Source organism: Pelobates fuscus, chromosome 5, assembly GCF_036172605.1.
Source record: "Pelobates fuscus isolate aPelFus1 chromosome 5, aPelFus1.pri, whole genome shotgun sequence".
Taxonomy (NCBI): Eukaryota; Metazoa; Chordata; class Amphibia; order Anura; family Pelobatidae; genus Pelobates; species Pelobates fuscus.
In genome coordinates, this window is record NC_086321.1 from 221,227,547 (window position 1) to 222,380,979 (window position 1,153,433).

Below are 1,153,433 nucleotides of genomic sequence, written 5' to 3' on the forward strand. Positions count from 1 at the left end.
AAGACATTGACGACTACATAGGAGGGCGTCCCTCCTGCATTCAATTAGAGCTGACATCCACGCTACTGACTTCGTTCTAGAGGACTGCCTGGTCGTGCGAGAATTACATGTTTAGACTAGATCCCTCTATTCTATCTCCTGTGATGGATCTACTGGATCTGGGCCGCGGTAAAACACGCGAGAAATACTCATAGGTATAACGGGGGGAGTCTCCCACTTATTTACACACACTCCTGGAGATGGTATGCTAACGGATGGTCCTCCGGTATTTTGAGAGTGCAGGTTTTTGGCATATTCTGCACCATATAATACAGAGTTTGCTTTCTGTTTTGGATATCCAGACCATTACGAGCAACCTGCGCAGACAGTTTCTTCCATGTCTAGGATGTCAGGATGTCAGGAGATACGGAGACCTCCATGGAGAAAACAGGCACTGCCTTGTTCGGGCGACAAGATTAAGGAAGGCCTATTACCCGGTCTGAAGGTTAAACCGTACGAATGGGTCACATGGTAAATCAGGAATCCCCGGTTGTCTTGTCTTCCCCGGTCTTTCAGATCTTGGGATAAGATGGCGTGACTGCCCCGTCTCCTCGGAGCGCATACCTGGTGAACATGGTCCGGAGATGGAGGACCCTTCGTCTATACTCTATTCATCCCTCACGGGAGCCGTCTTTTTTAACCTCTTTTTCAACTACCGTCGAGGAGATCTACGAGACTTTACGGAGGTACCTGGTGTGCTCCGACTCCTACAGACATCTTTCACTCTTTGACGAGGGCATTGCTGGATGGAAATCTGCGTTCCGGTTGGCATTTCCCTTTCCTTTGAAAGTTTCCAGCCTTCACTATTTCCAGAATAGTCGACCACCGTCCTTCCACACAAGTTCAGTTCGGAACCCCGAATGGACGTCCTTTGGAGTCTTTCTCTACTGCGTCCAAGGTTTACACAGTCCATTTGGAATCTTGGAATCGCTTAGAATACGGCTAGTTTGGCCACACTCTTGCCTGCATTATGTATTTATTCTCGGATGTGACATCTCACCGGGTAGGACTGGAGGGAACGTAAGATCCTCCTCGGTTTCTAGTGCGATTTTGGTAGTGGACTTGGGCACATTCCTTGAGATTAGAGATCTACCTGCAAGGCCACATCGCCGAATGTCCCTGGCACGATCGGAGGAACCGCCTTACGGATCATGAGTTGAGACATGGGGACAGTTTCTTCTCGCGTCCCCAAGTCCGAACTTGACCTTCGATGTTACAACTACAGGAATGTGGCTGATAGGTCAGTTTGCCAGCTCATGGACCAGCTGCTAGGAAACAGGTCGCAACAACATACAATGGATTTACCAGAGGATGGTACTTTTTTCCGTAATTGAGATGCTTCGTCGGCTGGCATTTTCTTTGATCCGTCTACTGTCAGTTATTGTACTTGGAATGTCCAATTAGGATTACTCTGATATTTCCTGGAATAGATACCAGCGACACAAACAGCGTTGGATTGGTGAATTGAGCGTTAAAACAGCAAATACGAAGCCTCCTGTCATGTTATAAAATTGTAGATTATGCTAGCTTTAGTGTACCTATAATCTTAATTTTATTAATGACAGGAGGCGAGTATTTCCCACCCATTCTTGTCCCTCCCTTGTTTAATGTAGTTTAGATTATCAGGTACGTATGCAACTCTGTTTGTTGTCTCTGATACCTGTCGCTTGTTCCTTATGTCTGTGTTTCTTTTCATAAGTAGGGTTGGGATATCTTCATATTAAGGTTAATTTTGGTTGCTACATTGGGTACCTACATGTTTATTCTGAGTACATTTCATTGGATAATCAACCTGTTCGTTTCTGTTTTTTCTCTCGTTTCAGTTTACAGTCCATCAACACTATCTAGTTTTGACGGTTACTCTCGGATGGTGGACATCGTTATATTCATCGTATCTAGGACTTTGTTTCTTCCCCATGATGTTCTCTGCCTTTTATTCTGTTTTGTCGCAGCTTGAAAGAGGAAATGATGCATGGGGAGGGGAGTTTTATAGTACCTAACTTTTTTCTGATTGGTTGTTTTTTCTGTGCTGCTGTGGAGTTCTAGTAAAGAGAGACTTAAGCAAATACTCGCCTCCTGTCATTAATAAAATTAAGATTATAGGTACACTAAAGCTAGCATAATCTACAATTTTCAGCAATGTTGCACAAAGAAAGCTTATGACTCTCATGTAATTAAACAACTTTTCTTCTAGAAGGTTGTATGTATTGAAGATTTTGAAATGATCTAGGAGTTGCTTCCTGTAGAAGGAAAGAAATTTTGGTGATGCCCAGTTTAATCCATATAGTTAAATCTATATTGTCGATGAGGGCCATCAAGTATTTTAATGGAAGAGATGGTAGTATTTTATTTGTTAAGTTAATTTGTCTCTTAAAAAGATGCCAAAATGAAGTAGATTATCTAAAATTAAGCTGTGTGTTTCTTTTCTTTCTACAATTTTTTTCTTTTCTTTTTGTATTTATGTCCTATAGGGCATTAATTCATTTATTAGAGAATTTTAAGTTTTCTTCTTCCAAATCATACCATATTTGAGAATTTTGATTTTCCAGGTGAATGTATATGATATGAGATATTATGGCAGCCCTCTGGTATAAATATGAGTGAGAAAAAATGAGTGAGAAATGTCAAAATGAACTCATTCAGGTACCTGAAAACAAGCATCCATGTCTAAAGAGCAAACATCCGATACACATTTACAAGAGAAGAGACAAAATAAAGAATCCAATTTGAAGAGGATCTAGAGATTTAAAGAAAATTTCGGGTCTCGGCAAGCTTGAGGATGTTTACCAGCTGGAGTACCAAGAAAAAGATCAGGACCCACTGAAATGGCTGACCTATAGATATTTATAGTTCAATAATCTTTTTCTAATTCAAACGTGGAAGTCAAATATTCCAATAATTCTGTTGCAGGTGAAAATATGAGGCCTAAATCCAGGTCCATTCAACAATGATACTATATTCCCCAAGCATTCTCATAAAATCCAAGTATTCCATGCCTCAGAGAGGAGGCATTAAGTCATTTCTGAAAAACACTTTTTGCTCCAAGTTACTGAGCATATCTCCTATTGTTTTATTAATTTTATTATGCGCACTGTATATATATATTTTTTATATATATATATCACTGTAAGTATTTCATTTACATACTTCCAAGAGTTGGAACCTGCACATGTATCCATAGGTGGGGATTATTCCACTACAAGCTTTGCACAAGGAGCCATCAGAAAGCTTTATTTAATGTGAGTGTGCACTTTACATAAATTTTACCCACTACTTTGAACACTTGACCAATTACGCTATATTAGTGTTTATGTTCCTTTTATGTATCTTGATCAAACCTTTTCTAATCATGACATCAAGTTTATATACTCTGGTGGGGATAGTACCGCCCAGGTGCAATAATTGGAGCTAGCTCATAGCTCTAAAACATTCATTTTCTGTTTGTTTTCTCTCTTGTTTCATACTGACTTGGATTCAAGGACTCCATCAAGGATTCAAGGACTCCATCACTTTTTTTCCTCTATACCACACATCTGTGACTAGATCAGAGTAACTCTGGTTTGGGGGTTTTCCCCATTGTACAACAAGCGCTGGAAACCTCCCGATCACTGTTATTGGTCTTGCTAAATGCCAATTGCTGCAGTCTGAGATATAACTCAAGTTTGAATTAACTGTTGTGTTCAGTCATGGAGTGTATCTTTCTTGGATTGTACTGTTCCTGTTCAGACAAAATGTCCACAATTCCTTTGCAAGATTCACCTGAGTTATTAATTTAGGGGGGCAATTCAGTGTTTACTGTGTCTCTGTATTGTATATAAGTGGGCCATTGAGCCTGGATTAAACAGATTTATTTTACCCTTCATCAAGTCTAGGGTGATGTTTGGGGAGATGGGAGCTATAATCACTGCATCACTTGGGATTTGGGAGACTTCTAACAGCTATACTCAGATGGAGTATAGGGGATATGTTACAACCATCTAAAGGAATAAGATCAGAAGAGAATAGGCCGTCATGTACATGTTTTATTTTCAGGCATTGTAAGGTTCTGTAAAAAAATTAGGTCTGGAAAATGGCCTGAATAGAAAATGATAGAAGGCCAATTATCATGCTAAGTGCCTGATGGTAAGTATTTGGTATATATATATATATATATATATATATATATATATATATATATATATATATATTACAATATGATATTTAGTAATTTTTGAAGATGGTAGACTGAAAGTGAATAGAATGTACTGATATGTCTAAGAACTCCATCTTTTGAGATTGAACCAAATTTAATTTGACCAATAGATCAAGAAACTCAAGTTGGTGAGACGTTCTATGGTCCAACAAATGTGGGAATAAAGAGAATCTATATCTTGCAACATAATCAAGATGCCATCTAGATAAATTATTAGGAGAGCACCTTATGGAAAATTGAAACAATAGGTTTCATTAGCTTGGTGAAACACCATGGAGCTGATGAGAGGCCAAAAGGAATGCAAGTGAAATGTCATTTTTGTCCATTGCCTAGGAATTGCAGGATGTCTTGAGAATCCTCATTAATGGAAACTGTAAAATAAGCTAGTTATAGGTGTATTGTTGCAAACCATTTCTTTGTAGACGGTCTCTGAGACAATGTATTGATGACTGGTTGCATCTATTCTCTTTTCTTCTAAACTAGGAAAATGTTGCTGATGTAACCTTGATGATGGTGAGGAACCAGTTGAATAGCATTCTTTTCTATTTGTTCCATAATTTATTTGCTGATTCACAGCATATCAGTGGCGCAAAAAATAAGTGGGAGAGGAATACATATTTGGACTGAAGGATTAACAAATTCTATGCTATATACTTGAACATTATTTAGAATCCATAAATCTGAACTTAAATCACACCAGGCTTAAAAACAGGTGATTCTGCCACCCACTATTTCTGGTAAAAAAAAAAAAGGAAGATTAAATAGAATACTTACTGAATTGACATCTAGTGTTGAACTGACCACACATTTATTGGGCCCACCATGGATGTCTTCATTTGGGAAAAGTATTCTTGGGTTCTTGAATTTGTTTATGTATTTATTTTTGTTAAAGAAGCCTCTATTTGTACAAAATGTACCAGATGTTCAGCTAGACAGACGGCCCCTTCTCCTGCTGGTCTTGGAGAAAACACTTACTTTATATTAGTTTGAGCCTTATCCAGGGCAATAAAAGCACTAATGAAAGGACAGAGGTCCTTAAATGAACCCATACCAGAATGAAAAGCCATTGGCATCATTCCCTGCTTCAGTAATTGCCAGATTTACCAATTATGGCTCAATTTTCTGCACAAAGGCTTTATGTCTCTCAATACTTAATGATGCAATGGTGTGTAATGAATGATAAATGGCATGTTGGATCCACCTTTTAAGAACAAAATGATCCAAAAACGTATCAGGGTTAATGGTATGTTAAACCAATTCAAATATTTTTGCTAGTGGTCTGAATAACACATCCTTACAGCAGATTCTAGACCCGTTTTCTGATTCCATCCCTGTTTGGAGGAGAATTGAAAAACTTACAGGCCTATCTCAGTAGTTTTGCATAATTTTTGCAGGCATTGTGGGAATTGAGCATTCAACCTTCAATTTACTCTTGGCCATCTAATCCAAAGAGCAATGAATACTTTGATGGAGATACTTGGTGATGTGATCAGACAGCAACCATCCCACTGATCTAGGAAGACAAGGATCATCTGGATTAAGCAAAAGGTCCATGTGGGTCTACCAAATGATCTGAGAATTGTATGTTAGTAACAGCAGGCATGGAAGCGAGCTGAGCTTCAGGGCTTGTGCGAGTGTGGTCAGACTCCTCCATTCAATCATCAGAGTCTGTACATCTTTCAATTTGTGACTTAGCACATTAACTCGTATGCACTGTCAGACAAACTTGGGCTCTTTTGCATTTCTAAGACATGTCATCTAGGATGATAATAAACTAATTCTATCTTCTAAAAGTTGTATTTCTGATGTGCTTTACTTTTTTATTTGCCTTGTTACCCATTATATTAGAAACATTATAGACCGTATCTGCCTAAGAAGCAGTAACCAATAATGAGCAATACTCAAAAAAAGTGGGATTTTTAAAAACCTTTTTTTTACCAGAATATTGCACCTGTATAATGGCTTGGGAGATAGATTTAGACAATGTAAAGGACATACCATCCATAGCAGAAAAAAATACCTTGTTGAACATATTTGTTCATAGCAAAGTCCATTATACCGTTAATAGAATCTCACTTTGCAGTCATTATATCATCATCTTTATTAGAATATGAATGACAAACATCCCTTGGTTTTAGAGAGGGAAAGAAGCAGAACGTGTATTGGTACCTAAAATATTAGGTTTTGGCATCTTCAATGAATTAAGATTAAAAAAAAAAGTTGGGCTTGAATAAGGTCTGTGAGAAAATCAAGGATTTAGACAGAAACTCTGAATTCCTCAAATAAAGGATAACATGTGCAAAATAAGGTATTAGCTGGCAAGAGAAAATGTTTGTCAGGTTCTAAAACCAAATCCCCACAGACCCTGCGTGATGTCATTATATGTTATATTTTCATCTGTTTGCATTTATTTTGTTTATTTTCTTTGCTGCTATTTTAAAGTAATGAAAGAGAAAAGTATTATAAAAGCCTCCGTATCTTGTGATGAAACACTGACCCTCAATCCTTCAGTGCGCACAAACTGTTATCAAACCCATTTTAGCTTTAATGGAGTTATGTGAGATATCGCTAAGTATAGCGTCATAGAAAAATATACAAATGTAATCTAAAACAATCCGGACATCACAAACAATACATTAGTTTGCAGAACATCATACTTGTAAACTCTATAGCTATAAAAAGTGCCACATTTACATAAGTAATATTTTGATATTCTAACACATTGTAAATATAAGATTTTTTCAATAGAAGTTGCCAATATCATTTACATTTTTGACAGCTAGTGGGCACACTGGAGACACATGGTTGCTCTGGCACTGGAGGGTCTATATTATGCACTCCATAACACTTTTGTGACTCTCTTGTCAACTGACTTCGCATGATACATGCTAAATAAACATACTTAGCACGGATCAAGCATGGGCATAATCATATTTTTTTTTATTTCAATACACCTTGTTTTCAATTAAGATTTTTTGTTTACTATGCAACAAACTACTCCAGCCTTTGCTTCTGGGAATACTCTGTAAATTAAGAATTTGTTTACCCCCATGCTCTTTGTTAATAAAGTGGGTAATTGTTTTACCGAAGCTTTAATTAAAGGTAAGTAATCCTGTTCACCCTAGCAGTTTATTAATGGCAAGCTAATTCTGAGGACATACTTAAACTTGTCCAATCCTATGACAAAATATATGTTCAAATCAGTTAGGTATAATTGTTTCATGCCTTGCTGTATGTATTCCCAAGTGGAAAGACTGTGAACAAAGGCTATTAAATATCTCAGTTGATGTGAGGTCCCAGAATATTAATTATGCAAGACTTCTGCAACAATGACCGACCTTATTACTTGTAATAAGTTAAAAGATACAAAGGCCTTAGTATTGAAAAGTGTTTGTCCTAAATCATGAATAAGTAAAGAGTTAGCATATTGTGAAACATTGGTCTCTAAATATAAATACATCTAAAAGTAGGTGAAATTACATAAATTACAAAAATGAACATTAATACCTAATTTGAAGCTTAAAATACTTCTTCTATAGAATTACTAAATAATTTTATTTAGGGCTACTTTGACCATGACCATTCTCTACATCAGGCCAGCACTTGAAATAAAGGACTGGTTTTCCCTCCTACGTAAGTTGAAAGTACCTGCAGCTTTGCATAAGTGCCTCTTTGATATAGAACTTATGGCAAACTGTCACATTCCTGGAGTGATTCCCTTGTGCCCCCATTTCTCTAAGTACATGATGGGCACTGTCCAGCAGAAACATATCAGTGGGTAATTTAGGTAAATCTGCTTTGATCATCAGTACCTGAGAAAAGTCTGCCTGTTGTGTTTCCTCAGAGATCTCCCACAGGTGAACATAATTCTTCCTGGATCTGTTAGTGAGAACTCAATGTTCTCCATATTGTCAAGAAGGGAGAGGGTGAGCTCATCAACTGTGTTAGGGTGCTGAATGATCTGTTTTACTTTGGTCTCCAGAGCAGAGGTTTTCTAGTTGAGAGCGTATATTTCAGATATCTGCTGGGCACTCTTGTCACTCTTCCCCACGAGGGATAACTCCATTTAGAGAGTTTTGTAAATAGATGATCCACATCTGCTTTTGTGAAAGCAAGGGTGCTGGGTCTTGATTGAGGGCTATCTCACTCTGCACGGAAGATTGGGGTGACAGAGGCACCTGAGTTTCTCGTGTTTTGAGGTGATACTCACCCTACAATCCCAGGTTATGGTTGGCGAGCTAAATAATACTAAAAGTGAGTGATTTGGGGCATTGTAAGCTGAAGAAATACTTGGTGATGCTGGAGCTCAGATAACATACAGCCATCTGCGTTGTTAGACAAACTCGGCCCCCAAAAGTTTTACTGTCATTAGCAAAAATATGATCCAACATCCTATGATCCAAGATCCTAGATCTTTGATCAATTCACATAGAAGTTAAAAGCAGAAATGATCTCAGGATATAGCCTTGCTGTACAACTTCTAGAGATTTGCCAGAAAAGAAGATACTTTATTCTGCTCCTATCTTTTTATTTTGTGTAAGAGACAAAACAGAAGCAAAAAGGCAAAGTAGGTTAGAAGGAACATATGACAAAACTGTGGTGATGGGGATTTTTGGCAGGATAAAGGTGTGAGGTGAAGGTAATAAAGATGTAGTTTGGTAATGTGAGAAGGTGATGCTAATTGAAATGAAAAATGTTTGCTTACAAGGAAAGAAAGATAGGCAAGCATAAATGTAGTCACAGTGTACATATAGAAAACTAACAGGTTAGTCTTGAGCATAGTGAGATCTGTGTGAAAAATTGGTTATTGTTGGCATTAGATTTGGAGATTTGTTTTAGATCTAACTGCAATTCAGCCGAGTTTCTGAACGGTGAACCGAAATGTACCCAAATCATGGACCTAAGTGATCTCACAGTGCCAAGTACCTCAAAATGGTAGTGATTCTAAATGTTACCCATGGTGACAGAAAAAGAGATGGTTGATGGGAAAAAAAGATAATGGATGGCTAGAGTATGGTCACTAAGAGGGTTATTCAATACAGTGAAAATTCAAAGTTCAAATTCAAATTCAAGGTAAAAATAGCTGAACCGGAAACCTTTTTTTTTCACTACAGTAAGAATTGTAGGGAATTCCGTGAATTTCAAATGTAAGGCAAAAGCAGCCAACTAAACAGCAAACTGACTCGGAGAATGTTTCTAACTGGCTATTTTGACCTAACTTTTTAAATTCACTTTTGATTATCACATGAATATCCTGTCCATATGCTCTCTAGTCATCAATCATCTTTTTGAGCTGTGGATAAAATTACAGTTGTGTGTGTGTGTGTCCATTAAAGCGAAAATGTGTGTTAGTTACAATCTGAGTGCAGATCAATGACTATTAAGAATGTTACAGTGAAATTGGGATATCATCCAGTGGAGGATGTAATAGAGGGAAAAGTGTGGAGTTTGAAAACATCAGGGCTGCTTCCCTGCTACTGTCTAGTGTCGGTAGAATAAAGTGACTACTCCTGGAGGTTACAGACACTTATCAAAATATATATGCAAGGCAGAGGTGTAGCTAGAAACCAAGGGGCCCGGTACAAAAACTGCCCTGGGGCCCCCCCATAGGTATACCCGCTACCTCCCCCCATACATCTACCGTCCCCCTCTCATAAGTTGCCTCCCCCACACGCAGACAAACAGATACACATGCAGACACACACACATATACAGAGACACACATACATACAAATACACATACATACATACAAACACATGCAGACAAACAGATACACATGCAGACACACACATATGTACAGACACACACATACACACACACACATACATACAAACATGCACACATACATACAAACACACACACACATACAAACACATACACACACACATACAAACACACATAGACACACATATACAGACATACACACACACATACATACAAAAACACATACATAAACACATATACATACATACAGATATACACACACACATACATACAGACACACATATATACAAACAGACATACATACAAACAAACACACATACATACAAATGCAGAGACTCATACATACAGACACACAGACAGACCCACACACACACACATTCATACAAACACACATACACATACATACATTTACTTTGTATCACACAGCCTGGTTACAATGCTGCTACCCATCCCATGTGTTCCCTATTAAGGGTTAATAAGTATAGGGGTGTATATAAAAAATACCCCTTTCTGTCTCATTAGAGATATCTTTGCCAGAAGCTCAAGGAAGCAGGCTGAAGGGTCAGTGTTAGGACCCGCTTAGGGAGGTCTGCCTTGACGGAGGCAGGCGGGCATTCCCTCCAATGGCCATTGGAGCAACTAAATTTGTCTAAATATACATAGGGATTAAGGAGAAAGAGCAGGTAACGTTTTTCTTTTCTTTGGTTTATACACACACACATACATACAAAAACACACACATACACATATACATACATACAGATATACACACACACACATACATACAGACACACATATATACAAACAGACATACATACAAACAAACACACATACATACAAATGCAGAGACTCATACATACAGACACACAGACAGACACACACACACACACACACACACATTCATACAAACACACATACACATACATACACACACACACACACACGCACGCACACACACACACACACAGAGACAGATATACATACACACACACAAACATACACACACACATACATACAGGCACACATACATACTGACACACATACAGAGAAACATGCATACAGACACATATACAGACACACATAAATACAAACAAACACACACACATATCCAAAATGTTTTAGTCACCCTCCTGTTTCCTACCTTTTAGGTGCAGGAGGGTGACTTTCCATGGGGTCCAGTGGTGGCTTAGGCTGGTGGGAGTCAGAGTTACTACTCTGACTCCCACGTAGCTCCCGGTGTAAGCTGGAAGGAGTGACCGAGGCAGTCACTTCCTCCCAGCTGTAATGTCATCTAAGGGGGCCGCAGTGCTGACTGGGCCCCCTGGAAATTAATTTCCATCGGGTAGCCTCAAGAGCATGGGCTACCCAATGGACCCTTTAACGGGTGGCCCTGGCGGTTATATTGCGGGCCGGGGCTGCAACACATGGCGGCAGGCACCATGATTGCAGGGGTCCGCAGGGCTGCCGGGTCCCCTGGAGTGACGAACCTGTTTTTAGCTATGACCCCTGCGACCGCAGTAGTTCTGCCACTGATGCAAGGCTTCCTAAGCCTTTGAGTTACATTCCCGAGATAAACCTCTTGTCTGGCACTGTGATACCATCGTTACATACATGGGCGTCCGCAGGGGGGGGGCAAGGGGGGGCACTTGACCCCCCCTGGATTTTTCAGCTTGTTCTGCTAATTTTCGTGTAAGATTTAAAATGAACTGCAATACCGGCACCGGCCAGTAGGTGGTGCTGTGTATGGAGAGAGACAGGGACAGGAAGCTGCATCTATCCCTGCTTCTCTCTGCTGAGTGTAACCGCAGGGGAGCAACACATGCAGCCAGAGACAGCCTACAGATCAGGTAAGTGGGGGATGGGGGGTTTAAAATAGCCTATAGATTAGGGGAGTGAGGGAAGGGGGGGGCAGCCTATATATTAGGGGAGTGAGGGATGGGGGGGGCAGCCTATATATTAGGGGAGTGAGGGATGGGGGGTTTAAAATAGCCTATAGATTAGGGGAGTGAGGGATGGGGGCAGGCTATAGATTAGGGGAGTGATGGATGGGGTGAGGGGGTTTAAAATAGCCTATAGATTAGGGGAGTGAGGGATGGGGTGAGGGGGTTTAAAATAGCCTATAGATTAGGGGAGTGAGGGATGGGGGTTTAAAATAGCCTATAGATTAGGGGAGTGAGGGATGGGGGGCAGCCTATATATTAGGGGAGTGAGGGATGGGGGGCAGCCTATATATTAGGGGAGTAAGGCATGGGGGGCAGCCTATATATTAGGGGAGTGAGGGATGGGGGGCAGCCTATATATTAGGGGAGTAAGGCATGGGGGGCAGCCTATATATTAGGGGAGTAAGGCATGGGGGGCAGTCTATATATTAGGGGAGTAAGGAATGCGGGGCAGCCTATATATTAGGGGAGTAAGGCATGGGGGGCAGCCTATATATTAGGGGAGTAAGGCATGGGGGGCAGCCTATATATTAGGGGAGTAAGGCATGGGGGGCAGCCTATATATTAGGGGAGTAAGGCATGGGGGCAGCCTATATATTAGGGGAGTAAGGCATGGGGGGGCAGCCTATATATTAGGGGAGTAAGGCATCAGGGGGGCAGCCTATATATTAGGGGAGTGAGGCATTGGGGGGCAGCCTATATATTAGGGGAGTAAGGCATTGGGGGGGGGGCAGATTATAGATTAGGCCAGTGAGGCATTGGGGGGGCAGCCTATAGATTAGGCCAGTGAGGCATGGTGGGGGGCTATAGATTAGGCCAGTGAGGCATGGGGGGTATAGATTAGGCAAATGAGGCATGGGGGGGGGGCAGCCTATAGATTAGGCAAGTGATGCATGGGGTTGGGGGGGGGCTAAATGAAGAGTTAGCAAGGAGCCGGAAGGGTCTTGAAGGAGCAGGGGCAGCAAGGAGCAGGAAGGGTCTGCAAGGAGCAGGGGCAGCAAGGAGCAGGAAGGGTATGCAAGGAGCAGGGGCAGAAAGGGACAGAAGGAGCACAAAGGTAAAGGAGCAGAAAGAATCAGAAGGAGCACAAAGGTAAAGTTGAAGAAGGAGCAGAAAGGGACAGCAAGGAGCGCAAAGCTAAAGTAGGAGAAGGAGCAGAAAGGGTCTGCAAGGAGCAGAAAGGGCCTGCAAGGAGCAGAAAGGAATCAGAATGAGAAAGGAGCAGAAGGGCGCAAAATAAGTAGAAAGGTAAAGGAGCAGAAGAAGCCAAATATAGAAGGGAACCCTCCACTTTATTCTGGACACCACATCATAAGGCTTTGGTACCTGGGCCTGGCAGGGAAACTCTGGACCTTCTCACTCTCCCCAGGTAAAAAAAAATATCAGTGTTAATGTGTTCACTTTTATTTACTGAGTGTCAGGAAGCACAGAGTGCCGCTGGGTAGGGATGTTGCTGATTGGCTAGAGCGGTCAGCTGGCACTCTAAGCCAATCAGTCGCTCCCCATTCATAAAAAAGTTAAAAAAAAATGAACCGGGAACTAGCGATTGGCTTAGAGCGCGTCAACTGTCAACTCTAGCCAATCAGCGGCACCCATGCCTGACGTAAGTCTGCACTTCCTGACACTCCGTTTCAGATGCCGAATACCACTGAGGGACCTAGAGCTGGAGGAAGCCTTTGGGGTTAAACCATTTGAGAGCGGTTTAACCCCTTAAAGAAAAGAGCACCCAGGGGCTTCCTGGCATCATAGCATTTTTATTTAGATGAAGTTGTTATGGTGACCAGAATGTTCCTTTAATTTGCTTAAAGGAACACTATAGTGTCAGGAATACAAACATGTATTCCTGACACCATAGTTGTGAAAACGCTATTCACTCTGGCTTTATGTGTTTATGACTATGCTCCTCCCCTTCATGACACTGTCAAAAAGGGGCCAAGCATAGATGTCATTACAATTATGCCCCCCACTGGAAAAATTTCTGCGGACGCCCATGGTTACATATGTTGCTTACAAATAATACTTCAAAAGACTTACCCTACTTGTTGCCTTAGATTTATAGAATGGAAATACAGTTCACAATTCCAAAGAATGAATAGTGTAAAGCACATATACAGTTTGAAACACATATTGTCTGTGTTGGCAAACAACGAAGTTCATGATTAATTAATTTTCACAGACAAAGCAATAAGCCAAACATATGAACATGTATCATCACATCAATGCAGGTGCTGTTTCTCCGTGACTCTGTAATCAATGAAAGTAAATCAGTCAAGGCAATGAATTAATTCATCAACTACCAATATGTTTAAAACATCTGTTAAAGATGCAAATCACATTACCAGCTCCTCTTGTATATTTGTTTCATAAGACCCTGCATAACAAGTAGAAAGCAATTTACTGTATATTCAGTAGGGGGCTTTTTTCTGAAATGTACCTTTTCTCCTTGCAAACAGCTCTATTGTAGGAGTGTAGGGTTAGGAAAACAAAGTTGTTTGGCATACAAAATTCATATGATCATTAAAAAAATGTGTGATCTTAGTTCGAAGGAATCTTTTGTTTGCGATTGATGTCCGTAGATTTATACTGTGTTGTTTCATAAAAATGTATGAGCCTGTAACTACCATTATTTCATATTAGAATTAACATACGGATCCTCCTATATATTTTGTGATTCAATTTCTGAAACTATCATTATGTTTAAACTACATTAATTTTGAAGGTGTGTAATACAGGTAATTGACAGAAACAATGTGGGCTTCAAACACTTTCACGTCATTGCCAATACAACTCAAAACATATCTTGTGTATTTTGGGAATAAAGTAATATGTTACTTTCTTTACATCAACAAAGGCTTTGCAATCTGCTCAGGTGCCTCAGTTGAACTGGAATATATGATAATTACCGTTAGCAACATCAAAAGCCGTATACAATTTACGCTGAAGTACAGGGTTAAAAAAACTGAAAAAAAAGAACGTAATTTTTCTTCAGCAGAAGTGCTCTTTGAGGTACATGAAGTCTATTGAACAAATAACTGATCGTCACGAATACTGAGTACAAAACTATCACTTTATTTGTTTTGTTATGACTGCATTTTTTTAATTGTGATCAGATTCATTTTGTATTATATATATTCACAATGAACTTACAGCTTATTTAAATACACTTTAGCTTAATTAGCACTAGCACTATTTAATTTGTCTTCCACGTTGGAATTAGTGTAGGACCCACCGATATTGGAATACTGTGAAGTAGTGGTGGGCTTAACACAATATGGCCATATGGTGGAACTGCAACCCAATATTTTTTTGCTGAAATAGGTGATTTTAAGTAGCCTTAAAACATTTGAAACTGTATGTTTATATGTGTGCTGTTCCTTAATCTTTTTTATGTGTGTATCTGTGTGTCAGTGTGTGGGTCAGTGTTTGCATATGTGTGTGTCTGAGTGTGAGTATGCATCAGTGTGTGTATATATGTGTGTGTGGGTGTGTATCTGTATGTGTGTCAATGTGTCAGTTTCTGTATCTGCGCTTGTGCCTCAATGTGTATATGTGCATAGATCCCAGCAATCAAACACCAACACTACATGCAAACACACATTTCTTCACCGGCATTAAGTAATGCATGTTTTTCAATTGCCACAGTGTATCACAATCTTTATTTGATACATTTATTTCTCCAATCTGAAGCATTTGTATCCCTTACTCTCTAAGTAAGTAGTTTATTACATACAGGAACATTGACCCATATGAATTAAAGGAACAATATAGTGACCTAAATTACTTTAGCTAAATAAAGCAGTTTTAGTGTATAGATCATTCCCCTGCAATTTCACTGCTCAATTCACTGTAATTTAGGAGTTAAATCACTTTGTTTCTGTTTATGCAGCCCTAGCCACACCTCCCCTGGCTATGATTGACAGAGCCTGCATGAAAAAAAACAAAAAACTGGTTTCACTTTCAAACAGATGTAATTTACCTTAAATAATTGTATCTCAATCTCTAAATTGAACTTTAATCACATACAGGAGGCTCTTGCAGGGTCTAACAAGCTATTAACATAGCAGGGGATAAGAAAATCTTAATTAAACAGAACTTGCAATAAGGACAGCCTCAATAGGGCTCTCTTTACAGGAAGTGTTTATGGAAGGCTGTGCAAGTCACATGCAGGGAGGTGTGACTAGGGTTCATAAACAAAGGGATGTAACTCCTAAATGGCAGAGGATTGAGCAGTGAGGCTGCAGAGGCATGTTCTATACACCAAAACTGCTTCATTAAGCTAAAGTTGTTCAGGTGACTATAGTGTCCCTTTAAGCCTTTTTTAATTTTATTATCTCTAATTACATTATTTATTTACATCTACATTTATTTATTTATAAAATATTTTACCAGGAAAGATACATTGAGATTTCTCTCTGTTTTCAAGTATGTCCTGGGTCCACAAAACATTGCATTGATACAATAGGATACAATAAAATACAAAAACAATATTAAAACACAATATATACAAAATTTAAAGGGACACTATAGTCACCAGAACAACTACAGCTTATTGAATTTGTTCTGGTGAGTAGAATCATTACCTTCAGGCCTTTTGCTGTAAACACTGTCTTTTCAGAGAAAATGCAGTGTTTACATTACAGCCTAGTGATAACTTCACTGGCCACTCCTTAGATGGCTGTTAGAGATCCTTCCTGGGTCATAGCTGCCTATACATCCAAACATTCAGTGTCTCCTCCCTCTGCATGCAGACACTGAACTTTCCTCATAGAGATTCATTGATTAAATTCATCTCTATGAGGAGATGTTGATTGGCCAGGGCTGTGTTTGAATAATGCTGGCTCTGCCCCTGATCTGCCTCTTTGGCTGAGACTGACAATCCTATGCAGAAGCACTGTGATTGGATCAGGCCACAACTTCTAATGATGTCAGCACACTGCTTGTTTTTCTGAGTCTAACAGCATGCACAGTTACAGCTTCAAGATTTTGCTATATTTATGGAGGCATGAGGGGACCAGGGTGGGTAGATGGTGGTGTTAACACGATAGGGTCAGGAATACATGTTTGTGTTCCTGACCCTATAGTGATCCTTTAACGTAGAACAGTTTAGGAAATATATAATCAACCATAACACATGCATTCTGTTTTGAGGTGTGTAGAGAGGGATCTCTTAAAGGACTTTAGGCTTGGGGAAGATTTTAAAGTGTGCGGGAGGTCGTTCCACAATAGCGGTGCTCTGTAGGAAAATGAGGATCGGGCTGCTTTCTTTTTGTATTGAGGTAGACTAAATAAAGTGCTGGTACTACAAAAAAAAAAGAAAAAAGAAAAAAGGAGAATAATATAATCTAACTCCTGAGTGGGGGTTAACCCCTAGTGCAATAAAATGCACTACAATACTAAAGCAAAGAGGGGAGGCAGGAGAAAGAACAGGATAAATGGTAAAGTGTCCTGTAGAGTGGTAATTACCTCGTGGTAATAGGGGTAGACTAGGATAGGAAGGGCTTGGGGAAATCACTCAAGGGTGAAAGTTAAACTTAGCTTTTAATAAAAATACTTGAAATAACAGTGTCTGGGCTCTTAGCGAAATAGCAGAGTCCCAGTTAGCTGCACTGGCTGCCCTGAAGCTGCTTATAACGTTGATAGCAATGTATTACTGGCTTCAGTATCTGTACTCAAAGCGAAACTGGAGAGTGCCAGTACACTGCAGGAACTATAAACTCAAGAAGAATATATAATACAGCGGTCCACTATACAGAACTGTGAGAAATCACATCTGGTAATATGAGCAGGCGGGAATACCAGCAGTGTGATAACTAGGAGGTGTAGACTGTTAAATACTGCCTGTTAACTCTGCAAAAGCTGGCTTCATTGCCAACAAGCTCAGTGTTGAGAGGGGTAGTGAAATAGCACTAGGAGATCACCTATGCTTATGGGTCCCTAAATCCTTGTGCCTTCGAGGGCACCCCCTTAGCAAAAAACCTGTAATAAAACTGAAAGTAGCTCACCGATCCTGCTTCGAAGAGAATAATAATATTGCTGATGCCTTCGCTGGCTAAGCTGCTTCAAATTCTGCAGTGTGGCGGCAAATGCCTGTGCTGACTAAGCTGCTTCAAATGCTGTAGCGTAATGGCAAATGTTATAGCGTGACGGCCGAGCCGATGCCAAAAGATAGCTACAATAAGTAAGTTGATAAAGATAACTTCAATACATATGGTTATGCAGGGGTCACTCTTGGTACAGTGACTAAAAGATAGCGTCAGTAATGTTCCCCTATTAGTGACATTACTGGCGCTATCTTTTAGTCACTGTACCTTGTCCTTGGTGGGGCATACTTGCCAGCCTCCTACCCTGTGACTATGGCCCATATGTTAAATCCCTAATTGAAAACACTATCTGTGCCTCTTGGACTGGTAACAGGAACCATTCGAAATTTTGAAGCGGCACTTCGAACTCCCGAACTCCCAAAGCCATTCGAAATGGCATTCGAACACATTGTGGTGGCCATCTTGTTGCATGGACCAAAACCCTTGAATAGGCTTTAGGGGATTTAGCCATGAATGCCCTGGAACTATTTTCGGCATGAAAACGTCACGGTTCCCGGTCGGTCCCCCAGCGGCACTTAGCCACAATTCTATGGAACTAATTTCGGCCTGAAGACTTTGCGGTTTCCGATCAGTCCTCCAAAGGCACTTAGCCACGATTCTATAGAACTATTTTCGACTATGTGACCGCCTGCCGTCGGTAAAAACCGACCGCCTGGAGATTTTTTTTTGCCTGGAGATAATTGAGTTAATGCAGTATCTGGCTCAATTATCTCCCAGGCAGAGAGGAGGGATTGTATGTTTGTTATGGGAGTGTCGTGTATTTAATCACAGTTCTTATTGGTCTGTGTCTTTGTGTTGGAGTCCCCAGCAAGGTCCATGTGGGCGTAACCCTTGCATGGGGATTGTCATAAAAGGCCAGTGTGGCAACATTAAAATGCATTACTGCATAACCCTCAACACATAGCTTGTCTCGTGATTGTGGGGAACCGCTATACAGCTATACCACTAGCTCTTATAAGAGCTTCACAGCTATACTCTCATGGAGGAGAGGCCTGCCAACTGAGTCCCTGGATCCAGGAGTCTGGTCCAGGGTGGAAAGGGATGTGAGACCCCAACCAAGCTGCGGCGGTTCGTGGGGTCTACGTGCTTATGGTGTCCGGTGCAGTGCTTATGGTGCTCAGCGTCAGCTAGGAAGCATCGACTGGCGGAGGTACACAGTCAGGGTGCCAGGCGGTCCATCACAATTACTACTAGAATTTATTTTTACAGTCCTATTTGCCAACGAGAATTTGGTGCTGTATTTTTGGATCTGTATCCAATAGGAAGAAGGCTGCAGTGTGCCAAGGCGCTATTTGAAAATAGACCGTGGGAGCAACTACATTTTTTTTAACCTGTTAATATTCTTTTGGAGGGGAGGTACAGACCAGATAAGTATACATAGTTCACGTACCAACCATTCTATTTTGGTCAGTGTTGGAAAACCCACTTAATTGGGGACAGGGATAACACCAGCTTGGTTGTTGGGTGAATCTGACCAGTGAGACCACACTTTAAAATGTTTATTAAGTGACCCGAGGACATTTCCTCATATAGTTTAATCATTGATAATGTATCAGTTTCTTTGGAAAGGGATGGCAATTCAGATTTCCAAGCGCTCACTATACAAGTCTTGTCCACAATCTGTATATGCATAACCAATTTCTTTGGTACTTCTTGTGGTGTATCTGGGAGCCTGTCCAGTAAATAGATATCCGGCAGAAGGGAAAGTAGTTCTTCCGAGAATTGAAGGGTAATATTGTGAATCTAGCCCCAAAAATGTTAAAGGATTACTCCAACACTTTATTTTGTTTTTTTTTTGGTGTGGGAGCGGACACTTTTTTTCTCTGTAAAATGCACTATTCTATTGTGCACTATTAGTTTTCGGTTCCTTTATTTTGCAGTAAAATTTCCAAATAAAGGATTTTCACTTACTTGGAATCCAGCACTGAGGCTGCCTTTCACCCCGCCTCAGGTGATCAGAGGCTTTTTTTTTATATTCTTTATTTTTGTGTGCGGCAAGGTTCACTCAGCTCGCAGAGCCACAATATACATGTCAAACATTAGATGAATAATACGTGGAATAACTTTCTGGCTCATTGTATGCATGCACAGTTTTGTTTTTAGTAAGTCTTAGGTTTCATGCTCAGGTTTCTCTCTATGTTAAGTTCCTTGGGTCTAGCGGGAATGCTTTAGAGATGGCTGTTAAAATGGTAAACTTGGATACCTCGGTGGCATGCCTGCCTTTTAGTTGGGGGTTATTTATGCTAGGGCCTCAAGAGTGTACCTCGGGTGGCAGGTATGTGCTGGGGCTAAGTTTGCACCTCCTGCTCTCTGTTAATGAAGGTCTTGAGGGTCGGTAGTGGCTGAGGTGGGTGGGGATTTTGTTGCCATGGAATGAGTTATGGTCTGATCGGGGTCTTTACGTGTCCGTGCCGTGGTACGGGCATGTGGGTCACAACTTAGGGGCACTTAAAAGAAAACTTACAGTACAACAGAGGAGGGCAATGGGATGAGGTGGGCTATGTCTAGCTAACTAGCAGTCCATTTTATATTGGCGAGAAGGTTCCTCCACATCAGTGTTCAACCTCTGGTTTTCTCTGTGGCGGTTGCCGTGGGCACTCTCTCTTTCGGGTAGAATGGTGTTATGGCATTCGGGTTCCAGCGGTGGGTTGGTAACTTTGTGGCGTGGGTGCTAGGTGGTTGTAGTGAGTCCCCTGGTATGCCTAGCTTGGTGAGGAGTGTGGGTGCTTCAGAGATGTCTGTGATTGAGTATGATGCTTCTCCTTGTTTCACTCATAGGGTACATGGGGATCTCCAGCTGTACTCTCTGTTATGGCTACGGAGCAGTACTGTGAGGGTTTGCAGCATTTTGCGCCAATGAAGTGTCTCTCCGGTGAGGTCCGCGAAGAACGAGAGGGTCATATTTTCAAAGTTGAGCGGGGTAGTCCCCTTTAAGGCTGCTTGCACCAACGCCTTATCCGATCCACTCCTAAACCGAACTATCAGGTCCCTGGACGCCTGCTCCGGTGCTCTGTTGGGTTTCAGGACTCGGAAGTGTCCGTCTAGGGTGATATTCCTAGCCTGTTTGGGCTCCAGTAGGTGAGCCATGAGCCTCCAGAGGAAGTGTGGGAGCTCTGCCGCGGGTATGCTCTCCGGGATTCCCCGGATTTTCACATTATTGCAGCGTCTTGAGTCCTCCAGCGTGGCAAATCGGAGGTCGGAGGCTGCCTGACGTTTGTTAAGTGCTTGAACTTCTAGTTAAAGTTGGGCTACCGTTTGGGTTAGATGCTCTGAGGTGGTCTCCACTGCGCCTATGCGGCCTACCAGGCCCGTGATGTCTGTGCGGAGCAAGGCCACATCCGCCTGTATTGTATTCTGCAGGGCACCCAACATGTTCTCCAGCATAGTTGCCGTCACCGGTCTGGAGTCGTTGGTCTTAGACTTCTGGAGGTGTTGTAGTGGCAGTGACTTCCCCTCTCCCTTTTCATCTGGGGAGGGCTCCTCAGAGTCGTCATAGAAATCTCCCATGTCGGCAGCAATCTTGGGTCCATGCGCCCCGTATGCTTGGCGGAACAAATCACAATATTTTTGCCCGGCTTTGGTTTTTCAGGCTTCAGCTTTTTAGATTTTCTGCTCATAATCGTAAGGGGTTATTTGGCTGCCGTGTTGTGGCTCAATTATCAGCTTTTTTTTACCGGATATCGGTTGTTTTACCCCACAGCTCGTTGCTCGTGCATCAGTTGCTTGGCTCCGCCCCCCCCCCTTTTTTTTTTATTCTTTTTTTTTTCTGTGCACGAGTTAACACAAAGGCTTACGATGCCACGATAGCATACGCAAGCAATGATATCAATGTCGTACATATTCATGGCACGAGAAAGTGGCACAGTTTTTAAGTATAATAATACACAGACTAGTCATGCTAGTCTATTTAGAAGTCTCAAGAGTAGAAATAGATGCAGGCATAAGACAAGGAACGTTAAAGACTTCGCTTAATAGGTGTTAGCATGGAAACAAGATTAGTAAGCAAAATTATTGAGATATATACAGAGCTTGGGTGCAAGATTTATGGAAACCACAGCATGTTTGTGCTTGATTTACTGCACAGCAAATAAGAGCAAAGGAGGGAAAGTCTGCGGCTGAGAGACTGCAACACACTAATAGGCAGATAGATAGTACTCTGCAGAATATGTTTAGTCCCAGGATCTGTTCTTGTCTTTTGCTTCACGCCATCTCTTGAGGCTGGATCTTTCAGTCCTGGGTTGAAGCCGCGCAGTAGGTCGCCGAGGTGTATGGCAACTGGATCTGTTTGCTGTTTTTTGCTGGGTGCATGAGTGATGCCTGTTGCAACACATGGTGTGTTCTCCATTCTGCTGTTGCTTTTAGGAGCCACTGACCTCTCCAGCTCCTGCCACTCTAATGCTGCGCCGAGCCAGTCCAGGCGTGCCAGTGTTGCTTGTAGGAGATGTGGTAGTGTCGGCAGCCGCCATCTTAGGTGAGCAGAGTTGTTCCGCTGCCTCCCAGCCTTGCGTATCCAGCAGGGCTTGTTTGTGCAGGAACAGGCTTGTAGGGGTGCCGTGGTAGACCGGGATGACCCCCGCCGGTCCAAAGGGGGGGAAGGATCTGTGGTGCCCCGCAGGACTTCAGAGCTTCATCTCCAAGTTGGACCAGCCTCGGTGAGTGTGCTCGGGGAGTTCAGGATGCCCTTGCCCCATTTCCACTGGGTGCTCCGTGGGGTGGGTAGGTGAGGAGCCCGTTTAGCTTGGTGGGGATCGCGTCAAAAAGGTTTAAAGTCGGCCACTTGATCAGAGCTCTGGGTGGATGCGACTTGTCTGCTTTTGTTTTCAGATTTCTTGCCAACGCCAACTAGACACTGGATTTCTGGATCTGTACTCAACAGGAAGAAGGGTGCAGTGCACAGATGCGCTATTTGAAACAATAGACAGTGGGAGTAGCTACTTTTTTCAGAAAGAACAGGTTAAAAAAAATGCATGACACATTATTTTATTCAAATTTTTTACATTTTCTTTTTTTTATACTTTTTTATTTTTGTCGTGCTCAGTGGTGACAAAGATAAGGCAGTACACATGTCAAAATGTACAGTGATGTAAACATGTCAGCACATAATCAGTGTATATGTTCAGCACATTTTAATGTAAAGAGAACAAGATTAAGCATTTTGCGTTTGTAGGGTCCAAAACAAAATCTAGCAAGTGCCGTCGGACGACACTAATGCCAGTGTAACTTGTGGCTTGTACAGTAGGAATGAGGATTTTTTTGTTAACAGTAGTTAGCTTTGGAACAGTTTTACTGAGCCTTTTATCTCCGGAGAGTATAATGTGTGCTAGTATATGGCCGAGCGGGGAAGAATAGCCAGTGTGCCCCTCTACTGGGCAATAGGATCATAACCATAAGACATCTACGATTGGTTTAGGGGCTATCACCCACTTTCCTGTAACTGTGAGGGTAACTTCCAATAAATAGAGTGGGTGAGAATGGGGGGGGGGAGGGGGGAGTAAGGGGAGACCCCTTAGCCAACGGGTGTTGTATAGATGAGTATATGAGTATATGTTGTATAAATGTGTATATTTCCAGCCTATAGGCATATTGAGTAAACATTAATAAACTTGCAAACATGCATTAAGAAACATAAGAACAATAGAAATGATTAAGCAGGTGCAGGATCGGTGTTCAAGAGATTGCCATCGTCGCAGAGGTACTCCGTTGGGCGGATGACACAAAAGGGCGAACGCTAGCGGGATCGCAGGCGGTGGGTTGAGGCTGATGCGTTGGGGACTGCAAAAACACTGTAGTAGGCACGGAGCTGTTGTAAGACACGTCCGGACAGTATGGCCGCTGGCTCCGGCCCTCCAAATTTTTACATTTTCAATACATTTGTTTCCATTTTGTGTATTATCAGATATGGATCAGTGGCTGAAAACCGGCACAATAAGAAAAATGCCACATAATGTGGAGATTGACCAATCAAGAATTTCTCAGGAAACGTGTAACAGTTCAGTGCAAGATAATGAGAAGGCACAGCATTCCCTTCATCAAACTGGTAAAAAAAGAAAATACTGTGCTGAATACATTAAGTATGGATTTTCATATATAGGAGACGAGGACTGTCCTAAGCCCCAGTGCATAGTGTGTGGGGAAGTATTATTCAATGGTAGTATGGAACCTTCTTTACTCTTGTGTCATTTACAAACAAAACATGCCAACTGTACAAACAAGGAATGCAGTTTTTTTCAATGTTAGTGAAAAATAAGAGTATGACATCATTAATTTTGTCAGCTAACAAAGAATTCAAAAAGCACTTGAAGCCTATTATCGTATTAGTTATCGTATTGCTAGATGTCATAATCATACAATAGGTGAGAATCTAATCTATTCAAGTGTAAAATATGCTGTTCAGTGTATGCTTGGAGAAGAATATGTTAAGAAAATGAACAGTATTCCTCTTTCAAACAACACAGTTTCGCAAAGCATTCAGGATATGTCTGATGATATTGAGGTCACCGTAATAAGTAGAATTAAAAATAGTACATTCGCTTTGCTATTCAAGTTGATGAAAGCACAGATGTTGCTTATTTCTCAGTTTTGCTTGTTAATGCGAGATATTTTAAAGGTAATGATGTTGAAGAAAGCATTTTGCTCTGTCATCCTCTGTCAGAGCACACAAAAGGTGAGGATATATTTCATGCTGTTAATTGTTATTTCAAAGAAAAAACAATTAATTGGCGTAATTGTTGCAGGCTATGTATTGATGGGGGCAAGTCTGTTGGGTTTTTTATTCTGGTCTGCGCAGTCGTGTAATGCAGGTAGCTCCTCAAATAACCTGGAGTCACTGCTGCTTCCACAGGCAAAGTTTGGCATCTAAGTACCTCCCTGGTGAACTATAAGTTGTTCTTGATGAAGCTGTTAAAGTAGTTATAAAGTCAAAGTCCACGAACTCGAGGATTTTTAAAACTCTGTGTGCAGAGATGATGAGTCTTCATTTTACCCTGCTTTTCATACAGAAGTAAGGTGGCTCTCTCGTGGTAAAGTCCTTACCCGGCTTTTTGAACTTAGACATGAGGTACAGGGTTGTTTTTTAAGACCATCCTTTTCAATATGCTTCCAAGTTACATGACTGTGATTGGCTTCAGTCTATTGCATACGTAGCATATATTTTTCAACAAATAAACCATCTAAATGTTTCACTTCAGAATAGTTCAATATCAATCTTTAAAGTTTCAGACAAAATTGAATCTATGCTTAAAAATTTTTTGGAGGTCATGTATTGAAAAAGGCCTTTGAAACTTTACACGATTTCCTATCTGAGAACAAGCTACATCTCTCCCAGGAAATGATCAAGAACACTTGAAACGACTAAAATCCTTTTTCCTTCAGGACACATGTAACCATTCAATGCAAGACAATTGCATGATTTTGCTATTACATGACTAAAAGTCATGATTTCATTAAAGACACAGAGGCAAGTATTGCATATGCATTTCTTTACTGTCCACCAATAGCAGCAAAGAATACAAACCGAATGAAAAATAATGAACATACAGTAACATAGGCCCCTCCCCACTCAGGTCCCAGTATAATAGGCAGCACTTCCCTTCCATTTCCCTCTTTCTGAAGATGCGACCGTAGAAAATAATGTCTGTGGCGAAACTGACCTCGCCACGTCTCCTTGGAGGGGGCTGCTTGCCCGCCTCTTGCCTTTGGACTATGGACCAGACTTTATGTGAATGTGTTAACCCAGATAGCTATGCCATGGAGCCTATTCGTGTAGTTAAAGACTTCGGCTCCCTGGCAATTGAACTGTGTGAATAGGATCTGCGCGCTATTCGGTAGTTTTGTGCGCTCAGATCCCGGCTATCTGGGGATATGTGAAATGTCTGTGTGTTATGTGTAAAAGGTGACTTTATGTATTTTAGAGTGTTTTACTGTCTTTGTGTCCCCATGTGCTCAATTGAGTCTGTCTCTGTCCTGGGAGGTAATTAGATTACTTCTACCTTGTCTCCAGGAGAGAGGGCTCTGTAAAACCGGTCTGAACCGGAAAAACAATCTGGCAGGGGTTTTAAAAGATACTTTACTAACTTTTGAACCCCTGGTCTGATTCATGCCATTTTTTAATATGTTGTTCCCCTGAATTGATTGATTGTGGATATGTATTTTTATGTGAATGTGATGTATGGTTTTAGAGTTATAAAAGTTGGGTAGAAAGTATGTTTTAACTGTATGTATAATTGAGTTTCCTCTCAGGATAAGGGGAGGGAATATGTGGGATGTAACTGTGATGTGATTGATTGTTTTATACCTCCCTGTGGGCGGACCTGTATTTGTAACAACTGCAATAAAAACCAGGCTGGGTGTGCCAGCACCTCAGATTCTGCTTGACCCTCAAACCGATGTGTCGTCTCGTTTTTGGGGGAATTGGATTGTATGCTGACTGCCAGGAGTGTAAGCGGATTGTATGCTTTTCCTGTTCGGCTGATTCCAGGGTTCGTGTGTTTCCAGTTCGGGAGTTTCCAGAATTCGTACAGTTTGCAGTTTGGGAGATTGGTGCTTGCAGTAGCTGCTGGTCTAGGAAAAAGGGGATTATTGCCTAAACGATTTTTATCCCCTTTTGAGCAAGACAGTTCGTTACAATGTCCAAACCAAGAACAGCGGTAATGTCCAATAAGTAGACAACTTAGAACTGAGGAGGATAACACTTCAACAACAGGGAAGTACGACCGAATGAACATAGGACTATAGTCTATCAGCGGGGGGAGTCCTCACAAGCTGAAGTATGGCATGCCATTTTGTTGGATCAGGCTGTGAAAACATAAAGGAACAGGAGCCCACAGGTTAAAGTCGACACTTGCAACTAATGTCAAAGCCAGACTAAGGAAAAATTCCACATATATGCAGTCCCACAATTCAGAGTGATTAACAAATCAAGGTACATAAACACCACCATCACGACACGGCCCCACTTACCATACCAAACCATTCGATGTAACTCGTTTCAACATTCAACAAACTGGGTGGGAAAAAATTACATACAATTAGTGGGACTAACATGGGTGGGACAATACTCGCCTCCTTGTCTTTAATAAAATCATGACTTTTCGTCATGTAATATCAAAATCATGCAATTTTATAACAAGACACGGAGGCTCATATTGCAAGTTTAAAGCTGGTCCACTACTGCAGCAAATGTATGTGGGGCCGGTCGAAAGTAAAATTCCCTGGAAAGTAGACTCCCTTGACCAATCGGCCGCCCTCATGAGATCCTCCAGACGCGCACCTGCAGTCATCATCGAAGAAGCCAAGGCCCCCCGGACCGAATGGGCGCCAAAGACCGTGGTATTAATGCCCGCCTGGGACAATAACCACTTCACCCAGCATTACAATGTGGTGCTAGAGACCGGGTGGAAAGGAGGACGAAAGGATAAAAACAGCTGTGAAGAAACAGCGGTACGGTGAAGTTTGGTGCGATCTTCATATTCGCGTAGGCAAGCCACTGGACACAATGCCGGAGAGGTAGGGAAACTCGGGTAGGATACTGATTTGATAGAGGTCTTTGTCCGTCGACTGATGTTGAACGTTACCCCGTCCGGGGTGTATGACCTGGCGTCAAAGTCCAGAGCTCTGACGTCCGAGACCCTCTTGCATGAGACAAGCCAGAGCAGGCAAACTAACTTTAAGGAGAGTGCTGAGTTAGCGGGCCAGTATGAGAGAAAGGATTACACAATGGAGACATCCCAGGTCGTGGAGTAGCGAGGCCTGGGTGGCCGGGAGAAACGAGAGCCCTTGAGGAGTCGGCACACTAAGGGGTGTTGCCCCGCGGGGCATCCGTCAAAGCCTTGATGAGTCGAAGAGATGGCAGACCGGTAGAGGTTGATAGTCCGGTAAACCTTCCCCACCTCGAAGAGGGAAGTCAGAAATTGCAGAACCATGGTTACAGGAGCCGAAACGGGATCCACGTCCCTAGCCAGGCACCAGCCACCCCAAGCTCACCAAGCTGACCCAGCCGTCTAGTCGTGTCCGAAACTCCCTGGATCTCCCAGGGTCCCTGGAGATCCGCCATGCCAGGAGCGGAAGGGAGCCTTCCAACAGGAAAGGGTGACACCGTCCCATCGGGTCCAGCAGCAATTCGTGGAACGACGGCAGTAGTCGGGGATAGTCCATTGTCATCTCGAGCATTTGAGGGAACAATGACTGCGTCTCCCAGAAGGGGGTCACCATGACCAACTCGGCCCGGTGTCTGCGGGTCTGCAGGAGTGAGCGCAGAATCATGGAGAACGGGGGGAAAGCATACAGGAGGCCTCCGCTCCAGTCTTGCAGGAAGGCGTCTACTGCCTCTGCCGTCGGGTCCGGCCTCCAGCTGAAGAAACGTGACAGTTGGGTGTTGAGCCGGGAAGCGAAGAGGTCGAAGGGACCCCAAAGAGACGATATATTGGATAACACATCTGTGTCCAATCTCCAGTGGCTGGTGTCTGAAAGATATCATGACCTCCAGTCCGCTTGAACGTTGTGCAGACCAGGTAAGTATTCCATCATGTTCTGTTCTAGGCAAAACTCCCAAAAGTCTTTCGCCAATCTGGCCAACACTGCCGACTGTGTACCGCCCAGGTGGTTGACATATCTCACTGCCGAGACGTTGTCCATGCGGAGGCGGATGCATGTCAGGGCCCGGTCCCTCACGAAGCTGCGGATGGCGAAGGAGCCTGCCAGGAGCTCCAGTGCGTTGATGTGTAGCCGGCATTCAGATTCCGACTAACGGCCTCCTGTCGAAACTCCCTCGCAATGGGCCCCCCAGCCGTGGAGGCTTGCATCGGAGTCGATAGTGAACTCTGGCAGCGAGCCGCAGATCGCTTTGCCGTTCCACGCGGACTGGTTGAGGATCCACCATCACAATTCCAGGGACACCAGGTCCACGTAGGATGCACCGGCTCTTAGGTGCGCTATTTTCAGGTGTTGCAGCGCTCGGTAGTGGAGCGGGCCCGGAAATACTGCCTGTATAGACGATGCCCGTAGGCCGATGAGCTGTGCAAGCTGTCGCAAGGTAAGCTGGGGCCGGATGAGGGCCCTGCGTAGCTCTTTGCGGATGGAACGAATCTTGGACATTGGCAGGCTCAGCGTCGCCTCCCCCAAGTCCACGAGGAATCCTAGGAACTCCATGCGAGTGGCGGGGATCAGGCATGACTTTTTCCAGTTGATAATGAAACCCAAGCGGGAAAGGAGGTTTATGGCCAACCGTAGGTGCATAAGTAGAGTGGAGCACTCCTGAGCCATGAGGAGGATGTCGTCTAGGTATATGATTAGACGAACTCCCCGACTGCAAAACCAGGCCATCACAGGTCGTAGCAATTTCGTGAAGCACCACGGTGCTGAGGAGAGGCCAAAGGGCAGGCAGGTAAATCGCCAAATCTGGTATGCGTCTTTGAGATCTAGTTTCGCTATCCAGTCTCCGTGTAGGAGAAGATCTCATAGCAGGTTAATACCCTCCATCTTGAAATGGCAGTACCGAACCATGGCATTCAGGGGGCGCAGATTTATGACGGGTCTCAGTTGACCGTCCTTCTTTTCCACCAGGAAAATGTTGCTTATGACACCAGCGGGGTTGAGAGGTGCCCGTTCTATAGCCCCTTTGACAAGGAGGGTGGAGAGTTCTTTGTCGATCAATCTGCGATCCCAGAGTGAAAAGCAGATAGGTCAAGGAGGGGGAATGTGTACAAGGTGCCCCACTAGTTCTATTTGGAAACTCCGAACAGTGGTCAGCACCCAAGGGTCTGAGGTAATTATTGACCAAGCTGGGGGAAAATGTTGGAGTCTGCCCCTACACAAACAAGAGAAGAAATACGAGGTATGAGGGAACTCACCGTAGGGTCGTCTGGAACTGGAGTTGCCCCGGAAACCTCTGGATCGCCACTAGCATCCGCGTGACGAGAAGAAGGTGGGACGGGAATTAGTCTCCTGGTAGTTAGTATGTTACTGGAAGGAGCCTCGTCCCGTGCCACGGGATTGAAAGTAGGTACGGCCGGCCAGACGGCTCCTGAATCTGCCGGCCCTGGTGGAGACCCGCCCATGGAAAACTCATCTCATGGAGGCTTGGGCCTTGTCAAGGGCTGTAAATGCCCCAACAAAACGCCCTAAATCTTTAATAAAGGAATCGCCGAAGAGTAAGCCTTGGGCGTCCTTACCAGCTTCTGTGAGGGCGAGATTGGCCAGTTTAGGTTCAATCTTAAATAAGATGGCTTTACGCCGTTCAATAGAGAGGGAGGTATTAACGCTCTCGGCAATACAAATTGCTCTCTGGACCCAAGCACGTAGGTCTTCAGGGTCAACCATGCGGTTCCCCGCTCTGGCGTCTTCCGCCTAGTCAAACAATTTGGCCAGGGGGCCGAATATATCCAGGTGTTTATCCTGACAGGATTTCAAGGCAGATTCTAGCCCCTTACGGGGGTTCCAGCAAAGTTTAGTGACGAACTGCGTCATTTTGGGGTCTACCTCAGGAGTGTCACATACATTATTGGGCACCACAGGCCTGGGACACTCGGCCTTCAATTTGTGACATGCCGCTTTGCTAAGAGGGCGCCGTACCCAATTCTCAAGGTACGTGGCAATATGGTCGGCCGGGAGCCACTCTGCTGATCTCGAAGGGTGTAGGTCATCCGGGTCGAAGAGTGGGACACGCATGTTTGGCCTTATGGGTAGCCTTTTTGGGTGCCTCTCCCTGTGGGTCCACAGCAGGACGCGATAGAAGCATCGTGGAGCCCCGGCAGTGCTCATCTGAAGGACGTGGCAATAGGGCCTGAGAAATAGTATGGGAGAGGGTAGATTACATGGACCCCATGGCTGCCATAATGGCGTCTGTCACTGAGCGCTGTAGCTGAGCGCTGTAGCGCTAAGAATTGTGCCCCATCAGGGTGGGTGGTTCCATCTGTCAGGGTGGGCGAAGTGCCCGAGGTGACAGGGGCCTCACCCAAAATAAGTGGGGCATCAGACTCCCCAGAGGGTGGGGATCCAGAAGGTAGTCTGGGCTTCGGCATAATGGATAATGAAGGACCTAATCCCTAATTAGATAATAGGATAGCATGGGTTAGTCACCCAAAACAGAAGCAAACAGGAATAAAGAGATCTCACCAGCGCCCAGACCAGTGGCACACGCACACACAAGGCAGGGAGGAAGACAGGAAGTCAGAAAAAGGCCGCTGGTAATCTCGCGAGATTCGCGGCAGAAAATTTGGAAAATTCACTAAGTTAAGAAAAACTGAACGTTCGGTAGAAAAGAAACAAATTCGTGGAAATAGAAAGACTAGGATAAGGAAGAAGGGAAAAACAGACGAACGAGCAGTTCGTGCAAAATTAGTCAAACACGGCAAACAGGCGAATGGCGCTATAGGCCGAAACAGGTGAGCAGCATGTGTACCTGACGAATCAGCCGAACGGGCTTAAATCGTACACGCAAACAGCCGAATACAGTGGAGAAAACGGGCGCAAAATGGCACAAGGGACAGGGAAGGAAAGGAAAAGATACAAGGAAAAAGGGGTAATAAACAGAATAATATGACAGGGGAGGTCTGGACCCTGGGCACACAGGGAAAAACATACAGAAGTGAAGCATCAAGCAAACAGGGAAAAGACAATTAATCAAATCTCTAAAAAAATAAAATAGAATTAATAACGGATAAAGCTATACAGTATAATACCAGGGTATCAATATATCAATAATAGGGGGGCGGAGTCTGACCGCCAAGCTGAACAGACGTGCAGGGAAAGAGCTCCTGTCAGGCGGCTAGAATAAGCGGCAATATCAAAGGCTACTCAGCCCAAAGACACACTGGGGTGCGCTACCCACATCGGGGGTGCACCACAGAATCGACAGATACCCTTTTGGAGCCTGTCGGAGCCCAGAACCCGAAAAGCTGCTTGCGGCCTATAGGAGTCGGTGTCGGGGAGAGGCGGACGCTCTCCTCGACTCCAGATCCCCCTAGAAGCGCTCCTGATATCCCAACCCCCCCCCCCCCTCTGGACCGGTGGGGGTTATCCCGGTACCCACTAACGAAGCGGACCGAAGCAGATAGCGAAGGACCACAGCCACACAGCCAGCAGAAGCACCAGCCTGCCAGGGCACACCCAAGATAGCCGCCCAGCAAGGGCCTAAGAGAGGGAACACTGGCGACTGTCTACACACTCACCATCTGGAAGCTCTGGACCTTCTCTGCCTGAGCTTCCACAAAACCTTATGTGCCAGGGGAGTGTCCTGTCTTCAGGCGGCTCGAATGGTGGCATCGTGGATCCGTCCAGAGACCCGTCGTCGCCATTACGGAATCCCACAACAAACCTTCAGAGCGGCCATCCGGCCAAACATACAGCGGCAACCACAAGGGCGGGAAACCTTGGGCGCCAGCACTCGCGCTCCCACACACAAGAACGAGACTTGCCATTATGCACAGCCTACCCCACATACAGCGGCCTCGACAACCTCGGACCAGCAGAGCGCAACCCATCACGGGAGTAACCCGGGTGCCTGCCGCACGAATGACCGGGATGCAGCAATGCGGGCTACCAGCAAACGTAACATGCAGAGAACCCCGACAAGGATCACCGGAGACAGAGCTTTGAAGGGGCACCGGCCCAACTCTCACCATTGGCGCACCTGGCAAACCGGCATATACCCCCACTACCGGGGATTCCGTTTTCCGGACGTGGGAATCGGCTGACTGGGATCGGGGCACTGCCCACCGCAGCTCCCGGCTAACCGGCAGATCACAAGCCTGGGAGATGACCACTCAGGACGGGAGCCGAGGCACAGGCAATCTGGTGAACTTGAACTCTGATACTGCCTAGTTACCCCATACACGCAGAGACTGTAGCTACTCACCTATCTTAAAACAGGGGTCTACTTATTACATGTCTCAATGTTGATACCTAAGTTCCCCCCTTCCTTAGGTCTCTCATAAGCTGATGTATTATTTATCAAGCTATCCGCATGCATTCACTATTATTTTTCTTTCCACAACTTTGACTTGCTATGGGATACCTTATAGTAGCCCACACAGGTTTACACCATACAGACTAAGCCCCCCTACTATCGTCAACATTGGAATGCTACTCTGGCTTAAATTAACCCCCAGTGGTCCCTACCCTACTACCTAGTTAGATACCACGCAGCAGTACACTCTTATGGCTAGATAGCACAGCGAGACTATTCAATGCGCCGAGCAACACTTAGCCAGGTGACCCTTTATTGTTTTTTTTTTCTTTTCTTTTCTCTTTACTTTAATCACTTTTGAAGAAACTCGCTTAGACCTAGCATGTATACACACTGCGCATCCCAGCATAGCATTTCGCTTAACTTCATTTCTACACTTAGCAGATATGCTCTCAGGAACCTGAATACAATAGCGACACACAGTTTACTGTTAACTAAGCTTGTTCCCTACCGTGTTTATGCTCAACTAACTTTCAACATAAAATTTGTGCTAGATATTGCAAGTACCTCTATGTTAAACTGTCTACGTTACGTCGGAGGAATGCCGTTGGGGTACCTCACGACCGACTGTAAAAAGCTTATGCACAACAAAAATAAAGAATTAAAAAAAATATATCAATAATAATATCAATAATAATATCAATAGTAGTAAATACACAAGTAAACAGAGAGAAATTGTGACATGTACTTATCTTTGTGTCGGAGCAGCAAAGAAAGAGGGAAATGGAAGTGCTGCCTATTATACTGGGACCTGAGTGGGGAGGGGCCTATGTTACTGTATGTTCATTATTTTTCATTCTGTTTGTATTCTTTGCTGCTATTGGTGGACAGTAAAGAAAGGGATATGCAGTATGAGCCTCCGTGTCTTGTTATAAAATTAGAAGGCACAATCTTCACTTCATCGAACTGGTAAAAAAAGAAAATACTGTGCTGAATACATTAAGTATGGATTTTCATATATAGGAGACGAGGACTGTCCTAAGCCCCAGTGCATAGTGTGTGGAGAAGTATTATTCAATGGTAGTATGAAACCTTCTTTATTTTTGCATTATTTACAAACAAAACACGCCAGCTATACAAAAAAGGAAAGCAATTTTTTTCCCAACAGTTAATGAAAAATAAGAGTATGACATTGTTCATCAGCTAACTGTTGTCAGCTAACAAAGAATACAAAAAATCACTTGAAGCCTCTTATCATATTAGCTATCATATTGCTAGATGTGGTAAGAACCATACAATAGGTGAGAATCTAATCTCTTCATGTGTAAAAGATGCTGCTTGGAGAAGAATGTGAAGAATATTTACATTGTTCCTCTTTCAAACACAGTATCTCAAATAGTTAATTTCTCATTTTTTATCTTTTCAAATTATTTATAAAAATTCTAATTACCGTATTTATCGGCGTATAACACGCACTTTTTTCCCCTGAAAATAGGGGGAAAATCGTGGGTGCGTGTTATACGCCGATATCCCATAATTACTTACCTGTCCTGAAGCGTGGGCCGGCTTCACAGCGCGCACCGCGGTACAGGAACTTTAATTTAAGGTTCCGGTTTCCGGCGGGACTGAAAGGAAGTGTGCACACTATTGTGCACACTTCCTTTCAGTCCCGCCGGAAACCGGAACCTTAAATTAAAGTTCCTGTACCGCGGTGCGCGCTGTGAAGCCGGCCCACGCTTCAGGGCAGGTAAGTAATTATGGGAGGGGAGGAAAGTACACTATGGGAGGGGAGGGGAGGGGGAGGAAAGTACACTATGGGAGGGGAGGGGGAGGAAAGTACACTATGGGAGGGGAGGGGGAGGAAAGTACACTATGGGAGGGGAGGGGGAGGAAAGTACACTATGGGAGGGGAGGGGGAGGAAAGTACACTATGGGAGGGGAGGGGGAGGAAAGTACACTATGGGAGGGTAATGGGGGAAGTACACTATGGGAGGGGGAGGAAAGTACACTATGGGAGGGGAGGGGGGGGAAAGTACACTATGGGAGGGGAGGGGGGGGAAGTACACTATGGGAGGGGAGGAGGGGGAAATACTATGGGAGGGGAGGGGGGGAGAATACTATGGGAGGGGAGGGGGGGAGAATACTATGGGAGGGGAGGGGGGAGAATACTATGGGAGGGGGGGAGAATACTATGGGAGGGGGGGAGAATACTATGGGAGGGGGGAGAATACTATGGGAGGAGGGGGGAGAATACTATGGGAGGAGGGGGGAGAATACTATGGGAGGAGGGGGGGAATACTATGGGAGGAGGGGGGGAATACTATGGGAGGAGGGGGGGAATACTATGGGAGGAGGGGGGAATACTATGGGAGGGGGGGGAGAATACTATGGAAAGGGGGGGGACACTATGGGATGAGGGGGGAATACTATGGCATGAGGGGGGGGAATACTATGGCATGAGGGGGGAAATTTCCTGGAATTTCTTTCTAAAAATGAGGTGCGTGTTATACGCCTGTGCGTGTTATACGCCGATAAATACGGTATATATAAATTTAAAACCTTTTAACCCTTGAAAATACATATAAAACTGTCTATATAAAATAAACTTTTAACCCTTTAAATTATATATACAAATTCTAATTATATATTAATTATTTAACAGTTAAGCCTTTACATATATATATATATATATATATTCTCATTTATATATAAAGTATTTAAAATTGTTATGCCTTCGTATTGATATATAAAATTATTATATGCAATTGTTACCCCTTTAATTCTTAATTTTTTTGACTAAGTGAAAACGTTATCCTTCTGTCATCCAAAAATGTTGAAGAACAATATGACATCTTACCATGTTTTTTGTTGTTTTTTTCGTATCCATTGTAATGGATGATATGAGAGAGCTGATTTCATTGAATAATGGGTATCTGATCCACATATCAAAATTTATTTATTGCAGATTTTTTGTGTTGCTGGTTTCTGCATTTTTACCAGATAATGAGTAACATTCATCGTGAAGTGCATGAGATCCAAAACATCTTTTTGGGTTTCTCAGCATCCTTCCTGTATTCATACCAATTACTAACAAGTTCAAAGGCATGTGTTATCATTTGCAATGTCCACTTGCAAGGCAACATATCTGTCCTGTCAAGATTGATATGTTGGAGCAGTAGGTCACCACTTACTGCTTCATTTTTCTTCACTACATCTGTGTGTTAAACCTTCATGTACACCTGTCCACCACCTCCATTTCTACTGCAAAAAAGTTAGTAGACTTCAGGATATATTCTCAAACCATTTAACTCTCCACTAGGGAAATTTTCCCATTGAAGCTCACAACTTTATTTTATTACTTTTTTTTTGTTTCATTATTTATTCAAAATCCAAATCACCCCAACAGTCTCAATGCTCTTATTTTTCAAGTCAAACCTTGGTATATCTACTTTAAAAATCATAAATTTCTGAGACATTAACAAACTTTCAAAACAAAACAGAAAACTAAACAAAAAAAACGAAGTAAAAACAAAGAAAAGCTTCAAAATACAGATCTTCATAATACATGCCATACATATAAACCATGTAAACCATATTTTATATTTTGACAGCAAGATCTTATAGTGGAGAAAGGTGGGGGGCATGTCCTAAATCATGAGAGAATACAGATATGGATTCATTCAGGGAATTCTCCAGATTTTATTTTTAGATTTATATATAAAGCCTGAAGGGTTATACTTTATACTTCTTGAATATAATTGTTCCATATATTCCATCCATATTTAGTTATAGGCAAAGACTCCCTCTCCATCTTTAATTGAAAGGAGATTTTGGTTTTTAATATTCTGCACGTTGGAGGTGCACTCTGCTTCCAGGTTTTACAATGCTTTTTTTGTTGCTGCTATCAAAATATGAATTGATATATATCTATCTTTCAGAGACAATTTGGGCCATTCAAAATGTAATAAAGCTGTTTGGGGAGAGAGATCCACATGCATACCCGTGAAATTCTCTAAAATGTTATATGTTAATTTCCAAAAGGCTTTTAATTTCTGACAGTTCCACCAGATATGAGTATAAGATCCTTCTGAATGGTTACAACACCAGCAGAGAATGGAATATGTAGGGAACATCTTATTGATTTTCTTTGGAACTAAATGCCATCTGGTTAGTATCTTATATTGTAACTCTATAAGATTGAGACAGTGTATGAATTTCTTAGCTTCTGGTATAATCTTATACCAATTTAAAATTATGATCTCTATTTCAAGATCATTTTCCCATTTATTTATTATATTTGTAACAGGATCTATTATAAATGGATCTTCATCATCAAAAAGACTACTTTTCATCAGGGTACTAACATTGTCTCCATGCTTTAATAGACATTCCAGTCCCTCAATTTCGTTGTCTTTCTTACATATATGTTTTTGCAAAGAGCTTTTAATTCTGAATTTTTCAATATCCTGCCAAGGATTTTGAACCATTTAAAAATATGCTTAAGAATAGCGTCATCATGATAATTTTTAATATTAGGGATTGCTAACCCTCCTTTATCTATACTTTTCTCTAATATCTTTCTCTTTATTCTTGACTTTTTACCTTTCGATATATAATCAGAAAAATGTCTCTGTATTTTAATTCAATTCGACCTACGTAAACACGTGGGGATAGCCCCAAAGAGATAAATCCAGATTGGAAGCACATAAGATTTTATAACGTTAATTCGCCCCAACCATGAAAGTTCCAGAGGCTTCCAATCATTAAGCAATCTAAGGGTCTGATTCAACAGTGCCTCCCAATTAGCCTTTATTAAATTTTTTGAATGAGAGGTGAGAATTATGCCTAGATACTCGATACTATCTGTGTCCCATTTAAAGGTATATTCTTCCTTTAGTCTATCTTTGGTTTCCATATCTAAATTTCAGCTCATAATAGTTGGTTTAGATGTTTTGAGCTTATAGTTTGACATGTTTCCGAATATTTCTAATTCTTTAAGGAGAGAATATATCGAGTTTTCAGGATCTGTTAATGTCATTATGACATCGTCGGCATATAGACTTAGTTTTGCCTCTTTGTGGCTGAATTGGACTCCCTTAATATTTTTATTAATTCTGAAATATTGTAAAAGAGGATCTAGAGTAAGAATATATAGCATAGGAGAGAGGGGGCAGCCCTGCCAAGTCCCATTTCAAACCTTAAACCAAGGAGAAGTAATACCCAAACCTATTATCCTAGCTGAGGGATTGGTATAGAGAGCAAAAATTGCCTATAAGATCCAACCTTTAAAACCCCTCTAGATTAATGTTTGGAACATAAAGTTCCAACTAACTCAGTCAAAAGCTTTATTCACATCAAGTGATAATAAAATAGTCTGTTCAGTCCTTCTATTAGATAGGTCAATCAGATCTGCTATTGTAAGGATATTGTCAGAAGGATATCTCCCAGTTACGAAGCCTGTTTGCTCAATATGGATTAGGAATGGGATTAAATGTTTTAATCTGTCAGCTGCAATAGCTGAATATATTTTTATATCACCATTGATCAGTGAGATAGGATGATAATTTTCAATCTCAGATGGATCTATGTTGTTTTTTAGTATGGGTATTATATTTGCCTGAAGTAATTCAGCTATTTTCCTTCTGTCTGAAAAGAAATTAAATAATTTTGCAAGTTGTTTACATAGATCAATTTTCCTAATTTTATAAAAATATTCCAGAAAATCCATCCATCTGGACCTTAAAATTGTATCTATCCCAAATCCCACTTCTTCTTCCCTTATTGGTTGTCTCAAGTCCCTGATTTGATCCTCTGTAAGTGTTGGTAAACCACATTTCTCTAGATACTCTTGGATCTCTAGATTTGTTTTAAGGGTTTTAAATTGTACATACTCTGATAAAAAGTTCCAAAAGCTTCACCGATTTCCGGGGGGTAATAGAGAGTTTTGCCTTTATTTGATATTTTATAAATTCTTTGAGTGGCAGTACGTTTTATTTTACCTTAGACGTCAGAAATTTATCTGCCTTATTTCCTTTAAAGTAGTGGATCTGATTGAGCTTTTTTAAACTGGCCTTTACGTTGTCTAATAGTCTTTGATTTATTTATTCTCTGAGGTTACCAGTAAGGAGAGCTGATATTTCAGAGCGGTTTTCCTTATTTATCTCATTCTCTTTTGAAAGGGCTACATAAAGATCTCCTATAGTTAAACATTTTACTGATTTAGCTCTAGTTCCCATTTGGATCAGATAACCCATTATAACACATTTATATGTACACCATATTTTTTCAGGCAAGATGTCCGGGGTTATATTTTCGTCAAAAAAGAACTTTGTTATATCTTTCAGATAATTGCAATTATCATCCGAATCTAAAAGAGTCTCATTAAGCCTCCACGTTGTATAGGTCCTCATCACCACCTGATCCATTATATCTCGAAAGATAGCATTGTGATCTGACCATGTTATTTCAGGTTATTTCAATAAAACCAATCCTATTTATCTTTTGTAATAGTATAGATTTGCACAGAACCAGATCTATCCGGGAATATGAATTACAGGTGATACTCAAAAAATTAGAATATCGTGCAAAAGTTCATTTATTTCAGTAATGCAACGTAAAAGGGGAAACTAATATATGAAATAGACTTATTACATGCAAAGCAAGACGGTTCAAGCTGTGATTTGTCATAAGTGCGATGATTATGGCTTACAGCTTATGAAAACCCCAAATACACAATCTCAGTAAATTAGAATATTGTGAAAAGGTGCAATTTTCTAGGCTCACAGTGTCCCACTCTAATCAGCTAAGTAAGCCATAACACCTTCAAAGGGTTTCTGAGCCTTTAAACGGTCTCTCAGTCTGGTTCAGTAGGAATCGCAATCATGGGGAAGACTGCTGACCTGACAGTTGTGCAGAAAACCATCAAAGCCTCAAAAGGTAATTGCGAAGGAAGTTGGATGTTCCCTAAGTGCTGTATCAAAGCACATTAATAGAAAGTTATGTGGAAGGGAAAAGTGTGGAAGAAAAAGGTGCACAAGTAGCAGGGATGACCGCCACCTGGAGTGGATTGTCAGGAAAAGGCCATTCAAAAGTGTTGGGGACTTTCACAAGGAGTGGACTGAGGCTGGAGTCAGTGCATCAAGAGCCACCACACTGTTGCGGTTACCGGCCCGCCGAGCCTCACGGCCGTGCCCGACCGGCACGGCCACGCCGACAACACGAGCTTACCTGCTCGTCGGCGAGCCGGGAACCGCTCCTTCCGTTCTTCCGGGCATCACGCCCGAATCAAACATGGCGCCGACCACGTGGTCGCGCCTAAGAGTAGCTCCGCCCCCGAAAATTATACTAACGTGTGCGTGACGTCACGACGTCAACGCACACGCACGTTTTGGGGTCAGAGGTCGCCCTCTGACCAATCATAGCCTAGAGAGGGGTATTTAAACCCCTAGCTTTCCCCATTACTTTGCCATGTCGTGGTTTCAGTTTCCTGGTTTCCTGATCCTCGGCGTTTCCCTGGTTATTCTGATCTCTGGTTTCCCTGACTTGGCTTGTTTAATCGGTATTGAGTATTTTCTGGCTTCCTTGACCTCGGCTTTCCCTTTGACCATTCTCTGTCTCTAGCGTATTAGTCCGGCCATTCTAAGGTCCGGTTTACGCTCTATCCTATTATTTTCCTTTTCTTACTTATGTATATGTTTACATAGTTTCTGCGTGCTGGACCACATTACTAGTCGTGACATTACGACATGGCCATGGATCCTGCAGAACTATGCAAGCATATGATCGCATGTGAGAGTAGGGTGGAGGATATGGACCACAGGTTAGACCAATTTGCCCAGGCATTTCAGACCTTGCTCCAGAGGACTGCCTATTTAGAGGTCCCTCCGGTACCACCTGTGGTTCCGCCACCTGTAGTGGTTCCCGTACCACATAAACCACCGTCCATAACCTTGTCACCGCCCCCTCGCTATGGAGGTGATTCTAAGGAATTCAGAGGTTTTTTAAACCAAATTGAATACCACTTTGAGGCCTCCCCAGGTTCATTCCCAACAGATAGATCAAAAATAGGCTATCTGATGAACCAATTAACTGGAAAAGCTTTGACCTGGGCTAACCCCTTATGGGAAAGTGGTGACGCAGTAGCCCGTGATTACAATACTTTTCTTACGGCCTTTAAGGCTACGTTTGAACCTAAAGGCAGGGAGAAGAACGCTGCCAAAGCCCTTATGAGAATCAAGCAAGGCAGTCGTTCTGTAGCCGATTATGCAATAGAGTTCAGGACATTGGCATCTGAGGTTGATTGGACCAATAGTGGTCTGGTGGCTGCTTTCTCTGAGGGTCTAGCTGAGAGTATACAAGATGAAACTGCAGCTAGAGACCTTCCGGTTAATCTTAATGAGTTTATTGCATACATGATAGACATTGATAACCGTCTCAGAGAGAGAGAGAAAAACAAACAACGTAACAGACGTTCTAATTTGTCCATAGCCCCTCGTTTCTCTAACCCAGTGGTGAGTAGCCAAACGCCTCTTCCAGAACCTGAACCCATGCAATTGGGTAGCGCTAAACTCACTGAGGCAGAGAGACAACACAGACGTAACGAGGGGTTATGTATGTATTGTGGCAAGAAGGGACATCTAAGATCGTCATGCCCGGTTCGGCGGGAAAACTTGCACACCTAAGGCACGTACGGGGACCGACCTTAGGTGTGATGTATATGTCCCCTAAATTGACTAAGAACCGTTTCCTTGTCAAAGTAACCTTATCTTTCAAGAACACTACTGTTCAGTGTGAGGCTATGATTGACTCTGGGGCAGCGGAGAATTTCCTAGACAAAGAATTCTCTGCAAAACATCTCCTGCCCTTAAGACATAAAGAGAAACCGATAGCAGTCGAGGCCATTGATGGAAGGCCTCTTACCCAGCCTTTCATCACACACGAAACTCTGCCAATCACTGTTTCAGTGGGTATTCTCCACTCTGAAGAAATTACCTTTCAAATCATATCTTCACCTACAGTTCCGATAATACTCGGTTTCCCTTGGCTCCTGAAACACAATCCACGTTTGGATTGGATTGAAGGAGAGATTGTGAGTTGGGGTGAGAGATGCAAAGGTGTTTGCTTTAAGCAAATCCCACAACCTATTGGTACCATTAATGTTCCTGTTGCACCTCCCTTGACCACACAAATTCCACCGCAGTATATGGATTTGAAAGAGGTATTTAACAAGGTCCAGTCAGAAGGGTTACCTCCTCATAGACCTTATGACTGCACCATAAACTTATTACCAGGGACTATGCCTCCCAAGGGAGGAGTCTATGCCTTGTCCCCCCAGGAAAATCTTTGTTTGGAGGAATATATTAAAGATGCTCTCAGAAAGGGTCATATCCGTAGGTCCTCCTCACCAGCCGGGGCTGGATTCTTCTTTGTCTCTAAAAAAGAAGGAGACCTACGCCCTTGTATTGATTATAGGGGTTTGAATAGGATTACCATAAAAAATGCCTACCCTATTCCCCTTATATCAGAGCTGTTTGACAGATTGAGGGGAGCTCGAGTCTTTACCAAGCTCGATCTCCGAAGCGCATACAATCTAGTCAGGATTAAGGACGGTCACGAATGGATGACCGCATTTAACACCAGAATGGGACATTACGAATACCTGGTTATGCCGTTTGGATTATGTAACGCTCCAGCGGTATTCCAGGATTTTATTAACGATGTCCTAAGAGAGTACCTTCACATGTTCGTTCTAGTGTACTTGGACGACATTCTCATCTATTCCCCAGACCTAGAGACACATCACGAACATGTGAGAATTGTACTGAAAACCCTGTTACAGAACGGCCTTTACTGTAAACTGGAAAAATGCCAGTTTGACCAAACGGAGATACAATTCCTTGGATACGTTATATCTCCGTCTGGTTTCCAGATGGATCCCCGTAAACTGGAGGCAGTCTTACAGTGGCCATTACCCAAGGGCCTTAAAGCCACTCAACGCTTTATAGGTTTTGCGAATTACTACCGCAAATTCATAAAGGGTTTTTCCTCCGTGATTTCCCCTATAACCAATTTAACCAAAAAAGGAGCAAATTGTACATCTTGGCCCAAAGAAGCAAGAGAGGCATTTGAATTGTTAAAATCTTTATTTTCCTCAGCACCTGTCCTGACCCATCCTGATCCAACCAAACCATTTATCCTAGAGGTGGATGCATCAGAGACAGGAGTTGGAGCCATTCTGTCTCAAAGAGAAAGTCCTGATACACCTTTACATCCTTGTGGATTTTACTCTCGCAAACTCACACCTGCAGAGAAGAATTATGACATAGGGAATAGGGAACTTTTGGCCATTGTACTTGCCCTTAAGGAATGGAGGCATCTCTTAGAAGGTTCCAAAGAGCCACTTTTGATCTTTACGGATCATAAGAATTTGGCTTATATCGGGGACGCTAAGAGACTGTCCTCTCGTCAGGCTAGATGGTCATTGTTCCTCTCCCGATTCAATTTCATAATTACGTACAGGCCTGGTACTAAAAACACCAAGGCAGATGCACTTTCTAGGCAGTTTGATACAGATGAAGCTCCGGAACAGGTGATATATCCTATTATACCTCCTGAATGCCTCATTGCCACTACAGTTACCGAAGTGTCTTCTCCACTCTTCTGTGCCATAATAGCGGATCAAACTCAGGCACCTGTGGGAAAACCTCCGGACAAACTGTATGTTTCACCTCAGTTTAGAAAGAAGGTACTAGATTTGTTCCATGACAACCTCACAGCAGGCCATCCTGGAGTTCACAAAACCCTCTCTGCCATCTCCCGGAGGTTTTGGTGGCCTGCTCTTAGAAATGATATAAAAGAATATGTTGGGGCATGTCAAATATGTGCCGTTTCTAAAGTTCCTCCTAGATCGCCTCCTGGACTCTTACAACCACTGCCCATACCCAATGCTCCTTGGACCCACTTAGCCATGGATTTCATTGTGGATCTACCCAGTTCAAACGGGTTTAATACAGTCCTTATGGTTATCGATAGGTTCACAAAGATGGCACATTTTGTCCCCCTTAAAAAATTACCATCTGCTCAAGATCTAGTTCAAATATTCTTGAGAGAGATCTTTCGGTTGCACGGTGTACCTAAAAGCATAGTATCTGACAGAGGTACCCAGTTTGTTTCTAGGTTTTGGCGTTCCTTTTGTAAGCAATTAGGCATTGAACTCTCCTTTTAGTCGGCATATCACCCTCAAACTAATGGAGCAGCAGAGAGGGCGAATCAGTCTCTAGAAGCCTATTTACGTTGCTTTATAAATGCCAATCAATCTAACTGGTATGAACTCTTACCCATGGCTGAGTTTGCCAGGAACAACGCCACTCATGAATCTTCTAATCACAGTCCATTCTTTGTAAATCAGGGTTATCACCCCGCTGTTTTTCCTTCTGAATTCTCAGACACGGAAATTCCTGCCTTGAACACCCGTTTGGAATCAATTCATGACACCTGGGATTCCGTCCATTCAGCTCTGCAGAAAGCTTCATTACGAGCAAAGGCCCAAGCTGACAAAAAACGGGGCACTAATCCTGTATATCTTCCAGGTGACAGGGTGTGGCTCTCCACAAAACATATCAAGCTTAAGGTCCCGTCCATGAAATTTGCCCCTCGGTACATAGGTCCCTTTCGAGTTACCCAACGTATTAATCCAGTGACCTATTCTTTGGCACTTCCGGCTCATATGAGAATTGCAAATACTTTCCATGTGTCTCTGCTCAAGCCCCTTACTTGCAATCGCTACACCAGGTTAGCCACTCCTCCTCCGCCCTTGGTGGTGGGTGATCAAGAAGAATACGAAGTCCATTCTATCATGGACTCCAAATTATCCAGAGGTGTCTTGTCCTATCTCGTTGACTGGAAGGGTTATGGTCCCGAGGAACGTTGTTGGGTTCCTGCTGACCGGGTCCATGCGCCCCGTCTTATCCGGTCGTTTCACAACCGCTTTCCTCTTAAGCCGGGTCCTTCCCGCCCGGTGCGCGGTCTTCGAGTGGGGGGTACTGTTGCGGTTACCGGCCCGCCGAGCCTCACGGCCGTGCCCGACCGGCACGGCCACGCCGACAACACGAGCTTACCTGCTCGTCGGCGAGCCGGGAACCGCTCCTTCCGTTCTTCCGGGCATCACGCCCGAATCAAACATGGCGCCGACCACGTGGTCGCACCTAAGAGTAGCTCTGCCCCCGAAAATTATACTAACGTGTGCGTGACGTCACGACGTCAACGCACACGCACGTTTTGGGGTCAGAGGTCGCCCTCTGACCAATCATAGCCTAGAGAGGGGTATTTAAACCCCTAGCTTTCCCCATTACTTTGCCATGTCGTGGTTTCAGTTTCCTGGTTTCCTGAAAGTGCTAATTCTGTGTTTCTGATTTCCTGGTATCCTGATCCTTGGCGTTTCCCTGGTTATTCTGATCTCTGGTTTCCCTGACTTGGCTTGTTTAATCGGTATTGAGTATTTTCTGGCTTCCTTGACCTCGGCTTTCCCTTTGACCATTCTCTGTCTCTAGCGTATTAGTCCGGCCATTCTAAGGTCCGGTTTACGCTCTATCCTATTATTTTCCTTTTCTTACTTATGTATATGTTTACATAGTTTCTGCGTGCTGGACCACATTACTAGTCGTGACACACACACAGACGGATCCTGGACATGGGCTTCAGATGTTGTATTCCTCTTGTCAAGCCACTCCTGAACAACAAACAACGTAAAAAGCGTCTTACCTGGGCTAAAGAAAAACAGACCTGGTCTGTTGCTCAGTGGTCCAAAGTCCTCTTTTCTGATGAGAGCAACTTTTGCATCTCATTTGGAAACCAAGGACCCAGAGTCTGGAGGAAGAATGGAGAGGAACACACTGCAAGATGCTTGAAGTCCTGTGTGAAGTTTTCACAGTCTGTGTTGATTTGGGGAGCCATGTCATCTGCTGGTGTTGGTCCACTGTGCTTCATTAAGTCCAGGGTCAACGCAGTCGTCTACCAGGAGATTTTGGAGCACTTCATGCTTCCATCCACAGACAAGCTTTATGGGGATGCTGACTTAATTTTCAAGCAGGACTTGGCATCTGCCCACACTGCGAAAAGCACCAAAGCCTGGTTCAATGACCGTAGGATTACTGTGCTTGATTTGACAGCAAATTTGCCTGACCTGAACCCCATAGAGAATCTATGGGGCATTGCTAAGAGAAAGATGAGAGACATGAGACCAAACAATGCAGAACAGCTGAAGGCCGCTATTGAAGCATCATGGTCTTCCATAACACCTCAGCAGTGCCAGAGGCTGATAGCTTCCATGTCACGCCACATTGAGGCAGTAATTGCTGCAAAAGGGGCCCAAACTAAGTACTGAGTACATATGCATGCTTATACTTTTCAGAGGTCCTATATTGTTCTATGTACACTCCTTGTTTTATTAATTGCATGTAATATTCTAATTTACTGAGATTGTGGATTTGGGGTTTTCATGAGCTGTAAGTAGAGTTGAGAGAACCTGAACTGTAAAGTTAAGGTTCGTACCGAACATTAAGATTTTTTGACCCCGAGCCCGGACATTTCAGTAACAGTTCGGGTTCAAGTTCGGTGTTCGGCGATTTAATGGCGCGTTTTGCAACGCGGCGGGTGGGGGCACTAAAGTAAAATAATGGGGGGGACCTATTGTCCTCACCCCAGCCCCCACCCCTGAACGGCGGGTGGGGGCCTTAAATACAAATAAGGGGGGACCTATCACCCTCCCCTCTTGCCCCCACCCCTCAGCAGTCGGTGGGGGCCCTAAATTATAATAAGGTGGGGGGACCTATTGTCCTCCCCCCTGGTCCCCACCCCTGAGCGGTGGGTAGTGGCCCTAAATAAAAATTGGGGGGAGACTTAATGTCCTCCCCCTTGGCCCCCACCCCTGAGAGGTGGGGGGTCCCTAAATTAGAATAAGGGGGGGACCTAATGTCCTCCCCCCTGGCCCCCACCCCTGAGCGGTAGGTGGGGGCCCTAAATACCAATAGGGGGGACCTATTGTCCTCCCCCCTGGCCCCCACCCTGAGCGGCAGGTGGGGGCCCTAAATAAAAATGTAACCCCCCCACCCACGTGACTAAGGGTCTCCAAACCCCTAGTCATCCCCCCTCCAAAAAAAATAATGAACCCCTACCTACCCCCCTCACCCTAACAATAATGAGGGGGGGGACCTTTAACTAAGTACCAGTAAAAATAAAATAAAACTTACTATTTGATGTTTTCTTTCTTCTAAAATCTTCTTTTTTCAGCCCCAAAAAAGGCCAAATAAAAATCCATTATAAACGACGCACTTAAAAAAATAAAAAAAAATCCATCTTCACCCATGGAGGGCTCCGCACAGACTGAGCTCTGCAGGGCGGGGGAAGGCTTATAAAGCCTTGCCCCGCCCTGCAATTAGGCTCAGAGCAGTCTGATTGGTGGGTTTAAGCTAACCAATCAGAGTGCTCTGACAGGTAAATGAAGAGACTGACAGGTAAGTCTCTCATTTACCTGTCACAGCACTCTGATTGTGTCTTTTTACACAGCGTGGGAAAGTTCTTTGGAATTTTGTCTAATTTGACTCATAACACTCTGATTGGTTACTTAATCCACCAATCAGAGTGTTATGAGTCAAATTACAAAGCGTGGGAAAATTCCAAAGAACTTTCCCACGCTGTGTAAAATGACACAATCAGTCTCTTCATTTACCTGTCAGAGCACTCTGATTGGATGCTTTAAACCCATCAATCAGGCTCTGAGCCTAATTGCAGGGGTGGGGCAAGGCTTTATAAGCCTTCACCCGCCCTGCAGAGCTCAGTCTGCGCGGAGCCCTCCATGGGTGAAGATGGATTTTTTTTTTGGCGCTCGTTTTTTTTTTTTTTTTTAGTGCGTCAGTTATTATGGATTTTTGTTTGCCCTTTTTTGGGGCTGAAAAAAATAAGATTTTAGAAGAAAGAAAATATAAAATAGTAAGTTTTATTTTATTTTTACAGGTGCTTAGTTAAAGGTCCCCCCCTCATTATTTTTAGGATGAGGGGGGTAGGTAGGGGTTATTTCTTTGGGGGAGGGGGTGACTAGGGGTTTGGGGACCCCTAGCCACCTGGGGGGGATCAAATTGTTATTTAGGGCCCCCACCCACCGCTCAGCGGTGGTGGCCAGGGGGGCGGACAATAGGTCCCCCCTCAGTTGGTATTTAGGGCCCCCACCCACCGCTCAAGGGTGGGGGCCAGGGGGGGAGGACATTAGACAATACATTTTACTTCCTTTTGCAGCCCTCTAGCCCTTTCCAGGACTTTTTTAGAGCCATTTTAGTGCCCAAAAGTGCGAGTCCCCATTGACTTCAATGGGGTTCAGGGTCAAGTTCGGGTCAAGTTCGAGTTCCAGACTCAAACTTTTTGCCGAAGTTCGGCCCGAACCCAGCGAACCCGAACTTCCAGGTGTCCACTCAACTCTAGCTGTAAGCCATAATCATCGCACTTATGACAAATCATGGCTTGAACTATCTTACTTTGCATGTAATGCGTCTATCTCATATATTAGTTTCCCGTTTCATGTTGCATTACAGAAATAAATTAATTTTTGCACGATATTCTAATTTTTCGAGTATCACCTTTATGTACCCTTAACCAATATGTAAAATCTTTTATCTGGATGGAAGATGCGCCATACACCATGGAGGTCGTTTCTCCTGACAAATCTATTGAGGCTTTATGCTTGCTTGACTACCTCTCGAGATATAACAGAACCATTTTATGTAGGCTAGGTTCTATTACCAAATTAAAATCCCCAGACCAGATAACCGGTCCTTTTCTAACTTTATCTACTATCCTTATAATTTTATTCAGGGTACTTATCTGTTCTCGAGCAGCAGCATATACATTTATCAAAGTCATTATTTTTGATTTATACTACATATAAGCAAATTATATTTAGCATCTATATCATTTTCTTGGTATAGAATGTCCACTGTTAGTGCATTGGTTGCTAAAATAGAAACGCCTCTTTTTTTTTTTTTTCATTTATCATTGAGGCATTTGTTAGGACAGTGCATCCCTAAAATTTAATTTCATCAAAATATTTTATTAACCAGTGTGTCTCTTGGATCATACATATATCTATTTTCTCTTTCTGTAAAAAGTTTGTAAGAAGTGATCGTTTATTAGGAGAATTCAATCCCTGAATGTTCATCGATAAAAATGTTACCACATTTCTCATGTTCCCCCCTATCTCTTTCCCTTCGCTTTGCATTACCATTTATGTTTGTCGGTATTAACAAAAATATATTACCATTGATAACAAACAACAAAAAACACATAGAATAAAATGCCAAATCTCCATATCCACCAGAGATCTTGGCAGATGCATTGTCCCTTGTACTTCTACAATGCATTACGAAAAATGGTCTAATGACCTATGACAGGGAGGACTTCTCTCTTGGGGCACCATTTGTGAAGGTTCTGATGGAGGGTAAAAAATATGCATATACTCAAAGATCATAATCATATATATAAACATTTTTCCAGGTCTACATGGAATGAACAAAAGATCATTCAGAAGAGAAAGAATGACAAGGTTTACAAAGTTCTATATTTTGGCTAGCTTCCCCCTGCCTCTTTCCGTCTGTCCTCTCTTTCCTGACTCCTTGTCTCTCTGCTCACCACACACCTCTCAAAGAGAGAAAACACTTATAGAGGCTGGTATCAACCAGAAACCGAGTTTATGTAGGGGAGAGGGATATTATTAGGTTTATAGCAATGTAAAAACAGAAAAATAGAAGTCACTGATAGAGGTGTAAAAGTGAACAAAAGAACTGTTACGGTGAACCGAGCAGCACCACTTAAACAGAGATAAAACAGATACTTATACACAGTATAAGAAAAGCTCAGCCTTAGAGAGATTGAATACCACTGGATAATACAATATCTAAAAAAGAAGGAAAAAACTGCACATAGCGTAATACAGTACAGAAAAATTAAAAAGGGAAAGGGGGAAGGGGAAGTGAGAGAACTCACACAACGTCTGGAAATTCAGACTTGTTGCCCCATAGAGGAAGTCCACAGAGGAAGTCCACAAACCAGACAAAATGCGTTGGATATTATTTGTTGGGACTTTTATTTTGTTTTTATTGTTCCCTCTGTAGTCTTGTCTCTTTTGCTGCTGGACTGCTGTTTAATGCTCCATCTACTTTTTGCAACAACTGTTCCAGGTTCACTTTAAGTGGAGACATGCCTGAATTCATTGCCCTTTTGTAAGTGCAATTTCTAAGCATTAAAGTGTCTTTTTTAACTCTATTACGCTATTGGCTCTACCTTACTATTTACAGTTACCAGCTGAAGATATTTACTTCATATATACCCCTCTCTATGGGGAGACAAGCCTGAATTTCCAGACGTCCTGTGAGTTCTCGCACTTCCCCTTCTCCCTTTTTTAAATTTTCTGTACTGTATTACGCTATGTGCAGTTTTTTCCTTCTTTTTTAGATATTGTATTATCCAGTTGTATTTACACCCTGTTACAAATTATTATGCAAATTATATTTTTCTAATTTACCTAAATAATTGATGTAAATAACAGTCAGCATTATTCTCTTCTTGTTATCAACTATTAAGAGTACAATTCAAATTTTATTGAACAAACCTCCTAATAATAACAGTATTTTTTTAAACATAAGAAACTTACAATGCACTGTTTCAAATTATTACGCACAGTAAGTTTCAAAACACTTTATAGGTTGTAAAGAACTAAAAAATGTTATTTGTTGTGTTTGCAGCACATTTACTGAAATCAAAAGCTATTTCAATCAAACTTATAACAACAATGGAAGCTCTCTTCCATTGATTCCGGCCCAAAACATGACTGCACCACCGCCTTGCTGACGTTGCAGCCTTGTTGGAACAGAGTGGCCGTCCACCAACCATCCACTACTCCATTTATCTGGACCATCCAGGGTTGCCCGGCACTCATCAGTGAACAGGGCTGTTTAAAAATTAGTCTTCATGTATTTTTCTGCCCAATGCAGCCGTTTCTGCTTGTGAGCATTGGTTAGTGGTGGCCGAATAGAAGGTTTATGCACAGTTGCAAGACTCTGGAGGACTCTACACCTTGATGTCCGTGGGACTCCAGAGGCACCAACAGCTTCAAATATCTGTTTGCTGCTATGTAATGGTATTTCAGCAGCTGCTCTCTTGATCCAATGCATGGATCTGGCAGAAATCATCCTCAATGTGCCTTTATCTGGACCATCCAGGGTTGCACGGCACTCATCAGTGAACAGGGCTGTTTAAAAATTAGTCTTCATGTATTTTTCTGCCCAATGCAGCCGTTTCTGCTTGTGAGCATTGGTTAGAGCATTGGTTAGTGGTGGCCGAATAGAAGGTTTATGCACAGTTGCAAGACTCTGGAGGACTCTACACCTTGATGTCCGTGGGACTCCAGAGGCACCAACAGCTTCAAATATCTGCTTGCTGCTATGTAATGGTATTTCAGCAGCTGCTCTCCTGATCCGATGCATGGATCTGGCAGAAATCATCCTCAATGTGCCTTTATCTGCACGAACTTGTCTGTGCTCTGAATCAGCCACAAATCTCTTAATAGTGCGATGATCATGCTCAAGTGTTCGTAAAATATCTAATGTTTTCATACCTCGTCCAAGGCATTGAACTATTTCACTCTTTTCGGCAGAGAGATCATTTTTTCTTCCCCATATTGCATGAAAATGGTGCTCTGCTTAATATTGTGGATCACCCTCCTTTAGTAGTTTTTTCCTTAAATTGGGCTCACCTGGCAATCTAATTATCACAGGTGTCCGAGATTGTTTTCAGTGATCAAAAGAGCCCTGAGACACAATGCCATCCATGAGTTAAACTGAAAAACAAAATATTTAATCTTTGTGACACTTAAATATGTATAAGTATCTGTTTTATTAGGTTTATATACATACATTTCAAAAGCAACTTGATAGATAAGCACCAGTACACACTGATGAGTAGCTACTAAAGTTTAACAATGAGACCCGATATGGGTACCATAACCACTATGTCACTGAAGAGATAGCCGCCACCTGCGGTTAGAAATGTAAAGATTTGGTGCCTATTGAATAAACAATAGTGGTTGCAGGACTCTGTGGAAATAGTATTAATGTCAGTAGCTTTGATGAGGATTCACAAAGTAGCAATATTAGGCAGAAAATATATCAGCTAATTGTATCTTTTCTTCCCATGTAAGGGCAAGAGAAATAAAAAAATAGCTGAGTGAAAATAATCTAGTAAAGGTTCTGTCATATACATAAACCAATACACTAAGAAATAAATAGAATAAATGGGAGAAATAGATTATCCCACTGCAGTAGAAATTCAAAGTATTATGTCATTTATATCGTGTAGCCGACAGATTGCTTAAAATATAAATGATTTAATTAGCAACAATACACTGTCTAAAAATTACACACGTAATATAAAAGACAATATAATTCCAAGGTATGAAGAGCAGTTGCTGCCAAGTCTCGAGTATGAGGGTCCAAAAGATGTAAATAACTCTCTCACCGGCCGGATGAAGTCGAGTATGAACCTACTCGTGCTGTGTGTAAACTTGCTGCCAGCCGCGTGCGTTCCACTGCCTCTCTGGATGCGTTCCAGCCTGCTCTCCTGGGAATCGATGTAGAATGCCGCTTTACGCGTTTCGTGATCATAGGATCACTTCATCAGAGGAGGGCATTCTCGGTTATCCCTTCTGTTATGTACTCTCTGGTCTAATTACACAGTTCAAATATTAACCCCTCATCTGCTAGAGCATTTTTATCAAAATCGAATTTCTACTACATAAATCTCACTCTGCATCTTCAGTAAAATACATACAAATAAAACCAAAGCATGATTATTATTTACAATGGATGAATAATAAATACTAACAGTTCATTTAGACATGTTATATTATAAAAAGAGAAGAAGATTATATTGCAATGGTATAAAGCTGAACTTAATATTGATTAAAAAATAATACACTGGAAGATTTATAAATCAATATAAAATCTATAAAAATGAATCATTTCACCTAAAAATGGATTATATAATAATTGACAATAAAATAAACGTAATCATCCTATTTATGAAATATTTCGTTCTCCTTGAGTGACTTTCTGAAAAACATAAAATTTCTCGTTACTGTTCTGTCAGATAGCAAAAATCATCATCATAATAATCCAAAATAATCATATAAAATTGGTAAAAAATTGTAAAAAATGAATTTGTATGTTCACGCTTAACAATACATTACTTATCAGTCGTCATATTCTTCTTATTTCATATATATTCTTAACTAGAAATTATTCATATTAAGCTTGGAAAAAAAAGAGGAAGATATACTAAATAAATGCATTTAACTCAAAGTCAATATTGAAGCCTAATGGTTTGAGACTATTGAGTTTAAAGATCCATATGGCTTCAGTTTTGTCCAGGGCTCTCTCTGGATCTCCTCCTGTCCAATGGACATTTACTTTTTCAATGGCTAGAAATTTGAGGCCTGTTGAATTATTTGAGTGATAGATGGAGAAATGTCTCGAAAGGTTGTGGGTGCTTAATCCCTTTTTAATATTTCAGATGTGTTCCCCTAGCCTTATTTTAAACTTTCTCTTGGTCCGTCCTACATAGTGTTTTCCACAGGGACATATCAGAAGGTAAATGACACCACTAGAGTTATAGCTTAAATTTGTTCTGACTTTGAAATCCTCATCTTGGGTTTCTACAACCCAAACATTTACCACATTTGTGGAAACCCACATTTTCCAAGTTGTCATTTTGTTGTCTTACTTCTTTTAGTGTTGGAGTTAACATAGTTTTAAGAATTGGTGCACGTGAATAGATGACTCTGGGTTTCTCATCCAAAATGGTGCCTAATATATTGTCCCCCTTCAAAACCTTCCAATGTTTGTTCAGAATGTTTTTTACTTTTCCTGCTTGATTACTAGATTTTATTATTTTATATTGATTTATCAATCTTCCAGTGTATTATTTTTTAATCAATATTAAGTTCAGCTTTATACCATTGCAATATATTTTTTTTCTCTTTTTATAGTATAACATGTCTAAATGAACTGTTAGTATTTATTATTCTTCCATTGTAAATAATAATCATGCTTTGGTTTTATTTGTATGTATTTTACTGAAGATGCAGAGTGAGATTTATGTAGTAGAAATTCGATTTTGATAAAAATGCTCCAGCAGATGAGGGGTTAATATTTGAACTGTGTAATTAGACCAGAGAGTATATAACAGAAGGGAGAACCGAGAATGCCATCCTCTGATGAAGTGATCCTATGATCACGAAAAGCGTAAGGCGGCATGCTACATCGATTCCCAGGAGAGCAGGCTGGAACGCATGCGGCTGGCAGCAAGTTTACACACAGCATGAGGAGGTTCATACTCGACTTCATCCGGCCGGTGAGAGAGTTATTTACATCTTTTGGACCCTCAGACTCTAGACTTGGCAGCAACTGCTATTCATACTTGGGAATTTTATTGTCTTTTATATTAAGTGTGTAAGTTTTAGACAGTGTATTGTTGCTAATAAAATCTTTTATATTTTAAGTAATCTGTCGGCTACACGATATAAATTACATAATACTTTGAATTTCTACTGCAGTGGGATAATCTATTTCTCCCATTTATTCTATTTATTTCTTAGTGTATTGGTTTATGTATATGACAGAACCTTTACTAGATTATTTTCACTCAGCTATTTTTTTATTTCTCTTATTTACATACATAACTTTATCTATTAGTATATCCTCCTTATAGTGTGTATATCTATTATCCATATCTATAATTGTGTACCACTTCTATATTAATCAACTAAATCTTATCTTTTATCCATAATGCAAATTTTATATATATTGTTTTATAAAATATCCAACCTATCTGCGCTATTATGAAGTTTCTTCAACAAAATTGTTGTGTAGAGTAGGTATTAGCACAAAAAATAGCGGAATATTATTCCAGTGTCTTCCTTATGGAATGAATTAATTTATGTGTTTATAATTATTCCCAATGTATTACTTTCTTACCGTGCATTAATTATTAAATTATTAAGTGAATATTTCCAATTTACGCTCAAAATATTATTAGAAGTATGTGCAATTAAATTCCTTAGTGTTGTGAGTTTAGGCCTTTAAAAAGGGAGGAGAAAAAATAAAATAAAAAATAAAGGTTTTATGTACCTTGATAGTTACCTTCCTAAATTTCCCCCCTAAAATTCATTTTTCATTTATTTATATATCGCCCCTTTTCCATTACGGTAATTAGCTCCAGTTTCTGTGTATCATTTTTGTTTCTCTAGCCATTTTTTTAACTTATTTTTTATTTTTAAATACTGATCTGACGCCATCCTTATAAACAATCAGACTATTAGGAATCTCCCAACTATATTTAATGCCTTTTGTTCGCATTTCCTCTGCTTCGTTTTTAAAATTTCTCCTAGCAGATCTTGTTGAGTAGGAAAGGTCCTGAAAGATTTTTAGGTCTTTAAATTTTTCAGGTTTTTGCTTTAATTCTATGAAATCCTTCATTAATAGTGATTTTGTTCTATATGATGAGAAGGCTATAATTACATCTCTGGGAAGAGATTCCGATACTGATGATGGTTTATGTAATCTATGGAATCTTTCCATCGTTAATTGAGAGGATTCAGCAGTAATTCCCAGTGTTTCAAAGAATTCAAGCAGAAATTCCTCTAATTTATCTGTGGTGATGTTTTCAGATAATTTTTTATTCTTACATTAGTCCTTCGGGTTCTATCTTCTAGGTTTACTATCTTGTTCTGCATTGAATCTACCTTTGATTCAAGTTGTTTTAATTGGCCTTTGGTTTCATATGAGGAAACTTGTATAGATCGATCATGCACAGATTCTTGCCCCTGCTAAAACAGGACGAACTTTTGAAGGACATTATTCCATCACAAGTATCCCTAGTAGCAAGGAGAGGAAAGAATCTTAAAGATTCCCTTGTACACAGTCATTTCCAGAGAGCTGCAGCACCGACCCATTGGCTATCTAATAGCCTTAAAGGTACTTACAAATGTGGCTGATGTAAAGCCTGTAATTTCATCAAAAAAGACTCAAAAACTTTTACCGACAGCACTTTGACACACGCTCCTTCTTCAATTGTAGTTCAAAGGGCTTGGTTTATTTGATCACTTGCCAATGCCCAATGTCCTATGTAGGAAAAACATTCCGTCCCTTTAGAAGAAGAATCCTTGAACATATCAATTCAGTAAAAACCACAAGACACATAGAGACTCCGATCTGTAGACATGTCAAAAATGCACATAGCAGAGACCCTACAGTCTTGAAGTTTCAAGGCATAGAACTTATCAGACAGGACCAAATTGGAACCAACACATCAAGAAAAGGGAGTGTTATTGGATTACCATCAAGATCTTCTGCAATATCACTAATAAAAATATTAAAGAGAATGGGTCCAAGTACAGATCCCTGAGGTACCCCACTGGTGACAAGCTCATGCTTCAAATATACTCCAGTAACTACAACCTTCTGTTGCCTGTCACTCAGCCACTGCCTTACTCATTCAACAATATTGGAATCCAAACTTAAAGATTGCAGTTTATTGATGAGCCTTCTATATGCAACAGTGTCCAAAGCCTTACTGAAATCTAGGTAAGCAATATCTACTGCACCACCATGATCTATTATTTTAGTTACCCAATCAAAAAAAATCAATAAGATTAGTTTGGCATGATCACCCTGAAGTAAACCCATGTTGTCTCTGATCTTGAAATCCATGTGTTTTTAGATGTTCAACAATCCTATTCTTCAACATGGTTTTCATTACTTTCCCCACTACTGAAGAAAGGCTTACTGGCCTATAGCTGCCCGACTCCTCTCTACTACTATTTGTTTAATTTTATTTCTTTGATCCTGAGCTTTTAATTTGTTTGTTAAGGCTCTACCTGCTCTGTTATTTGAGTAATACCATCTTTGTTTAAGATGTGTCAATATGTTATTAGTTTGTTATTTTAGTTTGTTCTTAATCTCTTGTTTGATGATTATTATTTCCCTAATTATTTCAGGAGAAGGATGTAACTTATTCGTTCTCTCCAGATCGGCGAGGCAAATATGGAGATCAGCCAGTGATTTACCTTGTTTCCGTTTCATATCGATTTCTTGTTTAATCAAATAAGGAAACTTTTCAGAGAGCACCATAGGGTGAAATCTGAGACAGCTTCATTATCATTCTCTTGAAGAAAAAGTTCAGCGGCCTTTAATAACTCTTTCTTATTAGACTCAGAAGTTAATATAAAACATTTTAATCTCCATATTGAATGGTTATAGTACGGATTATTTTTTAAAGACATAAACACAGGGGCGTGGTCTGACCAACTTCTATTCCCTATTTGTGAGTCGATGCAACGATCTAAAGATGTAGTTTTCATAAGGAACAAAATCAATTCAAGAGTATGAGTCATGAGGGTTTGAAAAGAAAGATACATCTCTTTCCTCAGGGTGTTGTATTCTCCAAATATCATATAGATTGTATCTCTGTATGAACTTTGTAAGAGACTTCGATTGAGTCAGATCTCTCTTGTTAATTTTGGTATTTTTAATTAATCTCTTTCTGTCTAGCTGAGAGCAAGCTATACAGTTTGTCTCCTGCCAAAACAAGAGTACCCTTAGAGATCTCTTCCACTCTTTGCATAGTGGAATCTAAAAAAATGGTTGGATGATCCGAAGATGCATAAAGATTCACTAGGGTAAATGTAATATCATTGATCTTACAGATTAAGATTAGAAATCTCCCCATATCATCAGAAACATAGTGAATGTGTTCAAACTTAACCCCTGAGGATATTATTATAGTCATCCCATGTTTTTTCCATCCTACAAAGCTAGATGTATAAATATTTGGATATTTACGGTAATGCCATAATCCATTCTCTAAATCTTTCCAGTGTGTCTCTTGAGTAAAAGCAATGTCTGTATGATGTCCAGTCAAGAGATCTAACATGCATGCTCTTTTAAAAGGTGAATTAAATCCCTGTGAATTTATAGTAACAAATGTTAATGACATTTATCCCCATTTATCCCCACCTTCGAGAGCCTCCTTCGCATATGAGACGCAAAACACATTTACCCTAATTTGACCATTATCCGTCCAAAAATATTAACATTCATTACATTATAGTGTCTACAACAATAGAAACTAACTACATATATTCTCATAGCACATGGAATCGGTAATTTTCCATCTTGTGCTATAAAAAGTCCCTATGAACCACCAGGGACATTACATGGCACTATGTCCGTGAGGGATATTAAATGAGTAATATTTAAATATTAAAGTCAATCCGACTGCTGCAGTATAATAGAACTATCATGGAGAAGGAGAAGGGAGCGGAAAAAAAAAAGAGAAGTTAATTTCAATGTTTATGGATCTCCATAGAAACTCCCTGCTGTTATATATATATATATATATATATATATATATATAAGCCTAAATTTGTCATGCTACAAGGATTCCAAACTCCATTGTAAACAAGCATCTCTATAGGACCCTAAATCTGTGTCTTAAGTAAAAGATGTGTTTTAATATTAGATCATCATATCAACTTCTGCGAAAGATAGGTGAGGAAATAAGTTTCCCCCTTGCATCATTCGTGTTATTTCTTCTTTCTTTATCTTATCTAGCCAGAAAATCCAATACATGCAGTGGAGAGAAAAAAATAAATTTAAAAAAATCTAAGTATTCAAAATCTTATTGGATCATTGGATTTACTTAGTATTATTTTCCATTTCTAACTTTGCTATTCCCTTATAATACTTAATGTGTCTGATGTGTATTTATAATGTGTTACATCTCTGTATTATATATGCTTTTATATTAAATTGTATTTAAGCCTAACATTTATTTACTTTAAAAAAAGAAACACCCCACATATACACACATACAAAAAATGGTATGTGGGTTTCATCTTGTAAATATCGACAGATATTGGCTCTTTTATACAGTTTTCTTCCTTCTCCTAAAATTTGCGCTACTTTAAGACCTTCAGAGAAGACCACCGTAATTAATAAGCAAGTAAAAAAAAAAGAAAGGGAGAAATGCCTGTCGTAGGGCATGTTCCTTTTGTATAATGCTGTATCTTATCCAATTTATCTGCTTCCATGTACTTGCTGATTTGTTTGTTAAAAATAAGAGAAAAATAAAAGTCATAGAGCTCACAAGGTGATATATATGAGAAACAGATTCAGACCTATCTGTAGGTATTCCATATGGTCTTCAGTATAGAAGCTTCTTCTCACTTCAAATTTTTGACACTGTTGCACATAGAAGGCTTATCAATAAACTGCAATCTTTGAGTTTGGATTCCAATATTGTTGAATGGGTAAGGCAGTGGCTGAGTGACAGGCAACAGAGGGTTGTAGTCAATGGAGTATATTCGAAGCTTGGGCTTGTCACCAGTGGGGTACCTCAGGGATCTGTACTTGGACCCATTCTCTTTAATATTTTTATTAGTGATATTGCAGAAGGTCTTGATGGTAAGGTGTGTCTTTTTGCGGATGATACTAAGATATGTAACAGGGTTGATGTTCCAGGAGGGATAAGCCAAATGGCAAATGATTTAGGTAAACTAGAAAAATGGTCAGAGTTGTGGCAACTGACATTTAATGTGGATAAGTGCAAGATAATGCATCTTGGACGTAAAAACCCAAGGGCAGAGTACAGAATATTTGATAGAGTCCTAACCTCAACATCTGAGGAAAGGGATTTAGGGGTGATTATTTCTGAGGACTTAAAGGTAGGCAGACAATGTAATAGAGCAGCAGGAAATGCTAGCAGAATGCTTGGTTGTATAGGGAGAGGTATTAGTAGTAGAAAGAGGGAAGTGCTCATGCCATTGTACAGAACACTGGTGAGACCTCACTTGGAGTACTGTACACAGTACTGGAGACCATATCTTCAGAAGGATATTGATACCTTAGAGAGAGTTCAAAGAAGGGCTACTAAACTGGTTCATGGATTGCAGGATAAAACTTACCAGGAAAGGTTAAAGGATCTTAACATGTATAGCTTGGTGGAAAGACGAGACAGGGGGGATATGATAGAAACATTTAAATACATAAAGGGAATCAACACAGTAAAGGAGGAGACTATATTTAAAAGAAGAAAAACTACCACAACCAGAGGACATAGTCTAAAATTAGTAGGACAAAGGTTTAAAAACAATATCAGGAAGTATTACTTTACTGAGAGGGTAGTGGATGCATGGAATAGCCTTCCAGCTGAAGTGGTAGAGGTTAACACAGTAAAGGAGTTTAAGCATGCGTGGGATAGGCATAAGGCTATCCTAACTATAAGATAAGGCCAGGGACTAATGAAAGTATTTAGAAAACTGGGCAGACTAGATGGGCCGAATGGTTCTTATCTGCCGTCACATTCTATGTTTCTATGTTTCTATGTTTCTAAATATCAAAAGGAGACAATTCTTTATCCTGTCCTCAGGCTGAGGCTGCATCAAAATCTTTTGTGTAGGGATATCTGACCGGTTTAGGAGCCTCCTCTGTTCGAAGACCCACTCCAGGACGTATCCCCTTTTCCACGTGCTGCATTCCCAGAGCCAGCCAATCTGTTATTTTTCCTGGGTGGTAACAGACGAAATTACAGAAGCTGCAGTAAAGCATAGACCGGGCTAGGAGATGAGGTAAGAGTAAAGCTTGCGGCGGAGGTTCCCTTATCGGCTTTGCATTGATCGGCTGCTTCCACAAAACGGTTACAAGAAACAGCTTGTTTCTGCCCTCGAACGCCAGAAACATGGAGCACTGTTCCTCAAGAGGCTTTCCTTCTTCGGAACACGCCGCTATGTGTACGCGTGCGTGTTCACGTCATCCCGTTCCTTTCATGTGAGGAGCCACTCTCTTCTTTTTTTGACATTTCTTTGTCATACCTCAGTGTTGGCTTTGCAAACTGACAGGCTCGTGCTGAACCAGGTGCAAAGATTTTCTTCTCAGCCAGTGCTACCAACAGATTGTAGGACAGGCAGTAAAGAAAATCTTAAATTACGACTTGTGGTTAATATTATCGATCTTCTGGCTGACAGGCCATGCAACAGCCACTCCAAGTTGCATGCTTTCCTAGCTTTCTTGTAAGAGCTCCATAGCATTTGTTTGGTGGAGCATGCAATCATAGGAAATAGTACTGCTGCACAGGATGGCACCATTATGTTCATCAATGCAGAGATTTTCGACAAATGCCAGTACCAAATATAGTCTATGAATCACATCATGAAGTGGAGTACTTTGAGAAAATGCCTCTGTTTTCTGCTAAATTTATACAACTTATTGACTAAGTGCAGATATGAGCATAACTAGAAGAACCGGTCACGGATGAGTGTATTTCTGAAAAGGCCAAGTGCTATGTCAAATCCCTGAAATTCTTTTAAATTTCCCAACTGCCGTTTCCAAGTGAACACAAATCAGAGTTCTGACATATTCTGAGCAGGCATTCTTGTAACCCACTGTACAAATTTACAGAGCATAGATGTGGTTTATTGCTGTACTCTAAAATTGAATTGTACCGAATATACTCGAGTATAAGCCGACCCGAATATAAGCCGAGGCCCCTAATTTTACCCCAAAAAACTGGAAAAACGTATTGACTCGAGTATAAGACTAGGGTGGGAAATGCAGCAGCTACTGGTAAATTTCTAAATAAAATTAGATCCTAAAAAAATTATATTAATTGAATATTTATTTATAGTGTGTGTATATAATGAATGCAGTGTGTGTGTGTATATGAATGCAGTGTGTGTGTGAATGCAGTGTGTGTGTATGAATGCAGTGTGTGTATAGGAGTGCAGTGTGTGTATGAGTGCAGTGTGTGTATGAGTGCAGTGTGTGTGTGTGTGTGAATGCAATATGTGTGTATGAGTGCAGTGAGTGTGAGTGCAGTGTGTATGAGTGCAGTGTGTGTGTGTATGAGTGCAGTGTGTGTTTGAATGCAGTGTGTATGAGTGCAGTGTGTGTGTATGAATGCAGTGTGTGTATAGGAGTGCAGTGTGTGTATGAGTGCAGTGTGTGTGTATGAGTGCAGTGTGTGTGTGTGAATGCAATATGTGTGTATGAGTGCAGTGTGTGTGAGTGCAGTGTGTATGAGTGCAGTGTGTGTGTGTATGAGTGCAGTGTGTGTTTGAATGCAGTGTGTATGAGTGCAGTGTGTGTGTATGAATGCAGTGTGTGTATGAGTGCAGTGTGTGTATGAGTGCAGTGTGTATGAGTGCAGTGTGTATGTATGAATGCAGTGTGTGTGTATGAGTGCAGTGTGTATGAGTGAGTGCAGTGTGTGCATGAGTGCAGTGTGTGTATGAGTGCAGTGTGTATGTATGACTGCAGTGTGTGTGTGTGAGTGCAGTGTGTGTATGAGTGCAATGTGTATGTATGAATGCAATGTGTGTGTATGAGTGCAGTGTGTATGTATGAGTGCAGTGTGTGTGTGTATGAATGCAGTGTGTGTGTATGAGTGCAGTGTGTGTGTGTATGAATGCAGTGTGTGTGTATGAGTGCAGTGTGTGTATGAGTGCAGTGTGTGTGAATGAATGCAGTGTGTATGAATGCAGTGTGTGTGTGTATGAGTGCAGTGTGTGTGTGTGAATGCAGTGTGTGTGTGTGTGTGATGCAGAGTGTGATGCAGAGCCTTGATGGGGGGTTGGGCATTTTTAATATTTTTTTTATTATTATTATTTTATTTATTGTTTTGTTATATTATTATTTATTTATTTGTATTATTATTTTATTATTATTATTAATTTTTTTTTGTCCCCCCCTCCCTGCTTGATACATGGCAGGGAGGGGGGCTCTCCTTCCCTGGTGGTCCAGTGGCATTGGCAGTTCAGTGGGGGGAGGGGGGCTGGCAGAGAGCACTTACCTCTCTTGCAGCTCCTGTCAGCTCCCTTCTCCTCCGCGCCGGTCCGTGCAGCTCTTCTGTCAGCTCACACTGTAAGTCTCGCGAGAGCCGCACTATGACCCCGCAGCTCTTGCGAGACTTACACTGGGAGCTGACAGAGGTGCTGAAAGGACCGCACCGGAGGAGGAGAGAGCCGACAGGAGCTGCAGGAGAGGTAAGTAACCGCACACAGCCCCCTGTCTGTATTATGGCAATGTAAATTGCCATAATACAGACAGTGACTCGAGTATAAGCCGAGTTGGGGGTTTTCAGCACAAAAAATGTGCTGAAAAACTCGGCTTATACTCGAGTATATACGGTAGTATGTTCATTAAAAATAAAAAATTTATTGTAAAAAAATATGTTATCAATATGATTGTAACCCACAATACCACTGTGCAGAGTAGATGTTTTTTTTAATTGCTGTACTCTGAAATTTAATTGTAATATGTTCATTACAAATAATTTAACAATAAAATGATTGTAATAAAATCATAAACCGAAAACTCCACTGTAATGCTTTTTTCATCCGTCATTTTATTTGAAAATATAATCCGTTGTTCTCTATACTGGAAACATCTATCAGGGTTATTACTTAAATTAAAACTCAAAGTGAATTTATAATTTAAGTCCAAAATAGCCAAATTAAAAGCATAGTTTACTTAGCGTTTTTATTTTTTCTAATTGCCCTTTTTTAACTTAAATTTGAAATTCTCTTTTAATTTTTACTTTAGTTAAGCACCCTGATGTTTCCAATACAGAGAACAGAGACACTGTCATCCCCTCACACACACTATCACCCTCCACTGGGGCAGAGAGAGGCTGGGGTCAGAGGAGTGGAAGAGCAGGGGGAGTTTGGGGCAGAGAAGGAGCAGGGGGATCCTGGAGTCAGAAGAAGGGAAGAGCAGGGGGGGGGGGTTGGGGAAGAACAGGGAGAGCCTGGGGAAGAGCAGGGAGAGTCTGGGACAGAGAAGGGGCAATGGGAGCATGGGGCAGAGAAGGAGCAGGGGAAATCTGGGGCAGTGAAAGGACAGGGTGAGCCTGGGGCAGAGGAAGAGCACTGAGAGCGGTAAGATGAGGGGAAGAGCATGGGGCAGGGAGAGCCTGAAATAAGAGGAAGGGAAGCGCATGTGGCAGAGAAGGGGCAGGGGAAGAGCAGGGAGAGCATGGGGCAGAGAGAGACTGGGGCAGAGAAAGGGCAGGGAGAGCCTGGGGCAGAGAAGGGTCAGGGGAAGAGCATGGAGCAGAGGAGGGCTAGGAAAAGAGTAGGAGGAGCCTGGGGCAGGGAAAAGAAATGCATTTGACATAACAGCAACTGTTTTAATAAAAAATATTTCGCTAATATGAGGGGTACAATTTATGGAATTTTGCTGCCAAGGGGCACTCAAGTGAAAAAAGGTTGGGAACCACTGGTCTAGTTGACAAATCCTCTTCCCTGAACATAGGCTTAAAGATAGATTAAAGAGATTATTTATAAATGGAGAATTTTAGGGATGTGCATGGGCAAAGAATTTGGATCGGTTCAGTTCAGAAATTCAGGTAAGTAAATAAATGTGTCTTCAATGGCAATTTGGACCAATGGCATTCGGTTCAGCAATTCGGTAATTCGCACCCTAATCCCAAACCTAACCCTAACCCCGAACCCTAACCCCTAACCCTAAAAACTTGTTTTGCCACTTTTCAGAAATCCGAAGCACTTTGGTACTCTGGCAGTTTGGTTTGGTTCGGCACTTCGGAAATTCGGCACTTAGGCAATTCCAAAAATCGGCAATTCGAACTTTGGACATTCGGAAGCATCCAAATGTCCGAATTTCACGAAATTTGTCCAAATGTACATTCGGAACGAAACTAATTGCACATGTCTTGAAAATTTTCAACTGAACAAGAGTGGTAAGTGGAGTGCCTGAGAGTTCTGCTTTTGGTCCACTTCTCCTTAATCAATATATACAACATTGAAGTGAGCATTGAACAATCACTGGTCAGTGTTTGCTGATGACACAAAACTAGATCAATATAACACAGATGTATTTGGATAAACTGGGGATCTGGGCAAGCAAGTGGCAGATTAGATTCAATAAATGTAAAGGCAAAGTCATGCATTTTGGAATGAGGAACACGCAAGCCACTTATACATTAAATGGGGTTTAATTAGGGATAGCATTAAATAGAAAGGACTTGGAAACAATTATAGATAAATTAGGCAAGTGTGATCTATCATGGCAAAGGCTAGTAAGGTGCTGTCATGTACAAAACAATTTTGCCTCTTTATAAATCAATGGTAAGATCTCCACATGAATATGTGGTGCAATTTTGGGAAGCTAGTTTTGAATAAGGATAATGAAGAGCTAGAAAAAGTGCAGAAGTGAGCTAGAAATTTAATAAGAAACATGGAAAACATTAGTTATGAATAAAGACTAGAAAAACTGCATGTGTTTTGTTTAGAAAAAAATATGTCTCATATGGGATATGATAATACTGTCCAAAATGTATATCTGGTCAGTGCAAACCGCTATGTGCTGGCCTGTTAATTTGCAGGAATATACAACAGACACAAGGTCACCCAGTGTTAGGTGTGGACACCAAGGACACCTACTGGTGAGGTGGTCTGACCAAGATTCAAACCTGGATTCCCAGTTATAAAACAGTGATGTAACCACTGCTCTATCTAGTATATATAAACAATGTAAATATATTATTTCCAGTACATCATTGGCAGAGAAAGCACAAAGCCAATAGCCATTTGAAACTAAACTTAAAGGTACAAGTACATTGATCAGCCACAACATTAAAACCACCTGCCTAATATTGTGTAGGTCCACCTTGTGCTGCCAAAACAGCACTGATACATCAAGGCATGGACTTCACAAGATTGTGACCTGTGATATCTGGCACCAAGACATTAACAGCAGATCCTGCATGTCCTGCAAGTTGTGATGTGTGGCCTCCATGGATCCTATATGTTGTTCCAGCACATCCCACAGATGCTTAATTGGATTGAGGTCTAGGGAATTTGGAAGCCAATGCAACACTTTGAATTTGCTTCTCAAACAATTCCTGAACATGTTTTGCAGTGTGGCTGGATGCATTATCTTGCTGAAAGAGGCCACTGCCACCAGGGAACACCATTGCCATGAAAGAGGGTACATAATCTGCAACAATCATGTCAAAGCAACATCCACATGAATGCCAGGACCTAAGGTGTCGATAGCATAACACTGCCTCTACTGGACTGTGTTCTTCCCGTAGTGCATCCTGCTATTATGTCTTTTATAGGTAAACAATGCACACACACAGGAGTATGACTTTAAATGGTATTATAAAAGGCTTCTAAAACAGAGCATTCAGTGAAATCCCTGAGTACGAAGTCACAAAGACCCTGTAAATGCATTACAGGTGTATATAACAATTATCTGATACAGGTATAAAAGGGCTTACTCATACTTTCTGTATTTTACAGCCTTTTCTTTGGTCAAGTAGTTTTTATCACAGGTACACACCACCTCTTGTTTTGTGTTTTATAAAATTGCAATCCACAATAACGACGGCAGTATTTTGACTCTTAATGGAAAAGGCCATTAACAGAATACAATGTCCATTTGCTTCAGTTTCACTTAACTAAGTCAAGGAGAGCTTGAGCTCAATTTAACTTCTCTTCCAATTTAACTTCTCTTCCAATTAACCTACCTGCTCTCTATGAGTTGGAGGTATTTAAATTCTAGCAGTACAATCTAAGTTTTCCTATAACGTTCTGTTATTTCATTCTACAGAGTAAATGCAAACTGATGAATAAGAAATAGAACAGAAGTGACACATAATGATATTGATTAAAACTGTTGGTAATATCATGAACGGCTACAGATCTGAGTCCATTATTATAGGTCTTTAGTGCTATTTAATACAAAATATTTTATAATTAGTATTTTTCATCTTAATAATTGATTATCTTTCAGAGCTGCCTGAAGAGCGTTACCATGGATGATTATACCAACTGCTGGGCATATTCACAGGAGGTTAATGTGGCGTTTACATTTGTATTCTAATGATGCTATTGAATTATATTAAAGTAATGACAGCGATGGTGGAAAATCCCTGTCTGATTTTTTACTTACATTTTTCTATTTTTATTTTTATTTTAAGCTTTCACATTTTTAGTCTTGGCTCATATTATGATTGTGATACCACAAGTGCTCACTTACTTACTTAAACTCTTATTTATGCACACCCCACTGATTCTGCTTTTTGGGGCTATGTTGTAAATATATTGCATAACTAACAGGGATCGTAGGAGTCTCTTTCAGCCACCTGCATTTGAACTCCAGGACAACCAAAAAGGGATGTGCAAAATGTAAAAGTAAAGAATTTAATATAAATACACAGTGACATAACTATAACAATTTGTATATACTACCTTTCATATTAATACAGATTAATACATAATACAACTGCCAAAAACATTAGATGTGACCTAGGTGTCCCAATGGAAATATTTATATTGTAGTATTTATATATACTAGACAGTAATGTGGAAAAAGTAATATAAAACAAATGGAAAGAGGGAATAAAAAAAAAAAGAAAGCAATAATACAGTCATACAAAGCAATAAACTGCTTACTACAAACATGGTAAGTTCTTAAAACAGCTGGGGAAGACTAAAATAAAAAGTGGGATAGCATCCTCCTGGTTTATCCGTGGCCACATGGTGGGGCCAATAAATAAATTATTGGGGGCAGGGTGAATGAAGAGGATATTTCACAAGCAGCCATCCCTTTTATTGAGTTAGCTGCATGGATTTCAGCAGGCATTTTATCCATTCAAAATTTGTTACAAATATCGGACAAAAACTGTGTGCTTCCCACTTAATTGGGGTGGCAGGGTCATGATGTTAAGGAGAAAAACTCAGTATAGCTTTTTTAGACTATAAGCATAAAGAGCAGGGAATAAATAAAAATCTTAACAGAGAATATTAAAACAGCTGCTATCATGCTTCTTGCTTGTACTAAGCATGATTAGACTGAAAAAATGCAATCCGTTGTTCACCTTGACACTATGAACATTGGTGCTTGTTATATGTATCTATGTCTTAAGAAAGACATACATTTCCTGGTTTATAATTATTAAAGGATCACTATAGCATCAGGAAAACATAGCGGCTTTCCTGACACTATAGTGCCCTGTGGGTTAAAACCCCTTCAGCCACTTACCTTAATCTAGCGCTGAGCTCCCTCAGCGCTGGTGACCTCTCCTTCCCATTCAACGTCAGCTCCCCCGTCCGGCGTCACTGGAGCCGAATACGCATGCGAGGCAAGTGCCGCGCGCGCATTCAAAGTGTCCATAGGAAAACATTTCTTAATGCTTTCCTATGGACGCTCTGCGCGATGGAGGCGAAATTCGACTCCAGCGTTGCAGATGCGCCTCTAGTGGCTGTCCGGAAGACAGGCACTAGAGGCTGGATTAACCCGAAATTTAAACATAGCAGTTTTTCTGAAACTGTTATGTTTACATCTGAAGGTTTAAAACCTGAGAGATTTGGCACCCATTGAGCTGAAGTGGTCTGGGTGACTATAGTGTCCCTTTAAGTAGGAAACTCTGCCAGCCATGTTCACTATAATATGGTGAAGTGTCCAAAGGAGCATAAGAATTTTGAAACCATTGGTAATGGAAGAACAATGGACCCGATGACATGTAAATATTTAAAGTGTACTTTAGATATATAGTAATATAAGTGGAAAAGCTCACTCAAATCCATCAATCAACAAGCTGGTACTATTAATGTCCATATTAAATATTATAACCTTATCCTGTTTTGATAAACATCATCCAGACCAAGCCATCTACTGCTGAATTTGATAAAAGCAAGTGTTCCACCAGATTGCTATATCTTTATTCTTTGTACTGTTAACTACTTTACCTTGTTGTAAATGAAATCTGTTTTAGTGTATTTGCCTTGTTATTTGTGCAGTTATGTTAAGGAAAAGATTAGAGAGCTGTTTAAATTGGTGGGGCACATCTTTAGGCAGAATTTTAACGATAAATCTGATATCTGTTTTCTAGTGTATAACAAATGAAAATGTTGCAGTCTTCCTTTTTAATCCGTCTCCTAAATAACATTTCTCACCTCCTACTGATTTTGTATATGAGTCAGACTTAAGGTTTTTCAATCTGTCATTAGTGCTACTCCTTCTTATCAATGCAATTTGCCTGGAGTTTTTTTTATTGCATTTTTATTTTTAGTTCTGAAGTTGGAACATACCACTGTCTGGAATGGTTGACAATAGAAGTGAAATCACTTTCATTAAAAGATGCTCGGTCACATTCAGTGATCTACAAAGTGAGCATAAGTGACCAATCAGACTGGGGGTGAAGCTGGAATTAGTTTAACTTACCTGAAACTCTCCTTTATGGGTTCTGCCTTTGTCTTTCTTTATCTCCTGGCACTTTACCTGCCGCCCCACTGCTGTACTCTTGCAAGTGCATGAGAGTGCAACATTGAAGTCTAAGGAGGATCCCGTGAGACTGACAAACCCTCCACTGACCAACTCTTGCGATGCATAATAAGAAGCCTTTTTGCACAGTTGTCACTAACAAGGCCTAGGAGAACTTACAAAAGTTGACAGCAGAACATCCTCCATTTTTTTTGTCAACTTTAGCTTTTCTCGTAATGGAGTCAATGTGAGATTTTATCTTTATGAAATACTCTATTAGTGAAATGAAGTGACAAAGTCACATTAAAAGATCTGTTCTGTGTAACATTCTTCCCTATTGACATATCTAGTTTGTCTGTTTTATTTTGTAATCTAATTAAGATGTCTTGTATTTTTTAATGCACTTGCACTTTTTAATTAATGATTGAATTGATATGTTTTTGTAAGCATTGTTTTTAGACTAGCAGCTCCTCAGCTGCTAACTATGCCACATCCATTCAAAATCCAGTAACTGAAGTTGGTTGACGGTCAGCCAGCTCAAAGTAATGATTCTAATAGACAATCATAACTACAGTGCTTTCCATTGTAGAGCAGGAAATGAGTGATAGGCTTGTCTTCATTCTTAATCATTTGATTAAATCTTTGTACTCTGCTTCCAAGCTTGTCCTCTGCCCCAACGTCTTCTGCTTTCAAGCTCAAACATTTTTTGGAGAAGCTCTGTCATAATTGTTTGCCACCATGCATTCAGCTCTCCTCAGCTCACGCTCAACATCAGCAGTATTAGCTATCATGTCTGTAAACTGCAGTAACATAGGTACAAGTAGTATTTTGAAAAAGAGAACAATTAGGGATTTGTGCTGGAAAATATATTGGTGAACTATGCAGACTCTTCATGAAGTAACTCCTTACATTCCCTGCATTTCTAACACTTTGGAACAGCATGAAATGACAGATGGGTGAGACCAGTGCTGGAAGATCCTGTACAGTGATCTGCAAATTGAAAATACAACCTAATAAGGCGCACCAGGGAACATGACCAGGGGACCAAAAGGACATGAGTACCATGAGAAAGAAAACTATAAACAAACTATTTTACTTATAGTGGAAAGTAGTATTATGATGTACATAAAAAACACCATTATGATTAATAATAAAAACATGAAGAACAAATAACATTACATGCTGCACATATCTTTTTCCTAGACTTTGTAAAGTTATTCTCATCTGTAACATTGTGTTAGCTATATGTTTGTTGCTATACAATAAATATAGAGCATCTAATGCTTTGACAAACGTTATAACTTGTAATGCAGAATTGTCAGATTTAAAGGTTAATATTGGCTATAGTACTTATGTCTACATATTTATCAGTAGAAATCAAATGTATATAAGAAGATCTGCAGATTCATTGGATGCTACAACATTTATACTAATAAGACAATGGTAGTTTCTAGTCATTAGTGTATAAAGTAAACCGATGCAAACAGTTGTGACAGTCTACCAGTTGGTTTGCTTGAAGAGGAACTCAGTTGCAGACACAACCTTCTCAGGTGCCTGAGAGCAATACCTAAAATATCTACAAGGGCAAGGGTGCCTCTTTTTTTTTTTACCTATTAAGCAAAGAAGCCAGAAAGGAGCAAAGAAGACTTGGTGTCAGGCGGTACGATGGTTAGGGCAGACAGCAATGGAGCGAGGTCAAGAGTCAAGCTGAAGGTAAGAAGCCAGGAGATCCACAAATAGGTAGCAGGATGCCAAAGGCCAAAGGTCAGAAAGAGGAACGGATATCAGGACCAAAGCCAAAGTATAAAGCCGAGAAGTTTTACCGGGAATCTAGAACCAGGAACCAGAAATCAGGGACGAAGAACCAAGAACAAGAATCAGGAACAAGATTCAGGAACCAAGATACCAGGAGACTGGGGCAAGCACCAAAACAACCAATCACTGACCAAGTGCCGTGCTTGGTTATATATAGGCAGGAGAGGTAATGTGACTGGTACCACCCCCTGCAGGCAGAGACCCAAAGACTATAAAGGAGGGAATGGCACTGGGTACCATCTCGGCTATTTCTCAGTCTCTCCCCTCTGTCTCTCTAATCCCTGCTTCCCCCCATGCCCTCCCCAAATCTCCCCAAAGGAGATTGTTGTCCTGCTCCTTAACAGGAAGAAGAAAAGGGCAAGAGGTCATCCAGTGAGAAATCAGAAAAAGAGATTTTACCTACAACCAAGTAATAGGTTCTTTATAGTAAAAAACATAAATATATTGAATTATCTGTCTAGAATATGGTCTGAGCTTGAAATCAAAGACAGTTACTCCTGACAGCCTTAGAGGGTAATTATTGGAATAATACATAATGTATCCCATGAATTTCAGTTTTGTATATATGTTTAATGTTAACTGAGTCTTTTTGGTTTTTATAAAAAAAACAAAAACAGAAATAGCAGATATGGCTAAACAAGCAATATACGCTAAATAGAAGATGAAATACAAAAATTAGAAAGTGAAATTATTATTCAAAAAGACACCAAAAATGTAGAAATTAATTATAAGACTTTAAAAGATAAGATAAAAATAATAGATGACAGAATTGCCACAACCAAGTCATCCACTCTCTATTTCTATTTTGGATTAATGTTATAATATAGTACACACCGTTTGCAATTTTTGTTTTTTATATAACAATCTTAATATCAATTTAGCAGATGCAGGTGATGTAAGGCTTTGCAAAAAATAATTTAAATCGAGTACTTTAAGAGTCTGTCTTTGGTCTCTTTCCTTATATATTATTTAGCACTCATCTGGAAGAGGGTGCTGAAAGAAAACAACACCAATTAATGTAGTGTAATTACATCAAGGCCAGATATAATTTTGCTGCAAATTGATTTAGTCAAAATAGGAAACTGGACATTTAGCAGATGTGTAGAATTTAGTAAAATTTTGCATTTGTGGAAACAATTCACGCATGTTAAGTATACACTAATTCAGACATAGGCAACATTTGACACTCCAGATATTGTGGACTACATATCCCATGATGATCTTATATCCTTAAAAGGACACTATAGTCTTCCGAACAACTACAGCTTAATGTAATTGTTCTGGTGAGTATAGTCAGTCCCTGCAGGCATTTTAATATAAACACTGCCTTTTCATGGAATGTGCAGCACTAAAGTTCAGAGTCTCTACGCTCTGCATCGAGATGCTGAGCATTTTCCATAGAGATGATTTAATTCACTGCATCTCCATGAGGAGATGCTAATTGGCATAGCTGGCTTTTTGCCGTGTATGCACGATAGCCTTTCACTGCTTTCGATTGGCTGAGATTGTCAACATTGATGATCTCAGTCAAGGATATGGGGTGGAGGCAGAGCCAGCCACGGCAGACAATATAAAGGTACATTTAAATAAAGGTAATTTTTTTACTTCTTTAACAGAAGCAAGGGGGGCCAGACACCTAAAATAGTTTCTTAACACTGTAGTGTAAGAAATACACATTTGTATTCCTGACACTATAGTTCACAACATTTGGAGTGCCAAGGGTTGCCTACCCCTGCACTAAATGGTTGTTTATTATGGATATATGTCAGAGAAAAATCTTGATGTATTTAATAAGGCAGACTTTCCAGCTGTGAACAGTCTCATGCAAGCAATGTGTAATCATGTAATTTAAATAGAAATACAGACACAGGGTCAGAATACAACATTTCTTTTTTATATGACTAACATAATCTCACTTTAATATTCCTTATAATGTTTCACAACAGGCAATAAGGTACACATTGCGGAACTAGAACATTAGGTAAGGAAAAAAAAATATAAGACATTGGTAGGAATCAATCAAAATTGGCTTTCTAAATGCTATTTCCTTAATATTGGATAAAGGACATTTAAAAATTAATGGTCAGACCTTTCTGGGAATCTTTTCATACAGATATCCTTACAGATGACACTGGTGCATTTATTAAGGGTAGAAGACATGCAATTTCATATTAAGCATATTTAAATAGCTTAGGGTAGGACAGTTAACAAGCATATTTCAATAGATTGTTCAAGGCAATTGACAGCAAATGACAGCAACCAAAAAACTGTGTACATAGGCTGAAAGACAGAGCCGGCATTTGCTCTTTGGACATGCTACAGGATACAAAACCTGTTTTTGTATCAAGATCTTTTTAGGATACACCAAAGAACCTTTATTATCTTTGTTACCTGCTGTCAGTTTTAAAGAAAACAATACAACAAACAGGGCCAAAAGAATCTACAAACTGAAGCACTATAGCAGAGGTTATGCATGATAAGCAATTCCGTTCACAATTTATTTTTTCCTCATCTTATATATATACCAGTATGACTTGTTGAAATTCATAATATAATATTTGATGTTGCTCAGGGGCTTTCCATAGCTTTGGAAAGATATGCTCAAAATATGAATACAAATACAGACAGCTTTGTTACAATGCTGCCGCCCATCCCATGTGTTCCCTATTAAGGGTTAATAAATATATAGGGGTGTATATAAAAAAAATACCCTCTGTCTCATTTGAGATATCTTTGCCAGAAGCTCAAGGAAGCAGGCTGAAGGGTCACTGTAGGATCCGCTTAGGGGGGTCTGCCTTGACATTGGCAGGCAGGCATTACCTCCAATGGCCATTGGAGTAACTAAATGACCCCCATTTGTTTAAATATACATAGGGATTAAGGAGAGAGCGCAGGTAATTTGTTTTTCTTTGGTTTTCAAAATATTAATAGTTGATGATTTGCTGAGTTACAACACATAGCAAAGTCTATCAAAACACAGATACATAAAATCTAACAAGAGATGAAAAACAAACAGAAAAACGTGACCCATCTAATTTGCTCTTCATAAAACATCAAACATATTTTAATGAATTGTTTTAACTGGCGTTATGCATATCTCATGCACAAAGTATCCATTAACATTTTTGTTCAGATTTCTACTATGCATTTTGCAAGGAACCCTACTCACCGGTCTTCCACCTTCAAACTTGAAATCTTTCTCTCTGACACATCTATTATTTACATTACAAAAAGACCAGTGGGACTGTACCTACCAGGTGGGGTGCAAGGAACCTGGTTCTGCCAAAACCAGGAACATCCAGGAAAACTGAAGTAATTTCAGCACATCCTATTAAATCAGTGTCAATTTATTTAAATACACGCATTGGAAAAAAAGCACAATTTAGACTGCTTACATGGTATCTGTAATACCATAGCTAATCCATAGCACTCATTGATCCCAATAAATACCCAAACACAGGAAGTAGGAGGGAGCTTAATAAGAGCCATATGATAACTTAAAGTCACACGACAGGTCATGTGATTGTTCCATGGAAGTTACTATGACAACTGTACACAAAGTGCCAATTCCTGCTACATAATATACTTAAATAGTATATATCTACAAATAAATAAAGTGCATAATAATCAATACATTTTAAATATTGCTAAAAAAAACAAAAAACAGTTTTGACCAAAAACAAAACAAAAAAAACAAAACCTCGAAATTGAGCTACAGGTATTTGTCAATAATAATTTACCTATTTCATATTAAGTGCACCCACACTTATTATATATAATTTTGTTCAGGAGTAACAGGTCTTTCATTTCACATGAAATATTGATATATGAAATATAATTTGATATGAAAACAATCTAAAAAAGTGTGAGAAATTAAGAAATGTTGTTATTTTCCACGTTCTGCATGGCATTGTAAATGTGAATGTCATAATACTGTTAGCTGTTTAGACTGAGAAAGTTATGGTAGTGGGTGGAATTAGACAAAGTAAAAAAGCAGTATTTATGGTAGTTTGGAGATTTATGGGTCAGTATTAGCTTAAGGTACACATATTGCACTATTGATTTATTTAGCTTGCATGTCTTCTCTTTTGCTCTCTTTTTAATGTGGGATGTGGGATGTGGGATGATATGGTTGGAGATGTGCATTAGGGTTCAAATTAATTAACACAGGCAAAATATGCATTTTTCCTGTAGGATATGTTGAGATTTAGCATTTGTTAATGTAACCTATCCGAGGCAGGCTTTAAATATGGTTATTGTTAACTAGCATTATTATCCACTGTTCACTATAATTCTCTGTAAGAGCTACTTAAACTATTGTCAAGTGGTTATTGCCCGTCACCGTTGGGAAGATTTTTCTAGTTTGAAAACAACCAGCACTCATTAGTTCTAGCCATTTGGCTGTTTGTTTGTAAAACCTAACAGCAACATGGGAAACAAGCCCTGAGAAGCCCTTAATCTGAGAATATTTGGACCTCAAAGGCATCCTGACAAAATATGTGTTATGTAAATAAAGATAAATATGTGATTATGTAAAGAGTCGTAAAGTAATAAGATGTGTTATATCACACATAAGTAAGGCTGTTTTTCCAAACTGTGAATTAGCACACCCTGTAAGTCAGTGGTACCCAATAGGTAGATTCCCAGATGTTTTAAAATGGCAACTTCCATGATGCATTGTCATTCTAAAAGCATTCTAAAGGCATGCAAAGAATCATGGGAGTTGTAATGCTACAACATCTGGGGATCTCCCTTTTGGGCACCCTAGTGTAAGTAATATTGCTTTTAATATAAAGCACGTCAGGTATTGTTTTCTTTTTACATGGTGTTATTACCAGTTTAAATTCCATAATAAATTGATCAACGTGATACATTTCTAAATAGAAAACAGTTCTACACGTATTATACGCAGACACGGTTTGGGAATATTCCATGTACTGAATGATGTTTGTTACAGAGTGAGTCATTCTGTTCTTGCTGCCCAGCAGGTTTAGATCACTGCAGTACCATAGAGAAGATTTACGGATTGGCAGCTCGCTGGGGCAGAAGCCAATGTTAAATATCACAGGCAGGGAACAGCTGATAGGATTGCTCAATTTGTACTTCAGTGGGAAAATGGAAACTATTCCAGTAACCTTATCTGGATTTTTCTGAATTGTTTTAAAACCTAAAATATTTTTATATACTTTTGCAAATTCTAAGCCAGAATAGCTAACTGGAAATATATCCAACTTGGAGAACATTTCCAGTTCTGCTATTTTGACTTAAAATTTGCAGTACATTTTAATTTCTTCAATTGCTAGCTTAATGTATACATTTTTTCTTTTAACATTCTACACCAGAATAAAAAAATTAGTTATTGCTCCTTGTATCATCTATTTTATATTCTTCTATTCATAGGCATTGCTAGGTGAGGGGGCTTTTGGGGGCTGAAGTTTCAGATCTATAGGGTTGTCACAGTAGGCAGGAAGATGTTAGTGTTTGTTCAATTTTTTATTTTACAGCAGGCATGTGCTTCTAAAAGTAGCCACCTATTATAAAAAGACAGATCAGTAGCATAGTGCTTTGCCAGGCTACTTAGCAGGAGTGCCACCCAGGGGAATGTCAACATAGAGTGTTGGGGTACAGATCTTCACTGCACACCTCTCCCATCTAGCATGATGATTGCACTGAATACCTGGCTGTGCAGCATATGAAAGAAAAATAGAATGTGACAGCAGATAAGAATCATTCGGCCCATCTAGTCTGCTCAAATTTCTAAATACTTTAATTAGTCCCTGGCCTTATCGTATAGCTATCATAGCCTTATGCCCCTGCCCATGCATGTTTAAACTCCTTCAGTGTGTTAACCTCTACCACTTCAGCTGGAAGGCTATTCCATGCATCCACTACCCTCTCAGTAAAGTAATACTTCCTGATATTATTTTTAAACCTTTGCCCCTCTAATTTAAGACTATGACTTCTTGTTGTGGTAGTTTTTCTTCTTTTAAATATAGTCTCCTCCGTTACTGTGTTGATTCCCTTTATGTATTTAAATGTTTCTATCATATCCCCCCTGTCTCGTCTTTCCTCCAAGCTATACATGTTAAGTTCCTTTAACCTTTCCTTGTAAGTTTTATCTTGTAATCCATGAACCAGTTTAGTAGTCCTTCTCTGAACACTCTCCAAATTATCAATATCCTTCTGGAGATACGGTCTCCAGTACTGCATACAATACTCCAAGTGAGGTCTCACCAGTGTTCTGTACAGTGGCATGAGCACTTCCCTCTTTCTACTGCTAATAACTCTCCATAAACAACCAAGCACTCTGCTAGCATTGCCTGCTGCTCTATTATATTGTCTGCCTACCTTTAAGTCATCTGAAAGAATTACCCCTAAATCCATTTGCTCAGATGTTAGGACTCTATCAAATATGCTGTACTCTGCCCTTGGGTTTTTACGTCCAAGATGCATTATCTTGCACTTATCCACATTAAATGTCAGTTGCCACAACTCTGACCATTTTTCTAGTTTACCTAAATCATTTGCCATTTGGCTTATCCCTCCTGGAACATCAACCCTGTTACATATCTTAGTATCATCCGCAAAAAGACACACCTTACCATCAAGACCTTCTGCAATATCACTAATAAAAATATTAAAGAGAATGGGTCCAAGTACAGATCCCTGAGGTACCCCACTGGTGATAAGACCATGCTTCGAATATACTCCATTGACTACAACCCTCTGTTGCCTGTCACTCAGCCACTGACTTTCCCATTCAACAATATTGGAATCCAAACTTACAGATTGCAGTTTATTGATGAGCCTTCTATGTGCAACAGTGTCAAAAGCCTTACTGAAATCTAGGTAAGCAATGTCTACTGCACCACCCATATTTATTATTTTAGTTACCCAATCAAAAAAATCTATAAGATTAGATTGGCATGATCTCTAGACATGTGCAATTTGTTTAGTTCCGAATGTGCATTCGTACAAATTTTATGACATTCGGACATTCGGATGCTTAAGAATGTTTGATGTGCCGAAGTCCCGAAGTGCCGAAGTGCCGAAGTGACAAACTGAACCGATTGCCATTGGTCCGAATTGCTGAAGCAGACTAATTTTTTTACTTACCCTAATTTTCCAAACCAAATTTTTTGCCCATGCACATCCCTAATGATATCCCATGTTGTCTCTGATCGTGATTTTAGATGTTCAAAAATCCTATCCTTTAACATAGTTTCCATTACTTTCCACACTACAGAAGCAAGTCTTACTGATCTATAGTTGCCCGCCTCCTCCCTACTACCTTTCTTGTGTATGGGCACAACATTCGCTAACTTCCAATCTTCTAAGACTACTCCTGTTAACAATGATTGGTTAAATAAATCTGTTAATGGTTTTGCTAGTACACCACCAATCTCCTTTAATAACTTTGGGTGTATTCCATCAGGCCCCATTGACTTATATGTCTTTACTTTTGACAATTGAAATATAATCTCTTCCTCTGTAAACTCACATGTAACAAATGACTCATTTGTCCTTTTTCCTAACTGAGGTCCCTTTCCTTCATTTTCATCTGTAAATACTGAACACAAATATTCATTGAGGCAGTCAGCTAGACCTTTATCCTCTTCTACATACCTTCTACATACCTTCTTTTGTTTTTATTCTAACTAATCCTTGTTTGTTTTCCTTTTCTCATTTATGTATCTAAAAAAATGTTTTGTCCACTTTTTTTTTTACTGCCTGGGCTATTATCTCTTCTGTGTGTGATTTGGAAGCTTATATAACTTGCAAAGCCTCTTTCTGCTTAATCTTATAGATCAGTCTATCTTCCTCACTCTGCTGTTTTTTTTAGAATTACTAAATGCTAATCTATTTTTTTTTTTTTACTATTTTGGGCACATCTGCGGAATACCACAGTGGTTTCTTTTTTTTTGTTTTTAGTGACAAGCCTAATGCAATTTTCTGTTGCCTTCAGCAGTGCAACTTTTAAACCCATAATGATAACTTCCTCCTTCATTGTCATTTTAGCTATTTCCTCAACTAATAGATTATCTAACTCTTCTATTTGTCCAGGGGGCCTATAAATCACACCTACACGAGTTAATGTGTGATTACCAAATTCTAACGTAACCCAAATGGACTTTGTTCGCCTAAACTTTTATTATACTAGATTTTATGCTATCCTTCACATACAGGGCCACCCTTCCCCCTTCCTTGACTTACCTGTCTTTTCTATATAAAGAGTATTGCTATGTCCCAGTCATTTTTCTCATTATACCATGTCTCAATAACAGCGATTGTTTCTGTCTGTGCTTTCATCGAGATTCTGGAGAGCATCGGCTGTTCATGGATAGAGAGGATGGGACATGACTTAAAAAGGCAGGGAAATGTCATATTATATCTAAAGCACGGGTACCCAAAAGGTAGATACCCAGATATTTTAAAACTATAGCTTCCATGATGCTTTGCCATTCTAAAGGCATTCCAAAGCATCATGGGAGTTATAGTTCTACAACATCTGTGGATCATCATTTTGGGCACCCCTGATCTACACCTCTCTATTACTGTAGTGGTCATTGAATTTTCCTTTGTCCCAGATGTTTCTGGAACCTAGAAATGCTCCTACATCTATTCTTGTTCTTAGTGCAATTGTTTTCACATTTTCTCAGAATTTTTTCATGTATAAATAATAAACTAGTAATAAAACCATGTAAGAAATAAATAATACCTGATGTGCTTTATATTAAAGTCAATATTACTTACAGGGTGTGCCAAAAAACAGCCTTACTTATGTGTGATATAACACATCTCATTACTTTACGACTCTTTACATAAGCCCATATGTATCTTTTTTTGATGCAAAACCACTGACTTACAGGGTGTGCTAATTCACAGTTTGGAAAAACAGCCTTACTTATGTGTGATAGAACACATCTTATTACTTTACAACTCTTTAAATAAGCACATATTTATCTTTACTTACATAATGCATATTTTTTCAGGATGCCTTTGAGGTCCAGAGATTCTCAGATTAAAGGCTTCTCAGGGCTTGTTTCCCATGTTGCTGTTAGGTTTATCCAACAAACAGCCAAATGGCTAACACTAATGAGTACTGGTTGTTTTCAAACTAGAAAATTTTTCCAAATGGTGACTGGCAATAACCACGTGACAATAGTTTAAATGGCTCTCACAGAGAATTATAGTGAACAGTGAATAATAATGCTGGGTTTTCTGGATTTGCCACGAGGTTCCCTTGAGGGATATTCTCCACAGCCTTCATCTTGCTTTAGGTTAATATATTATTCCACATTGGGCCATACAGTTGTACTTTAGCATTTGTATCCATGTTTTATATATATATATATAAGTTTCATTCTCTGTAGGAAAAACTGTTTGTTATAGATATTTGACACTTCTAATAGTTTTGTTTTCAATCTTAATATATTTTGCATCCTTTCTTTCTCATGCTCTTTTTAATCTTTCCATTCTGTTTGTCCATCTATATTTTATCCATTTCATTTATTTCTCTTCTTTATCATTCTTGATACTGGGAATATATCACTGTGTTACATTCCCATAGTAACCATAACTGTTGCTTAGATACACACCTTGGTGAATTATGAATATGAAGAAATGTCTATGCTTCATATTTCAGTTTGCCATATGACATCAAACCTAGGAATATTCCCTGGAAAGTCTTGAAAGAAGTGAGACTTAAATTCCACAGTGCTCTGATTGGTTGGCTTACAAACTTTCCTTATAGTTATATGGTGATTTTATTGACCCTTGTGGACTTTTTAATTAATTCTTGATTTTTACATTTATTAATGTGGTGGCTGGCTAGCAAATGCTGATGAGCCACCACAATGGTTAACCATTGAAGGTCCTAGGGTAAATTAACTATTTGCCCACTGGATGCTAGTGCTGAGCACTGGTTTTAATCTGGACATTGAATTTAATTTGCGTGGACCAACCACATTCTGACCGTACTTGGCTTTACTAAATGTGAATATTGCCATTGTGATTGGAATTCAATCATTTTACTGGATATAGCCCATCTGGACAACATCTGGTGTTTAGTGAATAACCTTGTCTGTTAATGCAGTCCTAGCCATGAGATCTTTGGCTCAGACCACATAGACTCCCTACACAGTTCATGAAAAACAAATGTTAATTTGACCCTATTGAACATTCAGTCTGCAAGCAGTGCGTGTTAACTTTAGAAGTTTATATCTCTCCTAATCTCTGTTAATTGCCTGCTAGTACGTACACACATCACTATCTCTTCAATTCTATTACAGTTTCCACACAAAGCTTCACAAGACGAAGCAAGTATCAGAGCACATTGTGTGACCCATTCCAGCACCAGTATTTTATTTTATTCATATAATTTGCATAATATCCAGTCTTAAATTATTAAATAATGTTATATATAATGATCTATTTTCATGGATGTCTTTTATAGTTTGCAGATGTGCTCACTGTGTCTACAATGGTTCTCTATGAAAAGTATTTTATTGGACTCTGGCCAGCATTAACAAGGATGTTACTGCTGAGAACAAAATAGGTGTATTTGCTTAGTTGTAGACGATGCACAAGTCGTATGAAGAAACTTAATTTTGAAATTAATTTTAAACAGCTAATAACTGCATATTTAACTGCATATTTTTATTTTAACTGTCACTTAAAGTGCATTACAAAAAAAATAACCTAAACCTTTCATTTAACATCCTTTTATATCAATAAAAGCACGTGCATTAATGACATTGGGGTGTAAAGAAACTTCCTAACGTTCTTGACAAGAAGGGGTGAGGCTCAACCAAATAGGGAGACGATAATTACAAAGTAAGGCCAGCTGGGAACAGAGAGAGATCTCAGTCTGGGTTCAGCACCACAGACAGCATGTGGCACTGTGAGGTACTGCACCAGACTGAGAGTAAACCAAATCATGACAAGGGCACTGCATTAGCCATAACCACCAGTTACACACTAGGATGTATGAAGCAGGCTATCTACCACTCAAAGTTTAGGTGAGTGCCAATGTGACATAGCAAAGCAAGAGGAACGTATTTTATGTTTTTTACTGAACACATTGCCTCAAAAAGGTTTTTCTTTCTATGAACACTTTTAGTAAACTGAATAGTGGTGACTACTCTTACTCAGGGCCGGACTGGGAACAAAAAGCTGCCCTTGAAAAAAAGCTATAGCAGCCCAATAATGAGTGTGTAGAATAGTGTGCAGATATAGAAAAGGAAAAGATCAAATTCAAATCTAGTACTCTTATGTGAAAGAAAGCACTCATAGGGCTTCAAACTAAACAAAAGAGCTAATATATTTTAAGAAGATGTGCACTTGCATATAATCAATGTTTCAGTCCAACTACCTTGACATAATAAAAAGAGTTTAGCAATGAGACTAAAATGGTAAATTTATGCTGTTGCACAGCTGTAAAAAAAAATATGTTATATTGTTTATTTTGAAGTCTTATGAGTTAGGCATGTGCATGGGGAAAATTTCCGGTTCGGTTCGGCATTCCGAAATTCAGGATTTTCTCAATTCGGGACTTCGGCAATTTGGCACTTCAACACTTCGGAACTTCGGCAACTTCAGAACTTTGGCACTTCGGCACTTCAGAAATTCCGAAGTACCCGAATGTCTACTATGAGTGTGCTTTTCACTTTGGCTGAAAACATCAAACCTATAACAATGGTTGACAGGAAGCCAAGGTGGAGGCAAGCAATTGCACAATAAAGAGGTTTAATTTTCTACAATTAACTTTATTGTTCACACTTCACAAATACATATTTGTTAAATATGGAGATATTTAAATAAAATATACATTACTATATGTTCAACGGTTGACCATATGTTCTTACTTTACCACATATCTCAGAGTTTAGTGAGCTAATTTCATATAACCTTTATGTTTACATTTTTCCCATGACATTCTCTATATAGTTTATATTAATTGTTATGTTGAAAGTAACCCTTGATACATCACAATATAAATCAGCAGCTACATGTATGGCAGCCATTCCATTCTAGAGTTCTGACACAGGCACAAGTCATTCTACTTAATGAGGTACTTATAATGTGATTACCTGAGCCAAATCTTATTTAACCCCTTAAGGACCAAACTTCTGGAATAAAAGGGAATCATGACATGTCACACATGTCATGTGTCCTTAACCCCTTAAGGACCAAACTTCTGGAATAAAAGGCAATCATGACGTGTCTCACACGTCATGTGTCCTTAAGGGGTTAAGGGGTTAATGAGAAAAAGTATAAAAGCCACTACAGTTGTCAGCACTATCGTCTTGCAATAGGACTAGCTAGACTAGCGAGGAAAAGAAAGAATTCATTCTGACTTTACTGACAGAGGGATAAAGTGTCAGGTTACTTTCATCCTTAAAATTTCAAAGAGGCAGTTTATAAGAACAAGGTAAAGCAGAAGCCATTGGGGATAACAAAGGATTGAAACAACTCTCCATTGACTGGCATGACCGTCGAATGTCACTTAACAACTATAGGATGACATTGCGTGACCTACAAAAAAAATTGCATTGGCAATGGAAGTGCATGGCAAGGATGGGTCAAAAAGGCTCATAGGGACATGGCTGAAGTTGTGCAAGCTAGAAAAAAATCCCTTAATCGATGAGAAGCAAAGAAAAGCCAGGCTAAGGTTTGCAAAAGACCATAAAGAATAAACCATAGAGGAATGGAGGAAGATCATCTGCTTTGGAGCGCTCAGTATTTTTGCCAGAAGCTCAAGGAAGCAAGGCGGGTGCTAACGCTAACCATTCACCTTGCTTCCTTGAGCTTCTGGCAAAAATATCTTTAATGAGACAGAAAGGGGTACACAGCTAGGTTGCAATGCTGCTGCCCATCCCATGTGTTCCCTATTAAGGGTAAATAAGCATGTAGGGATGTAGATAAAAAATACCCCTTTCTGTCTCATCAGAGATATTTTTGCCAGAAGCTCAAGGAAGCAAGGCGAATGGTTAGTGTTAGGACCCACCTAAGAGGTCTGCCTTGACGTGGCAGGTGGGCATACCCTCTCATGGCCATTGGAGGTAACTAAAAACATCCATAACTCAAAATAGGGCTGTGTAAAAAAAATTTGTTGCATTTGCATTCACTGTTGCACACTTTTTTTTACCCATTCTCTATATTATTATGTGCAAAACTGTTACTCTTTATACATTTTCCTAATATTTCTGTGGAGGACATTAATAACCGATTGGCCAACATAATATCCTGCATCATATATAAGCCTAACTCTAAGCCAAACTGCAACCCTATCCCTAAACCTACCTGTAACTCTAACGCCATCCCTAACTATCACCATATCCCTATCTTATCCTATGCCAAAAATTAAGGGACACAAATTAAAAGACAGTAAAGGGTAGGGAGAAACATTATAGTGATACATTTTAATATGTCGCAGCTTATTTTGACACATTATGTCCTTGGCATAATTGCAAGCAATTTGTAGCTGGCATTTTACCAGTCATGCATTTTTATACAGGGATATACAAGTATTACTTTTTCAACAGTTTTGTCCTGGTTGGAAGCATTTTTTGTTCTGCCAACACTATTTAGTTAAATGAGCTAAGAAATCTCATTTTTGAGCAACTGCAGGTTTTTCAATCTAGTTTGTTCAGTATTTAACAAAAGAAGTTACACTTATGTCTATCCTTTCACTGATGTGAGCATGGACTAAATAGTACTAGTTAATTTAAATGCATCAGTTAACAAATATGTTATCAAGTAAACCCTTTTAAACAAATGTGCAAACCAAAGCAAGAAAAACTTTGAAAAATATGTAATGTACATTTATAAACACACTTTAAACTTGGTCAGATTGCATGCTTGGGCACACCTCTCAGCTAGGAGAGATTATCCAGCCTTCCTTACCCCTCCCTCTCAATTAACAATCCCAGTTTCATGAGTCCTTTGTTGACAGAAATAGGGTATCATTGTGCAACAGAATAAGAGAGAAATCAGACACCAGAGTCTGCACTGCATGAATTACACTGATCAGGCTCACTCACTTCACCCCCTTTCAGGATGTTGCAAGGTGAAGAACTCTTCCAACTCCACGTGTTTAAATCTGTCAGGCAGGCCAATGCACTTTTCCAGCATCCCTATGTATATTACACTAATTGGCTAAATTGTTTCCCCCTTGGAGTGGGTGTGGGAACCATAAGACAGAAGAAGCAGGTATAAATGCCTAAATCATATTAACTGTTTTTTTTCAGCCTGCGCAGTGAGGCAACTGTCTCATTCAAAACTAAAGTTTTTAAATGATACAGTAGTTTCAAAGTGATGTATGTCACTTCAATACTCTAAATACTTGTTTTAGTTATAACATCCAAGTGCACAGTGAATGTATTTTGTGTGGCGAAAGTATTATTTATGCCTAAATTAACATCCCCTCCACAAACAAAGATAATTATGACAAGTGTACTGATGACTGAAAGGCGATATACCTGTTTAAATCTGCTGTAGTCAATACAGCTTTATTAAAGTAATTAAATGCAGATATACTCATTATTGCGCGTCTCATTAACTTGTTATAATGTGTCAGGTTTTTTAATGTCAGATAAAAATAGCTCCTCTTGCTCAAAGCAATTACAAATGTAGCCTGAATATTCAAATAATTCATTTAGCAGGTGAAATATATCAGAGATTTTGGTGTTATCATTTCTCATGAAATTATCCAATTACATTTTCTAATTAAGGTTAAACAAAGAATTTACTTTGGGATTAATTGCACATTGTTGAGTTATTTCTCCTGCACAGAAAGAGAAGAATTCTCCCGAAATATGAATGATTCAAGCAGATGGAACAAAGAAGCTTAAATTATAAGAATATCTTAGATCAGTGTCGGAACAACAGAGGTTGCTAATGTCGTGAGTGTTACCGGGTACTCTGTATTAAGTCTGTCACATAGGGCGCAATGTGTGAAAGCAGGATAGACACCTGCTTATCCAGACAGCAGGCCACTACTCTGCTGAAATATTCTGTGTCTGGACAGAAAATAAAGTTGGACTGCCAAGGAGCACTGATCTCCATGCTCTTCCAGGATTGCTCCCTTGCATGTCCAGCAGTGATGCCGGTAGCTAGGATAGATGTCACTCAGCTCCTGGCATAGGATCCACACTGGATCCCAAGGAGAGGATCTACTCTAGCTCTCCAAAAGGTAGAGAATGTGTATGTGTGAAAGCATGCATGCGTCTATTTGTTAGTGTGTGTCAGTATCAATGAGAGTGTGTAAGTACATGACTGTTAGTGAATGTGTTTGTCTGTCAGTGTGTTAGTATCAGTGAGAGTATGTCCCTATCATTTAGTGTGTGTCAGTATCAGTGAGAGTGTGTGTCTGTTAGTGAGTGTTTGAGTCTGTCAGTGTGTGTCAGTATTAGTAAAAGTGTGTGTCTGCCAGTGAGTGTGTGTCAATGTGTAAGAGCGGGTGTCATCAGCGAGTTTGTGTGTCTGGCACATGGGGGCTACTGACATAGATTGAGTTACAGGCTGTTCTCTTGATCCCTGGGTTATATTATTATTATTATTATTATTATTATTATTATTATTATATTATTTATAGAGCGCCGTCAAATTCCACAGCGCTTTACAATGGGTGGACGAACAGACATGTAGTTGTAACCAGACAAGTTGGACACACAGGAACAGAGGGGTTGAGGGCCCTGCTCAATGAGCTTACATGCTAGAGGGAGTGGGGTAAAATGACACAAAAGGTAAGGATAGTATTAAACTAGTGACAGTATACACCCAAGGATGCATTTCTCATGGTTGCTTGAGGAGTATGGCAAACACTAATGGCAATGTGCTGGCATTGAAGAAAGCATGTTAGCGTCAGCACAGAGAAATGCCCTGCTTGGCCAATCCCTCCACACTTACACACAGTCAAACCCCATATACATTCACACACAACCCCACAAAATCAGCCAGCCACTTACATACACAAAAACATACCCAGTCAAGCAGCACTACAGCACTCAACCAAGCTCCACACAAGGTCACACTTACCCACCCACCACAAAATCGCACTCATTCCCCACACACATCCCACTCAGGTAAATTAATTATGAGGTACAAGAACTATTTTGATTGCTGTAATGGGGTCCTTTGCTTCTTAGCTATACCCTTGCTAACAATTTATTGGTTATCACTTGGCTAGATGTGACTAAACATATTTAACATTTGAACTTGTGAACATATTGTCTGTTTATGTATTTGAAGTGGCTAACTTTTAATATGGCTTCCTAGCATACAAAATGGCTATATTAGGTTTGTAAATTGTCTAACAACTGGTCTGATTGTATTTTTCACAGCAAAGTATATCAGAGGTGGTCAAATTAATATTTCTAGAGTGGAGCTATAATATCCATGATGCTTTCCTAGTATTAAGGCTGTAACAAACACAAGAGATGCAAAGGAGACACTATAGGAGGTAAGATACACTAAATGGGGTACATCATTCAAAAAAAGGGATAAGAGACAAAAAGGTGATAAAGACACAACAATATTTTGAAGTACCCAGATAGAAGCATTTTCCTGAGATAAAGTAACCATTATAGAGAGGGGGGAGGGGGGGGAGGAGAAGCTATAAAACAAATCTATTTTTATATATTTATTAAATACATCAATACTATTTTTTAAAACTTTTTTCCATCTACTGGTCACTTCTCACTTGGTCTGTGTATAAAGCAAAATGTACAGACTGTCCCTGTAACGGCACCCCAGACATAAAAGGGGTTAAAAGCTGTTTAGGAGATATTCGCTTCCAGATATACAGGCAGCTACTGTAGACACCAATCCACCGAACCGGAGAAGCATATGAATGCTCTCAAACATACGAATGCTGTAAACAGCCGGATAGGAAAAAACATACGAAAGGTTTACACTCCTAGCAGTCGAACTGGAACAGCATACAATAAATCCCCCCCCTCCCCCCCAAGAACGAGACAAGGCTCCGTGTTGAGGGTCAAACAGGAACATACAGAGCTGTGTCTTTATTGGCCTTATTTACACATTTTACAGACAAAGTCACACCCACAGGGTTTTGCAGAACAACCAATCAATATGTACAATACACTCAGACACTCCCAGCAATTACACACAAAATCCTCCCCTCTGCCTGTGATATAATTACTGAACACAATGGGCTGACGTAATTATCACAAGCAGGAAAATACACAATTTTACACAATATTCATAACTTTAAAAGTATACATCACATTCGCATAAAACTTAAATTTTCAGAATCAAAATACTCCAAATACTCCATACTCCAAATACAAACATATGTCAAAATCATACAAATTGGTCCAGTGGTTCAAACGTTAGTTGGAAATCCCTTTTTGACCAACTGCAAGCATGACTTGGGCGTGGTAAGCCAATTATCTCTAGCATACAGAAAATATCTCCATTCACAACAACAGTAAAAACACATAAAAATACATAATTCCTATCATACTGAACAGAACCCCCACATTCAACCTATCCCCAGATGGCTTGGATCTGAGCGCTCAGTATATCCAAACAGCGCTCAGATCCCACAAACACAGTCAAATCACCATGGGGTTTAAGTCTAGCATGGGCTGATGAGAGGGGCCATAGTCATGAGGCAGGAGGCTGTCAATCAGGTTTCTCCATAACCCAGTGGTGAGGTTAGTTTCGCCACAGTCCCCTAGCCATCAGTCGTCTTTTTCAAATCAAAACAAACATGTCAGTTTCCCCCTGGGCAACTAGGGAAGGGGGGACATTACTGCTGCCCAGGATTGTGGGCTGGCCTAAAAGTGAAACAAATGTTACAAAGTGAAGGGTTTTGTGGAGAGGAAGAGGGAGGAGACTTACAAGTCGGCAGGATCAGTTGAGGGCTACTGACTGTTTTCCCACCCTCCCACCCTGTTTCTGGTGTTGCGTTCTTGGTGTCTTGTTTTTGGTTCTTGTGTTGTCACAGGTTGGCAGGTTTTCTTGCACAGCACAGTTAAAAAAGGAACTTTGGGTAGACGGCAGACTGCACAGAGCTGATGGCAGTAGCTGACTGTTGAGACTCGTGGAAGAAAAGTTGGGGGGAACTGTCTGTTGGACAACTGCCCACCAGCTGGCAGAGTTGGACATCGTTTAAAATTGGTTATTTAAAAATTGCCCTTATCCACTACAACAGAGGTTCTCAACCCAGTCCTCATGACCCCCTACCAGTCCAGGATTTGGGGATTACCTGGGTGTGTCTAAGGTGTTTAGAAAAAGGGAGAAAAAAAAACACCTTAGACTCTAAGGTGTTTTTTTTTTTTTTTCTAAACACCTTAGACACACCCAGGTAATCCCTAAACCCTGGACTGGTAGGGGGTCCTTAAGGACAAGGTTGAGAACCCCTGCACTACAAGAATGTGTCATGTATGTTATTGGGGGGGCAACGGTGGGGGGACTGGTATAGGTCAGCAGTGATGTCTATTGCGCATTTTTTTTTTTTTCGCAAATCGGCTACATTTTGACTTCAAAGAATTCGACCGATCACCCGGTTGGCCCAAATATGCATGAATTGCAGTTTGGACCGAAACAAATCTTCAAGTCTAGCAATTATCATTACAGCAGACAATTTCAATTGATGGAAGAACTTCCATAGCCTATGCATATGTTTTATATTTATAGCTCACAGCACATCTTCATTATTTTCAATATGTTAATATAAAACAATAATAAAATAAACATATATGGCATGCTCCAGGCAAACACATTGTTCCTTTCTAGTGTTGTCGCGAACCCGACATTTTCGGTTCGCGAACGGCGAACGCGAACTTCCGCAAATGTTCGCGAACCGGCGAACCGCGCGAACCGCGCGAACCGCCATTGACTTCAATGGGCAGGCGAATTTTAAAAACAACAGGGACTCTTTCTGGCCAAAATAGTGATGGAAAAGTTGTTTCAAGGGGACTAACACCTGGACTGTGGCATGCCAGAGGGGGATCCATGGCAAAACTCCCATGGAAAATTGCACAGTTGATGCAGAGTCTGCTTTTAATCCATAAAGGGCAGAAATCACCTAACATTGACACCTGTCCTCAAAGCCCAGCCCTGATACACACTGACACAGAGCAGAATAGAGACTGTTCCCCCTACATAGGGTCACTTGGCAGATATGGATTGACACCTGTCCTCAAAACCCCTGATACACACTGACACAGAGCAGAATAGGGACTGTTCCCCCTACATAGGGTCACTTGGCAGATATGGATTGACACCTGTCCTCAAAACCCCTGATACACACTGACACAGAGCAGAATAGAGACTGTTCCCTGTCCACAGAGACCATTATACACACTGACACAGAGCAGAATAGGGACTGTTACCCCTACATAGGGTCACTTGGCAGATATGGATTGACACCTGTCCTCAAAACCCCTGATACACACTGACACAGAGCAGAATAGGGACTGTTCCCCCTACATAGGGTCACTTGGCAGATATGGATTGACACCTGTCCTCAAAACCCCTGATACACACTGACACAGAGCAGAATAGAGACTGTTCCCTGTCCACAGAGACCATGATACACACTGACACAGAGCAGAATAGGGACTGTTACCCCTACATAGGGTCACTTGGCAGATATGGATTGACACCTGTCCTCAAAACCCCTGATACACACTGACACAGAGCAGAATAGGGACTGTTCCCCCTACATAGGGTCACTTGGCAGATATGGATTGACACCTGTCCTCAAAACCCCTGATACACACTGACACAGAGCAGAATAGAGACTGTTCTCTGTCCACAGAGACCATGATACACACTGACACAGAGCAGAATAGGGACTGTTACCCCTACATAGGGTCACTTGGCAGATATGGATTGACACCTGTCCTCAAAACCCCTGATACACACTGACACAGAGCAGAATAGGGACTGTTCCCCCTACATAGGGTCACTTGGCAGATATGGATTGACACCTGTCCTCAAAACCCCTGATACACACTGACACAGAGCAGAATAGAGACTGTTCCCTGTCCACAGAGACCATGATACACACTGACACAGAGCAGAATAGGGACTGTTACCCCTACATAGGGTCACTTGGCAGATATGGATTGACACCTGTCCTCAAAACCCCTGATACACACTGACACAGAGCAGAATAGGGACTGTTCCCTGTCCACAGAGTCCATGATACACACTGACACAGAGCAGAATAGAGACTGTTCCCCGTCCACAGAGACCATGATACACACTGACACAGAGCAGAATAGGGACTGTTCCCTGTCCACAGAGACCATGATACACACTGACACAGAGCAGAATAGAGACTGTTCCCCCTACATAGGGTCACTTGGCAGGTATGGATTGACACCTGTCCTCAAAGCCCATGATACACACTGGGGGGAGCTACTGTCCTCCCCAACCCCTGCGCGGTGGGTGGGGGCCATAAATCACAATGGGGTGACCTACTGTCCTCCCCCCCTCGGCCCCCACCCCTGGGCGGTGGGTGGGGGGCATAAATCACAATGGGGGGGCCTACTTTCCTCCCCCCCGGCCCCCATCCCTGTGCGGTGGGTGGGGGGCATAAATCACAATGGGACGGACCTACTGATAGGAGTGGAGTATTGTTCATATCAGTTTAATACCTTCCGCGTCTCCTATCAGTGGACGTGTAAATGGCAGAGATTTTTAATTGTTGAATCACCTCCCCTTTTTAGGCCAAGGTGGGAAGATGCTTAGACCACTGGTATATTGGTGCCATCTTGGAGGATTTTAATTTTTGGTTTGGTTTTTGAAGCCACAGTGCTGCACCAGTGGGCCTAAAAATTAGGCATGTACACATGCCTGAAAAATTTGGTATTGTTGCAGCCGCTGCTGTAGCAGCGGCCAGAAAAATTGATGTTTGTTTCACAGGCAGAAAGTGCCCTAAAACATGGTGGCTTGAACCCTAGTTGGTGGCGGATAAGTCACGCAAGTCAAACGTCATTCAGAGCTAAAATACAGCAGTGTGTGGACCATTTTTAGCCCAAAGCAGCTCATCTCATCAGGCCTTTTTTAAGCGAATGTATCGCCCAGTGTCAGTCCCTTCGGGATCCATCCCTCATTCATCTTAATAAAGGTGAGGTAATCTAGACTTTTTTGACCTAGGCGACTTCTCTTCTCAGTGACAATACCTCCTGCTGCACTGAAGGTCCTTTCTGACAGGACACTTGAAGCGGGGCAGGCCAGAAGTTCTATCGCAAATTGGGATAGCTCAGGCCACAGGTCAAGCCTGCACACCCAGTAGTCAAGGGGTTCATCGCTCCTCAGAGTGTCGATATCTGCAGCTAAGGCGAGGTAGTCTGCTACCTGTCGGTCGAGTCGCTCTCTGAGGGTGGATCCCGAAGGGCTGTGGCGATGCATAGGACTTAAAAAGGTCCGCATGTCCTCCATCAACAACACGTCTTTAAAGCGTCCTGTCCTTGCCGGCGTGGTCGTGGGAGGAGGAGGAGGAGGATGACTTCCACCTATCCCCCTGTTAGATTCCCGTTGTGCTGTGACATCACCCTTATACGCTGTGTAAAGCATACTTTTTAATTTATTTTGCAAATGCTGCATCCTTTCCGACTTGTTGTAATTCGGTAACATTTCCGCCACTTTCTGCTTATACCGGGGGTCTAGTAGCGTGGACGCCCAGTACAGGTCGTTCTCCTTCAGCCTTTTTATACGAGGGTCCCTCAACAGGCAGGACAGCATGAAAGACCCCATTTGCACAAGGTTGGATGCCGAGCTACTCATTTCCCGTTCCTCCTCCTCACTGATGTCATTGAAGGTATGTTCTTCCCCCCAGCCACGTACAACACCACGGGTACCAGATAGGTGACAACGAGCACCCTGGGATGCCTGTTGTGTTTGGTCTTGCTCCTCCTCCTCCTCAAAGCTACAATCCTCCTCTGACTCCTCTTCCTCACAATCCTCTTCCAGCGTTGCCGCAGGTCCAGCAAGCGATGCTGATAAGGCTGTTTCTGGTGGTGATGGTGACCACAACTCTTCCTCTTCCTCTTCACGCTCATCTACAGCCTGATCCAGCACTCTTCGCAGGGCACGCTCCATGAAGAAAACAAATGGTATGATGTCGCTGATGGTGCCTTCGTTGCGACTGACTAGGTTTGTCACCTCCTCAAAAGGACGCATGAGCCTACAGGCATTGCGCATGAGCGTCCAGTAACGTGGCAAAAAAATTCCCAGCTCCCCAGAGGCTGTCCTAGCACCCCGGTCATACAAATATTCATTAACAGCTTTTTCTTGTTGGAGCAGGCGGTCGAACATTAGGAGTGTTGAATTCCAACGTGTAGGGCTGTCGCAAATCAAGCGCCTCACTGGCATGTTGTTTCGCCGCTGGATATCGGCAAAGTGAGCCATGGCCGTGTAGGAACGCCTGAAATGGCCACACACCTTCCTGGCCTGCTTCAGGACGTCCTGTAAGCCTGTGTACTTATGCACAAAGCGTTGTACGATCAGATTACACACATGTGCCATGCACGGCACATGTGTCAACTTGCCCAACTTCAATGCCGCTATCAAATTTTTTCCGTTGTCACACACCACTTTGCCGATATCCAGTTGCTGCGGAGTCAGCCACTTTTCCACCTGTGCGTTCAGGGCGGACAGGAGTGCTTGTCCGGTGTGACTCTCTGCTTTCAAGCAAGTCAAACCCAAGACGGCGTGACACTGCCGTATCCGGGATGTGGAATAGTACCTGGGGAGCTGGGGGGGTGCCGTTGATGTGGAGCAAGAAGCAGCGGCACAAGAGGACTCAGTCGAGGAGGTTATGGAAGAGGATGGAGTAGGAGGAGTAGAGGAGGTGGCAGCAGGACTGCCTGCAATTCGTGGCGGTGTCACCAACTCCTCTGCAATGCCACGCATTCCTTGCTTGTCAGCTGTCAGCAGGTTTACCCAATGCGCAGTGTAGGTGATATACCTGCCCTGACCATGCTTTGCAGACCAGGTATCAGTGGTCAGATGGACCCTTGCCCCAACACTGTGTGCCAGAAATGCCATGACTTCCTTTTGCACAATCGAGTACAAGTTAAGGATTGCCTTTTGTGAAAAGAAATTCCGGCCGGGTACCTTCCACTGCGGTGTCCCAATAGCTACAAATTTTTTGAACGCCTCAGACTCAACCAGATTGTATGGTAAAAGCTGGCGGGCTAATAGTTCGGACAAGACAGCTGTCAGACGCTGGGCAAGGGGGTGACTTGGTGACATTGGCTTCTTACGCTCAAACATGTCCTTGACAGACACATGACTGTGGGCAGATGAGCGGGAACTGCTCAAGGCGGGAGACGGAGTGGCGGATGGTTGAGAGGGGGCAAGAAGGACAGCAGTGGTTGACGTGGCTGAAGATGCTGGACCAGGAGGAGGATGGCGGCTTAGAGTAGGCGTGCTGCTTGTACTCATGTGTTGATCCCATAGGCGTTTGTGATGTGAGATCATGTGCCTACGCAAAGCAGTTGTACCTAGGTGGGTGTTGGACCTCCCACGACTCAGTTTCCTTTGGCACAGGTTGCAAATGGCATCGCTGTTGTCAGAGGCAGACACACAAAAAAAATGCCACACTGCTGAGCTCTGCAATGACGGCATTCTGGTGGTGGACACAGCATGCGTTGATTGGCGTGCTGTCGGGCTGACCCCGGGTGCCGATGCATGCTGTCTGACTGTGCCACTAGCTCCTTGCAACGACCCCCCCTGCTTCCAACTCGTCTCCTCCTCCTCTCTGTCTCCCCATCTGAACTTTCGCCCTGTTCTTCTTCTTGCCGAGCGGGCACCCACGTGACATCCATGGACGCATCGTCATCATCAACCGCTTCGCTTGTATCTGACAACTCAGAAAAGGAAGCAGCAGCGGGTACAACATCATCATCATCACACCGTACCTCCATGTGTTTAATGCTGCCTGCCTGAGACATATCCCTGTTATCTACATGCTCTAGCAATAATGGTTGCGCATTACTCATTTCTTCAAACGGGTGTGTGAATAACTCCTCTGACATACCAAGTAAAGCGGCTGTGGTGCTAGTTTTGGTGGTGGCGGCAGGCGGGTGAGTGCTATCTTGAGAGGTGCCTGAAGCTAAGCTGGAGGAGGATGGTGCGTCAAGGTTCCGAGCGGAGGCTGTAGAAGATTGGGTGTCCTGTGTTAGCCAGTCAACTAAGTCCTCAGAACTTTTCAAGTTCAGGGTACGTGGCTTCTGAAAACTGGGCATTATTCTAGGGCAAAAGGGAATCACAGCACCACGACCACGACGGCCCCTGCGGGGTGGCCTGCCTCTGCCTGTCATTTTTTTTGGGATTAGTGGTACTATGCGTGCAAGCTACTGTGAGACCAGATATGATTGGCAATGTGAACTGTAACAGTTCTGCAGAGCACACACTGTAGGCCTGAGACACCCGCTTGAAGACAAGTAACTGCTATTCAATCTATAACAGTGAAAAATACATTTTGGTTTTAAAAGCACGCTATAGAGACACCAGATATGATTGGCAATGTGCACTGGAACAGTTCTGCAGAGCACACGCTGAAGGAAGGACTGACAGAGCCGCTTGAAGACAAGTAACTGCTATTCAATCTATAACAGTGAAAAACAAATTTTGGTTTTAAAAGCACGCTATAGAGACACCAGATATGATTGGCAATGTGCACTGGAACAGTTCTGCAGAGCACACACTGTAGGCCTGAGACACCCGCTTGAAGACAAGTAACTGCTATTCAATCTATAACAGTGAAAAAAAATTTTGGTTTTAAGGCACGCTATAGAGACACCAAATATGATTGGCAACTGTCAAAGCACGCTGGAACAGGTCTACAGAGCACACGTTGAAGTAGGCCTGACACCCAGACGCTTGCAGACAACTAACTGATCTTCTATTACAGTGAAAAAAAATGATTTCTTTAAAATCTAAAGCTTAAGCTATTGTTAAAACAGATATGAGTGGTGGCACTGACTGTGCAAATGGGCAAGGCATCCAACCTGACACAGAAGCTGGCAGGCAGGCAACTGCTCTTCTATTACAGTGAAAACAAATTATTTATTTTAAATGTAAAGCTTAACCAATTGTTAAAACAGATATGAGTGGTGGCACTGGGCAAGTAGGCACAGTATCCAATGTGAACCTCACACAGAAGCTGGCAGGCAGGCAACTGCTTTTCTATTACAGTGGAAACAAAATTTTGGTTGTAAAAGCACGCTATAGAGACACCAGATATGAGTGGCAACTGTCAAAGCACGCTGGCACAGGTCTGCAGAGCACACGCTGAAGTAGGCCTGACACCCAGACGCTTGCTGACAACTAACTGCTCTTCTATTACAGTGAAAAAAAAATATTTATTTTAAATGTAAAGCTTAACCAATTGTTAAAACAGATATGAGTGGTGGCACTGGGCAAGTAGGCACAGTATCAAATGTGAACCTCACACAGAAGCTGGCAGGCAGGCAACTGCTCTTCTATTACAGTGGAAACAAAATTTTGGTTGTAAAAGCACGCTATAGAGACACCAGATATGATTGGCAACTGTCAAAGCACGCTGGCACAGGTCTGCAGAGCACACGCTGAAGTAGGCCTGACACCCAGACGCTTGCTGACAACTAACTGCTCTTCTATTACAGTGAAAAAAAAATATTTATTTTAAATGTAAAGCTTAACCAATTGTTAAAACAGATATGAGTGGTGGCACTGGGCAAGTAGGCACAGTATCCAATGTGAACCTCACACAGAAGCTGGCAGGCAGGCAACTGCTCTTCTATTACAGTGGAAACAAAATTTTGGTTGTAAAAGCACGCTATAGAGACACTAGATATGAGTGGCAACTGTCAAAGTACGCTGGCAGGGTTGTGCAGGGCACACGCTGAAGGAAGGCCTGACAGAGACGCTTGAAGGACACTGACTGTCTGCTATTAGCTTACACTGGAAACCTTTTTTCTTTGTAAAAGCACGCTAAAGAGACACCAGATATGATTGGCAACTGTCAAAGCACGCTGGCACAGGTCTGCAGAGCACACGCTGAAGTAGGCCTGACACCCAGACGCTTGCAGACAACTAACTGATCTTCTATTACAGTGAAAAAAAATGATTTCTTTAAAATCTAAAGCTTAAGCTATTGTTAAAACAGATATGAGTGGTGGCACTGGGCAAGTGAGCACAGTATCCAATGTGAACCTCACACAGAAGCTGGCAGGCAGGCAACTGCTCTTCTATTACAGTGAAAAAAATATATTTATTTTAAATGTAAAGCTTAACCAATTGTTAAAACAGATATGAGTGGTGGCACTGGGCAAGTAGGCACAGTATCCAATGTGAACCTCACACAGAAGCTGGCAGGCAGGCAACTGCTCTTCTATTACAGTGGAAACAAAATTTTGGTTGTAAAAGCACGCTATAGAGACACCAGATATGAGTGGCAACTGTCAAAGTACGCTGGCAGGGTTGTGCAGGGCACACGCTGAAGGAAGGCCTGACAGAGCCGCTTGAAGGACACTGACTGGCTGCTATTAGCTTACACTGGAAACCTTTTCTCTTTGTAAAAGCACGCTAAAGAGACACCAGATATGATTGGCAACTGTCAAAGTACGCTGGCACAGGTCTGCAGAGCACACGCTGAAGTAGGCCTGACACCCAGACGCTTGCAGACAACTAACTGATCTTCTATTACAGTGAAAAAAAAAGATTTCTTTAAAATCTAAAGCTTAAGCTATTGTTAAAACAGATATGAGTGGTGGCACTGACTGTGCAAATGGGCAAGGCATCCAACCTGACACAGAAGCTGGCAGGCAGGCAACTGCTCTTCTATTACAGTGAAAAAAAATTATTTATTTTAAATCTAAAGCTTAACCAATTGTTAAAACAGATATGAGTGGTGGCACTGGGCAAGTGGGCACAGTATCCAATGTGAACCTCACACAGAAGCTGGCAGGCAGGCAACTGCTCTTCTATTACAGTGAAAAAAATTATTTATTTAAAATCTAAAGCTTAACCAATTGTTAAAACAGATATGAGTGGTGGCACTGACTGTGCAAATGGGCAAGGCATCCAACCTGACACAGAAGCTGGCAGGCAGGCAACTGCTCTTCTATTACAGTGAAAAAAAAATTTTTATTTTAAATCTAAAGCTTAACCAATTTCTAAAACAGATATGAGTGGTGGCACTGGGCAAGTGGGCACAGTATCCAATGTGAACCTCACACAGAAGCTGGCAGGCAGGCAACTGCTCTTCTATTACAGTGAAAAAAAATATTTATTTTAAATGTAAAGCTTAACCTATTGTTAAAACAGATATGAGTGGTGGCACTGGGCAAGTAGGCACAGTATCCAATGTGAACCTCACACAGAAGCTGGCAGGCAGGCACCTGCAATTACATTACACAGGAAAAAAAAACAAAAAAAAACAGCCTGATGTTATAGCCCTAAAAAGGGCTTTTTGGGGTGCTGTCCTTACAGCAGAGATCAGATGAGTCCTTCAGGATTGTAGTGGACACTGAATACCCTAGCCTAGCTATCAATTTCCCTATCTAATCAGCAGCAGCTAAACTTTCCCTCCTCTCACTAAGCATGCATCTTCCGAATGAATCGAAAATGGATGCTGGGAGGGAGGTTGGAGGGTGTGGAAGGGAGGGAGTGCTGCTGATTGGCTGGAATGTGTCTGCTGACCGAGAGGCACAGGGTCAAAGTTTGCCCAATGATGACGAATAGGGGGCAGATCGAAATGCGCATGTGTCCGCCCGCCGTGGCGAACGCGAACACGCTAATTTCGCCGGGAACTGTTCGCCGTCGGACAGTTCGGTACATCACTATTCCTTTCATTAGCACTGACCGCCTGATTAAAGCATGAATAGATTCACTGAAGTGGTATGTTGTCCATTTCCTATAATACATGCTGCAAAATAAAAAAAATACTATACTTTGCATTTCTGGGCATCCACATAAGCATGTATACGCCTCGCTGGGTATCTCTCTGATATGGTGAAAAGAATGCAGCAATTATGCTTTGGAAGTCAAACATAAATGCACTAATGGATTAAACTACCAATGTTAGATACTAAAATATTTTATTTTTGTCTGATCTGTCTGATAGTCCAACAGCCATTTGACATATACATGTGATATTTAGGAAGGATAATATGTGCATCATTGATTTATTTGTTTATTTTTAATAATTTGTTTCATTCTTTGCATATTTCCATACACACCAGTCTTTAACACTTTTGTTATTTAAAAGCATCAGTGTGGTTCATAGGCGTGCGCACGGGGGTGTGCCGGGTGTGCCTGGGCACACCCTAATCCCCGCGGCACGCCTATGGATTGAGTCCTGCAGGAACGGAGTTCCTGCACTTTTTTTGTGCAGGAACGCCGTTCCTGCAGGCACTCAGCGCCCCCCTTCCTCCCCCCATGTCCCCCCTGTCATGGATGGGAGGGGGGGGGCAAGAGGTTATGGACACCCCCCCCCCCGGGCGGCTCTCTCAATATCAGCCGCGGCGAGGGAGCTGTGAGCTCTCTGCTCCCTCTCGCCGCGCGCTGCTTGCTGATGCTGGGAGCCGGTATATGACGTCATATTCCGGCTCCCAGCTACAGCAGACAGCCCGCGCGGCGAGAGGGAGCAGAGAGCTCACAGCTCCCTCGCCGCGGCTGATATTGAGAGAGCCGCCCGACCCACTGGACCCCAGGGACAAGTCCACGCCAGCACTCCAGGTAGGGAGGCTGGGTGGACATTTTTTTAATTAAAAAAAAAAATCATTTGTGTGTGTGTGTGTGTCTGTGACTGTGTTTGTGTCTGTGACTGTGTTTGTGTGTGTGTATGTCTGTGTGTGTGTGTCTGTTTGTGTGTGTGTGTGTGTGTGTGTCTTTGACTGTGTATGTGTGTGTGTCTGTGTGTGTGTATGTGAATGTGTGTGTGTGTGCCTGTGAATGTGTGTGCCTGTGAATGTGTGTGTGAATGTGTGTGTGTGTGTATGTGAATGTGTGTGTGTGTGTCTGTGAATGTGTGTGTGTCTGTGAATGTGTGTGTGTATGTGTGTATGTGTATCTGTGAATGTGTGTCTGTGAATGTGTATGTGTGTCAGTGTATGTGAATATGTGTGTCTGTGAATGTGTGTGTCTATGAATGTATGAGTGTGTGTGTGTGTCTGTGAGTGTATGTGTGTGTGTTTGAGTATGCGTGTCAATGTGTGTGTATATATATATATATATATATATATATATATATATATATATATATATATATATATATATATATATACACACACACACACACATATACATACACACACTGGAGTGTATATTATTTTTTTTGGGGGGTGGGAATCTTGGTTCCCACACTTTATTCCCCAGGACTTTATTCTCCCCTGTCGGCTCACGCAGAACCGGCGCTGAGTGTCGGCTCTGCTCTAAGCCTCCATGGGCCGGCGGGGAGATCAAAGATCTACCTCACCGGCCCACAGCAGCATGAAGGGAGGCAGGAGAGGACCCGGGGAGCTCTAGACAGCAGCTCCGCAAGGTTCCTCTGGCGAGATCTGAGCGTTGCCGCGGCAACGCTCAGATCTCACGAGAGTTAACTCTAGCCCCGCAGGCTAGAGTTCACTCTCCACTGGACCACCAGGGATGGCACATGGCAGCAAGGATCCCCCCTCCCTACATAAGGTAAGAAGGGAGGGGGGATATTTACTAATCTGCCCCCACCTCCACAATCTGTCCAAGCATACAGCACACACACACACATACAGCACCCACACACAAAAAGCACCTACAGACATACAGCACTCTCACACAAACAGCACACACACAGCACCCTCACACACACAACACCCAAACAGCACCCACACACATACAGTACACATACAGCACCCTCACACACACAGTACCCTAACTGCACCCTCACAAACACACACAGCACCTTTACAAACACACAACACCCTCACACACAGCACACTAACAACACCCTCGCAAACACACACAAACAGCACCCTCAGAAATACATGACACACACACACATCACACAAACAGCACCATCACACACACATCACACAAACAGCACCCTCACACACACAGCACCCTCACACAGCACACTAACAGGACCCTAACACACACACACAAACACCCTCACACACAAACAGCACCCTCACACACACACACACACACACAAACACCCTCACCCACATAGCACACTACCAGCACCCTCACACATACACACACACAGCAGCACCCTTACACACACCACCCTCACACAGCACACTAACAGCACACACACACACACACACACACACACACACACACACACAGCAGTGTATGTATATATGTGTGTGTATATATTTATATATATATATATATTTATATATACATATACATGCGGCGTGTGTTTGTGCTTTAGGGTGCACACCCTAATGCAATAGGCTGCGCACGCCTATGGTGTGGTTATGATCCTGGGCAACAGTCCACCATTAAAGTCAAACCACTTTTAAAGAATGCTTTGGAACTTGTCTGGGTTCATTGGGCACCTGCAGTCCAGTCCTCTTCATAGGTATCTTTAAAGAGGAATTTCTTATTCACTCATTAAAGATATCAATTACATCCTTCTTTGGATGGAATTAATTGGCTGATGATTGCCAGCTGACATCTCAGTCAATGATGATTGTCCAAATACCAACAAAATTCATATCTAATGTGGAAGGGGAACTTCTGCTTAAAGGGATACTCCAGGCACCCAGACCACTTCTGCCCATTGGCCGTGTGCTAACTCCCACTACCCTTAACCCTGCAAGTGTAATTATTCCAGTTTTCATAAACTGCAATATTCACCTTGCAGGGTTAAGTCCTGCTCTAGTGGCTGTCTATCAGACAGCCACTAGAGGGACTTCCGTGTGAGGACTACAGGGACTAGAGGGACTTCCGTGTGAGGACCTTCAGCATCACCGAAATCCCCATAGGAAAACATTGAATTGCCACGCATAAGGTCTCCCCCGCCGGCTGACGTCGGCGGGGGAGTAGAGTAGGCAGAAAGTAGGCAGAGCCTGACCAGTGCTGAGGGAAATTGGCAATGGACTCTGGTAAGTCACTGAAGTGGTTTTAACCCCTTCAGCAACTTGGGATGGGGGTGGGGGTGGGAGGGAGAGGGGCACTACAGGGTCCTGCAGTGCCAGGAAAACTAATATGTTTTCCTGGCACTGGATACTCCCTTTAAGTGATAACTGTGAAAAAAGGCAGGATTGCGGGTGTCAAAACAAAAAAAATTCTCTTAGCACTATTCCTGGCACCAACAAATGGGAAATGGAAAGGAGATGAAGCTATTTTTCGGTGGGGCAAAAAAAAAATAACTGCTTAGTTCCCCAATCCCCATGCTGGATAACAGGACTGGAAAATTATGTGGGCTCGACCTTCTGTCCAATCAAGAGGAATAAAACAAAAAAAGATGATTGATGGTTAGTGGACCACTACTTGTTGATTTTATTCACAGATTAATTGAAGTGTCCAATAGAGGCAAAAAGAGGAGGAGGAAATAAACAACTATACTTTCAAATTCTAAACACTTCATCATCAGCTATTGAGGGAACAGACCAGAAGTGATGCTGTGTGTTTACCATTGTTGTGACCATGTAACAGAGGTTGATAGCCTGGGTCATTGATCCTAGTTTTACTTGATGCTATATCTAGCTGCTAGTTCTTCTAGGAGCACTGGGAAAATATAAGATATTGGCACTTGGCAGGCAATTTGTCATTCATCATATTATGAAACAATTTTACCAATATATAGTTGTTAAAAGATTTTTTTTTGTCAACTGTGTAGTCTGGAAAAAAATCCCTTTGCCTAACCTGGGTAACTGATTCTAGTGTGGGGCTTGCTTTAGCTTTCTGCTGCATTTAGCAGTAAGTACTGCCAGAAGGACTAGAGGAAGATTTGAGTTGGCCATAGGCACTTGGCAGGCGTACAGTTGTTAAAAGTTATTTTTTGTTAACTGTTTGGAGGAATGAAAAGGCTTCTCTTGGGAAGTGTGGTGTAAAGAAAAAAATAATTTTGCTTAGCCTGCTTAATTGATCCTATTGTGAGACTAGTTATTTGTTTTGTTAACTGCTTGGAGGAAAACAAATATACAAAAATATATTTAATTTTTTTTTCTGACTTTCTGAGCACTGCACAATGTTTCCTAAGGTCAAGCACAATAGCATTAGAGAAATAAATCCACCATGCACTAACCCATTTTTCAACACAAACACATATTTTTGCTAAATAAAGATGCTATGTTAAAAAATACATAATCGTTTATAAACCTTACCTAATTTATTGTAAAAAGAATCATCAAAGAAAAAAAGAATCATCAAAGTCCACACAAACTGAAGGAGGATAGGGGAAGGGATCCTGTTCCCCAATCCACCTTGTGCAGTAGTGCCTTGCCTATTGTTTAGCGAGGACTTCTAATGTCTGGTGTTGGTGGTGATGTGGATGAATTCAGTGATGGTAATTTTGTTTCCCCCACACTGCAGACAATAGAGTATGCAGGAATCGATGAACTGTAAACTTTCTTTGTCCTAGGGATAAGCATAACCACCTAGCAAAGCTAGTGGGTATGTGGCAGCCTCCCGGAGAATTATTTTTCTCAGGACAGCCGTGTAGCTCGAGGCAGCCCTGATCACCTCAGATTTTAAAATCGGGGTTCTGCAGATGGTTAACTCATCCAGAGACAAAGAACCCCCTAATGCAGGATAGAGATCAATGTACACAGTACTAAATATAATAAAGGAAAAGAGCACCACTGTCAATGTAAGGGAGGGTAACAATGATTTATTTACTCAACCAAACATGAACTTACTCCTATGAAAGGGTTATGTCAACAGAGTGGAAAGGCAATATAATAAAGTAACAATAAATATGAAACATTTATCAAATACTGACAGTTAATCGTGACATATGAAAATTTAACAAAACAATCTTTGATCATCAAGGTGAAAAACAAACAGTCTCTGTGAGAAATATTAGTATAACTATAGTATAAATATTAGTATAACTCATGGGTCGTCAACCTGGTCCCTACCGCCCACTAGTGGGCGTTTCAGGATTCCAGGTGGGCGGTAGGGATTTCCTCATTTGGAGAGATTGGGTAGGCGGGCGGGTGCGAACCGCCATCACCATTTGCGGCCCCAGCCCAGGCGGCAAACCGCCGGGGCCACCGTCCAAGGGGTACATCGGGTGGCCCATGCTGTCAGGGCCACCCGATGGATGTGGATTGTGAGGGGGCCCGGTCAGTACTGGGTGCTTTAACAGCACGACCGGGCCCCCTGTGATTACATCACAGAGCTGGGAGGAAGTGACTGCACATCACTCCTCCCAGCTAACACTGAGAGCTGTGTGGGAGAAAGACCAGGGAGTCAGAGTAGGAACTCTGACTCCCATCCACCTGAGCCACCACTGGACTCCAGGGAAAGTCACCCTCCTGCACCTTAAAGGTAGGAAACAGGAGGGTGACTTAAATATAATGTGTGTTTGTTTTTGTATTTGTGTCTTTGTATGTATGTCTTGTGTGTGTCTGTGTGTGTGTGTGTCTTTGTTTGTATGTCTTATGTGTGTCTGTGTGTGTGTGTGTATGTGTCTTTGTATGTATGTGTGTCTTATGTATGTGTCTTTGTATGTATGTCTTGTGTGTATGTGTGCCTTGTCTTTGTATGTATGTGTTGTGTGTGTCTTGTCTGTGTATGTATGTGTTGTGTGTGTATGTGTCTTTTTATGTATGTTTGTCTTATGTGTGTGTCTGTATGGATGTGTGTCTTGTGTCTGTGTGTATGTGTGTGTGTCTTTGTATGTATGCCTTATGTGTGTGTCTGTGTGTATGTTTGTGTGTATGTGTTGTGTGTGTATGTGTGCTTGTCTGTTTATATGTATGTGTTGTGTGTGTGTGCCTGTCTGTGTGTCTGTATGTATGTGTGTGCCTGTCTGTTTGTATGTATGTGTATTTGTATGTGTGTCTTGTATGTGTGTCTTGTATGTGTGCCTGTCTGTTATAGTGGGCTATAGTAAGTGGGCTACCTAGCTCAGCCTTCCTACTGGGCATTGCTATAAGTAAGGTTAAAAATTAGAAAAAAGGGGAAAAAAAGGTGGGGAGGGGAATTGAGGAGGAAGAGGAGGGGAGCTGACGCACAGATGAGAAATCATATTATGCGCAAACAGAGAAGTCGTCTGAATATCACCGAAAGAGGAGACCTTCATTTGTTCCTTACGAAAATCGAACCAGATATCAAATATTTAGTCTCGCAGCATCAACCTCAAGGATCTCATTAATCAATAGTAAAAGTAATTTCAATTTACTTTATTGTTTTTCTCATTAAACTTTATAAAGTTAAAAACATTATAAACATGCATTAAGTAGAAATAAAAAGATAAATGTACGTACATTTATTTTTTTTAAACGCCCTCCTTTCTAAAACATATTCCGCACTTACGCGAAATCTGGTGGATGGTAAGGAAATTTTTCCATCACGAAAGATGCATTAGTGGGTGGTAGGAAGAAAAAGTTGACTACCACTGGTATAACTCATAATCAAAGAACTTCTGGAAGAAGTTTCTTAACCTCCAGAACTATTTAGGAGGGTCCTTGGCTTGGTGATCCTGCCTGGGTAGCCGGTTGTAATCTGTAAAGATAAACAGAATAAATATACATATATAAGCTAAAAAGAAAACAAACACAAAACAGATTCCCAAACCAGAGAAAATCCCTGCCACCACCAGGCACTACAAATAAACCTGAGGAGGGAGGGATGGGCGCTTTGCTAGGTGGTTATGCTTATCCCTAGATCATCTGTTTGTATAGTACCCTGGTCCTGCACTGTAATGAAGAATTAACTACGTCTAAAACCCGGTCAGACAGAAGAGGAAGCGTTAAAAGTCTACCAGGGCTGCTATCCACATAAGTTGGGGGAGCTTGGTTAAGAGATCCCTGATCCCTAGGAAGCAATCCTCTGCCCTTCCTAATGGTACCTTTGGTCCCCTGATTAGAGTTTGGATCATGGGGGTACCATGGTCTGGAGGTCCAAATGGAGTACACTAAAACTAGATTGGGCACCCGGTCCCTGCGAAGTTTCTCTAACACCTTCATCAGAATAGATGGAGGGGGGAAAGCGTAAAGGCCCGGAATGTCTGTCCATTGGAAGGACATCAAATACATGTAAAGAAGCCTTTCTAGAACTGACCATACTCCTCTTATCGCACCTTGGAGCCCCCATCCCTTGGTAGAAGCATCTGTGTCAGAGGTTAACTCGAAAGGACCCTTCCAGAAGGGGGCGAGGAAGTTGACTTGCCCCTTCCAATATCTTGTTTAGCTCTTTTCTGACACTCGTGGGAAGTGTGGAGTATTGATCATTATTTAATGTGTAGTTTGCAATATATATGTGTATTATATGGTATGGTGCATATATATATATCTAATATGAATGTACATTTAGCTGTATAAAATAGGTGTATGAAATATTGCAGGCCTGTTTGCTTAGATATGAAAAAGTTAACATTTCAGTGACATCCCACAAGGTTAACAGCTAAAAGGTTAAAATTAAATTAGAACAAACACATGTGCTGTCAGTCAAATGTATACAAAACTCGTTGTAAGCTAATTACAGGCAAGAGCCTTCTAGAGAATATTCCAAACTTAGATATGCAATACATTACATCATGTAACAAGTTAGAAAACCTTTTTGGGAAAATCACACAGGTGGGGGCTGCTTTATGGAGGACAAAATGGCTATTTAACTGAAGGAGAAAGAGTGGGACGTTGTCATTCTTTAACATTCATTCACTCAGGCATTCATTCATTCAACCATTATTCCATTCTCACTTGCACACAGAGCATCATACACAAGGACATATGCTGTGGTCACTATTACTTTGGTAAGATTGATTATTTACTGACTATTTTTGCATTTGCTTCATTTATTACAATATTTTTACAGTGCCTTTTGGGTCTTCAGACACTGAATTATTTTAGTGATAAATCAAGTTATCATCTAGAATGGTTAAGGAAAACAGTATTTATAAGTAATTTGGGAACGGAAGGGTCTACTCCGTATACAGCTATAGATTGCATAACGACACGCTAAGCTTAGAATGACCCGGAGTGACCTTTTGTCGGTAAAGGTCCACATCATACCTGAAGCGAGCCATAACTATCAAAATTGAAGTATCACCGAAACCGACAGGAAGGACCACCCTTGACCCCCACTGGTCACTTTGTCTCAGTTGGTTTTCTAGAAACAGCTGACTTTGTCTGCACAGCAAGGGGGAAGCATCGTAACCCGGTGTTTAACCCCTTAAGGACCAAACGTCTGGAATAAAAGGGTATCATGACATGTCACACATGTCATGTGTCCTTAACCCTTTAAGGACACATGACATGTGTGACATGTCATGATTCCCTTTTATTCCAGAAGTTTGGTCCTTAAGGGGTTAAGGGGTTAAACTATCAGCCTCCCAATAGTCTTTGCTATTTCTCTGAGGTACCATTTGTGTTTTATTATTATTATTCTTATTATTGCCATTTATATAGCGCCAACAGATTCCGTAGCGCTTTATAATATTATGAGAGGGGATTTAACTATAAATAGGAATATTACAAATAAACTTAACAATAGGGAACAATAGGTTGAAGAGGACCCTGCTCAATCGAGCTTACATTCTATAGGAGGTAGGGTGTAAAACACATTAGGACAGGAATTTGCAATCAAATAAGGTGGGCTGCCCTTTAGGAGAGGGCAAGAGACAGGTATGTGAGGTAGGGGTTAGTGTTGGAGGCCATAAGCTTTCCTAAAGAGATGGGTTTTAAGGCACTTCTTAAAAGATGCAAGACTAGGGGAGAGTCTGATGGCGGTAGGCAGGCTATTCCATAGGAAGGGAGCCGCCCGCGAGAAGTCCTGCAAGCGCAAGTTGGCCGTACTCTGTTCCTGTACGTCCAGTGGTCTGATCTCAATTATGTGTCTGTTAGTCCACCCATTGTACAGCGCTACCGAATTTGTTGGCGCTATATAAATAATAAAATAGTTGACATCATGGCACCTCCTACAGTTAAACGCAGCAAGCGCCCCCAATTACAACCCTGGCACACCAAGCTGACCCCTTACCTCAAAAAATGTTCCAGAACTGCTGAACGCTGCTGGAGAAAGTCTCACTTTGCATCTGACTTTGCATCTGACTTTGTCCACTATAAATTTATGCTGCGCTCCTACAGCATGGCTCTTTCCTCTGCAAAAGTAAACTACTTCAACACTCTCATAAGCACACTGTCCCATCAACCTTTTAAAAGAGCTGAAGTTAACTGAGCTAGGATTTTTGCAGATTTACAATGAACCTCAGATCTTGTAATAAGGAAGTTAGGTAATCTCTGAATGAGAGCATCTACCTATGGATTCAACAACAGGATGTCGTCTAAGTAAAAAAGGCATAGAAATCCTCTTTGCTTAATGTGGGATATAATAGCTTTCATTATCCTGGAAAATGTGTAAGGTGCGTTGGATAGGCCAAACACCATTACAGTCCAGTGATATATCTGTTCCTTCCGGCGGAATCTGAGAAAGCGCCTGTGTTTCATAGCGATAGGAACTGAATGGAAAGCATCTTTGAGGTCTAATGTTATTCAGAAGACATTTTTCTGCACTAGGCCTGGGAGGTCTGTTAAACCTCCATCCTGAATCTTTTCCTCTTTAGGAAAGCATTCAAAGCTTTGAGATTTAGTACTGGTCTCCACGTGCCATCTGATTTTGGAATAGGGAACAAAGGGCTGATCCAACCTGAAATTGACAAATCTGTCAATTCTATTTTTCCCTGAGCTAATGCCTGGGAAAGAGAGGAATATAGAACTGGATTTACCTCTCTGCCCAGAGCTTGACTCTGGAAAGGAAACTGAATGAGAGAGAGTTGTAAACCCCTTTTGAAAATCTGAAGCACCCATTTGTCCAAGGTTATATCTGACCATTTTGAGGGATGTGAGGTAAACCACTTACTTGACTGCATGGGTCTTCGGTTTCCCGATGAGCCACGTCTGGCCTGGGCTCCTCTGCTATAGCCTGGTAGTCTTGACTTTCCCCCATGGTGACAAAAGTAGGCTTGCTGAGTAACTTCCTGTGACGAACCTGTAGCCCTGCAGTAACGACCCTCGGTCCGAAAGGGCTTCTTGTAGCTTGGAAAGCTCTTCTTTAAATCAGAGAAAGATCTCCTAGTCTTACATCGTCCTTTCACCTCTTGTATAAAAGAGGGGCCAAATAGAAAGGAGTTTTCTAAACTATGGAATTCATGTGATTTAGGTGCCAAATCAGACATCCCTGCTGCATGCAGCCAGTGGGTTCTGCAAATGTTGGAAATATAGTTGAAGGATTGACTGATAATAAGCACCGCTCTGCTGGAAGCTTTTAGAAGTGCCATCTTAAAAGCCAGTAAAGCTGGTAGGGAAGGGTTATGAGAGGACCCCTCCTTTTCTGCCTTATCTAACATAAGCAGAAGAGGACCAACAGCATCCGCAATTTTAAATTGTACATTGTCTGATCCATGGTATCCGCAGAAACACTGCTTCCTGTAATGGACAACTAGTGCCAGATCAATTTCAGGGGCCATTAGTGCCTGAATGTCAGGGAAACCAATATGATTTCTAAAGAGGAGATCATCCTCTTTAACTAGCGGTGATCTGAAAGCTAGTTTGGCAAAATCTCTGACTTCTGAATCTGGTTCGATGGCCCATCTTGAATGGAATAAATTTAAAAGGAGCACTTTACCTAAAAGGCTGAATGTTGCTCAATTTTCCTTATTCAGTGGAAGCTGCAGAGCGAGCCACCTCCTTAGACTTCCAATCAATCTCCGGTGATCCCTGTCTGGAGCAGGACCGGCTTAGCGAGGATGAATGATCAAACAATCTTGAGGTGGATGGTGAGGGACTGACAGCACTCAAATGAGTCTTGTCCCTTTTGTGTGAAAACTACTTTGAAACCTCAAACTAAGGAAACACACGTTTCACTTTTGGAGGTACCGTCCCTTTAAAACGTTGACTACTCAAACGAGAATGAGGGGAAGAGGGACCAAAATCAAGTTCACCCCCAGAACTTGAAGAGGAAAGGCAACCCTTATTTTTTTGTTTACTTACTGGGACTATATCCTCCTCAGAAGATGAAGAGGATAGGTCCCTGGCAAGGAAGGCTCTCTTAACGTTGATGGGACTGTCTCTAGAAAAGACATCCACATATCTTTGGCAGACACAGAAATGGAGTCCTCCATCAACGTTGCCATTTTTAAATCTGAGGTGATCAGGGCTTCCCGCGAGCTACACGGCTGTCCCGATCACCTGATTGGCTAAACGCTGTTGCTGTGCAGGAGCACAGCACAAAGTTTTTTTAGCGCGGCAAAATAATTCTCCGGGAGGCTACCACATACCCATTAGCTTTGCTAGGTAGTTATGCCTCCCGGAGGGACAAACAGCCCTTTTAACGCTGGCCCAGTAGCTACTTGTCTATGATTATGATGAGCCAGAGGAATTTGAAGAAGAGAGTGTGACTATAGTTTATTGTACTAGTGAAGCTGCCTATTCTTAGTGTGACAGGTCTTTTTTTAATAGTCTCATTTTGTGAACTCAGAACTGGCATTGCAAAAAATGCTGTTATTGCATAGTCATTAGGTCAGGCGGCATTGTAGCAGATTTTGCTTTTCAAGACAGTAACAAGCAGTCACAGGCAGCATTTTAACTGTTGTTATCACTGTACGAATTTTGCTGGCACGAAGCAAATCCATAAACTTTTCACCATGCGGAAGTCTAATATTCATAAAAAAATTCCAATTCTCAAAAAACAATAAAACAAACAAACAAACAAACAGAATTTAATCAAAACAGAAAAATACAATGACAATACAAAAAGCTGGTTACTACATAAATCCAATTATGTTCATCATATCACCATTATCATAAGCTAGAGAGCATGTATTCATGTATTTTTAACTGCTAGAAATTATCATTTCTAGGTAGTTTAAAAAAAAAAATACAACTATTATTGATAATTTGACCTTAGGCATAATAGCATAATGTTATATTTCTAAGGACTGATTACCCCCAAAGCTGACACTGTAACCTCAGGAAGCCTATCATTCTTTCAACTGTGGTTTGTCTTCATTTGCACAATCATAGCTCAACAGGGAGCAAGGTCTGTGAAGAAAAGATCAGCCAAAGCAAATCTCTGCTGTATGTGGAAGAAGCAACTTGCTCTTTTTTTTATTTCCTCTGAACCCACCACATTACACTTCATAGCTGGTGGAACATCATAACAGCACCTTTAGAGGATTGCAAAAGAAGGAAGGTAATCTGCTGGAAGCCAGTTAACTGTTCGACTGAAAGGTGGCAGAAATGAAGAACAAACAAGTGAGTCTGGTGAGTGCCCCAGTTTCTAAAGTTCATGTAATGGATATTACGTATGTCATGAATGCAGAAGGTCTTTTTCTCTCTCTGTATTTTTATGCAATCGCTATAGTATATTTGCGACTAATACGTTTTATTTTTAAAAGTACACATTCCATACATTTTCATTAGAAATATTTGATTAAGTATTATTATTATTCATTTTATTATTTTTAAAACAAAGTTTCAAGGCTAAACATTTGGCGATAGTTAAGTAATACAAAATATTCTACAGAATATACTCGGAAATATGTTTGAATAGCTTTATTTTGGACTGGTTGCGTAATAGCATTATTTTATATGATGGCCCAGATATTATTCTACATTAAACATTTATAATGCAATATATAACAATTTCTTAAACAAAACAGTAAAGTCTGTTAACATCGGCCAAAATAATCCACAATATTGTATAGAAAATAAAATAATATTTTTTTGTCATATTTTCACAGTAAAAACTTAACTAAAAACTTAAAATAAACTTTAGGTTGTTTAAATAAGAATTTTGTATTGATTAATGAGATGCACTTGTTCTTTATGTTGCGCCCTACAGAATCTAATTGCAGTTTGCTATTCTAATTAAGTTTGTTGCACCTCATGTGTGTATAAATGCATGTATTTGCAAACTTTGCAGAAGTGCTTGTTCTAGATGTCAATAGGCTAAAATGGACAGTTTTGATAGCTTTAAATGTTTGCACAAATTTTAGAAAGTTACGTTTTTAAAGTTTAGATTATAAAATAATGTCAGTATAAACATAATGTCATGCTTGCCAACGATAATCTTTTGGACAACTGATAAAGCATATCTTAGGGATTTATTTGTCGAAATGTGCATTATGATAAGTTAAGCAAAACCTGGCAAAATTTTGTCCAAAATAGACTTTTTAGATAAAAAAAAATCCACATGTATCTGAGATGGAGATTTTGTATTAATTTGGATAGTGCTATTTAAGCAGATTGTCATTGGCAATTCATGACACATCATTCACCTGTTCTAGTTTGACACTTTTGCTTGGTTTTTGCTGTGGTGTAGCAAATATCTGCATTAATCTACTATATATATAGATTTGATTGGCATTTTGCTGTGATTTGTAACGTCTGTGAATTGAAATTTTAAATTAGTTCTGAAATATGACCTGTTTTTTTATTTTGATCTTTACATTTTAAAGTTAATACATTAATGATTGTTGATTAAGTATTTCGGCTATTCTTGCCTATAACATAATTCCAAATGTCTTTTCACATGGAATGCTTTTCATTGGTTAATTTTATTTTTATATTTCTGATGGTGTTTGATCATAATGTAAAATAACTGGTTGACAAAATATGACATATTGAAACATCTTACGGCACGATTAATTAAAAAAAAAAAAATTAATTATCAATATACATATCAACTAAATAAGGGCTAAAAAGAGCAAATAATTACATGTTACCATTATACATGGCCACCTCATGTTGTGATATGTGAATTTAAGCATCTATTTCAATAGCAATTTTAAGGCATATTTTCTTTGCATGAAAAAATATCCTGTAAAGGAATTACCATTGTTTTGGATTAGATTTAATTCCAGTATCCTACAGAATTGGGTTAGTATTAATCAAAGGTAAAGCTTTGGTTGCCTACTATTTACAAGTAGAAATATTTTGTGGTCTTCATGAAACATTTGTTCTGTGAATTTGTGGAAATCTATTTTGACCAGTATTACTCCACATTTATCTTGATATACACAGCTTTCATCAAGGTGGGATCCACTTTGTATAGGTGACTTAATTTGCAGAATGGTTGAGTTCTGGACAACATATTTTTTTCCCCTGCAAATTGAACCCTTGGGGCTGGTGACATGTGCCACCACCATGAAGTATTAATATACAGGCTAAATTAAAATTAGAGTCAGATGCACTGAAGATCAGAAATGGCAGCACAATGACAAAGTGGGTAGGTCATCCAAAATCAGAGACCGTAGACATGTTTAAATGACAGGCAAGACAATATAAAAATACAAGGCAGTCAGTACACAGAAGATCAATCAAACAAGAATAACAAAGAACAGAGAAACCCCAATAGGCTTTTAAATGAAAAAAAAAAAAAAAGTGTGGGAACTCATGGTACCACATGTGCATCACTGTCATGCTGTTATCATACAGTGCAAGTTTGGCATCATTATATAGTGTAAATATAACACCACGTTTCTTTGCTAGATAAAAAAAAACAAAAAAAAAACAGCATCAACTAGAGGTAGGAAATTCTTGTGTGAGGTCAGCATCACCAACCACGGCCACGACTATAAATATACCAAATCCAAATTGTCAACAGCTGCAAACAGATAATTAAAAAAAGTATACCCACAACAATTTTAACTAAAGATTTTTATTAACACAGCTGCCAATGTTTTTAAAATGTTATCAACACACATATATATTAATGTAGCTTGTCTAATAATAAAATATGTACCAAAGTAATTTATTAAACATAAAATATTATTTTTGTATTTGCCAAACATGTACCACTCTGGCTTTTATTACATGATAAGAGTTTCTAGAGATGAAATAAGTACATTTATTACTAGTAAGATAATCAAGTCTATAAACTGAGACTTAATTCTGTGCAACACTATTTTATGGTATTTTCTCATACCTTCTGCTAAGACGGATTTCCAGCTGGTAGAGATTTGCTATATATAACAGGCTGCAAAGCAAGCTTATGTGAATATACAACTGTGTTCGTAGTATTTTCTGTATTATTTAGAAAAATCATATATACTTAATTTAAAGTAATATTATTCATTTTGCTCTAATAATTCGCTTTAATTATCTTTATCATATTGTTAATTGATGCCGTCAAAAATGAATTGGATAGGGAGTGACAATTAACTACATGGACAAAATATTAGCATTCTAATAGATGTTATAAATCATTCAACATACTTCATTGTGCACACAAAATAAACCTTTTACATATTTGAATCATTGTAAATTGTTGGTTTTCTGTGTGCATGTTGTAAGGCTTTACATGAGATAAAACCAAACGTAAATATACTCTTTCTTGAACTTTATTATTATTGTTTTCTAAAATCGTGAAATATCACTTAATAATTTCATTACAAACCAGTAAATCATTATTGCTTTCTGATGTAGATTGCAATTTATCATTACAATGCAAAGTAATTACTTTGCAGTGTTTATCTAGGTGAGGTAATTCCTTTTTTTTGTAATATCTACTCTTTATATTTATTAAAGCTTGCTTTTTTTTAGAGAAATCACTGAAATATTTTGAACAATAAATGTTTTAAAAATATTTAAATAATTGTTTAGAAGCATTTATCAAGCCATCAGAGCCTCCAGGGCAGTGGTAGGCCCTACCTACCTATCTATGGGGACTACATCTACCATAATGCTCTTACAGTTATAATGCTGGCAAAGCATCAGGGGACATGTAGTCTACAACATCAAGTGTGCTGAAGATTGCCTACTCCTGATTTGGGTAATAGCTTATTAATTTGTGAATATGGTAAGGCATTGTGACTCTCAATGCTTCCCAAACTTCTAAGTCAACCATACATTTTCAGCATCAAGTAGTGGTTGAAGCCCAAACAATTATGGGGTAAATGGGGTTTCATAGCAGAATACGTTGTCATTTGGAATATTCAACTAAAATCTATTACTGTGGGTTTTAATTCTTTAGAAATCTAATTTTTTTATATTGATAAATTTTTGTAAGTATTGATTACACAAAGTACTGAAATATAACTTATTTAGTGTGCTTTCTAATGAAGACTTTCTAAAAAAAAAAAGTTAGAAAAAAACACTTAACATGCAATTGTGACATGTGTGTGCAATTTACCTTCACACACAGAATGTAATGATCAACGCTCAAACTTTTGCTGTTAATGATATAACTAGTGCATTACTCTTGCTGTAATTCAGATATGGTTAGCGGAACACAAGCATAGGAAAAATACAGTAAATAAAGTTGTTTTTTTTCATTATCTTAATTTGTTTTTTAAATATATTTTTATCCTTCATTGTAGATACTAAATTTATTGGTTATTTTCAGAGAGCTAATTGGAAAACAATGTGTATGATTCCTTATTGTACAAACCAATAATAAAAAGGTTTTGCTAATGCTTGATTTAACCCACATATCCAAAATTTACATTTGGCAATAAAAAAATATTTTCATAATTATTATACGCCTTTAATGTTGAAAATTGAGATACAATTTTTTCTCATCTAAAATGCTATCTCTGTAACAAGCACATTTAGTAGAATTTACAGTGTTCAATATTGTAAAAAAATCGTATTTGAAGCTGGGGAATTGTTTATTTATCATATGAAAGATTTAATGCAGCTCCCGTAGAACGCTAAATAATGTAGAAGCGACTAGTGAGCCCCCAACTGTGGGACCAAATGACATTCCTTTTAGTTAGTCCAGTAAAAAGGTATAAAATGCCATATGAATGTTTTATAATGAGCCTTTTAAATCACTTCCTCCGTTCAATTAAACATTCTCAGATTTCCTTCCTAATTTTCCTCATAAATGGATCTATATTTTCTACTTTAGTTACTGAATGTACTGTTGCAGAATAAACTAAACTTTTTTTTTAATTACAGGTGGCGTAGGATAATTTTAAACTAATATGTGAAATGTAAAATTAAGCCTTGTTTGTAAAAAAAACAAAAAAAACTAAGTTGGAATTCTTTAGAACAGAATCTTTTATTCAGTTTAGTTTTCTGTTCAGTGGACCAAGATGTAAAGATACTACATTTTAACAGTTATGTATCTAAAAAGCTCAAGTGAATAGGCACTAAATAGTAAATTATTTGAAATTCTAAATTAATTAAAAGTGAATTTCAAATGTTAGGCTAAAATAGCTAATTTAATATAAAAATATATAGCTGACTTTGAGATTTTTTCTAAATCTGCTGGCATGCCCTAAAACCTTAAATTAATTTATACTTAATACTTAGAATTTTTGACAATTTACACTTTAGTTAGTAACCATTTAAACAGTTTTCCTCAGCCCTGAGGACACCCTTTACTCAGCTTATTTCAAAAGACTCCCTCCTCCAGTTTGCTCAAATATGCTTTAGTTAATTATTTAGTCATTAGGTCTAAAAGTTGACTTAAAGGGAACTATAGTCACCAAAACAACTTTAGCTTAATGAAGTGTGTATAGATATATATATTTAGGAATTAAATCAATTTTGTTTCTGTCCATTCAGCCCAAGTCACACCTCAACTGGCTCTGACTGACACAGCCTGCAAGAAACCAAAATGGTTTCATTTTCAATCAGATTTAACTTACTTTAAATGTTTTTATCTCCTGCTTTGTAAATTGTACTTTAATTACATACAGGGTCTAGCAAGCTATTAACACAGCAGGAGATAAAACAAATTCTAAATTAAACAGAATTTGCAATATAGGAAGTGTCAAGATTAGATAACTCTTTACAGGAAGTATTTAGGAAGGCTGTGTAAGTCACATGCAGGGATGTGTGACTATGGCTGCATAAGCAAAGTGATTTAACTACTAATGGCAGAGAAGTGAGCAGTGAGACTGCAGCGGCATGATCTATACACCAAAACTTAGTTTATTTTGTAGTTTATAGATACCCCTCACCTTCCCAAGAATCAGCATGCTGCAGATTAGTGTTTTTTCAGCTAGATTGTCCCGTAAATGTAAAGCCTATCTAAGGCTTTAGTTATGCAGGTGTCTGATGGCATGACTAGTTCACTTACAGACCTGAGTCTTTTATTTTTTGTGGTCTCTGTAACTACTGAAAATATAAATGGTCAATTACTTTTCTGTGGCAGTTAATAGGACATGAGCTATACTGATGTCATATGATGTCATATCATTGTTTTATTTGTAACCCTGTAGGATAATATAAAGAAAATGAGAAAGGAATAAAAGATGGCTTGAATATATTGACAGCCTAGGCCCTACAGGTGTAGATACAAAAGAATGGAGGGCACATGGATCATCCATTTTTAAAGGATACCTGTCATGACAACACAACTTAATCTTTAATAATAGAGGATCACATTTCTATACAGTGTGCTAGCAGATTTCTCTAAAATCAGAGGTTTAAAACAGCCCTCCCCTCTTCTCAGTCATTTTAGTCTATGTCAATCAGCACAAAGTTAAGAAGGCTGTGCTCTGCATCTCTGATATCTCCTGCTCAAACTTAGCCTAAGGGAAAACAATGTATGCAAGGGGAAAGAGGAGAGGCAGAGGCTCTGTGTCAGAGCAGCACCAGTAGCAAACGAGAGGAGAGAAACAGCCAGAATGATTTATTGCAGCAGCATTGGACAGGCAATCTGAGAATGGAAGCTTATGTCAGTCCTTAAATAATTTTTATTTTATAATCTCACGGGCGATGAAACTTACTAAGCAACTGACATACATCTAAATATTGATCTCAACCAAATAGACAGAGCTTCATGGAGGATACTAGTGTGGCTAGGGAAAAAGGTTAGTAATAAGCCTTTTTTAAACCCTGGCAGTGCTGGCCTGGTCACCTAAGCAGTAAATGGACCACTACAGAATTAGGTATACATATTTGTATTCCTAACACTATAATGTTCCTTAACCTGTTTCTGGGCCACATAAACTAATAAGTATCTCCTTCTATGCCATCTGCTGAGTATGGAATCTGAGTATGGTAGCCCAACAGCAACTAGGTAATAGAGGTGTGTAAAGTTGGTCTTATCCACGTACATCGTTTACCTCCCTCCCACTTGTATTTCTACATGAAGGGATTTTATTTGTTTTAATAATGGTCACTTTTTAAGAGCATTGCTGCATTACGCACCATCTAGTTATGAATATTACAGGCTAAATAAATCAGAGCGAAGGAAAGTAGAATTGTTTACTGTGGCATAAGAAATAGTTTTCTATTAAATCTTGTCCTTTCTTTCTGATACACGCATGTACCTCATTAGTGTAGTTTTCCAGTTTTCTTTATAGTCCTTGTTTTTAAACCAAATGATCTAATGATGCATTGATGTTTGGCTACAAGCTTGGGTCACCGTATAGCTGTCTTCAATAATATAAAGCTTTTTATTTACTACAATATTTAAATATTTATTTTTTATTTTATTATGGTTTGTTTTGTATTTATTTTCTATAAGAAACACAGATTTAACAAATCCTCCGTTTTCACAAGTTGGGTAAGGAAACAACATAATTACTTTCTTGTCCTTTTGGAGAGATTTACAAATTAATGAGAGAATGTTGTGTTCACTGACTAGTAAGTCATGTTGTACTTACCATAGATATAACACATTTTCAGTTGTTGTTGAAAGTTTTTTATATCTCAAATAACAAACTTTGTAAATGTCATGCCTTTTTCTGGAGTTGCTTACAGAACACATCTTACTTACATTGCATTTATATACCACAATTTGCTAAATATTTTTTTTACTGGATAAGAAAGCTAATTAATAACTGTTCCTTCTACAGTGAGACTCTGCAGATCTATGATTATAATCTTAAAACTAAAATTTTAGTCGAAACTAAAAAGACAGAATGGTACATTTTATTGAGTAAGATGGTCTGATTTTATCCATGTATTTTACCTCAGAGAAACACTTCAAGAACCATAATTACTACATCATCCTGTGAGTGCCAAAGGCCCTGCTTTGAGTTTTATTCTTTAGGAGAATCCAGTTCTACAAAGCTAAGCAGGGTCATGCAGGGCTTTGCCTATTGGCCAAGAGCTTCAGCCGAGTGCTCTAGGCTGGATAAGCCATGCTTCATTCTATAGAAAAAGACTAGATGTAGTGCATGGCCCTGGGACTGTGGTAATTTGATCCTCCACAAAAACAAGTTACATTTAAACCAGGGCTGCCCAACAGGTAGATCCCCAGATGTTGAAGAACTACAACTCCCTTGATACTTTGCATGCCTTTAGAATGCTTTTAGAATGACAAAGCATCATAGGAGTTGTAGTTCTACAACATATGGGGATTTACCTGTTGGGCAGGCCTGCTTTAAACTAAAATCAGCTTGAGATCGGAGCGGGGACCCACTTGAGGGAAAGTTACTTGGGCTGATCTTCATTCTCAATACTCTCTTGCACCTTGTTTTTTTGCTCTCTCCAACTTTAAAGGGTAATCCAGATGTAGACCCCTTGTTCATGGTGCCTGCAGGGGTACCAGCTATAACTCACTGACTATGCCTAACAAGGCTGAAATGATTGTCTGGGGTTGCTGTATCTCTCACGCAGAGAGAGACGGCCTGTATTTCAGATCAGGATGGCCCTTTTGGTGGGATCAGTTGAATATTCAAATGGCCTAGGTTCTCTTTGTAATGGCACTCGATGAGCTAGAACCAGCTTGAGATCTGAGCGGGACCAATCAAAGGTCAGGATTCTCGATCTGTTGTTCGTTATCAGTATCCTTTTGCATACTGTTTTTTTTGCTCTTCCCCAATTGGCTATTTTAGTTAAAATGTGAATAGTCAGATGACAGCTCACCGCAACTCACTGGTCAGTAAATGAGCTGCTTATCTTAAATATACAGATGAGTTGCACTAACTGCTAGTACTCAAGAGAACTAAAGCTAAGATCTTGCCTACTGAAACATGCTATGAAGTGTAATACAGTCTACATTATATGTAAATTTCTCTTTTGCCGCCTGCAAAGCATCATTGAGTACTTTAAAAATTGTCAGATATTTTGAATAGCTACGTTTCCTGTGCTTCTGTATAGAAAGTGGCCAACAACATTTATGCATTCAGTAACTATTTTTTCACTGCAAAGCAATATAAAGTTAAATATATCCAATAAAGCCTTACCTTGCCATTTACACCAGTTTGTCCCCTTGCAGAAAAAGTAATTATTCTTGAAAGCTTGTTTCTGTCCTTCTCTATCTCTATGGAATTACTGTAAATGGCAGCCTCCTCCTTCTTCTTACACGGTACAACAATAATTTTAGTTCAAATTTTTCTAGCTGGAATCTAATATTCAAGGAGAGAAAGGAATGCGTTGATGAGACTGAATACACTCTAGAGATTTTCCATACGGTGCAGTCACACTGCAATGCCCTGTACAAGTGCTTGGTGTAGCTAGACTAACTGTATAGAATCATTATTATTTAACTGTATGTTTTAATTGTATAACATTACATCATTTTCATTTGTTAGGTAAAAATGAGAAGCTTTACAAAACTTTATAGAGTCAGCCTATATTTTATTTTGTATTAGCTCCCAACATTTCAAATGGGTAAAGAGTGAAACTTTAATTTTATGGGTGTTAGTAAGGGTGTGACCAGGGGTGGTGGTGGTTCTGAGAAATTTTAGGTAACACAAAAGGGACATTAAGATAGAAAAGAGGGAAAGCGGGATTTGGACTCAAAATAAATACTGTCCCACATAAATAAAGACATTTGCGAGGTATGCATGTTTCAAATGAATGTCAAATATTTTATGTTATGCTATATTTTTTAATCAAAAGGAAATTTTTTGTGAAAAGGTAAAATAGGCATGCACGTCATTATTTTCTTTATAGAATTTGAAAATATATATATATAACCTTTCAATAACGAAGTAGGCGATATCTATATAAAAATAAATAAATTGCACATAGTGTATTACAGAATAAACATAGAGGACACGCAGGATGATAATGTGGAACTCACAAGATTGCAGTGATAATCAAGCCCATCATCCTCAGTCAGAAAAAATCTTCAGAATATATGAAACAGAATCTTCTATTTTTCCTTGTAAGGTAAAAGAGACCAAATAATAGTGCAGATGTAAATAAAACTTGACAGAATTTATTATTCAATGCACTTACAACAGGGTCCAAATAAAAACGCATGTAATCCACTCCGAAGGTGGTAGCGACAGCATACAAAGTAAGTCCCCCACATAGTATAATCCGACGCGTTTCGTCTAGATGACTTCCTCAGGGATTCTGTTTTTCTGTTCACAGGTCGCCGTTTAAATATGCCGCCAAGATACCGGAATGTGCTTCACCTGTATGGATTCTCCGTCGTGTGCGTTTCAGCTTGGAACGCACTACATCCGTCCGGCGTCACTTCCGGTTCCGGTTTGGCGATAAAACCCTTCCGTGCGTTCCACGTTGGAACGCATAGGCGAAAAAAACGGAACATAGAAAAAAACCTTTGAAAAGAACCTTTTACATAGTTACAGTAAGATGTCCCATAATGAGAAGATATAAGGCTATTAATAATATGTGGATTAAAATTTAATATCTGGCTAAAAATTGGATATATAACAATTTTTCATTTTTGAGCTATTCATTTTTTAGCCAGATATTCAATTTTAATCCACATATTATTAATAGCCTTATATCTTCTCATTATGGGACATCTTACTGTAACTATGTAAAAGGTTCTTTTCAAAGGTTTTTTTCTAGGTTCCGTTTTTTTCGCCTATGCGTTCCAACGTGGAACGCACGGAAGGGTTTTATCGCCAAACCGGAACCGGAAGTGACGCCGGACGGATGTAGTGCGTTCCAAGCTGAAACGCACACGACGGAGAATCCCTACAGGTGAAGCACATTCCGGTATCTTGGCGGCATATTTAAACGGCGACCTGTGAACAGAAAAACAGAATCCCTGAGGAAGTCATCTAGACGAAACGCGTCGGATTATACTATTTGGGGGACTTACTTTGTATGCTGTCGCTACCACCTTCGGAGTGGATTACATGCGTTTTTATTTGGACCCTGTTGTAAGTGCATTGAATAATAAATTCTGTCAAGTTTTATTTACATCTGCACTATTATTTGGTCTCTTTTACCTTACAAGGAAAAATAGAAGATTCTGTTTCATATATTCTGAAGATTTTTTCTGACTGAGGATGATGGGCTTGATTATCACTGCAATCTTGTGAGTTCCACATTATCATCCTGCGTGTCCTCTATGTTTATTCTGTAATACACTATGTGCGATTTATTTATTTTTATATAGATATCGCCTACTTCGTTATTGAAAGGTTGTATATATATATTTTTATATCTGCACCTTAGAAGTGTATCTCTGGTTTTGCATCCCTACTCATTTATTTGTTACATTATTGTTTTTGGTGTTGTAAGAGGGCACACTTTTTGGTAGGTTTGCTGTCTTTGTTCTTTAGTGGTTGGGGTATCTTTATTGCCTTTATAGAATTTATCTTGTTTTTGAATAGCCAATACTATAATTTGTTTTATGTTGACCATTTTTTTTTGTGTCTGCCATACCTACGATATTTCATATACTACAACCGTTAGCAGTTATATTACCAAGAAGAGCATATGTTTTTGCAATAAATATTAAATGTGCTGCAATATTTTTAAGTATTAAAATGATAAATAATATGGATTTGAAACTTGATTATTGTAAATGAATGAATTATTAAAACCATGTCAAAATAATTCTCAAAGGATTAACCATTATGTTGTTAATCGATAAAACTGTAAGATCTAGGAGTATAAACTGGCATAACTGGTAGCTAGCATATGCAAAATATTATGCTTACTGAAAATCCAGAGGATGAAAAACATGGGGATTATATATATATATATATATATATATATATATATATATATATATATATATACGTGGGTAGCCTAGCATATTTCTGCTTGCAAAGTCTGAGTTAATTAAGGAGAGATTTCAAATAAAAATAATGAGGCTCACAGATACTATAATTTACTCAGGGATGATACTGCTAACATGCACAAGGGTTGTCCTAAGGATTAAAGGATTTATTTTATATAAGGCGTAAACTAGATTTGTCTGTTTTCACTGGATAATTGTTTAGCTTTGTCAATGAATATATTAAGAGAAAACAACAATTTATGTTATATGATATAGAAAATATATTAAAGTGGAAATGTCATGTCTGTTTTTTTGTTTTTGTTTTGCAAAATAGGCCCAAAGATAACATGTCTAACATGGAATGGGAATGAGACTCTATTTAATAGAAAGGAGACTCTACCCTTCATCCTTGATACCATCATATCCATTTCCCTCTCTTCTGGCATGCCCAGGGTCTGTGCCTTTGTGCCCTCACACATTAACATGTGTACAAAATGAGAATGTTTCTCTCAAGACTCTTGACTCGCAATCTACAGCCCTGAATGTGGGTCTCTTTAGCCCTAAATTCTGGGGCTATTGCAGTCATGCTGCTCACTGTGTCGTCTCTTCTGGGAATCTCATCCAGGCACAAAAGCAGTACAGATTAGATAGAAACCTGAGTAATATAAGACTTGTTCATGTTTACGAGTCTTTATCACTCTGCATTTTTCACTCCTGGCTGAGACTCAATACAAACACTGGGCAGGGAGAGCTGCATGGGAGGAGCAGATCCTAAGAATCCGGTCTAAAAGTACAGGTCCAACGACTTGCTGCTTCCTCTCCCGCAATCTGCATATGCCATACAGGGATAGGCCTGTAGGTGCCAATCCTGCAGCAGTTAGCAGACCCCCACCTCCGCTATGTGCTGAAAACAGTGCTCCTGGTTTCCAGACTTCTATGAATTACTGTTAAAACATTAATATAAACAATACATGCAATGAAAAATAAAATAAACATATTTAGCTATATTCCACCTCTTTGTGTTTCTTATACCTTTTGCTGGTCATCACTAGGATGTTACACAATCTCATTATTGGATGCCTCGTGAGCTATTGCTATCCTGACAGGCTTCCACTTTTCTGCCTCTGACCTATGGCATGGGTCCTCATATTGGCTTGTGTGATGGACCACCTGGTACCCTGGCTAGGTATCTCTTCCTATCTTTAACCCGGACACCCGTAGTGTTTCAGCCCCCAGTCGTTGCAGCTTGACCCGAGTCTACCAGGTGTTTCCCACCCTGGAACAGGGACCTGTGTTACAGCTCCAAGTGATCAAGCTCTCCTGCAGAGTGTATAGTTGTATAGCTGTCTCACCCAAACACTAGTCGAGACTTAGTGAAGGGTGAAGTAGAACTGGTTTTATTGAGTAACCACAGGTTTATATAGGAGTAATCACAATAGGGGATCATCAAACAAAACAATACAAGTCACTCCTTGGAGTCTTGGTGTCTAGATCAGAATTGGGTCAAGAGTCCATAACTGAATTACTTGCCTGACACCAAGATCTATAGCAAAATAGCTATTGTATAATAAACTAATTATTTTCCATTTAGTTTTACCTTTTTGTACACACAGACACACTAACACAATTATCTCCCATAGTACAAGAAAACTCCTAATACACGTATAATTCTAACAGAAGACAAAAGGGGTCACTGGAACAATGGGAAAGTATGGGGGGAAGGAGAATAACTAACAAACAAATACATTACACACCCTGTACCTATACTGGGCACAGGATGACTAAAACATAGGAGTAATCTGTGAACCTCCATAAAGTGTGCATCTTCAGCCCCCAGTCATTGGGACTACTATCACAGCTTATAACTGGCCATTGTAGGGTGTCTGAGAACAAATTACAAAAAAAAAAAAATGAGGTACGTTTCATTACCTCCTCTAATTCTGTACAAGATATCACAAAGAAAAATGGTTTAAATATGTATTCCCCTTTCCCACGTTATTGCGTGTTATTCATTCTGAATAGTGAGCTTTGTGTGGATATCCATATCAAGCCTGCTTTGGATCCCTTTTGAGTTAAAGTGGTGAATATATTTTTAACCCCAGTCTTTTATTGCATGGTGCTTCACATGAATGAATGGAACAGGTTATTATGGGTGCATAAAGCACACATATATTCAAATAATATCAGCTCCACTGAACAATGGGGGGGGGGGGGGGTGGTATCCAAATGTTCTAATCTGTTGCTAAATTTGAAATTTGGGACAATCATCGTGAATCAGCAGACACATTCCATAGATTACTCCACTTTCAAATCTTTGCACCACTTTTCAGAAACACTTTCATAAATTAGGATCCACTGAAGGGCATTTGAGTTTTTTTTCCATTTCCAATAATCTATTGATCTTGAATTCTGTTGGTTTCTTTGTGCAATGTGTGAAATCTACATGCATTACAGTAAGGAGCTTGCTCACTAAACATGGGTTTCTGAGCTGCAGCAGGCAAGCACCAAGACAAACACATGCTAGACCAAATAAAATTACTAAGTCCCATCACTACTATTGAAATAAAAAGACAGATAGCAAAAAAAAAAACACAATGTAAAAAAACACTAAAAAATAGACAATATAAAAACAATCCATGTGAGCCCCATGAGGGCTTGGCACAGACTGTGATTTCATGGTGGGAAATCCTACACTAAGTCAGAGCACTGTGATTGGTTGGTTTGTAAGCCAACCAATAAAAAGGCTCTAACAGGCAAGTCTTACTTCTCTGTTTCGTGAGACGGAGAGGATAGTCGTTGAGAGGAATGAAACATTGGTATTTCAGTTAAAATTACGGTGTTGCAATAGAGTGCATTACTTCATTTTGGGTACAAAGTCCTGTGAGTGCTCTCTTTTTTGCAAACATGTGGGCCGAAGCAGCAGCAGCAGAACAAAATACTTTTTGTGTAGACTCAGAGTGCTGGGTCTATATTGATATTTAACCCTGAACACTCACCAATATTGTCCAGGTAGATACCAACTATATAAATATTCATGTGTATCTAGTCTTGCAACTTCATATACATAACTTTATACAAATAGAATAACAAACTCGAATAATTCAATGATTATCAAAATAGTTATCAAACAATTAATGCAAGCTAGTAGGCATATGAAAAATAAATTCACATTATGCATTAAGGTAGGAATTTCTGTTCATAACAAACACAGATGTTCCTCTTTAACCATTTGAGTGCTATGTGATATGTCACAATGGGGGTGTGCCACAATGGAACCTAAAGAGTTAAGTAAAAATACATTTTACCTTCATGCACAGAAGAATAAATTTATCATGTCTATTTCTATATTGAACTTTTTTTTTAACAACAATACAACATAATATTGTTATATTTAATTTTAAACAAGCCAATTCACAGCTCAGTAATGTGATTTCACACAGCACATAAAATATCAAGCCACCAGCTGTAAGTTCTGTAAGATCATTACTGATGTTTTGGTGCAGTGTGCCTACATGTTTTTAAATATAGTCCATACACATGCATTCTCAGCGGCAGAGAAAGTTTAACGTTTTATATAAATGGCCTTTCTGATGGGATTTTTGTTTTACATTTCTTTTTACTCGTTTATCAGTTTTGAAATGATAACTAGTTTGATGATTGCAAGGACTGTACAAATGTACGTTTTTTCTAGACTAAATTAAAAGTGCATTGAACATTGCACACTATGGATTGTGAAAATTCCCTACATGCAGATGTTGTCATTAGCTGTTCTTAAATTGTTTATGTCACAGTGAAATATTTTTTTTAATCATGCCTTTCTTTACTTTAGGAAGTCATCATGTATTTCTGTTACATAATTACAATACTAGAGGAATAATTCCAGTTCATGTCAGTTGTAGAAATCTTGAAGAATAAATAAATAAATACATACATAGGTAAATGCAAGTATATTACTTGGCTAGAGATTGCTGGAAATCCAGAAGTGGATTTAGACTTCATGGAGCCTAGATGGTTCATTTGCTTGACTGAAGTCCAGCTAGCACATTGCCCTACCTCATCCTTACTCTGAACTCTGAGAAAATAAAATGTTACTTGCGCTTTCTCCTTAATCCCTATGTATATTTAGACAAATGGAGGTTATTTAGTTGCTCCAATGGCCAATGGAGGGAATAAAAATAAATAAAAATGAGACAGCGCTAGGTAACTAAAAAGCAGCAACCTATTAAAAGGGGATCCCTCAAACCCTTTAGAGCTAGATAAGTAAAAAATAATAAAAAGGCTGCGCTTACGATAAAAACAGACACAGTGTAAAGTCCAAAGGGAGGAAAAGTCCAACTGGTGTGTCCTTACAGGAGGTCTTTGCTGGTGGTGTCTTCTACCAATGTAGTAGTTCCTCTCATATGAAAGACAAAAGGGAAGAGATGGACAACCAATAGTGTAGTTTGCACAATACTGATGTGGATAGAAATAATAATAATAGTTGAGAACTCACATTTACCAGAGCTACTGTCCTAGCTCTGGAATAAAGCGCATACAGCGGTATAATCCCCGCTTATGGGATTTAAATGGGTTCCTCTCTGTGTTCTTGGTGTCCAATTCTCAAAAAGATAAAAAGAAACATCCGATAGTGCTCACTGTTTGGCAAAGTGGATAAAATAATAAAAGGGTATACTCACAAACCAAGAGCAGACCGACTGCTCTGTGTAGACAGCTTTGGTGGATTGATCCCCACCTAGGATTTCTTTAAAATGCAGGAAACTTCCAGGGTTTTTATCAAGGTGTAATAAAACCAATAAAGATTAAAAAGCCAGGGTAAAATAATTAAGTTTCTATAAAAAAAGATATTTTGGCACAAACAAATGTCCAAAAAATACTTTAATATATTATAAAAACACAAATATAAATATCCATAACGCGTTTCGTCAGAGACTTTTTCAAATGGAGGGAATGCCCGCCTGCCAACGTCAAGGCAGACCCCCGTAAGCGGGTCCTAACACTGACCCTTCAGCCTGCTTCCTTGAGCTTCTGGCAAAGATATCTCTAATGAGACAGAAAGGGGTATTTCTTATATACACCCCTATACTTATTAACCCTTAATAGGGAACACATGGGATGGGCAGCAGCATTGTAACCAGGCTGTGTGATACAAAGTAAATACAAATACAAAAAGAGAAGTCCTGCGCTTAGTCCCATTACTGCTGGGCCAGCAGCAATGACTACAATACACATCAGCCCCAATATATAGTAAAAACCAAAGAAAAGAAAATGTTACTTGCGCTTTCTCCTTAATCCCTATGTATATTTAGACAAATGGAGGTCATTTAGTTGCTCCAATGGCCATTGGAGGGAATGCCCGCCCGCAACGTCAAGGCGGGCATTCCCTCCAATGGCCATTGGAGCAACTAAATGACCTCCATTTGTCTAAATATACATAGGGATTAAGGAGAAAGCGCAAGTAACATTTTCTTTTCTTTGGTTTTTACTATATATTGGGGCTGATGTGTATTGTAGTCATTGCTGCTGGCCCAGCAGTAATGGGACTAAGCGCAGGACTTCTCTTTTTGTATTTGTACTTACTCTGAACTCTGCCTTCTCAGTTATAATAACACGTTATCCTGTGTGTCTATCAGCTTCACTGCTACATTCCCCTACTCAAGCCTCACCAATATATTTCCCTTTGTCAATCTCATTGTCATATTCACTTACCTGATGCTCACTGGTATATTACCTTATGCAAGTCCCACAACAAATGTCCTTTCTCCAGCCCTATAGCAGCATTTATTCCTGTAACATGCTAAGTAAAAATACTGGGTGCAAGAGAACTGAGAAAGCACGAGTAGCCTGCCGTTTGGTGGGTTCCCGCTCAGATCTCAAGCTAGTTTTAGCTCATCTTGTGACCATTACATAAAGAACCAATTCCATTTACATACCTGGCTGATTCCACCCAAAAAGGCATCCAGATCCAAAATGCAGGCCATCTCTCTCTGCATGAGAGATACAGCAGCCCAAGGCATTCAGTTTGGCTTCTTTAGTGAGATATAGTGAATTCCCCTCTAAGCACAGTGAGCAAGGAATCCATGTTTGTATTGCCCTTTAAATTTACTGAGAAAAAAAAAAAACACAGTAATGCATAGCAAAAATTAGAGGCGCACCTAGGTTATCTGACACTTGCAACAGAATTGTATAGCGGCACCCACCAACTTGAACTGTGTAAAAAAATTTGTTGCTGTGCCATACCCTTGAAATGATAGGGAAATATCTTTGATAGGGAAATGGAAAACACACTCACACACATTCATATGCACACACTCTCACACATACAGTCATACACATACATTCATACAGACTCACAACAAGGCTGAGCTTGATGGACGCATGTCTCTTTTCATATATGTAATTATGTAACTATGTAATATACACACAAGCATTCATATGCACACACGCTCACGTTCATATTCATACTCAAACGTGTTACCATTCCATTAGGAATGGGCACAGAGTTTCATATTTTAGTGTATCTCACTGCAGTTAGGAATTTAGTAATCTGGATTCTCCCATATATAAAATAACACTAGGCACAGGCTTCCCAAACACTTCCTGTAATGAGGAAAATGCACACTCTGTTTATTTTAGAATTTCCCATCTCCTGCTCTGTTAATAGCCTGCTAGACCCCACAGCCTCCTGTGAGTGATCAAGCTTACATTTACAGGGCAGGAGATAAACACTTCTAAAGCAAGTTAACATTTGATTGAAAATTAGATTTGTTTTTTCATGCAGCATGAGTCACAGACATAGGAGGTATGGCTAGTGCAGCATAGACAGAAAGAAAACTGATTTAAAGCCAATAAAATTGCTTCACTAAGCTACAGTTGTTTTGGTGCCTAGAGTTTTAAGGAAAATGTAATTTAAATGCAACTGTAATAAACACTCTCTCACATTCTCAGTGTGTACATACCGCAGTCGCAGGGGTCATAGCTGCGACCAGGCCCGTAACTCCAGGGGGCCCAGCTTCCCTGTGGACCCCTGGGACCGCGTGCCCGCTGCCATGTGTTGCGGCCCCAGCCCGCGCCGTAAAACCGCCGGGGCTGCACTTAAAGGGGCCCTAAGAGCATGGGCCACCCGATGGCTATGGATTTCCAGGGGACCAAGTCAGCACTGCGGTGCTTTAACAGCGTGACCGGGCCCCCTTTGATGACATCACAGCTGGGAGGAAGTGACTGCCCGGAGTGGGAACTATGACTTCCATCAGGCTCAGCCACCATTGGACCCAGGGAAGTCACCCTCCTGCATCTAAAAGGTAGGAAACAGGAGGGTGACTAAAATATTTTGTATATGTGTGTGTTTGTTTGTATGAATGTTTCTCTGTATGTGTGTCTGTATGTCTGTCTGTGTGTGTATGTATGTCTGTGTTTGTGTTTGTATGTATGTGTCTGTGTGTGTGTTTGTATGTATGTGTCTGTATGTATTATATGTGTGTGTTTTTATGTATGGGTGTGTCTGTATATATGTGTGTGTGTGTGTGTTTGTATGTATGTGTCTGTATGTATGTATGTGTGTTTGTATGTATGTGTGTATGTGTGTGTGTACAGTGGCATACGTACAGGGGTCGCAGCTGCGACTGGGCCAGTCACTTCGGTGGTCTGGCCCCCTGCGTACCCCTGTGACCGGGTGCCCTTTAACATGTGTAACTAAGTAGTGTAACTGCCAGGGGGGAGGGCCCATGATCGGTTATCGCACCCCCATTGATCGTGTGTATACCACTGCACATTCATATGCATGCACACACAAGTTCACTTACACACTCAGGCTCATTATCCCTGGTGACTAATGGTTTGTATTTGAGATCAGTCTGTGCACTGTTTTCACAGATTCATGCAGCTCTGTACTGACACAAGGGCTGCCAACTTCCAGCATCAATGCAGGGCATCGAGGGAATCTGCAGGGCAGCCACATAACGCATGGCACTTGGCAACCACCACCAGAAGGTACATGCCTATTGTGGTGACTGGGGGTGCTTTGTACATCTCCTGCTCCCTGTCACCCAGGGTGCACCTCCCCCACCATCTATGGGATAGTACACTATTGACACTATTGACTAAAAAGTACATTTTTCTAAACTGAAGAATATTCTTAGAATGGAGAGTACAAGCGCTTATATGCGTGAATATAAAATCTAGGTTATACCAAAGAATTTTTCGTGAGCTGCCAAATCACCGTGCTTATCTTTCTATCAGAAGTAGTGGAAAAAGAAGGAATATCGGGTGTAGCGCTCTAATAGTCGTGGATATACTGGTATAATAAAGGAAAACCTTGCTATACCTTAATGGGTCATATACACTTATATGTAGTCCCAATATTTTCAGGTATACCTTAAATGAAAAACACAAATATACATAGCATAGTGTAACCTGTATACAATATTTAAATAGAAATAAAATGCGTAGATTACAAACTCACACTTTTCTGAGCTAACACACTAGCTCAGGTATATGCGCCTTTGGGTCCGTAGAGGCGACCCTCACCCTCCTTTAGGTCCGAATTTCTCCAGGTGCAATATCCTAGGTAATAGGTATAGGAGGGAAAATATAGCGTAGTACAGTCTGTATATTGGGTGTATATTATGAGATAATACTTATATACTCACAAACCCTGAGCCAATATATCGGCTCGCTTCATAAGATGTAAGTGGTTAAGGACCACATTCCTTCTTTATAAAAGCAGGTAGGAATAAAAGCCGTAAGTGTTAAAAATATATATATGTAATTTATTATAAAAAAGGATAATTAAACATAGAATATAAAAATAATATTATCATAAAATAACACTTATATGGCTATAGTCCAATAAGCAATTCTGTTTGCTCACTATTCATCCAGGACGCATTTCACCAAATTGGCTTCCTCAGCTGGAAAAAAATTCTGTGGGACAATTCCTTAGGATAAGAAGGAATTGTACAGATGTAGAAACTTTTGATATTCAGTCTAACAAAATTAAATCAGATTTTATGGAAAAGGGGTACGAAGGAACAAAATTAGAAAAATCAAGACAGGAAATTAAAGGAATAGAGAGAACTAGCATCTTACAATATAAAAAGAAAGAGGAACATGTAAATAATGAAATTCCGTTTATATGCACATATAGTTCGAATAATTATAAAGTGAGAAAGACTGTGTCTAAATATTGGCCTATTCTCCTTCAAGATCCTATTTTAAATACCTTTCTCCCAGAGAAACCTTGTTTTATATATAGAGGAGTAAATAATTTAAGGAAGTCTCTAACCTCCAGTTTTATAAAAGAAAAACTTAATACGAACATAACTTTTTTAAATACAGAAAAAGGCTTTTTTTGATGTGGCATGTGCTTAGCCTGTAAAAGAACTGAAAATAAAATAAGACATATAAAAAAAATTAAACGCAATGAAGGGCAGGAATATCCGATTAAATAATTTATTACATGTCATTCTAAAAACCTCATCTACCACATACAATGCCCTTGTGCGCTAAATTACATAGGTAAGACCACAAGAGCTTTACATTTAAGAATAGAAGAACATGGTCAAAATATTAATAAAGGCTTTGAAAAACATAGCGTGTCATTACATTATAAAACTCATCACAATTGTGAGATAAAAGGTACAATTTTTGGGGGGAATTACCGTATATACTCGAGTATAAGCCGAGTTTTTCAGCACATTTTTTGTGCTGAAAAACCCCAACTCGGCTTATACTCGAGTCAGTGTCTGTATTATGGCAATTTATATTGCCATAATACAGACAGGGGGCTGTGGGGGCTGCATAGCGTTTACTTACCTCTCCTGCAGCTCCTGTCAGCTCCCTCCTCCTCCGCGGCGGTCCGTTCAGCACCTCTGTCAGCTCCCAGTGTAAGTCTCGCGAGAGCCGCGGGGTCATAGTGCGGCTCTCGCGAGACTTACACTGTGAGCTGACAGAGGAGCCGCACGGACCGGCGCGGAGGAGGAAGGAGCTGACAGGAGCTGCAGGAGAGGTAAGCAAACTCTCAACCAGCCTCCCTCCTCCCCCCACTTAACTACCAATGCCACTGGACCCCCAGGGAGTGAGAGCCCCCCTCCCTGCCATGTATCAAGCAGGGAGGGGTATGGAAAAAATAAATACATAATAATAATAAAATATTAAAAATAATAATAATTAAAAAAAATAACAATATAACAAAAAATAATAATACTTAATAAAATAAATAATAATATAACAAAAAATGATTAAAATAATAATTAATAAAATAACAATAATCAAAATGCCCACCCCCCACCAACACATACACAAACACACACTGCATCACACACACTCACACTTCATTCATATACACACAATGCATTCATATACACACACTGCACTCATATACACACACCGCACTCATATTGTAACCGCTTGCGGTTCCCTTATTTACCTCTATAATGTCTTAAAGCATAGAACTTAGCAGGGCTAACCATACAGATATCTTAGCCATAATGTTATATAGTTAGTAAGAGATCCTCTATTTAACATATGTAAATAATTGAGAATACAATATAAAATAAGGATTGTCTTGGAAGCAATAGTTTTGTCTTTTAGATATTTATTATATAAAAATATAAATATAGACATATAAAATCCATTATAGCAGAGTTTATAAGATGAAATTAAATGCTTGCAAATATCATTAATAGGTTAACATACCCTTCTGAACATGTCATCATGTCAGCCTCTCAGTCATTTTAAGATGGAGAAGCGTCTGTCTCCAAGTCTCTCCTCTGTTTCTTAACATTTTAAAAGTACACCTATTTATACCTTAAGTGTCGTCATTTTAGAGTCACCATAGTTCAAATATGAAAAAGTCCATAACTAAAAGCAAGTGCACACGTCATGGGAAACTCCCGGACCTGGGGAACTTCCATCAAGTTCAAGAGACAAGATGGCTTCCCAAAGTCTGAATAGCTTATCTGTTGTTTATACTAAGACGTAAGTGCACAGTCGTGGGAGATTCCGGATTTGGGGAAGTTCCATTAACTTGGGGTTACCACAGTATATTGTGTACTGAAAGAGTCGTAGTATAGCCTTGAAACTTGTTTATGCGTTATTGTTATTGTAATTCGTCTGGGACAAAATGGCGCAAACATATTATGCACTGAGGTTATTGCTTAAAGAAACATCTATGAAAAACAATATGTTCCATTTCTAACACCTTGTCAGTTTGCAATATCTCTTAAAGACAAAGTACACAGTTTAAGAAATACAACATTTCATTCTAAAACTTGTAATATTTGCATTTGCCCATAACACCCTCTCCATTAAACTGTGGACATTGTAGACCATTTCTTCCTTAAATTAGTGAACCAAAGTTCTCCAACAGTCTAGGTTTTTTTTTGTGCTCCCAGCTTCTTTGATCATTGTTGTAACAGTAAAACATCCGTAGTGTGATCTTTGCCTGTAAAGGTGGTTGATTAAAATGAGCAAAGCTTTTGACTGGGAAAGAATTGAAAAGAACACCAAGTTCTAGAGTAAGATATTCTTGGATGGATCCAGATACGAATTGTAATCCAAAGTTAAAAGTAGTAATTGTATTTGTAATCCAAAGTCTCTAAAGGTCTGTAGAAGTTTACATTCCTTAGATACATTGCTGGAGGTTGTGTTTGTAGAATACCCGGGTATTTGTTGTAGAGTATAGGTTGTAGAGTCCAGCTTTCCAAATATTTGGCTAGAATTGGTTGCAGATATTGAATCGGCATCATCTGTTATCACCGTGGTGATGGTGTCGGTATTTGTCTCTGTCTTTGCTTTTTTTGTTTTGTTTTTTCGTGAAATACCTTTACACCGATTATGATGTGTATAGATTAGATACTCTCCGATATTCTTTTACGGAATAAATTAATTGACAGCATTTCCAAGACATTGTCTTAAGTGACATGGTTCCCATTATAGTAAATGTTATGTTGATACAGCAATCGAAGTGGTATCTCAAGAACGCCTCTTTTTGCTGTATTGGAATCTTTGTAACATCTCAGTGATAGACATCTCAATGACATCAGGTGCTGTTGTGCTAAAAATGTTAACAGGTAAAATCTGTGGAAAAATCTTTACATTTGTTATACTTTGTATAATAATGATAGATGAAATAGTAACATAGTTAATCTTTCTAGTGTTTTATATTAAAGACAAACACCCTTGTATATGATTTAGAGATATAAGGATAATTTGAAGCAGCAAAGTATTTACCGCCTTTGTTCACAATGGTATGTACAATTACATTCTCTTTAAATGATAAAAATACTCTTTTATTCAAATTCTCTCAATATATTTGGAATAGTTGCTAATTGGAAATATGACGTTAATTATCTTTCTTGGTCCTGTTAGGTAGAAGACAACCTATTCCCTAAGTTACAATTAGTAAATATAATAACTATAGTTATTAGTGGCTTAAAATACCAGAAACACCCAAATATTGAATTTTTTTTTATTTTTTTTACCAAGATCTGACAGCCATTGTGGAAAGTCACGTTCGTAAGATTGGATGCTTAACAATGAGAATCTTAATTGTTTAAGTATATTTTTCAGTGGCTGTTGGGTGTAACTTAAGATGATTTGGATTTTTTTATTATTTCTAAAAGTGAGTTAAGAAAGCACTCGGATACAATATTGAAGGTATTTATATTTTATCTCTACCTTTGTATAGGTGGCTTTATGTACCTTTAACCATCAAAACCAAATAACATTTCCCTGGTATTTGAAAAACCGATAAAATATTTGATTACGTGTATTTTAATATATATACATAGAGTGGTATGGATGTTGAATTTATATCTTTGACATCTTTTCACCTGTTTGCAATAGGTGACCTAAATAATCAATTTCCAAAATCATCATGTATATCACCTGGACGGGTTAATCCATAATACTCTTTTACTTTCCATTGACTGGTCTTGGCTCTGGAAGACTGAATATGTTGATCATTGTAAGTAAACTTTATGATAGGTGAAGTAAAGTTTCTGCCTGTCTTTCAGTTAAATTTTAACTGTTGAAGTACTTCACTTATATTAATTATACCACTCTGCAAACTTATACGGATATCGAGTAGTTTCTGATTTAATAAGAACAGTTCACATTTTCTTTTAAGGTTAAAACATTATTCATTATTGCAGTTGTTATTGTAATCGTATGATCTTTAACTATCATGATTCAATTATTCATCTGGGTAATTAGCTGTTATGCTCTTATACTTTATGTCTAATATATTTGTTTGTAGGCCATACTGCAGCTGCATATGGCATTTTATAAATAATCTTCAATTGCGTTTCAGATATTCACAAAGTCTATCCACCTTTGTAATTAACACATTATGTGTTTATTTTATACCATTAATTATAGTATCTGTATTATATTACACATTGTCACTGACACATTTCTGATACAGGGAAAAAAATAGCATGATTGCTTTAGTAATTATAATGTTTCTGTCCATGCACCACATTCCTGGAAGTCAAGAATATAGCAAGAATCCTTTGATTCTATGGAGCCATTTAACGTTTTGATCGGTATAGTTATACCAAAAGAGCAAGGAGTACATCGGTAGATCACATCTGCAACAGAACCATTACAGATTCCTTGTTGTATCAATGTCTCTGTGTTTATGTTTACAGGAGTTCTTTGCTTTGCAAGTATGTAAATAATATGTAGAGCTTAAGAAAAGCTGCAAATCGTGCTTTAGTACAAGTGTCCCATGATGTCAGGTTTCTGATAGATTTTGCTGGCCTTTTATATTCCATTCTTTTGGCAGGGCATCTGCTCTTAGTAGGCCTGTGTTGTTATTATTTATTAATTGCATCAAGGTTTCTTTCGTTAATTGATATGTTTCTTCCGACTTCAAATTTATATGCCACCAAATGTCATAATAAAGTTCATTGTTACAGAATATTGTTCCAGGATGGTTTTTTCACTCCAGTAGGAAATCTATATTCCTCTTCTTCTGCTCCTTCCTATTATCCACGTTTCCTGAGTTATAGGCAACAATCTGTGTCTTGTACTGTGAGGCGCTTTGATAGTCAATCAGGTTTTCTCAGTACCATGTTCCATCTTTAGAAACAGCTGGGTGTTGACAATTATCAGCCTTTATTTCTTTTTCCGGTCATCTTCTGTCTGGATAATAGCAATGTCCAGAATTAACATAGCACTTCTTTTCAGCATAAGAAGGCTGTTTGCGGTAGTCATTCAATGATAAACTATATTGCATAGTCTTTTCTTACATCACCTTCATAGGTGCATCCAAAGTCTTTCACAAGCATCCGTCCCGTCTTTTTCTGTTTTCCGCATGCTTTGCCATCATCGTTGAGTCCATTATTAGGATTTGTAATAGTCCAATCACATCTTTCTCATGTATAATCGGTTTTTGGAATAATCTCAATAGGTTCCTTGTGAAATACCAGTGTAGGTCACATTAGCAATCATTGCACTGTGAGCGGTGTCTCTCCTTTTGAGATAGTTCTTGGAGGCAGTCCTCACGATCAAAGAACTTGTATAGTGTGCAGTCCAATTCAGTTCAGGTGCTTCCTGCTTGTTAACATAATCCCAATGCAGTTTTAAAACGACAGCTAGGGTTAATGTTATGATGATGCTGCAGATTGAGAAGGAGACACCATAACCAATTTTCTAGCATCCTTTTGCTTATATCTTTGCATTTCTTTCTTACTGTATAAGATAATTCAGGTTCAGTCTGTTTTCTCCAGAGTCTTTCTTATAATGATGTTGATTTTTCATACATTCCATGTTAACTGTGAATGTATCATGCCTGTCTGTTCATCCTTTCTCCTTCACATTTGCAGGTTCAGATGTCAGATCATGATTCAGTCTGTTACGTGGCTATGATTCTGGTGGCTGTGTTCTAGTGGCATTTCTGTCGTCCTCTGTTTGTTTTATCTTGTCATCTTTAACAGCATCCATTGTGTCAGTCAGTGGTTCTGTGAACGTCCTGGAAGTATTTAGCAGGTTGTAAAATATCAAAACTCACTGTTCTCTGTTGGCTCTGATTGTTCTCTGTAGTAAAAGTTCTCGGAGTCACCCTCTCCAGGACAAGCTGGCCAACAGTAGGAAATTGGTGGTGGTGCATGGTGAGGTGGGCTGGGAAAAAAAATTCCCTAAATTTCTCTAATAGAACCAATGGTTCTAAGCTCTCCCTGGTGCAGAAATATGTTTGTCAGTGAAAAACATGTAACATTTCATATGGTGTCTCACCATTTGTATCATCAGGTATGTTGTGAATGCTCATCTGTACCATAGGAATAAATAGATACCACTGTGTGGGGCAAGCAACTGGTGACTTGGTTAATAATCATTTAACCTCAGCATTTTCCCAGACCACAACCCCACTACTTTGGGGGTGGTTGGGGCACTGAAATCCCAAAGTAACCCAAATGTGGTTGCCCAGTTTTAGGTTTCCTTTGCAGTAACTGCAGGACCACCATCCAAATGGATGGTCCTGGGATTATCAAATGCATACTAAGGAAGTGAGACTAGAAAACGTGGCATCAGAGGTTGCACTTCACACAGGATATATCCAAGTAAACCTGGTACATGCATCAACACATACAAAAGCATATTCATAACCATGAGATGTTGATAACTTCCAATGTATAGTAATTCAAAAAGTACGTTAGATATTAATATTTCAATAAACAGTACATCAGTAATGTGGCAATAAGCAAATGCTTATGATTACTAAACACATGAATTACAGTATTTCCCATATTGGACCACCAATATTCCTTTTCAGGAGTCAGAAGTACATTACCTCTCTCTATAAGAGCTTGTCCTAGCCATGAAAAAGCTTTTGGGCAAGTCTATCTTTCCTCTATAGGAAGAACAACCAACATATTACCTTCAATGGTTATTATGTAATTAACCCCTCTAAACGATAGGAGTATTTATGTGGATACCAGGTGGATAAGGTCTGGATATCCTTGCAAGCATAAACTCTGCATCATGACTGAGAGATAGGGTATGCTTTTGTGATCCAGTGACCACAGAAAAGCGTTGGTAGACACATTGCATCAAAGTGCCTGTTAACGGCCAACTATATGAGGAGAGGGCCCATGCTTTGTTATAAGCATGTCCATACACGTATTACAATGCCAGGCTTTCAATTTGTTACCACAAAGCAACATGCAGTTGTGGATATAAACACACGACGTAGCGTAAGAAAAACAATTTGAACACCAGACTGAGACTCGAGATCAGTGGACCAAAATAGATAAATTAAATCCTATCAATTAATATACTTTCAATATACTTTCTCTAAATTACTTTATCCTCTGTATTAACTATGAAATATTAAAGTTAAAACAATAACATTTAAAAGCCAACTTTTAGTGTGCATAGGAATTACAAGGCCGTCCATAGTGTGAGATAAAGAACAGCTTTTTTAAAAACCGAATAGTCTGTGAACACAAAATGACCTTGCGCTGAAATTTCACTTGCAGGGGAAAAAAAACAACCTTTTTCTCTTTAGTAAATTAATTAATTAATTAAACGTAGTTAGAAACTCCCTCAAAGTCCCGATGACTTTGCAAGAAACATGTCGTCCTTAAATACTGGGTAAGTCTATTAAACAGTGAAATAGTATTTTTACCCTGTATATTATGTTGTCACAGCTATAATGTGCAGTATTACAAACTATTTTATAAGTGTTGTGCTAACTGTTCGTTAAAAGCCAGTGATCTAGCGAGATATAGAACATTTATTTATTTATTCTTTAAAGCTCTGACCTCAATCGGTAAAGCAATATTGTAATGGTGTCCATTGCAATCTGCTATCTATACTTGTTGCTCTCAAAAATTCTGAATATGTTCAGAGATTTCTCGGGCAATAATAAATCCCCCACTTCTCATTTATGCTAAACCTGCCTGTTGTAAATGTATTCTGTATATTTCTTGACATAAGTACTTGTACTTAAATCTGTTTAACAAAGCTGTTTATATTGTGGTAAAAATATATATATTTATTATTATTTATTTATTTTTAACATTGCCTAATTTTTAAAGATACCTGCATATTTAATGAAATATCCTTTATATGTCTTTAAGGCATAAATATCTGCAAATTAAGTTTATATACAAAATGCATGTTCTGGATGTTCCCACAATACCTCTTCTATTATTATATTTTTTATTTTATTTTATTTTATTTTAAGTGTGAAATCTGATTCCTCTTAGGATGAGCACCCCTCCTCAGCCCCCCAGTTTCAGAGGCCCCTTTGGAGGTGACCACAGAAAAGTATAGATTCTATAAAATAGATTTGAGGGGGCTTTGGACAGTAAAGTCACTTTAATTATACTTTTCATATAGCATATATGATATGTGATATTCAATGGGATTTACTATATCAGAGCATTATCACTTTAATTGACACTGCATTTTTTTTATGCATTCTTCTTTATGCATTAAGAATTTTTTTTTTCTTACATTTTAATGTCTGTTTAGAATATTGCAGGCTTTGCAATATCAAACTAATTTTGCAGTATATATATTTACAATGCTCCTACAACTCATTATTATTAAAATTAGCCTCCTTCAGCATTAGCACTATCTACCACTGGAATTAGTGTAAGATACACCAATATGTGGTGGAACTGAATCCCCATATATGAGATTTGAAACTGTATTTTTATTTCTACACTGTGCCCTAATCTGTATTTATATACATTGCGGCAGCATATAGCTTTTAAAGAAGCAATTATTTCACCCATCATGTGTGGTTGACTGTGGACTTTTTTAAAACCTATTCTTTATTTTTATTTTTGTATAAATCTGTTTCTGGCTCTGAGAGAGCAGGCTGCTGAATGCATGTAAATGCTCTTACTACCTAGTCTATATACATTTATTTATAAACAACATTGGTGTATTTATTTTATGTTATTTTATGAAAACCTAGTTTATGAAATTCACTGAGATTAAATGTGTCTGGTCTGATTACAGTCAGTAGTACAATATCATTGTTCTAATTTCCTTACTGCTAGCAATACAGGTACAGTGGGATAGTACCACTTATTTAAGTAAGCTTTCCCTTTTAAAATTGGTGGATTTTAATCCTGCCATTGCAATAGACTAAAGACTGTACCTGAGTAAGCAAAGTCATTATGTGCAGGAATTGTGCACTTTAAATAGTAGAATACTTATGCTATTCTAGTGAATTGGGCTGGCTGCTAAACACATCATTTAGTATCTTTTGGTCACATTTAAAGCTGTAAATGTATTTAACATTTTATTTAAATAAGCCTTTAATAAGTTCAGTTTAAAAGTTATCAGAGATCCTGTATAGTTACAATTTTATTTTGCCCTCATTTATTTTACATATATATTATTTTTAATCATTTTATAACTATTTATTTTTGCAGAGCATTTAGGGAAGCAAAGGATGAATAACCACTGGTTGCATTTCTTCTAGGAGGGTAGTATAATTTCAACTCTGTTAAGGAAAAAATATGAGCTAGTTATCATATATTATATAAAATATATGCTGCAGTGTACTGCATTGTACTGCACTGAATGTATTTAAAAGCCATGTCTTTCTCTTTATGGCTGTATGTAATAATGTTGTTCATAATTTGGAATATAAACCAACGACTTCTCAATTCCTTGGAATGTTTACATGTCTCCTATCTCCGCAACCTTGGCTGGAAATTCCAGACTCCAAAAATAGTTATGCTGTTATAATTCCTGATTTTTAATGAACAGCTAGCGTAACTGACAATATGGAAATTATCGCTGTTTTATAAAACTTTTCTTTTATAGTGGAGATTGGAATCCAGAATGCAGTAATGCAATAATTAAAAATCCTGTCTGTCTGTTGCTTATGTGGCATGAATATTTTCATTAAGCCATAATGCAATTTTCTTTGCATTCTTGGAATTAGACTTCAAATTTCATCGTTCTGTCTTATCACTTTTCTTTTGACAACATCTTGCATCAATCTTTTTCTTGCGCATGCATACTAAGCAGCTACAAAGAGAACATATCCCCCTGCCTGCAATTCACTGTCCTGGAACTATTGGGCCATACTGTGCTGGTGTATTAGGCGTATCAGGGAGTTTACCAAATATGTATATTTGCTCTCTTATGATATTAAGATCCACAATTTCAGCATTGTATGCTAATTACAATGTACCTGGCAACTGAACTTAAAGTGCCTTGTACAAGTTCACATTAAAATCATCTCTAATGATGAAGATCTCTCTCTGAGTCTGGGCTGCAAATAGCTCAATAGATTCTTGTTATTTCAAGACTTGTGCCATGACAAAGTATTGTGTCTTCTCTTACGTATAAGAGGTTACCTAGGTATTTATTATTTTTTATTTAACGCTTCCAAGTACAAGTCCCTTCGTGGTCGCCAACTGTAACCGCTTGCGGTTCCCTTATTTACCTCTATAATGTCTTAAAGCATAGAACTTAGCAGGGCTAACCATACAGATATCTTAGCCATAATGTTATATAGTTAGTAAGAGATCCTCTATTTAACATATGTAAATAATTGAGAATACAATATAAAATAAGGATTGTCTTGGAAGCAATAGTTTTGTCTTTTAGATATTTATTATATAAAAATATAAATATAGACATATAAAATCCATTATAGCAGAGTTTATAAGATGAAATTAAATGCTTGCAAATATCATTAATAGGTTAACATACCCTTCTGAACATGTCATCATGTCAGCCTCTCAGTCATTTTAAGATGGAGAAGCGTCTGTCTCCAAGTCTCTCCTCTGTTTCTTAACATTTTAAAAGTACACCTATTTATACCTTAAGTGTCGTCATTTTAGAGTCACCATAGTTCAAATATGAAAAAGTCCATAACTAAAAGCAAGTGCACACGTCATGGGAAACTCCCGGACCTGGGGAACTTCCATCAAGTTCAAGAGACAAGATGGCTTCCCAAAGTCTGAATAGCTTATCTGTTGTTTATACTAAGACGTAAGTGCACAGTCGTGGGAGATTCCGGATTTGGGGAAGTTCCATTAACTTGGGGTTACCACAGTATATTGTGTACTGAAAGAGTCGTAGTATAGCCTTGAAACTTGTTTATGCGTTATTGTTATTGTAATTCGTCTGGGACAAAATGGCGCAAACATATTATGCACTGAGGTTATTGCTTAAAGAAACATCTATGAAAAACAATATGTTCCATTTCTAACACCTTGTCAGTTTGCAATATCTCTTAAAGACAAAGTACACAGTTTAAGAAATACAACATTTCATTCTAAAACTTGTAATATTTGCATTTGCCCATAACAATATACACACACTGCATTGATACACACACTGCATTCACACACACACTGCATTCACACACGCACTGCACTGATACATACACACACTGCACTCATACATACACACACTGCATTCATACACACACTGCACTCATACACACACTGCACTCATATACACACACTGCACTCATACACACACACTGCATTCACACACACACTGCACTCATACACAAACACTGCATTCATACACACACTGCACTCATACACACACACTGGACTCACACTGCACTCATACACACACTGTGTCATTTTTAACTGATTAGTATTCAACTATTATTTTTTCCCTTTTCCTCTTTTTTGTCTCCTTTTCCCTTTGCTTATAGAATGTTTTTAATTTCTATATTGTATGTATTTGACCTATATTTATAAGCTTCTCTGTTTTTTTTATATATATATTTCTGTATTAGCCCTCCATTAACCCTTTTTTGGCAATCTCTTTTTTATTTTAACTTTTGGGGTCCATTTCTTATGATTGGAGTTTTTATATATTTTTTATGCATTTATTATTATTAGATTTGTCATTCATCTTTTAAATATATGTATGTCCTCCTATTGGGACTTTAACTTTCTCCTTAGAAGAGATATTGATTTGAACTTATATATTTCCAGAAACCTTCTTTTTTTTTTAATATGGATAATGAATAAACTTACTAAGCTGCTAGATGAATGTTTAATATATGTTTAATATATGTAAATTTTTAAATTGTCAGTATTGTACAAATTAGTGTACTTAAACAAGGTGATTGATTGCATTTTTCCGATATATTTCAATAAATGTTCCGGGATATACATCTCCAAATCCGGCATAGGACATTTGAAATGCGGCTCCAAGGTGGAACGCACGGTGGAACGCATGACGCCGAAAGAGCCGAAACCGGAAGTGAACATACCCGGAAGTAGCCGGATGAAGAGGAGGCTTGAAACGCAGGGCATCTCCGTTGCCATGGAGATTGCCCGCGAAAAATACAGGCCTAAAGACAAACTAGCTACAATCAACATGGTATATAAAGCAGGAAGGAGTCCTTGATGCCCACAGACATTTTTTCCAGCTGAGGAAGCCAATTTGGTGAAACGCGTCCTGGATGAATAGTGAGCAAACAGAATTGCTTATTGGACTATATCCACATAAGTGTTATTTTATGATAATATTATTTTTATAGTCTATGTTTAATTATGCTTTTTTATAATAAATTACATATATATATTTTTAACACTTACGGCTTTTATTCCTACCTGCTTTTATAAAGAAGGAATGTGGTCCTTAACCACATACATCTTATGAAGCGAGCCGATATATTTGCTCAGGGTTTGTGAGTATATAAGTATTATCTCATAATATACACCGAATATACAGACTGTACTACGCTATATTTTCCCTCCTATACCTATTACCTAGATTATTGCACCTGGAGAAATCCGGACCTAAAGGAGGGTGAGGGTCGCCTCTACGGACCCAAAGGCGCATATACCTGAGCTAGTGTGTTAGCTCAGAAAAGTGTGAGTTTGTAATCTACGCATTTTATTTCTATTTAAATATTGTATACAGGTTACACTATGCTTTGTATATTTGTGTTTTTCATTTAAGGTATACCTGAAAATATTGGGACTACATATAAGTGTATATGACCCATTAAGGTATAGCAAGGTTTTCCTTTATTATACCAGTATATGCACGACTATTAGAGCGCTACACCCGATATTCCTTCTTTTCCCACTACTTCTGAAGAATATTCTTACCAGCTGTTATAAAAAAAGATTCAGAAATTATTTTGATGTACCCACTTTAGGACATACATCTAGAAATGTATTTGTTTCTTTGTTCTAATATGATGAATTATTATTTGCTAAATTATAAAATTCTGCACTTTCCTAACCTGAGCAGTCTATGTTCAATAAAATAAGTAAAACACCTATTATGATTATAAATGAAGAGTTTGAATAAAAACTTTCTGAACATTCTATAAAGAAAACAGTATGTGTGTGAATGAGACACTTGATTTTCAAATAATTACCAATGAACACATGGATTAATAAAAATAGCAGTTGGAATCCACACTTGTATCTGAATTTGCAGCCTGCATAGTGTCAACAGATGCCACTGCCCCCTAGTGACATTTCATTTGTACTCTATTCAAACGGTGAACTCATCTAGTCATAGTATGATAAGCAACTTTACTTTTTTTAAATAATATAATACAGGACAAATTGTGAAAGTACAATTTAAGCACATATGCTAAAGAAAATATTGATTTATTTACCTATGGCATTTGTCTATGTGACCCCACATTGATATATTGTAAAAAGTACTTCTAGGTATCATACAAATAGTTGCTTAATTGATATTTTACGTAAACATAGTTTTGCTAGCGTAATATTCTGTCCTTCCTTCAGTAGAAAAATACACGTCTCTACATTTTAAGACTTTGGCTGTAAATGAAAATGAAAGGAAATTAATCACATTATGGTTTTATTAAGTTTTTCACCTTGACTCTCAAATGGAATTTTAATGAATTAAAATGAAATGGTAAAACATTTACAAAATTCTACATAAGCACCTGTTTTGGGCCAATTCTATGAGATTCTGTGGGAATGTGTATTTCATAAAACAATATGAAAGTGGTCATAATTACATTTAAATATAGATATATTTTCACATTAAGCCATCTTCTGCCAAGCCATTGATACTCGATACAAGATCTCCCTGCCGTGGTACTTACCCGATCACCGCACTGCTCCAGACATAGTGAGTGCATTGGGTGCATCGGTCGGGAAGTACTGTCTCCTGGGAGGCAAATGCTATTTAGCATACTGATATAGAGAGGAAGGCTGCACGATCGTGGCGTCCCTGTATTAATAATAATATGATGCCCAACAACATTTTCTGTTATGACTTTTCCATATCATCACGGAAAAAGGATTCACACACTTTTTTGAGGTCGTAGGGGTGATGTGAACCAATTAGTGTCCACCAATTTTGGTCCCATTTGTCTTTGCACTGTTGTGGCCTCCTCTTGGTTTCTCGTGTAGTGTGTTATATTATTCCCTGATTTCCTGGTTAAGTTTGATTTAGTCTTGTTATACCGACTCGTCTGACTTCTGTAATCTTGACTTGGCTAGTTCAGTCGTATTTCTGTATTTGTGGTACCCTGATCTTAATTTGTTTTATGTTTACGCATTCTCTCATTTTTACATAAAACCTGGCCATTGCAAGGTCCGATAGTATGTCTTTTTTGTCTATTTATTCCTAACCTATACTTGTTAGTCACACACAAATGCAGATTAAGTGTGTTATTAAATTCACTTGTGCTAAACAAACACTGGGCATTTTCACCATGCAAAGTGTGGACTCTATGCATTGACTACCCTGGAGAGGCATCGAACTGACATGTCTACTTTTGGAGATGTGCATATGTATGTGTAGCTTGCCTGTGGTACTGTAGTTTTGGATACATTTGGAAACTGCTTGTGAGGTTCTGTGAGCAGGTGATAAAACCAACATTCGGAGTATGATTTGTTTTCAAAATAATGTGGAGAAATAGTGTGGAGGGACCTACATATAAAAGGATGCTAAGCAGTGAATGAAGGCTTTGAATGCCATGACAACTATTATTTTTATTTAATCCTTGAGGATTGTAAACCACGTAGAGTTGCTGTAGAAAGGGAATGGAACACAATGGGGTTTTCTAAAGTCTTCTCTATGAGTAAATTACCTGTCCTAACATTGAAAAGGACTAATCTTTTGCTTCTCTGGTTATTTGTGCTTTCTGATTGCTTAATTTCATTTTACCTTCCGCTGTACACGTTTATATATCCTGGAGAGAAGACCTGCATGCTAAATCGCTTGTTATTTTGACCACAGAACAGAACATTAAAGAAACAGTAATTGAAAGGTATAACAAAACAAAACAGAAGCAGGTAATTACTCTGTTCTTTATTTCACAATGAAAGCAGCATACTTGATTTTTTTCAATGAAAGTCAAGTTTTCAGGAAACAGTGACTTATCTCATTTTGATACATCTCGGTGTGTATGAGTTTTAGCAATGACCCAGGGATTTTAGATCACCTATTTCTCTTGCAATCCATCAATACAGAAAACATGGCACTTTATCTCTAGCATAAGGAGAACTGATACAAACAATTGATCAAGAGACTGTAATGTGTGTAGCGAAGCTGCAATGCTGAGACTGAGTTTCTCTTTTGTAATCCTCTGGAGCTGGAAGGAAAGCACTGTTTAGTAGGTATAGCCCATTCCCCCAGTAACTGGATGTCACACAGTTCTGGGAGTCAACTGAACTTTACTCGACATTGCACACATAGTTTAAACCCCCCAACAGCCTCATTTACATACAATGGTGCATAGGGTACTATAGTATAAGGAAGGGTGCGGTCAGACAATAGCAAGGGCTGATGGGAGATTGAGGAGGGACAAAGCAGCTTGTTTAAATTGGTCTGGCAGTGTCCCTGGGACAATGCCCTGCTGGGGAAAAAATAGGTCAGGAAAAAGGGGGAGGGGGAGAGGCACAGATAAGCAATACATTTAACATATCCTGCCACAATAATGGGCACAGGGTGACCAAAATACAAAAGGAATCTGGGGACCCTCACATAGTTGGTTCGGTAAACAAACGGGTGGTGTACAGACAGCCGAACAAAAGGGAATAAAAGTGTAGCTAGAGCATCCATTGCGCTACACTGCTCCCCCTTAACCATAAGCCAGTATACACAGTCTGATCCTTAACGGATCGACTTGGGGATGTCCGGGAAGTACTGCGGTCTGTACAATCAGTGCTGGCATTTCTCTAGGGCTTATACCACAGTCAGGCATTCTTGTTTGATGGTGGCGTTGCGCATCTTTCTGGGTCAGAGTTTCCTGCTCAGATGTGCCATCATCTCCGACCTGGCTTAATACTGCACCCCATTCAAGCATTCAAGTGTCTGGACCTCAGAATGTAAGTAGGTCTCTGTGATGTGGGCCTAGGATCTAGGATGGCAGGAACGCTGAGGTAAAATGGCCTAGTTTGTTCCCCAGTAAGGCGTCGATGGGGAGCTCCTGAATCAATCCCACATCAATCAGACCTGACCCGGCACCCCAAATCAAGTGGACCCTTGCAGTGGGTAGCTGGTGTACTGCTTCCCTTCTACCCGTACCACTACTGAACCTCTGGTTCAGGCGGCATCCGGGACCAGGTGTCGCTTAACCAAGGTGAAGGTGGCTTCCATGTCTTGGAGACCTTGCGCTGGCTTTCCATTTAACTGGATGAATTAGTGATGGGGCTGTCGGTTTGCACTGGGTGTGACAAACTGAATAGTCCGTTCGGTGGTTTTCGAACGACACTGTGTGGAAGATTGACCAGACTGCCACGAGGTTGAATACGAAAAAGAGTTCCAGAGAATTTGTAGCAAGAGCTGGCCTCCGTTCGTGTGGATTTTTCCAAAAACCGCAATAGATGAAATAAAGCTGTTTCATGTAGAATGCTCCTGTTGTTTGTCTGTTTCAAACTCCCGAACGCTGTTCGTCTACTGTACTGGGAAATAGGACATAGGAGACTTCCATATAGACCGGGCTTCGTGTGAGTGCCATGCCCAAAACAGTTCCAGGCACACGAAGACTAAGTCCCGCTGACCGCGTTCGGGAGACAAGATGGCCGTCGTCCATTGTTCTCACCATACGAACGCACGAAATGGCGGCCACCTAGGAGCATTCAATTAGTCTGTGGTTTTTGTATTGCTAAACAGTGTTTCACTTTCTAATTAGTTCTCAGGGTGGTCTCTGTTCAGTAAAACGAATGATTTACCGAACGGATGAAGAAATAAAATGAAATAACAAGGGAAGTAGATAGAAGGGAGTGGAAATAACCAAATGGTGCTGGGAATTCCTTCACACTGGGTCAGCTTCGTGAAGGGTACCCAATTGCTCCTTGGTGGGGTTGAACTTGGGCATGACTGGTGGAACCTCTACATGATAGTAGGTAACCGTTGTCCATGCTGGAGGGGGTCACCCTGGTCGAATCCATGCAGCTTGGTTCCTGCTCTGGGTACAGTCTTGTCTATAGTGCATACTGCTTACACCTGTGGCACTGTACCCCACTGAGGGACAGGTTTCTGGGTGCCTGCGAGTTGGAGGAGTTTCCCCCCCTGCGGTAGTTGTGGTCAAGGATGATAGATCTGGGGCCTGAGCATTGGTTGGAGGTTAGGTTGTTGCTGCCTGTGTGCCAGATAGTAGTGTCCTGTCTTGTGCTGGGGTAGGTGGCCCTGTTTAAATCCCTGAAGCTTTGCTCCTTCTCTGGGCGGAGTTCCTCCGGTAGTGTCTGACCTGTTTGCACCGATAGTACTGTATTCCGCTGCGTGCTGGGTGTCGGGGTGCTTGTGAGTTGGGGTTGTGCACTCCTGATTGCTGTACTAGCGGCCCCGGGTTGATGCTCAGGGGTCTGGGCATTGGCCGGATACTGGGTCGCTGGGGTCTCTGTGCATCAAAATACTCATCCACCCGCTGAGCTGCTTCGGTTAGGTCATCTGTCACTTATCCATTCTTGCATTTCTGGGGCCAGCCCATGGAAGAATTGCTCCATGAGTATAAGCTGGAGCAATTCCTCCATGGTCGTAGCTTAATGGGCCTGTATCCATCCAACTGCGGCTCTTTGTAGTCTGCATGCAAATCTTTTTCCAATTATCTCAGTTCCCGAAAACGCCTCTGGTTTGATGGCATACCGTGCTAGGATGACTTGCTTGATCCGGGTGTAGTTCTTACTATCCTCATCAGGTACTGCCCTGTATCCCTCTGCTGCACACCCAGACAGTTTTCCTGCCAGGGGTACCTAGTCCTCCCGGCTGATGTTGTGTAGGTGGCACAATCTTTCAAAATCATGGAGGAAGCCGTCAATTTCTTCCTCTGTGTCTGAGAAAGTTTTAAAAGCATTATAAGGGATTTTAGGTTTACCCTCTTGGATGGCGAACATCGCTGGTGATCCCTCTCTGGACTGCGGGTCTGCCTACAGTAGCTGGTTTGCCTGCTGCTCTCTGGCCATTATGTAGGCCTGTGCGTCTGCTATCACTCTGGTCACCGTTTCCTCTTAGGGAGTTCCTCTGTAGAATTCCAGCATTTTACTTCCCTCTCAAACTCTGTCTCATCCATTGCTGGTAGAGGTGCAGCGCTGCTGGCTCTGTCTCCCTCCATCAGTTCGGCAATAAGAGTAACTTTCACTTTGCTGGCTACCTTACCCCTTGCTTCCAATATTTCCTTTAATGTAATTCGTTTGAGAACAGAGTAGTTTGTCTCCATTCATTTCCCATTCATATGATGCCATCCCCAAAGCAGCTAGTTTAAGCTGGTCTGACAGTGTCCCTGGGACATCGCCCTGCTGGGGAAACAATAGGACAGAAAAAGGGCGGAGGTAGAGAAAATATTGTCAATTCCCCAAAATATACTATTTACCGTATATACTCGAGTATAAGCCGAGTTTTTCAGCCCATTTTTTGGGCTGAAAAACCCCAACTCGGCTTATACTCGAGTCAGAGTCTGTATTATGGCAATTTGCATTGCCATAATACAGACTGGGGGGAGAGGGGGGCTGGCAGAGCTGTACTTACCTTTCCTGCAGCTCCTGTCAGCTCTCTCCTCCTCCGCGCCGTCCGGTCAGCACCTCGGTCAGCTCCCAGTGTAAGTCTTGCGGGAGCCGCGGCTCTCGCGAGATTTACACTGGGAGCTGACAGAAGGAGCTGCACGGACGGCGCAGAGGAAGAGAGAGCTGACAGGAGCTGCAGGAAAGGTAAGTACAGCTCTGCCAGCCCCCCTCTCCCCCCCACTGAACTGCCACTGGACCACCAGGGAAGGAGAGCCCCCCTCCCTGCCATATATCAAGCAGGGAGGGGGGACGAAAAATAAATAAATAAATAAAATAAGAAATAAAATAATAAAAAAAAAATTAATAATAAAAAAAAAGGGGTATAAGGACCACTATGGGAGGGGGGGGGGGGGTATAAGGACCACTATGGGAGGGAGGGGTGGGTTAAGGACCACTATGGGAGGGAGGGGGGTATAAGGACCGCTATGGGAGGGAGGGGGGTATAAGGACCACTATGGGAGGGAGGGGGGGGGGTAAGGACCACTATGGGAGGGAGGGAGGGGGATAAGGACCACTATGGGAGGGAGGGGGGGTATAAGGACCACTATGGGAGGGAGGGGGGTATAAGGACCACTATGGGAGGGAGGGGGGTATAAGGACCACTATGGGAGGGAGGGGGGGATAAGGACCACTATGGGAGGGAGGGAGGGGGGATAAGGACCACTATTGGAGGGAGGGGGGTATAAGGACCACTATGGGAGGGAGGGGGGGTATAAGGACCACTATGGGAGGGAGGGGGGGTATAAGGACCACTATGGGAGGGGGTGGGATAAGGACCACTATGGGAGGGGGGGTATAAGGACCATTATGGGAGGGAGGGGGGGGTATATGGACCACTATGGGAGGGATGGGGGGGGATAAGGAACACTATGGGAGGGAGAAGGGGGATAAGGACCACTATGAGAGGGAGGGGGTGGGATAAGGACCACTATGGGAGGGGAGGGGGAAGTAAGGACCACTATGGGAGGGGAGGATAAGGACCACTAGGGGAGGGGTGAGTCAGGACCACTGGGGGGGGGGAGTGAAGGAACACGGGGGTGGGGAGGTAAGGACCACTGAGGGAGGAGGAGGGGAAGTCAGGACATATGGGGGGGGAGGGGGCGGCAAAAAATGTTTTGCCTACGGCGGCAAATATCCTTGCACCGGCCCTGCACACACTGCATTCACACACACTGCACACACACACTGCATTCATGCACACACACACTGCATTCATGCACACACACACTGCACTCATACACACACTGCACTCATACACACACGCTGCACTCATACACACACACATACGCACACACTGCATTCATTATACACACACTGTAAATAAATATTCAATTAATATATTTTTTTTAGGATCTAATTTTATTTAGAAATTTACCAGTAGCTGCTGCATTTCCCACCCTAGTCTTATACTCGAGTCAATAAGTTTTCCCAGTTTTTTGGGATAAAATTAGGGGCCTCGGCTTATATTCGGGTCGGCTTATACTCGAGTATATACGGTAGTTAATAACAATACCCAAGCCTATGTAAGAGTGCAAACGGACTCTCACCACAGATGTAATAGCACAGATCAAATTAATTACTTACTTTTTACACATGCATAAAATATATATTTTTCAGTCCATCCTTTAATACCAAGAATGAAACATTGCCAGGTTAAATGCACACTTTTTTTTTTAAATGAAAACTAAATGAATGTAAACTGTCATCTTAGACTTAACACATAGTTCCATGGATACCAATACAAGAAATCAGGCTGGCATAGAACGGTTAGCCTACTGAACCTTAACAGACTTTAAATCTGTTGATAATGAAGACAGATGGGGAACATGTATTCAGATGTTGAACCACACCATATATTGCTCTAAAAATAAATCACAATGATAACCTCCAGAAAATCAAAGCAATTTATGATTCTGTGGTCACCGAGTGCCAGCAATAAATTGTGGTGTGAGTCAGTGTGGCTCCTGACATTTCTAATTTGATTTCAGTAGCCTTCTCCAGAAGGTTGCAGTAAGTTCTGAAGCTACATTCATGCCATTGATATGCCCATTTTAATGATGTGTTGATGTTTATTGAACATTATTTGGGATAAATACAGTCTCTTTGAAATCTGTTTGGCAACATCAAATATCATTTTCTTTTCATTTCATCTGCATCAAATGTGTGAAATTGCTTATCAAATCTTTGCAGTTTTATTCAGATTTGTCAAAATGAGTTATTCCATTTTAGACCAGGCAGATTGTTTTGCTAGCAGAAAGAGTGACAGCTTCAGCTATGACAAAGGCTTGGGGCAGATTATTAGAGCACTTAATATTCATCCCCTGACTCTCCTGTTCATCTAGCCAAGACATGAATAATAGGACACCGAGCAATGTAAGAAACTCTTGAGTGATATGGATTTTTGGATCTATCTGTGATCAATTAAACATGGTCTGGAGCTTAAATCATGAACTTATGCTAAAAACTCTAAATACAAGCTTTAATATTAGTATGACATGTTCAGTATATCGGTTATTGTGTCACCAGAGACTGCAGCATAGAACATAGGGCCCCGGAGCCAACACTCTGCTCCATACACTTTTAAATATATTCCATTTATTTCTTGTGTTACATACAAAATCTGGCTTTTGATGGTGTGTTAACTAGAGATGTCCCGAACAGTTCGCCGGGAACTGTTCGCCGGCGAACATAGCCTGTTCGCGGTCGCCACGGCGGGCGAACATATGCAATGTTCGGTCCGCCTCCTATTCATCATGGAGGTGGGAGGGTCTGGGAGGGAGGGTCTGATGCTGATTGGCTGGAATGTGTCTGCTGACTGTGAGGTACAGGGTCAAAGTTTACTCAATGATGACGAATAGGGGGCGGACCGAACATCGCATATGTTCGCCCGCCGCGGCGACCGCGAACAAGCTATGTTCGCCAGCGAACAGTTCCTGGCGAACTGTTCGGGACATCTCTAGTGTTAACTTAAGGGATACTATAGTAAGAGGAATACGAATCTGTAGTCCTAGCACAATTCTTTCCTCTGTCCTCCAAACCCCCCCCCCCCTTTCCCAATCACCTCCCCCTGCACTGTAAGGGTTAATGAACCCTTACTGCACTCACGCGATCCTTGTGCCTGGTCGGCGTTCTGTCTTCTCCCAATTTTGGGCACTAATCTGCATGCGCTGTGAATGCCACAAGCACATTAGGCCCTCACTATAGGAAAGCATTCCTGCAATGCTTTCCAATGGGAATTTGACTGATGCTGGTTGCTGTTATGCACAGCGCGAGGACGTCCAGCTTCAGTTAGGTGTTCAAAAGTCACCAAAGAAGCAGGAAATGCCTCTAGTGGCTGTCTCACTGACCGCCACTCGAGGCAGTCTTAGTCCTCCTATGTAATGATTGCAATTTCTTTAAAACTGTAATGATTTACATTGCAGGACTAAGGTGGCAGAGACACTGCACCTAGGCCACATCAATGAGCTGAATGTCATGGTCTCAAGCAGGTCAGGTAAGAGACGATTGCCAGGGTTAACATTTAGTTCTTTGATGGAAACTTTGACATAGTTATAGTATAGCCAAAAAGAGGAAGAAGGAACTTATATAGAGGAAGGTAAGAGAAAAGGGGAGAACTGAAAAATATTTACATATTTCAACCATATTTAAATGTAGTAGATTTGAGAATTGGGAATGTGGTTGCAATTCAGTTTTTTTAACCAAAAATTCCTGATCTAGATCGAAGTCAGTTATTAATAAATAACCCTTTATGTGTATATTTTTTTGTATAGTATCCCGAGTTACAGGATGTGTGCTTATGTTTAACATGTCTTCATTCTCCTATTTAGCAATGTGCTGTCTATCAAAAATATATTACATTACATTTCAAATTTCCCTGATATCTCAATAAATATTTTTACCTCCCTGACGAAAAGTTATAATTTAAGACTTCATGGTTGGGACAAAAACAGTATGTAAATAAGAGTGGGTGAGCATTTGTAAACAGAGTTGGGGCTAAAGTTGTAAATACCCACTCATTTTCACATTGCTTTTAGAAAAAAATATGCAACTTATGTGATATGTAAATGTAAGTTTTACACCCATTGGAATTACTCACATAATGTATAGAATATTATTAAATAAATATGTCCAGAATTATGGTCATAGAGATGTAATGTATTTATATCAAAGATTAATTGATTTTTAAACCTACACATTTTAACCCCTTAAGGACACATGACATGTGTGACATGTCACGATTCCCTTTTATTCCAGAAGTTTGGTCCTTAAGGGGTTAAACAAAATAGATAAAAACTTCACTCATTTTATTCTGCACATTTTCAATTAAGCAGAGCTGCTGGCACAGGGAAAACATTGCCAATATGGACAATAATATGCTTGAGTGGCCCATTTCCATAGTCAAGTGCATAAACTAAAGTCATTTATTTAAAGATTGTTTCAGAACCAGACTGGGAATAAAAAGCAACCTTGGGAAATATTTTGTACCAGCCCATGCGATTTCTATGCCAATCAGACAGATGGGAAGCATTTCTTTCTAGTAGTCTAACTCCGTGGAGGCAGGCAAAGCACCTGCCTTTGAAAAACTGCTCACTGAGAAGCCTATGATATGCACGGCTAGTCCGCAATGTTTCTATGACAGGAAGCCTCTGGCAAGGCGTTTCCTGGTATGGATGAGAAAATCTGTGAAAAAAAATTGATAGTGTTTGCAATAACAGTATTGTATGCCAAGATTCTTTAGGGGTATACACATATAATATATAAATATATCAAAACAGTCTCAGAAATTTGAAAAAAGTAAAAAACAATTGTAAATAAAAGACACACAAACACTCACACACATATTCACACTGACACCGCTGTGAAAAAGGTAAATCTCATTGCAGCCAGGGACGTATTAGCCGCGAGGCAAACAAGGCGGTGCTGGCGAGGGAACACTTTCCCCTGAGCTGTCTGCTCAGCTCCCTCGAGCGCCGCGGAGTGATGCCGGGAGCCAGAATATGACGTCATATTCCGGCTCCCTTCATCACTCTGCAGCGCGCGAGGGAGCTGAGCAGACAGCTCAGGGGAAAGTGTTCCCTCGCCAGCACCGCCCGACCGACCGCCCAGCATCCCCACTAGTCCCCAGGGAGAGGGAGAACCCCCCCAGCATTCCCAAAGGTAAGGAGGCTGGGGGGGGGTTAAATTAAAAAAGTGAGTGTGTTAATGTGAGTGAGTGTATGTGTCTGTTAGTGTGTGTGTCTGTGTGTGTCTGTTAGTGAGTGAGTGTGTGTCTGCCTGTGTGTGTGTGCCTGTGTGTCTGTTAATGTGTGTGTGTGTGTGTCTGTTAGTGTGTGTGTTTATCTGTTAGTGTGTGTGTGTGTGTGTGCTTGTCTGTCTGTGTGTGTGTGTGTGTTTGTCTGTTAGTGAGTGTGTGTGTGTGTCTGTTAGTGTGAGTGAGTGTGTGTGTGTCTGTTAGTGTGAGTGTGTGTCTGTTAGTGTGAGTGTGTGTCTGTTAGTGAGTGAGTGTGTGCCTGTTAGTAAGTGCGTGTCTGTTAGTTAGTGAGTGTGTGTGTGTGTGTGTCGGTTAGTGTGTGTGTGTGTGTGTGTCTGTTAGTGAGTGAGTGAGTGTGTGTCTGTTAGTGTGAGTGTGTGTGTCTGTTAGTGAGTGAGTGTGTGTGTCTGTTAGTGAGTGAGTGTGTGTCTGTTAGTGTGTGTGTGTGTCTGTTAGTGTGTGTGTGTGTCTGTTAGTGTGTGTGTCTGTTAGTGTGTGTGTGTGTCTGTTAGTGTGTGTGTGTGTGAGTGTGTATGTCTGCTAGCTAGTGTATGCGTATCTGTCAGTGAATGTGTGTGTGTATTTAGAAGGCGGGGTAGGGGGGAAGGGCGGGGGGCCTGAGTTTTGTCCTGCCTAGGGCAGCACAAAACCAGGATACACCACTGATTGCAGCTCCTCCTTATAGTATTATTTGCTGAATAGACTGTTTATTAACTGGTCCAGTACAAGTTTGGATTGATAAAGGTAGCTAGCTTCCTTTCCCACTATTCTCCCTGCACCTTCATGTGGCTGTCCCAATTGGGTAGTGCATAAATTTATTAGTGACAAAATGTTACAGTCTGCCTTATGGATGAATGTCCACTAGACTATGTGGTCATGCTGTTCAAATTAGTGGCCCCAGAGGTGGAAGAGAAGGACTGGATCCTAAATCAGGCACATAGGCTACAAAAACTAAAGGGCCAATCACTGTCCATCCCAGGAGATGTAGTAGTGAGGATCCACATAAAAGAAGCCCTACTGAAATGTGCCTGCAAATTTGTGCCCTTTCTATCACTGTATAACAAGGTCACTTTGTACTCCAACCTGTTGGCTCATACTCTGGCCTGCAGAAGTCAATATATTATTATTAAGATTCTCTGCTCCAACGGGATAGCATATCATAGGGTACCCAATCCAACTCCTTTGGCAGAACAAACCCATAGCATGATATCATCATAGGAGGATGGTCTTCTGCTCTTTAGAGTCTGGAAACCTACACTCACCGATTCAACTAAAGCCGATTTACTGATTCACTGATTCAACCATCTGGGTGAACAATGTAATGGATGAGGTTAGAGTGACAGCAGACAAACCAGTCTGAATGCAATGGTATTGTGATTGGATGATCTACCATGGCCCGGACAGATGCTCCTTATCTCTCACTGTGATCCTCAGGTTACTGTATAGTCTCCTAAAAACTTGCTGAACCTACTCTTAAGTTAGATAGTGCTTATAATAAATATGTTTATGCCATTTTCTTTAATTTCATAATAGTAATTTTAGTTATCATTTACATTCAGTTTACCCAACCAAGAATATAAGGCTTTTTTATGCACTGCTCAAATATACCTGCTTTATGTGAACCTGTAGTGTAAAAAATGACTTACCTTAAATTGCTTCCATATACAGTGAATGTAAAATATAAAGATTTACTCACTTTTCCTCTGTTCTAACTCCACTTTGTGGGTGTTACTCTTCATGTAACACCCACCTTCTGGCTGTCCTCTGCTCCACCTGTTCTACACCTCTGTTCTTCTTTGATTTGCCCAGCTTGGGACACATTCCCAAGCTGGGCTTATCTTATTGATAACGTTGGCACACTGGCTTTGTTGCCAGCATGCCAGCGTCGGAATGGAGTCTTCCAATACTTTCTAGCCTTGTATGGGAGGAGAGCAGAGGGACCTTCTGTGGGATGTCTTTTTTGCTCTCTTTTGTCAGTCAATGTCTCAGCACACCAAGGCATTGACTAACAGCTAGGGGAAAAATCTATTTTACATTGTTTTTTTCCTCCCAAATCTACACATTTGCTAGCAAAACTGCTAGCTCAATGTATAGATTAAACTGTATGCTCAATCTAAAGAACATACGTTGTTTGGGGCAACTTATTTAAATTCCCCAAATTCAATAAATAAACAGAATAAACAGAATATAAATGGATATATATATATAAACAAGCATACCTATCTTCATAGTAAATGTCTGTCTCTGTTGACAAATTCAAGACCAAACATTAACCCCTTAAGACCGGAGGGCGTACAATTACGCCCTATTTTAAGCGGCTCTAAACGCCGCCGGGCGTAATTGTACGCCCTCCGTTTTTTTCTTACTTACCCAGTTGGGGGGACTCCCAGGGAGCCCCCCATGGCACATCCATCCTCTTCCGACCCCCCCGGCCATGTGAGAGTGAGGTCCTTGCGAGGACCTCACAATCACATGGCCGGGTTAGCTGGCTCAGGCATTGCCAGCAGGGGGACTAACTGTAATGACAGTTAGTCCCCCTGCCTGCTGAAAATCAAATAAAATTAATTAATCAGTGTAACAAAATAATAATTATATACTTAGATCATATATATATTATATATTATATATATATGATCTAAGTATATATATATACACATATACATACACACACATACACTGTCTAGGTGTATTTTACTATTAATATATATATAATTACATATATATATTAATATCAAATTACACGTAGACTGATACTGATTAAATATATATATAATTATTGTTATATATATATATTTATATATAATATAAAATAAATATGTAAATATGTAAAAAAATACAATTAAAAAAATTATTAAAAATAAATAATTAAAAAATATATAGATGTGTGTTATTTCGTTCTAACTGTATTGTGATATTATTATATATACATTTATATCAAAATACACGTAGAACGAAATAATATATATATATATCTATATACATAAATATATACGTATATATCACTATATATATACCTATATACAAATAAAAATATTTTTAAAAAATTATATATATATATATATATATATATATATATACATATACAATAAAAATGTACAATAAAACTCCCTCCACACCGATTATATATACTATTCCCAAGATGCATAAGGATCCATCGCACCCCCCTGGACGGCCTATAGTCTCGGCTGTGAAAGGTGTGTTGGAACCTATTGCTAAATGGTTAGATTCATTATTTAAACAACCGGTTCTGGAATTGGATACATGTATCAAAGATACACCTTAATTAATAAAATAATTATCATCTCTACAACTTATTGGGAAATCTACTGTGCTTATAAATATGGACGTTAAAAGCCTTTACATAGTCATCCCTCATGTACAAGGCATTGAGTCCATGAGGCAAGTATTGACACAATCCAGATCTTATAGAGGTCCACCTATTGAATACACTCTTCAATTACTGGATTTGGCGTTATCCAACAACTATTTCAGATTTGTGGAAGACTGGTTTATGCAAATAGCCGGCACTTCGATGGGGGCTGCCATGGCTCCGTCATATGCGAATATCTTCATGTATATATATGAAACAACATATATTCTCCCATGTTATGGAGACAAGATTCTTCGATTTTTCAGATTTATCGATGATGTACTTATCATTTGGACCGGCACTACACAAGAAGCCCAACAGATGGTCAACAATCTTAACAAATTGGATAGCCCTATTAAGTTTACATCTGAAATCAGTATGGATACAGTACATTTTCTTGATTTACAAATTTGGGTTGATAATGATAACATACAGTACTCATTGTACACTAAACCCACTGACCGCAACACCATTTTACATGCACAAAGTGAACATCCTGAACGTCTGAAGGCTTCATTACCCAAAGCACAGTTCTTAAGAACTATTCGGAACAATTCTAATGAGCAAATGAAAATGAAATTTTTAAATCGAGGCTACAACAACAAACATTTGGATGTGGCATTACAACAGGCCAGAGAATTCACTCCAAGAAATGTTATAAAGACACAGAATCGCTTAATTTGTCCAACAACATATAATGATACATCTGTGAAGTTATCTAACATCATCAGAAAAAACTGGAACATGCTGGCTTATGATCCTACACTTCCATCAACTTTCAAACAGAAACCTCTAATATGCTACAAACGAAACAGGAATCTTTGTGATTTATTGGTAAAAACGGATCCAACACAAAGTTATGTGCGGGAAGGGAAGACACAGCAACGAGGCAGTGTCAGGTGTTTAGGCTGTGTGACATGTAGCCATATGGTTCAGTCACGAACTTTCAATCACCCCCATACTAGTAAGAAGTTCCATATAAATCATACAATTACCTGTAAAACATCGTTTGTAATATACAAACTCACTTGCCCCTGTGGTTTATCCTACATAGGTAAAACTGAGACACGTCTCTGTGAGCGCATTCGAGGACATCAATCTAATATCTGTACAGCCTACAGAAATGGGAACAGCGACAAACCGGTCGCAAAATATTTTTTGGATAATCGGCATCCACTGACGTCCCTCAACTTTACAGCCATAGATCACATCCCTGAACCACGACGTGGAGGAAATCGTGGCAAGATGCTTCTTAATAGAGAAACATATTGGATATTTCTTCTAGATACAGTTGCACCAAAAGGCCTGAATGAAATGATATCATATCATTCTTTTCTCTAATATGAGTCCTCCTTGTATATATTTTGTTTTTAACTTAGAGTGGCAGATTACAGTTTGTTACATAAGTGCGCTATACAAGAGCAATTTTTTGTTTGCAAGTCAAATCATAGGTATCTTGGCAATAAGTAGTATTATTTGTTTAATGACATACACTATTAGTTATCTGCTAAAGAGGTTAATCCGGGACAATAGGTAGCTTCTATATATTTCAAAAAGTAGTACTTTAACATTCCAGAGTATTGAGAAGACATCATTTTTGTGTCTCTTGATTTCAACTTTGGATTTAACTATAGCAATCATAATAGTAACTAAGTATATATGTAATATAACTGTATCACTCTTTCTGTATGTAATATGCGAGTACAAGATATATATATATATATATATATATATATATATATATATATATATATATATATTGTATCGAATAATTTTTCAACAATTTTTTTGTATTTTTGGAAGGCTCTTTGTGCACAACACTGTTTATATTTATTTTATAAAAAAAAATTATATATATATTTTTTTTATATTTTTCAAAAAAAAATCACACTTTGTAGGTAATTGTTACTACCATTTGAATCCAAAAGATTCTTTGTAAACTTTATTAAAATATTATTCATGTATATCTCTTTAATAATAGAGATTCATTATACAAATAATACACTTCAGCACATAATTTTATGTTTCCAATCTAATATGGGATATTTCCCATTCTTACACTTATATAATTTTTATTACAATATTTATTATTCTATTAATAGCCTTCCTTAATATATCTCTTTATGTAGAGAATGGAGATGTTCTTTGAATTTCTTGTACAGCATGTTATATTTAATTATGTCATTTTAACAGTAATCCTTCTATTGTTTTTACTTTCTATCTATCCACATGGTGTCTATTCAATACTCGGTTCCGTTTTGTATTGATGTTACAGACGGTATCCATGGCGATGCGAACCGCGTTGCCGTGGTAACGACGTACCGTGACGTCATTGCGCATTGACTACGGGTCAACGCAAGGGCACGATATTTCCGCGCATGCGCGATGACGTGTGGAAAACGCCGAGGTTTAGTCTTTGCACCTGGGGTAAGTCACTTTTCTATAATTATTGCTGCTATATATTAGATTTATTTGTGGGGTATTTGTATGTCATTTGATCCTGAGGAAGGTCCCTGCGTGGACCGAAACGTTGATCTCTCTCATTTTATGGAATAAAGAAACTTTTTTCATTCTAAGACCGTGAGTGCAGCCCTGGATTTCCTTCTTTCTCTCTATATATATACATATATATACACATATGTATATATATATATATATATATATATATATATATATACATATATTAATTCTACACATATATTTATGTAATATTTTTACATAATTAGGTATCCTAATTAATTACAATTAGCGGGACCTGCCTGACAACCCATACCGAAAGTATAGGGAATTTAATTTGCTGGCACTATATTTAACCCTATAACTTTCCAAGACACCATAAAACCTGTACATGGGGGGTACTGTTTTACTCGGGAGACTTCGCTGAACACAAATATTAGTGTTTCAAAACGGTAAAATATATTACAACGATGATATCACCAGTAAAAGTGACGTTTTTTGAATTTTTCACGCACAAACAGCAATTACACGGACGATATTATTGCTGTGATACTTTTTACTGTTTTGAAACACAAATATTTGTGTTCAGCGAAGTCTCCCGAGTACAACAGTACCCCTCATGTACAGGTTTTATGGTGTTTCAAAAGTCACAGCGTCAAATATAAGGCTTGTGTTTCTTTTTTTTCACATTAAAATTCTCCAGATTGCTTACGTTGCCTTTGTGACCCTATGGTAGCCCAAGAATGAAAATTACCCCTATGAGGGCATACCATTTGCAATAGTAGACAACCCAAGGTATTGCAAATGGGGTATGTCCAGTCTTTTTTAGTAGCCACTTAGTCACAAACACTGGCCAAAATTGGCGTTTTTTGCATTTTTCACACACAAACAAATACTAACGCTAACTTTGGCCAGTGTTTGTGACCAAATGGCTACTAAAAAAGACTGGACATACCCCATTTGCAATACCTTTGGTTGTCTACTATTGCAAATGGTATGCCATTATGGGTGTAAATGTATTTCCTGGGCTACTATACAGTGTCAAAGGCAATGTAACCAATATGGCGAATTTCAATTTCAAATGTAACGTGCTATATTTGACCCTGTAACTTCCCAAAACACCATAAAACCTGTACATAGGAGGTACTGTTTTACACGTGAGACTTTGCTGAATACAAATATGTGTATTTTATTGCAGTTAAAGCAAACAGTATTCCGACATTGACAGTTAAAAAGTCATGTAGAACTAAAAAAAAAATCTTATTTTCTCATCCCATTTTCTTCATATTAAATAATGTTTCATAGCTAAATATTTGATATTAAATGAAAGCCCTGTTTCCCCTGAATAAAATGATATATAATAAGGGGGGGTGCATTTAATATGAAAGGGGTGAATTACGGTTGGACAGACATATAGCGCAAATGCCAGGTTTTGTTTACGTTTTGTTCTGTTCACAACTTGTACATTTGGCTCAGTCCTTAAGGGGTTAAGTGAGTTACATCAATTTGTATTGAAGATATAAGGAGCTAGACATATACAAAATAGAGCACCAAAGTACAAATTGTATCAACTTCTATATGTATTAGAGAACATTGATAATTTATTGATGGTTCTAAATAGATGTAGAAAATTAAAAGAAAAATCTAGACAAATTATGTTGACACCTCACTTACCTCTCATTACTAGATACAACCCTGTTGGGTATTATGAAACATATTATCAGAGTGTCACAAGCACGACTAGCAATTCATACACTTGCTACGTCCCCTATACACACACTATGCCCCTATACACACACACTACCTATACACACACACACACACACTCTCTTTCTCACTCTAGAAACCCTAGCCAAAGACACTACAGCACCTAGCCACACAATACACCACAAACACAACACAACTGACTTTTTTTACACTAAACACCACACCACAATCAGCTCACTCTACACACTCACAATCTCACATGCACTTTCCAAACACAATATGTTTTCCTGGCCCTTTTGTCCTGTAGTATGCCATTTATGGAGAATCAAAAGCAAACACAGTGCAAGTGCATCATTAAATTTGCTTGCACTGTGCAGAACAAATAATAGGCCATGCTCATTTGCTGAAAGCTGCAGTTGTTCATATTCTTAAATAGTTTGACTTCTGACTCTAGGAGGATGCCAGTGCAGTCCAGGCACCATAGCAACTACAGAAAGATGCAGTAGTGATGGTGCTTGGAGCATTCCTGTAACATTTATTTATTTATAAAATATTTTTCCAGGATGAATACATTGAGATTTTTCTAGTTTTCAAGTATGTCTTGGGTCCACAAAACATTGCACAAAACATAAAAGCAAACAAATAAAATATACCTGTATTTTTTCAAATATGTCAAAAACAACATCACATTTAGGTGAGTATTAAAATTCTTGCTTTGGTCAAAAAAACTCACTTGTTAATATATATAGCATAAAATACATTCCTACTTATTGTCATACTGTGCAGTGCATTGCCTGTCGTGCCTAAGCCATGATCATCTCACTGCACAGGGATTGCTGTATTTTGTATCTCTACAAATGATAAAAATGCATCCATATATTTTCTACCAAATTGCCTGGCACAAGTTTCGATACTTTGGAGGGCTAGACGAGACACATAAGAGGGCTGTAGGAAGTGATACAAAGTTGGATAAGGGAGCGCCTATGCAGGGGATATAAAAAAAAAAGTGATGCACTATTCTGATTATGCTCAGCCAACTTGACTGAATGAAAGTCATGTGAAGTGTTCACATACATGCAGTGCCTAATGCTTAACATTGTTTGTGATCTACAATTCTCATGGTGATAATAGGTCTGGTTGAGCATGGAGGAGATTTTAATCCACACAACTATGCAGTGCCCAGTCTTGAAAATTGGTTATGAACTGCAATTTCCATGATTAGCAGTCAGTCTAACACAGTGGGGTATTAATGGGGTGGGGAGTGGGGAAGAGCGGTCGAGCAATGGGGTGCACAGAGCCCCCACCCCACAGGAGGCCATTACCTGCCTGTTGCGTGTGGGGAGATGGGTGGCAGGTGACTGCTTTGTCATTAACTTGGAACTATCCTGTATGTGTAAGCCAATTTTCAGTTACTCTCGCATACCTAGTGTCAGGTCCCCTGCCTCTGCGCCGCTCGCGGTGACCTTGTTACCCCGTCACCTCGAGTAGTGTTGTCTGGTCCCTGTCTGCCCTGTCTGCGGTGTGCGGTTGTACCCACCACCACGCTCCAGACTAGCAATATGTCTGACGCTGCACGCTCCAGAGCAGCATTCTTATATGTGTGCCGGACCCGGTCATGTGACCCAGGCCCACAGTGATGACCTCAGAGACCACAAGGGAAGGAAGAAACTCCTCCCACGTGTTGTGGTTAACACTAATTGGAGGTTAGCAAATCAGACACACCCTGTGTGTATATAAGCTAACCTCCTCCTTGCCTCAGTGCCCTGTTGTGGTCTTTGGTTTACCATTGAGCACTACACTGTATTTGGATTTTCTGGTTACCGATCTCTGGCTTGTCTTACGATTATTCTGCTCTCTCTATCCCTGACTTCGGCTTGTCTCTACGTTACTCCGTCTCTCTGTATTCCCTTGACCTTGGCTTACTTTGACTATCCCTTTTGCATAGCTAGGCCATTCTAAGGACCAGTATTGCAATTCACTCTGTTGTGTCCTGTGTGTTTGGTTTCCTTAGTGAATGTTACATTGCAACATAACCAAATGGAACCAGAAGACATCTTGCAGCAGTTGGCTGCTCAGAATTCCAAGTTGGAGGAACAAGACCACAGCTTGGATCAGTTTGCTCAGGTGTTGCAGACTATTCTGCAGCCCACTGCTCATCTCCAACCGGGAGCACAACAAGCCGATACTGCTCCAGCGGCCCCTGTTCACATACCTGTACAGGCAGGTTCCTATCACTCCGCATGCATGACACCACCCCAACGGTATAGTGGTGATCCTGCCCTTTGTCGTGGGTTTCTGAACCAGATCGATATACACATGGTTATGAACCCAGCCTCCTTTCCTACTGACCGGTCAAAAATAGCCTCATAATTTCCATAATGTAAGAGGGATAAGGGTGCAGAAGACAGAGATACGGGATGTGCCAAAATACGTTACTGCACTGGGTGGCATGTAACCTAGGTACATCTCAGGCCGAAAAGCTAGTCTGAACATCACAGGAAGAGCATAGGGTCATCACTCCACACAGGATGCATTGATACGTAGGCTGGTCCTGCTTCAGAATACCGAAATATTTAGTTTTTGACAAAATACTAACTTTTAGTTAAGTTAGATATTGTTAAACTCTGAAAATGATTTGTATAATATAAAAGATATAAAAATTTCAGACATTTCATAGCAGTCTAAGCTGTCCAACTTTTCACTAGAAAGGAGAAGATGTGTAGGATTGAGGTCAAAAACACATCAGCTTGGATTTCTTCTTATCTTTTGCAAAATATAGGTTCCCTTAGCAGCCTGATAACAATAGTTTTTTCATTTAACAGCTTCTATCGGCTCATAGCTTTCTAGATCGAAACGCCTTTAGCTTAACCTTGTGCACCGTAGTCCAAAACTAGTTAAGTCACAAATCATCCATTACACTTGGCCGACAATGCAGTAATCACATGTGTGTGTCTGTATATAAATATATATACACCTAAGACTATGAAATATATATATATATATATATATATATATATATATTTGCTGAAAAGAAGGAAAAAAAGAAGGAAACAATTGAAGAATAATGTTCTTGGAGGCAAAGCAAGGGTTTTTGTAATAAACAAATGTTACCTTAAGTCCCTTTTCTCTGTTATACAGAACTCACAAAAATTATTTCTTAAGATCAAAACATCAGTTTAAATTTGTCATGATTAAAACATTATAATGGATGCAAATGAATATCTGTTTTTACTTCACCTTCTGGTACTGTTCATTGAATAAAGTCAATGGTTATAAAATAAAACAACCTATAAGTACTCATTATGTGTTTAATTCATAGTTACGATGTAAATTACACAATGTCGACAGCGTGGGTGTAGGAACCATGAGGGACTTGGACGAAGAACCCCCCCTCCAGAAAATCTGGTGTAGCTTTTAAGAGCATATGTTTCAATGTTTAAGAAACATAGGGAAAACAAAACTTATGTGAAAGAGTTGGTTATCCTTTTTTACTAATAGATCCACTAGTGAGACTGTATAATAATGGTTTAAAGAAAACGGCATGGTTTAATGTAAGATCCTTATTGACGCTGATATTATTATGAAAGACTGTCTTCCCCAATATTCTTTGGTACGTACATTGATGGTCTTATTGTACAGCATACAATAGTTTATACATTAAGCTCAATAAAAGAATTTCACAATTGTTATACTTACGTCACAAGTGACCTTGCCATATAGTTTTTCTGATCTTAGATATTTCTATGCAAGTTAATGAATTCAACTTTACTACATGATATAACAATTACTCAAATTTGCATTACTGTGATAAGGACTTGTGATATTCTATAAAGAGATTAATTTCGATTCTTATGAATTCTTTGTCATAGAAATTATATCTAGGAATCCAACATGGTGGTGAAGTATAGTAAAGAACTCCATGTATCCATGTATGTATCCATTGGAAAGCAAAATACAGCCTTTGGGCAAAACATTTTGCCTACAGTTTCCATGTTTAGAAATGATCCATAGCATTATTTCATATTACATAACTCACAAGTGTCTTACATTTTGTAAGTCTATCTGAAATTAGACAAGAGCCTTGGTGTCACTGGATTCCAGTTCTCCTAGCACTACAGAAAAAGTTATAATTGTAAAGGGATGACATGTGCTTTGAGCTGTGAAAATGCGTACATAAACTACACAGTGTGTTTGAAGCTGGCTAGATATATATTTCCCAACTCATATACACCAAGCAATCCACAGGCATACCATGCTGAACATATACAATATTAAGATTATGGTAATGTAGTGTACCTATATCGTATGGTGAGGGGACTTTTGCCTGTAATTGCTAGTCTTTGTCAGCGGCCAATTTGGTAAAGGGGATGATACCCTTGCAAAATATGGGGAGGCGTTGACAGTCTCCAGAGTGAGTTATCCCTAAGTCCCTAAGTCCCTAGAGTAGTGGGGAGGTATCAGAAATGGGGCTCACCACATGGAAGCACAGAATAGTAAGTGACCAGGGTATATACAGCAAGAGAGGGCACATGGGGGCACACCCCGATAGTATGGCATGAGGCTCATCCCTGTATGCAGCTGTATCAGACAGTCTGCACAAACAGGCACCATAAATGCATAGTTCAGGTATGATAACAGTATTTCACCCTCAGTATATGTCGCAGGCAATAGGTATATGCAAAGATAGTTGGACAATATAACGTGCAATTAAGCACCTTGAATACTGTAGCAGACACTCTGATGTGACTGGAAATTGAATGAATCTTGTGACAGGCTGGAAAATGTAGTGAGGTCCACAGGGAGTAAGTGTTGGCTCAGGTCCAGCTAAGGAGCAAGTAAAGGCAGTACATACACAGCCTGCAACAAAATCAAAATGACCACCGTGAATCTCACGAACTTTAAAAATTCAAGATGGCAGCTGCATGCGGGGACCAACCAGGAACAACACCCGTGGGCCAGAGCTGCAAGCAGAGTGAGTTGCAAGTGCAGTAAAAACAAAAGTAGTATTCAGCACCTGTAGATTATTGGTATAGTTCAAAGGCAGCTAAATCATCAAATCCGGTGTAGTTCCAGATATGTCTTTGGAAATATGTGGAATAATAAATGAAAAACTAATAGTGTAATATGAAGGATGGTGTAGCACCTAATGTGTCCTTGAGAATATGTAGATGTAAAAAAGGAAAATAAACTAATAGTGTGATATGTAAAATCTCTTATAAAAGCAAATAATACAAAATGTCCACTCACACTTTTCAGGAGCTTAGGTTCAGCTCCAACTATCGCGCTTGGGCTACGATTTTTCTCTACATTTACTACTACCTGCCTTTCCACCTATTTACCACCTTTTTGCCTAAAGAGCTCAGTTCCAACAACCACACCTCGTTCATAGCTTATACTAAGCTAGTGAACACCCCAATAAGCCCTACAATCGGCTCCCACAACCTGGAACTATTCGATTCATATAATATATTTCAGCAATGACGACCACGTGACACGGCCGGGCGCCACTACCTTCCCCACACTGCTATGAAAGCATTTATCTCTGTTTTTTCAATTTAAAAAAAAAAAAAAAAAATCGTAAAAATGCTAATCACTTCCGGTCCTATGATCTATTATGTCACATGACCTTTAGATTTAAAATTGACCTTGGTCACCTCTTTTCTGTAAACGCTTTTTGATAAAGCCAGACTATTGGTTGAACGCGTTAGTGTATTTTATTCTATTCTGATGTTAGTTTATTTTACCTTATTTTACCTACGCCCTTTGGATTGAACAAACTTGATTTGCTCCTATACATGTGAGCACGCCTTTTATTTGTTTTATACCTTCTCTCCAATTTTACAGTCATACACTATTGTGGTTTTCCTCTCTTCTATATCTGCACATGGAGAGATACCATCACAACCTATATCCAAGAGTTTGGGTCATACCACTCCATGCTTCATTTGGGAAGCCGACATTTTGGCTCCAGAATATGTGAGTGTTCACTTTTTACCTTGCTGTATTTTTATTGCTTTGATCTGACATACTACACCATATCTCCTAATTTTTCCCCCCTACATATCTATGAGGAAATTAACCTAGAGGAGGACTACTCGCAGACCTGTCCACCACATCATATCCCTATTTTCTTCCTCCAATTGTATTTTACATATTATTATTATTTTTATGATATTTATATAGCGCCATCAAATTCCGCAGCGCTTTACAATGGGTGGATGAACAGACATGTAGTTGTAACCAGAAAAGTTGGACACACAGGAACAGAGGGGTTGAGGGCCCTGCTCAATGAGCTTACATGCTAGAGGGAGTGGGGTAAAATGACACAAAAAGGTAAGGATAGTATTAGATTAGTATAAAAAATACAATCTACAAACAGAAATGAACATGGAAAAACATAGTGTGATATGTTAAAACACCAGAAAGTGCGCTAATTTAAATTGCACTCACAGAATAAAAGTGCAATGTAGGCATATAGCGATCTTGAAGACTTGACGGGTATCTGTAATCTTCTTTAAAACCTTATTAGAGAAGGAGAGACACACAGGACATAGTGCACCAGTATAATATAAAGCAATGTAATTTATTAAATTGCACTCACAAAAAATCAGTTGAAATCCAGCATATCAATCACTAAAGGGATTATGGTGTCGACATCCTTCCTCCCACAGTTGATAGAAAAAAAGCCGGGTAAAAAACACATAAAGCAAAATAAATCAAAACAGAAAATAAACAGAAAATAAAATGAAATAAAAATGTCAATAAAGTCCAATGAAGTGCTGTCGTGGTCCCTCCACCATACGCGTTTCGTCCGAAATCAGACTTCCTCAGGGGAAAAATGAGGGGAGGTGAGAGCAGCATTATGTAGAGATTTGAAAGCAAGAACCAGAATTTTAAATTGAGCTCTATATTTTATAGGAAGCCAATGTAGGGACTGACAGAAGGGTGAGGCTTGGGAGGTGCGGGCGGACAGGAAGATGAGCCTCGCCGCCGCATTTATTATGGACTGTAACGGCGCAAGTTGGGAGCACGTAAGACCACTGAGAAGCGCATTACAGTAGTCAAGGCGAGAAAGGACAGTGGAATGGACCAGCACCTTAGTCGCATCTGGCGTTAAGTAGGGGCGGATGCGCGCAATGTTTTTGAGATGGAAATGACAGGATTTGGCAATAGATTGAACACGAGGCTTGAAGGAGAGGTCGGAGTCAAAGAGAACACCTAGGCAGCAAGCCTGCGTGGTGGAGCTGATGGTAGCACCATTGACTTGAAGGGAGACAGACACAGGAGTAACAACATTTGATGGAAGAAAGACTAGTATTTCAGTTTTGGGCAAGTTTAGTTACACTATATTACACTACTAGTTCTTCTTTTATTATGACAGATATTTCCAAGGACATATCTGGTGCTACACCACCCCTCTGTTTCTTCTGAGTTGCAAGTGACCCTACTGCCCTGAGACCCCCCCCCTCGCCCCCCCAGGCCAGCCTGAATAAGGACATTTCATCCCAGAGTGTATCAAAGTATGCTGTGAGCTGGCCGCAAAGGGCAACACAGACAGGCTGCAGGGATGAAGGCCTAAGCTAAGGGCCCAAACTGGGAGACAAGGTACACAATCCAGACAGGGAGGGAGGCCAGGCTAAAAGGTGGTAAGTAGGTGGAAAGGCAGGTAGTAGTAGATGTAGAGGAAAGTCATAGAAGTAAACAATAAAGATATCTATATACACAGGTCAAACAGAAATACACAAGGAGCAAATAGTCTGACGTATCCTGCAGGAGTAGCAAAGAAAGGAGTTTGGGCTGACAAGGCTTTATATATGTAATGTTTCTTTGTTCTGGTTGGTTAAACCTTTATGACTGATCTTTGCTGCTGGAGTTTGAGTAAAGAAAGTTAATGTAAAATATTAAGCCTCCTGTCATGCGGTAAAATTATAAAACACTGTTTTTCAATTAGAAGTAAAAGTGTTTTGGATTTTGGTGTCTCAAAGTAGTAAAGTTGAATAATTTTAGTGACAGGTATTATTCAAAGGGTAGGATAAATAGATGGATCTTAATGAAATATCTGGCCACAATAACCTAGCGGAGGCTTACCTTTAGGGGTTAAACATTTCTAGGGGAGGCACTTCATTAAATTAGATTTCTTGTATGAGTCACTTTGAAGGTCAATAGTTCACATTTTGAGGTACCCTGGAGTCTCCATAACATTTACAGAGAATGAGTTAGATGATCTTCAGGTGCCACATCAAAGTGTCCGCTGTGCTACAAGTGGCTCCTGGTATTTGGGTTGAGTACCCCCTGATCTATGTGTTCAGCTAGGTCGATATCTGACATTGTTATATTACTGTATGTATTTGTTTGAAATGCTAAGGAAATTTTGTGTACATTCAACATAACAGTGGTAACCTAGACTTTGTTGATTTATAAAGCCATTCATCGGAACACACCATACAAACAACCCAAGAGATAAAATGGATCCCTAAACTACACCCCATGTTGGTAATGCTAGTGTACTTGAGAGTTTGGCAATGTAACATACTCTACAGGTGAGCCTCATTAAAAATCAAAAGCAAGAAACTTCTCCTTAAATCTTGTCAATTTAGAACTCATTTTTTTTTTATATGCTAAAACATTGGCAGTCTTCTTTCCTGACATCTGCAGACATTAACTTTGCTTGATCTAAGCCACTCAATTACCTGCTGTATGAATCACTGTAAGCTTGAGATCAGATGAATTAAAAGGGATGATTGAAACTCACGCAAGACTGACTAATGCTTATCTACTTAACTAGCATTTACATTTTAGTAAAACGCTATCTAATGTCACATGAAGGAAACCAATCAAGATACTTTTCCAAGGATTAAAGCATTCTCTCAAATGTAACCTTTTGATTGACAAATAAGAGATCATTGTAAACTCACTCACATGGACAATTTTAAACTAGGTATGTAATAATCATAAACATCAAAATATATTTAAAAAGGAATTTGTATTCCATACAAAGTAAGAATTACTCATTGGCGCACAAAGGATTCAAGAGAGTATCTGCAAATGTTTAATCTGCTCCTCTTTGCTAAATAGCATGTTAGAACACAATGTTCAAGAATGTATAGTGCAGAGTAAAAAGCCTTTTCAAAGTAACTCTTTGGTGCTAGGTTAGTAATAAAGCTAGCTTTAAAATGTATGCAAAGACAGGTTTTTGGCATTCATTTTTCAAATTAAATTTGCAATGAACTGATCAAATCTCTGCTATTTAGGAGTTAAATCATTTTATTTTCTGTTTATGCAGCCCTAGCCACACTTCTTCTAGCTGATACTCACTCAGCCTCAATGAAAAAAAGAAATAATTTTCAATCAGATGTGACAGTTTAGTTTAGAAGTTTTTAATCTCCTGCTCTGCTAATTGGACTTTAATCACACACAGGAGGCTCCTGTATATTCAAACAGGCTATTAACAGAGCAGAAGATATATTCTAAAATGAACACAATTTGCAATAAAGGAAGATTAAACAGTAGATGCCTCTTTACAGGAAATGTGTAGGGAGACTGTGTAGGTCACATGTAGGGAGGTGTAACTTGGCCTGTATAGACACAGTGATTTAACTCCTAAATGGTATTGAATTGAGCAGTTAAACTGCAGAGAATAAAAACACTACATTAAGATAAAGTTGTTTTGTTGCCTAGAGCATCTATCTTTATTTGACAGATAATGTAATAACTAAATTATATAAAAATGAAATAAAACAATTTAAATTTAATGAAGATACTCACCTTTATAGATTCTATAGCTGCACAGCTCTAAGATGTTGTTTGCAGCTACAGGCTGACTCCTCAATGACCAGAAAGAGGCTCCAATAATCTGTAGCTTCTAATTATGGTCTATGGGTTCTGAGCTTATCTCATAAAATACTATCCAGTATAGGTCCATGGGAAATGTATTTTTCCAGCCATATTTCATCACATAGGATAAATAGAGCTGCTAAATGAACTTTATACACAGCCCTGTAAGAGAAATCCTGTTTAGTATGTGTATGCAAAACAAACCATATCCTTTGCTTCTACAGTTCCCAAGGGCTGACTTTTTGCTGCAGGTATTTTTCACAGTCAACTGTAGGAGTGGAGACAAGGTGCTCTCTTTACCTTGTTATTTGAAAGGATGCAATGTAGTTATGGTGCTTAGACTGACTCTTTAATTAATGTTTTTGTGGAAGAAACACAATATAATTTATATAATCTAAATCAGTGCTCCCCAACCTTTTTATTGCCGCGGACCGGTAAACGTTTGATAATTTTTCCGTGGCCCGCTTGTTTTGATTTAATAAGACAAAAAAAAAACAGTCACATATATTAAAAAAACACAGACACATACATAGTGAGAAAATCACAAACACAGTCACATAAAGACATAGACTCAAAATTGTTGGTTCACGGTCCCACACATACGCAGACTGAATGTATATAGCATGCTCATGTGAGAGTTAATAAAAATGGGGTACATATGAGGGTATGTGACAGACAGGATAGGTAGGTAGTGTTACACCAGCAGACTAATGCTGATGTAACACCACCTATACTCCGCAGGTTCTTTCCCAGTCACAGACTGGGGGAGTTTCTGTGGCTGGGAACTCAAGGCTGTATTTCAGTCTCCTACTTACCTTGTCCCAAGCTGCCTCTGCTTCAATGCAGTGCCCCTTCTCTCTGGTGCCCGATCACAAGTCTCCTCTGCCCTCTGTTATGGCGCCAGTAGTGTATGCATGGGGGCAGTGTTTGTGGGGCAGTGTGTGTAGTGTGTGTATAGGGGCAGTGTTTGTGGGGCAGTGTGTGTAGTGTGTGTATGGGGGCAGTGTGTGTGGGGCAGTGTGTGTAGTGTGTGTATGGGGGCAGTGTTTGTGGGGCAGTGTGTGTAGTGTGTGTATGGGGGCAGTGTTTGTGGGGCAGGTGTGTATGAGGGGGCAGTGTTTGTGGGGCAGTGTGTGTATGTGGGCAGTGTTTGTAGGGCAGTGTGTGTAGTGTGTGCATGGGGGCAGTGTTTGTGGGGCAATGTGTGTAGTGTGTGCATGGGGCAGTGTGTGTATGGGGGGTAAGGAGGGTAGGGAGGCTTTTTAATATATTTTTTATTTAATGAAAATTAATATATTCATGTCCCCCCTCCCTTCTTACCTTTACTGGGAGGAGGGGGGACATTTCTTAGTCCCTGGTGGTCCGGTGGGGAATCCCTGGTGGTCCCAGTGGTGGTGAGATGAACTCTAGCCCAGTTACAGGGCTAGAGTTCACTCTCGCGAGATTTGGAGCGTTGCCGTGGTTACCGCGGCAACGCTCCAAATCTCGCGAGAGGAGGACCCGGAGGAGCTGCAGGTAAGAGCTACCGAGTCCTCTCTCATTCACTCCGCTGCCGGCTGTCAGCACAGTGCCTGCGGACCGGGGAGGGAGATCTCTGATCTCCCTCCCCGGTCCGCAGGCACATTGCAGGGCTGGGACTTTGACACTGCCAGCCCTGCATTAGCCGGCAGACTCGCACACCCCTGGGCGGCCCGGTACCATTTGATCCACGGACCGGTACCGGTCCGCGGCCCGGGGGTTGGGGAACACTGATCTAAATGATAGAACATTGAAATGCACAATGCGGCATTATAACAAATATTAATTGTTCGTAATGGATGTTTTAATGCATTTTATGTTTCATGTTCTTAATATTAATGTATAAAAATAAACCTAATTCCACATTATTTACAGAACCCTTACTTCTCGGCATGGATATGCATTAATATAACAATAGCTTGTGTATTTTAAGAATGATTGAATAGGAGAATGTATCTCAGATACTTTTATAGACTCTGAAGGGCAGAGTCTAGTCATGGTATGGTATGGTATGAGAAGCGGGAAGTAAGATTCCCAGCTCTCATAGCCAGAAAGCTTGGAGGCGTTGCTTGAAGCAATGCTTCCAAGTCCTCTAATTAGTGAACTAAAAGATTTTGGGTGGTAGGAGAGGGGGAGGCAGGACTGCAGGCACTTTAACAACGCCAATAAAATAAGGTTAAAGTGCCTACAGTGTCCCTTTAAAGATCTTGTTCTGTAGTAGGAACAATTCAGACCAATTAATCATTGTGCCAAAAACTATAAATATAACTCAGCAATCAATATATTGCATAATTATATCTGTATATGTTTTTTTCTTTGAGTGTTCACTCCTATGAGACACAAAAAGACTAGCCATAACATATTTGTCAGCTCGCACATATGGTATGTTTTACTATGACTCAACTTTATCCTACTTCTCCAAATGGCCAATTCAGAATGATAACAGTTTTCACAGATTGGGTACTAGCTTTTTGAGCAAAAAGTAAGATTTAGGTTTAGACCTGCAGCTGCTGACAAAAACCATCACCAACCTGTTGAACGAAATTAGAATGAGCTCCATGACAACAGTTATATATACACACTGACAAAGCGGATCTCTGTGCTTTACATACACTGTGTGCAAAATCAGAAATATTATTTATAGAATTAACCTTTTCAGGGGCGTACCTGGAGCATTTGGCACCCGGAGCGGATCCTTTATTTGGCACACACCACCCCCCACCCAGCTTAAAAAATATAAAAACACCCACACATTTTTTACATGTATTGAGCACTGAGTAGTGTTTGTATTTTTTAATATGTTTTAAGGCCGTAAGGCCTGTATTTGTGGGAGGAGTTAAGCGTTCCATATAAACGCTACTCCCCCCCTTCCTACCTGCCGTACGCACGCTGTTCACCTCGCTCCCGTGACAGCTGAACTTCCGGGTTCACTGGTCCTCCTCGATGACCCCGCACTTCCGGTTTCCGGCCGCACGTCCAACCGGTTCAGAGCTCCCCCCTCCGTTCGGGGAAACTTCGCCGAAACACTTCCAGCGCCGGCAACGCTGAACAAATGAAAGTCCAGGTACCGGCGGGTATAGCCACGTTCGCGCTGTTCCCGCCGTTCACATTTTCAAATTTCCAGCTAGTACTTCCCAACTGTCCTGGATTCAACAGGACAGTCCTGAGCTTTAGACTTCTTTCCTAAACCCTGACTTACGCTCTGTACTGTACTGTACCAAGGGAACTTATTATCAAACTGTTTAAAACTGGTTGTACTACTTACACTAACATGGCATCAGTGAGTTCCTGCCACCATAATCACTTCTACAGTGTGCGCTTATGGTGCTTGATGTGTTCCTTTACTGTTGTGTTTATTGCTTGTTAAATAGTTGTGTGCTCTTTTTCATTTACACTTCTACCTCGCTATGTACATTACTGGGTTGCCATTCATCCACTTGAACCTTATTTCCATACAATATGTGACGAGCATTCATTTTCCCCAATCCTATTTTTCTACATAGAAATACCATTTGGTTGCATGTGCTTGTAGCATTTTTTACCCATGTAGTGGCTGAGGTATTATTAACCCTCGGGAAGCCTATTCTCGAATAGTAGACCGTGTCCCATTGTATTTAATGAGATTGCATGTCTCTGTTTCCATTGTCTTGCACCAACCACAGCTGTTCTTTGACTCAAGGCTGACTATGTTTGCTGTTAGGATGTCACTTTCAATGTAGAACATTTATTTTGCAGAGCCAGACACGCAATTGGCACATTTGTGGCTCTTTGTGTAACAGGAATCTGTGGAAGTTCTCAGATATAACGCTTTCACTTGCACTCTTAGGACACTGGCAGCCCGGGTGCCCCTGGAATACTCCGACCCCAGGTCATTCACTAGTTAAATAGGTTCTTGATCTCTGTGATGTGGTGCTATTTGCCCCTGGTTAAAAGTGACTAGGGAATTAAATACCGAATCAGTAACGGTTGGGGGTATGAATCAATTGGCTTGCAATCCGTTTTATACAATATACGTCAAATTAAGGGCAGCATTTAATAACTCATCTCTGTAAATGTACACTAAGCAACTCTGTTTTTACGTTAGTCATGCAAGTCTTGACTTTACCTTTCACATTACTAATTTGGAGATTTGGGCATACTTTCATTATGTTTTCATGTATCAGTGCACAGTCTTAGGTTATTCGGCTGGTATCTCCACCTAGTGGTTTGATGGTATTTGCTGTTTTATTCTGTACAATATGTAGCTTCTCTACCGTCCTGTTTTCAGGTTGTTAATGATGTTTCTGCTATTGGTGCTGGTGATTCTTCTATTGGTGCATCCCACGTAATAACACTAAATGCCTGACGCTATGCATGTACTATTTTATTGGGTCAAGTCAATCTAACTAACTAAACACTGTGTATATGTTGGATTTGTTTTATCTCCCAGTTTACACTTACGCTTCTCCTGTTATACATGCATCGAATTACCTCAGGTTCAGGCGTAACCGCCATTTGACATTCCCCGCTGATTTCTATTGATGTTGCATACTGTCATTTGTTACCATTAGACAGTCACTAGGTCGCTATTATCGCCTATTTCTATCAGGTACAATTTTGTTTCATCCACACTTCAAACAACCGCCTCGACAAGGCCACGTTGTTACACGATGAGGTATCGAACCGACAATCACAGTTACTATTTGTTTCATTTTTTCATCTGCTAGCAGTAGACAATTACTGGTTCACTATTGTCGCCTGTTTCTATCTGGTATAAATATGTTTTCGTTCACATTTCCTACAATTGTTACACAATTGGCCTGTGTTAAACGATTATCACCTGTTTCTATCAGGTTTAGTTTCATTGTGTTTCCTAACAACTGCCTCTACCAGGCCACGTTGTTACATGTTTGGGGTACGGGGGCTTGATTCCTGCCTTGCCTCGTCAGGCCACGGCTCCACTCCACAACTCTTCATTCGTAATCACTCCCCGTAACAATCGTTTTGTTACTCACTACCTTGCTAATTTCACCCTCCTCTCTCCGTCAGCTGCTACGACGTTTTCTTGGCACAACGCCTTCATTTCATCTCCTTTCAGGTTTATATAGTAACCATCATGAGAATCTTCAGCACCCTCGGGGTCTATCGATGCTGCACTATCAGCTATATCTCCATAGTACTTCACTATACTGCACATTATTTTCCTTCCCTCGACTTCAGTTCCTTCTTCTTTCTTCCTCCTCTCTCTCCCTTCGTTTCCTCTGTCTCTATCTGGGAATATCCGGGTATCTATCATTTACTACAACTTGGGTTTCCAAGCACGTTACGTTGCCCCCTTATCAAGCCCCCGTCTAGGGTCAGAGAACTGGCTATCTAGGGTTAGGAGCTGGCCTTAGCTGTACACCGTAGCTGGTCCCGCGAGGCCAACTCCCCAATCTCAACACAGAGATTTCGCCCCTCGGCCCAAATCATAGTTAGTGCCTCGCATTCACCCACCTATCGGGTTTATAGTTAGGGCCTCACCTGACACGGCCACACGTTTTGGATCTTTACTGTCACCGAGAGGCCACCACCCCGCCACCACGCTAGTGGCTCGAGCCCCACGCCCAAATCATAGGTAGAGCCTCTCACCAGCCGCTTGGCTACTAGCAGGGCCTCACTTGTCACGGGGTAGTGAGCTTTTCGCTTCGGCACTAGTTAGCCAGCCAGTTCTATTTTACTTAACCATATTGTTGTTGTTTGGATTCATTGTTGTTGTCATGTTCTTTTTCAGGATGTCCTACATACGCAACGTCAGACGAGGGATTGCAGCATTTTCGTGTCTATTAGGGCCGACTATCCATGAGTCGCTCAGTCTCGTACCTCACCCAACTCGCATCTCTCACGCATAATCTGCATTTTGGCATCCCCTCCCGGTCACTCGGCTGTTGGGGCTCGACACAAGTTATCATCTAGAACATTTTTAGTTTGCTCTAGGATACATATAACAGAATCGTGACATTCTTCCAAGAAGCAGTGGAACAGGACTTCCACAGGCATACTGATCACCCTGTAGTCTTTTCTACATTTTTGCCACCTTTTATTCAAACCTTCATACGTACATGATCGCACTATTCCGAACTGACATACACGTTTCTGACAAGCCTTTCAAACCATACCCCATTTTTTACACAAGATATCAAAGATAATTGGTTATCGCTTCACAGTAACGTACGTACACAGATGGGAATACCGGGCAGTATCAGACTCCCTAATCAGCATTCGTGCCACACAACCAGGTCTTAAAATCTATGTGCCTGCAACCATACAAGGGTTCGGGAACCCTACAACTCCACGATCACAACTAATCAGACAGGTAAGTCATGTCTCCCCAAGGAAAATTTAAGAAGGTACAAACACTACACCGCGTCACGTCAACGTTCGAACCAGACAATCGAGACACTTAACCACTAATCACTCCCTATCTACTTCTAAATACGATTCTACGTTCACATTCCGTCATTAGAGTAAGTAGGACCACTAGCTGCTATTTTCACATCCATTCTATAAGAACGACATCCAGTAGCAGTACGCCGGAACAAACATTAGAGGCACTAGGAATCGGCTATATATTATACAGGAACATTCCCAACACAGGAGTAGCAAGACATGGATTTTATATAGTGCTATAAGTGTGTTTTCTGGCATTTCCTTTTGCCCTCTTTTTCAGGCCTACCCTCTACGTCGGTTCCGGCACACCACACCGACTTAATTCCAATCACAAGGTACTTCACTATACGATATTAACCGACCACAAGTTTTAAGGCCGTAAGGCCTGTATTTGTGGGAGGAGTTAAGCGTTCCATATAAACGCTACTCCCCCCCTTCCTACCTGCCGTACGCACGCTGTTCACCCCACCCACCTCTCCCTCTTATACAATTCATTCAGGGGGGCCCTCTTTTTCAGGCCTACCCTCTACGTCGGTTCCGGCACACCACACCGACTTAATTCCAATCACAAGGTACTTCACTATACGATATTAACCGACCACAAATATATATATTTAGCACTGAGCAGTGTTTGTGTGTTTGAATGTAAGCATGTTTTTCTATGGAGTATGTGTGAGTGAATGTAAGGGTGTGTTTGCACATATTGGCATTTGAATGCAGGTGTGCATTTTTCTGTAGTGTGTTTTTTTAATATGGTGGTGTGTTTTTATGTAGTGTTGATATTTGGATGCAGGGTTGTATTTGTGTGTAGTGTAGGCGAAATGCTGAGATGTATGCACATATACACACATATACTCACATATACACACACTGGCACACATAGGCAAACACATGCAGTTATATAGAAACACAGTCATACACACATACAGACAAACACTGACACACATACAGATAGACACACAGATACAAACACACACATAAATACAAACACACACACATACAGACACACAGTGAGAGACACACAGACACACATACAGATAGAGACACACACATACAGACCCACTGATACAAACAGAGACACACAAACAGATACACACATACAGATACACATACACAAACTGACACATATAGATACACAGACATACATATACACAGACACACATGTATAAGCGTGTGTCTGTGTGTGTTTGCATAGTGCATGTAGTGTGTTTGTATAGTGAATGCAGTGTGTGTTTTTATAGTGAATGTAGTGTGTTTGTGTAGTGGTTGCAGTGTGTGTGCTTGTAGAGTGGATAATGGTGTGAGGGAGGGGGTGATAGAGAGAGGGGGTGATGGTGTGAGGGAGGGTAGGGTGATGGTGATGTTGTGAGGGACGGGGTAATGGTGTGAGGAAGGGGGAGATGGTGAGAGGGAGGGGGAGATGGTGAGAGGGAGGGGGGTGATGGTGAGGGGGGTGATGATGAAAGGGGGGTGATGGTGTGAGGGAGGGGGTGATAGTGAGAGGGAGGGGGTGATACTGTGAGGGAGGGGGTGATAGTGTGAGGGAAGGGGGGTGATAGTTTGAGGGAGGGGGGAAGGCGAGAGGGGGGTCATGGTGTGAGGGAGGGGGGAGTAATACTGTGAGGGAGAGGGTGTTGCTGTGAGGGAGGGGCGTGAAGGTGAGAGGGACGGGGTGATGGTGAGAGGGAGAGGGTGTAATGATGTTAGGGAAGGGGGTGATGGAGGGAGGGGGAGGACTAAATACCTTATTCCCTAGTGGTCCAGTGGGGCTCCCTCATGGTCCGGTGGTGATATCTGGTCTGCAGCCCCGCAGTGTGCAGAGCTGCAGACCATGAATCTCGCAAGACCCAGTCAGAGCGTTGCTGTGGTAACTCGCAGCAACACTCTGATTGATCAGATCTCGCAAGACACATGGTCTGCAGCTCTGCAAACTGCGGAGCTGCAGACCGGTGTCTGCAATGGGTGCAGGAGGCACATTGCACCCGGCGGCATATTGAGCAAGTTGCTGGGCCCCCTCCTGGTGTCGGGTCCTCGGTCAGTGACCCAGAACTTGACACAGTCTGCCCTGGGCAATTAACCTTAACTATTAATGAATTTCCAGCCTCACATTGCATGCATGGGTGCTTTATTTGATGTAATTCATGCAATTAAGAGTTTTCTTTTTTTTATTGTTTTTATTTTCTTTTTCTGAGCTCAGATGGCATACTTATTGACTTGTGTCTGTAATATGTGACAAATGTTTCCTTAATATGGCACCAAGTAATAAAATAGCTACATATGAGATTGACAAATATATAAAACTTTTTTGATAATTTGACAAATTAAAATGGAAGTGACACATCTGTTATAGTTATTACTGCAAGCAACATAGTATGTATGTCAAACAAAATGCAGATGTTTTTTATATCTACTAATATCAGTAGATTTCAGTATACCTGTGAAGATGAACTGTGACCCAACACGCAAAACTCTATTTAACAATACAAAATGCAGAAAAACAGAATACCAATGCGTATTACCAGGCCTCAGGGCAATATTGCGAAGTACGAGACAGGTCGAGGTCATGTAGACAAAGTGTATCGCACATGGGTAGACAAGCCAAAGGTCAAGGACAATGGAAAGGAGAATGGTCAAGGTACAAGTAAGGGTCAGAAAAGATATATATATATATATATATATATATATATATATATATATATATAATTCTCAGGTAGTGATCGGCACTCACGGGCTTAACCCCTTAAGGACACATGACATGTGTTACATGTCATGATTCCCTTTTATTCCAGAAGTTTGGTCCTTAAGTGGTTAAAGTATTAAAATTCTGAAGTTTATTAAGTTAAACTACGATCAACGTTTCAGTCCCCCTTGGGACTTTCATCAGGATCAGACATCAACCAAGCTTAAATAGCCCAAGGAGTGGGCTATTTAAGGCAGTGATAGGCTAATTATGCCCATGTGATGCCAGAACGTGTATGTGCGATGTCCGCATGATGACTCACGCAAGTTTAGGTCAATAGCTGGAATGGAGAAGGCGGAGCCATATAATGGCTTCTATGTGCAGCGGAGAGTATTATTAAGGACATCAGGAGTAAGAGTGTCTGCAGAGGAGGCAGACAAAAGCGGCACTTTTGGTAAGGTGACGTACCAAGTAGGAATGAGACACATAGGGGCACCATGACAATACCTATAATGACAATTCATTCATTCCCAAACACACCCCTAATCTTACCACAGTCACCCCCTACTCACTCACAGTCACCCCTTGAAGATAGCCATCATTATACACAGTCACCTCCCAAACATGAAACACAGACTCACCATAAACACAACAAACAAATACCACAAGCAGCCCACCCTTACTCACAACACAATGCAAACAACTTCCCCATTCACATATGTTCTTAAAAGGTTTTCCACCTTTCTGTTGGCTTCTTGCATTGCACCCTTCTCTACATTATGCATGATGTGTCTTGAACAGTGAACATTGTTTGATCATATTAGCAGATTCATCGGTGAACCTAGCATGCTGTTGGACCCCTATCAACACCATGTCCAGGCTCCATGGCCCCATGGGCAACCATGAGTTTGCCATAAAGGAGAGGAAGGCATGTTTGCCACTAGGAGCACTCCATAAATCTGTGGTGAAGTGTCCTAGTCAGGTGCTCGTTCACTAGTAGAATGCAGAAAAGGTACAGTCATGAGACTTTTTTTTTGCTAAAAGTGAATCACAGGGAAAGTACAGGTGGAGAAATAAAAAAGTTAGAAATAAAAATCAGTGTCACACTAGAATGAATGAAGCAGGCAACAATTATCAAAACAAAATATTTAACAATTGTAAATTGGTGATTCCAAGTTGGTGTAATGTGGCAGTACCTAGCAGTGCAATACTGCAGTAGAGATTAAAAAAAAAAAAAAAAAACAGTGTCACATACTAGGATGAATGAAGCAGGCTATCTCTATCATTCAAACATTGTGTGATGAAAATGTGAAAGTAGCTTGGCAAAAGGACATTTTGTTATTATTTTTGCTTTTTACTTAGAATAATTGTGTATTAGTAGCCTAGACTCACACTATTATCAATGACACAATATCTCCCACTCAAAGTTGTTTCAAGTGTCTAAGCCAGTAACTATTTAGCTAGATACAGAAGCAAGCTACACCTATTCTCGCACTAGAATTAATGACCCAGGCTATCTCCCACTCTCACATAGGCAAACCAAGAGTAAAACACTCAGTATCACTGATGGGCTGTCTCCTTCAATTAAAGTGTCTGGATAAATGCTGGCTGAAATAATACATTGTTTCATTGCTCCTCCTTTGTCCCACTCTATTGATCAGTTAGCACTCGATCTGGGAATAAAATCATCATTTAGTGGCTATCCCCTAACAAACAATCATCTTTTTTTTCTACCTCTTCATTGGACAGGAGATACAGTCCACATGGTTAGGCAGACGGAAAAAGCCTATTTCCTACCCCCGAAAAAAAAGCCTATTTCCTATTCTACCCCTTTTTATTCTGGTGCCAGGAACAGTACCCCGAATCACAAATTCAACCATGTTCAGGCTTGTGCAAATTGATTTCCCCGCAATACTCTTAAACATGGCAGCTCAGAAATTGGAATTTCGATTGTTCCTCTGGCTTTAGGAACATTCAGTTATTAAGCCCTCTGTTTAATGTTGTTAGATAAGCTTTCCAAATTATTGAATATTTTTTGATAAAATTTGAAAATGATTTTAAACATATCAAAAATATTTCTTATATATAAAAATATCAATACATTCAAAATATCAAAATATGACGGCATTTAAATATTTATCACAATATTTATTTTGAAAGTTTATCCAAAAATATAAAATCATTTGGAAATGTTATCCAACAATATAAAATATTGGCCTATATTGGATAATTGACAATTCTGGAGAAAAATATTTAACTGTAGGCAGACTGTGCTGTGAGGTTTGTTTGCACTAGTTGACTTTGCAAAGCTCTAACTTCAGTAAACTAAGATTTGTTCTCCAAGATTGATACATGTCCTGGAACTCAAAGTGCAAAATTATATACACCCATACACACGAAGTGCTCTATAGTAAGAGTTTCAGGCATTTATTCCCCACTGCTTATGATCTATAAAGTACAAGTAGACTGTCTACATTACGTTTTATTTGCAAAAATCTGTTTCAACTAGCTGTGCAGTTAAAATTGTGTTTTCTATATTTAATTTTACCTGCTATCAAAATAACAATCAAACTAAATAAAGAACAAATGTAAAAAGAAAAAAAAACTAATAGCTAAAACCCATTTTCACTGAAAGCTTTGTAACTGTGAAATAATGTTTTGTTTATTTCATTTATTTTACTTATTGCTTGTTTTTTTTCACCATCGCAAAAAAAGTTTGAGGAAAACAGTAACACAATACACAAAGTGTATTTTAAAGAACAATAAATTAGAATAAAATATTAAAGGAAGAAATACAATCTCCCATATCCTCACCACTCCATTACTAGACAGTGACAGCATAGTTACATAGTTACATATAGTTACATAGCTGAAAAGAGACTTGCGTCCATCAAGTTCAGCCTTCCTCACATATGCTTTTGCTGTTGATCCAAAAGAAGGCAAAAAAACTAGTCTGAAGCGCTTCCAATTTTGCCACAAACTAGGAAAAAATTCCTTCTTGACCCCAAAATAGCAGTCAGATGTCTGCTTGGATCAAGCAGCTATTGCCCCACTAATTAGAAATGATATCCCTGCATGTTATGTTTTTGTAAGTATTTATCCAATTGCAGTTTAAACATCTGTAGTGACTCTGACAAAACCACCTCTTCAGGCAGAGAATTCCATATCCTTATTGCTCTTACTGTAAAAAAAAACTTTTCTTTGCCTTAGATGAAATCTCCTTTCTTCCAGCCTAAATGTGTGACCTTGTATCCTATGTTTAGCCCTGTTTATGAATAGATTTCCAGATAAAGGTTTGTACTGGTCCCGAATATATTTGTATAAAGTTTTCATATCCCCTCTCAGGTGCCGTTTTCCCAAACTAAACAGATTTAATTTTTTTAACCTTTCTTCATAACTAAAATGCTCCATTCCTTTTATCAATTTTGTAGTTCGTCTCTGGACTTTTTCTAGTGCCATGATATCTTTCTTTAGAACAGGCGCCCAAAATTGCACAGCATATTCAAGGTGTGGTCTTACCAGCGATTTATAAAGAGGCAAAATTATATTTTCATCCCGAGAATTTATGCACCTATTTATACATGACAAAACCTTACTGGCCTTAGCAACTGCAGATTGACATTGCATATTGCTGCCTGATTTGTTGTCTATAACAATTCCCAAATCCTTCTCGTGTGTGGTTATCCCTAATTCACTACCATTTAGTGTGTAAGTTGCTTGTCCATTCTTAACCCCTAAGTGCATAACTTTGCATTTCTCTACGTTAAATTTCATCTGCCATTTTAGTGCCCAGTCCCCCAATCTATCCAAATCCCTCTGCATCAAAGCAATATCCTACTCACATTTTATTACTTTACAAAGTTTTGTCATCTGCAAACACTGATACATGGCTTTCAATGCCCATTTCAAGATCATTTATAAATATGTTAAATAGAAGTGGTCCCAAAACAGAACCCTGAGGGACACCACTTACCACTTTTGTCCAGCCTGAAAATTTACCATTAATTACAACTCATTGTACTCTATCCTTAAGCCAGTGTTCTACCCAAGAACAAGAATATTCATCTAGACCAATTTCTTTTAGTTTGAAGACTAACCTATTGTGAGGAACCGTATCAAATGCCTTGGCAAAATCCAAGTAGATTACATCCACTGCAACACCCTGATCTATACTTCTACTTACTTCTTCGTAGAATGCAATTAGGTTTGTTTGACATGACCTATGTTTCATAAAACCATGCTGATTATTGCTAATAACAAAGTTCTTCGTAATGAATTCCTGAATATTATCCCTTAATAGCCCTTCAAATATTTTCCCAGTTACAGAAGTTAAGCTCACAGGTCTATAATTTCCAGGCAAGGATTTTGAACCCTTTTTTAAATATAGGAACCACATCTGCCTTCCTCCAATCCTCCAGTACAACACCTGAAACGAAAGAATCTTGAAAAATTTAATACAGAGGTTAACTTATTTCCCCACTTAGCTCCTTAAGTACTCGTGGGTGAATACCGTCAGGCCCCGGAGCTTTATTTACATTAATTTTCTTTAATAGCTGTAGCACCTTGTCTGGAGTTATCCAATCACAAGTAATTTGCAAGTTTTTGCAGCAATCATTTGCTTATCTCTTGCCATAGGCAATTAATATATACTGAAGAAAAATAGTTATTTCAAATTTCTGCTTTTTCCTGGTCTTCATTAGCTAATAAACCCAACTCTGTTTCCAGTGTACCTACACTTTCATTTTTTGTTTTTTTAGAATTGATGTACAAATGTTTGGAGTTGGTTTTGCATTCTTTAGCTATCAATTTCTCATTTCCTAGTTTAGCCACTTTAATTGCCTTTTTGCAAGCGTTATTGGCTTCCTTATATCTTAAATAGGATGCCTCTGATTTGTCTGATTTAAATGCTTTAAATGCCCTTTTCTTATTTTTAATCTCTTGTTTTACTTCTCTACTAAGCCACATTGGTTTTAATTTGTTTCTTTTATATTTATTACCCAATGGTACATACTGAGAAATGTACCTTTCTAATATTTGTTTGAATAGTTTCCATTTTTCCTCAGTGTTTTTATCACTAAGGAGTTTTTACGATATGTTGTAGAGCTGCCCTAATCTTATTGAAATTGGCTTTTTTTAAATTATATGTTTTAGTATACCCCACTTGCTTTTGCTTTTTTGAGTTTATTTCAAAATTTACCATATTGTGATCACTATTTCCCAAATGCTCACCTACTTGAATGTTGGTTAAAAGATCAACATTGTTTGTTATGACGAGATCCAGACAAGCATCCTTTCTAGTTGGTGCTTGTACCAGTTGTAACATAAAGGTGTCATTTAACACATTCAAAAACCTGATTCCCCTTGCTGAAGTACTAGTCCCTCTATCCCAATTTATGTCTGGGTAATTAAAATACCCAATAATTAACGTGTTACCTCGATTTGCAGCTTTCTCAATTTTCTCTAACAGCTTTTCTTCCTCAATAATATTTACATTAGGTGGTTTATAACATATCCCAACCAATAATTGATTTCCCTTTGTTTGTCCCAAGCAGATATCTACCCATAAAGCCTCCACATTTTCCTTGTCACACTCCACATGCCTAAGATTTGACTTTAACTCATGGTTGACATATAAACATACCCCACCACCCTTCTTGTTTTTCCTATCCTTCCTAAATAACGTGTACCCATTTAAATGAACTGCCCGGTCATGTGTCTCATCCCACCATGTTTCTGTTATACATATTATATCATATTGTTTAGTGTATTGCCTCTAGTTCCCCCATTTTGTTATATAGGCTCCTTGCATTAGTAAGCATACATTTAATATTATCATGAGTCTTTTGTACTTTTTGTGAATTATCGATATTACATACCTCCTCTGTTCCGAGCTTTCCGCTCCCCACATCTCCACCCCCTTTGTTCTGAGCTAAAGCCCATCATCTTTCCATCCTATCTCCATTTTCTAGATTGCTCTGACCCTCTCCCCCACCACTAGTTTAAAATCTCCTCCAAACTTCTAGCCATCCTATCCCCCAACACAGCAGACCCTCTTCCGTTTAGGTGCAATCCATCATGACTATACAGGTTGTACCCAAGCGCAAAATCATCCCAGTTCTCTTAAAACCCAAAACCCTCTTTCCTGCACCAAGAATTTAGCCACGCATTGACCTCTCTAATCTCCCGCTGCCTTTCTGCTGTAGCGCGCGGCACAGGTAATATTTCTGAAAAAATTACCTTGGTGGTCCTTTTCTTTAGCTTACTTCCTAGTTCGCTGAACTCATTCTTTAGGACCTTCCATTTTCCTCTAACTTTGTCATTGGTACCAATATGGACCATGACAGCTGGGTCATCTCCAGACCCTCCCAATAATCCCTCCACTCTGTCGGCAACATGCCGGACCCGAGCACCCGGGAGACAGCAAACTGTCCGGTTGAGTCGATTAGAGTGGCAGATTACCCTATCTACTCTCTTAATAATAGAGTCCCCTACCACCACAACCTGTCTAGACTTCCTTACCCTCTCTACCCCACCCGTACTAGAGGGGCTGTTCCCACGGCTGTTAGCAGGAACAGCTTCCTGCAGTACAGCTACTCCTGAGCTGATGCTCCCAACATCTTCACTCAAACGGGCAAATCTGTTAGGCTGCATGAGATCAGGACTAGCTAAACCTTTTCTCTTCCCTTCCCCCTGCTTCCTTGCCCCACTGTCACCCAGCTACGTGCCTGTTCCCCATCTGTCTTATCTCCTCCCTCTCCACTACCTGTCCCCACTAAACTCTGCTCAGTGAGCAGCAGACTCCTCTCAAGATTGTCAATCTCCCTTAGTGTTCCAATTTGCCTCTCCAGATCTCTAATCTGAGCATGTGCCTCTTCTGTGTTTACCAAATTACTTGCAAAGTAAACCCTGCAAATGGTTTTCAGTATTTTCTGGCATTAGTTTAATACAGTCTGATGTAAAACAAACATACCACAATAAGCACAAAGCTGCCGGTTTACACTTCAACCTTTCTCATCCTCCAAAATAGCTGTCAGTACTTCTATGATCTGGAGCTGAAAACATCCCACAACACCTTTTGAGAATTCATTTGGGCATGTGCCTAGGATTTGGAAGCATTCCTCCCATAGTGCCATATACATTCAGGCACGTCTGGGAGCCAACACATTGTGGGGATGATATTGCTTGCATCTAATGTCAAGGCTGTGCCAGGATGGCCTGGCATGTGATACAAATAATAAAAAAAAAATATTAAAAAGTTTGTTTTTCAAAAAGATAGTGCAGCCCATACTTTTTTTTAACTTAGCTCAATATTTTACGCACCAAAAGAATGCTTTCCGATAATTAAAGAACAATTCCGTACACAATCTTTTTCTACTGGCACAATAATGCTATTTAATTTATTTTAAAATCATGCCAGTGACGTACCTGCTCACTTAAATGTTGCGTTAAAGCACATATGCAAAGTATTATTGATACATTTTGCTCATGCATGATGCAATAGTACATTGAATTGAAAATGATGTCATTAAGATTGATGTTTAACATTTAATCAGTTATGCCAAATAATCAACAGGATTATCAATGGAATATTCATATTTGTTCAAAAATTCTAATGCAATATGCATATTCAGATCCTTGTTATATCATGTCTACAGCACAAATAAAAAAAACCTGAATCAGCCTAGTTTTCAACATGCGAAATTCATGCTACTGTTACAGTGTCTTTGAAAGTAATTATTGCAAATCTGGATTATTTAGATTGTATTCATATATCAGATGATAACAATCGCAAATAGTAAAGAGGCTGATCTACAGAGACACTAAAAATTTTGTGGAAGTAATTAAGTGCATGTTTAATCAGTTTTACAGCTTACTCACCCCATGTAGGTACCAAGGCTTTAAAGCTAAGTATGTATTAAAAACACTGCCTTAAAAAAGACATGTTAAATATACCTATATATAATGACACTCCATAATGTGAATTAAGGTCTCTATATTGTAGCAGAAAAGGACACCGTATTAAAATGGATGCTGCTGGGGTAAACTTTAGGTGGTGTGGTTTAAAGGTTTGGAGATCCTTTTAGTGTTGATGGGTTTTAGAGCTAAGGTAGCCTTGGAAGGCTTTTGGATTCAGGGGAGTTAGGATTAGGGTTCCAGCCCACATCAGCATTAATAAAGATACAGGCTAATCCCATATCCCCCTAAATCCTTCTCAGCCTCATTTTAATCCACTACAACACACACAATGCAAAACACTTATCCCCATCACCCTATGTCCACTTAAACTTACTGTTGATTTTACACTCTTGTACCTTGCACAAGTAAGCACAAGTAAGATGTTCTAATACTATATTGTGCCTTCATTGTGACATAAACTGTACTGTTCATTGTCTTAGTACTGTATTAATGACAGCATTTATTAATAATGACAACATTTATTAATCAGTTATCAGTTTGGTTAAACATATAACGTGTAAAGTGCATTGAGTCTTCTTTGAGCAGAAATTATCAACAAACAGAAGTGAATGGTACACATCATTTCAGAATGCTCACCTGGTGCAACACAGACCATAGTATCATCTCTTAAAGCATTAAAAGGAGTGTTTTAATTTATATTAGCAAGGGGCAATGGTTTGGCTTCGTCAAGCCACTTGCTGTTGTTGATTCAAACACTCCTCTTCTTTGACTGCCTGGTACCTTCTCTAAACTCCTTGGAGTGGAAAAATGGACAACATAAAAATGATACAACTGGGGGGAAAGAGTATTTCTTATCAGTGATATTATGTGTTCCAAATGTTCCTTTTTGTTTCTCTTCCATAATTTCTCACATACATAAAATGGATTATTATACTTCTTTTTGTTTTCTTGACACATTTTAATGTTGCTGTTCAAATTTCTCCTGATTGCATTTTGGTTATTGTCAAATGATTCCCGAATAATAAGAGATTGACAATAAAATGATTATGCTGCCAATTATTCCTATACATAATTTACAATAAATTGTTTACAATTTATCACATCACATGTCAAACAGTCTGACTTTGTTTTCAAACTTAATCTGCTCAATGGATCCTTAAGTCTACAAGGTCAATCTCATCCAACAATAAAGATGTATTCTCAGTTTGATAACTATTACATATTACACTATAACATGTTTTGTTTTGATTTTCAAAGAATGGGAATTTCTAATATTGAGCCAATTCATGTTTAAGTTTATTTTAACAGCATATCATAATTTCAAGCTCGTTGCCAAGAATCATAGTTATAGAGCTTGACTGAAAAAGAGTCAATGTAAAGAGCCAAGAACTGCTAAAATAATTACTGATGTTGGTGGAACTAAGGAGGAATGAATCAATGTAACTACTACAGTCAGTAATAATTTATCCAGCCAAAATAATTGCTTTTATCACTATGTAAGTTAGCTACTCAAATTTATTTTATGATTTAATGCCACAATTGAAATTAATTGTAAGAACTAACATAAAATATGCACTAAACTACTTCAATAAATAAGCGAAATGTACGCAGTAAACAAATGAAAAAAAAAATATATATATATTATTTTATGGGACCTACTCATTTCTATGTAGTAAAGGGACACTCTATCGCTCAAATATATATATATATATATATATATATATATATATATATATATAAATCACTCTTTAGTAGATATACCGGATTAAAATATGCATGCATTTAAATTATATATATATTTTCACTGGGGCATATCTAAAAAAAAAAAAAAAAAAAACAGCAACATCTGCAGATCTCTTGTTAAAACATTTTCAAGTTCTGCCTTCTTAATTTTGGTCAGACTTTCTGAGGCTGTCTAATCACAGACTTTACAATGCAGTACAATGAGAAGTCTTTCCAAGGCAGGTGCTCTGTGCATTTGTCTGCTTCTTGGGTTTAGCTCCAATGAGCTAAACAATCAGACTATAACAGGATCAAAAGTATGACTGATAGCCAGGGGGTTCAACAAGATTAATTTGAAAAAGTGCACATTTCTATTAATATCAATACTTTTTGTAAAATGAAAAAGAGCACACTCTATTGACACATAAAGCACTTCAGCAAGCTAAAGTGCTTTTGGGGTCAAGAGTGTCTTTAAAATGTAATTTAAATTGTTGTCATATCAGAAACAAAGTAGATAAGACAATTAGAAATTCCCATCTCCAGATAGCACTACTGTAATAAATCTGAATGGAAAATTTCAATGATTAGCATGATTTGTAAATTGTTGAGAATTCAAGACTACTTAAAATGTTAGGCCTTAAAAAATCAAGCTGAAAACATAGCTGCCAAATCTTTCTGATTTTCCAATTTGTCTATTTTGGCCTCAAATTTGAAATTCATGTTAGATCATGTATAATTATTCTGATATGTAAATCACAAAATTGGGTAAAAATGTCATAAAAGATAAAATTTTCCTACTAGCTCATTATCTTCAGTGCATGGGCATTAACAGACTTTTTCTGCAGTATGTAATATGCTTAAATGTATTGTACTTTAAAGCAATATACAAAAACAAAACAGAAAACCGAAAGAAAATATTACATCTAAATTTAGATGGTGGTTTTAACACTATAGGGTCCTGACCTTGTAATGTTCCTTTAATTACAATTGCTTGTTCTTGAGTTTTCCGGATACATGTATTCTAAATGATTTTCACAACATGTCTAAGGACAATTCACCAAAAGCTAGTCCTTGTTTAAAATAAAATATTGTGTGCTAGGCCCATTAGAAACTATGTCTCCGACCTGTTTTTTTCAAGGATTCTGGTAGCAAAAATTTTGGACATGCTTGCTGGCTACACTGGTCCCAGGTCCCAGGCACATATGGACAAGCTGGACAGGCAGGGGAGTCAATACCTGCTTTAAAGGAGATGGTGTCGGTAGATCGACCTGCAGACTGAGACCAGCTGGGAGAGATATATTATGACCCTGGTCGTAAGGATCTCTATCTGAGGTGGCAGACCCACATCCCTGGTGGAACGTTGTCATGGCATTTCTTTCAAACATTAGAAAAAAAGCAAAATTAATATTTATGAGCATACTTATTTCCAGTATTTGTTCCCATTATCCCATTTTACATATCCATGGGTCCGGTAGGCATGGGAGCAGCTATTTTCTATTTTTAGTTTACTGTAACTGATGGCAACCAAGATATGACGTAACTTGAGTCAGAGAATAGTAAGAAATGTTCTCCTGAGTGTCATTACTTTAGGGAGCAATAGATGGAAGACTTATTGTTCCACTAGAGACAATTTTTGTTTTCCTAGAGTGGTTGATGTTTTCGCCAGAAGCCTTCAAATTCTGGGACTATAAGCATGCCCAATCTTTGTCCTTCCAAAAAGAACAATGCTTGTGGCAATCTTGGCAATAAAAGTGCTCACACCTCTATTTCATGAAAACAAAAGTCTCCATCACCTCAAAAACATACATTACATTGAGATCCAAGCCCTCTGGCACTGATATCCAAACCACTAAAATATTCCAGAATTAAAAGCACTGAATCGCCAACATTGTAGTTCCTCATCAGGGATATAGCTTAGTGCTAAATATTCACTACTAACATTACTCTCTCTCCCTAAACAACACTGGTCATGCACATTTGTGTTGCTGAATCACTCTCTAAAAAGGAAAACCTTTCAATTAAAAAGACAAATAATCTTATCATCTGTCCTCAAAGTAGGTATTGATTGAATAAAAAGCTTTAAAAGAATAGATCAACACGTGTTTATAGTTGTGATCAAATACCCTGCCTCACTAAATGTTTAACATCATAGGTAAAGGTTAGATTTTATGGTTTTATGAATGAACATTGTTCCATTGTGCTTTTAGTGGAGTATTTGCACTTGCAATACATTGTACTGCTGTGGAATTGGACACTAATATGACCAGGAATTTAATGGAATGAATTCCCCTTGGCAGTGCACTTTAGGTGAAGAGGGAGATTGGATGGATGAGGATTAGAAAACGTGTCTCATTCATCAATGCTATGTTTATATCCCACAGAGGTAGGTAGAAGAGCAAGGGAAGAAAGTTGGACCTATATTGTGCTCACCTAGATTAAAAAGATCCCAAATGCTTGAGTATGTCTCTCCCAAATGCTGCATATTATGCGAGGGATTTATTTTAAAAGGACCACTAGTCACGCAGACCACTTCATCTGAATGATGCGGTTTGGGTACAGTGGCCCTGATGTTTTTACTCTTCAATGTAAAACATTGGCATTTTTAGAAACAGCAATAGATGGAAGCGTTAAATAATACACCTCTAGTGGCTGATTTCCTCATATCCACTCGGGGTTCTTTTGCCCATAGAATTGAGTCAAACTTGGTTCTTCAATCAAATGCTCCCCATCAAGAGCTGTTCATTGAAGGAACGCAGTGCTTTGCCAAGGTTTGGTATCTCATCCCCAATGTTTTTCTGTAAGAAGCATTGGGTTGGATATGCTCATGGAAGACTGCTAATGAAGATCGAGGTGGAGCACAAAAATAGAAAGGAACTTATAGTCCTGAAAAAATGGTTGTTATTTTTGGAACTATAGTCTTCCTTTAATTTAGCTTGTTTGGCTCCTCCACTACCATGAGATTTTTAAAATCAAAATGACCAGTAGAGTGTATTTTTTGTATGTTTTGGAAAGTAAAGTGAATATATTTGTCCGTATGCATTGATAAAAATGTATTAATTACAATATAAGTTTTTGGTTAATTCTTGCGTATTGATAAAACAAAACATGTTTCAGCTATGTAATAACAGTGATAGAGATTTTAGAGCATTATTTCTAACTACGTAACATTGTGCAATTTTTTTTTATATGCAGACCTCTCACTCTCTCAGTTATACAAAATATTTATTGCCCCACATTTCTTCATTCCATGATTTCCAGTAATTTGAGATATGCCAGACACACACAGCACTGCAACCAGGATCTCCACCTGCTCATGTAGTATTAGCTGCCTGGGCAATAGACACTACTTAGCTATACTGTTACTATACTTATGCTTGTAACATGATGGCCAGTATGCTACGGGTATTTTTTTTTAACTCATTGACTTAAAGAGACATACATAGCTTAGGACATTGATTTTTATGCATTATACAGATACTAAATTTAAATATAAGTAAAACGAGAAATAAAATAAATTTAAAAAAAGTTCCCTTATTTGCTGAAAAAAAAACAAGGTTTTTCATACACTGCAGCGAGATCCCTGAAAAGCATGGAGTATCTCAAACTGCCATGGTTCTCACTTTGTTTTAATGGGCAGAGCAAAGGTTTCTAGTAGTTGTAATTCAATATCAGGTTTCAAGTAGTTGTGATTCTCTTTCTGCTACTAAACTAAAACTCCAAAAACCTTAATGATGGCATCTCATACAGCAGCAGATATTTTTATTTTATTTTTTGCAGATTTGGTGGTGAATGAAGTATGAGAGCAAGGAGAAAAATTATTTACTGTTAAAAAAATAACAATAATAAAAGTGAATAACTAATTGTGCCTAGCATGTGGGTGTCTGGCTTGCTTGGACAAATTGGAATTTACTGAATTTTGGACTTTGTGTGCATTTAATAGCAGCTATTTTTCTAGTCCTTCCTGACATTAAACAGTAATCTGCAACAGATAACTTTGTAACCAATATGCCCCTAGTAAGCAAAATGATCTATGATGTTCCCTAGATGTTGTGTAAGATGGATGCAAAGTGATTGCAACTCCACATTTTCTTAATAGATCTTTTATTTGATGTAACCATGTTATCGGCTGACTGTGGATATCAGCAAACTGAGCTAATAGAGAATCCAGCTAACAGCTGGGAAGTGATTACATAACACCGAGAAGCACGCAGGGGAATGGACTCTAGTATTTGTTATGTTATGTCCATGCTGCAGTTGCAATGCAAATCTAGAGATAGCACAACAAGGAGCTGAGGGCTGCCACACTTTGCTCTCCTCTCATATTGCCCAGTCCTTATGATAATCCCCCCCACCCCTCCCCCCTCTCCTTTGCTTCTTTCTCCACCTCCCCTCCTTTTATTCAGACTGTTTATATTGTGGGTTTAGAAATGTGTCTACAAAAGGTAACGAGAAACTAAGGTGGTGCAGAGAAAGAGGTCACATACTGATCAAACCCTGAAGGAGTTAACAGCCACACAAATGAGATAGCGAGATGGGGAAAAAAACAAAACAGAGCTGTATAGTAAATGTGTGTCTCTCAGTCACCAAACAGCCCCATCCTGGCTGCCCTCCCCGAGAAGCCCTCTCTGTCACTTGCTGTGTCTAGGTTGCTCTTCTCTGCTGCTATAAGTTCAACTGTCATGTTTTAACCCCTTCATGGCAGAGGGTTAGAGCAAAATCCATCTGTTCCATGACCTCTTTGCAAGTCATCTGTCGAGAAAGGGTTAATGTAAGCTTTGACAATTGATTCTGCATACACGGCTCGTTGTTTGTTCTGTTTACACTCCCTCTGTCTCTGTGTGTGATTGTTATGAGTTCGCTTCGTTCCAATCCATTCTAAGCGGCACTTCTCCAAGGCTGCTCTTCCTTTCCATATGGATACATTGTTTGCCCACAGTCACCCTCTCACTTTGCAATTCTTCTTCTTCCCCAGCTGATCTTTTATGGGGAGATAACCGATGCCAACCCTGGTATCAGTCTCTGCCATTCATTTTTCTCTCCCTTCCTCTTGTAACATTGTATCTCCTGACTCAGAAGGGTTCTACCTGAGCATGATGTCCTGTCCAAGCATTCCTGGTCATGACATCTGGGAAGGTACAGACAGGGCGTGATTGAAGGGTCTCCATGGCTTCTGTTGGCGACACCCCTTAGCTCCCAGTTCCTCGGAGAGCAGCGCACAGCACACCTGAGGAAGAGGAGGAGTGAGCTGCTACAAGTTACTAGCAGGTACAGCAACACGCCAGCTGTACCCTGCACACTGCAGAGGGATTTAAAGGGATACAAGGACTTGTTGAAATGGTGAATAAGTGGAAAAGCCCGGATGAGTTGGACAGAAGGTGCTCCACCAGAGATGAAGCGGTAGAAGTAGGGAGGAAGAGGAGTGCCAGTCGGTTCAGTGAGTCCTGGAAGAGAATAAGTTCTAGACAAGGATCCACCAAGCGATCTGGACTGTCATCTCTGCAGCCCCCGGTAAGAGCAGAATCCCTGTACTAATAATGACTTGTGACATACCTCCTGCCAGCACTGGCACTGAACCAGGAACTGTCCATGGTGCTGAACTCAGTATCCATAAGGGACACCTGTAGGTCAGGGATGTGCAATAGTTAGATCCTCATTTTGGGCACTATTGCTGTAGGTACTCGGTGTTTCTGCTCATGCAAAATGCCTTGTGTTTGTATGTCTCTGTATTGTAACCTTTACTGAGAGAACCCTGCATTTCATAGTGATTGCAACCAGGGGTCCAGCTGCAGATAATGTTTAAGTTTAATCTAGTATTTAGTAATGTTTCATGGGGGATACGTTTAATGGAGGGTAGTGGGAAAGTAAAAATAAATCTGTATTTGATCTGGGAAGTTTTTTGTGCAATCTCATATGGCAATGAAAGGGTATCATCATTATTTACTGTCTTTGCTGAGTTTCATAGTTATTTTCTTTTCTTTTTTTTAAATCTATTTGCAATTGAGAACTTTTTAATGTATATGTTAAGTATAATATCTATTGAAATGTAACTTACAATCTGTATCGTGTCTTATTTTGGTCGCTGAACTCCTTGTTAATGCATCCAGCTTGTGTTTGCACCCATTGTACTACACATTATAGCTTCCCTGCTTTGAAGTTGTATACTGGGATCTCTGTGCTGCTAACAAGCTCATTATTATTGCTTCAGCAATGCCCAGGCAATGGAGTAGTTAACTAGTAACCCTCAACACAAACTTGCAGCAGCAGAAAAGGGCTTGTAACTGGCAGCATTAAAAGACAGCATTAATACTTAACAAACCATATCTAAAAGATTTACAGTGTGCCAGCTTCAGTGCTTGGGATAATTATATATTTTGGAAAGATTCCATTGTTATGTATCAAAACTAATGGATAAATAATCCTGTATACATCATTTTATTAAACATGCTGCTCAAACCATTAAATACTGGCAAACAAACACACACACACACACACACACACACACACACACACACACACACACACACACACACACATTCTGCTCTATAAAATACAGGCAACCACACACACACATTCTATTCTATGAAATACTGTACAGACAAACACACACACACACACACACACACATTCTGTTCTGCTTATTTTATTTAACATATATAACACAAGCACATGCATACATTGTATTTTTTAATTTTAATAAGCCATAATAAACACCCATATATACTATTCTATTAAACACATACACTAACAAATAAGCTCATACTCTGTTTTATTCACAATCTTAAAAGCACACACACACAATAACTAACTAGGCATACATGTCCCATTTTATTCATTCTCTTGAACACACATACACACGCTGTATATTTTCCCTAGAGATCTCAGTGATATTCTTAATTTAGCATCTTATGCTTTAGTTCAATGTAGTTTCATCTTACAGAACATGCTTTAAATGTTGCATGATATGGTGAATTTATATCTGCTGAAATCTAACCTTAATTACAATTTCTTCTGCAGTTATTTGCATTCAAATACCAGATTATGATATAAAAGTTACTATTGCAGTTTCCTTATTGTTCCAATATTTATATATTAGGTTTATATATTGATGGCTACAGTACAGCTAACTACCAGCTGACTGTGTAGTCTGTTTAATTCTTGGGCAGGAAAAAGCCAGACCTGTTGCATTTGTCATTCTTTCCATATCTTGCAAATTTTTATCTTTTCAACCAACCTTTGCATTCCAATTCCAGATTACTATATATATATATAGTAATGTGCAAATGCTTAAGGCTGTAAAGTAAGAATAAAAAAAAAAAGTTACATTCACTCTTCCCAAATCCCTATGTATATTTAAACAAATTGAGGTTATTTAGTTACTCCAATGGCCATGAGAGGGAATGCCCACCTGCCACGTCAAGGCAGACCTCTTAGGTGGGTCCTAACTCTAACCATTCACCTTGCTTCCTTGAGCTTCTGGCAAAGATATCCCTCAGCTAAGAGGTCTGCCTTGATGTGGCAGGTGGGCATTCCCTCTCATGGCCATTGGAGTAACTAAATAACCTCCATTTGTTTAAATATACATAGGGATTTGGGAAGAGCATAGGTTATTTTATTTTTTTCTTTGTTTTTTGCCGTATGTATTGGGACTGATATGTACTATGGTTGTTGCTGCCGCCCAGGAGTAGTGGGAGTTTGAGCACAGGACTTTTTTTTTTTTTTTTTTTGTATTTGTAAAGTAAGAATGCTTTCAAAAATAGAATGTTAATAGTTTATTTTTAGCAATTCACTTTAACAGTCAAGCAAAGCACACATTGCCATAATAACATATTCTATGGCAACAAGTTGTATCTCTTCCAGTTTGCAGTTTAGCAGCACATTATATTCTATAACCCTAGTTGTTCTATATTCTATAACCTTAGTTGTTCTATATTCTATAACACTAGTTGTATGCCTAACTTTCGGTAATCAACACATACTAATCTTATCTATCTCATCTATCAATCCAGTTACAGTTCCATCGGTGCAAGGCTCTGCAACATGTGATTCACCACTGGATTGCAATTCATGCTTATTTGGAATGGACTGTGACATTTCCTTCAAAATAATAAAGGACAGATGCATGTTGCTTGGTTAACATATGCACCCACAGATACCCACACATTCAGTATTGTGCAAAACCTTTAGGCAGGTGTTAAAAATACTAGAAAATCAGAATGATTAAAACATTTTTTGACAATTAACAAAAATGTAAAGTGAGTGAACAGAAGAAACATCTAAATCAAATTAATACTTGGTGTGATCACCCTTTGCCATCAACACAGCACGGCGCATTGATTCAATGCATCTCTATGAAGAGATGCTGATTGGCGCAGAACGACGATTTGGTGCACAAGCACACTAGCCTCCAAATGCTTTTCTAAAGGGAAGCATCAGATTGTCGTAGATCATCAATGCATCATCTACATATCTCAAGGTCTTACTTGAGATAGGCAGATGGTTCATAAAAGTTTGAATTTGTATAAACCAATGAAGAGGTTTTTTTGTGTGTTTGATTTCACCACAACCTATGTACTGACTTACACAAAGCACATATAATATAGCCATTCGATTTGTTTTATTTCATATACTATTTTTAAATGTACTACACAATGCCTTTGATTTATTTCAGCAATATTAAAATGAAACAGATATATTTTTATAAATTAAGAAAGAAAATAATATATATATATATATACTCTTCTAAACACAGAGCAGCACTCTTGGATTTTAAAAGTCCAAAATGTATTAGTTCAAGGTTAAAAGACGATCAACGTTTCAGTCCTACACAGAGTACTTTCATCAGGATCAAATACAAACATATAATTTAAAGCGTGAATGCAAGAGCATTTTTCTATTCTATTTTCTATATATATCTTTTAAAATGTGTAACTAGACATGTAAACTAAATGGCCCTGCATTGTCATCTCATGTGAACAACAACTAATTGCATTTAATAGTCAAACAGTCTTAAACAAGAATATAAAATAAAAAATAAAAAATAACATGACCTGTAAAGGAAAAATTATATATAACAAACAGCTCAGTACAATATTGACTTTTAAAAGGTCGGTCAACAAATCAAAACCCAGTGTTTGAGTTATGATTCAGACAAGCCTAAGGTCATATACTCCATAACATTCCTCTAATACACATACATTTTGTCCTAGTTTGGCTATGATTGCATAAATAGACAGCTGGTCCCTTGACATTGGGTAATAATAAAGCTAATTGCTTTATCTTGAAATGCTGGCCTGGATCTTAAGAACTGCTTACAAGGACTTTTGCTGAAGCACTGGAAATATGAACTAATATTTAAAGCTGATGAAACAAAAAGTAAATTAAAATGTAGTAAATAGATAGTTTAAAGAAAAAAGTAACCTCTCATTTTCTATATTAAAAAATATATATCTGCCTCCCTTAACCGCCTCACGCCCTACATACACACCAGCACGTGCACAGTATACCCAGGTAGCTACCAGGGCTTCTATACTGAGCCCCTGCTGAACTCAGGGTAGCTGACCAGACCACCCAGCCCATTGCCTTGGGCTCGCAAGGTGAGAACAAGAGGTATAACTGGTCCTGTTGCCCGACCGACATACAGCTGACAGACACAACAGACTCGACCCGTATATGGTCCGTTGCCAGCTTGGGACAGCAGACTCTTCTAGGCAGCTAAGTGTTGGGACTCATGCACATCCGGTTGTTTTAGCAATAGGTGCACAATCAGTGCACAATTGGGGGGAATGGTTGACGCCCACGACTACATTATTAGAGTCTGGGTAACAGTTACCCATTGACTGACGAGCCCTGAGGTAATTGCACTTATGAACGTGCGTCCGATATATAATTACGCACGGTCAGGATCTCACACTCCCAGACAGCAAAAGTATTGATAGTATGCTTAACCAGGCAGACACACATTGCTGAAGGGTATCACCTGCAAAACGGCAATCAGTAGCGCCAAGTGAGAGGTAGACAATTACCCACTCAGTGGATTAACACAAATTGACAGAGTTAAGCGTAAAACTGAGCTCTGCTACTAAGTATCATTAGTTATGTACTCTAAAATGTACAAACGGTGTTCACATAACCTCCATTAACAAATGAATAACCTGTCTTCTCCTTTTCTGTATTAATTATAATTTATGAAAAAAAAATGTCAACAAGGAGAGGGGCCAGGGGTGGGGGGGAGGGAAACAAGTAAAGGAATAAATGAAGCGCTTGGGCGTTCCGACATTCAATGGTTTTTCCAATGATTTTTGTCGGGGCCATTGGGTGATGGAGCGCATAGGGGGTTGGACATATCATAGTATAGTTAGTTATAAGTAAGTTGGTTTTCGCTCTATGTTACCCTGTGATGATTTCTAAGCTGATGTTATCGAACTATTGTTTAAACAAACTCATATTCCAGAAACTTGCACCAAGCTACATTGTACTGTTCTCCGAAATAATGCTCTCAACCTATTGTTTGAAAAACTCAAAATAAAGATTGTCAAAAAATACATTAAACATTATATATATATATGTACTTAAAGGTCTGCCTAAAACTAGATTAGTTTAACAGCATGCATCCACCATCAACATACACAGTTAAGTATGAGGTTTAATATAGCCTAGTGTTCTGTGCCATTTGATCAGGGGAATGGAACGGTATATAGAACTCTGATTTAATATTTCTTTTAAATATAGCACTCTTTTTAATGGGATAATAACAATGTCTGCCTTCTCTTCTACAGGACTCTAGTATCCACTCTCAGAACAAAAGTTATTTTTTTCCAAATTGTCTTTCATTAGCTCTTCAATATATGAACTCCCTTTCCCAGTAGCACTACTAATACTGTTCTTCCAGGTTATTCAATAAACACCAGATGAATGAATCTTAAAGGTACAATGTAGGCTAATATATCTGTGCTTTAATTATAGCTGTTTTGCACCAATTATACTATGATTTACTTACATTCATTATTTAATGAATAGCCCTCTAAATTCCCTTCTAATTCTCCTAATTCCCCTCCATGTTCACCTCCTCTGTTCCTCTATGCCAAAATCCAAACTCCCATTCTCAATCTTTCAAATCTCACTCAAAGCCTATAGCTTTAATGAGCAACAAACAAGCACATCTTAAAAGCTTACTTATTTAAGCTTGCTTACTTTAAAACATTTTAAAAGAGTGTTATAATCTAGTCAGATAGTTCTATGCTCTGTAGTATAACTTGCTTTAAATTCTCGCAAATAGGCACACAGACTTGCGTGCGATACCCCCAAATGGCGAACCACCCAATGAGCAAGCTATTAAGTTTTGCTTATCATTAAGGCCAGGGATGCCCAAAAGGTAGATGCCCATATGTTGTAGAACTACAACTCCCATGCATGCATTTAGAATGCTTTAGAATGACAAAGCATCATGGAAGCTTTAGTTTTTAAACATCTGGGGATCTACATTTTGGGAACCCCTGATTTAGGCTAACTAAACTCAGGACACGTATCAACATGGAGACTCGTCATCACTGTTTTCATCACTGATTTATTAAACTGATTAAAAAAGTGTCGGTTTTCTTTTTAGTAAATACTACCAGTTTTCATTTGCATTGAAGAAAACATTTCAGTGACAACAAAAATTCAAGCACTTTTCTGCTGCAAAAAGTGACAGAAAAATTATTGTTGTGTCAGAGAAAAAATGGCGTATATTCAGAAATGATGGTTAGGGCTTAAGGAAAAAACAGCAACAAATCTGACTAATTCAATAATTTGTGCCAAATATTTGCTAATGTAAAAGTCTCAGTAAAATTCGAGAAATCTCCCCTAATGTGCAAGTATATATTTGTTTACTATTAAATAGGATCAAGATTCCATATTTTTATATAGAAGGCAACTTTAAAAAAAATGACCTGAGTAACAGAAGCATCTTCTCACTTTCCTTTGGTTCATAACACATAATGATTCAGCATTAGTAAGTATTTTAAAAATCACAAGAGACAATATAATGAGAAATCAAATTTGTCACTAAGCAAATAGCATGCATCCTTTTCCAGTTATATTGTTTGAGTCAGTGCAATTACTGTGCAATAATAATTCTCAATTTCCGAAATTATCTATTATGTCAGGCCATTTACGTAGTGACCTGATGTCAGGGTGAAAGACCCCAAAACACTAACAAATATAAGAAGTTGATAAGTTTTGTAATATGACATGGAAATTTTCTTCACCACTCATTTGAGGCCACAGATTTTCAACTGACCTCGGGCTTGAACCTTCCCCCGACATTACAAATAATAGTTAGACGTAAACGTAAAAAAAAAATCAGTTCTTCTAAAACACTTGTGCTGACTTTAGTTAATGTTGCTGTTTAGCTCGGACAAATTTCAATAGCAAAAAAAAATTGGGACAGCCAGAACAACAGCAAGATAAACAGGATTATGATTGTGCTGACATGCAAAAACCGATTCAATATCGCTTGACTTAGGCAGGCACGATAGTCACCAAAAGAACTGTAGCCTTAATGAAGCAGTTTTGGTGTAAGACCATGCCCCTGCAGTCTCACTGCTCAATTCTCTGACATTAAGGAATTAAATCACTTTGTTTAGGCAGGCCTAGGAACACCTCGCTGTATGCGACTCACACAGCCTTCCTAAACACTTTCTTTAAAGTGAGATCTAATGTTTACACTTCCATTATTACACATTCTGTTTAATTTAATTTTACATGTGTAATTTATCTCCTGCTCTGTTAATATTTTGTTAGACCTTGCAGGAGCCTCATGTGTGTGACTAAAGTTTAAATTACAGAGCAGGAGATAAAAACTTCGAACACAAGTTAAGATCTGATTAAAAATGAAATCTTTTCTTTTCCATGCATGCTGTGTTAGTCACAACCAGGAAAGGTATTGGTAGGGCTGCATTGAAAGAAATAAAAGTGATTTAACTCTTTAATGCAAATAATTGAGCACTGAAACTGCAGGTGCACAAGCTATACAGTTAGTTAGTGACTATAGTATATAGTATAAAAGTAGCAAAGAAAATAAAAGGAAAGTGTCAATGGATAATTGACCACACTCAGCCTTCCCACACATCCAGTCTGTAGCACCAGTGAATGTCCTTTTTTCAAATGCCTTTCACCGTAGGGGTTTTGCCCTGTCTGGTTGTGTCTTGCAGTGCCCGCTATCTCTGAAGATTTTCTTTAATCCAAATAGTTAACAAAAAATAACTTTTACCAACTGTATATTGGTAAAACATCCTCACACAATGATCAATGACAAAATGTCTGCCAAGTGCCAATCTTCTATATCCCACTCACAATTTGCTATAGTGCTCCTGGCAGTACCAGCTGCTACCTACAGCATAAAGCCAAGCTTAGTCCATGTCTACATGCCTTGTTTACACTATATGGAACAAAGTTTTGTGACACACTTAATTATTGAATATACCGTATATACTCGAGTATAAGTCGAGTTTTTCAGCACATTTTTTTGTGCTGAAAAACCCCAACTCGACTTATACTTGAGTCAATGTCTGTATTTTGGCAATTTACATTGCCATAAAACAGACAAGGGGCTGTGTAGGAGGGGGGCTGGCAGAGAGTGTTTACTTACCTCTCCTGCAGCTCCTGTCAGCTCCCTTCTCCTCCGTGCCGGTCCGGTCAGCACCTCTGTCAGCTCCCAGTGTAAGTCTTGCGAGAGCCGCGGGGTCATAGCGGCGCGGAGGAGGATGGAGCTGACAGGAGCTGCAGGAGAGGTAAGTAAGAGCTTCCTGCCAGCCCCCCTCCACTGAACTGCCAATGCCACTGGACCACCAGGGAGTGAGAGCCCCCCTCCCTGCCATGTATCAAGCAGGGAGGGGGAACGAAAATAAATATAAATAATAATACATTTAAATATTAATATAACAAAAAATAATAATATAACAAAAAAATTATAATAATATAACAAAAAAAATTAAATAATAATTGCAAAAAAATAATAATAAAAATGTCCACCCCCCACCAAGGCTCTGCAACACATACACAAACACACACTGCATCTCACACACACTCACACTGCATTCATATACACACACTGCACTCCTACACACACTGCACTCATACACACACACTGCATTCATACACACACACTGCACTCATTCACACACTGCACTCATATACACACACTGCACTCATATACACACACTGCACTCATACACACACTGCACTCATGTACACACACTGCACTCATACACAGACACTGCATTCATACACAGACACTGCATTCATACACACACACTGCACTCATACACACACTGCACTCATATACACACACTGCATTCTCACACACACACACACTGCATTCATTATATACACACACTGTAAATAAATATTCAATTAATATAATTATTTTAGGATCTAATTTTATTTAGAAATTTACCAGTAGCTGCTGCTTTTCCCACCCTAGTCTTATACTCGAGTCAATACGTTTTCCCATTTTTTGGGGGTAAAATTAGGGGCCTCGGCTTATATTCGGGTCGGCTTATACTCGAGTATATACGGTAGATGTATCAGACCCATTGCCACACCCAAAATCAAGCACCTAGCCATGCAATATTTGTGGGAAAAAATGGGTCGTTCTGAAGAGCTCAGTGAATTCAAGCGTGGTACCGTGATATGATGCCACCTTTGTAATAAGTCAGTTTGTTAAAATTCCTCCCTGCTAGATATTCCACTGTCAACAGCAAGTGATATTATTGGAAAGTGGAAGCATTTAGGAACAGCAGCAACTCAGCCATGAAATGGCACTTGAGGTGCTTGGTGTGTAAAAGTCGCCAACACTCTGCTGATTCCATAATTAACATTAATATCAGCACAAAAATAGTGTGGTGGAAGCTTCATGGAATGGTTTTCCATGGCCAGGCAACTGAGAGAGTAATGGATGCATGGAATAGCCTTCCAGCAGAAGTGGTAGAGGTTAACAGAGTGAGGGAGTTTAAGCATGCGTAGGATAGACATAAGGCTATCCTCGATTTAATGAAAGTATTCCGAAAATTGGGCAGCGAGATGGGCTGAATGCGTCACATTACCAAGTACAATGCGAAGTGTCACATTGAGTGGTGTAAAGCACGCTGCCATTGGAGTCTGGAGCAGTGGAAAAGTGTTCTGTGGAGTGATGAATCATGCTTCTCTGGCAGTCTGATGGGCGGTTCTTGCTTTGACAAATGCTAAGAGAATGTTACCTACCTGACTGCATTGTGCCAACTGTAGTTCAGTGGAGGAGGGATAATTGTATGGGACCATATTAATGGCTTGGCGAGGCCCTTTACTTCAAGTGATGGAAAATCTTAATGCTTCAGCATACCAAGACATGTTGGACAGTGCTATGCTTCCAACTTTGTGGGAACAGTTTGGGAAAGGCCTTTTTCTATTCCATCATGACTGTATCCCAGAGCACAAAGCAAGGTCCATAAAAACAAAGTTGGATGAGTGCTCTACTGGACGAATAGGCAAACATTCCCCCCAAAATACTCCAAAATCTGGTGGAAAGCCTTTCCAGAAGACTGGAAGCTATTATAGCTGCAAAGAGGAAGGACAACTACATTTTAATGTCTATGCATTTAGAATACAATGTCATAAAAGTTCCTGTTGGTGTAATGATTAGCTGTCCCAGTACTTTTGTCCATATAGTGCATATTTAACTGCCACTAATGGACTAGTTACTTGGGGCAGCTCTATGAACTCTGCCTGGATTTATACATATAGGTTAAACATGAGCTCATGTGTGTCATTATGTACAGTATTCCCTTTTGTCCTTTTACCAATTATTGCTCGTCTAGATGACAAAGGCAAGAGAAACTGTCCTCATTCCCCGCAGTTCATGTGCTTAGACACACGATTGGCTTCTGATTCTATTAGCCCTTTTTATGTTTTTTTTCTCAGTTCATTACATATTTTTCCAGAACCTAAAAGCCAAGAATCATTTTGCTAGTTTATATGAATAAATAATAGAAAGATTTGCCTCTAAGCAGCGTTTTTGTCCACATATTAATTCTCAAGAGGGCACTTATTAAGAAGAAAGACATTTATCCCAAAATGTCAAGAGTATTTTTGTTGTCACTGATATCATTGTTTGCTAAGGATGCAACAAATAGTGGTCATAAATAACGTAAGATGTATGGCTCACTCTTTGTATCAGTCCCTCAGCAACCGGCACTGAATATATTTAGATATATATTACCTCCAACCAGGAATTATAAGAATAACTGGAAAGGAGGTATAAGTTATTTTTTGCAGTATTTAATTGTTGTGTTTTAACTCCTCTATGGTATTGTGGGTAAGTATTACAATGCTAATTTCCACCATTTGTAAAAAGTGTAAAATAATGGATACTTTTTTTATATCATTCAGGATTTTTAACTTCCTTTTCTTTTTTTTACTTTTATTTCTTATATTACTTTTACTACATCTTTCTTCACTATTTATTGGGTTGGCTTGCTGTGGTCATTCCCTCTTTTGTACTTTTGTGATAATGTATTGACATAGAACAAGGTGATCTGAAGCCTCGGGAGAACAATATTTCTTACATATTGCAGCCTTTAAGAAACAGTGAACCTTAAAGACCATAACATTTTTATTATTGCGATCATTCTTTAAAAAGTGCCATTAGTTTCTACAGCACTGGACACACTTAGTAAAGGGAATATCTAAGAAATCTTTGTTTGACAGACAGATATAAATAATAAAAGCAAGTTTTCAGAGCACACTTTATACCACAAACAGGACAGGCTGTAAATTACATTGTACTGTATATACTCGTGTATAAGTCGATCTCGTGTATAAGTCGAGTGCAGTTTTGTGACCAACAATTGTGAAATATGCTATGTCTCGTGGATAAGTCGAGGGTAAAACTTGGGGCTATGAAATTCTGTGATTTTTATAATTTTGTCAGATTTTACCTAGGTAAGATCCTGGAACAATCAAACATGTCAGCTAAAAACTGGATTAAAAAAAAATCAGCAGTCATGAACAAGAACATTTAATTTATTAACTGTAACGAATTCCTTAAACTTATTACATGGACTTTTTATTTATGCCCTCCAAAATAGCACAAACTTAGTTTGGCCTATACAAATCCTTCAAACTCTGACTCTTCATCGTCAGAATGTCCGAATAAATCACAACATTGTTCTTCGGTGATGCCATCAGCGTAAACGTCGTCTTCGCTGTCGTCTTCTGTTGAATTGGTATATGAAGCCGATTCATCTTCCTCTTCATAGATTGCGTCGTCCTCTGATCCATCCATTGCGTTACTAATTCCGCATTTCAGGAACGACTTCTTGACCATTTCTGGTGATATTGAATCCCAAGCATCCTTTACCCATTTCGTTATCAAATCAATGTCTGGTTTCATCAAGTTTCCTCCTTTCGTTAACTTTGCTTGACCAGAACACATCCATTGTTGCCACATATTGCGCAATCGGTCCTTGAAAGGCTTGTTGAGACAGACATCCAATGGCTGGAGCATTGATGTTAGGCCGCCTGGAATCACTGCTAATGTGGTTGCCATTTTCTTTGCTTCGTCCTTTACATCCTCTGTTATATGCGCACGGAACATATCCCACACCAATAATGACGGACATTTTCTTAGTGCTGCGCCTGGTCGCCTGTCCCACACATTGCGCAGCCACAACTTTGTACCCTCCTCATCCATCCAGCCTTTAGGGTGAACACGAACAGTTACTCCTGCCGGAATTTTTAAGTTCTTTGGCATTGTTTTCCTCTTGAATATTATTACCGGGCGCAGTTTAGTGCCATCTGCCAGGCAAGACAGTACAACAGTGAAATGTGACTTTTCATGACCGGTTGTTTTTATAAGTACAGTTTTTTCTCCAACGCTTGCTACAGTTCGATTGCCAGGCATATCAAATGTCATTGGAGTTTCGTCCATATTACCAATGTTATTCAGAGCGAAAGCATTCTTTTTTCTCTGTTTGATAATGAATTTGTGAAATGACATGACCTTTTCGTCCAGCTCTTTAGGCAGCTTTTGAGCGATTTTTGTTCGCTGACGAAGACACAATCCATATCGGTTCATGAATCGTGTGCACCAACCAGACGATGCTCTAAATTGTGCCATACCTTCAGTCGCCAAATATTTTTCTTTTGCAATCTGAAGTGCTCGGATTCGAATGCTCGAGCGAGTCACAACATATCCATTTTGTCTACATTCCATTATCCAGTCATTCAAATCCTTTTCCATTCCATCAAAAGGTGTAGCTTTGAAACGTAATGCTTTCTTCAACTTTGGCATGGCTTGCAATTTAGCCTAATTTTTTCTCCAATCTCTTACGAGTTTTTCGCTGATGCTAAACTCTCTTGCAGCTACGCTATTATTGGCTTCCTTTGCACGTTCAATAACTTTCAATTTAAGCGCAGCAGTGTAAGAAGCTCTCTTTTTCTTTGCAAAACTCATTTTTCTGAAGACAACAAACAAGAGTAAATAGTCAATCAAGTTCCCTTATATGGTGTACCAGTATGTATCTTTTTCCCCCTCACTGCTCCTATGTGTCAATTTCTCCCCAGTCTCTATCTTCCCCCTCTGTCTCTTTTTCCCTCCCCCTGTGTCTCTCTCTTGCCCCTGTTTCATTATCCCATATCCCCTGTGTGTCTCTCTTCCCCTCCCTTGTGTGTGTCTCTCTTCCCCCTCTGTCTCTTTCTCCCCCCCCGCCCCTTGTGTGTGTCTATTCCCTTTCTCCCGAGGCTGACCTTGCACGTGAGAGACTGGAAATATAACACAAATGTCTCTCTATCGTGCTCCCTCGCGGTACACCTTAACAGCGAGGGACCCTACACTATAAGGCCAGGAATACATTTGTGTTCCTGACCCTATACTGTTCCTTTAATATATACACACATGCACTCACTGGCATATACACAAATGCACTCATTGACTCTTGACACACACTCACTGACAGAAACACTCACTGACAGAAACACACACATTCACTGACAGAAACACACACATTCACTGACAGAAACACACACTCACTGACATAAACACACACACTCACTGACATAAACACACACACTCACTGACAGAAACACACACACTCGCTGACTGAAACACACACACTCGCTGACTGAAACACACACACTCGCTGACTGAAACACACACACTCGCTGACTGAAACACACACACTCGCTGACTGAAACACACACACTCGCTGACTGAAACACACACACTCGCTGACAGAAACACACACACTCGCTGACAGAAACACACACACTCGCTGACTGAAACACACACACTCGCTGACTGAAACACACACACTCGCTGACTGAAACACACACACTCGCTGACAGAAACACACACACTCGCTGACAGAAACACACACACTCGCTGACAAACACACACACTCGCTGACAAACACACACACTCGCTGACAGAAACACACACACTCACTGGCAAACACATACACACTGACAGAAACACAAAAATTCACTGACAGAAACACACACATTCACTGACAGACACATACACACACTGACAAACACACACATTCACTGACAGAAACACTCACTGACAGAAACACATACACACACACTCATTGACAGAAACACACACTGACAGAAACACATACACACACACTCATTGACAGAAACACACACAAACAAACATACACACTGACACAAACTCACTTATAAACACTTTTTTTTTTATACATTAAACAAATGTGTGTACCAGTGGCCAGCCTTCTCTATTTAGAACACTTAGAACACTTGGCTGCTGGGATATGATGTCATGTATCCCAGCAGCCCTTAACATAATGTGAGCTGATTGGCTGCAGCTCACGTCCCCTCATTTGGCCGGCACATCTGGAGGGGTAAGAGAGTGACCGGCGGGAGAGTGGTTTTATGTGCTCCCGCCGGTCCGACGAATATAAATGTCCCGCCCCCCTCCCTCCCGCTACCCTGAAAATCCCGCCGCCGCCGCCCTTCTCCTTCAGTTCGTGCTTTCTGACAGCTGCAGTCAGAAAGCACGAAAGTGATTATACCGCCGGACCGGCTAGGCGGCCGCCCGGTCCAGCGGCACCACTTTGATGCGGCCATCCCCCCTTACACCCGTGTATAAGTCGAGCCTGCAATATAACATTAAGTTTGCAGGCAAAATTTCTCGACCTATACACGGGTATATACGGTATAATGAGGGTATTTTGTGGCACATTTTAGTAGAAAGTTTATTTGTATGATTCATTAAAAATGACCCAAATGTTTTCTCTCATCTGCTAGTAAATGTAGCAAATGATTAAACATTTTCTAGTAATCTAGTTTAAAAGAAGAGATATTAGCTCCCTAGGCCTCCTATGTGGTATCCGTCATGAATCGTGTGCACCAACCAGACGATGCTCTAAATTGTGCCATACCTTCAGTCGCCAAATATTTTTCTTTTGCAATCTGAAGTGCTCGGATTCGAATGCTCGAGCGAGTCACAACATATCCATTTTGTCTACATTCCATTATCCAGTCATTCAAATCCTTTTCCATTCCATCAAAAGGTGTAGCTTTGAAACGTAATGCTTTCTTCAACTTTGGCATGGCTTGCAATTTAGCCTAATTTTTTCTCCAATCTCTTACGAGTTTTTCGCTGATGCTAAACTCTCTTGCAGCTACGCTATTATTGGCTTCCTTTGCACGTTCAATAACTTTCAATTTAAGCGCAGCAGTGTAAGAAGCTCTCTTTTTCTTTGCAAAACTCATTTTTCTGAAGACAACAAACAAGAGTAAATAGTCAATCAAGTTCCCTTATATGGTGTACCAGTATGTATCTTTTTCCCCCTCACTGCTCCTATGTGTCCATTTCTCCCCAGTCTCTATCTTCCCCCTCTGTCTCTTTTTCCCTCCCCCTGTGTCTCTCTCTTGCCCCTGTTTCATTATCCCATATCCCCTGTGTGTCTCTCTTCCCCTCCCTTGTGTGTGTCTCTCTTCCCCCTCTGTCTCTTTCTCCCCCCCCGCCCCTTGTGTGTGTCTATTCCCTTTCTCCCGAGGCTGACCTTGCACGTGAGAGACTGGAAATATAACACAAATGTCTCTCTATCGTGCTCCCTCGCGGTACACCTTAACAGCGAGGGACCCTACACTATAAGGCCAGGAATACATTTGTGTTCCTGACCCTATACTGTTCCTTTAATATATACACACATGCACTCACTGGCATATACACAAATGCACTCATTGACTCTTGACACACACTCACTGACAGAAACACTCACTGACAGAAACACACACATTCACTGACAGAAACACACACATTCACTGACAGAAACACACACTCACTGACATAAACACACACACTCACTGACATAAACACACACACTCACTGACAGAAACACACACACTCACTGACTGAAACACACACTCGCTGACTGAAACACACACACTCGCTGACTGAAACACACACACTCGCTGACTGAAACACACACACTCGCTGACTGAAACACACACACTCGCTGACAGAAACACACACACTCGCTGACAGAAACACACACACTCGCTGACAGAAACACACACACTCGCTGACAGAAACACACACACTCGCTGACAGAAACACACACACTCGCTGACTGAAACACACACACTCGCTGACTGAAACACACACACTCGCTGACTGAAACACACACACTCGCTGACTGAAACACACACACTCGCTGACAGAAACACACACACTCGCTGACAGAAACACACACACTCGCTGACAGAAACACACACACTCGCTGACAAACACACACACTCGCTGACAAACACACACACTCGCTGACAGAAACACACACACTCACTGGCAAACACATACACACTGACAGAAACACAAAAATTCACTGACAGAAACACACACATTCACTGACAGACACATACACACACTGACAAACACACACATTCACTGACAGAAACACTCACTGACAGAAACACATACACACACACTCATTGACAGAAACACACACTGACAGAAACACATACACACACACTCATTGACAGAAACACACACAAACAAACATACACACTGACACAAACTCACTTATAAACACTTTTTTTTTTATACATTAAACAAATGTGTGTACCAGTGGCCAGCCTTCTCTATTTAGAACACTTAGAACACTTGGCTGCTGGGATATGATGTCATGTATCCCAGCAGCCCTTAACATAATGTGAGCTGATTGGCTGCAGCTCACGTCCCCTCATTTGGCCGGCACATCTGGAGGGGTAAGAGAGTGACCGGCGGGAGAGTGGTTTTATGTGCTCCCGCCGGTCCGACGAATATAAATGTCCCGCCCTCCTCCCTCCCGCTACCCTGAAAATCCCGCCGCCGCCGCCCTTCTCCTTCAGTTCGTGCTTTCTGACAGCTGCAGTCAGAAAGCACGAAAGTGATTATACCGCCGGACCGGCTAGGCGGCCGCCCGGTCCAGCGGCACCACTTTGATGCGGCCATCCCCCCTTACACCCGTGTATAAGTCGAGCCTGCAATATAACATTAAGTTTGCAGGCAAAATTTCTCGACCTATACACGGGTATATACGGTATAATGAGGGTATTTTGTGGCATATTTTAGTAGAAAGTTTATTTGTATGATTCATTAAAAATGACCCAAATGTTTTCTCTCATCTGCTAGTAAATGTAGCAAATGATTAAACATTTTCTAGTAATCTAGTTTAAAAGAAGAGATATTAGCTCCCTAGGCCTCCTATGTGGTATCCAATAACTCTTCCATGGCAAGCATGATGAGTGTCTCTGGTGTCTCTGTACCCAAGAGTTTGAATAAATGGCCCACAAGATAGTAATACAAATAATAATAATGATAAGAAGAAAATACAAAGCTTCTCTCCTCTCCCACCCCCACAGCTATAACCTACACCACAAACACACATACACACACAAGCAAACACAATACATTCCTCACACACACACACACACATAAACTCATCCACTTTACCCCCAAGCACCCCTTAGACACACACAGAAACACTACATCCGTTATCCCTTACATATATACTTCAGATACTTTACACACTGTATTACTCACACATACACTTTCTACCTTACCCAGATACACACTGCATCCCCTATACACACACTGCATCCCCTACACAAACTTGATTCCTTATACACTACATATCTCAAATACAGACACATCAAATCATCTACAAACACATACTTACACCCAAATACTTCACCCCCTGTGAGCAGACTCAGGGGTGGATCCTGTTCATATACTCGGGAGTAGGCAGGGCCGGATTAACATAGGGGATGATAGAGCCGCCACTCCAGGCCAAGGCCCATGGAATAGGCCCATTTAAAAAAAAATGTAATTTTTTTTGTTTTTTACACACTACTTTGCCACCTGACTGGTATTTTACTGGCACAGCTGGTATTTGAGACTGCATGGCCGTGCCAGTATTGCAGTAATACCGGCAATACGAATGCAGATATTTTTCTCAGTATAAACAGAGATTACTCTGCAATACCAGAACCAGCCAGTACATGTCACTGTGCGTGGAGAGAGGCAGGGATAGGAAGTTACAGCATATCCCTCCCTGCCTCTCTCTACTCACTGATCCGCGGGGGAGCTTTTACACAGCACAGAGAGTCCACACAGCAGCTCACAGCCTGCAGAGACAGCCTACAGCTCAGGGAAGTGAGGGATGAGGGTAAAAGCAGCAGGGAGACATGGGGACACTGAGAGACATGGGGATGCTGAGACACATGGAGACATTGTCAGACATAGAGGGACATTGGGAGACAAATTGGGATACAGTGTCCCCATGTCTCCCCTTGTCTCCCAGCCAGTGTCCCTAGTGTCTCAGTGTCCCCATGGCTCCCAGTGTCTCCTAGTCTCCCATTGTCTTTCTCCATGTCTATCAGTGTCCCTAGTGTCCCCATGTCTCCCAGTGTCCCCAAATGTCTGTCCCCATGTCTCCCAGCCAGTGTCCCTAGTGTCTCAGTGTCCCCATGTCTCCCAGTGTCTATGTCCCCATTTCTCTCAGTGTCCTTATTGTCCCCATGTCTCCCAGGGTCCCCAAATGTATGTCCCCATGTCTCCCAGTGTCCCCATGTCTATATCCACAAGTGCCCCCATGTCTCCCAGTGTCCTCAAGTGTCTCAGTGTCCCCATGCCTCCCAGTGTCCCCTAGTCTCCCAGTGTCTGTGTTCCCATGTATCTCAGTGTCCCTAGTGTCTTAGTGTCCCCAAATGTCTCAGTGTCACCATGTCTCCCAGTGTCTGTATCCACAAGTGCTCCCATGATGCCAAGTGTCTCAGTGCCCCCATGTCGCCAAGTGTTGCCAAGTGTCTCAGTGCCCCCTTGTCTCCCAGTGTCCCCAAGTGTCTCAGTGTCCCCGGGTCTCTCAGTGTCCCCATGTCTCACTGTGTCCCCGTGTCTCACTGTGTCCCCTAGTATCCTAGCGACACAGGACACACTGAAGCATGGGAACACTGGGAGAAATGGGGACACTGAGACACTGGGAGACTAGGGGACTGGGCGACATGGGGACACTGACACTGTGATACATAGGGACACTGATGCCAGACTGTGCTTCCAATTCTTTGGACAGACATGCCCCCTTTTTGGGCATGTTCGCACCTTTTGGCAGTTCTGGTCACGTGATTCACGTCAGTGGCCCACCCTTTTACCCCGCCCATTGACTTCCTGCTTCACTGGACACTGCTGTTTGGGGGTATGGATTTACTTGAAAGATGAAAGCATAAATTAGAGAGAGATTAGCATAGAGTATGTGTTTTCTTATAGCTGCATACCTTGAGTTTCCCTCCAACACCATCTCCATCAAATACATGACGCTTGAGAGGCATGACTGTGTTAGTGTTTTTGGTCGATACGATTCTGTAATTAGGCCCCATCATAATGGTCAGCACCAGGCCCACTGGACTCTTAATCTGGCCCTGGGAGTAGGCATTGTGTGCATACTCAGGGACAGGCCCCAGGGGCCCAACATTTATTTAGTTTAAAGGCTGGTAATCATCATTAAAAGTGTTTGTACTCGATATAGGTAGAGGATTGGTTAATGTGATGTGGTTATATACATGATAATTATTAGTCTTTTTGTAAGTGCAAAAAAATGTTTTCTCCTCCCACTATGAAAACATGTTTATTTTTTCTAATTTTTTTTTTTTTTTTTTTTTTAAGGGAAGTATAAAAATAAATATACTTTTGTGTGGGATTTTTCTACATATACAGTGGTTGGTGTGTTAACGGCTTTTCTTTCACACTTTTAATCTGTAATTATTCATGAATGATGTGTAGATGAAATATGTGCAATATTAGACCGTGTTGCCTCTACCACTACAGAAAGAACTGTCATGAACAATGTGTAGTTGGGATCTATTAGTTTCGTGATGGCTGCTGCACCTTTCACAAATAAAGCAATTATACTTGTCTAATATCAGCTACATGCAGTGTGTAAGATTTCAAATAATAAAGATAAATATGGTTATTCTGAGTGCAGTGTATATTCTGAGCAAGTTCCTGTTAACATTAAATAGCAAGCTATTATATCTGTCTGTAAAGTACAATAATTCAGACATTCTAAAATAGTCTGTAATTGTATGTTATGAGTAATGTGTTGTGAACACTAAACTTGCTTATTTCACAAGCTTATCTCCTGTTTATTGAAATACGAGTCGCACACATTTACTGAAATCTTTAAAGCATAAGCAAGCACATTAAAAAAGTAGTGCTTGTTTCCTGTTTAACCCATTTTTTTATTTTTTTTTACGGGGGACAACATTTATTTTTATTTTTAACAGAGTGAGTCATATCTATTTGATGTGCATGTGTAGTCTGACAATACCGGAGTTATTTACTAAACTGAGAATTGTCCGGAATTCAATGTGAATTTCAAACATAAGGCCAAAATTACTTAATAGCTATACTTCCACTTACCTTTCTCAAATTTCAACTCTTTTTTTTTTTGTTGGTTTTTTTTTTTTTTTAATGCAGAGAAAGATTAGACTAGGCTTGCAAAAAAAACAAGACCAATACTACTCTTATTACCTTTGTTTGAGTTAACTAAACAGGTATTAGGCTAGATGCCTTGACTAAAAACACAAACTTTTTTGAATCTCTATAAGGGTAAAGAAATCACACACAGAAAGATAATAAATGTAGTTAAAGAGTCAAAAAAAATGTGCTTGAAAAACGAAAAAGTAAAGTAAATATACTTGTTTAAAATAGGACCAACTGTCAGAACTTCAATGGTAATTCCAAGATTACACACCCACTTGAAATCGAGATACACTAGCTAATAGACCCAATACAGTGTTGCAAAGAGTTGCAATAATCAAGTGCACTGCACTGTATCTAATTAGGAGGGTGAATTGGAATGGTAATCCATGAAGAGCAGTGTAATACGAGATATTATTGTTAATATAATATTGTAAAGCGCTACGGAATCTGTTGGCGCTATATAAATGGCAATAATAATAATAATATCAATTTAACCTGTGGTATAGTAAATAAATAAAATGTAGAAATGTATCTCTTAGTCTTGTTGCTCAAAAGGGCACTTGTAAGTAGAAGGGTGGATAGAGTCTCTACTAATGGCTATAACCGATATATGGGGTGAATTGAATGCAGCAATTCCCAAATTAGTTGCAATTGGGACACTAGCGATAAGGAAATAAAAAGCCCCTATTGATTTATCTCAGCCAATCCTGAACGAAAGAACGAGAACGAGAACCAACTCTGACAACATAATGACATCTGACTATGATTCTTCTGACACAGATAATGAAAATAGACTAACAGGTACCAAATCCAGACCACAGACTGTAAACCCAAACACTACTAACCAGAACAACTCGTGGGGGTTCTTGAAGAAAGGGGTCAATTTTTTAGAGTTGGACCCCCAGGAAGATCAGTCACCACAACAAACAATGTACCATACCCGCAACATGGAAAGGGGGGGGGGGAGGAGAGCCAGGAGAAGGAGATTTTTTAAAACTAACATAGATAACACTACTCAAATAGTGAATATATCAAGCCGTAACTTAAATCACCATGAAATGAATGTCTTGCAGAAGGTCTATCATTCGTACCAGTTCCAGCCTACAATAAATTCACATGGATTAAAGATCTACTTCTATTTGCTTGAAAACTTGCACTATACTTCAGACCGAGAGGAAAGTCAGAGCAACAAAGACTATGATTGCCTTATGACCCTTGTGTCGCTACTGGAGGATAACGATACTACTCTTATCAGGACAAATCTGAAACCCAAGAGCCGGTTTACACCTAATATAGGGAGCTTCGGAAGCACTGAATTGTTTTTAGAAGCTGTTAAATTCAAAATTGAAAGTATCAGAAGTGCCAACCTCAAATTCTACCCCAACATGAATTTAACAAAACAGGAGAATAAAGCTCTCCAGTCCCTTACGCAAGACAATAAGATCACTATTAAAGGGGCTCTTCAGTGCCAGGAAAACAATCCGTTTTCCTGGCACTGCAGGTCCCCTCTCCCTCCCACCTCCCAATCCCTGGTTGCTGAAGGGGTGAAAACCCCTTCAGTCACTTACCTGAGCCCCCCGCCGCCGTACCCTGCTGTTGCGTAGCCTTGGAATACAATTGATTGTCATACCTACTATACTATTATAATCACTCTCTGTGTCCTGGAGCTATACATAAATACTGGTAGTGCTATATCAGATCCAAGACTCCATACTAGCAGAGTCCGGTCAGGTTTCACTGCTCTTTACAGCATTTTATTCAGAATTGACTGCGATAAATCAATAGGGGCTTTTTATTTCCTTATCGCTAGTGTCCCAATTGCAACTAATTTGTGAATTGCTGCGTTCAATTCGCCCCATATATCGGTTATAGCCATTACTAGAGACTCTATCCACCCTTCTACTTACAAGTGCCCTTTTGAGCAACAAGACTAAGAGATAGATTTCTACATTTTATTTATTTACTATACCACAGATTAAATTGATATTTATTTTTACACTGCTCTTCATGGATAACCATTCCAATTCACCCTCCTAATTAGACACAGCTTGATTATTGCAACACTGTATTGGGTCTATTAGCTAGTGTATCTCGATTTTTAAGTGGGTGTGTAATCTTGGAATTATCATTGAAGTTCTGACGGTTGGTCCTATTTTAAACAAATATATTTACTTTACTTTTTCGTTTTTCAAGTACATTTATTTTGACACTTTCACTACATTTATTATCTTTCTGTGTGTGATTTTTTTTTTACCCATATAGGGATTCAATAAAGTTTGTGTTTTGAATCAAGGCACCTAGCCTAATACCTGTTTAGTTAATTCAAACAAGGGTAATATGATTAGTATTGGTCTTGTTTTTTGCAAGCCTAGTCAAATCTTTCTCTGCATCTTCATTTTGGGTTATGCCCTAATTACCTTACAACCAATACAAACTTGGTGTCAGATTTCCTCTCGCTTAGTATGTCTATCTATCTTTATTTTTTTTTTAATGTTCCTTTCTTTAACCTGAACTTCTTCCTTCAATTTATGGGAAGCTATTTTAGCTCTCCAAAAGCTTTAGATTTAGCACACATATGGAAATAGCGCTAGTAATTTGATGTATATAACTCAATAATGTTCTACTTTCTTGATCCCCCTTGTACTCTGTTACATAATGCATTTTCAAAAACTTAAATAACTTCTTATTATACAAAAAGATTTTCTTGATTAGAATGTGTTTATTTTTAGAAGTATATGTTACATATGATTTTCAGAAATCATAATGCTCTTTACATTAACGTCCTTGATTTGTGAAGTACAAGATTGCTGTGAAGTAGGATTATTACACAGTGGTCCACTTAGGGATGAAGATACAAAATGAGGGTGAGATGTGGATTTTTAGAATAGATCATTGAAAGAGGCAGTGCACCTCCTACAAACCTTGTTCCTGGTTATCTAGCATGAAGTAGAAAGGAAAGATCACTTGTTCTTGCTTGAAAGCCTGTGTTGTGGCAGTGATTGCAGACGCTGTGTATAATACAGTTAAAACTGGTGTCTCCAGTCATGCTTTGCAGATCTGAGTGAGCAGAAATCTCACTGCTACCTAGCTCTGGAGTTGGAAACCCGATTTCTATACTGTATAAAACTGGATCAGCCTTAAAGGTAGACTCACCGCTGTTGTAAAACATGATTCCCAGACTGGCAAAGCATCATGGTTGTTGTAGTTCTGCAACATTTTAACTTTTAGTCACTTCTGTTCTAGAGCAACATGAAGCATAGCAAAGAATGAAGTAGACAAGAAAAAACAAGTGGAGAGGTAAGGAGGGTTAAAAAATAATAACAATTATATATATATATAGTAGAAAGAAATGGCTGGTCACCGGACTTAAAAAACAAAAAAATGTATTGAATAATGTTAAAAATCGACCAACGTTTCAGTCCCCGTTCGGGACTTTATTAAATTTTTTTGTTTTTTAAGTCCGGTGAGCAGTCATTTCTTTCTACTATTTGTGTCTATTGAAGCTCTGGCGTATGTACCTGGCGTTGGAATCAATTAAGCGTGAGTGCAGGGTTTTTTTCATTTATATATATATATATATATATATATATATATATATACAAACAACAAATAGACGGAGCACTCCTTAGGGTTTTTTTTTTTTAAAAAAGTATATTAAACAATCAACATTTCAACCCTCCTGGGTCTTTATCAATATCAATAACCAGACATGCAATATCTTAATTTATATCAAATAATAAATGAGTGACTTAACGAAGGTGTGTGATAGTGCCTATCCGTGCTCCCGAACCCAGAAGTGGTTTACCATGTGCGCATGCGCATTCTCAAAGTAGCGTGATGAGTACGATGACATCATCAATAATGACTGCCTACATGCTGCAGTGTATTAACCTTTATGTGCCCAGTGTTTAGAAGACGTGAATCCTCCACCCCCTGTGGAGTGATGGATATTAAAATAAACATAATGTTCCGACCAAAGTGTATCTTGTTGGAGAATTTGGAATTTACATGCTGTGCAAACACATTTACTGATATATATATTGGAGGGAGCATACAGTGAGTGGCAGGGAGGGGGTGCAATATTCCTCTTGCAGAGAGGATGATCACGTGTCTATCGCCAGCTTGCTGTGCACGCTGACATCAGACTTTTCTATTCACAGAATTGACATTAGGCAGCTCAGAGTTCTATGGAGTTCTGGCCCGCCAATATCACGTGGCACCTAGCCCCCAGCACACAAGTAAAAATATCTGTATATGCAGTGTTTCGAGCAACAACACTGCACATACCAACTCTTACCACCAGGGCATCTTCAAATCACTGAAGCTGTCATGGTGTTTGGAGTAACCCTTTAATCATAATACAGCTTCATAATAGTGAAAATTATAAAGGAAGAAAAAATCCAAATGCACTTTTTAGGCAATTTTATATTTTATTTAAAACCAAGATAAATTATAAAGCAAACCATTTTGATAAGTTATGCTATACCCAGCAGCATGTTTCCTATCTTTTATACAAAGCTCACTATAAAATGGACTTATGGATAATTATAATGACAAAACTCTGAAGAAATAAAGACATGGTAACGAAAAAAAAAAAAAGAACGTCATACTTTAATTAAGTCCTTAACCTCTGGATCTATGACAAGATATGCACAAAAATAGTGCTATTTCTTAATGAACCACATCAAACTGCTTGCCCTGATAAAGGAAGAAATTTAACTAAACACTGACATTTCTAGAAGCGTACATTTCAAACTGCAGTGAAATGCATTAATTGGTTTAAATGGACAAGGTGCTGAAACATTTTCTATCCTCTGGTATTTTTATTTTACTGCACAAACTTATATATAATTAGGTGTTTGAGTATGTTCTTTCTACAGTATTGAGTGTGTTTACATAAAGTGTATACAGGGCCGGAATTCCCAATAGGCAGAGTAGGCACCTGTTTGGTAGGGGGTGCCTGTTTTCAGCACTTATATAGTGCATTTTTAGAGCTTAGGTGGGCTGGTGAGGGGAGATAAATACCAGGAGCCTTGGGCAGTGTCCTCTGTACTCCAGTCAGCCTCCTATGCTTGATAGCAGAGCTGCAGGAACAGTTATAAAATTTATAAAACTCAGTGCTGTCCCAGGTCTTCCAGTCTCAGTGTGACACCGGACAGGAAGTGGGAGGGATCATTTCCAATCTGTCCTCTAACAGCCTCCTATGCAGGAAAAGCCTTGCAGGAGGAGCAGAAACAGCATTGAGTGATGTACACTGTATAAAAGCTACTGCAATCATAGAGGTGTCACTGGACTACAGAAGACACAGGAGAGTGAAATAAATCCTCAACCGCCACATGCCCTAAGCACCCAATTTTCCTAACTCTAAATGTAACCCCTTCCAAAACTTAAACAAACCCTTTGATTAATCACAACTTTAAAGGAACACTCTAGGTGCCATAATAACTTTATCAACTTTATCTAGTAGACAGCAACTAGAGGGGGAGTTATCCCTGCAAAGTAATTATTGCAGTTTATAAAAAAACTGCAATAATTACACTTGCAAGGTTAAGAGTAGTGGGAGTTGGCACCCAGACCACTCCAATGGGCAGAAGTGGTCTGGGTGCCTGGAGTGTCCCTTTAAGTTGATACAGTGCATTGAGGTCCCTAGTGCTAGTTTACCCTCTAAGTCTTATGTCTGGCTTTGCTAAGCTCCCCCTTTTCGACATCCACTTGAAACAGGAAGCCTCAGACTGGGTGCAGCTCACAGGATGAATGCGTCAGTAATTACCCACTCACAAAATGGCTTGAGCTAGGTATGTATTTTTTCTCAAGCTATTTTGTGAATGGGGTGCTGCTGATAGGCTGAGAGCATCAGTGATATTCCCCACTGCAAGTCTACAAAAAAGTGAGACAGACTTACCTGTCAGAGGGCTCTAATTGATTGTCTTAAAACCCACTAATCAGAGCACTCTAACAAACATTCAAAGCGTGGGAAAGCATTTATAAAGGCTTTCACGTACATTGAAACCTCATTCTGCAGTCTTCATAGGGAGAAGATGGGTTTACTTTTTTCCGTTGATATTTTGAATTTTTTTCTGTTTTGTGTTTCTGCAAATCAGGGTTTTTTTATTTTCAAGAATTTCATCACATATTATGTTTAATTTAATTTGCCTTTTTTTGAGGTCGAAAATGAGAAGATTTAGCTGACATATCCTCAAAACATGTAATCACGCACAAACACTGTAACCCGACCCATAGAAGCAGCATCATGAGTGGAAGGTGTTCAGTAAGCTGGAGGCCTCAGTATAGAGTTTACCTCACATATTTATATACTTTACGCTTATCCCAGGTTCATAATTTGAGGCTGTTCGGTTTTATGTCTTTATGTGCTATATTGGAATAGTTTTTGACTTACCTGCACAATGCCCCTGTAGATTTGATGTCTGTACTTCCACAGTGCAAGTCTTTAGCATAGGTGTTACTCCCATCTTGATACAGTCTTTTTTCATGCATACAAGTCAAGTGAAATACATTTCAGGCACCCAGTTATGTCCAAATATAGATTCCAAATTCCAAGATAAGTTAAGAACAAGTATTTAAATCAAACTAATTTCCAGTCATTCGTGCCTCTCATTGTCAAAATAATATTCTGTATCCAAGTCTAGATAGGGTTCAATGACCAACTCTAGTCCTTTCTCTTAGTGCTATTCCAGTCCCTAAGCTGACTCCTGTGCCTTACCTTGTCAAGTCTTGACACACCTCTTGCCCCCCTGGTTAACTGACAAAACTGTTTGTTAGGCCTAAGATTCTAGGCCTATTATTCCTATATCTATATCAAGGATCTAGTCTCTAACAACAATAGCAATTACTAATAATTAATTCATTAGAACACGTCTTGTTTTAGCATTTAAAGCAGTCACCTCTAAACATAGAAACATAGAATGTGACGGCAGATAAGAACCTTCGGCCCATATAGTCTGCCCAATTTTCTAAATACTTTCATTAGTCCCTGGCCTTATCCTATAGTTAAGATAGCCGTATGCCTATCCCACGCATGCCTAAACTTCTTTACTGTGTTAACTTCTAACACTTCAGCAGGAAGGCTATTCCATGCATCCGCTGCCCTCTCAGTAAAGTAATACTTCCTGATATTATTTTTAAACCTTTGCCCCTCTAATTTAAGACTGTCGTGGTAGTTTTTCTTCTTTTAAATATAGTCTCCTCTTTACTGTGTTGATTCCCTTTATGTATTTAAATGTTTCTATCATATCCCCCCTGTCTCGTCTTTCCTCCAAGCTATACATGTTAAGTTACTTTAACCTTTCCTTGTAAGTGTTAGCCTGCAAACCATGAACCAGTTTAGTAGCCCTTCTCTGAACTCTCTCTGCAGCAGCAATATCCTTCTGGACATAGGGTCTCCAGTACTGCGTGCAATACTCTAAGTGAGGTCTCACCAGTGTTCTGTACAATGGCATTAGCACTTCACTCTTTCTACTGCTAATACCTCTCCTTATACAACCAAGCATTCTGCTAGCATTTCCTGCTGCTCTATTACATTGTCTGTCTATCTTTAAGTCATCAGAAATAATCACCCCTAAATCCCTTTCCTCAGATGTTGAGGTCAGGACTCTTTCAAATATTCTGTACTCTGCCATTGGGTTTTTACGTCCAAGATGCATGATCTTGCACTCCAAAACTCTGACAATTTTTCTAGTTTACCTAAATCATTTGCCATTTGGTCTATCCCTCCTGGAACATCAACCCTGTTACATATCTTGGTATCATCAACAAAAAGACATACCTTACCATCAAGACCTTCTGCAATATCACTAATAAAAATATTAAAGAGAATGGGTCCAAGTACAGATCCCTGAGGTACCCCACTGGTGACCATCCCATGCTTCGAATATACTCCATTGACTACAACCCTCAGTTGCCTGTCACTCATCCACTGCCTAATCCATTCAACAATATTGGAATCCAAACTTAAAGATTGCAGTTTATTGATAAGTCTTCTATGTGCAACAGTGTCAAAAGCCTTACTGAAATCTAGGTAAGCAATGTCTACTGCACCACCCTGATCTATTATTTTAGATACCCAATCACAAAAATCAATAAGATTTGTTTGGCATGATCTCCCTGAAGTAAACCCATATTGTCTCTGATCTTAAAATCCATGTGATTTTAGATGTTCAACAATCCTATCCTTTAACATGGTTTCCATTGCTTTCCCCACTACTGAAGTAAGGCTTACTGGCCTATAGTTGCCCGACTCCTCCCAACTACCTTTCTTGTGAATGGGCACAACATTCGCTAACTTCCAATCTTCTGGGACTACTCCTTTTAACAATGATTGGTTAACTGAATCTGTTAATGGTTTTGCTAGTATACCACTAAGCTCTTTTAATAACTTTGGGTGTATTCCATCAGGTCCCATTGACTTATATATCTTTACTTTGACAGTTGAAATAGAACCTCTTCCTCTGTAAACTCACATGTAACAAATGACTCATTTGTCCTTTTTCCTAACTGAGGCTCCTTTCCTTAATTTTCATCTGAAAATACTGAACAAAAATATGAATTGAGGCAGTCAGCTAGACCTTTATCCTCTTCTACATACCTTCCTTCTTCTGTTTTTAATCTAACTAATCCTTGTTTTACTTTCCTTTTCTCATTTATGTATCTAAAAATGTTTTGTCCCCTTTTTGCTATTTTCTCTTCTGTGTGTGATTTGGAAGCTCTTTTAACTTGCTTAGCCTCTTTCTGCCTAATCTTATAGATCATTCTGTCTTCCTCACTCTGTTTTTTTTTATAATTACTAATTGCTAACTTTTATTTTTTTTACTATTTTGGCCACATCTGCAGAGTACCACAGTGGTTTCTTGAATTTTTGCTTTTACTGACAATCCTAATGCAATTTTCTGTTGCCTTCAGCAGTGCAACTTTTAAATAATCCCATTTCTCTTGGACTCCATTTAAACTGCTCCAGTCTGATAATGACTCCTTTACACATATTTAAATTTTTAAAAAGTCTGTTTTTCTAAAGTCTAAAACTTTTGTTTTTGTGTGGTGTGACTCAGTCACTGTTCTTATATTAAACCACACTGATGATCACTGGATCCTAAACTTTCACTTACAGTAATATCTGATACCAAATCTCCATTTGTTAACACTAAATCTAGTATGGTCTCTTTACGAGTTGGCTCCTCAATGACTTGTTTTAGAGACAATCCCAGCAGAGAGTTTAGAATATATGTGCTCCTGGCACAAGCAGCTTTTCCAATTCACATCAGGAAGATTAAAGTCACCCATGATGATAACTTCCCCCTTTAATGTCATTTTAGCTATTTCCTCAACTAGTAGATTATCTAACTCTTCAATTTGTCCTGGGAGCCTATAAATCACACCTACACGAGTTACTGTGTGATTACCAAATGCTAACGTAACCCAAACGGACTCTATGTTCGCCTCACTAACTTTTATTAGGCTAGAATGTATGCTATCCTTCACATACAGGGCCACCTCTCCCCCTTACTTGTCTTCCCTGTCTTTTCTATATAAAGAGTACCCTGGTATTGCTATGTCCCAGTCATTTTTCTCATTATACCATGTCTCAGTAACAGCGACTAAATCTACATTAGAAGATGTATAATAATGTTGCCATTATTGCCACAAGTTCATGGATCTTATTCCCTAAACTGCTGGTATTTGTAGACATGACTCTAAGCTTATCAATTTTTAACACACTTGCTACAGGCACCTTCTGTCCTTGTTTTGGGGGGCAATATGTTTTATCACCCTTTTGCCCCTCCCACCTCCCTCTTAGATTAAATACATCCTAGCAAAACCTCTGAACTGCTCACTGAGAACATCTGTTCCCTTTTGAGAAAGATGCAAACCATCTTTTTTGTACAGTTTATTTCCATTCCAAACAGAGCTAACATGAGAAATGAAGCCAAATCCTTGCTCCCGACACCATTCACCAAGCCACAAGTTAAAGTCCCTAATATGCATCCGCCTGTTGTTCTGAGTGTTATGCAACCTGTCGTATATCATTGGCAAAAACACTAAAAACTTCCTTTACCTCTGAAACCTCATTGCAAGCCAAGTCATTTGTCCCTAGATGAACAAGTGACTTCCAATTCCGCTTCCGGCTTTGCTCACTGACAATATTACAAATACGCCTCCTGTCTCTGTGAGCAGTAGCTCTGGGAAGACATCTCACAAGACCACCATTGTCCAGCTCCACACCTCTTATGATAGAATATGCCAACAACAACTGCTTGGTGCCTGAGCCTGTCTCCACAACACCACTACTCTCAGTGCCTGAGCCTGTCTCCACAACACCACTACCCTCAGTGCCTGAGCCTGTCTCCACAACACCACTACCCTCAGTGCCTGAGCCTGTCCCCACAACATCACTACCCTCAGTGCCTGAGCCTTTCTCCAGAACACCACTGCACTTGGTGCCTGAGCCTGTATCCACAAAACCACTACCCTCAGTGCCTGAGCCTGTCTCCATAACACCACTATACTTGGTGCCTGAGCCTGTCTCCACAACACCACTACCCTCAGTGCCTGAGTGTCAGGGGTCCGCGGGCGGCTAGTAGGGGAGGCTGCTCGCAGCTCGCAGCACTCACCCTCAGTCCTTCGCCGCCCGCGGTCTCCCCTCCTCCTACCTGTCGGCGAGCGGCGTCTCCTCTCCGCCGCTCGTCGCTCGCATCTGTCACGCCTCCCAGCGGCAGCATGTATAACGCTGCACGCTGGAAGGTCGTTGATTTATGCAAATGCCGGGGTCACGTGAGTGACCCGGCGTTAAAGCAACAGTACCACAATCACAGTGGGAGGTTTAGCTATCTCCCACGTGTGATTGTTAATTCTGATTGGAAGTTATCCAATCAGAATTTAACCTAGGGTATTTATACTCACCTTTCCTGTTCCTCCCTGCCCTGTTGTGGTCTTTGCTGTATAGTATTGATTCTGAACTTGTGATGTCTGGTTACGTACTCTCTGGCTTGTTAATCTGACTCTGTGACTTTCTCCTACCCTTTGACCTCGGCTTGTTTATCGTTATCCTGTTTTCTGGTTTCCCTGACTCGGCTTGTCTCCTGACTATTCTGTGGGTGCTTAGCCCGGCCACTCTAAGGTCCGGTACGGCACCTTTTCTGTGTGTGTGTGTGTCTGTTAGCGTGTTGGGTTCCGGAATCGTGACATTACAACAGGGCCATTATGGAACCTGCTGACATTCCACAGCTCCTAGTTAATCAGGAGGCTAGAATGGATGGTTTAGACCATCGTATGGATCAGTTTGCCCAGGCTTTACAAACCATACTGGCTCGTACTGCCCACTTGCAACCTGCCGTTCAAGAAGTTGTTGCTGCTGGGCCAGAACCCAGCCCTGATCCGGTAACCGCTCCTGCTCACGTGGTTCACATGACGCCACCTCAGCGCTATAGCGGTGATCCAGCATCGTGCCGTGGTTTCCTCAACCAAATTGATATTCATTTGGTGATGAATCCGCGCTCATACCCCACTGACAGAGCCAAAATTGCTTTTCTGATCAACCATTTGTCAGGAAAAGCTCTAGCATGGGCCAACCCCATGTGGGAGAACACGTCCCCAATGTCCTTTGCAGACTTTCTAACAGCTTTCAAACGTACGTTTGATCAGCCCGGCCGAGTTGCTTCTGCTGGCAAAGCTCTGCTCAGGATCCGACAGGGCAGTAGATCAGTAGCGGATTATACCATTGAATTCCGCACCCTGGCAGCTGAAGTGGTTTGGAATAACGACTCTCTCGTAACAGCTTTTCAGGAGGGTTTGGCCGCTTACATATTAGACGAGATAGCATCCAGGGAATTGCCTATTCTTCTGGATGATCTAATAGATTATATCATTCTAATTGACAACCGTATAAGAGAGAGGCGTAGTCAAAGAAGAATGAATACACAGGGGTTACCTGCTTTACCCAGTACTGCACTACTAGCGTTACCTCCCCCTACTCAACCACCTCCCGAACCCATGCAATTAGGTGCTGTAGGCTTATCTGAAGCTGAAAGGACATACCGCAGAAGGGAGGGTTTGTGTCTTTATTGTGGTAAGAGGGGGCATCTCCGAAGTAACTGTCCTAGTTTGCAGGGAAACTACAGCACCTAAGGCCTAGAGAGGGGTCGGCCTCGGGTGTTATGGTTTTTTCCCCTCATGTGTCCATCTCCAGACCATTCATTACGGTTACTCTTTTGGTCAATCAAACCACGATTACAACTAAAGCCTTGATCGATTCAGGTGCTGCAGATAACTTTATCGATGAGAACTTTGCTAAAACTGCAGCCTTGAATCTGATCCAAAAGGCCACACCCTTGGCCGTTGAGGCCATAGATGGTAGACCACTTGAGAAACCCCTGGTGACCCATGAGACCCAAGAAATGGTAATGGCCGTGGGTGCCTTACACAAAGAAAGGATAACCTTCCAAATAATTGACTCCCCTACAGCTTCCATCATACTGGGCTTCCCCTGGTTAGTTAAGCATAACCCGGTACTTGATTGGGGTTGTTTGGATATACTCTCCTGGGGGGAATCCTGTCAACGAGACTGTATGGTCCGTTTACGTCCCGTTTGTTTACTCAATGTCCCTACAGCTAAACCCCTTTCTGTTTCTGTCCCCCCTGTCTATGCAGACCTCGCATTGGTCTTTGAAAAAAGGGAAGCTGATAGACTACCCCCACATCGGGATTATGATTGTTCCATAAACTTGTTACCCGGAAAGATGCCTCCTAGGGGCAAGGTATACCCGCTTTCTGAGAAAGAAAACCAGGTCATGGAGGAGTACATACAGGAATCCTTACGTAAAGGTTTTATCAGAAGGTCCTCCTCTCCGGCTGGTGCTGGTTTCTTTTTTGTTGCCAAGAAAGAGGGCGATTTAAGGCCATGTATAGACTATAGAGGCCTGAATAATATAACAGTTAAAAATGCTTATCCTATCCCTCTCATTACTGAGTTGTTTGACCGTGTCAAAGGTTCTAGAGTTTTTACCAAACTAGACCTCAGGGGGGCTTATAACTTGGTTCGTATAAAAGAAAACGATGAATGGAAGACAGCGTTCAATACACGCAGTGGGCATTACGAGTATCTAGTCATGCCTTTCGGACTGTGTAATGCTCCTGCTGTCTTTCAGGACCTCATCAATGATGTCCTTAGAGATTTACTACATGTCTGTGCCGTGGTCTATCTCGATGATATACTTGTGTTTTCTCCTGATCTGGAGTCTCATCATGCCCATGTGAGGAAGGTACTTAAGAGATTGCTACAAAATGGTCTTTATTGTAAATTGGAGAAATGTTTATTCGACCAAAAATCAGTACAATTCCTAGGGTACATCATTTCTGAACAGGGGTTCAGCATGGATCCTTCAAAATTAGAAGCCATGTTGTCTTGGCCTCTTCCTCAAGGCCTTAAAGCAATACAGCGGTTTATAGGCTTTGCCAATTATTACCGCAGATTTATTAAAAACTTTTCATCAGTCATTGCTCCTATCACGAAACTGACTAAAAAGGGTTTGCACCCCAGGGTTTGGACTCCTGAAGCCATTAAAGCCTTTGAGACTCTCAAAAAGGCATTTGCCACTGCCCCTGTGTTACACCATCCCGATCCTTCCCTTCCCTTTGTAATGGAAGTAGACGCTTCAGAATCAGGTGTGGGAGCTGTATTGTCACAAAGACTATCCTATAACGAACCCCTCCATCCATGTTGCTACTTTTCTAAAAAACTATCTGATTCGGAGAAAAATTACGACGTCGGGAACAGGGAACTATTAGCTATTGTGATGGCTTTTAAAGAGTGGAGATACTTATTAGAAGGAGCCAGACACAAAATCCTGGTTATCACTGATCATAAGAATCTCTCCTATATAGCTGATGCTAAAAGATTGTCCTCTCGTCAAGCCAGATGGTCCTTATTTCTTTCACGCTTTCAGTTCATTATCACATATAGGCCTGGGTACCGTAATGTCAAGGCTGATGCTATCTCCCGACAATACGAACCTTTGGAGTCTATTGCCCCCGCTCCTGAACCTATTGTACCCACGTCTAAGATAATAGCCGCTACCCGTTTGGTTATTTCGGCCCTTTTCCTGGATGGTATCAAGGCATACCAAACCCAAGCACCCTCTGAGACACCTGTTGATAGATTATACGTGAAAGAGAGAGATAGAAAGAAATTGTTGGTTTTATTTCACACCGCCAAAACGGCTGGTCACCCAGGGGTTACCAAAACATACAAGGGTCTCCTTCAACAATTCTGGTGGCCTTCACTTAAGAAAGACGTAGTGGATTATGTGCAGGCTTGTCGTGTTTGTGCACAGTGTAAGTCCCCTACTGTTAAACCCCAGGGTCTCCTGAGCCTTTCTCCAGAACACCACTGCACTTGGTGCCTGAGCCTGTATCCACATCACCACTACCCTCAGTGCCTGAGCCTGTTTACATAACACCACTACACTTGGTGCCTGAGCCTGTCTCCATAAAAAAAATCCATCAAATTAAAACTATTAATGTCAGTATTTTGTTGATTCAAACATGGGTCAATTAGCAGTATTCTAAGGTAAACATTGCAACGTGATTGTAACTAAATGCTAATTTTGGTAACCATAGTGACTACTCAAAATAACATGGCTAATGAGACATAGCATCCTTTGTCACACTAGCACTGTAACAGTTAATATTTAATACTATTTATATTTAACTGTCAACATTTGCTGTGATCAGGTTGGAAAAAAAGCAGATGTTGACAAGTAATTGTACATCGACAGTGTCCAATTTAAAGTTATAATAGCAGAGTAAAGAAATGTAAAATGCTTAAATTAGACCTAAGAAAGGTTATCATGACCACTTATAGATACACATTAGGGGCCTCCAATAAATAGTACTTCTTCCTGAATATTTGTTTTTACAACAAATGTCAGGGACCCAGTGTTGCCAGACATTAGAAATGGTGTTCTTGGCATCTGCAAAGATATTTGTTTGATTTATCATCAAGATCTTCACTCCATAAAATATTTCAATATGATCCAAATCTTGATTGATAGCTGAACATCCGACATCCCATTGGCTATATAATATTTAGTTATGGAGCCACCAAACAGAAGTTAAGAAGCCCAAAGACAGACTCAAGATTCATACAATGATTTAGCTATCAAATCATATTAAGAAATACTTTCAGAACTCATTATCACCTATTGGTAATGGTTCATCCTTGACAAAAACAAACAAACATTTAAGCTATAAGAAAAGTTTAAAATTTGGAGTTATTCGGAAGCCCACTTCCAAATAAGCATAGTAAAACCTTCAAATTAAAAAGCAACTCATCCAAGAAGATTACTGGCACACACCTGAAAACTATGGATGAACAAAATGCATCAGACAATGTAATTTGATATATGACAAAGATAGCATGCTGAGGTCTTTTTTCTCACCCATCATTTTCAAGTGTGTGTTAGTCATCCATTGTTTCCTGGGTATCCTGAAATTTAACCAGAAAGAAAATTGGTTGTTTGCAACTCTGATGCTCAAAAAATCCTGGAACACTGATAACTTGTCATAACATTATGCTACTCCCTGGCACTGGTCTAGTATGGACTTAAAATCACCCCTTGGTTTGAAACTTATGTAGGGATTAACCACTTTCAATTCTTTCATTGAGTAGATAAAGAGTTTACTTCATACAATCCAGAGAATTCAAAGGACCAGGGAATCCCCTGTATTTTTTTTTTTTAGTCCCTTTATAGCAAAATGCACAGCATGTGGGTTGCTACATTGTGCCATATTAGAACAATTGATTAAGGCTGCACACATTGCTTCAAAACATGTTGAATGATTATGCTGATATAACATGATTACATATCCTCTTTTCACTTTTTTTTAACAAGCTCAGTAAAAAAGATAAAGATACTGAAGTTAAAGGCAAATTGTAGCAAACAGTAGCAAATACATTCATGTTTCATGCACTAAAGTTAAACAAATTGAGGTTAAATGAATTGATATAATTTTGAAAACAAAAATGGAATTACCAAGCTAAAATGTTCATCAACAGTTCAGTAGATGTCTTTGTGCTATCTTTAATGTGGTCCTGCCTGAGCAGGTTTTGGAGTCGATGACGTATTTCATAATTTTTTTAAGACAGCTGAATAAAACAATGGACCTTAATAAGGGCATCAGCTCGCTAGCACATTACCAAAACCTAATCTAGCAAAGCAGCAGAGACTAGATATGCATCACATTTCTCCAGATCCTGTCATTATTCTCTATTCTGCGTTTGCTAACAGAGGATTAAATCTGGCAACCGACAGGGCATAGACGGCTTTTTACTGTGCTTTCTAATAACACTATGAAAGAGTGTGAGTGATGTGCTGTTATATACGTTCTTTTTGTTTGGTTGGTTTTGAAATATTTTGAATATATTATTTAACACTATACCATATACAATAATGCATGTTGTAAGAGAATATCAATTTCTCATAAATATATTACATGGTAGCTGTGCGATAGCTCGTGGGATAGGACTCTCACGTGTGAGAGTTAGGTTTGATTAATATTAATATTTATTCATTTTCATCATTTTGAGGTCAATAAAATGTTTATCATTTATTTGGGTAATTATAACATCTAGGCCACCAGAGTTCATTGTCTACAGAGGGCTGATAGAGCTATAGAGGGTTGAATGTACTGTACAGTATGGTCTGTGATACATTTCTAGTCACTGGTCCTTTTGGCTCACACTCCATACTTTATTTTAAAATATGTGTTTTAAAACAGTACTCCATTGCTAAAGCTGCCTGAAGAAATGCAGGACTAAGTGCGAAACATTATGCCTGTCTTCCATCATTTCCATGTCAAGTTGGGAATTCGAGGAGAAATGCTTAAAACAAGGCTTATAGGAATTACTTTCCTTCCTAGTTCTTACTTAAGATATGTAGATGATGTTCAACTGCATATGACATAAACAAGTGTTTTATTGTGTTTGGACGATCTACAACATACTTAGGTCTTGATTCAATATTTGTGAGTAAGCTTTTCAAATGATTCATATACAAAAATTCCCATAGGCTTTACTGGGATAATCAAAATGTTTTTCTAACAGATTGTAATCTTTTTAAAAGCTTATCCATAAGAATTAAACTGAGGCACAACCGTACTTTCTGAATATATATAGTTAATACTAAGTGTACTAATAACTAAACTAAATAAATAAATATTTTTCCAAAAAGCTTCGAACTCCAACACCAAAGATGTATTTAACATTAACAACCCAGTGCCGAGCAACACTTAAAAATATAAATGGTTAGCATACCAGCACTCTGGGATTTCAAATAAAATTCTTACTTTATTAAATAAAAAGAAATCCGTAGGTTGATGTTTCAGTTCTTGCACAGAACTTTCATCAGGACAAGATTTAATAAAGTAAGATTTTTTTTATGAAATGCCAGAGTGCTGGCATGATAACCATTGATGTATGAGGAAAAGAATGAGGGATGGACGGATGGACAAACAGAGACAGAATGGCTGGGAGGGACGAAGACACACACATTTATAATCAGTAGTCCTTAAAGTGCTCACCATCATTTATTCTCTAGGAATGATTACCAGCCTGCAGAGGAACAAATTGCTCTGACAGAAGCCACTAGTCACTGATATAACATTTGCAAATATGTGGAAAATAAAAGTGCACTCCCTGCTTCCAAACAGCAATGGAAGTTTTAATGGGCCTCTTCATTTCTAAGGTGGCGGGAGGAAGGTTGTGATGGACTGTAACATTTCACTGATCGTATTACATTGCTATCTATTTTTGTCACATACACTGTTTCACACAATGTCATTTTAAAGCGCAGATTCGAGCGCCCATTCTGGGAAAATAGCGCTCAGATCAATGTCCAAACGCCACTCAGTCAAAGTTTCACCCTACCGCTACAACAACCTTAGCCCAAAAGTGTTCCTGGCGACCCGTGTCATCCTTTGATAATTTGCCAGTAGGAATATCTCCTTGGAAAATGGGAGCTCGCTGGTGGCTCCAGGGAGTGATTGTTAAGTCCTTGGGATAGAAGTTCCCCTTCAAAAAAACACCCATCTAGGTTGCGGGGAAAATGGGGAAAGTGAGGATACAAAACTCTGAGACCGGTTTGATGTATATATAGGCCACAAATCACCTTTTCATTTATTTTTAACAAGCTCAATAAAAAAGATAAAGATACTGAAGGCAAATTGTAGCAAACTGTAGCAAATACATTCATGTATTTAAGATAACAAAAATATTCGGTCAGTTAGCCATTCAGTAATCAGTGTTTGATTCAGTTTTCAGTGTTTGGTTATTATGGAGTGATTTTGGGTTTATATAAATAAAATGCTGACTCCTGCATGGTACTTGGCATCAAATATATAAGTGTCATGCTAGCAGATTAAGGATCTTAAGGACTGGAAGGGTCATTACCTATTACCTTCATGTCCATTATTCAAATATTAGAATAGCTCTGACTATATGAAGGAAGTATGTTTTTTTTATAAGCCCTATGAGTGCACTACATGTCATTATTTTTTTTTTTTGCAGATGAAAATCTGAATATTAAATATATGATATGAACTCTCAAAAACACATACACTTGCATATACACAAAAACACTCAATGATGCACACACTCACACATACAGACACACAAACACACTCACACACACTTAGTGACGGCTAGTGTATTTGGCATCAGAATAGCCCCATATGATACTTTAGTTAAGCTAGTCCCATGCATAGATAACTAACCTTAGGTACAGTAAATATATATGTATCCCTTTAGCAGGGTAATCTTTAATACACTCAGTCTCCTTTAATGATTTGCATGCTCAAATATCCAGCAAGTGGATTGTTTATTAGTTCCTATATGTTAAAATGACAGGCAGTGTAAAACACTCATCACTAGTACATGGAGCAGTTTGATATAGTGAGGGCAATCCTGAGGGAAAGTGTATTGGAAAACTGACCGGTGGTGTTACACATTCATCAAGTATACACATTCAAGTATATTTGGTGATGTTAGATTTATAACAGTGAGTAGCAATCCTGAGGAAAATGCAACACTAAAGGTGCAGATCGAGTGATTCTCGATCTGTAAAGCAAGAGGGAAGGCGGCCGTCGTGGATATCACGAGACGCGAGATCCAAGATGGCCGCTGCTTGCACGCAAATGTCCGCAAACGGTGAAAAAACGCCTCGGCCTCCCTCCACCCATCCCCACACAGTCCCAACCAGTGCCGGAAAATGAAATACAAGGAGAACAGGTCCACGGAGTGGGTGCCGTGACGCCCTCGGACCGAGCAAGGGAAACAAAACTTCTACAGGTAATGCACCAGTATATCAGGGGACAGTGAGAAAACAGTCATGGATACAGTATAAGTCTAGAAGGGACAGGTATAGGAGAGCAAGGAGTATATTAGCAAGAAGTATGAAAGGAAAAACGAATACAAATAGTCTGTAAACATGAGGTTACACAGGAGAGGCAAAATACTCTGACCTGTTGTAGGATGGAGCAGCAAAGAAAGAGGAAGTGATGTCATAGACAGGGCCTTTTATGGGCATCATAACTTTTTTCTGATTGGTTGTTATGTTTCTATGCTGCTGGAGTTTTCAGTAAAGAAAGATATGCAAATATTCGCCTCCTGTCATTACTAAAATTAAGATTATTAGTACACTAAAGCTAATATAATCTTCAATTGTGAAAAAACATGTTTATAATCCAACTAACAAACATTTCTCGAAGTTAAAGCAGTCCTGATTGACAAATTATGAAAATTAGTAATAAACACCAATGTTGGAGCAATAAACACCAATGTTGAAGAAGCTCTAACTCTCATTTGTACATTTATGCATAAATATCAGAATAAATCCAAACAAAGTATTATGATGAGGACATTTGAGCTTTTAGAACTTTGATTTAGATTTTTTTTTTAATCTTTCTTTTTTCATTTATTTAACACAATATGTGTAGCATCACAAAAAGATTGTACTGGCACTTTGGACTGGCACATCAAAGAATTATGGTTGAAAAATTAATAGGAAACTAAATTAAAATCTACATAGTAATTGCATGCATATATTCATAAATGAACTATTACGCAATGCATGCATAATCATTAAATAGATTTTGGTCGAAGCTATAGCAACAAGTCTTTCATGGAGCAAGAACCGTTCTCGTGTTTCCTCTGCAGAGCAAGTGTGAATGACGGTTATACATAGCTTAATATTATAGTTGTGATGTTTTATATAACGCCTGAGGACTTTTTTCTCTCATAAGCAGATTTAGACATATTTCTCTGTGCTTTCATATGTGTTAGAAATCATTGGAAAAGAAAAATTGCAGAATGGTCTTAGCTGAGTTTGCCATGGTTATTTAGCTTGTGAACTACTGGATGTGTAAGAGTCATTTAACAATAATTTAGAAGATCTGCAATGGTGAACTATGTAGTATTTGATAATACTGGCAATAAGGGTTCTAGACACGAGACAAAGGTAGCAATTGTTTATAAATGTCCCCAGCACCCCAATATTGTATTATTTCAACCCAGTACATGCTTAATCACACATTTTAGATTGTGTCTGATTTATAAGACAGATTTATTTTGTTACTGTAAAAATAGGTTGAGATTAGGTTAGTGTTGGGGGCAGAGCTGCCATCAGAAATATAACCGCAAAATACAAACAACAAAAAAGTTTCATTTTAAAGAGGATTTATTTTCAGTTTTTTAGCATATTTTCCATTTTAAGGCTTTCCACGGTAGATGTAGAGAACAGTGCAGGAACAGAGCGGGGAGCATGGCAACTCAGGGGCACAACTATATCAATTACCAGCTTCTACTTAACACACAGCCAAATTAAAATTGCCCACAACCCTTGGCAGAGTGCCAGATTGGTGCCCTGGGCTCTTTTTATGTGAATATTGTATGTGTGTATGGAATTGGTGTGTGTTTGAGAATGTATGTAGTGTCTGACTGTTGTGTGTGTGTTCAAGAGGCTAAGAGTTGTGTGTGTGTGTGTGTGTGTGTGTGAGTTTGGATAAATTTGACTGAATGAGCCATGCTTCTGCTCACAGTTTGGCAGGAGGTTGGCATTAGCCCTGGTGGTCCAGTGGAAGTTGAGCTTAATCCCTGGTATGTACAGTGGGGGAGCATTGTGGTATATTTTGAAATATGTTGGCATTATATGTTTATTTAATACAGATTTATCCAGATAGAAGTTACAACTATGACTTATCTTTGATTGTCAGTGCAGCATTTTTTTGTGGGGTAGTGAATTTGGGAATAGTTTGCACATATAGTGTGTGGAGTGCATGCAGCTGATTAAAAACTAAAGTTTAATCACTGAGCTCAAGTTTTTTCTGTTTAGCACCTTGAACACATTTTTGGTGTTTTTTTTTTTAATTCTTTTTTTTTTGTTAGTGCATGGGATAACATAACAATCTGGCTTGCCACGCCAATATAGCTGTGGGAAACCGAGTAGCATTTGTTTACAATGTGACATTGAGAATACTATGCACATTTTTATGAATATGAATAACGTGAAAGCAAATAAGGTAATCAGACATTTAAACAATTGTATATTGTTGGAACCTAGGGTAGCTTGCAAGTTTCAAGTGTGATGGGTGAAGGTCCTCGCTTAGGGTTCGTGGTAGGCAAGGTAAGAGCTTACGTAGGGTAGGCAGTAGGCTGTCGGCATAGAATAACACCAGTAGTGTTACCATTTTCAAATATGTCAGTCGTAGTTGGGTACGTGTGTGCGTGTTTTAAGGCGCTGCATCAGGCTATGGGGTGCCATCTCTTTGCCTGTGTGATTGTTAGGATCGAGTGTTTGAGTCATCAAGAGGGGGGAAGTTAACACTAGAAGATTAAAAGGACGCATAATGGATGCGATCATTTTGCCTCGTTCCTACAAGTGGTGCGCATGAAGTCTAGAGGGGCGCGAGAATTGTATGTTGCTTATCTTATGTGTGGACCGTGTAAGGGCGGTATGTGCCTTCGTCCTGTTGTGTGTGTGTGTGTTGGAGTATCAGTGTAGTCGGTGGTTCTGTCGGTAAGAAGTGAGCGGAAGGTTGTGTCTGATGATATAGTTTTGAAAACTGGCAATGAAAATATTAATAAGTATAACAATTAAACTGTGGTCATAACCAGGGGTCTCAGCCGGTTATGGAGAGTCTTTGTCCCCCCTTCCCATCTGTCCATTGGGAGTGTCTTCTTTCAGGGTGTTTTCATCTCGTGCCTGGGTCACCCATATACATCGGGGGCTGGTGAAGTGGTGGACGATTACAGCACATGTGTCGTAAAGGTGTTGGGGTGACTCGAATGTCCCGGCTGGGTGCGTTGAACTGCATTGTCCCCGATTTAGGAGTTGGTGAGTAGAAGGCGGGTTTCGTTGCCTTTAGGCTGTGTCTCGGGAGTAGGGTTCCATAGTGTGCGCTCTGGGTTCAAACACTGGGTTCCATTGGTGTGGATATTTTGGTGCTTGTGGTAGGTTGGTTTGGGTTGAGGCTGTTGCAGCGAGACCCATGTTTTGTAGAATAGCCGCTGCCTCCTTAGTATCCTGGGCAGTGTAGGTTGCCTCTCCATGGTAGATGGTGAGGGATCGTGAGGGGTGCCAGTGGTAGTGAATCTTGTGCTGCCTCAGAGCCAACGTGAGCGGCCGGAATTCCCGTCACCAAGCTAGGGTACTGCCCTATAGGTCAGCGTAGAAATTGACCTCCATATCCTCAAAGTGGTATGGCAACTTGTCTCTGGATGCCTCCATCAGCGCCAGTTTGTCTTTCCCATTTCGGAATTGCACCACTAGATCCCTCGGGGCTGTGAGTGGTGCTTTCAATGGTTTGGGTACCCGGAATACCCCCTCTATTTCCACGGATTTGGCCTGGCGTGGTGTCAGCAAGGCCTAATCATGTGTGGTAGCTCCGTGTCCGGGACGGTTTTTGCGGTGTCCAGGAGCTCAGGATTCATGCGACCGCTCGCTTTGGCAGTTAAACTCCGCCCCTCTTTTTTGGTGTTTTTGATGGTAACTATGGCTAAATGACACACACACACACACAAAATCAGTTACGGGAAATAAAGAGATAGTCAACTCTATTGCAGGTTCAGTATATCCAGTAGAGCACTAAACACTGATAAATAATACTACACCTAATGATTTAATATAGGTATACAAAAATAATGCTTACAATGTTTATCTGTAATCTCTATAGAATTTAAAAACTGTCTGTGTTTCATCTAGTCATTGTGGAACACTACAGAATATATTGGCATTTGATTAAAAATGTAATTAACAGTGGGCTTCAGTGATTTGACACACGGATTACATAATAAAGGCCACCATAGACAATTTAGATAAACAAATCACCATTTCACGTAGATTGTACAACAACTCACAGTTTAGTAAATAGACTCCCTAACTACTGTATTTCTCTTTTCTTGGAGTAGAAAAGCTATGAGTATATTCAGCTTGTCACTTGAATACAGGCTTTATTGAAACGTAATGCTAAGTCGTGCAGTTGCCAGGTAGCAGAGAACATAATTAAGGACCTCCAGGTCACATTAGCATTCTTGATGAAAGAAAGGTGTGAAGACAATATCCCTATTTTCTATCTTTTATTGCTTTCTTGTTTTGTCACTATATGTTTTCGTTTGTCTACGTCCTCTGTCTTTTTGCCACCAGTTACTTAACAAAACTGATATTATCATATTCTTCTCATACCTGTTATATTTCCATTATCCGTGACAGTATTTTCAAAATGAATGCGTTTATACATCTTCCATATCTGTAGAGTGTGATAGCTAAATAGTGATTGACTTGTGATATGCTTTCTACTGATTCTTTAAAGATGAAATATCACTGCCTAGTCTTATTAACATTAGGTTTATTTAGCCCTACATTAACATTTATGTATCTGTGAAGCGTAAAAAAATGAAATAAATGAGAAATACTCATCTCTTTATCCTGCAACTGGGCGCATCCATCTTGGCTTGTTGTCAATAATTATTAGAAGCTCCGCCCTTTGCACCTGTAGTCGGCAAAGAGAAGAGGAGAATTGAAACAATGTTTGTATTCCTCCTCCTAATTTACAATGTTTGCCCTGGTTTGCCTTGTCTCAACTGGATTATGTTGTAATTTACTAATTTTTTTTTATATGAATTTAAAAGAAAACAGAGCATTGAATGAAAAAAAGTCACACTTTCAAAGTCAAGAGATATATTCAGAGAATATTCATATGGCACTGCAGCTTTCTCTGTAGATGCTTAAATGTGCATGAGTGTGGCCAAGACATCATGGGTCAGGAAAGTGCTAAAAATGCAGAAATCCAAAAGGTTTTGACTTATGTCTGCTACTTTATTCAGCCCAGTGAACACTATAATAACATTTGCTGAGATTAGGGAGTAAAGTACTATTATCTCTCAGGAAGTGTCAGTTTCTCTTTAGAGTAAACCTTCTCTCTACAAATGTATGGAAGACAATATCTCCTGCGAAGCTGCTGCTAGCACTGGTAACACTGTGTCGTTATATAATTTAAGGAAGAGGCATTATCTACAAGCGTCAACAAGGAAATATAATTGTCTATGTATTTGCTAGCAATGTAGATTGTGGCTATATTGAATTCAAATTTAATTATCCATAAGATGTCAGCATGCAATTTTTTTAATGTAAGGTGTTCCGTAATTTAATGAAATAATGGTAAACAATAAAAGACGAGAATGAAGCATTGTGAGTACTTAAAGGAAAACTGCAAAAAACACAGCAAGTTATTGAGCCCAAGGGTTGTCAAAAGTACTTAACTAGTGTTCCTTTAAATACTATGTGTACAAATTCAACTGTCATGTTTATTTAACAATAAATACAAATAATTCCTAATTGATCACACTGTCATATGCTAATCTGCACAGAATAAAAAATAATGAATTTGCTCATGGTGTGCAAAAAGAAATGCCATTTCTAACTTAAAAGAAACTTCAAAACTTCAAGAGAAGAGCATTACGTAGACACAGTTGCAAATCTTGAAACAATATAGATCTATATAATAATAATATTCCATAACAGTATAATGCTCGGTTATAAAATAAAAAATAGATGGAGGAAAATGAAAAAAAAATATGTTAAGTAATTCACAGTATAACCGGTTGATTTAAATGTAAATGCTTTGTAAAATGTAAAAAAGATTAGTCAGAGGTTCAGCATACAAAATGTCTGTAATATATGCTCATTACCCCAGTGCAGTTCAATTAAAGCGATGTAATCATTATAATGTGAAAGAGCATAGACGATTCCATTATACAGAAAATTCATTGAACTTGCAATGACAGCAACTTCCACCTCTACCTATTACAAACCTGTGTTACTGTGGTTCGTCTGGATTGAAGAATACAATGATGTCCTTTCTTTTTGATAGTGCTTCATTACCTGTTCAAAGACAAAATTCGAACTTTTCCTTACATTTAACCATAAACAAACAGCAAGCCTAAACAATTTTAACCCTTTAACAACAGCGTGATATTTTATATCACTATGTATTGTATGACTTTAATGCCTATTAGTGGCATGAAACATTATGATATTTTAGTATGAGCAAACTTATATCCTTGCAGGTAAATGGAGATCCAGGTATACCTTGAAACATGTAGTGGCTCCGTGCAGACATGTTAAATGTGTGTAGTGCTTATAGTGAGTTCTGCTTACAGTACATCTGTATAAAACAGCATAGGTGAACTTCCATGCTCAGCCATGACACCATGATGTCATTAGTGATGTCACTGCGTATTCCATCAACAGGATGGAGGGTTCAGTCTACTTCCAAGTGTAAATGCATCCTATTGAGCGTGATGATTCTGCATGGCACCCTGGATTGATCATGATGTATGATCTGGCAAGGAGAAGAAATAGAATCATATTGTAACAGATTGTCATGAAATGGTTTAGCAGAAAGGGAGAAGATGATGAACTCATTGAATTTGTAATAACACCAACTTCCACCTCTATCTTTTACACTGCAATTACACAGTGCGGTTCAGTCATAGAATGTCCTCTTCCGTGCACTTGGGAAATCCCTATTCTGATGTCAGCATTGACATCACTTGAGGTAACCCTCTATAATGATGGCAGATGGATAGGGTTAGCTTGTGGCTAATATTGGGGGGTGAGTGGCTTAGCTTCTAGTTAGATTTTAAGAGTCATTAGGGCTGGATAAAAATGATAGGCATTGCTCGCAATTAGGAGAAAATCTAAAAGGCGTATTTTAGATAATAGTTAAATGGATTAAAGTAGACCCAAGGTTATAGGTTACCTGCTTTTAAGATCCAAAGTGCAGTGAGTCCCTGAATATAAACTTAGCTAAGCCTGGCTAAGCCTTTTGATTGTTACATCCCACCGTATATAAAATGGATACCATCTGAGCACCGACCTTTGGACTCCTGCTGTAATGATCAGGGCGATTACATGTAAGTATACTTCTTTGCCCACTGTTACAGCAGCTCTAGGTACAGCCTCAATCCACAAGCCCAGCTCACAGCAATACTCTTTATTTTACCTCTCCCTGAAACTTTCAGATACTCCGCCTGATATATTTGACCTTTTTTACCATATTATTTGCTACTATCATAATGTTCCATTTATACCTGTAGCTTACCACTGTCATTTTCTGTCATTGTTATTTTCAGTGAATGTCTTCCACCCATACTTCATGTACATATATTCATATTTTGGTTGACAGAATTTGGTTGATAAACTTTTCAATTCTTTACAACAAATGCTTGCCTTACCCACTCCCAATCTCAATCCTTTGATCCTCCAAGCTGTAAACACCTTCATATAATGTGTCTTATCTCCATCTCTGTTTCAAGGGCTTGGATCCATAAAACCTGCCCACAGCAATACTCAGACTATTCATTTTCTCTAAGCAAAATCTCATAGTAACTCAATAGCCTTATTTTGTTGTTTTTTGGAAACTCCTGCAGATTCTGGAGACTCCTCTCCTGTATTGCAAATTATTGAATTTATAGCCTGCCAGTCACAATGCATTATTCAACAAGTCCTGGTCAATTAACAGTGATGTCTGTAATGTATCGATAAGTGACGTCCCCAGCTGAATCAATCAAATAAAGCAACTGATTGAGATGTACAAATGCTTCTTTTCTTTATCCAAAACTGATAGAGCCTGCTACCCAATGCTGCCTGTTAGAGACGGCTCTAGCTACCTTTATTAACCTATGTTTCCACTAACATTCAGTTGAAAATTCAAATCTTTATGAAGGAACTTCACTCACTTTTTTAATCAGTCCAAAGGAATGAATTCACACAACTACTTAGTAATTAATTACAAAAACACCTTTTTTAATTCTAGAAATTAATGTATGTATTTAACTTTGTTGCATTTATGTCACTCTTACATTTTTATATAATGGCTTTTCTTTTTCATATATTTTAGTCCTTCAGTACCACTAGGGATCCTCTCTGTTGGATGATGGAATGTTATTCAGCAACTATACTTCATATGCAGGGTCGCCACCAGCTCAGCTCAGGGTCTGGACCTCCAAGCCTGCCCACAGGGTCCGCCTCCAAATCCCTCCCACAGGAATACACACACAGACACAAACACTCACACTGATACAAAAGGACACAGATACACACACACACAGATACATACTAACAGATACACATACTGAAACAGACATACACGCATATAGGCTTACATACTGGCACACACATATACAGGCACACATGCATACATAGTGACAGACAGACACATACTAACATACATACAGACACATACAGACATACTGACATACAAACAGACACCGACATACATACACGCATATACATATACAGACATACTGACATACATTCATGCATACTGACATACATGCATACATACAGACATACACACACACAGACATACATTCATAATGACATACAGACATACACGCATACATATACACACACAGACATACATTCATAATGACATACAGACATATATTGATACTGGCATACATACATACATATATACATACATACATTCATGCATACTGACTTACACGCATACATACAAACATACACACACACAGACATACATTCATAATGACATACAGACATACATTGATACTGGCATACATACATACATACTGACATACATTCATGCATACATACATTCATAATGACATACAGACATACATTCATAATGGAATACATACATACATAGTGACAAACATACAGACATATATACATACTGACAGACATACATACATTCATACAGACAGACATGCATACTGACATACACGCATACATACAGACATACACACACACACAGACATACATTCATAATGACATACAGACATACATTGATACTGGCATACATACATACTGACATACATTCACACATGCTGACATACATGCATACAGACACTGACATCCATACATACTTTCATAATGACATGCAGACATACATACTGACAGACATACATGCATGCATGCATACAGACATACATACATACACTGACATCCATACACACATATATACATACTGACAGACATACATATATACATACATACTGAAAGACATACATGCATGCATACAGACATACACACACACAGAGCTCATTTTTCAGCCACCCTCCTGTTCTTACCTTTTCTTTGCAGGAGGGTGGCTGGGGCTGATAGGAGTTGGCACGGCTCTCCCTCTTCAAGGCCTCCACACTGGCTCTCCTCCCACGCGGAGTGATATGGGAGAAAGTGACCACCTCCTCCCAGCTCCACTTGCGCTACGGCTGCACTTTTTTTAAAGGGGTGCCTGAAGATATAGGGCCCATCGGGTGGCCCTAAGTGCCTGGGCCACCCAATGGACCCCATCAGCGTGCGGGCCCCGGTGCAACTGCACCGGCGGCAATTCTGCTGCTGCACGTCATGGTTGTCACCCCCTGATGGCGGCCCTGTTCATATGATCTGTTTTTAAACATCCGTATTGTTATTTCCATTGTTATAGATCTTATGCTGAATAGGGAATTATTGTATTCAAGGTTTCTCTCTATTATCAAATCCATTTTCACATTGAGAAGATAAGTCAGCACCCATCTGTGAATATTGTACATCCAATTTGCTTCACATAGTTTAGAAGTTGACCGCAGTGATCCTTACACATACTGCTTAACAGACAATGATTACAGGCATATATCTTTTGAGTCGAAAATCCCTGTGGCAAGCCCTTAAGCAAAATAATGCCCCCTCTGTCAAACAATTAGATTTTTCTATCTGATGTGAAACTCATGCTTTACTGAAGATTTAACACTACGTAGAGTTAAGGTGTTAGAAACTGCTTTATTTTCCTGAAAAAGTAACGCTATCTAAAAACCAGTTTCATTTATATTCATTATATTATGAAAATATTAATATTTGCTTTATTTAGCATATGTGTTCATAGTACCTCTCTCATATAGATCTCTATGACGCATTATCAATAGATATAATTTGTTAAAACATGTGTGAATTTTAAAGAATTAAATTTAAGATCAAAATAACCAAACTGTAATATTTCTCAGTCAGCTATGCTACCAATTCAGCTTACTGACATTTATCACTTTATTGATTTCTTATTGACTAAAGATGGCTGAACCATTACGGTAGGTAAATATATTTAAAATTATATTTATCTTCCATAATGGTTCAGCCATTATTAGTCAATAAGAGATCTCCCATGGAAACAGTTGAATGGCCTGCTCCGGAAACTGCATTCAAAAGGACAAATATAACTTAAGAAGCACTTAAAGAGAAACTAGGCACAAAAAACACTTAATTTTATTGAGGTGGTTATGATGTCTAGAATACCTTGGCTCTGGCTCACCGTTCAGTGCTAAAGTGGTTCTATGCCATCCCTATTATAATGGGCTTGAAAGCCGTTGCGGCGGCATAGGATTTAAGTCCCCAGGAAGTCTGCGGTACTTAACTCTGCCGTGATCCTCTTCGGGAGGCCTGTTTGTGACTATGTGGCTACTAAAAAAGACTGGGCATACTTGCCATACCTTGGGTTGTGCACTTTTGCAAATGGTATGCCATCATGGGGGTAATTCTCATTCCTGGGCTACCACACGGTCTCAAAGGTAACATTACTAATCTGGCAAATTTTAATGTGGAAAAAAATGAAAAATGGAATGTGCTATATTTGACCCTGTAACTTTCCAAAACACCTTAAAATCTGTTAATGGTGGGTACTGTTGTACCCGAGAGACTTTTCTGAATACAAATATGTATGTTTTATTGCAGTAAAAGCTTACAGTATTATGGCATTTACAGCTAAAATGCCAGACAAAACTACAATTCTTTTTTAAAAACTTAATTTCTCACAGTTTTTTTTTATTTTATTCATAATAAATATATATAAGTTTCATATATGAATAGTTCATGAGTAATTAAAGCCCTGTTTCTCCTGAACAAAATTACGTATAAGTGGGTGCACTTAATATGAAAGAGATGAATTACGGTTGAACAGACATATAGCGCAAATTCCAGTTTTTGTTTACGTTTTGTTTTGATCAGAACGTGTACAATGGACTCCGTCCTGAAGGGGTTAATGTTGCCGAGGTTTGTCTTTATCTTTGTTTTCTTCTTATGGAGTCTTTTATGGAATGGGAAAGTAACACTTTCATTATGCTCCTTCTACCTTAAGAGTTTCCTCTTCGCTTTGGTAAGTGTATGGAGATTTTCTCATAGAAGTCAGTGCGAAAACCAATGGGCAGTTGATAAGCTGAAGACTTGAAACAGAATTCAGATGTAAATTGATAATTACACAAATATAAAACACACAATTGGGTCAGCACTAATTATTAATCAAGAAAATAGGCAGCAACCTTAAAAAGGGGATCCCTCTCAACCCTTTTTTAAATCAAAAAGAATAACACAAAAGAAGGTGAAAGGCTGTGCCTCAATAGTAGCAAAAACAAACAGAAAGTCAGCAATAATTATAGATCAATGTATATTTATGGATGAAAAATCTCCCCTCCCTATTTTTCTTTTTTTATTTATTCGTTGTTTTGTCATTTTTTTTTTTTTACTTTTGTGTTTTAATTTTGTTTGAAGTTTATTATTTGTATAATATATAGAAAAAAAATCCTCAATAGAAACTATTGAAAAACATTGTCACAGTATTCCATAAAGCACATGAAGGGCAATTGCCATACCATGCTACAATGCAGTATTTGGATTATGGTCCTGTATATTAGCAATTATACTCTGACTTACTGAACTATAGAAAAGAGTCAACTAAAACTGAATTAATTCAATACAGACTGTAGTAACGTGTATCATGTTTGTGAGACTTTAATACACTATTAAGAATATTATACATGTTTTTTTATTTCAATTCCTCTATGACATTATCTTGCAAGTAATTATTAGTTTAGTGATATAGTATAGCACACTAGGCTGCTCTCACATTTAAGAAAATACATTAATGTATAATTAATGTAATTGTTGGTTGAAAAACTTGGTAATTCTAAGAAAATAACTCTAGTTTTCCAGTATCTTGGCATGTATTAACAAAGTTAAATCACTAAACAGTACAGTTGTTTTGGGAGTTTTAAGCAGGTTGATTTACTATAAGACAATCATAATAATTACAGGGCTATTCAATAAATTGAGAATTCAAGGGGAATTTCACATTTAAAGTCAAATACCGTAGCTGAACTGGAAAAATCATCTAAGTCAGCTATGTTTCAAATTTGACTACTCTGGCCTTAAATGTTAAAATCACTTTGAATTCTTTGAACTCTCAATTTTCTGAGTAACCCTATAAGTGTTTAAAGGGTTATTCAGTAAAATACAGTGGCCAAATGTGAAGCACAGCTGACTTCATACCTCTCAACATTTCAGATGACCAAAGAGGAACACATTTATTTTAGGTGTGTTAATGGTGTCATGGCCAGGTGTTGAAATGTTCTGGGAAATTATAGGTGACTTCATTACTTATTTATTGATTACAATTTATGTAACTAATATAGAAAAAATTATTGTTAGTTATTATTATTATTTATTATTATTTAGACAGACTGATTTCTTAACACATAAGACACATTCATTTAATGAGATTCTTCAGTGCAAGGTAACATATTTGTTTTCCTTGCACAGTAGAACCCTGGAGTGCTCCTCTCCCTCCCACCTCCCATCCCAAGTTGCTGAAGGGGTTAAAACCCCTTCAGTGACTTACCGGAGTCCAGCTCCGATGTCCCTCTGCCTACTCTCCTCCCCCGCCGACGTCAGCCGCATTATTCAATGCTTTCCTATGGGGATTTCGGCGACACTGGACGTCCTCACATAGTGTGAGGACGTGCAGCGTCGTATAACACACTTTTCGTGTTCTTAGAACACGAAAGTCCCTCTAGTGGCTGCCTGATAGACGGCCACTAGTGGAGGACTTAACCCTGCAAAGTAAATATTTCAGTTTATGAAAACTGCAATAATTACACTTGCAAGGTTAAGGGTAGTGGGAGTTGGCACCCAGACCACTCCAATGGGCAGAAGTGGTCTGGGTGCCTGGAGTATCCCTCTAAGTGTTATTGCTGTGGAGCACTGTTATCCACTAAAGATATGTCAATAGTACTATGTTTCCTACAACATGATAGAGAAAAGGGGCAGGGGGAGGTATGTGGTTCCAGAATGTTTCCACTTCTGCTATTTTGCCTTGAATTCACTTTTCATTTTAGTATATAACCCTGTTGGTATACAGCAGTCATTACTCACCATAGAAATGCAGATATAAACTACTTTCCAAGTTAGGTAAGCATCATAGGAAATGTATTTCACCGATATCTGCAAGGCCACAGTTAGTGATTATGATTAGAAAGCCATAACTGGTTGAAAATGTGAGTTAATTCTTAAAATATTATTTTAATACCACGACGATCATTCTAGATAGTTGTTTTTTAAAATTATGTTTTCATGCATTTAAATAAAGTGTTAAAATATGTGATTTCTGTTATTGATGACAGACAGCCCTAGATATGCCTGTCGAAGTAATAAATGGTTTTAACCTATAGATAAAAAAAATTGAATTTAAACTTTCAAAAAGTAAAGTTTAACTTAGCAAAAAACCTACAAGCACATGAGACATTTTCTACAGATAAGAAAACTAAAAATAAAAATAAAAGAAATAACTGTTACCACTTTTTTAGTTTCGGCAAGCTGTGCTAGTGTTGGACTTTCAGTGGAAAAAGTACTGTCAGGGTTTTAGAATCTGTAGAATGTTAAATAAGGCATTTCTTTCTATACTGAATCCAACAGCAGGTGCGTTATTCTTTGAAATGCAATGTTTATACTTTAAAAATTCCTACGTAAACTGAAACTGATCAATTTAATATTAATATTGCATCAAGCCATTCTTAGGTTTGTTTAAGTCTGGTAGAACATAATGATCATGGATAATTACCGGTATTGTGTTTTTTTACATTGGTATATCACTTGATAAAAAAAAAAATAAATTTTTTTCAGATTGTATTTATAGTTAATTTTCAGTTGGTAATGTAAAACCACATTTAGTTGTATTATTTTTTATAACACATAATGATATATCCTTTATGACAGAGTATTCAGTACAGATACATTTTGTAATAATGAATATACCTGCTTTCTACATTCAGTGGCTTGTGAGTTCTATAACAGAAGAAGGGATGGAAGAATCCTCTTTTATTATTTCTGCATTTAGCATGAGAAAGGCCTTAACAGCCCCAGAAGACTCTGGTCTGTGCATATTTTATTTTTACTACACTATATATTTTGGGGGTATTTGTAACATTTCTAACTTTATTTTTAAGATGAGGATTTCCTTTATATAGGTTGACATCACTTGATACTGATAGAAAATTTAATAATTTTGTTTTGTATATATTTTATTCATATGGGTTCGTTATGGAAGAATTGCTCCTTACACACATATGTAAAAATGTTTTGGTTTTATGGGCATATTTATTTTTAGCTTCACTGATCATTGCCTTTTAAATTGATACAGAAGGTAATTATGGTAGTTATTTTATTGACCGCCATTGTTTGAAACAGGGCACTGCACCTAGAGGATTTATTTTGGCAGATATAATGGGTGCTTGATCCATTCTTGAGAGAACAGGATCAGGCGGGCAGGCACCATATCCAATGCTATAATACTAATCCCTGACCACTTGTAACTAGAGTACAGAATAAGAAAGAAAATTAGAGTTTCTAGTTCACATTAACTGAAGAAATGGAAGAAGGAGAGGGGATGCTGTGAGCCACAGTCTAAGCCCGTAAACACATTTTTTTCAAGATATTTGAGCAGGACCTCCCTGACCATTAGATGTTTTTATTGACTTCTGTAAGTTTGCTGTCATATCACTGCATATGGTGTGTTGGAGGTAGCGTCCCAGCTCTTGACTCATACTTATATATTTATATAGGTTGAAGGGTAAAGGTCACTGTGTAATAGCTAATCATGCAATTAGTATCAAGAGAGCTATCCCAGTTAATTTAAGATAGCTCTATCTTTATGTTGATCATGTTTTCCCATGCTCAGTTGTATGTGAACATCTAAATACAGGATCATTTGAAGAAGATATATTGAACGGCCTCAATAATAATTTTAATGTTGCATTCCTTCAAAATTAAATTGAAACATTTCAATTTCTTCAAAATACCCAGATGTTCACTTAGGCATCTCCATGAGTATTGTTTTTATTAGAGGATAGTAAATACATTATATTTGAGATCTGCTTACACCAGTCAAGCCATAAGACTTGCTTTTCCCATAGAACTCTCACATTTTCAGTGCTATTATTACTGCAAAGGATTCTGGGTGGGCATATGCAAATGAGTTCAACAAAGAACCACCATTTTGCCTTATTTATTCTACTTTATGCATGGATTCCTTTGAGTATATGTCTCGTATATACAACCGCTTTGAAACACAAGGTGCAAACATCATAATAAAGAGTTCTCAGAGCATATTGCATGTCTGAAAGAGATAACATTCTCTAACATATTTAGTTATCTATGGCAGAAATGCAGGACAAAACCTAAGTGCAGAGGATCTGCATACAAAGCTTAATTGTTATGCCTCTGTCTCATAAATATGCAGTAGATTTGCAGATCCTACAGCCACCTGACCATTAGGGGACACCTATTTTTAGCACTTGGAATGTGCTTTTTTGAGCTTGAATAGGCTGGTGGGGAGAAATAAGTGCCGGGTGCTTTGTCCAGTGTCCTCCGTTTCTGTTATTTTGCTATTAAGGCTGACTTGACTACAATTATAGAGGGTATAAAACTGTCCCAGCTCGTTCAGTATCTAAATATGGACTAACGGCCTCTCACACAGGAAATGCCTTGCAAGAGGAGCAGGGGGAAGCTCTGAGTGATGCACACTGTATAACCACTCCTGCAGCCATAATATAATCAATCTGACAGGTCTGCAGAAGACATAGAACGGTGAGTACTTTGCAAACTCCAGCACTCAAATCCTAAACATAAACCCTTTACATTAATCGTATGGTTAACTCCTCTTAAAAACTAAACACGTCATACCACAATACTAAATTTTACCCAACTCTAACCCTAAACCTTAACCTGATAATTCTAAACAGCCTTTAAACTACAATTTAAATGCATCTTAATCACCTTAGAATGTTGTGCCTACAGGCACCAGACATGCAAATCCCAACATGTTCATTATGGTCAAGCAACACATACCCCCTGGAGAAACAAATGGTCCGTGGTTTATAGTTCTTTAACACTATTTTTTTCAGATTTTGTGGCAAAAACCACATCATTGCACTTGGTAAAGAAGGTTGGGAATCTTAATCCCAGACTAGGGAAAATAAAAGAATTCCAGAAGATAATTAGTTCCATAAAGGAATTACTAACTAATTTATTTTACATAAAAAATGGACTACACAGACAATTTAAAATCTTCCCTAAGCCTAAAGTCCTTTAAGAGATCCCTCTCTTCATACCTCAAAACTGAATACACCTGTCATGGTTGATTATATATTTCCTACCTGTTCTATGTTAAATTTTGTATGTATGTTGTGTATTAATATTGTTTTTGTATTTTATTGTACCCTAATGTAACAATGCAATGATTTGTGGACCCAGGACATACTTGAAAATGAGAGAAATCTCAATGTATCTTTCCTGGTAAAATATTTTATAAATAAATAAATAATTGACTCCACCATTTATATCAACTTAGGACACCCGGTGGCACAAATCTTCAAATTAGGTTGGTCATAGTACCTTACATAGAAACATAGAATGTGGAATCAGATGAGAACTGTTTGGGCCTACTAGTCTGGCCAATTTTCTAAATACTTTCATTAGCCAATTACAAATTGGGTATCATAGAATTAAACATTGTCTGGCAGTACCCATTGACAGCACATTGAGAGATACGTACAAAAGGACTAAGGACAAGAAACAAAGAGACACACAGAAGTGCTGGGGTGCAGAGACAAGGTGCTGGGAAAAACACAAAGGTGCTGCAGGAGAGACACAGAAATGGGCTGGAAGGAAGTAAGAGACACACAAAGGGGATTGTAATAGACACACAAGGGGTTGTAAAACTTTGCAAAGGAGAAAAATGGTGGATAAAATATGCTAAAGGGGGAAGTCAGACATAAAAGATGGATAAGATACACTAAAGGGTGTAAGACATTCAAAAGAGGGGATATGAAACACAAAAGGGTGATTAAGAGACACACAGGTGTAGGTGCATTTTTTGTTTGGGGGGGCTTGGCAGAAAAATGCATATTTGCCTGTGTGGCCACCATCCCTGCATGAAATCATGCAAATATTTTGGATGTAAAGCAAGAAGGTGAATTACCTATTTATGATGCATCCAACAGATAGAGTGGGTGTAAGGTACATAAGGAAAATGATTTGACAAAAACTGTGACCAAAAGTCTTTTAGCACAATAACCACCAGAATAAGCTGTTGTAATTATGGTGCTTGCAGAGTTATTTTGAGGAACATGTAGAGAGTAAATATTGCCAGTCAGTGACACGACAAATGTATGCTGAATGTTTAAGTAGACTCCATATGGCAGTTTATGTCATACATTATTCCCCACGGTAGCAACAGTGTGTTCAAGATTATGGGACCTGATTAAAGACAAACAAGTATATTAAAAAGATAAGCAATTGATTTTGCTGTTTCAGTTTATCTCTGACATCCAAGGCAATTACTTGTCTCAGCTGATTAATCAAAGATATACTTCACACTGTATAAACTAGTTATAACATGTTTTTGGAAAATCCATTTTACACTATTTCCCTTTATCTTCATTTTAGGTTGGAATATCTGAATAACTGTAGTTTTATTTAAGTATTTGATACATTTTTTGTTAGCTTCGGTATATGAGGCATATCTTTTAAAATAACAATATTTCTCTCAACCCAACATTTTGCAAATATATTTCAGGTGAACAGCAAATTAAAAAATAATTGTCACCTCTCTCAGTGGCAGCAGAGGTGAGAGAAAAAAGCTGCTCCGGACTCCACACTACCAGCAGCCTCAGTCAGCAGCAAGACCCTACACAATCCACCCTCCTCCACATAAAAGCTTTGTTAACAGGAGGGTGGCTGCAAATATAAAATTTATGACATTTATATGTTTGTGTGTATCTGTGTATCAGTGTGTGTATATGTCAGTCAGTTTGTGTATATGTCAGTCTGTATCTGTGTCAGTGCGTATGTGTATCTGTGTGGTAAGGTATGTGTCTGTTTGCATCTGAGTGTGATTGTATATTTCAGTATGTGCATCTGAGTGACAGTTTGTGCATGTCTCAGAGTGTGTGTATTTGTCAGTGTATGTATCTATGTGTGTAGGGAAAAACGATATACAAAGTATAACCTATGTCTTAGGTGCAAATCAGTAATAACACAAAGTGCAATCACACAACACCACCTAATAGTGAACTGGTGTTAATAGCAATAAATCTGTTACCTGGAGTAAAAGTGTAGATGGACACTTGCACAAATATAAATACTCCATAGTAGGGCAACAATAACATTAAAACAAATTAAAAAAGAAAAACTCATAGTGTAGTATTTATTTTTACAATATAAAAAACAACCAAAAAACACACTCACAATTTAAAATTGCACAAAAGAAAATATTTTTTATAAGAACGAGACGATGTATGTGGTCTATCCTACCCTCCTTTTATCTCGTATGATTGTCAACCTAAGCAATGGCACTGGCTTTGCTCATGGTAAAAAAAAAAACCTTGGTGGCATGAACAGTAATAAAGTTAATTTTGAGGCGTCTCGGAATCAGTTAAGGCAACATACGTGGTGAAAGTCAATATAGAGGCTACTAATATTTTAAGGAAATATGTTTTCACGTAGTTGGTGGGCATTGTACACACGTGTTTAGACTGTTTTTGTTCTTTCTTTACATTCTATATAGTGCTACTGTGGAAAATATCCATCTGTAAATCGGAAATGCAAACCAGTTTAATCCATCTGATATATTGGATGAGCTTGATGTCTGGTAATAGAAGGGTTAAAAGGCAAAGTCTGTGATCAGCAACATCATTTTTACTTGTTGTTTGTTGCCAAATATACTTGTTGCCACCCAAGGTCAACAGATGATGCTGCTTCCCCTATCTTAACCTTCCTGCAAGATAAGTGCTAACAAAATATTATGCCCAGACATTTCTAGTTGTGTCCCACAGGCACAAGACTGGAGACCCCACGTGCTCAAGTCTTGCTTGCTAGTTGATGAATTGTTGTAGCTTGAGCTGAGTGAGTACAATCATTTTAGTATCGATAAGCATTTTGGTAAATAGCTATGGAGTAGCAGCACTAACATTATTCAGCTTGTGTGTGACATTCAGATGGCAAGACAGACTTTTTTTAAGGAGAATATTTTAGTTGATGCAGAAACACATCTTTATATAAGCAAAATTACTACTTTTTCTATATCTGTTGCTTGTCTAAAATCTCAATTAGCATTTGATGAGATGGGCAAAAAAACTTTAGAAAATGATGTTTGTCAAACATTTAGAAATGGACACACCTTTAAAACATTCATACTGTTAATCAGACATATAATTAACACATTGCACTGTGTTTTATACATCACTATACTTCCAACAATCCATGTATGAAATCTTACACAGCAGGTGAGTAAAACACACTGATCACCACCATATGTAGCTTTTGTTGCTAAGCAACATCCGAGTCCTCTCAACATGCTTTTGCCAAACTCATATGTTTGCTCGACTGTTCCTATCATACTGTCAACATGCCTCCTGATTAACATGAAAATCAGTGTGTATTTCAGTTTACATTCTTTGGTACCTCTAGGGTTTTCTTTCTAAGTAAGGTAATTGTATGTGTTTTTAAATCATATGTATTGCAAATGCAAACTTGAAACATATCCTTATCTGAATACCCATAAAATATGTATATTAATACGATGGCCATTTATTTAATTCTAAAACATGTGAAGTGTTACTAATCGTTTTTCTTTAAGATACACTCTTGAGTAAATTACTGTCCATTTTAATGTAACATGCTCATATTATGTTAAATATTTTATAAAATACATTAAAAGAGCTTTATTTCTGAATGAACATCATTTGCAGGTTTATCTAGAGATTTGAAAGCAGTGCAGACAAGTGGCTTCCATCCATTGTATTACCAATTCTTTCTTTTCTAGTGACTGAGATAACTATCACGTCACAGTGACATTATATTACACCATGGTGTCTTTTGACATTTGTTCTCAGTAGAAACGTAGTTACTTCATTCTTGTAGAGAAATTGTAGCATTCTTGAGTCTGGAATTGTATATACACAATTGTATCTCCTGTCGAGAATCCACAGGTTTCACTCTGAAGGATACCACTATTATAATGAACAATTATCACGCTATTCCTGTAAGGCAATACCTCTGTTTATTTATGTAATTGATACAGAATGAGGCTCTAGGTTCCCTTTATCTATAACATCACTAAAAGACCCGGTGCCAACTATTACTGCTGATTGGTTGAAACGTGTACCAGGTTGCAAGTATAACATGCTATGTATTTATATTGGCACATTCTGGTGTTAATTTGTTTTCAATATATGCTACAAATACAATTTAATAATTGTTTACCTCTCTGCTGCCAAGTCAAATTATTTATAGGTTTGCTGTGGGTTGGGTCTTTTACAAAGCTGAAGAAAACAAATAATCCACTGACAACTACGTACTATTACATAATGGGGAGGGGAGAAGTGAGAAAACGTTAAGAGCAGTGGCACGGTTTCATCATATACAGGAATCATGGGAAAAAGAACTAATTTACTTGCATAATAAATTTGGCAGCACACATTACCCACTTCACTTGGCAAACATAAATGTATTTATATTTATTAAGTGTTCTTGCATAGCAAGACCACTTACTGTTATCTCACATATATATTATTATTCTTATTATAGCCAAATTTACCACCCTAACTCCTCCCACAGTTTTTACACTACATAGACAGTAATATACCGAAACGTGCGGATTGTTCCCGATCGGATTGCTATTACTTTGTGGAACGTTTCGCCAAATGGTTCTCGAAATATCGTCGTTCGTGAGGCGAAATTGGTCCCATAGGAATGAACTGCTAAATTTTCAAAACTAGAGTGGGAGCTGGCAAAAGCTGCAAAATCAGGACATGATTTCTAAACTGCCACCACTCCCTCATTTTCAAGCCCACCTACACAAATCTTATATCAAAACGTTCAGTTATCCCTCCTGCCACTAAAAATGTCCACGGCTAAGCCATAGTCCTTATAGTTTTCACAATATGACCATTTGTTTGCAACTCACGCCGTCCATTGACATTCATTGAAACTCCACTCTAGCCAGTTCAAACTTGAAGGGCAATTTCTAAACTGCGACTGTGCCTTCATTTTTAATACTTCAGAGACATACTATGCATCAAAATGTAGGTCTGGGTCTTGCGATTATCACAATATAAAGCTCTTCGCTGTAGGATAGTTTTTAAAATACGACCATTTGAAGATGGCAACCGCCAAAATACTCTGACCTGTGCCAGGCTGGGCCTTTTGTACATCTGGTAATGTTTTTATAAATGTATGTTTTAATGTAACTGTCAAGCACTTTGGGCAACAATGTTGCAATTAAATGTGCTATATAAATAAATGATAACAGTTACTCCGCCCACTCCAGTTGTAGACTACTGGTGGAGGCAAGAACACTTCACAAAATTTCCCAAAAAATTGTAGCTTTTCTAGTTCACTTCACTTGGCAAACATAAATGTATTTATATTTATTTAAGCTTGCTATTTCTTAAAACACGTGCATTGCTAGTGTTTACTGAAATGAATACAGTGTATTTATCAAAATTAAAGACAATGCTAGAGTGGCAGAGCAAGCTGCCAAAATGGACAGATGGGCATATTTTTGTTCAATGCGAAACAATTCCATTGCTCTCATATTGAGACACTTTTCACTAACACTGTGGCCTTTATCTACTCTAAATGTACCCTCGCCATGATAAGATGTTAAAAGCAGCGGTTCGGTAGAATCCCTGTCAGATTTGAACTTTCACTTGGGATTTATACTTACAAAGCAGCACAGGGATGTCCCAATTTATTTCTGTAGATGGTAATATCCTCTGTATGCTCTTAGAAGCAATCCATGGATGCTAGGTATGAGACCCCAAATGTGACTAGTGGATAACTTAAAACAATGCTAGTTGAATACTCTTCCAGGAAGAATTTACCTATGTCACTGGTCAGCTCAAAGCATTAAAATATAAGGTCTTCTGCAACAAGACAGAGATTTTCATAGAATACATTTTAATGACCTTCAAAAAGGCAATTAAAGCAAATATTGATGACATGACAGATAAACAGAAGTGGAAGAATGTGAGGATTCTAAACCTACTTTAGTAAATAATATTGATGTAATTGAAATGGTTCACCCAAATTGCAGACTCATCTTCAAACTAAAACCTTTCAAAAGAACTGATAAGTTTGTCTACCTGACCATGGCAATAGAAAAATGTTAAGGCAGACTAACGAAGACTTTAGTCTTCTTTTTACCTGCAATACTATTGATTGATCATTTTGCCCACTTAAACAACTACTTTTGTCAAGTGATCTACAATATTACTGGGCCAAACGTAATAGAACTGAAGATTGGTGCACAGACCTGTCAGACATGAACTTACTGTTGTCACAGTTGGAGTTTTGTTGCCTTTCCATCCCTTTGTCTCCTCTTGGGAATAAGTATGTTCACACTGGGATGTTCATTGGAATGTACTAAGGATTGTTCCCTTATTTAAAGGGACAGTATAGTCACCAGAACAACTACAGCTTATTGAATTTGTTCTGGTGAGTAGAATCATTACCTTCAGGCTTTTTGCTGTAAACACTGTCTTTTCAGAGAAAATGCAGTGTTTACATTACAGCCTAGTGATAACTTCACTGGCCACTCCTTAGATGGCTGTTAGAGATCATTCCTGGGTCATGGCTGCCTAAAATGCATCCAACCATTCAGTATCTCCTCCCTCTGCATGCAGACACTGAACTTTCCTCATAGAGATTCATTGATTCAATTCATCTCTATGAGGAGATGCTGATTGGCCAGGGCTGTGTTTGAATCATGCTGACTCTGTCCCTGATCTGCCTCCTTGACAGTCTCAGCCAATCCTATGGGGAAGCACTGTGATTGGATCAGGCTACCACATCTGATGATGTCAGCAGACTGCTTGTTTTTTTTTAGGCAAATACCATGCAGATCTACAGCTTCAGGCTTGACTACAGTAAGATGTTGCTATATTTATGGAGGCATGAGGGGCCCAGGGGGGCTAGGTGGTGGTTTTAACAGTACAGGGTCAGGAATACATGTTTGTGTTCCTGACCCTATAGTGATCCTTTAAGCATCTTATCTCACAGAAATCTAATAGACCCAGTTTACTTAACTCCTGGTGAGGTGATCCAGCCTCAGTATCAAGTTGCATACTTTTTATTGTAATTTAGTTACACATTTTGCCCTCTTCTTCATTGTAACCCTATTGGGTTTTTGGCGATCAGATTTACCTTCTTATTTTTACTCTCTTTTGAGGTGCTTACCGCTTCCTCCCACACCACTTGTACACTTAGACATAAAGACAGGCAATGCATTGTTTCTTTGGAGTGGTATTTGATGAATAACAATGGCATTTTCAATACACTCTCATCTGTGTTTTAATATATGCAAAGTATTCGGGTTGTGTTTTGATTGTGCGACTGATTACCATCTACCTTTAAAGGAAGAAAAATCATTCTGACACTTAACTTTTTTGGGGAGATTTGTGCACTGTAGCTTAGAAGTCCTACAATGTGCAGTTAATATTTTGGCTTTCTGGACTTGTTGAATTCTAAGAAAATACAAATAAAACAGTGACAGTTCTGCTTTTAACTGATCCAATCCAAAGGAGCATGCATATTGATATGTGGTAGGTAAAATATGTAGTAGTTGAAATGAATCATGCATTTAAATGATGTGATCAAAATGCAACTGGGGATCTGTTTTTTATGAACTACAGTTTTTATTTTTTATGAGTAACATTGCTAAACTAGAAATATATTTCATTTGCAATATGTGTCTCATGAGCAGCGAGGTGCAATTCCCCAAAATGACGTATTTAATGAATTCACTTATATGGTATAGTTCTGGTAATTGAATGAGTGTTTCAACTGATCTGTGCCTTGGGCTTTTTGCATGTGCTTTATCATTGATAAAATGGCCAGAACAAATAATGAATTTAATTGTTTCCTACATTTTCCAAAATGTAAAATGTATATTTCTCAAAATGATAAACTGTCTTGTCCATGTTTTTATTTATTTTATATATTTTATTGGGTACATTAATAAAAATTTACTTTTTATTTTGTACAATACAAAGGAAACTGATGTACCAAATGTGCCTATTTATATACTTTAATGGCTTGTTTACTTCCCAGTAAATTCAATATCACCTAATAAAATTGAGCAAAACACATTTTTTGTATTCTATTTTAACATAAACACAATGGACTTCAAAAATTGGATAAGCACCCAAGTGATAATTTATCTCCTGTCCCTTTGAGCACCACTGCATGATAAATGTTTGAGGCTTCAATTGCTTAGATGCACTAGAACTTTGTGACTCACTGTTTAATTCTCCAATGAGGAAAATAGTATTCCTAAGTGATAGCTAATTTTGTTACGTGCATTTCCTCTGTCTCGGTTATATTTAACGCAGCTGCTCACTAGTAGCAACCTCAGCTCAGTAAAACGTGTCTGGCTTATCAATAGCCAAATCTGATATCTAGATCACAAGCCTTTTGTCACTTTGATACAACACACATGCTACACCAAAACATTATGCAGTTTGATATCTGCTTCTCATTAAAAAAATAAAAATAAATTCGGAAGATAGGTAATTTCATTTTCCCCAAGCTGGAATAAAGAGAAAGAAATTGCACTGATCTCAAGATCATCACTGCTGTTCATGCAATTCTGATGTAACTTCCTGTACAATACCATCATAGGAATGTCAGTATATTCCAAAGGGCTTTGCTTACACACTACATGCTAATAACAGTAGAAAGAATACATCCTTTTCAACTTATATTTTCTACTTCATATCAAAAAGACCTCCATCAGGTAAGATGTAATGATTTTTTTTACATCATTTTCTATGTTACATTGAATTTGTAGTTAATTCTATGTAGGATTGTGTTATATTTGCTTCCATCCTCTCATCATGGAATATGTAAGACATATTAAATAGTAGCTTTTAAAAAAATCATATGCCACGATCATAACTTTTGAATGAAATATAGATGTTCAATTATTTATTAATTGCAAGTTTTACTGTTAATGAACTGTTAAGTTCACTTACAGATAGTTCCTATCCTGTCTTTGACAAATGGCATGCATATGTTTATGGGTTAATTCCTTATGTCCATACTTGTACCAATCATTGTATGTTGTTCTCAACTAATTAGCATTACTATAGCATCACTTTGAAGTGTTGATTGTATAATGAAGTAGCACAGCAAAACATGTTTTACTTATAGATAAAAAAAAATAAACTTTCAAAAGCCAACCTACAGAGCATTATATTGTACACAAAATAAACTTCATAGTCAATTAACATTAAACATTGTTATTTAAACTTGAATTAAGAGATAGCATTGTGCAAACTCTTTCCTTTCTACTAGGTTTCAATATACATGGATGTTGGAAATCTTTTGACTTTGATTACTATTAGGTTCTAGGTATAATATTTTGTAAAGTTTAATACTGGTACTGGTAATTATTAGTTACACTTGTGTCTTGGTTTTGAATTGCTTTGCTTAAAATTAATCTTACAACACGTAATAGTTGAAGTGCTGTATGTGACTTTAGACTTGAGTTATTCATGTTTTTTGAAAACAATGAACACAGATCTAAAGGAAAATTTATTTGCAACATAATATTTAACTTCAAATAGATATTGAATATCTTAATCAAATCACCTTCCAGCACTAAGTGCATAAATAAGCATATACACTCCATCATGAAATAGCAATCGCATGCCAAACTTTCTTTTAAATGGAAAAAAAAATGATTCTGTGTTACATTAAATGAGAAAAAAAATGAAAGCACAATGTTCAAAGGATGTTTTTTTTTTTTTTCAAAACCCTAAAATATAATTCACTCTTATTATATGTAATGATTGCTTTCAAAGACTGTGTTATGGAAATTATTTATGAATAACATTTTCTTGAAATACTCTTTCAGTTATTGTTTGTTTCCGGTTTCTTTTGGTTTCTTCAGCATATATTTGCTATTCCTCAACTGAGCAGTTACAGAATAAGTACTTCCGATGGATGACATTATATAATAGATTTGCTGCCTTGAAGATAGGCACTCTATATAATTCCAAATTGACAAATCTTGTAAAAGTCAGTAACACACATTTTTCTTGTTATCACCAATAATGATAGGGCATAAACAAAACAGAAAGTGTTTGTTACTAGATGTTTTGATGTGCTTTGGTCGGTTGGCTAAATTCTTGTTTTACAAACAATATTGCCTTTCGTTTTTCAATGACGGCCTCCTGTTCTACTCAACAGAACCACTCAGATATATATATAATATAAGATAGACATACTACCTATCATGCCTCTAATCAATTATAGGTAACATATTATTATATACAGTAGGTCCTTTAATAATTTGTATATAAAAAAAAAAGAATGTGCAATCCAATTTGACTACAATAACAATCACAGTAATTCTTCTTTGCAAAATGGGGAAGCCTCCTTACATAATATTCTGATATTTATCTTCAGCAGAAATGGCTTGCTATTTAACATATAATGTAAACCAATCAGAAGTCATAACATTATGTACCTGTATATATTAAAATATGTCAATGATAGTATAGACGTTAAGCTTACAATGCATCCTGGGGACATCTGAAACTTGATATAATTTACTTTTTTTGAAAGTCAATTTAATATAAGCCAGTACTAACTTTGTATGTCTTTATACCTGGATTAGTTCTGGGAATTAAATTAATCAATGTTTTGTGATGGTACGTAAAATAATAATAGGGATAACTATATAATGGCACACCTTTGGATGGGAACATTTCTTTACTAATTTTTCCTCTTAGATTATTCCATATGTACTGGTTTCTTGATTGGTTATTGTATTCAGATTTTGCAGGATTGCAAGAAATTTACTATATGTTTGTGAAATTGGAAGCAGCATCATGTATAACGACTGATTGTATATTTTACTAAGATATCTTTAATAATAAATCTTAATCTTAAAAAAGGGGGCAAAATTACTAATGGCAATTGTATGTACTTTTTGAATAGCCCATACATTGTTTTTTAACATTGCATTGTTGGACCACATTATGCTTTTCTAGCATTACATAGGCTAATTAAGGACTTGACTTAGTTCTGTCACTGAACTATCTTCAACAGATGTTTTTATTGAATTTCGGCTGGAATAAATAGTGCTGAAATTCATTCAGCTGTATACAATAAACGGGTTGGCTGCTCGAAAGAAAGAATCTGAAGCACATTTCTCTGCATTTTAACGACTAACCATTTTAGTCATAACAAAAAATAATAAATTGAAAAAAGCATATGGGGGTCGTTATGACCCCCTTATTAGCATAAGGGACGTTTAATACCTCACTTATGCCCCATACGCAGAACACATTTATCTATCAAATCCAATGGAGGGCTCTGTGCAGAATGCACTTGCAAGGTGAGAAATATGGATTTGAATTGCTTTGCAAGCTCTGTCTGAGCATTCTGATTGGTTTTCTTGTAAGCCAACCAATTAGAGGGCTCTGAAGTCTTACTTCTCTAGAGACTTGCCTGGGAATATAGTAAAAACAACATGTATCAACAATCTTTAGTTGTTGAACCTATGAGTCAATTTATCCAAATTAAATTATCTATTTTTTTCAATGTAAAATGTAGGTACTACTTTTGATATTCAAACAGATATTTAAAAGGCTTATTGGGAGCCGACAAACCTCCAATAAACATGATAATTAATTAAACATTAAATCAAGGCCTAAATTTGGTATACTTCTAAATATTAGGTCTTCAAAGTTTATTTTGTAGTTAATTTCCATTGATACGTTCCAACCCTTTCCCTCAACAGTAGAATTCTTCTTATTCCTGATAACTTACGTGCTTATTCAATATTATCATTGTTTTCACCTGGGAGTGTCTGTTTAAATTAGATATAGATTTTCTGCAATGCAACTTGCATATGACAGGTTTTATTTGCTTATTGCCTGGAAAAGGTAAAATCGAATTTGTTAACCTGTAACTGACAAAAGTCCCTGAAACAAAATCAGTTCACAACTGTAACTGGATTTGATAAATTGGAAGGTTATCTCACAAAAATATAAATTGCCATTTTAAAATGCAGTTTTGTGTTGCTGAACTGGATAAAATTATCGGTTTCTGTTAGTCATTAAATATGTCAGAAAGGGAGGAAGAAAAGTTATCCTTATTTTGTTTAATCCATTCACACATTTTAATAAAATATAATTAAAACATAATGTAAATCAGCCATTTAATGTAAAGATTGTTGTTCAGGGATACCTAAAATGTAGGTTACGGGAATGTATACAATATTTTTGTATGGTTTCAAAAATATTTTTTGTTACAAAAATCTTGTAGGAATAAAATGTTTTAGGGATTATATATCCTACCATATTTTGCAATATTTCAGAGGGAATAAAATATTAATATGCAAGTGAAACACAATTTTAAAACATACAGTATGAGTGAGAAAAAATAGATAAATAAAAATGGTTACATATACTGCCCACTGGCATTTTTCAAGAACTCTATTGCATTCCTATCTGAGCAGCTTCCAAAAATCCCACAAGAATGTAAAAGATATTGATTGGATGCCCTTAGCAGAATAAGGGCTCCCCTGCTTAATCAGTAGTAGAGTTCAATTGAGAATTTTCTGTGTACAAGTGTGCATTTTTGTTAGGTTCATTTATTAGCTATAGTAGCAGGAACACTATAGTCACCTAAATTACTTTAGCTAAATAAAGCAGTTTTAGTGTATAGATCATTCCCCTGCAATTTCACTGCTCAATTCACTGTCATTTAGAAGTTAAATCACTTTGTTTCTGTTTATGCAGCCCTAGCCACACCTCCCCTGGCTATGATTGACAGAGCCTGCATGAAAATAAAACTGGTTTCACTTTCAAACAGATGTAATTTACCTTAAATAATTGTATCTCAATCTCTAAATTGAACTTTAATCACATACAGGAGGCTCTTGCACGGTCTAGCAAGCTAATAACATAGCAGGGGATAAGAAATTAAATAATTAAACAGAACTTGCAATAAAAGCCTAAATAGGGCTCTCTTTACAGGAAGTGTTTATGGAAAGCTGTGCAAGTCACATGCAGAGAGGTGTGACTAGGGTTCATAAACAAAGGGATTTAACTCCTAAATGGCAGAGGATTGTGCAGTGAGGCTGCAGGGGCATGTTCTATACACCAAAACTGCTTCATTAAGCTAAAGTTGTTCAGGTGACTATAGTGTCCCTTTAATTCAGCCTGCAAAAATCCAAATGGTTTAATCAGTGTAATGGCAGACCTTATCCCTGGGTATTATAATAAACCCACACATTTTGATCAATCAAGGTTAGTGAAGTCTGTGGGAGGACAAAGGGGGCAACCATTTGACGAAAAGCAAGGATGTAGGGAAAGGTGAAGGAAGAGATGATTTGTTAGCCAAATTATTAGTCTGTGTATACATATTGTTGGGAGGTTTTTGATTATGTCACCATCCCCATGTACATTGCTAAGGAAATTGCTTCTTGAACCATCCACTATTTTTTGTATTTTGCACTTAACATGAACTGAAATCAGTTTTATATATTTCAAGTTATAGTTCATGGTAATGTAGCTAGAGCAATTAACATGCAGCTTGTTTTGTCCAAACGCTATTTTTTGTGCACATAATGAAGTTTTTTTGTTTTTGTTTTTTCATTTTCTTGAATTCAGGTTGTTTATTTTTTCATTTCATTGCCAAATAAATATGTTGGAATTTTCTGTCCAAATTTGAGTCAGTTCAAGACTTTATAAGTAAATCCCTGGACAAACTGAACTAAACAATATATGCATACCTTTAGTCTTTTCATTTATTTTTAAAAAAAATATATAGTGAAACATACATTGATTTGTTTTACATCATTACTCATTTATTTATTGTTCTTTAAAAAAAGAATTACAAAATTTTTCAAATATAAAACCTCCAAAATCAAAGTTTTGTAGTAAAACAGAAAGTCGAACATGTATCTCATACTCAATAGCAAAACTGCAATTTTGTGCTAGACTGTCATTAAGTGACACTTAATGACAATCTTAAAAGTTAATGCCACTTAAAAATTATTGTAAACTAATTTTGTTTTTTCATTTTTGCTACGTGTTGTAGAACTACAGTGGACAGACAGTGTAAGATATGTAAGACACTTGTACTTATTTTTTAAATTCACATTCTGAAACTACAAGCATGATGTGATAGCTTGGAAAAAGAAACAACAGTGTAGATCTTTTTTTTTTTTTAAATATTAATGTTGACCTTTAACATAAAGCTGCCATGGCCTCTGCATCATCTGGATGCAGCCGTACACATTTTAATGCCGTGCGTCAAATTCAGTCCACTGACAAAAGCAGTCCACTCTTCCATGCCTAAATGTCTGCATCATTTTTTTTACTCCACAGTTGACCATGTCAATCCAGCAACATTGATCGAATACATTTTGATGTCATAATTGGCGCAAGCCAATGTCACAGTTTCTTTGGATACATAAGCCACACATCTTACCCCTCATTGACCTTTCATAACCTTGGTTACCAGATAATGCACTTATATTGTGGTGTGTGTTTTCTAGTTTTGACTTGGCTCTGTTATTAGTCTACTTTGAACTCAAAAATCCTAGTCATTGGCTTTGTTTATTCACTTTCCGGTATTTCTATATTCTTTGACCTATGCCTCGCTCTGTTTTTGCTTTTGTCTGCTTGCAGACTGTGTACTAGGCTGCTGTACGTTAATCCCAGCCACTCTAATGGCTCTAACAGGGTTATTCATTAAAGTGAGAATTCTAGATTAATTCAAAGGGAATTACAAATTTAAGACCAAAGTATCTGGACTGGAAGCATAATTAAGTGGAGGCCCATACAGTGGTGTATGCACAAGGTTGCGATAAAATCTAAGATTTTTATAAGTATTTTTGTTTTCCATTTATTTCTTTATTCATTTTCTTTTTTTTTTTATACAGAAAAGAAACGTGACCATACATAGACATAAAATTCACATTAAACATACAATATTCTTCTCCCTCTCCATAAAACCTCACAATCATAATATGACATTATCCCATCTTATTAGAAGGGGTTACGAATATACCAACATAAATGTCCGTCGGGACAGCTCTTAGAAAGGATAAATGTTTTTTTGACTAATCACTGAGATTTTTGTTTATTTTGTTCACTCAGGGACTGATTTTATCCATAGATCCCAATTATGATTCCTCTTTTGGGTAACATTTTGATAATTATCTATTCCTTTTTCCATATTTAATTGAAAAAGAAGTTGGTTTTTAACCTCGGTCCACAATGGCGGTATAAAAGATTTCCATTTTCTGGCTATTGTGATCTTTACTGCCAGTAAGACATGAACTACAATGTCGTATTCTGCTTTGGACATTTTTTTTTTAATTTAAATGTAATATATATGATTCGGGTTTCAGTGGTAGTTTAAACTTACTAATTACTTGGATTTTTTTCCTTTACTTGTCCCCAAAACCTAAAAATTGGTTCACACTTCCACCAGATATATAATAAATCACCTTTATACGATTCACATTTCCAACACCTATCAGTATGGCCAGACCACATCCTGTCGAGATTGCTTGGAACCAAATATATACGATTATTGAGTTTGAATTGCATCTCTATTAAATTCAGACATCTGACTGATTTACATACTTTCTGGATTACTCCTATTAAATCATTTTGAAAAATGTTAGCTTGTATGTCTCTTTCCCACTTCTCAGCAGCCCTAGTCAAGCTCTTTTTTTATCCCACTCTTAACCAGGCTAGCGGTATTCCCGAGCGTGACTCGGGGTTAATTTTCGCTGCCAGAAGCGGTAACTTCTAGTCACGCTCGGGGTAGATAACAGAGCTGGCAGCGGAGTCTCCTTACCTTCTCCTTGCGATCCAGCGATGTCCCCGCACTGTGATTGCCGGTGAGAGCCCCGGCGGATGCCTCCATCTGACTTCCTGGTTCCGTCTCTGTGAGCCGCAGAGGCTCATGGGGGCGGAACTGGGCGGGTAATTCAAATGTTTCAAGCATAAAAGTGACACACACACATAAAGTTAGGTGATACAGTGAAATCCTGTCAGATTACATTGTATCACCTCAGATTTTAAATTTGATCATCCTACACTGCCCTGCCTGCCCTTTTTGCTGTCATTTCTGCCCATAAAATATTTTTTTTACCATGGCATCAAAGCGTCACTTTAGCATCTCCAAAGCGGGTTTGGATCAGATGAGTGACAGCGGCAGCGACACAGAGCCCCTCGCAGAATTGAGCGACTGCGATAGCGATTCGTGGCAAGATTCGTCATCCGACTCTGACAGTGACCAGAGAAGTGGCGACAGCGACGATTCTGCACCGAGCTCAGTGATGTGCGCACTTGGTGCCTTATTGATTGCGGTATGGATGAGGTACCGCCGCCAAGATTTCCGTTTACTGGATCACCTGGGATGAAGGTAGACGTTGAGCACAATGATCCTTTGGCATACCTAAAATTATTTCTCACAGATGACGTCATTGAAAAGATTGTCACGGAGACAAATCGCTACAACGAGCAGCAATCAGCTACTCTGCATAGCAAGTTTTCCAGGAACAGAAAATGGGAACCGGTATATTATTTATTAGATTATAATTCATGATTTTATGTTTCGAACTTTATCACATCTGAGAGTACTTTTGGTCAGGTTTAAGAAAGTAATTACTGGCCTACAATACATAACACCAAATTTCCATGCAAAAAAATGGTACCGCTTTTGGTACAAAATTCCTGACATAATCATACCGCCAGGGAGGTTAACCGTTCCTTACTTACAACTAGCATGCCATGAAATTTTGAGTGTTTTAATACGTTTGTTCTCTAATAAATCATTTATTGTCAATAAGCCACTTCTATACCAGACTTATATCTTTGATATAGCTTTGATATTGTTTGCTAGAATTTCCAGGGAAGTATTTATTAGGACTGTTATTTAGCTTCAATTTCTTCCTACATTTCTGCCAGTTAGTTAAAATATGGTCTAGGATTAAACAATTTTTAGCTATATGTATTTTTTGGTGCTTCTGTTGTCCAAAATTCAAACCCTAAATCCTTCTGTTTTGTCAGTTTTTTTTCAACTTTATACCAGTTTTCTTCTTTTGATGAATTATTTTGTGTCACAAATGCATGCATTAGCATGCTTGCATTATGATATTTCTGTATGTCCGGCATAGAAAGACCCCCTTGTGCAGGTTTCAATATAAGACAATCTAGTTTTAGCCTTGGTTTTTTACTGCGCCAGACAAATTTCTTATATAACGCTTGATTCATAGCCAGCCAGCTACTTGGAACTGAAAGTGATACCATACGGAAAAGGTATAACCACATGGGGAGCACATATGATATTAAAATATTTATTCTTCCCCAAAATGAAAATTCCATCATTCCCCAGTCTTTTAACTGTTTAGTTGTTTGTTTAAGTAAAGGGAGGAAGTTTGCTTCCATTATTTTATTTGGATCGGAGCATATCGTTATGACCAGATATTTCAAACTTGATGCCCGGTCAAATTTATATTTAGCTCTCAAGAGCTCTTTAGTTTGTGCTGTGACATTATTTATTAAAGTTAGGGTTTTGTTAAAGTTAAGCTTATAGCCAGACACCTCTGAGAATTGTTCTAAAACCTTACTCATTTCTCCTAATGAATATTTGGGATCCTCTAGGGTCACTATCACATCGTCAGCATACATGTTCAGTTTCAATTCACCGGAATTTCTACTGAAGCCTTTAATCAATGTTACAATTTTTATAATATCAGCAAAATCAGACAACCCTGCCTGGTTCCATATGCCAGATCGAAGCAGTCAAAGCCGAGTACTCTGGCTGTTGGTCGGGAGTACAGTACCATAATGGCCTACAACATCCACCCATAAAAACCCCACCCAACCCTGTCAAATGCCTTTTCGGCATCTAAAGACAGAGTCAAGTGGGGTGTTCCCTTTGTTTGTACTGCATATCTATCAGTCTTCTGACACTGTTTGTGGAGGATCTTCCAGGGACAAAGCCCACCTGGTCCGGATGGATTAGCATAGGTACAACTTGCATTAACCGCATTGCCAGAACCACAGAGTATACCTTAATATCTGTGCTCATGAGCGAAATTGGTCGATAATTACTGACCAGTTCGGGATCTTTCCCTTCTTTTGGTATTGTTATAATGTTTACTAGTAATAGTTCTTTGGGGACGTCCTTCCCTTCCGCTATCATGTTAAATGTTTTAGTGAGGGGTTCTTTTATGACATCTTTCAATATTTTACAAAACAAGTTGTTAAATCCATCCGGACCAGGTGACTTTCCCCTTCAACCTTTCTGTAACCATTTTCATCTCATAGTCTGAAATCTTCTTATTTAATATTTTCCATTAAAATTGTTCTTCCATTAAGTGAGGTAGTTTTATTTTATCTAAATAGTCTTTTATCTGTACCTGCGTAGGTTTAGTTTGAAGATTATATAATTGGTGATAAAATTCTTTGTAGGCGGCCCCTATCTTTTCCGGAGTCAATAGTATCTCATTCCTTGACCTAATCAAGGTAATATTTTTCTTACCTTTAATTTTTTTTTAGTTTATTAGACATTGTTTTATTAACCTTATTCCCTTGATAGTACCAATTCCTGTTGAGATGTTCTAGTCCCCTATTTACTCTATCGATGAGTAAATTGCTTATACATTTTTCTACTTCTACTATTTTTTGTGTTAGCTCCTTATCTGGGTTAAGTTTATTTTGTCTGGTTAACTCATCAAGTTTGATATAGTTATCTGCTAATCCGTGTGTTTTTTTTTTCTCTTCTCCCTGAGAAAAAACCCACACAGATTAGCAGATCACTATATTTTATAAATATTAGATATCTATCCAATATATATATATATATATATATATATATATACCGTATATACTCGAGTATAAGCCGACCCGAATATAAGCCGAGGCCCCTAATTTTATCCCAAAAAACTGGGAAAACTTATTGACTCGAGTATAAGACTAGGGTGGGAAATGCAGCAGCTACTGGTAAATTTCTAAATAAAATTAGATCCTAAAAAAATATATTAATTGAATATTTATTTACAGTGTGTGTATAATGAATGCAGTGTGTGCGTATGTGTGTGTGTATGAGTGCAGCGTGTGTGTATGAGTGCAGCGTGTGTGTATGAGTGCAGTGTGTGTATGAGTGCAGTGTGTGTGTGCATGAATGCAGTGTGTGCATGAATGCAGTGTGTGTGTGTATGAATGCAGTGTGTGAATGCAGTGTGTGCAGGGCCGGTGCAAGGATATTTGCCGCCGTAGGCAAAAAAAATTTTGCCGCCCCCTCCCCCCCCATATGTCCTGACTTCCCCTCCTCCTCCCTCAGTGGTCCTTACCTCCCCACCCCCGTGTTCCTTCACCCCCCCCCAGTGGTCCTGACTCACCCCTCCCCTAGTGGTCCTTACTTCCCCCTCCCCTCCCATAGTGGTCCTTATCCCACCCCCTCCCTCTCATAGTGGTCCTTATCCCACCCCCTCCCTCTCATAGTGGTCCTTATCCCACCCCCTCCCTCTCATAGTGGTCCTTATCCCCCTTCTCCCTCCCATAGTGTTCCTTATCCCCCCCCCATCCCTCCCATAGTGGTCCATATACCCCCCCCTCCCTCCCATAGTGGTCCTTATCCCACCCCCTCCCATAGTGGTCCTTATACCCCCCCTCCCTCCCATAGTGGTCCTTATCCCACCCCCTCCCATAGTGGTCCTTATACCCCCCCTCCCTCCCATAGTGGTCCTTATACCCCCCCTCCCTCCCATAGCGGTCCTTATCCCCCCTCCCTCCCATAGTGGTCCTTATACCCCCCCTCCCTCCCATAGTGGTCCTTATACCCCCCCTCCCTCCCATAGCGGTCCTTATACCCCCCCTCCCTCCCATAGCGGTCCTTATCCCCCCCTCCCTCCCATAGCGGTCCTTATACCCCCCTCCCTCCCATAGTGGTCCTTATACCCCCCCTCCCATAGTGGTCCTTATACCCCCCCTCCCTCCCATAGCGGTCCTTATACCCCCCCTCCCTCCCATAGCGGTCCTTATCCCCCCCTCCCTCCCATAGTGGTCCTTATACCCCCCCTCCCTCCCATAGTGGTCCTTATACCCCCCCTCCCTCCCATAGCGGTCCTTATCCCCCCCTCCCTCCCATAGTGGTCCTTATACCCCCCCTCCCTCCCATAGTGGTCCTTATACCCCCCCTCCCTCCCATAGCGGTCCTTATCCCCCCCTCCCTCCCATAGTGGTCCTTATACCCCCCCTCCCTCCCATAGTGGTCCTTATACCCCCCCTCCCTCCCATAGTGGTCCTTATACCCCCCCTCCCTCCCATAGTGGTCCTTATACCCCCTTATGCTCCCCTCCCCAGCTCTCACACATAAACAAACAGTTTCTGAATGTGTGTATGAGTGCAGCGTGTGTGTATGAGTGCAGCGTGTGTGTATGAGTGCAGTGTGTGTATGAGTGCAGTGTGTGTGTGCATGAATGCAGTGTGTGCATGAATGCAGTGTGTGTGTGTATGAATGCAGTGTGTGAATGCAGTGTGTGCAGGGCCGGTGCAAGGATATTTGCCGCCGTAGGCAAAAAAAATTTTGCCGCCCCCTCCCCCCCATATGTCCTGACTTCCCCTCCTCCTCCCTCAGTGGTCCTTACCTCCCCACCCCCGTGTTCCTTCACCCCCCCCCCCCAGTGGTCCTGACTCACCCCTCCCCTAGTGGTCCTTACTTCCCCCTCCCCTCCCATAGTGGTCCTTATCCCACCCCCTCCCTCTCATAGTGGTCCTTATCCCACCCCCTCCCTCTCATAGTGGTCCTTCTCCCCCTTCTCCCTCCCATAGTGTTCCTTATCCCCCCCCCATCCCTCCCATAGTGGTCCATATACCCCCCCCTCCCTCCCATAGTGGTCCTTATCCCACCCCCTCCCATAGTGGTCCTTATACCCCCCCTCCCTCCCATAGTGGTCCTTATCCCACCCCCTCCCATAGTGGTCCTTATACCCCCCCTCCCTCCCATAGTGGTCCTTATACCCCCCCTCCCTCCCATAGTGGTCCTTATACCCCCCTCCCTCCCATAGCGGTCCTTATACCCCCCCTCCCTCCCATAGCGGTCCTTATCCCCCCCTCCCTCCCATAGTGGTCCTTATACCCCCCCTCCCTCCCATAGTGGTCCTTATACCCCCCCTCCCTCCCATAGCGGTCCTTATACCCCCCCTCCCTCCCATAGCGGTCCTTATACCCCCCCTCCCTCCCATAGCGGTCCTTATCCCCCCCTCCCTCCCATAGTGGTCCTTATACCCCCCCTCCCTCCCATAGTGGTCCTTATACCCCCCCTCCCTCCCATAGTGGTCCTTATACCCCCCCTCCCTCCCATAGTGGTCCTTATACCCCCCTCCCTCCCATAGTGGTCCTTATACCCCTTTTTTTTTGTTATTAATTATTTTTTTATTCTTATTATTTTTTTTATTATTTCTTATTTTATTTATATATATATTTTTTTCGTCCCCCCTCCCTGCTTGATATATGGCAGGGAGGGGGGCTCTCCTTCCCTGGTGGTCCAGTGGCAGTTCAGTGGGGGGGAGAGGGGGGCTGGCAGAGCTGTAACTTACCTGTTCTGAAGCTCCTGTCAGCTCTCTCCTCCTCTGCGCCGTCCGTGCAGCTCCTTCTATCAGCTCACATTGTAAGTCTTGCGAGAGCCGCGGCTCTCGCGAGACTTACACTGGGAGCTGACCGAGGTGCTGAACGGACGGCGCGGAGGAGGAGAGAGCTGACAGGAGCTGCAGAACAGGTAAGTACAGCTCTGCCAGCCCCCCTCTCCCCCAGTCTGTATTATGGCAATGCAAATTGCCATAATACAGACCTTGACTCGAGTATAAGCCGAGTTGGGGTTTTTCAGCCCAAAAAATGGGCTGAAAAACTCGGCTTATACTCGAGTATATACGGTATATATATATATATATATATATATATATATATATATATATATATATATATATATATACACATATATACGAAATATGTATGGAATTATTTGACATTTGTTTTCTGAATTATTTGAATTATTTTGCATTTGTAAATGTGAAGACCAGTTTCTCATCTGCTAAAGTAAAATAAAAACATATGAACTCTCGTTGCATATTCACTAGCTAAGTTTTGCTGTGTCACTGTGTTTATTGAGTAAGTCTATGATGTCAGACTAGGTTGCCATAACAGTATAGCAGCATTTGTGTATACAGTATGTGTTGCCTTATGCAAGTATAGCAAGATTGACTATCTTCCATTGAAGCACAACTAAATCGATTTAGCAGGCATGAAATGGTTACAATATAACAGTTCTGTTATATTGAATATGGTATAACAGTAGTACAACAGTAATCCTCTACTTGTGGAATCCACACTGTAGGCACAATCTGGCCTTGCATATTGTGTTACATTACGATTAGTATTCCTAAAGAATATAATCAAAATGCAGACCATATGTGTTCTCTCATTTTTTCCAGGAAATCTATACACAACAGACACATAAAGGCAGAGTAAAGCTGTTTTTTGAAAACACCAATTCTGGGTCCCTAAAACTATTTTATAGTACACATTTTTCTGTTTTAATCTAGTATTTGCTGCTAAAGACACCGTATTTTACTATGCCTAGGGCATTAATTTGGATTTCTTTTTTTTTTGTGATTATGCATTTTTTTAAACTCAAATAGATAATTTTATGGAAGCATGTAAGGTATCATATGAGCTTATTGAGTGCTAAGTTTATCCGAATGAGGCAAAGTCTAGTTGGAAGAATGAACCTGTTAGCTGAGTAGGAAAAAGGGTGAGAATAGACAACAAATAGGTTAGGTGCACATGAAAAGTAGAGTGAAGGAGAAAAAAGAACAAGGCCGAGAGACTTTCTGTGGATAGATATGTATTGTTGCTTTGGGGATTAAGAGGGGACATTTGAGAAAGTGTAATTTTAATTTTACTACAACTATACAATGTAGAGCTATATAGTCAAACAAGGTAAAGCTACACATTTTTTTTTTTATCAATAGGATTTACTCCAGGCCCAGGTTGCTGCAATCACTTATTTTCAGGAGAAGTGAGAATCCATGTGTTGCAGATCACTAAAACTAAATCAGTGCCTTGCTGGAAACGACCTGGGTCTCATGGTGGAATGCAGTCTAGTGATGTCGCAAACATAAAATTTTCCGTTCGCGAATGGCGAACGCAAACTTCCGCAAATGTTTGCGAACGGGCGAACCGCCATAGACTGCAATGGGCAGGCAAATTTTAAAACCCACAGGGACTCTTTCTGGCCACAATAGTGATGGAAAAGTTGTTTCAAGGGGACTAACACCTGGACTGTGGCATGCCGGAGGGGGATCCATGGCAAAACTCCCATGGAAAATTACATAGTTGATGCAGAGTCTGGTTTTAATCCATAAAGGGCATAAATCACCTAACATTCCTAAATTGTTTGGAATAACGTGCTTTAAAACATCAGGTATGATGTTGCATCGATCAGGTAGTGTAAGGGTTACGCCTGCTTCACAGTGACAGACCAAACTCCCCGTTTAACGCACTGCAAACAAACGCAAACAGTCAATTTGCACAACCGCAAACTCCCCATTTGCACAAGGTTGGATACCAAGCTAGCCATGTCCCGTTCCTTGTCCTCACTGATGTCATTGAAGGTCTCTTCCTCCACCCAGCCACGTACAACACCAAGGGTCCCCGAAAGGTGACAAGCCCCCTATATATTTTTTTAAATGTACACTACTGTTACTCCAGATATGAGTTGCACTGGTGTGACACTGTGCCCTGGCAGGCCCTGAAACGCACACGGGTGAAGGAAACTGACTGCTATTATTTCACAGTTAAATTTCTAGTTTTGTTTTTTAATGTACACTACTGTTACACCAGATATGAGTTGCACTGGTGTGACACTGTGCCCTGGCAGGCCCTGAAACGCACATGTGTGAAGGAAACTGACTGCTATTATATTACAGTCAAATTTTTTTTATTTTTTTTTTAAATGCAAGCTATTGTGACACCAGATATGAGTGGTGGCACTGGGCAAGTGGGCACAGTATACGCTGTGAGCCTGACACACACGCTGGCAGACAGGCAACTGCAATTAGATTACACAGAAAAAAAAAAAGCAGACTGATGTTCTAGCCCTAAAAATGGCTTTTTGGGGTGCTGTCTTACAGCAGAGATCAGATGAGTCCTTCAGGACTGTAGTGGACACTGAATACACTAGCCTAGCTATCGATTTCCCTATTAAATCAGCAGCAGCTACACTGTCCCTCCTCTCACTAAGAATGCAGCTTCCGGGGTGCGGGGTCTAGCTGTCATGGAGGAAAGACTCACTTTGGTGAGCTCCCTCAACATCTCACTTTAAGCAGCTATCAACAAGCGAATTTCACCCCAGAAGGGAATGACCCAGCAATGTTGCTCCTACCTGACAGACCCGACATGCTTAATAGCGGTCAGCAACTCGACAGAGTCTTACTTACCTCCGCGTGGCAAGTGTGGCCTGGTGCTCACCGGGCGGGAGAGGTGGCCGATCCCCCGATCCTGGGATGCCCAGGAGCAGCTACTTCCCGGCAGGAGCTCTGTTACCCCCCCCCCCCCCCTCGGACCGGTGGGGGTTATCCCGGTCAACCACTGAGAGGCTGTCTGGAGCTAATGGATGCACAGAGCACAGCCGCCCAGGCTGACATACTCATCTGCGACTCTCCCAATATGGCGGCAGCCACGTGTCCTCCTGGTACCAGCAAAGCATGGCAGGATATTGAGTCTAAGCTGGACAGACTCTTTAATCAATTTTGGAAGCAAATAACAAGCAGGAAGCCCCAACAAGCTCCACCACAGCCCAACAAGCTCCACCACAGCTAAGCGAAGCAGTCCCCATTAAAATCCACCAACGCAAAAGGCGTTGAAGACGGGACCGGAGGCACAAACAGAAATGCAGAGCCTGCCCCACGTCAAACACTCGCCTCTACCTTAAGCCACCACAATCCCGCACTGGACGTGAAGCACCACCGGGACAGATCCGACCACCCGACAAAACAAGCGTCCACCACCTCAAGCCGCGAACCTGGCACTCAGCCAGAGACTTGCCTTTCTTGTTCCAGGTATCAGGGACTCCCAGGGTCTGCACCTGGCGCCCAGAAGGGATCGGATGAGCACAAGCAGTAAACAGCAGCCTTCCAAGCATGTCCCACTATAGCCGATCCTCCACACCATGCCTTTGATCACATGAACTGCTCTCTGCACATTAACTAATCGTAAATTAGCAAGCGTTTAAACATGTCATTATTTCACCTCCTAAAGAGTTTATTGTCGTAGTTCCTTACATGCCTTTACCTTAACCGTTCATGTATTATGTTATTCACTAGTCTCATCTCATGGGGCGACTCACACTTGATTTATAACTAGTGTTGGAGCTGCTGATATAAATACACAGTTGATAACGTGCAACAGAGGCAGCTCTAGACTTTATGAGGCCTTAGGCGAAACTCAAACATGAGGCTCCACTAACAAAAAAGTGTCACATATACACATTGATGCACAGTTTACCTGTGTATGTGCCTGAGAGAGTGTCTGACAGAGAGTATCCTTGTGTGTGAGAATGTATGTCTCTGTGAGCATGTTTGCGTTTTTGTCCGAGACTGAAGTGTGTTGTGTATGGCGGGTGATGGTTTGAGGGGGGTGATGGTGAGAGGGAAAGGGGGGTGATGGTGAGAGGGAGAGCGGGGTGATGGTGAGAGTGAGCGGGGGTGATGTGAGAAGGAGGGGGGTGATGTGAGAAGGAGGGGGGTTGATGTGAGAGTGAGGGGGGGTGATGTGAGAAGGAGGGGGGGTGATGTGAGAGTGAGGGGGGGTGATGTGAGAAGGAGGGGGGGTGATGTGAGAAGGAGGGGGGGTGATGTGAGAAGGAGGGGGGTTGATGTGAGAAGGAGGGGGGTTGATGTGAGAGTGAGGGGGGGTTGATGTGAGAGTGAGGGGGGTGATGTGAGAGTGAGGGGGTGATGTGAGAGTGAGGGGGTGATGTGAGAGTGAGGGGGGTGATGTGATGTGAGAAGGAGGGGGTTGATGTGAGAAGGAGGGGGGGTTGATGGTGACGGTGGTGAGGGGATGAGGCTGAGGGTGGTGAGGGGGTGAGGCTGAGGGGGGTGAGGGGGTGAGGGTGGTGAGGGGTGAGGCTGAGGGGGGTAGGGGTGATGCTGAGGATGGTGAGGGGGTGATGCTGCGGGTGGTTGGGGTGGGGGGGGTGATGTTGAGGGTGGTGAGGATGGTGAGGGGGTTATGCCGAGGGTGGTGAGGGTGGTGATGCTGAGGGTGGTGAGGGAGGGTGATGCTGAGGGTGGTGAGGGAGGGTGATGCTGAGGGTGGTGGTGTGGTGAGGCTGAGGGTGGTGGTGAGGCTGAGGGTGCTGAGGCTTAGAGTGGTGGGGGTGCTGAGGCTGAGGGTGGTGGGGGGTGCTGAGGCTGGTGGGGTGGTGAGGCTGAGGGTGGTGAGGGGGTGAGGCTGAGGGTGTTGGGGAGAGTGGTGAGGCTGAGGGTATTGGGGAGGGTGGGGAGGCTGAGGGTGGTGGGGGTGTTGAGGCTGAGGGTGGTGGGGGGTGCTGAGGCTGAGGGTTGTGAGGGTGGTGATGCTGAGGGTGGTGAGGGAGGGTGATTCTGACGGTGGTGGGGTGGTGAGGCTGATGGGGGTGGGGGGTGGTGAGGCTGAGGGTGGTGGTGAGGCTGAGGGTGCTGAGGCTTAGGGTGGTGGGGGTGCTGAGGCTGGGGTGGTGAGGCTGAGGGTGGTGAGGGGGTGAGGCTGAGGGTGGCGGGGAGAGTGGTGAGGCTGAGGGTATTGGGGAGCGTGGGGAGGCTGAGGGTGGTGGGGGTGGTGAGGCTGAGGGTGGTGGGGGGTGCTGAGGCTGAGGGTGGTGGGGGGTGCTGAGGCTGAGGGTTGTGGGGTGCTGAGGGTGGTGGGGGTGGTGGGGAGGGTGGTGAGGTTGAGGGTGGTGGGAAGGGTGGTGAGGCTGAAGGTGGTGGGGAGGGTGGTGAGGCTGAGGGTGGTGGGGAGGCTGAGGGTGGTGGGGAGGGTGGTGAGGCTGAGGGTGGTAGGGAGGGTGAGGAGGCTGAGGGTGGTAGGGAGGGTGAGGAGGCGGAGGGTGGTGGGGAGGGTGGTGAGGCTGAGGGTGGTGGGGAGGGTGGTGAGGCTGGCTGAGGGTGGTAGGGAGGGTGATGAGGCTGAGGGTGGTGGGGAGGGTGGTAGGGAGGCTGAGTGTGGTGGGGGGTGAGAGAGCCTACCTTTAGTCCTTGGTGGTCCAGTGGGCTTCCTGGTGGTCCAGTGGCCACTGCCCCCGGTCTGCAGCTCCGCAGAGCTGCAGACCATGTAATCTCGCAAGACCATCAGAGCGTTGCCGTGGTAACCCACGGCAACGCTCTGATTGCCCGGTTTTCGCGAGACACATGGTCTGCAGCTCTGCTCACTGCGGAGCTGCAGACCGGTGTCTGCGGTGGCTGGCCGGGCAGTCAGGAGGGGCCTCGCACCCGGCAGCATACCGGGCAAGCTGCCGGGCCCCCTCCTGGTGTCAGGACCTGACACAGTCTGCCCACAGGCGGTTTAGGCAGCCGCGAGGCCCCAGCCAGCGCAAGGCCTTAGGCGTCCGCCGAAACCGCCTAATTAGAGAGCCGCCTCTGACGTGCAAACTACACCCTAAACATGACAGCCATCTTTCACAACAATGTACTGCTATATACTCATACCCTCAGTTCAACTAACCATGATATATGCACGTTCAGCCTAGCATGCTCAAATGTAACACACTTCTGTTTAAAAAAAAAAAAAAGAATGTAACTTCAGAATTAATCTAAATTGTATGCTGTCTAGGAGGTGGGAGATCTGGGAGGGAGGGTCTGCTGCTGATTGGCTGCAATGTGTCTGCTGACTGTGAGGTACAGGGTCAAAGTTTACTCAATGATGACGAATAGGGGGCGGACCGAACATCGCATATGTTCGCTGTCCGTGGCGAACGTGAACACGCTATGTTCGCCAGGAACTATTCGCCAGTGAACCATTCGGGACATCACTAATGCAGAAATGCTGCTAGTCCAGTCAGACACATGCATGGATCCATATCCCTGAAGGAATATCCTATGAGACACATATGTCAGCATCCTTTTTTTGTTAATGGAAGGGATTGTTTGGATCTCTGTGGTCTCGCAGTGGCTAGTTAGAAGCAAGCATCTTTCTGTCAGACTGTGGTACATGATACCACAACAACAGAAGGTTAGTGACACACGTTAGGAATGTGAGGGACATGGGGGTAGTAGAGGCATGGGTGGTAAGAGAAGCATATGATGCAAGAGAGACAAGGGGATTGCATGAGACATAAGAGGCACTTAAGGAGAAATAAGATACACTAAATGGGAAGAAAGACATTGAACTGGCTGTTTTGTTTTTTTCTTCTATATTTCATGCTAAAACCTATGGGTGCAACTTGTCTCCTGATTCATCTTACCGTATATAATCGAGTATAAGACAAGTTTTTTGGCACATTTTCTGTGCTGAAAAAGCCCCACTCATCTTATACTCGAGTCAGTGTCTGTATTATGGAAACTTACATTGCCATAATACAGACCAGGACCGCCGGGCTCATTACAAGCCCGGTGGTCCTGCTGGGGGCTGGGAGCAAGCTGTTACTTACCTTTACAGGAGCTCCGTTCAGCTCCCTTCTCCTTCGTGCCGTTTAGCTCCAGTGTAAGTCTCGCGAGAGCCGTGGCCGTCAGAACGTTGCCACGGGTTACCCAAATGAAAAACTGTGGTATGTCCGAACCCATTAACAAAGATTCTAGATCTACCCAACGTCTTTCCTCAAGGGGAGAGTGCCACAACGTAATCTGGGTTAGTTGGACTATCAAGTAAAAAAATACAGATTGGGCAGACCCAATCCCCTCTGCGCCTTAGCCCAGTAAAGAACATTGCGGGACACTCTTTGTTTTTTATTTTGCCATATAAAGTTACCAATGGCCTGTTGAAGTATGGCGAGATTGGATTTGTTGATCTGGATCGGCAGAGCTTGGAATAGAAACAGTATTCTAGGAAGGATATTAATTTTCACAGAGGGGATCTTGACTATCCACGAGATCGGTTTAACGACCCACTTCTCCATATCGTCAATGAGGGTCTTAAACAAAGGGATGTAATTTTGTTGGTACAATTGGGTAGGATCTGCCGTCAGCCAAACACCTAAATACTTGAGATGATTGTTGAGATATGAATATGATATGCCTGACCAATGTGCGCCGTGTCTGCTGCCGAAAGGCCAATGGGTAGTGCATTGGACTTGTTCAAATTCACTTTGTATCTTGCTAATTCACTATATTTCTCAAACACTTCCGTCAGTGCCGCCATAGATTCTCTAGGGCATGTCAGGGTCAAGAGCACATCATCTGCAAAGCCGGATACTACAATTTCTGCCTACCCACTACAACCCCCTGTTTTCTTGGGTTAGTTCCAATTGCTTGCAGGAGAGGCTCTAATGATAGAGCCCCTCATGCCTCCATAAATATAGCAAAATCTTACTTGTATTCAAGCCTGAAGCTGCAGCTCTGCATGCTGTTTGCCTCAGAAAAACAAGCTGTCTGCTGACATTATCAGAAGTGGTGGCCTGATCCAATCACAATGCTTCTCCATAGGATTGGCTGAGACTGACAAGGAGGCAGATCAAGGGCAGAGCCAGCATGATTCAAACACAGCCCTGGCCAATCAGCATCTCCTCATAGAGATGAATTGAATCAATGCATCTCTATGAGGAAAGTTCAATGTCTGCATGCAGAGGGAGGAGACACTGAATGTTTGGATGCATTGTAGGTAGACATGACCCAGGAAGGATCTCTAACAGCTATCTAAGGATTGGCAAGTGAAGTTATCACTAGGCTTTAATGTAAACATTGCATTTTCTCTTATAAGACAGTGTTTACAGAAAAAAGCCTGAAGGTAATGATTCTACTCACCAGAACAAATTAAATAAGCTGTAGTTGTTCTGGTGACTATAGTGTCCCTTAAAATTTATTTTGATAAACAGGTGAAATAACAAAATTTGAGTCAGTGTCCAAATATTTCCAAACCTAACTGTATAAGTTGAGAAGCTAAGTAAATGGAGTGACCAGAATCCAGAAATCAGTGAGGGAACGAGTGGTAAAATGTAGATTGATTTAAAACACAGAAGAAAACATGTGAACCAGTAACTAAAAGTAAGTGATTCATCAAAATGTCACTAAAATTCGGTGTCTATCCACAATGTGAGAAGAATTCCCCTAAGTAAATACTTAATGGCACAGCAAGGTGCAGGGATATGTAGTAAGAGAGAGATCAGTCCAGAGATCTAATCCTAAAAATAGACATCCCATTAAGTAACATTATCCAATCACATTAGTACTGGCCATATTTGCATGGGCAAAAGTTAGTTTGTACTGGCTAAAATACATCAGCCAGTAACAAATATATTATATATATGCTTAGTCAGCTTAAAGAATTAATTCAGTATCTACAGATGAATAAAAAATAATTTACAAGCAGTATGGATTCCAGAGGATTCATATTTCAGTATAAAAAAAGGCATTCATGGATTGCATCCACATAATAATGGAGTCAAATATATCTAAAACAATCCTGTTAAAGAAGACACAGTACAATACAGTACAATGTGAGTATAGCAATAAAAAGAAAATCCACAAAGAACAAAAACATATTTTTGTACTGTACAAATATGCTAATAAGATTATCATATAAATCACTGAGCTAGTTAAGCAAAAAGCAATATACCTTTTGAACAAAAAAGCGTCACCATATAGTTAGAGAATATTGTTATGAGTAACAATATAAAAGGTCAGTTATACACATAATTCATCCAGGTAGATGTAAAAATACAAGCATTGGTATTATACAAGATTACATTGTGCATGTTTAATCCTTCAAAACCCCCCTATTCAATTTGCTGTTCTTTTTCAATAGAGTTTTTGTGTGATGGTTCCGCTTTAACACAATGGATCTTTATAGAACATTGTCAAGACAATTCCCTTCAGTAATTGAAACGAAACATGAGTCGCTGAGTACTGACCTTTAAGGAATGACGTATTTTGTATCTAAAATTACTAATAATACATGATTTTTATTGAGACTGGGATTTTCAGAATTATTTCCTTTCAATAGATGTACTCTTGAGATTTCCAAATCACGATCCCACCAAGGGATCTTTTCATTTATGTCTCAATAGGTCACAAACATTAACTGCGTTAAATAATTTGTTATTTTTCAAATGCAGCAGAGCAAGTACGTTCCAGACCCCTTTTAGTGAATCTTTTTTTTCTGTTATGCTTGACCCATCATGGCACGGCATGAGTCCATGGTAAGGGAGCTTAAAAAAAATCATTGACCTTTATTTTTAGGATTCTGGTAAAAAATAATTTTTAAAGATCTCTTAGTTTTAAAAAATATATATAGACAGGAGAGTTACATTAAATACTGTTTTAGGAGTGATAAACAATCTCCACAAGCACGTATAAAAAGCTAGCTACTATACTAATACTACTAGTCCTGACAATGACATTAATAAAATTGGGAGATCTTTCCATTTTCTTAAACAATTGTAATATTATTAGAGCAAAGACAATATGGCAACATATCATTAAAACAATATAACTGAATCAATGTAATGTAACCTAAACCATACATTTTTCTTGATGATGAAGTATCCTTATAGGGTGGTTCAATGGATAACAGATGCACAGTTGAAGCTAATAAGTGCAGAATATTTTCCCCAAATAAATAAATAAATAAATAAACTAAAATGTGATTATCAGAACCTCAATAATACCTGTTAATGTATTCCCTCTATAATGTATTCCCTCTATAAATGATGTATTCCCTCTATAAATCTGACAGCCCCCCAAAAAACATCATTGCAATTTAAAAAAAAAAAAAAATACACCCAAACATTATATCAGGGTCACAAAATTATGCTTGACAAGGTAAAACTGCAAAGTTATTGTAATTTAGAGATTCATTTAATTTGTATTTAATTTTTTAGGCTGTGGGCTTAAATACATTAAAGGGATGGAGAGCTGCAATGAGGATATGTTTTAGCATGCAGTATTCTTCCAGATATGCATGGGTAAATATTCTGTCAAAGAAAATATATCCGTTTTATATCTTTACATACACATTTTGTGTGTAACTATTAACATTAATATATTATTTTGGCTGCTTTCATCCATATTATTATTGTTAACATGTGTTTTACACAATCTATCTATTAGTCCACTCACCTATCTATCTCCCTCTCTCTATGTGTCTGTCTGTGTGTGTGTCTCTCTCTCTCTCTCTCTCTCTCTCTCTCTCTCTCTCTATCTCAATGTCATTGTGCAAATTCCTGTTCTTCTGCTTATGTTTAGTTTTCTTATTTGTTAGAGAGCAGTATTGGTACTAAATAATATATTTTCATACTATGACACATGACTAACACAATCTAACAAAAGCAAACAAAACATTGAGCCTCATAGTATTGATATAGCATTATCTTATAACAAACAACTAGCTATCGTCAATATGATATCTGTCTCAGAACACACTGAATCACTGGATAATCTGAGTATAAGGCTTTGGGGTTTCAGAATGGATACTATTTTACTGGTGGCTGCAGTTGCCATGTGAACTAAAGATACTGAGCCCTTAATTGTGTAATATTTAGTTTGACAAATATTTTAACTCTTTGAATGTGGTGGATTTTTGCTAACCTAGTAGACATACTTTAAAAAATATACCAGAATTGAATCGATCTATCTATCCATCTATCCATTTATACATCTATCCATCTATCCATTTATACATCTATCCATCTATCCATTTATACATCTATCCATCTATCCATCCACTCACCCATCTATCTCTCTCTCTATATATATATATGTCAAGCTGTCTTTCCGTCTGCCTACAAAAAAAATCAGCAAATAAATAAGAAGCCAGCCCTCTCCAAAAAAACAATAAACTACAAACATCTTATAAAGCTAAACATTCTAATATATGGCATTATAACAGTTACAGTTAGACAACAGAGGGCGCTATAGAGTCATCACTATTGTTGTTTTGCAGAAATGGCAATGTTTAATGTGAAGGGTTAAACACCCATCTAGTGGCTGTCATACTGAGAGCCACTACAGGTGCTTCTGCTGCATTGACCGAGTAAAACCTTGTCATGTGATGTTCAATGTTGTACTTCATCAATTGCAGCTCAAGGAAAACCAATACTTTCCTATAGAGAAGCTTGGATGTGCATGCAACAGGTTTGTATTTCTAATGCTATAGTGTTCCTTTAAATGTAATAAATTGCTGTTTACACCCTGCTGGATTTGGACAACATGAGAGTATCAAAATGTGATTGATAACGAAATAATATTCTATTACATATAGAGGACTGTTTCTATATATAATGTTCTGTACATGTCACCGACTTTACTCAGCCATGTAATACATTTTATAATATTGTTCACCTTGAGATTGTTATGTCTGCCCGGAGGCTGAGTCTAGAGAATTAGATATATTCTGTATTAATAATAACCATTATAAGCAGATAGACTACAGTGCTATTCATGCCTTTAGGGAAGTTGCTTGTGTCTCAACCTGCATCGAAAAATAATGCTACTGGGTCAGTGGGTGGTAAGGATTAGCAAAGCCAATTGAACAATGCTTATCCTTGTGCTAAATAATGCAAGTGTTCCCTTTTGATTCCCAAAGACTCCAAAGAAGGATGGTTGAATGACTCAAGAAGTACACGCTAACCATTGCAGAGAGACTTTATAATAAGCCTCTGTCCTAGCTTTACCTCTGTGTTAATGATCCTGGAAGAAGCACATTAAAATGCTCGATGTAGTTGCTCCACTGGGCAATATTTCATTTTTGGCTATTGGGTCTCACTCTCAGTTCGAATCTGTCATTGATTAAACAGATGTATGCAATGGAAACAAATGCAAGTGAACAAGAAATGTAACAATATCTAGATCAAATTAAAGCAGTTTGTTTTTAGGTTAATACAATGCTGGTTGTAACATTATTGTTAACAGAGTTAGAAGTTTGTTTTAGCTAATTAAAAGGAGGTTCGAAGGCTTGTTTTCTAAACTTCTGTATTTGCGAATTTACTTTTAAATATTTTACCAGGTAATATATATTACAAAGAAAAGGTCATTAAACAACACCTATAAATCGCATTAGCATTTTTTCAAGAGATGCTCTGTTTTCTTTTAAACATATATTAACAATTTAGCAAAATACATCAGAATCTAGTTAAAGGACGACTATAGGCACCCAGACCACTTCAGCTCAATGAAGTGGTCTGGGTGCCAGGTCCATCTAGGGTTTACCCTGCCTCCTGTATACATAGCAGTTTCAGAGAAACTGATATGTTTACAAATGGGTTAATCCAGCCTCTAGTGGCTGTCTCATTGACAGCCGCTAGAGGCGCTTCCGCGCTTCTCACTGTGATTTTCACAGTGAGAAGATGCCAGCGTCCATAGGAAAGCATTGAGAATGCTTTCCTATGGACTGACTGAAGGCGCGCACGTGCACATTCAGCCGATAATGTTGAAAGGAGGAGGAGAGGACCAAGCGTTGAGGGAGCGCGGCGCTGGAGAAAGGTGAGTGTTTAACCCCCTTCCTCCCCCTTCAGCTCGGCGGGAGTGGGACCCTGAGGGTGGGGGCACCCTCAGGGCACTATAGTGCCAGGAAAATGAGTTTGTTTGCCTGGCACTATAGTGGTCCTTAAAGACAAGGTAAAACCAGAGAAAACATTGCAAACATGGTTTCATTTCTCCAATTCTCTGTATGCTTTCTATTTACTGACTGCAAGGTGCAAAGGCTTATAACAATGATTGACAGGAAGCTAAGATGAAGGTACCCAGTTGCAGGATGAAGAGGTCTGGGTTTTTACATATGATTTTATTTTACACGTTACAACATTTATTTGTTAAATTTATGGATAAGTAAACATACAGTCTAAATAAATCTGATCCAAAATCAAGACATTGCTGATGAAATTCATCAATGTCCAGATTTTGCAATTCAGACCCCAAACAGGACTGAATTTGGTCCGGATTTCATCCATGCAGATCTCTCCTGGACTGCTATTATCTGGGCCAAATGTGGCAAATTTAGGATTTAAAAAGACCTACACGGTTTATCTGCTGAAAGCACTAGCAGCCAGTGGGCAAATAGTTAAAGACCCTTGGCTATGTATGTTAAAGAGATACTGTAGTGCCAGGAATACAAAGCTGTACTCCTGGCACTTCCGATCCCTCTTCCTCCCCCCTACCTCGTGCCTTCTCCTACCCAGTAAATAAAGGGTTAAAAACCCTTTATTTACAGGGTTAAAAACCCTTTATTTACTCACCTTATCCCAGCACTATATTGCAAGTTTTTAACCATCCAGCAGGTGGGGACATATTTACAAAACCTCTAGAAGAGGTGGGGTATAAAAACACAAAAAGAAGGGCATTGAGGGGGATAGCAACCAAACAATGTGGGGATGTAGCAGAACTGGAGGTGAGAGTGGAGTGCGGTCCTTTAGGAGAGCGCAAGAGATAGGTTTGTGAGATAGAAGTTACTCTGGGAGGCCATAAGCTTTCATGAAGAGTTTTGAGGGACTCCTAAATGACTACGGGAGAGTCTGATAAGGGAAGCACATTGTTCCAAAGGAAAGGAGTCACCTGCAAGAAGTCCTGCATGTGCATGTTACCAGTAAGGGGGCGAGCAGCAGACAGGAGAAGATCCCTGGCAGAGCGCAGATACTGGGATAAGGTGCGTATCTACAAATAAGTGAAGAAATATAACAGGTGCTAGATTTCTTTTAGAGCTTTATTGAATGAGCGCTCTTAGCGGTAAAGCCCTTTTAAATAAAAAATTCACGCTTTGCCATATGACCAAGAGTGCTCAAATTAGTTGGTTAGTAAAACAACCAATCAGAACACTCCGACTGCCAAGTCTCACTTCTCTTGAGTGGTAATCGCTAACTAGTCACTAGTTTTTTAACACTTAGTAGATATGCCCCCACCTGCTCGATGGCAGGTGGAAGAATTTGGAGGTACAAAACCACCATTACAACAATATAAGGGTTTTATTGACCCCATATGGGATTTTTATATTTTTTTCTTACTTCTGTAACGTGGTGACTGGCTGGCCAGCCCCCAAATTATAAACCCTTGCAATGCCTATGGTATTTAAACATAATGTTACCCACCTCATAATGCTGCAAAATATGTTATTTTAACTAAAATAATAATCATATTATTGATAGAGTTTGAATACATTTGCAATGTGTCCATGCATGTTATTCCCCCAAAACTATTGAGTTTCCTTGCTATTAAGGACCACATCTATATGCTGATGTGTAACAAGTACATGGTTAATTGCATGTTATTTTTTTATTGGTGGAGGGTTATACACTTTATTTAAGGGGAAAGGAGTACATATAACATTTTGAGCATTGTGTGTTTACATTTGGAAATTTCTGGTGACGTGGGTTACTCAGAATTTGCTCGCCAGTTTGTTAAAACGCTATCTCAATGTTGAAGAAGCAATTTATTAATTACAAATTATGTCTACCATTCAATTATCATTTTCTGATTGGGAGATAATTAATGTCCTGTTTGCCAAATTTGCTGTGATGAGACACAGATATGATTACAGAACCATGCTAAATTAAGCTCTTATGAAATCATGGCATATGTTTCTTTATACAATAAATCAATTCCCAGTATCCTTGGTACAAGCTGATACCAAATGTGGGGTACCACAATCCTCTCCATATCTTTATGTAGGTGTGCATGTGTTTGCATATGTCCATCCAATAATTTCATACACATACAGGTCTTTTTAACCCCTTAAGGACAGAGGCAATTGTACATGTTCTAATCAAAACAAGACCTGGAATTTGCATGTCTGTTAAACTATATTTAACCTCTTTCATGTTAAGTGTACCAACACTTATTATATTATCTGCGCTTTTATTTCACATTAAATATTTATTAACATAATTTATTATGAATAAAATCTAAAACGTGTGAGAAAATAAGACTTTTTTTTAGTTCTGCATGTCAGTTTAACTGCGAATGTCGTAATACTGTTAGCTTTTCCTGCAATAAAATATACATATTTGTGTTCAGCGATATCTCACAAGTACAACAGTACCCCCCATCTACAGGCTTACAGGGTCAAATATATGGCTTTTCCCTTTTCCGTTTTTGCACATTGAAATTTGCCAGATTGGTTATGTTTCCTTTGAGACCAAATGGCAGCCCGGGAATACAAATTAACCCCATCATGACATACCATTTTCAAAAGTAGACAACCCAGTGTATTCAAAATGGGGTATGTCCAGTCTTTTATTACTAATCACTAGTCACAAACACTGGCCAAAGTTACCATTCATATTTGTTGTTTGCTTTTTCTCAAAAAATGCTTTCACTGATGAGCTATATATATATATATATATATATATATATATATATATATTTGTGCTCGGAATTTAAATACGTAATGGATAGTAACTGTGAGCAAAGTTGGTTGTGGTGTGCCGAAACCAACGTACGAGTGGGCCTGTAAATAAAAGAGGGCCCACCAAGGAGAATGTAATTATAACAGGGTGTAGGTGGGTGGGAACAACCAGCTGAAAGGCAGAGGTGAGTAGGGGCTGGGAGTTTAAGTAGGGGACTTACTCCTCCCACAAATTCAGGCCTCCACAAGTTCAGGCCTTTTAACTTGTGCTCGGAATTTAAATACGTAATGGATAGTAACTGTGAGCAAAGTTGGTTGTGGTGTGCCGAAACCAACGTACGAGTGGGCCTGTAAATAAAAGAGGGCAAAAAGATAAATTCGAGAAATACACACTTTATTGCATTTTTTACAAAACCAAGTTGCTGAAAGCTTGGCGAAGCTCTTTCTCCGGCTGTGGAATATATGCAGTATATATGGAGGATTTCCACCGCCCCAGTCTCTTGATGATATGGACCGGTGTGTTAGTGCTAGAGGCTGCTCCTATACGGAAGGAGTGCCTAGAGAATGCAATCGGGTTGTGTCCGAGCTTAGATAACAGAATTCTGATATGAACCATCAATTTTGCTGTGGTTAACGGGTGCCCTTGTAGTGTTAAGAGCGGAGAGTCCAGTAGGGGACCGTGCAGAGTTGACCGTAGGTGGTCTAGTACTTTTACCGGACACCAGGCATTATCAGTAGGGAAGAAAGGAATTATAGTAGGGTGTAGTGACCGGTTGGTTTTAGTTGTAGGGATCGAAAGTTGGTAGTGATCCTCTATTTTAGTGAGGTGTGATATTTTAAGTCTTAGCTTCGTAGCTCCTTGACAAATTACGGTGAACTCTCTAGGTCTGAGAAAACCGTAGAAAGCGAGATATAAAGCAGATTTGATCACCGTATTTGTGCCGATGTCGAATGGGGCTGTGTCAAGGAGATTGCTAAGTGACCTGAAGATAGGCCCATCTATAGGTAATCTAATGGTAGAGAGTGGAGGTGAAACCTTTGATATTCCTTTCAAAACCTTTTTGACGGGGTATGAAGACAGGAAAGGTGTGTTGTTAGGAAAAAAAGGTGAGGCTGTGGTGCTGGACCCCCGTGAGATATAGTTTAATGGTGTTGTGAGATAGTTTAAGGTGTAGGTGGAAAAAAGAGGCAAAAGCCACCATGGTTTGAATAGAGAAGTCACCTTGTAAACCGAACTCTGCTGTGAATTTATTAAATATATTAAGAGCCCTATTGTAAGTGATAGCCGTGTTTGGTGATAATGCTTGGTGAGTGAGTGCTCTAGCGTGGTTCAAGAGTGTGCTTAATCCAGGATTAGATCGTGGAACCGTGGTGTCCTGGATGGTTGTAGGTGATGCCTGAAATTGAGAACGAGAAAGAGCGTCAGCGGCCGGGTTGTGAATACCCGGGATGTGAAAACAATCTAAGTGAAACTGACCGGATGCTGCCAACCAGGTCAGCTTGCGAATCAGCCGCATGATGGTCAGGGAAGAGGATCGCCCTTTGTTCATGATTTCGCAAGCTGCCGAGTTATCAGAGTAGCATTTGACTGCCTTGCCAGACCAGAGATGACCCCAGGTGTGTGCGGCCGCCACAATGGGATAAATTTCAAATAGTGCTGAGGTCTCTCTGAATCCTGGCAAGGCATCCGAATCAGTGGGCCAATGGCCCCTGAACCAGTGGTTCCCAAAAATGGCTGCAAAACCGGTATTGGCTGCTGCGTCTGTGTGGATGATGGGTGAAGAGGTGGAGAGAGGGGGAATAAACATGGAGATTCCATTCCAGTCCTTCAAAAACTTCCCCCACATAGCTAAGTCAGCCTTGGCGTGGGGGTCCAAAGAAACTGTGCCAGAGTCCGGAACTCCGTGCAGCAGGCAAAGGAGTCTGGATATGAAAGACCTTCCCTGCGGAATGATGCGCATCGCAAAGTTCAGGGATCCGAGAAGGGACTGAAGTTATTTTCTAGTGCAAACATCATTCCGCAAGAACAAGTCATCTCCCCTCTCAAACGTGACAGTTTGTCGTGGGGGAGGCTAGCTCTGAGGTTAACCGAGTCCAGTTCTATCCCCGGAAAGGTCAATTTAGTTGTGAGGCCTATAGTTTTGGCTGTGGACAAAGGGACTCCAAGTGTGGAAAATAGTGCAGTAGTGCTTCTGATTGCTGTGGGTGAAGGTGACCCTGGTTCTATTAGTAAAAAGTCGTGGAGGTAGTGGATAACGGAGTGACACCTGGTGACGTTCAGAAGCAGCCAGCATAGTGACTGCGAAAATGTCGAACAGTTTGGGGCTGCTTCGAGAACCGAAAGTGAGTCGTGTAGAGAAGTAATATTTCCCTCGCCATTTAACACCGTGTAAGTGCCAGAGCGAGGGGTGCATGGGTAGTAATTTAAACGCGTTTGTGATGTCTGTTTTGTTAAGCCAGGGTCGATTACCAGATGATATGATGGACTGTATGGCGTCGTCGATGGTTACGTACTGAAGTGAGAATTTGTCTGCTGGAATGAGTGCGTTTATGCTTGGAACAAAAGAGGAGTGCGGTGCCGATAAATCAATAATTAGACGTTTTTTTTTTGTTTTTTTTGTTTTTTGTTTTTTTGGAATATTTGTGAATAGCAATACCAATGGGGTTAGTGCGCCAGGAGGAGAATGGTGAAGAGGTGAAGGGGCCGATCATGAAACCGTTGGTGATTTCAGAGGCAATGAGAGTGTCTATGGAGACTGGGTCTAAACGTGCTGACTGGAGATTAGGGCATTCTAGTGTACCTGGGGGAATGGCTACAATACCCGTGAGAAACCCTTTAGTGAACCCTGTGGTGAGATAATCCACCAGACGATTAAGCCTGGGATCCCTTGTCTTGAGCACCACAGAGATATCACCGTAATTGAATGCCTTGTTCTCAAGTACATCCTGTGAGGCTATGAGCAAGGACACCAGACACACATCCTTCCCGTCTAGGATATCTTTCCTGATAGAGTCAGGGACGGAGTGTGCTGGTGACTCAAATGGTGTAATGGCTGTGCCCGGTGCTGGAGGGGGGAGTATAGGAGGGCATGTTGGTATAGTAGGTACAGCCTTGAAAGCGACTGGGACTACCGTGGTAGTACCTGGGGAGGAGATGGCGCTTTCCACCTTAGATAGCCTGCTATTGAGGGTCTGTAGATTGGCCAAGATCTCTGCCAGGGTATCCTGGGTGTCCGTGCTGTTGCTTGGTGGTTGTCCTTGAGAGCTAGTCCCTGGCCTGGGCTCGGGGGCTTGGTGAGTAAGTAGCCTATAAAGTTCAGCCTTCCTAGCTGTGGCCGGAAAGGGGATTCCCCTGAGCCTAAGCTCGGCCGTAATTTTGGGAATAGTCCATGCTCTCGAGGACGTGGGGGTTGAAAGAGTGAGTGATTCTCCTGGAGACCCGGGTCTGGTAGGCGTGAATGGAGTTTCTTCTGTCAATTCTTTGGTTGGAATAGGTTCTTGGGACATTCTAAAAGGAATGATTATGTGAAAGATATATTAGAAGGGGCGTAAGGTAAGTAGGCGGGGTATGTGGGGTGGTGTATATGGAAGAACTGGACTGTAATGCTAGATGCCAAAGCGAAAAACTTAACTGTTGAATGTTTGTATAGGTGAGGCCCTGCTAATGCCAAGTGGCGGTGAGAGGCTCTACCTATGATTTGGCTTATGACGTAGTTGCCACAGACGTGGTGGCGGGATGTTGGCCTCTCGGTGACAGTAGAGAGAAATCAAAACGTGTGGCCGTGACAGGTGAGGCCCTGACTAGCGCCCTGTAGTAGGGCATGCGAGGCTTGTAACTATGATTTGGGCGTGGGGCGGTACCTCCGTGTTGAGGTGGGGGGGGATGGAAGACCTCGCTGGGACGGGTTTTCTGATAGGGTGCGCTAAGGCATTAGCCTAGACCCTGTAGCCAGTTCGATTGTATATTTAAGGATAAGGTGAGAGGACTGGAATGTTGTGTAGATACTAACCTTGACTTCTTGCGAATGGTATCTGGAACCTTCTGGTGGTAATAAGTGTGGTAAGTCTCGTCTTATGCTGTCCTTGAGGAAGAGTCCTGAGGCTTTAAGACAGATGTTGGCGTATTTATGCGTATCGTGATGGCGTATGATTTGAATTGGGAGTAGGTTGTTTGTTAGGGGCGCAACGTGAGATCCTGCATTGAGGGATCTGGAAGGTTTAAGTGTGTGACTTGGCTGAAATAGATATTTGTGAGAAGGCTGGATGAGGCCTTGGGGTGACGATTGGACGTATTTGGGTATAGACGTAAGTACCTGAAGGTATGGCTGAGTACCGGGTCAGGTTTTGGTGTTTACCGGAGCCTGATGGCTGTATGATCGTATGTCTGAGTAGAAATAATAGTAAAGAATTAACGTACCGTGGGCGTAAGCCTGTGGAAAAGTAGTAATGAACTTGAGACCGTGATAGGTTTTATATGAGGTGTAGTAACAAACGAGTTGTGAACTATACCTTGGTTTGACATAAAGAAATTGCGTTATGCGAAACGGTTTAACTGTGTAGAACCGGGGGAAGCCTAGAATAATACTGGAGCTAAGGGTTAACCGAAGAAAAATTCCATAGTTAACGACAGGTGTGGAGGTAAGTAATAAAACCCAATATGTAAACATTTTAGGCCTATGGCTTTATAATGCAAAGTGATAAAATACAATACCTGTTCCTGTAATAAAAGACCTTGAAATAAACAACTTTAGCGCAGAAAAAGCGAGAAACCGATGCAGTCTGTAAAGCCAAAAATATGTGACAGCGTGATTATATGGAAAATGAATAGTACAGACGTTTATGTGCCGGATATTGTGTTTATAAACAGTATTTATTAGTATATGTGACACAATGAAGTGTTTAATAGGTAAATATGTGTTGTGGCAAGGTCAGAGAGGCTTTCTATGTTAGTAATAGATTGGAGTGCTCTCTATTCCCAGCATGATGGGGTTAATTGGCGGGAGTCACCCCTTGAATGTTATATACCAGGTGAATGTAATTAACCAGCACTAGGGTTTTAAAAGGTTAGCCTCTGAAGACATCAGAGAGTCTAACAGCTGGGAGAGAGGAGGCAGTTAAGCCTGAGACAAAGGTACTGTGTGAAACCTGCTTAAAGTGCTGTATTTCATTTTGTTTAAAACTGGGAACTAGATTAGCTGGCCAGTTGGATAGTTAGTAATACTGTTTAGTAAGTCTCCAAGTTGGAGTAGGATTTATTTTCTTTTTGTTTTATTTTGTGGGAGAGCACAACCTTGTATATATTGTGGAAAGTGACAATAAACTGCAGTACTATTTTATCCTGACTGTTGCATTTGAAGTTTGTGAAGAGCCTGGCCATCCTGCCACAGTGTATAGAAACCGTACGTTTATGATAGACGTGGATATTTTAAAAAGTAGTAAAACAAATTAACTGGTTAACATAGAAAGAAAATCACAAGGCAGATTTTTAAACAAGCTAATTATATCCCCAAACTGACAAAAAAAAGGTATCAGTAGCAATATGACCGAACAGGGAATATACGTAAAGAAAAGTAGAATTCGTGAAATAGAACTTAGTGCATACTGTAGCCTATTTGAATAAGAACTAGCCGAATATGGATTTAGAGCAAGGTGTTTGTGTTTTAATCGTACGAAATAGATTGGTCCTGGGTGACCAAACGGAAATAAGAGAATGCCCGTAATAATATTACTGTGTATATAAATAATAATAGATTAGGTAGTTTCCGTCCAAATATGTAAAAGCAGTGATAAAGTGCCGAGCGTTCGTCTGTTTTGGCGTGAACACTGAAATCGGTTAAAAAAGCGTGTATTTGTACGAATATGATAGAGGGAGCCTACCCCTACGTTTTTAGGACCGAACGGCGGGAAATAGCGGGGCGCTATTTCCTACGCCTAACTTACGTGAACGTGCCGGTCTCGTGACCGGAAACCGGTACCTTGACCGGGAACCGAGTGGAAGGCCTCAAACGGACAGAGGACTGGTCAGGACGTCTGACTGCTGGAAACAGGAAAAAATTCTGGAGGGAAGCTGGACAGGAAGTGCTGGTTGCTATGGGGACAAAACAATCAGCTGAAAGGCAGAGGTGAGTAGGGGCTGGGAGTTTAAGTAGGGGACTTACTCCTCCCACAAATTCAGGCCTCCACAAGTTCAGGCCTTTTAACATATATATATATATTAATTCTTAGCATTTTTTGATAGCAGTATATATATATATATATATATATATATATGAAATATGTACGCACACCATCATTATAAGGGGTATTTTAATAGTAATATATGTATATAATTATATATTTTATGCATACGCATCTGCAACCTTGCACTTCCTGCTTACCACTGAGTGCGCAAGAGATGAATAGAGCGTTCATCTCTCTGGAGGGAGGATTCTGCTACCGCCCACCTGGAATCCTAAAACGCCCACTGGTGGGCGGAAGGGACCAGGTTGACGACCCATGGTGTAAACTGTTTTATATTTTCACCCAACTTTGTTTTTGTTATGCTTTGTAACCTGTGTTGCACATGTATGTTTGCACATGAAGATGTGATAAAATTCAATAAAAACAAAATAAACTAAAAAATAAGCGAAAAAGATTTAGATATATCCAAACAGACATTGGAGACCAACCTATCATTTTCCTGTCCACTCTTAAATGTCTCACTACATTTATGACATTCAGAATTTATTTGCAGTATTTTAGTTAATCACAAATCCAGACTGTACCAATTCAAAACGCTCAAATATTGGGCGAAACGCATCCTGGAGGCCTAAAGGACACTACTCAAAAATATTTTCTATGTTTTTTATTTCGGGCTGTTATTTGACATATTGTGCTAAACTTGGAGTTAGCATATTATTGGCCCCAGAAAAAGGTTAGCAAACAATCATATCATTATGCCACCTATGTGATATTAGGATACTGCACTATTCTCTGCATTTTGTGTTTCCTATCTTATATATACCTTATGGAGGATTTTGAGTGATCCACAGAAGTTGTGTTGCCAGAAGTTATGTAGAAAAGGCTCCACAATTGTTAGCATTCTTTATTCCCTCACCAATTTTCCTTATAAATTCATGTTATCAATACTGCGCTATTGTAATTCTTTTTTTTTCTTTTTATATATGTGAAAAACCATTTACTCATGTCTAAAATATATGAGTAAGGCCTGTTCAATAAGTTCACTGAATCTTATCTAGCGCTGTACTTTTTACACTTTACAGTAAATGCCTGTCTGGGTTTGGTTATTACCAATAAGTCTGCCTCTTTCTCTAACGTTCACTTTCAGAGACACTTGGGAGATTTTGAGTTAGACCTCAAGTAAATTAAATCCAAATAAGGCACAAGAGAGAAACTTAATTTATCTCAATTACTAGCAGGTAGCAGGTGTTTTATTAATTAGCCCATGATATCCATATTTACTTTTTTAAATAAAATTGGTTGGACTAATTTTGGATATATGGTGGTTCAGCTCAGCTGAATCTCAGTAACGAAAAAAGATTTTGAAAAATTAATCAGACAAACCAACAGAATGTGAAAATCTGCCAATAAGCTTATTGCCAAATATACACATAATATACGTATGCTTATAGGTAATGTACACTGGCACATTTTCCGACCAATTGGCTCACAGATCAAGTGAGACGTAGTAACCAATAGAGAGGAAGTGCTGTAAAAAATAATAATTTATATCTGTATATAACTTCTATTGGTCCCTTCTCACTTGTGAATTAGACCAACATTTAGTAGCTGTCTCCTAGCCATAAATCACCTTTATGTCCAACAATCATCACTTTTTCTGGCATCAACGCCAGAATTCCAAATCATTAATCAAAATGAACATGTTAGCCCATTGCACATTTAAATAGATTTGTGATCGAGCAAAAGTTCGTATCACAGTTTGGGAATTTGTTTGATAAATCCGATTTGCCCAAATTTGGACAAATTGTAGTTTGTAACTAAACAAATCTCCGTCTGTCAAAATTTATAAAGAATATAAACTAACATACAATCTCTTTTGTAGAGGGATATTTAATTTGTCAACAAAATACTTTGTCATTTTACCTTTCACCAACTGAAGACCTACAGAATAAAACTTCACATGCAATCATCAGGTTCTAGATGTTTTAACTAAATGTTTCTTAAATCTTGCAAGTGCAAATAAGACTAACTCATATTACAAGATTTGTGTGAAAGCAAAGAACATATTTTCCTTATTGTTATCAAAGCTCAAGCAACATTTCTCATGACAGTCAATATCTTTCAATAGTAATTGTTCTTGTACAATATGACCTTTCCAAAATATCTTCTGTGAAATAAAAATGGATTTCTACCAACTAATAGGGATGCAGGCACATCTTAAAACACACTATATGATTGATGGTCGATGAACAGAAAGTCTAAACAACAATGCTGAGAATGTTGGTCAAAAACATGTTTTTTATTAGAAGATAAACAATAACCTTATGGTGTTTTACAGAAAAAAAAATATGTTTGTATTTGCATTCGATAACAACGTTGTTTACATATTGTTTTAACTGTCAGGACCTACTCTGTCCTGTTCAGAGGTCTGGCCTTGGCTTCTGGTATCCAGTACTCTTTTTACAATTCTTGTTTAGTTTTTCTTGGTTTTTCTGGTTTTCTATTCTGTGTCTGGTTTTCTTTATGCTGGGTTTTCTGGGTTCATTCCTGTATTCCGTTCCTGGAATTCCCAGTCTCTTGGATTCCTTTAAATGTTTGTTTTATGTTGCCACACCCGTTCCTTTTCCATTTATCCTTTTTGTTTCAGTTGATTCCTGCTGGCAGTAGCTCCAAGTCCTCTGCCCTTTCTTGCAGGTAAGTGCTGTGCGTGTTTTATTATTGTTTATTTAGTCATGCATATCTAAGTAGATAGGAACCCACCGTAATTGGTGGACTTTGATGCAGTGGTGGGCTGCATACATCTTGGCCATTTATGTATGTCTAAATCTCCAATGTTTTACATATATAGTACTTAGTTTTGTCTCCTCTTGTTTTGTACATTATCCCCTTAAGGACCGGACTGTTTTTGCGATGTTGTACATTTGCGACCAGGCATCTTTTTACACTTTTGTGGTGTTTGTGTTTAGCTGTAATTTTCCGCTCTCTCATTTACTGTTCCCATACAAATTATATATTGTTTTTCAGGACAAAAGGGTCTTTCTTTACATACCATTATCTATATAATCTCATGTAATTTAATTTAAAAAAAATGAAAAATATGATGAAAAATTGAAAAAAATACATGATTTTTGACTTTTATGTGAAAAATCTTTTACTCATCTACAAAAGCGAATGAAAAAAACTGCTAAATAGATTCAAAATGTTGTCCTGAGTAAAAACAGCCAGTGTTTACATGCTTTTTGCTATTTTTTTGCATGTTATAGGGCTATAAGTACAAGTAGGATATTGCGGTTTCAAAACATACATTTTTAAAATGTATCAATAGTGACATTGTAACACTATTATCTTTCATAAATCTCTGAATACCACCCCACATATACATATATTTTTTTAAAGTAGACAACCCAAGGTATTCAATATGGGGTATGTCCAGACTTTTTTAGTAGCCACTTAGTCGCAAACACTGGCCAAAGTTAGCGTTCATATTTGTTTGTGTGTGAAAAAAGTAAAAAACGAAATTGAACGCTAATTTTGGCCAGTGTTTGTGACTAAGTGGTTACTAAAAAAGACTGGACATACACCATTTTTAATACATTGGGTTGTCTTCTTTTGCAAATGGTATGCCATCATGGGGGTAATTCTCATTCCTCGGCTACCATACGCTCTCAAAGGCAACGTAACCAACCTGGCCATTTTCAATGTAAAAATATTTGACCCATATATTTGACCCTGTAACTTTCAAAAACGCTATAAAACCTGTACATGGGGGGTACTGTTATACTCAGGAGACTTTGCTGAACACAAATATTAGTGTTTCAAAACTGGAAAATGTATCACAACAATTATATCATCAGTAAAAGTGCTGTTTGTGTGTGAAAAATTAAAAGAAAAGTCACTGTCACTGACAATATCATCGCTGTGATATGTTTTACTGTTTTGAATCACTAATATTTGTGTTCAGCGAAGTCTCCCGAGTAAAACAGTACCCCCCATGTACAGGTTTTAGGGTGTCGTAGAACGTTACAGGGTAAAATACAGTGCTAACAAATTAAATTATCTGGACTTTCGACCTGGGTTGGCAGGCAGGTCCCTTAAATTGCAATCAATAAAATTACTTAATTATGTAAAAATATTACATAAATACACACGTAGAATTTAAATATATATGCATATTTATATATTTGAAGTCTACGTGTATATTTATATAATTATTTATGTAATTTTCTATATGGACATATGTATAGTTCGTATTCCTTTTATTTATTTATATATACATAGATATATATACAATTTCATTCTAAGTGTATTTTGATATAAATATATATATATTAATATCAAAATACAGTTAGAATAAAATTTCATATAGATATATAATTTTTTTTAATTTTTATTATTTTTGAATTGAATTTAAATTACTTATTATTTGTATTTTATAATAATATATATATATATACAAAATATATAGTTATATATATATATTATATATATATACACGTGTGTAATTTAATTATAAGTGTATTTTTATATGAATATATGTACATATTAATATAAAAATACACTTAGTATAATTATTATTGTATTTATTAACTTTAACCTTTATTTTTTTTTCTGATTTTACACTAGCAGGGAGACTGCCTGTCAGCACAGACAGTCCCCCTGCAGGCAGACACATGGACACCTATTGTGACCATGTGGTCGCTCTGTTGGGCGATCACATGGCCCCAGGGGTCCTAATCCGCCATGGGGAGACTGTCTGGGCTGCAGGCAGTCTCCCCACACCGGGAGCAACGCCGATCGCCGCCGGGGAACGACGGCGATCGGGTAAGTACATCTGACCGTTAGGACGGTTCAGGACCGTCAGCGGTCGGCAATGCAAAAATGCCGATGACGGTCCTGAACCGTCCTCGGTCCTTAAGGGGTTATATATTGTCTTGTTTTATATTGTATTCCCAGTCCATGTACAGTCCTGTCCTGTCCTGCCCATGTTCTGTTTATGTTTCCATTATGCATTGTGTACATGTTCTGTGTTTAGCTTTCTATCCTTCTCTGGTTCTGGGTTCTTCTAGTTTTGTCTTGTTTTCATGTTTGGTGCCTATCCTAGCCTTTCTTTGTTTCTAGTACTGGATACATCTCAGCATACTTCTGCTCTGACATCTGCTAAGCTGCAACAGGGTATGGGTTTGTGGCCTCACAAATGCTGGTGCTCAGCACCAGGGGGTGCGCGGTTACCCTGCACCAGGCCCTACTGATCCACTTCCACGCTGAAGACTCCTAAACAACTACATCAGGCACAGGGGTCCGCTATACAGACTGCCTCCCTTGACATTAACTTTTTTTGATATTGATATTTATCTAAAAAAGAAAAACTTTTCACTGACTTGAAAGATAAAGTAAATTTAATTGTTGGTTTCATGTAGTAATATTGTTCACAAACCTTACGATAATTTACTTTATAGTCTATGACCGCTTAGTTAATTCTGATATTATTTAGTTGATTTAAGAGTGCAAAGTTATAACTTACAAACTATAATGTAAATGACATTATGTAAAGTAATAAAACAGTGATTGTGGTTTAGACTTCACATTCTCCATGTTATATCTTTTACCTTTCTACTTAAAGGAATACTATAGAGTCACGAACACAAATGTGTATTCGTGACCCTATAGTGTAAAACACATGTAGGGTCCCTGCCCTCCTCCCCCTTGCCCGCTTTAAGTAATAAAAAAACAAACATTATTTCCAGCACTGCACAGGACTGCCAGCACTGGCCCCACCCACAATCCACCTTCTTGGGTGACATCATCAGAATTGATGATCTCACCCAGTCACAATGCTTTCCCATAGGAAAGGAGGAAGGGTGGGGGCAGGGCCAAACATCACTCTAGCCAATAAGCATCTCTGTGGGGAGTGTTCAGTGTCTCCATGCACAGTGTAGAGATGTTGAACGGCAGTGCTGCACACTGTCCAGCACTAATCTCAGGAAGCACCTCTAGTGGGCGTATGAGGAGTGGCTAATGGAAAAGTCAGTGTTTATAGCAAAATGCCTGCAGGGAGAGGCTATAGACTTCAGAACAACTACAATAAGCTGTAGTTGTTCTGGTGACTATAGTGTCTTTTTAATATACTTATAAGCTATAATTCTCCCAATTTTGCTTTAACTCCCCATTTTTTGAGTTTAAAAAGAAACATATAAATAAGTACTTTGCTTTTTCTGTGAAATTAATTGTTATATGATAAAATGAGAAGATAAGAATATCAGATTTCAATTTTCACAATATGACATATGATCGATCATCATCACAAAAGTGTCATATAAAAGGTCTATACTTGATTCTACTTCTGTCCGTCACTATGCCTCAGGCTAGTCATACCTGAAATCTTGCAGACAAGGGACTGTCATCCATTCAAAGAGCCACTCTTACACATCTTAAGAATTACAATATTGCAGGGTTTTACTGAAGCAGGTAATAGTGACAAAATTATAACTGAATTGCAAAACATCCAAGATGTGACTTTAGCTGTGTTAGAATTATTATTATTTTTTTTTTATTACACATTATCTATATAGGACAACATTTTAAAATTCAATTTTCAATTTACTACAATTCATTGTTCAATCATACCTTCTTGAATGTGTTTCTTGTATTTCCTTAAACATATTGTGATCTCATTCACAACTGCTTCTGGTTATTGTGCATATTTTCTATGTTGCATATTTTACAAACCTAGAATGTCACATATAATATATAAAAAGAAAAAAACAAGTGGTTCAGTTAAATTTACCCTAGAAAAAAATCCCATTAATAAAAAATAATTGAAAGTTGTTGGAGTCCTAAAAAAGAAATGGTAACTCCCGAAGGATTGCATGGCTGTCTACTATACAAAAAATATGTACGTCTGTACGGTAATTCTGGTTTCCATGATTGCTAATAAACTTAGATACCAAATTCTGTAAATGTGTCCTGGCACCTTCCCATGGTAAGATGTCAAACCTCTTTAGTATGTTTTAACACCTCTCTCTAATAATGTGGACTTATTAGAAACATAGAAGTATAGAATGTGACGGCAGATAAGAACCATTCGGCCCATCTAGTCTGCTCAATTTATAAATACTTTCATTAGTCCCTGGCCTTATCTTATAGTTAGGATAGCCTTATGCCTATCCCACGCATGCTTAAACTCCTTTACTGTGTTTTTAAACATTTGCCCCTATTAATTAAGACCATGTCCTCTTGTTGTGGTAGTTTTTCTTCTTTTAAATATAGTCTCCTCCTTTACTGTGTTGATTCCAATTATGTATTTAAATGTTTCTATCACATCCCCCCTGTCTCATCTTTCCTCCAAGCTATACATGTTAAGATCCTTTAACCTTTCCTGGTAAGTTTTATCCTGCAATCCATGAACCAGTTTAGTAGCCCTTCTTTGAACTCTCTCTAAGGTATCAATATCCTTCTGAAGATACGGTCTCCAGTACTGTGTACAGTACTCCAAGTGAGGTCTCACCAGTGTTCTGTACAATGGCATGAGCACTTCCCTCTTTCTACTGCTAATACCTCTCCCTATACAACCAAGCATTCTGCTAGCATTTCCTGCTGCTCTATTACATTGTCTGCCTACCTTTAAGTCATCAGAAATAATTACCCCTAAATCGCTTTCCTCGGATGTTGAGGTTAGGACTCTATCAAAGATTCTGTAAACAATGTCTACTGCACCACCCTGATCTACTATTTTAGTTACCCAATCAAAAAAATCAATAAGATTAGATTATTCCCTGCCTTCACTAGCAGTAGAAGCCAGATTACACTATTGGAAAAAAGAAAGAAAAAAGAAAAGAAAAAAAAGAAAGAAAACAAAAAGATTGCACTATAGAGCAAAACAGGACCGTGCACTTTCCCAGTAAAGGGTAATTTAACTGCTCTTATCACCATACTTTAGTATAAACTTGCTTAATCAGAAGTGGTGCAGAAGAAGCTAGAATGTTAAATAAAACAAATGTAAAACAGATAAAAGTACCCCTTTCCAGAAAGAAAAGTTAAATAAATGGTTAAAAGCAAAATGTATTTGAAACATTCTCTCCATTATATATCACAAACATTTTTTTAGATACATAATACTCATTAATAGTCATTAATAACTCTATCTATTTAATATACAGGGTTATTCTCTAAACAGAGAATTGTGGGAATTCAAAGTGAATTCATAATAGATTTCAAATTTAAGTTCAAATTAGCCGAACTGCAAAATATATGCAAGTCAGCTATGCTTCTGGTTTGGATACTTTGGCCTTAAACTTGAAATTCAGTTTGAATTCACTATGAATTCTCAGTTTAGTAAAAAAAAAAAAAAAACTGTAAGTTTCCGACAAGCATTAGTCTAACATGGATATGATATTCCTCAGCGACCCATGTACCTGTACATTATGCTTGTCAGTGTATTTCAATATTGAAAGCAAGAATTCAAAGGAAAAAGAAAAGCGTGCAGCTAGTGCAAAGATTCTTTTTAGCTGTTGAGTGGTTTTTTTCATCTTCTAAGGGCTAAACGATAAATAATGCAGACGTTAAAGGAATTTGAGGTCTTTCCATGTGAGTGAATTTTTCAATGACCTAAAAAAAGCTGTATTTTTTTTCTCCATAAACAGTGAAAGGGATATGCTGTGCTTTTGAGCATTAGACATTAGTGCATGTAGCACTTAGTGAGTTAAAATAAGTTCTCAAAGTTATTATTGTAAATGAGCCAAAGGCACACTTGACTTTATATAGATGAAGTTGTACATAACACAGAATCAGGCGCGGACGGACCACTCGGGTAGAATAGTCATGCAGGGCCGGATGCAGTCAGGGGCCCGGCTGACTAAATAGCCATGCTCTGGCTAAGGAGATCAGAGATCTCCCCAGCCAGAAAAACAGAATTTCTGACCTATTATAGCAATAGGTTGCAGGGCTCCTGCAACCTATCGCACTATACGTGACCACCTCCCCTTCCCTTGCCTTCTCAGTGAGACCCGCTGTTTTGTCGAGTGTTCCTACTGCCAGGTCTCCTACACCTTTGCGGCGCTGTACGTGTGAGGAGGAAGAGGTGGGGCCAGGGGTTGGGAAATGACATCATTTCCACTCTACTCCGGAAGATCACCTGGCAGATAAAGAGTAACCTTAGACTTGTATAGGTCAAACCAAATAAGGCTGCTTTTATTACTATGTCACCTTTTGAGGTTCCCTTTTTTATGTGCATTTATAGGCTATTACACTTTATAGGTGCAACTTCTCACTTTGATATATATAATATTTTTTATATTTTTTATAATTTGAACTATCCAAATTTTATTAATGTTTTTTGCACTTTTTTTGTTTTTAATTGTCAGTCTTTATATCCCCCACACACAGTAGAGCTTCTTTTATCTATACAACACACACACACACACTATAGCCCTAGTAATACCCAGATGCCTAATACAGCATATATCCCACACACCCTGCAACACAACCAGTCCATTCCACTCATGTACTGCACTGCAAACAGCCCACACATGCAAACCAAGAAGGAGCCCCACTGAATGCACACAATCTCACAAGCAGCAGCCATACACAGGCAAAACCACATGCAGCTTCCCTACGCCTATACATCACAAGCAGCATCAACACCATTGCAATACTGCATACAGCCACACCAAGATATTCTGCAACACTGTAGAATTGGTAATATAAAAAAAAAAAAATATTGCTAACACAACACTTTGACATACAGGAACACAACATCACTAGCAGCAGTCCATACTGTACATGCAACCCCACAAATAGCCTACAAATGTGTGTTTGGAGGCTACTTTTATGGTGGCACATGTGGGGGACACTGTTTGTGATGTCATCAGCAAACACAGTGGAAGATTGTAATACATTTTTTTTTATTTAGTTTAATTGGGGGGAGAAATGATTACTCCATCCAAAAACATAGTTTTATTAAAACACTGTTTATGGTTAGATTAACCTCTTAAAAGTTAATTTGTCCCTGTTTGTGATCAATGTAAGTGGGATTTATGCCGCGCTAGGCAAACAAAAAATTTCCACCCCCGCCATATGCTCTGCCCACTATATGACATCAAATGCCCCACCCATATGATCTGCCATATGAGCTAACGCCAGTGCTGCACACAGTATCTTTTCTATGAAAAGGCAGTGTGTTTACATTAAAAAGCCTGACAGGCTATTGACACCAGAACCACTAGGTTAAGCTGTAGTGGTTCTGGTGACTATAGTGTCCCTTTAATGTGAGGTAAATTAGAGATTAGTGCCACTAATAATATACTTACCACCAGATGAGGACAAGAGGTTGATGATGGGCTCAGGCTGCAGTTTGGCTCCACTCGTCTGGTGTAGAACAGGCTCTCTGGATATCTTGTAACAGTGCTCAGAAAAATCAGTAAACAGGAAGCAGCTCCATTTTTTGGGGCCCCTTACACAGCTCAAGGTCTAGATCCACAGGGCCTGACCGTGACTAAGCCTACAGGGCCTGCCCTGTAGTCCACCTACATTACCCACACATGAGTACGCTCTCAGGGAGTGGAGTGTATGTGTGTAGGGAATATGTTATGTGTTATTATAGAGGATGTAATGTGTGTGTGTCCTTATGGAATGTAGTGTATAGGAATAACAGTAAGTGTATGGGACGCGGTGTGTGTATAGGGGATGCAGTGTGTTTGTGTGTAAGGGATAGAAAGCAGTGTGTGTTTTATGTGTGCATTGTGTGAATCTGTGATTGTATGTGTCTTACACACACATTAAGTGTGTGTAAGATGCATTGTGTTTCTGTGTGTGTGTGTGTAAGGGATGCATTGTGTGTTTTTGTATGTAAGGGATGCATTGTGTGTGCAAGGGCTGCATTGTGAGTGTGTGTGTGTGTGTGTTTGTGAGGGAGGCATTGTGTGTGTGTAAGCATGAATGTGTAAGGGAAGCATGGTGTGTTTCTGTGTGTGTAGGATTCACTGTATGTTTCAGTATGTGTGTAGGGATGCATTGTGTGTTTCCGTTTATGTGTAAGGATGCATTGTGTATGTGTTTAGTGTGAAAGAGAGAATTTGTGGAGGTAGGATAGGGGCTGAGAGGAGAACAGCTCTTTATTATTATTAGATTTATTTCATTAATATATTTTTTTTGTATATTTTTTCTCTTCTCTTTCACCCCTTCCTCGGTCTCTCTTAGTGGTCAAATCTCCTCCCCTCCTCCCCTAGTGGTCTCTCCCTCCCCCCTCTCCCCTGGTGGTCTTTCTCCCCCTTTCTCCCCTGGTGGTCGCTCTCCCCCTCCCTCTCCTGGTGGTCTTTCCCCCCTTCCCTTGGTGGTCTCTGCCCCCCTCCCCTCTTCTCTCTCCCCACTCTCCCCTGGAGGTCTCTCCCTCTCCCTCTCCCCCCTCCTCTTGTGGTCTCTCTCCCCTCCCCTGGTGGTCTTTTCCCCCCTCCCCCTTCCCCTGGTTGTCTCTCTCCCCTCCATCTCCTGGTGGTCCCTCTCCCCCTCCCTCTCTTGGTGGTCTCTCTCCCCCTTACTTTCCTGGTGGTCTCTCTCTCCCCCCTCCCCAGGTGGTCTCTGTCTTATCCCTCCCCAGTTGGTCTCTGTCTGCCTTCCCCCCTCCCCTGTTGGTCTCTCCCCTGGAGGTCTCTATCACCCCCCCTCTCCCCTGGTTAATTCTCTCTCCCCCTCCCCTGGTGGTCTATCCCTCTCCCCCTTCCCATGGTGTACTCTCCCTCCCCCCTCCCCTGGTTGTCTCTCCCTTCCCTCTATTCCCTGGTGGTCTCTCCCTTCCCCCTATCCCCTGGTGGTCTTTCCCTCCCTCCCTTGGTGGTCTCTCTCCCCCTCCCTCTTTTGGTCGTCTCTCCTCCCTCCCCTGGTGGTCTCTCCCTCCCCCTCCCCCTCCCCTGGTGATCTCTCTCCTCCTCTCTCTCCTGGTGGTCTCTCTCTCCCCAAGTAGTCTCTGTTTTCCCCCTCCCCAGGTGGTCTCTGTCTCCCTCCCCACCTCCCCTGTTGGTTTTTCCCCTGGTGGTCTCTCTCTCACTCCCCACTCTCCTTGTGGTCTCTCCCTCTCCCTCCCTCCCCTTGTGGTCTTTCCCTTCCCTCCCTCCCCTTGTGGTTTTTCCCTCTCCCCCCTCCCCTTGTGGTTTTTCCCTCTCCCCCCGCCCCTTGTGGTTTTTCACTCTCCCCCCTTTCCTTGTGGTATTTTTCCTCCCCCCCTCCACTTGAGGTCTCTCCCTCCCCTGTGGTTTCTCCTACTTCCCTGTGCAGCGTGGCCGTGCAGATCGGACAAGAGCTTTTGTTTCCTGTACCCGGACGGAACGACAGGAAGTGCTTACTGAGTGAGCACTTCCTGTCAGTCAGGCTGGGTACAGGAAGCTCCTGTACCGTGGTCCGTGCCACCCTGCAACGCTACACTTAGTGACAGGTAGGAGGGAGCACTATGTGCTTTCCTCCTGCCGAGTCACTCATATCTTGCGCCTTCTCTGGGGGCGCAACCCTGGCTGTAGCATGAGGGGCACTGCACTGGCGGTGCAGGGTGCCCCCTTAAAAGCTGTGCCCTAGGTGACTGTCTAAGTCGCCTATAGGCAGCGCCGGCTCTGGAGTCATGACTGTGCGGCTCACATGCCCATTATCGTTGCTGGGCAGAACGCACATAATATCTGTGTGGGAGTCGCACAAAGAATGGAGAGAAGAGTACTAGTCGCCCCCCAAAAAAGTGTACCAGGAGGGGATTGATCACCAATTGCCTGAGGTCCCTGTGAGTTGTCAGTTCGCCCCTGTACAGAATGTTGAATAAATAATTTTCAAAACTTACTTGTGATTCCTTATCACATGTTTAGCTTAAGATACTGGCATTGCTAAGCAATGCAATTGACAGTATGATAAACAGGAAAGAGAAGTTTACTTATGAACAAAGCTCTGTAGAAATCAAATTAATCTCCTATTTTCCTAATTCCTAGTTCCCTGAACTGGTGAAAAAAAACAAGCAAGCAAGGTTTCCTAGAATACCATTGATCTATAAGTCTGCTACATCATCATTTGTCAGACTGATGCCCCTAGTTTGGAGGAAATAAGCTCGTGATGGTTTTAATTCATTGGGCCAAGCACCAGACCCCTCCTAGGCTTTCATAGACTAATGTTCCTTTAAAAAAAAAAAAAAAAAAATATTGACATCAACATGAGCATAACAGCCATGCCCCCTCTGTTTTAACCCTGTAGCTGAAAACAATGCTGTCCTGCCAGAATGGCAATGTTTTCAATGCTGTGTTAACTTGGCTCTAGTGGCTGCTATACTTACAGTCACTAGATGTTCTTCCACCAAAATAGTGGAGTAAACCTGTGTGACAAACTCCCCTTCCCACCTGTAAAAGACTGTAAAAGACTACAGAACTTGACCGACCCTTAGCACTGATTTGGGCATAGGACCATGTGCACGGTCGGTCAAAAATATGGCTTCCATGAAAATCCCGAACCCCTGAACCAATCTGGTGATTTTTGAATATGTTTGTCACCCAGATCGGAGCTATCAGGGGATGTAACTTTTAGGTTTTTTTTTTTTTTTTATGTATTTTAAAGGTATTTTTTGGATGTCTGTGAATTGTGGGTTTTTTGTGTCTGGGGATAATTGAGTTAGTTCAGTTCCTGACTCAATTATCTCTCAGGCACAGGGGAGGAGTTTGGGACTGGTAACTAGTCCCCTCTCAGGTCCAGGAGAGGGATTATCTTGTTTCTGCGGGAGTGTTAGGGGCGTGATTAACTGTGTTCAGAATTGTTCTGGGAGTACAAGCTGGACAGATTAAAGCATTCCAGCTTGTACTCCGAGAACTATGTGTCGTCTGGTTACTGGGAGGGGAAAGGGCTAATCACTGTTCCAGTGTGGAGGATTCAATGGGGAAAGTCCTTGTAAACACTAGAGCTCCCAGGACTGAGTCTCGTCCCATGCCTGGGGGTGGATAGAGCCAGTTCCCCATTCGGCTCCAGGAGGGAGTAGTTCCAGGACCCCAGTCAAGCCACGGCGACTGCGGGCAGAAGTGCTGCGGTTTGTCCCCTGTTCCAGCCAGGGGTACAGGGAGCTCCGTTACAACCTGCATTTCAATCAGATGGTCTCAGAAAGACAATTTGCTTGGCGCTGTGTGGTATTTTGCCATGCAAGGCGCACTTGCTGCCCAATGCTTACCTAAATTACTCAATCTCGGGGAAGGTTGAGCATAGCAGTAGAGGCCAGAGCTGCAAGGGAGAAAAGGTTAGTAACTACCTTTATAACTCTTGCAGTGCTAGCCTGGTCACCTAAATGATGACTAGGGCATTATAGCAGTATAAATATAAATTTTTATTTCTAACACTACAGTGTTCCTTTAAGCATTTACCCTAAAAGTAATAGCCAAAAACCTAGAAAATAACAGAATCAGTTTCAAACAGAAAGTCAGTGCACAGAACAACTAGAAAGTCAGATGTTCCTTACAAAATAATTCAAACATCTTTTTTGTTCAGTTTTTGTTGTTTCTGTACAATTGACAGTTCAGTTGACTATTGCATCTTTTGTAGAACAGCTTTGGAAATCCAATTATAACTGTATCATTGCTTTTTTAGATTGCAAATCATTAAACTTAGCTAAAGAAAATTTACTCTAATTGTATAACTATTGCAAAGTATAAAATATGTGTAATGAGTAGTGTTTAACTATTGTGATAAATTTACATTTAAGTAAGTTAATGATAAATGGTACACACAGTGGAAAGAAAAAGTATGCAGATCCTTTGAAAACAGTTGGTTTTCTGCATGACTTGGTCATAAAATGTCATCTCATCTTTAACAAAGCCATACGTGTCGACAAATAAAATATTCTTAAGCAAACAACACACAATTGTAATCAATCATGTATTTATTGGACACATCCCATTAAACACAGTGCTGTTGAAATAGTGAACACTTGAATTTAATAGCTAGTTGATTCTCCTTTGGCAGCAATAACCTCAACCTAGCATTTCCAGTTGCCGTGGATTTAACCTGAACAACATTCAGGAGGAATTGTGAACAACTCTTTCTTACATAACTGCTTTAGGTCAGCCATATTCTTATGATGTCTGGTGTGAACAGCTCTCTTGAGCTTATTCCACAGCATCTCTATGGGGTTAAGGTTGGGCTGTGACTGGGCCATGCCAAAAAGTGGAATGTTTTTGAAGCCATTCTATAGTGGATTTACATCAATGCTTAGGATCATTGTCCTACTGCATTACCCGACTACCTCAAAAAAAATTGTCGGGTGTGCCCTTTGAGTCATCTTGGCTGACAACTTCTAATTGGAGTAACCACAGTCCTAAATTGTCTCCATGTATAAACAATTTGCCTAACTGTGGACAGATGAATATCTAAACTCTTTCAGATAACTTTGTAACCTTTAGAGACATAACCGCAGGTCTTCTGAACGGTCCTTTTTGTGATGTAATGTTCACATCAACAGATGCTTTTCATGAATAAAAAACTCAAAATGTTTGAGTGCTCTATATACCCTGTAAATCAAAATAACTCTAACCTGAACCCCCAATATTATTTCATTAATTGGACACAAGGTAAACCAGTTTTCAACTCTAATTAGCTTTTGTTGCAGTCATACTTTTTCAAACCTTTACTTTGAACATTTGAATGATATATTCAATATGTACAAGAACAATATAATCATTTGTGCAACTTGGTCGAATATAAAACCAGATTTTAAAGGAACACTATAGTGTTAGGAGTACAAAGCTGTATTCCAAACACTATTGTGTCCCTATGCACCTCCCCCCTAGCACTCAAATGGTTAAATAACAATTTAAACACTCCTCTTACCCCTGCGCAGAGGTCCCTCATTGCTGGTTCGGTCCATGATTCCTCAGACATCATTGTGAGGAGGAAACAAATGCGCATGCATGACAAATGCTGTGTGTGCATTAGGCGTTCCCCTTAGGAAATCTTTAAATCAATGTTATATTATGGGGATTTTGAAGATGCTGGACATTCTCATGCACAAAAGGAGGATGTCCAGAGTTGTTTCACGGAGTTGGAACAGCATGAAGCTCCATTAGTGGCTGCCTGGTAGCTTCTCTAAAACTGCAAAATTGTCAGCTGCGGGGTTAAGTGGACACTTTTTTTTAGGCCATTGTATTTTTATATTTTTCATATGCTTAGAATAGTAGCATAGTTCTCATTATATTTTTGAAAATTAGAACCCAATATTGTTCCAAATACTTCAAACACCATTGATTATTACTAGGCTTGTGTATTTGATTTCGTCTGAATTGCCATTCATCTAAATTTAAGTTGATTGGCTGTTTGGCCTAATTCTGAATCTCAGAAGCATCATATGGAAGGATAACTGAGCAAACAGCCACCATTATGACTAAACATATCATTTGATTTGGAATTTGTGGCCATGGCACCAAAAAAATTGATTGATGGTGAAAAAGATGATTGATGGCTGGGGACAGCTACTACATTTTTATTTTATTTACATATTAAGTGATAAGTTTCAAATATAGTAAATATATATATATATAGCATTAATTAACATTAATTATATACACCAATTGGTCCATTTTCATGCATATTGGTTTGTCCAAATAATTTTTCTTCATAGTTTTCAAAGCCACTTGGACTAGCTGAACACCAAATTTTCGAGTGTTGGAGGTCCCAAACTAAATTTCATTTTTGGAAAAGTGGTTCGGCATCTTCAAAATCCCCATAATATAACATTGATTTAAAGATTTCCTAAGGGGAACGCCTAATGCACACACAGCATTTGTCATGCATGCGCATTTGTTTCCTCCTCACAATGATGTCTGAGGAATCATGGACCGAACCAGCAATGAGGGACCTCTGCGCAGGGGTAAGAGGAGTGTTTAAATTGTTATTTAACCATTTGAGTGCTAGGGGGGAGGTGCATAGGGACACAATAGTGTTTGGAATTTTATAACCATGCACAAATGTAATTATTAGTCTCCAAGCCCCACCTCACCCCAGTCTCTTTACTTAAGATTAGTTTACTAGTTACTTTATCATTATATTATGTTTTAGAAACACCAAAATATTCACGTTCTATGCAAATCCACGTTCGGATGGGGACAAAATCCAGCACAATCCTTGTGGCAGTAAGATAACTGGTTCTGTGAGTTTCTCTCTGTGCCCATTCCAAGCATGCTTCATCAGGAGATAAATACGATTTCATCTTCACACTCTGAAATCCATACAGCTGATATATTTACAGACCTCCTGCTTCACAAATGAACTCTGTGATAGCTAAAAGAAAATCTCAGCCAGTAAAAGAAGGTCCTTCACATTCTAGGTTGAAAAGGAGTTGATCAAGCGAGTTAATACCATCTTAGCTTGTCTTCATACTTTCCTGATTTTTGTGTATTTTTTAGATTTCTAAAATGATTTATTTTTCAGATGTAACTTGTTGGATAAAGAGAATATGCCAGAACTACTAATGAGTATCAATTGTGTTTCAGCTTTCCAAATTACCTCCAGGATAATTAAACAACATATGTCACTAGCACTTGTAGTTTCTCTCTGCAGATTAGCAAATCGTGTTTACTTGAATTCTAATAAAACCATTGAATATGGTTATTTTCCAAATATAACGCAATCTTTTTGCACTTGTTTTATAGTGTTTAAAATTATAATAGTTTCCAGTGACAGAGAATAAGCAAAATATTCTAATCTGATAGCAAAATCAAATATTTTTATTTTGGTAGCCCGAAAGCATTTAACTCCTTCAGGATAGAGGCAATTGTTCTGAACAATTTCTGAACCAAAACAAAACCTATATTTGAGCTATATGTCTGTCCAGTAATAATTTATCTATTTCATATTAAGTGCACTCACACTTAATATATATCATTTTATTCAGGAGAAATAGGGTTTTATTTATCATCAAATATAAAAAAATGAAGCATACTTTAACATGATTTTTTTTTTTAAAAAGGGTGAGAAAATGAGACATTTTGTTCATTTCCAATTTCTGCATGGCATTTTAAATGTTAAAGGGAAACTCCAGTGCCAGGAAAACGATCCGTTTTCCTGGCACTGGAGGGTCCCTCTCCCTCCCACCCCCCAATCCCCAGTTGCTGAAGGGGTGAAAACCCCTTCAGTGACTTACCAGAGGCAGCGACATGTCCCACGTCGCTGCTTCCTCCTCCCCCGCCGCCCCTCCTTCTGCTTACGTCGGCCGGTGGGCGAGACTGATCCCGCCCGCCGGCCGAGGAGTCCTAATACCCCATAGGAAAGCATTGAAAATGAATTTCAATACTTCTCTATGGGGAATAGAGCGCCGCGTGAGGACGTCCAGCGACGCTCTAGCACAGAAAACCTGTGCTAAAGAGCAGGAAGTTCCCTCTAGTGGCTGTCTAATAGACAGCCACTAGGGGAGGACTTAACCCTGCAAGGTAATTATTGCAGTTTAAAAAAAACTGCAATAATTACACTTGCAGGGTTAAGGGTAGTGGGAGTTGGCACCCAGACCACTCCAATGAGCAGAAGTGGTCTGGGTGCCTGGAGTGTCCCTTTAAGATTAACTGTCATAATACTGTTAGCTTTTACTACAATAAAATACACATATGTATGCTGTGTTTTCCCACAAGTACAACAATACTTTTTTTTGGAAACTAACAAGGTCAAATAAAGTGCTTGCCCTTTTCAGTTTTAACACATTAACATTTACAAGATTGGTTTGCAGGGCCCATGTTGTATTTGAGACCGTATGGCAGCCCACAAATGAAAATTGTATGGCATACAATTTGCAAAAGTAAACAACCCATGGTTTTCAAACTGGGGTATGTCTAGTCTTTTTTTTTTAGTAGCTACTTAGTCACTCAATGACCAACGTTAGTGTTCATATTAGTTTTTTTTGCATTTTTCACACAAATGCACTGATAATTACATGGTCGGTTTGGGGAAGTTACAGGGTCAAATATAGAGCTTGCAAAGTAAATTCTCTATAGTTTCTTACTGGGTTGTCAAGGTTTCAATTGCCGGGTGCCCGTCCCTTTAGGGATTAAGAGATGTACACAATTGAAGAGAAGTAGAGGCTGCACTCACGGTCTTTGGTTTCAAATATGAAGAAAATGGGTTTATTCCATGTGTCAAAATCAACGTTTCGATCCATACAGGGACCTTCCTCAGGATAGAGTGATTCACTCTATCCTGAGGAAGGTCCCTGTGTGGACCGAAACGTTGATTTTGACACATGGAATAAAACCCATTTTTCATATTTGAAACCAAAGACCGTGAGTGCAGCCTCTACTTCTCTTCAATTATGTGTGTATATATATATATATATACAGTATATATATATAATATGTGTGTGTGTGTGTATATATATATATATATATATATATATATATATATATATATATATATACACACACACACAATTGAAATAGTTGGCTGCACTCTCGGATTTCCTTAATTGTAACTTTTATTGAAATATTTAAGAGAAGATCAACGTTTCATCCCCTCTTGTGGACTTCCATCAGGATCATGATGAAAGTTCACAAGAGGGACTGAAAAGTTGATCTTCTCTTAAATATTTCAATAAAAGTTATGTTTTAAGGAAATATGAGAGTGCAGCCAACTGTTTCAATTGCCTGGATACTGGAGCCCTGGTAATGCACCCGGTCACACAACTTTGAAGCCTGAGTGCAAGGTACAACAGCTTATATATATATATATATATATATATATATATATATATATATATATATATATATAAATAAAGAGATGCACTCCAAGGAAGCATTAAAAAATAGCCGTTCGGGTCTTTCTCAAGGTCAATGTACTTAGCTACAAAGGTTATATATATATAGGAAATAAGAAAATGTACTCACCAATCGTGAAGAAACCCCTGAAGCCCTTCGTGCACACCCGGAAGTGAAACAGGAATTGAAAACACCACGGTCACGTGATGCGTGTGTGATGACATGGTGTTGCTAGGATACCGATAAACAAACACAATTATAAGATCGGTATAATGTTCTGGCGTGTATATATCGAGTGTGCCAGTGAAATGCATGAAATCTCTTCATGGACTATCTATCTGTTATCATAGAAATATAGAAATGTAAAATGCAAAGTGCAATAAGCAAAAAAATTTAAAAAGATGTGAACAAAAAATAGAAAAAGATCGTGTCATCATATATACTATGGAAGTGTCACTTAATACCCAATAAGAAGAGTGACCCAGAATAAGGTGTGTTAAAAGCATTTCACATACCATATCAAGATTATGGGCATTACTTAAAATATCTTATAATGATTATAAATCAATTTAAAGAGGAGAATCAAGGCTATTAAGGCAAAGACTCAGAACACAGAATAGAACAGCAGGCATGCAAATAGAAAAAAATGAGTCAAAAGACAAATACAGCACATCATATAGATGTCACAGGCAAAATATCTCTAATAGAGTACATTCTATATACAATTATAAACATCTGATTAAATCATAGATCTCAGAAGCTCACAATATTAAGACTAAAGCAATCAAAAAACATATCTAAATTGAAAAAAATATATGCAACTTATCAAATATTTGCAAAAGAAAATAACCAAAAAGATAGAAAAACAGGCAAAATTAATCAACAAATGTACTTAAGTAAACCAAATAAAAATAATAATAAAAATAAAAAATACAAAAAAATACAAATAATAATAATAATAATAATAATAATAATAATAATAATAAAATAGTAGATAAAGATGAAGAAAAAGACAAAAATAATATTAAAGAAACATGGAGAGCACAATATTTTCGTTAAGTCCTCTTGGTGTCACTGTGTCTAATCGATGAATCCATTGTGCCTCACATTGAAGTAGCTTCTTTGATCTACCACCTCCTCTAGGCATCGGGGGGACATGGTCACTGGCCATAAAACGTAGCATAGGGATGCTGTGTTGCATATGTAAAAAATGTTTGGCAACTGGCTTGTCGCTGTTTTCACTTCCTGTTTCACTTTTCACGATTGGTGAATACATTTTCTTATTTCCTACATATATATAACTTTTGTAGCTAGGTACATTGACCTTGAGAAAGACCCGAACGGGTCGAAACGTCGGCTATTTTTTAATGCTCTACCTATTGGAATAAACTTCCCCTTTTTTCATCTACCAAGTCCTTGGAGAGCATCTCTTTATTTCTGTTTATATATTTTCAACGTGGAATTGCACCCAGGCTAAATTGAACTATACACATGAAAGGGTGAGTGCCAAGAAACATTTCTTCTTCTAATTCAAAATATTAGTTCTTTCAGGGTAATTAAATTATACAGTAAAGCATACGCACATGCAGACACAGACAATCTTACTGATGCACACAAATAGGCTAATTGACAGACACTCTCAATGACACACACAGACAAGGTTACTGGCACACACAAATTTAGTACAGACAAACTCTGTTACACACACACAAGCTTACTACAGACAAGCTCACTGTCACACACACACACGCTCACTACAAACAAGCTCACTGGTGGAGAATTCACACCAGAAAAAAAAAACAAGAGTATTTTTGAGCCTTTGAAACTACAACACCGTTTAATGAATACAAATGTTCATGCAGTTTATAAGGTTTCTAACGAAGCCCTAGTTGAAACCTCTATTAATTGGCATTCAGGCAACATTAGTAAATAGCAATTTTTGTATATATTTGTAGCAATGTCAAAAAAGGTCAATGGGTTCTAATAAATCGAGGCCTTGTTGTGCCTTGAGGGCTAGGTCAGGTACCACCAAAGTAAAAAGGCTATATGACCACTCATTCAGTTGCAAAGATACATCTGCAAAATCCGTTTTTTAATACTGGCAATATACCAGTATTCTAGTATTATTTTAATACTAAACATGCTCCCCATTCAAATCAGCATTTTCTATTGTTACTGCAAAGTAATATCCAACATGAATGACCTAATATCTGTTAGGTTGTCTTGGAGTTGATTGTTTGTTAATCTTTAACGTTCCATCACAAGCAATTCTCTTCATCACTCTAACACTGCTGCCATCTCTCAGTCCTTTTACAAAAGCTCCTAAAATCAATTCTATCTTGTTGTCTTATCTAGTAATGCATAAAACTGACTTTAAAGCAGTTAAACCAATATAAATGACACATTTTCTCTGTCACCTTATCATTTTTATCAGCAGTATAAGTGTCTAGACTAAGGGGACATGCATCACTTTGAGACAACTGTCTAATTCAAAAGATTTAGTTTTGAATGAGGCAGTTTCCTTACTCTGCAGGCAGAACAAAACTTTTTATTTTCATATTTACCTTCTTTGTCTTTCCTATGCATTACACAACCATTCCAGGAGGGACACTGAGCTAACCAATCCGTGTTCTATCCCTAGGAATGCTACACAATGATGTCCTGAGTCTGTCATTAGTGAACTTGTATGGATTGGATTAGTAAGTAAGAGAGGGTAAGGCTAAAAAACTCTCCTAGATTATGGGTGTGCCCAATAATACAATTTCGACCAAAGCAAAGAATAAAAACTTTGAAATATATGTAATAAATGTTTATAATGTTACTATAGACTTGGACAAGTGTATAGTAACTGTATAAACATGTATTACATACAGTTCAAAGTTTTTATTCTTTGCTTTGGTTTCTATATTTGTTTGCTTCCTGGTTTAAAAAAAAATGTCAAGAGGGGCCAAGATGGCAGGATGCGCCTGATCACAGCTCCGACATTGCCGGCCATGAAAATCGCCTAAACGGCAATCTCTCTGCCGAAAAAAACCCTCTGAGACCTGGGGGCCGGTCTGCTTTCGAGTGGGCACACAGCGATACCCGAATCCTGTAGCTGCCCCCAACGGAACAGCGGATAGGCCTTGCGGCCTAACCTGAAGCGGGATGCACGCGGATAATGCGGGAGAGACGGCCGCTCTCCCTCGGCCACAGTGCACAGCAACCCTCGGCATGGGACCCCGTTCCCCCCCTATGGACCGGCCGGGGTCATCCCGGTCCCCCCACAGAAAACAAAGCAGGCCCCAGCTGTATTACCACGATGCACCTCACCTAACCAAGCACAGCCTGGAGGCCAGATTCAATCAGGTACTCACCTACAGACAGTAATAGGGAACATAGACGACAAGCGAGAGACACGAGGCCAGGCTAAAGTGGCGGTCGGCTCAGATACCCGCACAAAGCGACTTACCCCCAGCGAGTGGGAAAATGCCTTTCAAGCCAGATTTGAGGCCATATGCAGGAGATTCTGGGCAAGCCTGGAGGCCAGACACCAGCCCCAAAAGCCACCAACGGGCAGCACTACAGCTAACTCACGCACAGCACGACAGCCAGACGGTGCTTCTCACCCTAAAGGGCAACAGACCAGGGCGCAGCTGAAGGTGCCCCAACCGGGCAAGGTACGCAACAAACCTCAACAGCACCAAACAACCAGTCCACCTGGGACTAGAGCCACACGGGGCACGACCCCTACACGCCACCCACGCCGGCGAAGCAGAACAAAGCACCAGCTGAAACACTGGAGTGAGACCCTATGTAGCCACACACCAAACCACAAGCCTCAGCCACACAAGCGGAAAGCTACAGGGGGCAAATGGCGCACCCGGCTGTCAACTAACGGCGCTCACCGCGTCAATCCCTTCTGGAAGACCACAGGACCTCAAGTGCACAGCCACGGAGCACCGGCTCCCCAACAACCTCAAGGCGGGAGAAGCGCCTCACCTTCACTGCGCTATGCTGCACCTAAAAATGGACTCTATCCACGAGCATACAGTGACCACCGCAGGGGCATTGGCTGACTGAACGGAGTTTGCACCAAAGGGGCGAGTTGGATCCAGTGCAACCCACAGGCACCATCCTCACCCAGGACTCTTGATACACTAGGGGACGCTGGACCAGATGACATTCCCTCACATCCTACCTGAGGACACTCACATTAACTTAACATTAAACCGACATATACATTGCCTGTTTAGCAAGCACACCAGACCGGTTGCCATGCATTTTTTCTTTTTACCCCATTAAACATAACTTGCTCAAGCATTCACATCCTAAAGCCTCTTTTACCACTCTGGGCAGGACAATTTTGCTTCCTGTAGGCCCACCCAAGTTTATATATTATCACTTGATGTTACAGCATATAAATATTGTTTAGCGTATGAGTGACTTCCAGCATATAAGGAGTGTTTAGCATATAAACCATCTTAACAGGCTAAATGTCAGGAATGCGGGGATCTGCATTTTATAATGATCTATCTTCACCTTGAGCAGTACAATACCTAGCTAATTTGTCTGGGTTCGGGGCTACGCATTTGACTAAATGTTTAACTTCTGAACTAACCTACATAACCTTACGCAATCTCGCTGCATAGGCTTTGTTTTATTCTTACTGATTTGCTTCCTATTAGCTAGCCTAGTACAGTTCTTGATAACCCTCATACAAAAATGTGCATCTATTTTCAATGCCACAACTGTTATACTATATGTTGGGGCATGACATGAATGCTTGTTTAATTAATCTATGCACGAAAAAATAAAGAATTAAAAAAAAAAAAAAAAAGTCAAGCTAAGCAGGTTCCTTTAAATCTTGAAGGAATAGTCATGATACTTTGGCATCTATGATATATTAAAGCTCATGGTAAATAAGTATTTTGGCTCTAAACAAAATGCAAGGCCACGGCTATCAAGATTCATCTGGTGAAATAAAATGCAGCAAAGAGGAAGTGAGGGGTTCTAACTGGAATTCTAGGCAGCAGTAATCAAAGACAGGTCTCTCTCTCCCTTATGTCCAATGCAGGTGCTAAAGTAAAATTTTCATTTACTGAAAAAAACATGAATGGGAAATTATTTAAATGAATGAGAATTGCAGTTTCACTGCTTGTAATTGACTTATTTTAGACATTAGTAATTATTATGAAAGAGAAAGGTATAAGGGGGGTGCAAAGAGAATATACACAAATATTGTATACTTAGTACAATGAGTGGAACACCTCCTGATTTTCCTACAATAAAAACACATACATAGTGTAATACTGTTTTGAAAGGAACATTAATCAGTAAAGGGTAATGGGTCACTCACAGTATGCAGAGCCACATATAGCTGGCTCTGACTTCAGTAGCAGGTGAATAATAAGCTTATTCAGGCTTTCAGACTCCCCACCAGGATAGCATCTTTCCAGCCTCTCAATAATTTTCAGGATATCCAATTTGGTAAAGATAAATAAAAACTTTACTGGATAAGAAACTAAAATAAGCTATAATAACATAGGAAATAAAATGTCCACAGCACTAACGCGTTTCGACCTCCAGGTCTTTGTCAAAGTGTGTGGTTGATGCTGTTTCTCTGTCTTTTAAATAGTGTTCCTTTCTTTGAAATTGGTGCCGTTTTCCCGGCGTCTTCCTTTACTTCCGGGTCCGCCGAACATCCGCGTCATGTGACTTTCCGTCCGGTCACATGATTCTGACGTCATACGCTATGACGTCACTTCCGGTCCTTCGATCCTGACTTTATAGGTTGTTCACATATCGGCAGTGCTGGCATTTTCGCCATATTGGAAGTGGAAAAAGAACCACTACATGCAGAAAATGTATCTAATATACACATTAAGTATAGTTCTTTCTCAATATTTAAACAAACAACTATATATACATATAATACAAAAATATATGTTTTAACTAAAACTGATTTGCAATATTGCACATTTATATAACAAATAAATGTTCATGCAGTGTAAATTAGAAAGCATATTTTTACATAAAAATAGTTAGTACATCTGTAAAAAAACATTATGGAATGAGATATTTATATTAAAGAGATATACCGTCAACTCAGTGATACAAGTACTTATAAAAAAACATCCTCAAAATGATATAAAGAAAAAGTATGAATTATATCTTAATCAAGGATTAAATAAGGGCATTCTCACCCCAAAAGAACATGTTTTTCTAAATACCAGTATGCCACGTATACCGGTTATCTATACATTACCCAATCTACATAAAAATATACAAGATCCTCCGGGAAGACCGATAGTCTCCGGGGTAGGATCATTGTTGTCAAATCTGTCTAAATATGTAGATACCCATCTCCAGCCCATTGTTAAAACTAATACCTCATACTTAAAAGAATCAATGAGCCTATTACAATTACTAAATGGTTTTAAATGGGAGGATGATTTTATTCTGGTGACCTGTGACATCACCAATCTATATACTTGTATTGATCATGCATTAGGCTGTGAAGCTACCCGCCATTTTTTAGAGATGTCAGCACTTTATCCCTCGGACCAGGTTGATTTTATTATGGAGGGGATCATGTTTATTCTCCGAAATAACTTCTTCTGGTTCGAGGGTGATTATTATTTGCAATGTAGGGGTATTGCTATGGGGACCAGGTTCGCGCCCAATTATGCGAACTTATTCATGGCCTATTGGGAAAATAGGTTTGTTTATTCTTCACATGACTGGTGCACGAACCTGGTCCTCTATAAAAGATATATAGACAATATAATTTTTTATCTGGAAGGGAGAGGAGACACAGGTTTTAGCGTTTTTAAGTTTTTTAAATGGTAATCAATGGAATATCCTATTAACACAAGAGAATATCAAAAAGAAAATAAATGTTTTAGACTTAGAGATTTATATAGAGGATGACCATATTAAAATGAGAACGTTTTTTTAAAAAAGTGGATGTTAACAGTTACATCCACACAGAAAGCTGCCATCATCAACTGTGGTTGGAGAACATCCCAAGAGGACAGTTTCTAAGACTCAAACGAAACTGTACCGACTTGGAATCCTTCAACAAGCAGGCAGATACTCTGAAAAAACAATTTATACATCGAGGATATAAGTTAGAGAATTTAAATAAGGAAATAGATAAGGTTAGAGATTTAGATAGGAACTCCCTTCTTAAATACAAACAAAAAACAACAGTGATAGATAAAGAAGACCAAAAAATACCACATATTTTTAATTATAGTAAGGACCAGAGGCAATTAAAACGAATTTTAAACAAAAACTGGCATATTCTCCAACAGGTTCTAGAAATTCAACCATTCTTAGAAAATAAACCAAAAGTTGTATTTAGGGGAGCAAAAAGTCTAAAAAACATACTTACCTCAAGTTATATAGATATCCCCAACACTATTTTTTTTTAGAGTCATTGAAAGATGGATTTTTTTTACTGCGGTGAATGTATGGGCTGCAAAAATTGTAAGCATCAAAATAGGAAGGTTGAGAATTTTAAATCAAGGGCAGGTGACCCCATGTATAAGATAGACTCATTTATTTCTTGCCATTCTAAAAATGTTATCTATCTGCTCACGTGTCCTTGTGGGCTATAATATATTGGTAAAACAAGGATACGTGAGCATATTTATAATAGCAGGAGGGTTTTTTTAAAACACAATGTATCATTACTAGAGATGTCCCGAACAGTTCGCCGGGAACTATTTGCCGGCCAACATAGCTTGTTCGCGGTCACCGCGGCGGGCGAACATATGCGATGTTCGGTCCGCCCCCTATTCGTCATCATTGAGTAAACTTTGACCCTGTACCTCACAGTCAACAGACACATTCCAGCCAATCAGCAGCAGACCCTCCCTCCCAGACCCTCCCACCTCCATGACGAATAGGGGGCGGACCGAACATCGCATATGTTCGCCCGCCGCGGCAACCGCGAACAAGCTATGTTCGCCGGCGAACAGTTCGGGACATCTCTAATCATGACATTTTTTAAAATGTTATGAGGGAGACCCCTCTGGACTCCAGTTTTTTGGCATACAAAAGATAGAAGCCCATTGGAGAGGAGGAGGTCTGGAATCGACGTTGAGCCGCTGCGAGATGAAGTGGATATTTAATTTGGACACTTTTTCTCCTGGCGGACTCAATCTCGATTTCGAGATGTCAGCATCTAATTTTGTGTATTCCATTCTTATTTTAACTGTGGATTTCCACCTTTTTATTTCCATTTAAATTTAATATTTTAAAATCAATTAACAATTTTTGTCTCCTTGTTTTTTTACAGATGTACTAACTATTTTTCCCTTTTGTGAGATGTTTTCTTTTGTAGTTATGTACTACCAATTATTCCCCATTATAAGTGTGTTTCACTTTAAGGGGATTATCCTCCTCATATCATAGATATGTATTACTAGCATTTTTAGTTATTAACCTTTTATGTACTGTGTTACATGGATGTATGATTATATGAAACACTGTCTATGTAAAAATATGCTTTCTAATTTACACTGCATGCACCTTTATTTGTTATATAAATGTGCAATATTGCAAATCAGTTTTAGTTAAAACATATCTTTTTGTATTATATGTATATATAGTTGTTTGTTTAAATATTGAGAAAGAACTATACTTAATGTGTATATTAGACATGTGTATTTAAATTTTCTGCATGTAGTGGTTCTTTTTCCACTTCCAATATGGCAAAAACGCCAGCACTGCCGATATGTGAACAACCTATAAAGTCAGGATCGAAGAACTGGAAGTGACGTCATAGCGTATGACGTCAGAATCATGTGACCGGACGGAAAGTCACATGACGCGGATGTTCGGCGGACTCGGAAGTAAAGGAAGACGCCGGGAAAACTGCGCCAATTTCAAAGAAAGGAACACTATTTAAAAGACAGAGAGACAGCATCAACCACACACTTTGACAAAGACCAATTCAATAAATATATGTTGCTCATAAATATATATTACTCAATAGTTTAATTTTGTTGCTTGGGATTTTATGTTAAAGAAAATAAATCATTGCTTTGTATGAAATTCGTCATTGCCACAGCACATATAATATACAACATGCATTGACATTTCTTCAAATAGTCAGATCTATTTTTGAAAGAAACAAATATAAAAAAATATCAAATTTTCAAGCTGTCTGTTTAAGTTCACCTATCATAAAAAAATGACACAAATGCCCTTTAAAGAGCAAAGCTGGCAAAGTTTACAGTAACAGTGTAATTAAAAGTATATTGAGAGGCAATGATTTTTGTTCTCATCTCTGTGACATAGCTCCCCTTTCCTACAATACACTTCCACTGTCTTATAATATCGTGTAAGTATTTGTGAAGCAAACGTCTGGATATAAATCTATTTTGATCCATGCATTTCCTGACAAATTGAGTAATATACACTAATATATATATTTCTGTTCAATTCCAAGCATTATTCATTTGGAATGACAGGTCCAATTAAAATATTATGATTATTATGATTGTTATTAATTATTATTGATTTCTCTTTTCATAAAACATAGAACCGCATTTGGAATTTTAATGCATGAAATTATACATACCAGTGTTTAAGAGATTTTTGTGTTATCATAACTATTATTTCTAGTAGACTTGGAGATTTGTTTCAATCTGAACTGCAATTCATCCAAATTTGGGCCGATCGGATGATCATTCCAGAACTCTAAGCTGAAATATATCAGAGTACTGAACCAAATGAAATGCGCAATGGCTGAACATGTACATTTCAATTTGTGATTCTGAATTCCACCTGTGGCAACAAAATGAGATGATTGATGTGAAAAGAGAGAATTGTTAAAGGGACACTATAGTCACCAAAACAACTACAGCTTAATGTCGTTGTTATGGTGTGTGTAGTATGTCCCTGCAGACATTTTAATGCAAACACAGCCTTTTCAGAGTCAGGGGGCCTGAAAGGCAACAAAGTTATATTACAGCTATAGTGACAGGAATACATGGTTTTTTTTTTTATCAGGCAGTGCTTTATGCTTTAACGCTGGTTGGTTGAACAACTGACAGATAATACAGGGACCACATTATCAGATCATAGGATAATAAACAATTAAATGCAGCATACACAGTTTTTTTGATCAACTCTGGTTTCTAAACATAGAACCGCAATGTTTCATGACAAAGATTAAAATAAACACGAAGCATGAAGGTTATTTCGTACTGTAAAAATATGTCAATGAATGTTAATTATTGTTCCATATTTAAAACACAATTGCATATGCCACTATGGATAATAGCTGCTACGCGCACCACCTATGTATATAACTCTCTAGGGCTTGTGCATGCAGCACAGCTCACGTCATCCGTACAGAGATCCTAGACGTTTCTTTGCTCCCAGCTCTGTCTGTGTCTGGAGCACCCTCACACATTTACAGTTCAAGTAGGTCATTGGACGAGACAACCTTGAGATTGATTTGACCTGGCATCTTCTTTGATTCCTGGCCATCTTTTCCATGCAGCTGGAGACTCAGCTCTTCTTTTGGGTCATTTGGTGACGTAGCCAGAAGCACTTGGCCAAGAAATTGGTCACACATGATATGGCTCTCCCAGACCTGAACTTTGGTCGTTTTGCTGATGTTCTTCTGATAGAAGATTGCTCTCATATCAAAAACAGCGTTGTTTGTTTTTTTTGCAGACTGCGGACCTAACACTTTCTCTCTCACATTTGATGATAAGATACAGATCTCCTTCTCCAGAGTTCTCTGACCTCTGTACTCCTTCCACACTGCGAACAAAAACTTGAGTCACTGTCTGCGGATAACCCTGGAGGAAGGTCCAGCAAGTCACGGTGGGTTTATCATGCAGTAATTCCCTGCTCTGCCGTGTCTGTGTGGCAAGGGGTAATCGTCCATCAGAGCAGGTATTCTGCAGTCTTCACTGGATTTCCCCCGCTGCTGTTTTTGTTTGCTGAGCTTGCCGCTTGCGGTCTTCAGCACGCTGGTGTCCACCATGGTCTGGAGCCGGGTGTTTCCGCGGGAGTTTGCCACTTTACTGGTTGTCTTGCTGCTGGCTGGGAGGTATGTGAGTGCAGGGCCGTCTCCTTGTAGAGATGTCACGCATGGCGGTTGGCGTGATCGCCCCAGGCGGGAATGGTCGCTTCTCGGTATTCAGTCTCCTCAATGCAGTCGTTGTTTTCTGCTTACTCATGTCGCCTGAGTAGCTCAGCACAGGCTTGAATGGCTGTGAGATTAAGCACAATTTTTGCCGCTTCTTTGAGTGGTAGGATCGGGAGGTAAGAGCCGCCTTAGTTGCTGCGAGTTTGAGGAGGGAGCAGGTCTTCTCCTTTCCATTTGCGCAAATGGCGCCAACCATTTTGAAAGTGGCGGTCGGGGCTCTCTGGCCTCGTTTGCGGTGTCTCTGTCTCAGGGTGAGGACCGGGATCACCCCCCCCAGTCCAAAGGGGGGGGACGGAGCCGGATCTGCGCCGGATTGTACCCCTGGCTGGGGTCTGTTGTGCAGGATAGTGGGGCAACGGCCCGGTTGGGGCAACTTAGATTTCTCCCCCAGGGGACTGAAGCTCGACACGCCAGCCTCTCCCCAGGTCCAACAGTTCCTCAGCTCTTGGCTACTTTGCTGTCGGTCCAGTCTTGGGTGGTAAAACATGGCTTTAGAGAGTTTTCTCTAGTGAGTTGCAGGAGCTGCTTTAGCTTGCAGCCATCCAGCTCGGCGGTCCGGCCCCGCCCCTGGAATACATGTTTGTATTCCTCTCACTATAGTGTTACTTTAACTAGGAGACCGTCACTAAATGTTGATTTTATTCACAGATCAAGTGATAAAAAGTATCAAGTAAAAAGTCGGGTAAAGAGTGCCCACTTGTATCTGGGAGTCGCAGCAGGGTTTCCAACACTTGTTTAGTATTAGCGGCAAGTTAAAACAAAATGCATACAAGGGATTATTGTCTAAGCTGTGTGTGATAGCTTGTAGCTGAAGACAATAAATGCCTACTAATTAATAAAACAAGAATGAAGTCTCAGTTAAGTGAGCTAGAGTCAATGAGGGATCCATATCTAGAATCCTTATCTTATAAGGAATCTCTGCAAGAAGAGGGAGAGAGGAGGTTTCTATTGTGGATCAATAGGTGATGATATGGTAAAAATAATCACCCATAATGCTGTATGAAGCTGAAGAAATACCTTGGATCTCTGCAGGGGAAGGGGAAAACCCTAAGATAAGTTGCCCTAACAATCTGTGCTTTCGAGGGCATCCCTTAAAAGTAATGCCTAATATTCCCACTGCAATAGGATGAAACCTACCTCCAACATCCTGAGAAGTATAGCTAGAATAGAGACCCTGACTCACTAGTTAATTAAGCTGCTCATGATAAGGAGTTGTTAGTAGAAAGACTGCTGGTACAGTGCGAAGACTGCTGATACAGTGGCTGTGGATAGCGCTAGTCAGTGCCCCTGAAGCACATTTCGCCACTCTGGCTCATCACTCTGGCCCACTACAAATTTTTGTATCAAATTGTGACATATCCCAGGCCAGTGTTGGTTAACACCTGGCTGGGACTCCCATATACTAATGGGCACTCTGTAACTGACTTATTGTCTTAAAACTACAGCTACCAGGCACAGTTTAGACAATAGTCCCCTCACGTATGTGGGGTACTTATTGCAAGTCTCAGATCAAGTGTTGATTTTATTCTTTTTGATTTATTAATTTTTTTGTTTTACACACTGGTGTTTTTGGGTGTTGACTCTCACCAGTTTTTACACATTAGAAATGTATCATTAAAAGTTAAGTTTTAATATTCACGCATTAAGGTTGCACGTTAAGTTCTCTACTGTACCCTTACTGTTTCCTGCAACTAGTAGGGTATTCCACCCCATAGGATATTCTACCAATATCCTTTCTATCCTGTTCCTCTCACAATTTTGTTCATTATTAGTGAATTCATTTCACTATGGGTTAAGCTACTGCATAAATTATATCTTTATATTTACATCTTATCAGCTATGTTTACATTAATGATATTACAGACTAATGTAAAACATATTATTCCTATAAAAAATCTTGTTCTTAAAAGGACACTATAGTCACTAGAACAACTACAGCTTATTTCATAATCACTCCATTCAGGCTTTTTTCAGAGAAAATGCAGTGTTTACATTACAGCCTAGGGATACCTCCACTGCCCACTCCACAGATAGCTACTAATGGTGCTTCCTAGGCAGTGCTGCTGCCATTCAGTGTCTTCGCCGTCTGCACGGAAACACTGAACTTTGCTCATAGAGTTGCATTAATTCAATTCATCTTTGTGAGGAGTTGCCGATTGACCAGGGCTGTGTTTGCCTTGTACTGGCTCTGCCCCTGATCTGACTCCTCGACAATCTCACCCAATCAAATGCTTTCCTGTGGAAAAGCAGTGTGATTGGCTCAGATCATCACTTCTGATGATTTCAGGCAAGGAGGCAGATGAGGGAAGAGCCAGCAGCAGCACAATGTATGGTCAGGAATACATGTTTGTGTTCCTGACCCTATAATTTTCCTTTAAATGAACACTCCAAGCAGCATAACCACTATGATGTTCTGTAATGGATTTGGTGCCAGTTGTGCCCTTGCAGCCTATCCCTCTTGTAAAATGTGAAACCACGTTTAAAATTCTTTCAGTCTAAATAATTATATCTTACATAGTTACATAGTTAAATAGCTGAAAAGAGACTTGCGTCCATCAAGTTCAGCCATCCTCACCTTTGAATTTTGCTGTTGATCCAAAAGAAGGCAAAAAAAAAAAAAACAGTTTGAAGCACTTCCAATTTTGCAACAAGCTAGGAAAAACATTCCTTCTTGACCCCAGAATAGCAGTCAGATTTATCCCTGGATCAAGCAGTTATTACCCTACATTGAAAAATGATATCCTTGAATATTCTGTTTTTGCAAGTATGCATCTAGTAGTTGTTTGAACATCTGTATGGACTCTGATAAAACCACTTCTTCAGGCAGAGAATTCCATATCCTTATTGTTCTTACAGTAAAACAATCTTACATTTTCAGTTAACCTATTTTAGGTTTCAAATGGACATACCTTCATCAGTTTTTCACAGAGTTTAGTTTAGTATGAATTTATTAATAACCCTAAATAGTGATTTGTTGGGAATTCACCAGGGAAGCCACATATCAAAATATGGAGGTTTTTTTTTTGTTTGTTTTGGCCCAAAATGTTACAATTCCCTGATAAATATCCAATAATTTACAGTTTACCCCTGTTCATGTCTACCCATAGATTGTAAGCTCATTTGAGAAGGGCTTTCTTCACCACTAAATATCCCCTTCTCTAATTGTTAAGCGCTGTTGAATGTGTTGGCACTATGTAAATGCTAGTAAAAAGTAAAGATTCTACAAAGTTATGTTTGTATTTATCACATCAGTTTTCTAAACTAACATGGTGGCTTTACTAAACCCTTTCATAGAGGTGCAGGTTGAGATATCAGTGTGACATTAGTATATCTGATAATAATCCTGAAAAATGTATGTCTCAATATTGTAAAATTACGTTTCCTGGTAACCTGTAATGTAACTCAGGTGCTTGGTTTCCCATTTGGTGCTCTTATGTCCTCATAGACCTCTGGACTGAAAGCCTTCAGCGGTACCACCAGCCTGCTGGACAACCAGGGTATCCACCAGGGAGCCCACTGGCCAACCATGGAATGTATTATTCCATTTTCATACAAAAAGGTAAATATGAGGGGGACATGTAATTAAAAAATAAAAATAAAAGGCTATGTTTAACACAGTTACCCTACATACTATCACTGCCTCAATACACACTCAGCCCCCATACACTGTCACCCCTCACTCACCCTGCTACAATCACTCACCCTCCCAACCTTGTCACACTCACCACCCCTAGCCCTATTGGAATAACACTATCACATTCACCCCCAACATTGTCACACTCACCACCCCCAACCATGTCACAATTACTCCCCGCACACTATCAAAATCATCCCCCAACCTTGTCACGCTTACTACATATGCTGCCACACTAACCATGTAATGCTCACCCCTCAACCCTATCACACTTTCCACCCCTCACACTGCCACAAATCCTGTCACACTCACCCCTTCATCCTGTCACACCTACCATCCCATACCCTGCCACACTCACCCCCCTCATCCTGTCACACTCACCCTCGAACTCTGACACACTCAACCACCATCAACTCTCACACTCACCACCCTAATGCTGTCACTCACCCTTTCACACCTACCCCCAAAACGCTATCACACAGGCCATCCTCACCCTGCCACACTCACTGGTCACCCTACCACATTTACTCATCTCACCTTCTCACACTTACCCCTACAGTCACCCCCCTACACACCATATCAGAATTACCCACTGAAGATAGTCATTGTCAAACACAATGAAACCCAGCTTCACCATTAACACAACACGCAAACACCACAAGCAGGCACCCTTACACACAATGCAAGCAACTACGCCACACGCACATGCTTCTATACAGAAGACACCCAATCACACAGAAAGATGCATAGGCACATATACAAGTATACAGTGCTAGACACACAGACACTCAGCCCTCCATGCAGCTCTGCTCCACACACACCACTCACAGAAACAGAGCCCAGAACTCTAGGAGGGGGTCCCAATCTGACACTCTTCTTAGGGCCCTGGGCAACCTTAATCTGGTTCTGTGTGTGAGAAATGTAGCTTGCTGCAAAATGGAGACATTGCAGCTAATATGAAGTGAGAAACATTGCGATACATATTGACAGACAACTTCTTTGTTTAAAAACAAAAAAACAAAACAAAAAAAAAACCTTGTACTGTGAGCAGAATACATATCCATTGAATTGGGAAATCAATTACTTCTGCCAACATTTCAGTCTATTGATGACAGCCTGTCAGATAAAATGCTAGATTGGAAAGGGCAATCCTAAAATCCTTTCTTAACACATCAATATAGTACATTGCCACATTACTCAGTCCCAGATATTCTCCAGTTACATTTTTCTGAGAGATCCCCAGGTGCTACCTAAAACATTAACCCTATAGCTACCAAGCATATTTTCTTATGAACATATTGGCATTTTTTTTTTTTTTTTAAGCATAGGATGCACAGGTATATATAATAATAACAACCTCAGAAACCAAGGCTATATGTACTGCAAATGCAATCTTGTAAGGCATTACTTAATGAACAATCCATTGTATTCAGAAAATAAAATGTGTGAATGTAATCCCCATGGTTCAGTCCCCGTCAGAGCATATTTGGTACAAATGAAATATGTTAAAAAATTATTTTAGCAAAGAAACAAAAAATAAGAATATTTTTTTCAGTTGATGAAAAGAACAGTTACCCTTTTTGTCTCCCTTTGTCCCCCAAGAAACAGGAAAGCATAATATGATTCAAAAGTATTCCTTATTACTCTGTGACTAACTGTAGTGATTTCCCAAATGTAACTCTGCTCCATTGGGGCAAACTATTGCTTCTGGTTATTGTAATATGTTCACACTAATCTGCAAACTAATATAACACAGTAAACTCACAAAGGACAATACACCACTTCTCCATTAATAGAGTGTATAAACAATTGAAGAAGAAGAATATATGGTGATGATTGCAGTTTGATCATTTCAATTATTCTTATCTATTTTTTCTTCAAAACCTAATACAAAAAAAGTAAATTGAAGAATATTCATAATTTGCTTTATAATTATAATTTAAAAATAGGTCTTCTTGCTAAGCTGAAAATGTGACATGTTAAACATTTTTGTTTTTTGAAATTGTACTCATGCTGTACTAGCTCATAGTTAATGCATGCCCCTCCAATTACATAATTAAAGGGGCCAGTCGTCTCTGCCACCATGTTAGAGTCCACACAGGCATATGAGCAGGCTTACTGAAGAACAAGTCCTGCTGCGGATAATTTAAAGTGCTTTAGGAAAGCATTCAGACCCATTCATTTTATTCACATTTGTTTATGTTCAAAAACAAGGCATGTAATCAAGTGTCTGTAGATTAAAAACACCACCAATGTTTTGAAAATTGCAATCAACCTGTACCATCTCAGTTTTGGCACCATCACATCATGACACATTCACAATCTTTTCTGCAAAATCAGATTTTAAACAATCAGCATCAATTATAGAAAAGTGCTAAAAAAAAAAAGACTGGACATTTTGTATACCATGGGTTGTCTACTTTTGCAAATGATTTGCCATGATTGGGGTAATTTTTATTCCTGGGCTACCATACGATCTCAAAGGCAACATAGGCCCAGCAGACCAGTCTGGCAAGTTTCAAAGTGTAATAATTGAAATGGGCAAGCTCTTCATTTGACCCTGTAACTTTCAAAAACACCATGAAACCTATACATGGTGGGCATTATTGTACTTGTGAGATATCACAGTATACAAATTTGTGTGCTAACAGTATTATGACACAGTTAAAACGCCATGCAGAACTTGGAAAATAAAATTTCTTAATTTCTTACATTTTTATTTTTAGATTTTATTCATAATATGTTATGATTCTTATATAAATACTGATGATGTGAAATGAAAGCCCAGTTTCTCCTAAACAAAACAATATACAAAATGTGTAGGTGCACTTAATATGAAAGAGGTAAATTATAGTTGAACGAACATATAGCTCAAATTCTAGGATTTGTTTTGGGTCAGAACTTGTACAATTACCTTTTGAACTTATTAATGTCGAGACGATATTTGTAATCATTTAAGCAAAATAGGCAATGCAGTAGGTTACAGGTAATGTTTCAAATGTTTCATGTCTCAGATTTTAACTTACTTTTTATCGCTTCCTCTGTAAATTGAACTTGAACCACACACACAAGGCTTCTGCAAGGTCTAGCAAACTATTAACAGTGTAGGAGAAATTCTAAATTAAACAGACTGTGCAATAAAGGAAGTATTAACAGTAGATCTCACTTTACAGGAAGTGTTTAGGAAGACATTACACACAGAGAGGTGTGACTATTGCATAAACAATGTGATTTAACTCCTAAATGGCAGATAATTGAGCAATCAGACTGCAGGGACATGATCTATACACCAAAACCACCAAATTAAGCTAAATTTACTCAACCATGTGATCTCAGTAGATGTTTAAGGAACACTTTAAGCACCATAATAACTAGAGCTCCCGCTGATTGCTCTCAGCCAAGAGAGTAAAAGGGTCAGCTTTGGTGTATAGATCATGCCACTGTAGTTTCACTGCTCAATTCTCTGCCATTTAGGAGTTAAATCACGTTTGTTTCTGTTTATGCAGACTTAAAGGGACACCTCCCTTGGTTGTGACTCACACAGCCTGCATTAAGAAATGGTTTAAGTTTCAATCATATATTAACTTACTTTAGAAACTTGTATCTCCTGTTCTGTAAATTGAACTTTAATCACAAACAGTGGTGCTCCTGTGGGATCTACAATATTATTGACAGAGCAAGATATAAGACATTCTAAATTAAACAGAATGTGCAATAAAGTAAGTTTAGACATTAGATCTCACTTTACAGGAAGTGTTTAAGAAGACGGTGTAACTCACATGCAGGAATGTGTGACTAGGACTGTGTACACAAACTGATTTAACTCCTAAATGGCAGAGAATTGACAAGTGAGACTTCAGGGGCATGAGCTATACAACAAAACTGCTTTGTTAAACTTAAGTTATTTTGGTGCATATAGTGTCCTTTAAATAGAAATTCCTGATGGGCATCTTTAAGCTCTTGAAAGTTGTATTAGAGTTGGAGAGCAGCACCTGACAGATCCCAGCTAAGAAGTCAAACTGCTTTAAACGTTTTTTTTTTACTACTTACATTGAGGGATGCATGCTGTAGTGGTTATGGTGTTTGGAGTGTTCCTTTAAAATCCTATTTGATACATTTACCACCACAATCACATTGTTATTAATCTGTGGGCTCTGCTTATCTTGGCATTTTAGTCTCAGAGCTTTTTTGCCTCCTCTTGCCAGTTTGAGAGGGTAGGCTGGTGTACTTTAAAAAGGCCACAAATGTATCTAGTTGTCATTGGAATTATAACACAAAGACCTGTCTATTGCAGACAAATGACAGTTTCTCCTCCATGAAGTAAATGAAGTAGTTAATACTACTCAATTGTTGCTGATAGTAGAATCTGTGATTTCTCATCTGTGATTTCTCATCTGTGATTCTTCCCACAATCACATTTTTTTTTGATGTTCCCCCTTATGACATGTACAATTTCTGTTTCATAATCAGACTGTAATTGTGAGAATATATTTTTTAAAATTTTCACAGAAGAAAAAGAAGAATGTCATAGTTGTTTACCTCTCTCAGAAAGTCTGCCACATAATAATTTGTTGGAAAGGAAAGGTACAATTTTGCATCTATTCTTTTATAAATTGAAATAAATAAATGTATGTGTGTGAAGGGTGCAGTGTGTGTGTTAGAGGTGATGTGCGTGTGAGAGGTGCTGTGTGTGTGTGAAGGAGCAGTGTGTGTGATGGGGCAGTGTGTGTTTGTGTGGTGGTTCAGTGGTGGCATATTCACTTTAGCCTGCAGCTCTTCCGGCTGACGGGTGTTGTGTTTTTGAGTGATGCTGTGTTGTGAGGGGTGCTGTATGTGTGTGAAGGGTGCAGTGTGTGTGTGTGTGAGCAGTGGAGGGTGCTGTGTGTGTGTGAAAGGTGCTGTGGGTGGGTGAGGGGGAGGAAGTGTGTGCGTGTGTGAAGGGTGCTGTGTGTGAGGGGGTAGTGTGTGTGAGGGGGTGGTGTGTCTCAGGGGTGCAGTGTGTGTATGGACAGTGCTGTGTGTGAGGGGATCATGTTATGGGTGCAGTGTGTGTGTCTGAGGTGCAGTGTATGTGAGGGTGGCAGTGTGTGTGAGGGGGCAGTGTGTGTGAGGAGTGCACTGTGTGTGTTAGAGGTGATGTGCGTGTGAGAGGTGCTGTGTCTGTGTGAAGGAGCAGTGTGTGTGATGGGGCAGTGTGTGTTTGTGTGTGGTGGTTCAGTGGTGGCATATTCACTTTAGCCTGCAGCTCCTCCGGCTGACTCTCCTGTCCTCCTGCGAGCACAGCACTGTATCGGAGCGTTGCCATGGTAAACCAGAGCAATGCTCTGACCAGCCTGCTCACGGGAGGAACACAGAGAATCCCTCCCTCTGCTGGAACTAAGTGCCAGAGTTCCGGTGAGGGAGATCTTTGATCTTCTCATCAGCCCGAGAGGGCTTACAGCAAGGCTGGCTCATCATGGACTGGCAGATAAGCAGAAATAATCTCCCCTACCAGCCTTGGTCCACGGCCATCGAGGACCACCGGGAGTTTTCTGCAGAACCCACCACCACCCACCTGAAATCCTAAACCACAACTAGTGGGCGGTAGGGACCAGGTTAAATATCCATGGTCTAAAGTATTGGTATAATGATAATGCCTAATCAGGGTGTAATCACCTTGGTCTAGAAGGTAGTAATAACAAGGGAAATCACATACTGTATTTATTCTACATGTTCAACCATCACCACATAAATAATTAAATTTAAAAAAAAAAAAAACAGCTTTGAGACAAATGTGAATCAGAATGTTGCAATGCCAGTTTTCTTTGTGTAGAATTATTAAATGACAGCAGAATATAAATGCTATGACTATACAGTATGTTGGCATAAACGCTAATTAGAATCAATACTTTTTTTGAGTTGTCATTTAAATAGTTTTTGAGGATGCCTAGTTTGCTGGGTATACAGTAAGTATATGAACAAATCATTTGGCAGGGGGAAGGTAGAAATCAGAGCCAGACTAACAATATTCTGGGTCCTAAAGCAAAACGAGATAATTAGAGAAGTAGCACAAGGTTGATGTCCCCATAAATGCTTTAAATCCATTCTAGTCAGAATGTATCCAATAATACAAAGACTCACACATGGTTAAGAAAAATGTAGACTACAGATAGTTTTTTGTTTAGCTTTTAAGTTAAATGCTACTCTGTAATATTTTTGTTACATTTCCCTATTTTGGGTAATAGACTTGTGCACAGTGAAAAAACTTTTGTTTCAGGCAAAATGGGTTTGACTATGTGGCATTTCATCAGATTAGACAGATTTTTATTTATGAAACCATTTCTCATTAACCAAAACGCTGAAAAAATGATATAGTTCACTGCAAAATATATACATTATATAAATATTATGCATACATTTTGTAGTAGACTGGTAGGTGTATGCAGTGGTGTATCTTGGTTTTGTGCTGCCCTAGGCAGGACAAAACTCAGACCCCCCCCCCTGCGCGCGCGTCACCCCCACCTAACCCTTCCCCCCTGCCCCGCCTTCTAAATACACACACATTCACTGACAGATACGCATACACTAGCTAACAGACAAACACAGTCAGACACATAAACACTAACAAACACACACAGTCGGACACACACACTAACAAACACACACTAACAGACACACACAGTGAGACACACACACTAACAAACACACACAGTCAGACACACACACTAACAAACACACACAGTCAGACACACACACTAACAAACACACACAGTCGGGGACACACACACTAACAAACACACACAGTCGGACACACACACACACTAACAGACACACACAGTGAGACACACACACTAACAAACACACACAGTCGGACACACATTATCAAACACACACAGTCGGACACACACACACTAACAAACACACACAGTCGGACACACACAGTGAGACACACACACTAACAAACACACACAGTCGGACACACACACACTAACAGACACACACAGTGAGACACACACACTAACAGAGACACACTGTCGGACACACAGTCAGACACACACAGTCAGACACACACACTAACAGACACACACACTAACAGACACACACACTAACAGACACACACACTAACAGACACACACACTAACAGACACACACACTAACAGACACACACACTAACAGACACACACACTAACAGACACACACACACAGTCACAGACACACACACACACACTAACAGACACACACACACACACACACACACACTGACACACACACACTCACATTAACACATTTTTTTTTTTATTTACTACCCCCCCCCCAGCCTCCTTACCTTTGGGAATGCTGGGGGTGGGGGGTTTCTCCCATTCCCTGGTGGTCCAGTGGCTGCAGGGCGGCTCTGGCGGGCAGGCTGGGCGGCCGGCGAGGGAGCTCTTCCCCTGAGCTCTCTGCTCAGCTCCCTCACGCGCCGCCCGCAGAGTGGGACTGGGAGCCGGAATATGACGTCATATTCCGGCTCCGCCTCCCAGCCTCACTCTGCGGGCGGCGCGAGGGAGCTGAGCAGAGAGCTCAGGGGAAGAGCTCCCTCGACGGCCGCCCAGCAACCAGCAACCAGCCCAGCATGTCTGTTAGCCGCAAGGCTAACAAGACATTTGCCTTGGGCATTTGGGGGCGGCGTTTTTTGCCGCCCCCTGGAAAATGCCGCCCAAGGCAAATGCCTTGTTTGCCTCGCGGCTAATACGCCCCTGGGTGTATGTACACACCATTCGGTTCTGTCACAGGCGTGAACCCAAACTTACAGAGGTACTAAATAGGTGTATTACTAGACCTTAGAGTGGCTGGACTTAACATAAGAAAGATAAAGACAACGTCAGTAATAGCCAGGGTCAGGATAATTGAAATATGGATAAACTAATGAACACGCCGGGTCAGGATTCCAGAGATACACAAAGTCAAATACAAGACAAGGCCAATATCAAAATATCAAGCAAAACTTGCTATAAGCACTAAATGTGGGTCAAGGCAGAAACCACAATAGAGCGCTGAATAAGGGCCCAAATATGCATTACATAAGCTTACATGTTCTGATTGGTGCCCTCCAAAATGTATTATAATTGGGTCACTTAGATGAGTCGGTCACTTTAAGGGCAGGCATAACATCATGATATTCAAACTATATAAGGATGCAGCATTCAAGCGGGCAGCATCCAACTGAATGCAGGGAAGCAGCAGCTGTAATTTATAGTTGAAAAAAGTGTTGCACTCAGAATAAATCCATATCAGATATCTTTGCAAAACATCTGTAAAAAAAAAAAAAAAAATAACACCAAAGAAATCTAGTGCAGACAATTTGATTCAAACATAGATATATACATGTATATTGTGATTACACTCACATTTCCCAGAGCCTTAATCAACCCAGGCTCTTGGTGAGAGAAATTCCTTCTGCGAAAGGAATGGATATATAATACGTTTCTTTTATTGCCTTTAATACTAAAACAAATTCCATTTTTCCTTTAATTCCTAATCACATTGTACAAGACAGTTGCAACACTGTTACCACGCTACCTTTAGTAAAAAATACTTAGAGTGCATAATTCAAGAATTTCCTAGTCTTGACATCAGAAAATATAGATTTTATTAAAGATGCGAGTGACAATGATTCATTATCCCTTAAATTCCTTTTACTTAAACTTAGTGGTAAGACACCAAGGTGCAGAAGATAAACCAAAAGGTAAAGATTTAAATTGCCATGTCTTCCCTTCCCATATTAATTGAAGATAACTCTGACAAGAAGGGTGAATAGGTACTGAAAGGTGCCCATCCTTAAAATCTATTTTTATCAACTAATCGTTGATTATTAAAAGGTCTTTAAAGTAATAGATTCGCTCAATTTTGAAATGATGGTACCTGACAAAATTGTTTCAATATTTTAGATTTGATATGATATTTATTTTTTATCTCCATAGTCTGCCACGAAAGGTAAAGAAAGTAAAGGTTTGCTGGTTACCAAAAGAGGGTCTGTTTGACTAGAAATAATTTTTTTGGAACCTGTCTATTTTGATAGAAGCGGCTGAAAGAACACTTCTGTCTTCTTCCAGCTCCACTGAAAAACTTAGGGTTAAACACTCTTTTGAGTGACATCTGTGCATTATCAAGTGAAGAAAAAATATTGACATATTTTTTGTCTTTTATAAAATAATCTCCAAATAGGAGACCTTTTGCATCTGGCCCAGGTTAAATTAGTCAATTGAGGGTCAATCTTCATGAGAATTGACCTGCGGCATTTGCTTGTCAAAGCACCATTAGCATTTCCCAAAAAACATACAATGTGTTGGGTCCAGCCTCTAAGAATATTAATACTGAGAGAAATCCCACAGGCAGCAGATTGTTCCAACATCTAAAAAATGTTTGCCCCAGGACCAGAGATGTCAATCAATTTGTCATGGCAGGACTTTAAAGACCTGTCTAGTCCTTTGTTAGGGTACTTCAATGATTTTATTTAAAATTAGATTATACTAGGATCCAAATGCGGGGTATGTGTGACTTTTTTCAATAAAGTTGGTCTAGAGCATTCAGCCCTCAATTTGTTTCTGGTTGCCTGGTCAAAGAGTTTCTTCAATCAAAATTCCAAATATTTGGCTACATGAGCCATAGGAAGCCATTCAGCTGAATGAGGGTGTTTAATATGATCTGGATTGAATAAAAGCTTCCTATTAATATCCAAAATAATGTCCTCGTCATTGGACGCTCAGGTGCCCTAGGGCATAAGGAGTAACTTGAGGCCGAATCAAAATCAGTCTTCATTTTCTGAAGCAGAAAATTAATTGTCAGATGAGGTTTGAAAGGAGTCAGGTTTGCTCCAACCAATGGCCTTCTGTGCACGTTTGTCTTCCTCACAGGGCGAAGGTTTTTGTTTTTTTAAATTTATTTATTTATTTCGCGTGAGATACACATTTCATTATGATCTCAGTTCTTCCAATTTTTCTGACATTTTTATGATGTAGGGTAGTCTATACGACTGTCAAGGCAATGTTTACGTTTCTGGGTGACCTTCCCAGACCTCCTAAATCCCTGAGCAAATTGACGTTCAGACTCTACAGACGACCAGAATTGTTCTGTGGGGTTTTAACCACCTGAGTCTTCTGACTAGACTTATTAGAATGGTTTATAGCCATAGCTACGTATTTAACAACCAACAATGACATAGCAGTAAGTATTGCAGTTGAAACAGTTTCATGTACAGATAATTCCAAAGTATCCTCAGTGAAGATTTGACAATCATTATGTTCTTTAGAACTCATAATTAAAGTCAGTAACAATAAATGAATTAATAAACTATAAACTAAACACTAATATTGAAATAGGTAAAAAGTGAAGGGAAAAACCTTGACAGAAATCCAGTAAGGGCAAGGTGAAAAACCTCTTCTGAAGTAAAGTGGGCGATAAAAATAATCAACTCACTGTGAAATCTCGTGATAAAATGACGTTGCAAATTTGGAGGAAATATATAAGCCTGAATGGGCAACTAACTGAAGTGTGAGCGCTTCAAATTGCAAAAACCATCAAATTAATGTACATGAAAAATAGGAAAACCGGTCAAATTATGAAATGCGGTTGAAATTTACAAATGCACATTGAAATGTCCGATATAGACCCAATGCAATACTATTGAATAAAGATACAAATTAAATGTCGCCACCCAAGAACAGTGCCACTAGTGGTGCCGCGAGACTATAGCAATACCCACTACATGACATTAATAATATAGTGAACTAATATAGAGTAATACTGTAATATATACAGATTAATAGTAGAATAGTAATAAAGATTAAACCAAAACTAAACTGCCAGCACATATGCACAGACAACACAGCCACACACAACAATATAACCTACAGCATTAAAGGTTCATACTCCTGCACATCCAGCAATGTGGTATACATGATTCACTGCACTAAATGCCTCCTAGGATGCTACATTGGGGAAGCCACCCAGCCATTAAATGGCAGAATGAATATGTACAGACACTCCATTAACCCCTTAAGGACTGGACAGTTTTTGCGATGTTGTACATTTGCGACCAGGCCTCTTTTTACACTTTTGTGGTGTTTGTGTCTAGCTGTAATTTTCCGCTCTCTCATTTACTATTCCTATACAAATTATATATTGTTTTTTTCAGGACAAAAAATGCTTTCTTTACATACCATTATTTATATAATATCATGTAATTTAATTTTAAAAAACAAACAAATATGATGAAAAATTTAAAAAAATATTTTTTTTGACTTTTACTTGAAAAATCTTTTACTCATCTACAAAAGCGAATAAAAAAAAACTGCTAAATAGATTAAAAATATTGTCCTGAGTTTTAAAATACCCAGTGTTTACATGCTTTTTTGCTTTTTTTTGCAAGTTATAGGGTTATAGGTACAAGTAGGATATTGCGATTTCAAAACATATATTTTTTTTCAAATTTATCAATAGTGACATTGTAACACTATTATCTGTCAAAAGTCTCTGAATAACACCCCACATGTACATATTTTTTTTAAATTAGACAAACCAGCGTATGTCCAGTCTTTTTTAGTAGCCACCTAGTCGCAAACACTGGCCAAAGTTAGCGTTCATATTTGTTTTCTGTGTGAAAAAACTAAAAAAACTAAATTGAACGCTAATTTTGGCCAGTGTTTGTGACTAAGTGGCTACTAAAAAAGACTGGACATACCCCATTTGCAATACCTTGAGTTGTCTACTTTTGCAAATGGTATTCCATCATGGGGGTAATTCTCATTCCTGGGCTACCATACGCTCTCAAAGGCAGCATAACCAACCTGGCCATTTTCAATGTAAAAATATTTGACCCATATATTTGACCCTGTAACTTTCAAAAACACTATAAAATCTGTACATGGGGAGTACTGTTATACTCGGGAGACTTTCTTGAACACAAATATTAGTGTTTCAAAACAGGAAAACATATCACAACAATTATATCATCAGTAAAAGTGCTGTTTGTGTGTGAAAAATGCGAAACAAAGTCACTTTCACTGACAATATCATCGCTGTGATATGTTTTACTGTTTTGAATCACTAATATTTGTGTTCAGTGAAGTCTCCCGAGTAAAAGGGTACCCCCCATGTACAGGTTTTAGGGTGTCATAGAAAGTTACAGGGTAAAATACAGTGCTAGCAAATTCAATTCTCTGGAATTTCGGCCTGGGTTGGCAGGCAGGTCCCTCAAATTGCAATTAATAAAATTACTTAATTATGTAAAAATATTACATAAATATGCACGTAGAATTTAAATATATATGCATATTTATATATTTGAAGTCTACGTGTATATTTATATAATTATTTATCTAATTTTGTATATGGACATATGTATATTTCCTATTCTTTTTATTTATTTATACATAGATATATATACAATTTCATTCTAAGTGTATTTTGATATAAATATATATATTTTAATATCAAAATACAGTTAGAATAAAATTTCATATGGATATGTAATTTTTTTTACAAAAATATTATATTATTATTTTTAATTTTTGTAATTTAATTTAATTTACTAATTATTTGTATTTTATAATAATAATATATATAGTTATATATATTATATATACGTGTGTAATTTAATTATAAGTGTATTTTTATATTAATATATGTACATATTAATATAAAAATACACTTAGTATGATATTATATATATGATATATAGACATATATTATATAAATATAATATATGTCTATATATCATATATATACACACATATATATAATTTTTTTATTATAATTAACATTAACTTCATTTCATTTTTAGGATTTTACACTAGCAGGGAGACTGCCTGTCAGCACAGACAGTCCCCCTGCAGGCAGACACATGGACACCTATTGTGACCATGTGGTCGCCCTGTTGAGCGATCACATGGCCCCAGGGGTCCTAATCCGCCATGGGGAGACTGTCTGGGCTGCAGGCAGTCTCCCCACACCGGGAGCACCGCCGATCGCCGCCGATCGCCGCCGGGGGAACGACGGCGATCGGGTAAGTACATTGCACCGTTAGGATGGTTCAGGACCGTCATCGGTCGGCAATGCAAAAATGCCAATGACGGTCCTGAACCGTCCTCGGTCGCTAAGGGGTTAAACACCACAAAGAAGAATCCTATTGCACGTCTATGGGACAACACTTTACCCAGCCTAGCCACTCAATGAAGAACCTAAAAATCAAAGTACCGAAAGGGTTTTTTAAAAATATCCAAGAAAGAAAAAAAGTTTGAAGCCAGAATAATCAAATTGTTTAACAGCAAGAATAGAGGACTACATATTGATTTGGGTTTCCTGTCCCACTACCAACACTTTACATGAACACTCCCCCACTTTATCTTACTGTTCTGTCATACGTATCAACACTTTAAAATGCATTCCAAGGATATGTTCATTCTATCACTATACAAAGTACTATGTGTAGACCTATGCTTTCCCATACTCTTATGCATGTATGCTTATATATGTGACTGTGCATTTATATTTGTGTATAAGTTAATGTGCACGTATGTATATGTATTTGTGTGTATGTATATGTATATGTGTTCATGTGTTTCTGTGTATGTGTATAGATATGTGTACATATACATATATATGGGTCTATGTGTGTGTAGGCACATTTGTATATGTGTAGGTACATGTATTGGTGCTTGTGTGTAGATGTATGTGTAGGTGTGCATGTACATATATTTGGGCATTTGGTTATATTTATATGTATATTGTTGTATGTACTTGTGTATACTTGTACATATACACTACGTGTGTATATGTACATGTGTGTTAGTGTGTGCCTGTGTTTGCTCGATATAGGCCTCAATGCATATTCTGTAACTCTTGGATGGGAATTCATGCATTCTTAATATGAATAATTTTTTAGTTTTTACTCCCTCCTTCTAGCACCATCTTCTGCACTGTTTGCTTGGGTTTTTTTCTCTCTCTCCCCCCCTTCTGTGATCTTCACACAAGATATTTTTGACCCTCTGCGAGAATGATGTCTATTTTCTATCAAACCTGTGTCTTATCTGCACTCTGCAAAATTCTGTTAGTCTAATAAAAAAGGTATTACAAGATACACATTTTATCTGTTTTTTACATCTACATCACTGGACTAATACGGCTACAATCTCTACTTAAACATTACATATACATATATATATATATATATATATATATATATATATATTGTAAATGTCCTTGGCACTCACCCCTTTAGATATTTTCAGTCTTTATGCCTCGGTGCAACCAGCGTACCACTGTATATTCCACAAATTAAGAGGTGCACTCAAAGGTCTTATTCCAAGTGATTCTTTAACCCCTTAAGGACCAAACTTCTGGAAAAAAAAAGGGAATTCTGACATGTCACACATGTCATGTGTTATTAAGGGGTTAATAATGAATACATCATAAATATAATACATACCTCTATTGGAGCAGCAAAGAAAGAGAAAGGAGATTTGGGGATCATCCGTTATATAGTCCATGTTGGATGCTGATTGGCTGTTGAGGACTCCATTTCAGTTATTTGACTGTTTGTGTCTATTGTTCACTAAACCTTATTAAACATTTCTTTGCTGCTGGAGTTTTAGTAAAGAAAGTTAATGCATAATGTGAGCCTCCTGTATTATTATATAATTTGAAGTATCTTCTGCCAGCCAGTTCTTCAATGGTATGACAAACTAATTGATGAAGGTTACTAAGATATATAATTAACTATGAAATAGTTTTATTTATTGTCTACAGAATAAAAGGATATGTAGCATTACTTTGCATTTAGTAAATTAAATGCTACTAAAATCTATAAAGCTTATCTTATCATTACAGATCACAGTAATTAAAGGTTAGCGTGGTGAGCACCCCATGAAGAGATTAGAAATGCATGCAATCTTAATTATGATATGAGATCATTTAATTAAAAAGTAATAAATGATAGATATTTATAGCTATACACTGTATATTATATGATTAACCGCAAGTACAGTATAAGATATCTAAGGAAGAAATGACAGATCGCAGCAAGCATAATATATAAGGTCGGAAATAACATACTAATTTACCCATTCACTACTAAAAGGTTTGAAAAAAAAAAAACACACCCAGAAAGGTAAATAGGGCATTATTTAATGGAAACAAAAATACAATTTTAGTTTGACACAAAAAGCTTTAAAAAGATTTACCAAATAATGAAGTTAAAGATAAGAAAACAGTGTGCTTGTGTAACATAATATGTAAATATGTAAAATATGAATATGTATAACAGACATTTTTCTCCCTATATTTTTTTTTATTCTTTCTCATACATATTATTCTTTATGTTCTTAATTGTATGTGTAATGAAGCTCCCTGTACCCCTGTACAACTGTGCCCAAACTAAGGGCACCCAGGGAAAGCTACTAATGGCAGCTGGGCAGGGTAACTCCCAAACGGTGTCCCAGACCTGGACCATAGTCAGTGGGACATGGCAAACGTTCATAGGAAGGAGCGTTTGTCACATTTTATCTGTTTATCACAGTATGTATATGGGACCAGGGCTGCCATCAGGGGGTGACAACCATAACGGTTGTCACGAGCCTGGTGGCCCTGGGGGGCCCGGCCGCCCAGGCCCCACGTGTGGGGCACATTGGGTGGCCCACACACTTACGGCCACCCGATGGGCCCCCTCCTTCAGGGCTATGGGCGGTATAGCACTACCGGGCTATTTAAAAAAAAAAAAAAAAGCAGCCGCAAGTGCTGTCTGTCTCTATGTCTGTGTATGTATGTCTGTGTATGTATGTGTATGTCTGTATGTATGCATGTATGTCTGTCTGTCTGTCTGGATGCATGCATGTCTGTCTGTATATGTGTATGTGTATGTCTGTCTGTGTGTCTGTATGCATGTATGTGTATGTATGTCTGTCTGTAGGTCTATGTATGTCTGTCTGTATGCATGCATGTATGTCTATCTGTATGTCTGTATGCGTGTATGTATGTATGTCTATGTATGTCTGTCTGGATGCATGCATGTCGGTGTGTATGTCTGTATGTATGTATGTATGTATGTCTGTGTGTATGTCTGTATGTATGTCTGTCTGTCTGACTGCATGCATGTCTATGTATGTATGTCTGTCTATGTATGTCTGTGTGCATACATGTATGTCTGTATGCATGTATGTCTGTCTGTATGTATGTCTATGTATGTATATATGTATGTCTGTATGTCATTATATATATATATCAGTATGTCAGTTTGAATGTATGTCTGCATGTCATTATGAACGTAGGTCTGTGTGTATGGATGTCTGTATGCATGTATGTCTGTCAGTATGTTTGTATATATGCATGTATGTCAGTCTGTATGCATGTATGTCTGTATGCCATTATGAATGTATGTCTGTGTAGGTCTGTATGCCATTATGAATGTGTGTGTGTGTATGGATGTCAGTGTCTGTATGTCTGAATGTGTGTGTGTGTGTGTGTGTGTACAGGGAGTGCAGAATTATTAGGCAAGTTGTATTTTTGAGGATTAATTTTATTATTGAACAACAACCATGTTCTCAATGAACCCAAAAAACTCATTAATATCAAAGCTGAATATTTTTGGAAGTAGTTTTTAGTTTGTTTTTAGTTATAGCTATTTTAGGGGGATATCTGTGTGTGCAGGTGACTATTACTGTGCATAATTATTAGGCAACTTAACAAAAAAACTAATATATACCCATTTCAATTATTTATTTTTACCAGTGAAACCAATATAACATCTCAACATTCACAAATATACATTTCTGACATTCAAAAACAAAACAAAAACAAATCAGTGACCAATATAGCCACCTTTCTTTGCAAGGACACTCAAAAGCCTGCCATCCATGGATTCTGTCAGTGTTTTGATCTGTTCACCATCAACATTGCGTGCAGAAGCAACCACAGCCTCCCAGACACTGTTCAGAGAGGTGTACTGTTTTCCCTCCTTGTAAATCTCACATTTGATGATGGACCACAGGTTCTCAATGGGGTTCAGATCAGGTGAACAAGGAGGCCATGTCATTAGATTTTCTTCTTTTATACCCTTTCTTGCCAGCCACGCTGTGGAGTACTTGGACGCGTGTGATGGAGCATTGTCCTGCATGAAAATCAGGTTTTTATTGAAGGATGCAGACTTCTTCCTGTACCACTGCTTGAAGAAGGTGTCTTCCAGAAACTGGCAGTAGGACTGGGAGTTGAGCTTGACTCCATCCTCAACCCGAAAAGGCCCCACAAGCTCATCTTTGATGATACCAGCCCAAACCAGTACTCCACCTCCACCTTGCTGGCGTCTGAGTCGGACTGGAGCTCTCTGCCCTTTACCAATCCAGCCACGGGCCCATCCATCTGGCCCATCAAGACTCACTCTCATTTCATCAGTCCATAAAACCTTAGAAAAATCAGTCTTGAGATATTTCTTGGCCCAGTCTTGACGTTTCAGCTTGTGTGTCTTGTTCAGTGGTGGTCGTCTTTCAGCCTTTCTTACCTTGGCCATGTCTCTGAGTATTGCACACCTTGTGCTTTTGGGCACTCCAGTGATGTTGCAGCTCTGAAATATGGCCAAACTGGTGGCAAGTGGCATCTTGGCAGCTGCACGCTTGACTTTTCTCAGTTCATGGGCAGTTATTTTGCGCCTTGGTGTTTCCACACGCTTCTTGCGACCCTGTTGACTATTTTGAATGAAACGCTTGATTGTTCTATGATCACGCTTCAGAAGCTTTGCAATTTTAAGAGTGCTGCATCCCTCTGCAAGATATCTCACTATTTTTGACTTTTCTGAGCCTGTCAAGTCCTTCTTTTGACCCATTTTGCCAAAGGAAAGGAAGTTGCCTAATAATTATGCACACCTGATATAGGGTGTTGATGTCATTAGACCACACCCCTTCTCATTACAGAGATGCACATCACCTAATATGCTTAATTGGTAGTAGGCTTTCGAGCCTATACAGCTTGGAGTAAGACAACATGCATAAAGAGGATTATGTGGTCAAAATACTAATTTGCCTAATAATTCTGCACTCCCTGTATGTATGTATGTCGGTGTCTGTATGTATGTATGTGTCTTTATGTCCTCATGCATGTGTGTCTGTATGTATGTTAGTATGTGTCTGTCTGTCACTATGTATGCCTGTGTGTATGTCTCAGTATGTGTGTGTCAGTATGCGTGTATGTCTGTTTCAGTATGTGTGTCTGTTAGTATGTATATGTGTCCTTTTCTATCAGTGTGTGTGTTTGTGTCTGTGTGTGTATTCCTGTGGGCGGTATTTGGAGGCGGACCCAGTGGGAGGTATTTGGAGGCGGGCCCCAGGGAGCCCAGACCCTGAGCTGAGTTAGGGGCCCCAAAATTTCTGGTGGCGGCCCTGTATGGTACAGACACAAGTCATCACAGCTCCTGCATTTCGCTGTGAAAAACACTCAATATATCGCAGATAGATGTCATTCCTTGACTTATCTTGGCTGTTGAATGAGAGGGGTCATCACGGTGTCCACGACGATACCACACAAGCTGATTTTTGTGAGGGAATCACCTGTTCATTTTTGCGGCCCACAAGCATGGTTGGCGCGAGGGAGACGGCTGCTCTTTCGCCACCACAGATGGCTGAAACCTTGAGTCTGTGCCCTTGTCTTCCCTCCTCTGGGACGGTTAGGGTAATCCTAGCCTCAAGAGCACATCTCCATATGCTATGGCACCTGCACCAGCGTAGGCACTCTGCCCCTCAAATGGTGGAATGGGCCTACTATTGTGGTACCTTAACGTCCATACTTTACAAGCTGAATGCTATTTTCACAGATTTCCTATCCCACTTGGCTGAGAGGCAGAGCGTCTACTGATACCTCCAAACTCCTCCTTACCTACTACTGGATAGGCACCGGAAAGACAGAACTCTGTAACATGTCTCACTTAACCAGACACCAATGTCCCTGCCGTCCTGCACGATACTACTACTTCCAAGCCGAGGACTGTGGAGACCCGATACCAGGTACATGAATACAATTCCACCATACACTCACCACTCATATCTCACGATAGTGATGACACGTTGCTGAAGATAGGGGGATGTCATGGTGAGGCCCCAGTGCACATCTCACTGGACAATAGTCTGAACCCGGCAGTGGAGGACTTTTGTGTACATTACCAAAGGCTTTGCAAATCAGGCATCGGCTAACTCCAGACCTCATGGCGGGGGGTAGGGGGGTACTCATAATATATATTGGGGATGGCACCTGTAATTTCCATTTTAATAGTCTGTTGAGCCAAACATTAAATCTCTACACATTTCAAGCGGTTACATGTAATCTTAGTACCTATGATGTGCCTTGCACTGTATTATTTTTATCCTATTCAAAAAAATGTGCTGTTTTCTATGTACACACTGTAATGTGATATCTCTCGATTGTTGCCTTATATGTGTGTGATGACATCGTTGAATTAACTAAGCACATCAAAAATAAAGAATTACAAATAAAAATGTATATATACACATATAGTGCCCAACATATATTGTACATTTTGTGAAGCTGTGTTGTGTGTTTGAGGGATGTCTTGGTGTGTATGACTGTCTGTTTTATAAGGGTGATGGTCTGTGAGGGGATGCCAGTGTATGAGGGTGACTGTTTTTTATAAGGCAGACTGCAAACAGGAATGACCGTGGAGGAGGAGACTGTAACAGGGTGACTGAGTGGGTGGCATATCTGTTGCAGGATTAAAGTTGGGGTGTTGACTTGTGGGGGGACCCTGCATTTCTATAGTCTTGTCACACACTATTTCTTTTTTTTTTTTTTTAAATGATATATTGTTTGTTTGTTTTTTAAATTGCTGTTCCTATTTTCCTTACCTATTGTGACAAGTATGGGTGCACTAAACTTAGTTCCCTGGCTGTCTGTTTGCTCTCTGTATGTGCAAACCACATAACATCCACCCTTCTGGTTTGTGACCATGAGGGAGCTTTAGCAATGATCTGCACTCACTGAAAGTGCAGAATGGCAGTACGCTTGATCAGGGAATCGGATAAGGGAAATCTTTTGATCTCCCCAATGGCCCATGCAGCTGAAGGGTGTCCCAAGAGAGCCAGTGCTGTAATGCCTGAGACCTCTGTAGGGGACCCACTGCAAACAAAAAAAGTTTTTTTTTAAATGAAATATAATTTGCTGTATTAACAATCTTGTATAAATGATCCAGGGATTTGGATGCATATTCTGCAAATCATTTATACACACGTGACACGGTTAAGGAGAATGCTGTTTTACTTTCTGGACCCCCAGAAAAACCCTTTATCAGCACTGATTGACTAGATTATATTTTGTTTAGTTAACATACTATGCTATTATTTGTGGCAATTGCATTTGTATATACATACTGATCATTAAAGGGACACTGTAGGAACCCAGACCACTTCAGCTCATTGAAGTAGTCTGGGTTCAAACTCCCATTACCCTTAACCCTGCAGTAAAAATTATTGCAGTTTTTATAAACTGCAATAATTACCTCTGAGGGTTAACTCTTCCTCTAGTGGTTGTCTACCAGACAGACACTAGAGGGACTTCCAAAATGGAAATTTACTTTTGGTCCATTATCTGACGCTGGACGTCCTCACGCTCTGCATAAGGACCTACAGTGTCAGATCCTGATGTGAGTGCAGCCATTGCCGCACATGCGTGTTAGGTCTCCCCCGCCGACGTCCTGAGGAGAGTGAATGGAACTGAGCCATTGCCGAGGGACATCAGCGCTAGACCCAGGTAGGTCACTACCCCCTTCAGCATCGTGAGAGGGGGCCTTGACAGAGGGGGAAGCTATAGTAGCAGGAAAACAAGTTTGTTTTCCTGGCACTATAGTTTCCCTTTAAGCAAATCAAGAAGATCTTATTGGATTCCATGCATATTTAATGAGCTTGAAGCCTTTGAAGCTCAATGTACATGGCACAGGTCATCTTCTAAGGCTACAGAGCTAGATGTCTAACCTGTAACCCCACTAAGGTTATTAACCACGATAAAACAGTTAAATTCACAATTTAGATTTATTGCATAATTTAGATACCATCAGTAATCTTGACACTATCCTAGATTCATTGTTAAAAAAAGTAGTGGTGAGGAAATTAAATGTTTAAATTACATGTACAGGAGGCTTCAAACTAAACTAGAAAGTAAAAACATATGTGGACATCTACTCCTTGAACACTTACATTCATAATCATAAGAAAAAATCTGAAGCTGGGAACCATTTTGCTGGTCTTCCCATTGGATGTTGGAACATCATTGCAGGGCTGTGCTAAAATGAAGCTACAAGAACATTAGAGAATCAATGAATAATGTTAAAGTTTAGCCCAAAGGTGTTAGATGAGGTTTATGTCATAATCCCTGGCACAGCAAAGTCTATTTCCTACTTATTAATATCAAACAAGCAACCTGTCAGACCTACAGTTAAGTATTTTTCAAGCTTATGTCAGAGGTCTCAGCACATGAGTAAAGACCTTCCTTAATAATCTTGACAAAACAGTACTGTATGAATTTTGCATCTCATGTTAAAGCAGGACAAGACCACTCAAACTGTTGCCAAAAACCCGGATGTCTTGAATTGTCCACATGTCAATGCATGTCATTGTACACTACATTTCTAGGAGGAGCTTTTATTGTAAAATAGCCAAACTCATAAGAAGCAACTGCTGAGCTGACCATTATCCCTCCTCCTCCAAATGTTTTATTTCCAGCTATGCAGTCACGTAGGTTGTATTCTCTTGGTATCTACCAAAACCAGAGCCATCCAGCAGACAGCATAGTGATGACATGGGTATCATTACTGCTGAAAATCAGGTTTAGATCTTCTGCAGTCTAATGCCCACTAGCTTCTTGGCACTCCAACTGATGCTTTTGTGGCAATTCTAGGCTTGTGTGCAGGTAGTTGGCAATAAAACCCATTTTATTAAGCTCATCGTGAAGAAATGTTTGCAAATGACCAGTTTTTAGGAGGAAAGGTAAATCTTTCTATTTGTCATGTAGGACTGCATTTCAGTTGTAGCTAAAATAGGTGAATTTCCTTGATTAGTAGGGGTGTTGTGAACTTAAAGGCAGAATGTTTTATTGCTACTACTTTGGCTGGCATACATGGGTGTTGCTATTGCAGAATTTATAATCAAACTAGTAAATTTTTAGTTGTGTATTATTACAGGTAGAAAATTGGCCATCCATAAGTTTTCCTTTTATGCACTGGGTTTTCCAAAGTAAGGTCCATCTGTGTTTTTGTCTTTGTTTTTTATATGGTCAGAGGAGTAGGTAGCACATTACCCACATGAACTAGTATGAATTAACTGTTTTGGTTTCACTGACTCATATATTTTTGTGAAGGCTATCGGCTCCCTTTCTCAACCACTGGTATAACAACCATCACAAATTTGAAGTAGTAATTAACCTAAAATATATTTCAAGATCTGCAAGAACTGTATTGTGATAAGAAACCATGTTTTCTTATTCTATTTTTCCTCCATGTTCACAGATCCATTGAGATATAAGAATTGGTGAAACTCAGGTTGTGAATACTAGCCTTAGAGCCTACTGGCACTTGCCCTCGGAATGTTAACATTTGTGATATACTCACTAATTTTACCAATTTTAGTACCTTAACAACCAATGTATTCCAAAACAGCTGAGTGCAGTCCTTTGTTTAACTTATAAGTCTTGATCTAAATTTTTCAAGTTGGTTGTTACTTGTGTACAGTTCACTGTTTTGTGAATATACCCTAGAAGTTACATATCCTTAATTCTAAAATTAGCAGATGTTCATATCATATAAGTAAGTTTACAGGACATCTCACGGGCTTCCCCATTCCCATGGAAGAGCCTGCCACTCTCAATCAAACATTGCCTTCTTGTACAAACATTGCCTTCTGCTACTTTTGCACCCTGTCACTTGGGTCCTATCCCCCACACTAACCTACTAGTTGTGTTTTAATACCCAATCCACCCTAGATTTTAAGCTTGTTTAATCAGTGTCCTCATCAACCTACTGTTCCTGTCAAAATGTATCTAATTTGTTAAATGCCTCCCCCCCCACCCCCTGCCCCTCTTAAAGGGATTCTATGTCATTAGGAATACAAATCTCTATTCATAACACTATAGTGCTCCTGTCCCTCCACCCTCATGGCACCCCTTGCAGTACATAAAGGGTTAAAAAAAACTGTATTTTTTCAACCAATTGCAGCGCCTGGTCGTCACTTCACCTCCTCCTCCTCTGACTTCATCCCATGGATTGACCTAACATGCATTGACAGCTGGTAGATAGCCACTAGATGCTATCTTAGTACTACAATGTTTTACATTTGCCCAAACTGCAATGTTTTACATTTTAGGACTAAGGTAAACAGGGTCACTGCACCTATACCACCACAATGAGATTAAAAGGTCTGGGTGCATATAGCGTCTCTTTAATAAAGCATTATTATAAAGCACTGTGGAATAAGTTGGCACCATATAAATGCCAATAATAATAATAGCAACAACAGCAATAATAATAACAACATATTTAGGTAATTGTGTTAGTGATGCTGCTTAATAATTTCACTACTCGAACTCTAAGCTGGAAGAATTTATTTCTCTTGCTGTTACAGTTCTGTAATGTTTAGCTGTGTAACATTGATTATCAATGCAGCTAGTGGCCTCTAGTGGCTTGAGGTAAAATGAGAATTATCTAAAAAACATGTTTAACGTAAACACATTCTCTTTTTCCCTCACATGTATAAACTGTAACAGAACAAAAAAGGATCGCATATGGTCCAAATGTCATATCATTGGGATGAAACAATGATGTTTAAGCCCTTTATAGGGCTGTAACGTTGCTGTCTCATTACAAGAAAAAAAAACATTTGAACCCTATGTGAGCCCAATTTTGATTTCTTGGTATGTACTTAGGTCTCACCACTTGGAATCTTTATAAATGTCTTTATACATATTTGGGTCTGTACATAGGTTCCCTCTCTCTTTGGTGATTTACCTTGGGCATGCACAAACTGAAGAAAACTGTCAGAAGACTCTAAAGAAGGTATTTTAGAACTAAAAGTAATTCTACCAACCAGGAATAGAATCAAATTGATTGTGGCTTCTGGTTTTCTGATTTTATATTAGATGAGATCATAGAAGATTTCTTGAAACAAGTTCTGTCTGAAAACTGTTAGGTAGGCTAGACACGACCATCTCCTTACATGGTAAAGTAATAAATTGAGAATAAGCATTTCAATACAATGATTAAAGGAACACAAACATGTATTCCTGACCCTGTAGTGCAAAACCCACCATTTAGGTGGCTTGCCCCCCCTTAATCCCTCTAAAAGTTAATAAAACTCACTTTAGACAGCATAGTGGTACCCTTGGTAACATCAGAATTGCTGATTTTAAGCCAATCCAATGCTTTAGTCAAGGGGCGATGCCAAACACCATTTTGGCCAATCAGCACCTCCTCATGGAGACGCTGAATGGCACTGCTGCCTACTGTGCAGCCCTGAGCCAGGAAGCACCTCCAGTGGCCATCTGAGGAATGGCCACTTGGAGGTTTCACTAGGGGTAATGTAAACACTGCCTTTTCTCTGAAAAGGCAGTGTTTCCATGAAAATGCCTGCATACAATGGTTATACTCACCAGAAAAACATTAAGCTGTAGTTGTTCTGGTAACTATAGTGTCCCTTTAACCCCTTAAGGACCAAACTTCTGGAATAAAAGGGAATCATGACATGTCACACATGTCATGTGTCCTTAAGGGGTTAAATGGACAGGTGGGTAGATAAGCATTGATATTTAGTTCCACAATTCACTTCATCTATTCTGTAAAACTGCCCTGACTGTGACAGTAGACTATACTTTAAGTAAGACTATATCTTTCTAGACTATACCATATGTAGTTACCTACAACCGAATGAAATGAAACTTGTGTTTAGAGCAAATAGGCTTCGAAAATATTATTAGAGATTATGTCAAGAACACAAGAAAGTGAACCAAGAATCAGCATTTACAAGCGTCTTAGTGAAAAGTGGTAACATTTTTTTATTAGCTGTCATGTGTATAGTCTCCTAGACTTTAAGCTTGTTAAAGCATAGTCCTCTTACCTCATATCTGTCACCACACTCTATTATTTAATTAGGTACCCCACCACCTGGGCACATGGGAGCTGTGACAGGTCCCCCCCCCCCTCTATTGATTTAATGACTGGGCAGCATAGCTAGCAATCATCAACCACCTGGGATGTATACCACAAGCTCCCCTATGTCTCAGTGGCACAGTATATGTATGTTATATATTACATTTACATTGTTATTTGTGCATAAATTGTAAAATGCTCTGGACAAGAGCAATGATTAATAACTATTTAAAAAATAAATAGAAAAAAACGCGTTCCGACATTCAGATAACAGGGCACTGCCCATACACTAAGGTGTGATACCACACCTATATCGCAACCCACACAAACAAGGACAGCCAGACAATATCACTCTGAACAGGATACACTACTGTCCATAGGCACTATATGGCTGCCCTCCCTATGTAATACATACCCTCATGATTAAATATCAATGTTAGGTTGTCACTACTGCGATACATACTAATATTCTGACAAATGGTAACGCATGTATATAAACTTATGTGCAAACCCACCTCTTTATTTCTGTATCCAACCATGCACTAATATGAGAACAAAAACAATTTAAATAAAAAGAGATTGACAGAAGGGCGGGGGGGGGGGGGGGGCGGGAGACTCACCGAGATAGATGTGCGAGTTTCTAGCTCCTGGGAAAACAGACCCAACTCAGCAATTAGAAGAGCAATTACAGCGATAAAACTACCGACCCACATACTTCCAAGATACTGAACAGCTACGGTGTCCAAATCTACAAAAAAAATGAAGAACAAATGGCCAGCGCTCTAAGTTTCAGCCCTGACCTCGCCACGCGTGCAGAGTCAAGATGGTGCTGGATCACTCCGATCTCCTGCCTCATGCTCAGATCAGAGCGATAACACCTCAATATCGATGCCAACCTCTGCACCTACCACTGATTTGTCAGTGCACAAAATGCTCCAGGAACTAAGGGCATCACTATAAACAGAGATATCTAAAGTAGCCCGAGATATCAGAGTGGATATACAAACGCTAGGGGACAGAGCCTCTCATTTAAAAGATAAGACAGAGGAACTCATCTCAGCACACAATACATTGGCGGACACCTATGTAGAGCTGAGCTCCAAAGTAAAATGCCTCACAGACAAAACAGCCGATCATGAGGATAGAGACCGGCATAGTAACATACGCATCCATAGCATCCCAGAAGTGGTGCTGCCGCACGTCTTACAAGCATATGTGAAAGACCTCTTCCAGGCCTTGGTACCAAAGATTGCTGAGCAGTTTGTACTAATGGATCGAATCCACAGGCTGCCAAAGCTGAAACACTTACCACCCTCGACCTCCATGGATGTCATCACTAAATTGCACTATTAAACTACCAAAGAGAAGATCATGCAAGCAGCAAGGCTTCATCCCTCTCTACCAGACCGCTTTGCGGGAGTGAAATTGTTCACAGACCTCTCAGTGGCAACACTGCTGAAATGCAAAGGCTTTGCATCCATCACGAAGGCCTTGAGAGAGGCTAACATCTTATACTGCTGGGGATTTCCAACCTGTCTGATGATAAGTTGCAACAGAGTTGACAGCCACATTACCAGCCTAGAAGAACGTTGTTGCCTTCTTACAGAATGGAAGATTCCTGTAACCTTTCCAGAAGATCTTGAACACCAGAAGGGGCTACCGACTTCCACTACCAAGATTGCTAACAACTGGAACACGGTGGCTACAGCTAAGTGACTAATGCTCTACTCACACTATCATCCAACTCATGGCAAAAAATTTCACCCGTGGCGATCCCCAGCGCTGTGGATTTAGTTTTCTATTTTGTTCTATAATTTCTCGCAATTAATGTTACTTAATTCTATTATTTAAACACATGGGGAGCCTTGCCCCCTTGGCACTATGTGCATTTAGGCGCAGATGCTGCAGGGCCAACGTCCATTAATGCAACTTATCTATTGCACTTGATAGTTGCAAGCAGAAACCGGACCGAACGGACCGGGGCCGCACCGCAATTGGCCCCAATGATAGCTTGTACTAACCAACAGGTATAATACTACCCATGGAGGTTCCCATAGTTGTGGAATCATTTTACTTTTCCTTTTATACTGTTTAAATGTATATGTTTATTCTTTCTGTTCGTGATCTTCTTTCTGTTCGACATCTACGATAGAGTACGATAGAGTCATGAATTCCACAACAACCAATCCGGATTCGCAAAAAATAGACAAGGCTCCGATAACACCAGGAAAATTATGAATATATTATCTCACATAAATTGGGGCCAAAGCAAAGGTCTTCTCCTAGCACTAGATGCGGAGAAGGCCTTTAGCAGGTTAAGTTGGAAATACATGGAACAGGTGCTGTTGTCTTTTGACTTTCCCCCACCCTTCAACAATCCCATACATTTGACTGGAGAACTGAACACATCACATATCTGGGAATAAAATTGGCTATGTTTCCACGGGTTGGCATGGAAAATGAGAGATACATTGGAGGGTCAATAACAGACATTATGTGGCCCCCCCAAATCATTATGTCCTACAACACCACAGTATTTCCCAACCACAAAATTATCGCTATACCATTAGGAGCTCTTCCAAAGTACACATGGTGCCCACCTCAAATTCCACCCACTCACTATGTTCACGTCCCTTAAGGCGGTCAGTCCATGGCTAACCCTACATACCTGGAACAAATCTGGTATTTCCTCAATTAACACTCTGATACGCCAACACGGTCCTGTGTCCTTCTCAGACTTACAAAAAGAACACAACTTACCGAATTCTTTTCTGTTCCCATATCTACAAATTAACATTAGCATTATCCCAACACATGTATACATCAGGGCTGAAATGTCCACTCCATTTTTACTAATGTTAATATAATTTATGAAAGATGCCATAAAACGCCCACTTAACCCAAATCATTATCAACCTGCACAAGAACCATCATGCGAGGAATCCCACGTAAACCACCTACTTATATGACCCAATGGGCCAAAGAAACTAATGTTACCCTGACCGAAACAGAATGGATTTGGCGCAAAGGAAACTTATATATAGATGGTATCTGACACCTAGCAGACTCCATAGGATATTCTCAAATGTTCCATGTTCATGCTGGAAATGCTGCGAGGATGAGGGACATATGACACATATATGGTGGAATTGTAAAACCATTAAGCCACTGTGGGATGCAGTTAGCAAACTCTTACAATCCGTTAAAGCTATTATTATGCCCATAGACATACAAACAGGTTAGTTCCTGTCCTTAGATACCAGAAAGTTGGAGTGCGCTAGCAACTGCATTGGAGTCAGGGTCTTCTCTGAGTACTTTAATCCAAATGTTAATAGTTGTCTCCGGTTGTCTTTGTGAAGGCAGAACTGACACTGCATTAGCTGGTTCTGCCTGTCAGCATCTGTCTGTTCTTCTCTCACTGTCACACACGGGAGATCCCAGGGCTGAGTTCCTGTCCTGTCCTTACCTGGAGACTTACCTATCAAACTCAGACAACCAGTAGTACTTACTATATTAGCTGACAGGAATCTAATCGCCCTTCACTGGAAGCAACAAATATGCCCACCCAAATCTCAGCTCATAGACAAGCTTAACCAATATTATATATACGAGCAGATGGCCTTCACATCCAAAGAACAGTCCAAAACCTTTAATACCTCATGGCAACCATGGCTAGAATACTTCAATACTGAAAACTGTGACTAGACTTGAGACACTATATTGCTGCATGTGAATACTGTAAAAGTCGCAAAATGCATGATGAACATGTTTGGTATCAGTACCCCTTCCACCCCCTCCTTTTTTTCTTTCTGTACCCTCTCCTCTTTATTTCACAGCAAGAAAAAAAAAAAAAAACCTTCAAATTTAAAAAATAAACAAAAAAAAATTATCTTGCAGACTGTAATGTTGTCATTCTTTTCTTGTTTGCTAAATATAAGCATTTTAGACATTGCAAGACAGAATAGTTATAGAGCAATTGTAGATAAGTAATTTTACATTGGAAACATTGCATAGCGATATGACTTAAATTTCTCGTGATCTCAGTTATTTTAGTTCTCTTTCTTTCTAATACATTATGTAGTGTACGAGGTACATTTCTGGATTATTGTCATGTATTTATATAAATAAATACTCATGCAGCAGGATATTAACATATTCACTGTGATTGACAGTGATAAATAGTTCAAGAGGTCCTTTTCTGGAAAACAAAATCTTTTCTCTTATACTCCATATGGAATAAAATAAAAAAATAATTTCCAGACAATATTTTATTAAAGTGATCATACTTGAATGTTATATTTGTAGAAACTTCCTGCCGAACACAGCCAGTGTACACCTGGGACATGTTTTAATCAAAAAGTGGAAGAGCACAAACATGCATTTTTTAAAGGTTCTGAATCCAACTTGCTTCATTAGCTTTCCCTCTTGTTCATGCAGTCCTATCTGTCATGTCTGAAGATCAAGTTCACTGACCAAAGATTTCCCAAAAGCAACACTCACAACAAAATGGGAAATGCGTAGTTAAACTTGATTGTGCTAAATCCAACAGAAATGTTATAAACTCTTAAACTCATAAAATAAAAAGAGAGAATGTAAGTGCACTTCTGTGTGTTTGTTTATTTGGGCCAACAGATAGCACAACAACGTTTTGACACTTAAAATGTCTTCTTCTAAGGAAAAAGTGTTTTTTCATATATGGGGCTGATGAGGAAGAAATGGGGTTACATGATACTAGTTTGCTTTTTGTTTCATGTGTTAAACTTTATGATCATGGTTTATTATTAATGGTGTTATGAGCATTGAATAAAACTTTTTAAGGCAGGTCTGCCAAAATCCTGCCCCCATTTCTTTTTAGTGTGCAACTCTCATAATGTACTGCATTCATAGAATTTTGGGATTATAATTACAACGACATATGTGAGCTGGAGTCGGACAACCCAGCTTTAACCCCTTAAGACCGCAGCCAAATGTACAAGTTGTGATCAAAACAAAACGTAAACAAAACCTGGCATTTGCGCTATATGTCTGTCCAACCGTAATTCACCCTTTTTCATATTAAATGCACTCACACTTATTATATGTCATTTTATTCAGAGGAAACGGGGCTTTCGTTTAACATCAAATATTTAGGTATGGAACATAATTTAATATGAAAAAAATATTTAAAAATGGGAGAAAATAAGAAATTGTTATTTTTTTAGTTCCTACATGACATTTTAACTGTGAATGTCAAAATACTGTTTGCGTTTACTGCAGTAACATACACATATTTGTATTCAGCGATGTCTCACGTGTAAAACAGTACCCCCTATGTACAGGTTTTATGGTGTTTTGGGAAGTTACAGGGTCAAATATAGCGTGTTACATATTTCAGTTTTTTCACATTGAAATTTGCAAGATTGGTTACACTGCCTTTGAGACCATATGGTAGCCCAGGAATAAGAATTACCCCCATGATGGCATACCATTTGCAAAAGTAGACAACCCAAGGTATTGCAAATGGAGTATGTCCAGTCTTTTTTAGTAGCCACACAAACACTGGCCAAAGTTAGTGTTAATATTTGAAAATGCAAAAAACTAATTTGAACGCAAATTTTGGCCAGTGTTTGTGACTAAGTGGCTACTAAAAAAACCTGAACATACCCTATTTGCAATACCCTGGGTTGTCTACTATTGCAAATGGTATGCCATCATGGGGGTAATTTTCATTCCTGAGCTACCGTACGGTGTCAAAGGCAACCTGGTGAATTTTAATGTGAAAAAACTGAAATGCAAGCCTTATATTTGACTCTGTAACTTTTGAAAACACCATAAAACCTGTACATGAGGGGTACTGTTATACTCGGGAGAACACAAATATTAGTGTTTCAAAACAGTAAAACGTATCACAACAATTATATCGTCAGTGTAAGTGCCATTTGTGTTTGAAAAATGCAAAAAATGTCACTGTCACTGACGATATCGTCGTTGTAATACATTTTACTGTTTTAAAACACTAATATTTGTGTTCAGCGAAGTCTTCCGAGTAAAACAGTACCCCCAATGTACAGGTTTTATGGTGTCTTGGAAAGTTACAGGATTAAATATAGTCCTGGAAAATTAAATTCCCTAAACTTTCGGCCTGGGTTGTCAGGCAGGTCCTGCAAATTGTAATTAATAAAATGACCTAATTATGTAAAATTATTACATAAATATATACGTAGAATTATTATATATATGTGTGTATATATATATATATATATATATATGGAACATGGGGGGGGGGTTGCACTCACCTGAACATGCTTAAATGGGGTGCTGCTGGGGGCCATATTATACAATACACAAGATCCAGCGCACTCTCCTATCTACTAAACAGCAACTTCAATGTTGACCGATTTTATTAGTTTTTAAAAGGTTTTTTTTAAAAACACCTTATCTAGGCAAAAAATAATGGGGATTTAGTTACATTATATGATCATACATTGCATAAGCCTGCCACAAAGATGGGGTACATTGACGTTGTGGCAGGCTTATGCAATGTATGATCATATAATGTAACTAAATCCCCATTATTTTTTGCCTAGATAAGGTGTTTTTTAAAAAAAACCTTTTAAAAACTAATAAAATCTGTCAACATTGAAGTTGCTGTTTAGTAGATAGGAGAGTGCGCTTGATCTTGTGTATTGTTTGTTGTATAACATGGCCCCCAGCAGCACCCCATTTAAGCATGTTCAGGTGAGTGCAGCCACCCCCCCCATGTTCCATATATATATATTTGGGAGTCTAGCCAACTCCTTGGTTTTGCACCCCTCCCTGTCACAGGTGCCTCATCTCAGGTCCCTATTTAGTCTTGTACTGCAGAGAGCCTCAGATGGAATTTGTTCCTCAAGTAAGTGGTTTAATCTCATAAGAGCAGACATTAGACTGTGAGAGTAGGACCTGCCAAAGATGGGGTACATTGACGTTGTGGCAGGCTTATGCAATGTATGATCATATAATGTAACTAAATCCCCATTATTTTTTGCCTAGATAAGATTTTTTTTTAAAAAAACCTTTTAAAAACTAATAAAATCTGTCAACATTGAAGTTGCTGTTTAGTGGATAGGAGAGTGCGCTGGATCTTGTGTAATATATATATATATATGTATATAATTTTTTTATATATAGCTTTATATACGTATATACTTATGTATATAGATATATATATTATTTCGTTCTACATGCATTTTGTAATCAATATATATTTAATTTTAAAATACAGGTAGAATGAAATTACTCATATATATTTTTTATCTAATTTTTTTAATGTATTTATTTATTTTTTATTATATAGAAATATATATATAATGAAAATTATATATATTTAATCAATATCATTGTACGTGTATTTTGATATTAATATATTTATATAATTATGTATATATTAATATTAAAATACACGTAGACAGTGTATGTGTATTTATGTGTATATATATATATATATATATATATATATATATATACACACAGATCATATATATATAATAAGTATATATATGATCCAAGTATATATTTATTTTTACACTTATTTAACATGTTTTGTTTTATTTTCAGGCAGCAGGGGGAATACCTGTCATTACAGGCACTCCCCCTGCTGGCATTGACATGGACGGCTATGCTGTCCATGTGATCGCGAGGTCCTCGCAAGGACCTCACGATCACATGGCCCAGGGAGGACGGAGGGGGACTCCCTGGGCTCCGGGTAAGTACAAAAGATCGCAGGGCGTTCTATGCAGCCCTGCAGCATTTAGAGCCACCAAAATAGGGATGGCATAGAACGCCCTGCGGTCTTAAGGGGTTATGGACCAATAATGGAATAATTATTTCATAACAAAAGATTTGACTCCTTAGTGACAACCATGTACATTGGTAATGTTAAAGTTCATATAACCACAGACTCCAACTTGCTGGATGTCTTACAACTGAGTCATTAAAGTAATGGCCCCTTTGAGACTGCCAATGCCCTAAAATTAAAGTGAAATGGTCTTTTGCTATAACTGTAGCACTTTAAAAAAGCTTTAAAGTGAATCTATACACGGTTCTTACAAACATATAGATTTAGAGAAAAAAATATTTAAAATATCACATCTGACTCTCAATTCCTTTGAAAAAAAAACTCATTGCAAAGATATTGAGACAGGGGACACAGATGCTCCATCCACAGCAGATGCTCCATCCACAGCAACCAAAGCTCATGTACTTTGGTTGCTATTTCAACTCACTTACCAACGTTGCTATTGCTGGCTATTACAGAAGTGTAACATCTACCTCAGTAAGAAGATCGTGGTGGAAGAGCGAAGGGCACACTACATAGTTAAATAGTTGAAAAGGGACATGCGTCCATCAAGTTCAGCCTTTCTCACATCTGTTTTGCTGTTGATCCAAAAGAAGGCAAAAAACCCAGTCTGAAGAGCATCCAATTTTTCAACAAACTAAGAAAAGTTCTTCTTGACCCCAGCATGGCAGTCAGATATCTCAATCGATCAAGAAGCTATTACACCACTAATTAAAATTTATATCCGTGTATATTATGTTTATTTTCCAATTGCTTTTTAAACATGTGTATCGACCACCTGTTCAGGCAGATAATTCCACATCCTTATTGTTCTTACTGTTAAAATCCCTTTACTTTCCTTTCCTTAGTCTTAGACTAAATCTTCTTTCTTCCACTCTAAATGTGTGACCTTGTGTCCTAAGTATAGTCCTGTTTATGAACAGATTTCCAGACAATGATTTGTATTGACCAGAATAAATATTTATAATGCTATTATATCCCCTCTGAGGCACCGTTTTTCCAAACTAAAGAGACTTATATTTGTTAACCTTTCTTCATAACTAAAATGCTTAATTCTGTTTATCAATACTATTTTATAGCTCGTCTCTGAACTTTTTCTAGTGCCATCACATCCTTATTTAGAACAGGTGCCCAAAATTTGCACAGCATATTCAAGGTGTGGTCTTACCAATGATTTATAAAAAGGCAAAATTATATTCTCGTCCTGAGAATGAATGCCCCTATTTAAACATGACAATACCTTACTGGCTTTAGCAACTGCCGATTGACATTGCATATTGTTGCCTAGTTTGCTGTCTATAACAATTCCCAAATCCTTATCATGTGTTATCCCTAATTCACTACCATTTGGGGTGTAAGTTGCTTGTGCAGTCTTTACCCCGAAGTGCATAACTTTGCATTTTTTTTACATAAAATTTAATCTGAGGCATGACATTATCCATTTAACCCCTTAAAGGGAATCTCCAGTGCCAGGAAAACAATCCATTTTCCTGGCACTGGAGGGTCCCTCTCCCTCCCACCCCCAATCCCCAGTTGCTGAAGGGGTGAAAACCCCTTCAGTCACTTACCTCAGGCAGCGACATGTCCCACGTCGCTGGCTGCTCCTCCCCCGCCGCTCCACCTTCTTCCTCCGTCGGCCAGTGGGCGAGACTGATCCCGTCCACCGGCTGAGGAGTCCCAATGAGCGCATTGGCGCACCCCATAGGAAAGCATTGAAAATGAATTTCAATGCTTCCCTATGGGGAATAGAGCGAGCCACCAAATGCTAGAGCGAGCCACCAAATGCTATGAGCAAGCCACCAAATGCTATGCACAGAATAAGCGCGAACGGTAAAAAACCTGTGAACAGTCTGTTTGTGCCTAAATGCATGAATCAACAGAGTTCCCTGCCTGAACGCACTGAAGTCAAAAAGTCAATGTGAACGGCGCAGGAAACCAAGGAAAGTGGAGAATGTAGCCACCGGGGATTGGGGGGGGGGAGGAGGGGATAGGCTGCCTCAGGGAAGCGATGGCCTGGGGAGAGAGGGGACAGAATCCCAATCAGAGAAATAAACAGGCCCACTAGAGAGGTGGAGATAAAGGATAGCCCCCCTGTCATCCCCACAGGAAAGGAGAATAGTAATAACATACAATAAGTACAGTTTTAAAACAGAGGCATAGAACAAGTACTCTAACCTGACTTGTGATGTAGCAGTACTCTTGATATGCTTTCACGTATATACACTCTTCTTTATTTCACCTGTTTTTTTTCTTTGCTGCTACGGAGTTAGTTAAGAAAGTTAAGGCAAAATAATGAAGCCTTCTGTCTTGTGCTAAAATTAGAGTGAGGGTGGCTAGGTAGGGATATTTATATTTTATTGGGGATGGCTAGGATATTGTGGACCCTTACCCACACTGGAGGGCAATGAGGTGGGAGAGTGACCAAAAGCATGTTGTCAGGGTATTTATATCGGCAGACATTTTGTGCTATGATAGAAATACAAGGTGTATATTCTGAAGTCATTGCTAAACAGACCAGACTCCATTTTGTATCTCAAGTTAACAAAGAGACACAAGAATTTCTTTCCTTTCTCTAAAACTGACTGCTTTGCCCGAGCAAATAGATAAGACATTGAGAACGGGGGATGGACAGAATATAATAAATTCTATTCCCAGACTTAGGTGACAGAGGGGATTAAATAATTAAATTTTTACTTTCGATATTGTACAACGTCCCATTATAGTTTAAGGTGAAACTTAGTTCACAAACTATCAATTTTAGGAATTATAGCAGAATTTGCAGACGCATAGTCTGAAGAAATTCTCTTGATCTGACAGATAAAATAAGTTATAGCCATCATAAAGATAACGTAGATGACGTCAAAAATAGCCACCAGGAAAAGTTAACTCTCTCCTGGATAGGTATGTCTAGTGGAACAATACTGCCATCTAGAGTCTGAATATTAAATTGGTTACCTAGAAGGGAACCACACCCCACATTTGTGATTGGCTATCACCTAAGGAATTTTTCCCTTTAAAAAGTTAAGACAAGGGAAGAGAGGGAGGATTCAGAAGGATTCAAAGATTGAAGAGAAACACATTATGACACTCTGGGGATTCAGAGAGATCCAGGCAGAATCGGGTGACCAGAGTAACCAAGAAACTCTCACACTCCATGCAGAGAACCACTTAGCTACCTGGGAATATCTGATGAGAAAATATCTACATAACTGGTAAATATACAGGCATTTAATTAATTAATTTAAATTAATTAAAATTAATAGCATGATATATGACTGGATAAATCATCTTTGATTTCATATTTAGAAATCTTAATTATTAAAGAATATATATATGGTTATAGCATCCTATCTGCAGCTGGGATCAATATAATCATTAATGTATTTGTGTGATTAATATCACGTTAGCATATCATGACCATTTATCCAGCTGTATTGATTGGCTCTAAAATAAGATAAAATATCTATTTAGACAAATTAATTAAAATATCAGCTTATGTAACATGTAGATTTCTCATTGGATGGATCAAGGAGTGGTTACTGACTATTTAAATGTTATTTATTAAAATTACATAGGAGTAGATCTTAACTACTTAGGAGGTCTAACCAGCATTGAAAGGGTTATTTCTGCCAGAAAGTTTTACTGCAGCTCTAAGGAATGCTCTGTCTCCTTAAAACTTTGTTTCCTTAGCTGTAAAGAAAGGGTCGTAAATCAGTCTTGACAGCTAATGGAGTCTATGCTGTACTAACCAGGAAGTAAATCGCCTATTGTATTGCATATTGTTTTTATACTGCATATTAATTATTATTGCCATATTGTATTACATATTCATGTTATACTCGAATTCCATTGATTATTATCATGCATGTTACTCATCATTATTATTTAAATTGTTAAGAAATAAATATCTATTTTTATAACAATTTGTGATTTTTAATTACCGGTATATGGTTATACATTTCATTTAACACGATAACGATTAAGGATCTGAGAATTGAAAATCGTGGGCAATTCTCATCTGTTTACAATTATTATCCCATAAATATCCCCACAATGTCCACCCCCGTTGTTTGTTTAGAGCCTCCATTGAATATGAATAATAGGGTCTGCCAACAATTGATGGCAGGTGGGGACCCTATCATTCGGGAGGGATAATACGTTTTCTCCTTGCTGTATATAGGTTGGAGTGCCATAATGAGCTCTTTCCATTGCCGAAAGCACCTCCAATGGGAACATGAGTGTCCGAACTGGACCATGTAGCAATGGAAACAAATTGACTGGTTTGATTAATTACATTTTCTATTAAATCAGGTGGGTGGCTGGGTTCCTGTGCATCGTTTACTTGGGGGTGAGATGGCAATAGGATGCAGGTATGATCTTGACAATGTTCTGCTGCGATATCTTGGGTCCTGGCATTCATGTGGATGTAACTTTAACACGTACCACCTAAAGATTGTTGCAGACCATTCATGGCAATAGTGTTCTCTGTTGGCAATGGCCTTTTTTGGCAAAATAATGCACCCTACCACACTGCAAAAATTGCTCAGTTATGGTTTGAGCAACATGACAAAACATTCAAGGTGTTGTCTTGGCCTCCAAATTCCCCAGATCTCAATTTCATTAAGCATATGTGGGATGTGCTGAAACAACATATCCGATCCATGGAGGTCCATCTAGCTACTCGCAAGACTTAAAGGATCTGCTGCCAATGTCTTGTTGCCAGATACCACAAGACACACTCAGAGGTCTTCTGGAGTCCATGCCACAATACATCTGAGCTGTTTTGGAAGCACGAGGAACACCTACATGATATTAGGCAGGTGGTTTTAATGTGGCTGATCATTATATTTATAATGTATTAAAATAAAGCCCTATCTTTCCTTTAACAATTATATATAATATCTGTAGGTGCATTTAAACAGAAAGGGAGAAATTGTAGAATAAATGCATGATGTGTCGCTTCTCAAAAGAGCATTGGTTCCGAAGGGGTTAAGTAGCATTATGTGCTACAGAAGCCGCAATGCCTTGATAATGCTTTGGACAGATTTGCTCATATTTTATTCACCAGTAGATGTCTCTAGAAACAAAACAAATGGATGAAGGAGAAATAATGAAACATTAATCATATAGGGAATTACTAAGTGAAGTGATTTCTTTAAAATTATATTATGCATGTTTTTATGCTTTGTTTTTTTACCTATTGCTTTTTATTTAGATTTCATAAATATGCATAATTTGTTTGACTAAGGAACCCTGTGTGATAAATCAGGTGAATCGCATTGCGCATATTAATTGCCAGAATTTGTTAACCTAATTTTCTGCATTATTTATACATTTAAATAGTAGGATACCAATTTTCCTTTCAGTGGTTGTTTAAAAATAATAGTAAATTAGAAAAATTATTTTGTTTATTTGAAGAAATTATGGTACCGTTTTGATCCATGTAAGTGAATGTACACAATATATTATTATTGATATGATTTAAAAACCTCTAATATATTCCATGCTGTACAAAGTAATATTAAAGCATAACATTGTTTTACATGTATCCATGCTTACTCATTTTTTGGTTATTCAGGTATCTAGTGTGGCAGATGAGCCTTAGCTACTTTTCATGTGGACCTCCAGAACATATGGAAATTTAGATGGGCAATTACTTTTTTGGTTTGTGGTTATTGGAAAGGTTGATAAGAATGGGAGTTAGGCGATCTGATGAAGTCAAGATGATTTTTTTGAGTACATTACCTACAGAATAACAGAGAAAGTAGGGAACAAACCATATATAAAAAAAGGAAAATGTAAAGCTGACCCAAACTAGAGGTTTCTGCTTTTGAAAGGTTACATAGTCTCTTAAGTATGTATGTATTTTGCTTTACTTTATGCACCAAAAAGGGTTAGTGCACATTTTTAGTTTGCATTTAGTTTGATTGCATTTAACGAGGGGGCTTTAATAGTTGGAGGACGTTTAATTGCGTGGTTTTAGATCTCATGTACTTCCACAGTATGTAGCTATATTTCCATAGGGATCTATGCAGTATTATATTATCAGGGTCTTAGCTGAGGTGGGAGTCCAGTAGGCAGAGATTTGTGCTCACCCTTGCAGATAAACACAGTCCAAGGTGATAAGGTTAGAAACCACCACTGTGAATCTGTGCACGGGGGCTGGGCATGAAAGGCGCTCGACTTCGCAGTACAGACAAGGATACAAGCAGAAGGATTGTCGAGGGTAAGCCAAAGTCAGAGGATGCCAGAGGTCTGGATAAACAATGGGGAAAGCCAAGGTCAGGAGCAGGGGTCAATCTGGAGAACAAATATCAGGAGACAAAACAGGAACAACTCACGATCACCAGAATCAAAGAACTGACAAAGTTCTCAGGGCAACCCAGTTGATTAGCGATCTGCCTCAGGTGAAGCACAGGTATCGGCCACAGATGGTGTCCAGCGTCCTAGTGCTGCAAACAAAGCCAGGAATAACAAAGAGAGAGCATATTCAAAAGAACATAATCTGCTCAGGCCTAGAGGCAGTGTAGCAGGTCCAGGACACATAAGGATCCAGGTTCATATTCCCTGTTGGGCACTTCTGGGGTGACAATGTCTGGCTGTCATGGTGAGAACTGTGACATAAATGGAGCCTGAATGGTCTTCAGCTTGTGAATTTTTGAGGGGCAATTCATCCCAAGGACATGAGTAACTATTTATTCTGCTATACAAAGCAGATACTCCACCACAAAACCTCCTCGCTATTCACATATTATCACATCGTTATGCTCAGACCACTCCCCATTCATGGTGTAGGTTACTGCTTCTTTATTTAAACCAAGGGAATTGTGGTGGTTTAATGAATCCTTTATATCTGATCTGGAGGTCTCTACAGAGACAGATTCAGCCATCCAAACCTTCAACCGTGATAATGTGCACTAAGCCGTTCCTTGTTCAATAGTTTGGGAGGCCCACAAATGCGCTGTCTGTAGTTACTTCATCCATTTTTGAGCAAACAGAAAGCAGTTTTTGTCCTAGCAGGAGAAAGAGCTGATACAATACAAAAAAGGGAAATATCTGAGAGTATAAGAGACCCTAAAGATTGGCTTGACTTTGTAAACTGAGATTTTGGAAGCAGGTTGTCCATGTCTGCTGCAAACACACTGGTGGCTAATGAGGCCAGTTCAGGACAAGCAGATCCTACCACAGCACTCAATTTCATGGTCCTTCCTCTGTTTCTTTTTGTTTTCAATATCTGCCCTGTGTGCATTCTCGAGGAAGGAGACAGCCTGCTGAATGGTGTGTCTCCAAGTCTCACAGTCAGAGGTTCGAGCAGACTAGTGATGATGGTCAATGTGACAGGCACACATTTTGTGTGGTACTCCTCTGTTGTTGTTCTCAGTGGCAAGTTCACCATGCAGCACAACCATAGATAGGCAATGATCTTCCATCCTGGAGATATGCCCTCAATGCTGGTGGTCTCTGCCTGTTTGAGAACTTCGCTGTTAATGATGAAACCATTCCAATGGATGTTAACGATTGTGTGGAGGCAGAATTGGTGAAAGCACTCAAGGAGTCATACAGGAGTGACAACTCTGTACACACTGATCTTTGTGCCTCTCTTCAGATGTGTGTTGTTCTAGACTCTCTTACACAGTATGCTGAATGCTCTGTTTGCTTTGCCAGTCTGCTATCTATCTCAGAGGCGCTAATGACAAATAATGATATTGAAATTAATAAAAAAAAAAAAAAATCTGCTACCACTTTAACTGGGTGCTTCCCAAAACCCAATACTAATTACTTCAGTGGAAAAATAAATAAATACAGTCAGGTCCATAAATATTGGGACATCGACACAATTCTAATCTTTTTGGCTCTATACACCAACACAATGGGTTTGAAATGAAACAAACAAGATGTGCTTTAACTGCAGACTTTCAGCTTTAATTTGAGGGTATTCACATCCAAATCAGGTGAACGGTGAAGGAATTACAACAGTTTGTATATGTGCCTCCCACTTTTTAACCCCTTAAGGACACATGACATGTGTGACATGTCATGATTCCCTTAAGGGGTTAAAGGACCAAAAGTAATGGAACAGATTAACAGTCATAAATCAAACTTTCACTTGTTAATACTTGGTTGCAAATCCTTTGCAGTCAATTACAGCCTGAAGTCTGGAACGCATAGACATCACCAGACGCTGGGTTTCATCCCTGGTGATGCTCTGTCAGGCCTCTACTGCAACAGTCTTCAGTTCCTGCTTGTTCTTGGGGCATTTTCCCTTCAGTTTTGTCTTCATCAAGTGAAATGCATGCTCAATCGGATTCAGGTCAGGTGATTGACTTGACCATTGCATAACATTCCACTTCTTTCCCTTAAAAAACTCTTTGGTTGCTTTTGCAGTATGCTTTGGGTCATTGTCTACCTGCACTGTGAAGCGCCGTCCAATGAGTTCTTAAGCATTTGGCTGAATATAAGCAGATAATATTGCCCGGAACACTTCAGAATTCATCCTGCTGCTTTAGTCAGCAGTCACATCATCAATAAATACAAGAGAACCAGTTCCATTGGCAGCGATACATGCCCCACGCCATGACACTACCACCACCATGCTTCACTTTCCCTTTCTTAACTCCTTAAGGACCAAACTTCTGGAATAAAAGGGAATCATGACATGTCACGTGTCCTTAAAAGGTTAAACAATTTCCACTATCTGTTAAAATGGAATCTGTACTGCTTACCTGTATCCCCACCGTGAGAAACACATAGGAGAAAAATAACTATTTTTAAATAGGTTTTTCTCCAGATCTATACATTTGTTAGCACAATTGTCCAAAAAGTACAGAGGGAATTTTAAGCTCTTTTGAAAGAACTAAAGTTGATTATGTGATAACAGGCTCCCTTTAAAATGGACTAGCGCTTAACCAATAAGTAAATTATAGTTAGAATGTTCCTTAAAATTTGGAAAGATTATATTCTATGCAAAATACAATCCACTTTGGAATGCACTGCCAGGTATTCCTCAGAAGTGTTTGTGGACTGTACACTATGGGGTCACTACATGAGGGGGGAGGGGATTTCCCCTCCCCCAATTATTCTTAGCTCCCCCTGTTTGCTTATCCATGTAGAGTGCAGGTGCTCAGGAGGGGCACCCACCGCTAATTGAACAGATTTACAGTAGATGACAGACTAGGCACCTGTCTACCCACACGGCAGGTACATACTCTGCCCAAATACAATGGTGTCTGGTCGGGGGAAGCCAGGCAATACATACTTATTGTGCTCTCCCTGCACAACTCCCTCATGCGACCTAAAGTGTGCTGGGAATCCAGATATGATGCATCATCATCACTGCGGGGCGCACATGGAACCTGTGCAGGGACAGCACACTGATCCTACCAGTCTCACTGGCCACCAGGGAGAAAATCAACTCCAGCCTATCCAGAAAAAGATAGAGGGGCTGAGTATACCTTTAGATCAATTTTAAAAAAATGTTTGTATGTTTAACTGTGTCTATGATTGTGTGTGTGTCTGTGATTATTTGTGTGTTTGTGATTATGTGTATATCTGTGATTATGAGAGATTGTTAGAAAATGTGTATGTGTCTAGTAGTTAGCTCCCAAATTTCAGATCCTTAAATATCATACTTTCATATAAGGAGAGCAAATACAATAATTATCTTCTAAACAATTGAACGGTCAAAATTAAGAAAAATTTTTTTCTTAATTTAGACTATTCAGGTGTTTAGTAGATAATTCCCTAAATTGGTACTTTTATGTGGTATTTCCCTATTTAGGGATACTAAATTAGGGTGCTGTTTAGCAGGTAGCTCCTTATTTGGTGTCCTTAAATATGGCAATTTCAGATAGCAAATAGGGGAGTTATTTACTAAGCAGTTGAATCATCAAAAGAGGTGTCATTTCCTGAACAAGAATTCATGGTGGCTAATGTAAATACTGTGCAAATGTGTGTGACACAAGCATGAACAGCATGTTCCAACTGCAACATTTTATCTGCTCTACCCCCATTAGGAAGCTCTTCAGAGACCCCGGACATCTTTCTAGCAACTTTGACTCCCTAAATAAATGCCTTCATAGAGGCATCTCTATTGTTTACTTTGAACCTTCAGCACACAGTTTTGCTGTTAATTTTATTCACTTATATTATGTTTGGATTCTTTTAGGATATTGATAATAATTTATAAACAATTAGTTTAACTTACTTTGTTATTCATTGCATTTGCACGATATGACACAAGAGAATGGAGTTGTTTGTCCATACAATTAGAAACCATTGCAGAGAGAATGGGAGATAATCCCAAATGTTTGCACATTTTTTTATCAAATTTACAAAAAATTTAGTAAGAAATCTATCATTTAAGTGTTACTCCAACCCTATATTACATCTCCATTCAGTTTACATTGAATATGAGAACCCTGTGATGGGCCCGCATGGAGGGGGGAGTGGGTAAGAGGATTTCTCCTAGTTTTTTTTTTTTGTTTTTTTAACAGAGTGAGGCAGGAGGAAGAGCTCACATGGTCAGAGGGAAGGGAGTGCTATCTTCTCCATGAAGGCATTCTGCCTGCAAAGGAAATATTTTTATATCTGTTGCAAGCATTCTGTGCGCTCTGACAACAGATATAAAATATGCACAGAATTAACATTAGGCAGCAGAGTTCTGGATGTGCAAGTAGCCCACATCATTAAAAAAAAAAACTCAGTATGTGCAGTGCATCAAATAGAAAAGCAAATGAAAGCAAAGAGGCAAAAAAGAAAATGAAAATTTTAAAAGAGACAGAAAATAAAAATATAGTGTAAGTTTTATTAAATTCAATGTAGGACTGCACATTACATTAAGGCTGTAGTCTTAGAAGGTACTACTACGGTGTGTAATATCTATAAACTAGGTGGATTTAATCCCCATCTGATTATACATGCTAAATCCTTATAATTTGAATGTTGCTTCCCAAGTAAGCCACTCAAAAAGTGAAAAAAACTGAACCGAAAATGGTGTTGCACAAAAAATAATGCAAAGATTCTGCTTTAAAATCACATAATGCCAATTACAAGTAGATGTAAATCAAGCATATATTACATATACTATTTTCATTTAAACTTGCATCTTATGGAAATCCGCAAAAGTATGGATGGCAAAAGACACAGGTAAAGATGAATCTAGATCTTTTACAATTAAAAATAAATCAGCCTATTTGATAAAAAAAAAACAAAAAAAAAAAACACTAAGGAGCTAATGCATTACCAAGCCGAGAGGTTTAGTAGCATGTATATTGTCTATACGTATGTAGACAAGACAACAAAGAGAAGAGAAAAAATAAAGAAAATGGGAAAAAAAGCAGAGCTTCTAGAAAATGAATGTAAGAAGGTCTGGAGAAGCATGTAAGGGACAAGTTCTTGAAATGAGGAAAAGGGAGAAGTTTTGGAGAAAAGAAATGGGACATTTTTGGCAAAGCAGGAGAGGGATTTTTATTTTATTTTTGCAGAATTTTTATTACATACACAGATCCACTCTTAATACATACATGTAATTTATGGGACAGATTAGGATATTCATTTTGTTATACTTCTGGTGTGTTTGAAATCTGACAAGCTCAAACCTTCTCAATATAAAACTTTAAACAGAGATCGTAAAAAGTCATTCATATTCTTTGAAGGTTACTTGAATAGATTTTCTAGATTTAATTAATTATACCTACTTGTAAAAAAAAATGCAAATGTCATGGAAAATTATTTTTTAATAAAAAAAAAGCAGTTCTTTAAAAGAATGACATTGCTATCTTATCTCTGTATGTGATGGTTGTGTAGAATAAACCTATTGTGAAGCACACATTTGCATCATACGGAATACTGGATATAAATGTAAAACTGATACAATTGTTATGCCCTTTCTGAAAGAACAGAACATGCCATAGGCAAAGGAATCGTCAATGTTTTCAACTATGCTAGAAATATTCTGCTAATCATAAGATCCTTTTTGCATTAAAAACTGTAAAGGGCATTGCTAACTAAATGGGGATTGTCACAAAACAACTTACCTAAAAATTGGGCTAGAATTAGTGAATAGGGCAAAATCCTCTTTTTTTAAATAGATCCCTACATTTTCATTAATATTCTTTAGCTTTCTGTCTAACTATCAAATATTACATTATGAATTAGTGCATTAGCACATTATTTCTGTGTGTTTTATTTTAGAACAAACTAATTTATGATATTAATGTGTTTTTTGTGATGTTATACAGTAACTAATAAATTAACCATTTTGGTAATTTATTGTCAATTACATTTCTTTGTAGTTAGTGAGAGACTTAAAAAATACTTAACATTCTTTGGTGTAGTAGGGATACCAAAGAGTCTGACATTTCTGACAATACTTGCCAATGTTTGTTTGACAGAGATGATTTGTGATTGCCATTGAAAATTCTGTAGGGGCACATAAATTCTTATTTGCATATCTTGGTCAATGGCTGGAGATTTGGGATTGCTTTTTTACATTTTGGATTTATGTTTGCAGTCTTTTTTTCTTCAAATCATTTCAAGAGTATTTCTTTGCATATGCCATTATTTAAATGTTTAAATGGCTCTGGATAGTGTAACTGCTTAATCTCTTTCAAATAGTTATAGTGCTTGGACTCACATGGTGCCATCCTTCTTTCATTGTTTTTAAATGGTTTAACATTAAACAAGAGTCCACAGCAGCCTACCTCCTCTGTGCTTCATTGTTTAATGATGAACCAGCTGCACTGGTTGGAGCTCATTCTCTGAGATTGTCAACTGACCACTCTCAGCCTATTGCAGCTGCCCATTGCTGGAACCAGTTGGTTTGGCTAAGGCAGAATGCAATCTCTGCCATAGCTATGCCTCCAGACTAGCTGTAGGGACTTCAGTCACTATAACCAATTCAATGCTATGATTTATAGTGCATGGATTGTCACTTAAAATATGGTTGAACGTAGCCTTGTTCTATGTTGTATGCGGTTCAATCAAGTAAAGGGTCTACATTTCAGTCAACTATTTCATATTGCAATATCACACAAAAGTACAAATAGAAATATCTTCCATTTTGTAAATGTTCTATTTAAAAAAATGAATGTCATATTTGACAGTTCCAGAGGTAAGGACATCTTTTGCAGCACAATAAATGGTCCTGGTTCTTAAAGAGTTAAATCATTTGGAGCACTATATATTATGAATCATGCCGTTTATATCACGTGGAAGTCACACTAAAGGTAACACTGTTGCCTTGTGAGTTTTTGATGTGTAATACTCTTTAATGAACTTAATACCATCTAATGTCACACTAATTGCTTTTTGGATATGTGTAATTACACATCAAGGATCAAAAATGGGATACATCACCTGAATGTAAGTGGAAAGCTTTGATGCTGATATGGAAAATTTAATTCTAGTCCACTGATTTGTTGTCATTAAGATTTTTATAGATTTTGCCAGTTGCATATACAGAGAACGTCAATGTCATTTATAAATAAATACCAGCCATTTTTACCAAATTGTTAGAATATCCAAATTGAAAAGGAGTGGTTTAAGAGGAGGAAAGACAAAATATTGTAGAAGTGGAGAGGCCATAAAGAGAGGGCACTATCTCATTGCATTGCCTGTGAAATTCTGTTTTCAAGTGTATTTAACTAGAATGGTTATATACAGCATTTTATTAAAGCTTAACTATATCGTATCATGCATGGAAGAACAAAAACTAATTGTTGATCATTTGGCTCCAGGTGTCATTTCCATGGATAATGGACATAACGGGCAGGTCTATTATTCTACACATATAGGCAAATCCAACCTCACAGAATCCTCATGTAATTGGCTATACCAATTGTTACAGTAGGTTTTATGTATAAAAAGTGTCATGCTCTAAAAAAAATGGACTAGAGTACTGTAAGTGGGGCAATCACCGTCAAACCTACGGTTTCTCCGTCACATACTGGGCACAGAAGTATATGTGTGGAAAGACTAGCCATTGGATAAATTAACTAGCCATTGGTATATAATCAAGCCAGCTGCATTGGTCAGCTTTCTCCTGCTGCTGTTTTGGGAGCTATAATGCCCATTAGGCAGTGTGACTTCTCCCATAGGATTCAGTAGCATGTGTGTTCAGTAGGTTGTGTGTTGTATTTTAGAACAAACTAGTTTTTGATATTGATGTGTTTTTGTGTATTTGTGATAAGTTTCTGTATGTATCTCTTTGTAGAAAATCAAAGTTTTAAATTTATGAAAAACTATGTTTGTAATCACACACTATTGGGCTATAGATTGAAAGGTAACCAATGTTTCCCTATCAAATATCCCCAATAATATTGAACCCAAAATGAACCCACAAACAACTTGTATCTTACTGCATGCAGAAGGTTTAGAGTCTAGTGCATTATTTAAAAAGTCTTTATGTGAAAAGTAATGAATCAAGGAAGGGGTCCTTTCTATGTGGTAATATAGAAATAATATGTTTGGCAAACATCTTCCTGGAATTTTTTTTTTGTACATTGACATAACTGTATTTGAAGGGAATTTATAATATATATATACACACACATATACATATACACACACACAGAGTAAAATGTAAGCGGTAAAGAGATACCCCATCCACTTTACCTAGATCCCTCCCAAATATGCATTTTGCTTGGAGTCCTTCTTGGTCTATCTCGAACATTAAAATAAGAACTATAGCATCATAGAGCTCTACCTAAATATTGTAAAACGATATAATTGTATTTTCTGGTTATCATTTAGAACTTCATATAAGCATGTAATTGCATTTCCAGAAACTGTGAATACCATGTCTCCCATGAAATGAAGATGACGATTCAATGGCTTGAATAAACAGCATTTAAATGATTACTGTATAAAAGGTTAGAGAAGACCCTTCTTAATGTAACTGGTAGACAACTTGGACAGCCCTTGCAACCTCAAGGTTATCTGCATTAGATTTTGGCTTTAAGATCCTTGTAATGTCCACCCTGCTAGTGGAGGGGTTTCTGCCACCAGAGATGTCCTTTCCCCTAGGGTAGAGAGCACTGAAGTATTCTCAACCATCAATCCAAGCATTGAAGAGTAGGTATAGCTGTGAAGCTCTTATAAGAGCTAGTGGTTATAGCTTGTATAGCAGGTCCCTACAAACATGAGGCTCTATGTTGAGGGTAAAGCAGGTCTGGTTTAATGGTAGCCACACTGGCCTTTTATGCAGAAAAAATACATATTTTTATAAAACCCCAAAAGTACCCAAAAACACAAAAAAATCACCACAATTGTTACATCCCCTGATAGCCCTGAACATCCATGGAAGGTGAATATTTAGCGGTGATCGCACCGTCGAATGTCCTATTTGAGTTCCATGCACTCGACGACCAAACACCGCTCATGATGCTCGTGACTTAAGATGGCCGCTGCCACATGGTCGAAGGTCGAATGTCGAATGGTGACCACTTTGACTCACTTCGAACCGTTTCAACTGTTCGGGAGTTCGAAGTGTATTGATGAGTACATAATGTTAATAGGTGGCACACTTCTTGTACAGGTGGTTTGTTCGGAAAGGGAATGACTGGGAGAACAAAATGAAGGGGAATGCAAGATCCTGAGCACATAGTTGATTGCAGAAAAAGGGAATGATAATCCATGGTTATAGTGAGCCGTCACAATCCTGTAGTTGCATAACTACTGGTCCAATTTTGTAAAGGGTGATAAAATATATTAGTAAGAGATAAGGCATGTCATCTCAGACTAGTCAAATTTAAAGATGGAGCTCTGCAGCAGTAATATAACATTCCATACAAGAGTGATGCACAACCTTATTCTCTGAAAAGGTAGTGTTTGCATGAAAATGCCTGAAGATAATAAATATACGCACCAGAACAACTACATTAAGCTGTAGTTGTTCTCGTGACTGTAGTGTACCTTTAAGTTGCCAGAGACAGTAAACTCATAGCTTTACCAACTTACAGTCATACTTTAATTATTCACTCCATAACAAAGTAATCTATTTGGTACTATACTAGTATTTGAAACTGCATATTTACAAAGTTTGGTTTAATAAACTGGGAATCTGGAGAGCAAATTCTTTGCTCACAGTAGAGTCTGACCTTTTAATACATTGACTTATACAAAGTTACACAAAATGAAAAAGTAAATATTCAAAAGATGATAGCCGACATCAGGTTTGTTTAGTGGGGTAAAAATTACTCTAGGGAAAATCAATATATTGATGTATTATTTGTAGATTGTGTATCAAAGACGGTTGATGTCATTAATAAACATATTAGCATTAATAGACATGGCCAGCCACATCTGCCGATCTTCCCCTCTGAAATTAAACCTGGCCGTGTTGTTTTCTGGGAACCACGCATGGCGTTGTACAGGGTCTGTTTCAGAGTAATGTCACACTTCGCAGAACATATCAATGTGCTGATAGATTTAATGTCTCCCTGGAAATTCCCTTATATTTAATGGAAAGCAGAAACACGATAGAGGTCATATGCACCTAATAGCCTTCACACAAAGTGTCTCGCTGAAATACGAGGGCTAATGTCTATTGTGTAATGAAATGAAAATGTATTCATACATATTCCAAACATTTTTATTAAACATGTGACATCTTAGGTAATAAGCCATTTGATGCCTGTGTTTGTACTCTTATCTTAATTTAGATAAATTGTAAATTAATTTTATTGATTAGTATTGCCTGCAAAATTGCACTATATTACTGAAAGTTAGTGAACACCTGACCACCACACATAGGAGGCGGTTAAACATCCCATTCCCAAATCATAGGCATTAATATGGAGCTGCTGCAACCTCCTTATGTGCTATAACAGGGACTTTATGACATTGTAACACAAATTTAAAAATAAATAAATCTGTAAATAATGAATACACACCAAACTTGTACTTTCAGAGGTATGTTTCAAGTTTAAGCCCTTACAGAAATATACTAAATATATGAAAACAGACAACATGTTAATTAAAAATGTAAAATTAAATATATTTTTAAAATGAATGGAGTTTCTCTTTAAATCAGGGGTGAAGAAAACTTTCTAGTTCCCCTATTCCCTTAGACCATAGGATTAAAGGAATACAAAACTGTATTTTTAACACTGTAGTGTCCGTCTTCCCCCACCTCTTTCGCACCCCCAATCCCTGTGGCAAATGAAGAGTTAAAAACCTTTTTTACATTTACCTAATTCCAGTGCAGTGGTCCCATTGTTGAAGGGGAAGTTTTAATGATTTTATATTCATAATTTTTTGCACATAGCATTTGAACATATATTTGCACTTGCATAAGCAATAGGTTGTGATTGTCACCACAAATATTGATATACTTTTATAAATTAACCTGTTTACATCACCTTGGCTTTCAAGCAAACAACTGGTCCCGTTATTTCCTGGTTTCATTAGCTCAGTGGAGCTAAACTCAAGAGACAGCAATTGCCCAGAGCACCTGCCTTGCAAAGACTTCTCATTGAGCTGCATTAGGATGCCTGTGGTTGGAAAGCCACAGAAAGTCTGGGTGAGGTTAGAAGGGGAGGCTGCAGATAAGAGAACTGCAGGGCTTGGAAAGCTGTTTTAGCTATATCTTAATGAAAAAGGTATGATGAAATGCCTGCAAGCTTTTATTTGGGGTATATCTAATAAACAGTGATTTTTTTTTATTTATTTTGTTTTGGGGCATTGGACACCTTTAACCCTGCTGTGTAAACTTTGCAGTTTCTCTAAAACTGCAGTGTTTTACATCGCAAGACTAAGTGGGAAAGAAACACTGCACCCAGACCACTACAATGTGATGATGTGGACTGTGTGCCTATAGTGTCACTTTAACAATAGTACTGCTAACATATTCACCTATTGTTATCAATGTAGATTTTCAGTGTGTCTTTATTAAGAGTGACTAAACACAAGGTGATAGTAGCTGCATTGTTTGTTGTTTAGTGTTGTATTGCCCTAATAACACTTTATTCCTGGACTGTATATTATACAGTATTTATTATTAACAATGGTACTGCCAAGATATTTCTTCCAAGCCCTGTACTAGATAATCTACTCAATCAGGGATGATTTGTCCAATGCTTTGTCAGCAATGGGTTAAATCGAATCAATTATGTCATTCTTATTATTAGGAGGACATGTGCAATGCCTATCCTATCACCTTAACTTACTTTTATAACTATGCTTTGGATTATATATAGTAAAATGTCCCTGGAGTACTAGTTTTGTAGCAAGAGAAAGTTTTTTTTTTATTATTAACTGTGTGCTCCAAGACTTTGCAACCTGACCTACATGTTTAAATGGCTGTGTAGAAGATAAAAACATTTCTTTGCAAGTCTTGTTACAACAAGCTATTACCTTAGGAAATGAAGGTTTGACTGCTGATAAGTCACGACGCTGAAAGATAGAATGAGTTAGAGGAACACAGTTACTTAGATTCCTGCTGGCATTTTAAATTATTTATAAAACTTCAATATTTAATCTCTAGTTTGAGTAATTTCCTAGTTATGTGAAGTGTGTTCAAGCTGCAAAACCAACTCCACAGCACACAAAATGGATGACAAATTCTATGCAGTAAAAAACCAAGTCATCACAAAATTTGGAAGAATTAGTTTTGCTCAATAATTCTCAGCAATACAGTTTCCAGATCTCGGTTGCAGTGATCATATAGAAAATTCTACTTAAAGGACCACTCCAGGCACCCAGACCACTTCAGCTTAATGAAGTGGTATGGGTGCCAGGTCCAGCTAGGGTTAACTAATTTTTTTATAAACATAGCAGTTTCAGAGAAACTGCTATGTTTATCAATTAGTTAAGCCTTCCCCTTTTTCCTCTAGTGGCTGTCTCACTGACAGCCGCTAGAGGCGCTTGCGTGATTCTCACTGTGAAAATCACAGTGAGAGCACGCAAGCGTCCATAGGAAAGCATTATGAATGCTTTCCTATGCGACCGGCTGAATGCGCGCGCAGCTCTTGCCGCGCGTGCGCATTTAGCCGACGGGGAGGAACGGAGGCGGAGAGGAGGAGGAGAGCTCTCCGCCCAGCGCTGGAAAAAGGTAAGTTTTACCCCTTTTCCCCTTTCCAGAGCCGGGCGGGAGGGGGTCCCTGAGGGTGGGGGCACCCTCAGGGCACTCTAGTGCCAGGAAAACGAGTATGCTTTCCTGGCACTAGAGTGGTCCTTTAAACAGTAAAATGTTTCTATTTTTATTATATATAATATAATTGTGCATGTATGTAATTGTCTCTGATTTTGTGTGTGATTGTGTGTATGTCTGTGATAATTTGCCTGTATATGTCGTGGTTATGAATGTGTATCTCTATGATTATGTGAGATTGCATGAAAATGTGTATGTGTCAAGTAGTTAGCTCCCAATTTCCGGATCCTTAAATATCACACTTTCACATAAGGATAGCAAATAGAAGAATAAGGGGTTTTCTTAATTTAGATTTTCCAGGTGTTTAGCAGATAACTCCCTAAATTGGTACTCTTATGTGGTATTTCCGAATTTAAGGATACTAAATTAGAGTGATGTTTAGCAGGTTGCTCTCTTATTTGGTGTCCTTAAATATGTCAATCTCAGATAGCAAATAGGGGAGTTATTTACTAAACAATTAAAGTATTAAAAGAGGTGTCATTCGCCAGCCCTGAACAAGAATTCATGGTGGCTAATGTAAATACTGTGCAAATGGGTTGTTTGACAAACTTTGTTGTATGTGTATGTCTGTGTGTGTCAGTATGTCTGTGTGTGTGTGTGTGTAAGTGTGTGTGTGTGTGTGTGTGTGTGTGTGTGTGTGTGTGTGTGTGTATAAAACTATATATTCCTGAGTACTGGAGAGGACATCAAAGAACTATGAGTAACAAAAACTAAACCAAAACTCTAAAGAGAACCAAAACTCAAAAGTCTAACTGCAACACACATGCTAGCATCAGGTTCAGCAAAGGAAAGCCCAACATTCCATCAATTACAGCCTTGAGGCTCTCAGATGATTAGAGGCAGTGATACCACTCTGCATTCTTTGCTGCCCTCTTCCCTCACAATCATGCAAGTCAATTGCAAAAAAAAATCCAATCCATCATTATGGACCCAACAATATAGCATATAGCCAACAGTCCAGTGATCATTCCCCACTCCCCCCTCTGCTCCCCACCACACATTCACCTGCCAAACTACCACTGTCCTAATTAGCTATGCCCATTCCCTGACAGATATTCTCATCTATTGCTTCTATCAACTAAGGCTCATTTCCCTGTGTGTCAGTGTGTGTATATATGTGTGTGTGTTAGTGTGTATATATGTGTGTTAGTGCATATATATGTGTGAAATTGTGTGTATCTGTGTGTCAGGGTGTGTGTATGTGTCAGTGCATATCTGAATGTGTGTTTATATGTGTGCATCTGCGTGTGTTAATGTGTATGTATATCTGTTGTAAGTATGGCAGTGTATGTGAATACAGTCCAACAATGAAACACCAACATAGCATGCAAACATAACCCTGCAATCAAACACAAACATTACATACACATACACCCATGTATTCAAACTCCAAAATTATAAACAAGCACACCCCTTCATTCAAACACCAATGCTTCTCACAAATGTACACCTACATTTAGAAGCCAACACTACATACAAACACACCCTGGCAATAAAATGCAAACAATACATACAAACACATCCCTGTATTAAAACACTAAATGTATATACAAACGCCCATTTATTTAAACATCAACACTGCACTCAAAAGCACAACTGCATTTAAAAGCCAACACCACATACAAACACACCCCTACATTCAAACACTGCAAACAAGTACACCGCTGCATTCCAGTAGCATCAGTACATACAAATACACTCACTTATTCACACACACATACTCCTTACAAAAACATGCTGACATTCAATATGCACAAACACTGCTCACAAATACAACACTGCGAGGAGGGGGAAATGGTAGATACCTATCCGGCATAGCATTGTGTGAGTTGTGCGACAGATAAGGAACTACTTTTTGCACCAGGACCCTCACTACATTAGTTCCACCATTGTGTGACATGTACTTAATCCCTAAAGCAGTTCAGTAAGTTCCTCGAAGATGTAGTTCACAAATTAGTTTTCTGCTATGACAGCCAACAGCTGAACTACAATTACCAAATACCTTTGCTCTGCAGTCTAATAACATCATGTACAGTTATTATGCAGCAAATGATTGCTGCAAAAAACGTGCATATAAATTGTGATTGGATGACTTGAGACAAGGTGCTACAGCATTTAAAGAAAATGTATGTAAATAAAGCTTCGGGGCCTGGCGGTATTCACCCACGAGTACTTAAGGAGATAAGTGGGGAAATAAGTGAACCTCTGTATTTAATCTTTCAAGATTCTTTTGTTTCAGCTATTGTACCGGAGGATTGGAGGAAGGCAGATGTCGTTCCTATATTTAAAGGATCACAATAGGGTCAGGAACACAAACATGTATTCCTGACCCTATAGTGTTAAAACCACCATCTAGCCCGCCTGGACCCCTCATGCCTCCATAAATATAGCAAACTCTTACTGTATTCAAGCATGAATCTGTAGATCTGCATGCTGTTTGCCTCAGAAAAAACAAGAGGTCTGCTGACAACATCAGAAGTGGTAGCCTGATCCAATCACAATGCTTCACCATAGGATTGGTTGAGGCTGACAAGGAGGCAGATCAGGGGCAGAGCCAGCATGATTCAAACACAGCCCTGGCCAATCAGCATCTCCTCATAGAGATGAATTGAATAAATGAATCTCTATGAGGAAAGTTTCAGTGTCTGCATGCAGAGGGAGGAGACACTGAATGTTTGGATGCATTTAGGCAGCCATGACACAGGAAGGATCTCTAACAGCTATCTGAGGAGTAGCCAGTGAAGTTATCACTAGGCTGTAATGTAAACACTGCATTTTCTCTGAAAAGACAGTGTTTACAGCAAAAAGCGTGAAGGTAATGATTCTACTCACCAGAACAAATGCAATAAGCTGTAGTTGATCTGGTGACTATAGTGTCCCTTTAAAAAGGCTTCAGAATCCTTGCCTGGAAATTATAGACCTGTGAGCTTAACTTATGTGACTGGGAAAATATTTGAAGGGCTTTTAAGGAATAATATTCAGGAATTAACTGAGAAGAACTGTGTTATTAGCAATAATCAGCATGGTTTTATGAAACATAGGTCATGTCAAACTAACCTAATTGCTTTTTACGAAGAAGTGAGTATAGATCAAGGTGTTGCAGTGGATGTGATCTACTTGGATTTTGCCAGGGCATTTGATACGATTCCTCACAATAGGATAGTCTTCAAACTAAAAGAAATTGGTCTAGATGAATATTCTTGTTCTTGGGTAGAACATTGGCTTATAGAGTACACAGAGTTGTCATTAATGGTAAATTTTCAAGCTGAACAAAAGTGGTAAGTGGTGTCCCTCAGGGTTCTGTTTTGGGACCGCTTCTATTTAACATATTTATAAACGATCTTGAAATAGGCATTGAAAGCCATGTTTTGGTTTTAGCAGATGACACAAAACTTTGTAAAGTAATACAATGTGAGCAGGATATTGCTTTGCTGCAGGGGGATTTAGATAGTTTGGGGTACTGGGTGCTAAAATGGCAAATTAAATTTAATGTAGAGAAATGCAAAGTTATGCACTTCGGGATCATGAATGCACAAGCAACTTACACCCTAAATGGTAGTGAATTAGAGGTAACCACACACAAGAAGGATTTGGGAATTGTTATAGACAACAAATTAGGCAGCCATATGCAATGTCAATCAGCAGTTGCTAAGGCCAGTAAGATTTTGTCATGTATAAATAGGGGCATAAATTCTCGAGATGAAAATTTAATTTTGCCTGTTTATAAATCGCTGGTAAGACCACACCTTGAATATGCAATGATACAGTGGGCACCTGTTCTAAAGAAGGACAAAGAAGAGCTGCAAAATTTATAAAAGGAATGGAGCATTTTAGTTACGAAAAAAGGTTAAAACATTTAAATCTCTTTAGTTTGGAAAAACGGCACCTCAGTGGGGATATGATAACATTATACAAATATATTTGGGGTGGGTACAAACCATTATATTGAAATCTATTCAGAAACAGGGCTATACATAGGACACAAGGTCACGCATTTAGGCTATAAGAAAGGAGATTTATTTAAGGTAAAGAAAAGTTTTTTTTACTGTAAAAACTATAACAATATGGAATTCTCTGCCTGAAGAGGTAGTTTTATTAGAGTCCATACAGATGTTTAAACTGTTTTTAATTTTTAAATTAGTGGGGTAATAGCTGCTTAATCCAAGGAAATATCTGATTGCCATGTTGGGGTCAAGAAGGATTTTTTTTCCTTTGTTGCAAAATTGGAAGCACTTCAGACTGGGTTTTTTGCCTTCTTCTGGATCAGCAGCAAAAACATATGAGGAAGGCTGAACTTGATGGACACAAGTCTCTTTTCAGCTATGTAGCTATGTAACTATGTAACACACTGCAGGTTGGGAAAGATGGGTAGAAACTAGTAGTTTTACAGAGAAATAGTATTTACCATTAGAAAATAAAGAAGATTAAAAACCGATCATGTAGTCCAACCAACTGCAACTTTCAGGGTTATTCACTAAAGTGAGAAGTCAAAGTGAATTTAAAGTGAGAATAGCCAAACTGGAAAAAAAAGCATACTTACAGAATTTTTCAAATTGAACTACTACATTTTAAATTCACTTTGAATTCATTTTGAAATTCAGAATATTGCTTGTACACCTGGACTCCCCCCATAATTGAAAAAAGGTCAGCTATTCTTCCAGTTGAGCTACCCTGACCAAAACAATTATATTCACTTTAGTGCATAATCTAGTTAGTCTATCTATTAATAATCCTGATGTATGGAATGCATGTTTACATGGAGTACCCCCATAATTAAAACTATGTGTATATATGTGAATATCAAAAAAACACAAAAAGTAAAATGATGAAACAATCAGTTGCATTATTCTTCTCTTTAAGCAGATGTAAATTATACATAAAAATAAACGAAATACAGCTCTCTCAGCATTGCCCAGATTCTGTCACTACTCCAGCCAAATGGGAATTTGTGTGGTTTTGAGGAATTGAACTATATCTACCAGGATTTTTTATATGCACTTTTAAATATTATTCTTACTATTTATATAGTAATACCATATTTCACAATGGAGTACGTAGACGAGGTATATTAGCCTGACATGAAGAACAAGCAATTGCACAGTAAACTATATGTACAGTAAATTCTACAAGACGAAGATCTTAAAAGGTTTATATATGAAATTGATCTCACAAACAAACACTACTTTTATCTCCATTCATTCAACCAAGGCAGTGCTTTTGTACTGGTACTTTGATACTATGAAAGGTGATAGTATAATTTGACATCTTGTTTGATGCATTTTAACAGCATCTTTTATAATTTTATTCTGCACACCACATGTTACAATTGTGTCATAGCATATTAATGAATATCTAATTAACACATTTTAACACATGATTCTGTATTATCCAAACCCTGCACTGAAGACATGCAATATACCTGAAGATTCAATTTTCCAATTTTCAGATTTCCACAATCTAAACATGGAGTTCAAACAGTAAACAATAAAAAATAGAAGACTTTACATTTTTTTGCATGAAAATTGTTTAATTTCTTTTGATGTGTGGATATTCACTTAGAGGTTTACTCCAAACATTCGAACCACGACAGCCTGCTGTATTGGTTTTGATGTTAGGAGTAGTACGGCCCATTCCCTGGTAATGGGGCAAACCATTTTGTAACGGTTTGCCTTCTTACCTGGGCCATGCTGGCTTCCTGCTTTTTTTGAAGGCAGATTTTCTGCTGCTCTGCAGAAGCTGGATGCCGATCCTGCTGCTAATTGATTTGTTGGGAGCATCAGTTGAGCATCTGAATGAGCGTCTGTGCAAATCGGTGAAATTTGCACATAAATGACATTAACTAGCCCGGAACTCTTGTTCCCGGATTTGCTAATGACACACAATGATGCTGTAGGAGGTCGAGTTATACCTCTGGTAGCAACGTAATTAATCGCTGTATGTGTAATGTGTCAAAGCAAAACACTGTACATACAGACTCCAGGCACCATGACAATTTATGTATATTGTGCAAGTCAATACAAAATACCAGCATATGTTGATTTGTGATTATAGGCAGAACATGCACAGGTTTTACAATAGATCTCTCAATCAATTCTTTAAAAGGGTATCAATACTGAGTGAATTACATAGTGCAACATGCAAAACAAAAGAAGATTTAATTCTCTCACTAGCATGGTTACAAAATATATATTAGCTAAATATTTACTTAAAGCATCACATGCAGATTTAGCACCTCAGTGTAGGATACTTCAGCTGTTTTGTGCAAAGATTACTGTTTGGAGATATATAAGATAAAAACTGTGTATTCATATTTTATTTAAATAATTAGGGAATAAAACATTTCCTTGCTAAATTTAATGTAGAGTCTGAAATGTTAATATAGAATACAAATTATTACTTTGTATAGTAACAGTTACAAAAATAGTAAAACAAACAAAAAAATAATAATAAAGATGTAAAGGAGAAACTGTCAGTGATCTAGCACTGAGGCCTAAAGTTCTCCCTGCAGCCCGATCCATCAGGTGATGTCACTTCCTTTCAATGCAGGGGAAGGGATGTCTTCTACGACAGGCTGAGGGGAGGATATGTACTGCCATATTAAAGTGTAAAACAAAACACACAAAAAAACACCTATGTAGTCAAGATAACCCCGACATTACTATGAGGGAGGTTCTAAACACCCGTTATACCCCACCTGCCATGTGACGGGTGTGGACATATCTGCTAACGTTTAGTGTTTCCCAAAATGGTCCTCATGGACCACCAACAGTCCAGGATTTATGTATTTCCCTGTTTTATTCCAATGGTGATACTGACAAAACCTGGAATGTTCATGGTCCATGAGGACACTAAACAGTGAGCAGCCAGTTGCTGTTCAGTTTAACTATAAACTAACGACTAACTATAAACTTGTTACTGGGGAGCAATTGCTTGAAAGGCCCAATCACATGCAGCAGAGGGAATTATTTAATTGAAAGCCCCTAATAATGGCCACAGTAATTTTGCAGGCCCCATTTTATAGACTTGGCAGCAATGGGACTGGGTTAGGCTTTACTAAATATGAGAATTGCCATTCCGGCCATTTCACCAGATTTTGTCCATCTGGATAAAACCTGGAGTTTAGTTAATTTCCCTATCTGTCCATGTTTCTCTTGTTATCAAACATTACCTAAAATCTCCTATGAGACTGTAATTTCCATCTACTTGTCTAGTAAAATATATTATATTTTTAATATAGGCAAATCATTTTATTTATATGAATTTGTTCACAAGTAATTAAGCATGCACACAGAGAGGCATACTTTTTCGGTATTTCATTTGAATTCTATTTCTACTAGAATAATACAACAAATTCTTCAGTTTTACCTATTCCTTTTCTCTTGATTGATTAAGTTCTGCTACTTGCATATCTATGGATGTAATTTTTCCTGCATATCATAAAAAGTTTTTTGCCGAAAACAGCAAGACTAGTTCATTATTTATGCCTTTTAAGTATACACTATACATTGATTGTATGAGAATCATAAAACAGTCCATGTTTCACTTGATTTCACTAAGCATATTTTGCATTTTTAATCAAGATGGGAAATCTTGCCTGCGGTAAAAAGCTTGCATGTTCTTGTACAAATACAATGCAGTCCATCACTCCCGTAGCTGTCACTGAAATTATTTTAGCACTTTGCAATTTACAAATACATTTAAATTAGTAGCAAATAATCTAAAATAAGCCTGATGATTATGTTTTCTTTCTAAAGCCTACTATGACACAGGTACACTTTTTGTTTTATTTAGCTTTTTTTCTAAAAAAACAAAAATAAGACAGTGTTGTTTCCTCTTCTTAGACTTGTAATCTCTAGGGAACGAGAAAAAGGAGAACGTTCAGTGTGATGTTTTATCATATCACCTCTCTATTCTCCTCTACAAGGTATATGTAATAATGCTTTCAGTTTAATACATTGTATTTCCCTCTACATTCTCTCCTTTGAGCTATACGTATTTAAGTACATATTGAACAGATTCCAATATTGTTGAATGGGTAAGGCAGTGACTGAGTGACAGGCAACAGAGAGTTGTAGTCAATGGAGTATATTCAAAGCATGGGCTTGTCACCAGTGGGGTACCTCAGGGATCTGTACTTGGACCCATTCTCTTTAATATTTTTATTAGTGATATTGCAGAAGGTCTTGATGGTAAGGTATGTCTTTTTGCTGATGATACTAAGATATGTAACAGGGTTGATGTTCCAGGAGGGATAAGCCAAATGGCAAATGATTTAGGTAAACTATAAAAATGGTCAGAGTTGTGGCAACTGACATTTAATGTGGATAAGTTCAAGATAATGCAGCTTGGACGTAAAAAACCCAAGGGCAGAGTATGGAATATTTAATAGAGTCCTAACCTCAACATCTGAGGAAAGGGATTTAGGGGTAATTATTTGTGATGACTTGCTCTAATGTAAAAATTGCATTACATATTAATGTTTTACATTGCAGGTCTAAGTGCAATAGGGACACTGTACTCAGACCACTTCAATGAGCTGAAGTGGTCTCGGTGCCTATAGTGTCTTTTTAAGGGCAGCGGTTTGAAGGGGTCATGGCACTTGGACTCTCTATGTACAGCATTATTACATTATCAGGGCTAGATGTGCAAGAAAGCAGAGTAATTACACAGTTGCTAGTTTTTTAAACACAGCATTGATGAGATATCAATGGTGAGAAGCCTCTGGTTGTAGACATGCCCTCACCCATGCTATGAATTTTGAACAGGTGAAGGCTTATTCATGCTTACACAATATATAAAATGATGGGATATGCTATGGTAACACTAGGAATATAAGATATATTTGCAGGGTACAAGTGGTCCAAAGAGTGGGTGAGCGGACTGTTAGACTTTGTGTGATGACGAAAGTAAAAAGGAAGAATGCAAAATCCATTTGGCTACTCCTGACTGCCTCTGAATGCATCATATCCATTATATCTCATCCAAGTCCACCTACAGCAAATTAATAGTACTTAACAAAACACGAAAACACTGTAATAAGAATGCCATTCTAAATCTGTCAGCTTTTTGTTTAACATATTTCAAGATGCATGAGCCCGAACAACCCTCATTTTAAGCAAAAATTGATTCTTTTTTTGGCTAATAAATATTTTATATAAAAGCACAAGGAGGACAAATTGATTAAGCAAACCTACACATGGATTCTCATGTATTGATCTTACATTTGTGAGGACAATAAACTTGATTTGCATTCTGACTTTGATGCTATTACTGACTTTGTTGTATGCAACACTTCAGTTATATTCTACACAAATTAATCTCAAAGAGACATGTCTTTATGTATTATTTAGCTCTGATGCCCGGTTAACATTTGTTTTGTTATTGATCAGCTGCAGCAAATTGTTGCTTAAGAAAATAAAGAAATATTGTGCACAGAGAGAAGCGAAAAAAGACTGAAACTCTACAGTACTTTGTTAAAGGGACACTCCAGACCCCTAAGCTTGCAGAAGTGTGTTATTTTTCTCTATTTACAAAAAGTACAGATTTCAACAGAAATTGGTAGTTTTCTAAACTAATCTTGTTTACACCCCTTGGCTGTAAGTCATGCTACAGGTCCTGTTACTTCATGATTTGGTTAGCGCAGTGGATTTAAATTTAAGAGGCATCAAGACTTGTCATTGATCTGCATTAGGAAGTCTGTGATTGGATAGATTCATAAAGTCTGGTTGGGGAAGAAAGGGAGGACATGCATATGCTTCAGCCAAGAGATTTGCATTTTTTTTTTTGCTGTTTTTACATATACCCCCAATTAAAGAAAGCTTAATTAAATGCTTGCAGGCTTTCATTGAGTTATATCTCCTAAATAGGGACTGCTTCAGACCTGAGGAAGAGAAGGAACTCTCGAAAGCTTGTCTTTGAAATATTATGTTAGTCCAATAAAAAAGGAATCATTGCATACTGCAATACTCTGGTAAATTACTGTTTCTTAGCATTGTACTGATGATTCTCCCTATCCTGTCCAGTTGACCTGGGGTGATCAGTAGATCACAAGCTGTTAATGAAGTGCAGTTCCTGTGACTTTGTTTGACAAGAGCTGGAGAATTATATGTTGGTGACACCTAGGGCTAGATTCTCTTAGCAGAAGAAGGAATTACTCTGCTCAGAGCATCTAGCCACTAAGGTGTATTAATTTGTCATATAACAATTGGATACAGTCCTAGTTTATGAGTAGTTATTGGCACATGCTTTTCCTGCATCAAAGTTCATATAGTAGATTGTGACACTAAGGACTCATATTAGATATTCAGAATCAAAAAATATATATTTTGCAGTTGACCAGAGTTGTCATTTACCGGTATTTAAGCAGATTGAGCAATGGCACGTGTCCATCATCCTTGTCTTAATGAACAATCCTAAAAGCTTCTGTTTGGAATATCAGCATAACAGAGCTTGAATGTTTTGATGTACAGGAACTTCCCATTCTATAATGTAGAGATATACATGATGGGGCTTTTTAATTTGCTTTACTTCTCAAGCTAATTTCATGAGGTCCTTATGTGCACCATATTCTTTTAATTCAAGTTGGTTAATGCTATCCATGTTCTTATTACAATGTATTTGTACTGTGAGAGCACATAGCCTTACATTACCAGCTGTTTTTTTCTGCTCAGTGGCACTAATGACAATAATGTTGTCTAGAAACAAACTGCACAGGAAAGAAAATGTATTGTTCTAGAACAGGAATAGGCAATATTAAGCACCCCATATGTTGCGGACCACATGTCCCATAATACACATACAGTAATAACACTGGCAAATCATCGAGGGAGATGTAGTCCACACAGGGCCGGTGCAAGGATTTTTGCCGCCCTAGGCAAAATAAAGATTTGCCCCCCCCCCCCCCCAGTGACATCACAATGCCCTACCCATATGATCTGCCATATGAACTAACGCCAGTGCTGCACACAGTGTGTGTTTACATTAAAAAGCCTGCAGGGACAAACTATAGACACCAGAACCACTTCATTAAGCTGCAGTGGTTCTGGGGACTAAAGTGTCCCTTTAATGTGAGGTAAATTAGAGATTAGTGTCACTAATAATATACTAGATTGCCTACTTACAACCAGATGAGGATGGTAATGGGCTCTGGCTGCAGTCTGGCTCCGCTGGTCTGGTGTAGAACAGGATCTCTGGAGGCTGTTTGTAACTGTGGTCACAAAATGCAATGTTCTGGGAGAACGGCAAGCAGCTCCATTTTTTGGGGCCCCTTACACAGCTCAAGGTGCGTTGAGTGTGTGTAAGATGCATTGTGTTTCTGTGTGTGTGTAAGATAAGCAATGTGTGTTTGCATGTGTGTGTAAGGGATGCATTGTGTGTTTCTGTGTATGTGTGCAAAGGATGCATTGTCTTTATGTGTAAGGGTTGCATTGTGTGTGTGTGTGTGTGTGTGTGTGTAATGGATGCATTGTGTGTTTCTCTGTGTGTAAGGGAAGCATGTTGTGTTTCTGTGTGTGTAGGGATGCATTGTGTGTTTCTGAGTATGTATAGGGATGCATTGTGTGTGTGTGTAGTGTGAAAGAGCTCCCTGTCCTGCCCCCTGTCCTATAGAACTCTCCCTTCCGTCCCTTAGAGATCTCCCCTACCCCTTAGTGGTCTCTACTCTCCTCCCCCCCACCTCCCTTAGTGGTCTCTACTCTCCCCCCACCCTCCCCTAGTGGTCTATCCTCCACACACACCCTCCCTCCCTTAGTGTTCTCTGCTCTCTCCCCACCCTCCCTTAGCAGTCTCTCCTCACCGCCCTCCCCTAGTGGTCTCGCCACCACCCCCTCCCTCCTTTAGTGGTCTCTCCCTCCCCCACGTTCTTCTCAAACCCCCCTCGTGTTATCCTCCCCCTCTCTTCTTGTTCTCCTCTTCTTCCCCATGTTCTCCTCTTCTCCCCCCTTTAATCTCTTCTTCCCCCCGTAATCTTCTCTTCTCCCCCTCCCTCCAATCTCTTCTTCTCCCCCCGTAATCTTCTCTTCTCCCCCCTCCCTCCAATCTCTTCTTTCCCCCCTCCCTCCCTGTAATCTCTTCTCCCCCTCCCTCCCTGTAATCTCTTCACCCCCCCTCCATCTCTTTCCCCCCTCCCTGTAATCTCTTCTTCCCCCCTCCCTTCCTGTAATCTCTTTCCCCCTCACTCCCTGTAATCTCTTCTCCCCCTCCCTCCCTGTAATCTCTTCTCCCCCCTCCCTCCCTGTAATCTCTTCTCCCCCCCTCCCTCCCTGTAATCTCTTCTCCCCCCCTCCCTCCCTGTAATCTCTTCTCCTCCCTCCCTCCCTGTAATCTCTTCTCCTCCCTCCCTCCCTGTAATCTCTTCTCCCCCCTCCCTCCCTGTAATCTCTTCTCCCCCCTCCCTCCCTGTAATCTCTTCTTTCCCCCTCCCTCCCTGTAATCTCTTCTCCCCCTCTCTCCCTGTAATCTCTTCTTCCCCCCTCCCTCCCTGTAATCTCTTCTTCCCCCCTCCCTCCCTGTAATCTCCTCTTTCCCCTCTCCCTCCCTGTAATCTCTTCGTCCCCCCCTCCCTCCCTGTAATCTCTCCCCCCCTGTAATCTCTTCTTTCCCCCTCCCTCCTTCCCTGTAATCTCTAATTCTCCCCCCCCCCTTTTCTCCTCACCTTCCCTTCCTGTAGTGTGGCCAAGCTCCTTTCCGGTCCGCGGTACAGGAGTTTCTGTTTCCTGTACCCGGCCGGACTGACAGGAAATGCACACTGAATGTGCACTTCCTGTCAGTCCGGCTGGGACCGCAGACCGGAGCGGAGCTCGGCCAAGCTACAGGGGAGGGGATGTGAGGCAGTGCGGCAGCCGCCTGAGCGCTCTTTATAGAGCGCTCAGGTGGCTGCAGCATTTAAAGGGCCGGCGATGGGGGCGCAGGGCGCCCCTTCCTATATGGCGCCCTAGGCGGCTGCCTAGTTGGCCCTGAGTCCACAACATCTGGAGTGCTGAACATTGTCTACTCTTATTCTACAAGTATTAAGTCCTGTAGTTGACCATAGGTACTTCATACTGCATCTCTAACATATCTAGGCACTATGATGTTGTAGCGGTACTTACCCTTTCCAGGGGCCGGCCGGGGTCCTCTGTTCGAGCCGCGCGCGGTCCTGCTGCTTCACGAGCCGCACGTGGCTCATCTGACGGCTGTAACAGAAAGGCGGGCAATGACCGCGAGAAGCTGTCACGTGTCCCGCCTGACACTAAGAGCGCGCCGTGGGTCTCGGGCACGCTCTTAAAGGAACAGTGGGAGCTTAAATTGGAAAAGCTCTCCCATTGGCCCCTGTCATGCCACATTCCCCATACACTCACCTTTTGGGGGCGTGGATATGACAGGGGCCAATAAAATAAATTGCTAAGGTATATATACTCACCTTTTTCCCTTAGTACCTTGCCCTATCGTGGTTCTATCTGTTTAAGTTCCCTTTAGCACTTGTTGTGTTCAGTTGTGTTCCTTCGTACTTGACCTTGGCTTTGTTTCTGACTACGTTATCTCTTTATCCTTATCTGTTCTGTTTGCCGGCTTGCTGTTTACTGTGTACCAGACCCCGGCTAGTCCTAGTTTATGCTGTCTCTTTGTGCCCTTGACCTCGGATCGCTCCTGACTCTATACTCCTCTCATATACGTTGAGTCCGGCCATTCTAAGGTCCGGTAGACGTATCTCCCCTCTGTGTTGTCTTCTATTGAATTGAATCCTGCGTGTTGGGGTATATTTTCGTTACAGATGTGTTTTATAACAGGAAATAATTAAAAAATACACTACAAGGTAGATTCAGAGATTACTCGTATCTCATTAATTACTTTTTTCTTTTTATAATCACTTGCCCAATGTCAGCACCTTAGCTGGTAGACCATTTCCAAACCATGGGCTAAATCTTTTAAGGCTTTTGCACATATTGTATTGAAACACTAGTTTCGGTATTTTGTTTTCTGTGAGCTATCCTTATACATTATATGGTTTAGAAAACAGAAAGGTATAGGCGCTCACTATGTTACAATAAGTTAGTAGGGGCTGCGGTATATCCTTGTATTATATGGTTTGTTTTTCCATAGTTCATGCACTTTTAGAAAATACTGTCATTTAGGCCTGTATTTCCACAATAAATCCAATTATTAAAAACCAACCATAAAAAATGCAAATACAATGGAGCAAATTTGCATAGTGCACACGCTAGTCAATAATGCAGAATGTAGTGTTTTACTTAACTTCAGTTTTGCTCAAAGCAAAATTTAGGTTTCTATAGGTCTATATTTTTTTCAATAAAAATGGAAAATTTTAAAATGTATGTTTTTGTTTCTGTTTTTAACATTCTCTGGATTATTTATAATACAGCAGATGGACAAAATTAAATGAAATTACCAAAATTCTTACCAGAGTGGCTTTTTTTTACATTTACAAAAGCCAAATCTCATCAACATATGTAAACATAATGGTGCAGATTTGGCTGAGACAGAATATTGATAGTAAATGAGAAGTAGGGAGTTTGATGAAAGTCCCAATGGCCATGTTCTAACAGTGATCAAAAATCAAAGGGAAGTATAGGTGGAATTGAGGCTGTCTCAAAAAATAAAATGTTTCTTTTGTATGTAAAATAAGACAAACTTCTAGCACGAACCTTATACAAAACAGGTGTTTCTTTATTGAAGTGCCAAATCAAATGGGTGACATTTCGGCCCCTAGGGCCTTTAGACAAAGAGCATAGTGTGAGCATAGAGTCCTCTATCTGCAATGTGAGAATTTTTTTTACATCTGTCACCAGAGCGCTGTGTGCACTAATGACAGGCATAAAATATACACAGAATTGACTTTTGGCAGTCTGGATCAGAGTTCTGGGCTGCTTAAGTTACATGTGCCAGTGGTGTAACTAGCATCCGGCACACAAGTGCTAATGACTCTGAATGTGCAGTTTTTCAAATAGAAACACTGCACATACAGACATATCACCAACACCACCTCAAGTCACTGAAGTCATGGTGGTTGAAGTAACCCTTAAAGATTAAGGTATGATGATAGAAATGGAGATAAGAGAAGCATCCTATGTTCTATGCAAAATATATATAATTAAATATGAGCTTTGTTCACTTTTCTATAGGTTTTATATAAATGTATACAGGGACAGGTTAAAATATGACAACAATAAGTTTACAATGTAGTCCATACATGGAAGAAATGTGCCACGGAATACACCATATGAAACAAGACAAAATTTGAGACAAATAATAAAATTGGTATAAACTAAATAGGAAAGCAATCTAATAATATGTTTAGTTTAGTTTTACTTAAACCCCCAGAAATGCTTCAAAAAGACAATCTATTTCCATGTCCGTCAATCACTAAGCAAAATATTTATAATGATGTCTTTGAGCAAATCAGGACATGTTCAGAGCTAGGTCAAAATACAAAGTTTAAAATTGCAACTACATCCTGCCCATGTATCTTTTGCAATCTCCTGGCTGGTTGGCACCTTCTTTTGCATTCGTCTCAACAATTAATTCCATCAACTTATGGTCCTCATTGGTTCTATCTTGCAAAAATGTCTGTTTAATGTTCAAATTTAATTTGTTAGATTATTGGCATCCATATGTTACAATGAGAATGTTATGACAGCTATGAGCCCCTTGCAAAAGATGTATGGAATAATGGTTATTTTTCAACCCATGGTAATATAAAGCACTTAAAGCACGAGGGCCACAAGAGCTTATTGCAATGGCCATTTTCTTTTTTGTTTTCCTTCAGATTTATGGTACCCAAACTGCACACACCTGCCCATGGTCATAATAGGAAAGCATAGCTTCTGCATTAAGATGCCCCAGCTCATGTATGACACCAGCACAAGTCAGCTATCAGTCTGTGCAATTTATCCCTCTGAACTAGCCAAAGTTGGAATGTGAGTGCAGCTCCTACAACACAAACTACAATAAGCAGACATGCTAATGGTGTTGGTGTATCCCTTTTTGCAACAAGTCCTTTCAAAGTGATCACCTTTAAAAATAATAATAATAATAATAATGAATTACATTTGCATAATCTATTTTCTGGGTATGCTATGCATTTTGTATTTGAGGACTTCTTCTCCCCTCTTTTTGGAAGGATCCATCTTTATCCGTAACCTGATATATTGTTCTACATCTCAACTGTGCTGTTGCTTACTGTTATTGTTAATTGTTATTCTGCAACATAATTGGTAATTGCATATTTAGAACATATAAAATGATCGAATCCATGGATCAGTATAACTCATTTCAGAGTTAAGTAAACCCTCATAGAATACATTTTAGCAATCCATTCAGTTTATTTTAATCAGTTAGTTCATAGCCAAACTCAATTTACACATGTCAAGAACTGACTGATCCAAATTCTGCAAAAATCCTAAATACATCCCTGCATTAAGCATCATTGTAGGGCAAAGACGGCTAATCGTGGCTCTGAATATGTTTTGGAAGACTAATTCCTTAATACTCAGCCAGCCTCTCGACAGGTATCATTGACATCTGATCCAAAGCTTGCAGTCACTATTATATGGATTATTTGCTTCATTGAATAAACATCCCTTTGAACCCCCCCTGCACCTAACATACATAAACATGTCTAATATGAACAAAAGGGATAAAAAATGAAAAGGAGATGATAAAATATTCATTTTGTAAACAGAGAAAGTTTCGAATCAATATATCTTGAACGAAGAAGCATAAAAAGTAATTTCACAGTAGAAAATTTGACATGCTCCCAAAAACATGTCATATTAGAGAATGCTGATTGTATTTTCCAATTCAGGCATCATGTAGAACCTGGCAACAATTAATGAAAGATTCATCTCATAATAAGAAGACGTTCTTTGATATCATTTTGTTCAGGAACAGTAGTCTCGCAGTGCAGCCACACCAGCGCTGCTAATCTAATTCAGTGTATCCAGACTTGTATCAGAGAACATAATACTGTATCTTACACTGGTAGATATTGCAGAATAAAATGCTACTTAGTTTTGTTTGTGTGTAAGACTTACATCTAGCAACCAGTAAAGTCAGTGTAACTTTAATTTACCTGAGGGGTTTATTCATTGAATGCAATTTGACGGACATTATTAGGGCTGGGCTCAATTACAAATGTACATTTATGTCACTAAAATCTATTTTAAAAAAAAATGCTTTTCTATAAGCAGAGATATACCTACCTCTTATAATGGAATCTTTCCCTTAGAAATAAAACTCACATTTGGCTATTCACTAAATGCAATTCAGCTGATGGTTTGGCTGTTCAATTTTTTGAATTCCGATTTGCTTAAAAATTATCCAATTTGCTATAAAAAGTACTGAAATTGCATCATTTATCATTAGTGACATTTGTTGTCTGTACATGGTGCCAGCAGGCACATAATCTGAAATATTAATAATAACATATATATATATATATATATAAACAAAATAATGAATGATATATCCTCAGTCACAGAATTAGAAGTCACGCTGTAATCACCACTCTCCCATGTACCATCCAGAAAAGATATATCCAGCAGTAAAGTAGTCTATTTCGTTTTGTTTTCTCTTATTTTAATTAAAGTACCAACACTGATTTGTTCAGACAGTTGAAGTTACTTTTGGCCCCTTATAGACAGGAAGCGTAAATATATATCAATGTAAAAAAAAACAGAATCCAAAACAGAAGGACTGTCCTAATTCAGTGGTGCTGATAGGGGTAATGATAATTTGGCAAAGCCAAATCCAACCTTGCTAACATGTAACGCATGGAAGAGAAATGTATTATCACATGAGGGATAGAAAGGCTAGACTTTTGGTGCCAGGAATACACTCATAGGGACTGCAGTCAAAGTACCTTAGATCAAGAACTGGAAAAGAGACAGACAGATAGTTTCAGACCGACAGACAGTTTCAGACAGATAGACAGACAGTTGCAGACAGACAGACAGTTTCAAAAGCAATTAGTGAAGGGTGCAGCAAGAGTGTGGAATGTGAATGCAAATAATTTTAGCTGCAAATATGTGTCATTAATAACAAGCTCATGTTGGCATAATTGAAGTTTCCGCCATTATCACTGTATCCCTCAACCCATTGAAATATTTAAAAAATAATTATTGGGCAACTTTCTGCTCACAAGCTTACTCGCTTTTTGGAAAGCAAGGGTATTTATTACAATTACTTCATATGCTAAGTAATTTCCTGATTTTATAGCTTTGCTTTACACACAAAGTGTGATGGCTAGAATCTTATCTGATAATAATTAATGCATTCATTTATTTAAGCTGCTGGCTTTAAAGCTTAAATCACATGGGAAGATAGAAGCATGTTTTAATCCGAATGTGATGGGCAAATGAAATATGAATTTACAGGGATTTCATTATAGCCGTGCTGTGCAATCCCTTAAAATGTGGATTATAGATATTTCAGAATGAAAGAAGATCAATAAATAAGCATACAGATGCTGCAACTCTGATACATCATCCATAATTAGCAATCTTTAATGATTTAGAGGTTCTAAGTTGTTAAACAATGATGTATTCCATATGTACAAATTAAAAGATTATCTATAGTTTTGTCTTTTATTTAGATGTAACATATGCCTCTAAAAAATACCCGATTTATTTAATGAAATATATGTTCCTGAACTGTACCACTCTTTTGGAAAAAATGGCACTCCTCTATGCTGTATACTGTGAAATATAAAAGCAGCTGAAGGGTTATTTGACGGGTTCCACCAAAACCAGCACTCTAATAGGAAATTAAGGACGAGAACTGCTCTAGAACTCATGTGAGATGTGCTGTCCATTGATTTTCATATGTGCATATCACAATTATCTTACCAAATTTAATACCGTTAGTAAATATTTAAAATATTAGGGAAACAGGATACTAAAATAGCAACCAGAAAAGTCCTTAAAAGGTAAATTAAATAGTGGGCTATTGCAACAGTGTTTTTCCATGTTTTTGAAGTAGAAGAAGACTACCTCTTTCTAATACAGCATGTGTGATCAAAGTGGAGCAGCCTACTCAACACCTCACATTGGATGCACATATCAAGTGTAGAATTAAATGTCTCATCAATGCCTCAGCTTCAAAAACATAGGTAGAGAACAATATAATTACCCCTGCAACACTTCAATAAGTGGCAATGTTTTAGCCTTACTTGTCTCAGGCTGACTTCACTTGTTGAGGTTGATTGAAAGTTAATTAAGCATATACCTATATGGTGTTGCAAAGTTAGTTAATTGTTTTCTAGCATTCTTAAACAGTTCTAGTCCACAGGTATCACTCCAAAGAGCATATTCCTGACCTTAAAGGAACACTATAGGCACCCAGATAACTTTATATCAATGAAGTGGTGTGGGTGCCAAATGCCCCCCCCCCCCCCTCCCATTATAACCCTGCAGCTGAAAACATTGGCATTCTGCAGAAGAGGCAATGTTGACACTGCAGGGTTAGCATAGTGCTCGTGTTCAATAAAGCATTTTGGGAGAGCCCTCTGAATGTGAGTGCTGTTTCTGTAATTCAAGGGCTTGGTGACAGAGTCTGCAGACCCTTGTTCCGAGAGCTGAGTGACTTGAGACTCTGAGCTAAAAGCTTAATCTAATAATTGAGTCTGGAATACCAAGAATAACTACTTCTTGCTTTGAAAAAGGAGTGCTCAGATCAGTTTATGATTACAGATTATGTACAAATTGTATGTACGTTTTCGTATTTGAGAGATAATTGGATTAGCTTAATTGGAGCTCAATTATCTCTCAAACACAATGGCTTGTGGGAAGGAAACCCCTGTGATTTTGTATTAGAAACCCCAGGGGCACTACATAAAAAGCAGAGTGTGGCCAAATAAAAATCAGATTGCTGCTTTTACTTAATATGACTGGTTGCGTCCATTATATTGGGGAAACTCTACACAAAGGGAATACTTTGACTATATTCAGCACATCTGGAATTAGGACTAGTGAAGGATGTAAGAAATAACAGCAATAGACTTACGAACCCGTGACACTGTCTCCCTAACATTTAAAATTTTCTTTATTTGGTCATTCGTGAACACAAATATCTTTACAAATTGAAAAAGTATTACCCTTGTGGTATGAATTCTTGATATAATTTGCATGTGTCATTCCATGTTTCAGAATAAAGCAGTTTCATTTAAAATCAAATAGGAAGACACTGATGCGGATGCTGTGCCCAATTATCTGAAAACTGGAAAAGATGCTCCACAGTTGCAAGCTTTAATGCTTGACTTTCTAGGACCTTTAGCTTATCCTGTGCTGTACCTGTGCAGCATCGTAAATCTTTGTAGCACCTGCTTATACAATTCCGATCCTATGTTTGCAGTTTCATGCATGAGATTAGAATTGTCTCCGTTGCTGGAAGGTTACTCTGGAAAATTGCACCAATGGAATGCTGACATTGATTGAAAATAATGTTACAGCATGTTCACATTGAGAAATTACTTTCCCCCCAGAATCGACAGAACCTGATTGAGGCCACACATGCTTCTTATCCTACTTAACAAATAGAGGCAGAAAATCCAGGCAGTAGTACGTATAGAAATAAGGAAATAACTTCAGCAATAATCGTAATAAATCACTGGACAGCAAAGCAATACTGGTCTCATGATAAAAAAAAAGATAAGAATGACTCTGCCTTATAACATGAAGTATGACTCAATAAGGTACTAAATAAGGTAAACATTATTAAAAACTTTTTATCAATTGTTATTTCCAGGCTGCTCATTTAGACTGAGCTATCGTTCTATTCATAGTGTGACAATATATTCAACAACACTAAAAAATGCAATGTAGCAATAACTTTAATGTAACTATAAAATAATGTATTTGCATAAGAACTTCAGTTAAAGGGAATGTCTATAAGGAAAATAAAGGGCGTAATTTGAACGATTATCTAAATGAAAGCACGTCTGATTTCTAAGGGATATCGTCCTTTTAATATTTGTATTTTGTCAATTTGTATTTAGATTTAGTAGTTTTAGTTCCAGATTTTAAAATCTTTAACATACGTGAATCCTGTTTTCTAAAGCAGGAGCTAAAAACAGGTAACATATTCCTAAACAATGGCATGCAGTATGCTCGAAACTGTCCTCCAAAAGTAAGTCAATCATGGCAAGCAACATCCAACTCGGCCATATTTTGAGATGTTTATCAATTCGGCTATTATTGTCCAGAGTTTGCAAGTTGGTTATAAACTCACTCAGTACAATGTTAAGCAAACATACCCCCAGGCTGCAAGATCACATAACCTTCAGAAAAAATATTTCAGGATGTATGAGTTGTAATTAAATATATGGAGAGATATTCTCAAGTTAGACATGCGGTATGGAATGCTAAATAGGGTCCATTGAATTCCAGCAGCTTAGTGGACTTTACAGTTTTCCATCCCCAGACAAAATCCTCGCCAATTAAAAACTCCCTGGCAGCAAGTAAAGCATACAAATTAACAGTATCTAAAAAATAAAACCATTATCTGTCAGATCCATCTGATATTAACACATTGCTAGATAAACAAAGACGGATATCACTGGAACATCAATTGGCCTTCTTCTGCAGTGGGCTGTAGGTAAGTAATTAATGTTTAAAATGGTAATATCATGAGATTACATAGAGATTACAACTAATATATAATTAAGGCCAATCACCCACAGCTAAGTGAGTTACAGCATAATAATGCAAATTACCCAACCCAGATAGAGAAATGTTATTTTAAGAACTGCTGGCAGATGCAATCCAGCCAAAGATCAGCTCTAGCATCAAGAGGGTTTATGTTTTTTTATATTTTTGGTGTATTTTTACTAATACAAGGTTTCATGCTTATGTTTTTTTGCTGGTGCTTAGGTTAATGTCACTATTGGTATAATAATCACAAATGACAAATAAAGTCTTGTCTATTTATTGGCTCTTTAAACCTACCACAATAATGTGTGCTCCCTCTCTGTGTCCCTATCTCTTAAATCAATGCTATATGTTACCCATCTACTAAAATAACACTCCAAGCACATGTAGTGACGTCACACGCAAGCCGACATCTTTAACCACGTGGGCGGATGTGGGGGTATAATTTGCCGTGGATCCAGCGGCCGGCATCCATTAACAAGCCGCAAGTGTCAGTCATGCAGACGCACGGCCGCTGGTTGCAGAGACCGCAAGGTGAGAGAGATTATGTTACACACACACACTGATTTGACACAATCTGACAGACGCACAATCACTGACTCACTCACAGACACACACAATCACTGACATACACAGCTGAATTACAAGGCAAGTGGTGAGGGAACGTGGATTTGTGAGCTCTCTCTGCTCAGCTTCCTAGCGTGCCGCAGAGTGATGCCGGGAGCCAGCATCACAAATCAGCGCTCCCTCGCTGCTGGCCTTGGAACTCAGCTGGCCGCCTGCCACCAGGCTAATAAGGTATTTGCCTGGGCATTTGGGGCAGTGTTTTTTGCCGTCCCCTGGAAAGGGCCACCCAAGGCAAATGCCTTGTTTGCCTTGCGGCAAATACGGCACTGACAATAGGGTGTGATGTAGTGGTTATGGTGCGTTCAGTGTTCCTTTAAAGCAATTGTTCATTATATATTATTGGGGTTTCAGGCAAGTTAAGAGCTTTTCAAGGACCCTTATGGGCTGAATATTAGTCAATTCAGTTAGGCAAAACTGCACTGTTCTATCATTATAGTTATAGTTACATTCTCCTTAATGGTGTTTCTTTAGCAACATTGTAGTCTGGTCCCTATGTATCGTATGTCTGCATGGAATGTCCTTTAGCTCTGTAGTCATTAGTGGAGTGAGTTGTTTCATTTTGGAAAAGGATCCTTAAAGAAAAGATTGCTATGACAGCAAAGAGTGTCATTGGTCCTTAAGGTGTTAATGGAGATGACCATGTAGGAACTGTAAAAAGATAGATGTCTTCTTATACAGGCAAAAAAATGCTATTCCGACACTAGGGGATGCTGCTTTATCAACTGCAATCTTATGGCATTAAAGCTTGGAGGGAGGATTTCTTTGTAGTAACGCAGTGTAAGTCACATAAAGTATTGTTCTCTATTTTAATAATAATTTAAAACATGTTGAAAAATACAGCAGGGCTACGACATCTGGGGATCTACCTCAGGGGTCCTCAAACTCCGGCCCCCTAGATGTTGCTGAGCTACAACTTCCATGATTCTCTGGCTATCTATGTCATTCAAAGAATTATGGGCGTTGTAGTTTAGCAACACCTGGGGGGCCGGAGTTTGTGGACCCATGATCTACCTGTTGGGCAGCCCTAAAATACAGTATAGGCAGTGACTAGAGGATGAACAAAAAGACCCTGTACACCCAACAAAGTTTAATGTATGGCAGAGCTTGCTCAGGGCCACATACCTTTCAGGAGCTGAGACTGTGGGGATGGAATTTATAAAAACAGTTTAGAATAATATAACATGTAGATTAGACATGTCTGTACCAAAACCATTGAGGATCACAAGCTGGACAATGTAGCCCTGGGCCTCTTCATAATACATGGTTTTGTATAAAAACTTAATGAGAAAAATATATACATTTGCAGATTAATTAGGATTCTGACTGCAATACGCGCATCACACAAATATGTTGGTTTTGTGTAGATTTGAAAAGAAAGGACATTTTATGCAACACATTTGGTAGTATTAATTTTGCACACAGACCTTTAGCTGTAGAATTCAGCAAGTATCACTGGGTATTTGTGTAATAATACCTATGAGCTGTATCCAGTTATTAGTAATGAATCTAAACTACCTGCAGAATTGATTTACATTCCAGATAAGCCCATGTAATCTCTAAAATGAAGGTCAGAGATAAAGATTAATCCCTAAATCCAATAGTTACTGCTTTTATCTAAAGATCAGATATTGATACGGTTTTAGTTAACTATACAACATAGATAGTGCCTTAAGGTAGAGATTAATGCCTGCATGCTATTAATACCTTTAAAAAATGAAAAATAAATGATTTTCCTTTTATGTAATTTATTGATTAATTTATCTTTATCGTTTCAGCTATTCTACATATAAAACAAACATAATTATAAGAAAAACACATTCATGATTGTTGTTTTTTTTTTAATATGACATATAGATAACATGTCTGCATGAATGCCACACATTATATAACATAAACCTCTTAAAATACACTTATCTATATTGCTGGGGTGGTGATGAGTTCCATGTGTCTGATTCCCCCCAAATAGCTGCCAATAGCTGTAAAATAAATGGTTCAACAGAGTAAGGACTGGGACAATTGTGTCCCCTGTCCCACTTTTATTGGACTACTGTGGGGCTAAAGGCTTGTGGCACTTGGATGGTCCCTTGATTGTGAGCCTTATCATTTTTCTATAGTAAAAATAAATGGTTGAACAGAGTAAGGACTGAGTACAAAACTGGACAAAATCCAAGGCAGGTTTTTGAGGCATACTAGGTACCCTTTGCCTAAAATGCTTCAATAAACCTACCATAAACCTACCACCACAAATCTGCTCTAGGCTGGTGACACTTGGATGGTCCCTTGATTGTGAGCCTTATAATTTGTCTATAGTAAAGTAAATGGTTAATTTACCTGTAATCCAATGTTGAAATGGCCCCGTCTCTGCAGCTCCACTTCATCCACCTAGAGATCTTCAGCACTTGTGATCTCCCAACCAACAGAAGCACTCAGAGGCAGAGTGCAAGTGCATCTTGATTGCAATGCATCTCATAGAGCAGGGACACATAACAATCAGATAGCCAAGGGGTTGTAACTTTATTTTTCTTGAAATTGGCAATTTTATAATGTGTAAAAGAATGGAAATTTTCAGGAACATGATTGCATCAGTCACGTGGTAGAGCAATAGAGGTGTGATTCTACTTGCCTCTGCTGTGCACATCATCAATAGCTAAATGTTAAAGTGACACTGTAGACACTGTAACTGTATAATTTCATTGAAGTGGGTATTATGTCTGGAGTCCCCTAGTGATTCTTCCATTCAGTGTTAAACCGTTTTAATGCTAAATTAGAATTTCCAGCATCCCATCCCCTCTGTGCTGCTTTGACTAATGAGGAAGTATAAATGGGTGACTGATTGGCTGAGAGTGACAACTGACTGCTTTCTCACTATCGCAGTGCCGATTGTTGGTTTGAATTGGTTTGGCTGGAAAGAAGTATGTAATTTCTGCTTAGCCATATCTCCAGTGAGGTCAAGACTATGAGTGGCCAGGTACCCTGATTGGAGGTACTGTGCAAGTGGTTCTGGGCACTAGAATACACGAAGATCTGATCCCAATAAAAAATGGATCAGTATACAATACATACAGAATTTCTGAAGTGATTTGAAGTGATCATGTTTCTTGATATATGTGTCTGCAGCGTTTTGCTATTAAACGCAAATAGTGAGTTTAATTCATTTGCTGCTGCAGATGTAACTCCACCTCTGGCAGCGTCATAAAGCATCATTAGCAAGTGCAGAACAAGAGTTTCAGACTGGCTAATGTCAATTCTGTGCATATTTATATGCACAGAAGCTCATTTATTTGCTGAGAGCAGTCAATGAATGAGTGGTGGGATCGGCTACCAGCTTCGGCAGCTTTGCAGAAGCCGGATGCAGTTCTACCACCATTATGGTACCTTTAGATTCTAGCAGGCACTGGTAAGAAGGCAAACTGTTGTAAAAAGGTTTGCCCTATTACCGGAGAACAGTGCCAATGTACTTCTTCCATCATAATCACTATATTGGGCTGTTGTGGTTATGATGGCTGAAGTAGTCATTTAAGATGTAACATTATTAAAAACACAGAACCTCTGTGTAAAGGAAAGACAAACATACAATTAATGCAAGCTAGACTAAAATATAGGTATATAAATGTGAAAATAAGAATCACATTTTCAAATAATTTCTTGTTTCTAATAAATTAAACTTATTTCACAATTTGTCTAAATAAAGTGCTGAATAATCTGTGTTTAATCTCCTTAGCTAAAAGCACTCTAACCAGCTCTGGTTGAAAGAATATGTAATGTGGCCACCAACCTGCAATAGATTGTGTGACTATGACATCTAATTCATCATAGGCTTTGTATCATTTTGCTTTCATTTTCTTTATAGGTCATAAATAGAAAAACATTTAATGTCATAGAAACAGGGGAATATATAGTTTAGCCTAGATTAAAACCTATTTTTCTGTGCAGGTTACTTATTTCTAACCAATTAATCAAATCCTTTTGCAAAATGCAATCACACTTCTTAAAATCTTTAGGGAAATCTCACTGTGAACACAGTGTAGCTGTTTGACTCATCTCAGAAGATGGTTCCATTATAACTTGCTGCACACAGCATCACCTCTTACCTGTTACCAAATTCAAACACAAAAAAACTTCCTTCTAAAATATATACATGGAAATGTAAACCAGCAATCAATAAATTATCCTAAAGGATCCCTACAAGGGCACTATGGTGTAGAACAGCAAATTCTAGTATTGCAAATTTATTTTATTGATTATTTATCTATTGTTGGTATTTATATAGCGCCAACTTATTCTGCAGAGCTTTATAATATTATGAAAGGGGAAAATTGTAACAATAAATGAGACAAAACGAAATGTTACAGGAACAATAGGTAGATGAGGATCCTGCTCAAACGAGCTTACAGTCTTGAGGACTGGAGTATAAAGACACAATAGGAAGGGCATTAAAGGGGACAGCATACAAACAAGGTGGAAAAATAGCAGAACTTAAGGAGAGACTGGAGTGTGGCTCTGTAGGGGAGTACAAGAGACAGTTATTTGACATAGAAGTTACTCTGGGAGGCCATAAGAACAGATTTCGATGCACAGACAGCCCAGAGGCATAATAGGAAAATGCAGTTTTCAGAGGGCTACTCCACTTCCCAAATAAAAATAAGAAATAAAAAATTGCTATTTAGCAAATATATACCAATGAAAATGTGCATGCATTTAATCATGCATTTTATCATTTGGATATATCCAAAAATCGCTTGCAAAAGATTCAGACACAGAGAGCTATATAGAAGTAGATTAGGTGAAGTGTATTTTTGGTGACAGATTCGCTTTAAGTAAAATCAATACATTAGTTTGGCTAGAAGTATGCACATCTCTCTAACAAGGCTCCGTATAATACAGATTACAGTACAAAGAAACAAAAACTAGGTGTGCCATGTGAATTTGTCTCTTGAAGTGTGCCATGGCCCAAAAATGTTTGTGAACCACTGCAATAGACTTTGACCTTGTAGTAAAAACACTAATAATGTTCTATATAACTACATTGTAGTCTGTTATGTTGATCATTACCCTAAAGCCCGTTATCTGAAGCTGTTTATTAAGTTGTGCTGTATGAGGCCCTTATAGGTTTGTGTGTATAAGTGGGCTTTCCAGGCCAAAAACCTGGTCTGCATTCTATTAGCGTGGGATGAGCTTGGTAGCACAGGGCTCGTTGTATTTTGATTGCGATTTTGACATGTTTAATATAAATACAACATGATTAATATCTGGCTGTGTAAGAGTTCTACTTTTTGAGTTGCAGTTCATCTACAACATTGTTAAAGTGAATGACGCTGACAGAGGATAATGGGGTAGCAGTGCAAAGATTACTGATCCCTTTTGAAATATATGATATGATAGCCTGTATTATCTCTTGAACCTTTCCTTGGCAGATTAGTCATACAGACAGACCGCTGTCACTTCGGGAGATGATAGCTTGTTTCAGTGTTCCAAAACTGCGATACAGAGCTAGTGACAACGTATAATGAAGCTATATCTCACAAATCAGAATTGCTTCCCATTGTACTTCACACTTCTTTTCAAGTAACTATTTCTAATATGTAGTGACCTAGCTTCACTCATTAAAGTGAAACATGCTGACAAAAGGTACTTTAGAAGAGGTTAATATCTTGCTATTGACGGGGTTTAGTTTAAAGCATTTTACGTTGTCACGATTATGGAATTCAGTGTTCTCTGAATACTGTAAAAGTAGCATGGACTGTACTAAACAAAGTATCCAGGAACAGCAAATAATCTTACCTGGTTCTACTTTTTAAAGTCATTTTTGTGAACAAAGGTGAAACGTGGTTTTAAATTTAAAATCTAAAATGTACGTTGTCATGGATACAAACATGCGGAAAAAGTCAATGTCATAAATGTGTTTTAAGCTTAATAATTTATTGCTTTTTCCTCTTGGCAAAAGGTAAACTGTGTCATCATGCTTTCCACTGTGCATGCAATTACACTACCACTTATATGGGATCCAGGAGGGGGATGTACAAATGCTACAGGGGTTTTGGAGATGCTGTGAATACAATGTCAAGATTCTCGCTGCTAACATTTATAGAATTTTACCCTTGTTCAATCCAAGAGCAGGATTGGGGTATATTGATCATTTTATATTTCTCATGGTTATTCACTAAAATGAGAATTGTCAGGAATTTATAGTGAATTTGAAGTAAGTTTCACATTTAAGGCAAAAATAACTGAATTGGAAGCATAGCTGACTTGGAGATTTTTTAGACCTTAGTATACAGAGAAGACTTGTATAATTATTTTTGGTTCTTGCAACTACCGGTATATTATTGTTCAAGGAGTAAGTGTTGCTAGTCAAATAGTGAATATGTATAGTGAAAGTACATTATTGTTACTTTCCTATTTTAATTATGCAATTGTATTTAATAAATGTTGGCAGAGAAAAAGAGGAAGAAGCAATGAAACGAAAATACACCATGTCATAAAAGATGCTGTAATTGTAGATCTTGTTGATTATACACTTAAAGTACTGCACAGTGTATAGACGCATGCTGTGTTTATGCTGTTAAATTGACAGGAACAATTAAGACATGTTAACTTAGCATTTCCAGCTTTCAAGCAAATTCACCAATTACACCAACTAACCTTTCTTCCAAAATAATTGAATTTACAAAGTATGAAAATATGTTCAAGTGAGCGTACTTATAACATACATGGAGTCTCTTGGAGACAGACAGACATACAGTCTCAGTAGAGATTTTTTTTTTACCTGAAGCTGAAGCAAGCAAAGCGAATTGTTGGTGTAGGACACACCTGAGAGGTTTGAATTGACGTGACACGTGAGCTTACAATCAAGTGGTCACTGGAATGATACTAAAAACCTAGAGTTACTTAAATATACATAGGGATTTGGGGTAGTGCACAAGTAACTCGTTTTTGTTTTGTTTTTATTGTATGTATTGGGACTGATGTGTACTATAGATAGGTTTTTGAATATAGTTTTAGATATGTCTGCAACTTCCAGTAAAACGGAAAACACAAAGCATCATAATCTCCACAGTATGCTATAGTGACATTCCCATTGGAAGTAGTTAAACCATTTAAGAATGACTTCATTTGTTACCTGGGGTCTGATCCTGCATCTACTACTTGAGCCAGAGTGCAAGTAGCTGCAGGGCTCAGAAGAATTAACGGAAGTCTCCTAAGCAAACGCTTCCAGGTCTATGGCTGAGGTAGAGGAATGAAAGAGATCTGCATCTCTTTCATTCCTCTACCTCAGCCATAGAGCTGGAAGCGTTTGCTTAGGAGACTTCCGTTAATTCTTCTGAGCCCTGCAGCTACTTGCACTCTGGCTCAAGTAGTAGATGCATCTCTTTCATTCCTCTACCTCAGCCATAGAGCTGGAAGCGTTTGCTTAGGAGACTTCCGTTAATTCTTCTGAGCCCTGCAGCTACTTGCACTCTGGCTCAAGTAGTAGATGCATCTCTTTCATTCCTCTACCTCAGCCATAGAGCTGGAAGCGTTTGCTTAGGAGACTTCCGTTAATTCTTCTGAGCCCTGCAGCTACTTGCACTCTGGCTCAAGTAGTAGATGCATCTCTTTCATTCCTCTACCTCAGCCATAGAGCTGGAAGCGTTTGCTTAGGAGACTTCCGTTAATTCTTCTGAGCCCTGCAGCTACTTGCACTCTGGCTCAAGTAGTAGATGCAGGATCAGACCCCAGGTAACAAATGACCCACAGACCCAAGGTAAGTAGACAAACTGTTTTAACTACTGTTAAATTACTGCCAATGTGGAAAGCCAGGGCATTTCTGCCACCATAACCTCTATAGTGCTTTGTAGTGGCTTGGAGTGGAGTGTTAATATATTAATGTAATTAGGCCCATACATACTTTCAGCTCCAGGCACCTGAGGCACTTAATCTGGCCATGCAGAGGGAGTGTTGTGTTCTATATCAATTATTGGTGCAGACCTGGAATCTCCCCCACCGGACCACCAAGGGTCCTACTGACACTCCACTGGACAACCAGGAAAGGTAAAAAGGAGGGGGAACATACACACACAACAGCTCTCAACCAGCACACATAGAAACATCCACACTTTCACATACAACACTCAGCAACCACACAGACACATCACTCACAGAAACAAAGTTCAGGGCTTCAGGAGGGGACCCCAATTTGGCATCCTGCTAAGGGACCTGGGCAACCTTAATATGGCTCTGGTTAATGTTAGGGTGTTCACAACTGAAAACCATAATGAGTAAGGGAGTTAAACTCATCAGTACAGAAAATGCCCATAATCTCATATTCTAATATAGCAAATGTTATCTCAATGAATGCTCATGGGTGAAGTTTCCTAAAATGTAAATTTTTTAATTATTGGATTGCCTAGCACACGTGAGATTAATGGAAATCCTATCTTCTATGTGATTTATTCTGTACTGAACATAATAATGCTCACTAAATTCTAGTACATAAAATGCAAACATACTGTATACGTCCCTTCAGTAAATATGTGAATTCATCGCAACACTAAACGAAGAATTAAAGCAGGTGATTACACTTAATGTCCTGAATTTTTATCCTTATGTTTTTACAGTTTAGGTATTTTATATTTGTCTTGTCAATACATTTATATATCTTTGTTTTCATTATTTGTTATTCAACAGAACAACACAAACAAAATATACCAAAATAAGCTAACATATGCAAGTACAAAGTATTCTGTGGGCCCGATTTAACAAGCTGTTTAAATGGAAATTGTGATAAACATTTCATAAAAGGTAAAAGAGTAATTAGTTTAGTATGATGAATGCATGTTCATGTATCCAGCAGGGAATATTGAACCTCATATACGGCTGCAAACCTGTATATATGGCTAGATAGAATATAGATATGGGGTAATCCGTTTCGAATGGTTGAGAAATTGAAAGGCGGCTTTAGATATATGATTTAGTTAGTTGAAGATGTTTTTTATGGGATGTATTTTCCTCCTCACTACCAACCTCCTTTTGTTTATAAAAATTCAGAGCATTTATTTGAAGCCCGAGAAGCATAGTTGACACACAAACAAAGCTGTTTTGCTGTTTGAAATCCCTACAATGTACTCAGTGGGTTTTAAGCCCTATTCTCTTCTCTCTGGGTGATAGAATGCAGTTACAAGTTTGAACTACAAAGATAACTGTATTGTGCTTTAGGAAGAGGTGGATGCCCTTAATGCCATCCCAATGCAGAGATTAAGACAGACTGAATTGAACTCGAGGTTTTTGGTACTCTGCAGGGAGGAAAGGGGTTGAGGGTTTCAATAATTGTTGAAAAAGCTTGAGAGGAAATTGAAGAACATTCTATAAAATAGTACAGTACTAGAGAAGTAATAATGTGACAGATAGAAATATAAACACATGACAACTGAAATACTAATACAATGGTCATTAAACCTTTCTAAAATAAATACACACGTATATAAAACTCAGGAAAAAAGCAACAAAAAGAAGCCCATGGTGCAACATCCAGGCCCTCTTTTTTAATAAAACAAATACTAATGAAATTAAATAATAAATCCCATTTTAATACAGTTTTAAAATAATATTAATAATAAGAGCTATGGATGTAAACCATGCTGGACATTAATTTGATGAGAGTATCAGCTTACCTCTCACAGCCAATTAATGCAATTCTGTGCTTAAAAATATTCACAAAATTAACATTAGCAGGCCTGGAACTCCTGTGATGCTCCAATGATGCTGCCATAGATGGAGGTAAAAGAGTTAAACTCAGTATGTGCAGCTTTTAATAGTGAAACGTTGCACATACAGATTCCAGGCACCATGACCGTTTTATATCTCTGAAATGGTCATGGTGCTTTGAGTAACCCTTAAAGCATAACTCAAAATGTGCAGTATTACTTTTAAGGCATAATTCAAAATGTGCTATATTTTTCTGTAAGGACCAAATGGAAAAGCACAGATGAATTATTAGTCCATTCCATTCTTTGTCCAGTTAAGCAAAAGTATGCACACAACAATATGTTGAGAGAGTTGCAAATTCATAAATTTTCCACATTTGCTCGACAATAATTCTAAATGCATGTGTCATGTGTATTCCCTCTTTGTTCCCTCCCAAGTTGCTAGCTCCAGAAAAAGGTGAGCTAATGAAATATGAATATAATAAAATATAAATAGGTTATATGTTCTGTTGTCAAGGATTCATGAACGGGGAATTGCAATAAGGGACTACAATTCTAAGTTAAAAACTCAGCTTGCTATTTCAGTTAGGCTCAGATCTCAAAAATGTTTTTGCTCACTTGCTTTTGCATAACAGACTGATCCTACTCATGCATGCAATCCAAAACCGACATTCTGTCAAGTCCTCTAGAGATACAGTAATCCTAGATGACCATTTCAGCCTTCTTTGGGACTGCTCAGCGAGGTGTAGCCTCTAGGTATCCGCCCCTTTTTTACGCAAGATGCTACCAAGGGGCTTGTCCGTGCTCTAGTCATTTCCTGCATGGATTATTGTAACCCTCTCCTAATTGGTCTTCCCAAAGGCCGTATTGCCCCGCTACAGTCTGTAATGAATGTTGCCACCAGACTGATTTTCCTCTCTAGTCGGTCCTCTCACACCTCAAACCTCTGTCAGTCCTTACATTGGCTTCCTGTATCCTTTAGAAGTAATTTCAAAGTGCTAAACCAAACCTGTAAAGCACTGAACAATTCTAGCCACTCTTATATCTCTTCACAGATCCATAGGTATGCCCCTTCTCGGTCTCTCTGCTCTGCCCGTGACCTTCTCCTGTCCGCTGCTCGCACCCGTACGGCCAACTCACAGGTCTTCTTGCGGGCGGCTTCCTTCCTATGGAATAACCTGCCTACTGCCATCAGACTCTCCCCTAGTCTTCAATCGTTTAAGAAGTGCCTTAAAACCCATCTCTTTAGGAAAGCTTATGGCCTCCCAGAGTAACCTCTACCTCATATACCTGTCTCTTGCTCTCTCCTAAAGGGCAGCACTTTACTCTCTCCTCCAGCTCTGCTTCACTCTATTTGATTGCTATTTCCTGTCCTAATGTGTTTTATACCCCATCTTCTATAGACTGTTAGCTTGTTTGAGAAGGGTCCTCTTCAATCTATCATTCCTGTAAGTTTTCTTGTAATTGTTAATGTTGGAAAGCGCTAAGGAATCTGTTGGCACTATATAAATGGAAATAATTATAATAATAGGCACTGTGAGCATGGGGTCCATGTCTGGATTATAGAGATCATAGAGAAGCTGTGAGGACTAGATGTGAGTGCACAGCAAGTGTCATGCATTTGTCCAATAAAATGCTGCATTTGATGATGTTCAGCTTAACCGTACATTTAATGATGCCAGGATAGTGGGGAATATACTCTTATTCCTTTAACAAGCTAAAGATCCTTTGAAGCCTAAGTCTATACACCTGAGTGGTCAGACTACCATTGCATATTGACAGAACACAAAAAGTGTACCTTAGCAAAATATTGGTGTCACTTTCTGTGCCTGCCATGGTGACCATGTATACAGGAAAATCAATGTTTATGAAGTTGTCAGTTGTCACATTTATACATTGCAGGAAAATAAGGTGCGCTATAACTTTAAATAACTCAATTGTGTCAAATAAAAGATGTAATCCTCAATATTATGTTTAAAGTGCATGTGCAATGTGCAACAGGTGAAAAAACCAATTGGGGAAAAAATCCACACTTACAATTTTAGCACCACTGGCGTGGATCACCCCTCAGGGTCACATAAATATGTAAAACAAACACAAGAAACAAAGATCATAGGATAATATGACTTAAAAAATAATATAGGGGGGGCGGAGCCTAACATCCAGACCGAGCGGACGTGTCAGGCCCGAGCTCCGACACAAACCAAACGATTTTGGGGGTAAATACCCCACTACCTGGCGCAAATCTGCTCAGGAGAGGCATAACCGTAGGGGGGATGCCCAGGCACATCTTCCGATACCCAAATCAATAGCCTGACGACCCGGAGACCCACACTGCGGCTACTGAGGCCTGTGAGACAGAGGGAGAGGGAGAGACGGCCGCTCTCCTCTCTGCCAGCCTGCTGCAGAAGCACCTCGACCCTCAAACCTCCTAACCCCCCCCCCGGTCCTCGCCGTGAGCCCGGAGTGCCACACCTGAACAGACAGACAAGACACAGCAGAACTCCAGGGCCGGCGACACATGAGGCACGCACAAGATGGCGGCTGAGTACTCACCACGACAGCGGTTCCCGCCAGCAATCCCACAGCAGCGACCAGACAGCAGCACCGACCTCACAAGGCGCATTGATGAGCTGTTTGCCAAGTTCTGGGAGAAGCTGCAGCTCCGAGCACAGAGCGCACAGACAAGTCGGAAAACCCCCAAGAGAGCAGGTGAGAGGGGCCACGTGCAGCCGAACATGAGGGTGGCACCCCTGGGCACGGCACTGGATCACTCACCACAACGCACCCCCCACAGCCCAATACAGCCCTCCAAAGACTCGCTTCAAACTAAAGGAAATCCTGGGCCCAACAGAAAAGCAGCGAATCAGCGCAGACTCAAGGGGGGAAAAACATACCAAGGCAACCCACGCAGACGGCGGAGCGTAAAACCTAACCCAGCCGCGATCACATCACCACCACCTCGAACCGGCAGTAGCCAGTATCCACGCCGACCCACAAAAATTCCAACCGGGAACACACGCTACGCACCAGGCGAACCGGCGTCCAGCACTGAGCGATGGCCCACCCATGACCCTCGCACCGAGCTCCAGTACCAAGCCTCCAGAGTCGGAGTGGGATGACCAATATGGACTGCCGTAAGGACTAATCATGCTCCGCAGTGTACAGAAATGTACAGAAGCAGTTTCAGTCCAAAAGACACGCAGTTACTCTCCTTTAAGTTACTTAGAGTTAGCCACTCTTGTTTGTGTCCCAGCACTTCTTAGCTGTTAAACCCTGTCTCCCTCCCATAACAGAGTGCTACAATATTAGGATTGCTCATTAAGCCTTGTATACAAGCCTACCTTAAAGTAGCTACACTACAAAGTTAAGCAGGTTTTCATGTGTTAATTTCTATGCAACTAAATTCTAAGCCTAACAAGTCCTGCTAAGAGTTTCAACTGGTTGTATTTACTTACTTTAGCCATACGGGACTGACCTGAATATACGAAAACCCTAATAAATGGGAGCCTTTCCCCGTATAACAGCCACCCCTGTCTTGCCACCCCTCTCAGATACAACGAAAATGATGATGCTTGTTTATACATATACCATAAAAATGTGCATGTTCCTCATATGTTACTTAATGCTTTAAACATGTTTTATTGATGCTTGCTCATGCTGGTGTGACATATAGTAAGCCTGTCTGTATTTTTCCCTATATGCACAACCAAAATAAAGAATAAAAAAAAAATAAAAAAATAATAATATAGGATAACGTAAGGGGAATAATTCACACTTACAAAGGTAGAGCAGTAAAAGTCTGCTCTAACTGTAATGGCAGACGTCCTCTTATCTCAGGACTCAGAGACCTTTTATAATCAGGACAGCAGTTTGATCCTTCTGAAGCACTTTATTGATAAATGGTATAAAATAATTCACACAATGTAATAAAATTGTAAAATAGCTTCTTTGTCACCCGTCCAGAAGATTTTCCATATACAGCGGTCGCGATGAATAAAGCTGGAATCCGCCGGCTGGTAAATAATGCGTCCGCAAGTAGATACTTCCGGGTTTCGGAGCGATCACGTGGTGACGTCGTGCGTGATGACGCGTTTCGCCAAATCGGCTTCCTCAGATCACGTACTGAATCATGCTGTCCTGTTGGTTTTTATGCCGGTCTCTCTGGGCGTGAACTTTATGAAATGAAAGTCTATTGGTCCTGAAGCACCTAATAACTCCATAATTAAAAGTCCAGTCTTTGTGTTTAGGCATATCACCTAAATGGAGTATTCACATTGAGGCAAAACAGTAAAGCTAATAGTACTCTTTTATCACATTTGTCACATTTATAACTGGCTGTGTAATGGGAGGTGAACCGCTGTCAGAGTGCAACTATTTCTTGTGTTTTTCCTGTCATGAATCTTAGGTCAACAAAATATTATGTGGATGTTTACTGAAGAGCCACTATTAGCTATCTCGTTTGATTGATGGCATTGTTTTGCAAACTGAGACACATTTAGTAGATATACATGTATGTATTCATTGAAGGCATATCTTTAAAGAGTTTGCAAAGGCTGTAGTACGTTTGAACTGCTGCCTTTGCAAGCCCTCCCCTTTTTTCCCTGAAAGAGACTTTCAATCTGGAATTTACCAATTGAGAGGCACACGGACTGTATCACGTTCTGGAAGAATGCTGTTTTGATCTGGCTGAGTGACTTTTTCGTTATTTAATTATAAAAGTGCCAATTTTTCATAGAAATCGTCACTTTTATAAAGTGTCTCTATGATGGGATACTCCTCACCAATAAAGCAAGCTGAATTGCTTTGTGGGTGTGGAGTGGTCCTTTAACTCTTGAGGAGGTTATATTTGTCTGGTGTCAAACCCATTATATTCCTCATGGTCTTTTTTGTAGGTAGAGGGTAACTGTGCATGGGCATAAACCTTTACCATTGATACTCAACCATTTATTCCAGAAATGAAACACATCAGACTTGCTTTGGAGTAAATAGGCCACAGCTTTATTATAAATATATATAAATATGAAAACTTCAACTTTAACATAAACACTATATACCTAATTACTCAGGGGGCAGGACCTGGCTGCTGAATGGGATGGCAGCCATCTCTGCTAGCTCAGCTATCGGCCCCCCAAAGAAGACGGATTTTATGCCTCAAGAACCTGCCAAAACCTGTCCATCACAGGGTATCCTCGAGGGGAAACTCCATGGAACCGATTGATCCCAATTTGGGCCTGCTGGAAACGAGTGAGGACCACAAAAGATGCCTGGGGCCTACCTTCTGACCTCGCCATGTTGCCGCATGCAAGTCACACAGTCAGCAGTAATGCTCCAGCACCGCATCAAGTGGCTTTGAGAAGATGGGGAATCCACTGACAAATTCGGGCAACAGGTGCTCCCACTACATCCCCCGGGTACCGAACCAATGGACTTCCGCCACCGATGGCGACAGGCCCAGTTGTAGTCCCCCGGGACGAACTGCAGCCCGCTGTTGCGCCCAGTGAATATATGAATGGCCAATAACCCATACTCGCTTTCCGGCACCTATAACGACAAAGCGGGAAACCGAATAAGCCAAGTTGGACGAACGTATGATCGGAAATCTCCCAGATTCCTATCTCCCAATCCTCTGGATAACTTTCCCAGCCAACCCCAGGTGAGATGCCTCAGTGGTAGCCCCTATTCTAAAGGAAGAAGGCATGAAGGCAAACCAAAGGACAGACCATAGAGCCAGACCGTTTCCTGAAAACAGAACAGGGCTTAGCACTTCACAGGTGCCTTTTCCCCTATGACGCTGGCTAGGATCGAAAAGGCCCTGATCCAATTCCCAAATGTTTTGGGGATCTTCCGATACGTAAACCTTTCTTTGTCTTGTCGGAGTCCATAGCCTCCTTATCCGGAGGGGGCAAGTCCTCCAAGGGGAGCAGGTAGAAGATATCAACAATGTCCCCTTCCAATTTTTGTCCCGGACCTGCTGGTGCAAATGCAGCCCCAGGAGGCCTGACCCAACACATATAGACTGCACCATGTGCGGCCGGCGCAACTTCCCTGTCCGATGGAGCTACCGCGGGCGGGAAGATTCCGGGACCACTGGGGCAGAGGTTAATGGCATCCCACCCGGGACGTGCAACCCCAGCCCCCCAGATGAAGTAACCGAATGAGGGTCCCACCTCACACTAACCTGCGCGTCTAAGCACTATGCTCCCAGTTATCAAAGCCGCAGATACCCCATCAAGGAACCTCTTTCAATCATCATATATTGCATGTACCTTCACATCTGACATTGTTTTTTTGACATGTTTTTACTTGTGAGGATTCATGATAAAAATTATATAAACAGATTTTAAACATATCAAATCTGCATATTTTTGATGAGATTAACAACATAGAATATTTAAATCTCAAAGCATCATACTAAAGTAGCATTCATATATTAGAACCAATAAAAGGAATGCACACTGGTTGCATGTTTCATTTACTCTTCTGTTTATAACACGGGTGACTATCTACAAAGATCATGTACTTGTGTGAGAAAATACACATAGTTTATTTAATGTGTAATCTATTTTGCACTTTCAATACATAGGTACAATGAGTTAAATCCTCATTTGGGGAGAAGACCAGGATGCAAGTCATTATTTGAAACAAATCTGCAAGATCTCCACACAAATAAATCTTTGCATTCATATACACAGGCAAAAATTAACTCTAACTACTTGATTATGATACCATAAGCTCTGACATCAAGTCAATGATTTGTGTATTATTGTAACCAACTAACTGAATTTTCCATGTTGTCCCCTTCTGTCCCTCTCCTTTCTTTTACCTTTACTATAAAAGGTAAGAAATGATAAATAAAATGTTATTTCATGCAATGTATATTTATGTAAACTTCAATAAAAACACATTTGGTATACAATACGTTTTATTTTAACCTGCATTCAGTATTGTGTCTTGTTTTCCAAAATATACATCTCTCAGGCTCTCTGTGTGACCTACTTTTTCTGCTGCAAAATGTAGTAACCTCAGTTTAATAAAAACAAAATAAACGTGCCCTGCTGCATGGAGATGGCAGGAGGGCTTCATTTCTACTGAGAAACTAAACAATTTGGGTAACCTGTGATAACGAAGGGTGGCTGGAAAATATGTTTTATATTCAATGCTAGACCAATATGGTATTTTGTGTGTGTGTGTATATATATATATATATATATATATATTGACTTTAGCTTCATGAGCTGCTCCTTATATTTTATAATGGTTATTCCATTATTTATCTCCGTCTACTAATGTTTATGTCACTGTTAATTAATGCTTTTTTCTGTTCATTTTAGTACTGTTTATTTTATTTTTATTTTGATCTTAGAGGTACTTGTGTTCCACAGTCAATTTTTGATGTAGACTCTCTGTGCACTGTTTAATTCACCTAGTGCAGGTTATTATATGTGATTGCAGTGAATGTTTTGTGAGTTTTACTTTAGACACTGGTTTCTATGTAGCATTGTAAAGTCTCTAGAGGAATTTTTGTTTCATTCTCTGTCGCTTTACTTTAGGCCTTGCTGAGTTATACCCTAAATCTTTTCACTGTAGGCGACATTGGTTTGATAGTGTGAGTTCACTTCAGGCATAGCCTAGTCATATTCTATTTCAGGTCATCAGATGTATTGTCTTTATTCACGTTCTCAATTCACTATAGGCATTGTCTCATTGCAGTATTAAACTTTGTAATGTTATTGTCGGCATTGTCTCATTACACCATTCTAGTTGTGATAGACATTGGATTGTTATGACATAGAATATAACAAGCCAATGCCTATTTCAGTCCAATATATGCATTTTCTCATAATACACCATTTCAGTTCACTCTAGACATGACATAATGCAACATTTTCTATGCAGGAAAAAAAAAGGATAACTATTCCACTCACATGTGCTGGCTACTATTCTGAGGTTTTCAGTGGTATAATGCTCACTTTATGATTTCTGTAGACATGATATCCTCAGTGTGGATATGTGGAAACACAAAACATGCAGAATAGTGCAATTTACTCGGTGTTGTGCTGCTTGTCCAGATGATTACCCTTCTCCTGATATCCCAAAGCGGGATTATACTGCCTTCCTATTAGAACTAGAATTGCCTCAAAAGAATGTACATTCTTTCTCTCTCTTAACTATAGCTGCTATATATACTACATCAAGCATGTCAAACTCAAAGGCTAACACTGGCTAAATAAACAAGGTTTAAGTTCATGTGGGCCGCGAAAAAAAATACAACTTACGTTTTTCTAGAAACTTAGGTTTATTTCGATAAGTACAGTATAAAACAAGTTGCCTGACACTGGACGTACTCGCGCTCGTAGGGCTTCAAAGTAAACAAAAGAGTGAATTTATTTTAAGGAGACGAGCACTTGCATATAACCAGTGTTTCAGGCCAACTACCTTTACATATTAAGAAAAGTTTGGTAATGGGACTGAAATGGTGAATGTATGGTGGCCTATGCGGTCAATCAGCATCTCAATGGGGAGCGTTCAGCGCCTCCATGCCGAACTAATCAAATACACTGCCCCCTGCCCCCATTCTAATACGCTGTCCACAAATCCAATAAATTACCCCCAAATCCAATACACTTCCCCCCTCCATCCACTCCTATACACTGCCCCTTAATCTAATACACTGCCCCTCCTCCCTCCACTCTAATTGAATACACTGCCCCTCCTCCCACCACTCTAATTTATTACACTGCCCTCCCGCCCCCAGTTTAATATACTGCACCCTCCCAAATTGAATGCATTTCCCACCCCTCAATTTAACAGACTGCCCCACCTCCCACCACTCTAATACACTCCCCCACCACTCTAAAACACTATCCCCTCCCTCCCCCAATATTAATACACTGCCCTCAACCCAATTTAACACACTGCTCCCCATCCCACCACTCTAATACATTGCTTGACTCCCTCCCCAATTTAATACACTTCCCCCCTCCCCCAAATTAAGACACTGCCCCCTCCCCTTCCTCAAATTAATACACTGCCTCACCTTCCCAATTTAATACAAAGGCCCCCTCCCTCCCTAAAACTAATACACAGCCCACTCCCTCCCCTAATTTAATATGCTGCCCCTCCCTCAAATTAATACATTGACCCCAATTTAACACTAAACAGGAAGGTCCCCCAAGCCCCTATGCCCCTACGTTAAGCTGAGCTGCCTGTCTTCCAGTTCCAGCCCTGTTCTTCTCTAGCAGGCCAGACACTACTCTGGCACTGCAAGCAGAAGGGAAGGGAGAGTGGCTTTCCTGCGGGAAGGCAAGAATCAGACAGGAAATATCTTTACGATCTTGCTGCTGGTTGCAGCCAGACAACTTAATTGAGATGAAATTATCTTGATGACTCTAGTGGTCTTTTAATGACACAATAAATTAATACAAATATACATAGTTTTCAAATATCATATTTCTAAACAGCAATCTGAAGACAAAACTGCTTTTTTAATTTTCTCTTATGTGCTGGCTATGTATTCCAGGTTTCAATTAGTTATGTTAGCCAAGCAGTGAAGGGGTTAAGTGGTTTCAAGACGTTATAATGATCTTTCTTTTAAGGTCTTTTGAGGTAATCTGTACAAATCTGTACTAGCCCATGATGTTTGTTATCTCAATGCTAGTAAATTGCACAATAGCCATCACTGATCTTTTACTTACAGGAATTGCAGTGCACTGTTTAATTGCATCTTCTCAAGAAAAAAAAAAATACAAGACAATTATATGAGTTGATTAGTGGGTACCCTTCATAAAAACATCAAGAACATGATTTTGTATTTTCAACTTGTTATTGAAAGTTGCACTTACATGTCAATACCATTACAAGAAAGACTATTGTTTCCTATTATTCGTCTTCTCTTCCTCTTTCAGAATATGTTCATCTTTTCTTGTTGTCTGATCTATTTTTTTTTTTTTTTAAACAAAAGACAAAGTATGGACTTTTGTATTTTTCCTACACTTAACAAGGGATGGAGCTTAAGACATAAGACAAGCTCCAATTTATCTGTAAATACAGAGGCACTTGCCTAAAGGTCCCCCCTTTGTCAAGATTGCGTTATGTTTTAAAGAGAAATAGATTAGAAATGAATAAAAGAAGAACATATTTTAAAAGAGGAAGAGAGATTCCTGCAGCTTCTATTTTTACATATTGCAATGAGGGAGACATGAGCTGGTAGCTTCCTCCTTGTAATAAACTAATATGAACAAACGAAGACGAAATTGTAATTTGGTCTTCGTTCCTTGTAATTTCTATTCGTTCATTTGCCTTTCTGACAAATGGATTAATAGCCAAAAGTGATCAGCTGGTGTAAGTATAAACTAGTGACAGGGCAGTCATTGCTAGCCAATTGCTAGAAAGGCCTCATCTAATGGACAAAAGTATTGAGACACCAGCAGGGAATTTTATGACCTCACGTTCAATACATAGACATTAATATGGAGTTGGTCCAATCTTTTGGGAAGGCTTTCCACAAGATTTTGGATTTACCAAACTTTACCGTTAGCACAATGCAGTCAGGCAGGTAAAGTTCTCCTGGCATCAGCTAAACTCAGACTTGCGCATCAGACTGCCAAACAGAGAAGCGTTATTTGTCACTCCACAGAACATGTTTCCACTGCTCCAGTGTCCAGTGCTGGTGTTCTTTATGCCACTCGATCCTTCCCTTGGTATTGCACTTGGTAATGTGAGGCTTGCATGCAGCTGCTAAGCCATAGAAACCCATTCCAAGAAGCTCCTGCCGCACAGCACCGTTTGTGTGCTGATATTAATGCCTGTGGAAACATGGAACACTTCAGCAATGGAATCAGCAAACCATTTACTAACTCAGTGACCTTGCTCTGTGACTTAAGGTGGTCTTCTGTTTCGTGGCTGGGTTGCTGCTGTTCCTAAACACTTCCACTTTCCAATAATACCACTTACAATAATACCAATTTATTGGAAATTTCATCCCTGCTACATAGTTGATCATGGACTATCTAGCAGAGATGAAATTTCATTAACTGACTTATTGCAAATGTGGCATCCTTTCACAGTACCAGCGTTAAATAAACGTCCTTGCCAATGAAAGAGACCACGTGCCTATGCACCAACTTGCCCACAGGGTTCTCGCCTCACCCTCGTACAAACCAAATTCACTTTTCCTTTCAATGCTTACCACCAGCCGGCTTCTAGCTCGGTAGGCACGTCCAAGTCAGTAATTTAAAAGTTTACCCCACAGAGCAGGGGAGGTTGAGACCCGACCTTGTCCATATCCTGACACTCAATGTAATAGCCCCCAAAACCTACTGGTCGTGGACACACCCCCCACTAGCTGTGACATGAACGAACAACAAACATAAAAAAGGGAGGGTGGGAGGGAAGTTGTTTGCTGGCCTGTTTCCCCAGAGGCACTGAGGTAAGATGATCCATAAACCACTCCCAAACACATAACCACTCCAATAAAGATTTACAGCCAATCATAAGCATCCATCCCCACACTCATACATGTGCCCTTGTCCGCTTAGCTGTGCTATCTCCCCAGGGCCTGACTGCATGGCTAGGTGCTTGATTGTATACACGTGTGGTAATGGGCATAGACTCTCAACTCTCCCTTATTCTCTATACTCTTTTCCACACATCTTTTCTCTCTGGCTTGTTTTGCTTACCCTGGGAGCTAGGATCGGGTTCTGTCCATGATCCATGTGTTTCTTAGGCATCCTCAGTTCTGACAGTTTTTACTATTAGAAAGTGCCAATGACACTACAAGTGACAGTTCTTTAATATTAGCTGTCTAATAATAACCTACCACATGCATGCAGTAGTAAAGGAGGGGGTTGGTTTAACCTACTCTTTTAAAAACCTATGAATATTTAGACTCACAATCACCAATAAAATTCAGCTTTGACGCCTTTTTGAGCACTACACAGTAGAGCCACAGCTGCATGGTTTCCCCAGGAGTAGGTTGGTAGGAGGAGAGTCTGTGCCATGCCTTCAGCAAGGAAAGAGCATAAACTCCCAGGGAGTCTGAGCAGTAAACAACCTTCTGCATTAATAGTGTGAAATCTCCATCTCCTTATCTAAATGCTTCTTATCTCATTTTTACTATGCACATCTTTCTTGAATCACTAGGCCCCTCCCCACTTAAACAAGGTAAGCCAAATGCCACACATAAATTGGGCTGAAATGTGTTTTTTTATATACTTTAATCCAGCATATTAAATGTTAGAGCTATACCAAGGTGTGGTATGTTACACAGTATAAACTTCTGTGTACCAAACCTCTACAGTTTGATACAATAGTATAGAATGTGATAAAGGATTTAAAGTCTATCTTTGGTCTGATCCTAGATCTACTAGAAAAACATATCAATAAAATATAAACTCTTTTACCTCTTAGGCTGAGCATATCTCCTATAATGCATGAAATATGTATAAAAGCTGTCAGCGGCAGAGAAATATCTATTTAAATAACGTATGGAATTGATTAAAAATAACCACATCAATATTGAGTTTTTATGTAAAGCAGCCCAAACGTTATAATTGCATTTCGTAGCAAGAACAGAAACTGACATGAGCTGGAGATGTCACGTTCTTTTTATTTCCTTCCATGCAAGCTAAAGATATCTGCCCTGGAAAGGGTTAATGAGATGGAATCTATATCCCAGATGATGCTCCAAGTGTATTCCAGTCACTTCGCTCTGTGAAATTACTACACAAGTGAATACAAATAAAGAGAGAGACAGAGAGTATTCCTCCCAGAAACATGGCATGTGCAACTAGAAGCAGCGGAGGAGAGAAGGAGGGGGTTGAAGGAGAGAGATAGAGGTAGTTTTTTTTATGAAGGCTACCCCTCTCTCTTTTAAAGCAGTGCAACCCTCCCATGAGCAGCAGGCTCATTGCTTCCATCCAGGCACATTTGGTATGCATGAGCACTGCTGCAAGACAGGAGGTGTTTTTTTTTTTTTTTTTAAGGAGGATCAGGAGCTGAAGAAAATCCACTTTTCCATCCTTCTAAGTTCCAAGGAGCATCAGCCGCTCGGAATTGCCACAGAGCCGGCGTGGACTTGATGAATATGGGATGTCAGTGTTGCAAGGGTTCTTTTGTTCTTTAAAGGTCGTCAAGGGTTTGAGATTTATTCTCCCACTGGAATATTCTAAAGGGTCATGAGTCAAATTGATGCACCCCGGCCTCTTAACTGGACCATTCGTAAGCTGTGCCACGCTGCCTTTCTCCCTTCTGTCAGACTTCTCAAGGTATGGATGTCAAATGATGCTGTGAACATTTCGGACCAATTTGCAATGTTGCTGAGTATCTGTTACAACTCTTTTCCACTGTGTCAGGTGTTAACTGTATTACTTTGCATTGAATAACAGAATTAGAGCATGTAACAGATGACTAGATTTTTAGACTGTTTTGGGCATTTGTAAGAAGGGGTTAAAACTGGCGTAAAAGCCAAGAACAATGGTTTTGTTTTCTCCGTACTCATTCTTGCTCTCTTCCCCAGCTATAAAGACAACATATTGAAATCATTTCAATTAAAGTCATAAGCCGAAGGGGGAAGACTTGCAAGTCAGGAGTATTCCTTAAATCCCACAGGACATTTGTCATAAAGGGACAGTTAGACGACCCATTGAAAATGAACAAAAGACTGTCACAGTGGATCAAGCGCTTATTCCTTCACTATTTAACCCCTGGGGAGAGCAGATAACATTATATACGAATGTGTCCCCTTTCTCAGTGATTGAATGGTTAGACAGCTATTGCAGGAGTTTATCGCCACTTGTTATAAAAAGAGAGAATGAAAATCCTAATTTATTTTACACTAGCACAGAAGATCCTAAAAGTCAATACTGTACATCTATGGCATACCATCTTCATTGCTCTACAGGCAATCTCTGTACATATGAGAAATGAACCATTTAGTCTCGCGATTTATCTTGATGCCTGATTGCTCCAGTTTAATTGAATAATTGTCATTTTGTTACTGCAAACCATTAACCCGTTCATAGCAAGGAAATAGAGGATAGTAAATAATAGATGAGTGGGACTCTGTGTTTCAATGTGTGTATATATATATATATATATATATATACCCTAAAAATATAAAATATTTATATATATATACCCTAAAACCCAGTGACACTTCAGCATCCTAAAATTTTTAAATGTGCCTCAGTACTACATAATTTATATATATATATATATATATATATATATATATATATATATATATATATATATATATTTACATAATTGGAATAAAAAATTTTTTTTTTTGAAAAATGGTTGCGTGATTAATTTCGCTGTGTTGTGCCACATTTGATATGTGTATATATTAGCGGTGGGTCTTAGTGCAATGACTCTTTGTAACTGTAGTCACTTATTATGAAATGAAGTTGTCCATTTCTAAACCAGAAAATTGGTTTTGACAGCCCTGTTATATTTACAAGCTTGGCCCTGTGAGCATCAGAACTATCTTGAACATATTAAACCACTCAAACAAAATGCTCTGCAAGATACGGGAAAGCTCAAGGAATATATGTTACAGAGAGAGAAGGGCAGTCCCTTTATGAGATGTTTTTAGATAACCCACAGATCTACAGCACAGCATTTTGAAAAAAAAAAAAAAACTAGTGTATGCTGGGGCTCTGACAGATGTCGGCACAATAATGACATGAGGCTATTTCTGGGGACGCATGCTCATGCTGAGGAATTAGGAGTGGGAGAAACAATGACATGCAGAGCTGGGTGATTCTGTAATCACATGAAGGGTGTCCCTCGGAATGATGCTAGCCTTAGCAGCATCACACACACTCGCACACTAAAAGCATTGTAAATCTGAGTGGAAAAATAAGAAATTGTTAGAGGAAATGAGAATCACAGAAAGGCTTGGGGAATGAACACAATTCCAGATGGCTGTGTCTGGCTTAGAGATACTAATGATAATAACATAATTGTTATTGATAATAACATGTATTAAAACATGGACAGATGATGTGTTGAAAAACTATAAGAATCAGATGTGTTTAATATCCCACAAATCCTTATTTGCTTGATTGTACGTTTTAGCAAATACTGTTTTATATTCTACTTCTGTGGAAATCTCTTTGTGTATCGGAAAACAGTTTACAATGTAAGTCACATTCTGGTAATGGTATGCATTGAAACATTTGGCCACGTTAATGAGATTGAATGTTCAAATATGTAGGACTTAATGCACAAAGCTTGGAATGGGAAGACAACCCCAATAATCTAGCTTGGAGTGATGTCATTTGAGGAAAGGCATGGGTTTCCTCAAAGTTCCATGTTCTCTAATAAAAGTAATGAGTATATTAATCACAACTTGGGCTCATTCTCATTTTATCATCCGAAATTCTGGTCGGGAACATATTTCAACATATCTCGATATACTATGTCACTAATATATACCAAGACACATAAGCCCTCTTTCTTTTTCTTGAACAGTAAGGCACTCTTATAAGGCACACTTGTAGGCAACTCTTGTAAGGCACACTAAGACATTCTTGATCACCTGCCTACCCAGATCTCTCTGTGCTGTACTAAGGGCCACCAGCACACTTAGACACATTTGAATTTACCATTATACCATGGCCTACTCTCTGAAACCAGCTCACAAAAACAAAGAAAGGCTAAGTCTGTTGAACAAGAACATACCAACACACAAAGGACCATTTAGTGTCACTGATATACAGCAAAAACACACAGGCTTAGAAGAACTTACATGAAAACCCAAACCCCAAGCTGGACTTCTAAACACACACACAAACACACACACACACACATGCGCGCGCACACACACACCTTCTAGCATAAAATAATACATAATATAATATATATTCAGAAAGTGATCCTATTTATACACATGTGACAAACAATCATGCACACTAAATCAATTTACACAAGCATTAAGGTGAATATGTCACTAAAATGCAGTGTGTTTTTGTAAGTGTGACTTTGATTCATTATGTAAGCTGAAGTGTGTATGCTCCTATAAAATAATTGTGAGCGTACTCTATGTAAATGTTTGTAAAATGAAATTTTGCATGTGAATAAGTAGAGCCTGAGTAAGCTGAATGTTTGCACACATGTATATGTGAATACCCTGCTTGCGTATGCTATTTTTCATGCTATTGCAAACTGGATGTGTTAATTGGGTAAGTTGAATGCTTATAGGGTGGTTTAATCTTTAATCAGCATGTACATGGCTCCACTGAGAATTTTTTCCCCCTCCCAACCATGTCTAAATTCCACCATGACCTTTTGACCTAACTCCCTCCAGCCATATTTAAACTCTTTATCTTCCACCCTTAGCTCATCAACTCTGTCTGGTTCCTGCCCACATATTGTTAACCTTTCTGCCTCCTATTCCTGTTTAACGGAGCACTATAGGGTCAGGAACACAAACATGTATTCCTGACCCTATAGTGTTAAAACCACCATTTAGCCCCTCTGGGCCCCTCATGCCTCCATAAATATAGTAAATCTTACTTGTATTCAAGTCTGAAGCTGTAGATCTGCATGCTGTTTGAAAAACAAACAGTCTGCTGACATCATCAGAAGTGGTAGCCTAATCCAATCACAGTGCTTCTCCATAGGATTGTCTGAGACTGACAAGGAGGCAGATCAGGGGCAGAGCCAGCATGATTCAAACCCAGCCCTGGCCAATCAGCATCTCCTCATAGAGATGAATTGAATCAATGTATCTCTATGAGGAAAGTTCAGTGTCTGCATGTAGAGGGAGGAGATACTGAATGTTTGGATGCATTTTAGGCAGCCATGACCCAGGAAGGATCTATAACATTTATCTGAGGAGTGGCCAGGGAAGTTATCACTAGACTGTAATGTAAACACTGCATTTTCTCTGAAAAGACAGTGTTTACAGCAACAAGCCTGAAGGTAATGATTCTTCTCACCAGAACAAATTCAGTAAGCTGTAGTTGTTCTGGTGACTATAGTGTCCCTTTAAGACATCCCCACTTACCTTCATCCTTCATCCCTGGTGATCTAGTGGACCAGAAGCAGTGATAGGGTTTTGTAACATGTGCATCATATCAAGGCCCTACTGATGGAAACATCTAGCATTTCATACCATATTTTTGCTTCCACCCTATAGGCCCTGTATATTTTTAGTTCCATATTTGGTAGCAGAGAAAGAAGTTTTGTGGATGTTGAGGTACACAATCCTGTTGGGTTATATTACAGTTGAAAGAATTACATTTAAAAACATCATTCTAATAATCAGAGCTTAACATTTGTAAAGTTACTCGCCACTGCAAGCCATAGCATACCTTCTGGGGTGGATTTCTACTCACCAGGCCAACATTTTCACACGCCACTGGTTAGTGGTATACAGAAATGTTGAGACCTGCTAATAATTATAGAAAATGTAATTTGAAAAATAATTTTTGAAATGCATGTTCTAGAACTTTGGTTCCTGTACCTGTATTGAGTAAAATTTGTATGCATGCATCATTCACATATGATGGCTAATCATTTACATATATTAACATTTTAATTATGTGTTTTGCATATCTATATTCCTTATTAGTGCTGATTTGCATATTGATTTAAGGAAAGATGCCATGGTTTTGTAGTTGCCTAGAACAAATGTGAAATCCATATTGTACTTAGTACAAAAAAAGGAGCAAATGTACTGAAAACGTAATCAGTAATCACCTCCAGGAATGCCTGATGGTAACCAACTGTTGTTTGAATGTGTGGTTGCTGTATATATGAAGTTGTCTAAATGTTAATCTAAAATAGACTGTTATTAAAAGTAAAAGTACTTTAATGGATCTTACTATGAAAGAGCACATGATTTATACCAAGTGTCTTGTGTTTCTTTGCATCTCTTATTTATTTGCTTTATATGCCAATATCTTTCTTTCTGTCTATCTATCTCTTTACTTACCTACACACATTTACATATGACCTGTTGGTATACTCCAAGGGTAAATCTATATGTATATTTACTTACAACTCACAAAGGAGTTCACTTTAATAGTATAAGTTCCGAGAGTTTTAAAATGTAATGATATAAAGAAAGAATAAAACTCTTGATTTTGTGTAGAGGGACATTGTAGGCACTGTGACTGCTTCATCTAATTGAAATGCTTATTAGCCTGGAGTTCACTGGCGCCGCCCTCCCATTCAGCGTTAAACCGTTTCTAATGTGTATTGCTACTAAATTAGACTCTTCATCAGGCCAGCCACTTGCTGCTTCTTGGGGTAATGAGCGAGCATTAGCCTTAGCATCAATGGGAGGGTGTGATTGGCTGAGAGTATCATCTGAATGATTTCATCCTATCAGAGCTCCTGTTGCTGGCTTGGATTAGTATGGCTAGAAGGAAGTCTGTAATCTCTGCCCTTGCCATACCTCCAGGAGGAACGGGTCAGACTGTGAGTGGCAAGGGACCCGTTATTTAATGTTAAACTGCTAGAAACTGGAGAAGCAGCACCAGAGTACTATAGGTACTATAACCAATGCAATGAGATTAAATGGTTATAGTACCTACAAAGTGTCCCTTTAAAGGAATGTGTGTAAAATATAAGCAATAACTTGCATATAACTCTAATTAATTACCATTAGAATACTTGACCATTATGTGATGAAAACATTAATCAGGTTGGCTGTTTGTTATTAACTTTATCCTATCATATTAATCAGATCCTCTAACATGGTAAGATTTTCCACGTGAGCCTTTAAGGCTTGTCCATAAATTGTTGTCATGCTTGAAGGACCACTCCAGGCACCATGAAACCTTCATCACAACAAATTTATTATGGTGTCAGTAACTCCTGAGTGCCATCTTACTTTAACATTAATGAGCGGTTTAACATTAAAATCTGGATGACAGTGACAAATCGCTCTGCACAGTCGCTTCCTTTCTTGGTCCAAGGCTTCAATCAGGAAGCCTCGGACTGAGAACCACACCCTCATTCTATCACTAGCTCCTCATTCAGAAGACTTAGTGAAAAAGGTGCATCTCTTCTTCACAAATTAATGTGAGACACATTAAGATACATTCAAGGATTGAACCAACAATTCAATAAGTTTATTAATTAAAAAAAAACCACAATTTTATTGTATTTCTGTAGGAGCCTTACATCCTGCTTTCATTTATAATAATGATTACTGATTTAAACACACATATTTTTAACATCACCTTCAAAGCAACCTTCCCTACACTATAACAACCCATATGCACCTGGGCAGAGTGATTAGTCACTGTCTTTCAAACTTTGGGGTTAAACCGTTTTTAACATTAACGTTGAAGTAAGATGCTTGCATTGGTTATTCTGCAATGACTTTCACTCTCCTCTTTACATTTTACTGTTTATTGCTATAAATCTAATTTCCTCTTTACAACAATGCCCCACAGGGTATCTTCACACTTAAGTACCTGATGTTCTGTATAGGCTAAATGTGAGCACTAACACACATCTAGCTTAATTCATGAACAAATATGAGTGATTCCATACAGAAAGCTAAGGGACTACAATAGGCACCCAGATCACTTTATCTGTTTTGGAGATACGGCAATGTTTACATCGCATGACTAAACACATCTCTAGTAGCTTTCTTTCTGACAGACACTAGAGGGTGTTTTTGCTGCTTTCGCCTCAAACTCATGACAACGGTATAGAGGTGTGGCAATATATGTTTTATAACTTCTAAAAACAAATTTAAATCCTATGTTTTAACAATCAGAACTAAATTAGGAACCTATTTTGAGCAGTTTTTTTTTTTTTAGTTTCACGTGTGTAGAAATTGTTAAATGCATGAAACGGAGAAAAATATGTACGTTTGTGTTATCACAAGAACGCCCTATGTCTCCTTTAAAAATGTATATTGTATGTATGGATGCACTTGAATGGAACAGATGAAATTGTGGGACAATGAAGAGATGATTAAAGTGCCAAAAGGGCCTTGGTCACAAACGTGTCACATCTCAAAAAAGCCTTGGTCCTTAAGGGGTAAAAGGAATTCTCTGGGCCCCAATACAACGTTAATGCATAGATTTGGGCCTCAATATTTGCTTAAATGGTCAAAGTCTTTGTACAATGTTGAATGCTGAACCAGAAGCCTGCCTATTTTAGGAAAACCCCACTATGCCAGAATAAGACCTCCTTATCATTTTATCTACACAGCTCAGCCCCTAAGAGCACCAACTCATAACATCACTGAGTGAGCTGAACTTCATGCATTTGAAGGAGAAGAACTAGGCAGGCATACAGTCAGGATTGTACTTAAATGAACACTATATGGTCAGGAACTCAAATGTGTATTCCTGAAAATAGTGCTGAAAACCCCCCTTAAATAGTATTAAAAAGCTCACCTTTTTTGCTTTCCTCCTGATCCGCCTTCATAACTGAGATCATCAAGACTGACAATCTCAGCCAATGCAATGCTTTCCCATAGAAGATCTTTGGATTGGCTGAGATTGCCAATTCTGATGATTGCCTCCAAGGAGGTGGTGCAGGGGTGGAGCCAAACACATTGCTGGACAATTAGCATCTCCTTGTGCAGTGCAGACCTAGGAAGCCTAGAGTGCCATGCAAAGACACCTAGAGTGCCATGCATGGCACACATGCCATAGGTTGCTTACCCCTGATCTGAATGATCTCAGCCAAAGAGGCAAATCTTCACTGAGAAAGATAGAACTGTGAAGGATAAAAGGCAAATAATCTACCTTTTTTAACCCCTTAAGGACCAAACTTCTGGAATAAAATGGAATCATGACGTGTCAGACATGTCATGTGTCCTTAAGGGGTTAACTCTTGCTAAGATGGCCCTGTCACCTAAATGGTGACTAGGATACTAGTGTAAGGAATACATATTTCAAAATATATAGTGTTCCTTTAAAAAAGGCAGGCTTATGGTGCAAAATCTGCAAAACTATTAAGATTTGAGCAAAACAAATACAGCATATTAATGAAGAGAAGACCCATCAAATGCATTAAAGCAAGAGGTCCCTTTAATTGTTGTTTTGTTACAATTATTGCTGCCTTCTATATATTGTATCACTTCATAGATAAACATGCAGAGTATCTTAAATATAGTCTGACATGTTTTGATACCACTGAATAGATTCTAGATGTATATGCGAACCATATATGTTTTTTCTATGTGGAAGTGCACATTTAATGTGCAGGTTAACTACATATACTTGTCACTTGCTGGTCTACAGTACATCTCCCGGCTGGAGCACTGGGTAGGACAGTACTTGAGTGTGTATAAGTGATAAGTGCTTGTGTGCACCTAGGGGGAAATGTGTTAGTTCTTCTACATCTGCCTACGCAACATCTCTGTGTGCCTGATAAGTCCTGTGTGTGTCTTTTTGACCTCACTTATCCTGACATCACAATAGCCCCATTAGTTGTCTTGTGTTCCTTTTTTATATTGATCAGACTCACCATAACATTGAGTGTCTAGAAAACGGTCAGTGCCTTGTCTACTTTGATTGCATATTGAAAATAAATGAAAAAGAAAGAGCTTAGTGTAAATGAGTCATATCTTTTTCTCTAGATTTGTTTGCAAAGTGAAATATGTTAAATTCACTGACAAATAAATGAAGTTGAGTCGTGATGAATGTCTGTCTTTCTTTCTCACAAAAAAATAATGATTACAGCAAAGTATTTTTGTTAGTGAAAGTACATCCTGGCTTCTACATAAACTTAAAAATTTGTAGCCAGTGTAGTTTGCCAGTAGTGCTGCCTTAAAAAAATGATTGCACACTACGAACATTTTAATGAATTGTTATATATTTTCCAAAAGAAAATTCATGTTTTGGCCAATAAATTGAAAATGTAATGAATATTTAAAATTTCAAAGTGACTCAATTTATCAGGAAGTTTGTTTCAGTTATTTGATTCTGTTATGCGGACGGACTGACTGACGGACGGACGGACGGACGGAATAATATCTGTAGTATATGTAACATAATAAACACAATATATAACAGTCCAGTCAATGTAGACATCACTTCTGGAGTATGTGTATAATGATCATATTAGATTTTGTCTATTCCTGCCTGATCCAGTGGTAAAATGAAACATCTGTATACTATGTCAATCTTCAACATATCATACATATATTGAACTGTACTTTGCTATTATTTACTACAGTTGCCTTTTATTGCCTCTGGAAAAAACAAAACTATTGTTGGATCATTCTAGTTTTGGGTAACAGGGGTAACTAGGTGCTCCTCCAAAAGTCATCATTCAAGTTAACTTGAGTTAACATATTCGGTTAAAATAATACCTGCTGGTGCTTTGGGATTATGTTTACCTGGATAGGATGTGAGTCTAATTAAGTTTACCATATTTAGTCCAAATTCTAAAATGTAGAAAATATAACCTTACTGAAACATATGCTGGTCTGAATTCTGTTTCAGCCCGAACGTCATTGATTATGGATTTAAATAGTTATTGATCTAAAGTTTCAGTAGAGGAAATGGTGAAGAGTCACACGGAAATTTAGTAAGATATCCGTTAATATTTTAGGTACATGAACACAGAACATTGCCCCTCTCAAACAGCATGTACGTACATTCCAAAGATTAGACTATTCCACATAAAATGCTCTTACCTACTCGTTAAACAAAGAATATATGCCCAGTAAAATCAAGAAAAGATTCATAAAGTTAGCTGACTTCCTTCGCCCATCTCGTCCAAATAAATCACATCTCTCTCTCTCCAATCCACAGAGTTTTCACATAGTTATATGGAATGTGATCAACTGAAATGTCAGTAGGTTATAGGTTATAAAAAAAATAAGAATCAGTGCATGCAGAGTTATGCTAATCTAAAATAGGAAAATGTGTGCGAGTTAGTTTTTAATAAACTTTAAGAATGGAGATTATATACTTACTCAAATTCAGACTATAAAATCACAATATTTCTAACTTTTTATGAAAGTGGTAAAATGTATTTTTAATTTCCTCTATGAGGCTTGTTATTTGTTTTTTTATTTGTTAAAACTTTAAAGATAAAAACAGTGCTGTTCAGACAACTAGTAGCTCGGAGATTGAAATGAAGAAACATGTTTCAAAGCAATAGATCCTGCAGTTGTTGGATACAAGTCTCTGGGGTGCTTTCATCTGTGTTTGAAATGGATCAGGTCAGAAATACACGAGAACAATATTTCAAAGCCATGGGGGATAAATAGGTTTATGCTCATTGTTCTGTGGTATAATATGATCACAATCACGCTATTGAAAGGTAGATGTCTACGTTTGAAAAACTGTTGATGATCTGTTAGTCAGATTTGCACCCATTGAAATAAATAAATGAATAATTATTGATACACATTTAGAGATGGGAATGTTTTCCAGCCTTAAAGCAGTTATAGTGTCACTTTTCATCTCCAACTTCAAATCCACCATTTTGTTTTGGTACTTATCACATTCTGTTAAATGCAGACAATCGATTTAGTATAAAAAATTAATTCCCAAGCTGAATACTGGCTGAAATGTAACTCACTAAGGTTATGTATTGATTGATATTGGTATCAAAAATATCCACTCTCTGGATTCATTCACTTCCTGGACTTGTTATCACAAACCGAACGTACCCAGTGAAGATACAAAAATTCTCAAATTTAAATAAATTCAGCAGCAACAAGCTAGATCCCAGGTGTAAAACTAAATCTGACATGAGGCTTTTCAGCCTTTAAAATGGTAAAACATTCCACAAGTTGTATTTCTAAAACATGCAGGGACCTATCTTTTGGATACTCCTGACATATACTAATTTAACCTAATTCATACATACAGCTCCTCACAAAAAAGGTTTGTGGCATTAAACAGAATTGTCTTCTCTAGATAGAATAATCATCATCAAAAATCACCTATAACTGGTGTTAAGCAGTATGTCATGAAAAGCTCTTTAAAAAATAAATAAATAAATAAATAAAATATATATATATATATACTGCAAAATTACATGACAATCCAGTTCAGACAAGGAAAGTGCAGAGCAAACCTTGCTAATGAAGAGGAAACATTGTTTAATTTCTCTTTTCTATATACTATTGCTATGCTAACTGCAAGGTACAAAGATAGAGTTTATTTTTATTTATTTTTTTCAATTCTTTATTTTTGACTGACAGGTTAGTACAGAAATCACAGTGTACAAACAAGGTTCAACATATCAAAAACCAGTAACCTGAACAATAGTACATATTTCAAGAATCAACATCGTAGCAAACAAAGTGTTACGGTAATTAATGCGTTCTCCGAAAAACACAGAATGAACAGATCTCTTTTGTATACACTATATATAAAAGAGATACATCGTTTTGGTAATGTAGTCATATAAGTCTCCCAGCAGCGCCCTCCTTAGGCTGCACATCGGTATTAGGACAGATTTATCTAGGGCATACCAGTATCCCAAGATACATTCTCAAGGAATCGTTCAACCATCTGTAGCCCCTGTCTGTCAGGGTGGCAGTCCGGTGCCCGGGACCCAGACACTGTCCGGGCGGCGGTGCGAGGACCCAGTATGCCTGATGATAAGTAGGAGTCTTCAGTGTGGAGGTGGATTAGCAGGGTCTGGTGCAGGGTAACCGCACGCCCCCTGGTGTTGAGCACCAGCGTTTGTTCAGCCACATACCAGAACCCTGATGCAGTTTATGCGGATCCCAGGAACTAGGAGCTTGGAAATAAGCAAACCTCCCAGGAGCTGAATAGGGAGGCTCTGCAGCAAGAATGTATCCAGTACAGAAACAAGGAAAGACTAGGAAAGGTACCAAACATGAAAAACAAGACACCAGCCAAATGGAAAAACGCACAACCTCCCTCTATCAGGGAATGGATGTGTAAAGTAGAGGGAATAAAACATATGGAGGAACTCACATACGCAACATCCAGGAACTTTGAAATGTTCTGGACCACCTGGGGCCCTTGGAATGATTTCCTAGAAAAAAGAGACACGCATGAACCTTACCGAACCCATATTATTACTATTTAAACGTACACATGATTTTCCACACTCCAAACATCTAAGTTCGCATACACATTCACCTAACGTTACCCTAACGCCACCTCTCCCCTACACCAAATTGACTCACAATATGCTAATGGAATAGTGGAACTTTGGAATTAATGTCAACCTGTGAACATGTAATCTTATACATTGCGTCGTATGCAATATCTCTGTTGTTGTTCTTTCTCAATTAGCACATTGTTTAAACTAACGATCCCATTCTAATTTCTGTACAATGTATCTATCTGTTATTATTGTTGGATAATATCAAAAAATCTAAATAAAAAATGAATTAAAAAAAACAAAAAACAAGACAGAACAGAACTAATAGAACCCAGAACCAGAGAAGGATAGGAAGCTAAACCCAGAACATGTACACAATACATAAGGGAAACATTATCAGAACAGGGGCAGGACAGGACAAGACTGTACATGGACTGGGAATACAAACTAAAACAAAGACAAGATATGATAGGCAAAACAAGAGGAGAAATAACAAAGCACTATATATGAAAATCATGGGGATTTAGTTACATTATATGATCATACATTGCATAAGCCTGCCAACAACGCCAATGTACCCCATATCTGGCAGGTCCTACTCTGCCTAATGCAAGCTAAACCAACCAAAGAAAACACACATAATACTTACCTGCAAGAAAGGGCAGAAGACTTGAGCAGCTGCCTGCAGGAACACTGAAACAAAAAGGATAAATGGAAAAGGAACGGGTGTCGCAACATAAAAAAAAAACATTTAAAGGAAACCTGGAGACTGGGAATTCCAGGGACGATTACAGGAATGAACCCAGAAAAACCCAGCATAAAGAAAACCAGACATAGAATAGAAAACCAGAAAAAACAAGAAAAACTAAACAAGAATTGTAAAAAGAGTACTGGATACCAGAAGCCATAGCCAGAATGATCCGCAGCTAGGAACAGGATGTGACACTGTCCCTGCGTATACCATTGGGGAATATAATGCCTCCTGAGGGAGTCAACTTAGGGTAAATGAAATAAAGGATCAGAAAAAGGATTGCGAAAATAGGAGAAGAAGATAGAGAACATGGTTGCTACCAGAGTTAAAGCATCTAAGATGACTCGCCCCTAAAATCAGGGGAGAGCATAGGAGAGGGGGGGCCTGAAAGGGGCCCCTGCTGCACTGCTCTTAAAACTCTAACTAAGTAATAGTCCAGTCAGTCAGCATACTCACTCTCAGTCCTTTGATTCCCAGAATTCTTCAAGTTCCTCACCTGTGCCATCGTCTTATAAGGATAGAGTTTATAACAATGATTGGCGGGATCTAAGATGGAAATGCCCAGTTGCAGGATAAAGGCGTGAGGATTTCTACATTTTATTTTATTTTTCATACCCCAGGAATATATAGTTGTTAAGTTGTAAACATAATATTAACAATTCTGAAAAGTGACAATTGCCCTTAAAAAAGTGAAGGACACATGGCCGTTATATACATTACTACATACCCTGCTAAATTAGACTTTCTCATTGTTTACACAGCTTAGCAGTTAGGAAATTACATCTAATTTAGACTTTAGTATAGTCCAGATAGAGCTATCCTCACTACAAATATTTAATTATGTTGGGATCTTCGGCAGAACCAATTCATATGCAAATGTAGTGCCCTTGCCAATAGTTAGAGTATTTAATGGACTGAGCTTCAACTTTTACAATATAAATCATTCTAATTGACAGTTATCGATCAATGACCAGATGGAGATTGTTCACAAACCTTTCCAAAAAATAAGCAAATATAAAAGGATAGCTGTTTCTCTATACGTGATGGAATATTTCTAGGCAAATATACTGAACAAGAAAAGAGCAATGTGACAGCCCATTGACAAAATGGTAAGATTGGACTGTCTTCGCTGGGTTCTGAAAGCAATGATGTCTTAACTACTCAATGACTTCCACAAGTAAAATAGATTAATCTTACTTTTAAATAGACATAACAGTACAATGAGAAGGAGATAGTCTGATTCTGAAATCCAAATACAATTAGCTTATTCCTGGTGCTCTATAAAATTTGTGGTGCCTTGAGGATAGTGTTATATAATCCCTGCATAAGAACTGCATGAATATAACAATGCGTTAAATTGTGTCATTTGAGAGATTTTAATGCAGAGAATGAAACTATTAAAATAATGGTCAGGAAGAAAGCAATTCAACATCTTTTTATATTTACACTCTGGAATTGGCTGATAATTTAAAGAAGCTTATTTACATTCCAATGATGGATAGTATTAAGAAATCTCAGTGTTTGACGAATTTGAAAGCACTGTATTTTGCCTGACATATCAGACTTGACAACTGTTGTTAAAGCAACATTCGTAATATCTGATTTTGCATTTTCAAGCTATATTACACACAGGGCCGGCCTTAGGCATTTTGACGCCCTGTGCGAACAATCTTCACAGCGCCCCCCCCTCCCCCCCCGTCATCCATGTATGCTGTAATGTTTGTGTTGTCTGTGTATGTGATAGTAGGTGTGATGACTGTGTGTGATATGTATGCTATGTGTGATATTTGTAATGGGTGTATTAACAGTGTGTGATATGCGTGTATTGGTTGTATGTGACACACACACACACACAGAGTCAGACGGCCATACACACACACAGGAAGACATCCACACACACACACAGGCAGACAGTCATACACACACACACAGACACACAAAGGCAGACAGTCTCACACACACACACACAGACACACACAGGCAGACAGTCAGTCATACACACAGACACACACAGAGGCAGACAGTAATACACACAGACAAACACGCAGACAGTCATACACACAGACACACACAGGCAGACAGCCATACAGCCATACACACAGAGGCAGACAGCCATACACACAGAGGCAGACAGCCATACACACAGAGGCAGTCATACACACAATCACACACACAGAGGTAGACAGTCATACACACAGAGGCAGACAGTCATACACACACACAGAGGCAGACAGTAATACACACAGACACACAGTGGCAGACAGTCATATACACACACACACAGGCAGACAGTCAGTCATACACACAGACACAGACAGTAATACACACAGACACACACAGAGGCACACAGTAATACACACAGACACATACAGAGGCAGACAGTCATACACACAGACACACACAGAGGCAGACAGTCATACACACACACACAGACACACACAGGCAGACAGTCATACACAGACACACACACACAGGCAGACAGTCATACACAGACACACACACACAGGCAGACAGTCATACACAGACACACACACAGGCAGACAGTTATACACACAGACACACACAGGCAGACAGTCATACACACACAGACAGTAATAAACACAGGCAGAGAGTCACAGTTACCTGGCTCCTGGTGACTGTTTGGTGGGGAAGCAGGGACTCCTTCCTGCTTCCCCTGCAGCAGTTTTCCGGCGCTTTTAGCTCCGCCCCCGCCGCACGGTAAGCTCCGCCCCCGCTGCAAATTTAAAAAAAAAAAAATTTTTTTTTTTTTTAAATCCACGGCGCCCCCTGCTCCATGGCGCCCTGTGCGGCCGCACAGCTCGCACACCCCTAAGGCCGGCCCTGATTACACAACTTTGCCCCCTTCTTCCTGTCTTTTATTTATACAAATATGATACCAATTCAACCAGGACATTTATTTTTAGGATGAGTCAGGCACAGAAAATCAATCCATTGTGAATCATCCAGCTTTCATCACAAGCACACACAAATTAATTCAGATTAAAGGATAATCATCTTAATCTTTCCTGTTAAAATTGCAGTCATTAGCTAATAAATGGGATCACGCAGTTAGGTGTAATGACACATTGGCTTGTTTTTTTCATTTTATGGTAGGATTTTTTTAATTTTTTTTTTTAGTGGATGAGTTTTTAAGAATGTATTTTTGAATATAAGGATTGGAAGTGGTTGTGGTGTTTGAAATCTAAATGTGCAGCGTTTTACTGTGAAACTCTGCACATACTGAGTATAACCGTTGGCTTTCAGAGTTGGAGTTACACCTCCGGCAGCATTATGGGGTGTCATCAGCCAGTCAGGGACTAAAGTTCCAGGCTGGCTAATGCCAATTCTGTGCAATTTTCTTTCCTGGAGTGTATATGAATTGTGATTGGATTGCTTCTAGCTTCTGCAGCTCCAGGAGTCTCGGAGCCTTGCGGTACCCAGGTAAGAGAGCAAACTATTACTAAACGATTTGCCCCATTACCGGGGAACCAGACCAAGGTACTATTCACATCTACAGTAGCTATAGCAGTTGATCATGCTTGGAGTAATCCTTTATTAAGAAAGAACATTAAAAGCTTTCATTATAGGGTTTACTTAAATAATACCAGGAGAATTGGGCACACACTGGCACTGTACATTTTAGAGCTGAAGTTGATTTTAAAAAGAAAAAGAGAGGGTTAGCGCTTAATAACAGGATAAGGCAGCAACTTTAAAAGGGAATCCCTCAAAACCCTTAAAACACAATAAAAAAAGAAAAAAGTTAAAGCTGTGCCAGATAAAACCAATAAGTAAAAAGAATCAACAAGTAAAAGTAGTCCAGATAAAAGAGAAAGTCCAAATAAAATGAGTCTTAGCTGAATAGGTCTTCCTTAGATAGGGTAGTCTATACAGTGGTGAATCAGGAACAATGTCCTCGCTGTCCTTCCTCAGATGGATCCAATGATATGAAAAGATAAAACAGATGACCCAAAATAGTGTAATATGTTCACTAGGGTATAACAGATGGTATAAAAAGAATAATATTGCACTCACATTTAATAGAACTATAGCTAGCTCTAGTATGGAAAGCGTACAGCGGTATTGATCCCCGCTTGTAGGATATGATGCAGCTTTCTTTTCTTCAAGGGTAAATGCCACTCAAAGAGAATAAAAAGACACAACCAATACTGCTCTCTGTATAAAATAATGTAGAAATAAAAATAAATAAAATGGTACTCACAAGGATGGAGCAGGCTGACTGCTCCTTGACGATAGCGTAGGTGGAATAATCCCCACCAAGGATTGCTTGGAGTCCAGAGGTAGAAAATGGCAGGTAAAAGTAAAAAGTACATAAAGATAATTGGCACAACCGAAAAAGTGACCAAAGAATCTTTAATAAGTAAAATATACAATTTTAAATGTCCATAAACGCGTTTCGCCTATAATGGCTTTATCAATATGGAATAAAACATATAACCTCTATGTATATTTTACTTATTAAAGATTCTTTGGTCACTTTTTCACGTTGTGCCAATTATCTTTATATACTTTTTACTTTTACCTGGCATTTTCTACCTCTGGACTCCAAGCAATCCTTGGTGGGGATTATTCCACCTACGCTATCGTCAAGGAGCAGTCAGCCTGCTCCATCCTTGTGAGTACCATTTTATTTATTTTTATTTCTACATTATTTTATACAGAGAACACTATTGGTTGTGCCTTTTTATTCTCTTTGAGTGGCATTTACCCTTGAAGAAAAGAAAGCTGCATCATATCCTACAAGCGGGGATCAATACCGCTGTACGCTTTCCATACTAGAGCTAGCTATAGCTCTATTAAATGTGAGTGCAATATTATTCTTTTTATATCATCTGTTATACCCTAGTAAACATATTACACTATTTTGGGTCATCTGTTTTATCTTTTCATATCATTGGATAGACAGCGAGGACATTGTTCCTGATTCACCACTGTATAGACTACCCTATCTAAGGAAGACCTATTCAGCTAAGACTTATTTTATTTGGACTTTCTCTTTTATCTGGACTAATTTTACTTGTTGATTCTTTTTACTTATTGGTTTTATCTGGCACAGCTTTTACTTTTTTTCTTTTTTCATTGAAGTTGATTTTACACTATGCTTATGCTTAAGAATTAGACTTCTCCTGATTATGTAATTTTATTTGTAGGTATAGGTACTCCTTGATCATTGAATTCATGTGGCAAGATTAATTGTTTGTGAGAGTAAGACTGGGTATCCCCTTTTATTCTATAGATCAGGGAATTGTGTTTTCTCTGTCAAATGATTTAGGCCACCCATTCTACAGCCATGGATTTACAGCCATGGGGCCTGAGTATTTCTGCCCCATATTATTATTACCTCTACATTCCATCATATAAAGTGAGAGCACAGGGGGTAGCAAAGGCTGGCTGTCACCTACTTATATTAGAAAGTCTACAATACACGTATAAGAAATCACACCACGTGGGAGGTTAGCCACAGTCCCCTTGCACAATCAGTGACAATTCTACCCATTCTCGTGAGTTGAGTACAGGATAAAATTGTTGGAAGCTTGTATTTAGCAAATCTAAAGAACAACTTGTAATTTTTTTCACTGCTTTCATTTTTTTTATTTTTTTAGTATTATTTATTCTTAGCAAAAGTGAAAATTCTAATTATATGTCTCAAGACATTAAAGGCCTTTTGTGTTTTAAGAAACATTTTTAAACATTCATACGTATCACTGCGTGAGAGATACTGGTCCCTTATGGTTATTTTTACTTTTTTGTTGCTACTGATGAATTAACTTTGATTAATTTTGTGAATGAAGATATAATAAACTCAAAACAAAGAAGCAATTTCTAAGAGTAAAAATGATTAAAGCTGTTTTATTCGTTCTCCCAAACCTTTTGCACACATAGGGTTATCTTGCAGAACCTAGCACAATACATAACACAATTACACATAAAGCGTTCTAACAGTGATTACATAAGTATGTATTTTCATAGGCAAAATTTTATGTTGCAATATTTTAAAATACCCATACGGAGAGGACTGATTAGTTGAATCTGCAATAGACCATGGTATTAGAGGAACATTGCCATGAAGTTGAAATATTGGCATATGTATTAAAAAGGATACAGTGCATGCTTTTACAAAATCACTACCTTAACACTAGACAGGATTGCTGAATCCTGATGAGCTGCTAGACCAGAAAGGGAGGAAATAAGAAGAGAGCCTTACATAAGCAAACAATTCTGTGACACAATGGCAAGGATTTTCCATTAGAATGTTGCGGCAGGAATAAAATAATTAATTTTAAATCTCATTTCAATGTTTTGTATACAAAAGTATCAAAATTAACCTCAGTATTAAAGTATGCAATGAAACAATGTACAATGTATAAGGATACCTCAACAATGTATTAACATGAATAATCTAATAAGGAATAGGACAGCAAACCTATATCAATATCAAGCACCTAGGTGGGCATCCAATGCTACAGAAACATTCTGTCCTCCTAGTTATTTTACCATACAAGCTCTGAACTATTTGATTGGTGATATTTCCTATTTGTCAAAATGAAATGTACCTGGCTCTCTGAGGCAAGATTTGGTAATGTTGAGGTTTGGTCACTGGGGAGGCCATTGAAAGCATTTACCTTTAGTTCCAGGCTGCTCAATGTCAATTCGGTGCATACATTATGCACAGACATTAAAATCTTCCTGCAGGCTGTGTGTCTACAAGGGGAAGCTACCTCCCCCCTCCCACACTCTCTCCTTGTGGGCCCTCCCTCCCGCCTCGCTCCTTCGCTTAACTTTTTAAAAAGACCCTCCCTTGCTCCTAGCTCGTCACTCCTTCCCTCCTCTGTAATCAGCCTGTGATTGGACCATGCGCGGCCACCGTAACATCAGGAGGGTGTGCAGAACTGCAGCTCCTGGAGCTTCACTGGTTTTACAGCAATTTGAGAGCAGGACCTTCTCCACAATGCCCAATAGGGTATTTTAAACCAGGAAGGTCCCTCTTCTCAAAAGTGTTATTGTAACCCCTTAAGCTCAACCAATCTAAGATATGGTAATGCCTTGATCTTGTTTTCTGCATGAAGAGGTGTGCACCATTTGAGCGTATAACTGTCGCAATCATTGTTTAGTAGATGAAGCCCAAGATGCAGAGGAGCACTGAAAGCAATAGACCAAGTTTGCAGTACAAAAGGATTAAACAAAGAGAGTAGTCGGGGAAGCCAAAGGTCAGGACAGGTGCACAGGTTCAGAAGCGATGGTATAGGCAAGGGTCAAAATCAGAATACAGCAGGTCAGTCACTGAAGGTCTTTACACAATCAGGAGCATAGTACAACTGAGCAAAGAGTCATGGGTGTGTTGGGTTTAAATAGGGAGAGTGGGTTGTCTTTTCTACTGTAGCTCCTCCCTGGTCTCCACCTCCTGTACCGTTAAAAGGCTCTGTTTCGGCACGCGCGCCCTTATATTCTCCCAAAGCTCTGCCTCCTATGTGGCTGCATGTGGGAAGCAGCGGTGTTTGTACGAACAGAGTTCTGTCTCCCGTGTTGCCATGTTCGGTAAGTTGCATTCACATGAATAGAGGTGGCGTTCATATGAATGTGAGCAGTCGCCGTGGGGGGTTGAGCTGACCACGCTGTCTGGAGGGTCACTATCTGATGTGGTGTCCTCATGGAGTGAGAGGGAGATGCGGTGTAGGAACGCGAGGTAAGGGAGTGTGGGAGCGAGTTCATGATAATAAAATTTCAATCATGAAGGAACTGTTTTTTAACCCCAGAGTGTTTCTCTGTTGCTCATTAATGCAATACAACTAAATAGGTTCTCACAAGTGAACCCAGTGTTTTACCAGCACTTAAAGTGGCTTTCCCCTCAATGTCTATAATTGTAATGTTAATTGTGAACAGAAACACGATTGACAGCAGTGACGTTAATCATTTTTCCTATTTTTTTCCATTTTAATTCCCAAAGGCACAGTTTTAACCCTGTGTTTATTTTTTAGACTTTACTCTGTGGTCTTTACCCATATGTATGAGCTGTGACTTTCTCTCCCTTCTGGTAAATTTCAGCTTAAGGCAATTGTTCCTCCACAGTTTGTCCATTTGTGAAATTTAAAGATTACTGCAAGCACCATGACCACTTTAGTTATCTGAAGTGGTCATGGTGTCCAGAATCTATATGTGCTGAGTTCTGGGTTGGCTAATCTCAATTCTGTGTAAATTGTTTTTGCAAAGAGTGCCATTCAATGGCTGAGAGCAGTCAGCTCACGCTCTTATCCAATGATTAGATTGGTTTCTGACTTCTGCAGCTTTGCAGAAGAAGGAAGCACGTCACCACAGCAGCAGGTAACCTCAAATACTGTCATGGACCCAGGTAAGAGGGCAAACCATTGCTATATGGTTTTCCCCATTACCAGGGAACAAGACCAGGGCACTCCTGGCATCAAACAAGGGAAGCTGTAGTAGTTGTGATGCTTGGAATAACCCTTTAATTACTTTCTAAGGGGTTTCTGTTATTCATTATTCACTGTATCTATGTAGGTTTATAATAAATGTGGATGGATGGATTATAGATAGATAGATAGATAGATAGATAGATAGATTATTTGTGTGTTTTGCTGAATAGTACAATGTTTAAATATAAGGTTGATAAATGGTAGGTGTTTGATGAAATGAGTAACAGTTCTTTGACACACATTCTTCCAATCTGGGCATGCTGACCTAGTTTAAAAAAATCACTTATCATCAACACTGCTCTCCTGATAAGTCTGTATTCTTCACTTGATCCATTTTGTCATGGGTGTCTGATAACATCAAATGATCTATCAAAAATAGCTATCATGCAAAATAATTGTTTAAACCTCATTTCTTTTTACATTTATACAGTTTATTCATTGAATTTTATTTATTTTTTTAGTGCATTAAATTATTTTATGTTAAGCTTGATTTGCTGGGGATTTACTCTCTAAACAGTGACTTGTGCTAAATTGATCCTCATTGACAACCGAGCTACAAAATACAGGCCAGATATTGTAAATACCCAAGCTGAAGAATGTTTTTCAACAAAGACATTTTTGCTTAAACTGCTCAATTCTCCTTAATGAATACACCCCTTAACATTCTTTTTAAACTCACAAAGCCAGGAATGTGTTATTTTGAGCTGCAGTTTTCAATATACAATATACAGTACTGATGCAATACAAGGCCATGTTTCATCTTGATGACAAGGCAGGTGCAGTTACATTTCAATCTTCCTTTTATTGTGCATCACGTTCCAATTAAAGGCATTCAAATGCACTGAAGTTACAATCATTATCTCATTTTAAACTCTTTCAAAAACATAATCTTTTTCACAGATGCCTTTGTTATGAAGTTGTATAATTGTTGGATGGATATTCTCATCTGAAAAAGTGCTGACCTGTTTTCAGTAGTGCTGTAACTAATGTGCAGCCGTGCCAGATTCATAGAGATGTGTGTGCAGGGAACTATGAACAATGTTTGGGTAATCTCTGCTAATCTGATTTGACTCTTGCATTCCTCTAAGCACAGCACTGCCTAGGAGTGAACCATGAGTGGATGGTTTTACGCTTTTAAAACTGGGTTAAAGCATATTCACCAATGTTATCTCATTTTTAGCATATATTTCTCTCCCTCTCTCTCTCCCTCTCTCTATCTCTCATCTGTCTGTCTATCATCTATCTATCTATCGATTTCTCAATGCAGTCATTAAACATATTTATGTATATATATATATATATATATATATATATATATATATATATATATATATATATATAACACCCAATATCTTGATGGAGAGCACTCAAAGGACTCAAAATTTATTTCAAATAGTGCTTTTTATTTAAGCATCAAATCTTTGGATACAGAGTGTCAACGTTTCAGTCCCACTGGACTTTTATCAATCTATACATCATAGCCTGACTCCATATGATATTCTAGCTTTCTGATTTATTTATTTTTTTGCTGGAGAGGAGCAGATAATATCCACTGTTGGCAATATGGTGCATAATTATTAGCTTGGGTAATCCGAGCTTGGTCCAGCTGCTTGATCAAGCAAGATGTTACAAGGACAAGGGCTTGGCAGCTGTGATTGCATCAGGAAGCTTTGCTTTAGAATTGAGCCTTAGCTACACTGATAAACAGTGAATTCCATGTTACTTCCAAGAAAATTAGTTTTTTCTCCTTCCTACCAGAGTGAGGCAGTTTGATTTGCAGGCATTTGACTTCTTATTCGTAACAACCACAACAAGCAAAATGCTACAGTCCCCAAAGCAGTTTGCTTCCAGATTGATCTCTCTTGCATCATTAAATACTTAAACTTAATCAGCTACCTTGATGCTTTGTGTTATTAGGCTGCTATCAATAAAATCTGTATTTATTTGTATTTGCTTTAGATATATGAAGCAGATCTTACAGTTCCATAGCATAATGATAAGGAGCCATCCCACCCATCTCTGGGATCTAATAGAACATCTGTCATAATAAACATGACTTGCTGTTACTTTATAGGGGGTGTAATCTCATTTGCAGCTAAACCACTCGCACATACATAAATTAAACATTATTTTATTATTTTCTTTTTCAACCTTCTAGTCAAATAGCACTCTTGGAATGCTCCCAGACACTAAGAATTGTGGGTATGCAACGTTCATCAATGGGGGGCTCTCATATCCATTTCCAGTATCCATCTTGGAGTAGAAGGAAACAAATTCAGATAGGTATCTTTTAGTTTACATCAGGGGTAAGCAACCTTTGGCACTCCAGATGTTATCGACTACATCTCCCATAATGCCCTTGCATCCATTATGCTGGCAAAGCATCAGGGGAGACATAGTTCATAACATCCAGAGTGCTGAAGCTTAACCTTATGTAGATTAAATATATACATGTCTGAATGTAGACACAATTTGTGGCATGTACAATTGTATCTACAGTTTGTTACACGTACCCATTCCTGGAATCACTGCTATTAGCAGATGGATGGATTATCCTTAGTAATATTCACCATGGTCATAAAAGGATTGTTTATAGATGTGTCGCAAACAGATATTGAGGTGGAAGCCACGTGAACAACTGCTAATCAAACAGACTGTTCCACAGCCTAAGAAACAACATCATCATGTCAAAAAAAATTCAGTTGCTCTTCGTATGAAACCATTAATAACGTAGCTAATGGAAACAGAGGCCTCTACCAGAGTTCAGCTGCAGCTGTTAACAAATAATAATCCATTTAAAAAATCAATCTTGTAAGATACTCACAGCCCAGCCCAAATATATTTTCTAAGTGGAATGACCACTAGACAGTTCTTCAATGTCCCAGGGTGTTAAAGCAATTTCATATTAAGAAATCTTCATGTGCACAAGCTGGTATTAAATATAAAAAGAGTTTGGCTTCTTCTGCACCTAATAAGGCATTTAAAAAAGCAGATTTACTTGTGAAAATAACTCCTGTACTGTTACTCATTTCATTTCATGGATTCTGTGAGCAATTATTGTGAATTAGTAGGAGCAAGTGATCTACTACTCTACTTTTTTTTTTTTTTTTTTACTGAGTATAAGCATGATAGTTTTAGAGATCATTGGCACAAATGTAATTTGTTTTTTTATAGGTTAATGCCTGAAACATAATGATTATTTCCTTTGATTTTGCAAAGGCCTTTGACACAGTAGACCACGGCATTCTACTGCACAAACTAAAAAACTCAAGTATTGGTGAATCTCCGCTAACCTGGTTTCGATCATATGTATCAGATCGCTCACAATATGTGTCCACTTCTGACAGCTACTCCCTCTAACAGTCACGTGTGGTGTTCTCCAAGATTCCATTATCGGCTCCCTACTATTCACATTATTTCTAAATGATCTGCCTAATGTCTGCAAATACTCAAATGTATACATGTACGCAGGCAACACAGTAATCTATGCAAGCAAATCTGGTATTCTGCAGCTTGAGGCTGTGCTCCAAGACCAGCTCACGGAGGTAGAAAAGTGGAAACAAACTCTTCCTAAACACTGACAAAACTGTCACAATGATCTTTGGAACAGTACCTAAATAACACAAATTACACAATTCCCACCTATCCATCAAAACAAATTCAAATAGCACACTAACCGCAGTCCACTCTTTTAAATACTTGGGTATGTTGTTAGACCCCAAACTATCTTTTGGCCTCCACATTGAAAAACTTGCATCTAGACTTTATTCAAAACTAGGTGCCCTGTACAGAAACAAATCCTGCCTAAGCCCTATAGTAAAGGAAAAGATTGTACAGCAAATGCTGATGCCAATCATTGATTATGGGGATGTAGTATATGTATCTGCACTGCAATCCCACATGAATAAACTCAATACATTGTATAACTTGTTCTGCCTATTTGTGCTACAATGTAATTACAGGACCCACCATTGTGACATGCTAAAATAACTAAACTGGCTGTCACTGGAATCCAGATGCACCCTTCATCTTTCCAGCCTTGTGTTTAAGAGCTTTTCTGGGAAACTACCACCCTACCTGAACAAAATGCTCTCCTTGGCTGTTCCCACCTCCTATGACCTCCGATCCAGTACCAGCACTTTATTTAGTCTACCTCAATACAAAAAGAAAGTGGCCCGGTCCTCCTTTTCCTACAGAGCACCGCAATTATGGAACGACCTCCCGGACACTTTAAAATCTTCCCCAAGCCTAAAGTCCTTTAAGAGATCCCTCTCTACATACCTCAAAACAGAATGCACCTGTCATGGTTGATTATATATTTCCTACCTGTTCAATGTAAAATGTTGTATATATTGTGTATTAATATTGTTTTTGTATTTTATTGTACCTTATTGTAACAAGGCAATGTTTTATGGACCCAGGACATACTTGAAACCTAGAAAAATCTCAATGTATCTTTCCTGGTAAAATATTTTATAAATAAATAAATAAATTTCTACATCATGTGTAAGGTCAGCCAGGGAAGTTGTCATTCAGCCTGGCATGCGTTCATGCCAGGATGACATGCCCCCATTTCTGGCAAACAGCGCACTTTGTGGGCTGAAACGCCTCTTTGTCAAGTGAGATCACCACCTTGCCATAACCGCCTTCTTGGCCTGCCCACCTTATTATCAGGAGGCTTGGCTTTAAACAACTTCAGCTTAATTATTAGAAATCTTAAAGGTGAGCATCAGAGGTGGGAGTACGGACAGAAGATAGACGTAAGTCTTCAGCAGATCGTAAGGACCTAGACGGGACATACTTGTGTACAAGGGAGGATAGTTAGGTGGGAGCAGCATTATGTAGAGATTTGAAAGCAAGAACCAGAATTTTAAATTGAGCTCTATATTTTATAGGAAGCCAATGTAGGGACTGACAGAAGGGTGAGGCATGGGAGGTGCGGGTGGACAAGAAGATGAGCCTCGCTGACGCATTCATTATGGACTGCAATGGCGTAAGTTGGGAGAAGTGGATTACAGTTGTCAAGGCGAGAAAGGATAGTGGAATGGACCAACACCTTCGTCGCATCTGGCGTTAAGTAGGGGATGTTTATGAGATGGAAATGACAGGATTTGGCGATAGATTGAACATGAGGCTTGAAGGAGAGGTCGGAGTCAAAGAGAACACCTAGGCAGCGAGCCTGCATGGTGGAGCGGATGGAATGAATGAAGCAAGTTTAGTGTGTATATCACGTCCCTGTAGTCTTACCAATCAATTCTCTTGCATTTAAGACAAGCCCTAGCCATACTTCCCCGGGCTGTGACTCACACAGCATGCATGAAACAAATTATTTATTTTTCAATCAGATGTTAACTTGCTTTAACTGTTTTATCTCCTGCTCTGTAAATTGAACTTTGATCATACAAATGAGGTTAATGCAAGGTCTAGAAGGCTATTAGCAGAGCAGAAGCAATTCTAAATTTAACAGAATGTGAAATAAAGTTTACACATTCGATCTCTCATTGCAGGAAGTGTTTAGGAAGGCTGTATAAGTCACATGCAGGGAGATGTGGCCAGGGCTGCATAAACAAAGTAATTTAACTCCTAACTTGAAGTGAATTGAGCAATGAGACTGCAAGGGCATGATCTATACACTAAAACTGCTTAATTAAGCTAAAGTTGCTTTGATGCCTATAGAGTCTATTTAATGTAGAGCTCTTTTGCTAATATCATGTTTTACAGATCCTCATTGTTCTGCAGTGATGCAGCAAGCACAGTAATGGACATCATCAGTTGCGTACACACAAACCATGGGGCCCCGGTGCGAAAATGATCTGTGCCCCTCCCCTCCCTATTCCCCCCCCCGACAGACACACACATACATAGAGACACACACAAACTCACACATAGACACATACACACAGACACATACATACAAACAGACAGGTGCACATATATACATACAGACAGACACACACAGACACACAGACCGACACATATATACATACAGACCAACACACAGACAGGCATACAGACACATACATACAAACAAACAGGCACACATACAGGCGCACAGACACATGCATACAAACAGACAGACAGGCACACATACAGACACACACACATACGTACAAACAGACAGTCACACATACAGACACACACACATACAGACAGACATGCACACATACAGACACACACACATACAGACAGACATGCACACATACAGACACACACACACACATATACAGACAGACAGGCACACATACAGACACACACACATACAGACAGACAGACAGACAGACACACACAAGACACATACATACAAAGACACATACATAAAAAACTGACAAGCACACATACACACAGGCAGACACATACATACAGACAGACACACACAAGACGCACATACATACAAACAGACAAGCACACACACATACAGACAGACACACATACATACACACACACACATACAAATACATACATACAAACAGGCAGACACACACACAGAGAGACACACCTACATACAGACAGGCACATATATACATACAGACAGACACACATACACAAACAAAATGTTTAAGTCACCCTCCTTTTTCCTACTTTTAAGGTGCAGGAGGGTGACTTTCCCTGGGGTCCAGTGGTGGCTCAGGTGGATGGGAGTCAGAGTTCCCACTCTGACTCCCTCTGCATCCTCCCGCGCGGCTCTCAGTGTTAGCTGGGGGGAGTGACGTGCGATCACTTCCTCCCAGCAGTGATGTCATCACAGGGAGCCTGGTTGCGCTGTTAAAGCGCCCAGCGCTGACCGGGCACCCTGACACTCCATATCCATCGGGTGGCCCTGACGGCATGGGCCACCCGATGGACACCTTAAAATACGGCCCCAGCGGTTTGCCGCGTGGGCCGGGTCCGCAGAAGATGATGGTGGTGGAGTGGTGGAACCCTGCGACCAGGGTATGTACGCCGCTGGACAGAATTATGGCAAAAAGCATTATGCCTTGTTGTTACCATTAAGCTACCCAAAACACCCGGAAGGCTATTCAGTATGTGTGATTTGTCAGAAATTCATCTTGAATTTATATTAACTTTTAATTCTTTACAGATCACACATTAGTGAATAACCACAAATGTCTATATACTGCTAGAAATGTGAATATTTTCCACTCCTTAAAGTCTGTTTTATTTTTTTCTCAGTGCCATGGGATTCCTATTATTAATATAGCCAACATTTCACATGCAGAACTGCTGATACAATCAGTATGCAGAGGGCTGGTAGTTTAGTATTTAGGATGCTATCTCAGAGGTATAGTTGATATTTACATCATACACAGTCTTAATGAGTACTGTTCTTTCTCAAATTTATCATGGAAACAGCATCCACAAAAGCTCTCCAGATGATCATTTCACAAAGCAAATAAGCCATAAATCCACATTGATGCTTGTCCAGGGCTTGTCTTTCCATTGCTTCGTGCTTCATTTATTCCAGCACATTTTAAAGGAGAGATATTATTTTTGAAGTTAAAAGAGCATGGTGTTTTGGTACTGAGCACCACTTGCATGTTAAGAAATTAGCACGAGTATTACTTGCCAGTAAACATTTATAGTAAGATTGAATGTAAAATAACATCATCAAGGTAGAGGGAGAAGTATATTGAGAATGTATTGAAAAAAAGTAATTCATACAAACATGCACCCTTTATCATCCTGTAATTATCTCCAATATTTTCTGTAAAATATGCACGGATATGTATTTTAAATATTCAAACGTGCTTCCAGACCATCCAGGTTGGGAGGAAATGATACGGATAATGCAGATTCATATACCCCTTATCAGGGGCCATTGTGAAGGGAGACATGCCAGTGAGGTGAATTGCATCATTGGCACCTCCCAAACAAATGCTTACCTGCCTGGGGTGAGGGCATGTCTTATCAAGTATAGGCAATGATGGCAGACCATGCAGGGAACATTTCTGTGCTATCAGCATAGTCCTAGTGCCCAGATTGTAGTGCAAGCTCATATAGTGATATGCTTTTTGGAGACAGTTACTTGGTGTCCCCAAAAGTTGGATACCAAGGAACAAAGTCAGGACAATGGGACAGGACCGTAAAATAGAGTACCTCTTTAAGTACCTCTTTATGAAGAAGTATTTAAAAATAAATAATCATAATAATACACACACATATAAAAAAAGAGTATGCTTTTTGGACATACAACATCAGAGACAAGTGCTTTATCTCCACATTGGTATAAAACACATTCCAGTGTTTGCACTTTCCCCAGTATTTGTTTCTGTTCTTTGTCTTCTTTGTGTCTAATTTTTAAAGACTGTTAATGCTTTTTCTATTGATAGCTTGTTTATATTTATCACTTCTTTGACTTATTTTTGTAATAATATTGTTTTATATTTTGCTCTACAGTTGTCTTGATGTTCATGCTTTTGACTCAACATCGAAAAACACTTTTCTCTATGTGCAATGTACATATTGTAATTCTCATATTTCTGGCTTTGTTTATTTCCCTAAAATGAATTTCCTTTTAGCAACTCTTTCTTTCTGCACCGGGGCCCTGTAGTTTCTAGTTACGCTTCTGACTTAACACATATATATTTAAATATAATATTAAGGAGGTGTTGTGGAGAGAGGCACTGAGGCTAGAGGTGTTGTGGAGAGAGGCACTGAGGCTAGAGGTGTTGTGGAGAGAGGCACTGAGGCTAGTGCTGTTGTGGAGAGAGGCACTGAGGCTAGTGCTGTTGTGGAGAGAGGCATTGAGGCCAGTGGTGTTGTGCAGAGAGGCTTGAAGACTATGATGAGGCCTAATAGAAAGCAGTTGTTGTTGGGGGATTCCATCATAAGAGGTGTGGAGATGGACAATGGTGGTCTTGTGAGGTGTCTTCCCGGAGCTACTGCTCACAGAGACAGGAGACGTATCTGTAATATTGTTAAGCAAGCAAAGCAGGAAGGGGAATTGGATGTACTTGTCCATTTAGGGGACAAATGACTTGGCTTGCAATGAGGTTTCAGAGGTTAAGGAAGTTTTTAGTGTTTTTGCCAATGATATACGGCAGGTTGCTTTCACACTGTCATTCTCTGAAGTTCTGCCTGTGCATAACACTCAGAATGACAGGTGGATGCGTATTAGGGACTTTAACTTGTGGCTTGGCGAATGGTGTCGGGAGCAAGGATTTGGCTTTATTGCTCATGGTAGCTCTGTTTGGAACGGAAATAAACTGTACAAAAAAGATGGTTTGCATCTTTCTCAAAAGGGAACAAATGTTCTCAGTGAGCAGTTCAGAGGTTTTGCTAAGATGTATTTAAACTAGGAGGGGGGGGGGGAAGGGTGATAAAACATCAATCCCATTTTCCCCCAAAACAAGGACAGAAGGTGCCTGTAGCAAGTGTGTTAAAAAATGATAAGCTTAGAGTCATGTCTACAAATGCTCGCAGTTTAGGGAATAAGATCCATGAACTTGTGGCAATAATGGCAACTGATAGTGTAGATTTAGTCGCTGTTACTGAGACATGGTATAATGAAAAAAATGACTGGGACATAGCAATACCAGGGTACTCTTTATATAGAAAAGACAGGGAAGGCAAGAAAGGGGGAGGGGTGGCCCTGTATGTGAAGGATAGCATAAAATCTAGCCTAATAAAGGTTAGTGAGACGAACATAGAGTCCATTTGGGTTATGTTAGAATTTGGTAATCACACAGTAGTTCGTGTAGGTGTGATTTATAGGCCCCCAGGACAAATTGAAGAGTTAGATAATCTACTAGTTGAAGAAATAGCTAAAATGACAATGAAGGGGGAAGTTATCACCATGGGTGACTTTAATCTTCCTGATGTGAATTGGAAAACAAAAATAGCTACTTGTGCCAGAAGCACACAAATTCTAAACTCCCTACTGGGATTGTCTCTAAAACAAGTCGTTGAGGAGCCAACTCGTAAAGAGGCCATACTAGATTTAGTGTTAGCAAATGGAGATTTGGTATCAGATATTACTGTAGGTGAAAGTTTAGGATCCAGTGATCATCAGTCAGTGTGGTTTAATATAAGAACAGTGACTGAGTCACACCACACAAAAACAAAAGTTTTAGACTTTAGAAAAACAGACTTTTCTAAAATTAGAATATGTGTAAAGGAGTCATTATCAGACTGGAGCAACTTAAATGGAGTCCAAAATAAATGGGATTATTTAAAAGCTGCACTACTGAAGGCAACAGAAAATTGCATTAGGCTTGTGTCAGGGTACCTGTGGTCTCTACCTCCGAAAGAGGTAGAGACTTAGCTGTTCCTCCATCCAGACGGTCTGATGGCTCCCTTCCCCGCGGTCTATCCGGTCATGCTAGGCCGGCCGCGAGGGAGTGACTGCCTTTTACAGCATCTAGGCAGGAAGTAGTCATCAGGACACTCCCCCGGAACGACCTGTCAGTCAATTGCTGCAGGACCAATCAGGACGCCTCGGAGGCGTGGTTACTGCTCTGAACAGGGTATTTAACAGAGCTTCTTTCATTAGCTCATTGCCCTGTCGTGGTTCTAGTTTGTTCTAGTCACTCAGTGCTTGTGTATTCTATTATCCCTTTTGGTTTTGACCCGGCTTGTTTACCTTACTCTGCTTATCTCTGTTACCCTTGATTCAGCTTGTCTCTCGCTTACCTGTCTTCTGTTACCCTCGACCTCGGCTTGTCTTTGACCATTCTATACTGTACTACTTACGTTAGTCCGGCCATTCTAAGGTCCGGTATACGTATCTGGCTACTGTTTGTACTCTGCGTGTTGGATCCCTGTCCCGATCCTGACATTACGACAGGGCCAATGGATCCTGCAAGTACAAACAGTAAGCTGGCTGCTCCTGATCCTAGGTTTGAAGCCATGGATCACAGAATGGATCAGATGGCGCTTGCGCTACAGGCTCTATTAGCTTGTGCCAATAACCCACCAGAGGAGATACGTAATACCCCTGTTTCTCCTGTCGGTTCAGGTCTAGAGGTAGCCACAGTGGGTGCTTCTTCTCACATTACCCCCCCGGTACGCTATGGTGGGGCTCCTGAGAAGTGTCGTGGTTTTTTAAACCAAATTAGTATCCACTTTGAATTGCAACCTCGCTCTTATCCTACAGATAGGGCAAAAGTAGGATTTATTATCACCCTACTCATTGAGAAAGCTCTGAGATGGGCCAACCCACTATGGGAGAACGATAACCCATTAGTTTATAACTATAACGCATTTGTAGCTGCTTTTAGAAGAACATTTGACCCTCCAGGTAGAAAGGTTAATGCAGCCAGATTACTGTTGCACCTGAGACAGGAGAACCGAACACTGGTGGATTATGCACTAGAGTTCAGGTCTCTGGCGGCAGAAATCAAGTGGAATGAGCAGGCGTATATGGATGTATTTTTGAATGGCCTATCTGATGTAATCCTTGATGAGGTTGCTACCAGAGAACTCCCTGAGAATTTAGAGGATTTAATTTCGTTCATCTCTCGTATAGATGAACGTCTAAGAGAGAGACAGAACACTCGAGAGAGGAACCAGAGACCTTCTTTTAGGTTAGCTCCCGCTTTTCCAAGTCCTGACTCCACGATATCTTTGCTTACTGAACCTATGCAGATAGGGTATACCCGCCTCTCTGAGGAGGAAAGACAGCACAGGAGAAGAGAGGGTTTGTGTATGTATTGTGGAGCCAAGGGTCATATACTCTCGAACTGTTCTAACCGCCCGGGAAACGCTCGCACCTAAGTCTCTCTAGAGGACAGGCCTTGGGTGTTTCTATTTTGTCCTCTACTCCTAATTATAAAGATCACAGGCTTCTGCTACCAGTTTCCTTAACTTGGGGGAAGGAAGTAGTAAGGGCTATGGCATTGATAGATTCCGGTGCTGCTGAGAATTTTATCGACCAAGCCTTTGCTAGTAAGAACAATTTCCCATCCCAGCTAACGGAGATACCTTTGGCCGTTGAGGCCATAGATGGTAGACCACTACTAGACCCTGTTATCTTTCGTGAGACCATACCCATTGATTTAAATGTTGGTATCCTACACGTGGAGAAATTATCTCTTATGCTCATTTCGTCTCCTTCCGTTCCCATAGTTCTGGGGTACCCATGGTTGAAAAAACATAACCCTATTATCGATTGGGAGTTAGGAGAGATACTCTCGTGGGGCCAGGGCTGCCAGGATCGGTGTTTGTGCAAGGTTTCTCCATTAGCTAATATTAACATACCGGAGAATCCTACTCAGTCCACAGAAAGACAAATACCAGATCTTTACCTAGACTTAAGGGCAGTGTTTGACAAGAAGAATGCAGATTCTTTGCCTCCACACAGGTCATTTGACTGTAAGATTAAGCTTCTACCCGGCACTATGCCTCCGAGGGGCCATGTATATCCTTTGTCTGTTCAGGAAAACTCGGTTCTAGAGGAGTATATTCGGGAGAATTTAGAAAAGGGATTCATCAGGAGGTCTTCTTCTCCGGCCGGGGCTGGGTTCTTTTTCATTAAGAAGAAGGATGGCACGCTGAGACCTTGTATCGATTACCGAGGCTTGAATAAAATAACTGTCAGAAATGCCTATCCTATCCCACTAATTACCGAGTTATTTGATCGTCTTAAGGGCTCCAAAATCTTCACCAAGTTAGATCTCAGAGGGGCTTACAATTTGGTGAGAATCCAGCAAGGTCACGAGTGGATGACGGCATTCAATACCCGGTATGGCCATTACGAATACACTGTTATGCCATTTGGACTATGCAATGCTCCTGCAGTATTTCAAGATTTGATTAATGAGGTACTTAGGGAGTTTCAGCATGATTGTGTTATTGTTTACCTGGACGACATACTAATACACTCTAAGGAGATTGAGACTCACCATAGACAGGTCAGAAAGGTATTACACAAGCTGCTGCAACATGGTCTATATTGCAAATTGGAGAAGTGCAGTTTTGATCAGTCTCAGGTAGACTTTCTTGGATACGTGATTTCTGGGGAAGGTTTTAAAATGGATCCTGTAAAACTCCAATCTATTTTAGACTGGCCCTTGCCCAAAGGACTCAAGGCTATCCAAAGGTTTATTGGTTTTTCCAACTACTATAGGCGCTTCATTAAAGGATACTCCTCTATCATTGCGCCTATTACCAATATGACCAAACAAGGGGCTGATACTAAGTTCTGGTCTAAGGAAGCTCTTGGTGCTTTCAAGACTCTCAAGGAACTTTTTGCCTCGGCTCCCATTCTAGTCCATCCTGATACGACTCTGCCTTTCTTGCTTGAGGTCGATGCCTCTGAGACAGCAGTTGGGGCTGTTCTGTCTCAAAGGTTAGGGGTGGATAAACCGTTACACCCTTGTGGTTTCTTCTCTAAGAAATTTTCGGGGCCTGAGAGCAGATATGACATCGGGGAAAGGGAACTGTTAGCAGTCATTAAAGCCTTAAAGGAGTGGAGACATTTGTTGGAGGGGACCCTACACCCTATTACGATTTTGACGGACCACAAAAACTTGTCCTATATTGGGGAGGCTAAGCGCTTATCCTCTAGACAAGCTCGTTGGTCCTTATTCCTGACTCACTTCAATTATGTACTGACTTACAGACCTGGTTCTAAAAACTCTAAAGCCGATGCATTATCTCGCCAATATGAACCTTCTACTGTACCTGAACCAGTTCTTTCTTCTATAGTTCCGAAATGCAATATCATTGCTAATACGAATCTCAGGATTCATTCTCCATTACTGGCCGAGATCATTAAGTTGCAACATCTAGCACCTAAACAGACTCCTGCGGGCCGTCATTTCGTTCCTCCTGCTCTTCAACTGGAACTTTTACAGTGTTTACATAATAGCAAGATGGCGGGACATCCTGGTATTCGCAAAACTTACGCGTTGATCTCTAAGGACTTCTGGTGGCCTGCTTTACGGAGGGATATTGAGGAGTTCATCGCTGCATGTGAAGTTTGTACTAAAACCAAACAACCCCATACGCTTCCATGTGGATTCCTGCACCCCTTGGAGGTTCCAGAAAAACCATGGTCCTGTTTGGCCATGGACTTTATTGTCGATCTACCTATCTCTAAAAAACAGACTGTTATCCTCACCGTGGTAGACAGGTTTACTAAGATGGCACACTTCATTCCCCTGCCTAAACTCCCGTCTTCTCCCGAATTGGCAGAGATATTCGCTAAGGAGATTTTTTGCCTACATGGGATACCCTCTCAAATTGTATCGGACAGAGGCTCCCAATTTGTTTCCCGCTTTTGGAGGTCCTTCTGCTCTCAACTTGGTATTAAATTAAACTTTTCTTCTGCCTATCATCCTCAGTCTAACGGAGCTGCTGAACGTACCAACCAGAAAATTGAACAATATTTACGATGCTTTGTCTCTGAACACCAGGATGATTGGGTCGGTTTGATTCCTTGGGCGGAGTTTGCACACAACAATCTCGTTTGCGATTCTACTCATTCAAGCCCCTTCTTCATGAATTATGGTTTTCATCCGTCTATTCTTCCTTCGGATTCTCCTTCCCAGGGGGTGCCGTCGGTTGATGTTCATGTTGCCAATTTGAGGAAGTTGTGGGATCAAACTCGACAAATCCTTGTGCACAACTCTATGTTGGTCAAGAAACACGCTGATAAACGTAGAAGGGCGGCTCCGGTCTTTGTTCCAGGTGATAGGGTATGGCTGAGCACGAGGAACATCCGTTTAAAAGTGCCCTCCATGAAGTTCGCTCCTCGTTATATTGGACCCTACAGGGTGCTGACCCGTATCAATCCAGTTGCGTATCGTTTAGCTCTTCCTAATACCTTACGCATCCCGAACTCGTTTCACGTTTCATTGCTGAAACCACTCATATGTAACAGATTTTCCTCCACAATAGCCCCTCCTCGCTCCGTTCAGGTGGAGGGTCAGGAGGAGTATGAGGTTAACTCTATAATTGATTCTCGAATCTCCCGGGGGAGAGTACAATATCTGGTTGATTGGAAGGGATATGGTCCTGAGGAGAGGAGTTGGGTACCTCAGGAGGATGTTCATGCTCCCCGTCTCCGCAGGGCGTATCACTCTCGCTTCCCATCTCGTCCCGGTTCATTCCGCCCGGTGGGCGTATCTGAGAGGGGGGGTACTGTCAGGGTACCTGTGGTCTCTACCTCCGAAAGAGGTAGAGACTTAGCTGTTCCTCCATCCAGACGGTCTGATGGCTCCCTTCCCCGCGGTCTATCCGGTCATGCTAGGCCGGCCGCGAGGGAGTGACTGCCTTTTACAGCATCTAGGCAGGAAGTAGTCATCAGGACACTCCCCCGGAACGACCTGTCAGTCAATTGCTGCAGGACCAATCAGGACGCCTCGGAGGCGTGGTTACTGCTCTGAACAGGGTATTTAACAGAGCTTCTTTCATTAGCTCATTGCCCTGTCGTGGTTCTAGTTTGTTCTAGTCACTCAGTGCTTGTGTATTCTATTATCCCTTTTGGTTTTGACCCGGCTTGTTTACCTTACTCTGCTTATCTCTGTTACCCTTGATTCGGCTTGTCTCTCGCTTACCTGTCTTCTGTTACCCTCGACCTCGGCTTGTCTTTGACCATTCTATACTGTACTACTTACGTTAGTCTGGCCATTCTAAGGTCCGGTATACGTATCTGGCTACTGTTTGTACTCTGCGTGTTGGATCCCTGTCCCGATCCTGACAGCTTGTCAGTAAAAGCAAAAAATTCAAGAAACCACTGTGGTACTCCGCAGATGTGGCAAAAATAGTAAAAAACAAAAAGTTAGCATTTAGTAATTATAAAAAAACCCAGAGTGAGGAAGACAGAATGACCTATAAGATTAGGCAGAAAGAGGCTAAGCAAGTTATAAGAGCTTCCAAATCACACACAGAAGAGAAAATAGCTCAGTCAGTAAAAAAGGGGGACAATACTTTTTTTAGATACATAAATGAGAAAAGAAAAGTAAAACAAGGATTAGTTAGATTAAAAACAAAAGAAGGAAGGTATGTAGATGAGGATAAAGGTCTAGCTGACTGCCTCAATGAATATTTTTGTTCAGTATTTACAGCTGAAAATGAAGGAAAGGGACCTCTGTTAAAAAAAAGAATAAATGAGTCATTTATTACACGTGAGTTTACAGAGGAAGAGGTTCTATTTCAACTGTCAAAAGTAAAGACAAATAAGTCAATGGGACCTGATGGAATACACCCAAAGCTATTAAAAGAGCTTAGTGGTGTACTAGCAAAACCATTAACAGATTTATTTAACCAATCATTGTTAACAGGAGTAGTCCCAGAAGATTGGAAGTTAGCGAATGTTGTGCCCATTCACAAGAAAGGTAATAGGGAGGAGTCGGGCAACTATAGGCCAGTAAGCCTTACTTCAGTAGTGGGGAAAGTGATGGAAACCATGTTAAAGGATAGGATTGTTGAACATCTAAAAACACATGGATTTCAAGATCAGAGACAACATGGGTTTACTTCAGGGAGATCATGCCAAACTAATCTTATTGATTTTTTTGATTGGGTAACTAAAATTATAGATCAGGGTGGTGCAGTAGACATTGCTTACCTAGATTTCAGTAAGGCTTTTGACACTGTTGCACATAGAAGGCTTATCAATAAACTGCAATCTTTGAGTTTGGATTCCAATATTGTTGAATGGGTAAGGCAGTGGCTGAGTGACAGGCAACAGAGGGTTGTATATTCGAAGCTTGGGCTTGTCACCAGTGGGGTACCTCAGGGATCTGTACTTGGACCCATTCTCTTTAATATTTTTATTAGTGATATTGCAGAAGGTCTTGATGGTAAGGTGTGTCTTTTTGCGGATGATACTAAGATATGTAACAGGGTTGATGTTCCAGGAGGGATAAGCCAAATGGCAAATGATTTAGGTAAACTAGAAAAATGGTCAGAGTTGTGGCAACTGACATTTAATGTGGATAAGTGCAAGATAATGCATCTTGGACGTAAAAACCCAAGGGCAGAGTACAGAATATTTGATAGAGTCCTAACCTCAACATCTGAGGAAAGGGATTTAGGGGTGATTATTTCTGAGGACTTAAAGGTAGGCAGACAATGTAATAGAGCAGCAGGAAATGCTAGCAGAATGCTTGGTTGTATAGGGAGAGGTATTAGCAGTAGAAAGAGGGAAGTGCTCATGCCACTGTACAGAACACTGGTGAGACCTCACTTGGAGTACTGTACACAATACTGGAGACCATATCTTCAGAAGGATATTGATACCTTAGAGAGAGTTCAAAGAAGGGCTACTAAACTGGTTCATGGATTGCAGGATAAAACTTACCAGGAAAGGTTAAAGATCTTAACATGTATAGCTTGGTGGAAAGACGAGACGGGGGGATATGAGAGAAACATTTAAATACATAAAGGGAATCAACACAGTAAAAGAGGAGACTATTTTAAAAGAAGAAAAACTACCACAACCAGAGGACATAGTCTAAAATTAGAAGGACAAAGGTTTAAAAATAATATCAGGAAGTATTACTTTACTGAGAGGGTAGTGGATGCATGGAATAGCCTTCCAGCTGAAGTGGTAGAGGTTAACACAGTAAAGGAGTTTAAGCATGCGTGGGATAGGCATAAGGCTATCCTAACTATAAGATAATGCCAGGGACTAATGAAAGTATTTAGAAAACTGGGCAGACTAGATGGGGCGAATGGTTCTTATCTGCCGTCACATTCTATGTTTCTATGTTTCTATGAAGCTTTTACAAGTCCTCTCCTTTCTCCCCAGGATAAATATATTTTTTTTTTCTACGGATAAATAGCCAATCAGAGGCTTTGCATAGAAAAGTCTCTGTAGGTCTGTCTCTGGACACGCGCTCACATGCACTTACAGCATGCAGATTTAAGGTCTGTGGACAGGTCTGAAGTATGCAGGGGGAGGCAATCTCTTGAAAGTACAACACACCTGCCACTTTTTTTAGCTAAGGGGAGCTAAACCTCCCTGTCTGTTTTATTGACAGCCAGGGGGGTGTTTAATTAATAACAAACTATCATCATTATAGGACATTCATTAGCCATTATGGGTGTAGAGTTGTCCTTTTACTTCTTCAAGAAAGCATATCAATTAAACTGTTAGCAGGTTTTTATCCCCCACATCCCATGACTCCTCTCCTGCAACTGTCAAAAATTACCTACTAAGCCCTCAGTGAATACTTTTATAACAACCTACTTCGTACCCCTAATTTTACCCTTTGTGTCACTATACCCCACTCTCTCATTGAGCAGGGCCCTCCACCTCTCTGTTCCTGTATGCCCAGTTGTCTGGTTACAATTACATATCTGATAGTCATTATTATTATTATTGCAATTTATATAGCGCCAACAGATTCCGTAGCGCTTTACAATATTATGAGAGGGGATTTAACTATAAATAGGACAATTACAAATAAACTTACAGGAACAATAGGTTGAAGAGGACCCTGCTCGATCGAGCTTACATTCTATAGCAGGTGGGGTGTAAAACACATTAGGACAGGAATTTGCAATCAAATAAGGTGGACTGCCCTTTAGGAGAGGGCAAGAGACAGGTATGTGAGGTAGTGGTTAGTCTTGGAGGCCATAAGCTTTCCTAAAGAGATGGGTTTTAAGGCACTTCTTAAAAGATGCAAGACTAGGGAAGAGTCTGATGGCGGTAGGCAGGCTATTCCATAGGAAGGGAGCTGCCCGCGAGAAGTCCTGCAAGCGCGAGTTGGCCGTACGAGTGCGGACAATGGACAGGAGGTGGTCACGGGCAGAGCGGAGAGACCGAGAAGGGACATACCTATGGATCTGTGAGGAGATATAAGAGGGGCTAGAGTTGTTCAGTGCTTTATAGGTGTGAGTTAGTACCTTGAATTGACTCCTATAGCATACAGGAAGCCAATGTAAGGACTGGCAGAGGGGTGAGGTGTGAGAGAAACGACTAGAGAGGAAAATCAGTCTAGCAGCAGCATTCATTACGGACTGTAGGGGTGCAGTACGGCTTTTGGGAAGACCAATCAGGAGAGGGTTACAGTAATCCATGCGGGAAATTACTAGAGCATGGACAAGCTCCTTGGTGGTATCTGGTGCAAGAAAGGGGCGGATGCGGGCTATGTTTTTAAGGTGGAATCTACAGGATTTGGCAACATGCTGGATGTGAGGCTCAAAGTATGACGCCAAGACAGCGCGCTTGCAAGGATGGACTGATGTTGGTACCACAAACTTGAAGGGAGAGCGAAAGAGGAGGATCAGTATTAGGAGGAGGAAAGACAAGGAGCTCAGTTTTTGAGAGATTGAGTTTCAGAAAGCGGGAGGACATCCAGTCAGAGATGGAAGAAAGGCAAGCAGTGACACGTTGCAGGACAGCAGGGGAGAGGTCCGGGGAGGAGAGATATAGCTGGGTGTCATCAGCGTACAGGTGGTAGTGGAATCCAAAAGAGGTAATAAGTTTGCCAAGAGAGGCAGTATAAAGAGAAAATAGAAGTGGACCAAGGACGGAGCCTTGGGGGACTCCAACCGAGACAGGGCGAGGGGAGGAGGTATCATTAGAAAAGGAGACACTGAAAGAGCGTTGGGAGAGATAAGAGGAAAACCACGAGAGGACAGAGTCACAGAGACCAAGCGATTGAAGAGTTTGAAGAAGGAGAGCATGATCAACGGTGTCAAAGGCCGCTGAGAGGTCAAGAAGAATTAGTATGGAGTAGTGGCCTTTGGATTTAGCTGCGATTAGGTCGTTAGTGACTTTGATAAGGGCAGTCTCTGTAGAGTGGAGAGGGCGGAATCCAGATTGAAGGGGGTCAAGGAGAGAGTTGGAATTGAGGAAATGAGACACACGGGTAAAGACAAGTCTTTCCAGAAGCTTTGAGGAAAAAGGGAGCAGGGATATGGGACGGTAGTTAGAGAGGGTGGATGGGTCGAGGGATTTTTTTTTAGTATAGGTACTACAGTGGCATGTTTGAGGTCAGCAGGGACGATGCCAGAAGAGAGCGAGCAGTTGAAGATGTGTGTTAGAGAAGGCACGAGACAAGTGGAGAGAGATCTGATAAGGTGAGATGGGACAGGATCGAGCGGGCAAGTGGTGGGGCGAGAGGAGCAAAGTAGAGCAGCCACCTCTTGGTCAGTAGCTGGGGAGAATATCTGAAGGGTAGGAAAGGATGATCTATGTGTGATTGAGAAACAGAAAGGCAAGGAGGGGAGAATTCTTTCCTTAGCTGTTCAATCTTGTCAGTGAAGTAACATGCAAAGTTATCAGAAGTAAGGTTAGTTTTGGGGGTGGCCACAGCAGGGCGAAGAAGAGAATTAAAGGTTTCAAAGAGACGCCTGAGGTTGCGGGAACATGAACTAATGAGAGAGGAAAAATAGGACTGTTTGGCAAGGGCAAGGGCTGCACTGTATGAACACAATATGAATCTATAATGGAGAAAGTCTGATTGGGTACAAGACTTCCTCCAGGAGCGTTCAGCACAACGGGAGCATCTTTGCAGGTAGCGCGTTGATTTAGTATGCCATGGTTGGGGGCGGGTCCTCCTCGAGGTGCTTGTTTGGAGTGGCGCTGCAGTGTTCAAGGCAGATGTAAGAGTAGAGTTATATATGGAGATGGCCTGTGAAGGACAGGAGAGGGAAGGGATGGACAGCAGTTGTGAATCAATGTCAGCTGACAACTGTTGGAGATCAAGAGAATTAAGGTCCCTCCTGAGTTGAGGGGGGTGAGGCTGAGGTTGTTGGGTGAGGGGGTACGCAAGAGCAAATGATAAGAGGTGGTGATCAGAGAGTGGATATGGAGTGTTGCAGATATTAGTTACTGTACATGCATAAGTGAAGATTAGGTCAAGGGTATTGCCAGCTACATGGCAATCCACCCATTGTACAGCGCTACGGAATCTGATGGCGCTATATAAATAATAAAATAATAATAAAATAATAATAATATTTGATCCTTTATACTGAATACATTTTTGTAGTAAATTCTCTAAACAAATTGTGCATGGTCATGAGGAACGAAGTAGATGGCCAGAGGTGGTGAATCAATTTTAAAGACCATTTGTGGACCAGTACTTTTAACAGGATGGTCCTTTTTGTGTCCTGCTAAACGTCTTGAGGGGATTCTGTCACATGATGGCATTGGTGGTTTGCTAAAATCACTGTAATATATTATCTAGTTGTCATAGACACCAATGAAGATAGAAAATTAATTATATCTCAGAAATAACACGTGTGTACTTCACTAGGCCATCTCAGAGTTGGGAAAAAACAAGTAACTTTGCAAATGTCTTGCAAAAGCAAATATTTAAAGTAATTATTACATACTGGCATAGCAACTAAAATATGCTGCATAAAGTACTGGGAAAGCTGGAAAAGTTGTATGTCAGCGAGAATGTCAAACTTAAAGGTGCAGACCTTCTTTAATGCAGAAAATATAATTAATGATGCAGCAGATCAGAGATACTATATTAACCCCTTAGTGACCAGACCATTTTTCAATTTTTATAACCGTTAAGGAACAGGGCTGTTTTTACATTTCTGCTGTGTTTGTGTTTAGCTGTAATTTTCCTATTACTCATTTATTGTACCCTCACATATTATGTACAGTTTTTCTTGTCATTAAATGGTCTTTCTAAAGATACCATTATTTTCGTCATATCATATAATTTACTATAAAAAATTATAAAATATGATGAAACAATTTAAAAAAAAAAACTTTTTCTAACTTTGACCCCCAAAATCTGTTACGCATTTACAACCGCCAAAATACACCTGTCCTAAATAGTTTCTAAATTTTGAGAAATACCTAATGTTAACATGTTCTGCACAAGTAGGACATTGCTGTTTCAAAATATATATTTTTTAAAAATTATCAATAGGGACATTGTAACACTGTTATCTGTCATAAATCTCTGAATCACACCCCACATGAACATATTTTTTTAAAGTAGACAACCCAGGGTATTCAATGCGGGGTATGTCCAGTCTTTTTTAGTAGCCACTTAGTCACAAACACTGACCACGTCCGTGGTCCTTAAGGAGTTAAATAAAACAAATATTAATACACCTGTGTACTAGTTATTGTGGAATATGGCTATTGTCATCTCTGTTTATTTCTCTCTATCTCTCCCAAAATAAAGATACCTGCACACTATCTCCAATCTCTGTGCACATTTAAAGTCCATACTCATATAGCCATGACAGTATAACCTTACCTGCAGTGTCAAGGCAAATCTCTTAAGGGATTCCTAAACTAAAAATTCACCTGGCTGCTTACAAGTAAAAAAATCTTATGAGACAGAGAGGGGTATTCATATGCACCTCCCTACACAGTTATTAACCCTTATTAGCAGGGTTGTCTTTAATGCTTATTGTACCCTGGACAAGCATTTGTATGGGCCCTTTTGTCCCCTCCCACCTTCTAGCATGCAATCATGCCTTCCACCCAAAGACACACATAAAGAAAACACAAAAACACACACACACATAGATCGTAGACTTAGCCACACTTATTTTTCACCTAGAGAAAATACACACACTGACACACATACAGATGCAAACACTGACATAAATACAGATACACAGTTACAAAGGCTAAGGCATACAAATACACAGACATACAAAGACTGATATACAGACACACAGGTGCATGCACAGATAAACACTGGCACACATACAGACACACAGATACACTCGCTGACCAACATGCAGACACCCACTAACACACAGATAAGCAGACAAACCCACCCTGAAATACATGCAGATACACACAATAGCACACATGCAGATACATACACGGACACACATGCAGTTACATGGACACAAACTAACACATACAGACGCACATACACACACACTGACACACATACAGATACACAGGGACACACAGATACACACTGACACACATGCAGGTACACATACACTTAATGACAAACATTTAGATACACAGAATGACACTCATATAGATGCAAACATTGACACACACAGATACAGAGGGGCAGACACTGACACACATATTGATACACATACAGACAGATACACACACACACACACACACACACACAGATAAACATACAGATAGAGACACATACAGACACACATAGACAGACAAATATAAACACAGATACACAGACACACATGCATATACACATACAGACAGACAGATACATACATACAGACACACAAATACACATACACACATGCTTATACACATACAAACAGATACACGCACAGATATACATAAAGTCAGATACACACAGACAGATACACATACACAGACTGATGTACACACACAAAAGAACACACATGGAAAAAGTACCACCCTCCTGTTTCCTACCTTTTGGGTGCAGGAGGGTGACTTCCCTGGTGTCCAGTGGCTAGCTGAGGCTATTGGGATCAGGGCCGGCGCTACCTGTAAGGCGACCTAGGCAGCCGCCTAGGGCGCAACTTAGCAGGGGGCGCCGGATCCCTGTGCCCGGTGTGGCTCCTCATGCTGCGCCGCCTGAGCGCTTTTACAAGCCTCAGGCGGCGCAGCACTGCTGCATGGAGGGCGGCCGGGTTTGAGTGACCGGCAGGAGGGAAGCGCAGAGCACTCCCTCCTGCCGGTCTCTCCATGTAGCGTGGCCGGGCATCGCGGAACGCAGGACAGGAACCTCTGTTGCCTGGACCCGGCCGCCGGCGGAATGACAGGAAGTGCTCACTCAGTGAGCGCTGAGTGAGCACTTCCTGTCATTCCGCCGGCGGCCGGGTATAGGAAACAGAGGTTCCTGTCCCACGTTCCGCGCCGCCCGGGCACCCTACATGGGCAGGAGGGGAGGGTAAGGACCACTAGGGGAGGGAGGGAGGGAGGGGAGGGTAAGGACCACTAGGGGAGGGAGGGAGGGGGGGGATAAGGACCACTATGGGAGAGGGGGGATAAGGACCACTAGGGGAGAGGGGGATAAAGACCACTAGGGGAGGGAGGGAGGGGGGGATAAGAACCACTAGGGTAGGGAGGGAGGGAGGGGGGTATAAGAACCACTAGGGGAGGGAGGGATAAGGACCACTAGGGGAGGGAGGGAGAAGGGGGGATAAAGGCCACTAGGGGAGGGAGGGGGGATAAGGACCACTAGGAGGGAAAGGGGGGTATAAGGACCACTAGGGGGGATAAGGACCACTGGGGGTGGGTAAGGACCACTGGGGGTGGGTAAGGACCAGGGGGGTAAGGACCACTGGGGGGTAAGGACCACTAGGGGAGGGTAAGGACCACTAGGGGAGGGGGGAGGAAGGACCACTAGGGGAGGGGAGGGTAAGGACCACTAGGGGAGGGGAGGGGGGAGTAAGGACCACTAGGGGAGGGGAAGGTAAGGACCAGTAGGGGAGGGGAGGGTAAGGACCACTAGGGGAGGGGAGGGTAAGGACCACTAGGGGAGGGGAGGGTAAGGACCACTAGGGGAGGGGTGAGTCAAGACCACTGGGGGAGGGGGTGAAGGAACACAAGGGGAACGGGGGTGGGGAGGTAAGGACCACTGAGGGAGGAGGAGGGGAGGTCCACTAGGGGTTTGGGAGAGGGAGGACCACTAAGGGGGGAAGGACCACCAAAGGGGGGTGGACTACTAAGGAGAGGGGAGGAGGGTAAGGACCACTAATGGGGGGGAGATTACCACTAAGGGGGTGGGGGGAGTAGGGGAAGGTCTACTAAGGGGTTTGGGAGAGGGAGGACCACTAACGGGGTTTGGGAGAGGGAGGACCACTAAGGGGAGAAGGGGGGAGTGAGAAGACCACCAAGGGGACAGGGGGCCAAGGGAGAGCACTAAGTGACAGAGGGGGAGAACACAGAGGGACAGAAGGGGAGGGGAAATCAATAATTGACCTGAGGGGAGAGCACTATGAATTTAAAAAAATTAAAATAAAGAGCTGTTCCCCTCTCAGTCCCTATCCTACCCCACAAACCCTCTCTTTTACACTATGCACATACACAATGCATCCCCCCCACACACACACAGAAACATACAATGCATTCCTACTCACACACAGACACACCCGAAACACACGATACATCCCTTACGTTCTCTTACATAATTAATCAGGGCCGGCGCCACCTGTAAGGCAACCTAGGCAGCCGCCTAGGGCGCAACTTACTAGGGGGTGCCGGATCCCTGTCCCCGGTGCGCCTCCTCATGCTGCGCCGCCTGAGCGCTTTAGCAAGCCCCAGGCGGCGCAGCACTGCTGTGTGAGGGCGGCCGGGTTTGAGTGACCGGCAGGAGGGAAGCGCAGAGCGCTCCCTCCTGCTGGTCTCCATGTAGCGTGGCCGGGCAGCGCGGAACGGGGACAGGAACCTTTGTTTCCTGTACCTGGCCGCCGGCGGAATGACAGGAAGTGCTCACTCAGTGAGCATTTCCTGTCATTCCGCCGGCGGCCGGGTACAGGAAACAATGGTTCCTGTCCCGCGTTCCGCGCCGCCCGGCCACGCTACATGGGCAGGAGGGGAGGGTAAGGACCACTAAGGGGGGGGGGTGTTAAGGACTACTAAGGGGGGGGGGTGTTAAGGACCACTAAGGGAGGGAGGGAGGGTTTAAGGACCACTAAGGGAGGGGGGGAGGGTATAAGGACCACTAAGGGAGGGGGGAGGGTATAAGGACCACTAAGGGAGGGGGGGGTGTATAAGGACCACTAAGGGAGGGGGGGTTTAAGGACCACTAAGGGAGGGGGGGGTATAAGGACCACTAAGGGAGGGGGGGAGGGTATAAGGACCACTAAGGGGGGGGGTATAAGGACCACTAAGGGGGGGGGGTATAAGGACCACTAGGGGAGGGGGGTATAAGGACCACTAGGGGAGGGATGGAGGGGGTATAAGGACCACTAGGGGAGGGATGGTTGGGATAAGGACCACTATGGGGGGGGGGATAAGGAGCACTATGGGAGGAGGGGGATAAGGAGCACTATGGGAAGGGGGGGATAAGGAGCACTATGGGAGGGGGGATAAGGAGCACTATGGGAGGGGGGATAAGGAGCACTATAGGAGGGAGGGGGGATAAGGACCCTATCCTACCCCACAAACCCTCTCTTTTACACTACACACATACACAATGCATCCCCCCCACACACACAGAAACAAACAATGCATTCCTACTCACACACAGACACACCCGAAACACACAATTCATCCCTTACGTTCTCTTACATAATTAATGCACCCCTTACAGACACACACTGCATTCAATTACATACACAGAAACAAACCTTGCACCCCTTACACACACACACACCCAGAAACATACAATGCATTCCTTACAAGCAAAAACACACTACATCCCCTATAAACACACTACATCCCTTACACAAATTGCACACATAAAACATCCCCAACTCACGGATGGGCCATGTAGGTGGATTTATGGGTGTGCATTGTAGGCGTATGCCCCCTGGGGGCCCAGACCTTGAGCTGTGTAAGGGGCCCTAAAAAATGGAGCTGCTTCCTGTTCGTTAATTGTTGTGAGCACTGTTAAAAACAGTCTCCAGAGAGCCTCTTGTACACCAGACCTGTGGAGCCAGACTGAGCCCATCATCAGCCTCTTGTCCTCATCTGGTGGTAAGTAGGCAATCCAATATATTATTAGTTGCACTAATCTCTAATTTACCTCACATTAAATGGATACTATAGTCACCAGAAGCACTACAGCATAATGTAGTGGTTCTGGTGTCTATAGCCTGTGCCTGTAGGCTTTCTAATGTAAACACACTGTCTTTTCAGATAAGACACTTTGTGAAGACTGGCGTTGGCCCATATGGCAGAGCATATGGGCGGGGCATTGTGATGTCACATGGTGGGCTGGACATATGGGGGGCAGCAAAAATTTTTTGCCTAGGGCGGCAAAAATCCTTGCACCGGCCCTGTAATTAATGCACCCCTTACAGACACACACTGCATTCAATTACATACACAGAAACAAATCTTGCACCCCTTACACACACACACACACACACACAAACACAGAAACATACAATGCATTCCTTACACGCAAACACACACTACATCCCCTATAAACACACTACATCCCTTACACAAATTGCACACATAAAACATCCCCAACTCATGGATGGGCCATGTAGGTGGATTTATGGGTGGGCATTGTAGGCGTATGCCCCCTGGGGGCCCAGACCTTGAGCTGTGTAAGGGGCCCTAAAAAAATGGAGCTGCTTCCTGTTCGTTAATTGTTGTGAACACTGTTAAAAACAGTCTCCAGAGAGCCTCTTCTACACCAGACCTGTGGAGCCAGACTGAGCCCATCATCAGCCTCTTGTCCTCATCTGGTGGTAAGTAGGCAATCAAATATATTATTAGTGGCACTAATCTCTAATTTACCTCACATTAAATGGATACTATAGTCACCAGAAGACACTTTGTGCAGACTGGCGTTGGCCCATATGGCAGAGCGTATGGGCGGGGCATTGTGATGTCACATGGTGGGCAGGACATATGGGGGGGGGGGCGGCAAATTTTTTTTTGCCTAGGGCGGCAAAAATCCTTGCACCGGCCCTGATTGGGATTCAGGGCCATCTTTAAGATCAGACTGGGGAATTAAGTCCGGAGAAGAGTGAGGACATGGTGTGAGAGTAATTGTGGGAAATGAAAGCCGAGAAATAATCTGATTATACCAAAAGCACCAAAAGGAATGTGGGAAAAGAGTGTGACAGCCAAGCTTGGCAGGGGGGTAAGTGAGTGTGGGCACAAACAGGGCAGTGTAGGCTATAAGTAGAATGGAGAAAGTCAATGTTACTCAGGAGTGCAGGTGAGTTAGTGTAAATAGCAGATGAGTGTAAATAGCAGGTGAGTGAGTGTAAATAGCAGGTGAGTGTAGGTGGGACAAGACTAATGGGGGGGGGGAGTCGGGCTCTCTACTAGTCCATGATCCCCTTCAATTCCTCCCTCCCGTGTGGCTCTGTGTTAGCTCAGGAGGAAGTGACTGCACTTCCTCTTAGCACTGACCTCCTCACAGGGTGCCTGGCCGTGCTGTTAAAGCACCGCAGCACTAACCAGGCCCATGCCAACAGGTGGCCGTGAGAGCATGGGCTACCCAATGGGCCCACTCATTGTGCGGCCTGCAGTGGTAGTTCCACATGGGCCTCACTCACCACTGCAGCCAGCAGGCTCAAGGGGCTGCTGCTATGGTCTCCCTAGGAATAACTGGGCCCGGGACAGCTGTCCCTTTTGCCCCTCGTTAAAGACAGCCCTGCTTCTTAGTACACATACAGGGTGGGCGGTTGCAGTGTAGCATGGCTGTGCTCTACAAAAACAAATAAAATTAGTCAGAATTAGCCCTGCTCTCCAACTCCAAAATGTTGTCAGCCCAAGAAAATAACCTCATATTTCTCCTTATCTATTTCAGCAATTTTTTTCTCACACTCCTATATTTCTGCCTTTTTCTCTCAGCTAAATATTTCCATCAGCATAATTTCCCTCTCTCAATCTCTGTCTGTCAGCTAAATATGCCTCCCAGCCCAATTTCTCTCAAAACCCCTTAGGGATGGCTAGGAGGAAGATCTCTAGGTGTTGCAAAAACGAAAACTCTTATTACAGTATATCCAATAAGGGAATACTCGTTGTGAATCAGTTAGTAATACATATATCAGCCATATAGTTCAAGTCAACTACCCTTGGGCAAAAGCATTAACTATGGTTTTTCAACCCTACTGTATATACTTCTGGCACCATTACTATTACAGTATGCTTTAGTGGTTATGGTGCATAGGGTGGCCCTTTAGAATAGTTTATTTCTTAGGCACAGAGGAATACTTACACACATGAAATTATCTTAGCCTATTTCTAAATTAGATTGAATGACATGGAGTAGGCTAATATATAATTATCTGTATGGAAGTACTATATATTATTGTTCTACATACATAATGTTTTCAACAAAGGTATAATGTTTCATGTTTTCATTAAGATTTATAATTTTAAATAAAATGTATTTCTACTTACTGTGATTACTATGCATCCAGTTAGTCCCCTTTGCACAGTTCATAACCATAACTCATTTTGAACAGACAAATTAACTCCAGCTGCTACTTTAGATGCCTTAGTCTGGTTGTATCTACCTGTGAATAGATTTTTCTATCCTGAACAGCTAACTGTCCAATGACAAGTTCTTTATGACTTCACTCATTGATTGTGACATGGATGTGATGTCACCAGCTGACCTCTGAGCAGTGCTTGCAACATGCATTACCTACATAAATCATACGTATAGATGAATCCATAGTAATCCATTATACTTGAATTAGTAAATATGATCAGCTACATTTAAATCCCTGTATTCTTACAAAACAATCATTCAAGGAATTAAGCTTTTTAAAACCAAACCATATTTGATATACAAACACTAAACATGCAAATGGTATATCAATCAAACCAAAAGGAGTAGTATTGACTAAGTGACTTGTCTAGTCAGTGGAACAAGCCATAAGACAGAACTTATGCCTATCTGTATGGAATTATTCTAGATTTGCAGGAGAGTCCCACATGCATATTCCTGTCCTGCCATCTTAGGTTTGATGAAATATTCCCAATAAGCGTGGCATTAGCTCGTCGTTAAATGTGTTTGGCCAGATCAGCAGCTTGTCAACCTGGTGAGCATAGTTGCCAGGCTGATACAAATCCTTTTTCAGACAGTCTCACATACCTTTATGTCATTGCCATATTCCCTCTTGGCATCCCTTGATCCTGTCCCAATGTTGGAAAATATACTTGTGGTTGGGAGTTCTATCTCAACTATAGCCAGATATCTACCGTTTGACCATCCCTGGGGCAAGACATGTTTTTAAATATTACACCTCCCTAGTCAATTGACAGGGTTTGGAGGTAAGAGTCAATAGTTCATGTTCCAAAATACCCAGACCAAACAAATAAATACTAAAAAGTGATAGCACCACATTGCTTTGCTGTTCTTGTTAAACAGAACTGATGCTATAAATAATTCCATTGAAGATATTTATATATTTTGTTTGAAATGTGTGTTTTCATACTTGTCTGTTAATTTGCTTTCTCTTCTCCAATATAATTAACCATTCATTTTATAATCATCACTTTAGCAATTTAGTAGACATATATGCATAGTTTAGGTTATGTAATTGCTATGCTCCATGGTCACTGCTTTCTCCCTTATTTTATCTTGCGTAAAACTGATAGGAGATAGTTAGTGACACGATCACTCAATCATATGACAGCTTTACCCTATTCATTGCTTTGGTGTTTAATCAAACTTACAATTCTGCAAGCACAATATACACTTCTTTATCTTTTTTTTTTTTTTTTTACTTTTTCTTTATTCACTGTTTTTAAATATGTTATGCTTTAACAACAGTTATTTATTGCTTTAGTGCAGGAAGCACTTGAGGGGCTTGTAAAAAAATAGCTTAAAGTCATGCTTGAAAAATGATCATCACTAACACATGTCTTGAGTTCCTTCACTGTCCTGTAGCATGGGGAGAGGCAGAAAAGAATTTGCTCTGGATTCTATCTGTCCTCAAAAGGATAATCACATCATAATTATCTGCATAAACTGTTTGGCAACAATACAAATTGCCCCCCTCCCCCCGACCACACTTGGCTCAGTGCCACCATCCTATCAAGGAATATGCATTATTTGATACGTAATTAAGAAAAATAAATTTAAAAATATAATTTGTTTTAAATGAATATATTTTTCTCTACAACTCTGCACTGTTCTTGCTCATTCTTCTAGCAAGGTATACATAAAGAATTGTAAATATGCTGTGTAAATCAAAAGGTTTTTAAATATTTAAAATGAAATCTAAATAAGAAACATGGGTAGATACTAATACAACTTGTTGTATTATTGTTGTTTTAGTGCTCTTTCACATGTTATTTATTTATAAATTAGAGTTTATTTACATGCAAAAAATGGATTTACTGAACCAGCACCTTATAAATAAGGACCAGTTTTTCAAAGAGTACATAGAGAGGTAGACTTTTATGCATTTTAGGGAGATATGAATAGTGTAGGTAGTGTGCTAGCACAGCAATTGGCTCACTGCAAGAATCATCATCTCCTGATAAAGAATGATGGGGAGCTTTCTACTGAGTAGAAACATGTTGAATAATTTCCTGAATATAATCCTGCAAAGATTGCAGGAATGCATCAGGAAGCCCCTCTACCTGCTGTCTGAGTGACATCAGTATTAGTTTTAAGATTTTAGGTTATTATTATGGGATTTCACTAAGGGTCAGAATCTAATAAGAAAGCCAAAAATCAAAAAGTATGCAAAAAGATAAGCAATATAGATAACAATACCATGCCTCCAACAATATAAATAACAATACCATGCCTCCACCATCCAAATTTAGTGTAACACAGCACAAGTGCATTATTAGATGCGTTTGCTCTGTGCAGCCCTGCCCCACCTCAATTCAAGCTGGGGAAAAGTTGGGAGGTATGCAATACCATCAGTGTTCATGGTTACTGTCATGATGTGTCACATAGTTTACGGGCTGTTGGTCAGGATATAATTCCTCTACTGCACTTCATACTGTAATAAAGTAATCATTGATGATAATGCTTAGGTCCTTTAAACCCCTTATGATTGACTGTCAGTGGCAGTGACCTAACCTAAAGTATTGATGACTATGTGTAGGCCGCAATAGTATCTCTCAATGGCTTGTATTGTATAGGTGTTTGTGATTGCAAATGTACTTAAATTATGTTTACATTCTGGTGGAGGTTTTAGACATTTTTTCTATAGATTATTTTGTCACATCTATTGTGACAAATATTGGACCACTGCTTCTATTTTAATAATTTTAGACCCTTGCTAAAACATCGTAAAAGATGCATATACATGCAAAATAACATTTGTGTAAATTTACACAGTTAATTATTTATTTTAGATATAACTGAAAAGTATTCTGTTATACATTGCTGCTGTATTGTACATTTATGTGCTAGTTACCCCTTCCTTGTTTCGAGAAATACTATGCTTGGTAACGGAGAGGTTAAAAAGCAAGTACCTCACATGCAAGATGGTCCCTGCAAATTCCCACAGTAAGCTGTCAAGACAATTATGCACAGTTTGACAGTTACTGTCTCGGCCGGACACCTCTGTTCTATCTGGTCTACAGAGATATGCTAAAGTAGAATTTAAACTTCTTTACTAGTACACCAAATCTGAAGTGATTTTTCAGCTGACCCTTAAAAAAGTAGTATATATATTACAGTTTATTCTCAGAGTGGGATACATTTACTTGTTTCAAATTCCCCAGGGAATAGATCTAAATATCTGAACTTGGAAAAGTCAGATGCATTTTCAATTCAGCTGGTTTTTGGTCTTAAATTTGCAATTCCCAGTGAATGACTGACAAGTCACAGTTTACTGCATAAATCAATATGCATTTTGTACAATTAACCTCGCCACATACATTAAAGATTGAAACACTAAACAAGAGTAAACTAACTTTGTAGAAGCTAGTGCAAAACATTCAGTCCCATTATACCCTATGCAATAAATAATACATATCTAAGATCTCCAGTAGTCCTATATGCTTATTTATTTATGTGATTTATTTTTTTATTGAGGTTCTACAAAAATAGAGCATTAATACATTTATTTGTAAATTAGTTATCATCCGTGCACACGGTAAAGCAATGTAACATAAAATATATTGCTTCAAAATTATATTAAAACATAGATACAGTCATAACCCCCTCCCCCCCCCCCCCCCCCCCCAAAAAAAAAAAAAAAAAAACATACCTTATTGATTGGGTAGTAAGGCAACATTATTTATGCAAAGGGCCAACAACAGGTATGTCTCTACTCTATAGAAGAAGGAGCAGGCCTGGATTGGGCCGAGATGACCATGCGTTGAGGCCGACAAGGTAGATCAAAAGGATGCAAGGCAGCAAAGGCCTAAAGAGAGAGCTCGTCCCTTCAGTGGGGTGATTAGGTAACCTAGGTCAGTAGAAGGAAGTCAGCCTTTATCTGTCTCTCTGAAAAGCTCCAATATTGTAAACCACAGTAATGATCTGAATCACTGAGGTGCAGACGAAAAAACTAGCTGGGCCCCCAGGGAACAGCACCCATGCCGCAAGGTAATAAGAGAGAGGGGGACTAAATGTTTGCTTGTTTTATATGATTATTATATTATTACATTAATTAATTACTTAAGCCCCTGCCATACATCCTATACAAACATTACACCCAACAATGACACACACTCTGTACACACTACACATACTCTGTTCTCCCTATAAGCACACACACTACACCTCCTGCACACTCACACACTCAATAACCCCTTTAAATACACAATATATGTATATATAAACATTTAACCTTTTAGAAGGAGATCCGTAAACAGGGAGTTCACGTCATTGAGTTCAGGCAATATGTTAGCCTGTCACCGGGTCTGAATACTTTTTAAATAATTATTTAGATGTGGAGAGAAGTGTATTTGTCATTTTGTTTAAAAAATAGCAATATGAGTAGTAATACCATCCATGTTGTCTGGGAATGTGCTGAAAACCATTTATAGAATATAAAATGTGTAGCATTTAGCAACAAGGAATTATATATATTCCATATTTTCTGGCCTAAAATGTAAAATGTACTTTTAATTCCTGTTAATTCACACTTTAGTGAATAACCTTATTGCACCTACATTATGGGGAGTGCTACATACTTTTGGCCTGGGGACAAATAACTACAAATAAAAAAAAAGCCTGATATGAGACAAAACCAGCACCTTGTCCTACATCCACAACACCTATTTCCTTAGTTTCATATTAAATGGATTTTCCTAAGAACACAGTGATAACAAAAGAATGTTGTTTTATAAAATATCTTAGTATTGTGCTGTGATGCAGTATACTGCAATCCTTTCCGTACTAGTGGCCCAGAAGGGCTCTTACCTGATTGCTCTGAGGCCTACTCGCTCCTCTACATAAATTGAATCTGAAGTAAACTAAATGGCTTTCAGTCAAAACTACACACAGACTTAAAGAACAGTGCTAACTATTAAATAAAAAAAAAAACATTTAACCTGTCTTTAGAAGAAGATCCGTAAACAGGGAGTTCACTTCATTGGGGTGGGGCAATATATTAGCCTGCCACCGAGTTATCTACAGATTAACAAAATTCCTGTATACATTTTAAAGAATTATTTAGATGTGGAGAGAAATGTAAGTATTTGTCATTTTGTTGAAAAAATAGCAATATGAGTAGTAATACCTTCCAAGGTGACTGGGAATGGGCAGAAAGCCATTTACAGAATATAAAATATGTAGCATTTAGCAACTAGGAATTACATATATTACCCTGTAAAACAGAACATAAAGGAACAGGTACTAGATAAAGAATAGAAAGGCATCAGGTAATACACATGTGCAATGCGCATGGAAAGTACTTTTGATTAATGGGTATAGAACGTATACAATCAAATATAAGAGAATTTGACACTTTCAATATATTAAAAAAGTAAGAATTTCTGGATTTTCACATCAGAGAGCAGGCAATTTATTATTGGGCATATCTAAATTTGTACATAAATGATCCTGAGGGGAGATTACTTAGTTCCACATCACCTCTCGTCATATTATTTCAGATGGCAGCATATTTACACCCTATGTAGTGTTACCCCTCCAGGATCCTCGGTGCTTGTATGTATAGTTTATTTATAATAAGGAACATCCACAGCAGTACATATCTTTAAATGATAGATGATCACTTTTTATTTTTTAATAGATTCAGCTGCGAATTCTATAAGTGTGTGGTTGCATTCTGTTATAATAATAAGGTTATGTTCTGTAATGAGGGAGGGTTTCTGTTCCGTACACCGGTGATGATTAATTACTATTCAATGAACAGCCCACTCCACTTAATACATAAGGATACTATTATGCTATTAGGTTTTTACATTTTCTAAAAGAATTGCTATGGTTCCCTGGATGAGTATTAACATAATGGATCTTATTTATAACTTTCAATTATGGGGTGAAGTACCAAGAATAAAGCAATCAGCAGAAATATCCCATTGGTTTTCATGGTAATAGCATCAATGTTTTTCTTGTACCCTAAACGAGGAACACATGAAGATGACTTAACTCTAATCTAGAGCACTGATAATAGTTTAGTATTTGTAGATCAGTTGTTGTTGTTATGGTATTTTTTTTAACAATCTTTATTTTGAGTTTTTCGAGACAAAGAAAATACTGTAAGAGGAAGGTATATGTTTTTTTTTCATTTTTTATTTTAACCATTATCAAACAATTATGGCCAACAAGTTTTCAAATACGTTCAGATTTACAGCTCAGCATATTGGTTTAGAAGTGTGGTGCATTTACCATAGCTACCCGTCCTTCGACGAGGACGTCCTAATCGACCTGTGATAATCTTTTTTCTAGTCACGGTCCTAGTGTCCATTTTGAATATACTAGGTAATATTACAGTTATGTGTAAACAGAAGAGCACTTTTGGGTAGTGGGAAAATTTTGCGATGCATCATAGCTTAACTGCTGTATCTTTGCACCTCAAGTCCAGACTTCCCCTGTGGATAGAGCCACCGGTCTCACTTTGAGTGTAGGTGGTTGTGCGTCAGTCGTGCCACCGAGGTCGGGGTTCGTGTCTCCCTACTCCGTAGTACTCTGTCTGCTTCTGGCCCTTGTGTTTGGCGTTGTAACCCTTGGGTGTGTTGTTATGATGGGGGTTGTTGTAGTATTTTAATCAATTTTCTGATTATAGGATAAAAAGCAACACCCAGGACTAGATTTAAATGTATCAATAGAAAATGGTGCTGTATAATTGTTTGAATCCTTTTTATGCCCTAATGCCTTAAACATTGTTTCCGTTTGCCTATGACAAATCGCCTGGTATAATAACCCCATAAGGCTATCTCCCACGTACAGCTTCTGTTTTTTGCTGTGCTGTTCAATGGCCCATGTATTTGTGTGGTCATATATTAATAAAGACATGATTTACAATGGAAGGAATCTAAATGTTGATACAGGACTTGGAATAAAAGCAACAGTACACTGATATAGGCACAGTATCCCAAAGCATTGCAGTTTTCTCCAGGCGTGCATCCCATGTTTCCCTAGGCAGAAGCATCACACATACATTTCCACTCCAGATCTGTCTGAAAGTAATAGATTAAAAATAAAATATAAATAAGACAGTGTGACATATAATAGTGCTGTTATAGATACTATATATATACAAATTGTGATAAAAAAGAGGAATAACTAGAGTTAAGATATATGTATGAAGAAAAGTAACACGTAGAGAAAAAAAATTAATATGTATATATATTGAAAAAATAAATAAGTACAGACTACACTTTTTCCTTTTTTTATCGCAGATTGCAATAATGAAAACTGTCAGGGTGATTCACAAGTTAGAATTGCCGGGAATTCAAACTGAATTTCAAATTTAAAGGGACACTATAGTCACCAAAACAACTTTAGCTTAAAGGACCACTCTAGGCACCCAGACCACTTCAGCTTAATGAAGAGGTTTGGGTGCCAGGTCCCTCTAGGATTAACCCTTTTTTTTTTATAAACTTAGCAGTTTCAGAGAAACTGCTATGTTTATAATAGGGTTAATCCAGCCTCCAAATCCTCTAGTGGCTGTCTCACTGACAGCCGCTAGAGGCGCTTGCGTGATTCTCACTGTGAAAATCACAGTGAGAGCACGCAAGCGTCCATAGGAAAGCATTGTAAATGCTTTCCTATGAGACCGGCTGAATACACGCGCAGCTCGAAAGGGAGGATCGGAGGCGGAGAGGAGGAGGAGAGCTCCCTGCCCGGCGCTGGAATAAAGGTGCGTTTTAACCCTTTCCTCATCCCAGAGCCCGGCAGGGTGGGGGCACCCTCAGGGCACTATAGTGCCAGGAAAACGAGTATGTTTTCCTGGCACTATAGTGGTCCTTTAATGAATTCCCAACAATTTTCACTTTAGCGAATAGTTCTGTTTGGTTCTGTCAAAAATCTAATTTCAGATTTAGTTTTTTGGCTAAGGTTTCTACAGCTTGGGAAACATGCACGTTTTCCCCCAGGTTTAACTGCAACAGGTTTAGACTTTATTAACATGAAATGTAATCTTGTATTTGTTGCTGTGCTGATGGGGTCTTCTTCAGAGTTTACTGAGAAATGTGTTGCTTTTCCTTACAGCTCAAAGATTAATTACTATTTAGTGACAGATTCCACTGTGTAAGAAAAAGCTGCAGCATGTATATTAATAATTAGAGGGGATGTATGATAATGTATTATAATCCTCCCACCTATAGTACCTATCAGCCCAGCCTCCAGAAAAGGCAGAATATTAAGAAAGAGAACATTTACAGACATCTGCAGCCTACGCAACAGCTTATTAAAATAACACAATGAGATTTTCAAATGCAAAATCTTAAAAAAGAAATAAACATAGTACATTGTCTAGATTTTACTGCTAAACAGTACTATTAACCTACTGCGGGTTATTTGTATTTATCCTCTCAAAAGAAAAGGAATGTCCCATGATTAATAAGGCCTTTGCTTGAACAATACAGCCTGGGATGTCTGAAACTGTGCTGTGCTGAATACATTATAGCTCAATATAAGTCTCTTTTTACCAGTCTTTATTAGTTAAGTAGTTCCTCTGGGGATATAGATATTTTATTTATATCACATTATTTTATTTATTTCACATTTCATTAAGATAACCTGTTGAGGTATAAAAGTATCACTATATGGTGAGGTACCCATGTATGAAATTATTTTGAGGACACTCCAGTGTCAGCCCCATAGATACTTAATTATCCCCCTCACTCCCCCCGTGCATATACAAATACCCTCAATTACCACCACCTCCATTTACATAATTAATTAAGGAATGCAAACAAAATGAGTCAGATACATAATTAACCCTAGTGAAAATAGCCTAATGTCTGCCAATCCTCAAATGTACACACGTACGCAGATGACACCTTAATCTATGCGAGCAAATCCGATCTACCGCAGCTTGAGGCTGTGCTCCAAGACCAGTTTACAGAGAAAGAAAAGTGGATCGCAAAAAAGAAACTCTTCCTAAACACTGACAAAACTGTTCTTTGGAACAGTCCCTAAATTACACAAATTACACAATTCCCACCTATCAATCAAAACTAATTCAAAAAGCACACTGACCGCATTCCACTCTTTCAAATACTTGGGTATGTTGTTAGACCCTAATCTATCTTTTGGCCTCCACATAGAAAAACTTGCATCTAAACTTTATCCAAAACTAGGTGCCCTGTACAGAAACAAATCCTGCCTAAGCCCTACAGTAAAGGAAAAGATTGTACAGCAAATGCTGATGCCAATCATTGATTATGGGGATGTAGTATATGCACCTGCACCGCAATCCCACATTAATAAACTCAATACATTGTATAACTCGTTCTGCCAATTTGCGCTACAATGTAATTACAGGACCCACCATTGTGACATGCTAAAAGAACTAAACTGGGTGTCGCTGGAATCCAGACGCACCCTCCATCTTTCCAGCCTTGTGTTTAAGACCTTTTCTGGTAAGCTCCCGCCCTACCTGAGCAGAACACACTCCTGGCTATTCCCACCTCCTATAACCTTTGATCCAGTAGTAGCACTTTATTTAGTCTACCTCAATACAAAGCGAAAGCGGCCCAATCCTCCTTTTCCTACAGAGTGCCACAATTGTGGAACGACCTCCCGCACACTTTAAAATCTTCCCCAAGCCTAAAGTCCTTTAAGAGATCCCTCTCTACATACCTCAAAACAGAATGCACCTGTCATGGTTGATTATACATTTCCTACCTGTTCTATGTTACATTTTGTATATATTGTGTATTAATATTGTTTTTGTATTTTATTTTACCCTAATGTCTCAGTGCAATGTTTTGTGGACCCAGGACATACTTGAAAACGAGATAAATCTCAATGTATCTTTCCTGGTAAAATATTTTATAAATAAATACAAAAATAAATTATATAAACAAAAGGACAAAACCAGAGCATTCTCTGGGATTTGATCAATATGTTATGAAATAATAACATCACAGTTTCGACCCTCCTTGGACTTTATCAAGATACACACAGTGCCAAAAAACAAGTTTTTATAGGGATATATAAAATAGTAAACTTACCAAAACTGTGGGGACACAGTGACCCCTAGTCCGTGAGTGCGACCAGTGTAGAGTGACGCCATCCCATGAATGTGCGTCAAGACATCATAAGTAAACATGAATAATGATGTAAACGTGTGTTGTGAGATGACCAGTGTGGGCCTATTGTAACCAAATACCGACTCCAGCTTCCACCCCTCCCATACTAAACAGGGCATCATCTACAGCCAAGCCACTAGGTACCATCGCATATGCTCTGATCCTAATGACCGTAATTCCCGTCTAAATGTACTCTCCCAATCTATGAGACAGAAAGGCTACAAACCAAAGACTATTACCAAACAAATCAACTCTGCTGTAAAAATGCCACGCACGCGCCTGCTACAGTACAGAGAGAAAAAAATATCCACTTGTGGTCATCTACAACCCAGCTCTTGAGGAAATATGGAAAATCATCAGAGACCTACATCCAATATTAACAGAAGATGAGACGCTGAAAAACAATTTCCCTGAAACACCCATTTTGGCCTTCAGACAACCACCAAACCTCCAACAAAAATTAATCAACAGGAAGCTGCCCACTGGTGGAAAGAATGAAGAGAATGGGACCAGTCAATGCAAAAAACCTCGCTGCAAACTGTGTCAGCACATATGCACAGACAACATAGCCACACACAACAATAAAACCTACAGCATTAAAGGCTCATACTCCTGCACATGCAGCAATGTGGTATACGTGATTCAATGCACCAAATGCCACCTAGGATGCTACATTGGGGAAACCACCCAGCCATTAAATGGCAGAATGAATATGCACAGACACTCTATAAAACACCACAAAGAAGAATCCTATTGCACGTCTATGGGACACCACTTTACCCAGCCTGGCCACTCACTGAAGGACCTAAAAATCAAAGTACTGAAAGGGTTTAACAGCAAGAATAGAGGACTAAATACTGATTGTGGTTTCCTGTCCCACTACCAACACTTTACATGAACACTCCCCCACATTATCTTACTGTTCTGTCATATGTACCAACACTTTAAAATGCATTCCTATATGTTTATTCTATCTATATACAAAGTACTATGTGTAGACCTATGCTTTCCCATACTCATATGCATGTATGCTTATATATATATATTACTGTGCATTTATATTTGTGTATATGAGTTCATGTGCATGTATGTATATGTGTTTATGTATATGTACATGTGTTTATGCGTTCATATATACATATTTATGTGTGTGTGTGCATGTATAAAGTGTACCATCCTCTGCACTGTCTGCTTGTTTGTTTTTCTTTTCCCTCTCTCCCCCCTCACTCTGCTCTTCAGAAAGATATTTATGACCCTCTGCAAAGATGGTGTCTATTTTCTAACAAACCTGTGTCTTATCTACACTCATGTCGCTTTAACCCCCTGTATCACAACTTAACTTTGAATTCTATGTGTCGTCTTGCTCAGAAATGCTTCAGACTTGAGAAAGGGAGGTTATCCCGAAAGCTTGTCATTAAAAAATTCTGTTAGTCCAATTAAAAAGTTATTACAAGATACGAATTTTATCTGTTTTTTACATATATATGTATATATATATATATATATATATATATATATATATATATACACACACCATTTTGAAATACATGTTTTTATTCTGGTCTCTCTTATTTCTAATTTCTCTCTCTACTCTTCCTGGAGTCTCCTTCTCAATGGTGGGACCTCTCTTCATTCTGTTTCCACATTTATCTTTAGCTTATGACTAGTTAATTGTATTTTTTGGTTTGGTATTTGGCAATACCTTAGTGCTGCTCCATACTGTCTCTCAACATGTTAAACAAATGACTTATTAGACTAGTCAGTCCATAAGTCTTTAATACATCACAACGGTATTTTTTACTATCGGCATTTAAGCCGACCATAAAAGAAAAAATAATTATAGGGTGAATGCACCTAAAAAAATTATTTAGAACTGTTATATAATATATATTTTATGAAACAAAGATAAAGACATAACAAAAATAGGGCAACACTCAACCTGGATACAAATGTATACGTACACACTAAATAGATAATTGTAACTGAAATGTAACACTTTCAAAGAGTAGCAGCCACAGAGGACAGTGACAGAATAACCACACTAGAACCACAAGTTCTATATCATACAGAGAGCGGCCTGTTGTGCTGTTTTTGACAGTATTTGGCCCCCAAGGCAAATGTTGTCAGTTCTCCACTGCCAAAAGATTAATATAATAAAAATCTACATTTGTTTCCTGTTCAGTGGGGAGATATCATGTTAGACTCTGACATGTTTAACTATTGAACAAGGAAATCAGAATAAATAAGATAATCTATGTGGCAATCTCAGAGTATTGATCTTGACCTACCAGACACGCATGTGGACATGGGAACCCTCTCCAAAAGAAAACAAATCTGGGTCTCTGTTTATCATAACTGCTGAAAAAGCCAAGAACATGTGACCATATGGCAGCAAGGGCATTTCATAAAAGAGATATTTCCTCTATGGAAATAGGGATGTAACCACTATCCAGATAACTAGCTAAACTGCCGGTGGCAAATTCTTTAATATATTGATATTTAAGGTGGTAGGTGCTATTAATGCACTTCTTGTTATTGCACCTGTTGGAAAAATAATGCCATTTACGTATTTGGAAGAGTAGATATATCCCACTTTGAAATTAAATGTCTTAAATATTACACTCATGCCATAGCTATGGCAACTTCCTAATAGGACATCATGCTATTATAAAGAAGGGATGGCAAGTGTTCCATATGAAGAAAGGTTTATTCTTGAATGATCTCTGAAGGAAATACAATAAGACCCTCAGAAGTCAAGATGGTTGGGTACCTTTCACATGAGAATTTTGACAGGAGATTTATTTGGTGGGAAGGGTCATAATTTATGACTCTATATCCCATCTTTAGAAAATATCTTAAAATTGGCTTAAAGGACCACTATAGTGCCAGGAAAACATACTCGTTTTCCTGGCACTCTAGTGCCCTGAGGGTGCCCCCACCCTCAGGGATCCCCTCCCACCGGGCTGGATGGAGAGGAAGGGGTTAAACTTACCTCGTTCTCCAGCGCCGGGCGGGAAGCTCTCCTCCTCCTCTCCGCCTCCTCTCCTCCTCTTCGGTGGAATGCACACGCACGCGGCAAGAGCTGAGCGCGCATTCAGCCAGTCTCATAGGAAAGCATTTACAATGCTTTCCTATGGACGCTGGCGTCTTCTCACTGTGATTTTCAGGCTGGATTAACCCAAATAGGCTGTATTAACCCAAATATAAACATAGCAGTTTCACTGAAACTGCTATGTTTATAAAAAAAAGGGTTAACCATAGCTGGACCAGGCACCCAGACCACTTCATTAAGCTGAAGTGGTCTGGGTGCCTATAGTGGTCCTTTAAAAGAATGCTTAGCAAGTAATCTTAAAGCGGCACTGTCATCATCTAGGGAATTTGCATAATTTGCAAACACCCCCTATGGTGATATCACTGCTGGGGGTCAGGTGACCATCAGGGCAGGCAAAGATGAGTTATACTTACCTGAAGCTGTCTCTCACAGGCACCACCATCCTATTCTGGTGGGTTTTAATGTAATACTCACTTTGCAGGAGTGGGGTGGGGGTGACAGTACTTTAAGTAAGAGTAATGATCTGCTTTTAAATAATAATAATATATGGTGTTTTGGAAGGGTCGACATGATCTAGAATAGCTTTTAATCATTTAAAATAATAATAATTATGATGTTACTGTTTACCATATCTGCAGTGAAAATGTCAATACGAATTGATCTTTGATTTGTAGGTACTGATTGATTGCATTTTAGGTTGCGTTCAGGGTCAAATACATATTTTATCAAAATTCACAGTTTTCTTACAAAATAGGATATGAGATTATGAGGTACTAAAGCAACAATTTTGATGACAAAAAAAGCACACATACTTAACTGTTTCACAATCCCTATCTTTTGTAATCAGTCCTAAATCACCATGAATAAACCGTTTTTTTTATTTTCAGTTACTGATTCGAAGGGGAAGGGGGGAGTGTGTATACTGTATATATTTTTTATTTTGATATAAAGTCATGCATAATTATATAATATAATACCAAACAGGGAACAATAAAAACAAAAATCTCATGGGGAAGCTTAGAAATACAGCAACAATTTTATGTTGAATTCCCCTAAGCTCATAAGTGTAAACTTTTCTGCATTGAAGGGTTTAATTGCCTTTACAGAGAAGCATAGCACATATCTCTCCAGTCTCTTAATCAAGCATGTCATATTACCACTGAAATATACAATTTAAATGAATATTTACTGCTACTGCCATCAATACTATACACTGATCTACAATTGAATGTATTTAGGAAATGTTATGCAAAAAACTACCATATTTCCAGGAAATATTATAAGCCATGCTACACAGTAATGCAAGGTTATATACAGTAATCAGGACAAACCATGGACACCTAAATGAAGAGACATGAACGTTTTTCATTCACGTTCTATGCTATAATAAATTTGAAGAATCTATTTATATTACTAAACAATATGCATCTTGATAATACATGTAGCATATGTATATCTTAATTGTAAACCGGAAGCAATGTATAGCATCACATCATATAAGAAGCACATGAAAATGCAATCATGTTAGTGACTTAATGTTAAGGACCAAACTTCTGGAATAAAAGGGAATCCTGACATGTCACACATGTCATGTCTTGTCCTTAAGGGGTGACACTATAGTCACCAAAGCAACACTGCATGTGACTTGCACAGCCTTCCTAAACACTTCCTGTTAAGAGTCAGCTAATGTTTATACTTACTTCATTGCAAATTCTAAAAATGTATTATCCCCTGCACTTTTGATAGCTTGCTAGACCCGACAGAAGCATTCTGTGTATGATTAAAATTCACTTTAGAAAGCAGGAAATAAGAACTTTTAAAGTTAGTTATATCTAATTGAAAGTGAAATCATTTTTTTCATGCATGGTGTGACTAGGGGAGGTGTGACTAGGGCTGCAGGACAGCCAGGGGAGGTGTGACTAGGGCTGCATAGACAGAAACAAAAGCTATTTAACTCCTAAATTTCAGAGATTTGAGCAGTGAGACTGCAGGATCATGATCTATAATCATAATGGTGTCAGTCTCCTGACTTTGTTGCTGGGCGGCATGCTGTGCCTGCATTTGTTGATGCTCTCCGATTCCTCTGTTTTTTGGTAGGTGGTGAGGTCTCCTGCTGCGGCCTGTCTGACAGTCCAGCAAGTTGTAGAAAGAGTTCCGGGTCATTCTCCGATGTTATTGAGCGGCTCTCCCGCGATTTCTGTTACACCCCAGCGTTAACGTATATTAGCGTCTCTTAGTTTCCTGGCTATAGGTGCCAGTTTTCTTTTTCCCGTGAGGAAGAAGAATGGTGTATCTAGGTATATAGCTACCCCGTGGCCCTCATTTGGTATCGTCCCCATTTCTCTGGATTTTGTCATTATTGCAGATCTCACGGAGATGTCCTGGGTCATCACAATGACATCTCTGGATGCTGCGCTGGGTGCTGCCGCAGACCTCCTCCCTCTAAATGCAGAGGTGATCTGTGGCGTGTCGGGGCTGCCTCTAATGCCCATGGCTGTTATGAGGTTGTGAACATAAGGTAGGAGCTGTGCGTTGTTTACCTTTTCGGGGACACCTCTGATGCGCAGGTTTTTACACCTGTGTCTGACCTCCATTGTGGTCACTGTGTGTCTCAGTTGTTTTACCTGTGAGGTGAGCACTTGTAGGCTAGGTCTGTAGCCCGTAGTTTTTCATCTCTGGAGGTCTCTCTTGTTTCTAGGTCTTGGACCCACTGGCATACCTCCTCCACTTCTGTCTGGACTTTCTGGAGGTCTTCCCTCCAGACCTGCCGTAGCTCCACCAAGAGCCTCTTTATGTCACCTTTTGTGGCAGGAGCCTCGTCTTCCTCAGACTCCGGTGTGTAAGATTTGGCATCCGATCAAGGAGAGGGTAATGATTCCTCATCTTCCAGGGAGGCTTCATATGCCTTGGGTGTACAGCAGGCCTCAGGCACCATCTTATGTCTAGGTGGTATCACAGGCCTCTCAAAAGATAGTCTTATATCAGGCTGTTGGGGCCTAGCTGGACCGTGGTTCCTCTTATTTTTCTTTCCCATTGTCTCTGCTTGGGGGGTGTCTGTCTGTCTGCGTTTTTCATGGCTTTTATCGTGTTTTTCTCTGGGTCTAAGAGGAGCTCTGTGAGAAAACATCCGCTCTGTATCGCACCTGGCCAACCCCCCTACCCCCCCTTTTTTGTATTTTTAAGGGTTACTTACTTATTTTATCTGTATCATTTAAATCATCATAGTAATAGCAAGCAAACATTTTGTGTGCTTCTTAAAGTATTTCAAGGAACAATAAAAGTCTTGCTAAAATATAAAACAATCATATGATGCATCTACTAATAGCATTCTTCAGTTAGAAATCTTTTATTTTTTTAATTTGGTTCTCAAGAATGTCCAAATGGAGACATTTTCAGGATATTTTTACAGGGGCATAGGTGAACCTAGTATTATAACAGGTGGATATATTAAAATGATCGAATCAATGACCAATCTACTGAAACCCTGTGCTTTTATGTTAAGAGCTGTTTTTGATAAACATTAAACTAAAGTGTCTATTTAATAAGAAATGCTATTTAGAGTAAATAATTTCTTAGCATTGACTTGGTGCTAATCCAGAAATCAAAATATTAGGTAACATCTAGAAATTGAGGATTATGGGTAAAAAAAGTTAAGTAAAATAGTAGACATGTGCAATTCGGTTCCGATGAATTTCGGACATTTGGATGCTTCCGAATGTCTGAATGGCCCAAGTGCTGAATTGCCGAATGTCCGAAGTGTCGAAGTGCCAAATTTCGGAAGTCCGAACCAAATTGCTGAAGTGTCGAATTTCTGAAGTGCCGATCTGAACCGAATTTCCGAAGTGATGAATTTCAGAAGTGCGAACCGAACCGAATTGCCGAAGTGGCAAATTTAAGAAGTGCAGAAGTGCTTTGAACTTCTGAAAAGTGGCAAAACCGGTAGGGGTTGGGGTAAGGTTAGGAGTAGGGTTAGGAGTAGGGTTAGGGGTAGGGTTGGGTTAGGAGTATGGCTAGGGTAGGGTTAGGAGTGGGGTTAGGGTTGGGCTAGGAGTAGGGTAAGGGTATGGTTAGGAGTAGGGTTAGGGGTAGGGTTTGGATTAGGGTTGAGTAAGAGGTAAGGTAGGGTAAGGGTTAAGAGTAGGGTTAGGGTACCTCTACCCCTAACAATAACCTAACCCTAACCCTACTCCTAACCATAACCCTACCCTAACCCTACTCCTAATCCTAACCCAGCCCTAACCCCACTCCTAACTGAACTCCATCCCTAACCCTACTCCTAACCCAACCCTAACACTACCCCTAACCCAACCCTGACCCCACTTCTAACCCTACTCCTTACCCTAATCCTAACCCTACTCCTAACCCTAAACCAACCCTAACCGTAACCCTACTCCTGACCCAACCCTAACCCTACTCCTAACCTTAATCCTAATCCTAACCAAACCCTAATCCCTAACCCTTCTCCTAAACCTAACCCTACTCCTAGCCAAACGCTAATCCTAACCCTACTCCTACTGCTAACCCTAACCGGACCCCAACCATACTCCTAACCATAACCCTATTCCTAACCCAACCCTAACCCTACTCCTAACCCTACTCCTAACTCTAACCCTACACCTAACCCTAATCCTAACCTTAACTCTACTTCTAACCCTAAACCAATCCTAACCCTCCTCCTAACCCAACCCTACCCTAACCCAACCCTACTCCTAACCCAACCCTAACACTACTCCTAACCCCAATTCTAACCCAACCCTAACCGTAACCCTACTTCTAACCCTAACCCTACTCCTAACCCTACTCCTAATCCAACCCTAACCCTACTCCTAACCCTAACCCTAACCCAGCCCTACCCCTAACACTACACTTACCCTAAGTCCCGAAGTCCTGAAGTGCCGAAGTCCCGAAGGACTGAATTCCCGAAGTTTCGAATTTCGGAAGTGCCTAACCGAATTGCCGAAGTCCCAAATTGCGCAAGTGCCGAATTTCTGAATGCCGAATCAAACCGATTTTTTTGCCCATGCACATCCCTACAAAATAGTCTTACTCAAAACATTGCTCTATAAAATATAATTTTATAATTTAGAATCTAAGCAGGAATATTCGAATTACATATCTTCCTCATATGAGGGGCATTAATACAGTATGTAACAGCAATATTCATATTGTGTGAATGCAATGTATTTTTGTAGTGCATGCCATGATAAGTTTGTGATATATTCACATATAAAATATATGCACGCGTCTGGATGGGAATAATTGGTCCCAAACAGTCTTCCTACGCAATGTTAATAATTTTCATATGTACATTTCTGGAGATGGCTTTAAAATGAGCAGTAGAAGTCTTTTGTTTTGTTTCTTTCCTATTCGGGTGTGTCCTGTTTTTAAGTTATTTGTAAATCTTATGTCTGTTTTATTAAGGGTTAATAAAGTTAAAGAGGCACTATCATTTTTCAGAGATTAATAAATAATAATAAAATATGTATAACATTTCCTTTTAGATTTTGTTGTCATTTCTTGTCATTTCTTTAACCTACTTTCTGACTACTTTATCAAAATTTGGCAATGGATGGAGCCCACATCCTGCAATTAACATTTGTTTATGTTGGATTATTATGTAAGTGCAAGATTGTCTAGGGAAAATCCTACTGTCTAAAATAGGCTATTTTTTGTACTATCATCGATGTGTGACAGTACACAGTTCATGAGGATCCTGACAGGTAAATTCATCAGCAAATGAAGACATATGACAGAGAAAACATCACCAAGAAGATAAAACACCAGGTAAGTATATATCCCAACCTAATTCTCCCTGCCACCACCACACAAATGGCTGTCTCACCAAACATGCAAAAAAAACACAAGTGACAGAGGCATTTTGAAATTAGATTTCTAATTAGCTTTAATGTGTTTAATTCTTCTTTTTATCACTATGTGTAACTTTATCTGATCTTGGCTATCAATCTAATTATATAGTGGGGAAGCCAATTAATACTCAGACATTAAAAACATACAATGAAGCTCAAAATATAGAACATGCTCCATATTTTATAAAACATTAATGTAGCGGTACCCTAAGTAGTACAGGGTTTCACCGCCAGATACGTCCTTTTCCCAAGAGTGAGAGGTGCTGTAGCAATCCCAGAGTCATCCATGAGAGAAGCAGGAACAGCTCTTACAAGAGCTAGTGATTGTGTTATAGCGATTCCCTACAATAAGAGACAGAACTCAGTATTGAGGGTAAAGAAGTCTGAAGGGTTAATGGTACAGGTTGGCTTTATATACATTTCCTCAGGCCAGAGGCACACCCCCTGGACCTGATGGAGCACCGCATTACAAGCTGTACAGACCAATAAGAACAATATAACAATGTCCGACACTCCCACATACAGCACACAATCCCTCCCCTCTCCTGTGATATAATTAAGGTAGATAATGTACTAACTTAATTATCCCCAGGCAGAAAAAACACATTTTACACAAAGTATAGAAAACACCCCAAAACATAACATATCCCCATACGTTATATCCCCTGATAGCCCTGATCTGAGTGAACAACATATCCAAAAATCACCCAGATCAGAGCAAGGGTTCAGGAAATTCATGAAAGTCTGTTTTGACCGACCGCACGTATGGTTTCATGCCCAAAATAGTTCCAGAGAATTAGGCTGTGAGGCCGGTCTATTTAAAACATTTGAATTACCATTCAAATTACCGAACTGAATGGTGAATGGCTGTAGTTAAAGTGTGTCTCTTGTTCGTGGACTTCAATTCACTGAACGTCGTCAAATTTCTCTGGAAGGTAACTGTTCAGCGGTGTTCGTGCCGTTGCGTATCCGATTTGAGTTCCATGAACTCGATGACAAAACACTGAACACGTTCGACTAAATAAGATGGCCACTGCCACGTGTTCTACTACTTCAACACTTTGACTGTATCCGTATGCCATTTTGCAGAAAGCGAATGGAAGGGATTTTAGGTGAACAAACAGACGAACCAGCAAGGGAATGGAAGGGGTTTTAGGTGAACAAATAGATGAACCAGCAAGGGAATGGAAGTGTTTTTTGGGTGAACAAACAGACGAACCAGAGGATAGATTTATAACCCAGAGACAGAGGATCTGTCACAAATTTGAAGATATATAAAATACTGACTGTCCCTTAAGAGAGGCTCACGTGTTTGTGCCAAAACGTTGGGGGATATTTGTGGTGCACGTGTCCAGTCCTCTAAGACTTTATGTGTGTTACATGTATTTTTTTGGCTTTGTTCCTCGATATAGCCTCTATCATTTGTATGTTGTAGTAATTATTTTTTTATGTTATATTTGATTGTACAAAATGGATTGTATACTTTGCTACACTTTGGTGTGCTTCCTGTTATATTTAGAGTATTCATTTTTGATTTTTTTTTTGCATTATAAGGGATGCCTCTTGAGTATAGCACCCTTTTATAATTTACTCGTGCAACCTTTACCATTTTTTGATTTATGAAAGCCCAAAATATAAAACATGCTCTATATTTTATAAAACATTAACTTGAAGATATATATAAACAAATGTGACAGTCTCACTTTAAATTTATATTTTTATTCTTTCCTGGTTGGTGGATATAGTCTTCTATACCACTGTCTGGACTTAAGCATGTCAGATCACATAACTATATGTCAGATCACCTAATGCTCTCGATAAGTGTATAGCAGTACCAACTCATTTAGTTGTCTATTATTTAATGGTGTCTAAGTGGTGAAGTAGATTCAGAATAAAGTTGTATTGATGATTTCTGACATGAGAGCCGACCTTCATCTCTTTTATATCATTTGTTCTGCATTTCTCCTGAGGTCATATTTTATGCCTGTAACTATGCATTAGACACAAATATGTCTATATGCACTATGGCATCAACTAACCAATTGGGAAGTTATCAAAACAGATAGAAGATTGCTCCCAAATGACTTAGTGCCTCATAATCAATACTTTGCAAATGTTATGATAACTAGACTTCATCTGGTTTTCTAGCACAATACCTCCAATGAAAATGGGCAACTCTGGGCTTTTACTTTATTCATTTGTTGAATTTTATTATGCATATAAATTGTGGATCATTTTGGAAATTATATATTTTATCCAGACATAGCATTTCTATGTGTAGAGACAGCCCTTAGCAGGGGTTCTCAACCCAGTCCTCGAGGACCCCGGAACTGTCCAGGATTTAAGGATTACCCTGCTGTGTCTAATGTGTTTTAGGGAGAGGGGGGGGGGGGGGGGGACAAACACTTTAGACACAACAGGATAATCCCTAAATCCTGGACTGGTAGGGGGTTGAGAACCCCTGCATTAGGGTAAAGTAATTACTTTAATTTTTTTATCATGCTATCCATATCTTTGGCTTTTCAACAATGAACTTAATTATTTTATTTTCTGCTCTGAACTAGATTAAAACATCAGTTTATACTGAACCCAAACATGGCCTTTATTAAAGTGTTAGCAAAAATATTGCTAGCCAAGCACAGGATTATGTACCCACTAGACTGTGTAGAATGGTGAGTTAAAAGGACACTCTGAGCACCATAAATACTTCACCCCATTGAAGTGGTTATAGTATCTGGAGTCTTACTCACTGAATGAGCGCCAACAAGATGGAGCACGTTAGTAGAATAGTTGCATGAGAAGGAGAATTCTCCTGTGGCCCAATGCTTCTGTTTGGCCGGTCTACTACAGGAGAGCTGAAGGGGATATCCTGGATATCCACAGCTGAGCAGCAGCAAAGAAGAGGGCCCTACTCCCCTAACTGAGCCAAACACAGGCACCAAAGAAGGACCCCTGTTAATGTATAAAGTGTAAGAGGGCATAGGATGCAGAACAGTGTAGGAAAAAATGTGTTGAACTCATGGGAATAATTAATTGTGGGAAAATAAGATGGAAAGTGGTTTAGGGTACTGTGGTATTTTCACAGTGCTTTCCACCCCACTCTCCATCATCCTCGCAGTACCCCCATCTGTTCTACACCTTTGTAATTCACACTGTGTTCTACACTTTCCATCTATTATATTCCCCACAGAACCTTCCTTCCCAGCCAGCCTATCACACCATCATATTCCCCACAATACCTTCTTTATCAATCAGGCTACCATAAGATTCCCCACGGTGATTTCCCTACCTCCCACTCACCCTACCATCATATTCCCACAGATTCTCCACCATTATAGTCCCCAAGCACCTTCCCTCTGACCTAGCCCACCATCAGATTCCTCACATCTCCTAACAACATCAGATTTCCCTGGCAAGGTGGCGTGGTGAAGAAGATTGAATTGAATCTTGCATTGGGGCGTCGCAGTTTCTAGTTATGCCCCTGTGTCCTACTGTTTAATGTTAAACTGTTTTCAAATGGTTAAGAGTTCAGTGTCAAACTAATGGAAAATAATGGCAATTAAAGCACCATAACCACTTCAATGAAATGAGTGGTTATGGTGCCTGGAGTGTCCTTTTAACAACAGACAAAGTTATCGCATCAACCACAAGTAACTAATTCTCCAAGGAATTTCAAGTTTTAGGACAAAATAGTTGAATCAGAAAATGTTTTTCAGTTCAGTTATTTTCCATCTTGGTTATTTTGGCCTATAATGTGCAATTCCCTGGTCAGTTTCTATTATTTTAAAGTTTGCAGTAGAACCCTCCAACCTGCAAAATGTAAGCAGGAAAACATCTACAACTTTCCATAACTATAAATGAATACAGTCAGTTTGCTATCATGTAAATGAAAACATATTATTTTAGTGTATGTTCTAGTTATATTATAAGAACACTATATGATCATTAACACAAACATGTATTCATTACCCAAAAGTGTTAACATCACCTTCTTGCCTCCCTAAATATAGTAAAATCTTACTTGTATTCAAGTCTGCAGCCTGCTGCCTCTGATCTGCCTGCTGACATAATCAGAAGTGGTGTTCTGAGCCAATCACAATGTTTTCCAATAGGATTGGCTGAGACTGTCAAGGAGGCAAATCAGGGGCAGAGTCAGCACAAGTCAACACAGCATTGGCCAATCAGCATCTCCTCTTAGAAATGAATTGAATAAATTCATGAGGAAAGTTCAGTGTCCCCATGCAGAGGGTGGAGACACTAAATGGCAGCACTGCCCATTGAACACCTCTAGTAGCCATCTGAGGAGTGGCCAGGGAGTTATTCCTAGGCTGTAATGTAAACACTGCATTTTCTCTGAAAAGACAGTGTTTACTGCAAAAAGCCTGAAGAGAATGATTCTACTCACCAGAACAAATACAATAAGTTGTAGTTGTTCTGGTGACTATACTGTCCCTTTAAGAAGTGGAAACGTATATACATAAACTAATGGCCATGCCTTTTACATTTATTGTTGGGAGTCTGATAACCTACAAAGTGTCTGTATCTAATAACCTACAAAGAGCTTCCATTAGTTTATTCTCATCTGTGCATTTTCTTTTTGACTGACCTGGGTCTGAATCGTAGCTGGATTTTAGTTGGCTGACAATAACACAGAAGCCAATCACATCCCTGCTGTGACTGCAAAAGTATTATGACCCCGCACTTCCTTGCTTCTTTAAAAATGCTTCTTGAATACATAAAAGACAGGTCAGTAAGCGTTCACATATTCATCTGGTTTTGTCAGTGTGTGCTGCTTCATATTAAATATATTCATATCACTGACCTTTTATTCTATAAAATATTTGCATAAAACAAATCTAGTTCTTCTAATAAAACTCATATTAGCATATGTCATCAGACATACCTGAAATTAGCTACTAAATATCACATAATATTTTTACATAAAAGAACATTAAATTCATTCCTCAACAGAATCTAAATTATCTTATTTTAATCAACATATAAATTTGCCCATCTATAATGTTTTATACATCAATTTATCATGAAAGCCAGTGTTAGTATTTGTTTGATAAATGTCTGGAAGGAAGTAACAAGTTTCAATTGATTTAATAGTAGGCTTTACCAACTTAAGTGTCGCAGAAACTATTTATCCCTCTCATTGGTATTCAATGCCTCTCTTGCACCTAATATCTGCATAGAAACAGACTATGTAACGTTTGTCAAGTTGTATATGCCCTTGTCGGAGAGTAATGCGCAACAGAATCTCCATTACATTGTACAATAGAAAAGACCCAACTCTTACAATACATCAGCTATGAAATGATATATATGCTTTCAATGACAGCGTCATTACAATAATCTAGTGCATTGATTGAAAATTGATAAATGACTTTTCCATTGAATTGCAGGCAAACCAGACTGTTAGCCTTACCAAAACTTAACATGGATCAAGAAAATATCTGTGATGAGAATGCTGGTTGTATGGATGGATTTTATGATGGTTTTTATTGCCATGCTTATTTGTCATCTTTGCTGATAAATAAGTAATAAAGTGGCAACTCACTATTTGTTTGAATGGCTACTTTTGGGCTACGATAACAGATATTTAGATGGGTCATCATTTTGTTCAATATACATACCACTTGATCAAGATTGAAACTTAAACTGTGTCACCACCTTCTTAAACAATATCCCTACATTTTTATTCAATTAACAATGCATGTTCTACTAATTAGGTTTTGAAATGTTGCTACCATCCCTGGTTCATTGAATAAAATATGACTTTTAATATGCTGCTAGAGTGCTTTCTTTTTCACTCCAATTATCTTACGATGCCTTCATTTAAAAAAAAAAAAAATTCACAATATTCCCTTAATCTGCTAGAGAGGTGTGTGTGACAAATGTAGCCTTGTCACTGTTTTTTGGAGTAGCCTGTTGGCCAGCCCCCTACCCTGTGACTATGGCCCCTGCAATAGACCTGGCTACTTTAAAAGGCTCTGTTCATGTGATGTATGTACTTTTGTACTCCAGACAGAGAGACCAACTGTTAGTACACATTTTCTGGAACTGTTTTGGGCATGGGACCATGTGCACGGTCGATCAAAAATAAGACTTCCAGGAAATGCCTGAACCCCTGAACTGATCTGCGTGATTTTTGGATATGATTGTCACCCAGGTGAGGGCTATCAAGGGATGAAACATTTGTGGGGTTTTATGTATTATTAGGGTACTTTGGGGGTGTTTTAAAAAAGTATGCTTTTTCTGTGCTTGGAGATGATTGGATTATAATTAGTACAGTTACTGATCCAATTATCTCCCAAGCAGGGAGAAGGGATTGTATGTTTGTTATGGAAGTGTCGGGGATTTAATCACTGTTCTTATTGGTATGTGTCTCAGTGTTGGAGTCCCCTACAAGGTCCATATGGGCGTACCCCTTGCATGGGGATTCTCATAATAGGCCAAGTGTGGCTCCCATTAAATTGAGATTTGTTTACCCCTTCATGAAGTCTTGGCTCATGTTTTGGGCATTGGAGAACTACATACACTCTAGGGATGGCTATATCACAATACTCCACTGAGTATAATCACTAGCTCTTATAAGAGCTGTTCCTGCTATGCTCTCTGGACTACCCACTGGAAGCTGGATCCGGGTCCTGGGTCCAGGGGGGGTGGAGGAGAGAGCGACTCCAACCAAGCTGCGGCGGTTCGTGGGATTTACGGTGGTTATGATGTTCCAGTACAGTGCTTATGGTGCTCGCAAGTACTAGGAAGCAGCAATTGACGGAGGTACCCGGTCGGGGTGCCAGGCAGTCAGTCACAGTGTAATATATTGAGTAATAAACATAAGAGTAGACTGGAAATTTACTAACCTTCAATCCAGTCCATATGTGTGCCATCTTGCTTTGGAGATCAGTAAATGGGTACTAGATTTCTAACCAATTGTGGTTCTACATACAGTGTTAATGCCAATTCCCACAGCCTTTCCAGATATTTCTTAAATATAAATACCTCCTTGTACCTCGAATAAGCAATGGGAGACAGGATTTTCTAGAACTTTAAATGAGAAAGTAACATGTCAGGCAGGCATGTCAGGCAACAATTGTGGGAGCTCTAAAAGCTTATTATATATCATGGCAATCCATCAATTTTATTGAGACCCAGCTTTTCAAATCTCCCCTGTGGGAGCTCAGCAAATTCTTATATATAGCCTCACATTAAAATCAACATAAACTGATAAATAGAATGAGCAATGGCCTCAATCTCCAATGCACCCACAGGCACTGGTGGAGCAACATGGTCTTTCTGACAGCAAAGACACAAAGACAGTCTCTTACAGTGTAAGAGCCACCAGTAGTCACACAATCAGCTCTGCAAGGCCAATACAAAAGAGAGTATGCAATTGTACACAATTTTCTTAGGTGTCTTGCTCTTTTATGAGTCAAGCTCCTAACATAAAGCCTATCTGCCCCAGAGGATAATAATATGATAACAATACAACCAGTTAAGACCATATTCTGCTGTATATACTTTATATTTCTCTTTTTGTTTTATTGTATGTGTTTTGGGGTTTCTTTTTACTTTACTGACCTCCTATGTACAGAGTATATACAACTGAACATACATTGCCATATTGCTTTGCAGCCATCTTATTCAGATTGTCCACAGTGTTTTCATAACAGAAGAAGACAAACCTGTCCAGTATATATGACCTACACCATAAATATTTGAGAAGGAGCATTGCAAGCATATTTGTTTTACCTTTGTTTCTGACATTTTCTACTTCCACATTTTGTCTGCATTCTCCGATTTTTGGTCTGAATTTCCTTGAATGAATACTCCAAGCACTGTAACAGCTATAATGAGATGTAGTGGGTATGGTGCCATGACTACCCTGAAAGCGTCCAATTGTAAGTAGTCAAACTATGTTAGAGTGATTTGACTTTTTGTATTGGGTTTGGCACCACTCCCCGTCTCCACTACAAACATCAAAAATCCAGAAGCTTATGTTTAGGATCTTCCATTAGGGGAAAATGAACATAAATACTAGGCAAAATTAGGAAGAGAATTAAAATAGATGTATTGAACCTCTTTCTATGTAGTAGCCCATGAAGCTGGATGCAGATGTTAGGGGCTATGTCTTTATGCAATTATTGTATGTCATATTTGCCTGTTAGACTTATAACTATGTTATTGTGGCCTCGCTGGTACTTATATTAAATTTATTAGGTAACAATACGCTGGACGTACACCTAGAGGACCCCTTGTCCCTGTTTCTCTTTACCTTGACAATATATTGTTTTTTTTTTTTGTTGCAACAAAAACTTGGCGGTGCAACCCCATATGCTCTTGTAGACCAGCCTCCACTGATGTCTAGTGCAGACCTGCCAAACATGCTCTGATATGTGTATCCAGCCTGTGGGTCTTGGCTGCAAATATGACACCTGGGAACATCAAACATCCAACTATTGTGTCTATTGGCTGGAGGTCTGCACTATAGTTCCCTTCTTTCCCTCTGTTAAAGAGAGCGCAAGAACTGAGTATGTACATGATAATTTCTCCCTATCTTTGCTCCTTCATTCTATGTTGAAACTGTACGCCTTACTGATGAAAAGTGGTGTGAGTCATGAATGATGTCATATATCCGTGACATTTCACCATGCTGTCGCTTTTAGAAGCACCACAGCTCAATCGAGGGAAAACTGAGTGGTTTAAAGCTCATTGTTGTGCCTAATCAATAAATTCATGAAGCGCCAATATCAAAAAGCAATAATCAATTACCCTAAGATTTTTAAAGTTATTGGTGGGCACCAAAACCCTATTCGGGATGAGTGAATTGAGTTTTTGAGAAAGGGAAAAATCACTGACATCAAGTACGTGTAAATAATCAATGAATACTTTATTGACTAACATAGACTTAATAAGTAATATTCAGCTTAAAGGATCAGTTCAAAGAAACACCTTAATAAAAACAGCTTTATTAAAAATGCTGTATACATCACCATAAGAGAGGCTTGCTGCAATCGACTGAGAGGACTTCTGGCAGTCAGGCTTGAAGGGGACCCTCTCTTAATGGGAAATCAGGATGTCAGAGAGAGGCGAGTATCGGCGAAACGTAGCTGTATACTGGCGGTGTTTTCAAGCTGTTTTAACTTTAGTTTTTGTGGGTATTTTGCTGGCATGCCCACCAATTCATAAGAAAGCTTTTTTAATCTTTTATATCAATAAAAGGATTTAGATGCTATTCAATTTGCCTCTCTTATTATCTCCTACTCCTGTAGAATGTCAAGAGAATAACTAAAACAGTTTTTCAAGAGTAGAATCCAAATATTATATACACCTCGGATATCAGCTCTCAAAAACACATGAGGTTATCCACATGAATAGTTAACAACTCAGTATAAATGGTAAAATTACAAGTACTTAAATCTTTATTAGATAAATTGCGTTAGACAAATAACCCCACATAAAACTTGAAGCAAACAAATAGTTATAAGAAAAAACTGTATCTATATATGCTTTGATAGACCTAATTTAGTTATACATAGGACAGATCTGGCAGGATTCATAGATTTCTCACTTTTTAACACGTTTTCTCTTGGCACTTACACTTTTTTCTTATTACTATTTGTTTGCTTCATGTTTTATGTGGGGTTATTCGTCTAACGCGATTTATCTAATAAAGATTTAAGTACTTGTAATTTTACCATTTACACTGAGTTGTTAACTCTTCATGTGGATAACCTCATGCGTTTTTGAGAGTTGATATCCGAGGTGTATACAATATTTGGGTTCTGCTCTTGAAAAACTGTTTTAGTTATTCTCTTGACTGGTTTGTTTGGGTTACGCTCATATTACCCACTTAGTCCCTTTTGACTTCTAGTTCAGGCTTGTCCTGTACCTGTAGTCTTAATATTCTTGTTTATACTCCTGTAGAATACCTGTATATGCATTACCTGGAATTATCAACCTGAATACCACGTTGTGGGAAATATCCCTCTCCACAGGTGCACTCCAAACCCAGAGCCAGGAGTGATATGGCTCTGGTACATGTGAGTTTTCTACTATAATCTCTCATATAATATTGTACTATTCCAACAGATGGTCTGCACTATGTTTATTTCTGCTATTATTTTATAGTATATAAAAGGCAAGACATCATCCAGTTTAAGCACGCTATATTAGTATCGTATATTTTTCTATACACTTTGTGCCACTTTGAAAAAGCGCTGCTAAAACTGTGTATTCTTTGTTTCTGGTTCTCTAAGCGCTTACACACTTTTGGTTTTGTAAATATTACAGCAAGTATTTGATAGCAAAAAATATTTTGAAAGTTACAATAGGTGAAAAAGGCCTCCTAAAAGGAGATTACTGTGGAGGACTATGTTTTACAGTTATTAAGATGGGTAACGCAATCACCCACCGGTATTAGTGTGAGTCAGTATTGTTGTGATGCTCTGTGATACACTCTTACACACTGTATATTACTATCAATTTCATTCACTAAATAGCAACCAAAGATGGACTGAAAACCAAATAAAATTTCATCTTATATATAAAATTTTAAATATATATATATATTTATTCATTTATTTTTACATAAGTGAACTGGTCATTGTGGTATTATTGTAATATAGTAAACAAAGGTATTGTAAAAAATTTAAATGTTAGCTATACACTGCTTTAAGAAGGCGGTAACAATAAGGTTATTTAATTTTCTAGGTTATTTGATCCAGTGATAGCATCTGGTATGGAAATCTCGTCATTTGGTAAAACTTTAGCAGATCCAATGTGAGATAGGTCGGCTAGGAGGAACCGCGTCCAGGCTGTTTCTAGCCTGGTGTAGTTATATTAAGACTGCTGATAGCGTGTCATTTCATTCTTCAGCTTCAATTTGCAAAGCAGTGATAATTTGCCAATTGTGTGAAATAGGGAAATCATCACAACCATGGCGGGGATTAGTACAATCTTCCATTGTGCTTTCCGCTTATTGATGAATATTTTTGTCTCACTGTATTTTAAAAATAAGTATTTTTCTCTGCGCTATCCTTTTTGCCTTTAGGGGATCCTTTGAAGTATGGTTCTCATGATGATTGCATTTTTGGCTTCAGTAAAAAAATCTATAATTCTGTGATATTAGTCTCTGCGGTTTAGCTTCGTCTTTCTTCCTTTATTTCCCGAAGTCAGTTAAACGCAGGACATGATTTATAATGCAAACACATGTTCATGCATTTGTTATATAGAAGACATATTTTACTCTCCGTGTACAATCCAAAAGCAAGTTACAAAAAAAATTTAATGTGAACTGTGTCTGCTGCTCTTTGCTACATTGTGCATGCTCATGTGGTATAATAGATACAAGGTATAGGTGCTCGCTATCTACTTAAAAAAAGGGGTAGGGGCTGCAGATTATCACACAAGTTATCCCCAACCTTATGACAACACAAAATAGACAAAAACAGACAAAAAGACAACCCGCGCCTCTAACATATAAATCTTTAGTTGGAATCACACACATAAAGTATACACATACATATATAAAACAGGGTATTGTTGGTTAATGAATCTCTCAAAAAGACAAAAAGTAGAGAACAGACAATATAAGTGCAATATGTTTTTTTAAGAGATATGGGGTAGTGTTTTGCAACAGTTTTTGTACCATCCACACCTATAACAGCAGAGTTTTCAATAGCTCTCGAAAGTGTGAGTGTGCTTTTGTTACAAAACACTACCCCATATCTCTTAAAAAACATTTTGCACTTACCGTATATACTCGAGTATAAGCCGAGTTTTTCAGCCCATTTTTTGGGCTGAAAAACCCCAACTCGGCTTATACTCGAGTCAGAGTCTGTATTATGGCAATTTGCATTGCCATAATACAGACCGGGGGAGAGGGGGGCTGGCAGAGCTGTACTTACCTGTTCTGCAGCTCCTGTCAGCTCTCTCCTCCTCCGCGCCGTCCGTTCAGCACCTCGGTCAGCTCCCAGTGTAAGTCTCGCGAGAGCCGCGGCTCTCACGAGACTTACAGTGGGAGCTGATAGAAGGAGCTGCACGGACGGCGCAGAGGAGGAGAGAGCTGACAGGAGCTGCAGAACAGGTAAGTACAGCTCTGCCAGCCCCCCTCTCCCCCCACTGAACTGCCACTGGACCACCAGGGAAGGAGAGCCCCCCTCCCTGCCATGTATCAAGCAGGGAGGGGGGACGAAAAAAAAATAAAATAAGAAATAATAATAATAAAAAAAAAATAATAATAATAAAAAAAATAATAAAAAAAGGGGGTATAAGGACCACTGTGGGAGGGGGGGGGGTATAAGGACCACTATGGGAGGGAGGGGGTGGGATAAGGACCACTATGGGAGGGAGGGGGGGGGATAAGGACCACTATTGGAGGGAGGGGGTGGGATAAGGACCACTATGGGAGGGAGGGGGGTATAAGGACCGCTATGGGAGGGAAGGGGGGGATAAGGACCACTATGGGAGGGAGGGGGGGGATAAGGACCACTATGGGAGGGAGGGGGGGGGATAAGGACCACTATGGGAGGGAGGGGGGGGATAAGGACCACTATGGGAGGGAGGGGGGGATAAGGACCACTATGGGAGGGAGGGGGGGATAAGGACCACTATGGGAGGGAGGGGGGGGATAAGGACCACTATGGGAGGGAAGGGGGGGATAAGGACCACTATGGGAGGGAGGGGGGGAGTAAGGACCACTATACCACTATGGAAGGGAGGGGGGATAAGGACCACTATCGGAGGCAGGGGGGTGGGATAAGGACCACTATGGGAGGGAGGGGGGGAGAAAAGGAACACTATGGGAGGGAGGGGGGGATAAGGACCACTATGGGAGGAAGGGAGGGGGGGGATAAGGACCACTATGGGAGGGAGGGGGATAAGGACCACTATGGGAGGGAGGGGGGGATAAGGACCACTAGGGGAGGGAGGGGGGGATAAGGACCACTAGGGGAGGGGAGGGGGAAGTAAGGACCACTAGGGGAGGGGAGGGGGAAGTAAGGACCACTAGGGGAGGGGTGAGTCAGGACCACTGGGGGAGGGGGGTGAAGGAACACGGGGGTGGGGAGGTAAGGACCACTGAGGGAGGAGGAGGGGAGGTCAGGACATATGGGGGGGGCAAATATCCTTGCACCGGCCCTGCACACACTGCATTCATACACTGCATTCATACACACACTGCATTCATACACACACTGCACTCATACACACACACTGCACTCACACACACTGCATTCATACACACACACACTGCATTCATACACACACACACTGCATTCATACACACACACACTGCACTCATACACACGCTGCACTCATACATACACACGCTGCACTCATACACACACACGCTGCACTCATACAGACACTGCACTCATACACACATGCTGCACTCATACACACACACGCTGCACTCATACGCACACACTGCATTCATTATACACACACTGTAAATAAATATTCAATTAATTTTTTTTTTTTAGGATCTAATTTTATTTAGAAATTTACCAGTAGCTGCTGCATTTCCCACCCTAGTCTTATACTCGAGTCAATAAGTTTTCCCAGTTTTTTTGGGAAAAATTAGGGGCCTCGGCTTATATTCGGGTCGGCTTATACTCGAGTATATACGGTATATTATCTGTTTTCTCTTTTTTGTCTTTTTGAGAGCTTCATCAACCAACAAGACCCTGTTTTCTATATGTATGTATGTATATAAGTTTTTATGTGTGGGATTTCACCTAAAGATTTATAGGTTATAGACACGTTTTCTTTTTTTTTCTGTTTTTCTCTATCATGTGATATAATGTATACTTTCCTACAGTTCCAGGCTTGGTGGGCCAGTTTTAGTTTGGGGTTTGTTCTCTGTCATTCTGCTTCTGGGTACACCAGAGACAAGTCCCAAATCATACCAGCTTGATTGTACCATTAGATGGACACTGCACAAACTAAACTCAAGGCATCCAACTATACAAGAGCACTTTGACTGCATTCTGTGCATCGGCAGTACTAAGTGGGGCTAACCAGCAGGGTTGCCACACATTTTTCCAACAAACTTCTTCTCTTGCAAAAGAACGAGAAACTCCAATAAAGGGAATAACTGGAGGGAATCCATAAAAATTAAAATGTGTTTAGAAATAACTTTATTCAAATACTAATGTAGTCAAGTAGGAAAAAAAAACACCTCATAACCTACATATAAAGGATAGTTTTCACCCAATTTTCCCTAAAGGAATGCATTGAAACAATGATTTTCTATTGAGGCTTCTGCGTCATGTGTTTGAGCTTTACTCCGCCTGTGCAGTCGGAGCACCTCTAGGGGCTGTCAGTATGACAGCCGTTAGAGGTGGATTTTAAACTTGCAATGTAAACATTGCAGCATCTAAAAACCTCTTAAAGGTTTTTAAGACAACTTCATTGAGATTAAGCAGCCTGGGTGTCTTTAATGATCATTTAAGCATCTATTTTATGTGAAAATCCTTTCAATATACACCAATACTATGTGCACATATCAGGATTTTTAAATTATAGAAGGTAATTTTAGATAAATATTTACACACGCCACCACTGAAGTTATTGTTTTATGTTTGATTTATTTCAGTTTTATTTATAAGTTGTTAGATATGAAAGGATTCTCAGTAAACTGCTCGACTGAGGAGGCATTTGGCTAAAATATAGTCAAGCGTTATTTAGGATATAGTATCCTGGCTGCTAATGCCACGAAAAATGGACATTGGAAGGAGGATTCTGCATTAAGGTGAGTCAAGTTGGCCAGGTAGGATCGTGGGGCTAGACAGAGCCAGGATGCCATGAAGATACCTGGCCAAGCTTGGCACTATTTACTATCTTTATACTAAGAGTGAAAGGGGTACAGATTGGTAACCTCTGTGGTTATTGGATGGAGTGACTTATCTTAGTTAGCTTGTGAAGGGATATTCTTTCTTACTATCTCTGTAATATAATAGCGTATTATTTTACGTATTTTGTATTTTATAGGTTTGTGTACCATTTCTTGTTTTCTTTACCACCATCTAGGTTTCTTACTTTTCTACTGTTGAATTGAATTACAAATTGCAACTAATATTCCATTTTACTGCAAACAATACATTTTCAATTTGACTCTAAAATAAACATGTAAACAGATGATATATCAATTAAATTGCCATCTAATGTTCTATAGTCTATGTATTGATTTTCCTAAGATGCAAATTATAGCAACCACTGAGCCATTGCCAGACCATATTGTCAGAATATCCAGAAACTTAGAGAGAACCCAATCTATGTATCAGCTTTGTGATTAAAATGGTTAAATAATACTGTATTGATGTGTATAAATAGATTTTTTTGTTATTGTAACCTGCTGATATGGTTCTGGTTAATGTTCTATAATTGTCTTCTAACCCAGATATGTTTATCTATAATAGTGGCAATTGTATGTGCACTTTACAGTAAAAAAAAAAAGACAAAAGTGCAATTTTCCATCAGTATTTCCATATGAAAGATTAGGAGATATTTTACCCACCCTCTGTTGCAGCTTCTAGCAGCAAAATACTTGCCAAAATAGATAATTATATAGCCAGCGCAGGATGGGCAGACTAGCACACAGTATGACGTTGCAATTCACATCACCAGTGATGCTCGGAATTGTAAAAGGGTCATACTATCTTGACACTTAGGTGTCTCTGTGTGAGAGGAATCAGGACAGACAACTCAGCCTGCCCCATGCTAGGTACTGCAGAAGCATTCTCACACTGGCTAAAATGCTCTGGAACCTTGAAGACTGCAATTATGTCTAATAACATGCCCACTCTGCACTATATGGGACACATCTCTGGCATTCTCAGATTCCCACCAGATTTAGAACATTTGAAAAGCATACAGCAAAGCATATCTGCATACAAAAGCATACCAGGGCTTCAGAATCCATTCCAATAACACTCCAGTGTAACTCACTGGCTTTGATATTAGCCTTCCTGGACTGGCTTTTCCAACCACTTCATTTCTTAAAATACAGCTGTATGCAGACACAGTTGTCTATTTATTTTAATCTCTGAGCTTTTCATGTTCTCCAGTCTTGCTTTGTTTTAAGATTTATTTTCATAATAAACTTTGTACTTTTCGAATGGTGACTTCTCTGTGTGGTTTTCTTAAGTTCTCTTTGAGCTTCTTTCAGCCTTTTTTTCTTTGAGTGTTCTGTAATATTTTCTCACTTGCCAGTGTGGGCGGACTCGTTAATTCATATTTAAGCTGATTAAGCAGAACAAAAATCTCAAAATATCCTCTTTAAAATAGCCCACAGTCTTTAACACCATGCTTGAATATCTTCTAGATATGTGTGCAGGGAAAATTTATAATAAGTATTTATACTTGCATAAAACAATTACGTTGGCTACATACGTATTAATGCACATCAAAGGCTTAAATAACCATTTACAATTTATTAACTAAAGTTCTGTCAGGGTCATGGGTTCCATTTCAGCTAGGGTTAACTGTCTAGAATTGAACCACATCTATCACAGTGCAAAACTCAATTATTGCATTGAAATTTTGAATAAAATTCTGCACTTTAGACAACTGCATAAAATGTTCCAATAAATGATAAATATTTTAAATTATTTTAAGATTTTAGATACTTGATATGGAAAAGTCAATTGCATCAGATGTTAACTGGTTTTAAGTGTTGACATTTGTTATATATATATATATATATATATATAGTTTAAATTAACTACTTTATCTCATTGAAGTTGTTATAGTGCCTGGAGTACCCTGTTATCATAACTCTGTTCAGTGTTTATTTCTCCACAAGACATCTGAACATGTCCCGCAGTATCTGGCACCATACATGAGCAGCAGATCTTTAAGTCATGCAAGTTGCAAGATAGAGCTTCCATGGATCGGATCCATGTTCCAGCAAAGCTCACAGATGCTCAATCGGATTGAGATCTGGGGAATTTGGAGGCCAAGACAACACCTTGAACTCTTTGTCATGTTCCTCAAGCCATTCCTGAACAATTTTTGCAGTGTGACATGGTGCATTATCCTGCTGAAAGAAAGGGAACACATTGCCATTTAGGCAATGTGTATGTGGTGTTCAACAATCTCTAGGTAGGTGGTATGGGTCAAAGTAACATACACAAGGTTTCAAAGCAGAACATTACCCAGAGCATTATACCGCCTCTGCCTGCCTTCCTGCCTTTTTCCCAGAGTTCATCCTGCTGCCATCTCTTCCCCAGGTAAACAACACCATCCACCTGATCTAAAAAAAAACTAAAAAAACATGATTCATTAGACCAGGCAACCTTATTCAATTTCTCCATGGTCCAGTTCTGATGCCATCAGGGGTGGAGAGGGGTCATCATTGGGCACTCTGACTGATTTGCAGCTAATCAGCTGTTGTGGTGTTGATCGGTGGTGCCCAGGAAGCAGTAGTAAGTGAAATATGAGGTACCAAATGGGGATAAGACAATCTCGTAGCCAGGGAAAGCCAAGGTCAGGGTGGGGGGAGTGTCAGCACAGGTTCAGAAATGGTATAACAGGCAGGTAGGTCAAGGATCAGATTTCAACAGGATTCCCAGAATGTACACTCCGAGAAGCACAGTATAACTGAGCACTGAGGTAAGAGTAGGCTGTTATAATATATGGTGGAGAGGTATCGGTTAAACCAGGGGTGGGGAACCTTCGGCTCTCCAGATGTTTTGGACTACACCTCCCATAATGCTTTGCCAGCATTATGTGTGTAAGAGCATTATGGGGGATGTAGTCCACAACATCTGGAGAGCCGAAGGTTGCCTATCCCTGGGTTAAACTGATTAGTCCCTTTAAAATCAGGTGTTGTGCCTCTTTAAGAGGCCGTCTTTCGGGCGCGCTCGCCTAGGGTCTGCTGCATTTTGAAGTTTCCATCTCCACACGTGGGTCCAGCTGTGGAGAGGAGTTTTCTATGGCTGCAGTGTGAGGCAGAGTGCCGTGGTAAAGCGTGCTGCAGGGATGTTGGTTACTTGTCCCTGCGGTCGGAGACGCAATGAGGGACCAGGTAAATGCATTCGTAACAACAGCAAAGTACGATGCACTGTGTGTTCTGACACCTTTCTATTATGGCCATTATTAAGTTGTTCAGCAAATTGAGCTACAGTTGCTCTTCTGTATGATCAGACCAGATAGGATAGCCTTCGCTCCCCACATGCATCAATGAGCCTTGGGTGCCCCCTGGAGTGATGGACCCGGTCGCAGCTGCGACCCCTGTGACCACTATATTCATGCCAGTGCTCGCTCATATATACACGTCCCCTCTCTATCCTTCTCCGTCCATCTGTAGAGCATGAGAAATAAGGGTGTATGATTGAGCAGTTAAACACTCTATAAGAGAACAGCTAGGCTAGAGAGAAGAGTGGTTAGTTTTAATATTATTATAAATTTATTATATTTATTATTTTTAGCATTACAAAACAAATGATTCAAGTGGGGTATACAATACTTAGAGTGCCCCCTTGTATGATGCTGCTGCAAATTTCAGAAAAAACTAAAAAACTGTTCTGTTTATGCCCCTTGATTACTGTACATTATCTTTGTCATCCTTGATTATGTGCCTTGATATGTTGACTCTATCAGGCTTTAAATCATGTGTTTTGATTTTATTGTATAATTCGCCAAACTCATTGTTTCTCATGTATCGGCTCTGAACTGAAGTTATAACAGCCTTGACTAATTCTTCCTCTGTTCATTTCATTTAATGCCTTGCATCTCCATTGCCCGCCAGTAGAATAATTCCTTAATGTTCCTTACATTATTAAGTGTTTGATAGAGGCTACATCTTAAGAACTTATATTTAGGCACTAGATATGGGATTTTAGTACCGTATATACTCGAGTATAAGCCGAGTTTTTCAGCACATTTTTTGTGCTGAAAAACCCCAACTCGGCTTATACTCGAGTCACTGTCTGTATTATGGCAATTTGCATTGCCATAATACAGACCGGGGGAGAGGGGGGCTGGCAGAGCTGTACTTACCCGTCCTGCAGCTCCTGTCAGCTCTCTCCTCCTCCGCGCCGTCCGTTCAGCACCTCGGTCAGCTCCCAGTGTAAGTCTCGCGAGAGCCGCGGCTCTCGCGAGACTTACACTGTGAGCTGACAGAGGGAGCTGCACAGACCGCGCGGAGGAGGAGAGAGCTGACAGGAGCTGCAGGACAGGTAAGTACAGCTCTGCCAGCCCCCCTCTCCCCCCCACTGAACTGCCAATGACCCTGGACCACCAGGGAAGGAGCCCCCCTCCCTGCTATGTATCAAGCAGGGAGGGGGGACGAAAAAAAATATAATAAATATAATATAATAATAAAAATAATAATAATAATAATTCAATTAAATAATAAATAATAATAATAAAAATATATAATAATATTAAAAAATAAAAAATAACATAATTAATAAAATAATTAATAATATAAAAAAATGCCCACCCCCACCAACACATACACAAACACACACTGCATCACACACACTCACACTTCATTCATATACACACACTGCACTCACACACACACACTGCACTCACACACACACTGCACTCACACACACACACACACTGCACTCACACACACACACACACACACTGCACTCACACACACACTGCACTCACACACACACACTGCACTCACACACACACACTGCACTCACACACACACACACTGCACTCATACACACACACTGCACTCATACACACACACTGCATTCATTATATACACACACTGGAAATAAATATTCAATTAATATATACGCACACACACTGCACTCTAACGCACACACTGCACTCATACACACACACTGCATTTATACACTGCACTCATACGCACACACTGCATTCATACACACACACTGCATTCATACACACACACTGCATTCATACGCACACACTGCATTCATTATATACACACACTGTAAATAAATATTCAATTAATATAATTTTTTTAGGATCTAATTTTATTTAGAAATTTACCAGTAGCTGCTGCATTTCCCACCCTAGTCTTATACTCGAGTCAATAAGTTTTCCCAGTTTTTTGGGGTAAAATTAGGGGCCTCGGCTTATATTCGGGTCGGCTTATACTCGAGTATATACGGTATATAAAAAAGCACTAAAACACACACAAAAAAACTATTTATTTAGGATTTACACTCTTTACAGCCCCTGAGAATACAAAGTACTCTGTTAGAAATATTGTTTTATTAAATAAAAGCACTTGTTTTTATAAAAGATTGTTTACTTAAGGATAAATAATGATTTTTTTAAAGTTTTAATCTTGAGCAACATCTGATGAAAAACAGAATCTTTCTGTGGCCTTTTCTAATGCATCTTTTAAGAGTGACTCAGCTCAACAATGCTTAACCCCCTGCTGAAATTATTTTACACACATACGGTACATCATTTTATATAGAGAGAGAATGCATTGATGGGGGGCTACTGAAATGCATCATGATCTATAGTGGTGAACCATTCCCTTGCCTACTCTGCAAAGTCTATGAATGTAGCTGATAAAGTTTAAGTAGTAGGTTACTAGAATGAACTCCTAAGATAACTTAGTTGGTTAATACACTAACTGCAGAACATGTTTATGCCTCAAATGTTTAGAAAATTCCATTCTGTCACGTTTTCTAAACAAACAACAAAAAGGAGTTCTATTTAGCTAAGACATATTGACATTAATGTAGTTCTAGGACAACATCTATAAAATACAGATAGCTTTTTGTGCACTTATCTAATTTTACTTATTTGTTTGTGTATAATTGAGAGGGAGAATAATATCAGATCTCTTTATGGCCGAATTCCCACTCATGAGTCTGACATCTTAAAGCATTTGCCAGTACTACTGCATCATAATGAATTGGCAATTTTACATAAATAATGTTACATCCACAAGGGGATTCTTTAAAAAAAATCAGCGGTTATGACAAAATAAAAAACAACTTAACAACTTGAGATGTGTGTGCAAGCTACAGATACTCGGTAAGGCTTCCAGTGAGTTTATTACTTTTATACTGGTTTCTATGTAATTATAATTAAGAAATTTTCCAAAAGTCATCTCCATAAATATTCAGGTTTTATTGGCACCCGAGCGTGCTATAACGATACTTGACATTCTATGCACAACTGCACTTGGTTGTGACACTAATATGAGATATAACATTTGTGACATACTCCCCTTTCCAAGTTAGTTTGCCACGGGCTTCTGGAGAAGCCTGCTTGCCAGCCTCCTGCCCACAGACTATGGACCCTGTAAAATGTAATGTAGAAGTCTCCGTTCGTGTAATTGAACTATATGGTTCGGGAACCGAACAGCCGCACGAACCGGAGACCACCCTGGAGCTTGTTAAGCCTAATTGCTACTTTGTAGCAATCTCCACCACAGTGTTCTAAGTATTTGTCTGGGTGGCCTGAACACAGGCAGCAGTGTTTGGTCATCGAGTTCATGGAACTATTTTCGGACACTGAAACTCCCAAACATGGCTGGATTTCCATGATCGTCTATGTTCGGTTCTACAACACTTAGAAAGACACTTTTTGGTGGAAACGTTCCCACGAACAAGGGTAACAAGCTTCAGGGTAAGAATATTGACTATGTTCGGTAGTTTGTTCAGTTTTAAACTACTGAACTAGACCAACCGCAAGCCCTGATTCTTTCTCTGAAACTTTTTTGGGCATGGGACCATGTGTGCAGTCGGTCAAATTATGACTCTCAGGAAAGTCGGGTACCACTGAACCGATCTGGGTGATTTTTGGATATGTTGGTCACCCAGATCATGGCTGTCAGGGGATGTAACTTTTGTGGGGCGTTGGTGTATTTTTAAGGTACTTCTTGGGTGTTTGTGAAATGTGTGTTTTTTGTGCCTGGAGATAATTGAGTTTTGTACAGTTCCTGACTCAATTATCTCCAAGGCATAGGGGAGGGATTATCCTGTTTTCTGTTGAAGTGTCAGGGGCGCGCTCAACTGTATTTGAAACTGTATAAAAGCAGGCCATCTGGCAAGATTAAACGTATTCCAGCTCGTACTCCCAGAACTATGTGTTGTCTGGTTACTGGGTGGGGAAAGGGCTACTCTTTAATCACTGTTCCAGTGTAGAGGGTACCACGGGGAAAGTCCTTGTAAGGACTAGAGCTCCCAGGACTGAGTGTCATCCAGTGCCTGGGGGTGTCTAGAGCGCATTCCCCATTCGACTCCAGGAGGGAGCGGTTCCAGGACCCCAGTCAAGCCACGGCAACTGTGGGCAAGAGTGCTGAGGTTTGTCCCCTGTTCCAACTAGGAAGCGGTCCCTGGTGGAGGTACCCAGCCAGGGGTACAGGGAGCTCCTTTACAGCATTGTACTATACTACTCAAACATTTAAATTGATATTAATATAATTTATCTGTTAAGCAAAACATGCAACATGTTATAATGCAAGAAATAAAACTATAGCATTATTCAGTCCTCTCCCAGTAATATGAAGTATACTTCCACCAATTTCAGAACATATAGAAGTGTGAGTTGTAACACCAGAGTTATGTAGGTGATATCATGGTGTGTGTCAGAAGTTCTCCATTAGAAAATTGACCATGTTAATTACTCAGTGGGCATATTACACAGGAACAATGTCAATCACAGTTTGGACTAGTTGGATGGATTCATAATCGTCTTCTATATCCCTGTACTGGTGCTTCTTTTAACTGAATATTTTCAAAAATTATATTTTAATACCACTTATGCAGAAAAATGTACTTTGTCCAGTATCAATACAGATCACATAAACAGGGCTTTTTTGCCCAGACATTAAAACCTATGATTTCTGAAGCCATCTCTTAGATTCGTCTAACCTTTGCTTTCACTCAGAAGTTGGTCGCTTGGGCCAAGTTCACATAGAATTCATAGAATTCAGGTGACTCAGTTTACATACTTCTGGCAGTCCTTGCTTTAGTACTGCAACACTTTTTATGCTCTTTCATCAAGAATTTCCTATTTGTGTTTGGACTTGGGAATCTAAACTCTCATAAATTATCAATTAGGCAAGGACATGTATTTTGATATGCAGCTTTTCTTGAGGGTACACTATTTACTACTAATAGGATCTTTCCTGATGCAGAGGTTAAAGCATGTATGCAAGCTGTGGTTATACCTCTGGATGAACAAAAAGTGTCTGGTATATTAGAACAAATGGCATGTGATATCCTTTGAGACTATAATTTGGCAATTTTCTTAATATCATGACTTTGATTTCTCTGGTTAATTGAACTACACCAAAGACATACATCCAACTGTCCTGAATCAAGAAGGACTGTCACTATTTATGGGTCCTATCCCTCTGTCCTGGGTTTGTTCCCTAGTATTTTGGGAAAACAAATGAACTGCCACCAGACAACACAGAGCGAGTGCATTATTTAAAACACTTGCACCATGATAAGATCACTAAGACTTTGCAAAGTGACTGTAACAGAGCTTTATGCATGGTCTGCCATTAAAGGGGCTGGCCAGTGTGATTGGCATCCAGCCTGGTGTGGATTCATGCCAACCTGAAATACCTATTCTTTGGGTGGATTCCCTCTTTAACAGGCTAGCCAGACCATTAGGAAGGTATCAATGATGCATCACATCACTGGCTCATTCTTCTTTGGCCTGCCCAACTTGTCCCGCTTTATAGGACATCATAAAAAGAGTCTACATATGATTGGCATAAAGTCACTGCTACAGCAACCTCTTACCAGTAAGGTTTAGTATCACTTTATTGGTATTACTCTAATTATCAACATATAAAAAAAAGTTGGAAATCAGTATTGTATTACCCATCTAATAGGTACATAATTTATCCTGTGTCTAACATCCTGGCTTATAGAATAATGACATTTCTGAATAGGGAAGTTATAAATTCATTATAATATCATTCCTTTGTTGAAATGTAGAATATAAGTCTGCATAATGTAGAGGCCTAACAGTATTGCCAGCAGCACCATTGAAGCATTTGTATCCCCTGTGACTGATGCAGTGAAAGCTAATTATTTTTTAAAAATGATGATAATGAAAAGGTAAAATGAATTGAAAATGTATTCTACCATAAATGGAGTTGCTATTTCAAGGTTCTTGGATTCTAAACTTGAAATTCATAGGATAAATAGAATCAACAAAAAAAATAATATTTCCAATAATTCTAACCACACGGTTGTGTCTCATACAGGGGTATTAATAGGGTGGTTGTGAACAAAATTTGACCATTTGTGAGTAAAAACTGCAAGAGATTCTTGTGTTGCCCAAAATCCAGAGCAACCATTGCAAATTTAGCAAATTCAAGGGAACAGAGTGTAATACAGGGACTGTGAGCTAAAGCATTAGTTAGAGTTCCCATACCTGCTGTTTATGGCAGATTAGATTAATACTTTTTGAGATCTATCAAATACAGTGATTAGAGCAGCAAACCGCTGTTTGTGGAATTGAGTTGAGCTGATAGAAACAGCTTCTAAAAAAGTCAAAAGGTAAGCCCTGTGAACACAACATATTTGAGTTCTCCTATCCTCAGAGTAACTGATAAAAGCAAGCCTGAAACCAGTGGTTTAAATGAAATGCTATTTAACCCTATCAATGCTATTTAACCATATCAATGCTATTTAGCCCTTGTTTTTTGGTAATTTTACAGTTCTTTGTAGTTTGTTACCTGTGCCAAGAAAATGAAATCCAGAAGGAAATAGATCTGTAGGATGTATTCACTGTTCAGTTAATTGTGGTGAATTTAAACAAAATGTAAAAATATGGTAAAATAGCCCTTATGAAAAAATAACTGCAGAATTGGAGAATTTGTCCCAATGCACCCATGTTGACTTGTGATTTTCAGTTGGATTCACAATTCACTATTGTGCCTGAACTCTTGGGATTTACCTACAATATCCTCTTAATTTAGAGAATACAAAGAACTACTCTAATAGGATTTGGAATTGTTGATTTAATGATCTGGACACCTCAATGTTATCAAGATATGTATTTTTTACAGTAATGGAAAATAAATATAAGAGGCTCTGTCTAGTTCACTAATATGAACTTCTTGCACTCCATAGCCAATTATCCTTTCTTATCAGTCCTTGCTGTCCTCCAAGTATCGTAGTTAAAGTAGTTCCATAAGAATAGAATAAGTCGGTTCCTGAATCCTGAACAGCAAGACCATGGGGTAGCAGGTAAAAGTCCCATATGATATTGTGCGTCATTCTGTCTCAAGGTATTCTAATTCAACATTAAAAAAATGAAATTAAATGGGAACGAGATCTGGGCGAAGAATTTCATATACAAGATTGGCTCACAGCCATATCATCTACCAAACAATCTACTAAATGCGCTACTCTATGGGAAGCGTACTTCAAAGTACTAATGAGGTGGTACCTAGTTCCTACTAGACTAAACAAAATTTACCCTAATTCCATCCCCACATGTTGGAGATGCAACAAAGGTATAGGCTCACTACTACACATTTTTTGGGCCTGCCCGAAACTTCAAACCTTTTGGTACTATGTGAAGAATGTTATACACTCCCTTTACGGTATGCAAATACTTCTAAACCCAGCAGGCTGTTTACTCCACTTATTACCCGAATTACTCTGCACCCCTTTAAGAGCAGAGATCATTAATATCCTAATAGCTGCAAAACTATGCATCGCTACTCACTGGAAAAGCAACAACATTCCCTCGCTGCAAGAATTTATCAATAAAGTTAACACTATTTACTGTCATGAGAAGGAATGGGCTAAGAGAGGAGATTTGTCCAAATTCAACAAACAGTGGGAAAACTGGGATTCTATCTACAAACAATTCACTAAACTGATCTGACGCTCCCCCATATATAGAATATCCCCTGCACATATATGTCAAATTATGGTGGCTCCCTTCCTATCCTACTCCCTTCCTATCCTAGAGTCCTCTTCTTTAGGATTATCTAAACCCTAGGACTCAAAACCCCACAGTATGACTCCGCTACACTGGCTGCCCATAAGGCTACCACTCATGCCCATTTCCATATGGGGTTATAGCAATAGCAATAGTAGTAATTATAGCATTAATAATATTGATAATAACATAATAATAACATAATACTACTAATGCGATGTCAGGGTACCTGAAGTCTCTACCTCCGAGAGAGGTAGAGACTTAGACGTTCATCCGTCCGGACGCCATGTTTCCTCTGTTCCTCGCGGTCGACCCGGTCACACAAACGCCGGCCGCGAGGGAGTCTCTTCCTTTTGTAGCATGGTGCCCGGAGGCCGACGTCATCACGCCAATCCGGAACGACCTGTCACTCAGTCCGAGACAGACTAATCAGGTTTCGTCGGAGGCGTGTCTATCCTCTCTAGCCAGGGTATTTAAACATACTTCGCCCTGTTGCTCATTGCCCTGTCGTGGTTCTAGCCTGTCTAGTCACACAGTGCTCTGGTGTTTCTCAGTTATCCTTTTGGTTTCGACCCGGCTTGTTTCCTTACTCTGTTTACCTCCGTTATCCTTGACCCGGCTTGTTCCTCGCTTACCTGTCTTCTCGTTCCCTCGACCTCGGCTTGTCTCTGACCATTCTCTATACTCTCTGTACGTTAGCCCGGCCATTCTAAGGACCGGTATACGTACCCTGTACCTGTTTGTACTTTGCGTGTTGGATCCCTGTCCCGATCCTGACATTACGACAGGGCCAATGGATCCTGCAGGTACAAACAGTCAGGTTGGTTCCTCTGATTCCAGGTTTGACGCCATGGAACACAGAATGGACCAAATGGCCTTAGCACTACAGGCATTGTTGTCTCGTGCTAATAATCCTCCAGAGGAGACGCGTCCTACTCCTATTTCCTCTGTAGGTTCAGGCCTAGAGGTAGCTACTGTAGGTGCCTCTTCCCGTGTTACTCCACCTGTACGTTATGGTGGGTCACCTGAGAAGTGTCGTGGTTTTTTAAACCAGATCAGCATTCACTTTGAATTGCAACCTCGCTCCTATCCTACCGATAGGGCAAAGGTTGGGTTTATTATCACCTTACTCATTGAGAAAGCTCTGAGATGGGCTAACCCATTATGGGAGAACGATAACCCGTTGGTATACAATTATACTGCCTTTGTAGCTGCTTTTAGAAGAACTTTTGACCCCCCTGGTAGAAAGGTCAATGCAGCCAGATTACTGTTGCGCCTGAGACAGGAGAACCGAACATTAGTGGATTATGCACTAGAGTTCAGGTCTCTGGCGTCAGAAGTTAAGTGGAATGAACAGGCTTATATGGATGTATTCTTGAACGGGTTATCAGATGTTATCCTTGATGAAATTGCTACTAGGGAGCTACCAGAGAATTTAGAGGACTTAATTTCGTTCATTTCTCGTATTGATGAACGTATAAGAGAAAGACAGAACACTCGAGAGAGGAACCTAAGACCTGCCTTTAAATTAGCACCTGCATTTCTAAGTCCTGAGTCCAATACCTCACTAATTCCTGAACCTATGCAGATAGGCAATACTCATCTCTCAGAAGAGGAGAGACTGTACAGGAGAAGGGAGGGATTGTGTATGTATTGTGGAGTCAGAGGTCATTTACGCCTGAATTGTCCTGTTCGCTCGGGAAACGCCCGCACCTAAGTTTCTCTAGAGGACAGGCCTTGGGTGTTTCTATTTTGTCCTCTACGCATAATTACAAAAATCACAGGCTTTTACTACCAGTTTCTTTAACATGGAAGAAGGAAGTACTTAAGACCGTGGCATTGATAGATTCCGGCGCTGCTGAGAATTTTATCGATCAAGCCTTTGCCACTAAGCACACTATTCCTTCCCAGTTAAGAGAGACCCCCTTGGCCGTTGAGGCCATTGATGGTAGACCACTACTCGAGCCTGTTATTACTCGTGAGACTATATCCATGAGACTGTCTGTTGGTATCTTACACGAGGAGAGTATATCTCTTATGCTTATTTCGTCCCCTTCCGTTCCCATAGTCCTGGGGTATCCATGGTTAAAGAGACATAACCCTACTATCGATTGGGAGTTAGGGGAGATACTCTCGTGGGGTCAGGGTTGTCAGGAGAGGTGTTTACAGAAGGTATCCCCTTTGGCTGTAATTTACACACCTGACACTACTACCCAGCCTAAAGAGAGACAGATACCTCCTTTGTACATGGACTTAAAGGCAGTATTCGATAAAAAGAACGCTGATACTCTACCTCCACACAGGTCCTTTGATTGTAAAATTAACCTATTACCTGGTACCATGCCTCCTAGGGGCAATGTATACCCTCTATCCACTAAAGAGAATGCTGTTTTAGAGGAGTATATTCAGGAGAATTTAGACAAGGGATTTATCAGGAGATCCTCATCTCCTGCCGGGGCTGGGTTCTTTTTTGTTAAGAAGAAGGATGGGTCACTCAGACCTTGTATCGATTATCGAGGGTTGAATAAAATAACCATCAGGAATGCCTATCCTATCCCCTTGATTACAGAACTCTTTGATCGGTTAAAGGGCTCTAAGATTTTCACCAAGTTAGACCTCAGAGGGGCGTACAACTTGGTGAGAATTCAGCAAGGCCATGAGTGGAAGACAGCGTTTAATACCCGCTATGGTCATTATGAGTATACGGTCATGCCTTTTGGTCTCTGTAACGCACCTGCAGTTTTCCAAGATTTGATTAACGAAGTTCTTAGGGAATTTCAACATGATTGTGTTATTGTCTACCTGGATGACATACTCATACACTCTAAAGAGATTGAGACCCACCATCGACAAGTCAGACAGGTATTACACAAACTTTTACAACATGGTTTGTACTGTAAACTTGAGAAATGCAGTTTTGACCAGACCCAGATAGACTTTCTTGGATACGTGATTTCTGGGGAGGGCTTTAAGATGGATCCTGACAAACTCCAGTCTATTTTAGATTGGCCATTGCCTCAGGGACTCAAAGCTATTCAGAGATTTATTGGCTTCTCTAATTATTATAGACGCTTCATTAAGGGCTACTCGTCTATTATTGCGCCCATCACCAATATGACCAAACAAGGGGCGGATACTAAGACATGGTCTACTGATGCTCTAGCTGCTTTCAAGAGTCTCAAAGAACTTTTTGCTTCTGCTCCAATACTAGTCCATCCGGATACGACCTTACCGTTCCTGCTCGAGGTCGATGCCTCTGAGACAGGAGTAGGGGCGGTTCTGTCACAAAGATTGGGGGTAGATAAACCATTGCACCCATGTGGTTTTTTTTCTAAGAAACTTTCGGGCCCTGAGAGCAGATATGACATCGGCGACAGAGAACTCTTAGCAGTCATTAAAGCCTTAAAGGAATGGAGACATTTATTAGAGGGAACCTTACACCCTATTACTATCCTGACGGACCACAAGAACTTGTCCTACATTGGGGAGGCTAAGCGCCTGTCCTCTAGGCAGGCTCGTTGGTCCTTATTCCTGACTCACTTCAACTATGTGCTGACTTATAGACCTGGTTCAAAAAATTCTAAAGCCGATGCCTTATCTCGCCAGTATGAACCTTCTACTGTACCTGAGCCGGTCCTTTCCTCTATAGTTCCGAAATGCAATATTGTTGCTAATACGAATCTCAGGATTCATTCTCCGTTACTGGCCGAGATCGTTAAGCTACAACATTTAGCACCTAGACAGACTCCTGTGGGTCGACATTTCGTTCCTCCTGCTCTTCAACTGGAACTGTTGCAGTGTTTCCATAACAGCAAGATGGCGGGACATCCTGGTATTCGCAAGACTTTTGCGTTGATCTCTAAGGATTTCTGGTGGCCTGCTTTACGTAGGGATACTAAAGATTTCATCGCTGCATGTGAGGTTTGTACTAAGACCAAACAACCTCATACGCTTCCTTGTGGATTCCTGCACCCCTTAGAAGTTCCAGAGAAGCCGTGGTCCTGCTTGGCCATGGACTTTATTGTCGATCTACCTATCTCTAAAAAACAGACTGTTATCCTCACCGTGGTTGACAGATTCACTAAGATGGCACACTTCATTCCTCTGCCTAAACTTCCATCTTCTCCCGAATTGGCCGAGATATTCGCTAGGGAGATTTTTCGCCTACATGGGATACCCTCTCAAATTGTGTCTGACAGAGGTTCCCAATTTATTTCCCGTTTTTGGAGGTCCTTCTGTTCGCAACTTGGTATCAAATTGAACTTTTCTTCTGCCTATCACCCTCAGTCTAATGGAGCTGCTGAACGTACCAACCAGAAAATTGAACAATATTTGCGATGTTTTGTTTCCGAACACCAGGATGATTGGGTCGGTTTGATTCCTTGGGCAGAGTTTGCACACAACAATCTTGTTTGCGATTCTACTCATTCAAGCCCCTTCTTCATGAATTATGGCTTTCACCCGTCTATTCTTCCTTCGGCTTCTCCTTCCCAGGGGGTGCCGTCGGTTGATGTTCATGTTGCTAATTTGAGGAAGTTGTGGGATCAAACTCGGCAAATCCTTACGCACAATTCTATGCTGGTTAAGAAACATGCTGATAAACGTAGAAGGGCGGCTCCGCTCTTTGTTCCGGGTGATAGGGTATGGTTGAGCACGAGGAACATCCGTTTAAAGGTGCCCTCCATGAAGTTCGCTCCCCGTTATATTGGACCTTACAGGGTGTTGTCTCGTATCAATCCAGTTGCGTATCGTCTAGCTCTTCCTGATACCTTACGCATCCCTAACTCGTTTCATGTGTCGTTGCTGAAACCTCTTATTTGTAACAGGTTCTCCTCCACAACAGCCCCTCCTTGTCCTGTTCAGGTGGAGGGTCAGGAGGAGTATGAGGTTAACTCTATTATTGATTCTCGTATCTCCCGGGGGAAAGTACAATATCTGGTCGATTGGAAGGGATACGGTCCTGAGGAGAGGAGTTGGGTACCTCAGGAGGATGTTCATGCTCCTCGTCTCCGCAGGGCGTATCACTCTCGCTTTCCATCTCGTCCCGGTTCTTTCCGCCCGGTGGGCGTATCTGAGGGGGGGGGGTACTGTCAGGGTACCTGAAGTCTCTACCTCCGAGAGAGGTAGAGACTTAGACGTTCATCCGTCCGGACGCCATGTTTCCTCTGTTCCTCGCGGTCGACCCGGTCACACAAACGCCGGCCGCGAGGGAGTCTCTTCCTTTTGTAGCATGGTGCCCGGAGGCCGACGTCATCACGCCAATCCGGAACGACCTGTCACTCAGTCCGAGACAGACTAATCAGGTTTCGTCGGAGGCGTGTCTATCCTCTCTAGCCAGGGTATTTAAACATACTTCGCCCTGTTGCTCATTGCCCTGTCGTGGTTCTAGCCTGTCTAGTCACACAGTGCTCTGGTGTTTCTCAGTTATCCTTTTGGTTTCGACCCGGCTTGTTTCCTTACTCTGTTTACCTCCGTTATCCTTGACCCGGCTTGTTCCTCGCTTACCTGTCTTCTCGTTCCCTCGACCTCGGCTTGTCTCTGACCATTCTCTATACTCTCTGTACGTTAGCCCGGCCATTCTAAGGACCGGTATACGTACCCTGTACCTGTTTGTACTTTGCGTGTTGGATCCCTGTCCCGATCCTGACATGCGACTTCTCATACGTCGTACACACCAGGGGATACGTTGTCTTGGACATGATCTGCAACACACTTCAACAGGTCCCCACATGCAACAGACTACTGCATTCTCTGATGCCATCATATCTCCGCATATGACGAAATGTATATATCATCAATTCCATGAATATGTTCTAATGCACTTTGTATCATTATGAGTGGTATGGTCATCGTCAATATACTGTATTCTTGGTGTGTATGTACCTCTTATATGCAATACTGGATATATCTAACTGTCGCCATTACTCATTTCCGCAAGCATAGTCTAAGTATCAGTTTCTATGCGGTGCATGTTGCTGTATTGCTGTATTGCTGTATTGCTGGACTTGGACCTCAACCTGTCCTTAACTAACGTTTAATTTACTGATATTTTCTCAGTTTAATTGTACAATGACAATGTCTGCTTCCCATATGTTATGTACACATTGCTTATTTACCCCTCCCCTTCTTCCCTTCTGTACCCCACTGTTTATTATTTTGAAAACTTGTCAATAAAAACTAAACACTGAAAAAAAAAATGAAATGAAAGGGAAATGAGACAATAAAGAGAAATATAAAATACATTAAGAGGCATAATTGTCAACAGTTATGAGACAGTCTTAACAATGACCTAAATATATTGCAAAAATACGAAATTCTTTAAAGATATTAAAAGCTGCTAAAACACAAAACTGTTTATATCACAGGCACCAAGTTTAGCATTATAATACCACACATTAAACACTTTTTTTATTCCATAAATGCATTCAAAGCAAAATATAAAAAGCGAAAAATAAATTTAAAGCAACACTGTGGTCTCCAGAACAACTACAGCTTATTGGATTTGTTCTAGTGAGTAGAATCATTCCCTTCAGGCATTTTGCTGTAAACACTGTCTTTTCAGAGAAAATGCAGTGTTTACATTAAAGCGTAGTAATTACTCCACTGGCCACTCTTCAGAAGGCTGCTAGAGGTGCTTCCTAGGGCAGTGCTGCACACTGTGATGCATTGATTCAATGTATCTCTCTGAGGAGATGCTGAGTGGCCGTGGCTGTGTTTGACTTCTGCTGGCTCTGCCCCTGATGTGCCTCCTTGACAGTATCAGCCAATCCTACGGGAATGCATTGTGATTGGCTCACAGAATCACTTCTGATTACGCCAGCTGTAAGCAGGCAGATCAGTGGCAGAGACAGCAGCTGCAGACTTGAATAAAAGTAAGATTTTACCATATTTAGGGAGGCAAGGAAGGCCAATGGGGGCTAGATGGTGGTTTTAACACTATAAGGTCAGGAATACATGTTTGTGTTCCTTACCCTGTAGTGTTCCTTTAATAAAGGGATACTCGAACCACCATGTCTTCCACACCCCACTTTAGTGGCTATGGTGTCAGAAGTGTCCCGATATCCCCTCATTGTAAGTAGTCAAACCAAATTAGAATTATTTGACATAATTCAGGGGTCCACTGGGTGCTCACCGCCGCCTCCTTTGGAGCATCACTGAGCTGTGCCTGTAGTAAATGGCCAGCTCATTGGCTAAGAGTGGCAGCTAAAACCGCTCAGTCAATGAGTGCTTCCCTGCATTGCCAGGCTAATTTCAGTGCAGAAGCTTTTGGGAGCAGGGGAGAAGGATCTTAACTAGTTTTATTACCTATGTTGGGTGATTGTCTGAGTATTTCTGGCACTATATCCTATAACTACAGTGGGCTGTAATAGTTGTAGTGATTGTAGTGTTTCTTTAGGGAAATGGTGTGATCTGTGTATAGTGATTCCCTAATATCTACATATAGCAGTATAATGTGCATATGTGCATGATTTTAAACTTAAATAACACAATTTACTTAACAATATCATAATACCCACATTTAAAAAAAAAAAAACAAATGTTGAAAGACAAAATGTTTTTTATTTTGTTTGACCATTTGCATTTTTTTCTGGATTAGTAACATAGGTTACATTTAGTAGAAATAATACAATATGTTTATAGATTTACAGAATCCTGTGATACAGTTCTACTTCAGAGTGTAATGTGTACATCAACAGAGATGAAGCTAACCTCTGGTCTACAATAACGTGTCGAGTATACATTTTATAATAATATATTTGTATAGAAGAAACATAATAAAGGGTGAAGGATAAGAGAAAATAAAAAATAAGGGGTGTAGGGAATAAGCTAGAACAGAAGCCCTAAGGATTGTTGGAAATCAACAGCCAGACCAGTACACCCAGAGATCCTTTTATGCTATCAACTTAGTGAGATATATTTTTTCTCCCTCTTTCCCTTCCCACCTTATATTGTTGTTAAACATTAGCGGTTCCATTATAAGAAGTCAAACTATAACAACTGGGTTTCATACATCGTTTTGTTTGAGTTTAATTGGGCTCTGACCATATTCTCATAAGACCAATTTAGGAATGCCTGTTCTATCAAAACATGAAGGTTTGGTGTGGTAGTTTGCTTTCTCAAACAAGCTATCGCCAGGTTTGCCAAGATTAAGATATGGTATAAAAGTGCTAGCAATGTTTTTGGCAACTTAAATAGGAGGCATATCTGTGGAGGTAACTTGATCAAAGAACCCAGGAGTTCTGCTAGCATTCTTATTCCAGAATGGTCTAATATTTTCACAGGTCCACCATATGTGTAGCATGGTCTCTATATCCAAATTACACCTACAGCACAGATTGGTAGATTGAAGCCATATGCAATGGATTCTATTTGGGACAAGGTACCACCTATACATTATCTTCTTCTGTGTTTCTAGATGGAGGAAGTGAGACCTGTATAAGCCATATAGGCTGCTACCCATTCAGATTCATCAATGTGTTGACCAAATTCTCTTTGCCAAGACTCTTTAAATTTACTTGTAGGGTCCTCTCTTTCTTTATTTATCAATTTATAACATGTGAAAGTGTTTTTTGGGAGATTTAGGTTGTACACACATCTGTTCAAATAATGAATAAGGTGAAGGCTCTCATCAGTTGGCCTTTTTATTGCCCATTGTAGACAGATATGATTTCAACTGTAAAAAGGAGAAGATAGATCAAAGTAGGAGGTTATAATGTCTGTAATTTGGGGGAAAGGCTTCAATTGCTAAATAAGTGGTACAATAAATTAGCCCCAAGGTGAATCTACAAGTTATAATGAAACATGGATATAATGAGACATCAAAGGGGTCGCCAAAGAGATCAGGGCCAAATTTATCAGCCTAGACCTATGTAAATCCCAGATATGGAGTAAAAAGCAGATTAACGAGAGTAAACCTGAACGTTTCAGAAGTAGTGGTCCTGATACCCATTTAGCAGGGCTGCCCAGTGTGACTTGACTTTGACCCACTGAAGGGGTATTTATGTATTTTTTCCCCCTCATAATCTGTAAGTCTGTTCACTATATATTTATATTATTTTAATTTTGCACTGGCCTAAGAAATGTTCACTGACAAGTTCTTTTTCATAATCTGTACATTTGCTGAGATGTTTTTGCTGTTGCCATATATAATATATTTATATCCTTTTAATGTTGCATAGATCTAAATAATGTTGACTGACAGATTCACATTTGGTAAACACAGCTGTTACCAGTAACTAGGCCATAGCTGTTTTTGTTTTTTTAAATCTTGATGATCACAGACTTACAGTATGGCAGCCATCACTAAAAGACAGTGATCTGGCATGTCACCAGAATAACATATGATCTGTGTTTTCATGCATGAGTATTTGCGAAGGGGGGCAGTGAAATATCAGAACTGTATAAACCTTAATTACATCTAAACATTCTGCAATTCTAACAAAAATATATAAATTTGTATTGGAGAAAGGCTGCAACATACTTTATTGAAAATGAACAACCAAATTTATTATAAAAGCAATCCATGGCCTGTAATCCAGCATGCTTTATATTGGAGATTTCCAGCATGTAGTATCAGTATGTTAGTAAATAATTAACAAAAGTGATGAGGAGTGGGATGCAGTTGGACTCAAAACAAAATGTTAAAATAACATTTTATTGAATAAAATTAAAATAAGTAATTTGGGTAGTGAAATCTTCTTCAAGTTACAGTAATCTAATTTATAACTATCTTTCATATTCTCTGACTCGAAAATGTAAAACACTAAAAAGCACAACCTAAAATAATACAAAGGGAGACCAAATAGTGCAGACAAAAAAATAAAAACACAACACTAAAAGACTAAAATGCACTCACAAACAAAAGGTGTAAAGAGGCAGGGTATAAACGGTCTTCTTAAAGATGCTTCTTCTCTTCTCAGTGGAGAGATGGAGGCTTAAAATAAAACAGAAAGGCAGACCATAGTGTATAACTGTATGGTATTAAAATGTGGCTTTATTGGATACACTTACAATGTAACAGAAGTTAAAAGGCTCTTCAAATCAGACTCAATGTCTTCCACCAAAGCAAAAATTCGCCATCAGAATGTAGAAAAAGTATGGAGACAAAAGAGATGAAGAAATCCACAGTAAAAAAAATTATATAAAATAAAGCCTGCCGCCCTACGCGTTTCGTATAAAATAAAGCCTGCCGCCCTACGCGTTTCGTATAAAATAAAGCCTGCCGCCCTACGCGTTTCGTATAAAATAAAGCCTGCCGCCCTACGCGTTTCGGTAAAATAAAGCCTGCCGCCCTACGCGTTTCGGAAATAAAGCCTGCCGCCCTACTTTTTCTACATTCTGATGGCACCATACTTTTTCTACATTCTGATGGCACCATACTTTTTCTACATTCTGATGGCCCCATACTTTTTCTGGGTCCTCTTTGAGTTTGTTGAATGGTGCAAGCTCTCGTCTTTCAGTTACTGGCCATGTAGATCATGAATAGAAAAGTGGCATGTGTTTCTATACTTTTGTTTTTGGGGCACCAACAAGCACGAGCGTCAAAATAAAACAAACTTCTAAACAATTCAATAGTTGGTCAAAATTGTCAAAATATAAATGGTAGCCTTTGATGTGAAACAAAAACATGAGGTTACATACATTTTCTCCTAGTTCTGCTTATAGAATCTGGACAGCATTGGGGCAACGTGCTTTCCAATCCTGTGTATATTTTGAAGGTGCTGGTATATCCTAGTTGTGCTTTTACATAACTTATACAATTTGACCTCATGGTGAGCCCTTTCTGAGGGGTTGTATTAATAAACAGCAGCCTCCCCCTAAATTGCATTAATGTTTTATCAAGGGAAATGTGTTCATGCAGAACATCCCTGTCTTAATTTTCATGACTTGTTGGGGGGATGAGCTAGGCTTGTTAAAATGCAGAAACAGAGAAGCACCTGGTATCTGATCCTAGGCTTGATAGCTGTGAAATGGTGGGTAGTCAGGTGTTGTTTTTGCTCCAGTAAGTTTAGATTGTAGGCTTTTTACTATACTCATTACAGGTAACAATGTCCATTTTATTTCATTTCTGCCATGTTGTTGCTTTGCCATAACTTAAAGGGACACGCCAGGCACCAATACAACTTTAATGCATTTGTATTGGTGCCTGTATTTTTTCATGCTCAACAAAATTAGTTTTTGCACCAAACAATATGTTTTACATAATGCTGTGCCAAAAGCATGCTTTGTTAGCCAAGTCCCCTAACTGAAAAAAAATATTTCCTTATTAAATGAATGCCAGCCTCTAAACAGATGCTCCCAATATTAGATTGGCAGTGCTCCCTGTATGTTCCTGAAGGCTGAGAGCCAGCCAGGAAGCCTCTCAGTGGATGGACCCACTGCGACTTTTCTGAGCTGACCCACTTTTGTGGACACCCTAACAGTTTCAGTTATGAATTTTACAAGTCAACATACCCCAATATCGGTGGGTCCTGCAATAATTTTAACATGGGAAATGAACATGCTATCCCCAATACTTACTGCTTAAACTCCTAGAAACTCTCCTCAAATGTATGTTTTCCTATGGTTACTTCAAACGAAGCACCTTCTGGGGAGGGTTGGGGTGTTCCACCCAAAATGAATATGGTCTGGATTCCAAATAAAAAAAAAGGAATTCAAGGCACACACAAAACATGCATTTCTCAGCTGTAAGAAAACAACAAAATATATACAAAATACAAATTGAGAACCAGCACACAAAAACAAAAAATAATATTGTTTTAAATGTTACTGTGCTACTTATAATCACAGATCTTATAAAACAAATATGGGGATTCAGTTACATCATATGGCCATATTGTGTTAAGCTTACTAGCATGTCACAGTTCCCCAATATAAGTGGGTCCTACACAATTTTTTTTTAATTTTTTTTTATGCTTCATTTTTGGTTGACAGGAAATATTCCACATACATGGCAGACAAGAATACAGTCACAATGCAGATATAGCGTTTGAGGTACCGTAATTGAGGCTATTGTACAGCTTGACAGTATTACATACACTTGTTTACACAAAAACTGCGCCATAACCTCCTTCCCGTCCTCTCCACCGTACAACCACGGTCAACAGTATTTTTAGTATAACATATCCATTTAACTAATACTGAGATACTCCAGCTAATGGGCACATTCCTCCCGTACCAAAGCGTATGAGACTCCCCTGCATGGCATTTGTTTTCTGCTGTCTTTAATTACGCTGGCCCACCTGCTCTGGGGGCAAGGGATCGTACGACACACGGCAGCGGTAGACTATATAGCTTTCATCCGTGGTCCACAGTCCACATTCCCAGGACATGGATGCCCATTGCAGGAGTGTTCAACTAGTTACACAATACTATTCATATACCCTGGCTGTATTACGGCCTGAGTACCCCCTTGGAAATGAGGAGGTACTTTAGAGAAGAGAAGAGATGAGAGAAAAGATGAGGTAAGAAATTATGAGAATAAGAGGGAGGTAGGGGAGGAAGGGGGGAGGACAGCATCAAAGCCCTGCTAGTTACTCAATGGGCTGCTTTCCCATGGTTCCCAAATTTTCTGGAAGGTTTTCTCCGTGCCCCTAACCCTGGCTGTCAGATCGTCCAGTAAGTGTACCTCTTAAATTCTTTTAATGTCTCCCGTTATAGAAGGGGTGCTCTGTTTGAGCCAGTCCGTGGCAACCGCTCTCCTAGCTGCCAAAGTAATTTTATGTATAAGTTTTTGTTCATTTCTTGACCATCCTTCTATTGATCTGCTGAGTAAATATAGCCAAGGGTCTAATGCGGGGGCTCTAGTGAAGATCTGGCTCAACAGGTCTCTAATCTGCGTCCAAAAGCATTCTATTTGTGGGCATTCCCACCACATATGGATGCATGTTCCCTTGTGTCCGCACCCCCTCCAACATACATCTGTTGTGGTCTTTTTCATCTGGTACAGCTTAACTGGAGTGGTGTACCATTGGAGCACTGTTTTAACTGCTTGCTCCTGAAGGGCCACACAAATGGAGGAGGTATGGTTGGCCTCCCAAATATCCTGCCACTCTATGCCTTCCAATTCCTCACCCAGGTCCCTTTCCCACTGTTCTGTATAAGCCAGACCTCCCCAGTCCCTGGTCTCTGAACAGAGGTGGGCATACAACAGCATTATGAGTCCTGAAGGCATGGTTTCTTGTAAACAAATGCGTTCAAAGAACGTCATCTTGGTTTGCGCTGCCGATCGTATGTGTGGTAATTTAACAAAATCTTTTATTTGTAGGTACTTAAAAAAATCTGAGGGGGTAAGATGCCCCTTTTGTCATAAGGTGTCAAATGGGATTACGTCGGTGCCTTGAAATAGCTGGCATACCCTTTGTAAGCCTATTCTTTCTAAGTTTCGGAAGTCGCGAGCCATCATCCCTGGTTGGGAACGCCTGGTTGCGGAGGTATTGCATCAGAGGGCACAGAGAGGATGTTAAGCCGTACCTTTGCTTGGTTGCGTCCCAAATGGTTATGGAGTTGAGTATTGCCGGACAAGTAGCCGGTCTCTTGTCCTTCGGTACCCATATTAGGAGGTGAGGGAGGTCTGCCCCCACCATAAGTGACCCCATATCTACCCATCTCCGAACTCCCGGTGGCGAGTGCCACATTGCTACTTGCGCTAGTTGTGCCGCTATGTAATAGTAATGTAAATTTGGCAGCCCAAGGCCTCCCCTCGTTTTAGGTCTATATAGGATATGTCTGGAGATTCTGTGGCATTTATTTTGCCATATAAAATTATCTATGGCTTGCTGTAAAAGTGTAAGTTGAGCCTTCGAAATATGAATGGGTAGGGTTTGGAATAGAAAAAGAATTCTAGGTAATACATTCATTTTAATCGCGTGAATCCTCCCTATCCATGATATAGGCCTTTCATTACAGGTTTCCAGTTCTCTAATCAATTGTTTTATGAGTGGTGTGTAATTTAATCAGAATATCTGGTCCGGGTTTGCCGACAGTCGAATGCCTAAATATTTGATGCCCTGTCGTTCTATGTGTATGTTATGTGCTTGGTGTATGTCGGTTATTTCTGACTCTGGTACATTTATCGGGAGGGCACTGGATTTATTCATGTTTACTTTATAGCCTGCTATTGCCCCATATTCCCTAAGAACCTCGTGTAGGGCGTCCATCAAGTTTACGGGGTCAGTGAGTGCTAGAAGCACATCATCCACATACGCTGACACTAAGTACTCCTCTCCCCCAACTTGCACTCCCCAGACATCTGGATGCCGTCGTAGAGCTTGTAGAAGAGGTTCCAAGGAGAGCACAAATAGGAGCGGGGAAAGGGGGCAACCCTGTCTGGTCCCGTTGTGCAGCTAGAATGGGCGGGGTTGGGCTCCAGATATGCGTACCTGCGCCCGTACGTCGCTATACACAGCCCTCAACAGGGTAACAGCCCCTACACTATTTTTAACAAGGATAAATGTGTACATTTGGAATCCAGATCAGATCCCTTTTGGGATGAAGATCTCGCCTCTCCCTTATAGCTACCCCTCTGAGCGAGGCCACAAAAAATATAAACTTGAGGAAAGTCTCTGGAAGTAGTTTAAGTAGAAAGTATTGCAAATAGCTTGGTAATCTCCCATGTTTAAATTAAGAACTCTATTTACTCATAAAACATAATGGAGCATGTGCATGAGCACCACTACGGTTTTACTTGCAGCACTTTGTGGCACTTTAAATGTAAATAAATTAAGTAATGTTAATTTTTTAGATGCAAAGACCAAAAATGCTTTGGATTATTTTTTTTTACTGTAATCTATGAGTATATTTGAGATATTGTCATTTAAAAATGAATATACATGGTTTATTTGAGCTGACAATATGTGAACTATTAATTAGTCAGTAATTTCCAAACATTTCAAGCAACAGTCAAATCATTTCACATAATGTGCCTGGCTGCATGAAACATTACCATTAATCTTAGCACAAGCATAATTTGTTCATTGGTAATTTAATGTCATTTTTGAAGCATGCAATGTCACATTGTCACAAAAAAAGCTAATACTCCTTGTCAGAGCAATGTCATGTGGGCACTAGTTTCTTGCAGTGAGAAGACCCAATGGGGGTAGACGTGTAAAAGATTTTTTATATTATATATATTAAATTTTATATATTATATATTCAGTTACAGAGTGAACTCAAATTAATTTTACCTGTAACTGCACAATACAGCAAAACGCCTTTGCATACATTTATCTAGTCCTCCGATTGCCCTGTCGTGGACCCAGTGGCGTACTAAAGGGGGAGCGGGGGGGGCGGTCCGCCGTGGGTGCCACTTTCTAGGGGGGTCCCCGGGGCAGACTGCAATGCCCCTCCTGCGCCCATCGCCGAGACCGGCGGTCTGCAACTCCGCAATGTGCAGAGCTGCAGACCATGTGTCTCGCGAGCACTGCCCAATCAGAGCGTTGCCGCGGGTTACCACGGCAACGCTCTGATTGGGTCTCGTGAGATCCATGGTCTGCAGAGCTGCAGACCGGAAATGAGGGCCACCGGACCACCAGGAACCCCACCGGACCACCAGGGACCCCACTGGACCACCAGGGATTTAAGGTAATTTTTGTAGTTACCCCCCCTCTCCTCATCATCCCCCCTCCCTCTTACAATCACCCCCTCTCCTCATCACCCACCCTCCCTTTCACAATCACCCCCCCCCTCTCCTCACCCCTCCTCCATGAGCTCCCTCTCACTTCACACTCCCTCTTACAATCACCACCCTCTCCTCATCACCCCCTCTTACAATCACCCCCCTCTCCTCATCACCCCCCCTTACAATCACCGCCTCTCACAATCACCCCCTTTCCTCTCCTCATCACCCTCCTCCCTCCATCTCCTCACCGCCCTCCCTGAGCTTCCTCTCACTTCACCCCCCCAAGCCATCACCCACCCCCTCCCTCTCCTCATCACCTCCCCTCCCTCTCACAATCACTGCCCTCCCTCTCTCAATCACCCCCCTCTCTCAATCAATCACCCCCCTCCCTCTCACAATCACCCCTCCTCTCACTATGACCCCCTCCCTCTCATCCTCACCCCCCCACCTGAGCTCCCTCTCACTTCACCCCCCCACCATCACCCACCCCCTCCCTCTCACAATCACCCACCCTCCCTCTCCTCATCACCCCCTCCCTCTCCTCATCACCCCCTCCCTCTCCTCATCACCCCCTCCCTCTCCTCATCACCCCCCTCCCTCTCCTCCAACACACCCGTACATTCACTCACACATACTCCATACAAAAACATGCTTACATTCAAACACACAAACAGTGCTTGGTGCTAAATACATAAAAATAACAATAAAAACACTGCTCATTGCTAAAGACATAAAACATTTTTTAGGGGGGTAGGGGGAGGGGGTGCCAAATATAGGATCCGCCCTGGGTGCCAAATGCTCCAGGTACGCCCCTGCGTGGACCATTTATATTTTCTGGGGTTGCACAGCACCGAATTAAGAAAAGATCATGAGAAAGTCTGCGAAGTGCAGGACTCAAAGAAGTAATATATATATTAGAGAAGGGATGTCCAAAAGGTAAATTCCCAGATGTTTTAAAACTACAACTTCCATAATGCCTTGTCATTCTAAAGGCATGCAAACACACAGAGCACCACAGGAGTTGTAGTTTTACAACATCTGGGGATCTACCTATTGGGAAGCCCTGTATTAGAAGATAATATATTTCAATAAAATAGAAAACCTACAAAATAATTGTTAAAAAAAAATGTTGCAATAGATTTAAATAACATAAAAACCATGTTAAATCATTTGGGAAACCAATAAAAGATATTTTTTTTTAAAGAATTCTAGAGTGCTGGCTCTTTTATGCATCTATGTGGCAGACCAATGGGTAATACTCAAAGATTTTGTTATGAGGTCGGAATGCAAAACCTTTTGGATTAATATATATCATATATATCCACTTGCCCACTAGCTGCCTTCAAGACTGGTGAATGTGGAATGAGCCTTTTGGCAAACCAGCTGTGGGGAGTGGGTGCAGGCATGATTTCATATCACATTTTAGTTGTTTCCCCTACACAGCAGTTGAACCTAAGGAATAAATATATGTAAAAAAATATATAATTAAATTCATATTTTAATGACTGTGGCTTAAAGGGAGAGAGAATGCGTTTGTTTGTTTGTTTGTTTGTTTTTATGGGAAAGAGATGTGGAAAGTGGGGAGAAGAGATTTGAAGAGATACTAAAAAACGGAAGGGGAGTAAGACAAAATCATGGGGGATGGAGATATAAGGCAGATACAAAATGTATTTATACACACACTCACACTCTCTATAAAAATACCACACTGTTTACACACATACACATAAACTACATGCATGCATACTGCCATGCTACATGAATACACAACAATGTTTACTTAAACCCGCAACATAAAGACCAGTATTTCTTTATCTCACCTTATAGAGTTTATCAGTCTCGAGCAGTAATCTTTTGTTGCCACTCAAGTGTGGATATTTTGGGAGCAAGCCACTGGTTTACACCTGCCCTTAGCTCACTGTTCCTTTTCTTCCCCATGAATATACGCATATATTGCACAAGGCACATTGTTAGGACATCATGATCACACTGCCATAACCCTGTGTCTTTACAATTCAGACACACACACACCTCTGTTCCAGCCACCACATCACCAGGGAACTGGTTTAGAAGAGATAGAACCTACTGATGAGATTAGTAGTTTGGCAGGCAAATATGTGGGGAATCAGGGCTTAGTTCTGGGGTACTGATACACAGTAGGGAAGGGCATCTACTTTTTAAAAGGAGGTTTAGTTTGGGATTAGTTTGCAGGGGACATAGTTTATCAATTGGGGTATGAGGACTTAATGGCTTAGGAGTGTGGAGATCTAATATGGGGAGGGAAATTGTGAAATTCCATGTGGTTAGTACAGTGGTCCTCAATAATATACAGTATGTGTGAGAATATTATAGAGCTCCAAAATACATGTGTACGAATGCATGTGAATGAGTGTATCAAAGATCATCTTTTGCAGTATATTCTGCCCCTACCGAAAGTCTAGATCTGCCCTTGATAATAACCATAGATTTGCTCAATCTAATTTAAGTGTTTTTTTTCCGATGGAAACTGACAGTTAGAAAACAACAAAATCAATATTGAAGCATATATTTCAGCCAGATAAGAAGGCTGCAGGTGGTAAAATTAAGAGACCGCGATAGGCAGTGACGGGATCTGCAAATTCAGAGTTGCATGAACATGGGTATATATTACAATAGCTTTAAGTGCTTTAGTTAGGCATGTCCAATTTAAAAATATATATATATGCATCTAGAGAGGACCTATACAACCATTGCACTAAGGAACCTTCCTGTAATTTCATGACGAGTAATTTTAAGTTATCTAAAAAAAAAACAAAAAAAAGAAAAAAAAAAAGGTAATTTACATATTGGGGTTCCAGATCAATAAAATGTTTAGAAGACATAAGGCAAGCACTGGACATCTCAGAACAGATCTTTGACATAAACTGAATAGAAATACGCAAATACATCGATATATTTTATGACTTGGATTTGTATCAAACTATAGATAAATGTATATAGGCACAGCTTCACACATATTTTCTGTATATCAAGTTGTATGCTGTCCATAAGGTTACCCACACAGGGAGGGGTCATTTAATAAAACCAATTACACAGTACATTTCATAACACCTCGAAATCACTCAGGGAATCCCTGGTGAGTGCATATGCTAACAAAATGAAAGGCAGAGTCATCCATCATGTTACTGTTGAAGCATTCCCCTTGTTTACATTTGTTACTCCTCTGACCTACAGCAAGATTTCTTTTGAGAAGCGCCTCTGATTAGGTTTTCTGTTGTATATGATTACCTTGATCTGTTTCCCTGGCTTTCTGCCTGTGTTTTAAAGAGGGAGTATTGGATGTAACAAAAACAAACCATGCCCCTTTCAACAACTTGATGAATTTCACTTGCTTGTTTTATACAGCATTGACAGAAGGATAAAAAAAGCTTATATATATTTTTCTAATGGAATATGTTATAGCCATTATTTGGAAAACTGTTATTTCCAATAAACCACCTACTGATAAGGGACATCATACCTATTTCCCTCTCTACGGAACTGAACCTGACGGATCTAGGTCTTTTTAATTCTTTAGATTTTGCAGAACACAGTTTTATTGCATTTTTTTTTTTCCCTGCATGCCACTAATGAGATGCGTTATTGGTCTTACAACTGGAATTGCTTTCTTGGAAGCGATTAGTTGTAACTCCAACATCTACAACGCTTTCTAAACCACCCATAAATTCCATGCAAACAAATGGTGTAAATTCAAAAATAACATGGTGCAAGAGAAGCTACGGATGAAAACAAAAAACAAAAAACGGACAGATTTATAGCAGCTCTCCGACCTTCTGGGTTTTTATATATTTTCTAAAGACCCTGAATGGTGATGTTACTGCTTGGTGTACAGTAGCCTGGAGGTGAAATACACTTACCTAATGTCTTCCCCCATCGGCGCCACAATTTTCTTTCTCCAGTGTCTGGCACTTCACCGGCCAGGAGCCCATATCAGTGCTTTACTCTCACACTTGCATGAGTGTACAACACTAATAACTATGGAGGACTCCGTGAGACAGGGGGAAGCTCCATAGATATTGTCTTGATTACCACAACCATCACTTGTCAAAACTTAGGTAAGTGACACAACTTGACTGCAGTAGCACAGCCTTTTGTCAAGTGGAGGAGAAATGTATAACACAAAGTAATTCATACTTTACCTTACATATTTTAGGAGAGAAAGATCTGAAAAGAAGAAAGGATGCATGGTTTAGGAGTTTAGGAGATTAGGAGAAAATAAATAAATTGAAGAAAGGTTGGTTTAGGGTTGACAGAGCTGCTCTTATAAATTGTACTTAATATTCACTGTAATTAGATCTAAACGTGTCAGCAACAGTCTGAGATATTTCTCCCATAGTGTCCCTGGAATTTAGGCAATGATGGTATCATTTGCATTCCCGTTGATAAAAGTTTTTAGCAGTTTATCAGCTCCCCTTTATCGGTTTGAGTTAATTATATTACCGCTGTTAAAAGCTTATCGGCAGCCGACAAATACCAGTCTAATTAATATAGATTTTAAAAAAAAATATATAAAACCAATATTATACCTAGTATTAAAAATAATGGATTTGGCAGTTCAATGTCATTTATCAATGACATCATGCTCAATACATGTCTTTGAAAATTTTGACAGCAAAAAAAAGAGAGAGAGATCCCTTCGATCATTATATTCCATGCAGAGCTGCATTTAGATAATATATATCTGATAAATTATTTACAGGACACCAGATGAGAAGTCATCCAGATTTTTTTGGCAGGTTTGCACATAAATATTTATATACAGGGCCAGTGCAAGAATTTTTGGCTACACAGGAAAATATGCATTTTGCTGCCCCCCCAACCCCCCCCCATAAAAACAAAAATGCGTGTCTTGTAACCCCCTTTTGATTTTCTTACCCTCTTTAGTGTATTTTATCCCCCCTTTAGTATGCCTTACACCAAGCATGTCAAGTTCAAAGTCTAGCACGGGCCAAATAAACAAGGTTTAAGTTTATCAGGGCCGCAAAAACAATAAAATAAAATTCTTAGAAACGTATGTGGGTTGTAAAAAAAAAAAAACAGCATCCCACTCTACTAAACCCCAATCCCCCTCTATACTAAATCACAGTCCTAAACAGTCCTAAATCACAGTTCTCCCCTCTACAAAATCACAGCACCCCCCACTAAAAAACAATATTAGCCAACAAGCCCCAATGACGCCATCCACACCCTGTGCCAAAGCAGATCCTCCCGCTACTCCTTGAAACCCTGTGAAGGTGGAGTATGTTAACGTCACGTTGGAATGTGATGTTGCGTTGCATGCCTCCATGCACCTCCAGGTCCTCCACTGTCCAGCCATGGCCATTGCAATACTGACCAACACACACTCACTGACAGACACACACACTCACTAATAGACACTCACTGACAGACACACACACTCACTAAATGACAGACACACACACACACTTACTCACTGACTGACTGACAGACAGACGGACACATTCTCTGACAGACACACTTTCTGACAGACACACACACTCCCTTACTGACAGACACACACAGATTTACACATTCTTGCACACACTCACATCATTTTATTTATTGTTCCCTACCTTTGGGAGCTGGTGTGGGGCCTCTCCCTGGAGTCCAATGGGGATCTTCTCTCAGGAGGTCTCCTACCTTCTCCTCACTGCTCCCTCATGAGCGCAGTTTAGTGATGCCGGGTGCCAGAATTACTTCATATTCCGGCCCCTGCATCACTACAGAAGACGCACGTGCGAGGGAGCAGTGAGGAGCAGTCCTGGGAGAAGAGCAGAAGAAGTCACGCCCCCTCCTCCTGACATCATCAGGAGAGATCGGCTGACTCCACTGGCTGCAGACTGCAGGAAAACAGGTAATTAGAAAAATCTGAGTCCCCAACCAGATGCAGGGGATTCAGATTTTATTTGCCCTAAGACGGCTGCCTGAGCCACCTTTTGAACGCGCCGGCCCTGTTTAAATATATATATATATATACACTGGCGTACATACCGCGGTCGCAGGGGTTGCAGGTGTGACCGGGCCCGGCCCTCAAGGTATGCGACCTGGGTATGTACACCAGTGCGGCCATGGCCGCATTTTGCCAGCCTCTTCTCCTGGGGGGCTCAGGAGCTGGCCACCGCAGGGCACCCCAAGGCTGGCAGTGGCGTTCTTTGCAGGCGGACAGGAGCGCGAGGGAGCATTCTTCCCGGTGTGTGTCAGTGAGTGTGTTACTGTGTGTGTCTGTTACTGAGTGTGTTACTTTGTGTGTGTGTGTTAGTATGTGTCTGTTATTGAGTGTGTGTCTGTGTCACGCCGCCCACCGGCGCTGCTCCTGTCAGAGGGCAGCATGGGTCCTGATGGGCGTGTATCGCTACAGCGGTATTCCCACAGACTAAGGGGAATACTGCCAAACACTCACTAGAGGTGACCTCTCCTCTCTCAGCAGCCGGCTCTGTATCATTAAGGGAGACGCCCACTGCTGATGTGAAAAATAAAGGGTTTCCTGTTTAACCCTTAAAGGGCCAGATCAATTAATTTAATATGGGTGTGTTACACACATAAACTTGATCACATGTTTCCCTACAGCCCATCAGGAAACGCCTTTAGCTATTTAAACCTAGTTTGTCCATTTCTCTATGCCCTGTCGTGGTTTCCCGTTGGTTATCCGAGAGCGCGTTCCTTGTATTGATTTCTTGTGTATCTGACCTTGGCTTCCCTTATTGACTATCGGATCTCTGTATTCCTTGACTTTTGGCTTGGCTCCTGACTATTCTGATATCTCCATTTCTTGACCTTTGGCTTGTTTATTGTTTGGGTTATACCTTTGTCTTGGCTTTTCCCTATCTTGTGTCTTTTGCCTTTTTACATTAAATCTGGCCATTCTAAGGTCCGGTAATACGTTTTAGGTATTTGCTTTATATCTGCTTAAGTTCTGCGTGTTGGGCATCTACAGAAATCCTGATAGTCTGCTAGTGAGTGTCAGTGAGAGTGTTAGTTTTTGTGTGTCAGTGAGTGTGTGTGTCTGTAACTGAGTGTGTTAGTTTGTGTGTGTCTGTTAGTGTGTGTCTGTTATTGAGTGTGTGTCTGTTTGGTGTCTGTTAGTGGGTGTGTGTTTGTCAGTAAGAGTGTATGTTTTGTAAGTGAGTGTGTATGTGTGTCTGTCTGTCAGTGAGTGTGTGTGTATGTCTGTCACTGAGTGTGTGTCTGTCAGTAAATGTGTGTGTCAGTTAGCTAGTGTGTATGCGTCTGTTCGTGAGAGTGTGTGTGTCTGTTAGTGAGTGTGTGTATGCTTGTCTGTTACTGAGCGTGTGTATGTGGGTCTGTCACTATGAGTGTGTGTGTGTGTATGTGCCTGTATGTTGCTCTGTATGTGCATCTATTGGTCTGCATGGGTATCTGTATCTGAATGTTTGTCATTAAAGGACCACTATAGTGCCAGGAAAACAAACTCGTTTTCCTGGCACTATATAGTCCTTAGGTCCCCCCCACACTTGTGGCCCCCCTCCCGCTGGGCTGAAGGGATTAAAGTCCCTTCAGCACTTACCTTTCTCCAGCGAAGGGCTCCCTTGGCACTGTGGATCTCTCCACCCGATCCGCCTCCCAGCTCTGAATGCGCATGGGTGGCAAGAACCGCGAGCGCATTCAAACCGCCCATAGGAAAGCATTACTTAATGCTTTCCTATGGATATCCAGCGTCTCCTCACTGTTATTTTCACAGTAAGAACCGCAGAAGCGCTTCTAGCGGCTGTCAGCGAGACAGCTAGTAGAGGCTGGATTAATCCTTCAGTGAAACATAGCAGTTTCTTTGAACGCTCAGTAACAGTCCAGCTGCAGGGTTAAAACTAGAGGGACCTGGAACCCAGACCACTTCATTGAGCTGAAGTGGTCTGGGTGTCTATAGTGGTCCTTTAAGTGTATGTGTATCTGCATGCACTGGCGTACATACCACGGTCGCAGGGGTTTTGTGAAAGAGTGGTGTAGCTCAGCAACATACCTTACATTATTAACAATTTTACCATAAAAATAATAATAATTAGTATTCCAGTTACCTCCCTGCACAGTCAGCAGTTAACTGACTAAGTACAGAGGACATTGTAATCAGCCAGTCACACAGGAAGTAAGCAAATAATATATATCAACAGAGCTGAGAAAAGGAGGCAGCAGTGCCCAAGGCTATGGGTTGGGTACTGTCAATTTAAATGACAGCTTGTAGCACATTCCCATTCCCAATAGCTCGTCTACTTGTATATTGCAACAGTTCATCACACACATAAATATATATTTTAGATTTAATATACAAATGTTTTTTGTTTTACAGATTGTTTTTGGCATTTATGTTTAAGAATAGCTAGATTAAAAAAAAAGTTTCACAGCTATTTTGTAGAATTACAACTCTCTTTAAGGCTGGCAAAGCATCATGGTATTTGCAGTTCTACAAAACAGGTGTTAATCTATAAAATACTGTATAAAATAGGAATACGGCAGACAATGCATTCTGAGTCATTTATTATTAATATGAGCAGTTATATAGCACCAACATATTCAGCAGCACTGTACATTTATACAATGGGGATATCTGACAATATGAAATTGAGATACATATAATATAATTGACATAAATATAATATTGACAGAAACAAGATATGAAGAAGACCTTGCTAAAACAAGTTTACAGTCTATGAGAAAGAGGAAAAGAAACACAAGAGGAAGAAGAGCATGTCAGTGGGAGGGTGGTATGAATTGATGGCTATAATTCCTGTCCCAAATTATGTTAGGACAAGTGGTATAGGCAAAGGCAGAAGACCGGAGGAACATAATGTGACCTGGGCTATACCAGCAAATGCAGTTAGGACATGAGGCTTTGCTAAAGAAATGTGTTTTAAGTGACATATTTGCTTAAGACTAGGGGAGAGTCTGATGGCATGGGGTAGGAAAGTCCATAGGAATGGGGCAACCCTCGAACGTTGAGGGAATAAGGAGTGTATCTGTTAAATGAAGTGGAAATGCAGTGATGAGTGGAGTTATTGAGGGATTTGTAGGCTAAGTGTCAACAGTTTAAATTGGATCCTGAAGGGTACAGAAAGGCAATGCAATGATTGTCAGAGTAGTGAGGTGAGTAAGTCAGGTCAGATAGGAAGATAAGCAGACAGCAGGATTCATTATAATCTGAAGAGGGGCAATTTGGAATGAGAAGTGTGTTACAAAAGTCAAGTCGCAAAAAGATGAGCGCATTAACAAGTACCTATTTGTAAATTGTAAGTTACAGGAATTGAAGACTGACTAGATATGAGCAGGAAAGGTAAGACCTGAATCAAAGTAACTCTCGAGGCAGTGAGCGTGGTGCGTTGGAGAAATACGTGTCCTATTGATGTGCAGACAGATAGATTGTGGTGGATTATTTAAGAAGGGTAACGATGAGGAGTTCAGTTTTATAAAGATTTTGTTTTAGAAAATGTGAAGACATCCAGTTAGAGATGATAGAGGAGAGAGCAGATTAATCCGCTGGGATGGGGCAAGGAGGAGGGGGCGCGCTGCGGGATCAGTCCCTGTCAGTTCTTCTAGTCTCATCCTTGAGTGTTTGTGCAGGTCTCAGTCATTCATGTAGTCTTCCCAGGGTTGCCAGATTTTTTGAAATGATTTTTCAGTGTTCTTGATTTGGGCTGTGAGTTTATCCATTAAATAGTTATCTTTAATCTTTATTATAATGTCATTGTCAGTGGGGACTGTAGGTGCCAGCCACACCTGGGCTAGCGCCCTTCTGGCGGCCAGTGTGAGTTTGTTGAGGAGTTGTTGTTTTTTTTTTCTTGGGAGACCGTCTATGGGTCTCGACAGCAGGATGGACCACGGGTCCATGTCTATGTGTCTCCCCAAGACGTTTGTCAGTAAGGTCTGTACTTGTTTCCAGTACCCTGCTACAACCGGGCAGTCCCACCACATGTGTACGAATGTCCCTTTGGCTCCACAACCCTTCCAGCACGTGTCTGTCGTAGTTTTTCCCATCCTGTGCAGTTGGACTGGTGTGGTGTACCACCTCAGCAGAATTTTATAGGATTGCTCCTGGTGTACCACACATATCGAAGTCTTGGCCATCGCCTCCCATATGTCTACCCAGTCCTCTCCCTCAAGCTCATCCCCCAGGTCTCTCTCTCATTGGCTAATGTAGTTGGGGTCTGGTGCACTCAGTTGTGTGCATATGGTTGTGATCAGTCCTTTCTGGTCTGATTCTGCGTTACACATTCGTTCAAAAAATGTCATTGGGGGGCGGGGCCTGACTGCTGAGCAAACTGGTTGCACTAAACCGGAGCTCCGTGAGACAACCATGAAAACAAGCGACTATTACTCAATAAATCACGCTGAGCTTCCTAATCTGACACAACAGAGCAGGGGTGGCACCCAGGGACCTATCTGGCCGGACCACCGGACTCAGGGAGGCAAGCTGAAGCAAATGCAGATTTGCGGCCTACCAGGGCGTGCAGGCGCGGGAGAGGCGGCCGACCTCCTCGCCGACGGACAAGCCAGAAAACTTGAGGGATATCCCGGCACGAGCAATCGAACAAGCGACAAACATGCTGGCAGACCCCGCATGGGGTGAATAAGCTCTCAACCAAACGAGACCTACTGGGCCCGGACAAAATGGCGGTAGGGCCGCAGCCCAAGACCAAGCACACACTACTCAAACCACCCAAGCACGCACTAGAGTACATTACCCGGCTCAGTACCTACCTGTGGGCAAGACACAAGACCCAGAGGCAGCTATTCCGGATAGCCATGAGAGAGGTGATGGCATGGATCCGCCCTGCCACTCGGCGCAGCATACAGGGTAACCCACGCCGCGAGTACAGAGCGGGCTTCCAATTGCAAGGAGCCGAAACTCAAAAGGGCGGGCACAAGCACCGGGTCACCCACACGAAGCGGCCCCAGCAACAATCAACCAGCACCTAGCTGCAGACCAGCCATACACTCCCGCAAAAAGCAGATCGCAGCAAGCATTCACTGGAGGAAGACGAGTCCGCGCTTACAAGCCGCCATACCGTATGGTGCATTCCTGGTGGCAACGTTCACAAGTACTGGGAATACCCAGAGGCTCGGGACCGGTGGAGGGACTCTGCTTCTTGTCTGCCGGCGGGATGCAGGAGCACGCAGGCATCCGAGGCGGGCAACGACCTCGCACACTGTCAGGTGGACTCAGGTTCTCAGGGGCTGGCAGCCTGCCATCACTGGGCATTGGCTAAGCAAGCCCACACACTGGACTCACACCCCAGTTGGGGCTTACTGTTACGCCACGGACTGATGTTTATCAACCCCATGCTGGACTGATTGTTTATTTTTCTTATTACTTATCATTTCCTATCACCCAACGAATAATCGTTTGTTATAGCCTACCTAGTTTAAATGCCTGTTTACTATAAGCACATAGCTGAAGCACCTAATGCACAGCGGGCAGGTCCACAAACGAGACACCTCATTAAAAAATGCACAGATATCTCCACATCCTCTAACTCTCCATTGTTAGGCACACAGCCTGCTTAATTAATGCCTCAACGTGCTATCCAATGTGTGCCTCCCTTGGATATGCCTTTTAAAGATATGCGGATTGCAGATTGTACGCTTAGGCAGCCAGACGGTTCTATTAACTAAAACATTATCATATGTTCAGTAATAATAGGTACATGGTCCAAGCTTGTTTTATTCCTTTTACTTTAACCTGACACACAAAATTAAAGTTCATAATAGCGTAACGTAGCATATAAACTTTGATTTAACTTTGATTTAACCTTTAAAAACTGCACAGATATCTCCACGTCACTAATGTACAAACGCTGCGTTTACATATCTGTCTACATCCTCTAACTCTCCATTGTGGCATAGTCAAACGCTCTGTCCCAAGCAACACTCACCCACTGTTTATATCTTCTTTTATTAAACTAAAAATGTGCACTCTATTCATATGCCACGTTATGTTTCAACTGTTTATTATATATCTGCTTGTGAATGCTATTGTGGCTGACCAAGCCTATTGTTATACCATGCACAACAAAAATAAAGAATTAAAAAAAAAAAAAAAATGTAATTGGGGCCTGTGCTGCTCTCTTGACCTCTGGGCGGTTTGCAAAGTCTTTAAGCTGTATGTATCTGAATACGTCTTTTGTGGTTAATGGAGCTAGGGTTTTTAAGTGTTCGAACGTTTTGAAGGTCCCCTTGTCGTACAAGTGGGCATATCTCTGTATCCCAGTGCTCTCTATACCCTGAAAGTCCCTTGCGCTCAGCCCCGGCTCAAATGCTCCATTGTGTAGGTATGGGGTCATTGGCGATGGTGTGTGTTTTAGAGCGTGTTTGTCAGCTGCTAGGTCCCATATCCGTATCGAGTTGAGAATTGCTGGGCATGAGGTGTGAAGGGATGGCCTGTCCTGTTTGGGCACCCAGATCCAGAACTGTGGTAAATAAGTGCTCATCATTCGTGTTTCAAGCTCCACCCACCTGTGTGATCCCACCCCTGAGTGTCAGGCCACCACTTGGGCAAGCTGGGCTGCTAGGTAGTAATGGTATAGATTTGGAAGTCCCATTCCCCCTCTAGTCTTTGGCCGGTACAGTATCTGCCTGGCCACGCGGTGGCGCTTTTGTGCCCATATGAAGTTGTCGATGGTTCTTTGTAGGGGCATGAGGTCTTGTTTGGTTACTCTTACAGGTAGCGCCTGAAAGAGAAACAGCAGACACGGGAGCAGTGTCATTTTTATGGCGTGTAGTATGCCTATCCAGGAAATTGTTTTTTCTTGCCACTTGTCTATGTCCCTGCACAGTGATTGTATGCTTGGTGTGTAGTTGTCGGTGAATAATTTGTCCGGGTCTGCGGTGAGCCTGCCGCCCAAGTATTTAATGTTAGTTTTTACTATCGTGAATGTGTGGTCTGATCTTATTTGCTCTATTTCTCGTGTGTCCATTCCTACGGGCATGGCTACCGATTTGCCCATGTTAATTTTGTATCCGGAGACATATGTGTATTCCTCCAACAGGGACAGGAGCCTGGGGAACGAGTGCTGTGGATTAGTTATTGTGATCATAACGTCATCCGCATAGGCAGAGACTTTGTACTCTTCATCACCGGCCCGTATTCCCTCAATGCCCCCCATCTCCCGTATTCTGTGCAGTAGTGGCTCCAAGGCCAGGACAAACAGAAGGGGGGGCAGGGGGCATCCCTGCCTGGTTCCGTTGTTGGTCCGAAAGGACGTCGGGGTTGCCCCCGGTACCATCTTCTGTGCTCTGGGGTCGGCATATAAGGCCCCTATCCCCCTCACGAACGGCTCCGGCATCTGTAGGTGCTTTAATAGTTTGAATAGGTAGTGCCAGAGTATCCTGTCGAACGCCTTCTCCGCATCCAGCGATAGGACCAGAGAAGGCATCCGGGCCCTCGTCGCCCACCAGATGAGATCCGCGCCACGCCTCGTATTTTCATAAACCTGCCTCGTCGGGACAAAGCCAACTTGATCCGCATGGATCATGGTCGTCCAGAGGGGGTTGAGCCGCGTCGCCAGTATTTTTGCAAACACTTTCACATCAAAGTTGATTAGGGAGATTGGTCGGTAGTTTATTGCGTCCGACGGGTCTTTCCCTGGCTTGGGAATGAGCGTTATGTCCGCAGTGAGTGTTTCCGAGTTTGGGTGCCTGCCTTCCATCCACTCCCTGTATACATGCACTAGCCGGGGTGTCAGTGTTTCTCTCAGTATTTTGTAATAGGTGCCTCCGAAGCCGTCCGGCCCCGGGGCCTTGTTGCATTTGAGGGCTGATATTGCCTTGTCTACCTCTTCTTCCTTTAATGGGCACGACCAGTGTCAGCATGACCTCTGGGCTGGGTGTGGGCAGGTTGGTCTTGCTTAGGAAGTCCCTGATCGCCTGGTCGTACAGCTTATTGTCTCCGTTGAGCTCTGGGGAGTGATTATACATCTTGGAAAAGAGCTCTGTGAATATCTGATTGATCTCTAGTGGGTTATGTGTTATCTGTCCTCTAGTGTCTTTAAGCGCGGCTATATTGTGGTGTTTCGGTTTCGGGTTCAGTTCTCTAGCGAGCAGGGTGTCCATTTTGTTGGATAGAGAGGCATTTTTGATGTGTTCTAGGAGGACAGGAGAAAGGTCAGGGATACCTTAGTATTGTCAACATATAGATGGTACTGAAATTTGAAAAAATTAATAAGGTGACAAAAAAGAGGCAGTGTAGATGCAGATAAAAGGGGATCAAAACTGAGACATGGGGAATGCCAGCTAAATGCGTAGTGGGGAAGAGAAGGAGACACTCATTTAACATTAATAAAGATAGGATTAAATAAAAATAGAAATTACCATATCACAGAGGCCACGGTTGTGAAGGATTTGAAGAAGAAAAGAGTGGGCAACAGTATCAAAGGTAGCAGAGGGGTTGAGGAGAAAAATAAGAGAGTAATTACTTATTTATTTGACAGAGATTGTCAAGGTTATTTTCTTGAGAATTGTTGAGAATTGTTGAGAATTCAAAGTTAATTCAAATTGTATTTAAAATTTAAATTCGAAGTAGCTGAAATAGAAGAATTCTCCATGTCAGCAATGCGTCCAGTTTGGCTACTTTGCCCTTAAATTGGACGTTTTACTTTGAATTCACATTGACAATTCTCACTTTACTAAATAACCATGTAAGTGGAGGGAGCAGAAGCAAGATAGAAGAGGGTTAAATAGCGAGTTAGTACTGATAAATGTATTTAGCTGGGCAAACACTAGCCATTAAGGAAGCTTAGAAGTTAAGGGAAATAGTGATATGGGACTGTAGTTAGGTAGTTAGAAAGATAAGTAATGTTAAGAGATGCCTCTTTGGGATGCTCTTGCTAATATACAGGAGACTTAAGAGTGGAAGAAGATAGAAACAGAGTATTGGAGGGGAGGAAAGAAGGGAGATAACATACATAATTTGTTTAATCTTGTTATTTTAGGGATGGGGTTGCAGTAGGGCAGAGAAGGGAGTTACAGTTAGTATGAATTTGTAATGTAGGAAGTCATGGTATGGTGCAAGACATTCTTTGAACATCATTGGAGATAGTGGGTGTGCTTAGTGTATCTGGGTTGAAGGCAGGGCTTGAGCTAAACCTTTAATTTGTGCCGCCATGTCTAAAGTGGTAGAGAGCAAAATTGTAGAATGAGACAGTTTCAAAAGGACAGGAGGGAGTTGAGAGATAGAGAGGGAGAGAAGTTATGCACATCAAGAGAGCTTAGATTTCTGAAAGCCTGCATTGGGTTGATTTAAAATGTTGTGAAAGGGGTACATTGACTGTGCAGATTACTAAATGGTGGACAGACTGAGGGAAAGGTGTGTTAGAGAAGTTGAAGACAGAACAATAGATGGAATAGACAAGGTCCTGAGTATTGCCAGGTATTTGTATGTAGGGTAGTCTTCAAACAAAGTGAATGAATTTTTAAATTAATACGTTTACTGAAAACAGAGATATGTGAGTTCAAAATATAAAATAATCAGATATTTATTTTTATTTATTATTTATTATTGCCATTTATATAGCGCCAACAGATTCCGTAGCGCTTTACAATATTATGAGAGGGGGATTTAACTATAAATAGGACAATTACAAATAAACTTACAGGAACAATAGGTTGAAGAGGACCCTGCTCAAACGAGCTTACATTCTATAGGAGGTGGGGTGTAAAACACATTAGGACAGGAATTTACAATCAGATAAGGTGGGCTGCCCTTTAGGAGAGGGCAAGAGACAGGTATGTGAGGTAAGGGTTAGTCTTGGAGGCCATAAGCTTTCCTAAAGAGATGGGTTTTAAGGCACTTCTTAAAAGATGCAAGACTAGGGGAGAGTCTGATGGCGGTAGGCAGGCTATTCCATAGGAAGGGAGCCGCCCGCGAGAAGTCCTGCAAGCGCGAGTTGGCCGTACGAGTGCGGACAACGGACAGGAGGTGGTCACGGGCAGAACGGAGAGACCGAGAAGGGACATACCTATGGATCTGTGAGAAGATATAAGAGGGGCTAGAGTTGTTCAGTGCTTTATAGGTGTGAGTTAGTACCTTGAATTGACTCCTATAGCATACAGGAAGCCAATGTAAGGACTGGCAGAGGGGTGAGGTGTGAGAGAAACGACTAGAGAGGAAAATCAATCTAGCAGCAGCATTCATTACGGACTGTAAGGGTGCAGTACGGCTATTGGGGAGACCAATCAGGAGAGGGTTACAGTAATCCATGCGGGAAATTACTAGAGCATGGACAAGCTCCTTGGTAGTATCTGGTGCAAGAAAGGGGCGGATGCTGGCTATGTTTTTAAGATGGAATCTACAGGATTTGGCAACATGCTGGATGTGAGGCTCAAAGGTGAGACCAGAGTCAAGTATGACGCCAAGACAGCAAGCTTGCAAGGATGGACTGATGTTGGTACCACAAACTTGGAGGGAGAGCGAAAGAGGAGGATCAGTATTAGGAGGAGGAAAGACAAGGAGCTCAGTTTTTGAGAGATTGAGTTTCAGAAAGCGGGAGGACATCCAGTCAGAGATGGAAGAAAGGCAAGCAGTGACACGTTGCAGGACGGCAGGGGAGAGGTCCGGGGAGGAGAGATATAGCTGGGTGTCATCAGCGTACAGGTGGTAGTGAAATCCAAAAGAGGTAATAAGTTTGCCAAGAGAGGCAGTATAAAGAGAAAATAGAAGGGGACCAAGGAAGGAGCCTTGGGGAACTCCAACTGAGACAGGGCAAGGGGAGGAGGTATCATTAGAAAAGGAGACACTGAATGAGCGTTGGGAGAGATAAGAGGAAAACCATGAGAGGACAGAGTCACAGAGACCAAGCGATTGAAGAGTTTGAAGAAGGAGAGCATGATCAACGGTGTCAAAGGCCGCTGAGAGGTCAAGAAGAATTAGTATGGAGTAGTGGCCTTTGGATTTAGCTGCGATTAGGTCGTTAGTAACTTTGATAAGGGCAGTCTCTGTAGAGTGGAGAGGGCGGAAGCCAGATTGAAGAGGGTCAAGGAGAGAGTTGGAATTGAGGAAATGAGACACACGGGTAAAGACAAGTCTTTCCAGAAGCTTTGAGGAAAAAGGGAGCAGGGATATGGGACGGTAGTTAGAGGGGGTGGATGGGTCGAGGGATGGTTTTTTTAGTATAGGTACTACAGTGGCATGTTTAAGGTCAGCAGGGACGATGCCAGAGGAGAGTGAGCAGTTGAAGATGTGTGTTAGAGAAGGCACGAGACAAGTGGAGAGAGATCTAATAAGGTGAGATGGGACAGGATCGAGCGGGCAAGTGGTCGGGCGAGAGGAGCAAAGAAGAGCAGCCACCTCTTGGTCAGTAGCTGTGGAGAATGTCTGAAGGGTAGGAAAGGCATGATCTATGTGTGATTGAGAAACAGAAAGGCAAGGAGGGGAGAATTCTTTCCTTAGCTGTTCAATCTTGTCAGTGAAGTAACATGCAAAGTTATCAGCAGTAAGGTTAGTTTTGGGGGTGGCCACAGCAGGGCGAAGAAGAGAATTAAAGGTGTGAAAGAGACGCCTGGGGTTGCGGGAACATGAACTAATGAGAGTGGAAAAATAGGACTGTTTGGCAAGGGCAAGGGCTGCACTGTATGAACACAATATGAATCTATAATGGAGAAAGTCTGATTGTGTACGAGACTTCCTCCAGGAGCGTTCAGCACAACGGGAGCATCTTTGCAGGTAGCGCGTTGATTTAGTATGCCATGGTTGGGGGTGGGTCCTCCTCGAGGTGCTTGTTTGGAGTGGCGCTGCAGTGTTCAAGGCAGATGTAAGAGTAGAGTTATATATGGAGATGGCCTGTGAAGGACAGGAGAGGGAAGGGATGGACAGCAGTTGTGAATCAATGTCAGCTGACAACTGTTGGAGATCAAGAGAATTAAGGTCCCTCCTGAGTTGAGGGGGGTTAGGCTGAGGTTTTTGGGTGAGGGGGTATGTGAGAGCAAATGATAAGAGGTGGTGATCAGAGAGTGGATATGGAGTGTTGCAGATATTAGATACTGTACATGCATAAGTGAAGATTAGGTCAAGGGTATTGCCAGCTACATGGGTGGGAGAATCTGCCCACTGGAAGCCCGAGGGAGGAAGTCAAGGAAAGTAGTTTGGTGGCTGCAGAGGTCAAAGGTGGGTTTATAGGAATATTGAAGTCCCCGAGAATTAGGGATGGAATGTTAGAAGAGAGGAAATAGGGTAGCCAGGCAGCAAAGTGGTCAAGGAAGAGAAGAGGGGAACCAGGGGGGCGGTAAATAACAGCAATGTTAGCAGAGAAGGGTTTGAAAAGGCGAATTGAGTGTATTTCAAATGATGGGAAAGAGAGAGAAGGGGGGGTGGGAAGAGGTTTAAAAGAGCAGTGAGGGGAGAGGAGAAACCCAACACCACCACCTTTACATTCAGAGTTTCTTGGGTTGTGGGTAAGATATGATTAATATTGAGAAGACATTTAATATTGAGAAGGCATTAAGAAGTCTCAATAGGAACCTTTTTAATCCAATTACAGCTGCATTGTAAATGACCCTTCAAAACATCACCAAAGGCACTGCCTTTACATAGTATTCTATAATAAAAATATCCATGATCGAATGTCAGCACACTGGAAACAAATGTCTGCTGGCATCATTGAATGACAGAACATATTTAATTGTACAAAGTGAATTTTCCTACTGAAGTTGCACAGAGAATATTATGTTTAATTAAAATAATTACTTGACAATTGTTTTCTGTATTCTTCTTCTTAATTGTTTGGATTATTTAAACTAGATTATGAACTGTTACTAATATTTAGTTAATACAGCTTGATATTCACATTCTAAAGTTAGATGTGTTTGACTCTTTATTTATTTAGTTACTTGCTCTGTTGGATAATGAAAATATCATATTTAACACCTATGAGACATTTGTTGTTGCTAATGACATGAGATTGTTGAATGTGTTCTTTTTACTCATTTGTAAATCGACAACAGATTTTTGTAATTTTAGCAAAAACAACACTGAACTATTTTGACATCAGTTTGGTGATGTGAATAGATTCCCAACTCAGGTTAAAGTGATCCACAAGAACAACTACAGCTTAATAGTTGTATTATATATAGTTGTTCTGGTGTCTATTGCATGCCCTTGCACACTTTTTAATGTAAACACTACCTTTTCAGAAAAAAGGCAGTTTTTACCTTACTGCCTAGTAACACCTGTAGAGGCAGGTACTCAGACAGCCACTAGACTTCCTTGGTCAGTGCTGCACAGTGTATAGCATTGGAGTTCAGCATCTCCATGCACTGCATGGAGGTGCTAAACGTTCCCTGTAGAGATGCATTGAATCAATGTATCTCTATGAGGAGATTTTGACTTGCGCACTGCAGAGTTTTGCCACAAATGCGCAATAGCTTCCCAATACTTTCCTAATTGGCTGAGTTAATCAAATTTGATGATCTCAGCCATTGAGGAGGAGCTAGGCGTGGTGTTGGAAAAAAGTAAAATCATATTTTTAAAGTAAAAAAAAGTCTGGGAATCAACTTACAACTATAGTGTCAGGAATACATGTTTGTGTTCCTGAGACTCTAGTGTTCCTTTAAAAAGATTTTTATTTAATTTGTCGCAACTCACAATCCAAGGGACAAATGTCAATGTATATAATTATTAATATTTTTTATGTATGGATATTTACTTGGTTCTGTTCCATTATGCATGCAGTACTCATTTGGTTCAAGTACTCTCGAATTGACAGTGGTCATTAGTGCTTTATAGTCTGTATTTTACTTATGACAATATCCATTATCCTTCTTTCAGAAATTCACCTCTCTTAAATTAAATTGATTTCAGAGGAGATGACATCATTAAAACATCTCTCAAAGAGATTTATCAAACAATGGTCGATATACCATAACAGAGCGTACAAACAGCATGGTTTATAATGGAGTACTGTTTAAATTGTTCAACTGATTATTATATGGTTATATTTGCAATTCTATCTTTTATTTATATGATGTATCTATATATATGAAATGGGATTCTTTGTTGAGCTCATTTGCATACGCCTACTCAGAATCCCTTGCAGTAGTGAGAGCACTGTTAAAGTGGGATTTCTGTGGGAAAAGCAAGTTGTATGGCTTGACTGATGTGTGTATTTGTGTTTAGCAATGTAATAACTATCCACTTACTTCAGGTGGAAGGGATTTTCATCCACACGTTTTTCCACAGCACAACTATATTGGTATGTACTTTATATGTATCAGCATATATGTTACAATACGTTAGCATATTTAAATACCATTGAATTATACTGTCAGTGACCAATAACGGCCTAAGTACTTACATTATCATAATTATCTGGTCTTCACATCAACACATGGATATGTAATTTACTGAAACCTGTAAATGGATAATGGAATGCCATTTGTGAAACTCCAGCTAGAGCAATAGAAAAGATAACTCCTGGTATGACAGTCATTGCCCCACCATCGACCTTACACATTGTTGGCAAGGTGCCAGTATGTAATGTATATTCATACAGATGTATAAGCAATAGAGACTTAGTCTGAATGACTGATCAAATTGGACAATTGGGCAACTGGGTACAACTTACTTTAAACCTTTATAAAATTACTCATGTACGCTCTTCGTTGGAACGCCAATTGTTCTAACAAATGTGAGGAAGGCTGAACTTGATGAACACATGTCTCTTTTCAGCCTGTGTAACTATGTAACTATGTACTAAACCTAATGCACATAAATATGATAAATAATACAATTAAAACTGAAGTTATTATATCTGTACTATTTTTACCAAAGGGGATAAAATGCTGTTGAAAACCCTAAAGGTTCTGTGTTCTCTTTCAAATTTAAGTCTAAAGTCTCCTAAGGCTATTGGCCACTAAACAATCAGAAAAATGTCCATATGTGCTTGCTTTAAATAAAGACAACTGCACCAAATCAGATCATTCTAGTTGTAGGGCAAGAGCTGAATATATATATATATATATGTATGATAAACAGATGGATAATTACGAATGTACACATTGAAGAAAGAATAGGCATAATCTAGTGTCTAAATAATGAATTATGGAAAATGAATCATCAAACTGCAAAATTTAAGTTGAATTATCTAATAATATCATAATCGGCTACATTTCTATATCGCAAAGTTTGGCATATGTGTAGCAGTACCTTGGTTGGTTTTGTATAATTCACATTTTATTGATGTTCATGATTGTTATATAAGAGAACTGATTTCAAAGCATTAATGTCGTCACATTTTTTTTTTAATTCTTTGTTTTATTGTGCAAAATAAACAAGAGTGTCTACAGTGCCACAACAGTAGATATAGGCATATGTATGAACATGTATCAGGTTTGGCATAGATATTCACAGCACAGTTTTATATGAGAGATATGCAGTTGTGGTGTCAACAAGTATGCCGGAGTCAATGGGTGTGCTATATCTGAAGTGTGAAATAGACATGTGTGGTGTGATATAATTATGTTGGGAAGACGTACGAGAGAGGCATACAGAGTTGTTATATTAAGACCTTAGTAGCGCATCTTTCAGTTATTTCCCCTGTCTAAGAAGAGGGGTGCAACCAAAGGTAACCTTTAACTTATATATGTCCCATACAGGGGGTCTCCCCCCACCTCTTGCTATTTGTGCATTTAGCTATACTGACTGATGTCGGGTGAGGGGGTGACCCTGGTTATAGTATACCCAGGTACAGGATGGTATATCTACCATTTATGAGGGTGTCTTGGGTGTGTGGAGACTAGGTCGGTGAGGCCTACCCAGTCTTGAGTGAAAAGAGAAGACAACTTAAGGAAACCAAAAATAAATTAGAAGAAATTGGAGGTAAACAATGCAAAAGTTCTTGAAGGACTTTTAGTGCTTGTTCCAGAGACGTTATCCTGGAGTCATGGGTGCTATATGAGGCCTGCAGCAGCGTGACTCTGGAGGTGACTCCCTCCATTGCTTCTTTAATGTAGCCAATGTTCTCTCTAAGCTCTGCCAGCTTGCTTTTTAGTATGGAGGCTGTGACTGGTTCCTCTTCAGAGGTACGTGGAGGCTTGGGGTCAGATGAATACTAGTAACCTTTTTCTCCCGCCACCATCTTGTCCCATCCGGACTTTTTGAGAGTCTGAGAAGTTCTCCGATGTTGCGGATGGTTGGGTCTTTGTCGGCTTTAGTTTTCTTATGCTTCCGACCCATGACTATTACCTGTATCGGGTGAGGGTATTTGTGCCCGGGTAACGTTCAGAATTCAGGAGAGTGTAATTTCGTCACATTTTTAAAGCTAATTACAGTTAATAAAACATAATGATTTTATACATCATGTTTATTGATTTGTTTGTTTGTTAAATCTTTTTTTTAACTGGCTGAGAAGTCATGTTGGGTTAGATTCTACTGTTATCTGACCAACTGCTGCTTAATCTAACTTCCTTGCTGTTTGTCGAGTACTTTCACTGTCAGAGATTTGCAATGGAAAAATGTCAACATTAGCAAGTGGAAATTAATAACTAATTGTTGGGATAATTTTACACTGCTGGGCAAAGTGTACCATGCACCTCACTTTTGGACCGAACGTTCGGGGAGAGCTATTCAGTGATACACAGACAACGTGTTTCAAATTGAGCTACTACCAGTGTTTTAATGGTCAGGCAAACATATTTATAGACAGAAGTTACAGCAAAAGTAACAAGACAAGATTAAATCAGCTAAACGCGGTTATTCAGCAACCAAAAACATGTATTTCTGTAGCCAGAGGTTAAAAGGTTATTTATTTGATGATTTGCAACAGGTTTTACTATTAAGCTGACATTTAACAATTGTTATTTCTAATAAAGTCTTGCACAGTCCATTTACAGTAGTAACGTACTTCATTGATAACCCTTTCAGTTCTGTTCTACAAATTTTAAAAAATATCATTGGAATCTAGACTCAAGGTACTCAGCTTACATCAAAATCACAAATACTTTACTCAATCCTACACCTGTCCATGGATCTGCTAACACTTCCTGTCTCTCTGGCTAACTCCACAAAAAGGAATAAAAAAAATGTTGCTATAAAATATTTTAACATAGTCCAGAAAAAATAATAAAAAAAAATGTATTTTAAACAGAAGAAGAAAACACAGTCTGTACTCCATAGGTTAGACTCTATAAAATGAATTACAGTAGCAAGATGGCTGACAGCAATTCAATATCAGGTTCAACATGTTATCAGCACTCCCTTTTGTTGCTGGACTTTCACCACAAGGCTCCGTACACTACTTCCAGATTCCGAGAAGGTTATTCCTAAAGCTTGCGGCATTATAAAAAACTTTCAGGATTCTCCAAAAGTGTATGTCCTCATAAATATCTTAGCATCCATGGCCAGCATTGGGTGTGGCCAAACAAGTGCAATTTTAACTTCCTTTAGAGTTAGCCGGAAGAGATTGGTGATAATCAGCTCCCGAGGATCAGGCAGCACAAACATTCCAGGACGGTCACTACAACACACAAACAGAAGCCTCAGTACCTCAAAAAATAATTTCTACAATGATATGGTTTTTTGTTAATTAACCAATTACCTAGACTAAAAGTCCAGTCAAACCCCAATTTAGACCCCTAGATAGTGTATCATAGACTTATTTCAGCTTAGTTTGTACTGCATGTAATATGTCTATTACAAAATTTTACATCTCTTCCCCTTAGAGTGCTTTCTTACAGATGAGCGAAGCTTTCACTCTTCATAAATGTTTGAATAGACAAGATCAAGCAGGTGGTAATATAATGCATTATATAATGGAAATGAGTAGTTAAAGAAAACGTTGGAAGCTAGTTGTATCACAGGGAGATTGTAGGGCAGTGAAGGGGTTAACCCTAATTTAGAAATGTAAACAAAAGCGGTAATACTTAAAAAATAAATAAAAATAAAAATCTAATAGCGTAATGTTAAAATTGCATACGGAATGGGGAATTTTCTTAAATTTAAAATGTTTAAATTCGACAAGGGCTTTGCTCCTCCCTTCGATGCTAACTTTTAATTTAGTAATTTAAAACTATACCATTATTAAAGCAATCTTTATAAATTACTCCTGCTCATCAGAGACCTTCACAAAGTTATTCATTCTGTTATTAAATTATGTAATTGTATTATATTATTCTGTTATTCAGTCTTCATTTGTTAAAAAAAATGCCTCCTTAAGAAAGTGAACTAACAGACCAAATCTTGAAATAATTTAACACATTGATATAGGGATGATTCTCAATAAAACTATGTTCCCAGAATCAGACCTTGATTTAATAATCCCAAATAATTCAATACTATTGGATAAACTTCCAAAATTATTTCTTCTCAAAACTCTCATAAAAAATCACCATAAACGTTTATCCAAAAATATAACATTAGGCCCTAATTACTAGAACCATCAATGCTGGGTTCCTCAACTATTAACAATTACCTACTACAAAAGCCTACCCTCTAGCACTTGCTCATGAATGGACATTGCTAGGTTGATATTGCCTAAATAAGACACTCCCTTCATGTTAATTGAGTGTATTTTTTATTTAATTCTACCCTCTTTTGGGTCATTTTGCTGAAATATCTTCTAAAAAGGTCTACCAGAATTAATTTACCAGTACAAATATAAGGATGTTATTTTCGCCTCACTTATAAACTTTAACATTTCACCAGAATGTTTCTGATCTTTATTTAGAAAACACCATTGCCTCATGAACAAGTGGTACGCCAAATAAACCTCAGTTGGCTCTGCAGGCCCTGGCATTATATTGTGGATAACACCGCTCATCAAACCCACCCCATCCCTTTTTTTTTTTTTAAGCAATGCCAAGAATTATGTCACTTCCAGAAAGAGTATTAATCGTTCATGGAATTTGGAACATAACCACATCCCATCAGTGATTGCTCTTATTAGACAGTTTATACACGTCTGTGGCTGATTAATAAAATCCTTATCTATCTCCCAAAAGATAAAGGTGTAAAGAAATCGGTTCTGTGTGCCACGGATTATAGAGACAATTGTATAAATAAAAATCACAGAATTTGCAAAAACTGTTGGCATAATTAATAAGATTATCATGATATCCAGTATTAGCAATTCATCACTAAGAATTATAAACAATAAACAGTCTTGTGCAAAGCTAATACTCCCCTTATGATAATCTTGCAGAAGACTAGGTTACGTTCTTGGCCATCTGCTCAGAGTCCAGTATAAGGGCACATTCAGGACAAGTCACTTTGCAATGAGAACCTTGGATCCAGGATTTGACTTTAGCAACTGAAACAAGCTGTGTTGGTAATTAATAGTATTCAGAGGGGCCCCTACCACCAAGGTTGGAATAAGTGCTTTTCTTGCATAGTCTCTTATTATATAATTTCCAGGAGCGATGGCATGAAACAGGTGGCTCTCTAGCCAGGTTGTACTGCTCTTGATCTATTTAGAAAAAAACTAAATGCGTTTCGTTAGCAACATGCAAATTATCTTCTCTTTTTCATAAAACATAGTTATAGCAATCACTAGATGTCTAACTACACACTAACGCACACATCCAAGTATCTAAAAACTATCTAAAGGATAGAAAAATACAAGGATGAGCATAACAAAGACAAATTAAATAAGAGACATATGTATGGTATGAATGTGAAAAGTGTGTATCTGAATGCATGTATTTAGTGTTTCCTAACTACTATGCTATACTATTAAAGTATGGGTGCAGCTACCAATTTACAACATACCTCCCAGTGTCCATATTTAGGAGAAAAGTCCCTGTTATCTCTCTGTCCCTCTTTTTACCCTAATGTCCCTCTTTTGTAGGAGCTCCATAGTTTTGGTGTGTCTGAGCGTATAACAGAGCCCTACAACAATAATACTTATAGTTATTTATCGTTAAACTACAATAAATGTGTTTAGAAATCACTCAGGTAAATGAAAATGCAAAGTTATTTTTCTAAATTACATTTTAGTGGCATAAATTGTATTTAGTAAGAAAACTATATTTTCTCAGAACAGCTCCACTGGCCACAATCCCACGCACAACCCTAAAATTGTAGTGTCCTTCTTTGTCCATTTGAAATGTTGGGAGTTATGTAACTATGATCTAAAAGACTCCACTGAGGCACAACTTACCACATATTCGAGTGTTTCCCCTTTATTTAGTTTGTTTTACACTTTTCCATTCGTGAGTACTTCATGCGAACAATGTCCATTTGTCTCCCAAACAAGTATCACCCTTGTACCCCATTAGAACGTTCACACCAGCAATTTAAGTGTGAAACCACAAGGGAAGTAATTAATGAATGCTTTCCCTGGGTGGCCACCATTTTGTATAACCGAACACACGCGGCAGACAAAAGCATGGTGCCCATATTGTCTCCTGAATGTGGGCAGCGGTACTTGATTGTCGAGTGCCTGGAAATCTTTTTGGCTTGACATTTGCTTGAATGCCGGTTAAACTTTGACCGCTGCCTGTTCTATTTCCCGACCAGCTATGTGAACAACATTGGGGAGATATAAACTACCGAACAGGGGGAGCATTTGTATCTTGAAATTATGAGATTCCCTTGCTTGCAGTTTCCACAGGAACCCCACGAACAGAGACTGTCCAGAGCACCTATTTTCCTGGAGCTATTTTGGGCTAGCGCCTCGTGTCTGACAGGTCAAAACGTTACTTCGATGGCATTCCCGTTTCACCAAACCGATCTGAATAATATTTGAATATGTTAAACACTCAGGGCTACCCGGGTATGTACTTTTTGTAGGATTCCTGAGTATGGTAGGGGAACTTTTGGGTTACTGTATATTTTGTATGGATTTTCTGTACCTGAGAGATAATTCGATTAGAGGTTTTTCCTCACGCAATTATCTCTCAGGCAGAGAGGATCCTGGGATTGAAAACCCTGTTTTATTGTATTGTAAACCCCATGTAGGGGTCTAGGCATAAAACCCGTGTGTGTCCTGAATAAACTCAGTTGACTCCCAGAACTATGTTTTGTTTGGTCACTGGGGGAATGGATGTCTGCTTGTGTTAATGATTCCAGATTGGTTGAAGGAAGGAATTAGCGGAGGTAACCAGTCGGGTGACCCGTGGTTCGCTACATCCACTAACCAAAGATAACCAAACAATACCTCTCCATCTACCACCACCATCCCATGTCTATCACACTAAAGGTTGATCACAGTTGAACTGCACTTGCACAAGGTGTGCCTTACATAACATCTGGTTAAGGTTGCTATTAGATGCACATTTACTACATTTTGCATGATGCACTAGCAAACAACCACTAATCCATGGACCCTATCAGTAGGAAGTGATAACAGTAGGCCTCACAAACTAGATGAGAGAGAGTTGGGAACCAATCGGTAATTTGCAGTGGTGTTTATCTGTTGGCTGTGGTAAATTACAACCACTTACAACGGATACTTACCATCAAGATTTAGATGTAATTATTTTCCCAATATCGTGCACTGCCAGCATTTTTGCCGAGAAAATAACGAGACATAATAAATATCACAGATCTTTAAGCTTTATTTCAAGTATAACTCCTTTTATGAGCAGTGCAGCTTGGTATGCCACTTAGTAAAATGAGGTGATAATCTTTAAAGATGAAACAGGGATTTATGATTTTTTTTTACATTCTCTATTATAACAACAATGATAAAACTATATAGGTTATGTTAAACCAAGCCATTGATAAAGTGAAACTGTACAATCTAGCCCTTTGAAAATAATTTGAAAGTAATCAAAATACGCAATTGTATCACACTGTAAAAATATTTATACTTTATTTTTTTTAGACTTTATAGAACTTGCATTCATATAGCATAGTGTAACAAATTATTCCATTCAAAATGTAAGCATAGATAATATTTATACACTGAATTTCCAACAGCAGACAGAAGTATTATTTAATTAACTAGCTCACAGCTATTTTAGTTTGTGCGTTACTCAGAAATGTAGTAAGTGAAATTATTCTCAAGATCAGACGTTTCTCTTGACAGCAATCATTTAAAATGTATGCTTTATAGCTGCTGCTACTGCACTTGAAACTTCACAATGAAATATCTATCTAGCTACATATTCCAGCTAAATCCAAAGATAAAAAAAAACTAATTATGGCATATTTATCAGAAGCACTTCACTTATGGATCTATTTAATCATCACTGAGTTTTAAGTTGACAAGTGACTTGCAAAATCTAGACCAAAATAGTTAAATCGGGAAAAAAAAAAGGCTTTAAATCAAATACATTGAAAATATTTTTTAAAGCATATGTTTTAACTCCATGTTGTAAGTAGGTTGTCAGCTCATCATAATGTGAATTAAGTGAATTCTAATTTATCTAAGATGCAGAACGATTGATTTCCTAATCTATAGCAAACATACATCTGTCAATATATTTTTGGGGAACTGAAAAGGACAAGTTAAGTTAAATCAACTAGAAGTACCCAATTAAAATGTTCTAGAAGGTGGGCAAAGACATAGTCTGTATAGGAACTATCAGTGGTAGGCACAATTTAAATTAAAGGAAGTGGAGTTTCTGGGGAGGAGAATGGGGCACTGTCCCCTTCTTGCCATAAGATTTAGATGCCCATAAAAGCAACAAATTGATGTTAGAAAAAAAAATCTCCTGATTGGTGTCTGAAGCCTTTATGAGTGCCAAAAGAGCTTTATGCTGGAGGATCACCCTGATAAACCGCTAATTAGCCTTATCTCTGCTTGTGTAACTTACCTTGCATTGCTAATTATACTTAACCGCTATAATTAACCCTGTACTACTAACAACGTACATTTATTGGCTTGGTTTATGTTTACATTGCATTGTAAAGGCCCCACTTTCTTTTTTTTTTCATTTTCATAGCCTCAGTCAGTCCTTACACCTCGATAGCCACATTTGTTAAATGCTGATTTTTGGAATATGTAATCTAAAGTGAAATACACAATAAAAAAATATCTAAGTAGCGAAGTGAACTAAAAAAAAAAAAAAAACGCATTGTTTTTTACACCTAATACAAAACAAAAATGAAATGCAAAACAACACAATAAAAGTGGGTGCAAGCACACTCCCAAAGTGCAATTATACAAAAAAAAAATATTCCAATGTATTTCTTCACAGAATCATCCAAAGAATTTAATAAATCTTCTAATAATAAATTATCAACTAATAATGTAGAATGTAACTGCAAAATAACCCTATAAGGTCTCACATAGAACTCGCTTGTTCAAAATTTCCTATACTGGTTCAAGTGTATGCGCCCAGTAAAGGTACCCAGTAACTGTCAAACTCATGAAGCCCCCAAACTCCAAATTGGCAGGTGAGAGCACATATTGATTAAACATCCATAACATATAATGTAATATAATATAGTTTATAAAAAAAAATAGTAAAAACTCTTTAAAAAAGGAAATCATACACTGATCAGCCACAACTTTAAAACCACTGACAGGTGAAGTGAGTAACTGATTATATTGTTACAATGTCACCTGTCATGGGGTGGGATATATTAGGCAGCAAGTTGAATCTTATGTGTTGGAAACATGGAAAATGGGCAAGCAACAAGATCTGAGTGACTTTGACAAGGGTGGCTAGATGACTGGGTCAGAGCATTTCCAAAACGGCAAGTCTTGTGAAGTGTTCCCATTATGCAGTGGCTAATACCTATGACATGTGGTGCCATGAAGTAAAACTGGCATCAGGGTCATGGGCAAGGATCACACAGAAGAGCTATTGTAGCTCACATGACTGAAAAACTTAATGCTGGCCATGTTAGAAGGTATCAGACCACACAGTGTATGGCAGCTTGCTGTGTATGGGGCTGCATAGCTGCAGACCAGTCAGAGTGCCCCCCTTTCCACCTCCAAAAGTGCCTTCAATGCGGATGTGAGCATTAGAACTGGACCATGGAGCAATGGAAGAAGTGCCTGGTCTGATGAATTAAATCTTCTTTTACATCAGGTCTATGGCCAGCAGCGTGTGCATTGTATAGCTGGGTAAGAGATGGCAGCAGGATGTACTATGACAAGGAGACAGGTCGGCAGAGGCAGTGTTATGCTCTGTGCAATGTTCTGCTGTGAGACCTCGGGTCCTGACATTCACATGGATGTTACTTTGACACGTTACACTTACCTAGAGATTGTTGCAGATCACGTACACCCCTTCATACCAATGGTGTTCCCTGATGGCTGTGACCTGTTTTAGCAGGATAATACACCCTGCCCCACTGCAAACATTTTAGAGAAATGGCTTGAGGAACATGACAGATTTCAAGATGGTGCCTTGGCATTCAAATTCCCCACAACTCGATCCAATTGAGCATCTGTGGGATGTGCCTGAGCAACAAATCCAATCGATGGAGAACCCAACTTGCAAAATGTAAATGATCTGCTGCTAATGTCTGTTGCCAGTTACCACAGGACACATTCATTAGCAGCATGAGGGGACCTACATGATATAAGCAGGTGGTTTTAATGTTGTGGTTGATCAGTGTATATCCTTCACTATTTGAAAAAGAGTGTACAAAACATAGAGGTGAAAGGGACAAAATAACTTAAGGGGACTCTGGCAAGAACCAAATAAGCATACAGAAGTTGCACAACAGACATCATTACATTTCTACTTTTTACAGCATATATGTGTTTAGTATGTCACTACAATTATTTCATATGTGTAAGAACATTTGTTAATTTATTCTATATACGTACTCAGTAGATCAAAGAATAAATACATTGGGATTTAAATTCCAACTGTGCCTTAATATTTTATTTTTTAAAATTCAAACCATATAACACTCCTGGCTGCTCTGGGGTATTAAGACAAGAACTGGAAGGATGTTCTATTGTCAATCCATGCACTACTGACAGCTCAAGTGAAACACATTATATTTTCAGTAGCAGGAAGCATTATTTCATTTACTTGCTCAGAGGAAAAGGCCTGGTAGTTATTTTTAGCACAGGCATTGGTCAAATATGTTGTAGGTTAAATTATTGTCAAGATCAGGTACTTGTCTTGACATAAATAATTTAAAGTATAGGTTGTTTAGCTATCTGTCCGTGCATTTAGTATTTCCGCTTAAAGATGTATCTTGCAACACGTTACAAAAAAATCCATAGGAGACGGAGTTGTGGTTTATTGATGCCTTGCCTTCACTGGTTCTTCATTTTTTTTCAATTTCTATGATGCAAAGGGAATACATTTCTTGGTCTATGGAATATGCACTCTTATAAGCTTTATTTCACATGCATAACCTATACCATTAAACTGCCAAGACCCAACTTGAAGATACATGTTGGCTGTAGTACATAGAGCTTATAGTGAAGCATCACCTCCTTTCTAATCTCTACCATTATGAATGTTAAAATGGAGTGCAAAGTAAGAAAAATAGATTATCCACTTTCCAACACTTAGGGTTAGCATTCCTTCATAGGTGGTGCAGCATGGCCCTTCACTAAATTTATATCTATTCTATAAATAGAGATCCCGTTATAGAATCACTTGACTTGAATCAATGAAGCATTGTCTTGTTTATGTGACATCACTGATAAAACATGGGTGTGATCAGAATCTCATTATGTGCTTTTGCTGATCATGTTATCTTCCTGTCCTCTGTCTCAGTGGAACAAAAATGTCCATGCATTCCGAAAGACTATGTAGTGGGACATGTATGGATCCCAAGTTGAGGACTAGTTGCCCCCTGTTTCCTTACATCTCACCAGATAAGGTGTTGTATTAATAAGAGACCTGGTGGGATATGCTCAGTGATCATATTCCCCAGGGGACATCAGGTTAAGAATGTGATAAGAAATTACAGTATTTGTCTGCAGAGGCCAGATGCTCTTTCACAGATCCTAACTGTGTAGTCTCAGGAGATCTTATCCCTTTTACTGACTCATATCCCCTTGCAGCATCCAGACCTTCTGCTCCCTGGGGTTGGTGGTATATATGACATGATTCTACTAGTCTTCACTTTCTGCTATTGGTCACCCAGTCTCCAGCAGTGTGTTTCGACACAGTAGCACCAGGAGTGAGATATTTGCCATATGCATATTTATCTTCCCTCATGCCAAAGTTCCATGTACTTTTATAGTTGGTCCACATAAAGTTTATTTATGAAAACTGTTGTTCAATTTCATTGCTATTAGCCAGTTCAAAGTATATCTACAGCCTTTCTGCATGAAGTAATTTTTATTTCACCTTATGTTTTATTTATACTGATGTCTTCATCTAGGATGTATTTCTTGCTTGTGATAAGAAAGAGCCTCCAAGGGCTCTGTTTATAAATATTGATTATGCATTGTTAGAATCTTATATGCCTGTAAACATAGCACTCGGAAAATGCAGGTCTATAACTACAGCTCAGGATTAATCTCATTCGACCTGTAGTGATAAATTCCTCAGAATTGTTTTACATTATGGTAATATTTTCCCCGCTGGAATCTCACGGAAATCACAAGACATGCATTTCTGACATACTATTTATAATTCCACAGACCACCTTCTTTTTTTTACTATACCCCATTGTCATCAGCAATTCATGTCACGAGAGCAGTGCTCACTACAGCCACTAATGAATGATTTGCTGATGCTGGGGAACAAAGAGCATTTATTCTAAGTATAGCAATGCACAGCTATAGACAGGTTACTATTGGCTACACTGACATACTTCCCTCAGCAACTTTCGAAAAAATTGTTCTATGCAAAGTATTCATAGCTATGGGTCTATGGTGAGTATAATTGAAGTTTCGTTCTCATTCATTCCATTAGAGTATTAAAAATAATGCAGGGATACGCTAAACCTAAAACTACTTTATGTTAATGTAGTGGTTCTAATGCACAGACTCTGGCTTTTTTGTAAAACATTTTTTTTTTTTAAAGAAAAAAAATAGTTTGAGTTTTGCTTCCTCTTTTTGAAGACCTTCAGTTTTTGAAGGTATTCTTGCTCGGCGTCATTATGCCAAGTCAAATGCTGTGAATCCTTCTCTACAACAGTGGTTCCCAACCCAGTCCTCAAATACCCCATAACAGTCCAGGATTTAGGGATTACTCAGTTGTGTTTAAGGTGTTTTTAGAAAGAAAAAAAAAAACACTTTAGATACAACAAGATAATCTCTAGATCCTGGACTGGTAGGGGAACTGGAGGACTGGGCTGGGAACTGATGCTCTACAACATATTGAGAGTGCCAAATGATGTGTATACTCCATATTTCCCTAATGCTTCTCTGCTGGATTTGACTGGAAATCTCAGAAGAGGAGGAGAGACTCTAGCACAGAGACTGTACTAGATTAACAATTAGTAAAAACAGATATATATTTTTTTAAAATCTACAAGGGTGCTCTAATCTTAACAAATATAATCTAATCTTAATCTTAATAAATACCAAAAATAAATAAATTAAAAAATACATATAATGTATATTAGTTACAGTATATGATCATACATTGCATAAGCAGGTCCTACTCTAGCAACCTAATGCCTGCTTTTATGAGATTAACCTACTTACTTGGGAAATCCTTGCTCCTGGGACTCTCTGCATTGCAAGGCTAAATAGAGCCCTGAAATGAGGCACTTGTTATGGGATATATATGCCGTTACCCATATTATACTTTTACACCCCTCTCTTCAAGCCCAGTGTAACTGTAGGAGTTTGTTCAAATGTGTGTTTCTAGGTTTTCCTCAATAGTATAATATTCTTTACAGTGAATTTGTACATTAGTTTGTGTAAATAAAATATGTTCTTCTTCTGCAAGACTTGCTCAGTTACCCAAATGGTTAGTGACATTTTATGAAGTCACCAAAATCGCTACAACATAGTACTGACCCATTTACCATGCCTCTAGACACAACTAACCATGTCTCTCTGTGGGCATTTGACATGTCCGATGATGTACTATGCCTCATTTCTGAAGTAGCATGGCATTTAATGCATGCGTTCATCCAATAAGTATTGTCTATAACCAATAATATTCATAAATCATGGAACTCAACCAAATTTAAGCCAACACAAAGGCATTTTAATGGATTTTAGCACTTCGGCTTTAAAAAGTTTCTGTACAGGAAGTTCCTTTTTTGGTTAAAACATTTAATTCTGGATGAATTAGAAACTGCAAATTACTTTTCACATTTTCAACCATACTATTTTTTATCAGGATGTGAAAATGTAAGTGACAGAGGTCATGTGTTAATCCTAGGAGTCACTATTTGTCAGGTGGCATTTCTAAGATGAAAGAGCAGTGCTCTGGCAAAGTCTCAGCACATAAATAAATTCTCTGAGTCTAAAGGCACCATTAGCATGAAAGTGCTCCCTCCCAGCTGTGAGAGAGTAATTAATGAGGATGATCCAGACATAAAACACTTGAAGCAGCTACAGATTTTCTATTGAGAAGGAGCCAAGAAGAATAGTACGAGCAGAGATGCCAGCTATCTTTATTTTATTAAAAACTGTGTGGATTTGGGCATGTAATGCGCTGGGTTAACCCCATAGTTAGCAAGGTACCAGATAGATATAGGTTAATCATTTTGATTTCTGGTGGCCATTTCTATGAATTTGACCACCTGATAAAGCATCTACAGATTTCCAGCACTATGTGAAAATGCGTAAAATGATGAATTACTTGCAATTTCACTTTCTTTTTTTAACCTAAACAATTGCATATTGTTACTAGCATCATAGAAGTAATAATAAGTTATTTTTATAGCTACTATTGTATGGGACCCATAACGGGTATCCTTGGCACACTAAGAGTGGCTAAGGATCATGGGGATTGTAGTTCTCAAACATCTGGGGTACCTACCATGTTTAGCATAGGAAAGATTATACAAGAGAGATGTAAAGATCATAAGAAGGGCTAAACTAATTGTAAATCCTTTACAGACAGATGGGAACTAAGTGAATGCATGAGACAATTGTCCTGAATCACTTTCTTTTAAACCAGCGCAGACTCCCTGACTAAATAGGGCAGAATGCTCTAAAATGGAAGATAAGCAACAGCTATATGCATGGGACCCTTCTCTGTGACAATGAACATTCTAGTGACTGAATGATATGACTGAATGACTTACAGAATAAAATGCGATGGAATGTAGGGTTAATGAGCGGTTTTAGGCAGTATGGCCTTTTATTATCTTTGAAAGTCAACAAGTCTGTCTTAAAATAGATTTCTCATTTAATGTGTTGCCAGTGGAGAGAACAGGTGTTATATGACATGAATGCGAATGGTTAGTTAATAATCCGCTTATGCATTTTGCACCATCTGTAGGTGATAAAGATCTTCTCCCGTATATACAGTGCATGGCAGTGATCCAGAAAAGAGGCTATCAATGTATGGAAAAAGCTGGTAATATATTTTTATGACAATAAATGTTTTACATTGACTATTGTCCTCCCCTGAAAGCAAGAGTATTTTTTTACCAGTAGAGAAACATGATGTTTAACTAAGAAATGTAAGTCTAACATTCCAAGATATCACATTCCTTTTGATGATCATTATAAAAGTTCTTTTGTAGGTGATGTGGACGATCTCATCTGTAAAATAGTGTTCTTCTTAAGATTCACATAACAGTAAATAGCATTCATCCACTTGAAGAGATCCACTAAGTTCTGTTCCATTAGTGTCGGTAGAACCTGGAAATGTCCAATCTCCTGTCACAGTTCACACGTTTGATGTCCACTTTACTGGAATCTGGTGTGCATGTCTGTAAGTAATAAGGAGTAGTGTGAGATAAGACTTTATTTTTTCCTTTTTGTGGCAATTTATAGAGGATGTATAATTCAACAGGTTGTTGTTATTCTTGAAATTTTGGTATTGACTATTCTAAAATTGCTTTATGGCAAAATAAACAAAAGGGTGCCTTTCTTTCTTCATACTTAGCAGTGAATTAAGGGGAAATACACATGTAAGTGATTTCAGAGAGCTTTTACAAAACATGCAGTGAGTACCCAAATATTTGGAGAAAAAAAATGAAAATAGAGCTTTTGGTTATTCCTGCCTTCATCAATTATGCTTAATACATAATCATTTGGTCATGTGAAATGTTAGCATCCAGCAATCACACATTTACTAACGACCTTAAAATTTAACTCTAACTTAGAAACTTAGAAATAGATTTACTCTGTGGCAATATATAATGGGCATGTCTTGATGACATGGTTAAAACAATGTTTCCAGACAAAACAAACTATAGAGTCGTCATAAATAATTAATGTTGAGCAAGTGTTTCTGAAATTACATATAATTAAAAAATAACCAAACCAAATTTAAATGTGTATTTTAAGGATACAAATTGAAATGTTTTAATACTTTTCTCCGACGCAGTTAGTTTCAGAAATATTAATGTATTCTGAAACATCAAGAACAAAACATGACCTGTGTATTAAGCTCCTGTAAATGTGCTTGCAGTGATGTACATTACATTTTTATCAAACTAGAACATTTTCCATTTTTTATACTTGATGTATCTTGTTAGGAGAAAAATAGACAGCAGAAACTAGGATAAAACTATAGCAAGACTATCATATTATCATTGTTAAAATGACAAGTGAATATACAGTTTAAAAGGTAATTGTCTATGCTCTTTTTATGATTTCCATTACTGTCTCTTTCCTATGTTCTCTATGTTCTAGTTTTACACATTCTGACAACTATACACACTCAAGTACACCATGATATTGCATACATTCAGCCATACACACAAATATACCTCCATATATGCATAGATGTACTGTATATCAGTAGTAGGCAACCTAAGGCACTCCGGATGCTGTGGACTACATCTTCTATAAAGCACCAATTGAGATGTAATCCATAACATCTGGAGTGCTGTACGTTGTCTATCCCTGCTATATACATACATTGACTTTCAGGCTTTCTGCCTGCTTACTTTCCATCTCGGCTCCGGGTGCCGCGATCCCCTCCAGCATCCAGTCTGACGCTGCATGCTTGCGTGCAGCGTGTATATGTATGCATCCGAACAAACTACCGAATTCAGTGCTCGCCGAACCGAACGCGGAATTTGGTAGACTGAATTCGGCGCATATAAATGATGTCAGAGGTCAGATTAGGAAGATCAAGTACCTTCCACGAATAGTGGTCAAATCCATGTGGAATTGGACCAATCAGAAAGAAAGTGATGCCTATTTATACTTACCTCTCCCATTCCTTGTTGCCCTGTTGTGGTTTTTGGTAGCCCAATAGCGCGTTCCTCTTGTGATAATCTGGTAATATTTTCTGGCTTTTGTCTTATGTCTTCTGTACTCCTTTGACCTCAGCTGGTTTATACGATATTCCTGTCTTCTCTACTCCTTTTGACCTTGGCTTGTTATACTGACTCTGTGTGTTCGTTAACCCAGCCATTCTAAGGACCGGTATACAGATTTTCGTTTAGTGATTCTGTCTGGGTTTTCATGTTCCAGCATATCCTGACACTGAGCATCATACATATACACTATGTACAGAGGTACCATTATAGATGCAAAGTTGCGTACATTGAACACTCATGCCTCTTATGAAACGGGATATCAATCATGTACTGTCTCTTTTCTATTTTTAAGTATGCATCACATGCCTTGATAGATCCATGCACCCAGACAGGTGCCAATGCAATTACTTATACTATATATACATACATGCTATTATATATATGTGCATATTAAACCTATAAATGCGTGGTTGGCACAACCCGATTACTTTAGACAATACGTCCACTGAAATGTGGATTTCAAATCAATGATTTTATGTGCATTTCTATTGCTTAGAGCCTAGATGCTGTAATCACCTTTAAAATCTCAACAAACCACCATTTCTGAATTGAAACACACTAAGATTTTGTACGCCCAGCTTCATATATTTATATTTATTTATTTATATTTGTTGCAAAGCTTAGTTGTATTTTTCAGTTTTAAACAAAGGATATAGGATACAAACCATTGTATTCTGAAACAGCACTTATTTCTAGTTGTCATATCTCATATAGGTGTGATCCCCAGCACACGTGATATTGACTGCCTAGAACTCTTTTCCGTGCTACCTAATGTCAATTCTGTGCATAAAAAAGGTCTGTTGTCAGAGCACACAGCATGGTTCTGACAGAGGCAAAAGTATTCCCCTTGCAAGCAGAACTAGATTAAGATAAGTAAAAGCTTCATTTAGGACACTTTTCTTTCAAATGATTTTTTATTGTTTTTTTTAAGTAATAATAATAAATATAATAGTTTTACATTGCTGTCAATGTTTTAACAGTAAACAGTGTATTAACAGTGTGATATATAAGACTCAACTTTTCTTACAAATAGTATTTAATTTAAATATATTTAATTATATCATGCAAATAATAATAATCAGTATAATGAACTGTTATCAAATAGTAGTCATTCATTAAAATAAAAATATATAACTGAAATATATTAGAAAAATTCTTAAACATGAAACATTATAGTAAGTTTGTCCTATTGACCTATTGGAAATATTTGCAATGTCTATAAAGAGATAATGTAACTGGAGAAGAAAAAAGGAAAAGGGAAAAGAAAGAAAAAGGGGTAATGTCATATCCACAATAAACCCTAAAAAAAGAAAAAGTAGTTGGGAAAGAAAAATACATCTAATCCTATAGGGAAAAGCTTATATGAAGCAGCAATTTATGTATATTCTCTTTTCTCTTATAAAATAAAACAATGATATTCCGTCAGAGGTCGGTACTGAATTTAACCCCTTAAGGACACATGACGTGTGTGCCATGTCATGATTCCCTTTTATTCCAGAAGTTTGGTCCTTAACCCCTTAAGGACACATGACGTGTGTGACATGTCATGATTCCCTTTTATTCCAGAAGTTTGGTCCTTAAGGGGTTAAGGGGTTAATTTGAATTTATTCCTCATCGCCTTTTCCCATTCAGACCAATCGTGTCATAAAAGGTCACTATTGGCCGATGGTATATGGAGAGAAAGCTTGCATCTCTTGCTTTCAAATAAATGAAGAAGAACATCGGTGACAGTTGGAGTAGCAGCTGATTTCCATAGTTGGGCAATAGCAGAGGTTGCCCAAATAAGTTGATGTCCCAACATAACACGTTTATGAAATGTTAGAGACCCATACTAGGGGTTAAATCAATCAAGAATTCTGCAATGGAAATAATCAATTCTAAAATGTTTTGCCAATAATTTAGAATTTTTGGGCATGTCCAGAAAATATGAAACAGGGCACCTGTTTGGCCACATTCCCTGCAACATAACTTAGATTTAGAAAGACTTAGTCTAAACAGGACACTTTTCAACAGGTCGGTGGGGGAACTGTGATTATTAATGCCAATAGGGCATTATTTCCAGATTTTATATAAAGAATTGGAGAAACCCTTTAAGCACATTTTTGTATTGCTTTGTGGACTGCATCTGGAGGTTGTATTCTATTTTTTGCTATTTCATTCCTTGGGGACCTTATGTTTAGCAATCCCTTTTATGTCATTGGTGACATGATCTTGGTTCTTAAGAGGTTAAGCACCAAAACATCCCGATGGTTCCCTTGTTGTAGGTTTTCTCAAGATTTATTACTCTTTTAGAATCAAACTCACCCTGTAATATTAATATTGGATATGTTTGTATTTTGCAGGTGTTTTAGTTGTCAGTGGGATCTCCAGGCATCCCAGACTCTTGAAGTAGGTTTTATCTTGAAAAAAAAAAAAAAATCAAACATAAAGGCAGAAAACATATGCACCCCTGATGATCCCAGCATATCGGGTGAAATGCGCAATGAGTGTGTGGATGTTTATTTTCTCCTTCGTTTGTGTTCACTATCTGCACATTGTGTTAGACTCAGGTCGGCTGGCAAATAAGAAGGGATATAGTTTGTAGACTTTTTGGCCAGTGCTATGATAGGGAACAGCTACTCATTGGCATATGTTTTCTGCCATTACAGTTTTTTTGTTGTTTTGTTTTTTTAAACTGTGTAATTTGGTATCTTTTTGGCACATTCACACTAAGCCCTCTACTGGTTGTTGGGGTTATGACAGTTTTTGATACCAAATACCATTATCGCTGTTACAAGAGCCCTATACTGGCTACTTGGGCTATTACGAGTTTTTGATACATATTTTCCTTTATGATTTTTAGGCAGATATTGATACTATGGTGGTTCTCAATCATGACCCATGGGGAATTAAACTTATTATTTCAGTATATTTATTACCATTTTATTGTATGCTTGCTTATAACTTTTTCTGCGTTTTTTCTTCAGATAAATGACTACGATGCTATAAGAAGTCCATATTACTTTTCTACATTGACTTTGATTAGCTCTATTTTGTTTAAGACCAATGTTGCCTTTTTAAGCAATCTACACTGAACAAAATTATAAACGCAACACTTTTGTTTTTGCCCTATTTTTCATGAGCTGAACTCAAAGATCTAAGACTTTTTCAATGTACACAAATGGCCTATTTCACTCAAATATTCACAAATCTGTCTAAATCTGTGTTAGTGAGCACTTCTCGATTGCCAAGATAATCCATCCACCTCACAGGTGTGGCAAATCAAGATGCTGATTAGACAGCATGATTATTGCAAATGTGTGCCTTAGGCTGGCCACAATAAAAGGTCACTCTAAAATGTGCAGTTTTATCACACCAGTCACACCAAATACTGACTGGTTTTCGGACCCCTCTGTATTCCTCTAATACAGTAAAACTGCACATTTTAGAGTGGCCTTTTATTGTGGCCAGCCTAAGGCATGTCTTTGCAATAATCATACAGTCTAATCAACATCTTGATATGCCACACCTGTGAGGTGGATGGATTATCTCGGCAAAGGCAAAGTGCTCACTAACACAGATTTAGACAGATTTGTGAACAATATTTGAGTGAAATAGGCCTTTTGTGTACATAGAAAAAATCTTAGATCTTTGCGTTCAGCTCATGAAAAATAGGGGCAAAAACAAAAGTGTTGCATTTATAATTTTGTTCAGTGTACATACATTTGTGTTTTAATATTATATGTAAAAGTTTGTGTCTTCCACATCTATACTTTTTTGAGCTCCTTATTTACAATTAACAATTACTTTCTCCAATGTACAGAGCTCTTTCTCATCTGTGGTTAAACCATTTTAGTTGCCAGAGTACAATCCTATCATTCTGTATCGCTGAGGAGGGATTGGAAATGCGAAACCCTTTTCTCTATCTTTCCGTATAGCACAACAAGGGCAAACATAGCAGTAGCTGTCATCTAATAGCTAAGGAAAGGGAATGTATTGAGTGCTCTGAGGTCACTGTATGTACTCTGTGTGAATAAATATGCTATTTTTTTACGATTTATGGCATTTAGAAATAGGTTCTTTTCTAAAAATGTCATCAGATTAATGAAAAATACTCTTAAGCACATTATTATTATTTGACTTTTTTAATCTGTTACTGTTATAATATTGTAGCGGACCCCGGGTAACCCGACCAGTTACCATTGCTAATTCCCTTCTTTCAGCTGCTCAGGAACCACTCTAGAATATACAGAGACCCATTTCCCCCCAGTAACTGGACGAGACCGAGTTATTGAGGTACAACACAATTTTTTTGGCCACGCACAGCTTTTATGCATATTCCCATGCAAAGGGTCTCCCACTCAACCATACAGGGTCACATCCCAGGATCCACCCCCTCCCTGGGGCCCTAGCATGGGAAGGGGACTCCGTTCCCTTTGTCCCCAAAGCCTGCCACCAAAACACATGATTCCCACCCCAGATGCCAGGAGCCTCTATGTCTGAGAGTCTAGGCGTGGGAAAAGGAGACTGTCCCTTTGTCTTCCAGGCACAGAAATCCCCCCCCCCCCCGCGGGAAAAGCCTAGTCTTTTTGTCCCTCAGGCAGAGGAAAGCCCGCCAAACCAGCCAGTGCCCCAAAAGCATCCACACTAATATCAGGGACCCGCACAATGGCTCCTCTTTTGACTAACCTCAGTTCGCGAGGTCCCGGTGTGGAACCCAGACAAAGGATGCACCGCCATTCATCGGTACAACCGGCTGCCACCCAGGGGAGCACTCATTAATTACTTCCCTTGCGGTTTCACATCTATGTTGCAAGTGTTAACGTTCTGATTAATTTTTGCGAATGTCCTAATAGGGCGCTGGGGAGGTCCTCGTTCGGGGAACAAACGGGCCGGGAAACAACCCACGAACCCTCCCCGTGGTTGGCGTTTGTCTAACAAAAGGGCGGCCACCCAGGGGAGCGCTCATTGTTTCTCTAGTTTTTTGCGGTTGGACACTTATGTTGCGAGGTGAGAACATTCTTATCTAACATTCTAAATGAGATATCGGGGTTGTCCACAGAACAGGAAAACATAGGAAAATACACATAATATAAACAGGAATCCACGAACAAGCAGGGGTTCTGCCACAAATATGTCATAAAAATGTTATTTTTGTTTCTATGGTATGACATCCCTTGACTGAATATAGTATAATAAAGAAGACTCTATAATCTCTAAAACACCTTATCCCTCAAATATAACATTTAAAATGGGGTACATTTTATATCATTTTCAAGTATCTCTGAACAATATTCTATGTACAGAACTGATGTTGTATCTGATGTTTACCTGCAAGCTATGCATTCCTTATTTCAAATGAAGCTTTTTGAGAATGGATTTAGTGCAAAGATAGGATACTATAATCATAGCAAATAAAAGGATATACAAGTTATATTTTTAAATGGTAGTAAATATTAATAGTAGCAAACACAGTTTATACAACATTTGTATCTGTTTAGATCAAATCTGTCATCTGAATTATAAATAGAAATAACACCTTCACCACTTTCACAGCTATATTTATAGTCTGCAATATGCAGATCAAGTTCCATAATTGCATCTTCCATAAGATAATTTGAATAACTATGCAAATGCACTATGCAAATCTTATCTGCTTGTGAAAGTGACATTTTTGGTATTAAATCTGGAATAAGCAAGGACTTACATTTTCGTACATGTATGTCACAAACAAAGAAACTGTACGATTTCAAATATAATAAACAAAAAATAGATTTTTGAAACTTATAGTTATTATTCATTATGGATTGCTTATGTTTTTCTTTTCTAACGTATTACCCTTCAAGGTCTAGATACATTAGCAATGCATTACAAAACACATAATACACATTAAATAAAAACTAAATAAATTATCAACTGGCCAACAGGTTCACGTGTGTTAGCTCAATTCATAGATGGGAATGAGCAAAATCTCCCTTTTTATCTTTGCATATGTTTGCATTGTGTGAGAGGTTCATACAGGGCCAGCGCTACCTGTAAGGCAGACTAGGCAGCCGCCTAGGGCGCCCCTTGGGAAGGGGCGCCGCCAGGAGCGCCGGCCCCCCTCATGCTGCAGCCGCCCGAGCGCTCTGTAGAGAGCCTCAGGCGGCTGCAGCCTTGCCCGGGCTGGTGCATCCATGAGGGCGCGCCGCCCAGGCGCAGCCAGAGGAGAGGGGCTGACAGGAGGGAAGCACTCAGCGCTCCCTCCTGTCACTCCCTCACTGTAGCGTGGCCGAGCCCTGTATGGTCCGCGGGTACAGGGAGCATCTGTCTCCTGTACCCGGCCGGACTAACAGGAAGTGAACACTGAGTGTGCACTTCCTTTTAGTCCGGCCGGGTACAGGAAACAAAAGCTCCCTGTACCCGCGGACCATACAGGGCTCGGCCACGCTACAATAGAGGTAGGGGAGGGGAGGGGGGGAAATGGAAAGGGGGGGGGAATAAATGGAAAGGGAGGGGGGGAATAAATGGAAAGGGAGGGGGGGTAATAAATTGACAGGGAGGGAGGGGGAATAAATGGACGGGGGGTAATGGACAGGGAGGGGGGGTAATAAATTGACAGGGGGGGATAAATTGACAGGCAGGGTGGGGGGAATAAATTGACAAGGAGGGAGGGGGAATAAATGGAAGGGGGGGTAATGGACAGGGGGGTTATAAATTGACACGGAGGGGGGGATAAATTGACAGGCAGGGTGGGGGGAATAAAGTGACAGGGAGCGGGGGAAGTAATAAATTAACAGGGAGGGAGGGGGAATAAAATGACAAGAGAGGGGGGAGAGATTGACATCCATCACACACACACAATGCACCCCTTACACACAAAGACAATGCACCCCTTGCACACAGAAAAACACAATGCATTACACACACAGACACACACACAAGCAATGTAACCCTTACACACACTCAATGCACCCCTTACAGACGCACACACTGCATCCCGTACATACACAGAAACACACCTTGCAGCCCTTACACATACAAACACAGATTCACACAATGCATTCCTTACACACATCAGGACTCCACTTCCTGTGAACAAACTCATTGGTGGAACATGAAGGTGGACCCTGGGACCCAGACCTTGAGCTGTGTAAAGGGCGTTAAAAAAATGGAGCTGCTTCCCGTTCTCCCAGAACATTGATTTTTGTGACCACAGTTACAAACAGCCTCCAGAGAGCCTGTTCTACACCAGACCAGTGGAGCCAGACTGCAACTAGAGCCCATCATCATCCTCATCTGGTTGTAAGTAGGCAATCTAGTATATTATTCGTGGCACTAATCTCTAACTTACCTCACATTAAAGAAACACTATAGTCCCCAGAACCACTTCAGATTAATGTAGTGGTTCTGGTGTCTATAGCCTGTCCCTGCAGGCCTTTTAATGTAAACACGGTGGCACTGCAGCACTTGCGTTAGTTAACATGGCAGATCATATGGGTGGGGCATTGTGATGTCATTTGGGGGCGGGGGGGCGGCAAACTTTACTTTTGCCTAGGGAGGCAAAAATCCTTACACCGGCCCTGGGTTCATATGACTCTTTAACAAGTTACTTATATGAATTGTACTGCAGACATGTGCACAGTGTGCCATTCATAGTCGCTTCAATGCTGACAGAATGTTTTGCTCAATTTTTAGTTTGGCTTGTGCCTACATACTTGTCTCACTTTTTTTCTATGATGCAAGTTTCACTTACAGAATCATAACGTAGACATTTCTGTATGTACCTTAACTCCATCAAGTAAAATTGCTATTTATAGTCATGCCAAGGTTATGCAAATCAGAAAGAAATAAATACTAATAGTTTTTTTCACACTGCCATGCTGTCAATCTTGTTGGTGTCATGGTGCATGGATTCTGTCTTAAAGAGGTTTTGGTTCCAATAACACTGATTTTATTCTGAAGGCTTCAACATTATTAGACTCTTCATGAAATCCCACTCTCCAAGTCCACTATAAGTATAAAGAGTAAGGTATCATCTTTAACCAAAACTATCCAAAACTACAAGACAAAGAATAGGGACAAATAAGCAGCTTAGTTGGCCATGATGGGCAAGATGTCTGCCCAATCATGTGGGCAGGATCTCTCTGTGTAATCGAGAGCTAGCAAAAATTATGATTGAGGGTTAGGGTGAAGCCACTAAATGTTGATTTTATTCACAGATCAACTAAAATGACCAACTAAGAAAAAAGAGGAGCAACTATACTCCTAAGCAGAATTTTTCCAGACACTTTTACTTCAGCTTTTAATGGGGAAAGACGAGTAGATATCCTGTGTGTTTACAATGCTGTGCCTATTTTAGTTCAGTCCAGTGTGTGCTGTGCAAGTGTGTGAGCACTGTGTAGTGTTTCTTAAAGTCAGACGTAATAACGACAGTAGTAAATCTACCGAGCACCAAACGTATTTTTGCTGAATTATGTTGTGTAAGTATACACAACAAACAATCCCACCATCATTAATGACATGTAATATCCCAAAATAAAATTGAGGGAGAGTAGGGGAAGGGGTCCAAATGTCACCAATCCCAAAACTAAATTGTGGAGGAGTAGTGGTAGGAAAAGAGGTCCAGTTTTCAAATCTGCATTCAGCAGTTGTGCCATGGCTTCTTAGAGTTTGCCCATGAGCACTGCTGATACCTAGACCACCATAGCAGCAACCACCACTGTTAGTAGTATTTGCCCTCAGAATAGTTGGATTAACAGCATGTCCTATATGTACAATTCAACAGTCAGGAGGCATTTATTCCCCCATTCTTTTTGTACTGCAACAATTTTTACTGGCACTGGAATATTTCTACCACAACTAGTTCAATCATTCTACCTTTTAATAATAATGTAATAATTTTATAATAATAGAATAATAATCTACTTAAAAAAATTATATTTCCAATGTCTAGTGTTGGTGGTGGTGAGGAATCCAATGATTATAATCGTGTTTCCCCACCACTGCAGACCAAGCACTTTTACCTCTGGTCTAGGGGCTTCTTGACTATGAGTATGATGAGCCACATGAATTTTACAAGAGGAGAGTGTGGAGATGACATACATTAGTACAGTATTTTCTCCGGAAGCTTGTGTATACTCACCTTCTGCATCTTTTCCATCTTGTCCATCATGTATCTGCTCATCAAGTCCATATGTATCTGATATAGAATAGTCTCATCCAACAAGAACAGTTGAGTCATCAACTGCACCTGTTGCCACTGGCATATGTAGCTCACCCATGGTCTGTATTACCATCACCACCACCATTACTAGCACCACTGACTTGAAAAGTCCAAATTGTGAGGCAGGGAGGTAACTGGGAAGCGAGTGAAAAGACATATAACTAGTGTCGGTATGAAGCAACATATTCAAAAATACAACAGGTCTGTATTACTGAGGGAAAAAGCAGAACCAGGGAATTATAGGGCATGCCACAAGTTTACTGGTGCTGCACCTGATTGTGCACATTTTTTCACATCCTACCACCATAACTACTATTATCCTTTAGGCAAAACATGGGGCATGGTGAGGACAGTGCTAGTAGTCAACAAAGACAGGTTGGACAGGAACCTTACTTTTAATAAACACTAAAAACTTGCAACTGGGCAGCCATTGAAGCCCAGTCATTAGAGGGGATGGGGTCTCTAAAATAGCAAAAATTGATCCATTTACTCTGATCAAGGGCTCAGCACATAATGAGTTTACAGGTGGAAGAAGACCTTTATAGAAACTTTCCCACACTTTTGATTTTTATTAGAGCAATTTCATTGGGTAGCTTGTAAGCCAGCCAATCAGAAAGCTTTGACATGCAAATCTCACTTATCTTGAGACTTGCCTGGGAATATTCCAAATTCAGGCTCTTTCAGATCCTGCAGAGCAAAATCTGGACATTATAAAATAGTGTAAGCAATGTCTCGATGCAGTCTGAATTGCTCCATACAGCACAAGATGGTTTTGCCCAGTTCAGTACAGGCCATTCAGACTTTAGTGAATAACACTGTCTGACCCCCATTTGTCCCACTAAGCATTTCACAAATGTTTTACTTGTACAGAGTATTCTTGTAATGTTTGCAGTGATGATATCATGGCAAATTGTGGCAGCGCTTTTTTGAAAAAAAAATGTAATTATATTAAATATTGCCGGAGACATTAGATTGTACTTCCATGCACACAAATAAACAATTTACAATGTGTCTGTATTAATAGCAGCTCTTGGACTTGTGCAACATTGTTGTCTGTACATACAGCATCCAAAACATCTAATTTAATTAGAATGGGTAATATGGACCTGCTGTGTTTCATCTAGTAAATTATATTTTGCTTTTAACAGTTGATTATTTTGCTCCTAGAAATACCCACTGGCATTACTTAGCCAAAGGTAAATTTGTTTAGTTCTAATGCGCAATGCATACTTTAACCCCTTAAGGACACATGTGTGACATGTCATGATTCTCTTTTACTCCAGAAGTTTGGTCCTTAAGGGGTTAAACATGATTGTCACAGATATCCCTACTTCTGTCACTCCATGCACATGTAGTCAAGTGGTTGCTAGTTTGGGGAGCAGAGAGATCTATTATTTCTTTTTTTCTGGATGATGTTTACATAACTTCCAACGGTGTCGAACCCAACTCCTATTTTACAATCCCAGGTTGGTTCCCTGGTGTCCTGTAACTGGGACAGTAGAGACCCTTCCCAGGAAGCACATCATTAGACAAATTTACTTTTGCTAAATGGAGTCAGGGTGCACTGTGCATGATCTACCCTGGCCAAGGAGGTTGGTATTCCTCCTCTATGTGTATCTCAAATGGGATTGCCCATTCTTGGTTGTGCAAGTGACATGACTTGAAATTAAGAATAAAATCCCTTTTATTAATTTTAATCGTTCAGCTGTGTTTAGTAGATAGCTCTAATTTAGTATCCTGATGTTGTATTAACACGTTTAAGGTTATTAAATTAGGTAGCTATCTGCTATAACCGCCCTTATTGGTATCATCATACTGTATAATGTGAATAATTTCCGATTTCTTTTTTTCCTTTGGTCCCAAATAGATCATTTCTGATTTTTTTACAAATCAAAATTCAAAAATGTATAAATCTAAACAAAATGAATGAAAACAAAATGCACATTATATATTGTGTCCTAAGTAGTTGGCAGATCCCACATCTCATAATGATATATCTACCTTTCTACTCATCCCACACACCAATGGATGGAAGGAAGGAGCAGACTTGAAACTTCCTCTACAAAGAGGGCTCTTACTGCATATTCTTCACTGCATTTTCACCTACAGCAAATAAGATGTGACAGGGGCCGAACGCCTCTTGACTGTTTCTGGTGGGAACTTGGGACCTCAAATTAATTTTAGCCTTGCGAATGATAGTAAATAAATATACATTCATGACCTTTTCTAAGTATCAGCAAATACATCAAATGCATACATATTTGCTGAAATGTACTCATTCTGAAAATGTTATATATTTGTTTGATTGAATGAATGTTCTTTAATAACTCTAGCACATTTGCATAAACAAACATAATTTTGCGGACTTTCTTCCATGCCTAGTTTTTAGCAAGGATATTGCAGTAGAATTTGATTTCATCATTCATGGCACTATTCTAAATATTCTTGGCAGCTAAAGAGAACAGAAACTGTGATTTTATACACTGCTCTGTGGGAATTATTTGCAAATAATATATAGTATTCTATATACATTTCTGCTTACCTCCTGCCTACCTCACTGACACGATTACTGCTGCTGGCACGTAACATTTGCTACTGCACATAAACTGACAGATGTTCATGATTAAACATAGATTACAAGTATATTTGTAATCTGTGTGACATTAGACTTCACCAGAAGAGTTTCTAGGGATTAAACGTGACTATTAGAGTAAATTATGCTTTTTTTGTTGTATAAGATATCTTATTGGTTATTGAGCCCGTAAAAAACGGTGGTCTACAATATGAGGTGTATTCACTAAACCAGTGGCTGTGGAATTTAAATTGTATTTGTTGTACCAAACTAGCCAGATTAGAAAAAAAAAAAAATCACAACACTCTGCTTTTTTTTCTTGCTCAGCTCTAATAATTATTTTTCTTCAAACATTTCAGCTCTGTGAACCTTTGATTCACACATGACCCATTAATTGTGATCACAAGCTCACCACAAACCCATAAACAGGGAGAACCCAACTAACCACTTCCCATGAATAAATACATTATTCATATTTTTTCAATTATGTATATTTGCCCTGATCATTTAGTCTATTTTGACATCCTTTTTTGTAAATGAAAATAAATATATATATTATTATATAGATACATGCATTACAAATATGCACAATAGATAGTTAATAAATAATGTCCTGCATTTATAATTAGTCATACTTGCACTATAGAAGTTAAGAGTCCTGTCTGTGGACTTTAGACTAACATCTGTAGAATGTGTTTCGGATGTGTATGGTTGTTGAGAGCTTACATAAAAGTATCATATGTTCCTTTATTCTTTTAATTTTGCTTTCTTTAGTCATTGTGATTATGTTGCAGTAAAGGACAAACTGGTTAAGGTGGATAAAGAATACAAAGTGTGTATATATACAGGTTAATGGACAGAGACATTTGAGAAGGCTCCAGTGAATGGAGCGAAACGCGTAGTGGGTGAAGTCAGCGACTAGGAAGAAATTCATAGTGAAAATGCCAGGCACACATGAGAACTGTGAGAATTGCATTTCAGTAAAATGCTCACGATGGAGTGAATGTTTTACAGCTTATTAATCTTGCCTCCAAATTGTTATAATATGGATGTTAAATACACTAAGTTCTCAGCTGACGGTTTATTTCCTTCTGAATTGAGAACAATGCTGTAATTTGGGATCCACTCCAACTTGTTGATCCTCCCAGAACGTGATAGTCTGAGTGGCACTTAGCCGTATTTTGTCAGTTGCTTTCATATGGGGATATACAAGGGAAATATAATTGTATTTATGCTTTCTATAATACTATTTCTATTATAATTTCTTAATGCAACATATATATGAAACTGTACAAGTGTGTTCACATTTCTTATATATATATTTGGGTGTATTTTCTGCTGCTAACGCATGGCTGCTGCACTCTAAATGTTGATTGACCATAAAGAATGGCTGCACAAAAGCACCTTATTAGCATAATTTAAACTGTAGTTGCACTTGCAAAAAAACATTTTAAATCAGTGCCTATATATCATCTTATATCATCTTATATCACATAATTCACGGGATTAAAATTCATGAACTCTAAGTTAAAGTCTATAGCAAGATTTTGTGTTGCTAGATTCCTTTTTAATAGTAGATAAGAGAGGCAAAATTCTCGCAATAAGACTAGCTACTAGATCAGGGATAGGCAACCTTCGGCACTCCAGATGTTGTGGACTACATCCCCCATAATGCTCTTATACCCATAATGCTGGCAAAGCATCATGGGAGGTGTGGTGCAAAACATCTGGAGCGCCGAAGGTTGCCTATGCCTGTACTAGATTATCAGTTACTGACATGAATTATTCTAGGCCCATGAGTACCAATAGAGAATAGTATTGAGCAGAAAAATCCCATCTGCACCTCTTAAAGCTCTTATAGAATAATAACAGTCCCAGCTCAAATCACAATCTGCAATACATAAACCGCTTACTATGATGTCACGAATGAGCAAATTATTTAATGTCAGAGTAGAGTCTTTAAGAAGCAGCTTCTGAGCACTGATGCTAAACAAGCTAATGTTTCTGGACAATAAATGGATTCAGTGTACAACAGTCAACATTCTGTGTATTAGTCTCCATTCTTATATCATAAAATCTTATCATTTCATAATAATATCTGACTGTTTTTGCACTAGCGGATACCAGACATCAGAAGCATTAAACCCTTCTTGTGGCTAGAAGAATAAGTGGTAAAATGGAAAGGAATGTAGTGATGCTGCTAATGTATTTTTACTGTTTTGTCCCAAATGGCGTTCCAGTCTGTTAATGATAAGTGGCATTTGCTATTTAGCTCAAATTTTCCCCGTTGGTCTATCAATGTCATTAAGTAAAATTGTCGTCTAAATCTAAGGCCTTGCTTTTGCATTATCCTGTTCCATAACGGTTATTAATACCTCAACATTTTCTGACTCATATGGTTGAAAATCTGTAGGCAATATTAAAACTGAGAGAGAGAGATTGGTCGTACACTAATTTACATTGCAGTTATTTTTAATGGATATTGGCTATGCCTCATTAAAATGACAATGTTATTATTAGTGTCAAGAATAGCTCTTCTTTTATTAAAAATTTTATAGAACTTAAAAAAAGCACGGACATTTCACAAATTAGCTCAGAGTTTTAGTTGTGTTATCAACATGTGCTAAAGTAAAAAGAGAACAATGTACAAGTCTGCACAAAGTATATGTACCCAGTGTAAAATGATGGACTGTGGATTTAAATGAGAGATTCTTGATTAAACGTTGATTTAGATTTTTATTGTTAAAGGGTTATTCCAAGAACCATGACCACTGCATTAGTGTTTCATAGCTATACACTGCACACACTGAATTTAACCTCTCAGTTGCAAGAGGTGTAACTCCTCTACCGGCAGCAAAATTGAGGCATCATAAGCCAGCCAGGAACTAGAGTTCTGGACTGACTAATATCAATTCTGTGCATATTTCTATGCATGGACACTGATTTTATTGCTGAATGCTGATACATTCAGCCAATGAATGAGCTCCAGGATTGTCATCTGGCTCATGCATCTCTGCAGAAGCCGGATGTCGTAAACCTGCCAACAAAGGTGACCAGGACACCGACAGTACTCAAAACCATTGCAAAATGTCTCTTCCCATTACCAGGAAACAAGGCTAGGATACTCCTCACATCATAACCTCTACAAGTAGGTTATGGTGGGGAAAAATTGTGATTGAAAACCCCTTCCACCTGAAGTCTGTGGATAGTTAATACAATGTTAAGCAAAAATCTGCACACCAGCCAAGCCATAAGACTTGCTTTTCCCACAAAAATCCCAAATCTGCAGTAACAGTACAACCGCAAAGGATTCTGGGTGGGCATATGCAAATCACATTTTTGCCTTATTCCATTTTAAACATGGATTCCTTTTAATCTGTGTTTGCAGTATACAACTGCTTGGAACACAATTTAGGAAAATATGCAAAACCAGTGAACCACTCATGGACAGCTGTTTCGTTGTTAATGCAAATCATCAGCATGAGGTTGGTTACTGGTTTGCTTATTGAGGCTTGCTTTTCCCACAGAAATCCCAAATCTGCAGTGAGTTATATCACTGCAGATTTAGGATTTCTGTAGGAAAAGCAAGTCTTATGGCTTGGCTGGTGTGCAGATTTTTGTTTAACATTGTATTAACTATCCACAGACTTCAGGTGGAAGGGGTTTTCAATCACAATTTTTCCCCACCATAACCTGTTTGGATTTTGCTATAGATAGAGATCTATCTATCTATCTATCTATCTATCTATCTATCTATCTATCTATCTATCTATCTATCTATCTATCTATCTATCTATCTATCTATCTATCTATCTATCTATCTATCTATCTATCTATCTATGTGTGTAGAGAGAGAGCAGGGCCATCTTTAATATTGATTTAATATTGATTGGCAAAGCATTTGCTTGGGCCCCCTGGAACCTGTCCCCCTCCCCAGGCATGGGCCTCCCTATCGCACAGGTGATTAAAAGGTAGATCCCCATCTGTCATGCAACTCCAGCAATGCATTGACAGCTGGGGCTCTACCATTTACCCATGTTTGAAGGTTTGTATTTAGCACTAAGCAGTTTTTGTGTGTTTAACCCCTTAAGGACACATGACATGTGTGACATGTCATGATTCCCTTTTATTCTAGAAGTTTGGTCCTTAAGGGGTTAAATGTAATCAGGTTTTTGTATGGAAAATGTTTGTATGTGGTGTTGGCGTACTTGCAAGCATGTATTTATGTGTAGTGTTGGTTTTTGAATGCAGGGGCGTGTTTACATATACTTTTGGTGTGTAACACAGACGTGTTTTTAACGTAGTGTTGGAGTTTGAATGCAGGGGTGTATATGTATGTAGTGTTAGTGTGTGAATGCTGAGATGTATGCAGATACACACACACACACACACACACACACACACGTATATATATATATATATATATATATATATATATACACATACACTGAAACACATGCAGACACACAGATATACACACAGGCACACATGTAGATATACAGACACATATACACACACTGACACACACACAGATACACCGAAAAACACAAAGACAGCATAGAGATACACACTGACACACATACAGACACACATATATACACAGACAGATATACAGCCACAAAAAGAGACAGACAAACTGACAGACATATTTACACATTCATACTGACATATGGACACAGACACATACCGTGACAGACATGCTAACACACACACAAACACATACTGAGACATACTGACATACATTCCGAGACACACACACAGACCTCATGACACACACCCAGACAGACATACTGGCACACACAGACATACTGGCGCGAACACACACACAGACCTACTGACAGAAACATACTGACACACACACAGACAGACATAGTAGCACACACACATAGACATACTGACACACACAGACATACTGACACACAGACAGACATACTGGCACACACAGACAGACATACTGGCACACTGACACACAGACATACTGGCACACAGACAGACATACTGACACCCACACACACAGACAGACCTACTGACACACACACACACACACACAGAGACAAACATACATAATGGTGCACACACACACAGACATACTGACACACACACACCCACATGGACCTACTGACAGACACACACACAGACCTATTGAAAGACACACACACATACAGATCTACTGACAGACACACACACAGACCTGCTAACAGAAACACACAGACATACTGACACACACACACACACACACGCACACCTACTCACACACACTGACACACACACAGAGACAGACCTACTAACAGACACACACAGACATACTGACACACACACACAGACCTACTGACAAACACACATACACAGACAGACACACCGACCTACTGACAGACACACACACACAGACATACTGACACACACATATGCAAACTTTGCACTTTAACCCCTTAAGGACCAAACTTCTGGAATAAAAGGGAATCGTGACGTGTCACACACGTCATGTGTCCTTAAGGGGTTAAAGCCCCCTCCAGTTTCCTACCTTCCCTGGGGTCCTGGCTTGGGTGGTTGGGAGTTGGGGACTGGCTCTCTTTGCTCAGTCCCCTTGCTCACTGCCTCATGCATCCCGCACGACTCATCATCTCTGAGGGAGGAAGTGACTCGTGGACGTCACTTCTTACCTGGCTGCCATTAAGCAAGGGGCCCGGTCGCGCTGTTACAGGGCCACAGTACTGGGCCCCTGCTGAAACATGCTCACCGCGTGGCCCTAAGTGTATTGGCCACCTGGTGAACCCCTTAGAGTACGGGCCACAGTGCAGCCGCAATACCAGCACAGCGGGCCTATTGGGGGGGATTATGCTGGCTATGAGCAGCGGGGCAGCTACTTTGTGCCCTCCAGGAGTAACAGCAGCTGCCTCATTTGCTCCGCATTAAAGACGGCCCTGAGAGAGGGAACGACAACTGTAGAAAACTGTAAATTTTTCTATATGATCTGCATTGTAAAATCTACAGAGTACATGTGTGAAGGTAGTTGGGATAGTGTAGGAAGAAACCAATTTTACTTATAACAACTTACCCAGAATAACTTGATGCAAGACGTAAATAGTGATAAACAGGCCACAGCTTTATTTAAAACAATACCATTATTAACATAACACATTAACATGACATTCAGTAACTGCAACTTCCATTACCAGATCCTTGACAACCATTTAACATAACCTGAGCGCTTGCCTACCCCCTCATCCATACACCACAATTGGTCTTCCAACTGGCCTTCCAATACCATCCATGGCTTTTGCTCAGTGGGCATATCCTTCATCATAACTTAATCCCGAGGCTAGGGGAGGGATCAGCCCTGAACCTTTCCACTGGCAGCTGGTCCAACCCTGACTGGCAAGGACCTTCATCTGCCTGCTGTGACAAGAAAACACAATTAACACATAACTCCATCACAAAACATCACAAAGGGAGGGTGGGAAGCTGTTCCCAAGTTAGAAAATTAAGATGGCTGAGGTAAACAGAAAATGGCTCCCTGTAATATATGGTACTCCCCTTAACTTAGGCCTCCCCCCTTACCTACAGGACCTCCTTTCTTTCAACTTATTAGACCCCTTCCCCCCACTCACACATGTCCCTGTTCCCAGCTAGCTCTTTGATCTGCCTCTTCAGGGTCTTGTGCGAAGGTAGTTGGGATAGTGTAGGAAGAAATCCCGTTTACTTATAACAACTTACCCAGAATAACTTGACGCAAGACGTAAATGGTGATAAACCGGCCACAGCTTTATTCAAAACAATACCATTATTTACATAACATATTAACTTGACATTCATTAACCACAACTTCCATTACCAGATCCTTGCCAACCATTTAACATAGCCTGAGCGCTTGCCTCCCCCCTCGTCCATACACCACAACTGGCTTTACAATACCATCCATGCTAACTATTGGCTTATGCTCAGTGGGCACATCCTTCACCATGACTTAACCATACCATCCATGCTAACCACTGGTGACTCAGTGGGCACGTCCTTCATCATAACTTAATCCCAAGGCTAGGGGAGGGATCAGCCCTGAACCATTTCCACTGTACCACAGGTCCAACCCTTACTGGCAAGGACATTCATCCGCCACAAGCCGCCCCACCAACACCGCCATGGCCTCCTCCTAAGCGACTTGCAGTGCCAGATTGGAAACACCCAACCCCACGTCTGTGAGGTGGACCCCATCACTGCGAAAATACATGGCCGCACTTTGATTGAAAATGCGGTGCCACACTATACAGCCCCCAATACCATGCACAAACATTGGTACCCTTTATTTAACATCGCCCTAGTGCGCTCCATTGCCCACTGGTCCCTTGAGCACTTCCAGTAGTTCCGTGAAACAACCTCCAACCATATCAAGTAGACGTCCGGGGAGCAAAATCATAAGTTGCACCAGGTCCCTGCACATAATTTCCCCCAATACCCCCAACCGGGACTGCTCCCAAGTCATTATCTGGCACTTCTTCCAGTAAATGGGATAAATGAACAGACTCCAGGAGCACATGTACCCAGCGCATCCCCCTGGGCTCAAACCATCAAACTTCCACTGCCATAGGTGACTGTCCCGAGGGGCGAATGTAGGACCGACACCTTTCCGATTCCCACCTACCGATCCTCCGAATAGCCATCTCAGAGAATCCCAATCTGGCCGCCTCAGTCGCCACCCCGATACGAAACGAGTGGCCCCCAAACTCACTGCTTGCAATACCCAGAGCCTCTAGCGACTTGCAAGAACCTAAATGAATTGAAATCGGGACAGGTGTGCCCTGTAGCGATGAACCAACAAGGGGCCCTCCCCAGGCAGACGCAAAGCGCTCTACCGCAGGAAGCCAGCCATCGGGCACACCACCGAATCTCGTACCTTCTTCAGGGTTACCCACACACAGGGCCGGCCTTAGGGGTGTGCGAGCTGTGCGGCCGCACAGGGCGCCATGGAGCAGGGGGCGCTGTGCGGCCGCACAGCCGGCCGTGATTTAAAAAAAAAAAAAAAAAAATGTTTTTTTTTTTTTAATTTGCAGTGGGGGCGGAGCTTAACGTGCGGCGGGGGCGGAGCTAAAAGCGCCGGAAAACTGATGCAGGGGAAGCAGGAAGGAGTCCCTGCTTCCCCACCAAACAGTCACCAGGAGCTGCACTGCCTCCACAGGTAACTGTGATTGTCAAGTGAGTGTGACTCTCTGCCTGTGTGTATTACTGTCTGTGTGTGTGTGTGTGTGTATGACTGTCTGCCTCTGTGTGTCTGTGTATGACTGTCTGCCTGTGTGTGTATGACTGTCTGCCTCTGTGTGTCTGTGTGTGACTGTCTGCCTCTGTGTGTCTGTGTCTGTGTATGACTGTCTGCCTCTGTGTGTCTGTGTATGACTGTCTGCCTCTGTGTGTCTGTGTCTGTGTATGACTGTCTGCCTGTGTGTGTCTGTGTGTATGACTGTCTGCCTGTGTGTGTCTGTGTGTATGACTGTCTGCCTCTGTGTGTGTATTACTGTCTGTGTGTGTGTGTGTATGACTGTCTGCCTCTGTGTGTCTGTGTGTATGACTGTCTGCCTGCATAGGCGTGCGCACGGGGTGTGCCGGGTGTGCCTGGGCACACCCTAATCCCCACAGCACGCCTATGTATTGAGACCGGCAGGGGAGATCTCAGGATCTATCCGAGCGCCGGCTCTGCTCTCAGCCTCCCTCCCCACCGACCCACAGGCAGGGAGGGAGGCAGGAGAGGACCGGCGGAGCTCTTGCCAGCAGCTCCGCCGGGTTCCTCTCGCGAGATTTGAGCGTTGCCGCAGCAACGCTCAAATCTCGCGAGAGTGAACTCTAGCCCCGCAGGGTAGAGTTCACTCTCCACTGGACCACCAGGGATGGCGGTAGCATGGTCCCCTCCTCCCTACATAAGGTAGCAAGGGAGGGGGGATATTAACTAAACGGCACCTCATCTCACCTCACCTCCACTGGACCACCAGGGAAGGCAGCAGGAACAAGAATCCCCCCTCCCTACATAAGGTAAGAAGGGAGGGGGGATATTGAGTCATGTACCCCCACCTCCACCCCCCACAATCACCCACACACATACAGCACACACACCCACACACACAGCACCTACACACATACAGCACCCTCACACAGCACACACACACATACAGCACCCACACACAGCACCTACACACACACAGCACACACACACACACAGCACACACACATACAGCACCCACACACACACAGCACCCACACAGCACCTACACACACATATAGCACCCCCACACACACAGCACACACACAGCACCCACACCCACATACAGCACCCACACACACACAGCGCCCTTACACGCACATACACACACACACACACAGCAGTGTGTGTGTGTATAAATATATATATATATATATATATAGAAAATTGTAAAGATGATAGCACTCTCAGGACTCCAATATAATATTTAACTTTTAATGGTTCACAGGATAAAAGATCGACGTTTCAGTCTGCTATACACAGACTTTCATCAGGACTAATGTTAACAGTACAAATACACACTTATATACACATAAAAGAACCAGCAATTAACTTACCCACCACCGGAATTAACTCCCATTCACTGTCCAGCCGGACCGAAAAACGCGCGGATTCTGCCATGGGTCACGTGTGCGTATGTGACGTCATCACGTGACATCGGCGTCATTACCACGTCACGTGATCGGCCGGGATTGCAGCCTCATTGGGAGGGTGTTGCTATGCGACCTCCGTGTCCATAGTAACATAAAAACAAATACAACTTCGCTGGAAAGCCTTCAAATATCATATTTATAACGGGCATACCCCAGGTAATCTGTACTGGGAATAATATATCTTACAGCATTAAACCGGATGTATACATTACAGCCCAATTGTGCAGACAAAGCATGCATCTCCATGTAATTAGACCTACAGCACGAAACAGGCAACAAGATATAGCAGAAAGAAACAAACAAATAGGTAAGTGTAGCATAGACATCCAGATTAATCATAGGAAGCACATATCTTGAGTATTAAGAAGTAGATACTTACATAATTCTCCCAAAACCACCTCTAAATATATATGTATAAATACTCATTTCTCAGGGAAAGAGCCCTTTCCGAAGTACAGGATAACTCCTGGGTAGAAAATAATATTGACGACATCTTTATGCTAGTCAGAGGAGATGTAATAGAAGTGGAACAGATGATTGCACAAATCAATCTATGCACGTCCAATATAGAACTTACAGCGGTGGTGGATGAATTTACAGTTGATTTCTTGGATGTCAGGGTAACACGTAAGGACTCCAATTTAATCTATACACTATACTCCAAACCCACAGACCGCAACACGCTATTACAGGCTAACAGCTTCCACCCGACAGCATTAAAACATTCATTGCCGTATTCACAATTCCTCCGGGTATTGCGCAATAATTCTGACTTCAACAATGCTCAAGATCAACTGAAGGAGATGTGGAATAAGTTCCAGGAGCGGGGATATAGCAACTATGTGCTACAGAAAGCACTCAACAGGTGCTTCACAACTGTAGATCCTTCATCATCCATAGTAAAGCCCAAGAGATTGGTCTTTCCCACTACCTATACCACAGCATCATCAAAATTCAAGGAAATCATCTGTGATAACTGGAGAATATTGAAAAATGACACCACTCTACCGGATATTTTCAAACAACCTCCAATGATTTGCTATAAAAGAAACAAAAACCTGAAGGATCTACTTGTGAAGACCGACCCCACACACTGCTATCTGAAGGATACAACGTCGCAGAATCTGGGATGTTTTCGTTGCCTGGGTTGTGTAACCTGCGGACACATGATCCCAGGGAAAACATTCACCCATCCACACACAGGTAGTAGCTATCGAATACAGCACCGTCTGACTTGCACCAGTGATTTTGTGGTCTATAGACTTATGTGCCCGTGTGGGTTGACTTATATCGGAAAGACCGATCTACCCTTGAGAGAGAGGATACGTAATCACAGATCAAGTATCAGGACGGCGTATAGGGATAAAAAGTCTGATCTACCGGTTGCCAAACATTTCCTCGAACTAGGCCATACTCTTCCATCTATGAAACTGATGGCCATCGACCATGTTCCTATGCCTAGAAGGGGTGGTGACCGTAAAAAGATGCTCCTACAAAGGGAACTATATTGGATCAGGACTCTCCAAACTGTCCACCCTAATGGGTTGAATGAAAAGTACTCGCTGTCTGCCTTTTTATGAGATACTTTTCGATGACATATCCTTTCTTTCTACTTTCTGTTTTTGAATACGTGTATCCTGACACTGTCTGTTGTGGGAGATTGATGCCCACCCTATGGGTTATGGCACCATCTCTATTACTCAGCATGTGATGACCTGTAAGGCGTGGGGAGGGTCCTTTTTGCTGTATAAATTCTACCCTGACACCCCAGGCCTTGTTTGTCTATGTGATTTATGCCAGATAATTTTGGGGGGGACTTGGGGCTGCCTGGGCCCTCCTCTCTAGCGTCTGTGACTACTATTTACTCCATTATCCCCGTTGGCAATATTTGTGCACCTTCTTACCCCAAGGAGGTGGAGGTGGGATGACGATGCCCACCCTGGGGGAAAGGCACCCATCCTAACACCTCCATACTATAGGATGTGCATCTCTTTCCCGATACCTTGAATCTTTGGATTCTATAGTATTTCCCTGCATCCTAAGATACTTTGCTTCCTTGTTGTGTAGGAGGGTATTGTTTACAAGTGTATACATCCATTATGCACTCGGTAGAATTACGTCTATTCCCTATGGATATTGGCTCCAGTAGTTATTGTGTCTTTAGTTGTGTTCTGGCACATATGGCGTTAATAATATTAGGGGGTGTATCCACTTAGGGTGATAGGCGCTTATTTATATTTTCTGATCAGTTATTTTCTACCCAGGAGTTATCCTGTACTTCGGAGAGGGCTCTTTCCCTGAGAAATGAGTATTTATACATATATATTTAGAGGTGGTTTTGGGAGAATTATGTAAGTATCTACTTCTTAATACTCAAGATATGTGCTTCCTATGATTAATCTGGATGTCTATGCTACACTTACCTATTTGTTTGTTTCTTTCTGCTATATCTTGTTGCCTGTTTCGTGCTGTAGGTCTAATTACATGGAGATGCATGCTTTGTCTGCACAATTGGGCTGTAATGTATACATCCGGTTTAATGCTGTAAGATATATTATTCCCAGTACAGATTACCTGGGGTATGCCCGTTATAAATATGATATTTGAAGGCTTTCCAGCGAAGTTGTATTTGTTTTTATGTTACTATGGACACGGAGGTCGCATAGCAACACCCTCCCAATGAGGCTGCAATCCCGGCCGATCACGTGACGTGGTAATGACGCCGATGTCACGTGATGACGTCACATACGCACACGTGACCCATGGCAGAATCCGCGCGTTTTTCGGTCCGGCTGGACAGTGAATGGGAGTTAATTCCGGTGGTGGGTAAGTTAATTGCTGGTTCTTTTATGTGTATATAAGTGTGTATTTGTACTGTTAACATTAGTCCTGATGAAAGTCTGTGTATAGCAGACTGAAACGTCGATCTTTTATCCTGTGAACCATTAAAAGTTAAATATTATATTGGAGTCCTGAGAGTGCTATCATCTTTACAATTTTCTACATTTTCGCTTGACAAGCACCAGGCAAGTAACAGTTGATTTCATGGAGTGCAAGATTATTTTCTATTTTTATATATATATATATATATATATATATACACACATACATATACACGCGGCGTGTGTTTGTGCTTTAGGGTGCACACCCTAATGCAATAGGCTGCGCACGCCTATGTCTGCCTGTGTGTGTCTGTGTGTATGACTGTCTGTGTGTGTGTGTGTGTATGACTGTCTGCCTCTGTGTGTGTCTGTGTGTATGACTGTGTGTGTGTCTGTGTGTATTACTGTCTGCCTCTGTGTGTGTCTGTGTGTATTACTGTCTGTATGACTGACTGCCTCTGTGTGTGTCTGTGTGTATTACTGTCTGTGTCTGTGTGTATGACTGACTGTCTGCCTGTGTGTGTCTGTGTGTGTGTGTGTGTGTGTGAGACTGTCTGCCTTTGTGTGTCTGTGTGTGTGTGTGTGTGTGTGACTGTCTGCCTGTGTGTGTGTGTATGGCCGTCTGACTCTGTGTGTGTCACATACAACCAATACACGCATATCACACACTGTTAATACACCCATTACAAATATCACACATAGCATACATATCACACACAGTCATCACACCTACTATCACATACACAGACAACACAAACATTACAGCATACATGGATGACGGGGGGGGGGCGCTGTGAAGATTTTTCGCACAGGGCGTCTAAATGCCTAAGGCCGGCCCTGCCCACACACGTCTGTCACCCATATCCATCTTGGACCTGCGCAGCAGAATTTGTACCACCCCACCTTGGCACACAACATCCCCCATTAGGATACCCCCAGGGATCCGTTTGCTGGGGCTAACGAGTTCCCCCACCCTCAATGTCACAAAAAATGAGAATGCAAACGCAAGCCTGAAAAAGACCGTCTCAAACTCCAATGAACACACCTGCGGTAAGACTTGAAAGATGCCCAACAGCAAAGCCCCAGAGAAGCATTAAACCAATGCTTGTTTATGGGAAGCACTCAACTCTACTTTAAACTACATGTTAAAGCAAGTGAATCAGGAAACTCTCCCAGCTGTCTGCATAACAGCCAGGAGTTGTTACTAAGGGGATTTATAAAAATTGCTTATTGTTCTTGAAATCAGCACCTATTAAATAAGCCAAGAGGAACATGCAGTTAACTGCTAAAGAACTTAAACTGACTGAAATATTTTATGGCACTGGAGTATCCTTTTAATTGCATAAACATCATGTAGCATGTGCTGTATTTGTGTAAAGAACAACTAATGCAGTATATACAACGTTTCACAAGTACTATTTGTTTAACGTCTTAAAAAGCACAGACAGTTGCAACATTTGCCTCTAGAAGTTTAAGACAGACGGTATAAATTCTCTTGAACTTTATGGGAGCTTTCTATGCTTTTGGTAGACAGGACAAAACTATTGATTTGTTTTGTAAGTTGTATAAATTACTTTTTCCTTTTCAGTGGAAAGATATGCAAAAATATTCATCCCCCTTGCTCCATGTTCAAGCACCTGAAAAACATTGTCCTAATAGCCAATCAATTACCTAATTAGTCCCTGCACGCGAGACCACAGTAAGAGATACATCAGTTAAAGCACAAAGTAATATCAGAGTGTTAGGAAATCCCAGTTAACATTGTTAGATCAATTATCCAGGCATTCCTGCCTAGAATATGTCATCATCAAGAAGAAGCTAGTAGTCCATTTTAAAGGAACCACAGTGGTTTGTGACTGAGGCTGGAGTCAATGTGCAGCAATCAACCTGGCATGTACAGTACCTTGCAAAAGTATTCACCCCCCTTGGCATTTTTCGTGTCTTGTTGCCTCACAACCTGGAATTAACATGGATTGTTTGAGGATTTGCATCATTTAATTTACAGAACATGCCCACAACTTTGAAGATTTTTTTTTTTTATTGTGAAGCAAACAACAAATAGGACAAAATAACAGAAAAAGTCAATGTGCATAACTATTCACCACCCTAAAGTCAATACTTTGTAGAGCCACCTTTTGCAGAAATCACAGCTCCTAGTCGCTTTGGATAAGTCTCTATGAGCTTAACACATCTTACCACTGGGATTTTTGCCCATTCCTCCTTGCAAAACTGCTCCAGCTCCTTCAAGTTGGATGGTTTGCGCTTGTGAACAGCAATCTTTAAGTCTGGCCACAGATTTTCTATTGGATTGAGGTCTGGACTTTGACTAGGCCATTCCAACACATTTACATGTTTCTCCTTAAACCACTCAAGTGTTTCTTTAGCAGTGTGTTTGGGGTCATTGTCCTGCTGGAAGGTGAACCTCCGTCCTAGCCTCAAATCACATACAGAGTGGTACAGGTTTTGCTCAAGAATATCCCTGTATTTAGCACCATCCATCTTCCCCTCAACTCTGACCAGTTTTCCAGTCCTGGCTGCTGAAAAACATCCCCACCGCATGATGCTGCCATCACAATGTTTCACTGTGGGGATGGTTTTGTTTGGGTGATGTGATTTGTTGGGTTTGCCCCAGACATAGCGATTTCTTTGATGGCTGAAAAGTTAAATTTTAGTCTCATCAGATCAGAGCACCTTCCTCCATACATTTTGGGAGTCTCCCACATGCCTTTTCACAAACTCAAAATGTGCCATTTTGTTTTTTGCTGAAAGTAATGACTTTCTTCTGGCCACTCTGCCATAAAGCCCAACTCTATGGAGCGTATGGCTTATTGTCGTCCTATGTACAGATACTCCAGTCTCTGCTGTGAAACTCTGCAGCTCCTCCAGGGTTACCTTAGGTCTCTGTGCTTCCTCTCTGATTAATGCCCTCCTTGCCCGGCCCGTGAGTTTTAGTGGGCGGCCGTTTCTTTGCATGTTTGCTGTTGTGGCATGTTCTTTCCATTTTGTTATGATAGATTTGATGGTGCTCCTTGGGATTATCAAAGATTTGGATATTTTTTTTATAACCTAAACCTGACTTGTACTTCTCAACAACACTGTCCCTTACTTGTTTGGAGAGTTCCTTGGTCTTCATGGCAGTGTTTGGTTAGTCGTGTCTCTTGCTTAGGTGTTGCAGCCTCTGGGGCCTTTTAAAAAAGGTGAGTATATGTAATGACAGATCATGTGACACTTAGATTGCACACAGGTGGACATCATTTCACTAATTATGTGACTTCTGAAGGTAATTGGTTGCACCAGAGCTTTTTATGGGCTTCATAACAAAGGGGGTGAATACATACGTACATGATAATTTTCTGTTTTCTATTTCTAAAAAAAAGTTTTATGTATATATTTTTCTCGTTTCACTTTACTAACTTAGACTATTGTGTTCTGATCCATCACATAAAATTCAGATTAATAAAACATTGAACTTAAGGTTGTAATGTAACAAAATAGGTAAAAAGTCAAGGGGGTGAATACTTTAGCAAGGCACTGTATGTATGCGAGGTTGGAAAACAGCAATATAAAAGCATGCTTGGACTTTGCTAAAAAGCATTAGGCTGGCTCATCTAGATATGGGTTTTATGATGAGTCCAAGTGAAAGCATTGTAGCCACAATTCAAACCACATTATGTGGCACAAATTAATTACTGCCTATGACTCAACAAGCATTATCCCTGCAGTAAGTATGATGATGGCAGCATTATGCTGTGAGGGGACATTATATCAATACGGCCTGGGAACCTTGTGACAACTAAAGGAAGAATAAATTAAAAATATAGAGCAATACTACTTCAGAAAACTTGTCAGTCTGTTACAAAGCTGAAACTGGAAAAAAGCTCATTGCAGGATAATGATCTTGAGTACAAGGATTGCAAGATAATGATCCTGAGTAGAAGGTAAAAAACAGCTTTGGGAAGGCTAAAAAAAAAGTGAATATTCTACAGTGGTCCCACAATCAAAGTCCTGATCTCAATCCTACTTAGACTTTGTGACACAATTTGAAGAATTTCTTTCTCATCTTCACCCAACAAAAGAGAAATACATGGAGCAAATCTACCAAAAAGAATAGGCAAATATGCTCAGTCAGTGTGCAAAGCAGGTAAATACTTACTCCAAAACACATAAGGCTGTTATAATCAGAAAAAGGCTACTCGACTAAATATGTGAAGCAAAATACTTATTGTTAGCTTTAAAATGCAAATTTAGAGCAAATGAGTTTAAAAGAAAAGTTTTGTTTGAGCATTTTTAAGTATATAATAATATATGTTTGTAAATGTATGTGTGTAATTAATCATATATGCTTCTGTTTGGATATATAAGAGCTATACCTAGGTACCTGGGTACCAGGGAAATTGTAAGGGTGGCACTGATTACTGCATAAAGCACATATTAAGGAACAGTCTGGGCACCATAACAAAATTATAGGAATGGAGTTGTTATGGTGGCAGGAGTTCCCTGGCGAATGTCTTACCTTTAGAGTTTAAACTGATAACAAACAGTTTTCCCACAAAATGTTAAATCCAGCACTGGTTAGCTCTGCCCTTCTCCTTCCGCCTTTTTCTGAAGGCTTCAATCAGGAAGCTTTGAACAGTCTCACACAGTAGTGTCGCTGCTTGGCTCAGATCATTAACTGATTACTATATTAAATTGACGAACATACAGACACACAAGACCCTCACCCAATATGACAGCAAGTCCTAAACTTCAATAATTCCACAGGTAAGGGGGGACAAATCAGAACAGAGCCCGTACTCTCCCAGAGGCCACAACGGGGGGAATGTCTGGCACACGTCGACATGAGACGTACACCACAAATGCGAGACGACGCTGACGGTCCGACCTACGAACGTGTACGGCAGCCTCAAGACACCACAACCCATAAACGTACAACGACACTTTACCCCCTCCCAAGGGAACTTGGAACACGCGCGATCCGCGCCCCCACTGACCCAGGCAGGGAGCTTAGTAATATCTAGCCAGAACGTAATATCTAGCCAGAGAAACAGCTTGGATGCTAGCTAACCTACCCAGCCCAGAAGGAAACACGCAAACTAGAGGAGGACACAAGCCTGACATGCTCACCCAAACAAGTTCACCTCAATAAAAATGTCACGACGAACAAAACCGATTGCCCTACGGACGCGGTTACCATTTGCTGGCTCGGATCATGGGGGGGGACATTGACTGCGCTATAGCCTAGGCACATATGGATCATATTCCCCTGTCCTCCTCACCCCTACATTATATACTTCGTATCATGCTGACACTATACCATTATACACACACGGCCCCTTGTTGGGCCACCACCCTACACAACGAATCACAAACCCACACTCATCGACGACTATTGTAGATACTTATCGCTCGCAGAACCGCAGCCTTAGAGTATCTATGGGCGCTACTGTGTCCACACCGCTCTAGCTATAATTGGATGCACTCAGCTCCATGACATATCGACACGACAACACTCTGCAACTCCCACGATAGGATGTAAATACAACTGTACAATGTTACCTGTTATAAAATGGCTCGGGAAGCGCACTTGAATCTGTACCTATCCATATTGTCTTTGTATAATGTTACTTTATTGTATTCTTACATTATTTGGTTGATGAGGGCCTGCGAGCCCTAAATTCACTGTATTCACTTGCTAATAAAAACTGATCATCAAAAAACAAACAAAAAAAAACTGATTACTATATTCACGTAATGATAAGCTGGACAGCAGAATAAATATGATGATTTCATTCTAAAGTGCATAACACATGAAAAGTTGTGCCGATCTATATAATGAACTGTATGAATATACCACAAAAAGTATATAAAGTGCTGCCCAGTGCCGCCTCCATCTTTGTCTTGAAAAAGCCACGCAGTGAAAGGGCGAAACGCGTTGATGAGAGAGCGGCTGTCTTTGATTTTAGCTTCCCTGAACTCGTGTAGAGGTACACGGCTGCAATGTTCCACCATTCACCAGTCTACAGACTTTTGGCTTCCATGAGGAAACTCGCTATACCGGAGGAGATCATCGCAGTGGTAACTTAACGGCTGCAATGTTACCCTGTGCAACTAAATACATGCTTATTTTGTGGTTATTGGAAACAGCAATCACATTAATTTTGTGTAAGAGTTCCACTAGGGGGAAAGGGATTGTGGAGTATTAAAATTTACAGTGTTGCACAACATGTCTCTCTTTTGTATGAGATCCAATTTTTTTTGTGGTGGCCCTGCAGGTCTGATAACTTCTTCAATTTGGTTTGATTTGCTATGCCCACTTTTAATGATCAACACGATCATTAAGTATCAAGCAGGAGAAGACATGTACAAACATGAATTATTGTTATTAGCTTTCCAGGTATCAAACAGACAGCTCAGTTATGACATCACGCATGTCACAATCAATGAGTGACATCACAGAATAACTGATCCCTGTCTAAATAGCTGGACTTTGAAATGTAGACCATTTGGCAGCTGGGTTTAACCAGGTAAAGGTATGTGAATGGACAGCTGGAGATAAGAGATTGATCAAAGATATCACTGTTTTATTTATGATGAGGAAACTACAAAAGTGTGAATGTAATTGATTGAATTTCACTTTTCAACGATCAATAACCCATGACTGCTTTTAAGTTGTTGATATGATTTGTGCCATATTTTTATATCTTGCATTCACTATAAAAATTGTTTTGAACAAAAAAATATGTAAGGTGTTTATTTGTTAAACCAGGAGTGTCACAGAATAAAATGTGATTTGAAAAATTTAGGAGGAAATAAATCAAGTAGAATTTAGTTAGTTTGACTTTTCATTTTACCTTAGCCTAGCCCTAGTGAATACAGTTCCTTTGTAAAAGCTCCACAGTTACGGTGTGAGTTTGGGATAGGGCAAAACCACAGTAGTGGCATGCCACTGGCACAATGCCACTGGCACAATTCATATGGCCACAAATTTGGCAAATCTAGGAGCTTGAATTCATGCCATGGACACATAAGTGTATAATTTAGTTAACCAAACTTTCTAATTCATATTTAACATAGTACTCAAAATGCCTGTATTCTTAGAAGCTATACTGTTATCATATTATATACACAGCTGAGCTTATGACATCATGCACATGTCACAGTCACAAAAGAACCTGTCTTCATATAATTAGAATGGCTGGTCTGTGCAGGTGAAGCCATTGGCAGCTAGATACAATGAGTGAAAAGTGAAGGACAGCTGGAGTACAAAGATAATGTCAATTGAGGAACAAGAAATAATACATCAAATATATAATTTTACAGGAAGACAGTTGTGGGAGATATTAAAAAAACAAATCTTCCAAATTTGCAAGTTACAACTGAAAAAATATAAAGTTTGAAAGGTTTAAATTGAGCTCAGCTGTAAGCACAGATAGTAGATAGAAATACATCTAGAATTAGACATGCAGATATAGACTGGGCATATCACAACGTGTGAATTCATACCAGGCAGTTAGTAATATCAGGGCTACCCACAAAATTGCCCAAAAATGGCCTTCCAAAGCTGCAATTGTATTTAATAACAAGCATGCGCTGCATTGTTTAGAGGTTTTTTTCTGGTGGCCCCAGAAGCATGAAACCAAACATCTGGACTGTTTCATTGGCTCAGTCTATAAAAAATACATAAAATGCAATTCTGGGTTTATTTTCAAATTAAAATCACCTCCTATTGTGAATATAAGATGTTATTCAATTCAAAACAATTTTAATTTTGTTTTAAAATAACACTCGGGGATTGGGGAAAAACTGATTTGCAATTTGAAAACTACATTAGCTTAGCTGAAAATAAACCTTTAAAATTGTAGCTTATCCTAGCTTTAGTGTAGAGGCAATTCTAATTTTAGTAACAACAGGAGGCAGATTTTTGACATGTGTGACATGTCATGATTCCCTTTTATTACAGAAGTTTGGTCCTTAAGGGGTTAAACTCTCATTCTAACTTCCCTAGCAGCAAAAACCACCTTACTAACAATAAGAACTAATAAAAAAAAAACAGTATAGGAATAAAGGGTCACATAACAGGAAGAACCTACTCTGTCTTTGAAGAGACAAACATAACATAAACGGTAAACGACAAATGTGACAAGTGTTCCAGGAATTAATGGATCCCCACATAGTTGAAGGAAACATACGTTTTCTTAAAAATAACTTGGACGAAGAACATCCAGAGCATAGAGCATTTTATGCTGAAAGAAAAATGAAAAATTCATGAAAGCGGAGGAAATGACATTCCATAATGCTAAACTTTGTTAAATACAATGAAATACATAGAATCCTGTGTACTATAGGTAGATATTGCTAAAACATAAAGCAAAAGCAAATATATACATTTACAATATTCATATATAAAGTTTATGTGTAAACTTAAACCCATAACTAGTAAAAACAACACATATGTATTACAGGAAGAAGTATAAGTCCAGAGGCAGTAAAATGGACATAGCAGCACACAATAAAAGATATGGAAGGGTATAAGAGAGGGGATATTTGCCTCCTGTCATTACTAAAATTAGTACCATCACTATACTAAAGCTAGGATAATCTACAATTTTGCCACATGACAGAAGGCTTCATATTTAGGTTTTTTTTACGCTCATGAAAAAATAGCAAAGGAAACATGAGAAAACAGGCAGAATTAAAATGTACGGAAAGTAGAAACCTGCAAACAATCTGCAGGTGGCATATTAACCATGAGGGAGGCCCCTGGCAACAAAGCACAAGATGCAGATGCACTTCGAATGAAGTGCGCTCCAAAAGCAGGTAAATAGTTACCGAGACTATGCAGTCGTATGAACGAGACAAGAAGTTGGCCTGACTGGGACTTACAGAGAGATGCAGTAACTTCGGCATAATGCTGAATATTAGAGTCCACGCAAAGATTATGAGAATCTCGAAAGAAAGTATAAAAAAGCAATGACAAATTATACTTAGTACGTCTAGAGACACATGACCTCGTCAGGGGAAATAGAACCTCGTCAGGGGAAATAGAAAAGACATTTACGTCAAAAGTGTGAACATCAGATACCCATTGAAACAAAAGCAAAAACATTTAAAAAGTACATTTCGCTGACAACTTCCAGAGTGAAAGGTATTCATTCGTCAGCCATTCTTGTAAATGGAGGGGAAAATACATGGGACCAGGAGGTCTAGATATGCGAAAAACAAGAGGGTCCTTGCCTACAAGATTACCAAACACAGGGATGTGTCCCACAGAAATAGTAGAGTGAATCCCTGGAGCCCAGGAGTCCATGAGCAACCTTTCAGTCATATGTGATAAGCCTTCAAGACTCCAAGAACCCCTGAAAGCAACCAAGCCACCAATGGGAGGCGATCCTGGGTAACCAATTGATGCTGATTTCCTTGTAGGTGTCAGATTCTAAATCTGACAAACAAGGCTTTTCTCATTTATTACTGAACTTCATGATCTTCCCCTCTAGTGGCCTCCCTAGCCACTAATCTCTTCACTCACTTTAACATCCTCACCTGTATTGACTAATGAGGAGGCTTCATAAGTCTACACCCTGCACATAACAGTGCCTTGACATTGAAGTCAGTGTTCTGACATAGAACTTCTGATCCTGGCTCCTGAAAACATCCTGTATTTATCTGCATTATTTCAATCTGAAGAGACTTACCTGCTTGATCTACCATATTGAAGATACTTAACTGCTTCAACTGCTGCAACACTACATGATCCTGTAAGCAACCTGTATTACATTATACTGGAATCTACTTACCTGTCTCAACTACTGCAACTCTGCATGATCCTGTAAGCAACCTGTATTACATTATATTGAAGTACTTACCTGTCTCAACTACTGCAACTCTGCATAATTCTGTAAGAAACCTGTACTATATTATACTGAAAGTACTTACCAGCTTTAACAATTTCAACCCTGTATCATCCTGAACCTGGCTGCAGTGTGACATTCCACAAACTACTAATCTATTTGGGAATAACATCAAACCTACTTGTATATAAAATACTTTATTCATTTACTTTCAAGATATCCTGTTTGTGGCATATTGCCTTTATTCTGTTTTACTCTCAAAGTATCCTGTTTGTGGCATATTGCCTTCATTCTGTTTTACTCTCAAAGTATCCTTTTTGTGGCATATTGCCTTAATTCTTTCTTTCAAGTAAATTATGTCTAAAAAGACAAAGAAAGTTTCAACCAATAACCCTGGCAATCGTCTCCTCTCTGACCTGCTCAGGGACATGACAGTGGGTCTGTCAGTATCCACAGAGATGATGGTAAGAATAGAGGGTCGTCAATGCAGCAGTCCTATAGGTCCAAATGAGTGAACCAGTAGCTCTCTTGAAGAAGCTCTCTAAACAAATAAATACCTTCCATCATGAAATGGCGGTAGTGGATATGGGCATAGAGGTTTCTCAAGCTAATAACTGGCTACATGTTCCCTGTCATCTTTTGGAAGAGAAATATGTTGCTGTAGAAGTTGTCATTGTCCATTGCTTCTTAAATGTCCCCTTTTGAAGCCAATTTTTCAAGGCGGTGCACGCCTGATAGGAGAGAGTTTCCTCACCTTGACAGGGGAAGAATTAAATTAAATTATAACTCCCTACACTGTCTGAAGAATACAGGCATCCGAAGTGATCCTGGACCAGGACTGAAAAAAAAGGATACAACTGGCCTTCAGTCTGATAAAGTATAGTAAGACATAGTGAACTCACGAGAGGTGAATCTGGCTTTTCCACATGTGCAGGATCCATGTCCTCTGTCTAAACCTGGAGATTGAAAATATAAATCTGATTGGTGTACCATGGGGCCTAATGGGCAAAAATCAATGGCAACATGCTCCCTCTAATGATGGCCAACCCTAGAAAAAAACACTCCTGCCAGAGAAGCGAATACAACATCTAAATGAGAATTGGACCTTTTTGAGGAGAAGTACAAATTGATATGCTTTGTCAATTCTTTTATGAAGGGTTCTCCAAAGAGCATGTCTTTGGTACTCAGCCCCAGTTCTAGAGAGCTGAAATCTTCCAATTTGGAATCAATGTGTAATAATCTTTACTTTGTTTCGAGGCAATAGCAACATTTTTGTTACTGAGGAGGCAGAAACCTCTCGTAGCCTATTCACGAATGACATTGGTGTCTAAAATAGCCTGAGGGGACAAGTGGACAAATATTAGATTTGTGCCTTTGGACCTGTAGTATCTGGCAGAGAAGAAGAAGGTAGAGAAGCATAATGAGTAAGACAAGATAAAGAAGAGGTAAGTAGGAGAGAATGCTGCAGAAATCCACAGAAAGGGGCAACCACAGCAAGTACACCTATAAACAAACTAACCTACATAAACATTAATGAAATAAGTTTAAGATTGCCTGAAGGCATACAAATATACAGAAGTAATACAAATATAAAACAAGATTATACAATGGAGAGCAATACTCTTCCTGTCATGTGACCCTTTAGTCCTATAATGTGTTTTTGATTAGTTTTTATTGTTACTAAGTTGGGTTTTGCTGCTATGGAAGTTGGTAAAGAGTGTTTAAGCAACAAACGAAGCCACCTTTCATGTGGTAAAATGAGTCTAATTTGAAGATTTGAATCCGATCTGGCTGTTGTACACACAGACTTATTTACTAAAGCATATCCTCAAGTGTCCCTATTTAGGGTGGACAGTGCCTATTTTGCACCCAAATCCCTCTTTTCTAAACTAATGTCCCTCTTATCTAGAAGTTCTATTATTGTATGTGTGAGTGTATAGCAGAGCTTCACAGCAATAATACTCCAAGTAATGTGTATTTAAATGTAACCCTGTGAAGTTACACAGGCTGCATTATCTGAAATGCCCAGTAGATGGCACATGGCCCCAGTATGTTGTTAATAAAACATTGAGCATTGATCACATGACTTGCTGAAATCAGTGAGAGGAGTGTGGCATCATTGCAGTTCCTGTTAGGATTTCCTGCACAGCTCTGGGGAGGAGGGCCTAAAGGATTCTAGAGGATGACATGCTGAGCTGAAAAGGAGGACATGTGAGAGACTGAGCACAGAGATGGAACCTGGCGGAGAGAACTTGTTTCACCCAAGATCATACCAGATGAGAGAGGGACCTGCTGGCAAAGACAAGCATTGAGTCCAGACGTTTGGTGAATCCAGTGAGAGGAGACTGCTACTGACTCCTGGTTAATTGTGTTGTGAGGGTAAGCCAAGCCTCTCCCTGTATCACCACAGGGCACCTGTCTCCTCACTCACAGTAAAGACTCTGAGGTCCCGTACGGACATTACACATCTGAGGCTGCGTCAGTGACCCTGTGGAGCAGGACGTATTAGGGCCCCAACTCTCCTATGTGCACCAACGGCCGCTAGGGCGAAGATAAGGGGGTGGGACGCAGGTGTGCTGGTGGGTGAGTGAGGAAAATCCACATTTGCATTGTTATCTGTTACGCCATTTTATTTTTCTATGTATGTTGGTTCAATTGCTATTTACCATATAAAGTTAGTTCCAGTTAGGCTGTGTCAGTCTCATTGTACCAAGTATGTTCCCAGTGGAACCCCACATCCCTACCCCGGATGCTCCACTGGGTGGAGGCGCTGCCGAAGACATGTACCCCAACTCCCAGATAGCGGAGGCTCAGGATCCGCCTGTCAGGCATAGTGAGTTAACTAGGTTTAAGGACCCCAAAGACACTAGGGGGCATCCCCAAAACCCCGTTACATAAACTACAAAAAACTGTGTTTGCGAATCAGTCTGTGTAAATAAGATATGTTCTTTTTCTAAATTATATTTTAGTTTCAAAAATTGTTATTAGTTAGTGAACTAAAATTTCTCAGAACAGCCCTTTCCTGGGTCACACACCCAGTCAACTCCTAAAATTAAAGTGTCCTTCTTTCTCTAGTCAAAATGTTCATAAGCATGCTAAAGCGAGATTAGAAACTGAATTCAAAGTTAATTTTCAAACTTCAGACCAGAGTAGGTGAAGTGAAATTATAGCCAAAATGTTTCAAGGTCAGCTCTTCTGACCTAAATTTGAAAGTTGCTTTGAATTCTCAATAAACCTTTGACTGTTGTTTGAAGGTTAAAGAGTCAGTGAATAAACCTCTTCACCTAAGCATACATTTAAATAGTTTCTATTCTCTCGTGATGTCAAGAGTCAGGCTTATGTCAGTACTGTACAAACTGCTGGGTCGGGGTGATTATCTTTATAAGGAACAATTTTCTAAAGGGAACTAGCATAAAAGAAAAGGACTATTTTTTTCTGCATGATCTGATTACCACTGAAAATCGTGACTTTGCAATAAACTTTTTGTCCTCAATTACTGATTATTATTATGAATATAAATGTTCAACAAATCTGTTTAAATCCTGTTTGCTTTTTCCAGAGCCTGACCAAATTAAAGCCCGATTCAAGCTAAGTATCAGTAGGAATGGGAAGGGAGAAAACATTTTTTTTCTGATAAAATAAAATTACTGTGTGTGTACATGCCACAAATCCCCAACATTCATAATTTTTCATGGTTAAATGAAATAAAAAAACTACAAACTCCCATGGTGATTCTCACGTGGCAGAGAAATTATATCAGTCTATTATCCTTAATTAGTGATGTCCCGAACATAACATTTTCCGTTCGCGAATGGCGAACGTGAACTTCCGCAAATGTTCGCGAATGGGCGAACCGGGCGAACCGCCATAGACTTCAATAGGCAGGAGAATTTTAAAACCCACAGGGACTCTTTCTGGCCACACTAGTGATGGAAAAGTTGTTTCAAGGGGACTGTGGCATGCCGGAGGGGGATCCATGGCAAAACTCCCATGGAAAATTACATAGTTGATGCAGAGTCTGGTTTTAATCCATAAAGGGCATAAATCACCTAACATTCCTAAATTGTTTGGAATAACGTGCTTAAAACATCAGGTATGATGTTGTATCGATCAGGTAGTGTAAGGGTTATGCCCGCTTCACAGTGACAGACCAAACTCCCCGTTTAACGCACCACAAACAACCGCAAACAGTCCATTTGCACAACCGCTAACTCCCCATTTGCACAAGGTTGGATACCAAGCTAGCCATGTCCCGTTCCTTGTCCTCACTGATGTCATTGAAGGTCTCTTCCTCCACCCAGCCACGTACAACACCAAGGCTCCCCGAAAGGTGACAACAAGCCCCCTGTATTTTTTTTTAAATGTACACTACTGTTACACCAGTTATGAGTTGCACTGGTGTGACACTGTGCCCTGGCAGGCCCTGAAACGCACACGTGTGAAGGAAACTGACTGCTATTATTTCACTGTCAAATTTCTAGTTTTTTTCTTTTTAATGAACACTACTGTTACACCAGATATGAGTTGCACTGGTGTGACACTGTGCCCTGGCAGGCCCTGAAATGCACACGTGTGAAGGAAACTGACTGCTATTATATTACAGTCAAAAAAGTTTTTTTTTTTTAAATGCAAGCGATTGTGACACCAGATATGAGTGGTGGCACTGGGCAAGTGGGCACAGTATACGCTGTGAGCCTGACAAACACGCTGGCAGGCAGGCAACTGCAATTAGATTACACAGGGAAAAAAAAGCAGACTGATGTTCTAGCCCTAAAAAGATCAGATGAGTCCTTCAGGACTGTAGTGGACACTGAATACACTAGCCTGGCTATCGATTTCCCTATTAAATCAGCAGCAGCTACACTGTCCCTCCTCTCACTAAGAATGCAGCTTCCAGGGGGCGGGGCCTAGCTGTCATGGAGGAAAGACGCACTTCGTGTGAGCTCCCTCAATATCTCACTTTAAGCAGCTATCAACAAGCGAATTTCACCCCAGAAGGGGATGAACCAGCAATGTTGCTCCTACCTGACCGACCCGACATGCTTAATAGCGGTCAGCAACTCAACAGAGTCTTACATACCTCCGCGTGGCCTGGTGCTCACCGGGCGGGAGAGGCGGACGATCTTCCAATCCTGGGATGCCCAGGAGGGGGTTATCACGGTCCACCCCTGAGAGGCTGTCTGGAGCTAATGGACGCACAGAGCACAGCCGCCCAGGCTGACATACTCATCTGCGACTCTCCCAATATGGCGGCAGCCGCGTGTCCTCCTGGTACCAACAAAGCAAGGCAGGATATTGAGTCTAAGCTGGACAGACTCTTTAATCAATTTTGGAAGCAAATAACAAGCAGGAAGCCCCAACAAGCTCCACCACAGCCCCAACAAGCTCCACCACAGCTAAGCGAAGCAGTCCCCATTAAAATCCACCAACGCAAAAGGCGTCGAAGACGGGACCGGAGGTACAAACAGAAATGCAGGGTCTGCCCCACGTCAAGCACTCGCCTCCACCTTAAGCCACCACAATCCCGCATTGTATATGAAGCACCACCAGGACAGATCCGACCACCCGACAAAACAAGCTTCCACCACCTCAAGCCGCGAACCCGGCACTCAGCCAGAGACTTGCCTTTGTTTTTCCAGGTATCAGGGACTCCCAGGGTCTGCACCTGGCACCCAGAAGGGATCCGATGAGCACAAGCAGTAAACAGCAGCCTGCCAAGCATGTCCCACTATAGCCGATCCTTCACACCATGCCTTTGATCACATGAACTGCTCTCTTCACATTAACTAATTGTAAAGTAGCAAGTGTTTAACCCCTTAAGGACCAAACTTCTGGAATAAAATGGAATCATGACGTGTCACACATGTCATGTGTCCTTAAGGGGTTAAACATGTCATTATTTCACCTCCTAAAGAGTTTATTGTCGTAGTTCCTTATATGCCTTTACCTTAACCATTCATGTATTATGTTATTCACTTGTCTCATCTCATGGGGCGACTCACACTTGATTTATAACTAGTTGTGGAGCTGCTAATATAAATACACAGTTGATAATGTGCAAGCTACACCCTAAACATGACAGCCATCTTTCACAACAATGTACTGCTATATACTCATACCCTCAGTGCAACTAGCCATGATATACACACGTTCAACCTAGCATGCTCAAATATAACACACTTCTGTCTAAAAATATAAAATAAAAAAAGAATACAAAAAAAAAGAATGCAGCTTCAGAATTAATCTAAATTGTATGCTGTCTAGGAGGTGGGAGGGTCTGGGAGGGAGGATCTGCTGCTGATTGGCTGGAATGTGTCTGCTTACTGTGAGGTATAGGGTCAAAGTTTACTCAATGATGACGAATAGGGGGTGGACCGAACATCGCATATGTTCGCCATCCGTGGCGAATGCGAACAAGCTATGTTTGCCAGGAACTATTCGCCAGCGAACCGTTCGGGACATCACTATCCTTAATCAGAAAGAGTAGAAATTATATCTACTCCCACACATACATAGAGCAAGAGCTTGCTTGGCTGTGTTTGTAGAATGATGCTAATAAAATCTAATGTGGAAGAGGCGGTAAGAAGAACTCTGTATATCAAAGGACGTTGCACACAGCAAGTGTCCAGATACCTAGGCAACTATAGTCAAGGCTGAACTGGCCCACCGGGATACCGGGAAATTTCCCGGTGGGCCGTAGGGACCTGGCTGACCTGCGGCCGCAGTGGGAGCTTGCTCTTCTGGCACCACAGGGGGAGCTCGGATGGCGGCCGCAGGGGGAGCTGGCTCTGATGGTGGCCGCAAGGGGATCTGGCTGTTCTGGCTCTGCTGCCCCACCCTCGCACGCTACTTAATAAGACCGGGGCTGGGAGATGACATCATATTCCGGCCCCGGTCTCATTAAGCTGCGCGCTGGGGAGCAGAGACAGCTCCCCCTGCGGCCACCATCAGAGCCAGCTCCCTCTGTGGCCGCCATCAGAGCTCCTATATAAGAAGACATAGTTGAGAAAATGAAATAAAGACGTAGCTGTATTAGTCAGACTCTTGACAGAAAGATGCAGCTGAGATTATTTTAGAGGATGGTCGGATGGATACATAGTTATACATACACAATGGCAAGGCAAGTTCTAAATCTACATAGACATTTAGTGAATACACTAATTCACTAAACTATTAATTATGATTACCAGTAACACATGTGTGATTGTGTTAGCGAGCATATGTAAGATCTTTCAAATCTTTGTAGAATATTCCTGAAAGAAAAAGCAAGACAGTGATAAAGCCAAATATCAAATAAATTTTATTCATTTCACCAATATATACAGAAAGACTTTGATGTACCAACTTTAACTGTATTGTATTAACAATTTATATTCTGAAAAAGATGATTATAAAATCAAGATCTCTTCAACCCCTTAAAACCGGAGGGCGTACTATTACGACCTATTCTAAGCGGCTCTAAATGCAGCAGGGCATAATAGTACGCCCTCCGTTTTTTTGTTACTTACCCGGTCGTCGGCAATCCCACGCCGGCGATCATGGTCGGGATCCCAGGGAGTCCCCCGCGGCGGATCCTTCCTCCTGCGCCCCCCCCCCCGGCCATGTGAGAGTGAGGTCCTTGCAATCACATGTCCGGGTTAGCTGGCTGCTGCATTGCCAGCAGGGGGACTGCCTGCAATGACAGTTAGTCCCCCTGCTGGCTGGAAATCAAATTAAATCAAATTAAAATCAGTGTAAAAAAAATTATATACTTAGATCATATATATATATATTATATTGTGTTTTTCACACATAACTTTAATTTTCATGGGAATGTACATGTGTGTACATTTATACATACACACACATACACTGTCTAGGTGTATTTTACTATTAATATATATATAATTATATATATATATATTAATATCAAATTACACGTAGACTGATACTGATTAAATATATATATATATATATATAATTATTGTTATATATATATTTATATATAATATAAAAAAATGTAAATACGTAAAAAAAATAAAATTAAAAAAATAATTCAAAATAAATAATTTAAAAATATATAGATGTGTGTTATTTTGTTCTAACTGTATTGTGATATTAATATATATATATTTATATCAAAATACACGTAGAACGAAATAATATATATATATATCTATATACATAAATATATACGTATAGATCACTATATATATAATATAAATAAATAAAAACATTTTTTTTAAAATGTATATATACATATATATACATATATATACACATATGTATATATATATATATATATATATATATATATATATATATACATATATTAATTCTACATATATATTTATGTAATATTTTTACACAATTAGGTATCTTAATTAATTACAATTAGCGGGACCAACCCATGACGAAAGTATAGGGAATTTAATTTGCTAGCACTATATTTAACTCTATAACTTTCCAAGACACCATAAAACCTGTACATGAGGGGTACTGTTTTACTCGGGAGACTTCGCTGAACACAAATATTAGTGTTTCAAACAGTAAAATGTATTACAACGATGATATCGCCAGTAAAAGTGAATTTTTTTGCATTTTTCACGCACAAACAGCACTTACACAGACGATATTATTGCTGTGATACTTTTTACTGTTTTGAAACACAAATATTTGTGTTCAGCGAAGTCTCCCGAATACAACAGTACCCCTCATGTACAGGTTGTATGATGTTTTCAAAAGTTACAGCGTCAAATATAAGGCTTGTGTTTCATTTTTTTCACATTCAAATTCGCCAGATTTGTTACGTTGCCTTTGAGACCCTATGGTAACCCAAGAATGAAAATTACCCCTATGATGGCATACCATTTGCAATAGTAGACAACCCAAGGTATTGCAAATGGGTTATGTCCAGTCTTTTTTTTTTTGTAGCCACTTGGTCACAAACACTGGCCAAAATTGGTGTTTTTTGCATTTTTCACACACAAATGGCTACTAAAAAAGACTAGACATACCCCATTTGCAATACCTTGGGTTGTCTACTATTGCAAATGGTATGCCATTATGGGTGTAAATTTAATTCCTGGGCTACTATACAGTCTCAAAGGCAACGTAACCAATCTGGCGAATTTCAATTTCAAATGTAACTTGCTATATTTGACCCTGTAACTTCCCAAAACACCATAAAACCTGTACATAGGGGGTACTGTTTTACACATGAGACTTTGCTGAATACAAATATGTGTATTTTATTGCAGTAAAAGCAAACAGTATTATGACATTGACAGTTAAAATGTCATGTAGAACTAAAAAAATAACATTTCTTATTTTCTCCCATTTTTTTCATATTAAATTATGTTTCATAGCTAAATATTTGATATTAAATGAAAGCCCCGTTTCCCCTGAATAAAATGATATATAATAAGGGGGGTGCATTTAATATGAAAGAGGTGAATTACGGCTGGACAGACATATAGCGCAAATGCCAGGTTTTGTTTACGTTTTGTTTTGTTCACAACGTGTACATTTGGCTCAGTCCTTAAGGGGTTAAATAAATACTGCCTATCAATATATATAAATGAAACTTTTTATGAATTTTAACAATAGTCAGAGTCATTCAGTCATTCAGGAAAGACCCACTTAAATATAAAATTGATATAACTTGTTTTTGGTATATATTCTTGTCAGCAGTATTCTATGTAGGTAGGGTTCCTCCTAGTGGACAAAAATAATGTATATCCATCTCTGGAATATCTGAACATCATGGATTTTCTTGCATTTTGTTATTTTACATTCAGTGATACAAGCAATTACTTTTTCTCTTTGCTAATTTTCAGATGTTGAATAATAATTATGTTTTCAAAAATATCTCTGCGTTTAATGTAAGTTACATAGGACTTTTTCATTTTCTCTTACGGTTTGCAATGGGACATCTAGTAATTTTTACTATATGCCACATATATTATACATTTTTATGAATGTCATATTGTTATTTCAGCTATGCTATAAAGTATAGTGAATACAATTCTTTAAGTGACGTAGGCAGTAAACAGTGATTACTTATCGAAAACAGTTTATACAATTGTGCAAATATAGCAACACCTTAAAGTCTACTGAGCCCCCAAAACAGTCCAAATAGATAAAAATATTTAAGATGCGCTGTGCCTTTAGGACAAAAAATTATCTTATGTACAAAACCCACGTAATTAGGTGAGTGTAATATTTAAAGTGCAAAAATCTATGTGCTTAATTTATACTAAAAGGGCACTTCACTCTGTGCTAAAAGCTTTTTACAAAGTGCAATTTGTATAAAGTACAATATTTTGTGCAAGAACCACTATGCCATGCATAGAGTAAAACACTTACTTAAAGCATTCCTTAATGGGATGCGATATTCAATTTACATAAAAAGGAAATAAAAAAATATGTAGTGTGATATAGTTAAAATAGAAGAGAAAGTAAAATTATATGAATGAAACCACTCACAAACAGAGAGAAGATGTGGCCTGCTCTAACTGTAATCACCTTGATAAATCATCCAAGTGAATAGGACTTCACGAGTGTAGAAAACAGTCTTTATCATAACATATTTAAAAAAGTTGTGCAAAGCAGCTAAACCTCTATACAACCCGACTGCACAGTTCCGTGGATCAGTCCGTCTGCTAAATGCCGCCGGCTTTACTTTTCCTTGGCTTGCGTTCAGAACTGTCCTCACTCAACTGCGGGTCCTTCCGCGAGGTGAGGAAAACGTAATGACGTCTCACACTGGGCTGGATTAATCCAGCAAGTGGGGTTGTGAGAATCAGAACTGGACCATGGAGCAACTGAATTGAAGAGGTTTGCCTGGTCTAATGAGTCACATTTTACACTATTAGATCTGGTGCATGTTTCATTGTTTATCCACTGAAGGCAATTTCAGCAATGGACAGGGGTCATCAGAGGCACACTGGCCAGTCTGCGGCTACACAGCCCTATATGCAGCAAACTACAATGCGCTACGTGTTCTGATACCTTTGTATCATGGCCAGCATTATGTTTTTCAGCAATTTGAGCTACAGCAGCTCTTCTGTGTAATCGGACCAGATGGGCTAGCCTTCGTTTCCCGGTATATCAATGAGACTTTGGTGCTCGTGACCCTGATGCTGGTTCACTAGTTGTCCTTCCTTGCTTCACTTTTGGTAGGTAGTAAAAAAACCGCATGCCAGGAACACTCCACAAGATTGGCCGTTTTGGATATGCTCTGACCCAGTCATCTAGCGATCACTATTTGGCCTTTGTCAAAGTCACTCAGATCTTTTTGTTTGCCCATTTTCCCTGCTTTCAACACATGAAATTCAAGAACTGGCTGTTCAATTTGTGCCTAATATATTATTAGTATTAGTATATTTATATAGCGCCAACAAATTCCATAGAGCTTTACAATGGGTGGACTAACCAACATGTAATTGTAACAAGAAATGTTTGATGCAAAGGAACAGAGAGGGCCCTGCTCAATGAGCTTACATGCTAGAGAGAGTGGGGTATGACAGGTTCCATTATATAGCTATAGTCAATGTTATTCACTGCACCAGTCAGAGATTTTAAAGTTGGGGTTGATCAGTTTATATAAACTCCTGAAAGCCTGATTCCTAGAAAGTCAGCAGTATGCATTGAAATTCTGTTCACATTGAGAAGACAGAAATAGCTTGGTGCTCTAAAACACTATAAAAATGATTTGCTCTTTGTTAAATTCCATGGGATCTGCCAAATTCTATATGTAAATCAAATGGTACTGATGGAGCGTAAATATTTAAGTGTTAATATACAAAATGTGCCACATACAGTTTTGTGATATATTTTATTATTCTAATCTAATGAGAGGGTTTGTTAGACCCCAGAAAAAAACTAAATAGTTAAACAGCAAAACTGCAAAATGTAATATTTTACATTAGTTCTAATTAGTAACACTGATATTGTAACTTTGTTACAGATATTTGAGGGCAAAAAATAATTTAGTTTATACATTCATAGAAGACATTTCTTATACAATATGTTATTGTGGATTGTTATTTGTGTCTTTATGCATGGGTTTTTCAGAAACAATAATAGCATCACTGGCATTGCAGTGCCATGTGATAAATGTAATACATTTTGTTAGTGTCAAGGTTTTTATTCATTACAATAAACAGATTTGGATACATTTTTCTCTCTAATAATCTCTGAAGATTAGTATAGTGTTGTAAACCACCATATGTGGATGTGTTGTCATGTTGGCACACGTGCAGTGCTTTAATGATTATATTTATGTATGTGTAATATATATATATATATATATATATATATATATATATATATATATATATATATAGTTCGTGGGAAGTGAGAGGTCATTCTGAAATTAAAGGTTACACCATAGCCCCCTTACTCCACTTAACTGTTATTCGATTTATTATTTTAATATTTTAATTATTTGTGTAATTGGTGATAAAATCATTCAAAGTGCCATATTAAAAGACCCAAGCTGTCTTCTTTCACAAATGCCATGCCATGAAGGTGGTTATGTGCAGTTAAGGGGATGATTTTTGGTCTCAAATAGACCCATCAGCATCAGTAAAATTTGACATGGGCCCATTCTCGTAACAAATAAATTAGAAAGTCTGTAATTTGACCTTATAACTTTTCAAAAATGTGGCAAAGGTCTACATGTAAATTCCCATGAAAATTAAAGTTATGTGTGAAAAACACAATATATATATATATACACACACACCAACAATAGAGATAACATACTATCCTACCCACAACAAATGGTGTCCACTTTCGGTCCTAGATTACTACCTTCAAAATCCTTCCAGGAATTAAATACTGTAATGCATTTAGGGAAATGTCTGGTTAATTTGTAGATATTTGTTGACTGTATTAAATCTTTGATTATTCATTTTGCCCTCTTTATTTACAGGCCTACCGTATCGTCGGTCTCAGCACACCACAACTGACTTGCTCCCTTTATACTATCCTACGCTTATGCTGGATCCTTACTCCATATACGGCTATTTGCCCCTTACACAAGTATTAAGACCGTTTGGCCTGTATTTGTGGGAGGGGCTTAAATTAATTCACTCCCCTATATAAGGGACACCCCTTACCTGACTCATATCGCTTGAGGTCAGCATCAGAATGACCCTCCCACCCACTCCTCATTACAACACTTTGTCTTTTCTTTCCATTTACTTTACTTTCTTACTCCTTGGTGGGCCCTCTTTATTTACAGGCCTACCGTATCGTCGGTCTCGGCACACCACAACCGACTTGCTCCCTTTATACTATCCTACGCTTATGCTGGATCCTTACTCCATATACGGCTATTTGCCGCTTTCACAAATATATATATATATATATATATATATATATATATATATATATCAGCAGATTTAGCAGAAGCTGGCAATAAAATGGTTAGATGAAAAGTGTCAAAATGCTCTTAGGTAAATACCCCCGTGTGACTACTTTTTACAAATGTATATTTTTGTTATATTGTTGCGTTTAGTGTTATTTAATAGTCTCAGCTATTCAATCCTTACAAAATCTGTCCTATAACTGTCAAAGTACTAACAATCCCACACTATCTAATATCTAACAAATGTGTATGGATTTGGGTTGGTGCTGGTAAGATTGTGGTGAGACTAAACAAAATAAAACTCTCCACAGTGCAAATTGATAAATTACTGCATATCTCTAGTTGGACATTGAAAACCCCTGCTTGGGCACAGGAACTCAAGAAATCATGTTTCCACAATTATCCCAGAGTTCTCAAGTTGGCATGCAAATGAGCATTGTGTTTCAGATTTTGCTTTGCATTTCTGCAGGTACTCTTAACTGTACAGTCTATGGCCTGATTCTGGTCACATGTCTTTTTGGATCACAACCTTTTTTTTGGTTTTGTTTTTAAAAAAGCTACGTTTAAATGTCTATCTAAATTACCTGTGTAGAGCTAGGGTCAATGACCCTCTAGCATTAGGAATGCTTCAAATATTCTTTTGAAATTCTCTTAGTATTCACTTTGAATACTCGCTTCAAAAATAACCCTGTAAGTTTCCCCAATACTAACTCTGGCAAATATATTTAAAACAATGTAATCAGGGACACTGTGGTAAAACATTCTTCTAAAAGTGTTGCAGTTACATAATCACTCAAACAATACTAAAAGTTTATGTTGACAGTTTTAATGATTTTGTACCACTTATCTTCATAAATGTATTATCATACGTGACATTAACTACAGTGATGGTTTAATTTAATATTTTGTGTAGTGTTATTTCAAATGCCATCTTAAATAATGATAAATATTTTAACAAATGACAAAAAAAAAAATTGGCTTAGGAAATGTGCCTAGCACATTAAATCTGGAAGTAAGCCTGGACTACATATAACCTATTTTCTCTTCCTGAAACAGCATATTAACAACAAAAAGCAACTTTGTAGTTTAATTGACCTACAGGCAGCTGCTCTTCACAGAAACACCATCTGTTTTTCTTTATAATTTCCCAGTTCTGCCTAACACCTACTTCCCATTTAGAGAATTGATTACTGCATTTTCCCTTGATGAGAATGATTTTGATTTTCCAAATTCCCTTCTGTATTTTAGTTCTATTTTTCATCTTAACTTTCTCGCCCCACAACTGCTGAAATTGTGTAGAAAATTCTAAATATAATCATTTTGAAAAGCAGCACAGCCAATCAGCATGCAGCATTAAATTTCATGAGATTTGGTGCATTATGATTTTTGTAGTGTTTCTCACCATTACAATGTAATATTGTCACAAACGCACCCTACCCCAAGTGTGCACGGGACTTGGTTCTGGTGGTGAAAGGGCTAAACTTTACTATTTGTCGGCAATAGAGCACTAGACTGGACGCAATGATAAAAATCCCTCTTATCACCACCCACACTTAAATAAAATAATTTAAATGTTACTGTTTTCGAATGCTGCCACCACCAAGACAATCTATAAATGGGGTGGCTTTGTCCCCCAAGTAAATTAAAATAAAAACGCACCAAATACAATTTAGCACAATATCTATATCATTTCAAAACACTAATAAATTGGTCTAACCGAGCAACATGAGTCTTTAGCAGACAAAGGCAGAACTTATTAAAAGGACTATTTATTATGAACAAACAATAGTCACAATGCATATAAAAAAAACAGATGGCAAACAATTTTTTTACACCAATCTACAGTTAAAAATCAAAAGGAAAAATTAACAGTAAAAGCTAACTACTCACTAGATGGTAAAATGACAGTAATTTCGGCCCAGGGGTATCATTAGTGACTTACTCAAAATTAGATCTTGGACTCTAGTAAGCACATTAAACTTTTTCCCATCAATTAGATTTACACATCCTGTATTCATCTTAGCTGGGCCAGAGGTGGTATAGGTCAATAAGTGACCTCCCCCTTGTGTTTCAAACCAACATAAACCCAAATACAAACTTTTCATTTTATCTTCTCGTTTGTGCTTGCCACCGAAATATTAATTGCATCTATGAATTTGTTGCAATTCAATACATATGTCACACTTTCTCCTTATGACCTAATATAGTGTACTTCACAATTCCTTCCAAATGGCTTAAGCTGCACTAGCCATATTTATACTCTTTTTGTAGGTTGTGCTTTCCCCATTCTAAATATGAACAAAATGAGGCACGATTATTCATGTGTGGGTAATTATTAATGTTTCTTTTGGATATGACTCTGGCAGACAATGGTCTCCTGAATGCTAACGGTCATTATCATATCAAAGGAATCCACTATTTATGAGGATATACAGGCACATGGTTAATTACATTGAAGCTAAACTTAGAGGCAACTCATATGTAACATTTTTATATTTCACACCTTTAAGAGGAGCTCTGGAGTCACAGCTTCAAAAGAAATTTCATGTAGCATATCTGACATTTATAACATTCCTATCTAATTTAAATTAGGGCCTTTCCTGGATTTGTATAAAAGTAAATACACAAATCTCTTCACAGCCGTATTGTCTAAATACATAGACCATCATTCTTAAAGCAGCACTGTCACTTGTAAGTATTTCATATAGATAGAGTCTGTAAGAAAAGCATGTGTTGACAGGTGTAATTTACTTTTGTCTAATGTAGGATCCGACTTTGTGCAAAATCTAGCAATAGGATGAGCATCTTATATCCTGCCATTTCTGATCAGCTGGCATGATGTGCAATAGATGCCATATATAACATGTATATTACATGTTATTGAGCATGCACAAGAAGAACTATGGAAGATCTGACAAACCACTGTTTTGTACTCTTGCACCTGCAGTAGAGTACACAACTGATATTGCCCCTGACTGATAAAGCTGCCAAAAACTGAAGTGATATGACGGCAGGGCAGATCTAGGGTTCCATCTTGGAAGGGTTCTGTGCCAGATTATTTATCATGCAGTGTTAAATTTATTACAGTGTTTATGCATATGCCCACTTTCAGTCACATATATACGTATACCACATACTGCAACTTTTTTAGATATGCCCATGTTTATTTACGTTTGTTATACACATACCTTTTATCCTCATGCATCCTCATCTTTTCTTTTCTAATTCTCATCAATTTTTTTGTAAACAAAAAACCCATATGCTTAACAGCATTATGGGAAATGTATTTCCTGAGTGCCAAGTTTAGCCATCACTGCTATAGGTGATCATTTGTTGATTCGGCACTATGAGTCGCAGGTTGCAATGTATTTAGAGACGTACAATTGGGGACTATTTCTGAGTCTGTGTCCTCTATATAACTAAAATAAATGACAGATTGTTATGGTATGAGCATTTTCATTAAATAATTTTACATTATTTTTCTCAATCGACATGACAACCGTAGCCTCATTGGTTTTACATTATAAAGCTTGCCCAACATTCCACAAAAAAAATCATTAAAGATCAATTAGGTTTCTAATTATAGAGAGACTCTTGATGCTCAAAGGTGCAGAAAGAGATTCATAACATCATCTTGAGAAGGGTCCCAATTTTCTTATTTCTCTATTAGAAAATATTCCATATGGATTAGATATGAGATACGGATGAGAGAGAGTGTAGAGATTTAGTTTGAAGCCAGAATGATGAATTTTTTTTAACAGTAAAAATAGAAGACTAAATGTCGATTTGGGTTTCCTGTCCCACAATCAAAGTTTTACATTTTACATGCCCCCCACCCCATCATTATCTCACTCATCTGTCATATATATCCACATATTAAGATGTATTCTGATGGCATGTTTATTATTATTATACAAGGTCTCTAACCAGGGCCGTTTGAAGGAATTTGGAGGCCCCAAGCAAAATGGACATGGAGGCCCCCAAGCTTCCTCCCCCACCCCCCCACCCCCCCCCCCCCCCCCCCAGCCTACAGGAACCACAGCAAAGCCATACAGTTTAAGTTCACCCATACTTTATATAAATAAATAGTGCAAATACTGCTGTTGCATATACTGTGCATAAATACAAAATTTGTACAGTGCAAATACTGGTGTTGCATATAATGTGCATAAAATTTGAACATTTTCAACAATTAAACATTTGCAAAAAAAACACCACTGTACCATAAAATCAAATATACATTAAAAAGTGCACAATAACTAAATCCAACATACTTAAAGCACACACACACACACACACACACACACTAAAAGACACACACACAGTCACTAACAGACACACACACACTAACATACACACACACTAGCAGACAAACACACTCACACTAACAGACACACACTCACTCACAAACAGACACACACACACACACTAACAGACAAACACACACACACTCAGTAACAGACAGACACACACTAACAGACACACACTCACTCACTAACAGACACACACACTAACAGACACACACAGACACACACTAACAGACACACACTAAGAGACACACACAGACACACACACTCACTCACATTAACACACTCACTTTTTTTTTTTATTTAACCCCCCCCAGCCTCCTTACCTTTGGGAATGCTGGGGGGGTTCTCCCTCTCCCTGGGGTTTGCCTAACATCATATTCCGGCTCCCGGCATCACTCTGCGGCCGACCAGATTGTTAGTTAGCCGCAAGGCTAACAAGACATTTTCCCTGGGCATTTGGGGCGTCTTTTTTTGCCGCACCCTTGGAAAGTGCTGCCCAAGGAAATAGTCTTAAATTAGAGGGACAAAGGTTTAAAAATAATATCAGGAAGTATTACTTTACTGAGAGGGTAGTGGATGCATGGAATAGCCTTCCAGCTGAAGTGGTAGAGGTTAACACAGTAAAGGAGTTTAAGCATGCGTGGGATAGGCATAAGGCTATCCTAACTATAAGATAAGGCCAGGGACTAATGAAAGTATTTAGAAAACTGGGCAGACTAGATGGGCCGAATGGTTCTTATCTGCCGTCACATTCTATGTTTCTATGTAAGGCAAATGCCTTGTTTGCCTCACGGCTAATACGTCCCTGGTCGTTGTCTTGGGGCCCCAGGCCAGCTCAGGGCCCCAAGCAATTGCTTGGATTGCTTGCCTTGTTGCAACAGGCCTGTCTCTAACATCCACCAGCTCTGTGATATCTTCAAGGAGGAGTGGAAGAGGACTCCAGTGGCTACCTGTAAAGCTCTGGTGAACTCCATGTCCATGAGGGTTAAGGTAGTGCTGGCCACACATATTGACACTTTGGGTCCAATTTGGACATTTCCACTTAGGGATGTACTCACTTTTGTTGCCAATGGTTTAGACATTAATGGCTGTGTGTTGATTTATTCTGAGGGGACAGCAAATTTACACTGTTATACAGGCTGCACACTTACTACTTTACATTGTAGCAGAGTGTCATTTCTTCAGTGTTGTCACATGAAAAGTTATAATAAAATATTCACAAAAATGTGAGGGGTGTACTCACTTTTGTGAGATACTGTGTATATATATATATTCATTGAGAACATGGTTGTTGTTCAATAAAAAAAATTAATCCTCAAAAATACAACTTGCCTAATAATTCTGCACTCCCTGTATATATATATATATATATATATATATATATATATATATATATATATATATATATATGAATGTGTGTATGTGTATTTCTATATTGTATGCTTATGTATGTATATGTATGCATAGGTTGTAAATATTCCTTCATGCATATTCTAGATTCTTCGCTGTTTTTTTTCTCTCTCCCCTCTCACTCTGTGATCCTTACACAAAATATTTATGACCCTCTGTGAGAATGATGTCTCTTTTCTAACAGACCTTATCTGCATCTCGTCGCATTATCTCATGTCGCTTTAACCCCAATATCACAACTCAACTTTGAATTCTATGTGTCATTTTTGCTTAGAAATGCTTTAGACATATGAAAAGGAGGTTCTTCTGAAAGCTTTTTATTCCAAAATTATGTTTGAGAAATGAAAAAGGTATTACAAGATATTAATTTCCTCTGTTCTTTCTCTCTCCATCTCTTTCTCTTTTTCTCCATGATATTAGTAATCGAGAAAGCAGGGATATCATGAAATTCTGGTGAGGTCTGAGGACATATTTAGTGCATTACCACGCTGTTAAAGACAATAAAACATAGAAATGTTGATTGATATAGTGTAATGTTCCCTTTAACTCCATTATAGGTTATAGTGTAGATGATATACATCAACATTTCACCTACCACAGTCTGCAATGGACACCTTGACTTAGAGACCTGACAATGAACAGTCAAACGTGCAGCCTTTAATTTCTCCAATAATTGAAGGTTAATAAAAGGGACACTATAGTCACCCAGACCACTTCATCTCATTGAAGTGTTGTGGGTGCTTTGCATGAGGACAGCAACAAGCAAAATTGAGTCAATGCTTTCCTATTTAGAAGGTCTACTGCATGTGCAGCGCTTGCTGCATATGCACATTAAGATCTCCCCCATCGGCAGACGTAGAAGGAGGTAAAGCGAGACCCGAAGGACATTGGTGCTGGAATCTGATAAGTGTTTAAAGGCTTATGTAATACTTTCATGAAGGGGTGGAGGACCAGGTGGGTGCACGGGGGGAAAGGGACATAATGAATGAGGCAGTGAGGCTCATCTTCCTGTCCGCCCGCACCTCCCACGCCTCACCCTTCTGTCAGTCCCTACATTGGCTTCCTGTAAGATATAGGGATCAATTTAAAATTCTGGTTCTTGCTTTCAAATCTCTACATAATGCTGCTCCCACCTATCTATCCTCCCTAATACACAAGTATGTCCTGTCTAGGCCCTTACGATCTGCTGAAGACTTACGTCTATCTTCTGTCCGTACTCCCACCTCTAATGCTTGCCTTCCACTTCCTGTGGAACTCGCTTCCCTCCTCCGTTAGATGCTCACCCAGTCTCCACTTCTTCAAAAAATCATTAAAAACCCACTTCTTCATAAAAGCGTATCAATTAAACTGTTAATAGCTTCCAACTGATTTCTCTCTTGCAACTGTGACTAGTCTAATACTATCCTTACCTTTTTTGTCACTTTACCCCACTCCCTCTAGCATGTAAGCTCATTGAGCAGGACCCTCAACCCCTCTGTTCCTGTGTGTCCAACTTGTCTGGTTACAACTACATGTCCGTACATCCACCCATTGTAAAGCGCTGCGGAATTTGACGGTGCTATATAAATAATAACATAATAATAATAATGAATAATAACAGATTTGTATTCCTAACACTATAGTGTTTCTTTAAAGGTACACTATAGGGTCAGGAACACAAACATGTATTCCTGACCCTTGTCAGGATCGGGACAGGGATCCAACACGCAGAGTACAAAGAGTAGCAGATACGTATACCGGACCTTAGAATGGCCGGACTTAACGTAAAACTACGTATAGAATGGTCAGGGACAAGCCGAGGTCGAGGGAACGAGAAGACAGGTAAGCGAGAGACAAGCCGGGTCAAGGATAACAGAGAAGACAGGTAAGTAATAACAAAGCCGGGTCAGAACCAAAAGACAAGAGAATACAAGAGCACTGTGTGACTAGGCTGGCTAGAACCACGACAGGGCAATGAGCAAATGCTGAGAGCTCCCTTAAATACCCTGGTTCTAGAGACTAATCACGCCTCCGCCGAGACCTGATTCGTGTCCGGGATTTGACTGACAGGTCGGGCTAGAATAGCGTCATGACGTCGACTATTGAGCGTCACGTTACAAAAAGGCATAGTTCTCTCGCGGCCGGCATTTACATGCGCGAGGGGACCGCGAGGAACGGGAGAATCATGCCGTCTGGATGGAAAAACGTCTAAGTCTCTACCCATCTCAGGGGTAGAGACTACAGGTACCCTGACAACCCTATAGTGTTAACACCACCATCTAGTCCCCCTGGGCCCCTCATGCCTCCATAAATATAGTAAAAATCTTACTGTATTCAAGCCTGAAGTTGTAGCTCTGCATGCTGTTTGCCTAAAAAAAAACAAGCTGTCTGTTGACATCATCAGAAGTGGTAGCCTGATCCAATCACTGTGCTTCCCCATAGGATTGACTGAGACTGACAAGGGGGCAGATCAGGGGCAGAGCCAGCATGATTCACTCACAGCCCTGGCCAATCAGCATCTCCTCATAGAGATGAATTGAATCAATGAATCTCTATGAGGAAAGTTCAGTGTCTGCATGCAGAGGGAGGAGACACTAAATGTTTGGATGCATTTTAGGCAGCCATGACCCAGAAAGGATCTCTAACAGCTATCTGTGGAGAGGCCAGTGAAGTTATCCCTCGGCTGTAATGTAAACACTGCATTTTCTCTGAAAAGACAGTGTTTACAACAAAAAACCTGAAGGTAATGATTCTAGTCACCAGAACAAATTACATAAGCTGTAGTTGTTCCGGTGACTATAGTGTCCCTTTAAACTCTAGCTTGGCAATAAAAAAATTGACATAATAATGCCATTATAAATCACCAAAGTTGGCCAGCAGTGCCACAATTGAATGGCTTGATAAAGGCCTCTGTGTAGGCCAATACATTGCACTTTTTGTTACAATAAACCTGCCTTTCTGCAGCAATCCTGAGTGCCTGGAACTAATTTATTTTATCTACTAAACTGGGTTTTGCCAACCCTGGCCCTGATAAGCACCTGGATTCCTAAGTGTGAGTGTGGTATCCTTCGTTTTTGAATTACTACAGTTGAATTATTATTATTATTGGTATTTATATAACGCCAGCTTATTCCGCAGCACTTTGCAATACAAGGGGAATGGCACAACATAACACAAAATCAGGCAGCGAGCCTGTGATGTAGAGCTGGTGGTAGTGCTATTTACTTAGAGTGAGTAGTAGTGTTTAAATCAGGAATAATGAGAAGTTCTGTTGTGGAGAGATTGATTTTAAGGAAATGAGCTTCCATCCAGTTAGGATTTGCAGAGAGGCAAACGGATAAATGATTAGGGACACTATAGTCACCAGAATAACTACAGCTTAATGTAGTTGTTTTGGGGAGTATAACCATCGCCTTAAGGCATTTTCATTCAAACACAGGCTTTTCAGAGAAACCCCCTAGGGACACCTCCAAGTGGCCACTCCGCAGATGGAGGTACCACTTCTCCACGCTCTGCATGGAGACACTGAATTTTCCTCAGAGAAATTCATTGATTCAATGCAACTCTATGAGGTTGTGCTGACAGGCTAAAACAGCATTTGGCCCTGCCCCATCCAGCCTCCTTGTCGATTTGAGCCTTGACAATTTGGCTAAAAATCGCAAATTCAAATGATGTCACCAAAGAGGCAGATCGGGGATGGGGCCAGAGTCGACGACTTGTGCAGTGCTGGAAATAAGGTGAGTTTTCACCTTTTCTAATGTGGCTAAGGGGGGGTAAGCCACCTAAATGGTGTTTTAAATACTATAGGGTCAGAAGTACATGTTTGTGTTCCTACCCTATACAGGGAGTGCAGAATTATTAGGCAAGTTGTATTTTTGAGGATTAATTTTATTATTGAACAACAACCATGTTCTTAATGAACCCAAAAACTCATTAATATCAAAGCTGAATATTTTCGGAAGTAGTTTTTAGTTTGTTTTTAGTTATAGCTATTTTAGGGGGATATCTGTGTGTGCAGGTGACTATTACTGTGCATAATTATTAGGCAACTTAACAAAAAACAAATATATACCCATTTAAATTATTTATTTTTACCAGTGAAACCAATATAACATCTCAACATTCACAAATATACATTTCTGACATTCAAAAACAAAACAAAAACAAATCAGTGACCAATATAGCCACCTTTCTTTGCAAGGACACTCAAAAGCCTGCCATCCATGGATTCTGTCAGTGTTTTGATCTGTTCACCATCAACATTGCGTGCAGCAGCAACCACAGCCTCCCAGACACTGTTCAGAGAGGTGTACTGTTTTCCCTCCTTGTAAATCTCACATTTGATGATGGACCACAGGTTCTCAATGGGGTTCAGATCAGGTGAACAAGGAGGCCATGTCATTAGATTTTCTTCTTTTATACCCTTTCTTGCCAGCCACGCTGTGGAGTACTGGGACGCGTGTGATGGAGCATTGTCCTGCATGAAAATCATGTTTTTCTTGAAGGATGCAGACTTCTTCCTGTACCACTGCTTGAAGAAGGTGTCTTCCAGAAACTGGCAGTAGGACTGGGAGTTGAGCTTGACTCCATCCTCAACCCGAAAAAGGCCCCACAAGCTCATCTTTGATGATACCAGCCCAAACCAGTACTCCACCTCCACCTTGCTGGCGTCTGAGTCGGACTGGAGCTCTCTGCCCTTTACCAATCCAGCCACGGGCCCATCCATCTGGCCCATCAAGACTCACTCTCATTTCATCAGTCCATAAAACCTTAGAAAAATCAGTCTTGAGATATTTCTTGGCCCAGTCTTGACATTTCAGCTTGTGTGTCTTGTTCAGTGGTGGTCGTCTTTCAGCCTTTCTTACCTTGGCAATGTCTCTGAGTATTGCACACCTTGTGCTTTTGGGCACTCCAGTGATGTTGCAGCTCTGAAATATGGCCAAACTGGTGGCAAGTGGCATCTTGGCAGCTGCACGCTTGACTTTTCTCAGTTCATGGGCAGTTATTTTGCACCTTGGTCTTTCCACACGCTTCTTGCGACCCTGTTGACTATTTTGAATGAAACGCTTGATTGTTCGATGATCACGCTTCAGAAGCTTTGCAATTTTAAGAGTGCTGCATCCCTCTGCAAGATATCTCACTATTTTTGACTTTTCTGAGCCTGTCAAGTCCTTCTTTTGACCCATTTTGCCAAAGGAAAGGAAGTTGCCTAATAATTATGCACACCTGATATAGGGTGTTGATGTCATTAGACCACACCCCTTCTCATTACAGAGATGCACATCACCTAATATGCTTAATTGGTAGTAGGCTTTCGAGCCTATACAGCTTGGAGTAAGACAACATGCATAAAGAGGATGATGTGGTCAAAATACTCATTTGCCTAATAATTCTGCACTCCCTGTAGTGTTCCTTTAAAAAGGGACAGAGAAAGTTCAGGAGAAGGCAGGTAGATTTGCATGTCATTGTCATAGATATGATTTGTTTGCCAAGGGAGGCCGTATAGATAGAGGTAACAGTCATCATAATATAAATAGAAAACATTAGGTTATTCAGAAAGTGTCAATATTTCTCTTATATCATCAGTCAATGACTTATGAAGCTATTATTTACCTATTTATTATAGAGGAACATGATAGTGTTGTTTTATTGCAGGTCTCAAAGGAGACTGTTAGTCACACTGCTGTCATAGCAAAATTGCTGTTTATAGGCACAGCTGCTTCAATAAATGACAAACATAGCCACAGATACAAATAATGCAAATAGAACAGTAAACATGGTATGCTATTAAAGCACCTGAATAATCAACAGTAAATGTGGGATGAGAGATGAGAGATAAGACAGATCTTAGTTGGGCCTTTGAGAGAAAGAGTCCCCTAATATGAGAATTGCAAAATAAAATATTGTAACTCAACATAAACTTATTTATAGAGGATTATTTAAGTGTGCTGTAGCATAGGCAAAAAATAATGCTTAAGACCAGGACGTGATATATAAGTAACCTAAAAGAATACAGGCTTTGTTCAATAATCTATCTGATATTGTGCAGAGCTATCTTAACGCAAGACATGCTGGGCAGTTGCCCAGCGGCCCAATGAGCATAGGAGCCCCATCCACTTTCCAACTTTTCAGTATATTATTCTGGGAGATTTATTAAGAACCTTCAAACCTTCTTTATTAAAACTTTAGGTGGACTAATCACCTCAGTATACAAGACAGTTAAAAAAAACAATTATCTGCAAAGAAATGTTGAAAATGTTTGATTAATAATAAACAATTCATAGTAATTTCCGTCTGCATGATTTACCAACTGAGTATATTTATTATGTTGAATTTCTTGTTTTTCAACTTCAAAGTTCATGCTATAATGTCCAAACATTCGTGTGCATTAATCTCTACTGTACAGCATGGTTTTTTTATGTTTAAACACTGATTTTGTTGGAGGTACCAATATATATGCTTCATTGTATCGATAATTCAAATTTTTATTACTGTAAGAGGTTGTATGCATGTGCACTGCTTTGCCTGGGGGCCTATAATGCTGTTAAGATGGCCCTGGTATTGTGATCGATAAATGCCCAAGCTCTTTTTTATTCATCCATATCATGCATATTAACAATTCTTGTCTGCACATACTATATGTAGGACTTAAAGGAACACTATAGACATTAACAATATGTTTGCTTACTGAAGCAGTTTTGCTATATAGGTCATGCCCCTCTAGCCACGCCTTCCCTGGCTGTGACTCACATGGTCTGCATGCTGTCTGTGAAGTTGGCATGCTTGGTTTCGTTGCCAGTGTGCTTGTATTTGAACAGAGTGACGTGAAGTCACTCCATTCCTATTCTCCCTATCTGGCACTAGATGCGCCAACTAAGAAGAGTCCATAGCAACCACAGCGCTTGCTGTGGTTGCTATGGGTGGAGACCAGAGGGACCTCCTGTGGGAGGTGTTTTATGCTTTTCTTTGTCAGTCAATGCTTTGGCCCACCGAGGCATTGACGTACAGTTTTTTTTTCTCTGCTAGCACACTGTATAGCACCTCTTGCAAGGTCTAGAAGGCTATTAAAAGAGCAGGATCTAAGAAAATCCAAATGTAAACAGATTGTTCAATGAAGGAAATTTTATTCATTATATCTCTATTTACAGAAAGTGTTTAGGAAGGCTGTATGAGTCATATGCAGGGGATTTTGATTAGGGCTGCATGAACATAGTAATCTAACTCCTAAATGACAGAGAACTAAGTACTGAGACTGCAGGGTAATGATCTATACACCAAAACTGCTTCATTAAGCTGTAGTTGTTTTGATGACTATAGTGTCCATTTAAAATGAAGCCAGTAAAAGTTCTACACTTGAAGTCATGGAGCTCAATACAATCTAAAATACACAAAAAGGACTGCATGATGCCCCAGCTCTTTCCACACTTCACATGTATATATATATATATATAATAAACGTTTGTGACCAATAACTAGATGGTACCCGGTTCCTATTGTTCAAAGATAACCCCAGTTGTATAACATAGCTGACCAATCTATGATTCCTAAGAAGTTAACTCACCATCAAGCATTGGCCATAAAATTTAATCTGAAACTCAATCCCTTCTTAACACAGCAAACACCAATTCTGTAATTGGCACTGCACTTTGAATTGAAGCTTGAGACTCACTAGTCTATCATTATACATTACTTGCCAAACCTACATGCAACATTATTTTAAGGAAAAAGTTTGTTAACAGTTGCAAAATGCATTCCACAACTTATGCCATTTATGGCACACAAACACACACCGCTTCTACAAGCCACACATTTTACAACAGGATAAACAAATCACTAATGTGTCCATTTGTATTCGCATGCAAATAATATATTCAGACATTTAGTATGTACTATAAAAGTAAAAACTCGGGTTTGAGAATTGGAGCTTTAAATTTCTGTATGTATCAATTTTTTTTTCTAATTTAGATTTTCTTAAAGCAGACTGTCACCCCTCTGAAAAATTAGTATTTCATTACGATAAAATCTTTATAAAATACTCATATTAACTGCTATGGATTTTCACTGAAATTCCAACCAAGTCAAGAGATGCAATGAGACAAAGCAGAGACTACTTTAGCTTTGTGTATTTCCTATGTCTGACACTTCTAGACACTGCGCAGAGTTACTGCAATCTAGAGGTGTCAATCCCCAGTGTATCCTTGTGGTATCCTTCATAGACCTCAGTGCTATACTCTCGCGTTGGCACTGAAGGGGATCCACAGGACGAAAATGAAGGCATACGCAAAGATCAGGTTCAGGTAAGTAGAACTTTGCCTTCCCCCCTTACCTCTGGCCACTGGATCCCCAGTGGCGAGGTCACTTGTAGTTAAATAGATTACACACTTACTAAACATGATTAGGTTTTTTTGCGTAGGTTTTGGTTTGTATTGCACATAACAAGCAAACTTCTACAAGGAAAAAAAATCCTTCTTGACCCCAGAATGGCAGTCAGATTTATCCCTGTTCAAGAAGTTATTATCCTACATTGAAAATTATAACCTTGAATATTCTGTTTTTGCAAGTGTGCATCTAGTAGCTGTTTGAACATATGTATGGACTCTGATACTACTATATTATCTAAGTATAGAAATGTTTGGATATTATAAAAGTTATGTTATATATCCTCTGTTATAATATGTATCCTCTGTTCATATATCAGATGCCCAGAATAACATATTGAAAGCTCAGTACAGGAATTGGATTCACTGTATGTAAAGCCATCAAATCACTCTCTAAAAAGATTTAGCCAACTTTGCTTCAAACCGGGTGGCTCCTTTTGACTTTAATAAGTAGGCAGATTAATCCCTAGATTAACCTCTTTCATTAATTTAATAATACAGTTGAAGGCTCATAATAAAATGGATGAGATTGGTCTTTGTAATTAAATAATAGATTGTGGAACAATTTTACTTTGATCTTACTTTAACAAAGGAAATTTAAGGTCACTGGTCGAGATTCAATATTATGTATAATATGGAACATGAGGACTGGCATCTTGGATTCATCAAATAATTATTGAGTGAAAAAATATGAGATCAAGATGCCCGCAAGTAATAAATTATATTTTGATAATGTATACACTGTGACACGTAGGGGCTTATTAATTAAACATTGTGAGATAAATTATAGTCAATATTCCATAACTGATCAACATTTTCTGATGTCTGGCTATATGATTTAGCTTCAGTCATGGTCTTTAATAACACAATTTTGAGACTGATAATGTATTGCAACAAGGACACCAAAAAAATAGACCCAGCTATCGTTCTGACCTGCCTGTTGGGCCCTCTTTATGGTACATTGATAATGAAAACAGGCGACAAGTCTGTCGTTAATTTTTTGCATTCCAAATCCACATTGATTGCATCTATGTTCCTTTAAGCAAATTAGAACTACATTTTTGTGTATAGTGCACACATGTATATTTTTATGCTAATAATGCTACTATGTTTATTTGCTGTTGCAGTTCTTTTTAATACTTTAAGTGATTAATGAGAAATTATTAATATATGTTTGTTTCCATGCATCATCAACTCAAGAAAAGTGTGTGTGATATTAATTCACTTAATCATTTGTTGAGTTATTGGCAAAATTACAAAAAAAATCCTTTATGTGGTTTATTAAGCCCTTTTTGGTGTTGAACATTATGTGGCAGATAGTTCCATTAATGTGTTAATATATCTCCTATGGAGTGATGGAGAACAGTTAAGTTTGACATTGAGCAATAAACCACCATAGAAATAAAGTGTCATAAAACAAAATTAGAACAGTTCACATATAATATTTACTTTGCTAATGGTTCAGCAGCCATTAACATGATCATATTTATCTTTGATGATTGATTGTAATTTACTACTATATTTGGAGTATTATAGAAGTGTTTAGGAAGGCTATTTGAGTCACCAACAGGGAGGTGTGACTACGACTGCATAAACAAAGTGATTTAATTCCTAAATGGCAAGAATTAAGGAGTAATACTGTGGAGGCATGATCCATACAACAAAACAGCTTAATTAAGCCAAAGTTGTTTTTGTGACTATAGTGTCTCTTAAACATAAATGCAACCTGTTTAAGAGACATGCTTGAGGAACATATCTGGCAGGGACTGACCCTGTGTTAACACATTACGTAGACTATGCATAAAAAAAGCAAATACATAAATAAAAATTATATAAATTAATATACTTGTATAAAGTTCTTAAAGCTGCTCGCTTACAGAGGCAATTGTCAGCAGCAGACAAGCCAATCCAGGAGCAGGAAGATGATCCACCAATCAGTATCCTCTTATTCTAATTAATTGGATTTGGTTTTATCCCATATACCACTGTCCAGCTGCACCGTGACCTGGGTGTGTACAGTTGAAATCTGTCCTGTCCGCTCTTGTAAGAGACTAATACTTCTAGTTGCAATGACGATTAATCACCCTGATCATGTGCCTGGAGCAATCTCAGATTGGTTATTGTTGCACTCCCTCATACCTGAAGCATTTAGCAAACAAAGCATCATCTCACATTTAGAATGGAATATGTGCTGGGAATGTTTGTAAAGATATGAGGTGAGCATTCTTTCTTAAGGATTATTATTATTATTGCCATTTATATAGCGCCAACAGATTCCGTAGCGCTTTACAATATTATGAGAGGGGGATTTAACTATAAATAGGACAATTACAGAAAACTTACGGGAACAATAGGTTGAAGAGGACCCTGCTCAATCAAGCTTACATAATATAGGAGGTGGGGTGTAAAACACATTAGGACAGGAATTTACAGTCAAATAAGGTGGGCTGCCCATTAGGAGAGAGCAAGAGACAGGTATGTGAGGCAGAGGTTAATCTTGGAGGCCATAAGCTTTCCTTAAGAGATGGGTTTTAAGGCACTTCTTAAAAGATGCAAGACTAGGGGAGAGTCTCATGGCAGTAGGCAGGCTATTCCATAGGAAGGGAGCCGCACGCGAGAAGTCCTGCAAGTGTGAGTTGGCCGTACGGGTGCGGACAACGGACAGGAGGTGGTCACGGGCAGAGCGGAGAGATGGAGAACGGACATACCTATGGATCTGTGAGGGGCTAGAATTGTTCAGTACTTTATAGGTTCAGTGCTTTATAGGTGTGAATTAGTACCTTGAATTGACTCCTATAGCACACAGGAAGCCCATGTAAGGACTGGCAGAGGGGTGAGGTGTGAGAGAACGGACTAGAGAGGAAAATCAGTCTGGCAGCAGCGTTCATTATGGACTGTAGCGGTGCAGTATGGCTTTTGGGAAGACCAATCAGGAGAGGGTTACAATCATCCATGCAGAAAATTACAAGAGCATGGACAACCTCCTTGGTAGCAACTTGTGTAAGAAAGGGGCGGATACGGACTATGTTTTTTAGATGGAATCTACAGGATTTAGCAACATGCTGGATGTGAGGCTCAAAGGTGAGGCCAGAATCAAGTATGACGCCAAGACAACGCGCTTGCAAGCATGGACTGATGTGGGTGCCACAAACTTGAAGGGAGATCGAAAGAGGAAGATCAGTATTAGAAGGAGGAAGGACAAGGAGCTCCGTGTTAGAGAGATTGAGTTTCAGAAAGCAGGAGGACATCCAGTCAGAGATGGAAGAAAGGCAAGCAGTGATACGTTGCAGGACGGCAGGGGAGAGGTCCGGAGAGGAGAGATAAAACTGGGTGTCATCAGCGTACAGGTGGTAGTGGAATCCAAAAGAGATAAGTTTGCCAAGAGAGGCAGTATAAAGAGAAAATAGAAGGGGACCAAAGACAGAGCCTTGGGGGACTCCAACTGAGACAGGACGAGGGGAGCAGGTATCATTAGAAAAGGAGACACTGAATGAGTGTTGGGAGAGATAAGAGGAAAACCACGAGAGGACAGAGTCACAGGGACCAAGTGATTGAAGAGTTTGAAGAAGGAGAGCATGATCAACGGTGCCAAAGGCCGCAGAGAGGTCAAGAAGAATTAGTATGGAGTAGTGGCCTTTGGATTTAGCTGCAATTAGGTTGTTAGTAACTTTGATATGCGCAGTCTCGGTAGAGTGGAGAGGGCGGAAGCCAGATTGAAGAGAGTCAAGGAGAGAGTTGGAATTGAGGAAATGAGACACACGGGTGAAGACAAGTCTTTCCAATAAATATCATATGGACAGTTTTATGATACCCATTGAAGTATTTCAATTTGCCTTTTTGCATTTTTAATTATTTCTTCCATTGGTAATGCAATTCCAGCAGTATATATTTTGAAATGAGTTTCCACAACACAATGATCACAAACTCAGTTCCATGCCAATGACTTAGAAATTAAAAACGTATTAGTGCAACCAGGACTATGGAATTAGGTGTCATGTTTAACTATTTTATATTTAAAACAAAAAAGAAAGTCTTATTACCTTCATGACTATCACTGATAAAGTAGGCAAGCAATGAAATGATTTTAAGGTCTCTCAGCTAGAAGATGTATTTAACAAGAGTAATTAAAATGTTTTAAGACTGTCATGGTATTGCAATGAATAATTTGTATTTAATATCTCATAAAGGTCCAGTTTTGGCAGTAATGTCATCCCTCCTGCTTTTGTCTGATTGTTAGTCAGGAAAATGCATGTTTACCCTACATGATACATATTGGTACCGAGGTTGATTGGCTCTACATTAAACATACAACTTGCACCTGATGTGCATGCTTGATTCCATCAGGTGTACAAGACCATTTGCCTACATGCTTCATCCAGCTATTTCATGAAAACATGCTGGTTTTATTTCTGTTATGAGCTATTAAGGAACCTACACATTAATCTAAAGAGTAACTAAAATGCAGTGGAAAGGAGACGCTGATGATTCAATATACTCCTACTTATCTAATGTTTTTCTCATATGACCAATGGTTAGGGGAAATGATTCAAATGTAATTAGTTAATAAGGACCTTGATCACACCTTTGGATTCTTGAAGGACAGAGTTATGCACGTTTTTAATCTATATTGTTCACTATGTAATAATTTGTCACAGCATATCTAGTATCAGGTTCCCTGACATTATGAGAAAGGTGCTTTTTTTCCCTTTTATTTCGCTTAGTGTAGATAAAGTACGGTACGGATGTTACTATTTATCACCACTAAAACCACTGTTTTTCTATAGCTTTTTTTCTTGACTATAAAAAAATACTATACTATATGATATATTCACCAACTTGTGGCTTGGTGAATGGTGTCGGGAGCAAGGATTTGACTTTATTTCTCATGGTAGCTCTGTTTGGAATGGAAATAAACTGTACAAAAAAGATGGGTTGCATCTTTCTCGAAAGGGAACAAATGTTCTCAGTGAGCAGTTCAGAGGTTTTGCTTGGATGTATTTAAACTAGGGGGGGGGCAAAAGGGTGATAAAACATCAATCCAATTGTCCCCCAAAACAAGGACAGAAGGTGCCTGTAGCAAGTGTGTTAAAAAATGATAAGCTTAGAGTCATGTCTACAAATGCTCGCAGTTTAGGGAATAAGATCCATGAACTTGTGGCAATAATGGCAACTGATGGTGTAGATTTAGTCACTGTTACAGAGACATGGTATAATGAGAAAAATGACTGGGACATAGCAATACCAGGGTACTCTTTATATAGAAAAGACAGGGAAGACAGGAAAGGGGGAGGGGTGGCCCTGTATGTGAAGGACAGCATAAAATCTAGCCTAAAAAAAGTGAGTGAGGCGAACATAGAGTCCGTTTGGGTTATGTTAGAATTTGGTAATCACACAGTAACTCGTGTAGGTGTGATTTATAGGCCCCCAGGACAAATTGAAGAGTAAGATAATCTAGTTGAGGAAATAGCTAAAATGACAATGAAGGGGGAAGTTATCATCATGGGTGACTTTAATCTTCCTGATGTGAATTGGAAAACAAAAATAGCTGCTTGTGCCAGGAGCACACATATTCTAAACTACCTACTGGGATTGTCTCTAAAACAAGTCGTTGAGGAGCCAACTCGTAAAGAGGCCATACTAGATTTAGTGTTAACAAATGGAGATTTGGTATCCGATATTACTGTAGGTGAAAGTTTAGGATGCAGTGATCATCAGTCAGTGTGGTTTAATATAAGAACAGTGACTGAGTCACACCACACAAAAACAAAAATTTTAGACTTTAGAAAAACAGACTTTTCTAAAATTAGAATATGTGTAAAGGAGTCATTATCAGACTGGAGCAATTTAAATGGAGTCCAAGACAAATGGGATTATTTAAAAGTTGCACTACTGAAGGCAACAGAAAATTGCATTAGGCTTGTCAGTAAAAGCAAAAAATTCAAGAAACCACTGTGGTACTCCGTAGATGTGGCCAAAATAGAAAAAAACAAAAAGTTAGCATTTAGTAATTATAAAAAAACCTAGAGTGAGGAAGACAGACAGATCTATAAGATTAGGCAGAAATATGCTATTCAAGTTATAAGAGCTTCCAAATCACACACAGAAGAGAAAATAGCACAGTCAGTAAAAAAGGGGGACAAAACTTTTTTTTAGATACATAAATGAGAAAAGAAAAGTAAAACAAGGATTAGTTAGATTAAAAACAAAAGAAGGAAGGTATGTAGAAGAAGATAAAGGTCTAGTGGACTGCCTCAATGACTATTTTTGTTCGGTATTTACAGATGAAAATGAAGGAAAGGGACCTCAGTTAAGAAAAAGGATAAATGAGTCATTTATTACACATGAGTTTACAGAGGAAGAGGTTCTATTTCAACTCTAAAAAGTAAAGACAAATAAGTCAATGGGACCTGATGGAATACACCCAAAGCTATTAAAAGAGCTCAGTGGTGTACTAGCAAAACCATTAACAGATTTATTTAACCAATCATTGATAACAGGAGTAGTCCCAGAAGATAGGAAGTTGGTGAATGTTGTGCCCATTCACAAGAAAGGTAATAGGGAGGAGTCGGGCAACTATAGGCCAGTAAGCCTTACTTCAGTAGTGGGGAAAGTGATGGAAACCACGTTAAAGGGTAGGATTGCTGAACATCTAAAAACACATGGATTTCAAGATCAGAGACAACATGGATTTACTTCAGGGAGATCATGTCAAACTAATCTTATTGATTTTTTTGATTGGGTAACTAAAATTATAGATCAGGGTGGTGCAGTAGACATTGCTTACCTAGATTTCAGTAAGGCTTTTAACACTGTTGCACATAGAAGGCTTATCAATAAACTGCAATATTTAAGTTTGGATTCCAATATTGTTGAATGGGTAAGGCAGTGGCTGAGTGACAGGCACAGAGGGTTGTAGTCAATGGAGTATATTCAAAGCTTGGGCTTGTCACCAGTGGGGTACCTCAGGGATCTGTACTTGGACCCATTCTCTTTAATATTTTTATTAGTGATATTGCAGAAGGTCTTGATGATAAGGTATGTATTTTTGCTGATGATACTAAGATATGTAACAGGGTTGATGTTCCAGGAGGGATAAGCCAAATGGCTAATGATTTAGGTAAACTAGAACAATGGTCAGAGTTGTGGCAACTGACATTTAATGTGGATAAGTGCAAGATAATGCATCTTGGACATAAAAACCCAAGGGCAGAGTACAGAATATTTGATAGAGTCCTAACCTTAACATCTGAGGAAAGGGATTATTTCTGATGACTTAAAGTTAGGCAGACAATGTAATAGAGCAGCAGGAAATGCTAGCAGAATGATTGGTTTTATATGGAGAGGTATTAGCAGTAGAAAGAGGGAAGTGCTCATGCCATTGTACAGAACACTGGTGAGACCTCACTTGGCGTATTGTACGCAGTACTGGAGACCGTATCTTCAGAAGGATATTGATACCTTAGAGAGAGTTCAGAGAAGGGCTACTATACTGGTTCATGGATTGCAGGATAAAACTTACCAGGAAAGGTTAAAGGAACTTAACATGTATAGCTTGGAGGAAAGACGAGACAGGGGGAATATGATAGAAACGTTTAAATACATAAAGGGATCAACAAAGTAAAGGAGGAGACTATATTTAAAAGAAGAAAAATACTCAGGAAGTATTACTTTATTGAGAGGGTAGTGGATGCATGGAATAGCCTTCCAGCTGAAGTGGTAGAGGTTAACACAGTAAAGGAGTTTAAGCATGCGTGGGATAGGCATAAGGCTATCCTAACTATAAGATAAGGCCAGGGACTAATGAAAGTATTTAGAAAATTGGGCAGACTAGATAGGCCGAATGGTTCTTATCTGCCGTCACATTCTATGTTTCTATGTTTACCCGTCTTGGCACTATGCCAAACTAAATCAGCTCACATATTTGAATTTGAGTAGGTTGAAGACTTCCAATGTAAAGAGAGGAATGTTTCATAGTTCTTTAACTCGTGGGAACTGTATATACAATCCCTAGATTTACACCACAAAGATTGTGTGTGCAAAAACATTTCAGAGTTTTGACTGTTTTGTATTTTTTATGAAAATTCAAGGCCTTCACTTTAAGCCGATCAGTATCTTGCATTTTTCTTTATCAACTTTGGCCTTGATTTAATTAATATTTTTTGAGTAAGCTTTTCAAATTATTTAATATTTTGAAAAACATTTTATATTCTATTATTTGTAAAAAAAATATTGCTTGAAATCGACCAAAATAATTATTTTATAAATATTGTTTTGATTATTTGTTATTAATTTTATTTTCATATTATCACAGTGTAAATATTTCTTAGGGTGTTTGATACTGTACCTCTGAGTCCCACCATACGCTTCTATATTTATCTAAAGTAATAAACTAAATTTAAAAAAAAGGTTCAACAGCCAGCACTGCTTTTTTTGTACAGACCTTCTATTGAGTGCTAGATGTGTCTCTATCATACTCGTTAGAAGGTATTTAAAAGTATTCTTAGGCATCTTATTCATGGGACTGGTGGACTGGCCACCCATGTAGTGTTTTTAAACCTATAGGGTCAAGAAAAAACATTTGTATTCCTGATGTTTAGTGTCCCTTTAAGGCCAGAGTAGCCAGCAGGACTGAAATCATAGGTGACAAATAGAGATGTCCCGAACAGTTCGCCGGGAACTGTTGGCCGGCGAACATAGCTTGTTCGCGGTCGCCGCGGCGGACGAACATATGCGATGTTCGGTCCGCCCCCTATTCGTCATCATTGAGTAAACTTTGACCCTGTACCTCACAGTCAGCAGACACATTCCAGCCAATCAGCAGCAGACCCTCCCTCCCACCTCCATGACGAATAGGGGGCGGACCGAACATCGCATATGTTCGCCGCTGCGGCGACCACGAACAAGCTATGTTCGCCGGCGAACAGTTCCTGGCGAACTGTTCGGGACATCTCTAGTGACAAAGAATGTTTCCAGTCTGACCCTTTTGGCTCACTTAGTGAATAACCATGTGATGGTTAAATAGTTGAAAAAGAGTAAATACTAATTAGTGGTGTAGATTGCATTAGCCGTATTAGTCCAGTAGACAAGATGCCAAAATACCAAAGTGTTGCATAATGCATATTGCAATACTGGTATTTCAGCATTGTTACTAATTAGTGGCTAATATGTACAGTTAAGTTATTTGAAGTCCAGGGCCAAAAAGTTAAAAATGTGAATGGTGAAATATTATTATTATTATTATTATTAATATTACTGGCATTTATAAAGTGCCAACGAATTCCACAGCGCTGTACAATTGGGAAAAACAAAAACAAAATAAGAACAGACCGATACGACAGGTAGATGACCCTGCCCGTGAGCTTACAATCTAAAGGTTAAAATAGGGAGATGAGACAAGAGGTAGCAGAGGGATTTGTATGTGGTGGCAGAGAGAGTTAATAGTATAACTGCAGCACCATGTGAGAGTAATAAGGAGGTGATTGGCTGTGGTTCCAAACAGCTGGAAGAGCATGCTATATAGTTAGAAGGAACCAGGGTGGGTGGGTGGAGACAAGTAAAATCAAATGGCCTTCCTGTTGCTGGGATGGATGAGCGTTTGGGCCTTTAAAAATTGCAGTATTCAAATCAAATGGCCTTCCTGTTGCTGGATACAATACTTTGAGATTATTATTATTATTATTATTATTATTATTATTATTATGTTATTTATATAGCGCCATCAAATTCTGCAGCGCTTTACAATGGGTGGACGAACAGACATGTAGTTGTAACCAGACAAGTTGGACACACAGGAACAGAGGGGTTGAGGGCCCTGCTCAACGAGCTTACATGCTAGAGGGAGTGGGGTAGAATGCCACAAAAAGGTAAGGATAGCTATAGACTAATGTCAGTTGCAGAAGAGGAATCAGTTGGGAGCTATTAACAGTTTAATTGAGAAGCTTTTATGAAGAAGTGGGTTTTAATGATTTTTTGAAGGAGTGGAGACTGGGTGAGCATCTAACGGAGGAGGGAAGCAAGTTCCACAGGAACGGTGCAGCCCTCGAGAAATCTTAAAGGCGAGGTGGGAGTACGGACAGAAGATAGGCGTAAGTCTTCAGCAGATCGTAAGGGCCTAGACGGGACATACTTGTGTATAAGGGAGGATAGATAGGTGGGAGCAGCATTATGTAGAGATTTGAAAGCAAGAACCAGAATTTTAAATTGAGCTCTATATGTTATAGGAAGCCAATGTAGGGACAGAAGGGTGAGGCGTGGGAGGTGCGGGCCAACAGGAAGATGAGCCTCGCCCCCGCATTCATTATGGACTGTAACGGCACAAGTTGGGAGCACGTAAGACCACTGAGAAGCGGATTACAGTAGTCAAGGCGAGAAAGGACAGTGGAATGGAACAGCACCCTAGTCGCATCTGTCGTTAGGGGCGGATGCGCGCAATGTTTTTGAGATGGAAATGACAGGATTTGGCAATAGATTCAACATGGGGCTTGAAGGAGAGGGCGGAGTCAAAAGAACACCTAGGCAGCGAGCCTGTGTGGTGGAGCTGATGAAAGCACCGTTGACTTGGAGGGAGACAGAAACAGGAGTAACAACACTTGAGGGAGGAAAGACCAGAATATCAGTTTTGGTCATTTAGTTTAAGGAAGTGGGCAGCCATCAAGTTAGAAACAGCAGAGAGGCAGTCAGAGACACTGGACAAGAGGGACGGGGAGAGATCAGGAGAGGACAGGTAGATGTGCGTGTCATCCGCATAGAAATGATATTGGAGGCCAATGTCAACAGTGTCAAAAGCTGCAGACAGGGCAAGGAGAATTAAGATAGAGTAGTGATGATGATGATGATGATGATGATGATGATGATGATGATGATGATGATGATAAAAATGATGCTTTCACTATTGTTGGTAAAATAACTGTGTAAACATATTTACATTACTCAGGTGAAATACTAAGGTGGGTACTTTTAAAATGTTTAGTTTTATGAGATAGTTGACAATACTGAGATGCTGAAATACTCCAAATAAGAAAGATGCTCACTAAGAGTACAGACTGTAATGTCCTTGTGAGAAGAACACTGATAAATCTTGTGGAATTGCTATAGTTGATGTAGCTGAACTCAGATTGTTTCCTATGTTGGAAAACACCTTGAACATGAAGTCTACAGTTATTCGGTAGCCTGTGAGAAACCGCAGAGTAATATTACAAGAAATCTGAGATGCATGGTAAAACACTCTATGAAAATTATTGAAATCCTCTACATATTACGTACATGTGATTTCCAGTTCAAATAAAAACATTTTTAGGAGTACTTTCAAGTGGTAGGCGGTTCCAAAATGTGAGTTAGCCCTGGACACTTCAATTAACCTATTACAAATTTGAAACTGAAGCTTTAAAAAAATTAAAGGGGCATTTACATACAGTGTGAGGCATTGCTTTACTCAGAGGACATAAATGAACACAAACTGAATTACACTATAACACTACAATCCACAAAATGCAAAATACTCTAAAGTGTGTAGTAAAACTCTTCAAGGTAAAATATATAAATATTCTGTGAGTTCCATCCGCCCAGTTTTTTTTTTTTTGCTAAACGGGAACCAATAATATCTAAATTATCATTCAAGAAAGTACTTATTCCATACCTCCCAACATTTCAGATGGACAGAGAGGGACACTTTCATTTTAGGGGCGGGAATGGGATTTGGCCATGTCAGGCCATGCTCTGAGAAATACATGTGATGTAGTAATAGCTATTTTCGCAAATATAATGCAATTTAAAACAAAAAAAAGCATCTTGTTTACACAGATTGATTCCACATTTATTGTAGTTGAAAGACACATTACAGTGAGTAATATTGCTGTGGAGCTCTGGTATACACTCAGGCACAACAGCAATATGGAGCATGTGGAAATTAGGAACTCTTGGGAGTTATCTTATCCCTAAAAACATGTAAAGAAATCACAGCAATGTTTGCATAAGTAGCCAGCAGATATAGTGTTTGAACTGGTCATAGAAAAAGCAATGAGCATCGCTCTCCTGCTCTAGAAGGGGATCTAAGGCACCCCCACATATTTAATTTGGCATTTGCCTCCAGATAAGAAAAATATAGTATCTTGCCTGGGAAATCACCTCTAATTTAGTTTTTTCTTTCTTTCCTTCTTTTGTTCTTTTCTTTCTTTTCTTTTTTTTTTCTTTTCTTTCTTTCCACACAATGCCAGCTGCCAGCTTATGTTGCCTAAAGGGATGTCTCATTAAGGAACGGAATACAATTCCTCAAAATGTAATTTTTGAAAATGTCATACATAGCCAAATACCTACAAGAATTTGGTCAATTAACATAATTTCTGAAATGACCCCTCCAAAGCACTGGAATGCAATAGCCAAACGTTCATAGTGTCCTTTAAAATAATCAAATTGGTGTTTTAATACAGTTCTGGCAGTTCACAAATGTTGCAAATATTTAAATATATATACACACATAAAAAGGCAGAGAATTATCTGGCCAGCTATTGCCATTTATAAATAATATATTATCAACCTTCCATTCATTGCAATCCACAGCTGAGATCCAAGTTGTAAGATCACATTCCCAGAGCACATTTAAAGCATTTAAGGGGAGAATTAAGAGGAAAAAAAAACAAAAAAAACAGGAATGAATATTAATAAAGTGATAATCCAATTGAAAATAAGAACTCCACATTATGTGTTGAAGTAAAAAGAGACTATTGTTTACATCCCCTTAATTTAACAAAAGCGAAGAAACAATAAAACAATGTCTGATTTATTATAGTTCTCAGTAATCTAATGATACACTCTTGAGACTACATTTTTTTCCTAATTAGACTTCTGGTAAATTGAGACTGTTAACCTAAGCAAATGAGAATTTATTTAACAGTGACAACTTTCTTGGGATTTATTTAGCAAGTGACCTTTTTCATTCCATTCACAGCTCTGTAATGAATAACCTTTTCTATCCATTAGCTTCTATAAAATTGGAATCTGCACAATGCAAGGTTATAGTTTGTAAAAGTCTTTGTAATATTCAGTAAACAGATAAATCTGTCTGCCGTCTACTAATAACTCACACTAGAATGTGATGGTTACTGCCACAAGATTTCTGAATACTCTTATCTTATTATAAATTATATGCAACACAGTATACAGTAATTCTATTGTACGTTTTTCTGTTTTAAACTAGCAATGCATAAATATTAACACAACTGAGTTAAGTAGATCCAAGGCAAAATATAATGTATTTTTGTTCACTAAAAGAAGTTGAAAGATGGAAAATTTGTGCAACAGCGATCTCCTTCTGAAGGCAACTAGGCCCAAGATGTTGACCTAAGGTAGGGATTCCTTCTTGTCAGAAGAGCCAAGTCTAAAAGATGTAGATTACTTCGCAATTAACTTCGCAATTTACTTCGCAATTAAGGTAGGGTTTCATGGGATATTCATGGGATGCAAGGTAATAGGAGTAGTGATGTACCAAACTGTTCGCTGGCTTACAGTTCCTGGCGATCATAGCATGTTCGCGTTCGCCACGGCGGGCGAACACATGCACGGTTCGATCCGCCCCCTATCCGTCATCATTGAGTAAACTTTGACCCTGTGCCTCACAGTCAGCAGACACATTCCAGCCAATCAGCAGCAGACCCTCCCTTCTGGACCCTCCCACCTCCTGTACAGCATCCATTTTAGATTCTGAAGCTGCATTCTTAGATAGAGGAGGGAAAGTGTAGCTGCTGCTCATTTGATAGGGAAATGTATAGCTAGGTTAGTGTATTCAGTGTCCACTACAGACCTGAAGGACTCATCTGATCTCTGCTGTAAGGACAGCACCCCAAAAAGCCCTTTTTAGGGCTAGAACATCAGTCTGCTTTTTTTCCTGTGTAATCTAATTGCAGTTGCCTGCCTGCCAGCTTCTGTGTCAGGCTCACAGTGGATACTATGCACACTTGCCCAGTGCCACCACTCATATCTGGTGTCACAATAGCTTGCATTTAAAAACAAAAAAAATGTATTCACTGTAATAGATTGAATAGCAGTTAGGTGTCTGCAAGCGTCTGTGTGTTAGGCCTACAGCGTGTACTCTGCCAACCTCTGCCAGTGCACAGTGCCACTCATATCTGGTGTCACAATAGCGTGCATTTAAACACAAAACATTTTTTTTCACTGTTATAGATTGAATAGCAGTTAGTTGTCTGCAAGCGTCTGTGTGTCAGGCCAACAGCGTGTACTCTGCAAACCGCTGCCAGTGCACAGTGCCACTCATATCTGGTGTCACAATAGCGTGCATTTAAAAACCCAAAAACGTTTTTTTCACGGTAATAGATTGAATAGCAGTTAGTTGTCTGCAAGCGTCTGTGTGTCAGGCCAACAGCGTGTACTCTACCAACCTCTGCCAGTGCACATTGCCACTCTTATCTGGTGTCGCAATAGATTGCATTTAAAAACCAAAAAAAATTTTATGGGATCAACACGCCTATGGGATCAACACATGAGTACAAGCAGCACACAAACTCAAAGCCGCCATCCTCCTCCTGGTCCAGCATCTTCAGCCACGTCAACCACTGCTGTCCTCCTTGCCCCCTCTCAACCATCCGCCACTCCGTCTCTCGCCTTGAGCAGTTCCCGCTCATCTGCCCACAGTCAGGTGTCTGTCAAGGACATGTTTGAGCGTAAGAAGCCAATGTCAGAAAGTCACCCCCTTGCCCAGCGTCTGACAGCTGGCTTGTCTGAACTATTAGCCCGCCAGCTTTTACCATACAAGCTGGTGGAGTCTGAGGCATTCAAAAAAATTTGTAGCTATTGGGACACCGCAGTGGAAGGTACCCGGACAAAATTTCTTTTCACAAAAGGCAATCCCCAACCTGTACTCGATTGTGCAAAAGGAAGTAATGGCATGTCTGGCACACAGTGTTGGGGCAAGGGTCCATCTGACCACTGATACCTCGTCTGCAAAGCATGGTCAGGGCAGGTATATCACCTACACTGCGCATTGGGTAAACCTGCTGACGGCTGCCAAGCATGGAATGCGTGGCTCTGCAGAGGAGTTGGTGACACCGCCACGACTTGCAGGCAGGCCTGCTACCACCTCCTCTACTCCTCCTACTCCACCCTCTTCCATAACCTCCTCGGCTTAGTCCTCTTCTGCTGCTGCGTCTTGCTCCACATCAACGGCACCCCCCCAGCTCCCCAGGTACTATTCCACCTCCCGGATATGGCAGTGTCACACCGTCTTGGGTTTGACTTGCTTGAAAGCAGAGAGTCACACCGGACAAGCACTCCTGTCTGCCCTGAACGCACAGGTGGAAAAGTGTCTGACTCCGCAGCAACTGGATATCGGCAAAGTGGTTTGTGACAACGGAACAAATTTGTTGGCGGCATTGAAGTTGGGCAAGTTGACACATGTGCATTGCATGGCACATGTGTGTAATCTGATCGTACAATGCTTTGTGCATAAGTACACAGGCTTACAGGATGTCCTGAAGCAGGCCAGGAAGGTGTGTGGCCATTTCAGGCGTTCCTACACGGCCATGGCGCACTTTGCAGATATCCAGCGGCGAAACAACATGCCAGTGAGGCGCTTGATTTGCGACAGCCCGACACTCAGAGACTCAGAGACCCTGATACACACTGACACAGAGCAGAATAGGGACTGTTCCCCCTACATAGGGTCACTTGGCAGATATGTATTGACACCTGTCCTCAGAGACCCTGATACACACTGACACAGAGCAGAATAGACACTGTTCCCCCTACATAAGGTAACTTGGCAGATATGGATTGACACCTGTCCTCAGGGACCCAGTAGGGGGAACAGTCCCAATTCTGCTCTGTGTCAGTGTGTATCATGGTCTCTGAGGAAAGGTGTCAATCCATACCTGCCAAGTGACCCTATGTAGGGGGAACAGTCTCTATTCTGCTCTGTGTCAGTGTGTATCAGGGATCCTTAGGATAGGTGTCAATCCATATCTGCCAAGTGACCCTATGTATGGGGAACAGTCTCTATGCTGCTCTGTGTGAGGAGGAGGAATGGGAAATGAGTAGCTCGGCATCCAACCTTGTGCAAATGGGGTCTTTCATGCTGCCATGGATCCCCCTCCGGCATGCCACAGTCCAGGTGTTAGTCCCCTTGAAACAACTTTTCCATCACTATTGTGGCCAGAAAGAGTCCCTGTGGGTTTTAAAATTCGCCTGCCCATTGAAGTCTATGGCAGTTCGCCCCGGTTCGCCGGTTCGCGAACGTTTGCGGAAGTTCGCGTTCGCCGTTCACGAACCGAAAATTTTATGTTCGCAACATCACTAAATAGGAGGGGTTAATGTATTGTGCCAACAGAGCAAGTTTGGATCATTTTGTGTTTCCCAAGAATGCCAGCTTGCAAAGTGCAAATTGTGTAGTAAGAGGGTCATCTCACTAGTGCCGGTATGATGCAATATCTGCAGAGATGTCATTATTCTGTATTACTGAGCGAAGAAGCATAACTAGAATGTACTAGGGCAGCAGATCCACTGGTGCTGATCTGGTTCTGCTCAGCTGTCACAGCCTTCAACCAGTGCTACCTCCTCCACTACTACTACTACTACCCTCTTAGGCAGTGTCACTTGCACCCACTTTGATTCACTGATTTAGAATTGTCATACTGATTGATTTGTAATTTGATTATTTTATGTATCTAGTAAGAGATGGATAGCTTGTTTTGCACTGAATGTGGCACTGTTTCCTAAAGTACCCCAGTGCACTCCTGGTCACCTGCAGTGTTAATGTGTATGGGCAGCAGTTTGAATGGGCTACTTGTTTCTAAGCAACTGGTTTAGAACACATGTCCTTTGGCTAGTCTGGGCCTCATTAGCTCCCATTATCTAGGCTATAGTTTTTAATATGTTTAGGGACTGATTTTATCGATGTCAAATTTGGGCAGCAGCATTGTATTTGTCAATTCAATATGTAGTGCCACCTAGATGACGATAAGAAGGGGGTGCTGAAGAACAAAACTTTGCTGCACACCTCTGTTAGTTGTGCAGTGTGGTAGGGTCACATTGAATACCTGACTGTGCAGCATCTGATTGTTTCCTACTGTGCTTTCATTGAGATCCTGGAGAACATTGGTAGAACACTGTTAGAAAAGAGGAGACACAACATCAAAAATGCAGGGGTTAGTGATGTCCCGAACGGTTCGCTAGCGAATAGTTCCTGGTGAACATAGCTTGTTCGCGTTCGCCACGGATGGCGAACATATGCAATGTTCGGTCCGCCCCCTATTCATCATCATTGAGTAAACTTTGACCCTGTACCTCACAGTCAGCAGACACATCCCAGCCAATCAGCAGCATATCCTCCCTCCCAGACCCTCACACCTCCTAGACAGCATACAATTTAGATTAATTAATTTAGATTTTTTTTTATTTTATTTTTTTTGTATTTGTGTTTATTATACATTATCCTCCATAGCCAGTAACCTGTGTTTATTATACATTATCCCCCATAGCCAGTAACCTGTGTTTATGATACGTTATCCTCCCATAGCAAGTAACCTGTGCTTATTATACATTATCTCCCCCATAGCCAGTAACCTGTGTTTATTATACATTATCCCCCACAACCAGTAACCTGTGTTTTCTAAACATTATCCCGCCATAGCCAGTAACCTGTGCTTATTATACATTATCCCCCCATAGCAAGTAACCTGTGCTTATTATACATTATCTCCCCCATAGCCAGTAACCTGTGTTTATTATACATTATCCCCCACAACCAGTAACCTGTGTTTTCTAAACATTATCCCGCCATAGCCAGTAACCTGTGTTTATTATACATTATCCCCCCATAGCAAGTAACCTGTGCTTATTATACATTATCTCCCCATAGCCAGTAACCTGTGTTTATTATACATTATCCCCCACAACCAGTAACCTGTGTTTTCTAAACATTATCCCGCCATAGCCAGTAACCTGTGCTTATTATACATTATCTCCCCCATAGCCAGTAACCTGTGTTTATTATACATTACCCCCCACAACCAGTAACCTGTATTTATTATACATTATCCCCCCACAACCAGTAACCTGTGTTTATTATACATTATCCCCCATAGCCAGTAACCTGTGTTTATTATACAGTATCCCCCCACAACCAGTAACCTGTGTTTATTATACATTATCCCCCCCATAGTCAGTAACCTGTGTTTATTATACATTATCCTCCCCATAGCCAGTAACCTGTGTTTATTATACGTTATCCTCCCATAGCCAGTAACCTGTGTTTATGATACATTATCCTCCCATAGCCAGTAACCTGTGTTTATTATATATTATCCTCCCATAGCCAGTAACCTGTGTTTATTACACATTATCCCCCCATAGCCAGTAACCTGTGCTTATTATACATTATCTCCCCCATAGCCAGTAACCTGTGTTTTTTATACATTATCCCCCCCATAGCCAGTAACCTGTGTTTATTATACATTATCCTCCCATAGCCAGTAACCTGTTTTTATTATACATTATCCCTCCATAGCCAGTAACCTGTGTTTATTATGCATTATCCCCCATAGCCAGTAACCTGTGTTTATTATACATTATCCCCCCACAACCAGTAACCTGTTTTTATTATACATTATCCCCCCACAACCAGTAACCTGTGTTTATTATACATCATCCCTCCATAGCCAGAAACCTGTGTTTATTATACATTATCCCCCCATAGCCAGTAACCTGTGTTTATTATACATTAGCCCCCCCATAGCCAGTAACCTGTGTTTATTATACATTATCCCTCCCATAGCCAGTAACCTGTGTTTATTATACATTATCCCGCTATAGCCAGTAACCTGTGTTTATTATACATTATCCCTCCCATAGCCAGTAACCCTTGCTTATTATACATTATCCCCCCCACAGCCAGTAACCTGTGTTTATTATACATTATCCTCCCATAGCCAGTAACCTGTGTTTATTATACATTATCCCTCCTATAGCCAGTAACCTGTGTTTTTTATACATTATCCCCCCATAGCCAGTAACCTGTGTTTATTATACATTATCCTCCCATAGCCAGTAACCTGTGTTTATTATACATTATCCTCCCATAGCCAGTAACCTGTGTTTATTATACATTATCCCTCCTATAGCCAGTAACCTGTGTTTTTTATACATTATCCCCCCATAGCCAGTAACCTGTGTTTATTATACATTATCCTCCCATAGCCAGTAACCTGTGTTTATTATACATTATCTCCCATAGTCATTTATCGTTGGACTTAGGCAGCATGATGTCTTAGGCCGGCCCAGAGAGTGAGTGAGTGAATAATATAATATATATGTTCAGAAACATATTAGTAATATATGTAAATCGGGTTCATGCAAAGAGGGTGAAAAGGTATTAAAGAAAAACACACTTATTGCATCAAATTTACAAAGCCAAACTTTTAAAAACTTTCCTCATTTCTTTCTCGGGATGAGGAATATATCGGTTGTAGACTGAGGATTTCCATCTGCCGAATCTTTTAATAATATGCACTGGAGTGTCAGTGTTGAAGGAGACCGAAGCTGCCCCTATTCTAAATGAAAGACCCGAGACATGGATACAACCCAATCTTAGGAGTAGTGTTCTGATGTAGAATCTGAATTTAGCCGTAGTCAGAGGGATTCAGTGAGAGTAGTGGTGAAATGTGTGTGGCATGACTGAGTGTGGGTAAGTAAGAGTCAAGTATTTTAACTGGGCACTAGTTCTAGGTGGGATAAAGTGGTATAGCGGATGGATGAGTAGTTTGGTTCGTTTTAGAGGTTTGCAGAGAAACTATATAGTGATCATGATTTTTAGCGATATACAATATTTTTAAGGTGGTCTCAAACAAACATAAAATGCTATGTAAAATTTGTGGGAATATCGAATAGTCGTGTACAGTAAATCAGAGAGGGCACAGAATATCGAACCATCTATCAGTAACCTGGATGAAGTAGGGGGTCTATCTGTTTTATTAAATATGCGGTAATATGCTTTTAATGGGATAGGATGTTAGGAAAGGTGTGTGATTGGGATAAGTGGTTGTGGCTGTATTTACCTTATCCTAGGACCGACCTGGCTCCTAAGCTTGAGCCGTGCGTGGCTGGATCACTCCTGCCTCCACACGAGCCGCATGCGGCTTGATCTCCTCTTCTGACTTAGCCGCATGCACTGACCGCAGTGATCGGTCACGTGGCCCTCCTGGCACTAGGAGCCCGGCTCGAGTCACAAGCTCGCTCTTAACCCCTTAAGGACACATGACATGTGTGACATGTCATGATTCCCTTTTATTCCAGAAGTTTGGTCCTTAAGGGGTTAAAGGGGCAGTGGGAGCCAAAAGTTGATTCAGACGCCCATCGGCCCACGTCATTCCAGCACCCCCACACACGAACGTTTTGGGGGCGTAGGCATGACGTGGGCCAATCAATTGTTAAAGGATATTTAAACTTCCCTAGCCCTATCCACTTTGTCCTATCATGGTTTCTGTGTCAGTACCCTTTAGTGCGTTCCTTGATCTATTTTGTTTATTTTGGTATTGACCATGGCTTTGTTCTTGACTCTGAATTTATCTTTAACCCTTTCCTGTCTTGTTTGCCCGTGTGACTGATTACCATCTACCTGACCGCTATTAAGTATGTTGGGTCGGTCAGGTAGGAGCAACATTGCTGGGTCATCCCCTTCTGGGGTGAAATTTGCTTGTTGATAGCTGCTTAAAGTGAGATAATGAGGGGGCTCACACGAAGTGCGTCTTTCCTCCATGACATCTAGGCCCCGCCCCCCGGAAGCTGCATTCTTAGTGAGAGGAGGGACAGTGTAGCTGCTGCTGATTTAATAGGGAAATTGATAGCTAGGCTAGTGTATTCAGTGTCCACTACAGTCCTGAAGGACTCATCTGATCTCTGCTGTAAGGATGCACCCAAAAAGCCCTTTTTAGGGCTAGAACACCAGTCTACTTTTTTTTTTTTTCCTGTGCAATCTAATTGGAGTTGCCTGCCAGCATGTGTTTCAGGCCCACAGCGTATACTGTGCCCACTTGCCCAGTGCCACCACTCATAGCTGGTGTCACAATAGCTTGCATTTAAAAAAAAAACAAAAAACTTTTTTGACTGTAATATAATAGCAGTCAGTTTCCTTCACACGTGTGCATTTCAGGGCCTGCCAGGGCACAGTGTCACACCAGTGCAACTCATATCTGGTGTAACAGTAGTGTACATTAAAAAAAAAAACTAGAAATTTGACTGTGAAATAATAGCAGTCAGTTTCCTTCACACGTCTGCGTTTCAGGGCCTGCCAGGGCACAGTGTCACACCAGTGCAACTCATATCTGGTGTAACAGTAGTGTACATTTAAAAAAAAATACAGGGGCTTGTTGTCACCTTTCTGGGACCCTTGGTGTTGTACGTGGCTGGGTGGAGGAAGAGACCTTCAATGACATCAGTGAGGACAAGGAACGGGACATGGCTAGCTTGGTATCCAACCTTGTGCAAATGGGGAGTTTGCGGTTGTGCAAATGAACTGTTTGCGGTTGTTTGCGGTGCGTTAAACGGGGAGTTTGGTCTGTCACTGTGTAGCGGGCGTAACCCTTACACTACCTGATCGATACAACATCATACCTGATGTTTTAAAGCATGTTATTCCAAACAATTTAGGAATGTTAGGTGATTTATTGTCAGGATCGGGACAGGGATCCAACACGCAGAGTACAAACAGGTGGTAGGTACGTATACCGGACCTTAGAATGGCCGGACTTAACGTAAGGAGTAAGTAGAGAATGGTCTAGGAACAAGCCGAGGTCGAGGGAACGAGAGGACAGGTAAGCGAGAGACAAGCCGAGTCAAAGGGTAACAGAGATAAACAGGGTAGTACAAACAAGCCGGGTCAGAACCAAAGAGATAACTAGAATACAAGAGCACTGAGTGACTAGACAGGCTAGAACCACGACAGGGCAATGAGCAGATGCCGAAAGCCTTACTTTATACCTTGATTCTAGAGGGTAATCACGCCCCCGATGAGTCCTGAGTGCTCGGGACTTGACTGACAGGTCGAGCCGGGTTGGCGTCATGACGTCGACTACTGAGCGTCGCGTCATATAAGGAAGTGGATCCCTTGCGGTCGGCTTGTAAATGGCCGAGAGAACCGCGAGGAATGGAAGAAACAACCCCTCTGGGAGGATAAACGTCTAAGTCTCTCACCTCCTCTGAGGTAGAGACTACAGGTACCCTGACAGTACCCCCCCTCTCAGAAATGCCCACCGGGCGGAAGGAACCGGGACGAGATGGAAAACGGGAGTGAAAAGCCCTGCGGAGGCGAGGAGCATGTACATCCTCCTGAGGTACCCAAGTCCTCTCCTCAGGACCATATCCCTTCCAGTCAATAAGATATTGTAACTTCCCCCGGGAGATTCGAGAATCGATGATGGAGTTGATTTCATACTCCTCCTGACCCTCAACCTGAACAGAGCGAGGAGAGGATATAGTGGAGGAAAATCTGTTAAAGACTAGCGTTTTCAGTAAAGAAACATGAAAGGAGTTAGGAATGCGTAAGGCAGCTGGAAGAGCTAGGCGATACGCAACTGGGTTAATTCGAGTCAGAACCCTGTAAGGGCCAATGTAACGAGGAGCGAATTTCATAGAAGGAACCTTCAAACGAATGTTTCTAGTACTCAACCATACCCTATCACCTGGAACAAAAACCGGAGCCGCCCTTCTGTGCTTATCAGCGTGTTTCTTGAACAACATGGAATTATTTTTTTTGAATTTGACAATTTTTATTTTTATTTTCGTAAAGGAAAAGGGGGGGGGGGTACAGAAGAGAAAAGGGGTGGGGTAACAATGTTGAATACGACAGGAACATGTTACACAGTGGATTCTATCATCAGATATTAGGTGATGCACATACCAAACATGCAGGTGAGGATACAGTCGTTTGATCAATTGACAATTATAAATTGTAAGTTGTAAATTTTCTCAGTGCCCTGGCACCTGTGAGACACGTAGATTTGTGTCCATATAAGTGTGGCAATGATGGGTGCGTTTGGAAGTGGGATGGGTATTGTGCAGGCTTTCAGCAACTGGTACTTGTTGTTCTTGCGTGGGGTGGGGAAGGGGTGGTAGTGTAGAGGGGGGGTTGAAGGGGAATGGCGGGGAGTAAAGGGGAAGCTGGGAGTGTAGTCATTGCTGCAATGTGCTGTGTTTGCGAGTGTCTCTGCACAGGTCCCTATATGATCGTGTCGTCTATGATATGGTTCTCCTCTCGGGGGAGTATCTTGCAGTGTATACTTTATGGTTGTGACTTACACGTGTCTATCGTGTTCGGGCAGCTGTGTTGGGTTGTGTCCCATAGTTTCCATGCTTCGATCCAGTAGGGTCTTCCTTGCTGTGGTTTTCTTGCCAGGAGTTCATATGTTTTGGTTGTGTCTATTGCTTCTATACATTGGTTTATTGTGGGAGAGGTTGCTTTCTTCCAGTGTCTACTAATGATGGTAAGGGCTGCTATGACTATGTGGTATATTAAGTACCGCTTGGGCATGCTCGGTGACTGCGGGAATAAGAGGAGTAGAAATGTTTCTGGTGTGTTCGGTAGTTGCACACCTGTGCATTGAACTATTAGTGTGGAGATTTGTGACCAGAAATGTGTAAGTGACGGGCAATGCCACCATATATGTATCATGGTTCCCCTGTTTGCCGTGCATCTCCAGCATGTTTCTGACTCGTTTGGGAGGCTATGTTTTAGTCTGGTAGGTACCAGGTACCATCTGTATAGAATTTTGCGGGACAGCTCCATATGTGTCGTAGAGAGGGTCATTCGTTTGTTGGCGTTATAGATTGATTGCCAGTGCTCTGCGGTCAGCTGACGGCCTATATCTCGTTCCCAGGCTTTGATGAAAGTGGATGGTGAGGCTTGTGTTCGCGTGTGTTCAGAGGCGTATATTGTGGAGATTAATTTCGCAGCAGGTTTCGTCTTTGTACAAAAGTTAATTATTGTTGTCCATTGTGCGTTTGGTGGTAGCAATGGCTGTGAGGGTGGTTGGGCGCGTATCCATGAGCTCAGCTGTCTGTAAGAGAAGGTTGCCGTGCCCGAGAGTTTGAATTCTGTCTGGAGGTCTTGTAATGGTTTAAGTATATTGTTTCGCATGATTTGGGAGACAGTGTGCACACCATGTCTTCTCCATAGTGAGTGATTAAAGTCCGGTATCAATACCTGAAACGCGTCTATTGGAAGTGCTGGTGAGAGCGCTGCGGTGGTTCCCATTTTCTTCCGAAATTTGTCCCAAGTCGCAAGGGTCAATACTGTTGTTGGTAATAGTTCTGAGGATTTTGGTCTGTGGGATTTGGGTAGCCATGCCAGGGTCGGGAGTGGTATCCCTTGTGTATGGTGTCTTTCAATTTCGACCCAAGCTGCAGATTCTGGTCGGTTGGAGATCATTACCAAAGGAGCAACGTGGGCTGCATTATAATATCCTGTAATGTTTGGAAGTCCCATTCCGCCCTGGGCAGGCGGTTTGTACAAGGTTGTCTTGGCTACTCTTGGTTTTTTGTAGTCCCAGACATAGTTGTTTATAGTGTTTTGTATGTCTAGGAGGTATTGTTTGGAGAGCTTGATTGGCAGGGTGCGGAATAAATATTGGATTTTCGGCATAATAACCATTTTCACCGATGCTATACGGCCTGTCCATGAAATGTATTTGCCTCTCCAGCTTTGCAGAATGTTGTGGATCTCTGTTTTTAATTTGGTATAGTTTGCTGCATGTAATGCGTTTGTCTTAGGAGTGAAGTTTATCCCTAGAAACTTGATGTGGTCTTTTCTCCAGTCATAAGTGAAATCCCTTTTCAGGGTTGTCAGGTCTGTGTGTCGGATGTTGATGCCGAGTGCTAGGGTTTTTGTAATATTTAGCTTATAGTAGGAGCATTTGCTGTATTGGGCAAGGAGTTTGTGGAAGTTGGACAGTGATATGTGTGGGTGCGTAAGTGTTAAAAGAATGTCATCAGCAAACAGGGACATTTTGTATTCCCGTGCTCCCACCTTAATTCCATGAATGGCAGGGTGTTCCCGTATAAGGTGTGCTAGGGGTTCTAGTGCCAATATGTAGAGTAACGGGGAAAGTGGGCAGCCTTGCCTGGAGCCATTGGAGATAGTAAATGGCTTTGATATAAAACCCCCATTTACTACCCGAGCTGTTGGTGTTGAGTATAGTGCTTCCACCAGTGATAAAAATTGGTCTGGAAAGTCGAATTTTCGCAGGACTGCGAGCAGGAAGGGCCAGTGTAGCCTATCAAAGGCTTTCTCTGCATCTAGTGAAAGCAAAACCCCAGAGCTTTTGTTATTTTGCATCTCATATAGTAGGTTTAGAGTCTTTCTTGTGCCATCTGCTCCCTGGCGGCCCCCCACAAATCCCACTTGGTCGCTTCCTATTATCGTGGGGATTATATGCGTGAGTCTGTTGGAGAAGATTTTTGCTAATATTTTTATGTCCGTATTTAACAGGGATATAGGTCTTAGGTTCTGACATTTGTTCGGTGGTTTCCCTGGCTTGGGAAGGGTGGCGACATGTGCCATAAGCATCTCAGTTGGTAGTGTCCCTTCTTGCAGAGCATGGTGGAAGACTCTTTGTAGGTAGGGGGCTATGTTGGGGGCGAATTGTTTGTAATAGAGGTTAGTCAGTCCGTCAGGGCCCGGTGACTTTCCTGGTGGTAGGGAGTCGATGGTATCTAGTATTTCTTTTACAGTTATGGGACTGTCAAGGGTTGTTCGTTGGTCGGCCGTAAGGGCAGGCAGCCTAGTAGATGTGAGGAAGTCAGCTATCTCTCGTGCCTCAGGTTGGTGGAGGGTTGGGTCTGTATTGAGGTTGTACAGGCCATGGTAATAGTCTGCCATCGTGTCATTAATGTCTTGTGGGTTATGTAGCTTCAAGCCTGAGTGCGTAAGTAGGAATGGGATTTTTGAGTGTGCCTGTTTTTGCCTAAGCATGTTGGCTAAGTGTTTCCCCGCTTTGTTGCCTTGTGTATAAGATTTCAATCTCAGTTTCCTGAGGGTGTGGGCCGTCTTTTCAAGCGCCCTGGTGTTGAGTTGCGTGGTGAGATCTTTGATAGTTTCTGCATGCGTGTCCGTCGGGTTGAGAAGATGTGCCGTTGTGGTGTCTCTCAGCCTCCTGAGCAGGTTCAGGTATGAGATGTTACGTTGGCGGTGGAGATATGAGGCGCGGCTGATCAGTTGACCTCTTATGACTGTCTTGTGTGCTTGCCAGATAGAGAGTATGGAGGTTTCCGTGGTGTCGTTTAGCTGGAAATAGTCCTCCAGGCTTTCTGCTAGCTTCGTTACGTACGATTTGTCGTACAGAAGTGTGTCGTTGAGACGCCATGGTGGTTTTCCCCTGTGTTGGTATTGGTTATGTATAGATAGGGTCACTGGGGCGTGGTCAGACCATACTATGTTCCCTATGGTGCAATCTTCCACTTGTGGGAGTAGTGTGCCTGATATAAATATATGGTCAATTCTGGAGTATGTTTTGTGTGGTTGTGAGAAGAATGTGTATTCTCTGGCTGTAGGGTGTATTGTTCGCCACGTGTCATAGAGGCCGTATTCTTGCGTGAGTTTGATCAGGGCTTTGTTAGCATTTGTCAATTTAGGATGTCTGGCAGAGTCGCTAGGTATTGTTGAGTCTGCCCGTGAATCCATGGTATGATTGAGGTCTCCACATATGATCATGGGGGTCGTCTCCTCTATTGGTATCTTGCTAAGAACTTTGTGTAAAAAGTTGCGCTGTTGTTCGTTCGGGCTGTAGAGACATACTAGCATAAGAGGATTGTTATTTATTATACAGTGGAGAATCACGAATCTGCCTTGTCTATCTTTTTGAACCCGCAGCGTTTCCACTGTCAGAGAGTTGTGTAGGAGGATGGAGACTCCTTTAGATTTCGATGTGTGTGTCGCATGGTATTGTGTTGGGTAGTCTCTTAAAGCAAACGTGGGGATATGATTTGTGACGAAGTGAGTTTCCTGTACACAGACTATGTCCGCTTTAATCCGCTTTATGTCTTCTAGAAGCAATCTCCGTTTATGTGGAGTATTCAGGCCCTTGGTGTTGTGCGAGTAGATAATCATGATGTTGACAGCGTGTGTAGAGTAGTGTAAGACTGTGTTCCTCTGTAGAGGGTGGGACCTGTTTACAGGTGTTGGCTATCTTTCAGGGTGAAGGGGGGTAGGGTTGAAAGGTACACGGGATGTGTAAGGGGTATGTACAGGTGACCTATAGGTCTGGTACCGTAGTCGTACCGTGGGGTTTTGGAATTAGTCTTCCAAGTACGTGGCTATTAGGGCTTTAATAATAATAAGTGGTCGAAGCTGAAACCGGTAGCTTGAACAATAACATAAACATAAACAGTTAAACAATTTTACACCTAGGTCATTATATTTCCGATTGTAGGAGGAGTGCAAGTACCATTGAAAAAACATACATCGCTGTTCTGTAAACCTTAAGTCATGTAGGCATAACAACGTACATTGTGTTCTTAGATGTATCTTAACTATGTCTGCAGCCGCAGGGTATGTAGGAATTCCCTGCGGGGTGACAACCATGCCTTTATGTGAGTCGTCCTGTCTGGGTGCCCCTATGTGTTTAGTGCCTCTGTTGTGGGTGGTATACCCCTTAGGAAAAACCTTGCAGGGCCATAAGTGCAGGGGTATTATATGCGCGGCTATAAACCATGCCATGCCATTTTGGGCTGACAGTTACTCTGCTGGGTAGATCTGGTAGGCCGTGGCTAGTGCATATAGGGATTTTCTTCAACATCCGCTTCTATCTGGGTTTATGGAGTAGCGTGGACCCTGTTAATCTAGGGGTGAGCTTGGGTTCTGGCATAATGTACAGTGACAAGTTGCAGGGTAGGCATACTCGTATAGTGTAGCGGCTGAGCGTGTCCGGCTGTACCTTACTATCCCTGCATTTTAAGTAACTTAGCTAATGGAGGGAGTTGTGGATCCGCTCCGGGAGCGTTCTAAGGAGGAGCGCATACATAGGTAGCGAGATGGTAAGTGCCCTGTACCATTGGTGATATTTGCAAGGTTTCGGGGGCGACCTAAAGGGGGTCCCCTGAGCTCTCAAACCTTCCCATAGCGGCCGGTCGGGGGTCGTGTCAGCAATAGTGGTGGTCCCAGCGTGGGTGGCTGATGTGGTTGCCTGTCACCTTAGTCCCGGTGGAGAGCTCATAGGGCTTGCCTTAATAAGTGGTAGCTGCGTTTGTGGCCCCCCGCACTGTGTGTGGGCCACCTGGAGCGCCAACACTGTGTTCATAGCGCTCTTATGCCCCATGGCCGGGACAGGCCCAGTATGGGTTATACAAGTAGTACGTATCATAATCAAATAAACAGTTGAACAGCAACATTATAGCTATCAGTTATACTTGCAGTATGCAGTCCTCGGATGTTCAATTAAACCATAATGACACGAACAATGAGATCAGTCCATAGTAGTGTTGCGGCCTGCCCTGGGGGAGTGAGGACTTGTTCCTGTGGCAGGGTTGTTTCCCCAACTAGCGAGCAGCAGCTTCCCTTCTTCCGGGGTTGATACCTGTATGGTTTTCCCGTTTTTGGTAAGTAGAATCTTCGTGGGGAAGCCCCACCTGTATCTGATGCTGCGGGTACGTAGCTCCGAGGTGATGTGGAGGAATTCCTGTCTGCGCCGGAGGGTAGCCGCTGATATATCCGCCATTATTCTTACTGAAGGGTAGTCTGCATGGGGTCCGGCTTTGCTGCGGTGCGTTCTGAGGATTAATTCTTTTATGTGGTAATAATGTGCCCGCATTAGGACGTCGCGGGGTATGGAATCTGGTAGATGGTTAGGTTTCGCCACCCGGTGCACCCTGTCGACAAGAAGCATGTCTGTGGGTATGTCCGGGGCGTAGGCGCGGAGTAGACCCTGTACATATGCAGGTAAATTGTCTGGGAGGACGGACTCCGGAATGCCCCTTAGTCTCAGATTGTTTCTCCGGGCTCTGTCCTCCTGGTCCGCCACTCGTGCTTCCATACTTTCCATTTGGCTTTGTAAGATCTTTATTTGGTGTGACATGTTTTCCTGTGTGGAGGAGAGCTGCATATATTGCTGTTCCACTGACGTGGTCCGTGCAGAAAGGTCTCTCACCTCTCTCTTTATCTGTTCTGCAGTTTGTTGCCATGTGGCTATAAGTTTTGATGCCATATCCTCTAATGATTTTTCAAAGTGATTCTTTGTAAGGTATTCCGCAGGCTGAGGCATGTCTTGGTCTGCGTGCTGTAGTAAGGTGTCGGAGTCGTCCGCGCCATCTTGTGCAGCAGCCCGTGCGGTCTCACATGTCGATTGAGATTTTTGGGTGAAAAAGTTATGTTTGTCCGCTTTAGTGGCAGGTTTCTTTGATTTGGCGTTGGCCATCGTGTTGATAGGTGATCGATCGGTTTCAGCAACGTTTAAAATAGGTTATAAGGAGCCCATGTGCCGGAGCGAGTTTACTGAGCGGCCATCTCGTTCGGCGGTTAGCCACGCCCCCGTTTTACAACATGGAATTATGTAGGAGAATTTGTCGAGTCTGATCCCACAACTTCCTCAAATTGGCAACATGAACATCAACCGACGGTACCCCTTGGGAAGGAGAAACCGAGGGAAGAATGAAAGGATGAAAGCCATAATTCATGAAGAAGGGACTGGAACGAGTAGAATCACAAACGAGATTATTGTGTGCAAACTCCGCCCAAGGAATGAAACCGACCCAATCGTCCTGGTGTTCAGAAACAAAACAACGCAAATATTGTTCAATCTTTTGATTGGTACGTTCAGCAGCTCCGTTAGACTGAGGGTGATAGGCAGAAGAAAAATTCAATTTGATGCCTAGTTGAGAACAGAAGGATCTCCAAAAACGTGAAACAAATTGGGAACCTCTATCGAAAACAATTTCGGAAGGTATCCCATGTAAGCGAAAAATCTCTCTCGCGAATATCTCCGCCAATTCAGGAGAAGTCGGGAGTTTAGTTAAGGGCACGAAATGAGCCATCTTAGTAAACCTATCAACCACCGTGAGGATCACAGTCTGTTTTTTAGAAACAGGCAAATCTACAATGAAGTCCATAGCCAAACAGGACCATGGTCTCTCTGGAATGTTCAAGGGATGTAACAACCCACATGGAAGCGTATGAGGTTGCTTAGTCTTCATACAGACCTCACATGCTCCGATGAAATCCCTAATATCCTTCCGTAAAGAAGGCCACCAGAAATCTTTAGAGATCAAGGAACATGTCTTGCGAATACCCGGATGCCCAGCCGCCTTACTGTTGTGAAAACACTGTAAGAGTTCCAGTTGGAGTTCAGGAGGAACGAAATGCCTTGACCCAGGAGTCTGTCTAGGCGCCAGATGCTGCAACTTCATGATCTGACCAAGCAACGGAGAGTGAATCTTAAGACTCGTGTTGGCGATAATATTGCTCCTGGGTACTATAGAAGACAAAACCGGCTCAGATATCGCAGAAGGTTCATATTGTCGAGACAAAGCATCGGCTTTAGAATTCTTAGAACCAGGTCTATAAGTGAGCACGTAATTGAAATGCGTGAGGAATAAAGACCAACGAGCTTGCCTGGAGGACAAGCGCATGGCCTCCCCAATATAGGACAGGTTCTTGTGGTCTGTCAAAATAGTAACAGGATGTAAGGTGCCCTCCAGTAAATGTCTCCACTCCTTTAAAGCCATGATAACTGCTAGTAGTTCCCTGTCACCAATGTCATATCTGCTCTCAGGGCCTGATAGTTTCTTGGAAAAAAAAACACATGGATGTAAGGGCTTATCCACACCTAACCTTTGGGACAGGATGGCACCTATACCTGTCTCTGAGGCGTCTACCTCGAGTAGGAAAGGCAGAGTCGTATCAGGGTGAACTAAAATTGGTGCAGAAGCAAACAGTTCCTTGAGTGTTTTGAAGGCAAGAAGGGCTTCAGTAGACCAGTTCTTAGTGTCAGCCCCCTGTCTGGTCATATTGGTAATAGGAGCTATAATTGAAGAGTAACCCTTAATGAAGCGCCTATAATAGTTGGAGAATCCAATAAACCTCTGAATGGCCTTGAGGCCCCTGGGTAAAGACCAATCCAAAATGGACTGGAGCTTATCCGGGTCCATCTTAAACCCTTCCCCAGAAATCACATAACCAAGAAAGTTTATCTGGGATTGGTCAAAGCTGCATTTCTCCAATTTGCAGTACAGGCCATGTTGAAGAAGCTTGCGCAATACCCTTCTGACTTGTCTGTGGTGAGTCTCAATCTCTCTAGAGTGTATAAGTATATCATCCAGATATACAATAACGCAGTCATGTTGAAATTCCCTAAGAACTTCATTGATCAGGTCCTGAAATACTGCCGGTGCATTACAGAGGCCAAAAGGCATTACTGTGTATTCATAGTGCCCATAATGGGTATTGAACGCCGTCATCCACTCGTGTCCCTGCTGAATTCTCACCAAGTTATACGCCCCTCTGAGATCTAACTTGGTGAAAATCTTGGAGCCTTTTAGACGATCAAAGAGCTCGGTAATCAAAGGAATTGGGTAGGCATTTCTAATGGTTATTTTGTTCAAACCTCCCTTCCCTGTACTGTACCCCTCCCTTCTCCTGTACTGTCTCTCCTCTTCTGAGAGGCGAGTATTGCCAATCTGCATAGGTTCTGGAAAAAGTGAGGTTGTGGATTCAGAACTTTGAAATGAAGGAGCTAGTTTAAAGGAAGGTCTACAGTTTCTCTCTCGAGTGTTCTGCCTCTCTCTTAAACGTTCGTCAATGCGAGAAATAAAAGAAATTAAATCCTCCAAATTTTCAGGAAGCTTTCTAGTAGCAACCTCGTCAAGGATTATGTCTGATAACCCGTTTAAAAATACATCTATATAAGCCTGTTCATTCCACTTAACCTCTGCCGCCAAGGACCTGAACTCTAGTGCATAATCCACAAGTGTTCGGTTTTCTTGTCTAAGGCGCAACAGTAATCTAGCTGCATTGACCTTTCTACCTGGAGGGTCAAAAGTTCTTCTGAAAGCAGCTACAAAGGCATTATAATTATATACTAACGGATTATCATTTTCCCACAATGGATTGGCCCATCTCAAAGCTTTCTCAACAAGTAATGTGATAATAAATCCAACCTTCGCCCTATCTGTAGGATAGGAGCGGGGTTGTAATTCGAAATGGATATCTATTTGGTTTAAGAAACCACGACACTTCTCTGGAAAACCACCATAACGTACAGGTGGAGTGATACGGGAAGAAGCACCTACAGTGGCTACCTCTAGACCTGAACTCACAGGAGAGATAGAAGTATTACGCATCTCCTCTGGTTGATTACTAGAACGAGATAGTACCGCCTGTAGTGCTAGAGCCATCTGGTCCATTCTGTGATCCATGGCGTCGAACCTAGAGTCAGAAGGACCAACCTGAGTGTTTGTACCTGCAGGATCCATTGGCCCTGTCGTAATGTCAGGATCGGGACAGGGATCCAACACGCAGAGTACAAACAGGTGGTAGGTACGTATACTGGACCTTAGAATGGCCGGACTTAACGTAAGGAGTAAGTAGAGAATGGTCTAGGAACAAGCCGAGGTCGAGGGAACGAGAGGACAGGTAAGCGAGAGACAAGCCGAGTCAAAGGGTAACAGAGATAAACAGGGTAGTACAAACAAGCTGGGTCAGAACCAAAGAGATAACTAGAATACAAGAGCACTGAGTGACTAGACAGGCTAGAACCACGACAGGGCAATGAGCAGATGCCGAAAGCCTTACTTTATACCTTGATTCTAGAGGGTAATCACGCCCCCGACTCGGGACTTGACTGACAGGTCGAGCCGGGTTGGCGTCATGACGTCGAGAGAACCGCGAGGAACGGAAGAAACAACCCCTCTGGGAGGATAAACGTCTAAGTCTCTCACCTCCTCTGAGGTAGAGACTACAGGTACCCTGACATTTATGCCCTTTATGGATTAAAACCAGACTCTGCATCAACTATGTAATTTTCCATGGGAGTTTTGCCATGGATCCCCCTCCGGCATGCCACAGTCCAGGTGTTAGTCCCCTTGAAACAACTTTTCCATCACTATTGTGGCCAGAAAGAGTCCCTGTGGGTTTTAAAATTCCCCTGCCTATTGAAGTCTATGGCGGTTCGCCCGGTTCGCCTGTTCGCGAGCATTTGCGGAAGTTCGCGTTTGCGAACGGAAAATTTTATGTTCGTGACATCACTAGCAGGGGCATGTCTTAACATTAAGTTTTCTTTGGGCTCAAACCCTAGGTCATACTGAATCCAAGAACATGCCTAGATCCTTGAGTTACCAACTCCTCAAGGTTGGTGACTGGGATTTTATGAACCAGCCTAGTGGAACCCCAGGTGAGAAAGCATAAACAACTTGTATCTCAGTTCTATATCATTGAATTGGAATTTTTGTCATAATGTAGACACCCCTATGTGTGTGGAACCATACCACGTGAATTGTGCAAAATCTGCAAGAATATATTATGTTTAATGTGACTACGATTAACTGTACTGTTGCAATTAAACTATCTCATGCCAAGAGCTCCTGGTGCATGAGAGTTGACTGTTTTGTATTGTGTAGCGATCTTATGGCACAAAATCACAGCCTGTTACTATGGTAAAACAATAAAAATGTGTTGCATAGATTGTTAAGGCCATGGAGATACTTCAGCTATTGCTTCCTGAGTAAGAATATGCAGGCATGTCCACCATTGCGTTGGCATAAAGGACAGGAATGACCTGTTCTTGTGTTTACAGAAAACCAATGTTGATGGCTGTATATGAACCACTTAAAAAGTTGTGATTGCTAGTATATCCACACATTACAAGGCCAATACCATAGCATTACAGAAAGTATTATAAGGTCATTTGTATAATATTCATTTATGCATCAATGCACCATAAGTATTCACAATTATTTTGTGACTTAATTTCATAATGGTGTACATGTGAAAGTGGATTTCAGCTGAACTCAATTTCAGTGATGGAGGTACTACACAATCTAATAATGTTATTGTGTTTGTATTTTAGAAAAAAGGTCAGTTCTCAAATGTTCTCAAATTCACTCTTGATGTGGCAATTGTTGGATAACATTTTCAGACTACTAACTATTTACTTAAGATATTGATTTTGGTGTTAACTGCCCTAGACATTGCAATTAAATATGACACAATTTGTTGGTGGCCTTGACCCTTACAATCCCAGTATTTTGTCTATAGAGAAATGCAGGGTTCTAGAACTTGTAAGAAGCCATAACTCATCCTTGTCAGTACTCAACAGAGCATTGTATTAGTAATTAGAATAGTAAATTAGTAAATAGAAAGAAAGAATATATATGTCTTATCCAAAAAGTATTTTTTGTTGGATTTATAGATTTTTTTTTAAACTGCATGTCCTATTATTTTATTCCAGCTGACATAACCACTAGACAAAACGTCTTGCTCTCATTTTTAAATGAACACGTAAATTGTGAGTCACTTTTGTAAATCAATAGCATCTCTCTTTATTTTTGCCTGCCTGATCAGCCCTTCTTCCTTTGTTTATAAAATAAATATGTGAACAAATTATGTTTTACTTCATATCGAGGTGTTTACATTAATATGCCACCTTAATATCGACTTTTTGTTATAAAAGAGAAACATTATATAGAATTACATGAAATTACATAGAGTTAACTAAAACTTTGAAAATCACCTGCAAATTGTGTTAACTATTTTTTTAACATCGTGCTCTATTTTCTTTTACATTTAGCATATTTAGACTTAGCAAATTGTTTCACAATCCAGTTAAGTCCAGGCACAACTAGGGCACATAATGCAAATGAGACAGAAATTTTTAATTTCTCCTCTTCTGGATATTCTTTCTGCTTGTCAGGCTTCCATTCAGACTCCATTCCAGGCTTCAGCGCTTACACCGGCCGCTGTGCATTAGAGCCATTTAAAGGCTCCGCCTATGAGTATGACGCGGATGTGCATGTATCATCATGTGTATGATAATAGCAAATCACAGCCCATTTAGGACAATTTAAACTTCAGTTAAGCATTTGTTCACTGCCCTCTTTTGGTTTCCATCCCGGTAATCCAAGAGCACGTTTGTCTTTTGATTCTATTGTGTTTTTGAGTTTTGGCTTGTACCTTGACTATTTTTATTTTATATTTATTTGTATTTCTTTTATTTTAGAAATGATGTGAAATTACAGAGTAGTATTCATAGAATATTCTTACACTATTCTTACAATAATCTTACAATCTTCTAACAATGACACAGAGTGTAGGAGTTTGACGGACACACCCCGCACTAGAGTGTAACTTGTATAAAGAACAGTAAAATTGAACAATTGCCATTACCATGGTGGGTTAGGTATATTTAGTGTTCACATAGAAAGTCATATAAGAGATCGACCTTTTGTTGGTCTATATGTATTATCTCCTTATTTAGCCTTTACTCGACCAACCAGTTACTGTTCGTTGTAAGCGTAAGTGTTAGGAAACAAAACTTAGAAAGAAGGAAAGGAAAGCTAGGAAGAAGAAAGAAGAGGAGAGAGTAAGAGGAAAGAGATCGGGGGGATGTATTGAGTGACAGTCAGATATTTCTGGGTGCTGGGCCTGCTGGGTTACGTACAACCTTATATAGTGTTCGGGCACTGTGTGGTTCCTCTGGGGGCGACTGGGCAGGCAACATCGCCATCAGACGGGTAAATTCTTTTCCCCCTAACCATAGGATGCCTCCCATGTTTCCTAAGTTTCCATGAGTTTGTGTTTTCTGTTGGAACTCATACAAGCCATTTTTCGTATTTTCTGTTGACCGACACCTGTACCTTTGACTATTTTGACTTCTAATCTCCTTGACCTTTTAGCTTATCTCATTGTTTACCTCCTCTATGTTCTCCTGATCTTGGCTTGTCCTGTTCTAGTTTTTACATTAAATCTGGGCACTCTAAGGTTAGAGTTTAATGGTATTTTGTTATTTGGTTACTTGGGTTCTGCATGTTGGGGTTCAGACTATTCTGGCACAGTTAGATAGAGGTAACCAGCTGCAAGATAAAGTGGTGTGGATTTCTACATTAAATGTCATCTTTCATTCTTCACAAATAAATTTGTTAAATATAGGGATACATAAAAATAATATTAGAATTTCTGGGAGTAACAGTTCCTCTGTAGTTGAGTTATTTTTCACATAGTATATTCACAAGTTTTATACGTTTTTGGAGGATATATCAGGTTTTCCTTTGGGGTCATATTAATACACACAACTTTGTCTTCACAAATAATGATAGAAAGGAAGACAAATTTCAGTTTACCACCAAGTATGGTAAATCCCCCTTATGCACAGTTTAACACTTTTTTGGGAATCAAATATCCAAAAATATGAAGCACACAATTTACAAATGTGATCTTAAACACATCTAATCCGGTGAAAGTTAGAGGCTGCTAATTTCAATGTACACAATAAAAATATATATTTTAACTTGGGCAACCTGAGATATTTATCTAGGAAAATGTCACCACAGCTCATGAAACTATTTTGTGCCAGTCTTAAACTTCTAGAGCATTGAAGCTTAATTACTGCAAAGGCTGTCTGTAGCCAGTACTTTCTTTACCAATAGAAAAATGCCTGTTTAATGTCTGTTAGCTTCTAATACGGTATTTACTTTGTTGAATTGGTTTGTTTTTTTATTAACTATTATGACAAATGCCTAAATATTGATGTGCCTTGAAAAGACACAATATATTCTGTGATATTTGAATTGGAATACCGAGATACACTGAGAGTAATTTCCCTTTGGGTTTGATAGCAGTTCTTTATGGTTTTAAATTGACTAAAATAAATTGTGAATATTTAATCACTTAATAAGTATTTTTGTTATCTCCACGGACAAACTGCTTAGAAGTTGTACATCAAAGGCACACATTTTAGGTTAATATATAAATATGCAATTACTATGCTCTACTTTTGGCAGTGTGGCCGCTGCTCCAGCCTGTGCCAAAGGTAATTAACCAATGGTTCAAGTGGCAGACTATAGGACTTTGAAGATATCTGTGGGAAATGGGCTGTGTGGATGTTCTTTACTGCTGTAATGTATTGGAAGTGACATTGCTAAACACGTTCAAGTTTCTGGTCCAGTAGACCAATTTAGGCATTCACATTTATCATCCCATGATTGCACAATGGTTAGCACTACTGTATTCCAGCTTTCATACTGGCTCGAGGGGAGAGCTGGAACAGTATGTGAAATCCTGCAATACACAGGATTCAGCAAAAAATGGGGATTCAACTGTAAAGGATAAGAAAACAATCAGTCATCGGCAGGCGAGTAATGAAGAAGGAATGAAATGTGTTTTTTTTCTATTATTTGTAAAATTGTCTGTGGATCTTTATTTTGAGGGAGATGTTCCCATTGCTCTCTTGTCCAAGAAAAAAAATGTTTCTAGTGTTCTAATACATTAGCTGATAAATATTTTACAGGTGTTTATGACGTATATGTTAAAGAGGAATGCAGAAGTAAACTTAAGAATACTATATCTTCATATATCAGTTTTTTTATATTTATATGTTATTTGAATTATTTAGTTTAGTTTTTGTTTTGTTTTTCAATTAGGCATATACTCAATTCAACAAAGTACTAACTTATATTATGAAAGGGTTATGTACCTAAATATTCCCCAACATAATTTCTGGTGGATAGGCAACACTTTTACAGAGATATGAATCCATGCTCTTTTTCATCCTTCTCTGTACTCCTTCTTCTGCTATTCCCTCAAGAAAATCAGATTAATGTAGGTTTTAGGAGATGGGAACGTCCGTATAGTTTGGGGCTCTATGGCTTTAGTCACTCTACATCAGTGGTACCCAAAAGGTAGATCCCCAGATGTTTTAAAACTACAGCTTCCATGATGCTTTGTCATTCTAAAGGCAGGCAAAGCATCATGGGAAATGTAGTTCTACAATGTCTGGAAATCTACCTTTTGGGAACCCCTGCAGTACATGGTAATAGTAGCTAGAATGTGGAGCAATTTAGTTAAACGTAGGCAGAACTTGAGAGGTAAGAACCCTAGACAGACAAAGTTCAGTGCTAGCTTTTCCAGAATAAAGCTTTAATATAAATAATAGAACAGCTTTGTAATGCATAGTGAATACTAAATGAATATACACTATGCTGAGTCATGTGAATTCCCCTTACTACAGTATGTTCCTATTAGTATAGGTGAGTGAGCAAGGTGAACTGTTAAGACAACCCATTAGTACAGCTTGATACCAGCAAATTAAAAACTATATCAATCAATTTCTTTTTGACCGACAGCTAATGAAGCTTCGAGGCTTCAATTATACACAGCTTAATAAAAGCCGTAATCTGTATTAAATGAAATCCTTCAATAAATCACATGGAAACAATGTGTATGAAATAATCAGCAAGTCTTGTTATAACAGCCTGCTGTGGAAGAGAAATGGAATGCACTGTGTAATCAAATTCCACAGGGTTTAAAAAACGGCCTCCCATATGGCAAGTACTTTAAGAAACATATATTTATTTATTTATAAAATATTTTACGAGGAAAGATACGTTGAGATTTCTCTCATTTTCAGGTATGTCCTGGGCCCACAAACACTGCATTGTTAAAATATAATGTTACAAAAAAGAATACAATATATATATATATATATATGTATATATATATATATATATTGTGACATGCTAAAAGAACTAAACTGGCTGTCGCTGGAATCCAGGCACACCCTTCATCTTTCCAGCCTTGTGTTTAAGAGCTTTTCTGAGAAGCTCCCACCCTACCTGAGTAGAATGCTCTCCTCGACTGTACCCACTTCCTATAACCTCCGATGCAGTACCAACACTTTATTTAGTCTACCTCAATACAAAAAGAAAGCGACCCGATCCTCCTTTTCCTACAGAGCACCGAAATTATGGAACTACCTCCCGCACACTTTCAAATCTTCCCCAGGCCTAACAGAATGCACCTGTCATGGTTGATGATATAGTTCTTACCTGTTCTTTGTTAAATGTTGTATATATTGTGTATTAATATTGTTTTTGTATTTTATTGTACGCTATTGTATCAATGCAATGTTTTGTGGACCCAGGACATACTTCAAAACGAGAGAAATCTTAATGTATCCCTCCTGATAAAATATTTTATACATAAATAATATATGTACACATACACACATATATATGCATTTAACAAATAGCAAGTAATAAATATAGTCAACCATGACAGGTGCATTCTGTATTGAGGTAAATTGCCATAGATCTCTTAAAGGATTTTGGATTGAATGAAGATTTGACTGTGTCCGCGAGGTTATTTCATAATTGAAGTGTTCTGTAGGAAAATGCGGATCGAGTCACTTTATTTTTGTATTGCTGTATGCTAAATAAACTACTTTATCAGAAGTTAAAGGAGGTGGGAACATCTGGGGAGACCATTCTACTCAGGTAGGGTGGTCGTTTCCCAGAAATGCTCTTATGCACAAAGCTGGAAATATGAAGAATGCGTCGGGATTCAAGCAACAGCCAGTTTAGCTCTTTTTACATATCACAGTGGTGGGTCAAGTAATTACATTCTAGTACAAAGCGGCAGAATGAATTATATAACGTATGATGTTTTACGTTTATTAAGGTGGGTTTGTGATGCAGGTGCATACACTACATCCCCATAATCAATTAGCATTTGTTGCATTGTCTGTTTCCTTACTGTAAGGCTTAGGCAGGATTTGTTTCTGTACATATTAATGTGTTACAGAAAGATATGTTACATGATTATTGATTATGAAAAAATAATGCATTTGAGGGTTCTGGGAACATTACGATAAACCTCTAGGCTAATGTTTCTCCTAATATATGCTTTTTCAGTGTGTTTTTCATATTATATGACAAACAGGGTTATTTACTAAAGTGGGTCACTACATTTTAAAATTAAGGGCAAAGTAGCCAAATTGCAAACATTCTCCAAGTCAGCTATACTTCCAGTTCAACTACTTTGGCCTAAAGTTTGAAATTCACTTTGAATTTACTTTTAATTCCTGACAGTTTTCACTTCAGTGAATCACTTGGTTAGTGTCACGGTTTGTGTTAAGTGTTAGTGTTAGCGTTCCTTTAATTTCATGTTAACATCAGTATTAACTCAGCTGAGGGAAGAGGTGAATGGAAATGGAAGGACACTCTTCCAAAAGAGTGTAACTCTAACTAGTCTAAGACAGACCAGGATATGTATACATGATATGCAGGTAGATGACCCTATATTACGTACTTCAATGGGCAGATCATGGTTTCTAAAGTTACACTGCCCAGTGTGGGACATCTTTCAGGCATTTGTTTTCTGTAATGTGTGAATTCACTGACAACATTCAGTTGGTGGCCCTGATCTCAGTGTATTGGCAGGACTTACATGTCCCAAAGCTGCAACAATGAATGAATGTTTCCATGTTTTATCATGAAGGAAGCTATCTGTAACTATACTGACGTAACAACTGTGTCAATGAAGGCTTTGATACTGCCTGTACAAGTTAGTAAAATGTAGGAGGAAATATACTGTGGAAACAAAATCTCAGCTATTGGCATTTTTATAGTATAATTCACCAGATTAACATTTTAACTTGCTTTTCAGAGAGTTTATAATAATGACTTTATATTTGACTTGATATTGCAGAAACTGTATTACACTATTTTTACACTTTTGCCATTTTTAATAGATTATGGCTTATGGCTACAGAAATACCCTCTAAAAGTGAACATTTAGAGAATTATGTAAACGTTATGTTGGGTGCTACAGTTCCTCTTGGTTTCCAATTTAAAGCAGTTAACACACGTGTTTTTACAATATAAACTATACTTTTCGGTGCACTTGGTTATAAACTAATTTGTCTGGATTTTGGGTGATCAGCAGAATTTGACAATTTTAAAAAGCCATAAGGACATATCGTGAAGCAAATTAAATGTTTTTTTTTTTTATTTTGTGATACAGAGTTCTGTCAGTGGCACCAGAAAAAATGGGGAGGGAATGGAGAATAAGCTGTTTTTGTTTGGCAAATAAGCAACCTAGTTTGGAATAATGGACAAGAAGCCTGCTTAATGACGTGGGTGTATCTCTTGTCCATTGAAGAGGTGGAACAAAAAAATTATTGATGATAAAAAAGATGATTGATGTATAGGGGTCAGCTACTAAATGTTTATTGAATTCACATGTGAGAAGTGACCAATAGAGGAAAAAATAGGATTTTGAAGAATGAACAGTAAGAAAAAAAGTCTATGTATTTCCAGGCAGGATTATTCCAGACATTTTCATGTCAGCTATTCAGGGAGACAGACCAGCAGTGATACTGTGTGTTTTACCATTGCTGTGCTTGTGTGAGAGATAGCCTGTGGTATTGATCCTAGCAGCAGTAACCTAGCTATGTCTGATATTGTGTAGCTATTAGGCTAGTCAATACTTTCGCCATTTTGTGAATTGCAGTACTCTAATTGGGTCAATTTTGCGCCATTTAGGCACATCCACATAGTTTTTCCATAACTAATTAAGGTCTATTCAATAAATGGCAAATTGCTGTTACAATTCCATTTCATCATGACTAAATCCCTCTGTTATAGGCCTAATAAATTGCACCCATAACCTAAAGCCAGTGGTGGAACTACTGTAAAGAGGGTCCTGGTGCAAGAAATCATTTTGTGCCCCACTCTAGCACAAGCTTGGCCAAGAGGTAGATCCACATCTGACAAACACCCACAATGCTGTACCAGCTGGGGATTTGTCGTTTGCCCATCCTTGCAAGGTTGTATTTGTGAGCAGTGCTTGTGCATTTGAATGTAAGCATTTTTTGTGCAGAATATGTGTGCACACGTAGGAGTGTATTTGTATGTACTGTTGCTATTGGATTGCAGTGGTGTACTCATATGAAGTATTTACGTTTGAATGCAGATGTGTTTGTATGTAGTGTTGATTTTTAAATGCAGGTATGCTTTTGTGTGTAGTGTTGGTGTTTTGATGAAGGGGTCGTTTTAGCGTTTTAACATAGGGATGTGTTTGTATCTAATGATTGTGTTTGATTGCAGGTGTGTGAAGTGGTCTGGGTGCCTATAGTGTCCCTTTAAGTATTAATTACACTTAAGTATTAATTTCCTACTCATCGCTAAACAAAAGTTTAAGGCACAGCCCAGCTTAAAAATGTCACCCAATTCCTAACTAATTTTGTAGATAATGCATTAAAGTAATTATATAAAAATTCTATATTTAAAAAAAAAAAAAAAAATCAGCAGGAAAAAAATTGGTAGAATTTAGTTACACTTTCATCCTCCACATCCAACAGGAAACTGACTGTAGAATTTCCCAGTTATCATGTGTGATTGTAGTAAGAGAGCTTGTATTAACTCCACAGAAAGCATTGAAATGCACTGCTCACACATCAGGATCATTACAAGAGCTATATGACTGGAGCATCCCTTTTAGACTTTATAAATATATAATGTTAGTAATAATTGCGGTTATTTACTTGTCATAAGACTGCAGGAAAACAATTATTTCTTAAGGCTCTCTCATTTTATTGTAGTTAAAGTCTGACTTTTCTGCTTAGATTCTGTAAAACTAGTTTTTCCTTCTGAAAGCGAACATTGCTATTAGCCTAAGCCAAGCACAATACAATAAAGACGTTTGTGAAATATGTTTTTTTTTTTTTTTTCTATTGTACTTCTGTTTCCTGACCATGAATCCGTGACAATTCTCAGCACAGCTCACAGCCTTAAAAATATGTTATCGCTTTTTACTGAAATATTATATTACTCATCTTTAAGCATTGTGATCCCAACATCTCAAAGTGGCTATATTTTCAATAGGTTTGCATGGTGTATGGTTTCAGATGAGTTTGCCAGTAAACACACTGCATCCATTCTTCTGAGCTTAACAATATCTCTTGTGTGTGCAGATTCCTCTGTGCTTTAGCACACTGTGTCTTCTGAAGAATTTGCTTTTCAGAGCTAGACCAGTACACCTTATCACACGTTCACATGCTTTCTTTCTGGACAAAAAAAAAAAAAAAAAAGTAACAGCCTGTCAGGGCTTGTGCCAGTTAAATCTGAGCTCTCAGAGGATTTGTTTTTCTTATTGGCGTCAGATTAGATGTTCAAATCATGCAGTGTATTTGGAGGTTGCCATGAATGTCTGTGGAACTTTTAATGAGCCTAATCCCACAGCAGTACATTCCAAGTAGCTAATGTGGTCAGGTTCATTGCCCGTTTCACCAACACTTGGGCAAGAATCGAGCGAGTGGCTAATGCAGTAGGAGGCTATGATTCATGAATATGCTATTAGCACAATGGGGACCAGCACAGAGCTGTGGGCAGCGCACGCTTCAGATGACTGACTGCCTTGGGTGCTGACCACTGAGTCACAGAACTTAAACCTCAGGTAAAAATGCTTCACTAGAGCGATGGGTGACTTGAAGCAAATACTGACTAACAATCACATTTTGTATTATTGCATTGCATATTACGCCAGGCCTTGATTAGATCATTTGTTTATTGTCAACTCAAATTTTGTAAAGCATTGTGTCAGAATATTATATATAAATTGAAACTGTAAATGCAGTTTTGTAGTGATGAATGCTGTGAAGTTTATTTAATAAACATTACATTTTACTGAGTTTACAAACTACTTGTAAAATAAGACTAATAGTAAATCTGCTTTCTTTTACATCTATTTTCTCCTACATTTTTGCTGTTTTCAGTGGATTACTTATAACTCATTTAAATTGTATTGTTTTTCTTTTTCTTTTTTTGTTTAAATTCTTAAGGTAGGTTCAGACACATTCTATTTTAATTTCTGCTTTCATTTATCTTTTGTTCTTATTTACATGCTTTGAATAAGAGTTTCAGTGTTTGCGTCTCATTTTTAATGGGTGAATTGTATTTGCATTTTGTAATTTTCGTAATGGAAAGTGGTTTGCTTGCTAAGCACTGACATTTTGTGAATTAAAAATTTACTATAGCTGAATGTAAGGCAGAATAGCAAATGTCAGTACATAGACACACTGGGCATAGTTTGTTTTGTTGTTAGTTTTTTTTTAACCTATGTTTTGTAAATGCAATATGCAATCTTTAATTTACTGCTTAAACATTATATTCTGTTATTGATCAGATATAAACAACATTATCTATAAAATTATACTAATAGCATTTGATAAAATCCATTAACAAAATAAAAAACAGCCATTGCTACACAATCCTTTTCATTTTGTAAGTGTTTTAGTCTTTATTATGCATGTGTAATAAAGTATCCCATTTTCACCCAGCTGCATGATGTATGTAGAAGTATAGAGTATTAAAGCATAGAACGTGACATCATTTGTTCTACTGTTTTAATATTTTCCAAAGTAAGCGCTGTTTACAGAATAACAATGGGTGCGTAGATATTGATTTGATGTATTTGAAGGTCTCAAAATTGTAAAGTATATCACTTTATATTCCAGTAAACATAAAAGATTTTGACAGTTACAGTTCTTAAAGTGAAAAAAAAAAAATCAGGAATATTCTTCTATTTTCATGTTGATTGCTCCACTTTTTGATAAAATCCACTCTCTGTTTTGCTAACGACTTTGAAATGGTACACATAACTGTTTGCTAGGCAACTGTTGTGAGTAATATAATATTTTTAGGTCACAATAGCCGGGATGGAAAATTCCTACTCTCATCTACTTCTTCTACCCTGCTTCCTTGCCCTTAATTTTGCAATTCAGTTGTCAAGTCACATCAACTCTCTGCAACTCACTGTTTAGTGAATATACCTAAATTATTCAGAGAATCCATAGAGATATTTAAATAATATATAAGTACATACATACATTTCTTTTATATTTATCTCAGTTCAGGAAACTAACCATTAATGGACCAGAGGAATCATCTCTCATGATACTGGAGGGTATAGCTGCCTTGGAGACAGTATAGTCAAATTAGTTGTAAACCTATTGCAACCTTCTCACATAACCCAAGGCTAGCAAAATAGCTAACACACTGTCACACTGTTACAAGTATAGCTAGCATTCTAGCTTTTTTTTTTTTTTTTTTTTTAAACTAAGTTTGGACCTGAATCCTGAAACCGAGCAGTGTCATTTACCTGGGCTTTGGAAGTCTTGACTTCCATGGACAGCTTTATACTTAAAAAATAAATATAAATAAACAATGGAGTGGGGTATCATGGCCCTCTGCTAGATTGGAGGAAATACATGTTATTTATCCTAGTATCTTTACTTTATGATGGGGCTAATAATATTAATATTTCTGATGGTTGCTGATGAAGTTTAACTATGGCAGAGAGCTAGATTTTTCCCCCCTTTCTTATTAAGCTCTGCCCACTTAACCCAATGTACTCAAACTCTGAGCTAATGAGACATCATGCCCTATTCAACAACATAAACTTATAGATACATCATAGTAAACAGCTATAATGCTAACGAGGTTTATCTCAAACTCATGAAGCTGTTACCAAATGAAAGCCCCAGAAGAACGGACAAAACAAAACCCCATCTTTTAGGGTGTCCAAGAATTGAAAGCCAATGTGTGTCTTCAGTAGGGATGTGCATGGGCAAAAAATTCAGTTTGGTTCGGTTGGGAAATTAGGTAAGTAAAAAAATGTGTCTGCTTCGTCAATTTGGACCAATGGCATTCGGTTCGGTACAGCACTTCAGAACTGCCGAACGTTGTCACTTCGGAAATTCGGCTCTTCGGGTCTTCAGCACTTTGGACATTCGTAAGCATCCAAATGTCCGAATGTCATGAAATTTGTACGAATGTACATTCGAAACAAAACAAATCGCACATGTCTAGTCTACAGAATTCCTGCTAAAGCAGACTAAGCATGTCTGAAGGATCTATACCCAGAAAATGGGCATTATGTTTAAAAACGGTTCCAAAATCTTGACATTATTTGCTCAGCCCCCAGCAGCATCTCTAGCCATCAAAATGGGTGTGTAGATATAATCATGACAGACACAACATATTTTTCTGATACCAATCATTAGTTCTTACCACACTGATACATTTCATTGTTTGTTAAAACTGGGAAGCTGCTCTGCCTGCCACTATAAACCCCCAAACCAAGATTAAACAATGTATTAAAAAATATCTGTAAAGTAACTCATCCTTCCAAATACCTTTTTATTTCTTACATTGTCTGATAATAAATACATCCAGGCCGATTCTCAAGTACTTCTTGAGATAAACTGGAATAAGAGAAGGTTAAAAACATCTTCACTGTTTTTGAAATAACATGACCCTTATGCATGTTAAATAGATTCAGAGTATAATATCATTTTTTAGATTGTGTTTAAATTTTTTCGAACTTTACAGGACCTCCGCTTTTTAGAGTTTATTCAGAAATGGTACAGTGGTATAGCATTCCAACACAGCATACTACTTTGGATGTTTCCTTGTTAACTGCTTTTACTGAGCTATTGTTTTACTATATTATATCTGTTAATTGCAGGTTTGTTTATAAGTAAATTGAAGAAAAAAAGCTTACTAACAAGTGACATTCTATTCATTTTAAAATGTATTTAACTCCTAACTAACAACTGTATTACTCTGACCTTTGGAGTTAATCTACCGTTTTGTCTCATGTAACTTTCCTGGTTTCCAACCATACAATGTCCTATTAAATTTCATGAATCTATTTGGGACACTGTGTTAACTCATTGAGAAAGCTTAAATATTGGTGAATAAATATGCCTTAGAGTTACGACTTGCAGATTGATTATATGCTACTTTACTTGGTGTGTATAGTTTCTGTATGTTGTACTTTAAAGGGCTATTCTATATATAGCATATAGATACTGTTTATCGCCTAACCAGATCTGCATATTACTTGGTCATTCATGAAAGTGTGAATTAAAGAGGAATTCAAAGCGCATTTCAAAGTAACGACCAGACGAGTTGAAAATTCTTCACATGAGCTATTTGTTTTTTTACGTCAGTTAAAACTGTGTTCAGTTTGGTTATTTTGGCCAAGAAGTTGAAATTAACTTTAAATTTACATTAAAGGGACACTATAGTCACCCAGACCACTTCCACTCAATGAAGTGGTCTGGGTGTCAGGTTCCTCTAGGGTTAACCCTGCCTGATGTAAACATCTGGGGTTAAGCCAGCCTCTAGTGGCTGTCTTCCGGACAGCCACTAGAGGCGCATCGGCAATGTTTGAGGCATATTATGCCTCAATCACGCAGAGCGTCCATAGGAAAGCATTGAAAAATGCTTTCCTACGGACACTTGGAATGCGCGCGCGGCAGACAAGGAAGCTGACGTTGGCCGGGGAGGAGAGGTAAGGGAGCCCGGCGGGGGAAACGGGTGAGTAGCTGAAGGGGTTTTAAACCCTTCAGCGCCACGGGAGGGGGACCCTGAGGGTGGGGACACCCTCAGGGTACTATAGTGTCAGAAAAACTATAGTGTCCCTTTAAATTCCTAACATTTCTCAATTAAGTTAATAAACCTATAAGTAATTCGTCCCATTGTTTTTATCTTTATTAAAAAACAAAACAAAAAAAAACAGCTTTGATTGTTTTAATAATTATTATCAAGTGGGGAACATTTGAAAACACCAAGTTTAGGGCAGTTCATTTGGTGCCCATTCAGATTTTGATTTAAAGCGATGGCCCCTAAACAGGTTAAAACAATGCTTTGTTTGACCAAAAAAGATGTAGCTGCAATTGGAAAGCTACAGTAAGATAAGGAATGGAGAGATGGGAAGATAGAAAAAGTCAATAAATATAGATGAAATATGGAGCATGGAGCAGTGAGATGGAATTTGGAGAGGAGGACTTAAAAATGGAAGAAAGAGAGGAGTTTGAGCAGTATTAAAAGGTGAAAAGAAAGCTGGAAGTGGATAGATAGAATGAGGAAGGAAAGGAGAAATTAAAAAACTAGGAGGGGTTAGATGGATTGAGAGGAATTAAAGGAAAGAATGAGATGTTTTTTGGGGGGAGGGCCTGTTGTACTGAACTCCAGCCTCCACCAAGTTTGTCCACACCATTGATGAGTTTAGGAAACAGTACTTATTCCTGATTTTAGTCAACACTTTAATTAAACAACAATATTTTCCGTTTGTTTATTCTGAGTATTTAAGTATGGTTTTGTATATCTCTCAGCAATTTTGCAAGTCACTGTATTGGAGCCTAACATTTTACATTTACTTTAAATTCATGATGAGTGCTGAACAATTCACACTTTAGTGAATAACCCTCTGACTGTTATCATCCCAATACTAACCATTTCTGATTAAAATAATTACTAAATTTTCTTCCTCTTTCTTTACATCATAAATTTTACCAGTTTTATAAATGTGTTTTTTATTGCAGGCTCAGAAATCATGGATCGAACGAGCTTTTCACAAGAGAGAATGTGTACATATCATACCCAGCACCAAAGACCCCCATAGGTGAGACATTGTTTTCGAATCTGAGGACGTAGTGATATCTATAATTAAGATAAACGTCTGCTAAATCAAATGAAAGTTCAAATGCTACTCCACACCAGAGTAGCTGTAAAAAGCAACAACTTTTCTTATGTATTCTACCTGTTTTAAGAAGGAAAGTTGAATATTTTGCATTGTAGCTCAATGCCTAGCTGCAGAGCACAACTGGATTTACATGTCAGGTGCCTACATTCTAAGTCTCCCCATACTCCTATGCCTTCCCCCCCACCCACCCACCCCTTCCATGAAAAGCAGCTAAAGTGAGTTTAGTTAATTTATCTACCTTACATTGCAGGCATTAAAATGTATAAAAAACATATATGCATATTAGACAACTGCATATGTGTGTGCATATTTCTGCTTGTAATGTATTGTGTGTGAATCTGTGAGTATAGTGAGTGCATAGAGCTGTGTAAGTGCATGCAGGGTTAAAGATAATGGGATAATGGCCTTGGTTTAATATTTTTGGATTAGCTTTTCAAACAACATATTTTTAAATAAACTTTTAAAATAATTTTTTAAAATATTAAAATATAAAAAATGATATCCAATCTAAAATATATCTACAAAATATTTAAATAATAAAGTATTTCAGAATATTACAAAAATGTAAACAAATTATTTAAAAAAATTAAATCATTTGAAAAGCTTACCCAAAAATATTAATCAAAGCCAATGTTAAAAGTGATTACGTCATGCCTCCCAACTCCAGCGTCCTGAGTATAGGGACTCTGGTGGGAGGAAGATAAAGGGTCAGCAATGAAGTTGCATCCCTAGTTCTCCCCAAAGTCGTGGACCCATCCCGGAAGGGGGTGAGTTATTAATGGCAGGCCTGCTTGGCGTGAATGATGCCAGGCTGCCTCTCCATCATACAGGCTCGTCCACTGAGGAAAGACCCCGCAAGGAGAGCTGTTTCAACGTTCTCTGCAGGCTCCTAGTGCAAGCATGTATGATATGATTATAATATGAGATGATGTCTTAGAAGCATGTGCTACAAATGTTTGGACAGTTCCCTGGTGTCCCCAAAAGTGTGACATCAGAGCACTATGGTGGGATGGCAGGACAGGATTCAGACAATCGTGACTGTCTCGACAAAATTAGAACTGTTGGGAGGCATGGGTTAGGGTAATGGGTTTAAGGTTAGAGAGTAACCTAATGTCAGTATTAGAATACAAGGGGTGGTTAGTGTTAAAGCGGCTCTGAAAAAACATTGAGAATATCATAAAGATACAATTTTTATGATATATTGGTAAAGATTGTGTTGGAAATTGATTGAATGCCATGGCATTCAAGTGATATCATAAGACAAAGTAGGGACCATTTTGTCTTAAAGTAGAATTGTACTTTGACAAAACTTGACAAAAGGTGGAGTTACCGCCATCTACTTTTGTCACTTACCACAGCTACTGCATTAGCTCGCTTAGCACAAGATAATATGCGTCATGCGTAATCCTCCACAGACATCATTTTTATTATTTGAACCACCAAGAGCAGAGGATCGAAGAGAGCAGCTTCAAAGGGGGACAGCATCAGGTAAATATAACTCACTTCTGTAGCATACCTGGTGCACCGCACCCCAAGTGCAAGGCCGGCAACACCGTTAGGCAAACTAGGCATAATTCCTGGTGGTCTCACCCTATCTTGATCCACAGCAATGGGCGAGCGGTTCTAGAGCCGCGCCCCTCTCAGCACCAGGCCACTCCTTCAGGCACCCGAAGGTGGGGGCGCCCAGAGGAGCCCTGTCACAATATGGCAGAGCAGACACCTTCTTACCTTTATGACAGGTGCTTGCTCTGCCATCAAATACCAGTGACCGAAGGAGAGGGGATGGGGCAGGCAGGCGGCGAGAGAGGCTCTTCTTGCAGCCTCTCACTCCTCCCTTGCGTGCCCTATGTGATGCCGGGAGCCAGAATATGATGGCATTCCGGCCCCGGCATACTAAACGGTGGGAGGGAGGAGTGAGGAGCTGCCCCACACTGGACCCCTGGAAGGTGAGTGTTTGAGTGTTTGTCAGTGAGTGAGTGTCTGCCTGTGTGTGTCTGTCAGTGAGTGTATGTATATCAGTGAGTGAGTGTCTGTGTGTGTGTGTGTGTCTGTCTGTCTGTCTGTCAGTGAGTGAGTGTATGTCTGTCAGGGAGTGTGTGTCTGTCTGTGAGTGAGTGTGTCTGTCAGTGAGTGTGTGTGTGTGTGTGTGTGTCAGTGAGTGAGTATATGTCTGTCAGTCTGTGTGTGTGTGTGTGGGTGTGTCTGTCAGTGAGTGTGTGTATGTCTGTCAGTAAGTGTCTGTATGTGTGTTTTCGTTCAGTGTGTGTCAGTCTGTCAGTGAGTGTGTGTATGTCTGGCAGTGAGTGTTTGTGAGTGTATTTCTGTCAGTATGTGTGTGTGCGTGTGTCTGGCAGTGAGTGTGTGTGTGTGTGAGAGTGTATGTCTGTCTATCAGTAAGTGTGTGTGTCTGTCAGTAAGTGTGTGTGAGTGTATGTCTGTCAGTGAGTGTCTGAGTGTATGTTAGCCAGTGGGAGTGTGTGTGTCGGTGACTGTTTCTCTGTGTGTGTGTGTCTGTCAGTGAGTGAGTGTATGTCTGTCAGTGAGTTTCTGTGTGTGTTTGTCAGTGATTGGGTGTATGTTTGTCAGCTTCCTTGCATCGGGGTGTCTCTGTCACCATCATGGCACTTTGCAATAAATGCAAAGGGCGTAGAAGGTGACAGAAATACTGTAAAACCTTTAGAGTGGCTATACTTGTGTTATAAGGAATGCTAAGAAACACTGTATGTAGGGCTAAAGTGGGGTAACATTTTTTACTTGGTTGTAGGGAGTGTAAAGGATTATGGAAATTTGGGTTAAATTTACTGTTTCATTAAAGTGAGAATTCCAATTGAATTTCAAATTGAAGGCCAAGATTTTCACTTATAATTCTCATGTTAGTAAAAAACTGTGTTAGTATTAGGGTAAATGGGGTGTTTAGTTTTTAGGGGAAGCTGTTGAATTAATTGATTTTTACAGATGAATGCACATGTCTACTAAATATATGATTGGATCACAGATCTGCAGCTGTTTCTAGCTAATGATGCCCATGTATAAGCATTAATATCTACTAAATTGTTATAAAATATATTTATTTTTTTACAATGTAGCGTTTCTTTCATTCCTAACCCACAGAGCTCTCTTCCTCCTAACACTTTTGTGTGCCACATTGCTTATATTATATTTTATATGCTACCATTTGTCATTTTATTATTAACAAAACACATGGCAATATTGTGACGGACCGCCTGGCCCCCCGACTGCCTGCCTCTGCCAATCGTTGCTTCCCAGTCGCCTTGAGTACTATAAGAACCTCCATAAGTACCGTAGCCCCTTAGCTTCCGCAGCTTGGCTGGGGTCTCGCTGTCCTCCACCCACCCTGGACCTAAGACAAGGATCCAGCTTCCACTGGGTAAACCTCTCCTCCAAGAGAGTAAAGCAGGTCTGGCTGTGAAGCTCTTAAAAGAGCTAGTGATTATAGCCAGTACAGTAATCTAAAGAGCAATCCTAGGAGCAGGGATTATAGCTGGTACAGCTGGTACTGTATAGCAGTTCCTTACAACAAGAGACAAAACTCAGTGTTGAGGGTAAAAGTAAGACTGGATTTTAATGGTGCCACACTGTCCTTTTATGATAATCCCCATGCAAGGGCTACGCCCTCATGGACCTTGTTGGCAACTCCAACACTAAGACACAGACCAATAAGAACAGTGATTAAAAGCATGACACTTCTATAACAAACATAAAATCCCTCCCCTCTGCCTGAAAGATAATTGAGTCAGATACTGTATTACCCCAATTATCTCCAGGCAGAAAAAACACACATTTCTACAAAGTCCAAAGTCAAAGTACCCCAAAACACATCATATCCCCAATGTTACATCCCCTGATAGCCCTGATCTGGGTGACCAACATATCAAAAAATACCCAGGTCAGTTCAGAGGTTCAGGAAATTTATGGAAGTCATTTATTTGACCGACCGCAGGCATGGTCCCATAGCCGAATATAGTTCCATAGAATCGCGGCTAAGTGCCGCTGGAGGACCGACCGGGAACCGCAAAGTTTTCATGCCGGAAATAGTTCCAGGGCATTTGCGGCTATGTCCCCCTGAAGTCTGTTCACGGGTTTGGTCCATGCAAAGAAGATGGCAGCCACCTCATGGTCGTCCATAGGAATTGCGGCCACCCAGATGAACACTTAGACCACTGCAGTGGAAATTGCAGCAATGTATCACTTAAGCTTAACAAACTCCAGGGTGGTCTCCGGTTCATGCGGCTATTCGGTAAACAAACCATATAGTCCCAATTGCATGAGCAAAGCCTGTTTAACCCCTTAAGGACCAAACTTCTGGAATAAAAGGGAATCATGACATGTCAGACACGTCATGTGTCCTTAAGGGGTTAAAGTATTTTAGCCAGGTCACAGGGTAGGAGGCTGGCAAACAGGCCCCTCCAAAAATCAGTGGCGAGGTTTCGCCACAAATATTTAGAAAGCAAATAAACAATTAATTTTATTTGCATATTTATAATAGCAGTGTAATAAGAACAGGTTGCTTAATTAGTGACTGAGCCATTTTTTAGCCAGGTTCTCATGATCTTATAATTAAGTTGGGATTTAATCAAAACATAGCCTTCTTTAGAACACCTCAGATATGGAGCACTGGCTTAAATCTGAAAAGAAATCTAAATCTTCTTAACTTTCAGCTAGAGATGCTTTGTTGTTTTTTTAAAAAAGGCATTTAAACTCCACTGAATTTATGTCCCCTCATATCTTCTCTGTTTAGTTTACCCCAAAGCAGAATGATACAATTAACTTAAAACACATGCCAGTCTATAACACTGATCTTATGTATTACACTATTTATCACCAAAACGTGTTGCATATAATTTCCATTTTAATATGTAGTAGAACCAATGTTGATACAATTCTAACTTTGCAATCTTTTATATATAGTATACCTGTAGAATTTTTTTTTAATTGCCAAGAGAATGTATAGAATGTTTATGCTGCTGCTTCCCTGATACTAAAAGAATATGTGTCTAAAGAATGTAAGCTTGTCTTTTATAATCTTTATGTTTTAAAGTTTTCCAATACATTTTATATTAAAAAAAAAGTATAGACTATAATAAATTGAAATAAATAATAGAAACACAGCAATAGTCATCTCAAACATGAACCTGGACATGGCTTTTGACATTTTAAAGTTGTTACTAAAATTAAGTTGACCAATTATATAGCAAGCCAAAGCAGATTTCCTATTGTAGGCATTATGGGTTGTAAAAGGTGTTGAGTTGTGAATAACAGAAAAGAAAAGACGAGGGTGCAGGGATTAAGTGATTAATAGAGGAGGGCGGTGGGGATAGCAGAATTTTATGACAACATCCAATCCTCAGTAAGGAGAAAGTGAAAGGAGGACCGCTCAGATAATGTAAGTGATCCAGCGCTTTAATCATGAGTTGTCTTGCAGGGTGGCATCTTCTATAGAACTATGAGGCCTACACTAATCTGTTACTAGATTTAGATTCAGTTCTGGACTGCCTAAAAATATACTCTAACCATAGATACCTCAGATTGGTTTGTTTCTCCATATTATTCTGTAAAGAAGCTAGTGAAGTTTCTTAAGCTCTAATTTCCTATTAGGAATTGTGAATGCTTTTTTTTTTTCCAAGTAGACTGGAATTAGCAGCATTTAGTAAATGGTGAATAATTTATTTTTTTCTATTGCAAAAATGACTTAGGAGTACTATGTACTTCTAAGTCACTCTCGGGTTGAAACGGCGGAGGGTCATCAAGCATGTCAGAAATTGTACCTTTTACTATGATCCATAATCCATTTTTCAAGGGACATGTACACCAGATGTATAAGAATGTGACAAACAGATGTACACCAGATGTATAAGAATATGGCAAACTGAGAGTGACACCTCCAGCATATTGAAGACATGAAGGAAAAAGTCTGGGAAGAATATCAGGTGTTAGATACCATATTGAGAGGTTAGAGGTGGAGGCGGGATCTACCTAAAGGTAGCGCATAACACCTTGTTTTCTATAGAACAACTGGACGGCCCACACCCCACAAGGATTGGCCCTGAGGGGAGACATGCCATAAGCCTTTTTATTCAGGGGCCACTGTTGTCTCATAGCACCAGGGTGTGGAGTTACAGTGTCCACTGTGGAGAGAAGCTCTGCCTCAGTAACCTAATTAGCCCTGCTCCATCTCCAATTTAGCTTTTCCCTGTCTCCAATTTGGCTCTGCCCCCTGCTGCCATATCTGGTTCTCTGATAGACCCAGATAATGAAACCTCCCACCAGTGGTGTATTCTGGTTTTGTGCTGTCCTAGGCATGACAAAATTTGGGCACTAACATATTCACTAACAGACACACGCTAACACTATCACTAACAGACACACACTAACACTCTCACTGACAAACACTAACATATTCACTAACAGACACACACTAACACTGTCACTGACCCAAACTAACACACTCACTAACAGACACACACTAACACCCGCACTCACACACACTAACACACTCACTAACAGACACACACTAACACACTCCCTGACACACACTAACACACTCACTAACAGACACGCACTAACATTCTCACTAACACACACACACACTAACACTCTCACTGACACACACTAACACACTTACTGACAGACACGCTAACTTACTCACTAACAGACACACGCTAACACTCACTAACAGACACAAGCTAACACTCACTAACATACACACTACCATACTCACTAACAGACATACTCACTAACACCCGCACTCACACACACTAACACACTCACTAACAGACACACACTAACACACTCACTAACACACTCACTAACAGACACACACTAACACTCTAACTAACACACACACCAACACACTAACTAACAGACACACACTGACATATTTTTTTTTTATGTCAAATCAATCCAGCATCCCTACCTTTGGGAGCTGGAGTTGATTATTCCCTGCGGTACAGTGGGGCTGGCACAGGCATTCAAACAGTGGAGGAGGTCGGTGAGGGAGCACTCTCTCCTGAGCTTTTCCTGCTCAGCTTCCTCGTGCCTCTCAGTGATGCCAGGCCGGAGCATCACTGCGGTGCGCGCGGAGCAGGAATAGGTCAGGAGAGATTACTCCCTCGCCGCCCATGCGCAAATAGAACAGATGCCAGCCTCGGGGGGTCCCTGAGGTGGCCAGCCGGCCACTTCTTGAGCCCCCCCAGGACAAGAGGCTGACCGAGCAGCTGCCGGTGCTTTTGGGGGGCGGCTCTTTTGCTGTCCCCTGATAGTGCCGCCCAAGGCAAATGCCTGGTCAGCCTCGCGCTAAATACAGCGCTGCCCTCCACCAAGGTACCGCACGACTATGCTACATAGTCAATCTGCTTTATAGGGGTGCTCTGTGCATATCCTTCATATCTGTAACCTGGGGCATGTGCAAGCAATGTCAGCTGCATGACACTCCTGCAGCCATGGCGCCCTACGTGGCCGCACAGCTCGCACACCCCTATGGCCGATCCTGTTAGTGGACAACTGTATATCTCTTGATGAGCATCATCTGCTTCTATATCCCTTTACTGTAGCTAGATGGCATGGCACCAACAAATAGAATGGGTAGAACAAATATGCATTTGCATACCTAGCAAGCGACCTCTTTTTCATTAATATCTTTTTCCCTTGCCTACTTGAACACCCAGTTAATATACTTTTTTATTTTTTATCTTTGATATTGGTTTCTTTCTTGTCTTAAGGGTCTTTCACTTAAATCTTTAGATATCAGTGTTATTTGTAACCATATTTCCTGTTCTATTTATTGCTATACATTGCATTTCTATCCTATGCTAATGTTAATGCTAAGAGCTTAATTTCTCTAAGCGAATACTGAAGAAATGTGCAGCCAAATCTACATTCACTTTAGTCACCTGTATCTATGTATGACCCATATTTGTCTAAGTAACTCATCCCTGGCAGTTCCTAAATTCTGATTTTCTTAAGATATTCACTAAAAATGCAGGCAAATTGGCAACTAACAGGGGTATTTGAAATCCCATTATCCATGAAATGTGGTTTTGCATTGCATTGTGGGAATTGTTTAACAATATTAATATCTATTAATATAAATAAATATATATATAAATTGGACAGATGAATATAACACTCATTCTACTCACATTTTGCAGGTAAAGCTTATTTGGTGATCACCATCTGCTATTTATAGCGCATTGTGATAGTAAAATCAATGGAGTGTATATTATTTTATGGAGTACCTAGATTAAATTGAGATGAATAATAGCTCAGCCATTACTTACAAGTTGAGATGTGACAGGCTGTTTATGGTTGTGTTTAGCATAGTGTATAATGTGTATAATGTTTCTCACAGCACAGATGCTATCCTGAAAATACAGCTGGACTCTTCTTGGCCCCACAGAATAACGATGAAACTGTTTTTGTGACGCTGAGACATAAAATGCATTGTTTTCTTTATGCTGTAGGTGTTGCTGTGGGCGTCTTATAGGCCAGCATGTTGGTTTAACGCCAAGTATTACCATCATTCAAAATGAGAAGAACGAGGGCAGACTAAATCGCAATGATGTGCAATCTGAAAAGTGGTCAGTTGGGAAACATACGCAGCTCAGCCCCACCGATGCCTTTGGGACTATTGAATTCCAAGGAGGGGGCCACTCCAATAAAGCTATGGTACTTTATGTTTCTTAACATGTGTGAAATCATAAAAGGGGAATGATAATGTTTTCTTTCAGACATTAAACGTAGTAGTTTCAGTGCTATTCTTAGTGGCCAATGTTTGGTTTTTTTTTGTCTTGTTTTTAACTTTGCTAAACCTTGATACATCTTGATAATCTCTGACAATCCAATGCTTTCCCATAACTCAGCATCTACTCATAGAGATTATTTGAACTAATGCAGAGCGTGGAAACTCTGAACGCAGGTGCTGCAAATTGTGTAGCAGTGAGATAGGAATCACTTCTAGTGGTTGTTTGAATGATAGTCACTTTTGGTGTTACTATGCATCAGTGTGAATACTGCCTTTTCTATGAAATAGCATTGTTTACAATGCTAAGCCTGCAAGGACGTGCTATAGACACCAGAACCACTACATCAAGTGGACTATAATGTCCCTTTAAGGTTAGGGGTGATTAGGTTTAAGATAAGAGAGCACAGTGATAGTATCATTCTCAGCTAGGCAAGGCTGGAGTATACAGGATCTATATTGTTCACAATCTTTAGGTGCAAGAATAACCCTGATTATAGTCAAACCACTCAAATGATTTAATAGAAAAATACTCTTAGCACCATTACATTTACTGCAATAAGCTATAGTGGTTATTGAGATTTGAGTGCTCCTGAAAGGACCGTTTACATTTTTTTTTTTGTGTATTACATCAGGTTGTTTGAAGGGACGCTATAGTCATTAAAACAACTTTAGCTTAATGAAGCAGTGTTGATGTATAGGTCATGCCCCTGCAGTCCCACTGCTCAGTTCTCTGTCATTTAAGAGTTAAATCACTTTGTTTAGGCAGCTCTAGTCCCACCTCTCTGCATGTGACTTGCACAGTCTTCCTAAATACCTCCTGTGAAGATTCAGCTAATGTTTACACTTCCATTATTGTATTTTTTTTAAAAATTTAATAATTTCGTATCTGCTGCACTGTTAATAGCTTGCTAGACCCTGCAGCAGCCTCCTGTGTGGGATTAAAGTTCAATTTAGAGAGCAGAGGATAAACAATTTTAAAGTAAGTTACATCTGATTGAAAGTGAAACCATTTTTTTCATGCAGGCTGTGTGAGTCACAACCAGGAGAGGTGTGCTAGGGCTGCCTAAACAGAAAAAAACGTGATTTAACTTTTAAATGGCAGAGAATCGAGCAGTGAAACTTCAGGCATGAGCTAAACACACTAACTGCTTCATTAATATAAACTTGTTTGGTGACTATAGTGTCCCTTTAAATATTTATTTGCAAAACACTCAAAAGGGATCCACTATACGTTGGAGAAACATTTTTGAAGCCTTCCTACCATTGAGAAATACATTTGCTTGGAATATTTATGATAATGAAACTGACATTGTACATCAGTGGTGGCTAATCCTAGTGCTGCATATATATATATATATATATATATATATATATATATTTGAGAACATTCCCCTTGTTGCTAAGCCAATTTTAGGCATTTAGACTGGCTAGTATCAAGGGAATTGCAATTTAAGAAATCGCCAATGGCAAGGTCCGTCCTTACTGTCCTACATCTAAGCAAAGTCTGGAAAACAAAAAGTTACTCTGCCGTTGTGTGAAGTTAACCATCTTTTTTCCCCCTATTTTTCTTTCCTTACACTAAGATAAGAACAGGATGGATAGTAATGTGATATAGCCAATTCTTTTTACAGCATTTCTATTGTTTATTAACCTATTTGAGGACCAATCAAATATTAAGGTTTTAGTGAAATCTGTATTCAAGTGTTTTCTGGCTTTTATCACCTGCCAAAGCATACATGTGTCAACATGCATTTGTGCCATAGTACCAATAAAAATGTAATCCCTGACTCATTTATAATGTCATATCTGTTTTTCCTTTATAATGTTTACAGTATGTACGTGTATCGTTTGACACAAAACCTGATCTTTTACTGCATCTTATGACAAAAGAGTGGCAACTAGAACTTCCCAAACTTCTAATATCTGTCCATGGTGGCCTCCAAAACTTTGAACTTCAGCCAAAACTCAAACAGGTCTTTGGCAAAGGCCTAATTAAAGCTGCCATGACAACAGGGGCCTGGATATTTACTGGTGGAGTCAACACAGGTAAAGTTCAAATGCATGACAGGGTGACACAAGAATGATAAAACTGCAGAGTTATCTTTGTTTATATTGAAGTAACACTCCAAGAAACACAAACACTACAGCATTCTGTAGTAGTTATGGTGACAAAAGGGCCATGTGGCCCCACCTTTGTAAGGCATCTCCACCTCCACTACTACCTATATAGAACTGGAAGCTTCCGTTAGCTCTCCTGAGCAATACAGGGCTAGCTCATTGGCTGAGAGTGTCAGCTGATCAATCCCAGCGAATAAGTTAAGCCCTGCACCGCTGATCTTAGCTCAGATAGAGAGCTTCTAGTTTTACGTTTAGGTAGAGTCAGGACTGGCCATCAGGGACACTGGTTGGGCCACGATGGCCATGGGCCGAGTCCGGCAGGTGAGGTCACAAGACCTCCCCAGCCAGCCATGCAGGGCCCCTGCTATCTGAGGGCCCCCCTCCCAGGCACCACTGTGCCTGTCCCCCACTCCCAGGCTAAAGGTAAGAAGGGAAGGAGGAATATAATGCCTGTTTTGATTTTGTTTTTTTTTATTTAAAATGAATAAATTCCTATATAGTCATCAATCTGCCTCCCCCCACCACACAATCCATCCTAACATATACACACACACATCACTCTCACACACATCACCCTCACACACACCACTCTCACACATATCACCCTCACACACAACACTCTCTCACACACATTACCATCACACACACATCACTCTCACACATATCACCCTCACACACAACACTCTCTCACACACATTACCATCACACACACATCACTCTCACACATATCACCCTCACACACAGCACTCTCACACACATAACCCTCACACACATCACCCTCACACACATTACCCTCACATACACACTATAGCCCATATGCACACAATTGCTATGTCCCCTAAATACACACTCTCTACAGCCCCTAGCCACACATGTTTTACATTACACCACAAACACAACACAACTAAAACCGACCTTATTACACAATACCACTCCACAACCAGCTCACTCTACACACACGCAATCCCACAAGCAGGCTCCAAACATGTGCACAATACCTTTTCCTGTCCCTTTTGTCTCCTGGTATACCATTTATAGAGACACTAGAGACAAGATGAAACACAGCGCAAGCATGTTATTAAATTTGCTTGCACCGTGCAAAACAAATACAGGGTAGAGCTCTGTGCATGGTCTGCCCTGGAAGAGCATTGAACCAACATGCTCACTTTGAGAGGGGGCGTGCTTATCATTGGTGATGTCAAAACACACCCTCTCTGCCCCGCCCCCTTCTTAGTGGGGCGCTGTGATTAAAAAATGTGCGTGCCAATTGTTTTTCCCAGTCTGGCCCTGGTCAGGACGGCAGGTAAGAAGCCAAATATTCTAAGACTCCTTATACTGAGGATAACTACTTTAGCATGCTATAGTGGTTATGTTACTTACAGTGTTCATTTTAAGCAAATATTAAAGCCTGCATATTGAAATGTTTACTTGTGTGTGTGCTTTCTTTTGTCTTGGGAAATTTATGTTTTATTTATTTTGTGATCATTTTTGAGGAATTTTGTACTTTACCTATATGAATTGTATAAAAACACATTTTAGGAAAGTTCTAAAGGTGGATCAATGAACACTGGTTCCTATCGTTATTGCTCCACATTTAGAACATAACTGTAGAATTACTCTTTATAAAAGACTGCCTGGGGCAAGAGAAATATGAATGCATATTCATGATGTACCTAACCGCATTAATAGGTTTTGCTATGTGCTGGAGACTCTGCTTCCATACTGTCCAAGAAAAAATGAAAAATCAGGTTTTGTCCACTTGGCAAGTTACCAGTAGGAAGATTGCAGACAGCAGTTAAATAGTTGCATAGTCTTCAAGGTTGAAAAAAGACTAAAGACCATTAAGTTGAACCGTAAAGCCCATTCTTTTATTCTGTTGATCCAAAAAAAGGGGAGGGGGGGGGAACAATTGTAGACATTTCAAATCATTCTACAAAAAAGGAAAAACATTTCTTCTTGACTCCATAATGGCAAAAAGATTTATCGTTGGATCAACAACCTGTTTATATACATATCGAATATAACCTTGAATATTCTGTTTATGCAAAAAAGCACCCAAGCTTTTTTTTTTTTCTTGATCTATAGAATCGGATAAATCAACATCTTTAGGCAGAGAAGTACAAATCTTTATTATTCTTACTATAAAAAACCCAGCTGTAAGCAAAAACACCATTCTTCCAGTCACAATGGCTGAGCTCTTGTCTGCTGTATATTCCTGCTACTAAACAGGTTAGCAGATAGTTTACAGCTAATCATTTCCATCCAATATCATGATAGTTTTAGCACGTTATCCGCTATGACGGGTTTGCTACAGTGTTTATTGTCATATTTTTTCCACTAATATAAATTGTCATAATTCTACTTTCCCATGTGTTTCACTATTGTTTTTTGCGTTTTGGGATGTAAAATTAGCAAAATGTTGACCAAAACCATTAATGTTATATTCATCTATACTCTTTCAGGAGTCATTCGCCATGTTGGTGATGCATTGAAAGACCATGCGTCAAAATCAAGAGGGAAGATCTGCACCATCGGTATTGCTCCTTGGGGGATTGTAGAGAACCAGGAGGACTTAATTGGTAAAGATGTAAGTCATTATATTTAAATGTTCTATATTAAACTTTAAAAAAAAAAATATATATACCATGGACTAAAATTTTAAATACGCCATTATTTAAGTTTCAGGGTTATTCAATAAAAACTCGACTTCGTCCAGATGGACAAAATCTCTTGAAAATAGCCAAATTCTGACTGGAATGGCAATATTCATATTTACCAAAGCTGATTCCAGTTGGAATTTGGTCAACCTGGATGGTATTTATTTTTGGAAGTGATCAAATACCTTGGTATTTGCATGCACAAAGATCAAGCCCAACTGCACTCAAGACATTTTCTTCCATTTCTCTGGTCCATCCAGTCAGACCTGCAGTCGTGGAACAAACTAAACATATCCTTGTTTAGCTCCCTTGAAGCAGTCAAAATTAACCGACTCCTCAGGCCTTCTACCTCATGCAGATAATCCCTGTTAAAATCCCTCTTTTTTTCCTATAAGAAAGCACTAGGAGGCTACTGTGCATAAAAAGCAAAACACCATGCTGCGCCAATCAGCATCTCCTCATACAGGTGCATTAAATCTATGCATCTCTATTGGGAACATTCAGCACCTCCATGCAGAGGGTGGAGACGCTAAACTGTGCAGCACAGACACATTGAATGCCACTAGGGGTGTAACTAGCCAGCAATATAAGCACTGCCTTATCTTTGAAATGGCAGTGTTTACAGTGCTAAGATTACAGGTACAAACTATAGACACCAAAACCACCACATTAAGCTGTAGTAGTTAAGGTGACTATACTGTGCCTTTTAATGTTTTTCAACAACATTTGATGTTTATTTTAATGATTATAGATTTTGCAATCTGAACCAGACATGGAGTGCAGCAGTGGTCATGTGCAGGGACATATTAGCCACAAGGCAAACAAGGCATTTGCCTTGGGCGGCACTTTCCAGGGGGTGAAAAAAAAGCCTCCCCCAAATACCCAGGCAAATGTCTTGTTAGCCTGACAGCTAACTGACAATCCAGACGCACGGCACTGGCGAGGGAGCACTGAATAGTGAGCTCTCTGCTCAGCTCCCTCGCGTGCCGCAGAGTGATGCCGGGAGACGGAATATGACGTCATATTCCGGCTCCCGGCATCACTCTGCGGCTTGCGAGGAGCTGAACAGGAGGATCAGTGCTCCCTCACTGCCTGCAGTCACCAGCTGGCCGGCCGCCCAGCAGCCCCACTGGACCCCAGGGAAACGAAAATCCACCCCAGCATTCCCAAAGGTAAGGAGGTTGGGGGGATTGAACTAAAAATTGAGTGTGTTAGTGTGTGTGTGTGTGTGTGTGTGTTAAAGTGTGTGTGTGTGTGTGTGTGTGTGTGTGTGTTAGAGTGTGTGTGTCTGTTAGTGTGTGTGTGTGTGTCTGTAAATGAGTGAGTGTGTGTTTCTGTTAGTGAGTGAGTGTGTGTGTGCCTGTTAGTGACTGTGTGTGTATCTGTTAGTGAGTGAGTGTGTGTGTCTGTTAGTGAGTGTGTGTGTGTCTGTGTCTGTTAGTTTGTGTGTGTCTGTTAGAGTGTGTGTGTGTGTTTGTGTCTGTTAGTGAGTGTGTGTGTCTGTTAGTGTGTATGTGTGTGTGTGTGTGTCTGTTAGTGAGTGCGTGTGTCTGTTAGTTTGTGTGTGTCTGTTAGCTAGTGTATGTGTGTCTGTCAGTGAATGTGTTTGTGTGTATTTAGAAGGCGGTGAAGGGGGATGGCAGAGGGGGGGCGCCTGAGTTTTGTCATGCCTAGGGCACCACAAAACCAGGATACACCACTGGTCATGTGGCTGGCTTAGAATTATCTGAAGGACATGCTAATGTGCATGGGTTGGTAATAATACAGTTACCTACATGCTGAACATATTTCATAGGGAACTTGCATATCTCATAGACCACTTATCCGCAGAGTACAGATTGTTAGCCACTTTGCAAGCTTTGTACCAAAAATATGTAAACTCTTTTGCTGCAGGGATTTTTGGGTCTTTCACAGCAGTATGCTCAACTACTGATCATTCTTACCCTGCAGTGTTGGCTTTCAAAAAATAGATTCAGTTTTCACAGCAACATGCTCAATGGGTTTACACGATCTCCCCCACTCCTGTGTATTCTGCCCAGAGTGTGGAATACATACACTGCAAGCATGTATTTAGACCTTAGACCTAATACCTCCTAAGGTCTGGAAAATTGAAATAGGATCCAGACTTGTCTGGTCTGATCTTTTAATTATTGCTCAGCCCCTTAATGAAATAGACATTACTGGGCTCTGACTTATTTTTGTAGACATCAAAAGAAGAGCCCCAAGAAAAAAGGTATCTTCTTTCTTCTCTCCTGATAAATTATATTGTGATTCTGACCTTTGCACATAACTGCTCTAGAGCAAAATACGAAAATAGATGTAAACGTGTTGATTTGCTGAATAATTTCTCCTTTTTCTTTTTTTTTTTTTTTGTGGCACTGGTTTCATTGTATTTTAAATGTACTATACATTTTAAAAAATGTTATTCATATAAATCATTCATGTGACTGCATGCATTTTGATCCTCAAACACTCCACACAATACTAATATCATGATTACAGTTGTATTATTATTAATAATGTTCATTTATACTATACCTCTAAATGTAGGAGCCCCAGACACACTAGTAATGGTAAAATGAAAATGTATTTTGGCAGAGTGAATGTTCTTTGTCATTATGTTTACTTATACTTGAACTAAACTTTTACAGTATAATGTGTCTCTTTAATCACAATAGGCTAAATTAACATAGTGTAGAGAAATGTATAAATTCATGATAATTCTAGGAATTCAATGTTCCGCAGTATTACCTTTTACTTAAAATGAGCCATTGCTTAATGAGAGAGGCAGGTAAGAAGGATAAATAGATATTGTCCATCACACTAGCAGTGGAATCTCTTATTAATGAGGACAACAAGGTGGAGGCTAATCCTGAAGACAACTGTTAGATCACAATTTGTGAAATATCTGGAAGAAATACAAAACATTTCCACTTGATCGATGCAGGCTGTTTGTACCTGGGAATTTGTAAGGAAATATATATTTTATTTTTTTACTGAAACCTGGCTATCTAGACGTACACTCATGCTATTTGTCACACTACTTCATAATCTGCATTTGAGCAGTATATATTATTTGTATAGAGACATTATAGCCAATAAGACTGGAGAACTGCTGAATAATTGGGTCATAAATATTCATGGATCTTGGTCCCCACTGCTACAATCATTATTTAAGTTTTGATCTTTGGAAAACAATATACAGGTGCAAGACTACAAGTTTTAGCAAAGGGTATTGGAGCTGACAGACTTCATCTCACTATCATTTAACCAACCCCAAGCGTTTAGGTTTGGATTCTTACTGTATGCCCTCTGATAGTGGGAAGGAGACCAAAAATAAACACAAGCATTATATTATACTCTTTATCACTGCCCCTATCACATCTCCTATCATCACAGCACATGTCCTACCCATGATCCCCTTCATGTCTACCAGAACAAATACCATTACAGACCTCACCCATGCTCCCCACAGCCTCCATGTTCACAATATGTGCTCATCAATTGCACACACCCTGCTTCAATGCTCCTCACCTCTTTCCCCCTGCATATAAATTATTTCCTCCTTCTTGCTTCATCTTGTTTTCATGGTTAGACTCTAATGCTATATTTAGTGTGCTGTCATGAAGGCACATGTTGACTCACCCTGACATTTCTTTACACAACCAAATGACATTTAAAACTCAGAAAACAAAGATCTAACTCCTCTCTGATTTTAAACGAACATTAAACGTACCATAACCACCACAGCATGCTACTCCCAGGTAAGAACACTTACAATGTGTGGCACCAGGGAGCATGTGCTCCAAAACCATTACAGTGAGCAATAGTGATTATGGTGTTTGCTGTATACCGTTTATTAGACACTAACGAGTGCATCAGCAGTACAACAAGTAAGTACAGAGGTAAGGGTCTCTCTGTGAATGAGGCCCTATGCAGTGTCATTATTTTCTTACATGGCAGAACCCCCTTTGGTGGGACCTCTGGACATTTTTGGTCAAATTATCACTTTACCAATGAATGTTTAAAGACTAATTCTATGCTATGTATTTTATATATTTATTTTTATCTCTTTTGTTTTTAAAGGTCGTTCGTCCCTACCAAACCATGTCAAACCCTATGAGTAAATTGACAGTACTCAACAGCATGCACTCACACTTTATCCTTGCTGACAATGGAACCACTGGAAAATATGGGGCTGAAGTGAAACTGCGGCGACAGCTAGAAAAGCACATTTCTCTCCAAAAAATCAATACAAGTAAGCAATTATCTATTTCACATTTTCCAATTTAATTTAGTAGCCACAAATCCAATGTGCAGCTTGTGAAATAGCAATCCAGACTCCATAGATCTGAATGATACATCTTTCCTGGGAACTTTATTATGTTGTTAAATTCAGAACATGGATAATGAAACCTTAATCTTATGGTCTACAGATTTCACCGGTTAACTCTGATCATCAAATCAGTAGATCATGTCCCTACGATTCCTCTGTTTAGCTACCTATGCCATTTCAATTGTTCTCATTAATTTGTAGATAATATATTTGTTTTCATCTTTTTAGCCTATTTTAATCTATAATCGCAGCAATTATTATGAAAACATATAATTAGCTAGATTCATTAGATGTATGATCAGAGGTATACTCAACCTCCACTATGATTTTCAAGTTCTCCCTAGACAAGTCTAAGTCGATCTTTCTGGCCAATATCTGGACACAAATTGGTCCTGAGGCCCTCTATTATTTGTTTGCTTGTTTTATAACACAAACAATATATACTTATTTTTCCTTATAGGAAACCACAATATCTTCTAGAAAACAGGGATAGCATTACATTTTGTACGGTATTCTGAGTGGCTTTGTTCCATTTGTATTACGGTATTCCAAGTTTATTTACAAAAGTTAGAATTAGAAAGTCAAAGAAGTCACCTGGCCATCAATGAAACCATTACCATCATAATCTACTTCACAAATCTTTATAAGCAACATCTATTTACTTCTAAGCACATTTATATTTTATTGAAACAAAACACATGCCAGTGTTTTGAGCAATACACTGTGCACAAATGCTAATACCCAAATATCCATCACTGGAAGGGTGGATTTTAACCCTTTCATATACCACATTGGAAAAAAGGCTGGAATTTTGCCTGTCATATAACACATTCGAAAAAAACTCTGGATTTTAACCCTATCATATACCACATTAAAAAAAGAGTCTGGGTTTTAACCCTTTCATATACCACATTGGGGGGGGGGGGGGTTAATAAAAACAAAAATCCTCTATTAAGCAACTCTTTTAATAAAGCTTAATACTTAAAATCATTCTCATCAGCCTAATCCTTAGTAATTTGACACGTAAATGTGGGAGTGATTGCTTTAATGAAGGAAAGAGAGAGAAGTAAAAAAGAAATTATAAAAGAAAAGCAGTAATTCACCAGAGACAGACTGAACATGTCATGTACCTTACTGATAGACTATAAGAAAATCATATCATTTTGGAAATTAAGCAATTAGAAACTATTCACAATGAAAATGTTGATATTAAAACATTGGCTTTTAAAAGTGGAATATTATTAAAATCATACAAAAAAGTTGCCACATTTAAAATATCAGTTTCCACAATTTATAATTGAATTGTCTCAGACACAGGTATATAACTATAATGAGTCCAGCTGGGCACTCCAATGCAGTTTGATTATCGAGACATAAGATGCGTCTCTTAGGAAGCTTTGGTTTCCGCTGGCTGAGAATTATATGAGTTATTATCCATAGCATCCTGGAGGTAGATATCCCATCACCTTGGCTTTACACTAATGTCATATTTTTAAAATGTGCCATTTTTAGGGCGCTGTGATGATGTCCACTCTTTTAAAAGCACTGACATTTCAGTGTCACTCAGCAGATGCTTGGCATTGCATACACACCATTTTGATGGTGATGTTTTACAAACATAAATGTGATGGATAGTGATGTCCCGAACGGTTCGCTGGCGAATAGTTCCTGGCGAACATAGCTTGTTCGCATTCGCCACGGACGGCGAACATATGCGATGTTCGGTCCACCCCCTATTCGTCATCATTGAGTAAATTTTGACCTTGTACCTCACAGTCAGCAGACACATTACAGCCAATCAGCAGCAGACCCTCCCGCCTAGACCCTCCCACCTCCTGGACAGCATCCATTTTAGATTAATTCTGAAGCTGCATTCTTAGTGAGAGGAGGGACAGTGTGCTGCTGCTGATTTAATAGGGAAATTGATAGCTAGGCTAGTGTATTCAGTGTCCACTACAGTCCTGAAGGACTCATCTGATCTCTGCTGTAAGGACAGCACCCCAAAAAGCCCTTTTTAGGGCTAGAACATCAGTCTGCTTTTTTTTTTTTTGACATTTGACTGTGAAATAATAGCAGTCAGTTTCCTTCACATGTGTGTGTTTCAGGGCCTGCCACCAGTGCAACTCATATCTGGTGTAACAGTAGTGTACATTTAAAAAAAACAACACTTTTTTGACTGTGAAATAATAGCAGTCAGTTTCCTTCACGCGTGTGCGTTTCAGGGCCTGCCAGGGCACAGTGTCACACCAGTTCAACTCATATCTGGTGTAACAGTAGAGTACATTTAAAAAAATGTTTTGACTGTAATAGATTGAATAGCAGTTAGTTGTCTGCAAGCGTGTGTGTCAGGCCTACAGCGTCTACTCTGCCAACTTCTGCCAGTGCACAGTGCCACTCATATCTGTTGTCACAGTAGCTTGCACGCATAGTACCACTAATCGAAAAAAAAAAATGACAGGCAGAGACAGGTCACCCCGCAGGGACTGTCGTGGTCGTGGTGCTGTGATTCCCTTTGGCCCTAGAATAATGCCCAGTGTTCAGAGGCCACGTACCCTGAACTCGAAAAGTTCTGAGGACATAGTTGACTGGCTAACACAGGACACCCAATCTTCTAGAGCTTCCGCTCGGAACCTTGACGCACAGTCCTCCTCCAGCTTAGCTTCAGGCACCTCTTAAGCCACTCGCCCGCCTGCCGCCACCACCAACACTAGCACCACAGCCGCTTCACTTGATATGTCAGAGGAGTTATTTACACATCAGTTGGTAGAAATGAGTGATGCACAAGCATTATTGCCAGAGGATGTAGATAACATGGATATGTCTCAGTCAGGCAGCATTACACACATGGACGTACGGTGTGATGATGATGATGTTGTACCCGCTGCTGCTTCCTTTGCTGAGTTGTCAGATACAAGTGAAGCGGTTGATGATGACGATGTGTCCGTGGATGTCACGTGGGTGCCCGCTAGAAGAGAAGAAGAACAGGGGAAAGTTCAGATGGGGAGACAGAGAGGAGGAGGAGACGAGTTGGAAGCAGGGGGAGGTCGTCGCAAGGAGCTAGTGGCACAGTCAGACAGCATGCATCGGCACCCGGGGTCAGCCAGACAGCACGCCAATCAACGCATGCTGTTGCCACCACCAGAATGCCGTCATTGCAGAGCTCAGCAGTGTGGCATTTTTTTTGTGTGTCTGCCTCTGACAACAGCGATGCCATTTGCAACCTGTGCCAAAAGAAACTGAGTCGTGGGAAGTCCAACACCCACCTAGGTACAACTGCTTTGCGAAGGCACATGATCGCACATCACAAATGCCTATGGGATCAACACATGAGTACAAGCAGCACACAAACTCAAAGCCTCCATCCTCCACCTGGTCCAGCATCTTCAGCCACGTCAACCACTGCTGTCCTCCTTGCCCCCTCTCAACCATCCACCAAGCTGGTGGAGTTTGAGGCATTCAAAAAAATGTGTAGCTATTGGGACACCGCAGTGGAAGGTACCCGGACAAAATTTCTTTTCACAAAAGGCAATCCCCAACCTGTACTCGATTGTGCAAAATGAAGTAATGGCATGTCTGGCACACAGTGTTGGGGCAAGGGTCCATCTGACCACTGATACCTGGTCTGCAAAGCATGGTCAGGGCAGGTATATCACCTACACTGCGCATTGGGTAAACCTGCTGACGGCTGCCAAGCATGGAATGTGTGGCTCTGCAGAGGTGTTGGTGACACCGCCACGACTTGCAGGCAGGCCTGCTGCCACCTCCTCTGCTCCTCCTACTCCATCCTCTTCCATAACCTCCTTGGCTGAGTCCTCTTCTGCTGCTGTGTCTTGCTCCACATCAACGGCACCCCCCCAGCTCCCCAGGTACTATTCCCCATCCCGGATACGGCAGTGTCACGCCGTCTTGGGGTTGACTTGCCTGAAAGCAGAGAGTCACACCGGACCAGCACTCCTGTCCGCCCTGAACGCACAGGTGGATCAGTGGGTGACTCCGCACCAACTGGAGATCGGCAAAGTGGTTTGTGACAACGGAACAAATTTGTTGGCGGCATTGAATTTCGGCAAGTTGACACATGTGCCGTGCATGGCACATGTGTGTAATCTGATCGTACAACGCTTTGTGCATAAGTACCCAGGCTTACAGGACGTCCTGAAGCAGGCCAGGAAGGTGTATGGCCATTTCAGGCGCTCCTACACGGCCATGGCGCACTTTTCAGATATCCAGCGGCGAAACAACATGCCAGTGATGCGCTTGATTTGCGACAGCCCGACACGTAGGAATTCAACACTTCTAATGTTCGACTGCCTGCTCCAACAAGAAAAAGCCGTTAACGAGTATTTGTATGACCGGGGTGCTAGGACAGCCTCTGCGGAGCTGGGAATTTTTTTTGCCACGTTACTGGACGCTCATGCGCAATGCCTGTAGGCTCATGCGTCCTTTTGAGGAGGTGACAAACCTAGTCAGTCGCACCCAAGGCACCATCAGTGACATCATACCATTTGTTTTCTTCCTGGAGCGTGCTCATTGTCACCTATCTGGTACCCGTGGTGTTGTACGTGGCTGGGGGGAAGAACATACCTTCAGTGAGATCACTGAGGATGAGGAACGGGACATGAGTAGCTCGGCATCCATCCTTGTGCAAATGGGGTCTTTCATGCTGTCGTGCCTGTTGAGGGACCCTCGTATAAAAAGGCTGAAGGAGAACGACCTGTACTGGGTGTCCACGCTACTAGACCCCCGGTATAAGCAGAAAGTGCCTGAAATGTTACCGAATTACCGCAAGTCGGAAAGGATGGAGCAGTTCCAAAATAAATTAAAAAGTATGCTTTACACAGCGTATAAGGGTGATGTCACAGCACAACGGGAATCTAACAGGGGAAGAGGTGAAAGTCATCCTCCTCCTCCCACGACCACGCCGGCAAGGACAGGACGCTTTACAGACGTGTTGTTGATAGAGGACATGCAGAGCTTTTTAAGTCCTACGCATCGCCACAGCCCTTTGGGGTCCACCCTCAGAGAACGACTCGACCGACAGGTAGCAGACTACCTCACCTTAACTGTAGACATCGACACTCTGAGAAGCGATAAACCCCTTGACTACTGGGTGTGCAGGCTTGACCTGTGGCCTGAGCTATCTCAATTTGCGATAGAACTTCTGGCCTGCCCTGCTTCAAGTGTCCTGTCAGAAAGGACCTTCAGTGCAGCAGGAGGTATTGTCACTGAGAATAGAAGTCGCCTAGGTCAAAACAGTCTAGATTACCTCACCTTTATTAAGATGAATGAGGGATGGATCCCGAAGGGACTGACAGTGGGCAAAACATTTGACTAAAAAAGGCCTGATGAGGGGGACTACTTAACACACCACTCCTATCTGGTGGCACATTAGATTGCATGCGCAGTGCCCCAAATTTGAAGTAGGAGGACCAACCAAGCATCTTTTTCCATCTCCCGGTTCCTAAAATCGATGCCATATACACGTCCCCGGATAGGGGACGTAACAGGGATTAAAATGATAGGAATAGTACTATTTAACACACCTTATAATAATGCAGAGAGAGGCAACGCAGAGAGAGGAGTCTGAAGAAGAGGAGTCAGAGGAGGAAGATGGCTTTGAGGAGGTGGAAGACCAAACACAGCAGGCGTCCCAAGGTGCTTGTTGTCACCTTTCGGGGACCCTTGGTGTTGTACGTGGCTGGGTGGAGGAAGAGACCTTCAATGACATCAGTGAGGACAAGGAACGGGACATGACTAGCTTGGTATCCAACCTTGTGCAAATGGGGAGTTTGCGGTTGTGCAAATGGACTGTTTGCGGTTGTTTGCGGTGCGTTAAACTGGGAGTTTGGTCTGTCACTGTGAAGCGGGCGTAACCCTTACACTACCTGATCGATGCAACATCATACCTGATGTTTTAAAGCACGTTATTCCAAACAATTTAGGAATGTTAGGTGATTTATGCCCTTTATGGATTAAAACCAGACTCTGCATCAACTATGTAATTTTCCATGGGAGTTTTTCCATGGATCCCCCTCCGGCACGCCACAGTCCAGGTGTTAGTCCCCTTGAAACAACTTTTCCATCAGTATTTTAGCCAGAAAGAGTCCCTGTGGGTTTTAAAAATCGCCTGCCCATTGAAGTCTATGGCGGTTCACCCGGTTCGCCCGTTCGCGAACATTTGCGGAAGTTCGCGTTCGCCGTTCGCGAACGGAAAATGTTATGTTCGCGACATCACTAGTGATGGATAATTACATTTTCCTAGCCTCAATCGGTACATGTTGCTGTTATTTCATTCACTTCACATTTATTGCTTTACAGGAATGACAATTGTAATTTATTGCTGGACAGAGATCCAGCTTAATAATGCCAAAAAAAACTTGTATATTGCTTTTTAAAATCCAGTAGGTTTAAGTGAAATGTTTCGCACTTGGCTAACTCTTTTTATCAGCCAGACTGATGAACAAACCACCGAATCAGAAATATATAAACAGGCAGTGAAAAGCCTTTAAGCTAACAGCCAGAAGCAACACAGAATATGTTAAGCTGCACAGCAAGGAGAGAAAACGGGATAGAGTAAAAATATTAAAGAAATGATATAATGTATGTCAGGCGTTGTCTCATATAGTATTCAGTGGTTAATAGATTTTTTTCCACCAGAGACATTCTTTAAAATTCTATCTTGAATAATGAATTGATGCCACTATTTATAGAAAGTTGGTCTACCTTAGTGTCATGAATGTACAGCACTACTAAATGTGATGGCGCTATATAAATAATAAAATAATAATAATAATAATAATAATAATAATAATAATAATAAGGATCTGCATAGAGTCACAGATTTGAGATGCAAGGCCCAGAATTTCCAGAGCCTAGTAATTGGTAAATTGTGAATTTATCAAGATTCTGTCTTCCTACCTGACTTACACCACAGTGGTGGGATTTATTTATCTTCAGGCAATGTCTGAATTTGTAGATTTCATTTGTTGATTGAACAGTGAGAATATATATACATATACACAAACACATATTGTAAACTGAAATTGCAAAATCTAGGATAAAATAGAATAGACAAGCTACCCTAATTGAAAAGATAATATTTCTATCTCTGCTTTTGATATATATTTGCTTCCCTGATCTCAGTTAACTACAATTCACGGTATAGTGGCTAAATCCCTAAGATAATTCTATCATGCACTCATGTGACAATGAAAAGTAGAAAGTGACTTGGTTGCCATAGCCTTTTAGATGTTTTCTATATTGGCTTAAATTATTGAAGATAGAATTAAGTGCTAAAATAAATGCCAAATATGTCAAAATAATGTATTTGTTTGGTATGGGTTGGAGACCACACACCGTGTTTCTAAAGGAAATACTACATTCATTATAGTATAGGCCCTAAAATCACAAAAAAAGTTATAAGAAATACAAAGCCTGTCTATATTCTCACATTGTAACCTCATTACATTTTTACATTTATTATGTTTACTATTATAATGCAGATTTTACACATGTTAGAATCCCCAATGTTATAGATCATGATTCAGGCTTCCATAGGTGTGCATAGGTATGCTCATCTCCACTTGTGCACAGGTATGCTCATCTCCAGGTGTGCACAGCTATGCTCATCTCCAGGTGTGCACAGCTATGCTCATCTCCATGTGTGCACAGCTATGCTCATCTCCATGTGTGCACAGCTATGCTCATCTCCAGGTGTGCACAGATATGCTCATCTCCAGGTGTGCACATATATGCTCATCTCCAGGTTACACAGGTATGATCATCTCCAGGTGTGCACAGGTATGATCATCTCCAGGTGTGCACAGGTATGATCATCTCCAGGTGTGCACAGATATGCTCATCTCCAGGTGTACACAGGTATGATCTCCAGGTGTGCACAGGTATGATCATCTCCAGGTGTGCACAGGTATGCTCATCTCCAGGTGTGCACAGGTATGCTCATCTCCAGGTGTGCACAGCTATGCTCATCTCCAGGTGTGCACAGCTATGATCATCTCCAGGTGTGCACATATATGCTCATCTCCAGGTGTGCACAGGTATGTTCATCTCCAGGTGTGCACAGCTATGCTCATCTCCAGGTGTGCACAGCTATGCTCATCTCCAGGTGTGCACAGATATGCTCATCTCCAGGTGTGCACAGGTATGATCATCTCCAGGTGTGCACAGATATGCTCATCTCCAGGTTTGCACAGATATGCTTATCTCCAGGTGTGCACAGATATGCTCATCTCCAGGTGTGCAAAGGTCTTTCCATATTTTTGCTATGCAAGAGCTTGCTATGTGAGATAGGCCTAGGAGACGGTGCAATATTTTTAGGAGCATGTTAGAAAAAAAGTGAATTAGGTGGCATGTTTCTTCAATATCATATTACTGAACTGAAGTGCATGAACTGGCCCAGTCTTTAACTACAACATATATTTCACATTCATGAGGATGTCATAACTTGGGAGAACAAGGATAACTTATATCTGCAGGTGAAAAATACTCAACACTGTGTTAGTTGTCACAACAACAGCTCTACTTCCCTCAAAATTTTGCTCAATTCATAAACAAAGGACGACATAGGCCTAGGAAATAATTGCTGTGTTATTTTAATGGTAACACGCCTTAGCTACTACAGGGTTGCAAAAGAAACAGTGGAATAGTTCACAGCAAACACTACTGTAAACTTTATTATGAATTCCATACTTGCATAAAACAGGATGCCACTTACCCATGACTGTCCAGTTGCTAGTTTTTTGTTACACTGTTTTTAGTCACTGTATAGTAGAAATGCCTCCACTCATGGCATGGCAGGTGGGGCATAAGACAGGTTTAAAGCATTGATGCTAGTAAAATCAGGGTCATATTAATCCACAAAGGCTTATTTAATGTGCTGGCTGGCCAACAGCAACTTTATTTGGACCATCTGAAATCCCACCCAAATTTAAGCTCGTTCTGAGCCTGCTCCAGAAAATCTAGACATTGTTCACGCTATTTAACAATGTCGTCATTTTTCGGTGCAGGGCCAATTGGACTTTAGTGAACTACCCTGTTGGGTAAATTAGATTCATATTGTTTTTTCAAGAAGATAAGCAATTTCATCTTTAGTAATTATATATTTCTTCTGCTTATATGTTTTATATTGTTTCTCTTATTTATCTATTGAGTTTTGTTTGTTTGTTTGCTTGCTTTTTTTGGATTGACATGGTTAGAAAATGTATATTTAAGTCAGACTTGACAGTGAATTCCTTTTATTGTTCTTTTTTTTTTTTATTATCATTACAATGACAGTATATAATAAATATAAAGTGGTCATCATTTCCTTAACAGATGCTTAGGAGTGCATTATTTGGCCATGTGACCTGTGGGCTTCCCTTTGTCATCCTATGCCTGAGAATATATGAAGTGGGCTGGGAAGGTAAAGGGACGTTCAACCGTCATGACGGACATCTTACTCAATCATCGCTACATCATTAAGAACATTGCTGGTAATGCTCATGACAGCAGGACAGTATACGTAATGCATGTTAACAGCCATTTCCTATACATTTGCTGTATTTGAAACCCCCCTTTAAGAAATAGATCAAGTACAATAACCACTACAGCGTGCTGTATTGGGTGTGGTGTCATGAGTACCTTGGTGCTCCCCATGGGAAGTAGTCAAACAAGTTTGGAACAGTTTGACTTCTTAGTCTGTGATCATCCGGTGCTGCTCGTCCCCTCTTCTACTTCAGACCGAGAGGTGGACATTCTCTGTCTGAGCTTAACCCAGTAAGTCAGTTGACACTTACAAGTGATGAGCTATATTTGCACTGCAGTGCCAAGCTCAGGACAGCAACAGAAGCTCCTAAGCAGAAACATCTGATTCTCCCTTGTTAGTGGAGGTTTAAGACCCAGGACCCCATTCTAAAATGGTTTGTCTACCTACAATGGGATGGGATGGGGGGTGCCAGAGTACCCTTACACTCAGAGTTTATTTGTTTTTTTACAACACAAAGAATATTACAGCAACTTTTTTTACAGGACATTCATTTATTGGCTACAGTTATTTAATGATTTGTAAAAAAAATAAAAAAAAAATAAAAAATTAAAATTGCTATATATCATTATTTATTCTATGGTTGGTTCCATGAACAAAATTATCTTTTGACATTGGATTTATAGTTGTTCTTTCAAAAAAATGCTTACTTTTCTCTTAGTACAGAGAGCATTTTTTTTAGCTCACCAACAGTAGGCATGCTCTTAGGATAATAGTGATACTCACTATGTAATGAGAGGTCCAGTTTGAAAAAAAAACTGACTTATATTACAAAGATTAATTGTGCATAGTTGTGCAGTTGAAAATGCATGTATCAAATTTGTCTTGTGATAAGTTACTCATAACAACATGTACTTATTATCCAGCTACATTACATTGCATTTGCAGTATTTCATCCTGACATACATAAATGACTGATTTTCATATTTGTTTTTTTCAATACTTAAAGTCTGTACATTAAAGCACTTGGACCTATTTATTTTATGTCTCCTCACCTCTGTTTTGCTAATGTAAAATCTGATAAAATAGTATAAAACCAACCTGAAATCCAGTGCTGTGCCGAGTTCTCCCGGATCTCTTCCACACCTCTCTTTTTGTGGAGTTGCATCATCTTCTTCCTTATTTTTGCCCAATCAGGAATATCTATTGGCCTTTGGCACATGTTTAAATTAGTTTCAGAGAAGGAGAGTGGAACAGAAAAGTAACATATGGGTGGATAGATGGCGGACAAGAAGAAGGAATTTCACCAAAGGAGAACATAAAGGCTGGTACTGTTAGAGCGAGGGAATATTTTAATTTGAAAAAATAACAGTGGTGGAGGAAGGGAGGGGGGCTATTCAGGCATAGTAGGAGATGATGTGCATGCAACTCATGCACACACAGTCCAAAGACTTCCTGAAAGTGAAGAATCAGATAATGTCTGTTGCCAGCGATACCTGCAAGTGAAGAATCGGATGACATCTGTTGCCAGTGTGCATAGCACAGTGACAATAGATGTTATATTTGTACATTTTTTTCCAATTGCCAGTCCAGAACAGAGTTCCAAGCTGCCAAAGTCATGTGTGCTGGGGTTGTAACTAGACCCCAGCACACAATTACAGATATCCCAGTATGTGCAGTGTTTCAAGTTTATCCCCTAAAGCCCTGTGGCCTAATATCCCGCAAGTAGAAAAAAAAAGCTACCAGCAACAAGGAAGCCATTTTCGGTTTATACTTGAACTTTGGGTAGAGGTAAGACTTATTTTAACTTTGAATTTGACAGAAACTGGAGAGCTTGCACTCCTAGTCTCTTAGCAGCTTCAAGTATCTTTTTAAAAAGGCAAACAGCATTTATGGGAAAAAGTGCTTAAATAATAGTGATGGCCTTAAAAGTTAATGCATACTCATCAGGCTACAAGGTTAATGTAAACAAATCCAGTGACATGCCCATGAACCTGGCAGCTGCTGATATGGGTTTGGTTAGATCAACATACAAATTGTAGAGTAAATGAACGTCTGATTCCTTGGAATTCAGGTCATTGATGATCCAAAGTCACTATTCAACAATTTTTCACAGTATCAAGAAGGACCTGGAGTCGTGAGGGGAGAGACTCATATCATGGTTAGGCTTGTTCTTTCTCTTCCTGTCCTGGTCACAAAAGGGGAACTAGAGAATATCCAGACAGCTATCGATACATTTATCTGGAGTAATTAACAGCATAGGGTAGTGAGAAATGTGCTTTACAGATCAAAATGGAGAGAGACCTGGGGCTGCTTAACCACCTGTTGAACTGTTACTCCACCCATTACTCCAACTGAATATAAATATGTGATCTAATGTGCATTTAGTATTAAATATGTGTGGCTATAAACAATCTCATATACTTTTAAGTTATAAAACTAAGACTTGTATTTATTTCAAATTTCATATAACTTGGCTCTGAGCTGTAGCATAAAACTAAGAACTGTATATATCTCAAATTGATTAAATTTGTGACACTTTAGAGTTATATTGCAACCATTTTTGATCCATATAGTAATGCAGATTCTTTGATCTAAATAGAAACATTGTACATTAAGTCAGTGTACTGCTTTTCGAGAATAATAAATACTTATTTTTTCCTCCACCCTCTAATTTATTTCACTTTTAAGCACCAATCACTTTATCACTGTTTTGGGATACTTTGTCAACTTTTGTCATTTTATTTTTCTGTTTACCTTTAGTTATACTAAGTGAGACCTTTTTATCAATAAAATTAAAAATTATGTTTGTGCAGATGTTGATGTGGCACACCTCACCTAGAATTAATCCCCTACTTGATGGGATTTGACATCCCTATGTTTTATATGTGACTAAGTAAGTTTCTGATTGCCTTTCTTCACACTTCATGTCACCTTACATCTCACTCCATCTGAGATCTGGGAAGACTTAAATCTCTACTTACTCCAGTCATCAGAAATAGGAAGTTTCCATTGGATTTTTAGAACCTGGAGTTCATCACTAATTAAATTTTTGCGATCATGCCTCTGTCATTAGCTTTTCTGTTTTAAAGGCTAGACTCTTTATTCAGTAAATATTTTTTTATGTTACCTGCAGATATGCGATTGTGCTAATCAGGTTGTGGTGAGGGGAACTGCAGGTCTACCTCTTACTCCATTTGAAGATCTCTGCCTGCAGAGTTCATATTGAAAGGGTCTTATTTCTAGTGCTGACCGATGCATTATATTTTTTAGTGGAACCAAGATCTAATGGGGAGGTGGATGGTGACATCTGTGGTGATATTCAGGATGAGGCTTCTCCTTTTTTTTAATTTGTATTACAGTAAAGGAACAAATGTATAAGATCCTCTTGGTACTACACACTTGTCCAGCTCTACTGCATGGGGAGAACACCACCAGAGGAGGCTCTCTAATTAGGCGATTTAGGTGGCTGCCTGAGGCCTCGCATGGTCTGGGGCCTCGCGGCCTCCTAAATTGCCTTAGGGAAGACTGACATGTCGGGTCTTTTGTCTATGACCAAGGGCCCGACACAGGAAGGGGCCCGGCGGCTTGCCCATAATGCTGCCGGGCGCAAGGCCCCTCCAGTCAGTCTACCCTGACTGAGAGCAAGCCTTCAGTCTGCAGGTCTGCCAGGTGCACAGCTGCAGACTGAGTTGTCTCACGATCTCAGCCAATCAGAGCATTGCGCGATTTACCACGTGGTCTGCAGCTCTGAACTTGGCGGAGCTGCAAACCGGATAGGGAGCCCACCAGACCACCAGGGGTTGAGCCAGCCCATGGGACCACTAGAGAGGCAGCTAGCACACCGGACAATCAGGGAATCAATATATTAAAAAGGTATTTATGACCCCCTGTCACAGCCCCTCCACCACATCCTACTCTGTCACAGTTCCCCTACCATCCCCTGCCATGTCACAGCTCCCCCACCACCCACTACCCTGTCATAGGCCCCCTAATACTCCCTGTCCTGTCACAGCTCCCCCACCACCCCCTGCCCTGTCACAGCCCCCTGCCAATCCTTGCCCTGTCACAGCTTCCCCACCACCCCACCCTTCCACAGCCCCCCACAAACCCTACCATGACACAGCTCTCCTACCACCCCTACCTTGTCACAGCCCCCCTGCCCTGCCACAGCCCCCCGGCTACTCCATACCCTGTCACAGGCCCGCTACCACCCCTTGCCCTGTCACAGCCCCTCTACCACCTCCTGTCCTATCACAGCTCCCCCATCACCCCCTACCCTGTCACAGCCCCCCTACCACCTCCTGTCCTATCACAGCTTCGCCTCATCCCCCTGCCCTGTCACAGCTCCCCCACCACCCCTACCCTGTCAAAAGCCCACCACCACTCCTACCCAGTCACAGCTCCCCCACCAACCCTACCCTGTAACAGTCCCCTGCTACCCCCTTCCCTGTCACAGCCCACCTGCCCTGTCACAGACCCCCTACCACTTCCTACACCATCACAGACCCCCCAATCCTTTCAAAATCCCCCACCTTCTACCCTGTCAAAGCCCATCACCACCTCCTACCCTTTCACAGCCCCCTACCGTCACAGCTTCCCCACCTCCCCTTACCCTGTCACAGTGCCCCTACCCTGTCACAGCCCCCCCATTTCCTACCCTGTCACAGCTCCCCCACACCCTTACCTTCTCACAGCCCCCTACCCTGTCACAGCACCCCCTACTATGTCACAACTCCCCCATTCTATCATAGCCAACTGCCCTATCACAGCCCCCCTTCCGTGTCACAGCCCCACCACACCCTGTCACCCCACACCAACCCAATCACAGCCTCCCTACACACACCTGTCACAGCCCACTGTGCACGCACACAAACACACACACACACACACGTGCTGTCACTGCATTCCTCCACACACCTTGTCATCCCCCACCCATACCCTATCATTACTACACACACTGACACCCCCTTCACACAGAGCCACCCCCACACGCACACACTGTCACCCCCTACATATACCCTATCACCATTCCCAAACACTTTCAGTCCCCACTATCCATCCATACCAAACTCACCTGCCCTTGATTTGCCACACTTACCCTATCACATTAACTCCCCCAATCCTGTCAGACTCACCTTCTCTTGCACTGTCACATTCATCCCCCAACCTTGTCATACTCATCCTCCATCAGTCTGTCCCACTCACCCCCTTCACCCTGTCACACTCACCCTACCACTTAAAACCTTACAATCCTGTCCTCTAACTGTGTCACACTCACCCAAACCCTGTCACACACAGGTAGACAATGCCAGATACACTCAGAAATACACACACCTGCACTTATGTATACACAAATGCAAGGCTGTGTAACCATACCCCGCAGTTGTGTATAAATGATTAACATAATTGCTAATTACATTTGTATATTGCAAATTAATTTAGTTTGCCATAAGTACAGTCAGAGAGTTATGCAGCGGCACAGGGAGCCTCTACACTGCAAGCCTCTGAAAAATGAATACAGAGACTAGCTCTCTGTATACAGCACTGCAAGCTTGTCCTTCAATACAACTACAGCACCTTAAACACATAATGCAACCCCTATTTTTTTGTTTTTACTTTGGGTGTTAGTGGGGGCCTCATGTTTGAGTTTTGCCTAGGGCCTCACAAAGTGTAGAGCAGCCACTGAACACCACTGATGATTGTTGGAAAATATGTGGATGCCAAATCCAGTGGTGGTTCCTTTATGGAAGAGAGTGAGAGACCTATTGCAACTGTTTTTCACGTCTTTTAATTAGACCCTTGTCAATTGTTTTGGTTATTTATCTATTGTATGGGGCCTGGTCACACTGTTACTCTAATCCCTCCCCCATCTTCCTATTTTTACTTGTGTCTTATACTTTGTTTTCCATTTCCTTTTAGTTCTAGTTGATGTTACTTAATATTTATGAGTAGTGATGTCCCGAACAGTTCGCCGGGAACCGTTCGCTGGCGAACATAGCGTGTTCACGGTCGCGAACACGCGCGATGTTCGGTCCGCCCCCTATTCGTCATCATTGAGTAAACTTTGACCCTGTACCTCACAGTCAGCAGACACATTCCAGCCAATCAGCAGCAGACCCTCCCTCCCAGACCCTCCCACCTCCATGACGAATAGGAGGCGGACCGAACATTGCGCGTGTTCGCGACCGCAAACACACTATGTTCGCCGACGAACGGTTCCCGGTGAACTGTTCAGGACATCACTATTTATGAGACAACTATGATGTCATATGTGATGATACTGCCTTGAGAAATGTTGGTCTGACTATCTCTAAAATAAAGAATAACAACTAAATAAAATGTATACAACATTTCTTATTATTTGTCGATATGTGGAACTTTTTCCAGGAATTGCCTGAGTTTTGCCTTGTTTAATATCAATGCCCCTAGCATACCGCTTTCAAATGTAGAAATGAAATGGATTCTTAGCAAGGAACTATGTGTATGTGCTGCTGATATGTTGAAGGTCAGGTCTGACATCTTATATTTTCACACCAGTATATTCTTCCCAGCATTTCATTTTCACTCAAACAAACGAGTTGTTTTGTTTTTTTTCTTGCAGTTTTTATGTTGACCCCAGAGCTGTGCAAACCCAGGAGATATCATTTATTTTTAGTATTTGTTAACTCTAACATCTTTATCTTTTTATCTACTTTTTCATCAATGCTATAGATATATAAATGTATGTTTTATGTGCTATGGAAGAACTGAAAGAAAGACCTGCAGCTACAGATACATTGGTTGAATGTCTAAACACCTGTACAACCTGCAGCAAATTCTCACAATTTCTATTTAGTCAAAGATGTATGCAACTTGGTATGAGAATTAATATGGTATAAGGTTAAAGGGGCACACCGTACCTCTAGAGCAATTTAGCTTGCTCAACTGCTTCTTCTTTCATTATACAAAATGTACAGATTTTATTAGAAATTTTAATTTTTTATAAATTACCCTGGTTACATCTCCCTGGCTGTTACTCAGACAACTGGTCTTGTTACTTCCTGGTTTGTTTAGATTAGTGGAATTAAACTCACAAGGCAGCAGTTGCACAGGGTACCTGCCTTGCAAAGGCCTCTCATTGAGTTGCACTTGGAAGTCTATGATTGGACAGCCACAGAAATTCTGGGCTGGGGAAGAAGGGGAGGGCATGTAAATGCTGGGAGCGTGAGATCTGCATCTTTTGCAAGTTGTTTTTACATATGTATGTATTTAATTGTGCCTTAGTTTCATTGAGGTATGTTTTTATTGGCATTATATCTACTAAAAAGTGTTTTTATATTTATTTGTTTAAGCAGTGGATTGTTCCTTTTAGTAGGAATTAACATAGATGTTAGGTTCCTTATAAACCCCGTTGATTCATACTAATCATATTGTCCACAATGAATACATGGATATTATCCTTTAATAACCCTGGAAATCATTTCCAACCACGGTTGTTAAGGACACAGGTCTGTAATTTCCAGACTGAGATTTTGATCCTATTTTTAAATTTGGGTATTACTTATGCATTACACCAGACATCTGTTACAATTCCTACAAAAGGATATTTAAAACAGTGATTGAAAAGATTGATTAAAAACAGTGGTGTGAACATTACCACACTAATCTCCCTAAATTCCATGTATGTTGTGTCTACCTATTGTACAACTTCATATATAATTCTAAAGCTTTCTAAATAAACAAATTATTATTTAATTTTGGGGTTGTGGTTTTTCTTTTGCTACTACAGGAATTGGACAAGGAGTTCCAGTTGTTGCACTTATTGTAGAAGGTGGGCCTAATGTGATATCAATTGTCTTGGAATATCTTCGCGACAGCCCACCAGTCCCCGTTGTAGTCTGTGATGGCAGCGGACGTGCATCTGACATTCTTGCCTTTGGTCATAAATACTCAGAAGAAGGAGGGTAGGTTACTAAACTGAGAACTGTTATAACAATAACTATTATTATTCGAGAGTGTATTTTACTAAAGGAATCTCACAATGCGATGCATGGAATAAAAGAGCCATCACAATTATGATTTACTATTTTATTGTTATGCATGCATTGCTTTTTAAACTGGGACTTGTGGTATGTTGTGAATGATGTCTAAAATTCTATACACATGATGGTATAAAGATTAAGATAGGTAGCACCAAATAAATGTTACTGTATTTCACTAAATATTAGAACACACACAAATGATTCTGTTCTTTGAGACATTTTGCTTATGGAAGCAAATTATGTTTTTCCTGCCACTATATATTTGTATATATTTATCTACAGTAAAGTCAGTGATATTGCTATTGTAATCTGTATGATTATATAAAACAATTTAAAATGTTATTCCAGATTAAAATTCTGTCTTGTATAACCATGTTATAGTAAGTTTAGCTTTATGAACCACTTGAAGAATAGAATGTCTGAACAACTTACACCTTTATGATAACCACTCAAATATCAATACACTATTATATGTGTGTGCACAGGTTGTAACTAAACTGTAATTTTATTTTATATATTTTTGATTACTGTGTACACAAATTCCCAGATTTTACTATTAACATGACGTAAAGTCATGATTTTATTAAAGACACGGAGGCGAGTATTATGCATATCTCTTTCTTTATTACTCTCAGCAGCAAAGATAGAGAAATATAAATATATCAAAATGAAAGAAAAAACTGTATAGGCACACAGGCAACCAATCACATAACAGAGGAAGTGACTATAAAAGGCCTGTGTCTCCCACAATCCCCCTTTTTCTTGTGAACCAAAGACCAGGAAACATGAACCGACATCACACACCTGTAAGAACAGGAATCAGCAGCAAACTGAACTTCAAGCTACAAAAGAGAGAGAAATATGGTAAAATCCAAACTCCAAACTGAAACTCACCAAATAAAATTCGTCAGGAGCAGTCTAGGAACTCAAACCTAGAATATAGAAAATGACCATTAGCATCAAACCATAGAAACTTGAAACCTCATCAGTAAATATACACAATAAACAGACTGGATTGCAACATACCTGAAAGCCCAACAGCATCTCATCCCAAAACCCAACACCGGGAGGGTGGGTGGGAATAATACTTGCCTCTGTGTCCTTAATAAAATCATGACTTTACGTCATGTTATTAGTAAAATCTGGGAATTTTATTAAAGACATGGAGGCTCCTATTATGCAAGTTCAAAGCTGAGCCACCATATGAGATGCAATGTGATCAATCGGCCTGAAATAGAAAATCACGAAACTGGATTCTTGCCACCGGACAGCAGCCCATAAGGTATCCTCCAAACGACAACCGCCCTCCGAGGCCTTGGACATCATACCTCCATGTACCAAGTGGGATGTAACAAACGACATGTCGATACCAGCCAACAAGGCAGTCATTAAACCCATCGCGCCAATGTAGGAGTGGACACCGGTAGGTGGGGAGCGTGGAAGGAAAAGAACAAAGTGCACGATCCGGAGAACGTAGTGGCTGCATAACCTCCAGGGAAGTCTTCAGACATTCCACCGGCCATAGTGTCAAAAAACGTCCTGAAAGTAGGGTAAAAATTCCAGTTCCAGGTGGCCTAGCAAGGTGAATCCTCTACATAGATGACCTATGAAGGATGTCGACCGACTAGGAAATACCCAAAATCCAATGGCGAGTGTTAGATACGGAAACCAGTGTTAGTCTCCGCATCAACCGGACCACACTTGTCATGATGACTGAAGGCCGATCGAATACCCGGCGTCCATGTGATACAGAGGAGATGGGGAGATGATCACGGAACATCCGAGATAATCCAAGCACCCCGAAAGGAGTCACGTCATCCGGTGTAGAAGGCCATGGTCCACTAAGCGTGTTCCCATTTGGTCTAGAAGGGCTCTGAACGCTTGGAATCAAACCTGGACAAACTATCGCCATTCTCAGTAATCAAGGGAACCATGGGCGCGACCTCCACAGAGTAGCAATCAACACCAACGCAACCTAGTGCTGGGCCAATTGCATGAGCCTGCGAGCAACCAAGTCGAATGGAGGGAAGACATACATCCAAGTATCCGGTCAATCCTGAATGAACGAGTCAATCGCTACAGTCGATAGGTACCATCCTCCAGCCGTAAAACGTCGGCAACTAGGTGTTAAGGCAAGATGCCAACAGATCCACCTCGAACAGCTTCCACAACCGTTCCAAACCTGGAAAAATGCTGAAGCGTGTAAGCGCCAGTCTCCAGAATCTCTTGAATAATCGTGAATTCCAATCGGTCCTAGAAGTGTCCAGGCCTGGAATGTGTTCTGCTGTCACCGGGATGTTGTGAAGACAAAATTGCCAGAGGTCCTATGCCACGATTAGCCACGTGCGCGGCTTCGTGCCCCCTAGATGGTTGATGGAACTCTTCGCTGACATATAGTCCACCCAGAGCATAACGCAGCTGTTCGCGCGAACGGGGCAACACTGTGAAAAGCAAAAGGCTCCCGCCAAGAGTTACATGCAGTCCATGTGCAACATCTTCTCAAACTCAGACCACTTGTCTCTGGAAGAAAAGGTTCACGGCTCGCAGAGGGTCCTGCTGACCCAGGCCTCCCTATTAGCCGAGACATCGGATCAATCTCTTTCTGGAGCCGTAGTCCAACTTCCGCCTTGCCACATCAGAGTGACCCGGACAGTGAAAGGAATCCTTCTGACTTTAAGGGGTCGAAAGTAAGGCGGTTCTAGAGATGTAGCCTGGATGGAAGCTGTAGGCAGGTCGAGTACCCTCACTAAACGCCTGATCGGTAGGTCCACTGCTCTAAGAGTCCATATCACTACGTTCGTCATGGCTTTCATCCTGGAGCCAGGGAGGAACAGGAACTGCCTGATATAATTCCACTGTGAAACCCAAGAAACTTCACCGCCTGTGAGGGATACAGAAACTGACTTTCTCAAGTGCTTAGAAAAACAAAAACCCAAAATCTGAAGCAACGTAATCGGCTAGTTGACATGCAACCGCAAGTGGTACCCTGACAGGGACATGACCAGGATGTAGTCTAGATATTCAGACGGATACCCCTAGTACCCTTTGGTGGGACACCCAGAAACCGATGAGAGACCGAACAGTAGCCATTGAAAACTTTGAACGTTTCCTTCTCCAGGCAAAGAAACTGAGAAAAAATCCTTGGATTCCTTGTTTATAGGAACCGTGACGCGATGGTCCTTCAGTTCCAGATTGGCCAACCAATCTGACGCCTGGAGATGATCCCGGAGGCAGTGGATGCAAATCATATGGGAGTGTAGGTACTAAGGGAAAAACATAGAGAGGTCAGGGAAGTAACGCGGGGTGAAACCCTCCTCCCTGCTAAGGTACCAAGATTAGGCTGACCTGAAGCTCGGTAATCGCACGGCAACTCTCGGATTGCCCCTAAGGCGAGCAGATCGCAGGTCTCCGTGGAGAACAACAATTCCTGTCCCCCTGAGAGGCAAGTGCTATGGGGACAAAAATGCTGAACAGGTTAGATAGAAAAAACTCTAGACGGTAGCCCCGCACCGCTCGGAGAGACCATGAGCCTATAGTCAAGGCAGCCCATCCGTAATAAAAATATGGGCCAAACCTGCCCACCACCTATCCTCGAGGATGAGGGGAACAATGGGTATCCACCAGAAGGGCGTCCGTCCGACGTGTTACCACGAGGGTGGTAGGGATTTAATGTTTTCCCCCTTGATGTGGAGGAGTGTGAAGGCTAGGGTTCGTGGTAATCCCGTAAAGGGAGGAAGGAGCCTTGACATGTTCAGAACGAGTCCCGCAAATCACAGCCTGACGTGCGGCTCCTGTCACGCCCGGTCCCACCAAACCTTGGAGAAAAAATCCATTCCTATTTTCCTGGGGTTCATCAATCGCTGTGAATTTCTCCACGTAGGACCCCAGTGTCTCCCGAACAGCAGCCCTTCAGCTGAGGGGCCGGTTCGGAGATGGCCATATTCACCAATTGGGGCCAACCTTCAAAAAAATGGCCTTCTGGCGTTCGGCCATTACGGCCATAGAAATAATGGCACTAGTGCCAATAGTTGATGCACCCGGCCATTCAGAGTCCCCGCCGTAGCGGAATCAAGTAGTACATACACCTTGTACAAGAAAGGGGGTGGGGGCCCCAGCGTGTCCATAAGTAAAACTGAAATTCTCCAGGGAGAAGTCAGATCTATTGCGGTTACCAGCCTGATTCGTTTAAGAACTGGGGATTACCCCGAGGACCCAAAAGGGGTCGGACCCCTAACACCCGCCCGAGCGGGAGTACCTGAACGGGGGCAGTAGCCCCAGTAAGGGTCGCCATGGTAGGGGTGGGGGGGAACCATCCTACCATAACCTCAGACTCCTTCTCCTCACTCCGGTCAGTGACCGACCTCTTATCACGGGGACTAGCCCGTATTCATAGTCTGGTCTTTTATGCCCGACCAGGGGCTCATTTGCGCAGTGGGAGCGCTCCATCTTTGACTGCCTCAGCGAGTCCGTCATAACAGGCAGGACCTGCATCAAGGAGTGGGAGATGAGGAGATAAGCCTCTGCTGTAGCCTTACGGGCCCCGGGCGAGGCAGGGCAGAAGGGGGGGGGGAGCCCATACCCAGTAGAGCAGGGCTAGCCGCAGGAGGCACTAAGGGAGCTTGCCTCAAAAAAACTGGGAAAGCAAAGACGACTCCGTTCCCAGGGCTGAGGTAAAAAAGCTCCTTGGCATGGAATATGCTATATTGGAGACTAGTAAGGCCTGACAAACTTCCCAGAGGTCACAGTCTCCCCAGTTGCACCTGAGGAAAATCATCAGAACAGCCCTCAGGCCCACCACCCTCAGCCTGCAGAGCAAGATGGGTTAATATATAAAAGATAAAAAGTAATGTCTATTTGACAAAGCAGACTTGCAAGCCAGTAATAACCCATATAGGTCTAAAGGAGAATATTTTAATAAATTTTAAACAAATAAAATAAACAGTCAGAAATACATTGTAAGATCAGATCTCTCTTGCAAGTAAAGTTAACTTTGCAAATTAAAACCCCATGTGATCTGGACACACATATGCATTTTACTATATCACTTATAGATGGCAAAGCACAAACTCTAGGAGCATGAGAAAAATATAAAATGCATTCTACGCACAACAAGAAAAAATAAATAAGAAAAAATAAATAAGTATGTACCTAGCAAGACAGGGTTGAGTAACCCACAGGAGAGAAAAAGGTTAATAGGCATAAAAATAATAGCAACACAGAATACCTGAACGGTGGTGTGCCCAGGAAAAGACTCAGAGGCTGGCAGGGTGAGGAGGAGGAGGGCCGGGTAAGGGGAGAGGGATCCCTGCAAGCTCGCAGTAAAATTGCGGCATAAACTCCGGTCCAAGATGGCCGCCGCACGAGGTATGGAGGAGCAACTCATGGATAGCAAACAGCAGGGGAAGGTCGCGTGCACACTACCCACGCAGCCGACCCATCTGCATCAGGGAGCCACCGCTGAAATGAGCGGAAGGCTCTCAAGTGCCTGCCCGACCGCAAACCCACATGGCCACCCACAGGAGGCCACCCACGACCCGAGGAGAGGGGCAGGGGAGGGGAAAAACGTCAGGGAAAAGGCTTGACCGGTCGGGAGGGAAGAATCCCAGCAGGGCACACCACACAGGCACAGGATAGGGCAACAAGTCAAGTAAAAGCCCCAAACAGCACAGTAAAATATATGCAATAAAATATATAATAAATATACAATAGCAAGCACAGCAGAGCAAGTGAGTACTTATCTGGTCTGAGAGCAGCAAAGAAAGAGGGGGATTGTGGGAGACACAGGCCTTTTATAGTCACTTCCTCTGTTATGTGATTGGTTGCCTGTGTGCCTATACAGTTTTTTCTTTCATTTTGATATATTTATATTTCTCTATCTTTGCTGCTGAGAGTAATAAAGAAAGAGATATGCATAATAAGTGCCTCCGTGTCTTTAATAAAATTCATGTTTTGCTGTGACATCCAATCAAGGAACTTATTTGCTACTTATTTGCTAAATGGGGACCCTCCATGCACCATAATAAGTACAGTCTGTTGTAATGTCTATGGAGCATAATTGTACAGTCCATCCCGATTCTGCCAAACCTCTAGTAGGAAACAGATTAACAAAAAAGGGATTGCACACGTAACCTCCATTCACCATAGCCACTATGGTAAGCTGTAGTGGTTTTCGTGCTTGGAGTACCTCTTTTTTGGAGTGCCTCTGTTTTACCTCTGGGTAACTATATCAGAGTAAAAAAAATTGTATCCAGGTTTTATTTCCAATTTTCTTATTAACCTTAAACCTTATTAACCGTTGGAGGATATTTATCAAAGTGTTCTGAAAAATGGTGGTTAAATTCCGTCAATATTTGAATCCTATTTGTTAAACTTATATAAAAAGTGAAGGTTTCCTTCGTAGTAAATTCTGCAATTTTTTGCAGAAATTTCAGTTTCAGAAGATCACACCTGCCATTTTAGGGCATTTTGATGACTGAGTACACAAATTCATGTTTTGCTATGACATCCAATCGAAGAACTTATTTGCTAGACATTTTTGTGAAATAAAATTACTGAATTTATGCCAAACATGACACATCAAAAGTGATATATGAGTGAACGTTTGCAGTTCACTTAAGGGAACATTAAATTGCTAACATTTTATGAAATTAAAAATGTCAAAGCGTAATCATGGCAAAAAATAAAAATGTCACTGTAAGATTCTGTGTGGGTAACTAGCGTTTGCTGAAGTGACAGAATAATTACAAGAATTAATGCCGGAATAATAAAGTATGAATGGAGGAAGCATAAACTAAAGGAAATTTGAACTAAATTGGATATATTGCACAGTACATGAATAAAATGTGCAAAATAGGAAACAGTCATCTTAGTCACATGGCTCATTTAGGTGGAAATATATTCCAGAGTCAAATAGATTATGTCATGGTAAATATGATTTCATACTGCCATCTAATACTAATGCCATCTCCATAACACAATGCCAAATTAGTTTTTAAGGAAATACATTTATTTTATTTCAGTGCACTTTATTTACCATTATAATACAACGATGAGGGTAAATTTAAGAGGGTGCGAGTGGCTGCACGTGAACTCAAAGGGAGTGCTATAAAATGCATTTCTGATTATCTAGCGGAGTGGTAGGCAATCTTTGTTCTTTCAGATGTTGGAGAATGCATCTCTCATAATGCTCTTATAGCCATAATGCTAGCAAAGTATCAGGGAAGATGTATTACACAACATCTGAAGTGCTGAAGGTTGGCTTGGACTGTTCTCTTAAAGCTATAAATAGACGGTTTGAGGTAAGTGGGAGGTCCTTTTAAGACTACCCTTCCCAACCAACCTCATTACTCAAAATATTGTATACAATCTCTATTTGGCTAATAATCTTAGTCCTTACCTCTCCTGGAGAAGGTTCATTCCTGTAGATGATATTCTGTGGTGTGTATGAAGCCTTGTGATAGAAGAGAATGTCAGATAGACAGCCAATCTGTATTTAGTTTTCCAAGATGACAATTAGCATATGATAGTACTCAGGATGTATTTTAGGAATTATTAACATGACCTTGAGTTGCTTGTTAACACTACTGGGTCACTAAACCCATCAGCTTCCTGAAACCCTCTATTCATCTCCACTTTATACCAACACCGATGATGGGTAGCAAAGGCTTTAATCCACACTGTCGACATTTGCCTTATAAAATCCTATGTTATGTTTTACAATTACTGGGTATATGGAAACACTGCCCTTATACATTTATCTACCATTAGACATATTAAGAAAAACCTAAAGCAAGACACAATGAAACTTGAAAAAAATAAAAATCTACAGTACAACTGCTTGACTATTCGTTCATAAAATAGTCCGACAGTAGGTGGACTGAAGCCAGATACCCATTAAATATCCTCTGTGCATTTAAGTCAACAGGCCGGACTATAAAGGATACTTGTGTTAGTTATTTCATTGCCAATTTGAAAATGGATCATTTATTTCCCCTTTATATGAGGCACAAGAAACATCTAGTGTCAACACTGGCTGACCATTCAACGCTGTGTCTGATGTTAACAGAGATATGTATGGAAATGAATGTGAACATTTTCTCACGTGTTTCTGCTAGGCAACACAAATATGTGTAGTTGGAGGGTCCTGTCCAGACATTGAACAAGAAGAAACAATAAGAAGCTGTTTTTTCCATGGAAAGCTGTATTTTGTTGATCCTAAATACAAAGCATGTTTGTGGTGATGTCTGTGTGTGTGTGTTTGTGTGGGGGGAGTGAATCCAATGAATCTGTTTATTTAATGATCTGTTCACTAAGCGGTGAATTGAAGTAAAACCAAAAAAAGTGACCAGCACACTATCCCAAATCCCTATGCATATTTAAACTTTGTTTTTTGTTTTATGCATTGGGGCTGATGTGTACGATAGCCATTGCTGCTGCCCATGAGTAGTGCGAGTTTGAGCACAGGGCTTGTGAAGTGACTGGAAGCAACATTCATAATGTTATGCCAAATGATTGAACTGAAATACTTACAAAAGCTGAACAAATGCATTTTCTAAATTGTTTCTTTTTGTTCAAAATGTTTGCATGTTTGTTGTAAACTCATCACTTTTCACTGTTTAGTGAATAGACCCCCCAAAGTTCTGCCTGCATTTTAGAGTGCCTGTGGTTTAACATTAAAATTCAAAGTACTATCAACATTGTTGTTGTACTTTATTTCATTTATTATTGATGCTACCATGCTTGACATGTCAATTATATCTTGCATTCACAATAAAAAAAAATTCAAAAAACTAAAATACAATTTCAGTGCAGTGCAACATACTCTGATGTATGAAGTAGCCTAGGGTTAAATATACAAGCAGAATTTCTATGGGCTGAGCCATCTGGGACCCTCAAATGCAAGGATTAGAGATTGACTGAGAACTGTTTTAACCACTTAATAGCCAACTATGTATTGGTACAATGTTTTCAATGTGCTGTAGTTTCCCTTCCCTTATACTGTTATTGCTGTGTAAAGGTTTCTTTAAACTACCATTGTACACATAAGGAATTATTTAATTGTCATTTACGTAAAGGAACACTATAGTCACCTTAACAACTTTAGCTTAATGAAGCAGTTTTTGTGTGTAGATCATGCTAGTCAAGTTTCAACGCTCAATTCTCTGCCATTTAGGAGTTAAATTAATTTGCTTCTGTTTTATGCAGCCATTTGCACACTTCCTCTGGCTCTGATTGACACAGCCTGCATGAAAAAAGCTGGTTTCACTTTCAATCAGATGTAATTTACCTTAAACAATTGTATCTCTTTCTCTGTAAATTGAATGTTAATCACATACAAGAGGCTCTTGCTGGGTCTAGCAAGCTATTAACATAGCAGGGAATAAGAAAATCTAAATTAAACAGAACTTGCAATAAAAAAAGGATATATATATTAGATGACTTTACAGGAAGTGTTTAGGAAGGCTATGCAAGTCACATGCAGGGAGGTGTGACTAGGGTTCATAAACAAAGGGATTTAACTCCTAAATGGCAGAGAATTTAGCAGTGAGATTGCAGGGGCATGATCTATACACCAAAACTGCTTCATTAAACTAAAGTTGTTTTGGTGACTATAGTGTCCCTTCATTATTCTGGATATTCTGCAGAATCATTTAACCAAGTAAAATCACACTCATTAACAAAGACCAAGGGCAATTCAAGGGTGTATTCACTAAACACTGTGTAGTGAGAGAAAGCTAAAATGGGGACCCTCCATGCAGTCCATCTCGATTCTGCCAAACCTCTACTAGGAAACAGATTAACAAAAAAGGGGTTGCGCACGTAACCTCCATTCACCATAACCACTATGGTAAGCTGTAGTGGTTGTCGTGCTTGGAGTACCTCTTTTTTGGAGTGCCTCTGTTTTACCTCTGGGTAACTATATCAGAGTAAAAAAAAGTCTCCAGGTTTTATTTCCAATTTTCTTATTAACCTTAAACCGTATTAACCTTAAATTTATATAAACTAATTTGTTTTGTGATTAAAACCTGTAATTAATGCTATAAATTGGCGATAAATATCCCCAACCCTTTTCTTAATGCTTCCTCACTGTGTGAATAACAATACTCGACAAAGGGCTAATATGGAGGCACCCTGATACAAGATAAAGAGGTTTTGATTTCTACATTCTATTTTATTTTTTACTCTTCAAAATATTTATTTGTTAAAAATATGGATAAAAAACATTGTATTAAAATTATGGGAAGTGACATTGTACAGAAAAAATATATAGTAGTATTAAAAAGAAATGAAAAAGTTATACGTGATTTTTTTATGTTTTATTCAATGGTGTAAATTCTAAAACTGTGACGTTTCCCCTTTAAGCCTGTGTAATAAATCTAGTAATTGCCATATATGTCCAGCGTAATAATGTTTTTTTTTTTTTTACAATCTTTATTTTGTCCAGCTTAATAATATTAAACTGTTTCTGGTGTGTTTCATTTCAGCCTTATCAATGAATCATTAAGGGACCAGCTATTAGTTACAATTCAGAAGACATTCACGTACACTCGAACCCAAGCACAGCACCTTTTCATGATCCTCATGGAATGTATGAAGAAAAAGGAGCTGGTATGTTTATATCATCTGCTGTTTATGAAATATTGACTAAGACAGGAATCCCTGGTAACTGAGAAAGAATTTGAATACGAATAATGGATTTTTTTTAACTAACTAGAGATGAAACCCCAGTCAGTCCTATTTGCCATCTAGCAGCTAATCCTAGGGCATTGTAAATGCCACTGTTAGCCCCCTGAAGCTACAACTATCTTTGCCTTCAGTGAGGACTGTTGGGTAATAAGGATTTTATGAAAATCTAGGAAAGAGTGCCATTGGTATCCTCTTTTTAAAAAATATTTATATAATAATAAATTCATAGGTCTTAAAGTGAGTAAAAGTTTTTATACAAATCACAGTTATGTTTCAGACTGATTCATGAACGTTTGTCACAGTGTTTTAAGTCACTTGTGTTGAATGTATTCAAGGGCACCTGATGTACATATCATAAGTGAACATATTTATCATGATCTGTTAACAACAGCAATGTTCAGTTGGTGGAGATAGTCCATGTATCACATTATAAGGAAAGATTTTACTGTAGTTACAGTTCTTAAAACCTCTGTAGGACCTTTATAAACTTATGCAGATTTAACTTTTTAACCTAAACATTCCATCAATGCCGTTCCATCAGTGTAACTCATTCTCAGTTATCCATGTATTAAGCTAGAAAAATCTATTGTTATGGTCAAATCATACAGCCAATTACACTCAAGCAGGAGAATGCTAAATTAAATGAGCTCCTACTAGGCCTGACCCTCAGAAAACCTTAGTAAAAGCTTATTAACCTTATTAACCTTTAAGCTGGTCTCTGCATGCCTGTATACAAGTGTATGCATGGCATTTCAGAACATGATATTCAGTATGAAATATGTGTCCATAACAATCTCTGATTTCTATGAGAGGAGGGTAGATTGGATTATATATGTATCCTAATATGTACTTTAATTGTTCTTAATCGAGTCTCAGTCAAGACTTTTTTTTTCAGCTCACAGCTGGTAATACATTAACATCCTTCTTAAAGGCATATGCTTCCCTCTGGAACTCAAAAGGTTAAGGGTTGCTCTTTGTATACATCTTAGAAGATTTTGCCCATCCGGTATATGTGTTACCTTGGGAAATGTCTAAATAAGATTTCTTTTCAGCAGCAACCTTTTACAAGAATTGTTGTGTAGTTGGATGATTGATAAGAATGTTATTTCTGTGTCTCTTATTATTTTGTGATACAACATGATATGTTTTACTCCTCGCTTCCTGAATGTATGAGAATAGACACGTTTTATAGAATCAAGAGTCCTTGATTTATGTTCTACCATCAGAAACCTATACTATGCATCATTTCTGTGACAGATCATATGCTAGTAACATGGTTTTGTGAATGTTCAGATTTGCTTTACAAAAGTAAGAGAGTATTTGTAAAGATGATGAAAGCACAGACATCTGCAGCGATGATGCCTTCTGCTTAGCTTTTTTCGCCGATTTGGAGGTCATAGTTGCTGTACGGTATGTTGAGTGTATGTTTTAGTGGGCAAAGGCATTAAATACTCTGGATAACTGGCTGCGGAATGCTTGCTACCATGAGAGTCCTGACATTTTGCGACCAGCACTACCTACGTCCAGGACACGCCAACCAGTTTTGCACTACTTGGATAAATGTCTCCATAGACATGATCCATAGATTGCCATGCTTTAACCAGAAAATAAGTGTACATGATCTTTAGTTCACAGAGATTTTTCCATAAGACATATGAAACTTACTTTTACCAAAACATGTAATCCTGCCCCAAATACTGCACTTTTAACCTATTTTACAGTTTCTAGAACTTTAACCAAAGTAAACCAGTATATTCTGCTTTCTCTCCAATGTCATTGATGAAATGTTTAGGTTAATCGAGTCACAATTGCTATTATATGTGTTTACATTACAACTGAGCAGTTAAAATATCCTGTACACATAATTTAAATAGTATAAACATTTATACTGTGCTATCAGAAATGCTAGAACATGTATCGATTTTATTTTACTCTCTTTACAAATACAGTCTCTCTCCTCACCTGTGAGTACACAGCGTAGACTTCTATGCAGCCCTAGGACTGGGTTAAATGAGCTCTTCTACAGCACTCATAATACACATAAAATATATTGACAAATAAACGCAAACCACATATAGAGCAATAACATTAAAACACCTATAAGGATGTGTGGTATATTGCACTCACAAACAGTTATTGATTGCAGATAAATCACCTAGTAAAAGTTCTCCAGTTCTCCATCACAAATATTCCCCCAGTTAACATGTGTTGCACTTTATAGGTAATATAGGAGTGGAGTGACAAATTTGAATTCCTTTCTGATGCCGATATGCTGACAGAGAAGCCAGAATGTCAGCATCATTAAGGAGGATTGCTGGCAGTGTCCTCAAGCAGGGTCAGTCACATTACAGTGGGGCAGGATTAAGGCACGACTGAAAGGCAGGTTTTACAATAATGTATGTAGAGACCTGCATCATAGGCGTGCGCAGCGTATTGCATTAGGGTGTGCACCCTAAAGCACAAGCGGCGTATATATATGTATATGTGTGTGTGTATATATACACACACAAAGCTGTGTGTGTGCTGTGTGAGGGTGCTGTTAGTGTGATGTGTGTGTGTGTGTGTGAGGGTGCTGGTAGTGTACTATGTGGGTGAGGGTGTTTGTGTGTGCGTGCTTGTGAGGGTGCTGTGAATGTACTGTGTGTCAGGGTGCTGTTTGTGTGTGTGTGTGCATTTGTGAGGGTGCTGTAAATGTACTGTGTGTGAGGGTGCTGTTAGTGTGCTGTGTGAGTGTGAGGGTGCTGTGGGTGCTGTGTGTGTGTGTGTGTGTGCTGTGTGTGTGTGTGTGGGTGCTGTGTATGTGTGTGGGTGCTGTATGTGTGTGGGTGCTGTATGTGTGTGGGTGCTGTATGTGTGTGGGTGCTGTGTGTGGGTGCTGTGTATGTGTATGTCTGTGGGTGCTGTGTATGTGTGTGGGTGATTGGTGGGGGTGGAGGTGGGGGTACATTACTTAATATCCCCCCTCCCTTCTTACTTCATGTAGGGAGGGGGGATCCTTCCTTGTTGCTTTCCCTGGTGGCCCAGTGGAGGTGGGGGCAGATCAGTTATCCCCCCTCCCTTCTTACCTTATGCCTGGGAGGGGGGATCCTGCTGCTGCCGCCATCCATCCCTGGTGGTCCAGTGGAGAGTGAACTCTAGCACCGCAGGGCTAGAGTTCACTCACGCGAGATCTGAGCGTTGCCACGGCAACGCTCAGATCTCGCGAGAGGAACCCGGCGGAGCTGCTGGCAATAGCTCCCGGGTCCTCTCCTGCCTCACTCACTGCCTGTGGGCCGGTGGGGAGAGAGGCTGAGAGCAGAGCCGGCGCTCGGATAGCGCCGGCTCTGCATGGACCGACAGGGGGGATCCTGAGATCTCCCCTGCCGGTCTCAATACATAGGCGTGCCGCGGGGATTAGGGTGTGCCCAGGCACACCCGGCACACTCCGTGTGCACGCCTATGACCTGCATAAATGGCAGAGCTAGGATGCTAGATAGGAAGTTATTAAAATGTTAACAACATACAAAGAAAATAATAATTTAATTTACAGTGAACGGCCACATCATTACATAAGCTTCCCTAATACTGTCCACTTGTGCTGCCACAACAGCTCTAATGCATTGAGGAATGGACTCCATAGGAACTCTGAACATGTCCTGTGGTATCTGGCACTAAGACATTAGCATCAGATCCTTTAAGTCCTGCAAGTTAAGAGGTGGGGCATCCATGGATTGGACTTGTTGTTTCAGCACATCCTTCAGCTTCTCTATCATTTTGAGATCTGGGGGATTTTCTGGCCAAGACAACATATTTAACTATTTGTCATGTTCCTTAAACCATTCCTGAACAATTCTTACAGTGTGGAAGGGTACATTATCATGCTAAAAGAGGCCACTGCCACCAGGGAACACTATTACTATAAAGGGGTGTACACGGTCTTCAACAATCTCCAAGTAGGTAACACATGCCGAAGTAACATTCACATGTATGCCAGGACACAAGGTTTTCCGAGCAGAACATTGCCCAGTGCATAACACTGCCTCATTTCCATAGTGCATCCTGTTGCCATCTGTTCCCCAAGTAAATGACGCACACATGCCCGACCATCCACCTGATTTAAAGAAAATGAGATTCATCAGGACAGGCAACCTTCATTGCTTCATAGACCAGTTCTGACACTAATATCCCCATCAAATGCCCACTCTGTCCAGGCTGTGGTTATGCAGCCTCATATGCAGCAAACTGTGATACTGTGCATTCTGACACCTTTCTATCATGGCAAGCATTATGTTTTTCAACAATTTTACTTCTGTGTAACCAGACCACATGGGTTAATCTTCATGCATTAATTAGCCTTGGGCATCCATGACCCTAACATTGGTTCCCCAGTTGTCTTTTCTTGCATCAATCTTGGTAAATACTAAACCACTGCATACGGGGATCACCCCACAATACTAGACATTTCGGAGATGCTCTGACTCAGTCATCTATCAGTCACTATTTGGCCCTTGTCAAAGTCACTCAGATCTTTTGGCTTGCAATTTTTTCCTGCTTCCAACACATTAAATTCAAGAACTGACTGACTTGCTACTTAATATATGCCACCACTTGACAGGTGCCATTGTAATGATCTAAGCAATGGTATTCACTTCACCTGTCAATGATTTTATAGTTGTGCCTGATCAGTGTATCTTTACGATAAATTGCAGATTTATTGCCAAATAAGTCATCCTTACATTTTTCTTATGATATCTTTTGACTATGTTAGAATTTTAATGACATTCCAACGCAGTTTTTGTGAGCATTTCATGAAGATTTTATTTGCTGGTGACAGAGCCGCTTTAAGTCAAACCTACTATGACAACATGTTAACTGGAAGGACATTCTCCTGTTTTTTATTACACAAGCATGAGACCTATTCTCTTCTAAAATGCGTTAGGAGGAAATAGATGAAGGCACTTGCCATGATTTGCATCCATTACCCATATTTACTTGCATAGCTTAACTAGTGAGGCAGCATTATAGAAGTCAAGTGACCAGAGGTACTGCAAATCCATCTGCCACTGCTGTTACATTTGTTCATCTGATTGAAAATGTGACGTTATTACATGAAATAATTATTACTTTCTGCGCCCTGCATTTTCAGATTACTGTGTTCCGAATGGGTTCAGAAGGTCATCAAGACATTGATTTAGCAATCCTTACAGCTCTTCTAAAAGGTAAATCTGCTCTATATATTTCTTGACCTTTATAATGAACTTAACAAAATAATGTTTAAATCTCATTAAGTGACAAAGTCATATAAACAAAAAACTAAATATGTATTAATCTTCATTATGTGTAATAAAGTAAACATTCTGTGTTTCGAAATTACCTTATGAGGAATGAAATTAGAGTGAGATACTTGTAACTTGTATTGGCTGATTAATATTCAGCACTAAACCTAGTGAAATGAGTTAACTTTTGGATTTTACCCAAAAGGCCTACCTTGAGAATGTGCCAAACTAAATTGACCTGTGTATTTAGATTGAATTGGGTTGAGATCTACTAGTAAGGGTAACATGGGGTTTCACAGTTTTTTTTTTGTTTTTTTTTAAATATTGGGAACTCTGTATACATTCTTTATATTATCAATGTAAGGCTCTAATCCGTAAAACTTTCCAACTTACTAACTAGTATTTTTTGAGAATTCTTCATGGGAGGTCTGCACTCTAACCTAATTGAATGCTATCATTTTACTTTTATTTTCTTATCTGTTTTTACAATTGCTATTTGATTCATTTTTCAGTTCATTTGTTATTTATTTTATTTTATTTTAACCATGACTGTTTATTAGTGTGTTCGGTAGTGTAACCCCAACACCTACTGTATTCTCCAGCTCTCTAATAAAATAATAAAATAATTGTGAAAAAGTAATGCATTGCTCACTTTTGTGGGGGCACTTCAAAATATATCAAATGCTTCCTTCAAAATATGATGTTTAAAGAATGATTTAGTAAAAAAAGGAAAGATCCTGGCATAAGCATTTTACTGTAATTATAAACCATTTTATGGCTAATTCCTGAGCTGTAAAATAGCTGTAAAATAACCAATAGTCACTGGCTTTGTGAAATAGCAGGAGAGCTGTTAGGTACTTCTCTTGAGATATTTCTACAGACCCCATATTAATTATTCCCATTTCCTTTCCATCAGAGGAGATGGAATCAAAAGCAAATGAGTGACAATAGCTCTCTTTTCTTAACCCCTACATCACTGTTTATGGTATGGGGAAATAAGTGAGTCACAGTGACAGGTCTGAGCATTGGCTTACTCCTACTTTTATTTTATTTTTTTGTCAATCTTTCTTTTTATTGAGGCATAAGATTGCATGGGTACAGAATAAAGATGGGGAGACAATAAAACATCATGCAGGATGGGGATCTCACAATTCACGATACATCATCTCCAAGCATTGTCAGCCTCATTTTATATGAATAAAGTGTATTAAGGCATGCATATAACAGTATTGTAAGGTAGTTAACATAAAACTGATGCTACTCTTGGAGCCTAACGAGCGATGTAGATATACTCATGCTATTTGTCGCGGCAAGTTAATGCGATTGGATTATTTAAGAGTTGCGTGTTTAGGGATACATTAAATTGCTGCGTCTCAACTGTGAGCATAAAGAGTGTACAACATACTGAATAAGCCTAAGGTAGTAATTCTCCTGTAGGCAGCATGAGAGTGTGTGTTTGCCGTGTCAATGCTAGGCTGAATGCAATATGAGGCTTCACCCCCTGTATTCTCTGGTCGCCCGCTAGTGGACCTGAGGCTAAATGGCAATTTAATACAATGCAACTTTGCGGATATATTGCGTAGGTTTTAAACTTGCGCTTGCCTGATATAGGTATCTAGTGAAGTGTGCATGCACATAGATATGCAAGCTAACCTTAACTATAGTGTATATATTTTCCTCAAAATAACAACATTAACTGCGCTGGTCATAGTACAAATATAAAAAATGACATCAGGCCTAACGTTGAACCAGCTAGGATTATGAGATACACTGCGTAAAAGATAGGTGGGCTATGTGTAATTTAGCCCGCCAAGGCCTTTTTACGTCCGACTACATTTGCACTGGGTAAGCACGGTACATGAAACAAGCCGAACCAGGCACATGTTGGTGTATTAATGAGTCATTGTCTCTTGGTATTAAGTGTCAGGCTTACTACATGAAGAACGGTTAGTATAAAGTACACAGGGGGAACATGTCCGCTAGGCGGGAGTTCATCAGAGTGTGTCAATTGAAACAAGTCAGAGAGGGACCCTTGTGTCTCACAGCTGGGAGCTTTTACCGCAGGGGCTGTGAGGTATGGAGTCTGTAATTATCCGATACCTCTGCTGGGGAAGTTGGCACCGTCTGTCTGGAGGGTCCACAGGGGAGCAGCAGGGTGCGGGTGAGTGTCGGTCACCCTCCAGCCCCAGGTCGGTAGGAAGGCCTGCACCTGTGTACCACTGACTCGGTTTCTCGGTGAGGCCGGGTCATCCCTTTGTTGGGCGCCATGGGGAGCTTGGGTGTTCTACCGCCGCCCGCGACGGGCAAGCCTCCGGCGATGTGGTCGGTGCTTTGGAGACTGACTCCATGTGGTCTTTGGCCTGGGAAGGCATTGTTAGCGGCCCACGATGGTTGCCTCAATAAGGTAGTAGAGGTTCTGGGTGGTCCGTTGTATCGTACGGGTGCCGCACCTCTGCCGCTGTGTGGAAAGTTTTTGGCCCGGAGGCAGGTCTCTAGGCCTAGCTGGGATCCTGCAGATGATGCCTGGTATCGTGGCTTGCGATTGTGAGGAAGTCCGTGGGCAGGTACGCCTTGTATCCCTCTTTCTCGCTGTTCTAGTCAGGTATGGTTTGCATAGCCGCCATTTTGGAGCTTGTTTTAGTGCGGGCCCTGTGTTCATGTGCCGCTTCTGTGGCAGTTTGGCAGCCGAGTGGGTCTGGGCTGGATGGTGCATCTTTTCCTTCAGTTTTCGCCAGAAGTCTTGAAAGATTCTCTCCAGCCTGGCCGCATATCCTTGCTCGTCCTTGCTGCTGACAAGCCGCATGGTCCCCACCATCTTTGGCGAGTCTCTTGGCCCTCCGATGGGTTTCTTTGTGCCCACCATGGCTGGGAGGACTCCCAGTAGTGGACCGGGATCACCCCCACCGGTCCATAGGGGGGGTTGCGGGGTACTCGTGTGTGGCGCTCAGCTCTCGGGCCGCTCCGGACTGGGAACTCGGCCGCTGCTCCCCTCCATTGCGCTCCTGTCCGCATGCCTCCGTGGGTAAAGCCTGTTGCCTGTTGTCCGTTCACGGTCCGGTCACCGGTTCACCATGTGGACTGAGTACCAGGTCGTCGCTTAATGTTAGTGTGTGCCGTTTCATGAGGTTTGGAGGTGCCTTTTTAGCTTTTTTTCGCAGCTTAGTCAGGAGCTTCAGTTAGGCACGTCTTCCCTCCATGGCAGTCAGGCCCCACCCCCCTACTTTTATTTTTTAACTACATATTCATGGAAGTCAAATATTGCAAATTTCTGGTTCTGCAGGCGGAGATATCTGAATCTGCCTCTAACTGTGCTAGTTTGGCGGCAGTTTAGGACATTATCAATGTTTATACTACAGGGCCGTTGAATGCTTCAATCTGATTGGTTGATGGACGTTCTAAGGTGTGCATTATTTTCAGAGAGACGCACGGCTAAAGTAGTTCCAGACAGGTTTTGACCGCATTACAGTTGCATAAGAAATTAGTCCTACATACAGGAGCGTTTTAATGACAAAAACTTGACAAACGTCTTGAAATACATCATCTGAACAATGTTTCGAGGTGTGGTAACTGTAGTATAAGCGGAATAAATTACTCCAGGCTGTTGAATTATTAGAAAAAAATAATGCACACCCGAGTTGTAACGGCCACTTTGCTTTGCGTCGTGACCGCATTACCACCTCGGGTGTGCATTATTTTTCTAATAATTCAACGGCCTGTCGTCAATTATTCCTTACTTACGTTTCTCAGTGCTGTGTTTTGACATTTTATCAATTTCTCTGTTAATTTTTCAGCAAACATTGATTTTGCACAAAACCATTTAAGCGCTTTCGGTGAGATTCCCAAAACTGTACCATGTATTTATTATCTAAACTTGTATTCTGGGATAACTTATGGACTAACCGCTGAATTTTACAAATATTTTGGACTGAATACGTCTGACAGAGTTTTTCTTTAGAGACAGAAATATTGAGGTAACTTTAATAATTTTTCACATAAGAAAACTTTCTCATTTTACTCTTTATCTCTCTTAAAACTATTAATAAATAAAAATTATTAATTACAAATGTAAAATAAAAGATGAAAGGTAACTTTAAAACAAAAACAATGTACAGGCAGTGGGTGGGCCTAAAGTTGTGAGTAAGGGGTGAAGGAGTTGCACACAGAAAAGATGTGCCAGCATGGAGTTTTGATATTGACGATAATTAAAAACTTTATAGTGCTACTAATAGAACTGCTCACGTTTAGTAAAAGATAGTTTACAGGGTTACTCCAACCATCATGACCACATGAGTGATTTGAAGTGCAAATGGTGGTTGCAGTATGTTTCTGCTGGAAACACGGCACATACTGGATTAATCTTAATTTTGTGCAAGGGGACCTTGCTTCTCCCACCAACTGCTCACTCCCGCATCCCTCCTTTTCATACAGTTTTTAACCCCCGTTTCCTCTCCTTGCCAATTCAGAGCATGTATATGTGCTCTCAGCCGGCAAAACAATTTAATCACAGGCTGCTCAATCAGAAACCTGTGATTGGACCGAGCAAAGACCCTGTGACGTCAGAGGGTCCATTAAAGTCATTGCCGGGAGCTTCATAAGGTGATACACCTTTTTACTGCAAACAGGTTTTACTGCCATTGGAGGGGGGAAAAGGGGGAGGGAGGAGGTGCATAGCCATAGTGTCCAATAGCGCATATTACAGTAAAGGTACTCCCCCTCAAAAGGTTTGCAGTAACATAAGTAATATAAAAATGTATGTTTTTGTGAAAGGCTCCCTTTAAAGTTTAAAGTGTAAGGGTTGGGCAAAAAAATATTGTGTTATTTGATATTCCTAGAATTATAAGGATATTAACATTGTTTGCCAAAATAGCAGAATGGAGGAAAAATATCCAACTCAGTTATTGATCCAGCTGGGCTTTTTTTTTGCCTAAAGTTTAAAACCCACATGTCAATTACTTACACTTTTCAGATTAACGAATAACCCTGTGTGTGTTTTTCTGTTTGCATGTTCTTGTGCATTAGACTTGTCTGGTTGCTGTGACCAAGCTGTCATATATTTCAATGTTCTTGTCTATCTAATATCTTTCACTCAAGTGAATTTCTGAACATTGCAAATGATGTATGTTAGTCCATACATCTTTGTAGTCTACACCAGGTCACTACAATGATGACTCTTTGTTTGACACAAACTCATTATTCTTACAAAGCAATCTTCTGACTTTGTTTTTTATTATAAAAAAGCAGCCTTCTTGTGCTTTCAAGCAGATGACAACAATATTACTGAGATGGTGAAAACAGCAATTTGTTTTAATTTTCTGGATTCTAAAGAGGCACCTTAGCTCCACTGACCATGAGAAGTGATAAAATCCCATTAAATTCAAATCCAACCAAGCAGTGATGCTATGGGCTGATATTCCTTTAGATGTGACCAGAATATTTTCTTCACTAGCCATGAAAAATACATTCTCCTTCATGCCATTTTCACTTAAACTGATACCAGGGGACCTGTAGCCCGCTGCCATTCCAAATTAGTAAACACATGGAAATGAAAAAAAAAAATGCTTTAAAGAATGGCACTTGGTCACAGAGACTTCAATCTATGTCCCAGAGGGGAGGCATTAAATGCACAGCATGTATGTCAGGTTTTTATATGTTTGATGTATTTTCTGCAGTGGTTATGTCATTTTTATGATGAGTAACCTTTTTGTGCTAAACATTTAAGAAGTCATTAATGAGCTATAGGATTCAAATGCTAATGAGTTAGCTTGGAGGATAAAATATAACTGTACTATATTATATTTTGTTTGAGCTGAGATATTAAAGGGAAACTCCAGTGCCAGGAAACGATCCATTTTCCTGGCACTGGAGGGTCCCTCTCCCTCCCACCCACCAATCCCCGGTTACTGAAGGGGTGAAAACCCCTTCAGTGACTTACCTGAGGCAGCGGCGATGTCCGTCGCCGCTGTCTCCTCCTCTGCGACGCTCCTCCTTGTGATTGCGTCGGCCGGTGGGCGAGACTGATCTTGCCCACCGGCCGAGGAGACCTAATGCGCATGCGCATTACGTCTCCCCATAGGAAAGCATTGAAAAATCATTTCAATGCTTTCCCATGGGGTTTTGAGCGACGCTATTAGACAGCCACTAGAGGTGGAGTTAACCCTGCAATGTAATTATTGCAGTTTATGAAAAACTGCAATAATTACACTTGCAGGGTTAAGGGTAGTGGGAGTTGGCACCCAGACCACTCCAATGAGCAGAAGTGGTCTGGGTGCCTGGAGTGTCCCTTTAATATTCCTAGATATAACTTGATTAATACTCTTCTGAACATTAGGGATTATGTAAACTAGCAATTATGATGCAAAGTTCTACACATATGACAATATGTGGGAATATTGTGCTGGTTCCCATGGTAATGACATTGCATATAACAATTGACACATTTACTCTTGATGGATATGGGCAATGTATTGGATGCACTGAAATATATATAAATAATAATTCTTAGGTAAATTGATAAATATGATGTTACCGCCATGGCAACAAATAGAGTATTCCTACTGATTGCTTCAAATGGGCATCATATGACAATACATAATAACCACTCTATGACCTTGATTTAACAAACTTTGAAAATGAATCACTGTTAGAAAACTTGCCCAACAATTATTTACAAAACTCTCCATTAAATGGCTTTTAATTTTTGGAGATTAATAATTTGGAAAGTTTTCAAAAAGTATTAATTCATTTGAAAAACTTGTCAAATCTTATGCCTTGTTGGGGTATTTTACAATGAAAAGATGGCATCCATCTGCAGCAGACCAAGTCTACAAAAACTGTAAAGGATTGCTTTGGGTATTCCACCAATAATTTAGTACTGTTTTATGTCAGCTGCTTCCCAGCTGTTGCTGAACCCTTCTCGTTGGATTCTGTTCTGTGGACCTCTTTATTTTCTGTAAGCCTGAGATTTTTCAGCCAACTGTTTTAGGCATACTTTTAAATTTTTATATATTTTTTTTTAAATATACCCATATGTAAGAAATGAAGTGGAATTTCTTTATTGATTACTAATGAGTTTACATGAATCAACTCCATCTTTCCTTATTTATGTTGATTCTGGGGATAGACCATCCTGACGCTATCAGTAGCAGTGGGGAACCTGAGACGCATGCAACAAAAATATATATGGTGGCTGATAAGTACTGCATAATTCCTACTTTACAAGCAAATTCCAGACTGCTTAGGGGGAAATTATATTCCCAAAAAATATTTTAAATGCATGATATAATTAACTTTTTATAATTCTTTATTTTTGAAAGTGCATAGATGATTACAAGTTTCAATACTGACAGAGAATGTTGTAGTAGTCGACATTTGGTGTCAGATTTAAGATATATTGCAATTTTTCTTTAATAAGAAATTCAAGAGTAAACATAGACAGGCATAACAGAATACCAGTAACAATCAGGTTATACATGCTGTCTAAAACAGTTTTGCTTGAAATCATAGTGCTATATTTAGTCATATATTGCAAGCTATCTGCACCGTTTCAAATGCTTCGTTACTCATGGGTTAACTTTTTTTTTTTTGACATTCTGTGTTTGTCGGTTTGGTATTTTTGACATAGCGTTAATCATTACAAAAAGGGATCATTGCATAGGTTAGTACCCCTACATTTGCAGTATGAGTCAACAGGTATGCAAGTTCTGATTGCATTAGACTTGTCCTTGGTTAATATATGTGTTTATAGAGATCTTTCCTTTCCTCTTTTTTTTCTTCTTTTTCTTTTCCCTTTCCCCCTTCCTTGATTTAAGCAAGGTACAAGTACCTAATGTAACCAGCAGGCAGGGGATCAGAGCTGTAACTTGCGCAGCATTTTGAAATATACATTCAGATTTAACCCGAGCTTATGTGTGTACGGATAAAAATACTGGCATACCAATATAATTAACTTTTGCCAAAAAAATTATGTACATTAACAAAAATTTGCTCAAATATTCCTATGCCCTAAAACTTGCCTTTCCTTACGTGTAGGACTGGCGTTTATAGCTAATGAAGATCCACCTCCATTTTTCCCATAACTTACTGTTAGTTATTTCTATCAAATTATGTGTTTATGTTGGATATCGTCCAATCAACGGACATATATTTAGTCGAAAATGTATTTTCATCAGCCCAACTACTGGATAAGTTTCATTATCATTCTGTTCCACATGATCTCTATAGCAAGTATTTACCATGTCACTACATCAGATGTACAGTGAGGGAATATAAGTATTTGATCCCCTGCTGATTTTGAACGTTTGCCAACCGACAAAGAAATGATCAGTCTATCATTTTAATGGTAGGTGTATTTTAACAGTGAGAGACAGAAAAACGCATGTAAAAAAAGTTATAAATTGCTTTGCATGTCAATGAGTGAAATAAGTATTTGACCCCTTTGACTTAGTACTTGGTGGCAAAACCCTTGTTGGCAATCACAGAGGTCAGACATTTCTTGTAGTTGGCCACCAGGTTTGCACACATCTCAGGAGGGATTTTGTCCCACTCCTCTTTGCAGACCCTCTCCAAGTCATTAAGGTTTGAGGCTGACGTTTGGCAACTCAAACTTTCAGCTCTCTCCACAGATTTTTCTATGGGATTAAGGTTTGTAGACTGGCTAGGCCACTCCAGGACCTTAATGTGCTTCTTCTTGAGACACTCCTTTGTTGCCTTGGCTGTGTGTTTTGGGTCATTGTAATGCTGGAATTCCCATCCACGACCCATTCTCAATGCCCTGGCTGAGGGAAGGTGGTTCTCACCGAAGATTTGACGGTACATGGTCCCGTCCATCTTTGTTGCGGTGCAGTTGTCCTGTCCCCTTAGCAGAAAACAGCCCCAAAGCATAATGTTTCCAACTCCATGTATGACGGTGGGGATGGTGTTCTTGGGGTCATAGGCAGCATTCCTCCTCCTCCAAAGTCAGCGAGTTGAGTTTATGCCAACAGAGCTTGATTTTGGTCTCAGCTGACCACAACACTTTCACCCAGTTCTCCTCTGAATCATTCAGATGTTCATTGGCAAACTTCAGACAGGACTGTACATGTGCTTTTTTGAGCAGGGAAACCTTGTGGGTGCTCAAGGATTTCAGTCCTTTACGGCATAGTGTGTTACCAATTGTTTTCTTGGTGACTATTGTCCCAGCTGCCTTGAGATCATTAACAAGATACTCCTGTGTAGTTCTGGGCGGTTTTCTAACTTTTCTCACGATCATTGAAACTCCACAAGGTGAGATCTTGCATGAAGCACCAGATCAAGGGAATATAACAGTTGTTTTGGGTTTCTTCTAATTTCTTTGTTTCTTTAAATTAAGGGTTGCATATTAAATAACTTATAATAGTGATGTAGGATTGTATATGAATAACAAACATGAGTGAATTAATTTAGGTACTAAATGAAGGAATTAATATACAGTATGTTTTATTATCATTTTGCTTTTAATAGGTGCCAATGCTTCTGCGCCTGACCAACTTAGCCTTGCGTTAGCTTGGAACCGAGTGGATATAGCTCGAAGTCAGATCTTTATATATGGACAACAGTGGCCGGTATAGTACAATACTTGCTTCAAAATATCTGTGATGTATGGTTTGGATATAAAAGTGCCAGACTTCAACTACCATTAATCTTTTCCAACCAAAACCACATGATACACTTGGAAAGGTTAATTGTAGTACAACTGAGTACTGTTATTTAAATACTGTATTGATTTATCAACAAAGTAACATAATTTGTAAGACTAGTTTTACTATATGATAGGTCACTAGTTTGCAAAATTATCACAATTGGGTTTTCAAACCGATTACTTAATAGTATCAGTCAATTATTAATGAAAAACTACAGCTAGAAATATCAACATTGTCATGCTAAAATTTATTGCATAGCATTTACAAATATGTTTCTCAAATCTCTTACTTTGAAAGTAATCAAGATATTTCATATTATATATCAATTTGTTTGGAAATTAGACTCTATTTATTAATGGGAGGTACACTAACTAGTGTAATCAGGTAAATTAGGAAGTCAAAAGAATAATGGATATTCACCCAGTTCTATGGGAAATAGCTAATGTTTGTAATATCCTATAGTTTAATAGATGTATGTATAACTGTATAGACAACATTTTTTAATTCCTGCATTTAACAGATAACTATATAATGCTTGCTTAATATAGCTATAATCAGCACACTTTTTTAAAATTGGCAATGAACAGGGTGAATGGTCACATAATCTCTACCCCAGGCCTGTATACACATAGACTAAAATAAATTAACTCCACAACAACTGTAATGCTTTGCTCTATTATCCATCCAAAAGGGGCTTGGTAACAGTTTCAACCTTTTGGTCTTCTTCAACCCTCAGGTTGAATCCCAGTGTTAGACCCTAGGACTGAGGGAAACTGAAAGGATGAAACTGTCAAGTATTAAGGAGGTGCTCAGTTCCATCATTTTGGAAACCTAAATAAATATATGTCTGCAATTTTTTATTATTCTTCCTCGTCTTTTATGTTGTCATAACATTGGTAGTAGTGAAACTTAGTGACTTGAAAGCCATAGCACAAACCTTCAACATGGCTATTCTGGGAAAAAAATATCTACACCTCAGCCATAGTCATTGGCTATTTTAGTCTACATTTTACAATTCAGTTTGCAATGCATTACAATTTGCTGATTAGTGACTAAACCTTTCGTTTTTCCATGTTGCTTTAGGTGGGGTCCCTAGAACAAGCAATGCTCGATGCTCTAGTTCTGGACAGAGTTGATTTTGTGAAATTACTTATAGAAAATGGAGTAAGCATGCATCGCTTCCTCACACTCTCAAGACTAGAGGAATTATACAATACAGTAAGGAAAATCAGTTAATGTGTTGTCAACACTTTATTTCTGTTAATATACAGGGAGTGCAGAATTATTAGGCAAGTTGTATTTTTGAGGATTAATTTTATTATTGAACAACAACCATGTTCTCAATGAACCCAAAAAACTCATTAATATCAAAGCTGAATATTTTTGGAAGTAGTTTTTAGTTTGTTTTTAGTTATAGCTATTTTAGGGGGATATCTATGTGTGCAGGTGACTATTACTGTGCATAATTATTAGGCAACTTAACAAAAAACAAATATATACCCATTTCAATTATTTATTTTTACCAGTGAAACCAATATAACATCTCAAAATTCACAAATATAAATTTCTTGCATTCAAAAACATAACAAAAACAAATCTGTGACCAATATAGCCACCTTTTTTTGCAAGGACACTCAAAAGCCTGCCATCCATGGATTATGTCAGTGTTTTGATCTGTTCACCATCAACATTGCGTGCAGCAGCAACCACAGCCTCCCAGACACTGTTCAGAGAGGTGTACTGTTTTCCCTCCTTGTAAATCTCACATTTGATGATGGACCACAGGTTCTCAATGGGGTTCAGATCAGGTGAACAAGGAGGCCATGTCATTAGATTTTCTTCTTTTATACCCTTTCTTGCCAGCCACGCTGTGGAGTACTTGGACGCGTGTGATGGAGCATTGTCCTGCATGAAAATCATGTTTTTCTTGAAGGATGCAGACTTCTTCCTGTACCACTGCTTGAAGAAGGTGTCTTCCAGAAACTGGGAGTTGAGCTTGACTCCATCCTCAACCCGAAAAGGCCCCACAAGCTCATCTTTGATGATACCAGCCCAAACCAGTACTCCACCTCCACCTTGCTGGCGTCTGAGTCGGACTGGAGCTCTCTGCCCTTTACCAATCCATCCATCTGGCCCATCAAGACTCACTCTCATTTCATCAGTCCATAAAACCTTAGAAAAATCAGTCTTGAGATATTTCTTGGCCCAGTCTTGACGTTTCAGCTTGTGTGTCTTGTTCAGTGGTTGTCGTCTTTCAGCCTTTCTTACCCTGGCCATGTCTCTGAGTATTGCACACCTTGTGCTTTCGGGCACTCCAGTGATGTTGCAGCTCTGAAATATGGCCAAACTGGTGGCAAGTGGCATCTTGGCAGCTGCACGCTTGACTTTTCTCAGTTCATGGGCAGTTATTTTGCGCCTTGGTTTCTCCACACACTTCTTGCGACCCTGTTGACTATTTTGAATGAAACGCTTGATTGTTCGATGATCACGCTTCAGAAGCTTTGCAATTTTAAGAGTGCTGCATCCCTCTGCAAGATATCTCACTATTTTTGACTTTTCTGAGCCTGTCAAGTCCTTCTTTTGACCCATTTTGCCAAAGGAAAGGAAGTTGCCTAATAATTATGCACACCTGATATAGGGTGTTGATGTCATTAGACCACACCCCTTCTCATTACAGAGATGCACATCACCTAATATGCTTAATTGGTAGTAGGCTTTCGAGCCTATACAGCTTGGAGTAAGACAACATGCATAAAGAGGATGATGTGGTCAAAATACTCATTTGCCTAATAATTCTGCACACAGTGTAAAGCGGTGCTTATTTGTGTTATTAGAAATTTTCACAGTCCTACTTGTCCATCAATAATTACAATGGAATATTGACCATGCACCCTCTAGTGGCTTCACACGAACACTGGGACACCAACACTTCTTAAAATGAATAGGTCAGGATCTGGTAATGCACTTACAGGGCTATTAACTAAAGTGAGAACACTTGGGAATTCAAATTCAAGGCTGATGTAGCCGAACTGGCAGCATAATAGACACAATTTTTCCAGTTCAACTACTTTGTCCTTAAACGTAAAATTAACTTTGAATTCTCACTTTTCCTGATAAAACTGTATTGGATTTTTTTATGAGTGAAAATTCAAGGTTTGTTTTTCAAATTTAAGGTTAACTTGTTTTATTAGTACTTGTTGTGCCCATCACAATTCATGCTCTTTTGAAAGAGCATTACATTTCATCTATGCATTCTGCTATCTGATTTTCAGGCAAATATATGGGTTGGGAGAGAAACCGATTTTAATCTAATTCTTAATCATTAAAAATTATCTAGCAAATAAAAAAGCCCAAACACATTTATTGGAGGATTTTTCTCAACTAGCCGGCCAGTTTATCAGGTTCGGTTGTGGAATTTCCACTGGCATAAAATTCAATCAAAATTGCTTAAACATATATTATAGAATCAGTGGATAATGTTTGAGTGGATTTTGCCAATAATATAGAATCAAAGTTTGGGAGAATGTAGAAAAGCAAACTACATCATGAAGACAAACAAGCTATCAAAACAAGTTCTAAAGAAGCACCAATCAGAATTTGGTTATATGTCACAAAGTGGCTTATTATAAATGGGAAAGACTATGGCACAATCCCACTGTGAATCATGGCGATTGTAGCATCATGTTGTGGGATTTTATTTTATTGGCTGGAACTGGGCTGCTGGCCAGGATACAGCACAATTCTACACTAAATATCTGTTTTAGTCTGCAAAAGAGACCAGAGCAGAGGTTCAATTTCCAGTCGGACAGTAAATGTAAATACACAGCCAAAGTTACATAGGAGTGTTGTTAAACAAAAATCTGAATGCAGTAGCCCATTTAAAAACCAGGCATAAATCTGATGGAGATGGAAAAAGTTGAAAATGTTCCCTGACAGTCCCCATACAACCCAAAGGAGGGTGCCAATTTTGCCAAGAAGAATAATCAAAAAATGTTAAAGTTAATGAAGACAGACATACATGTTGACTCAGGGTTTGATATTTACGCATTCAACTAATTTTAATATTTTTTTTGAAATTAAAGAGTTACTCCAGTCATTCGAAGTAGTCATGGTCCCTGAAGTCTTGCTGTATATTGCTTTGAAACACTGCATATACAGAGGCTAACCCCTTAGCTGCTGGAGGTCTAATTCCACCTCCAGCAGTGTCATAGGGGAGTCATCAGCCAGCCAGAACTAGCGTTCCAGGCCTGCTAATATCCATTCTGTGCAATTTTTATTGAACAGAATGTTAGTCATTGGCTGAGTGTTTTCAGCCAATGAATTTCAACCACCATGGCTTTCTGGCTCCTGCAGAAGCTGGAAGCATGTTACTTTACCACAAGGGTGCATCGGAGCCCGGTGAGGACCCAGGTAAGGGTGGTGGGGGGTGGAGTGGGGGAAACCATTGTTATGGTGATTATAATGCTTAAAGTAACCCTGTAACTTTTGTTACAATGAAAAGATATGTTGCAAATTTGGAGTATTGGGCAAAATAAATGTTATTAATCCTAATTTAATTCTAGATTATAACCCTGCTAAAATTGTAAGCTTCTAAGTGGTCAGCTTTATGGGAATATAAAAGTGCAAGGCAAAAACAAAAATCTAACTTTGCATATACTGTAAATATACTCAACCAATACTTTTCAAACTGTGAATTCACATACCTAATAAACACAACTATATATATATATATTTCATGATGTATTTTCTCGGTTTTACATAATTTATACCAATCTATTTTTCTAAAGTTTCCCCCATTTGTCTACTTGTTATGACTGTTTTTTTTTATAATTGTCTATGAATCAATAGCATTATATTTATAGATTTATACGTATTCAACCTTTGCCTGTCCTTGAGATTTTTCTTTTTTTTAAAAAAAAAAGTTATTGCTTGCAAAAAAACTAGATAAAAGGCACTGCCAAGAAGAAGTCTTTTATTAAAGAAAGATATATTCTCTTTGTTTTGTAAATGTCTTTGTTTCATAGAGGTCATTGTGACATTGTTCAAAATTGTAAGCCTCTGATTCAGAATTAATTTGCGATCACCTAAACATCAATAGAAAAACTTGCAAATGACCTGTTTTTCTGCATGTTAAAATTTCCCTGGTGGTGTATATTATAATATGCCCAATTCATGCATATTAAATAATTCCAATGTTTTTACTAGTCAGGGTCTGACTGGCCTAGTTATTGGCAGCCGTGCTTAAGTATTTTATTTGACAGTACAACTAATGCACATTTTAGAATACGAGCAATTTTAAAGTGACATCAATTCAATTATTTAGACTCCACTGGGTGTCATGGCCTAGTTTATAGTGGTTCAATGTTTCTGTGAATTTAATGATTTAATGACTGCCCAAAGAAAGGCAAATTACAAATTTATTGTGCAGCAGAGTTTATCAGCACAACAACCATTAAGTGTCTATTAATTCTTTTATTATCAATAATCTTCACATTCTTTAAAATGGTTTTAGAAGCTTGTATGTAGAAAAAAATCTTAGTAACTTAGTAAGTTTAAAAAAAAAAAACCTTGTTGGCTCTACTTTTCTCCTTTAACTACTTACAGTTATTCAATGCTCATGCTATCAATCCCTTCCTAGTAATATTCTTAATTAGTTGTTTTGATGGCTCTAGTGTCAAATAATGGAACAATGAGTATGAACCACTGAGTTCATAAAAACAAATTATGACTCATAAGGACAGCAAGCTCTCCTTCAATATTGCAGCAAATATAGCGGTGTAATGAGTTGTACATAAATAAACTAATCCATGCAGCACGCAACTTACACCTGCTAAGTAATGCATTCGGTCCTTAAGGACCCACATTTGTGCTTAAAATGCACCTTGTCTGAGAGGGATTAAATTTTGTAATGCATCCCTGGCAGTTAAAGAACCAATCCACTAATGTAGATGATAGATAAAAAAAAAAAAAAAAAAAAACAATAGTATATTATATGGCATTATTAATTCTGTTATAGTTTTATATTGCCTCTTGTTCATTTGTTCATTTTGAAGTAACGTATGTTTTTATTTAATCTTTTTAAATAATTTAATAATTAGAAAAATATTTTAATATTTATTATATACTGAGTTTTTTATGTTATATACAGTGGCAAGAAAAGTATGTGAATCCTTTATAAATGACTAAAGGTAATAATTTGTCTAAAAAACAGTCATCAGAAAACACAATCTCTATTAGCTGACAACACACAAATGATTTTATTGTCTTTGTACATATTGAATATATCATTTAAATATTTACAGCATAGGTTGGAAAAAGTGTCTGAAACCCTATGCTAATGACTTCAACAAAAGGAAACTGGAAAAGCTCTCAGAAGAGATGTGATCAAACATTGTTGTAGTACTTAGATATTCATATGTGCACTGTTTGACAAATTGTCTTTAAATGGAGACAATTTAGTACTGTTCCTACTCTCCATAGAAGTGGAAGAACAGCCAAGGTCACTCAAAGAGTGACAGCTTAAGACTTGAAGAAATCGTTGGAATTGGTTAACATCTCTGTTCATGAGTTTACCATGTGGAAAACATTAAACAGGCATGGTGTCCATGACAGGACACCACAAAGAAATCCGCTACTATCCTAAATAAACCAAAATTAAGGTGGAGTATTTTGGGAAGAACACACAGTACAATGTCTGGCGTAAAAAGGGCACTGCAACATGAAAACATCATCCCAGCAGTTAAGTACATTGGAGGGAGCATCATGATTTGATACTGCTTTGCTGTTTCGGGGCTTGAACCGCTTGCCATTATCGAGGGAAAGATAAATTCCCAAGTGTATTAAGATTACCTACAGGATAAAATCAGGTTTGCTGTGCGAAGTTGGGTGATGCAGCAGGACAATGATCCTAAACTTCAGAGGAAATTCACTATAGAATGTCTAGCCCAGACTTGAACCTTATAGAGATGCTGTGGAATGACCTCAACCAAGCTGTTCATACCAGACATCCTAAGAATATGGTTGAGCTGAAGCAGTTCTGTACAGAAGAGTGGTCCAAAATTCCTCCTGAACGTTTCTCAGGTGTCCTACACAGCTACCGACAAGCAATTGGTTGAGGTTATTGCTGCTAAAGGATGATAAGCTAGCTATTAAATCCACAGCACTGTGAATGTTTAATAGGACGTGTTCAATAAAGACATGAAACATTCAAATTGTTTGTATGTTGTTAGCTTGGACACATTGTGCTTGTCTATACTTGTTACTTTGATGAAGACCAGATGTCACCTTATGACCAACTCACGCAGAAAACCAACTAATTCCAAAGGGTTCACATACGTTTTGCCACTGTATAACATGTTTTATATTTTAATATTTTGAAATAATAATTTAACACTTTATCCAAAAATATTAAATCATTTCAAAAACTTATCCAGAAATATTAAATGGGGGTCTTTGTTTGCATACTGAAAGAGACAAAGAAAAAAAATGAAAGATCTCAGTTATGTGCATATAATATAGTGGACAGGAGGTAAGATTGCTTTTGTGTCAGTGGGAAAAATGGCTGAGCAGGGTATCATGTTGCTGCTACTGAACCAGCATACCCAGATAATAACTATTAGTCCACAAAGCATATAGAACAAAACTGCCAATAAATGCTCACAGTTAGATGAAAGGCAGAATCGTATGTCTTCTTAAAATTAATGGAAAATGCATTTGACACAAAAATAAAGTACTGAAGATTTCACAAGTACAGTCTTACATGTTTTACCTGGGGACAAAGTCATAACTAGAATCCACCGTGCCCCGGTGCAGAAATTTCCCTGAGGCCCATCTTCTTTGATGTCTCATTCACTCCCCCCCTGCCCCCCCGTGTTTTATTCCCTCAACCCCAAAACCCCTCCATGTGTCTCATTCCCTCTGCCCCTCTGTGTCCCATTCCTTCTCCCCTTCGCCCCTCTGTTTCCCATACTCTCCTCCCTCCCAGCCCACTCCATGTGTCCCATTTTTCCCTCTCCCACTCCATGTGTCCCATTCCTACCTCCCCCCTTCCCATACAGGTGTCCCATTTCTTCCTTTCTCCTCAATCTCTTTCCTGTATCCCATATCCTCCATCTCTTCTCTCTCCCCCCTCCCTTTGTCCCATACCCTCCCTCTCTCCCCCTCCTCTCATTTGTCCTATTGTTCCCTTTCTCCCCCCTCCCCTCCAGGTGTCCCTTCATTGTGTCACAGAGGTCGTGGCTACAGCTGGGCCCCCTGGAGTGAGGGGCCCCGGTCACAGTTGCAACCCCTGCGACGGTGGTAGGTACGCCACTGGCTGGGGAGCTTCACCATAGACACTAAAGTGTCTAGTGGTGTGGTTAATTAACTGTTTTGTGTGCATTTGGGAGAAATAACATCTCCTAAAGGAATAGTTTTTACTATTTAAAGTTGTAAATATAAATTATTGAGGAAATGTCTCTACCTTACTACAGCCATTTCCAGATATCACGATATAGGCATTTATTGAAAATAGATATGCCTTGGTTTTTTATACATCAATTGAAGGTAAACTATAAGCACCAACATAACTTTAGCTTAACAGAGTGTTTTTTATGCCCCTGCAGTTTACCTGATCAATTATCTGCCATTTAAGAGTTGAATCTCTTTGTTTATACCTAGACACACCTCCTCTACACATTTTTTGTAAAGTGAGATCTAATGTTTACATCTGTTCTGAATGTTTAGAATTTCGTATCTCCTCCACTGGTTATAGTCTGCTAAAGCCTGCAGTAGCCTGCTGTGTGTGATCAAGCTCAAATAACAGAGCAGCAGATACAAAAACTTCTAATGTAAACACACTGCTCTCAGATGTGATCGATCATAAAACCATTGTTTACATGTAGGCTGTGTGAGTCACAGCCAGAGAGGTATGGCTAGGGGTGTGAGCATAAATAGAAACACAAGTGATTTAACTCCTAAATAGCAGACAATCGTAGATAATCCCAGCCTTGGTGTATGATCATATGAACAGCAGGCAAATATTTTGCATAACTTTCTTTAGTCATCCTCCAATAGCAGCAGAGAAAAAATCAAGCAATGAACAAAAAGTAAGGATCTAATAGCCAAACCTCCAATAATATAACTCTTTCTTTGAGGCTCAAAACAGCATATAAACATCATAGAAACATAGAAACAAAGGCAGTGCAAATAAAGTTGAAGGATCAATGAAGATTGCAAATTTGCAGACAAAATGGATGAACGTCCAGAACGTTAAGAGGATCCAAGAGAACCATGATCCAAGTGAAGACAAAATCACACCAGAAAGGCAAAAGAAATATGAAGGTAATAACCATTCAGTGTCATGAATAAAAGAAAAACATCTATTAACCACCCTTAACATATTAATCAGATGAAGACACATTTCCATAGACATATCAATAATAAAAACCAGACATCTAGCATGCAGACAATACACGCCACAGTACAACAGAATAATAATGTCAAATAAGAGAAAAATGCAATACAGAAAACCACCCCAATGAAATAAAGGGAAAGAAAAGGGAAAAATATCTGCCTCCTGCCATTATTAAAATTCAGGTAATCAGACTGGAGGCTCATATTTTGCTTTTTAAAGCAAAGCCAAAACAGAATGAGCAATGGGATGACAATAAAAGGTAAAGAAAATAGATTCCTGTATCCAGTCCACTGAACGAAGAATATCACTTAAGTTGGCTCCCGTCAAATAGGCACCAGATGCTGCAGCACCACGAACCAAATGAGCTCCGAACGACGGAGAAATACCCTCAAGAGAGAACAGCCACTGAATCCACCTGGCTAGAGCAGACAAAAATACAGGGGAGCAAACAAAATAAGAAGCTGCTGAGTAGAACTAAGTATCAATGATGCTATTACTGAGCACAAAGTGAAAACATCTAAGGAGACACAAACAAGCACCCAGTTAGTGAAAGCCAGCCCAGAAACCAGTACAATATAGACTGAATCAAATACACAACACAGTATGGCTGCACTAAATCAGGTGAGACAGTGTATGTGTGTATATATGGGCTCACCTTAAGTAGTAGCACTGCTAATGCAGAAGTGTGTGCATCATGGCAGCTGAGGATCTAAACAGGCTAAGGCAGAGGCCTAGGCTGATTGATCCCAAAGGTCCACAGTGGTGTGTACCATCAATTACCAGCAATACTAGGGCCACCAGAGCTGGGGAGAAACCTTACACAACTAATGGACACTCGAAGGGCACAGACAGCTGGGGAGTCTGAGGACAAACACAAAGGGGAAAACAGTCCACAAGAGCCCACAAACACCCCAATAGCCAGATCCCAAAGAAATATCCAACATAAGATACATAACAAATACAATTACTTATAGGACCTAAGTAAGAGGAAAACACACGAGCCAACAAAATGAATAATCTGATCTGGAGGCTAAGCATCAAAGAAAAGGGAGGGATATTATTGGGAGTTTGGCTATAAGAGCCTTACTTTTTGTTAATTGGTAAGTTTTTTCTTTGCAACTTTTAGAGGTTAAGAAACATGCAAAGTATGAGCCTACTGTCTTGACTTAAAATTAAGCAGTGAGACAGCATGGTCATGCTTTATACACCTAAACTGTTTTATTAAGCTTAAGTTGTTTTGGTGCTTAGAGTGTCCCTTTAAATTCTTTTTGCTTTCCATCTATTGTGGCAATACGTCATTTTCCTTTAATCCACAGTGCAGAGCATTACTCAACCACTCATGCACAGGCTGTCTTTATAACTGTCATTGTGTTATTGCTTGTTAAACTCTTACAGTCATTAATAATAATACAAGTTTGGTATGCTTTATTCTATTATAGAGACACGGCCCATCAAATACCTTATATCACTTGGTCAGGGACGTAAAAAAGGTAAGAGTCAGACACCAAATAAGTGAACAAGGTAATGTTACCGCTTGTACCTAGATATTAGAAACACTATGGTGCATGAGCTTTTCGAATACGTGTTACTTATTTACTTGTAACTCATCATATTACCAACACTCATCTGATCACGCATTTCATTCAATTAAATCATTGTATGTATCAAGAGAAAAAAACACTGATATAACAGTAAGGTTTGTTAAGTATGACTGAGTATGTATTAATCAACACTTATCCTGATATCGTCAACCAAGAAACTACTCCACATATTGGCATGATACTCATTTAAACAGATCAGCAAATGTTGGCAGTAAGTATAACACTTTGGCAGTTAGTATGCAATCTACATTCTTTGTATGGTTCCAAGGAATCATCTTTAAATGTTATTAATTATAAAAAAAAAAATACATTAAAGGTTTTATCCTAAAGTGGACCCGTGTTAACCAGCATTTTAGCTGCTTACAGTTCAGGAGTTTAAAATTATTATTATTATTTATTATTATTTTATTATTTATATAGCACCATCACATTCCGTAGCGCTGTACAATGGGTGGACTAACAGACATGTAATTGTAACCAGACAACTGGACGTACAGGAACAGAGAGGTGGAGGGCCCTGCTCAATGAGCTTACATTCTAGAGGGAGTGGGGTATAGTGACACAAAGGGTAAAAGTAGGGGTATGAAGTAGGTTGTTAGAAAAGTATTCATTGAGGGCTTAGTAGTTAATTTTTGACAGTTGCAGGAGAGGAGTCACGGGGATAAAAACCTGCTAACAGTTTAATTGATATGCTTTCTTAAAGAAGTGAGTTTTCAATGATTTTTCTGAATGAGTGGAGACTGGGTGAAAGTCTTACGGAGAAGGGAAGGGAGTTCCACAGGAGAGGTGCATCCCTGGAGAAATCTTGGAGGTGAGCATTAGAGGTGGGCGTACGGACAGAGGATATACGAAGGTCTTTGGCAGAGCGTAGGGGCCTCTATGGGACATACTTGTGTATTAGGGAGGATAGGTAGGTTGGAGCAGCGTTATGTAGGGACTTGTAAGCAAGAACCAGAATTTTAAATTGAGCCCTATATTTAACTGGAAGCCAATGCAGGGACTGACAGAGCGGGGAGAGGACAGGAAAATGAGCCTTGCCGCTGCATTCATTATAGATTGCAGTGGTGCAATCTGGGAACACGTTAGACCACTGAGAAGGGGATTGCAGTAGTCAAGGCGAGAAAGAACAACAGCATGGACCAGCACCTTAGCCGCAACCGGGGTTAAATAGGGGCGAATGCACGGTATTTTTTTTAGATGGAAGCGACAGGATTTGGCGATTGATTGGACATGAGGGGCGAAGGAGTGGTTGGAGTCAAAAAGAAAACCCAGGCAGCGAGCCTTTGAGGTAGAGGTGATGGTAGCGTCGTTGACTTGGGGGGAGATAGACACGGGAGTAGTAACATTTGAGGGAGGAAAGACCAGAAGTTCTGTTTTGGACAGGTTGAGTTTAAGGAAGTAAGCAGCCATCCAGTTGGAAATCGAAGAGAGGCAGTCAGAGACACGAGTCAGGATGGGCGGAGAGAGATCAGGAGAGGACAGGCAGATTTGATAAATAAATCAATAAATTAACAACTCCTATTAGTACCTATTACAGGTCAAGCACTCACACCTTAGTGAATCCCTCCAGAGCATACACCACTGCAAACCCACCTGGTGTTTATAACACACAAACAACCATAGAAGTAAGGTGCAGAAGTAAGGAGTGTTATTCTAAAAACCAGTATTTATAGCCAATCAATATTAAATAACATTGAAATAAAGTGCTTATCTGTTATTAAGTACATACGCACTAAAAGCTCTAGTGTAATCAATGTGGCATGCATAAACTAGTACAAAAACATATATTTTATGTAATACACTGTTTAGTAGATATTAAAAAGTGAAAGTAGCAGGGGCGTGGCCGACCTGCCGAGGACAGCAGTCGCAGAAACTCTGAGCTCCGCGCATCAAACGGCGAAAAACCGAATAAAACACCCAAAATAATACCCACGGACCCCCAAACAACAACGACGGAGATCCCCCTGAAGCAAAGCGCAATGGGGAAGAAAAACAAAAAACCGGGACCAGACAAACATACCTCTGAGCGGACGATCGGCGACATGTGGAGGCAAGCACGAGGCACGATGGAGCCTAACATGGCGGCCCTCCATGGCGGCTGTTCCGATTTCTCGGATGATTTTTCTGGAGACGCTGAAGAGGATTACGTGGCAGCCCCGGCCATCACACGGAAGGCCAAGCCTACGGGCACCGACGGCGAGTTGGTAACCACAGGGGTCATGAAGGCACTACTGGCAGATCTCCAAAACAATATACTGGCAGACGTGACTGCCCTCAGGGGAGAATTGCAGGGCCTAACGGGCCGCATCAGCACGCTAGAGAAAACGACTCAAGGACACCAGCAGGACTTATCGACCTTACAACAGGCAGTACTGGACCTACAAAAACAGAACCGGATACATGAACGCCGCTATGCGGCTCAAGAAGATAGGGGAAGAAGGCAAAATCTAAAGGTCAGGGGGCTCCCGGATGAGATACCTGAGACCGACCTGCCGCAGGTTGTACGGCGTATGATAACAGCCATATTGCCACACGAACAGGCTATGGCCATCACCCCTGCTGCCCAATTCCGAATCCTTAAACCTCCCAGAGCACCACCCTCGGCCACGAGAGACACTATAATCACTTTCCGAAGCGTCAAGGAAAAAACAACGATTCTCTCGGCCCTCCGAGGTAAAACCCCCATGCAGTTTGAAAACAGGGGTCTGACCTTTTTTGCTGACCTTTCCAGTAGCACACTGGCATGGCGCAGAACGCTACAGCCGCTCACCTCACTTCTCCAACGGCACGGCGTCGCCTACCGCTGGCGGAACTCCAGAGCCCTCAGTGTACAGCAGGGTGCGGCCTCTCATCTGGTACACGACATTGAGGAAGCCCCTGACGTCCTGCGGACGCTGGGCATACATCAGACCTTGCTCAGTCAGGAACGACTTCTTCACCCAACCACCCCAGCTCAGACCTGGGACCCGGCAAAAACCAACCCTTTTGTTCCGAGGGGTTCAACCCCCGAAGCCTACGCTGCGGTCACCACCTAAACACGGCACCCCAGGGACTATGCACTCTTTGGACGCTGAATGTAAGTCACCCCGGCAGACCTATCTGAGAAACTTGACTCTCTGGGAATGTTTCCCATACATTTTATGTGACCCTGGTCTGCAACAACTCACGCTCACCAATACAGCCAGTCTATATGGCAACCATCCTTCACAGCATGACTGACTCTCACAGAAACACGCTGGCAGTCTGGCCAGAAGTCTCCGTGTGGATCTCTAACTTACAATGCCGGCTCGGCAACGTATGCCGGGCCCCGGGGACTTAACCCCCATGCTTAATAGTTGTCTTTACCTAACATGCAATAAGATTGTTTGCTCTCATGTCTACTACTCGCAAGGTCGGACAGCATAGCCCGATCCTTCTGATCTGGAGTTTTCTCTAGTGTCTCTCCACTGTCTATCTCTCCTATTACTATAACAGTAAATAGTACAGATAAAAGGCATCTAATAGAGTCTAGCTAGATATTGACTACCCAAAGAACATACGCTGTGATCTCCACCTAACAATGATGCCAAACATGTATCTACTCTTGCCTTTGTGACTCCAAAAGTGTGCATGACCTATTACTGCTATGTTTTATGTTATTTTATGTATTCTTAACTTATACGCGTTGAATTAGCTACTCTGTCCAAAGAGTTAGGAAGTTATATTTAGGCTTTCAGTGAAAATCTACGTGCGCCCTGCGAAGGCTTAGCATTGTGCCTAGACACCTAGCGGGGCAATCCTTTACACATACCCCAACCAAGATAATTAACCTGTGCCTATGCAGAGGACCCTACAATGTATACATTGTACTGTGATATAAGTATATCGCTAGCTCACTTACCCTGAACTAGAACCATACCACACTCTTAACGCATGTCGCTCTATCCCCACGCAAGCCCCTTACTTAAATAATAGAACGTGCTGGTAACTCTAAACTAGCTTTGTGATCCGTACTCATGATAAGGTGACATATGGTTAGCCTATCTGTAAACTTTTCCTTCATTGAAACTAAAATGTTAATCCTGGATTGTGCAACTCCTCAATCTACATGGTACCCCCTGCGGGCATAGGCTGATACTGGCCCTGAGACTAATCGCCGAGGGGTAAACCCTAGGATACACACAACAGCCGTAACGCCACGTGCAATCATTTATCATATACACCACTGTACCCAACATAGAAGAATCTTATTCTGAAGCCTCTATGCCCGCCAGCCCGCACCATGGGGCTCCTACCAGAAGTAACAAGCTTGTCATGCCCCTTAGGAATTTATTTTCCCAGTATTGCTGCATATACTGCCTGCATGTCTATTTTGCTCTTGCCATGCTGTTTACTAATTATTTTGTAAAGTATAAACTCGGGGGCAAGTTCAAAGGAAACCCCGCTAGCACAGAATCACAGATCCTGTATATCTCTATACGTGAACCCTAATAGGAGTGCACACGGGCGCCAAGCCTAGTCTACCTACCCAATAGCCGCAGTTGTCACTGGCGCCTTGCGACAGCACGTCGCATATCCCCTCTACCTCTCACCTAACTGTTAACCATGGATTGTAGGTGCACACCGGCTTGACGCTAGTTGACTAATTATGCCGGTTCTCCTCAACATGATGCGTATGCACAGGGAGGCCTCCCATCTTACTTAGAAGTTGCATGTCTGCCTAACTTTGCTCCAGCAGGTACACACATGAAGACTACAAGATTGAGACTTGCCTAGCATGTTATTATATCTTTTGTTCTGCGTTTATAAACGTTATAAATTTTCTATTCGTATACCTAGCACCGCTGATACTTACATGTCATATATCACTGGATAGTCTTTCCACGTTTTAAAAATGTTTAAAAATGTGCTTTTACCTCAATGCCACATTTGTATGACTCTGTGATATTACTGTGAACATGTTTGCTGTTGTGGCAACGTATTTCATTTTGTTGAACCATGCACAACAAAAATAAAGAATTCAAAAAAAAAAAAAAAAAAAAGTGAAAGTAAATTATTTTAAATTGGATAGCAGAATCAGCAGGTACCACTTTGACAAAGCTCCAGGAAGAGGGGTGAAACACGTTAGCGTACTCTGGCATTGCTTTGTCACCATGCTGTGGACACGTCCTACCTGGAACTGGTATAGAATTTGCCCTAAGCTATCTTGCACAATACAGCGGTGAAGATTGGCAGGCCCTAATTTGGAACCAAGAGTGGGTAATATGGATTTGGCCTTTCATTGTTCCTGCTTGTTTCATAGGAGGTAAACAGCGACTCAGTTGGTGACAAATAACAAAGTAGGTTTAAAATCTTAGTAGGGTCCCACAAAATCCTGTGTGAACCTTTTTAAATCTTGTGTTGTATAATATTTGTAATAAACAATATTATACTGTGTTATTTATTCATGTTTTTTTTTGCAAATTGCAAAAGAGGCAGATCTTTTTTATTGCCTACTAAATGGTGTACTATATAAAAGGTGCAGGGTTTTTCTGTGCTATTTTATATGTGCCACATTGATTACACAGTATGTGTTTAGTGAGTACGCACTTAATAACAGATAACAACTTTGTACACAAATGTTAAGTTATTAAATATTTATTGGATATAAATACTGGTTTTATGAACAATATTCTACATCTTATTTCTATGGTAGTTTAAAAGGTTTGGTTAGTATTCTTCTGGACTGGCCGAAAGGTATATAGAGAAAAGAATTTGCAGAACTGCAACTCACGTGTTGCTTTATTAACTGTAAGGCAGGCAATGCTTCTTGGGAGTTGTAGTTCAAGGGTATCTAATCCCCTGACACCCTTGTTCTAGGTCAAGGGTAGGCCACAGGGGGGTAGGTACAGCGCTTCAGTAATCCTTGACAAGGTGCTTTTGGACTATTATCACTTTGCTTCCGCGCTGAATTCATTTTTGTGTGATTGACACTTCAGATGTTGAGGACTACATTTCCTACAATACTCTTAGAGCGATATTGCTGGCAAAGCATCAGATAAGATGCAGTCCCCAACATCTGGAGTGCCAAAGGTTGCCTACCCTTGTTCTAGATAATACTATTAAATGAATGATGCAAGGTAGATGCCATGAAAAACAAATAGCTGCAGATTTGAAAACAATATAGTTATACAAAAAATGCCTAGGTTTTTAGAGCTGATCTTTGTAGGGATACAGCGGGGTTTGCGCCACAATAAAATAGTGAATAAATGAGCAATGTCCAATTATAATAATAGAAACAAATAAAAAAATATAAAAAAAGAGGAGAGGCCCAACCTAGGTTTTCTTATTGTCGTCTTAGAGGGTTGGATACAGGAACAGGGTCTTCAGGTGTAATTATGATTCCAATAATATGGAAAATAAAAAGAGAAGAACAACCAATAGCGCAATATGTATAGTTCAAATTAAGTAAAATAGGAGTAATGGTAAAGAACTCACATTTATCAGAGCTTATGTCCAGCTCTAGGGTAAAGCGCATACAGCGGTATAATCCCCGCTTATGGGATATGTGATGAATACCTTACATAGTTACATAGTTACATAGTTACATAGTTACATAGCTGAAAAGAGTCTTGCGTCCATCAAGTTCAGCCTTCCTCACATATGCTTTTGCTGTTGATCCAAAAGAAGGCAAAAAAAAACCAGTCTGAAGCGCTTCCAATTTTGCAACAAACTAGGAAAAAATTCCTTCTTGACCCCAAAATAGCAGTCAGATGTCTCCTTGGATCAGCAGCTATTAGCCCACTAATTAGAAATTGTATCACTGTATGTTATGTTTTTGCAAGTATTTATCCAATTGCAATTTAAACATCTGTATAGACTCTGACAAAACCACCTCTTCCGGCAATGAATTCCATATCCTTATTGCTCTTACTGTAAAAAAAACTTTTCTTTGCCTTAGATGAAATCTCCTTTCTTCAAGCCTAAATGTGTGACCTCGTGTCCTATGTATAGCCCTGTTTATGAATAGATTTCCAGATAATGGTTTGTACCTCTTCGTCAATGGTGTCCAATACTCGGGGAAAAAAGGAGACAATCAATAGTGCTCTCTATTTAACTTTCTCAATGGTAAATAATTGAAACCGTACTTACAAATATAGAGCAGACCAACTGCTCTTTGATGTCAGCGTTGGTGGAATGATCCCCACCTAGGATTTCTTTGGCTGCAAGGAGCTCCCAGGGATTATAAAACCAATTGTAGTAAAAAAATTATAAAATAAAAAGAATAAAAATAAAATAAAATAAAATAAAAAAGCCAGGATAAAAATAGAAATGTGTATATGAAAAAAGGATAATGGCACAAATAAATGACCAAAAACTTTTAATTCAAAAATACACAATATAAAATTTCCATAACGCGTTTCGTCTACAGACTTTATCAAATGGAATGGAATACAATACCTGGCTTAATGGTGTTTTATAGGGACACAGTTTATTCAAAGATTGGCGCCAAAATAATTCGACCAATCAGAGTGAAGTTAGATTTAACATGTTTAAATAAACAATCCTAGCTTATCTAGGGATAATGTATGGGTAATGTAGTCTCCCATAGCGGTGGCCGTAAGGATGGAAGGGGCTTAAAAAACGAATGCGGACGCGGCCATCTTGGGAAGGGCAGACATAGTGGCAGCCATATTATGGATGGCAAAGTTCGTACTTAACAGTATACTGTTCTCTAAAACGAATCATCTATGTTTGGAATAGAGGAGAAAAACCATGCTAGCTTAAAAATGTTTATAAACAGACAGTTACTTATAGAATATAGTGAGTTATAAATTAAATTAAAATTAACATATTAATAAAATAAATAAATGAATATAACCAATTAGATATGACAGTGTATAGTAAAAGCAATTGATGATATAAATACACAGACACATTTTGCATAAAAAATAAAAAACAAGAAATAAAATAAGTACAAGCATAAACTCTTATTATTACAAAAAATTATGCAGATCAAAGTCTGCATTGAGTCCATGGGGTATAAGGGTCTGGAGGTTTTACACCCATTCCATTTCAGTTTTTCCAAGTGTCTTTTTTATATCCCCTCCTCGCCAAGAGGTAAAACATTTTTTTATACCAATACATTTGAGTAAATGTGGATCTTTATTGTGTGTAATAAAATGTTTGGATACTGTATGATTTAGGTATCCATTTTTGATATTTCTGCAGTGTTCACTGAGTCTTATCTTTAGGCACCTTGTGGTCATCCCCACATATTGGAGGCCAGGTTTTAATTTGCCTTGTTTTAAAAGGGTTTAGAGGGATTCCCTTTTTTTAGGGTTGCTACCTGCTGGTTAATTAGCGCTGTCTCTCTCTTCTATCGTTTGTAATACAGTGGGGTTTAATTGCTAATGAGCAAAATAACAAATCTTAATAAAATTACCCAACTTGGCTTTAGCCACAGCTTGGCTAGTTTAGCCTACAGTTAAACAACTATGTAAGTGATAGATTGCAGACCTGATGTAAATGTCCTTTTGTAGACTAAACAGAAAATATTTTTGTCAAATTAGGAGTAGCAATATTTCAAATATTATTATAACTTATCATGTATCAGTAAAATAAATTAGTTAAAACAACTTCTAATGATATATTTTTCTGAATGGAAATACAAAAAGGACATTCAAGTTAATTTGCTATTTTTTCACAATGGACTATAATTTGTTATTAAGGGGTGGGTGCTAATAAGTGTTTTGCACTCTTGATACATATAACCACACTGGTGAGCACACTATCGACAGTAACGTATGGTGTGCTTTCTATGTTAGTAGAGATTGATGCTCGAGAACAAATATTTTGCTTTAGAAGTTAATCTTTATTGGTGTATTAACATTTTTGTCACATAAAATGTTAATAATGCTATGTGTATATATGTGTATATGTATATAGACATATTGATATACTTAATGTATGTTGTATAATTAACATGTATCACCACTGTTTTGGACAAATATTCATCAATAAACCATTTTATATTATGTTAGTATTTCCAAATTACCTTTTTATATTTTAAAAGGAATGAAATATTTTAGGTCTTATGTGCTAAAAATACGTTTGTCACAGAGAAAAAACAGTGATGTAAATAAAATGTAGAAGTGTTGTCTATCTTTGTTTTGTTTTACATTTTCCATGTTGAAAAGCTCATAATAGAGACTTGTTACTATGCATAACCTCTGTTAGTGCTTGGGAGTCTTAATTCTGGTCGTAGTCTGTGATAATGAACATGACGAAAATTATGTACATCCCACACAAATAACTGAAAACTATTACTCAAGGTAGAGTAATGTTACGAAATATGCATCTTCAACACCATCTGAAAGCTCTAAATCATGTTCAAAAAGCAGTTCCAGTGGTGGTAGGTAGGATACATTCCACATTTTCCGAGAGCAAAGACCGTTTCTGGTCATGCAGAAGCTCAGACATTACAGGTTTATTGGAAGACAATGTATTTTATAAGCATCTAAAGGACAGTCCCATGTTTATATCAACTTTCTAGACCATTTACAAAGTCCAAAAGCATCTGTATATCATTGATTTAAACACCCACTATTGCTAAATAAATTAAAGGAAAATAATTTTAAAATGTTCTAGTTCACAGTCAGATTGCACACATGGTTAAATACTACCAAGTGTTTCTACCCTTAACTTATTCATCAATGTGTCTGACTCCTCGCCTACAATACTTCAGCCATAAAGCCGGAAGCTCCTGCTCAGGAGCTCCGATTAGCTCTTTTGAGCACGTCAGCCGATTACTCTCAGCCATTAATCTAAGTACTGCCTGCTGAGCATTGCTCAGACAAAGAGCTTCTAGCTCTCTAGAAGATGTAGTGGAGGTGGAAAGTGATACCCAGCGAAATACTTACATTGGAAGAAATGCCAGGGAACTGGTACTTGGAGAGTTCCTTTAATCTTTGTCATACATTATACACATACTATACACAATTTGTATAATAAAGAAGTGTGATAAGTAGATGTACAGAGTATGTAGTTAATAGAAATGTGACTATTAAACTACAACTATTTACTAGTTCCTCTTTGGCTTTACAATCAAGGGAAGCACAATCTGAATATGACATGTCTAGACAGAAATATAAAGTCTTGAGACACTGAACTGTACAATAGTGAAGAGGGCCAGGAAAAATGGCCTGGACGGGCGCAGAGAGCAGGCCGATCACTCTGGTAACTGTCGAAGAGTTATGAAAGGACGAGACAAAAGTAGTTTGATTGTCTTTTTTATGTCCTTGATTTTGGAATCAGAAAGATGTAAAGAACATCTCCGCCAAAAACATTGGGGTTAAACACTTTTTTTTCATATTAACCTGTGCTTTGTCCAAGGTCGTGAATGTGCTCACATAGGAATCAAGCTCCATAACAAAATTATTTCTAAACAGGAGACCTTTTGCTTGCACAGGAGATTCTGAAGTGGCCAAGTTTACCAGCTTGTGTCTTTCAGTCGCCGATGTTGTGTTGGCATTGCCCATTAGTCAGATGGATTATTTCATCCAACCCCTGAGGGGTGTAGGTCCATGGGGGGACCTTCAGACAATGCAGACTTTACCTTCTCAAAGATATATTCATGTCCTGACAATTTTGCAGGGACAAATCCAAACCTTTCTTTGGTTTCCAACCTGATTTACCCAGGAACTGAGTTTGGCACTGTGGAGCATGAGCTTATTTTGTGTGGACTCATAGAGCAGTTTACTCACTCGTAATGCCGGGTATTTGACCACATGCTTAGTTGGATACCACTCAGTCCCAGCAATTGCCTTTAGGTCTATCTGAAATAGTTGAGCCATCACTCTCAGACTTGTATTAAACCTCCTTGGAAGCTGACTCGGAATTAGACATCTCAAGAAGAGCATTAGCCCTTTTCCACTTCAAGCCCAGTGGGGGGCTCTTTTACATGGTGTAACCATGTCATTATTATTGACAGGATGTACCCTGTCCAAGTGTTTGGAGGCAAGAGTCTTGGTATGAGATGATTTATAGTTGGATTTTCGACCTTGGCAAGGCACCACTGGTTTATCCTCAGCAGGAAGGGGTGTAGTAGGGAATTTTATCACATGACAGGAGGCTTCGTATTTTGCATAATCTTTCTTTACTAACTCCATAGCAGCAAAGAAAAGAGTGACATAACTTTTAACCAATCACAATATAGAATAGGGTATAAGAGGTGTGACCTATGACATCATTTCCTCTTTCTTTGCTGCTCCATCACAAGCTAAGTACTATATTTTGTGTCTCTATACTTGACATATTTTATTCATGCATTTGTACTATTACTGTACCTTTTAATATTTACACTGTTACTTCTCATACCCTATCTGTATACCATGGGACCCTGACTGGCTCCCTAGGTGTCTTTCACGGCTTCACCGCCGTCTATATTTTCCCTCCATGTCTCTATTTCTGCCAACGGCTTTTCTGTGCGCTCGCGCACATCATTTTCGGTAGTTTTCTACCGAACGCGTTGTTCGGTAGTTTTTGCGCATTCGCCTGTTTTATGCGAATGCCATGGTTCTTCTATGCGATCGCTCATTGACTTTCGTTTCTTTCTACCGAACGCTTCGTTCGGTAGTTTGACGCATTCGCCTGTTTAAGGCATTCACATCCTTTTTACAGTTCGCACGTTCGGCAGTTTAACTATACGAACGGTAAACTTTCAGTTTTGACGCCCAAACTAGGGGAGGTACTATCCTCCCCACACTAAGGCTGTCAGTCCGGCGGCCATCTTAAAGGGATAAACTGTGCCTGATTTTTCTGCTCCAGCAATCCTGCAAGCAGTTGAATATCTTGGATCTTTTTCATTCAGTGGGACCAGGTTAGTGCCTTACTTTAGGGGTTGGTTTAGCCAGTTGGTCTACACCTTATTCTGGCCGGGGTGAGCCCCCATTTTTTGCTGCTAAACGGACCTGTTTAGGCAGGATTCCTATTACCTGGGTGAGCCCCAGTAAACAGCCCTCTCTTCTTTACGACCTACCGGTCTCTAAACTCAGGTTATTTAGTCCTGATACTATACCACCCCGGTCCCCAGGCCTCTCCACCTATTGTGCCTAAGTGCCCTCACGCAATTAATCGGGTGAGCCCCGAATTCTCATTACTTATAATAGAGGAATCACAAACCTCAGACCTCCAGGCCATGATAACAGCAGCCGTGGCTGCAGCTTTGGAACAAGCCGCTTCCAAGTCGCTCCAGACAGACTCTGAAGTCCCCAAGCCCATCTCTAAACGGGTTCATTATAAAGCGGACTCCGAGGACTCCGACTCCTCCAGGGAGCGTTCACAACGGCGAAAGCGCCATTGGAAGGGCAATGTAACCCCACGCAAGGCTAAAGGGAAAGCCCCTGCTGATCGCAGGAAAGCCACGGTTCGTGCAACCCACGAGCTCACACAACTTTCCTCAGGTGAGGAAGATGTAGAACCCACTCAGGCACTAGCTGTGCTGGATGAATGGCAGGCGGCAGCCTCCGACCAAGGGGACTCAGACAGGGATTCCACGGCCAACTCTGACCCTTACTGTATAAGGGAACAAGGTCTGGGTGAGCCCCAGGACTCCATGGCAACACCCATGGATAACCCACAGGAGGGCATGGAGATTTTCCTCGATAATTCGGGACTCCAAATGTTTGACCCACGAAACATCCGGCACCCCCGTTCGGAAGAATGGTCACCACCTGAGCATCTGGCAAGGTTTATGCACTTCTGGCTCAGAAAATCGTTGGACAAGGAAGTTAGAAACCGGATGAGATCCGAATGCCCTCGGCCTAGTCTCCCAGACAAAATAACGCACCCCCCCCGAATTTGACCCGCTCATGACTACATTCATGTCCCGAGGGGGTCGGGATCCGCGCAAAGGCATAGAGCGCGGTTTCAAAGGAGCGCAAGACAAACTGCTAGAATAATGGATATGGCGGATGAAGCCTACGAGAGGGCTGATACTTTTACCCCAGATACGGTGCGTGAATGGGCACGAGATACCCGGGAATGGGCACAAAGGTGTTTCTGTTTCCTAGGGAACACCAACGTAGCGCTCTCTTTGGAGAGGCGCCGAGCAGCACTTTACCGTATCGACGAAAAACTGGTCGAACTGGGGGACAAGGAATTAGGACCCTTAGCACAGGGTAAATTATTTGGAGAGGCCTTCCTTAAGGAATTAAATAAAAGGGTCAACATATTCACGTCCCTTAACAAGGCACAATCTTCGATGCGGAAAGTCTTCCGCGGCTCTCATACCCGTGGTGTTTTTGGAAGGGCTGGACGGCAGAGGGGCCGTGCCGCCAGCCGTTTTTGGCCATCTGGCCCCCGTACAACAAGGACTCAGCAAATGTACTACCCGGATTCATCTACCCGACATAGATTCCACCAATTCCGGGGATCTGATCGTGGCCGAGGCAGCCGAGGACGCTCACGGGCAAGATTCTCCAACGGTAAGTCGGAATCTTACTCTGTCTCTAACCTCCTGTCATATCGCAGGTCGTGTTTCTCTTTTTTTCCAGAACTGGAAAGAACTTTCTTCAGACGCGTGGATACTCCAGACGGTGCAGGGCTATCGAATAGAGTTCGACTCGAACCCGCTCCAGCGGGCCCCTCCACGCCCGATTCAGACTACACGGGCAGATGCCCGCCTCATAAACGCGGAACTCCGAGAACTTCGCTCCAAGGGTGCCATCCAACCGGCTCCGGATGCCACCGGTTTCTACAGCAATATCTTCCTGGTCAGGAAGAAAACTGGCAAATTTCGCCCTGTCATCAATCTCAGGGAGCTCAATTCTCACGTGGTATACCGTCATTTCAAAATGGAAGGTATACATCTTCTCCGGGACTTGCTTCGACGCGACGACTGGTTCACTCGTCTGGACCTCAAAGACGCGTCCCTTACCATTCCGGTACACCGAAGCAGCCGTCCCTACTTCCGCTTTTTCTGGCATGGGATTCCCTGGCAGTTCACCTGTCTCCCGTTTGGCCTCAGTTCGGCCCCGTGGTGCTTTACCAAGATTATGAAGCCAGTAGTGGCGAAGCTCAGATCCCAAGGCATAAGATGCATCATCTATCTCGACGACATCCTGATCTTCGACGAGGATGCAGAGACTCTTCGGAGACACACGGAAAACACACTACACCTTTTGGACTCTCTGGGCTTTGTCATCAACCGTCCCAAGTCCGCATTGACCCCGGCTCAATCAGTCCAATTCCTCGGATTCGTAATAGATTCCACATCATGCACTCTCCATCTCCCGACTACCAAAATTACAGCAATCCGCAGGGAGATCCGAAAAGTTCTTCGTCGGACTACCATACCTCTACGATTACTGGCACGGATTGTGGGCCTTCTCTCCGCATCCATCCAGGCCATTTTTCCCGGACCCCTGCACTACAGGGCCATGTAGCGCCTCAAGGCAAGTTTCCTTCGGAGGCAACCAACATACGACCAACCGGTTCCAATGTCGGCCGAGGTTCGGGAAGAACTACACTGGTGGCTGAACTTCATGCAGGCTTGGAATGGCAGGGCCATATTCGGGAACCAGCCAGACTTCGTGCTGGAATCGGATGCCAGTCGTTCAGGCTGGGGAGCAACAGACGGGACCACCTCCACAGGAGGAGTCTGGACTCCAGAAGAGCTCTCGATGCACATAAATTGCCTGGAACTCTTGGCCGGGTCCTTCGCCATTCGCAGCCTGGCAAAGGATCGATCCAACTGCTGCATCCTACTCCGCATGGACAACGTCTCAGCGGTCAGATACATCAACCGCCTTGGAGGCACTCGTTCTCGAGCACTGGCAGATCTCACGAAAGAGATCTTCGATTACTGCCTTCCACGCAACATCACCTTGCTGGCAGAGCACTTACCAGGAGACTCCAATACGACGGCGGATTGGTACTCACGCCACTGGCGGGACGCCAGCGATTGGCAGCTAGACCCTCATATTTTTGCACTACTGGATGCACAGAGGGGCCCTCTCTCCATAGACCTATTTGCGTCCCGCAACAATCGACAAACAGAGGTTTTCTTCAGCTGGCTCCCAGACCCAGAGAGCCTTGCAACGGACGCGTTTCTCCAACAGTGGCCAAGGGAAGGTGCCTACGCATTCCCTCCTTTCGCAATGATAACGAGGGTCCTTCACCGGATCCGTCTACAGGGAGTGAGAATAATTCTCATCACGCCGCTCATCAGAGCCAGCCATGGTACCCGGACCTTCTGGAACTTTCAATCGAAGATCCCCTCCTCCTTCCAGATGCCCCAACCATCCTCAGGAGCCCATTGGGCCTACCTCACCCACTAGTCCTGCAGGAACGCTTGCCCCTTGTGGCCTGGACTCTTTCCGGGGCTCCTGGAGAACCGAGGAATTATCGCAGGAAACTAAGGACCTGCTATGGGATTCATGGGCACCAGGAACAAGGAGGTGCTACTTATCAGCATGGCATTCCTGGACAAGTTGGTGTATGGGACGGGACCTCAATCCCTTTACTGCACCTACTCACTCCATCATGAATTTCCTGACCTCACTCTTCACTGCCGGAAAATCATACCGTTCCATCAATGTGGTACGGTCGGCCATCTCAGCGGCTCATATTCCGACTCAGGGGACTCCTGTTGGCAAGGACCCGCTCATCTGCAGACTGCTCCGTGGCATGCACCTACGGCGCCCCCCGGAACCCAAATACTCTAGACTTTGGGACGTTGGTGTGGTCCTCCAATTCTTACGAAATTGGCCTCCCAACGAAGAACTGTCACTCCGCCAGCTTACCGCAAAATTCACCCTCCTGCTCTGTCTGGTTTCTTTCCGAAGGGTATCGGACGTACGCGCATTTGACGCCAACGCGTTTACCTTCTGTCCGGCGGGTGTCACCTTTCGGATCTCACGTCGCACTAAGTCCAACTCTCACTCGGTTTTCTACCCTTTCTTCCCTTCTGACCCTCAACTCTGCGTGGTCTCAACCCTCCGTCAATACATGGAAGCCACCGCGACGTTGCGGCAGCCTTCCACTCATCAGCTTCTCATCTCTTACGTCCGCCCTTATGGTCCGGTTTTGGTCACTACACTGGCCAGATGGGTTAGATGGCTATTATCCCTTGCCGGTATTGACCAAGCTTTCGGAGCACACTCCGTGCGTGGGGCAGCGGCCTCTTCCGCTTATGCGGCAGGCGCGTCCCTTTCGGACATCTTGCGAGCAGCGGACTGGACCAGAGAATCTACCTTTAGGACATTCTACTTTCGTCCTCTGGATAACCCAGCTTTTTCTTTTCTTTCACAGCGTTGAAATTGCAAAATACGAAGCCTCCTGTCATGTGATAAAATTGAAGATTATGCTAGCTTTAGTGTACAGATAATCTTAATTTTAATAATGACAGGAGGCGAGTATTTTCCCTCCCTGTTCTCTTTCGTTCTTCCCTCCCTTTCATTTTCACCTCTACTTCTGACACTTGACTCTCTCATATGGGGGTATAATGCCTGACTCGGTAACACTTGTTGCAATGCCTTATTTTCATTCACTTATGGTTCTATATATATACTGTTTGGGGTGGGATACTTATTTAACACCATTAGGGGAGGACGTTTAGTTTATTCACATTTATTAGTCAATATTGAGTTGAATTAAGGGACAGACACTCATTGTTTTTAGACAATCATTTCTGGACTCTAATGCACCTTATACTCTCATTTCAGCTTAAACAGAAGTTACACGGAATCATTAAAGTCTCCATACAAGATGTCTTCATCATCGCATCAGGAGATTTATCATCAGGTCTAGGGAGACCATCATTTGAAAATGGGATGCCTTCATCTGCATTCTACCTGTTCCGGTTCAATTTATTCTGATTGAGTTTCCAGTTTCTTATTTTATGGACTTTTCTAATGTTCTGTTATTTCTACATTATTACCTTGTGATGTCGCAATTTTAAAGAGGAAATGATGTCATAGGTCACACCTCTTATACCCTATTCTATATTGTGATTGGTTAAAAGTTATGTCACTCTTTTCTTTGCTGCTATGGAGTTAGTAAAGAAAGATTATGCAAAATACTCGCCTCCTGTCATTATTAAAATTAAGATTATCTGTACACTAAAGCTAGCATAATCTTCAATTGTGCACACATAAGGGCAGTACTAATAGAATGAGACAGGTTCTCTGACACGACATCTATGGCCTGTGTGACTGACTTGGTCAAAGTGACATCTAAGCGAGACTGAAACACCTTCGAATTCATGTGATCCTGGGATAAATTCTCATCTATCACAGGGAATGGGCCTAGGAAGGCAAGCATGCTTGTAGAGGGCCCAGCATGGAACTTATCAGGCAAGGAAGTAGGACCAGCTATAGTATAACAGACAAATGTAATAATAGCAACTACCAGTTGTCCACTGGAAACTGAGACACCTAAACCTAGGTGAAAGAAAAAACAGAGCTACATAGAAGGGGGACAAATCAAAAGAAAGGACACTGGGCAAACAGTCCATACTTTGACTTATGTTTTTGGTTAAAATAGATGAAAAAAATCAGAGTAGGAATGAAGAAGAGAAGAGGAAGTTGAAAAAGTACAGATGGCGCGAGACTGCCACTTTAAAGCTTTTTTTAAAATTAACAGCAAAACCTCTAGATCCAATGGAAACAATACATGTTATCTATTTGACATTATATGACAGTGTAATACATGTATTGACTGTTGCTATCTCCTGCTAAGGCCAACCACAGGGTGACATGCATAGGCTCAGGTTGAGCCGTTTTTACTGTCAATGGGATTGTTGCTATGGTAACAACTTTCACAACGTGTGGTTTTGTGCTTTACCAGTGAGCAACTAATCTGTGAGTGTCAGTATCTTTGCAAACAGACATTATTGACAGTCAGTCAGTATTAATATTGACAAGATTGGAAACCAGTCAGTAATTTGCATCCACTACTAGCTAATGGCTGCTGAGCTATTTGCTGACAAGACTGGAAATGAGCCCATATTGGTTGGTCATAACCACCATTGGTTATGTTAATAAGATGATATCCACAAAACATGCTTTTACTACACTCATTGCAGTTACAGAAATTTAACTAGAAGCCTAGTTAGCCTTCATATTTTAGTAAAAGTTCTTTAAATTGGTGGGTAACTACTCAGTGCTCTTAAGAGCTTCAACATGTTCTTTATCACAGCTCACAGAGTTTATTCTCTATGTTAAGTTATGTAGGTGTATTCTATCAATGATGGGAAATCAATACACTTTCCTGGAGCTTGTACAAAATATACCGAACGCATATTTGGCACTATATTGTTGTCTAGGATAATTGATTATTATTATCACTGAAATACAAACCTATTTGTAATATCTATGCGGGTACGGTTAATATTTTAAAAATTAAAAATTGACTTAGTAATTAAAGCTTGTTCTTATGTTTTATTTTTATTTTTAAGTATAAGTGCAAGTGCTTTCTTTTCAAAGTTTCCCATCATTCATAAGCACACGTTATATAAAGTATCCTTTAACAGTAGCAAGGAGTAATGGACATCCCTTTGGAACCAATGCATTTTTACAGGTGCCACAAGTATATATATTTGTTAAAAATAAATAAAATCTTTGTATGTGACATTGTATGTATGGGTTTCTGTTTTCTTGTTTTTATACGTATGTTTGTACCTACACATGTTAGTGCTTTGTGTCACAAAATGCAATTCTTATTGCAACCTTTGTGAAAATTGAAGGTTAATTTACTAAACTGAACCAAAAATAGTGCATAAAGCAGAACCATATTTATCAAAAAAAACAACTCACTAGATAAACAACTGCAATTCTTATGTTAAATATGGCTTTGACCCAGATTTGCACTATCAAAGCTTTAGTAAATAACCCAATTAGTGTTCTCACATAGAGGGTTCTCGGAGATCTTATTACATGAAAAATATACGTTTCCAAGACATGCATTTTTAGATGGGCTGCTGGTCTATATTTCACACAAAGAAATTGTACCTCATTGTACCTATTTTTTTGTGAGATTACATAGCCTTCATGTACATGGAAGATAAGCCGATGCTGGAGCCTTTCACAATCCCTCAATTGTTTATTTACACCATCACCCCTCTTGCATTGTATGCAACATTAATTCCCAACTGTTCTGGCAAAATGCTGTAAACATTGATGGGTAGCTTAGCTCGTAAGCAAAAGGGAAGCGAAGTAGAAAAAAAAAGAAAAGATGTGTCTTTTTTTTCTCCAGAATGTAAGATCACTGAATGAAACAGGTAAGAAATGCTACACTAACAGAATATTTAGATATCTATCTATTTTAGATATCCAAGTAGTGAGCTCCCTCTAGTGGTTAAACTGATGTACGTGAAGTACCAATAAAGAAATTGAAACAAAATAAATTAGTCAAAGGTTGCAAACCTTTCTCCACACACAAATACATTTCTCCACACCCTATTTAATTAAAGAGAATGTTAATATAGTAACATATTAAAAACATTAATTGCCACTAAATTGAAGTGTAGACTAACTATCCGACTAACTATCCGAATAATATATATCTAAATATCTTATCAGTGGCGGAATTGCAGGGGTCGTTGTGGTCACTGAGTCGGCAGCTAGGGAGAGCTGATGTTCCTGTTCTTCCTCATTGCTCCCTTGCGCGCTCTGCAGTGATGCCGGGAGCCAGGATATGATGTCACACTGTCTCTATGTGTGAGTGTGTAAAATCAGTGAGTGTGTGTCTGTCAGGTAGTGTGTGTCAGTGAGTGTGAAATCAGTGAGAGTTTGTGTCTGTCAGTGTGTGTGCAGCAGTGAGTGTGTGTGTCAGGGTGAGTCAAATCAGTGAGTGAGTGTGTGTTAGTTTATGTGTGTGTCTATCAGTGTGTGTCAAAGCAGTGAGAGCGTGTGTCTTTCAGTGACTGTGTCTATCAGGGAGTGTGTGTGTCTGCCAGTGTGTGTCAAATCAGTGAGAGTGTGATTCTGTCAGTGAGAATGTGTGCCTTCAGGGAGTGTGTGTGTAAATGAGTGTCAACTCAGTGAGAGTGTGCCGCTCAGTGTGTGTCAAATCAGTAAGAGTGTGTGTCTGTAAGTTAGTGTATCAGTATGTGCATGTTAGTGTGGGTCTGTCAGTAAGAATGTTTGTGTCTGTCAGTGAAAGTGTTTGTTGATTAAACAGTGTGTGTGCCAATGACTTCATGTCTGTCAGTGAGTGTGTGTCAGTGTATCTGTATATAAGTGAGAGTGTAATAGGGGCCCTTCTCTGATGGTTGTACTTGGGCCCTGTGATTCATAGTTACCCCCCTATGTGACAAAAATATAAACAAACAAAACTGTGATGAGATATTGGGTGAATGATGAGAGAAGCCCAACTTGAAAATGCCTAACCCATTAACAACAAATGACTGATATAATGTGTTTTGTGCATGAAGATAAAATAAATATATGGAAGTATGTTTTGTACCAAAATAAAGCATGAAAATAAAATAAAAGGCATTGCATTTTATTTACAAAAATGTTTTATTAATTTAACAAAAAATTTAAAAGGAACAATAAACCGAGATATCCTGGGGAAAATGTACAAAACATGCTGCAACTAAACAATAAAGAGTCACTCTATACACCATAACCAATTGTCCTACTGAAATGGTTATGTTGTAAATAACCTATTCCTGCAGGCTTTCATTTAAAAAGTGTTTAATTCCAGTGAAAATATATTTTTTTGGTGCGTAGCACGGTCTCTCTGGGCTGTCAGTCAGCCAGCTGGGATACTTCCTAGTTTGTGATGCCAGTTCATGCTGCCTTGTTCTCAGGCTCTTAATGCTCTAACCCCTGGAAAAGAAAACCGAAAAAACACACAAATTGATTCTGGTTTTTGACTGCTGCCCTTTGTATGTGCAGAGGTCAGAGGAGAACAAAAAATACAAATCACACCGTATCTCCTATTTATAAACAGCATTTAGTTAACCGGCCTAATTTAGTCTTTCAAAGCATTATTTAACAGGCTTCATTGTTTAGAAAAAACTTTAAGATGAATTTTAAGAATTAAAATAATACATAAAGATCACATTGTAATAGCAAGCATTAACATGAGCAGAAGGTCCAGGGTATGTGTTAGCTTTCCTGTAGCAGGTTTCTTCAACATACACTATGATAAACCAGTCTGAAAATAGATATGATTGCATGTAGGTGTATTGCTGAATGTATATGTCCAAATACGAATATCTTTGAAGAATTTTTTTCATAGCCAGCAAAACAAAAGCATTTCAACATTTAAAAAATATATATTTTTTTTATTTGAAAGCCCAATGACAGCTTAACATGTTTACTAAGTTTCTTGAATCTACATGACAGTAAATCCATTAACATAGAGCCCCAGATTGTATTGGGACACATTGATACCCTTTCAGGCACATTCAGTAAACAAGATTACCCCTTAACTACCAAGCACATTTTGATTGGATAAACTATTAGCATAAAATGTATTAGAACCAAGGGACACATAGCCATCATATACTCGTATTCTAAAACAGCAATGTCGTGTACATATTCCACAGCAATCTTTACCTCTCTCTCTTAAGTGCCAATGTAATGCTTACAGTGAACTGGTAGAGTCCTTTTACTCATCCATCCTCCCTGACTACAGGAATGGTATGACCCACTCAAACTTCCTTTACTGTTTGGAAGCAGAAGGTGAGCAGTCATTTTCAGTACACTTGCAGCCATTGAATCAGAGACCAGTGGCATCTGGCAAAGAAATCTGTTCCTCTATAGGCTGGCTATCCTCAATAGAATATAAATGAGGATAAGTGTGGCTTTATGGACAATACATAATTCTGCAAAGTACTTGAAAGTAAAGCATTTATACTGGTTTCTGGAGGTTAAGTGATTATATCAATCATGTTGAGGTTCCCTCCAATTAACATGCCCTGCTCTTGGGAGTGATGGCATTTTAATAGGGAAGGAACTTCCACAGTCCATGCATTAACATAGATCTATGTTATTGCAAGCAACGTCTCTGTATATAGTGAATCACACAGGAACGAGACATCCTAAGCACACCTGCTCTTCCTCACTTTGTCATATTCATAATTGTTCACCAAAAGAGTTTCATGCAATTGCTAGCGCAGATCTCAGAACCCTTGTGTTTGGAGGGGATAAATACACAGATTCCAGTGGTTCCCAACATCAGTCTAGAACTTGGACATTTCCCAATTGGTATGCCTTGAGGCTGGTGTGCCTGGAGAACTTGGTTGCAAACTACACTATACTGCATCAAAAATGAGTATTACAGGGGATGCAATACACCTTTGGTGCACCAACACTAAAAAGTTGTTAAAATGTTCGTTTTAGTAACTGCTGCAATCGCTATTAACAGTAATGACTTTAATTAAAGCAACAATTATTTCCTACACTTGATCTTCATCCATTCTATCAAGTCCTATTACAGGATAAAGAATATATGATTAAACAAACAGCAGGAGAAACCATAACTGTTCATGTCTATATTGAGCACAATTATGTAACATTCACTTTCTTGGTTGCAAAATGTAGGTAAAACCTCCGTAAGCAGCAAAGTATTTTTGCGCCTGCTGATCTATCGCAGAAATCTATTTAGAGATACCTTTGTCCTTCTTCTTTACAGAATATCTTCTAAACTGGCGTAAATAGTTTGTATCAGATTTTACTTTACTAATTAGGCCAAGGTCAGGACTTTTGACTCATCCACTCCAGAATACAAAATGTATTCAGCTTGAGGCATTTAGTTGTAGATTTACTTGTCTAAAATCAACTAGACTCCCTTACATTACCTGGAGCAATTAAAACATATTGTTCCTTCAGTAATGCTAGGTTTCTATGGTTAAAAAGCAGCCCCAAGCCTCAACAGTATTTCCACATCCCTGATACACAACTGAGATAATGTATTTTTGTTGCATAATCTGATTGGATTTCCAACATATGTCACACTTCTTGTACATGCTGAAAAGTTCCATTTTGTCTCATCTATCCAAAGTACATGTACTTGCTCCCTTTATCAAGTGAGGTGGTTTTAAGCAGATTTAAATTTGACAGCAATAATATTATCATATTATTATTATATTATTATTAGAGAGTAGTGTTTTTCTTGAAAACCTCCATTGCACATAACGTTAATTCAGTGTTAATCTGTTAAAAGCGTGTAAATGAAAGATCAGATCACAACTGAGGGGAAATTAATACAGAAATATACTAAACTATGTACAGTATTACTGCATACCATTGAATAGATCATTGTGGCTCTGTACTGCAGCCAATTCTGTCACTTTGCCCACATGGATTTCTACATGGAGTGATTGCAGTACTTTGGAACCTGGCTGTACACATTTTTCCTATACCTGCACCTGTCATTTCTACCTTTTTGTACTATAGTAGGGAATTTTTATCGAGATTATTGTAGCATGATTGGGATGTTTAGTCTAGCATTATTATGTATTATTATTATTATTATTATTATTATTATATAGCGGCAACAAATTCTGCAGCGCTTTACAATGGGTGGACGAACAAACAGGTAATTGTAACCAGACAAGTTTTACACACAGAAACAGAGCTCAATGAGCTTACATTCTAGAGGGAGTGGGGTAAAGTGACACAAAAGATAAGGATAGTATTAGGGAAGTAGATTGGTAAAATAGTATTCACTGAAGACTTAGTGTGGGTTTTTAAATGACAGTGGCAGTAGAGGATATAAAGGGACAGATTCTTAGGGGCTATGTCTCTTCTTCTATCATTCTTCTACCTTTATTCATGCTACTTCTATATCTGATTCTGATCTAAACTGATGCTACCTGTACATTGTGTGTCCTTATTTGGATTCTTATTATTTGTTGTATGTAGAAATTGCAAACCTTGATTTCTCTGCTACTGCCATTAGCATTACACCAAACAACATGTATTTATTAGGGATGTGCATGGTAAAAATATTGGGTTTGGCATTCCGAAATTCGGGACTTCGGAACTTTGGCAACTTCAGAACTTCGGCAACTTCGAACTTCGGTACTTTGGAACTTCGGTACTTCGACTCTTTGGACATCCGTAAGCATGCAAATGTCCGAATTGTCGAAATTCGTCTGAATTTGCATTCGGAACAAAAGAAATTGCACGTCTAGTATTTATGACAGAATATGTCAAAATAAGTATTGCAGTATGCAATGATGCCTTTTTTATTGGACTAACGTAATAGTTAAAAGACAATCTTTTGAAGGTGTGATGAAACTGGCATGTTCTTCGGGACTTTTATGTTTTATTGGTTTGGTAGCTGTAACTACTGAACACCAACCACCCCCCTGGCTCACTATCTTCAAAGAAAACAGTCAATTAAGTGCTCTCCCTGTGTGGCCGCCGTTCGTATAGCCTAACACCACGTGCAGGAGAAAACGGTGGCCATCTTGTTCGCACAAAAGGAGGCAGCGGGACTTGGTAATCGAGTGTCTGGAACTAAAATCGGACACTTGACTTCCCGAACACCAGTCAAAGTATACGAACGCCTGCTTCCTTTTCCCAAACAGCCAGGAGAGCGCTGCTCTGTAGTTTGACTCCCACAAACTAGGGGAACAATCGCTGCTATGAGCCAGGGGGTACCATTCGTGCATTTATTTGTTTTTGAGACTTTTCAAAATAGACTGACCGCACAGCCTAAACTCATGGAACTGTTTCTGGGCAGTTGCCTCGGGTGCGGTTGGTTAAAATTAGACTTCCATATAATTCCAAAACCCCTTAACTGATCTGGGTGATTTTTGGATATGTTGGTCACCCAGATCAGGGCTATCAGGGGATATATGTGTTTTGGGGTACGTTTCAAGTTTTATGAAAAATTTGTTTTTTATGCCTGGAGATAATGGATTTATTACTTTATCTGACTCAATTATCTCACAGGCAAAGAGGAGGGAATTATCTGTTTGTATTGGGAGTGTCACACTTTGTCACTGTATTATTATTGGCTGTGAACTTTGTGTCCCTGTCCCCCACAAGGTCCATTTGGAAGTGCCCCTTGCATACAATCCAGTGTAGCACCCATTAAAATCATTCCTGTTGTACCCTTCATGAAGTCTAGGCTCATGTTTGGGTAACTGTCTATTTGTTGGGGAGAAACTACTTGGATGTTGCATTCATCTGGAACCGTTCGACTCTACACCCAAATTGCAAGCTATAATCACTCAGGAGTTCGGGAGGAAATAGGTGAACAGGGCATCTACTATACCAGCGTTCGTAACAGAAGGCTTGTCTTTTAAGTATAAAGTCAGTATAATAAAAATGGAATCTTGTCTACTGGACTAATATGGCTAATCCAATCTACAGTGACAGAATATATTTACATCTATTCAATTAGGGTGTAATTATTTACACTGGTACCTTTTTTTTATTATTCCCTGATTATATAATCCTACAAAATGTAATAAAGTTTATGTTTAATACGGTGTGGGCCAAAATTCAGAGTAGAGTTTGAGTCAATACCTATTTTATTAATGAACCAATTTTAAAGACATTTCATACAATGCGTGATTCATGTATGGAGATTTGTTTGACTAGGTTTGGAAGATTACATATTTTAAATGAGCTCTAGCACTCAAATTTCTTCATGGATATTCTTGTTAACCTGCTCAGTTGTACACGGTTTGTTCATGTACACAAGTTCCTTCAGATATCATCACAAGAAGTAATCGGGAGCTGAAAAGTTAATCTGTGAATTTCTTAAAACTATCCGCTCACCGAACAGTTTTCTAAGGAGGTCCATTGTGGCCCTGGCTGTATGGGCATTAACCCCACCTTGTTAAAACCACATTTCAGGAAAATTTTCCAGCCATTTTGAAAATAACATTTCGCTATTTTTACTAGATGTTCCTTTATGAAATTACCCATGATGAATCTCCCATATGTACCTGCAACAAAATAATTTAACTACTAACAAATAAGTTATTTACCTGCTAACTTAATAGCAATTTTCTCAAAGACATCAATGGAAGAAATGCTGAAAAGAATCCAGCCCAGTGCATACACAACTACAGCAGTTGCAAATACGGATTGAGAGTATCCAGAGGCATTGTTGGGGAAGAATATTGGGCTGAATCCCTAGATGTATGGTTCATTATCCAAGATCTTTACAAGTGGTGGAGGGTACCACTGAGGTTCTGCACTGTACCTCTTCTATAATGTTTAAGTTGTCTATCTCGACAGAATTGAATACCTGGAAAAACAGCATTTTCTTAGGTAAGGGTCATCCAGTTTGGATTTGGGCTCAATTCCCAGGTATTTCTGGAAGCTAGCATTGACTCTGAATGCACCGAGAAAGATGTATATAGTTCAGTATACAGCTAGCATTTTACAGTATATTAGACACAGAGGAACATGTAATAATTAAGTTATAACCAAAATGCTATGTTTATTTTACTCAAGATAATCATTGCTTTTTATCCGTTACTGGGTTTTTTTTTAACAAAAATTGAATTACCGGTATGTTGCAATAGATTATAAAAGGTTTAGCCAACACACTTGCTAATCCATTAACTTCCAGAATTGAGAATAGATATTTTACTTTCATGTTGTTTGCAGAAAAAAAATAGCCCATAAAACTTAACTCAGCCTCATTTATACTCTAGGAAAGATTATCAGCCTGTAGAAGAAGGAATTTCTCTGCCTGAAGCAACTAGTCACTAATTTTATAACATGACAGGAGGCTTCATATTTGCTTAAGTCTCTCTTTACTAGAACTCCACAGCAGCACATTAACATAAAGAGAAACAACCAATCAGAAAAAAAGTAAGGAACAATAAAAGTCCCCCTCCCAACCAACTACTTCCTCTTTCTTTACTGCTCCACATCAAGCACAGGTCAAAGTACCACTGCCTCCTATTTCTTTATGGGTGGCTGTGGAATATTATTTATTGATTGATTTATTGTATTTTTTGGTACCTTGAGGTTCTACTTGTATTGGTATTTGTTTCTTTGTGTAACCCCCACCCTACCAGTTCACCTTCCTCTCTGTTGGATGCGGGCAGATTGTTTCACTGCAGGTCCATGTGGTGGGGAGTGTCCTCGGATGTGTGGATACTTCAGACTGTTCGAGGATATGTCATAGATTTTCACTCCCCACCGACACAGGTTCGTCCTCCCCTGGTTCCTGTGTCCTCGAGGGTGCAACAGTCCCTGATAGATACAGAGATTCAAGCCCTGTTTGAAAAGGGCGCGGTCCAATAGGCATCGGACGATGGAGGTTTCTTCAGCTCCATTTTTCTTGTAAGGAAAAAGTCCGGAAGCTTCTGCCCGGTGATCAACTTGGGAAACCTGAATGCCTTTGTGGTGTACCATCATTTCAAGATAGAGGGCATCCATCTCCTGCGGGACATCCTCCGCCCAGGAGATTGGTTCACAAGACTTGATCTGAAGGACGCCTACCTCTCAGTTCTGGTGGACCTTGAGTGCCGACGGTTCCTCTGTTTCCTTTGGAAAGGCAGACCTTGCAAATTCACATGTCTGCCGTTCTGGCTCAGCTCGGCTCCATGGTGTTTCACCAAGCTGTTGAAACCGGTAACGGCACACCTTCGATTTGAGGGCTTCCATTGTATCATCTACATGGACAATCTGCTGATCTTTTGCGAGGAGCCCTCCAGAATGAAGTGTCAGATGCACTATGCGGTCTCCTTATTCGAGTCCCTGGGTTTTGTGGTAAACCAGGAAAATTCGGCCCTCTCTCCGTCATAGGTAGTCAAGTTCTTGGGCTTCAAAATAGACGCAAGGGAGTGCCTCCTACGCCTTCCTCTGCCCATGATCTCGACCATTTAAAAGGTAATAACATATTCTATGTCAGGACCGGATTCCACTGAGGATGTTGGCACACGTGGTGGGTCTCCTCTCCACATCGATCCAGGCGATCTACCCGGGTCCACTTCACTACAGAGCCATGTAGTGCCTGAAAGCTAATTTCCTCCGCAAAAGGCCCTCCTACGACCAGGTTATTCCCCTCACTCCGGATGTCAAGACTGAACTGCGGTTGTGGCTACTCCACATATCGTCCTGGAACGGCAAGGCGATTTTAGGACCGACCCTGGATTTCGTACTGGAGTCGGAAGCAAGCCTTTGGGGTTGAGGGCCACCTGCACAACCAGCTCCACGGGAGGACCGTGGTCGGAGATGAAGTCGGAGTTCCACATAAACTGCCTGGAACTGATTGCGGGGTCATTCGCAATTCGGAGCCTGGCTAGTCACCTTTCTGATTGCTGCATTCTCCTCAGGATGGACAATATCTCGGCGGTACAATACATCAATCACCTGGGAGGAGTCCGCTCCCTGATACTTTCAGGGGTGACGAAGGAGATTTATTGTTTCTGTTTCCAACGCAACATCACTCTCCAGGCGGAATATCTTCCGGAGTTAAACCTGACGGCGGACTGGTTCTCTAGACATTGGAGGGATGCCAGCAATTGGAGGCTCCTTCATCCCATTTTCCTCAAGATCGCAGACCGGAGGGGTCTGTTCACGGTGGACCTTTTCGCTTCCTGGACGAACTATCAGTTCCCGACCTACTTCAGTTGGCTTCCGCATCCGGCTTGCACAGCGGTGGATGCTTTCCTTCAAGTGTGGCCATCATGGGGAGCTTATGTATTTCCTTCTTTTGCTATGATCTCCAGGGTCCTACTGCAAGTTCAACGTCAACGTGTATCTTTGGTATTGCTGACTCCTTTATGGCAGAGTCAGTCCTGGTTCTGGAACTTTTACCATCCCCACAGATGCTCCTCTCAGACTCCCAGGAAATCCTCACCCCCTTGTGGTGGACGTCCGCCTCCGCTTAGTGGCCTGGACTCTTTCAGGGGAACCTGGAATGTCGAGGCATTATCGCAGTCGGCTAAGAACCTCCTCTGGGACTCCTGGGCCCCTGGAACTAGGAGATGCTACTTGTCAGCATGGAACTCCTTTTGCCATTGGTGTCTGAAACGGGATACCGATCCCTTTATGGCCCTGTAACCAGTGTTCTGAACTTCCTTTCACACCTGTTTGACCTGGGGTGCTTGCATTGTTCAGTTAACGTGGCAAGGTCGGCGATTTCGGCAGCCCATGTACCGCTGCGAGGATTCCCCATTGGTCAGGACCCGCTGGATTGCAGACTTCTCCAAGGCATGAGACTTTTGCGGCTTCCAATTCCTAAGTATTCCTCCCTCTGGGACGTACGCACAGTTTTGTCCAGGATTGGCCTGATAATCAAGACCTTCCCCTCCGTCAGCTTTCGGCTAAATTTGCTCTCCTACTATGCCTAATTTCCTTCAGACGAGTTTCCGACGTCCAGGCCTTCGATGTTGACTTTTTTTTTTTCTCCTGAGGGGGTCACCATCAGGGTGTCTAGACGTACTAAGTCGGATTCGACGGCTATATTCTACCCGTATTTCCACCACTCGCCTAAGCTCTGTGTGGCGACGGCTCTGTCTCGCTATGTGGCACTTACTTCTCCACTTTGCCCTTCCAGTTCCGGTCAATTATTGATCTCTTATGTCAGACCTCACAAACCGGTCTCTTCTCCTACTCTGGCACGGTGGATTAAATGGTTGTTTTCATTGGCGGGTGTGAATTCGACCTTCGGAGCGCATTCGGTTAGAGGCCAGGTGGCTTCTGGCGCCTTCCTTGTGGGCACCTCTCTCCAGGACATCCTGCGTTCAGCTGACTGGTCCAGAGAAGACACCTTCCGCCAATTTTATTTCAGACCTGCGGATCATGCTTCTTTTGCTTTGCTGTCTGAGCGTTAAAACAGTAAACATGAAGCCTCCTCTCATGTTATAGAATTGTAGATTATACTAGCTTTAGTGTAACTATAATCTTAATTTTATTGATGACAGGAGGCAAATATTTCCCTCCCAGTTTCACCCTACCCTTGTTACTTTTGTTTGTTTTATTTGACCTCCTCTAGTTGATTTTTCAGGGCTATGTTTAGGTAGGTCAGTTGTTTTGCCTTCCTGAGGGAAGTCGGGATGAGATTTTATGGATATTTTACTGTCTGTAGTTGATTATGGGGTCTTCATGTTTTCACAGTACATTTCATTCACTAACCGGAGCTTTCGACTCTGTTTATCTCGTTTCGGTTTAATGGTTCGTCTACACATCCACGTTCAAAGCCTTCTTCTGGATAAAGTTTAACGGTTCATCTACGGATCCACGTTCAGTTCCTTATTCTGGATGAAGATTATCGGTTGACTTCATCTGAATTCTTCTGTTACTGCTATATGGATATGTTTGTTTCTGTTCTTTGTGTTTGTCACACCTTTTAAGAGGAAGTAGTTGGTTGGGAGGGGACTTTTATTGTTCCTTACTTTTTTCCGATTGGTTGTTTGTCTCTATGTGCTGGTGTGGAGTTCTAGTAAAGAGAGACTTATGCAAATAATTGCCTCCTGTCATTAATAAAATTAAGATTATTGTTACACTAAAGCTAGTATAATCTACAATTTAATATCTGCAAGTGTGCTGAACATGTGTGTTCACCACCTCCAAAAAGTAAAGGATGTAAAGGTCATGTGATTCCCAAGTAAGGGAGGGGGAGGGATAAATGGGTTCTACGGTTCCACTGTCAGCATTGCATTGGCATTCCAGAAATTGGTATAGATTGTAATACCACTTTTTAAAAATCTTTATTTTACAAATCTTTGATTTAACTGCACTTACTGTATGTGGCAATTATGCTTAAATGTAGACATACTTTATACATTCTTATTCCATTTTCTGTAGTCATAGTAATGCCTCCAGGGTCCTTACAAATTTCTGTAGGCAATCTGTTTGATCATTTTATTTATCTATTTTTATCAGACCTAATGTTTCTAAGAACGACTGTATTTCTACTTATGTAATATAATTTCATATCCTGTGTGAAATATTGCGTGATAAAGTACACTGCATATTGGCTTATCATTTCCCCAGGAATGCTATAAAGGATAAACAAATACATTAAAAAAATGTATACATTTACATAATTGATTTTTCTTAGGATTCTCTGAAAATCCACCTGTACACACAATTGCTGTTTCATTGTTGTTTCTATTATATCTGTTTATTTGTTTGCAATAACATGTATATAGTTATATTTATTTATATTTTGCAAACAAAAAGTACTAGCTAGTGAAGGCATTAGGGGTTTTAACATTATGATGATGAGCTAGCTCAGTGGTTAATGCTCCAGCTGCAATATCTCTACATTTTAAAACTGTAAAAACGATTCTCAACAGCATAAATTCAAACTTTTAATGTCAGTAAAATTAGTTTTATTTAGAGGGGTAACAATAACGTCCACACCGAATGCTAGAAATCTATTACAAGCTGAGTGTTCTCCTCTTGGTTAGCCTTTACTTCAAAATTATTCAATCAGCAACAAGACTGATCTGTTATGAGATGCATTGAGTTAGTGATGACACAGAGGTCTGCAGTCGGGTAGAAGAAGAAGAGGATCACCTGTTGAGATGGCAATCAACGTACAGATGTAATTACAGGGGGCTGGTTGCATTTCCGAGTTGGGAATTAAAAGGGTTGTTCTGCAAAGTGTGAGATTAAGTAAGAAACTCAAAGTGAATGAAACATTTTAATCCAAATAGCCAATGTTTTTAGTTTGACTTGCCTCTGCTTAAATTTAAATTCACATTGAACTAATTTGAAATTCTTAGCAATCCCCACTTGATAATTGATAAACCTGTCATTATGCCTACAGTTAGTTGTGCAGCTTTTACCTGAGGAAAGGTTGGTCTGTAGAGTCAGCACCCCCGTACGATTTTGTTGAAAATCTAAAATATTAAAAAACAAAATGTATCATTTAATTATAGATTTAATCATGTAAAAAAAATTGAGGTATTTAAAAAAAAAATCACAATACTCTAGCTATACATTTCTCATACACGCATTTTCTGCTCTAGCAGGCACACGTATTTAAAGGAACACTAGAGTGTTAGGAATACAAATCTGTCAATATTGGGGTTAAAAACACAATTTGTCATTTACCTGTTTCCAGCACTGAAATCCCTCGCCTCTGGCCCACTTCCTCCAAGGGGGCACTTCCTGTCAGTCCGCCTGGGTACAGGAAATGGATGGTCCTGTACCGCGGACCGGACGGAGCTTGACCATGCTACACTGAGGGACTGACAGGAGGGAGCGATTTGCGCTTCCCTCCTGCTGACCCCCCTCTTTTCTTGTGTGCCCAGGCTGGTGCGCCCTAATGGACGCGCCGGTCCGGGCAGAGCTGCAGCCGCCTGAGGCTCTGTATAGAGCGCTCAGGTGGCTGCAACATGAGGGGCTGGCGGTTCTGGTGGCGCCCCTTCCTAAGGGGCACCCTAGGGGACTGACTAAGTCGCCTATAGGAAGCGCTGGCCCTGTCTCTTGCTCAGTTTCATGACAAAGTTACAAGTCGATGGTTAGTAAATGCCTCACTTATAACAGAAATTCTGCTTTCATTGAAGTCATGCAAGACTGTATATAACCTGTACAGTATCAGAGTTTGATGGTATAGCTGATTCTACCAGTGACTTGGCTCTACAAAACAAAGCTACCTTGATTCTACATTTTCACAGTCACTTGCCATTTGAAAAAAATACACTTTTACTTATCCTTCCAAAAGCTTTGTATGTGAAGTTAAATAACATATGGTCTAATTTTCTTTTAAAATCTTATGTCTTCAGAAGGCAGGAGTCACGTAGGTACAAAATGTATAGAAAAATAAACACCTGCTATCATGCAATATGAATATGAGCACCATCTGTTCTCTCACCTCCCAGCAATAACCAAATCCAGCATCCATGGGAAACTAAATACATCACTGTGTGACTGTTCTCCTTTGTCCTGTTTTCATCTTTCAATACATGGATTATATTTATCCTCCTCAGCATGTTCTTGATGTTATATCCGTTCATGTATTCTTGGCAGATATGGTGTAGCATCACATATCTGAAAGAATTGTGATGTCCTGTCCGAGTATCTTGTTGAAACAAAATGTATATAGTGAATTCCACGGATTCACTTATATCTGTTTCATTTCTGTGTAGAGCTGCAGAGTGGGCAGCATTAAACACACTGTGAAAGCTCATTCACAGTTGTGGAGTAATACTGTGATGTGGTGACGTGTAATGTTGTAGCAGTGACACAAATGGATTTTTCAAGCCATTTTATAGTAGCTTATCAGTGGTCAGGATGCGCACTCAACTGCGCCGCTGAAGATGCGTAACGGAAAGGTAAGAGCAGGTGCAATTACTTGTCATATAAAATATAAGGTAGGCATGGAATTAGGAAGGAGAGGGATTGGGGGAATAATCCTTCCAGGTGTTCTAGAGAAGGGTAAGATGTTTGTGTAGGTTTTTTTTAGATCATATATGTTACTGTTTAGGTTAGATGTGAAAATGTAAACTTATTTTGAAAGAGTTGGTCATCTCCCCCACATAGCTATTTAAACAATGCCATTTTAACAAGCAGATACAAACACATGAACACATATGAAATATATAAAATACATTATTGTTATATGTTCTATTTGTAAGAAATTGCATATTTCTGTATATTAAAAGGTGAAGTCAGGTAACTCAAATAGGCCTCTATCCAATTTTACTCATATCCCTAGTGTAATACTTTTCCTATAGAAAAACGGCATGGGTTTAGGTATGCTCCTTAAGGAACACTAAATTTGTTATGAAAGGCTGTCCCCCAATATTTACTTTGGTTCCTACAGTGATGAAGGGCAATATTAGGATCGGATACAACATAGCACAAAAGGAAAGTTCACAGTGAACCTGCACAGTGTATACAAGTTCTAAACATGCTGGGGGAATACATTCTGTAAACTATGAGCATAAGAAAAAAAGAAACGTATCTCTGCCTGTTTGTAATAGTTATAATAATATACACATATTTAGCTTGTGGTGGTTTCAAAATGACAGGTTCATTGTTTTATGTTCTGATCCACATGGCTGCTGATAATTATTTTTCTGATCTAGTTTTGTCGCATTTGTAGCATTCACAATGTAAGCATTGTTTAGGTGACATAATGTATTCAATTTACAAAGGAATAGAAAGGAGCTACAAATGCACTAAACAATTTTGTATTGTCTCATATTTTTATAAGGAAGTGTGCAAACATTATTCTCACTCTAGCAATCCCCAGGCCTTTGGTTTGGAAGATTCTTACTTAAAACCTCATTTTTCTCTGACCATGGAAAAAAAAACTGTAGTTTACTCTTTGCCACTACCTACTCTATTTATGTATTCCTGCCCAGCCTACACTTCCCAGGAGCCATATCCTCCACCTTCTCCTTTCCCGAGATAATCCATCCACCTCACAGGTGTGGAATATCAAGATGCTGATTAGACAGCATTATTTTTGCACAGGTGTGCCTTAGGCTGGTCACAATAAAAGGTCACTCTAAAATGTGCAGTTTTATCACACAGCACAATTTCACAGATGTCGCAAGTTTCTAGGGAGCGTGCAATTGGCATGCTGACTGCAGGAATGTCCACCAGAGCTGTTGCCCATGATTTGAATGTTCAGTTCTCTACCATAAGCCGTCTCCAAAGGCATTTCAGAGAATTTGGCAGTACATCCAACCGGCCTCACAACCACAGACCATGTGTAACCATACCAGCCCAGGACCTCCACATCCAGCATCTTCACCTCCAAAATCGTCTGAGACCAGCCACCCGGACAGCTGCTGCAACAATCGGTTCGCATAACCAAAGAATTTGTGCACAAACTGTCAGAAACCATCTCAGGGAAGCTCATCTGCATGCTCGTCGTCCTCATCGGCGTCTCAACCTGACTGCAGTTTGTCGTCGTAACCAATTTGAGTGAGGCAAATGGTGGTCACACAAGATGTTGACTGGTTTCTGGATCCCCACGGACCTCACAATACAGTAAAACTGAATATTTTAGAGTGGCTTTTTATTGTGGCCGGCCTAAGGCAGACCTGTGCAATAATCGTGCTGTCTAATCAACATCTTGATATGCCACACCTGTGAGGTGGATGGATTATCTCGGAAAAGGAGAAGTGCTCACTAACACAGATTTAGACAGATTTGTGAACACTATTTGAGAGAAATAGGCCTTTGGTGTACAAATATTGTTCACAAATCTGTCTAAATCTGTGTTAGTGGGCACTTCTCCTTTTCCAAGATAATCCATCCACCTCACAGGTGTGGCATATCAAGATGTTGATTAGACAGCATGATCATTGCACAAGTCTTAGATCTTGGAGTTCGGCTCATGAAAAATTAGCGTTTATAAATTTGCTCAGTGTAGTTGCTTTAAAGGGACACTATAGACACCAAACAACTTTAGCTTAATGAAGCTGAATTGGGGTATAGATCATGCCTCTGCAGTCTTACTGCTCAATTCTCTGTAATTTAGGAGTAAAATCACTTTGTTTATGCAATCCTAGTCACACCTCCCTGCATGTGACTCACTGAGCCTCCCTAAATACTTCCTGCAAAGAGACATCTAATATTTAAACGTCCTCTATTGCACAGTCTGTTTCATTTAGAATCTTTTATCTCCTATTCTGTTAAGTGCCTTCTAGACACTGCAGGTGCCTCCTGTGTGTGATTAGTTTTAAACTATTTTATTGTCACGAGTCAATATGTTGTATTAAGCAAGATATAAACAAGAGTAAATTACAAGCTTAAAATTAAGTACTTTACATCTAACATTACATTTTGTTTAACAGGCATTTGTAAGAATTTGTTTTTAACCCCTTAAGGACCAAACTTCTGGAATAAAAGGGAATCAAGACATGTCACACATGTCATGTGTCCTTAAGGGGTTAAATAAAAACTAAAATAACAAAAACATTAAAACCTAAAACCTGAACTAAATTAAATATGCACTCCTCTGAATTATTTTAGGCAACTCAGCACAAAGGCAACTAGCTTGAAGTGTTTTGTTTTTGGAAGTTTATGTTATTGGGCTATGGAGGGTTGGCCCACTGTAATTCTGGTCTTTTATAGGGTAATCTGGTTGTGAGGCAAATATGTTAGAAAAATTAGTATAAAATGCTTTATTTATTTCCACTGGATCTGTGGTATAGGTCCCATCATTTTAAGCAATGCAGGTTATACGGTGGACGCTTTGTTTCGGTTGTGCTTGATGCATAAGCTTTCCCATTCACCCTCCACAACAACAAAAATGCTTTTTTAAGAAACCTAATAGTTTTTTTTGCTTTTCCAACAAAATTTAGAAGTTGTTTTGCCTCCACATGGCTATTTATGCTAATGCAGTGTTTATTTTGTTGTGTTTTTTATTCCATTGTTTTTCATAAATGGAAACATATACTATGATCTGGCCTCTCTTCACTGCCTTCGAAGCCTGGCAGAACAATATTGTGTTTTCTATGTGGTCCAAGTTGTCATCTGTGAAATTGGCCCAGGCTCCCACCAACAATAGTTTAGAAATTGCAACTGTGGGCTGAACAGGAGGTGTGGGACTATGTTTAGGGTTAGTCTCATGGTCTGAGATTAGATTGTTGTGTAGTTCTGCTTATGTAACCTTATGTAACAGCTCAGAGGAGACCAAAATAAATCAATCCTAGATTAGGTGTTATGGGCCCTTGGTGCGTGTGCATGTAATTCCTGAAATTTATGTTTTGTACCCTTTAACCCCTTAAGGACCAAACTTCTGGAATAAAAGGGAATCATGACATGTCAGACATGTCATGTGTCCTTAAGGGGTTAATATGTCTGTGAGGTAGAAGTGTCTATGAAAATTAAGAAGTCCCTGATCTTCCTAGGAGTTGGATAACAAAATAGAGCCAGAACTATCCATCTGACCATCTAACATGCTGAAGTCACCTCCTATATATCAGTTTGCAATCTGCAAAAGGAAAAAAATAGGAATTTATAGGTTAATAAATTAGCAATACTCTAAGCAGTTAACATAAACGAAAAATATTTATACTTTGAAAACTGCATTTAGAGCCTCTGTGGATGGGGCATCGTCAGATGAACAGTATGGATCAATAGTCACCAGTCACTGTAGAAGCGTGAGTTTTAGGGTTCAGATATTGGATAACTCCGATGAAGTTGAGGGTGTCGATCAATTCCTGTGCTGCATGGAATCATATAGGAGATAGAGTACCTCTGGTATCTAATTTTGAACTACTTAGAGAAGGGCTCGTGGTTTAATGGATTCAAGGTGCGCTAGGAATTGGAGGTGATGACATCTGCTGATATTTTCAAGATCCCCAGTTTTGTTTGAAGTTGTGTGATTATAGCACATTGTTGTTGAAGCTGTACTTCTAGTTTAGTTGATGAGTATTCTAGGTTACTGTGTTTGTTATCAAGTCTTGAGGAATTACCTGCCAATTTGCTGTCAGGATCGCCAATAGTGTATTGTATTAAATTGAATTTCGCTTCTAATTTAGACCAGATCGAATCAGTAATATCGTCTTCATGAGAAGCTTTGTCGTTATTTGGAAGTTCTGAGTGTATACAGCGCCAGATGTGGCAGGGCTTGGCAGAACTGCTGAGATTTTCTCTGGTCATATATCTGTTATTTTTAAAAGGGCTTTATGGTGTTTTGAATGTGATTTGGTCTTAAGTATAGGGATAGGCAAAGTCCCATGCATCTGATATAAACCCAGGAGCTTTTAAATCATGATTCAATTAAACAACCCTTTAATATGGCTCTACATCACTGAAACTTGTGGTATCTGGATATGTAATCAAATAGAGTATAAAATAAAAGAAGTAAAATAAAGTAAATACAGTTGTTGAATTGGGTTGATCTGCCCCTATGGGAGTTGTAAATTGAGTAAAGAAGTCAAATTATTAAGACTCAAGTCTTGGTTGATTAGGATGCATGAATTATTACGGCCTCTTTTATTATAGTGTAAAAAGAGAATCAAACAGGGTCTGTTCAGAGGTTAGTGTTGCAGACAAAAATAAATTAAGCAAGACAAAGGAAAAGTAAAAGAAAATAAAGTATTTACAAATAGAGAATTTGAGAAACTGAATAGGTGCAGATGACCCAGTGTGTACGTAGTGTTACGCCTTGTGCCTTTTGTAACATGTGAGCTGGGCCTACCTTATGCCCAATATGATGTTTTTCTCTTTGTGCTCAACCGGATACTTGGGAGTGCATGGTGAGGAGATTTGCACCCTCTTTGGGTCCTGTTCTGAGCAGCCTATATGGGATCCAACTCATCAGAGTCTGTCCCAGTGCCGGACCTCTGGGTTCTCTATTCTCTCGCTGATGTGATTGGGTTTGGTCCCTGTTGCAGCTTAACTTGTCTACTGACATTGTGGTATAGGGGTGTAAGCTGTGGGGGCACAAGGTGTGCTTGGGCCGCCACCAAGAATGCTCTACACAGAGCTCTCTCACCTGCGTCCGCTCCCTATGGCTCCTCCCCAGAAGTCTCTTGTGTGTGATTAAAGTTCAATTTGTTGAGCAGGAGACAAAAACCTCTAAAGTCAGATAACATCTTATTGAAAATTAAAACATTTTTTATGTAGGCTGTGTGAGTCAAAGCCAAGGGAGGTGCTGCTAGGGCTGCATAAACAGAAGCAAACATGTTTTAACTCCTAAATGGCTGAGAATTGAGCAGTGAGACTGCAAGGCCGTTATCTATATACCAAAACCACTTAACTAAGTTGTTTTGAAGCCTATAGTATAGTATTACATGAACAAATACCAAACCTCCCTTATCAAATATTTGATGGAATTACCCTACTTAATCAAAATATGTTACTTCTTAACACAGCCATTTACTCTGATCTCATACAATAGACTTAGCTTTAAAAAAAGTGTGTTTTTTTTTAGCAATATTGCACTATAATTCACTACGTAACTAGATTCAGTGAGCAATACTACTGAAACATTTATTGATCAATATAGGAAATGTTTCATCTGAATGGGCTGTGGGAGCTTTTACGCCATTGAGTAAGTTGTTAACAGTTTTGATAACATCTGTTGTGTCCATCGATTTCTGCACCTTCTTATTTCATTTATGTCTTCTTTCCAAGCGAGAATATCCAGGTTTCGGTTGGATCTATTTTAAGGTGAATTACCTAGAATAATCTATTTCATTTATGTCCATGCATTTCAATTCATTTCCTTTAAATGTAGTATAATACTTATAGAGCTGTGTTTATAAATGTTGCTGTCAGCCCTCTCTTATTTTCTTTTATTTTGTTAATGGTCTTTGACTATGTATATGGCTTTTCCATAGGGCAACCTACCTCCGGATTACAGGATAAGTCTGATTGACATTGGGCTTGTTATTGAGTACCTCATGGGAGGAGCTTATCGTTGCAACTACACAAGGAAGAGATTTAGGACTCTATATCACAATTTGTTTGGACCAAAAAGAGTAAGTTACCTCTATCAGTGCCTCTATCATTTCATACTAGCACTTCAGGGCACATGCTCATTTAGAGCTGTTAGTTATGTTTTCTGGTATTAGTACAAGGAAACTATGTTTGATCAGCAGGATTTTAAAAGTAATACTAATGTGTCTTATGCGCTTTGGCATTAGAATTTGAAATGTCACTCATATAATTAAAAATGAATCTAGTAGTGTTGTGATCTTACAAATATTCAGGAGATTTGTTTGGAATAAAACGCTTGCAAACTTGTTACATTATAGACAAAAGTTATGTGTCTGTTGTTGTCAGGTTTTTTTTTTTTTTATATGATCTTTTTATTCTTGCCATTTATTGACATGGGATTTTGCTGTATGCCTGTCTATTTTGGTTACATATATATACTGTACCTTTGTATGAACATTCCTTCTTTTTAACTTGTTTCCATTTATTGGCTTTATTAGACTGGATCCAGATTATTTGTGTATTTAGTTGTTGCTCACTGTATGCAATATAATGACATTGGTGATTTATAATTCCAGAAAATTATAATACAACGCTTTATATAGAATGTAACAGACTGATTTCATGAACTGTAATTCATGTTTTTTTCATTTTTATTTTTTTATTAGACAACTAACTAGATTGACTGTGGTATATATATATATATATATATATAAATAACTATTATTTTGTATTCACTAATTTCACTAGTGGGTTGGTGATGTTAGTTAGAAATGGCTTCAGACTTTTCTTTTTCTTTTTTCATAGTATGTCTGTTTATAAGCAATGTATCACTACATTAAATCTACATACTGTAGAGATACATTTTATCCAACAGATAGATAGTATAAAAAGTTTTTCAGAGTCAAAACTCGAAAGCTGAGATATCAGTTCATGCGGAAGTTGGACAAATTTGACACAGAAAAGGGGGGAAGTAAAACCACCTTTCTATGTATCATCTCCAGGACACAGGTCTATAGTTAAATGCATTTTTGGCAAATAGCTGGAGTAATACACCATTTTTGCAGTCAAAATTATGGGCACTTAGAGCAACCCTTTTATGTTCTCACTGATACAGTAGATAGAGATATGTTCAACCTTAGTAGTGAATCTACTTTTGTCTTTACTTTTTAATATCTATGTATTATATTCTCTAGCCAGAATAAGTGTGTATACTCTGATTCACTTAACAGGTTATTCCAACCACCATGGGCACTTCTGCTTTTAGATGGAATCTGTATGTGCAACGTTTCAGCTTAAAACGCTGCAGATGCAAAGCAATTTGCACTTTTGCACCAGGGGCTAGTTGAACTCCTAGCACACGTGACTTAGGCAGCATGGAATGCTGTACCCGGCTGCCCAATGTGAATTCTGTGCAGAAGTTATGTCTATTGTCAGTGTGCACGGTAAGATGGCAACAGACATAATGAGCTTTTCAATTGCAGGCAGCGTTCCTGCAAGTGGAATCTTTATACAATCTTTAGTGCCTTCCTCCAGTGCAAGTTATTACAGTTTGTTTTTGTTGTTTAATCCTCTCCCTTCGGAGAAATGATCCAATCAAATGCTTTTCCATGAGAAGCATGTGATTGGACCAAGACTGAACCAAGAAAGAGCACCTGTGACATCGGATGGGGCATGGAATCCAGCAAGGGGAGTATTCCTTATAAGTCTGTTGGGCTTTTTAGTATTTCTTCTTTCATCTGTTGATATATTTTCCAGCTGGCATTAGGAAATGTAGGTGGCACAAAAACCTACCTGCAAATATAATTATGCATATATTTAAATTATTATTAATATATTTAAAATTTATTTCCTAACAGCCAAAAGCCTTGAAACTACTCGGGATGGAGGTAAGTGCAATATATAAAAAACATTTTGCCAAGACATAATCTGATTACCTAACTCCTTAATGCCTTATTCTAACATCAATAGCTGACCTGTACCCCAAACATTTTACAAAATGGTGGTGCCAACATATTAGTAAAATTTTAATAGCCGCAAAACAGACCATGCAACCATACAATATGTAATGTGTGTTTGTTTATTGTGATGTTTCATAATTGGCAGTTATGGTGCAAATCAATTGTACTATAGGTTGTGTAAATTATAGATCTGTTCTAAAACAAGACTGGTGATCACTTTCTCAGTGATAGATTATTCATTTTTTTGTAGAGCTGTAAAGGTAACGTAACTAAGCGTGATACCAGTAACTCTGCCCTAATGATTCTGCCCTAAGGGTGACCATGAATTGTGCAAAAGTAAGCCTCTATCCTTCCTTTCCAATAACCAAAGACCATACTAGAAAGGGCTTTACATAGTGCATCTAATGTCACGCCTATTCTTAAATCAGTGCAAAAATATATAACCTTGAAGTGGTAAATACATTACTCTCTATCCCTAAGCTTTTCTTTCAAGAGAATGACCTGAAAATATTGTTGTTCCTACCCCTTTTTTAAGTACATTGGAAACTGCATTAATTACTCTTTGGACAAAAGCCTTCCATAAAGTTAGATCAGAATAATAGAGATAGTGAACTGCTAGTGCTTAGATGGCATGCTTCGGAGAGTGGACGTTGCGGAGATCCCATTGTACAGTACTACAGAATTTGCTGGCACTATATAAATAATAAAATAATAATAATAATAATAATAATAATAACCAAATTTTTCTTTAAAAATCATAGTAGTAATAATTAATATCTTAAAAGAAGTCAAAAGTGCACATCAAAAAGATAAAACAAATGTAAAGCCAGACAGGCAATGTCTTTAGCCAGTCCTAAAGTGAGTGGGTGGGCATCTGTTGTAATTCAATCACATCTAACAAATGAAAATAACATTACTTTTATTTATTATACTTTTAAATAAAGGTATAGGTAAAATTGGCCTGTGATCTACTCCATCACAGCATAGATTTTCCCTTGCAGAAAGGCATTTTTCTATTCCCATTGTTTTTCTGTGGCAAGATATCAGAAGGATGCTCGTAACTGAAAACTCTTTGATTTTCTCCAGGCTCTTATGATGGCCTAGCAATTACAAAAAAAAGTCACAACACCCCAAAAATTAAATATTTATGATAAAAAATATACAGGATTATTAACTATAGTGAGAATTCAAAGTATCTGGGAGAGTTAAATTCCCAGTAAGTTTAAAACTTAAGGTCAAAATTAAAAAAAAAAAACAGGAAACATTCCCAACTCATCAGTGCTTCCATTTCGGGTTACTTTGGTTTTACATTTGAAATTCCCTTTGAATTCACATTGAATTCTAGCTTCAGTGAATAACCCTGATAAATTGTGAATTAACAAGAAATTACATAGCATAAGGAAGATTAGAATGTTGCATTTCCTTGAAGAACACACAGTTTGTTTTTCAAATGTGACAGATTATATTACCCATGGAAGGGCTGTTTTGTTTTTTTGGGGGAGTGCTGGCATGGTGTGTAGAAAACAATATTTGGCAAATTACAAAAAGTGATCTGAAAATCTAAAATTAGATTTTTCCCTGTAACAGGATGACATCCCAATTCGGAGAGGAAGAAAGACAACAAAGAAAAGAGAAGAAGAGGTGGATATCGACTTAGATGACCCAGAGATCAATCACTTTCATTTCCCTTTCCATGAGCTCATGGTGTGGGCCGTATTGATGAAGCGTCAGAAGATGGCCTTGTTCTTTTGGCAGCATGGAGAGGAGGCAATGGCCAAGGCCCTTGTAGCTTGTAAATTGTGTAAAGCTATGGCACATGAAGCATCAGAAAATGACATGGTGGATGACATATCACAGGAGCTAAACCATAACTCCAGGTTGGTAGTTATATATATATATATATATATATGTAAAAAACAGATCAAATGTGTATCTGGTAATACCTTTAATACCCTTTTTATTGGACTAACAGACTAACAGCATATATATATGTATATTTTTTTATGTAGCAGAATATATATATGTATATATATTTTTTTAAATTTAACAATTTTTATTATTAGTTTTCTCTTTTCTTGTCAACGAGTGACGGGGGGTACAGAAGGAAAAAAAGGGGGGGTGGAGAGGGTCCAGCAGATACGTAAATATGCAAACAGTACAGAGTAGTGCAATGTCCGTTAATCATCAGGCACAGTACGCCTTGCGTTTGGGTTCGGTCATACATCAGCATAGTAAGTATCATATTGCCACTACAGGTCTCAGCGCCCTTCCACAGTTTCGGCACTTATATGTACCTGGTGTACCGAACTCCATGTGTCCCATACCTCCCAGGCTTGTTTTGTTGTCCCAGATGGGGGTCACAATTTACTATATGCTCCTTCATATGCTCTTTGATCGTTAACATCTGAGAGCAGTCTAGAGAGGGTCGGGCAATGTGTGGATTTCCATGCCCTTGCAATTGATTTCTGAGCTGACAGAAGGACATGGTAGAGGAGTTTCCTTTTAGCCCTGTGTATCCCACTCGGAAGGAGTAAGGCTACACAGGTCTGGGGCTTGAAAGGTAGGGTGAGGCCAGTCACAGCTTGGAGGAGTTCGTGGACAGAAAACCAAAATGGTCTGAGAGTCAGTTTCCCCATATATGGAGGATATCTCCCTCTGCTTCACCACATCTCCAGCAGGTGGGGGAGCTAGTTGGGTAGAATTTGTGAAGCCTTGTGATTACCATATACCACCTATATATGACTTTCCTCTGTTGTTCTGCCAGAGTGGCGGGCTTAAGCAGTTGGCCAGTATCTTGGAATAAAGTATTCCATTGGGGTGATGTCTAATCCTAGGTCAGCATTCCATTGTTGTGCAATTTTAGTGGAGGGGAAGGGGAGATGGTTCGCTAGGAGTTGGTAACACATGGAGTTAGGTTTACAAGAAGGTGGTAATACCCCAGTAATGCATATTTGTTCCCACAATGTGAGATTTCCCTTCTCTGGGTCCGGTTTTGGGTCTGCGTGAGCTAGTTTGTGGAGAAACGAACTCAGCTGCATATGTGAGAATTGTGAAGTCTGGGGTAGCCCATGCACATCCCTCAGTCTGGAAAATTCTAGTAGTTCCCCATGTGGGAGGATGTGGTACATATGCGTCAGGGTCCTGTCTAGCCATGGTTTAGTATGAAAAGTAGGTATGCAGTAAGGTAGTGCTTCTATCGGGGTGGCTGACAAAAGTGTGGTCTGTGAGCTGAGTGTAGCTCTGTGTCTATCCCATAGATGAAAGCAAAGCGTAACCAGAATGGAGGCTGTAGGCAAGGGAGGGCGGAAGTGGTTGGGCAGCCACATTAGTTTGGCAAACTTATATGGTTCTAAGAGGAAACTTTCTATCTCCATCCATGTGGGGGTGCCTCACCCATAAAGTGGGTAACAGAATATTTTGATGATCTTCCTTTCTAAAGTCTAAAGCATTTCTGAGCAAGACGACACATATAATTCAAAGTTTAGTTGTGATCCTCTGCACTGTCTGCTTGTTTGTTTTTCTTCTCCCTCTCTCCCCCCTCACTCTGCTCCTCAGAAAGATATTTATGACCCTCTGCAAAAATGGTGTCTATTTTCTAACAAACCTATGTCTTATCTGCTCTCATGTGCCTTTAACCTCTGTATCACAACTCAACTTTGAATTCTATGTGTCGTCTTGCTCAAAAATGCTTCAGACTTGAGAAAGGGAGGTTCTCCCGAAAACTTGTCATTAAAAGATTCTGTTAGTCCAATAAAAAAGGTATTACAAGATACGAATTTTAACTGTTTCTTATATCTACATCATCACTGGACTAATACGGCTACAATCTCTACTTGAACTCCATTGTTAAACATATTTATAGAAAATAAATTGAATGGAATATAGCTAATTACAAGGGAAAAATTAAGTGGCAGAGAGATTGGATGGATGGATGGGTGGATGAACTGTTAGACTGAATTACTTTTTTTATCAGCTCAATGAAAGAAAAGAATCAAATTTGTGTTTAGTCTAGTTAATCAATGGGAGATGATTTCATAAGTAATAACTGAAAGTGCTAAATTGGCATGTATCCAACATTTTAAGTAAGTACATCACATAAACTGTTATATTTTACTTTTGGTGAACTTCTTCTTTGCCAAGTAATGTTAGCAATAAGTATTGGTGATCGGACACACACATTTCATGCAATTGACTTATAAATATAATAAAATGATTAGTAAAGTGCCACCTCCCAGTCCCATGGCTGCTGTGGAAGGAAACAAAACTGTTCCAATCTGTTGGGAGCCAGTCCAGTGCCCTGTTAGATGTGCTCCAGTTTGGGGAGGTAGTTCTGTCCTTGGTGGAGGCGAATAATGATCTGAGACTCTTTTTAATGATTTACATTAAAGGACCACTATAGTGCCAGGAAAACATACTCGTTTTCCTGGCACTATAGTGCCCTGAGGGTGCCCCCACCCTCAGGGACCCCCTCTCGCCGGGCTCTGGGGAGAGTAAAGGGTTAAAACTTACCTTTATTTACTCTCCTCCTCCTCTCCGCCTCCGATCCTCCCTTTCGGCTGAATGCGCATGCGCGGCAAGAGCTGCACGCGCATTCAGCCGGTCTCATAGGAAAGCATTTACAATGCTTTCCTATGGAGGCTTGCGTGCTCTCACTGTGATTTTCACAGTGAGAATCACGCAAGCGCTTCTAGCCGCTGTCAGTGAGACAGCCACTAGAGGATTTGGAGGCTGCATTAACCCTATTATAAACATAGCAGTTTCTCTGAAACTGCTAGGTTTATAAAAAAAAAGGGTTAAAATGTTCTATTGAAAATGTACCTTGATGCTAAAATGTATAAATACATTCTAGATTATTTTTGTCATTAGAACCTTCGAGTTAACAAAATACCTCCCAACTCCAGAATCCAGAGAATCAGGACGCTTGTGCGAGGGAGGTAAAGTGACGCAATCAATGTACCAGGATGTCTGCCTATCGTTTAAGGCCAACCCACCCAGGGCACAAACAATCCTTTAATTTTTATTTTTATTTTGAAGTGCTACAAAAGAGCAGTCAAACATAAATTTCCAAAACTGCTCTTGACATTTATCTGCAGTTCAGTAGCTGATCCACATCGTCAAATTGACATTTTTCAAATAATTTAGATATTATTCATCAATTTTGTACTTTAGAAGGACTCTAGAAGATTACTCTAGTATATGTCATGTACTTAGTTACACTTTAAGTCTACACACAACACTTATCAAGAAAAAGTCTTAAAGTAGAACAGCTAAGTCATTTGCACATTACAGATATTAATGTGCAACTTACTTTTAGGAAACAGTTAATGGAATCTAAACCCCAAATACAAAGATGCCTATAAGATCACAAAAATGTGTATTTAAAGAATGTGGGAGGCTGTTGCTTCCCCAATGTGTAAATAACGAACTGCACCTAGGCACCATAAAGAAATAAAATTGTGCAAGATACATATTGTCAAATGGATAGGTTATTAATATATTATAAATAATAAATATAAGCAGCCATAGAGACATTCCAAACAGAGCCTCACTGAAGAAATTAAAGGACACCGGTCACCTCAAATCTATTCTTTTTTTTTTTATAATAATTATTTTATCAAGTTTTGAACGGAAATAGCAATTCTTGGAAATGAATTATACTTAAATTAGAAAAACTCATCTATACCCCATGACAGGATCCTTCAGCCATATCCATGCACCTTGGTTCAGAAAGTGTTTGAAAGCTGAGAACCTTAATAGTCTGTCATGCTTCTGTGCAGTGAGTGAGCCGGGTGGGGAGGTAATTATTGTGCACAGGCTGGTGAAAGGACAACAACATGAGAGAATGGTAAGGGAGAGGTTTGTGAGGAGAAGACATAGATGGGAGGTTTGTCATGGGGATAACACATGAGGTGTGAGGGTTAAATGAGAGGAACAGATGAGGGGGTTGAGGTAAGGATCAGAAGGAAGAGGTGGTTGAAGTCAAATGAGTTTTTCGATTGTGAATGGGTGGGTTTGAGGAGGAGCTTAAATCAACAATTGTGTGACTGGCTTTACATTTTATCCTTGGGCTGAAGTACCTCGTCTTAATGCCACCTAGCAACATGCCTGCTCTAAACACTGAGTGAACTGTAATCGTATGAAAGATACATTGTTATATTGTGGTGACTTTATCTCTCTCTGAGAAATTTTACAGATCAAAATTTTTGCCTAAATTTTGCAGTTCTGTTTTTATTTCACCGTGATTTGTTGTGTAGTTAATAAACCTATTTGAATTAATCTTCCTTATGAAGTACACAGGACAACCCAGTTAGGACCAAACTTCTGGAATAAAAGGGAATCATGATATGTCACACATCTCATGTGTCCTTAAGGGGTTATGTGACTGAAGAATGGAGGATGTTTTGTCTACAAAACACATTGGGCTACTTTACTCTTGTTAGCCCACATTGGTTTATAATTGTCTTCATAAGGGCTGCTGTATTTACATTGCCACATATGAGTTACCTGCCACACTGCCAATTGTGAACAGACAATTCCCTAGCATGCAAAACCGTTCATTGGGGAGGATTGTGGTATCCACATGTCTGCATACTTTCAACAATGGTGTTAAATGCAATTTTTACAATAATACATGCATTCCTTCCATTAACTTATATAGGTGAATAGGTGTGTATAGATTTCCAGTACAATTAATAAAATCTGATTCTAATTTAATTATTCATGCTAATCATGTTGTTTATTCAGATTAAGACAATTGTGATTTTAATAACTGTCTGTTCCTGTACCATTTTTTCTTTTTTTTATTAAACATGTAATAAATGTAGAATTTATTACATGTTTAATAAAAAAAAGAAAAAATGGTACAGGAACAGACAGTTATTAAAATCACAATTGTGATTGTGAAAAGAATGCCTGTTATTAAGGAACAGTACAGGTCACAAAATGATCCAAAATACTTTTATTGTAATTCTGTTTGTAGAAACTTTTCACTGAATTTATTATGAATCTATAACTCTGTGATAAAATGAGTTATGCAACCATATACAATAAATAATCATGAACTTTGTTCCAGAGAGTTTGGGCAGCTGGCAGTGGAGTTATTAGACCAGTCGTACAAGCAGGATGAGCAGCTGGCAATGAAACTCCTGACCTATGAGCTGAAGAATTGGAGTAATGCCACATGCCTGCAGCTTGCCGTAGCAGCCAAGCATCGAGACTTCATTGCTCACACATGCAGCCAAATGCTTTTGACAGATATGTGGATGGGAAGGCTCCGAATGCGCAAAAATTCAGGTCTTAAGGTTAGCGTTAACTAACATGACCTAAGAAAGTGTTTTATTTTGTACAGCTTAATTTGTTTCAAATATATTTGTTTATAATATTGATATAGTTAAAGAAAATAGATGTAATGTATTCATTTATATAATGGATGTATATATAAAATACTCAAATATGATATATATATGGCATATATGTGAATTATAGCAAATAATGCCATGGAGGTCTTCTGTGCTGTAGGCATCATAATAAATTACAAAACTGATTTTAAGGCTAGGTAAAGGTTCCTCCCAAGACTGCCATCAGAAATTGTGAGACCATCTACGGAAAACAGTTTGCGTAACTCCCCAGACATGCACAAAGATACATCTTAGACATATTGATATATGTGTGGGCATATATTATTATTATTTTATTATTTATATAGCGCCATCAGATTCCATTGCGCTGAGTGAATGTACACACAGAGATATGCTTTATTATTTGAGGTTCGACAACAATGACAATGGCAATGTTGAAGATGACAAACGTAGGTTTTTTTGTTAAGCCTAAAGTCTAAACATTTAAAGGGACACTATAGTCTAATTGAAACGGTCTGGGCGCAGTGTCCCTATCCCACTTAGTCCTGCAATGTAAATCATTGCAGTTTTTGAGAACCACCAGTGGCTGTCTATCAAACCAATATATGCACTTCTGGATTTCTAAGGGATTCTGGGTTTCTTAAATTATGCTGGTTGCCTGGTTCACAGCCAGAGGGTAGGGGGACCAGAGGATGGGTACCAGAAGGCACTGTAGTGTTAGGAATATATAATTGTTTTCATGACACCGTATAACCTCTTTTAGGATGGAAGCTACACATGTTAGTTAAGTTGAACTTATTTTAGGTACATTTACATTTTAATATAAAAATAAAAATCAATATAGAGAGCAGAATTGCTTACTTTCCTATTCCAGTAGGTTTCTATAATGCAAGAACATTTCTACTTTCACTTAATTACTAATCATTCACATTTTTGTTGTAGGTCATTCTAGGAATTCTACTACCTCCCTCCATTCTCAGCCTAGAATTCAAAAACAAAGATGAAATGCCCTACATGTCTCAGGCTAACGAAATAGATCTACAAGAGAAAGAAGTTGAAGAGCCTGACAAGACTGTCAAGGATAAAGAAGATGATGACATGGAGCTGACGGTATGACTAAGAACATATATTTTGATACAGTATCCTTCTTGTATCTTATTTTAATAGAATGTTAGTCCAAGCACCAAAGACAAACTGGAAATTGCAATTGTTTGTATCATTTTCACTTACATTTCCTCTGTGTCACATTTCATGCACACTTAACCATCCTGCTCAGTCTTTCACCTCTATCCCCCACACGTTGAAGTCTACTTAAACCCTGTATTAGTTGTTACAGATCATGAAGAGCAAATTGTCTTGTATGCTTCTTTTATAATAAATCCTTTGGTGTCCGTGTCTTGAATCCATTCCCTTTCATGCATTGCAATGAAGTTTTCTAATATTGATTTTTATATTCTTTAAATCGTTCGTTGGTTAGAAGATAGAATTCTTAAAATTGAATTGTCTTCATGAAAATATATTCTAGATAGCCTATTGTTAAGTGTATTTCATGAATTGCGGTCATTATGTCCCAGAGTAGCTGGAGACTTATCAATTGTATGCACCAAACAACAGATATTGGTGTGTTGTTTGAGGCATCTGCAACAGCTAAGAGAGGGGTATCTAAAATCTAAGGGATGGGCAGTTTAAAACAAAACTTTTTTATACAGGGAGTGGTGAGGGTGTGGAATCGACCACCTGAGGAAACAATTCAAGAAAGAATGGTGGACTACAAGACAAAATTAAATGCTGTAAGTATTTGGATACCCAAGGTACTGGTCGTGTCCAAAGGGTGAGCAGGATGGAAAGATTCCGTAATTCCCCATTATATCCTCCCCCCCCCCCCCCCCCCCCACCCTCACTTCCCCCATTGTCTCAGCATTTGTGTTCTGGTGCTGCTTTTTTCATTTGTTGTACATTCTTCCTCTTTTTCCCATTCCCTAACATATGTGAACATAATGTTTTGATCTTTTGAAAATGTTTTTTCTATTATGGGAAAATATGTGCATTTGGAGACTTTGTTGGACTTTACCACTATGATCTAGTCAATTTCCTGGATAATGCAATGTGTCCATATTAATCACAGAAAGGAATCTGTGTTAGATTTACAATATAGTAACTAATCTCCTTTAAAGATTTTTTGCAAAAGTTAAGAAGAGTGGTCTATAATTAGATCTATACAATATCGACCAATGGTTCATAACTATGTGTGAGCCCCAACCTAGAAGCTGAAATAGATTGAAGTTATAAACATTGAGCCAAAGAAGACAAATTTCTATAAGCGCAATATTTATTAGGGGCATTTTAAAAATTTTGCTTGGTAACTGATGCCGTTTTAGAATTTTGCTCCATAATTGCTCTTCGTTAATAATCCAAATAAAACCTGTTTAACCAGTGGAACTTGTATAACAACATTTAATGTAACAATAGTTCACCCCCAGGAGTAGACTTTACAATTGATTATGTATTGATGTCGTTATTTAAATCTTATTATTAAGTAAACGTATATTAGGGAGCACTGTAGAAAAATGACACATGCAAGTAAATGTAGAATTTATGTAAAAATTATACATGCCCAATAATTAAAAGCACTGCTGTGGTGTTTAAAGAAAAGAGACTATCAGTGTTTGCCTGATACACACATTGAACTGTAGTACATTTTGTGGGTTTTCTTCAAGGTGAATAGAATACTTTTCCATTTTTGTTTATTAACCCCTTAAGGACACATGACATGTGTGACATGTCATGATTCTCTTTTATTCCAGAAGTTTGGTCCTTAAGGGGTTAAATAGCCTTTATCACTTATGATTTGTGAGACTTCCATACACATTTCTGTAGTATGGTTACATGTATGACTATGTGCTTGTATCTATGCCCTATGTGACCGCATACATTTATATGTTAGGCTGTGCTACCTTCTTCAGCATTGAAAGGTTAAAGGGACACTCCAGACTCTTAAAGCACTTCAGCGTTGTGTCAAGAGTTTGTAATCTGTTTTCACTTGACAATAAGTGCATGTTTCAAAACAAATTGTCACTTTCATATATTAACCTTGTCACACCCTCCGTCTGTGAACCTGGCAAGCAGTTCTCTTAATTCCTGGCTGTTTAACTCAGTGGAGATAAACTCAAGAGGTATGCAATTGCTCGGAGAATCTGCCTTGCAAAGACTTCTCATTGAGCTGCAGTGGGAATTATGTGATTGGACAGCCACAGAAATGCAGAAAGGAGAGGAAGGGGTAGGCTTGCAAAGACTGCAGGAAAGAGACCTACGGGTTTGGCAAACTGATTTTAGATATAAGTATAGTTAAATATAGATATATAGATAAGCCACAACAATAAAACCACCTGCCTAATATAGTGTAAATCTCTCTTGTGCTACTAAAACAGCTCTGGTGAAGGCATGGATTCCAAAAGACTTCTGAACGTGTTCTGTGGTATTTGGCACCAAGATATTAGCAGCAGATCCTTTAAGTCCTGCAAGTTGTGAAGTGGGGCCTCCATAGATCGAATTTATGGTTCCAGCACATCCCACAGATGCTGAATTGGATTGAGATCTGGGGAATTTGGAAACCAAGGCAACATCTTAAACTCTTATCATGTTCCTCAAGCCACTCCTAAACAATTTTGCAGTGTGGTATGGTGTATTATCCTGCTGAAAAAGGCTACTGTTATCAGGAAACACCATTGCCATGAAGGTGTACATGGTCGGCAACAATCTCTAGGCAGTTGCTATGTGTCAATTTAACATCCACATGAATGCCAGGACCCAACTTTTCCCAGCAGAAAATTGCCCAGAACATAACACTGATTCAGCCAGACTGCTAATTTTCCCATAGTGCATCTTCCTGCTATCTTTTACCCAGGTAAACAATGGACAAGCACTCGGCCATCCACTTGATCTAAAAGAAAACGTGAGTCATCAGACCCGGGAATCTTTTTCCATTGCTCCATCATCAAATTATCATACTAATATCCACATTGAATGTGCTTTTGGAGGTGGACAGGGGTCTTCATCGGAACTGGTCTGTGGCTACGCAGTCGCATACACAGCAAACTGCAATACACTGTGTGTCCTGTCATGGGCAGGATTATGTTTTTCAACAATTTGAGCTACAGCAGCTCTTCTGTGTGATCAGACCAGTCGGGCTAACCTTCGCTCCCCACATGCATCAATTACCAGGACCGTCTTTAATACTGATTGGACTCTTGGCAAGCATTTTGCTTAGGCCCATGGACTTCCTCCCTCCTCCCCCCCCTCCTCCCCCAAATCCCCCCCCCACACACACACTCTGTCATGCAATTATGCCCTTTACACCAACACTCCCCAAAAATAAAACACATCCAAATACACAGAATGACACTCATTCAGATACATCACTGACACACACAGATACACTAGGCACACAATGACACACATAGAGATACACATAATATTATTTATAAAGCGCCAATAAATTCTGCAACGCTGTACAATGGTTGGACTATCAGGTACGTATTTATAAACAGACAAGTTGGACACACAGGAACAGAGGGATTGAGGGCCCTGTTTAATGAACATACATGCTAGAGGGAGTGGGGTATAGTGACAAAAGATAAGGGTAAGGTAGAAAAGTAGATTGCTAGGATAGTATTCACTGAGGGCTTAGTGTTTTGTTTTGATGACAGTTGTAGGAGAGGAATCAGGATGCAGGGAGGGAAAGTTTAAAACAGTTTAATTCATTTGTTTTCCTGAAGCAGTAAGTTTTTTTTGAATGACTGGGTGAAATTCTAACAGAGGGGGGAAGGACATTCCATAGGAATAGTGCAGTCTTAGTGAAGTCTTATATATTTGTGTATTAGTGAGCATAGGTAGGTCGGAGCAGCAGAGATTTGTAAGCAAATGGATCTTAAATTAAGCCCTATATGTTAAGGGAAGTCAATGAAGGGACTAACAGAGGGTGGATGAATGTCATCTAGCCATCACATTTTGGCCCTTGTCAAAGTCATTCAGATGTTTTCCCTTGCCCATTGTAAATATATAAGCAATGTTATTCACTTCACTTGTTAGTGGATGTTGCGGATGATCAGTGTACACCTAATAGAAAAAAACAAAACATAATTAAGTGTATATATTTTTTCAATCGGGGTATATCTACTATTTTGATATTTGGACAGTGGAGTGTCTGTTTAAAATGGACATGTGCAACATGTGCTCCCAGCACAGTGCCCCCTGTGGCTGCACTGGAATAGTTTGATCTCCTGTATGGTACTTCCCTGTTGGCTTTTTCCTCAGCAGGAACTGCGGTCCAAAACCTAAAAACCTTTGCTTAGTTTCACATTTAAGCACTCAAAAGCTAAATCTAAAAAAAAAAAACCTAATTATAGGATTAAGGGAACACTAAAGTGTTAGGAATACAGATACACTGAGCAAAATTGTAGATTATGCTAACGTAGTGTACCTATAATCTTAATTTTAATAATGACAGGAGGCGAGTATTTTGCATAACTTTCTTTACTTTATGCCTCCAGCAGCACAAGTCAATCAGAAAACTTTAAACCAATCAGTAACCAGCATCACATCTATATAAAGCCCTGACAGTCACATAATTTCCTCTTTCTTTGATGCGAAAACAGTCCATTATAACGTCAGGGAATTCAAATAACAGTCCTGAGTAACGTGTAGAACATAACTTGTAAGGAGGCTTGAAACCTTCCAGCTTTATCTTGATCTTTATCTTTATGATGGTTACTCTGAAAAGAACAGAAATACGTGAAAGGTGATGGAATCCAACTGATGTCCACATTAAATCCAGTATTATATGTATCTATATTTATATTACGTTAATATACTAAAACATTAAACAACCGTAGAATACTTTAATAATCGCCACGGCTGAAACACCCGTCAACCAAATAAGCATCCCATAAAATATACTGAAATATCCAAAATCTTATAATAAGACTGAAGATGACAACCAGAAAATAGAATTTCCCAGAGTATAGGGAGGGAAACAGGGAGGGAAAATACTCGCCTCCTGTCATTATTAAAATTAAGATTATAGGTACACTACGTTAGCATAATCTACAATTTTATCACATGACAGGAGGCTTCGTATTTTGCATTTTTAAAGCTGTGGTATGAGCGAAAAGGATGCGTGTGTGGTTGACGAAAATATACGGAAGTTGTCTCGCCGCGTCCGATTCGCCGCCCGTAAAAATTATAGAGGCCCCCCTGAAGGCCTGAGAAGCGGCCGTGCCTCGTACCGAATGAGTACCTAAAGCACGTCTCCACTCCCGTTAACGATAACCACCAGTGAACCCATCCAGACAGAGTGTTCATGGGAACTGGCTTGTATGGTTGTTATAAATCCCGCAGATGTCTTACTGTGTCAATCTAAGTGATGTCGGGATCTCCATATAACCAAACACCGCTATAACTGCACAAAGACTGGGAGACCGCCGGGAACCGGGTAAAATGCGGACGCGAAAGGGATTAGTTCTACGAAACATCGTAGAGGTCCTCCCTTCTGGTGATACCGAAAAACCATTTACGTCGACCTCCAGAGTATCTGATACCCGACGAAAAAATCTAACGTAACGTGATTATGACTGACGGTTGACGGAGGGATAGGTTCGTGTTATCAGACTAGTTCCGAAAAACCCCAATCAAAGTCTCACAACAGTGATACTTTAACTCATGGTTCTGGACCGTATGTTACCCCGTGGAAAAACGACCTATGAAAAGGTTCTTGATCGACCGGAGTGTCGTGGATCGTACTATGCGCTGTCGAACTAACGGAGCGGAACCCGTTAATGGAGCGGTCGGATCGTGCCGATCGGCCCGTCGTGAAAATTATGAGCAAGATTCAACATCGAGGTAGATAGGGGTAGTAAAAAAGACCGTAGTCCCTTTCCATACCCCAGTGACTTCCAAGTGTTCCATGTGGATAAGTTATTTCGGGGGAATACCTGTTGTCCATGAGTCCCATGACTCTAGTTGGTTGCGATAGTCCCTTGACATACCAGTCTCCCTTGAAGGACACCAATTCACCAACTCTAGCCGCCCCTGCATTAACAATCGATGATGATGTTCTCCCTTTTGATCTGCCCGAAGGCAAGTTAGAACTGAAGAAGCAGAGGATGATCCCAATTAAAGACAAATCATTCTAGGTGTCACGCTTAGCTCCTTTACCTCTGTAATGAGTGCTATCGAAGTCCTTGCCATTCTGATCCCAATTTCATAGGTGTGCCCGGATCTCAGGCAGCGAGCTTTCAGTCGGTGTCTGGCCTGTCCGTGAAGTGGTCATGGGAAATAGTCAAGGTACTATGGAGCCTTTCCGCCATATCCGTCGCATTTCCTGATGTGGAAAAAGTGCAATCCGTCCAAGGTGGAATCTATTCCGAAGTAGAGGTACGTAGTTACTCGGAGCTGGAATCGAACCGACTCCGCTCTGTTCATTATGAATCCCAACAATTCCAGAAACTGTAACAATAAATCTCGTTTGTATACGCAGTTAGGAATTGGGCTTGCAAAGGTCAGCAAGTTGACTAGGTATGCTACAGCGGATACCCTTTGCTCTTCAGTGCGTCCTGACCAGCTTCCAAAACTTCTTGAGGTACTATGTGAGCCAATAGGTAAGTGTCCTTTCAAATCTTACCTTGCAAAACCCTTTGGAGGAGCAGGTCTCCTAACAGGTGTATACCTTCCTTCTTGAGATGTCAGTACGTCCCAAAGCCATTGGGTTGGCCTATGTTGATGACTAGGTGAGAGTCTCCTGTCTTCTTCTTTACTACTTTTACGTGGACCTCGGTCTGATCGGGGCATAGATATCCCTGTAGTGACACCGAGCTCCCTGTTGAGGACTATCTTGTACGTTCCTAGATGACATGGCCATTCCATCCTGAGCTTGTTTCGTACTTCTTTTCCCCGAAGCCGGAGGTTGGCAAGGTGTGCCCGGTGCTTCGGCAAACCCCTTTCGGGTGATCCTGGGTGTCTGGTGGTGCGCGAGTCAACCAAGGTTTTCCAGTGTGCCAAAGGAAACTTTTCTTGCCAGGCGGATTCTGTCACTTTCCCTCTTCCGATGAAGACTCTCCCTTCTCTTATGATTTCCAGAGAAGGGGGGGGGGGGGGGAATGGAGTCCTCGACCCCTGATGATGGAGTCTGAGATGTTCAATGTGTAGGATGTTCTGAGAGACGGTTCCGCTAAGTCGTGGTTTTCTCTTTCCCCATTGGGGAAGTCGCGTTGGGCCATTCCCATGGTGCTTAGGTGGTAGGATGCCCGACTTGTTAGTCAGCCCCCTGGAGAGGGCTTCTTCACTTGGAAATTGTTCGGTGAATTGAGGGAAATCCGACCTGTTGGTTCACACCCTTTCGGTTTGTGGAGTCAGGATCGTATAACAGTACGCTTATTGTCACTCAGTGTGCCTCTGTGTATAACCGGGGTCACCCAGCATTTTCATTAATTGGTACCACTTTCGCAGGATCTGGGCAGTTGTCTGAGCATGAGGACACTCTCCGTAGGACCGGGCCGTACCCGGGTATGGGAGACGTGAAAGTCTCCCTATGTATAATCCAATGGTTCATCCTTATATGTCCTAGAATTGTGGAGTTTGGCGGTATAGTGGGTTCTCCTTCTCGGTTAAGGGAAGGGCGTACGGGTCCTCCAATTGAAACATGGAGGTGTCGGCACACATGCCTGTAGTGTGCCCTGGTCTTATTGGGACCCTCTTCCGGTCTGTGGGGTACCGAGACAGGTGTCAGGTATGGTAATACACTTATAGTCACTAGTGGGTCTCCACCTACAGCTGGGGTTCACCCAGAACTGTTTCCATCAATACCACTTAGAGATTTCCTGGAGTGGCCTGAGGAGGGGGTCGCCCTCAATAAGACCGGGATGAACGGTCAGAAATGTCGGGACGTAAGCCCGTATGGGGGTACGGTAGTCTCCAAATTATCCAATGGGTCACCCTTATTGGATATAGTACTGTGGAGCTTTGGCAGCACCGTGAGCTCTCCTTCTTGGTGCTGTCGACATACCTGTATCCATTGTGTAACAGATCGTACTCCGTGGTTATCAGCCCGTCCAAGGGCGTGGGGATTAGACCTCAATATCTATATGTCCCTAGCCATTCCGGGTCTAGGCTGGGTTCTCTGACTTCCTGAGGTATGTCTTACCAGTCCTCCTCCTCCGAGGGCGAGTCCTCTGCCCTCCATTCGTCTATGATTTCTAAGGACAATGGAGATAATGGTTCCTCATCCCCTGATGGGGGTCTTGTGGAGTGTCTGACACAAAGGTAGTATGATTCTTCCCGTCTGTGGGGAGACAGAGTATACGTCAGTGCGTATGTAGCTACACAGTGGCTTCCACATACAACTGGGGGACACCCAGGTATCATGTAATCAGTACCACTAGGAATTTGACTAGTGGTCTGAAGATGGGTCACCCTCTTATCGACCGGGGTGAACGGTCTTAAATGTTGGGCCGGAGCCCGGTAATGGTCGGGCCGGAGCCCGGTAATGGTCGGGACGGAGCCCGGTAATGGTCGGGACGGAGCCCGGTAATGGTCGGGACGGAGCCCGGTAATGGTCGGGACGGAGCCCGGTAATGGTCGGGACGGGGCCCGGTAATGGACGGGACGTAAGCCCGGTAATGGGAGGTATCGAAGACCTCAGTACGCTTTCACCCTTGTGTATGGAATTTTGTGGAAATTTTGCCATTGTGGATTGTGCGTACTTCGTTATAAGCCCTAGATTGGGCGTGGTGGTCACCCTTTGTAAAACAAAATTGTCATTTCGGATAATGCCAGATTTTTTGTTGTTGTTGTTTGTTTGTTTGTAATGATTTCTGGGTAGTTCTTCAGCGGTTTATACCAATCCTCATTGCCTTCTGTGAGTGTTCACCCGATTGGGCAGTGCAGCCTGATGGGAGTTGTTCCTGGTTTGGTGCAATATAATCCCAATGGTAAGTTACCTGCAGTGGCCCTTTAGCACAGAGTTGCAGGGGTTAACTGCAGTGAGAAGTGTGCTTAGCCTGATGGGAGTTGTTCCTGGTTTGGTGCAATACAATTCTAATGGTAAGTTATCTGCAGTGGCCCTTTAGCACAGAGTTGCAGGGGTTAACTGCAGTTAGAAGTGTGTTAAGCCTGATGGGAGTTGTTCCTGGCTTGGTGTAATACAATCCCAATGGTAAGTTACCTGCAGTGGCCATTTAGCACAGAATTGCAGGGGTTAACTGCAGTGAGAAGTGTGCTTAGCCTGATGGGAGTTGTTCCTGGCTTGGTGTAATACAATCCCAATGGTAAGTTACCTGCAGTGGCCATTTAGCACAGAGTTGCAGGGGTTAACTGCAGTGAGAAGTGTGCTTAGCCTGATGGGAGTTGTTCCTGGTTTGGTGCAATACAATCCTAATGGTAAGTTATCTGCAGTGGCCCTTTAGCACAGAGTTGCAGGGGTTAACTGCAGTGATAAGTGTGTTAAGCCTGATGTGGGGAATGTGTTTAGTTTTTACACCTATATTATGTGGCAAAACTTTATTTCCGACAATGTCCAGCATTTTGACACTTCACCTTTAAAACTAGGTGAGGTGTCCTGTGGGTAGGACCAATTTATTCAGGTAACTCTTAATGGCACATAAAACATTTATAGAAGCAGAAAAAACTATGTGCCAGTTCGTGGGAATCACGAACTGGCGAAACTAAGATGGCCGCCGAGGATCTCGCGGTATCGCGAGATCCAAGATGGCCGCCGTCCGCGCGCAAAATTTCCGCGCAGTCCGCGATCGCGGCCCGCGATTGCGGTCCGACGGTATCGGTCGGTGCCCCCTCGCGCCCCCCTACCCACCCCTCGGTACCCTGGGACTCTTGGAGAAGCCTGGTGGTCCCGCGCGATCGCGGTAAAATGCCGCGAATCGCGAGGGACAAACAGGCAAGCAGGCAGACAGCAACAGATCCCAGCAGGGGAAAAAACAGTGGGGAAAAAAACACCTTACAGTCCAGGGAGAAGGATGGGTACAGCAGAGAGAAGTAGAGGAGGCAGATGAAAGAGGGGGGCCCCAGACAGGGGGGAAATTAAAAAGGTACAATGCCAAAACAATTTAAAGAGACCACAAAATAAATTTGCATTATATATATAAAACAGTTGAGAGCTTAATACTCTGACCTGTGCCTTGGCTGGAAGCAGCAAAGAAAGAGGAAATCATGTGACTGTCAGGGCTTTATATAGATGTGATGCTGGTTACTGATTGGTTTAAAGTTTTCTGATTGACTTGTGCTGCTGGAGGCATAAAGTAAAGAAAGTTATGCAAAATACTCGCCTCCTGTCATGTGATAAAATTATAAACACAACACTTTCTTTTGTTTTTGCCCCCATTTTTCATGAGCTGAACTCAAAGATCTAAGACTTTTTCTATGTACACAAAAGGCCTATTTCTCTCAAATATTGTTCACAAATCTGTCTAAATCTGTGTTAGTGAGCACTTCTCCTTTCCCGAGATAATCCATCCACCTCACAGGTGTGGAATATCAAGATGCTGATTAGACAGCATGATTATTGCACAGGTGTGCCTTAGGCTGGCCACAATAAAGGCCACTCTAAAATGTGCAGTTTTATCATACAGCACAATGCCACAGATGTCTCAAGTTTTGAGGGAGCGTGCAATTGGCATGCTGACTGCAGGAATGTCCACCAGAGCTGTTGCCCGTGAATTGAATGTTCATTTCTCTACCATAAGCCGTCTCCAAAGGCGTTTCAGAGAATTTGGCAGTACATCCAACTGGAGCGAGCATATTAGAAGCAACAAGCAAATATAAACATGGTTTCAATAGCCCAGAGCACAGTAATATTAGAACTGTGCCATTAGAATAATGGAATATAAGATATTAGGTAAATAGTTGGATAGCTAATAATAGGCTATACATAACATGAATGTTACGCAGCTGTTAACTGTGCTGATTAAAGTTATAAACAATAAAAATAAAGTAAAGTAAAAGACAAACGAAAATCAATCTCATGAATAACATAACATGTAAGACAATGCCCTCAGGAAAGCACTCAGAAACCAGCCTGGCAGCTTTGGAAATATAGGCCTCTAGAGGGTACCAAGCATAGCGGTAGACACCATAATTTCCTATTGAGGGAAAAAGTTGATTTTGATCAGCAGTGCAGCGCCACAAATACACCTTGCTCCAAGCCCATGCTTTTCCAAGAACTATCACCTTACCACACTGAACCTTTCACAGTCAAGGTCAAGAGAATCCATTCTCTCAAGGTTGTGGACAGCAGACATGGATAACACCTTTCTGGGTTCCCACCCCCGAGGGAGAGCAGCAGCCTAATACATGACTTACAATTTGAGTGAGATGGTGGTTCTGTTGCGAAATTCTTTGCCAGAAGTCCTCACAAATGGCTTTGAATCTAGATTACCAGCTCCACTGGAAATTCACATTTCTACAATTTCTCCCCTGCAGTCTCTGATAACCCTCCAAGCTTTGAGTTGCTCACTCTCTCCCATGTTGACAGCGCTCTACTACATTCCCATTCAGGCAGGAAAGCTCTGTTCCACAGCCAGGTAGGACTTTTTCTGATGCTTTGCAAATAGCAATTGAACTAAACTGCTTAGTAGTAATGTCTTACCTTTAGCACTGCAGTTCTTGCTGACAACATTTTCCATGTGACTCAGCCAGATATTCAACTGGCTAAGTGTCTCGAAAAATAAAAGGTACTTGAACTGGAGTGTAACTGGTAGGGCATAAAGATCATAAAGCATAAAAAAACACATGTTTTAATAGAGTAATAAAATATATAAAAAAGTGTTGTTTATAGAATATGGGTATTAGCACATCAAAGGTATACTATAGGCACCAAAACAACTTTAGCTTAATGAAGCACTTTAGGTGTATACATCATGTCCATGCAGTCTCACTGCTCAAATCTATGCTATTTAGGAGTTAAATCATTTTGCTTATGCAGCCCTTGTCTATGACACACACATGCTTCCCAAACACTTCCTTTAACCCCTTAAGGACGGCGGGCGTGCTATGCCGTCTTTGGGGACCCGGCTCTAAACACCGTCCTTCCCACTTACCTGCTTGCCGGCGATCCCACGCTGGTAATTGCGATGGGGGGGACTTACCTGACATCCCAGGGAGTCCCCCTGCTGCCGATCTGGCCCTCCTGGGCCATATGATAATGAGGTCCCTGCGAGGACCTCACAATCACATTAACGGAATAGCCATCCCTAACATTGCCAGCAGGGGGGTACCTGGAATGACAGGTTGTCCCCCTGCTACCTGTAGAAACGTTTAATAAAGTTTTAAAACAGTGTAAAATAAAATAGTATATACTTAGATCACATATGTATATATATATATATATATACACTTACACATACATACACATACACTGTCTAAGTGCATCTTAATATTAATAAATATATAATTATATATATATATATGGGGGGCTTTCTCAAGTCTTGAGAAAGGGAGGTTATCCCGAAAGCTTGTCATTAAAAAATTCTGTTAGTCCAATAAAGAAAGGTATTACAAGATACGAATTTTATCTGTTTTTTACATCTACATCACTGGACTAATACGGCTACAATCTATATATATATATATATATATATATATATATATATATATATATATATATATATATATATATATAAAAAAATCGAAAATCCCCCGCACTCACGCTTAGTTCTGTGTCCAATTTGCCGGGTGCCTGGCATGTACTCCCATAGAAATATATTCGCCAAATGACTGCCGCTCACCGGTCTTGTAAAAGTCAAAAATTTATTAAGAAATAATTAAAAAAGAGACCAACGTTTCAGTCCCCGTTCGGGACTTTCCTCAGGGTGACAAAACAATAAAGTTTAACAATAAAGTTATTGTTTTGTCACCCTGAGGAAAGTCCCGAACGGGGACTGAAACGTTGGTCTCTTTTTTAATTATTTCTTAATAAATTTTGGACTTTTACAAGACCGGTGAGCGGCAGTCATTTGGCGAATATATATAAATATATATATATATATTTATTTATTTTTTTATTCTACATATATATTTATGTAATATTTTAACATAATTAGGTCCTTTTATAAATGACAGTTTGCGGGACCTGCCTGATAACCCAGGCAGAAAGTCCACAGAATTTAATTTGCTAGCACTATATTTAACCCTGTAACTTTCCAAGACACCATAAAACCTGTACATGAGGGGTACTGTGTTACTCGGGAGACTCAGCTTAGCACAAATATTAGTGTTTCAAAACAGTCCAATGTCTTACAACGATGATATCATCAGTGAAAGTGATGTTACACTGATGATATAATACTTGTGATAAGTTTTAGGGTTTTGAAAGACTAATATTTGTGTTCAGTGAAGTCTCCCGAGTAACACAGCACCCCTCATGTACAGGTTTTATGGAGTTTTAAAAAGTTACAGAGTCAAATATAAGGCTTGTGTTTCAGTTTTTTCACATTGAAATTCGCCAGATTGCTTACATTGCCTTTGAGACCGTATGGTAGCCAAGGAATGAGAATTACCCCCGTGATGGCATACCATTTGCAAAAGTAGACAACCCAAGGTATTGCAAATTGGGTATGTCCAGTCTTTTTTAGTAGCTACTTAGTCATAAACACTGGCCAAAATTGGCGTTCAAATTAGTTTTTTGCATTTTTCACACACAAACAATGTTAACGCTAACTTTGACCAGTGTTTGTGACTAAGTGGCTAATAGAAAAGACTGGACATACCCCATTTGCAATGCCTTGGGTAGTCTACTATTGAAAATGGTATGCCATCATCGGGGTAATTCTCATTCCTGGGCTACCATACGGTCTCATAGGCAATGTTTTACACCCCACCTCCTATAGAATGTAAGCTCGTTTGAGCAGGGTCCTCTTCAACCTATTGTTCCTGTAAGTTTATTTGTAACTGTCCTATTTATAGTTAAATCCCCCTCTCATAATATTGTAAAGCGCTACGGAATCTGTTGGCGCTATATAAATGGCAATAATAATAAATAAATAAATGTAACCAATCTGGCAAATTTCAATGTGAAAAAAATGAAAAATTTAACATGCTATATTTGACCCTGTAACTTCACAAATCATCATAAAACCAGCACTGTTTTACATGTGAGACATCACTGAATACAAATATGTGTATTTTATTGCAGTAAAATCAAACAGTATTAAAGCGGCACTGTCATGCCAAATCCCGTTTTTTTTTTAACCCCCCTCCCGCCTCCACTACATACAATCGACCCCCTAGTCACCCCCAAATGCCCCTAAGCCCCCCACATTACCTGTTTTTTATTCTTTATCTTCTGCCCCGATCTTTATTCAGGGCGCCGCCATCTTTGTGTGGGTAGGTGAAGTCCCTGTGGGACACGTCATCTGCCCACACTAGATAGACTGTAAGATTCCCGCACATGCCCAGTGAAACACCTGGAGATGCGAACGGGAATTTCACCTATTCATTCATTCATTCATCAGACAGACGAATGAATGAATAGAAAAAATCAAACGAACAAACAAACACCGAATATCAGTGTTCGGTAGTTTGTTCGGTTTATTACAAGGAGGGAGCTACCGGCTTGCAGCTCCCTCCTTGTAATATGTAAAGACTGTGCTCCCCACCACTTCATAAGCCCCCCAGGTCCCCCTCTCACTCTATGGGGGTCAATATGACCCCCATAATAGCACAAGGGAGATTAAAATCTCCACAATGCCCCTACTCGCTATACCGCGAGTAGGGGCATGTCCACTAAACAGTGAGCAGCCTGCTCACTGTATAAAAAAATGGTAATAAGGGGGGGGGACCTACTGTCCTCCCCCGCCGGCCCCCACCCCTGGGCGGCGGCCATAATGGTAATGAGGGGGGACCTACTGTCCTCCCCCCGGCCCCCACCCCTGGGTGGCGGGTGGTGGCCATAATAGTAATAAGGGGGGGCCTACTGTCCTCCCCCCCCTGGCCCCCACCCCTGGGCGGCTGGTGGGGACCATAATGGTAATGAGGGGGGGACCTACTGTCCTCCCCCTGGGCCGCGGGTGGGGGCCATAATGGTAATAAGGGGGGACCTACTGTCCTCCCCCCCGGCCCCCACCCCTGTGCGGCGGGTGGGGGCCATAATGGTAATAAAGGGGGGCCTATCGTCCTCCCCCCCGACCCCCACCCCTGGGCGGCGGGTGGGGGCCATAATGATAATGGGGGGACCTACTGTCCTCCCCCCGCCCCCACCCCTGCGCGGGGCCATAAATTACAATGGGAGGGGGGACCTACTGTCCTCCCCCCCAGCCCCCACCCCTGCGCGGTGGGTGGGGGCCATAAATTACAATGGGGGGGACCTACTGTCCTCTCCCCCGGCCCCCACCCTGGCACGGTGGGTGGGGGCCATAAATTACAATGGGGGAACCTACTGTCCTCCCCCCCAGCCCCCACCCCTGGGCGGCGGGTGGGGACCATAATGGTAATGAGGGGGGGAACCTACTGTCCTCCCCCCCAGCCTCCACCCCTGGGCGGCGGGTGGGGGCCATAATGGTAATAAGGGGGGGGGGACCTACTGTCCTCCCCCCCGGCCCCCACCCTTGGGCGGCAGGTGGGGGCCATAATGGTAATAAGGGGGGGGACCTACCGTCCTCCCCCCCCGGCCCCCACCCCTGGGCGGCGGGTGGGGGCCATAATGATAATGGGGGGGACCTACTGTCCTCCCCCCGCCCCCACCCCTGGGCGGCGGGTGGGGGCACTAAGTAAATTCCCCCACCCCCCATCAAGGTGACTAGGGGTCCCCAAGCCCCTAGTCACCCACCCCCCACCCAAATAAAAATGCCCCTACCTACTCCCCTCACCCTAAAAAATAGTGAGGTGGGAATAAAATTGCTAACCTGTAAAGTAAAATTAAACTTACCATTCAACGTCTTCTTTTTTCTAAAATCTTCATTTTTCAGCCCCAAAAAAGGCCAAATAAAAAACCATCATACCCGTCGAACTAAAAATAAAATAAAAAACCTGAGCGCAAAAAAAAAAAAAACGACGTAAAAGAAAAAACCCGAGCGCAAAAAAAAAATCCATCTTCACCCATGGAGGGCTCTGCGCAGACTGAGCTCCGCAGGGTGGGGGAAGGCTTATAAAGCCTTCCCCCGCCCTGCAATTAGGCTAAGAACACTCTGATTGGAGGGTTTAAGCCAATCAGAGTGTTATTTGTCATTTTACAAGCGTGGGAAAGTTCTTTGGAATTTTCCCACGCTTGTAAAATGACACAGAGCACTGTGATTGGATGGATTTCAAGCCATCCAATCACAGTGCTCTGTGTCATTTTACAAGCGTGGGAAAATTCCAAAGAACTTTCCCACGCTGTGTAAAATGACACAGAGCACTGTGATTGGATGGATTTCAAGCCATCCAATCACAGTGCTCTGTGTCATTTTACAAGCGTGGGAAAATTCCAAAGAACTTTCCCACGCTTGTAAAATGACACAGAGCACTGTGATTGGATGGCTTGAAATCCATCCAATCACAGTGCTCTGTGTCATTTTACAAGCGTGGGAAAATTCCAAAGAACTTTCCCACGCTTGTAAAATGACAAAGAACACTCTGATTGGCTTAAACCCACCAATCAGAGTGTTCTTAGCCTAATTGCAGGCCTTCCCCCGCCCTGCGGAGCTCAGTCTGCGCGGAGCCCTCCATGGGTGAGGATGGATTATTTTTTTTGCGCTCGGGTTTTTTCATTTCCGTCGGGTATGATGGTTTTTTTATTTGGCCTTTTTGGGGGCTGAAAAATGAAGATTTTAGAAAAAAGAAGACGTCGAACAGTAAGTTTAATTTTACTTTACAGGTTAGCAATTTTATTCCCCCCTCACAATTTTAGGGTGAGGGGGGTAGGTAGAGGCATTTTTATTTGGGTGGGGGTGGGTGACTAGGGGCTTGGGGACCCCTAGTCACCTTGATGGAGGGGCACGGGGGGGGTAATTGACTTATTGCCCCCACCTGCCGCTCAGGGGTGGGGGCGGGGGGAGGACAGTAGGTCCCCCCATTATCATTATGGCCCCCACCCGCCGCCCAGGGGTGGGGGCCGGGGGGGAGGACAGTAGGTCCCCCTTCCCATTGTAATTTATGGCCCCCACCCACCGTGCCAGGGTGGGGGCTGGGGGGAGGACAGTAGGTCCCCCCCATTGTAATTTATGGCCCCCACCCACCGCGCAGGAGTGGGGGCCGGGGGGGAGGACAGTAGGTCCCCCCCTTATTACCATTATGGCTCCCACCCGCCGCCCAGGGGTGGGGGCTGGGGGGGAGGACAGTAGGTCCCCCCCATTGTAATTTATGGCCCCCACCCACTGTGCCAGGGTGGGGGCTGGGGGGGAGGACAGTAGGTCCCCCCCATTGTAATTTATGGCCTCCACCCACCGCGCAGCCTAATTTAAATATTTAAAAATGATATATTTAGCTAGCTAGGATGGGTGGAAGTTAGTGGGGAATTGGGGAATTTGGTGTTAGGCTAACTAGGGGTTAACTAGATTTTTTTAAAATAAGCTTTAAAAAGGTAAAAAAAAAAAAAATGTAACTGCTTTAGTAACGTTTAAGTAAAAAAAAAATACCAGCCACCTTTACCCAGTCTAAATAAAAAATAACCCCTTCCCTGCCAGTTGATCACTGCCTACAGTGATCAACATACAGATCGCAATATTATACTGTGAACTATTTTTTTTTAACCCCTGAGGATTAACTTTTATTTATTTTTTTAACCCTCAGGGGTTCAATTTATTTAATTAATTCATTTAAATATGTTATAATTATATATTTTGCTAGCTGGGGTGGGTGGGTTATGGGGAAAATGGGGAATTTACTGTTAGTGCTGCTTACTGCTAGTTAGGGGTTAACGGTAAAAGAAAAGTTTAGAAAAAAATGTAAAAGTGTAAAAAAAGTTAAGAAAATGTAAAACATTTAATAAGTAAAAAAAAAATTTTTAAAACGGGTTTTACAAAGTAAAAAAGTTTTACAAAGTAAAAAAAGATTTACAAAGTAAAAAAATACATAAAAAAATGCTCATTACCACTACACTTGGTACAAGCTAGCGGAAAAATTATCCCACGCTAAAGTTCAAAATATGCCTTTTGAATTACCCCTGGGATGTCTTCTTTAAGAAATGGTATGCCTTTATGGAGTAATTGGATTATATAGCCTTGTAAAATACTCTAAAATGGGACATGGACACAGCGTAAAAATTCAAAGTTTGAAAAAAACTGGAATGGCTGTGTCTCAAATGTGTCCCTTCAATGTCCACATATACCTGGCAAAGGTACATACAGGGGTATTGCTGTACTCAGCCGACATAGTTGAGCAACATATGAAGTATTATACAGCCGTAGTACACATAAGGTTTAAAAAATATACTGCGCAAACTCACTTTGTGTGTCAAAAAGGCAGAAAAAATGCGTTTTACCACTACACTTGGTACAAGCTAGCAGAAAAATTATCCCACGCTAAGGTTCAAAATATGCCTTTTGAATTGCCCTGGGATGTCTTCTTTAAGAAATGGTATGCCTTTATAGTGTAGTTGTAATATATAGGCTGCTCAAGTGCTCCAAAGTGGGACACGGACGCATCAAAACCCTCCATAAAAATTCACACATAAAAAACTTAACTTGTTATGTCTCTTTTACAGCAGTGTAACTTCACAAAATAGTGTCTAGGTCATACATTGGGCATATTGTTTTACTCAGAAGGCTTAGCTGAGCATAATTTGGGGGGTTTGAACTTAGTGGCACATATGAAATGTACAAAATGCCCAGCAAAAATGTAATCCATATGTAAAAAATGCCCAAAATTATATTTTACCACATACTTTGGCATATATTAGTGAAAAAATGGGGGCATGTTAAAGCACAATATGCATCATATGAGATTTTGAACAGTCAAACTGCTATAATACCCCAAATTGAAGCATAGGCCCATTAAATCCGCCTCTCAAAATTCTACTGTAAATGTTGAAACGGACAGGTCTCCTATATGGCACTGTAGCTTCACGAAATAGTGCCAAAGACATACAATGGGGGTACCGTTGTACTCAGCAGAAGTAACTGAACACATAATAAAACCTTGTACAGGAATAGCACACACCAACTTTCCAAAATACACATGAGAAGTTCTTTGTTATAAGTTTGTGTGCCAAAAACCCCAAAATGCTAAATTTTACTCCAATATTTAGCAGAGATTTACGGTGAAATGGCTACTTAGAAAGTGTCAAAACAACCTTAGGACAATAGCCTGTGATGTCTACTTTATATAAATATATACTTTTGTGTGGCAATTTTGTTTTCTTTTATGGCTATTAAGCTTACAAGACAAACATACCAAATTCTAAAATCGCTCCATATTAAAAGTTTATTTTACTCCTTGTGCTTTGTGACCTGTAACTACCAAAAAAAACTGAAAATCCCAGACACATTATATATTCTGTAAATCAGAACAACTAAATGAATTTATTTTTAATTACTTTCTTTAACCTGCACTAATTAGGCACACATTATTATTGCAAAAACTGTACAAAAAGCATAAAAATTTTCTTTTTTTTGCATTTTTCTGTATTTTTTTTAATAATAAATAAGCATTTATATATATATATATATATATATATATATATATATATATGTTACATCAAATTAAAGCCCTTTCTGTCCTCTAAAAAACAGTATATAATATGCGTCGGTGCAATAAACGAGAGAGATGCAAATTGAAGTTGAACGCATACAGCAAGAAAATGCAAAAATTGCTTGTGTCATTAAGCGTAAGACAAGCTTCTGAAGCTGTGTCCTTAAGGGGTTAATTAGGTACATTCCAATAGGTTAGGGCACAGTTTATGAAAAGGTGTGGACTTAAATTACAGGGTGGAGCCTAGTGCCCCACCTTCTGAAAACTTCACCAGTCACCACTGTTTCCAAATGATTCAATGCTGTAAGAGAGACATTCCAAATGATTTATCTACAGAAATCCTCATGAAAATCTATGGGTTTTTTGTGGGTTTTTTTGCAGATAAATCATTTAGAAAGTTTTTCTAACAGTATTGAATCATTTGGAAAGCTTATTAACTTGAGGTCTAAATCATTAACCCTGTGTGCATATACACAGCTGCATGTACATAATATAATCACAGATTCAAACATATTACATTACAAGCTGAAATATGCACATACACACATATACATATAGAGTTATCAAATACCAAAATTAGTTTAAAATGGTTTTATACCTACAAGACCCAGTTAATAAATTCATCAAACTCACTTTATATGCTGTGTATATTATATCATATTTTTTAGGAGGGGGTGGGCAAGGGGCTCCTTAGATTTCTATGCCTACAGCTGTGGCGTACATACTGGGGTCGCAGGGGTCGCGGCTGTGACCAGCCCACCAGGGGGCCCGGCCGCCCTGCAACCCGGTATGTACCCACTGGGCCAGCCTCTTCTCCTGGGGGGCCCAGGAGCCAGCCAAACTATGTATCTGGTGCAGAGTTGCAGCTTGCAGGCTATGCTAGGCAAACTGTGTGGAGGGACCTCGCACAAAGTGGCACCCAGGGCAAGCCACTGGGCCCTCTCTTGATGCCATGGACCTAGGGCCTGATAAATCAGTATGACTTTGTCTCCCTACTGGTCCTTTGCAGCCCAGACAAACCAGGATCAAAACACTGCAAGGGATCTAGAAACTTTACATTGTAGCCCACCTCTTAGGTGAGAATGGAGAACAATGGTTTGATAGAAGGCAGAATATTTTTTAAAGGTTTACTGCACAGTTGGCTCTGTGTATGTCTTCAATATTTTTGAAGGTCTGGAGAACTGTGATTACAAGTGCACTTACAAGTACACTTATTAGCTGCGTGCTTAATTGAAGAAGGATATCCATGTTGTATTGGTTAAGGATTGAAGAATTGAATTTCCCCCCAAACATAGAGTTGAATGGATTCACCGCCCAGAGAGCTGGTCTATGTTAAGGGGAATTCCCAGAACATAGACCTGATCTCTAGCTCATGCAAGACTTGGCTGTCACACTGGTGTGAGGAATCCTCACGTACCGACCAATTTGCTTTACGACCTAGTTGTAGGAATGGAACTTGGTCGGTAAGTGAAGCGTGCCTGTAATATAAAATTAACACTCACTTATAATAAAATGGCATGAACTCAATTGTCCAGAAATGAATTGCCTATCCGCTTCTGCTACCAGTGTCCTGACATTATAGCAGATATATAAGGACTAATATAGGATAATCATTATGCATGCATTGAGGATCATGTGTAAATAAAATATGTCTGTCCAACAACACTATGACTTTTTGCAAATTAAAGATAGTAATAGGTATAAATTAAGATAAATATATATCTTTGAAAATGCTGACTGAAATAGAAAAAAAATGATTGTAATGAAAATAAATGAGATGCATAGAAATGTATAATACTTGTTCAAGTTTTCATTTATGAAAATTCAATGGATGTGTCAAATGTGAAATGCTCTAATAATACTTGTGATTAATATTATTCAACATTGATCATAGGTTTAAAAACAAATTAAAGCAGGCAGAAAGTGTTATCTGAGGACAGAAACTCTGAGATGACATACTACAGTACAACATAGATCAGACAATGTTTGGATATTTTTCATCTTCTGCCAAATCTAACATAAAAGTAAAACATGCCAGACTCAAATATAGATGTATTCATCAAGCAATTGTATAAAATTTGTTACAAACAAATTACAGCTCATTCTTTCAGTTTTAAACCTTGTATGAATAGCATATTGTACCCCACAGTAACAGATGGTTGCCAACAGTCCCACATTAGAAGAGACAGTCCCAAATTATTGGGTACTGCCAAAAAGAGGAAGCAGGATCTGTACCATATTTTGAGAACTGACAGCAGGTAAATGTCATTAATAAGACCCCAGCATTAACTTAAGAGAAACAAGTTTTACATTACCTAGGATTAATTGGAAACCAAACAACCCGCTATTTCTCTGTCTCGTGTGTGATGAGGTAGAGTGAACTTATCAGAGTATATGGATATTATAGATTATGTAAATATGGCCTCGATTTAATATTGTTGAATAAGCTTTCTAAATTATTTAATATTTGTGGATACACGTCTTAATTATTTAATATTATGTAAACATATTTTACTTTTGTAATAGTAAGGCCAATATTAAATAGAGGTCTATGTAACTTATAAAAGTGTAGAGGGCTTGCTAATTGCCTACTCCACCCTGTGTGTAATAATATTTCCAAACAAAGAGATCATCAAACTTCCTTGTCAGTGCCGGATTAAGAGCCCATTGGGCCTGCTGCTGACAATTATGATGGGCCTAATTAAAGAATCTTATCAACAGAAATCACTAAAACAGCCATAACTCCGAAGTGTTATGTATCTGGTGGAGGTGGTGCTGGAGGAAAAATACAGGATATAGTTTCAGAAAACACATACCCTATGCTAAGCTCTCACTTTAATCTTTCACGTAAATCCATACCCCCTAGCAGCAGTGTCTGGTGAAGCAAGATTTCGGTGGGCGGGGTAAAAGGGTGAGCCACTGATGTGAATCATGTAACCAGAACCGCCCAAAGGGACAAACATACCCAAAAAGGGGGATTGTCTGCACAAAGAATTAGATGGTCAGCCTGGCGTGAATACACAATAATGCAGGATGACCAACCAAGGGCATACTATGCAGAGAGCACAGTGAGCTTGGCATAATAATAATAGTGCATCTAATGATGAACTATTGATTTGGAGAAAGCCGAAGGTATAGGGGCAGAATATGAGGAGAGGGACAGAAGATGGTGGTAAAATATAAAGTGCTAGAGAGTATCTGCAGAGAGGGACACTAGGGGTTATGGAAAGAGGGACACCACTGGAGGAAGGGACAATAGGGGAAGACACTCATAAGCACAGAGTACTTGGGTGTAGGTAAATGATCATGTGATATTAGAGGTTTATTGCTGTTTATACAGTAAATATTACATTAAGAAGCTCTGCAGAAATGAAAACACGCAAATTCTGTGTTATAGTAAAATGAAAACTGAATTCCCAAATTAAGGCCCCAAATTTTTTCAAATCAAACTTTGCCTTAAATGTGCAATTTACATTTCAATTTGCATCAATTTGGAGTAACTCAATATACAGGGTGGCCCATGGGTCCCTACCCATCCAGCACACAGCTACACTGCATACATAAGACATATGGATGGGTAAGGACTTACGGCCACGCTGTATAGACTATATATATATATATATATATATATATATATACACACACCAGTTTTTAACATTCAGTGCCTCTCCCGATATTAGGTTTTGGATCTGCTCATGGCGCAATGTCTGGGTGACCGGAAGAAGGGAGCACACAGCAAAGTGTTTCCCTTCCCACCAGTCAATACAGCCGGGTAGAGGAAACAGAAGATCCTCTACCACGGTCCACTCTGCCATGCTACTTGGAGGTGAGCGGGCACAGGAAGGGGGGGAAGACACATGGAGGGGCACGGGAGTGGGAAATGAGACACATTGAGGGGCTAAAATGTGAATGAGACACATGGAGGGGCTAGGGGTGGAATGAGTAACATAAAGGAGCTGGAAGTTGAATGAGTCACATGAAAGGGCTGGGGGGAGATGAGACACACGGAGGGGCTGGGGGAATGAGACACATGGAGTAGTTGGGTGGATTGAGACACACATACTGTATTGTAGTAACTGTAGTAACTGCTGTGCATGTTACCTATTGGTGTGGCAATAGCATTGTTTGCAGTCTGGTGCTGTGGCAAGTGAAACCTGACACTGTGGGTGCAATCTGGTGATGTGATGTGAAAAGTGTTGTGCATAACACCTATTGCTGTGGCCAAATGTAACACCAAATGGGTGTATGACTAACGGGGTGCATTGAATAGTGTTAACATTACTACAGATTAGAAATTGCAATACCTAAATCAAACAATGTCAACTTTAATTATTTTTCATTTATAAAATATTTTACCAGGAAAGATACATTGAGATTTCTCTCGTTTTCAAGTATGTCCTGGGTCCACAAAACATTGCGTTGATACAATAGAGCACAATAAAATACAAAAACAATATTAGTATACAATATATACAAAATTTAACATAGATCAGGTAGGAAATGTATAATCAACCATGACATGTGCGTTCTGTTTTGAGGTATGTAGAGAAGGATCTCTTAAAGGACTTTAGGCTTGGGGAAGATTTGAAAGATTTGGGAGGTTGTTCCATAATTGCGGTGCTCGATACGATAAGGAGGATCAGGCTGCTTTCTTTTTGTATTGAGGTAGACTAAATAAAGTGCTGGTACTGGATCGAATGTTATAGGAGGTGTGAACAGCCGGGGAGAGCATTCTGCTCAGGTAGGGTAGGAGTTTCCCAGAAAAGCTCTTAAACACAAGGCTGGACATAAGAAGGGTGCGTCTGGATTCCAGCGACAGCCAGTTTAGTTCTTTTAGCATGTCACAATGGTGGTGTAACGGAGCTCCCCGTACTGCGACCGAGTACCTTCCGTTGATGGACGCTTCCTAGCTTGCGCCGGGGACCACAAGCACCGCTCCGGACACCACAACCACCGCAGACTCCACAACCGCCGTAGCTTGACTGGAGTCTCGCCGTCTTCCTTCCACCTCGGATCAGCTTCTGTCCTCCAGGACCGTGTGGGAAAGACCTCTTCCTTCCACCCTGCATGAACCTCCAGCATCCAGGACTGTGTGGGGAAGACCTCTACTCCAAAGAGAGCATAACAGGAACAAGCTCTTAAAAGAGCTAAGTGATTCAAGCTCAGGGGAGTATGCAGAACATAGCAATCCCCAGTGTGATTATAGCAGCTCCCTCCAATTTTTTGATTGAAAAAAAAATTCTTTATTTCGAAATAAACAGTTTACAGTTTAAAACATATCTGCGTCGAAGCGCAGTGTCAGACATTCTTATATACTTTATACCTTGCTAGCAGTCAGTTTTGGGCACTTTGGGCTGAGACCTTTATTAGTGCCCAAGTACCAACTGCCAACCATACATACATTAAATGCACCCATACCTTCCCACCAAAACAACAATAATAAATAAAAGGGGGAGGGGAGGTGAGGGGGCTTTCCGACTCTTTATCAAATAGGGGTTTGTTGGTTGGGGTCAAGTCTCAGGAAGAAGAAAGGAGGGGAGGGGGGGGCTGAGGGGTCTTGAACTCAGTCCTCTTCTTCTTCACCGAGGTTATCTATGGTGTCATAGTCTCTGAGCAGGCTGTGGATCAGCCTGCGGCAGTCTCGGATAGTGACTTGTTCCCTCCTCAACACCAAGCGATTCCTGGCGAACCATAGGGCATCCTTCACGCAGCACAGTAGGCGCCATGCGTCCTCAATTGCCCCCACTGTGTGCGTTCCGGGAAATAGTCCATACAGGATAGAGTGATATGACAGATGCTGTCTCTCAACTGAGTCTCTGAGTTCTCTTTCCAGGGCTCCCAGCAAAGCCTGTGCAAATTTGCACTGCCAGAAGAGGTGTAGAGAAGTTTCCTCCTCCACAACACACTGCGGACAATGTCTGTATCTGCACAGCCCCCTCGCATGCATGAATGTCCTTAGGGGGAGGCCTCCCTGGATGGCCATCCATGCCAAGTCTTTGTGTCTATTGGTCAGCCTGCCGGATGCCACCTTTTCCCATACAGTCTCTGTTGTAGACTCTGCCCTGGAATAGACTCTGTAATGTCCTGTGCTCTGATTAGTTTGTAGATCACCTTGGGGGACCACAGTTCCGGTTTGACTCCTTCCAGATGGTGTTCCTTCACAAACTTTCTCACATCAAGGTAATACCAAGGAGTGTTCCAGTTGTAAGGGATGGAGCTGTCCCACTTGTCCCAGCCCAGCCCTCTCCAGGTGGGTAGGAGGAAAAAGCGGGACATGGAGTTCCCGGCAGAGCAGTTTGCATTGTCTCTTAGCGTCCTGCGAACTCCGTTGCATACAAAGAAGGCTCGAAGCCAGGTGGGGATATCTGGAACTCCCTTGCCTCCCTTGCGGGGTTCTTTGTACATCACGGTGCGCTTCACTCTGTCCATCTTGGATCCTCAGATGAAGTGAAAAACTGCTCTTGTGATGGCTCTGCAAACAGCCATCAGAGGGGGCCACGCCTGGGCCGTGTACTGCAGAACAGGGAGGATCTCGTTCCGCAGCACTAGTTTTTTTCCTTCGATGGTAAGGTCTCTGAGGATCCACAATCCGAACTTCTGGTTCACTTTTGCCAGTCTCTCGTCCCAGCTTTTCAAGGCAGCACCCTCTCCCCCAAACCAGACCCCTAGAATCTTAATGAGGCCTGTTTTGATGGGGAAGGGAAGAGGGTCTGAGGGTACATCCCACTGCCCAAATAGCATTGTCTCTGACTTCCCGCAGTTGATCTTGGCTCCTGAAGCTCTGCTGAAGTCATCACAGGTGGACTTGAGTGCTCTCACTGCATGGTGGTCGGCGCAGAAGATGGTGACGTCGTCCATGTAGATCGAGCACTCTATTTCTTTCCCTCTGGTTCCTGGTGTGGTGATCCCTCTGATCTCACGGTTCTGCCTGATGGACTCGGCGAAGAGTTCTATGCAACAGACAAAGAGGAGAGGTGAGAGAGGGCAGCCTTGCCTGACCCCTGACCTGACTAGGAAGGGTTCAGTTTTCCAGCCATTCACCAACACAGTGCTGCAGATATCACGGTACATTAGGTTTACATAGGAGCAGAACACTTCCCCCAGCCCAAACCTGCGCAGTACTCTATTCATGAACTCATGAGAGACACGATCAAAGGCTTTCTCCTGGTCCAGGCACACGAGTGCAGCCCGGACCCGGCGATCCTTGATGTAATGGATCGTGTCTCTGATGAGTGCCAGGCTGTCGGAGATCTGGCGTCCTGGGAGGCCACAGGTCTGGTCAGGGTCGATGATCCCTCCTATGACCGCCTTCAGTCTGGTTGCTAAGACCTTGGCCAGGATCTTGTAGTCCACATTAAGGAGAGAGATGGGTCTCCAGTTTTTAAGGTCGCATCTCTCCCCCTTCTGTTTATACAAAATCGTGATCATACCTTCCCTGAGAGTGGGTGGTAGGCTGCCCGTCTCTGCCATCTCCTCATACAGGGCCAGCAGGTCCGGTCCAATGAGGTCCCACAGCGTTACGTATAACTCGGCTGGGAGACCGTCACTGCCCGGGGTCCTGCCTGGTCTAAAGGATCTGACCGCAACGTGCAGCTCCCCCAGAGTCAGGGGGCCGTCTAGCACGGCTTTCCCTGTTGGGTCTACCGTCCTCGTGATACCCGAGAGGAATCTCTCGGCGGCATCACTGCACATATGCTTAGGGGAGTAGAGGTCCTTGTAGTAGTCCGTTACTACCTTCGTGACCCTCTCTTTCCCCTGTTGCATATCACCTTTACCATCACGTAACTCAGACAGGGGTGTGTGGCCAGAGTGGAGTTTCCTAAAGAAGAAAGATTTGCCTGGCTTCTTCCTCAAAGTTTCTTTTCAGACCCTCCTTGGTTTCCTCCAGCTCCTCACCCACGTCCCATCCACAGAGTTGCAGGTCCTCCAATAACGAGACAAGGCTACATTTTGAGGGATCAAGAAGAACTGTCTAAAACTGTATTTTACGTGGGACTAGCCCATATGGTCATTACATTAACATTGCTGTGAAAACTCAATAAAATTACAAACAGTCAAATCATAGCAGGCAACATGCAGTGACTTATATAACTGTCAGGATCGGGACAGGGATCCAACACGCAGAGTACAAACAGTAGAAAGGTACGTATACCGGGCCTTAGAATGGCCGGACTAACGTACAGAGAATAATAGAGAATGGTCAGAGACAAGCCGAGGTCGAGGGAACGAGAAGACAGGTAAGCGAGAGACAAGCCGGGTCAGAGGGATAACAGAGATAAGCAGAATAGTACAACAAGCCGGGTCAGAACCAAAGAGAATACTAGAATACAAGAGCACTGAGTGACTAGACAAGCTAGAACCACGACAGGGCAATGAGCTGATGAGAGAAGCAAGCTTAAATACCCTGAGTCCGGAGAGTAGACACGCCTCCGATGAGTGCTGATTAGATAAAGCCAATAGAGTGACAGGTCGCTCGGGATAGCGTCAAGACGTCACGTATCGAGCGTCATGTTAGAAAAGGAAGCGGATCCCTTGCGGCCAGCGTTTGAATGACTGGATGGAGTGCGAGGAACGGGAGAAATGGCCCGTCTAGATGGATAAACAACTAAGTCTCTACCCTTCTCAAAGGTAGAGACCTCAGGTACCCTGACAGTACCCCCCCTCTCAGATACGCCCACCGGGCGGAAGGAACCGGGACGAGAAGGAAAGCGGGAGTGAAACGCCCTGCGGAGACGAGGAGCATGAACGTCCTCCTGAGGTACCCAGCTCCTCTCCTCAGGACCATATCCCTTCCAGTTGACCAGATACTGTAATCCTCCCCGGGAGAATCGGGAATTGATAATGGAGTTGACTTCGTACTCCTCCTGACCGTCCACCTGAACAGAACGAGGTGAGGAAACCTTAGAGGAAAATCTGTTGCAAATCAGTGGTTTCAGCAAAGACACATGAAAGGAGTTGGGAATACGTAAGGCCGATGGCAGGGCTAGGCGATACGCAACCGGGTTGATACGAGACAAAACCCTGTAAGGACCTATGTACCGAGGCGCAAATTTCATAGAGGGAAGAAGAATGTTCTTAGTACTCAGCCATACTCTATCCCCAGGAACAAAAACTGGTGCCGCCCTTCTGTGTTTATCAGCGTGTTTTTTGAACAACATAGAATTATGCAGGAGAATTTGACGAGTCTGATCCCACAACTTCTTCAGATTGGCGACATGATCATCAACCGACGGTACTCCCTGGGAAGGAGAGACCGAAGGAAAAATGGAAGGATGAAAGCCATAGTTCATGAAGAAGGGGCTAGAACGAGTAGAATCACAAACGAGATTATTGTGTGCGAACTCAGCCCAAGGAATCAAACCGACCCAATCATCCTGGTGTTCGGAAACAAAGCAGCGTAGATATTGTTCAATCTTTTGATTAGTACGCTCAGCGGCTCCGTTAGACTGAGGGTGATATGCAGAGGAAAAGTTCAATTTGATACCTAATTGAGAACAGAAGGATCTCCAGAATCGTGAGACAAATTGAGAGCCTCTATCAGAAACGATTTCAGAAGGTATCCCATGTAAGCGAAAAACTTCTCTCGCAAAAATATCCGCCAATTCAGGAGACGTGGGAAGTTTAGGCAACGGCACAAAATGAGCCATCTTAGTGAATCTATCAACCACCGTGAGAATAACAGTCTGTCTCTTGGAAGCAGGTAAATCCACAATAAAGTCCATGGCCAAACAGGACCATGGTTTCTTAGGAATGTCCAAGGGGAGCAACAAACCACAAGGGGATGCGTGAGGCTGTTTAGTCCTGGTACAAGTCTCACAAGCTCCGACGAACTCCTTAATATCCTTTCGCAAGGAAGGCCACCAGAAATCCTTGGAGATCAGGGAATAAGTCTTGCGAATGCCAGGATGACCAGCCACCTTGCTTTCGTGGAAACACTGTAAGAGTTCCAGTTGGAGTTCAGGGGGGACAAATTTTCTTCCCTCAGGAGTCTGTCCAGGTGCTAGATGTTGTAAGTTCAAGATCTGGGCAAGTAACGGAGAATGGATTTTGAGACTTGTGTTAGCAATAATATTGCATTGGGGTACAATAGAGGACAGAACCGGTTCAGAAGAAGCCAAAGGTTCATATTGGCGAGATAGAGCATCGGCTTTAGAATTCTTCGAACCAGGCCTATAAGTAAGGACATAATTGAAATGGGTGAGGAATAACGACCAACGAGCTTGCCTGGAAGACAATCGCTTGGCCTCTCCAATATAGGGCAAGTTCTTGTGATCCGTTAAAATAGTAACAGGATGTAATGTCCCCTCCAATAAATGTCTCCATTCTTTTAAAGCCTTGATAACAGCTAGTAGTTCTCTGTCACCAATGTCATATCTGCTCTCAGTACCAGACAATTTTTTAGAAAAAAATCCACATGGATGTAACGGTTTATCCACACCTAACCTTTGGGATAGGATAGCACCTATGCCAGTCTCCGAGGCGTCTACCTCCAGTAGGAAAGGAAGAGTGGTATTAGGGTGAACTAAAATTGGGGCGGAAGCAAAAAGCTCCTTGAGAGTTTTGAAAGCAAGGAGAGCTTCCGTAGACCAATTCTTAGTATCAGCCCCCTGTTTGGTCATATTGGTGATGGGCGCAATAATAGAAGAATATCCCTTAATAAAGCGCCTATAATAATTGGAGAACCCAATAAATCTCTGAACGGCCTTAAGACCCTTGGGCAGAGGCCAATCTAGAATGGACTGGAGTTTATCCGGGTCCATCTTAAATCCCTCCCCAGAGATCACATAACCGAGGAATTTTACTTGGGATTGATCGAAACTACATTTCTCCAATTTGCAGTACAGCCCATTTTGAAGAAGTTTGTGCAAAACCCTTCTGACTTGTTCGTGGTGAGTCTCAATCTCTCTAGAATGTATGAGTATATCATCTAGGTATACAATGACACACTCATGCTGAAATTCCCTAAGAACCTCATTTATCAGATCCTGGAATACAGCCGGTGCATTACATAACCCAAAAGGCATTACTGTATATTCATAGTGGCCGTATCGAGTATTGAACGCCGTCATCCACTCGTGTCCCTGCTGGACTCTCACCAAGTTATATGCCCCTCTGAGATCTAACTTGGTGAAAATGTTAGAACCCTTCAAACGATCAAAGAGTTCGGTAATCAAAGGAATGGGATAAGCATTCCTAATGGTTATCTTGTTCAAACCTCGATAATCAATACAAGGCCTCAGTGTACCATCCTTCTTTTTGACAAAAAAAAATCCAGCCCCGGCAGGGGAGGAGGATCTCCTAATGAATCCTTTGTCTAAATTCTCGTGAATATACTCCTCTAGATCTGAATTCTCTTTAGTAGATAACGGGTATACATGACCCCTGGGAGGCATAGTACCAGGGAGTAGGTTAATCTTGCAATCAAAGGATCTGTGTGGAGGTAAGGTATCGGCTCTCTTTTTATCAAATACTGCCTTTAAATCCAGGTACTGAGGCGGTATTTGTGTCTCTGTAGGATTAGAGGAGTTAGCCGACGTGTTAGCTAGGCAAAGAGGCGAGACCTTCCGCAAACATTTCTCTTGACACTCCTGGCCCCATGAAACTATCTCCCCTAACTCCCAATTAATGATAGGGTTATGTCTCTTTAACCAGGAGTAACCCAGGACTATGGGAATAGAAGGAGAGGAAATGATCAACAGGGGTAGGTCTTCCTCATGCAAGATACCAACAGTTAAATTAACAGGTATGGTCTCACGGAAAATAACAGGCTCAAGTAAAGGTCTACCATCTATGGCCTCAACGGCCAGAGGTGTCTCCCTTAACTGGGATGGGATAGTATGCTTGTTAACAAAAACTTGGTCGATAAAGCTCTCAGCGGCTCCAGAATCGATCAAGGCCATGGTTTTTACTACTCCCTTCTCCCAAGTCAAAGAAACGGGTAACAGAAGCCTGTGATCTTTATAATTGTGAACAGAGGACAAAATAGATACACCCAAGGCCTGTCCTCTAGAGAAACTTAGGTGCGAGCGTTTCCCGAACGATTGGGACAATTTAGGCGTAAATGACCTCTGACTCCACAGTACATACATAAACCCTCCCTTCTCCTGTACTGTCTCTCCTCCTCTGTGAGGTGAGTATTACCTATCTGCATAGGCTCTGGAAAACGTGAGGTTTCGATCTCAGAATTTTGAAATGCAGGAGCTAGTTTAAAGGAGGGTCTACGAGTCCTATCTCGAGTGTTCTGCCTCTCTCTTAAGCGTTCATCAATGCGAGAGATAAAAGAAATTAAATCCTCCAAATTCTCAGGGAGCTCTCTAGTAGCGACCTCGTCAAGGATTACATCTGATAACCCATTTAAAAATACATCTATATAAGCCTGTTCGTTCCACTTAACTTCTGCCGCCAAGGATCTGAACTCTAGTGCATAATCCACAAGTGTTCGATTTTCCTGTCTAAGGCGCAACAGTAATCTAGCTGCATTGACCTTCCTACCAGGGGGATCAAAAGTTCTTTTAAAAGCAGCTACAAAAGCATTATAGTTATAGACTAACGGGTTATCATTCTCCCACAAAGGATTAGCCCACCTCAGAGCCTTCTCAATGAGTAACGTAACAATAAATCCAACCTTCGCTCTATCTGTAGGATAGGAGCGGGGTAGTAATTCGAAATGGATGCTGATCTGGTTCAAAAAGCCACGACACTTCTCAGGAGAACCGCCATAACGTACTGGTGGAGTAATACGAGAAGAAGCACCTACAGTAGCTACTTCTAGACCTGAACTTACAGGAGAGATCGAAGGAGTACGTGTCTCCTCTGGTGGGTTACTAGCACGAGACAATAGCGCCTGTAGTGCTAGAGCCATCTGATCCATCCTGTGTTCCATGGCATCAAACCTGGGGTCGGAAGAACCAAGCTGACTGTTTGTACCTGCAGGATCCATTGGCCCTGTCGTAATGTCAGGATCGGGACAGGGATACAACACGCAGAGTACAAACAGTAGAAAGGTACGTATACCGGGCCTTAGAATGGCCGGACTAACGTACAGAGAATAATAGAGAATGGTCAGAGACAAGCCGAGGTCGAGGGAACGAGAAGACAGGTAAGCGAGAGACAAGCCGGGTCAGAGGGATAACAGAGATAAGCAGAATAGTACAACAAGCCGGGTCAGAACCAAAGAGAATACTAGAATACAAGAGCACTGAGTGACTAGACAAGCTAGAACCACGACAGGGCAATGAGCTGATGAGAGAAGCAAGCTTAAATACCCTGAGTCCGGAGAGTAGACACGCCTCCGATGAGTGCTGATTAGATAAAGCCAATAGAGTGACAGGTCGCTCGGGATAGCGTCAAGACGTCATGTATCGAGCGTCATGTTAGAAAAGGAAGCGGATCCCTTGCGGCCAGCGTTTGAATGACTGGATGGAGTGCGAGGAACGGGAGAAATGGCCCGTCTAGATGGATAAACAACTAAGTCTCTACCCTTCTCAAAGGTAGAGACCTCAGGTACCCTGACAATAACACAATGGCATATTTTTAAAGGGGTGGGGGAGACAATATTTAACAGAAAATATCTCACGTGCCTGCAGAATTAGCAATATGCAAATCTACCCGAATATGCAAATGAACCAGTCTTGCTATTCAGGTAGTGTATATTGCAGTTGCTACCAACAGAGGGCACTAGACAAGCTCCATAGCCAAATCCACCTAGTTGGTAGCAAACCTCAGCAGTACAGGAGAGCAGGCAATACATTTCACAGTACACACACACTATAAACAATTACATTACACACACCCTGCACCTATAATGGGTACAGGGTGACTAAAACATAAGAGAAATAAAGCAACCTACATAAATAGTCTGTCTGATGGTAGAATAGGGGCCAAATACATCAAAGAGTCATAGTCACAGTGGAGGAGGCTGGCAAGCAGGCCTCTCCAGGACCAAGTGGCGAAGGGCACTTCATCACAGGCGGGTCCTGTAATTACATTGTAGCACAAATCGCCTGAATGAGTTATACAATGTATTGAGATTTTTAAGGTGGGTTTGCAGTGCAGGTGCATATACTACATCCCCATAATCAATGATTCAGCATTTGCTGTACAATCTTTTCCTTTACTGTAGGGCTTAGGCAGGATTTGTTTCTGTACAGGGCACCTAGTTTTGGATAAAGTTTAGATGCAAGTTTTTTCTATGTGGAGGCCAAAAGATAGATTGTCTAACAGCATACCCAAGTATTTGAAAGAGTGAACTGCGGTCAGTGTGCTTTTTGAATTTGTTTTGATGGAAAGGTGGGAATTGTGTAATTTGTGTAATTTAGGTACAGTTCTAAAGATCATTGTGACAGTTTTGTCAGTGTTTAGGAAGAGTTTGTTATCTGCTATTCAGTATTCTACCTCTGTAAACTGGTCTTGGAGCACAGCCTCAAGCTGTGGTAGATTGGATTTGTTTGCATAGATTAATGTGTCGTCTGCGTACATGTGTACATTTGAAGATTTGCAGACATTAGGCAGATCATTTATAAATAATGTTAATAGTAGGGGGCCAAGAATGGAACCTTGGGGAACACCACACGTGACTGGGAGAGGGAGTCGCTGTCAGAAATGGACACATATTGTGAGCGATCCAATACATATGATCGGAACCAGGTTAGCGGACAGTCACCAATACCTGAGTTTTTTAGTTTGTGCATTAGAATGTCGGGGTCTACTGTGTCAAAGGCCTTTGCCAAATCAAGGAAAATAGCTCCAGTTATCTCTCCTTGTTCCATGCCAGTTTGGATGTCATTGCAAACTTTTAAGAGGGCAGTTGTAGTCGAGTTATTCGGGCGAAACCCGATTGATCAGGGGTCAGAGAATTAGATTGTTGGTACTACTCACATAGTTGCGTATGGAGGCATTTTTCTAAGATTTTTGACAATACTAAAAGCAATGATATTGTTAACCATGATTCTGAGAGCACAATGATATTTGGTTTGTAATAGGAACACCAGGCTTGCAGTGCATCCAGTTTAGGGAGTAAACTACGGATGTTGCAGTGCACAAAAGAGAGGCCTTTTTGAGTGGGGAGATTAGGATTAGAATTAGCTGGGGGACCAGGGTTACACTCCACATCATTTGCAAGGGCAAGTACCATAAGGAATATGAATGTGGACATCATTTTTGTTTGGCCATATAGTGAATGGGATACTTTATAATTTTGTGAGGTGGGGGTAGGAGGGCTATTTTTTATAACTCTGTCTACACCAGCACTCAGCAGATAAGTTACAGCAACAGAGCAGGCCATGGTGTGTGATAATTTGTTTTCCAGTTTGAGATGTGTGCTTTTGGCGGTAGTGATGTGAACAAAATTGGAGTGAGAAAAGGGTTGTTAAGAAAAACAGTATATTCATATTTGGATTCAGGTTAGTGGTATGAGGTGTGTAGATGAAAATGAAACAAAAATAGTGAAAAACTAAAATTAAAAATTAAATAAAAGTATATAATATTGGTGTGTGATATATAGCTTTTTGTAGGGAGAGAGGGTATGTATTCTATAGGGTTAAGAGATTGGAAGGGTGTGCTGATCAGTGTTTGCACCTGTCATTTCAGGAGAATGAAAGTTGTGTGGGAGACTATCTATAAATGAGGAAATGAGCATTGGGTGAGTGGGTGGGAGGGGAAACTGTCTTCCAGAAGGCTACCTGTTGCAAATGGCAGTGGAACAGCTGATTGAGCTCTGGGTGCTTTGCTGGACTGGGTAAGTTTAAATATCAGACTGTGGGAGAGAGATATATATAAGGGTCAGATGGGCTAAGGGATTGGGGAGATGCATATATGGACATTTGATTTAAAGGGTCATTTAAGGAAAGACAAATGGTAAGATTGAAAATTGCAGAGATAAGACAGAGGTATTCATGTAGGGAAATAAAATCATTAAACAAATAACAAGAAAGATATATGGGCCTGAACTGGTTCTTGAACTTGATTCTTCTAATACGATTTTGCATGTTTCTCAACCCTTTGCATGCTTGCGCTTTATGGGTGCAATGACCAAGCCCCTCCCCTTATGACACTGTCAAAAATTGGCTGAGCATGGATGTCATTACAATTGTGCCCCCACCCCACCCCCCCTGAAAAAAATCCTGCAGATGCCCATGTGCCCATTCATATTGTGTTAAAACCCTTAGTGCTAATGTGTCAAATTCCTTGGGTCCTATTAAACCTTACCCAATGCAAGGCCAAAGGATTCCTAGTCGTAGCCCCATCTTGTTAGGTTTTCAAACAACAGAAACTGCAGATCTTTTTAAAATGTGTATGTATATATTGTTTAATAGATTTTACTGTTCCCCTCCCTAATACTTGTTTTCTTATGGCAGGTTTTAAGGCCTGGTAACTAGGGCTTTGGGGACAGGGAGCCACTAAAGAGTGACTTTACTACTTGTGACCAGAGGCCTGGGCATCTCTGTGTCCCATATTGGATAGAGTGGTGTGGTGCAACTTTTGTTTATAGGTCCAGATTAGGCACCCTCTGGTCATATTGGTATTGAATCTGTCACACAACACACAAATCCAACTTAGCTAGCAGATCATTACCATAGCTTATTATTATTACTTAGGGATGGTTGAGTATAATATGACATGCCAGAATTGCTGAGATACTTTAATCAAGCAAGCATAATTTTGAGTATAAAACTGACTACTTGGTTTAGTGCATGTCAAATATGACACCAAAATTATGCACTGTATCACAAAGTGTTGTGGGCAGGTGTGACAAGTAATATAACCCAAACTAAGGAACTTGGTATCCTTTAGTTCAGTGACCACAGGACTAGCCAAACTGTATTTTTTTTTGCATTATGCCTTTTAATTTCTTTCACCCTACCTATATACATATTAAGTGGATGAATAGCGAACCATTTCCAAGTTTCCCCAATAAATATTCAAGCCTAGGGAATATCATTTAAACAGTCACTGCAACCAAAACTAACATCTGTTTAAAACACTGTTTGTGGTTGAACTAAGCCTTCCTGGCATGGTTTCCCATGCGTAAAAAAAGTTGCCACTATTTTATTGCATATACATTGTTGTATACATATTGTTTCTTTTGAACCTATTGTTTAGCTTAGCTAGATCATTAATGTAAATTATATATTGAGACCGTTGCTGACAACGTTGCACTCGACAAGTTTCTTTAGTTGTAGAAAAAATCCATGAATTCAGTGAATTCCATAGAAGCATGGAACTCATGTTTGAGAAATTACAAAATTATGATAGATAATAATTACAAAAATTATGATATTGCTGTACTTTTTTTACAGGCAATGCTGGCTAGAGGCAATGGAGATTCATCTAGAAAGAAAGATGAGGACGATCACCCAAGACATCGCTTAATTCCTCTTGGAAGAAAAATCTATGAATTTTATAATGCTCCAATTGTTAAATTCTGGTTCTATACAGTAAGTTCTAGAACTTCAATTAGTAAAAATTATCAAGCCTAGATCATACTTAAAGTCCAGCAGTTTACCAAATTAAATTATAAATGATGAGTAACAGAGTCTAGTTAAATGTGTATTCTAAGCAACAAAACAACTTTAGCCTAAATGAACAGTCCATGCATCATAAGAATTTAATCAGAATTTGTTATGGTGCCAGGAGGTCCCTGACACTGGCTTACCTTTAGGGTTTAAACTGTTGATGAACACTTTATCCAGCACTACACTCATCCAGCACTTCTAGTAGAGTAGCCTAGGTACAGGCTCACAAGGCTACCATCCAAAATACCTTCAAAAGACAAAAAATGAAATGAAATGAGCCGTAGCACTACAAAGCATGCAAATGGAGATTAATCCCACCACTTAGTGCACTCAGCAACACACACTCACTGACAGATACACACACATTCACTGATAGACACACCCTCATTGACAGACACAAGCACATTCTGCAACACACACTCAAAATACTTTTTTATTTATGTTTATTTAAGTCCGTCCAGCCTCCCTACATTTTGGGTCCTTTCCCTGGAGTTCAGTGAGGGGCCTGTGTAATCTTCGTGCACTGGCAGCACTACTCCCTGTGTGCTGTTTAGTGATGCTGGGACTGGAGTAAAGGCCATAACACGGCTCAAGGTGCATGAGGGAGCAGTGCAGGAAGATCATGAAGATTACAGCTCCTTCACCGCCCCCATCTCCATTCTCCCCCTGGACACTGTATTTTGGCAGAGTAGGAACATACACTGCCTTAGCTCACAGGTGACCGCCCCGTGGGGGAGCTAAATTGACCACCAAGCCAGCTCTTGGAGTACAAGGGCTTAGAGCATCAGCTGACTCATGCACAAAAGTAGTTAAACACAAAAAGCATGGCGGCTCCTCAAACTATAATCCTATAATCACATTTGGTAGCTTGTGGTACTCTGATAAGCAGACAGTAGACACTCCAGGCACCAGCACAACATTATGCATTTAACTTTTAAAACTGTATTTTTACATGCTTAAATTTAAATGTATACATTTGTTTCAAAAATGGATCAGAAAAATAAATTTAAATGTAGAAATCCACACTACTGTATTTACCTTTATTTTAAGAGCATTCTGGGAGATGTAGTCCACAATATCTAGAGTGCCAGAGGTTGCATGCTGAAATCATACTGATGCTAAACATTATTACAAGTGAATTGTTTTGAAGTACAAACTGAGTATTTCCAATACTTTCTAAGAATAAGAATTTTAAGTTTTACTGTTGGATGAATGCATTTATTCTGTCTTTTTCCTAACAATACCATCATTGGTTTTTTTTACACACACAGATGGCCTACATGGGATATCTCATGCTATTTAACTACATCGTGTTAGTAAAGATGGATCGGTGGCCATCAGCGCAGGAGTGGTTTGTCATCTCATACATTTTCACCCTGGGAATAGAAAAAATGAGAGAGGTAAGAAATGTTATCAGTCATCAATAAATTATTGATTCTTATATTGGGGATCAATTTAATAAGCTTTTCAAACAATTCAATACTGTAAGGAAAAAAAATCCAAATGATTTATCTGAAATATTTCCATGGACTTTAATTGTGAATTCTGTAGATAAATCATTTGGAACTTTTTTTCTAACAGCATTGACTCGTTTGAAAAGCTAGTTAATTGAGGCCAATGTGTTTGTAACAAGGTACATTATCCTAATGAGAAATAATCACTATAAGCAATACAGTAGAAGCAGGTCATTTCTTATTATGCTCTTGAGTTTTTATAAAGTTGGCACTGGAAATGTAGTGGACATAAATTGTATTTATCATTCTTACACTTTTAAAAAGTTATACAGAGAAAGTTGGTAGAAGCCTAACTCGACTTGTGTAATGAAAAAATAAATTAAATAGGCTGCTGTGGTTGGTATTAAACAGCTAATAAATCTTGTTCACTTTAAAAGACTAAAATTTGCTCTGGTTCTAGAATGGCGTGGCATGGATGTTAAGTGACATAGTGCAGATCTAAGATGTTCACTCATGGGTAACTACCAATATTATAGTGTCTTGATATTTACCAATTATTGGGTAGACTAGATGGGCCGAATGGTTCTTATCTGCCGTCACATTATTTGTTTCTATGTTACCGCATAGTACTTGAGGTCTTCCAAGCCACATTTTATCCTTATCTGTAAACACTGGGGACATATGCATATCAAGAAATGTTGTTGTTTTTTGTTTGTATGGTTATATGTAAACATAAGCAACATATAACCAATTGATTGTACCAAGTGTAAAGACTTTAGTCCTGTGATGCACCTTCCTGCTTAATAAATAAAAAAAAGACAAAAAATTGGATCATACAGTTGGAGTTATCAACATTTGTATTTTTTCTGTTCTATTTCATCCTTTTTTATGGTTAGAAAACTCTCAAAAGTATTGACTGCTTTTCTCCCAAACTAGGAACACCAGGAAGCACACCTACCATCATGATAAAAATGAGTTAGCAGGTGGTAGGTTTAATAGTGTATTTGTGTTCCTATCTCACTTCAGCTGTACCACTTAAGGATGTGCAAGTTAACCTCATATGTTTATGATACATATCTGATAATAGAATTGGAATAAAGGGACCAAGAAGGTGCAGATTTCTTTAAGAAATGGCATGGGGCTAAAGGCAACATTTTCTGTAAAATGGTTTGTGCCATGAAAACTGCTTAATTAGTGAATTATGCTACATGTTACATAGATTATGCTACAATACATAGGACCAGTGGTGTATCCTGGTTTTGTGCTGCCCTAGGCAGGACAAAACTCAGGCGCCCCCCTGCCCCGCCTTCTAAATACACACATACACATCCACTGGCAGATACGCATACACTAGCTAACAGACAGACACACACTCACTCACTAACAGACACACACACTAACAGACACACACACACACACACACACTCACTAACAGACACACACACACACACACTCACTAACAGACAAACACTAACAGACACACACTCACTCATTAACAGACACACACATACACTCACTAACACACACACAGAGTCACACACACTAACAGACACACACACTCACTCACTAACAGACACACACACACACACACACTAACAGACACACACACACACACACACACTCACTAACAGACACACAGACTCACTAACAGACACCCACACTAACAGACAAACACACACTCACTAACAGACACACACTAACAGACACACACACTAATAGACACACACTAACAGACATACACACACACTCACTCACTCACATTAACACACTCCTTACCTTTGGGAATGCTGGGAGGGGGGGGTTCTCCCTTTCCCTGGGGGTCCAGAGGCCGCAAGGCTAACAAGAAATTTGCCCTCGGCATTTGGGGGCGGCTTTTTTTGCCGCCCCCTGGAAAATGCTGCCCAAGGCAAATGCCTTGTTTGCCTCGCGGCTAATATGTCCCTGCATGGGACACAAGGTCACATGTTTAGACTGGAGAAAAGGAGTAGTTTCATCAGAGTCTATACAGATGTTTAAACATCAACTGGATGCAAATTTGCAAAAACATAATATTCAGGGATAATATTCTGACTGGCATTCTGGTATTAAAAATACATTTTTCCCTAGCTTGTTGCAAAATCAAAAGTGCTACAAACAGTGTTTTGTACCTTCTTTTGGATCAACAGCAAAAACAGATGTGAGAAATGCTGAACATGATGGACTCATGTCTCTTTTCAACATATGTTACTATATTTTTGCTATCTATAATCACTTAAGAGTTTTACATAGTATTCTAGTGCTAAAAGCTCGGGTTAAATAGCTTAGTTTTACAATGCATAGTGTTATGTACATATTTATGCTAATGATTTCTATAATGATATTGTGATCATTGTTTGTGAAAATGATTTTCTGAAAATGCTTGGTGCAATTTCTTCATCTTAATTTTCTGCAGATATTGATGTCGGAGCCAGGAAAGCTATTGCAGAAGTTTAAAGTGTGGTTGCAGGAATATTGGAATGTCACAGATCTTATCTCCATCCTGTTGTTTTCCATTGGAATGATATTTCGTTTACAAGAGCAACCCTTCAGCAGCTATGGAAGAGTAGTGTATTGTGTGAATATCATCTACTGGTATATACGATTGCTTGACATCTTTGGTGTGAACAAGTACCTTGGGCCCTATGTGATGATGATTGGCAAAATGGTAAGAAAAGCTTCATTGGTTTTCTTTGTTAGTTATTTTGCCTTTATATGCCATGTCCACAAAGTCAACTGACATGCCAGCGTGAAGGCCCATGAAATCTGAAATTTTGGTGAAAAATACATATAAAGCATAGTTAACATATTTCCTGTAAGTAAGAGAAAAACCTGACAACACTAGTGTCTTTGAGAACATCAATAGAGCATGGTTGTATATTTACACAAAAAGTTTTAGTGAGTTTTCTTATAGGGTTATTTCCCTTTAATAAGGATTTTTTTATGATGGTCGTATGCTTACCCACATTGTTTCATAGCAAATGGTTTTCTAGCTGGTGAACCCCAAAAAAACCATGATGGTTAGCACTGCAAGAGCTACAAATAGCAAACTAATGAATTCCTGAAAATAATGTATAACTGTAAATACTAGCATTAGCACCAAGATGTTTGTTAACCTTATTTCCTATGACGCCAATGTAGCCAACCAGTAGGGTTATCAAAGCATTGTTGGAAATATAGCTCTTAAATGTAGTGGCAGAACTAATGTAGAGTTGGCCCTGGTGTAAGAAATAGTTTTGGGTCCCCTCTAGTGCAAGGGTGGCCAAAAGGTAGGTCGTACAACTCAGCTGGAGATCTACCATTTGCCCATCCTTGCAGGGTCTTATTTGTGAGCAGTGTTTGTGTGTTTGAATGTAAGCATGTTTTGTATAGTGTACATGTAGGGTTTGCGTTTGAATGCAGGCGTCTGTTTGTATGTAGTGTTGGCTTTTAAATGGAGGTGTGCATTTGTATTTAGTGTTGGTATGTAAATAAAGGGGTGACATTTTAATACAAGGTGTGTTTGTATGTAATGTTTGCGTTTGCAGGGGTATGATTACATGTTGTGTCGGTGTTTTCTGGGATGTATGCATTTACACACACACACTGCCACATAGATACATACTTGCACAGATATACATATACATTTACAGACACACTAATATAAACACACTGACACATGCACACACAGACATTTAGATACATACTGACACAAACACACCCTGACACATACAAACACACTGACACATACGCACACCTTGACACACAGGTTCACACCCTGACACCCTGTCACACACTGACACATACACACACACTGACACATACACACACCTTCGCACACAGATACACACCCTGACACACACAAACTCACTGACACTCACACACACCCTGGCACACAGATACACTGATGTATACACACACCTTGGCACAGATTCACAAACTGATACATACTGACATGGACAAAAGGATTCAATACTTATATTCCGGGGAACCCAAATTATATCGGGCGCCTGGAGAAGCAATTAACACGTGACACAGATGGTTGTGAGTGCAGAATTACTTCTGTTTGTTTATTCACAGTAGGGTGTAAGGCAAAGACAAGGTTTTTTTTTACAGTAAGAGCAATAAGGATATGGAATTGTTGCACCTTAGCTTGAAGGTTTAAAAATAAATAATGTAGTTAAAGATAGGAAAGTCAAAAGATAAAATTAGTTAATGTGGCTACATATTTTATAAGATATAAAATTAGTTTACAAAACAATATGTGGTTACATATTGCATAAGATAGGAAGGTTGCAGATAAAATTAGCTAGCAAACAGTCACACAATATACAGTTTCTCAAAAAAGGTTACATAGTTACATAGTTACATAGCTGAAAAGAGACTTGCGTCCATCAAGTTCAGCCTTCCTCACATGTGTTTTTGCTGTTGATCCAAAAGAAGGCAAAAAACCCAGACTGAAGCGCTTCCAATTTTGCAACAAACTAGGAAAAAATTCCTTCTTGACCCCAAAATAGCAGTCAGATGTCTCCTTGGATCAAGCAGCTATTACCCCACTAATTAGAAATGATATCCCTGTATGTTATGTTTTTGCAAGTATTTATCCAATTGCAGTTTAAACATCTGTATAGACTCTGACAAAACCACCTCTTCAGGCAAAGAATTCCATATCCTTATTGCTCTTACTGTAAAAAAAACTTTTCTTTGCCTTAGATGAAATCTCCTTTCTTCCAGCCTAAATGTGTGACCTCGTGTCCTATGTATAGTCCTGTTTATGAATAGATTTCCAGATAATGGTTTGTACTGGCCCCGAATATATTTGTATAATGTTATCATATCCTCAGCACCGTTTTTCCAAACTAAAGAGATTTACATTTTTTAACCTTTCTTTATAACTAAAATGCTCCATTCCTTTTATCAATTGTGTAGCTCGTCACTTTTTCTAGTGCCATTATATCTTTCTTTAGAACAGGTGTCCAAAATTGCACAGTATATTCAAGGCGTGGTCTTACCAGCGATTTATAAAGAGGCAATATTATATTTTCATCTCGAGAATTTATGCCCCTATTTATACATGACAAAACCTTACTGGCCTTAGCAACGGCAGATTGACATTGCATATTGCTGCCTAATTTGTTGTCTATAACAATTCCCAAATCCTTCTCGTGTGTGGTTATCTCTAGTTCACTACCATTTAGGGTGTAAATTGCTTGTGCATTATTAACCCCGAAGTGCATAACTTTGCATTTCTCTACGCTAAATTTCATCTGCCATTTTAGTGCCCAGTCCCCCGATCTATCCAAATCCCTCTGCAGCAAGGCAATATCCTGCTCACATTTTATTACTTTACAAAGTTTTGTGTCATCGGCAAACACTGAACATGGCTTTCAATGCCCATTTCAAGATCATTTATAAATATGTTAAATAGAAGCGGTCCTAAAACAGAACCCTGATGGACACCACTTACCACTTTTATCCAGCTTTAAAATGTACCATTAATGACAACTCGTTGTACTCTATCCTTTAGCCAATATTCTACTCAAGAACAAGAATATTCATCTAGACCAATTTCTTTTAGTTTGAAGACTAACCTATTGTGAGAAACCGTATCAAATGCCTTGGCAAAATCCAAGTAGATCACATCCACTGCAACACCCTGATTTATACTTCTACTTACTTCTTCGTAGAATGCAATTAGGTTAGTTTGACATGACCTATGTTTCATAAAACCGTGCTGATTATTGCTAATAACACAGTTCTTCCCAATGAATTCCTGAATATTATCCCTTAATAGCCCTTCAAATAATTTCACAGTCACATAAGTTAAGCTCACAGGTCTATAATTAACAGGCAAGGATTTTTAACCCTTTTTAAATATAGGAACAACATCTGCCTTCCTCCAATCCTCTGGTACAATACCTGAAACAAAAGAATATTGAAAAATGAAATACAGAGGTTCACTTATTCCCCCACTTAGCTCCTTAAGTACCCGTAGGTGGATACCGTCAGGCCCCGGAGCTTTATTTAAATACATTTTCTTTAATAGCTGTAGCACCTTGTCTCGAGTTATCCAATCACAAGTTATCTGCAAGTTTGTTGCAGCAATCATTTGCTTATTTCTTGCCATAGGATCCTCATTAATATATACTGAAGAAAAATAGTTATTTAAAATTTCTGCCTTTTCCTGGTCTTCATTAACTAACAGACCCATCTCTGTTTTTAGTGTACCTACACTTTCATTTTTTGTTTTTTTAGAATTGATGTACTTGAAACAAATTTTGGGTTGGTTTTGCATTCTTTGGCTATCAATTTCTCATTTTCTAGTTTAGCCACTTTAATAATACTTTTTGCAAGTATTATTGGCTTCCTTATATCTTGTATAGGATGCCTCTGATTTGTCAGATTTAAATGCTTTAAATGCCCTTTTCTTATTTTGAATCTCTTGTTTTACTTCTCTACTAAGCCTTTAATTTGTTTCTTTTATATTTATTACCCAATGGTACATACTGTATGTACCTTTCTAATATTTGTTTGAATAGTTTCAATTTTTCATCACTAAGGAGTTTATGCCAGTTGATATGTTGTAGAGTTGCCCTAATCTTATTAAAATTGGCTTTTTTTAAATTATACGTTTTAATATACCCCACGTGCTTTTGCTTTTTTGAGTTTATTTAAAAAGTTACCATATTGTGATTACTATTTACCAAATGCTCCCCTACTTGAATGTTGGTTAAACGATCAAGGTGCTCCGGTGGGGGCTAGAATACACAGAGAACACAACTTATGCTGACACGTATACAGCATTTTACAGAGAAAAAGTTAATTACATAAATAAAAAGAGCATCAGATGTAGGCCTTAATTTAATTACGCTAAACATTGGAATCAAGATATATTCCCTCACAATACACACACCATGGCACACAGATACACACACTGACACATACAAACACCTTGACACACACTGACACATAACAATATGACACACAGATACACATTCTGACACATGTGTGTCATTTAGATACATACTGACACAAACACACCGTGACACATACACACACCTTGACACACAGGCACACACCCTGACACACAGACCCACTCTGACACATACACACACCTTCGCACACAGATACACACACTGACACACACACCCTGGCACACAGATACACTGATGCATACAGACGCCTTGGCACAGATGCACAAACTGATACATGCACACACCTTGGCACACAGATACACACACTGACACATACAAACACTGTGACACACACTGACACATACCAATATTCTGACACATCCTGACACATACACACACTGATACATACAGACAAGCTGACACACAGATACACACACACTTATATGTCATTATTTTAGCCACCTTCCTGTTAAATACCTTTTATGTGCATGAGGGTGCCTGCTACTGCTTGATTCTGATTGGATTGTTGGTCTGGATCAATGTCACCGTCCTTTGGTGCTGCCTTATCTCCATCCTCCTGTGTCTCCTCCCCCTCCCGTGTGGCTGTTCTTGTAGCTGGGAGGATGTGAAAGGGGTTCAGTCAGGCTCTTAAAGGGCTGACCAGGCCTCTTTTTAGCAATACCCTATGAGCCCCCATAGCAGTAGTTCGGCCACTGCTAAAATGTCTTGGATGCTTAGTCTGGCTATTATTGAGGGTAGTTTACCAATGTTTTTTATTTTAAATTAAAATAGATTGCACACATATCCTTATCATGTATGCCCTTCTTCAAAATGTATGTATTTACACAGTTGAGAAAAAAAGGTTACAAATATATTTGTCTGCATACAAAAATTAAAAAAATTATAAGAAAGCAGTAATCATGGTGGTCTGTTAAGGTGACTATAATGAGGGGTTTTATATTTTTGTTTCTATTGGAAAGGTATATTGACATTGGATTTTTGGATAGTTGAAACTGGTTCCTAATATGCAACACAGTAGATTTGTCGCCAAACCATAAAATTATACCTAAAACAATGAATCAACAATAGCATACAATGTGCAACAAAAAGGAAAAAATGTAAAAGCAATGATTAAGGCTTTCAATGTTATAATCAGTAGGGTAAAAACAACCATTATATAGCAGCACTTAAACCAAAATAATGTAGGTAATGCTGTGACAAAACATTAACTAACATTAGTGGTTGCTTGTTATGATAATGAGAGCGATTAAGCTGAATAAATTGTATGAATTAGCTAATCTTCCTTTGAGCATCTGTCAGTTTGATGGGACAAAGCCTGTCTAGTTATGGAGACATGCCTAGAGGGACATGTAGCTACAGATCAGTGTTAGAACAATGCTGGTGTGACTTTAAAGATGTATAATGTTAGCTCAGCACTATATACAATAGGAAAGCAGCAGGTGAGCACAGACCATTGGTTCTTAATCCCTGGCTCAGGTCACAAAATCGGATCCCATGCTATTTTCAGTGAGCCCCATGCTATTTTAAGTGGCTGGGTTTAGGTACAGCATATTTGTCATTAACTAGACAACTGCCCATAATACGTTATTATTTCATAGTAGTAATGCCTTCCCAAGTGTAATTTATATTCTTATATATTCAATAAAATTTGAAGGACGTGTCACTGAGCTAATTTAACAATTGAAGAGGTTGTCAAAAAGCATACTTCATGTACATAAATTGGGACCCTGTCAAAAAAAGAACAAATCTCTGTACAATACATTGTTATTATTCTCTTATCTATCAGATACTGTCTGTAATTGTTTTTTTTGTAGACCTAACTACCAGTATCTAAAGTCTGTAAATGATTATGATACCATTAAAAGAACACTGTCATGTTAGGAATACATATCTGTGTTCCTAATGTTACAGTCCTGATGCCCCTTAATTAATTAAAACTAAAACTAATTGCTCACCATTCTCCAGAGCCTCTCTATTGGGGCAGTGCAGTGCTCCTTTAACTAAATCAGGAAGTAACAGGACTGGTTGTCTGCTTGAAAGCCAGGGGGTGTAACAAAGTTAATTTAAAAGTGCTAATTTCTATTAAAATCTGCAATTTTTGTAAAATGAAAAAAGTTGATACATAAAGCAAGCTAGAGCTAATGTGTTGTCCCTTTTTGAACAGTTTACTTCACGTGAAAGGTTGATGTTATGGTTTGCCCATTATTTTGCAGTGCCATTCCCTTTATAGCCCCTCCAGTCAACTTAATTTATCTGTCTTGCCACTATATGATTTATATTCTGCCATCAATTCCTTTTTTTTTATTTGGTCCTTTTGCCATTTTCAGCTCTGCTTTTCATTTTGGTCAGAACATTTTGTTTTCTCTCTCACACCTGCCTGTTCTTTTTAGTTGTTTCTCTACCCCCTTTTAGTTTTCTGCTCTCTTTATTGGCCTTGCTATACTCTTATGTTTTCCTCTTTTCATCTAATAGCTGCATATTGATCATTTAATTTGCCTACAATTCGTATAACTTAGGTACTTTGAACTCAGAAAGTATATACTTTTTGTAACACTTTTTGTAAAACAAATAAACTCGTTCTTTCATTTCAGTTGATTGTCACTAATTTTCTTGTTTGCTTTTTTTCCTAGATGATTGACATGATGTATTTTGTTATTATTATGTTGGTCATTTTAATGAGTTTTGGTGTTGCAAGGCAAGCCATTCTCTTCCCCAGTGAAGAACCCTCATGGAAGTTGGCTAAGAATATTTTCTACATGCCTTACTGGATGATCTACGGAGAAGTGTTTGCAGACCAGATAGACCGTAAGCAAGTCCTTTATGATTCTGTAGCTACTTATTCAGGTATTTAACATTGATTAGGCAGTGTTTGTTGGATCATTCCCATACACAATAAATGGCTCGGTGTAGAAGAACCACCTCTTAGCTGTACAACAACTAAAAGATATAACCAGGTATATTTATATCTTCTTCTCTGTTTTAGCCACAAATAATGTTTTAAGCTGGTAAAGTCTATTCTCTACTTAGTTCAGATTAGTCATGGCTAATCAGATATCTAACAATGATGATATATGAATGCGTTCATCATGTTCACCAATATCTAGTTCCATGTAATCACGGAACATTAAACAGAAGGGATACACTCACAGGTCATATTGTGTAGACAGTGATGCGAAGTTCATCAACACTGGGTTTCTATTATGATATATTCAGTTATGTCTGGAAATATTTTGAGACAAACACAATTTTCATAATTTTGGTTCTGTACACCACCACAATGGATTTAATATTAAACAACCGAGATTCAATTGAAGTGCAGACTTTCAGCTTTAATTCAAGGGTTGAATAAAACTATGGTAGAAATGTTTAGGAACTGCAACCATTTTTATACACAATTCCCTAATTTCAGGGGCTAAAATGTAATTGGACAAATTAACACAATCATAAATAAAATGTAAATTTTTAATACTTTGTTGAGAATCCTTTGCAGGCAATGACTGCTTGAAGTCTGTAACACATGTGCTTTACCAAACACTGGGTTTCCTCCTTTGTGATGTTTTGCCAGGCCTTTACTGCAGATGTCTTCAGTTGCTTGTTTGTGGGTTTTCTGCCTTAAGTTCAAGAAGTGAAATGCATGCTCTGTGATCTGTATTGAGATCAGGAAATTGACTCAGCCATTGCAGAATATTCCACTTCTTTTCCTTAAAAAAAACTCCTAGATTACTTTCCCAATAAGTTTTGGGTCATTGTGCATCTGTAATGTGAAGCACCATCCACTTTGTTAAATTTGGCTGAATTTGAGCAGCTAATATACCCCTAAACACTTCAGAAATTATCTGGCTGTTTCTATCTTCTGTCACTTCATCATAAACACTAGTGATCCAGTGCCATTGAAAGCCATGCATGCCCATGCTATCACACTGCCTCCACCGTGCTTTACAGATTATTTATGCTTCAGATCATGAGCCATTCCAAGCCTTCTCCATACTTTTTTCCTCCCATCATTCTATTTGACCGAAATGTTGTGGGTTCACAGCAACAGTTTAAAAATGTGAATGCCACACCTGGAATCAACTGCAGACTTTTCATCTAATTGATGAAGAAATAACAAAGTAATAACCCACACCTGTCCATGAAAGAGCTTTTGGGTCAATTATCTAATTACTTTTGTCCCTTGGAGAAGAGAGGGTTACATATTAAAGAGCTGTAATTCCTAAATCCTTCCTCCAACTTGAATGTGAATACCCTCAAATTAAAAATGAGAGACTGCACTTTAACCCCATGTTCTATGTCAGTGTCCATATATTTCCAGACCTAACTGTATGTATTGGGATACTCACCGGAGGTCAATGAAGAGTAACCAACGCAGTGAAATCCGGAGATCTTACTTAAGTCTGATGACAAGTCATCCAATGAAAACACCAGATTATATCCAAATCACGCAGATTCTATGTTTCCATGGAATTAATTTGCTTAAAATGAACTTGCCCAAAATTGGCAAAGGAGTCTGAAATAGGAAATACAGTATGGCATAAACAGTATGATTTAGTGGAGTGTGAAGAGAGCAGGACGGTCTATAATATTCTGAAATAGGCAGAGATATTAACAAAGTGAAAGTAGTAAATAGAGGTTAGAAGAGTCTCATACAGAGTTACAGGAGGTTACCAACTGAAATAGGGACATGCAGTAGGAAGATGAGGGAATAGAATGGTCTAAATTGGTCATATGTGTCTCAATGGACTAAAGGTTTCTGAAGTTGGAGGAATGAGCATACTCATTTGCAATGCATGAATTGCACATTTAGCTTAATAATATAATTACATAGTTCAATCTAAACTCAGACTATACATTAAATAGAAGGGAAGCACTCACAGGCCACGTCTTGTCATGTACACATTGATGTAATGTTTATCAATGTTCTGTCCCTACTTTGGGCTTCAATCACTATATGTATGTATTGCGATGCATATAGCTGAGCTGTATCCTATTGACTTCAGTAAATACTCAATGGACCACAGTTATTGTTATAGAACTAACAATATACATATACAGGCTCATGTTTCAGACCATTGACTTTTGAATTAAAAAGTGTGTACCATTTCCATTTGATGCATACTTTTAGAGGCATTATTTTGTAAGGATGGTGGGGAAAATATTTTCTCAATTTGTTTTTTTAATTATTAAGAAAACTTTTGCATTTGACTCTTTATATGTTGTGGGGTCATATCTATATGTGGGGTTTTGTTCAAGGAGACTGCTCCATTGATTTAATTGAGGGCACAGAAGCTGGCCAAAGAATTTGGCATCTCATTCACAGTTGTATACTCATCAATTAGTGCACAGAACGGGGAGAAAGTCAAAGGGATTTTGACAAGACAAGTTCCAGCACATGATGAAATGACATGATCGCCCCAGAGCAGTCCCTAATTCACACCGACTTGCACATGAGGCAGGGAGTTATGAGTCACTGCTAAGTCACTAACTCTAATATTTCATGGCATCTAGAAGTCTGCTGTGCATATTGCTTAGCATTATTTTAATGTACAACAGGTGTTTTGAGGATTTGTTATTATTATTTAATAGGTTTCCTCAAAAATGAAAATCTCATATGGTGCAGTTAGGTTGATTAATAGTGATGTCGCGAACACAAAATTTTCGGTACGCGAACTTCCGCAAACGTTCGCGAACCGGCGAACCGGGCGAACTGCCATAGACTTCAATGGGCAGGCGAATTTTAAAACCCACAGGGACTCTTTCTGGCCACAATAGTGATGGAAAAGTTGTTTCAAGGGGACTAACACCTGGACTGTGGCATGCTGGAGGGGGATCCACGGCAAAACTCCCATGGAAAATTACACAGTTGATGCAGAGTCTGGTTTTAATCCATAAAGGACATAAATCACCTAACATTCCTAAATCACAATGGATATGGATTGACACCTGACATATGACATATTGACACCTTCACATATGGAATCACACCTGTCCTCAGAGCCTCTGATACACACTGACACAGAGCAGAATAGGGACTGATTCCCCTACATAGGGTCACTTGGCAGATATGGATTGACACCTGTACTCAGAGACCCTGATACACAATGACACAGAGGAGAATAGGGACTGTTCTCCCTACATAGGGTCACAAGGCAGATATGGATTGACACCTATCCTAAGGATCCCTGATACACACTGACACAGAGCAGAATAGGGACTGTTCCCCCTACATAGGGTCACTTGGCAGATATGGATTGACACCTGTCCTCAGAGACCCTGATACACACTGACACAGAGCAGAATAGGGACTGTTCTCCCTACATAGGGTCACAAGGCAGATATGGATTGACACCTATCCTAAGGATCCCTGATACACACTGACACAGAGCAGAATAGGGACTGTTCCCCCTACATAGGGTCACTTGGCAGATATGGATTGACACCTGTCCTAATGATCCCTGATACACACTGACACAGAGCAGAATAGGGACTGTTCCCCCTACATAGGGTCACTTGGCAGATATGGATTGACACCTGTCCTCAGAGACCCTGATACACACTGACACAGAGCAGAATAGGGACTGTTCCCCCTACATAGGGTCACTTGGCAGATATGGATTGACACCTATCCTAATGATCCCTGATACACACTGACACAGAGCAGAATAGGGACTGTTCCCCCTACATAGGGTCACTTGGCAGATATGGATTGACACCTGTCCTCAGAGACCATGATACACACTGACACAGAGCAGAATAGAGACTGTTCCCCCTACATAGGGTCACTTGGCAGATATAGATTGACACCTGTCCTCAGAGCCCCTGATACACACTGACACAGAGCAGAATAGGGACTGTTCCCCCTTCATAGGGTCACTTGGCAGATATGGATTGACACCTGTCCTCAGAGACCCTGATACACACTGACACAGAGCAGAATAGGGAATATTCACTAAATTCCAAACATTGTTATACAGGGGAATATTCAGTAAATAAGGATAAGGTGGGGGACCTACTGTCCTCCCGCCCGCCCCCACCCGTGAGCGGTGGGTGGGGGCCATAAAAATAATGAGGGGGGGGACCTACTGTATGATGTTGTAGCTCAATCTAAACGTTTAGATGACTGTCTGATTTCCCATCACAGATGCTGGCTAGGAATAACACTGTGCAAGACAAAGAGTGGGTCTAAGTGCCCATAGTGCAGTAAAGTGTCCCTAGTGAAGTGAAAAAGAGAATAACGAGCTGGCGCCCAAGAGAATAACGAGCTGGCGCCCTATCAGGGGACGTGTATATGGCATCGATTTTAGGAAGCGGGAGATGGAAAAAGATGCTTGGTCGGTCCTCCTACTTCAAATTTGGGGCACAGCGCGTGCACTCTAATGTGCCACCAGATAGGAGTGGTGTGTTAAGTAGTACTATTCCTATCAGTTTAATCCCAGTTATGTGCCTTTTTTGGGGTTTGGTTTTTGAAGCCACAGTGCAGCACCAGAGGCCCGAAAAATTAGGGATGTACACATGCCTGAAAAATGAGGTATTGTTGCAGCCGCTGCTATAGCAGCAGCCAGAAAAATTGATGTTTGTTGCCAAGGCAGAAAGTGCTCTAAAACATTGCGGCTTGAACCCTAGTTGGTGGCGGATAAGTCACGCAAGTCAACCGGCATTCAGAGCTAAAATACAGCAGCGTGTGGACCATTTTTAGCCCAAGGCAGCTCATCTCATCAGGCCTTTATTAGTCGAATGTATCGCCCACTGTCAGTCCCTTCGGGATCCATGCCTCATTCATCTTAATAAAGGTGAGGTAATCTAGACTTTTTTGACCTAGGCGACTTCTCTTCTCAGTGACAATACCTCCTGCTGCACTGAAGGTCCTTCCTGACAGGACACTTGAAGCGGGGCAGGCCAGAAGTTCTATTGCAAATTGGGATAGCTCAGGATAGCTCAGGCCACAGGTCAAGCCTGCACACCCAGTAGTCAAGGGGTTCATCGCTCCTCAGAGTGTCGATATCTGCAGTTAAGGCGAGGTAGTCTGCTAACTGTCGGTCCTTGCCGTCGTGGTCGTGGGAGGATGACTTTCACCTCTTCCCCTGTTAGATTCCCGTTGTGCTGTGACATCACCCTTATACGCTGTGTAAAGCATACTTTTTAATTTATTTAGCAAATGCTGCATCCTTTCCGACTTGTTGTAATTTGGTAACATTTCCGCCACTTTCTGCTTATACCGGGGGTCTAGTAGCGTGGACACCCAGTACAGTTCGTTCTCCTTCAGTCTTTTTATACAAGGGTCCCTCAACAGGCACGACAGCATGAAAGACCCCATTTGCACAAGGTTGGATGCCGAGCTACTCATTTCCCTTTCCTCCTCCTCAGTGATCTCAATAAAGGTATGTTCTTCCCCCCAGCCACGTACAACACCACGGGTACCAGATAGGTGACAACGAGCACCCTGGGATGCCTGTTGTGGTTGGTCTTCCTCCTCCTCCTCAAAGCCACATTCCTCCTCTGACTCCTCTTCCTCACAATCCTCTTCCAGCGTTGCCGCAGGTCCAGCAAGCGATGCTGATAAGGCTGTTTCTGGTGGTGATGGTGACCACAACTCTTCCTTTTCCTCTTCACGCTCATCTACGGCCTGATCCAGCACTCTTTGCAGGGCACGCTCCAGGAAGAAAACAAATGATATGATGTCGCTGATGGTGCCTTCGGTGCGACTGACTAGGTTTGTCACCTCCTCAAAAGGACGCATGAGCCTACAGGCATTGCGCATGAGCGTCCAGTAACATGGCAAAAAAAATCCCAGCTCCCCAGAGGCTGTCCTAGCACCCCGGTCATACAAATATTCATTAACGGCTTTTTCTTGTTGGAGCAGGCGGTCGAACATTAGGAGTGTTGAATTCCAACGTGTCGGGCTGTCGCAAAGCAAGCGCCTCACTGGCATGTTGTTTCGCCGCTGGATATCTGCAAAGTGCGCCATTGCCGTGTAGGAACGCCTGAAATGGCCACACACCTTCCTGGCCTGCTTCAGGACGTCCTGTAAGCCTGTGTACTTATGCACAAAGTGTTGTATGATCAGATTACATACATTTGCCATGCACGGCACATGTGTCAACTTGCCCAACTTCAATGCCGCCAACAAATTTGTTCCGTTGTCACAAACCACTTTGCCGATATCCAGTTGCTGCGGAGTCAGCCACTTTTCCACCTGTGCGTTCAGGGCGGACAGGAGTGCTTGTCCGGTGTGACTCTCTGCTTTCAAGCAAATCAAACCCAAGACGGCGTGACACTGCCGTATCCGGGATGTGGAATAGTACCTGGAGAGCTGGGGGGGTGCCGTTGATGTGGAGCAAGACCCAGCAGCAGAAGAGGACTCAGCCGAGGAGGTTATGGAAGAGGATGGAGTAGGAGGAGTAGAGGAGGTGGCAGCAGGCCTGCCTGCAAGTCATGGCGGTGTCACCAACTCCTCTGCAGAGCCACACATTCCATGCTTGGCAGCCGTCAGCAGGTTTACCCAATGCGCAGTGTAGGTGATATACCTGCCCTGACCATGCTTTGCAGATCAGGTATCAGTGGTCAGATGGACCCTTGCCCCAACACTGTGTGACAGACATGCCATTACTTCCTTTTGCACAATCGAGTACAGGTTGGGGATTGCCTTTTGTGCAAAGAAATTTTGTCTGGGTACCTTCCACTGCGGTATCCCAATAGCCACAAATATTTTGAACGCCTCAGACTCCACCAGCTTGTATGGTAAATGCTGGCGGGCTAATAGTTCAGACAAGCCAGCTGTCAAGGGGGTGACTTTCTGACATTGGCTTCTTACGCTCAAACATGTCCTTGACAGACACCTGACTGTGGGCAGATGAGCGGGAACTGCTCAAGGCGAGAGACGGAGTGGTGGATGGTTGAGAGGGGGCAAGGAGGACAGCAGTGGTTGACGTGGCTGAAGATGCTGGACCAGGAGGAGGATGGCGGCTTTGAGTTTGTGTGCTGCTTGTACTCATGTGTTGATCCCATAGGCGTTTGTGATGTGCGATCATGTGCCTACGCAAAGCAGTTGTACCTAGGTGGCTGTTGGACTTCCCATGACTCAGTTTCTTTTGGCACAGGTTGCAAATGGCATCACTGTTGTCAGAGGCAGACACACAAAAAAATTGCCACACTGCTGAGCTCTGCAATGATGGCATTCTGGTGGTGGACACAGCATGCGTTGATTGGCGTGCTGTCGGGCTGACCCCGGGTGCCGATGCATGCTGTCTGACTGTGCCACTAGCTCCTTGCGACGACCTCCCCCTGCTTCCAACTCGTCTCCTCCTCCTCCTCTTTGTCTCCCCATCTGAACTTTCGCCCTGTTCTTCTTCTTGCCGAGCGGGCACCCACGTGACATCCATGGACGCATCGTCATCATCAATCGCTTCACTTGTATCTGACAACTCAGCAAAGGAAGAAGCAGTGGGTACAATATCATTATCATCACACCGTACGTCCATGTGTGTAATGCTGCCTGCCTGAGACATATCCCTGTTATCTACATCCTCTGGCAATAATGGTTGCGCATGACTCATTTCTTCAAACGGATGTGTAAATAACTCCTCTGACATACCAAGTGAAGCGGCTGTGGTGCTAGTGTTGGTGGTGGCGGCAGGCGGGTGAGTGGTATCTTGAGAGGTGCCCAAAGCTAAGCTGGAGGAGGATGGTGCGTCAAGGTTCCGAGCGGAAGCTGTAGAAGATTGGGTGTCCTGTGTTAGCCAGTCAACTATGTCCTCAGAACTTTTCATGTTCAGGGTACGTGGCCTCTGAAAACTGGGCATTATTCTAGGGCAAAAGGGAATCACAGCACCACGACCACGATGGAGCCTGCGGGGTGGCCTGCCTCTGCCTGTCATTTTTTTTTTGATCAGTGGTACTATGCGTGCAAGCTACTGTGAGACCAGATATGAGTGGCAATGTGCACTTGCAGAGGTTGGCAGAGTACACGCTGTAGGCCTGACACCCGCTTGAAGACAACTGCTATTCAATCTATAACAGTGGAAAAAGTTTTTTTGGTTTTAAATGCACGCTATAGTGACACCAGATATGAGTGGCAATGTGCACTTTCAGAGGTTGGCAGAGTACACGCTGAAGGCCTGACACCCGCTTGAAGGACACTGACTGCTATTAGCTTACAGTGAAAAACTTTTTTTCTTTTTAAAGGCACACTATTGTAACACCAGATATGAGTGGCAAAGTGCACTTGCAGCGGTTGGCAGAGTACACGCTGAAGGCCTGACACCCACTTTGAGGACACTGACTGCTATTAGCTTACAGTGAAAAACTTTTTTTTCTTTTTAAATGCACGCTATAGAGACACCAGATATGAGTGGCAAAGTGCACTTGCAGAGGTTGGCAGAGTACACGCTGAAGGCCTGACACCCGCTTTAAGGACACTGACTGCTATTAGCTTACAGTGAAAACCTTTTTTTCTTTTTAAAGGCACGCTATAGTGACACCAGATATGAGTGGCAAAGTGCACTTGCAGAGGTTGGCAGAGTACACGCTGAAGGCCTGACACACGCTTTAAGGACACTGACTGCTATTAGCTTCAGTGAAAAACTTTTTTTCTTTTTAAAGGCACGCTATAGAGACACCAGATATGCGTGGCAAAGTGCACTTGCAGAGGTTGGCAGAGTACATGCTGAAGGCCTGACACCCGCTTTAAGGACACTGACTGCTATTAGCTTACAGTGAAAACCTTTTTTTCTTTTTAAAGGCACGCTATAGTGACACCAGATATGAGTGGCAAAGTGCACTTGCAGAGGTTGGCAGAGTACACGCTGAAGGCCTGACACACGCTTTAAGGACACTGACTGCTATTAGCTTCAGTGAAAACCTTTTTTTCTTTTTAAAGGCACGCTATAGAGACACCAGATATGCATGGCAAAGTGCACTTGCAGAGGTTGGCAGAGTACATGCTGAAGGCCTGACACCCGCTTTAAGGACACTGACTGCTATTAGCTTACAGTGAAAACCTTTTTTTCTTTTTAAAGGCACGCTATAGTGACACCAGATATGAGTGGCAAAGTGCACTTGCAGAGGTTGGCAGAGTACACGCTGAAGGCCTGACACACGCTTTAAGGACACTGACTGCTATTAGCTTCAGTGAAAAACTTTTTTTCTTTTTAAAGGCACGCTATAGAGACACCAGATATGCGTGGCAAAGTGCACTTGCAGAGGTTGGCAGAGTACATGCTGAAGGCCTGACACCCGCTTTAAGGACACTGACTGCTATTAGCTTACAGTGAAAACCTTTTTTTCTTTTTAAAGGCACGCTATTGTGACACCAGATATGAGTGGCAAAGTATACTGGCAGAGGTTGGCAGAGTACACGCTGAAGGCCTGACACCCAGACGCTTGCAGACAACTGCTATTCAATCTATTACAGTGAAAAAAAATGTTGTTTTTAATTGCAAGCTTAAGCTATTGTGACACCAGATATGAGTGGTGGCACTGGGCAAGTGGGCACAGTATCCACTGTGAGCCTGACACAGAAGCTGGCAGGCAGGCAACTGCAATTACATTACACAGAAAAAAAAAAAAAAAAAGCAGACTGATGTTCTAGCCCTAAAAATGGCTTTTTGGGGTGCTGTCCTTACAGCAGAGATCAGATGAGTCCTTCGGGACTGTAGTGGACACTGAATACCCTAGCCTAGCTATCAATTTCCCTATCAAATGAGCAGCAGCTACACTTTCCCTCCTCTGTCTAAGAATGCAGCTTCAGAATGAATCTAAAATGGATGCTGTACAGGAGGTGGGAGGGTCTGGAATTATGCTGCTAATTTGCTGGAGTGTGTCTGCTGACCGTGAGGCACAGGGTCAAAGTTTACTCAATGATGACGAATAGGTGGCGGATCAAACCGCGCATGTGTTCGCCCGCCGTGGCGAACGCGAACACGCTATGTTCGCCGGGAACTATTCGCCGGCGAACAGTTCGGTACATCACTATTGATTAAACACATAAAACTGCCTATTAATAAAATCATTCACTAAATCTGAGTAAAATGTCATCCACTGATTAAAATTCATTTACAGAAGCACATAATCATGCCCCACAAGACACATTTTAATAATGATTATTTAAAAAATATATACATTATAGCTTCCCATTTCTAACTTAGTATAACCAGAGCACCATGACTCTTACATTTAAAATGTGATTATATATAGCTGTTGACTGCTGAAGAAGTAGTAATATATAATGTAATGATGTAAAGTAATCATGAAAAGCTGACAACAGTTTAATTTGTTTCACATGTGATTTTACAACATGACTTATGATAAGGAACAGCACTTTATGATAGCGATGAGGTTTCCAAAGTATATGTGCAATTAATCTACTTGGTGTACATGGAATAAAACGCATAAATGAAGAAAGAATTACAGTGACAAAATAAATTGGGTTACAGTACCCAAGGTATTGAAATTGTACTCACAAATTTCAGAAGCTATAATGTGCTCCTAAATTAATAGCTTGATGCTTGCCTATATGTCTATAAATATCAAGGCACCTTAAATTTGTGATAAAAGAAAAATACGTCTTCAGTACAAGGTACGGGATGGAGAAAATGTTAAATAGTTTTATAATGAGCCAAGAAAATTACTAGTTATAATCAATGTGGTTGATATTGTACTCTTTAAAATTTATTCACTTCCAATCAAGTCATTTCTATGACCTGTTCTCGTTTTTAAAATGTGTCTTAATTTTACTTTCTTCTACAAGCAGCCATTTATTGTTAGAGCTTATTTTCCAAAACTTTTCATGACTGCCAGTGGCTGAAAGTCTTTGGAAACAATACCGTGCAGTAATAGATTAGAATTGCAAAAGTGCAAAGTATTTAGGAAAAGCTGATTATAGATCAGCAAAATAACCTTGCTTCTGATTTCTGATGAATATGGTGGTGTTATGCATATCTTACAAGAGCACATATTACAGATTTAATGTTAAATGAAAGAACTAGTATTTATTTTAAAACTTAAAATTGTTGCATATAATCATGTTATTAGTAGGCAGTGATTCACAACCTTTTGTTTGTTTCATAATGCACAGTTCAATGAAAAAACACCTCACATTTATTTGCAAGGATTAAGATCCCACAGGGCCAAAGACAAGTTAGAAATGTATCACTTGCTGTTATTCTTCACATAGGGATGGTGAATGGGGCCAAGAGCAAAATCAAAGTTATCAGGCCCCTGTCTAACCCCTAGGCACTAGGTGGCTATCTTATGGTTAATCCTTCTCTGCTTGCAACATTAACATTAAAGGGAAACTCCAGTGCCAGAAAAAAGATCAGTTTTTCTGGCACTGGAGGGTCCCTCTCCCTCCCACCCACCAATCCCCGGTTACTGAAGGGGTGAAAACCCCTTCAGTGACTTACCTGAGGCAGCGGCGATGTCCCTCGCCGCTGTCTCCTCCTCCTTGTGATTGCGTCTGCCGGTGGGCGAGACTGATCTCGCCCACCGGCCGAGGAGACCTAATGCGCATGCGCGGAAATGCCGCGCATGCGCATTACGTCTCCCCATAGGAACGCATTGAAAAATCATTTCAATGCTTTCCTATGGGGTTTTGAGCGACGCTGGAGGTCCTCACACAGCGTGAGGACGTCCAGCGACGCTCTAGCACAGGTTTCCTGTGCTAGAAACTAGGAAGTGACCTCTAGTGGCTGTCTAGTAGACAGCCACTAGAGGTGGAGTTAACCCTGCAATGTAATTATTGCAGTTTATGAAAAACTGCAATAATTACAATTGCAGGGTTAAGGGTAGTGGGAGTTGGCACCCAGACCACTCCAATGAGCAGAAGTGGTCTGGGTGCCTGGAGTGTCCCTTTAATAAAGAAGTACATGTACAATGCATGCATGTATATGTTCCGAATGAAATTAATTTCTTTATCCTTAGTATTTGACAGATCAAAATGTTATTGCCAACGTTTTACAGCCATAAAATCAGTTTGTTCGTGACACACTTTGCGGGTGGCTTACATCCATGACACACTGGATGAGAACCATTGACAAAGAGTACATAAGTAGGACAATCAACTGGAATATTGCATTGGTTTCCGTGGAAGCTATAAACCTCTCCACCCAGAAACTAAATTAGCAAAAATAAATTCATTAGGTGTGAATATGTGTGAAAACAAGTTTGAAGCTAAGGCTTACTATAAAGATGCGCAATATACATTTAGCAAAAACACAGAGAACAGAGGCATGAACCCCATACAATGCAATCCACTAAAAAACTGTACATGGAGTTATATATATATATAACATTTATTAATGCCCCAGCATTTAATATTTGATTTTTAACTACACTCCATGCATCCTGTCAGCTACAGCACTCTGTAGTGATTATGGGGCCAGGAGTGTCCTGGCACCACCGCTAAAAGTAGTCAAACAATTTTAGAAGAGTTTGACTTCTTATGTGTAGTCTGCCATGCAGCACTCCCCAAGCTCTACTTCAGTCAGAGAGATGGCGGCTCCTAACTAAGCAATAACTTCTATTAGTTACTCTGAGCTAAGACCTGTACTGCAGAGCTAACTCATTGGCTGAGAGCATCAGCTGCTCAAACTCAGCCAATAAGCTACGCCCGGCACAGTTGTCCTTAGCTCATACAGAGAGCCTGTAATAGTGGAGCCAGGGAGACAGTAAACATTTGGTTTCTCTTTATGAATAACCCTTGTAGTCCAGTCCTGTACAAGGATATCTAACAAATTATATAGATTTCCATAATTTACCATTTTCACTTGTTCATTCAGCCTTTTACATGCATATAGGGGCTGAAAGTGAGTAGGTGTTCCACCTCCAGCTGTTGGCATGCTCTAGCAAAGTGCAGGAAATAGACTGACTGGAGCTCTCACTATGGAGGAGTTAGTGGGTGAAATTAGAATGTTTTGTTTTGCCTAATAATTATTGAAAAATGAATCCAACCTCGTTCCCATGTATGTATAGGGTTAGAAGGGAATAAGTTCAAATATAAATTGTAATCAAATAGCTTCTTTTTTTTTTTACAATTAATTAAGTGCTGATCTATGACTGTTCATATCATGCTCAGTCCAATGCGTTATCCCAGATGGTATTTGTATGAATATCAATGTACTAGATGGCTAAGTGGCTACTCCTATTGTTTATAGTTGCTGTGGAAGACCTTTAACTCTTTCTTTTCTAGACATATCATTGATAACTCCAGCAGCTGTTTATGGCATAAAACTGTCTTAAGTGGGTTTATATAAACAGAGCAATAGGCTGAATAGGAAATTGAATTGCTGTAAAATAGCAATTTTGGAAAAATCGCAAACTCAGCTATTATCAAAGTGTGGCTATTTAAATTTACTTTTACAACTCATTCAATTCATTACAATTCTTTGTTAACGTGAATCAACCATAATGTTTATTATAGCACTGTGGAGATTGTAATCCAATAACTTATGAAAAGCCAAAGATGTCATAACAACTTCAACAGTTTTAACCCCTTAACGACGAGTGACGGACGAGGTCCGTCACTCAGGGGAATGCGTTAATGACGAGTGACGGACCTCGTCCATCACCCGTTAAAATTAACCCCAGATCGCCGCAATCGCGGCGATCGCGGGGTTAATGGTGCTCCGGTCTGCCTCTGCATTAGAGGCAGACCGGGAGCACCGGATCGGGCTGCCCCAGTACATGTGCCCGCTCTGACAGCATGTCTGAGCGGGCACATGTGCTGTGTATACTCACCTCCGCCTCCCTGCACTTCCTGGTTCTGTGTGAAGTGCAGGGAGACGGATCTTCAGTGATCCTGCCCCCTGGTGGAAAGAAAACATAGTAAAATTCAAATCCCACCCCCCTTTACCCCCCCTTTACCCATTTTAATAAAAAATTAACCCCTTCCCTGCCAATTGATCACTGACTACAGTGATCAATTGGCAGGGATTACATTTTACTAAGATCTGATTTTTTTTTTAACCCCTGAAGGTTAATTCTTTTTTTTTTAACCCTCAGGGGTTCAATTTATTTTATTAATTAATTTAAATATTTTAAAATTATAAATTTAGCTAGCTGGGGAGGGTGGAAGTTAGTGGGGAATTGGGGGATTTAGTATTACGCTAACTAGGGGTTAACGTTAAAAAAAGTTTAAAAATAAGCTTTAAAAAGTTAAAAAATTAAGTTAAAAAAAAGTTTTAATAACATTTAAGTAAAAAATGTAAAAAAATAAACCCTTTACCCAGTCCAAATAAAAATTAACCCCTTCCCTGCCAGTCGATCACTGCCTACAGTGATCAAAATACAGATCACAGTATTATACTGTTCTAATTTTTTTTTTTAACCCCTGACGATTAACTTTTATTTATTTTTTAACCCTCAGGGGTTAAATTTATTTAATTAACTAATTTAAATATTGTATAATTAAATATTTTGCTAGCTGGGGTGGGTGGGAATTATGGGAAAATGGGGAATTTACTGTTAGTGCTGCTTACTGCTAGTTAGGGGTTAACGTAAAAAAAAGCTTAGAAAAATGTTAAATCTGTAAAAAAAAGTTTTACGAAAGTTTAGGAAACTTTAAAAAAAATGAATAATCAAAACAAAAGTTAAAAAAATAGTTTTAAAAAGTAAAAAAAGTTTTAAAAAGTAAAAAAATACATTTAATAACGCTCATTACCACTACACCTGGTACAAGCTAGCGGAAAAATGATCCCACGCTAAGGTTCAAAATATGCCTTTTGAAATACCCTGGGATGTCTTCTTTAAGAAATGGTATGGCTTTATGGGGTATTTGGTTTATATAGCCTGGTAAAATACTCTAAAATGGGACATGGGCACAGCGTAAAAATTTAAAGTTTGAAAAAAAATGGAATGGCTGTGTCCCAAATGTGCCCCTCCGATGTCCACATATACCTGGCAAAGGTACATACGGGGGTATTTTTGTACTCAGCAGACATAGCTGAGCAACATATGAAGTATTATACAGTGGTAGTACACATAAGGTTTGCAAAATATACTGTGCAAACTCCCTTTGTGTGTCAAAAAGGCAGAAAAAACGCTTATTACCACTACACCTGGTACAAGCTAGCGGAAAAATGATCCCACGCTAAGGTTCAAAATATGCCTTTTGAAATACCCTGGGATGTCTTCTTTAAGAAATGGTATGGCTTTATGGGGTATTTGGATTATATAGCCTGGTAAAATACTCTAAAATGGGACATGGGCACAGCGTAAAAATTCAAAATTTGAAAAAAAATGGAATGGCTGTGTCCCAAATGTGCCCCTCCGATGTCCACATATACCTGGCAAAGGTACATACGGGGGTATTTTTGTACTCAGCAGACATAGCTGAGCAAAATATGAAGTATTATACAGTGGTAGTACACATATGGTTTGCAAAATATACAGGACCGGTGCTAGGATTTTTAGTTACACAGGCGAAGATGCATTTTGGTGCCCCCCACCCTCGTTTAAAATAAGGTTCATACAAACACAGAAATAATCATACAGAGACATACAGACACAGACAGAGACATACATGCAGGCATATAGACATACATACAGAGGCATACCGTCATACAGACACATACATACATACATAGACAGACATACAGAAACATACATACAGAGACATCCAGGCATACAGACACATACATACATACAGGCATACAAAGACATACACGCATACACGCATACAGGCATACAGACACATACATATATACAGGTATACAGAGACATACAGGCATACAGACACATACGTACAAAGACATACAGGCATACAGACACATACATTTGTACATACAGAGACATACAGGCATACGGACACATACATTTGTACATACAGAGACATACAGGCATACAGACACATACATGCATACAGAAACATACATACAAAGACATACAGGCATACAGAGACCTACATACATACATACAGAGACATACACACATACAGAGACATACACAATTACATACTAGTTCAATCTTGTCCCCTGGATGCATGCTGTCTGGCTCCTTGGAGTCCTGTCCTGCAGCCCAGCCCCATCACAGGGCGCCAGCCGCGCTGTGTGGTACACAGGGAGCAGGGATATGATGTCATTCATATCCTCGCCCCCTCCAACACATGGCGGCGGGCACCTGGTCGCAGGGGTTGCAGGGCTGTGACCCAGTGCATGCAGATGCACACACAATTAAAGGACCACTACAGACACCCAGATCACATCAGCTCAATGAAGTGGTCTGAGTGTCAGGTCCCTCTAGTTTTAACCCTGCAGCTGAAAACATAGCAGTTTCAGAGAAACTGCTATGTTTCACCGAGGGTTAATCCAGCCTCTAGTGGATGTCTCACTGACAGCCGCTAGAGGAGCTTCCGCTATTCGAAAACACTGAACGTCCATAGGAAAGCATTGAGTAATGCTTTCCTATGGGCGGTTTGAATGCATGCGTGGCAAGAGCATTCGGAGCTGAGAGGCGGAGGGATCCCCAGCGCCAAGGGAGTCCGGCGCTAGAGAAAGGTAAGTGCTGAAGACACACACACACTCTCACGAACAGATGCATACACACCAGCTAACAGACACACACATTTACTGACAGACACACTCAGCGACAGAAATACATACTCACTTACAAAACATACACTCTCACTGACAAACACTCACTAACAGACATCAAACAGACTCACTAATACACACACAAACACACTCAGTAAGAGACACACAGTAACACACTTACTGACACTCACTAGCAGACACACTCACTGACACTCACTAGCAGACACACTCACTGACACTCACTAGCAAACACACTCACTGACACTCACTAGCAAACACACTCACTGACACTCACTAGCAAACACACTCACTGACACTCACTAGCAAACACACTCACTGACACTCACTAGCAAACACACACACTGACACTAGCAGACACACTCACTGACACTAGCAGACACACTCACTGACACTAGCAGACACACTCACTGACACTAGCAGACACACTCACTGACACTAGCAGACACACTCACTGACACTAGCAGACACACTCACTGACACTAGCAGACACACTCACTGACACTAGCAGACACACTCACTGACACTAGCAGACACACTCACTGACACTAGCAGACACACTCACTGACACTAGCAAACACACACACTGACACTAGCAAACACACACACTGACACTCACTAGCAGACACACACTGACACTCACTAGCAGACACACACTGACACTCACTAGCAGACACACACTGACACTCACTAGCAGACACACACACTGACACTCACTAGCAGACACACACACTGACACTCACTAGCAGACACACACACTGTCACTCACTGACACTCACTAGCAGACACACACACTAACACTCACACTAACACATTTTTTTTAATTTAATCCCTCAGCCTCCTTACCTTTTTGGAGTGCTGAAGGGATTCCCTGGGGTCCAGTGGTGCTGCTGGGCTCCTGGGCTCCTTGGCTGGCTGGCTCCCTCCCTGGCTGGCAGGCTGGCTGGCTCCCTCCCTCCCTGGCTGGCTGGCTGGCTCCCTCCCTCCCTCGCTGGCTGGCTCCCGGGCGGGCGCGAGGGAGCACTCTCCCATGTGTGCTTCCTCTTCAGCTCCCTCGCGCACCGCGTAGGGATGCCGGCGCCGGAAGATGACGTCATCTTCCGGCTCCAGTATCAGTATGCGGCGCGCGAGGGAGCTGAAGAGGAAGCACACATGGGAGAGTGCTCCCTCGCGCGCCCGCAGAACCGGGCGCTCGGCCACACTACAACAGGTCGTCGGTTGGAGGGGAGCGCAGTGCGCTTCCCTCCTTCCGGTCAGCCTGATTTTGCGCCCCCAGTGCCGGTGCGCCCTAAGGCGGCCGCCTGGGCCGCCTTATGGTAGCGCCGGCCCTGAAAATATACTGTGCAAACTCACTTTGTGTGTCAAAAAGGCAGAAAAAAAACGCTTATAACCACTACACCTGGTACAAGCTAGCGGAAAAAAGATCCCACGCTAAGGTTCAAAATATGCCTTTTGAAATACCCTGGGGTGTCTACTTTAAGAAATGGTAGGCCTTTGTGGGGTAGTTTGAATTTAAAACCTGCAAAGATGCTTGGAAATTGCACATAGGCCCAGCGTCAAAATTCAAAGTTCGGTCAAAACTGATATGGCTTGGTCTCCTATATGGCACTGTAGCTTCACAAAATAGTGCCATAGACATACAATGGGGGTGTCCTTTTACTCAGAAGACTTAGCTGAGCATAATTTGGGGGGTTTGAACTTAGTGGCACACAAGAAATATACAAAATGCCCAGCAAAAATGCAATCCGTATGTAAAAAATGCTCAAAATTATTTTTTACCACATACTTTGGCATGTAATGGTAAAAAAATGGGGGCATGTTAAGGCACAATATGCACCTTATGAGATACCCTGGAGTGTCTTCTTTTACAAATGGTAGGCCTTTGTGGGGTGTTTTGAACAGTCAAACTGTTATAATACCCCAAATGGAAGCATAGGCTCATTAAATCCGTCTCTCAAAATTCTACTGTGAATACTGAAAAGGACAGGTCTCCTGTATGGCACTGTAGCTTCACGAAATAGTGCCATAGACATACAATGGGGGTGTCCTTTTACTCAGAAGACTTAGCTGAGCATAATTTGGGGGGTTTGAACTTAGTGGCACACATGAAATATACAAAATGCCCAGCAAAAATGCAATCCGTATGTAAAATATGCACAAAATTATTTTTTACCACATACTTTGGCATGTAATGGTAAAAAAATGGGGGCATGTTAAGGCACAATATGCACCTTACGAGATACCCTGGAGTGTCTACTTTTACAAATGGTAGGCCTTTGTGGGGTTTTTTTGAACAGTCAAACTACTATAATACCCCAAATGGAAGCATAGGCTCATTCAATCCGTCTCTCAAAATTCTACTGTGAATACTGAAAAGGACAGGTCTCCTATATGGCACTGTAGCTTCACGAAATAGTGCCAAAGACATACAATGGGGGTACCGTTGTACTCAGCAGAAGTAACTGAACACATAATAAAACTTTGTACAGGAATAGCACACACCAACTTTACAAAATACACATGAGAAGTTCTTTGTTATAAGTTTGTGTGCGAAAACCCCCAAAAAACACAATTTTATAACATGACAGGAGGCTTCGTATTTGCTTAAGTCTCTCTTTACTAGAACTCCACAGCAGCACAGAAAACAACCAATCAGAAAAAAGTTAGGTACTATAAAACTCCCCTCCCCATGCATCATTTCCTCTTTCTTTGCTGCTCCGCACCAGTACAGGTCAGAGTACCTCTGCCCCCTGCTAATATTAGTTGGTGGCTTTGGGTTTATTATGATTTATTTAGGGTGTATATTTGTTATTTTAGTCATGTTGTTTTGCTTATATATATATTGTATTTTCATATATATATTTTTATGTTATAGCATTTAGTTATACCTATGTTATGTACATTTTTTTTGGTCATATAATTATTTTGAATCCATATTTTATTGATATACATATTGTTTTTATATTATTTTCCGTTTTTGCTTTTATTTCTGCTTCATGATTTCTGCATGTTTTTTGCTCGTTTCCCCTGTGTCATTGGGGATGTTTGTGGTATCGGGGGAGCCCCTGGGGATCCCTGTTGTTTGTTTTGCCCTCCTCTCCACTCCCTGGCGCCATTCTACTAGTTTCCCTCCCCTGTGGGGATGCGGGCGCTCTGCTCGGGGTGTCAGGAGACTAGCCGTTTGTCTGCCTCCTCTGACTCCCCGAGCTCTGGTGTGAGACTGCCGGCGCCCGGGGTTCCTCGCGGTCAGACGCGAGCACCCCGCGACCGGGTCTGCTCACGCACGTGGCCGCCTCGCCGCGGCCGGGTTTTCCCTCAGCCTCGTGGATCTGACCGGCTGGAGAAAGGGGTGCCTGCTCACGGCCCCTCCTCCTTCCACGGTCGGATCTCTGCGTTTGTTGCCCTGCTGAGATTCCCCGGCGGGTCTCAGCAGTTCTTCCACATTCCACATATATCACTATAGTTATTTAGTGTTGATCTCACAGCTTGCTGTGAGCTTTAGGGCTTATTATAGGTCAGACTTCTGATTTTCTATGACAGTTCTTATTTTCTGGCTGTGTATTTGTCTCACAGTGTATATGAGATTGCTATGCGTTTTTCTCACAGTGTATATGAGATTACTATGCGTTTTTCTATCAGTGTATGTGAGATTACTATGTGTTTGTCTGACAGTGTATATCAGATTACTATGTGTTTGTCTGACAGTGTATATGAGATAGCTGTGTGTTTTTCTGACTATATATATCAGATTACTATGTGTTTTTCTGACAGTGTATATATGATAGCTGTGTGTTTTTCTGATTATGTTTATCAGATTATTATGTGTTTTTCTCACTGTGTATATGAGGTTGCTAGGTGTTTTTCTGACTGTGTATACGAGATTTCTGTGTGTTTTTATGACTGGGTATATGAGATTATTAAGTGTTTTCCGACAGTATATATGTGACTACTGTGTGTTTTTCTGACTGGGTATGTGAGATTATTATAGGTTTTTCTGTCAGTGTATGTCAGATTACTAGGTGTTTTCTGACAGTGTATATCTCAGATTGCTGGGTGTTTTTTACTGACAGTGTATATCGCAGATTGCTGCGTGTTTTTACGGACAGTGTAGATCACATATTGCGGTGAGTTTGACTGCTGTGTATATCTCAGGATATTGTAGTTTTGCTGACAGTGTATATCGCGGTTTCCTGTGAGTTACAGGTATTGTGAGCTTGGATTAGTGTGCCTCGCAGTATATAACCTTTCGGGTCCAGCTATGGGGTCTCTGAGGAGACTACTCTGGTATGAACTCACTGCCCAGGGCATACATATAGTGTTAACAGACCTGGATCTGGAATACCAGTCTACACTGATTCTATTCAATATTTTCAGAGATGATGATGATGGTATCTATATTTACGATTGAGTCATCAAACAGTTCTGTGTGAGCTTGTGCATACCAATTCACAGTTTAAGGTGAGTATCGCTCTATGTATCTTACCTTCAGGGACATGGTAATCACTGTGACAACTTCCGCTTATACCAATACAGCTGGGATACCGCTGTTTGCCTGCTGGGCATTTAGGGACTGCCAGTCCCGGTTCAAGTTACTCAGACAGCATTACGCTGCCTAAAGGGTTGATTGCCTAAGGGCCCTATGTCACAAGATGCCCTGAGGATCTACAATTTTGGGGACCTCTACCCGAACTCAGAGGTCCTCGTTACTCACTCGATACCCACCGTAAAGCGCTACGGAATTGGAAGACGCTGTATATAAATGCATGTTATTAATAATATTGGTATCACTCAGCCCATTGATTGGCCTGCTATGTCTGTGCCCCATTGATTGGCCTGCTATGTCTGTGCCCATAAGATTGGCCTGCTTTGTCTGTGCCCATAAGATTGGCCTGCTTTGTCTGTGCCCATAAGATTGGCCTGCTTTGTCTGTGCCCATAAGATTGGCCTGCTATGTCTGTGCCCATAAGAATGGCCTGCTATGTCTGTGCCCCACAAGAATGGCCTGCTATGTCTGTGCCCACAAGAACGGCCTGCTATGTCGGTGCCCATGAGAATGGCCTGCTATGTCTATACCCATAAGAACGGCCTACTATGTCTGTGCCCATAAGAACGGCCTACTATATCTGTGCCCATAAGAACGGCCTACTATGTCTGTGCCCATAAGAATGGCCTGCTATGTCTGTGCCCATAAGAACGGCCTGCTATGTCTGTGCCCATAAGAACGACCTGCTAGGTCTGTGCCCATAAGTACGGCCTCTGTGCCCATAAGTACGGCCGGCTATGCCGGTGCCCCAATTATTGGCCTCCTATGTCGGTGCCTATTTCTATGGCCTACTATGTCGGTGCCTATTTCCTTGGCCAACTACTCTGTGTCCATTAGTTGGCCCGCTGGGCCTGCTCTATCCCTTTTGGCCGCAGGCCTGGGGGAATACCACTGAGGAGAAACCAGTGCCCACCAGTGACATGGAAATAGGCAGGTGTCCGGACAGGCACCATTGCCATACTATCCAAGAGGACACCAATATACGGCCATCTGGATATGACAGGTAGGGTGAAGGCCCTAAACCTCAGACCTGAAGGGCAAGTTTTTTCCTATGAAGACCCCGGACACACATCCGCGGATTGCGCCAATCCGGCGACGGCACATCTCCAAGGAGAACTTTGCACAGGCAAGGACCGGTACTCAGACACCTACAGGAGAACGCAGTGTTTTTTTCCTTGTCTTTATCAACTAACTTCGTATCTGCCTCCCGGTATCCGGATAGCTATCGGTAGTTGTCCCTGCGCGAGGTTAGCTCCTGGCCCTGTTCAGTGGGGCTTACTTGTCTTGCCTTCTGGCCTGCCTTTTTGCCTTCTAGCTGAGATAGAATTTGCGTTTTTTTCTCGTATCTACGTTTTTGTTGTCTTTTTTGTTTTCGTGACTTCTTTTTCCTTTCGCTCGGGTCGTCGAGAGGCCGGACTCGACCTCCTCCGACCTCCTGGGTACTCGTGGATTGCGGAGAACGTCTCCAGCTTTCCCCAGACTACCAACGGTCCGCCTGGACCCCGCGCGCGCGCACGGGATCTGGACGGTCAGTTGATAGTTTTTCCAGTGTTTTTCCCTTAGATTTCCCTCAGCCTTATGCTGATACTCGTATTTGGTGTACCCTATAGTTGGTCACCCTGAGTCTCTAGGGACTCTAGCTTGGATCACAGGAGGGTGCGGCCCTCCATCTCTTCGATCCGAGAATATTTTATCTTCTGGAGCAGAGAGCGAACCCTCTCAGATACGGAACCGGACACTGATTTGTTATTGGAGGGCGCAGCCCTCCCTCAACCTCAGCCAGAGACTGAGCTGGATACAGGGGTCATGTTTGGAGAAAACATTTTCATAGAGAGGAACGGTCACGGATGCAGACTCTACTGTTTGGTTATTTACGGGTGCGGCCCGCTCAGGCTATCAACCGGACGTTGGCACGTTATTTGATCACATTAGTAGAGAGCGCGGCTCTCTCATACACTCGACGCTCTACGGTGCCATCCATTTGTTCAGCACACAGACTTGTACCTGTGCCAGAGGTCGATGACTACATGGAGGGGCGTCCCTCCTGCATTCCAGTAGATCTGACGTCCGTGCTCCTGATTTCGATATAGAGGACTGCCTGGTCATGTGAGATATCCATATTTAGACTGGATTCCTCTAGTCTATCTACTGTAATGGAGGGATATTCTCACAGAGGTATAACGAGGGGTGACTCCCTCTTATTTATACACACTCCTGGAGATGGTACGGCTATCGGATGGAACTCAGGTATTATGTGAGTGCAGGTTTTGGGAATATTCTGCACCATAAAAAAAAAAAAAACAGAGGATTGCTTTCTGTTTTTGGATATCCAGTCCATTGTGAACAACTGCTCAGGCAGTTTCTCCCATAATTGAGTGGCAGGAGATACGGGGACCTTCATGGAGCAAACGGGCTCTGCCCAACTCGGATAACAGGATTAGGAGGGCCCATTACCCGCTCTGAGGGTAAAAATCGTACGTATGTTCACATGGTAAGACCGGATAACCCGGTTTGTCTTGACCTTCACGGTCATCAGATCTTGGGATAAGTTGGCAGGACTGCCCCGGCTTCTCGAATAAGAATCCTGGTGATCAGGGTTCGGAGATGGAGGACCCCCGTCTATACTCTAGTTATTCCTCACAGGAGCCGTTTTTGTTGGATTCGCGCTTCCCTACTTTCCAACTATCGTCGAGGAGACCTACGGGACCTTATGGTGGTACCTGGTATACCCCGACTCCTACACAGACATCTTTCACTCTTGGACGGGGGCATTTCTGGATGGGAATCTGCGTTCCTGTTTGCACTTCCCATTCCTTTGAAGATTTCCGGGATTCCCTATCCCCAGAATAGTCGACCACCGTTCCTCCACTCAAGTTCAGTTCGGAACCCTGAATGGACGTCCTTTGGAGCCTTTTCTCTACGACGTCCGAAGTTTACCAAGCCCGTTTGGGATGTTGGAATCACTTAGTATACGGCTGGTTTGGCCACACTCTCGCCTGCATTATGAATTTATGCTTGGTTGAGACACCCCACCGGGTAGGACAGGAAGGTACGAAAGTTCCTCCTCGGTTACTATTGCGATTTTGGTGGTGGTCTTCGGTGCGTTCCTGGAGATTGGAGATCTCCCTGCAAGGCCGCATCGCCGAATGGCCCTGGCACGATCGGAGGAACCGCCTTACGGATCATGAGTTGTGACTTGGTGTCAGTTTTCTTCTCGCGACCCTAAGTCCTAGATCGGATTTCGAAGTTATACTACTACAGGAAGGTAGCTAATAGGTCAGATTACCAGCTCATGGACCGACTTCTAGGAAACAGGTTGCTACACCACGTACAATGGATTTACCGGCGGAGGGTGCTTTTTTCCGTATTTGAGATACTTCGTCGGTTGACATCTTCTTTGACCCGTCGGCTGTCATTTATCGTATTTGGAATGTCCGATTAGGATTACTCTGAGATTTCCTGGAATAATTACCAGCGACACAAACAGCGTTGGATTGGTGAACTGAGCGTTGAAACAGCAAATACGAAGCCTCCTGTCATGTTATAAAATTGTAGATTATGCTAGCTTTAGTGTACCTATAATCTTAATTTTATTAATGACAGGAGGCGAGTATTTCCCACCCATTCTTGTCCCTCCCTTGTTTAATGTTACGGTTTAGATTATCAGGTAAGTATACAACTCTGTTTGTTGTCTCTGCTACCTGTCGCTTGTTCCTTATGTCTGTTTTTTTCCATAAGTAGGGTTGGGATATTTACATATTAGGTTAATTTGGTTGCTACTTTGGGTACCTACATGTTTATTCAGAGTACATTTCATTGGATAATCAACCTGTTCGATTCTGTTTTTCTCTCGTTTCAGTTTACAGTCCATCAACACTATCTAGATTGACGGTTACACTTGGATGGTGGACATCGTTATATTCATCGTACCTAGGACTTCGTTTCTTCCCCATGATGTTCTCTGCCTTTTATTCTGTTTTGTCGCAGCTTGAAAGAGGAAATGATGCATGGGGAGGGGAGTTTTATAGTACCTAACTTTTTTCTGATTGGTTGTTTTCTGTGCTGCTGTGGAGTTCTAGTAAAGAGAGACTTAAGCAAATACTCGCCTCCTGTCATTAATAAAATTAAGATTATAGGTACACTAAAGCTAGCATAATCTACAATTTTACTCCAATATTTAGCAGAGGTTGGCGGTAAAATGGCTACGTAGAAAGTGTCAAAACAACCTTAGGTAAATAGCCTGTGGTGTCTACTTTATATAAATATATACTTTTGTGTGGCAATTTTGTTTTCTTTTATGGCTATTAGGCTTACAAGACAAACATACCAAATTCTAAAATCGCTCCACATAAAAAGTTTATTTTACTCCTTGTGCTTTGTGACCTGTAACTACCAAAAAAAACTGAAAATCCCAGACACATTATATATTCTGTAATTCAGAACAACTAAATGAATTTATTTTTAATTACTTTCCTTAACCTGCACTAATTATGTACACATTATTATTGCAAAAACTGTAAAAAAAACACACAAAAATTCATTTTTTTGCATATTTCTGTATTTTTTTTATAATAAATAGGCATTTATATATATATATGTGTTACATCAAATTAAAGCCCTTTCTGTCCTTTAAAAAACGGTATATAATATGTGTCGGTGCAATAAATTAGTAAAATGCAAATTGCAGTTGAACGCAAATAGCAAAAAATGCAAAAAATGCCGTTGTCATTAAGTGAAAGACAAGCTTCTGAAGCTCTGTCCTTAAGGGGTTAACTTTGCAATATCAATGATTAAACATTGTTGTGTTTACATACTCGACCCTTATTTGTACTATTTAAGGTTAGATAGCTCAGGTGGCTAGCATACCTTCCAACTCCGGTGTCTTTAGAGGGTTAAAGAGAGCGGGCCAGTGATGCGATTGTGTCACTAGCTTTGTCCCCAAAGGGGGAAGAGAACAGGTCCAACCAGACCATCATGCAGGTCCGCAGACCCTGGGGGTCTTAGTGCGCCCAGGGAACTAAGGCGGTAACAGCAGGACTATGCTGCCGAAATTGGGACAGTTGGGATGCATGAGATAGTACATATCTGCAGTATCGTTACTCTTTAGAGAAACCACAGAGCTTCTGTTTTAGCTGATAGGGTATCTTTCTTCCTTCTGAAGTTGATAAAATGAATATTAATAAGATGGGTATTTATTTCAATTTTTTTTATTATTTTTAATTCTCTAATTTCTGGCAAAATGCTTTCGTATTATTGTAATTTTCTTTTTCAAATCTATAACATGTGCTTTCAGTTACACCATATTCTCATTCTTTTGACATTAAATCAGTGTTGCAAGCTAAAAATAAATTATATATGTTATAATTCAGTTTTGTTTGTAATTTGTTACTCTAAATGTGTTACTATTGATGAAACATTAATAATTCTGTCTTTATGAAGTAGATGAACTTAGATTTTTTTTCTATAAAAACAATATTAAAACTGATTTGCTGAAATCATTGTACAGTGGAACCTTGGAACCGGAACACTCCTTGCTCAAACAATTCGGTATTAAAACAAAAAATTTGAGAAACAACGTCTCGGTACCTGAACAAAACTCAGTATTAGAACAAAATCACACTTCATTACCCTTTTGGTACCTAATTGGAACCTCGTTGGTATGACGCTAATGGCCTTGTAGCACTAGGCAAAGTGAACAGAGCTCCATTCTGTCGGTGAACAGAGCTCCATTCTGTCGGTGAACAGAGCTCCATTCTGTCGGTGAACAGAGCTCCATTCTGTCAGCAAACAGCTCCATTCTGTCAGCAAACAGAGCTGACAGGTAAAGTGAAGTTATAAAGTGAATTTAAATTGTGTTTATTGTTTTTCTGTATGATTGTATAAATGTAAAGTATTATTAAACTGCATAATATGTTTTAAAATGTAATTTTTGGGGTTTGGAACGGATTAATCTAATTTACATACATTCTTATAGAAAATGTTGTTTTGGTTTTGGAACAAATCGCTTCTCAGTCTTCAGGAACAGATTAAGTTCGAGTTCCGAGGTTCCACTGTATCTAGTTTGTTATATATTGTTGATTTGCAGATCTGGGTATGTTGGTATTTGTGAAGTAATATACAATAATATGTACCTCTACTTTCCCCTCTCCCTACCCAACCTCCCCAAGAAAAGTTTAAACCACACCAATATAATCAATCATGCAATTGGGAAACAAAATAGTATAGGCTCATAGTTTTAGTTAATAACATCTAGCTCAATGATGTGTACTCCTAAATTCCAAATAGTCATGAGAAAACCAAAATCTAACTTGAGGCATGCAAACTGCACTCCATCTAATAATACAAAAAAAAAAAAATGTTTTTTTTTCCATGAAGAATGCTGGCATATTATGTGTAAAATCACCTGAAATATCAAATATTATGCAGACTTGAAATAACATTAATACCAGTACACAGACAAGAGGGAAAAACAGGAAAAATAATTAAAAGAGTAGCTGGATGCATTTCACAACTGTACCTCCACTTTTTCATTAGCTAACCTGCTGAAAAATTCATGAAGTGACATTTTCCTCATGTATTTCATGTGAATTTTGCACACAAAATTTAGCACTTTTACTGGAAGTATGCAAATAATATAGTACAGGGTGCAGCAGAACCGATTATGCAGTTTTGATGGGTTATTAAAATTTAACTGAGGTATATAGAGAAAAACTGTTTTTATTTTTGAATTAAGCAATAAATACCATTTTATATTCATTAAGTGTTGAAAATAATGTCCTCGAGAAGGCGGCCATTAGCACCAGGGCCGGTGCAAGGATTTTTGCCGCCCCCCATATGTCCTGCCCACCATGTGACATCACAATGCCCTGCCCATATGCTCTGCCATATGGGCCAACGCCAGTCTGCACAAAGTGTCTTTTATCTGAAAAGACTGTGTGTTTACATTAAAAAAAAGCCTACAGGCACAGGCTATGGACACCAGAACCACTACATTAAGCTGTAGTGCTTCTGGTGACTATAGTATCCATTTAATGTGAGGTAAATTAGAGATAAGTGCCACTAATAATATATTGGATTGCCTACTTACCACCAGATGAGGACAAGAGGATGATGATGGGCCCAGTCTGGCTCCACAGGTCTGGTGTAGAAGAGGCTCTCTGGAGACTGTTTGTAACAGTGCTCACAACAATTAACGAACAGGAAGCAGCTCCATTTTTTGGGGTCCCTTACACAGCTCAAGATCTGGGCCCCCATAGCTTGACCGTGAGTATGCCTACAATGCCCACCCATAAATCCACCTTCATGGCCCACCCATGAGTTCTCTCACAGGGAGTGGAGTGTATGTGTCTAAGGGATGTGTTATTGTAGAGGATGTAATGTGTGTGTGTTCTTATAGAATGTAGTGTATAGGGAATTGTGTAAGGGATGTAGTGTGTGTATAGTGGATGCATTGTATGTTTCTGGGTGTGTGTGTGTGTTTTTGTAAGGGATGCAAGGTGTGTTTCTGTGTATGTAATTTAATGCAGTGTGTGTCTGTAAGGGGTGCATTGAGTGTGTAAGAGGTGCATTTTGTTTCTGTGTGTAAGAGAATGAGTGTTTGTGTGAGCATAAGGGATGCATTGTGTGTTCCGGGTGTGTCTGTGTGTGAGTAGGGATGCATTGTATGTTTCTGTGTGTGTGTGGGGGCAATGCATTGTGTGTGTGTGTGTGTGTGTGTGTGTAGTGTAAAAGAGAGGGTTTGTGGGGTAGGATAGGGACTGAGAAGGGAGCAGCTCTATTTTTTTTTTTTTTAAATTCATAGTGCTCTCCCCTCCTGTCCCTCAGTGTTCTCCCCCTCTCCCCCTTAGTGCTCTCCATTGGCCCCCTGTCCCTCTGCAGTCCCCCCTTGGTGGTCTTCTCACTCCCCCTCTCCCCCTTAGTGGTCCTCCCTCCCTCCCCCTAGTAGTCCTCCCTCTCCCAAATCCCTTATTGGTCCTTGCCCTCATCCCCCCTTAGTGGTCCTTCCCCTTTCCTCTCTCAGTGGTCTTTGCCTTCTTTCTTCCCTCAGTGGTCCTTCCCCTCTTCCCCCCTTAGTGGTCCTTACCCTCCTCCCCTCTACTTAATGGTCCTCCCTCCTTAGTGGTCCTTCCTCTCTTCCCCTCCCCCCCCTTAGTGGTCCTTAACCTCTTCCCCCTTAGTGGTCCTTACCCTCTTAGTGGTCCTTACCCTCCACCCTTCTTCTTAGTGGTCCTTCCCCTCCTTTGGTGGTCCTTTCCCTCTTCCCCCCCTTAGTGGTCCTCCCTCTCCCAAACTCCTTAGTAGACCTCCCCCCTCCCCCCTCATTGGTCCTCCCTCCTTATCCCTCCCCCTTTGGTGGCCCTCCCCTCTTACCCCCCTTAGTGGTCCTCCCTCTGCCAAACCCCTTAGTGGACCTCCCACCTCCTCCCCCAGTGGTCCTTACCCCCCTCCCCCAGTGGTCCTTGCTCCTACCCCAGTGGCCCTTATCCCCCCCAGTGGTCCGTATATCCCCCCTCCCCAGTGATCCTTACCCACCCTCCAGTGGTACTTATCCCCCCTCCTCCCTCAGTGGTCCTTATCCCCCCTCCTCCCCCAGTGGTCCTTACTCCCCCTCTCTCTGTGGTCCTTACTCCACCCTCCCCTCCCCAGTGGTCCTTACTTCCCACACACCCTCCCCCAGTGGTCCTTACTCCCCCCTCCCTCTGTGGTCCTTACTCCCCCCCTGCTCCCCAGTGGTCCTTACTATATATATGCTAAAGCGCTCAGGCGGCGCAGCATGAGGAGCCGCACCGGTGATTCCGGGCGCAGGGCTCCGGTGCCCACTACTAAGTTGCGCCCTAGGCAGCTGCCTAGGTCACCTTACCGGTAGCGCCGGCCCTGATTAGCAGCAACACACTGTTGGAGACGATCTCTGAAGTTTTGTACAGCTCGTTCAAACATATCACAGTGTATGGCGTTAACTTCTTCAATAATCTGCTCCCTTAGCTCTGGTAGTGTGTGAACACTTTTTCCTTCATATATCCCCAAAGAAAAAAATTGCAAATGCTCAAATCTGGTGACCACGACGGCCACCCCACTTCATCCCTCAGAGAGACTAGACGTCCAGGAAACATTTTCATTGAGTGGATTTCGGGCTGTGTGGGCAGTAGCCCCATCCTGTTGGAACCAGAACTCCCCCAATTCCTCTTCTTCAACAATCTCTTCCATTCTGGGCTGCAGGAAATTTTCCAACATTCAGACATATCATTCATAATTCACGGTCACGCCTTCCTTCTCAAAAGTTATGGACCTATAACTCCCAATTGTGATACGGCACACCACACCGTTAGTTTAGGGGAATGTAGTGGTCTTTCATGAATCCTTCGGGGGTTAATTTGAGCCCAGTAGCGGAAATTCTGCTTATTCACAGCTCCACTGGGGTGAAAATATACCTATTCGCTACTGAAGAAAGCTGCTGCGGGAGGTATCTGGGCAAGCATTTGCTCACACCAGTGGCGTACACATGACCCATGGGGCCCCGGTGCGAAAATTGATCCGTGGGCCCCCCCCAACCCCCCGCGCTTACTCTGGCGGACCGGGGCCGCAACACATTGCGGCGGGCACCTGGTCGCAGGGGTCGCAGGGGTTGCAGGGCTGCGAACCCTGCGACCGCGGTATGTACGCCAGTGCATACAGATGCACACACTTAAAGGACCACTACAGACACCCAGATCACATCAGCTCAATGAAGTGGTCTGGGTGTCAGGTCCCTCTGGTTTTAACCCTGCAGCTGAAAACATAGCAGTTTCAGAGAAACTGCTATGTTTCACTGAGGGTTAATCCAGCCTCTAGTGGCTGTCTCACTGACAGCCGCTAGAGGCGCTTCCGCGATTCTAAGACACTGAACGTCCATAGAAAAGCATTGAGTAATGCTTTCCTATGGGCGGTTTGAATGCGTGCGCGGCTCTTGCCGCGCATGCGCATTCGGAGCTGAGAGGCGGAGGGTTCCCCTGCGCCAAGGGAGTCCGGCGCTGGATTAAGGTAAGTGCTGAAGACACACACACACTCTCACGAACAGACGCATACACACTAGCTAACAGACACACACATTTACTGACAGAGACACACTCAGCGACAGACATACATACACACTCACTTACAAAACATACACTCTCACTGACAAACACACACTCACTAACAGACATCAAACAGACTCACTAACACACACACAAACACACTCAGTAACAGACACACACAGTAACACAATCACTGACACTCACTAGCAGACACACACTCACTCACTGACACTAGCAGACACACACACTCTAACACACACACAAACACACACAGTAACACACTCACTGACACTCACTAGCAGACACAAACACTAACACTAACACTCTCACACACACACACACTAACACTCACACTAGCACACACTAACACTCACACTAACACTTACACACACACACACACACACTAACACACACTAACACACACTAACACACACTAACACACACTAACGTTTTTTTGTATTTAATCCCCCCAGCCTCCTTACCTTTTGGAGTGCTGAGGGGATTCCCTGGGGTCCAGTGGTGCTGCTGGGCTCCTGGGGGTCCGGTCACCCGGCGGGCAGTCAGGCTGGCGGGCGCGCGAGGGAGCACTCTCCCCTGAGTGCTTCCTCTTCAGCTCCCTCGCGTGCCGCGTACTGATACCGGCGCCGGAAGATGACGTCATCTTCCGGCGCCGGCATCCCTACGCGGTGCGCGAGGGAGCTGAAGAGGAAGCACTCAGGGGAGAGTGCTCCCTCGCGCGCCCGCAGGACCGGCCAGCCGGGTGGCAGCAGGGCCAGCCTCGGGGGGGCCCGGAGGTGGCCGGCTCTAGGGCCCCCCCAGGAGAAGAGGCTGGCCCAGTGGCTACATACCGGGTCGCAGGGGCGGCCGGGCCCCCTGGTGGGCCGGGCCCGGTCGCAGCCGCGACCCCTGCGACCCTGGTATGTACGCCACTGGCTCACACAAATGTCTGCTGTGGAAAATGTGATATATACATGGTCCAATTTTTTAAATTCTCTCCTTGGGGACTAAGCCTTTTTCTACTATAGGAACTTATTTATTTTTGAAATTCTTTATTTTTGTTGTGCATGTTTTACATAACAACGTCATACGCCACAACAGCGTGTCCAAGAATGTACTTAGGTTGAACAGTGGCAAGAGTAATTGCACATTTTTGTATATTTATACTAAACATTCGCTTGGCTAAACAGTGAAGTCAATGAAATAAAAACGAAGCAGTAGCAGAACTTATTTATTTAATATCAATGGAAATTCCAGGCGCTGACTTAGATGCTGTGCTAGATAACAGTTAAAGGTTAAGGTTGGGGTTAAAGGAGGGTTAGAAATAGTGTCAAAGTGTGACACTCTAATTTCACCTCCAAATAGCATATATGGGAAGCACGTAATTAGGCATGTCAAAATTAAGACACATCTCTAATAAATTGCCACCAAACCTAGCACAGATATACATGTGGGGTATTGCTGTACTATACAAATCAGGGGTCTGGACAGTGGTGGGGCATACATGGTCTTAGAAATTAACCCTAAAAACACCTTTGGGAAAATTACAAACAAATACAATTTACCCAGTAATTATGACTGGGTTGGTGACAAAATGGGTAAATAGTGATAGTTAAATATTTTGGATTCTGCTATTAAAAAGTTAAAGTGCCATGCCTAATTTGCCCATGGTTTAGTTTTAAAATTACATTTCATGCTTGCCCTATTGCTTCCAAAAAATAATTGAAATCAGTTATTGTTATGAGCAAACATTTCCCATTTCTTAGTTCCCATTTCTTAGTATTTTGTTCATAAGTTTCTAGGCAACACAAGGTAACAATTAACCCATACATAGTAAATATGTAAGACAATTACACAGGTCCAGAGAAATAATTTGTTTTTTAAAAATCCATTGACAACTATAATAGGAAACCTCTATTCTTTCACATAAGATACATGTTACTGTCTCAGAAGAGAGACAGGTGAACATTTCCTTTAACAAATGAATGTGATAAAAATTCTCACTCATGGTATCCAAATAATGTGTATGCAATATAATGTTTAATACATAATGAGGAATGAAAAATAGTGTCTTAGTAATATTCATTTGTAAAATGAATATACTCTTTTTTTTTTATTCTCAGTTTTAGCACCAGGGCCGTCTTTAATATGAATAGGACCCTGGGCAAAGAATTTTGTTGGGCCCCCTCGGCCCTGCGACCCTCTCAATCCACCAACCCCCCAATTACGCCCAACCCCCAATCACACTGACATATTGACACATACACACACACAGACATATTAAAACATTCACAGATACATACTGACACACACATACACATACTGGCAGACATATTGACACACATTCAGACATACTGACACACACACACACACACAGACGCACATACATACACACACAGACACATACACTGATAGACTTATTGACACACACACAGACATGCTGATACACACACGCATACTGACATACACACAGACACAGTGACACACACAGGCATACTGACATACACACAGACATACTGACACACACAGACAGACATACTAACACACACACATACACAGACACATACACTGACAGAAATACTGACACACACACGCAGACATACTCACACACACAGACATACTGACACACACACAGACATACTGACACACACACAGACATACTGACACACACACAGACAGAAATGCTGACACACACACACACAGACATGCTGACACACACTGACAGAAGTATTGACACACACACACACAGGCATGCTGACACACACAGGCATGCTGACACACACAGGCATACTGACACACACACAGACAGACATACTGACACACACACACAGACAGACATACTGACACACACACAGAAATACTGACACACACACACAGACACAGACATACTGACACACACACACACAGACATACTGACACACACACACAGACATATTGACACACACACTGACAGAAGTATTCACACACACACACACACTGACAGAAGTATTGACACACACACAGACATAATGACACACACAGGCATACTGATATACACACACAGATACACTGAAACACAGACAGACATACACACACAAACATACTGACATACATTTAGCCACCCTCCAACCACCCTTACCTTTTCTGGAGGGTGGTTTCCCTGGGGAACAGTGGCAGGCTGAGGCAGTTGGGAGTTCTCCTCTTAAACTCCCCTCCTCCCTGCCTTTCTCCTCCTGTGCGGCTCTGATCTCCGGTGGGAGGAAGTGACGCGCGGCACTCACTTCCTCCCAGCTGGCTGACGAACAGGAAGGGGCCTGGTCGCGCTGTAAGCGTAACAGCGCCCGACCGGGCCCCTGCTGACACATGTCCACCGGGTGGCCCTTAGTGCATGGGCCACCCGGGGGCCCTCTTTAGCATGCGGGATGGTGCGGCTCTGTGCAGCCGCACCACCGGGTCCAAGGGGGGCTGCCCAAATCGCGGGGCCCACGGAGCAGCTGCTCTGGGCCCCCCAGGAGCAACTGGGCCCGGGGCAGCTGCCCCGTTTGCCCCGCGCTAAAGACGGCCCTGTTTAGCACTTATTGTCATCTAATCGAGCTTCTGTAAAACTGCTAAAAATAAGTAGCACAAAAACAGTCACCATATGTGTCAAACTCAGCAGTAGAAAAACAATTCTTATTTCTTATGGTAAATGGAAACTCTTTCCAGAATCATAGAGATTATAGATCAGAAGGAAAAAGTGCATACTGTAACTTTTTTTTTTTTTTTTAATGTTTTTTATTTGAATTTGTGGCAATAAAATACTACACTATAAAACACTAGCAACCATTTAGGCATACAAAGAAAACTCTAGTTTGCTCTTGCTCGCACTGTCCTAATACATGCCTCAACCTGAAGTATAAGTGTCCATGGTCCATCCAGTTATAAATATGTATGGTGACAATTATTCTTTTCGGACCTTTCTTCCCTGAGCTTCTTTTCACCATGCTCAATGCTTGTTCACACAACTTGGCATGTTTCTTATCTGCTGTCATTGCAGAGTTCATCCAGATAATAACCCTTCTGTTGTCTCCTCCACCCTTAACAAGCACCTTCGTCCATTGAGCACTCAGTACCACTGGTGTAGCACATTAAAGTTGTGACATCGGACTCTTAAAACATATCAAAGTCATCCAATAATGACATGGATTTACAACTGTTAAAAATCATTATCTGTACAGCAACAAATTTGAATAGATATGCACAAATGAGCATTCTACATAAATGAGCTCCAGACATAAACCTGAACAACCCAGAGCCCTGGAAACTATCTCCACTGGTAATCAGGGGAGGGCTGGCAGCCTTAGACCTGGGGGGCATAACCAGTTAAGTGGCCCATTGCACAACCTAATCAGTTCACCATCCATGCCCACCTTTTCCTGGTTTTATAACGGATATTGATGTTATGCTAATCCGTAGCTCTTTGCCATACCCGCTCCTTCACGGCTCTGACTTTCAATGTTGTCAGAGCACAGGCTGAGAATCTCTGAGCCTGTGCTCTGACTCACTAACTGAGCGCCGGAACCACGAGGGAGAGGATATGATCTGACTGCACCTACTGCTGGTGCGCACCAGTGGACCTCCAGTGAATCGTTAAAATTAAATATGCTGGTGTACCCAACTTGTGAGCTGTGTTGGCCGCCGGGTGCCTCTGTTGTCATGGCACCCTGCGTGACCGCACAGCTTGCACACCCCAACGGCTGGCCCTGCTGACACACACTGACGTTACTACTTAGACATCCCTCAATGTTAATACAGACATCAGAGTAAACACCAATAAACTGTGGAAACAGAGCTGATCCCCCCAAATTTATAAAGATTTGCTTACTGGATTTGTTGTAAGATTAAATCATGCCTCCTCCTCACTCTCTCCCATGCGCTGGGAGGAAGTGAAGAGTAATAACATTCTCCCAGCACAGCGCCACCTGTGGCTGCATGGGGAACAGTTGTTTAATGTAATGCTTGCAGGACGGCCAGCTGCCGCAGAACCTCTTTGTTCCCGTCTCTGCAAAGGGCTTCAGGCACTGCTTGCTGTGAGTGTGAGCCACTGTAAATTAGGGGCAGAGGGCACTTGTACTGCGGTAAAAACGGATCTGGGCATGAGGAGAGTGCTGTGCAATCAGTGCACTCCCCTCCTGTGGGTCACCAGTAGACTGATGCACCTGCCCAGGATCAGAGCCGGTGCAAGGATTTTTGCCGCCCTAGGCAAAAGAAAAATTTGCCCCCCCCCCCATGTAACATCACAATGCCCCACCCATATGATCTGCCATGTGAACTAACGCCAGTGCTGCACACCGTGTGTGTTTACATTAAAAAGCCTGCAGGGACAGGCTATAGACACCAGAACCACTTCATTAAGCTGAAGTGGTTCTGGGGACTATAGTGTCAGGCTATAGACACCAGAACCACTTCATTAAGCTATAGTGTCCCTTTAATGTGAGGTAAATTATAGATTAGTGTCACTAATAATATCCTGGATTGCCTACTTACAATCAGATGAGGATGGTGAGGGGCTACAGTTTGGCTCCACTGGTCTGGTGTAGAACAGGATCTCTGGAGGCTGCTTGTAACTGTGGTCACAAAATTCAAAGTTCTAGTAGAATGGGAAGCAGCTCTATTTTTTTGGGGTCCCTTACACAGCTCAAGGTCTGGGCCCCAGGGCCTGACGGTGAGTATGCCCATAAGGCCCACCTAAAAGTCCACCTACATGTTCCACCCATGAGTTCGCTCACAGGGAGTGGAGTGTGTAGGGGATGTGTTATGTGTTATTGTAGAGCAGGGGTAGGCAACCTTCGGCTCTACAGATGTTGTGGACTACATCTCCCTTGATGCTTTGCCAGCAATATGGCTGTAAAAGCATTATGGGAGATGTAGTCCAAAACATCTGTAGAGCCGAAGGTTGCCTACCCCTGTTGTAGAGGATCTAATGTGTGTGCTTATGGTAGGTAGTGTATAGGGATACCAGTTTGTGTAGGTAATGCAGTGTATTTGTTTGTAGTGGAAGCAGCGTGTGTTTGTGTATAAGGGATGTATTGTGTGAATCCGTGTTTGTATGCATAAGGGATGCAAGGTGTGTGTCTGTAAGTGTGTGCATTGAGTGTGTGTAAGAAATGCATTGTGTTTCTGTGTATATGTAAGAGAAGATATTAATTAAAACCCCAGATAACAACCAAATAATTAACCTATCCTCCTACACTCCCACCAAAAATGAAATACAAGTCTTGAGGCGGGGTATGTCCTTTGTCCCAGTCTCTAACTTTGATAAGTTTAACTGGACAAAGGACATACACCTCTTTGCAAGGAAACTGGCCCTTCACAAAATTCACCGCATTAAAGATGAAAAAAGGGCAAAAGACTTAGGGCTACAAGTCTCTGATATAGATGCACTGGATATTCTAGTGGATCTCCTTGTATGCAATGATGAGTCTATACAAAAACAACCCCCTTTCACACATCTGAAAAAGAAGAGCCGGTTTACTCCACATATTGCTGATTTCAAGTATATAGACCTATTTGTGGAGTTAACATGCAAAGAAATCGATAAGATCAATCCGAAAGACCTCCCAAATCAACCCAATAGCAATATTTCCCCACAAGAAAACACTGCACTAAGTAAACTCAAGGGAATGGATGAGGTGATCTTTAAACCTTCCGATAAGGGAGGCAACACGGTCATCCTAAATAAATCTGACTATGTATCCATGGTATATAGATTAATCAATGACAGTGAGACATATGAGGTATTGACAGGTGACCCTACACAGAAATATCTAGCTGAATTAAAAACAATCCTGGATTCGGCACTGTTACTATCCCTTATATCTAAGGACGAATATAATTTTATGTTTGTTAAAAGGCCGGTTACTGCCACTTTTTACGCACTCCCGAAGGTACATAAACAGCAACCAACATTAAATGGACGACCCATAGTCTCTGGTAGAGGTAATCTGACCCAGAATATAAGCTTATATGTGGATCAGATACTAAGAAAAGTAGTGTTTGAACTCCCCTCACATCTAAGAGACACTAAGCATACACTAAACACCATCAAAGGAATTAAGATCAATGGCCACGCTATCTTATGTAGCCTCGACGTGGAGAGCCTTTACAGCTCGATACCACACGAGGTGGGTCTAAGACACCTTAGAGCAATACTTGATAGCAAACCTCTGGTCTCACTACGACATAATGAATTTGTCCAAGACTTGATGTTGTTCATTCTGACACATAACCATTTTATCTTCCAGGGAAAACACTACCACCAGGTGAGAGGAACAGCTATGGGGACGGCTTGTGCCCCCTCATATGCCAACCTCCACCTGGGGTGGTGGGAGAGCACAATGGTATTCAATGAACACATGGTAAAATACACTAAGTGTATAAAAATATGGAAACGCTACATCGACGATGTATTGATCATATGGACAGACACCCCTGACCTCTTTCTTGAGTTTGTTAACATCCTAAACTCCAACTCCATTAATCTGAGACTGACAAGTGAGATAGGTGGTAACCGAATTAATTTTCTTGACCTAACTATCTGTCTGTCAGATAAGGGGGTGCTTACATCCACCCTCTTTCGGAAACCCACGTCAACCAACAGCCTATTGGAGTGGACAAGTCACCATCCACCCTCCCTTAAAAAAGGTATCCCAATAGGGCAGTATTTGCGCCTAAGACGCAACTGCTCCACTATAGAAGATTTTAAACTGAAGGCAAAAACCTTACAATTCCAGTTTAAACAAAAAGGATACCCAAACAGATGCTTAAAATCTGCATATAAACGCGCACTGTTGGCAGACCGTAAAGACCTCTTAGTTGAAAAAAACGTACAGTCTAATCAAGAAACTATAAGATGCATAGGGAATTTTGATGCAGGCTGGCATCAAATTATGAGTATCCTTGATAGATTCTGGCCCCTACTGCACCAAGACCCACACCTACAGAAGGTGATTACACCTAAGGCGTCTGTGACAGCACGCAGAGGACGAAACATTAGGGACATCCTAGTCCCAAGTCACCTGAAATCGAGCATTCAGAAAACCTCTTGGTTAAAGTCTCCAGTCCTAGGCACATATCAATGTGGAAAATGTAAGGCGTGCAAATTCATACGCCGCCCTTCGAAAACTTTTCCAGACTCCTTAGGGATACAAGAATTTAAAGTCCGTCACTTTTTTAATTGCCAATCTAAAGGTCTTGTATACCTACTCTCATGCTCATGCAATAAACTATACGTGGGAAAAACTTCCCGTATGTTTAAACTGAGAATAAGGGAGCATGTGACCTCAATTAACCCTAAAAGACAAATTGACACCCCAGTTTCAAAACATTTGAAACTTCATCATGGGGGATCATCTGAAGGGATAAGATTTTGCGGCATTGAAAGTGTCACCCTTGGACCAAGAAGGGGAGATCTAGACAAAAAATTACTCCAAAGGGAGAGTTTCTGGATTTATAAACTTAAAACATTGTCACCATCTGGACTCAACGAGGGTTTTTCATATACACCCTTCATTGAAGATTAAGAGAACCAGGCTGGACACTGTGTCCCCACACCTTTATGGGTCTCTGACATACTCGTAATTTATATTTAATCAAGCTTATTTTGCCTGATACACTTGTACATTTTGTAATATAGCGTGTGTAGTGTTTAGTGTAGATATGTACATATTTCTTTAATTTCTTTATCCTTATTTATTACTCAGTTATTATCTTTTCTTATTTTCATTATTATTTTTTCATGAATACCTTATACAGGACCATAGGTACGTAGAATTGACTGTATCAGGTCCGGACACATCGGACCATCCACTTACTGCATTCTTTATATAGATTTACATTCATGGTTTATATTTATATCTAATTTCATCCTTGTCCCTATACATACCTCAGTGTATTTATGTATCTGACATCGATACCTGAGAGGCTTTAGGGCTGCTGAGGAGACCTGAGAGTTGTCATACTAATGTATGGGGATTAATGGGTGGTATCCCGTGGTTGCTCTATACTGTAATTTTGCCGGCCCATTACATCATATGACCCGCCCACTGGTCTCAGATGGGCGGGGTCTATTGAAGAGGCAGGACTGCTCCTTTACACCACGGGCCCAGCCTCTATGACGAAAGGCCGGATACACCACGTGACTCGTGACGCACCGAGTCACGTGACCGGCATCAATTGCTCCCCCCAGAGCCGGATAGTTCACGTGACTCGGGACACGCCGAGCCACGTGACCGGCATCAAGCGCTTCCTTCTGCATGGTTGGCGGGCGGGTCCGCTCGGACGTGCGCCCGCCCACTTAGCCTTTTGATTTGGGCAGGTCGCATTCACACAATGGGGGTGAAACAAGTTGTAGAAAAGCCCTACCATTGGCCTAGCCCATACCACATGGGGCCGGTCACATCACATGTCCCACGATATGCCGGACCATGTGACCGGCATTAAGCCCCGCCTCCAGGAACATCTTAATGTTTATCCTGGAGCTTGGATTGAACACACTCAGGGAAATGCAGTACAGCTGATACCACACTCCCCCAGCTCCTATTGGTCGAAGGTACTCATGCCTCTTGGCACATAACATATAAAAGAGACTCATTAACAGTCTAATGTTGGCCCCTGACGAAGGTGCTCCTCTCTAGCACCGAAACGTACGTTGGGCAATTTTTTTCATCTCATATCATGTATATGAGCACTGGGCACTGGTGGTTTTAGCACCATGTTAATCACCTAATCTATACTTTATTTACTTTCTCTTTTCTATGCCTGTCTAGCTAGATTAACAGGGAGAGAGGTTTCTTAAATTTAAAACTAGCAGTCCGAATTTGACTGCTATTAACACTGCATACCTTCCTCAATCTCCCTTTACCTCTGTACTAGCTCCATTTGGAGCCTCTTTTTACTTTATATCTATTACTACTTTTGTAGGAGGTATTTATGGTAGGGACTTGGGGATTTATACTCATCTCCTTATAGTGCACTATATTAAAGCTGATAACTAGGGGTGAGTTGTTGATGCCATATGGCATAATGTATCCCTACCTATACATACCCCTCTATTGACAGGCATAGAACTCTAGTATCACTTGTATATACTTTATTTTGGTATTTAGCAGCATTTTTATGTATATACTTTATTTTGGTATTTAGCAGCATTTTTATGATTTTTTCCTGTTTATGGGTCTATAGTGATACCTTCAGCGGTTCACAGTGACACCTACAACCTACAGCCAGGATTGTAATTTTAGACACTACCGCTATAGATATTTCCAGAGATGCGGTTAGTCTCAATTGACTTTTGAATCTGACCACATTTGTTCTTTTTGTTGTTTGATTATGTAAGAGAAGCAGTATGTGTGTTTGCATGTGTGTGTAAGGGTTTGCATTGTGTGTTTCTGTGTATGTGTGCAAAGGCTGCATTGTCTTTGTGTGTAATGGATGCATTGTGTGTTTCTCTGTGTGTAAGGGAAGCATGTTGTGTTTCTGTGTATGTATAGGGATGCATTTTGTGTGTGTGTGCGCGTAGTGTGAAAGAGCTCCCTGTCCTGCCCCCTGTCCTATAGAGCTCTCCCCTGCCCCTTAGTGGTCTCTCCTCCCCCCTCCCCTAGCAGTCACTTCTCACACCCACCCACCCTCCCTGTGCTCTTCTCATCCCCCCCCAAACCTCCGGTGTTCTTTTCACCCCCTCCCTCCCTGTGTTCTTCTCACTCCCCCCCCTCCATGTGTTCTCCTGACTCCCCTTCCTTTCTCCTCACTCCCCTCACCTCCCCCCCCAGTTTTCTACTCACTCCCCCCACCCTCCCTGTGTTCTTCTCACTCCCCCAACCTCCCTGTGTTCCCTCCTACTCCCCCACCCTCCCTGTGTTCTTCCCACTCCCCCACCCTCCCTGTGTTCTTCTTACTCTCCCCCCTCCTCTGTGTTCTTCTTACCCTCCCCCCTCCTCTGTGTTCTTCTTACCCTCCCCCCTCCTCTGTGTTCTTCTTACCCCCTGTGTTCTTCTTACTCCCCCCCGTTCTTCTTAATCCCCCCGTTCTTCTTAATTCCCCCTTGTTCTTCTTAATCCCCCCCACCCCCGTGTTCTTCTTAATCCCCCACCCCCTGTTCTTCTTCTTAATCTCCCCACTCCCACTGTTCTTCTTAATTCCCCCACCCCCCGTTCTTCTTAATCCCCCACCCCCCCGTTCTTCTTAATCACCCCCCGTTCTTCTTGATCCCCCACCCCTGTTCTTCTTAATCCCGCCACCCCTCCCCCACTGTTCTTCTTAATCCCCCCACCCCTCCCCCACTGTTCTTCTTAATCCCCCACCCCTCCTTCTTCTTAATCCCACCCACCCCTCTTTCTTAATCACCCCTCTTCTTATTAATCTCCCCCCTCCCGCTTCTTCTTAATTTCCCCCCTTCTTCTTAATCCCCCACCCTCCCCCCTTCTTAATCCCCCACCTCTCCCCCTTCTTCTAAATTCCCCCCTCTTCTTCTTAATTCCCCACCCCTCCCCCTGTCATGGCCATTAGCAGTAATTCCTGTCTCTTCCGGGTTGACGGACTGTAACTACACCCCCTCTCTGACGCGGTCTCCTTACGCTACATAATGCGACCGTGCCAGACAACAGACGCTGGATTAATGAACAGCGTACCGCGCAATTAAACCGGCTGCCACTCTTCTCTACAATTTTCCTGTGTACCGAACCGAACTTGTACTCGACTGACCTCCTTCTCCTTCCCTCGATCACGGCTAGTACTTTGACTCCTCTCGACCTCTCTCCAACGGAACCTCCCTGGAGGGGACTCTGGGACCAACTTAAAGTCTCTGGAAGCTAAGTTACTTTACTTGTGTGATACGAACTTTTCCCACTGACTTCTGAGCACTCAAGCTTTAGCCTGCTCGCACGTTCTCCTATCGTTATAGGAGTAATTCCTATTCATTAACCCTTCAGTCTCCAGCTGATATGTTTTCTACCAATTAAGCTAAAACAAATCTCTGCAAGTTAATCTCCATTACCTTCCCTTCATTGAATTATTGCTGCAATTCAATTGTATAAGATAGTCTAAGAATCCACTCACCAATACTGAAGTATTTAAAGATACAGTACCTATGTTTTCTTCAATCAAAATATTAAAGACACAGTATCAGTGAATTCTCAAGTGAACTGTCATCTCTTTATTTTCCTCAATATATCACATCTATTTAAACTGAAATCTGCAGTTGAGCTCCATCTTACTCTATGTGAACGTGACACCCCCCTTCTTCTTAATTCCCCCCCTCTTCTTATTAATCCCCCACCCTCCCTCCTTCTTCTTAATTCCCCACCCCTCCCTCCTTCTTCTTAATCCCTCCCCTTCTTCTTAATTCCCCCCCTCTTCTTCTTAATCCCCCACCCCTCCCCCTTCTTCTTAATTCCCCCGCTTCTTATTAATCCCCCACCCTCCCTCCCTCCTTCTTCTTAATTCCCCACCCTCCCCCCTTCTTCTTAATCCCTCCCCCTACTTCTTAATTCCCCCCTCTACTTCTTAATCCCCCACCCTCCCCCTTCTTCTTAATTCCCCCCCTCTTCTTATTAATCCCCCACCCTCCCCCTTCTTCTTACTTCCCCTTCTTCTTAATCCCCCACCCCTCCCCCTTCTTCTTAATCCCTCCCCTTCTTCTTAATTCCCCCTCTTTTTCTTAATCCCCACCCCTCCCCCTTCTTCTTAATTCCCCCCTCTTCTTATTAATCCCCCACCCTCCCCCTTCTTCTTAATCCCCCTTCTTCTTAATCCCCCACCCCTCCCCCTTCTTCTTAATCCCTCCCCCTTCTTCTTAATTCCCCCCTCTTCTTCTTAATCCCCCACCCTCCCTCCCTCTTCTTAATTCCCCACCCTCCTCCTTCTTCTTAATCCCTCCCCCTTCTTCTTAATTCCCCCCTCTTCTTCTTAATCCCCCACCCCTCCCCCCTTCTTCTTAATTCCCCCCCTCTTCTTATTAATCCCCCACCCTCCCTCCTTCTTCTTAATTCCCCACCCTCCCCCCTTCGTCTTAATCCCTCCCCCTACTTCTTAATTCCCCCCACTTCTTAATTCCCCCCTCTTCTTCTTAATCCCCCACCCCTCCCCCCTTCTTCTTAATTAGCCCCCTCTTCTTATTAATCCCCACTCCTCCCCCTTCTTCTTAATTCCCCCCTCTTCTTATTAATCCCCCACCCTCCCTCCTTCTTCTTAATTCCCCACCCCTCCCTCCTTCTTCTAAACCCATCCCCCTTCTTCTTAATCCTCCACCCCTCCCCCTTCTTCTTAATTCCCCCCTCTTCTTATTAATCCCCCACCCTCCCTCCTTCTTCGTAATTCCCCACCCCTCCCCCCTTCTTCTTAATTTCCCCCCACCCTCCTTCTTAATCCCCCACCCTCCCTCCTTCTTCTTAATTCCCCACCCCTCCCTCCTTCTTCTTAACCCATCCCCCTTCTTCTTAATCCTCCACCCCTCCCCCTTCTTCTTAATTCCCCCCCTCTTCTTATTAATCCCCCACCCTCCCTCCTTCTTCTTAATTCCCCACCCCTCCCCCTTCTTCTTAATTCCCCCCACCCTCCTTCTTAATCCCCCACCCTCCCTCCTTCTTCTTAATTCCCCACCCCTCCCCCCTTCTTCTTAATTCCCCCCCACCCTCCTTCTTAATCCCCCACCCCTCCCCTCCCCCTTCTTCTTATAAAATTATATGAATCTAACCTAACCTAATAGCAGTGTTCTCCAACCCAGTCCTCATGAACCACCAACAGTTCAGGTTTTGTCAGTATTTCCATTGGAATAAAACAGAGAAATACATAAATCCTGGACTGTTGGTGGTCTACGAGGACTGGGTTGGGGAACACTGATCTATATTCTATATACTCATATTTGTATATAGACAGTTGATTGCAATATTTATATATTTTATTTTATTTTTTTAAAGTAAAAAAAAAGATTATTGAAAGAGCAATTATTGTTGAAGTGGTCAGGCTATCTTTATTTCCTTCCACTAAGATAGAAACATAAAATGTGATGGCAGATAAGAACCATTCAGCCCATCTAGTCTGCCCAATTTTCTAAATACTTTCATTAGACACTGGCCTTATCTTATAGTTAGAATAGCCTTATGCCTATCCGATTGAATGCTTAAATTCCTTCACTGTGTTAACCTCTACCACTTCAGCCACTTCATGGCTACTCCATGCATCCACTACCCTCTCAGTAAAGTAATACTTCCGGATATTATTTTTAAATATTTGCCCCTCTAATTTAAGACTATGTCCTCTTGTTGTGGTAGTTTTTCTTCTTTTAAATATAGTCTCCTCCTTTACTGTGTTGATTCCCTTTATGTATTTAAACATTTCTATCATATCCCCCCTGTCTCGTCTTTCCTCCAAGCTATACATGTTAAGATCCTTTAACCTTTCCTGGTAAGTTTTGTCCTGCAATCCATGAACCAGTCTTCTCTAAACTCTCTCTAAAGTATCAATATCCTTCAGAAGATATGGTCTCCAGTACTGCGTACAATACTCCAAGTGTTCTGTACAATGGCATGAGCACTTCCCTCTTTCTACTGCTAATACCTCTCCCTATACAACCAAGCATTCTGCTAGCATTTCCTGCTGCTCTATTACATTGTCTGTCTACCTTTAAGTCATCAGAAATAATCACCCCTAAATCCCTCTCCTCAGATGTTGAGGTTAGGACTCTATCAAATATGTTTTTAAAGAAATAAAAAAAAAAATGAGTATATATTATTCAAGTTAAAATTTTCTGAATATTTCATAAATTGACATCTAATATTTAGAATAACATAACTGAATTGAAAATATATTATTTCCAAACTATTTTGTACTAAGAGCATGATTTGATTGGCTTTCCAAATGATTCAATACCTGGAGAAAATCTTTCCAAATTATTAGCTACAACAATTCCCTTTGACTTTAATGGTGACTTATGTAGCTAAATCATTTGGAAGGTTTTTCTAACAGTATTGAATCATTTGTAAGGTTTACAAAATCAAAGCCTGATATTTTCGTATAAGCCTTTTTTTTTTTTTTTTTTTTATAAATTGATATATTTTTAGATAAAATTGATTTTTTTTATATATTTTGATTTTTTTTTAAGTATATCCAAATATATTGAATACTTTAAAAAATATATATTAAATATTAATATATATCATATATTTAATATATATTGAATTAAATATATTAAATCAAGGGCTGTCTGCCATTGCCATTTTAGTTCCCCATACTTTACTGCAAATCCTTCCAATTCCTTCTTAAAAATACCATTGTGATGCAAATCATTTTTACAAATGAGATGCTAAAATATCATCTCAAGGGCCAAGGGATGAGGATGTTTTGCATTATGACACACTATAAGTGTTGCATTACATTGTAGAATGCAGTTGATATATTTGTATTACTTTAAAGCAGGCCTGCACAACCTGCGGCCCCCCCAGATGTTTTTGAACAACAACGCCCATGATTCTTTGAATGAAACAGATAGCTAACGCCCATGTTTTTTTGAGTGAAACAGATAGCCAGGGAATCATGGCTGATAGCCAGGGTTTCATGGGAGTTGTAGTTCAAAACATCTGAAAGGTGTTGTTTGTTGTGCAGGCCTGCTTTAAAGGAACTTTAAAGTCACAAAAACAACTTTAGCCTAATGAAACAGTTTTGGTGTATAGATCATACCTCTGAAGTCTCACTACTCAATTCTCTACAATTTAGGAGTTAAATCACTTTTGTTTCTCTCAATGCAGCCATAGCTACGCCTCCCCTGGCTCTGACTGACACAGCCTGCATAAAAAATATATATTTTTCAATCAGATGTTAACTTACTTTAGAGTTTTCTTTCCTCTCCTGCTTTGTAAATTGAACTTTGTCCACATACAGGAGGAGCCTGCATGGTATAAGAAGGTATTAACAGTGCAGGAGATAAGAAATTCTACATTAAACAGACTGAGTAATAAAGGAAGTGTAAACATTAAATCTCACTTTACAGGAAGTGTTTAGTAAGGCTCTGCACGTTATATGCAGAGAGGTGTGACTATGGCTGCTTAAACAAAGTTATTTAACTCCTAAATGGCTGAGAATTGAGCAGTGAAATGGCAGGGGCAAGATAGATACACCAAAACTGCTTGATTAACCCCTGAAGGATGGAGGCAATTATACAAGTTCTGACCAAGACAAAACCGAGAATTTGAGCTATATGTTTGTTTAACCATATCTTGCCTCTTTCATATTAAGTGCATCCACGCTTATTTTATATCATTTTGTTCACAGAAATGTTCCACATCAGATATTTTTATATGGAATACAATTTATTATGAATAATATTAAAAAAAAGTGTTTTCTTTTACTGCAATAAAAGACATGTATTTGTATGCTGTGATGTTCCACAAGTACAATCATTCCACATATTTACAGGCTTCATGTTGTTTTGGAAAGTTACGGGCTTAACTAAAGAGCCGATTTCCATTTTTACACTTTGCTAGGCCTATGTTGCCTGTGAGACCATAGGGCAACCCAGTAATGAAAATTACCCTCATCATGGCATACCATTTGCAAAGTAGACAATCCATGGTATTCATAATGGGGTCTTTGTAGTGGCCACATGTGTTAATATTTGCTATTTGCATTTTTCACACAAAAACTGCCATTTCATCGATGATATCGTTATCATTATACGTTTTACTGTTCTAAAACACTCATATTTGTGTTCAGCAAATGTCTCACAAGTATAACAGTACCCCACATGTACAGGTTTTGTGGGGTTTTGGAAAGTTACAGAGTCAAATATAGGGCCAGTAAATTTAATTATCTAAATTTTTTGCCTGGGTTGCCAGGCAGATCCACCAATATAGAATTAATAAAATCACATAATTAGGTAAAAGTAATACACAAATATACGCATAGAATTGCATATATAAATGTAGTTTATATTTAGATGTAACTTTTCCATAATTATGTAGCTTTTAAAAATAATTATATGTTGGGGAATCTGCCTGACAACCCAGAAAGAAAGTCCAGATAATTTAATTTGCAAGCCCTATATTTGACTCTGCAATCCTCTTTTGACTCTGCAGTGTCATCATGATCGGATAGGCAGGATTTTCTTCAGGGGAAATTAAAGAAGTTGTTAATTTCTCCATAACTAAATATAAGGACACGTGCACCAAGGTAGAATGGAAATATTGTTTAAGAAGACTTGCAACAGCTCAGTTTATTTAAATTGTTGTGTTGGAAAATCTAAACATCATATTCTGATTTTTTGTCATTATTATTGTAGCACCATGTGGATATAACGAGACTGCAGAAGATGGAAAAGTAACTCAGTATCCTCCCTGCAAAACTGGAGCCTGGATTGTTCCTGCTATTATGGCGTGCTACCTCTTGGTTGCAAACATTCTCCTTGTAAACCTCTTAATAGCAGTATTTAAGTAAGTTTGTCTGCAGAGACTTTCATGGTTAGAGAATATTTGCAGTTTGGCTAAATTGACCTTAAATTTGAAATTCAATTTTAAGTTCACTTTGAATTCTGTCTGTGAATAACTATGAAACCGGTAATAATAAAAACAAAACAAAAAATAAGAGAAATAAGTTACTGTTAGAGAGCAAGCACTGGAAAAATGTGGTTATAGTACATACTCTTTCTGTAAAATTTCCGAATCCGTTTTGGACTTTCCATGAATGTAGATGCAAACAAATTGATTTCTTTAAGAAATAATACATTTTCCATTACACACCCTCTCAAATTCTATCTGTGCAGGAAGTTATAGTAGAAAGTAATGTGTGCAAAGCAAAATTATTTACCAAGATGTATGAAAGCTTTTGGGAATAATTAGAACTATAGTTTTTTTTATCTCTAAATGTATTATTTTTTTAAGTCAATCAACTTACCGTATATACTCGAGTATAAGACGAGTTTTTCAGCACATTTTTTGTGCTGAAAAACACTCACTCGTCTTATACTCGAGCCAGTTGTCTGTATTATGGCAATTTTCATTGCCATAATACAGACAAGGACCGGGGGCTGGCAGGAAGCTGTAACTTACCTTCACCGCAGCTCCTGTCAGCTCCCTTCTCTCTCCTCCGTCCGTGCAGCTCCCAGGTCAGCTTCCTCTGCAACTCTCGCACGGCCGCGAGAGTTGCAGAGGGAGCTGACCTGGGAGCTGCACGGACGGAGGAGAGAGAAGGGAGCTGACAGGAGCTGCGGTGAAGGTAAGTTACAGCTTCCTGACAGCCCCCTCCTATAGCCCATCCACTGGACCACCAGGGAGTGAGAGCCCCCCTCCCTGGCCAGCTAACAAGCAGGGAGAGGGGACGAAAAAATAAATAAAACAAATAATAAAATAAAAAAAATAATAATAATAAAAAAAAATAACAACATGAAAAAAATATATATATTACAATAATAATTAAATAATAATAATTAATAAAATGGCCACCCCCACCAATGCTCTGCACTCACACACACACACACAACACTCTCACTCACACACACTGCATTCATACACACACTCATACACACACACTGCACTGCATTCATTATATACACACACTGCATTCATACACACACTGCACTCATACATACACACTGCACTCATAAATACACACTGCACTCATACATACACACTGCATTGCATTCATTATATACACACTGCATTCATACATACACACTGCACTCATACATACACACTGCATTCACACTGCACTCATACACACACTGCACTGCATTCATTATATACACACTGCACTCACACACTGCACTCATATACACACACTGCACTGCACTCATATACACACACTGCACTCCATTCATTATATACACACTGCATACACACTGCATTCATACACACACACACACTGCATTCATTATATACACACACTGTAAATAAATATTCAGTTAATATAACTTTTTTAGGATCTAATTTTATTTAGAAATTTACCAGTAGCTGCTGCATTTTCCACCCTAGTCTTATACTCGAGTCAATAAGTTTTCCCAGTTTTTGGGGGTAAAATTAGGGGCCTCGGCTTATATTCGGGTCGGCTTATACTCGAGTATATACGGTAATATTTTTAAAATTATTTTGTATGCATGCATTATGTTTACGGAAACATAAGAAACATAGCATGTAAGATATTATTACTTTATTATTTATATAGTGCCATCAAATTGCGTAGCGCTGTACAATGGGTGGACTAACACACACGTAATTGTAACCAGACAAATGTACGCACAGGAACAGAGGGGTTGAGGGCCCTACTCAATGAGCATACATGCTAGAGGGAGTGGGATATAGTGACACAAAGGGTATAAGTAGGGGTAATGAAATAGGTTGCTAGAAAAGTAATCACAGAGAAGCATGAGTAATTAAATAGGCTGCTAGAAAAGCCATCACTGAGAACTTAGTAGGTTATTTTTGACAGTTGCAGGAGAAGAGTCATGGGGGTGGGGGGGATGAAAACCCACTAACAGTTTAGATGATATGCTTTCCTGAAGAAGTGTGTTTTCAAAGATTTTTTGATGGAGTGAGGACTGGGTGAAAGTCTAACGGAGAAGGGAAGGGAGTTCCACAGAAAAGGTGCAGCCCCGGAGAAGTCTTGGATGCGAGCATCAGATGTCAGAGTACAGATAGAGGATAGGCGAAGGTCTTCAGCAGAGCGCAAGGGTCTCCATGGGAGCAGCATTATATAGGGACTTGTAAACAAGCACCAGAATCTTAAATTAAGCCCTATATCTAACTGGAAGCCAATATAGGGACTCACAGGTGGGGGAGGCATGGGTGGTGCGGGTGGACAGGAAAATGAGCCTTGCCACCGCATTCATTATAGGTTGCAGCGGTGTAATCTGGGAACACGTAAGACCACTGAGTAGGAGATTACAGTAGTCAAGGCGAGAAAGAACAACGGCATGGACCAGATCCTTAGCTGTGTCTGGTGTCAAATAAGGGCGGCTGCAAGCTATGATTTTGAGATGGAAGAAGCAGGATTTGTCGATCAACTGGACATGAGGGGGTCAGAGTCAAAGAAAACACATAGGCAGTGAGCCTATGAGGTAGAGGTGATGGTGACGCCGTTGACTTGGAGGGAGACAGTAGCAACACTTGAGGGAGAAAAAAAAACAGAAGTCCTGTTTTAAACAGGTTGAGTTTAAGTAAGTCATGTAGCCATCCAGTTTGAAATCACAGAGACGCAGTCAGAGACATGAGTCAAGATGGATGGAGAGACATCAGGAGAGGGCAGGTAGATTTGTGTGTCATCTGCATATAATTGATAATGGAAGCCAAAGGAGCTGATGAGTTTACAAAGGAAGGCAGTATAGATAGAGAACAGTAGGGGATCAAGGACAGCATCTTGGGGAACGCCAACAGAGAGGGGTTGGGGAGAAGAGGCAGAGCCAGAGAAAGAAACACTGAAAAAGTGTTGGGAGAGATAGGAGGAGCACCAGGAGAGAGAGAGCAGTATCCTGTAGACCGAGATTATGGAGAATGAGAAGAAGCGGTTGATGATCAACAGTGTCAAAGGCAGCAAAAAAGATAAAGGAGAATTAGGAGTAATGGCCACACAAATATGAATGCTAAATCCGGTAATGTACCTATGCTATGTTACATAGGGAAAATGAATAAAAATGAGTACAAGTATGAAATTATGCAATATGTGTTTGGTTTTTCTGTAATACTTTTTGTTTTTCTCTACCTCACCATTCTTGATACCCATTTTTTTTTATCTCTGGAATTTACACCATTGAATAAAAATTTGAAGTTCTGTAACTTGTGCTAAACCTTTATACCATGGTGATTTTCTGTTTTCTTTTAAATTTATATTAAAGATTCTGTAAATTACATCCAGTTCAGACAAGGCAAAACCAAGACAAGCATTAAAAATGAAGAGAAGAAATGTAAACTTTGCTGAGTTTCTCCTTTTCTCTGTAGGCATTCTTTATGTTGAGGAAAAAACAGAGCTTCTAAAAATGATTGAAAGGGAGCTAAGATGGATGCAGTAAAAGACATGAATTTCTAAATGTCATTATCTTTGTCATACCTCAATAATATAGTTGATGACTATAGCGATAAGTAAGCATAATATTAAAAATCATGGGAAGTGACAGTCCATTCAAGGGTAAATGAAGAGATTGTGGCAAGCAAATCAAATTAGTTGACCCATCTTACTGTAACACACCTGGTCCAATCTGGTTTTAGAATAACTAAATATTATTTGAATTAACTCTAATCTGTAACAGACTAAATTAGATAAGTAACATTTTGCCATAACTGATTTTGAAAACATTTTGGAAACAAATGGCTTATAAGCCATTTACATATGATTTAAAATTGATCAAATGATTTAAAATTGAACGAACTGTAAACTACCACTAAAAATACCACACAGAAAGAAAGAATGAAAAGGGATAAATGAGGGCTTTTTGATGTACACTAATCAGCCGCAACATTAAAACCACCTGCCTAATATTGTGTGGATCCCCCTTGTGCTGCCAAAACAGATTTGATGCCTCAAGGCATGAACTTACAAGACCTCTGAATGAGTCCTGTGGTATCTGGCAGCAAGACATTAGCAGCAGATCTTTTAAGTCCTGCAAGTTGTGAGGTGGGATCTCCATGGATTAGATTTGTTGTTTCAGCACATCCCACAGATGCTCAATTTTAAATGAGATCTCGGGAATTTGGAGGCCAAGGCAACTTCTTGAACTTTGTCATTTTCCTCAAACCTTTACTAAACATTTTTTTGCAGTGTGTCAGGGTGCATTATTTCCCTGAAAGAGGCTACTGCCAGTAGGTATGTAGTCTGCAATCTAGCCACATGAATGCCAGGAACCAAGCTTTCACAGCAAAATATTGCCCAAAGCATAACACTGCCTTCGCCAGCCTGCCTTCCTACCATAGTATCTTGCTGCCATCTCTTCCCCAGGTAAATGACTCACATGCACCTGGCTATCCACCTAAACTAAAAAAAAAAACCCTTCTTCCATTGCTCCATGGACAAGTTCTGATGCTCACGTCCCTACTGAAGGCACTTTTGATTGTGTACAGGGGTTATCATGGGCATTCTGGCTAGTCTGTGGCTATGCAGCAAACTCTGATGCACTGTGTCTTCTGATACCTTTATGTCATGACCAGCATTAAGTTTTTCAACAATTGAGTCATAGTAGCTTTTGTTAGTTTTGTTTGTTAAAAGTCAGTATAATATTTTGCTCTTTCCCATTCAAGCTTTCTTTTTCTCTTATAGCAATACATTCTTTGAAGTAAAATCAATATCAAATCAAGTTTGGAAATTTCAGAGGTACCAATTGATAATGACGTTTCATGAAAGGCCTGTATTGCCACCTCCTTTGATTATATTTAGCCATTTTACCATGATATGCAAGCACCTCTGCTGTCGATGGAGAAAGCATGAGAGTGACCAGGAAGAAAGAGACTATGGATTAAGTAAGTGTTGTATTCTTTGAAAAACAGGACCACACATTCACATTAATCTGTCAAAATAAATTCACATGAAGGTCATTTAGTTTGTATAGGTTGGGTTCTACCCATTTAAGCTCTGCATTCCATTTATCACTTATTGAGTATGGTATTTATTTAATCAGTTTAGGGTTGACCACTTTGCTTTATTTATTACTATTCGATACTTTTGGATTGCATGTTAACATATTATTCACCACGCTAGTGTCTCTTTTTTTATTTTTTGGTCACACCACAATAGCTATATCTGCAGTTAGAGAGGACACTTTTCATTTGTTGTAGCATAACCTAAAGAGTACATTTGGGTATGGTGCTTGGACTGTAACTTTAGTATCCAAGCCTCATTATCCAATTTTTCTACTCCAGCCATATTATGATTTTATTAATTCTCTAACACTCATCCAAAATATATTCTATGGTTTATTGTCGATATACCGTCCTTTGTGGCCTAATGTCAACGTGAGGTGTAATCAGTGCAGCCCTTTTCCTCTTCTGCACAGATAAGCTCTCTTTCAATATTTATACATGTAGCATTGAGAGTGGTGCTGGAAAGTCTGTGCTAGAATAGTCACATAGCATGTGATTCTTTGTTTAAAGCTCATCATGGTTTTAATATTGATAAATTAAAACTCTTCTTTTATAGGTTTATACAGTTATTTGTCATTTATTACTGAGTAAATCATGTTGATTTTATGTATCACATTTCTACTGCTATTAAAATAGCATAAATCGTATTTCCACAAGTATATGTTATATTATTATATTATTATTATACATTATCCCTCCCATAGTCAGTAACCTGTGTTTATAATACATTATCCCTCCCATAGCCAGTAACCTGTGTTTATAATATATTATCCCCCATAGCCAGTAACCTGTGTTTATTATACATTATCCCCCATAGCCAGTAACCTGTTTATTATACATTATCCTCCCCATAGCCAGTAACCTGTGTTTATTATACATTATCCCCCCATAGCCAGTAACCTGTGTTTATTATACATTATCCCCCATAGCCAGTAACATGTGTTTATTATACATTATCCCTCCCATAGCCAGTAACCTATGTTTATTATACATTATCCTCCCATAGCCAGTAACCTGTGTTTATTATACATCATCCCCCCATAGCCAGTAACCTGTGCTTATTATACATTATCCCCCCATAGCCAGTAACCTGTGCTTATTATACATTATCCTCCCATAGCCAGTAACCTGTGTTTATTATACATTATCCCTCCCATAGCCAGTAACCTGTGCTTATTATACATTATCCTCCCATAGCCAGTAACATGTGTTTATTATACATTATCCCTCCCATAGCCAGTAACCTGTGTTTATTATACATTATCCCCCCATAGCCAGTAACCTGTGTTTATTAAACACTATCCTCCCATAGCCAGTAACCTGTGTTTATTATACATTATCCCCCCATAGGCCGGCCCAGAGAGTGAGTGAGTGAGTGAGTGAATAATATAATATATGTGTTCAGAAACATATTAGTAATATATGTAAATTGGGTTCATGCAAAGAGGGTGAAAAGGTATTAAAGAAAAACACACTTATTCCATCAAATTTACAAAGCCAAACTTTTAAAAGCTTTCCTCATTTCTTTCTCGGGATGAGGAATATATCGGTTGTAGACTGAGGATTTCCATCTGCCCAATCTTTTAATAATATGCACTGGAGTGTCAGTGTTGAAGGAGACCGAAGCTGTCCCTATTCTAAATGAAAGACCCGAGACATGGATACAACCCAATCTTAGGAGTAGTGTTCTGATGTAGAAGATAAATTTAGCCGTAGTCAGAGGGATTCAGTGAAAGTAGTGGTGAAATGTGTGTGGCATGACTGACACACTAAGTGCCATAAAGGAAAATTAACTCAAAATAGTTTCACTAGTTAATAATGCAAATTATTTTTAGAAGTTGTAAAAAAAATATTACAAGGAGTAAGTTATGGTTTTAAAGATAAGACTTTGCAAACTAGCCCCCCTGCCATCCCATTACACCCTAAATATTGTAAAATATTACCTTTATTTCAGTCTGCTATTGCTGGCTCTGTCCCTGATCTGCCTCGTTGACTGACATCTTCAGAGGTGATGATCTCAGCCAATCACAATGATTTCCTATAGGAAAGCATTGGATCGGCTGAGATTGTCAAGGAAGCAGATCGGGGCAGAGCCAGCACAAGTCAAACACAGCCCTTCCAATCAATTGAATCAGTGCATCTCAATGAGGAAAGTTCAGTGTCTGCATGCAGAGGATGGAGACACTGGATGTCAGGGCTGCATACTGTGCAGCAGTGCCCCAAGAAACACCTCCAGTAGCCATCTGAGGAGTGGCCAGTGGAGATATCCCTAATCACTATTGTAATCACTGCCTTTTCTCTGAAAAAAACAGTGTTTGCTGAAAAAAGCATGCAGGGACTGATTATACTCACCAGAACAAATACAATAAGCTGTAGTTTTTCTGGTGACTATAGTTTCCCCTTAATGTGTTCCTATAGGGATTTTGAAGACGTTATGCTTGAAGATATCCAACGTTGTTTCATGGAGTGAACACTGAAATGTAATCATTGAAATTTCACTAAAACTGCAATGTTTTACATTGCAGGGTTATGTAGACAGGCATATTGCACTCAGACCACTTCAAAAATATAAGGTGGTTTGGGTGCCTATAGTGTCCCTTCAAGGCAAACTCCACTTCCTTTGTCAAGCTAATAAAGGGTCAAACTTGCCTTAAGCCTCATCCTTTGTCAAGATTGTCAAGTGTAAGAAAATTACATAAGACAAAAAAGTCCCTACTTTGTCTTATGTGATTAAAGTGGATCAGATATTAGGAACAGAACATATTATGAAAAAGGAAGAGAAGAAGAAAAAATACAACAAAGGTCATTTTAAGGTGACACATAGGTCATGAGTCAGTCTCGCTCCTCAGCTGACAGAGGGGACCCTCAGGTATTCAGGGTTATTCACTAAAGTCTGCATCAGAAATATGGGTAAAATAACCAAACTGCAATATCATTTGCAATTCTTATATCTAATAAAAGCCAACCAAGATGCAGTTTGCTAATTTCAACTGAAAGAGCACATCTAATTTAGTACCATCTGGCGTTAGAGTTAAAATCAGTAATTCTAACATTTATCAATTGATACTGGATTAACTCAGAACAAATCCTGGTTGAAGGTAAATTCACGAAATAAGTTCACCTGCGTTTTGCGGAAGAACCTATGATATTACCCCACTGACAGTACAAGCAAACAATTCAATTAATAATTAAATATCATGGATGTAATTTTTTTAATTTATTAGACTTTATTTGGACCTCTATGCAGTTAATCTATTAAATCAATAATATAATATACATTTTATAACGTGAAAAAAATATATTTTTAATTGTTATTGTATATTGGACTTCTCTACAGAGGTAACCCTTTCACTAACAGAGTTAGCTATCAAAATGGTGCTAATGGCAGTTTTTGTATGATACATTACAAATGGCAACTGTCTGCCTATTAATTCAGTTCATCTGAATTGTGCAAGTGTATCTAAACCAAATTTGAAGACAAATTGCCTGTTATTTCTTATCATTGTATTTGAGCATTCTGTTGTATATTTTCAGCACTCGATCCCTAAGTTCCATTGACTCTAGACATACTAAAAGAGGGTCTATATTCAGTCTAATTTTGAGACTGTATTAGCAAATCTGGACATTGGTAAATCTTAAGAACAATATCTGGATTTTATAGTCTAAATGTCCCTGGGAGATTCCACATTATTTTTGCTAATGTGGGCAGGGGAGGATTCAGAGGTATGTGAATAACCATGAAATTTCTAGACGATTTAAATAAAAAGAAATTGCCATTGATGCTAACTATATTCTATTTTTTTTGCATTATTTAATAAATCAGAGTTGTTTATAACAGAAGATGAGCTTAAAAAAGTACACGATTTCGAAGAACAATGCATAGAAGAATATTTCAGAGAAAAAGATGACAGATTTAATTCTTCAAATGATGAAAGAATTCGAGTCACTGCAGAAAGGTAAGGAGCACAATTGTTCTTAAAATCGAGATACATTTTTGGTAGCCTGGACCATATCAAAAATATAAAATGGAGATTTTTTTTTATCACGTGTATATATATATATATATATATATATATATATATATATATAAAACAGTTCCAAAGATAGCACTCCAGGGACTAATAAAAATTAACTTTTATTACCTTAACTAAAACATCAAAGTGTCAACGTTTCAGCTTGATCCCCTCAAGCTTTCGTCAGGACATGACCTGACGAAAGCTTGAGGGGATCAAGCTGAAACGTTGACACTTTGATGTTTTAGTTAAGGTAATAAAAGTTAATTTTTATTAGTCCCTGGAGTGCTATCTTTGGAACTTTTTTTGTATTTTGGCTGGCAAGCACCGGGCATTGAATAATTTGGAGAGGTGGAGTGCAAGATCCTTTGGTTTCTTTTATATATATATATATATATATATATATATATATATATATATTTATTACTTGTTTCATATCATATCATATATGGTCACAAAGGTAGGATGCAATAGACAAATTGGAAAATATAATCAATTCAATTATTTTCCAGCAGAGCTATTTTGTCCTAACGTTTTCAGTTTTGTTGTCAACTCTCCTCAATACATAGGTTAGTGAAACCTCAAAAAGTAAAATGTCCTCTATCTATATTGCAATATACTGTTAAAATACTTTGGATTGTAAACCTTAACGATGTCTTTCACTAAACTCCAAATTGTAGAATTTTTAAATCCAGATGACAAAATTCAGGCTAAAATAGATAATTTGGAAAAGTACACCTAAACTATTCATACTTTGTCTACGCTATAGTCACATTATCAATATTTTAGTCTTAGTTTTGCCCTTTGGATTTCAATGTAATTCAATAATAATAAATAACCTTGTAAAATGCATATACTTTTTATAAACATTATTTAAGATGTGTTGCAATTTATTTTTTGTATTAGCCAAACTACTAACATAAAACTTCTAGAAGAACCAGTTTTACTTTTTTAACCCCTTAAGGACACATGACATGTGTGACATGTCATGATTCCCTTTTATTCCAGAAGTTTGGTCCTTAAGGGGTTAAAGCAGCAGGTTATGCTAGTAGATTGTGGGTATGTTCCCACATTCTGGGTAACACTGTTTCAGAGTGGTTTGATCAAAATAGGGTGTCCAAGGCACCCATGGTCAAGACCTCTGCTCACTCATTGTTAAATGATTGACCCAAAACTGGTAATGGCACACAGAGACTAATAGTGCAATAAATACAATAGAATGTAGTGGTTATAGTGATTAGACCAATTTTTGCATAAAGTATTCATCATTATAAGTCATTGTGAAGTTTACATTTTTTTATTAATTTACAGAGTGGAAAACATGTCTATGCGCCTGGAAGAAGTGAATGAACGAGAACATATCATGAAGGCTTCCCTTCAAACTGTAGATATCAGACTGGCTCAGCTGGAGGAAATGCTAGGGAGAATGGCTACTGCAATGGAACGACTTGCTGGGGTTGAAAAGGGAGAAATAAATAAAGTAAGATCTAGAACCTCTTCAGATTGCACAGATGCAGCATACATAATAAGACAGAGCAGCTTTAACAGTCAAGAAGGAAATGCCTATAAACTCCATGAGATTGATCCTGTAGGAGAAGAACCTTTGTCTCCTACCTCTCCTACCCTTATCCCACGAATGAGAAGTCAATCTTTCTATTCAACAAACTTTAGGGACAAAGGGGGTTTTGACAAATTTGAAGGTTTTTTTAAGGAAAGAACAGTAAATCTTCACAGAGCTACAAGCTCACACTCCATATCAAAAGATACAAAGCCTCCTCCTTCTCCAATAAACTCTTTGTCTGTTGCCCCAGAATCAAGAAGGCCTTCTTCTTGTATAGACATATATGTTTCAGCTATGGATGAAGGACATTTTGCTCTGGAACCTGGAGAGAGCTCAATGAATGTAGCCAGTGCTGATCACATGACAGATTTAAATTCAGCAGGTCGAGCCTGCAGCACTGGAACACACTGTTCTAAAAGTTGTAGTAGGAATCCTAGTTATGAGGAAGGCACATCAATGGATCCATGTGTATATCCTCCAGAAGTCACCAATGTTCCAAACAGCCAAAATCCTTGGGACACAGATCCACCTACATACCACACACTTGAGCGTTCCAAAAGTAGTCGTTTGTTGGCAACTGCACCTTTTATCCTGGAGGAAACACCAATAGTAAAATCGCAGAGTTTTATGTTTTCTCCTTCTAGAAGTTACTATAACAATCTTGGAGTGCCTGTAAAGACTGCAGAATATACAAGTATCACAGACTGTATTGATACAAGATGTGTCAGCAGTTCTCCACAAGCCACTGCGGAACGGTCTACATCTCCGGGATGTGTTAGAGAAAAAATTGAAGACCTTAGTTCTTGCCATCCAGAAAGAGAGGCAGAACTTAGTCACCCAAGCTCAGACAATGAGGATAATGAAGCAGATTTGAAAAACAAGTGTACAACATCCACTTTAACTGCACATGAAAGCTCTAGAACTCTCTCCAACAATATAGCATTCCCTAAAATAGAACGAGCAAATAGTTACTCAGCAGAGGAGCCTAGTTCAATGTATGCCAACACAAAGAAGAGCTATTCAATAAGTGATAAACTTGATAGGCAGCGTACCACGACAGGCCTTAGAAATCCATTCCAAAGGAGCAAGTCATCTAGACCAGAGAGTCGAGGAGATAATCTATCCATGAGAAGACTTTCAAAAACAGCAGCCTTCCGTAGTTTTGAGAGCAAGCATAGTTAGATCTAGAGCATTTTTCTAAATTAAATAAGGGAGGGGTTATTAAATTATTCAAACACATTTTCTATCTCAATACAATGTCCTCACAACACCGTGGAACATCAGTAAGGGCCAAAGCTGACACACGTCTAACAATCATTTTGTGATATCTGTTAATCAATTAGCTTGCTGAATACTCAGTAAGGTGGTATTTGTAGTTTATGCTTCATGATAATGATTTAATGTGATTGATTTACTGCACAGTTGAATTCAAACAAAAAAAAATATGCATCTCCCCAAAGTCTTTATTAAATTACCTAGTTTTGAAAAGTATAGTTCGTTGGATTGCATTGTTCTGATTTCCTAGAAACTGTTACCAAGTTTGCACAGAGAGAATTTTATAATGTAACACAAAAATGTGCATTGGTTTTCTTGTGTTAACTCTCTCATATTAAAGCCTCTCATGTCCTGTTAAATGTATTGTAATGTAACAGGAGCTCTCAGGTCCTGAAATTGGCTATGCCAAGTGCAACTTTATGAATCATGTCCAGCAGACAAACAACACAACATAATTATGACATGATTATTGACCTTTCTATTCTGTATTGACTCCCAGTGCCACACTACGGTTCATCCTTTGTTCTTTTTTTGAGGGTCTGGTGGCAGAAGGAAAAAAAATGCTTTTGCATCACCAAGTACAGATGAAAGAATTTCTCCAGAAAGTACATTCAAATAAACTTTTTTGTCTTTCATGGGCATTCTAGCACAGTTGAGCAAGCTCAGGATGAATGTAATTTAATGGTTTAATGTTATATATATTTATTTTTTTACCATGTGTTGTTAATGCAGTTGCCTCAGTAAATGCATGCTTTAAAAAGTGAAGCTAACATGCTGATGATATGCTTGTGAGAGGAGTGTGTAATGAATACAATCACTGTGTTACTGCAAACACTGCCAGAGTTTTCCTACTGTTCTGTTGTTACCAGCACATTGAACTCATTACAGTACTAATGATCAAGTTGATATTTCCTTTTCATTTGTAATACAATAATAATAGAGTAAACTTTTTTCAACAGCACTGTCATTGATGTTACCCTATGTAAATATATAATGTATTATGTGTTGAAATAACCTATTGTGTATGATGTCATGGGAAGAGGAAAAGATAAAATATGGCTTACTGGATATTCCTCTTATAAAATACAGTTATATTTTAATTGGTAATAAAAATAGGCAGTGTTGAATTAAATGCAAACGAAAATACCATTTTGAGAACAGATTGCTGGATAATGCATCCACAAAATAAAATGGTGGAGCATGCAAAGAAAAAAAATGTACCTAATACTAATACTGGAAAAATACATTTCTCAAAAGTAATCCATAGAAATAAAAAAATAATAATATAGTGTAAATCTGTGTGCATAAAATATATACATATGTGATTTCCAAATGGCAACTCACATAATATAGAGCTAAATAAAAGTAGTGAAGCAGTTGGTGTCTTAAAAGTTCTACACAACCTTCTGGATGAATGATATTGATGGATGGTAACCCCAAAAATAAATTCAAAGATCAGCCACTAAAGGTGCTTCCTGGTCTTTCACGCAATTTAACTTCACAAAACGACGTGTACTTTGCATGAAGACATGTAGCTTATTGAAAATCCCCACATGAAAGCATTGATTCAATGCTTTCTATGAGAGAAGCCCAATGTAAGCGTGTCGCTCGCCGTGCCTGTTCACTTGGTCGTACCCCCCTCCTCCCATTGCTGAGGTTGGAGGAGGCGGAGAGCAATCTAGCGCTGAGGGACCTACAGTGTTAAGAAAACAATTCCTTTAAGGACAAAATAGCCAAAGTGCAAAAAGTCTCTAAACCAGCAATGCTTTCAGTTTGGGCCCTTTTATTCGAAATTTGTAATTCACTTTGACTTCTCATTTTAGTAAATAGCCCTGTTAGTCAAACAATGTCTTCCCAGCAAAGTGTATCATTTCATTTAAATACATTGGTGGAAAGAAGCAATGGAGACTATGTAGGTGAGAGGATAATCGCTGTTCTGTTATAACTAGAAAAATGTGGTCAAAAGTGATATTGTTAACTAAAGCAAATGCCGTATAACAAACCCTTTCAACTGGCTAGTTGTTCTGTACTTTTATTTTAAATACCACAAATTATTATTGAGTGCTAGGGTTCAATTAATACTGCATGAATCAAACTACATGGGCAGTTTGTGAATGTAAAATTAAAACATGTAAAGAGGGTTTTTTTCTAGGGCAAGGTGCAAAATAAGAAGCAATGACCCAGCACCAAGGGACATCAACACTGGGATTTGGGAAGTAATTCAAGGGTTTTTTAAACCCTTTATTCGCTAGGGATGTGCACGAGGGAGTTGGGGTCAAAGGGCTCCATAGTGTCAAAGGGCTCCATAGTGGAATACAACTTTGTATTTGTAACAGATACCTTTAATGTTTTATGTACTTTAACGGCAATAAAAAATTATTAATAGTGAATAGATAAGAAAGGGAATAGGTGACTCGCATCTGTGAAACTTGGTTTATATGCAATGTGCAATACTTCTGGGTTTAAAAGTCAATAAAAATCCTCAGTCAATGGGGAACATTAGCAGCATAAGCTTGTGCAAGGGGTGTTTCAGATGTGACTAAGTACATCCTAATCCAGGATCATATTATCCTCCCTGTCCCCCATTTAACATCTTTTGAGTCAGTTTGATTTAGCTTCTTATTTAGGTTAAGATAAATATTGTTTAAATGATCTACTGCAGTGATATTTTTTTACTACTATTTTTAACTATAGTTCAGTTGATCTATTTAACCAACTCGATCCCCCTTCCCCCCACCCCTAATTCTGTGTAATATAACACATACAGATACATACACGGAAACACATGCCCCTTCAATGCGGCCCCGGCGGTTGTTCCGTGCGGCCAGGGCCGCCCCACAATCTCGGCAGGCTCCGCGGTCGCAGGGGGCGGCCGGGCCCCCTGGAGTGAACGGGCGTTCTCATCTGTGACACCTGCGACCACGGTAGTTCTGCTACTGCATCTAGCCCAGAAAAAACAGATGTATATTTATTACAACTCATTTTTGTTTATATTCCAGTGTTGCTGCTTAAATAGTTAATTATAAAAGTGGATCTGAACTGAGTGTGATGCTCTTAGTCCACTAAATATGCAGTGACTTGTAAAGTGAGCCACAATAATGTTTTAGAAGCAAAGCATCAAATAATGCAACTGGAATACTATTGCATCCCTATTTATTATTACTACTCTAATGTTTATTACCCATATTCTTGCAGTGATGGTGTTTGTATTTAATGATGTATATTGTTTAACACTAGAGAGTGATATATTGCGGTAGAGGTCATTAGTTTGCTGAAAAAAATAGGTAAAATAAATACTAAGTTAAAGGTTCACTCTAGTTTGTTGATGGAATAATCTTTTAATTAATTATAGTATAAATATATATATATATATATATATATATATATATATATATACACACACACACACTATAATGCACCATCATCCTTTAATGCATTATAGTGTATACACACACACACACACACTGTAATGAATTAAAAGAAGATGATGCCAACAACAAACTAGCATGATCCTTTGCTGGTGATTTGGATATCTGAATGCAAAGACTATATATGTTTACCTCACTGAAGGTGCCTTGTCATCCATACATTTGTATATGGCAGGCTTAGTATAATGGTATAAGTCTTACTGGCATATTTATGCTGGTCAAGTGCCACAACTAGCGTACAGCCTTACATGTTTGTTAGTCCACCCATTGTAAAGCGCTACGTAATTTGTTGGCGCTATATAGTTATAATAATATGTAATCCATTTTAATGTCCTGTTCTTTAAAACTAAAGTTATGAATTATCAACCTGCTTCTGGATTGAGATGACATAATATAGCCTAGTGTATGCTACAATCAAATGGTTGTAAGACTACATGATACAGCCCAAACACTATCCTTTGGATTCACTCAATTTATTATTACTCTAATCAGAGTTAATTATGTTACCCTTGTGCCAAGGAGTTTAGATGACATTCCAGGCAGGTTATAATATATAGAACACACTATCCAATTTTGAGAGAAAAAAAAAAACTCCAACTCTTTGGCCAATGCTTGTGACCTAAGTGGCATTTTTGTTGCTCCTCACCATCTGAGACATACTGCTTGGCAGTACTTCTCAAAATGTCAGAAGATGCTTTCACACATGTTTGATGTGAGAAGTTAATGGTCAGCCTAGGTTGATATTAAGGGTACGAGGTTAAATTATTTAATAACAGTGTTGTAGAGTCTGGAAATGTGTTCATGAGTGCTTCTTGGGTACAAGAAGGGTTAAAGGAAAGTAATGCTTTAATCACTGTAATGCTGGTCCATTGGAAGATATTCTTCATTTAATTTTATCCTACTCTACTTCTATAGACTATGTCTACCTCTCGGCACTGACACTTAATACACAATTGCAATCATTAACAAACTGGTCAGATATAATACATGATTCATTGCAAATCCTAGGGTTTATGTATTTGCACTGTCCCATATGGTATGGTTCTATATAGGAATTGCTCTTCTTAGTGCATGCAAGTAAAACAGATCACTCTGATGATCCACTAAGACTTTCAAATGCAGTAATTTTAAATTCGATCATTTATAGTCCCAATTTTTACAAATGTGCATGTCAAAAAAGTAAGAACCAGACTGGCTTCACAGCGCCAAGACTGAAAAGCCTAAATGTCAACGGTGCATTTTCCTAACCAACTGGCACAAAAAGAACAGTGTTTATCTTGTAAAGAATCACAGATCTCTTGTTTTAAAAAAATGTGATTTAATCACCGTTGCTATAGCCTAGAATTTCAACAATGCTCCTACAGGCATATATTGGTTTGCCTGTAGCCAGTTACCAAATAATGTCAATAACTTTTTATTAGAATGAGCCGTGGTTTACAGATCACAAATATAAAGGGATACCCAGTGAGCCTATTGTCATAATGGATTTTAGATGCTGTACATGAAGCAATTCTTAAGTGTGTATGCTATTCTCCATGACCTAAACAAGGAGAACCTTTGCTGCTATTGCTGTCTGGAACAGTCTTTGCAATACTATTTCATAGACTACGATTTGGGTTTTGTTTATATAAAATATAATAATGACCAATAGCTTTTAAAGAAAAGGGAAACAAGAGGATGTCTTATAGGCATCATTTCACAATAACTACTAGTGGTTTGCTGTGTTGATACATATATGTACATATGTGGTTATTCCACGCAGAAGCCTGTGCCATGTGTACATATAGATGTTTGTGTAATAAAAATATATATATTAAAAAAAAACAGTATGATGGCAGGTTGTAAACTGCTTCATGAACATGACTGTGTACATACCTCTAGACGTGTTTTATTAAAAAAATTACTTCCAAACAGTTTACTGGATTCACAATGCACTTTTAGCTTGTGTGTTTAGAAATAAGAAATTATTGCTGTAAACATTTATGAAGTTTATGTAACAAATGTTTTACAATAAAAAAGTACGTGGTTTAACATTTGTCTTTGTGAGTTTTTGCTGGTTTTGTATATGATCATTGTTATTATTGGCATTTATATAGCATAGAATATTTTAAATTTATACATATTTGACATACAGAATATAATAAGGGGTAAGGAACTCCCTGCTCAAAAACTTTAAAGAAAGGATAAAGAAACACACGAGGAAGAACAGCAAATTAGAGGACAGGAGGGATGATGGACATGCATGTGACAAAATCAGATAGTAAAAGTGGTGTGTTGAAAAATCGAACAGTGAAAGGCGAGCAGTAGAGCTGGCCTATGAAGGTGAGAGAACAGAGGAGGGCAATTAGAAGATAGTAGGCTATCCTTAACAGGTGTGTTCTCAATGACTTATTAAAGGATTGGAGGTTAGGACATAGTCTGATGACAGGATACGGGATTCCATAGAACTGGCGCAGCTCTTGAAAAATCCTGCAGATGAGCGTTAGCAGTACAGAAACAGTACAGGAACAAGCAGATGACAGGAGAAGGGGTATATTTGTTGAGTGGATATGTAGTGAAGAGTGGTGTTATTGAGGGCTTTAAATGATAGTGCTAGCAGTTTAAATTGGATCCTGAAGAGCACATGAAGCCAACATAATATTTGGAAAAGGAATGAGTGTGGGGGTAGCAGTTGGCCAGGAAGACGAGACTGATGCAGGGCCGGACTGGCCCACCGGGATACCGGAAAAATTCCCGGTGGGCCGTCGGCACCTGGGGTCAGGCAGACACCTGGGTCTGCTGGTGGCCGCTGGGGGACTTGTACTGGTGGCCGCTGGGGGACTTGTACTGGCGGCCGCTGGGGGAGCTGCGCTGTCTCTGCTCCCCAGCGTGCAGCTGAATGAGACCGGGGCCGGAATATGACGTCATATTCCGGTCCCGGTCTCATTCAGCAGCGCGCGAGGGCGGGAGAGCAGAGACAGCGCAGCTCCCCCAGCGGCCGCCAGTACAAGTCCCCCAGCGGCCGCCAGTACAAGTCCCCCAGCGGCCGCCAGTACAAGTCCCCCAGCGGCCGCCAGCACAAGTCCCCAAGCGGCCGCCAGCACAAGTCCCCAAGCGGCCGCCAGCACAGGTGCCCCAGCAGCCTCCTGCACTGCACGACACCCTGGCAGGTAGAAGTAATGTGTGTCAGTGTTTGTCCGTCATGGTGTGTGTGTCTGTGTCATGGGGTGTGTGTCTGTCTGTGTCATGGTGTGTGTGTGGCTGCCTGTGTGTGGCTGTCTGTGTCATGGTGTCTGTCTGTATGGTGTGTGTGTGTGTGTCTCTGTCTGTCATGGTGTGTGTGTGTGTCTGTCTGTCTGTGTCATGGTGTGTGTGTGTGTGTGTGTGTCTGTCTGTGTCATGGTGTGTGTGCCTGTGCCATGGTGTGTGTGTCATGGTATATGTGTGTCTGTCTGTGCCATGCTGTCTGTCTGTATGGTGTGTGTATGTGTGTGTGTGTCTGTCTGTGTCATGGTGTGTGTGTCTGTCTGTGTCATGGTGTCTGTATGGTGTGTGTGTGTGTGTGTGTGTGTGTATGTGTCTGTCTGTCATGGTGTGTGTGTGTGTGTGTATGTGTCTGTCTGTCATGGTGTGTGTGTGTGTGACTGTCTGTCTGTGTCATGGTGTGTCTGTCCGTCATGGTGTGTCTGTCCATCATGGTGTGTGTGTCTATGTCATGGGGTGTGTGTCTGTCTGTGTCATGGTGTGTGTGTGTCATGGTATATGTGTGTCTGTCTGTGTCATGGTGTCTGTCTGTATGGTGTGTGTGTCTGTCTATCATGGTGTGTGTGTGTGTGTCTGTCTGTCATGGTGTGTGTGTGTGTGTCTGTCTGTCATGGTGTGTATGTCCGTCATGGTGTGTGTGTCTGTGTCATGGGGTGTGTGTGTCTCTGTCATGGGGTGTGTGTCTGTCTGTGTCATGGTGTGTGTGTCATGGTATATGTGTGTGTGTCTGTGTCATGGTGTGTGTGTGGGTCTGTCTGTGTCATGGTCTGTCTGTGTCATGGTCTGTCATGGTGTGTGTCTGTCATGGGGTGTGCATCTTTCATGGTATATGTGTGTCTGTCTGTGCCATGCTGTCTGTCTGTATGGTGTGTGTGTGTGTGTGTGTCTGTCTGTCTGTGTCATGGTGTGTGTGTCTGTCTGTGTCATGGTGTCTGTCTGTATGGGGTGTGTGTGTGTGTCTGTCTGTCATGGTGTGTGTGTGTATCTGTCTGTCTGTCATGGTGTGTGTGTGTGTGACTGTCTGTCTGTGTCATGGTGTGTGTGTGTGTCTGTGTCACGGTGTCTGTCTGTCATGGTGTGTGTGTGTGTCTGTCTGTCATGGTGTGTGTGTCTGTCTGTGTCATGGTGTGTGTGTGTGTGTGTCTGTCTGTGTCATGGTGTGTTTGTCCGTCATGGTGTGTGTGTCTGTGTCATGGGGTGTGTGTCTGTCTGTGTCATGGTGTGTGTGTGGCTGCCTGTTTTTGGCTGGTTTTTTTCATGTTTACATTTTTAGTTTGCTTTTTTTTCCAAATTACAGAGAACATTTATTTTTTCAGAAAATAAATAAATAAATAAAAAATATACAAAAAGAGAGAAAAATACCATACAAAATGCAAAATATTATATTGCCATCTTTTACATTATACATCCTACGATTTACTCTGACTTATTTTCAACTTCAGTAACACTTCCATAGCCTTTTTATATCTTCCAATACAACAATACACCCTTATTTTCAATAAGCATTTCTTTCTTATCCCTTCTAATGCACTTTATATGTATCCAGATTTTTGTTGAATAAAATTTTAATCCCTCCTGCCCTATCAATAAATTTATCTGTCTGTTATTTATTTTATTTTTCGTCCGAATATGTAAAAAAAAATTATTGTAGTACATTTCCAATTTAATTTATGACACTCCCAATCAAACGTCTATATCAATCAGCTCCTGCTGCTTGAATCTCATAAAACAAAATGAGAAAAGCTTTCCAAAGTGATTATCGCCTCCTTTAAATTATATTAGCTGTCTGTATTTATGAAGCGGTTTTGCTTATTAATTTCCCCTTATTTGCTTAAAGGACCACTATAGTGCCAGGAAAACATTCTCGTTTTCCTGGCACTATAGTGCCCTGAGGGTGCCCCCACCCTCAGGGTCCCACTCCCGTCGTGCTGATGGGGAGGAAGGGGTTAATCGCTTACCTCTTTTCCAGCGCCGGGCTCCCTCGGTGCTGGAGACTCTCCTCCCTCTTCTTCCGTCACCGGCTGAATGCGCATGCGCGGCAAGAGCCGCGCGCGCATTCAGCCTGTCCATAGGAAAGCATTCTCAATGGAAATCACAGTGAGAAGCACGGAAGCGCCTCTAGCGGCTGTCAATGAAACAGCCACTAGAGGCTGGATTAACTCTATTGCAAACATAGCAGTTTCTCTGAAACTGCTGTTTACAGAAAAAAGGGTTAAACCCAGCTGGACCTGGCACCCAGACCACTTCATTAAGCTTAAGTGGTCTGGGTGCCTATAGTGGCCCTTTAATTCCTCTCATTTCATTTCCTCCTTGCCCAGATTTTATCATAGATATCTTGTTTGCCTTTTAGCCTATATGCCATCGCCTCGTAGGTTTTAGTGATAGAAATCTTTTCCCTTATTATACTTAATGATGGTACCTCTTTTGTTTTCCATAAACTGGCTATAACTTTCCCACGCTGTGTAAAATGACACAGAGCACTGTGATTGGATGGATTTCAAGCCAGGTTTTTAGTTAAAGGTCCCCCCCCTCATTATTTTTAGGGTGAGGGGCGTAGGTAGGGGGAATTTTTTTTTGGGGGGGAGGGGTGACTAGGGTCCCCCCCTTTGTAATTAGGGCCCCCACCCACCGCTCAGGGGTGGGGGCCGGGGGGGACAGTAGATCCCCCCTTATTGTTAATTTTAGGGCCCCCACCCACCGCTCAGGGGTGGGGGCAGGGGGGGACAGTAGGTCCCCCCTTATTGTTAATTTTAGGGCCCCCACCCACAGCTCAGGGGTGGGGGCTGGGGGGCAGTAGGTCCCCCCCTTATTGTTATTTTTAGGGCCCCCACCCACCGCTCAGGGGTGGGGGCCAAGGGGGGCCAGTAGGTTGGGCTTATTGTTATTTTTAGGGCCCCCGCACAGGGGTGGGGGCCAGAGAGGGGGAGGACAGTAGGTCCCCCCTCATTATCTTTTTGGCCCCCACCCGCCGCCCAGGGGTGGGGGCTGGGGGCGGAGATGGATAGTAAGTCCCCCCACCTCATTATCATTAAGGTCCCCACCCGCCGTCCAGGGTGGGGACCTTAATGTCCCCACCCGCCGTCCCCCCCCCCCCCCCCCCCCCCCTTCAACCACTATTGTGGCCAGAAAGAGTCCCTGTGGGTTTTAAAATTTGCCTGCCTATTGAAGTCTATGGCGGTTCGCCCGGTTCGCGAACATTTGCGGAAGTTTGCGAACCGAAAATTTTATGTTCGCGACATCACTAATAATATATATATAAACTAAAATGTGTAAACATGTGCTTAAGTGAATATGTAAAACCCCCATAAATAAATAACACTTGGATTGCTAATATAGAACCATGCATGGTTATATATAAGCAATCCAAGTGTTATAATAGATTTTCTTACCCCTCCTGGGTGGTATGTTTATTCCTCTCTCATGTCCTCTACCAGAGGCCTGCAAGTTTGACTGTTCTGCACAGTACCTAGCACTATTCTGGACAGCGATCTCAGATGTCCCAACTGGAATCTGTTGAAGCCATTTCGCCAACTTGGGAGTCACAGCCCCGAGTGTTCCTATCACAACAGGGGCAACTACTGCCTTCGCTTTCCACATTCCTTTCCAGTTCTTCTTTCAGTCCTTGGTATTTGTCTATCTTCTCATGTTCCTTATTCATGATGTTATAGTCACTGAGTATTGCCACATCTACCACGACTGCAGTCTTTCGTTCCTTGTCTACCAACATAATGTCTGGTTGGTTGGCCAGCACTTGCTTGTCTGTCTGGATCTTGAAGTCCCACAGGATCTTAGCCCTGTCATTCTCAGCTACACTTTGTGGTACCTCCCATCTGAACATAGGCAGGTACAATCTATAATCTGTGCAGATGTTTCTGTACACAATCCCAGCAACTTGTTTGTGTCTCTCCATGTATGCTGTTCCTGCTAACATCTTGCATCCGGCTACTAGGTGCTGGACTGTCTCAGAGGCCTCTTTGCACAGTCTGCACCTTGGGTCTTGCCTGGTGTGGTAGACTCCAGCTTCTATTGATCTGGTGCTGAGTGCCTGCTGCTGTGCTGCTAGGATTAGTGCCTCAGTGCTGATTTTCAGTCCTGCCATTTCCAACAACTGGTAGGATTTTGTCATGTGAGCGAAATCCACTATCTGCTAGTGGTACACCCAATGTCTTGCCAAGGAACCTCCTCTTTTTCTGCATCCTCGATCTGTGAAAGTCTCAGGCATTCCAATAGCAGTTCATCTTTGGGAGCCATCTTCATGATGTACTTGTGGATGCTCTGTGTTTCATCCAGGACCGTAGCCTTGGCACTCATCAGGCCCCTCATCATCATATATTAATTGTACTTAAGCAATATTTAAAGTGCTAACAGTCTAAATAGTGCCCAACATATAATATGGCACTAAATTACAATAAAGTGTTAATTTGTTGTACCCCTTTAAAAAAAACTAAATAAATTATAAAAACTTGTGTAATTTTACTACCATGATACAATAAATAGTAAAATGTGATTATGACAAAAAAACTGTATATCAAATGAATAATACCAGTTATTCTGATTCGAGACAATTTCCAATTTTTTTTTACCTTTTTTTTTAACAGAAAGCATTTAGTGCATAAAGTCCAATAAAATAGCCAAGAAATGTAATAAAACTTTAAAGCTTTTAGAGGTGATGGTAACCACAATCTGGCTATGGTTTTTAAGCAGTGGATTATTCAATAGGTGACCCCCTACCCCTACAGGGTTATGCAGAAGAAATAAAGAAATGTATACAGTGTAAAACATTAATAAATTATAGTCAAATAAAACATACAGAATTGCACTCACGTGTACAGGAGCATTGAAATTTGGCTCACTGAAATAGTTCTGGTGACTGTTTTCCAGTTGGCACACTCCCTTCATAGTGCTTCCAAATTCTGGTATATAAAATGATTCCACAATCCAGAATCCAACTTAGATGTACTTTATTAACCCCAAAATAATAAAAGGAACAATAAGTGCTAAAAGAGCTCACAAAATCTCTGAAATGAGTTTCACCCTATAAAATAAGGTATGTTCCAAGCCTCTTCTTCCTGAATAATCCATTCATTATCCATTATATATATGTTTATAAGTCAAATGTAGATTCAAGGGTACTGATATCCCATCGGGTTTTAGGAAAATCCTGTGTTCGAATAGGTGCACCACGTTGGAAGAAATATATAACTTAAAATATATGTTAAGAAAAGTTGGCACTCTTAATTGAACTTTTAAATAAACTCTTGAGAAAGGACCGGGAGCAGGTCCGAAAAGTTGACGCTACACAAATGAAGTTTGTTACTTTTTCTATTGATTCAAACCTACAAGTGCCCACTTTTCTTAACTTATATTTAAATTTTTATATATATATATACACACACACACACACATATACATATATACACACACACACACATATACATATATACACACACACACACACATATACATATATATATATACATATATATATATATATATATCTATATACATACAAAATACAAAAGGAAATCAGCACTAATTTAACAAAAAATATGTAGACCCCTCAAATTCTTCAACAAATGAGAAAATACAAAGAAATGGGGTAGGGCTGCGCCAGCAGGAAAGTAAAATAAAATAATGTAAAATAGTCCAATAAGAGTCTCACTAGAGTAACAGTACTTGATGGAATGTAGATGAGTAGACTTTTCAGTAGAAATGGGGACATCCTATTGTCTCATGGTATTCACATATATGAAAAACAAAGAGACAGGGGCAGCCAATATGCCATTTGAGAAAGCCTATATTGGTGAAACGCGTAATGATTATTTTATATTGTGTATTTTATACTAATTAAAAGTTTTTGGTTACTTACTGAGCCAATTCTCTTTTTATTGTATTCTTATACACTTTTACTAGTTTTTCTTTCCTGGCTTGATACTGCTGTTCCTGCACTTAAAGAAATCCCAGGTGGGGATCATACCTCCAAAGCTTTACTAATAGAGCAGTGTCCCTGCTCTATACTTGTAAGTATTATTTTAGTTACCTTTACTCACTTTTACCCAATTGAGAGCACTATTGTCGCCTCTTTTTATCCCCCTTTGGAGCTTTTGATGACCAGATGGTGGTGATAGACGCATTCCCTCCACATATCCTATCAGCAAGGATTATATCGCTGTACGCCCTTCACACCAGAGCTGGCCATAGCTCTTTTAAATGTGATTTCTTTACCTTCTACTATTATTTTACCCTCTGGATTTTAGATGTATTGCACTACTGGCTGCCCCTGTCTTTGTTTTTCATATATGTAAATACCATGAGACAATAGGACGTCCCCATTTCTACTACATTCCATCAAGTACTGTTACTCTAGTGAGACTCTTATTGGACTATTTTACGTTATTTTATTTTATTTTCCTGCTGGCACAGCCCTACTCCATTTCTTTGTGTATATATATATATATATATATATATATATATATATATATATATATATATATATATATACACACATACATACAAAGAAATGGTATACATACCATATTTGAATTCTATGGTTTTACATATTAGAACATAATAACAATTATGTTTTCCTTAGCATGTCTTAAAATTAGGTAAACACAACCTCAGATGCACAACAACACATGACGTATTGCACCGTTTCATGATTTATTTAACAAAAATAAAGTCAAAATGGAGAAGCCATGCGTGAAAAGTCTACATTATGATTCAAAAGCTTGTAGAACCATCTTTAGCAGCAATAGCTTGAAGTAATACGTATTTGAATGACTTAATCAGTCTCTCCAACTGACGCTAGACATTCTCATGCTATGCATAAGGACATCCAGCATCACATTCCCATAGGAAAGCATTGTATATAGTTTTCCTATGGGGAAATCCTAATGCGAGCGCAGCCATTGCCATGCGAGCGTCCATGTGCATTAGGTCTCGCTGCCGACGGACCTAATGCGCATGCTTGCTCACATAAGTGGAGGCGGACCCGAGCCAGCACCAAGAGACATAGGTGCTGGAATGAGGTAGGTAACAGTTTAACCATTTCTGCACCGCGGGGGAGAGAGAAGGGGGGGCACTATATCAAACATGATATAACAGAAGCTGGAAAGAAAAACAGTCTTACAGCAAGCATGTCAAACTTGCAGGCCGCGGGCCACATGCGGCCCACAATGAACATCTTTCTGGCCCAGCGAGCCGCGAGTACATGCTTGGTGTTAAAGCAGAGTAGGCACCTGCTTTCTCCACATTGCAGGTGCCTACTCTGCTAAAATTTACCCGGCTGGAGAAGAAGCAGGACGCTGGAGGCAGCAAGGGAGCTCAGTCTTCCTGGTTCTCACTGCTCCCTGTCAGGATATTTATATTGGCAGACATTTTGTGCTAAGATAGAAATTAAAAGTGTATATTGCCTGAGTCACTCAGAACAGAGCGGACTCCATTTTGGATTTCAGGCAAGACAGACACAAAATGTCTTTCCTTGCTTTCAGTAACACTAGCCACTAGCCTGAGCTAAGGAATGCATTATATAAACAAGCCAAGTGATAAGCAATGAAGCAGGGGGATGGAATGCTCTGTTTAAATGTTAATAGAATATAAATAATTTTAAACACAGACTCTAGTGACAGAGAAGACTAAGTAATTAATTTTACTTTTGAAATTTTACAAGGTCCCATTGTAAGCAAGGGATGAAATTGAGTTTAGACATGTCAATCCTAGAAATTACGATCAAAGTCATTGCCACAACGACTGAGGCAAACGCATTGAACTGACATCAAATTTAAGTTATGGTAGTCCTTTTAGATAAGTTTTACGGCTTTTCGCTGTGCTGTGTGAAGTTTTGCTTTCTGTGTCTGTGAAGTACCCTCATAAATCAATTGATGCTGTAGCTTTGTACTGTGTTTAGCCATTACCATTGTCTACGACGTTACAACAGAATGACCTATAAGATTAGGCAGAAAGAGGCTAAGCAAGTTATAAGAGCTTCCAAATCAAACACAGAAGAGAAAATAGCACAGTCAGTAAAAAAGGGGGACAAAACTTTTTTTAGATACATAAATGAGAAAAGAAAAGTAAAACAAGGATTAGTTAGATTAAAAACAAAAGAAGGATGGTATGTAGATGAGGATAAAGGTCTAGCTGACTGCCTCAATGAATATTTTTGTTCGGTATTTACAGATGAAAATGAAGGAAAGGGACCTCAGTTAAGAAAAAGGATAAATGAGTCTTTTATTACACGTGAGTTTACAGAGGAAGAGGTTCTATTTCAACTGTCAAAAGTAAAGACAAATAAGTCAATGGGGCCTGATGGAATACACCCAAAGCTATTAAAAGAGCTTAGTGTTGTACTAGCAAAACCATTAACAGATTTATTTAACCAATCATTGATAACAGGAGTAGTCCCAGAAGATTGGAAGTTAGCGAATGTTGTGCCGATTCACAAGAAAGGTAATAGGGAGGAGTCGGGCAACTATAGGCCAGTAAGCCTTACTTCAGTAGTGGGGAAAGTGATGGAAACCATGTTAAAGGATAGGATTGTTGAACATCTAAAAACACATGGATTTCAAGATCAGAGACAACATGGGTTTACTTCAGGGAGATCATGCCAAACTAATCTTATTGGTTTTTTTGATTGGGTAACTAAAATTATAGATCAGGGTGGTGCAGTAGACATTGCTTACCAAGATTTCAGTAAGGCTTTTGACACTGTTGCACATAGAAGGCTTATCAATAAACTACAATCTTTGAGTTTGGATTCCAATATTGTTGAATGGGTAAGGCAGTGGCTGAGTGACAGGCAATAGAGGGTTGTAGTCAATGGAGTATATTCGAAGCTTGGGCTTGTCACCAGTGGGGTACCTCAGGGATCTGTACTTGGACCCATTCTCTTTAATATTTGTATTAGTGATATTGCAGAAGGTCTTGATGGTAAGGTGTGTCTTTTTGCGGATGATACTAAGATATGTAATATGGTTGATGTTCCAGGAGGGATAAGCCAAATGGAAAATGATTTAGGTAAACTAGAAAAATGGTCAGAGTTGTGGCAACTGACATTTAATGTGGATAAGTGCAAGATAATGCATCTTGGAAGTAAAAACCCAACGGCAGAGTACAGAATATTTGATAGAGTCCTAACCTCAACATCTGAGGAAAGAGATTTAGGGGTGATTATTTCTGATGACTTAAAGGTAGGCAGACAATGTAATAGAGCATGCTAGCAGAATGCTTGGTTGTATAGGGAGAGGTATTAGCAGTAGAAAGAGGGAAGTGCTCATGCCATTGTACAGAGCACTGGTGAGACCTCACTTGGAGTACTGTACACAGTACTGGAGACCCTATCTTCAGAAGGATATTGATACCTTAGAGAGAGTTCAAAGAAGGGCTACTAAACTGGTTCATGGATTGCAGGATAAAACTTACCAGGAAAGGTTAAAGGATCTTAACATGTATAGCTTGGAGGAAAGACGAGACAGGGGGGATATGATAGAAACATTTAAATACATAAAGGGAATCAACACAGTAAAGGAGGAGACTATATTTAAAAGAAGAAAAACTACCACAACAAGAGGACATAGTCTTAAATTAGAGGGACAAAGGTTTAAAAATAATATCAGGAAGTATTACGCATGCGTGGGATAGGCATAAGGCTATCCTAACTATAAGATAAGGCCAGGGACTAATGAAAGTATTTAGAAAACTGGGCAGACTAGATGGGCCAAATGGTTCTTATCTGCCGTCACATTCTATGTTTCTATGTTTCTATGTTATACTAAATATTTACTGATTATTATCATGCATGCTGCCTAATATTATTATTATTTTATTTGTCACAATAAATTATATCCATTTTTATAACAAATTGTGATTTTATTTGTATGGAATACATTTCACTTACATGATAACGATCTCTAAGATCTAAGAGAATTTAAATAGTGGGCAATTCTCAACTGTATAATATTATCATCCCATAAATATCCCCACATCCCCCGACATGCCGTCTGTAGTGATGCCGGGTTCTGGAATATGACGTCATATTCCGGCACCCGGCATTACTAAACTGAGTGCGAGGGAGCAGTGAGTTGTGTATGTCAGTGCGTGTGTATGTGTCTGTCTGTGTATGTGTATGTGTATGTGTGTCAGTGAGTGTGTGTCTGTCAGTGAGTGTGTGTGTGTCGGTCAGTGTTGTGATGGCGCGCTGGACAGTGCACAGAGGCTGGAGGTACACAGAGGCACACAACGCCACGTCACATTCCGACATGACGTCGACGTGCTCAACCTTTACAGGGTTTCAAGAAGTAGTGGGAGGATCCATTTTGGTGCAGGGTGCGGACGACGCCATTTGGGGTATACAAAAGGCTGAACTCCGGGTGTGGCATAATGGCAGCAGCAATGTAAGTGGAGTCTGCTTGTTGGCTAAAGGGGGCTGCTGGAATTTAGTATAGGGGGGAGGACTGGGATTTAGTATATGGGGGGACTGGGATTTAGTAGAGGGGGTGCTGTAGTTTAGTAGAGGGGGATGCTGTTTTTTATACTGTTCTTTTCAAAATAAACCTATGTTTCTATGAAAATGTAAGGTTTTTTTTTGTTTGTTTTTTGCAAGCCCACATAGTAAACTTAAACCTTGTTTATTTGGACCATGCTAGACTTTGAGTTTGACATGCTTGTCTTACAGGATACCTGAGGCTAGATGAGAAGCAGTTACCGCAGAGGTAAAAAAGATGCTCAAATAAGGCATTAATGATGAATCACAAAGTGAGTGGAGCAACCCAATTGTGTTGGTGCTCAGGCCAAATGGGAAAATCTGGATTTTTAAATAGTAATTGCAAATATTTACACATTAAACTTTCTTAGTTGTGTTGAAATTGAACACTAAGGGTATCCTAAAATCTTACAGCTCTCTTTATATTCAATCAATTCTCTATTAAGGTATAAAATCTGACTAGTCTAGTCTTTCTAGACATATTTTCCAAAAAATCTCATTTTTTTCTCATGGAGATAACACTTTGCTTCTTTATCAATACTTTACAATTTCTTTCAATTTTTAGATACTGGCTCTTAAGTATACACTTTATCCACAGCTTATAGTGACAGCTACATATATAACTATTAGTGTTCACTTAAAAAAAAAAAAAAAAAAAAAAAAAAAAAGTTATTATCTTAAGTTTACGTTCTTCCACATAAATGAACTTTTTTTTTACTCCAGTGATCTATGAATTATATCGCGGTTGTTGTATTACACTAGCTTTTACAATTTATTTGGTTTAAAAGAGTAATTCACTTGTTAATTATGTTTTTTTGCTCCATTTCTTGCAGAGGCGGCTCTAGGTTTTATGAGGCCTTAGGCGAAACTCAAACATTAGGCCCCACTAACAAAAAAGTGAAAAAAAATAGAGTTGCAATACATGCACACTGTCACAAATACACATTGATGCACAGTTAACCTGGATATGTGCCTTAGAGTGTGTCTGACAGAGTATCCTTGTGCAGTGGTGTATCCTGGTTTTGTGCTGCCCTAGGCAGGACAAAACTCAGACACCCCCCCCCCCTGCCACCCCACCCCCTCCCCTGCCTTCCAAATACACACATTCACTGACAGATACGCATACACTAGCTAACAGACACACACTCACTCACTAACAGACACACACTAACAGTGTGTGTGTCTGTTAGTGTGTCTGTGTGTGTGTGTCTGTTAGTGTGTGTGTGTGAGTGTGTGTCTGTGTGTGTATGTCTAACAGACACACACTCACAGACATACAGACACACACTCACACTAACATACACTAACATACACACACAGACACACACTCACAGAGTGATACCGGGAGAGTGATACCGGGAGCCGGAAGATGACGTCATCTTCCGGCTCCCGGTATCACTCTGCAGGCGGCGCGCAAGGGAGCTGAGCAGAGAGCTCAGGGGAAGTGCTCCCTCGCCAGCGCCGCCCGATCAGCAGCCCGCCCGGATTGTCAGTTAGCCGCAAGGCTAACAAGGTATTTGCCTGGGCATTTGGGGGCGGCGTTTTTTGCCGCCCCCTGGAAAATGCCGCCCAAGGCAAATGCCTTGTTTGCCTCGCGGCTAATACGTCCGTGTCCTTGTGTGTGTGTGTGTGTGTGTGTGTGAGAATGTATGTCTCTGTGAGCATGTTTTCGTTTTTGTCTGGGACCCTATGTGTATGGGGTAGCTGCTTGAAGTGTGTATAGACGTCTGCCTGTAGCCTTTGTGTATTGTGTTTATGACAAAGCTATGTTTCCTGACTGTGTGTGTATGCTGAATGTCTTCAGCTGGTGACTGTGACAAGATAAATAAAGGGGTACCAGTGGCAGGGAGAGTGTGACAAGGCGAAGGGGGGGGGGGATGTGAGAGAGAATGAGGGACAGGGAGTATGACATGGTTTGATGAGGGAGTGCGATAGGGCGAGTGGAGGTAAGTGTGTCAGGGCAATTGTGACATGGTAGGAGGGATGAGTGTGATAGGATCAAGGGGGATTAATGTGACAAGGTGAGTATGGCAGAGTGAGGGCAGGTGAGTTTGGAGGGGTGAGATTAACAGGATTAGGAGTGGTTAATGTGAGTGTGGATGCATGAAGAGGCTGACAGTGGGGGGGGTGATGACAGTGTTGAGAGGGGTGACAATGTGTTGGGAGGTGACAGTGTGAGGGGATGCTAACAGTGTGTCTGGGGAGGGTGTGTGGGTGATGGGCGTGATACTGTGTGTGTGCGGGGGTGATCCTGTGTGTGAGAGGGTGATGGTGTGAGGGAGGGAGGGGTGGTGATGGTGAGAGGGAGAGGGAGAGGAGGGTGATGGTGAGAGGGAGAGGAGGGTGATGGTGAGAGGGGGGGTGATGGTGAGAGGGAGGAGGGTGATGGCGACAGGGAGGAGGGTGATGGTGAGAGGGAGGAGGGTGATGGTGAGAGGGAGGAGGGTGATGAGAGGGAGAGAGGGTGGTGGTGAGAGGGGGTCGATGGTGTTAGGGAGTCAATGGTGTGAGGGAGAGGGGGTGATTCTGAGAGGGAGGGGGTGATGGTGAGAGGGAGAAGGGGGTGATGGTGAGATGGGGTGATGATGAGAGGAAGAGGGGGGTGATGCTGAGAGGGAGGGGGTGATGGTGAGGGGGTGATGGTGAGAGGGGGTGATGGTGAGAGGGGGTGATGGTGAGAGGGGGTGATGGTGAGAGGGAGGGGGGTGATGGTGTGAGGGAGGGTGATGTGAGAGGGAGAGGGGAGAGATTGTGTGAGAGAGGAGGGGTGATGGGGGGGGGGGGGGGCTAAATACCTTTTTTTATTCTACAGCACTTGACCAGATGGTTGTTTAATTTTACTACTCCTGAAGAAGTCTAAAGGCATTAGACAAAACACAGAGTTATTGAGCTATTGTTTTTATATGCTGTTATATCTTCTGCTCACGGTACCTGCGAGGACTCCAGTACTTTACACCATTGAGATCAGGTCTGGGGACTACATGATAATACTGATGGGCTTTTTATCAACTTGTTTATTGTAAGTGTAACCATTAAAGCGTGTTGTATACTTTATATCAGTGGTGCGCTATGTTGTTTTCAATTTTCTCTTCACATGAGTAATCCAACATTTGAATATTGCCAAAACCTCTGGAATCTTCACATTGTTGATGAGCCTGAATTATTCGAATCTCCTTGAGTGTAACCTTGAACTCTAGAGATTTTATATGTTTTGAACGTTATTACCCTATGAGCTTTTTTTTCTCCGTTTTGTGTATCTAGGTATATCTTAGTTTTTGTTATTTGTATTTGAGGATTGACGTTGTTATACCTTGTAAGAAAGGGTCATTACTTTTTTATTCTTATTATATACACATTGCACTTTGGGTGGTCTATACTCTTATTTTTTTAAAGTACATACAATAATTAGCCTGTGTTGCCATGTGTAACCAAAATGTATCAGTTTCACTGTTTGTACTTTTACATCTGAGATATCCTTTCCTAGACTTTATTTAGTATTGCCTCGGTAAGGAAATAGATATCATAAAATTACTTAGCAAACAGTGTATTCAATTTCAGTTGCTAGGCGACCTAATGTTTATATTATACCCAGAAACTCAACAAACCTATCTTATAACTTCATAATATATATACTATTCAACCAAGCAATCTGTCTGAAGCACAATATACTATTTAATGGCTATAAAACTTTTAAGTGAATGTTCAAAATCCTGAGTGTAATCAGGAATGGTCCCAAAACATAAAGGGCCTAAAACTCATTGTAGAGTTTTTTGAGATTTGTACCTTTGCAGAGGATCTTCCTGACTGTGCCTACTGCACTGCATTTACAACATCTCAGTGGTTCGGTATGTAAATCGCTTGGGAGACTCTAAAAGGAACTTTACAAGAAACATCTCTCCCCCGGCAGAGTATCTTCCGGACTAAAAAAAATAAAAATACCTTCAACTTGAACCACAAATATAAAGCAGACAAAAAGGAGGAAAGGAAGCCTTAAACGAGCACTCAATGGGCAGGGGATAACCCTCAAAAAACTACCAGGGTAGTAACAAGCAAAGCAGAAACAGGATGAGTGCCCTGCGTCATTAATACGTAACCTTTAATAATATATTGATAAAAATAGGTGAAAACCACCAAAGAATGTAAACCAATAAAACCTGTTATAATTCCGATAGAATACAGTGACAAAAACTGATAATGTGTAGTAAATATAATGATCTTTGCGGATTATAACAGATGTTCCAGCGTGTGAGGGGTTAAAACCCAATACTATAGACCCCCACCACGTTGCAAGTACAAACTGCTTCTAAATAGGATAAAAAGAGAGGACATGTACACAGGTAATCAGTATCCCCACGGATATGCCGCTGAACGCTAGAGCTGAAATGGTGTCACAATTATAAAATAAGGGTGATCTCCCCCATGTCTACAGGCATACCCATGTGTACAGAAACCTCATTCTATAGATCCCTAAGGCCATAAGTGGGACTTTAATAGTGGACTATTATTAGCAATCCTAAGTCTATACACTGGTTCGTTCAAGCCTGAATCTAGAGAGAGGTCCTGTTCAGAAGTTTTCAGTGTCCTCTCATGAATAGCTATGTGCAAAAGAGCAGTAATTTCGCACGTAAAAATATATGAAAAACTGAGACCTCAAGGGTGTAAGGTATCAGATAAATCACTTGGACATATGATGTAGGCACAATGGGTAATGAGCTGTATGCATAGATAATAGGTGTGAAGTGTTTGAGCGACCCTGGGAGTGAGGAACTCCTAAGTAAAGATCGCTAACCACAAATATAAATGCTAAAGTGGCTACTAAAAAAGACTGGACATACCCCATATTGAATACCCTTGGTTGTCTACTTTAAAAAAATATGTACATGTGAGGTGTGATTCAGAGATTTATGACAGATAACAGTGTTACAATGTCACTATTGATACATGTTAACCCCTTAATGCGACCTTAAGGGGTTAAATATATATATATATTTATTCTTTTTTGAAAACAGCAATTCCCTATTTGTACTTACAGCCCTATAACTTGCACACACAAAAAAGCAAAAAAGCACTGGGGGGGGGGGGGGGGGGTGTTAAACTCATGACAACATTTTGAATCTATTTAGCAGTTTTTTTCCATTAGCTGTTGTAGATAAGTAAAATATTTTTCAAGTAAAAGTAAAAAAACATGTTTTTTTTACATTTGTCACAATATTTTTTTTAATGTAAATTATATGACATGATACAAATAATGGTATGTAAAGAAAGTCCTTCTTCTGAAAAAAAAAAACAATATATAATTTGTATGGGAACAGTAAATGAGAGGGAGGAAAATTACAGCTAAACAAAAAAAACCACAAAAGTGTTAAAACAGCTCTGGTCCTTAACGTACAACATGCCCAAAACAGCATGGTAGGGCTTAATAGATCTATTTGTAATTGAATACACTTGCTAATTGAAGAGATGTTCAATGTTTGTACATGTACTGTGCCTAAAAGCATTTCAAGTGTGTTATTCTACTAATACTATTGTAAATTGTAATCTAGACCAAAATAGCCACTTAAGAAAGAAATCTTTATCTTGGCTGTTTTTGACTTTATGCGCAATTTGATTGTCAATATTCTTTTTTTTTTTTAAATTAAGAAAGCCGAGGGAAAAAATGGAAATCTAGAAAATATAGATAAGTTTGCACAGGAGACATGATTGTGACATGAAATGATGTACCCAATGATTACATGACTTTAGATAAAGCAAACATGTAACATTGTATCTGTAAAGATACATTATTAGCTCAAAGGAACACTATAGGGTCAGGAACACAAACATGACCTCTGAACATGCCCTGTGGTGTCTGGCAGCAAGACATTAGCAGCAGATCTGTTAAGTTCTACATGTTGGGATGTGTGGCCTCCATGGATTAGATTTCTTGTTCTAGCACATCCCACAGATGCTCAGTCGAATTAAGATTTGGGGAATTTGGAGGCCACAGCAACACATTGAACTCTTTGTCATGTTCCTCAACCCATTCCAGAACAATTTATGCAGAGTGGCATAGTGCATTATTCTGCTGAAATAGGCCACTGCCATCAGGGAACACCATTGCCATGAAGGGGTGTACGAGGTCTTTAATAATCTCAAGGTAGGTGCTACATGTCAAAGTAATATCCCCATGAATGACTTGACCCAAGTTTCCCAGCAGAACATTGCCCAACGCATAAAACTGCCTCTCGTAGCCTGCCTTTTCCCATAGTGCATCCTGCTGTCGTCTCTTCCCCTAGTTAACTGCGCGCATGCACCTGGCCAACCACCTTATCTAGAAGAAAGCATGAATCATCAGACTAGGCAATATTTTTCCATTGATATCAGGTCCAGTTCTGATGCTCACATCCCTATTGATTACCTTTCAGCGGTGGACAGAGTTCATCATGAGCACTCTGTCCGTGACTACACAGACCTAGACGCAGCAAACTGTGATGCCCTATGTGTTCTGACACCTTTCTATCAAGGCCAGCATTTATGTTTTTAGCAAGGTGAGCTACAGTTGCTCGTCTGTGTGATCATGTTTACTGAGTCCAACACATGAAATTCCAGAACTGACTGCTCACTTGCTGTCTAATATGTCACACCCCTTGATAAGTGCCATTGTAATGATATAATCAATGTTATTCACTTCATCTGTCAGTGGGTTTAATGTTGTGGCTTATCGGTATAACTAGGTTAAATCAAATATTCCACTTTATTAAGGGGCAGCCCAGACACATAAAGCACTACAGCTTACTACGTGATTGGAGACTGTCACATTTGTGGCAATTTATAAAACTGCAGTCTGTGTCAGGGAAAGGGAAGGGTGGCTTGCAAAGGCTGCAGATAGCAGGTCTGCAGCTTTTAAAATTATTTTTTTTCATAAACCACCAAATAAATAATGCAGGAAAAATGCATACATGTTTTCTTATGAGGTATATCTACTAAATTGTCAGGAAAAACATTTTACGTGGGATGTCTATCATATTATACCTCAGATGCAGAGAGGGGGGTATACTCTGTGTATAGTATAGTTAGCCCTGCCTCCCCGATACGATCTAGGATGGCCCCTATATGCTGTAAGTGTTCCTCCCAGGTCTGGCTAAATATGGCAATGTCGTCTAAGTACGCACATGCATAACCTTGGAAACCATCCAGTAGCCGATCCACCATCCACTGAAAGGTTGCCGGGGCGTTTTTCATCCCGAATGGCATGACCCGAAACTGGTACAGGCCAAACGGGGTGACAAAGGCCGACTTGGGGATGGCATCATCGGCTAGGGGAATTTGCCAGTATCCCTTACACAAATCGATGGTAGTGAGATACTGGCCACGGGCCATCTTATCTAGCAGCTCGTCTATCCGGGGCATCGGGTAGGCATCAGACACGGTTTTGTCATTTAGCCTCCGGTAGTCGACGCAGAACCGCGTCGTGCCGTCCTTCTTAGGTACTAGCACTACCGGTGATGCCCAGGGGCTATCGGAAGGCTCGATAACCCCTAGCTGCAACATTTCGTCCAGCTCAGTCTTCATATGTGCCCTCACTGATTCGGAGACACGATATGGAGCCTGCCGCATCGGCAGCTGTCCCTGGGTTTCAACTCGGTGGGTGGCCAGCGGAGTGTACCCAGGCAAATTGGAGATGGTAGCCCCCTTAGCTACAATTAGCGCCTGTACCTGGGCACGCTCTTGAGGGCTTAGCCGCTCCCCCAGTTGAACCCCCTTGGAGGGCTCTGTCTGGGTCTCTGGTTCTAAGAGGTCGGGTAGGGGTAGATTCTCTTGATCCTCCGAGACAGAGGCGCATATCGCCGTCACATCCTCTATCCTCTCATGGTAGGGTTTGAGCATGTTCACGTGGAGCATGCGTCTTTTCCCTACCCCTGAGCAGGGGCCAATCACATAGGTGGTGTCACACTTCTGTTCCACCACCTGGTATGGGCCCTGCCAGATGGCCTGCAGCTTGTCTGTGCGGACGGGTTTTAAAATCAAAACCTTTTGTCCTACTTGAAAGCTGCGGTCTCTGGCCCCCCTATTGTACCAGCGGCGCTGGCGTTGTTGGGCTGCCTGGAGATTGGTGCGTACGGCCTGAGTGAGTGCCTCCAGTCGATCCCTAAACTCCAGCATGTAAGATACAATAGGGGTCCCATCGGGACTACTCTCCCCCTCCCAGTGCTCCCGAATTAAGTCTAGCGGGCCCCGTACCCTCCTCCCGAACAGCAGTTCAAACGGGGAAAACCCTGTGGACTCTTGGGGTACTTCCCTGTACGCGAACAGTAGATGGGGTAGGAACCTTTCCCAGTCTCTATGGGCCTCTCCAAATGTGCGGAGCATCTGTTTCAGCGTACCATTAAACCTTTCGCATAGGCCATTGGACTGGGGGTGGTACGCTGAATTTACTATTGGCTTAATGCCACAGAGTTTCCATAATTGTTGGGTGACCTCGGCGGTAAACTGGGTGCCCCTATCGGAGATAATCTCTTGGGGAAACCCTACTCGGGAGAATACCTTCATTAGGGCCTCGGCCACTGTTTCGGCATGAATGCTGGAGAGGGCTATAGCCTCGGGATAGCGGGTGGCATAGTCTACTACCGTTAAGATGTACTTTTTCCCGGAGGGGCTAGGGGTTGGCAAGGGCCCCACTATATCTACGGCCACCCGACTAAAGGGTTCTTCTATGATGGGAAGGGGGCAGAGTTTGGCTTTATGTCGGTCGCCCCGCTTGCCGACCCGCTGGCAGATGTCACATGACGTGCAGTACTGTCTCACATCCTTAGAAATCCCTGGCCAGAAGAAAGCGTGGGTTAACCTATATCGAGTACGGGTCATGTCGTGTGCAATCCTAAGCAATTCCTGCCTATACTTCTGGGGTACCACTAACTGTTTCGTCTTTACTGTGACTGACCCTCCAATTTCGCGTTCAGCAATGCGATACAGTAGCCCTTTCTCCCACATGTATCGCTCCCCCTCTGACCCTGCCTGGTCAGTGTGTACCCGGTCCCTGTATATCTGTAGCGTGGGATCTGATTTCCCAGGATCCCAGGATAAACGTATCCCAGGATAAACGTGTCGGGTGGGGGTCTTGGTCTCTTACCTGAGCCTCAGAGTGCGTTGGTGGAGCCATGGTGCGAGCCTGTTGCCGTGTGGTTACTGGATGGGCTTCCTGGTAGGGAGCCTGTGGAACAAAAGCAGAGGTCATCTGGCCCAAATCATTCCCTAGAACAACATCTGCCGGTAAGTTCTGCATTAGTCCCACTTCTACTGTCCCCTCTCCCGCACCCCAGTTCAAATGTACTTTCGCAGTGGGTAGTCGGTATACAGCTCCCCCGGCTACCCGGACGGCCACAGATCCGCCAGTATGCGTTCCCTCGGATACCAAATGGGGTGCTATCAGGGTTAAGGTAGCTCCCGAATCCCGCAGTCCCTGAACCTCTTTCCCCTCAAGGGTTACCAGCTGCCGGTGATGCTGCCGGTTATCGGTGGCTCGGACCGACATTACCTCATGCAATATACCCAGGGGTTACTCCGCATGAACACTCCACAACTCCTGAGTGGTTGGTTCCCTCTGATAATGGTGAGCAGCCGCCCTGGGCACTGGGTTTGGACGCCCCTGATTCCAGGTGGGCTTGCCACGATTTTGGGTAAATTCCCGGGCCATATGCCCCCATTGTTTACAGGAGTGGCATTGGATGTTGGCCCGCCCGTTGTATCTGGAAGGTGGAGGTACATTCCCTTGGGAAGGACGAAACGGGGCGGCTGTGTGCGCTGGAGGTGGTATAGCGCTAGGTAGTCCTGTGGGTCGGGAGTAGCTTTTGGCTATAGGTCCCTGGTGCCTCCGTGCATCAAAGTGTTGGTCGGCCAATCTAGCCGCTTCAGTTAGGGTGAGGGGTTTCCTGTCCCGCACCCATTCTTGTGTCTCCGGGGATAGTCCATTAAAAAACTGCTCCAGCAACATCAGCTGGCGCAATTCCTCCATGGTGGTGGCTTTGCTGGCCTGTATCCACCCTTGGGAGGCTTGATCTAGTTTGTGTGCCCATTCCGCGTGCGAATCTCGCTCTGGTTTGCGCAAGTGTCTGAACTTGCGCCGGTATGCCTCTGGAGTAATGGCATACCTCTCTAAGATTGCTCGCTTCACCTTCTCATAATCCTTGCTGTCCTCACTGGGCACAGCACGGTAGGCTTCAGCTGCCCGACCTGCTAGCTTGCTTGCTAGCAGTTGCACCCATACTGTCCGCTCTAACTCATGTAAATCACACAGTCTCTCAAAGTCCTGCAAGTACCCATCAATCTCATCCTTTTACTCGCAAAATGCTTTGAAGGCCTGGTACGGGATCTTGGGCTTTACCGGGTTGTAGAGGGACCCTGTGGTGGACTCTGTTCGAGTCAGTGTGTGCTGCGGGCTGTGTGCCATTACGTATTCCTGCACATTTGCCATCACCAGATGCATCATGGCCTCCGATATAGGCTGCGGCAAAAATGCTAGCCTGGTCCTCATCTCTCTCTCATAGAGAGTTTCTTCCATGACTGCTGGGGGTGTAGCGCTGCGGGCTTGGTCTCCCTCCATCAGCTCGGCAATTAGTACCGCCTTGGTTTTGCTGCTGGCTACTTTACCCCTGGCTTTCAGTAGTTCCTTTAACGTCTGTTTCTTTAGTTTAGAATAATCCGTCTCCATTCACTTCGGCAGTCGGTTCTTTCGTTGGATTCTGCTTGCCATTCCCTTTTCTCATTCGGCAGTTGCAATTTGCACGAATTGCGCTTTTGGCTGTAAGTTCGGATCCCGTTGCTTGCCACCAATTGTAGCGGAGGGCAATATTAAAATCCCCGATATCCGCTGGTTCCACAGGTACATCCACAGTCAGCGCTGAAAAGTAAGGCAAGTTCCCAAATCCTCCCAATAACCGGACGAAACACAGTCTGGGAGTCAACTACCTGGCTTTATTCACAGCTGGCATATTTATACAGTTCCCCATGCAAGGGGTTTCCATACAGTAAATCCAGGGGATTTCTCCCATCATGCAATGTAATTTTCCCAACAGGCTGTGCTGCACGAGAAGGATACTCCCACTAAAATGGACGATTAAGTGGATTATCCCCTCGTGCAGCAGAACTGACAATCTGTATTAAAATACGGTTTTCACATTTTATTCGGTAGATTTAAATGACCGAACGTTCGGCAGGTAGCTGGGACCTGAGCGCATCTTTTGGGAGAATACCGCTCAGCTCCCAGCTGAACTGACCGAACGCCGCATAAAATACACTTAACCATCGAGTTCGGTTTAAAACTACCGAACGCCGATGGGGAACACAATGCGATGAGAGCGGAACTCCCGAACGCTCGGGAAGTCCAGCGGTGTTCGTATCATTGAGTAGCCGTTTTCAGTACCAGGCGCTCGACGACCGAATACCGCTGGAGAAACAAAGGATCCAAGATGGCCGACCGCCGCATGGTCGGTAGTCGAACGACGGCCACCTAGGAGAGCCTTTAATTACGGATTGCAACAGTGTTGCAATCGGTTAACGGGCGCCACACGACTTCTAAGTGTGTGGTCCACCTGGGGAGCCTGTGTTCGGTTGGCGAACGGCCCGGATGGCCGCAATTCGTCAAACGAAGGGTTTGCATGCTGGTAGCTTAGGGCTGCCAGCATGCGGACGGTGCTATACAATACACACATAATATAGAAGGTACAGTCTCCCCTTACATCCTATGGACAACCTCTACGTATCATAGTCCAGAAGTGGCTAGGTCTGCCACACTCTGTTATGCTGCAGTCACACAGTTGTGAGCGATCAAAGAGTGCTCTATATTCTGTACAGTTAGTAACAACTGATGGGAGAGGTTTGTGATTTATGTTAATGGTGACTGGCATTAGGGATGTGCATGGCCCAAAAATTCGGTTTGGTTCGGAATTCCGAAATTTGGCACTTCGCCAATCCGGTTCGGCGCTTCTGAAATTCGGGACTTCGGGAATTCGGCACTTCAGGACTTAGGGTTAGGGATAGGTTTAGGGATAGGTTTAGGGGTAGGGTTAGGAGTAGGGTTAGGGTTGGGTTAGGAGTAGGAGTAACCCTACCCTTATCCCTACTCCTAACCCTACTCCTAACCCAACTCTGACCCTACTCCTAACCCTACCCCAACCCCAATCTTACCCCTGCCCATTTTGCCACTTTTTAGAAGTCCAAAGCATTTCGGGACTTCCGAAATTCGGCACTTCAGCAATTCGGTTAGGACTTTCAAAATTCAGCACCGAATGTTCAAAATTCTTCCGAATTTCAATTCGGACCGAACAGAATTGCACATGTCCAGCTGGCATGGGGTCAGTGGTGACTTAAGGTTAGCATACTTAGTGTTCTTGGGATTTAATGTTGGAGTTTCTATATTTAGGGGAGCATAGGGTTAGGGATGGTTTAGTATTAACTCAGCTAATGGAAGTGGCAGGGATGCACTACTTAGGCACACCTGGACCCCCCATGCCTCAGATTAGAATGCTTTGAGAGCGTGTGCACAATAGGAGAGCTTTAGAGGATTCTCATTGCAAAGTCTCTGGCTATTTCCCTATCAAGATACTGTTAGTCTCTTTTACAGAAAGGAGGGGGGGGTTCAAAGGCTGGATGTTTTGCAAGTTTTTATTACAATATACGCCCCAATGAACACTTGCATGAAAAATGCATGCATGTATTCACTGGGGGTATATCTACTGAATGTTAAATTCTACTTTTGTGCCCATTTAGGGAGTGGAGTGGTACTTTAACGTTTAAAAAGTTCAAATGTGCTAATTTTGTATCTGACATTTTCACAATTAAAGTGGTAGATTTTCTGAAACAGATCTTTTTTTTTTCTTTAAGAAATAAAAAAAACCTTTCAAATAAAAATGCGTTTTTATCTTCTTTTTTTTCTCTAGTAATATTACTTATTTGTCATATTTCATGAATATAAACAATGGTAAAATTATCAGGAAAGAAAGGATAAAAAAAAATCTAGAAGAAGCATAACAAGTGGCAGAATGAGTGATTATTTTGATGCATTACAAAAGGTGAAATAGTAACCAATGTATAAAGGTAGAGTCATAGTTTATGCATAAGAAAATGCCACATTCCAACAAAACAAGCACAACAGTGAAAGGGAATTTGAAATTTTTTATACATAAACACAGTTTCTTACAAAATAAATATGTTCTTAATTTAGCTAACTGTATTCAACCAGGATTAACACTGTAACTATGTGTAAACTATGGAACCAGTTCCAGAGTGAGTTACCCAAGTATAGGGCTAGATCCACATGCAGGGCCAGTGCAAGGATTTTTACCGCCCTAGGCAAAAGTAAAGTTTGCCGCCCCCCCATATGACATCACAATGCCCCATCCATATGATCTGCCACGTTAACTAACGCCAGTGCTGCAGTGCCGCCGTGTTTACATTAAAAGGCCTGCAGGGACAGGCTATAGACACCAGAACCACTACATTAAGCTGAAGTGGTTCTGGGGACTATAGTGTTTCTTTAATGTGAGGTAAATTAGAGATTAGTGCCACAAATAATATACTAGATTGCCAACTTACAACCAGATGAGGATGATGATGGGCTCTAGCTGCAGTCTGGCTCCACTGGTCTGGTGTAGAACAGGCTCTCTGGGGGCTGTTTGTAACTGTGGTCACAAAAATCAATGTTCTGGGATAATGGGAAGCAGCTCCATTTTTTTAATGCCCTTTACACAGCTCAAGGTCTGGGTCCCAGGGTCCACCTTCATGTTCCACCAATGAGTTTGTTCACAGGAGGTGGAGTAGGGGATGTCCTGATGTGTGTAAGGAATGCATTGTGTGCATTTGTGTTTGTATGTGTAAGGGCTGCAAGGTGTGTTTCTGTGTATGTACGGGATGCAGTGTGTGCGTCTGTAAGGGGTGCATTGAGTGTGTGTAAGGGTTGCATTGCTTGTGTGTGTGTGTGTGTGTCTGTGTGTGTAATGCATTGTGTTTTTCTGTGTGCAAGGGGTGCATTGTCTTTGTTTGTAAGGGGTGCATTGTGTGTGTGTGATGGATGTCAATCTCTCCCCCCTCCCTTGTCACTCTCTTCTCCCCCTTTCCCTCCCTTGTCACTCTCTTCTCCCCCCTCCTTTGTCACTCTCTTCTCCCCTGCTTGTCCCTCTCTTCTCCCCCTCCCTTGTCACTCTCGTCTCCCCCGTTGTCACTCTCTTCTCCCCTCCCAACCCCGTCAATTCCCCTCCCTGTCAATTTCTTCCCCCCCACCCTGTTAATTTCTTTCCCCTCCCTTTCAATTTATTCCCCCCCTTTCAATTTATTCCCCCCACCCTCCCTGTCAATTTATCCCCCCCCCCCCCCTCTCTGTCCATTTATTAACCCCCCTGTCCATTTATTATTAGGTTAAGGGAAAAAGGAGCGTTTATGGCATGTGAAGTTTGAAGGATTATTAATATACAAATTGCTCACCTTCCTATACCTTCTGTAATCCTGTTAATCACCCATTGCTGTTTCTTCTCTTGCAGGCATTTCCTGTGTATTAGTGTGCAGATGGAAAATTATCCATTACACATCCTGTCCAACCTCATACACAAACACTGCAGGAGCTGGGACAACACATTTGTTTTACACCCTCTATAACAGTTCCTGCAGTTATCTCTCACTTTGAAGCCATTTAAACTCTGAAAAGGAAAATAATAAGTGAGCTTGTCCTGTGCATGGGGAAACCCTAGATACTGCTTCTTAACGTGTACTTCTATATACACTACTCCATTCAACCTCCCTCAATCTTAGAAGATACAAGGGACCATCTGTAGCAACATACCCCACCCCTCGGCTACAACCTTGCCCCCCGCACACGCTTTTTTTTTTTCTTTCATTTTCACATCAGCATCACATGACTCGTGCCAACCTACCCTAATGACCAGGCCAAGTCCAATAGCAAGCAGGTCATTCTCTGAGCACTCTTCTTCGATCCTGACTCCACCAGAATGTCCACATTCAAGTTTAGTGATTTCCACACACATCTGACCTCTTAAAATACCCTCGACGCAGATGAACACCATTAAAACTGGTAACCCAGATGTGGATAGTGCCCATTGTGACAATCTTTAACTAGATTGCCGCCTATATTATTTTGAATGTTTAATAGAGATATTATGGGATTTGTTTTGTATGGTTTGTTCTGTGAAGCCTGCATTGGTGATAAATGCTTAAAGATTACTGTTGTTGTTAGTTTATGTGGTAATAAACACCGCTCTGAGTCTTCAGCCCTAGGCTTCATACTCCCTACAAATTAAGCATACACAACAATGGGCGACCTGGGATGCACAATGGATTACAGCACTTTGCATTTCCAAGCGACCCCGAAATATTAGCTGAAAAGTATACTCTATACTTTGGTTTTACAAGTCTTTAGGTGGACCGAATTTGTGCTGAATTTGACCACATTTACCACTTTTTCACTACTCTTTTTTTCTCCTTTTTTCCTAAACAATTTTTTTGATCCTCTTTTCTCTATCACAACTTGAAGAGACCAGGCATCACAGGACCTGCCTAGTTGCCCAACCCCGACTGGCCCAACCAGTCTGAACTCCACTGCTTTTCCACACTCTCTCTTTCTCTTCTCTTCTCTCTCTTCTTCTCTACTTTCTTCTCTCTTGGGGAATGGGACCCCAGTCGGCCAGCAACTCTAAACTTTCTCTTCACTGATCATCTTCTCTCCCTATAAAAATTACTAAATGCATCCAACCATTTGCATCAATGCAAATAGTTCAGTTTCCCTTACTCCTCTTCCCTCACCTTTCATTCATTCAATGGCAGCGGTGATGATGGGGCTAGGACAAGGACCTGATAAGGATCTGCCCGGCACACTTGATCCACTAGTTCTCCAATCCCCCAAACATGGACCTTAGTAGTCCGCTCTCTATCATCCCTTTTATGTCATTGTTACAGTTTACTTTGACAGTATTCATGCACACATAATCATAATATCTTGACAATCGGGATGCAACTGACTACACAAAAAAGGGCAAGCTATAAACCTCTCTGTATCTTTAGAGTTTCACCGAACACAGTCCGACCAATATCTGGGCTACAAAAGTAGTTGCAAGTGCCCTGTTCTGGACTATGAAGAGTTGTCCACATGCTAAAGACAATGAGGATAGAGACAATACTTTCCACTCACAGAGAACTACTTAATAGGTCCCCATTTGACAAGGTGTCATCTCTATGTCATCTTAAGTATCTGTCACGTATTCATCCGCATATTAAAATGTGGTTAATGGCATTTACCGTCCTGACAGGAAAAGTTGTGCCGAGCAACATAACCGTCCTGACAGGAAAAGTTGTGCCGAGCAGCAATCATGCACAATGAAACCTGGTAATTGCTTTTGAGGTCAAAGGCCTGTTATGACCAATCGGATTCACAGGAGGGGTATTTAAACCCAATTTTTCTTTTGCACACTGCCATGTCGTCATTTCATCCTGATGGTAATCCGAGAGTGCGTTCCTGATCTTGGTTGTCTGGTATTTTACTTCGGCTATGTTTTGACTTCACTGAATTCTGGTATCCTTGACGTTTGGCTTTCCCTCATCGTTGTGTTTGATTCTGTGTTCCTGACCTCGGCAAGTATTTTTACTATTCTTGGATACCTTAAGTCCGGCCATTCTAAGGTCCGCTTATACGTTATCCTTAGTCCTAGGTGTGACACAGTTCTGTGTGTTGGATACACTTGTAATCCTGACAGTATCTGAATGAATCCTACATTGTGAATCACAGGTGCATCATCCCAGGGTCCTATTTAGCCTTGTACTGCAGAGAGCCCGAGGTGGAATTTTTTCCCCCAAGTAAGTGGGTTAATCTCATAAGAGCAGACATTAGGCTGTTAGTGTAGGACCTGCCAAAGATGGGATACATTGACGTTGTGGCAGGCTCATGCAATGTATGATCATATAATGTTACATGTACAGCATTCTTGCAGCTGTCTTGCAGCTCTGACCGATTTAAACATAATTTTTTTAATTTATTTTTTAAATCTGCCATCTTTTGCTATGGTGCAAATATCATTGAAGGTGTTGGATATATTGCTCAGTATGCCTTCATATGTCTTTAATTGTGAAGTTTAGAAAACAAACACTAGATGGCACTGTTACAGTTTTCATCTCATGAATACCTGGCCTAGCATTATTGCTCTAATGCAACAGTCCAATCCAACTTTTTAAGTATGCATTACAATTTTTAACATCACAAAAACATTTGGTGGCCTTAAATATCAGTAGTATAAGCCTTGTAGACAAGGAAGGGAAAATAAATTGAAATGTGAGCAAGGAGAAATAAAGATGCTATTGAAAATAGGAGACAATTTTACACTCCTTTTTGATAAGATTTTTCTCACTTCTAATTCTCCCTCAAGATCTGGGTACAGATCCCTTTGAAAGGTACTATAGACTGCCCAGGCCCAAAGGAATCAAGGAGTATTACCCATGTGACGTCATAATTTGCTTCTTAAAGTTCCAGACTAAGAATCTAATTATGCAGGCATTAAGAAATCAGACTTTGGAAACGGAAGAATTTAAACATCTTAAGCTTTTTTAAGACTTATCACAGGCGACCAGACAAGCAGAACAGTTAGTAATACTCAGGAACAACGAGATACAATATAAATGGATGTTCCCGACGGCTGTGTTGGTCTATTACAAGGACAATTCATATATTTTCAAAGATAGTATTACACTTAGGGAGAAAATTCTGTCTTGGAGCTTATCTGTGAACTGAGTTGTCCATTAGAAGGGCTGAAGGGGAAGTGAGAGGATGGAGAAATATACATGAAGAAAGACTTAAAAACTGAAGGAGAAGAAAAAAAAAGGGGGGGGACTTTTTTCTTTTTTTCCCCTCTGAAATGTTGGAACAGGATAAGACAGCATATACACCATAAGCAGATTTATATACACTGTACCCATAAGTACCTAACCTTAGAAGATGTATTAGTTAACGATAGGATATGATATCCCAAATTACCTGCGTTTTAATGAATTTACAGTTTTAGCATGTTTTCTCTTTTTTTTTTTTCTCTCCTATCTGATAGAACCTTTGGATCCATAAAATAATAATATTAATAAAGATTAAGAATACTTACAGAAACAGTAACTAATATTCTCTATTCTTAGGCAATGCTATAATAAGGTATTTACAAACCTACAAATATTGAGCTCAGAATTAGATACGAGTACTGATATTGCGCACTTAGGCACAAATGATTTATTCTTTGATTATTCCATGGACATATACTGGTAGACGAATGTTTGAGTACAAATTATTAGTTTGGGTCTAGCCAAATTTAGTCCACATGGGTTGTCTACTTAGATATATATTCACACGTTCTGCACACAATATATAAGGTTAAAATATTTTGCAACTCACAACTGATTGAACTTCTTTAAAATACATAAATTTCTTCAAAGAATTAGAATACTAACATTTTTCTGAAACAAAACATTCATTAGACCTGGAGAAAACTCATATAAAGTAGACATTATGAGTAGTGAATACAGCTCAGATAGGACATGTGGACCGTAGGTTCATAATTATACACAGCTCAAAAAAATAAAGGGAACACAAAAATAACACATCCTAGATCTGAATTAATTAAATATTCTTCTGAAATACTTTGTTCTTTACATAGTTCAATGTGCTGACAACAAAATCACACAAAAATAAAAAAATGGAAATCAAATTTTTCAACCCATGGATTTGGAGTCACACTCAAAATTAAAGTGGAAAAACACACTACAGGTTGATCCAACTTTGATGTAATGTCCTTAAAACAAGTCAAGATAAGGCTCAGTAGTGTGTGTGGCCTCCACGTGCCTGTATGACCTCCCTACAATGCCTGTGCATGCTCCTGATGAGGTGGCGGATGGTCTCCTGAGGGATCTCCTCCCAGACCTGGACTAAAGCATCCATCAACTCCTGGACAGTCTGTGGAGCAACGTGACGTTGGTGGATGGAGCGAGACATGATGTCCCAGATGTGCTCAATTGGATTCAAGTCTGGGGAACGGGCGGGCCAGTCCATAGCATCAATGCCTTCATCTTGCAGGAACTGCTGACACACTCCAGCCACATGAGGTCTAGCATTGTCTTGCATTAGGAGGAACCCAGGGCCAACCACACCAGCATATGGTCTCACAAGGGGTCTGAGTATCTCATCTCAGTACCTAATGTCAGTCAGGCTACCTCTGGCGAGCACATGGAGGGCTGTGTGGCCCCCCAAAGAAATGCCACCCCAGACCATTACTGACCCAATGCCAAACCGGTCATGCTGGAGGATGTTGCAAGCAGCAGAACGTTCTCCACAGCGTCTCCAGACTCTGTCATGTCTGTCACATGTGCTCAGTGTCAACCTGCTTTCATCTGTGAAGAGCACATGGTGCCAGTGGCGATTCTGCCAATCTTGGTGTTCTCTGGCAAAAGCCAAACGTCCTGCACTGTGTTGGGCTGTAAGCACAACCCCCACCTGTGGACGTCGGGCCCTCATACCACCCTCATGGAGTCTGTTTCTGACCGTTTGAGCAGACACATGCACATTTGTGGCCTGCTGGAGGTCATTTTGCAGGGCTCGGGCAGTGCTCCTCCTGTTCCTCCTTGGACAAAGGCAGACGTAGTGGGCATGCTGCAGGGTTGTTGCCCTCCTACGGCCTCGTCCACGTCTCCTGATGTACTGGCTTGTCTCCTGGTAGCGCCTCCATGCTCTGGACACTACGCTGACAGACACAGCAAACCTTCTTGCCACAGCTCACATTTATGTGCCATCCTGGATGAGCTGCACTACCTGAGCCACTTGTGTGGGTTGTAGACTCCGTCTCATGCTACCACTAGAGTGAAAGCACCACCAGCATTCAAAAGTGATCAAAACATCAGCCAGGAGGAAGCATAGGAACTGAGAAGTGGTCTGTGGTCACCACCTGCAGAACCACTCCTTTATTGGGAGTGTCTTGGTAATTGCCTATATTATTTTCACAACAGCATGTGAAATTGATTGTCACTCAGTGTTGCCTTCTAAGTGGACAGATTGATTTCACAGAAGTGTGATTGACTTGGAGTTACATTGTGTTGTTTAAGTGTTCCCTTTATTTTTTTGAGCAGTGTAAATCGATTACGTTTTTATTCATGTACAAATTTAGTTTTTAACTTAACAATTAAATAGCTACTAGTGTCGGAAATAAGAGTATCTTTTGATGGCATTTCAACTTCACTGGTTTAATTTAAACTTATTTCCCTTGGGATGAATATTCAAATGCTCGTGAACTGTAGACAACATAAGGGTTTGATAGGTTCTAAGAGTTTAGAACTTTGGATAATAATTAGCATAAAAGGTATTTGTACCAATTCTAAATTTATTTAATGTACTTATTTCAAATGGGGGTTTTCCCTCGTATTTCATTTTTTTCCCCCTCTCTCTCCACAGTATGTGGCGTACTCTGGTACTGATTTACTGTTGTTAAACGCAATAGCTGCTTTGTTATTGTCTGCCCGGTCTGGGTTCCTGCGGCGGCAGCAGGAACAGTATGGAAACTTTATTAGGAGTGCTTCCGTACAAAAGAATGAATGTACAGCTAAACTGTTTGAAGATGAATGATTCCCAGAGGCTAAGAATGCGGCCAACTGTGAAAGGTATGTGTCGGTTTGTATGTATAGATGGTGCATGGTGGCTGTGAAGGGGAAAGGTGGGGGTGGGGCTTTGGTTAGATGTCACTTAAAATATTGTCTATAAACGCCAGTTGTTTAAACTCAGGACAGAAGGGATGTTATCTATATAACATGGTAATGGATAATAATATAGATATTGGATTCATTCAGGAGACCCACTGGGTTGACTCTCCCTCTAGGCTATGGAGATTCCAAAAATGTCCATTAATATATAGCTCCAGCCTGAAGGAAACAAACGAAAAAAAGAGGGGTAGCTATTATTTTCTCAGCTAAGATGAAGTTTGAGCTTATGGACGAGGAGAGAGACCCAGCGGGAAGATTCCTGATATTGATTGCACAAATTAATGACAAGTTATACACTTTGGTTAAAGTTTATGCCCCTAAGCAACTTCCACATAGGTTTCTGGAAAGTCTTATCCAAAAAGTTGACCGTGTGTCGTCTGGGAGTCTGCTCATCAGCGGAGATTTTAATTGTATCATAGATTGTAAAATTGATATGAACAGTAATAACTCTCTGATGAACGACGGAACTCAGAAAACCGGAGCATCAATGATGCAGAATTATTTAGCCAAAAAACGTTTATTTGACTGTTGGAGAATACTGCACCAAGACGATCGAGACTGTTCGTTTTTTTGAAATGTTCACCAGTCATACACACAAATTGATTATTTTCTGAGTAGGGCAGATGTTCTGGAACAAATTATCAGTGCAGGAATTGGACCTATAACATGGTCAAATCATGCACCAATTTTATTAGAAATAAAAAAATAACTCTGAATATAAGAGTAGGAACAAATGGAGATGAGCCAATTTTAAGATCTGAAGCTAATATTGCAGTTCTGCATGTCCAGGCCAGAGAATACTTCAAGATTAGCTAGAACAGTAATGTTTCAGACTCCATTCTCTGGTGTACTTTTAAATCCTATATGAGAGGTTGGCTTTTTCAATTGGGCACTTACACAAAAAAACAGAAGGGGAAGGATCTGAATGATCTATATATAGAGCTAACAAAGCTTGAGAGGCTCCATAAGGCCTGTTTAGATCCTGAGATTCTAAGGGACATTAAGGTAACTAGGCAGAGAATTTTAGAAATAACTCAAGACAAAATAAATAAAGCAATATTAACATTAAAACAGGGCTGGTACCATGGAAATAATAAAATAGGTAAAAATCTTACAAACAAACTAAAAAAAAAAGGAATAAACTCCAAGTTATTAAGAAAATTGTTGTTGAAAATACAAAATGTATTTGCAACAACAAATGGGTAAAGCATGTGATGATTATTATAAGAACCTGTATAGCTTGAATCCCATCGCCCCTTCTATCCCAGTAATACAGCAATTCTTGGACAAGTTAAATATTCCAAGAAATTTTGAGGAAAATTTTTCCCAGTTGAATAGTCCTCTCTCTTTATTGGAGCTTAGTGACACAATATGTGCATTAAAGAGTTGTAAATCTCCAGGCCCAGATGGGTTTTCATCAGCATTCTACCAGAAGTTAAACAATGTATTTTCGCCCTTTATGCTGAGGACGTTCTCAGAGTTCGCTAGAGATAAAATCATTCCACCATTCCAGGGCTACCCATTAGCCCCACTACTGTATGTTCGATCTATAGAACGCTTAGCCATTAGACAGAACATTGATATTAAGGGCATAACTGTTAATTCAACTGAGATTAAGATAACACTCTATGCCGATGATGTGCTCCTGTCTCTCACGGACCTTGCTGGCTCATTACCTGGAGTCTTCCAAGTAGTAGAGGAATTTGGCAAACTTTCCGGTTACAAAGCTAATGTCATGTTATTTCTTTAACAAATGCCAAACAAAAAAAAAAAAGATCCACTCACTTTTTATTTTGAGGCAGTTTCAGCACGGCAAACTGATGTGGCAGCAAAGCAGAGAGATAAACTGACAGTCCTTGAAAATAGAAGTTTAGGTGATGTATACAGGGTTAGTCCATAAGCAATGTCCTTTATCCAGTCCGAGGTCGTTCAATAGGAGATCAAGCAGCATTGAAGGAAATTCCAAAAGCAGAGTCAAGGCCAGTCCAAATTAGTTAACCAGGTAATCAAAGATATAGGGGTATGAAGAGGAGATTCAGAAGGGGTAGGGTGATGGAACACACGGTCTCTCTAGGAGTGATCCTAATGATTAGGAAGGAAGTTGATGCAATCAGTCAGATTAACCCATTAATTGTGCACTGAGGTATTGGAGATTGGAGTTTAAATAACCAAGGGGTGTCTACTTTCATGCCGTCTTAAAGGGCCAGTAATAAACGAATAAAATTGCTGACAGCTAATATCAAAAAGACACAAATCCTGACAAAGGGCCTGAGTCGACCAAGGATGAATACCCTTAAAGCGGCACTGTCATGCCGAACTTACCTTTCCTCAATCTCTTCCTCTTCTCCCCCTCTCTCAGGATCTGTTATTCTTTTCTTCCTGTCTTCTTTAGTTTTCTTTAAAATCATAAGACAAAGTAGGGACTCTGTCTTATGGAGGATTCCTCCGCTTGACCAGCTCTGACCAGCGGAGGAGCAAAGTGTGCTTCATTTCCGCTGGTCAGAGCAATTTTCCCATGATCCCTAGCTTTCCTCCCAGTTCCCACAATGCTTCCTGTCAGTATTGCCGAACGTCCTGTCACTTAGACAGAACGCCGGCAAAACTGCCGAATTGCATCCTAACAGAATGAGAAGAGTTTCTCCATTGGTGGTAGGATGCAATTCGGTACTTTGTTCGGATCGGAATTTCATTCTGATGAATGAAACCCCGATCCTATTCATTGCTGTGGCTGCATCTTGCAGCCGCTTAGTAGATAACTCCCTAATTCCCACGGTATCAGGGAGCTATCTACTAAAAGGCTGAAAGACCTAAATTGGTCTTTCAGCCAAATTTACTAACACCAAGTAAAAATGACTTGGTATTGGTAAATAATATGCCCCTACTCGCTATACCGCGAGTAGGGGCATGTCTAATAAGCAGTGAGCAGCCTGTGGCTGCTCACTGTAAAAAAAAAAAAAAAATATTGCCCCCCACCCCTAAACGACGGGTGGGGGCTGTAATGTAAAATAAGGGAGGGAGACCTATTGTCCCCCCCCCCGGCCCCCACCCCTGAGCGGTGGGTGGGGGCCATAAAGATAATGAGGGGGGGGGGGGCCTACTGTCCTCCCCCCCCCGGCCCCCACCCCTGGGCGGCGGGTGGGGGCCATCATAGTAGTAGGGGGGGGGGACCTACTGTCCTCCCCCCCGGCCCCCACCCCTGGCCGGCGGGTGGGGGCCACAATGGTAATAAGAGGGGGGGGACCTACTGTCCTCCCCCCCCCGGCCCCCACCCCTGGGGGTCGGGTGGAGGCCATAACAATAGTAGGGGGGGGGGACCTACTGTCCTACCCCCCCGGCCCCCACCCCTGGGCGGCGGGTGGGGGCCATAATAGTAGTAGGGGGGGGGGGGACCTACTGTCCTCCCCCCCGGCCCCCACCCCTGGCCGGCGGGTGGGGACCATGATGGTAATAAGAGGGGGGGGGAGACCTACTGTCCTCCCCCCCCCGGCCCCCACCCCTGGGCGGCGGGTGGGGGCCATCATAGTAATAAGGAGGGGGGGGACCTACTGTCCTCCCCCCGGCCCCCACCCCTGGGCGGCGGGTGGGGGCCATAACGATAATGGGGGGGGACCTACTGTCCTCCCCCCGCCCCCACCCCTGGGCGGCGGGTGGGGGCACTAAGTAAATTCCCCCCCCATCAAGGTGACTAGGGGTGCCCAAGCCCCTAGTCACCCACCCCCCACCCAAATAAAAAATGCCCCTACCTACCCCCCTCACCCTAAAAAATAGTGAGGGGGGAATAAAATTGCTAACCTGTAAAGTAAAATTAAACTTACCATTCGACGTCTTCTTTTTTCTAAAATCTTCATTTTCAGCCCCAAAAAAGGCCAAATAAAAAACCATCATAGCCGTCGAACTAAAAATAAAATAAAAAACCCGAGCGCAAAAAAAAAAAAAAAAACGACGAAAAAGAAAAAACCAGAGCGCACATAAAAATAATCCATCTTCACCCATGGAGGGCTCCGCGCAGACTGAGCTCCGCAGGGCGGGGCAAGGCTTATAAAGCCTTGCCCCGCCCTGCAATTAGCCTAAGAACACTCTGATTGGTGGGTTTAAGCCAATCAGAGTGCTTTTTGTAATTTTACAAGCGTGGGAAAGTTCTTTGGAATTTTCCCACGCTTGTAAAATGACACAGAGCACTGTGATTGGATGGCTTGAAATCCATCCAATCACAGTGCTCTGTGTCATTTTACAAGCGTGGGAAAGTTCTTTGGAATTTTCCCACACTTGTAAAATGACACAGAGCACTGTGATTGGATGGCTTGAAATCCATCCAATCACAGTGCTCTGTGTCATTTTACAAGCGTGGGAAAGTTCTTTGGAATTTTCCCACGCTTGTAAAATGACACAGAGCACTGTGATTGGATGGATTTCAAGCCATCCAATCACAGTGCTCTGTGTCATTTTACAAGCGTGGGAAAGTTCTTTGGAATTTTCCCACGCTTGTAAAATGACACAGAGCACTGTGATTGGATGGCTTGAAATCCATCCAATCACAGTGCTCTGTGTCATTTTACAAGCGTGGGAAAATTCCAAAGAACTTTCCCACGCTTGTAAAATGACAAAGAGCACTCTGATTGGCTTAAACCCACCAATCAGAGTGTTCTTAGGCTAATTGCAGGGCGGGGCAAGGCTTTATAAGCCTTGCCCCGCTCTGCGGAGCTCAGTCTGCGCGGAGCCCTCCATGGGTGAAGATGGATTATTTTTTTGTGCGCTCGGGTTTTTTCTTTTTCGTCGGGTTTTTTTTTTGCGCTCGGGTTTTTTTATTTTATTTTTAGTTCGACGGCTATGATGGTTTTTTATTTGGCCTTTTTTGGGGCTGAAAATGAAGATTTTAGAAAAAAGAAGACGTCGAATGGTAAGTTTAATTTTACTTTACAGGTTAGCAGTTTTATTCCCCCCTCACTGTTTTTTAGGGTGAGGGGGGTAGGTAGGGGCATTTTTTATTTGGGTGGGGGGTGGGTGACTAGGGGCTTGGGCACCCCTAGTCACCTTGATGGGGGGGGGGGGGAATTTACTTAGTGCCCCCACCCGCCGCCCAGGGGTGGGGGCGGGGGGAGGACAGTAGGTCCCCCCCCGCATTATCGTTATGGCCCCCACCCGCCGCCCAGGGGTGGGGGCCGGGGGGGGAGGACAGTAGGTCCCCCCCCCCTTTTACCATTAGGGCCCCCACCCGCCGCCCAGGGGTGGGGGCCGGGGGCTGGAGGACAGTAGGTCCCCCCCCCCTTATTACTATTATGGCCCCCACCCGCCGCCCAGGGGTGGGGGCCGGGGGGGAGGACAGTAGGTCCCCCCCCCTACTACTATTATGGCCCCCACCCGCTGCCCAGGGGTGGGGGCCGGGGGGGGGAGGACATTAGGTCCCCCCCCCTTATTACTATTATGGCCCCCACCCGCCGCCCAGGGGTGGGGGCCGGGGGGGGGAGGACAGTAGGTCCCCCCCCCCCACCTATTAATATTATGGCCCCCACCCGCCGCCCAGGGGTGGGGGCCGGGGGGTGGAGGACAGTTGGTCCCCCCCCCCTTATTACTATTATGGCCCCCACCCGCCGCCCAGGGGTGGGGGCCTGAGGGGAGGACAGTAGGTCCCCCCTCAATCCCATTATGGCCCCCACCCGCCGTCCAGGGGTGGGGGCCGGCGGGGGAGGACAGTAGGTCCCCCGTCCCCCCCTTATTACCTTTTTTTTTTTTACAGTGAGCAGCCACAGGCTGCTCACTGTTTAGCGGACATGCCCCTACTCGCGGTATAGCGAGTAGGGGCATTGGGGAGATTTTAATCTCCCTTGTGCTATTATGGGGGTCATATTGACCCCCATAGAGTGAGGAGGGGACCTGGGGGGCTTATGAAGTGGTGGGGAGCTCTGCTCCCTGCCGCTTCTATAGTTACATATTACAAGGAGGGAGCTGCACGCCGGTAGCTCCCTCCTTGTAATAAACCGAACAAACAAACGAACACTGATACACAGTGTTAGTTTGTTCGTCTGATTTTTTCTATTCATTCATTCGTCTGTCTGATGAATGAATGAATAGGTGAAATTCCCGTTCGCATGTCCAGATGTTTCACTGGGCATGTGCGGGAATCTCAGGGCTATCTAGTGTGGGTAGATGACGTGTCCCACAGGGACTTCACCTACCCACACAAAGATGGCGGCGCCCTGAATATAGATCGGGGCAGAAAATAAAGTATAAAAAATAGGTAATGTGGGGGGCATAGGGGCATTTGGGGGTGACTAGGGGGTCGATTGGATGTAGTTGAGGCGGGAGGGGGGTTAAAAAAAAAACGGAATTCGGCATGACAGTGCCGCTTTAAGGAGCAATTTAAGCTTGATTGGGAGTCGAAGAGTATAAATTATTTAGGTATAATATTATCCCTGGATCATACAGAAATCAATAGACTTAACTACTCGGAACTCTCCACTCTATTTAAGGGCATTGAGCGGTCATGGTTGGGCAGAACAGAGGCAGTCAATTCCTACGTACTTCCCAGATTGTTATTTTATTTAGGAACCACCCGCTGATGATAGACTACCAGACGATACATGGATTTCAGAGACAGTTCTCTGAATACATTTGGCAGGACAGGCGACCCAGAATAGCCCTGGATATATTACAGAGAGGAAGAAAGGAGTGTAGGGTGTTCTTCCCAGATGTTTAAAGGTCTTATTTAGTAAGTAAAATGGTACTTTGCCACCTGTGATGACTTATCTTCCACTAGGCCAATCTGGCAAAACTTAGAAAGAGCGGGAATAAACAATGAAGAACCTTTCTATCTTATATGGTGCAATATTGAATTTCAGAAAAGTTTAAAATCTGACAATCCGATTATTAAAGTACTATATTTCAAAGTAAAATGCTTAAAGAAAAAATTTGGTTCAGATAAGATCTCACGATATGCCCCCATAGAATGCTTAAAATACTACATAAAGGATTTTTATATTCAAGAATGGCAAAATTGCAGATTGAGGGACCTCTCAGAGATACTAGATGGAGAGACAATTCTTCCATTTCCCCTCCTGCAGTCTAAATATAACCTCCCCTCCAGAGAACTATTTAATTATTTGAGAATCAAATCTTTTATAATGGGCAAATCACAAGCTGGGCTAAACCCAATAGATCCGTTCTTGGCTCAGCATTTTAGTAACAAACTGGTTTTCTAGGTTTTCCAGGTTTATGATTAACCAAGGGCAAAAAGAAAAAGTTCCGTCTATGATTAAATGGGAGCAAGAACTAAAATGTTCCTATTCTCTGGATCAATGGTTGCAGGGCCTCTTTCTAGTGAAAATAAATATTCATTGTGTAAACATACTGGAAGTTTATTACAAACTCATTTACCGATGGTATCTCGACCCCAGATTGCTGGCGATGCTGTAAGGAACCAGGTTTATTTCCCCACATATGGTGGCAATGTGAAGAGCTGGATCACGAACGCACCCTACTCCAAGAGTGTGCGTGACGTAGTTGTGGTGGTGAAAGGGTTAAAGTACACTATTTGTCTTCACTAGACCGGAAATAATGACAAAATCCACCTTTTTAACACCACCCACACTTAAACATAATAATATAACCATTACTATTTTAACGCTGCCACCACCAAGACAATTTATAAATGGGGTGCCTTGGTCCCCCAGGTAAATCAACAATAAAACCCACCAAATATTACTTATTACAATATTTAAGGAATTACAAAAATACTAACTAGTCTCTTCAGGTAACGTGATTCTTAACCAGACAAAGGCAGAACTTAATAAATGAATGTTTATTATGAACAAAGAATAGTCACAGTGCATATAACAATATATGATAAGTTATTTACACCAACAACAGATAAACACAAAAAGGATAAAATACAGAAGTCCTAATTACTCACTGTAGCGGAGTCGCTGGTAGTCAGGATAAAAACAGGTAAAAACACAGGCAGCATAATAATAATCCCTCTTCCCCAAGGACTAGACGACACACAGTCTGGGAGCCAACTGTCAACTGACCTCTGTGGGGGTCCCAGCTTCAAAAGATGTAACCCCTGTTGACCTCAGCAATAACATCTCTGTAATTTGTGCCATTTACTACACAAATTCCATTAAAGGATAATATTCCAAGGGTGTAATAATAAATTATACACCCTTGCCGTGACACTGGGTACCTTAAAAGAGATTCTGTCCATAATGGTAAATTTCATTACTAATAGGAAAATCAATATAACAGTATATAGGTTTCTGTTCGACATTGGCCTTCCTACCAGTACCATCAATGCTAAAACCCTTCTGGTCCACATATTTATGGCCACGAAACTAGTAATGGACAGAAACTGGAGAACTATAGGTCCTCCAAAATGGTCAGAAATATGTTCCCAGGTGAACTGCCAGTATAGAATGGAAGCAGGTTTTTATCCACATAGACTCTCTACCAATAAATATGAAGCGATCTGGGCCCCCTGGCTTAAATTTAACGGACCCTGTAATTGTGAATGCTAGTTAATTTGAAACCTGTAACGACCTAGCCATCTCGCCGCAGCCGGTATGATTTTTATGATTTTTATGTGTCGAGAGTGAATGAATGGGGTCAAGATGGGAAGCAATAAGATCGATCATATAATTTTATTTTCGAGGGTAATACACACCTTGTCTTCTACTCAGGGTCATTTCTTATTATTTTCCTTACATTTCAATTCTAACTACTATTCTCATTAATGACCCAGTATGTACATGGTATAATTTGTGTTTCCTCACAAGGATGTCATGTATAAAAAAATGTTCATTGTCTAATGTAAAACTGAATGAATAGAGGAAATTCATGCAAAATAAAGAAATATATAAATAAAAATAAACATAATCTGTAACTTAACCCTTGGTAGTTCCGACCCCACAGATGACAGGGGACTACAGTCCAATCGATAAAGTTCCTATCGCTACAGGAATCTACTGTCTTGTCTAGTTATGTATATGATTAGTCTCCACTCTATTTGTACATTGACTTTAGTTTTATATCTAAGTTTATACTCCTGCACTTTCTCTTATTGCATTCTTTGAGGTACCAAACTAACACACTGCTATCCACTTTCCATACAACTAATTCTAGCATGTGACACATGGATTGTTTAAGATTCCTACTTGTTTAATGTATGGTAAATGTGTTATAGCATAAAACTTTGATGTTATATGTTACAATGTCCTGAATTCCACTGCACTGTGGATTATGTAAGTTTGTAATTCATGAAGGTGCTTAATAAAAAAATAAAAAATATACAAAAACTCAGGCTGCTATAAGGGACCACCTGAAGAATTTTATATCTTAGAAGCCCAGGCAGTATTTGTTTGTTAATTATCTGCTAAAGCCACATAATTACTATTCTTTGTTGGTTTGGGAAATTCAGCAAATTACAGATTGCAAAGATTTGACTATGCATTTTTTATTTGATTGATTCCACATTGGAGCTACTTGGCATAAGAAATGCATATTAACAACAAAAAACGCATTCTCATATACATTTCAAATATTTCATTGAATATATTAAGTAGAAATGTAAATAGTATGGTTGGAACATTAGAACGGACCAAATGGAACAGATTTTTTAAAAGGGATTTGTATAATCTCATGCAATAACACCACTTCTTCTTCCCTAATTAACCAGTGCCAGCATTTGTCCAGTGAGGGCTGCTATATATAACAAGGTAAACATCATATTAGCACTATTGTTTAAGCCATGTATGAACTTAGAATATGTCTAATAATGTTGTTTTGTGAACAGAGTGGCTAATGGCAGTATTCTACTGCAGAAAACTGCAAAACCTTTTGCTTCTTTTAGAAAAACTAAAGAGGTTTAAATGTGGAGAAAAATACAGCATGAACAACAGATTGACTACAAAGTTTTGCCAGTTATGGCAAGTATATGATTTTGTGTCCAAATATGTTAGACTATATTAAAATGTTATATGATGTTGCTCCCACATCAATGAAGGTTACTTGGTTAGGGATAGTGTGTGGGCTAGAGATACGGATTGGCTTCCAGCTATGATTATATAGGAAGCAGGACCGGTCAGCACCTCTGTCAGTTCCCAGTGTAAGTCTCGCGAGAGCCGCGGGGTCATAGTGCGGCTCTCGCGAGACTTACAGTGTGAGCTGACAGAGGAGCTGACCGGACCGGCGCGGAGGAGGAGGGAGCTGACAGGAGCTGCAGGAGAGGTAAGTAACTAGTCTCTGCCAGCCCCCTCCCCCCCCACTGAACTGCCAATGCCACTGGACCACCAGGGAGTGAGAGCCCCCTCCCTTCCATGTATCAAGCACGGAGGGGGGGACGAAAAAAATAATAAAAATATAAATAATAATAATAATAAAATAAATAATAAAAAATGAAAAATAATTGAACAATTTTTTTTATTAAAATAATAATAAAAAAAATTATAATAAAAATGCCCACCCCCCACCAAGGCTCTGCAACACACACACACACACACTGCATTCATACACACACTGCACTCATACACACACACTGTAAATAAATATTCAATTAATATCATTTTTTGGGGATATAATTTTATTTTGAAATTTACCAGTAGCTGCTGCATTTCCCACCCTAGTTTTATACTCGAGTCAATAAGTTTTTACATTTTTTTTGGGTAAAATTAGGGGCCTCGGCTTATATTCGGGTCGGCTTATACTTGAGTATATACGGTATATATGGCCTTTGGTGTCCTGATGAAAGCTCCGATCGGGAGCTGAAACGTTGACCTAGCCTGAATCTACCAACAATAAAACTGGATGAATTAAACCCAAGAGTGCCGGTAATTTTTGATATATATATATATATATGTGTGTGTGGGTTCGGGGCCATCTCAGTTATGATATGAATTGAGATAAAGTCATCAACCCTTAATGAGCAAAGTCGGTTGAGGTGTGCCGATACCGACGTAGGTAGTAGGCCTGTAAATAAAGTGGGCATACCTTAGAAGAAAAAAGCTGAATAGAGGGAGTGGAGGGTGGGCAAGCAGTACATTTGGACCAATCACGGTAATGTAGGGAAGGGAAGGAGGGGGGGGTGAGGAGACCCTTTTAAAGGCCCATAGCCCCTCCCACAACTTCAGGCCAAGCCTTCCAATTTGTGTTCGGACCATCTCAGTTATGATATGAATTGAGGTAAAGTCATCAATCCTTAAGGAGCAAAGTCGGTTGACGTGTGCCGATACCGACGTCTGTCGTAGACCGGTAATTAAAGTGGGCAAAAAGAATACCAATCTTGCTCAAAAGATATTTATTGCGAAACAACATGTTATAATGCATACATATATTACGAGGACATCTTGACGAATCCCTTTCGCATTTCCTGTATTGTTCGGGGTATATATACTGTATAAGCTGATGACTTCCAGCGACCTAAGGTCTCAATAACATGAACTGGAATGTATTGGCTTGAGGCTGTAGATGCTGCCCCTATACTAAATGAGTGTCCAGAACACTTGCTGGCGTTCAAGCTGAGTCTTGTCAACAACAGGCGTACATATACCATAAACTTAGAAGTGGTGAGGATAGCCCTGTGAAGTGACAGGAGAGAGAGTGAAGCATGAGTAGGGTACAGTGAGTAGGTAGGCATCAAAAACCTTCACTGGGCACCATGAATTGTCTGTGGGGTAGTATGGGATGTGAACGGTTTGGCACATTTGACTAGTTTTGGATGTGGGTAGGTTCAGTATGTAATGGTCTTGCTGTTTATTGAGGTATGAGGTGCGAAGGCAACCTTGACCAATTTGTAGGCCCCTAATAGTGAATTCTCGTGGTCTCTCGTGGTCCCGTTCTCAGTATACTCTTGCGACCCATTATTTTTTCTCTAATCCATAATTAGATCTTGCAGCAGGGGGGTGGTCCTGGCCAGTAGTGAAGTGGTAGGTAGGGACCTTCTGAAAGCAGAAACGAGGCAAACGGTCAGCTGCAGTGTTAAAAATGCCTGGGACATGGTGGCATACCAAGTAACACTGATGACGGACTGCCAGTCACATCAGTTTCCTAATAAACCCTTTATCAGCCTTTGTTTATGATGTGGCAGATTGACAAGTTGTCAGAAAAGCACTGTGCTGGTCTCCCTGCCCATAAATGGCCCCATGACACTGCTGCTGCTACAATTGGGTATACCTCAAACAGTGCTGAGTTCTTGTAGAACCCCTCTATGTGTTGCACTTCCTCAGGCCAACTTCCCCAAAGCCATTCATTGCCGAAGATGGCCGCAAAACCAGTGGATGCTGCCATGTCCATCCAAATGGTAGGGGAGTCTATGGATACCTGTGGGAGAAACATGCTTTTCCCGTTCCAATTCGAGAGAAACATGTTCCATATATGGTGGTCTGCCGTAACTTGATAGTCAAGGGAGATACAACTGTTATCATCGGAAAATGTGGGGAGGAGACTCAGGAGTCTGGAAATAAATGCTCTACCTTGTGGAATAATTTGCATAGCAAAATTTAGTGAGCCAATCAGTGATTGCAGTTCTTTCCTATTACATAAGCCCGCCTGTATATAGTAGTCTATTTCGTGTTGGATACTGGTAACTTTCCTCTGAGATAGACTGACTTCCATGGCCACCGAGTTAAGCTGTATCCCTAGAAAATTGATTATAGTGTCTGGACATACTGTCTTTTTTGGTGACACTGGTACCCTTAGTGAGTGAAATAATTGTATCACCTTGTCTAGACTGCATGGGTGAGATGCATTACTTTCTATGAACAAAAAATTGTCCAGATAATGGATAACGTTATGGCACCGACTTGTATTCAGGAGAAGCCAACACAAGGTTTCTGCAAAAATGTCAAAAATTTTTGGGCTACTCTTTGAGCCAAAGGTGAGCCTCATAAAAAAAAATAAAAAATAGTAGAGACCCCTCCATTTAATGCCATGCATGTGCCATAACGATGGATGAATGGGCAGTAACTTAAATGCAAATAGTCTGATATCTAAAGACAGAATATACAGAAGGGAGAGGGAACAAAACAGACAGGAAAAAAAGCTCTAAAACTGGAAGGATATAGGAATTCATCAAAAAACCTATAGAGATAATGCGGATAAAGTGCTGTACTATATAAAATAGTGCCAAGTTACCAGGAGCTTTTGATAGATAAGATAGATAGATAGATAGATAGAGATAGATAGATACATATATAGTGAAGTGATCTTATATAGGTATCAAATATTGAAGTACTAAAATGCCCAGAGGGAATATATACGGTATAGGTATCCTTATGCCTGATGAGAACATATCACAGGGTAAATGGTACCATTACCAAATAATATACCTTTATAAGGATAAAGGAAATGAATAAACTATAAAAATATTTAAAAAAAACTTAAAAGATTTGGTCCACTTATGCTGAAGCAAGCATAGACCGGTACATGGAATTGGCTGCTAATAGGGCAATATATAAAAGAATATCGCTAAACCATCTGAATATAATAATAATATAATAGTAAAAAAATCGACTTATAGTGAAGCAGTAACAAACCAGTATCTGAAGCTGGCTGTTCTGTTATGGAGCAATATATGAAAAGTATCACTTTAAAACAACTGAGAGTATAATAAAAAATCTATTTATTTCCACAATATTAAAAAAGTAAAAAATGGAGTTGAAAATAGTTTCACAGTATATTGACCAGTCTATTCAGAGTAAAATTATCAAGAAAACCTTAGTCCAATTGGCTCCAATCCATCCTGACATTGTACTGAGAGTCAGAGCTACCGACGCCTTCACTGCAAATGACCGCTGGTAGTCATAAAAAGACGAACCACTGTATTTGTTGCCCAGATCCACCGGCTTGTGCATCTAGAGGTCCAGCTCCTCTCTTCTATGTGGGTAAACTGAACATAACACATCCATGTAAATCCCAAAGTCTGGAATTGACAGTTTCTTACTGAGTCTCGGGTCTCTTGCCTTCAGGACCACCGAGATATGAGTATGAGCGATTCTCTATGACATCATGGGAGGCAATCAGAAGAGAAATGAGATTAACGTCTTTGCCCTCCAGGATGTCTTTTTTAAGATTCGCCAGGACCATGTGGGCTGGGTTAATGACCTGTGATACCAAGCTGGTGGGCATAGTATTACCAGGTTGTGACTGAGAGGTGCCCGCAAGTTTGGCCGTGAGGGGCTCTGGTGTTGTGGCGGAAAAGCTACGAGCTACTAGTCTCTCCAGCCTATCATTGATTTGCCCCATGGAGAACACTAGTGAAGCGATCATAGTGTGGAGGTTGGCGTTGTTTGTGCCACTAATGCCTTCCCCAGTGTCTGTATTTTCCGTATTGGTTTGCATCAGCTTGAACAGTTCTGCTTTCCTGGCAATAGATGGGAAAGGGATGCTGCACCTGTGTAGCTTGGCTGTGATGCAGGAAAAAGTCCATGATCTTATGGACGCTGGGCTACCGGTGTCGCCCTTGCGTGTGGGGGTAGCGGACCTGGCCGGAGTGTTTGGGGTTGAGATATCGTCTCAGTCATCTGGTACCTGGAACATACTGAAATATATGAATCATATACTTAGGACCGGGGACATATACTGGTAGGCTAGCTTGTGCCATGAGGATAAAAATTTGCTAAGGTGGTGACAGATGAGTCCCTACTAGTAGCCAAGTGGCTTGACAGGCTCTATCTAGAAGTTGGCGCGAGGGGTATCATGCCACCTAACGTTGTAGAGGGGTGTTGGCCTCTCGGTGAACCTATAACCAACAGTGGTGATGGTGTGACAAGTGAGGCCCTTTCTATGCAACAAGAGAGGCGACTAGCTATGCTTTGGCCCATGGAGCGTATTACCTCTTGAGTGGAGGGTGGGTGTTGGCCTCGCGGGACCACTATCTCTACGGTGGAGAGTGCCTGGGCAAACTACCTAGATGGCCACTACGCAACCGTCTATAGTTAGTTCCCTATAAACTTAATCCTGAGTAATGGAGCGGGAGCAACGTACCTGGTGGTCAAGTGTATGCTTGGATCTGCCCCGCGGTAGTCTGATTTTCCTGCTATATATATATACACATATATATTCCCTTCCTTTTATTGTATAGTAAAATATATGACATACTCAGTCCTGCTGAAAGCCCCAACCATCCGTAGTCTTTAAATCAACTACGGCCTATCCACTTATGACTTTTAGGTGACGTGTCAAGCTTGTCTTAGCTAGGAGCCTTGAACATGTCAAATAGTGTTATTGTTGGTTCAGTAACTGTCTGCTCAGTACAGTTTTGAACCTTGCGTACATTTTTGCTTCCGATAACTGAGGTTGAAGTAACACACATGAATTAAGAAACGTGTAACTGTTACATAATGCACGTACCAATTAGTGGGAACAAAACACTTGTGACCTCTGATTAGTTCTATGAATCATGAAAAACAGACCTAGAGATCAAAAATAGCAAATACTGAGTTTAATAGACAAACGAATGCAACCAGGGAAAATGCTAGCCCCTCATACTTAAAGAAGGCACCAACATAATTCAGGGAAACTTAAGATACAGCAATATATATATAACGTACAAAGGTACAGTAATTGCTATTTGAAGATGTAGCGGTTAACCCGTGTAGCAGAGGGGATTTTAACCGCTGGAGGGTGTCCTTTTCCCGATCAGTGACGAGGATTCTCAGCATCCAGTCGTGTTCCAAGTGAAGAAGCTCTTACAAGAGCTAGTGTGAATAGCTGTATAGCGGTTACCCCCAATAGGAGACAGGACTCTAGATTGAGGGTGAAGTAGAACTGATGTTTAATGGCAGGTACTCTGCTTTTATGCAGTGCTCCCCTGCAAGGGGGCGCCCACAGGCAATTAGACATTAACCAATCAGACAACGGTTACATCCCACATATTCCCTCCCCTCTGCTTGGGAGATAATTGAGTTTCTCACTGTATCTACTCAATTATCTCCAAGCTAAAACTTATACTTTTTTATGCGTTTTTATAACTTTGATTTTTTATCACACAGGAATAAAACTTATATTTTTATGAACAACACAATTTGGGGACGAACATATAAAAAATTCGTAAAATAGGTTCAGTGGTTCAAGAGATATTGAAAAGTCTCTTTGGACAGACCGCACACCTGTTTGCATGCCCAAATTAGTTCCACAGACTCAGGATGTGTGGTCGGTCTATTTCTGCCTTTAAAAATGCCTAAGTCCCATCCGAAGGCGGCGTTCGAATAGTCGAACGCACTTCGACTTCTGTCGAAGTGTCGAAGTAAAACGAGGTTAAACTTCCGCGGTGGTCGTTAGTCGAGTGGCAGTCTATTTCACATGAAAAAGATGACAAAGTCCCATTCAAACGTGTGTTCGAAGGTATGGGAAGGTACAGGTCAGCGGTGTTCGTTCAAATGAGTGGCTGATTTCCATTCCAGGGATTTGACGGCACACACCACTGACCACGTTCGACTGCATTAAAATGGCTCAAGAAAAACAAGTTACCTGCGCTCTCTCCTTAATCCCTATGTATTTTTAAACAAATGGAGTTTTTTTAGTTGCCTCCAATGGCCATGAGAGGATGAGCCCACCTGCCAATGTCAAGGCAGACCCCCCTCGGTGGGTCCTAACTTTAACCATTCACCTTGCTTCCTTGAGCCTCTGGCAAAAAGCTCTACTGAGACAGAAAGGGGTATTTTACACTCCAGGCACCCAGACCACTTCTGCCCATTGGAGTGGTCTGGGTGCCAACTCTCACTACTCTTAACCCTGCAAGTGTAATTATTGCAGTTTTTTATAAACTGCAATAATTACCTTGCAGGGTTAACTCCACCTCTAGTGGCTGTCTATTAGACAGCCACTAGAGGTCACTTCCTGGGTTCTAGCACAGGAAACCTGTGCTAGAGCGTCGCTGGACGTCCTCACGCTGTGTGAGGACCTCCAGCGTCGCTCAAATCCCCATAGGAAAGCATTGAAATTAGTTGTCAATGCTTTCCTATGGGGAGACCTAATGCGCATGCGTGGCATTGCCGTGCATGCGCATTAGGTCTCCTCGGCCGGTGGGCGGGATCAGCCTCGCCCACCGGCCGACGCAATGGAGAGGAGGAGCGTCGCGGAGGAGGAGACAGCGGCGAGGGACATCGCCGCTGCCTCAGGTAGGTGACTGAAGGGGTTTTCACCCCTTCAGTACCTGGGGATTGGTGGGTGGGAGGGAGAGGGACCCTCCAGTGCCAGGAAAACGGATTGTTTTCCTGGCACTGGAGATTCCCTTTAATAGGGAACACATGGGATGGGCGGCTGCATTGTAACAAGGCTGAGTGATACAAAAAATGGATACAAATGCAGAAAGATAAGTCCTGCGCTCACTCCCATCACTGGGCGGCTGCAAATGACTACAGTACACATCAGCCCCAATATATAGTAAAAACCCCAATAAACCAAGTTACCTACGCTCTCTCCTTAAACCCTATGTATTTTTAATCAAATGGAGGTTTTTTAGTTACCTCCAATGGCCATGAGAGGATGACCTGCCAATGTCAAGGCAGACCCCCCTAGGTGGGTCCTAACTCTAACCATTCACCTTGCTTCCTTGAACCTCTGGCAAAACTGTAGTCATTTGCACCCGCCCAGTGATGGGAGTGAGCGCAGGACTTATCTTTCTGCATTTGTATCCATTTTTTGTATCACTCAGCCTTGTTACAATGCAGCCGCCCATCCCATGTGTTCCCTATTAAGGGTTAATAATGTTTAGGGGTGTATATAAAAAATACCCCTTTCTGTCTCAGTAGAGATTTTTGCCAGAGGCTCAAGGAAGCAAAGTGAATGGTTAGAGTTAAGACCCACCTAGGGGGGGGTCTGCCTTGACGTTGGCAGATGGGCTCATCCTCTCATGGCCATTGGAGGTAACTAAAAAACCTCCATTTGTTTAAAAATACATAGGGATTAAAGAGAGAGCGCAGGTAACTTGTTTTTGTTGGGTTTTTACTATATATTGGGGCTGATGTGTACTGTAGTCATTTGCCCAGTGATGGGAGTGAGCGCAGGACTTATCTTTCTGCATTAAAATGGCCGCCGCCACGTGTTCGATTGTCTAATGGCGGCCACTTCGACACTTCAGCTGTATCTGAAGTGCCATATCAAACGTACCCATTCTTTGCTCAACACAGTTAAAGGGACAGAAACAATTTTTGTCTTTAGGTGCAGGGCAATGTGGATGATGGCAGTAAAACAAAAGGTAGAGGTTCCCAGGCAACATGGTAGGAGGCTAGTACAACATAGATTGCAGATCCAATGCAAAACAGGGGGATCTGTTACATGGCTCCCTCTTTGTGGAACACTTCAGCAGATCCGGTTAGATCCTTTTCGGGTCAACTGGAGGCTGTCTGGACGACAAATTACGGGCTGAGTTCAGTCTGGCGGGACAGTCCATCTGCGTTACCGTTTCTCTTCTCGGGCCGGTATTGGATGTTAAAATTATAGGGCTAGGCTCCACCTTAATAATCGTCCATTGTCTCCGGCCACTCTGTTTAACCAAACCAGGGGGTTGTGGTCCATGACTAAGGTGAATTCTCGCCCATACAAATAGGGGGTGAGTTTTTTCAGCGCCCAAACCAAAGCCAAACATTCCTTTTCGACTGCCACATAGCTCACTTCCCGGGGTAATAGTTTGCGGCTGATGTAAGCGACCGGGTGTTCTAATCCGTCCTCGCCCACTTGGCTTAGAACTGCCCCCAGTCAAAACATGGAAGCATTTGTGTGGACGATAAAATGTTTGTTAGGGACTAGTGCAGCCAACACAGGAGCATGTACAAGGGCGTCTTTCAGGGCTTGAAAAGCAGATTCACAGGCGGGAGACCATAGGACCTGTCTGGGAAGGTTCTTTTTTGTGAGATCAGTCAGGGGCTTAGCTAAGGCGCTGTAGTCTGGTACAAACCGTCTGTAGTGTGGTGAACCCTGGTTCTTGGGAGAACGTGTGGCTTTTACTTGCTATTAAGCAGTGTATCTGTTCCCTCTCAGTGGCCGTCAGTCGGTCCCCTAGCGTTATCTGACTAAGGGGATTAGTCTGGGGTTGTCTACTCAAGAGGCCAGGTAGCGGTAAGCTGTCTGGGTCGTCAGTGGTTGGGGCGCAGACAGCAGTTATGTCCTCGGGCCTTTCTTGATAGGCTTTGAGCATATTAATGTGGAATGCGTTACGTATTCTCTCATCCTGGTCGCTGGCACAGGTGGTATCGCAGAGTTGGTCTACCACCATGTAAGGGCCCTGACAAGCTGCTTGTAACTTATCACTTTTGGTAGGTTTCAGCACTAGGACCTTCTGTCCCACCTGGAACACCCCGATCGTACCATACCTTCTGACGCTCCTGGGCCGCTTGGAGGTTTTCTTTAACCATCCGTGCTAGCTGTTCCATGCGGTCCCAGAGCTGCACCACATATGATACGATGGGGGCTCCCTCTTGGTCGGTGGTTCCCTCCCAGTGCTCCCTAATGAGGTCTAGGGGGCCTCACACCCTTCGCCCATATAGTAACTCAAAAGGAGAGAACCCCGTGGATTCCTGCGGCATCTCTCTGTACGCGAACAGGAGGTGAAGCAGGAAACGTTCCCAGTCACGGTATTCGTGTGTGAACGGTTTCAACATTTGCTTGAGTGTACCGTTGAAACACTCACAGAGACCGTTGGTCTGGGGGTGGTATGGGGAGCTAATTAGAGACTTGATTTGGCAGACTTTCTACAATTGATGAGTCAGTTCAGCCAGGGCCGGATTAACATAGGGGCTGATGGAGCTGCAGCTCCAGGCCCAGGCCCATGGAATAGGCCCATTGAAAAAAAAAATGAAAAAAAAAATTTTGTTTTTCAATTTTTTTTTATTTTTTTTTACACACACACTACTCTTAGGTTTGCCACCTGACTGGTATTTTACTGGCACAGACGGTATTTGAGACTGCCTGGCCGTGCCGGTATTGCAGTAATACTGGCAATACAAATGCAGGTATTTTTCTCAGAATAAGTGGAGATTACTCTGCAATACCAGCACCGGCCAGTAGGGGTCACTGTGTGTGGAGAGAGGCAGGGATAGGAAGGTACAGCATATCCCCATAGACATATAATACCTAGACGCCGCATTGACCTCGGGGGGCCATGAAATGCGGGCGCCATTTTGGGCCGGTCACCCGGTGTGGTATTATATGTCTATATATTAGGACTTCTGTCCCTAATTTTTTTTAATTTACTTTGCCTTAGTGACAAATCTCACTTTAGTAAATAGTGATGTGATTGTTCTCCTATTCTCTTTATGCTATCTCCATGCGGACTTCAAAGTGCAAAAGACAGAGCTGACAATAATAAAGAGTTGTAAATATCTACATTTTATTTTGCACAGTTCCAAAATCCATATTAGTTAAAAATAGGTGAAAAGTAAATACATTACAAATCAGGCAAAGATCCAGTCCCAGTTTAAAACATGTATATTAAGATGATAGATTGTGGGGTTAGTTCACTAAACTTATAATTTTAGCAAACCTAAATCCGAATGCAACGCATAGTTTCAATCAGGAAATTCAAATAATTTCAATGTATTGAGTAAACTTAGTCGATAACGTAAATAACCACAGAGGTCTTAAAGCAGCAAATGTCAGTTAATTTTATTTAATATCCCAGGATTAAACATCATGCTACTGGATCTGTACACCCTCCAGGTGGATTTTAAGACTAACCATGTTTACTTTGAGGACCTTGCTCTGCAGATCATAGACATGTCTATGCTGCAGATCACACTGTGACCGATCCAAGTCAATGCGGCGTCTAGTATTTTATGTCTATGCATATCCCTGCCTCTCTGTACTACTCACTGATCCGTGGGGACCAGCAACACAGCACAGAGTCCAGACAGCAGCTCGACAGCTCAGATAAGTGAGGGATGGGGGGGAAAGGCAGCAGGGACACATGGGGACACTGAGACACTAGGGGACACATGTGGACACATGTGGACACTGAGACACTAGGGGACACATGTGGACACTGAGACACTAGGGAACACATGGGGACACTGAGACACATGGGGACACTGAGACACATGGGGACACTGAGACACATGGGGACACAGACACTAGGACACAGACACTAGGACACATGGGGACACAGACACTGAGACACTTGGGGACACTGAGACACATGGGGATGCTGAGACACATGGGGACACTGTTTCTCCCAGTGTCCCCCATCCAGTGTCGCTAGTGTCTCAGTATCCCCAAGTCTCCCAGTGTCTGTGTCCCATGTCTCTGTGTGCCTAGTGTCACCATGTCTATGTCCACAACTGTCCCCATGTCTCCCAGTGTCCCCAAGTGTCTGTCTCCCAGCCAGTGTCCCATAGTCTCCCAGTGTCCCATAGTCTCCCAGTGTCTGTGTTCCCATGTCTCTGTGTCCCTAGTGTCTTAGTGTCCCCAAATGTTTCAATGTCCCCATGTCTCCCAGTGTCTGTGTCCCTAGTGTCTGTGTCCCCATTTCTCCCAGTTTCCCTAAATGTCTGTGTCCCCATGTCTCCCAGTGTCCCCATGTCTCCCAGTGTCCCCATGTCTCCCAGTGTCCTAGTGACATGGGGACACACTGAGACACTGGGAGAAATGGGGACACTGAGACACTGGGAGACTAGGGGACTGGGCGACATGGGGACACAGACACTGTGATACATAGGGGCACTGAGACACTGTGTGACTTGCGAGACTGAGACACTGGGAGCAATCTATCTATACAGCAGAATCAAACTGAGTAGTTTGTTGGTGATTTTACAGATGTCACTCTGATGTCACTCCTTGTGATTATACAAAGGATTAAGGCTAGTATTTTGTTCCAAGAAAGGTGGCAACCTTAACTACTCTTCACATACTCTTGCATAAAGTAGCACTATAGGGTCAGGAACACAATCATGTATTTCTGACCCTATTATGTTAAAACCACCACCCTGCCCCCTTCTTGCCTCCCTAAGTATAGTAAAAATATAACTTGTATTCAAGTCTGCAGCTGCTGGCTCTGCCTCTGAACTGACTGTCTGCTGACATCATCAGAAGTGGTGGTCTGAGCAAATTACAATACTTCCCCATAGGATTGTCTGAGACTGTCAACTAGGCAGATCTGGGGCAGAGCCAGCACAAGTCGTAGCCCTGGCCAATCAGCATCTCCACATAAAGATAAATTGAATCAATGCATCTCTATGAGGAAAGTTCAGTGTCTGCATGCCGAGGGTGGAGACACTGAATAGCAGTGCTGCACACTAGGCAGTACTGCCCCAGGAAGCACCTCTAGCAGCCATCTAAAGAGTGGCCAGTGGAGTTGATTTCTCTGAAAAGACAGTGTTTACTGCGAAAGGCCTGAATGGAATGATTCTACTAACCAGAACAAATACAATAAGCTGTAGTTGTTCTGGTGACTATAGTGTCCCTTTAAGTTTGGAAGCTTAAGAGGGATGTATGGGAACAAAACTTGTGTGGACTGGCTGACAATAAAATTAGTTTAGGTAATGCAGACGTTGGTCTCTCTAACACTGTGGCATGTCCCCATTCATCTACACTCACTACATACACCTTTTATCTGTCTCAGACTATATACCAGGAACTTCTGCCTGCTAGTAAGAAGGTAAGGAGACAAGTGGACCAGCGAGTGCTAGGGGACAGTCCTTAGAAAGCATTGAGTGAGCGCATCATTAGACGCATTTATGTCAAGCTCAGGGTGCTGCCTGCATAGTATGCCCTTAGCTGGACAGCCTGCATGATTGGCGGGCAGCCTGACATGCATTCATGCCAGGCTGTCCTTCAAATTCTTTGGACAGACATGCCCCCTTTTTGGGCATGTTCTCCCCTTTTGGCAGGTCTGGTCACGTGATTCGCACCGGTGGCCACCCTTTTATCCCGCCCATTGACTGCCTGCTTCACTGGACACTGCTGTTAAGGGTTATGGATTTAATTGAAAGATATAAATTAGAGAGATATTAGCATAGAGTATGTGTTTTCCTATAGCTGCATCCTATGAGTTTCCCTCCAGCACCATCTCCATCAGATACATGACGCTTGGGAGGTATGATTGTTTTAATGTTTTTGGTCGATAAGATTCCGTAATTAGGCCCATCATAATTGTCAGCACCAGGCCCAGTGTGTTCTTAATCCGGCCCTGAGTTCAGCGGTGAACTGGCTCCCTTGGTCGGAAAGGATTTCCTTCGGGAAGCCCACCCTAGTGAATATCCCGACCAGGGATAGCGGGTGGCATAGTCCACCATGGTAAGGATAAATCTCTTACCGGAGGGACTATGCCATTTAAGGGCCCTATCAGGTCAACTGCTATGCGGCTGAAGGGCTCTTCTATTATCGGCATGGGCACACATCGCAGGTCCGGCAATAATGTCGCACATCTGTGGAGACCCCTGGCCAAAAGAAGTGCTGGGTTACTCTGTGAGATGTGCGAGTTATCCCCAAATGTCCAGCTAAGGGGATGTCGTGCCCTATTCGGAGAAGTTCCCGTCGGTACTTCCTGGGAACTACCAACTGGTACCTCTGCAAAGGGGCGGCCCCAGGGTGACGTTTTTCCGATACCCGGTAAAGCTTGTCCTTCTCCCATACATATTTTTCCCCCTCTGAACCTGGCTGACCTGTCTCTACCCTAAGGCGAAAGTTTCGGAGGGAGAGGTCAGCCCTTGTCTCCCTACCAAACTCTTCTGAGGTATCCCAGGCTAGGGTCGTCATAGCTAGTGTCTTAGTCAAGGGGTCAGTATGTCTTACCTGGGACTCCACGACCGGTGGGTTGTTCTCTGTGTTGCGCACGGGTGGTGACTGGATGAGCGGCTGCGGTAGGCGCATAGGCTGAGGTGAGAGGCCCAAGGTCGTTGCCCAGCAGGACTTCGGCTGGGAGGTTGTCCATTATTCCCACTTGTACAGTACCGGCTCCAGCTCCCCAGTTAAGATGAACTCGGGCAGTGGGGAGACGGTAAACAGCTCCTCCGGTGACTCGGACAGCAACAGTCTTTCCGGTGCGGTCGTTGTTGCGAACCAAGTGTTTTTGTATAAGAGTTACTGTGGCCCCAGAGTCTCGCAGACCCTGAGTGGGTTGTCCATTGTGTAATTGATAGGAAAATTTGGGGATTCTGCTCGTGTGCCTATAATAGAGGACAAAACATAGTGCAAATATTGCTATAACACTATAATACAGTTTCTGGTGATCAGAATGCACTCACATATTCCAAGAAAATAAAGCGTATTATGGGTGCCTCCCCTTGATGGAAACGGGGGGTATGTTCCTTTAAAATTCCCTCCTCAAGTGATGGCCAATAGGGTATCCAGGTCAGCGAGAAGATCCAAAAACCGCAACTAAAAGGAATACTTTAAAGGCTATTTATTCACTTAGAAAAGGTATAAAATAAAATATCATAAAAACAATGAATAAAGAGATGCTGGTCCTACGCGTTTCATCCTTGTAAAAAAAGGACTTCCTCAGGGACCTCTTTCAATGAATAGCATTCAACAAGTACATAAAAAACAGCATCCTAAAACGCTAACATAAAAAACACTTTATATAGGGCTAATCCCTTCAAGTCATTGGTGGAATAGTGGGTGTCTTCTAATCCTGTGGTTCCGATTCGTCAAAGGTTTTCCCTCAGGTGTAGCTGCTTTGATAAAATGAAAATAGCCGGGTCCGTTCAAATCACCGGCCACTTCCGCATTCGTCATACGCCACGCTTGAGTCACGTGTTAGGTTGTTCATCACATGATCGACGTGCGTTCCAAATTCAGAGGGGGAAGAATATGGCTGTGCGTTCCACAGTATGCCGGCGATCTAGAAAAGAAACTTTTTTATACCTAAAGTTAGTGTACGAGCCACTAAGGATAGAAGACTGTTAAATTTCATTCTTTGATCACACAGAATCTCTTAATAAAAGAATAATAATATGTCCTCTAAAAAAATTTGTTTCAAATATTATTTACATGAATGGAAACTTCCTATCCAAGTATATCATTCATGATATGTGTTTTAATGATGCAAAGGGTGATAGTAATTATTAATAGTAATAGTAGTAAAATAATAATAATAACAATATCTTTATATATTAGCAACAATAATTTTTATATTTTCTATATTTTACATGTGACCAATATTAAAGTGACATAAGTAACCATACCTCAATTGCAAATCAATTTCGTATAAAGTTGCATGAATATTAATTTATATATTCAATTGACATATCCATATTGTGTAAAGTGGCATAAGTAATTAGACTCTCAATATCTGTTCCATCTTAAATAAAGTGACAAGTGAATTATTATACACTTTGACTGCTTAACCAGTGTTAATGTGTTATTTAGTAAAAATTTCCTAATCCGATTGAGATTAAAGATGACAATGAGTACAATGATACACGGAGGAAATTTAAACCTAAGTCCAAATTTTTCCCTGTACATAGCAAAGGGCCACACTTAGAAACTTTTGAAAGCCTTGTCGAAAAAGATTTTGAAAAGTGGGTAGGTAAAAAGAAAAAAGGTGGAATCCAATCACACAATTTAACTAAGGGGGAGCAAGCAGCTTTAAAAGTTCTGACCTCAAGGGAGGATATTGTTATAAAGGAAGCAGACAAGGGGGGGGGGCAATAGTTATTATGTCAGAGCAATACTATCGCCAAGAAGCTTTTAACATTCTAGCTGATGGCAAAACTTATAAAAAACTTAAAAATGACCCCTCCCAGGCGTTTAATATAGAATTAAAAACCCTCTTAGAAGAGGCTAAAAAAGAGAATATTATCACAAAAAGAAATTTTGATTTTCTTTGGAACCCCCACCCGGTCATCCCCATTTTTTATTTTATTCCAAAAATTCATAAAAATCTAACAAGTCCCCCAGGGCGCCCGATAATCAGCGGGATTGAATCAATAACGGCTAATTTGTCTGCTTTCCTAGACTCCTACTTACAGAAATATGCACAACTGGCATGGTCGTACACAAAAGACACAAAGTCATTTTTACAGGAAATTGAAAGTTTGGAGTGGCAGGAAGACTATAGCTGGGCCACACTGGACGTGACCTCATTGTATACAGTCATTAGTCACAATCTCGGGCTAGAGGCAGTGGCCTTTTACTTGTGTCAGGATGAAAACATCTCTCCCGGTCTCAGATCTTTTATCCTGTGGGGCATCCAGTTTATACTGGAACACAACTTTTTCCTCTTTGATCAATCCTTTTACTTACAGCTGGTAGGGACCGCCATGGGCACCAGGTTCGCCCCCAGTTATGCCAACATATACATGCGCAGGTGGGAAGACCTCTGCGTACGTCGGGGGCATGACTGGGTGGCGAGCCTGGTCCTATGGCGGCGATACATCGATGACGTGATCATCATCTGGAGAGGGACAGACTCTGCCTTCATGACCTTTGTTGATCACCTTAATCAGAATGAATATAATTTAAAATTTTCCCCAGTGTGGAACCGTAGAGAAATTAATTTTTTAGATCTTACGTTGTTTTGCAAAGATAATGAGATTAAAACCAAATGCTTCTTCAAGCCGACCGATGGGAACAGCTACGTTCATAAACGTAGCTGTCACCACCAGCCTTGGCTGAAGGGCATCACCAAGGGGCAACTCACCCGAGTAAGAAGGAACTGTTCGCATACTGAGGATTTCCAGACACAGGCCCAACATATAGCTGATAAGTTGGTCAAGAAAGGTTACAACCAAAAACAGATTAACAGAGAAATTCATATGATGTCTAAAAAAAAAAATAGAAACGAGCTTTTAGTGGACGGCCCCAGTAGACAGAAAAAAGGGGAAGATTTCAAACAGGCTTTCTTCACACAATATAATGTGGACCACCCAAAAATAAAGAGGACTTTACATAAATGTTGGCCCATATTGCTAGATGACCCCATCTTGGGGGGGCAGCTATCAAATAGGCCAAAGATTATTTACAGGAAAAAACAAAATCTAAAAAAAATCTATTGGCACCCAGCTATGCTTTAAAGATTGGATCTAAGAGTAATACCAAGAAGGGGCCAAAAGGCTTTAAGGGCTGTAAATGTTGTAAAGCCTGTTTACAAGTGAACACAGATAAAGCTACATCATACAATAGCTTTGTGACAGGGAAACACTTTTCTATCAAATCAGAGATTGGCTGCCGCTCGACCTGTGTGATATATCTTCTTCAGTGTCCGTGCGGTAGCCAATATGTTGGTCGTACAAAAAGATGTCTGAAGGTCAGACTCTTAGAACATATAAATAATATCAAGAAAAAATTAGATACTCATTCAGTCCCCCTTCATTGCAACAGCTGTCCAGCCTTCTGTTTAAAAGGCCTACGTTGTATAGGGATAGAACAAATCCAACCCCATTGGAGAGGAGGCAATAAAGAGAAAAAACTGGCACAGAGAGAATCGTATTGGATTCATAGATTATGCACCCTCACTCCCAGAGGTTTAAATGTGGATATGGATATTGTTTGTTTTTTTAATTAATTGAATGTTCGATGTTTTTTTATAAATATGTAATACAATATAATATAATTTAAACACTTAATAAATAACACATTAACACTGGTTAAGCAGTCAAAGTGTATAATAATTCACTTGTCACTTTATTTAAGATGGAACAGATATTGAGAGTCTAATTACTTATGCCACTTTACACAATATGGATATATTAATATTCATGCAACTTTATACGAAATTGATTTGCAATTGAGGTATGGTTACTTATGTCACTTTAATATTGGTCACATGTAAAATATAGAAAATATAAAAATTATTGTTGCTAATATATAAAGATATTGTTATTATTATTATTTTACTACTATTACTATTAATAATTACTATCACCCTTTGCATCATTAAAACACATATCATGAATGATATACTTGGATAGGAAGTTTCCATTCATGTAAATAATATTTGAAACAAATTTTTTTAGAGGACATATTATTATTCTTTTATTAAGAGATTCTGTGTGATCAAAGAATGAAATTTAACAGTCTTCTATCCTTAGTGGCTCGTACACTAACTTTAGGTATAAAAAAGTTGCTTTTCTAGATCGCCGGCATACTGTGGAACGCACAGCCATATTCTTCCCCCTCTGAATTTGGAACGCACGTCGATCATGTGATGAACAACCTAACACGTGACTCAAGCGTGGCGTATGACGAATGCGGAAGTGGCCGGTGATTTGAACGGACCCGGCTATTTTCATTTTATCAAAGCAGCTACACCTGAGGGAAAACCTTTGACGAATCGGAACCACAGGATTAGAAGACACCCACTATTCCACCAATGACTTGAAGGGATTAGCCCTATATAAAGTGTTTTTTATGTTAGCGTTTTAGGATGCTGTTTTTTATGTACTTGTTGAATGCTATTCATTGAAAGAGGTCCCTGAGGAAGTCCTTTTTTTACAAGGACGAAACGCGTAGGACCAGCATCTCTTTATTCATTGTTTTTATGATATTTTATTTTATACCTTTTCTAAGTGAATAAATAGCCTTTAAAGTATTCCTTTTGGTTGCGGTTTTTGGATCTTCTCGCTGACCTGGATACCCTATTGGCCATCACTTGAGGAGGGAATTTTAAAGGAACATACCCCCCGTTTCCATCAAGGGGAGGCACCCATAATACGCTTTATTTTCTTGGAATATGTGAGTGCATTCTGATCACCAGAAACTGTATTATAGTGTTATAGCAATATTTGCACTGTTTTGTCCTCTATTATAGGCACACGAGCAGAATCCCAAAATTTTCCTATCAATTACACAGTCTTGTTATATGGTTATCAGCTGGGAGATAACCTTGGGAAGCCGTGTACCCATCAGTTAAGTTTTTTCTTTTGTATTTATCACTTGTTCACGGGTGTCCGTGTTTTGTTATCTATTGTCTTTCCCAGGGTTGTCCATTGACCAGCACCTCTTGGCGGTGCTGCTGCCTGTTATCCTGAGTGGCGGCTTGAATGGGGTTGGCCTCGTATAGGACCCCCTAAGTACTCCTCCGTCTCGGCTGCAGTTTCCAGCTGGTGTAGGCTGGGGTCGGTTGGAAGGTCATCCCCAGGTGGTCCTGGGGGTTCCATAGGACAGTTGCTCCTGATGTGCCCAGCCGGTGGCATCCATGGCAACGTACTTGGGACTGGTTTGACTGGAACCTGGGGGGCCCGGAGTAGCAGGCTAGGCCTGGAGGGACCGGAGCACGGAACTGCGTCCTAGGGGGTGGTTTTGTCACGGTCACGTCGACGTACAATGGTAGGTTCTGGCTGTCGGGTATCAGTATACTCATCTGCTAGATGCGCTGCATCCTGTAGGGTGAGTGGCCGCCGATCCTGGACCCATTCCTTTAGGCCCAATTGAAGTGTTCCTATAAATTGTTCGAGTAGGAACAGTTGCAAAACGTCTTCTCCAGTGGTGGCTTGGCAACCCTGTACCCAATGAGATGCGGTCCTGTGTAACGTACAGGCCCACTCTGAGTAGGAATCTCCTCCTTTCCATTTAGATTCCCTAAACCGTCGCCGGTATGCTTCGGGGGTTACAGCATACCGGAACAGTAGCGCTTCCTTTACTATAGCATAGTTTTTAACATACTCGGTTGGAATGGCACGAAACGCTTTGTTGGCTTTTCCCGACAGTTTGCCCGACAAAATTGTAGCCCATTCCTCGGGCAGCACCTGGTGTAGCGCACATTGCCTTTCAAAATCGGCCAAATATCCATCTCTCTCTCCATCCGTCTCTTGGTATGCTTTAAATGCAGCAAATGGTACCTTTTTCCGCTCACTGAGGGTTCCCATCGGTAGTACTGTTGGGCTCTCTGGTCTCTTTTTTCCCTCGCCTCCTCCATCGATGCGTTGAGAAGCTGGGTTACCAGTTCTACCGGTGGGTTTGGCCCATAGAGTGTCAGCCTTCTTTGCACGATTCTCTGGATCTCGTCCTCTTCTCCGTTTGGAGAGTTAGCATTAGCCATGATGTTGTTTTGGTCCATTTCGACCAGTTCAGCTATTAATTCCCATCTCGGTCTGTTGCTAGCTGACCGCCCACGGCTCTCCAGCAAATCCTTCAATGTTGCCCGTTTCAGTTTCTCATACTCCATAGATGTAGCACCTACTCTGGGAACACAGGACCATCCCACCACTGCCACCAATGTATCGGTTACCCCGTGTAGCAGAGGGGTTTCAACCGCTGGAGGGTGTCCTTTTCCCAATCAGTGAGGAGGATTCTCAGCATCCAACATAGCGGTTACCCCCAATAAGAGACAGGACTCTAGATTGAGGGTAAAGTAGAACTGATGTTTAATGGCAGGTACTCTGCTTTTATGCAGTGCTCCCCTGCAAAGGGGATGCCCACAGGCAATTAGACATTAACCAATCAGACAACGGTTACATCCCACATATTCCATCCCCTCTGCTTGGGAGATAATTGAGTTTCTTACTGTATCTACTCAATTATCTCCAAGCTAAAACTTGTACTTTTTTATGCATTTTTATAACTTTATGATTTTTTATCACACAGGAATAAAACATAAATATTTTTTATGAACAGCACAACTTGGGGACAAACATATTAAAAATTCATACAAAATCGGTTCAGTGGTTGCAGAGATATTGAAAAGTCTCTTTGGACCGACCGCACGCCTGTTTGCATGCCCAAATCAGTTCCACAGGCTGTGTGGTCGGTCTATTTCTGCCTCGAAGTAAAACGAAGTTAAACTTCCGCGTGGTCGTTAGTCGAGTGGCAGTCTATTTCACATGAAAAAGATGACAAAGTCCCATTCAAAGTCCCATGTGTTTGAATCTTCAAATGGGACTTAGTCTCCAGCCACAGTGTCGAAGGGTAGGGGAAGGTACAGGTCAGCGGGGTTCGTTCAAATGAGTGGCTGATTTCCGTTCCAGGGATTTGACGGCACACACTGCTGACCGCATTCAACTGCATTAAAATGGCCGCCGCCACGTGTTTGATTGTCTAATGGTGGCCACTTCGACACTTCAGCTGTATCCGAAGTGCCATATCAAACGTACCCATTCTTTGCACAACACAGTTAAAGGGCCAGAAACTGTTTTTGTCTTTAGGTGCAGGGCAATCTGGATGATGGCAGTAAAACAAAAGGTAGAGGTTCCCAGGCAACAAGGTAGGAGGCTAGTACAACATAGATTGCAGATCCAATGCAAAACAGGGGGATCTGTTACAGAAGATATACGTAACAAGGCCACCTGGAGGCGATATGCTGCTCTGTAACTTGATAACCATGTGTAACAACCTGAACCCACCTTAATGAGAGGTTATGTGAATACTGGACACATACCTAGCATCAGAGGGAAATACTCTCCACAATTTATCCATAGCAATGTCATAGCTGCTTTAAAATGTATTCACCAATAAAATCAGTAATACCTAATGTATACATGTACACAACACATATCAAACTATATATCTAGCATCCATGTTTGGACAGTTTTCCTATCTCAGGATATAGTATGCATCTCTCTGAGTGGCCTTGAAATGGCTAAGAGTGATGAGAGTGGCACTTCTTATCAGTATACTAGGCCCTCTGCAAGCCTGACGGAAAGAGGCAGGCAGAGAGTGAACAATAAAAGGCATTTGTGTTTGCTCTGCCCAGACCGTGATAGAAGCCGGTGTCTGTGGAGGGAGCATAAACCCGGTTTCGGAGTGGCCGACGACCATAAACCAAATCCCCAAACATCTATTTTATGAAAAAAACGTGCCGAACGTGGCACACAACTAGGTTTAAACCGGTATGCGGCCCTTCCTGCAGCGATCCAACAAACGTCCGTGACCCCTGGTTAGTCCGTGGGGGCGAGGGGGAGGTCGCTTGTATGCCGGGAAATAACTTTCTGGAAACTCAGTGCATCTACAATAAGCAAAGCCTGATTTCCAAACTTCCAAGCCCCAATACTGCTGTAAGAAACTCAGTGCTCCATCAGCTGATCGTCTGCAATAAGCAAAGGTAGCCTTCTGAAAGACCACACTAAGACTTTGTCCTGCACAGCATCATTTATATTTAATTTAACCACCCTGTACATTTATTTTATTTGATATATCCTGTGTGCATTGTATATTTTCTTGCCTTTATATCTTGTCTGTTATGCTAAAGTGTTGTTTTGCTAGCCCTGTAATTGTTTTATTCACCTATATGCATTCCTCTATTTCCCCTCTGATTTCTGACTGATTTCTGACTCCTCCCTTCTTTTATTGATATGTTTGTTTTTATTTGAATAACCATCCCTTTACCTGTGTCTAGATATACATCCCCCTCCCTCAGCTTTATTGCAAGCCTATCTGACCTTCACATATCTTTATTCAACATCCTGATTTCCAAACTTTCAATACTGCTCCTATACTGCTGTAAGAAAGTCTGATACCCACCCCATGCTCATTATTACATTTATAGATTGTCTGTCACACCCAAACTTTAGATAAATAAAAATAACAGGTGTACACACTGCCTCGTATTAGTACACTCCTGCACTTTCTTAACCCATAAATCTTAATATTTACCCTGCCTTCACCTGTTCTTGATATTCCAATTATTTCCAATTAACTTTTTCACAGTTTAGCAATGATCTCTCTTCTCCTCCTCTATATTTCCTCCTTCTCGCTCAGTATAAAAATCTCTCCTTACACCCACTTCACTCATCTCCCTATCCATATTTACATATGCCTATCTCTGCTACACTCCCCCCCTTCTTTCATCTCATGCCTTGCACTCATTTTTCCACTCTCTCACTCCTACCCACAATCGATCTCATCTTGGACGCAATGCATACAAAACCCATTCACACCTCCTGCCACTTTCTCTCCTCCTGCTTTTAGCAGCTGGTGATGACTCTCCCAATCCAGGGCCCTTCACCTTCTCTACACACAAAGAAAACCATAAACCCCACAAACCTCATCACAATATCCGGCCCTTTACCCTCACTTACCTACATTCAGTGTGCACTCTGGAATGCCCGCTCCGTCTGCTCTAAAATAACTCCCCCCCCCCCCCCCATCCTAGACACTTTTCTTCTTGGCTTCCCCACTTCCTCTCGTCTAGCACTCCTTCCCATATACTTGAGGATTTCAATATCCCAATCACCAACCCCAATTGCACTGATGCCTCTTGTCTGCTCTCTGCAACCCAGACAGCGGGAAAAACTCTTGATCTCGTCTTCACCAATCTCTGTACCACCTCTAATCTCCAATATTCCTTTTCCTCTATCTGACCACCATCTGCTGACTTTTGACATCAGCATACCTAAGACCCAATTGACACCACCGTCTGGACATCACTCCCACATAAATCTCCAATGTCTTGACCTAGAGCATTTCTCCACTAATCTCCAAACTCTTCTTTTACCTATCTCAAACCTCACCTGTCCTAGCTCTGCAACCTCCTTCTACAATTCCACCCTCTCCTCTCTAATAGACATCATAGCACATCCTACATTTAAACGCAGCAAGCACCCCCAACAACAACCTTGGCACACCAAGATGACTCAATACCTCCAAAAATGCTCCAGAACTGCTGAACGCTGTTGGAGAAAGTCTCACTGTGTGTCTGACTTTCTCCATTATAAATTTATGCTGCGCTCATACAGTTTGGCTCTTTCCTCTGCAAAAGTAAATTACTTCTATACCCTCATAACCACACTCTTCCGCGAGCACAAACGACTATTTCACACATTTAACTCTTCTTCGCCCTATTGTTCCTCCTCCACCTACTAACTTGACCGGCTCAGACTTTGCAACTCACTTCACTGACAATACTTCCCCTAACCTCAGTCCCTCTGCTGGTCTATGTTCATTCGCACCCGCTACAGCGGAAGAGGTTTCTGTTCTGCTCCAGTCCTCCCGCCCCACCACTTGCTCCCTAGATCCAATTCCCTCGCATCTCATCCGTACTCAGTCTTCTCTTTCTCTACCTCTCACTAAAATTCTCAATCTCTCTCCCCTCTGGCATATTTCCATCACCCTTCAAACATGCAACTATAACCCCAATTCTAAAAAAGCCCAACCTTGACCCTAACTCCACGTCCAACTATTGTCCTATCTCACTACTGCCTTTTGCATCCAAGATCCTTGAAAGAGTTGTGTATGTGAGATTGACAGACTTCCTCGAGTCCAACTCTCTGCTAGACCCGCTTCAGTCTGGTTTTTGCGCTACGCACTCTGTGGAAACGGCACTGACCAAAGTATCCATTGATCTACTCGCTGCAAAATCTTGTGGTCACTACTCAGTCCTTGGTCCCCTACTGTTCTCTATCTATACTTCCTCACTTGGTAAACTCATTAGCTCCTTTGGCTTCCAATATCATTTATATGCGGATGACACGCAAATCTACATGTCCTCTCATGATCTCTCCCCGTCCCTCTTGACTAGTGTCTGACTGCCTCTCTGCTACTTCTAACTGGATGGCTGCCCACTTCCTTAAACTCAACTTGACCAAAATGAAATTCTGGTCTTTCCTCCCTCAAGTGTTGCTATGCCTGTGTCTTTCTCCCTCCAAGTCAACGGCGCCACCGTCACGCTCGCTGCCTAGGTGTTCTCTTTGACTCTACTTCACGCCTGTCCACCCGCACCTCACCCTTTTGTCAGTCCCTACATTGGCTTCCTATAATATATAGGGCTCAATTTAAAATTCTGGTTCTTGCTTTCTCTACATAATGCTGCTCCCACCTATCTATCCTTCCTAATACACAAGTATGTCCCATCTAGGCCCTTATACTCTGCTGAAGACTTACGTCTATCTTCTGTCCGTACTCCCACCTCTGATGCTCGCCTTCAAGACTTCAAGGGTTGCACCGTTCCTGTGGAACTCACTTTGATCCTCCGTTAGATGCTCACCCAGTCTCCACTCCTTCAAAAAAATCATTAAAAACCCACTTCTTCATAAAAGCATATCAATTAAACTGTAAATAGCTCCCGACTGATTCCTCTCTTGCAACTGTCATTAGTCTAATACTATCCTTACCTTTTTGTGTCATTTTACCCCACTCCCTCTAGCATGTAAGCTCATTGAGCAGGGCCCTCAACCCCTCTGTTCCTGTGTGTCCAACTTGTCTGGTTACAACTACATGTCTGTTCGTCCACCCATTGTAAAGCGCTGCGGAATTTGACGGCGCTCTATAAATATCATAATAATAATAATAATGTACAAACATTAACAATTAAATTGGGGTCATTACTAAGCTCTTTAAGTGCATTCCTTTGAGCAAAATTCAGATTAAATGCATTATTAGATTTGCTTTTCGTGTTCAAACACTGATGCACAGGGGCCTGCACAACGATGGGGCCCATCAGGTGGCCTAAGCATTTAGGGCCACCCAATGGGCTCTATCTTCAGGGGCCTGATCAGAGCTTCAGCTGTGTAATAGCACGACCAGGCCCCTTTAAAAAAATAAATAAAATTAAATAAAAATAAAAATTGTAGCCGCAAGTACTGCTGGGAGGAAGTGACGGATGGTTACTTCCTCCTAGCTTACTCCGCATGAGAGGTAGAAGAGACAGAGTGGAGGCCATGATGAGGGAGAGCCATCTGACTCCCATCAGCCCCAGCCACCCTCCTGCACCGAAAAATCTAAGAAACATGAGGATGGCTGAAAAATGAGCTGTATGTGTGTGTGTGTGTATGTCGGAATGTATGTCAGCATGCATGTATGTCAGCATGAATGTGGTGTTTGTCAGTATGTATGTGTGTGTCTGTACGTATGTGTGTGTCTGTACGTATGTGTGTGGCTGTATGTCCTTATGCATGTTTGTGTGTAGGTTTGTATGTTAGAATGTGTGTGTTTATGTCTGTTTAAGTTTGTGTGCCAGTGTGTGTGCCAGTGTGTGTGTGTGTGTGTGTGTGTGTGTGTGTGTGTGTGTGTATCTGTGTATCAGTGTGTGTGTATCTGTGTGTATTCTGTGTCAGGGTATGTGTGTGTCAGTGTGGATATAAGTGTCTGTATTTGCATGTGTGTCTGTGTCTGTGTATTAGTATGTGTGGAAGTGTATACACTACACACAAATGCATTCAAACATCAACATTCACACCCATACTCCATACAAAAACATGCTTACATTCAAACACAATTTGTGTGTGTATATATGTATATACACACACATAGCATCCACTACACGCACACACACACTGCATCCACTACGCATGCACTAACACACACCGTGCCCACTTTACACACAGTGCAGCCAATACACAAACAAACACCTTGTATGCACTCTGCTAACACTGCTTTCTTGAGGGCAGATTTGGAGGAAGGTCAGGTGGGCGGGATTTGGAGGCGGGTCCTGAGGGTGGATTTAGAGGCGGACCTCCAGGGGGTTTAGACCTTGAGCTGTGTTAGAGCCCCAAAATTTCTGATGGCAGCCCTGGATCCCAGGTCCTTTGAAGGCCAAATAGGTCTGTATTAATTGTTTAATATAACTCTTATAATACTGCATTCCTTTGTATGTACAGTGTGAAGGCCAGTGTATAAATGCATGTTTTTATTTGAGTCTGTAAAATCTGTGTCAATGCACTTTTGCATGTCTGTATGCATGCGCTTTTTTATATATAATTTCAGTATGAATGCATAAGTGTTTTGAGCTTTAGTGTGTGACTGCATGTACAGGGGTGTTGAATTTTGCTTTGTTTTAAAAAATCTACTATTCCAAGGGACTAAAGTAGTAGCACAGTATACTTGCCCATTATCTACTTGTCACGACACAAAATAACATCAATTACAAAGATTGGGGGCACTTGCCAAGAGCCATGGACATTGACAAGGCTATAAGCTAACCTAATGTTCACAAATTAAATCTGAATGGACAACTGGAGGCAAAAATAGCTGATCTGGAAATATTCTCTGATTTTTGCTATAGTTAGAACAGAATTTTTGCTTCAAAGTTGCCATTTGTTTTTTCTTTGCAAAAAATTCCAAGAGTTTAGTGAATTACCCTGCGTGTAGTCTGTTTGTCATAGTGTGTGTGCTGGCTGCCTGTATGTATGCGTGTGCTGCCTGTATGTATGCACTGTGTGTGCGTGCGCGTGTGTGCGTGCGTGTATAGAGGGGGGGGGGGATTTTTAAAAGTTATGTGATTCAGACTGTTATTCTATACAATTTGAGTGTTTTATGCATATACAACCAATGCTTATAAGATATGCACATGTAAATATTAACATAATACACGTATATTAATATACATGTGTACAGTGGCGTACACATGACCCATGGGGCCCCGGTGCGAAAATTGATCCGTGGGCCCCCCCCCACCCTCGCGCTTACTCTGCGCGGGCTGGGGCAGCAACACATGGCTGCGGGCACCTGGTCGCAGGGGTTGCAGGGCTGCGACCACGGTATGTACGCCAGTGCATGCAGATGCACACACACTTAAAGGACCACTACAGACACCCAGACCACGTCAGCTCAATGAAGTGGTCTGGGTGTCAGGTCCCTCTAGTTTTAACCCTGCAGCTGAAAGCATAGCAGTTTCAGAGAAACTGTTATGTTTCACTGAGGGTTAATCCAGCCTCTAGTGGCTGTCTCACTGACAGCCGCTAGAGGCGCTTCCGCCATTTTAAGACACTGAACGTCCATAGGAAAGCATTGAGTAATGCTTTCCTATGGGCGGTTTGAATGCGTGCACAGCTCTTGCCGTGCATGCGCATTCGGAGCTGAGAGGCGGAGGGATCCCCAGCGCCATGGGAGTCCGGCGCTGGAGAAAGGCAAGTGCTGAAGACACACACACACTCTCACAAACAAATGCATACACACTAGCTAACAGACACACACATTTACTGACAGAGACACACTCAGCGGCAGACATGCATACACACTCACTTATAAAACATACACTCTCACTGACAAACACACACTCACTAACAGACATCAAACACACTCAGTAACAGACACACACAGTAACACACTCACTGACACTCACTAGCAGACACACACACTCTAACACAAACACCAACACACACACTAACACACACACACTAACACTCACACACACAAACACTTACACACACTAACACTTACACACACACACACTAACACTTACACACTCTAACACTTACACACTCTAACACTCACACTAACACACACTAACACACACTAACACACACACACACTAACACACACACACACTAACACTCACACACACTCACTCACACACACACTCTAACACACACACTCTAACACTCACACACACTCACTCACACACACTAACACTCACACTAACACACACACACTCACACACTAACACTCACACACACTTACACATGTTTTTTTTTTATTTAATCCCCCCAGCCTCCCTACCTTTTGGAGTGCTGAGGGGATTCCCTGGGGTCCAGTGGTGCTGCTGGGCTCCTAGGCGGGCAGTCAGGCTGGCCGGTGCGCGAGGGAGCACTCTCCCCTGAGTGCTTCCTCTTCAGCTCCCTCGCGCGCCGCGTAGGGATGCCGGCGCCGGAAGATGATGTCATCTTCCGGCTCCGGTATCAGTGCGGTGCGCGAGGGAGCTGAAGAGGAAGCACTCAGGGGAGAGTGCTCCCTCGCGCACCGGCCAGCCTGACTGCCCGCCGGGTGTAAGCAGGGGCAGCCTCGGGGGGCCCAGAGGTGGCCGGCTTCAGGCCCCCCTCAGGAGAAGAGGCTGGCCCTGTGGGTACATACAGGGTCGCAGGGGCGGCCGGGCCCCCTGGTGGGCCGGGCCCGGTCGCAGCCGCGACCCCTGCGACCCTGGTATGTACGCCACTGCATGTGTATAATGCATAATACTCCTATATTGTTCAATTTATTCAAAGCTTGTCTCCACTAACCTACACAAATACTTTTTTGGCACACACACACACAATCCCTGACCCACACACCGTCATTCTGACACAATCACTGATACACATATTCACACACAGACAAAATAACAAACACTGACCCATATTCTCTCCAGCCCCATTACATATTTTTCATTACCAGCAGCCTTAATCTTGTAGTCTGTCTGCAGTTTGTCCCCTTCCCTTCATGAGATATGACCTCATGCTCATGGCAACCATAAGTTTAGGCCCTGAGGAGATAGCGCAGCTAAGCAGACAAGGGCACATGTATGAGTGTGGGGATAGATGCGTGTCATTAGTTGTGTATGTATGTGTGGGTTGGATTATGCGGTGTGTGAGTTTAGTGGAGGGGTGGTCTTACCTCAGTGCCACTTGGGATTCGGGCCAGCAAACAGCTTCCTGTCCTCCTGCTCCTGTTTGTCCTGGGCCTGTCGGTTTACCAGCTTGAGGGATGGAGGTTGAGGCTTTTCTGGCTTCCCTCAGAGCAGCTGCAGCGTGGATGGGGGCCGGCAACTCCATGCACCATGAGCTCTCCTCACCCCAGCTGCCTGTCTCCTTCAGGGGCCTCCACGGCACCGCCGACATTCCCGCCCGCCAGCTCAGCTACCCCCTGTCACTACTCTTCAGGCCCAGTTGAGGTGTGGGAGCCTGGGCCCGAGGCATTGCCAGGACCACATGTCTGGAGCCTGCAACTTATTTCAGGATGCGCGGCCTTCCAATGCCACGTGGGAAGCACGGCCTACCCAGCCTGCATCCACGGCGCGGCCTGCCCCAGCTCCCTGTGTTGAACCACAGGCCATGAAGGGTACCTCGGTACTGGGGGGAGGACCTCAGGTGGGCCAGGAGCCTCCTCTGCCGGTGAGGTAGGCTCCCATTGGTCTCTCTCCCCTGTCCACCCTCCTTTCCCTGATTTTACCCTTGGGTCCCCTGGGTGTTGGCCGGGGGGCTCGGCTTGCTCTAGGGGGGCGATTTGGTCTCTTTATGGTGGGGGCTGACTCTGGCCCATGGGCTGGTAAGCGGCAGGGCTCTCCTGGAATTTGGCTGTCCTGAAGCTCTTCCCCATTCTGGTGGGTTCCCACCTCACTGACAGGTGGGTAATTTTCCATTGTGACTATCTGGGGGTGGTGCTGGCTGTCAATCACTTGACTGCGTCCTTTGCCCCGGTGGTACGCCTGCTGCAGTGCCTAGTTCTGCGCTGTTTGAGTCTTAATGTGTCTGGTAGGGCGGGGCATATCCGGTGGTTCACAATGTATTGGGCGATGCTCTCTCTCATTCGAAGTGGGACGTACTTCAGGCAGTGGCTCCGCAGGCTGATTTGGAGGGCATCTCGTGACCTGTGGAGATGTGGTCACTTGGTCTGGTGGACTGATGGAGCTGGTCCGTGGGTCAGTCTCTGCGGCCGCGTGGGCCCTCTACAGTATGGTGTGGAGTGACTGGGAGGGGTAGGTGCGTTCCCTCTCGGGTTTCCAGGATTCGTCCACTCGCTTACAGGGTTGTTACGTCTCTTAGGGCCTGGAAGTCTGCGTGGTTGTCCCCTCCGCTATTTCATTACGATTTGCATGGCTCAGCTTCCTGTTCCAGTTATGGTCGTTTCTGTGGGCCAGATTTACTTCAGGATTCGCCGCTCGAAAACTGTTGTCTTTGGGAGGGTAAGCAGGTCCAGTTGGGTGGGGTGCCAGGTTCCAGCATTTGTCCCATTTTTTCCTTTGGTGAGTGTTGTTCCTTACGCCCGGCTTCTCAGGTTCCCCCCCCTTTTTTGGTTCACGAGGACGGAAGCTTTCTCTCCCGCTTCCAACTCGTTCAGGTGTTCCGCTTGGGGCTTGAATTCCTGGGTATTGATGGCAGGAAGATCGGGGGTATTCATTCCTTGTTGGGGTGGCTACAAAGGTTTCTAAGCTTGGTGTGCCGGCGCAAGTGGTTCAGGGATTCGTGAGGTAAGAGTCAGGGCATTATGTTCCTTCTGTTTGGCCTGCAGGTATCTGGTGTTGATTTCTTTCCACAGGTCAGGTTCCCCTCCCCTGAAAATGGCTCCTGGGATGCTACCATGTCTCTTTGGCCAGGAGGCGGGCGGCGGTCTGGCCTAGGGGGCGATTGTGTGGGTCTTACGCCTTCTCCAGCGGAGGTTCGGCACCAGAGGCATGAGGTGGGTGCGGCTCCTCCCTGATCAGGTTCAGCTGTCCCGCCTGCTGAGGGAGTTCCGGGTGTTCTTGTCATCCATCTGGGAGGGAATGATTTGGGGATTTTGTGTTGACACGCATTCTAGTTTTCTTCCCAGATGTCTGCCAGGTTGGGTCCGAGGTTATCGCCCTTTCTTTCTGGCAGCGCGCTCAGCAATCTGAGTGCCCTGCCATCGGAAATTGAACAGGACTGTTTCTGGGTTTGTCTTGGGGGATTCCAGTTCACCTTAGGGTTGTGAGCGGGATACGGCTAAGCTATTTTAGGGGATGGGGTGCATTTGATGGAGGTCGTGCTCGTTCTCGCTCTGCAGGAAGTGATGGAACAGACCATGGGTGTTTTTGGTGGGGTTCCCCGCTGATTTTAGGCGTAAAACACCGGGGGTATGTCCTTGCCAATTAAGTTTGAGGTGGTTATGTTAATTATGTGGAATGAAGTGAACAAGTTTTCAGGTCTCAACCTCCCCTGCTCTAAAGGGTTAACCTTAGGTTACCTGTTATGTCATGCCCACCGAGCGAGGAAAAGGTCGGCTGGTGGTAAGCATTAGCAGGAAAAGGAGTTTATGCCGAGGGGGGAGGTGAGAGGAAGTAGTACATAGGCGCGATTGGGTTTCACTGTATGACTGTATGTGTTAAGTAATGGTTATTTATGTTTTGACGTTTGGTTATTTCAAAGAAAAGAGAATATTAAAATAAACTATGGATGTGTTATACAGTAATTATCATATGTTATAATAAAAGCTGTGGCCTGTTTCATCCATACTATATTGTCTGTCATTATTTGGGTGAATTGGGTTGGTTTATGTTATTATGCTGCATCGTGATTCCCCACTACATACATGCATGTGCATCGCGAGAAACGGCTGTCGCTCCTCACATATTCTCAAACCTACCTGGCAGTATACTGCGTGCTCAGCCAGCGCTAAGGGAAGGCAGACATTCCTTCAACCGCACCAACACTTTCCACTGGTATCCCTGCCACTTGCAGGGATAGAGTTGTATGGAGTGTCTGTAAACACAGGAGTTCATCTGAGCAGTGTGTGTGACTTTAGGAGTGCAATTATAGAGCGGTTTAGGCGTAATCCTTGGCCAGAAGGCTTCAGGAGCGCCACAAAAAGAGGAGTCCTGCAGCTGTTGTCCTGCTTAAATAATGGTCTAAAAATGTTTAATAATGGGTATCAATAAAACTATGATCCCAAAACAAAAAATTAACAAATAAAACTTACTGTACCACAACCACTATATATATATACTGGGGTGGGTATGTGCCGCACTGAGTATTATAGAGTAAAACTAGTGCCACAAGGAGACATAATAGAAGCCTGCACAGTGTTGCGCACAAAAAGGGTCTCAAAATAGAGAGGCGCAAGCAAATGATTGGCAGCTTGATTTGTCCCTAAGCAACAGAGTGTGTAGAAAAATAATAATCCTAGGTATCAACTTGTAGAAAACAAGGAGATACACAGTTTCAGCAAGGAGTACAATAGATACTTGCTAACAGCCCACTTCCTCTGGTTATAGAGTATCTCTATGTAACTAGGAAAATACTAGGTTGTAGCATGGCATACTGTCACGCTGGAAATACTTGCTAGCAGACACTACCCTACAAAGGCTGGTCAGGTCTGCTGTTGCAGTAAATGCCCCTCCGAGGGTTAACCTGTAAAGAAAGAAAAAGGATTTCTACACTGTATTCAAAAGAATACTTGCGGGCAGCTCTAACTAAGTTTAGGCAAAGCACATCCCCATTCCCCTGACCCAGTGATCAAAACGTGATAATAAAACAAAAAAAGAGAGAGTAACGACCTAACGTCCGTTTCGGCGCTGTTAGAGCGCCTTTGTCAAAGGAGTGCAATTGTGAAGAGTGTCAGTGTGAGTGTGAGGCAGGGGTGTATGTGTTCAGAGTGTAAGCCTGTGAGTGTATTAGAAATTTGTCTCAGGGTGGGTGTGAATGAGGAGTGTAATGAAAACATGTATCAAAGTGTATGTGTATGAGAAGTTTATTTATATGGTGCAAGTGGCTGGCTGCGAAAGGTCTGTGTGAGAAGAATGCAGGAAGTGATGTCACTTCATATCCCCGCCTCTCCCCATTACCCAGTGCACCACAATGCATATGAGCTGTTTTGTCAGCACAAGGGGGGCCTACACAATATTAGGCAGGTGGTTTTATTGATGTGGCTGATCAGTGATTTTTTTTTTTTATATATTCCATATTTTTGATATTCGTTCAAAAATATAAGATCATTTAGAAAGCTTATCCAACAATATTAAATCGAGGCCTTATGGTTTTCATTTGAAATGGTTTTTTCTTTTAAATTTTGAGTAGCAGTGTCATGGAAATTGCTTGAGATATTAGTGTGCAGGTAAAAAAAAACAGACATAAACTACATGCAAACTATATTTAATTTTCCTGATCAGCACATCAAGCACACTGTGTCCATGGCTAAGAATACGGAATATTTGATAGACTCCTAACCTCAACATCTGAGGAAAGGGATTTAGGGTTGATTATTTCTGATGACTTAAAGGTAGGCAGACAATGTAATAGAGCAGCAGGAAATGGTAGCAGAATGCTTGGTTGTATAGGGAGAGGTATTAGCAGTAGAAAGAGGGAAGTGCTCATGCCATTGTACAGAACACTGGTGAGACCTCACTTGGAGTACTGTACACAGTACTGGAGACCGTATCTTCAGAAGGATATTGATACCCAGAGGCGGCTCTCTAATTAGGCAGTTTAGGCGACCGCCTAAGGCCTCGCGCTGTGTGGGGCCTCGCGGCCGCCTAAACCGCCATAGGGCAGACTGACATGTCGGGTCCTTGAGGACCCGACACAGGAGGGGGCCCGGGGGCCCGGCGGCTTCCCCTGTATGCCGCCGGGTGCGAGGCCCCTCCTGTCAGTCTGCCCGGGAGAGCCAGCCTTTAGTCTGCAGCTCCGCTGGGTGTGAGCTGCAGACTGAAGTGTCTCGCGATTTCTAGCCAATCAGAGCGTTGCCGTGGGTTACCATGGCAACGCTCTGACTGAAGATCGCGAGACCTTCACCATGTGATCTGCAGCTCTGCATCCAGAAGAGCTGCAGATCGGAGAGCCCACTGGACCACCAGGGAGTCTGCCACCACTGGACCACCAGGGAGTCTGCCACCACTGGACCACCAGGGAAAAAGGTACCTGTCACCCTGCCACCCCACCTGTCACCCCATCTGCCACCCCCCTCACCCTGTCACCCCATCTGCCACCCTGCCATCCCCCTCACCCTGTCACCCCATCTGCCACCCCACCTGTCACCCCGCTCACCCAGTCACCCCATCTGTCACCCTGCCACCCCACATGTCACCCCCTCACTATGTCACCCCATCTGCCACCCCCTCACCCTTTCACCCCATCTGCCACCCCTTCTGCCACCCCCTCACCCAGTCACCCCATCTGTCACCCTGCCACCCCACTTGTCACCCCACCTGCCACCCCCTCACCCTGTCACCCCATCTGCCACCCAGTCACCCCATCTGCCACCCAGTCACCCCAACTGCCACCCAGTCACCCCATCTGTCACCCCACATGTCACCCCATCTGCCACCCCACCTGTCAACCCCTCTGCCACTCTGCCACCCCACCTGTCACCCCACCTGTCACCCCCCCTCACCCAGTCACCCCATCTGTCACCCTGCCACCCACCCTGTCACCCCATCTGCCACCCCCTCACCCTGTCACCCCATCTGCCACCCTGCCACCCCCCTCACCCAGTCACCCCATATGTCACCCTGTCACCCCATCTGTCACCCCATCTGCCACCCCACCTGTCACCCCACATGTCACCCCCTCACCCAGTCACCCCATCTGTCACCCTGCCACCCCACATGTCACCCCCTCACCATGTCACCCCAAATGCCACCCCCTCACCCCATCTGTCACCCCCCTCACCCAGTCACCCCATCTGTCACCCTGCCACCCCACCTGTCACCCCATCTGCCACCCTATCTGCCACCCCCTCACCCAGTCACCCCATCTGTCACCCTGCCACCCCACTTGTCACCCTGCCACCCCACCTGTCACCCCACCTGCCACCCCCTCACCCTGTCACCCCATCTGCCACCCAGTCACCCCATCTGTCACCCTGCCACCCCATCTGTCACCCTGCCACCCCACCTGTCACCCCACCTGCCACCCCCTCACCCTGTCACCCCATCTGCCACCCAGTCACCCCATCTGTCACCCTGCCACCCCACATGTCACCCCGCCACCCCACATGTCACCCCATCTGCCACCCCACCTGTCACCCCCCTCACCCTGTCAACCCCTCTGCCACTCTGCCACCCCACCTGTCACCCCACCTGTCACCCCCCTCACCCAGTCACCCCATCTGTCACCATGTCACCCCCTCACCATGTCACCCCATCTGCCACCCCCTCACCCTGTCACCCCATCTGCCACCCCCTCACCCTGTCACCCCATCTGCCCCCCTTCTGCCACCCCCTCACCCAGTCACCACATCTGTCACCCCACCTGCCACCCCCTCACCCTGTCACCCCATCTGCCACCCTCCTCACCCAGTCACCCCATCTGCCACCCTCCTCACCCAGTCACCCCATCTGCCACTCTCCTCACCCAGTCACCCCATCTGTCACCCTGCCACCCCACCTGTCACCCCCTCACCCTATCTGCCACCCCCTCACCCTATCTGCCACCCCCTCACCCAGTCACCCCATCTGTCACCCAGCCACCCCACCTGTCACCCCCCCTCACTCAGCCACCCCCCCTCCCTCACTCAGCCACCCCCCCTGTCACTCTCCCCACCCAGTCACACCACCTGCCACCCCACCTGTCACACTGTCACCTCCTTCCCCCTGCCACCCACCTGTCACCCCTCTCTCACCCTGCCACCCCACCTGCCACCCCCTAACCCAGTCACACCACCTGCCACCCCACCTATCACACTGTCACCTCCCTCCCCCTGCCACCCACCTGTCACCACTCTCTCACCCTGCCACACCACCTGTCACCCCCTCACTTTGTCACCTCCCCTCACCCTGCCACCCCATCTGTCACCCCCTCACTTTGTCACCCCCCTCACCCTGCCACCCCACCTGTCACCCCCCTCTCACCATGCCACCCCCCTGTCACCTCCTTTCACCATGTCACCCCCTCTTACTCTGTCACCCACCCTGTGACCCCCCCACTGTCACCCCCTTACTCTGTCACCTCACCCTGTCACCCCCCTCACCCTACCACCCCACCTGTCACCCCCCTCACCCTGTCACACCCCTCACCCTGCAACCACCCCACCTGTCACCCTTCTCTCACCCGGTCACCCCACCTGTCACCCCCTCTCACCCCACCTGTCACCCCTCTCTCACCCTGCCACCCCACCTGTCACCCAGCAAACCCATCTGTCACCCCACCTGTCACCCCCTCTCACCCTGCCACCTCCCTCTCGCCCCCTCTCACCTTGTCACCCCACCTGTCACCCCCTCACCCTTTTACCTACCTCTCACCCTGCCACCTCACCTGTCACCCCTTTCTCGCCCCACCTGTCACCCCCTCACACTGTCACCCCACCTCTTACTCTGTCACCCACCCTGTGACCCCCCACACTATGTCAACCCCCTTACTCTGTCACCTCATCCTGCCACTCCCCAAACAATATGTCACTCCCTCTCAGCCTGTCACCCCACCTCACATTGTCAGCCCCTAACACTGTCATCCCATCTCACCCTGTCACTCCACCTCACATTGTAAGCCCCTAACACTATGTCATCCCCTCTCACCATGTCACTCCACCTCACATTGTCAGCCCCTAACACTGTCACCCCCTCTCACCATGTCACCCCACCTCACATTATGTCACCCCCTCTCATCCTGTCACCCCACCTCACATTGTCAGCCCCTAACACTGTCACCCCACCTCACACTGTCAGCCCTTAACACTATGTCAACCCACCTCACACTGTCAGCCCCGTCACACCGTGGTTATGAACTTTTGCATTAGTGTCTGAGTGTGTGTATGTGTTAGTGTGCCAGTATGTCTGTCAGTGTATCTGTATGTATATGTGTGAGTCTGTCAGTGTCTGTGTGCTTCAGTATGTATGTATGTATGTATGTATGTGTGTATGTCTGTCAGTGTGTCAGTATGTCTGTGTGTGTGTGTGTGTGTGTGAGAGTCTGTCAGTGTGTCAGTATGTCTGTGTGTGTGTGTGTGTGTGTCTGTCAGTATGTCTGTGTGTGTGAGTCTGTTAGTGTGTCTGTATGTCTGTATGTGTGTTTCAGTATGTTTGTCTGTATGTGTGCCAGAATGTCTGTATGTCTATGTGTGAGTCTGTCAGTGTGGTTCTGTATGTCTGTGTTTGTCAATATGTCTGTCAGTGTATGTGTGTTTCATTATGTCCATCTGTCTGTGTGTATATGTGCCAGTATGTCTGTCAGTGTATCTGTATGTCTGTGTGCGTGAGTCCGTCAGTGTCTGTGTGGTTCAGTATGTCTTTGTGTATGTGTGTTTCAGTATGGCTGTCTGTGTCAGTACGTCTGTCAGAATGTGTATCTGTATGTTGTCCATTTGTGTTTGTGTGTGTATCTGTATGTGTCAGTGTTTGTATCTGTATATCTGCATGTGTGTCAGGTTGTGTATCTGTGTGTCTGTATGTGTGTCGATGTATCTATATGAAGTCAGTGTGTGTACCTTTGTATCTGCATGTATTCCAGTGTTTGTATCTGTGTGTGTCTATGTGTGTGTTAGTGTATCTATATGTAGTCTGTGTGTATCTGTATGTTCTTGTGTGTATCTATATGCGGTCAGTGTGTATCTGCGAATGTGTGTCAGGTAGTGTATTTGTGCGTATCTATATGTAGTCAGGGGGCCCAAGTAAATGCTTGCCCAGGCTTCAATCAAAATTAAAGACGGCCCTGTATACACACAAATCAACTGCTATTTTTTCAATAATGGTGTTAGTGGGGGCCTCATGTATGAGTCTCGCCTAAGGCCTCGCCAAGTCTAGAGCCGCCACTGTTGATACCTTAGAGAGAGTTCAAAGAAGGGCTACTAAACTGGTTCATGGATTGCAGGATAAAACTTACCAGGAAAGGTTAAAGGATCTTAACATGTATAGCTTGGAGGAAAGACGAGACAGGGGGGATATGATAGAAACATTTAAATACATAAAGGGAATCAACACAGTAAAGGAGGAGACTGTATTTAACCCCTTAAGACCGCAGGACGTACTATGCCGTCCTTATTTTGGTGGCTCTAAACGCCGCAGGACGGCATAGTACGTCCTGGGCGGTCTTCAGCCCCACGTGGCCGGCGGAACATGGCCGCTGCAGATCGCGGTCGGGGGGCATGCCTGGCCCCCCAGGCAGCCCCCCTGTGCCTGGGGACCGCGGTCTGCAGCTTCCGATCGCAGTGACAGGCTGTCACTGCGATCGGTATTTACCATGTGTCAGACGATTTTAAAATCGGCTGACACATGGAGCCGGCGGAATTCTCTGCAGCAGATCGCGGTCGGGGGACATGCCTGGCCCCCCAGGCAGTCCCCCTGCGGTCAGTGACCGCGATCTGCAGAGTATGATCGCAGGGAGAGGCTGTCTCTGCGATCTGAATGCAGAGACAGCCTCTCCCTGCGATCTGATCGCAGTGACAGCCTGTCACTGCGATCAGAGTTACTATGTGTCAGCCTATTGGCTGACACATAGTAACTGCAGGCAGGATCCCCCTGCAGATCGCGGTGGGGGGCATGCCTGGCCACCCAGGCACTCCCCCTGTGGCCAATTACCGCGATCTGCAGGAGGTGATCACAGTGACAGCCTGTCACTGTGATCACTGATCCTGTGTGTCAGCCAGTGATGTAAAATCACTGGCTGACACTGTCTCTGCCCCTCTCCTCCCCTATTAACCCCTTAATGTAAAAAAAAAAAAAAATTAGAGTTAAAAATAAAATACACTTACATCATTTATATATATATTATATATATGATCTATATATAATATATATATATATACGCACACATTTACACATACACTAAGTGTATTTTAATATTTATATATATAATTATATATATATATATATATTAATATCAAAATACACGTAGAAGGATATTGATTAAATATATACATAATTATATATATATATATATATATATATATATTATAATAAAAAAATATGTAAATACGTAAAAAAAATTAAAATAAAAAAATAAATAATTAAAAATATATATGTGTGTAATTTCGTTCTAACTGTATTTTGATAATATATATATATATATCTATATATATATATATATATATATATATATATATAGATCAAAATACACGTAGAACGAAATAATATACCCAAGTATATACGTATACATCACTATATGTATACCTATATATAAATAAAAATAATAGTAAAAAAATTATATACATATATATACATATATATATATACACACACACGTGTATATATAATAATTTTACATATATATTTATGTAATAATTTTACATAATTAGGTATCCTAATTAATTACAATTAGCGGGACCTGCCTAACAACCCAGGCCGAAAGTATAGGGAATTTAATTTGCTAGCACTATATTTAACCCTATAACTTTCCAAGACACTATAAAACCTGTACATGGGGGGTACTGTTTTACTCGGGAGACATCGCTGAATACAAATATTTGTGTTTCAAAACCGTAAAATTTATTACAACAATGATATCGTCAGGGAAAGTGAAATTTATTGCCTTTTTCGCACACAAACGGCACTTACACTGACGATATTTTTGCTGTCATACTTTTAACTGTTTTGAAACACAAATATTTGTGTTCAGCAAAGTCTCCTGAGTATAACAGTACCCCTCATGTACAGGTTTTATGGTGTTTTCAAAAGTTACAGAGTCAAATATAAGGCTTGCGTTTCAGTTTTTTCACAATGAAATTCGCCAGATTGGTTACGTTGGCTTTGAGACCGTATAGTAGCCCAGAAATAAGAATTACCTCCATAATGGCATACCATTTGCAAAAGTAGACAACCCAAGGTATTGCAAATGGGGTATGTTCAGTCTTTTTTAGTAGCCACTTAGTCACAAACACTGGCCAAAATTGGCTTTCAAATTAGTTTTTTGCATTTTTCACACACAAACAAATATTAACGTTAACTTTGGCTAGTGTTTGTGACCAAGTGGCTACTAAAAAAGACTGGACATACCCCATTTGCAATACCTTGGGTTGTCTACTTTTGCAAATGGTATGCCATCATGGGGGTAATTTTCATTCCTGGGCTACCATACAGTCTCAAAGGCAACATAACCAAACTGGCAAATTTCAATGTGAAAAAACTGAAAAGTGTAACATGCTATATTTGACCCTGTAACTTCCCAAAACACCATAAAACCTGTACATAGGGGGTACTGTTTTACACGTGAGACATCGCTGAATACAAATATGTGTATTTTATTGCAGTAAAAGCAAACAGTATTATGACATTCACAGTTAGAATGTCACATAGAACTAAGAAAATTTTAAAAAAATCATATTTTCTCTCATTTTTTTATATTTTATTCATATTACGTTATGTTCCATACCTAAATATTGGATGTTAAATGAAAGCCCTGTTTCCCCTGAACAAAATGATATATAATAAGTGTGGGTGCATTTAATATGAAAGAGGTAAATTATTGTTGAACAGACATATAGTCAAAATCTGTGGTTTGTTTACATTTTTTTTGGTTCACAACTTGTACATTTGGCTGCGGTCTTAAGGGGTTAAAAGAAGAAAAACTACCACAACAAGAGGACATAGTCTTAAATTAGAGGGACAAAGGTTTAAAAATAATATCAGGAAGTATTACTTTACTGAGAGGGTAGTGGATGCATGGAATAGCCTTCCAGCTGAAGTGGTAGAGGTTAACACAGTAAAGGAGTTTAAGCATGTGTGGGATAGGCATAAGGCTATCCTAACTATAAGATAAGGCCAGGGACTAATGAAAGTATTTAGAAAACTGGGCCGAATGGTTCTTATCTGCCGTCACATTCTATGTTTCTATGTTTAAAACATGAGAAATCCATGATTTTTTTAATAGCACTTTAAAAAAAAATCTAATGCAATTGTGAAAAAGAAAGTAGTTTTGATTTTAAACTTTCACCCTCAGCTCTTTGGATGTTTTTTTTCCAGTCACCAGTGATCAGTTATCTGATTCATAGATGTTTTCCTAGAAATGTTTGTACTGACATCTAATAACAGCAGACAGCTGTTGTTGAAGGACTGACTTCTTAAATTTGGTGATAGGACTACACTAACTAATCATATGGTCAAAACATTTGACTTTTGTTTCTACTTGGCTCATATAATAGAGTACATAATCTCCAAGAGCTTTTTTTCTTGTGTGCTAGTAATAAAGTGCAAGTTATGCATATTAATACTAAAATGTTTGGATGAAAATAAAAAGATAATATTTCAATTGCACTAACCCCAATTGTAAAATCTGCAATAAATACAAAATTAGAAGCTACAAAGACAAAAGGAACATTGTACTGCTAATTTCCATATGACTTCCATTAGTTATTTAATATTCATTGGGATGTAGTTAGGAGTACTTTTTATAGGGTAATTCATACATTTGCAGGTTTACCTGCCAAGACTGAATGCTTGCAAAAGGTTCTAAAATGTATTTCTGTATTGAGCTCCATATTCTTGAAACTCCAGAAGTATCAAAGAGCATGTGTAACCATAAAGAGACTCTTGGGAGCTGCCTAGGATCCAAGGATTAAATAGGGTTAAATAGAGGCCCCAGAAACATGCTTAGCCCTATTGACAATACCTATGTAAAGAATGAACTTCAAATTTGGTAACCCTCTTAGGGCCAAAAGTTAGAATGTATATATGTTTGTGTGTTAAAAATGCAAAAAAACAATGTGTAATAGTTTACCAGGAGTTGGAGTCCAGTTGCAGGAGATGGCACAGGGAGGAGGCAAAAACCAAATGCGCAGTACAGATTAAGGGGAAATCCAAAGGCAGGGCCACACAAAAGGCAGAGTCAGGACTGGCAGTGGAGTAACGTAGTCAGTATAGCAGGCAGAGGTCAGAGTCCAGGAAATCAGTCAGCAGAGTAGCAAAGGTCCAGCAGAAAAAAAAAATGACCAGATACCAGCCTGCTGATTAGGAGCAGCTGACACTAATTGACAAAGGGCTGCAGGTAGATCAGCACTGCTCCATCCAGGCAAGGAGTCGGGAAGCAGGATAATGCAGACAGATATGGAGGACCCCAGGTGGATAGTATGGTAGAGAACCTGACTGGGATGCTGGAGCTGTGAGTTCAAGTGTGCTGGGCCCCCTGCAGAATACAGGTAGCGGGGGGCTGCAGCATTCCTCAGGACCTCCAGTCAATGATCTCCCCCCTCCATGGCCACAGGTGAGATGCAGGGAGGGGGGAATAAAACATTACAATTAATGTAGGCTTTTCCACCTACATTTTGCAGCCCCATACATTTACACACACACACACACACACACAACTATTGTCCAACATTTACACACACACTATACACCAACATTAATACAAACTATACACTAACATATACACACACTATTCACAAATATTTACACACACTACATCCCAACACAAACACACACTGTGACAGACCCATCCGTCTGGACTAAACCCACTGTGTTCGTCTGTTTTACCATTTGCCTGTATTCCCCGTTCGTATGCCTGGACTAGGGGAATACATTCGTTTGCCGACCGTCACTACCGAACGGACGGCCACCCAGGAGAGAAGTGTGCTGCTCGTTAACCTATTGATCCCAATTAGAACGTTGAGGTTAACCGCAGCCACTTCTCAATTAAGACCGAAGACAGGGTGGTCGTCGTTCGTATGTCGACCACGAGGCGGCGGCCATTTTGCCTGTGCGAAAGCCCAGCGGTGTTCGACGGTTATCCCATGGAACTCAAAACGGACACTTAATCCACCGAACACCGCTGTGGCCATCAACCTTCCCTTCTCCATCGCCCGGGATATACGAACGCCGGCCGTTCAGGAATATTGGCAGCCCGAATAGACTTGAACTCAGATAGCCGTCCCATGGAGTCAATCGCATACCGAAAGACTATAACAGACTTTGACTCCATGGCGATTGAACTATACGTATGGGATCTGAGCGCTATTCGTCGATAATATGCGTTCAGATCCAAGCTATCTGGGGATGGGTTATGCGAATACAATATGTTCGGCAGTTGTAAAGTTATGGATTTTAATGTCTTTTATAACCTGAAGTTAAAATGGCGATGTGCCTCTGCTCGAGGAGATAATTGAATTACTTCCCAATTATCTCCTGAGCAGAGGGAAGGAAACTGTGATGCATGCTGGGAATACTGGGGGGGATGTATGTCTGAAATGTCCTCATGTCCTTCTATTATATCAGTCTTCCATTTGGTCCCCTAGGGGAATGTCCACCAAGTGGGAGACCTGCATAAATACGGGCGGGTAGCCCACAGTAAAGCCAGTTCATGTTTTACCCTCATAATGGAGCTTGGTCTCGTTATTGGGGGGAGATTTTATTACTAGCAACTAGAGTCTGTTTATGGGAATTATATGCCGCTTAAGACGTATGGTGGTTCGGTTGTAATTGGCGATTCGGATGATTGGAGCTCGAAAAGGAGAGAGCCGTATCGGTACCGTTCGAGAGTTTGGAGGATTCCCTAATTAGCGGTTCGCACGTTTAGGCTGCATACGCTACCGACTACCGCATTGTGACCGGGGGAATATCTACTAAACGGCGGTTTGGACATTTATTTCACTGGGTACCGTAACAACTGGTGGCAAGCGACGGGATGATCCTCAGCGCCCAAAGAGACCACTACGACCAGGATTAAATGGAATTACAATACCAAAACCTGAGAAGAGCTACCCTAAAAGACTTATTGGAACAAAGAGGCGGACAGGCCAGTAACCTCAAGAAGAGGGACATTATTGCTTTATTGCTGGAAATGGATGGAGTACCAGCGGCAGAGGGAACCAATGGACCCAGCCCAGACGACAGAACCCCCGAGGAGGCAAGATTTGACCGGGCGGTAAGAATTAGGCTGGCCCATTATGGTCCCAACCCATCTGCAGAGATCTTCACCCAGGTTCAAGCCGCTGTGGAGGCCAACCTGCTACGCCAAAGCGGTGCTGCAGCAGCCCCAGTCACAGCAAACCCGGGGGACAGAAAGAAAGTGCCATTTGCAGCGTTTAAAGCCTTCAGTGAGACAGAAGGAGAGATTGATGGGTACCTTGCTGATTTTGAGCAGCAATGTGCCCTGCACAAGGTACCCCTGGAAGACTGGGTTACTATATTATCCGGCAAGTTATCCGGCCGGGCCAGCGACGCTTTTCGGGCCATTCCTGACGAGGAGATCGGGGATTATGTGACCGTCAGGGAAGCTTTACTTTCCCGGTATGCCGTTACACCCGAGGCATACCGGAGGAGGATCCGAGACACTGCTAAAACAACTGGGGACTCCTACGTTGAATGGGCATGTAAGGTACACCGCACAGCTGCCCACTGGATGGCAGGGTGCCAGGCGGTGTCTGGAGAAGAGGTACTGCAGATGTTCCTATTAGAACATTGCTTCGACAAATTACCAGCAGGGGTCAGAGAGTGGGTAAGGGACCGTAAACCCTCCACTCTACATGAAGCAGCTCGCCTGGCGGATGAGTATACCGATGCCCGCAAACTGGACAATTCCATCAGCAAGGCTCCCGCCAGAGTGGAATACAAACCAGCAGCTACCACTTATCAGCTGCCCATGAATGAATCGGCCGTCTGCACCCCCCCCCCCCCGTCTGCCCAGTATCAACGTCCACCCCGGTTTAACTCCCGAGAGTACTCCCAACCCAGTCGGTGCTACCTGTGCAATCAGATAGGGCACAAACGACCGGAGTGCCCGATGAACAGTGCAAACCAGAGCCAGTCCTGGAGGAGACCCGCAGGGGGCAATCCCCGACCACCTCTCCCAGCAGCCCACTGTGTAGGGGAAGAGGAATGCTGGGGCATCTTACATGAGGCAGACCCAGTTCAGGCTGCCCACCAGGATAACAGACAACACCACCGTCAAAATGTAAAGGTCAACAGAAGGGAGGTCAGTGGTCTACGAGATACTGGTGCAACCCTGACTTTGCTCCAGAAGCACCTGGTGTCCGAAGCTCAACATACCGGGGACACGGTTGCAGTACGAGTAGCCGGGGGTGCAGTATTTCATCTACCCATTGCCCGGGTACATTTGGATTGGGGAGTGGGCGCTAGACACGTGAATGTGGGGGTCATCAAGGATTTACCCGCTGATGTTCTCCTTGGCAATGACTTGGCTCCCCTGGTTTCAGCCTACGCCCCCATGGGTCCCGCTGCAGTGGATGCTGTCACGACCCGTGCCGCCGAGACCGGCCCACCTGCTGCTGAGACCCAGGTAAGACTCTCTACCCCGACTTGTACCTTAGACCAGGCCCCGTTAGGCTGGGATACCCCAGAAATGTACGGGAAAGAAACTAGGGAAGACCCGACGTTAGCAAAGTACAGGGCCAGGGCCGACTCTGGGGAAAAAGGAGTAGATGGGAAACACTACGAATGGGTGGGGGATAGGCTGTACAGGATCCCGAAACCGTCCCAGAAACCGAGTACCCCTCCGCAGAAACGACAGCTAGTAGTACCTGCAAAGTATCGGCAGGACATTCTGCGGATTGGGCATGATGTGCCGTTAGCGGGCCATCTAGGTTCCCACCGCACAGCTCATAGAATCACCCAAAACTTTTTCTGGCCCAATTTTAACCGAGATGTGCGGATGTATTGTAGCACGTGCGACACCTGTCAACGGGTAGGTAAGCGGGGAGATCGCCCAAAAGCTAGGCTTCAGTCGATGCCTATCATTGGAGAACCCTTTTCCCGCATAGCCGTTGACATTGTGGGTCCACTGGTCAGGGCTAGCCCCTCCGGTAAGAAATACATTCTTACCGTGGTGGACTACGCCACACGTTATCCAGAGGCAGTAGCGCTGTCTAATATAGAGGCAGAGACGGTTGCTGATGCCCTGGTTAAAATTTTTACTAGGGTCGGGTTCCCTCAGGAGATCCTCTCTGATCAGGGAACTCAGTTTACCGCTGTGCTTACCCAGCAGCTGTGGAAGGTGTGCGGCATTAAACCGCTGCTTAGCTCACCTTATCATCCACAGACTAACGGTCTCTGCGAACGATTTAATGGCACCCTCAAACAGATGCTGAGGACCTTTACTGACACTTGCAGGGACTGGGAGTGAGTCCTGCCTCATCTGCTATTTGCATACAGAGAGGTGCCCCAGGAGTCTACTGGGTTCTCCCCCTTTGAGTTACTCTATGGGAGAAGGGTCCGTGGACCCCTAGATCTCATCAGAGGACACTGGGAGGGGGAGACAGAGGAAGATGGGACCCCCATAGTGCCATATGTTCTGGAACTCCGGGACCGCATGGAGAAACTATCACTGATGGTAAGGGAGAATCTCCAGGCGGCCCAGGGGAGACAGAAGCGATGGTACGATCGGGGTGCCCGACAGCGGGTCTTCCAGGTTGGGCAGAAGGTTCTAGTGCTCAAGCCTGTGAAGGCAAACAAGATGCAAGCATCTTGGCAGGGCCCGTATAAGGTGTTAGCTCAGGTATGTGATAACATTCCACCCACTGTATGTATATGATTTGCTGTGATTTTTAGTGTGGATAGAGAGGTTACCACACGGGTGTTTTGAGCGTTGTTGGTTTATATTTGGGTAACACGCTGTGACTCTGTACTTTTATTTGTATATTGTATTGATATCCTCTCACAGAGTTAAGCGTCCCCTAGTTTATTTCAAAATGACATTTTTGGAAAATAGGAACTACCGTATTGAGAATATAGACATGTGTTTTATAGGGGGGAAAGACAGTACCCCGGCACAAGATTATAATAATGTTGATAAGAGTAAATATAATCTAGAAAAAAACATTAATAAAGGAGATGAAAACCAAATGGGAGATTGCAACATTAAACAAATACGTTAACGAAAGAATAACCCCGAGAGGGCTCAGATTTACGAAAGAACCTACCTCAGACAGAGACGACCCTCACTTTATGACAGGTTGGAACCAAATGTTGGACGGTTTTTCCTTTAGCCTTATGGGCTACATTGTAGCCAGAAGGGAGGAAAACCTGCCCAAACTCAATGAGGATATTATTAAATGGAAAGAGAGCCTCATTGAGAACACCAGCCCCGAAGTCTTCAATAATATAATTAAGGACATCAGAACGAAAGTAGATAAAGTGGAAAATATGGTGATAGAAACTAAAAAAAGAAAATATCTCAGGGATGTGAACGATTATAAAACAGGAAACGTAAGAAAACAAAATGGAAATGGAAAACCAAGGGAAGTGAGCCCTTACAAGAATAGGAATGACAGAAAGAGAGGATATTCGAGGTATGACAATCACATAAGACTAGGCAATTACAGAGGAAGATCCCCATCAAAGAGATCAGGAAACCATAGAGAGAGATCCCAACCAAAATATCAAAGCACTCGGTGGGAACCCGATACACAAGGACAACGTCGCCAGACATACCGGGAACAAAATACCCAAGGACCAAGAAAGCACGCTTCGAATGAAGATAGAAGAAGTTATAGTTCAGTGGTCAAAAATGGAACACCAAGGAAATCTACTGAAAATGGAGCAGTAAAGAAACCAACAGAAAGTAGGAGGAACAGGGACTCAGGAACAACAAACACTGTTGAATCACACACACAATTAAGGCAAGACACAACAACAATGAGAACAGCATCTTCGTCCTCCCTGTTTTTTCGGAAGGACCCAACCAACAACAGATTACAGTGGTCCCAGAAGACTCTTCCCCAAGAATCCCCTGGGAAGAGACAAAGGAGCATAGAAGAAGAAGAAGAAGAGCAAGAGCATTACAGGGAGAAAAGAAACAGGAAACGGATGTAAAGGGCATTTTTAATTTGACACAGAAGGATCTTACAGTGGAACAAACACTGGTTTTAAAAAAAGGCTTGAAGTTTGCACCCACAGCAGATTTTAATTCTTTTGATTTTTTTATTGATCTTAACCATTTTATTAGGAAGTTATCCTTGAAGAAATTTTTCTACGATAAAAGGGAAGTACCAACTACTATACAAGACGACACCTTCATACACTCTGACCTCAAAAACAAGTCCACATTTTTTCCGAGACACATGATCTCGGATCAAATGAAGGCCTTTGAGATCATGGTCATGAAAGATATTAATAAGATTAAGAAAATTACCCCTTATCAACAAAACATATCCCGGAAAGAACAAAAAACTATCAAAGAGATGAGTAAAAATAAGGACATCGTAATAAAACCGGCGGACAAGGGGGGAGGGATCGTCATCTTTAACAAAGAGCATTACATCAAAGAAGCGGACAGAATTCTGTTGGACCCACTGACGTATCGACAGCTACCATCAAATCCTATGAGTGAAATACAAAAAAAGTTCGAGAAATACATCCTCAAAGGGAAAGAATTGGAGATTATCAATGAAAAAGAAGCTGATTACCTGTCGATAAATTATCCCAAAGTTCCGGTATTCTATCATCTACCGAAGGTGCATAAAGATCAGCACAATCCACCAGGCAGGCCGATCATATCGGGTATTGACTCGGTATCCACACGGGTATCCGAATACATCGATATCATGTTGCAACCTTTAGTAGTGAAAACGCCATATTACCTGAAGGACACCATTAACATGCTGCAAATATTAGAACAGACGGAGTGGCAAGAAGGGAATTTCCTAGTCACGTGTGACGTCAGCTCATTGTACAGTGCCATCCCCCACAATAAAGGAATAGAAGCAGCCAAATACTTTTTAGAGAAGTCATCTTTTAAAAAGGAACAAATAGAGTTCATTTTAGAAGGGATTTTATTAATTTTAACCAACAATTTTTTCTGGTTTCAAGACTGTTTTTACTTACAGATCTGCGGTACAGCGATGGGCACCAAGTTCGCCCCCAGTTACGCAAACTTGTTCATGGCATACTGGGAATAATTTTTTATTTCTAGTGGCCATGAATGGAGGGCAAACTTGGTGTCCTACCGCAGGTACATAGATGACATATTTTTTATCTGGACAGGCAGTAGTTATGAATTAACCAAGTTTTTAGAATTCCTTAATACCAATGATTGGGGCGTTAAACTATCTAGTGATGTGAGTAACAATAACATTAATTTTCTAGATTTAAATATTTACATCAAAGAATCACGTATTTTTACCAGGAACTACTTCAAACCGGTGGACTCTAATAGTTACATCAACAGAGATAGCTGCCACCATAAGCCCTGGCTAACCAATGCCCCCAAAGGACAGTTCAAAAGAATCCGGAGGAACTGTAGAGAGGAAACGGAGTATACCAAACAGGCCGAGTACATAAAACAACAGTTCATAGAGAAAGGGTATAATGAGGACACCCTAAAGAAAGACATGGAAGAAGTTAGACTCCTGGAAAGAAACCAACTTTTAAAATACAAACCCAAAATAAAGACATGCAATTACGAAGGGGTTCCTTTTATTAGTAAATATAATGGAAATGCTAGAAAAGTACAGAAAGCCATCAATAAATATTGGCACATCCTGAAGGACGACCCCATACTTAAGGATATTTTACCCCCCAAACCAAAAATGATTTTTAGAGGCACCAGCAACTTAAGAAATACGCTGGTTAGAAGCAATTTAGAAACCACAGTACCTAAGCACTTTATTAACGACCTGATAGGATTTTATGGGTGTGGAGAGTGCCTACCATGTAGAGGGACCAAAAACAGTAAAAGACACTTCATAGACATAAGTGCAATAATAGGTCGCCCGTATAAAATTAAAGACCACCTTACATGCCATTCGAAGGGAATTATTTATGTACTTAAATGCCCATGCAATCTCCTATATATAGGAAGAACCATACGACCCCTAAATGTACGGATTGCAGAACATGTCCGCAACATAAAAAAAGGTCTGGAAACGCACTCTGTCTCCCAACACTTTAAGACTCGACATAACCAGGACCCTACAGGACTATTCTTTTGTGCAATTAAATTAGTTAAAAAGGATTGGAGGGGAGGTAACTATATTAATAAATTAGGCAAAGAAGAGATGAAATTCATTTTTAATTTCAATACCCTCATACCCAACGGCCTCAATGCAGACTTTGAAATATGCCATTTCTTATAACATGTATGGAAAAGTTATTTTAAACTAAGTTTCTGTTTATAACTTTTTAATATCAATTTTTATTTCGATTTTTATTTCTTTTTATTCTGTTTTATAATTATTTATGCCTTAAATTCTGTTTAGAAACTATATATTCCAATTGATGTTCTAACCACAAATCCCTTACCACAGTATTTAATTTCATACACTTTTAAATGCTGCACGTTCCACCTATGAAAGATGATACTCATAAATCACCTTCTCACCAGGTTTACTGTTTCTTTCATTATCACATTTTCCCAATACTAACTCAATTTATATATTTCTAGCCATTTGGATGGTCTTAATATGAAGATCTGTTATTATTTTTTGCTCTTCTTTCCACTTTACTAAATGGACATCGGATTTAACATGTATATGGGACTTTGTCAAAGAACAATAAAGTTATTGACGATTTGGAACGCATATGCGTTCCAACAACAGGACCGCGGACCGGAAGTACGTCATCGACACGCGACCGGAAGTGGAGATACCGACGCGAACCCGGAAATGAACACCCTCCGAAGTGGGTACATAAACAGAACATCTGAAAGACACCTGTAGCAACTGAGGAAGCCCAGGACTTGGGCGAAACGCGTTTTGCAAGTAATTTCTTTTACCCCACAGTGGACTTATTTACTACAGCACTATTTTAGTGATTTTATCAATTTTGTTTTTGTTTTGCTTTTATTTTATTTGCACTTTGCTGTGCTGCATATCCACTTTTATCTTACCAATAAAAGGACTTAGTCCCCAATCTCACATTGGTGTGGACATTCCTTTTTTAAAGACACAGAAAAGCACCTGCACTTTGGAAGGGAGTGGGATCCCTTCTAATTATCCCACAGGCGTCAGGACTGAGCCATTTCCAATTGGCTCCCTCCTTGTGAGTACTGAGCTATACACTGTATGTTGAAGTTGTATTTTACAGTACAATATTGCACTAGGTATCTGTACGTTTATATCTCCACAGTTACTTCATCGACCTCAATATCACTGTATCTAATTTTGAACCACAACATTCCACCCACTGTATGTATAAGGTATGTGATACTACCTACCTTATAGCCAGCTGTTCAGATGAAAGGGTTCAGCGATCCTTTCATGTGAACATGCTCAAGGAGTATCAGGAGCGACCAGAGGAGGTTGCGGCAGTTTGTGCCCCAGCTACTGATGACCCAGAGAACTTATCTTTACCTGACTTGTTAGAGAAAGATACCCAGACTGACCTTACTAGCCTTGTGCAGCTAGGAGACTGACTAAACCCGGCCGAGAAGGTACAGGCAAGACAGCTTCTGTGGGAGAAGCAGGCGACGTTCTCCCAAGAACCCGGGTACACTACCCTAGCTGTGCACAAGGTCGAGACACCCGGACAGAACCCCCTACGACAACCCCCATACCGTATCCCTGAAGCAGTCCGAGAAGGAATGCGGAAGGAGATACAGGAGATGACCCGGCTGGGGGTTATTGAGCACTCGGACAGTCCTTGGGCTTCGCCTGTAGTCCTAGTGCCTAAGAAAGATGGGACCACCCGGTTCTGTGTAGATTACAGGCGGCTCAACGAGCGGACCACCACTGACGCCTACCCGATGCCCCGGGTAGACGAGTTATTAGACCGCATTGCCAGGGGACGCTATCTGACCACCATTGACCTATGCAAAGGTTATTGGCAGATCCCCCTGGCCGAGGATGCTATCCCTAAGTCGGCATTCGTCATCCCGTTTGGCCTATACCAGTTTAAGGTTATGCCATTCGGGATGAAGAATGCTCCGGCTACCTTCCAGCGTATGGTGGATAGGCTCCTCGATGGCTTCCAGGGATTTGCATGTGCATACCTGGACGACATTGCGGTCTACAGTGAGTCCTGGGAAGACCATCTAGTACACGTGGGGGTAGTGCTGGACAAGATTCGGGCCGCCAGCCTGACCTTGAAACCGGACAAGTGCCATTTATGCATGGCAGAAGTGCAGTACTTGGGTCACAGGGTAGGATGTGGGAGCCAGCGACCAGAGCCAGCTAAGGTAGAGGCGGTAGCTAACTGGCCCACACCTATCACCAAGACCCAAGTGCTAGCCTTCCTAGGGACAGCAGGGTATTACCGACGTTTTGTCCCCGACTACAGCACGATTGCCTAGCCCCTGACTGACCTGACTAAAAAGAACCTACCTAGGCAGGTCCTGTGGTCTCCAGCTTGTGAAGCCGCGTTTCAGGCCCTAAAGCAGGCTCTTGTGAATGCCCCTGTCCTGGCTGCCCCAGTCCCTAACAAACTTTTTCTTGTACATACAGATGCTTCCATGTATGGACTGGGGGCTGTGCTGAGCCAGGTCGGGGAGGATGGAGGAGAGCACCCTGTTGCATATCTCAGCAGAAAGTTACTACCCCGAGAAGTGAGTTATGCGGCAGTGGAAAAAGAGTGTTTAGCCCTGGTCTGGGCACTGAAGAAACTGAGCCCTTATTTATATGGACAAGAATTTTCTCTTGTAACAGTCCACAATCCCCTTGTCTGGCTTAACCGGGTCTCAGGAGACAATGGCAGGCTGCTGAGGTGGAGTTTGGCATTGCAGCCTTATAATTTCACCATCAGCTACCGACCCGGTAAGCAGAATGGGAATGCGGATGGGTTATCCCGGCAAACAGACATCCCTATTTCTTCTAAGTCCGGTCATCCCCAAGTTGACCCGCCAAAGGGTCAAACCGGGTCTGCCGGAGTGTTCCACAAGGAGGGAGCCGTGTGACAGACCCATCCGTCTGGACTAAACCCACTGTGTTCGTCTGTTTTACCATTTGCCTGTATTCCCCGTTCGTATGCCTGGACTAGGGGAATACATTTGTTTGCCGACCGCCACTACCGAACGGACGGCCACCCAGGAGAGAAGTGTGCTGCTCGTTAACCTATTGATCCCAATTAGAACGTTGAGGTTAACCGCAGCCACTTCTCAATTAAGACCGAAGACAGGGTGGTCGTCGTTCGTATGTCGACCACGAGGCGGCGGCCATTTTGCCTGTGCGAAAGCCCAGCGGTGTTCGACGGTTATCCCATGGAACTCAAAACGGACACTTAATCCACCGAACACCGCTGTGGCCATCAACCTTCCCTTCTCCATCGCCCGGGATATACGAACGCCGGCCGTTCGGGAATATTGGCAGCCCGAATAGACTTGAACTCAGATAGCCGTCCCATGGAGTCAATCGCATACCGAAAGACTATAACAGACTTTGACTCCATGGCGATTGAACTATACGTATGGGATCTGAGCGCTATTCGTCGATAATATGCGTTCAGATCCAGGCTATCTGGGGATGGGTTATGCGAATACAATATGTTCGGCAGTTGTAAAGTTATGGATTTTAATGTCTTTTATAACCTGAAGTTAAAATGGCGATGTGCCTCTGCTCGAGGAGATAATTGAATTACTTCCCAATTATCTCCTGATCAGAGGGAAGGAAACTGTGATGCATGCTGGGAATACTGAGGGGATGTATGTCTGAAATGTCCTCATGTCCTTCTATTATATCAGTCTTCCATTTGGTCCCCTAGGGGAGTGTCCACCAAGTGGGAGACCTGCATAAATACGGGTGGGTAGCCCACAGTAAAACCAGTTCATGTTTTACCCTCATAATGGAGCTTGGTCTCGTTATTGGGGGGAGATTTTATTACTAGCAACTAGAGACTGTTTATGGGAATTATATGCCGCTTAAGACGTATGGTGGTTCGGCTGTAATTGGCGATTCGGATGATTGGAGCTCGGAAAGGAGAGAGCCGTATCGGTACCGTTCGAGAGTTTGGAGGATTCCCTAATTAGCGGTTCGCACGTTTAGGCTGCATACGCTACCGAATACCGTATTGTGACCGGGGAATATCTACTAAACGGCGGTTTGGACATTTATTACACTGGGTACCGTAACACACACACTCTGCAGTCACTACACACAAACACACAAACACACAGTCTGCAGTCACTATACATACATTAAATACTTACACAAACACTATCTAGTCACTATACACACACACACTACATCGACTACACAAAGACACACTCTGCATTCACTATACACACACACACACACACACTCCATCCACACACACTATTCACTAAACACTACATCCACTACACAAACACACACACTCTGCATTCACTAGACACATCTAATTTAATACACACACACACAAACACTACATCCACTACACAAACCCATACTCTGCATTCACAATAAACACACACACACTACATAAACACACACTCTGCATCTAATATATACCTCATACATTACACAAATATACAATCTGCATCCACTATACACACTGCATCCGTTAAACACACACCACATCCACTACACACATTCTACACCCACTATACACACACACACACACACCAGAATCAGTACAGGCACTGCATCCCTGTGGGCAGACTCAAGGGGGGGGCAGCACTTTGGGCGGACTCATGTGCAGGTACCGGGGGGCCCAGACCTTGAGCTGTGTCAGGGGCCCCAACATTTCTGATGGCAGCCCTGCTCAGGACATTCATCATCTCCGCGGGCTCCATGGTAGGGATCTGGTCATTATGTAACAGTTTACCAGGAGTTGGAGCCCAGTTGCAGGAGATGGCACAGGGAGGAGGCAAAAATTTAAAAAATCTGAATCCCCTGCCTCTGGCTGAGGACTCAAATTTTTCAACTTATCTCTCTCCCTGCAGTCAGTGGAGTCGGCTGGCCTCTCCTGATGATGTCAGGAGTAGGGGGCATGACTTTCACTGCTCTTCTCCCAGGACCGCTGGGGAGTCTGGGAGAAGAGCAAAGGAAGTCACAACCCCTCCTCCTGGGGAGTCTAGGAGAAGAGCAAAGGAAGTCACGCCCCATCATCAGGAGAGGCCGGCCGACTCCACTGACTGCTGGCTGCTGTATGATGGTTGCTGCTCCTGCTCCTGCCCACCCCTCCCTGGCCTATGGTAAGACTCAGGGAGCGGGGAAATACACTTTAGTTTGTTTTTTATTCCCCTCCTCAGCCCCTGTCCCCCCTCATCAGCCCTGTCCCCTTCCTCTCTGTCCCCTCCTCAGCCCCTGTGCCCTCCTCAGCTCCTGTCCCCTACCTCAGCCCCTGTCACCCTTCCTCAGTCCTGTCCCCTTAGTAAGCCCCTGTCCCCCCCTCCTCAGCCCATGTCCCCCCCTCCTCAGCCCCTGTCCCCCCCTCCTCAGCCCCTGTCCCCCCTCCTCAGCCCCTGTCCCCCCTCCTCAGCCCCTGTCCCCCCTCCTCAGCCCCTGTCCCCCCTCCTCAGCCCCTGTCCCCCTCCTCAGCCCCTGTCCCCCCTCCTCAGCCCCTGTCCCCCCCCTTAGCCCATGTCCCCTTTTTCAGCCCTGTCCCCTCTCCTCAGCCCCGTCCCCTCTCCTCAGCCCTGTCCCCTTAGTCAGCACCTGTCCTCCCTCCTCAGCCCTTGTCCCCTTGCTCAGCCTCTGTCCCATTACCTTTCTTCAGCCCTGTCCCCTTGCTCAACCCCTGCCCCCTTCCTCAACCCCTGTCCCCCTTCCTCAACCCCTGTCCCCCTTCCTCAGCCCCTGTCCCCCTCAGCCACTGTCCCCCTTCCTCAGCCCCTGTCCCCCTTCCTCAGCCCCTGTCCCCCTTCCTCAGCCCCTGTCCCCCTTCCTCAGCCCCTGTCCCCCTTCCTCAGCCCCTGTCCCCCTTCCTCAGCCCCTGTCCTCTTTTGCCCCTCCCCTGTCCCTTTCCTCAGCCCCTATGCCCCTTCCGCAGCCCCTGCCCCCCCTCTCAGCCCCTATCCCACCCTTTCCCTGCTCCTTTTCCCCTCTCAGCTCCTGTCCCCTTCCTCAGCCCCATGCCCCCCACTACAGCCCCTTAGCATCCTCACTACAGCTCCTCTCCCCCAATTGCAACCCATATCACGCACACCACAGCCCCTTTCCCAAATTGTAGCCTTCAACCTACTTCAGCCTCTATCCCCCCCAACATTTCCTAAACCCCCAATTACAGCTTATACCCTCCACTACAGCCCCTGTCCCCTCACTACAGCCCTGTCTCTTTACTCAGCCCCTGTCTACTAGTTTTAAAAGTGTAAAGTTTGGGTGTATGTGTGTGTATGAGTATGTCTGTGTGTGTCAGTATGTCTGTGTGTGTGTGTGTGCGCCAGTATGTCTGTCTGTCTTAGTCAGTATGCCTGTAACAGTGTGTCTTTCTGTGTGTGGTCTGTGTGTGTTTTTTAGTGTGTGCCAAATCAGCAAGTGTGTATGTGCCTGTCATTGAGTGTCTGTTTAGGTGACTGGTGTTTTTACTCTCCTCTTGGTGCAATGGGCCACTTGACTGGATTTGCCCCCCAGGCCTAACGCTGCCAGCCCTCCCCTGAAAACAGTACCCCCCATGTACAGGTTTTAGGGTGTCATGGAAAGTTAAAGGGTTAAATACAGTGCAGCAAATTAAATTCTCTGGACTTTCGGCCAGGGTTGTCAGACAGGTCCCTCAAATTGCAATCAGTAAATTTACTTAATTATGTAAAAATATTACATAAATATGCACGTAGAAAAAAAATACACTTAGTATTAGGGATGTGTATGGGCAAAAAATTTGGTTTGGTTTGGCACTTTCCGAAATTCGGGACTTCGGCAATTTGGGACTTTGGCAATTCGGCACTTTGGTTCAGTTCGGCACTTCCGAAATTCTGAATTTCAACAATTTGGCACTTCGGAACTTCGGGAATTCGGGACTTTGGCATTTCCCTAAGCCTTACCCTACCCCTAATAATGTTTTATTTTTTATTTTACAGATGCAGGGAGACTGCCTGACAGCCCAGGCAGTTACCCTGCAGGCAGCACTATTATTGCCTATTGCGGACATGTGATCACATGGCCCACGGGGCCTAATTTGCCAAGGGGGAACTGTCTGAGCTGTCATGCAGTCCCCCCAGACTGGGAGCAACACCAGTCGCCGGTGGGGGAAAGGTGGCGATCTGGTAAGTAATAGATTTGCCACGAGCGTACTAGGTAGTGGGGGGGGGGTGGAGTTGGTGGGGGCAGAGGGGCAGAGGGATCTTTGTACAACTTTGTATTCCTAGCATTATAGTATCCCTTTAAGTGAATAAGATACCAGGAGTAAGCTGGCACTGTTTTGCAACAGTTTGCACTCTTACCTGTATTTACTCTCCTCTTAAGTAGTGTTAATGTTGTCCATTCTCTTGCACACCATTTTATTGCTCATATAAATAAAATGATTTTAAAAAACTTGCTTCTAGGTATTTGCAAGGACTCTGAAGGAATCAATAGTAGCGCAGTTTACTAAAAATGAATTTAAAAAGAATGACTGCACTTGAGCATATCAGTATGCTCACATACAGTAAATACAGATGTCATATATTTCTAAAATACTTAAAGCTGCTATTGTAATCTTTATCAATCTCTGGAATGCTAATATAATGCTAACATTCACATCTCTCCCCTCCCTGACTGTAAGAATGGTATCACCCAGTGAAACGTCCTGTGCAATTTCAAAGCAGGGTGTGAACAGACATTTTCAGCAACTTTGCATTCATTATAACAATGACTAGTGACTTCTGGCAGAGTAATTTGTTGTTCTACAGGCTTGTAATTATAAGAATGAGGGTGAGTGAGGTTTTATGGAAATTATCTTATTCTAGCAAATATAATCAATAAAATACTTTATACTCTTGTATTTATATTCTGGTATCAAAGGGTTTAAGGGCCTAATGACTCTCTAGACCGTATGCGTTAAAGTACCAGTACTGCTAAATCCCTGCTAATACCAGGGAGCACTAGTTCTTGATTGATACCTGAAGGTCCCTTTTGTCAGCTAGAGCCACAATTAGTGAGCCAAGGCTGACAGGTGAACTGTGTGCAGTGCTCAGAGTGATTGCCCCTTATATCCTTATAGCTTAGCTCTGTGCCTGGTCCCAGAAAAAGGTAAACCATAAAAATCTCCCTGCATGCCCCCTGTTCACTGTGATCTGAGCTTGGCCAGCTGCCCACCACTGATCACTTTGTGACAGCATATAGGAACTGCAGCATGAGAGGGAGATCTCCTTCTCATGCTGCAATCACACAGTGCGGAGCACTCACAGATTATGCTGTACTATGTGAGCTGAGAAATCCCTCTGCCGATGCCAGTACGGATATCAGTAAAGGGAATGCCTCTGAAGTGGGGTTAGGGATGGTTTATGGGCAAAGGTATACTTGTGAGGTATCATTGTACTTGAGAACCTTAGCAGAATAGAAATAGCCTGCGGGATGTACTTTTTTAACCAATATGTTCTTTCGTGTAGTGGTTTTAGATTCTATGACTACTATTAAAGTTGCAATCTCAGTATGCCAAAGTTTGCAAAGATTAAGCTTTAAAACCTCAATTTATCCTTTGCAATATTTGGTTCATAACTTCTAAAAGTTAATTGAAATTCTGGACATATTGGCCATTTTAACAACCAGGACTAATTACTGCAACTGTTTTGCGTTAGTTCTCTTTCTGCAATTGTTGTGTAGAAATTATTAAATGCAAAACTGAGAAAACTCCTAAATGGCAGAGAATTGAGCAGTGAGAATGCAGGAGTTTGAGCTTTACACCAAAACTATTTCATTAATCTTAAACTGTTTTGTCACCTATAATATACATTTAAGCGGTTATAATGACTTGATACTGTTCATAGGTTATGGGTGGAATTCATTCTTCAAAGAATTGCACTTATTTAATTTTGATGAACACATTTATTTTTGTGTCAATAGTTCGCCGGCGAATAGTTCCCGGCGAACATCGCTTGTTCGCGTTCGCAACGGGTGGCGAACACATGCGCTGTTCGGTCTGCCCCCTATTCGTCATCATTGAGTAAACTTTGACCCTGGCCTGTACCTCACAGTCAGCAGACACATTCCAGCCATTCAGCAGCAGGCCCTCCCTCCCACACCCTCCCACCTCCTGGACAGCATCCATTTTACATTCATTGTAAAGCTGCATTCTTAGTGAGAGTAGGGACAGTGTAGCTGCTGATGATTTGATAGGGAAATTGATAGCTAGGCTAGTGTATTCAGTGTCCACTACAGTCCTGAAGGACTCATCTGATCTCTGCTGTAAGGACAGCACCCCAAAAAGCCCTTTTTAGGGCTAGAACATCAGTGTGCTTTTATTTTTTTTTCTGTTTAATGTAATTGCAGTTGCCTGCCTGCCAGCCAGCCTGTGTGTCAGGCTCACAGCATATACTGTGCCCACTTGCCCAGTGCCACCAGTCACTCACTGGTGTCACAATAGCTTGCATTTAAAAAAAACTTTTTTAATGTAGTATAATAGCAGTCAGTTTCCTTCACTAGTGTGTGTTTCAGGGCCTGCCCAGTGCCACATCTCACTCACTGGTGTCACAATAGCTTGCATTTAACAAAAAAACTTTTTGGACTGTAATATAATAGCAGTCAGTTTCCTTCACGAGTGTTCGTTTCAGGGTCTGCCAGGGCACAGTGTCACACCAGTGCAACTCATATCTGGTGTAACAGTAGTGTACATTTTTTTTAAAAAATACAATTTTGACTGTAATAAATTGAATAGCAGTTAGTTGTCTGCCAGCGTGTGTGTCAGGCTCGCAGCGTATACTGTGCCCACTTGCCCAGTGCCACCACTCATATATGGTGTCACAATAGCTTGCATTTAACAAAAAAAACGTTTGGACTGTAATATAATAGCAGTCAGTTTCCTTCACTAGTGTGCGTTTCAGGGCCTGCCCAGTGCCACCAATCAATCACTGGTGTCACAATAGCTTGCATTTAAAAAAAAAAAACTTTTTGGACTGTAATATAATAGCAGTCAGTTTCCTTCACGAGTGTGCGTTTCAGGGTCTGCCAGGGCACAGTGTCACACCAGTGCAACTCATATCTGGTGTAACAGTAGTGTACATTTAAAAAAAAAAAATACAATTTTGACTGTAATAGATTGAATAGCAGTTAGTTGTCTGCCAGCGTGTGTGTCAGGCTCGCAGCGTATACTGTGCCCACTTGCCCAGTGCCACCACTCATGTCTGCTGTCACAATAGCTTGCATTTAACAAAATAAACGTTTTGGACTGTAATATAATAACAGTCAGTTTCCTTCACTAGTGTGCGTTTCAGGGCCTGTCCAGTGCCACCACTCACTCACTGGTGTCCCAATAGCTTGCATTTTAGAAAACCTAAACTTTTTTGACTGTAATATAATAGCAGTCAGTTTCCTTCACTAGTGTGCGTTTCAGGGCCTGCCCAGTGCCACCACTCAATCACTGGTGTCACAATAGCTTGCATTTAAAAAAAAACTACTTTTTGGACTGTAATATAATAGCAGTCAGTTTCCTTCACGAGTGTGCGTTTCAGGGCCTGCCAGGGCACAGTGTCACACCAGTGCAACTCATATCTGGTGTAACAGTAGTGTACATTTAAAAAAAAAAAAAATTTGACTGTAATAGATTGAATAGCAGTTAGTTGCCTGCCAGCGTGTGTGTCAGGCTCGCAGCGTATACTGTGCCCACTTGCCCAGTGCCACCACTCACTCATATCTGGTGTCCCAATAGCTTGCATTTAATAAAAAATAAACTTTTTGGACTGTAATATAATAGCAGTCAGTTTCCTTCACGAGTGTGCGTTCCAGGGCCTGCCCAGTGCCACCACTCACTCACTGGTGTCACAATAGCTTGCATTTAACAAAAAAAAACTTTTTGGACTGTAATATAATAGCAGTCAGTTTCCTTCACGAGTGTGCGTTTCAGGGCCTGCCCAGTGCCACCACTCACTCATATCTGGTGTCCCAATAGCTTGCATTTAATACAAAATAAACTTTTTGGACTGTAATATTGTAGCAGTCAGTTTCCTTCACGAGTGTGCATTTCAGGGTCTGCCAGGGCACAGTGTCACACCAGTGCCACTCATATCTGTTGTCACAGTAGCTTGCACGCATAGTACCACTAATCAAAAAAAAAATGACAGGCAGAGGCAGGCCATCCCGCAGGGGCCGTCGTGGTCGTGGTTCTGTGATTCCCTTTGGCCCTAGAATAATGCCCAGTGTTCAGAGGCCATGTACCCTGAACTTGAAAAGTTCTGAGGACATAGTTGACTGGCTAACACTGGCTAACACTGGCTAACCATTATTGCCAGAGGATGTAGATAACAGGGATATGTCTCAGTCAGGCAGCATTACACACGTACGGTGTGCTGATGATGATGTTGTACCCGCTGCTGCTTCCTTTGCTGAGTTGTCAGATACAAGTGAAGCGGTTGATGATGACAATGCGTCCGTGGATGTCACGTGGATGTCACGCTAGGAGAGAAGAAGAACAGGGGGAAAGTTCAGATGGGGAGACAGAGAGGAGGAGGAGGAGACGAGTTGGAAGCAGGGGGAGGTCGTCGCAAGGAGCTAGTGGCACAGTCAGACAGCATGCATCGGCACCCGGGGTCAGCCAGACAGCACGCCAATCAACGCATGCTGTTGCCACCACCAGAATGCCGTCATTGCAGAGCTCAGCAGTGTGGCATTTTTTTTGTGTGTCTGCCTCTGACAACAGCGATGCCATTTGCAACCTGTGCCAAAAGAAACTGAGTCGTGGGAAGTCCAACACCCACCTAGGTACAACTGCTTTGCGAAGGCACATGATCGCACATCACAAACTCCTATGGGATCAACACATGAGTACAAGCAGCACACAAACTCAAAGCCGCCATCCTCCTCCTGGTCCAGCATCTTCGGCCACGTTAAGCACTGCTGTCCTCCTTGCCCCCTCTCAACCATCCACCCCTCCGTCTCTCGCCTTGAGCAGTTCCTGCTCATGTGCCCACAGTCAGGTGTCTGTCAAGGACATGTTTGAGCGTAAGAAGCCAATGACACAAAGTCACCCTCTTGCCCGGCGTCTGACAGCTGGCTTGACTGAACTCTTAGCCCGCCAGCTTTTACCATACAAGCTGGTGGGGTCTGAGGCGTTCAAAAAATTTGTAGCTATTGGGACACCGCAGTGGAAGGTACCCACTGCTGCTTCCTTTGCTGAGTTGTCAGATACAAGTGAAGTGGTTGATGATCACGATGCATCCGTGGATGTCACGTGGGTGCCCGCTAGAAGAGAAGAAGAACAGGGGGAAAGTTGAGATTGGGAGACAGAGAGGAGGAGGAGGAGACGAGTTGGAAGCAGGGGGAGGTCGTCGCAAGGAGCTAGTGGCACAGTCAGACAGCATGCATCGGCACCCGGGGTCAGCCAGACAGCACGCCAATCAACGCATGCTGTTGCCACCACCAGAATGCCGTAATTGCAGAGCTCAGCAGTGTGGCGTTTTTTCTGTGTGTCTGCCTCTGACAACAGCGATGCCATTTGCAACCTGTGCCAAAAGAAACTGAGTCGTGGGAAGTCCAACACCCACCTAGGTACAACTGCTTTGCGAAGGCACATGACCGCACATCACAAACGCCTATGGGATCAACACATGAGTACAAGCAGCACACAAACTCAAAGCCGCCATCCTCCTCCTGGTCCAGCATCTTCAGCCACGTTAACCACTGATGTCCTCCTTGCCCCCTTTCAACCATCCGCCCCTCCGTCTCTCGCCTTGAGCAGTTCCTGCTCATCTGCCCGCAGTCAGGTGTCTGTCAAGGACATGTTTGAGCGTAAGAAGTCAATGTCACAAAGTCACCCTCTTGCCCGGCGTCTGACAGCTGGCTTGACTGAACTCTTAGCCCGCCAGCTTTTACCATACAAGCTGGTGGAGTCTGAGACGTTCAAAAAATTTGTAGCTATTGGGACACCGCAGTAGAAGGTGCCCGGCCGAAATTTCTTTGCACAAAAGGCAATCCCCAACCTGTACTCGATTGTGCAAAAGGAAGTAATGGCATGTCTGGCACACAGTGTTGGGGCAAGGGTCCATCTGACCACTGATACCTGGTCTGCAAAGCATGGTAAGGGCAGGTATATCACCTACACTGCGCATTGGGTAAACCTGCTGACGGCTGCCAAGCATGGAATGCGTGGCACTGCAGAGGAGTTGGTGACACCGCCATGACTTGCAGGCAGGCCTGCTGCCACCTCCTCTACTCCTCCTACTCCATCCTCTTCCATAACCTCCTCGGCTGAGTCCTCTTCTGCTGCTGCGTCTTGCTCCACATCAACGGCACACCCCCAGCTCCCCAAGTACTGTTCCACATCCCGTATACAGCAGTGTCACGCCGTCTTGGGGTTGACTTGCCTGAAAGCAGAGAGATACACCGGACCAGCACTCATGTCCGCCCTGAACGCACAGGTGGATCAGTGGCTGACTCCGCAGCAACTGGAGATCGTCAAAGTGGTTTGTGACAACGGAAGAAATTTGTTGGCGGCATTGCATTTGGGTAAGTTGACACATGTGCCGTGCATGGCACATGTGTGTAATCTGATCGTACAACGCTTTGTGCATAAGTACCCAGGCTTACAGGATGTCCTTAAGCAGGCCAGGAAGGTGTGTGGCCATTTCAGGCGTTCCTACACGGCCATGGCGCACTTTTCCGATATCCAGAGGCGAAACAACATGCCAGTGAGGCGCTTGATTTGCGACAGCCCGACACGTTGGAATTTAACACTCCTAATGTTCGACCACCTGCTCCAACAAGAAAAAGCCGTTAACGAGTATTTGTATGACCGGGGTGCTAGGACAGCCTCTGCGGAGCTGGGAATTTTTTTTGCCACGTTACTGGACGCTCATGCGCAATGCCTGTAGGCTCATGCGTCCTTTTGAAGGCACCATCAGCGACATCATACCATTTGTTTTCTTCCTGGAGCGTGCCCTGCGAAGAGTGCTGGATCAGGCCGTAGATGAGCGTGAAGAGGAAGAGTTGTGGTCACCATCACCACCAGAAACAGCCTTATCAGCATTGCTTGCTGGACCTGCGGCAACGCTGGAAGAGGATTGTGAGGAAGAGGAGTCAGAGGAGGAATGTGGCTTTGAGGAGGAGGAGGAAGACCAACCACAACAGGCATCCCAGGGTGCTCGTTGTCACCTATCTGGTACCCGTGGTGTTGTACGTGGCTGGGGGGAAGAACATACCTTCAGAGAGATCACTGAGGACGAGGAACAGGACATAAGTAGCTCGGCATCCAACCTTGTGCAAATGGGGTCTTTCATGCTGTCGTGAACAATGGGGTATAATAGGTGCTCACTCCAATACACAATAAAAGTGGGCTGCGGTACCTAATGCAAGGATTCCCAACCTTGTAACAGAAGGATACAAAAAAGAAGGAAAGGAACGGCGCCCCAAATGGTGATATACATAGGAATTGTATAGATGAGACCTTGAGGGACCAGAAAACAGGGAGGAAAAAACTCTACCCTGTTACCGTCTCTTAGGTAAAGGATGGTCACCTAGACTGGGTAAAAAGGGGGTAACCCTAGGGTAATGAAACAAAATAAAGAAAATAAATCCAAAGGTGGTCTAACTAAGAGACAACCATGAGGAAAAGTACCCAGTCCAATTCCGATAGTAAACGTTTAAAGGAAAAAATAATAAATAAAAACTAATGGTAACCAGTCTCTGTCTCTCTCTATTTAGACTGGTTACCATTAGTTTTTATTTATTTTTAAGTTTGGTGTATTTTTCTATTATAGATAGAGTCTAGATTAGAACACCCTTGAAGGTGTTTCCCAGGAGTATAGGGTTAAAGCACAGAGGGAGATTATCTGTGGAGGAGTTTACTATATGTGGGGAGATGTGAATACGATACTATGGTTTTTTCCATATCCAACCTACACATCCTATTACCCACTTCTCTCCACCTATTCTCTCCACCCCTATTAGTGCTTCTATACCCTCAGCCCAAGCATCATTTAGTTATTTTCCTTTCTCTTCAGAAGGATTATATATAGTGGGCTATTATTTAGCCACTCTCTCTATTTTTGATGGTGGGCTATTCCTTTTGGCTGACTCTATCTATTTAGACCTATGTATACATTGTACTATATACCTTAATAAAGTTATTTATTATTTTTTCCTTTAAACGTTTACTATCGGAATTGGACTGGGTACTTTTCCTCATGGTTGTCTCTTAGTTAGACCACCTTTGGATTTATTTTCTTTATTTTGTTACATAGGAATTGTAAACAATTCTTGTTTTTCCTCAGACATGTAAACAAAAAGAACACATCATAGTGTAATATGTTAAAATAAGGAAAAGGTTGTGAAGTAGGTTGAAGTAGTTTACACTCACATTTAGTAGAGCTTTCCAGGAGCTCTACCTTGATATGGCTTGGACGGAATTATCCCCATCTAAGGATCTATGTCTCAGCGGATACTTCCAAACTTTCAATATTGGTGGTGTTTGTAAGATAAATAAAAAAGAGCTCCAATGATACAGTATATACTGATAAAGTGTATAAAAGTATAAATTGAGGGTATAGTACTCACATTTCCTAGAGCAGAAACTTGATCTAGTGTAATCAGCTTAGGTGGAACAACCCCCACCAAGGATTGGTGTTTGTTGTGTCTTTTTGCTTGCAAAAGACAAAACAAACACCCAGATTAACAACTACGTTCAAATCAAATAATACTGGTAAAATATACAATATCAAAGAAACTATCACATGCAATAGTAAAAACGTAATATATCTATTGGAGTGCCCATGCGGCCTACAATATATTGGACGAACTATTAGGCCCCTAAAAGTAAGGGTGGCTGAACATTGCAGGAATATAGAAAAGGGATATAAGTACCATTCTGTTTCTTCCCACTTCTGCACCCATAATAATAACCCCAAAGATCTTACTTTTATGGGGATCACCACCGTAAAAAATCACTGGAGAGGAGGTGATCACATTAAAAAATAGGACAGACGGAGATGGAATGGGTTTATCATTTAGACACTTTATACCCAAAAGGTTTAAACATTGAATTTGACTTGTTCAATTTCCTATGAATATCCAAAAAGAAACTATAAATCCTTTACTATTCATTATTCTCACTCCATCTCTTAATTTTCTTTATGTCCTATTTTTAGCATCACCTCATTTTAATTTTAATTATTCACGTCTTTTTACGCATAATCATCTCAATATGTCTGTATTTTTTTTACATATTCGCATCCTTTTAAAAGCTTTTTCCTTATACATTTTTTACAAATGCCACGACACACTATTATATTTGTTATTCTACATACTTTATAGAGGTTTTTATACAATTTTCACTTATCAAAGTTTTATATGTACAAATATTGTACCATTATATATAGACCAATGTTGATTTGTTATTTCTATGTCTTATATTTTCTTTTCATACATTTTGCCATCAACCATCATGGCTGAAATAACATTGCCATTTGAGTTTCACCCCTACCTAGAAGATTTACATAACACTACCTTATATGGACTCAAAAGAAAGAAAAAAGAAGAAAAGATCGTATGTTTATTTTATTTGATTTTAAAGTATGGACTTGATTGTCATGAACTATTACAATTTTATGTCACAATCCGCACGATCATATTTGATATATTACTGCCATGCGGTTTCTCCCAAATATGGAACGCACTCGGTCCCAATATGGCCGCTGATGCGTTCCAAATCTCTCACCCATAATGTCTACTAGCCGTCGCGTCACTTCCGGTATGACGTAGACGTTCCGCTCACAGTTACGGATGCGTTCCACACTGGAACGCATATTATTATTCCATGTGACGACGCCACGTCATTTCTGGTATGACGCGTGCGTCTCACTCAGCGAACACACCAGGAAGTCATTGTTGTATTATATCACCTATAAAAAGGACACTCATGAGGACCTTCTCCTACACTTCTGAAGAAGCCTGACGGGCAAAACGCGTAAAGTGGGAATCTTTTATGTTATATATAGCCATTTTATTTTATATATGTGTTATTAAAATTATATTTTAAAGCTATATTTACCTTTTTTATATTTCACTTCCTGGTTATCATATCCTTGGTGGGGATTGTACCCCCTAAGCTGATTACACTAGAGCAAGTTTCTGCTCTAGGAAATGTGAGTACTATACCCTCAATTTATACTTTTATACACTTTATCAGTATATACTGTATCATTGGAGCTCTTTTTTATTTATCTTACAAACACCACCAATATTGAAAGTTTGGAAGTATCCGCTGAGACATAGATCCTTAGATGGGGATAATTCCGTCCAAGCCATATCAAGGTAGAGCTCCTGGAAAGCTCTACTAAATGTGAGTGCAAACTACTTCAACCTACTTCACAACCTTTTCCTTATTTTAACATATTACACTATGATGTGTTCTTTTTGTTTACATGTCTGAGGAAAAACAAGAATTGTTTACAATTCCTATGTACGTATATTTTATATAATTATCACCATTTGGGGCGCAGTTCCTTTCCTTCTTTTTTGTATCTTTCATGCTGTCGTGCCTGTTGAGGGACCCTCGTATAAAAAGGCTGAAGGAGAACGACCTGTACTGGGTGACGTAACAGGGATTAAACTGATAAGAATAGTACTACTTAACACACCACTCCTATCTGGTGGCACATTAGATTGCACGCGCAGTGCCCCAAATTTGAAGTAGGAGGACCGACCAAGCATCTTTTTCCATCTCCCGCTTCCTAAAATCGATGCCTTATATACACGTCCCCTGATAGGGGACGTAACAGGGATTAAACTGATAGGAATAGTACTACTTAACACACCACTCCTATCTGGTGGCACATTAGATTGCACACGCAGTGCCCCAAATTTGAAGTAGGAGGACAGACCAAGCATCTTTTTCCATCTCCCGCTTCCTAAAATCGATGCCTTATATACACGTCCCCTGATAGGGGAAGTAGCAGGGATTAAACTGATAGGAATAGTACTACTTAACACACCTTATAATAACACAGATAGAGGCAACTTCAGAGGAGTCTGAAGAAGAGGAGTCAGAGGAGGAAGGTGGCTTTGAGGAGGTGGAAGACCAAACACAGCAGGCGTCCCAGGGGGCTTGTTGTCACCTTTCGGGGACCCTTGTTGTTGTACGTGGCTGGGTGGAGGAAGAGACCTTCAATGGCATCAGTGAGGACAAGGAACTAGCATGGCTAGCTTGGTATCCAACCTTGTGCAAATGGGGAGTTTGCGGTTGTGCAAATGGACTGTTTGCGGTGCATTAAACGGGGAATTTGGTCTGTCACTGTGAAGCGGGCGTAACCCTTACACTACCTGATCGATACAACATCATACCTGATGTTTTAAAGCTGGTTATTCCAAACAATTTAGGAATGTTAGGTGATTTATGCCCTTTATGGATTAAAACCAGACTCTGCATCAACTTTGTAATTTTCCATGGGAGTTTTGCCATGGCTCCCCCTCCGGCATGCCACAGTCCAGGTGTTAGTCCCCTTGAAACTACTTTTCCATCACTATTGTGGCCAGAAAGAGTCCCTGTGGGTTTTAAAATTCGCCTGCCCATTGAAGTCTTTGGTGGTTCGCCCGGTTCGCCCGTTCGCGAACATTTGCGGATGTTCGCGTTCGCCATTCGCGAACCGAAAATTTTATGTTCGCGACATTACTAGTCAATAGCACTTAATTTTGAAAGCAGCTGACTGATTGATTCCTTTTATTCAGTTTTGTAGTGTAGCCTTGGCATGAGTTTTGTTCTTAAATAGTCTGTCATGAAAACAATGCTTTTGCGTTTTGTACTTTTAAAGGAAATGTAATGTCACAAAGATTAGTAGCACAGAACATAACATTTGTGGATTAAAAAAATGTACTGATCTGAAATCAAAGTGTGGAATATAAACTAAAACAATCTAGGGGGTTGTAACATTGAGGACAATTGTAAAAGTAACAATTTTTACTTTTAAATTTGCCTCCATGAGAAAACATAAATCAAACGGTTGTCAGAACTGTATATGAACTTAAAGGGAAAATCCAGGCACCCAGACCACTTCTGCTCATTGGAGTGAGCCAACTCCCACTACCCTTAGCCCTGCAACTGTAAATATTGCAGTTTTCATAAACTGCAATATTTACATTGCAGGGTTAACTCCTCCTCTAGTGGCTGTCTATTAGACAGCCACTAGAGGGCACTTCCTGGTTTATAGCACAGATTTTCGGTGCTATAGCGTCGCTGGACGTCCTCATGCTATGTGAGGACCTCCAGCGTCGCTAAATTCTCCATAGGAAAGCATTGAAAGCATCTTTCAATGCTTTCCTATGGGGAGGTCTAATGCGCGTGAGTTTATGACGTCGGCTGGGGAGGAGCGTGGGAGGACCCTGAACCAGCACCGAGGGACACCGGCGCTGGATAAAGGTAAGTCACTGAAGGGGTTTTAACCCCTTCAGCAACTTGGGATGGGGGGTGGGAGGGAGAGGGGACCTGCAGTGCCAGGAAAATGGATTGTTTTCCTGGCACTGGAGTGTCCCTTTAAATCTTCTCTATTATCAAATCTTCCCCTGCCTCCCAGCATATGTATCTCTCCCAAAAGCCCCCCGACCCACTCCATCACATTAGTAGTCCCAGGACCGGTTTTACTTACCTTTTCTTCCATAATGTGCTGGACCCAGCAAGTCTACTAGCTTAGTGCTGCCATCTTGGAAATAGCTTCCTCTTCCCTGCCAAAGGCATGCACATGATATCATGTGCATGCCCAGTGCATCTAGTGTATACACAGACAGTCGATGATGCAATTTTACTGGAAATGAGGCGTAGCTGAAAGGAGGTGAGTAACATCTTGACAGCCAATGACAAAAGTTAACAAAGGAGGAGGAGCTAGAAAAAGGTCCACCATGTGTCAACTTTGGGTTTAGCAATTTCCAACACTCTGCTCTGCAGTACCTGGTGACTAGGAAACTATGTAAACCCATGTCATCTTCAAACCATGTATGGAATCTGGGAACTGTTTAACACCTGAGGCCATTAGAAGCTGAGAAACCTTCTCAAATTCTGCATTATAGCAGCCACACAGAAATAATTTAGTTGTATGCAGTTGCAATAACCAAAGGGATATGAAACGACAGGATACAATGGATGTACATTCATTGCTGGTGTCTCCAGGATTTTAACCTTATTTGAGTTGTACAACTTATAAGAGGTAAGTAAATGTGGGAAAGGCCCATATGGGAAAGGCCCATAGCAATTGATAGAATAAACATGGTGTGAGATCATTTTCCAGTAATGGCCACATTGGATGGTTTGACTGAGCCAACAAATAGACCACTTAGGCCAAATAGAAGCTATGTAATATCATTTTAAATATGTTAGCTCTAGACCAGTGGCCCCCAACCCAGTCCTCATGGGCCACTAACAGTCCAGGATTTATGTACCGGTATTTCCCTTTTTTTATTCAAATGGAGATATGGACAAAAACTGGGCTGTTGTTGGTCCATGAGGACTGGATTGAGGACCACTGTTCTAGACCCCCAAATACCACTTGATTCAAGAAGCTGCTTTTATACAACTTTTCTAGATGTCAGTGTTAATAAGCACCTGGAATCTTTTCACTAAAGTTGAGGTCAAAATAAGAATTGTAGATAGTACCTTCATCTTGATGTTGTTTATTCTCCCCACACAGGACACCTCAAGGTCTGTCCATGTCTTTAAGGTAGGTCTAGTGTACTAGTGTTTCATGTGATTCTCTTTGGTTAGTTGAATGCCCAAATATTTAATACTGTCCCTCCAGTCAAAAGAAAACCCTTGTTGGGAGGGTCCAAAGATTAGTGTTGGTTATTGATGTTGAATTATATTTGTAATAGAAGACTAAGCCAGAAGATTCTAGCACCACTATGTTCCAATGCCATTTGGAGGGTATGATACAGAAAAATAAATAAAACAGTTCATGATCTGACTATGATATAACATACATTTTTCCTCTAGTAGGTTCTGTAATAGCAAACCACTCTGTACATATCCAAACAAAAGTACCTGAGATATACACAAGAATAAAAGGAGTAATCATCACTTCCATTATCGCCCCCAAGTTAGCTCACCGTGTTCTCTTCATGGCTCCAACAGTTGATTCATCTATGCAGCCCCCACTCCTTTTCATCAAAGGTTGGCAGTAAAGCCTTGAACATTGTAACTATAAACGATGGTCATTCTGCAAGCGAGACTGCTTCTGGAATTCTCGATACCTTAACATTATTTCGCCAGGACTGATCTTCAAGATTAGTGTGCTTGTGGGTAAGTAAGTATGGTGTGGTTTTCTACTAAAGTTGTGATTTTGATATTAAGTTCATTGTGGGCTATAAACAACTCATCAGTTTTATATGCGATCACCCAAATCTGTTATATCTTTTCTAAGTACAGTCATCACTGTGTGGAAGTTCTCAGAAATAGATGTTAAAAGGTTAAGCAAGATTGCATGGATTATTTTGCCTGATGCGTGATGCCTGATGCTGGGAAATCATCAGATATGATTTGCAGATGCTCTAAGTCTGATATGGTGTCAGAAGAGGGTGAGGGATTTGCTATGTATCCGCCATCTTGCTCCGGCCCAATACTTTTCTTCTTTGTGAAGAATGAGATTTTGGAAAGCTGCATTGCCAAGAGTATAGGTCTTAAAGTGAGTAATACATGCTGTAAATAACTCTATAGTTCTTTTTTTTTACAGAGTTCCTACACCAGGGGTAGGCAACCTTTGGCAGTCCGGATGTTGTAGACTTCATCCCCCATAATGCTCTTACACCCATAATGCTTGCAAAGCATCATGGGTGTGGTAGTAAAAAACATCTAGAGTGCCGAAGGCTGCCTTTGCCTGTCCTATACCATATGTTCTTCCTCGGTGCAGATCAAATCACGCTCCCATACATATTGGAATGTAAATTCCTCAGACTTTGTGTGTTCGTCTACTTCAAATCAAGATTTATGTTCTGCTACATCTCCTCAGCATAATTTAATGGGTTACATGGCTAACATACCCTGTATTAAGGATATCACTAAATGCATACAAAACAGTGACATATATGGTACAACATCAAAAAGAAGCAGGTTTAACCCCTTAAGGACCAAACTTCTGAAATAAAAGGGAATCATGACATGTCACACATGTCATGTGTCCTTAAAGGGAAACTCCAGTTCCAGAAAAACGATCCGTTTTTCTGGCACTGGAGGGTCCCTCTCCCTCCCACCTACCAATCCCCGGTTACTGAAGGGGTGAAAACCCCTTCAGTCACTTACCTGGGACAGCGGCGATGTCCCTCGCCGCTGTCTCCGCCTCCGCGACGCTCCTCCCAGTGATTGCGTTGGCCGGTGGGCGAGACTGATCTCGCCCACTGGCCGAGGAGACCTAATGCGCATGCGCGGAAATGCCGCGCATGCGCATTACGTCTCCCCATAGGAAAGCATTGAAAATGAATTTCAATGCTTTCCTATGGGGTTTTGAGCGACGCTGGAGGTCCTCACACAGCGTGAGGACGTCCAGCGACGCTCTAGCACAGGACCTCTAGTGGCTGTCTAGTAGACAGCCACTAGAGGAGGAGTTAACCCTGCAAGGTAATTATTGCAGTTTATGAAAAACTGCAATAATTACACTTGCAGGGTTAAGGGTAGTGGGAGTTGGCACCCAGACCACTCCAATGGGCAGAAGTGGTCTGGGTGCCTGGAGTGTCCCTTTAAGGGGTTAAAGAAATAACAGGGTTATTCCAACCACACCACTGGCCACTTCTGCTTTCACAAGTGGTCATGGTGCAAGCAATCTATATGTGCAGCATGTCAATCCCGTTCGTTTTTTTTTTTAAACCCCCCTCCCGACTCAACTTCATCTAACTGACCCCTTAGTCACCCCTAGATGCCTCTAAGCCCGCCATATTACCTATTTTATTTTCTGCCCCGATATATATTCAGGGCGCCGCCATCTTTGTGTGGGTAGATGAATTCCTTGTGGGACACGTCATCTGCCCACACTAGATAGCGCTGTGAGATTCCCGCACATGCCCAGTGAAACACTTGGACATGCGAATGGGAATTTCATCTATTCATTCGTCAGAAAGTCGAATGAATGAATAGAAATGTCAGACGAACAAACACTGAATATCAGTATTCGTTTGTTCGTTCAGTTTATTACAAGGAGGGAGCTACCGGCACGCAGCTCCCTCCTTGTAAAATGTAACTATAGAAGCGGCAGGGAGCAGTGCTCCCCACCACTTCCTAAACCCCCCATGTCCTCCCTCACTCTATAGGGGTCAATATGACCCCCATAATAGAATAAGGGAAATTAAAATCTCCCGAATGCCCCTACTCGCTATACCCTGAGTAGGGGCAAGTCCACTAAACAGTGAACAGTGAACAGCCTGTGGCTGCTCACTGTTTAAAAAAACAACCCTACTATCCAGCCCCACCCCTGCATTGCAGGTGGGGGCCCTAAATAACAGTAAAGGGGGGACCTATTGTCCTCCCTCCCGGCCCCTGAGCAGTGGGTGGGGGCCCTAAATAAGATTGTGGGGGGACCTACTGTCCTCCCCCCAGCCCCCACTCCTGAGCGGCGGGTGGGGGCCCTAAACAAGAATGTGGGGGGGACCTAATGTCCTCCTTCCAGCCCCCACCCCTGCGCGGCAGGTGGGGGCCCTAAATAAGAATATGGGGGGGGACCTACTGTCCCCCCCTGGGCCCCTCCCGCGCGGCTGGTGGGGGCCCTAAATAACAATAAGCAGTGGGTGGGGGCCCTAAATAAGATTGTGGGGGGGACCTACTGTCCTCCCCCCGGCCCCCAACCCTGAGTGGTGGGTGGGGGCCCTAAATAAGATTGTGGGGGGGGGGACCTAGTGTCCTTCCCACCGGCCCCCACCCCTGAGCGGCGGGTGGGGTCCCTAAATAAGAATGTGGGGGGGACTTTCCCACGCTGTGTAAAATGACACAGAGCACTCTGATTGGATGGATTTCATCTGTTGTTATCCAAGACATTGTAACTGCCTTTATAGGAGCAACAGAAAGTAGTTTATTAAGACTTTCATTTCAGTGCCCAGTTACTCCACATTTTAGTATATGTTTTGTACAAGAGAATTTGGCTTTCTGCACGCTCATTAGGGGTTCTGAGATCATATTGCTCAGTATCATGGAAGCACTCTCTATAACCACTAAGGAGTCTGAGAGCTTGTCAAGAGATGTACTCCTTGTGTGAGGGCAGATGCTATATAATATAATCAGGCACAAGGTATGCCCAGGCCTCCCTTCTGTGTTGGTCTTCTAGCTATATCATGTGAGATGCGTGGAGGGTGTTTTTTTCAAACATAAGCATTGATGAGGAAATTAAATTTCTTTAGTATAGAATTAGGTATCGCAATTGGGATTGTTTGGAATATGTACAGTAAATGTGACATAACTATCATCTTGACAGTATTTATGCGACCTAGCCACGACACCTCTAAATGATCCAATTTTTTCAGTTATTGTTCTAATTTAGTCAGTAGGGGTCTGACTGTCAAGCCGCTCGTGTGTGAGTGTGTCTGTCGTGCATCCCTTGGCGGACGATTAGTCTGCCCTGGTCCGGAGTATGTTGGTGTGATGTGGGATGACCGCTTGGACGTTGGTTGTGATTACGTCCCTGGCTCCAAGTTGTCATTCGCATCCCTACCAGTTATTTATGGCTGCTCCTGCTGCGTTTGCTGTCGTGAACCTGTGCGGGGAGATTAGTCTGGGTCTGAGTGTGTGGTGGTAAGGGTATGTGGAATGTCGGTAGGTAGTGTCTGTAGAGCTATGTAGTTATAGAATGTGACGGCAGATAAGAACCATTCGGCCCATCTAGTCTGCCCAGCTCTTTGATAGTTGCGTGTCTGGATGCGGTCCTATTGGTTGTCGACAGTGCGGTCGTCGTTAGTTTGGTCTATTGCTTGTCAGTGTCCCTAGGAAAGGGTCCTGGGTCACCCATGCGGGTGCATGGTGTCGGACTATGATACCGCTCTTGGTGCATAACATACAGCGAGTGCAAATCTTAACATTTGCAGTTCGTGGCATGAGGTCTCTCGTGGGGGGGGTACTTGCCATTAGGGCATGTGGCAGTTGCTATATGTGCCCCCTCTCAAGTGTGCTGAGTAGTCCCATAGCAGGTAATCTGCCTGTGCTTTCAGTACAGAATGGTGAGGTCCCCTTGAGTGTCCCCTCTGTCCCTGACCCTTCCCCCAACCCCCCGTTCCCCCCTCCCAATTTCCTGGTGCCCCAAAAATGAGCGTTGTACCATGGCTGGTGTAAATAAGGGTCTAACAATCGATGATGGTGAAGGTGTCCAAACCCTTTTATAGTTGCTGATTCCCTCCCCGACATACCCCCTCCCCACGGTGTCAATGGGACCCAACCCAGTGTGGCTGTCCAAGGGGCTCTATGGACTAGCCCAGATGTGGTGTAATGTGCCCCCGGTACCTCACTCTCCGACGGTCTGCCATTCCCTCGGAAGAGGTGTAAGCTCTCCAGTTCCGGTTAACGTGGCAGGCACTTGCGGCGGGGTCTGGAGACCCAAAGCTGCGAAGAATGTCGAGGGGTCCTCTCCTGGTTGTAGAACGTGTGTTTTGCCGTTGTGGAATGTCAGCAATTTAAAGGGGTAACCCCAAGCCTAGCGCATATTCGCCCCTCTCAAGACCTCCGTAATAGGCCTCCACTCCCTTCTGTGTTGTAAGGTTGCAGGCGCTAAATCCTGATAAAGAGCCAGGTCAGCCCCTTGATAGGAGATTGCTCCATCTCTGCCCCTTTTAATCAGTGCTTCTTTAGTCTGGAAATGTAGGAAGCGGATGATAATATCCCGTGGGGTGTTCGCGTCCGTTCTCCTGGTGCGCAGGGCTCTGTGAGCACGTTCTATGTGCCAGAGGTGATCTGGTAGTCCCGGTAATAGGGGTTTGAGGATTGCTGTTATTATGTCAATAATTGGGCCTTCCCCTGACGCCTCCGGTAAACCTCTGAGCCGCAGGTTGTTCCGCCGCGATCTATTAGCCATATCCTCTATGGCAAGTTCTGCGGTAGCCATCCTGTTGGTCAGATGGTTTATTTGTTGTATCACTGTGTTGTGGGTGGCTGTAGTGGCTTCTAGGCGGTTTTCCAACCGCGTGGTGCGTTCGCCTATGGCCTGTTTCTCCCCCCTCAGGACGCGTGTGGAGCGCTCTATTTCCCCTGCTAGATCATTTTTTACCTCTGTGAGGGTTGCCAGGATCGTTGCTGTCTCCGTGTTAGCCCTTGGGGAGCCCCCTGTTGTTACTGCAGGTTTCTGTAGCGGTTCCTGCGTTCCCGCGGATTCATCTTCGTTGTCGCCGCCATTTTGTGGGCCTGTGGGTCCGGTGCGCGGTGTAGAGAAATATTCCGCTACGGAGGCCCCCATGTCCTGACCTTTCTTTTGTTGTTTTTTGGCCGGTCTCTTCTCCATTCTGGTGAGTTTTCGCCGATATTTTGAGGGAAAAACGCTTATATATGCTGTCTGGTGGTGTGATCGGAGCGGAGCTCTGGGCGAACACGTCCATCTTGCTCCGTGTCCAGGCCACGCCCCCGCTTGGGTCTTTTTAATATTATTTTTGTAATATGACATGCGGCTGTATCTATCTAACAATTGCATTAATCTTGGTAGGGATGTGTCTGGGTTGAAAAGAAATAAGAGGACGTAATCTGTGAAAAATGCTACTTATTGTGCCCTTATGGATGTATCAATGCTCGAGATTGCTGATGATTGTTTAATATGTCAGATGAGAGCTTGTAGGCATAAAATAAATATTAAAGGAGACAGTGGGCAGCCTTGGCTGGTGCCATTTGTTATGTTAAGGCTTGAATAGAAATCCTGTATTAAATACTTTGGCTGAGGGATGAGAATATAGGGCTAAAACGTTATTTACAAAGTCATTATGGAAACCTATTTATCTGAGAGTCAAGGTCACATAATTCCAATTTAGGTGATCAAACGCTTTTTCGATGTCAAGTGCTAAGAATAGGCCCGTTTAGTTAGTATCTTGCACCCATTCAATAAGACTTATAAAGTGCCTTGTATTATCTCCAACTTGTCTGTCTGGAACGAAACCCACCTTCACTGGAGAGGTTAAGCATAAAAGCATGGGTTTTATCCTAGATACAATTAATTTAGCATACAATTAGCAGCGAAATAGGCCTCAGACTGGCGCATGCAGTTGGTGATTTTCTTAATTTTGCTAATGTCACTCACTCTATGGGCCTCCAGCATTTCAGACAGAATTTTACCTGATTCCTTAATGTCATTGAAAAAAAAAATTAAATAGGGTGTTAATAGGGATTCTAGCTTAATATAATAATAATTTGTGAATCCATCCGGACCCGGAGCTTTATGTTTTGGAAGAGTATGAATGGCTGTACGGATCTCACCTTCCGTAAAAGGGGAGCTTAGGGATTGAATTTGGAGCTGTGTCAGTTTGGGTAGGGTAAAAAACCCATAATGTCATCTGGCGTTGGTTGGAGAATATGTGTATCTCCTTTAAGATTGTACAGCGCCTCATAATAATCAACCAATTTATCAACTATATCATTGGGCTTGTATTTTGTCTGTTGAGACAATATAGGGATTTTAGTTAACAAATATTTAGATTTCAATTTCGCAGCCAGCAGTTTCCCCGCTTTGTTGCCTTGTGTGTAATGTATTTGTCCAAGTTTTCTCATATGTTTTTCTGTATCCTTGGGGTCCTTTAAATGGATCTCTTTTTTTTTTTTTTTTGCTTTGAATTCGCTTGGACAGGGATTTAGAGGGATTCTTGCTATTCGTGGCTTCCAATTCTATCAATTCCCAGAGGAGTCATGACCGGGTCAGGCATGTCTTTTTCTTTTGTGTGGCTGATCTAATAAATATCCCCCCATCACTGCTTTGTTTGCTAGCCAGTTTGTTATAATGGATGTGGAGTCATTTGTGCTACTCTCAAAGAAGTGTATTGCCTCACTTATCACTTGTTTGGCCAAATCCGAATTATCAAGAATGGACTTGTTAAGCCTCCACTTGCAGGATAGGACATGTGACAGGCTATTATTAGGAGGGCATGGTCTGACCAGGAATGTGTACTGATCTGTACATTTTTAATATTAGGGAGAGTATGTATGTCTACGAGGCACATATCAATGTGAGAGTATGTTAGATGCACTGATGAAATAAAGAGAATTACCATGTGTGCGGTTGGTCAAATGGGACTTCCATAAAATTCGAAAACCCCTGAACTGATCTGGGTGATGTTTGGATATGTTGGTCACCCAGATCAGGGCTATCAGGGGATGTGACTATTGGGGATACTATATGTTTTAGGGTACTTTCCATGTTTTGGGGAAAATATGTTTTTAATGCCTGGAGATAACTGAGTTATTAAGTTAGCTGACTCAATTATCTTACAGGCAGAAAAGGAGGGGATTGTCTGTTTGAATTGGGAGTGTTCATTGTCGTCACTGTAATATTATTGGCTTTAACTTTTGTGTCCCTGTCCCCCACAAGGTCCATGTGGGAGTGCCGCTTGAATGGGGACTTGCATAAAAGCCAATTTGGCACTTGTAAAATTAATTTCTGTTGTATCCTCCATGAAGTCTAGGTTCATGTTTGGGTAACTGTCTACTTGCTGGGGAGAAACTACTTGGAAGCTGCATTCATCTGAAACTATTCATATCTACACCTGAACTGCAGCTATAATCACTCAGGCTCAGCAGTTCAGGAGGAATAGGAAAACAGGGTATTTACTATACCAGTGTCACTAACAACTGGTGGCAAGCGGCGGGGCCAAATAGGACTCCCAAGGAAAACTGGTGAATGGCCCAGCAGTATGAGAAACTAAAGAGGACCACGCTTAAAGATCTGCTGGAAGCCCGGGGTCAGTTGGTGAGCAACAAAAAGAGAGCTACCCTCATAGCAGAACTGATGGAGGGCTATCAAACCAGCAGTGCGGAAAATTTAAGCCAGGAGGAAGCAGAGTTCCAGCAGAAAGTGATGTGAAGGCCAAACTTATTTGGACCAAACCCCACACCGGAGATGGTGTCAGAAGTCCTGGCACAGGTAAGTGCAGAACGGAATTCACAGCAGGCGAACCTGAGGCAGTGAGACATGGCGTCTTTGTCAGGCTCTACGAATGGAGGTCAGCGGAGAAAAATTAATGATGCTGATTTTAAAGCCTTTTCGGACAGGGAGATGGAGATCGATGCCTATTTGCAGGATTTTGAGCTATAGAGGGACTGGAGCAAGAATGGTGGGACACAATATTAAGCAGCAAGCTCACTGGCCGAGCAGCAGAGGCATACCGAGCAGTTCCTGACGCAGCCATACATGACTACACAAGGGTAAAAGACATTCTGCTGGCACGATATGCAGTCACTCCGGAAACTTATGGCAGAAGGTTTCGGGCTCTGAGGAAAGGGAGCCAAGACTCCTATACAGAATGGACGTTTCGGATGTACCTGGCAGCCCAAAACTGGATACAAGGCTGCCAAGCAACTACGCTAAAAGAGGCAGCACAGCTAATACTGCTGGAACAAATGTTTGATCATGCACCAACAGAGACTAGAGACTGGGTGAGGGATAGGAAATCTAGTGCATTGGAGGAAGCAGCTCGGTTGGCAGGCGAATTCCATGATGGGAGGAAGGTGGAATCGAGCGGAGGGCGGAATCCATTGAAAACCTTTTTTCCAGCACCAGGGATGGTGCCAGCCCCCAGACCTAACCCTTTCACACCAGCACCCCCTTCCAACAACAACCGGCATGCAGCGTCCTCGTGTCATCATTGTAATCAGCTGGGCATTACAAATTGCAGTGTCCTCAGCAGAGCCGAGGGAACTGGGAGAGACCAGCACCACCACCAACAAGAGCAGCGGCACACTACTACCACCACGAGACACTGGAGACACCGACACCCAGCGCTGAACAGTGGGCAGTGTTGCATGAGGTTAACCCAGCACAAGCCGAAGGTGACAACAGGGAACACCACAGACAGTGGGTCACCGTAGATAGGAAAGAGGCACAAGCACTAAGGGACACTGGAGCCACTCTCTCACCCTGGTGAAACCTCATACAGTTTCGGCCAAGGCACGCACCAAAAGGACTGTGGCGGTTCGAGTAGCAGGAGGTGCCATCCTCAAGTTACCCACTGCTCGGGTACACCTCAACTTGGACACTGGCACTTAAGAACTGAAAGTAGGCATTATGCCAGGTCTACCAGCGGAAATTTTGTTGGCACTTAAGAACTGAAAGTAGGCATTATGCCAGGTCTACCAGCAGAAGTTTTGTTTGGGAACGATTTGGCATGTCTTACTTCGCAGCTGGCACCACCTGAACCAGTGGGATGTACCCAGTGCCCACTCAGACTCAAGCCCGCCGGGAAGAACCAGCACACTCCGAGGAACCACAGGTAGCAAACCCCAGTTCATCCTTGTCCCCTTTCCTCATCCCATTCTGGGGTACCCCCCAGGGCTTTGGACAGGACCAGCAGACAGATCCCACTCTAGCGGGGTATAGAAAAGCCGTAGTGTCTCCTGAAGGTACTTCCAAAGAAAGTTTTAGGTGGGAGAAGGGGTTGTTGTACAGAGTGACCGGGGGAGTGGGAAGTGGGGCGGCCTAAATCATAAAAAGGCAGTTAGTGGTACCACGCAAATACCGGGCAGAACTCCTTAAGCTCAGTCACGATATACCCTTAGCAGGACATCTGGGTGTGAAGAAAACTAAGGACTGCCTCACCCAGACACTCTTTTGGCCCGGGATCTCTAAAGATTTACAGGCCTACTGTAGGACCTGTGATACATGCCAGCGGATAGGAAAGAGGGGTGACCATCCTAAAGCTTAATTACGCTCCCTACTCATAATAGAAGAGCCGTTCCATTGAGTAGCGGTGGACCTGATAGGCCCCCTCAGCAAACCCAGCTCCTCTGGAAAGAGCTACATCCTCACGGTAGTGGACTATGCCACTAGATACCCAGAGGCTGTAGCCCTTTCCAATATCGAGGTAGAAACCGTAGCCGAGGCCTTAGTCAAAATCTTCTCTAGAGTAGGTTTTTCCCGGGAGATCCTGTCTGACCAGGGAACTCAGTTCACCACAGCTGTGACTCAAAAGTTATGGCAGAGCTGCGGTATCAAGCCCTTGTTCAGCTCTCCCTACCATCACCATACCAACGGTCTCTGTGAACGCTTTAACAGCACGCTTAAGCAGATGCTCACGGCATTCACAGAGTCCTATGGACACTGGGAACGGTTTCTTCCCCATCTCCTGTTTGCCTACCGAGAAATGCCCCAGGCCTACCGAGAAGTGCTCCACCATGTTCTCCACCTTCAAACTCCTTTACGGGAGAAAAGTCTGGGGACCCCTAGACCTCATACGGGAGCACTGGGAGGGCAATACAGGAGAAGGAGGAATCCCTGTAGTACCATACGTACTGGAGTTCAGAGACCGGTTGCAAGTCCTGACCAACTTCGAGAAAACCTACAAGTGGCTCAAATACGACAGAAACGGTGGTACGATAAGGGGGTCTGAGATAGGGTATTAGAAATTGGTCAAAGGGCCCTCCAAAATGAAAAAAAATGCAGGCAGCTTGGCAAGGACTCTTTAAGGTAGATGGAACAGATTAGCCACAGCACCTACATTGTAGCAAAATGTTTCAATGAAAGGATCAAACGAGTCTTTAATGTGAACATGTTGAAACCTTATTTTGAATAGACAGAGGACGTGGCAGCTATATGCACCCCGTAAGCCAAGGATAGTGAGGGACTTCCCCTACCAGATCTGCTGGATACTAACCCGTGCACGATTGAGCAGGTCGGGTTAAGGGAAAAGCTAGACCACGTACAGCAGGCTCCACAACTGCTCCAGGAATATTGAGAATTATTCTTCTCAATACCTGGGTACACCACCGCTGCAGTCCACCGAGTGGAGACTCAGGGAGAAACACCGTTGCGGCAACAACCGTACCGTATTCCTGAAGCAGTTCGGTCTTGCATGTGGAAAGAAATCCAAGATATGCTAGAATTGGGGGTCATTGAGGCTTCTCAGAGTCCCTGGGCTCCTACCAGTGTTCCTAACACCGTGCTGGCGGGTATAAGCATCTCCATGTATTGTACAAATCATAGGCGTGAGTTAAAGCAGCGAGCCTATTGCTCAATAATCGTGCCATCTGCCGGGGGGGGGGGGGGGGGGCGTATTGTTCTCTCTAGAGATATCAAAATCAGGATTTAAGGTACTGTTGAAATCACCAAACATTATTAAATGTCCCTTTTTCATTGTAGAAATCCTCTTAAAAGATTTCCGCATAAAAGCTGTCTGTACCTTATTCGGCACATATAGAAATACTATTGTCTTTGATATACCGTGTAGTGATGCCAACAGTATCAGAAATTGACCCATTATATCAACCAGGGCCGGCCTTAGGGGTGTGCGAGCTGTGCGGCCGCACAGGGCGCCATGGCAGCAGGGGCGCAGGGCGGCCGACACAGCTCGCACTCAGTCACTCACAGGCCGGCCCGAGTCATGTGCAGAGCAAGTCAAGTGCATTGTGCTGTGCACTTAACTTGCAAATTATGAAGAGAGCAGCGGCCGGGAGAGAGAGGAGGTCAGGAGCACGGAGGAAGAGCATGCTCCGCCTCCACAGTCATTCGCGGAAGGATCCGCACAGTGAGTGTGAGGGAGGAGGTCAGTGCTGGTATCAAGGTCGGCAGACTGGGACACTTTCAGGAGGGTCCAGCGAGCAGCAAGATTTAATGTAAGTCTGCTTATTCTTGTTGTAACTATTGTTTTCCTTTTATTAAATAAATTGTTGTCTTTGTGTGTGTGGGGGGTTTGCAGAACGGGAGCAGAGGTTTTCTGGCTGGGATTTTGGGGAAGGGGTTTTGTAGAAGGGGAGGGGTTTTGGTTTAGGGAGGAGCAGAGGTTTTATAGAAGGAGTTGGGGTTTTGTAGAAGAGGGGGCAGGCATTTCTGGTGAAGTGGCAGGGGAAAGGATTTTGTGGAGGGGGCATGGGTTTTGTTGAAGGGGGAGCAGGGGGTTTGTAGAGGGAACAGGGGGTTTGTAGAGGAAACAGGGGCTTAGTATAAGGGGGGCAGGAGTTTAGTATAAGGGGGGCAGGAGTTTAGTATAAGGGGGCAGGAGTTTAGTATAAGGGGGGCAGGAGTTTAGTATAAGGGGGCAGCAGTTTAGTATAAGGGGGACAGGGATTTAGTATAAGGGGAGCAGGGGCTTAGTATAAGGGCTAGGGGCTTAGTATAAGGGGGCAGGAGTTTAGTATAAGGGGGGCAGGAGTTTAGTATAAGGGGGCAGGAGTTTAGTATAAGGGGGGCAGGAGTTTAGTATAAGGGGGCAGCGGTTTAGTATAAGGGGGACAGGGATTTAGTATAAGGGGAGCAGGGGCTTAGTATAAGGGCTAGGGGCTTAGTATAAGGGGGCAGGAGTTTAGTATAAGAGGACAGGGGTTTAGTATAATGGGAGCAGGGGCTTAGTATAAGGGGGCAGGAGTTTAGTATAAGGGGGCAGGAGTTTAGTATAAGGGGGCAGGAGTTTAGTATAAGGGGGCAGGAGTTTAGTATAAGGGGGCAGGAGTTTGGTATAAGAGGACAGGGGTTTAGTATAAGAGGACAGGGGTTTAGTATAAGGTGGGCAGGGGTTTAGTATAAGGGGGGCAGGGGTTTAGTAGAAGGGGAGCAGGGGTTTAGCAGAAGGGGAGCAGGGGTTTAGTAGAAGGGGGGCAGGGGTTTAGCAGAAGGGGAGCAGGGGTTTAGCAGAAGGGGAGCAGAGGTTTATGTAGAATGAGTACAGGGCTTTTGTAGAGGGTGGCAGTGGTTTTGGTGGAGGGGTAGGTTTTAGTGGTATTATGTGTACATTGCTGTATAGTTGATATATACAATGATAGTTGTTTGTTAAGGGGGGAGAAAAACCTTTGTAGAAGGGTGGGCAGGGGTTGTATTAAAGGGAGAGCAGGGGTTTTGTAGACGGGGCAGGTGTTTTGTAAAAAGGAGGGCAGGGTTTTTGTAGAAAGGGAGGCGGGGGTTTTGTGGAAGGGTTTTGTAGTAGGCGGAACAGGGCTATTGTAGAAGGGGCAGGGGTTTTGCTGAAGGGGGGGGCGCCATATGTTGGGCTCGCACAGGGCGTCTGATCACCTAAGGCCGGCCCTGATATCAACATATTGTTTATCCACCTGAAATTCCCAGTCAACATGGAAAAATATAGCACCCCCTTGGTTTTCTTTGGAGAGAGTGCACAGTATGCCTGAGGGTACCTTCTAGAGTGACATCTGGGGGGTTTCTGTGCACAGAAGTGTGTTTCCTGATAACATAACATGGCTGCTCAGACCTATCCTCAAGGTCTGCAATTTTCTGCTTCATAGATTCCTTTTCTTCCTCCAGTTTGTGTAATTTATCAATCACATCATTATGGGCAGTGCAGAGTTCCTCTGTTTTATGTTCTAAGCAATCCGTTCTATCGCCTAATTCCACTATTTCTGTATGTACCGAGGCAGTTATCTTTTTAAGGTCTGCTTGCAATGTAATTCTCAGTTGCTTAAGCATGGTTACCAGAGTATCATCAAATGTTACAGAGGCAAGGGCTTGCTCTGGGTCGGTTTGACCTTCTGAAGCAGGAAAGTAGGCCTCAGGTATATCGCCATTTTGTGTAGCTTTACATTTCTCTCTCCTCCCTTACCGGATTGGATCCATAATTTTTGCTTATTACAGGGTGCCATCGGAGCAAGGTACGTATTCTGCAACAAATTTGGGCACGTAAATGGATTTAAAGTTTGCCGACTTGCGGGTTTAGTCGTGCTGCTGGATGCATAGAAGCAGGAGCTCTACTCCATGTGGTTTCTTAAGATTGTATTCACAAAGCTTTGGAATTAGTAAAAACACAATTCTGAAGAAATCAGATATGTTCTGACTTTTATGACATACATTTTGTGATTCTCTTTTTGCTCTACTAAAATTCACTTTTTATGAATTTACTGGTCTGTTTGTTGCTTAACATATTACATCTATTACATAGCTCTCAGCTTCCTACAGTGTGTTCTATATAAATTGCTTCACATGTTGCATCACTATGCTTGTCTTAATATGGTATGAAATGCTATGGTTTAGTGTGAACTGAATTAACCATGTATGAATTACAAGTCATTTGCTTGTACAATTATATATGTATCTGTGTAGAACAATTCAGGTAAACTTCTAAAAAGAAATAAATGGGGTGATTTAAAAAAGTGAACCAACCTCCTTTAAGTAACAGATGACACCCTACATTTTTCTTGGTATATGGGTTTGTATCTTTTTTATTTGTCCCTTCTATGTCTTTTAATATTGCACTCTGTGTATGTCTTTTTAAATCTATCTTTCTCTCTTTGTCTTAACGTTCTCAATCCTTTACCTCCTTATCGCTAACTTTCATCTTATTGTGGAAGTGAATCTTCTACATTATCTGAGTGGCTGTAGAGGATAAACGCTTTCAGTACTGCAGAGATCCACAGATTTTGTCACATTGCTTCAAAGTGGTTGAAAAGTAAACAGGGGGCAGGCCCACAATGAGCTACTGTGGTCAGCAGTGGTGGATCGAGGGGCGCACACTGCAGGGGGATTAGATGGCACATGTTGTTAGTGTCACCTGTATTGCTGAACAGGGGCCCAGTTTGCACCGTGGCCCTTTAACTAGCGACAGGTCCCCTGTGATATCAACCACACTGGAATGAAGCGAGAATGTGTCACTTCCTACCAGCTATATAGAGAGTGACACGCAGTAGAGAGGAGGAGAAGGCACTACAGAAGGGGAGAGCCCTACACTTCCATAAGCCTCAGCGAGCAGCAGGACATAAAGCATGACATAAACTATATGTTCGCAGGAGGGTGGCTGAAAATATAACAATTATGACATACATACAGGCCCGGACTGGCCCTCAGGCATACCAGGCAAATGCCCAGTGGGTCGCATTGGCCATGGGCCGAGGCCGGCAGGGGAAATCACAGGATCTCCCTGGCCGGCCCATACAGGGCCCACGCTATCTGAGCTCCGGCCCTGCTGTGTGCCTTCGTGGGCCAGTGGGGAGATTAAAGATCTCCCTCACCGGCCCACAGGCACTGACATGCAGCTGGAGGGAGGCAGGAGAGCACCCAGGGAGCTCTAGCCAGCAGCTCCGCCGGGTTCCTCTCGCAGGATTCTGAGCGTTGCCGCGGTTACCGCGGTTATGTGTATATGTACTTGTAGTTGCGTAGAATTCACATTCAATCATTTTCTCTCTCTTTCTCTAAATGGTCATCTTTTTCTACATCTCTCAAGATCAGGGACAGTGCAAAGATTTCTGAATACACAGGCGAAGATGCATTTTGCCCCCCCAGTGCCTCCACCAAAAAATGCAACTTTACCTGTACGTCCCTTAATACCCCTTATGAATTTCTTACCCCCTTATGTGTTTTTTATCCTCTCATTTTTAAATGTCTTACACCCTCTCTGTGTGTCTCTTCCCCTCTCTCAGCCCCTTTGTGTGTCTATTTCTCCCCCTCCTCACCCATTTTAGCCCCTCTCTATGTCTCTTTCTTCCCCTGCCCCTTTTGTGTGTCTCTACTTCCCCTTTACAGTTCCTCTATGTGTCAGATGTCTATACTTTTGCCCCTTTCCTAGCCCTTCACTGTCCCCATAGCCCCTCTGTATGTCTCTTCCCTTCCAGCCCATTTAGTGTGTCTCTTTCTTCCCTTCCCAGACCCTCTGTGTGTCTCTTTCCCCCAGCACTTTGACTTTTTCTCCCCAAGCCCGTCTGTGTCTCTTTGTGTCTCCCCAGGTCCTCTGAGTGTCTCCCTCAGCCCGTCTGTGTCTTTTGCCATTTCCCCAAGCCCCCGTCTGTCTCTTCTGCCCCTAGCCCAACCCCTCTGTGTCTCTTTGTGTGTGTGTCCCAGCACCTATCTCTTTGTGTGTGTCCTAGCCCCTTTCTGTCTCTGCCCCTTTTTGGTCTCTGTCTCCAGAGTTCACCTCCCTGCTTGCGGACAGTGGTAGACGAGCTCTCAGTGAGCATTTTCTGTCAGATCTGATAGAGGTTACAGGAGCTCCTCTAATGCGGGTCTGCGGGTCTGCCACTCTACAAGGAATGACTGGCTCGAGGAGCACCAGTCCTTATGGTAGCACCAGTCCTGCTCAGGATTATACACCAAATCGGAATTTGCTGGGAATTGACCAGCAAATTTTAGGCCAAAATAGCAAAGGTGAGTTTGATAGTATTTACAATTTTATAACATGACAGGAGGCTTCATATTTGCTTAAGTCTCTCTTTACTAGAACTCCACAGCAGCAAAACACCAGAGAGTAAACAACCAATCAGAAAACAGTAAGGAGACCATATAACTCCCTTCCCAACATTCCATTTCCTCTTTCTTTGCTGCTCCGCATCAGTACAGGTCAGAGTACCACTGCCTCCTGCTATTTCTAGTTGGTGGCTTTGGGATTTAATTTTTATATATGTGATCATTGTCTATTTTGTTTTATTACCTTGGGGACTGTTTTTTCCTTAGGGGATGTTTTTTTCTAACCCTTTCCTGCTCTCTGGGTTAGTGAGGATTCCTTTGTTTTCTCCCTTTGGGGCTCTATCCCCTTAACTGTCCCCTCTCTTGTTTTTCCCGTTTTGTGCTTCGGGTATTGTTTTTCCCGTTTTGTGCTTCGGGTATTGTTTGCTGCCTCCTCCGAGTACGTCTCCAGCGGTCCCGTGTCTATTTTTTCTCTGCCTCCGGTCGCGGGGTGCTCGCCACGCGAGCGTTCTTCCAGACAACCAGAGCTTTCCTACACGTGGCCGCCGGTCGCGACCAGATCATCCCGCGGACCGCGTGTGTCCGCCGAGGGGAGGAGGGAGCACTATACACACGCTCCCTCCCCCGCTCGCTAGAGGGCTGAAATAGCGTTTTACACGCTGAGGGGGTTCCCTACCTACGTTAGACCACGGTCTGAGGCCTACCTATAGGTCCTGGCGGTCTGGGAACACCCCTTTTCCTCCCTACATTTCAACAGTACCTCAAGCTTCACATATCTAATTGCAAGGACCTCTATCAGAGCTGTGCTCATTCAAGGTCTATTAGACAGGGCTTAGCACGGTGGGGGTGATTATATGTGCTGCATTAACCCCTTACAACTCACTCTTCAGCCCTATTTGACCATCTGGAGGTACACTCTAATAAAGTGACCCTTGTTACATACACTTTCAATAGTGACCTGGCTTGCGCTGTCTGTGCCCTTGTCACTGGCCTGCTTTGACTGTGCCACATGTCTGGCCTCCTTTATGTGTACTCCTATACCTGACCTGTGCTGTCTGTGCCCTATGTCTGGCCTGCTTTGTCTGTGCCCATGAGATTGGCCTGCTTTGTCTGTGCCCATGAGATTGGCCTGCTTTGTCTGTGCCCATAAGATTGGCCTGCTTTGTCTGTGCCCATAAGATTGGCCTGCTCTGACAGTACCCCTTTTCTGAGCCGGCGCCTACCTGCGCCTAACTCCTTACGGCAGCTGGCCTGGGATATTATGCAGGAGTTTTATTCTGGGGTCCACTATTTCATTGTGTCCGTATACATTACTACCGTTATAATTGGGTGAAGCATGTCATTTCTACCCCCAGGGTCACACTACGGTCACGATATGGACGCTACAACCCAAGAGAGCCTGCAGGTTATGATTAACGCGGCCTTAGCCGCTTCGGGGGAGAAAGCGCTCTTACGCACACTTCCTCGGTCGTCCCAAGATAAGGATGCGTCAGAGAATCAGCGCGCGCTGATAGATTCCGGTCCCAACTCACCGGACAGAGACCAAGCACGCGCTTCCAATCGCTACTGGAAGGGTGAAGGCCCTGGACCGGGTACTCGGAAGGATAAGGCTCCCGCAAAGAGACCCAGGCGGACGTCCGCCACGTCTCCAGCGCGCACGGGCTACTTCCCCGAGGAGGAGGAAGAGTTCACCCTTCCCGCACCCCTATCCGTGCTGGATGAATGGCGGGCGGATCAATGCCCCTCGGAGGATGATAAGGATTGGGGCGAGGAAGACCCAGAGGAGTAGGCGTACCAACAGGACGCTGGCGAGGATGGCTCACTACACCTGCAATCCTCCTTTGGGGAGGACGTGTTCCTGGACTCAACGGGCGAACCCCTATTTGACCCACGCATCATCCGGCACCCCAGATCTCCTGAGTGGTCCCTACCCGAATACCTGGCCCAGTTCGTTCATTATTGGGTTCACAGGCCCCTCGATGGGGCAGTTCGGAAGAGATTGAGGGCTGAGTGCCCTAGGCCCACCTTACCGGATAAGGTCGCTATGACGCCCGAATTCGACACGATGGTCTCCACCTATTTGACCCGTACCGGGCGCGATCCCAAGAAAGGGATCGAACGCAGTCTCCGCCTAGCACAAGATAAGGTGCTTGACATGTTGGGGCCGCTGGCACGGATCCTTGCAATGGCGGACGATGCTGTTTCGCAGGGTTCCCCCCTGGACGCTGCAGCAGTAAGAGATTGGGTTTTGCGCTCCATTTGCCTGCTGGGCAACTCAAACGTGGCATTGTGCACGGAGCGGAGGAAGTCGGTCCTTATGCGCATGGACGCCAGGTTATCTGAGCTGGGATCCAAAGAACTGGGACCGTCGGCCAAAGGGCTACTATTTGGAGAACCCTTCATCAAAGAGCTCGAGAGGCACGTCAACCTCTATGCCACCCTGAATAAGGCCCAATCTTCAATGAGGAGGGTGTTCCGCTCTCACACCTCTCGGGTTTTTGGCAGGGCTGGAAGGCAGCGGGGTCGTGCCTCCAGCCGCTTCTGGCCATCGAGCCACCGAGGATCTCGGACACCGTCCTTCTTTCCCAGCTACCAATCTGGGTCCTTCAACTCCCAGAGGTCGTATCGTGGCAGAGGAAACCGGTCACGCGGTAGGGGCAGACTACCCACAGGTGAGACATATTACACCACAGTTTCCTCCCAGTCTTTTGCATGCCGGCAAGTTGCGTTTTTGTCTCGACAGGTGACGGGACATTTCTTCAGACACTTGGATACTCCAAACGTTCCAAGGTTACGTTATAGACTTCCATTCGCCCCCTGTCCAGGGGATGCCCCCCTCGACTCCAGTATCGTCTAGAGCATTGCAGGCCCTCATAGATGCCGAAATTCAAGCCCTTTTCGACAAAGGGGCAGTTCAGTGGGCGCCAGACGACGGAGGTTTCTTCAGCTCAATTTTCCTAGTCAGGAAAAAGACGGGAGATTTCCGCCCGGTCAGAAATCTGAGGAACCTGAACGCCTTTGTTTCCTATCAACACTTCAAGATGGAGGGCATCCATCTTCTAAGAGACTTACTGCGCCCAGGGGATTGGTTCACTCGTCTAGACCTGAAGGACGCTTATCTCTCCGTGCCGGTGGAATCAGGATGTCGACGTTTCCTCCGTTTCAGCTGGAAAGGTGTCACGATTCAGGGAACCCAACACGCTAACACACACACACACACACACACAGAAAATGTGCAGTACCGGACCTTAGAGTGGCCGGGCTAAGCACACACAGAATAGTCAGGAGACAAGCCGAGTAAGGAGAACCAGAAGACAGAATAACGAGAAACAAGCCGAGGTCAAAGGGTAGGAGAAAGTCACAAAGTCAGATTAACAAGCCAGAGAGTACATAACCAGAAACACAAGTTCAGTATCAATACTAGTAAGCAAAGACCACAACAGGGCACTGAGAGACAGGAAAGGTAAGTATTTAAATCCTTGCCTTAATCCTGATTGGATAACTTCCAATCATTATTAACAAACACACGTGGGGGATATCTATACCCCCCACTGTGATTGTTGCGCTGTAGCTTTAACGCCGGGTCACGTGAGTGACCCCGGCGTTCTGATATTAGTGCCGCCTCCCAGTGTGCAGCGTTAGACATGCTGCCGCTGGGAGGAGGAGAGGAGGACGCGAGCGGTGTGTCAAGGGGAAAGGACGCCGCTCGCTGACCGGTAAGGGGAGGGGGGACCGCAGGCGGCGACGGACCGAGGGTGAGTGCTGCGAGAGGATTGCAGCCTCCCCTCACAGCCGCCCGTGGAGCCCTGACAAACCCCCCCTCAAAGGACTGCCCGGAGGGCATGGAAAGCCGAAGGCTTCAAAGGAAACCACGCATGAAAGGAACGGATCAAAGAGGGAGCGTTCAAGTCAAAGACAGAAACCCACGACCGCTCCTCAGGGCCGTAACCCTTCCAATCAACTAGATACTGCAACCGACCTCGAGAGAAACGAAAATCAAGGAGAGCAGCCACCTCGTACAAGTCACTAGAGACCGCGCGGAGGGCATCGGAACGCCTGAGAGACCCAGAGAACCGATTACAGAGCAAGGGCTTCAAAAGAGAGGTGTGAAAGGTGTTAGGTATACGCATGGAAGGGGGCAAGGCCAGGGAGTAGGACACAGGATTCACCCTACGCAATACCTTATAGGGACCAAGGAACTTGGGCGCGAACTTCATCGAGGGAACCCTAAGGCGGAGATTCCTAGAGGACAACCAAACCCTATCACCCGGAGCATAAGAAGGAGCCGCACACCTACGACGATCAGCAAATCTCTTTTGAGCAGCAACTTCCGTAAGGAGGCGAGGTGCTCGTCCAAAGCGGGCATTCCCTTGTCGGAGAACACACCGGGAAGGACAGAGGGTTGGAACCCATAAGCCACCATAAACTGACTTACGCCAGTAGAAGAATGAGACACAGTGTTCCTGGCAAATTCAGCCCAGGGAAGGAGATGGGACCAGTTGTCCTGGTGTGCATTCGTGAAACAGCGTAAATACAACTCCACAGACTGATTTGCCCGTTCGGCAGCTCCATTAGATTGCGGATGATAGGAGGAAGTAAACGATAAGGAGACCCCCATCTCAGCACAAAAGCCCCTCCAAAACCAAGAGACAAACTGAGGGCCCCTGTCAGATACGATATCTTGTGGTATACCATGCAAGCGGAACACTTCTTTGGCAAACACCTGAGCCAACTGAACCGCAGAAGGTAGCTTCTTAAGCGGAATGAAGTGCGCCATTTTGGAGAACCTATCAGTTACAGTCAAAATTACTGTCTGTCCATCAGATGAAGGAAGATTGGTATGTCTTGATACCATCAAGAAAAAGAGACGAAATAACCAAACGGGTAGTAGCTATTATATTAGTTGTAGGTACAATGGGCTCAGGAGTGGAGGCAATTGAATCTACAGGTTCGTACTGGCGGGAGATAGCATCAGCCTTGACATTGCGATGTCCAGGCCTGTATGTGATTATGTACTGAAAACGTGAGAGAAATAAAGACCATCTAGCTTGTCGAGAGGATAACCTTTTAGCATCTGCGATATAGGATAGATTTTTATGATCGGTTATAACCAGAATTTTGTGTCTAGCTCCTTCTAACAAGTACCTCCATTCTTTAAAAGCCATCACTATAGCTAATAATTCCCTGTTCCCGACGTCGTAATTCTTTTCAGACTCAGACAAGCGTTTAGAAAAGTAACCACAGGGAAGGAGGGGTTCGTCATACGATTGTCTTTGTGACAACACTGCTCCTATACCTGATTCAGAAGCGTCTACTTCCAGTACAAAGGGAAGGGAAGGTTTAGGATGGTGTAACGCAGGGGCAGTGGCAAATGCCTTTTTAAGAGTCTCGAACGCCACAATAGCTTTAGGAGTCCAAACCCTGGGGTGTAAACCTTTTTTAGTCAGTTTAGTGATAGGGGAAATGATGGATGAGAAGTTTTTAACAAATTTCCTATAATAATTGGCAAACCCTATAAATCGCTGTATTGCCTTAAGTCCTTGGGGAAGGGGCCAGGACAGTATAGCTTCCAATTTAGAAGGATCCATGCTGAATCCTTGTTCAGAAATGACATACCCCAGGAACTGTACAGAAGTTTGGTCGAATAAGCATTTTTCAAATTTACAATAAAGACCGTTCTGCAACAACCTCTTAAGCACCATCCTAACATGAGTATGATGTGTCTTCAAATCCGGAGAATATACAAGTATGTCATCAAGGTAGACTACGGCACAGACATGCAGTAGATCCCTAAGGACATCGTTTATGAGATCCTGAAATACGGCAGGAGCATTACACAATCCAAAAGGTATTGAATGCCGTTTTCCATTCATCGTTCTCCTTTATACGAACAAGGTTATAAGCCCTCCTGAGGTCTAGTTTTGTAAAATATTTAGAACCTTTGACACGATCAAACAACTCAGTAATGAGAGGGATCGGATAGGCATTTTTAATCGTTATATTGTTTAGAGCCCTGTAGTCTATACACGGTCTCAAATCGCCCTCCTTTTTTGCCACAAAAAATAAACCAGCACCAGCAGGAGAGGAGGACCTTCTAATAAAACCTTTACTTAAGGCTTCTCGTATGTACTCCTCCATGACCTGGTTTTCTTTCTCAGAAAGAGGGTAGACCTTACCCCTAGGAGGCATAGTACCCAGTAATAGGTTTATGGCACAGTCATAGTCACGATGTGGAGGTAGCTTATCTGCCTCCCTTTTTCGAAAACCAATGCAAGGTCTGCATACACAGAAGGGACAGAAACAGAAAGAGGTTTAGCTGTGGGCACGTTGAGTAAACAAACAGGACGTACATGAGCCATACAGTCTCGTTGACAGGATTCCCCCCAGGAGAGTATATCTAAACAACCCCAATCAAGTACTGGGTTGTGTTTAACTAACCAGGGAAAACCCAGAATGATGGAAGCAGTAGGGGAGTCAATTATTTGGAAGGTTAACCTTTCCTTGTGTAAAGAACCCACAGACATAACTATATCTTGGGTTTCATGGGTCACCAGAGGTTTCTCAAGTGGTCTACCATCTATGGCCTCAATGGCCAAGGGTGTGGCCTTTCGGATCAAAGTCAGGGCTGCGGTTTTGGCAAAGTTCTCATCCATAAGGTTGTCTGCCGCACCTGAATCGATCAAGGCTTTAGTTGTTATAGTGGTTTTGTTGACCAAAAGAGAAACCGTAATAAACGGTCTGGAGATGGACACATGAGGGGACAAAGTCATAACACCCGAGGCCGACCCCTCTCTAGGCCTTTGGTGCTGTAGTTTCCCTGTAATTTAGGGCAGGTATTAAAGTTGTGCCCCCTCTTTCCACAATAAAGATATAACCCCTCCCTTCTACAATACGTTCTTTCAGCCTCAGTTAACCCCGTGGCACCCAATTGCATGGGTTCGGGGGATGGTTGCCTAGGAGCGGGTAATGCTAGAAATGCAGTACTGGGTAGAGCAGGTAACACCCGTGTATCCAGCCGTCTTTGACTACGCCTCTCTCTAATACGGTTATCAATAAGGATTACATAGTCTATAACATCATCCAGAAGAACAGGCAGTTCCCTGGATGCTATTTCATCCAGTATGTAAGCGGCCAAACCCTCCTGAAAGGCTGTTACGAGGGCGTCATTATTCCAAACCACTTCAGCTGCTAGAGTGCGGAATTCGATAGTATAATCCGCTACAGATCTGTTACCCTGTCGAACCCTAAGCAGAGCTTTGCCAGCAGAGGCAACCCTGCTGGGTTGATCAAATGTGCGTTTAAAAGCTGACAAAAAAATCTGCAAAGGACATAGGAGACATATTCTCCCACATGGGGTTTGCCCATGCTAAAGCTCTCCCGGACAGGTGGTTTATCAAAAAGGAAATTTTGGATCTGTCAGTGGGATAGGAACGTGGATTCATCACCAAATGGATGTCGATTTGGTTGAGGAAACCACGACACAATGCTGGGTCACCACTATAGCGCTGTGGCGTCGTCATATGAACTACATGAGCAGGAACGGGTACTGGAGTGGGAATGGGTTCGGGCACAGCAGCAGCCGCCTCCTGAACGGCAGGCTGCAAGTGTGCAGTACGAGCCAGTATGGTTTGCAGAGCTTGAGCAAACTTATCCATACGGTGGTCCAAGCCATCCATTCTAGCCTCCTGATTAACTAGGAGCTGAGGTATGTCAGCAGGTTCCATTATGGCCCTGTTGTAATGTCACGATTCAGGGAACCCAACACGCTAACACACACACACACACAGAAAATGTGCAGTACCGGACCTTAGAGTGGCCTGGCTAAGCACACACAGAATAGTCAGGAGACAAGCCGAGTAAGGGGAACCAGAAGACAGAATAACGAGAAACAAGCCGAGGTCAAAGGGTAGGAGAAAGTCACAAAGTCAGATTAACAAGCCAGAGAGTACGTAACCAGAAACACAAATTCAGTATCAATACTAGTAAGCAAAGACCACAACAGGGCACTGAGAGACAGAAAAGGTAAGTATTTAAATCCTTGCCTTAATCCTGATTGGATAACTTCCAATCAGTATTAACAAACACATGTGGGGGATATCTATACCCCCCACTGTGATTGTTGCGCTGTAGCTTTAACGCCGGGTCATGTGAGTGACCCCGGTGTTCTGATATTAGTGCCGGCTCCCAGCGTGCAGCGTTAGACATGCTGCCGCTGGGAGGAGGAGAGGAGGATGCGAGCGGCGTGTCAAGGGGAGAGGACGCCACTCGGTGACCCGCAGAGCCCTGACAAAAAGGAGGCCATGCCAATTCACCTGCCTGCCCTTTGGCCTCAGCTCAGCACCTTGGTGCTTCACCAAACTGCTGAAACCTATAACAGCATGCCTGCGCTCCAGGGACGATTTGCTTCTCTTCTGCGAGGACGCCTCCAGACTGAAATCTCAGACGCTCTACGCGGTCTCTTTATTCGAATCCCTGGGGTTTGTGGTCAACCGAGAGAAGTCGGCCCTCACACAGACGCAGGTGATTCAATTTTTGGGGTTCGAAATAGATGCGACTCAGTGCATCCTACGCCTCCCTCAGGCCAAAGTTTCGGCCATTCGAAAAGAGATTCGCCGGATCCTGTGTCAAGAGATGATCCCACTCAGGATCCTGGCACGAGTGGTAAGCCTATTGTCTGCTTCGATCCAAGCCATCTACCCAGGTCCCCTTCACTACAGAGCCATGCAACGCCTGAAGGCACGCTTCCCTCATATGACCTACTGATTCCCATCACTCAGGAAGTCAAGACCGAACTTCATTGGTCGCTGTTACATATGTCAGCCTGGAACGGCAGGGCGATTTTCGGTCCGACTCCGGATTTTGTCCTCGAATCGGATGCGAGCCTATGGGGCTGGGGAGCGACCTGCGCGACCGAATCCACGGGAGGCCCCTGGTCGAACACGGAAACTGGGTATCACATCAACTGCCTGGAAATGATTGCCGGCTCCTTTGCGATACGGAGCCTTGCGGGTCATCTGTCGGATTGCTGCATCCTGCTGAGAATGGACAATGTATCAGCGGTGCAGTATATCAACCGCCTGGGAGGAGCACGCTCACAGGCACTGACGGAGGTGACGAAGGAGATTTACAAATTCTGCCTTCAACGCAATATCACTCTCGAGGCAGAATATCTTCCAGGTGTGTCGAATCTGACGGCAAACTGGTTTTCCAGACACTGGAGGGATGCCAGCGATTGGCGTCTACATCGACCATTCTTCCTCGAAGTGGCACGTCATAGGGGCCCTTTCACGGTGGATCTGTTTGCTTCCAGGACGAATTTCCAGATCTCGAATTACTTCAGCTGGCTTCCGGATCCGATGTGCGCAGCAGTGGATGCTTTTCTTCAGGACTGGCCGGCGCAGGGAGCCTATGCATTTCCACCATTCACTATGATCTCCAAGACCCTTCAACAAGTGCGACGTCAACAGATATCGTTGGTGTTGCTGACGCCTCTTTGGCAGGGCCAAGCTTGGTTCCCGGAATTACTGGAGCTGTCATATCAGGACCTGCTTCTTCTCCCATCTCCGCATTTTCTCCTGTTGGATCCTCGGGGCAACCATCACTCCCTTGTACTGGAGGGTCATCTTCACTTGGTGGCTTGGACTCTTTCCGGGGTACCTGGAATGTCGATGAGTTATTGGGATCGGCTAGAAATCTCCTCTGGGACTCTTGGGCCCCGGGAACAAGGAGATGTTATCTGTCCGCCTGGAACATATGGTGTCGTTGCTGCATGGAATGGAGCATACATCCCTTTACGGCACCTGTATCCAGCGTACTGAATTTCCATTCCCACCTCTTCGATCAAGGGAGGTCATATCACTCCGTTAACGTTGCCAGATCGGCCATTTCGGCGGCTCATGTTCCCCTTCAAGGGACGCCAGTTGGACAGGATCCATTGGTTTGTAGGCTATTGCGAGGAATCAGACTGGCACGTCCACCGGCTCCTAAGTATACATCACTCTGGGATGTACACCGAGTTTTGGATTTTATTCAAGCATGGCCGGAGAATCAGGAACTTTCTCTACGGCAGTTGTCGGCCAAGTTCACACTTCTCTTATGCCTGGTATCGTTTCGTAGGGTCTCCGACGTCCGGGCTTTTGATATTAACGCTTTCACCTTTTCTCCAGAAGGGGTGACCTTTTCGGTGTCAAGACGTACCAAATCCGACTCCACTGCCATTTTCTACCCTTTTTTTCGAGAAGCTCCTAAGCTCTGTGTGGTTTCTGCTTTGTCTCGATATGTGTCGGTTACGGCCCCACTTTGAAGTTCTCAATCGGGACAACTGTTGATATCTTATGTACGACCACATAAACCGGTTTCTACCATTGCCTTGGCTCGTTGGATCAGATGGCTTTTGTCGTTGGCCGGCGTGGACTCCTCTTTTGGCACTCATTCAGTAAGGGGAGCGGCGGCTTCGGGAGCCCTGGTAGCGGGTGCTTCCCTGGCCGATATACTACGTTCAGCAGACTGGTCTCGAGAAGACACATTTCGACAGTTTTATTTCAGACCATCGGAACATGCAGCTTTTGCCTTGCTGGCTGAGCGTGGAAACTGCAAATATGCCTCCTATCATGTTATAAAATTGTAGATTATGCTAGCTTTAGTGTACCTATAATCTGAATTTTATTAATGACAGGAGGCGAATATTTCCCACCCTTTGTGTTCCCGACCCTTGTGTGTTTTTCTATCTGGTAGTTTAATATTAATAAAGGAATATGTCTCTGGTCAGTGTTCGTTGTGGTTATTTTCTTCGATACGTTTCTTTTCTGCCTGGGCCGGGATCTGTAGACTTGGTGGTGTTCACTATAATTTTGCACTGGGTGGCTGCATGTTTTTCTACGTACTTTTCGTTGGCTAATCACAATTTACGATTCTGTTTATCTCGTTTCAGTATAAAGGTCCCAGGATGAACTCACATCCACGTTTTCGATTCGGTTGAAGATTCCTAAGAGAGTCGTTGTTTCTGTCAAAGTCGGACTATTATTGTTATGTTATGTTTACCTTTCATTATGACTGTGTTTTGTTATCGCACCTTGAAAGAGGAAATGGAATGTTGGGAAGGGAGTTATATGGTCTCCTTACTGTTTTCTGATTGGTTGTTTACTCGCTGGTGTTTTGCTGCTGTGGAGTTCTAGTAAAGAGAGACTTAAGCAAATATTCGCCTCCTGTCATTAATAAAATTAAGATTATAGGTACACTAAAGCTAGCATAATCTACAATTTACTACTCTGGTGTGAACAGTATTTTGTGGTCAATTCCTGACATTTCCCAGTCAGTCAATAACTCTGTCCTAAAATATTTATATTGGCTTCTAGCCCCCATACCTCAGTCTCTTCCTGTATCTTAAATGTGTCTTTCCCTGTATCTTTGAGGTTAGCCTTTCAGCTTCTTACCAAAATGATCTTCTCAAAGCATTAATATTCTACATTTATATGTTTTCGAAGGAGAAAGTCACTTGTAATTAAAAGTGTCTGCAGCCAAATTGTTAAAATGTGACCACTTCAGAAATGCTAATAAACAATTACCCATTGTGCTGGCCTTTGATAAAAAAAAAAAAAGCATTTATCAATAGATTAAATAAGTTTTGGACCTGCACATTTCACTGTGACTACTCATGTGTTGCTTTGCATTCTTTTGTTTTGTTTTTTTACTAAACTGTGAATTGTTGTGAGCTGCAAAGCAATATGAAATTGTCCAAGGCAGCTATAACAGCTCAGCTGTTTTAACAATTACATTTTAATTTCACCACAAATTACTGATTATTAAATAAACCTTTAACTTTCTTTTCCCACTGGTGAGTAAGGGTGTGTAGAACAACCAAATGTATACCCTTAAAAACTGTAAAATAAACTTGTCTAGGTCAAAAGCCCATGAAATTAATTTTATATAATAACAACCTATCAAAATAGCAGAGGCATAGCCTTATTAGAAAACATAAAAATGAAACTACTTGTGTTGAAACAATAGATGGGTGTGTTCACCAAAAAAAAGTAACCTGCAGTCTGTGTAAATAGTAAATGTGCAAAACAAATATGGGATTTCCTGGATACATTGGTTAATGAAGAAATGTTTAGGTCCAAAACTGAATTTAAAAAGACACTTGAATCACCATAACCACTATAGCTCAGCGTAATGGCCGTGATGCAAAGAAGCTATAGGTTGTTTAGATAAATATGTCAATAAGGGCTGATAGAATGATGCTAAGGACAGCCCCCATTTCTGTGAAACTGCTTACCAAATAATTTTACAAAACAATGTGTGATGAGACACATATGTACTATAACCACTACACTAAACTATAGCTTGCTTTTTGGTTATTCCCTACTCAGGTCTCAAATATGTTTTAGCTCTTCTGTGTTATTACCATCTATAACATCTTCTGTCTTGTTTCTCTGGTGTCCTATAGACTTGTGTACGGTAGAAATTTTAGTTTTGCCCACATAAGTTAAGAAGAAAATAAATTAAATTTGGTCCAAAACTAATTTTGTCCAATAGATCATTTATTTTGGACGCAATTTGACCAATATTTTTGGTTCAGGATTTCCATTGAGAAAAATGAAATGCAGCAATCACCGGAGAATCCTTCAGTGGTTAGATAAGAAGATAACTACTTGTTTTGGTACCACATGAGGGACTGAGCTGTGTTTACTACATAGCTCTTTATTATGGTATCTTTACATATAGAAATCCCACTGTAATAGCATTACAGTCAGCAGATATTGGAAAGATAGATAAACCAGGCAGGTCAGCAAGCAAAAATCTCCATTTTAGATCCAATGGGTGTGCATTAGTGAGCACTCCGAGTCCAGCAGTGACAGGTTCTGTAGTGTGGTTACAGGGGCTATATGCTGTAGTGGGAGGATTGGGACTTTTGTGGAGTGGATAGTGGGTAAAGTGGGGTTGACAAGGGCTGTAGTGGGGTAAACAGAGCAATAGTTGGGTGATAGGGACTATAGTGGGATGACAGAGGCTGTAGTGAGGTGACAGGGACTATAGTGGGGTGACAGGGACTATAGTGAGGTGACAGGGGCTATACTATGGTGACAGTGGCTTTACTGGGGTGACAGCAGCTATAGTCATTATCCTTATATAAGGTGAGACTTTTTAACCATGTCCAACAAATATACATTACATACTCCAGTGCTTTAGGAATATATTCAGGGTTATTCTCTAAACCTTGGATTTTGATAGAATGGACAACAATAAAAATGCGTGATCAACCATTCCGAATCTGCATCAACCAGCCAATTGCAATCTGTGTGGATTAAAATAGTTTTTCATATCCAAACTCTATATAAAGTATTGGACTCAGAATATTTACAAAGCCCTGATTAAAAAAAAAAAAAAAAAAAATACATTGAGACTGAATGTTACCCGAAGGATACACATTTGCAAACCCAACAATAATTTGAAGTACGATTTGCCTCCTGGCAGTGCTAACAGCCAGTGGGCAAAGAGTTATATAAACCTCAGCAGCTAACCATGTGGCAGCTGACCAGTGCTTGCTAGCCAGCCAACACATTAAAAAAGTAAAACTATATGACACCCATATTGCTATAAGGGAGGTTGCAGCCTCTCCTTATTTACCCACCTGCCATTCATATCTTCTAAACAGTGAGCAGCCAATGACTACTCATTGTAAATAAGAAGAAGTGACTGGATAGCCATTGCTAACTAGCAACTATTGCAGTATTCAAAGGTCCCATACTATCAGATGCCTTCTTTATTCTAAAGTCTTCTTTTCTTTGGTTCCCAAAAAGGCCCCCCAAAAAACATTACATCTCAACATTACTACTAAAATATTTAAAAATAACGATTCCCCAAACAACAAAAAATAAAATAAAAACCACAAACAAATAATGACTGGTTTGAAATGTATACTTTGTTATTACTATTCCCCAGACAGAAAAATATGAAGACAATTATAACAATTGATGCAACCACAGATGAAGATAAAATTTAGCATAGTACATGTTGTTTGTAGCCTTGTCCCATTTACCTTTAGTCTAAAATGAATATCATGTATGTACGTAGTGGGGAATCGCGATGCAGCCTAGAACAAAATCTACCCCATTAAAAACCCCCAATAACGACAGACCACTTAGTATGGATGAAACAGGCCACAGCATTTATTATCACAACTAAATTACTGCATAACACATCCATAACTTTATTTATTAAATCTCTTCTTTTCTGTAACCAAAACATTAGACATAAATAAGCATAAATTAACATATATACATATATAACTCCACCCATAGTGTTATACAGTGACCCAACCGTCCTTGCCAATAAAAACATGGAGTGGTTCCTAATCACCACTCCCTCTCACCTCCCCCCTCGTCATAAAAATCCTTCCAATGCCTGCCATCAGCCGACCTTATCCATGCTCGATGGGCACGAGACCTCAGGCAACCTAAAGTTAAACCTTTAGAGCAGGGGAGGTTTGAGACCTTAAAAAACTTGTTCATCTCATTCCATCTACTTAAACGTAACCTCAAACTCAATTGGCAAGGACATACCCCCGGCTAGCTGCGACAAAATATAGTATAGGGTGGGCGGGAGGGAAGCTGTTTGCTGGCCCGAATCCCAAGTGGCACTGAGGTAAGACCTCCCCCACACTGTCTTACACAGAACATAATCACACCCACAGACTCTTCCCAACCAATCCCATGCATCTATCCCCACACTCCTACATGTGCCCTTGTCCGCTTAGCTGCGCTATCTCCCCAGGGCCTAGATGACAATATGGAACAAGACTTGCACTGTTTCTTGTCTAAATCTGCTATTGCTTTGTTATTTGTAGAATCTTGTTTGGCTTGTTGATTTTAGGTTTGCAACTTAAATATGATTATATGTCAAGCATTAGCAATGATCGATCATACTACATCTGTCCTCACAAAACAAGCACCTGCATTCTTTTCAAAACAATGTATAGGTGCGTGTTCTTTTACTTTTTCAATGTTATAGAAATTTGCTACAATATGTGAATATGTTTTGGTTCTATTCTTTTTAAGGGAAACATAGTCCCTGGACTTATCTTATAGTTAGGATAACCTTATGCCTATCCCATGCATGCTTAAACTAGGCATGTGCATGGGGAAAATTTTCGGTTCGGTTCGGCATTCCGAAATTTGGAATTTTCGCAATTCAGGACTTCGGCAATTCGGCACTTCAACACTTCGGAACTTCGGCAACTTCGGAACTTCGGCACTTCAGCACTTCGGAAATTCGGCAACTTCGGAACTTCGGCACTTCAGCACTTTGGCAACTTCGGCAACTTCGGCACTTCGACACTTCGGAACTTCGGAATTTCGGGACTTCGGCACTTCTATTGCAGCTGCTTAGTAGATAACTCCCTAATTCCCATGGTATTAGGGAGTTATCTACCAAAAGGCTAAAAGACCTAAATTGGTCTTTCAGACAAATTTACTAATACTAAGTAAAAATGACTTAGTATTAGTAAATTTTGCCCTTATCCCTGAGCGGCGAGTGGGGGCCCTAAATTAATAAGGGGGGGGTATAAGGGGGGGACCTAATGTCCTTTCCCCTGGCCCCCACCCCTGAGCAGCGCGTGGGGGCCCTAAATACTAATAAGGGGGGACCTAATGTCCTCCCCCCTGGCCCTCACCCCTGAGCGGTGGGTGGGGGCCCTAAATAGTAAAAGGGGGGACCTAACGCCTGGAAACCAGAACGGAGGAAATCTGCGCGGTCCATAACGAGGTAGTGGATCAGATACAAAATTTAGAAGAGGAACAAGCAGCCCTAAAAATGAAAGTGGCTGACATGGAGAACAGATCCCGAAGAAACAACCTCCGTTTTAGGGGGATAGCTGACACTATCTTCACAGAAGCTCTCCCACAGTACCTACGAGCCCTCTGCTCCACCTTAGCACCTCAGCTTGAGGATGCGGCCTGGACACTGGACAGAGTACACAGGTTACCCAAGCCGGCAAGATTAACGGCGGCCGCGCCGAAAGATGTCATTGCACGCTTCCACTATTATAAATCAAAGGAAGCTATCCTGACCGCAACGCGGAAGACGGAACAGCTCCCGGAGCCGTACCAGGCAGTCAGTATATATGCCGACTTATCAGCAGCTACTATGGCGAGAAGAAGAGAATTTATCAATATCACTAAGACTCTACGCAACCGACAAATACCATACAGATGGGGTTACCCGACTAAATTATTAATATGGTATAAAGGCAGAACGGAAGCAATCCTGGAACCAGAGGTCGTAATGGCAAAGCTCAAAGAATGGGGTCTACACCACAATCTGGGCCAAAATTCCCCCTTGCGCACACAGCCGAAGAAGTTACAAGCTGAGTGGACAATGGTAGGGGCAACATCAAGACCCCCAACACAAAAGGAGGACTGATTGCACAGTTCCAAACTGCCACCCCAGAGCCGACACGTCTACTTAAGTATTACATGTTGATATATGCAGTATTGTATAATGTTGTCTGAGTTGCGATGATAATGCCGCTCTACTCTGTACTTGTTAAAGGAAGTTGCTAGTTAATGTTGCAGTATTAGTACGGGTGAAAAACAGTTATCAAAAGCAACCCGCTAGTTAAACATTCTGCGCACTATTGAGTGAAGGCTTGTAGAAATAAGCCAAGGTTAAGATGAGGTATGTTAAAACCATACCTGTATTGAGAAGCTTAACTCCCCTAGTTCAAAATGGCTCACCATTTTAATTTTCCAACAAAGGCTTACTATCGGTGGAGACTCTCAACCACCCCCCCTTTTTGCCTGAATTTGAGAGATGGCGATCTCCCACATGTGGCAAACTTTGTCCCTGCGCACTATGCGGGACTACCTAAGTTATTCCCCTTTTACTTTAATTCTTAGTTTGATTTTTGTTAAGAAATATGTGTTACTATGCTTAATGATGTACCTTGATGCTATGTGTTACGTGATGTTCCACACAACATATCGACACAACACACGGGTTAAAAATATGACTCCCGGCATTCACTACAAGTGCAACAACTCCACACACCGTTCGGTGGTACAAACACTAGGCGGAATTAAGAAGCAATGGCACTATAAGCCCTGATACACACAAAACCACCATTCTAAACATAACCACAATCCCCCAGGTGAGGATACCCAGACCCACTGGTACGAGTTGCTAAAGCAAACATACCCTCAGACACTGCAATGGCGTTAGCAACGTTTAAAATTTACTCTCTAAATGTGAAAGGTTTGAATAGCCCACACAAGAGGCGTCTGCTCATTCAAGATGTACACAAATCAAAAGTGGCAGTTATCTGTCTCCAGGAGACGCATTTATGTGCCCGCAAACCCCCCCAAATACGCTCCAACCTCTACCACCAAGCATTCCATGCGTACTCACCTCATAAGTCGAGAGGAGTCGCCATATTATTCCACAACAACTCGGTTTTCCAGGAAACTGGAAAATACATTGACAAGGAGGGTAGACTGCTGATTCTGGTAGGGAATCTAAACGGAATGCTTCTTACACTGGTCTCGCTGTATGCCCCTAACGAGGCCCAAATTCAGTTCATTCGCAAAGCATTGAAACTAATAAATAAAATAAAACAGGGCCACACGATAATCTGCGGGGATTACAATTGCACCCTAAACCCAGAACTTGATATTAAACGGGAACTCAACAGACCCCTCACTGCACTAGCAAGCGCAAACAGCAGCGACTTACGCAAACTGTTATTTAACAATGATCTCTATGATACCTGGAGGTCTATGTACCCGAAAGAGAAAGATTACACCTACTTCTCACCGGTACATAGAACGTACTCGAGAATCGACCTATGTTTGGTTGACAAAAATACTCTGGCTAATGTAGATGAGATACAGATAGGGCAAAGTATGTGGTCCGACCGCGCTCCGCTGACAATTACCTTCAGGTCCTTACAGGGCCGGTGCAAGGATTTTTGCCGCCCTAGGCAAAAAAAATTTTGGCGCCCCCCCCATATGTCCTGCCCACCATGTGACATCACAATGCCCCGCCAATATGCTCTGCCATATGGGCCAACGCCAGTCTTCACAAAGGGTCTTTTATCTGAAAAGACAGTGTGTTTACATTAAAAAGCCTACAGTCACAGGCTATAGACACCAGAACCACTACATTATGCTGTAGTGCTTCTGGTGACTATAGTATCCATTTAATGTGAGGTAAATTAGAAATTAGTGCCACTAATAAATATTGGATTGCCTACTTACCACCAGATGAGGACAAGAGGCTGATGATGGGCTCAGTCTGGCTCCACAGGTCTGGTGTAGAAGAGGCTCTCTGGAGACTGTTTTTAACAGTGCTCACAACAATTAACGAACAGGAAGCAGCTCCATTTTTTAGGGCCCCTTACACAGCTCAAGGTCTGGGCCCCCAGGGGGCATACGCCTACAATGCCCACCCATAAATCCACCTACATGGCCCATCCATGAGTTGGGGATGTTTTATGTGTGCAATATGTGTAAGGGATGTAGTGTGTTTATAGGGGATGCAGTGTGTGTTTGCGTGTAAGGAATGCATTGTATGTTTCTGTGTGTGTGTGTAAGGTGTGCAAGGTTTGTTTCTGTGTATGTAATTTAATGCAGTGTGTGTCTGTAAGGGGGGCATTAATTATGTAAGAGAACGTAAGGGATGCATTGTGTGTTTCGGGTGTGTCTGTGTGTGAGTAGGAATGCATTGTATGTTTCTGTGTGTGTGTGTGTGGGGGGGAATGCATTGTGTATGTGTGTAGTGTAAAAGAGAGGGTTTGTGGGGTAGGATAGGGACTGAGAGGGGAACAGCTCTTTATTTTTTTTTATTTTTTTTTTAATTATTGATTTCCCCCTCCCTTCTGTCCCTCTGCGTTCTCCCCTTCTGTCACTTAGTGCTCTCCCTTGGCCCCCTGTCCCCCTGCAGTCCCCCCTTGGTGGTCTTCTCACTCCCCCTCCCCCCTTAGTGGTCCTCCCTCTCCCAAACCCCTTAGTAGACCTTCCCCTACTCCCCCCACCCCCTTAGTGGTAATCTCCCCCGCCTTAGTGGTCCTTACCCTCCTCCCCTCTCCTTAGTAGTCCTCCCTCCTTACCCCCCTTTGATGGTCCTTCCCCCCCTTAGTGGTCCTCCCTCTCCCAAATCCCTAGTGGACCTCCCCTCCTCCTCCCTCAGTGGTCCTTACCTCCCCACCCCCGTTCCCCCTGTGTTCCTTCATCCCCCTCCCCCAGTGGTCCTGACTCACGCCTCCCCAAGTGGTCCTTACCCTCCCCTCCCCTAGTGGTCCTTACATCCCCCTCCCCTCCCCTAGTGGTCCTTACTCTCCCCTCCCCTAGTGGTCCTTACTCCCCCCTCCCCTCCCCTAGTGGTCCTTACCCTCCCCTCCCCTCGTGGTCCTTACCCTCCCCTCCCCTCGTGGTCCTTACCCTCCCCTCCCCTCGTGGTCCTTACCCCCCCCTCGTGGTCCTTACCCACCCCCAGTGGTCCTTATCCCCCCCTAGTGGTCCTTATTCCCCCCCCTCCCTCCCTCCCCTAGTGGTCCTTATCCACCCCTCCCTCACCTAGTGGTCCTTATCCCCCCTCCCTCCCCTAGTGGTCCTTATCCCCCCCTCCCTCCCATAGTGGTCCTTATCCCCCCCCTCCCATAGTGGTCCTTATCACCCCCTCCCTCCCATAGTGGTCCTTACACCCCCTCCCTCCCATGGTGGTCCTTACCCCCTCCCTCCCATGGTGGTCCTTACCCCCCTCCCTCCCATAGTGGTCCTTACCCCCTCCCCTAGTGGTCCTTATCCCCCCTCCCTCCCCTAGTGGTCCTTATCCACCCCCTCCCTCCCCTAGTGGTCCTTATCCCCCCTCCCTCCCCTAGTGGTTCTTATCCCCCCTCCCTCCCATAGTGGTCCTTATCACCCCCCTCCCTCCCATAGTGGTCCTTACCCCCCCTCCCTCCCTCCCATAGTGGTCCTTACCCCCCCCTCCCATAGTGGTCCTTACAACCCCCCTCCCTCCCATAGTGGTCCTTACCCCCCTCCCTCCCATAGTGGTCCTTATCCCCCCCTCCCTCCCCTGGTGATCCTTATCCCCCCTCCCTCCCCTGGTGGTCCTTACCCCCTCCCTCCCATGGTGGTCCTTACCCCCCCTCCCTCCCATAGTGGTCCTTATCACCCCCTCCCTCCCATAGTGGTCCTTACCCCCCCCCTCCCATAGTGGTCCTTACCCCCCCCCCCTCCCATAGTGGTCCTTACCCCCCCTCCCTCCCATAGTGGTCCTTACCCCCCCTCCCTCCCATAGTGGTCCTTACCCCCCCTCCCTCCCATAGTGGTCCTTATCCCCCCCTCCCCTAGTGGTCCGTATCCCCCCTCCCTCCCCTGGTGGTCCTTATCCCCCCTCCCTCCCCTGGTGGTCCTTACCCCCTCCCTCCCATGGTGGTCCTTACCCCCTCCCTCCCATGGTGGTCCTTACCCCCCCTCCCATAGTGGTCCTTACCCCCCCCCCCCTCCCTCCCATAGTGGTCCTTACCCCCCTCCCATGGTGGTCCTTACCCCCTCCCTCCCATGGTGGTCCTTAACCCCCTCCCTCCCTCCCATGGTGGTCCTTACCCCCCTCCCTCCCTCCCATAGTGGTCCTTACCCCCCCTCCCTCCCATAGTGGTCCTTACCCCCCCTCCCTCCCATAGTGGTCCTTACCCCCCTCCCTCCCATAGTGGTCCTTATCCCCCCTCCCTCCCATAGTGGTCCTTATCCCCCCTCCCTCCCCTAGTGGTTCTTATCCCCCCTCCCTCCCATAGTGGTCCTTATCACCCCCCTCCCTCCCATAGTGGTCCTTACCCCCCCTCCCTCCCTCCCTCCCATAGTGGTCCTTACCCCCCCCTCCCATAGTGGTCCTTACCCCCCCCCTCCCTCCCATAGTGGTCCTTACCCCCCCTCCCTCCCATAGTGGTCCTTATCCCCCCCTCCCTCCCCTAGTGGTCCTTATCCCCCTCCCTCCCCTGGTGGTCCTTACCCCCTCCCTCCCATGGTGGTCCTTACCCCCCCTCCCATGGTGGTCCTTACCCCCTCCCTCCCATGGTGGTCCTTAACCCCCTCCCTCCCTCCCATGGTGGTCCTTAACCCCCTCCCTCCCTCCCATGGTGGTCCTTACCCCCCCTCCCTCCCATGGTGGTCCTTACCCCCCCGCCTCCCTCCCCTGGTGGTCCTTACCCCCTCCCTCACATGGTGGTCCTTACCCCCCCTCCCTCCCATGGTGGTCCTTACCCCCCCTCCCTCCCATGGTGGTCCTTACCCCCTCCCTCCCATGGTGGTCCTTACCACCCCTCCCATGGTGGTCCTTACCCCCTCCCTCCCATAGTGGTCCTTAACCCCCTCCCTCCCTCCCATGGTGGTCCTTACCCCCCTCCCTCCCTCCCATGGTGGTCCTTACCCCCCCTCCCTCCCATGGTGGTCCTTACCCCCCCCTCCCTCCCATGGTGGTCCTTATCCCCCCCTTCCCTCCCATGGTGGTCCTTACCCCCCCTCCCGTGGTGGTCCTTACCCCCCCTCCCATGGTGGTCCTTACCCCCCCTCCCATGGTGGTCCTTACCCCCCCTCCCTCGGTGGTCTTTACCCCCCCTCCCTCCCTCCCATGGTGGTCCTTACCCTCCCCTCTGCCCATGTAGCGTGGCCGGGTGGCGCGGAACGCGGGACAGGAACCTCTGTTTCCTGTACCCGACCGCCGGCGGAATGACAGGAAGTGCTCACTCAGTGAGCAGTGAGCACTTCCTGTCATTCCGCCGGCGGCCGGGTACAGGAAACAGAGGTTCCTGTCCCGCGTTCCGCGACGCCCGGCCACGCTACATGGAGAGACCGGCAGGAGGGAGTGCTCTGCGTTTCCCTCCTGCCGGTCACTCAAACCCGGCCGCCCTCACACAGCAGTGCTGCGCCGCCTGGGGCTTGTTAAAGCGCTCAGGCGGCACAGCATGAGGAGCCACACCGGCCACAGGGATCCGGCGCCCCCTGGTAAGTTGCGCCCTAGGCGGCTGCCTAGGTCGCCTTACAGGTGGCGCCGGCCCTGGGTCCTTACACCAAGTGAGAGGCAGAGGCAAATGGAGACTCAATGAGAGCCTATTAGACAATCCACAGGTGCTAGACAATTTATCGAGGGAAGCATCCGAATACTTCACCCTTAATACATCAGGCTCCATCCCGATTCAAACCGTATGGGTAGCACACAAGGCGGTTATGAGAGGCATACTAATAAGAGAGGGATCCAAACACAAAAAAAGGACAAATGATAGTCGCAAACTCCTACAGAAGAAATTGATCTCCCTTGAAACACAAAACAAAACCAACCCGTCTAAACCATTGACATCACAAATCACTGACATACAAAGGGAACTACATGCCCTAGAACTCTTAACTACCGAAAGATGGATGAGATCCCTCAAAATCTATATACAGGGGAACAAGGCGGGCAAGGCACTGGCCAACAGACTGAAAACCAAACAATTACAAACAAAAATTCCCTACATTGAATCTCCCTCGAAGGGTAGACTACACAACCCCTAGATATTGTCAATGAGCTAGCACAGTATTATGATAAGCTATATAATCTGAAGAACGACCCCACAACCCAACACTAAAACATAGAGGCCTTTCTAAAGGACATTCCCCTACGTAAAATCTCACCACAAACATGCGAACAATTAGACGCACCATTCACAGCAGATGAAATTCATAAAGCCATTCTGTCTCTGCCTAAACATAAGGCGCCAGGCCCAGACGGGCTATCCAATTACTACTACCACAAATTAGAACCAGTCTTGACACCACACCTCACCAAACTATTCAATGCCATAAAACAATCGGGAACACCTCCAACGGAGATGCTGGAAGCACACGTTGTCACCTTACCCAAGCCGGGCAAACCACCCACACAATGCGAAAATCTTCGACCCATATCCTTACTGAATGCTGACATAAAACTATATGCAAAATTGTGTGTGTGTGTGGGGGGGAATGCATTGTGTATGTGTGTAGTGTAAAAGAGAGGGTTTGTGGGGTAGGATAGGGACTGAGAGGGGAACAGCTCTTTATTTTTTTTAATTTTTTTTTTAATTATTGATTTCCCCCTCCCTTCTGTCCCTCTGCGTTCTCCCCTTCTGTCACTTAGTGCTCTCCCTTGGCCCCCTGTCCCCCTGCAGTCCCCCCTTGGTGGTCTTCTCACTCCCCCTCCCCCCTTAGTGGTCCTCCCTCTCCCAAACCCCTTAGTAGACCTTCCCCTACTCCCCCCACCCCCTTAGTGGTAATCTCCCCCGCCTTAGTGGTCCTTACCCTCCTCCCCTCTCCTTAGTAGTCCTCCCTCCTTACCCCCCTTTGATGGTCCTTCCCCCCCTTAGTGGTCCTCCCTCTCCCAAATCCCTAGTGGACCTCCCCTCCTCCTCCCTCAGTGGTCCTTACCTCCCCACCCCCGTTCCCCCTGTGTTCCTTCATCCCCCTCCCCCAGTGGTCCTGACTCACGCCTCCCCAAGTGGTCCTTACCCTCCCCTCCCCTAGTGGTCCTTACATCCCCCTCCCCTCCCCTAGTGGTCCTTACTCTCCCCTCCCCTAGTGGTCCTTACTCCCCCCTCCCCTCCCCTAGTGGTCCTTACCCTCCCCTCCCCTCGTGGTCCTTACCCTCCCCTCCCCTCGTGGTCCTTACCCTCCCCTCCCCTCGTGGTCCTTACCCCCCCCTCGTGGTCCTTACCCACCCCCAGTGGTCCTTATCCCCCCCTAGTGGTCCTTATTCCCCCCCCTCCCTCCCTCCCCTAGTGGTCCTTATCCACCCCTCCCTCACCTAGTGGTCCTTATCCCCCCTCCCTCCCCTAGTGGTCCTTATCCCCCCCTCCCTCCCATAGTGGTCCTTATCCCCCCCCTCCCATAGTGGTCCTTATCACCCCCTCCCTCCCATAGTGGTCCTTACCCCCCCTCCCTCCCATGGTGGTCCTTACCCCCTCCCTCCCATGGTGGTCCTTACCCCCCTCCCTCCCATAGTGGTCCTTACCCCCTCCCCTAGTGGTCCTTATCCCCCCTCCCTCCCCTAGTGGTCCTTATCCACCCCCTCCCTCCCCTAGTGGTCCTTATCCCCCCTCCCTCCCCTAGTGGTTCTTATCCCCCCTCCCTCCCATAGTGGTCCTTATCACCCCCCTCCCTCCCATAGTGGTCCTTACCCCCCCTCCCTCCCTCCCATAGTGGTCCTTACCCCCCCTCCCATAGTGGTCCTTACCCCCCCCCCCTCCCTCCCATAGTGGTCCTTACCCCCCTCCCTCCCATAGTGGTCCTTATCCCCCCTCCCTCCCCTGGTGATCCTTATCCCCCCTCCCTCCCCTGGTGGTCCTTACCCCCTCCCTCCCATGGTGGTCCTTACCCCCCCTCCCTCCCATAGTGGTCCTTATCACCCCCTCCCTCCCATAGTGGTCCTTACCCCCCCCCTCCCATAGTGGTCCTTACCCCCCCCCCCTCCCATAGTGGTCCTTACCCCCCCTCCCTCCCATAGTGGTCCTTACCCCCCCTCCCTCCCATAGTGGTCCTTACCCCCCCTCCCTCACATAGTGGTCCTTATCCCCCCCTCCCCTAGTGGTCCGTATCCCCCCTCCCTCCCCTGGTGGTCCTTATCCCCCCTCCCTCCCCTGGTGGTCCTTACCCCCTCCCTCCCATGGTGGTCCTTACCCCCTCCCTCCCATGGTGGTCCTTACCCCCCCTCCCATGGTGGTCCTTACCCCCCCCCCTCCCTCCCATAGTGGTCCTTACCCCCCTCCCATGGTGGTCCTTACCCCCTCCCTCCCATGGTGGTCCTTAACCCCCTCCCTCCCTCCCATGGTGGTCCTTACCCCCCTCCCTCCCTCCCATAGTGGTCCTTACCCCCCCTCCCTCCCATAGTGGTCCTTACCCCCCCTCCCTCCCATAGTGGTCCTTACCCCCCTCCCTCCCATAGTGGTCCTTATCCCCCCTCCCTCCCATAGTGGTCCTTATCCCCCCTCCCTCCCCTAGTGGTTCTTATCCCCCCTCCCTCCCATAGTGGTCCTTATCACCCCCCTCCCTCCCATAGTGGTCCTTACCCCCCCTCCCTCCCTCCCATAGTGGTCCTTACCCCCCCTCCCATAGTGGTCCTTACCCCCCCCCCTCCCTCCCATAGTGGTCCTTACCCCCCCTCCCTCCCATAGTGGTCCTTATCCCCCCCTCCCTCCCCTAGTGGTCCTTATCCCCCCTCCCTCCCCTGGTGGTCCTTACCCCCTCCCTCCCATGGTGGTCCTTACCCCCCCTCCCATGGTGGTCCTTACCCCCTCCCTCCCATGGTGGTCCTTAACCCCCTCCCTCCCTCCCATGGTGGTCCTTAACCCCCTCCCTCCCATGGTGGTCCTTACCCCCCCTCCCTCCCATGGTGGTCCTTACCCCCCCGCCTCCCTCCCCTGGTGGTCCTTACCCCCTCCCTCACATGGTGGTCCTTACCCCCCTCCCTCCCATGGTGGTCCTTACCCCCCCTCCCTCCCATGGTGGTCCTTACCCCCTCCCTCCCATGGTGGTCCTTACCACCCCTCCCATGGTGGTCCTTACCCCCTCCCTCCCATAGTGGTCCTTAACCCCCTCCCTCCCTCCCATGGTGGTCCTTACCCCCCTCCCTCCCTCCCATGGTGGTCCTTACCCCCCTCCCTCCCATGGTGGTCCTTACCCCCCCTCCCTCCCATGGTGGTCCTTACCCCCCCTCCCTCCCATGGTGGTCCTTATCCCCCCCTTCCCTCCCATGGTGGTCCTTACCCCCCCTCCCGTGGTGGTCCTTACCCCCCCTCCCATGGTGGTCCTTACCCCCCCTCCCATGGTGGTCCTTACCCCCCCTCCCTCGGTGGTCTTTACCCCCCCTCCCTCCCTCCCATGGTGGTCCTTACCCTCCCCTCTGCCCATGTAGCGTGGCCGGGTGGCGCGGAACGCGGGACAGGAACCTCTGTTTCCTGTACCCGACCGCCGGCGGAATGACAGGAAGTGCTCACTCAGTGAGCAGTGAGCACTTCCTGTCATTCCGCCGGCGGCCGGGTACAGGAAACAGAGGTTCCTGTCCCGCGTTCCGCGACGCCCGGCCACGCTACATGGAGAGACCGGCAGGAGGGAGTGCTCTGCGTTTCCCTCCTGCCGGTCACTCAAACCCGGCCGCCCTCACACAGCAGTGCTGCGCCGCCTGGGGCTTGTTAAAGCGCTCAGGCGGCACAGCATGAGGAGCCACACCGGGCACAGGGATCCGGCGCCCCCTGGTAAGTTGCGCCCTAGGCGGCTGCCTAGGTCGCCTTACAGGTGGCGCCGGCCCTGGGTCCTTACACCAAGTGAGAGGCAGAGGCAAATGGAGACTCAATGAGAGCCTATTAGACAATCCACAGGTGCTAGACAATTTATCGAGGGAAGCGTCCGAATACTTCACCCTTAATACATCAGGCTCCATCCCGATTCAAACCGTATGGGTAGCACACAAGGCGGTTATGAGAGGCATACTAATAAGAGAGGGATCCAAACACAAAAAAAGGACAAATGATAGTCGCAAACTCCTACAGCAGAAATTGATCTCCCTTGAAACACAAAACAAAACCAACCCGTCTAAACCATTGACATCACAAATCACTGACATACAAAGGGAACTACATGCCCTAGAACTCTTAACTACCGAAAGATGGATGAGATCCCTCAAAATCTATATACAGGGGAACAAGGCGGGCAAGGCACTGGCCAACAGACTGAAAACCAAACAATTACAAACAAAAATTCCCTACATTGAATCTCCCTCGAAGGGTAGACTACACAACCCCTAGATATTGTCAATGAGCTAGCACAGTATTATGATAAGCTATATAATCTGAAGAACGACCCCACAACCCAACACTAAAACATAGAGGCCTTTCTAAAGGACATTCCCCTACGTAAAATCTCACCACAAACATGCGAACAATTAGACGCACCATTCACAGCAGATGAAATTCATAAAGCCATTCTGTCTCTGCCTAAACATAAGGCGCCAGGCCCAGACGGGCTATCCAATTACTACTACCACAAATTAGAACCAGTCTTGACACCACACCTCACCAAACTATTCAATGCCATAAAAAAATCGGGAACACCTCCAACGGAGATGCTGGAAGCACACGTTGTCACCTTACCCAAGCCGGGCAAACCACCCACACAATGCGAAAATCTTCGACCCATATCCTTACTGAATGCTGACATAAAACTATATGCAAAATTGTGGGCTTCGAGACTGAAAATCCACCTTACTGGATTGGTGTCTGGTGAACAAGCAGAATTTGTCCCCGGCAGACAAGCAGGGGACAACACTAGACACTTTATTAATTGAATTAATTGGGCCACAACCAGCAATCAAACAGGTGTAGTTCTTGCACTAGATGCCGAGAGGGCGTTTGATCGCTTAAGCTGGACATATATGGAAGCTACATTGCTCAAAATGGGATTCACGCGCCACACCTTAAGGGGAATTCAGGCTCTATACCAGTCTCCCTCAGCAAGAGTCTTCAACTCTGGCTTCCTATCGGGCAAATTCCACATCAGTAATGGCACACGCCAGGGATGCCCACTGTCCCCATTACTATTCATTCTCTGCTTAGAACCACTTATACACCACATCAAACAAAACCCAGGGATAGAGGGCTTGGGCACCCCAGACGGGATCCACAAAATAGCTCTCTTTGCAGATGATGTGCTCGTGTTTGTCTCAAACCCAATAAAATCCATCCCGAACCTGATGAATCTACTCCTGCTCTATGGGCGAGTCTCTTATTACAAGAACAACCTTAAAAAAATGCAAGCATTGCCTATCAACATATCTACTCACATACTGCAGACACTCAAAATACATCACCCCTTTGATTGGAGGAAAATCTCCCTGAAGTACTTGGGAATAAATTTGATCAAGTCGACCCCTTGATTGACTCGAGAAAACCACATCCCGATGTCCCACAAATTACAAGCACAATTGGACAAATGGCAAGATCTGGAAATATCATGGCTGGGTAGAGTGAACACCATTAAGATGATGGCACTACCCCATGTTTTATATTTATTCCGTACCATTCCTATAGCGTTAAGCGACAAAATACTACACAAATTCCAAAACATATTCAATGCATACATTTGGAAAAAGAAACCACCAAGAATTGCTAGGCACCTTACGTGGCTGTCCCCACTTAAGGGCGGTCTAGGCATCCCAAACATCAGAGCATATTACAGGGCAGCAATCTTAGCTCAGGGGCTGGAGATTCTATTCCGCACCACCCAACCAATATGGGCATCTCTAGAAAATGCTTGCATCCACCCGCACACCTTAAAATCTACCATACAATCATTTATGATATGGGACACAAACAAAATTTGTCCACTACAGAGCACAAAATTCTGAATAATACAAAGTTGGAGGAAATGGGCTGGCACACTCATATGCGCAAACAACATATTATACTTTGCCCCTATACAAACAATCTCGGATCTTTCTGACAATATCAATATCACACCATGGTGACAAAAAGGCATACTAACAATATCACAGCTGTATACAGAGGAAGGACTAAAGCCATTCCCAAACCTACAGCAGGAGTTTGCACTCCCCCCCAAAGACGTGTTCACTTACATTAGAGTTAAACATATCCTCCATACCCTACAAACCTGTCAATGTGAGGAATCACAATTGACAAGTTTTGGATTACAATGCATAGGGAAAAGACCACAAACAAAATCCTTATCCCTGTGCTATTTAGCTATAAATGATAAAGACCCGATTCTTAAACATAAATATATGGCAATGTGGGAATCAGAACTTAACATTAACATCCCTATCCCGATATGTTTACAAGCGATGCAAACTACCAACAAAGTATTCCATAACCTGTCACACTGGGAGGCATATTGCAAAATGCTAATGCGGTGGTATTTGGTGCCGACCAGACTGGCAATTATGTACACGTCAGTTTCACATACCTACTGGAGATGTGATCTCCACAGGGGCGACATGAGGCATATCTTCTGGGACTGCCCCCTACTAAGAGGGTTTTGGCTAACTATAGGGAAAGCAATTGAGCTGATAGCGAACCGGACAATCCCACACACGCCAGAATGCTACCTGCTACATTTGTCCCCAGAACTGTTGTCGGACAAGAGTAACCATGTCCTCACACACATCTTAACGGCAGCTAAAACTAGTATAGCTAGCCATTGGAAACAGAAACACACTCCAACACCACTTGAGATTTGGAATAGGATTGAAACCATAGCTGATTATGAACGTATGGCATACAAGCTAAAAGGCCACACAGATGCATATTCTAAACACTGGGTGAGTTGGCATACGGCACGTCCAATGGTGAAAAACATCACAGGCATGACCTAGTAGAGGTTGCTACATTCCACACGTCACGAACAGTGCCTAAGAAGACAAACTCATCAAGGAACCCACAGGCCCACCTAACTACATTCATACAATTCACGCACATAACTGTCTACGCTACCCTGAAAGGAGTACATCCTAAGCAAAAAATTATAACACCCCTATGTTCCCCCCCCTCGCCTACTTAACCTCTATAACCCCTATTACCCTCCCTATGTTACAAATAAAAGCAGGGTGCCCACTTAAAAACCACCACATTCGATTCGACAAACATACCTAGTACCAATCCACCACTCAAGAGGTTTACCTGGGAGGTAATGATGACAGCACCACTACAATAAAGATATCGCTGTTAAAATGTCTGAATCGTGATGTACAATATATTATATGTAATTCACAACTTGTATGAACAGACAAAAGCCGAATGTAAATGACAATGTGATATGAATATATGACTATATGTAACTATTCCCCCCGCCCCTGTTTCCTTTCTGTACCCCACTGATTTATTTTTTTCACGCTCAAACTCAATAAAAATTATACATAAAAAAAAAAAAAAAAAGAATGGGTCCAAGTACATATCCCTGAGGTACCCCACTGGTGACATGCCTATGATTTGAATATACTCCATTGACTACAACCCTCACTCAGCCACTGCCTTACCCATTCAACAATATTAGAATCCAAATGTAAAGATTGCAGTTTATTGATAAGCCTTCTATGTGCAATAGTGTCAAAAGCCTTACTGAAATCTAGGTAAGCAACGTTTACTGCACCATCCTGATCTATTATTTTAGTTACCCAATCAAAAAAATCAATAAGATTCGTTTGGCATGATCTCCCTGAGAGTAAATCCATGTTGTCTCTAATCTTGAAATCCATGTGATATTAGATGTTCAATAATCCTATCCTTTAACGTGGTTTCCATTACTTTCCCCACTACTGAATTAAGGCTTACTGGCCTATAATTGCCCGACTCCTCCCTATTACCTTTCTTGTGAATGGGCACAACATTCGCTAACTTCCAATCTTCTGGGACTACTCCTGTTAACAATGATTGGTTAAATAAATCTGTTGGTTTTGCTAGTACACCACTAAACTCTTTTAATAACTTTGGGTGTATTTCATCAGGTCCCATTGACTTATTTGTCTTTACTTTTGACAGCTGAAATAGAACCTCTTCCTCTGTAAACTCACATGTAACAAATTACTCATTTGTCTTTTTTCCTAACTGAGGCCCCTTTCCTTCATTTTCATCTGTAAATACTGAACACAAATATTAATTGAGGCAGTAAGCTAGGCCTTTATCCTCTTCTACATACCTTCCTTCTTTTGTTTTTAAACTAACTAATCCTTGTTTTACTTTCCTTTTCTCATTTATGTATTTAAAAAATGTTTTGTCCCCTTTTTTTACTGTCTGTGTTATTTTCTCTTCTGTGTGTGATTTGAAAGCTCTTATAACTTGCTTAGCCTCTTTCTGCCTAATCTTATAGATCATTCTGTCTTCCTCACATTTTTTTATAATTTCTAAATGATAACTTTTTGTTTTTTACTATTTTGGCCACATCTACGGAGTACCACAGTGGTTTCTTGATTTTTTTGCTTTTACTGACAAGCCCAACGCAATTTTCTGTTGCCTTTAGCAGTGCAACTTTTAAATAATCCCATTTCTCTTGGACTCCATTTAAATTGCTCCAGTCTGATAATGACTCCTTTACACATATTCTAATTTTAGAAAAGTCTGTTTTTCTAAAGTCTAAAACTTTTGTTTTTGTGTGGTGTGACTCAGTCACTGTTCTTATATTAAACCACACTGACTGATGATCGCTGGATCCTAAACTTTAACCCACAGTAATATCTGATAACAAATCTCCATTTGTTAACACTAAATCTAGTATCGCCTCCTTACGAGTTGGCTCCTCAACGACTTGTTTTAGAGACAATCCCAGTAGGGAGTTTAGAATATGTGTGCTCCTGGCACAACCAGCTATTTTGGTTTTTCAGTTCACATCAGGAAGACTAAAGTCACCAATGATGTTGACTTCCCCCTTCATTGTCATTTTAGCTATTTCCTCAACTAGTATATTAACTAACTATTATATTTGTCCTGGGGGCCTATAAATCACACCTATACAAGTTATTGTGTGATTACCAAGTTCTAACGAAACCCAAACTAACTTTTATTAACCTTACACCTTACTAACTTTTATTAGGCTAGATGTTATGCTATCCTTCACATAGGGCCACCCTCCCCCTTTCTTGCCTTCCCTGACTTTTCTACATAAAGAGTACCCTGGTATTGCTATGTCCCAGTCATTTTTTCATTATACCATGTCTCAGTAACAGCGACTAAATCTACATTATCAGTTGCCATTATTGTCACAAGTTCATGGATCCTATTCCCTAAACTACAAGCATTTGTAGACATGACTCTAAGCTTATCATTTACAAAAACGCTTGCTACAGGCACTTTCTGCTCTTGTTTTGGGGGGCAATTGGATTGAGGTTTTATCACACTTTTGCTCCCCCCATTTAGTTTAAATATGTGACAAACTGCCTTTTGTCACTGGGTTTTTATGTGACCAACTGCCCTTTGCCCCTGGCCTTTGGAGGAGCCTGATTGCCAGCGTCCTGCCTCATGACTATGGCCCTGGGTTGTATGGCCCTTTAAAAACTATATGTGGGCATATTGGGACTGTTTCTGCCCCTTTCATTACATGGGAGAATGTGCCTCTTCCCCTCCCCCTTTAATACCTATCCCATTGTTCTCCAGCAGGGCGTTGTCCCAGGGACACTGCCAGACCAGTTTAAACTGGCTGCTTTGTCCATCCTCAATCCCTCATCAGCCCTTGCAAAACTTTAACCCCATGGCAAATTTACTCTGTTCATGGTATCTGAGCGCTGTTCACCTATATTGGGCGCTCCGATCCGAGCTATCTGGGGGTTATAATATGAATTATGTATTTTTATGTATTTTATTGTTAGCGTAAAATGGAGATATTTTCTGTACCTGGAGATAATTGAGTTTACTGCAGTTCCGTAAGCCAATTATATCCAGGATAGAGGGGAGGGATTTTACTGTGTATGTGGGAGTGTTATTTTGTTAATTAGTGTTCCCATTGGTTTGTGTCCCATTTGTCACAGTTTGCCACCAGGTCCAGGGGGTGTGCCTCTGGCATGAAAACTTGCATAAAAGAAAGCCCTTTGGTGCTGATTAAACAGATCATCTTGTACCTTCATGAAGTTTTGGCTCATGTTTGGGGGATTGGAGAATTGCCTACATCACAATACTCCCCAGAGTTCCTGGTTCCTGCTCTCTGGAATTAGGAGGGGTCTGCCTACTGGAAGCTGGTCCCTGGTCTTGGGCCCAGAGTAGGAGGAAGACGGCGAGACCCCAACCAGGCTGCGGCGGTTTGTGGGGTCTGCGGTGGTTATTGTGTGTAGTGGAGTGCTTGGAGCCCTCGGGAAGCACTAGGAGCATCCATCAACGGAATGTACTTGGTCGGAGTACAGGCGTTCCGTTACAAAATACATCCTAGCAAAACCTCCGAACTGCTCACTGAGAACATTTGTTCCCTTTTGAGAAGGATGCAAACCATCTTTTTTGTACAGTTTATTTCCATTCAAAATAGAACTACCATGAGAAATAAAGCCAAATCCTTGCTCCTGACACCATTCCCCAAGCCACAAGTGAAACCGGAACCGGAAGTGACGTCAATCACAGGCTTCCGCGCTCCACCTTGCGTGTCATAGGAACGCGGAAGCCTGTGATTGACGTCACTTCTGGTCACTATTGGCATTTTATATCTTATTTTATATTATATTTTCTAATTATATGGTGGAATTTTTTTCACCTTATCAATAAAGCTGCCATTTTTTCACCATCACTGGAGTCCTGCATTGTGTATCCACCGGTGCACAACAGAAGGGATCGCTTGGCCCCCCACTGCTATCGAGGGAGGCACCCTAGAGCGCTATTTTCACGTAATCTTGTGAGTGCATTACATTTATACAACTTTGTTTTTTTAAATTGTATTACACTATGTATGCATTTTGTTTGTTTTAGATTTACAGCCGTATCCCAATTTCCTTTGTTGTCTTGTATTCTTGCTGTGTAAAGGTCATCTTCTCTGGGTAGTGACCTTTGAGGCTGTCGCACTATATCTTTGAGATAAGTATTCATTTTTACTTTTTAGGGCATATTTAGTGCCTATATATTGTCTTTCTATTTTGCTGTAACCACTACACTTGTTGCCTGAGCTTGTCTCCATAACACCACTGCACTCGGTGCCTGAGCCTGTCTCCACAACACCATTACACTCAGTGCCTGCTAATTTTATTTTATGCTTGAAACACACAAACATTTCATACACATTATTATGTATTATATTTTCCTTCATAGAGTGTTTGTGGTCATGTCAAGTGACTTTTGATCACAAGTAGAAATCTACTAACAACATGAAACAATGCATATGTCAGAAATAAGCTAAGTCCTTAATTGTGGTAGCGGCCTCAGCATAATATTGCTGAATACTGTCCATGTGATTTGTCCAAACAGTGGATAGAAACAGTTTATTGTTCCTTCCTTGTATTAAACTCTGAACAGACAATCAGAGATGGATGCAGGCAAAACACGTTTGTAAATGTAGTTCTGTTTTAAGTATGGGACCAGGACCGGTGCTAGGATTTTTAGTTACACAGGCGAAGATGCATTTTGGTGCCCCCCACCCTCGTTTAAAATAAGGTTCATACAAACACAGAAATAATCATACAGAGACATACAGACACAGACAGAGACATACATGCATACAGAGACATGCAGGCATATAAAGACATACATACAGAGGCATACCGTCATACAGACACATACATACATACATACATAGACATACAGAAACATACATACAGAGACATCCAGGCATACAGACACATAAATACATACAGGCATACAAAGACATACACGCATACAGAGACATACCGTCATACAGACATATACATATATACAGGTATACAGAGACATACAGGCAGTGGTGTATCTTGGTTTTGTGCTGCCCTAGGCAGGACAAAACTCAGACACCCCCCCCCCCCCGCCACCCCCACCCAGCCCTTCCCCCCTGCCCTGCATTCTAAATACACACATATTCACTGACAGATACGCATACACTAGCTAACAGACAAACACAGTCAGACACACACAGTCGGACACACACACACTAACAAACACACACAGTCGGACACACACACTAACAAACACACACAGTCGGACACACACACTAACAGACACACACAGTGAGACACACACACTAACAAACACACACAGTCGGACACACACACACTAACAAACACACACAGTCGGACACACACACACTAACAAACACACACAGTCGGACACACACACTAACAAACACACACAGTCGGACACACACACTAACAGACACACACAGTGAGACACACACTAACAAACACACACAGTCGGACACACACACACTAACAGACACACACTGTCGGACACACAGTCAGGCACACACACTAACAGACACACACACACTAACACACACAGTCACAGACACACACTAACAGACACACACACACTAACAGACACACACTATCAGACACACACAGTCAGAGACACACACACACACACACACTCACATTAACACTTTTTTTTTTATTATTTACTCCCCCCCCCCAGCCTCCTTACCTTTGGGAATGCTGGGGGTGGGGGGGGTTCTCCCATTCCCTGGTGGTCCAGTGGCTGCAGGGCGGCACTGGCGGGCAGGCTGGGCGGCCGTCGAGGGAGCTCTTCCCCTGAGCTCTCTGCTCAGCTCACTCGCGCGCCGCCCGCAGAGTGAGGCTGGGAGGCGGAGCCGGAATATGACGTCATATTCCGGCTCCCAGTCTCACTCTGCGGGCGGCGCGCGAGGGAGCTGAGCAGAGAGCTCAGGGGAAGAGCTCCCTCGCCGGCCGCCCGGCAACCAGCCCAGCATGTCTGTTAGCCGCAAGGCTAACAAGACATTTGCCTTGGGCATTTGGGGGCGGCGTTTTTTGCCGCCCCCTGGAAAATGCCGCCCAAGGCAAATGCCTTGTTTGCCTCGCAGCTAATACGCCCCTGCATACAGGCATACAGACACATACGTACAAAGACATACAGGCATACAGACACATACATTTGTACATACAGAGACATACAGGCATACGGACACATACATTTTGTACAGAGACATAAAGGAATACAGAGACATACAGGCATACAGAGACATACAGGCATACAGAAACATACATACAAATACATACAGGCATACAGAGACCTACATACATACATACATACATACAGAGACATACATACATACAGAGACATACACAATTACATACTTACATCAGTTCAATCGTGTCCCCTGGATGCATGCTGTCTGGCTTGGAGTCCTGTCCTGCAGCCCAGCCCCATCACAGGGCGCTAGCCGCGCTGTGTGGTACACAGGGAGCAGAGATATGATGTCATTCATATCCTCGCCCCCTCCACACAGCCTGCGGCAGACACCAGGGTAGGTGCAGTGGCGTACACATGACCCATGGGGCCCCAGTGCGCAAATTGATCCGTGCCCCCCCCCCTCTCGCGCTTACTCTGCGCGGGCCAGGCCGCAACACATGGCGGCGGGCACCTGGTCGCAGGGGTTGCAGGGCTGTGACCCCTGCGACCGCGGTATGTACGCCAGTGCATGCAGATGCACACACACTTAAAGGACCTCTACAGACACCCAGATCACATCAGCTCAATGAAGTGGTCTGGGTGTCAGGTCCCTCTAGTTTTAACCCTGCAGCTGAAAACATAGCAGTTTCAGAGAAACTGCTATGTTTCACCGAGGGTTAATCCAGCCTCTAGTGGATGTCTCACTGACAGCCGCTAGAGGAGCTTCCGCTATTCTAAAACACTGAACGTCCATAGGAAAGCATTGAGTAATGCTTTCCTATGGGCGGTTTGAATGCGTGCGCGGCAAGAGCATTCGGAGCTGAGAGGCGGAGGGATCCCCAGCGCCAAGGGAGTCCGGCGCTAGAGAAAGGTAAGTGCTGAAGACACACACACACTCTCACGAACAGATGCATACACACCAGCTAACAGACACACATTTACTGACAGACACACTCAGCGACAGACATACATACACACTCACTTACAAAACATACACTCTCACTGACAAACACACACTCACTAACAGACATCAAACAGACTCACTAATACACACACAAACACACTCAGTAAGAGACACACAGTAACACACTCACTGACACTCACTAGCAGACACACTCACTGACACTCACTAGCAGACACACTCACTGACACTCACTAGCAGACACACACACTGACACTCACTAGCAGACACACTCACTGACACTCACTAGCAGACACACACAATGACACTCACTAGCAGACACACTCACTAACACTCACTAGCAGACACACTCACTAACACTCACTAGCAGACACACTCACTGACACTCACTAGCACTCACTAGCAGACACACACACTGACACTCACTAGCAGACACACTCACTGACACTCACTAGCAGACACACTCACTGACACTCACTAGCAGACACACACACACTGACACTCACTAGCAGACACACACACACTGACACTCACTAGCAGACACACACTGACACTCACTAGCAGACACACACACACTGACACTCACTAGCAGACACACACACACACACTAACACTCACACTAACACGTTTTGTTTTTTTTATTTAATCCCCCAGCCTCCTTACCTTTTTGGAGTGCTGAAGGGATTCCCTGGGGTCCAGTGGTGCTGCTGGGCTCCTGGGCGGGCGGGTAGGCAGGCTGGCAGGCTGGCTGGCTGGCGGGCGGGCGCGCGAGGGAGCACTCTCCCATGTGTGCCTCCTCTTCAGCTCCCTCGCGCACCGCGTAGGGATGTCGGCGCCGGAAGATGACGTCCTCTTCCGGCTCCGTTATCAGTATGCGGAGCGCGAGGGAGCTGAAGAGGAAGCACACATGGGAGAGTGCTCCCTCGCGCGCCCGCAGAACCGGGCGCTCGGCCACGCTACAATAGGTCATCGGTTGGAGGGGAGCGCAGTGCGCTTCCCTACTTCCGGTCAGCATGATTTTGCGCCCCCAGGGCCGGCGCTACCTTATGGTAGCGCCGGCCCTGTATGGGACAGGCATGGTGCAGCAGTAAAGAAAAAAAAAACAGAAATAGCAAGTTAGAACATGTAAACTAAATTGTTGCATTGCGTCTGTGTTAAGATAACCCATGTCATTCATATTGATATCTTGCAGGCATCTGATAAACAACTACAAAAAAAGAAAATAATTAGGGAATCACTGCATCACTGAAAAAAATACAAATAACTAAATAAATTCAATTGCAGTGAATTGCATTCAACAAGACACATTCAATTAAAAATCAATTTCAGCAGGATTTGCTGCAAGCTGAAATTCAAACAGTCGAACCCAATAAATGGGTCGGAATAGTTCCTGGCGAACACAGCGTGTTCGCGTTCGCCACGGCTGGCGAACATATGCGCGGTTCGATCCGCCCCCTATTCGTCATCATTGAGTAAACTTTGACCCTGTGCCTCACAGTCAGCAGACACATTCCAGCCAATCAGCAGCAGACCTTCCCTTCCAAGCCCTCTCACCTCCTGTACAGCATCCATTTTAGATTAATTCTGAAGCTGCATTCTTAGTGAGAGGAGGGAAAGTGTAGCTGCTGTTGTTTTGATAGGGAAATGGATAGCTAGGCTAGTGTATTCAGTGTCCACTACAGTCATGAAGGACTCATCTGATCTCTGCTGTAAGGACAGCACCCCAAAAAGCCCATTTTAGGGCTAGAACATCGGTCTGCTTTTTTTCCTGTGTAATCTAATTGCAGTTGCCTGCCTGCCTGACAGCTTCTGTGTCAGGCTCACAGTGGATACTGTGCCCACTTGCCCAGTGCCACCACTCATATCTGGTGTCACAATAGCTTGCATTTAAAATTTTTTTTTTTTTTTTACTGTAATAGATTGAATAGCAGTTAGTTGTCTGCAAGCGTCTGTGTGTCAGGCCACCACGTGTACTCTGCCAACCTCTGCCAGTGCACAGTGCCACTCATATCTGGTGTCACAATAGTGTGCATTTAAAAACCCAAAAACCTTTTTCACTGTTATAGACTAAATAGCAGTTAGTTGTCTTCAAGCGGGTGTGTCAGTGTAGCGGTACTTACCCTTTCCAGGGCCCGGCCGGGGTCCTCTGTTCGAGCCGCGCGCGGCTCATACGACGGCTGGAACAGGAAGGCGGGCAGTGACCGCGAGAAGCGGTCACGTGTCCCGCCTGACTCTAAGAGCGCGCCGCGGGTCTCGGGCGCGCTCTTAAAGGGACAGTGGGAGCCTAAATTGGAAAAGGCCTCCCATTGGTCCCTGTCATGCCACACTCCCCAGACACTTACCTTTTGGGGGCGTGGATGTGACAGGGACCAATCAAAATAGATGTTTAGGTATTTATACTCACCTTTTTCCCTTAGTTCCTTGCCCTATCGTGGTTTCTGTTTCAGTTCCCTTTAGCGCTTGTTGTGTTCAGTTGTGTTCCTTTGTATTGACCTTGGCTTTGTTTCTGACTACGTTATCTCTTTATCCTTACCTGTTCTGTTTGTCGGCTTGCTGTTTACTGTGTACCAGACCCCGGCTAGTCCTAGTTTACGCTGTCTCTTTGTGCCCTAGACTTCGGATCGCTCCTGACTCTGTACTCCTCTCATATACGTCGAGTCCGGCCATTCTAAGGTCTGGTAGACGTATCTCCCCTCTGTGTTGTCTTTTGTTGAGTTGAATCCTGCGTGTTGGGGCATATTTTCGTTACAGTCAGGCCTACAGTGTCTACTCTGCCAACCTCTGCCAGTGCACATTGCCACTCTTATCTGGTGTCACAATAGCATGCATTTAAAAACCAAAAAACTTTTTTGACTGTAATATAATAGCAGTCAGTGTCCTTCATAAGTGTGTGTCAGGCCTACAGCGTGTACTCTGCCAACCTCTGCCAGTGCACAGTGCCACTCTTATCTGGTGTCGCAATAGATTGCATTTAAAAACCAAAAAACTTTTTTCACTGTTATAGATTGAATAGCAGTTAGTTGTCTGCAAGCGGGTGTCAGGCCTACAGCGTGTACTCTGCCAACCTCTGCCACTGCACAGTGCCACTCATATCTGGTGTCACGATAGCGTGCATTTAAAAACCCAAAAACTTTTTTCCCTGTTATAGATTGAATAGCAGTTAGTTGTCTTCAAGCGGGTGTCAGGCCTACAGCGTGTACTCTGCCAACCTCTGCCAGTGCACATTGCCACTCATATCTGGTGTCACAATAGCGTGCATTTAAAACCAAAACATTTTTTTACACTGTTATAGATTGAATAGCAGTTAGTTGTCTTCGAGCGTGTGTGTCAGGCCTACAGCGTGTACTCTGCCAACCTCTGCCACTGCACAGTGCCACTCATATCTGGTGTCACAATAGCGTGCATTTAAAAACCAAAAAACTTTTTTCACTGTTATAGATTGAATAGCAGTCAGTTGTCTGCAAGCGGGTGTCAGGCCTACAGCGTGTACTCTGCCAACCTCTGCCAGTGCACAGTGCCACTCATATCTGGTGTCACAATAGTGTGCATTTAAAAACCCCAAAACCTTTTTCACTGTTATAGACTAAATAGCAGTTAGTTGTCTTCAAGCGGGTGTGTCAGTGTAGCGGTACTTACCCTTTCCAGGGGCCGGCCGGGGTCCTCTGTTCGAGCCGCACGCGGCTCATACGACGGCTGGAACAGGAAGGCGGGCAGTGACCGCGAGAAGCGGTCACGTGTCCCGCCTGACTCTAAGAGCGCGCCGCGGGTCTCGGGCGAGCTCTTAAAGGGACAGTGGGAGCCTAAATTGGAAAAGGCCTCCCATTGGTCCCTGTCATTCCACACTCCCCAGACACTTACCTTTTGGGGGCGTGGATGTGACAGGGACCAATCAAAATAGATGTTTAGGTATTTATACTCACCTTTTTCCCTTAGTTCCTTGCCCTATCGTGGTTTCTGTTTCAGTTCCCTTTAGCGCTTGTTGTGTTCAGTTGTGTTCCTTTGTATTGACCTTGGCTTTGTTTCTGACTACGTTATCTCTTTATCCTTACCTGTTCTGTTTGTCGGCTTGCTGTTTACTGTGTACCAGACCCCGGCTAGTCCTAGTTTACGCTGTCTCTTTGTGCCCTAGACCTCGGATCGCTCCTGACTCTGTACTCCTCTCATATACGTCGAGTCCGGCCATTCTAAGGTCTGGTAGACGTATCTCCCCTCTGTGTTGTCTTTTGTTGAGTTGAATCCTGCGTGTTGGGGCATATTTTCGTTACAGTCAGGCCTACAGTGTCTACTCTGCCAACCTCTGCCAGTGCACATTGCCACTCTTATCTGGTGTCACAATAGCATGCATTTAAAAACCAAAGAACTTTTTTGACTGTAATATAATAGCAGTCAGTGTCCTTCATAAGTGTGTGTCAGGCCTACAGCGTGTACTCTGCCAACCTCTGCCAGTGCACAGTGCCACTCTTATCTGTTGTCGCAATAGATTGCATTTAAAAACCAAAAAACTTTTTTCACTGTTATAGATTGAATAGCAGTTAGTTGTCTTCAAGCGGGTGTCAGGCCTATAGCGTGTACTCTGCCAAACTCTGCCAGTGCACAGTGCCACTCATACCTGGCGTCACAATAGCGTGCATTTAAAAACCCAAAAACTTTTTTCACTGTTATAGATTGAATAGCAGTTAGTTTTCTTCAAGCGGGTGTCAGGCCTACAGCGTCTACTCTGCCAACCTCTGCCAGTGCACAGTGCCACTCATATCTGGTGTCACAATAGCGTGCATTTAAAAACCCAAAAACTTTTTTCACTGTTATGGATTGAATAGCAGTTATTTGTCTTCAAGCGGGTGTGTCAGGCCTACAGCGTCTACTCTGCCAACCTCTGCCAGTGCACAGTGCCACTCATATCTGGTATCACAATAGCGTACATTTAAAAACCAAAAAAACGTTTTTCACTGTTATAGATTGAATAGCAGTTAGTTCTCTTCAAGCGGGTGTGTCAGGCCTACAGCGTGTACTCTGCCAACCTCTGCCAATGCACATTGCCACTCATATCTGGTGTCACAATAGCGTGCATTTAAAAACAAAAACATGTTTTTCACTGTTATAGATTGAATAGCAGTTAGTTGTCTTCAAGCGGGTGTGTCAGGCCTACAGCGTGTACTCTGCCAACCTCTGCCACTGAACAGCGCCAATCATATCTGGTTTCACAGTAGCTTGCACGCATAGTACCACTAATCCAAAAAAATATGACAGGCAGAGGCAGGCCACCCCACAGAGGCCGTCGTGGTCGTGGTGCTGTGATTCCCTTTTGCCCTAGAATAATGCCCAGTTTTCAGAGGCCATGTACCCTGAACTTGAAAAGTTCTGAGGACATAGGTGACTGGCTAACACAGGACACCCAATCTTCTACAGCTTCCGCTCGGAACCTTGACGCACCATCCTCCTCCAGCTTAGCTTCGGGCACCTCTCAAGATACCACTCACCCGCCTGCCGCCACCACCAACACTAGCACCACAGCCGCTTCACTTTATCTGTCAGAGGAGTTATTTACACATCCGTTTGAAGAAATGAGTGATGCGCAACCATTATTGCCAGAGGATGTAGATAACAGGGATATGTCTCAGTCAGGCAGCATTACACACATGGACGTACGGTGTGATGATGATGATGTTGTACCCGCTGCTGCTTCCTTTGCTGAGTTGTCAGATACAAGTGAAGCGGTTGATGATGACGATGCGTCCATGGATGTCACGTGGGTGCCCGCTCGGCAAGAAGAAGAACAGGGCAAAAGTTCAGATGGGGAGACAGAGAGGAGGAGGAGACGAGTTGGAAGCAGGGGGAGGTCGTCGCAAGGAGCTAGTGGCACAGTCAGACAGCATGCATCGGCACCCGGGGTCAGCCTGACAGCACGCCAATCAACGCATGCTGTGTCCACCACCAGAATGCCGTCATTGCAGAGCTCAGCAGTGTGGCATTTTTTTTGTGTGTCTGCCTCTGACAACAGCGATGCCATTTGCAACCTGTGCCAAAAGAAACTAAGTCGTGGGAAGTCCAACACCCACCTAGGTACAACTGCTTTGCGAAGGCACATGATCGCACATCACAAACGCCTATGGGATCAACACATAAGTACAAGCAGCACACAAACTCAAAGCCGCCATCCTCCTCCTGGTCCAGCATCTTCAGCCACATCAACCACTGCTGTCCTCCTTGCCCCCTCTCAACCATCCGCCACTCCGTCTCTCGCCTTGAGCAGTTCCCGTTTATCTGCCCACAGTCAGGTGTCTGTCAAGGACATGCTTGAGCGTAAGAAGCCAATGTCAGAGAGTCACCCCCTTGCCCGGCGTCTGACAGCTGGCTTGTCTGAACTATTAGCCCGCCAGCTTTTACCATACAAGCTGGTGGAGTCTGAGGCGTTCAAAAAATTTTTAGCTATTGGGACACCGCAGTGGAAGGTACCCGGACGAAATTTATTTTCACAAAAGGCAATCCCCAACCTGTACTCGATTGTGCAAAAGGAAGTAATGGCATGTCTGGCACACAGTGTTGGGGCAAGGGTCCATCTGGCCACTGATACCTGGTCTGCAAAGCATGGTTAGGGCAGGTATATCACCTACACTGCGCATTGGGTAAACCTGCTGACGGCTGCCAAGCATGGAATGCGTGGCTCTGCAGAGGAGTTGGTGACACCACCACGACTTGCAGGCAGGCCTGCTGCCACCTCTACTCCTCCTACTCCATCCTCTTCCATAACCTCCTCGGCTGAGTCCTCTTCTGCTGCTGCGTCTTGCTCCACATCAACGGCAACCCCCCAGCTCCCCAGGTACTATTTCACATCCCGGATATGGCGGTGTCACGCCGTCTTGGGTTTGACTTGCTTGAAAGCAGAGAGTCACACCGGACAAGCACTCCTGTCCGCCCTGAATGCACAGGTGGAAAAGTGGCTGACTCCGCAGCAACTGGAGATCGGCAAAGTGGTTTGTGACAACGGAACAACGGATGTGCATGGCACATGTGTGTAATCTGATCGTACAACGCTTTGTGCATAAGTACACAGGCTTACAGGACGTCCTGAAGCAGGCCAGGAAGGTGTGTGGCCATTCCAGGCGTTCCTACACGGCCATGGCACACTTTGCAGATATCCAGCGGCAAACAACATGCCAGTGAGGCGCTTGATTTGCGACAGCCCAACACGTTGGAATTCAACACTCCTAATGTTCGACCACCTGCTCCAACAAGAAAAAGCCGTTAATGAATATTTGTATAACCAAAACAGGCATCCCAGGGAGCTCGTTGTCACCTATCTGGTACCCGTGGTGTTGTACGTGGCTGGGGGGAAGAACATACCTTCATTGAGATCACTGAGGAGGAGGAACGGGAAATGAGTAGCTCGGCATCCAACCTTGTGCAAATGGGGTCTTTCATGCTGTCGTGCCTGTTGAGGGACCCTCGTTTAAAAAGGCTGAAAGAGAACGACCTTTATTGGGTGTCCACACTACTAGACCCCCGGTATAAGCAGAAAGTGGCTGAAATGTTACCAAATTACAACAAGTCGGAAAGGATGCAGCATTTGCTAAATAAATTAAAAAGTATGCTTTACACAACGTATAAGGGTGATGTCACAGCACAACGGGAATCTAACAGGGGAAGAGGTGAAAGTAATCCTCCTCCTCCCACGACCACGCCGGCAAGGACAGGATGCTTTACAGACGTGTTGTTGATGGAGGACACCTTTTCCTGCTCTTTTTAAATAAATACTATAGTGCCAGTAAAACAAAGCTGTTTTACTGGCACTATAATTCCCACACATTCACTGACACACACTCATTCATTGACAGAGAAACACACACAAACACACTGACAGACTCACACACTAAATGACAAACAGACTCTCACTGATTTGACAGACACTCAGAAACATACACATGCATGTACTAACAGAAGCACATACACTCATACACACACATGTACATACACTAACAGATGTAAATACACTCATACACACACACTAACAGACACACATAGACTAACAGGCATACACACACACACACATACATACACTAACAGACATACACACACACACATACACTAACAGACATACATACACACAAACATACACTAACAGATGTAAATACACTCATACACACACATACACTAACAGACATACATACACTAACAGACATACACACACACACATACACTAACAGACATACATACACTAACAGACATACATACACACACACTAACAGACATACATACACACACATACACAAACAGACATACATACAAATTATTAATATTATTAGAATTAACATTTCCCACCCACCCAGCCTCCCTACCTTTTGGGAAAGCTGGCATGGATGGGTCCCTGGGGTCCAGTGGGGCTTCAGTGAGGCAGGCGGCTGTTCTAATCAGACGCGGTGAGGGAGCTATGTTCTCCCAGCTGTGCTCCCTCACGGGCTGTCTACTGATACCGGGAGCCGGAATATGACATCATATTCTGGCTCCCAGCATCAGCAAACAGCGTGCGAGGGAGCAGAGCTGGGAGAACATAGCTCCCTCACCGCATCTGATAGGTATACAGGCGCCTGCAGGGGGGGTCCATCAGGTGGCCCCCCATCACAGGGTAAACACGGGGGGGCATTTGGGGGCGGCATTTTTTGCCGCCTCCTGGTTAGTGCCTGCAGGGGGAACGGCGTTCCTGCTGTGAAAAAAGTGCAGGAACGCCGTTCCCACGCGTTCTTGCAGGACTCGAGCCCTGTATGACCCCCATGTTTACTAGACATACCCTCTCCATGTTGTGTTTGGGGTAATGCCTTCTAAAGAGTGAGCAAACAATCAGCAGCTCACCTGCCTGGTGACAGCCCAAGACTTCCTATAAAAGAATTTCTGAAAGCAGATGTGGATGTGGATTTCTGTAGTGGAGCTTGGTACTAAGCCTGAGTATCTCCACTATTTTTAATACTTCTAGCCACTGAATACAGCAATAATGATAACAGCCCTTTCTCCATTCACTAGCCAAAACCACTACAAAACATGCAGATATGTATAGAGGGAACAACAGTAGAGAGTGATCAATAGAACAATCTTTTACTGGCGCTATCAAGTCTTAGTTGAAAACACAAAACAGGGAACATAAAATGTACTATAGAAGGAACCAAGATGAAATCACGACAGGGCAATGACAATGGGGCTTATACTTTATTTTAACACTGAGTTGGATACAGATTGGTCCATGTCACCTCTGCAACCTCATAAAGTGTGGGATTGGGATCACAGTAATGACGTGGCACTGGCAGAACAGGAAATGACGTTAGGCATCATATCAGTATAAACAGAGGGGAGTCACAGGCGCCAGCATCTACATTTGCCTCCCTATCAGTGCATTCAGCATAGTTGAAAAGTATGGATGCAGGCACCAATTGGGAAGGCAGAAGAGAACCAGGAGGCTGTACTTCCCTAACGACATGTGCAACATGCTCCGGAAAGTTGGAGCAGCCGCCGATTGCATAAGTACTATGACAGTCTGACAACATTGTGTGGCATACCAAGCTGTAAAAAGCTTTGGGTCAGTTGATAAGCCCATCTGGAGATATCATGACTGATCCGAAGAATTTCCCATCTGTAATTTTGCGTGACCACTACCTGCCTCCTGGGTATCTGAGGTGCTTCTCTACCTGACCCTTCCGTCACTCTGTATAGCAACTCCTTGTCACACTCAAATCATTCCCCATATATACACCCCTGAATCAGAATCGACCCTATACTTAGGGTCGTATAGACTTTAGTCTCCCTCCCAGTTTATCATTGTAGCACAGGTTAGGAGTGTAGGGTTAGTTGAACAGTCAGTTGAACAAGTTTTTACCTGGGCCTTGCCAGAGTGCAGAGCCGAAAGAGCGATGGACGAAACAAAAGCAGATTTCAGCTACCCCAGGTCGATTCCAAGGAGTACTTGGTGGGGAGGTCATGCATTACTCCAACCTACAAGTGTCAGGCATTTTCTCCCCAATCCAGGTGCACTTTAGCAGTAGGGTGGCGATGACTGGTTCCCCACGCTATCCTGACTGACAACAAAGCATCCGATCCAATTGGAGTCTTAGATGCATTGTGGTTGCACTAGAGTTAATTTAGCCCCAGTGTCCATTAAGCCTACTTAATAGACTTACTGGTGATGTCGGGTGATTGTCCAGTGTGGATTCTTGGATGCGGTCTGCCTTGTGTAAAGTCCCCAGCCTTTTCTCAGTAATTCAAGGTGCCAGTGTTGTGGTTCAGATTTCAGGCAGTCCAGATACAATTGAAGGGCTGACATCAAGAACTGACTTATGGAAACACAGAATGAAATGTTCAGATTCAACAGAATTGGCCACAAGAGCTTGTTGTAGTGGTTATAGCTTGTTGTAGTCAGGGCCAGATTAAGAGCCCATTGGGCCTGGTGTTGACAATTATTATGGGCCTAATTACAGAATCTTATGGACAGAAAACACTAAAACATTTATCCGGTGGAGGTGGTGCTGGAGGAAAGCTCACAGGATGCAGCTATAAGAAAACACATACCCTATGCTAATCTCTTGCTTTCATCTTTCATCCCCCAGCTTTTCCTCTGCCACAGGCTCCCCCCCAGCTTTTCCTCTGCCACAGGCTCCCCCTTGCTCCTCCTCTGCCCCAAGATACTTCCTGCTCCTCCTCCGCCCCAGGCTCTCCATTCTCCTCCTCTGCCCCAGGCTCTCCCTGGTTCTCCTCTCCCTATAGTCTTCCTCTGCACCAGGCTTCCATGCTCCCCCTCTCCCCCAGGCTCCCTGGTTCTCCTCTCCCCATACTCTTCCTCTGCCCCAGACTCCCCTGCTCCTCTTCTACCCCAGGATATACTGCTCTTCCTCTCCCACAGACTCTTCCTGCTCCTTTTCTGACCCAGCCCCCTACTCTTCCTCTGCCATAGGCTCTCGCTGCTTCTCCTCTGCCCCAGGGGAGGATGATTTTGTGTGTGTGTGTGTGTGTAGGGGGGGATGACAGTGTGTGAGGTGACAGTGCGCTGGGAGGACAACAGTGTGGGGAAGGTGACAGTGTGTGTGGGATGACAGTGTGTTGAGAGGACAGCAGTGAGGGGAAGGTGACAGTGTGTGTGGGATGACAGTGTGTTGGGAGGCAGTGTGACAGTGTGGAGTGACAGTGTGGGATGGTGACAGTATGGAGGGGCAGTGTGACAGGGTTGTGGGGAGGGGGCATTGTATTAGTGTGATGGGACAGTGTGTGGATGGAGGTAGTGTGATAGTGTGTGGGGGCAGTGTTTGGGGATGGTGACATTGTGGAGGGGCAGTGTGTGAAGAAGGGGATGTGTGACAGTGTTGAGGGGCTGTGTCTCGGGTGAGGGGCAGTGTGACACTATGGGGGGCAGTTTATGGGTGGTTAACAGTGTTGTGGCAGTGTTTGGGGATTGTTACAGTGTGGCAAGGAAGTGTGTAGGATGGTGATAGTGTGGATGAGCAGTGTATGGGGTAGTGTGACAGTGTGAGGGGACAGTGTGGAATGGTGACAGTGTGGCAGCATGGGTGCACTGTGACGGGCAGTGTTTGGGGATGGTGACAGCGTGGAAGGGCAGTGTGTGGGATGGTGACAATGTGGATGGGCAGTGTGACCATGTGGACGGGCAGTGTGTGGGATGGTGAAAGTGTGGGGGTCAGTGTGGAAAGACAGTGTGACAGTGCGGGAGGACAATGTGTGTGTGATGGTGACAGTGTGGAGGTGCAGTGTGTGGGATGGGGCAGTGTGACAGTGTGAAGGGGACAGTATGTAGGATGGGGCAGGGTGGGGGAGGGACAGTGTGGGAGCAGTGTGACAGTGTGGGAGGGAAGTGTGTGGGATAGTGACAGTGTGGAGGGGCAGTGTAACAGTGGGTGGAGCAGTGTAACAGCACAATGTGATAGTGGGGGGAGCAGTGTGAAAGTGGGGAGGGGGCAGTGTGATGTGGGGAGGGGGCTGTGTGACTGTGTGGAGCAGTGTGACAGTGAGGAAAGGACAATGTGACAGTGGGGAGGGGCCAGTGTGATAGTGGGGAGGGAGCAGTGTAACAGTGGGTAGAGGGCAGTGTGACAGTTGGAAGGGCATTGTGTGGGGAGGGGTCAGTGTGTGGAGGGTCAGTTTGACTGTGTGGAGCAGTGTGACAGTGGGGAGGGTGCAGTGTGTCAGAGGGAAGGAGTCAGTGTGAAAGTGGGAAGAGGGCAGTGTGACAGTGGGGAGGGCAGTGTGACAGTGGGGAAGAGGCAATGTGACTGTGGGGAAGGGGAAGTGTGACAGTGGGGAAGGGGCAGTGTGACTGTGGAAGGAAAGTGTGACTGTGGGGAGGGGGCAGTGTGACTGTGGGGAGGGCAGTGTTTGGGGACGGGGCAGTGTGTTGGGAGTCAGTGTGACTGTGTGAAGCAGTGTGACAGTGGGGAGGGGGCAATGTGACAGTGTGGAGGGTACAGTGTGACAGGGAAAAGGGGGCAGTGTGAAAGTGTGGAGGGGCAGTGTGACAGTGGGGAGGGCAGTGTGACAGTGGGGAGGGCAGTGTGACAGTGGGGAGGGGCAATGTGACAGTGGGGAAGGGAGCAATGTGACAGTGAGGAAGGGGCAGTGTGACAGTGGGGAAGGGGCAATGTGACAGTGGGGAAGGGGCAGTGCCCTCCCAAACACACAGTCATCCTACCACACACTGTCACTCCCATCACTGTCACCCAGCCACACTCACATTAATCCTCCCCTAATCCTCTCACCCTTACCTCCCCTCGTCCTGTCACAAGTCACCCCTTGAAGGGGTGAATCATACACACACAGTCATGAAACATAGTTTGGCCTTGAATACAATGCACAATGGCAACAGGCAGCCTCTAATACAATACCCAAAACACACCGCAAGCAGCTACCTCACAGACGTATGGTCCCAGACACAAACATACACATGTTCACAGAGACATACATTCACACAAGGATACTCGCTTTCAGACACACACTCTCAGGCACATACACAGGTAGACAACGTCAGACACACTCGGAAATACAGCCAGATGCACATTGTGACTTTATATCTGTATTTGTCAATGTGTGTGTTTCTGTGTGTATGCATGTTTGTGTATTAGTGTGTGCATGTATTACTGTGTGTGTGTCTATGGCTGCAATGTAAGGGTGGTATGGCATGGGCAATGCAAAGTTAAAGTGTCGACATATATAAGATACACACATATACTATACAATACATGGAGGAAACATATAAATAACATATAGGATAATATATAGGTAAAGGAATTATAGAATATGTGGGGAAAATGTCTATGACATTGTTTTCCAAAATGTATTTTTTGTTTTAAATAACTCCTTCAACCATCCTTTGCAACCATCAATAAGCATAATTGCAAATTAAATTTGTTATTAATTGCCTATTAATTTAGTTTGCAAATTATGCCATAATTACAGTCAGAGAGCTCACAACACAGCGGCACAAGGAGCCGCAACACTGCAAACTCTGAACGCTAAATACAGAGACTAACACCCTATATCAGCACTGAAAGCAAACTCGTCAATATTACTACAGTTCCTTATACACCCATACAATGCAACCACTATTTTTTCACTATGTGTGTTAGTGGGGTGTACATACGGTGACACATAGACACATATAGATGTGCACGCACACATATATAGTGAGTTGAGTTTTAGTTCTGTGTCTGGGTGCAGCTATTTTTCCATTTTAGCTATTTTGACCTTAAATTTTTAATTCACTCTGAGTTTATCTCATCTAAGTAAAATGATGAGACCAACATCCATCATTTGGAAATATTTTCAGAGTGCATCTTTTCTGAGAAAAAAAAACCAAAAAAATATACTTTTCCAAATGCTACCTGGATAGAAAAATACAGATTTTTCTTTTTTTTTTTTATCAGATTTCCCCATATTGGCCAATGCTTCTATGTAAAAACAAAACAAAAAATGAGTACTAGAGACAGCCAGGGGGTGTTCCCAGCCTGCTTTATTAAAATGCCTTCTCATGAAATAGGCACTTTAATAAAACAGGACAAGGAGGACCTCATGAGCACTCCTAAGGCACTTCAGCAAGCACATGCTTTAGGGGTCTGTAGTGTCTCTTTGATGGAAATAAGTGCTTTCTCTCTGTTTGGTTCTATGAGTCAGTAGGCGGATTAGAGGAGACAAAGTAATGTTCTTAGTGCTGTTCTGTTGATGTTTTTGTCAGTTTTTAATTGTTTTGTTTTTTTTGGTGGTGGCCAGAGTGGGTTGCACGTTCTCTGAAACAAAAAGGTTCCTTATAGGAATGTGGCCTTAATGGAGTACTATAGTTCTATGGATACAAATCTGTATTCCTAGCACTATACTTCCCACATCTGATGTGATGTCACCCATATATAATTATTATGCAAATTAGAATGCCCAGTACTTTTTCCCAAGAAAAGTGGCAACCCTGATCAACACAAGTGCATCAGTCCATGTCAATGCATGCTTTAAGCTGTTTTATGACCCATAGCGCTGTTTACATTTTGTGAGCACCCAATCAACCTGGGGCAATATGACTAAGGAAGCATGCCAAATGTTAGGAAAATCTGAACATGTGCTGAAGCCTCAACCAGAGACAGATTATCAGTTAGACGACCAAGGCATAAGCTCCTGTCTGGGCCTGGAGCTCTGACTCTGAGCAGGCCCTTCCCCAGCCAGAAAGGAGATGAAAAGATCACTGTGTTCCCTCACTTCAAAGAGGGAGCATTGTGGTCTTTACCAATAATCAGGTACAAACCACTTTAAGGGTGCCTTCTTAAAGTGATCTGCACCCAATATTGGTGCAGATCACGAATCACCCCCACCAGACCACCAAGAATCAAGCTCACACTCCACTGGACCACCAGGGAAGGCAAGCAGAGGAGGACATACACAGAGAGCACTCAGATTCCCTTACATACACACAATTCAGCCACCACACATTCAACTCTCAACCAGCACACAGACACACTCGCCTCCCCCCTTGCAGTTCTGTCACTGCTCCAAACACTTTAACAAACACTCCACACACATCACTCACAGAAATAGAATCCGGGGCTCTACGAGGGGGCCCCAATCTGGCAGCCTGCCTAGGACCCTGGACATTATCTGTCTCTGGCCTCAAATGATATACACCTTTGGCTTTTTAACTCTTCGAGGAAATGTACTAAACACATTCACATTAACACTGACTCAAAAACTGAAAACAACCTTCCTCTCACTTGTTTGTCACTGTGTGCATAATAAAATGATATTAGAACCCAGAAGATTAGTTAATAGAGAAGTCGTGTGCAGGGAGAATGTACTATAGAAACAAATGTATTAATCACTCGCCTTGCATTTACATTCTGTTCTCTGTAACGCACAGAGACATATCTAGAGAAGGTAACTATAGGTCGAACTGGAGTAGTTGTACAGCAGGAAAGGCAGCAAAAAAAGAAAAAAAAAATCTGCTCTGTAGCGTGCATAGTACCTCAGTAGTTCCTGTAACACAGTGAGGTTGAAGAAGTTCAGTACTTATTCAGGGAAGAGAACATTCTGTTCTTGATCTCAACAGGCAGGGGCCCGGCTGAGCCATCTATCGCTGCTGTAAAACTAGATAAACAACACACCAGCCTAGAGAAAGTACAACAACAAGGGCAACATGACACAACCTTTTTTCCAGTCCCATACACATTTAACCTGATCTCTGCCATGGCATCCCTAACATGTTGCTGAGTAACGTGCTACTTGTCTGATAGCAAGATTTGTTTTTGTTTTTGTTTTTTCCCATCCTTGTATAATAAATGCTGCATAAAATGAGAAGCTCAAAAAATGAGAAGGAACTGAGTGGTGAAAAATCTGTTGCGGCTACAGAGCTGTTTTGAAATGTACACAGACGCAGGTTGGCTGGAACAGGCTTAGTCATAATATTCTTTTGTGTTTTACAGATGTAGGCCCGAGTGTGTGGGAAGTTGAACGAACAAAGTGTTAATAATGCACTTAAAGGCGATGTTATGTGTGACTGTGTCCTAGCAGCAGGGTTTGTTTAAAGTTAAAATCATGACAAGGTATACGCACTGTCTTCTAAGCAAACCATTAGTGGGCATAATGTGTTTTTTTTTTGTTTTTTTTTTAAACGGCCATATATGGTCAGAGCTGGCAGACATGCAGGTGGCCCAGTTCTTTCTAGGATGTTTGAAGCATCACGATTAAAGAAAGTTTTCGCGACTTTCTAAACCAAAAGACACTGCACTGTGTAAAATATTAAAAGGACCACTAAAGTCATCCAGTGCACTTCATCTCAATAAAAAGTAGGCTCGGTGCAGTGGCCTTTTAATTTTAACCCACAATGTAAAACATTGCTTTTTTTTTTTTTTTTTTTTTATAAAAACTTCAATGTTTTCATTAGAGGGTTAAGCACACCTATAGTGGTGAGGCACTTCAACAGCACTGGCCAAGTAAAACTAGGTCGCATGACAAGGAAGCCTGCATGGAAAAGCATTGATTCACATTCACATGCCCACTGACCATGCATGTGTATCAGGTCCCCCAATACTCCTCTATGAGGACACGTGGTGTAGTGGGAGGTGGAGAGGTAATTGTTATTGCATGGAGGGTGTGCAGATCTGGTTTTTAGAAAGGACAAAGACACTAAAGCTTTAGTATTCCTTTACCCTACAAGTCATGCCAGCCCAACATTGTCCTTTTACCTATTGAGGAACTATAATTCAGGCAGCTAGACATGAAGGAACTATTCACTTAAAGTGTACCTGTTATGCTAAATATGAGTTGGTGTCACTTTAAAATGCACACTATACAATGCCATGTCTGTGGCATGTGTCCGTGGATATGTGTCAGGCACTGGTAAATAACATGGGGGCTTATTAATGGGGACTGGTAAATAATTTGGGGGCTGTTAAATAAAATAGGGGTTCAAAAACTGAGTCTGGGTAAAAGGATGTGGTGTCGATGAACCATACAGTTCCATGAACTAATACTGTACATTAGAATTAGAATTTTTACAAGCAGCCCCATTCCATGGATGACAATGGGTTAGCCAGTGGCCATTAGGTAATTTGAATGTGAGACCCCTGATTTAAATCATTCCAGTGTTTGACAGAGATCAATGATTCATTAAAAGGTGTATTAAAGGCTAGTTCAACTAAATGAAATGAGGCCTGGTTAATGTGTCAAAGTTACAATATTAAAAAACTGCAGCAAAACTTGGCTTCTATAACACTAAGGATGTTTGAATGAATTTAGGGTAACTGCAGGATGCTAAATCCAAAACAAAACATTGTTGTTGGTTTTTTTTTTTTGGTTTTTTTTTTTTTACTTGACTCTAGTTTTTGAGATAATAGATACCCCTCAAATTATGATTTATTTTTTTTCCCAATGCAGCAGGGTTTGGTCTGTCTTTTTTTCTTTGTAACATTGTTTTTATCTAATGTAATATTTTATTATCGAATGTAATATCTCATCTTATCTTCACATTGTTTAAAAATGTATCTATTGTATATAATTTCATGTTAATTGTTTTATGGTTTTTGTTGTTGTTTTTTCACAGAAATATGAGTTTTTTACAAAGAGGCTGTTTAACCCCTTAAGGACCAAACTTCTGGAATAAAAGGGAATCATGACATGTCACACATGTCATGTGTCCTTAAGGGGTTAAACTGTAACATTCTGCTACAGTTGTGGTGAATTGGTATTTTCTTCTCATAACCTTTGAAATAATGCAATTTCATCAAGAACATTCAAATTATATTCAGGAGAAAAAACTGTAAAGTGTAGTATGCTTACTGTTTGATAATGCATGTGGCTTTTTGGATATGATTAACCATGCAAAGCATATGTTTATATTTGTCGTGTTTACAGGATGAGGCCCTTCTTTGTTTTAAAAAAAAAAATAGTTCTTTATAAAATAAAAAAAAATGAAGGGATGGAGCCTGCAACCTGCATGGTTGGACACACCTTCTCCAGCTCTTACCGCACAACAACCAGCCCAAAAGGGTAAACAGCTACCTTTTTGGTATAGGTCTCCACAACAAAAATTACAAGGCAAATAAACCACCTCTTACAGCTGCCACAGGCACTCTCTGAAGGCTGCAGAACCCCCACACACCTCTCATGGCGCTGCCATTGAGAAGGGATATTTTCCTGGTAGGAGGAGACAGGAACACAGATTCTCAACCTACTCTCCCCAAATTGCAGGACATATCAGCTTTCTATGTGATTGAAGAGACACTAAGGAACCGCCTGAAAGAGTTGCGTCAAAATACAGCCATTGATATAGGCATTTTTAGGGAGGAGGTAAATGGAATTTCCACTCACCTTTATATCATAGAGCTGTCTATGGTAGCACAGAAAAATAGGATAACTGAGTTTAAATACTCGATATAAGGCATACATTGGGAGCAGACGCAGTCCCTACACTGCCTGGTCACCATGAGAGACAGGCCGCAATGGTAAAACATCAAGGTCCGAGGTGTGTTATAAACATTGGATGTTGCTGAACTGTCTCACTTTTTCAGGAGATTGTTCTCCCACTTATATTCAGCTAGCCTAACAATTGAAAGCTATGCCCCTGGTTCAGTGTTAACAAATTCCTAAGGCGATTAATGCTACTGATAAGGTGAGCAGCATTATCATCATCAAATTTTAGAATTGGTCAGGATAAAGGGGTATTTTTATCTCCTGTTCAGAATAAAACACATACCTCTCTGAAAACAGATCTCTGATGTTCTTCCAGGACTTGATGCGTACAACTATGATGCAGACTCCTTCAACCGCTAACCAAAAAGCTATAAGTGCATAAGGTCCTATACCGATGGGGTAACCCAAGATATTTAGTGATCACTCATGACCCTGGGACTATCAAAGTACAAGATACCCTGGAGATAGTCTCTAAACAAACTGGGTCTAACACCTGACAGTGGTGAGCAGTAACCACAGTTCTCGGTTAGCTACCTGTGATCCAACCACGGTTAAGTCGTTTGTACCTGCCTCACAACGCAGGTAGGGTGTGCTCAGGTTTAATTTTTATTTGTATGACACAATGTTGACAGTGTGTACATTTATGTTTTATTCATTTTTCTCAAGGTTTAAATGATAAGCTGGGTAATGTCATTAAAAGGGAAAGAGGTCTATGTACACCCCAGAGCCAACAACCGGAGGTGTTGGCTCCGGGTGTACATAGACTCCCTTCCCATTATTTGTGGTTATTGTATAATGTACTGATTTATAATCTTTAAAGGGGGGTAGGGGGTATGATTCTCTGTTCTCTCTCTACCTCTGCTCTTGGCTTTTCTTAAGAGACATTGAAAAAAACCTGCAGTTCTCGCAGGATACTTGTTTGTTAAAGGGACACTATAGTCACCAAAATAGGCGTTAACCCCTTAAGGACCGCTGACGGTTCAGGGCCGTCAGCGGTAAAATGTGCGTTTGGACCGCTGACGGTCCTGAACCGTCATAACGGTCAGGGGCTACTTACCTGATCGCCGTCGGTCCCACGGCGGCGATCAGCTCTCCTCCCGGTCCAGGGGGACTGCCTGTCTGCCCGGGCAGTCCCCCCTCTGCAGATGAGGACCCCACGGCCATGTGATCACTCGATCACATGACCGCAATAGGGGTCCATGTGTCTGCCTGCAGGGGGACTGTCTGTGCTGACAGGCAGTCTCCCTGCATCTGTAAAATCAAAAATTAAGTGTAAAAAAAAAAAATCAGTGTAAAAAAATAAATAATATGTGTATATATATATGATATATATACATGTATTATATCTATATATAATATATGTATATATATATATATCATATATAATGTCATACTAAGTGTATTTTTATATTTATATATACGTATATTAATATAAAAATACACTTAGATTTAAATTACACACGAATATATACAATATATATAATAACTATATATATGGTATATATATATATTATTATAAAATACAAATAATATGTTAATAAAAATAAATAACAAAAAAATTAAAATAATTTTTAATAATTAAAAAAAATAATATATATATATGCAATTTTATTCTAACAGTATTTTGATATTGATATATATATATTTATATCAAAATACACTTAGAATGTAATGATATATATATCTATGTATAAATAAATAAATAAAAATAATACGAAATATACATATGGCCATATACATAATTACATAAATAATTTCATAAATATACACGTAGACGTCAAATATATAAATATGTATATATATTAAAATTCTACGTGCATATTTATGTAATATTTTTACCTAATTAAGTAATTTTAATGATTGCAATTTGAGGGACCTGCCTGCCAACCCAGGCCAAAAGTCCAGATAATTTAATTTGCTAGCACTGTGTTTAACCCTGTAACTTTCTATGACACCCTAAATCCAGTACATGGGGGTACTGTTTTACTCGGGAGACTTCGCTGAACACAAATATTAGTGTTTCAAAACAGTAAAACATATCACAGCGATTATATTGTCAGTGAAAGTGAAGTTTTTTGCATTTTTCACACACAAACAGCTCTTTCACTGAGGATATTATTGCTGTGATATATTTTACTGTTCTGATACACTAATATTTGTGTTCAGCGAAGTCTCTTGAGTATAACAGTACCCCACATGTAGAGGTTTTATAGTGTTTGTGAAAGTTACAGGGTCAAATATAAGGCTTGATTTTACTTTTTTTTTTATTGAAATTTATCAGATTGGTTAGGTTGCCTTTGAGAGCGTATGGTAGCCAAGGAATGAGAATTAGCCCCATGATGGCATACCATTTGCAAAAGAAGACAACCCAAGGTATTGCAAATGGGGTATGTTCAGCCTTTTTTAGTAGCCACTTAGTCACAAACACCGGCCAAAGTTAGCGTTTTTTGCATTTTTAACACACAAACAAATATAAATGCTAACTTTGGCCAGTGTTTGTGACTAGGTGGCTACTAAAAAAGACTGGACATACCCCATTTTGAATGCCCTGGGTTGTCTACTTTAAAAAATATGTACATGTTAGGTGTGTTTCGGGGATTTATGACAGATGACGGTGTAACAATGTCACTATTGATACATTTAAAATATATATATATTGAAACAGCAATTTCCTACTTGTATTTATAGGCCTATAACTTGCAAAAAAAAGCAATAAAGCATGTAAACACTGGGTGTTTTTAAACTCGGGACAACATTTTTAATCTATTTAGCAGTTTTTTTCATTAGCTTTTGTAGATAAGTAAAAGATTTTTCAAGTAAAAGTCCAAAAACATGTTTTTTTTTTATTTTTCACCATATTTTATTATTTTTTTTAAATACAATATATGACATAATATAAATACTGGTATGTAAAGAAAGTCCTTCTTGTCGTGAAAAAAACAATATATAACTTGTATGGGAACCGTAAATGAGAGAGCGGAAAATTACAGCTAAACACAAACACCACAAAAGTGTTAAAACTGCTCTGGTCCTTAACGTACAAACATCGCAAAAACAGGCCGGTCCTTAACCCCTTCAGGACGGAGTCAATAGTGCACGTTCTGATCAAAACAAAACGTAAACAAAAACTGGAATTTGCGCTATATGTCTGTTCAACCGTAGTTCCCCTCTTTCAAATTATATGCACCCACACTTATTATATATCATTTTGTTCAGGAGAAACAGGGCTTTAATCTATCATTAACTATTCATATATGGAACATAATTTATTATGAATAAAATAAAAAAAAAGGTGAGAAAATAAGATTTTTTTTTAAATTTGTATTTCCGTCTGCCATTTTAGCTGTGAATGTCATAATACTGTTAGGTTTTACTGCAAAAAAATGCACATATTTGTAATCAGCGATGTCTCACGAGTACAACAGTACCCCCCATTAACAGGTTTTATGGTGTTTTGGAAAGTTACAGGGTCAAATATAGAACGTTCCATTTTCAAATTGAAATTTTCCAGATTAGTAATGTTACCTTTGAGACGGTGTGGTAGCCCAGGAAAGAGAATTACCCCCATAATGGCATACCATTTGAAAAATTAGACAAGCCAAGGTATTGAAAGTGGGGTATGTTTAGTCTTTTTTAGTAGCCACTTAGTCACAAACACTGGCCAAAATTAGCGTTCATATTTGTTTTTGTGTGAAAAAAGCAAAAAACTAATATTTGGCCAGTGTTTGTGACTAAGTGGCTACTAAGAAAGACTGGACATACCCCACTTGCAATACCTCGGGTTGTCTACTTTTGCAAATGGTATGCCATCATGGGGGTAATTCTCATTCCTGGGCTACCATACGCTCTCAAAGGCAACATAACCAATCTGGCAAATTTCAATGTGAAAAAAATGAAATGCAAGCCTTATATGTGACTCTCTAACTTTCCAAAACACCATAAAACCTGTACATGGGGGGTACTGTTATTCTCGGGAGACTTCACTAAACACAAATATTAGTGTTTTAAAACCGTAAAACATATTACAACAATAATATAGACCATAAAAGTGCCGTTCGCTTGTAAAAAATGCGAAAAACGTCACTTTTACTTAAAATATCATTGTTGTAATACAATTTACCAGTTTGAAACACTAATATTTGAGTTCAGTGAAGTCTCCCGAGTAAAACAGTACCCCCTATGTACAGGTTTTATGGTGTCTTGGAGAGTTACAGGGTCAAATATAGTGCTTGCGAATTAAATTCTCTGCACTTTCTCCCTGTGTTGTCAGGCATGTCAATCAAATTTTAATTAATCAAATCACATAATTACGTTAAAAGATTATTTAAATATACACGTAGAATTTTAATATATATGCATTTATAGGTATTTAAATTCTACGTGTATACTAATGTAATCTTTTATGTAATTATATGTATTTATCTATATATATATATATTTGCGGTTATTTGTATTTTATACATAGATAGATATATATAGAATGTCATTCTAAGTGTATTTTGTTACCGATATATATATATTAATAACAAAATACAGTTAGGATGAAATTACATATGCATATATAATTTATATTAAATTTTGTTTCAATATTTTATTTATTTATTTTATTATTTTATTTATTTATTATTTTAATTATACGTATTTATATATAATATATATATGTACATCTATTATATATATAATATATATACATATTATATATATGTAACGTCATTCTAAGTGTATTTTAATATTAATTTATATACTTATATTAATATTAAAATACACTTTGCATGACGTTACATATATATAATATGTATATATATTATATATATAATATATATACATATTATATATATATTAAAATATATTTAATTTATTTTTAAACATGTTTATTTTATTTTTTTTACACCTCCTACCAGCAGGGGGACTGTCTGATATTTCAAACAGTCCCCCTGCTGGCAGATCCATAGCCAGCTATAGGGGGCCATGTGATCGCTCTTTGAGAGCGATCACATGGCCCCCGGGGGCCTCATTTGCCGGAGGGGGGCTGCCTGGGCTCTCAGGCAGCCCCCCAGAAGAGGATCGCGGCGGAGGTGAGTAGTTGCTGGCTCCTGGGGGCTTAAACCGTTACGGCGTTCCATGCCGCCGCAACGGCTTTAAAGCCCATTTAAAGCGCGACGGCATGGAACGCCGTAACGGCGTTAAGGGGTTAAGGGGTTAAATCACTTTTGTTTCTGTTTATGCAGCACTAGCCACACCTCCTCTAGCTGTGACTGACAGTGCCTGCATGAAAACAAAATGGATGCAGGGAGGTGTGACTAGGATAATCAAAGTGTTTTGACAGCTAAATCACAGAAAATTGAGCAGTGAGACAGCAGGGGCATGATGTATACACCCAAACTACTTTATTAAGCTAAAGTTGTTTTGGTTACTTTAGTTTCCCTTTAACTAAAGCAAGCTAGAGTCTCTTACTGGCTGTTTTTAAAAAAAAAAAAAACCTTAATCCAGTTTTTTTCTCCATTTCTGTGCATTGACATTAATATTGTTGTTTTATATTATGTCTCTCTGCAATGAGTATCTTTGATGGATTGTGGATAAATGAAAAACAATACAAAAAAAAATACAAAAATATTGCAGTACCACATAAGCACTTGGAATTCTTGCAACCTCACCAGTGTTATTGTACACTTTTTCTCTGTGAAAAACTGTGGCTTGGAGTATGCCATTAAATGAGAGTTCCCAGCAGTCTATCCCCTCTATGCTTGCCAGGAAGCATTAGGCAGATCAGCAATGGGCAGCAGTTATGGACTGATATGGTTATTCACAAAAAAAATAATTTTGAGGTCATAATAGCCTAAAGGGCTATGCTTCCCATTCGGCTACTTTGGCCTTAAATTTAAAATTCACTTCAAATTCTCACTTTAGTGGGTGTCAGCTGACCACTTTCAGGCTTTAACAGCTGCCTGCTGCTGGTATGTATGACTAAGAAAATGTGTAAAATCTGCCTCTATCATATCTCCATAGAGAACCGGGCAGCCAGGGACACCATTCAGTTTTAAAATGCTTGAAAATGATTTAACATTGACTGGAGGGACAGTGTCAGTGGAATTCTGGCACTATAAACAATTCAATGAGATTCAATTAAATGGTTACAGTGCGTATACTGGCCATTGAAAGGGATTCTCTATGCAAAATATCCACTTCATCTCATGTAGCTGTTAAGGGTACCCAAGCACTCACAGCCACCTGGCTGAGTATTCTGCATTAACCCAAGCTGTGATGTACACCAGTGATAGTATGAGAGCGTCAGTGCCATTGACACTACTTGCATCATTTGCAATGCCCAAAATGGCCAGCCTTACCTTAAAAAGGAGTTAAGCTGCACAAATAAGGGGTATATCAACAGGTGAAGGACAGGACGTCTTACAAGCTTTAGAACTATTGGGAGGTATGTTTATAACTAGTACCAACAAGAGCAGCCTGCGCTATCACTGAGAGTGGTTTATAGCAGCTATATGTAAAAATCACTGATGTTATAAGACTGCAGGGCAGTTAATCAGGTGGCTTGGAACATTTAGATCTGTGTTGCCAGTGTCAAGTTTGTCACTAAAGGGAAGGCTCCCTCTCCAAGAGAGAACTGAACCACGGACCGTGGACGATTGCTAAAATACAGTCTGTCCTGCCATCTTGATTTTGTTTCCCGGTGACCTGCATAAGCATTAAACTGTCCCCAGCCAGCACAGTACAAGTGTATCATTAAAGGCCCACGCTGTCATGAGGGCACTATGACCATGCAGAATAGCTCTACATGATCTCTCTATGATTTGCCCAGCAAGAAAGCCAGCTAATTACATCACTGGCACTCCCTTTAGTGGCCCACACAGTCCAACCAGATTGCTTACCTTCCAAAGTTTGTTGATATGCACCAAGTACCATAAATATGCTTCTTCGTTATATTTTTCAAGCAGTATAATAAAACTTGGGGAATTCCTCTGCATATTGAGAACATTGGAGCATTCTGTAATGCTGAATCACTGTTACCTTTTTTAACCCCTTATGGACAGAGCCAATTGTACACTTTTTGATCAAAACAAAAAGTAAACAAAACCTGGAATTTGCACTGTATGTTGTTCAACCATAATTCATCTCTTTCATATTAAGTGCACCCACACCTATTATATATCATTTTGTTCAGGAGAAACAGAGCTTTCATTTCATATAACATATTTATATATGAAACAACCTGAATGTGAATAAAATATACAAAAGTGTGAGAATTGAAGAAATATTGTTATATTTTAAGTTCTGCATGACATTTTAACTGTTAAAGTCATAATACTGTTGGATTTTACTGCAATAAAATACATATATTTGTATTCAGCAATGTCTCAGGAGTACAACAGTACCCCTCATGTACAGGTTGTATGAGTTTTTGGAAACTTACAGGGGTTAAATATAGGGCTTTCCCCTTTTTACACATTGACATTTGCCAGACTGGTTTGTTGGGCCTATGTTGCCATCTTGGCATACTATTTGTAAAATTAGACAACCCAGGGTATTCAAAATAGGGTCCAGTCTTTTTTTTGTAGCCACAAACACTGGCCAAAGTTAGTAATCATATTTGTCTTTGCACACACTTTTACTGGTGATACCATTGTCATGATAAGTTTTGAAACACTCAATAGCACCCCCATATCCAGGTTTTATGGTGTTTTGGAAAGTTACAAGTATTAAATGTAATGGTACTCATTTTAACTATCTTGGAAGTCAATCCTGCCAGGATTTGACTAACAATGCATTAGCCCACTGAGCTATCGCACCAGCCCTAATATCCATCTTCTGTAATTATAAAGTTTATATATGTTTGTGTTATATAAATGCTAATAATAATAATTTATATAACAGTCCTTTAAAACGATGTTGCGTTGGTATACGCAAACTATTTAAGATGAACAAAACCACTACAGACGATTGTTGGAGAGGGTGTGGGGAAAAAGGGACATACCTACATATGGGGTGGGAATGTCAGAAGATAGCCAGGTTTTGGAGGGCGTTGAGGGACCTCCTGTCACAGGTGTTCTCCAGAGCCCCGGACCTAGACCCCTGGGTATACCTCTTGAATAGAACTATAGACGGGTGGACAAGAAGGGAGCAAAAATTGATCCACAAAATAACCCTGGCCGCAAGGCGAGCATTCACATTGTGGTGGAATCTCGGTAAAAATAAATTTAGTAGGCCGAGATTACCACGTGGCATGTGTACGTGCATATGCTGACGTATCGATCAGTTGGTTGCACGAGGCAAGATACGATCAGTAGTGTACGGAGCATGTGCAAGAATACAGGATGTAGTACTCCCCCTCCTCCATTGTGCTGGACAAGCCATGCGGTCAAGCAGGAAGTTAATTCTTATTTGTATTGATTGGTCAAGAGAATGTGCGGGTGGAGCTTAATATGGGAGGAGTTATGTGCCTATATAGGGAGCTTGCACTATTGTCCGGGACTCAGAACTTGTGGTATTTTGGTGACGCTAGTCCCTCTGAGTCCCGATCGGTGATCCAATAAAGAATCTCTTCCTTCCTGAAGAAACCTGTGTCCATCTCTCTGTGCTTGGCTTCCGTCAGTTTCTCCGGTATCATTTGGTGCATTGGCCGGGAAGCTCATCGTTCAACGGTAGCTGAGAGGCAGAGGCGTGAGACGGTCTATCTTTGCCCACGTTCTCTACGGCTGCACCCCTGAACTTCTGCGTGGCTCTCCCTTCGTCTCAGCGCCACTGGTCTGTTGTCCAGGAGATCATCGGCCTCTACGTGAGAAGTGCTGGGGTGTCCCCGTCGATGAGTGTGAACTCAGGTTCAGGAACGAGGAGGTAAGACAACTGCTGTTTTAGACGGCAGGACCCACTAGGGGTATACCGATTGTGCGGTAGGCCCAAAGGGGTTTGAATCTGTGTATCTGCCCCCTCTGTCGGAGGGAAGGAGCGAAGGCGCACCGCTCGATCGAACGCTCTTTAGTCAGACCGTTTGATTTTGTTAGTCAGGCGGGGCTCTGGTGTAAATAGCCCTAGCCGGACACCGGTGTCTTGTCTAGACTAGCGTTCTAGGGTGTATATTTTGTTCGCTAGGTCGGAGGGACCGGGAGACTAAGCGGCGTCTGTGTAAATTCGGTTCGCTAGCTCTCAACCTATCTGGGCTAAGTGGGAAGGCGTGTAAATTTGGAACCCACTAGACTTTTGATAGTGCGACTAAGAGGCGTCTGTGTAAATTCGGTCCTCTAGCTCGCTATATATGGTGATTGGGCAGTGTGGCTAACCAAAACGTATGTAGATTGTTTTTAGGTAGTCCATTCAAGGTACTGGCCAATAGTTTAGTTGGGAATTGTAAATGTGATAAAGATTGTTTAGTAAAGTGTATATCTTGTTAGATAGCGCGAGCTCAGCCGTCTAGCGAGAGTGTTAATAGTGTGTTGCTGTATTATAGTGCACGGTACCATAACCCTGTATATTTACTGACACTGTATATAAGTACTAATCATTGTCGTCCATTGCATGTTTAACACCATAACCACTAATAATTGTATTGTGACCTTAACTTGTGCTTTGACCTATGCTAACCGTACTGTAACCGCTATTTGTAAAAGACGATGTTACTGGGTGTGTTATAGACGGGTAATTCGTATATAGAGAATTATAGCGTGGGTGACTGTATAGTTACGCCAAAGGGCATAATATTGATTATTTAGTGACTGGTGTAACAGCTGTGTGTGTACGGGAATTCCCTGAGTGTTTATTGTTATTGTGTACGTTTCACTTGGTAACCGTACCACGTGGTGCTGTTGCCAGAGGAAACGGGTGTGACTGTTGAATAGTACGCGTGTATAGTATTCGTTGTCGACGACGTTCCATTGCTAAGTATGGGTGCGTCTCAGTCAACGATTCCGGATCCCTTAGGTTGTATGGTGAAGAATTTTAAAAAGGGATTCAAAACTTGTGATTTTGGGGTTAAAATGTCTCCTGTACGTTTGGTCACTTTGTGTACTAGGGAGTGGCCTACTTTGGTTGCGGCATGGCCGCCACGTGGCAGTTTGGATCCAACTCTGGTACAGCGCTTACACGTGGCTGTATCAGGTAGGCCTGAACTTTACGGCCAGTTTCCTTATATTGATTGTTGGAGACAGGCCGTAAATGACTCGCCAAAATGGCTCCAGACATGCCACGAGGAGCAGTGTCGCCTCATGGTAGCTAGGACTTGTTCGTCCACTAGAACTGGTGTTAGGCCCATTTTGGATACGCCCCCTGAGTCCGAGATCCCTTTGCCGCCCCCTTACTTTCCGTTAAGAGGAAGTGACGCAAATGCAGGAAGTCCTGCAACCCTCCCCTCATTACCCTCATCCACTTCCGCTTCCTCCTCCAGTACAGGATCCACCCCCCCTCGTACTAAATCTCCCCTTCCGGAATCAGAACCAACCCCCATTAAAAACGAATATCCTGATTTGGCGCCACTTCAGACTTCCGGTCAAGCTTCATCTAGCTCGGCTCGAAGTGTTTTATTTACAACCTTTTCCCAAAACCAAGCTCCCACATCCCCATACCCTATTTCTCCCCGACTGGAACCTATGACTGACGCCCCTCCACGTAGCCCCATACAGACCCGACAGTTGACCGGTGCCCAACAATTAAAACACTATCAGATGCCTCTTCGTCTGAATCCTGGGTCAGCCTATATCGATGCCGCAGGCCAAATGGCACATGCTGACCCAGTCTTTGTATATGTCCCATTCACGACAACCGATCTCTTAAATTGGAAGACCCACAATTCCTCGTATACTGAGAAACCACAAGCTATGACTGATCTGTTCACCTCAATAGTACAGACACATAACCCGACATGGGCTGATTGCCAGCAGTTATTAATGACTTTATTCAACAATGAGGAAAGGACAAGGATTAACCAAGCGGCCATTAAAGCACTAGAGGATAAAGCCCGTACTTTAAACCAAGCCAATCCATCAGCATGGGCCGCAACACATTATCCCAACACCGATCCCGATTGGAATGTAAATGGTGCTGATATGGTTCAACTCAGAGCCTATAGAGACGCTATAATTGCTGGCATGAAAGCCGGAGGAAAGAAAGCCATTAATATGTCGAAGACAGTTGAGGTGATTCAGAAAAGTGATGAAGCGCCCAGTGTCTTTTATGACCGATTATTGGAGGCATACCGCTTGTATACCCCCTTTAATCCGGAAGACGCAGATAATTCCCGAATGGTGAACTCCGCCTTTGTCAGCCAAGCTTACGGAGATATTAAGCGCAAGCTACAAAAGTTAGAAGGGTTTGCAGGTATGTCAATCACCCAACTAATGGAGGTAGCGAATAAGGTTTATATGAATAGGGAAACAGAAAGTAAGAAAGAGGAAGAGCGCAAGATGCGTAAAAAGGCTGATATGCTAGCGGTAGCGATCGCAGGCGTAGATAGACGGGGCCCAGATAGAGGCGATAGTAGATGGAATGAGGAACCTCTAAGTAGAAATCAGTGCGCATACTGTAGGGAAGAAGGGCATTGGAGAAATGAGTGTCCTCGAAGAGAACAGTGTGAGAAAGACAGACCTAGGATAGGTTATGGAAACTTTAGAGGCAGAGCGAGAGGTAGAGGAGGCCCCGGAGGGAGTAATGGTAATAGAGGGAGTAATGGGAACAGAGGAAGTGTTAGGGAAGACAGGTATATTCCAGCAGCGCAAAGGTCCCGCGATAGAGAAGGTAGGGACTTTGTGGGATTGGCTGACACGGTCATGGAGGACTATTGATACCGACCGGGCTCCATCCCCCTTGGTCGAGCGGAGCCTATGGTCGATGTATCAATAGGGGGAAAAAGGAGTGCGTTCATGATCGACACTGGTGCTGAACATTCAGTGGTGACTAATCTAGTTGCTCCTCCATCTGGAAGGACTATTACTGTAATAGGAGCAACTGGAAGAAGTGCTGAAAAACCGGTTCTTAAAAGTCGACTCTGTACATTGGGAGGCCACGTAGTAAAACATCAATTCCTTTATATGCCTGAATGTCCAGTCCAATTGCTGGGACGTGATATGCTATCAAAATTACAAGCGCAGATTACGTTCCTACCAAATGGAACAACATCCTTAAAGTTTAATGGACCTTCAGGTATTATGACATTATCCGTACCAAAGGAAGAAGAGTGGCGACTTTATACAGCGTTGACTAGCCAAAACCCTAGGAGTGATGAGACATTATTCAACATACCAGGAGTTTGGGCAGAGAACAACCCACCAGGACTGGCCCGCAATATTCCACCTATAAAAATTGAACTAAAACTTGGGGTTTATCCAGTGAGCCTAAGACAATACCACATCCCGCAGAAGGCTAAGAAGAACATCCAATCCTATCTGGATAAGTTCATACGGTATGGTATCCTAAAATTCTGTACTTCCCCCTGGAACACCCCATTGCTGCCTGTTCAAAAGCCCGGTACAGATGAGTATCGACCTGTGCAGGACTTGAGAGCAGTCAATGATGCGGTTGTTAGTATACATCCAGTTGTACCCAATCCATATAACCTGCTTGCTTTAATTCCGGGCGGGGCTACTTACTTTACAGTCTTAGACCTCAAAGATGCCTTCTTTTGCCTCCGAATTGCCGCAGAAAGTCAATGTATTTTCGCTTTCCAATGGGAGAACGCTGTAACGGGCTCAAAACGCCAAATGACTTGGACAAGACTGCCCCAAGGGTTTAAAAATTCACCTACCCTATTTGGTTCAGCCCTAAGTCAAGATCTACTGGATTTCGAGTCCATCCCAGGAGAGTGTGTATTGTTACAATATGTAGATGACTTGTTGATAGCAGCGGTTACAAAAGAAATCTGTCAGCAAGCAACGCACGATCTACTACACATTCTCTGGAAAGCAGGATACAAGGTGTCTAGAAAGAAGGCTCAGTTGTGTTTGCCAACTGTCAAATGTCTGGGATTCCATATCTCTGAAGGTCAAAGAATTATGGGGCCAGAGAGAAAAGTAACTGTGTGCCAAATACCGATACCCAAGAATAGAAGACAAGTGCGAGAATTCTTGGGGGCAGCAGGCTTCTGTAGGATATGGATTCCCAGCTACGCGATACTGGCAAAACCTCTGTACGCAGCTATCAAAGGTACAGAGCACGACCCCTTCTTATGGACCCAAGAACAGCAAACGGCATTTGAAGATGTGAAGAAGGCTTTGATGAGTGCCCCAGCATTAGGTCTACCTGATCACACACGACCATTCTACTTATATGTACACGAGCAAAGAAGAATGGCTGTGGGAGTATTGACACAGTACTTGGGATCATGGCAAAGACCTGTTGCCTACATGTCTAAGCAATTGGATGCAGTGGCCAGCGGACTTCCACCTTGTCTAAGAGCCGTAGCTGCAGCCGCCCTGCTAGTAGCTGAAGCCGATAAACTCACTCTGGGTCAAGAACTTTATGTACGAGTCCCACATGCAGTACAGACGTTGTTGGATTACAAAGGAAATCATTGGTTTAGTAACAGCCGTATGACCAAGTATCAAGCAATGTTGTGTGAAAACCCCAGAGTGCATTTAGAGACTGTAAACACCTTAAATCCAGCTACCCTTTTGCCACAACCTACTGAAAGTCAACATGATTGTTTGGAAGTAATGGATGAAGTATTCTCAAGTAGACCAGATCTTCGTGATTTTCCCATCCAGAACCCTGATGTTCAATATTACACCGACGGCAGTAGTTATGTGAAAGAAGGGATCCGCTATGCAGGATATGCAGTGACAACAATAGACAAGGTGATAGAAGCTCGGCCACTGGCGAAAGGAACATCAGCACAAAAGGCAGAATTGATAGCACTGACACGAGCGTTACAATTGGCTGAAGGTTTAAGAGTGAACATCTACACGGACTCCAAATATGCGTTTTTAACCACTCATGCCCACGGAGCTTTGTATAAAGAAAGAGGACTACTGAATTCAGAAGGCAAAGAAATCAAATACGCAGCTGAAATCCTACAACTATTGGAAGCAGTGTGGGAGCCGAAAGAAGTCGGTATCATACATTGTCGAGCGCATCTGAGAGGAGATGGTGATGTAACCAAGGGAAATCGGATGGCAGATAGTGCAGCTAAGCGTGCTGCTGAATCAGGAAGACAGGAGTATGTGGGGCATATAGCTGCTCTTATACCAACTCCACTGTCCCAATGGACTCCAGCTTATACAGCTCAAGAAGAGGAGTGGTTAAAGACTGAACCAGGAAAGTATTTGGAGAACAAGGGGTATCAGCTAGAAGATGGAAGAATAGTCATACCAGCATCACTAGCGGTAGAAATTGTCCAAAATTATCACAACGGGACACATTCTGGGAGAGACAGTACTGAAGAATCTCTCAGAAAACATTTCTACATACCAAGATTGTCCAACTTGACTCAGGCCATTGTACGAAGATGTGTAACGTGTGCTAAAAATAATGCAAGACAAGGACCAGTAAAGCCACCAGGAGTCCAGTTTATGGGGGGACTCCCCATGTCCGATCTACAAATAGACTTTACAGTGATGCCTAAATCGGGTGGACATCGTTACCTGCTGGTAATTGTGTGCACCTATTCAGGCTGGGTAGAAGCATGTCCTACTCGTACAGAGAAAGCAGGAGAAGTTGTGAGATTCCTGCGACGAGAAATAATACCCCGATATCGACTACCCTGTTCTATAGGATCGGACAATGGTCCAGCTTTTGTTCATCAGTGCCTACAACAACTGACTCATATGCTTGGTATAAAGTGGAGGCTTCATACTGCATATAGACCCCAGAGCTCTGGTAAGGTAGAGAGAATGAATAGAACTATTAAGAACCAGTTGGCTAAAATGTGTCAGGAAACCCAACTTAAGTGGAACGTTCTCTTACCCATAGCTCTATTGCGAATCCGCAGTACCCCTACCAGAAGGATGGGCCTCTCTCCTTTTGAAATCATGTATGGACGACCACCTCCCGTACTTGGTAACTTAAGGGGGGACTTGAGTCAGTTGGGAGAAGGAATTACCCGGCAGCAGGTTGTAGAGTTGGGTAAGACTATGGAGGAGGTACAGAAATGGGTACAAGATAGATTACCTGTGAATATTTATCCCCCTGTTCATAGTTATCATCCAGGAGATCAAGTGTGGATTAAAGAGTGGAATAATGTACCGTTAGGGCCCAAGTGGAGAGGTCCTTATGTTGTTCTTTTGTCTACCCCTACAGCGATAAAAGTAGCCGAAGTGACTCCGTGGATACATCACTCCAGGGTTAAACCAGCAGCAGTCGATTCTTGGCAAGTTACAGCAGATCCAGAGAATCCCTGCAAGATCCGGTTAAAACGCACTACTCAGTCGGAGTAACGAGGAACTATTGTGGATTACAAATTTTATTGTTACAGGGATTTGGTGAAGTGAGTGTTTTTAGACGGCCATAATAAAGCCTGTCCGCTTACCGACATATAGTTTATAAGCCAGGGAAAGTCTCGAAGGGACTCCTGTGAAGACGAGCAGAACTCCATTCCCTGCAGCCCTTACATCCTGGAAGCTGAGGTGCCTTCGCACGGACGAAGACTGAGGATGACGGCGAAAGATGTGTTGATGATAGTGTTTATTTATGTGTGTTTTTATATTCAGGAAGGTAGAGGTACCGACACTCCTAGCTGTGAGGTATGCATTAAGACTACGAGAACAGGTAACCATATTTCCCAAACCCTAATTTGGCATTCACAATACGAGTGTAAAGGAGATGTATCGAGATGTAGATACCTAAATATAGACTATAGTGTGTGCCATTTAGGAGTAGGAGAACCTAAGTGCTTCAGTCCGGAGTATCAACCTCGTACAATTTGGTTGACTCTCAGGAATGGAGATCCTCAGGGGACCCTAATTAATAAGACGGTGTTAGAATCCGTACATTCTTCGGGTGTTCTGCTATTTGATGCGTGTAAAGCGATATCGAGTGGTAGAAAGCCGTGGAATGTATGTGGGGATCTTAGATGGGAGAGGACGTATGGGTCTAATGATAAATATATTTGTCCCAGTAGTAAAAATAAATATGTGAGTCAAAGATGCCCAAATAAAGACTATAACTTCTGCCCATATTGGTCTTGTGTGGGGTGGGCGACTTGGGGACAGACAGTAGACAAAGACATGATAGTGACTAAGTTGCCTACCAGCCCATATTGTAAGTCTATGGAATGTAATCCCATCCATATACTTATAAATAACCCCGATAAGTTCTTAGACAAATATGGCAATTTATTTGGGTTTCAGATATACGGGACGGGTTTAGATCCTGGGACAGTATTGTTTATAGGGATAGAGACTGATACGGTATCCTCCCAAACTCATCAAGTATACTGTGGCGAAACCGACCTCGCCACGTGTCCTTGGAGGGGGCTGATTGCCCGCCTCTTGCTTTTGGACTATGGACCATTTTTTATGGGAATGTGATACCCCAGATAGCCATACCATGGAGCCTATTCATATAATGAAAGACTATGGGAAAGACTTTAGCTCCATGGCAATTGTACTGTGTGAGTAGGATCTGCGCGCTATTCGGTAGTTTTGTGCGTGCAGATCCCAGCTATCTGGGGATAGGTGAAATGTCTGTGTGTTATGTGTAAATGTGACTTTATGTATTTTAAAGTGTTTTATGTTGTTTTGCAACCATGTGGTTAATGGAGTCTGCCTTTAGTCCTGGGTAATTGGATTACTTCTCCAATTAACTCCAGGGCAGAAGGGAGGAAACCAGGGTGCATTGTGGGGATGTTTTTCTGCCAGCCAGAAAGGAACAAAAGATACTTTTAGTAACTTTTTAACCCCTGGTCGGATTCATGCCATTTTTTAATATGTTGTTCCCCTGAATGGATTGATTGTGGATATGTATTTTTATGTGAATGTGATGTATGGTTTTAAAGTTATGAAAGTTGTGTAAAAGTATATGTTACACTGTATGCATAATGGGATTATGTGTCACACTAAGGGGAGGGGATGTGTGGGAGGTAACATCTATGTCATTGGTTCTTTTATGCCTCCCCCTGGGTGTGGCCTGTATGTGTGAGTTGGAAATAAAAGCCAGGCTGGATGAGCCAGTCCAGAGTTCCTGTTTTACCCTCAAAGTGATGTGTCGTCTCATTATTGGGGGGAAGGATTTATTCAATGCTGTTCCAGTTGACTGCTAGGAGTACAAGCCTATTCATATGGTTCCTATTCAATGGTCTACAGCATTCATATGCTTGGGAGAATTTAAAAGGTTTCTCGGATTCGGTGATTGTGGTGTCTGCCAGAGTGCTTGGAGTCCTCAGGAAGCGCTAGGAGCATCCATTAACGGAGGTACCAAGTCGGGGTGCCAGGCGATCCGTTACATTGGTGGCAGCGGTGGGATGGCGTCCTAGTGCGAGGTAAAGCAGCTCGGAGACACAGTGCGTTTGGATTTACAAATTGAGGGCAACGCTAGCAGTCGTGCAGCGCCCCTGGGAGCAGACAAGTATGGAAGGTTCTGGCTCTGGAGATGATTGGCTGGCCGAGGTGAGGCAGCGAGTGGCCGAGTATGGGGATGATATACCCATGGAGACACGCCGGGTGATCTGGAACCAGGTCATGGCCGAGCGAAACACAAGGCTGGACCGAGAATTCCGGCTGGCGAAAGAGAGGAAGTATGCTCAGCAGCAGGAGCGTTACAGCAGCCGAGTAGAGGCTGCATCCAAGGAGGTTAGCCGTCTTTCCCTGAGGCGGCGGGAGGAACCCGAAGTGGGGGTCCTCATAGACTGGTCCTGTGAGGAACCACAACAGGCAGGTAGAGATGGGACCAAGGTCTCTCCACCGGGCCCACCGGGATGCTGGGCAGCTGGCCCAGATCCCCAGCAGCAGCCAGAGTTGTCAGGTGGGGAAGCAGGTGGCCCTTACTCACAAATGTTGAGGGGCCTCACGGATTGGTCCTGGGAAGACCCACAGATGGCAGGTGGAGATGGGACTGCGGTCTCTCTACCGGCCCTACAGGGATGCTGGGCAGTCGGCCCAGATCCCCAGCGGCAGTGTGCGTTACAGGGAGCTAAAGGTGCCGTTCTTGCTCCCCAGCGGCAGTCTACGGTGCAGGGAGAGGAGCCTGTTATCCCCTCTCCCCAGCGGCTGAAGGTGTGTAAGGGAGAGGAGTTTGTTATTCCCTCTCCCCAGCGGCAGCGCAGCTCACCAAGGGGAGACAGTAAGCCCCTCACCAGCGCAGATGGGACCGTGGTCTCTGCGCCCTGCCTACAGGGAGTACAGAGGGTCAGCCCTGCTCCCCAGCGGCTGAAAGTGTGTAAGGGAGAGGAGTTTGTTACCCCCTCTCCCCAGCGGCAGCTTAGCACACCAAGGGGAGACAGTAAGCCCCACACCAGCGCAGATGGGACCGTGATCTCTGCGCCCAAGTTACAGGGAGCTGAAGGAGCCGTCCTCCCTCCCCAGCGGCAGTGTGATTTGTTGGGAATTGGGAGCCCGGTCTCCATTCCCCAGCGGCAGAGTATCCAGCAGGGAATAGAGAGCCCATCCCCCTTTCCCCCACAGCAGGACTCTGTGCTGGGAGGAGAGACAGTCGGTCTCCCTCCGCAGAGACGGGAAGTATGCATGGGAGAGGAGATTGTTACCACCTCTCCCCAGCGGCGGATCATTAATGTACAGGGAATAGAGAGCCCAGTCTCCATTCCCCAGCGGCAGAGTGTTCTAATGGGAGAGGAGCTGGTTACCACCTCTCCCCAGCGGCAGCTTAATGTACCAGGGGGAGACTGTAAGCCCCACACCTGTGCAGATGGGACTGTGGTCTCTGCACTTCCAGCACAGGGGGTAGGGATGGTTGGTCCTGCCCCCCCACAACAGGGCTGTTTAGCCAAGGGGAGACAGTCGGTCTCCAGCAGCAGAGTTGTGTAACTCAAGGGGAGACAGTCGGTCTCCAGCAGCAGAGCGGTGTAACTCAAGGGGAGACAGTCGGTCTCCAGCAGCAGAGCGGTGTAACTCAAGGGGAGACAGTCGGTCTCCAGCAGCAGAGCGGTGTAACTCAAGGGGAGACAGTCGGTCTCCAGCAGCAGAGCGGTGTATTTAAAGGGGAGACAGTCGGTCTCCAGCAACCAGGCTCCAACCAGACTACTCCCGTGGTAGTGCTGGCAACAGGACAGAGTACCACTGGTCTCTGTCCCCTCAGCAACCTACCAAGGCAGCCTACCAGTCCCCCACACAGCCGTGGTGAGGCACCTGAACCTGGACAAGATTCTCCCTCACCCAGGTGTAGTAACTGTTTATTGTGGGTGGGCTGCTCTGCTGTTTCTGTCTTGTGGGTGGGCTGCTGGACTAACAAGGGCACTGACCGGCAGGAGGTCAAGTACCCTGTTAGTCTGGGGGGTAAAGGGGAGAAGTGTGGCGAAACCGACCTCGCCACGTGTCCTTGGAGGGGGCTGATTGCCCGCCTCTTGCCTTTGGACTATGGACCAGACGTTATGGGAATGTGATACCCCAGATAGCCATACCATGGAGCCTATTCATATAATGAAAGACTATGGGAAAGACTTTAGCTCCATGGCAATTGTACTGTGTGAGTAGGATCTGCGCGCTATTCGGTAGTTTTGTGCGTGCAGATCCCAGCTATCTGGGGATAGGTGAAATGTCTGTGTGTTATGTGTAAATGTGACTTTATGTATTTTAAAGTGTTTTATGTTGTTTTGCAACCATGTGGTTAATGGAGTCTGCCTTTAGTCCTGGGTAATTGGATTACTTCTCCAATTAACTCCAGGGCAGAAGGGAGGAAACCAGGGTGCATTGTGGGGATGTTTTTCTGCCAGCCAGAAAGGAACAAAAGATACTTTTAGTAACTTTTTAACCCCTGGTCGGATTCATGCCATTTTTTAATATGTTGTTCCCCTGAATGGATTGATTGTGGATATGTATTTTTATGTGAATGTGATGTATGGTTTTAAAGTTATGAAAGTTGTGTAAAAGTATATGTTACACTGTATGCATAATGGGATTATGTGTCACACTAAGGGGAGGGGATGTGTGGGAGGTAACATCTATGTCATTGGTTCTTTTATGCCTCCCCCTGGGTGTGGCCTGTATGTGTGAGTTGGAAATAAAAGCCAGGCTGGATGAGCCAGTCCAGAGTTCCTGTTTTACCCTCAAAGTGATGTGTCGTCTCATTATTGGGGGGAAGGATTTATTCAATGCTGTTCCAGTTGACTGCTAGGAGTACAAGCCTATTCATATGGTTCCTATTCAATGGTCTACAGCATTCATATGCTTGGGAGAATTTAAAAGGTTTCTCGGATTCGGTGATTGTGGTGTCTGCCAGAGTGCTTGGAGTCCTCAGGAAGCGCTAGGAGCATCCATTAACGGAGGTACCAAGTCGGGGTGCCAGGCGATCCGTTACATATACCATTCCTTTTATGAAGAGATGAGTATAGATAATAAGATCCCCCATAATGCTAAAAACCTGTTTATTGATTTAGCCGAAAGTATTGCCGGTAGTCTTAATGTTACCAACTGCTATGTGTGTGGAGGTACTAACATGGGAGACCAATGGCCTTGGGAAGCAAAGGAGGTAATGTCCGGTTCTGAGGCAGTTGACCAATTAATATCTACACAAGCCGATTATCATATGAGTGTTAGAGGTAAATCTGAGTGGAGATTAAAGACCTCCATCATAGGTTATGTTTGCATAGCAAGGAAAGGAATAATGTATAATACTTCTGTAGGAGAATTAACTTGTCTAGGGCAAAAAGCTTATGATGATGATACAAAGAATACAACTTGGTGGTCGGCTTCAAATGTCTCAGAACCATCTAACCCGTTTGCTAGATACGCCAATTTAAAGGATGTGTGGTTTGATTTATCCATCACATCTACCTGGAGAGCCCCAGCAAATTTGTACTGGATCTGTGGTAAGAAAGCCTATTCGGAGTTGCCACAGGACTGGGAAGGGGCATGTGTGTTGGGTATGCTCAAACCATCCTTCTTCTTGTTACCGATTGAAACAGGTGAGACTTTAGGTGTTAAAGTGTATGATGTGAATCATAGGAAGAAAAGGGGACCCATAGAGATAGGCGCCTGGGAAGATGATGAATGGCCTCCCCAGCGTATTGTAGATTATTATGGGCCAGCCACGTGGGCAGAGGATGGTACCTTTGGTTATAGAACCCCTATTTATATGCTCAACCGTATTATAAGATTACAGGCGGTGGTTGAGATTATTACTAACGAAACATCACAAGCGCTCAATCTTCTAGCGAAGCATAATACCAGGATGAGGACAGCAGTCTACCAAAATAGATTAGCCTTGGATTACCTTTTGGCAGTAGAGGGAGGTGTATGTGGGAAGTTTAACCTGAGCAATTGCTGTCTTCAAATAGATGACGAAGGGCAAGCAATAGCGGAGCTTACTAGCCATATGGTTAAACTAGCGCATGTGCCTACTCAGGTATGGAAAGGGTATAATCCAAGTAGTTGGTTTGGTAGCTGGTATGAGTGGTTTGGAGGGCTTAAGGCAGTGGTAGGTGGAGTCCTACTGATTTTAATGTTGTGTCTACTCCTGCCGTGTCTTATACCCTTAGTAGTTAGGTCTGTGCAAAGCCTGATAGAAAATATAGCAGAGAGGAAGGCTGCTGCACAGATAATGGCGATTTATAAGTATAAGGCTCTAGATCAGGGAGAACCAATGCAGGAAGATGAGTGTTGAAGATTCACATCATAAGTTGTTAAGTGATGCCTCAAGTAATTGTGAAATATCAAGAGGCATCAAAGGGGGGAATGTGGTGGAATCTCGGTAAAAATAAATTTAGTAGGCCGAGATTACCACGTGGCATGTGTACGTGCGTATGCTGACGTATCGATCAGTTGGTTGCACGAGGCAAGATACGATCAGTAGTGTACGGAGCATGTGCAAGAATACAGGATGTAGTACTCCCCCTCCTCCATTGTGCTGGACAAGCCATGCGGTCAAGCAGGAAGTTAATTCTTATTTGTATTGATTGGTCAAGAGAATGTGCGGGTGGAGCTTAATATGGGAGGAGTTATGTGCCTATATAGGGAGCTTGCACTATTGTCCGGGACTCAGAACTTGTGGTATTTTGGTGACGCTAGTCCCTCTGAGTCCCGATCGGTGATCCAATAAAGAATCTCTTCCTTCCTGAAGAAACCTGTGTCCATCTCTCTGTGCTTGGCTTCCGTCAGTTTCTCCAGTATCAACATGGTTACAACCAGAAATGCCACACATAGCGAGTGTAATGACGAGGATTATAGAAGTTAGGTTAATGGATGACCTGACGGCTAGGGTGCTGGGGTCTACCGGAACATTCCAGAGGTTATGGGATCCGTGGGACGAGAGCCCACTGAACATTTAAAACTCCGGGGTGCCACTGTGCGTGCCGCCTCCGGTCCCCTTCCCCTCCTCCCAAGGGACGTTTTAGCCACGAGGCAAACAAGGTATTTGCCTTGGGCAGCATTTTCCAGGGGGCGGCAAAAAACGCCGCCCCCAAATGCCCAGGGCAAATGCCTTGTTAGCCTTGCAGCTAACTGACATGCTGGGCTGGCGGGCATCGCTGGCGGGCGGGCGTGCGGGCGGCTGGCAAGGGAGCACTTCCTCTGAGCTGTCTGCTCAGCTCCCTCACGCGCCTCAGAGTGAGGCTGGGAGCCGGAATATGACGTCATCTTCCGGCTCCCAGCCTCACTCTGCGGCGCGCAAGGGAGCTGAGCAGACAGCTCAAGGGGAGCTCTCCCTCGTCAGCAGCCCGCCTGCCCGCCAGTGCCGCCCGCCCAGCAGCCACTGGACCACCAGGGAGAAAGAGACCCCCCCCCAGCATTTCCAAAGGTAAGGAGGCCGGGGGGAGGTTAAATAAAAAAAAGTGTTAGTGTGTGTCTCTGACTGTGTGTGTGTTTGCATGTTAGTTAGTGTGTGTGTGTGTGTCTGACTGTGTGTGTCTCTGACTCTGTGTGTGTTTGCCTGTTAGTGTGAGTGTGTGTGTCTGTTAGTGAGTGTGTGTGTGTGTGTGTCTGACTGTGTGTGTTTGCCTGTTAGTGTGAGTGTGTGTGTCTGTTAGTGAGTGTGTGTGTGTGTCTGCTAGTGAGTGAGTGTGTCTGTTAGTGTGTGTGTGTGTGTCTGTTAGTGAGTGAGTGTGTGTCTGTTAGTGTGTGTCTGTTAGTGTGTGTGTCTGTTAGTGTGTGTGTCTGTTAATGTGTGTGTGTATGTTAGTGTGTGTGTGTGTGTGTGTGTGTGTGTGTGTGTGTGTGTGTGACTGTGTGTGTCTCTGACTGTGTGTGTGTTTGCCTGTTAGTGTGAGTGTGTGTGTCTATTAGTGAGTGTGTGTGTGTCTGCTAGTGAGTGAGTGTGTCTGTTAGTGTGTGTGTGTCTGTTAGTGAGTGTGTGTCTGTTAGTGTGTGTGCCTGTTAATGTGTGTGTGTGTGTGTGTGTGTCTGTTAGTGTGTGTCAGTGTGTGTATGTCTGACTGTGTGTGTGTTTGCCTGTTAGTGTGAGTGTGTGTCTGCTAGTGAGTGAGTGTGTGTCTGTAAGTGTGTTTGCCTGTGAGTGTGTGTGTCTGTTAGTGAGTGTGTGTTTTTGTTAGCTAGTGTATGCGTATCTGTCAGTGAATGTGTGTGTGTGTATTTAGAAGGCGGGGCGGGGGCAAGGGTTGGGTGAGGGTGGTGCAGGGGTGGGGGGTGGGGGGGCGTCTGAGTTTTGTCTTGCCTAGGGCAGCACAAAACCAGGATACACCACTGCTCCTCCCGCCCGCCTGCGCCTGACAGCTCTGCCTTCTTTTCTCTTTTTTCCTCTTTCTTTTACTATCTCTTTTCTTTTCTCTTTTTTTTCTTCTTACATCTTTTATCCTTGTTCCATTTCTTTAACCTCCACTCACACTTCCTATTTCTCAGATACCATGGCCCTCTCATACAGGGCATGTGAAATAAGGCGAAAAGGTACAGATAGCCCTGTACTCTACCTACAAATCAGAACAAGTTACACTATGCTAAAGAGACTGTTAATGTTGTCATAGAACCGGGTTAAACGTTAAAATAACAACAACGAAAATTGTAAAATGTGCTTCTATGTAAAGCCAGTCGCAGAAAGACCCCTGTACAATATTGATTATATGCAAGATTTGTGCTTGGCATTGTCAGCTTATATTTATGCACTGCACAACAAAATTAAAGAATTAAAAAAAATAATAATAATAATTTATATAAATATATTCCACATTCAGGAAGATTAATATAAAGATGAAGGCCCATAATATTTAAAGTAGTATTGTATAGAAAAAAATTAATATATTTTAGTCCAACAGTTCAATAGACAATAGTAGATGTATACAATTTATACATACTTCTAACCTCAAAAGACTATACATGGTTGTACCAAAATATATTTATTTACACAAAAATAAAGTCAAGTATTAACCCCTTAAGGAAGCTGTCAGTTGTACAAGTTTTAACCAAAACAAAACCTAGATATTGAGCTATAGGTGTGTTCAATCATAATTCACGGCTTCCATATTAAGTGCACCCAAACTTATTATTTTGTTCAGGAAAAAGAGGGCTTTCATTTCACATTAAATATTTATACATGGAACACTATTTAACATGAATACAATTTTAAAACAGTGTCAGGAATTAACAAATGTTGAATGTGAATGTCATAATAATGTTAGCTTTTACTGCATGTAAAACACACATACATGCACATTTGCAGTCATGGCTCAAATTATCTGAGCACAGTTAGGGCCGGCCTTCGTAGTATGTGAGCCAACACAACTCACACATGCACGGAGTGGCAGGTGTGAGGGGTGCTCTGTGCACTCCTATAATGCTTGGGCGGAGCTAAATGCAACCGAACCCTCTGCCTGGTAAGTGAGAGGAAGCAGGAAGGAGTTCCTGCGCCCCACCTACCACCACACTGCCCCTGCTCCCCCACCTACCACCACATTGCCCCTTCTCCCACATCTACCCACTGCGCCCTTGCTTCCCCATCTACCCACTGTGCCCCTGCTCCCCCACGAATCACTACACAGCCCCTGCTTCACCACCTACCACCACACAGCCCCCGCTCCCTCACCTACTACCAAACTTGGTCACAAACACTAGCCAAAGTTAGCGTTAATATTTGTTTGTGTGTAAAAAATGCAAAAAACTCATTTGAACTCCAATTTTGGTCAGTGTTTGTGACTAAGTGGCTACTAAAAAGACTGGACATACCTCATTTACAATACCTTGGGTTGCAAATGGCATGCCATCATGGGGGTAATTTTCATTCTTGGGCTACCAAATGGTCTCAAAGGCAACGTAACCAATCTGGCAAATTTCAATGTGAAAAAACTGAAATGCAAGCCTTATATTTGACTCTGTAACTTTTGGAAATACCTTTAAACCTGTGCATGAGGGGTACTGTTATACTCGGGAGACTTCACTGAACAAAAATATTTGTGTTTCAAAACAGTAAAAACTATCACAGCAATAACATCGCCAGTGTAAGTGCCGTTTGTGTGGGAAAAATGCAAAAAACTTCACTTTTATTAACGATATCATTGTTGTAATACATTTTACTGTTTTAACCCCTTAAGGACACATGACATGTGTGACATGTCATGATTCCCTTTTATTCCAGAAGTTTGGTCCTTAAGGGGTTAAAACACTAATATTTGTGTTCAGCAAAGTCTCCCGAGTAAAACAGTACCTCCCATCTACAGGTTTTATGGTGTCTTGGAAAGTTATAGGGTTAAATATAGTGCTAGAAAATTAAATTCCCTATACTTTTGGCCGGGGTTCTCAGGCAGGTCCCGCAAATTGAAATGAATAAAATGAACTAATTATGTAAACATATTACATAAATATATACATAGCATTAATATATATATATATATATATATGTTTTTTTTATTATTATTTTTATTTATAAATAGGTATATATATATAGAGATATATACATATGTACTTATGTATATAGATATATATATTATTTCGTTCTATGTGTATTTTGATATCAATATATATATATATATATTAATATCAAAATACAGTTGTTATGGTACTTTTTGAAAGTAAACCAAAATGTTCAAAGTCTATCTGTTCCTGTCCAAATCTGAGATGATTAAATTGCGTATACGCAGAAGTAAGCTCACACTGACACATGGAGTTCAGGTTGAAAGCACTTCAGAAAATTTAATACAATCTGGTTGGAAAACAGTTGTGCAGATCTTTTTAAAAGCAAAATGACATCATCATTGAATATCAGATAATAACAAATAAACATCATTGATTGGATTAAACATTATGTGACTAACTTCGTGTCCACCCACCAATATTATTAATTGGCTCAGGGGTTTGAGTGACCAGCTAGGTGTCCTCCCATCGGGAGGTGGTATTGTTCTGGACAAGGGTGTGGACAGAAGGCTCAGGCGCCATCTTTCCCAGCATGAGGTTTACTCGGTGGAAAGGGGGGCTTGAGCGTCATTTTACACAGTCAGTGATATCAGGCCTCATGTCCAGGTGCAAGGTCTCTTATGAATAGAACATTTCATTACTACTGTGTTCTCGTGGCCTTCAAACTATACTATCTTACAAGTCTTAAGGAGTAGCCAGCACCTCCTGGTACTTGTCCTTGTAGGAAACACGGTCTTTGTCTACTGTATTAATTGGGTTGAGAAGTTCAGTCACGTAAGGTAGTTTTAAAATGAACAAGTTAAGTCATGAGGACAAAATGGAGGATTTGAAGAAGTCAGGTTAGGAGGACAAAATGGAGGATTGTCACAATATAAGGTTAAAATGGAGTTAGTACAATAATTCAATACAAGTACAATAATAATTTTTAATAATTCCACATCAGTCCCCCCTATGAAATGTTAGATTCTAAGAGATAAAACTTTATTATGTTAGTATCAGAAGACGTGTTAACCCAAAGGCACAAAAATGACTGGAGTAACGGTTCTCAAAGTCTTCTTAGTTCTTCAGAGGGACATCATAAATAGACAAGCTTACATTACCATATGGACTTGTGTTATCTGGAATATAGGCACAAGTAGTCATGGTGACAGGTAAACGTTGTTGGTTGCAATAGATATAATAAATGCAAATCAAAATATTATTATTATTATTAGCAGTGACGGTTGGGAAAATGGACTCAAACTTTCCTTTTACTGCAAAATCATCTGGTACCCCCCTTGGCACACCTATGGCATCAATATATATATATATCAATCAAACTTTCCCTTTAGAGGGGTGCTCCTCTTTATGTTCTGAAGCATGAATGTGGTGTGTCAAGAGTACCTTGTCATGTATTATGTGTATGGACATAATAACCTTGGCTAGGGTGTAGTATTAAACCTGTCCCACGCTACATCAGCGTAGGTGGACTCGGATCATTTAGTCAATATTAATATCACCACAAACTCAGGATGGGCAAATAATCCTGAGGGAGCTTGGCGTTTGGATCTTTTTAGCTTCACGAGGTCTCCTTTTGGGGTCCTCGGCTTTCCATCGATGGCAGGTGGTCAGGCATTATTATGGCCATCAAACACCTACTTGCTGGTATCTTTTTATTTAACAAGTCATTTTTTCTTTAGAGTCAAAAGTGTGTCAAAATCAACAAATGTCACTTCTCATGTTGCAGAGAGAGTCTTGAATCTGGAACAATGAATCCACTGAGTGATCTCTGCAACTTTCACAATGCACTACTGGGTATATGGTCTTGGATGTCACATTGATGACCGGCTAGACTTCTGGCCATCCTGACAAAATGTCTATGATAACTAGTGCATATTTGACCCAGTAGCTCTTTGTCATCTGGATTCTTGAAAGGGATATTGAGAGTTAGCTAGGTGCTTAGGAGTATTTTAGAGATCAAAGAGTTCATGAGGGTCTTGGATAGGTATAAAGTTCCATGGGCTCACTGCCCAGTACATGTTTTTGGGTAAACAGAGCTTAAGAGCGTTGGAGTACAGCCCGTCTTCAAGGGTTGCCCCTTTCTGTTTTTCCAGCTTTGTATTTCTTCAGGGTCAGTAGCTGCTTTGTCATTCTCTTAGAAGCTTGAGATCTGTAGGTAGGATCTACATGGTGAGTATAGAAGTTTCTTTAGCGGACACCATTCTGTCCACTTCCCTTGGTGCACTTGTGGCTTGGTTGGCAGCTTTTAGTCAGCTGAGTGGTGCTTCTTATCTTCCAGATTGATCCAAAATAATGTGCTGCACCCAGGGCATGTCTTGAGTCAGTGTAGATATTGGCATGTCTTCCTTCAGGCATTTTGTATGCCACTGAGAAGGCTGTCAATTCAGCGTCTTGAGCAGATGTGAGTGAGGAAAGTGAAGGTGCTTGACGTACCTGATCTTCTGTAGCAACAGCAAATCCAGTATGGTACCTTTCCTCTTTATCCGCAAACAGAGTGGAGTCAGGATCTGGTAAAGCTACTGCATGCTCTGTTGAAAGGTGTCTTGTTTCTTCTTTCATCTGTTCAAAGCAACCATGAGGAGCAGTAGAAGAGGTTTCCTCACCTATTTCTGTGTGAGATTGGGGGGTATTTGTCTTTCTATTCACAGTTCTCTTGCTGACCCCCCTCTGTAGAGATCTGTAAATTGAATGTTCATGTTTTGTTCTAATGAGTCAGGTTCCTTTCATGAGATTTCTGGGGACTTAGTGTAGAAAAAACATGAGGGACAGCCACCTCCCTTACAGGTGTCTTACTTCCATGGGAATCTGGGTCAGGACCGCACTATTTCTTTGAGAGTGCCCAAAACAGTTCTTTCATGTCTGAATAATTTTAATTTTTCGTTAGTGTGGTATTCCCCCCTGGGAAGTGGCGGAAGAGTGGCCAGAGCAACTTTTCTTCAAAATATAATGTTGTCAGGTAGAGGCAGAGTCGTCTATGAGTGGAGGAAATTGGTAAGGAATAAGAAGGGAGGAAGCATATAAAGGATACAGATATGGTGGTGGGGAGATGGAAGAATGAGTAGCGGATAGAGTGAGAGGGAAGAAGGTGGAGTAGGAGGAGGAGAAGGAGGAGTAGAGGAGAAGTAGGAGGAGAGAGGAGAAGGTGGAGTGGAAGGAGAAAGTGGAGTAGAGGGAGGAGTAGGAGGAGGAGTAGAGGGGAAGTAGGAGGAGAGAGGAGAAGGTGGAGTAGAGGGAGGAGTAGGAGGAGAAAGTGGAGTAGAGGGAGGAGAAGGAAGAAGAAGGAGGAGTAGAGGGGAAGTAGGAGGAGAGAGGAGAAGGTGGAGTAGAGGGAGGAGTAGGAGGAGGAGAAGAGGAGAAGTAGGAGGAGAGAGGAGAAGGTGGAGTAGAGGAAGGGGTAGGAGGAGAAAGTGGAGTAGAGGGAGGAGTAGGAAGAGGGGGAGGAGTAAGAGCAGGAAGGAGGAGTAGGAGGAGGAGAAGGTGGAGTAGAGGGAGGAGTAGGAGGAGGAGTAGAGGGGAAGTAGGAGGAGAGAGGAGAAGGTGGAGTAGAGGGAGGAGTAGGAGGAGAAAGTGGAGTAGAGGGAGGAGTAGGAAGAAGAAGGAGGAGTAGAGGGGAAGTAGGAGGAGAGAGGAGAAGGTGGAGTAGAGGGAGGAGTAGGAGGAGGAGAAGAGGAGAAGTAGGAGGAGAGAGGAGAAGGTGGAGTAGAGGAAGGGGTAGGAGGAGAAAGTGGAGTAGAGGGAGGAGTAGGAAGAGGGGGAGGAGTAAGAGCAGGAAGGAGGAGTAGGAGGAGAAGGTGGAGTAGAGGGAGGGGCAGTAGGGGAAAGTGGGGGACTGCAGATGAAGGGGAGGGATCGGTGGGAGGAATAAGCGGGGGTGGGCAGGTAAGGGAGCAGACAGGTGATGTAGCAATGGAGGAGACATCAGAAATCAAGACTAGGTAGAAATGCAATGGAGGCTGCAAATAGCCCATGTACAACAACTATTAACTGGCCCTATGCTTTCCCTAGAGAAAAATAATAAAAGGCTAACATGCTCATCTTGTCTCCACAAGCCTCGAACGTTTCACTCCCATGGGTGGCCCATGATGGCTTGCCCACCACTTCTCCACACGGGGTCTTGTGCCCGCGGAGACAGACGCTATCCCTGACTCTAGTTCTTAATTTAATAATTTATATCTAACATCTCAAAATGTAATTTCTACTTATATCACAAATATACATTATCACAATTTTATGTCTCGTAAATGGGATAAAATTTATTCTACTCTTCACTGATAATGTATTTTTAAAACATACAAAATAGACAAATAACATTGCCTTCTGCAAAATAAATGGAAAAGATAATGGAGATTTTGTTAAGCTTATAAATGGCTATACATTGATTCACATTTCTTGTTCTCCAGTTTCTGGCTGTTGATGACAATATACAATGTAATAGAGCAGCGGAAAATGCTAGTAGAATGCTTGGTTGCATAGGGAGAGGTATTAGCAGTAGGAAGAGGGAAATGCTCATGCCATTGTACAGAACACTGGTGGGACCTCACTTAGAGTACTGGATACAGTACTGGAGACCATATCTTCAGAAGGATATGGATACCTTAGAGAGAGTTCAAAGAAGGGCTACTAAACTGGTTCATGGATTGCAGGGTAAAATTCACCAGGAAAGGTTAAAGGATCTTGACAGGTATAGCTTGGTGAAAAGACGAGACAGGGGAAATATGATAAAAGCATTTTTAAATACATAAAGGGGAAACAACACAGTAAAAGTGGAGACTATATTTAAAAGAAGGAAAAACTACCATAATAAGAGGACATAGTCTCAAAAATAGAGGGACCAAGGTTTAAAAATAATATCAGGAAGTATTACATTACTGAGAGGGTAGTGGATGCATGGAATAGCCTTCCAACTGGAGTGGTAGAGGTTAACTCAGTAGAAGTGTTTTAAGCATGCGTGGGATAGGCATAAGGCTAAGCACTTGCTGCTAGTAACAGATCTAGAATTAATATACTATAATGCCCAAAGTCTCAATTCCTACGCATATGCAATAATAAAATATCTGGGCTTACAACAAAAATTATGTTAGTCAGTCTTTAAACTTGGCTTATTCATTTGTTCAAGAAATCTTGGTTTATTAGAACTTTCTTTTAGTAAATGTTCTTTAAGATAACCCTTCTTTCAGCATGTTATCAATCTTTGTACACAAAGCTAAAAGACACTTGTTACTTATACGTGAAACGATAGACATATATATTCTATCTACATATTAACACAGACACTTTCCTGATATAGGGAAACTAATAGTAGGATAATTTTAGTAATTGTAACTTTTTTGTTCATAATATATGGGAATTAAGGAAGACAGCATGTCTTTAAGATAGGATGAGCATGACACAATACACGGGCATATGACCTCACTGATATGGTAAGGGCAGAGTGAGGGCAGGAGGAGGCGTGGGTACTAAGGACAACCTTCTTTTGTTCTAGGGGCCATTTTCTTTTAGGGCATTTCAGCTGACAAATGAAAGCAATATACATGTAACAGCCCGTGAAGCTTTGAAATAACATGGTGCAAAAATAAAAAAATAAATAAAAATAAATAAATAAATAAACTCACGGAATGCAAACAATATACCTACAGCCATTAATCACTTTTCCTCTTCACAATCTAGCTTAACAACTTTGCATATTCCCTCTATCCACATTGCATAGCAATGCAACAAATCACACTTGCCTTTACATTTTTAACTCGTCCAAATAATTCTCTATTCCTGCATCAGATTCACTTTCCTAACCTTTGTAATAAACACTGAGCTACATCCCTGGCTCCTTATCTTATACAACAGTCTTGGAGAAAATACTTTGTTCCATTGCTAAATCTTATTAGTTTCTGAATAATTTTACTGAACGCTGAACTGAAAAACCAGGAATGTCACCCCTCCCTCTCCCCCCTCGCGTCTCACAGAAGGCAAGGAGAGAGCCAGCATGAAGTTTTTTTAACCATGTCAGCGCTGGAAAGACAGTTACGTTACAATTATTGCAAAAGCAAAGGGACACAAAAACACAACATTTAATAATACTCTTTAGTGAAACTCAATACAAAACCCCCACCCTCTACCAGGGTAATGGCTAACACAAAATACAAAAAACAATTATTATAATATACATACATTCTTAACCCTTTGTGATCTAGTTCTTCCTCAACCCTACCTTCGTGCTGAATAGCATTGCTACTCTGTACCAGTAAGCTTGCTTTCTTCTCTGTCAGTAATCTACCACATGAAGGCACAGCAATTTTACACACTTTAGCAATCTCTATCTTCAACTAGATCACACGCGCTAGCCAGCCCTTATTGGGCTTTTCTAACCCTGTTCCATTCCCCTCCTATACAGGCGTCCCAGATATAGGGGGGAAAGGTTTTAAACAGTGTCTACAATGGTGGACTGACACTCGAGAGGGGTGGGTCCCCCCCCAGTGCGTCTTTCCAAAACGTAGACTAGTCACTAATTGGAGGTGAGAAGTGTGTGACCAATCACTTCTCTCACAATAGAAATAGGAGAGGATAGAATAATAATATAGGAAGTATAGAAAAGGGAAAAGGCAAGGAAAAATCCTTAGAGACAGACACAGGAGTTCATGAGACTCCTAATTAAACAGACAAGACAACAATACAATTGAAATACAGTGCATGCATTACAGTTCAAATGAAATCAACAATAATCCCTTTCCTTCTACATGTGCTTACTCCAAAGTCACCTTTCTCAACCTCGTAGTGTCCCCGCTCGGAGAACGACTTTCATAAGTCTCACTACCAGCGGCCACGGAAAACAACTGACACCGGTCCGAGTTCCGTCAGCCTCCCTCTACACAGCAGTCCACAAGAATGTGGCCACCTCTATCCTCACTCCCGTAGTGCCCCTATAAAACCCACTTATAAGTCTCACTACCACGTGATGCGGAAAACAAGCAATGCCTACTTGAATCCCCCCAGGAAACAGAGTCCCCTGCCACAAGACTAAGTCCCCTACCACAAATAAACAGAAAACTGGAATTCCACCAGCCCCAGCGCTCAGGGTTGTGGTTACCAAAGAAAACCGGAATCCCCCCCGCCGAAGCTGTGGGTTACCAAAACCGGACTCCCCCCAGCCGAAGCTGTGGGTTACCAAAACCGGACTCCCCCCAGCCGAAGCTGTGGGTTACCAAAACCGGACTCCCCCCAGCCGAAGCTGTGGGTTACCAAAACCGGACTCCCCCCAGCCGAAGCTGTGGGTTACCACGTGCACAAAGAAGCTAGCTAGGCTCTCAAAGTGACACAAGAAGGATCACAGGAAATTATGAGTCTACACAAAATCCACAGTTCCAACAATCCTCTTTTTCCCTACAGCCCCAGCCACGAGGCTCCTAAAAGAGTTAAACAGGAAAAGATGACCCCCAGGAACACATCCACAGGTCAACCCCCCTTTTTCCCTACAACCACAGCACCGTGGTTCCTAAAAGGGGTAAAACAGGCAACAGAAGACCCAGGCAAATCCCCTCAGGTCCACCCCCCTTTATCCCAAAAGGGGTAAAATACAAACAGATAGACAGACACACTGAAGACCCAGGCAAATCCCCTCAGGTCCACCCCCCTTTATCCCAAAAAGGGGAAAACAAGCAAGACAGAACCCCAGGCAAATCCCCTGCAGGTCCACCCCCCCTTTATCTCAAAATGGGGAAACAGGCAAACAATTCAAACACAATTCAAACACACCCAGGCAACAGATAGACTAAAATGCAGGTAAACAAGTGAGTAACGAGACACCGGGCAAGATATTACCTGTCTTTGATGTCCTCCCGGGAAGCAGTCACAGACACGTGGACGGGTCAATCAAAGGGGCCGGAACATACCGGTGGCTCTGCAGAAGTCTCTACCGTGTACTTGGAGGTGATCAGTCTCCCTTCCTACCCCCAGGATTCCCCCGTCCAACAGCATCTTCCTTAGGACGGCTCACCGGCCAGAGGCCATAGCCCGATGCCCCACGTTGGGAGCCAAGTTGTTATGGTACTTTTTGAAAGTAAACCAAAATGTTCAAAGTCTATCTGTTCCTGTCCAAATCTGAGATGATTAAATTGCGTATACGCAGAAGTAAGCTCACACTGACACATGGAGTTCAGGTTGAAAGCACTTCAGAAAATTTAATACAATCTGGTTGGAAAACAGTTGTGCAGATCTTTTTAAAAGCAAAATGACATCATCATTGAATATCAGATAATAACAAATAAACATCATTGATTGGATTAAACATTATGTGACTAACTTCGTGTCCACCCACCAATATTATTAATTGGCTCAGGGGTTTGAGTGACCAGCTAGGTGTCCTCCCATCGGGAGGTGGTATTGTTCTGGACAAGGGTGTGGACAGAAGGCTCAGGCGCCATCTTTCCCAGCATGAGGTTTACTCGGTGGAAAGGGGGGCTTGAGCGTCATTTTACACAGTCAGTGATATCAGGCCTCATGTCCAGGTGCAAGGTCTCTTATGAATAGAACATTTCATTACTACTGTGTTCTCGTGGCCTTCAAACTATACTATCTTACAAGTCTTAAGGAGTAGCCAGCACCTCCTGGTACTTGTCCTTGTAGGAAACACGGTCTTTGTCTACTGTATTAATTGGGTTGAGAAGTTCAGTCACGTAAGGTAGTTTTAAAATGAACAAGTTAAGTCATGAGGACAAAATGGAGGATTTGAAGAAGTCAGGTTAGGAGGACAAAATGGAGGATTGTCACAATATAAGGTTAAAATGGAGTTAGTACAATAATTCAATACAAGTACAATAATAATTTTTAATAATTCCACATCACAGTTAAAACGAAAATACACACATATATTTTTTATGATTTATTTTTTATCTTTTTATTTTTTTATGTATTTACATATTTTTTATATTATATATAAATATATATATATAATTATAATTATATATATTTAATCAATATCATTGTAAGTGTATATATATAATTATATATCTATTAATATTAAAATACACTTATACAGTGTATATGTGTGTATGTATGTATATGTGTATAAATATACTTAGATCATATATATAATAAATATATTTATTTTAACCCCTTAAGGACCAAAAAAATGGAATCATGACATGTCACATGTCCTTAAGGGGTTAAACTGTTTTAAAATCTTTTATTTTACTATTTTCAGGCAGCAGGGGGAGTACGTGTCATTCCAGGCACTCCCTCTGCTGGCAATGCTATGGATGGCTATGCCGTCCATGTGATCGTGAGGTCCTCGCAAGGACCTCGTGATCATATGGCCCAGGAGGGCCGGAATGGAAGCAGGGGGACTCCCTGGGATGCCAGGTGAGTCCCCCTACCGCGATCGCCCCCAAAGAACACCCGCCGTCCTTAAGGGGTTAAGCATTATTTCAAGGAAAAACACATTTTCATAAATTGTTGTGTGGTGTGTAATGTTGTAATGTGGTGGAATCTCGGTAAAAATAAATTTAGTAGGCCGAGATTACCACGTGGCATGTGTACGTGCATATGCTGACGTATCGGTCGGTTGGTTGCACGTGGCAAGATACGATCAGTAGTGTACGGAGCATGTGCAAGAATACAGGATGTAGTATTCCCCTCCTCCATTGTGCTGGACAAGCCATGCAGGAAGTTAGTTCTTGTTTGTATTGATTGGTCAAGAGAATGTGCGGGTGGAGCTTAATATGGGAGGAGTTATGTGCCTATATAAGGAGCCTGCACTATTGTCCGGGGCTCAGAACTTGTTGTATTTTGGTGACATTAGTCCCTCTGAGTCCCGATCGGTGAACCGAATAAAGAATTTCTTCCTTCCTGAAGAAACCTGTGTCCATCTCTCTGTGCTTGGCTTCCGTCAGTTTCTCCGGTATCATTTGGTGCGTTGGCCGGGAAGCTCATCGTTCAACGGTAGCTGAGAAGCAGAGGCGTGAGACGGTCTATCTTTGCCCACGTTCTCTACGGCTGCACCCCTGAACTTCTGCGTGGACCTCCCTTCGTCTCGGCGCCACTGGTCTGTTGTCCAGGAGATCATCGGCCTCTACGTAGTAAGTGCTGGGGTGTCCCCGTCGATGAGTGTGAACTCAGGTTCAGGAACGAGGAGGTAAGACGACCGCTGTTTTAGACGGCGGACCCACTAGGGGTATACCGATTGTGCGGTCGGCCCATAAGGGGTTAATCTGTGTATGGAATCTGCCCCCTCTGTCGGAGGGAAGGAGCGAAGGCGCACCGCTCAATCGAACGCTCTTTAGTAAGACCATTTGATTTGGTTTGGAGTCAGGCGGGGTTCTGTGTAAATAGCCCTAGCCGGACACCGGTGTCTTGTCTAGACTAGCGTTCTAGGGTGTACAATTTGTTCGCTAGGTCGGAGGGACCGGGAGACTAAGCGGCGTCTGTGTAAATTCGGTCCGCTAGCTCTCAACCTATCTTGGCTAAGTGGGAAGGCGTGTAAATTTGGAACCCACTAGACTATTGATAGAGTAGAAAGACTAAAAGGGTTCTGTTGTAAATTCCGCCCTCTAGTTCGCTATATGTGGTGCTTGGGCAGTGTGGCTAACCAAAACGGATGTAGATAGTTTTAGGTAGTCCATCAAGGTACTGGCCAATAGATTAGTTGGGAATTGTATATGTGATAAAGATTGTTTAGTAACGTGTATATCTCGTTAGATAGCGTGAGCTCTGCCGTCTAGCGAGAGTGTTAATAGTGTGTTGCTGAATTATAGTGCACGGTACCATAACCCTGTATATTTACTGACACTGTATATAAGTACTAATAATTGTCGTCTATTGCATGTTTAACACCATAACCACTAATAATTGTATTGTGACCTTAAATTGTACTTTGACCTATGCTAACCGTACTGTAACTGCTGTTTGTAAAGACGATGTTACTGGGGTATGTTATAGACGGGTAATTCATATATAGAGAATTATAGTGTGGGTGACGGTATAGTTTCGCCAAAGGGCATAATTTCGATTATTTAGTGACTGGTGTAACAGCTGTGTGTGTACGGGAATTCCCTGAGTGTTTTTATTGTGTTATTGTGTACGTTTCACTTGGTAACTGTACCACGTGGTGCTGTTGCCGAAGGAACGGGTGTGACTGTTGAATAGAGTGTGTGTATAGCATTCGTTGTCAACGACGCTCCATTGATAAGTATGGGCGCGTCGGAGTCGACGATTTTGGATCCCTTAGGATGTATGGTAAAGAATTTTAAAAAGGGATTTACAGTATGTGATTTTGGGGTTAAAATGTCTCCTGCACGTTTGATCACTTTGGGCACTAGGGAATGGCCTACTTTGGTTGCGGCATGGCCGCCACGTGGCAGTTTGGATCCAAATCTGGTACAGCGTGTACACGTGGCTGTATCAGGTAGGCCTGAACTTTACGGACAGTTTCCATACATTGATTGTTGGAGGCAGGCCATAAACGACTCGCCAAGATGGATCCGAATATGCCACGAGGAGCAGTGTCGCCTCATGGTGGCCAGGACTTGTTTGTCCACTAGGACCACGGTTAAGCCCATTTTGGACACGCCCCCTGAGTCCGAGATCCCTATGCCCCCCCCTTATTTCTCTGCAAGGGGAAGTGATACAAGTACAGGAAGTTCTACACCCGTTCCCCCGTTGTCCCCATCTACTTCCTCCTCCAGTTCAGAATCCACCCCACGCCATACTAAACCTCCCCTTCCGGTACCAGCCCCTGTTAAGCCCACCTATCCCGATTTGGCGCCATTTCAAGCTTCCGGTCAGGCTTCATCTAGCCCGGCTCGGAATATTTTATTCACCGGCCTTCCCTATGATAAAGCTTCTACATCCCCACGTCTTATTACCCCCCGACCGGAACCCCTAACCGACGCCCCTCCACGAAGCCCTATACTAACCCGACAACTGACCGGTACCCAAAAACCTAAACATTACCAGATGCCTCTTTGTTTGAATCCCGGGTCAGCTTACCTTAATGATGTAGGTCAAATGGTGTATGCTGACCCAGTCTTCGTATATGTCCCATTCACGACTACCGATCTCTTGAATTGGAAGACCCACAATTCCTCGTATACTGAAAAGCCACAAGCCATGACCGACCTGTTCACCTCGATAGTCCAGACGCATAATCCAACTTGGGCTGATTGCCAGCAATTATTAATGACATTATTTAACAATGAGGAGAGGACTAGGATAAACCAAGCGGCTATTAAAGCGCTGGAGGAAGAAGCCCATACTTTAAACCAAGCAAATCCAGCAGCATGGGCCGCAACTCATTATCCTAATGCTGATCCCGACTGGGATGTTAATGGCGCAGATATGGTTCATCTAAAAGCCTATAGAGACGCTATAATTGCTGGCATGAAAGCCGGAGGGAGGAAAGCCATAAATATGTCGAAGACGGTTGAGGTGATTCAGAAAAGTGATGAAGCGCCTAGTGTCTTTTATGACCGATTATTGGAGGCATACCGTCTGTATACCCCCTTTAATCCGGAAGACACTGAGAATTCCCGAATGGTAAACTCTGCCTTTGTCAGCCAAGCTTACGGAGATATTAAGCGCAAGCTACAGAAGTTAGAAGGGTTTGCAGGAATGTCCATCACCCAACTAATGGAGGTAGCAAATAAGGTTTATATGAATAGGGAATCAGAAAGTAAGAAAGAGGAAGAGCGCAAGATGCGTAAAAAGGCGGATATGCTAGCGGTAGCGATCGCAGGCGTAGATAGACGGGGTCCAGATAGAGGCGATAGTAGGTGGAATAGGGAACCCCTGAGTAGGAATCAGTGCGCGTATTGTAGAGAAGAAGGGCATTGGAGAAGCGAGTGTCCAAAAAGAGAGCAATACGAGAGAGACCAACCCAGGGCAGGATATGGAAATTTTAGAGGCAAAGCGAGAGGTAGAGGAGGTCCCGGAGGGAGTAATAGTAATAACAGAGGAAGTGTAAGAGAAGACAGATACTATCCCGCAGCGCAAAGGTCCCGCGATAGAGAAGATAGGGACTTTGTAGGATTGGCTGACACGGTCATGGAGAACTATTGATACCGACCGGGCTCCATCCCCCTTGGTCGAGCAGAGCCTATGGTCGATGTGTCAATAGGGGGAAAAAGGAGTGCATTCATGATCGACACTGGTTCTGAACATTCGGTGGTGACTGACCTAGTTGCTCTTCCATCCGGAAGAACTATTACCGTAATCGGAGCAACTGGAAGGAGTGCTGCAAAACCGGTTCTTAAAAGTCGACTCTGTACATTGGGAGGCTACGTAGTAAAACATCAATTCCTTTACATGCCTGAATGTCCAGTCCAATTGCTGGGACGTGATTTGCTATCCAAATTACAAGCGCAGATTACGTTCCTACCAAACGGAACAACATCCTTAAAGTTTAATGGACCTTCAGGTATTATGACATTATCCGTACCGAAGGAAGAAGAGTGGCGACTTTATACAGCGTTGACTAGCCAAAACCCTAAGAGTGATGAATCCTTATTCAACATACCAGGAGTTTGGGCAGAGAACAACCCACCAGGACTGGCCCGCAATATTCCACCCATGCGAATCGAACTAAAGCTTGGGGTTTATCCAGTGAGCCTACGGCAATATCACATCCCGCAGAAGGCTAAGAAAAATATTCAATCTTATCTGGATAAGTTCATACGGTATGGTATCCTAAAATTCTGTACTTCCCCCTGGAACACCCCATTGCTGCCTGTTCAAAAGCCCGGTACAGACGAGTATCGTCCTGTGCAGGACTTGAGAGCAGTCAATGATGCGGTTGTCAGTATACATCCAGTTGTGCCCAATCCGTATAACCTGCTTGCTTTAATTCCGGGCGGGGCTACCTATTTTACAGTCTTAGACCTCAAAGATGCCTTCTTTTGCCTCCGAATTGCCGCAGAAAGCCAATGTATCTTCGCTTTCCAATGGGAAAATGCTGTAACGGGCTCGAAACGCCAGATGACTTGGACAAGACTGCCCCAAGGGTTTAAAAACTCACTGACCCTATTTGGTTCAGCTCTGAGTCAAGATCTACTGGATTTCAAGTCCATCCCAGGAGAGTGTGTATTATTACAATATGTAGACGACTTGTTGATAGCAGCAGTTACAAGAGAAATATGTCAGCAAGCAACTCACGATCTACTACACATTCTCTGGAAGGCAGGATACAAGGTGTCTAGGAAGAAGGCTCAGTTGTGTCTGCCAACTGTCAAATATCTGGGATTCCATATCTCTGAAGGTCAAAGAATAATGGGGCCAGAGAGAAAAGAAGCTGTGTGCCAAATACCAACACCCAAGAATAGAAGACAAGTACGAGAGTTCTTGGGAGCAGCAGGCTTCTGTAGGATATGGATTCCCAGTTACGCGATATTGGCGAAACCTCTGTATGCAGCTATCAAGGGTACAGAACACGACCCCTTCCTATGGACTCAAGAACAGCAAACGGCATTTGAAGATGTGAAGAGGGCTTTGATGAGTGCCCCAGCATTAGGTCTACCTGATCACACACGACCATTCTACCTGTATGTACATGAGCAAAGAAGAATGGCTGTGGGAGTATTGACACAGTACTTGGGATCATGGCAAAGACCTGTTGCCTATATGTCTAAGCAACTGGACGCAGTGGCCAGCGGTCTTCCACCTTGTCTAAGAGCCGTAGCTGCAGCCGCCCTGCTGGTAGCTGAAGCCGATAAACTCACTCTGGGTCAAGAACTTTATGTACGAGTTCCACATGCAGTACAGACGTTGTTGGATTACAAAGGAAATCATTGGTTTAGTAACAGCCGTATGACCAAGTATCAAGCAATGTTGTGTGAAAACCCAAGAGTGCATTTAGAGACTGTAAATACCTTAAATCCAGCTACCCTTCTGCCGCAACCTACTGAAAGTCAACACAATTGTTTGGAAGTGATGGATGAAGTATTTTCAAGTAGACCAGATCTTCGTGATTTTCCCATCCAGAACCCCGATGTCCAATATTACACAGACATAGTTACATAGTTACATAGTTACATAGTTAGATAGCTGAAAAGAGACTTGCGTCCATCAAGTTCAGCCTTCCTCACACCTGTTTTTTGCTTTTGATCCAAAAGAGAAAAAAAAAAAAAAAAAAAAAAAAAACCCAGTTTGAAGCACAATTTTGCAACAAGCTAGGACAAAAAATTCCTTATTGACCCCAGAATGGCAGTCAGATTTATCCTTGAATCAAGCAGTTATTACCCTACATTGAAAGATTATATCCTTGAATATTCTGTCTTTGCAAGTATGCATCTAGTAGCTGTTTGAACATCTGTATGGACTCTGATAAAACCACTTCTTCAGGCAGAGAATTCCACATCCTGATTGTTCTTACAGTAAAAAAACCTTTCCTTTGCCTTAGACGAAATCTTCTTTCTTCCAGTCTAAACGCATGGCCTCGTGTCCTATGTAAAGTCCGGTTTGTGAATAGATTTCCACACAATGGTTTGTATTGGCCCCGAATATATTTGTATAATGTTATCATATCCCCTCTCAGGCGACGTTTTTCTAAACTAAATAGGTTTAAATTTGTTAACCTTTCTTCATAGCTGATATGTTCCATTCCTTTTATTAATTTTGTAGCCCGCCTCTGCACTTTTTCTAGTGCCATGATATCCTTCTTTAGAACAGGTGCCCAAAATTGCACAGCATATTCAATATGTGGTCTTACCAGTGATTTATAGAGAGGCAAAATGATATTCTCGTCCCGAGAATGAATGCCCTTTTTCATGCATGACAATACCTTACTGGCCTTGGCCACTGCTGATTGACATTGCACATTGTTGCATAGTTTGTTGTCTATAACAATTCCCAAGTCCTTTTCGTGTGTTGTTACCCCTAATTCGCTTCCATTAAGGGTATACGTTGCTTGTGTATTCTTTACGCCGAAGTGCATAACTTTGCATTTTTCAACATTAAATTTCATCTGCCATTTGAGTGCCCAGTCCTCCAGTCTATCTAAATCCTTCTGCAGCAAAGTAATATCTTGCTCACATTGTATTATTTTACAAAGTTTTGTGTCATCTGCAAACACTGAAACATGACTTTCAATGCTGTCTTCAAGATCATTTATAAAAATGTTAAATAGAAGGGGTCCCAGAACAGACCCCTGAGGGACACCACTTGCCACCTCTGTCCAGCTTGAAAATTTACCATTAACGACAACTCTTTGTATTCTGTTTTTAAGCCAATGTTCTACCCAAGAACAAGCATTTTCATCGAGACCGATTTCCTTGAGTTTGAACACTAATCTTTTGTGTGGAACTGTATCAAATGCCTTGGCAAAATCCAAATAGATCACATCCACTGCAACACCCTGATCTATACTTCTACTTACTTCTTCGTGGAACGCAATCAAGTTAGTTTGACATGACCTGTGCTTCATAAAACCGTGCTGATTTTTGCTGATAACCATATTCTTCTCAAGGAATTCTTGAATATTATCCCTTAATAACCTTTCAAATATTTTACCAGCCACAGAAGTTAAGCTCACAGGTCTATAATTTCCAGGCAAGGATTTTGAACCCTTTTTGAATATAGGAACCACATCTGCCTTCCTCCAATGCTCCGGAACACTTCCTGAAAGAAAAGAATCTTGAAAGATTAAAAACAGAGGTTCACTTATTTCTACACTTAGTTCCTTAAGTACACGTGGATGGATACCGTCAGGCCCTGGAGCTTTGTTTATATTAACTTTCTTTAGTTGCTGCAGCACATTGTCTTGAGTTAACCAATTACAATTATTCTGCAGTAGTTATGTGAAAGAAGGGATTCGCTATGCAGGATACGCAGTAACAACGATAGATAAGGTGATAGAAGCTCGGCCACTGTCAAAAGGAACATCAATCAGCACAAAAGGCAGAATTGATAGCACTGACACGAGCGTTACAATTGGCTGAAGGTTTAAGAGTGAACATCTACACGGACTCCAAGTATGCGTTTTTAACCACTCATGCCCACGGAGCTTTGTATAAAGAAAGAGGACTATTGAATTCAGAGGGCAAAGAAATCAAGTACGCAGCTGAAATACTACAACTATTGGAAGCAGTATGGGAACCGAAAGAAGTCGGTATTATACATTGTCGAGCGCATCTGAGAGGAGATGGTGATGTAACCAAAGGAAATCGGATGGCAGATAGTGCAGCTAAGCGTGCCGCTGAATCAGGAAGACAGGAATATGTGGAACATATAGCTGCTCTTATTCCAACTCCATTATCTCAATGGACTCCAGTTTATACAGCTCAAGAAGAGGAGTGGTTAAAGACTGAACCTGGAAAGTATTTGGAGAACAAATGGTATCAGTTAGAAGATGGGAGAATAGTTATTCCAGTATCACTAGCGGTAGAAATCGTCCAAAACTATCATAACGGGACGCATTCTGGAAGAGATAGTACAGAAGAATCTCTCAGAAAACATTTCTACATACCAAGATTGTCCAACTTAACTCAAGCCATTGTACGAAGATGTGTAACGTGTGCTAAAAATAATGCAAGGCAAGGACCAGTAAAGCCACCAGGAGTTCAGTATATGGGGGGACTCCCTATATCCAATCTACAAATTGACTATACAGTAATGCCTAAATCTGGTGGACATCGCTACCTACTAGTAGTTGTGTGCACCTATTTTTTTTTTTAAATTCTTTATTTTTGTGTGCTGAGTATTACAGATAGCTTTGCAAGGCCACAACAGCTTTGACAAGCATACAATAAAACAAGCATAACATTTTCATGGACTTGAAACTTAAGCACTTTTTTTGTTAATGAGATGATTACTATAGGCTAGACAGTATATTTCCAGATTGCTAGTTTGCAGTAGACATTCAGTTTGGTTACCGACTGGACTATGTGAATATTTTAAGTAACTGTAGAACACAAGTATTAGCAAAACGAGATGGTCCTCAGTGCACTTAGTGTGGACATACCCATCTTGTTAATAGGCGCATGTCCCATATGGAATAGGCTAGCTAGAGGATTCATAAATCAAGCTCAACCCACCGATAAGGTGGAAATGTCATATATATGTGGACAACTGTCCCTTTGCCAGTAGGCGAGATGCACTGAGGCTATTGAGAGGAGACACACGGTAATACTACATATTAAGTATAAATTTAAAAAACAAACAAAAACAAATAACAATGAAACGCCCAACATTTAGAGTCTAAGCGCTGTGCGGTCAGGGTCGTTAGGCATATTTAGCTTTCTGATACATCAACTGTGAACACGGTAGTATTTCACAAGTAGGAAAGAAAACATAAAAAACACGTAAAAACATATAGACATGTAGATATTGATATAGATATATGTACAGGTCCTGCCATGTATATGAAAGGCGGACCCTGGAACCGGGATTGGCAAAATAAAACTAAAACTAGAATTGAATCCATGCAGGTTACCGCCAGATACCACAATGGAGACTATTATAGCTTTAAGGCTGGGTCGGCACTGTTGAGGAGGAAGCATGGGCATCTAGTAGACAGCCTGTGAGTGTGTTGGGTGAGTAATGTATAGGAGCGGTAAGGTACTCTGAGTTCCCTTGGTGGAAGGGGGTGGGTGTCCCCTGTTGTGTGTGTGATGTGGTTTGTGGCGAGGTGATTCGCATTGCTAGCAGGGTATGCCCTGAGCGAGTATGGTGCTATACTAGACTGCGGGCCAAATTTCGGCAATTGAAGCCGTTTTCGCTCGGTGAGGGCGGTGCGTGCGGCTTGGCAGCCCTAGTGTCATGTATTCTGGGTGGAGTGAGCGTGGCTATATGTTGTCCTGCAGAATAAATACCACTATTCATACAAAAGTAGAAAGTTATAACTACGGGCGATTTGGCCCTGTTAGTCCACGGGGGGCCTTCAGGCATGGGCTATTTTCTGTGCAGCCTGGGTGGTCTTTCGCGGGACAAAAGTCTCTGAGGTGGCAGGGTTCCACTCGTGGGGCTTAGAGGTTTTACGGTGTTGCGGTATAGAGTCTTGCGGGAGGCCCAAGAGTGGTAGGTGCCTGATTGCCTCCTGCAGATCCGAGATTAGATATGCGGTTTCTTCGTGGAGGACCTGTAGCTTGTGGGGTGGGCGCCATTGGTACCTGATACCGTGTGTGCGGAGTAAGGAGGTGAAGGGCCGGAGTGCTGCTCGC

At 41.2% G+C, this 1,153,433-nt stretch overlaps 1 protein-coding gene across 2 annotated transcripts; it reads left to right on the forward strand.

Annotated features, from left to right (window-relative positions):
• The first annotated feature begins 429,592 nt into the window (after positions 1-429,592).
• On the forward strand, positions 429,593-921,323 carry TRPM3 (transient receptor potential cation channel subfamily M member 3). 2 transcript variants are annotated; one of them, XM_063455040.1, is made up of 26 exons: positions 429,593-429,863; positions 687,566-687,645; positions 696,207-696,411; positions 698,320-698,533; positions 701,068-701,192; positions 705,349-705,520; positions 722,848-723,022; positions 733,585-733,708; positions 738,912-738,984; positions 748,519-748,619; positions 749,781-749,915; positions 759,531-759,581; positions 798,856-798,996; positions 800,812-800,841; positions 802,501-802,790; positions 807,986-808,214; positions 809,214-809,381; positions 809,981-810,061; positions 846,236-846,373; positions 847,723-847,851; positions 850,337-850,588; positions 857,465-857,639; positions 906,252-906,402; positions 911,210-911,409; positions 915,353-915,485; positions 916,854-921,323. In XM_063455040.1, exons 1-26 carry the CDS (start codon positions 429,774-429,776, stop codon positions 918,283-918,285), a joined length of 5,094 nt encoding a protein of 1,697 aa, XP_063311110.1. In that variant the 5' UTR covers positions 429,593-429,773; the 3' UTR covers positions 918,286-921,323. The 2 variants fall into 2 exon arrangements, with proteins under 2 accessions (XP_063311110.1, XP_063311111.1); XM_063455041.1 differs by lacking the exon at positions 809,981-810,061.
• Positions 921,324-1,153,433: the final 232,110 nt, after the last annotated feature.

Bases quoted from the DNA above. Each gene is read 5' to 3' on its own strand.
- TRPM3 (XM_063455040.1), top strand. From the start codon at position 429,774: ATGAGTCAAATTGATGCACCCCGGCCTCTTAACTGGACCATTCGTAAG. The intron at 698,534-701,067 runs GTAAAGTTCAAA...ATACTCTTTCAG, and splicing joins TACTGGTGGAGTCAACACAG to GAGTCATTCGCCATGTTGGT. The intron at 705,521-722,847 runs GTAAGCAATTAT...TTGCTACTACAG, and splicing joins TCTCCAAAAAATCAATACAA to GAATTGGACAAGGAGTTCCA.